The sequence below is a fragment of the Scyliorhinus canicula genome, chromosome 1 (assembly GCF_902713615.1).
Source record: "Scyliorhinus canicula chromosome 1, sScyCan1.1, whole genome shotgun sequence".
NCBI classification, from domain to species: domain Eukaryota; kingdom Metazoa; phylum Chordata; class Chondrichthyes; order Carcharhiniformes; family Scyliorhinidae; genus Scyliorhinus; species Scyliorhinus canicula.
The window spans coordinates 283,548,854-284,685,764 of NC_052146.1; the positions used below are offsets into that span (position 1 = coordinate 283,548,854).

At 47.0% G+C, this 1,136,911-nt stretch overlaps 3 protein-coding genes and 1 long non-coding RNA gene across 11 annotated transcripts; 2 read left to right on the forward strand and 2 right to left on the reverse strand.

Annotated features, from left to right (window-relative positions):
- Window positions 1-17,592: 17,592 nt before the first annotated feature.
- ryr2a (ryanodine receptor 2a (cardiac)) lies at window positions 17,593-954,492 on the reverse strand. 4 transcript variants are annotated; one of them, XM_038814319.1, is made up of 104 exons: window positions 954,333-954,492; window positions 684,476-684,595; window positions 641,287-641,391; window positions 615,081-615,095; window positions 590,662-590,736; window positions 590,135-590,213; window positions 589,037-589,149; window positions 587,350-587,449; window positions 581,024-581,120; window positions 558,412-558,486; window positions 546,753-546,909; window positions 534,827-534,991; window positions 531,245-531,366; window positions 523,751-523,934; window positions 523,329-523,464; window positions 520,972-521,067; window positions 510,168-510,286; window positions 507,675-507,808; window positions 503,561-503,802; window positions 477,168-477,360; window positions 468,675-468,891; window positions 465,259-465,363; window positions 463,723-463,826; window positions 449,106-449,189; window positions 424,242-424,401; window positions 409,388-409,535; window positions 395,856-396,064; window positions 393,990-394,164; window positions 377,900-378,108; window positions 374,721-375,073; window positions 366,471-366,588; window positions 365,129-365,289; window positions 361,116-361,275; window positions 355,672-355,758; window positions 347,919-348,145; window positions 346,411-347,212; window positions 326,694-326,894; window positions 325,146-325,251; window positions 317,506-317,649; window positions 315,665-315,938; window positions 313,875-313,989; window positions 309,528-309,660; window positions 308,317-308,420; window positions 293,384-293,519; window positions 290,748-290,934; window positions 287,022-287,127; window positions 285,760-285,880; window positions 279,319-279,488; window positions 276,536-276,756; window positions 275,635-275,725; window positions 273,544-273,684; window positions 271,561-271,724; window positions 268,685-268,763; window positions 267,755-267,844; window positions 264,494-264,631; window positions 262,574-262,651; window positions 257,197-257,272; window positions 253,065-253,188; window positions 249,529-249,644; window positions 241,624-241,688; window positions 239,838-239,959; window positions 233,227-233,276; window positions 230,179-230,239; window positions 227,140-227,378; window positions 220,127-220,208; window positions 218,333-218,463; window positions 213,630-213,950; window positions 210,857-211,097; window positions 207,338-207,425; window positions 207,135-207,227; window positions 205,738-205,908; window positions 201,123-201,182; window positions 197,504-197,638; window positions 195,863-195,975; window positions 185,276-185,372; window positions 182,176-182,282; window positions 175,615-175,666; window positions 173,286-173,339; window positions 168,712-168,811; window positions 166,146-166,225; window positions 160,535-160,611; window positions 154,844-154,917; window positions 149,517-149,534; window positions 145,707-145,787; window positions 144,736-144,824; window positions 125,740-125,868; window positions 123,711-123,815; window positions 123,275-123,356; window positions 117,035-118,341; window positions 108,612-108,679; window positions 106,068-106,215; window positions 102,945-103,031; window positions 100,507-100,728; window positions 97,870-98,000; window positions 89,094-89,136; window positions 87,950-88,083; window positions 47,271-47,331; window positions 33,636-33,782; window positions 32,651-32,785; window positions 31,425-31,581; window positions 27,472-27,536; window positions 25,525-25,625; window positions 21,004-21,055; window positions 17,593-18,694 (listed from the first exon to the last, which is right to left on the reverse strand). In XM_038814319.1, exons 1-104 carry the CDS (start codon window positions 954,378-954,380, stop codon window positions 18,599-18,601), a joined length of 14,880 nt encoding a protein of 4,959 aa, XP_038670247.1. In that variant the 5' UTR covers window positions 954,381-954,492; the 3' UTR covers window positions 17,593-18,598. The 4 variants fall into 4 exon arrangements, with proteins under 4 accessions (XP_038670247.1, XP_038670222.1, XP_038670232.1 ...); XM_038814294.1 differs by lacking the exons at window positions 615,081-615,095; window positions 641,287-641,391; window positions 684,476-684,595; window positions 954,333-954,492 and having other exon boundaries at window positions 590,662-590,795; XM_038814304.1 differs by lacking the exons at window positions 149,517-149,534; window positions 615,081-615,095; window positions 641,287-641,391; window positions 684,476-684,595; window positions 954,333-954,492 and having other exon boundaries at window positions 590,662-590,795.
- On the forward strand, window positions 25,526-27,467 carry LOC119974948. Its single transcript, XR_005462618.1, has 2 exons — window positions 25,526-25,721; window positions 26,908-27,467. It is a non-coding gene; the product is annotated as an uncharacterized LOC119974948 (long non-coding RNA).
- Window positions 954,493-995,730: 41,238 nt separating the features above from the next.
- Window positions 995,731-1,091,609, forward strand: heatr1 (HEAT repeat containing 1). 2 transcript variants are annotated; one of them, XM_038814348.1, is made up of 45 exons: window positions 995,731-995,865; window positions 1,000,150-1,000,300; window positions 1,002,287-1,002,503; window positions 1,003,168-1,003,309; window positions 1,005,025-1,005,126; window positions 1,005,407-1,005,547; window positions 1,006,103-1,006,314; window positions 1,012,939-1,013,063; window positions 1,017,583-1,017,697; window positions 1,018,765-1,018,872; window positions 1,019,303-1,019,420; window positions 1,022,410-1,022,517; window positions 1,029,896-1,029,991; window positions 1,030,970-1,031,058; window positions 1,033,107-1,033,318; window positions 1,034,515-1,034,636; window positions 1,036,097-1,036,291; window positions 1,040,168-1,040,351; window positions 1,041,375-1,041,529; window positions 1,042,248-1,042,440; window positions 1,042,559-1,042,731; window positions 1,046,012-1,046,179; window positions 1,048,196-1,048,429; window positions 1,053,332-1,053,463; window positions 1,055,435-1,055,541; window positions 1,056,376-1,056,528; window positions 1,058,259-1,058,377; window positions 1,060,288-1,060,409; window positions 1,061,032-1,061,160; window positions 1,064,851-1,065,081; window positions 1,066,787-1,066,916; window positions 1,068,643-1,068,812; window positions 1,070,993-1,071,045; window positions 1,074,744-1,074,867; window positions 1,075,724-1,075,867; window positions 1,079,911-1,080,197; window positions 1,080,808-1,080,958; window positions 1,081,052-1,081,210; window positions 1,082,477-1,082,611; window positions 1,083,729-1,083,833; window positions 1,083,939-1,084,107; window positions 1,085,518-1,085,672; window positions 1,086,664-1,086,822; window positions 1,088,100-1,088,208; window positions 1,091,257-1,091,609. In XM_038814348.1, exons 2-45 carry the CDS (start codon window positions 1,000,159-1,000,161, stop codon window positions 1,091,343-1,091,345), a joined length of 6,483 nt encoding a protein of 2,160 aa, XP_038670276.1. In that variant the 5' UTR covers window positions 995,731-995,865; window positions 1,000,150-1,000,158; the 3' UTR covers window positions 1,091,346-1,091,609. The 2 variants fall into 2 exon arrangements, with proteins under 2 accessions (XP_038670276.1, XP_038670269.1); XM_038814341.1 differs by having other exon boundaries at window positions 995,748-995,864; window positions 1,000,148-1,000,300; window positions 1,068,640-1,068,812.
- Window positions 1,090,915-1,126,805, reverse strand: lgals8a (galectin 8a). 4 transcript variants are annotated; one of them, XM_038814412.1, is made up of 10 exons: window positions 1,126,653-1,126,805; window positions 1,116,993-1,117,081; window positions 1,109,898-1,110,108; window positions 1,106,214-1,106,333; window positions 1,105,548-1,105,604; window positions 1,105,431-1,105,457; window positions 1,103,308-1,103,396; window positions 1,102,286-1,102,451; window positions 1,096,320-1,096,465; window positions 1,090,915-1,091,341 (listed from the first exon to the last, which is right to left on the reverse strand). In XM_038814412.1, coding segments are annotated over exons 1-10 (933 nt in total). In that variant the 5' UTR covers window positions 1,126,680-1,126,805; the 3' UTR covers window positions 1,090,915-1,091,340. The 4 variants fall into 4 exon arrangements, with proteins under 4 accessions (XP_038670340.1, XP_038670332.1, XP_038670323.1 ...); XM_038814404.1 differs by lacking the exon at window positions 1,090,915-1,091,341 and adding an exon at window positions 1,094,549-1,095,367; XM_038814395.1 differs by lacking the exon at window positions 1,090,915-1,091,341 and adding an exon at window positions 1,094,551-1,096,228.
- Window positions 1,126,806-1,136,911: the final 10,106 nt, after the last annotated feature.

Consider the following 1,136,911-nt stretch of genomic DNA (forward strand, 5'->3'; position numbering starts at 1 on the left):
CCGCCCCCCCCCCTCCCTTATATCCCGTATATCCCTCCTTTGTCCCTCTTTCCCCTGCTCCTATGCCCGTTTGTTCCCCGCCTCTGGGGGCCCTGCTTTGCTGCATGTCCCCAGCGCTAGCTTTCTTGCGAATGCGGTGACCCCCCTCTCGGGAATTTCTGTCTCGCTTCTCCTTTGCCCAGCCTCTGCGTTTTTCTGTCTGCTCTTCCCCCATCCTACTCTGCGCTCTCCTCACTTGCTCTCCCTTTTCTGTTGCTCTCATTCCCTCGTGCTGGGGCCATGGTCTCCCACCTGTGGTGATCCCTCAGGTAACGGTTTTCTCTTTGATCAGGGTGCGCTCGCCCTGATAGGGGTGGAGGGGGGGGCTAGCGTTGCCTCACCCCTCCCCCCTCCTCCGTCGGCGTGCTGTTGCCCCTTGCCTGGGGCCCCGTATTTCTACCCTCGCTGCTGTTTTTCCAGCCCATGTTCCTCAATAAACTGGTTTGCTTCGGTGGGGGTTGTGAAGAAGTATTCTCTTTTTTGGTATGTGACCCAGAGTTTCGCTGGGTACAGCATACCGAAGCGCACTCTGCTCTTGTGAAGAGCTGCTTTCGCTCTATTAAATTCGGCCCGTCTCCTGGCGAGGTCTGCCCCGATGTCCTCGGAAATTCTAATGAAACGTCCTTCCCGTTTGCAATTTCTGTTCTCCCTGGCCCAGCGCAAGATTGTTTCCCTGTCTTGGTACCGGTGCAGTTTAGCTATAACTGCCCTCGGGCAGTCCCCCACCTTGGGCTTCGGGCGTAGCGACCGGTGCGCTCTGTCCATTTCTGGTGGGATGTGGAAAGTTTCCCTCCCCACTAAGTTGCCCAGCATCTCGGCCACATAGGCAGTGGGGTTTCTACCCTCGATCCCCTCTGGTTGGCCCACTATCCTGACATTTTTTCGTCTTGAGCGGTTTTCCTGGTCGTCCACCCTGCCCAGTCTCGCCGCCTCTCTCTCCAGGGCCATCATCCAGTCGCTCATGTCAGTTGCGGCCTTTTCCAGTTCCTTAATGGTTGCCCCTTGGGCTTCCAGTTTCTTGTCTTGGGCTTCCAACTTTTTCTCTTGGGCTTCCAGTTTCTTCTCTGCTATGCCCAGGGCGAGCTGCATCTCTGCCAGGGCCTTGGCCATTGCTGCCTGAACTGTGGCCTCCGTGTCTGCTCTGGCCTCTGCCTTGTTTCTCTGCTGATGTTCCCTCAGCGCCTCGGCAAAGGCTGCCTTCCAGTACCCCTCTGACCAGGGGGGAAATACTCCTGTCTGACCAGGTCTTTTTGTTGCAGCATGGCTTTGGTTCCCCCGCTTCGTGTGACGGTTGGCTCGTCTGAACGGGCTCGCATAGTATTGTCCCGTTTGCTTTTGGTGCCTCTTCTCCCTCTGCTCTGGCTCCCTTCTGGCATTTTCTTTTGGTAAATTTAAAAAAAAAATAATTTTTTTTTAAATGGGTTGGAGAAAAAAGTCAGGAAAAGTCAGGAAAAAAAGTGGAATTCTTGGGTTTTTTTTTGTTTTTTACCCCCCCTTCCTCCAGAGGTTTTCTTTCCAAAGTCTTTGTTGGTTTTTTTTGTTTTTTTGTTTTTTGCTTGGGGGGGGGGGGGGGGGAGATCTTCTTTTCCCTTTTCCTCCCCTCACTCACCAGGGTCGGGAGAGAGAGAGGCTTCTGGTCGGGCTGGGGCTCCTTTGTTCGGAATTTTATTTTTGAGAAATGTTCAAGTATGTGGGATATAGAGAACAGAAACAGGCCATTCAGCCTAACTAGCCTGTGCTGGTACTTATAAACCACACGCATCTCCTCCTATCCCTCATCTGAGCCTTCCGGAGTCTGTCTTCCATTCTGTCACATGACCTGATGAATCCCTTGGAAAGCACGCTTAGGTTATTGCTTCGACCATTTCCTGTGGTGGTGAATTCCACATTCTAGCCACCCTCCGAATAATGACATTTCTCCTCATTTCTCAATTGAATTATGCACAATGACCTTTTATTGGTGACCCCTGCTTTTGGATTCCCAAAACATTCTCTGCATGTCTTCCCTGTCCAACCCATTCAAGATTTGAAAGACCTCCAACAGCTCTTCCCAAAATCCTTTTTCCACAGGATGAAACCCCAACCTGCTCAATCCTTCATGACTCGGATATGACTAATGTGAACACCTAAGTGGCTCTTAATGTAAGAGCTTCACGAGACGCTACACGGGAATTTCAAGAGGCAAAATTTGTTAGGTGGGTCAGTCACATTCTAAAGGAGGGGCCACAGAGATTCAAACAGATCTTGTTGCAGTGTCTGAAAGATATCCCACATGGTTGCAATCATTTTCAAACAGTATTAGCAGGAGACCGGCTAAATTGTTTACAGTCAAGTTATGTTTTGAGAGGCAGAGCCCTTGTCATGACCTTTCAGGCTCCCCTGGGTAGTTTACTGCCTCATTGTGCAGTGAAAAGGTCATAATTTCATCAAATTGCAAACCCACTATGGTCAATGTGCCGTGAAATCTTTTAAAGATCATTCACTTTGTTTTCCCAATGAAGTAGCAAGGCTTTTTGCTGTCACTTCTAGTCTCAGGCCTATCATATTGTGAAGGTCACTAACCTCCACTGAGCATTGATCCTCATCATGCCTGGTTACTTTGCCCCTTCCAAATCCAGTTTTTCACTGTTTATGAATAAAACACCTCCAACACTAGCTGCTGTTCTTTTCCCTTTGCTAAATACTGGCTGGTTTATTTGTTATCTCTTAAAAGCTTCAGGCGATTTTGCTGCATTTCACTGTTTAATTGCTTCATTGTTTCAATGATGCGGTTGCTATTCACGATGAATTCGTTTTGTATAAATAACAAATACCAAAGTCTCAACTCAAACGAAACAAAGATTTTTACTCGGAAGGAGGGAGCCAGCCGGTGGAGCAGGGTTGGGGGCAGGGAGCGAGGCAGAGAAACCCAAAGGCATGCTTTTCCAGAAGGTTCTGCCACCAAATAGACATACAGCTGCATTTTACAGTGGGGAGGGTGATGGGGGAGGGCAATCTGCTCGCCGCACCGCAGCGTACACCCGACCACAGAGGCCAGCCCCCGAATGCGGTAACCCCCCCACTTCCTTCCTATCTTTTCTCATCCAGGCCTTAAAAAATGGCCTCCCCACTATTGCCTGCACCAACTGTCTGATGACATGGACAGCGTGTTATCACAGTCTATAGGCTTGATAATGAGCCTAGCTGATCTTCAATATTTTAAATAAATATGTCGATTTCAGCGCCTGCCCACCTGGTGTATTATCGGGGTCAGATTGGGGCAGGAAGTTGGTGGGTTTGCCTGCCTCGTATTTTACGTGTCCCTCCACGCCCCAGAAAAAATACGCGTGGTGGTGAGAGGGGTGGAGGTAACGTTCAGGCAATTTTCTGCCACAGTTTTGCAGTGGAAGTCAGCCAGATTGAGAGGGTTGGTGTCAGGTGGGTAGACCACAGCTGATGTGTGGGGGGAGGGAGGGCTCAGGGTCGTTGGTCCCCCGATCAGAGATCGGAGGAGACCTGAGGATTGGAGGTGGGGGCAAGGGTTACAGAAATTGGGGACGAGGTAGGAAGTTTGAAGAACTGGGAGGTGACGGTGATGACAGAGATTGGAGAGTGGGCGGTGGGGGAGGGTGGGAGATCAGAGGCTGATGGGTAGTTAGGGGTTGGTGGGAGATTAAAGGATGGGAGTTTGAGGCTGGTGAAGGAGAGGCTGATGGGAACCTGGAAGCATTCAGTTTGAGGTGGGAGGTCACTGGAGATGGAGAACAGAAAGAATGTCATGTTCAACACGAGGGTTTTCCCAATGTCTGAGAAACCTAACCAGTCAGGATAGAATTTGGAATTAAGGTCCAATAAGAGGCTACCTGACTGATTGTGATATGCAAATCAACAAACTGTCTCCTGGAACCAGGTTGGTTACATAGAAACATAGAAAATAGGAACAGAAGGAGGCCATTCAGCCCTTCGAGCCTGCTCCGCCATTCATTATGATTATGGCTGACCACTCAACTCAGTAACCTGTTCCTACTTTTCCCCATATCCTTTAATCCCTTTGGCCCAAGAGCTATATTCAACTCCTTCATGAAAACACATGTTTTGGACTCAACTGCTTTCTGTGGTAGAGAATTCCACAGGCTCACCGCTCTCTTGGTGAAGAATTTTCTCCACATCTCAGTCCAAAATGGTTTGCCCCCTATCCTAATACTGTGATCCCTGGTTCTAGATACACCGGCTTCAGGAGCATTCTTTCTGCATCTACCCTGCCTAGTCCTGTTAGAGTTTTACAAGTTTCTATGATATATCCCCTCATTCTTCTAAACTCAAATGAATATAATCCTAACCGCCTCATTCTCCTCTTTCCTCAGTCCCGTCAATCCAAGAATTGGTCTGATAAATCTTCGCTGCACTCCCTCCATAGCAAGAACATGCTGCCTCAGATAACAAGACAAAGACTGTGCACCATATTCCAGCATGGTCTCACCAAGGCCTTTTATTTATTTATTTTTAATTTAGAGTACCCAATTATTTTTTTCCAATTAAGGGGCAATTTAGCATGGCCAATCCACCTACCCTGCACATTTTTGGGATGTGGGGGCGAAACTCACGCAAACACAGGGAGAATGTGTAAACTCCACACAGACAGTGACCCAGAGCCGGGATCGAACCTGGGGCCTCGGTGCCGTGAGGCAGCAATGCGCCACCATGCTACCCACCAAGGCCCTTTATAACCGTAGCAAGACATTCCTGCTCCTGTACTCAAATTCTATCGCTATGAAGGCCAATATACCATTTGCCTTCTTTACTGCCTGCTGTACATGCGTGCTTACCTTCAACAACTTGTGTACAAGCACACCCAGGTCTCATTGCACATTCTCCTCTCTGAATCAACAGCCATTTAGATAATAATCTGCCTCCCTGTTTTTGCTGCCAAATTGGGTGACCTCACATCTATCCACATTATACTGCATCTGCCATGCATTTGACCGCTCACTCAAATTGTCCAAATCACACTGAAGCACCTCTGCATCCTCTTGACAGCTCATCCTCCCACCTATCTTTGTGTCATCTGCAAATTTGGAGATATTGGGCAGGCGAGGGAGAGCCAGAGTGCCACCCTGCCCTGTCTCGGCCCTGTCTCTGACCACCCAGGGGTCTCCAATGGCCTGGGAGGGACCCTCCCCAAGCACTGTTATGCCTGGTCCACATTTGTGTGGACCAGTACTAAACAGGGCCCTGACAAGGTCTCCCAGATGTGGCCGTTGAGTCCCGGGCAGCCATACAGCCACACTTGCGAGATTCAACGGCCTCGATCCAACACCAATTCAGGCGCGACGAGTCCGCTGAATTGCACCCTACCTTCTCCTGCCAGAGCTGAACCTCACCAGATCTGCGCTCACTTTGAGAATGCAAATCAGGAAGCGAGTTCCAATCCTCTGCCATGCAAATTCATGCATGGCGAGGATTGTGAGGGATTCCCGGGGGAATCCCACTATATGGCCACCATTTTGAGCAGTGACCCGAGACCGAGGTCTGGCAGCTGGGCCCCTCCCCTCTGCCCCCAACCCACCACCATGATTTTCTGGGTTAGCCCTGCTCTATAGTAAGGTGCTGACCCGACCTTCCCCCCCCACCCCACGATCCCCTACCAGAACCTCGCTAATTAGAGAGACCCCCACAAGAGCCCCCCTAATTGGAGAACCCCACCAGAGACCCCTTAATTAGAGAGATCCTGACCAGAAACTCCCTAATTAGAAAGAATCCCACGCGAGAACCCCCCTCTCCCCCATCACGAGGCTCCTGCCTGGAAGCCCCACATAAGAGAACCTCTGCATGGAAGCTAGACAGCAGCCCAGACAGAGGCAGTGAAAAACAATCACAGCATTAAAACTCACCTGTGCAATACACCTGCTGTCTCAGGTAGAGGAAACAGCATCTGTCAATTCCTGTATTCAAAGCCCCACAGTTCTTTTATCTACAAGCCTTTCATTCATAATTCTGTGAAATTGCTTTCACTAGCCTGTGATAGATAGCTGCCACACACACCCAGATGTCGATGCTGTTTTATTCTTCTCCCTTCACGCTTGAGTTGCTTTGAAGTACCCAGCTGTAAAACTAACAGAAAGCACGTAACTGTCTTTGATGTGCTCCAGGAACTGTGAATCATTGTTTGATGTTCATAAACATTGTGGTTAGTTTCACAGCCGGGCACTTCAACCCCAAGAACAGTTGGGTCTGTGCCAGGTGCAAAGTGGAAATGTCAAAAATCTGAAACATACATAGAAACAGACACAGAAAATAGAAGCAGGAGGAGGCCATTCAGCCCTCTGAGCCTGCTCTGCCATTTAGTGTGATCATGGCTGATCATCGAGTTCAATACTCTGATCCCGCCTTCCCCTCATATCCCTTGATCCCTTTAGCCCTAGAAGTTATATCTAATTCCTGTCATAATATACACCAGTATATCATGGTGCAGACACACACTGATGGACACACACAGGGACCAATCAACATGTACAAACACCGCAGCCAATCACCAGTTAGAATACGCACACTATAAAGGCAGAGGGCACCACGGTTCCCGCTCATTCTGGGTGCTGCCTCTCAGTGTAACAAGAACTCATCCAGCCCAGCACAGACTCACACCACGTGCTGAGAGAATCAACTGGTTCGGACAAGGCTTAGGTCTCTAGTTTAAGTTAGCATCATTTAGACCCACTGTCATCATGTGTTAGTTAGTTAGAAGTAGTTAATAAAATTGAGTTGAACCTTCATCAGTGTTGGAAGTGTCTGTTCATCTCTCAAGTCTACACTAGCCAACACTTCAATTCCTTCTTGAAATTACACAACAGTTTGGCCTCAACTGCTTTCTATGGTCGGGAATTCCACAGATTCACCATTCTCTGGGTGAAGAAATTTCTCCTCACCTCAGTCCTAAAAGGTTTACCCCTTAACCTCAAACTATGACCGCTAGTTCTAGACTCTCCCACCATTAGGAATATTCTTTCTGAATCGGCCCAGTCTAATCCTTCAGAATTTTATAAGTTTCTATGAGATCCCCCCTCACTCTTCTGAACTCCAATGAATATAACCCTAACCGATTTAGTCTCTCCTTATATGACGGCCCCGTCAACCCAGGAATCAGCCTGGTAAACCTTCGCTGCACTCCCTCCATAGCAAGAAACAACAACCTAACTCACCTCCAGCGTCAGTGAATAACAGGACTATTGTATCTGTTGATTTTCTATAAGTGAGGGATGCCAGTGCCAAACACTCAGTTACTTCTCTGAATTGTGTACATTGTAGCAGGTCAGGTTCAGGACATCCAAGTAATATTTTATTGGACTTGCACTGTGCTCACCCTGATTCAAACACAGGATCCTGTTTAGTGTCGGACTGTGTGAATTATTTTACCTTCCAGTCATTATGAGTGAAGTTTTCACAGTAGTGCTCATCTATTCTGTCAATTTTTAATTGATATTTTTGCTGTTAAACGCCTCAGGATGTTTTGTCACAATTAAAACACAAAATAAATACATGTTGTTGTTGTGGTGATGATGTGCTGAAGCTGTCATTCCTACTCGATTTAGACAACGCTAATTCTATGATTGTAGAAACCACCGATCCTGCACCTTAAAATCCACAGTTGTAAGACTGGGCAATGGGCTATACTCTCCTCTTCTTCAGAATACATCGAGACCGAGGATGACCTGCTTCCACTTCACTTTGATGAATTCCAAGATGGCTGATCCATCCGATGCATGATATGCAGGTTCTGCCATATGCGGGACAGGTGGTGCTTGAAGTGTTGGATAGATTTGTTTGGAGTTTTGTGCCCTCACTTTGACACCTCAACTTCATCTCAGTAAGTTCCAGACGAAGCTTCAGTGCTTTCCTGAATTAATCTTCTCCATTTTGGTTGTTCACAAATGAATCTGCAGCAATGTTTGACTTATTCACAGTAAGAAGTCTTACAACACCAATTAAAGTCCAATAGGTTTGTTTCAAACACTAGCTTTTGGAGCATTGCTCCTTAGGTGAACGGAGTGGTATATATATACCTCTCTATTCATCTGAGGAAGGAACAGTGCTCCGAAAGCTAGTGTTTGAAACAAACACGTTGAACTTTAACCTGGTGTTGTAAGACTTCTTACTGTGCTCACCCCAGTCCAATGCCGGCATCTCCACATCATGACTTATTCAGTGAAAGGCATCCCGAAAGCGTTTCATGCATTCACCTTCAGATGCATAAATTTCTTCTATGACAAGTTCTGTTTAGGTTTTTGCGGCAGAACTAAATCCAAACTGCCTTTAAACATGGGTCCGTACAATAAAGTACAGTGAATGCCAAACTGTAGCAAAGTTACTGTGTGGTAGGGGGCGGCATGGTGGCACAGTGGTTCGCACTGTTGCCTCACAGTGCCAATTGCAGCCTTGGATGACTGTGTGGAGTTTGCACATTCTCCCTGTGTCTGCGTGGGTTTCCTCCGGGTGCTCCGGTTTCCTCCTACAATTCAAAGATGTGCAGGTTAGGTGGATTTACCATGATAAATCACCCATCAGTATCCAGGGATGTGTAGGTTAGGTTAAAGTGTTATTGGGTTAGGGTGGAGAAATGGGCTTAGGTGGAGTGGTCTTTCATAGGGTCAGTGCAGACTCAATGGGCCGAATGGCCTCCTTCTGCACTGTCGGGATTCTATGAAGTCCACCTCTCATAAATTTGATCTTCCTTTAGCTCCAATAACCATGTCCATTTTCTCTTCAGCAAGTGCACGTTGACAATGGCTGTTTCTATGGTGATCTTCACCTTCCTTAAGGTAGATCTCAGAAGACCGCAGGCCTGATCTTAAGATATTCGAGAACAATCCACTTGCACAGAGTTAGATTCAGGCCCCAAAGGTATTGTCACTGATTCTACAACATGTCCATGTTGTTATGATGATCTTAACTTTGGACTCTGCCTTACTTAAGAAAAGGTAACCAATTACCAAGGACAAGCATTTGCTCATCAAGTTCAGAGTGTTCGGCAGCAGGACATTATCTTGTTAATTGAAACTGAAGACCATTTCTCAAATGTTATACAGTTCACAAAGAGACAAACTCACTATCAAATTACTATCTTTTGTCCACCTAATCATGTGTACAATTAGCTTCTAAATGAGTTCAATCAAAAAGACTATAGATTTTGGCAAATCAGAAGAGTTAGGAATGTGAAAGCAGACAGACAGTTCTTAAGCAAAGAATAATTAGTGTTTATTATTATGGCAATAAACCTCTTAAAGGTTTTCTTCATGAGGTCACCTCTGCCACAGTCATTAATCACTTTCTAGGCATATTTAATCAAGGCAATTCACGTGGGCCAATAAATACCATATTTTAATTAAACCTATACTGATTACAATTAGATCCTGATTACCTTTATGTCTGCAGTTGAACTGAACTCAGAGAAATTTGGGATGTTAATAATCTCGTGAGCAGCTTTTCAGACTTAAAAATATTTTTGAAAGCAAATCTGAATTCTGTCAGTAGATCAGGTTTTTATTTAATTCACAGACCAACAACGGACATGAGTGTATTAAAAATGTCGCGGGGTAAAGGTGCTGGACACAGGAGTATCAACACCAGGAGCAGGCTCACAAATGCTCGACTTCCAACAAGGCCCAGGTACCGAGGTAACCACTCTCAATTTGTGATTGGCGCAACACATGATTGGTAATCAAATGGAGGATGTGGCCTCCGAGTACTGCTTGTTGGGATTTCCACACTGTTCCACCAATGCCCTCTTATAAACTCCACAGAAAAAAAGCTCTGAACGTCCACAAAAGGTGTATTGAGAGAAGGTTTCACCCACAGCAGCGTAAACATGCTTCAATAGCACCCTGTTAATTAAGGGGGAAGGTTTAGCTCAGTGGGCTAGATAGCTGGTTTGTGATGCGGAGCGAGGCTAGCAGCATGGGTTAAATCTCTGAACTGGCTGAAGTTATTCTTGAAGGGCCCTGTCCTCTCAACCTGAGATATGGTGATCCTCAGATTAAACCGCCACCAGTCAGCTCTCCCCGTCAAAGAGGAAAGTGGCCTATTGTCATCTGGGAACATTACCTACTGTACTCCCCATACACACATGACTGTGTGGTAAAATGTGGCACAACTCCATCTACATGTTTGCTGATGGCACGACTGTAGTGCATTGGATCTCAAACACGATGAGTCATGGTACAGGAGAGAGATAAAGAAATAAAGAACCTAGTGGTGTGGTTTAACGACAACGATCTCTCCCTCAATGTCAGCAAAACTAAGGAGCTGGTCATTGTCTTCAGGAAGCAAAGTATTGTACATACCCCTGTCTGGTGCCAAGGTAAAGATGGTTAACAGCTTCAAATTCCTAGGTGTGCACATCACCAACAATCTGTCCTGGTCCACCCATGTTGACGCTATGACCAAGAAAGAACAATAACACCTATACGTCCTCAGGAAAGTAAGGAAATTCCACATGTCCACATTGACTCTTACCAACTTTTACAGGTGCACCGTAGAAAGCATCATATCTGGCTGCATCACAGCCTGGTATGACAACTGCTCGGCCCAAGACTGTAAGAAACTTCTGAGACTCATCAACACAGCCCAGTCCATCACACGAACGCTCCTCCTCCACTGACTCTGTCTACACCTCCCGCTGCCTTGGGAAAGCGGACAGCATAATCAAAGATCCCTCCCACCAGGGTTATTATCTCTTCCAACCTCTGTATTGGGCAGGAGATACAAACGTCTGAGAACACCACTAACAGCTTCAAGAACAGCTTCTTCCCAGCTGTAACCAGGCTCCTGAATGACCCTCTTATGGAATGAGCTAATCTCTCCACACATCTTCTGTACTGAGCAGAACTACACTACATATGTTCACCCAATGTCCATGTCTATCTATTTAATTGTGTATTTATCGTACGTCCTATGTTTTTCATGTATGGAACGATCTGCCTGGACTGTACGCAGATCAATAATTTTCACTGTACTTAGGTACACATGACAATAAATCTAATAATAATAATAATCACTTATTGTCACAAGTTGGCTTCAATGAAGTTGCTGGGAAAAGCCCCTAGTCGCCACATTCCAGTGCCTGTTCAGGGAGGTCGGTACGGGAATTCATCCTGCGCTACTGGCATTGTTCTGCATTACAAGCCAGCTGTTTAGCCCACTGTGCTAAGTAAAGACTCCTTGAGAATTACCACATCTGCAAATAAGGTATATTTACTGGTACTGGTAAAAGTCACAAATTAAATAGCAAAAGATGATTGTTTTTTGCAGGGATGACACATTTCAAAAGGTGGGGCAGTGTTAGAAAGATCCACTCTGTTTCGGAACAGATACGATCTTCAAGGCAATTCTGAGCACTTCCTATGTTGAGGGATGTGAAAAGCTGGAAACTGTCGAGGTCCAAAAAACTTGGGGACCCATTGAAAGCTAGGTCCACTCCCTCACCTCATCCCTGGAACCCCAGGTAACCTTTGGACATGAAGGGACAATTTAGCATGGCCAATCCACCTAACCTGCACAACTTTGGACTGTGGGAGGAAACCGGAGCACTCAGAGCAAACTTCACACAGACACGGGGCGGCGGGGTGGCGATTGTGCGAACTCCACACAGACACTCCCCCAAGGTCGGAATTGAACAGGGTTTCTGGCAGCAGTGCTAACCACTGTGCCACAAGTGGTAGTAGAAATTTGGAACTTTCTTCCCCCAATAGTAATTGATGACAGATCAATTATTAATTTTAAAATTGAGATTGATGGATTTTTATTAACCAAAGGCATTGAGGGATATGGACCAAAGGCAACTAGGTCACAGATCAGTTATGATCTGGCTGAATGGTGGAGAGCCTCGAGGGTTTAAATGGCCTGATCCTCCTCCATGTTCAAACAGCAAAAAACAGATACAGCTCCAAAGAAATTATCCCTTCAGAAAAATGAATAAATGACCTAATATTTGCTATTTAATGAACGTAAATTCATTATTCATTAATTTGAAAATATCCTTTGATCTTTCAGCTGAACTCGACTATAATTGGTTTTGAAGGAATTCTGATAACTGTGTATTTTCTCTTTAACTAATCCAATTAATTTACTCACCCACATGCCTATTCTTTTCTCACTTGGCCCGAATCCAATTCCTGTGTATTTGTTTACGGTCTGACAAGGCCACAACTGAGCTTGTACTGTTTGTGGAACGGTGCCCGATGCATCTGACACAGTGTCGAGACAGATGTGTGTGAGCAGCCAGTTGGAATTGCTATATTGGTATTTGGGGAATTAACTCACATAGTCAGATGTATTATTCATTTACTCATTTTCCACTAAGTTCCATCAGTGGGATGAGAAGAGCTGCCAGTAATGATCACAACCCTGTGAACTGCCACCAGTGCTCACAGCCCTGTGAACTGCCACCAGTGCTCACAACCCTCTGAACTGCCACCAGTGCTCACAACCCTGTGCACTGTCACCAGTGCTCACAACCCTGTGAACTGCCTTGTGCTCATGTCATCCAACTGAAGGCTCCTGGGACCAAGATCAGCAAAGGATGGGCAAAGAAGCTGCTGATCTTCCTTCATATGTGCTCATTGGCCATGATATGGTCTAGAACGAGAGATCGCAGTTGTAGGTTGAGAGGTGGCCGATTTAAAACTGAGATGAGGAGGAACTACTTCTCGCAGAGGCTGGTGAACTTGTGGAACTTCGCTGCCCCAAAGTACAGTGGAGTCTGAATCATTAAATGGTTTCAAGAAGGAAATAGCTATACTTCTGATTTTTTTAATGGGTTATAGGGATATGAGGAACAGGTAGGGAAATGGATTTGAGACCAGCCATGATCTGATTGAATGGCAGAGCAGACTCAAAGGGCTGAATTGCCGACTTTGCTGCTAATGGGGCTGGTTTAGCTCACTGAGCTAAATCGCTGGCTTTTAAAGCAGACCAAGCAGGCCAGCAGCACGGTTCAATTCCTGTACCAGCCTCCCCGGACAGGTGCTGGAATGTGGCGACTAGGGGCTTTTCACAGTAACTTCATTGAAGCCTACTTGTGACGATAAGCGATTTTCATTTTTCAGGGGCTGGTTTAGCTCACTAGGGGCTGGTTTAGCTCACTGGGCTAAATCACTGGCTTTTAAAGCAGACCAAGCAGGCCAGCAGCACGGTTCGATTCCTGTACCAGCCTCCCCGGACAGGCGCCGGAATGTGGCGACTCGGGGCTTTTCACAGTAACTTCATTGAAGCCTACTCGTGACAATAAGCGATTTTCATTTTCATTTTTCAATTCCTATGTTCCTAAGACAGTGAGAGAATATGGAAATGGGGCAGCACGGTGGCCTAGTGGTTAGCACAACCGCCTCACGGCGCTGAGGTCCCAGGTTCGATCCTGGCTCTGGGTCACTGTCCGTGTGGAGTTTGCACATTCTCCCTGTGTCTGCGTGGGTTTCGCCCCCACAACCCAAAAATGTGCAGAGTAGGTGGATTGGCCATGCTAAATTGCCCCTTAATTGGAAAAAATAATTGGGTAATCTAAATTTATAAAAAAAAAGAGTATGGAAATGAGTTGTTCTTCAGCTTGTCTACTATCCACAGCCAATGCTGCAATGCCCCAAGATGAAGAAGGGGGGGAAGTGTTCCAATTCGACCGATTTCTCCTTTCAGGAATCAATACCTCACACCCTCAGGGCACGGCAAGATGGCACAGTGGTTTGGACTGTTGTTTCACAGCACCAGGGACCCGGGTTCAATTCGAGCCTTGGGTGACTGTGTGTGGAGTTTAAAATTTCACCCCATCTCTGTTTGGGTTTCCTCCGGGTGCCACAGTTTCCTCCCATGGTCCAAAGATGTGCAGGTTAGGTGGATTGGCCGTGCTAAAACATTGTCCCTTTTTGTCCAAAGATGTGCAGGTTAGGTGGGGTTACGGGAATAGGGTAGGAGAGTAGGCCTAGGTGGGGTGCACCCAGAGGGTGTGAGAGGGCCGCTGCAGACTTGATGGGCCAAACGGCCTCCTTCTGCTCTGCAGGCATTCTATTCTATGATTCTAAGAATACCTGACAAAATAACCCGAAGAAGTGAATCATACAGACTCGAAACGTTAACTCTATTTCTTTCTCCACAGATGCTGCCAGATCTGCTGAGTTAGTCCACCATTTTCTGTTTTTATTTCAGATTTTCAACTCAAGAGTTTTTCCCCATCTCTAATTGCCATTGAACGGAGATGATTTTCTAGGCCACTTCAGGGGCATTTTTAAGAGTCAACCACGTTGCTGATGGTCTGGAGCCACGTGTAGGCCAGACCGGGTAAGGACATTAGTGATTGGGTTTCAACGACCGTGGTTTCATGGTCATCACTGGATTTTAAAATTCCAGATTGTTATTGAATTCAATTGTGCTTTTTCCCTGACACCTGTCGTCAGCACATTCTTTTCTTCTTTATCCTAATGTATTTTCTTCTTTTTCATCCAAGGATGTGTAAATAGTTCTAGTAGCTAATAAAGTAAAGTCTCACAGTTAACCTACAGAAGACGGCGGAAACTTCCTTAAGACATATCAACTTGTAACTGGGTCACTGTCTGCGCGGAGTCTGCACATCCTCCCCGTGTGTGCGTGGGTTTCCTCCGGGTACTCCGGTTTCCTCCCACAGTCCAAAGATGTGCAGGTTAGGTGGATTGGCCATGCTAAATTGCCCTTAGTGTCCAAAATTGCCCTTAGTGTTGGGTGGGGTTACTGGGTTATGGGGATAGGGTAGAGGTGTTGACCTTGGGTAGGATGCTCTTTCCAAGAGCCGGTGCAGACTCGATGGGCCGAATGGCCTCCTTCTGCACTGTAAATTCTATGTATCTATGTATGTAACCAACGCCCTCCAAACAGAAATCTGAGGCCATGAGCACAGTGGTAAACACTGATGTGCGTTTGCTAAATACAGTCTTTATATATGGCAGGATTTACCATGCAGATGTTGAGTAGAGTTTTGATGTTTTCCAAAATGGAAAGTTAAAGAAGATCTACTACTACAAATAATAATGAGGCTGTATTACAATTAAGTTCAAGTGATGAGGAGGTTTAAAGTAATGAAAAAGCTTATATTTGAAGCCTTGTAATCCATCCTTATTTATATAGTATATAGTCTGTTCTTAAGTTAAAGGAGATAATAAAAATGCATACTGGAAATCTGAAATAAAAGCCGGAAACATTAGAAAATACACAACAGGTCAGTCAGCATCCCCAAGAGGAAAGATAGGCTAACCTTCATTGGAATTGTCCCACTCTGTCTGACGATGATCCATTGCCGGGGGAGTGGTTTGTTTCCACCTACAACTAATTAAAAAGACCAATATGGGGAGAGAGTGAGGTGGTGGTAACATCACTGGACTAATAATCTCGAGGCTCATGCCTGGGGAGGGACAAGTTTCAAATCCCTTAAATTCAATTAATACTCTGGAAAGGCCATTCAGTGCATGATGAGCCAAATCCCGTACAGTACCGACTGGGCCTGAACAGCAGAGCTATTGTGGCTCGGGTACGATCAAACTCTTAATTTTCTCCAAAATCATCCATCCTATTGACATGGTGGCATGTGGACTCCTCCACCCAGTTGATATCGGTCAAGGAGCTAAGGAAAATGGCACAGTCCAAAAGAATGCCACTCAATGATTACAGCTTTACGATCTCTACAATTATTGTCCGTCATTAGGGCTTCATGAAGTCAACACAAAGCATAATGCAATAATTCACCGTTGTTGTAGTCTATTGCTGGTTCTAAGTTCATTCTCTTAATCAGATGCCCCAGAGGAACCCAGCACTAATATAAACTCTGCTGGAATTAATTGGGACAGACAGTCTGTCCCCAGGCAAAAATGCTGCGATAATCATGCTCTCTTTAAATGATATTGGGCAATTACATCGCTAATCATTATTTCTATTGAGAATTATATTTCTGAGCAGGAACTCTCTGTAATGAACAGGAAAGACCTTTGAGGTGAATGTGGTTATCCAATTCAGGCTGAGTAAGAGGACTCTTGCTTTGGCTGAAATAATGCTGTAAGGGTGGAAAAATGCTTGAGGGCAATTGCATTTTGAGATCTCAGAAGGTGTTGACTGGATGGTCTTGCACACAGCTACATTGCGACATGTCACAGCTAAATGCAGATCAAAATCCTTATTAACCATAAACAAGCCTACGTTTCCCAGGAACAGGGGAAATACAAATCATAAAATGCCGGGTGTGCACCCTGAAGTTATTGGTGCAATAACTTGACAAAACTTGTAAAGAATCAACTGTTGAAGTCAAGTGTCGGAGTTGTGTTCTGGTGTTTAGATGCTGTAGATGATGACAATAAGTTAATTATCCTATGCTATCAAAAAGCTGTTTATTTTAATCTTCATTTCACTATTGTCTAGACAATACCATAAAGTAGAAAAACAGATTAATAAGACCAACATTTCTAAAAGGACAAAATTAAGCAGAAAGTTATGTTGTAACTTATAAAATGCTTTAGTTGGTCACACTTAGCATGTGTGCATAGTTCTGCTGCCACGTTTTCATCTGGGTAAAGAGGTGTGTCTCGCTGTGTGAATGGCCACACTTACTTTGCTTTGGAGGTAATCCTGGGCTAGATTCTCTGGTGCCCCGGCCGTGTGGTTGTCGTCGGCAGGCCGTTCCCTGGCGGCGAGACTATGTCTTCTCGCCGCTTGTCAATGAGATTTCCCATTGAAGTCACCCCACGCAGCCGGAAAACCAGCGGGCGGAGGTGCGCTGCCAGTGGGAAAGTGAATCCAACAGCCGGAGTATGCCGGCCCCAATTTTTCATCTCTATTCCTGACCCGGCATTGTTTCCCTCCGTCTTTTTTGTGAGTCAGGGATTCCTAGTTTGTAAATACAATTTTAAATGGGGGATGTGTTATACCGTCAATTCACTATGAGACCGTGAGAACGAGTGAATATAAGGCTTTATTATCCAGAAACTTGCCTGCCAGTGTCTGCTGTACAAATGAGTGCCACCCACAAGTGGCCGGTCTATATATCGCCGCGGGTAGGGTGGAGCCAGAGGCGGAGCCCACTGGGTTCCAGTGCAAGGTCATAGGTCACAGCACTATACCGACAGTTTATACTTAGGTGAATACATTTACCACAGGATGAAAATCATATTTCCTCCCACACACCACTCTTGGCTGGCGGCGCAGGGGCTCTGGAAACCCGCTCACAGCGCACCAGAATTGAGAAATTAAGAACAAAGTAGAAAGCCTGCTGATCGGGGAGACCGGAACATCTGTAAAGGTAGGTGTTTTCTCACCTTCAAACGTCACTGTTGGGTGCTGTACTGTAATGTGGATGTGTTTTTAATGCAGTGATTCATCAAAGGGATCTGTCCCAGAACGGTAAACTTCTCCTGCCGGTACTGAAGCAACCAGTACCTGGGGGGACCCAGCCCAGTCCCAGCCGGAATTAATGCCGTCAAGGGAGAGAGAGGATCAGGAAAAAAATTTGGAGGAGGGAGGGAAATTGTATTGAAAACCACACCTTCAGCTTTGCGAAACGAAAAAGGAAAAAGTTTGTGTGATTTTATTCCGAATGTTTTATTTTGAAAGATTGGCATTACAATTTAAAACAACTCAAATGAAGTATTCTACACTCAATTACTTTACAATGGTGTTTGGTGAAATCCCTGAATGGATATTGCTTCAGCTTCAGTCAGAAATGAGTGGGCAGTTATTCCTCAATCACTATATTCAATACAAGTGGCAGAAAATATGGAAGGCAACAACCAAGTTGAAACACTGCATTCTTGGCTGATGAAACTGGTTCTGAATCTACAATAAAGTACACATCACTTGGTAACTACAGAGTTATCAATAACCTTAAACCTAAAAATTGCTGTTACATTGATCAGCTTGCCATTTTATTTTCTCTTTTGCTTGCATAATAAACATGCAATGAAGTATCTGTTTTTTTTTCTTCTGAAAGAATCTTTTATGCAAAGATTCAGACTGTTGCTGTATTGCATAAGAGCATTACCAAAATAAGGAAGAGCTAAATAACCAGAAACTAACATCTTAGGTTCATGTGAATGTCCTACACTTCTCCTGAGACGCACGGCAGTCAGACAGAAGCATGTACATCAAAAGATTGATTTACAGTGTGACACGGTCATGCACACAACTTCTTGCATAGCTCAACCCACATATAGTAAGGCACTATTTCCTCATCACAGCCCAGTGTCCATAAGCAGATTGCTCTGCACATCAAGAAGTATATAATACCATTCCAGATGAAGAAATACATAAATGTATAGGATGAGAGCAATTTATCATCTTTCACGTATGTGTTTACAAGATGAAAGAAATGTCTTAAAACGTCTCTGCACACAGTCTTAAAATCAACATTTTTTTTTCTCTACATCAATTTGAAAGCAGATGCACTGACAGAGCGGACTCAAGTGAGCTATAGCTTCGGTGTTCCAAGTGCACACTGATCAGGTTATATACAAATAATGTTTGAAAAAGCATTCAAAGAGGAAATTTGTAAGGTATTTCAATGTTTGTGGGTCAGCTTAGTCCTCAGTTAGTTGAGCTGGTCTTCGTACTGCTTGCGGAAGCAATCTCCAGCAGGAAAGAATTCCCAACAGCGTTCTTGATACATCTTCCACACATAGGACTCCTGGCAGGTAAACAGAAATGTGTCAATTTGTACAATAGCAAAGCCCATTGTTGTCTTCACCTGATGAAAGGTGCAGTGGCACATCAGCTTTCAGTAAAATGCCCAGAGTCCAACTCACACAGAGTCAACTGTGGCCAGCAGAGATGCTCAAGGTATCGAGTCAATACCGTTAATGCATATTGGCACTGCACATCAGACTTTTAATGTAGAAAATGTCGAATCCATCTGCAAATCCCTCTGATAAATTTTACTCCAAACCAGCCAGGCGACAAACAGGCTTAAACTTTACCTCAGGTAAAGGGATCCCAATAAAGAACAAAGAACAATACAGCACAGGAAAATGCCCTTCGGCCCTCCAAGCCTGTACCGGTCATGATACCAACCTTTGGCAAAATCCTCAGCACTTTCTTGTGCCGTATCCCTCTATACCCATCCTATCCATGTATTTGTTAAGATGCCTTTTCTACGCCATTAATATATCTGCTTCCACAACCTCCCTGGCAACGCGTTCCAGGCACTCATCATCCTCTGCGTAAAAAAATCTGCCTCGCACATCTCCTCTAAACTTCACCCATGGACCCTTAAACCTATGTCCCCTGGTGAATGACCCCTCAACCCTGGGAAAGAGTGACTGCCCATCCACTCTATCCATGCCCCTCATAATCTTGTAGACAATGCCGCATTAAAATACAGATTCTGAGCCCAGACTTGCTGGCAACAGGTCTCCCTCGTCTCTTTTGCTGTGGGCAGCCTCGCCATCTAATTAGTAGTGGCTGGCAGGCTCCTGGTTTTCCCAGCTCAATCAGAGAACTAGCAGCTCTGAAGCCTCAGCAGCACCGCCAGGAGAGGTGGTGTTTGCTGGGGTGTGCAGAAAGCCTCGGGAGCAGGGCCAGGTAAGTTTCAAAAACAAATCACAGTTCTGGAGGTAAATGGGGGGGGGGCCATGACTTGGACACAGTAGTTAGCACTTTTGCTTCACAGTGCCAGGGACCCGGGTTCGATTCTTGGCTTCGGTCACTGTCTGTATGGAGTCTGCATGTTCTCCCCGTGTCTGCGTGGGTTTCCTCCGGGTCCTCTGGTTTCCGCCCACGTCCCACAAGATGTGCTTGTTAGGTGAATTAGACATTCTAAATTTTCCCTCTGAGTATCCTAACAGGCGCCAGAATGTGGTGACTAGGGGATTTTCACAGTAACTTAATTGCCGTGTTAATGTAAGCCTACTTGTGACACTAATAAAGATTATAATTAGATACCTACCCTGCCTGAAACCCCACGTTGGAGCCACCGAGCCCGGGCCCCAAATCTGCCTTCATTTAACTGGCAGCCTGACCTTTAATGGGTGAGTGACCCCGCCAAAGGCAATCCCGACAGCACTGTAAAATAGCACCTAATTCGGCCTTTAACCATAGTAATCAGCTGCCTACCTCTTTGGAGCAGGCAGCCTCTCCCTTCCAGTTCCACTGCTGGGACCCACATTGGGGAGCCAATGTACCGCTTCCTGGGTTGGTTTGGCCCCCTCTAACCTCGATCGAGTATTATGAAGTTTAAAAACAGGGCCACTTGCTGTCATGTAATGTAAACCCCAGCAACGAATTGGCAATGCTTGGCAACTCTCAAAGAAGGGGTAAATTCAAACAGCTCAACAGCTTGACTATGTAGATTGTGTTTAAAATAATGATGGCCAGGTGTGTATCCTGAGGATGGAACATTTTCTGTGCATTTGAACTCTCTCTTTGAATTAATGCCAACTGTACTCCCCAGACATCTTGAAGCATTGTATCACAAGTCCAGTATAAATATCTCCCACTTTCTATGACTTTTAGCTTTGACAAAGGGTCATCTGGACTCAAAATGTTCGCTCTTTTCTCTCCCTACAGACGCTGCCAGACCTGCTGAGATTTTCCAGCATTTTCTCTTTTGGTTTCAGATTCCAGCATCCGCAGCAATTTTCTTTTATCCAGTGTTTAACTCACTGCCACTTCTCTTCTTGGAATGCCTACCCTGAAGAAGTACTGCTCTTCTCTCCAACAGGATTTCAGTATGTCCCTCCCCCGCTAACCACCTTCACTGCTTTCCATTTCTCTCTTAGTGTTGGATGACTCATCTTTCATTCCCTCACCCCACAGTATAAAAAACTCCCACTTTCTAAGTCTTTTAGTTTTGACAAAGGGTCATCTGGACTCGAAACGTTAGCTCTTTTCTCTCCCTACAGTTACGGCCAGACCTGCTGAGATTGTCCAGCATTTTCTCTTTTGATAGCATAAGTGCAATTGTTTTCATTCTTCTACTAGAATGTGGTGGGACCTTACCTGCCCGGTGTGCTCTGTTTCATCTTTGTTAATAAGATACATCAAGAAAAACCTGTAGGAATAAAGACACATGTAGGTAGCATCAAAATAAACATCGCACATGTGGGTCCGAAACCAGATGTAAATTCAATGTCGATCAATGGAACGCAGCTTTATGATTTGGGCTTTTAAAAACATTGCATTGGTTGTGTCAACTTGCTATGTCACCGGTGAAGTTCTCCTCGTATTAGCTCCGATTTCCATGTCATACTTTTGGCTACTGATTCTCTGTTACTCTGCTTTGTGTCATGAAGGTCTGTTAGAATCAAGATGGCTGTCTGCAACATTCTATTGTCCCCTCAAATTTCCCAGCAAAAGACTAAAGCTTTCATATTTTGTTTAAAAACTGGTTAAAATAATCCTTCGTCTAAACGCAAAACCTTGGTGTTTTCGCTTCTGCCGCAATTATTATTTTTTAAAGTCCTAACGAGAAACTACCTCAAGTGTTGCATTTGTTTTTGAGCGGAGCTGTTGGGCACCAAATGGGAGGATTGCCCAGTGCGTTGTGGTAAGATTCTGTGACACAATATGGTGCAGGATGCCTGTCAGCCACCAAATGGCTGCCAACACCACGATGAGGCCCTGAACACGAACCCTTTGGTTACCAAACGAAAACCAGTCATTTCTTCCACAGGAAGAGGAGGTTCACACTGAATTATCTTTATATGCATTTTAGCAATAGAAAGCCAGGAACAGGGTCATGTGTCTCCTCATCTGGGATGTGTGTGTGTGGGGGGGAGCAAAAAGAGAAAGGCACAAAAAGAGAAAGGCACAAAATGAGTACCTCTCTAGATGTGCCGCAGAGAAATAGTGTTTAGAGGGGAAAAAAAGCATTTTGTGGGCATACAAAATACACATACATTTGTGATACGCTTCATGTTACATGCTCAAAGACATGGTAGTGCAGTGGCATGGTGTTAGACTAGCAACCCAAGCAGTTTGAATCCTGCCATGACAAATTCAGCAAATCGAGTTCATGGCCGACTTTACTCCATTTGCTGTACGCAGGTGCAGTAATGGGGAAGCTCCCCATGGTGCATGGAGCATTCAAGCTGACCTGTAATGTAACACCTGCCATGTGAACAATGCCATGAACAGTCAGGATAGCCGAAGTTAAAAAAAAAATCAGTTCTCCCAAATGAATGCACCGTCTGGAAAATAACGCACTTGTGATGGTGAGAAACCAATTCAAATGACAGCTTGCCTGTTTTCACCAGGCACAGCTAAAATAAAACTGATATAAAACGGCGATCAGATTAAACTGCTTGCAATATTCTTGATGTTTTTGTAAATGGATGTTAATTCCAAGCTTCTACTCCCTTCTCATTACGAAAATACTTGGGACCCTTTAAATCTGCTAAAGTGCTGCTCATACTATTTTTGTTGTCCACATGGGCTCTTCGCAGAACTCATTAAAAATGTTGTTTTAATAGTTACCGTTGCTGGCCATAACTGTTCCGATGTGAACTGTTACAGTAACACTGACAAATTGGCACTACAATGATCCAGGCTTCACTCAGAATTTGAAACATGTGTCACCACAGGCACTGTATTTTGTGTAGTACATCTTTGTTTTTAAGTATGTGGTTCTTAGTTCCCCTTGTACAAATTAATAGAGCAAAGTTGTCTTCCAACATACATTGCTGGAGGGCGGTGCTGGTGTTTGGGCTGAAATGGCAAAGGGTCTGCCAAGAACGATGTGGGCATCGTGGGGTGCGAGAACAATAGGTGGGGTTCCACACTGTGGCTGTAGAAGTCAGTGATGCCCCCTTGTGATGACGTGGAAAGGAGTAAGGCAATATCAACCATGGGGAAGGTGTAGGTACTCGACATGGGGAGGCACGAGCAATGAGACATGGCAGGAAGCCATTAGGAGGAAAGGTAGCAGGGCTGAAGTGTCAAGCGTAGCAAGAGTAGTTACCATTTCAGGTCAGTGATGGCCCTTCATCAGAACTATGGAAAAGTAAAAAAGTAATATGTTTTGTGAAAGTGAGATGGGGAGCGGGAAGAAGAACAAAAGAGAAAGTGTGCGATTGGGTGGAGGGTAGGAGAGGTTAAATGACAAAAGGTTTCATGGTATAAAAGCCAAAGAGAGTGGTAATAGAACAGGTAAAGAAAGTAATAAAAGATGGGTGCGATTCAACAGAAAACAAATCTATGTCCTGTTTTGGGCACGTTGAGCAGGGTGTTTCTCAGCGGCTGCAGCACTGAGAGTCACCCCGCTATTCAACAACACTTTGCCATTTTCTTCTGGCCTGGGGGAGTTTCTCTCTGCCAAGGCTGCACTTGAGTCATTTCCTGCTGAGCTCGGCTCCTGTCAGATTGGAGCACCATTTTGTCTGGCAGCCTTGAACATCCCCCCCCCCTGTTTCCGATGTCCCCTCCACCCCCAATCTCGGGGAGGCCCTCGGGAACATCCCCTCACCCCTCCTCCACCTGGGAAGGTCCCGAGTCCGATCACTTGCAGTGCCAATCTGGCACCTGGGAACCCTAGCCAGATATTTATTTATGAGTGAGATGTCCCTTTATTAAAATGACTAGGGTAGTATTTATGGCACTATAAGGCTGCCTGGATGGCACTGCCAGGGAGCCAGGGTGGCTGTGCCAAGGTGCACGGGTGCCAGAGGGTGTGCCAGGTTGCCACCCCGCCCTTTTCCCGGCCATTCAGGCGTCTCTAATGTCCTGGGAGACCCCATCAACCCCAGGTGCCATTACGATTGTTGAATTGCTCTGGGACCGGCAACAATTTTTCTGTTGTAGAGGCTAAGAGCTGACGCCGGGACAGAATTGGTGGGCTTCTACGACAGCAAAATTGGCGCTGGTCCCGAAGCAATTCATCATCCGTTAATGGGCTAGCACTGACGCCACGTAGAACATGAGTGATTCCAATGAAAAACGGAATTGGATTCGCCGGGGTCAGGATTGGCACCCGAGAGGCTGACAAGCTGCAGCCACATTTTAGCACTCCACTCCTCACACACACTCATCCCAGCCAACAAGATGGCACTGGTTGCGCTGGAGTTGCTGAGGGTGAAAATCCCAAAGGCCAGCTCCTTTGGAGGGATGCAGCGAAGCTGTGAAAGTTTTGAATTGGAGGCAGCCACTTACTGTTCATCCAGGAGAGTCATTATTTTAGGAAACAGTTTGTTTCTGAACCTTCTTTTGGAATTCCACATCAGAATGGAGATATCTGTTAACCAGTGAGATGTCCCTTTATTAAAATGACATCAATTCCTTGACTTGGGTCGTATTTATTGGATTTTTATGCTTAAAACCTATAAAGGGCTGTGCCAAAAAAGGTAGTTTAGTCGTGTACTTTTGACAATGCATGTTTTTTGGGGTAAAAACAGAAAATTCTAGAAAAATGCGGCATCTTTGAAGAGAGGGATAGCGCTAATGTTCCAAGTCCATATGACTCTTCTTCAGTTTTTTTGGGTTGTTCTGTAAGACTGTTTTCATGTGTAACTTGTATCTTGTGCGCTTCAGTTTATTTTTTCTTTTAAATAAATCTTTTAATTTTAAAAATTCTATACTTGCTACTCTATGCTTTTGAGGTCAGTAGCTCTTCCTCCTTGTTTTCACAATTAAAAAACGGTTTCTGATCAAAGAGACAGACTTCACTCTGGGGTTCAGCTTGCAGCAGCAATAACATCAGCTGTGGTGGTAAACTATCAATGAAATATTTTTGAAGTTTGGCTATTGCGGTGTTGCCAGTATTGCTGAAAGCACGGTAATCAGCAATGAGTTAACCTGTTTTAAGTGACGTTGGTCTCTTTTGAGTGGTGCCATGAGGACTTTCATGTCCACTTGAGAGGGCAGACAAGGCCTCAATTTAACGTCTTGTTTGAAAGAAAGCTGCCTGGATAGATAGACGGACGGGCTTTTTAGGCAGGGTGGGGGGGCTACAAGTCGGAAACCTGTAAATTCCGAGTCCCTATTGCCCCACATGCTCTGGAGCTTTAACTCAGTGGCATACATCTTGTGGCCCTTTATTCTAATATTAGCATTATAAGTTAATTAGAAGCTTTGTGCAACAACAAGCCTCGTCCCCCTGGCCAAAGGCTGCAATTCCACTGAACCCAAAATAGCTGACATAAATCACCTGTCTTATATATCTGCGTGTTTATATTTCTTGTAATAATTCCTCAGCTCAGACTTTCAATTGCAAGTTTTGGAACTTCTTTCTGAAGTTAACTGCCTCCACCTGCAGGTTGAGCAGCAGTTACTGTAGCTCAGTAATGCAGCTGACTCCTGCCCATAAAAGGACGTCTGATGGAGCTCAACGTTACCCGGGACTGTTTTCCTTGGCAGGTTTCATTTTTTTTCCTTTTCAAAGAAGAAAAGAAAATGCACCACTGACTAGGACTGTTTATTTTCTTCCCCCCCACCCCCCACCTTTTGGTGGCCATGGAGCTGATTAAAAATCCAGGCATGCTGCTCTGTCTCTGGTGTGATTGAGTAGCAGGAAATGCAAGTACTTACAGGTAATTTGCCAAATTGTGCTCCTGAAGCGTGTGAGTCTCAAAGCCGTGGGGGACCGTGTCGAAGTAGTCATTGCCAATTCCGCAGATGAAACATTTGGTCTGAAACGAACAATCAAGAAAAATAAGCAAGATTGGCACCTGGAACATACAAATCAGCTTTATCTGATCACTATAATCAGCCAGTGCTGAGCTATGGTACGTGGGTCAGTGTTATTTATCCATTTATCTTTCGGTTCAATCTTCGTAAATATTCCAGAATTACCTCTTGAATGGTCACATATCCCTTCTAAACTGTGGGAAAGTATGAATAGAAATGTGAGATATTTGCATATCCGAAATGAAATTGATTTTGAATCATTTGCCCAGCAAAGTAAACCCGGTGAACATAATTCCCACAGAAGCCTTTTTTGTTTGGACATTTGCAAGAAGTTTTTGTTGGACATTTTCACATGTCCAAAGCAAGACTGTTTTCAAAATGTTTTTCAGCAGCCTTTTGATTATAATACAAATAGCATAATTTCCAATACAAGACAACATCGGCAGATAGATTTTCATCTTGCTGCCTGGCGTTGTGGATTATCCACTAGATATTGGAACCAACGGAGACGAGTGGAATCTGCAAAACCAGTTTTATGTCCAGTTGGAAAGTTGCAAATTCACACCCTATTCCTCATATGCGGCGCCACTGAAATAAAATGATACATAACTCTCTGGAGGGGAGGAAAGTGTGTGTGTGGGGGAGGGGGAGAGAGAAAATAGCAGCATTTCTCCTCAATTGCAGCAGGTTTCCCGTAGAATTTCAGGGTTGCACAGTTGTCGACTTTTCCAGCACAGGAGAGGCAAATGGCACCTGGCCCATTGCAACTGCGGACTGCTTTCTGAAAAAGATTCTGACTTTCTCTCATCTCCTGGGCTTTCAACATGTCCTCTGCCAGAGCAATTCATGCTCTGATCATACCTGTCATGAAAAATTCTCATCACTCCCCACTTCTTGTGCTTCTGGTACACATCCTGAATTCCATCCAAACATTGGAACAGCTTCTTCCCCACAGCTAATAGACTCCTCAAAGACTCCCCCTCGGACTGATCTGTTCTCTGTAAGACACTATTCACAACGTCCTATGCTGCTCTTGCTCATGTCGTATTTGCTTTGTTTGGCCCTTGTTCTGCACTGTAACCAATTACTTATTTGTCGGTGTACTTTGTTGATTATTCTTTTTCGTCTACTGTACACGTTCCGTTGGCCGCAGAAAAATACTTTTCACTGTACTTCAGTACATGTGACAATAAACAATTAAATCAAATCAAATTCATGTTTTGTATTACCAATTCAGCACCAGTGAAAATAATCTTTCTCCATTTCTTCCCTATTGTCTTTTAGGCAACTACTGATACTTGTGAAAGACAAAGGGTGGAAATGTACCTTTTCTCTGGCAGTATGGCAGAAAAAGACTACTTTGAAGCTGCCAACACCAATGGTGGTTTTCTCCGCCGTATGATAGTAAAATTTATGATAATAGTGTACCCGATACTGAACATCAGAGTTTCTGTTATGTTTCTGGCGGGGACAATCAAGGTGAGACTTCCTGCCCACGTGAAATGTTATTTTTGCCTCTTGCAAGATGTTCCCCTCCCGTCACCAAACCCACCAAAGAAGAACGGGAGCGGAAAGTCCCGGCCACATAGCTTGAATTGTACACGTTAATGGCCACTGATTCGAAAATTGAGAGCACACTCCCGTGCAGTGGGAGATGAGGCTCCACCAGTTATATCGAAGATAGGTCTTGATGTTATGAAATTCTGACCGTGAAATCTCACTGAAATATTGGTGAAGAATACACAGACCGAAGGAATTCAGTCCCAATTGTCTCTTTCTGTAACCAGATGTTTTCATTTTCTAATTAAATGTTCAGTATCTCATTTACGGTACTGTTAAAGCTCTCACCTCCATGTCTTCTTTAACTTGCTCCTGCTGATCTCTCAGTTCACCAAAAGCGTCAATAATTAGACCTGAGTGAAAAAGGGGAATGAGATCACTTCATAAAGCAAAGGCTCTGGGGCAGCTCCTACAGAAGCACGGTAGCACAGTGGTTAGCACTGTGGCTTCACAGCGCCAGGGTCCCAGGTTCGATTCCCCGCTGGGTCACTGTCTGCGCAGAGTCTGCATGTTCTCCCCGTGTCTGCGTGGGTTTCCTCCGGGTGCTCCGGTTTCCTCCCACATGCCAAAGACGTGCAGGTTAGGTGAATTGGCCATGCTAAATTGCCCTTAGTGACCAAAACGGTTAGGAGGGGTTATTGGGTTATGGGGATAGGGTGGAAGCGAGGGCTTAAGTGGGTCGGTGCAGACTCAATGGGCCGAATGGCCTCCTTCTGCACTGTATGTTCTATGTACTAGAAGTAACTTTTCAGCTGTTGTGCAACTGCCAATTGCAACAAGTTGCATATTGAGAGGATAGAAACATCCTTTACTGTGGTCAGCAGCAATTGCATTGCGCAGGGGAACACAAAGGGCTGTCCAGCTGGAATCAAGACCAGCGCCGGCCCTAGGGTTGCTGGCGCCCCGGGCAAGCTGAACTTCGGCGCCCTTGGGGGGGGGGGGGGGGGGCCGAGGGGGGGCGGGGCGGACCCGAGGGGGGGCAGACCGAGCGGGGGGGGCGGACCGAGCCGGGGGGGGGGCGGACCGAGCGGGGGGGGGGGGGCGGACCGAGCGAGGGGGGGGCGGACCCGAGGAGGGGGCGGGGGGCGGGCGGAGCGGACCGAGCCGGGGGAGCGGACCGAGCAGGGGGGGGGGGGCGGGCGGCCACCGCGCATGCGCTGGTTGGCACCGGCCCAACTGCGCATGCGCGGGACCCGAGTCTGGCGCCCCCTAGCACATGGCGCCCCGGGCGACTGCCCGAGTTGCCGGTGCCTTGAGCCGGCCCTGATCAAGACTCCTTGTGGTAATCCTACCACTCTATAAAATGAGAGGGATATTGCCACAGATTGCAGTAATGGAGATAAAGTAACTTGCTTTAGTGAACAGTACATCTGTGCCAGCTTGCTTAATGCATCCATGCACAGCTGAGTAACTATTTTTTAACCAATATTTATGGAATAACTCCATTGCATAACAGTTACATGCATGCAGGCTGTAAAGACATAAAGACTATTTCAAACACTGGTTGAAGAGACATCAGTCTCACAGTACAAAGCAGTACAAAGACAGATATCAGCTACTTAGCAACAGCAAAACAACCTGGGTTAAAAGTCAGAAATAAGCTGACACTATTAATATTAATCCTAGGATCACCATCATTCTTGCCACCTCCATAGCCACAATGTTTCATATGGCTAAAAAAGTGGAAACAAAGCAGGTCATAAACAATTAATCAAAAAAGGGGCACTTGCTTTAATTCACAATTCCTTTGAGTGGTCCCACCCAAGGACAGATGGGTGGCCTTAGCTGAACTGATGGTTGAGAATGGGACAGGCACCTGAGTAGGCGAAGCTCATTAAAACAGGCTTTGGAGTAAAATGCAACTTGAACGTTTGTAGGGGTAGAAAGTCCGAGAACTGGACACAGAGTGAAGGGGATGCTTACCAGTTGCAAGGGAGGTGTCCATTGCCTCGTCCTCTCAACTGGGTGCAGTCCCAGGTCCGGCCACATCCCCCACTGGTGCTGCTGAGACTGGAGAGCTGCCAGCCCTCCAATTGGGAGGCGCCTGTCTTTTAAAGAGACTAAGTCCCAACAGCAACAAACACTCCGGAGCCCTCACTGCTCTGATAGAATTCAAGCTTTAGCTCCCCAGCTGCTTTTGTCCGTTATCATTGTGCAAGTCATCGAACAAGTATTATTGTCACAAAGCAATTATTCAAGAGCTTCAGATCCTGGTACATCCCCTAAAAGCTTAATTAGCTATCAGACTTTTGCACAGGAATTATCTTTACAAATAAACCTTGTCATCTTTGTTAACTTTAGCTTTTAAAACTATTAAAATAATTCAATGTTATAACAGAATGAAATTCATCCCCGTAGCTCTCATCAATTTCTTTGTTGGTCATATGTTGGCCGTTACAGTGTCAGACATGTCAGGTTAGATTCTCCTGAACCCGCGGAAATAGGGTCAGGGTGGAAGTTCCTAGCTGCTCCACCAACTGGTGAGGTCTTTGCCCATCAGTTCACTGCTCATAAGGAAAATATTCTAAAGCATAACACCCAGCGTACCACCAGGTGAGGCACCCCAAAAACCTCAGAAATTGGCATTAACATGTGTTGGAGCATTTTCTGTGGTGAGATTTGCCATAATATTTATTTGGTGGTCGCAATGGGGGAAAGGTGGCAAGTCCAATTCCATTGCCACCCATCGACTACGCAGCCAATTCTCGAGTTGCACATGGGTAGCATGGTAGCACAAGTGGTTAGCACTGTGGCTTCACAGCATCAGGGTCCCAGGTTCGATTCCCCGCTGGGTCACTGTCTGTGAGGAGTTAGCACGTTCTCCCCATGTCTGCGTGGGTTTCCTCCGGGTGCTCCAGTTTCCTCCCACAGTCCAAAGACATGCAGGTTGGGTGATTGGCCATGGTAAATTGCCCTTAGTGACCAAAAAGGTTTGGAGGGGTTATTGGGTTACGGGGATAGGGTGGAAGTGAGGGCTTAAGTGGGTCGGTGCAGACTCAATGGGCTGAATGGCCTCCTTCTGCACTGTATGTTCTATGAAGCCACATACAATAGCAAATCTATGGTTGATTTTTTTTCTCCTTTGAGATGCTTGAGATTAATTGTAATTTAGCTATCTATACATCTATATCTATCGATGCTGAGGGGGTGTGTCCTCTTATGGGAAAGTCAAGGACCAGAGGGCATAATCTCATAGTAACGGGTTGCCCATTTATGACAGATGAGGAGGAATTTCTTCTCTCAGAGTGTAGTGAATCTGTGGAATTCTTTACTGCAGAAAGTGATAGAGGCTGGGTCATTAATTATGTTCAAGGCCGAGATAGATTTTTAATCAGTAAGGCAATCAAGGATTATGGAGATAAGGCGGGAAGGTGGAGTGGAGGATTAGATCAGATCAGCCGTGATCTCATTGAATGGTGGACAGACTCGATGGGCCAAGTGGTCTCCTTCTGCTCTACGGCTGCTGGTCCTATACATAAACCACGGATTAGACCTGGGTCCTTCTGGTCTGCATTGTTTAATACAGCATGAAAAAAGTGCTTTTACTCAAGAGTTATCAGGCAAGCTTTCATAGCATAAAATTAATTTTACACTGCATCTCACAATGTCACCGTAACCAGTAAACATGGGAGTAAGGCTGGAATTCCAAACATTTATAGCATAATAGAATGTTTAAAAGTCTAACATAACTAGTCTAACACAATGCAATGCAATCTTTCTTTCTCTCGACATAGCTTTGTATATAATTAGGGTAGTATCCAGTATTAGGTATTGGCTGGACAGGGCAGCATGGTGGTGCAGTGGTTAGCACTGCGCTGAGGACCCAGGATTGATTCCGCCACGGTCACTATTTGTGTGAAGTTGGCACATTCTCCCCGTGTCTGTGAGGGCCTCATCCCCACAACCCAAAAAAGATGTGCAAGATAGGTGAACTGGCCACGCTAAATTGCCCCTTAATTGTAAAAAAAAGATTTGGATACTCTTAAGTTTATTTTTAAAAAAAGATTTGGGCTGGACAACACTTTCCTATTTCTACTATTTCATGTAGTCAGGATAACAGTCAAGGTCCAAAGAAGTTGCGCCAGCCAATGTCACTGAGCTTTTGTCTGGAAAACTCAAACCGTGCTGCTTACAGATATCCACCTGCACTGTTGCGACTATTCACCGAGAGGAATGCTGAAATAAAAAGTCATAATGATATGATTGTCAGCAAGCAGCTGCACTTACACAGATCCCCTTACCTTGAATGATGGCTAACAGGATAACAATTACAAAGAAAAAGAAGGTGATGTCAAAGATGATTCGATAGATTTCGTATTCATCCCCAGCTGGATCCTCAATCTCATCGCCAATGCCTCCTCCAGCACGGACACCCACGTACATGTGGAACATGTAACACTTTAAAAAAGACAATCGCAACTTAGACAAGTGGATATTAAGTGACAACATCAGATGATCACGCTTTTCTTTTTTTTTCTGGGTGAGTCCTCTAAATAATATGTCAGCGGTTTGTATTTCGAATCATCTGGTAATCAATCAACAAACCGCTTCAAACAAAAGCCACATAAAAATTTGTTGCATCCAAAATGCAATACACCAGGAAGTTTCACTTTCAAAACATTACAGGATTTTCACGCTCATATAACTGAATTGTGACGCACTCTCTGAGCGCAAATACTGATGTCAACTCCTCGTTATTCGCAAAGGCGTCTCTAAAATGTTCCTGTGGTTGGGAGAAACTTTCAAGTGTAATCCGGAGGGTGAATTTCTATGGAAGGTAGACCTATCCACACACAGTAGCTTCAGCAGTAAAACCGTGCAATTAAACCCCAAAGAAACAGCCCAAACCAAAAAAAAACACACATCAGGAACGCTACGTAAAATTTGTTGGGCGACAGGATATGTCGGGGCAAAACACAGCTGAAGATCAAGTGGCTGTTCGCAAACAAATTAATTTAAAATTAAAACAAAATCAAAAGCAACACTTTATGAAGGAGGAAGGCATATTGAACTTGCATTGATAATAAATGAGTAGTTATATTAACGCATTCAGCTCTTCTAAAAATGATACAATAGCAGCAAATAATTGTATTTGCATGTTTTGTTCATCCTCAAGGTATAATTTTGCACCATTAGGCAAACATTACTATCGACAATGATCAAATTGTCTCAGGCAGATTGCAAGTTCATTAAACAGGAATAGTTTGATTTGATGGATTTCCCCTCAAGGCTTAATGCCTTCCCAATTGAGGGTGCATATCAGGTAACTTTAAGCCTGCAGTCCTGAGTTTTCATCCAATGGAAACTCGTGGACTGGGACCACATTGCAAGGGTGCGTCCGTGTATTTAGTCCTTTGGGGCTGTGTTTCTTTGCCAGATTAACATGTCTTAGTATTAAAAGCAAAATCTAACGTAAATGGATCACACTTGACAGGTCCGTTTAATCGCAGGCAGGTACAGCGCTTACTGTCAGCATATCATCACACTTCATGTCTGGCGTGTCTCCATCTTCACTTTTGTTGTAGAATTTGCGGAAGAAATTAAAAGCTACCACTGTGTACAGATACACCACGACGGCCAATAAGCCCACGGTTAACACCAGCTGCGCAGACATAAGGAGACATCAAAAGTGTCAAATCAACCTGAAATAATTAATGGCCACCTATTAAATGAAACTGGAGCTTGCATTTTTAATGGACAGTCATCCATTCATTATAAGCCTGAAGAGGCAACCTTATTGAAACATATGATTCTCAGGGGGCTTGAAAGATCTCCCAGTGTTTGAAAGATTTTTTTCCCCTTTTGGGAGAGTCTCGGACCAGAGAGCATAATCTCAAGGTAAGGGGGGGTCACCTAGTTAAGAGAGATGAGGAGGGATTTCTTCTTTGAGAGGGTAGTGAATCTGTGGAATTCTTTAACGCAACCAACTAAAGAGGCTGGGTCATTAAGTATGTTCAAGGCTGAGATAGACAGATTTTTAATCAGTAAGAAGATCAAGGGTTATGGGGATAAGGCGGGAAAGTGGAGTTGAGGATTATCGTATCAAACAAGTCTCATTGAATTGCAAGGGGCAATGTAGCGTAGCCAATCCACCTACCCTGCACATCTTTGGGTTGTGGGGGCGAAACCCATGCAAACACTGGGAGATCAAAAAGACATTTTGAGGGCATTGTTTTCTGAAGTGTTTCACCTCCAATTCATTCCACTTTTGTTTCGCCAATTTTCTTTGGCCTTGGTTAATATTAAGTCACCTCTTGGTTCACAAAAAGTATGTTTTTAAAGGAGACCAAATAAATCTCTGTGCTTCGTATCTTAAGTTTCAAAAGGTTGCAACAAGCAGAATGGTAGAAAACAGGTGCAACAACCCTCGCAATCGTGCTCCGAAGGGTTTTGGCACCTAGCTATTAATTTGTGGATCTAACTTTATAATTAAAAAGTCCGCACTCTGGTACCTGTTTGCCATTGTGTGTCACTGATGACAGGATGGTCCTTAACGTTTTAAATCCCATTGCAATATCCAGCAGATGGGCAGCGAAGAAAAAGTTGTTATAATGACCCAGCACTGACATAGTCATGTACCAGGCAAGGTACAAGAAGGACTGCAAGCAAAGAGAAACAGGCATAACTAACAGACAACAGAACAGCAGAAATACATTGGCTGCCTGAGCTACAGTTCTAATTGAATGTACACTTATAGCGCTGAGTTCTAAAATAAAAACAGAAAATGCCTGAAATTTTACAAGAATCTGAAAACTGAACAAACGTTAATGCTTCACGTAGAAACCTTTAATCAGAATCTATTTTGTCTTATTTGATGATTTGCTGTTCAAATATAGTTTCAAATTTGCAGTCTTTTTTTTTACATTTCAGGTGTGCAGCTATATTTTGCTTGTGCATATTGCAAGGTTCTACTTGCCAGCTTGTTAGGGGTCATTTCCTTCCAAAATAATCGATTTAAAGCAAAGGCAGAAGGCATATGGTATGCAAGTGAGCTCTTTAAATCACCACGGTGACCACTTTCCAGCGCCAGCTTGTATCACTCTGCACAATTATCAAATAGATGTGATCCCTTAAATTCCCCAAGGGCTTCTGCCACGTCTTCCATCTTCAGCGATTTGCTCTATCATTTCCCAGTGGAGTTATGGTGGGACAGGGTTAAAAAAAAAGATGGAAGATCATGGACGGGATTCTCCGTTGCCCAACGCCGATATTGTAATTGGTGATCGGGCGGAGAATCGACTCCGATGCCCAAATCGGGGCCGATGCCAGTTTGATGCTGGTCAGCCATGCTCCGCCCCCTCGGAAATGGTGTCTACGCATCGCGCACCGCGTGTCGTAGCAACGGCGTTGGCGCGTCATCATCTGGCCCACATGCGAAGTTCCGCCCCCGATGGGCTGAGATCCCGACGGTGCAGGACACGTGTGGTGTCAGCAGTCGGGAACCCGGAGTGGCAGCTGCGGACTGTGTCCAGAGCCGCAACACTCGGCCGGGCTCAGTGCCGCTGGCCGGTGGAGCTTCCGCGAGGGCTGGGGGGAATGGTGGGGGGTGACCTGTCGCGCCTCGGATGGCAGGTCAGGTCCGCGCACAGCCGGTGCCATGTTGCCAGCCTTGCACATGCGCAGCCAGGGACCCAGCCGTTTTTGCCGCGGGAGCTGGGAGTTTCACCGGCTGGTGTTAGCCCCTCACCAGTCCTCGAATCAGTGAGGGTCTGCGCTGATTTTTTTCATGCCATTGTCCCGGGTCCCTGGCAGGTTCCTGCAGCGGTCGCGCCGTACAACATGGAGCCGGCCATGCGCGGACCCGACCTACCATCCGCAATCCCACAGACCACCCTCAGGAACCCCCCACCAGTACCCCAGCCCTCGCATAACCCCCCCCCCCTGGCCAGCAGCACGGATCCAGGCTGCGTGTAGTGGTGTTGGACACAGTCCGCAGCCACCACGCCGGGTTCCCGACCGCTGAGACCACACGTGTTCCACACCATCGGGAACTTGGCCCATTGGGGTTGGAGCATCGCGGGAGGGCCGGCCGATGACACGGCAACGCCGTTTCAACGGCGCAACATGCTGACACCATTTCCAAGGGTGCGGAGCATGGCAATTTGGGCATTGGAGTTGATTCTCCGCCCGATCACCGAATACGATATGGGCATTGGTTAACGGAAAATCCCGCCCGTGATGTACGATGGTCGGTCGTCTTTCATACGTGTTGACAATCTTTGCAAAATCAACACTCAGTGAAGATAAATAATGTAAGTTGTTGGTCAAGCTCCTAAATAGGTTGAATGTATTTGTAAATTAGGGAAAAATAAAGGGAAACAAAAAAAAGTTCCAGGTTTTCTTTGGGATTTTTTGCAAAAAGCTTTCTGCTATAAATTCACTGGAAACGTTCCCCCGTTTGCCCATTGATGTCAATGGAACCTTTGAAAAGTACTGGTGGTTTTTGTTTTCATGAAATGTTTCTATCTATTTAGATGAGATTTATTCTGCTCAGTCTCTGTCCAAATGTCCTGCTTATCTTTTTTCACAGCATGTTGCTCAATACTTCATAGCCTTAATTGATTACTCATCTACCATTCAGTGACAGAAAGCTGTTAAGTGGCATAAATGCAGTGCCTGCTGTACAAATCCCAATGTTTGATTATCTGAGCCCACGTCCTGTCAATTAACAGCAATCCCCTAATCTGCATCGATTTGTTGCTGGGTAATCCTGATGCAATTCACATGCTCAGCTGAACTAAATGGCTCAGGAGCTGAGCCCATTGGGTTCCATAAATGCACCAATAAATCAACTGTGCATAATGTGAAACACATGTGGTTAAATATTAGGAGCCTCACGCGGGCAGAGAAACCCGAGGGTGGACTTGTAAATTGGGACACCATGCCATTGGTGGCATGCACGCTACTGGTCCCGCCATGATTTTACAGGCAGCAAGGGAGGTGTCCTGGGCCCCCGGTGCCAATCAGACATCCCCACCCCAGTTTTGCCTCCCTCTTCCACTCTCCCCTCCCTGTCGCCCTCGATGGCCTGAGAGAGATCTGGATGGATTTAGCTGGAACCAGAGGCATCCATGGTTCCTCTTCATTCCGGCTTTCTGCAATACTGCAGTGGTCACCAACCTGGTCTGGCACAGAGCTGCTGGCCTGTATAAGGTGGGAGTTCCTCCTGGCGATGGCTGGAAGTCCTGCCTCATGTTAACTAAAGAGCCCGCCAGCCATAAAATTAAAGAGGGGAGAGCCCACCAATTAGAAGGTGGGCTTGCCCCAGAATTTACACTTGGGTGTGGGAAGCCTGCCCTCAGCTTACAATCCAGCCCGAGGGTGAAATGAGAAAATGATTGCCCATTGGCACCACGATATCACTTGGCACTATGGTTAGTGCTGACATAACAAGCATTGGTTCCAACAGAATTAAATGGGAGGTGGAGAGCAATGGAAAAACATGGGGCGGAATTCTCCGCCAGGCCCGACACTGACGTGAAACCCGGAGAGGTTCACGACGGCGTCAGAGGCCGCTCATGGCCCGCTATTCTCCCCCCGCCGGGGGGCTAGGAGGGCCGTGGCGTGAATCTCGGTCGCCGGGAATGACGCGGCCGACGCGCCTAATGACGTCAGCCGCGCATGCGCAGGTTGGCCAGCTCCAAACCGCGCATGCGCGGCTGACGTCACGACGGATGACGGCTCAAACCCGCACATAGAACATAGAACATAGAACAGTACAGCACAGAACAGGCCCTTCGGCCCTCAATGTTGTGCCGAGCCATGATCACCCTACTCAAACCCACGTATCCACCCTATACCCGTAACCCAACAACCCCCCCCCTTAACCTTACTTTTTAGGACACTACGGGCAATTTAGCATGGCCAATCCACCTAACCCGCACATCTTTGGACTGTGGGAGGAAACCGGAGCACCCGGAGGAAACCCACGCACAGGGGGAGGACGTGCAGACTCCACACAGACAGTGACCCAGCCGGGAATCGAACCTGGGACCCTGGAGCTGTGAAGCATTTATGCTAACCACCATGCTACCCGAACCCCGCACGACATGTGCGGTTGCCGTCTTCCCCTCCGCTGCCCCGCAAGACGTGGCGGCTTGATCTTGCGGGGCGGCGGAGGGGAAAAAGTGCGTCCTCTTGAGACGCCGGCCCGACGATCGCGGGCCAGTCCCCTCCCGAGCACGGTCATGGTGCTCATTCCCCTCTCCGCCCCGCACAAGCCACAAAACAGCTGTTGGCGCCATGTTCACGCCGGCAGCGACCAGGTGTGGTTGCCGTCGACGTGAACTGGTCGGTAACGGCAGGCCACTCGGCCCATCCGGGTCGGAGAATCGCGGGCGCTGCTCGCGACACGCCATTTTGGGGGGGGTGGGAGAATCGCGGGGGGTGCCAGAGCGGCCCTCCCGCGATTCTCCCACCCGGCATGGGAGCGGAGAATTGCGTCCATGGTCACCAAAATGTGGGGTACATGCAACTCTGATCATAACCATGACACTATGTTGATATTGTTATGTTATTGGACTCCTGTGGGCAAAATGTTCAGAGAATATAGGGCGTGATTCTCCGCACTCACGACGGGTCGGAGAATAGCGGGCGGTGCAAATGTTTACGGCGACGCTGGTCCGACGCCCTCCCGCTATTCTCCGAACCCCGCACAAACTCCAAGTCGCCATTCCCGCAAAACGCCTCAAACGCGCCCCCGACACGACCAGAATCGCTAGTTTTTGGCCCACCGCTATTCTCCGGCCCGGACGGAGGGGGGGAGTGGGGGAGACGGAGGGGGGGAGTGGGGGAGATGGAGGGGGGGGGAGTGTGGGAGACGGAGGGGGGAGTGGGGGAGACGGAGGGGGGGAGTGGGGGAGACGGAGGGGGGCAGTGGGGGAGACGGAGGGGGAAGTTGGGGAGATGGAGGGGGGCAGTGGGGGAGACGGAGGGGGGGAGTGGGGGAGACTGAGGGGGGGAGTGGGGGAGACGGAGGGGGGGAGTGGGGAAGACGGAGGGGGGAGATGGAGGGGGGAGTGGGAGTGGGGGGGGTGTTAGTGAGAGAGTGAGCGAGTGAGCCGTCCAACCCCGTAACAAAATGTCTGCCACCATGCTATGGCGTGCCGGTCACAAGGACAAGGCCGCTGGTTCCCCTGTGGCTTATGGCCACAGGCCACTGACGCACCGGTGAGGAGGACATAGTTAACTGCCCGTTGGATGCAGAAAGTGACCTGGGGTTAGGCTGCCCGCGTGTCAGCAGCACGTCCAGGCCACCGGGACACACAGGTATCCCGTGGCAGGCGGCTGCCGAGGTGGCGACTAACCTCCGTCTAACATGTCCCGTTTCTCTGCCCCCCACCACCCTTCTGTAGGTTAGCACAATGTCTGAGAACAGAACGGCTATGTTCTGCGCAGTGGGTGGGGCCGCTGCACTGCATTTGGCGGTGCAGCAGCATCCACACCCACATCCCGCAGTGGATGCAGGGCCAGCTGCAGCAGCAGAGGGAAGGGCCGAGGAGTTGCCAGTCGTCGAGCAGCATGGGGAGGAGGAGGAGGAGGAAGAGGAAGAGGAGAGAGTGAGGGTGCAGCCACGGCGCCAGAGGCGACGACCAAGGCCGAGGGTGTACCGTGTCCGGGTCTCTTTCCTAACAATGACGGACATCACCTGCAGGAGGAGACTCCGGCTGAGTAGGCGGACGGTGATACATATCTGTCACCTCGTGGCGCACCTGGCACAACGTGGAACGGGGGGAGGACACGCGATCCCTGTTGCCATCAAGGTGACGGTCGCTCTTAACTTCTATGCTACCGGTTCCTTCCAGTCTCCGAGCGGGGACGTCTCCGGGATCTCCCAGTCATCGGTGCACAGGTGCATCCGGGATGTGACCGATGCCCTCTATGCCATCGCGGACCGCTACATCACCTTTCCCGAGGACCAAGCAAGTCAAGACTCACGAGCCCGTGGATTTGCCAGAGTGGCCGGGATACCGATGGTGCAGGGGGCAATCGATTGTGTTCATGTCCCCATGCGCCCGCCTGGAGGGGACAGGGACGTGTTCACAAACAGGAGGGGGACATACTCCATGAATATCCAGGTGGTATGCGACCCCCACATGCGGATCATGAACGTCTGTGCAAGGTTCCCAGGGAGTGTGCATGACTCCTACATACTGGCGCAGTCGTTCATCCCTGCGATGTTTGAGGGACGTCCCCCACGGCTGAGGGGCTGGTTGCTAGGCGACAGAGGTTATCCGCTGAGGTCTTGGCTGATGACGCCTATACGGAGGCCTCAGACCAATGCGGCAACCCGATACAACGAGGCCCATGCAGCAACCAGGGGTGTGGTGGAGCGCTGCCTTGGCCTCCTGAAGATGAGATTCAGGTGCCTGGACCGCTCCGGAGGGGCCCTGCAGTACCAGCCCGACAGGGTCGCTCGCATTGTTGTGGTCTGCTGTGCGCTGCACAACATCGCGATGCAGAGGGGAGATGACCTGCTGCAGGAGGCGGAGGGAGAAGCCAGTGGCAGTGGTGCCAGCACAGAGGAGGAGGAGGAGGAGCGGGAGGAGGAGCAGGAGGAGGAGAAGGAGGAGGAGGAAGCTGGTGGAGTGGCGGGCGCAGCACGCAGACACGACCCAGGTGCTGGTGATGTCCAGGAGGCGGCACGACGGACCCGGCGAGGACGGCGGGCACGCGACGCCTTGGTGGCAGCACGGTTCACGCGTCACATGTGACGTCCCCGCTGAACACCAAACCACCACCTGCATCGCTAGTCGTGCAGAGGGTCAACACACAACTGCCACCACCACAACCCCCCCCCGGGACTGCACACCCGGCACCGAAGTTTCACCGCTCGTCAACCCCAGCGACACTCGGTCACCATCACGATACCTGTGGCTGTGGAACAATCACACGGTATTACAAGTAAGGTGGAACAGTGCGTTTAATATGAACAAACATTTACAGGTGCCCTAGCCCCTACAACTAAACTGTGCCCTTCACCCGTGCCAACTTACTATGTGTCTCACTTTGTTGCCTTACGGGCCCTACCTCTACGTCTACGTGAGTCCCCAGATGATACAGCAGGAGTGGAGGAGGACTGCTGCGAATCGCCCCCTTCGACTCGTTTCTCCTTGGCCAAGCATTTCCTGGGGCGACCCGGCCTTGATGGGCCAGGCTGCTCTGCGGGCGTCTCGGGTGACGTTGTGCCACCCTGCTCTTCCTGCTGCCCACCCGATGCACCAGGGATGGGACGGGGGGAGGCCGAGAATTCCGGGACGTCCCGTGATGGACTTAATGGGACGGGCCCCGAAACCTCCTCCTCCCTCGGGGAGCCAGGTGGCCCCCGGGGCTCACTTTGGGACAGAGGTGCGAGCGGGGAGGTGCCCCGTCGCGCCACCGACACCTGGCGCTGCCAGTCCTGGAGGCCTGCGACGGTATCCACCAGGATCCGAACGTTTGCTGACACGGAGTCCAGGGAGTTAGACATTCCTGCCAGGGACTGGGCGATCTCAACCTGTGTGTGCACGACGCCATCCAGCACATGTGTCAGGCGTTTGATGCTCTCGGCGACTGACTGCTGTGACTGGGCCATGACCTGGTGAGACTGGGCCAAGGCCCGCAGGGCGCCGGCAATGTCGTTTTGGCTCTGGCACATTGCTGCCTGTGAGAGGGCAACCCTGTCCAGGGCCGAGGATGACGCGTGCACATTAACCCCAACGCCTTGGATAACCTGACCCATTGCCTCCACCGCGGATGCTATCCGTGCGGTGTCGGACTGGGTCGCTGCCATGAGCGGCACCACTCCCTGCTCTTGGACGCGGTTCGACTCCTCTAATAGCGTCTGCAGAGCCAGGAAGGCAGCCCTCATCCCGTCATAGTTTCCCTGGGTTTCTTGAGGCATCGGCTGTGCGGGTGGGTTGAGAAACTCCAGGAACTCAGAAAACGTCTGGGACCCAGCTGCATGCTGGGCCTGGCCTGGCCTCCGCCAGTCCGGGCCCTCGTCTGCTCCGACCTCCACCTGCTGTACCTGCTCAGCTGTGATGTGCGAACCAGACTGTGACCCAGGAGCCTCATCACTAAATAATCCAGCCGGGGTGAGTGTCTCTGGGATGTTGGATGGTGTGGGAGATAGCAGTGACGCAAGCTCGAGGTCGCCTAGGTTTGAGGCCTCCTCTGTGTCATCGGCCCGCTGAGAGGCCGCAGGGCATTCGCGGGCCATTTCTCTCTCTTGTGGTGGTGTCACCGCCCTCTGGGCGTCCTGCTCCACAGATTGTGTAGGGGAGGATGGGCTTCCCCGCTGATCAGGCACCCTCTGTCATGAGGCCCCGGGTGAGGTGGGGTCAGACGCCTGTGCCCTTCTGCAGCCAGACGGCCCTGGTCGTTCGGCATCACGTCCTAGGTAAGAGAATGAAACTGCTTATTTAGATTCGCTCGGCTGGGCGCTGGGCCCAGTGGCCAGGGTGTGAAGGGACAGAGGATGGGGGAGGTGTCCAAGTGGGAAGGGTGTGTGAAGGGACAGAGGATGGGGGAGGTGTCCAAGTGGGCAGGGTGTGTGAAGGGACAGAGGATGGGGGAGGTGTCCAAGTGGGCAGGGTGTGTGAAGGGACAGAGGATGTGGGAGGGGGGGGTGTTTGTCATGGAGGGGTGTCTCACTTGTTGCAGCTCCGCCAACCTCGCATAGCACGACATCCCGGGTGCCAGACCCCCCCAACAAGGTCCAGTGCCCTCTGCTCAAAGGTGGTGAGGGGGTGCAGGTTGGGCGAACCCCCTCCAGTCTGGGTGTTGAGAGCGGACTTGGCCTGTTGGGGGAGGGTACATAGGTAGATCATTGCAATACGGCAGGTATCAGCAGTCCGTTCAGATACTGGCACAGTTTGGGGGTCAAGTTGTCATAAGACAATTGCATCTCTCCACGGGGCCAGAGCGCTGGGTCTGTGACAACTTTGTGAACCACCCTCAACTAACTCTGCCCCAATCCCCCTCCACCCCCCGTGCCAGGGGGGGAGGTGGGTGATTAAGTTAAGGGGGGAGGGATGGTTGTGACCAGGGGGCACCCTCTTGGCACTTACCCTGGCAGCCCTGGTGAGGTCATGCAGCTTTTTCCTGCATTGCTCTGCTGAGCGAGGTGTCTGCCCCACAGCACTGACGGCAGCACCCACCTCACGCCAGGCCTGGCACACAGCGCTGGCAGGTTGGCGATGCCCTCTCCGCGGGCAGATGATGCCCCTCCTCTGCTCGACGGCATCGAGCAGCGTCTCCACATCTGCATCAACAAAATGAGGTGCAGCTCTCCTGGGCTCCGACATCATGGCCTACAGATTCTGTGCTCGCCCGCGCCTTTTTACGGCGTCGGGCGGCGTCACGTGGGCGTGGTCGCATCGTCGCCGCGTTTCGTCGTCATCGCGCACGTGATTGACGCGGCCGCGTTCCTAGCCCATTTCCAGGACGTGAATACGTCGGGAAATGGACCCTTCCCGACCGTCGTCAGACGCGCCCGTTTTTGACGCCAACTTCGCGATTTTCCGCGGGTGCGGAGAATCGCGCCCATAGTATTTAAATTTATCATGGAAGTTTGAGAATTGAATTCAGTTTAAATTAAAATGTGGAAATGAAAATATGGTGCCAGTAAAGTGACCACAGGTCTGAAAAAAAAAACACACTGGTCCACTAACATCAATAGCGATGGAAAACTGTCATTCTAACCCTGTCTGGCCTACACAATCACACCAGTCCCACATTAGTATGGTTGGCTCTTAGCTGCCCTATGAAGTGACCGATCGAGTCTCTTAGTTATATAAATCTTCTAAAAGATTAATAAAAATTTTAACAATGAGACAGGCCATTTTATAGAAACATAGAAAATAGAAGCAAGAGGAGGCCATTCGGCCCTTCGAACCTACTCTGCCATGCATTATGATCATGGCTGATCATCAAGTTCGATACCCTGATCCCACCTTCCTCCCATTACTCTTGATCCCTTTAGCCCCAAGAGCTGTATCCAATTCCTCTTGAAATTACACAATGTTTTGGCTTCAACTATTTTCTATGGTAGCAAATTCCAAAAATTCACCACTTTCTGGGTGAAGGAATTTCTCTTCACCTCAGTTCTCTATTCCTATACTCAAATCTTCTCACTATCAAGGCCATTATATAATTTGCCTTCTTTACTGCCTGCTGTACCTGCGCGCTTACTTTCAAAGAAAGATACACAAGGACAACAAGGTCTCGCTAAGTATCCACCTCTCTTAATTTACATCCATTCAAAGAATAATCTGCCTTCCTATTTTTGCTACAGAAGCAGATAACGTTACAATAATCCACATTATACTGCAGCCGCTGTGCATGTGCTCACTCAGCCTGTCCAAATCTCGCTGAAGTATCTCTGCATCCTCCTCACAGGTCACCCTCCCACCCAACTTTGTACCATCTGCAAATCTGGAGATTAAACATTCAGTTCCCTCGTCTAAATCATTAATATATAATATGAACAGTTGGGGTCCGAACGTCGATCACTGCAGTGCCCCACTAGTCACTGCCTCCCAATCGGAAAAAGACCCTTTTATTCCAACGTTTTGCTTCCTGTCTGCTAATAAACTTTTTATCCATCTCAAAACACTATCCATAATTCCATGCGCTTTAACTTTACACATTAATTTTCTGTGTGAGATCTTGTCGAACGCCTACTAAATAAACCACATCCACCGGTTCTCCCTGATCAACTCTACTAGTTACATCTTCAAAGAATTCTAGTAGATTTGTCAAGCATGATTTTCCTTTCGTAAATCCATGCTGACTTTGTCTGATTGCACTACTGCTTTCCAAATACTGTGCTATAAAATCCTTAATAATGAAGTCCAGCAACTTCCTTACTACCGATGTTAGGCTCAGTGATCTATAGTTCCCTGTTTTCTCTCTACCTCTCTTTTTGAATAGCGAGGTTACATTCACAACCCTCCAATCTGTAGGAACCGTTCCAGAGTTCAAAGAATTTTGGAAAATGACCACCAATGGATCTACTATTTTTAGGACCACTTCCTTACATACTCTGGGATGCAGATTATCAGGCCCTGGAGATTTGTCCGCCTTCAATCCCAAAAAATTCCTCAAATCTATTTCTTTACGAATACTCATTTCCTTCAGCTTCTCATTAAAACTTGTGCTTCTCAAAACTTCCGGTACACTATTAATGTCTTCCTTTGTGAAAACAGAAGAAAAGTACGAATTTAGTTCCTCAACCATTTCTTTGCTCCCTGCTATGAATTCCCCCGTTTCTGGCTGTAAGGGGCCTACATTAGTTTTTATTCATCTTTTTCTCTTTACATAACTGTAAAAACATTCACAGTCAGTTTTTATGTTCTCCACTAGTTAACTTTCATATTGTATTTTCCCCTTGGTCTGCCTTTTCTGAATTTTGAACTGTTCCCAATCCTCAGGCCTATTGCGTTTTCTTGCTAATTTGTATGCCTCTTCTTTGAATCTAATACGATCTCTCATTTCCCTTATAAGCCATGGCTTGGCTTACAAGGGAAATTCTGGAGCGAAAATTCTCCAATGTTCCCTTTCTACTCGTGCGCCAAATCGGAATAAAAAACTTTTGGAATTCACCTATTCGTTCCTTGAAGGCCTGCCATTGCCTGCCTGCTATCTTTTGTTTCTGTAATGTTTCCCAGTCCGTCATAGCCAGCTCATGCCTCATACCATCATAGTTACCTTTATGGAAGTTCTGGACCCTGGTCTCAGAATCAACTACCTCACTATTCACTTTGATAAAGAATTCTACCATATTATGGTCACTCATCCCAAAGGGTTCTCTCACAACTAGATTGCCAACTAATCCTTTCTCATTGTACAATACCCAGTCCAATATAGCCTGTTCCCTTGTTGGTTGCTCAACATACTGGTCAAGAAAACCATTCCATATATGCTCCAGAAATTCCTCCTCTATTGTACTGTGATTATTTTGAGTCACCAAATTTACATGCAGATTAAAGTCACCCATAATCACAGATGTTCTTTTATTAAATGCATCTCTGATTTCCTGTCTAATGCTATTCCCAACACTACCACTGCAGTTTGGTGGTCTGTATTCCACCCCGACGAATGTTTTTGCCCCTTGATGGTTCTTAACTCTACCTAGACAGATTCCACATCATCTGTACTAATACCTTTCCTCAATATTGTATCAATATCTTCTTTAATCAACAGTGCAACTCCACCACCTTTTCCTTTCTGTCTGTCCTTCCTAAAAACTGACTAGCCCCACCTTGGAGCCATGTCTCCGTAATCCCAACTATATCATATCCCTTTACACTCATCTGCGGAACTAATACATCTATTTTATTTTGAATGTTCCGTGCATTCAGGTACTTAAGGCTATGTTCAATTGAGCATTGATTGGCAGCAGGTAGGACATCTTGTCTGCACTTGGTCCCTGCCTCGGAGAGGGTTTACTTGTTGTGTTCCCTGCATGGTGAGCGGCAGCAGCAGGATGAACATAAAGTGAACATCAAGATGGAGGCAGAAAGCTAGTGGGGTCCCCACACACCACCTTCCCACCCGATTAACCCCCCCCCCCCCCACCCGCCCACTCAGCACCAGGCTTGCCATAGGATGAACACAAGATTACATAATAACATATGAAGTAGGAGTGGGCCATTCGGCCCCTTGAGCCTACTCTGCCATCGCAGTTGATCAGATTGTAACCTCAAACCCACATTCCTGCTTACCACCAGTAACCTTTCACCTCTTTGTTAATCAATAATCTATCTAGCTCTGCCTTAGAAATATTCAAAGATTCTGCTTCCACTGCCTTTTAAGGAAGAGAGTTCCAGAGACTCGCGGCCCTCTGAGAGAAAAATGTTCTCCTCATCTCCATCTTGAATGAGTGATCCTTTATTGTTAATGTAGTGAATGTATTCACCATAATGTATGCATGATACCATAACCTGTGATCTATGACCTGGAAGTGGTGATATGAACTGCTTCCAGGTACTGTACTTAACCCCGATATGGTTCCACCTCTGGCTCCGCCCACACCGAGGCCATATATAGGCCGGCCTCTTGTGGGCGGCGTTCATCTGTACTACTGACTCTGGCTAGGCAAGTTCATAACTAATAAAGCCTACTGTTCACTCGCTCTCTCTGCCTTTTGAGTGACACCTGGTTCTAGATTCCCTGATGAGGAAACATCCGCTCCACATCCATCCTGTCAAGACCCTCAGGATCTTAAAGGTTTCGAGCAAGTCACCTCTTACTCTTCTAAACCCCAGTGGATACAAACCTAACCTCTCCAACCTTTCCTCATGAGACAACCCGCCCATCCCTCGAATTAATCGAGTAAACCTTCTCTGAACTGCCTCTAATGCATTTACATCTTCCCTTACATCTTCTCAGATAAGGAGATCAGTACTCTACACAAGTGCAACAGTAGTAAAATGTGAACTGGGGTGGATGAACACACCTAACAGCTCAAAACTGGACATCACTGAAATACTGTGGTCCATCAGCAAAAGCGGAATTATATAAACCACAATCTGTAAATTCTTGCACTGATATATCCCTCACTCCTCCTCCATCAAGCCAGGTGGAGGGTTAAGATTGATGCCGTGCACGATCTTGGTCTTTCCACCCTCTTAACTTGAGAGGGTAACGTAAAAACTCCCGGTGTTGCAGAATAAAGTAAATGTGAAAACCCTGTGCTGGCACACCCATCACACACATACACATATGTATGTGCACACATATCAATGAATGATAAAAAGCAGTCATTAGTTATTTGAGAAAGGTTCTTGGATTTGGATTTTGTTTATTGTCACGTGTACAGAGGTACAGTGAAAACTATTTTTCTGCGAGCAGCTCGACAGATCATTAAGTACATGAAAAGAAAAGGCAATAAACGAAAATACATAATAGGGCAACACAAGGTACACAATGTAACTACATAACATCGGCATCGGGTGAAGGATACAGGGGTGCGGTTATAATGAGGTCAGTCCATAAAAGGGTCGTTTAGGCGTCTGGTAACAGCGGGGAAGAAGCTGTTTCAAAAACGAATATGTTTATCCCTGAATATCATGTTCAGTTTCTGACCCCTATTTGATACTTACATTATCTGTGAACACCACTCCCAACTTCCAGATCTGGTACTTGACATCGATAGAGTTAAGCCTGTATAAAACAAACACAATCAGCTGATTTGCACCAATAGTGTCAAATAAAGGATGCAGATCACAAACACTTCATAGAAATTATTTTCCTGGCACAGAGAGTAGAATATTACAGAAGAATATTTATTCATCCATAGAATTAAGATTAAGTGTGCTGTTATGATCTAAAAATAAGTGAATATGCTTAATTCCTAATTACTCGTTAATAAATCTGGAGTGGTTAGGTTATTTTTTCAGTCCGTACCACATCTCCTGACACGGTTCAGTACAGCAACAATAAATTATATTTATTTAATACTTTAACACAGTAAGCATTTTCTAATTCTTCATGTAAGAGTAATCAGATATTAGACAGGTGGTAGTGATTAATCGCTTGGTCAAAGAGGTAGCTTTTAATGAATGACTTAATGGAGAGGGATAAGGTAACAAGTCAGAGGGAACAACAGAACTTAGGGGCTAAGCATTTGAAGGCACATGCACTGGTTGTAGAGGAATGCAAGTGGGGAATGTGCAAGAGGCTATCCAAGAGGATAGAACAGGATCTGTGCAGAGATCTCGGACGATTGGTCTATACCGGCCAATTCTCTTGGTTCTTCTTCCAGATCACGGGGTCTCTGCCATTTTAATGCGGCCCTGGATTCCTGAGGATATCCTTTGGGGACAAAGCTGCCCTGCTATTGTAGAAAGTACAAGCCAACCAGGACCATGTGAGTTAAAAACAGGTCACAGGGTTCCCAGTCTCTCACCTCTGATTCGGTCAGTATCGCTTGGAGTCCTCCCAAGCGCATACAGAAAAGCTAATGATGAATATCTAGATCCGATTATGAGTGCTAAACCTTCTCACAGAGCGGGCCTATACTGGAGCTCACCGGCCATTTAATTTGCTCGGATCAGGAAGGTAGGGAAATATCAGGACTGAGCGGGCGTTAGCACACTTCAGGTGCAATATTCCTGTTTAATACTCAGGCAAAGGGGGCTCAGAAATATTGGCCCAACTATGTTCCACAGTTAAATACAAAACACTTTCCAACATGAGTACTAATCTGAAATATCATTGAATCAAGCCTCTCAAGAGCCACAGATCCAAATGCATCACTGATCCACAAACAAAGTGATGATTACAACATACATAGGGCCATGAATACAACAGGGCTGATTTCCCTGAGCACTCAGCTGGCACTTGTGTCTCCATCACACCGTTTGCTCTTTATGGAATTCTGTAACACGAACAGGAACACATTTCCTGACAGGTTGTTCAAAGCACATGGTACAAAATCAACACAAGTCTGGACACTGAATAAATTACAGCTGATCATAATATTTTATTCAACTCAATTTAGACAGGAACACACTCTGGTTAACAGGCTCTTCTGTCTGATTGATATGTACCTTTTACATTGTTGTCACCTGTTATGCATGGTTAATTCTCAGAAAATATTGTTCAGTTAAATCAATCAGCCAGAGCTTTCAACCGAAAGAAAATGTTCGTGAGGTTATGGAAAAAGGTCAGGAAAATTGCATATTTAAGCCAGAAATGATTGCCTGCTCCGTAAGCATGTGAGTGCTTAAAATCATTTGATACGAGGCACTATAATTGCATTGTCAAAACAGACAAAATGTGTTACAAACATATGAAGCTAATATTGCAACATTAGATTCTAAGCTATAATGCCAATTTTCTGTTTCAGACTGAAACTTATCAAATTAGGCTACGTTTTTTGAAGAAGTGAATCTCACCGCTGATGAGGTTTCATAGGTCAGGTTCTCTGCTTAATGACAAAACTCTTAATTTAGAGGCGAGCCCACGATTGCTATGTAACAGAATAATTAGTTGCTGGAAGATGAAGTTATTCTCTAATGAGGTCTTGCTGCCAATGTGTGATCAGCTATGGTAATCACTTGTAATTCAGGGCATTCCCACGCTGCAATCAGTTGTTGGTCAAAGCCACAATCAGACTTGAATGGTGGAGTAGGCTCCGAGGGCCAAATGGCCTAACCCTGCTCTTATTGTTTAAACTGGATTATATGCTGGAAACAGACCAGGGGCATAATTATAAAGAGATGTACAACTCTTTGTGCGGCCACCGGAAGGAATGTCGGTGCCACACTATCCTATGCTTACCAAAACCACCTCGCAGCAATAACAAGCCTTTATATGAAGGTCAGATGACTGCCACTCAGTGGGGGAAGCCCTGTCCTCTGGATCTGTCAGCCAATCCAGTTGGTCAGCAGCTCTAGCAGTCTAAGGACTCGGAATTTGGCACGGGGGGGAGGAGGACTGCTAACAGGAGGAACAGTGATGCCATCCAGAGCGAGATAAATCCTGGGCTATTTGGGTGGGAAGGTGACTTTTGCAAGCCAGGTGGGGAAGGATCAAAGTGGGGGTAAAACTCTTAGGGATAGCTATGATCCCAATGCACACAGTGCACCACCCTCTCAGCCGCCGGGATTCTCCGTTATACGGGCTCCCAGGGGTTTCCCGATGGCGTGGGGCTGCCCCCCCACAATGGGAAACCCCACTGACCGGTCGACGTAACGGAGAATCCCGCCGGCCGATCGGGGCGGAAATGTGGTGCGGCGGGGTCAAGAATCCCGCCCAATGTATCTCCCTTCCTTCCTGCCTTTTAACCATTTGGATTGAAAAAGAAATGGCCTAACCACCACCATCAGCCTTGCCATGCCAGCAGTGATACAGGGTGGACAGCGTAATATGCAAGTCATCTCAATTGATAGTGAATTATCTTTTTAAAAATGATGGTTTGCTACTGATTTTTACGGCCCCCTCCCCCACCCATCGAATTATAGGAGAAAATCAGAGGTGGGATGGAAGGTGGTGAGCAACGAGCAGATATATCTTATCCGCCCTGCCACCAAAAACACTGTAAAATCCAGCCCCTCTTCTCAAGTGTCTGACTGGAACGTGCCCTCTCTCTTGATTCAATTATAAGAGTTTAAACACTATGGGTGGGATTTTCCAGTCCATCCCTCCAGAAAGATCTTTCGGTCCCGCCGAAGGCAGGAGGGACGAGCCACGCAAAATACCGTAAACATCGGTGGGACCACAAGGTTCTACCGGCACCCAGTGTTGAGCTGTCCCTGCTGCCGTTAAACACGACAAGGGGGGGCGGTGGAAACCTGCCCTATGTGTGATCTTCATGTTATGCTTTGGAATTGTGTGATTAACCATTCGGTCATCTAAGTTGAGCAGTAAGGATAGTGTGCATTTCAGTCCTAACCATCCCAAATTCCAACTGTAACCCAATTGTGGCTTTTGTTACTATTGTTAAAACAGAGAACTGTTTAGTCCATGCATGTTTGGATTGTAAAATAGACAGAAGTCATGAAAGCAAGTCAAAGTAGTGGAATTGAACGCAACACATTGGGAAATGTATACGTTAAAATCAGAATGCAACAAGTGAAGAGGGCACTCAATAGAACATACATCAATGTTATTATAACTATGCAGCTCTTCCGTGAGACTTTTCCCTGCCTGGTTATGCTCTGTAGCTACAAAGCTGAAAATACAAAGATTTTGTTAAGAGCGCCTTTTTTGCTGCAGAGGCTACAGGCCAATTCACATCCAACGACCTGCCCTGAAAACTCTGCTCACATTTTGAGAGGTGTGACAAATTCCACGGCAGAGGCTGAAACAGTCCACAGCATTCTAAATAATGAACAACATTCTAAATAAAACAACATTCTTTTTAAAATGGTCAATTCACCCCCATCTCCCAATGTTAGCTGATCCTTTAAAGAACCCCAGGATCCAGATGGGCATCTTCACCAACAACTAATCAGTTCTTCAGCATGCCATACCCTGTTTGTGTACCAAGTTTTGTTGAAATCCATCCATTAGTTTTTGACATATAGGCCCAGGTTCCCACCACGATGGAGGGCCTCTCCATCGTGCCACAAAACTATAAGTCACGGCCCAAACGCAGCACTTTCCATTTTCGTGGGGTGGGAATGGGGGCAGTTCACATTTCACATGTGTTCTAGGAGGCAGCTGGCCATTTAATTTATCAGCTGCCTTCATTCAAGTTGGATTTTAGTAGCCCAGGAGTGTGAAACATGAAGTGTGCAGAGAGGAGCTGACAAAAGCTGGCCTGAACTTTGTGTATTTCTCTAGAGAACCAGGGTGCCTGTTTGGCGAAGTAAGGTACTCCTTTGATATGGTCCCAGGACATCTTTGGCTGGTGTCAAGTGCTCCCGAGAATTGTTACAAGTACGCATAAATGTGTGGAAAATGTGTATGAACTCACTGGCCACGATCCACCGGCCGCATTGTGATTTCGCTCGAGTGCAGTGCGGCCAGTGGATGCCAGGTGAGGCCTCCTGCAGGTTTCCTGGCAGCCTTCATGCCTCGTGGCATTTACCCAAGTCCCATGAGGTGTCAGAGTCAGAATCACGGCCAAAAGGGGCGTGCCCAAACAGTACTCACCAAGGTGGGTTTTAAATCGACTTCAGCGAACTTACGCGGGATCTACCGGCCTCCCCAGCGAGGCCACAGCCGGGCGCCGATCAGTGCTGGTCCACATAAACCTGCAACAAGTGGAACGGCACCCGGGGGATCTCCCAGGGTATCGGAGACCCCTGGGTGGTCAGGGTCAGTGCACGGTGGCCACTTGGCCCTCCGCCTGGAATGTAGGCACCTTTGTACTGACCAGCTGGCATTCTGGCACTGCCAAGGTGCCTGGGTGGCACTGCAAAGCTGACACAGCACTACCTTGATGCCAGTGCAAGGGTGCCAGGGTGGCACTGCCAAAGGTCAGGGGCTGAGGGGGGCCATGAACATGAAAGGATGGTGATGTGTTCGGCAGATTGGTTCGACGTTGACTGCAACTGGATGCAGGGAAGCTAGAAACAAATGCCTGACACAGGAGATGATCCAACACTGTTTTATTTAACTATGGGCTGCTTTACATGTTCAGCTGTGGGTTGACACTCTACTAATCCAACTGATTACCTCTTACTGGCTTGACCAGACTTACTAACTACTGCATGGTAACAGTGCTCACTAACTTGTGAACTCTGACTGTCTCAGTAGCTGGGTCCTGAGAGAGGGAGAGTCTTCATGCCCTGTGGGCTTTATTGTGGTAGTGTCCTGTCTGGTGATTGGTTGTTCTGTGTTGTGTGTTCATTGGTCATCCTGTGTGTCAATCACTGCCTGTCTGCATCTCATTATATACATGAGTGGATATTATGACATCTCCCCTTTTTTTTAAAAATAAGTTTAGGAACGTGAAGGTATATACATGCCTGACTATTTACAAGTGGTGAGGTAACGAACATATCTACATGGGAAGGTGTCTATCGTGCAGATACAAAGCAACTGAACAAAATTTACAAGAGTAAAGTCTATAGATTCAGTCTTTGAGGCGGGCGACAAATCTTGTCGATCGCCGCAGAGGTGGAGCAGGAGACGCCGGCACTTGGACAGGCGGGATTGCTGGCATTGCAGCGGTGTCATGGACAGGCGGGATCGCTGGCAGATCGGTGACCTGCAGAAGGCCGCGAGTGGCCAGGCTTCCCACACTGCAGGCATCGCCGTCTTTTGGCTGGACATTGCCACTTTAAATGGGCGGAGCCACAATTCGGACACGTCATAACGCTGACGCCAGCGCGTTCCATGTGCGAACGTGCATGCGCAGTGCGGTCGGCCGACGTACGTATCTGCGCATTAGGGTTGTCGGCCTCGTCGTCCACCCGGTCGTGGCGCGCATGCGTAGGAACCTGGGAAAAGCACGTAAAACCGCCACTCTCCTCGATACTCAGGCCTTGCATTTTTGCAATGGCCTGCACCCGTTCTGCCTCGTGGGAGGCCAGTTTTGCAGTTTCTGCCACCCTAATGTGGGAATAATGATTCTTGGCATGCTCATGGACTACGCACGTCTCGATAGCGACGGATAGGGTCAGCTGGTTGATTTTGAGGAGCTGCTGCTGCAGGGAATCGGAATGGACCCCGAAAACAATCTGATCCCGGACCATGGAATCAGCCGTCGAGCCATAATTACATGACTGCGCCAGGATGCGGAGATGGGTCAGGAAGGACTGAAAAGGTTCATCCTTACCCTGAAGCCTCTTTTGGAAGATGTACCGTGGCTGTCGAATTTTAGCAGAACCGTTTTGAACTTTGCCTTGTCTTCGCCATTGGCAAACTTAAGCGAGTTGTAGATATGGATGGCGTGGTCCCCCGGGGGAGTGGGGGGGAGGGGGGGGGGCACCCACATGCTTGATTAGAGATTGGGGTACCCTTTCAAAATGGCAGCCCGATCTCTGAGCTCAGCTCCCCAGTGCTGAAAACAATTCTGAATGTGGGCTAAACCGGTGAGAAACTCCCCAGGGCCCAAAATAGAGATTAAAATGGATAGCAGTGGGGAACTCGCCGGCAGGAAACTCCCTAAAAATCCTGCCACAAATTAACTTAGAAGTTTTAATTCCATTTAATTCCGTCTATTAACTTTGAAGCTCATTGGAACTGTCAACAGGCCTGTCAAAATGAACTGTCAAGGAGATCAGTCTAAGTGTAAATAGGAACTGTCAAAAGTGCTGCCCATTAATTTGGGAGTGTTTAAAAAATATTGTTTCCTGTTCCACTCTGCCTGTTAACCTAATCTTGAAGGCTTCCATTACCAGATTAGTGCTGCATGACTGATTTCACAAGCATCCATTACTGGCGGGGTGCCTGAAATTTCACAATTTGATTGATAGCGACAAGTAGTTATAGAGTTTTTGAAGTGGGACTATGAATTCCAATGCTTGTTCTTTTGAGGGATTGGACATTTGAATTAATATTTAATGTTATAAGCTTCATGAAGAAATACAGATGTGTAAATTTCATGAATTAGTATTTTGTTCAATATAGTGAATTCTGCAAGAGGCACTCAGAGCTTTACACAGAAGCATACATAGAAAATAGAAACAGGAGGTGGCCATTTGGCCCTTTGAGCCTGCTCCACCACTCATTATGATCATGGCTAGTCATCAAGTACAATACCCTGATCCCGCCTTCCCCCAATATCCTTTGACCCCCAAGATCTATACCTAATTCCTTCTTGAAATTACACAATGTTTTGGCCTAAACTACTTTCTGTGGTAGTTAATTCTACAGATTAACCACTCTCTGCGTGAAGAAATTTCTACTCACCTCCATCCCAAAAGGTCTACCCCTTAGACCCTTTAGTTTATAGAACTTTATTTTATCCCATCTCTACATGAGGCTTGAAGTCTGCCTATGATGGATGTTTGGTGAGTTGGCACAGTAGTTGTAAGGGCAAAGGGTAGTGGGTGAGGCCATGGGTTGCTATTGACTTCAGGAAGCAAAGTATTCTACACACCCCTGTCTGCATCAACGGGGCCAAGATGGAGATGGTTGACAGCTTCAAATTCCTAGGTGTGCACATCACCAAAAACCTGTCCAGGCCCACCCAAGTTGACTCCATGACCAAGAAAGCACAACAGCGCCTATACATCCTGTGAGAACTAAGGAAATTTGTCATGTCCACATTGACTCTTACCAACATTTACAGGTGCACCATAGAAAGCATTCTATCTGGCTGCATCACAGCCTGGTATGGCAACTGCTCGGCCCAGGACCGCAAGAAACTACAGAGAGTCATGAACACCGCCCAGTCCATCACAGGAGCCCGTCTCCCATTTATTGACTCTATCTACACCTCCCGCTGCCTTGGGAAAGCGGGCAGTATAATCAAAGACCCCTCCCATCCGGCTTACTCGCTCTTCCAACTTCTTCCATTAGGCAGGAGTTGCAAAAGAGAACACGCACTTACAGATTCAAAAACAGCTTCTTCCCCGCTGTTACCAGACTCCTAAACTACCCTCTTATGGACTGATCTGATTAATGCTACACTCCTGTATGCTTCACCCAATACCTGCGTCTATGTATTTACGTTGTGTATCTTGTGTTGCCCTATTACGTATTTTCTTTGCATGTACTAAATGATCTGTTTGAGCTGCACGCAGAAAAATATTTTTCACTGTACCTCGGTACATGTGACAATAAACAAATCCAGATGGTACAGAAGCATAGGACAAAAGGGAGGTGGATACCGGGCAAAGTTGGAACTGGGCTGGAAAGGGGCGGGATTGGTGGCAGCGGCATATATTAGTATAGAGGGTTTAAAGGGCCATGGGGTTGATTACATTGGCATAGGTTGGCATGGATAGGGGTTGGGTACATGGCATGAGGTGGTACAGATTGACGTGGATGTGTGTGGGGTGGCGGGATGAGGGTTGGAGAGGTGTTTCATGTTTTTAAAAACATTTTGGACACAGTGTTAGAGTCCCTATTCAAGACTCCCACCAAGTCTACCTCTGCACCCACCATCCTCCTCCCTCCTCACGGGTGCCCACCCGAAATTAAGGGCGGCACGGTAGCACAGTAGTTAGCACTGCTGCTTCACAGCACCAGGGTCCCAGGTTCGATTCTTGGCTAGGGTCATTGTCTGCGTGGAGTCAGCATGTTCTCTTTTTTTAAATTTAGAGTACCCAATTATTTTTTTCCAATTGAGGAGAAATTTAGCAGGGCCAATCCACCTACTCTGCACATCTTTGGGTTGTGGGGGCGAAACCCATGCAGACATGGGGAAAATGTGCAAACCCCACAAGGACAGTAACTTCGAGCCGGGATTCGAACCCGGGTCCTCAGCGCCATGGGCAGCAGTGCTAACCTCTACGCCATGTGCCACCCGTCTGCACGTTCTCCCCGTGTCTGTGTGGGTTTCCTCTGGGTGCTCCAGTTTCCTCCCACAAGTCCCAAAAGACGTACTGTTAGGTAATTTCGACGTTCTGAATTCTCCCTCAGGGAACCCGAACAGGCGCCGGAGCGTAGCGACTAGGGGATTTTCACAGTAACTTCATTGCAATGTTAATGACGTAAGCGTACTTGTGAAAATAATGATGATTATTATTATTATTATTAAATTCTAACATAGCCTTCCCCCTCGACTCCCCACTCCCGGACTGAAAATCCGATGTTCAGGCAGCCATTTTTTAAAATCAGTTTTACTGACGAGGGTATTTTCCTGACCTTGCGACCCGACTCATGGACCAAAATCCAGGCCCTATTGTTTGCGGACAATGAGACTAAAAGGGTGAAGACATTACCTCCACCTGCGTTCAGTGGCTGGTTCACTAATGTCCTCCGAGGCAAGAGAAACTGTGGCTGCAATCTCGCACGGTATGGTTGACTTTTAATTACCTCATAAGTGGTTCAGCTGGTCACTCAGTTGCAAAATAGTAGTTAATGAAGGAGACAGCCTTACCAGCACCTTCTCAGGACAACGAGTGAGGGCCTGTAAGTGAGGCCTGGCCAGAACTACCCATGCCCTGAGGCCAAAGTGTGAGAAAAAAACCAAACCAAGGCCTGCTAGTGTCTAAATATTTGTAAAATAACAACAATCACAACGTCTGGCAAAACCTACATTTCTCAAAGCCAAAATTTCTGATGATTCCGATGTATCTGCACATCTGTACTTTTTGGAATTAATTTTACGGTCATTAAGCAACAATGTTTTAGTTGTTTTGCTCTGAAACGAAATCTCTGCAATGAACATTTACGATTTGTTTCCAATAAAAGCCGCATGAATTAATGAATTTGCGGTAATTTTGCAAATAAAATGAATCCATTTTCCATCCAGCTGTCAGCCACATTAGAAAATGTGTGTTTTAATTGTGCTCAGAATGGTGTCATTCGCAGGAGCACAGCAATTAATTGTTGCAAAAATTCCTAATCGATTGGTCACTTAATTTAATACAGATTATAATTCAAAAAGATATAATGAGGAGAATGGAAAGTCACTTTAACTATTGGTAGATTTTCAAATGGTATAATTTGTACCACACAGTCATCCAACTTTATTGGAAAGATAAGAGTGGCTGATCACCCTGTTTTTGGTGTAAATGAGATGATGGCCAGAGGTCCACCATGGCGTAAGGGACGCCTCCACCCAAAACCAATGGAGGGTCGACCCTTTGACACCTGCAGGGTTCAAAAATCATTTTTGACTGATTCAGCGCTACCACCTCGACTTGTGAAGATCGACTTCCTAAAATTAACTCCACAGGATCATTTGAACGTAGAAACAAGGTAAACAACAACTATTTGCAGTAATAGAGCACCTTTAACACTGTGAAACATACCATACCTCTTCACAGGAGTGTTATCAACAAAATTGGACAGAGGGCCACGTGAGGAAATAAAGGTCCTCATAATTCACAAGAGACAGGAAGGGAGCATTTTGACCAGATGGAACCCTACTGACTTTACCAGCGGAGACACACTTCTTCATATCCCTTTCCTTCCTGTCGGACAGAGTGTTTTTGTCCAGTCCAGGTCAGACAGCGGTCAACGGTCAAAGCTGCAGTTTAATGCAGAAAAGTGTGCGGTGATTCAATTTGAAAGGAATAACGGGAAGACAGAGCACTGGACGAATGGTAAAATTCTTGGTAGTGTGGATGAGCAGAGAGATCTCGGTGTCCATGTACATAGATCCCTGAAAGTTGCCACCCAGGTTGATAGGGTTGTTAAGAAGGCGTACGGTGTGTTAGAGTTTATTGGTAGAGGGATTGAGTTTCGGAGCCATAAGGTCATGTTGCAGCTGTACAAAACTCTGGTGCGGCCGCATTTGGAGTATTGCGTGCAGTTCTGGTCGCCGCATTGTAGGAAGGATGTGGAAGCATTGGAACGGGTGCAGAGGAGATTTACCAGGATGTTGCCTGGTATGGAGGGAAAATCTTATGAGGAAAGGCTGAGGGACTTCAGGCTGTTTTTGTTAGAGAGAAGAAGGTTAAGAGGTGACTTAATAGAGGCATACAAGATGATCAGAGGATTCGATAGGGTGGACAGTGAGAGCCTTTTTCCTCAGATGGTGATGGTTAGCACGAGGGGACATAGCTTTAGATTGAGGAGAGATAGATATAGGACAGATGTCAGAAGTAGGTTCTTTACTCAGAGTAGTAAGGGCGTGGAATGCCAACATTAAGGGCATTTAAATGGTCATTGGATAAACATATGGATGATAAGGGAATTGTGTAGATGGGCTTTCGAGTGGTTTCACAGGTCGGCGCAACATCGAGGGCCGAAAGGCCTGTACTGCGCTGTAATGTTCTATGTCCTATGTATGTCGGGGACAGCCCTGGAAATTCAGGACAGGGTTTTGCTGGGTTGGTGAGATTGGGAGAAATTGGAATACTAGGAGAACTGAAAGATTTGGCCTCGGGAAGATGGGGTGCGTTGCTGGTCAATTGGGCATAAGATTTGCTTACAGAGTCAGCAGAATGTGCCTGGCTTTCAAGGAAGGTTGCAGAAAAGCACTTATCTGCTTAACCTGTGAGCTTCCACCTCCATCCTCCTGACTGGTTTCCCGAGCCATGGAAAATCTGGCCCATTAAATTAAAATCAAGTTCCCAATTCACTTTGGGAACCTGGGGCGAAATTCTCCACTCCCGCGAAATATCGGGAAGGCCGTCGTGAACTTGGCCAAGTTTCACGACAGCCTCGGAGGCCGCTCCTCTCACCTTATTCACCCCCACCCGGGGGGCTAGGAGCAGCGCTCCGTAAATCTCGGCCACTCGGCACGAGAATGACGCGACGGCGGCGCCTATGTGACGTCAGCCGCGCATGCACAAGTTGGCCGGCTCCAACCCGCGCATGCGCAGCTGACGTCACAACGGCTGACGGCTCCAACCCGCTCATGCGCAGTTGCCATCTTCCCCTCTGCTGCCCCGCAAGGCGTGGCGGCTTGATGTTGCGGGGCGGCGGAGGGGAAAGAGTGCGTCGCTTTGAGACGCCGGCCCGACGATCGGTGGGCACCGATCGCGGGCCAGTCCCCTCCCAAGCACGGCCGTGGTGCTCACTCCCCTCTCCGCTCCCCACGAGCTTCAAACAGCACTTTGGCGCCCATGTTCACGATGGCAGCGACCAGGTGTGGTTGCCGCCGTCGTGAACTGGTCGGGAACGGCAGGCCGCTCGGCCCATCCGGGCCGGAGAATCGTCGGTCACCGTGAAAAGCAGCGAGCAGCGATTCTTCCAGGCGGGGGGTGGGAGAATCGCGGGGGGTGCCGGGGGGCGAATCGTGAGTCGCCCGGCCCTCCCACGATTCTCCCAACCAGCGTGGGGAGCGGAGAATTGCGCCCCTGGTTTAAATATTATAATCAGATGCCTCGCCTATCCAGACAAGCACACAGAACTGTCAGGTTTACATCATCAGCAGCATCATGGTCCCATTAACATAACCATTAACTCTATAGGCTAAATCAGGGTTGCTGAAACTTTGGGTCATGACCCCCCCTCCCCGACACCACCCCTCCTCCTCTCCTCCATAGTGGGGTTGAAAGATGAGAGGCTGGATTCTCCGTTTGAGAGACTATGATGCCAGCGCGGGAACAGTGACGATTTATGCCCAGAAAAGTGGCGCAAAACCCCCACTGATCCTCTGTCCGGTAGGGGACTAGCAGGCACGCAGTGTAGAGCCCCCGGCCAGAGAAATGCCGGGTCCGCAGCCGAGCCGTGCAACATGGCACCGGAAGCGCACAGACCTGGCCTGCCAAATAGTGCCCCCTTTGGCCAGGCTCACCACCACCAGACCACCCTCCACCTGCGCTCCAGCCCCCACCAAAGCCCACCTGTCGAGGATTGGCTCCCCCCTCCCCCCAACTGTGGCGGTGCTGGACTCAATCTGCAGCCGCCACGCTGAGTTCCCGAAGAAAAATAGCACGAGGAACACAGCATCAGGAACTGGGCCCATCGGGGGCGGAGCATCGGGGAGGGCCTTAGGTAATGTCCCGAGGCCATCCATACGGCGTGGAGGGGGCGGAGCATCACAAAAGTGGCGCCGTCCCGGATTTCTGCGCCAATGGGATTGGCGAATGCGACTTCGTCGTCAGAGACCGGAGAATCCCACCCGGGATTTTGAGGTCACCAGCTCTGAGGCAGCAATGGCTACCACGGAGCTTGCACTGAGTTTTGACAGCTGTAAGGCCGCTTTAAATCCTTGCATTTTTTTTTTATTGGTGGGTGTTGTGTTGTTCCTCGTGTCTTAATAAAGCTCGTAGTCTCAAATGTGGAGAAGATGCTTTATTGTGAATTCGTTCTCTCTTCAGAGCTTAGCTTACGGCTACCTCAAATGCTGCCTGCTTGTGTGTGTCCTGCCTTCAGTTCTGCCTTTCGTGAAGTGTGTCGTCACTTCCTGTCCCTGTGTATATGTAGCTCTCCCGTGCTCCCTCTAGTGCTTGCTCAGTTGTATTGCATCTACTCAGATCTACGATCACCACATCCCCCCTTTTTTCTTTACATATTTTCTGTACATCGTTAAAGAAAATTGTACAAAACAGTTACTTATGATATGTGTATCTATACAAGTAATGGTGCTATTGCATATTTTACAAAACCAATTTATATTTATTTTTTTTATTTTATTTTTTTTATTTTTTAAAATTTTTTTTGTTGGAATTTTTTGCAGAAAATATAACAAAAAGTATAGCAAAAAGCAGTAATATGCAACTAACAGCCCCATAACACCCACAATTCCCCCCATACCGTAACATCACATGTATCACATTCCCCCACCCCCCCCCCCCCCCAAACAAGAGAACTTAACCAGAAATTAAAATGAGATAAATCAAATTTAAATAAAATAAGCTAACATAATCAACGCCCCCCCCCCCCCCCCCCCGGGTTGCTGCTGCTACTGTCCCAGTACCCTATCGTTGAGCCAGAAAGTCGAGGAAAGGTTGCCACCGTTTAAAGAACCCTTGCACCGATCCTCTCAGGGCGAATTTAACCTTCTCAAGCTTAATAAAGCCCGCCATGTCATTGATCCAGGTCTCCACGCTTGGGGGCCTCGCGTCCTTCCACTGTAGCAAAATCCTTCGCCGGGCTACTAGGGACGCAAAGGCCAGCACACCGGCCTCTTTCGCCTCCTGCACTCCCGGCTCTACCCCAACCCCAAAGATCGCGAGTCCCCATCCTGGCTTGACCCTGGATCCCACCACCCTTGACACCGTCCTCGCCACCCCCTTCCAGAACTCCTCCAATGCCGGGCATGCCCAGAACATATGGGCATGGTTCGCTGGACTCCCCGAGCACCTGGCACACCTATCTTCACCCCCAAAGAACCTACTCATCCTCGTCCCAGTCATGTGGGCCCTATGCAGCACCTTGAATTGGATGAGGCTAAGCCGCGCACACGAGGAGGAAGAATTTACCCTCTCCAGGGCATCAGCCCATGTCCCGTCTTCGATCTGTTCCCCCAGTTCCCCCTCCCACTTCGTTTTCAGCTCCTCTACTGACGCCTCTTCCTTCTCCTGCATAAGCTTGTAGATATCGGATATCTTCCCCTCCCCGACCCAGACCCCCGAGAGCACCCTGTCACTCACCCCCTTCGCGGGGAGCGCAGGGAATCCCTCCACCTGCCGTCTAACAAATGCCTTTACCTGCAGATATCTAAACATGTTTCCCGGCGGGAGCCCAAATTTCTCTTCCAACTCCCCCAGGCTCGCAAACCTTCCGTCGATAAACAGGTCCTTCAGCTGTCTAATGCCCGCTCTATACCATCCCCGAAATCCCCCATCCATGTTCCCCGGGACGAACCTATGGTTCCCCCTTAACGAAGCCTCCATCGAGCCCCCCACTTCTCCCCTATGTCGCCTCCACTGCCCCCAAATCTTGAGGGTAGCCGCCACCACCGGACTCGTGGTATACCTCGTGGGAGGGAGCGGCCACGGCGCCGTTACCAGGGCCCCCAGGCTTGTATCCCCACAGGACGCTCTCTCCATCCGTTTCCATGCTGCCCCCTCCCCCTCCATCACCCACTTACGCACCATCGACACGTTGGCCGCCCAGTAATACCCCGAGAGGTTGGGCAACGCCAGCCCCCCCCCATCCCTACTCCGCTCCAAGAAGACCCTCTTCACCCTCGGGGTGCCATGCGCCCAAACAAATCCCATGATGCTGCTGGTCACCCTTTTAAAAAAGGCCCTAGGGATAAAGATGGGCAAGCACTGGAAGAGGAACAAGAACCTCGGGAGAACCGTCATTTTGACGGATTGCACTCTGCCCGCCAACGATAGCGGCACCATGTCCCACCTTTTAAATTCCTCCTCCATCTGTTCCACTAGTCTGGTGAAGTTAAACTTATGAAGAGCCCCCCAACTCCTGGCCACCTGCACCCCCAGGTACCTGAAACTCTTCACTGCCCTCCTGAAGGGGAGCCTCCCAATTCCCTCCTCCTGATCTCCCGGGTGCACTACAAATACCTCGCTCTTTCCTAAGTTCAGCTTATAGCCCGAGAAGCCCCCAAATTCCGCTAACAGTTCCATCACCCCCGGCATTCCCCCTCTGGGTCCGCCACATATAACAGCAGGTCGTCTGCATACAGCGATACCCGGTGCTCCTCCCCCCCCGCACCAGACCCCTCCACTTCCCTGACTCCCTCAACGCCATGGCCAGCGGTTCAATCGCCAGTGCAAAGAGCAGGGGGGACAGGGGACACCCCTGCCTGGTCCCACGATAAAGCCTAAAATACTCCGATCTCCTTCCATTTGTGACTACACTCGCCATCGGCGCCGCGTAAAGCAGCCTCACCCATTTGATGAATCCCTCCCCAAATCCAAACCTCTCCAGCACCTCCCATAGGTACCCCCACTCAACTCTATCAAACGCCTTCTCTGCATCCAGCGCCACCACTATCTCCGCCACCCCCTCCACTGCCGGCATCATGATAACATTGAGCAGTCTCCGCACATTCGTGTTGAGCTGCCGCCCCTTGACAAACCCTGTCTGATCTTCATGAATTACCTCTGGCACACAATCCTCTATCCTGGTAGCCAGGATCTTCGCCAGCAACTTAGCGTCTATGTTAAGGAGTGAAATAGGCCTATATGATCCGCACTGCAAGGGGTCCTTATCCCGTTTTAGGATCAAAGAGATCAGTGCCCGCGACATCGTCGGGGGCAAAGCCCCCCCCCAATTTATATTTATGAGTTCACTTAATAAAAACATTTATGAGTCCATACTTGATGAATTTGTTCAGAGTTTTTTCTTTTGTTGTTGTTGACATGGTGATATTGATATTGCAACTCCGTTGTGAATGTTGTTGGTGTTCCTTGTTATTTTAAGTAACCAATACGTCATCCCATGGTTTTTTTTTTTGCATGGTCGAACCACTGATGTTGACTGCCATGGACTTTTTTCTATGCTTGTGGTATCGATTTATTATGTCATCGGCCTTGAATGCTGGTGTGCTTGCTTGTTCTGGAGCAGATGTGAGTTTGTGTGATTCGTTGTCATCCCATGGCATGTTTATAGTCTTGTCATTGTTTTGCAGTGTGCTGTGGCATTGTCCTTCATGTGCAGAGTTGTACCATTTTGTACAAGTCGTTGTTTCATTGCTGTTGTTTCTGTCGTTCCTGTCTTTGTTGTTTTCGTTGCCGTTCTTGTTGCTGTTTTTGTCGTTTCTGTCTTTGTTGTTGTCGCTATCTTTGTTATGCTTCTTGTTGGTTTTGTTGTTCTTCTTGTAGTTTTTTTCGTTGTGCTTGTAGTTTTTGTTGGTGCTGTTGTTGTTCTTGTTTCTGCAGTGCTTCTTGCGATTTTTGTTGTTCTTGTCGCGCTTCATGTTGCTTTTGTTTTTGCTGCTGTTGTTCTCATTTCTGCTGTGCTTCTTTTGGCTTTTGTTTTTCTTGTTATGCTCAATGAGTGTCCCGTGTGGATTATTTGAGTCATTGAACGTTTCGTCTCGAGAATGGTGAGAATGATCTGATGTTGCATTGATGCTGGTGACATCAGTCATTTGTGGTGGATTTGATTCCTCGTCTTTGCTTTCTTGGTGCTCCTCTTCTGGAGTCAAATTCTTCGTGATTTCATTTGACGCGGTCTCTCTGGACTCTTGGTGCTCCTCTTCCGGAGTCAAAATCTTCATGACTACAATTGACGTGGTCTCTCTGGACTCTTGGCGCTCCTCTTCTGGAGTCAAAATCTTCATGGTTTCTGTTGATGTTGTCTCACTGGACTCCTGGGTGGCCCTACTCTGTGCTTCTGTACAGACAAGCTGAGAACTGTCAGTCTCGCTGTGATCCTGTACCTCCTGTATGTCGAGTGTGATCACCTTGTCACTGTTTTCACATGGAGTGGGTAGATGTACATTGTCTTCTTTTTGATTATGTGAGCTTGGTAGACTTTCATAGTCTGCTTGCGGTTGCTCAGAAACGGCGGGTTGACCTTCATGGTCTTGTTCATGCATGGTGTTCGCCAGGGAGTGTTTGCTTGCTTCCCTTTTGGAGTCTTTCATCACTCTCACTGTGGAGCCTGTCTTCGCTCTCTCTGTGGAGTCTTTCTGTGCTCTCCATGTGGCGTCGTCTTCGTCTTGGTTATTGCTGTCATCCAATGTATCGACGATCTGCCATGGCACCATGGTGTTGGATTCATCTACCACGAGTAGATTCGGGTTGAGCTTTGCGACCGTGTCGCTGATGCTGTGATCAGCATATCCGAATAACTCAGCCATGTCTGAGTAGTATTCTTCGAAAAACAAATCATCTTTTGTTGTTTCGGAATTCTTTTTGTTCTCTTCACTTTGGGTGGTGCAGACTGCTTTTTCCAGGGTGTTGTGAGAGTTATTTTCAACTGCTGGTTTCAGTTCAGGCGTTTTTCTGTGTTCTGAGGCAAGAAAATTTGGTTTTACAGCTTTAAGTATTTTGTTTTCAATTTTCGGGCATTTCCCTTTTAAGTAGGCGTGGTCCGGATCCTCAGACGTCATGACGCTCGTGACATCATGCGTAGGAAGCAATTGCGCATGCTCAAATCGGCCTTCCTTTACCGTGCGGTTTTGTGTCCATTGCGCATGCGCCGCCTGCGCATGCGCATTACGATCCGCGACCAAAACGTTTTGAGACTGCGCATGCGCAGCTTGCGCATAACGATCAGCAACACAAGCTTCTTTTAATCTGTACTTTTCTTGACTGAAACCTTTCTGTTCTGATTTTGATTGTTTGAGTTTTGCATCACTCAGTCTCTGTGCAGTTTGGCCTCTGAGCATACCGTGCTGTTCAAATTTCTTACAGTACTCTTCAAATTTGTTTAGTATTGTTTGTAAGCTGTTGCTGTCTTCATCTTTTGAGTATTTAAATCCATTATATACTTTCCTAGCTTCATGAACTGCGATGAGCATTGCTATTTTAATTTCGTCTGAGGCTGCTGCTGCATCATTAGCTATGATATATAAATCGAACAATTGTTTAAACATTTTCCAGACATTTCTTACATTGCCAGCCATGTCCAGCTGAGGTGGGTATCCATGCCACATCCTCGAATTAGCGATGTCTTCCCAAGTCGAATGTCCAGTAGGAGATTTCCATGCCATTTTGTTCTTTCTGTGTCTGCAACTGAGTTGTCCTGTAGTAAGCGTCTGAAGCCAAGCCTGGTACCATGTGTTGTTCCTCGTGTCTTAATAAAGCTCGTAGTCTCAAATGTGGAGAAGATGCTTTATTGTGAATTTGTTCTCTCTTCAGAGCTTAGCTTACGGCTACCTCAAATGCTGCCTGCTTGTGTCTGTGTCCTGCTTTCAGTTCTGCCTTCCACGAAGTGTGTCGTCACTTCCTGTCCTGTGTATATATAGCTCTCCCGTGCTCCCTCTAGTGCTTGCTCAGTTGTATTGCATCTACTCAGATCTACGATCACCACAGGTGTCACCTAAAGAAATGCTCTCTGAAGTGTGATTGATGCTGTGAAAAAATAAATTGTTTGGTAAGGTAGGTCTTTGGCTGTTTCTTAGAAGCACTGCATTTTCATCATCTCCCTCAATGCTCTGCTCCTACTCTCCAAGCTGAAGCTTCTCCCCCACCCCGTGAAGCAACTCTAGCCTCACACAAATGAAACCTCCCCTCCCCCTGCTCAGTAACTCCAGTACCCACCCCCCCTCAAATATTGTCTGATTTACCAGCCTCACTGTGCCTCACGAGATCTCGTCTCGCGATCTGGATCCAGAGAGGGCGGGATCCAGATTTGTGTATTAAAGTGCCCAATTAAGCTCACTTGTTTGTGGTGGATTTACCCAAGGCGCGGGATCTAACGCCCGTGCCTCAGAGACCCCCCCCCCCCGCAAGCGCTGTTTAGCACTGGTTGACACCAACGTGGCCAGGTGTACCGGCACTTGGATGGGCCTCCAATGTGATCAGGGGCCTCTGTGTGGTCGGGCTCTGAGAAGAGTGGTACCTTGGTACCCCCAGTGCCACCCAGGAACTATGGCGCTGCCAGCCTGGCACCCTTGCAGTGCCACCCGGGTTCCACTGTGGCATTTATAGGGTGCCTCGTATCATGATGTCTGGGAAGAATCATCCCTGCGACGGGATCAGGCCCGGGGATAAGGTGGGGCGTGGGGGACTCGAGGACAACCTCTTTGGTAAGTTGGGGCATTGGGGGGTATCCAGAGGTCATGTTTGTGGGTTCAGAAGGGCGCCCAATCCCTTCCTACACTTGATGTGGAGATGCCGGCGTTGGACTGGGGTGAGCACAGTAAGAAGTCTTACAACACCAGGTTAAAGTCCAACAGGTTTGTTTCAAACACGAGCTTTCGGAGCACGGCTCCTTCTTCAGGTGAATGGAAAGGCTTGTTCCAGAAATGTTTATATAGACACAGTCAGAGATGCCCCGGAATGCGAGCACCTGCAGGCAATCAAATCATCAAAGATGCAGAGAGAGAGGTAACTCCAGGTTAAAGAGGTGTGAATTGTCCCAAGCCAGTTCAGTCGGTAGGCCTCTGCAAGTCCAGGCTTGTTGGTGGGGGCCGAATGTAATGCGACATGAATCCCAGATCCCGGTTGAGTCCGCATTCATGCGTGCGGAACTTAGCTATAAGTTTTTGCTCAGCAATTTTGCGTTGTCGCGTCTCCTGAAGGCCTCCTTGTAGAATGCTGACCCGGAGATCAGATGCAGAGAGAGAGGTAACTCCAGGTTAAAGAGGTGTGAATTGTCCCAAGCCAGTTCAGTCGGTAGGCCTCTGCAAGTCCAGGCTTGTTGGTGGGGGCCGAATGTAATGCGACATGAATCCCAGATCCCGGTTGAGTCCGCATTCATGCGTGCGGAACTTAGCTATAAGTTTTTGCTCAGCAATTTTGCGTTGTCGCGTCTCCTGAAGGCCTCCTTGTAGAATGCTGACCCGGAGATCAGAACGAATAAACGGGCATCGTGCGACTATCAACAGGCAGGACTGTTCCCTTCCAGTTGGGGAACACTTCAGCAGTCAAGGACATTCAGCCTCTGATCTCCGGGTCAGCATTCTACAAGGAGGCCTTCAGGAGACGCGACAACGCAAAATTGCTGAGCAAAAACTTATAGCTAAGTTCCGCACGCATGAATGCGGACTCAACCGGGATCTGGTGCACGAGGCACTCCACCTGAAATGGCAGAGCCGCTTTGAGGAGCTGGACACTCGAATGAGGCGGAAGAACTTGAGGATCCTGGGCCTAGCAGAAGGCCTGGAGGGGCCTGATCTCCCGAAATATGTAGCGGAGATGCTGAGCTCCCTGATGGGAGAGGGGGCCGGTCCATCGCCCCTGGAGCTGGAAGAAGCATATCGGGTCATGGCTAGGCGGCCTAGGGCGAACGAGCCCCCGAGGGCAGTGCTGGTGCGATTCCAGCGTTTCTGTGATCGGGAGAAAGTGCTGAGGTGGGCCAAGAGGGAGAAAAGCAGCAAATGGGAGAATTCGACGGTGCGGATATATCAGGACTGGAGTGCGGAGGTGGCAAAGCGGCGGGCCCGGTTTAACCGGACGAAGGCGGTGCTGCACGCAAAGAGGATCAAGTTCGGAATGCTGCAGCCAGCGCGTTTGTGGGTCACCTACAAGGACCAGCACCATTACTTTGAGACCCCAGAGGAGGCATGGACTTTTGTTCGGGAGGAAAAGCTGGACCTGAACTAGAACTTGGGAACGCCGGCGGTCAAGGCCGCCCGAGTACCCTTGACTGATCAAGTGGCCCATGTGTTTCTTAGGCCAGGTCGGAACTTGGTTAAAGGTGATGGATCATTTGGTTTCTTTGAAACTTGTGTTATGGGGGGTTTCTTTGTTCCTTTTTGTGTGTCTCTTCCCGTTGCCAACTTCCCTTAATTATTGTTGTTGTAGGGGGGGGGGTTTTTTTTTTTTACTGCTTTTTGATCTGTTCTTTAAGGGTTATGGTTACTGTTCTGTTCGATGGAGGGTGATGGTTAAATACGTTGTTATTGGGTAGTTATTTAGTTATGCAGGCATAGTTATGTATTTATGTATTTATTTGAGATTTGTTATTTATATTGTTATATTGTTAAGTTGGGGAGGCGGGACGGGGGGGGGTGCAAGTTGGTTATGCGTGTTTTCTTTTTCTCTTTTTTCTTCCTCTCGTTTTAAGGGGGCTTTTTTTTATGGGCTTGGATGGGGACGGGGGTGGAATTGAAGATGGCGGGGTAGGGTGTGGCCGGGCGAAAGCGCGGGCTTTCCCCTGTTTCCCGCGCGCGGGACGGAGGAAGGGGGAGGAGAGAAGAGTGGGGTGTGGCCAGCAATGGCGGCTTTTCCCGCGCTGAAGCGGGGTCAGAGAGGGATGGCAAGGGGGGGGGGGGGAGGCCCCTCCCCCCCCCACATCGGGAGGAGTCGGAGTGTGGCAGGGGCAGCCGGGTCAGCGAAAACCAGCTGACTCTCGGGAGTACGATGGTGGATACACCGCGGCTAGGAGGGGTCCTAGCCAGGGGGGGGGGGGGGGGGGGGGGGGGGAAAGGGGGGTTAGGGGGGGATACCGGGTTTGCTGCTGGAAAGGCCGAGGACGGGAAGGGAAGAACGGGAGGAGAGAGGGGGAGGGGCCATCGCCATGGGGAACGGGTCAGAAGGGGAGGGTCGACCCGGGGCGAACAGGGGACAGGACATGGCTAACAGACAGGGGAAAGGGACGGGTCGCTCCGCGACCCGGTTGATTACTTGGAACGTGAGGGGGCTGAATGGGCCGGTCAAGAGATCAAGGGTTTTTTCACACCTAAAGGGACTGCAGGCGGATGTGGCAATGTTGCAGGAGACTCACTTGAGAGTAGTAGACCAGGTACGCCTGAGAAGGGGGTGGGTGGGACAGGTGTTCCACTCAGGCTTGGACGCAAAGAACCGGGGGGTGGCGATTTTGGTGGGAAAGAGGGTGTCGTTCGTGGCGGCGCAGGTGGTAGCAGATAAGGAGGGTAGGTACGTGATGGTGAAGGGTAGGCTGCAGGGAGAGAATGTGGTGCTGGTGAATGTGTATGCCCCGAATTGGGATGACGCGGGTTTTATGAGGCGCCTGTTGGGCCTCATTCCGGGTCTGGAGGCAGGGGGCCTGATCATGGGGGGGGACTTCAATACAGTGCTCGACCCTGGGCTGGACAGATCGAGTTCCAGGACGAATAGGAGGCCGGCAGCGGCAGAGGTGCTAAGGGGGTTCATGGAGCAGATGGGGGGGGTAGACCCCTGGAGATTTGGCAGGCCAAGGGCGAGGGAGTATTCTTTTTTCTCCCACGTCCACAGGGTGTACTCCAGAATAGACTTTTTTGTACTGAGCAGGGGGCTGATTTCGAGAGTGCAGGACACGGAGTACTCGGCCATTGCGATTTCGGACCATGCACCACACTGGGTAGAGGTAGAACTGGGGGAAGCACGGGACCAGCGCCCGTTGTGGCGCCTGGATGTGGGGCTGCTGGCGGACGATGAGGTGTGCGGAAGGGTCCGGAAGGGCATTGAGAGATATCTGGGCACGAACGACACGGGCGAGGTGAAGGTGGGGATAGTCTGGGAGGCCCTGAAAGCAGTGATCAGAGGAGAGCTGATCTCCATAAGGGCACACAGAGAAAGGAAGGAGAGGCAGGAGAGGGAGAGACTGGTGGGGGAACTTATAGAAGTGGACAGGAGATATGCGGAGACACCAGAGGAGGGGCTGTTGAGGGAGCGGCGCAGTTTACAGGCCCAGTTTGACCTACTGACCACTAGGAAGGCGGAGACGCAATGGAGAAGGGCACAGGGCGCGGTCTATGAGTACGGGGAAAAGGCGAGCAGGATGCTGGCACACCAGCTGCGCAAGCGAGATGCAGCCAGAGAGATTGGGGGAGTGAGAGAGAAGGGAGGGAACGTAGTGCAGAAGGGGCAAGAGGTGAACGGGGTCTTCAGGGATTTCTACAGGGAATTGTACCGGTCTGAACCGCCCAGGAGGAGGGGGGGAATGGAGAACTTCCTCGATAGATTGAGGTTCCCAAAGGTCCAGGAGGAACGGGTGGAGGGGCTGGGGGCGCCGATAGAGCTGCGGGAGCTAGTTAAAGGGATAGGCCAGATGCAGGCGGGGAAGGCGCCGGGGCCGGATGGGTTCCCGGTGGAATTTTATAAGAAGTACGTGGACTTGGTGGGTCCAGTGCTGGTGCGAGCCTTCAATGAGGCGCGAGAGGGGGGGGTTCTGCCCCCGACAATGTCACAGGCCCTGATCTCCTTGATCCTGAAGCGGGACAAAGACCCTGTACAGTGCGGGTCCTACAGGCCTATCTCCCTCTTGAATGTAGATGCCAAACTGTTGGCAAAGGTCCTGGCAACCAGAATAGAGGATTGTGTGCCAGGGGTAATCCATGAGGACCAGACGGGGTTCGTAAAGGGACGACAACTTAACACAAATGTCCGGAGACTGTTGAATGTGGTTATGATGCCAGCAGTGGAGGGGGAGGCTGAGATAGTGGTAGCACTGGATGCGGAGAAGGCATTCGATAGGGTGGAGTGGGAATACCTGTGGGAGACGCTGGAACGGTTTGGGTTTGGGGAGGGATTTATCAAGTGGGTGAAGCTGCTGTATTCGGCCCCGATGGCGAGTGTGGTTACAAACGGGCGGAGGTCAGAGTATTTTGGGCTCCATCGAGGTACCAGGCAGGGATGCCCCCTATCCCCCTTACTATTTGCATTAGCGATCGAACCGTTGGCGATGGCACTGAGGGGTTCAGGGGGGTGGAGAGGACTGACAAGGGGAGGGGAGAAACATCGGGTATCACTCTATGCGGATGATTTGTTGTTGTATGTGGCAGACCCGGAAGGGGGAATGCCGGAGGTAATGGAAATACTAGCGGAGTTTGGGGACTTTTCGGGATATAAATTAAATGTGGGTAAAAGTGAGGTCTTTGTGATACACCCGGGAGATCAGGGGGAGGGAATTGGGCGGCTCCCCTTTAAGAGAGCAGTAAAGAGCTTCAGGTACTTGGGGGTGCAGGTGGCAAGGAACTGGGGGACCCTCCACAAGCTGAACTTTTCAAGGCTGGTGGAGCAGATGGAGGAGGAGTTCAAGAGGTGGGACATGGTACCGCTGTCGCTAGCAGGGAGGGTGCAGTCAGTCAAAATGACGGTCCTCCCGAGGTTCTTGTTTCTGTTTCAGTGCTTGCCCATCTTTCTCCCCAGGGCCTTCTTCAAGAAGGTAACTAGCAGCATTATGGGCTATGTGTGGGCACATGGCACCCCTAGAGTGAGAAGGATTTTCTTGGAACGGAGTAGGGACAGTGGAGGATTAGCGCTACCCAATCTTTCCGGATACTACTGGGCGGCGAACGCATCGATGGTGCGCAAGTGGGTGATGGAGGGGGAGGGGGCAGCTTGGAAACGTATGGAAAGGGCGTCCTGCGGCAATACAAGCCTGGGGGCGCTAGTAACGGCACCATGGCCGCTCCCCCCCACAAGGTATACCACGAGTCCGGTAGTGGCGGCCACCCTTAAAATCTGGGGGCAGTGGAGGCGACACAGGGGGGAAGTGGGGGGTCTGATGGCGGCGCCACTGAGAGGGAACCACAGATTTGTCCCGGGGAACACTGGCGGGGGATTCCAGAGCTGGCACAGGGCGGGCATCAGGCAACTGAGGGACATGTTCATAGAGGGGAGGTTTGCGAGCCTGGGAGAGCTGGAGGAGAAATTTGAGCTCCCCCCGGGGAACACGTTTAGATACCTGCAGGTGAAGGCATTTGCCAGACGACAGGTGGAAGGATTTCCCTTGCTTCCCGATAGAGGGGTGAGTGATAGGGTGCTGTCAGGGGTCTGGGTCGGAGAAGGGAAGGTCTCGGACATCTACAAAATAATGCAAGAGGTGGAGGAGGTATCGATAGAGGAGCTGAAAGACAAGTGGGAAGCGGAGCTGGGAGAGCAGATAGAAGATGGGACATGGGCGGATGCCTTAGAGAGGGTCAATTCGTCGTCGTCGTGCGCAAGGTTGGGCCTCATCCAATTTAAGGTGCTGCACAGAGCCCATATGACGGGGACTAGGATGAGTCGGTTCTTCGGGGGTGAGGACAGGTGTGTTAGATGTTCGGGAAGCCCTGCGAACCATGTACATATGTTCTGGATGTGCCCAGCACTGGAAGAGTTCTGGGAGGGGGTGGCGGGGACGGTATCGAGAGTGGTGGGAACCAGGGTCAAACCAGGGTGGGGGCTAGCGATTTTTGGGGTTGGGGTGGAGCCAGGAGTACAGGAGGCAGGGGAGGCCGGAATATTGGCCTTTGCGTCCTTGGTAGCTCGGAGAAGGATCTTGATTCAGTGGAGGGACACAAGGCCACCAAGTGTTAACACCTGGTTAAACGACATGGCAAGCTTCATCCAATTGGAAAGAATCAAATTCGCCCTGAGAGGGTCGGTACAGGGGTTCTTCCGGCGGTGGCAGCCCTTCCTTGACTTTCTGGATCAGAGATAGGAACTGGAGGCCGAAATAGCAGCAACCCGGGGAGAAAGGTGGGGGGGGGGGGGGGGAAGGATGGGGGGGGGGGATAGCAACGAAGGGAGCACGTCAGCGGGGGGGGGGTCGCGGGCAATGACTGCCCGAGGCCATCAGTAGAAAGGGAAAAAAAACGGTTTGGTTGCTAGACTGGTAGCGCGGGGGGGGGGGGTGGGGGGGGGGGGGGAGGGGGGGGGGGGGGGGGAGGGTGGGGGGTGTGCGCGCGGGGGAGGGCGTGGGGAGGATTTTCCAGGGGGGATTTGTTGTGTTATAATTTAAAATGTAGTAGGGGTAAATGTTTGTATCGAAAAATTTCAATAAAAATTATTTAAAAAAAAAAATAAATAAATAAATAGCTCATTTATTGGTGAAGAGATCCTTGAAAACGGGCTTTAAAGTCTTTGCATTTATTTTGCTGTAATCTTAGAATGAAGGACTTGCGTTGAAATTGTGATGACAAGGATGAAAGCAAAGATAGCTTCCACATGCCTAACATACTCTTGCTATCCTCAATCCCTTGGCAATGGATTGAGAAAGAAGGTACGAGAAGCCGGATGAAGGTCGGTCTAGCTGTGTCCGATCATTTGCAGCAGGATTTGCCCAGTGGAGTTGGAACATGCGTTTCTCACCTTGGTTTCTGATGAAATCAGGAAACATCCAGAGGTTTGCTCCCACAGGCTTTTGGAAGTCCGTGACATTAAGCCTTTGGCTTCCGGGCAAAAGGGTGGCTAAAATACTGGACTCTGCGCTTTAAGGGCTAATTAAACCAAATGGTCATGGCGATAGCAGTGTTACTGCTACCTTCAATGTTTTTGGATCATCAGTTGTATCGATAATATCCGAAAGCCACTTATGGATGTAACCTAAAGTTTACTTTTATTCTGCCGAGATTGATGGGAGAAACATTGGGAAGAGAGAAGGAGTGGGCTTGCAATGCCTGTTCATACATTCATTGGTGTTGAAAGGTCAATATTATATATTTTATCTGAAAACAAGCAGGATAAAAAAAGATTTGAATGCAGAATCCATTGCCACAGCAGAGCTCAGTCAACTGAAGATTTCTATGAACATTCATATCAAAGCATATGTCAAATGTTTGATGTGATGCTAACAAGTGTAACAATTTGTCCCTCATTACGTTCGCTCTGGCAGCTAGTTTATGCACAAAGTTCTCGAGTCATTTGGTTAAATAGAAATTATTTCATCATTTTGGTCCTGCCCGGAAAATAAAACTCTCCTCTTTGTTTTCATTCTTTTCTGCCAAGCAAAGGACGGACCGGTGCTGACTCCTGTTCCCTGGTCCCTGGCAGCACATCATCACAATCATTGTGCCCAGTCCTCATTTATCCCCCCCCCCCCCCCCCCAATCCCCTGCACCCCCCTGCTGTGGTTACAGAGCTTTGCTCTGCTGCTGTTCTGCACATATCACAGTCTCCAGCTGGTGAACAATCTTGAAGCAGCCAAGGGCATGTCACAGTCATTCCATAGAGTCTGCCTGAATGCTAATGATGACAGCAGAGATGGTAGCACAGAGTAAACTATTATATATTTAGAATGACATTCACAGCAGGAAGCAGTGTAGCTCTTGAAACACATCCAACAAACCAGGAAATGCTACTCCTTTGGGGAATTGTCCTCTACTTACCGCTGACCTTTCTAATACCCTGGGTACTTTGCACTCTGGTACAGGAACATAGGAATTGCTGGGGGAAAAAAAGACCAATGTCCACGTGGGTTCAGCTTTTACCATTGTGGTAGTCGCGTGTATTATGGGCCAGGGTTTAGAGAACACCAAAGTATATCATGGAGTTCACCTGCCCCACAACTTTGAATAGATTTTGGTTATGAGGAGCACGAGGGCCCACTTTCCAGGTGTTATGCAACAGAGATCTAAAGTATTTTTAAACAAAACAATGTTTATTCTATGAATGCAGTTAACATTTTATAAACACACAGTAAACATCTTATCAACCACCAACACTGATACCCCCCTAAAGATACAGTACTCTATAGGTAACCCTTAGTAACCTTCCTAACAACATCCATAAGTCAAAGTCCCTTTTTAACAAAGACAGTAGGTTTGCATTCCTTACAGAAAAAGGTATTACTTTGAAATCATCAAGTGATCTTGAGACGTTCTTTAGCATGCAGAGAGAGAGACCAAAATACACCTCCTTGGTTTGAATGCAGCATAAACTCCAGCTGAAAACAAAACTAAAACCCAGAGCCAAAAACAGCTTCCAGCTCAAAACGAAAGTAAAAAGCAGAGCCAGAGCCCAGCTCCATCCACACATTGACATCACTGCAGACACTTGAGAAGACAAACATTTCTTAAAGTGACATTCCCATGACACATGATACAATGATAATGGAATCACAGCCTCTGAGGCCATTCTGTGGCAAGCGATACACCTCCTGACTGCCCAAATCCGATTCACTATCTACAATGTACAAGACCCCGCTCGCTGGGAGGAATGCAGATCTAAACACACTCCAGAAGTCTGACACAATCCTGGGCAAAGCAGCAACTTGAAAGGCAACCCATCCACCGCCTTAAGCATTTACTCCTTCCATCAGTGCCATGCCGTGGTTTTAAGAGCGCTGCAACAGGTTGTCAAGGCTCCTTTGGCAGGTCCTTCTGGGCATGTTTAGCAAAGAGCTGGCTTTCAAAGCAGACCAAGGCAGGCCAGCAGCACGGTTCAATTCCCGTACCAGCCTCCCCGAACAGGAGCCGGAATATGGCAACTAGGGGCTTTTCACAGTAACTTCATTTGAAGCCTACTTGTGACAATAAGCAATTTTCATTTCATTTTCATTTTTTTCATCAGTGACCTATACCGCCTTGAAGGACCAGGGTAGCAGCTGCATCGGAACGCAGCCAACTGAAAATTCCCCTCCAAGTCACACACCATCCTGATTTGGACTACATCTCCGCTCCATCACTATCGTTGGGTAAAAAGCCTGGAACATCCTCCCTAAGTGCATGGTGGGTGTACCTACAACTCATGGAGATCAGTTGCGGAAGAAGATGACTCACCATCAATTTCTCAAGGTGCTGGGCCGAAAAATGGCAGATGGCGTTTAAGCCTGATAAGTGCGAGGTGATTCATTTTGGTAGGAAAAATTTGAATGCGGATTACAGGGTCACCGGCAGGGTTCTGAGGAATCTGGAAGAACAGAGAGATCTCGGGGTTCATGTCCACAGATCTCTGAAGGTTGCCACTCAAGTGGATAGAGCCATGAAGAAGGCCTATAGTGTGTTAGCGTTTCTTAACAGGGGGGTTGAGTTTAAGAGCCGCGGGGTTATGCTGCAACTGTACAAGACCCTGGTGAGACCACATTTGAAAATGAAAATCGCTTGTTGTCACGAGTAGGCTTCAATGAAGTTACTGCGAAAAGCCCCTAGTCGCCACATTCCGGCGCCTGTCTGGGGAGGCTGGTACGGGAATCGAACCGTGCTGCTGGCCTGCTTGGTCTGCTTTAAAAGCCAGCGATTTAGCCGAGTGAGCTAAACCAGCCCCTGGTGTATTGTGAGTATTGGAGTATTTGAGTATTGTGTGCAGTTCTGGTCACCTCACTATAGGAAGGATGTGGAAGCACTGGAAAAGGTACAAAGGAGATTTATCAGGATGCTGCCTGGTTTGCAGGATAGGTCTTATGAGGAAAGGTTGAGGGAGCTAGGGCTTTTCTCTTTGGAGCGGAGGAGGATGAGAGGCGACTTAATAGAGGTTTATAAGATGATGAGGGGGATAGATTCCCTCGGGTGGATGTAGCTGTTACAAGGGAGCAGAACTATAAGGTTCAGGGTGGGAGATATAGGAAGGATGTCCGAGGTAGGTTCTTTACTCAGAGAGTGGTTAGGGTGTGGAATTGACTGCCTGCTGTGATAGTGGAGTCGGGCACTTTAGGAACTTTCAAGCGGTTATTGGATAGGCACATTGGGCACACCAGAATGACAGGGAGTGGGATAGCTTGATCTTGGTTTCGGACAATGCTCGGCACAACATTGAGGGCCGAAGGGCCAGTTCTGTACTGTACTGTTCTATGTAATTATGGATGAACAATAAATGCTGGCTATGTAAGTGATATCCACATCCAAAGAATGATTTTTTAAGAATCATAGCAGTCAACCTCTCCATAATGTGAGGAAAACACCAGCAGGGGAGTGTTTTGGGAACCATAATTCTAATGTCACCTGCTCTTCCCACAAGCCTGGTCCACTTGCATAACTCGTGTCTGAACGTCCTCACATACTGCATCCCAAAATGGTATTTTCTGAACAAATCTAATTGCATTTGATTTGAATGGATTGATACCAACCGCTTCCACATGTCCCTTTTCCGTTTGGTTAATCACCCATTGAAATATTGCAGGGAACATGATGTGCACAGATTGTACTCTGGGAAATCAGGACTGTACGGTTGGTGATTTACCCTCTAATACACTGAGAAAAATGATGCTCTGATGAAAGGTTAAAAAATTGCTACGGTAGAACTGATACTAATCTAGTTTAAAAGAATATCTAGTTACAGCTCTGGTCACAACTGCATTGTTTATTCCAAATAATGTTTTTGTCCCAATGCAGCATTTGTAGATTGAAGTAACTTTTTACTTCTGATCTTCTTTTCCTTTCATCCTGCACAATTCAAGTAGGATACATCCAATAGAGCCCCGGCTACTAATGAAGCATGCCGATTGCGCCACACCAATTGTTTGGCAAGCTGAAGCAACAGAGAACAGGAGTTGTTGAACAGTGAACAGGTCCTGTCATTTTAAGCCACGGACCAATAAATTTTGTTTTAAACTAATGGGGTTGAACTTTACTAGGGACGTATTCCCCCCCCATCCCCCCCTCCCCCCCCTCCTCCCCCCCTCCCCCCTCCTCCCCCCCTCCCCCCTCCTCCCCCCCCCCCTCCCTCCCCCCCCCCTCTCCCCCCCCCTCTCCCCCCCCTCTCTCCCCCCTCTCTCCCCCCTCTCCCCCCCCCTCTCCCCCCCTCTCCCCCCCCTCCCCTCCCCCCTCTCTCCCCCCCCTCCCCCCTCTCCCCCCCTCCCCCCTCTCCCCCCCTCCCCCCCCTCCCCCCCTCCCCCCTCTCCCCCCCCTCCCCCCTCTCCCCCCCCTCCCCCTCTCCCCCCCCCTCCCCCCCTCTCTCCCCCCCTCCCCCCTCTCCCCCCCTCTCTCCCCCCCCTCCCCCCTCTCCCCCCCTATCTCCCCCCCCCCTCCCCCCCTCTCCCCCCCTCCCCCCCCTCCCCCCTCTCCCCCCTCTCCCCCCCCTATCTCCCCCCCCTCCCCCCTCTCCCCCCCCTCCCCCCCTCCCCCCCCTCCCCCCCTCCCCCCCCTCCCCCCCCCCCTCCCCCCTCCCCCCCCCCTCCCCCCTCCCCCCCCCCCCCTCCTCCAGCAGGAGGCTGTAAAATTCACCCAGATGTAATAGATAATAAATAACAGGCTGTGCTTCATGACTCCCAAGAATGGCTTCTATGCATACTGTTCCCTGCTGGAAGCGTGGAATGGGCCCTATATTATAGAATATGCAACATTTAATCCCATGTGGAATCGGCACATCTTACGATGAATTTCCCATGGCTATCTAGGCTTGAAGCACGGTTTGCAATGTTGGACATAAACAGCAGGATTCTCCGTCCCCAGGATGCCGAGAATGCACCTCCCATATCAGATAGAGAATTGGGCGTCGGGGAAAAATCGGAATCGACGCCTGGGGAAATCGGAAACTCTGACCCCACACTGCAGCATGAATGGGTTCCACGCTGCAGGGCAGTGGGAACATGGAAATAAATACAAATGGGTCGTAATGATTTATTTAACGGGCTCTGCGCCCGAAGCTCCACCCTCTTGTGATTCTCCGGTTCCGGAGGCCAGGAATCATGTGGGCGAGTTTCACTTGTGGCCTCTACGATTGTGAACCTGACATGGTGTGTCCCAACCCCACCCACACCGCACATCAGCCTCCAACCCCCAGATTGCCTGGGTGCCCACATCAAAGAGATGAAAGTGCAGTGAAATAACCAGCTTGAGTGATTGGAATGCCCTCAGTGCACTTCCATCTCTTTGATGTGGTCCATGTTTACAAACATTGGGGTTTCCCCACTTAGGCTACTGACGCATGAAGGGATAAGAATGGATCAAAGCGGCAGATGTTTTTACGAGCTGTCAATCACAAACCATCAGTCAAAAGCCATGAATGGACTACAGATAGTGGATCCCTGGGAACCAGGCGCAGGCACAGTTGCACTACTTTGAGGAATGGACACGTGGAGCTGCAAGCTAAGTATTCCAGTTATAATGCATCCCACAGATCCTGTGTGGCATGCTCTCTAGCTTCCAGACAGGAGTCTCTTTTCTGGGAGGGGGTTCTATTGGGTGGGGGTTCCCTTAGTCAGAGGGTCCCTGTGGTGGGGTCTCCCTATGACAGGGGTTCCTGTGAGGGGCTCTCCCTATTATTGGGGTTCTGGGAGGGGAGGGTGGGTCAGGTGACTCTGGTACTTTGGGGTGGGGGGGGGCACTCAGGCAATTGAGGGTTGGGTGTTGCTGTGCGTTTTGGGGGGGGGTGGTCGAGGTTGATATGTGGTGCGGCGGGGGATGGGGGATCGCGGCCGGTTTTCAGTGCAAGGGAGGGATCGGGGTCGGTTTTCAGTGCGAGGGAGGGATCGGGGGTTTTCAGTGCGAGGGAGGGATCGGGGGTTTTCAGTGCAAGGGAGGGATCGGGGGTTTTCAGTGCGAGGGAGGGATCGGGGGTTTTCAGTGCGAGGGAGGGATCGGGGGTTTTCAGTGCGAGGGAGGGATCGGGGGTTTTCAGTGCAAGGGAGGGATCGGGGGTTTTCAGTGCGAGGGAGGGATCGGGGGTTTTCAGTGCGAGGGAGGGATCGGGGCCATTTTGCAGTGCGAGGGAGGGATCGGGGTCGGTTTTCAGTGCAAGGGAGGGATCGGGGTCGGTTTTCAGTGCGAGGGAGGGATCGGGGGTTTTCAGTGCGAGGGAGGGATCGGGGGTTTTCAGTGCAAGGGAGGGATCGGGGGTTTTCAGTGCGAGGGAGGGATCGGGGGTTTTCAGTGCGAGGGAGGGATCGGGGCCGGTTTTCAGTGCGAGGGAGGGATCGGGGGTTTTCAGTGCGAGGGAGGGATCGGGGCTGGTTTTCAGTGCGAGGGAGGGATCGGGGCTGGTTTTCAGTGCGAGGGAGGGATCGGGGGTTTTCAGTGCGAGGGAGGGATCGGGGCTGGTTTTCAGTGCGAGGGAGGGATCGGGGGTTTTCAGTGCGAGGGAGGGATCGGGGGTTTTCAGTGCGAGGGAGGGATCGGGGGTTTTCAGTGCGAGGGAGGGATCGGGGGTTTTCAGTGCAAGGGAGGGATCGGGGGTTTTCAGTGCGAGGGAGGGATCGGGGGTTTTCAGTGCAAGGGAGGGATCGGGGGTTTTCAGTGCGAGGGAGGGATCGGGGGTTTTCAGTGCGAGGGAGGGATCGGGGGTTTTCAGTGCGAGGGAGGGATCGGGGGTTTTCAGTGCGAGGGAGGGATCGGGGCCGGTTTTCAGTGCGAGGGAGGGATCGGGGGTTTTCAGTGCAAGGGAGGGATCGGGGGTTTTCAGTGCGAGGGAGGGATCGGGGGTTTTCAGTGCGAGGGAGGGATCGGGGCCATTTTGCAGTGCGGGTGGGGTGTGCCAGTCGCGGGAATCTCACGATGGGGGCCCGATATCGGGATTTTACCCAGGAATGCCTTGTATTCCACGCCATGCATAACTTTGCTTGAACTGGAGTGGGCAAACTGGCACCGGCCCCGATTTTGCGTCGGAGCCCATTCTCCGCCTGATCGCCGAACACGATTTCGGCGTCGGGCAATTGAGAATCCCGCCCATAGTCTCCCAAACGGAGAATCCAGCCCAAAGTCTTCAGAATAAATTCCCATTATTCTGAATTTAACCAAGGGAAAATATTCATTGTTTTTGGACCTAACATGAAAATGCAATAATTAGTTCCAGGCAGAATCTCATCGGTTAGGAGAAGTTTCTTCTGCCATAATGCTGCTTGGCTGCAAAGCATTATAGCATTAGGTGAATGACCATCGCCATGGCCAGACAGTTTATCAGGCCAAGTAAAAGCATATCAATCTTGTCCGTCATAAGGGAGGCTACCACAATGACATGCAATCTCCTTCAGGCTGACTCACAGGTAAAGTCTACTGCATTCACAGTTTGCCACATTGCCGTGGAAGTCACCATTCAATAACATTTTACACTACTGGACCTCTTCACAAAGACACTGGTTGAATATTTAAGTGTGAGACCATCAATCTTGGATCGAAAAAGAATAGTTCAAATGATCAAAAGCTAAAAGCAGTGTGGTCCATGGAGATTTAATGATTCATACCCACAGACAATTAAAATACTGTGCAAAGGTACAAATAAAATCAAAAAGGTTAGTAGAATACTGTTTTTTCCTATCTAGATGACTACAATATAAGGGTTTAGAAGTCACATTTCAGTTGTAGGCGGCATGGTTAGCACTCCTCCCTCACAGCGCCAGAGACCCGGGTTCAATTCCAGCCTTATTAATAATCTTTATCAGTGTCACAAATAGGCTTACATTAACACTGCAATGAAGTTACTGTGAAAAGCCCTTAGTCGCCAGTTGTAGTCCCTGGATATTTGAATATTAAAGGGTGATTTCGTCAAAATGTTCAGGACATGAAGGGGAAGGGATTGGTTGCAGAATCTAAGACTATGGGTCACAGCCTAAAAATTAGAACCAAACCTTTCAGGAGTATAATCAGGAAACTTCTCCAAGTACAATGGATGGTAGAAGTTTGGAATTCTCTTCTGCAACTCTGTTCCACTCAGATCTCCACACACTTTGCCATTTTAAAGCAGGGAGTTTTGTGCCATCAACGAGGGGCGAGGCCTAAAGATGCCGGCAAGCCCGGCTGCACAGAAATCGGGTGCCATCTTTAAAGGGCACCCCAATCTCAAATCTCAGTTAAATACCACCCCCCTTGCTATTCTCCAGCATTGCCCCCCCCCCCCCCCCCCAACACCTAACCCCCCCATTCACCAGCATCGGGCCACCCCTAATCACCCCCCCAAGTGAAGAGAACAATCCCTTGTCGGCCCCTCTCCTGACAGTAGCAACCTGGCACTGCCAACCAGTTCAGTGCCAGGTTGGCACGGCCAGGGTGCAGTATCAGTGCACTGCCCTGTCATGTCCCTAACCATCCAGGAGCGACATTGGCATCCGAGCCGCTGGCTTGCCCATCAAGCATAGTCTCCGTTTTTGGCCGGGGTTAAATCATTCCGGCGGGTGGAAATGTATGGGATTGTCCGTCCCGCCGGACCCGTTTCCTAGTGCAGCGCCCCCCCCCCGCCGGCAGTGGGATCCTTCGTCCCAGCAGCCAGCCAATGGGGTTTCCCACTGTGGCCACCCCACGCCGACGGGAAATCCGGGGTCGTGAATGCGCTGCCGGCGAAGCGGATGATCTTCCCAGCGGAGAATTCCGCCCAGGACATTTGCGGAAGATAGGACGTTATGCTGGTGTTGAGTTTTTAAATGTGCTGAAATAAATGGTAATCAGGTTCACACCCTTGCTGGGCATGAGCCTAATCATGTCACTGGCGGGGGTGCAGGGAATGCCTTATTCTGAGATCTCCCCAGTACAAATCCCATTATGGCCCTCTCACAAACGTTGATACCAACCGCTTCCACATGTCCCTTTTCCAGTTTGGCTACTCACCCACTGAAATATTGCAGGGAACATGATGTGCACAGGTTGTACTCCGGGAAATCAGGACTGTACGGTTGGTGATTTACCATCTAATACACTGAGAAAAATGATGCTCTGATAAAAGGTAAAAAAAATGTTACGGTTGAACAGATACTAATCTAGTTTAAAAGAATATCTAGTTACAGCTCTGGTCACAACTGAGGCTGGAAATTCGCCCCTTCTTTAGTTGATACATTTCTGCTAACCAAAGGTGTTAATAGATGTGGGCAAAGGCAAGTATCTAAATGGTGATAGAGAGGGAAATGTTGACGTACACCAGTCATTGAAAGCAAACATGCAGGTGCAGCAAGCAGCCAAAAAGGCAAATGGTATGTTGGCCTTCATTGCAAGAGGACTCAAATACATGAGCAAGAAAGTCTTACTGCAGCTGTACAGGGCCTTGGTAAGACCACACTTGGAGTATTGTGGGTAGTGTTGGTCTCCTTACCTAACAAAGGAAATGCTTGCCATTGAGGAAGTGCAGCGAAGGTTCACCAGACTGATTCCTGGTACGACAGGACCGTCATATGAGGAGAGATTGGGTTGATTGGACCTGTTTTCACTGGATTTCAGAAGAATGAGGGGGGATCTCATTGAAACGTATAAAATTCTGAGAGGACTGGGCAGACTGGATGCAGGGATGATGTTTCCTCTGGTTGGGTGGGGGGTGCTCTAGAACAAGGAGACTCCTGCCTCTGTCGACACTCCTGCTACCGCCTTCTCCGGCGTCTGGCCGCTTGGACTGCCACCAGCACTGCAAGGGCAGCTTCCGCGGCGGCCAAGATATCATCCATCTCATGTAATATCTGTCAGGCATGGACGAGGGTGAGGGACACACAATCAGCAATGGCTTCCAGCCTGGTACCCTCCAAACCCCCATGGCTCCCCCACCTCACATCCCCTGCCATCCCTCAGAGTGGCATCCAACAGGCCCTGCACATGAGCCCCCGGCCACAGCGGAAGCTGCCAGGCAATGAATCCCAGGCCCTGTACTCCGGACATCCACTGGTAACGTTACCTGGACTGGGTGCTGGTTCCCTGCCCAGTCCACACACCCAACCGTTGGTTGCAAGGATGTCCCCAGTGCTGAGCCCCAGCTCTTGGATGATTGAATGTTGGCTTCTGCCTCTGTGGAGTTGAAGCTTCTGGTGTCCAGGCCGAGTGTCCTGGCCTCATAGGCTGGTTGGGATGCTAGGTCGTAACTCTCATCTGCGACATGGCATGTGTACCCTTGGGAATCCACTCAGGGGCCTGTGAAGTGCTCACATTATTACAATTACCAATTCCCTATTGGCTATGTAGTGATCTGTATATCTGCTGATACGTAAGGGGTTAACATCTGTAAGATAGTACTAGAGAACCACTAGATGGCAGCAACAGATCCATGGGCGCGATTCTCCGCTGCCCACGCCGGTTGGGAGAATAGCGTGAGGGCCTCCCACAGGGCACCTTTCTCCGCAAATGCGGCGAGTCGTAAAGGCTGCCGTGAAACTGGGCGTGTTTCACGGCAGCCTCCGCACCCCCTCCCAGGACCCGATTCTCCCCCCGGGCAGGGCTACCAGCGTGGCCCCGTGAAGCACAGCATCGCGTGCTTAGCGACCGTCGCTAAGTCCGCGCGCCAAGCGTCACGGCGGCTGACGTGCACGATGACGTCAGCCGCGCATGCGCGGGTTGGACGGCTCCAACCCGCGCATGCGTGGATGACATCATCACGCAGATGTGTCAAACCCGTGCATGCGCGGGCCGTCATGCCCCTCAGCCGCCCCGCGGACTGATCCTGCGGGGCGGCGGAATAACAAATAGTGCGCGGGTATCGGACCCGCTGCCCGCGATCGGTGCCCACCGATCGCAGGCCCATGCCACCCTTGGCACGGCCGTGGTGCGGCCGTGCCAATCGGTGCCATGGTTGTCCGGGATGGCACTTTGCGGCCGTTTTCACGAACGGTGAGAGCTGGGGCGGCATTCTCCCCTACCCGGCGTGACGGAGGGTGCCGGCGTAGGGGAGTAGCGCCAACCACTCAGGGGTCGGGCCTCCCCAAAGCTGGGGAATTCTCCCCACCTTTGGGGGCCAGCCCCGCATCGGAGCGGTTTGCACCAGAAGACTGGCGGAAAAAACCGGCGCCCCCGGCAGCGGGGCTGGCCGAAAGGCTATCGTCGGTCGGCGCATGCGCCGGCAGTGACGTCAGTGGCAGCTGGCCGCTGACATCACTGCCGGTGCATGCGCGATGTCGGGTTCTCTTCCGCTTCCGCCATGGCGGACGTCTAAACTAAAATCTTCTTCACTTCCTCTATTCCCATCCTATTCATGTATTTGTCAAGATGCCCCTTAAATGTCACTATCGTCCCTGCTTCCACCACCTCCTCCGGCAGCGAGTTCCAGGCACCCACTACCCTCTGTGTAAAAATACTTGCCTCGTACATCTACTCAAAACTTTGCCCCTCGCTCCTTAAACCTATGCCCCCTAGTAATTGACCCCTCTACCCTGGGGAAAAATACTCTGACTATCCACCCTGTCTATGCCCCTTATAATTTTGTAGACCTCTATCAGGTCGCCCCTCAACATCCGTCGTTCCAGTGAGAACAAACCAAGTTTATTCAACCGCTCCTCATAGCTTATACCCTCCATATCAGGCAACATCCTGGTAAATCTCTTCTTCACCCTCTCTAAAGCCTCCACATCCTTCTGGTAGTGTGACGACCAGAATTGAACACTATACTCCAAGTGTGGCCTAACTAAGGTTCTATACAGCTGCAACATGCCAATTCTTATACTCAATGCCCCGGCTAATGAAGGCAAGCATGCAATATGCCTTCTTGACTATCTTCTCCACCTGTGTTGCCCCTTTCAGTGACCTGTGGACCAGTACACCTAGATCTCTCTGACTTTCAATACTCTTGAGGGTTCTACCATTCACTGTGTATTCCCTGATCTTCTGTTATAGATGTAGCAGAGTGAACAAACTCACAGTTATTTATAATTGTTACTCAATAAAAATATTTGCTTAATTTGAAGACTGATAGTTTTATTGAATGACAACCATCAGACAATTCTGGAGTAAGCAAAAGAGTAACGACATATTACGATCACGTAATGTAGCAGGGTATAGACTGCAGTTGTGCACCCGGAGGCTGCCACGGTCAGAGGGGGCTATGGGTGGTCATTGGGACAGATAGGCAATAGCTGGTGCTTCTTCTACTATGGGTATGGACGATCCAGGAGGTGGCATGGCAGACTGCGGGTGCTGGGACCCCCCCACACCGATGGCAACCCCCCTACCGATGGTGGTCCACCCCTCGACCAGGGCTAACCCCGCTGGGATCTCTTCTCCCCCCCCTGGTCTCCCCACGGAGCACTGAGCCATTAACCCCTATGTCCCTGGACTCACTGCCCAGGATCGGCAATGGCTACTCAACATCTCGCATCCCTACAGCAGCCATTCTGCCAGCTTCATATATTTAAAAAGGTATACAAATCAGTGCCCGTTAGATCACGGGAGACCGTTAGGCAGGGGATCATTCCCATTAATGGGATGGAGATTGGCTTTATTGGTGAATATTGATTTCTCAACATTCCACGGCAGGATCCTCATCTCGACAATGTGGGCGGGCCGGTTAGGTTGCAAAACGATTGCTGCCCGGTGCGCCTCCCGATTTTGGCTTCTCCCACGATCTAACAGCCTCGTCATGCGCAAGCGAGAGTATGAAGTGGGCGTTAAATCGTGCCCTTAGAATTATTTTCATCGCGGGGGAGCTGAACTCTCTGGCCAGACCTGCTCCTAAGAGATCGAGACACCATTTTGAAAGGGTGCCCCGATCTCTAAGTGAGCTTGAGGGTCCCCACACACCCACCCATGAGCAATGTCACCCCGGACACACATGGCAATTATCGCACACACCCCAAAGTGAGGACACCCCGCTAAGTGGTCCCTGAAGACCCCATCTTCAGGCTCCCCCACAGGTATTTACAAGCTCTTCCCCCTTCCAGGACCCCTACAAGTCACCCCCCCCCGACCTCCCAGAGTCCATATTTACATGCCCTGCACCCTCCCCCACCCTTCGTACCGTCACTCAACCCTACTATCATGGATATGACCATCCTCAGGCCCTGACCCTTGGCAGTGGCACCCTGACATCCAGGTTCCCTGGCACTGTATCCTGCCACGCTGGGAGTGCTAATGCTGGCTTTGCGGTGGCAATGCCAGGGTGGCAGTGTCAGTGTGCTAACCGAGCAGTGCCAAAGTGCCCACATTCCAGGGAGAGGGTTAGGGGGCCACCCTGCACTATCCCTGACCACCCAGAGGCCTCCGCTGTCCCAGGAGACCCCCTAGGTGCCATTCCGCCTGGTCCAAGTTTGTGTGGACCAGTACTGAACGGCGCCCAGCTGGCGTCTCCCTGCGGAGGACGAAGATCCTGGGTCAGCACGCCTAAGTGGGTTTTAAAGCTACTTAGGCGTGCAAGGCTTGGTCCCGTCCATTATGGGCGGGATCCTGACCGTGATGGCTCGCATGATCTGGGTGGATCTCACGAGACGTACCCACTGTCGGGAAACCCAATGAAGGCCTCTCCCGAAATCTACTGGCTGAGTTTAGGTTCAATTCCGACACAGCACAGCCGTTGGAACAGTGTCATTGGTGTGAGAGGACAGAAGACAAACCATACACTGAATCATTTTGCTAACTTGCAAATTCCTTTCTCTCTAATTCTGCTGAATCACTACCCTGCTGTCTCATGGATCTTTGCTTAAAAACAGTTACTTACCGATCCCAACCATGTCTCGCTTATGCCAATGCCCTGCCCTCACCTCCAAACATGGCATAGATTCCACATGGCTAACTTCCATCTACTGCAGCCACCAACATCACCCAAGTGGCTACTGAGACATTTGTTTTTTAACAGAGCAGAAACGTGTTTCATTTTATTCTGGTACTGGTGGAAAACATGACTGGCACCTTTTGAATAAGATGTTGATTCAAATTATGTCCCTTGTGACTTTGGCAAAACTTCCTTTCAACTGAATCTCAGCGTGCACATTCCAATGAGAATCCATCCCTCCCTTCAAGGAAGTGGATCATGTGAAATGAAACAAAGTGTGTCCTCACACTTAGGTCACAATACACAGATTGGGTGTAAACACTACTCACACGGCAGAGAAGGAATTCTCTTTCTTGGGTTTCTTCTTCTCCTGTGCATCACTGAAATCTAAAGCGGCTTTGTCCATTCCCAACAGTTCACTGATCCTGTCCCTCCCGTAGAATTCTCCATACTTATCCATAACCTGCGAAGGAGGATAAAGCAATGAGACGCAAAGTTTGACAAAGTTGGACTTTTCAATGATAGGATATTTACAAAGGCCCATATTAATGATGTATTATGTAGTATTCGGAAGTCATTAGCTTCATGTGGATGGATATTAAGATAGGTGTTTCTATTGGTGAGATCACTGTACTAATGCTGAATTTACTCGTATCAAATTCTCTCCCTGGAATGTTGGCAGATCCTTAACTTGTTTAAAATAATTCAGTTTAACACCTTGGTTAAGAAGCACAGCAAAGAAACAAATAAATGCTCATTAACCATCCTACAATAACACTAACAGTCATTTTTTCTTTAAACTTACCATCAGCTCAACTTATTTTTGATTTCCACAACTAATACCTGGCTAGTTACAAAGTTGAAATATATGTTTTACTGAAATTAATGTTCTTTTAATGAACCGATTTGTTGAATGCTCATCAATTTCAAATTAGCAATGACTAAACCACTGTACAAAAATCATATTTTGACTTGTCTTCATTTGGCATTAACGGATTGAAAAGAGCTTCATAGTTGAGTCAGCAGCCCAAACATTCCATTTGCGTCAACTCCATTTTAAAAAGGCCCTACTACCAGGTGTCCAAGGCACCTGCCTGATTCAGGAGATGAACCACTTTTAGCAGAAATATTTGGGTCCAATTATGTAAGCAGGGCTCCAATTGCCATTTTACGTGCAAACTGATTGAAGTGGAAAAGAAGGGCCCCACAGGATGCAACTATTCTCTGGGTTTCCAAAGATCAGAAACAATCTGTGCTCTCTGCCCCAGGAACCACCTCCAGAAATTACGCTGCTGACAGCATTTCTGGCCCAATTTTCAGTCCTGACCTGGCGGGTCGCACCGGTGAGCCTGTTTAACATGTCACAGCTCACCCCGTGAAATTAAATGAGACTAAACCCTCAGGAGGCCACTTCACAACCCAGCCCAGCTGACCAGAAATCACAGAAAATATAAGTTTGAAAATACCCTTTACCTTTCTCTTCACAAACTTGTCCCAGTAGTTATAAGGGAAAGATCTGTAAGAGGAGCAGAGAGTTATTATCAATTACATTTCCTGGCTCTCTCAAACTGTAGCACGGTAGCACAAATGATTAGCACTGTGGCTTCACAGCTCCAGGTTCCCAGGTTCGATTCCCTGCTGGGTCACGGTCTGTGCGGATTCTGCATGTTCTCCCCGTGTGTGCGTGGGTTTCCTCCGGGTGCTCTGGGTTCCTCCCACAGTCCAAAGGCGTGCAGGTTAGATGGATTGGTCATGAAAAAATGCCCTTAGTGCCCAAAAAAGGTTTTGAGTGGTTATTGGGTTACGGGGATAGGGTGGAAGTGAGGGCTTAAGTGGATCGGTGCAGACTCGATGGGCCGAATGGCCTCCTTCTGCATTGTATGTTCTATGTTTGGGCAGCACGGTAGCATAGTGGTTAGCACAATTGCTTCACAGCTCCAAGGTCCCAGGTTTGATTCCCGGCTTGGGTCACTGTCTATGTGGAGTCTGCACGTTCTCCCCGTGTGTACGTGGTTTCCTCCGGGTCCTCCCACAGTCCAAAGATGTGCGGGTTAGGTGGATTGGCCATGTTAAATTTGCCCTTCGTGTCCAAAATTGACCTTAGTGTTGGGTGGGATTACTGGGTTATGAGGATAGGGTGGAGGTGTGGGCTTCGGTAGGGTGCTCTTTCCAAAAGCCGGTGCAGACACGATGGGCCGAATGGCCTTCTTCTGCACTGTAAATTCTATAATTCATAGTAATGTTTTTTTAAAATACAGATTTGCTGGGCAGGTGATGCCCCAGGTGAGCGCAGTGCTAGGGGGAGAGTGAAACAGAATGCAATCGTGCTCACTTGGATTTCAGAGGGAAAACTTCAGTAGCAGCTGGAGGTGTGGAAATATCCCAAAGCACTGGAGAGTGGCCAGTGTATAGTAGCCACTATTTAAAAGGGAGACAGAGCTAATCTGGCTAATTACAGTTTACCATCTGCGGAATGGAACGTTTTAGAGTGCTTAATGAAGAACAAAACAGGGAACAAATCCAGATAAACGGAACACCATTAAAGTGATTGTCGGCTTGACAAACCATGTGGGATTCTTTGAGGTGGCTGCCGAAATGATACATGGTACATGGGCAAGTGCCGTCATTATAATGGTGCGCTGAATTAAGATGTGCAACAACAAAGATTTAAGAGAAGTCCAACGCCAAATCTCATAGCCGCACAATGAGTACATTCAAACCATTGTTAAGCTTTGAATCCTATTAACGGAAATACACACATCTAATTACCAATACATTATTTTACTCTGGTGCAGCATTTTCTTTTGTACTCCATTTGTAAAATGGGCACAGTAGAAGTTGATGTGAAATAAATAAACCTGTGGTAATAATACTTGAATTAAAGGAAAGGTACCATCAATAAAAGATCAATAAAAACAGCAATGGTTATGGAATTGGGGGAGGATGAAAAACTAGATTGTGAGCTGGTGAGGAAGGAGGATATAAAGAACTGGGATGTGGTTGGCTACGGGTCGATGTGTTCCAAATGGTTTAGTTCTGGAGGCAGTGGTGTCCACTGCGTATATCAATAATTTCAGATATGGTCATAGAAGGAGTGAGGTCAGAATTTGCAGGTAATACCAAATAGGAGGCATGTTACCCCCTCAGAATTTTAAATGAAGCTGAACTGGAATACTGGTAAGGTATGCCCACTGGCAGCACCATGCTGTTGACGGAGATGGGCACTGCAGCACATGTTGAAACATCCTGTGGTGAACTGTCTCTGAAAGCCCTGCTCTTAGGGCATTGCCCACTTACTTCATTAGGCACTTGTCCACTCAACAGGCCATCACCTGAACTCACAAGAGTACTCTAACCTGTCCAACCATGAATCCTTTCACGCAGAAATCTGCTCCCCTTACAGCTTTCCTAGTTTATATTGGCTTCTTGGTCCTCAGTTCAGTCTGTCACTCTTTCTCCCCATCAACCCTGTTATCCTTCCTCATGTCACATTCCAGATTAGAGGGGGAGTGAAGACAGAGCTGTTACTGGAATCATTATATACTTAAGCTATAAAGTTAACTAAACTATAACAATGCAGATTTGTAATACTTTTAGCAGTGCTATAAATGAAATTGGTTTATTTGGTCTTAATAGTCTTTTCTGGTCCAAACATTTGAGGCAGCACAATGGCATAGTGTTTAGCACTGCTGTCTCACAGCAACAGGGACCCAGACTCAATTCTGGCCTTGGGTGACTGTATGGAGTTTGCACGTTCTCCCAGTGTCTGCATGGGTTCCTTCGGGTGCTCCAGTTTCCTCCCACAGTCCAAAGATGTGCAGATTAGTAGAATTGGACAAGCTAAATTGTCCCTTAATATCTAAAGATGGGCAGGTTAGGTGGGGTTATGGGGCTAGGGCGGGGGTGTGGGCCTACGTAGGGTGCTCTTGGCATAGCCAGTGCAGATTTGATGGGCCAAATAGCCTCTTTCTGCTATCTAGGGATTCTATGGATACAGTGCTTCTGTAAAATTCTGCTGCCTACGTTCTAACCAGAACCAAATTCAATTCACCCACAACCTCTCTTTTGTTGATTGCTTCAGCAATGCATCGATTTAAAAATTCTCATCCTTATTTTCAAACCTCACTCCATGGCTTTGCTCCTCCCTAATCTCCTCCGGTCCCACAACACTCCGAGATATCTGCGCCCCCTTAATTCTGGGATCTCAATCATCCCCGATTTTACGACCGGAATTCTCATTTCCGGGGATTAACTCCCCACGTCGGCATGAAAACCGGCAGCACCCACTCAACAGCCCCTGAAAGTGCAGAATTCTTCACACTTCCGGGGCTAGGTAGACGGCGGAGGGCTTGGCACCGCTCCAGCCGGCACCGAAGGGACTGCGCTAAAGGGCCGGCGCGATCTCGCGCATGCACGGAGCCGCCGGCATATTTTGGCGCATACGGGGGGTGGGTTCTCTTCTCCGCGCCAGCCATGGTGGAGCCCTACAGGGGCTGGCGCAGAAGGACGGAGTGTCGCCACAGCACAGGCCCGACCACAGATTGGTCGGCCGCAATCGCGGGCCAGGCCACCGTGGGGGCCCCCTCAGTGTCGGATACCCCCCCCCCCCCCCCCCCCCCCCCCCCCCCCCGCCCGAGGACCGCACCAGCCGACTTATCTGCCAGGTCCCGCGCCGCGGGAGCATGCGTAACCCACGCCAGCGGGACTGGCCAAAAACGGACGGCCACTCGGCCCATTGGGGCCCGAGGAGTTGCCGGGGGGGGGGGGGGGGGGGGGGCCGCTGCCAACAGCTCCCGACCGGCGTGGCGTGAATCCCTCCCCCGCCCAAAAACGGCACCGGAGAAGACGGCATTCGGAGTGGCGGGGCGGGATTCGCGCCGTCCCCCAGGGATTCTCCAACCCAGCGGGGGTTTGGAGAATCCCGCCCAAATGCTTCACCATTGGCTTCATCTGCCTCTAAACTCCGGAATTCCCTCCCGAAGGGTAAGATCTTCCAGTCCTACTGTGGCAGATGTGGTGAGCCAGCCAAATGTCCGTTGATTTTGGTGGGACCAGATCACACTGGTAGGCTGGGCTGGAAAATCCCTTGAACTATCTCACTCTCATTCTTCCATTTAAGACACTCCTTAAAACCTACCTCTATGAACAAGCTTTTGCTCATCTGCACTAATATCTTCTTAGGTAGGTGGCTCGATATCAAACTTTGTTTGATTACTCCCCTGTGACATACTTTAAAGTCACTTTATAAATGTAGGTTGTTGTTGTTATCAGAATATTAATCTATATGTTTGTGCTAAATTCCTGTTTGTGCTAAATTTCTGTCTGTGTTAGTGGAACAGAATCATCACACAGTACATAGCCTCATGGGCCGGAATTTAATGCCCACAACCAAGGTGAGTTTGGACACGGAGGGGCATTTAATCGAGTGGGTGGGTGGGTGCTGGGTGAAGACCTGACTGCCTTCCCACCTCTAACCTGATTAAGCCCAGGGCCTGTGTGAACGACCATCTATCCTCAACCGCAATCGAGACCCTGAAGTTGACAATTAGTGCCCATTTCAGGCCCCCATTCTGCTGTCACCCACCACTGGGGTGAGGCAGGCACCATGCAATAAGCCCGAAACTTGAGGGGGGCTCGTTCAAAGATGCTCAAGTGTCTGATTGATGAACCTGACATCGGCTAGACCCACTGTGAGCTGCCCCCTTCCCTTTCCTCTGACTCCGCCACTACTACCGGCCCCTTCCCTCCACCAACCCGCCCTCATTCATCTCTGCTGATTCTGGGCCTCTGCTAGGTGCATTGGCAACAGCTGCCACTCTTCTCCCAGTGGCACTAATGGCAATTTGGAGCTGCCGGCTAATTCAGCCTGGGTCCTTGGTCCCAGAGAAGGAACGCTACTGACCACCTATGCCCCTGAATGCATATGACAAGCCTTTCTGAAATGAGGCAGCACAAGGCTCACACCAGCTCTCCAGATGGCAGGAAAGATTCCCGTTGCCCAAATTAACTTTGGCCCATAGTCTTTACAACACAAATACAAAGTTACAAAATAGGAGCAGAAGTAGGCCACTCAGGCCCTTGAGCTTGCTGCATTATTTGATAATATCATGGCTGATCTGTTTGTGCTGAGTTCCATCTACCTCGATAACCTTTGACTCCCTTGTTCACCAAGGATCTATTAAGTTTACTCAAGAGACCCCGTCTCCGCCATCTTCTAAGGCAGAGTGTTTCCAAGTTGTACAACTCTCTGAGAGAAAAGATTTCTCCTCATCTCCGTCCCAAAAAGGGAAGCCCCTAGTTTTAAAACAGTGTCATTTGGTTCTGGACTCATCCACAAGAGGAAACATACTTTCAGTGTCCACCTTGTCAGACCCATTCAGAATCTTATATATTTCATTCAAGTCACCCCTCACTTTTTAAATATCCAGTGGAAACAAGCCCAGTCTGTCCAACCTTTCCTCATTCCAGGTATCAATGCAGTAAATCTCCTAAAAACTGCCTCCAACACATTTACACCTTTCCTTTAAATAAAGACAGTAGGAAGTCTTACAGCACCAGGTTAATGTCCTAGATCCCTCCGCACCGTGTAATTCTGCAGCTGTTTTACATTCAGAGTAACACTCTGCTTTTTTATTCTTCCTGCCAAAGTGAACTTCACATTTTCCCACCTTATACTCCATCTGCCAGATTTTTTGCCCACTCACGCAACCTATCTATATCTGTCTGCAACCTCCTTCTGTCCTCTTCACAACATACTTTCCTACTTATCTTTGTGTCATCTTCAAACTTAGCTACCAGGTCATTCCCCTCATCTACGTCACTAAATCACAGAATACTACAGCACAGAAGAGGCCCTTCGGCCCATCGAATCTGCACCGACGCATGAAAAACATTTGACCTGTCTCCCTAATCCCATTTGCCAGCACTTGGCCCATAGCCTTCAATGTTATGATGTGCCAAATGCTCATCCAGGTATTTTTTAAAGAATGTGAGGCAACCGGCCTCTACCACCCTCCCAGGCAATGCATTCCAGACCGTCAACAGCCTTTGGGTGAAGATTTTTCCTCAAATCCCTCCTGCCCCTGATGTTGAACTTGTGTATCGTAACTGACCCTTCAACTAAGGGGAACAGCTGCTCCCTATCCACCCTGTCCATGGCCCTCATAATATTGAACACCTCAATCAGGTCACCCCTCAATCTTCTCTGCTCCAGCGAAAACAACCCAAGCCTATCCAACCTCTCTTCATAACTTAAATGTTCCATCCCAGACAACAGCCTGGTGAATTGCTTCTGCACCCCCTCCAGTGCAATTACATCCTTTCAATAATGTGGTGACCAAAATTGCACACAGTACTCCAGCTGTGGCCTCACCCAAGTTCCATACAGCTCCAACATGACTTCCTTGCTTTTGTAATCTATGCCTCGATTAATAAAGACAAGTGTCCCATTTTTCACCACGCTATTAACCTGCCTTCAGAGATCTATGGACAAACACCCTAAGGTTCCTTTGTTCCTCGGAATTTCCCAGTGTCATGCCATTTACTGAATATTTCCTTGTCAAATTACTCCTTCCAAAGTGTATCACCTCACACTTTCCAGGGTTAAATTCCATTTGTCACTTTTTTTCCCATTTGACTGTCCTGTCTATATTTTCTTGTAACCCAAGACATTAAACCTCACTGTTAACTACCTGGTTCGAACCACCTCTGGTAGCAGCGGGCCCCCGGGGTCCTGTGGGGGGCGCGGGGCGATTGGACCCCGGGGGGTGCCCCACGGTGGCCAGGCCCGCGATCGGGGCCCATCGATCGGCGGGCGGGCCAGTGCTGTGGGGGTACTCGTTTTCTTCCGCCGCCGCCACGGCCTCCACCATGGTGGAGTTGGAAGATAATCCCCCAGCGCGCATGCGCCGGTGGTGACGTCAGTGGCAGCTGACGCACCGGCGCATGCATGAACCGGCGAAGGCCTTACGGCCAGCCCCAGTGCCAGGCGTCAAAGGCCGCTGGAGCCGGTTTGGGCACCAGTCGGTGTGGTGCCAACTGCTCCGGCACGGGCCTAGCCCCGGAGAATTCCGCACCTTTGGGGAGGCCCGACGTCGGAGTGGTTGGCGCCACTCCGTTACGCCGGGACCCCCCGCCCCGCCGGGTAGGGGAGAATCCCGCCCCATGTATCCCATGTGCATTTGCCTTCTTTGTCTCCCATGTGGGACCTTGTCAAAGACTTTGCTGAAATCCATGTAAACGACATCAACTGCACTACCCTCATCTACACACCTGATCACATACTCAAACAATTCCAACATGTTTATTAGTTATGACCTCCCTCTGACAAAGCGATGCTGACTATTGCTGATCAAACTTCGCCTCCCCAAGTAAAGACAGATTCTCTCCTTCAGGATTTTCTCCAATAATTTCCATACTAATATGAGACTCACTGGTTTGTAGTTCCCTGACTAATTTCTGCAACCTTTCTTAAATATTGGTAACACATTAGCTGTTCTCCAGTCTTCTGGCACCTCTCCTGAGGTCAGAGAGGAATTAAAAATTTATGTCAGAGCCCATGCAATCTCCTCCTCGCTTCCCACAGCATCCTGGGACATAATTCATCTGGACCTGGAGATCTGTCCACTTTTAAGCCTGCCAACATCACTAATATCTTGTTACTCCCCATGACAATTTGCTCAAGAACCTCACAGTCTCTCTCCCAGAGTTCTATATCTACCTCTCTTATTCGCTCATTGATATAAATTATAAAATGTTGATGTCCCAACACAGATCTCTGCGGGACTCCACTCATCACAATCTTCCAATCAGAAAAAGACCCATTTATGCATACTCTCAGTTTCCTGCCAGTCAGCCCATCTTCTATCCACACTAATATGTTACTCCCTACACCATGAGCTTTTATTTTCTGCATTAACCTTTGATGTGACATTCAGGTCATTCAGCCCAAAAGACCTATGCTGGTGATAATCCCGCACACAAACCTCATCTACCCCTTTTAATTTAACTCCATCAGCTTGTTCTTCTATTGCTTTCTTCCTTAGATAGTTATTCAGCTTCCCCTTAAATGCACCTATGCTATTTACCTCAACTTCTCCTTAGGTAGTGAGTTCGACTTTCTAACTACTGTCTAGGCAATGGGGTTTCTGCTAAATTCTCTATTTAATGTGTTGATGTCTATCTTATATTTATTGCTCCAAGTTCTGGTCTGTCCCATAAGTGGAAAGATCTTTTCTGTTTCTATCCATCAAATCCTTTCATAATCTTCAAGACATTTATCAGGGCACTCGAGGCAAGTGCCCCAGCCAATGTGCTCTTCCCTGAAGGATATGACCTCTCTCTTCTGGTATCATCTGAGTAAAGCTTTTTATTTTTGCACCTTTTCCAGTACTGCTATACCCAGAACTGTGCACAGTGCTCCAAGTGTGCTCTAAGCAAGTTTCCAAACAAGTTTGCTACTACCTCTTGGCTTCTCAATCCCTCTAACAGTCAACCAGGGTGCTTTGTTTGATGTTTTCTAATGGCTTTATTGACTCACCTTTAGTGTTCTCTGTAACTTGCTTAAAATTAAATATTTAATGACGACATTCGCAGAAACAACCATTTATATGTCTCACAATAAAGCCAACAGCACAGGGAGCTTTAAGCCCTCCTATATTTATTGTCAGTAGTCCGCACTGCTGTTCTTTCACAATTCAGGTGGCCTTTGCCATTAACTGTTGAATTGTTGATTCAGCTCTAGCATTAACATTAGGGTTTTTAAAATCAATGGTTAGGTCAGCTCAATGTAGCAGGGTTACACAGAATTACATAGAAATGGCAAAACCGGGCAGCACGGTGGCCTAGTGGTTAGCACAACCGCCTCACGGCGCTGAGGTCCCAGGTTCGATCCCGGCTCTGGGTCACTGTCCGTGTGGAGTTTGCATGTTCTCCCCGTGTCTGCGTGGGTTTCACCCCCACAACTCAAAAATGTGTGCAAAAAGTAGGTGGATTGGCCACGCTAAATTGCCCCTTAATTGGAAAAAAATAATTGGCTAATCTAAATTTATTAAAAAATTTTTTTTTTACAAGAAATGGCAAAACCAAAACAGACCATTCAGTCCAACCAATCCAACATTAATGATAATCCTCCGTTATTGGCATTGGTACTCCACACGAACCTCATATTTCTTTAGCCTCTCTCCTTCAACCATATATCCATCAATAAAATGACAATGCAATAGAAAATGCAATGTTTAATGCTACTCACTGTGTGTTTATAACTAGCCTATCCCATTGTCCTTTGATGTCATCCTCTGAAGGTTGCTCTGTGATGTATAACCCATCAAACTCCAACTTCCTCGCAACCTCTTTCTCTCGCTTGAAAATAACCAGCGGGACCTACAAATAAAATAAGTAGATAAGCTTGGCAGAATGACACCACCGCTGAAATTGAATGATCATCAACCTCCCATTTTGTAGATTATATTGTAATAACTTAACTATAGCCTGGTTTATGCCCTTATGTAAGAAGATCATAGCTGTTCACTAATGAGACACAAGAGATTGGCCAGAATTCTCTGGCTGTTAGGATTCTCTGTTCCAGCCGGCAGCGCATCCCCAGCCATGGGTTTCCCGACAACATGGGGTGGCTTCAATGGGAACTCCCATTGACAAGCGGTGGAAGTAGAGAATCCCGCTGCCAGAGAATAATAATAATATTCTTTATTAATTTCACAAGTAGGCTTACATTACCACTGCAGTGAAGTTACTGTGAAAATCCCACAGTCGCCACAGTCCGATGCCCATTCGCGTACACGGAGGGAGAATTCAGAATGTCCAAATCACCTAACTAGCACATCTTTCAGGACTTGTGGGAGGAAACCGGCGTACCTGGAGGAAACCCACACAGACACGGGGACAGCGTGCAGTCTCCGCACAGACAGTGACCCAAGCCGGGAATCGAACCCGAGTCCCTGGCACTGTGAAGCAACAGTGCTAACCGCACGTCACCGAGAAACACGGGGCTGTGGGACTGGAGAATCCTGCCCATTGCCAGCTCCCTAAATGTTTGATAGTTCATTTCGAAGATGATAGAGATTTGCACAAATTAATAGGGTGACCAGTTACCCAGCCACTGCTGCAAACTTCAAATAATAAAGCAATAATAATTAAAAATACAATGGGATAGTTAGCATGGAAGCTGACCGTATATAACCCAATTGCACGGTATGAAATGAAAATGAAATGTCGCCACAGGCTGCTCTCCCCTTTGAGAGAGAGCTGGCTGCTGGTGATTTAACCCGAGGGTCAGCAGCCACTGCAGGCAAGGGACAAGGTTGAGAATGCGGGGCCTTTATGGATAACCTCAGCCACTGCGGGAATTGAATACATGCTGTTGGCGTCGCTCCGTATCATTAACCAGCCATCCAACCAACTGAGCTAATCAACCCCCACAGCATAAAATGATAATACCAACCTGAAAATAATTACTAGGAATGGGCCTCATGCAGAGAATTTGTGTACTCTTCATTATAGTTGAAGATTTTCTGAAATGTGTCATATATACCGACCATAACAACTTCTTGGAAACGACCAAACAAACCGTATCTTGTTAGGGGAGGTGGTGGCAAGGTAGGAATGTCACTGGTCTAGTAATCCAAAGGCCCAGGTTGATGCTCTGGGACATGGATTTAATTCAATTCATAAATTTGGAATATTAAGCTGGTGATGACTGTGACAATTATTTTCGATTATTGTTAAAATTATTGTTAAAATAAAAACACCTGGCTCACTAATACCCATCAAGTGGAGAAAGCTGCAATCCTTCTCTGGTCTGGCGTACGTGTGACTCCAGACCCCCAGCCATATGGTTGACTATTAAATGAACTAGCATGCCACTCAGTTCAAAGGCAATTAGGATTCGAGAGATGGACAGCAAATGCCGGTCTTGCTAGCGATGCCCACATCCACGAACATTGAAAATGAAATGTACAGTGAATCTGGTTAATTCTGCAGAGTCAACATCTTCTCTTATCAATCGCATGCGAGCATCGAGACCTGCCAATGGCACAAAGAAATGCCTGCAATGGAATGAAATCATCTTGATGGTTCATTGCATAAACAGATAAATGTGATCTCAAGCCTGTAATCTCATACTGGGTTTCAGATGACGAGTTTCAAACTGATCATCGCTTCATAACACTTTGCTGATGTTGGCTGATTGACTAGATTGTACATTCGACAGCACCTTCCAAGCCCGGAACCTCTATCTCCCCCAAGGACAAGGACAGCGGATGCATGGGAACACCACCACCTGCAAATTCCCCTCCTGGCTTGGAAATATATCTCCATTCCTTCACTGTCGCTGGGCCAAAATCCTGGAACTCCCTCCCGAACAGCACTGTGGATGTACCTACACCCCATAGACTGCAGCTATCAAGAAGGCTGCTCACCACCACCTTCTCAAGGGCAATTAGGGGTGGGCAATAAATGCTGGCCTAGCCAACACAACCTACAGTCTATGAAGTAATAAGTTAAAAAAAATACTCTTCTATAATAATTCCTCGGTAATATCCCGTAAACTGCTGCTAGCTACAAAAGCCATGAGACTGATTCTCATGAAAACTCAGGTGACCACTGCATAACCTGGGCTGCAAAACTGGTACATTCTGTAATTTAAGCAAAATAAATCACCGAACAACGAATGCAATAAAATTTTACAGTTAATGTTTATCATATACAATAGATTCAGATAAAATTATCTTCCAAATCTTGAATTATGATTTCAGTTTGATTCTTAGGACACAATGTGCAACTTTGAAAAGTAGTGTGCATAGTCTGCAGAACAAAGCAACAGATTTTTCTGTGAAGCATTTTCAAAGACCAAACCTTCCTTCTGCCTTACCTTTAAACAGTAGTAACCAATGATGCAGAAAAATGAGATGACAGTGTGCAGGATGGCCAGAATTCTCAGTGTGGGCTCCATATAGCCACTGCTTTCTTGTAGAACATAATGCACTGTGACCCTGTGCCTACTTCCCATAGCGCTCCATCGAGAGGCTCCACCTTCTTTATTGTAAACACCAAGGCTACTCTCTTTCTCTTCTATGGACGGAGCTGTTGATACCTGTTGGAACATCACGCATTCGTAATAGCAGCTTGCCACTGAGAATCAAAATGTCCCACATGACTTACAGACTTGGGGTCCGTCCCCCACGGCGTGAGCAGCAAGCAATGCAAATGGCCATTGACTTCGGTGGGACCAGAAGATCTCACTGCCGGCCAATGGCGAGCTGCCTCTGCCGCTGGAAAACCTGCCACGAGAGGGCTGGAAAATCCCAGCCATTGTCTTTATAAATATGTGCTCACCTCACAGTTTATTTTTTTGGATGGGCATGAAAAAGCAAGCTTCATTTTACTGATGTTATGATTCATAAATGGTGTAATGCTTTATAAATTTTACTTTCCTCACTATGTGTGTTTACCAATATGCAGAGGAGATATTTCCAAACAGTTTTTTCATGAATAGTATCTTGAGCCAATTTCAACCACCTGGGACAAAGAGTTACAATCATTTTCTATATTGATGCTCAAAACGTTTTATATGGAATCCTAAAAAGTGAATGCTATCATGCGCACCCTTATTTGATTTAGGCGTGGATGTCGGGGTGGCCACTGTCTATACACAATTTCCCTTTCGCCTGTGCTGGGTGATGTCTCTTACTACACTGATTTGCCATCACTCTCATAGTTGAGTAGGCAACTAATGCCAGCGCCTGTCATCTTGCGTCAGACCAATAGATAACATTAGTGAGTTTCTATGAATTAATTATATGCCTGCTAAACATGTTGCATTAGTATAACAATGATCAAAAGAAAAACTCTGCCTTCAAACTGCAAGCAATTTTACACTTTAGCAAATGAACAGGCTTGAGAAATGTCAGCTCGAACACTGGGGATCACTGATGTAATTTCTAAGCACTGATACTCGATGAGGCATTTCATTTGGTGGTTTGAAGTTTGTCTCTTGGCTCAGCCAACAGTGATTGACCGGGTAGTCCAAATCCTACCTAATCCCATATCACAGCTGCAAACAATACTCGAGACATATAACTGCATGAATTTGATAGCTTCATTGACTTCTCTATTGACTTGTTTGAATTTGTTAATAATGTTAAAAAGGTATCCGACCAGTTCAGTGATTACTAAAGAAAGAATCTGCATTTACATAGTGTCTTTCTCATCCTCAGGATTTCCCAAAGCATGTTCCAGTCAATGAGGCAATGGTGTAATGTAAGTAAACATAGAAGTTAATGCACAAACAGCAAGGTCCCATCAACAACATAGAGATAAATAGCCCCCTCAAAAATTTTGGCTGTGTTGCTTGAGGTATATATGTTGGCCGGGAACTGAAGGAATTCCTCTGGTTTTCTTTGAATTGTACCTGGAGATTTTTAAAACCAACTGAGAGGTGGAACAGCCTTTTGTTGAACATTTCATCCATCTGATAGTATGGTACACCATAGGCTCTGATATTCCATTCTTGATTATGCACTAAAGTCCCAAGTAACTCTGTTAATATGATAATATAGCAGGATTTTAGCACTTGAAGTCATGCGGCCACTGGTCCAAGAGAGCAGTGAATTGTCTGGATCCCCACTGCACGAAAGGCTGAAGATTTTAAACTCCCAGATCTCATCCACATAGGCCCCACCAGGTTTACACCAAATTCAGCAATCGTAGCTGGCACACAGGTGGGAGTGAGCTTTTGAGCAACAGGAGGCTGCCACTGGAACAGGAGGAAGTTGTTGGAAAGAATGTTGGAAAGGCATCATGGTCAGGAGAGGGGGAGGGAAGTCCTGACTTGAAGCGGCCCAAAACATTGTTGTGATATCCTGAGGAGCTCTCCCGCTCCTCCTGGCCCATAATGGGAGAAAAAAAACATTTAACTTTCAGGTCCTATTCCGGACCCAGACCCTTGTCACCAGGTTGGTCTGGCAGGGGATCCAGTTCGGAAACCCAAATTGCAGGTGGGCCTTAATGATCGGAGCCCAATTTGCCTACTTAAGGCAGGTCCGCTGGGGCTCTCACACGGTTCTGCTGGAAGGGGGAATTGGAAATTGACCCGTTTCATTGCTGACAAATATCAACGGTCTGTTTGACTCTGATAAGAATGGAGGATGAACCATCTGTGCCGTTGCATCATTTATGTCAGTGAAAAAAATGCTTCATAGTAAGAAAAATAGTCAAGGTGACTATTCTGCTGTCCGGCGCAGTGCTTATGGCTGGATTTCATCACCCGCACATCCCTGAAAGAATTATGCAAGAATACAAACCTCTTACCTTATAGAAGAGGAGAATGAAGTTAATTGCAAAGGCTACAAACAGTGCCAGCATCCTCATGTTGTAGAAGTTGCGTGCAAAGTAATTCTGGAAAGACAAGAACAAATGTGTTGTGGAATATTTTAATACAAACAAAATTCTAATCAATAAATTTCTAAAGACAGTGAATGTACCTTAAAACTTGATGTAACCAATGTACGCCTTCAAATGTTCTGAATTAAGTTGAATCTTAAAGAAAAGCTTAAAGAAAGACGAAAGATGGTTGGCTGCCCAACAATCCAGTGAGAAAGTCCAACATTTAGTCCATGGTCTGTACTTGAATCTGTGATCTCAGCAGGACTTGTAATCAGGGCCCAGCAACCCTGGCTAGATTTGGACATCTCCTTTGAATGTTGTGCAAGGGCTGAATCAGACTGTCATGTTCCCTGCAAAGAGGAATGGCAATAGCCATTCAGTCCCTCAAACCTGTTGTTATTCAATTAGACATGATGACTGATCTGTACCCCAATAAGATTTACCTGCCTTTGCTCGATTTTCCTTGATATCCCTTCACTTAACAATGGCCTATCAATCTCAATGTTATTGAAAGTTTCAATTGACCTTGGAACAACCCCGCTGTACTCCAAAGGACATTGACATGTTCAAGAAAAGGCACAAAAGCCTCAAGTTGAAGATGGCTAATAGAGAGGTTCTCGGAATAAAAATGGAAAGGCAGGGTGATAACATTCATTATATTGATGATATTCAGTTCAGGCACAGGATGGGCTGATAGTTCCAGCTCCTTATACATTCTGCCCGATTTCATTTTCTATTGGCTTCATTGGAAAAAGAAAATGGCTGGAGGGTAGCAAGCATATATAACTATGAGGATTTTCCCTTTCTCTCAAACTAAAAATTGCTGCCCACTTCTCATTGCCCAACCTCATACAATAGCCAGAATTCTATGGAGCCTCTGGGAGCACGCTGGGTGGTATCAGGGATGGGAAAACAGGTGGTAGGATGATTGGGTAATTTGCCATCACCTTTCCACTGTTGCTGGTATTTTACCAGCAGCAAGGTAGGTGGTGGAAGGTCACTATGCCCTGAAGCCAATCAGGCCCTTAAGTGGTCTACTAAGGGCCGCTTGAGGGCCTCGTTCTGCTGCCAATGGCATTTTATCAGTGCTGGGTGGGCAAGGACTGTCCCCAGTTGGAAAGCCTTCGCCAAACAATCCCTCCTCACCTGCCAGACAAAGCCTGGTGTGTCCGACCCCACTTGCCCAAGTTTTGGGACCTCCTCCATCATTGATGTTCCTGCCTTATTGCAGTCCAAAGAGTCATCACTGTTCCCAGAGGTGCTGATGGGGCTGAAGAACTGTCAGCTCTCTGATTGGCTCTTGAAGGACAAGACATTGTTCCTGAATGGAAATGACCTGCGGCTTGAAAAATTATGTTGGGACGCCCATTACCGGCCGACATGGGGTTGCCCTCGACTTACCAACCGGTGGGGGGGTGACTCACGTCTTACGTCGGCGTAAACCCGTAACGTGATTGTCACCCCCCACTCCCCCGTCAGTTACGTTGAACGTCGGAAACATCGTTTACAATCATTAACATATCATTATCATGCTCCTACTCCTGAATAATCCCCTTCCCCCCTCCCCACCGCCCCTGTCAGGAGATCCATTCTGCGTGACAGCAAAATGGTGTGAAAGCTGATTGGTCTCACAAAGGGTGAACCTGGTGAGCAGAGCTCCCAGTGGAGCTCAGGAGAGTGCATCTACAGAGGGTAGAGAGTCATGCCCGGGCACGGCCTAGCATGACCCTGGCACGACAATACCAGGGTCAGTGCCGAGGTGGGGAATGCAGGGGGACATCCCAGGGTGAACTCCTTTGCGCTGGGGGCGGCCTTTAAAATAGTGGCCCGATCCTCAAGAGACTAAGGGGGCAACTCTCCGAGCCTCGCGCCGGACTGGTACAGTGAATCCGGTGAATTGCTGCAACCGCGCCACGACAACCCAACGCAGGCGCACGATTCCCCGAGGTGCGGAGAATTGGCGCCATTTGTGCCGGCATGTGTGGTGCAGCGCTGGCCGCTGGAATCGACGGAGCCGCTGATTCTCCGGCCCCGATGGGCTGAGCGGCCGTGCCAATACGTCAGTCCCGCCGGCGCCCTTCACCCCTGGTCACTGCCGGCGGGAACTCTGCGGGAACGGTTGGGGGATGGCCTGTGGGGGGGGGGGGGGGACAGGGGGGCTCCTTCACAGGGGGGGGTCCTCCGATGGGGTCTGGCTCCAATCGGGGCCCACCAATCGGCTGGCCGGCCTCTCCCCCCCAATCGGCGCGCCGGCCCCTGAACACCGACTCCATGCTGAGATGGGCGCGGCCCAACTGCGCATGCGCGGGCTGTACCAGGGCCTGTGGGGGCCAGAATCGGTTGTACCAGGGCCCGGTTCGCGCCATCGTGAAACGCAACGGCGTTCAGGACGGCGCAAACACTTGGGCTCCATATCGGAGAATTGCCCCCTAAGTTTCTCACGGGCTGGATGAATCAGAGGCCGTCCGCCAGTGATGCATCATGCGCCCCACCCCTTGATATTTTTTCCTATGTGCCGAACTATACAGCATAGAAAGCTGTTGTTGCTGTCAATGGCTTCAATGCCGCTTTTCCCACCTGCTATCGGCCTTTGCCGATTTTGAGGAAAATCTGTCCCCGGCCTTTCTTTCAGAAACTCGGAAACAAATGGACATTCATAGTTATTTTCTTACCAAAATGACACGTTTGACCCTTTTTAAAAAGAGTAGAAAGCAATACCCCCTCATGTGAGTAACCATGCTTTGCAAAACATTTCATTCACTGGTTTCAAGCACACAGTGAAATAATATAAACACTTTTCAGGTGTGCAGAGAATTTCTGGATTTCCATCAGCATTGAAGATTCATTTCTGTCCTTTCTATTACTTTGACGGAAATTGTCAGATCGTTGAAATAGCAGAATTCATGTTGCATTCCATATCTACAGTGTGAAATTTGAAGTGTGGGCAGTGTATAAAATATACAGGTAGAAAATGATTTTGAAATGATTAAATTCAGATATTGAACTGGTGGAGGAATGCAATGATCTACACTGACATACTGCACTCACAAGTAGCTTTTGGTGATATGCTGTGATTTTCTTCCAGAAGGCAGATTCCTGGATTTCCGGTTCTTCAGCTTTCTGTGTATGTCGCTGTCTCCTTCTTCGTCGAGACTTCTTTTCTGTATTTTTTTCCTCTTTTTCTCCATCTTCTCCGCTGTAATCCAGTAGGGAAATTGTTACTGAACAGGTGAAGTCACAAGATTCAATGAGCCAAAATAAAAACTTTCCAGTGTTACATGTGGGATGCAAATTGTTTCGAATTGCTCACTGGCCGATTTTCCTGTGACTTTATACAGGGGGGAGCAAAGACCAAGGGCAAACTGCTCCTTTCTGAGGATTGACTCCCATTCCGGTGATAGAGACGCTGCAGATATGCCATATCTTCCAGCCCTGACCTCATATCTTCCAGCCCTGACTGGGCTGGTTTAGTACAGTGGGCTAAACAGCTGGCTTGTAATGCAGAACATTGCCAGCAGCGCGGATTCAATTCCCGTACCGGCCTCCCCGAACAGGCGCCGGAATGTAGCGACTAGGGGCTTTTCACAGTAACTTCATTGAAGCCTACTTGTGACAATAAGCGATTATTATTATTATTAATTATGCAACCGGGGGTTTTGTGCCATATTCCGTGGTGGGACAGGTCCGATGGCGCATAGTCTGCCGTCCTATCCGGGCGCCATATTAGAAAGGCAGCAAATATTGCTGACCCACGTTTGGACTCTGTCTATATAGATGTTTCTGGAATTCACCTCTTCATTCACCTGAGGAAGGAGCAGTGCTCCGATAGCTAGTGATTCGAAACAAACCTATTGGACCTGGTGTTGTGTAAGACTTCTTACTGGACCCACTTTTGAATAAGGACCTCCTGAAAAAGATGGATTTCTGGGAATCCTCTGAGGCCAGAAGATGGACATCATCTATGACAGTGAATCTGGAAGAACCACCTGTACAGGCCTATCCTAACCCTGGTGGGGTCATGGGAGAATTCCACCCCATGAGTTGTCTTCAAGTGAAGGAAGATTAGAAACTAGGGATACTTGGACCCCGTGGGTGAACATATAATTTAGTCACTGGGTTGAATATTCTATTTTACATCATACTTTTAACGTAATATCATATAGTAAAACCCAGAGCAGTTTGGGAAGTAGAGAGAGGCAGAGGTAGGTGGATCAAAGGTGTTTATTTGCACTGCAAGTTGATATCAGGCTGGATTCTCAGGTGCCCTGGCCGCGTGATTCTCAACGGCGTGCTGAGAGAAAGGATTCTCTCTTTTCGCCGCTTGCCAATAGGATTTCCCACTGAAGCTACCCCATGCCACCAGGAAATGGTGAGGCCCAAGGGGGAAAATAGAATCCCGACAACCAGAGAATTCCGGCTGATAATGCAGGAGAGGAAAAACTACAATATTAACCTTCTTCCACGGGCATGCAGGTGCAATTGCAATTTGGCAAGTTAACATTGGCAGTGTCCATTGGAAACATAGACAGACGAATTAATATGAAGCCAACAGAAATCTAGATTCAATCATTCATTTATACGGAGCTTCTATCCTTACCTGGCAGCAATACAATTTATCTCACTATCCATGGACAGGGGGTGGGGGGGGAGGAGAAAAAATCAGCCCAACAGAAAGTGTGGATGTGTACATGTTGAATGAACACCGTTGTGATGCCGAGCACCTCCCCACTCCCCCATCCATATGAACAGCCCATTGACATTCACATCAAGAAAACATGCAAACACAAACTCTCCAGCACCTCTGGAGCTACCCCATGTTCTGTTGATTCGAGACTGTAACGAGGACGGGAAAAAGTGTCAAATTTTGCCAACTGCATGTGTGCCAATTATAACAAGGAAACCATTGGACTAGAAAGGAAATGCCTTCCACAGACACAGGACCTCCAAAAGCACTTAATAGCCAGTTAACTTACACTTTTTCAAGTGTAGTCTCTGTTGTAATGTAGCAAATCTGGCAGACTATTCGTACACAGCAAGCTCCCACAATCGGGCATGTGATAATGACCAGTTAATCTGATTTTGTGATGTTGATTGAAATATTGGCCAGGACAAGAGGAAGAAATAACCCTTCTCTTCTTGGAAATAGGGCCTTTGGATCGTTTATATCCACCTGACGGGGCCTCAGTTTAACGTCCCATCTGAAAGACAGCACCTCGGGCAGCGCACTGCGGCACCCTCTCTCTCTCTCTCTTTCTGCTGCAATGGAGTTAAGCCATTGTTACATTCATTAACTGCTACATAAAAGAGCAAAGTTCTCCCATTTCAGTTTCTTCAGTTCATCATCAACCATTCAAACAAAATGGGGTAAGTCTTCACCCTCACTACCTGGGCAGTAATAAGGCAGTGCAGAATGAAAATTGGACAGTTTCCAATAATGGGAGACCTTTTCTCCGGATTACTGCCCAAGCAATGACGATGAAAATTTACCCCAACGTCCCTTCGGGGTGTAATTTCAGTTGATGAAAATTTCGTCCTCACTTCCTCAAAAGAAATCAACACTCTGAGGGCATTCGGATTAATCAAAGCACTCACTCAGCTTTTTCTGATTCAGCTTTATGATCTTCTTTCTCATCCGTCTCATCATCTTCCGTTTTCTCCTCCTAGGAATACATTTGTGAGTAAAACGGTTCAAGTATTACGGGTTAGTTGTTTTTTCTTGTTAATTCACGTTTGCGCCAATTTTTAATCCCAGGAATATTTTAATATCAAGATGAACAACCATAGGAGAAAAGTTTAAATTGATGTAAACAATGGAATTGAGGGCAGCACGGTGGCGCAGTGGGTAGCACTGCAGCCTCACGGCGCCGAGGTCCCAGGTTCGAATCCGCCTCTGGGTCACTGTTCGTGTGGAGTTTGCCCATTCTCCCCGTGTTTGCGTGGGTTTCGCCCCCACAACCCAAAAGATGTGCAGGCTAGGTGGATTGGCCACACTAAATTGCCCCTTAATTGGGAAAAACGAACTGGGCACTCTAAATTTATAAATAAAATAAAAAAAAACAATGGAATTGAATCAGATGGTGAGTTAGAGCATGACTGAGGTAGAGGGGTACAAAAATATAGGGCGGGATTCTCCGATTGCCGACGCCAAAATGACATTCGGCGATTCGCCGGAGAATCCCTTTTCATGCCAAAATTGGGGGCGGTGCCTGTTTTCGGATGCTCCACCCCCTCCAAAACGGTGTCATGGTAAGTAAGCCACACGACGTTGGGATGGCCCCAGGACGTCGCCTGAAGGCCATGTCGCTGATGGGCCGACGGCTTGGATCACTTGTGGACTGAAGTTTTGTCAACCTCGCTGTGGACTGTGTCCAGTGCCTCCACAGTCGGGGGGGAAGGGGGGGAAGAGTCACTCCGCTAGCCAGGGGGGCTTCGGCGGGGGCTGGGGGGGACTGGTGGAGGGTGGTTTGGTGGGTGGCAAGGGGGGTTACCTAGGGCAATATTTGGCAGGCCAGGTTTGCGCGCGGCCGGCACCATGTTGTATGGCGCAACCGCTGCAGGTCGCTGCCGTGTGCACGCGTGGCCACGGACCCAGCAATTCTCCATCCGTATCTGCAAGGAAAACCTGGGGTTTTACATGGCCCGGCTGCTAGCCCCCCACTGGGCGGAGCATCGGTGCCGCTGACTTGTTGGTCGTAATACTAGACACATGCTCCGGACATAGCCTCAAAATGGGAGAATCTAGACTAAATCTAACAGGGAGAGACCCAGTTGGAAGTGGGTAGTTGATGAATTGGAACATTGAGCAGGAAAAAGGCAGTAGAGGTCTGTGGAATTCTGAATATATATTCTCCGCTGAGTCCGCCGGCCACCGCTGCTAGCGAGCATGGAGAATTTGGAACTCAGCCAAATCTCCAATTCACTGCAGCGACACTGGAGAATCCCACTGCTGTGAACGGCTGGAGAATTCCGCCCAGAGAATCTGGAAACCAAAACACTTAGGGCGCGATTCTCCGCAAATGCGGAGAGTCGTAAAGGATGCCGTGAAACTGGCCGTGTTTCACGGCAGCCTCCGCTCCCCCTCCCGGGACCCGATTCTCCCCCCCGGTCAGGGCTAGCAGCGCGGCCCCGCGAAGCACGGCATCGCAGGCTTAGCGACCGTCGCTAAGCCCGCGCGCCAAGGGTCACGGCGGCTGACGCGCACGATGACGTTAGCCGCGCATGCATGGATTGGACGGCTCCAACCCGCGCATGCGCAGATGACATCATCACGCATATGCGTCAAACCCGCGCATGCGCGGGCCGTCATGCCCCTCTGCTGCCCCGTGGACTGATCCTGCGGGCGGCGGAGGAACAAAGAGTGCGCGGGTTTCGGACCCGCTGACCGCGATTGGTGCCCACCAATCACAGGCCCATGCCACCCTTGGCACGGCCGTGGTGCGGCCGTGCCAATCGGTGCCATGGTTGTCGGGAACGGCACTTTGCAGCCGTTTTCACGAACGGTGAGAGCAGGCCTTAAAGGCCTGGGAACTCGGCCCATCGGCTAGGGGAGAATCGCTGTTCGCCGTAAAAAAAACGGCGAGCAGTGATTCGTGTCGTGGGGGGGGGGATAGCGGAAGGTCGGTAAAAATGTCGGGAAGGCTCTCCCACTATTCTCCGACCCGTCGAGGACAGCGGAGAATCGCACCCATAAAGCATGGCCAGTGACAGAATGGCACATATAATTCCATGGATTATTTTGAAAAATATCCCAATGTGCTTGATGCTTTTGATCTGACTAAGTAATGCCAGTGGGACATAAGTATAATTTCCACATAAACTCAACCAAGTGGAATGAAATAGGACATTATGATGATTTATTACAAAAGGTATTGGGCATGATTCAACAGTAAAATTTCTAAGTGTCATTTTGGGCGCGTTTGGCAGGATGTTTCTCAATGGCCCCATTGGCGAGATCGTGGCCTGTTCTCAACGGCACTTAGGGCCGAAATTGAGCCCCGACATGCGTCTCGCCATTACTGGCTGTCACCCCGTCTAATTTGACTGACTTGAGCCTCAGCATCTCGCCGCTAACAAGGGGGAGCTGCTTTTGAACAGTCCCTCACCACTCACTCCCACTCAACACACAAGCATGACAGCGCGCGGATCCGCTCCTTGCTTTGGGGATGCCGACCTGGTCAGACTTCTCGATGCTGCAGATGAGAGGCAGGATATCCTGTTTCCCCGAAGGACCAGCAGCAGCGTCAACAATGCCTCCTGGGAGGCAGTGGCAGCGGCTGTCAGTTCGGTTAGCAGGACCTGGAATACCGCTGTCCACTGTGGGAAGAAGACCAATGAACTCCACCGAACTACAAGGGTAAGTTATCACCTTCCTCCTGGCATCAGTTCCACCTCCCACCCCTCAAACTCCCAAAGTGCCCCCCCTACCGCCCTCCCGCAGTGATCACTGGCTGACATCTCGCACCCTCCCCACATCCGATCTTCATGCTTGTGCCTCAGAACCCACTGGCACCCACCAGCACGACCCCCTCATGTCCAGGTGCAGTGTCCATACATGCCACTTCCTGTAGACACCCCCTTGCCCATTAAGCATGTGGCTCACAATGCCCTCTTTTGTCCCCACAGGGGAAGATGCCCAGGGAAAGGGCCAAGCCTGGGAGCCGCAGAGTCCCAGAGATCTGAGTCCTTACCCACTATGAGGAACAGGCCTTGGAGATCACGGAGTTGACCAAGGAGAGAGCATCACCACAGCGAGGTTGGCCTGCAGACCAACAGAGGTGAGGAACCACTGCCCCTTTACTCTTTCTCAAGTGAGGAGTTCATGTCAGGCAAAAATGATCCGTCCCTCTCACTGACCACATGTCCATTGTCTCGCAGGATCTCCATCTGATGATGCTGGGCCATCTGGAGTAATTTACCCCACTGCCACCCAAGAAACCAACTCGGAGGAGAGCTCCGACGGGAATGCCATTGATGCATCACAGTTATCACCCCCAACTTCTACCAGCAGAGAGACACACACCTGGGTGCGCAATGTTAATGGACAGGCTTCTGGGGCACAATCTGTTCAGCACGATACAGTTACACCTGAGATGGAGGAAGGATCATCCAAGGGGGACAGCTGTCAGAGGTTTGCTCAGCTGGGTCCCAATCAGATACCGAGCCTCTGGACAAGGTTCTCCCAGAGCTGATGCAGTTGATAGGCCAGAGCTGTGACATTCAGCAGAGGATGTCAGGTACATTCTAGTGTCTGCATAGTCGATTGGAGGAGTCCCAAAGGCTTTGGTTGTAGGAGATGTTGCCGACCATGTGTGGCACTGAGGCCAACACTGCTCGGATGGCAATCATGGCGGAAAATCTGAAGCACGACATTCGCATCTTGAATCGTGGTGTCCAAGACATGGCCCAGTCTGCGACAACCATGGTTGAGGGCCTTGACATCATGTCCTAGTCACTGAGGGACATGTCCCAGATGCAGATGGACATTCCCAAGGCACTGCAGAACATGTCCCAGATGCAGGTGGGCACTGCAGAGCGTAGCCCAGTCACTGAGGAGTGTCGCTGAGGGCGTCAACACCGTGGTGCAGATAATGGGGAACCATCAGGACTGGCAGAGCCAGAAGACGCAGAGGCCTCTGTACCTCACTGCAGCTGCCCCTTCCGTCCCATGGAGACCCAGCGCCCTGTGGGCACCACCAGGAAGGAGGAAGTATTGGAGGTCAACCTTGGGCCTGCCACAAGGAGAGGCGGCAGACTCCAGTTCTTGCAAATCCCCCCCTCCTGACACTAGCTCACCTCAAGGCTAGCGGGCAGAACGGGGTGACTCAACGATGCCAGTGCACTGGTAAGTCAGCTGCGGCCCTCCGGCTCCAGGCCATCCAGAGAACGTCTGCCAAGTGCATCAAAAGCCACAGGCCACGGTAAGCAGCAGGCTGCCTCCATCTCTGACATGCATCCTGGGGACACACCTAGATGTAGCAGTATATCACGAAAGAAAAAGAAGATTAAGGGGCACTGATTGGACACTGACGGGAGGAGGTCACTATCTGCAGCTAGGGTGAATGGAATTGTCAAATGTTTACTGTTAAAACATGTTACACATGATACATGTGTAGCCTCTGTCATATTAATCTTCACAACGGGCCTGCCTGTACCCCATTCCTGTTGCCCTCTGCTCCCCCGCCTCCTGTGCCCCAAAACAGTGGTCCAAGATCAAACGCCCCCCATCCAGACCCCGTTCACAGGATGGGTGAGCGCGCTGTAAGCAGAAATACAGGAGTCAGACTTTTGCAGAAAGTCAGAAGCACCAGAACTTTCCTCACAGCGAGTTATCATCACTCTCCTGCCTTATATTTTGCCTCCGGACCCTTGCCACCACCTGTCCTCCATTCTCCAGGCCCTCCACGGAGTCTTCCCTGGACTTGTCCTCCGACCCCTCCTGGTCCGCCTCTTCCTCCTCCTCAGACGAAGTCGCATGTTCGTCCTCCAACATTTGGCTCGCTGCCGTGTCAGGTTATGGAGGGCACTGAAGACTACCTCAAAGTGGGACACCCTCGGGGGGTGTACTGCATGCACCACCAGAGCAGTCGAGGCATCGGAAATGCATTTTGAGCAGTCCGATGCACCGCTCAATGACAGCACGGGTGGCAGTATGGGCTTCATTATATTGGGTGTCCGCCTCGGTCTCAGGCCTCCACACCAGCATCAACAGCCAGGACCTCAGTGGGTACCCCTTGTCCCCCAAGAGCCAACCCATCATCTGGGATGGTCCGCACAAATGCTGGAGTCTCCTAGTTCCCCAGTAGGTAGCTGTCCTGCATGCTCCCTGGGTAGCGGCAACATACGTGCATGATACGGAGGTGGTGGTTGCACAGAATCTCAACATTCAAGGAGTGGAACCCTTTCCTGCTAATAAAGGGGGGTCCATGATGCCCCAGCGTGCGCAAGGTGACATGCGTGCCATCTATTGCCTCCTTGTCCTGGGACATCCAGGCAATGTTGGAGAATCCTGCAGCCCGGGCATCTTGGTGGGCCTGGTCCAGCTCAAAGGTGGTGTGGTTGGATGCCCAAGAATACAGGGCATCCATGACCTCCTGGGGGCTGCAGTTTGAGAAATGCCACAGAGGTTCCCGCTCAAACCCTGGAATGAGATGGTAGCACATAGGTTCGGGCTGTGGTGACTTCATGGCCACTGGGAACAGGTGTCCCCCTCCTCCATGGGGTGCCAAGTCTGCAAGGGTGCGTCACAGGTGCCGCAATGTCTCTTTGTTGAGATGGATGCCTCCTGCGGCACATGCTGTCCGTAATCTCATCGAAAGACCAATGATGCCTGTACATCTTGTGCTGTAGCTGGCCTCCTTCTCTGGGTTCCTCCTCGGCCTGATGAGCGGCTGGGTCTTCAGGGTGCATGGCGACTCCCTGCACATGGGGTTTTGCCTCCAACCTGCGTCATCGCTGCTGCCACCTTCTCAGGCGCCTGTACGCCTGGGCTTCCATCAGCATTGCGAGGACAGGCACTGCGAGACCAACACTATCATCCATTTTGATATCTGTCAGGAAGTGGACAAGGTGAGAGACCAACAATCGGTTAGGCCTTCCATCCCGGGACCCTCAAATCGCACAAGTGCCCCACACCCACCATGACTGTCCTGCCTTCTCTCAGAGTGCCATTCAGCGAGCCAGTTGTGCTGGCAAACCTTGCTCTGCACACTCACGCCGGCCACATCAGGAGCCCTGGGACCCCAGACATCTGCTGGGAACATTAGGGAGATCATGCTCCGGTGCCCTCCCCTGATCCACACACTTGCACTTTGACCGCAAGAGGATCCCAAGTGCTGACGGTCTGCTCCTTAGTGTTTGATTGTTGGTAATTACCTCTATGGTGCTGACACTATTAGAGTTCAGACAATGTTCAGGCTTCAAAGTTTCCTTGAGATCTATGCACTAATCATCTTCTGAGGCATGTCACGTGTACCCTGGAATAGGCACTTGAGAGTTGAGAATATTTTGTTTGTTACACAATCAACAGTAACAAAAAATCGAAAATCAACAACGCAACATTCCACATATCGCACTAATCATTAAACAACGAGGAAACGTCACTTTTCCATATTGTTACCAATATAAAGCTACATAAGCTCATATTCACACAAAAAAACACTAAATATCACCCCTTGCAGGTTCCTCGACAGAAACAGAGTCATCACGTTTTCATGTCCAGAGCTTTGCTGTAGAAATGATCTGTCCGTCAATGCATTACTTGTTACCAGTTCCACGTATCAGTGCCATTCGCCATCCAGGAGCCATAGCTGTGTGGGCCCTCCCACATGGTCCAATCTCACCGGTACCAAATCCTGGCATCCACATATTCCACCTGCATTCAAGGTGCAGCTGAAAATCCTTGACATCCAGCGTGTTTAATTGATATGCCAATTAAATACAGCACTCACCACAACAGCAACAAAAGCATCAGCAATCTGTGAAAGCATTTCGTCAACGACATTAGCAGGTGACTCAATTGGATCAATGCTGCACACCAGGTCCCGCAGCGTCTTCTTGCTTCAAACTTCTTGTCTTCTGGACTCATACATTCCCCCTGAACCCGGTGTTCCATGACCCAAATATCTTCGAAAAATTTGTCCTTCTTTCCAGCTACAGAAAAGGAAACAGCAGCAGCCGCCTTCAGGCATCTGCAGCCACCAGCAGGTGCAAGCAGCAAACATAACCTGCAGCTGTGCATTGCTCTCACAACTAGCAAGGCCAATTCATCATTTGCAATAATTTGCTGCTCCCAGTCAAAGGGAGTGAAATTGACTTTTAGCTTTGAAGACACAGCAAGGCTCTGTCCTCGAAGTGTTTGGTGAGATACACAGGTTGCAGCTTGGCCCTGTTATGGACCTCCACAATAATTAAAGATGGTTTGAAGGCCTCACAGACGCAAAGCTCCTCACCCCACCCCTGGCTCAGGGGCGACCTCCTACCTGGAACGCTTCAGTCCCCCTACCAAGGCCAATCCCCCCACCCTGAGGGGACCCCCTCCCCACCCCCACCCGAGCACTGGGTCATCTGAGCTGCATGCCGGAAAATGGAAATGGCAACTTACCTCCTCACTTCCCCTCAGAAGCCATCACGTTTTTATAAAGGAGTACTAAATGACGCCCGCGTAATTTCTCGCCGGCGAGTCGGGTAATTCCCGGGAGGCCGCTGCATTCGATTTTAATCTCGCGAATGAGATTGAAATGAATGCAAATGAGGGTTAATGATAGTCTCGCCACCTTTGGGCGTAATCCGGAACTTGCCATCGGCAGCCGGGTGAATTGCAAACTCGTTCGCGCCCAGCGCGAATCTCAATTTTTGCCCTTTTGTGCTATTTTCCTGGCTTGCCCAGATCCGTGTTGGGCACAACGCGATGGTTGAATTGCACCCATTATCTTTAATTTGATGATGATTACAGACAGTTAGTAGAAAGAAATCTTTTAATTAATGACACTGATAAACTATGAAAATTCAAGTTAAAAAAGATACATTTTTTCACAAGAATATATATTGGTCAATTCAGAAATCCCACCCTTCCAGCAGACAGCCACATTCAAAATGAGTGCACAAGGTTGGAGAAACACGATTATAGGGAAGAATACTTCAGATGGCCAGGTATCTGCCATGCCAACGACAAAAGTCAGTGGGGAATGCAATGCCGTTCCTAACGACAGCCCCACAGACATTTCATGTTCTGGGAGCCCAACACCCAAGCAAGCCAACATGTCAGGTTTCCCCCAGTCCATCCCTGACCTGCTCCCACTGGTCTAAAAATTGCAGATGGATGGGAAGTGGTCCTTAAGTGGCCATAAATTGGATCGAACACCCACAGGACTTTGATTCACTTCACTTTGAACGTGGCTACCCTATAAGGAGAATATGAAGCCAAATTTATCTGATTGACTGCAGGCAAGGAAGCAACAAAAACTATGCAAAACCTCTTTGACAACTACCGTGAGAGGAAGGCTAGCGTTATGCTTCACCTGATGGCTGCTTTCAAGTTCTGGAAGTGGAACAGCGAGACAAGGCGGACTTATTAGGTCACTCATGCCAGCATTTGGATTATGTGGTATTAGCTTGTACTGGCCTCCCTCACGTCGTAGGTCTAATCCAAAGATATCAGAAAGGAAGTCACTCTCCTCAGTGATAGCTGTTAGGTCAGTCAAGTCTTCAGCAGGCAGGGTTGTTTGTGCAACTTTCCCCTCTCCCTCTCCAACTTCACCTCGTACCTCGTCATGTGTTGGATCTGGCATGTTAGCTAAAAGTTCTGTCACTTTAATCTTCTTGGCTCCCTCGACAAGGCTTCCACCCAAGACAGTGCTATACATGATGCGGAAGAATCCACGGAAAACACTAAGTACGAAATGGGAGAACCCAATCAATAAACTCCAGTAGAAAGCAAACAATGTCATAACCATGTCCTTCACTGTCATTTTTTTCATTTTTCTCATCTGCTTTTTGAGGCTTTTAGTTGTGAGCAACTTCATGAGAATCATCACATTATACCTGAGAGACATTAAGGCAGATCTAATTGTTGTCATAGAGAAAAAGTTCATTTTTGGATCTTCTTCCTCCATTTTACCTTTTTGAGTTTCCTCTTTACTCACAGATCTCTCAGTGGAATCTGATTCTGAGATTTGCGCGGCTAACTGCATTTCGAAGATAGTGTCTTCACAGAAATTCACAAATAGTTCCATCTTTTCTTTCTCTCCTCCTTCATTTACAACATCAAAGATGAATTGCCTCTTGGACTCCTTTACTTGTGGCTTCTCCCACTGTGTCCTGCTGGACTCACTGATCTCAAAGTATACCCTTTCAATCCGCTTGGCACTTCCCATAATCTCAATGCGGCCGAGAAATGGCTGGAAATAGTTGAGAACACTCTCTGCCAATTCGAGGAAGGTCTGCAGCCGGGTATCATGGGGCATGTGCTCTGACAGGTTGGTGAGGAGAACCGCAACGTTGAAACCAATGTCCTTTGCGGGCTCATGAAACCTTTCAACGAACTCTTCATAATCCAGCATTTCGTTCTCATCTGTCTCTGCGCAAGAGAGCAGGAATTCAGTTTCTGACTGCGTGTAATGCTTATGGCTCTCCATGGCCTTCTGGAAGTCTCTCTTGGAGATCAGACCTTTGCTATCGGGATCGTATTCTTTGAATGCATCAGATGAGGTTAGGTTCTTCAGCTTAAGGAACATGTCAAAGAATTTGAGAATCATTTCGACGTTGTTTGAAGACTCCACCAACATGTCCACCATCTGCTTACCAATAGTTCCATTGACGACATTGCCTGAGGTAAGTAATTCATATAATGTTAAATTATGTTCATTATCCATCCTGTTTTTTAATCAAACTTCTTTCACATATAAATTAAGCAAGCGTTTGCTTTGCTTTGTATTGCTTGATTTAATTGATTTGATTTAATGAGACTTTGTCGTACTGTCACAGTGCATTGTATTTTACAAACCAAAGGCTTGATTTCAACCTTCCAGTAGTGTGAAATGAAATGTTGTGAGGTTAAAACAGAGGCACCTTACTTCCCTCCAGAAGGATGCTGCACTCATGCCTACGTCATTTGGATCCGCATTTAAGGGCCTTGCCATTCAGCAGAGATTATACAAAGGTACAGATCCCAGGATGCCCTTCAGACCTTGGCACCAATACATGCCTCACCAGTGCAACTAGCTGCCAGAGATGAATGTACCCAGAAGGAAGTCTGGAAGTTAATTTTGTTTTAATTTCATTATGGTCCCTTGGGGAATGAAAGGAGAAAGACTACACCTCTACGCCCACAAGGAAATCTTTTGGCTTCTCCTTTCTAGAAAATTACACTTTTGGCAGCCTTGTCAACTGCCAACCCAGCCCCAATCTCCCTTTCCTCCTCAAGGCTGTTCAAAATGTCATCATCAATCAACTCTACGCCCAACTCTCAGATAATGTACTACTTCAAATCTTACAATCCAGGTTCCACTTTTCTGACAGCACCAAAACAGTTGTAACCAAAGTCATGAATGATATCCTCTGTCATTGTGACCATCTTTTCTTTCTTCTCCTGTCTGTGGCATGCAACATAGCTGGAGAAGTTTCCTCCCAACTGCTTTCTATCATGGTTCTTGCCCTGCATGGTTCCAGTCTATCAATCTAAACCTTGCCACAGCTGTTCCAATAATAATAATGCACTGTGATATTTAAGGTCCCCTAGCACTACATCCTTCACCTCTTCATTATGTTCATCTCCATGCACCTTACTTTTAAACACTGGGAAATACTAAATAGAGGAAATGGATATCTTGCTCTATGACTGGAGAGCCAGCGAGAGCACTGCATTGCCTCTTTTCAAGAAGGTCTGTCATAGTAAGTACCAATTAGGCCTGTAACTGGATGGTGGAGGACTTTTCCCAGGGTCAAGAGCCAAGAGCCTGGGGCAGGGGTGTGTGGTGGTGGTGGGGGGGGGGGGGGGGGGGGGGAGGGGGGGGCAGAGTTGGGGTTACAGGAGAGGAGTGTTTACAGCAAGAGCAGTGACTCTCAGTATATCATCTCTTCTCAAGACTGGGTCCCTCGACCAGGCACTGAGCACGTTTGACCAAAGGAACTCCCAGGGAGACGTGAAACAACCCCGACAGGGTTTGTTTGTCGTGCCCCTCGCATGTCGAGTCCCCCACCTGTTGCTGGGTGAACATCTGTGGAACGGGATGAGACCCTTAAATGGCATTAATTAGCTATGACATGCCCAAACCAATGGTGGGGCAGGAGGGCCATTCCCCATCCTTCCCGCCATGGACTTAATCAGGGCTGTGGTGGGAAGGTGGCAAGGTTTCAACCTGCCAACGTACCACCTGATTAAGTGCCCCCTTTGCCACTAAACCCACCATGGGAAAATGCATTAAATTCTGCCCACTGTGTCAGTTACCATATGAATGCCAATCATACACTGCACCTTTACAGCTGATTTCATCACCCTCTCTTTATTGAAGGCATTATTGGAGGCTAAAACAGATTGTTCACAGACTTAGCATCCTGTTTGACCCTGAGCCAAGTTTCAGCCTCCATAACGTCTATACCGCTTGAGATGCTCATTTCTGCCTTCTTTGTACTTGCCCCTTATCCTGCAGACTCATTTGGGCAAAAGTTCTGCTATTCGGCTCAAACTCACCCATTACCCCAGCCGTCACTGATCTAAACTGATTTCCTGCCCCTCAACAACTTAAATGTCAAATTCCCTTCTTCATTTTTAAACAGCACCAGGGTCTCGCTACCCCCCCCCCCCCCCCCCCCCTCTCTCCACAAACTCCTCCAGACCTCCAGTGCACAAGATCCTTTCGACTCTCACCTTTTGGTCAACCACCCACCCGTCACTCCCAATGTCAGTAACAAAGCATTCCAGCTCCACTCTCCTAGTTCCTTGTCCACTCCACCTTACCCCCTTTTAATAATCTCCACAAAAACATCTCTCCAACCAAGCTTCCACCTTCTACCCAATTCTATCCTCCTCTCAGAATCTATTCTTTCCTGGTTCCATTTTCATACAGTTAACTATCATGCACTTTGAAGTGGTTTTAATGTTAAAAATGCTATACATGTTTAAGTTGTCATTCATCAGCAGCTCTGAGCTGTTTTGACATATTACACTGCATCAAAGATTGTCCTAATTGTTGGACTTGGTCAGACACCTTTTCTAGCCTCTATTTAGCCAGGAGGTGGCCTTCAAAGCTGTGCAATGCAGCCAATTAAATTCCCGTTTCTAATCAAAACTTCTCCCACTTTCAAATTTAAAAAGTCATGTTTTGAAAACACAAATGTTCCGAGAGCTATGGGGAATGTTGTAGTTGTGGTATGCACCGGAGGTGTTTGATAACGGCTTAGAAAAATTCAGGCATGTGGTACAATGTAGCAGAATGGGTAGAGACTTGGCTGATGGGAAGATTCGGGTTAGGGGCAGGGTCAAGGGAAATACCAATTTGGGGGTACCATAGATTTGAGCCAGTGGAATAAAAATTTTCGGAGATGGAAGGAGAAAGGAATTAAGACACTAAAAGATTTGTTTCTTGGGGGTCGTTTTGCGGGATTGAAGGAACTGGGAGCGAAGTGTGGGCTGGAGCAGGGGGAAATATTTAGATATATGCAGGTTCGAGACTTTGCCAGAAAGGAGAAACAGAGCTTCCCAGTAGAGCCGGCTTCCACATTGCTGGAGGAGCAGCTGACGACAGGGGGACTGGAGAAGGGGGTAGTATTGGCGGTTTACGGAGCTATTTTGGAGGAGGAAAAGGCGCCGCTAGAAGGGATCAAGGCAAAGTGGGAGGAAGAGTTGGGAGAGGGTATGGAGGAGGGGTCCTGGTGTGAGATGCTCTGGAGGGTGAACGCCTTCACTTTGTGTGCGAGATTGGGGCTGATACAGCTGAAGGTGGTGTATATAGCGCACCTTCAAGGGCGAGGATGAGCCGGCTCTTTGAGGGGGTAGAAGATGTATGTGAACGTGGCGGGGAAGACCCGCAAAGCCATTCATATGTTTTGGAACTGTCCAAAGTTGGAGGATTACTGGAAGGATGTGTTTAGGGTAATCTCTAAAGTGGTGCACGTGAAACTGGACCCGGGTCCTCGGGAGGCCATATTCGGGGTGTCGGACCAGCCGGGGGTTGGAAACGGGCGCGAAGGCAGATGTTGTAGCCTTCGCCTCATTGATCGCCCGAAGGCGGATCCTGTTAGGGTGGAGATCAACCTCTCCACCCTGTGCCCTGGCGTGGCTGGGGGACCTGCTGGAATTCTTGACGCTTGAAAAGGTCAAATTTGAACTGTGGGGAAGGATGGAGGGATTCTACAATTCATGGGCGTTATTTATTGTGCACTTTCGAGAATTGGATCACATCAAACATTAGGGGGATGGGGGCTGGGAGGGATGGGGAGAAGGAGGACAGTATGTGCTAATGGTGACTATGAGGGATTCCTGATTCCTCTTTGTCATTCGTTTATATTAACATGCGGGCTAATGTTTGGGGGTTTGGTGAGAAGATGGCATCGTTGTTATTGATATGGGGATTGACATTACATTCGTTAATGATTATTGTTTATTGTTAGGTGTAAACTTGGGAGAAAATATGAAAAAGGAGAATAAAATAAATATTTTTAAAAAAGAGTAAATGGATTTGCTTGAGGAGGGGAGGTTTTGGAAGTTGTGTACCCCAGAGGCCAGAACAAAATCTGCTGGTGATATGGAGGAAGGAGTTTTATACAGTAAAGACGGCAACACATTTTGGAAAGACATACACAGGTTGGCAGAATGGACATTAAAGTGGTCATTGCAATTTAATATGGATAATACAAGTTGGGAGGAAAAGCAAGAATGGAAGTATATAGTTCATGTAAAGGCAGAGAAGTAGAAGCACATGAGACCCAGAGGTTCAAGCACATAATTCCTTGAAAGTGCGGCCTCTTAAAAACGTCAATAGAATTTTGGGTTTTATCAATAGGTGACAAGAGTACATGAGTGACAAAGTAATGATAACTTTGGTCAAAACACTGGTTATCCAGAGTTAGACTATTGTGTGCAGATTGGAGTGCCCCCAATCAGATTTAAAGAGATTGTACAGCATAGGGTCACCAGAATAATACCAGTGACAGCAAACTATAGTTATGAGATATTGGTATTATCTCTACTGGTGTGGACGAGGTGATTAAATAGAGGTTATTCAAATCCCAGACGATTTTCTTTCCCAGACTAAATAGAAAAGGATTGTTTTGGATGGGAACTCAGTGATGTGTGATCATTAATTTTAAACTATTACTGAGAGTGAGAAGAGCAATGAAGACACATTTTCTTATGTACAGGGTTGTTGGGACATGGAATGCTTTATCACAACGAGCATTAGAGGCAGAGGCCATGACATATTTTAAGGGACAACTGTAGAGATATGTACAGCTGTGAAAATACAGGGCAGTTGGGTTAGAATTGGACTGCCTAGCATTGAGCTGGCATCACTCGGATGGGCCAAATTGTCTCTTTCTGAGTTGTAAAAGGTCCAAACTTCTATTTTAGAGAAATATGACAGTGGGGAAATGATATTGGATTATTTCAGAAAGGAAAACATTTCAATGCTAAAAATGCGAGAGGACAGGCATAAGAACAGGCAGAAGAGTAATTCTGAATTCAAAAACAATTGAGATTTTATTCACTAAATTATGAATTAAGACTATTTGCCTCTCACTTCATTTCACTGACCCGTACCTACCTTCCAGCATTGAAAGCAGCATAACCACCATATCCTTTTGGAGGTCCATTAACTCCTTCAGCAGCTCAATTTGACTAGAGTCCTGGAAATTATAATATGTAGACACTGCAATGAATCATTTCAAGGCTTTTATTTTGTCACATTTCTAGTATTGCAGTTGAATGTCAAGGATCAAGTAATGGTACAACGCTGTGAAGAAATTGCAGAAAACACTTTTTTACATTTATTGTCTATTCCAAATCAGCAAAATACTATTCAGTCAATTTACAGTCAAATTTTAAAAACTTAATTTTACTGTGCTTTGCCTGGTTAAATTTTCCCTTAGTTCCTCAGATCTTTTTGTCCTTTAGAGATATTCTGCCTGGAGGTGTCACATGACCCGAGTCTGAAATAAATACCAAATATCCCTTCTTTCGTTAGGCACCGACTTACTAACCTGGGAGAGTTTCATTTGCATGTGGGCAAAGACATGAAGAAAGCCAACCACTGCATCCCATAGCCTGCTGTGTGCCAGACTCTGCTGATTTCCAGTGCAGGGGCCCTACAGGGGTGGATAAAGAGAGCTGAGTACAATTCTAGTATAATTTGCATTGTACTAGTTGACTATCAAATATGGGACCTTTGAAGCTAAAATAACGGTTCCACATTTTGTGGCAGAATCTTGAATCATAACTGTCAGCTTTTTTTCAGCTGATTTACATGCTCACCTCTAAGTAAGGTGGCTGTGGTGTCAAGTTTCTCTTTGGGACTTTATGTTCATAATGTGCTGACTCTCTGAAGTTAACAAAGATAGCTCATCCTGCGCTCAAGTATCTGGCACTTCAAACCACGTCAGTAAATCATGTCAGTCATGTACCTGATCTTATTTATGTCAAGGCTGTGTCAATCTTTACAATCTTAGGCTAAGGAATGAATCTGGAGACAAAAAGGCCGATTTTAACTTGAGGCACAGTACAAGAGTGGGGAGGTGGGCCAGAGCGTGTCCTGGTGTTTGCCTGTTGCTTCTGCAGTGAGGCACAAGCCATTTTGATGCCCAGGTCTGATTTCCTTGGGACAAGTGAGCTGCTCTTTCCAAGAGCCCGAACAGGCACGATGCGCCAAATGGCCTCCTTCTGTGCTGTTTGATTCTAATAATGACTTTAAATGTGCAGTTTGGATGACATTTTACATGCGTGTGATCTGTACGTTCCTGAATCTAGATGACCGAGGGGGTCACCTAATTAGGTCTTTAGGGTGATGTAAGGAATTCAGTAGTGTAGGGAGAAAACATTTTCTCTGATGGGGAAGCCAGAACAAGGGGGGCATAATCATAAAGTTAGAGCTAGGCTATTTAAAAGGGAAATCAGGAAGCATTTTTTCAGACAAAGAATAGTAGAAATTTGGAACTCGCTCCCTCAATTGCTGGGTCAATTGAAAAATTTAAAAGGATTGAGCTTGGTAAGATTATCATATGGTGAGGGTTTCAAGGGAACTGGAGCTAAACCAGGCAATCAATGTTGAGGTACAGATTAGCCATGATCTAATGAAATGGCGGTACAGACTTTTGGAGCTGAATAGTCTTCTCCTGTTCCTTCCAGATGTTTCTTTTCAATTAAATGCAAAACATTATATAACTGTTCTGTCAACAGTAAAATTAATTAATTATTGGGGTTATTATGTTCCTGGAAGATTGTTTTGCAAATTATTATACAAGTCAATGAAGTGAGTCACACTGAAATTCACTACAATGTCAAGTATGATAATCACTCAGATTTTGCAGTCAGCAGCGAATTAACACATCACCATTCATTATGGCTTTGAGTTGCAATTTACAGGTAATGAGAAATCTGATACAATTTGGTTCTCTACAGGGTTTTCTGCAATCTGTGTGAATAGGGTAAGCAGCATTGCGTCTTCTCAACCAATCAGATTGAAAGATTCGCACTGAGGGATGCAGAACCTGAACAGTAGTGTAAAATAGAATATTTAATTCAATGTAAGATCCTGCACTGAAAGCAAAATAGAGAGAGGGAAAGTAAGTCAGAGATAAAAGAGGCAAAGAAAAAGTTGAGTACAATTTTTCAGTTTTTGATAGTCTCCCAAGACTAATGGAAATCTGAAGGAATGAGAAAAACCACACTTGTAAAATACAATTTTTTAGTTCCGGAGAGGTTGTTTCTTTAAATTAAGATTACATTTGAATGGAAAATCCCAACCTTTTCTGATATTATTAGTGCATACCTAATGCGTCAGTACCAAGATATCATGTGCATCACGCATTTGAATTCTGAATCTTTTGCTGACATTGTTAGAATGAACCTTTTGGTAGAGCTGGTAATTTAATATGGTGAGCACCGATAGCCTCAGTATTATTTTCTTCCACAAAATCAAGGCCATTATGATGAAAACAATATACAGCTTAGAAATATGATCTGATCGTCACACAAGTCTAATTCTAGAGTAGTACCAACTCTCTTTGATTCTACCTGAATGTACTCTGTAAGTGTGTTGAACACTTGCTTTGCCACATTGATTGCCTTTGAGAAATTGCGCTGTCCCTGTTCATCAATGATGTCCTTCCCAGAATAAAACCAATAGAAATCACTGATTGATTCCTGGAAACAAGACAGAAAAAAGCATTGGTCATAATGATGGACATCCAGTGTAAAGTATCTTCAAATGTACACATGTTGCTCCGATATCTGAAGTTTATTGTGCTTTTCAAGCCTTGGATTGTGTACTAAATCAGAGGTCATGTTTTTTCCTAGTTTTTCAGCTTACGCATAGGAATAGTTAGCTTTATTCAACGTACCTCCGTGTAGGCAAGCTGTTTTATAGATACTGCACAACTGAGAAGGCAATCAAAAGTAAACTGAAAATAAGACGGCTCAATTATTTCATAAATTGCTGACAATCCGCTTAATAAGTTTGATCCTAAAAAGCCTGGGTAATGCTCGAGTTGCAAATTGGAACCTAAAGTGCTGCCGGAACAGCCTCCAAATCTTCAGCGTGGCCACCACCACCAACTCCCAACAAGGTTCAAAGGCCACCCAAACCAATGCTTTGCCACGCATTCTCTCAGATTGTCCATGCCACCTTCTTGAAACCCCTCCTCACCCAGTATAGACTATGCGCATTCCAGAGGTTCCATGCAACGCCAATGGACAATATTTCATAGATCATAGAATTTACAGGGCAGAGAGAGACTGTTTCATCCATCGAGTCTACACCGACCCCTGAAAGTGCACCCTATCTCAGTCCACACCTCCACCTTAACCCTGTAACCCAGCAACCCCACCCAGCTTTTGGACACTACGGGGCAATTCAGTGTGAAAAGTCCACCTAATCTGTACATCTTTGGACTGTGGGAGGAAACCATAGCACCCTGAGAAAAAGCAGGCTGACAGGGGGAGAACGTGCAGACTCTGCACAGACAGTGACCCAATCCAGGAATTGAACCTGGGTTCCTGGCGCTGTCAAACAACAGTGCTAACCACATTAATTTTACATTAATTGAGGGGCAAACCATCTCAGCATCTAATAAAAACCTGCATATCATTGATTTTGAGAAAAAATGCATTATGCCGTGTGAAAAAAAAAAACCTTTTAGTCCTATTAGCTGTGTCAACAATCCCGACATTACATCAAAGATGTCAATTTGTTATTACAACTTCTTCAAGTTGGCATTCCTTCTTAGATAAATGGAACCCACCTATAGTTTTGAAACCTCTTAGCATTTGAAAGGCAGCCAAGCATTGATAATGACCACAGCTATCCAATCAATAGACTTCTCTCTGGGAAGGAAAGAACAGTAGGTGCTCTTTTCAGTTTCAAACCACAGTGTCTATCAATCAATATAAGGGAGCAGGGCATTACATTGTTTTCAAGTGTAGCATTTTTCCAAGTATCAAAACTATCATTTAAGAAGGAGGAAGTGATGAACCAGGACACTACAGGCCAGTCAGTCTAACTTCAATGATGGAGAAACTATTGGATGTAATTCTGAGAGACAGAATTAATCTGCATTTGGAGAGGCAGGGATTAATCAAGAATAATCAGCATGGTTTTGTTAAGGGAGATCATGTCTGAGCACCTTAATTCAATTGTGCGGAGTGACCAGGTGCGTAGATGAGGGCAATGCATTTGACGTAGTCAACTTGAACTTAAGCAAGGCTTTTCAAAAGGTCCCACATGGGAGAGTGATAGCCTGTGAGATCCAAGGGATTTTGGCAAATTGCTCCAGAATTGGCTGAGTGGCAGGGAGCAGAGGGTGATGGTCGAGGGGTGCTTTTGTGACTGGAGGGGTGTGTCCAATGGGGTCCACCAGGGATCAGTATTGGTGCCTTTGCTGATTATGGTTTATATAAGTGATTTAGACATGAATGTTGGAGGGCTGGTCAATAAGTTTGCGGATGATATGAAAATTGGTGGGGTGGTAAATAGTAACGAGGATAGACTTAGATTACAGGAGAATATAGACAGGCTGGTCAGATAGGCTGATTAGTGGCAAATGGAATTCAATCCGGATAAGCGTGAGGTAATGCACTTGGGAAGGACAAACAAGGCAAGCGAATACATGATGAACGACAGGACCCTGGAAACCACCAAGGATCACAGGGACCTTGATGTGCTAAATCACTGGCTTTTAAAGCAGACCAAGGCAGGCCAGCAGTGCGGTTCAATTCCTGTACCAGCCTCCCCGAACAGGCGCCGGAATGTGGCAACTAGGGGCTTTTCACAGTAACTTCATTTGAAGCCTACTTGTGACAATAAGCGATTTTCATTTCATTTAATTTCATGTACACCAGTCCCTTAAGGTAGCACGGCATCCCAAAGATGTGCAGTCCAGGCGGATTGGCCATGCTAAATTGCCCCTTAATTGAGAAAAAAGTAATTGGGTACTCCAAATTTATTTTTAAAAAGGTAGCACGGCAGGTGGATAAAGTGGTTAAGAAGGCATATGGTATACTTGTCTTTACTAGCAAGGCATAGAGTTGAAGAACAGGGAGGTTTTGCTGGAACTGTTTAAAACATTGGTTAAGCCAGAGCTAGAGTATTGTGTGAAATTCTGGAATCCACATTATAGGAGGGTGTGATAGCACTGGAAAGGGTGCAGAGGAGATGTACCACAATGTTCTCTGGGCTGGAGAGTTTTAGTTATGAAGAGAGTTTGGATAGACTGGGGTTACTTTCCTTGGAGCAGAGGAGACTGAGGGGAGACAAGATTGAGACGTATAAAATTATGAGGGGCATACATCGATCGAGTGGACAGGAAGAAACCTTTTCCCTTGGTGGAGAGGTTACTAACCAGGGCATAGATTTAAGGTAAGGGACAGGAAGTTTAAAGGAAATGTGAGGAAAACATTTTCATCCAGAGGGTGGTGGGAGTCTAGAACTCACTGCCTGAAAGGACGGTAGAGGCAGAGACCCTCATAATATTTAAGAAGTAATTAGATGTGCACATGTGATACCAAAGCATACAAGGATATGGGCCAAATGCTAAGTGGAATTAGAATAGATGGTTGGTTTTGACGCGAGCAGGCAGGATGGGTCAAAGTGCCTTTTCTGTGCTGTAGACCTCTATGACTCTATGAGCAGCTTTTTAAAATCAGCCAATGCCATTTAAATGACAATAGAAAATATGACAGAAAGGCTAACAGGATATTTTTAAACATTTTTTCACTGCATTGGGGTGCTTTCTCCATTGGAAAAGCACTGTATTGCATGTAAACAAATGTACAAGCCTGGTTAATGTACGTGTCAACTTGCCTGTAAAGGTCAGATCTCTACGATGAATCACTGCATTAAAAATACATCTACATTACAGTACAGCACCAAATAATGACTTCTGAAGTGTGAAAACGCTTTCCACTTTCTTTTCAGCATGTTCCAGTCTCCCCATCAGGTTTTCCATTTTCTTCATGAATTCTTAAAACTGATGTACCTTTCATGAGCTTTAAAACCCCACATTACCATATGAAAATGGTGTGCGGGAGGAAATCAGATTTCCATCCCCCATTTAAAATGTTGAACCCAAACTCAGGGGGCCCCGTTTTGCACGCCAGGCATTCCTGTACCAGAAGTAAATGGTGCGGTATCAGGAATGCAGAGGAAATTCGGATTTTGGATTTCCACCCAAAATATCTTGCCGAGTCAGTGTGACTCAGGAGCCTTTAAAAGTGGCAGGTGGGTCCCGATTCCGGGTTTGCTGACCGTATTTCCAGAGTTTCTGATTTTCAGTGGTGCCTTTTAATGGTTTGGGTCATGAGCCCGCACCCTGTATTCTTGACATGGCTGGCTCCATTGTGGGGATAGGCATTTCCTAGTCCTCCGCAATTATCAGGGAGTCAGGCCAGTAGTGATGAAGGGTAAGGGAGGCTGAAGGGTCTTTTCTACTTTTATGAAAACTGGGACCAACTCCCACATGACTGAGGCAGGCCTTTTAAACAAGCCCTGTGACTGCCTCTAAACTTTCCCCTGAGTCAGTTGGCCAAACGAGAGCCCGCACCTGTCTCCCCACAATGAAACTCTCATCCTTGGGGACACTTCCTCCCAAGGCGGAATAGATGAGCTGAGAATTTTCCCGACTCCTGCTACTCGCCTCAAGGAGGAGAATCCAGCCCCATGTATGGCAATTCCGACAATGAACTGTGCCTCTGCATCCAAAAATAATCTGGCCCCTTATCTTTATATTTATAAGATTATTTAACAATGTAAGTAATAAAAAAGCGACAAAGTATGCAAGCATTCCTGAACTGGCAGGATCAGTAATCAAGTGCAGTGCTCCATCCAGAATGTGTCCTTTTAAATACAGCTTTGCTCTGTAGAGTAAATGTTGACCACGTGTCGTTCATCATTCATACTGTAAGGTTTATCTTTTAACATATTTTGTGCTATATTTCTCTGGTCTAACTTTTCTAAATTCGATATAGTATCACAGCAAGAATTAGTTGCCTGGACATCAACAGTAGCGCATGCCCTAGGAGCCCATATGGAGTACTTTTTCATCAGTCTGTGGTTTTCTGCAGTCTCCTTGTCATCTCTGCATTTGTCTCACCTTCCCCACTGATGAATATGCTCAATAACGTCTTTTCCGTTACAAGCCAAGCCTTAGGAATTTGGGAGAAACTCTTCAATTACTCCTTAAGAAGGAAAAACGCTGTTAATGTAGCAGATGTGCAGCAACCGATGTCATACCTGTTCACTCCCTGGGCCAGTTTTAGGAGCTCAAGGTAAAGGTAGCACCCACTCCAGTCATGGTCATCCACTTGGTGCTCAATTATCACATGTGCTGACTCCCAAGCACAAAGAAAATTTTACAAATTACTGCCTACTACACAGCTAACATTCACTGCAGGAATAGAAAGTGAGGAGACAAGTTGTTCTCATCATAATTTGCAGCAACATTGTAAAAATGTTCTTTTGAACGTATATCAATCATTACATGCAGCGAGCACAGCCATTCTCTGGCCACAGTTTCCATCATTCAACTTCTTATTCACTATCTATCATTAATTGTTTTGTGTTCGATTAGAGGGCCAATTGGCGTTGTGAGGACAACAGAGGTAGTTTTAAGGGATTTATATTTGTACTGGCAAACATTATAAATAAGATATAGTTTTAAGTGGGTTTAATTTAATACTAATGTGCTTGGAAGGGTAAACCCTATAGTTAAATTCAAGCTGGACAAAAGTGATTGTATGTGTGGGGTTTGCTTAAGTTTCAACTGTGTTTCTACTGTGCTTAGAGAGGGATATGGTGTGAAGAATAAATAAAAGGCATATGGATGTTTCTTAGCAACTAGGGCCTTGTAATGTAGAGAAGCTTTTAAGTTTCAGTTAGCTAATTTCATTGCAGTTGGAGATATGTGGTGAGAGAGAGGCAGCTCTCACAGCACTGCTGGAAGCAGTTGGTTCAGAAGACTAGGGAGCAAACATGTCTTTGCTAGAAGAAAAGCCATACCATGAAGAACATAGAACATAGAACAGTACAGCACAGAACAGGCCCTTCGGCCCTCAATGTTGTGCCGAGCCATGATCACCCTACTCAAACCCACGTATCCACCCTATACCCTTAACCCAACAACCCCCCCTTAACCTTACTTTTTAGGACACTACAGGCAATTTAGCATGGCCAATCCACCTAACCCGCACATCTTTGGACTGTGGGAGGAAACCGGAGCACCCGGAGGAAACCCACGCACACAGGGGGAGGACGTGCAGACTCCACACAGACAGTGACCAAGCCGGGAATCGAACCTGGGACCCTGGAGCTGTGAAGCATTGATGCTAACCACCATGCTACCCTGCTGCCCCTTAAGAAACGAGCATGGATCTAAAGAGCAGCTAGTTAATGAAACTCGAGAAAGTGAAGAGAAGCTTCCAAGAAGTCTGAGGTTAAAGGTACTCGAAAAGAGAACTCCTCAGTAAAAAAAAAAGACAGAGCTGAGAAGAAAGCTGAGACGTCAGAAAGAAATCTGAAGTGATTTTCCGGTTTTAAAATGAAATGAAACGTGAGATTTTATGGCAGCCTGTGGTATATGAGTTGAAATAACCATGGAAACTGGTGGCTGGATCTTGGAATTTGTGTAAAGGCAGTTAAAGCAAAGTAAACCAAAAAGGGGTGGTGGAAAATCCTGGACTAGATTTGCTGTTAAAGGTGGAGTGGAAACTTTGTTGAAAAGTGTCATTTGTAAAATCTGGTCTGGATTTCGGAATACAAACTGCCAAGGGAAAGCGTTAAAATGAGAGATTATTGAGAAGTACTTTGTAATCCGTGTTAATCCTCTGTGTAATTGCTAGGGGAAGTAAAGACATAATGTATTAAAATAAAAAGTTTTCATGTTTAATGTTTTTTTTCCTTGTTGTTAAAACTAATTAGTGGTCCTGTGATGTTCTTCGCCCACTTTTTATAAACAAGGAAAAGTCACTGTCTTTTGAGCCAGAGCTCCATTCTGGGATCGTCCTGTCCAGTTACAAAATATGGGAGTGAAACGATGTTCATAGACTCACAATACATCTTGTTTCATTGTGGAATCTTGGGCCAGCTAACTTTATAATCCAATGACCATTGCAAGTTAACTTAATACCAAACTGTGTATTGCTAAACAAAATCCAATCCAATCCAAAGCTCAATGTGAATAATTCAGACAGGCTTCCAAGTCTTCCTCAAAACTGAGGCTAGTGCTACAGGGGAAAACCAGGCAGAGTTAAGAAACTAAAAGGTGTTTCAGTGTGATTATAAAATCCTTTGTTATAACCCTTGTTCTGCAACCAACATAAGGCATGATGGAAAAGGCTTTTATAAATATATCAAAAGTAAAAATTAGACAAAGAAAGGGTGGGAATCATTCAGGGACTTAAATGATCAAGGAAATAAAAGAATGGCAGAGTTTCTTAAGTATAAATACAAAATACTGCAGATGCTGGAAATCTGAATTAAAAACAGAACACGCAGCATATCTGGCTGCAAATGTTGATCTGTTACCGCTCATCTCTCTGATGGTGATCATGGGCTGGAAATCTCCCCCTTGATCTTTATTATCGAGGCAACATAGGATTCAGGTAGTGGGAAGATAAATTGACTAATTAGATTCTAATTTACCCAGGGATTCAATTAGAGGTGTTTATACTTGACCTGCCCATCAGAAAGCAGATGGGAGGACAATTTAAATCAGCTGATTGAGTTGCCCATCAATTATTGGCAATGCATTTGACAACAGAAGGGGTCATTTAAGGAAAGTTGTTTTTGCTTGTTGGACCACGAGGAGCAGATGCACGTTTCGTGGTTCTAGGAGCGCACATTAGGCCTTCCCTGTCCCAGGTTACGCACTTCCTGCAAAATCCCTTCTAGAATCCTGACCACAGCTTACCTCTGTGCCAGTCAGCTGTTACATTTCACCCTATTGGTGCAGGCAGCTGGCAGGAAGCGCAGACAAGCCCAGGAGGTTTCAATGGCACGTGCCTCGCATTACTGAGCTCCAGCACATTTTGCCACTTGTCGTGTGAGAGTACCTTTAAGAAATGGGTGTTTATAAATGGGTATGTATATAAATATCTGTAGTGAGAGTACCTTTAAGAAATGAGTGTTTACTACTGCAGTGATGTCAAAGAGTGGGTGGAGCTGGGCTGTCTGTCAGCTTTTTACTTTTGTTTTAGGCTGTTTGCTGCAGGGTGTGTTTTAGTTTCATTTCCAGAACTGGATAGCTGCAGTCTCTCTCTCTGTAATCTAAAAACTGTAAATCAATCCTTTGGTGATTTAAAATTAAAACCTGCTCTCAGCAGTGACTTTAACCTGATGTGCTTCTGTTTAAAGGTTGTTTAAGTCTTATGGATGTTAAAAGGACAGCTTAAGGATTACTTAGTGTTGTATTCTTTGGGGGTTGTATTTGAATTAATGGTTGCTAAGATGTTCACTGTATGTTTTAAAAGGGTTAACTTGAGTTCATAGAATAAACATTGTTTTGCTTTAAAAAAAATACTTTTCCATTTCTGCTGTACCAGACCTGTAGAGTGGGCCATGTGCTCCCCATACCACAATCTATTAAAAGTTGTGGGTCAGGTGAACTCAATGATATGCTTTGGGGTTCTCTAAACCCTGGGCCATACCAAATTGGGGGCTCGTCCAGGATAAAAGTCTATCTATTGGATTGGCTTAGTGAACTTAAAGACAGTGAGGGGTGAGCATATTGTGGTTGCTTTTCAGGTGTGGTATTCTAGTGAAAGTAGGGAGTGTGTTGTGGACAATGGCTCTTTCAGAGATTCAGAAGTTTTTGAGGGTGGAGATGGTCACACGCAGTACCTTATGGACAGAGACTAAAAGCAGACTGTTAGATTTGGCAAAAACATTGCAGTTAACATTACCTGACAAAATGCGAAAAGATGAGATAATTCTGGTGGTGGCTAAGCATTTATAGTTGCCTGAGATACAGTTTGACTCATTGGAAATGGCAAAAATTCAGTTACAAATTAAACAAATGAGAAAGAATTAAAGCAGGTTGAATACGAAAGAGATAGAGAGGAAAAAGAAAGAGAAAGGGAGTTACAGATCAGGGAAAAAGATAAAGAGAGAGCATTTGAACTTCAGAAAATGGCCATGAAACATGACAGTCAGTTAAAATTGGCAGGTGCAATGGGAAATGTACAGTTGGATGATAGTGATGAGGATAGTAAGAGCGGCATAGTCAAAGGCTTGGTGAGGGATCTATTTAAATATGTCCAAGCATTGCCACGGTTTGATGAGAAGGAGGTAGAAGCCTTTTTCATTTCATTTGAAAAGGTAGCTAAACAAATGAAATGGCCACAGGACATATGGGTATTACTGATTCAAACAAAGCTGGTATGTAGGGCGAGTGAAGTGTTTGCATCACTATCAGAGGAGATATCTGAGTAGTATGAGGAGGTGAAAAAATCCATTTTAGGTGCATATGAACTACAGACAAAGGTTTAGAAATTTAAGGAAATACATGGAGTTTGAAAGGATCAAACAGAGTAATTTTGATAGGTCGATAAGGGCGTTGAAAATAGACCAAATGTATGACGCTCTCAGAGAAATTATACTTTTGGAGGAGTTTAAAAGTTCAATTCCTGATGTAGTGTGAACTCATGTGGAAGAACAGAGGGTTGAAACTGCGAGATTAGCAGCAGAAATGGCAGATGCTTATGAATTAGGTCATAAATAAAAGTTTGGTTTCCAACATCAATTTCAGCCTGTGAGGGATAGAAACTGGGGACATGAGAAATACTCAAGTGGTAAAGATAAAGGTGATCTGATGGTAGATAATAAGGAGAGTGTACCTCAAACTAAAAAAGAAATCCAGGAGGGTGTAAGAGACATGAAAAGTTTCAAATGTTTTCACTGTAATAAACTAGGCCATGTAAAGTTACAGTGTTGGTGGTGGAAGAAAAGCACTGGGAAGACTGATGTGGTAAAACAGGATAAGACAGTGGGGTTTGCTAAAGTGGTAATTTGTTAAAATAAAATGAAGCGAAGGAGGTGCAAAAGATTGCACAGCCTGATCAAGAGGTAATTGATAAGAAGGTGCCAGATCTCTTTAAAGAATTTATTTGTGTGGGTAGAGCTTACTCATGTGTATAAGGATGAGCAGATAAAGAAAGAGATATGGGAACTAGTCAATCTTTAATGATGAGCGATGAGGAGTTCTGTAGTTTGGTAAGAATGTTCCCAAAAAAGGTGGTAATATGTGGAATTCAGGGTGAGAGGAGTAGTGCTCAATTATATAAGGTAAGGTTGGAAAGTCTAGTGAAAAGTGGTGAAGTGGTAGTCGGAGTAATAGAGAAACTATCTTGTTCAGGAATACACTTTATCTTGGGTAATGATATAGCTGGATCGCAGATGGGAGTGATGCCTACTGTGGTTGATAAGCCAGTGGAAAATCAGACAACTGAAGTGTTGAAGGACGAATATCCTGGGATTTTTCTGGATTGTGTAGTAAAAAGGTCACAATGTCACATGTTGAGACAAGAGGAGAAATCAAAGAGTGAAGATGAAGTTGAAGTGCAATTATCAGAAAGGATTTTTGATCAGATGGTTGAAAAAGAACAACAGGTGGAGGATGAGGCAGATATTTATAGTTCAGGAAAATTGGCAGAGTTGCAACAGAAAGATGTAGAAATAAAACGGATGTATCAGAAAGCTGAGTGTCTACCAGAGTGTTATTACCGTAAAAGTGATATCTTGATAAGAAAATGGAGACCTTTACATATGCAGACAGATGAAAAGTAGGCAGAAGTTCATCAAGTAGTATTGCCGGTACGATATAGGAATGAGGTGTTGCGAGTTGCACATGAGGTACCAGTGGGAGGTCATTTGGGAATAAGGAAAACTCAAGTTAAAATGCAAAAACATTTTTATTGGCCTGGACTACATAAAAATGTAGTTAAATTTTGTCAATCATGTCACACATGTCAAGTGATAGGGAAACCTCAAGCAGTGAGAAAACCAGCGCACTTAATACCCATTCCAGCATTTGAGGAACCTTTTACATGGGTCCTAATTGATTGCATAGGACCGCTTCCTAAAACAAAAAGTGGGAATCAATGGTCGCGATTCTCCGCTCTCACGCCGGTTCGGAGAATAGTGGGCCGCGCAGATTTTCACGACGCCGGTCCGACGCCCTCCCGCTATTCTCCAAACCCCACACAAACTACACGTCAGCATTCCCGGCAAAGGCCTCGACAGACCCCCCGACACGACCAGAAGCCCGACTTTTTGGCCCCCCCGCTATTCTCCGGCATGGATGGGCCGAAGTCCCAACGTCATCACGCAATGTTTTCACGCCGGCCAACACACCTGCTTTTCAAGTTCGTCAACCAGTTGTGCTGGCTGACGAGCGCTTCGAGGAGGTGAGCGCACCGCTCAGCGCACTGCTGGAGTCTGGCCACAACGGGGAAGACATCCCCGAGAACGGGAGTGGGGTCCAGAGCGGGGGGGGGGGATGTGGGAGACGGAGGGGGGAGAGTGGGAGACTGAGGGGGGGAGTGTGGGGGACAGATGGGGGGAATGTGGGAGACGGAGGGGGGAGTGTGGGAGACGGAGGTGGGGGAGTGTGGGAGACGGAGGGGGGGGAGTGGGAGACTGAGGGGGGAGTGTGGGAGACGGAGAGGGAGAGTGGGAGACGGAGGGGGGAGTGGGGGAGACTGAGGGGGGAATGTGGGAGACGGAGGGGGGAGTGGGGGAGACGAGGGGGGGAGTGTGGGAGACGGAGGGGGTAGTGGGGGTGACTGAGGGGGGAGTGTGGAAGACAGAGGGGTGGAGTGTGGGAGACAGAGGGGGGAGTGTGGGAGACGGAGGGGGGGAGTGTGGGAGAATGAGGGGAGAGTGTGGGAGACGGAGGGGGGGAGTGTGGGAAACGGAGGTGGGGGAGTGTGGGAGACGGAGGGGGGGAGTGGGAGACTGAGGGGGGAGTGTGGGAGACGGAGGGGGGAGAGTGGGAGACTGAGGGGGGAGTGTGGGAGACGGAGGGGGGAGAGTGGGAGACAGAGGGGGGAGACTGAGGGGGGAGTGTGGGAGACGGAGGTGGGGGAGTGTGGGAGACGGAGGGGGGAGTGGGAGACTGAGGGGGGAGTGTGGGAGACGGAGGGGGGAGTGTGGGAGACTGAGGGGGGAGTGTGGGAGACGGAGGGGGGAGTGTGGGAGACGGAGGGGGGGGGGAGTGTGGGAGACGGGGGGGGGAGTGTGGGAGATGGAGGTGGGGGAGTGTGGGAGACGGAGGGGGGAGTGTGGGAGACGGAGGGGGGAGTGTGGGAGACGGAGGGGGGAGTGTGGGAGATGGAGGTGGGGGAGTGTGGGAGACGGAGGGGGGAGAGTGGGAGACTGAGGGGGGAGTGTGGGAGACGGAGGGGGGGAGTGGGGGGGGGGTACGGAGAGAGTGAGCGAGTGACTCGTCCAACCCCGGTTACAAAGTGTCTGCCAGCATGCCATGGCGTGCCGGTCACGAGGACACGGCCGCTGGTTGCCCTGTGGCTTACGGCCACAGGCCACTGACGCACCGGTGAAGAGGACGTAGTTAACTGCCCGTTGGATGCAGAAAGTGACCAGGGGTTAGGCTGCCCGCGTGTCAGCAGCGCGACCAGGCCACCGGGACACACAGGTATCCCGTGGCAGGCGGCTGCCGAGGTGTCGACTAACCTCCGTCTAACATGTCCCGTTTCTCTGCCCCCCACCACCCTTCTGTAGGTTAGCACAATGTCTGCGAACAGAACGGCTATGTTCTGCGCAGTGGTTGGGGCCGCTGCACTGCATTTGGCGATGCAGCAGCATCCACAGCCACAACCCGCAGTGGATGCAGGGCCAGCTGCAGCAGCAGAGGGAAGGGCCGAGGAGTTGCCAGTCGGCGAGCAGCATGGGGAGGAGGAGGAGGAGGGGGAGGAGGAGAGAGTGAGGGTGCAGCCACGGCGCCAGAGGCGACGACCAAGGCCGAGGGTGTACCGTGTCCGGATCCCTTTCCTAAAAATGACGGACATCACCTGCAGGAGGAGACTCCGGCTGAGTAGGCGGACGGTGATACATATCTGTCACCTCGTGGCGCACCTCGCCCTACGTGGAACGGGGGGAGATCACGCGATCCCGATTGCCATCAAGGTGACGGTCGCTCTTAACTTCTATGCGACCAGCTCCTTCCAGTCTCCGAGCGGAGACCTCTCCGGGATCTCCCAGTCATCGGTGCACAGGTGCATCCGGGATGTGACCGACGCCCTCTATTCCATCGCGGACCGCTACATCACCTTTCCTGAGGACCAAGCAAGTCAAGATTCACGAGCTCGTGGATTTGCCAGCATGGCCGGGATACCGATGGTGCAGGGGGCAATCAATTGTGTTCACGTCCCCATGCGCCCGCCTGCAGAGGACAGGGAGGTCTTCACAAACAGGAGGGGGTCATACTCCATGAATATCCAGGTGGTATGCGACCCCCACATGACGTTCATGAACGTCTGTGCAAGGTTCCCAGGGAGTGTGCATGACTCCTACATACTGGCACAGTCGTACATCCCTGCGATGTTTGAGGGACGTCCCCCCCGGCTGAGGGGCTGGTTGCTAGGCGACAGGGGTTATCCGCTGAGGTCTTGGCTGATGACGCCTATATGGAGGCCTCAGACCAATGCGGAAACACGATACAACGAGGCCCATGCAGCAACCAGGGGTGTGGTGGAGCGCTGCCTTGGGCTCCTGAAGATGAGATTCAGGTGCCTGGACTGCTCCGGAGGGGCCCTGCAGTACCAACCCGACAGGGCCGCTCGCATTGTAGTGGTCTGCTGTGCGCTGCACAACATCACGATGCAGAGGGGAGATGACCTGCTGCAGGAGGCGCAGGGAGAAGCCAGTGGCAGTGGCGCCAGCACAGAGGAGGAGGAGGAGAGGGAGGAGGAGGCTGGCGGAGTGGCGGGCGCAGCACGCAGACACGACCCAGGTGCTGGTGATGCCCAGGAGGCGGCACGACGGACCCGGCGAGGACGGCGGGCACGCGACGCCTTGGTGGCAATGTTAATTCATGGTTAATTTGCAGTCAGTCTAGATTCAATAAAATCTGACATGGATTTGCAGGTATCATATCATTTAATTATAATTAACTTGCAAGGCTGACTCAATCCATAGAGCCACAGGACACACATACTGTCTTCTGCAGCCTCCAGGATTAAGAGACTCTCAAACAAAAGAACTCTGGAGATATACTTCAAATTACATCAAGATTTGCATACAAACTTACCATTGGTCATTTTACACACCTCCTGACCTGGCCCTATATCCTAATTGGCTCTCTTTATCCTGGGCACATTTTTAACCCAGCATCCTTTTCACTATTCTCCACGAGGCTACCATCCCCCGAGCCATGCTTTGCTCTCCTCTTTGTTCTCTGTCTGTGAACACATTACCCTCAGGGTCCTACTGTCCCTCATATTCGTTTGCTCACTTCCTCATTAGCACGGTTCACGCGTCGCTGAACACCAAACCACCACCTGCATCGCTAGTCGTGCAGAGGGTCAACACACAACTGCCCCCACCACAACCCCCCCCACACCCCCTCTCCGTGTACCCTGCTCCACTTCGGCATCACCCTTACCACTGGGTCCAGACGGTATGGCACAACATTGATGGCTGTGTCAGCAGGTGTGATTAGTGCCATGTGGAATGATGACAGCCCGCTCTACGATGAGCTGTGAGCTCAGAATAGTTAGAGAGAGTCTGACCCATGGTAATAGCTGAACCATCCACCCTGGTGGCCGCTGAGTTCATCACGGACACTCCATCACCTGCCCGCGTCGGGTAGCTGTGGAGGGGGTGGGGGGAGGGGAAGGGACTGCACACCCGGCACCGAAGTTTCACCGATCGTCACCCCAGCGACACTCGGTCACCATCACGATTCCTGTGGCTGTGGAACAATCACACGGTATTACAAGTAAGGTGGAACAGTGCGTTTATTGTGAACAAACATTTACTTGTGCCCTAGCCCCTACAACTAAACTGTGCCCTTCACCCGTGCCAACTTACTCAGTGTCCCTCTTTGTTGCCTTACGGGCCCTACCACTACGTCTAAGTGATTCCCCAGATGATACAGCAGGAGTGGAGGAAGACTGCTGCGAATCGCCCCCTTCGACTTGTTTCTCCTTCGGCAAGCGTTTCCTGGGGCGACCCGGCCTTGATGGGCCAGGCTGCTCTGCGGGCGTCCCGGGTGACGTTGTGCCACCCTGCTCTGCCTGCTGCCCACCCGATGCACCAGGGATGGGACGGGGGAGGCCGAGAATTCCGGGACGTCACGTGATGGAGTTAATGGGACGGGCCCCAAAACCTCCTCCTCCCTCGGGGAGCCCGGTGGCCCCCGGGCCTCACTTTGGGACAGAGGTGCGAGCGGGGAGGTGCCCCGTCGCGCCACCGACACCTGGCGCTGCCAGTCCTGGAGGCCTGCAACCAGGGTTTCTTGATGCATCGGCTGTGTGGGTGGGTTGAGAAACTCCAGGAACTCGGAAAACGTCTGGGAGCCAGCTGGATGCTGGGCCTGGCCTGCCCTCTGCCAGTCCGGGCCCTCGGCTGCTCCACCAGGATCCGAAGGTTTGCAGAGACGGAGTCCAGGGAGTTAGACATTCCCACCAGGGACTGTGCGATCTCAACCTGTGAGTGCACGACGCCATCCAGCACATGTGTCAGGTGGTTGATGCTCTCCGCGACTGACTGCTGGGACTGTGCCATTGACTGCTGTGACTGTGCCATGGCGTGCTGCGACTGGGCCATGACCTGCTGAGACTCGGCCAAGGCCCGCAGCGCGTCGGCAATGTCGTGTTGGCTCTGGCGCATTGCTGCCTGTGAGAGGGCAACCCTGTCCAGAGCCGAGGATGACGCGTGCACATTAAGCCCAACGCCTTGCATGACCTGACCCATTGCCTCCACCGCGGATGCCACCCGTGCGGTGTCGGCCTGGGTTGCTGCCATGAGCGGCACCACTCCCTGCTCCTGGACGCGGTTCGATTCCTCTAACAGCGTCTGCAGAGTCTGGAAGACAGCCCTCATCCCGTCACTGTATCCCTGGGTTTCTTGATGCATCGGCTGTGTGGGTGGGTTGAGAAACTCCAGGAACTCGGAAAACGTCTGGGAGCCAGCTGGATGCTGGGCCTGGCCTGCCCTCTGCCAGTCCGGGCCCTCGGCTGCTCCGACCTCCACCTGCTGTACCTGCTCAGCTGTGATGTGCGACCCAGACTGTAACCCAGGAGCCTCATCACTAAATAGCCCAACCGGGGTGAGTGTCTCTGGGATGGTGGATGGTGTGGGAGATAGCAGTGCCGCAAGCTCAAGGTCGTCTTGGGTTGACGCCTCCTTTATGTCGCTGAGAGGCCGCAGGGCATTGGCGGGCCATTTCTCTCTCTTCCTCTCTCGCCGCCCTCTGGGTGTCCTGCTCCACAGATTCGGTTGGGGAGGATGGGACTCCCCGCTGATCGGGCGCCCTCTGTCGTGCGGCCCTGGGTGCGGTGGGGGCAGATGCCTGTCTCCGCCTGGAGGCACACAGCCCTGGTCGTTCGGCATCACGTCCTAGGGAAGAGAATGAAACGGGTTATTTAGAGACGCTCGGCCGGGCGCTGGACGGTCCCAGTGGGCAGGGTGTGAAGGGACAGAGGATGGGGGAGGTGTTCCAGTGGGCAGGGTGTGAAGGGACAGAGGATAGGGGAGGTGTTCCAGTGGGCAGGGTGTGAAGGGACAGAGGATGGGGGAGGTATCCCAGTGGGCAGAGTGTGAAGGGACAGAGGATGGGGGAGGTGGCCCAGTGGGCAGAGTGTGAAGGGACAGAGGACGGGGGAGGGGGGGGGGTGTTTGTCATGCAGGGTTGTCTCACTTGTTGCAGCTCCACCAACCTCGCATTGCGCGATCTCCCAGGTGGCAGATCCCCCAACAAGGTCCAGTGCCCTCTGCTCAAACGTGGTGTGGGGGAGCAGGATGGGCGAACCCCTCCAGTCTTGTTCCGCTCACGAGTGTTGTTAGCGGTCTTGTCCTGTTGGGGGAGGGTGCATAGGTAGATCATTACAATACGGCAGGTATCAGCAGGCCGTTCAGATACTGGCACAGGTTGGGGGTCAAGTTGTAATAAGACCATTGCATCTCTCCACGGGGGCCAGAGCGCTGGGTCTGCGACTACTTTGTGAACCACCCTCAACTCACTCTGCCCCAATCCCCCTCCACCCCGCAGTGCCGGGGGGGGGGGGGGGGGGGGGGGGGGGAGGTGGGTGATTAAGTAAGGGGGGTAGGGATGGTTGTGACCTGGGGGCACCCTCTTGGTACTTACCCTGGCAGCCCTGGTGAGGTTGTGCATCTTCTTCCTACATTGCTCTGCACAGCGAGGGGTCTGCCCCACAGCACTGACGGCAGCAGCCACGTCACGCCAGGCCTGGCGCACTGCGCTGGCAGGGTGGCGATGCCCTCTACGCAGGCAGATGATGCCCCTCCTCTGCTCGATTGAATCCAGCAGCGTCTCGACGTCAGCCTCCAAGAATCGCAGGGCTGCTCTCCTTGGCTCCGACATCTTGGCCTACAGTTTCTGTGCTCGCCCGCGCCTTTTTACGGCGTCGGGCAGCCTCACGTGGGCGTGTTCGTGTCGCCGTCGTGTTCCGGCGTCATCGCGCACGTGATTTACGCGGCCCCGTTCCTAGCCCATTTCCCGGACGTGAATACGTCGGGAACGTGGCTGTGTCGGGCCGTCGCAAAAATCGGCCAGGGAGAATCGCGCCCAATATCTTTTGACTATAATGGATGTGTCTACTAGGTTTCCAGAGGCCATTCCAGTACGTAATATTACAGCTAAAAAGATTGTGGAGGAGTTACTTAAATTCTTTACTCAAAACGGAACACTCACAGAAATACAATCGGATCAAGGATCAAATTTTACCTCGAGATTATTCAAAGAAGTTATGGATGGCTTAGGAATAAAACAATTTAAATCAACTGCGTGCAATCCAGAATAGCAGGGAGCATTAGAAAGGTGGCATCAGACATTAAAGACAATGCTGCGGGCTTATTGTCATGATTATCCAGAGGATTGGGATAAAGGAATTCCATTTGTCCTGTTTGAAATTAGGGATGCACCTAATGAGTCAATCAAATTCAGTCCTTTTGAACTAAGTTTTGGTCATGAGGTAAGAGGACCACTTAAATTGATTAAGGAAAAATTGGTGAGTGAGAAATCGGAAATTACATTATTGGATTACGTGCCAAATTTTAGGGAACGATTAAATAGAGCAGGTGAATTGGCTAGACAACATTTAAAAGTTGCATAAAATGTGATGAAACGGGTAGCGGACAAGAAATCCAAAGTTTGTAGTTTTGCCATTGGAGATAAAGTTTTAGTGTTGTTACCAGTGGTAGGTGAACCTTTAAAAGCAAGGTTTTGTGGACCTTATCAGATTGAAAGGAAATTAAGTGAGGTGAATTATGTGGTAAAAACGCCAAATAGAAGGAAAACTCACCGAGTGTGTCATGTGAATATGCTTAAAAGGTACTTTGAAAGGAAAGAAGAAAAGGAGGAGGTTTTAATGATTCTAACTCAAAGTGATGAACCAACTCCAGATGACTGTGAATTTGACATACCTCAAATTAAATTGGAAAATGAGGATGTTCTTTAAAAATTGGGATAAATTGTTGAATTACCTTCCAGAGGAAAAACAAACTGACCTGAAAGAGTTATTTATATCACATGGGCAAGTTTGTGGAGATAAATTGGTAAGTACTAAAATGGCTATACATGATGTAGATGTGGGAAATGCTGTTCCAATGAAACAACATCCATATAGACTTAACCCTTTAAAATTGGCACAGGTTAACAAAGAGTTTGAGAGTATGCTTAAAAATGGCATAATTGAAGTAGGTTGCAGCCAATGGAGCTCAACCACAGTGATGGTGCCTAAACCAGATGGTACCCAATGGTTGTGCGTGGACTACTGAAAGGTTAAAGCAGTTACAAGAACGGACTCTTATCCTATCCCACATCTGGAGGATTGCATTGAGAAAGTGGGGCAATCAGCTTTTATTTCCAAACTGGATTTACTTAAAGGTTACTGGCAGGTACCTTTATCCGAAAGGGTGAAGAAGATTACAGCTTTTGTGACTCCAGATGCTATATAGCAACTCCAAGTTATGCCATGTTTTAAAAAGGTTAACTTGAGTTCATAGAATAAACATTGTTTTGCTTTAAAAAAAATACTTTTCCATTTCTGCTGTACCAGACCTGTAGAGTGGGCTGTGTGCTCCCCATACCACAATCTATTAAAAGTTGTGGGTCAGGTGAACTCCATGATACACTTTGGGGTTCTCTAAACCCTGGCCCATAACACACTTATCCAGTTCTTTTGCCACTGGAAGCCGACTCCTGGTTCAAATAGGGACCACGGCGAATGATACCCAAGTTTCACTTGTTTTGTACATTCCCTCTGCACAAGATCTACTCCAATCAAAATTGAAGATGCGCACATATCTTTGACAGACCATACCTGAACTCTCAAGAGGTAGTCCACAGTTGAAATGATGATGTTGACTGTTGTGTTGTTGCCCGTCTGGGTTCGTAGGTAATTCTGGAAATCTTTAGACAAAGAAATTAGAATTTAAAGAATGAACAGCGATCCAAATGAATGTACTTTCTATTGTCACAGTTCACGGCAGGTTATGCATAACTATCTGATAGTAATCCAATAGAGAAACAAAGATGATAAGCGTAATCAACGATTGTTCAATCTGAAGTGTCCAAGATGTAGCCTGTTGTCTTCACTTTTTTTGGCATGAGAATCTTGCGAATTTTCTACACTAGAGGATGGGGTCATCGTGTTGGGGAAGATCTCATCAGTATTGGACCTGGGAATTTTGCTTTTTTTATTGTTTCTTGAGATCATTTTTGTGTAGGGGAAAGTTTAGTTATTTTCCTGTAAACAAAAGCTTTCTGTATCATTTGGTTGTCTGTTTTAGTATGCGGATGGTGCTGCTATTTGCATATTAGGACCTCATATTCTGCGCACATGCAGAGTATTGGTACTTTGTATAGGGGAGTTTGCATCTTTCTGTGTGTTTGTTTTCACAATTTTGTGTATGCTGCTCTTGTTTTTTAATGTTAGGAATCTTGCAAGTTCATGCTTTGTGTGACACGAGTTTGTGCAATGGGCTGTTGTGAACTTCCTGCATGTGGAATGTTTCCATTTTTACACCTCGTGCAATGATTTATGGCCAAGGCACTCTCTTTGAAACATGCATTTGGCTTCCAAGCCCACAAAGGTTGGATCTTCCTGGACTCTATAATTAAAAATCCTTTCAGTTTTAAGGTAGATTTTCATCATAGTTTCTATGTCAATAGTTTACCAGTCAAAAGATAAAACAGAATCAAGTGTGATAATGGTCGCTGTTAAGTGTTTCAATTATAGTGTAAGCGCGCTGTTCCACGTCCAGGGAACACATGCAGCCTTTTGTTACACACCTGCGTTGTGACCTTCACAGAGCAGCTGGAGAAATCGAAAGAGATCACACGTAAACTCATCATCCTGCATCACCTTCTCACCTACAAGATGTCAGTGAGAGCGAGAGTGCAGTGCATCAGTATCAGGAGCCTGGCGTGTGCATCCTAAATCTAAAAAATTTGCACACCTTTCATTAAATTACAAATATATATCCCACCTCTTTTCCCAATAGTTGCTAATCATAGCTACTGTTCTATCAGAAGCCCACTCAGTGCACTTCACAGATAGAGAACAAAATGAAAACAGCCACGCACAAAATATGTCTACCAAAATGAAACCTGAAAACACACAAAACACATGAAAGCGATTTTAGAAGTTGACATGGCTGTGGCCAATATTTATTGATTTTTTTAAAAATTATGTATTTAAAAATACAGTCAAGGTGGTCTTGTATATGTGTGTGTGTGGATTTAAAATGCAGGTGCAAATGGCCTGATGATAGAAGATAATTTTAAAATTTCCTTGAACAACAATATAAAGCAAATGGCTATGTTTCCGTAATGCTTAATTGGTGGCATATCAGGACCGTATGGTGTCGGTTAGCTCAGTTGGTTGGACGGCTGGTTCGTGGTGTGGAGCGAAGTCAGCAGTGTGGGTTCAATTACCATAGCTGCTGAGGACCCGCCTTCTCAACCTTGCCCCTTGCCTGAGGTGTGGTGGCCCTCAGGTTAAATCACCACCGTTCAGCGCTAAAGGGGAGTGCAACCTATGATCCTCTGGCAACATTTACATCAAGACAGTGGGGCTAAGGAGAGTTGTTTCGTTAGTTGAGCTGCAATTACACAAGCTTCAGCAGTAGTGATGCTGCAAATGCCAAATTCAGAAACGTAGCCGCCCCTCAGCTAACTTAGCTAAAGAAAGCTGAGTATCAGAAAGCAGACAAGGATAGTTATGTGGGACAAGAGGTGTGATTGTCGAGCTCCAGCAAAGTAAACTATGCCTTATGTTCTTTATTCCACAGCTCAAATTGGATCCAATGTGTCGTGAAGCTGTTTAAGTTTGAGCACGGTTTAGAATACCTGGCTAACACTGGTTTAGATAAACTTGCAAGTGTTGGAGATGTGTCAAACCGTATTCCAGATTCTACCGCCCAAAGTACATTTATAGACTGTGTATCATTCATCTTAAAAATCATTTCTGATTTGGCTGAATTTAGACGCTATCTAAAAAGAGAGTAGTTAATAGAGACAGTTGACAATGTGAACGTTTTCATAAGACACTTGACAGGGATGAAACACAGAACTATGAAGCAAAACTTTCTGATTAAGGAAGCAAAACCGGAAACAATGTCCAAGGCCAAGGTAAAATTCACTTTAAGTCCACCGGCATAAGGTTTACTTGCAGAAAATATTTTAATTCTCAAATATGGTTGGGCAATTGAACACTGTTTAACGTTAACTTACTAAAGTCTCACTGAGTTCTGGGGCTTGCTGCGCTGTCAGAGGGAGTTATTGAGCAAAGATCAAGCAGCTTTCCATGGGCTAAAGGGCAAATTAAACAAAGACTCACTGCCAGATAACTGTTGTACCCCTCTGCAACCAACTGAATAGTGGCAAAGTCCCAACAGCAAGTCAACCTCGTGCCTCTCAGAATGCACATGGCCCAGCCACATTTTAACAGATTGAAAAGAAGAGGGGCGGATAAATATTTTACGGCAAAAAAATTTGGCAGAGTGTTCAGAGATGTAAATTTCGCAAGGCGTCAATTCGACGTGTGGAATTATTCAAACCGAACAACCACACAATGTCCACCATGATAGTGGAAGAAAGAACGCCTGAGTTCAGTTTCAATTTTCAATCAATGGAACTAGTAATTAGAACCAAATTCATTAGGCTATGGCCGTGAACCATGTCAACACTTCTAAAATATGGAGGAGACCACTGACACGTCATGGCTGACAGAAGAAGCTAATGCTGTATGGATTTATGATTTTACATGGGACTTTTCAGATGTGTACTGTGGACGGAGTACTATGAATGAAACATCAATGTAGGGAAAAGAAAAGCAAAAGGTACTGGTGGTTATTTGAATGTGAATTCAATTACTGACTAGACCTAGATGACTGGGCTGAAAATGCATACTGGGTCCAGAAACATTGGATATCATTTTTGCTCTGTGGCTTGTAATTTGCGTGCAACATGGAGGAAGGTGGGATCGTTATAATAGGATAAAAATGGCACAGGAATTTTAGCTGAGCTTTTTCCGCCCTCTCACTTAACTTCAGTGAAAGATAACTGGAAGCTCTTTGGAAATGGCATTAACAGCGATGTTTCTTACATGGAGCGTAAAAAGCGCCCAAAAGGGAAAACCAATACATAAACTGCTTCTGAGGTCAAGGAGCCAGTTTTACTTTTTATTTATTCCTTTATGGAGAGGCGTCGCTGACTAGGCCAGCATGTATTCCCCATTCTTAATTTCCCTTCAGAGAGCGATGGTGAGCCGCCTTCTTTAACTGCTGCAATCCATGCGGGGTAGGTGCACCCACAGTGCTGTGAGGGAAGGAATGCTGGGATTTCGCATTTCATCCAGAGGCCAAGTTCAGAAACTCATTCATGTGGCATTGAAGCAGTTCGTAACTCAACACAACTTGGGTGGCACGGTGGTGCAGTGGGTTAGCACTGCTGCCTCACCGCGCTGAGGTTCCAGGTTCGATCCCGGCACTGGGTCACAGTCCATGTGGAGTTTGCACATTCTTCCCATGTCTGCGTGGGTCTCACCCCCACAACCCAAAAGATGTTTAGGGTAGGTGGATTGGCCACGTTAAATTGCTCCTTAATTGGAAATTAAAGGATACTCTAAATTTATTTTTTAAAAACTCATCACAACTCTTGGTTGTCTGGCATCACAACTGTGAAAATTTTCCAAAGATTTCCAATGAGGAAAAGAAAGATTTTGATCTTGATTAAACCTATTTTCCAATTTTCTGGCATTGGAGAACTAGCTATCAACATTCTATCCCTCTTTGAATAGTTCTATTCAATTTTGGGAAAATGTGAACTCTGCTGACTGCACCTCTTTCTACACCCATTCAAAACAATGTCCACAGTGTGGAGACTTTAAACTGAGAACTAACTGACCAATCCTTTCTTTGGGCAAACATGTCCGATACCTGTTATTAGTCAATTTCTGCAACCAGTATGCAATTCTGATTTCTGGAGTTTTATATTGAACGGGCTCACCCTAAAGAGCCAAAACTGTACAAAGGCCCTTTGCAACAAGCCTGAACCTTACATTGCAGTATGTGCAAAGGAACCCGGTTGCAAAAGAAGGTATATAGTATAACACACAGTAAATTCACACAAAGAATGTCATCTGCATCACAACAAATAACAGCGCCACTGCACATCAGTTTTTAAAGCAACAGAAAAATTAAATCAGGTATAAAATGTAACACTAAAAGTCCTTTAGTCGTTACTTGCACATTGATAGGTGCAGCCATAAAGCCACATTGAATACACAACAAGAACTACAGTAACTGTACACCACCACAGTTCGGCACATCCAACCACTGCAAACTATGCCACTTTAACGGCTCACAGTTCTTACATCTAGTGTGACAGTTACTGTGCAAATCCTGAGAGAGAGGCAAAACAGACGTGAGGTTGGCTAAAAAGCTTAAACTTTTTCTAAAGCAAAAAAAACCCAGAAATATATGTTTTCTTTTTCATTAACAACTATGCATAATGTCTAAAGAGTGCAAATTGGCAGAGTTCAGGACCTGTACAGTGCTGACACAAAGGTAACAAAGGAAATGGCAGAGTTATAATTACCGCGCTCATGAGTGATGACTGAGGAGGGGTAGACAGAACAATTGAAATCAAAAGAAAAAAAAGATGAGATTAGGTAGTTAGAAATTATGCTCAGCTTCACTCTAAATTTTATAGGATCTGGGTAGGTTGAAAGAGAGGCAAACAGAATTGTAAAAATCACACAAAAATAAAACCATATATCAAAAGAACAATCAAACACATTTCCTTGGTTTCTTTCTAACTAAGTAACAAAGGGTTTATGTTATATCAAACAAAAAAGGTATTTTTCAATAACTAACAAACCCTATGTTTATTTTAACATTTATTTATGCAATGAATTAAAAATGAACAATTCAACACAATTTTTTTTTACAAACACACACACACACACACACACATCCTACTATATGGTTCACAGGTTTAATACACACTGCTGTTGTAAAAGTACTTGAAAAGTCGGTGCAGTTGGATATCTGTTTAATATCTAATGCTAGCATCTACTCAAAATCTAATTTAGTTGATTGCCATTTGGAATTTGGCATTTTTCAAAGAGCGGTGTTTGGTGAGTGGTTTTGCTTTCATGAAGACGACGCTTTCTTTGGTAGGATTTTAACACGATCACATGACAAAACAAGGGAACAAGCGATAGATACATCATGACCATGTGGCTGTGACTATTCAATGATATTGAAGAAAATTACAATGAAGAATGTTACAGTGTCAAGAGGAAGAAGGACCAAATAAAAATGAATGGTGACAACATTCGAAAATGGAAAATGCAGCAGTATGATTTGCTTGTGTGCAAGCAAAAGAGAGGCTTCCAGATTGAGTAATATTTACATCTGTATTGTTAAACATTTTGATCTTTTGATCATAAAGGATGCCTCTTTATAAAGCACTTGCTGGACATGTCAAGAGTTGGATGAAGCAGGATATATTTATTGCTGAAAAAGTACTTTGATAATTGAAGCTGCTTTTGCATTATCAATATATTACACAACCTTTTTTTGGATAGTTTGGAGAATAACGAGAATTCAGAAAGATTTTCGACACCTATAGCCCACAAATTACTATTTGTGATCATGTATCGTAAGACATTCTTCCAACTGCTATTTTAACAGAATGATTTACCTCTTGTATTTTTAAATAGAATGGATACTTCTAAAATAGCAGGTACAGGACTGCCGTATAAATGGGTTCAAATGCTAATCTCACAGATAGCGCAGAGAAAAAGGAGTAGGTCATTCAGCCCTTGAACCTGTTCTGCTAACTAACTCCTTCAAGGCGCCTCCTTGAAAAGTCAAAGAGGCAAAATGCTCTTTGCTTCGTACTAAATATTATTCATGGAGCTAGCATTTTAATAATGCTTTAGACTTCTCTCATCCTGTGTGCAGGAGTGTTTCTTAACTTCTGTGCTAAGTAGTCTGGCTCTGGACTTCAAAATTATATCCTCTTGACATTGACTCTCCCACCAGCAGAAAATGATTCACTCCATCTAATATATCAATTCCTTCAAAAATTCTAAAAGAAAACACCCCGGTTCAATCACCCCGAATCCTGCCTCATAATTTAATCCGTGGAGTCCTGATAACTTTTTGGTGAATACATGCTGTACCCCTTTGAAGGCCAATATTTCCATCTGAGGTGCACTGCCCAGAATTATACACAGTACTCCAGATGTGATCTAACCAGAGCTTTGTGAAGCTGGAGAGAAACCTCCTGACCAATATGTTCCAGCCCTCTAGTTAACAGGCTAATTTAAAAAAACATTTTTTTATACTTCACTACTGTATTTTGGTGATCTGTGTACGAAGACCCCGCAATCTCTCCTGACGTCCATTGTTCCTAATTTTACATGGTTTAAAAAGTACTTAGATCTATTCTATTTTTGGTCCAAAATGGATGACTTTACACTTACCTGCAATGAAACCATCTACCCCAGTTTTGAACGCTGTACTTCATTTTACAATTTCTCTTTGTAATTTTATGCAACGGTCTACAAACCTTCTATGTCACTAATCGGAGTGTCATCAGCACACTTTGATATGTGGCTTTCTAACCTGTTACCTTAGTCACTAATAAATATAGTGAATATTTAAGGCATCAAATTAATCCTTGTGTGCACATACCCAATATCCTTACTCTCGGTCGTCTATCACCTAACTCATTTTCTAACAAGTTGAGTAATTTGCCTTCAGTTCCATGTGCTTTATAATAATAATCTACTAGTCTTTATTAGTGTCACAAGTAGGCTTACATTAGCACTGCAATGACTTTACTGTGAAAATCCCTTAGTCACCATACTCTGGCACCTGTTTGGGTATACTGAGGGAGAATTTAGAACGTCCAATTCACCTAACAGCACGTCTTTCAGGACTTATGGGAGGAAACCGGAGCACCCGGAGGAAACCCAAGCAGATACGGGGAGAACGTGCAGACTGCACACAGTCAGTGACCCAAGCCGGGATTGAACCCGGGTCCCTGGCACTGTGAAGCAACAGTGCTAACCACTGTGCTACCATGCCACCCTTTCAGCAAACTGTCTTTTAGGTGGAATTTTACTGAATATTTTCTGGCAGTCTGTATAAACTATATCCATAGACTAACCCATTTGGCTCTCTCGCTAATCAACTCAAATTTCCCAAAAGTACTCAGTCACTCTGTCCTTAAATGTAGATTCCAATAACTTCTTCAAAGCAGTTGTTAGACTAAGATGACTATACTTTCCTGGTATTTCTCTCTCATCTTTGTCAAATAATGGGAGTTACGTAGGCAATTTTGCATTCTAAAGGGGCAACTCTTGAATATAGAAAGCTAAGGAATACAATGGTTAAATCATCTGTAATTTCCTCCGCTAATTTCTTCATAGCGCTGGGTAGCAACCATCAGGTCTTGAGGATTTATCAGTCTTTAGTATCATTAATTTCTATAATAATCTTCTCTCAAGTTAACTTTAGCCAGTGCCTGTCTTTAACTTGTTATTGGTTTTCCTGGAATAGCAAGTATATTATCCTCTTCCTACACTGTAAAGACTGACACAAAGTAATTGTTCAACAAGTCATTTACAACATTACCCACTTTTGTGTTAAAGGGTTCAAATTACCCTTGACTATCGTTTTCCATCTCAGGTAACTGTTAATTTTTTTTGTGTTTGTCTTAATATCCCTTGTAACTTTCTTTCCATAATCTCTTTTTGCAGCTCTCCACCTTGAACATAGAACAGTACAGCACAGAACAGGCCCTACCGCCCTCAATGTTGTGCCAAGCCATGATCACCCTACTCAAACCCACGTATCCACCCTATACCCGTAACCCAACAACCCCCCCTTAACCTTACTTTTATTAGGACACTACGGGCAATTTAGCATGGCCAATCCACCTAACCCGCACATCTTTGGACTGTGGGAGGAAACCGGAGCACCCGGAGGAAACCCACGCACACAGGGGGAGGACGTGCAGACTCCTCACAGACAGTGACCCAGCCGGGAATCGAACCTGGGACCCTGGAGCTGTGAAGCATTTATGCTAACCACCATGCTACCCTGCTGCCCCTTGATTAACTTAGTTTTGCTGTTTTTCTTATGTCTCTCACAATTCACTTGTCTACGCGCTCTTTCCGTGACATTTACATTTCTTTATCTGCTGTTGGCTGTTTGAGTTGGTAAGTGGACCTCTTGCCCCTGAGGGCACATATCGGCCTTGTGTTATGAGACTCATTTTTTGAACACCTCCCACTTCCCAACTGCAGTTTTACCTGACCGATTTGGTGTTGTCAGTCTCTGTCTCATCCTGTTAAAGTTGGCCTTAAAGTAACCTCTAATTTTAGTAATTGTGTTATCGTTTTCTAGTAATTTGTAGGCTTATATTTTTTAATTTTATTTGCAACAGGAGAAGAAACGTGTTTGTAATTATCCGCACTGTATTTCTCAGACAATTTGCCTTTAATCCAGACTTCATTTCCATTCAAAGGCTGGCATTTGGGCTTCAGGGGGATCAGAAATAGTCGCTGCTAAAGGCGCCTGTCCCTTGAAGCCGGCCATAACTGGAGATCTCATGATGTAAAGAAATAAGTTATGAATTTTAGTATGATCGATTAGATTGTTTCTTTGCAAGCATGGGCTGTTTATCCAAATAAAGCCTTTAAAACACAAATGCCTACATGAATCCCACAGAGAAGCTTTGATTAAAACTTTAGGCTTAGTCTGATCCCGGAAATGGATGAAAATGAGAAACCGTTCTTGCTGATACAAAACCGTTTACTTAAAGGTTGTCTTTTGGACAGCTAGGCAGGCAGATTTAGTGGGGTTGAACTTTCAGTGACAGAGCCACTGTGATGTTTCTGCTGCAATAGACATTACAACGGCAGCATTGCAAATCCATCACGGTATTTTTCAAAATAATATGCTTTTGTCGCACAGGCAACTTAATAAAATGCCAATAAATCAGTAGTAGACCTTGTCATTACTACTCTTTCTGAATATTGAAATGATAAAAATGTCTTACAGGAACCTGCACTGCAGCAACTGTACCCTTCTTTAAGGATTTTATTTTATTACGTTCAAGAATTATTTATTTCTGAGCATTTCAACAGAATAAGGAGGGGGATTCTCCAGTCCGCCAGCTGCGTTTTCGACCTAAATGCGTTTTTGCAAGCTGGCAGCACGTTCTCCGTTCCCGCAGACTGCCAATGGGATTTCCCATTGTGGCCACCTCACGCCTTCGGGAAACCCGTGGGGGCTGGCGGACTAGAGGATCCTATCGATGGAGAATTCCATTGAAGAAATTTAGAACAATGATCAATCTGCCTTGTTTGAAGTAGCGCTGCAATTATTGTTGGGTTTATGAAATATAATTGCAAAAAAGAGACCCAAACGGCCAGGATTCTCTGATCCAAGTTCGCCCTGCCCACCGCTGCCAGGAGAATTTGCCACTCAGCCATAACCCCGTTCACTGCTGTGGGATAGGAGAATCCCGCCGAATGTGAATGGATGGAGAATTCCAGCCAACATGTTATCCCCTGTTCCGTTTCCCTGAAAAGTTATACATTTAATTTTCAGTAAATATTACACCCCAGCTTCAAAATTGTGCCACAGCATACACGTACATCAATGTTTAATGCATTCATATGAAATTCTTTCATCTCTAATAGAGGCAATAATCCATTTAAAGCAAAACATTTACACTTGTTAAGATAGTGCAGGAAGACATTTCGTACAAATGCATTAAGGGTTTGCACGTCAGTTAGCATTCGATAGCATAATTACAAATCAATAGTGACTTTCTGCCTTAATTTTATTATGGAGCTAATAGAAGTCGACTCAGGTACCATATGGTGCTTCAGCATATACCTGATCCCTCTTCTGTCACCATGCCAAGTCCTTCTGCTTTGTTTTGCCGTTCAAATGCATTTAGGTCCAGTACGCTGTAATCAGCAGAAATAAATATATATCATGTTTGCTTTTTTAAGACTTAGAACATAGAACATAGAACAGTACAGCACAGAACAGGCCCTTCGGCCCTCAATGTTGTGCCGAGCCATGATCACCCTACTTAAACCCACGTATCCACCCTATACCCGTAACCCAACAACCCCCCCTTAACCTTACTTTTATTAGCACACTACGGGCAATTTAGCATGTCCAATCCACCTAACCCGCACATCTTTGGACTGTGGGAGGAAACCGGAGCACCCAGAGGAAACCCACGCACACAGGGGGAGGACGTGCAGACTCCACACAGACAGTGACCCAGCCGGGAATCGAACCTGGGACCCTGGAGCTGTGAAGCGTTTATGCTAACCACCATGCTACCCTGCTGCCCTTCCTGAGAAAAAAGCATTAAAATGTAGGATTTTAAAGGTAACGCTTCATTGACCCACAGATAGTAAATTCTCAGTAACACTGCCAAATAGTACTTTATCTTTTCATGTAGCATCACGAATGACAGATTCAAATGCATATTTTGAATTGTGTTATGTCATAATTAAAAAGGGACCTCAGACTCCAGATGGTGGCTATTGAAAACACAGATTGGCCCCTGTATAGCTAACTTTTTTAGGTACCTTAAAAAAAAATATTTAAAGGAAATGGTAAAATCAAGCCTGCAATTAAATCATTTCCACTTTTGCTGTTGGAGCTATTAACTATCAAAGTGCAATAAGGATGAGTGGAGAGGAAAACTCCTGCTGGTTTTCATGAGCTGGAGACCACTCACAAATATTTTAGATGGAATATATGGAAAAATATAGAGATATCAAGTTAATAGGCATTCACAAAAAACGGTCTGTGAACAGAGGAAGAGGTAACAAGCATTCTGCATATTGCTGACATACATTGCATGTCATCATGCCAATAACAGAGGCAAAAACGCAAGGCTGGATGCTTTATGATGGTCCATTCACCACCTAATCCTTCAATGGTTCTGCCCCATCTACAAGGTTCAAGTGAGGAATGTGATGGAATAGTCACAACTCGCCTGGATGGGTGCAGACACAACGGCATTCAAGAAACTCAATACTATCCCAAGGCATAGAAGTCTGCTTGGTCAGCAAAAGTGCCACTGAACTACAATATTCACCAATTCCACATTGAAGCACTGCAGCTGCAGCACAAACTACCTACAGGATGGGCCACAAGCCTATTTCAATAAAAGCAAAGTACTGCTGATGCTGGAGGTCTGAACTAAAAACAGAACTTTGCTGGAAAAACTCAGATCTGGCAGCGTCAGGAACTGAGAGGGAAACAGAGTTAACATTGAGTCCAAAATGACTCTTCCTTTTAACAGCATCTCCCAACCCGTGACATCCTACATCAATGGGGCAAGGTCAGCAGTTCGCTGCAAGTCAGGGCAGATGGTGGAATAGTGGTACTGTCATTGGTCTAGTAAGCTAGAGATCCCAAGGGTGGGGAACTGGATTCAAATCCCACCACAGCAGATGGTGAAATTTGAATTCAATAAAAAATCTGGAATTAAAAGTCTAATGATGACCATGAAATTATTGTCAATGTCCTTTAGGGACAGAACTCTGCCATCCTTACCTGGCCTACATGCGAGTCCAGACCCACTGTGGTAGACTCTTAGATACCCTCTGAGCAAGGGCTATTAGTGATGGGCAATAAGTGGCAGCAATGCCCACATCCCATAAATGAATAAAAGTCATAATTGAATATATAGTGCCGTTTTTAAATTGACGCTGAGTGAAAATCCTAAAAATTCCTCTTCACCCTATAGAAAGAAGCGATATAGGGTCGGAAGGCATAGAATCTGTGTGGGTAAAGTTGAGGAATCGCAAAGGAAAAAAGATCCTGTTGGGAGTTATAGAAGTAGTCAGGATGTGGGCAGAAAATAAATCAGGAGATAGAAAAGGCATGTAAAAAAGGCAATATTACAATAATCACATGGGTCTTCAATATACAGGTGGACTCGGAAAATAAGGTTGGTAGTGGATCCCAAGAAAGGGAATTTGTGGAATATCTACAAGATGTTTTTTTTTGGAGCAGCTTGTGGTAGAGCCCACTAGTGAACAGGCAGTTCCAGATTTGGTGAAGCTGCTGGGGAAGACTTGATTAAGGTGCAGGAACCCTTTGGGGGCAATGACCACAATATGAAATAGCAGAGGAACTGAATAGATACTTTGCGTCAGTCTTCACATAGGGATTAGGAGCGGAAGTAGGCAATTCAGCCCTTCGAGCCTGCTCAGCCATTCAATCAGATCATGGCTGATCTCTTCCTGCCTCAAATCCACCTCCCTATCTGTTTTCTATCTCCCTTTAACCAGTTTTTAAAATCAGAAATATATCTATCTCCTTCTTGAAACTTTTGAATGACTCAGACTCCATCGCACTATGGGGCAGCGAGTTTCACAAATCCACCACCCTGTGCGAGAAGTAGTTCCTCCTCATCTCAGTTCTAAATCTACCACCTCTCAACTTGAACTGTGATCTTTCTTTGTAGAGGTGGAATTTACCCTGCAATTTGAGAGGGAGAAGCTGGAACCATATGTATTACAATTGAGTAAAGGTAATTACAAAGACATGAGGGAGGAGCTGGCCAGAATTGATTAGAAGGGGAGCCCGAGCAGGGAAGACAGTGGAACAGCAATGGCAGGTGTTTTTGGGGGTTATTCGGGAGGTACAACAGAAATTCATCCCAAGGAGGAGGAAACATGCGAAGGGGAGGACAAGGCAACCATGGCTGCTACGGGAAGTCAGGCACAGCATGAAAGCAAAAGAAAAAACATACAATGGGGCGAGGGTAAGTGGGAAGCCAGAGGATTGGGAAGCTTTTACAAGCAAGGAGAGGACAACTAAAAAAGCAATAAGGGGGGAGAAGATGAAATACCTTCTTATTGGGTTACGGGGATAGCGTGGAAGTGAGGGTTTAAGTGGGTCGGTGCAGACTCGATGGGCCAAATGGCCTCCTTCTGCACTGTATGTTCCATGTTCTATAAGTGTAAGCTAGCAATATAAAAGAAGATTGCAAGAGGTTTTGTTTGCGATATATAAAAGGTAAGAGAGAGGCAAGGACATTGGACCACTGGAAAATGAAGCTGGAGAAGTAGTAATGGGGAGCAAATAAATGGCAGAGGAACTGAATAGGTACTTTGCATCAGTGCTCACGGTGGTCACCACCAGTGGCATACCAGAATTTGAAGTGAGTTAGGGGTCAGAGGTGAGTGTAATGGCCATCACTAAAGAGAAGCTGCTGGGGAAGCTGAAAGGTCTGAAGGTGGATAAATCACTGGACCAGATGGACGACAACCCAGGGTTCAGAAGGAGAAAGCTGAGGAGATTGTGGAGGCATTGGTGGTGATCTTTCAGGAATCACTGGAGGCAGGGAGGATCCAGAGGACTAGAAAATGGCGAATGTAACATCCCTGTTTAAGAAGGGAGGGAGGGAGAATATGGGACATTGTAGGCACTTTAGCCTGAATCCAGTTGTTGGTAAGATCTTAGAGTCCATTATCAAAGATGAGAATGCGGAGTATTTAGAAGTGCATGATAAAATAGGACTGAGTCAGCACGGCTTCGTCAAGGGGAGGTCATGTCAAATCTGTTAGAATTCTTTGAGGAGGTAATGAGGAAGTTGGACAAAGGAGAGCCAGCAGATGCCAGCTATTTGGATTTCCAGAAGGCCTTTGACAAGGTGCCATACTAAATAAGATGAGAGCCCATGGTGTTAGGAGCAAGGTACTGGCATGGAAAGAGAATTGGCTGACTGGCAGAAGGCTGAGAGTGGGGATAAAGGGATCTTTTTTCAGGATTGCAGCTGGTGACTAGTGGCGTTCTGAAGGGACCACAACTATTCACGCTATATATATTAATGATCTGGAAGAAGGAACTGAGGGCATTGTTGTTAAGGTTGCAGATGATACAAAGATCTGTAGAGAGACAGGTAGTGTTGAGGAAGCGGGATGCTCAAAGGACCTGGACTGGCTAGGAGAGTGGGCAAAGAAGTGGCCAATGGAATACAATGTGGAAAAGTGTGAGGTTATGCACTCTCGCAGGAAGAATAGAGGCATAGACTATTTTCTAAATGGGGTAAACCTTTGGCAATCTGAAGCATAAAGGATCTTAGGAGTCAAAGTATAGGATTCTCTTAAGGTTAACGTGTAGATTCAGTCGGCATTTTGTAAGGCAAATGCAATGTTCGCATTCATGTCAGAGGGCTAGAATGCAAGAGCAGGGAGGCTATATAAGGCTCTTGTCTGACCCCATTTGGAATACCGTGAGCAGTTTGGGTGCTGCGACTAAGGAAGGATGTGCTGGCCTTGAGCGGGGTCCAGAGGAGGTTCACAAGAATGGTCCCAGGAATTAAGGGCTTGTCATATGCAGAGTGGTTGAGGGCTCTGGATCTGTACTCGATGGAGTTCAGCAGGATGAGGGGGGATCTGATTGAAACTTATGAAATACAGAGAGATCTAGATAGAGTGGATGTGGAGAAGATGTTTCCACTTGTAGGAGAGACTAGAACTAGGGGATCAGGGATTACGGGGAAAAGGCAGGAGAATGTGGATGAGAAACATATTAGCCATGATTGAATGGCAGAGCAGACTCGATGGGGTGAATTATCCATTCCCTCAGCCAAGTGTTTCTTGGCTGCGCACCGTCACTGGCAGTGAAATTCTCCATCCTGCCGCCGGCCAATGGGATTTCCAATTGTGCCCACCCCATGCCACAGGGAAACCCGTGGGTAGGAGTCCACTGCCAGCAGAACGGAGAACCTCACCTGCAGAGAATTCACCCCAAATGAGTGCAACTTGCAATTACTAAAGTCGCTGAACACTATAGTTCCCTCGCTCAAGTAGGACATGCCTGAACAATGGCTTACAAGAACTGTCTAAGAACGTACTTGAGAGAATAACACTGTCACCCACAAGGAGAGATTTATTTTTTACAGTTAGAGAACCCAATTCATTTTTTTCCAGTTAAGGGGCAATTTAGCCTGGCAAACCCACCTACCCTGCACATCTTTGGGCTGTGGGCGTGAGACCCACTCAAACATGGGGAGAATGTGGTGGGCCTCTGGGGAGCTCCATTGGTGAGGTTCCCCTTATCCATGGTGGGGGTTATCCATGTCTGTTTGGGGGGGGGCATGTGAGACAGGGGGCAATTGCCCGTGACCATGTTGGGGGGCTCCCTGTAAGTGAAGGGGGAGATCAGCTCTCCGTGTAAGTGGAGATCAGCTCGGCAGCAGGAAATCCTTCGAAGTGCGGCCTCGACAGGGAGATACTCCCCAAGGCCAAAGGAAAAGGCAAAGTGCTGTTGAATAGCGGGGTGTATCTCTGCACTGCAGCCACTGAGGTACACCCATTAAATGCCCCCGGCAGTGGACTTTAACAATCTGTTCGCTGAATCGGCCCAACATATATATCTATAATTATATATATTCAATACATATCAATATATTCATAATTCTGAAACATATTCTGAACACAATAATCAAAACCTTAATTTTTTTTTAAAAACGAGGTAATGCTGAAATTCCCCTTTGTGGAATAAAGTATTAACTGGAGGAGGTTATTAACACGGTACCCTTACCTGCATGACTGCATCAGACCTGCAAGGCTCTGAAAGAAACCCACATCCTTCTTCTCTTTGAGACAGTCAAGCATTTTCTGCAGAAGATCAAAACCAGACCTTATGTGATGGATTAATGACTACAAGTCACAGTGTTGACCTGCACCGAATAACATTTCCTATTAAGGTCCGCCATATTCAAAGGGGTACAAAATGCTGTGGTGACGTTATGGATGGAAGGGCCATCCGTGTACAAGGGAGTGCAATGATGATTCACAAGGACGTTATCATGGTTCCATCTATGTAGTAGGAGAGATTACATGAGCGAGACTGGTACTGCTTTCAGTACAGTAAGGGTGATTTGATTGAGGTTTTTAGCAGTTTCAAAGGAGTAGATAGAGGGAAACATTTTTTGCTGGTCGGGGAGGTCATGGACTATGGGGTGTAAAACGAAAAACAGACAGGCTATTCAAGAGAGACTATAGGAAACACTTATTTACATAAAAAGGTGGCTGAAGTGGGGAACTCTCACAAAAAACATTGATGTTAGTTCAACAAATAATCAAAAATCTGAGCTATGTACTTTTACTGGCCAAAGATATTGGAAAATCTGGAGCCAAGGCTGGTGGGTGGAGTGGAACTACAGATTAGCAATTATCTTATTGAATAGCTGAATGCTTTCGAAGGGCTGAATGGCCTACCCCTGTACCTATGTACTGTTTGTGACACAAGCCCATGTTGACTTAAGTGGCTGGATTTTCAAAGCGGGGTAGGGAACCCGAGATCCTGATGAATTCTGGGTCCTGACCCCGCTCCCAATCTGCGTCACTCTTCTGATGCTATTTTTATTTGCAAATTGCCTAGATGGTGAGGAAGTAAGTTTGGCGCCGAGTGAGAGGCGCCAAGCGCTTCCAGAAGTCAAGTGCTGCCTGTCAGGCCAGGGTTTGCTTCTGCCTTGCTGATTGCAGCAGGCAGCTCCTTGAGGTGTAACGCGGCATAAAGCAGCCATGGATGGACGGTTAGGAGCAGCACTCATGCTGACACCCATTGGGCTCAGAGATTCGAATTTAAAAACTGGTTAAAGGCAATTTATTGGGGTCCCTCGGCCAACACAACAGCTGTGGCCAAAGATGCACAAGGCTGTTGGGTGCTCCGATATAACATTTAAAAATTCCAATGAGGTTGATAATGAGTTTAAGAGTTATTGACTGGTGGTGACAGATTTTCACAACCCCCAACAGCCCTTTGAAAATTCAAAACTGTCTCGGAGACATCAGGATCCCAAGGTTAACTCTGGGGTCCATGGTGTTTAATTCCTGCCCACAGTGGGTCCCGAACCTGCAGTCCTTTGGAAATCCAGCCCAATCTGTTTATATGGCATTGCTCTATTACCATACTTTAGTACAGAACCTCTTGGTGATCCTACGGTGTAGATTCAATGTGGTGATTAAAGAGAACAGCAACACCAATAATAATATTGAGCTAATTGCTACAAAAATCTTGTGGCAGCAGTATTAATAATACAGCTGGATTAAAGACATTTCCTTGAAAGAATGGTAAAAGTTAACTTTCAAAGATAAATTGACAAGACGAGAGACAAGGCCATCGGTTACACATTAAATCTGGTTTAAGTTGTGTCCAATCCAACTGGGCTGGATTTTCACTATCAAGGCAGGTAACTCGAGTCGGGCACTCAGCAGACCTGTCGTGGTTTAAAGGGCTCCAGTAGACGCATTTTTCCCTCTGCGGGTGGGGTTAGGAGAGTCGGGTCCACTGACCCCAGAGGAAAATTGTAGGGAACTATAGAGACAGGTGAATGCCAATTAGAAACCTCAGATCTTGACACGTTAACAGAGCTGAATGGCGTTAACGTCTTTTCCTCAGTTCACGACTCCCACACTATGGTTTTGGGCCCTTGGAACAGCCAAAATGGTGTCTGTTTGAACTCAGCAACAGGCTCTGATTGGTTTGCGTTTCCTCCCCCCTCCCCCCACCAGCCTTCACAGCAGAAGGTGAGGACAATGTACCTGGATTTCCATGAAAACTAATAATTAATCCAAGACTCAAACTCAGTAAAGTTAATATATGCAAGAAAGCAGTATTTGAAAAATTTATGATGCCAAAGGCAATTAAATCCCCAGGACCTGATGGTTTTCAGCTCATTTGGGCTGACTTTTCCGGCCCTTCCCACTGTCACGAAGGCGGTCCCACCACACCCCCGCAATGGCGGATTCCCTAGCAGCACACCCGGCAAGCAAAGCACTGAATCTGGCGGGACAGGAAAATCCCGCTGGCAGCCCATGACAAGCCAACCAGATAACCCACCGTTGGTGGGAGGCTGCGGAAGATCCCAGTCAAATGCCAAGGTTTTAAAGGCAATGGTTGAGGAAGTTGCAGATGTTTCAGTCATCATTTTCCAAAGTTCTATATATTCAGTAACTATCCCTTGAGGTTGAAAAACGTAGTTAAAGAGGGTGAGAGAAGGGTTCCAGGACCTGTCAGTCTGCCGAATGTTGTGAGGAAGTTATCGCAATCTATGATTGAGGACAGAGTGACTTTTGATGCAGAGATATTTAAGCTGATTAGAGAGAGAGCCAAGTACAGGGCTCTGCTTGCTAAATAGGCAACGTGTTCCTGCCTCAGACTCTGATATCCCCAGATTTAAGTCTTGATGCCCCGGAAGGGGCGTTAATGGCATGGTTCAACAAGCTGTTATTCACCTTTTCAGCGCTCCACACTATTCTCCGAGGGCAGTAAGGAGTGTGAAGATATGCAAAATAAATAAGGGAGATTGATAAAGGGTAAATTAAGTGCAAGGAAACATGTTAAACTGTTCGTGGAAATAACTGAAGTAATAGACAGGGATGTCTATCGATGCAGCTTATCTGGACTTTGATGAGCCATCATGTGTCACGGCACAATGTTAGTCATCTCTTCTACTCAGTAAACTACAGTTCACTATGCGTTGCCTATTTAGCAAGCAGAGGTTTACTGAGTAGAAGAAACGACTAACATTGTGCCGTGACACATGATGGTAAAAGAGGCTAACAGTGAAGCATGATGGTAAAAGAGGCTAACAGACTTGTATGTGTGTGTATGAGTAAAGACTGCAGCTCAGCAAAAATTTGTTTAGTGGGAAACGGAGAACAACATTTTGCAACTGGACCTTTTACTGATAACACTTTGTCAAAACAGTGAAAACAAGGCTCTCGCAAGGACAAATGATGCCTAAGTGCTCGAGGATTGTTTATGAGAATGAATTGTAAACTAAGAACTAAAACCTTATAAGAAGCACGAACATCTGAGATTTCAGCAGCGATAACCCTGGGATCGACATTCACAAGATGAGACCCTGAGTTTGGAAACTGAGAGCAGCACCACCACAGTCGGGGAGGGGACCCGTTCTGCTGGCCTGGGGGGCTTCGGCGGGGGCTGGGGGGACTTGTCAGGGGGTGGCCAGGGGAGCACTATCTGGCAGGACAGGTCCATGCGCGGCCGGCGCCATGTTGTACAGTGAGCCTGCCGCAGGCAGCCAAGGACCCGACAATTCTCCATCTGCATCTGTATCTGTATCCGAGCTTTACGCTGCATGGCAGCTAGCCCCTCACCGGCCGGAGCATCGGTGCGTGGGCGCCGCTGACTTTTTGGTCGGAAGACTGGACAGATGCTCCGGACATGGCATCAAAATCGGAGAATCCAGCCCTGTGTTCTCCCGCTGGAGCTAAATTGCACCCGATTGGCGCACCCAGAATTTCCAATCCTTCACCAAGTAAATGTATGAATGGCGAGGATTGCGAGGGATTCCCATTATTTGGCCGCCATTTTGGTGCTGTCAATTTCGAGCTGACCACTTCAAAATCACTCAATCATGAAGGGAGGTGATTGGAAAGCACTTAATTCTATTTGATGTGGTCCATGACCTGTCAATCAAAGCTTGCTCTTTATAAACATTGTGGTTAGAGCAGCTCAGAGTTACTCAACCATGAAGGAACATCAATGGAATAATCATAGAATCATAGAATTTATGGTGCAGGAGGAGGCCATTCGGCCCATCGAGCCTGCACCAGGCCTTGGAAACAGCTCCTACTTATGCCCACGCCTCCACCCTAGCCCCGTAACCCCACCTAACCTTTTTTTGGACACTAAGGGCAATTTATCATGGCCAATCCTCCTAACCTGCGCATCTTTGGACTGTGGGAGGAAACTGGAGCACCCAGAGGAAACACACGCACACACGGGGAGAACATGCAGACTCCGCACAGACAGTGACCCAAGCTGGGAATCGAACATGGGACCCTGGAGCTGTGAAGCAACTGTGCTAACCACTGTGCTATCGTGCTGCCCTGCATTGCTGACAGCTGTGTGTGTGGAAGCTGTCAATCACAGCCTAGTAAAATAATATCAAGGAAAAATGAATGAATGGCTTGCAGCTCAAAGATCTGAGGGGGTTAAAACATAGCTGACTGGTTTTCTTTTTCCAGGAATTGACAGGTGCTGCTTTTTTTCACTGTGTCTGTCTGCCTGGACTGCTCTCTAGCTTCCCTGATAGGCCCTCTCTTTTGGGGACCTTCCTGATAGGCCTCTCTCTTCCGGGGGAGCTTCCTGATAGGCCCTCTCTTCTGGGGAGCTTCCTGATAGGCCTCTCTCTTCTGGGAGAGCTTCCTGATAGGCCCTCTATTCTGGGGACCTTCCTGATAGGGCTCTATCTTCTGGGGAGCTTCCTGATAGGCCTCTCTCTTCTGGGGAGCTTCCTGATCGGCCTCTCTCTTCTGGGGAGCTTCCCGATAGGCCTGGGGAGCTTCCTGACAGGACTCTCCTGGGGGCTTACTGATAGGGGGTCATTTTTCTGGGGGGGTCTCCTTATTTTGCGGGTCTCTGTGTGTGGTCTCTTTATTTCAGGGGTCTCTGTGGGGAGTCTCTTTATTTGAGGAGTCGCTGTGGGGAGTTTCTATTTAGGTGGTCTCTGGAGGGGTCTCTTTATTTCGGGAATTTCTGGTTAGAGGGACTATTGGGGTGGGATGAGCGGGTCTTGCACTGTGGGGTGGGTGGCCCTCGGATGCACTTTGGGGCAACTCCCTGAAATAGTTATCCCCTTGGCCCACTACGAGGTTCACCGCGTCAGGGCCACGCTTGTCAGGACCAGCAGTGATTCTCGTCCACGTGATTCCCGGCCCAGAGGACCGGCGAATCACGTGGTCCCGGAGAATATGGTGCCCGGCCCATGATGCGCGAACCTCGAACCCAATACTGGAATCTCCCGACATTGGGAACTCCGCTGCTGGAGGCGCGAGGCAGAGGTGTTCGCCTAGAGAGTTTCACAATAGGTACATACCAGGAGGGAGTAATGAATGGTGTCTCACAAGGATCTGTGTTTTACCCTCACTATATTTATTAATGATTTACAATGCACAATAGAAAGCCATGCATCTTGCTGATGGCACCAAAATTGATGGCATGGTAAGGAGTGTAAACAGGAGCATAAATGTCCAATAATGAATTGATAGAGTGAGTAGGAAGGCTGTGGCAGATGAATTTCATTGCAGGTAAGTCTAAGATTATCCATCCAGACTATATTCCATAGTCAGCATTTGGTACAGATTCATCCCTTGTTTTTGTATTCAGCCTAACATACCTGCTGAACTGTTGAGTTTCCACCATTCAGAATAGCGATCCCAAGCTTTAGAGTGGACGCAACCATCAATCCCATTTCACCTAAAGAAAATGAAAGTATTTACTAAATGCATTTAATTGCAAATCCAAAAGCAATGGTGTGTCAGTTTATCAGTAATATTATTAATTAGCTAGACATATTCTGAAATTTCATTTTCATAATTTTAAGTGACAACTTTATCAATGACAAACATTTCAACTCTGGGCTATTGTAAACCATGATGCCAGTGGATTCTAACAATCCAGGTCATGACTATGGCCGAGATACTCCATTCTGGAGCCCAAGTGCTCCCGCTTGCAGGGAATGACTACTGGTCTCTGCTGGCGCTAGAAGCGGGGCCAAATATGCGAGTGTGGTGAATGTACTTCACCTAATGCATGAGCTGTCTGTACTGTCTGTATAATGATGTGACCCATGATCTGGAAGTGATGATTATAGGCTACTTCCAGGTACTGTACTGGAACCCCGGTGGGCTCCGCCCCGGCTCCGCCCTCACCGGGGCCATATATAGTCCGGCCACCTCTGGGTGGCACTCATTTGTACAGCCGACTCTGGCATGCGAGTTCATGGATATTAAAGCCTAATGTTCACTCGTTCTCACGGTCTCACAGTGAATTGACGGTATCACAGCGGGTCTCTCCCTTTTCCATGCTAATTTATGCATGAGGGCAGCGCGGTAGCATAGTGATTATCACAATTGCTTCACAGCTCCAAGGTCCTAGGTTCGATTCCCTGCTAGGTCACTGTCTGTGCGGAGCCTGCACGTTCGCCCCGTGTCTGCGTGGGTTTCCTCCGGGTGCTCCGGTTTCCTCCCACAGTCCAAAGATGTGCAGGTTAGGTGGATTGGCCATGCTAAATTGCCCTTAGTGTCCGAAACTGCCCTTGGTGTTGGGTGGGGTTACTGGGTTATGGGGATAGGGTGGACGTGTGGGCTTGGGTAGGGTGCTCTTTCCAAGGGCCAGTGCAGACTCCATGGGCCGAATAGCCTCCTTCTGCACTGTACATTCTATGATTCTATGATGAGGGAGAGCTCATCGGATTCTGTTGGAATCCCGGTGTCAGGCCACCATCTTGATTGGGCAGTCCCATACTGAAGCCCGACGCAGGCCCCCCTTCCCCTACAATGAAAATCCGGAAACCCACCTCCCCCACTACAAGTAAGGGTATCTCCCCCCACCCCCAACCACGAAAATAACGACGTCAGTCCTCCCACAGCTTGCATAAGGGTGACATGATTCCCCCCTCCAACGCTTCTGTCCCCCACCATCAACAGAACCCACCATTAGACCCCCAATTAACGACCCCCATCAGAGACCCTTAATAGTCAACCCTGCCTGAAAGCCAAAAGGCAGTCCAGGTAGAGTGGGGATCTCGGATGGGAGTCCCTGATGGGGGATAACGGCAGACTCTGACAGGGGTCTCTGATGGGGGATGATGGCAGTCTCTGATGGCCGTCTCTGATGGTTCTTTCATATCTTTTGCTGACTGTTCCTGCATAATCAGGATTCCTTCTGAAAGGAACCATGGGCCGGCACGGTGGTACAGTGGTTAGCACTGCTGCCTCACAGCACCAGTGACCCAGGTTGAATTCTGGCCTCGGGTGACTGTATGGAGTATGCACATTCTTCCCGTGTCTGCATGGTTTCCTCCAGTTTCCTTTCACAGTCCAAAGATATGCAGGTTAGATGAATAGGCCACGCTAAATTGCCCCTTCGTGTACAACCCCTTCGTGTACAAAGGTTAGATGGGGTTACAGGGATAGCGTGGGGATTGGACCTAGGTAGGGTGCTCTTTCAGAGGGACGGTGCTGACTTGATGGGCCGAATGCCCTCCTTTTGCACTGTAGGGATTCTATGTTTCTGTAGAGTTTCTACACAGTTGAAACCACAATCTTCAAGATAAAATTATATATTTAAAACTAAATATAATTAAGGTGCAATTTAGCGTAACCAATCCACCTAGCCTGCACATCTTTGGGTTGTGGGGATGAGACCCATAGAGACATGGGGAGAATGTGCAAACTCCGCACGGACAGCGACCCGGGTCGAGATCAAACCCGGGTTCTCAGCAGCGTGGGGCAGCAGTGCTAACCACTGCACCACCGTGCCGCCCCAAGATAAAATTATCATCTCGGACACTGTGCATTTAAAGATGAATAGAATAATCTGGGACACTGAGTATTTATGACAAATATTGCAAGTTTTTTGATGAAGTGACAATGGGAAAGATTCCATTCGGGGAAAGCTGAGCAACCTGAATCTCTTCCTCGTGCTTGGGAATCCAGCCCACAGTCTCCTAAACGGAGAACCCTGCCCCACATCTGCAATGCTGTGGACAACTAGATTATCCATTTCTCCCAGTGTGGGCATGATGCATGTTTTCATTTTAAATATTCAATCTTTTTCAATGAGAGCAAGTTGTATTTGCTGTATTTCTACTCATAACGCAAGAACCATTATCTCATAAGCACAGCTCTGGTTGGAGGTAAGCTTTTTTCTTTTACAGTGCAGCTCTATGTGACTCTTACCTTTGCTGGCACTGATCATCTGCAGAACCATCTCTGCAGCACCTCGGTCATGAAGTCTCGCTTGCTGATACAGAAGCTTTTGTTTTTCCATTTCCTTCTCCTAAAGAGAAAACATACGCAATTGAACAGAGGCAAACTAAGCGTTTCACCTTTTCTCCAAAGGGAGGGTTTTCTTTTAAACCTAGGGCTCTATGCTAACTTCTCAGGCCGTGCATTTTGGAGGCCTAACACCAGAATTTCAACTTTGCCGTTACCTGTATTCGGTTCCATCTTTGCAGGATGCTGACAAAAAGATGCCAAGACATCTGCGTTTACCATTTTTGAACAGTGTTGCTAGTTTCTTCAACCATCCTAAAGCTGAAGTATCCTTTTTTGAGGAGATTGCACAATCAATAAATGGATCCAAAACAAAGCCCTTTCTAGCAGGAATCTGGCATTCTCTTTAGCTCCTGAAAAGGTTGTCGAAGCTTTCACAGAGTAGAACAGAAAACACCGTTTACTTCTCGTTGCGGAATGTTACAAAAAACTGTCTGTTGCACTCTTAAAGCCTCTTTCCATTCTGCCACACAGCTTCTAGAATCGTGATGTTCAGTGCATGTTGGGATAGATCTTATGTTGTTTGCTGATCGTGATTGGGACTGCTTACGATTTGGAAAATCAACGAAAGATGCCGCAAATGCTCTTGAACTTTCCTGGTGTCCAAAAGAATGTAATCATTTGGTCAGAGTGGTGCCTGAGAAGAGTGGTGGACCTTGTTTCAGCTGAACCACAACGGGACATTGAGGCACGTGCACGATCACACACATAGCCCCCACGAACGGGTGCTCATGAGGAGCGCCACAGTGGGCCCATTGTCTTTCAGCAGCGCGTAATGGAAAAAGGCTTGGCAAAACAGGGATTGACAAGTCCGAATTCCTGGTAGATTTAAAGCCTGCAAGTCGACTGCAAAGAGGATACCACAGCTTGGATGGGACAAAGAGTACCGACAGAAGACAGTTTAGAGCCCTGTAGAATTGAGCAGCATTGGGCGTTCATAGGCACAGCTGAAAGCTGAGATCATTGGGCGTAAGACGAGTAAATCGGCGTAATGTCCGGAGAAAAGAAATTTTGGGAGACGTGTGGTTTATGAGGAGCAGCAGCAGCAGCAATAGCAGCAGCAAAAAAAAGCGAGTTCTCATGAAATTGGTTTTGCTGCCTTTATGTTCTATTTGAACTACTCAGAAACACACTGAAAGAAGCAGACAATTCAGATGGAAAAGGTTTTGAAAATAAATTAAGGCTTTTAAGGGAATGTTTATATTTACATATAAAACATAGAGGGAAAAATCAAGAAATAACACCAATGAAGATGGTACTGGATTATAAACAAAAATGATTGTAAATGAGACTAACACAGAACAATTAGTGGGGTTTATTGTTTGTTTTCTTTTCTTTTTATTTGTTTTACCAGAGTCGTTTCCCAGAGGCTGCCAAATTTGTTTCGTAAATCTTTGATTATATCACGCTGCAAAAACAAAATTGATCAATTTTTTGTCATTTCCATTTAGCGAAAAAAAAACTCTGGAAGAAAATGGTGATAAATCTAAAATGGGCGAGTAAAGTAAAGTGCAGCCTTGCTCCACTTAGCCATGCCAAATTCTGACAGTTCTGCCTTCATTTTGAACCTCTTCCTTAGTAGCTACATGGCGAAGGAAAACAAAATTTGGTCAGTTCAGAAGTTTTTGCTTTTATTAAAGCTGCAGCATTCCTTTCGTAGCCTCCATAGGATGGATTTTGCATGTCTCACAAGCTCCCTCCCTTAAGTTATTTTCCACCCCCTTTCATTTAGGGGCTGTCTATGTTACGTTCATGGGGGCCCAATTAGCTCAGTTGGCCAGATGGCCAGCATGTGTTAGAATACCGCCAACAGCGCAGGATCAATTCCCCTTCTTCCTGAGGTAGACTTGGGCCTGCCTCCTTGCTCTTGCCCCTCAGAGTGGCAAGGCAATGGCAAAACAGCACTAAAAAGAAAACTGCCTAGGAAAAAGCTCAGAACGAAACATCAGAAGACAATATACTGGGAACCGTCCTTTGGGCAGAGTACACAATGAATCAAAGAATGAATGAGTGAGTGAGTGAATGAATGGCCGGATGGATGGATGGACATCTGAATGAATGAACGGACAAACGGACAAAGGAATGAATGGATGGATGGACAGATGAATGATTGAAGGAATGAATGAATGAAGGAATGAATCGACGGATGGATGGCTGAATGAATGAACGAACAAACGCATGAATGAATGAATATTAGGTACAACTTCCCAACTGTAAAGTATCTGACAAATAACAGTAAGGAAACACGTGAAAGTGAATTGCCCTCCCAACTGAAAGTTAAAAAAGTCATTATATATTTTTTAAGAAGTCTCCAACGTCAAGACCTTGGCAGTTCAAGGTACTGATGCAATGCTGGAGCAATTAAAATTGTGGATGCTGAAGGAGCCGGAATTGGAGCAGCGCAGATACCTTGGAGGGCGACAGACATACGGATGAATTTAAAGACACAAATTTTAAAATTGAGACTGGCTTAAGCAGGAGCGAGTATCGATCAGTGAGCACAGTGGTGATGAGTGAATGGGGCATGGTTCGAGTTGGGACATGTACAATAGAGTTTTGGATGGCCTCAAGTTCAACAACAATTAAATACTGGAAGAATGAGTTCCACTCTTGCAATAGTTCATTTTCAGTGTCAGCGAGGTTGATCAGCAGTAAGTAACACTATTCCCACTTTTAAAAAGGGTACTTCAGACTGAATTGAACAAACCCATAACTTCTTTGTGGTGAATTTAGTTCCTACCTAATGCGCAAGTAAAGGAATGTCACCCCCTCCAATTCATTGAATGGTGAGTCAGAATGCAATATGTTGTTTTTGCAAAGCTATTCGCAGAGCGGTACAATTTGGCGGCAATCTCCAGATTAAAAAAAATAAATTTAGAGTATCCAATTTTTTTTTTCCAATTGAGGGGCAATTTAGCGTGGCCAATCCACCTAACCTGCACATCTTTGGGTTGTGGGGGTGAAACCCACACAGACACGGGAAGAATATGCAACTCCACACGGACAATGACCCAGGATCGGGATTCGAACCCGGGTCCTCAGCGCCGTAGTCCCAGTGCTAACCACTGCACCACTGTGCTGCCCCTAATTTCCAGATTTTAACCACTCATCTGCCCTCGTCTGAAATTGTTGTGCGATTTTCCCATAAATAATTTGAGTAGCATTAGACTCATTTAATTGACAGGAAAACCTGGAGAGATGTGCACTGAAATTGACATTGCTTCCTCCAGTATTTTATATTACAGGTGAAATGTCTTGCATGGATGACCGCTTGTCAGCTTACTTGTTCATCTTTTGTATGCAGAATGGATGTATTCCGTGGCAACCAATATTTTAAGAGCATGTCAAATTCCTTGCTCAGTTTTAAAAAGTGCCACCAGGATGTATATAAATAACTGCATCAAACAATCAGAACCGATCCCCATCGTAGATTTTGCAAATGTGACAGGATTTAGAAACTATTCTTCCAATCTCAAATTTTTTTTTGAAAGGTTAAACCATATTAAAAGGAATCAATACTTGGTATTTTTTCCAGTTTTGAAATCCATCCTCTGCGGTTCAAAACGGGCCACTGCAACCATAAGAAAAATAAACCTAGGGACCGTTGATGTTTGGGTTATAATTACCTTTGGATATTGAAGTAAATTATGCCAATTTCTCCTAGCCATGGGCATTAGATTACACCTTGTCATGGATTCAGCTTTGCAGCACTTTGAGTATCAATACTACTTCCCTTCCACATGATAGCTTCTGGTTCTCAGCTGTATCCAGTGATGATTCAATTATGCATGTGAATTCCCCCCGCCAATTCTCCGGGCCCTGATAGGCCGAGTGACCGTCGGTTTCTGGCAGTCCTGCCGGCGTGGATTGAACATGGTCCCACAAGGCGGGACCTGGCTGGTAGGTCGGCTGGTGAGGTCCTCGAGGGGGCACGGGGGGGACCCACTGTGGCCTGGCCTGAAAATCGGGGCCCACCAATCTGCAGGCGAGCCTGTGCCGTGGGGGCACTACTTCCTTCTGCGCCGGCCCTGTAGGGCTCCACCATGGCCGGTGTGGAGAAGACACCCCACTGCGCATGCGCTAGTATATGCCGGCTGGTCTGCACATGCGTGGAACCACGCCGGCGGTTCTGCACATGCGCTAACTCGCGCCAGCCCTTCGGCGCCGGCCTAGCCCCCGGACGTGCAGAGGATTCTGCCACTTCCTGTCGGCCCTGCGCCGGAGTGGTTCGCACCGCTTTTTACGATGGCATCGGGCCATCGCGGGGATTCGGGAGAATCCCGCCCATTGTGTATGTTCACATTGCGAGAATTAAACATCACATTCAACTTAAAATAAGCAGCAAATTCACAGCGGTAAAGCTCAAAGCAGTTGGTATTACGCAATGACGTCTACAAAAGGCAATTAGTTTACACATGGAAGCTGTGAAAGATACTCTAATGTGTCCTATCTGAGAGATTAATCGAGGTAAGTCTTACTTCAAAACTTTTGACTTCTTCTTCGCCATCCTCGTCCTCTTCTACATGACAGCTCTGCAGTAACAACACATTGAAATGCGTTTCAATTTAAAAGATATGACATTTTCAGAGGGCATTATCAAGACACCAAACGGATGCCATGCTCCGGTGCTTCGATGGTGGCGTGAATGCATTATACGCCCCCTGGCAGCGTGGACATGCAAAACATACAGTAGCCCTCCTTAACATATCATTAACAGGCTTGACCCGATAGTCTCTGGGCTTCCGTGATGCTCTACCTCCACCAGGCAGAGGTGACGCTGGTGTGATATTTGGAAATGGAGATCAGGCACTGTGGCTGCTGAGGGAGAGAGAGGAGGTAAGAAAAGTTTCCAAAGGCACAAGGGTGGACTGACAGTCCACTGGCTGGGGGACGTCTGCCAGAGCCGGGGGGAGTAGCGGGGGTGACCACGGGATGGGCCATGGGTTCGTGGCATTGACCCGGGATCAGCTTGGCCAGGCACGGACTGTCATTGCTGTGGCCTCCGCTGACTGTCCACTGTGTCCTGTAAATGTGCAGAGTGCCACCAGCCTGCCAACTTGCCCACTCCTCAAAATCCTCTACAAAATCCCACCTACTATGATCAGAAATGGATAGATGTTCACACACCTTTAGATTATTAACTATATCTGGCCCATTGCTGACTCTAAAGTCAACTGCTCTAAGTATTTGCGCCCAGGTCACATTCCAGGTCCCTGCCCTCTTTCACCCATCGAAGCCTCTACGACCAGTTCCATTCTAATCAGCCCTCTTAGGACAAGATTACACATTGTGAACTATTTGCAACATTTCCTGCTATATGGGAAAGGTGAAGCAACCACAGGGACGATTTAACATGCAAACAACAGAAGGGCTGGATTTTCCCTTTCAGCGGCTAAATGCTGACAGATATGGAAATTCATGGGTGTGTTATGATGCCAAAACACATCAAACCCTGACCGATTCTGGGACCATTGAGGAACTATCAGCAGAACTAAGTGAAACTCCCGGCTCCCATGCCAAAAACAGCCAGAGTATGGCCAGGTCCGTGGCCGTGCGACAACCTGCAGTGGTCGTGCCGTACAACATGGCGTCGGCCATGCGCGGACCTTACCCGCCATCCACGACCCAAAGGTCACCCCCTGGTACCCCCCCACCAGTTCCCCCAGCGCTTGCGGAAGCCCATCCCCCGGCCAATGGCACGGTTCCTGGCAGCGTTGGCGGCGCTGGACACAGTCCGCGACTGCCAGGCCGGGTTCCCGACTGTTCAGGCCACACGTCAATCGCGCGGTCGGGAACTCGGCCCGTCGTTGCAACGGCGTGCGGCGCAGTTACGCCACTTCTGAGGGGGCCGAGCATGGGTGACCAGTGTCAAACCGGTGTCGGCCTCGATTTGGGCGGCGGAATGGATTCTGCACCTGATTGCTGATTATGATATGGGCATCGGACAACGGAGAATCCCGCCCAGAGTGCTGTTTTGGGCGAGTATAGCAAAGTCTTTCTTGGCGCTGCTGTCTAACAGGACTCTGTGTGATTTTTGGCCTCGGTCGCGAGCGCCCCGCCAAGGCTGCACTTACCTTACTTCCAGTAGGAAGAGATGGGGGCGCCACTTTAAATTCCGCCGCAAAATTTTGACACCCCTTGGGAAACCCCGCCATGGCCTTACTATCCCCCCACTGCCCCAACATACATCTTAGAGGTGTTTCTCCACCCCCCCCCCCCCCCCCCCCCCCCTACCACCACCCACTAACCTCAGCTCACCTCTTAAGGGCAAGACACCCCTGGAAGTTCTCCTCCCAACCTGGCAGTGTCATCCGTAACACTGCCAGGGTAACACTGCAAAGGTGCCCGGGTGCCAGCGGGAGTGCCAGGGTACCACACTGCCCTGAGCCTGACCATCCGGGAGCCTCCAATGGCCCAGGTGCCGTTACGCCTGGTCCACCTTTGTGTGGAGCAGTGATAAACGATGCCATGGCGAGGTCTCCCAGGTGCGGACTTTAGTTCCCAGGCCTCGGGAGAGAATCGGGGCGCAGGCATATTTTAATGAGCCTAATGGCTCACTTAAATATGTTAATCTGGATCTCGTTAGATCTCGCAAGGTGTTCCGAGCGTCCAAAATCTCGCAAGAGGTCTCTCACGAGATTTAATGACCTCGTCGCATCACTGACTACGTGCCCCATATGTTCAGCCATTATAGCTTTGTAAAAACCATTCAATGTCAATTATTTTACCTATAGAGAAGAATTGAGTCTTAATATTTATACAAATAATTTGCACTGAATTCAGTTATCAATGAAATTCAATCATTACCTTCGCCATAATGTCAGCATAAGCCATGTAGAGGAAGTCTTCTTCCAGGTTACTGAGGAGAACAGAAGAGAATGTTCTCAGTATATTTTAAAATCATACCTGAATTAGCTCAGGATATTTTGAAGTGTTTGTATAACATGGGTTAGAATTCCCGGCAGAAACCTTAAAAAAGCCGTATAAATGGCTGTTAATGTCACTCCTCCAGATTTCCCAATGAAGTTACCAAGTTATCAAGAGAATCACATAGAAATTCAAAGGCCATAATCACACCACTATTATATTTGTACAGCATGGTTATAGAATAACAAGCCAGAGATAGTGAATTAAAATCCCTTTGTCAAGCTGTGAGGTAGAATTAAATGATCAAATCATTTGCGAGGGTTTGGGGTGCAAAAATGACCATAACAACTGATTTATTTTCATTCGGTGAATAACTACGTATTGTGGTCAACTCTTAAGTGTCCTCAGGGCAAACTGGTATGAGCAATAGATGGTAACTTTCTGGCATTGTCTCTCTCTAAAGGACAAGAAAGGAGTAATGAATATAGAACAAAGAACATACAGTGCAGAAGGAGGCCATTCGGCCCATCGAGTCTACACCGACCCATTTAAGCCCTCACTTCCACCCTATCCCCGTAACCCAATAACCCCTCCTAACCTTTTTGGTCACTAAGGGCAATTTAGCATGGCCAATCCACCTAACCTGAACGTCTTTGAACTGTGGGAGGAAACCGGTGCACCCGGAGCAAACCCACGCACACACGGGGAGAACGTGTAGACTCCGCACATATAGTGACCCAGCGGGGAATCAAACCTAGGACCCTGGCGCTGTGAAGCCACAGTGCTATCCACTTGTGCTACCGTGCTGCCCGTAGAGCCAAAGTGTCTTCCGAGGAGCTCTTACTCCAAAGTTGTAACTTGTCAAAAATGTGGAGGAACCGGCGTTTGTACACAAAGTTAATTTGATAGTATGGAAGTGGCTTCAAGGAAATGTCAAGCTTCAGCAGCTGAAATGTTAGCTAACATGATCTACTAGTCAAAGATGAAGTTTTGGCACATCCTTTCAAAGACTGCAATCCATCACAATTTCTGATTTATCTTTTAATGAGGTTAGATACCGTGCCTTTCAAAGACCATTGCAGGGGTTAATTAACACTATCAGTCCTGAACTTTACCTTTTTGCACTTTGTACCTTCGTACGTCAGTTCAATAACTGCAGTTGAACAGGAAATAGTTCCTAATACTTTGGTACCTTCCCTTTCTCATTAATATTACACATGTGACTCCTTAAGGACCCCTGTCGCTCGCCTCCTTTCAAGATTGAAGAGTCCAAACTTTTCAAACAGTTCCACATCACTCTGCTCTTAGTCTCAAGGCATGCACCTTAGACTTACCCAAAAATGTCCCCAGCTGTTCAATCTCAACATGACAGGATAGATTCAATAAGTCATCTCAGCAAGTTCAGTTCAGAAATTTCAGCACCATAAATGGTTGCGCTCCATTTGCTGAACAAAAAGAAGCTTCTTTGATCGGAAGACAAGCACAAATCAGGATGTAAAGCCATACATGTCACCTCACCAACCTTAGCTCATCCATCTAGAGAGATCTTACAGTCTTCCCATCAAAACAGCCGATAGTATCTGAAATCAGTCTGACTTATTACTTTACTACTCTAGCCAGGCGGCAATTCCATAAACTACTGACTAGATGTGAAGAGGTGCAGTCGCCACAACCCCGCCCCCCCGGCACTGATAGAATGGGAGTGGTAGAGAGTCAATAACTGGAGCCTTTTTCTTGAAGTGAATGTATTGACTCAACACAAGTTCACAAATTTAAATAAATAAATAAATAAATAAATAAAACTTGCCGGAATTACTCAGTAGTTCAGGCAGCGAGTTACTTCCCCATAACTTCTGAGCTCCATTGTGTTGTTCCCGGGGGTTACCCCCAAAGATGTGCTGGGGGTCCCACCTCCCAAAAGATGTGCCCCCTCCTCCCCTCACCACCTCTGGAGGTCCACACGTTAAGGATTACACAGCAATTGACCGGGAACTTCAAACTTCCATTGAGTAATTTCACTGCACTGCCAACCATCTGAAACTCCAACTGAAATCAGTCTTTGGATAGTTCTGACTTTCCGACAGGAACAGCTAGTCAGGAAAAATTAGTAGAATTAAAACCACTGGGAAACTATAGTACAGACCCTCACCAACCCCCCCCCCCCCCCCCCCCCCCCCGACAACACCCCCTCCTGACAACACTCCCCCAACCAATGACCGCTGCCCCACCCCCCCCACCCCCCCAACAAGGCCATAACCCATCACGCCCTCCTCGACTACCCAGCAGGACGCCCTGATTACACTTCCAACCCCCTCCTTGGGACCACCCAAACACCCGCTTCATCCTCTGTCTCCCTCATCTGTACCCCACCCTTTCAAAAGATTCCTCCCTCAGCCCCCCACATGGCAATCTGATTACCCTCCTGACCACCATGGGACCTGTCGACTACCCTCCCAAATCACTATAAGATCTCCGGACTACTCGACCAACATCCCAACTACTCTCACCGACCACCACCCAACTGATCACTCAACCCCCTCCGCCACCACATGTTATCCACAACTGACCACTTAACCCAATGCCACTGGCAACCCCCTGCCACACTGATCACCATCTGACAACTCCACTGACCACCCAACCCCCCATGACTGACCACCCAGACCCATCAACTGATCTCCCTACTAATCACATGTCTCCAGCCCACTGACCAACCCCCCCCAATGACCAACCCCCCAATTACCTACCTTCCCACTGACCAAATACCCAGTGATAGCCCCAATCCCCCCTCCCAATTACATTCCCTGATTGACCACGGCCTCTAAACATTGCCCCAACAACCCCTCCACTGTCCACACAACCTCCAAAATCTGACACAAACCCACCATCCGACAATCCTTGACACCCCACACTCCTGACATTCCCTACTTCCCCGACAGTTGGTGCTGTAAAAAGATGGGGCACATCCTCCTGACCCTTGACTCTCCTGCAGTTGACTGAGGACCTGGGAAACTCATTGAACTGCACCTTCCTAACCCAACCTGAGGCGGAAGGTCGGGCGGGAGGTGTAAGTGACTAGGACGGGAGCAGAAACACAATCACTATTGCTACTCCACAAGAATAATGGCCCAATGTCTCAGATCAATGCCCTCTCAAAATAACTGGAGATAGAAATGTAAGTTTTTAAGCCAGTGACAGGGAAGATGGGGCAGGAAGAGTGAAGGAGAAGGGTAGAGGTCAAGGGTGATTAAATAACAAATTCATGATCCAAGAGCCAAAGAGAGTGGTAATGGGCATAGTAAAGAAACAAAGGTTGTGTTTGGATGCAAAGAAAGCAACTTGCCACATCACAAGCAAAGAAAATGTTTAAGAAGAGGACAATGTTAAGGGGCATGGCAATCACCAATGATGGTAAAAAGTCTTGGCTTTGCCAGCCAGGCAAGTGTGTAGCTCAGTAACTCCACATGGGTAATGGCTTAGCAGGAATGGAAATATTGACCTTAAAATTAATTCTTGTCCCATTTCTCATTTGTCAACCGAGCAGCAACAAGCACTGTATCTCCACTGTTGGTCCTCTTGGGTCGACAAGAGGAGACCAACATAATGAATGCCCTATCCAACACCTTCCCCTTTACCTCCTCCCTGCTTACCATCCCAGGGCCTAAACACTCTTTTCAGGTGAGGTGGCGCTTCACGTGGATCTTCTTCGATCTGGTCTATTGGATTTGCTGTTCCAAATGCAGCCTGCTCTACGTTGGAAAGACTAAACGGAGACTGGGTAACCGCTTTGCAGAACGCCTCTGGTCTGTTCGTAAGAAAAACCAGGGCCCGCCTGTCACTTGCCATTTCAACTCACCATCCTGCTCGCATGTTCATATGTCTGTCCTTGGCCTCCTGCAATGTTCCAGTGAAGCCCAACGAAACTGGAGGAACAGCACTTCATCTTCTAATTTGGCACGTTACATCTTTCTGCACTTAACATTCTCCTCCACCCTCACCCCATTTTTATTTCTATTAATTTATTTTAATTTCTTCCATCGATCCGTTTTTACCTCACCATTATCTCCCCCTCCCTACAATGGCCATATGTTCCCTGTTCCAAGTTGTCCTTGGCCACACTGCTTACCCCTGTTGTGCCATTGACGCATTCTGATCTCTTAACATGCACTATCAGCATGTTTCTTAGCCATGATCAGCACATTTACATTCCCTTTGACTTTCTGTCCTCTACATTGTTGTCAATCACTGACCCCCTAGCCAGCTCCACACCCCCACCCCCCAACAACAGTATACATCTCATCTTGGTTCCAGTTCTGGAGTTTAATTTGGATAAATGTAAGGTGATGCATTTTGGAAGATCAAATCAGGGCAGGACCTACTTAGTTAATGGTAGAGAGTTGGGGAGAGTTACAGAACAAAGAGTCCAGGAATACAGGCTCACAGCTCCTTGAAAGTGGAGCTGCAGGTGGTGAAGAAGGCATTCAGGATGCTTGGTTTTATTGGTCAGAATATTGAATACTGGAGTTGGGACGCCTTGTTGAAGATGTACAAGGCATTGGTAAGACCACAAATGGAATACTGTGCACAGTTCTGGTCATCTTATTATAAGAAGGGTAGTGTTAAACTAGAAAGAGATTTACGAGAATGCTACCAGGACTTGATGGTCTAAGTTATAAGGAGAGGCTGGGTAGGCTGGGACTTTTTTCCCTGGATCGTAGGAGGATAAGGGGTAATCTTTTAGGGGTCTATAAAATAATGAGGAGCATCGATAATTAGATAGCCGACACTTTTCCCAAAGGTAGAGGAGTCTAGAACTAGAGGGCATAGGTTTAAGTTGAGAGGAGAGAGATACAAAAGATACCAGAGGGGAAATTTCTTCACTCAAGAGGGTGGTGAGCATCTGGAACGGTCTGCCAGAGGTAGTGGTAGAGGTGGGTACGATTTTGTCCTTTAAAAAGCAGTTAGACGGTTACATGGGCAATAGAGGGATATGGGCCAAATGAAGGCAAGTGGGACCAGCTTAGTGATGGAAACTGGGCGGCATGGACAAGCTGGGCCAAAGGGCCTGTTTCCAGGCTGTAAACATCCATAACTCTATAGGCGGGATTCTCCGACCCCCCGCCGGGTCGGAGAATCCCGGGGGGCAGTGCAAATCCCGGCCCAACACCAGCTGCTGTATTCACCGGCGCCGGTTTTCAGGCGGGGGCAGGGTTCATGCCACGCCGGTCGGGTGCCGTTGGGAGCACCCCCCCCCTCACCTCCCCAGCGATTCTCCAGGCCCCGATAGGCCGAGCGGCCGTCTGTTTTTGGCCAGTCCTGCCGGCGTGGGTTACGTATGGTCCCACACCGTGGGACCTAGCAGGTAAGTCGGTGGGGGCGGTCCTCGGGGGGGTCGCGGGGGATCCGACCCCTGGGGAGGGGCCCCCCAAGGTGGCCTGGCGCACGATCGGGGCCCACCGATCTGTGGGCAGGCCTGTTCCGTGGGGGCACTCCTTCCTTCCGCGCCGGCCCCTGTAGGGTTACGCCATAGCCGGCGCGAAGAAGAGAACCCCCCGCGCATGCACCTAAATACGGCGGCCGGTCTGCGCATGCATGAACTCGCGCAGTCCCTTTGCCACTGGCTGGAGCGGAGCTAAGCCCTCCGGCGTCCACCTATCCCCTGGAAGTGCGCACTTTTGGGGGCTTTCGACACAGGAGTGGTTGGCGCCGGTTCTCCCACTGTCATGGGGACTTAGTCCCTAGAAGGGAGAATACTGCTGTATGGCTATGACACTGTTTTCTCTCCACAGATGCTGTCAGACCTGCTGAGATTGTCCAGTATTTTCTGTTTTGTTTCCGATTCCCACATCCGCAGTAATTTACTGTTCATGCCCCATGGGATGATATGCCAATTATGAAGAGGAAACGGGATCTATGGTAGACACTGAGTTACCATGCGGATCATTGATCATAGAATTTACAGTGCAGAAGGAGGCCATTCAGACTATCGAGTCTGCACCGGCTCTTGGAAAGAGCACCGTACCCAAGCCCACACCTCCACCCTATCCCCATAACCCAGTAACCCCACCCAACACTGAGGGCAATTTTGGACACTAAGGACAATTTAGCATGGCCAATCCACCTAACCTGCACATCTTTGGACTGTGGGAGGAAACCGGAGCACCCGGAGGAAACCCACGCACACACGGGGAGAACGTGCAGATTCCGCACAGACAGTGACCCAAGCCGGGAATCGAACATGGGACCCTGGAGCTGTGAAGCAATTGTGTTAACCACAATGCTACCGTGCTGCCCTCGATTGGCTGAGTGGCCTCCTTCTGCGCTGTAAATTCTATGATTCTATGACAGCAGTCCCCAAATTACACACGGATCCATAAGAATTACGCCTGCTTCTCCTATCTTCTTGGCTTTGGGTACAAATAGCCTCTTTGTGGCTCTTCCCTTGTCAAAGGTAAAGGAAATGAAAAGCAAGTCATGCTAATTGTACTACTCTCCTGAGCCTACCATTTTTCAGTTAAAGCTGTCCTGCTGAAAAGAAGAATGAGTTGATGAAGAGGGTCAAATCGTTTGGCTCCCTCCTCCTCTTCCACTGGTTTCTCCTTCCCCGGTTTCTAAAGAAATAAACAGAAAAAATTATAAATAAGCTGAAATCCTTTTGAAAAATGTTGACGCTAATTACTAACGTATCAGACACAGGGGACGGGATTCTCCCAGCCCTGCGCCGGGCCGGAGAATCCCCGCGAATGGGCCATGCCGCCCCGACACCAGCACGCGATTCTCTGCAGTGCGGAGAATCGGCGCCACTGGCGCTGGCGCGGCGCCAATCGCAGGCCGCTGTGCGCGGCCGGCCCGCCGATTCTCCGGCCCGAATGGGCCGAGCAGCCGTAGGAAAAGAGCCGATTCCCGCCGGCGCCGTTCTAACCTGCCCTGGGTCGGCGGGACCTCGGCGTGTAAGGGTCGAGTGGCGGCCTGTGGGTGGGGGTGGGCGGGGGGGATTCTGACCCCGGGGGGGCCCTCCGATGTGGTCTGGCCCGCGATCGGGACCCACTGATCAGTGGGCCGGCCTCTGTGGCTGGGGACCTCCTTTCCTATGCGCCAGCCCCTGAAGCCCTGCGTCATGTTGCATCGGGCCGGCGCGTTGATGGAGGCCACTGCGCATGTGTGCGATGATGCCGGCGCCACTGTGCATGTCCTCGTTAGCGCCGGCACAACTGCGCATGCACAGATCCCGTGGTGCACAGTTTGCGCCGGGATCTGCAGCTGGAGCAGTGCGAGCTGCTCCAGCACCGTGCTGGCCCCCTGTAGGTACCAGAATTAGACTTGGGAGCGACCAGTTCACACCGTCTTAAAACGCGACGGTATGTACAACGGCGTGGACACTCTGCCGCGGGATTGGAGAATCCTGCCCAGCTTCTCACTAACAAAAAACTTTCAATTTACAGTACAGTTTTTGATGAAAACATTTCACAATATATAGCCAGCTAATGTAACTTGAAACAACACCATGGATCCAGATTATTCTTGCTCGATCAGACCGTATCAACTTTTGACCTATGCAGCACTCTTTCAGGTCTCAAACAAGAAGAACAAAATCAAGAACAAGAACAAGCAGTGGGTCAATCAACATCTACGAAGAGAACAGACAGCTGTCACCTGAGTTGGAGGACAACGCCAAAATCTTGACAACTTGTTCCCTTCACATGTGCTCATTGCCTTGCTGTGGGTTTTGAAACGTTTTTGCTTTTCATTCAAATTTCCAGCATGTCTTCCACTTAACTTGCTTTTCTTACGTCTTCAATCAATCTTTCAATTACTCCTTCTTAATCTTTCCTTTCTGAGGTTAATGCCCATTATGTTTTACTCCTTCTTGGAGCATGGAAATCACTGGTGAGGCAATTAGTGGCCCTTGAGGAATTGATGGTGTGGCATCATGTTGAACTGATGCTGTTGGGTAGTCACCAACATTGTAGCTGTACAAGAACAGCTTGGCTACAGGGAAGACTAGTTTTGGAGCACAAATCTTCAGTACTACAACTGGGATGTTGTCAGAACCCATAACCTTCGCTGTATCCTGTGCACTCAGAAATTGAAATATGCCTGTAAAAGACAGCAGCATGACATCACCAGAAGGGAAGTGTGTCAAGCGATCCAGTCTTAGTGTCCCTTTTGCCTTTGAGTAGAGCACACGCACCCAGCTCGTCTTATGTTTTCAAGCTTTCTACCTACGTAAAATGTTCCCATGTGACTGGTCTAAACTAATGAACCCTCCACATATTTGCACAGTCTTCAGAACAACACAACGGGCGAAATTCTCCGCCCCCCACGACGGGTGGGAGAATAGCGGGAGGGCCTTCCCGACATTTTTGCCGCCCTCCCGCTATTCTCCCCCCCCCCCCCCCGCCGAAGTCCCGACCCGAATCGCTGCCGCCGTTTTTTTACGGCCGGCAGCGATTCTCAGCTGTTAGATGGGCCGAAGTCCCAGCCCTTTCCGCCGTTTTTATGAATGGCAAACACACCTGGTCTTGCGTTCGTAAAAACGGCGTCACAAACTCGCTATTAATAACCATGGCACCGATTGGCACGGCCGTGGTGCCATGGGCCCGCGATCGGTGGGCACCAATCGCGGGCAGCGGGCCCGATGCCCGCGCACTACTTGTCCTTCCGCCGCCCCGCAGTATCCATTCGCGGGGCGGCTGAGGGGCAACCCGGCCCGCGCATGCGCGGGTTTTGCGCAAAAACGCGATGACGTCACCCGCGCATGCGCGGGTTGGAGTCTTCCAAACTGCGCATGCGCGGCCGACGTCATATGACGCGTCAGCCGGCGCTAACTCCGGCAAGCGGGCTTAACGATTTTCGTTAAGCCCGTCTTGCCGGAGCCTACGGCGTCGGGCTGCTAGCCCCGACCGGGGACCAGAATCGGTCCCCGGTCGGGAAGGGGCGCGCTGCCGTAAAACCCGCCCGGGTTTTACGGCAGCTTTACGATTTCTCCCGTTTTGGGAGAATCACGCCCAACATTTCTTGAAATTTCTAAGACTTTGTTCTCATTTTCCTTAGTGGTGAGGTGCCCTGAGAAGCTTCTGCATACCTCAGACACCACACTAATGCAACTTATTCTTGCCGTGCCTGACCTGCAAGGACCATGAAATCTGTTTTACAGATTCGAGGTCGGCAAGTGTGAAAAATGTATAGCTTTTCCAGGAACGCTGTTACGCCCAAACTATTGAGCCTGAAAATGTGACAATTGTCTTTATCTTTCTTGCAAATCATTTAAAATTTAACTAAAGTGTTTTCAGTTTTGCATTGAAACATTGTAACTAATGTGAACAAGTTTGTGTGAAATTCCTCAGTGCACTATTTTAACAGAGGCATTTATTAAAAATGGAATTCCACCTTTGCTAAAATAATGTACAAAGGAATGAATTAACGCGTTCATACCCCGTAAAGGACTCTTGTTGTAGACTGTCAAGTGCTAATGGAATAGCCGTCCTGGTGGAAAGGTAAAAGCAAAGACAGGACAATGATGACACTACTTTACATTTGTATTACCTCATTAGATTCCACCCAAATCTGGCTGCACAAAAGCCAACAGCAAAGTGTTACTCACAGCTATGTCTTCTATTAGCTTGTCTTCGAAATAATGTTCCTCTGTTTCAATCCAGGATTTCTCATAGCCTTGAAGGAAGAGATTGACAGCTCGGTGCCTGAAGGGAAATATAAAAATGACAGTTATGACAAGATTATTTGCTTTGCTTGTTACATTAAGGGCCGTATTACTTTCCATATAATGTTAAAGCGATTAGGGAAATAAATGTTGCGGTCTGATGCCCAAGTCAGTAGCATTGTCTTGTCAGACATTGCCATCTGCTGCCAGAAGGTTGGGTCATTTCTCAACTCAAGCGAGGTTTCTTCACCTGCTTCAATCTGATTAAGTTTTTTTTTATAATATAAAGAAGATGAATATCTATACCAACATAAATCGGTTGTTAATCTCTTACTAAAATTTCTGTTCCTAAATGTAGGTGCCTATCTTTACACAAATAACACAGGGCGAAATTCTCCCCCCCCCACGACGGGTGGGAGAATAGCGGGAGGGCCTTCCCGACTTTTTTGACGCCCTCCCGCTATTCTCCCCACCCCCCGCCGAAATCCCGACACGAATCGCTGCCGCCGTTTTTTTACGGCCGGCAGCGATTCACAGCTGTTAGAAGGGCCGAAGTCCCAGCCCTTTACGACCTTTTTACGAACGGCAAACACACCTGGTCCTGCCATTCGTAAAAACGTCGTGACCACCTGGAAAAAAATAACCATGGCACCGATTGGCACGGCAGTACCACGGCCGTGCCAAGGGTGCCATGGGCCCGCGATCGGTGCCCACCGATCGCGGGCAGCGGGCCCGATGCCCGCGCACTATTTGTCCTTCCGCCGCCCCGCAGTATCAATACGCGGGGCGGCTGAGGGGCAACCCGGACCGCGCATGCGCGGGTTTCGCGCAAAAACGCGATGACGTCACCCGCGCATGCGCGGGTGGAGTCTTCCCACCTGCGCATGCGCGGCTGACGTCATATGACGCGTCAGCCGGCGCTAAGTCCGACAAGCGGGCTTAACGATTTTCGTTAAGCCCGACTTGTCGGGGCCTCCGACGTCGGGCTGCTAGCCCCGACGGGGGACCAGAATCGGTCCCCCGTCGGGAAGGGGCGCGATGCCGTAAAACCCGCCCGGGTTTTACGGCAGTTTGACGATTTCTCCCGTTTTGGGAGAATTTCGCCCACAATGTTTCCATTTCTCCTTGTAAAACATCAAGCATGAGTGATGTCCCAGCTGCATCCGGCGGCACAGAAAATTACCATCAGAAACCGTATTCATTTCTGAGAGCTATATCTCAGAGGATTATTGAAGAAGTTGATAAAGCGCGGTACAGAAAAATTATTTTCTCCCTTGGGAGAATCAAGAACATTGGGGCGTAACCTTAAAATTGGAGCTGGACACTCATGGGTCATATTAGGAAACAGGGTATTAAGGGCTACAGAAACCAAGTTAAGTGGATGGAGTTAAGATACAGGACAGCATGTGTGGCACGGTAGCACAGTGGTTAGCACTGCTGACTCACGGCGCCGAGGACCCAAGGTCGACCCCGGCCCCGGGTCACTGTCCATGTGGAGTTTGCACATTCGCGTCATGTCCGCGTGGGTTTCACCCCCACAACCCAAAGACGAGCAGGGTAAATGGATTGGCCATGCTAAATTGCCCCTTAATTGGAAAAATGAAAAATGAAAAATGATACAGGACAGCCATAATCTCATCGAATATCAGAACATGGTCAAGGGGCGAAATGAACTACTCCTGTTCCTACATTCCTCTGAAGCAGGAAGCTGACAGGAAGCTGAATATCACAGCTGCACTGCGGGTGGACACCTCAGAGGGCAGCGAGGCTATATGGGTAGAGATCAGGATTAAGAAGGGTGCAGTCACAATGTTGGGGGTTTCCAACAGGTCACCCAACAGCCAGCGGGAGATAGAGCAACAAATAGGTAGACAGATTTTGGAAAGGAGTAAAAGCAACAGGGTTGTTGTGATGGGAGACTTTAACCCCCAATATTGACTGGGACTCACTTCGTGCTGGGGGCTTGGACAGGGCAGAGTTTGTAAGGAGCATCCAGGAGGGCTTCTCAAAACAATATGTAGACAGTTTGAGGGTAAATCAACATCTGACATGTGGGAGGCTTTCAAATGTCAGTTGAAAGGAATTCAGGACCGACATGTTCCTGTGAGGAAGAAGGATAAATATAGCAAATTTCGGGAACCTTGGATAACGAGAGATATTGTAGGCCTCGTCAAAAAGAAAAAGAAGGCATTTGCCAGGATTAGAAGGCTGGAAACAGATGAAGCTTGTGTGGAATATAAGGAAAGTAGGAAGGAACTTAAGCAAGGAGTCAGGAGGGCTAAAAGGGGTCACAAAAAGTCATTGGCAAATAGGGTTAAGGAAAATCCCAAGGCTTTTTACACGTACATAAAAAGCAAGAGGGTAGCCAGGTAAAAGGTTGGCCCACTGAAGGACAGGCGAGGGAATCTATGTGTGGAGCCAGAGGAAATGGGCCAGGTACTAAATGAATACTTTGCATCAGTATTCACCAAAGAGAAGGAATTGGTGGATGTTGAATCTGGAGAAGGGTGTGTAGATAGCCTGGGTCACATTGAGATCCAAAAAGACAAGGTGTTGGGCGTTTTGAAAAATATTAAGGTAGATAAGTCCCTAAGGCCGGATGGGATCTACCCCAGAATACTGAAGGAGGCTAGTGAGGAAATTGCTGACGTCTTGACAGAAATCTTTGGATCCTCTGTCTTCAGGTGATGTACCAGAGGATTGGAGAATAGCCAATGCTGTTCCTTTGTTTAAGAAGGGTAGCAAGGATAATCCAGGGAACTACAGGCCGGTGAGCCTTACGTCAGTGGTTTGAAATTACTGGAGAGAATTCTTCGAGACAGGATCTACTCCCATTTGGAAGCAAGTGGACGTATTAGCGAGATGAAGCACGGTTTTCTGAAGGGGAGGTCGTGTCTTACTAACTTGATAAGAGTTTTTCAAGGAGGTCACAAAGATGATTGATGCAGGTAGGGCAGCGGATGTTTTCTATATGGACTTCAGTAAGGCCTTTGACAAGGTCCCTCATGGCAGACTGGTACAAAAGTTGGAGTTACACAGGATCAGAGGTGAGCTGGCAAGATGGATACAGAACTGGCTAGGTCATAGAAGGCAGAGAGTAGCAATGGAAGGGTGCTTTTCTGATTGGAGGGCTGTGACTAGTGGTGTTCCGTAGGGATCAGTGCTGGGACCTTGCTGTTCGTAGTACATATAAATTATTTGGAGGAAAATGTAACTGGCCAGATTAGTCAGTTTGCGGACGGCACAAAGGCGGGTGGAATTGCAGTTAGCGATGAGGACTGTCAGAGGATACAGCAGATTTAGATCGCTTGGAGACTTGGGCGGAGAGATGGCAGATGGAGTTTAATCTGGACAAATGTGAAGTAATGCATTTTGGAAGGTCTAATGCAGGTAGGGAATATACAGCGAATGGTAGAACCATCAAGAGTATTGACAGTCAGAGAGATCTAGGTGTATAGGTCCACAGGTCACTGAAAGGGGCAACACAGATGGAGAAGGTAGTCAAGAAGGCATTCGGCATGTTTGCCTTCATTGGCCGAGGAATTGAGTATAAAAATTGGCAAGTCATGTTGCAGCTGTATAGAACCTTAGTTAGGCCACACTTGGAGTACAGTGTTCAATTTTGGTCGCCACGTTACCAAAAGGATGTGGAGACTTTAGAGAGGGTGCAGAAGAGATTGATGCACGATCAATTACACAAAGACGAGAGTTGAACGCAATCGAAGCTTTAATACACGAAGATGTGTGGCCTCCTACAGCAGCTGGCGAAATGGCTGCTGTACGGGAGCACACATATTTATACTCCGCCTACTGGGCAGAGCCAGCAGGCAGCGAACTACGGCCGTACCTGTAGTACAGCGCCTTACCACAAATAACCTAATATATACATCAGTGGTGACTACCACATTCACCCCCTGTTAAAATTGAGTCTGACGGGGAGTGGTGGAGAACTATATACAAGTACTTGTTTTAAAATCCAGAGGAAAAAAAAATTGAGTCCAGTAGGGTGGAGGAGAATTATACAGAAGGTTGATGTTTCAAGAGTCCTGATCAAGTTACAGATTCAGTTGGTCCGGAGCCTTGATCAGCCGCTGGGAGCGGCGCAGTGGTGGCGGCGATTCCGGTATCGGTCTGGTCATCGGTGACTCCGGGAGCGTGCCGAAATGCTCATCATCCTCGGGCGTGGGCAGAGGGGTGACGGATTGTCCTGGGGCAGGAGTTGCGGCTGGGTGCGCCAGGGAAGGGGAGGGTGGCGCCGGGCCGGAGGGGTGTGAGTGTGTGGAACCTGTTGGTGCCAGGTCCCTGAGGGAGACAGTATCTTGGCGGCCGTCGGGGTATGCTACGAGGCGTACTGTAGGTTAGCGTGGAGTAGCTATACCCTTTCAACCAACGGGTCCGCCTTGTGGAATCGTACGTGCTAACGGAGGAGTACGGGTGCTGGAGCTGCAAGCCAAGTCGGGAGCGACAGCCCGGAGGTGGACTTCCTGGGGAAGGCAAAGAGACGTTCATGGGGTGTGTCATTAGTTGCGCTGCATAGGAGCAACCGAATGGAATGCAGTGCATCGGGGAGGACTTCCTGCCAGCGGGAGACCGGGAGCTTTCTGGACCGTAGAGCCAGCTGGATGGCCCTCCACACCGTCCCATTCTCCCTCTCCAACTGCCCGTTTCCCCAGGGGTTATAGCTGGTTGTCCTGCTTGAGGCGATACCCTTGTTGAGCAGGAACTGACGCAGCTCATCGCTCATGAATGAGGATCCCCTGTCGCTGTGGACGTAGGCGGGGAAGCCAAACAGAGCAAATATGGTGCTGAGGGCTTTGATGACGGTGGCAGACGTCATATCAGGGCATGGGATGGCGAAGGGGAATCTGGAGTACTCATCGACCACACTGAGGAAATACGTGTTACAGTCGGTGGAGGGGAGGTGCCCTTTGAAGTCCATGCTGAGGCGTTCAAAGGGGCGCGCACGGTCTGACTAGTAGAAGTGCGGTTTGCACTCCGCACAGACCTGGCAGTCTCTGGTGACTGCCCTGACTTCCTCGACAGAGTAGGGCAGATTGCGGGCCAGGTCCCAGAGGGAGACAGTATCTTGGCGGCCGTCAAAGAACTGGTACAAACGTGTGACTCCCGGGTGACAAAGAATGTCGTGCAGAGTCCGGAGTCGGTCCACCTGTGCGCTGGCACATGTATCTCGGGATAGGGCATCGGGGGGCTCGTTGAGCTTACCGGGGCGATACAAAATTTTGTAGTTGTAGGTGGAGAGCTCGATCCTCCACTTCAAGATTTTATCATTTTTGATCTTGCCCCGCTATATGTTATTAAACATGAAAGCTACTGACCATTGGTCAGTGAGGAGAGTGAATCTCCTGACGGCCAGGTAATGCCTCCAATGCCACACAGCTTCAACGATGGCTTGGGCCTCTTTTTCGACGGAGGAGTGCCGAATTTCAGAGGCATGAAGGGTTCGTGAAAAGAATGCCACGGGCCTGCCTGCCTGGTTGAGGGTGGCGTCTGATGCGTCACTCTTGACTTGAAATGGTAACCTCTCGTCAACTGCGTGCACCGTGGCCTTGGCGATGTCTGCCTTAATACGGTTGAAGGCCTGGTGAGCCTCAGCCGTTAGGGGAAAAAGAGTGGATTGGATGAGTGAGTGGGCCTTTTCCGCATAATTTGGGACCCACTGGGCGTAGTAAGAAAAGAACCCCAGACAACGTTTGAGGGGCTTGGGGCAGTGGGGGAGGGGGAGCTCCATGAGGGGGCGCATGCGGTCGGGATCGGGTCCCAGAACTCCGTTCTCTACCACATAGCCGAGGATGGCTAAGCGGTTTCGTGCTGAACACACACTTCTCCTTGTTGTAAGTTAGGTTGAGGAGAGTGGCAGTGCGGAGAAACCTGGCAAGGTTGGCGTCATGGTCCTGCTGATCGTGGCCGCAGGTGATGACATTGTCAAGGTAAGGGGAAGGTGGCCTGCTGCCCATACCGGTCGACCATTCGGTCCATTTCCCGTTGGAAAACCGAGATCCCGTTGGTGACGCCGAAGGAAACCCTGAGAAAGTGGTAGAGGCAGCCATCTGCCTCGAAGGCAGTGTATGGGCAGTCCGCCTAACGGATGGGGAGCTGGTGGATTTTAGGTCCACAGTTGAGAAGACCCAGTACTGTGCAATCTGATTGACCATATCAGATATGCGAGGGAGGGGGTACGCGTCGAGCTGCATGTACCTATTGATGGTCTGGCTGTAGTCCACGACCATTCTGTGTTTCTCCCCAGTTTTCACCACTACCACTTGGGCTCTCCAGGGGCTGTTGCTGGCCTCGATGATGCCTTCCCGAAGCAGTCGCTGGACTTCGGACCTGATGGAAGGTCCCGTCCTGGGCACTGTACCATCTGCTCCTGGTGGCGACGGGTTTGCAATCTCGAGTTAAGTTTGCAAATAGGGAAGGTGGGTCGACCTTTAGGGTCGCGAGGCCGCACACAGTAGGGGATGGTAGGGGCCCACCGAATTTCAATGTTAGGCTCTGGAGGTTGCACTGGAAGTCCAGGCCGAGTAGCAGGGCAGTGCAGAGGTTGGGGAGGACATAGAGGCGGAAGCCGGTAAACTCCATGCCCTGGACATTGAGAGTGGCTATGCAGTACCCCCGGATCGCTATGGAGTGGGACCTGGAGCCAGGGAGATTCTCTGATTGGCAGGGTGTACAGCGAGGGAGCAGCGCCTTACCGTATCGGGATGAATGAAGCTCTCGGTGCTCCCGGAGTCCAGCAGACAGGAGATCTCGTGCCCATCGATTTTCACGTTTGTAGAGGCGGTTGCTAGGTTGTGTGGGCGAGACTGGTCAATCGTGACTGAGGCCAGACGCAGCTAGTTGTCGATGGTGGCAGACGATGGGGTGCCTGTGGGGCATGGGTCCTAGTACGGTGGCAGCGCCCACGGGCCGCACGTGTCGTGGGGAAGACAAGGTGGCGGTGGTTCAGGCTCCTGGGGAGGACGAGATGGTGGCGCCCACGGGCCACACGTGGTGGTGGTTGAACCATGTGGTGGTGGTGGTCCAAGGAGGGGAAGATGGTGGCGCCCACTGGCCGTGCGTGGTCCGAGGAGGGGAAGATGGCGGCGCCCACTGGCCGTACGATGGGGGGGTCGGAGCAATAGTGGCGACTGTGCGGGCCTGGTGCACCGCAGCGAAGTGCCCCTTATTGCTGCAGTCCTTACAAAGGGCGCTCCAGGCCGGGCAGCATTGTCGGGGTTGTTTTGGCTGCCCACAGATGTAACATCTGGGGCTCCCGGGGTTGGTTGGTGGGCGTGCGGCACAGACGTGGGGTTGGCTGAGTGGGGTCCCCGATGGGGCGGCCATCTGCGGAGTCCACGATGTGTAGGAGGGGGCCGCGCGGCCGGGGTGTAGGCCTGGATGTTGCGCGAGGCGATCGTCAGTAAGAGCGCAAGCTTTTTGGTTGCCGCAAGGTCGAGTGTGGCCCCTACTAAAAGGCGCTGGCCGATGTAATCTGACCCTATCCCCGTAGCAAAAGCGTCCCTCATAAGCAAGTTTGAGTGTTCCGTGGCCGTGACGGCCTGACAGTCACAGTCCCTGACTAGGGGGATTAGAGCACGCCAGAAATATTCTACTGACTCACCAGGGAATTGACTAAGAGTGGAGAGGATGTGTCTGGCATAGAGCGTGTTAGTCCGCTGAGCGTAGTTTTCTTTCCGTCGCGCCATGGCGCGTCGTAAGTCGGCGCGTCCTGGATAAGTGGAAAGACGTCGGAGCTCAGTCGCGTGTAGAGGATCTGAATCTTCTGAGCTTCCGGAATAGGGTCTGGTGCTGACCTGATGTAAGCTTCGAAACAGGCTAGCCAATGTTCAAAGTCCTTTTTGGCGTTGCGGATCCAGCTGCAGGCGATCCGGCTTGATGCGGAGGTCCACCTTCTGAAAACTTTAGTGTATTAAATTGATGCATGATCAATTACACAAAGACGAGAGTTGAATGCAATTGAGGCTTTAATACACTAAGATGTGTGGCCTCTTACAGCAGCTGGTGAAATGGCTGCTGTATGGGGAGCACACATATTTATACTCCGCCTACTGGGTGGAGCCAGCAGGCAGGGAACTACCCCCGTACCTGTCGTACAGGGCCTTACCATAAATCACCTAATATATACATCAGTGGTGACTACCACAGAGATTTACCAGGATGTTGCCTGGTATGGAGGGCATTAGCTATGAGGAGAGGTTGAATAAACTTGGTTTGTTCTCACTGGAACAACGGAGGTTGAGGGGCGACCTGATAGAGGTCTACAAAATTATGAGGGGCAGAGACAGGGTGGATAGTCAGAGACTTTTTCCCAGAGTCAAGGGGTCAATTATTAGGGGGCATAGTTTAAGGTGCGAGGGACAAGGTTTAGAAGAGATGTACGAGTCAAGTTTTTTTACACAGAGGGTAGTGGGTGCCTGGAACTCGCTGCCGGAGGAGGTGGTGGAAGCAGGGACGATAGTGACGTTTAAGGGGCATCTTGACAAATACATGAATAGGATGGGAATAGAGGGATACGGACCCCGGAAGTGTAGAAGATTTTAGTTTAGACAGGCAGCATGGTTGGCGCAGGCTCAGAGGGCCGAAGGGCCTGTTCCTATGCTGTACTTTACTTTGTTCTTTGACACTATTGTCCCATAACCGAATGGTGATACTGTTGCCAGCAGTACCAGATTTGGCAGCAGTGCGTTATGGTGAAACGGGAGGCCGCATTGTTGCCTTTGACGGATCTGCCAGGAATTGGCTTAACAATGTAAAAACACTTTGAGTGGTGCATTCTGACAGTATATAGCTGCACTCCAGATGCAATATAAATGTTACCATCTGCTGTGGAGATGCACTGACTGTTGACTGCCTCAGCTGGTCCACAGATGCAAAAGATGGATTTTGCCAGTCATTAGTATTCCTGTTCAAGAACTGAGCCAATGTCTGCAATTTTAAAACAACATTCTCCTCTTATTCATGCCTTAGTTCTCTCCAGACTGGACCTCTCCTGTACCACACTCAGTAATCTGTACCCTATAAAAAATCCTGTTTATCCAAAAAACCATTGCCCAAATCCTATCTCATGTTCAGGGCACGATTCACATTTCATTGTGTCATTTTGGGTGAGTTTGGTGGGGTGTTTCTTTTTGGTGAGATTACGGCCTGTTTCACCCTCACATAGTCCCAAAATTGAGCCCCAACGTGAATGTCGCCACGTCCGGCTGCCTCGCCATCTGATTCGCCCGACTTGCGCCTCAGCTGCTCGCCGCTGACAAGGTGGAGCTGCTTTTAAACGATCCCTCAGCACTCTCTCCCACTCATGACAGGAGGATGGCAGAGCGGAGACTTGCTTCTTGCTTTGGGGATGCCGACCTGGCCAGACTTCTTAATGTCATCGGTAAGTGGCAGGGTGTCCTGTCCCCTCCGAGGGGGTGGGTGAACCAGCAGCAGGGTCAGCAGTGCCGCCTGGAAGGGAGTGGCAGCTGCAGTGGATGTGGGCACCATGACCAGGAGGAACGCCCTCCAATGTCAGAAGAAGACAAACAACCTCCAACAAGCTGCAAGGGTAAGTTGCCAGCGCTCTCCTGGCATCAATTCCTCCTGGCACTCCTCGATTTTCTAACCAACCCCATCCCCCCCTCACCCCCCATCCACTGGCTGACACCTTGCACTCCCAAATTCCGATCTTCAAGCTTGTTCCTCAGAACCCCCTGGCACCCATCAGCACAACCCGTTCATGTCTAAGTACGATGCACACACGTGCCACCTGCTATAGACCCCCCCCCCCCCCCCCCCCCCCAAGCCATCAAACGTGCAGTTCACAAAGTCCTCTCTTTATCCCCGCAGGAGAAGTTAGCCCATAATATCCGGGACAGGACGAAGATGGGGGAGGGAGGAGGGATGCCAGAGATCCGAGTCCTCGTGCCTTATGAGAAACGGGCCCTGGAGATCATGAGGTTACCTGAGGAGAGAGCTGTGACTGACAGCGAGGTTGGCCTGTGCCAGAGAAGTCAGGTTCTACTGTCCCTTCATCCAGATGACCTGTCTCAAGTGAGTTGTTGATGTCCCACAAAATTATCCTTTTTCACTGACCGTTTGTCCATTGTCTTGTAGGATCACCATCAAATGAGGCTGGTCCATTTGGAATGACCCCCCCCCCCCCCCCACCCCGGGTCACCCAAGAGGACACCTTGGAGGAGAGCTCTGAGGAGAACACCATCGAGGCATCACAGCCATCACCCGTACCCTCCACCTTTGCAGGGCCACACCCTGGTGGGCGACATGAGTGGGCAGGCTTCGGGGGCACAATCTGGTGGAGGCAGGAACATCCATGGGAGATAGCAGTCGGAGATCTGCTAGATCCCAGGACTCAGCTGGGTTCCAACCAGATGACGAGCCTCTGGGCAAGGTTCTCCCAGAGCTGATACAGACGATAGGTCCCAGCTGTGACATTCAGGAGGGGGGGTGTCAGCGTCTCAGGCTCAGGAGATGGTGCCGCCAATGCAGGGCAAAACAATCAGTTCCTACCGTGGTAAGTTATAAAGTGGTGCCATCCGGAAGCAGGCCACAACAGCCCGTTTACGTTGCTTCGACAGCAGCTTGTGCCATACTGCTTTTTTCGACCTCTGAGGATGCTCGACCTAAAGCATTAAGTAGAAATGCAAAACTCAGTCTTAGCATTACAACTGTGCAAACAATTTTACCAAAAATGGTTCAGTCATCTTCAGTTTCGACCAATCCTCGAACGTATCCTCATCATGCCCATGACAATGAGATTGTACATGAGGTGACTAGGATGTGAAGGCTTCAAAATCACACTGCGAGACTTTGACATACAGTGCATGACATTTTGTGTATTTGTAGGAAATTCTAATTCTTTGCTTTTGCAATAAACAGAGGTTTTAGACCAGCTGAACGGCAGCTTTAAAATGGGCCAACAATATGGAATTTAGACCCTGCAGTCTTTTCAGCCACTGAAGCTGGGTATCGAGAGGTTATCTTATTAGAAATATGAAAAATAGTAAATTTGAGAAAGTAGAACTCAACTGCAAGTTGAACTCTGGATATTCTATTGGGAATCGAAGGGATGTGCTTTGAGGAGAGGGAGGCGCGATGTGGGGCGGTGAGGAGAAGCTCAGGAGAAGCACAGTCGCGGACGGAAAGAGCCGACGCACAAGATTTATTTAAAGCACAAAGGAGCTCTCCTACTCCTCCTGGACACAACAAGACAGTAATATATTAAATGTAACTACCCTCTAGACTCTCCCCTCGGCCTGGGCCTGCTCCTGCATGGTTTCAGGTTTTCCTGGCCAAGCCAACGCCAATCCCCAAACTGGCAAGTGCACATTGAAATGGCATTGAGGTCCAAATGACTTAATCGTCACTAACACTTGCATTTCAATTGGACCCAATGGCGTGGGATGGGAAGTGGAGCTGAATATTGTTGAGTCGGCCTAATTTAATCCTGCCCCCCCCCCCCCCCCCCCCCCCCCCCCCCCCCGGGCAGAACCTATTCACATTGGAAACTGGACATTAAAGTTAAATATTAGTAATGGTTGTTTGAATAGACTGGTGCATGCGGAAATATTGCAATAATTTAGGAAACAAAAAGATGCTGCAATGGGTGGAGTGTAGGATCGTTTTAGGTTGATGGACAAAGACAGACTGAATTGTCGTCCTCATCCATCAGCAATAGAGCATACAGAATATAACAATGGATGCAGCTCCTAGGTTATATGAGGTAATTACGCTCCGAAGACTGCTGCATTTTCTATTCCTGTTAAATCTGTTGTCATTTTTAAGCAATCCTGAAAATACAAAACCAAAGTTATTGCTTCTTTCAGGCGGGCAGCTCGCTGAGGAATGCAAATTGCGGTTTTGTAACGTATACAGGATCCAGATGCATTACAACCATACCAACAGGCAGAGCTGTGTGCTGTGCACGATTGGTTCACTGGAATAGGCATGTGAAAGTTTAACCAGTCGTCTTTAAAGGAACCACTGCAGGTCCCACAAAGCCATTTCCATCTGCTGTCCGCTCCTTTCTATCCCCTGCCTGTGGCTGCCATTCCCTAACCCCCACTTAACCTCTGTCTTTGAGCTCAGCTCCACAGAGTCATTCTGGGCATTTGAATGATAATCATTTATCTCAAAGTGAAAAACACAGACCTGCTCCAAGTGGAAGACCACATTGGCAATATCCAGCACACGTATAATTGTTTTGTCTGGATCGGATGGGTCTTCATTCCTGTTGGGTAGATCTTTGTAAAGTGCCATCTGCCACCTAATGGCAGGATCTTCCAACTGTAGGAAGGGACAAGTGTCAGTGACATACACAAGAGCATCCGCACAGCAAAACAACTTATTTTGATGTATCTGTGCTCATACTAATATCTATTTAGTTCAGTACCGAGTATCTCTCACCAAACAGATGAATAAATGTTTTCAATTACTACTCTATTGCTGTTAAAATTCAGCCACTTCTGGAGTTTGAACAAATCAAATTTAAAGATTAGGTCGGAAAAGTGAGGTGAAAGAATACAGAAAACAACCATAAAATATATCATAGAATCTACAGTGCAGAAGGAGGTCATTCGGCCCATCGAGCCTGCACCAGCTCTTGGAAAGAGCACCCCATTTAAGCCCCACACCTCCACCCTATCCCCGTACCCCAGTAACCCCACCTAACCTTTTTTGGACACAAAGGGCAATTTAGCATGGCCAATCCACCTAACCTGCACATCTTTGGACTGTGGGAGGAAACCGGAGCACCTGGAGGAAACCCACACAGATACGGGGAGGACGTGCAGACTCTGCAGTTCAGATGGTAGCAGAAGCTGTAACGGTGAAACTTGACCAATTTCTGAATATTATCTGAACATTTGAGATGAAATTAAAGCCTGACATTTGCTCTGTAACATTCATAATTTTTCAGAGAGTGTAGAATTCCACAAAAGTGAAAACGGTATCAAGCGGAAAAATGTCAAATGATTGAAGATTACGAGAAACCACCATACCACCACTGCAGAACGCTACAATCACATGATCAGACAAAGCAGCGTATGAAAACTTCATCAAATCCTGGGAACGATTACAAAGCAGCCACATTCAGGTCACAAAAAAAGGCATAAAATGGATTTAGAATCTTGGGATGAGGTTAAGCTTGCAATGAGATCATTGCCACTTTCTTCTTTTTTATTAGTTTGTATTGTTCAATTAAGCCAGTGATTTTATTCCACACCGGAAGTTTTTTGACACAATCACTTGGACAGTTTTTGTGATAGTAATGGCCATGAAATGGTTTGCGATTGCCATCATTACTCGCTTCAAACTATTAAACTGCTAGCAACTTCTGGAATCTGCATTTGTGCAGGATCATATGGAGTTGCAGAAACTGCTGTCAATGATTCTAAGCTCCAACAGAGTGTGTGCTTTTGAGGTCCCTGACAGTGAAATCCCTAAGTAACATGGGAATTAATGAAAACTTCCAATTTTGACAGCTATTAATCCCACTGTCAAAAGCCTTGAAAACGTTTTATCTAGTTGCATGAGGGGTAACTGCATTTTTAATGGTGTACTTACTTAATAATTGCTGCTGAAAAGCTAAATTTATATTTGGGGAATGTCAAATTCCTCCATTGCGATTTTTAAAACATCCACAAAGTTTAATTTTTTTTAAAGTTTCTTCATAATGCTTTAGCTTCTATCTTAATCCAATCACAATCATCTAATTTGCGACCTGATAATTTCAATTAAAATGAGGACATTCAATCCCTTTAACCTCCTGGGTTGCTGCCTGTGAGAATATTTCAATGTCATTGGCTGCTTGCCTAGTCAAATGCCATTGATTGTCTGGAGATCTCCATGATTTGGCACTAGGTTTAAAGTGTCACCAGGAAAGGGGAAGTCTACACCACAGAGATTGTTTAATCTTGGTGTGCAGTCCTCCTACTGGTTAATGGTGAGCTCTGATGCTTCTCCACCAACTGCAAATTCCAGCATATTATGTTGGACACTGACACTCCTTATGTATTTGCTATTGATAGCCAGTTATGCGTACACTGAAATGTTAACAGCTGTGATGTATTTGCTGCAGGTTAATGGAAGGTCAGTAGGTGATTAGTGCCCAGGGAATTCAACAATGGTATTTCTATTAAAAAGATGGCTTTTTGGCAGTTTTCTTCGAAACTTGCTTGAGTACTTAGTGGGTGCGATTCAACTAAATGGGAACAAAGTCCCATAGCGAGTATAGTTAGCCACATTTCCCAGTGCTCCTAGTGCCAATAAACATATGGCTATACAATGCCACTCGCATTAAATAAGGGGACACAGCGGGAACGTGTGGCTGAGTAGCCCGTTTTCTACACCGAAGAGGTCCACTTGTTGGAACTCCGCTATGTAGCAAAAGATTGGGATGACATTTTGAAATGGCATACCCATCTCTGATGCCCCCGACCCAACCCCCAATACCCTCAAGCCTCAACACACTATGGGAGTGTCCCCGCCACCTCCTGTAACACCAGCCCAGGGCATCCCTGGCCCAATTGCCAGCACATACAAAATGCCAGCTTGGCACAAAAAGCTGGCATTTTGTGCGTTTGTGCGATCAGGCCGAACGGTGGGGGGTTGTCCAGTGTGGGGAGGGGCCCGGGACCCTTACCACAGTATTTGGCATGGTTGGAGAGGGGGGGGGGGATCATGGATTGATTGGAGATTGTGATGCCATTTTTAAATGGCTTCCCGATCTCTCGCTATATTGCAAGAGCTCCTCAGTATACAAAACGGGGCTGCTGAGACCCCTTCTACAACGCGAGTAGTGTTGAATTGCGGTTGCTCCTTGACACTGCAAGCGCTAGGAAACACGCAGCTAAACCCACTCACTATGGGACTTTGTTCCCATTTAGTTGAATTGAGCCCACTATCTTGCAAGAAAAATTCTGATTGAATAATATAAATTTACACACATTCTGAATGTTAGAGATTCAAGAAGGTATTCCGCGGTATAAATCAAACATTATCCAAATTCGAGGTGTTGTTCTCACAGTGCTGCAGGCCAACTATACACAAAGCAATATCAATGTTATTTATTCATTCGCATCCGAACTTCAAATAATATATTTTGTAACGTTAAAATATAAATTGTGATGGCACTTTCTACAAGGGCAAGTCTTTTTATAAGTAAACACAAAAAGCATAGTTCTATTGAAAGACAAATTTTATTCGAGATCAATGAAAATTATTCAGACTTACATGACTACCCTGTATATCTAGAAACAGCTTGTAGCACCCAAGCAAACCACGCATAGCAAGAATCCAAAACGCTCTGTTTGGGTCTTTGAGTGTATCTTTGTGGCCAAAGGGTCAAACACCCCCAGAGCTGAGAAAGAAGCTGGCCGACTTCTGAGCATTATGCCCAGTGAGAAGAGTGTTTTTGCATGGTCAAGCTTTGTTAAGTATAATTGACTGGGAAATCTGGACCTGAGTTTACTGAACCTTGAGATGGATTTGGAAATTTTGTTCTGCATCCATTTCAGGAAAAAGTCTCTTCAGCAGCCCCTTGAAATAAAAGATTCGACACTGAAGGGCAGCATGCAGGCATACGGGAAGAAAGAGATAGATGTGTGAAATGAGCAGATAAAAGATCTCATAACCAAACAGTTCCTGTAATGAAATGAAACTTGTGCATAATTCATGCTCAAGCATAGCAGTCCAATCAATAGAGCAATTTCACGAATACACATAAAGACAGGGGTTTCTTAGCAACTGGACAGTAACACCAAAAACCTACTTTCCCCTGAAGGTGAAGATTATTGCGAATTATTTCTCGAACTTCATCCTCCGTGTCTTTCTGTTTTAAGAAGGAAAAATAATTAAATTTCAAAACTCCCACAACATCCTGCAACTCTCTCATAATACATCAAGTGCATAGTAACAGGGATTCTTTTTAGAGCAGCAAAAGTTGTACTTTCTAGCACTGTCTTGAAATTAATTTTCCAAAATATTTGTAGGAGATGTTTCGGATCATTGAGTGTTACTCAGGTCTAATTATTTCTGGGGCACACGGTAATAATACACCAATTATCAGTGTGGCAGTCTCTCTCAGGTGTTTGTACAGCTCTGTTAACAACAAGAGTGAGTAGTACAATCTTTCCTCTGCATTGTTATTCATCATGTTTCACCCAATAAAACCACTAATTAATTAGAACTGCAAGCTCAGAAATTACCCATAATGCATTGTTTCTTAAGGATTTTATGGGCTGAAATAATCATTCTGTATTACTGAGGTACCAAGGAATGAGGTGGACAAGGGGAACCAGTGGATGTGGTGTATCTGGATTTCCAGAAGGCATTCGACAAGGTACCGCACAAAAGGCTGTTGCATAAGGTAAAGGTGCACACGTTACGGGTAATGTATTACCATGGATAGAGAATTGATTAACTAACAGAAAGCAGAGAGTGGGGATAAATGGGTGTTTCTCTGGTTGGTGATCAGTGGCTAGTGGTGTGCCTCAGGGATCAATTTTGAGACTGCAATTGTTTACAATTTACATAGATGATTTGGAGTTGGGAACCAAGTGTAATGTGTCAAAGTTCACAGATGTCACTAAGATGAGTGGTAGAGTAAAGTGTGCAGAGGACACTGAAAGTCCAATTCCAATTTTGGAATTCAAGATGGCGCTGGAGCGTGGCGACTCTCTGTGAGCTCTCTCAACCAGACCGCTTTCTTTTATCTCTTATCACCGTTTGTTGATGTACCATTGTCAATGTACTCTGTCGATTCTTCTTTTGTCTTCTATGTACATACTATGTATGATCACTTGGCCGCAGAAAAACACTTTTCACTGTACTTCGGTACATGTGACAATAAATATCAATCAATAAATCAATCATGTCTTCAGAGGAATATGGATAGTTTAAGTGAGTGGCCGAGGGTCTGGCAGATCGAGAATAACATTGATAAATATGGGGTCATCCATTTTGGTGGGAATTGGACTATTATTTTGTCCTTTATTGCTAGAGGGATGGAGTTTAAAAGCAGGGAGGTTATGTTGCAGCTGTGGAGGGTGCTGGTGAGGCCACACCTGGAGTACTAGGTACAGTTTTGGTCTCCTTACTTGAGAAAGGATGTACTGGCACTGCAGGGGTCTCAGAGGAGATTCACTAGGTTAATTCCGGAGTTGAGAGGATTGGCTTATGAGGAGAGACGGAGTAAACTGGGACTATGCTCATTGGAAATTAGAAGAATGTTGGGGGGTCTTGGAGAAACATATAAAATTATGAAGGGAATATAGAAGCAGGGAGGTTATTTCCACTGGAAAGTGAAACTAGAACTAGGGGGCATAGCCTCAAAATAAGGGTGAGCAAATCTAGGACTGAGTTGAGGAGGAACTTCTTCACCCGAAAGGTTGTAAATTTAAGGAATTCCCTGCCAAGTGAAGCAGTTGAGGATTCTTCGTTGAAGGTTTTTAAGGCAAAGATAGATAGATTTTTGAACAGTAAAGGAATTATTTATTTATTGATTTTTAAAATTTAGATTACCCAATTATTTTTTCCAATTAAGGGGCAATTTAGCATGGCCAATCCACCTACTCTGCACATTTTTGGGTTGTGGGGGCGAAACCCACGCAGACACGGGGAGAATGTGCAAACTCCACACGGACAGTGACCCAGAGCCGGGATCGAACCTGGGACTTCAGCGCCGTGAGGCAGCAGTGCTAACCACTAGGCCACCGTGCTGCCCTGTAAAGGAATTATTTTTTTTTTTTTTATAAATTTAGATTAGCCAATTATTTTTTCCAATTAAGGGACAATTTAGCGTGGCCAATCCACCTACTCTGCACATTTTTGGGTTGTGGGGGCGAAACCCACGCAGACACGGGGTGAACGTGCAAACTCCACACGGACAGTGACCCAGAGCCGGGATCGAACCTGGGACCTCAGCGCAGTGAGGCGGTTGTGCTAACCACTAGGCCACCGTGCTGCCCTGTAAAGGAATTATTAAGGGTTATGGTGAGCGTGCGGGTAAATGGAGCTGAGTCCACAAAAAGGTCAGCCATGATCTTATTGAATGGTGAAGCAGGCTCAAGGGGCCAGATGGCCAACTCTTGCTCCTAGTTCTTATGTTCTTGATAACAGTAAAACTGGAATCCTACATAGACTTGTTGGTAACAAAGCTGCTAAATGCTTGTTCAAAGAGAGAACCAGGTACTAAAGTCTCTTGAACAACTAGCACACCTAATTTCAGCAACTTGCACAGTAATTTACATTGAAACAAAGGTATACAAGGCTTTCCATAAATAGAGGGTTTTGTCAACATAAAGCGAGATCATTGAGCAAGTCACATTGTGCTGGGTGTCCACAGGAACAAGGGGGGACATCTTGGCAAAAATGCACGACTTGTAGGATATGATGAAGCCAAGTATTCAAAGTTTGGTGCAACAACAGGAGATTGTGTAAATTTAGGGAACCACAGAACATCTAAAAATTAGGGAACATGTTACATTTGATGGTAAAAGGAGGCTTGGTTAACTAGAGATGACATACAATGCAAGCTCAGAATTATATGGTCAGTGTCTAAGGAAGGATTTGCTGGCCTTGGAGGGGGTCCAGAGAATGTTCACAAGAATGATCCCCGGAATGAAAGACTTGTCATATGAGGAACGGTTGAGGACTCTGGGTCTGTACTTGATGGAGTTTAGAAGGATGAGGGGAGGATCTCATTGAAACTTACAGTATATGGAGTGGCCTAAATAGAGTGAACATGGAGAGGCTGTTCCACCAGATGAGAAACTAGAACCCTAGGACACAGCCTCAGACTGAAGGGACGATCCTTTAAAACAGAGATGAAGAGGAGTTTTTTCAGCCAGAGGGTGGTAAATCTGTGGAACTCGTTGCCACAGAAGGCTATGGAGGTCAGGTCACTCAGTGTCTTTAAGAAGAAATAGTTAGGTTCTTGATTAATAAGATCGGGGTTATGGGAAGGATCAGGAGTTATGGGAAGGAGGCAGGGAGGGTCTGGTTTAGCACAGTGGGCTAAGCAGCTGGTTTGTAATGCAGAACAAAGTCTGCAGCGCGGGTTCAATTCCCGTACTGGCCTCCCCGAACAGGCGCCGGAATGTGGCGACTAGGGGCTTTTCACAGTAACTTCATTGAAGCCTACTTGTGACAATAAGCGATTATTATTATTATTATTAATGGAGATTAGAAGCATATTAGCCATAATTGAATGGTTGAGCAGCATCGGTGGGCTAAATGGCCTAAATCTGCTCCTTTGTCTTATGGTCTTATCGTCTAAATCACTGTTCGTCTCCATGGGAATTGTAACAAACATTAAGTTAAATTTTTTACATAGTTTCAAAACTACTTTATTTCTCATTTGATCCATTTGTCTATGAAAACAGCAAAATAATATCCTCACAATGGTTGAGGAGAACCTCTGCAAGCCAGGCCCCAACCTCCCCCCATTCTGATCAATGCAAATATCTGAAGTTCTGCTTGAAGAATATCACTCTGCTGTCCAATATCCCATTGGCACTGTTTGCAAAAGAGCAAGCAATTCTCCTGATACCCTGGTCTGCATCCCCCCCACAGCCAAATACACAAAAGCAAATGGACTGATCATTTGTATCATTGCTCATGGGATCTTACTATGCGCAACATGATTGCTGCATTTATCGACCTAATAATACTCGCTGACTTTAAGGTCATTCATTGTATGTGAAACAACTGGGGATATGATAAGGTACATTAGAAATGCAAGTCTTTATAAGCCTCCTAAGATAATGTTCCGCAGGACCACTCACAAAGTTTTACTTCCCTGTGTACATGAGGTATCTGTGGGACTTATATGCGTGTGTTCAGTGGTTCCCTTATCTCCCTGACCACTCTATGCTACTCTTTCTGCTCCTCCTTCATCATTTGGTGCACTAACTAATCTTGTAACTGTACCAATTCTTATCCTGTTTCAAGCAAATGTAAGTCATTGGGCAGTCCCTCAATCGGAGCAAATGCTTTAACTGGCACAAAGACACATCCTTGTGATGCTACAGTGCTTTTCTGAAATGTTGCAGCACAATGTCTGCAAACTGAAAGGTACAAAAATTTGAGCAAATATTCCCTTAAATGGAAGCAATCAGCCTTGCAGTATATCATAATGCAGAGTGGGCAATGTTATTGTATGCAATGCGCTGAGAAAAATTTTGAGCAGGAGCAATAAATAAAAACTCAAGCGACTGCTCAGAAACAAAATTACTGGACTACTCAATTAGTGTACATGATATGTCTAAGGTGCAGAGGCATTAGACTCTGCTAATGATATTCCTGCCAATCTATTGTTACCTATCGATGTTAAGAAGGCATAGCATAACTTGCAAAAAATAAAATCTTAATCGTAGTCTGCATACCATGCTAAACCTATTTTTAGCTAATGAAATTAGTTCCTGGTCACCAGGTGCACAAATATTTAACCCAATAGGCAGTAGTCTCTTCAATGCTGCAACAATGAGTGAAGTTTGAAGAGAATAGCGGTCTCCTTTCCTCTTTGACTTCTTCCTCTCCTGGTCAGACACACCTCCCTGTGGATAACATAAGAAGATTAATAGTTGTCATCGATAACGTTGCTTATTTAACAGCCTCCCCGAACTGTCAGTGAAAAATGTGTGTAATATACAAATACCAGAGAAAGGCAGAGACAGTATACAGTATTGCTGATTTCTAATTCCTCTTTTATCAAACCTTTTGGTGATTACCGCAGCATTCTGAAACTTTTAAATGCAAATTTCCCTTCTCAACATTAATTTCAGGCTGTTCAGAAGTGAAATGCCTGACCAACATTATTTTCTCATTTGCTATTGGAGAAGAGAATTCTTCCTGAGTTTACCCAGATCATCATTGCTTTTCAATTAAAATAAGCTTTTCAATGAACGGAAGAAGATTCGTGTGGAGTGCATTGAGACATTTGAAGACATTAGGGGCTGTTTAGCACACTGGGCTAAATCGCTGGCTTTAAAGCAGACCAAGCAGACCAGCAGCACGGTTCGATTCCCGTAACAGCCTCCCCGAACAGGTGCCGGAATGTGGCGACGAGGGGCTTTTCACAGTAACTTCAATTGAAGCCTACTTGTGACAATAAGCGATTTTCATTTCATTTCATTTCAAATGGTTGCTGGTGTCATATTTTTCAGAAGATCAGGGTCTTCTGCCATCATTTGTGGATCAAATGTAAGGAGGTGCACAAAAGGAGCAGAGCAGGAGGGCCAGGGATTATGGGGATGGAAGATCTGAAGGAGATTTCAGTCGTGGAATGGAGCCATGGAGAAGTGTGAAGAAAATCTATTCCCAATTTATTGTCAGCTGATGCCTTCATGCAGTATGGCTACTTCATCTAAGGAATGAATTGAATACCCTGGTTTGCTTCATATTGAACTCCTAGAGGTAGGAGATTTCTAATCCCTTTGACTGCAGTGGATTTGAGCCCATTTCTGTGCACTCCTTAGGTGACAATAACCAAATAATTCACCCAGTTGAATATTAAACATGGCATTGCAGGATACAAAGAAAAATGAGCATCTGTCAGGTTTAATTGAATATTTACTAATCCCCTCAAAGCCTTTCTGCCATCCATGGTGAAGTCATTGAAACTGCCCAGTCGGACGAGCGTCTAATCAATACATGAGCAAATTAATGACACAAAACTACTGTGACTTTAAATCCAATGCAACTCCAACTGCAAATAACAGCAGAAATTCTGTGCATGACAAATGGCACTATAGCTCAAAATAAATCACAACAAATATGGGACCTTTGACATCTTGGACTTTGTATCAGTGATGAGGAAGGACATGTTGTTGATTTCATTCTGTATCACAAAGTTCTGCTCTTCTCTTTTAAAATTCTGAAAGACACATACCGGCAGTGAGTGAGGCCGAAAATATATAACACGCAGATGGTTGTTTTATTGACAATTTTGAAAGGTTGGGCACAATAATGGCAGATTGCGCTTACGTGAGATTTTGCCCAGTAAATAAATACTTCAGCCACCATGCGGAAAAGTTCTTCTGCTTCAGAATTTGGCTCCTTGAGCCATTTTGCACTGAAATGAAACAAAAAGACATTTTGTGGGCATGCTGTGAAGCTGCAATCCATTTCAATCTCTCTGTGTCTGCATGGAAATCAAGGCTGTATCCGCAATTGGAAAGCAGCAATGATCAAAGGGATGGTTGCTTGGAAAGCCCTATGATATTCATTCATTAAAGTTAATGGATGGAAAATCTGGCTTGCTATAGCGTGCGGCTAGCCGCAGGAATGGCCAGTCGGAAAATTAGCCAGTGTGAATTAATTACTGCAGTAACAGGGAAGTAATTAAAATGAGTAGAACCCTAATCAACGCTCCGTGTGAGCACAGCTACTCTCCAGAAGTGGCCAGTCGGGAAAATAGAACTGTTACATGTTCAAAGTTAAGATTACTCTTTTGCTTAATTGATAATTGGTTAACGACCTGTCTGTACACGCTGTATACAATATATAGCAGCATTTCCTCAAGGCTACCCCTACTTCATCGCTACACTTCACCAAAAGTGTAACAAGACAGATACAAAGCATTTCCATCGCACTTCTGGCAACGCTACAGTGATGGCACAGGAGCAGAACAGCGAAAATTGTGGGTTAATGTAGACAGTACCAAGACAGCAGGCATGACTTTTGCAAGTAGCATGCGTTAAGAAGTGTATAATAGTACACACCTTATATCTACATTAAAATATACTTTCCTTCATAGTTCAATTCAAAGAACAAAGAACAATACTGCACAGGAACAGGCCCTTCGGCCCTCCAAGCCTGCGCCGATCACGTGTCCTATCTAGACCAACCGCATGTATCCTTCTATACCCATCTGTTTATGTGCCTATCCAGATAAGTCTTAAAGGTCGCTAACGTATCTGCCTCAACCACAGTGCATTCCAGGCCACCACCACCCTCTGTGTACAAAACGTCCCCCGCACATCTCCACTGAAACGTTCCCCCCTTAACTTGAGCTTGTGCCCCATGTAATTGTCATTTCCGCCCTGGAAAATAGCCTCCAACTGTTCAGCCTATCTCTGCCCCTAATAATTTTATAAAGTTCTATCAGGTTGCCCCTCAGCCTCCATCTCTCTAGGAAGAACAATCACAGTTTATTCAATCTCTCCACATAGCTAATACCCTCCATACCAGGCAACATCCTGGTTAATCTTTTCTGTACTCTCTCCAAAAAGCCTCCACATCCTTCTGGTAGTGCGGTGACCAGAATTGGACACAGTATTCCAAATGTGGCCTATCCAACGTTCTATGTAATTGTAACATAATTTTGGAGCTTTTATACTCGAAACCCCGTCCTATGAAGGCAAGCATGCCATATGCTTTCTTTGCCCACCATTTCCACCTGTGCTGCCACTTTTAAGGATCTGTGGACCTGCACGGCCAGATCTCTGTATGTCTATGCTTCTGATGGATCTGCCGTTTATTTTATAGCTTCCACCTGAATTGGATCGACCAAAATGTATCACCTCGCATTTGTCCAGGTTAAACTCCATCTGCCATTTCTCTGCCCAATTTTGCAGCCTACCTATATCCTGTTGTATTCTCTGACAATCTTCATCACTATCCACAACTCCTGCAATCTTAGTATCATCCACAAACTTACTAATCAGACCCGCTACGTTTTCTTCCAAGTCATTTGTATATATTACAAAGAGCAGAGGCCCCAGAACTGATCCCTGCGGAACACCACTAGTTACAGGCCTCCATTCAGAAAAACACCCTTCCACTGCTACCCTCTGTCTTCTATGGCCAAGCCAGTTCTGGATCCATCCAACTAGTTCACCCCTGACCCCATGTTTCTTTCCAACATTTGGCCTAAGATACTTAAAATAGTGAACAGTGCAGTGATCATGGGCTGCATTGTATCCTTCACTGTGTGCCATTGCTGATTCGAGGTGGGAGATTTCCCTGTGGTGGGTTGTTGTGGCATAAATAAAATTGCATGGGCTAGTGGATGAGGAGAGATACTAACAAATGGGTTTCCTAGACCACTTTGTGTGGATACCCATTGGAGTAGTCAGTGGTGCAAATCACCTGTAAGTTGCTACAAAACAAAGAAACTGGGGCTGCGGCATCTGAACAAAGGCAGATTAACCTGCACACTTCAGCAAAAGACTGGGAAGCAACCAGGGAAGGAAGAAGTGCTTCCTTTCAATTGCAGGTAACATTGTTGAAACCTTTTTTTAATCATAATTTTCAAGAGTAACTCCAAAGGAGCCCCATGGATCAACAGCCAAACAAGGTCAGAGCTAGTCATGGCAACAATGAGACAGCATTTTGCCGATTCCGACCCTCAAACCTCCTTGAAAGGTCATCATATGAGTTCTCTATGTGTATAATCTGTAATATATGTGGTGCGGAATGGTGATGGGTAAAGTGGGTGGGGGGAGGGTGTGGCTTACACTTGGCAAGTTGCATTCTTTGTAGTAAATGCTGCCTGACTAGCCTTTCCTCTATCCTGTGCTGTTCTACCTAATCCATGATAATAGAGGCCACAGATAATCTCATGTCGACCCCAAGAAGCTCCAACTCCAGATGGGAACTAAACTCTACCGGTGATCTGACACAGCTGGACATAGAGCAAGGTGTCTATGGACATAAGGACTGCACAAGAAAAAAATTCCCAGCTGCAGAAATTGCTACTGCCCTTTCTTCGGCATGGGAGCACAGTTGGTTAGCACTGTTGCCTCACAGCACCAGAGTCCTAGGTTCGATTCCCAGCTTGGGTCACTGTCTGTGCGGAGTCTGCATTCCTCCCTGTGTCTGCGTGGGTTTCCTCTGGGTGCTCCGGTTTCCTCCCACAAGTCCCGAAAGACATGCTTGTTAGGTGAATTGGACATTCTGAATTCTCCCTCAGTGTAGCCAAGCAGGCGTCAGAGTGTGGCGACTGGGGGATTTTCACAGTAACTTCATTGCAGTCTTAATGTAAGCCTACTTGTGACACTAATAAAGCTTAAATACTCCTCCCTTCTGCGCCTCATGGATCTCAGCCCCGGTTACCTTGACTACACTGAGGGTGTTCAAATGGAAAGCTCAGAACTGCTGCTCCACTGCTCCTCATTTTGACATAGATCAGTAAAGAGTCAGAAGGTGGGCCCCGTGAAGGTTGTAAAAACCATGAGGGAACTTGCCAGGGCATTTTAATGGCAAGAATCGGGAGCCCGATGCTCCTAGGTGCAGAACAGTTATGGCACCATTTATACATCACTTATGTGCCAAAACGTTGAGAGGTAATTCACTCCATCAGACTCGTAACAGCTTAGCCACTCTGCTAACATCATCACAATGATAACACGCTCAACAATGCTTGCCGTGGTTTGTGTTTTTATGCTATTCCCTTGTAAATGAATGAAAATGTTTTTCCAGACATTTGCTCATGAAGGCAGCACTCCTTTAGAAACAGCGCCTTTACATCAGTGCATTTTTAAAGGTTTAAAAATATATTACCGGTTATAATCCACAAATCTGATCAGCAGTGGGTAGAAAGCATAAAGATCTCGAGCCAGCACAGTAAATTCATCCAGAATTAGCAGTTCAGCCTCGGACATGTCTCCTCTGCCCTCCGATTTAAGGTGTTCCTCCTCCATCACCACTGTGGCCACTTTCTTTTTCAGCTTCTCCATCAGGGGCAAGAAGTGTGTTTTAAGCAGCTGTGGTTTCACTTTGCTGATAATTGGCTGTGAGAATACTGTCCGAAGCAAAACAGCAGATTACAGCTTTTGACAGGATTGGCGGGAGCAGACTCAACATTGACTTTCAAAAGTGAAGAGAAAATATTTGCACAGACTACAGGAAAAGTTCAAGGGAGGGGGACAAATTAGCTAGTTCTACCAAGGAGCTGGGACAGGCAGGATGGGCTGAATGACCTCCTTCTGTGTCGTATCGGACAGTACTAAAACCAGCCTGACAAAAAAACATGGCAAACTCCATCTGCAATTAGACTGTCCATTTTAATAACTCGCACACCGGTAATATAACTGTAGTTTGTCATTCAGTATGCAGTGATTCACTTTACAGTCCTTCAGAAACATAGAAACATAGAAAATAGGTGCAGGAGTAGGCCATTTGGCCCTTCGAGCCTGCACCACCATATAGTATGATCATGGCTGATCTTATAAATTCAGTATCCCACTCCTGCTTTCTCTCCATACCCCTTAATCGCTTTAACTGCAAGGGCCACGTCCAGCTCCCTCTTGAATCGATACAATGAACTGGCTCCACCCAGCAGCCTTCTGTGGTAGAGAATTCCACAAGTTCACAACTCTCTGAGAGAAGAAGAGCGGGATTCCCTGATCCTGGGGCTAAGTGTTGACGCCGTCGGAAACACTGTTGCATTTCCCGATGGCGCCAACATGGCCTCAGGATCAGCAATTCTGGCCCCCGGCACTGGAGCGATCCTCGCTGTTCCAGCTGCTGATCCCGGCGTCAATTGGGCGCCTCGGGGTCCGCGCATGCACAGTGGCATCGGCGCCAACACGCTGGCCCCAACGCAACATGGCAAAGGGCTACAGGGGCCGGCGCGGAAGAAAGGAGGCCCCCAGCCAGAGAGGCCGGCCCACCGATCGATGGGCCCCGATCGCGGGCCAGGCCACAATGGAGGCCCCCCCCCCCCAACCCGGGATCGGACCCCCCATTCCCCCCCCGGACCCTTCCAAGCCGAGATCCCGCCGGCTAGGGTCAGGTTAGAATGGCGCCGGCGGGACTTGGGATTATTGTTGTATATATAGAACAGTTCAGCACAGAACAGGCCCTTCGGTCCTCGATGTTGTGCCGAGCAATGATCACCCTACTTAAACCCACGTAACCCGTATACCCGTAACCCAACAATCCCCCCATTAACCTTACACTACGGGCAATTTATCATGGCCAATCCACCTAACCCGCACATCTTTGGACTGTGAGTGGAAACCGGAGCACCCGGAGGAAACCCACGCACACACGGGGAGGACGTGCAGACTCCACACAGACAGTGACCCAGCTGGGAATCGAACCTGGGACCCTGGAGCTGTGAAGCATTGATGCTAACCACCATGCTACCGTGAGGCCCATTCCGGGCCGAGAATCGGTGGGCATAGAGCTTCCCGCGGCCAGCGGCGCGCCGACCACGCCGGCGCTAATGCTGCCGATTCTCCGCTCTGCGGGGAATCGCATCCCGGCGCTGGGGCGGCGTGGCGTGATTCACGCCGATTCTCCAGCCCGGGCTGAGAGAATCCTGCCCGAAGGTCTTCCTCATCTCAGTCCTGAATCCTTTGCCCCTTATTCTTAGGCAGCGACCCCTAGTTCTGGACGCTCCCAACATCGGGAACATTCTTCCCGCATCTAGTCTGTCCTGTCCCATCAGGATTTTATATGTTTCTAAGAGATCTCCTCTCAATCTTCTAAACTCCAGTCGATCCAGTGTTTCTTCATATGTCAGTCCTGCCATCCTGGGAAGCATTATGTAGTAATCTGTAAGGACTGGTCACAAGCAAAAAGCCTCAAATGAAATGAGAGATTGGAGGAAGCCTCCTCTTCTCTATCGGATAGTGGCGTATGGAACAGATTCCAGTAAAAACAGTAAAGTTAACTCATCCACAGGGGAATAATTGAAGATCCATTGAAGTAATTATTTGTGCATTCTTGGCTTGCTGCACAAACTCTAATTGTTTCATCAATCAAAAGGAATATTTCCATTTTAGAAAGTCTGGCAGTAACTAATTTCTCCCAGTAAACAAAATGAATGATGCATTCTGAACAGCTGATAAGAGATATTAATTATACACTGCAGTTCAAATATCAATCTTATATCTGAGTAGTGGAGAAGAAAAATACCACATTACGATAAACTACGGTTGCTTGAACAAATACAAATTTTTGTCCTGTGGGATGCAGAAAAAAATCCGCAGTTGATGAAACTAATCCTGTCACTGCAGAATAAATTGCTCTTTAATTGTGACATCTTTTTATTTATTTGGTCAAATCTCTAAACACATGGGGAGGGATTTTCTGCCTCTCCCCCCCCCCCCCCCCCCCCTCCCCCCAACCAGGAGAAGGCAGCAGTGAAGGTGGATGATCCCATCAGTGGGAAGGACTGGAGCTGCTCCCCACAATTTTTTATCCATTCAGCAAGCGTGCCAAAGGGCTTGAGGTGTTTGGCGGCAATGTCCTGATTTGCACGAGCCCAGCAGATCCCACTCAGTCCGACAATGTTAAACCTTCATTAAAACAGAAGCTGCAATACCTGCTAATCTTTTCATCCAGGCTCCTTCATCAATGCCCAAATTGTTCGATATAATCTTCAGAATGTTGCCTAGGAGGGTGTTCATGTGTTCCGAAGTTAGAGCAGTGCAACAGTGCTCTCCCTTTTCGGGGTTACTCTCCGGTCCGTGTTCCCACCAGTGGGACATGTAGCTGCACAGCATGGGCAAAATGACTTCCATCACGTGGGGCATCTGAGTGTAGCGAATCCCAGATTCCGCCAGCTCCATAATCTCTTCCAGCAAACTTTCCAAGGAAGGAATATTGGGACACATATCTTCCACTTTGGCCGGCAGCTTCAGAGCTAAGGCGTAAGAAACAATTTTAAAACAACGGAAAAACATCAGAAGTGCCACAGACAACAATACTTTGTATTTTTCAACTAATCATTCTGAGGCCTAACATTTTGACAAGTAAATCGAAATATAACTTGAAGAAGATATGGCTCTTTTAGGGAAATGTTCCCTTAATTTCCTTAACACAATATATTCCAACAATATCCTTGATGATGGTCATCACTATCTTTTCGACAATCTCTACAAAACTTCATTTTAGTCGAGGCCACTCAACGCACTAGAAGGCACAATAATAGCATGTCTCTGTAGTGACATGTGTAGTCAGCATGCTGAGCAGAATGTTCTCGGGATGGCAGAGGTCCTGCTGCTCTGGTCATAAGTGGGAGGCTCCAATGGGTGGCAAGACCTGCCAGCGGCGGCCAATCAGGGGCTTCAATCTAATGAAGGATGATGGCCAGCCCTAATCAGCTGGCGGCCCAGTCGGATGGCTGGCAGCTCAGCAGCGCCTCTACTAGCGATGGCCATTTCTGTAGTTGCAGCTGCATGTAGGAGGTGTCTCAATGGCTGGATGCCCTGGGAGAGTTCAGGACGGTTTGGGGTATCAGGGCAGTGCTCCACGGGGGCAGGCATTGCCCCTTTCATGACCCCATTTGCCCCCATAAAGGTAAGCATATGACCCTCCCCTCAACAGCACCTACCCCATTAAAGTCACTGTTTATACATTGAGAAAAGGATAAATCTCAAGCCAGTCTTTTCTTTTATTCAGGTTTATACACAAGACCAAAGAGTACAGACACAGATCCCCTTGTTTCTCTCCTACACCCGGATTAAACTGGATTTTATATACTTGGAATCATTCCCTGATCTTTCGTTAAGTGGCTATCCTTCCTCCCGTTGTCCATGAAACATGAAAGTAACACTGAGAATGCCTGAGACTTTTAATGAAAGGGAAAAATCCCACAAGGGGTTAACAGCAGCAGCTTGTTTGAAATGCAGTCAGCTTCACAGATGGGAAGGAAAACAGCTAGGAACAATTCATTCTGATTTACAAGTTAAAAAGTCATTTGATCGACTCAAATTCTTTAGTTATATGAAAGGGATCAGTATTTCACAATTCTTTAAGCAATGAATTATTTTATTGAACAATTAAGAAGAGCAGTCAGAATCTAAGGTTTAAAATAAGGAACTGTTAGGTGTGAAAACTTGCTGGCACCAGTAATAAGATGAGACAACTGATTTACAAATTTAAAAAAAACAGAAGGTGACAAGGTTACACTATAACACACCATTTTGATGTTAAAACCTTTTAGAAAATGGCCAAGCCAGATAAGGATAGAGTCAAAGGGGGTAACCTGAACATGACATTAGCTTGACCCAAAGATGACCCGGGTTGAGACTGAAAAAATCATTTAAAAAGACATATATATGAAAGGGTACTGCCGAAGACAGAGACAAATTTATTAAATGTCAAGCAAAGTGAAAAAGTTCAAAGTATGTAATGGCGAGCTGGTGGAATGAAGCCGCGCTGTTGCAAGGTGCCACGCTTCTGACCGATAGAAACTAGCTTTCAACCGTCAGGGTCAAGCAGCAGAAGGGAGCCATTTGTGAAGGTCAGGCTGCACAAATTGCGATAAAAACTCTGAAAAGTGAGCAGAAAATCAGAGAATCTTCCTCGGTGATGGGACAAGCAGCATCTGAAGACCGAGCAAGAGAAGCGAACAGAAGACCAAAAGTTAAAGAAAAACGATTGTCAAGATAGACTTGAAAATCTTACAACTGCTCCGAATAAGAAAAGATCTTTTAACTTTCTGTAAAAGTAGTTTATATCTTTTTAACTTGAAAATAAAGTTCAGGTTAAATTGATAACCTGAAAGAGTGGTTATTATTATTATTAGAAAGTTTACTTTACTCTACTTAGCAAGCTGGACCCGTGTGTAAGGTACTGAGTGGTAAGTAGATGGAATCTCCTAGTAAGATATGGATTATACCGGGGGATAACTTGAAATAATAGTTTGACCTGATTGGCATCCACCTAAGTCTGCCTAGGAGTCAGGGAAAGCAAGGGAATCCCTGGATCACCATTGAAAATTACAGCGCTCAATTGACTATAGGGGAATTCTAATAGTGGAGAGGTTTTTACTTCTCGGTACAAGGCAATGGTGAGACTGCATCTGGAGTGCAGGGTTCAGCTTTGGTCCCCTCATTTGAGGAGAAATGTAATTGCATTCGAGGCAGTTCAGAGGATGTTCACTAGATTGATTCCAGAGATGAGGGGTCTTTCTTATTAAGAGAGATTGAGCAATTTAGGTCTATACTTTCTCGGGTTTAGAAGAAAAAGAGGAGATCTAATTGCGGTACGTAAGATGAAAAAAGGTATTGACCAAGTAGACATAGGGCGGGATTCTCCGGCGATCGGAGAATCCTGCCCGAGGTCATCAGACTTCTCCATTGTCCGTACTTGCTGCAGGCGGGGCGGAAGAATCCAGCCCATAGAATGGAATTTGCCTCTTGTGTGATAATCTAGAACAAGAGGTCATAGTTTTAGGCTAATGAGTGGGATATTTAAAACAAAGATGAGGAAAAATTACTTCACGCAAAGGGTCGTGAATCTGTGGAATTCACTTCCACCGAGTGCGGTGGATGCTGGGACATTGAGTAAATTTAAGGAGTTGGACAGGTTTTTAATTAGCAATGGGTTGAAGGGTTATGGAGAACCGGCAGAAAAGTGGAGTTGAGGCTGAGTGATTAGCCATGATCGTATTGAATGGCGGAGCGGGCTTGAGGAGCTGAATTGCCCACTCCTGCTCTTAGTTCTTATGCTCTTATGGTAAGATACTGCTAATCGTTACTTGTAGAAAACAGATTAGTTTTCAACATACACTGAGAATACACCTGCATACTTTCTGCAGCACCAGCAACATTAGATAATAGGACATCCTGGTTCACAACAGAAGCTTAATAATAACAACTTATACCCTAAAGCTCCGGTTTTAACTCAAGGTGAGAACTAGATGGATGAAGGCCAAGATGCGCATTAAACCATCCTGGCAGTGTGTGGCCAAAAGACTTGAACTCAAACTCATCTGTATCCTTTTCTGGATCAAGTGGGATGTCAAAAGCAACGTACAATCTTGATCTGCTTCTGGCATTAATTTGAGCTGCCTACCAATCTATGCCAGACAGCTCGGGTTAAAATTGACCCTCGCGAGGCAATAGGGGCAAGGGGAGGAGGTGGCGTGGTAATATTGTCACTGAACTAGTAATCCAAAGACCTAGGGTAATGTTTTAAGGACCTGTGTTCGAATCCCGCCATGGCAGATGATGTGATTTGAATTCAATGAAAATCTGGGACCACAAGTCTAATGATGACTATTGTTGATTGTCACAAAAACCCATATGGTTAACTAATGTCCTTTTGGGAAAGCAATCTGCCACCTTACCTGGTCTGGCCTACATGTGACTCCAGACCCGCATCAATGTGGTGAACTCTTACAAGAAAATGTCTTCTGGAATGGCAGAGCAAGCCACTCAGTTAAGGGCAATTCGGGTTGGACTATTATTAAATGGTGCCCAGGCAGCGATGCCCATATTCCCAGAATGAATGAAAAGCAATTAGTACCCCAAACTAGGCGCAGTTTTAACGGTGCACTCAACAGTGTGCCGGAACAGAGAGAGACACAAAGGCCAAGTTGAACATTTCCCAGCCTCATTGTCATATTTCAAATGAACTGCAGGCGACAATTATTCTCTTTATAGAGGAAGCACCAAAGCATGAGTTTAGTGGCTTCATTTAATTACACCGCCAGGGTCATTTAATTTTTACATTCTTCTATTTATCACAAATGTATCAATCATACAAGGATTGGTAAACAATAATGTGGGTGCTTTTTTGAAAGATAAGACAATGGTAACTAGAAGGCTATGTAGCAGACAACCCAATAAAAAACGGCTAAAGAACATATGGGCAACTGGTGGGAGGTGGATTTAAGATCAGGAAGAGATCAGCCATGATCCTATTGAATGCGGAGCATGCTCGAAGGCTGAATTCCCTACTTCTGCTCCTAATTTCTCAGTTCCTATGTAGACACATCTGACCTGTCAGATTGTTGCTCTGTTCCACCTGCAAGGTACATTGGAATACACATCACATCCTGTTTTGTGGTATATGGTGATAGGCAGCAATTTAAGGGACGCTCCTTAAAGGTATGTCACAACATTAATGGCATTAGTTCCATAAACGTTGCTGTCTGCACCCAGGCCCTACCATTATGCAGCACAAAATTGTGGAACTTAGGAGCATTGCATCAGTGCATCTGTTGGCCTTTAAAGGTTGCACAGGATCAAATGAAGGAATAGCCAAGAACGAAAATTGCACAGAGAGTTATTGTACCGGCTCGATCCTTTGGTGCCTTGGTGTTGTAACTTGAGAATGGATTGTGCTTATTCAAGTCAGTTTCTAGGAATGCGACTGGAAAGGCCCCAGCAAAGGCTGCCAGACATTCACCCAGTGCTGGCCGCTGCCTGCAGATGAAAAATTGCACAAACGACAATAAAATTAACAGGAATCAGGAAACAGCTTTGTTGGTCTGCAAATTTGCTAGAAAAAAGGTGTTGATTATGCCCTTAACTCTGGAATTCCTTCCTTATCCATCTCTTTCTCTGCTCCTTTGCTCCTTGAAACCTGCCACTCTGACCAAGCTTTGGGTCATCTGGCCTAATATATCATCCTTTGACTCAGTGTCAAAGTTCAGCTAACGGTGCCCCTGTGAAGCTTTTGAGGCATAAAAATATGTTTAATATAAGTAGTTTTGAAATCAATATCTTCTCACACTAAACCAAACTAAGATGGAAATTAAGAGAAAGGAAACAGTTACACTCAGAATGCACTTAACGGCATTTTGAGAAACAATTAATTTTCTTTAAAGAATGTAGCGACTGCCATGTCAACCAACTCAATCTTTACAAGGGCTGATATTTCAGGCAAAATAGTAAGGTTGAAGGCCAGAGGAACAGAGATATATCTTAAGAAAGTAAAAATAAATAAATTAGTGATTAATTTTTTACCTCAGGATATCTGAGGTGGCTCTTGTTCTCATAGAGAGCCATGTTAACTTTTTTTTAAAATTACATTTGAAAAGCAATGCTCGACCGGGAACCTCAAGAGGAGCGTTTTGTGCAAAAATAAATTGGCGTGTTTCCAGCATTACAACGACGACCACATTCCAACAGAAATTCATTGGCTATAAATTGCTTTGGGACTTCCCAAAGTCGTCAAAGTTGCTAAATGTCGTTAGCCATTGCTGAGGTGACAGCACTCTCGCCTTCAGGTTACAAGGTTCCGGGTTCAATTCCCACTCCAGGGTTTGAGCATAAAAATGAAGGTCGACCCTCCATTACAGTACTGAGGGAGTGCTGCACTGCGGGGTGGGAGCTGGTCTGTCAGTTGAGGGTGTTAAAGCGAGGCCCACCTGTCTGCTCAGGTTACTCTCAGCGATCCCACTACGCTACTTTGAAGATGAGCAGGAGAATTATCCCTGGTCTTATAGAACACACAGTGCAGAAGGAGGCCATTCAGCCCATCGACTCTGCACCGACCCACTTTAAGCCTTCACTTCCACCCTACCCCGTAACCCAACAACCCCTTCTAACCTTTTTGGACACTAAAGGTAATTTAGCATGTCTAATCCACCTAACCTGGCCAGTATTTACAGTCAACATCATGAAAGAACAGATTATCGGGTCATTATCAGGTTGTGACAGTTTGGCGAGCGCAAATACGCTGCTGAATTCCTTACATTACAACAGTGACAAAACATCAAAATCCACTTCATTTGCTGCAAAGAAATGCTTTGAGACATCCGGTGGTTGAGGACGGAAGTCTTTCTTTACTTCCTTTTACACAAATGTTTATTCCTTTTATTGTTCACAATTTAGAGACTTAAGATAGTAAATTATTCTTAAATTCTTTATAACTATTTTGGTGTTACTTTTTAATGGTTGAGATGCCACTGATGAACCACATAAACTCAAGACAATCCTGTTACATAATGTAGGAATCCGCTGTATTGCAGGTAATGTCTTTGAGGATGACTCCTGAGAAACAACGGCATATGTTACCACAATACAAGTAACTCTTAGATACAAGCTGTCTACGGTTTAATATTTCCACTGGCTATTTGCTTACCTTTCTACGTATATGCTTTTCCCCGTACCCAGTGCATATAAGCTGCTTAATATTCTGTAACCAGAAACCTGCACGTCATCCACTGCAAAAGAAGAGTGCCACCAGCATGTTAATTCTCCGACTCATTGTGATTGAAGTGATAAAATATTTACCCTCCATCCACTCTTAAGTGGTCACAGGTTTATCCGCGGTGCAGATGTTCCTGGAGCTGAGAGGGCTTGTGCTATTAACCGGAGATGTTTTTAAAAAAAATGATATCTAAAAAATTGGTCATCGTTTTCCCTGAAAGGAGCTTCAGTGTGTTATGGATCTTCCTTGTTGATGACTTTAAACTGTACTGGTCCGCGCTAGAAGGTATAATCTGAACAGGTCTATCTGAACAAAATCTGCTTTCCTGGCATTGTCCATGTTTGCGCAGTGGGAATCAATTTCAAGATTGCACAGGCGGCACGGTGGTGCAGTGGTTAGCACTGCTGCCTCACGGCGCCGAGGACCTGGCTCCGATCCCGGCCCCGGGTCACTGTCTGTGCGGATTTTGCACATTCTCCCCGTCTCTGCGTGCGTCTCACCCCCCACAACACAAAAGATGTGCAGGGTAGATGGATTGGCCACGCTAATTTACCCCTTAAATGGAAAAAAAATGATCAGTGCACGCTCTTGCATTAGCAGCACGTTTCTTTGAGCTTCGCTTCACAAGCAGTATGTTCCAGAAAATGACTCCTCGTGTTCCTTATTTTGAGCACTTCCACTGAAGTTGTTTTACTTACTTGCTGTGTGATAAATGCAAGCACTGAAAATGTAAAATATTCAAGAGCAACTACCTAATATCCTGTTTCTGTTCTCATACTGCTGGTAATTCCTCATACTCTAATAGCAATAATCAGAAACTCTGCAGAACACACTCCCTTCACAGCTGTGCCTGAGCTGATGTAAGATTTATAGTCCTCAGGTTCCATTCTTTCTCGGGGTGGGGGGTGGGGTGTCATCCAAATATAATTGTGCTTTTGCCACGTGAGTATTTTGTTGGATTGGTCACTTGCCGTAATTCTAAGAAAAATGGATGACTGTATTTATTGAACCAGACAACGGAGCACGGATAGATTGATCTGGGCGGCGGAAGAGTTCACTCAAAGGACAGGACTGTTTTGTCCACTGCCGTATTGTAGAATGGAAGGTGGCCAGTTCAATCTGAATGATGAGATGTGAACCTGAGCATCGAATTGAGCTGTTGAAGTCAGTTTGATCAATCTATTTGGCGGCATTGCATTTTGGGTCCAGGGTAACAACTGATCTGCCTCTAACACTAAATCGCTGTCTTGTGTTTCTTGCACACTGCAGATTTTAAGCATCCCTGTTAACCCTTATAAAGTAGAATACATTTATTGTTGATATGCTGATATTCTTTTACCTGTCAATGCCTTTGTTAAACACATTAAATTAAACTGGTGTGACCTCAATGCAGACTGAGCAAAGCCCTCAGGTAACTAGAATACTGCATTTCAAAATACAATTAAAGTTTGAATTAGAAGAGGTATTCTCTGTATGATTTTAGCCAGACTGAAATCACAGATTTCAGAAGGAGGCCATTTGGCCCCTTGTGTCTGTACAGGCCTTCTGAATGAGCAATTCACCTATTGCCACTCCCCTGCCTTTCCCCCACAGCCCAGCACCTCTTTTCTTTTTGGATAATGAGCCAATTCCCTTTGAAATCCGCAATTGTCCCTAACAATTGTCCCACGCTCTGAGGCAGAGCATTCCCGATGATAACCAATTGCTGCATTGCTGAAAATGTTTACCCTCATCTGGCCAAGTACCTGAAACCTGTGCCCTCTGGTCCACAATCCTACCGGCAGGAAGGAAGGTGGTCTAAAGTGCGTCTACTTCAATGCCGGGAGCATCCGGAATAAGGTGGGTGAGCTTGCGGCATGGGTTAGTACCTGACTGTTGTGGCCATTTCGGAGACATGGATAGAGCAGGGCGAGGAATGGTTGTTGCAGGTGCCGGGGTTTAGATATTTCAGTAAGTTCAGGGAAGGTGGTAAGAGAGGGGGAGGGGTGGCATTGTTAGTCAAGGACAGTATTACGGTGGCTGAGAGGACATTTGATGAGGACTCGAATACTGAGGTAGTATGGGCTGAGTTAAGAAACAGGAAAGGAGAGGTCACCCTGTTAGGGCTTTTCTATAGGCCTCCGAAACGTTCCAGAGATGTAGAGGAAAGGATTGCAAAGATGATTCTGGATAGGAGCGAAAATAACAGGGTAGTTGTTATGGGGGACTTTAACTTTCCAAATATTGACTGGAAACACTATAGTTTGAGTACTTTAGATGGATCCGTTTTTGTCCAATGTGTGCAGGAGGGTTTCCTGATGCAGTATGTAGATAGGCCAACAAGAGGCGAGGCCGTATTGGATTTGGTACTGGGTAATGAACCAGGACAGGTGTTAGATTTGGAGGTAGGTGAGCATTTTGGTGATAGTGACCACAATTCAATTACGTTTACTTTAGCGATGGAAAGGGATAGGTATAAACCGCAGGGCAAGAGTTATTGCTGGGGGAAAGGCAATTATGATGCGATGAGGCAAGACGTAGGATGCATCGCCTGGAGAGGAAAACTGCAGGGGATGGACACAATGGAAATGTGGAGCATGTTCCAGGAACAGCTGCTGCGTGTCCTTGATAAGTATGTACCTGTTAGGCAGGGAGGAAGTGGTCGAGTGAGAGAACCATGGGTTACTAAAGCAGTTGAAACACTTGTCAAGAGGAAGAAGGAGGCTTATGTGAAGATGAGACGTGATGTTTCAGTTGGGTCGCTTGAGAGTTACAAGTTAGCTAGGAAGGCTCTAAAGAGAGAGCTAAGAAGAGCCAAGTGAGGACATGAGAAGTCTTTGGCAGGTAGGATCAAGGATAACCCTAAAGCTTTCTATAGGTATGTCAGGAATAAAAGAATGACTAAGGTAAGAGTAGGGCCAGTCAAGGACAGTAGTGGGAAGTTGTGCGTAGAGTCCGAGGAGATAGGAGAGGTGCTAAATGAGTATTTTTCGTCAGTATTCACACAGGAAAAAGACAAAGTTGTCGAGGAGAATACTGAGATACAGGCTAATAGACTAGAAGGGCTTGAGGTTCATAAGGAGTAGGTGTTAGTGATTCTGGAAAGTGTGAAAATAGATAAATCCCCTGGACCAGATGGGATTTATCCTAGGATTCTCTGGGAAGCTAGGGAGGAGATTGCTGAGCCTTTGGCTTTGATCTTTAAGTCATCTTTGTCTACAGGAATAGTGCCAGAGGACTGGAGGATAGCAAATGTTGTCCCCTTGTACAAGAAGGGGAGTAGAGATAACCCCGGTCACTATAGACCAGTGAGCCTTACGTCTGTTGTGGGAAAAGTCTTGGAAAGGTTTATAAGAGATAGGATGTATAATCATCTGGAAATGAATAATTTGATTAGAGATAGTCAACATGGTTTTGTGAAGGGTAGGTCGTGCCTCACAAAACTCATTGAGTTCTTCGAGAAGGTGACCAAACAGGTGGATGAGGGTAAAGCAGTTGATGTGGTGTATATGGATTTCAGTAAAGCGTTTGATAAGGTTCCCCACGGTAGGCTATTGCAGAAAATACAGAGGCATGGGGTTCAGGGTGATTTAGCAGTTTGGATCAGAAATTGGCTAGTTGATAGAAGACAAAGAGTGGTGGTTGATGGGAAATGCTCTGACTGGTGTCCAGTTACCAGTGGTGTGCCACAAGGATCTGTTTTGGGGCCGTTGCTGTTTGTCATTTTTATAAATGACCTGGAGGAGGGCGTAGAAGGATTGATGAGTAAATTTGCAGATGACACTAAAGTCGGTGGATTTGTGGACAGTGCAGAAGGATGTTATAAGTTACAGAGGAACATAGATAAGCTGCAGAGCTGGGCTGACAGGTGGCAAATGGAGTTTAATGCAGAAAAGTGTGAGGTGATTCATTTTGGAAGGAATAACAGGAAGGCAGAGTACTGGGCTAATGGTAAGATTCTTGGTAGTGTGGACGAGCAGAGAGATCTCGGTGTCCATGTCCATAGATCCCTGAAAGTTGCCACCCAGGTTGAGAGGGTTGTTAAGAAGGCGTACGGTGTGTTAGCTTTTATTGGTAGAGGAATTGAGTTTCGGAGCCATGAGGTCATGTTGCAGTTGTACAAAACTCTGGTGCGGCCGTATTTGGAGTATTGTGTGCAGTTCTGGTCGCCACATTATAGGAAGGATGTGGAAGCATTGGAAAGGGTACAGAGGAGATTTACAAGAATGTTGCCTGGTATGGAGGGAAGATCATATGAGGAAAGGCTGAAGGACTTGAGGCTGTTTTCGTTAGATAGAAGAAGGTTAAGAGGGGACTTAATTGAGGCATACAAGATGATCAGAGGATTAGATAGGGTGGACATTGAGAGCCTTTTTCCTCGGATGGTGATGTCCAGCACGAGGGGACATAGCTTTAAATTGAGGGGAGATAGATATAGGACAGATGTCAGAGGTCGGTTCTTTACTCAGAGAGTAGTAAGGGTGTGGAATGCCCTGCCTGCAACAGTAGTGGACTCGCCTACACTAAACGCATTCAAATGGTCATTGGATAGGCATATGGACGATAAGGGTATAGTGTAGAGAGGGACTTTAGAAGGGTTTCACAGGATGGTGCAACATCGTGGGCCGAAGGGCCTGTACTGCGCTGTAATGTTCTATGTTCCAAAGAGATCAGTTTCTCCTTTCACCTCATCTACCCTTGCCCATACACCTCATGATTTTGAATAACTCTATCAAATCATTTCACAAACTTCTCTTCTCCAAGGAAAATAGTCTCAACTGTTCCCGTGCTTCTACATAGTTGAAGTTCTTCATCCCTGGAACCGTCCGCATGAACCTTTTCTGCACCCTCAGGAAGGCCTTCCCATCCTTCCGAAAGCGAGGTGCGCAGAACTGAATGCAATACTCCAGTTGTCTCATGCAGGTTTAACCTAATTTTCCTGTTTGTGTATTCTATACCCAGGATGCCATTTGCTTTCTTATCCATGCTCTCCACCTGCCCTGCCGCCTTCAATGATTTATACACATACACCCTATTCCCTCTGCTCCTGAAATCCTTTAGAATTGTACCCTTTATTTTATGTTGGCTCCCCGTGTCTTTCCTGTCAAAATGAATCACTTCACACTTCTCTGCATTAAATTTCATCTGTCACTTGTCCACCATTCCACCAACTTGTGTACGTCTTTCTGAAATTCTACACTTTCCTCCTCATGGTTCACAACATAGTTTCACATCAGCTGTGCCCTGTACACCCAGGTCCCATCATTAATACTTATCAGGAAGAGCAGGAGTGATAACACCGGTCCCTAGGGGGCTCCATGATAAATCTTCCTCCAGTTTGAAAAACAATTGTCCTTGCTTCTTGCCACTCGGGTCAATTTTGTAACCATGAAGCAGTTGTCCCTTTTATTCCATGACCTCTAACATTACTCGCAAGACTGTTGTGTGGCACTTTATCAAATGCCTTTTGGGAGTTCCATGTACATCACATCAACAATATTACCCTCATCAACCTTCTCTATTACCTCATCAAAAAACACAAGAAAGTTAGTTAAGCATAATTTGTCCATAACAAATCCATGTTGGTGTTTCTTAATTAACGCATATTTCCCCAAGTGACTTAACTTTATTCCCAAAATTATCAGTTGTAAAAGTTCCCCAACTACTGAGGTTAAACTGACTGGCCTTCAGTTAACGGGCTTATCTTTACACCATTTTTTGAACAAGATTATAACATTTGCAATTCTCCTATCCTCTGGCACCATCCAGAAGAATACAAGGAAGATTGTAAAATGTGACCGGTTCCTCCGCAATTTCCACTCTCACATCCTTCAGTATCCTTGGATGCATCCCATCTGGTCCTGCTGTTGTATCAACTTTAAGTACAGACAGCTTATTGAATGATTAGTTTTAAACCCTTCAAGTGTCTGAACTACCTTCTCTTTCACGATGGCATGGGCAGCATCTTCTTTCTTATTATAGACAGATGCAAAGCATTCATTTAATATGTTAGATATGCTCCCTGACTCCATGCGTAAATCCACCTTTTGGTTACGAATCGCACCCCACGCCTCCTCTTACCACATGTTTACTATTTACATGTCTATACAGAAGACTTTTGGATTAACTTTAGTTAGCTGCCAGTCTCTTTGCCTCTAATATTTGCTTTTTCAACTCCCCTCTCAATCTTCTATATTAGACCTGGTTCTCAATTGTATTATCCACCTGACGCCTGTCATAAACACACTTTATCTGTAATTTCTATCTCCTTGGTCATCCAGAGAGATCTCTGAATCTGTTTGCTTTACCTTTCCCTTCATGGGAATATACCTTTACTGCAATTAAACTATCAAGAGTCTGGGGAGCTCCAAAGATGGGAAGGAGGGTAGGTGGGGGACTGTGACCTTCAGGGAAGGATGCCCCTCATTGGCTCAGGGGACCCGCAATGGTGGTTCCCCCCCCCACCCCCGCCTGACACCAGCCCGTTCAGCTAAAACTGTCAGCCTTGCCCAACAAGCGTGGGCCTTCCCTGTCATTTGTAAAATAACGGTGGTGGGGTGCAGTGTTGAGGGGGGGGGGGGGGGGGGGGGTGGTTAGGCCTTTAGGTGACCATTAATTAGTTTCTTAAGAGCCTCAATAAGCCCAGGAGCAGGCGGACTGCCCAATGCCTCCCAGCCATCTTAAAAGTTTAGACAGGTTGAGGGCAGTAGGGAAGTTGGTGACCTGCTGTATTTTATGTGCCCTCCCAAAGCCTTCAAACATGTTGGTGAGGAAGCATAAACTCTAGTCCCATGAGTCATTGTGGCCTTTTGGAGGACACCACACTGAAGGATAGATGAACCATTGCAAATTCATCATGTTATGGCACAAATAAATTTCCAAAAAAAATGTCACAGGCAATCATTGCTAGATTAGATTAATCAAGAGACTATAGGCAAACAGCTCTAAAAAGAGTGAAAACATACAAATCAGATCTTCTCCAAACTGGTGCTGTCCAATATGTTCAAACAACGACGACAAGACTGGCAGCAGTGCCACGGTGGTATAATTGATGATCTGGGTCACTCCCTTTGGCTGCATCCTCGTGTGAGTGAACTGACCCAATTTAAGGTTTTCAATGGTTTTTTCCAAATCCTCTGCTGCATTTTCAAAGAAGGCCCGTAAAGCCAGTTTAACAGACTCCAGGCCAGTCTTCATCACCGTTCTACGTAAAACAAGACAATCATTTAGAGGTGGTCAACAAGCAGTCCAAGCTCTCGGAGTGGCAAAATATTCCCCCCTATTTGGTCGGAGGGGCGGACGCAGGATGGATTCCCAGCCGTCAGCGGGTTGACGATTAGTTTCATTAATCAGCCAATTGCCACCTATAATCACTACAATTTAGTTATGCCTCAGGCATTAAGCGGAGACCACATGGCATTCCCACACCCTTGGAAGGCCGTCTAGTTAACCCTGTCAGGTTTACCAGCGGCCTACCTTGACAATCTCTCATTTTCAGACACTTTGTCCAGTCAAGAGACCCGACATCAGGAAAGGGAAGCCTGCTCGCCGACAACACCCCCCCCCCCCCCCCCCACACCCCCAGTAATCCTCACTCAGTACGCGCCCATTGCAACATCACTCACATTTGGTCTGGGATCCCACAATGATCGTGGGCCTCATTTATTTATTAATTTATTGGATGTGGGCTTCGCTGGTTTGGCCAGCATTCCTTTCCTACTATTAATTGCCTTTCAGAAGGTAGTGCTGAGTTATTGAACCACGACAGTCCATGTGGTATAAGTACACCCACAGTGCTGTTAGGACTATCCCTATCCCATAACCCAGTAACCCCACCCAACACTAAGGGCAATTTTGGACACTAAGGGCAATTTCTCATGGCCAATCCACCTAACCTGCACATCTTTGGACTGTGGGAGGAAACCGGAGCACCCGGAGGAAACCCACCCACACACGGGGAGGATGTGCAGACTCCGCACAGACAGTGACCCAACCCAGAATCGAACCTGGGACCCTGGAGCTGTAAGCAATTGTGCTATCCACAATGCTACCGTGCTTCCCAAATCTTATGCCACTGCCACTGTTCGTTGATGGTGGAAGTAGTAAATGCTTGTGGAAGGGATGCCAATCAAGTGTCCTGGATGGCGTTGAGTTTCTTTTGTGTTAATTTGAGCTGTACTCAGCCAGTCAAGTGGAGAGTATTTCATCACATTCCTGACTTGTGCCTTGTAGGTGGTGGACAGGCTGTGGGGAGTCAGGAGGCGAGTTACTCACCTCAAGATACCTAGCCTCTGAACCTGCTCTTACAGCCACAGTATTTATATGGCTAGTCCAGTTCAGTTTTTACTCAGTGGTAACCCCCAGGATGTTGATGATGGGGGGGGATTCAGTGATGGCAATGCCATTGAATGTTAAGTGGTAGTGGTTAGATCCTCTCTTGTAGGATATGGTCATTTCCTGGCACTTGTGTGGCACAAATGTTACTTGCCACTTGTCATCCCAAGTGTGGATATTGTCCAGGTCTTGCTGCAATGGACATGGACTGCCTCAGTATCTGAGGAGTTGCAAATGGTTCTGAGCATTGTGCAATCATCAACGAACATCCCCATATCTAACCTTATGAAGGAAAGTTATTGATGAAGCAGCTGAAGATGTTTGGGCCAAGACATTGCCCTGAAGATATCCGGCAGTGATGTCCTGAAGTTGAGATGATTGATCTCCAACAACCACAACCATCTTCCTTTGTGCCAGGTGTAACTCCAATCAATGGAGAGATATTCCCCTAATTCCCATTGACTGCAGCTTTGCTAGGTCCCCTCAATACCATGCTCAGTCTAATGAGACCTTGATATCCAAGGCAGTCACTCTGGTCTCACCTCACATTAAATGTAGAATGGCGGACTCATTGCTACAGCTGTCACTGCTGGCCCTGACGGCATGCGGAACTAGTTGGCTGGCAGCTCCCAGCAGGCGGAACTTCCACCATCGGGTACCCAGGTCGTTGGGAAGGCCCAATGGTAACCACCTAAGTGCCCAACGGGCACTTGAATCTTTTGGGATTTCCCGACAGAACCGATGGGGGTTCCTGACTGGTCCTCCAACTGGAGGCAAGACCCTTGTTGACCTGACAAAATCCCGGCCTGTGTATCTTCCCATCTCTGATTGTGATTTTGCTGCATCGCCATATTAGCAGCTAACATCACAATAAAAGTATATTGGAGGCGATCAAATTTCTGGGAAGGGGAAAGGAAGAGTTGCAAAATCACAATTTGTCTCACCCTGTCCAATAATCCCACTGAAATTCAATTTCTGCAGTTTGAAAGTTGCACAAATTCAGTAAGTTCCTGACAATGTTATTCTTTGATAGTCTGGCAGCTAACTTCACAAGGCAGCAAGTCCATTAGCATTTGTGCATCACTGGATTCAAAATAATATTTATCATGCAAATAAAAAGTTCACTATCGGGGCAAGATTTTACTTTTTAAACAGGTGCCAGACAATCCACCTGACGGTGACCACTGAGAAGCACTCGACCATTTTGATTGCTTTGCTGAAGGGCTTTCATTCAATGTTACTGCTCATGATGCCTGAAATTATCACAGCCTTTCATTTGTGGATTGCTGGAAAGAAAGCAATAAAACGGAAAACACAGGTACAGGATTGCTTATAGCAAAGCCATCCCTCCCACCACCACATACTATCTTTCTTATCCACCCATACACACACTTTTAACTGGGCCAGGCTCAGGTTCAAGTCTGGACACCTTGTAATAAGGTCAGGTGGGGTTTACAATCCAGCTGCACGTCGAAGGTTGCAACACAATCTGCAACAATGTGGTGTGGTCTGAAGTCGGCTGTGAGGATCCAGCTGAAGCTACTCCCATTGCTGTAAGGGACCCAGGAAACAATTTTAACTTGAGGCGCCCACGACGCGTTCGGCGGACGGGCTGCAATTGAAAATTCTTGCTGCATGTTTATCTAAACAACACGGATTGAGTGGTTTACCTGGCATCCAAAGTCTGGCCCAATATGTGAAGACAGTTTACAATGGATGTGGCATCATTCCCTGCAGTAAAAAAATAACATTGATTTACAATGAGGGGCAAAATGTCTGCTTTGGCAGACAGTGCGAAACCATTGTCAACTTTAGCAGTACCATGTGTTGCGCGGAAAATAAATAATATTTGCTGTGCAGCAAAATGGAGGTTAATAAGTCCCTGGAAAATGCCACAAATGATAAATCTGTACCTTCGGATTGTTACCTCCTAGTGACGGCATAAAGAAGCTTCAACCATACTGGGAGGGGAACATGCAAGGTATAGGGCAGTTTGCCTTTTTTTTAAACCGGAATTCTCTTTGTCAATATTATCTTTAGAAAGAATGCTCGCAGACCAAATTCTTCAGATTTTCCCACATTTGGCTAGAGATTGCCCAGGCTACGAAAGGTCTAATTACCAGATCTTGGCCTGACATCAGTGACTGGACCTTCAAAAGCCTCATTGCATCCCGGTGCTGGATTTTAAATAGACTTTTTACATTCAGTCTCGAGTCTTCACCTAAATCTGTGCATGTGCTTTAAAAGGGCAAGCCTGGCTCCTGGAGCGGAAGTACACGGGTTGGATTATTGTGGATGTTCCCCAAATCCTCGTGTTGCAAAATGGTTCATGTTAATGGATCATAGTTCATGTTAATATTTTAGAGGTTAAGTTTTAGTACTGGGAATATTAAAGTTGTAAATATGAGGTAATTAAAATTTTAGACACTGGAGATTTAAAAGCAATCGTTGTTCAATAGGTGACCTATGTTTGTTTAATAAAGTCAGATAGGATGAGACAAATCTATAGATCAACTTATTTATGTAATGAACTCAAGACATGTTTTTTTAAATAATTGCATGTGGGCGTCGCTGTCTGAGCCAGCATTTGCCCATCCATAATTGCCCTTCAACTGAGTGCATGGCTAGGCTATTTCAGAGGGCATTTAAGAATCCACAACGTTGCTGTGGGTCTGGAGTCACGTGTAGGCCAGAGAGGTAAAGATGACCGATTTCCTTCCTGAAAATCGCTTATTGTCACGAGTAGGCTTCAATGAAGTTACTGTGAAAAGCCCCTAGTCGCCACATTCCGGCGCCTGTCCGGGGAGGCTGGTACGGGAATCGAACCGTGCTGCTGGCCTGCTTGGTCTGCTTTATAAGCCAGCGATTTAGCCTTGTGAGCTAAACCAGCCCCTGAGCAACATGGTATTCCTTACATGGTATTAGTGAACCAGATGGTTTTTTATGACAAGCAATGATAATTTTGTGGTCATCATTAGACATTTAATTCCAGTTATTTATTTAATTCAAATTTCACCATCTGCTGTGGTGGAATTGAAACCCTGGGCCCCAGAGAATTATGCTCAGTCTCTGGATTACTAGTTCAGTGACAATACCACTACTCCACCATATTTCCTCTGCAATCCTTGCTGTAATGGCAGTCGAGAGATGTTTTTGTTTTGGGAGTTGGTTCAATTTGGTTTAAAAACATTCAGCGAACCCTGAAAAGCTGTAAAATCCATTTACTTCATTAGATCAGAGAAGAGATCGTAAATGAGAGACAATTAACTTAAAGGTCAATTTGAGGGTAGCTGTGCAGGCTACGTTGTCGTGGAGATAAGTGAAGCTTACGGGAGTTCTCTGGTTTCAGCTGGTTGGGGTATTTGTCGAGAGAGTTAGTTGCAGTTTGGGCCTTGTGTGGTTTGCAACCCACTGAGCGATGATAACCAAATAAGTGACCGTTCGATAGGCCTGCACGGTAAACAGAGTTTAAAAAAAACCTTAATCATTGATTCTGTGGAATGCAGACAAGACTTTATCTAAGTTTGAATTTTGTGAAGGAAAGAAAACGGGAAGATAGTCTGGTTTGAAACTAGTGGAAGAATCTACAGTGGTCTTCCACACAGACATAGGCTAAATAAAGTAACAAGTAGATTTGTTTGGAAGTATTAGAAAAGTAACCAGAACAAGGGACTGATGTATTCACAATCAAGAGATGATAAATGGAAGTTTTATCTCTGAGAATAGCTGGAACTGAGGAGAATTCTCCTGAGGACTTTGACATACTTATGTGTGGACCCTCCAGAAGTAAACAACTTTAAAATTAATGCGCCTTCTAACAGGAGTCTTGGGGAAAGATTGCCTAACACATGCATTTAAAAGCTATTAACTCACTCACATTCGCTTTGTTTAATTTGTTCTATATACAATTTGGTTAGTGTTCTGTTACCAAGAGTGAAATCTTGCTGCATAGTTCCATTGGGTAAAACAGGTGTTCTATTTCAGTGTTGACAGCTCCTGACTTGATCGTAACCCTCACCATAACCTTGACAGAAGAGTGGGGAAAACCCCCACGATATGGCGTTAATAGCAGTTTACAATGTCTCCCCAAGTTGCTAAATAGGTCTTCCTACAGCTATAATATCACCATTTTCACCTTGTAACATGATTAACAGGACCACCGGCCATCACTTCAATACGCCTGAACCACAATTAATCATTTTGGATGGCCTCTGTTTAGAAGGCAAAGGAACTGCAGTGTGATGCATGGCTGGTTGTATTTGGTGTTTGCTGAACATGTATAGCAAATGAAACAGACGACTGACATCTATATTAGCACAAATATTTGAAAGACTGTAACATACAGCAGTTGTCACTGATGCACAAACACAAACTTTTAACCAATGAGACCGATAAAATATCATGCTTTCTGTATGATAGTTAAATGATGAACCTTAGATTTTAAGGAACCACAGCAGGCAAGGGGACTAAAGATCAATAACCAAAAGTGACAGTGATGAAAACAGGTGGGGGGGGAGAAGAGGCACCATAAATATCTATAGGAAGTATCAGATTAACTGGAAGGGCAGGAAATAGGGAAAAAGTGACCAGCATCCCTAGCAGCCGAACACAACAACATGCTAAACCAGCCGTGCAAAAGGTCAAACCACAAATCAGAACATGTACACGGTGAGAAAACAATAGGCTGCCATGCTTCAGTCGTTTATGCTTCAGCTTACCAAACAGTGATATCCTATGTCTGACAAGCACTCCAAGTTTGCAGAAGAGGCTGAAGTGGAGAGAAGGAAGAATAGAGGGGAAACAAAACAGAAAAAGGAAACGGCTGAAATAAAAGCCTATTGATTAATCTGACACCATGAAGAAAGAAGTCTTTCAAGAAAAAAAATCAGAACTACACAGTGTGGGACCATTTGGAGCTCTGGGGACACGTTATGGTCTGGATTATGAGTCTCTAACACAAGATTGTACAGTGTATGCAAAGCCAAGAGCAAAGCTTTTATTAAAATGAAAAAGCAGCTTCTATGTGTTAATAAAAATAAAAGTTCATTAAAGCAAAGGAGCTGTTTTGCTATAAAGTCAGTCAAATTTCACATCAGTTGAACAGTAAAATTTGATCAGAGACATAAGAGACTTTGGAACAGGTGTACATTCTTTCTTCAAAATCTCTCCCCATACCACACGTTAACCTTAATTCCTAACATCCTTCAGATTCTCTGCACTCTGATCAGACATCATCCTCCGGCTGAGGGCCTGGGAATGTGACCTGCTCCAAGCCCTCAGCCATCATCTTACACGATCAGCTGCAAGAGGGAATGCCAACTGAGGCAGAGCAACTTGATCTCTCGTTGTCCCATGAGAAGTGCTCGGCATTTTCTCTGCACCCCTCTCTGATGGCCGGCCCAAGGTTAAAATTTCATTTGCAACAGGAACCACCAGTAGAGAACAGTACGCTAACACATTCACATATACTATGTGAAACAAAGCTCTTTTTCATGGCTGGGAGATCTTTACTCTTATCGATTAAAGGTATTTGACGTTGAATCGGTTTTCCAAAGATATATTTAAAACACCAATGTTTTCTTTTCTCCTTCCATATTACAAAGAGGATTGTAGTAATCAAATGTCAATGTTCTCATAGCCAGATCATTTAATTTTCAAAATTATGCATTTATTTTCCAAAGTAAAATAAACATATTTTCCACATTAGTCACTCCATTTACCTATTTTTCTTATCCCATTTCTACTGGTGAAATTATTCAACGTTTTACCAACATTTGTCAAAAGGTGGCACTCTAATCACAGAGTAAGTTAACTATATGACTGCATCATCATTTCCTTCTTGGAAATGGCAAATTGTGACGTTAGTGAAGAAAATATTTGTATGTTCACTTCAGATTCCTTCATTCATAATTTAACAAATTTCCGCCTATTTAACATAAACAGGTTCATTTATTTTTTCAAATAATGGGCAAAAGAACCTGATGCAATATATGAATGCTTCTGTTCTTAATGATGTGCAGTGCAAAATTTCACTTATATGCCGACCATAATAGTTTGCCAGGATAAATAAGACAATAAGTTATATATTAATAAGTTTCCTTTTTTTTAAATGGAATAAAAACATAAATACAGATGCTCTCTTTAAATACCCCGCATAATTGTTAGTATGTAAACAAAAGGGCGGCACGATAGCACAGTGGGTTAGCACTGTTGCTTCACAGCGCCAGGGTCCCAGGTTCAATTCCCGACTTGGCTCACTGTCTGTGCAGAGTCTGCACGTTCTCCCTGTGTTTGCATGGGTTTCCTCCGGGTGCTCCAGTTTCCTCCCACAAATCCGGAAAGATGTGGGGCGTGATTCCCCGAGCCTCCGTGCCGAAATCGGGCTCAGTGCGGGGAATTGGCGTCAGACCCACGATTGGGTCCGACGCCACTCCCGCAATTCTCCAGGGACCAGAGAATCACAGCTAATCGGGCATGCGCGTTTGACGCGGCACCGGTCAGGAGCCATTGAAAGAGGTCCCAACAGCGATTCTCCGCCGACAACTGGCCGAGTTCCCGCCGGTGTGGTTCACTCATGGTTCCACCTGGCGGGAGCTCGGTAGTGGCGGCTGTGGACCCAGTCCACGGCCGTCACCGGTGGGGGCCTCCAGGACGGCCAGGCTTGCAATCGGAGGCCACCGATCGGTGGGCATGCGCGATCTGGGGGGGCCTATATTCTTGGGGCCGGTCCGCTGTGTGGTTCCACCATGTTGCACGGGGCCACTGCCTCGTGCAAGCGCGGATCCCTGGACAGAAGTGCAGGGCCCCGGAGCTGCGAGGATGACTCCAGTGCCCTGCTAGCCCCTTTCAGGTAGGACAATCACTCTGGACTTTCTCCAGGAAAGTCCAGACTGATTCCCTCCCGTTTTCTCACAGTTGTAGGGACATAGCCCCATTATTTCATAGAATTTACAGTGCAGAAGGAGGCCATTCGGCACATCGTGTCTGCACCGGCTCTTGGAAAGAGCACCGTACTTAACCCCACCCTCCACCCTAACCTTGTAATCCTGTAACCCCATCTAAACTAAGGGCAATTTAGCATGGCCAATACACCTAACCTGCACATCTTTGGACTGAGTCCATTATCAGAGAATTCCGCCTGTGCTGTTAGGTAATTTGGGCAATCTGAATTCTCCCTCAGTGTACCCGAGCAGGCGCCGGAATGTGGCGACTGGGGGATTTTCACAGTAACTTCATTGTAGTCGTAATGTAAGCCTACTTGTGACATGAATAAGGATTATTATTATAAAAGGAATAGATTTACCGCAGCAAAACCTCATGAAGCCAGCTCAGGAATTTCTGGCCATTTAACTGAGCCCCTGAAAGCGGGTCATTGAATTGATTCAAGGCTGAGTTGGATAGATTCTTGCCAGATATCAGAATCACGGTTTATGGAGGGCAGACAGCAAAGTGGGGCTATCGAATGGCATACCCCTATTTCTGAGTCCTGCCCTTATCAAAATCTTAGTTTAAAATTAGGTTTTTCTAAAAATAAAAAATGATTTGTTGTCTGATCTGTCACCAATACCTTTAAACCTTTTAGTTATTATTCACTTTTGTTTTATTTGTTTAAAAGTGCAAAAAAAAGCCATATCTGCCATTTGCACGAATAATCCTCCAGTTACCTTGTATTCTTATCATTCTCAGCTAACCGGGCAACCGGGTACAGGTGACCTGCTTACCTGGCACTGTGAACAACACATCTATGATTGTTCAGTGTTGTGAAGCCCCATGGCACACTTTTACTCTGGTAATTGGATTGTTTAAATGTGTGTCATGGCGTGATTGTTAAGAGTGAGCCTTATCCTTACAGTATTGGTTTAACAATCTAGAGGTTGTACATCATGGAATCATATAATCCCTACAGTGCAGAAGGAGGTCATTTGGCCCATAGAGTCTGCACCAAGCCTTCGAAAGACCACCCTTACCTAGGCCCAATTCCCCTCCCTGTAACCCCAGCCTAAGGGGCAATTTAGCATGGCCAATCCACCTAACCTGCACATCATTGGACTGTGGGAGGAAACAAGAGCACCCAGAGGAAACCCACGCAGACACGGGGAGAAGGCTCAAACTCGGCACAAACAGTTACCCGAGGTCGGAATCAATGTGGGTCCCTGGCGCTGTGAGATAGCAGTGCTAACCACTGTTCCACCGTGTGTATTTCCCCCAGGGCAAGGTTTGAAGTTCAATGCAATAAGTATGGTCACGTGTGAGCTGTCTCAAAAAGATGTTGGATTATTACAAAAATCCATTTGGTTTAGAGAAATCCTTTGGGAAGGGGCACCTCCTAAGTCTGGCCCACACCCATTCAACGCAATGAAGATGCCTCTTAACACTTTCAGGGCATCTATGACAATAAATACTGGGTACCCTTTCTGGGTAGCAACAGCCCATTCTCCACATGTAAGTCTTGACAATGGGTGGCAGGAACTGTTTGATCAAAGCCAAAATGGTGGATGAGCCTAGACCTGTTTACAATTCTCATTCATGTAGGTACCTTCTCAGCAGGAATCACTGGAGAACTTTCAGAGGTAGGAACCCCAACTGATTCCTTTTTCTCGCTAACCTAGAGGTGTTGAGGTCAATGGATAATCTCAGCAATCCCAATTTTGCTTGATAGGAGCATGTATCAGACTATTGTAAGACATTACCTAATTACGACTCATGCTCCCTTCAAGTGAAGCTCCTACTTAGAAACACTTATCTTTGGGTGCAGAGCTCCTAAGCAACCCGAGGTGAGGTTGACAAACTCAGTACAGGTCAAATAGTGACATGGGGATTTTCTAGACTGCTTGCCTAGGAATTGCACTGAGCAACATTTTGGTTACTTTACAAACATGCAGCATGGGAACAGCACAAAAGGAGGCCATTAGGTATATTCCATTCCATGCTCTCTGCAAGAGCAACTTAGCTAGTTCTACTCCCCCACCCTTTCCCCACAGCCTGACAATAGTTTTTTTTCTTCAGGTGCTTATCCAATTATCCTTTTGAAAGCCAACATTGAAACTTTCAGGGACTGAGTCCAAGATCATAAATATTTGCGGCATTAAATATTTGTTTTCTCATGTCCTTTTGCCAACCACCTTTGTGTCCTCTGGTTCTCCACCTACCGCCAATGGTATCACTTTCTCTCTACATTCTTCATTTAGGTTTCTTTTAATTTTGAACATTTCTATGTAAGGGGCCTTCCTGTGATTCCCTTATTTCCCATTTATTTTACTTTGCGTTTATCATTTTTGGTCCATGGATATGTAATGGCATATACCTTTAAGTCGAGCAGAGGAAGTGAGGAACTCCAAAGTTGCAAAAGAGTACACTGTTAAACTGCTGGCTTGTAAAGCAGAACAAGGCCAGCAACACGGATTCAATTCCTGTACTGGCCTCCCCGAACAGGCGCTGGAGTAGAACATAGAACATACAGTGCAGAAGGCGGGCATTCGGCCCATCGAGTCTGCACCGACCCACTTAAGCCCTCACTTCCACCCTATCCCCGTAACCCAATAAGCCCTCCTAACCTTTTTGGACACTAAGGGAAATTTGCATGCCCAATCCACCTAACCTGTCCTTCTTTGGACTGTGGGAGGAAACTGGAGAACCCGGAGGAAACCCACGCAGACACGGGGAGAATGTGCAGACTCCGCACATACAGTGGCCCAGCAGGGAATCGAACCTGGGACCCTGGTGCTGTGAAGCCACAGTGCTAACCACTTGTGCTACCGTGCTGCCCTAGGTGGGTGCCATGATAATGTGGCGACCAGGGGCTTTTCACAGTAACTTCATTGAAACCTACTTGTGACAATAAGCGATTATTATTATTATTACATTGGAGATATAGCTTTTGAACAGCAGAACTCAGACTTATTGGCACCCAAGAGAGATTGGAAGGATTTGGTTTGATTGGTTATCTGGTGACCAACGAATTAGCAAAAGGCTGTATCCTGCACGCCGACAGGTGGTGATTCGGTCCTACCTATGTGGGATAGTTTTTAGAGATCGCAGGAAGGGACAGTCTGATCCTGGCCTCTCAGAGAAGTAGCTTTGAGCGTCTATCTCTCTCTCTCTCTCTTTCTCCAGAAATGCTGCCTACTGCTCATTTCTGAACCTGCAGGGTTGTTCTTGAGGCCTGGATGAATCTATAGTGAAAACCATTACAGGCTGAAAGCAAAAACCTCGAACTGCCACAATCCGGCGCCTGTTCGGATACACCGAGGGAGAATTTAGAATGTTCAAATTACCGAACAGCACGTCTTTCAGTACTTCCGGGAGGAAACTGGATCACCCAGAGGAAACCCACACAGACATGGGGAGAATGTGCAGACTCCGCACAGACAGTGACCCAAGCCAGGAATCGAACCCGAGACCCTGGAGCTGTGAAGCAACAGTGCTACCCCAGAAGCAAAAGGACACAGGAAGGGAGCTGGAAAGATGGACAGGTAATGAGGAGCATTGGCGGTACTTTGCCTCAATACCAGCCTGCCAGCCTGGGAAGCACGGTAGCACAAGTAATTAGCACTGTGGCTTCACAGCACCAGAGTCCCAGGTTCGATTCCCTGCCGGGTCACTGTCTGTGCGGAGTCGACACATCCTCCCCGTGTCTGCGTGGGTTTCCTCCGGGTGCTCTGGTTTCCTCCCACAGTCCAAACATGTGCAGGTTAGGTGGATTGGCCATGATAAATTACCCGTAGTGACCAAAAAAGGTTAGGATGGGTTATTGGGATAGGGTGGAAGTAAGGGCTTAAGTGGGTCGGGTGCAGACTCAAAGGGCCAAATGGCCTCCTACTGCACGGTATGTTCTATGTTCTCAGCTGGCCAGGGGGACTGCTCGGTAAGACAGAGTCTCTGTTCAGCATAAACCAAAATCCAAGTCGAAACTGCACCATATCAGGTTGGGCCCGACGTCAGGTTGTGTTGATATAGTCAGCACAATTGTTATACGTCTGCAATTAAGAAATTGTGTGTTACCTGGCTTTTCCTACACTAAGTTGACATTTTTTTAAAATTTAGAGCACCCAATTATTTTGTTTCCAACTTAGCGTGACCAATCCACCTACTCTGCACACCTTTGGGCTGTGGGGGTGAAACCCACGCAGACACGGGGAGAAAGTGCAAACTCCACACGGACAGTGATCCAGGGCTGGGATTGAACCCGGGTCTTTAGCATCGTAGGCAGCAGTGCTAACCGTGCTGCCCTACTAAGTTACTTGCTGCAATAATAAGCAAACCATACTGCAAGGTGTGACACATGATTTCCTCTCTACCCGCAATGGAAAAAAACACATCCAAGTATTACCTTGTTACCATCTCCTTTTCCTTGTTTGATGCATGACCCCCACTGCTGAGAGGGCTACTTGCAGTAGACAGGAAGTACAGGCGATGGTTCTTAAAGTATTGATCAATTAAAGGGAGAACCACCTATAAAAATGAACAACATTCAGTGTGCAAGTCACTCAAGACGAACATCCAGCAGCTGGTTAACTAGAGGGGAAAAGATCCACCAGATTTGCCTTCTAGTTTCCCGGTAGTCACATGATGCAACAGTAACAGAGCTGTTGAATAACCTTACCACTCAAACCTTTATCAATTACTCTGCAACAGACACAAACATGGGGCGAAATTCTCCGACGCCACGCAGGGTCGGAGAATCGCCCGGGGCCGCCGAGAATCCCGCTCCCGCCATATCCAGAATTCTCCCACCCGCCAGAAGTCGGCGTGCCGCCAATCCCGCCGCCCGCCTCGGAGAATGGCGGGGGCCGGCGGGATGCCACGGTTTTATGTGCTGCTGTTATTCTCCGGCCTGGATGGGCCGAAGTCCCGCCAACGTGGCCATGGGTCACGTCGGCGTTAATCAAAGTAGGTATTTAACGGCGTCAACCAGTGCTGATGGTTGACGCCATTCAGCGTGGAGGTGGGTGACAGGTGGGGAGAGAGATAGAACTGACAGAGAGAGAACTGACATACTGCGAGTGCCGGTGGGTTTGGGGGGGGGGGGGGGGGCTCTTTATGTGATGTCTTGCCGGGCGGCCGACGCGCCACTTCCGCAGCGGGTGAAACCGACGTGAATTCCGTAACGCCGCTGCTGGCCCATTCGGGCCCGGAGAATACGCGATGTTTTGCGGGGCCCAACGCCGGAGTCATCAGCGCCGTTTTTGGCCGGCGGTCCCGGGCATTGCGACGGACATCGGAGAATTCCGCCCACGGTGTGCGGAAAAACTCCAGTGTGCCTGTCTTCAGGAACCATCAGGAACCAAAATCATTTGTTCCTCCTAAGCATACTACACTTACAACATGTTCTGTATCAAACTACTGATATATTCAATGGCAACATGTTATTTTCTGGAAGGGGGGGGTGAATGGATCTAATTAGCATTTGAATTATCAACATTAAATGTCTCCGTGATTTCCAGAGAATCCTGCTGCTAGCGAACGGCCGGAGAATCCCGGGCCCATACGTTTTAGGATCAGCTCCAATAAGTCATGGATGCCATTATGAAGTATATTGTGAATCCGCCACAGCTGGAGGTCTGATACATGAAAGGAGGATATTTTGCATTGGTGACTCGCAGGGACGTATGAACAAGGTGCAGGGGATGGATGGATTTTATGGAGCACTGTAGACCCTGTTCCCACCCAACTCCTTCCTCTAGCTTCCCCACCCCCACCCCTGACCCCGCCTTCACCACCGCCAGCTAAAATGTCCACAGGGCCTACCCTTGATCCAAACGGCTGTGCTGCAGAAATTTAATGCTAGGAACAGCGTTAATTGCTTTAAGGCAAAGCTCCACTCCAGTTGGTGGTTTTGATGAGAGCGGTGAGGCGGGGGGGGGGGGGGGAGAGACGAGATCAGGAGACCAGGAGAGAGTTAAGTGTGGCTTGGGAAATGTCCTTTGGGGGGTTGCTGCCGATGAACCCAGAGATAAATCACTGCCAACAACGGGATGAAGCGCACAGGTGGGGAAGGGTGGGATGGGGCAGGAGTGACAGTGGGGAAGCATAAAACGCAGCCGCGAAAACATTTCTCCAACTCCGCTATATACATTGATTCTTCACAAATATTTCACCAGTTTCCTCCTCTGTACCTTAGCAAAGAACTTGACTTCTTGTTCATGCAGAAACCTTTCTCCTTTACTTGTGGAACAAAGATCTGCAAGGGCAAGACAACATTTACCATAATAGCAGTGAAACATACAACATCCACTAAAATTGTAACAAAGCAACAGAATTTAAAATGTTGATTTTTAACAACTAACACATGCTGTGTTGGGAGGTGGCACAAATAGAAACAAACATTCTGATAATTCAAGAACAGTATGAGCAGCACGCTTCACTGGACTACGAAAAAAAAGAAGATTCACATTTTCTACAAAATAATTAGTTTGGGGGGCAATTCAGCAGCCATGTTGTGCCCGGCGCGGATCAGGACGCAATGAGTGAATCACACGAGAGCCCCAAATTAGACTCCTTGCCAGGCCAATAGCGAGTCATCCGACTCACACCACCCACCGCAACCTGGATCTCGCCCAGTAAGGACGAGATCCACACCTGCATATTTAAACAAGCTATGAACGTCATTTAAATACCTGCCAGCCATTTCACCCGGCGCCAAGAGTCAACCACTACACCTAAAAGACCTTGACAGAGCACCGTTTAGCACTGGTTTCCACAAATGTGGACCAAGCATAATAGCACCTCAGGGGTCCCGCAGGCCCGGGTGCTTGGGGACAGAGCAGAATGGTATCCTGGCACCTGGACACTTTGGCAGTGCCACCCAGGCACCCTGGCAGTGCCATCTGAGCAGCTTGAAAGTGCTACCATGTTAGGATGGCCAGGTGGCACTGCCAGGGTGCTTGGGGCACTGCCAGAAATCAGGCATGGGGTTGAGGGGGGGGGGATTCCAGGGGGCAAGAGAAGGTTGCGGGGTGAAGGGCAGCACGGTAGCACAGTGGTTAGCACAGTTGCTTCACAGCTCCAGGGTCCCAGGTACGATTCCCAGCTTGGGTCACTGATTGTGCGGAGTCTGCATGTTCTCCCCGTTTCTGCATGGGTTTCCTCCGGGTGCTCCGGTTTCCTCTCACAGTCCAAAGATGTGCAGGGTTAGGTGGATTGGCCATGCTAAATTGCCCCTACGTTAGGTGGGGCTACTGGGTTACAGGGAAAGGGTGGAGGTGTGGGCTTAAGTGAGGTGCTCTCTCCAAGAGCCGGTGCAAACTCGACGGGCCGAATGGCCTCCTTTTGCACTGTAAAAAATTCTATGATTCTATGAAGGGGGGTGGGGCTTGAAAGGGGGGGGGGTGTGTTGAGATTGGGGCAGACGGTCCAAATGGCACCCCAAACTGCAAGGAATCGTTCTGTTGGCGAGCTCAGCATGGCAGCAAGAAATCTCTCCGAGTACCTCATCAAAGAGAAACTCCCCGACCAAAAAAACCGGCAAGGCACCAGGGAATAATGCTGCAGCGCCAAGAAACAGCCTGCAAAACGTGCCAAAAAGCAGACTTTAACCTTTGACTGCTGAATCGCGCCTTGGTGTAAGTGCCATCAATGGCTAACTCGGTATCACTCTTCATTCCTCAGTCAGAAGGTTGTGGGTCCCAGAACCGAGAGCTCATAAATGCATACTGCCACTCCAGTGCAGTACTGAGGGTGTACTGTATTGTTGGAGATGCCTTCTTTGGATGAGACGCTAAAACGAGTCCCTGGCTGTCCATACTGCTGGACATAGAGGCGCGATTCTCCCATTCTGGCGCGATGGTCCAACGCCGGCGTATAAACCGGTGCGAACCACTCCAGTGTCGGGCCGATCAGAAGTTAAGAATTCTGTGCACTTCCGGGGACTAGGCCGGTGCCACCGGAGGGGTTGCCCGCGCCAGCGACGCCGAAGGAATTGCGCAAGTTAGCGCATGCACAGAACCGCCAGCATGGTTTAGCGCATGTGCAGACCGGCCGCATATTCTGGAGCATGCGCAGGGGGGGGTGTCTTCTCTGCGCCGGCCATGGCTGAGCCCTACATGGGCCAGCACGGGAGGAAGGAATGCCCCCACAGCATGGGCCCACCCGCAGATCGGTGGGCCCGATCGCAGGCCAGACCACCGTGGGCCCCTCCCCCCCGGGGGCGGATCCCCCTGCGCCCCTTGAGGACCGCACCAGCCAACTTAACTGCCAGGTTCCGCTGTGTGGGACCATGTCCAATCCACGCTGGCAGGACTGGCCAGAAACCGATGGCCGCTCGGCCCATCGGGGCCCAGAGAATTGCCTGGTGGGCCGCTGCCAATGGCCCCCGACCAGCGTGGCGTGATCCCCGCCCCTGCCCGAAAACTGGTGCCGAAGAATGAAGAATACGTCAGCCAGCGTCGGAGCAACGGAGCGGGATTCACCCCCCCCGGGGATTCTCCGACCCGGCAGGGTTTCAGAGAATCCCACCTTGGAGGTTTTATTCCTAGTCAAAAGGAGAATGGAAGCAGAGAGGGAATCCCATTTCTGCCTTGTGGTGTACCACCTCCTCTGGTGAGTTTGGAACAGGATTTACCATATGGTGGGACACCATGAGATGTTGTGTCAAATATTACGGTAATTTTTGGAAAGAACTAATACCACGGTAGATGAGGAAGAAATTACTAGTTTCTGTGAGGATCCAGGGAATCAAACAATTTAGATTTGGCGACTTCATACCAGTGAATGGAAACTGTGAGAAATTAATTAAGGAAATATTATACAAAGCAAAATATATAGAACAGAGAGAAGTAGAGGAAGATGGACTATGACAGTTTATTCATAAGATGTGCTTGCCTAATGAATGAGATAGTGAAATAAGCAAAAACGCCTCTGTGGAAGCTGCTGAAAATGATGTATATGTGGTGTGGAGTTTGCACATTTCCCCCGTGTTTGCGTGGGTTTCGTCCCCACAACCCAAAGATGTGCAGTCTAGTTGGATTGGCCACGCTAAATTGCCACTTAATTGGGAAAAAAACTGAATTGGGTGCACTAAATAAAATAAAAAAGAAAATGATGTATATGTGTATTGTTCTTGGTGTAACAGGTCCGAGAACACTTTGGAAGATTACAAAAGGAAAATTACACTCTTGAGCAACTGGCAAATATCGCCGGGGTATGTTTAGCCACCAATATTTGCAAAAGTAAGGGACCCAGCTGTCAATGTAAAAACAATAGCCTCCTTTGGCACTTACATTGTTAAGCCAATTGCTTTGTTAAAAACAGGCAATGAGCATTAGCTCCCAATGAACGGACACTTCGCCGCTTTGCTCAAGAGATTATATATGGATGCAGTATCCCTTTGAGTTTGTCCCTTAATTTGTTTAATTTGTTTGTTTGCTCAAGAGAATAAATGGACACAGCTGTAAAAGTTGGGAGTGAGGAAACAGACAGAGGCTGTCAGTCTGCTGTGCTGATCTAACTAGCTTAGAGAATAAACTAGCTTAAGACAAGCTTCAGCCTTATTCCTTCACCAGAGACAGAGACAATTAATGGATTTTACACCAGTGCAGGTAAACCCGGTGAGACAGGAGTGTCATTTGTTCAATAGTGATACAAATGAAATAAGATTGATTCTGTGATGTCGAAGGAGAATCGTCTTTTTAGAATTGAGAATATTGGTACAGGAGGGTAAAGGTTACATGTCACGATATGTGTGCCACAAGTAGCTGGGGAGCCCTGACCTAGCAGGATGTGTTCGGGGAGAGAAGGCCCATTGTCTCCTCATTTGACATAATGTGGTCCCAATTTAGAGGATCACCTGGGATAGGGTGGGTCCCAATTGCACCATGATGGTAACCGGGGGGGGAGGGGGGAAGGGGGGAGGGGGGAGGGGGGAGGGGGGGGGGGGGGGGATCGCTTATTGTCACGAGTAGGCTTCAATGAAGTGACTGTGAAAAGCCCCTAGTCACCACATTCCGGCGCCTGCCCGGGGAGGCTGGTACGGGAATCGAACCGTGCTGCTGGCCTGCTTTAAAAGCCAGAGATTTAGCCCAGTGAGCTAAACCAGCCGTAAGTATGACATTTCCACCATTATCTAAAAAGTTGCAGAAACCCTGATGAATCTAACCATCACTTTTACAATCTTCAAATGCAGAGTGAAAAGACTTGAGAGGAAATACAGTTCATTAGCGATGAGTCAATGGCGGGGCTTTGGACTGAATATCGAAATGCATTCATGGGTCAGGATCATCTCCCACACACTGGTAATAATGCAACTGGTTATCAAGCGGTATTTACACTTATCTTCTGTGCCAACAGGGACGATACCAGAGAAGCTGTTGACTGCAACAGTTTTTACTACCACACTTGAAGGACTTGGAGGAGATGGAACTCCAGCATGAGTGATAGGAGGATTCTGACAAACTGCCTGTCACTAAGGGTGAATCCATAAATGTGGAGTGGAATGGCTATGTAATTTTCAGCTCGATGCCATGACTATGGTTATGCCTGCTATGCATTGAGAATGTACTTAAGGCATGATATATTAATTCGAATTGGCCACTTCTGAATTTGCAAGCTTCGCGTTTGTGGGAACACAGGGTTAAAGGAGTAAAAAATAGCAAGGAAAACTTGGGTAAGTAAAAACTTATTAGAAATCAGTATGTGCTGCATTCATTAGTCAGGATATAGGCAAGAAAATGACCAAAAGTATGTTTTTTTTATATTCATTCTTGGGATGTGAGCGTCGCTGGCTGGGCCAACATTTGTTGCTCATCCCTAATTGCCCTTGAACTGAGTGGCTTGCTAGTCCATTTCAGAGGGGGCAGTAAAGAATCAACCGCGTGCTGTGTGGGTCTGGAGTCACATGTAGGCCAGACCAGGTCAGAACATTAATGAACCACTTGGATTTTTTTTTACAACTATCAGTAATGGTTTCATGGTCATCATTATACTTTAATTCCAGATTTTTATCGAATGCAAATGTTTCACCATCCTATATGGTGGGATTCGAACCCAGGACCCCAGAGCATTACCCTTGATCTCTGGATTGCTAGTCCAGTGACAATACTGCTATGCTACCGCCTCCCTTTTAAGAAATCAGATGTGGGATCTGTTCTTCTTGCAAACATTCTAATGGTACAAATATGTATGATAATTGAAACACTGGCAGGGTGAATCTTGTTAAGAGGATCTTGTAACTTTGTCTGGTCCCATAATCATCATTACGGTTGGGGAGTAAGGAACCTTGAAACAGTGTGAAGGAAGATACCTGGATGATACTTGTCAAAAATGTAGAATGCTACGTCTGACAGTTTTGTAACAGTCAAAAGGACATTTTGAAACAGTTAATCGAGACTCTGTCCATGAGGCGCGACATCACTTTTGGCCATTCACAGAGCAGCTCATACAAGGAGTAATCAATCCCTGATCGTCAAAGGTTCTGAAGGCATGGTCATATGATTATAAGAAAGGCGTACCTCACTGTACAGCCAGGCAGTGGCCAGCTTGTTGGGCGTTTTTCCCTTGGAGAGGAATTTTCAGGCGGATGTGGTCCCATGTATCTGCTAGGTGGTGGAGGTCATGGATTTTGAAGTCCTATTGAAGGAGCCTAGGTGGGTTGTTACAGTGTGCATCTTGCAGATTGTAAACACTCATTGGAGGTGTGTGTTTAACGTGATTGACAGGGTGCCATCCCACATGAATTGCTTTATCCTGAATAGCATGGAGCTTCTTGAGTGTTGTTGGAGCTGCACTCATCCAGGCGAGTGGAGAGAAGTCCATTACACTCCTGAAATCTGCGAGTCAGGACGTGAGTTAACCTTTGCAGAATTCAAAGCCTCTGGCCTACTCTTGTAGCCACCGTATTTACATGGCTAGTTGAGTTTCTGGTCAATGATGACCTCTCAGGATTTTGATTGTGGGGGATTCAGCAATGGTAAAGCCATTGAATGTCAAGGAGCGGTGGTTAGATTCTCTCTTGTTGGAGATTGTCATTGTCTTGCAATTGTGTGGCGCGAGTATTACTTTCCACTTATAAGCCCCAAGCCTTAATATTGTCAGTATCTGAGGAGTCACCAATGGTGCTGAACATTGTGAAATCATTAGCAAACATCCCCACTTCTAACCTTATGATAGACGGAAGGTCATTGATGAAGCAGCTGAAGAGGCTGGGCTTTAGATACTACCGTAAGGAACTCCTGCAATTACATTGTGGAGCTGAGATGACTGACCTCCAACAACCACAACCATCTTCCTTTGTGCTAGATATGACACCAACCAGTGAAGAGTTTTCCCCCTGATTGGTATTGACTCCAGTTTAGCCAGGGTTCCTAAATGCCACACTCAGTCAAATGCTGCCTTGATGTCAAGGGCAGTCACACACCTCACTTCAGATTCAGCTCTTTTGCCTATATTTGAATAAAGGCTATAATGAGGTTAGGGATTGAGAGGCCCTGGTGTCAGTGAACAGGTTAGTGCTGAGTAAGTGTCACTTGATAGTATTGTCAATAACACCTTCCATCACTGTGCCGATGATTGGGAGTGGAGTAATAGGCAGTAATTGGCCGGGTTGGAATTGTTCTACTTTATGTGGACAGAACATACCTGGGTAATTTTCCACATTGCTGGATAGATGAGTGTTGTAGCTGTACTGGAACAGCTTGGTTAGGGGTGTGGCATGTCCTGGAGAGCAAGTCTTCAGTACCATTGCCGGAATATTGTCAGGATCCATAGGCTTTGCAGTATCCAGTGCCTTCAGCCGTTTCTTGATATCATGTGGGGTGAATCAAATTGGCTAAAGACGGGCTATGGTGATGCTGAGGACCTGAGGAAATGGCCTAGATGGACCATCCACTTGGCATTTCTGGCTGAAGATGGTCGCAAAGAATTTTTTAAAAATTATATAAATGATAACATTTAAAAGGGTACTTCATTATCATGAAAACACTCGAGACATCCAATGGTCATGAAAGGGACAATATAAATCCAAGTCTTTCTTTTCTTTCTATTTGAAGAAGCGCTAGGGAGTTATCCTCAATGTCCTATTTTTATCCTGCAATAAACATCACAAAAATAGATTGGCTGGCCAGTGTCAGACTGTTACTTTGTGGGATCTTGCTGTGCACAAATTGGTCGCTGCATTTCCCACATTACAACAGCCACTGCACATCAAAAGTACTTAATTGTCTCATAAAAGTAATTAAAGCACAATCTAAATATAAATTATTCTTTGTTATTTTTATAATGCCACTTTTAATTTCATTCTGCCACTATCACCCATCTCTCTCGATTTATGAAGCATCATCTATGAAGGTGGAGGTAAGAATGCGACTTGCACCAAAAGCATTGGCCTGCACCTTTTTAGACCAATTGACAGGCTATTCATGGAGGCTCTTCCTTCCTGCATGACTGCTACGGATGAACAGCTGAGGCATAGTTTCACTATGTAAAGATTGTCCAGCTCTTTGTTTCAGTGCCTGGGGTCCCCAATATACTGTGCCAGCAAATATCCGAGAGTGAGGTATTGTTTTAAATTGTTTTCTGTTGGGTTTGCCATCCTGTTTGACTTCCTGCACCATATTCTAGCTAGCATGAGGAAAATTGCACAAGGTAGCCTGCAGCATTTAATGACACAGAATCTACAGTACAGGAACAGGACATTCTGCCCAACTGGTCATCACCAGTGTTTATGCTCCACGCCAATCCTCCTACTATTCTTCATTCAATGTAATGATGCACTTTCACAGACTTCATTAGAAAAACAAAATGCATTTATTAACAAGAAGAACTGTACAGCAGCCGCACAGCTGCTGCCTAAGAGCGGTCCCGACCCCCTGTGGTGATTACCCGCAGTGAATCCCAATTGGCTCCCCAAGTCAGGTGACCCTTACTCTGCTGTGTTGCCCTCAAAGGGACAATCACCGCAAATGCCCCTATTCAAACTATACATCAGTAATTTGAGAATTTGCAAAATGTAAACGTGGGAATGACAAGCAAAAGCGCCATCCAAAATATTTGAATCTGACATGTCAATGGTATGTAAATATGCACTTTACCAAACCGCAGTATGTACTCGTGAGCCTGGTCGACATATTTGATGAGCTGCTGGAGGAAGCTGTAGGCAAATCGTTTTTCAATGGAAGGTGTATCCAATTCCATCTCTTTTAAACCCCTGGATAAAAATAAACACAATCCAGTTAGAATGTTTTCCTGTGGTAAAACCTGTCATTTAGGCTCAAATTCCAAAACCTCTCCGTTAAAATATGGGAGCCTCATTCATTTCGAAAAGAGGACTAGAACCAGGTAAATTCATAAAGTTTCTCAATGGGGATCATTGACCAAGAAGGAGTCTTGAAACAACCACTGGTTACAGAATTAATTGAAGAAGAAGAAATAGAAAAAAGCAACAAAGATAAAGGGGCTGCTGATGCCCTGTGGTTGCCAGCTCAACGAGAGTAATAAGAATCATTAACTGGACAAAATTTCTGTTTGTCCAATGTTGCCAGATAAGCAATATGGCGAACGTGAGAGAGTGGAGGGGTTAAGACAGGTAGTGGTGAGCTGGTTGCAGGAAACTCCCATGTAAAATGCATAGGAAATTGAAAATGTAAAGCCTCAGAGGTGTTAGAATTACACTATCATGTTTTAGCCATCGCATAAAATCAGTTCCAAGTGCAAATGACATCCATATATAATAGTGTTGCTTGGCACTGAGCTGTACATGGCAGTAAAAAGATTCACTTAACAATGTTAAGATAGCTTCTGCCTTGTTCTTTTACATTTGTTCTGTGCTTTTTGTTTTTCTGGCATTTAGTTTCTCACTAGCTTTTGTGGAAAAGGTGCAGTTTCTGTCAACCCAAATATCATGACATTCTAATGGGAATTGCACCATCTGACCTATCCACCTGGTGAGTCAGACTTCACAAGATGCACTATATGTCCAACCTCTATGTCAGCTGATAGTGGTGGCTATTTTTTGGTCAGGAATCGGTACAGGTGGAGATTCCTAGTCACAAAAGATGTTGCGAAAGTTGACAGGCCGATCTTCACAAACCGAAAGGGGTTCCACTCGATGAACATGCAGCTGGTGGGTGACCATCAGCTTCACATCATGCACGTCTGCGCCTGATACACGGGCAGTGTGCACGACACCTTCATCCTCGCACACTCAACGGTTCCTGATCTCTTCGAGGCGCACCCCTGGCTGGGGGGTTGGTTTCTGTAACAGGGGTTATCCGCTGCGGTCGTGGTGATTGTGTTGTTCCTCGTGTCTTAATAAAGCTCGTAGTCTCAAAGGTGGAGAAGATGCTTTATTGTGAATTTGTTCTGTCTTCAGAGCTTAACTTACGGCTACCTCAAATGCTGCCTGCCTGTGTCTGTGTCCTGCTTTCAGTTCTGCCTTCCGTGAAGTGTGTCATCACTTCCTGTCCCTGTGTATATATAGTTCTCCCATGCTCCCTCTAGTGCTTGCTCAGTTGTATTGCATCTACTCAGATCTACAATCACCACAGTGATGATGCCTATCCAGAGGCTACAGACCTCCAAAGACCCGCTACAACGGCACCCATGCAGCGAACAGTGGTGTGATCGAGCAGTGATTCGGCATCCTGAAGATGCGGTTCAGATGCCTGGACCGCTCTGGAGAGGCCCTCCAGTGTAGGGCTGGGAGGATCGTCCACATGGTGGTGGGCTGCTGCGACCTCCCCAGTATCGCGCAGCAGAGGTGTGACGTGCTGGAGGAGGAGGATGAACGCCAGGCCTCGTCCAATGAGGAGGAGGCAGAGGAGGGCGAGGATGGACAGGAAATTCAGGAGGTTGCATAACGTGTGCGCCAAGGTCAACGCGCACGTGACGCTCTGATCGCCACCAGTTTAACAGACTGATGGGGCGGCACTGGACAGAGGCATGAACATCACATCCCACCCCCACATCCTACCACCCCACCTGCAATCCCCCCCGTGTTACCTGTCTGCCGCACTACAGCTTGCAGGCCCCGGGTTGACAGTAGCAGCAGGTATGATCCATGTAATGGAGGACGATGAAACCACACCCTGCGATGAACTCTGGTGCTCCGCATCGTTTGACAACATCTGACTCCTGCCCACGGTAGCACTTCCCACCGTCCACCTGAGTGATCCCTGCATGTGAACGGGCCTTTCCGGTGCGGGAGTCACCGGCACAGGCCCCAACACCTCCTCCTGCCTCACGGTGCCTGGCAGCCCATGGGCTACTCCATGGGATAGGGTGTGAGTGGAGCTAACCCCTGAGGCTCTCCCGCCACCTGCTACTGCCAGTCCTGGAGGATCGCTGACCTCTCGACCAGGATCTGCATGTTCACAGCCACGGAGCACAGGGAGTGGACCTGTGCCACATCACGCTGAGACTGTGCCACCACCTTCTGGGTGTGTGGCACCTCAGCCAGTGACTGCGCAACCTTCCACCGGGACTGGGCCACCTCCCTCTGTGTCTATGGTACGTCGGCCAGCACCTCAGCATTGCTGCCAATCCTCTCAGCCATGGCCCGCTATGACTGCGCCAAGCTCAGAAATGCCGCTGCAATGTCCAGGTAGCCCTGGCACATGGCTGCCTCTGATAGGCACACTGTGATACGGGTGCCCAGGCCTCGGACATGTTGATTCATGGCCTAAGCATTTACCCTGAGGAGGTTGTGCAGTTTTTTCCGACACTCCTGGCTGGTCCGAACAGTGTTGCCCATGGCGCAAACCACCTCTGCCACATGCTCCCAGGCCCAGCGAATGGTGCCAGCTGGCAGCCTCTTTCAGGAAATTGTCAGCCAAGATATTACAGGAAATATTCTTCATCTTATCTACCTTGTGGTACGTCACAGCCTTGGCAAGGTTACTTCAAAAGGAAACTTTCCATTCGACATTGTTGAAATGTGCACCTGGTTATTCAGCATTTCCTACCATTGCTGACCGTTATTTACACTTCTCAAGAGCTAAGTTCTGACGATTTCTTTCCAAACAAGAAAAGCTATTCATCAGTAACCCCATTAGGTGCTTCGCCATTCAGTACGGACCTTCAAAATCTGAGATTCATTGAAAACCTGCCTCAATTTTTTGAAGAATAGGCAGCTTGGTGCTTCCCTCCTCGGTTGAAATTTTGTATTTCTCATCTCTCCCATTAGCTATCCCCATTTTTCTCAAACTACCCCGAATTGTTCTGTCCCTGCTAATCGAAAACAGGCTGGAAAAGTCTTCTGTAATCCTCATCTATATCATCTGATGACCATACATGAAAAAGTACACTAGAGGGGACCAAGATAGTTCTCCCTACAGGACATTTGCTCCATGCCACCTGGCTGGAGTGGTAGGTTAGAAAACTTTGTTTGGTGCAGCGGGGTGAGAATGCTATATCATCTTATAACATTTACACAATTCTGTATGTAATACACAAACATGTGCTGCTAGTGTTTCCCACTGATATAACTTTAACTATTGCCACATGGTGAGGACCTGATTCTTCTTCCCTTTTTATTCAACTTGCTAATATTTTAGTAGCAGCATCTTGCATTAGTGGATTAGTGGACTGTGTTTAAATCCATTGTCGTCCTCACACTGTATACTAATACCTTGAGACTGCATAGCCATTGAGCTGAAGAAACTTAAGAATTTCTTGTGCTTTCTCTCGGTCTCTGGCTTTCTCCTTCGCTGTCAGGGTATCGTAGGGCACCAACAAAGGGTGGTTTCCACCTCCTGTGGGGACAATAGCAACCACTGGCATCAAAAATAATATGCGGCATTTCATAATAATGTTCTTTGCTCACAGTCTGGAATTGAAATTCCACAGAATAAGTGGTTGAGGCTAAAACAATGTCAACATTCAAGATAAATCAGAGAACTGGACGAAGGATAATGAGGAAAAGAGATATGGGAACAGAATGGGTAAATGTGACTGGAATTATTTGTTCATGTGGGCAGAAGGTTGAGAGTTATGCATAACTCCAAGGACTATTGCTTTGAGACAGCAGAGGAGGCATTCGTGAGGATTGAAGGTTTGGGACTGAACTGAGTTTGGACTTTGTTTTCATATGTTGTGGCAGGGAGGGGATGGTTTGGGGAGGTTGGGGTAATGTGTTGGGATTCTTTTCCCCTTTGTTCAGGGTTTATCATGTTTGGTTGGTTTAGGAGGTCTGGGTGTGGGGGTATCTTTTTGTTGGTTTGATGTACTAGGTATGTGGGGGGGAGAGGATACTGGCGGGGACCACCTCAGTATTAAACTTGAGTTGGTTGGTGAACGGAAGCAAGGTGTGAGGAGGGGCAACAGCGGGCCAAGCCTGTGTGGACAGGTTTTGATGGGTGTGGGAGGTGTGGATGATGGGGGGATGGGGAGTACGCAGAGAGAAGTGGTTTTGAGAGGAAGTGGTTGGGGGGTTTCTGGGAAGGGGGTTGGGGGGGGGGAGGGGTAGCTGGCTGATGGCGACTATGGGTATGGCCTGGTCATGACTGATAGGAGTGGTGGGGGGGCGTATGAGTGATCTCCAGTCCAAATGGTAATGTGGGTCATATCGGCCAATATCCCTGTTAAATATGGATGCCAAAATGCTTGCCAAGGTGTTGCCGCTTAGGTTTGAAGACTGCCTTCCGCAGGTGACTGGGGACCAGATGGAGTTTGTAAAGGTGTCCTCGAGTGTGCGGCACTTGTTAAACATGGTGCTCTCCCCATTAGAAGGGGGAACTGAAGATGGCTGTGGCGCTGGATGCAGAGAAGGCGTTTGATCGAGTAGAATGGAGTTATCAGTTTGTGGTGTTGGAGCGGTGTGGGATTGGGCCTAAGTTTGTGGCGTGGGTCAAATTGTTATGTAAGGAACCGAAGGTGAGTGTTTGTACAAATGAGGTGAACTTGAGCATAGGGGAACGAGGCAGGGGTGTCCCATGTCCCCCTTTGTCTGCGCTGCCGATAGAGCACTTTGTCATTGCGCTAAGTGGAGGGGGATAGCGAGGAGGGTGTGGAGCATAAGGCGTCCCTGTATGCCGACGACCTTTTATTGTATATTTCTAACCCGGGTCCACGGTGGGGAATATAATGGTGCTGCTCAAGAAGTTTGGGGCTTTTTCGGGATATAAACTGAATTTGGGAAAGAGCAACTGCTTTTTGGTTTCTTCCAAGGGGGCAGGAGGTGGCTTGGGGGGGGGGGGGATTGCTGTTTCATGTGGCGACTGCTCACTTCAGGTACTCGAGGTGGCTCGAGAATGGCCCCGGATCCGTAAATTGAATTTTACAAATCTGGTGGGTAGGGTCAAGGCAGATTTGTCGAAATGGGAAAGCCTTCCCTTATCACTGGCAGGCCGGGAGCAGGCGGTAAAGATGAATATCTTGCGGCGTTTTTTATTCTTATTCCAGTATTTGCCGGTCTTTATGTCAAAGGTGATTTTTATGGGGATGGAATAGTTGATTTTGTCATTTGTCTGGGCAGGTAGAGTAGCGAGGATTCGGACGATTGTGATTCAGGGAGGGTAGCAGTCGGTGGGTTTGACTCTTCCAAATCTGTTGTATTACTGTCAGGCGGCAAACGCCGAGAAGGTGTGGGGCTGGGGTAAGGAGCTGGAGGCAATGTGGCTGAGGATGGAGGCAGTCTTTTGTAAGGGTCAGGGTTGTGGGCGCTGGCAACAGCGCCGCTCCCGTTTGCCTATGGGAAATACTTGGTTAGTCCAGGTGGTGGTGGCCATGCTAAAGACATGGAGGCAATTTCAACAGCACTTTAAATTGGGGGGCGGGGTTGAAGTTGATGCCGGTCCAAGAGAATCATGTGTTTGAGCTGGTCAGGCCGGACACTAGGTTTCGGGGGTGAGAGGGGCAGAGGGGTGATGGAAATGAAGGACTTATTTTTGGAAGGTGGGTTTGCGAGTTTGGAGAAGTTGATGGTGAAGGTTGGGATTCCATGGGGGAGACCTTTTGGAGATATGCAGGTGCAGGACTTTGCAAAAAATATTTCCCCAATATTTCCAGTGCCACCCCCCTCCTCGTTATTGGAGGGGGTGTTGTCGGTGATGGGGTTGGAGGGTTGGATCATCTCAGCGATTCATGGGAAGATTTTGGAGGAGGGTATGGGGCCACTGGAAGGGGTTACGGTTAAGTGGGAGGAGGAGCTGGGGGTGGCGCTGGAGGACGGGTTGTAGTATGAAGTGTTGGGAATGGTGAATGCCTCAAACTCTTTGCGAGATTGGGGTTAATACAGTTAAAGAGAGGACAGCACGGTGGCCTAGTGGTTAGCACAGCTGCCTCACGGCGCTGAGGTCCCAGGTTCAATCCAGGCTCTGGGTCACTGTCCGTGTGGAGTTTGCACATTCTCCCTGTGTCTGCGTGGGTTTCACCCCCACAACCCAAAGATGTGCAGGATAGGTAGATTGGCCACACTAAATTGCCCCTTAATTGGAAAAAATAATTGGGTAATCTAAATTTATTTAAAAAAATACAGTTAAAGATGGGGTCGAGGATGAGGGGGTTTGCTTGAGGGGGTTTACTTGAGGGGGGGGTGGAGAACACTTGCAAGTGGTGTGGGAGAGGTCCAGCTATTCCATGTACATATGTTCTAATCCTGCCTGATATTGGGGAAATTTTGGTGATCGTTTTTCAGCACCATGTCAGAGATCCTGCACATAGATTTGGAGCCCAGACCCCTGGGTGCCATATTTGATGTGTTGGACTGGCCGGGGCTGCAGACGGGAGCGGGGCTGGCGTTTACCCTTCGCCTCGCCGATGGCTCGCAGGCAGGTCCTGTTGGGGTGGTGGTCCGCTTCTCCGCTGTGTGCCTCAGTGTGGCTTGGGGACTTGATGAAGTTCCTGTATTTGGAGAAGGTTAAGTTTGCCTTGAGAAGGGCGATGGATGGGTTCAACAAGAGATGGGTCAGAGATGGATACTGCGGGGCAGCATGGTGGCACAGTGGATAGCATTGCTGCCTATGACGCTGAAGACCCGGGTTCGAATCCCGGCCCTGGGTCACTGTCCGTGAGGAGTTTGCACATTCTCCCCGTGTCTGCGTGGGTTTCACGCCCACAACCCAAAGATGTGCAGGATAGGTGGATTGGCCAAGCTAAATTGCCCCTTAATTGGAAAAATAATTGGGTACTCTAAATTTTTTTTAAAAAGAGATGGATACTGCCAGCTGTTAAGGGTAGGGGGGTGGTTGGGGGAGGGAGAGGTCTGTTGTGTTATTGGGGTATTGGTTGGTGGAGTTGGGGGGGGGGGGGGTGGGTTGCCGTTCTTGATGTTTTACATTGTTTTGGTTTATGTATAAAATAATAAAATGTTAAGAATCGAAGAAAAATATATTTTTTAAAAATAGAAGGTTGTTGAGAAAAATGATATAAAATAACGGTTTATACTTGTGGAAAGAAAAATATTTAAATACACAATGTACCGTGACGAGAAGAATGGTGGTTAATTGATCGAGTAATTTATGATTTACCCGTATTTCTCTGATAAGGAAAAGTTGGGGAGTTTTTTGACCATTTTATTGTTTTTGATCATGAAACACAGATTAAGATGATGTTACGGGATGGTACATTCAGCACCAAATTAGATCCACTTCATTGGACCAAAGTAGGACTACCCATCAAATCTTGACCAAATCGCGGAACAGTATTTCAACGCTCTGTCACACGATTTACTAACCTAAGCGCACACATAAAACAATCAGAATGAACCAACAGGTTCCAGCAATATCACGATAACCAAATGACAATGCAACATGTCACATTACCTTTAACTTCTAGTTCGTTTTTCTTCTTCTTAGCCCAGATATTATGATAGTTCTCTGCCAGCAGCTCTGCCATTGCCTGTGATAAATTGCAAAGAAGTACAGTCATAACCGCTTTAAAAATATTTCAAACTGTGTAGAAAAATTTCTTCAGAAGTGGAAGCTGCACAACTGATCATTTACTTATCAAACTCTGCGTAGGTTATGGTTCTCTGAATAAGGAAGAACATGCCTGTATACTACAATGTGAGGGCTTCAACCCTGTGGAGGGACTGAGTAAAATGGGCCTATATTAGCTCCAATTGAGAAGAATGAAAGAAGATCTCATTTAAATATTTAAATAGACCTGCTGTTAGGTAATTTGGACATTCTGAATTCTCCCTCCGTGTACCCGAACAGGCGCCGGAGTGTGGCGACTAGGGGCTTTTCACAGCAACTTCATTGCAGTGTTAATATAAGCCTACTTGTGACAATAAAGATTAATATTATCATATATTTCAAATTCTTAGAGCGTTTGACAGGGTGGATGCCGAGAAACTGTTTTACCCTGCTGGAGAGCCGGGAACTAGAGGGTCACAATATCAGGATAGAGGATTGTCCACTTAGAATTAAGATGAAGAAATATTTAATGTGGAAACCTATGGAATTATGGATGCTCAGCTGATGAGTTGTATTCTCTATTCTGCTTTATCTGGATGGCTCGGATGTGTAGTGTTGAATAAAGAACACAAAGCTTTGTTCACGAACAAAACCATAAATTTGTTACTATTAAGATCTGTTCGCATTCCTAAAGTAGAAGGTTATTATATAAAACTATGCTATCTCTAACTTACAGACCTCTCATGTATACAACTGCTCTCTATGCCTGACACTCTTCCAGCTCTCTCCTAACTCTTAACTTAAAATGGTGCTGGTTTAGCACAGTGGGCTAAACAGCTGGCTTGTAATGCATAACAAGACCAGCAACGTGGGTTCAATTCCCATACCGGCCTTCCCGAACCGGCGCCTTTTCACAGTAACTTCATTGAAACCTACTTGTGACAATAAGTGATTGTTATTATCATCCTAATCATTTTCTAATCTAATCCCAGAATCCCCTAGTCACATGATATTTATAGGTCTGATCTGTGGTTCCCTCTAGTGGTATGAATCATTATCATGAACTTGTTAACTCTTTACATCCCAGTCAAGATACATATCACTACATCCCCCTTTTTTCAAAGATGTTTGGAGATTTCTACAAATATGTTGGGTAAGAAGCATTGTACGTTCTTTACATGTAATTCAGTACTGAAATTGTACAGTAGTTAACAACTTTAAAAAAAACTTTTTACATTCCACAAATTGAATCTGTATTCAGTCTTCACTTATAGTGTGTTGAAGTACCAACAAGTCATCAGTTAAAATTGATCAAGTGTTCAACTAGTTGAACCACTTTTGTTGTCTGACCTGGTCTTTTCTCTGTGTTTGTGGTGTCGATTTTGTGTGTCCTTTTCCTGAAAAACTGGTTTGCTTTTTGGCCTTTGAGAAAATACGAATTTTGTATTGTCTGCACACACATTTGTTTGTTCTACCTCCACCTGCAACTGTTTCACACACTGTCCTGCAGTCCTTTGCTCAGTTGCCATCTGTATTGTTTTCCAGACTGTATGGTCTGTCAAGTGTGACTGCAAGTTTCAACAATTTCTTGCCATTGCATTGGACTGTGCTGTTTAGCTGTCTTGCGGTTTCAGAGTCGTACCATTGTGTAGTCTGTTGTTCCATATTTTCTCATTTTTGTGCTCAGGATCTGTTCCTTCTAGATTGTTTAATTCATTTTCAATCTTTATGCTATCAGTGTCCTTTGTATTATCTGACGTTTTGCTGCACTTTATCATCTCAGGTTCCTGTGGAAAATCTGATGCATTGTTGAGCTTTGTGACACCAATCACTTCTGGATGATCCAATGTATCGTTGAAGCCAGGTGCTTCTCATCTGGCATCAACTTCTCCAAGATGTCATTTTCTTGTAGGTTGTTCACAATTGATGAGTTCTCAATTAAATTATTCATTGTTGTACTCTGATTGTCATGATTTTGTGTACAGTCCAGCTGAGTCCTGCACAGCTTGTATGCTATTTATGATCACTTTATCACTATTCGCAAAGACATTGGATAGATCTTCATAGTCTTCTTTTTGTTGATCAAATAAACTAGATAAATCTTCGTAGTCTCTTCTTTCATTGCTCTCTATGTGGTCGTTCATTTGTCATTTGTCAGGTTACTGCTATCCGATGTAGCAACAGTATGAAATTCCATCAATGTATTGGATTCATCTACCATTAGTAGAGTGCTATTTAGATTTTCAATCTTGTTACTAACAGAATAATCATCAAACCCGAATATCTCTGCCATTTCTGAGTAATATTCTTCAATGTAGGATTTATCTTCTTTAGTTTTAGATTTGTTGACATTTCCTTCTTGTTGCACGCTGCAAACATTTTCTTCCATAGTACTGCAGAGGCCTTCTTCAGCTGTTTGTTCAAATTCAGGAAATGTTCTGCCTTGCGAGATAAAAAAAATTCTGTTTTGTCCCTTTAAAACTTGTTTTATTCAATTTCTGGGCCGTTTTCCTTAAAGTTTTCCTTTAAGTGGGCGTGTCCACAACATTCTGATGTCATCATGTCCATGACATCATGCGCAAACAAACATTGCGCATGCGCAAATCGATCCTCGTCCAGAGTGCGCGCTTTTTTGAAGTGCACATACGCAGAATGGTATTCTTCCGGATCACGTCGTTTTTCAATCTGCGAACTGGTCCCGCACATGTGCAGAACATTCAAATTCTGAATTGCACGTTTTTTCCTTTAACTGTGCATGTCTGAAATGTCTGACTTCCGAAGCGTTTTTTTTTGGGTGGACAGGCTGGTCTTTTTAAATGCGATGAATTTTTAACTGCGTCATAGCTTTCATGGAGGCAAATATTTTTCACTTTGATTCAACGTTTCAGCACGTTTACTATTTTCAGATTCTTTAGTTGCACAGGGCATTTTAATTGAATCTTCCAGTCTTATTTTTTGTTGCTTTTGCAATCTTTTACCAAGCTTGTCATTTTTGTAAGCTCACAATACTGATCAATTTTTTTAACAGCCACTTCAAAGTTATTTTTTTCAACTTCATTCTCAAAGTGGAATGAGTTATACACTTCTATAGCCTGTTCTCCAGTTAGGGTGTTGAAATTCAGTTCGCTTTAAGACTGTAGCACAAGTTTAACGTCATCAGCACTGCCATCAATACTTATCAACCTGCCGACAAATGATTGCTAGTAAATCAGGAGGTGGTCATGTGCTGGGCAAGTTTACAACAGTGACTGCATTTCAAAGCGCTATTTCACTGGCTGAAAAGTGCTAAGGTGTCTGGTGATTGGGAAAAGCACAATATAAATGCAAGTTGTTCTTAAGAGGTTGGCTGTTGAGCTCAGTTGGCTGGAGAGCTGGTTCGTGATGCAGGGCAAGGCAAACAGCACGGGTTCAATTCCCGTACCAGCTGAGGTTATTCATGAAGGTCCGTCATCTCAACCTTGCCCCTCACCTGTGTTGTGGTGATCCTCAGGTTAAATCACATAGAGTCGGCTTTCCCCATCAGTCTGTGGTCATCTGGGACTCTGGAGTCTTTACCTTATATAAATGTAAGTTCTTAAGAGGTCCTGACAATGCACCTTTTTAAAATCCCATTCAGCAATTCCTTCAGGCTTGAGAAAGAGGGACAGGAGGGAAGATGAGCAGCAGGACAGGTGAAAAGAATACACGAAGCTGCAGCTGCAGAGAGACCAGCTGGAAGAAGCAAACATGCAAAAATCTCAAACCTCCCAATAGATTTTACAGGGGGTTTACCTTTATACAGGTACAGGGAGTGCACCATCAGGTACAGGGAGTTCACTTTGCTACAGCCGCAGAGAGTTTACTTCTTTACAGGTAGAGGAAGTGCATCTTAATAGATAGATATATAAGATGTATTTTGTCACTTATGTTATCTTTCCAATTCTGCATATAGCTGCAAAGGTATAGCTGGGGCGAAGGAATAGTTAACCTTTTGTTGTATAATAAATATTTTGTTCCTTCTTTAAACGTTAATCAGCAGTATTGTGACTAAGTTCATCTATGTCTCTAATCAAATAAATAGGTTCCATCCTGGCATCTTACTTGTCCAGTAGTAACATCAACTGGGGTTGTAACACTTGGTCAAACCCCATCAGGAGGACTGCATTCAGTTTTAGGAAACTTCAGGATATATTGACCTTGGAGGGGGTCTAATGTAGGTCATCAGAGCTTAAAATGTTAACCTATGAAGAACGTGTGAAGTTGGCTTGAATGATCTTGAGTTTGCAGTTTGAGGAGTGATTGAGATTTTTTTAAACTGCAAAACAATCCAAAGTGATTCCCTCTGGTGCGGGAGTCCAGAACAGGGGGAGTAATCTTATAATTATAACTGGGGATGTTTTGTGTGAAATTAGAATCACAGAAAGTTCATGGCACAGAAAGAGGCCACTTGGCCCATCGTGGCTGCAACGGCCCAAAAACATGCCGCCCAGTCTAATCCCACTTTCTAGCACTTGTGGTGAATATCCAAACACCTTTTAAATGAAATGACGGTTTCTGCCTCTCTCGCCCTTTCAGGCAGTGAGTACCAGACCCACAACACCCTCTCGGTCAAAAAACCTTTCCTCATCTCCCCTCTAATCTTTCTACCAATCACTTTAAATATATGTCTCTTAGTCACTAACCTCTGCCATAGTAAATAGGCCTTTCCCATCCACTCTATCCAGACCCATCACAATCAAATCTCCCCTCGGCCTCCTCTATTCCAAGGAAGACAACCCCAGCCTATCCAATCTTTCCTCGTAGCTGCAATTTTCCAGATTTGGCAACATCCTCATAGATGTCCTCTGTACCCTGTTGAATGCAATTACATCATTTCTGTGATGAGAACTGCACACAGTACTCAAGTTGGGGCCTAACTAACGTTTTATATAGTTCCAGCATAACTTTCCTGCTCTTATAGTCTATGCCTCGGCTCAAAGGAAAGGATTCCATGTATACTTTTTCACAGAGAGTATATTAGAGCTCTCAAACCCTCTCCCTTCAAAGCGGTAAAGCAGGGGAGTGGGATTGATTGAATGGCTGGTTCGAAGAGCTGGCAGAGACACGATGGACTGAATGGCTGCCTCCTGTGGATTCCATGGAGGTGTGAATGTTGGGTCGATCGAACTTTTCAGGAAGAAAAGCCATAAATAATATCAATAATATAATCGTATTTCTTCAATTGCACTCTTGACAACAGATCACACGGAATCTGACACAGAGCATATGTTGTAACAGATTAACTGGAGCAGGAGCGACTTACGTGCAGGTCCCTTGAAAGTGTAACATTGCTCATGTCGATCGGCCGAGGACTGTAGCCATGTGCAGAATCTACAGAAATCTGAGCAAAAGGTCGAGACACCATTGTAAAGACAGGTGCAAAGAACAGACAGAAATAGTTACCTTCTGCATCTATTTAAATACAATGAGTTATAACAGTAGGAAGGAGAGGAAAACAAAAAACAGTTAGGTGACAGCCTTTTGACTTATTTTATTTAACATGTTAAGAGTGATTATTATTTTCACCATTTTTCATTGTTGTCCCCATGCCAGACACCATCTTCTCTCAATGTAGTCCAGGAAGGTAGATTGCTACCAGCTCTTTTGCAGTATCACTTCATGTCAGCATCACCTCAAGGGTTAGATTTCACCAGCCCTCCAATGACAGGCTGGGAGGGAGGTGGGCTGGCAAAATAGCGGTGGCGAGCGTCAGGAGGAGAGTCCGGCTTTCTGCTGCTGAACCTCAGTGGCACAGGTGTCGACCGGGCACCCAATTGAGCCAATTAAGGATCATTTTCCTCCACCGCCATTTTACCAACTTCAGTTGTGTGGGGAGATGTCCCTGGTAGCAATAGTTGACCCTGTGGCAAAGTGCTGTTACTGGAGTGTATGCCCTCCAATCATCAGCGTCGGCCTGCATTACCCTGGCACCAGAGAGAAAAAAATTACCGTGTGTGGGATTTACCGTGCGACGCACCGCTTGTTTCCCGGCAGGGAGCGGAGACCCACTCTTGCCCGGCGGTGGGGTCTTCTGGCCCCTACCGTTGTCAAAGGGGTTTCCTATTGAATCCACCCCTCGCCACCGGGAAACCTGACAGTGGGACAGGAAGGTCCTGCCAACATCAATGGCCATAAAGGTCCAGCCTGTATTTTCAAGGAGACATATCCTGCAGCCAGCAGCCTCAGAAGTAGCCACCTCTAATAGCCGTGCTGTCATGGCTGTCGAGCTACCGGCCTCCTGTTTGGACTGGCATCTCTGAGAGGTGGTTGCCACTATCAATTGGATAGTGTCCCCGGCAGCAGCCTTTTAATTAGCCATTGCTGGTAAAATACTGCTCCAGAGACCTGACACTCATTAGCACAGCATCAGCTCCAACTTTCTGTCCCACGGATGGAATCTCTTCAATGTTGACAAAATTCAGACCTCTACGTTTTATCCAACATTATTCAAAAACAGTATTCCAGAGTTTGACTTTTGTTTCGATTATATTAATTATATATTATTTTTGCTGTATTATTTTGCCTGTTTTACCCCTTAGTACTGTGTGGCATTTATGCCTGGCCATACTTCAACTGAACCAATGCTGTGTGCAATGGGTTAAAGTTAATATTTAGTACGGACACTGCATTAGAAGTAAGGTTAGAAGCAACCATTTCTGTATGAACAACAGAGGTTGGCTGTGTGTTTCTGCAAAATGTATGTTCACCATAGCAGAGCTGCTATTCAAGAATTGATTGGTTAAGCTAGTTATTTGATAGCAGGTGATGACGACTGGAGTGATGATTGAGAGAAAGACAGGTTGTCCTGGTGACGGACAAGACTATTTTATTTTGCTTTTATTCTGCATCTTCTTCCTGAGCATAACCAAAAACCGGGAGCTACAAACAACATCCTTTTCCCATGACAAAGAGTCATCGGACTCGAAACGTTAGCTCTTTTCTCTCCCTACAGATGCTGCCAGACTTGCTGAGATTTTCCAGCATTTTCCCTTTCGTTTCAGATTCCAGCATCCGCAGTAATTTGCTTTTATCCTTTTCCCATTAGTACATACAATCAGCAAGGGTGTCAAATGCCAAATGGTTTTAGTTAGGAAAGACAACTGAATCCATTCCAAAACACACCTGCTGCATAACTGGTCAATGGAAAATTCAGCTAGTAGTTTTTTTTTAATGTTGGTCTTACCTGACTGGACTGAGAGATTCGACGTGTCCTGTTGTATAGGACCATGGACTCGCCTTCTCGGGTCCTCGCAATTGTCCAACTCCAGGCAACCATTGTTTTTAGAGACTCTTTTATTGGCCAACGATACACTTCCTTGTCCTGCAATTTTATTTGAACACGTTATGTTTCTCCAAATTATATTAACAATTTTTTTTTAAAAATGGAATGTCTTTCAGGAAATCAAGAAGCATTAGTTTGGTTTTCCTCAGGTCATAGAAAGTGAGTTAGGATATGTGTATGATGTTGTGATCTGATTTGCATCTAGCCTTTAGAAACATATTTTAAACTTCTGGTAATCATTACGTGCCTCCACAGGGTGTGATGTCCCATGAGCTGCAGTCAAGTCTGCAAGCAGCAGGATAAAAATGAGATGTAGTATACTGAGCTGCTCAGTGAATGCTGTCTGTATAAAGTCTGACCTGCAAATAAATCTTACCTACAAATAAAGATCCCACATTAATATTTTGCCAATCCTTGTGTACGACTGGCACGATTAAATCAAAAATAAGCAGAGCGTATCATGGTGGCGGCAAGCTTTTTGAAGATCTGACCAAGCCAAATGCAAGCCACATCCCCTTTGCACCCAGTAGAGAAAAATCAACTCGTATTAAAGTGAAATAACCGTCAAACCTCACCATGTTTAAGTGATTTTGTGGGAATTCTACACATCACACACACCTATGGCGCGATTTGCCAGCGTGTTGCGGCCAAAAAGCAGCGCTACTTGACCGGTAGGTGCCGTAGATTCTGCTTCCAGGATCTACTTGACTCGTCACGCTTTGCGAGATCCAACACAATCTCATGAGAATTTGCAATGTGAATCCCGCCCATTGTGGACGGGATCACCTTTTGACAAATCTGCACATTAGAATGAGACAGCTAGTCACACTCTGATATGCACTCCCATAATCTACCTGAGGCTTGAGATGTCACCCCCTCGCCTTGGAGACCTCGGGCGAGCACCGTTCAGTGCAGGTCCTGACAAATGGGGACCAGACGGGACAGCACTCGTGGGGGTCTCCCAGGGGATCGGAGGCCCGCAGGTGCTTGCCCTCTGGGCAGGTTGGCACCCTGGCATTGCTGGTGCCACTTGGGCATCCTGGCATTTTTCCTGATCGGGCTGATCGGGCCCAGGGATGCCTTTTGTGGGTTAAAGGGGTGTATGGGGCCTGAGGAGCCCCTCATAGGTGAGTTGGGGCTTTGGGGGTGTTCGAGGGTTGCGTCGGGAGGACGAGAGATTGGGACACCATATAAAAATGCTATGGAACTCTATTCCCATTCGAGTAAATCGCGCCCCACCTTTGACCTGCCATTGGACTACACCTTGGAGAAATCGGAGAGAAGTAAATTATAAAAGTCTAACTGCTCCTGTTTCTAAGCAGCAACAGAAATTAAATAACATATTAAAGATGGTCTCACTTTGAGTTGAACTCCACAGACAGGAGAATTCATTCCTGTTGAAGCTAAGTACTGCAGCCTAGGCTGGGAGGAAGACTCTGTTCAGGAACAGATCCTCACAGCCATAAGAAGCCTGTGAAAAGCTTTTTTTTTCACAGTTTGCTGACAATTTGGAAGTCCTGCAGCCATTTTGCTGCATGAAGTCACTTTTGTCAGCAGACCTTAAGAGTTAAACTGGGGGGAAAAAAAACATCAAAAAGAGCTCACATCACCATCATTGCAGTCAAGCAGTAATCTGTGACCGGCTAAGGCAGTGGCCATTAATGGTACTGCAACTCGGAGCTGAATCAACTCTAAAGTAGACTGGCGAAAACCTAAATATCGCGGTGCGGGCTGAGCAACGCTGCCGAGGGTGTTGGCCCTGACCGCAGAAGTAGTAAGATGGTCCCCCGGGCTGAACGGGCAGCCGCACGGCACAGGCCTGGGACGTAGTCGGGTCTGGTGAAAGCCGCGTCTGTGGTGCCCACGAGGGGTTCGCTGGGTCTGCCAGGAACACGCTGGCCATTATGGGATTTGCACCTGCGGAAAATGGGCCGCCACATCCCAGCCAAAATGTTTGATTCATATCAATGGACATAGGAGGCGCGATTCTCCGAGCCCCGCATCGGGCCGGAGAATCGTTGCAACCGCGCCACGGTGCCCCGACGCCGGAGCGCGATTCTCCGAGGTGCGGAGAATCACCGCCATTTGCGCCGGCGTGTTCGACGCGGCGCCGGCCGTGGGCCGCTGGAATTGGCAGGATGTGCCGAGCGGCCGCGCGGAGAAAGCAGAGTCCCGCCGGCGGCGTTCACCCCTGGTCGCTGTCGGCGGGAACTCTGCGCAAAGGGTCTGTGGGGGGGGACCGCCTGTGGGGTGGGGAAAACAGCTCCTTCGCCAGGTGGGGCCTCCATCCAATGGGGTCTGGCCCGCGATCGGGGCCCACCGAATGCGACAGCATTCACGACGGCGCAAACACTTAGTCTCCATTTTAGAGAAGCGCCCCCAAGATTTGCTCTGGCAAAATTCATAAACTATCCAGGAGGGTCTCAGTTTATAATTCATATGTTAGTCCCCAACTCTTGAAGTTGGAGGAGAGCTTCTTGACTCATTCATTCTCTTTGGTTTGCTCAGTCAAGAGGCTTTTCTGAAGTACTGCCGATCAGTAGGTGACCTGGGATTTCCTTTTACTCATAAGGAATTGGCTAGATCTGTGAGAACGATTTGTGTGTGTCTGTAATATCCACATCTTCGATCTTTGACAAATTCAGATTGTAGCGTTCTTTGAAATCCAGATCTGCCTGATCTGGAAATGCTGGGGAAAAATAAAACAAATCAATCGCAAATGTTGGTGTTTTGAAAGAGTTTGCTGCCATTATTTTCTGGTAGTTAATTGTTTCTGAGCATAAACATCATTCACCTTGATAAGGGCTATATTTCATCATACTAACCATTCAATGTGAATATTCTCACATATCTTCACAGGGCATATTTTCTGTCATTATCCACTTTGGATTAAAGATCGTGTATCAAAACTTCAGACAAAATAGAATAAAAATATATACTGATGAATTTCACAATTTGTATTTTCAAATAAAATTGAATGTTGGGAGTAATTTGAAAGCTGTAACTTCATGTTAGGAATGATCCAAAATAAAATAATAATTATAAACTGTTCAGGCTTCAGTCTGCAAGTTTGCAGCATTACCGTTCAATTATTTCTTAGTATCCATCATTTTCTGTACAATAACACTCAGTTATTGAGGTAAGTATTTCCTTCCTACCCACCTTTTCAGACAGGAGTTTGAATGGTTTTAACAAAGGATGAACCTTGACAGCCTCGTTACATGTTTCACCGTACACCCATCCATTTGCAAACTGGAAAGAAACACCATGTTATTTTGATCTTATGGCAGTTTGGGTGTTATCCAAGATATAGTTGACACTTAATCATTGTAGTAAATTCTATCGAACCAGCAGTCATTGGTGCAGTGTGTACTCAAGTGGGGCTGTGCTCAAATATCTCATGAAGCAGAGAAATACTGGTATGCTGGGCACAAGGCAACATGGCAAGTCGCTGATGTTGTGTATGAATTGGGAGAAGGTGTACAGACCACAAGATTGACCACAAAGAGGATGGTACAACACAGGGCCAATCGCATGTACAGTACTTGTACACTTCCTTACAACTGTCTCAACAGCGCAGGTGTGAAGTGTGTGAGTACCCTCTCCACGGGAAACAGATTGCGATCTGAAGATGTGAATGAGAACAAATTTTACCAAAACCTGTGTGGGGGATATATTGTAAGTGCATCCTACTTTCTCCGAGGGAAAATACTCTTTATGCTTCTGTGACGTGACGAGCATGCAGCTTAATGAGAATGAAGCAAAATCAAATGTCACTGCAAAATTTAAGTAACAAATGTGCTCAGAGGTGGGTCCATTGTTTATGAAAAGTACATGGTGCAGTTTGTTGGTGAAGAACAATGGTGTTTTTCGGATTCATTGTAATAAGCGCCGACTTCCTGATCTCAGTCACGCTGGTAAAGGGAGATGATGAGCAATGACATTGTGAGATAGACCTCTTTTGTTTGTTTCCCATTGGCCAATCTACAGCAGCATCAGTGAAAGCTCAGGAGCGTGGTGCTCTCACAACTGGTTGCGTCTGCACCAAATGGAAACCCCAGGTAAGAATGAAAGTAAAATAAAAAGGCTTACCCTGTCCATTGCCCATTTGTCATGACTGTGTTCTGCATATTTGTTGACAAAATAATCCAACTTTTCCGGAAGAGTTGTACTGACAATGGAAGTGAACAAAGAAGTAAAGTTACCCTCTGAACCGCATCTTTCTATTAATATAACTTGTAAACCGCTTGTGGCAATATTATGATGTGGAGATAGATATAGAACAGAACAGCACAGAACAGGCCCTCCGGCCCTCGATATTGTGCCGAGCAATGATCACCCTACTCAAACCCACGTATCCACCCGATATCCGTAACCAAACAACCCCCCCCCCCCCTTAACCTTACTTTTTAGGACACTACGGGCAATTTAGCATGGCCAATCCACCTAACCTGCACATCTTTGGACTGTGGGAGGAAACCGGAGCACCCGGAGGAAACCCACGCACACACGGGGAGGACGTGCAGACTCCACACAGACAGTGACCCAGCCGGGAATCGAACATGGGACCCTAGAGCTGTGAAGCATTTATGCTAACCACCATGCTACCGTGCTGCCCAGCGCTGGACTGGAGTGAGCACAGTAAGACGTCTTACAACACCAGGTTAAAGTCCAACATGTTTGTTTCAAACACTAATGTTCCTAAAGCTAGTGTTTGAAACAAACATGTTGGACTTTAACCTGGTGTTGTAAGACTTCTTACTATGGTGCTATTAGTCAGCCACTGCTGAAAGGAAATTTAGTTTTCTCCCCTTCCCTCTCTCTTTCTTAACTGTTGACTGAATGATGAATTTTACGTCTGCTCCCTATACCTTGGCAGGACGGTGTTACCAAATACTACATCATGGGTTCAACTGCTAAGTGCTTTCAAATGAGATTCATTTTGCTACTAATTTCAATTTGGAAGACAGAAACAAGAGAAGTATAAATGAGTATGGCGAAGAGACAGGGCAATGAAACTAAACTGGTAGCTCAAGAGAGCTGCCATACGCTGCAAAGGTCTGTAATTCCACCAGGAGAGGTCCTTCCTTACTGGTCTATAAAGAATGCATTAGCTTCACAGAAACTACTTTGCTTTAATGGGGCCGTGCCGACTCCTAACTAACCTGATGCACTGCCTATTGTGTTGGATTAAGTAAGATCTGCTTTGACTCTAGATGTTTGGGGAACACACCTTGGTCCTGCAACTTGTTGATCTTCCTGTCACTCCTCAACACTACTCCTCGCAGAACTTCCTCATGCTGCTTTGTTTTCTCTGTTCCTCTGTATTTTTAAAGTAAACAGCCAGGACCCGTATCGCATCACATCACCAAACAAATTTAGTGAAGCCAGTGAAACCTGTTCCACCAATCTTAATATTGGCGGTATAATGCATCCCCAGTCCTTTGCAATGATTTCTCTAAGGCTTTGACTGTGCCGTGTTGAATCAGTTAACTCAGTGTATTGGCATTTTGGGATTGTCACTTACTTAGTATAGACTGGAAAGAATTTTGTTTTAACATATTATCAAAGGTTAATGCGCATAAAGGGATTCGCTCCCACTTCAAATGTTGATTAGGATGATTCCCAATATGGGATACGGATGACAGGCCAGCTATTACAGGCATCTGGCTGTTACCTTTGCATGTTAGTTAAAGCATGAGACATTTAACGTCATTCAGGGATAGGCTTAGGTATTTCCTGTTACAATAGAATCATTTTTATCCATTGTGGTTGGCAGTGGGGCTTAACTTTACAGGCATACCAATACCACAAGCTTGCACACCGAGGAGTGACTTTTTATATAAGGCAGTAACTTTAAAAAAAAATAAATTTAGAGTAACCAATTCATTTTTTCCAATTAAGGGTCAATTCAACATGGCCACTCCACCTACCCTGCACATCTTTGGGTTGTGGGAGCGAAACCCACGCAAACACGGGGAGAATGTGCAAACTCCACACGGACAGTGACCCTGGGACCTCGGCGCGTGAGGCTGCAGTGCTAACCCACTGCGCCACCGTGCTGCCCTATAAGGCAGTAACTTTAATTCAAAACTCAGTGGGTCAAACTTCAACTCAGTTGGGAGATGGTCAGAGGATAGTCATTGTTTTTCCTTTTTCCTTTCTCTCTGGAGAGAGAAGTCCAAGATAGGCACCTCTCAGTGACACACAAAGGTACACAGAACCCATCTTGTTCATACTGTAAAGACAGTACTGTAGGCTTAGCATAGGGACAGCTATGTTATGTTGTTAATATGGTATAAAATTGATATACAAATAGAAGGTATCCTATTTGTTCATATAGCTCATGTAGAATAAACCAGTTGGTTGTACTACAATTGGTGCCAAGTACCAAGAGATACCTTCAGCGTGCCTCAACAAGAAAAGGAGCACAGTATTCAGCACAAGCAATAAGAAGGTCTGTGCTTTGGGTCCCAGGACACACTATAGTTTAACTAGATATTGAGCAGTAAAAGTGCCTAGGTCACAGAACACAGTAAAGTCAATTTAACAGAGTAACAGGCGATTCTGAACCCAAGGAACTATTTACTTCCAACCTGGAAAATTTGCACAGAGAGGCTGAATATTTAGAATCTTTGTTTATCAAAAATCAAGCATGCGATTCACACTTTACATTCATATTTGTGACGGAAAATATGAAGGAATAACTGGTGACGTATGAAGTGCAGATTTATACCATACTGTCAGAACGCTGTGAGGAGAAGGGGAAGACAAATGAATTTAAAAGACAAAAAAAAGTTTTGAAATGCCCCTTCCCTCACCTCCCCCATCCCCTCCCTTTCCCTGAAAGTCAAAATTGTTAGCTAGCATCAATAAATTAATGTCATCGATTTGCACAGTTAAGGATTGCTCCTGATCACGACGTAAGCTCCAGGAAACAGGAGTGTTCAAAAGCTGCCCAATCAAACCTTAATGTATCTACGGGCTGTGGGTTGAAGTTTCCTTCTGTATCCATTGAAGACTGTTTCTCCATCATTGCCACATAGTTGGACTCCATGTAGTCTGGGGGCAGGGCGCCTGCAACAGCACTCAAACAGGGCAACGCCAGCTTAAATAACTCAGGTTCATATTTCTGCAGAGAGACAGAAAGAAGCTCAAAGCATCATCCATTTGATCACTTCAAAGTAATGCAAATCCACCTGTCGCTCCCTCCACCATTTCCATTTTGCTCTGTCCACATTCCAGTTCCGATTACGCTCAGAATGTGAATCTCTAAATGGAATTATTATTATTATTATTAAGGATCTGCAATTTTATTGTAATCTTTGGGCGAGATCTTACGGCTGTTCGCGCCGGCACCCCCGCCGTGGGTTTCTCTGCGCGTGGGGTGGATTCAATGAGAATTCCCATTGACAGCAGTAGGACCAGAAGATCCCGCCGCCGGCCAATGTCGGGCCGTCTCCCACCACCAAGAAACACGCCACGGGGAGGTCAGAGAACCTCATCCTATAAGAGTACAAGAAATAGGAGCAGGGGTAAACCATTTGGTCCGTCTATCCTGCCCTGTGATTCAGTGCAATCATGGCTGATCTACAACTTCAACTCCACTCTCTGTATCCCTTGGTTTCTGAGAATCCATTTCTTGCAGGTTTTTCTTTAGTGAAATTCAAGGATTTATAAATGCTGCACTATTTGTATTTTAGTCTGCATTGGTATGAACACAATGAGGCAGTGACTGGTCTGCATTTTGAATGTTTCTTGCATGTAAAATGCAAACACTTTCTGGTTGCGAGAGCCTGTGACCCATCTGAGCCAGCAGCAGGGACGTATTGGTACTTGCTTTTAGTCGTCCCAGGCCGCTGCCCGAAAGGAATGCTTGCTTACACACACACCCCTGCCCATCCGCCATCACCAGTGAGGGAGGCAGCCATACTTGGCCCGATTATTACTGTTGGGCAATCCTCAGGCTAACCTGGATGAGGGCACATCGTACTGCCTGTTTCATGACCACAATCGGGTGCGGGCCAATTTGTACCCTAAATTACCTCAATACCGCCTATCTCCTTATGTGAAAGTGGCTTTCATGTTGCCTGTCATTTTGGAAATCTTGTTAGTAGGGGAGGGGGTCAAAGTTACAAATTATGGGCAGGTATTCCCATAACTATTAATTTTAAAAATGCTATCTCCTTCACTTTTTGTGTTTTCTTTAGCTATGAAAAGATGGAATTATTTCCAGGCAGTTCATATATGCCAGTTAGTTACAAAACAAATGCATCCTCAAAGTGAGTCATAAATAAGACAATGTGACAAGCTCAACAGTAAATTATTAAATTATGTTATTTTGAAGCGTCAACAGACAGGTCTTGACAAGGGGTAAGAAATTTTACCCAGTTACTGTGCTTGAATATAAATGTTGTAAATAACAAGCACTTGGATTTTAAGAAGGATTGGAAATATGACTTTTTACTAAATATGAAACAGTACAAAAAGAGGAAATGGAAGTGGCATTTTCTCAGAACACGAAAAGTATATTTTGCTCAAAGGATCCAGACTGCATATCATTTGATACTATAATTATTAAATAAAAGGGAATGGACCTAGCAACTGAAAATTGCTTTCAGAACTATTAGCTGAGACAGAATTAGTCAGGTTAATTTCAATAGAAAAAATGGTTATTTATAAAGAACTGTTGAGGGCAGCATGGTGGCGCAGTGGTTAGTGCTGCTGGCTCACAGCGCCGAGGACCCAGGTTCGATCCCAACTCCGGGTCGCTGTCTGTGTGGAGTTTGCATATTCTCCCGTGTCTGTGTGGATCTCACCCCCACACCCCAAAGATGTGCAGGGTAGGTGGGTTGGCCCTTAATTAATAAAATAAAAAAATAAATTAAAAACTGTTGTTATGGTGGACAGTAAGATAGAAATCCCAGGTTTTGCTTCCCCTGCAGAGGTACCTTCTGAGACAGGGCATCGAAAATACCCCAGAACAACTTCCTGGACAAGTGAAGCTCCTCTTCTGAAGTAGCTCCGAAGCTACCCCAACCTCCGGAGAGACAGTAATACTTCCAACACCTTTCATAGTGATTGGTCAATAACTGGAAGAGAAGGATGACAGGTTGGTTACTGAACAAAAAATTACTTCTTAAAAAAATACATTGATTTTATTTTGTTTTCTCCCTCATTATGTAATGTGCATCATTCCCGGAGAAGGCGGACAGATAACCTGCTCCCGGGGCCTCCATCAAGAATGTGCGACAAGAAGGTCTGGTACAGTCGGAAAAGAAACAGAGGGAAACAGAGAAAAAAAACAGTTGTTATGATTGGAAATGCATTCCCTGAAAGCGTGCTGGAAGTACATAGAAATAATAACTTTCAGAAGAGAATCAAATAATCTTCCTATACCAGCCTCCCCGAACAGGTGCCGGAATGTGGTGACTAGGGGCTTTTCACAGTAACTTCATTTGAAGCTTACTTGTGACAATAAGCAATTTTAATTTCATTTCATTTCACATAAATTCTCAAAATTTACAGGTCAATGAGGTAAGGACAGGAAAACGACGACTAATTGGATAGCTCTTTCAGAAAGCTGGCAGAGGCTCGATGGCTGAACACCCTCTTTCTACGATACTAAAAGTGGCCCAAACTATACCTCCTTCCTCTGAAGGAGCACCAAGGCTCTGCTCAGCACCTATCAATTATGTCAACTGATTGTAGTGATTGTAGTGGGTTGAATTTCGAACAACGATGACACAGAATACAGGAGGGAGATAGATAACCTAGTGTTGCGGTGCAGTGACAACAATCTCTCCTCAATGCCAGCAAAACTAAAGAGCTGGTCACTGACTTCAGGAAGCAAAACATTGTACATACCTCGGTCTGCATCGATGGGACTGAGGTGGAGATGGTTGACAGCTTCAAATTCCTAGTTGTGCATATCACCAACAATCTGACCTGGTCCACCTACGTCGATGCTACGACCAAAAAAGCACAACAGCACCTATACTTCCTCAGGAATCTAAGGAAATTTGGCATGTCCACATTGACTCTTAGCACATTTTAAAGATGCACCATAGGAAGCATCCTATCTGGCTGCATCACAGCCTGGTATGGCAGCGGCTCGGCCCAAGACTGCAAGAAACTACAGAGAGACATGAACACCGCCCAGTTCATCAAACAAACCTGCCTCCCATCCATCTACACCTCCCGCTGCCTTGGGAAAGCGGGCAACATAATCAAAGGCCTCTCCCATCCGGCTTACTCACTCTTCCAGCTTCTTCCATCGGGCAGGAGATACCAAAGTCTGAGAACACGCACAAACAGACTCAAAAACAGCTTCATCCCCGCTGTTACCAGACTCCTAAATGACTGATGGACTTTTGGACTGATTTGATCTCTACTGAGTAGTGCTACATTCCTGTATGCTTCACCCGATGCCTGTGTCTATGTATTTACATTGTGTATTTTATGTTTGCCCTACTATGTATTTTCTTTTTGTGTATGGAAAGATCAGCTTGAGCTGCACGCAGAACAATACTTTTCACTGTACCTCGGTACACGTGACAATAAACCAATTCTATCTTGATCCTTCAACAGCACAGCAAAACAAAACATCATCACTCTACCACCTCAAGGGAAATTATATTTTAACCTTCTTACCAGCACACATTAAGATTAAAATTTTTAACAAATGCAGTCCTTGTACTGTGCCTTCCAGACCCACGACCACTGCCACCTAGAAGGACAAGGGCAGTAGACACATGGGAACACCACCACCTGCAAGTTCCCCTTCAAGCCACTCACCACCCTGACTTGGAAATGTATCGCCATTCCTTCACAGCCGCTGGGTCAAAATCTTGGAAATGCCTCCCTAATAGCGTTTTGGTGTACCTACACCACATGGACTGCCGCAGTTCAGAAAGTGAACTCATCACTACCTTCACAAAGGCAATTAGGCATGGGCATTAATAATTCTGACATGAATATCAGGAGCTATAGCAACAATGGGCTTTAAAGAACTTACCACATTTGGGCAAACACATACTTACTTTCAGAGGCATCTTTGCATGTTCATTCAGCAGGGGGACATCAAACACCAGTCTCCTCAATAGGTGCTGCATCATGGATGGTCGTAATTGACTGAAAGGGAAATCTCTAGGTTGAGATTTGGATGTGATTCCTTCTCATGTTTACCAGTACAGCAGAACAATAATTACACAGTCCCTTAAAATACTGTCGCAAAAATATAATTATTCTGTTTTTTTTAAAATTGAGGTACCAAAGAAAAGGCAAAGATGCATAAATTGAGGACAACCCCAAGAACCAAATTAACAAAGAATATACAAGGTAAACCGGGAAGTAAGCATCAGAAGTAAGCATCAGATAAAGCATTGCAAGAGAGATTGAGCAAGAAAATAAGTTCCTTAATTTTGCAGATCTGGAGTAAAGAGTATTTGGAGAATTACACAATGTTGACTATAACACAGAAGGAAGGGGAGGTAAATTTTAAACTTGCTCTGGGATGGCTGTGGTGGTGTTATTGGGACATGAGAGTTGTCAGCACTTGCCAATTGGTCAGTGCTCTCTGGGGCAGGAACTCCCTCTTGGTGAGGGTTGGTCGTCCTAACTCCAGCCTATTAAAGTGCCATTGTTTGTTTAATGGCTGCAGGATGAACGAGCCAAGCAGGATCCGGCTGGTCGCTGACTTTTACACAAGGGGGGAGTTTCCCCCATCACGCACTTCAGAACCCGGAGCTTGTGTTCCAGCAGTTGGAATGTTACCCACTGTGCCACACGGCATCCTGTGCTCTCTGATTGGTTTTCAGACATCATTGAACTCAAATCAAAATTAGCTGACCTCAGACACATAGAACGTGATGGAATGTTGGACATAGCATGAAGCTCAAATATTCAATTTTACTCCGCAGCAAATCTTATCATTTAACTTACCCACAGATTGCAAGTAAGCATTCCTCAATAGCATCCCTCTGAGCTTTAGTGAGGGAGCACCCTTTAGACAGCCTGTAGACAGTGTGCAACAAGGAATCAATAAGGGACGCATGATGTTCAGTGCCAGCAAAGAGTGGAGCACACTTTGTTAAAAGCGGCAAGACAGCAGTGCACAAGTATCGATTCAATGCCAATGCCATATCTGTAGCACTCAAGGCAGCCTAAAGATGCAAAAAAAACAAAAGAAAACGAATTTATCTCTGCAGTGAAAAGCAATCATGGGCCCTTAGTCTGGGCAGTCTGGTTAGCTTGAGAAATGCTGCTCCAAGATTCCTCCTACACCACTCAATAACTTGCACACCCTGCTCCGATTACCATATTGCACGTTTTAACATGGGTATAGTCCGGCCCCTGCCACTCTCTCTCAGCTTAGCCACTATCCCCTCCACCAGCAATGGGAAACCGAGGCTCTCCTTCATCCCAGTGGGCCACAAGATTGAAATCAGCCATGTTCACAAACCATCACCCCATGAATAAGATTGAACACATTTAATGCACGCTGAATATTTCATAATGAGTTATAGAAAATGCTCAATCTTTTATATATTAATAGATCTGTGATCAACTTCAAGTGGTAAAAACAAAATAAATATTGACGTAGAGGGAGCACATGGCTCTCACAGTCAATGTTGTCTGCAATCAGCACACACCTCACTTCATGTGCCCTTGCTTTATGTGTATTGTTTCGGTCATACCGGTAGGAAAAAAGCTACATGGATGGAAACCAGCGGAATGTGGCAACCCTGCACATGGGCAACAGTCAACAAACTTTCTTGTGGGCCACACGTAGAATCCTGATGGGTCACATATGGCCTCCTGGCCGCATTTGCAACACTGTTGCCTTAGACACTTTACTACTGTGACCCCCATGTACCCTGTTTCCATAATCCCACCCCATTTGAATATGTTGCTGATGAGGACAGAACAAGCTGTGAAACATTCAATTATAATAATAATAATTTTGTTATTGTCACAAGTAGGCTTACATTAACACTGCAATGATGTTACTGTGAAAAGCCCCTAGTCGCCACACTCCGGCGCCTGTTCGGGTACACTGAGGGAGACTTCAGGATGTCCAATTCACCTAACAGCACGTGGGAGGAAACCGGTGCATCCAGAGGAAACCCATGCAAACACAGGGAGAACGTGCAGACACCACACAGATAGTGACCCAAGCCGGATATCGAACTTGGATACCCTGGCGCTGTGAAGCAACAGTGCTAACCACTGCGCTACCATAAGAGGATCATCAACGAATGCAGGTGATAGAGAAGCTGACACCCTTTCATTGATTTCCATTTTGTTAAGATACCAGTCGTTTACAATGCCAGAATAGAAAATGTATATCCACCATATCAATAGTCTAGGGTTCTTGGAGGAGAAATGCAGTGCACATTATATATGGCTGCCAGCAGCTTGTATCATGCAAGCACTCTAACTTTGTGCATGATTCATGCTTGGGGGTTGCAATAATCTGCTGTTATTTTGTTACAGCTCTTTAGTTTAGGATGTTTTAGTATTTTTGTTCTGCACTTTACAAACTGGGCAATGCCAGTCATTTAAAACCTGTTTGGAAATTGCCCCCATAGCTGGCTCAATCCAGAATGATAATCTGATATTATTAGGGATTTCTCATGGCCCAGTCAACTGAAAGTAAATGGATGCAAATTCGCGGTAGCGGAGAAACACAGGCCCAAATTCCCAACATATGCTCACGTTGGGCAAGGCTCTTGTGCTAGAAATGCAAATTTGAAAAATTAACCCTCATTTGCCATTTTGGAAGTGTCATGCCTGGTCCTGGAAAGAGGCGAGTTGTGTGGCGTAGATGTACGGTGGAAGGATTGGCAACTGATACGATATTGTGGGGTGTCACTAACTTTACACAGCATATACAGGCAGCAAAGTGTTATAAACATGTGTGAAGGGCAGCACGATGGCGCATTGGGTTAGCCCTGCTGCCTCACGGCGCCGAGGTCACAGGTTCGATCCCAGCTCTGGGTCAAGTGTCTGTGTGGAGTTTGCACATTCTCCCCCTGTTTGCGTGGGTTTCACCCCCACAACCCAAAGATGTGCAGGCTAGGTGGTTTGGCCACACTAAATTGCTCCTTAATTGGAAAAATGAATTGGGTACACTACATTTTATTTTTAAATAAATAAATAAATGTGTGTGATTTTTCCAATCGGTTTTAATGCTGTGCCAATGCAGGTCTGGACTAATTCTTCACATTTATCATCTAAAATTGTGCTCTGCGCTTCATGCCACAAGTGACAATCCTGTAGCAATTAATACTTAATTTCAATTTAAGCTTCTCAAAGCATTTCCTCTGGATAGAAGAGTACTTTGGGAAGACAAATTTTACAATTATATTGCAGGTACAGTACAAGTAGATAGAATATTAAAGTTTTATATGTTCATTATTCCTACCAAAATACTGACGAGGAAAATTCCTACAGCCTGGCTGTATGAAAAATATTCACCATTACACCTTGCTGACTACTTGCTGACAGCACAGATGACGAATTTAATGTATTTATTTTACTCCACTAACCTGGAAGTGTCCGTTGATATTATAGATTGATGGCTTCATCTAGCAGTCAGTCAGGCCATTTTATTCCCAGTGTGAATGGCTGAACTGTTGAATCAGACTATACTTATATCACATTGACAGAAGCATGCAGAAACATGACACCAATTAAACTTCAGAGGCCTTTTATCTACCCACCGTATCCAATGAGGCAGCAGCTCGAAGGTCTGGCAGAAAGCCAACCTCCAGCAGATGTAAAAGGAAATCTTGTTCTTCGATTCCATACACCCTCTCGAGGAACAATACCATGGCTGCTTTATGATCAGGGCAGAATCCTGCTGACATGTCTGGCTCCACAACCGTCCCATCTAAAAGAAACATATGTATTTACAAATTGCTGAATGCATTAATAACATTTTCCTTAGAAAAGTCCAGGAAAAGTCTAACAGCATCTTTATTTTTATTTTTGCTTTCCTTTCCCAGTGCAGAAGCGTCACATAGCTAGCTGTGCAAACAACCTCCATTGTCGACGATGGTGTTCTCAGGTTAGCCACGAGACGTGGCCCAGCATTCGCTTTGATATTGCCTCTCCGCTGGGGAAGCGGCGAGTCTTCTCACCACATCCCCATGGTAGTGAAACTGAAAATCTGGCAGGGAAGGAGCAGCTAAACCCATGTTCTGCTGTTCACATTCACAATATCACCCCACTCCATAGAGTGAGAGGGACCAGGGATTACTTGCTCCCGTTATCTCAATGGAGATCGGTAAGGATGTTGATTTTACCCAATGTGTACAGGTCGATGGAACAAGTATTTAGAAAAAAACATTGTACGCGCCTCTAGAAGCTAGTGGTCCTCCCAGAATATCCGGAACATTTCAATTTAGCATTTTACAAACAATGGCAAACTTCTAAATGATCAACAGCTGATAGCCTTTGTACTTTACGCTGACCATCTTCTTATAACTGATGTAATTATCTGGCAGTAAATTGAAGTGGATGCTACCCCTCATGTTTCATCCAATTTGGCATCAGCTCATTGAAAAAGACTGCATGCTTCAATTTTTTGTCACTTGTGGAGGTAAAGGGCTAATAAGTAGCAAACTCTTCCTACCAGGATTCAGTGCAAACATAGTAGGAATACAGTAAGAAGTCTTACAACACCAGGTTAAAGTCCAACAGGTTTGTTTCAAACACGAGCTTTCGGAGCGCAGCTGCGCTCCGAAAGCTTGTGTTTGAAACAAACCTGTTGGACTTTAACCTGGTGTTGTAAGACTTCTTACTGTGCTCACCGCAGTCCAACGCCGGCATCTCCACATCATAGTAGGAATAGTCAAAGTAAAAGGAATTTAATGAGTGTAATTTTAACTCTAAAAATGGGTGCCCCCCCAATTCAGGGCATGGATCAATGGATCTACCAAATCGTGCGGCCTGCTCCACTTTCCACTGCCCAATTGGAAGCTAAACCTGTCAATCAGGCCTGTTGGTGACATTACATGCATGTTAAAACTCCACAACGTCCACCCCACTCCTACTCTCTCAGCAGATTAAGAAAGTTAAAAGAAATTTCAAACTCCAAATCAAGTAGCTGAAATATATGCCGTGTTCAGAGCTCATTCGCTCATTTGACTTTTTGTAGCAATATGCTCCATCAAAGGCAGCAGAAGAAAAAGAACACTATTTAAGACCCTTAAAATAATTAATTCTAGACTGGGACAAAAACTCCTCTTCCCCAGATGGGTGGCAATCTGATGGAGCGGACTGTCCGCACATTATAAAATTTTTATTCCTATCACGTGCTTGCTGTTTCAGCGCTCACACCTTAAACACTGCTAGCTGCTCTGTCCAAATAAGAATTGGGACAAATCCTCTGACGCACTATATTCTTTTTCCAGCTTGAGTGCATTGTGTCTGACTCTAGTTTCAGCTTTTTTCATGTCAATACATTCAAAGGGAGGGAATAATCTCATCCCATGGTCAAATTGCCAGGTAACCACACAATGCCTCTGTATTGTCCTATAGCAGGGGTGGGCAAATTTTTCCGTGCAAGGGCCACATTCAGAAATTCGCAATTTTAAAGGGCCGCATAGTATATTAAGTAAAATAATTAATATTTTAAATAGCCAAAATAAAAGGTCTTTAAAGAAAAAAAAGCACATTTATTTGAAAAACAAAGTAACTCAGCAAGTAACAGAACAATGTCAATGAGAATGATGCATCTGACTGCAGTCATTTACCAGTTTGTTGAAATCAGGTGTCAAGTTGCTTGTGCTGATCCTTAACACTGACAGAAGCACAGCCCGGCCGAGTCAACGATAAAAACGCACGTAGTGGGGTGGATGAGTGGGGCTGCCTTATTGGTCGGTTTAGTTGGGTGTGCGACCAATAGGAGTCCAGGTTACAAACAATAATAAGGCTTATTGTTTGTAACCTGGACTCCTATTGGTCGCACACCCAACTAAACCGACCAATGAGACAGCCCCACTCATCCACTCCACTACGCGCGTTTTATACGGCCCGCCAATGAGGTGCCCGGAATCATAACCGGCATTTTTGAAAAGCCGCCGGGGAAAAGCCGCTGAAGTAAATGCGCTTATTGAATAAGCACATTTACTTCAGCGGCTTTTCCCCGGCGACTTTTCAAAAATGCCGGTTATGATTCCGGGCACCTCATTGGCGGGCCGCATAAAAACCTTTGTCGGGCCGCATGCGGCCCGCGGGCCGTAGTTTGCCCACCCCTGTCCTTTAGGTATCGACTGCGATGAAACTAAGTGCTACGAGCAGTGGAAAAACCATTGTGTTTCCCGTTGGCGCTGGCATGCTGCTGGGGTAGGATTCAATGGCACTTTGAAACTTTTTTGGCAGGGGTGGGTTCTGCATTGGCTTTGAGAGGGGCAGGGCCTAAACTCGCTAACAGGTCCTGCTCCTGCTCCTCAGAGATGGGAGTGCCCTTCTTACAGGGAGCCCTGATCTCTCAATAACACAGCAGCCCCCCCCCCCTCCCCCCCCCCAAGGGAGCGACACTGTCAAGGATCCTCCCTTCAGGCATCTCCCTCTTCAGCCCCACCTCCATCACCCACTTCAGAACCCCCCCCCCACTCAGTACCCCCTTCAGACTGGCCCCTTAACAGTCCCAGCCTGGTGCCATGGACTCCGAGGGGGGCAAAGCGGTGAATGCTCTCTTGACACTTATGTCCAGGATGCCGAAAGAGTTCTTTCAATGGGGGTGAGGAACAAAGAAACAGCCTCTTTAAAAGAACTGCAGTTAGAAACAACACCTGCTCAAAAGAGGAAGCACTTCAGAGTTACTAGGCTGTGAATGGCTGCACGGTGACACAGTGGTTAGCACTGCTGTCTCACAGCGCCAGGGACCCGGGTTCGATTCTGGCCTTGGGTCGCTGTCTGTGTGAAGTTTGCACGTTCCCCCCATGTCTATGTGGGTTTCCTCCCACAGTCCAAAGATGTGTAGGTCAGGTGGATTGACCACAATCCAAAGATGTGTAGGTCAGGTGGATTGGCCATGGTAAAATTGCCCCTTAGTGTCCTTAGATGACCTGGTGGATTTTCCATGATCAATGCGTGGGTTTACGGCGATAGGACGAAGGCGTGGGCCTATGTAGAGTGCCCTTTCGGAAAGTCGGTGCAGACTTGTTGGGCTGAATGGCCTCCTTCTGCACTATAGGGATTCTATGGGTGAGCTATAAAAACAAATAAAGCTAATCCCTGCTTTGAAATAGCATGGACCTGTCAATCAAGAAACTTGTTAAAGGTGACGCACTGTGGAATTGAATGGGAACAATACAGTTCAAAGCTTATAGGTTTCTCAGCATGCCCAGAGGCTTGAAAATGTTAAAGGAGAATGAAATTGACTGTGGTAAAAGCATTTCAACAGTTTCCAAAACATATAAGGGAAGGCATTTAACTTCACCAGACAGATGATTAAACTTGACATGGTGGGGGAAGACATCAAAGGGTGTCAAGTCTTCAGAAGGAAGACTTTTACCCACATCTGACCGATCTTTGAACTTGACATGCTGGGAGAGACATCAAAGGGTTTCAAGTCTACAAAGGGAAGACTTTAACCTACATCCGGTATATCTTTGAACCTGACAGGCCAGAAGTGAAATCAAAGGGTTCCAACACATCAGAGGCAAGGCAACGTGACATGACGAAAGACAGTTTAATGATTTTCAAAGCCCCAGAGGGAAGATCTCTGTGCCACACGACCCCCATCCTGGGAAAGACCCCCGACCTGAGCCCCCCAACCTCCACCTCCCCTGAAGGACCACTCTTCCACAGAGGTAAGTGTGGAGAGGATATTCACTTCCTTGCCACCCCCCCCCCCCCCGCAACCCTTCCGCCTTAGAGACCTCGGCCACTGGTCACCGTTATCAGGATCAGAAGAGATTGGCACCCGTGTGACTTGCAGCTGGGGGGGGGGGGGGGGTTATACTGGGAGGCTGCTGATTCAGGCTTCCAACCCACTAGTCACATTTTGATGTATGGAAATCTGTTATAATCAGGTTCTCGCCTGTTCTGGTCCAGAACCTGGTCCAGCAGGCCAGGAAACTCACAATGGGTTTGACACCCGGTGCAAATCCTGTTTTGGCTTACATTCCTGATTTAACAGGCCCCGGGAACCCCGCCTGCATCTAGCAGCCCTGGAGAATCGCAGCCATCGTGTCTGTGCTTCGAGCTCATTGTATAATAGGGCACCGGTTTACTCGGGAGCCTTGATGAAAACTGCATGTACAGAAAATAATAAGCTTATAAATATTGTGTTGCATAAAATTTCACTAAAGTCTCTCACCACAAGTGAACTATATATCATCACATTAACTGAAATAATGATGTTCAACTGAGCTATAAATTTTTTTAATGGTTTGCGCACGTCAGCACATTCTAGAAACTGAAATTATTTATCTCAACGCCATCTACCTCATTTTTCAAGATTACTCTGTCTACAATGATTTTAATGACCTCCAAAATGCTGGAGTTGTGCCTAAAAAAGATACAGTTGTCAATCAAAATATATTGGAAAGCCACCAGTATTAAAAAATCATACTTTGAAAAAGGCCATTATTCTAACAAATGTAGGCTGACTATGGGAATAATGTGCCTGATTTGTTCCCACTCCAGTAAGCAAACATAGATAGAAGCTTGAACACAATGGTGCAGCAATTCATTCAGACAATCAATAATCTTTGTTGACAAAGGAAGGCTTATAGCATGCAATATAAGTGCTTTATAAATGATCGGAGATTATTTCTACCAACTATATCTCAAACCCTTAGCCAACTGAGCGCCGCTTTTCTCAGAAAGACACCAAAAGGACACATTTGGGGTGAGATTTTCCAACTCCGACACTGGCGGTCATCGCAATGAGTGGGAACAATTTGGGGAGCTCTTAAACGTCATCAGTCAAAATCTTCTGCCATTTCCACTAGCGGGATCTTCTGGTCTCACCGACATTGACCGCCTCCCGCCCTGGGTTTCCCAGCAGCGAAGGTTGTGAACACACCTGTTGACAATGGCGGGACAGGGAGATCCCGCCCACTGGCAAATGTGGGACGCCTCCACCGCCCCAAAACACGGCGGGGTGGGGTTTAATACTGTCCACGACAATGCCCATCAGGGCTGGGGCCGGAAAATTCCACCCGTGGGGTTGCTCCTTTTTCCTTTTATGGATAGATTGGTATTGTGGCACAACTAAACTTATCATCGTCTGCAAATAAAATTTCTTAATATACAGGGCACGATCTGAGAAAACCAAAACAGAGTGTCATTCTGGGTGGGATCGTTCCCAGTGCTATTTACCGGCACTCTGCTGTTTTCGTGCCCCGGGGGGGAACGTCCTGCCAAGGCTGAACTTAGCCCCATTTCCTGCACTGAGGAGTTCCGATGTGCGAAGCTCCTCAGTGCAGGAAAGGGTCGGGAAGCCATTTTTAAATGGTGCCCGGATCTCATGACCCCCCCTCCCGACACAACCCCCGACCACCGCAATGCCCCAGCTCACCTGTTGGGGGGGTCCTCTAGCACCCTGCACCCATCACATATGCCCTGAGCTGGATCCTTAGTGTGGGCACAATGCCAGCTAGGCACCTTGGCACTGACAGCCTGGCAGTGCCACCTGGGCACCCTGGCAGTGCCAGGATGGCACCAGGGTGGCATGGCCAGGATGCTCAGGTGGCAGTGCCAGTGTGCCAGCCTGGTACCAACATTATGAGGGTGCCACCCTGTCCAGAGGCTGACCACCAGGGGACCTATCACCTGGGAGACCTTCCCTAGGTACCTTTCCGTCTGGTCCTCTTCTGTGGGGGCTAGTACTGAATGCCACCCAGCTGGAGTCCCCCCCGGCGAGGCCGGTAGATGCCAGGTAGCCATCCAATCTGTTGAAGGCGGAAATCAGCTTCCAAGCTGAGGTCACTCTACAAGACAGGAACCCGTCCATTGTGGGCAGGGTCCAGATCGGGATGTCTCACAAGATCTGGCTAGATCTCGTGAGATGTAACAGATGTAAGGTAGTCAGGGGAGGCCTTTCCTGGCATCTAACGGCCATGTCCTGCCCCCGTTCACGTACATTGCGACCAGTAGATCACGTTCACAGTTTCCAAAGCCCTGTTATAGGGTGGGAAACTCACCCTTAGCAACTGTTGGCATTTGGAAAGGAATGCTGACAACTCCTTCCAGGTCTTCCAGAGGAATCAGTGACCGGAGAATGGATTTAATTCGGATTGCCTCTCCTTTGCCAGCATTAATGAGCTTTGAAATATAAAAAGAAAATAGACGTGTTGAGATATTCAAAACAGGAAAGCTACACATATCTAGTACAAAACACGATTACCACTGCACTTCATGACATTCTCTTGTTCAATGGTATTTTTGCTCTTTCTGTTTTTTTGGCCTCTCCTCTCTGAAGAAGAGAACAAGGGACACAAACGGGTCCCAGACTTTTGCCAAATGTTATCTGAAATCTGTTGTTATAAAACTTGGGGAAGGATTTTATTATTTAATATTCATAACTGTTTGCCCATAAGCAGCCCTCTCTGGGATCGATTCCCCTATCTTGTGGGCATCATAAAATGTTGTAACCACCAAATACCCAGATCTGATTAGCCTCCCTTTTAATTATGAAATCATGAATTGCTGATCTCTTCTATGCAGCTTGACTTGAAGCAATGACAGGATAAAACAAGCAGGCAATACAAAGATGTCTCAATTCTTGATCTATTTAAATCCTGATGGGTGATGAATGCATGGGAAGCAGGTGAATATTGCAGCAGACCAACCCCACCTCACAAACTCTTCAGTCTGGGCTATGAGGGAGTGAAGAACACCTCTTTCAACAATCTGGTCAAAAAAATCCCCAAAACACTCAATGATGGAAATCTCATTTGCTTTATTGCCCACTTGTGAATGGCGGGAACCCTCACAACATTTAAGAAGCATTTAGACAAGCACTTGAAATGCCATAGCATGTAAGGCTACGGGCCAAGTGCTGGAAAATGGGATTAGAGTAGATAGGTACTTGACGGTCGGCACGGACACGATGGGCCAAAGGGCCTTCTTCCATGCTGCAAAAAAAACTCCAAATAAAGGCTCTATGAACTCAGACTCTCTCTATGGATATTATTTTTTTAAAGAAAGCAATATACATTATTTTATTTATTTAATTACACTCTCAAGTTTGAGAAGGCTGATGTTATTCTTTATTTGAGTCTGACTATTAGCATCAGAAATTAGCAATATTCAATTTCAGTTGAAAGAAAAGTACTTCTGTGCAATTATCCCCAAAATACCTTTTGTGAAGGACTATCAAAATTAAAACAGTTGGGCTCAGTACCTTTAAGATATCAATGTTTGAGACCCATGAAATTCGTTTTTGAGTTAATTTGCTACTTACATGGATCTCTGGAGCACAGCGGCCCAACAGATCGATTAAAGCAGAATAGAAGGTCATAATGGCATTCCCCATGTGAATAGTGTCATCTTCCTCTTCTTCAAGATCTCTGTTAACCAAATATTTTCACAATATTTCTGATTTTTTGTGTAATTTATCATATGTTCGTGCAGATTTGTGTGTCCATTCATGAGGAAAAGTAATACAAATGCTTACAACTGGTCAGAAAATTCAGTATGTGTACACACACACAACCATACACACTCACATACAAATATGCACTCACACACGCTCACATATACACAGTCATACACACACACACTCATATACACACACACCCCCACTCACACACCACACACATTCACATACACACTCACTCACACACACTCACATCGGCCCACATACACTCAGATACACACCACACACTCACAGACACATATCACACACCACATACACTGATGTAGGCACACACCACACATACTTACATAGACACACACCACACACACTCACATACACACACCACACATACGTACATAGACACACACCACACACACTCACATAGACACACCCATATACTCACATACTCAGACACACACACATGCTCAAACACACACTCACATAGACACACACACCACAAACATTCATATTGACAAACACACTCACATACACACCCACACTCACATACACGCACACTCAGATACCACACACACCCTCACATAGACACACATAGTACACACTCACATACACACACACTTACATACACACACTCACATACATATACACATATACTCACATGCACACACTCACATATTATTATATACACACAACACACACAAAACGCTAATACAATATCCTAGAATATTAGCAGCAAACACAACTGAAAAATAATGGTTTATGTTACAGAAAGGTATTTTATACAACTGTGTTTCAATGTTTCCTTCACATCTTTCTCGCTGTCCCTCTGACACCACCATTCATGTGGCCCACCAAGCAACAGCACAGGTGGAGCCAGGTTGCTGCCAATAATGACTGCCTCTTTAGGTGTCACTAAGGCAGGGGCTGGTTGTGCATATCATGGAATTTCCAACTACACAAATCACTATGTGGTGTGAATGAAATTCCTCTTGTAGTGGAAATTGGGAGATTACTTATTTTCCATAATTAATTAACATCCTTGGAATAAAATGGCAGGTATGCAGTATTTAAAACGTGCCAATTCTGTAAACCCAATTTTATCAGCATGGTGATTTGTATTAAAGGAGGATTTAATCTCCACGGTTTTTAAATCAAGAAATTAACAGCAGCACATTATTTCCAGCTGCATTTAAATAAAAATCAGTTGCAAAGAATATATTCTTATTTTCCTATTGCTGATGTTAGAATATTTTTATATAGACTGCAAATATGGATAACAAATCGGGGAACTTGGCTCAGAGAATTTGCTGAGTTTAACAATGTGAATGAGCTTAATTAGCAAAATATTGTTGAGTCATCACGAATGTTTAAACATAGGACTGTGCCTATTGATGTTAACTCAGTTCTCACATTTTTACGGTTCAGCGATTCAACCAAAGCACCTTCCTAGTCAAAAACCATTTGTCTAGAAAGACAGGTAGCTACTGTATTTTCCCTAAAACTTAGGGCGGGATTCTCTGATCCTGAGGCTAAGTTTTGACGCCGTCGTAAACGCCATTGCGTTCCACAACGGCGCCAACATGGCCTCAGAATCAGCAATTCTGGACCCAACAGGGGGCCAGCACGGCGCTGGCGCGACCCACACCGCTCCAGCTACCGATCCCGGTGCTAACTGAGCGCCGTGGGGTCGGACATGCACAGTGGCACTGGCTCCAACGTGCGCATGCACAGTGGTTCCCTTCTCCGTGCCGGCCACGACGCAACATGGCGCAGGGCTCCGGGGCGGCGCAGAAGAAAGGAGGCCACCAGCCCGAGAGGCCGGCCCACCGATTGGTGGGCCCGATCGCGGGCCAGGCCACAGCGAAGGCACTCCCCCCCCCCACCCCCCCGGGGTCTGGATCGGTTCCCCCTCCGCCCCTTCCACACCCAGGTTCCACCAGGTAAGACCACACATGGACGGCGCCGGCGGGACTCAGATTTTTTGTTATGGCCGCTTGGCCCATCCTGGGCTGAGAATCGGCGGAGGGGGAGCCGCTCAACCAGCGCCACGCCAACCACACCGGCGCCAATGGCACCGATTCTCCGCTCTGTGGAGAATCGCGTCCCAGTGGTGTGGCGCGATTCGCGCCGGTCGCGATGATTCTCCGGCCCGACCCCAGGCTGAGAGAATCCCGCCCTTAAGTTATAACCTTTAGATTACAATGAGGCCATTGAGGGGCTATGTCAGTAAATATATTCACAATAAGTGCAGTGTAAATCTGGAACACCCTTTTCTGTTGTGGCCAGGGGTCAACTGAAAATTGCAAAAATGAAATTGATAAAGTTTTGTTATGTGGGACTGGGACCAGAATAAATAGGTGCTTGATGGCCAGCTCAGGTAAAAGGGTCTCTTCCTGTACTGTAAAACTGTACCATCTACAAGGCACAAGTCAGGAGTGTAATGGAATACTCTGCACTTGCCTGGGTGAGTGCAGTTTCAACAACATTCAAGAAGCTCAACACCATCCAGGACATAGCAGCCCGCTTGATTGCTACCCCTTCCATAAACACTCAAATGCTCCACCTCCGCCGTGTGCACCATCTACAAGATGCACTGCAGTAACTCGCCAAGGGTCCTTAAACAGCACCTTCCAAGCCCACGACCACTGCCATCTAGAAGGATAAGTGCAGCAGATACCTGGGAACCCCACCACCTGGACGTTCCCCTCCAAGTCACTCACCACCCGACTTGAAAATATATCGCCGTTCCTTTAGTGTCGCTGGGGAAAAATCCTGGAACTCCCTCCCTAACTGCACGGCGGGTATATCTACACCTCAGGGACTGGAGCAGTTCAAAAAGGCAGCTCACCATCTCCTTCTGAAGAGAAACTTGGGATGGGCAAAAAATGCTAGCCTAGCAAGCGACGCCAACATCCCGTAAATAAATTTAAAATAAAAGTTATGAAATCAAGGTGAGTAGCTGGAATTCAGATGCAGGTCAACCATGATCAAATTGAATAGTGGTACTATTTTTTCCCATTCATTCATGGGATGTGGATGTCTTTGGCTAGGACAGCGTTTATTGACCATCCCTAATTGCCCTTGCTCAGAGGGCATTTAAGAGTCAACCACATTGCTGTGGGTCTGGAATCGCCTGTACGCCAAACCAGGTAAGGACATTAGTGAACCGGATGGGTTTTTATGACAGTGGTTTCATGGTTGTCACTAGATTTTTTTAATTTCAGATTTTTATTGAATTCAAATTGCACCATCAGCCATGGTGGGTTTTGAATCGGTCTCCAGAGCATTACCCTGGGTCTCTGGATCACTACCGCTATGTCATCGCCTTTCCAGGACTTGAAGGACTCAGTGACCTTCCCCTGCTACTATATTGTGTTCTAGATAAAGCTATGGGTGGCTGCAATGGTTTTTGATCTTTTCATCCCTTGCGGAAAAAATGAGCTCCTTAAAGGTGAGGCTAGAAACAATGGTACTTTTGCCTTTTTCTTAGTTCAGATGGAGATATCGCTACGGAAAATATTTAAAGAGCGGCCACGGCCACTCCGTGGCCAGAAAAATCTGGGCATTGGCAGTGAGGTCACAAGTCAGACTCACAGACTTCTACTAGATTCGTCAGTTGATGACAGGCCATCTCTCGCTGGGTCTTCAGAGATCTTTATAGCTTCCTCCATGGCAGACAGGAGCCCGTCTCCTCCTTCTCCTCGTAGGGCTGGGCCAAAGCACTCGGGGCGACGAATCAGCAATCTCACAACCTCATTGGCATTCTCTTCCACACTCTCACCTACAAATCGACGGAACAAATTGCAGGTGAGGTACCAGCTCGGCACACAAGAGAAATAAAATCACCCTTAAATCAACGATGTATTTGAAAATCAATGGTCAGCAAAGATTTAGAAACCTTTGACACAATACGGAGACCCTGTTTCCATCCTGCAAATGAATTAAAGACAAGTTTCTTTCTTGTCTTGCAGCTAGCTCTTGAAATGAAAATCGCTTATTGTCACGAGTAGGCTTCAATAAAGTTACTGTGAAAAGCCCCTAGTCGCCACATTCCGGCACCTGTCCGGGGAGGCTGGTACGGGAATCGAACCGTGCTGCTGGCCTGCTTGGTCTGCTTTAAAAGCCAGCAATTTAGCTCAGTGAGCTAAACCAGCCCCTTCCACTGAGTAGCAATGTTCTCAAGGAAGTGTAGGTTACTGATTTGCTGCATCCATTCACAACAGTTGGTACTAAGAGATGTACATGATACTTAGTGCATGATCTAAGTGAAATGCCAGAATCTGTCTGGTTAGTATCAAAGATAAATCACACTTTGGAGTCCATTTATTCTTGTGTCCATTTTCCTGGCCGACACAATTACAATACTGATAACGAGTTCACTGCAGATATACACCATCACCACAAGGTTGCGGAGAAGTAACTGCATTTTACACAGGGCAAATTAATAAATGTTTTTTAAAAATCAGAAACAAACACCACCTTGCAGTGATTTTCCACTTTCTACTAACAAGAGTGAAAAATAACCAGCATAGAAAACCTGTAAATCCTCATTTCATGTTTCAGCATTTCAAATGTTTATCGTGAAATGTTGTTCAATTTTGTGATTTAAGCTCCTCCAAGAATTTGGTAGGTACACCCACGGAATTAGATTATTATTGGAAGGTTCAAGGCTGAATTTCCGGCCTTTGTTGAGATGCTGAATTCAGCTGGACTGGCACCGCAATCAGCTTCAGCACTTGGTTTAAGAGCAAGAATCATCTAGAATTACCATTGCTGACTGTTAACCAGGGAACCCTGCTGAGAAAGGTGGGTTTATCGATCTCAATTACGAAGAGGATTTGACTCAGATGTGAGGGCCCCTGTTTGCTAAGTCGCCAAATAACAGCTCAAATATGAAAGAATTGTCCGCTTGATCTAGTGATGCTGACGGGACCACCCACAAATTCAAGTCAGTGTCTTCAAGGGAAATTAATGAGTGTAAAATGCTGTGCAGTACACTGACTTAGCTGCTCAAATTCATATTTGAGACATATGTTCCTCACATGCAAAGCCCTCTGCAGAAAGGGCATATTTATAACAATTACCCTGTAAGGTTAGCCTTATCTTATTGTTGAATTGGAACGAGCATTTGACTAAGTGGCAACATTCATGGTCTTTAAGCCAACAGGTGCAGTGTTGTTCCAGAGAGTCTTGGTGAGTAGAGACCAGAGCTTAGGCCATGGATTCTATGTTAGTATCTAGGAGATACTTGTATGTAGGAGGGTTATGTCCCTCCCTTTGGGTAAAGATTGTTAGAGCCTTTAAAACCCCGTGCTAAAGCGGGCTTAACACTCTTTTAGATCATTTAAAGATGATTGTCCATGTTATACCTTGTTAGTCAATCTAAAGGGAGTCTAAAGGTGATGATTTCATAGGATCCCTACAGTGCAAAGGAAGCCATTCGACCCATCAAGTCTGTACCGACCCTCCAAAAGAGCACTGTACCTTGGTCCACTCTCCCGCACACCCCGCCCACCCTCAGAACCCTAAACCTTACAAACAGCAGCACCACTTGGAAACACCATCACCTGGAAGTTCTCCTCCAAGCCACTCACCATCCTGACTTAAAACTATATCACCGTTCCTTCACTGTCGCTGGGTCAAAATCCTGGAACTCCCTCCCTAACTGCACTGTCGGTGTACCTACACCACAGGGGCTTAAGCTCGCCACCACCTTGTCAAGGACAAGTAGGGATGGGCAGTATATGTTAGCCCGCCAGCGATGTCCACGTCCCATAAATTAATTAAAAAATAATTTGACCAAGTATTCAGTGATCTATTTGTAGGAAAGCAACATATCTTGGGGAGGGGAGGGGGGGGGGGGGGGGGGGGGGGGGGCACAAGCAAAATGTGCACCATGATGTCCACCATCTTCAAGGCACAATCAGGTATGTGATGGAATACTCTGTACTTGCCAGGGTGAGTGCAGCTCCAGCAATGTCTGTCCACACTACAGACTTGCTGCCTTTAGCCCTGTATGTAGCTGATTTCCATCAAGGATATCAATCTCCAATAAACATGTATCAGATTATTCCTCCAATCAGCTGGCTTACTTCTGTGTGCATCGCTCGTGTATTGTACCATCACTGACAATTTATTCCTCCTATTCCATAACGCGATTGTAGGCCGTTGTGGTCTATTGTTGGCACAGTCTTCACTTTTAAAGTGCAGGCTTTTACAGGGTGCCTTACCATTGCAGAATACAGCAAAACGGAGAAAATCCAAATACCGCTCCCCTTCCACAGGATTCCATCCAATGTCTGGGTAACCCTTGGCAACCAGCATAGCACAGCTCTGCAGGCCACAGCCAGCCAAATACTGAACAACCTGGAGAATAAAACATTATTAAAAGTCAGTAAGTGCCTTGATGCTACATTTTCAATGAGAGTTGGGGAAACTATCCAGCTTGATTGAAACATTCACCAAACTACTGGAACAATGGCGGAAGTTAAGGTGAAATCAACTGTTGACCCCTTGCATCTGAATTTTAATCCAGCCACAGATTGAGGAATTTCGAATTTCTCGAAGGGACAAAAGGTGGATAAAAAATAGTTTGTTTCATATCTTCACATATCCCTTTTGGAGAACAGTGTGCAAGCGCTGGAGGATTAGCAGGTTAATTATCAACATGCCCATGGCCATCAAGTCCTGGACTTCACTGGAACTTGAACCAGGAGCTTTGGACTCAGAGGTAAGGGAGCTAATGACCGAGTCCTGCACAAGGCCGCCACGATAAATCTTTGGTAAATCTTTTCATTTATTAGCAAGTACACTCCATATTTTCTATTCAAAGTTAACATCATTTCACTTTCAGGTAACTATGGCTTCAGGTGTTTTCCCCTTTGTAGAGCAAAAGCTATATGTTTCCCTATGCTGTGCGGCATCAAGGATCCCTAACAAAATAGAAGTCAATGTGAATCGGGGTAAAACCGCCACTGGTTGGGGTCATATCTGCCACAAAGGAAGATGTTTGTGGTGGTTGGAGGTCAATTTTCTCAGTTCCAGAACATCAATACAAGAGTTCCTCAAAGTAGTGACCTAGACCCAACCACCTTCGGCTGTTTAATTAATAACCTTTCTTCCTACAAGTATAGGGAGAAGGCGAGCCGCATGCTGGCGCACCAGCTGCGGAGACAGGCTGCGTCCATGGAAATATTGAAGATCTGGACTGGGGCTGGGGATGTGGGGGACGATTCTCCGAGCCCCGGGCCGGGCCAGAGAATCGCCGCAACCGCGCCACGACCCCCTGATGCTGGCGCGCGATTCTCCGAGGCGCGGAGAATTTTACCCAGCAGAATTTTATAAGGAATTTGCGGCGGACCTGGCACCACATCTGTTGGGGGTGTTTAATGAAGTACTGGAGAAGAGGGAGTTGCCGGAGACGATGAAGCAGGCAGTAATCACATTAATCCCCAAAAAAGGAAAGATCCAGTGGAATGTGGGTCGTATAGACTCAAATCACCATTGAACACGGATGTGAAAGTATTGGTTAAGTTGTTGGCGGGGAGGATGGAGGATTGTGTCACAGGGGTGGTTGCAGATGATCAAACAGGCTTCGTGAAGGGCAGGCAGCTCACGAGTAATATAAGACGCCTGTTGAATGTGGTAATTAATCCGTCAAGAGCTCTGGTACCAGAGGTGGTGGTGTCCATGGACACGGAGAAAGCATTTGATTGGGTGGAGTGGCGGTACACGTTGGGAAGGTTTGTGTTTGGGCCGAGATTTTGGCATGGGTGCAGTTGCTGTTTGTGGAGCCAAGAGCGAGAGTGAGGACGAATGATATGAGCTCACAAAGCTTTGATTTACACAGGGGTACGAGGCAGGGGTGCCCGCTGTCGCCGCTGCTGTTTGCGCTGGCCATAGAGCCATTGGCGATCAGGGGGTCGGCAGAGTGGCAGGGGACAATGAGGGGACAGAGTGAGCATCGGGTGTCGCTCTATGCCGATGACCTCTTGCTATGTGTTTCAGACCCGTTGGAGAGTATGGGAAGGATTATGGGCCTCTTGGGGAGGTTTGGAGGGTTCTCGGGATACAAGCTGAATGTAGGGAAAAGCGAGGTATTCCCGGTGGATGTGCTGGCACAGCGGGCTAATTTAGGGGGGGATGCCATTTACTGTAACGAGGGATAAGTTTAGGTACTTGGGGATTCAGGTAGCGAGGGAATGGACGGGCTCAATAAGTGGAACTTAACGAAGCTGGGGGAGGAGGCCAGGGAGGATCTTAAGAGGTGGGATTCACTGCACTTAACTTTGGCGGGGAGGGTCCAAGTGGTGAAAATGAATATTCTGCCGAGGTTCTTGTTTATCTTTCAGACTCTCCCGATCTTTATACCAAAAGCTTTTTTTCGGAAAGTGGACACAATCATCTCTGACTTTGTATGGGCGGGGAAGGTGCCGAGGGTGGGGAGGACCCTGCTACAGAGGCTGAGGCAGCAGGGGGGGTTCGTGTTTCCAAACTTGCTTCATTATTATTGGGCGGCGAATGTGGACAAGGTGCGGTGGTGGTGGGAAGGAGAAGGGGTAGACTGGGTTAGGATGGAGGAGGAATCTTGTATGGGGTCTAGTTTGAGGCCTATGGTGACAGCAGCATTGTCAATGGCTCCGAGTAGGTATTCAGGGAGCCCAGTGGTGCAGTCCACGGTGAAGATATGGAATCAGCTGAGGAGACATTTTAGGGTGGAAGGGATGTCGGTGCTAACGCCGCTGTGCAAAAATCATGGGTTTGAGCCGGGGGGGATGGATAGTGTATACAGGAGGTGGAAGGAAGTGGGGCTGGTCAAGGTGAGGGATTTGTATTTGGAGGAAAGGTTTGGAGTCTGGAGGAGCTAAGGGGGAGGGTAGAGCTGCCGAGGGGCAGTGAGTTCAGGTATCTACAGGTTAGGGACTTTGCATGAAATGTCTGGAAGGGGTTCCCTAGATTTCCAGGATACACCCTGCTGGAGCGACTGCTGCTTCCGGATGGGGAAGGGGAGGGAAGAATTGGGGATATATATAAGTGGCTGGGGGAGGAGGGAGGTGAGCGGGTGGTGAAGATCAAGGAGAAATGCGAAACGGAGTTGGGAATGGAGATCAATTGGGGAGTATAGAGTGAGGCACTGCGAAGGGTAAACGGGACCTCCTCTTGTGCAAGGATGAGCCTGATACAGTTTAAGGTGGTGCACAAGGTGCATGTGACTCGGGCGAGAATGAGTGGGTTATTTCAGGGATAGCAGATGAGTGTGAGAGTTGTGGGCGGGGGCCAGCGAATCACGCACACATGTTTTGGGGTTGTGAAAAATTGGGAAGATACTGGGCGGGAGTGTTCGCGGTCTTAGCCAGGATAGTGAAGGAGGGAGTGGACCCGGACCCTTTGGTGGCAATATTTGGGGTTTCAGAGAAGCCGGAGCTCATGGAGAGGAGGAAGGCCGATGTCTTGGCCTTCGCCTCTCTGATTGCACGGCGACAAATTTTGCTGGAGTGGCGGTCGGCATCGCCACCGGGGGTAGCAGCATGGTTGGGTGACCTGTATAACTTCCTGCGGTTAGAGAAGATAAAGTATGAGTTAAGGGGCTCAGCAGAGGAGTTTGAGAAAAGGTGGGGGATGTTTGTGACTGTGTTTGAGGAGCTGTTTGTCGCAGGGGGGTGGGGGGTGAAAAAGGAGGAAAATCTGTACAAACTATATAGTTGATTGTTGGGAAGAATGTTTCCCGGGGTGTTTATTTGCTGTAACCTACTTTGATACAAATTTGAATAAAATGCGTTTTTTTTTAAAAAACCTTTCTGCCATCAGAAAGTCATAAGTGAGGATAGTTGTTGATGACTGCACAATGTTCAGCACCATTCGCGACTCCTCAGATAATGAAGCAATTCATGTCCAAATGCAGCAATTCCTGGACAATATCCTGGACAAAGTTACATACACGGCATAGAAGTGCCAGGTGAGATCTAGCGGCCCCATTCGTCATTCGTGCAAATCCCTTTATAGCTGCTAAATCTCGCAAGAAGGCCAAAATGGGATTTGCGCCACAAGATCTTGGTTTGAGGTTTTCCTTCCCACCCAGTGACACAATCAGGTTCATGCTCAAAAGAACGTGAACCTGCTTTTCATTAATTTAAATAAATGTTAATGTAATTAAATGTTAATATAATTAATTGATCCGTAGTGCCTGCCCATGATGTATCCTCTACCCCAGGTGGAGTGAATCACTAGTTTTCAAAAGTGAAAACCAGTTATGGTGACCACACCAGGGATACGGAGATGCCTTGAAGTTTGCCTTGGGGTTTGAGGGCCAAGGCTGGGCATTGACCCCGGGAATCCTGGCAGGGGAAGTGCCAAATGGAGACAAAAAGGGGACAGTGCCAAGGGGGCACTGGCGGGGGGGGGGGGGGTTAACCCACTTCCATTTGTGGGTGTTCCCCATATGTGTAGTGGAGGGAGAGGGGAGAGCCCCAATGACAGCCTGAGGGAGAGGAGAACATGGCTGTGAAGGGGGAGGGTGCCCCTATACCTCCGTGCTAGGGGAAGGGGTCGCCCCAATGCTTGCGTGGGTAGTGCTCCATGTCCGTGGGAGGGGAACTGTATTTTAAATACAAGTCGGCACGCACTTTAAAGGTGGTGCCCCAATCTCTGTGGTGCCAGTCCTGCCAGCTGTATCAGGTCCCACCCTGCCGGAGTGACAGTGTAACCTATGCCCCAGATGTTCTGTGCATTAAGTGCCAGGAAATCTGGTCTGAAGACTCAGCTGTGTTTCTGGAGAGAAACACACCAGGGACGGGACTTCCGACCCCCCTCCGGGTCGGAGAATCCCCGGCGGGCGGCATGAATTCTGTCCCGCAGCTCTGATGCCAGCTGCCGTATTCTCCAGCGCCGGTTTTCAGACGGGGGCGGAGATCACGTCGGCCGGTCGGGGGCCGTTGGCAGTCCCCCCCCCCCCCCCCCCCCCCCCCCGGCAAGCCTCCGGGTCCCAATGGGCTGAGTAGCTGCCTGTTTCTGGCCAGTCTCGCTGGCATGAGTTAGACATGGTTCCACACGGCGGGACCTGGCTGATAGGCCAGCTGGTGCGGTCCTTGGGGAAAAAGAACAAAGAAAATTACAGCACAGGAACAGGCCCTTCGGCCCTCCCAGCCTGCGCCGATCCAGATCCTTTATCTAAACCTGTTGCCTATTTTCCAAGGATCTACTTCCCTCTGTTCCCCGCCCATTCATATATCTGTCTAGATGCATCTTAAATGATGCTGTATTGCCCACCTCTACCACCTCTCCTAGTAAAGCGTTCCAGGCACCCACCACCCTCTGCGTAAAAACCTTTCCACGCACATCTCCCTTAAACTTTCCCCCTCTCACCTTGAAATCGTGAACCCTTGTAACTGACACCCCCCACTCTTGGAAAAAGCTTGTTGCTATCCACCCTGTGCATACCTCTCATAATTTTGTAGACCTCAATCAGGTCCCCCCTCAACCTCCGTCTTTCCAACGAAAACAATCCTAATCTACTCAACCTTTCTTCATAGCTAGCACCCTCCATACCAGGCAACATCCTGGTGAACCTCCTCTGCACCCTCTCTAAAGCATCCACATCCTTCTGGTAATGTGGCGACCAGAACTGCACGCAGTATTCCAAATGTGGCCTAACCAAAGTCCTATACAACTGTAACATGACCTGCCGACTCTTGTACTCAATACCCCGTCCGGTGAAGGCAAGCATGCTGTATGCCTTCTTGACCACTCTATCGACCTGCGTTGCCACCTTCAGGGTACAATGGACCTGAAATCCCAGATCGCTCTGTACATCAATTTTCCCCAGGACTCTTCCATTGACCATCTAGTCCGCTCTTGAATTAGATCTTCCAAAATGCATCACCTCGCAGAGTGGAGGCGCGGGGGGATCCGACCCCGGGGTGGGTTCCCACGGTGGCCTGGCCCGCGATTGGGGCTCACCGATCTGCGGGCGGGCCTGTGCCATGGGGGCACTTCTTTCTTCCGCGTCAGCCACTGTAGGGCTCCGCCATGGCTGGCGCGTTGAAGACACCCCCCTGCGCAAGCGCTAGAATACGCCGGCCCGTCTGCCCATGCACGGAACCATGCCGGCGGTTCTGCGCATGCGCTAACTTGCTGGGCCCTTCGCACTGATTGGCGCGCGCCAACCCCTCCGCCACCGCCTCGCCTCCGGAAGTCCGGAGGATTCCGCAACTTCCGGTCGGCCCAACGCTGGAGTGGTTAGCGCCGCTTTTTACGCCGGAGTCGGGCCATTGCGGGGATTCGGGAGAATCCAGTATTAGATTTTTAGTCAGACCCTGACACTGACACTTTTTGTGAAAATTCTGTCCAACAATATAGAACCTAGCCATTGCCTCAACATTCCATAGTTTAATAACTTGAGGAAGCCAGTAGTACGAGAACAGAGGTTTATTTCCCTATATACAATATTCTGCTCAAGGCAGCAACTCGTTCCAAAGCATGGTCATTGTTGGGAGAACTAACCCCACCAGGCCCTGCTTTGGGCCGGCTTTACTGTTTGTTTGTAATGAGCTCCAGCTGGATGGCCTCTGCCTCCTGTCTGGGAAGCTCGTACTACACGAGTCCTGTGGAGAGGTCCACATGGTCCTCACAGGGGTTATAACAAATGGCATTACCATTGCTGAATCCCCCCCACAATCAACATCCCGCGGGTTACCATTTACCAGAAACTGAACTGGATTAACAATAGAAATACTGTGGCTACAAGAGCATGTCAGAGGCCTGGAACCCACGGCGAGTAACCCACCTCATGACTCCCCAAAGTCTGTCCACCATCCACACTCCACAAATGAATAAAAACTAATATTAAACCACTCTCTTATGGGACAGTTTTCAGAGGAAGCCACCAGTCCTGTCCCAGTATCAAAAACAGTGCTTGAGGACTGTTCAAGCCCTCTCAATGGGGTCACTAAAGAAGCCACTGTTCTGACTGCAGCACAGTTTGATCATTGTGCATGAGGCACCTGCAAAATTAGTGTGCCATGGCAATCTAGAGACTATTCTGATGCTCCCAAATGTCCAAAGACAAAATCATAAAATAGCTTTTTTTAAAACCAAATCAATTACCTGCTGCACATACTGCAGACTGACTGACATTACTGAGGCAGTGTGGATAGATCTGGAGGAAAAAGCAATTCAGGGTTGAATATGACCTTGACAATAACAGTTAATGCTGGGTAGCAGATGTGGCAGTCAGTCCTGGGTTTTGCTGTTGGAGGGGACACAACCACGCAACATCCTTGCTGGAGAAGCAGAGATTCCTTATGCTTCTCAGTGATGTGCAGGTTCATTCTGCTGAGCCAGCAGTGTGTACATACCGAGAACCTCGAGGAATAATCAACAAGAGGATATTACATTAAAATTAGAACTAGGCATTTCAGAGTGAAATCAGGAAATGCGACTTCACACAAATGGTGGTGGCAAATGGAAAGTCGCGACCACCCCAAACACAACACCCTCCCGCCCCCCCACACAAAAAAAAGCTTCTGGGTGCTGAGTTAGGACTGATAGCTCAGGAGATTTCTGTTAGCTGAGGGGTATCAAGGAATATGTCTCAAAGGCAGATAAATGGAAGTGAAGTACCATTACCTTTCACGTTTAGTCATCAATAACTATTATAAAAGACTTAAGTGAGAAACAATGGCATACAGATCATAATAAAAGGAGATTTGTGAAGAAATAACAACCTGCACTAAAGTCTGCAATTGCTGCAAATTATTTGGTGTAGAATTTCTGTAATTTAGCCAGAGGACCTATTCTGTTGCAAACAGACACACAAGTAGAACAGGCTCAAGGTACAGGACAACGTACTCTGGTGTTCCCATCTGTGGTGATATGATTTGCATAGCTGTCTGCCATTGGTGCAGAACACCGGCTTACCATTGGCACTGGTCGGTCATGTACCTCTCGACCGATTGGTTGAGACTAGTCATGTGACAGCTCTCCGATTGGTCGAGAGGCTGAGTTAACCACGCCTCCATACCAAGGTATAAATAGTCGGAACGCCAGGCGGTCGTCCATTTTATTGTAGTCAACCGCAGGGCTACGTTCTAGCTTATTAAAGCCTAACTTTTGTATAGCAACTCATCTCTCGTGCAATTGATGGCTCATCACCATCCAACCTGTGTGAGAAGTGATTCCTGCAAGCTGCAGCTCTATGTATCCCAACTTCTCCTCCTCCTCTTGGCAGATAGGAAGCTCCAGAAGAACACTCACGGTATGTCACCAAAGGCCCCTGCACCGATCGTAACCTTCTACAGGCATCAATACATTTGAAGTTTTCTGAAGTACCCAAAAGCCACAGGGCAATAGAAGCAAAATGTGAAGTTTTTCAGCACTTTTAACTGAGAGAAGCTGTGGATCACCTTAAATATCACTAAATATGGCTACAATGCTTCAAAGTTGAGTTGAGGGACCGACAGCAGCAATGCTAGCAGAGACTGAATATATAACTGGCAGGATCGTGACATACCTGAAGTTTTGAATGGGGAGAGGGTTGGGGGGGCGGAGGTGAGGGGGTTCCTCCAATGTTGTCCTGCTGCCAATGCAAAAATAGGGTGATGAAAATCAGTCTTAGTCTGTTTACAAGGAGGTTATGCTGAACTTTTACAAATTGCTCGTTCGGCCTCCGTGGGGGAATTGTGGCAAATTCTGGGCAAGTCTTTAGGAATGCTGCAGTCATATGAGTGAGTGAAGAGGGGAATTAATAGAATGCTATGATGATGAGGGACTTCAGTTAAGCGGCAAGAGTTGAATAGCTGGGACTGTTCTGCTTACAGCAGGGATGGTTTCTTTCAGAAAATATTTTATTGAAGTATTTGTAATTTTCACAATTCAACATGTTGACATTTCTAAAACAACTGCGCGAGTCGACACACATAATACCACCTAAAAGAACAACAAATAATAAACCACATCCCCCACTTCTCCCACCCTGTCCCCAATTACCTGTATACTAAGTTTCCTGTCTTTATTTAACATTACCATGCATCCTATTTTCCCCTTTCCCCTTCCCCCCTTCCTGCTGCAGTTCAATTTTTTTTGTTAAGAAATTGATGAACGGCTGCCAACACCGGGCGAATCCCTGTATTGATCCTCTCAGAGTGAACTTGAATTCTGCAGACTGAGAAACCCAACCATATCGCTAACCCACACTCCTGACTTCGGGGGCTCTGAGTCCCTCCATCTCAGCAAGATCCGTCTCCAGCCAATAGAGAGGAGAAGGCCAGCATATCGGCCCACAGTTCAGTTTCTAGCTCTCCTCCTAGCTCCTCTTCTCACTTCCTCTTCACCTCTCTGATAGGGGCCCCTTCCTACTCTAACAATTCCCTGTATATCTCCAAAATCTTCCCACCTCCAGCCCCAGTTTTTGACAGCACTTTATCCTGTAGTCCCCTCAGGGGGAGGCGAGGAAAGCTTGCCTCAGTACAAAGTCCCGCGTTTGAAGTTACCAAAACCCGTTTCCACCCAGCAAATCAAACTCCTTCTCTAACTTCATAGAATTTACAGTGCAGAAGGAGGCCATTCGGCCCATCGAGCCTGCACCGGCTCCTGGAAAGAGCACCCCACCCAAGGCCAACACCTCCACCCTATCCCCACAACCCAGCAACCCCACTCAACACCAAGGGCAATTTTGGAGACTCCAAGGTCGGAAAGCCCTTCTGGATGAATAGATCCCCAAACCTCTCAATCCCTGTCCACTGCCATACCTTAAAGCTCCCATCCAGCCCCCCCTGGGACAAACCGGTGGCCACACTGACGCCCCCTCCAGTCTCATATGCTGCCTCCATTGTCCCCCACACCCTTAGGGCTGCCACCACCACAGGACCTATAGAGTACCGAGCCGGCGGGAACGGCAGGGGCGCCGTCAGTAAAGCCTCCAGACTCGTACCTTTTCAGGATGCTGCCTCCATCCGCTGCCAGACCGACCCCTCCCCCACTACCCACTTCCTGACCATCGATATGTTGGCAGCCCAGTAATAGTTAATAAAGCTCGGGAGAGCCAAGCCCCCTTCTCTGCGGGTCCGTTCCAGGAGTGCCCTCCTTACTCTCGGGGTTTTACCCGCCCATATAAACTTCGATATCGCCGTATTCATACTTCTGAAAAAACCCTTTGGGACAAAAATCGGGAGACATTGAAAAAAGAAAAGCAGTCTCGGAAGGACCGTCATCTTCACCGTCTGAATGCTTCCCCCCACATCAATGGGAGCATGTCCCATCTACGGAAATCTCTTCTCATTTGATCCATTGCTTTGCCCAAATTTAACTGGTTTAGCTGGTTTATGAGTTTAGCTCATTGAGCTGGTTTAGCTCACTGAGCTAAATCGCTGGCTTTTAAAGCAGACCAAGCAGGCTAGCAGCACGGTTCGATTCCCGTACCAGCCTCCCCGGACAGGTGCCGGAATGTGGCGACTAGGGGCTTTTCACAGTAACTTCATTGAAGCCTACTTGTGACAATAAGCGATTTTCATTTCATTTTTCATTTCATTTCATTTCAACTTGTGAAGCTGCCCCCAATCCTTGGCCACTTGAATCCTAAGATACCTAAAACTCCTCCCAACCACTTTAAAAAATACCTCCTTCAGGCTCCTTTCCTGCCCCCGCACCTTGTTCACGAACATCTCGCTCTTTCCCATATTTAACTTATAGCCTGAAAATCACTCTAATTCTCCTAACACCTTCATGATTTTGGTCATCCCCCCCCACCGAGTCCGTGACATAAAGCAACAAATCGTCTGCATAGAGAGAGAGAGACCCTGTGCTCCACACACCCCCCCCCCCCCCCCCCCCTCCCCCTCACTATATCCCACCAGGCATTCGCTGCTCTCATGGCCATTGCTAAGGGCTCCAGGTCAAACAGTAATGGGGAGAGCAGACATCCTTGCCTTGTCCCCCAACATAGGCTAAAGTATTTCGAGACTCCGAATATTTCCTCTCCACTTGTAAGTTTTCTCCTGCCAACCTGTCCAGCTCCAACCGCTCAGTTTTATCCCTCTGGGCTTGAATCGAAATACATTCCCCTCTAATAACCTCTTTCAGTGCCTCCCAGACCACCCCAGCCGCAGTCTCTCCCGTGTCCTTGATCTTTATGTACTCCAGAATGGCCTCTCTCACTCGCTCACAGATCTCTTCATCCGCTAACAGCCCCTGTATCTAGTCTCCACTGTGGGCGCTGGGGCATTCGCGTGCCTGCCCGTAGGTTTATCCAGTGTGGTGCGTGATCTGAAACCATAATTGCTGAGTACTCAGTGTCCTCAACCCCTGCTAGCAGTGTTTTATCTAGCATGAAGAAATCTATCCTGGAAAACGCCTTATGTACGGGAGTAGAATGGATATTCCCTGCTCCTTGGTCTCTCAAATCTCCACGGATCTACCCCTCCCATGCGCTCCATGAACCCCCGTAGTTCCTTTGCCATTGCTGATTGTTTCCCCCACCCAGCACTCGACCAGTTCAATCTCGGGTCCAGAACCGTATGAAAGTCACCTCCCATAATTAGCCGGTGCAAGTCGAGGTCTGGGATCTTTCCCAGCATTTCCTGATAAGCGCGACATCATCCCAGTTTGGGGCATATATATTCATCAGCACCACTGCCATTCCCTCTAGCTTCCCGCTAACCATAACAAATTTGCCTCCCGGGTCTACCTCTATCCTCCCCACCTCGAATGTCACCCTTTTGTGAATCAGGATAGCCACTCCCCTTGTTTTAAAGTCCAGTCCTGAATGAAACACTTGCCCGACCCATCCCTTTGTTAATCTAATTTGGTCTCCCAGCTTCAGGTGTGTCTCTTGTAACATGCCACGTCCGCTTTTAACTGTCCCAGGTGTGCGAACACACGGGCTCTCTTAACCGGCCCGTTCAGTCCACGAACATTCCACGTAACCAGTCTGGTCGGGGATGGCTCTTGCCCCTCAATCAGCCATGACCTTTCCTAGGCCAGCTCCTAGCCCACGTTCTGCACCTCGTTTGATCCGCCCCTCGGTGGCGACCGCCATCTGATCTCTTATCTCCAGAATCCTAGCTGTTCCTTACCCCCGGCAGCAGTCCCCCCCTTCCGCACCCTCCCCCACCCCACTTCATCTTTCCTCAGCTCTACCCCAACTTTACTTCCGTGGACCAGCTGTCCAGCTAGCCCAGCAGATCCCACCCTCTGGCATCAAAAAACCTGCCATTTTACAGATTCTATCTCCCCTAAACATAACACAAGCACTCAACACAGTAACAAGCCCCAAAAGCAAATAAACCATCCCCCAACGAACAGGCAACAAAGCCAACCCCTCCCACTTCCGATTCTTATCAGTCCCATCACCTTCAAACAGAATCAAACACAATAGAAGAAGCTTCAAGCAGCTTAAGCAAAATTATGCGTGCAATAATCAACATCTTTCTTACAGAAAAGAAAACATCCCCTCGCAATTTAAAAGACTTTCTCTGTAATCCAGTACATAAAGCAATATTTAAATCAAATTACACAAGAAAAAATCCTTTTTCTTCCCGAACATCGCGATATAACTCACAGAAACAGAAAGACTGAAATTTTCAACATGACAAAACTAAGCACAGAACAACCCCCCCCCCCCCCCCCCCCCCCCCCCCCAACCCGGCATTTTATCCCTTCCCCCAAACTCAGTCCACCACAGTTTGAATTTAAAAGTCCTTAAGGCAGATTGTTGATTTCATTAAAGTAGCTACCTCTTCCGGAGAGTTAAAGTATAGTTCCCGGTTCTCGTAGGTCACCCAAAGACGAGTCGGGTATAGCAGTCCAAATTTAATGTCTTTCGCAAACAGTGCCGCCTTAACTTTGTTGAAACTTGCTCTCCTCTTTGCGAGTTCTGGTCCCCAGTCTCGGTACACCCGGATCTCTGATTCTTCCCACATGTACTGTTTAGTCTGCCTGGCCCACTTCATGATATGCTCCTTGTTGCGGAATTGATGTAGCCTCACCACCATGCTCTCGGGGAGTCACGACCCTGGGGCTTACGTACGAGCACCCTATGTGCCTGGTCCATGTCCAGCGGCTTGTCAAACACATCGGCCCTGACCATCGGGGATATGTGGGCAACATCTTCCCCACATACATACCTGCATTTGATCCCTCCTTTCCCTCTAGCAGCCCAACGATTCGGATATTTTGCCTGCGAGGCCGGTTCTCCAAGTCTTCTACCTTACCCAGCAGTCATTTCCGGCTGTCCTGTAGTATGCTTATTTCCAAAGCCTTCGCAGTGGACTCCTCCTCTCGTTCAATCGCCTGCTCCTGCAACTTTTGAATCTCCTGTCCCTGGGTCATCATTTTCTCCTCCACCCGGTCAACCACCTCCTTAATTAAGGCTATCGCCTGGGTCATGTCTTCTGCACACTCCTGACAATGCCAGGTGAACTTCTCATCCAGGTACTCAACCCATTGCTCCATTGACCAGTGAGTTGGCGTGGATACGCTTTGTCTCGTTACCATTGTGCTCGATGACCTCTGAGTCTTGCTTTCACTCATATTCTGGTTTCTTCTTTTTCGATTCCATAAATTGGGGGTCACCTTCTTTTCCTCTCCCTTCGATCAACGTATGTTGAGAAATTTCCGGAAAAATGCGGCTTAAAAGCTATTAAAAGACGACCGAGAGCGAGAGCTGCTGAATGTGCGACCGTTCACTCCATGGCCGCCACCGGAAGTCACAGCAGTAATGGTTAAAGGATGATTGGACAGAGGCGTTCAAATTCATGAAACCTTCTGATGGAGTGAAGGGAGAAATTTTTTCCAACCATAGAATGGTCAGTAAGCTGAGAACACCACTGTAAGGCGACTGGTCAAAGAAGCAGGGCCAACATGATGGAAAGAAAGTTTATACAGCAAGCTGCTATGATCTGAAATGTACTGCCTGAAAGGAAGGTGCGGAAGGAGATTCAGTAACTACTTCCAAAAGGGAATTGAACAAGTACTTGGAAAGAGAAACATCTGCAGGGCTATCAGGAAAAGGGTTAGGGAGTAGGACTGTTGGATAGCTCTTTCCAAGAGACTACGCAGGCAGGACGGGCCGAACAATCTCCTCCTGTGGTCCTAACTCTCAAGTAAAGAGAACTGAAGTCTGATCAAACTATTTGAAGTCTGAAGTGATGGTCTATGCAGTGATACACTCCTGAGCAGTGTGATTACAATTTCTCTCCGGTCCCTGTTATATGCTATGTGATCGCATGCCACATTTCGGCGTCACTTTCCATTCAATAATTGTGCCAACTGTGGTAAAAATCGAGCCAAAAAATCAATCACAGCAACAATACAATGCTCAAATTAACTCAAACACTGTAAAATACATTGATTCTAATCTCTGAAAGTTAACAAAAAGACTCAAGAAAGGTTGCTCAGCCACTGTATTCAAAACTACCACACACAATTGAATTATGCATAAACTGCATGATTAACGCAAAGAATTGTCATTTCTCCCCTTCGGCAAAATACACTGATATTAGGTAGGTCCAGTCATCATTTACTTAAAAATATTTACCATTGAAACACTGGAATACTTTCTAGTATATACACATAGATCTCCGTGCCAGCGTGCAATCTCATTAAAATAATTTTACAAGAAAGCTGAAAGCATATGTTTTGAAGTGAAAACGGAAAAGACTGGAAATACACAGCTGTCCAGCAGCACGTGGTTTAATATTTACAGTTCATCAGAAGTAGAAGGTCAGTGGGACGCTGGACTGAATAAGACAGAAAGCACAAAATAGGGTGCGTGGTAAAGGTCACGAGATTAGACATGTAACCACAAGGGGCAGGATTTCTGGCACTGGCCCTCAGCAGGATTTACCAATGCCGCTGAAGAGAGTGAACCTTTGGCCAGCTCGCCGCGTGGAGCCTTGGTGAACCCGCTGCAGTGGGGCTGGAAGATCCTGACCAATATAGTCGTGTCTGTACGCAATAGCAAAGGCAACTGTATGCACGAACATAACCTAAACTGTACTGTTAATGGGATTCATTTCAATATACAGTACAGGAAAGTAGGGTACTTTTGACACATTGCAGCATTATTGCCCAACCAACTAATATATTATTTTCATTCTTTCCAAAGCTGAATATCCATTGTGATGTTTTTTTCGTTGAGCTTTTATGAGGATAAGCACAGACCGATACTCACTTTTTCTAAGTCAGGCTCTCGCAATGCTAAGGCGAGTTCATTGTTGTCCATCACAGATGCTGCAGCAACGTCCAATGGAGTGGAACCTCGCATTGAAGGAGATGCTATTAAGAAAATATAAAGCACTTGAAGTAGTCTGATAAGTGGTTTGTTCAATAATGTATCAGACATGATAATCTTTTTGGTTTAATTGCCCTCTCCTTATTCATGGAAAGACACTACAGGGATGATATTTTTATTAGTCTGAGCATTGGCACAGAAAAGCTGGACCGATTAAGAAATGCTTAAGTTTCAGAATCAATTGAGTCCTCTTGGCAGGAAACTGAGTTCCAAGTATCAAAGTCATTTGAGTATTCCAAATCCTCATCGGTGAATACACAGGATGAATAAATCGTTCTGTGTGCATTTGCACCTTCAGGAAATTAGACTATTGGGCAATTTCCAGCCTCACTTTTCCAATCAATATCAATCACCAAAAGCAACATATTTTTTACAAAGATGTGCTACTCTTTAAAGGCACAAGTACAATATGAAAGACTTGTTTGAATTTTGTTCACCTTTACTGAGCAATACTAAGCGCACAAGGTGCAGCAATACTGGCCCTGATACTCAAATATAATGCCGCTACTTAATAAAAAAATCCAACTGAAGAATCTTTTTAAGGGAGATCAATTATGACATTTTTAAAAATTTGCTCCTGGGGTTTGGGTGTCGCCAGCCAGGCTAATATTTATTGCTCATCACCAAGAAGGTGAGTCACCTTCTTGAGCCACTGCAGCCCACGTGGTGTACGTACCCCTATACACAGTGCTTTGTTTCTGTAGCAGCTCGAGTGACTTTTAAGACTCAACGACATTGATGCAGATCTGCAGTTCGTTAAGCCAAATCAGGACAGCAGATTTCCTCCCCTGAAAGTCATTAGTGAACCATTTGGGTTTATTTTTCCCAACAATCAAGTACTTTCATGACCTGTATTAATGAGGCTGGCATTTTATTAAAAATTTCTTAACTGAATTTAAACTACCCAAGTTGCCGTGCTAGGTTTTGAACTCATATTTCCAGAGCGTTAATCTGAGCCTCGAGATTACTAGTCCAGTAACACTCATATTCTGAGCAATACTGTTCCAATATACGAATACCAATATGATTAAAAGTGAATGCTTCATCAATTCAGAATACAATAGGTTCTCTAACGAATTATATATCCTCACCTAATCCAACACTGCTGTTTTCCAACAAATAGCTTAAGTGGTCAAACATGGCTTTTTGATTTTGCCTACTGATTCGGCAGAAATAGCACAGGAAGCGACAACAGTTGGCCACCATCTTTGGGAAGATAATCTCCTAAACAAAATGCATTGATAGGATAAAACAGACTCGGTTCATTGAGAAAATCTTTTTAAAGAACAATAATTAGGAGAAACAGAAAAGTCACAAAGTATTTTAGTTTTTCGTTATTTAGTAATAAGCGTAAAGGTAAACCCACCCTAACTGTTTGAAAAATGGATAATACCTACACCTCAACAAAGCTTATCCAGAAACTTTATTTACATGTTTTTCAAATTTGGAAACAGTTGTCACTAAACTATGTCAAGGAGCAGAGGTAATTTTAAGTGATCTACGTTTGCATTATTGTATGTTAGGAATAAGGGGCGAAATTCTCCGACCCCCCCACAGGGTCGGAGAATCGCCCGGGGCCGGAGTAAATCCCGCCCCCGCCGTGGCCGGAATTCTCCGCCACCTGGGAATTGGCTGGGGCGGGAATCACGCCCCGCCGATCAGCGAGGCCCCTGCGGCGATTCTCCGGCCCACGATGGGCCAAAGTCCAGCCGCTGGGAGGCCTCTCCCGCAGCCGTGGTTTGAACCACCTCTGGTGGTGGCTGGATCGGCGGCGCGAGCGGGCCCCCCGGGGTCCTGGGGCGGGGCGCAGGGCAATCGGACCCCGGGGGGGTACCCCCACGGTGGCCAGGCCCGCGATCGGGGCCCACCGATCGGCGGGTGGGCCAGTGCCATGGGGGCACTCTCTTGCTTCCGCCGCTGCCACGGCCTCCACCATGGCGGAGGCGGATGAGAATCCCCCAGTGCGCATGCGCCGGTGGTGACGTCAGCAGCAGCTGACGCACCGGCGCATGCGCAAACCGGCGAAGGCCTTTCGGCCAGCCCCGGCGCCGGGCGTCAAAGGCTGTTGTTGCTGGTTATAGCGACAGTCGGCGTGGTGCCAACCGCTCCGTCGCGGGCCTAGTCCCTCAATGTGAGGGCTTGGCCCCTAAAGGTGCGGAACCCGATGCCGGAGTGGTTGCCGCCACTCCGCTACGCCGGAACCCCCCCCACCTCCGGGTAGGGGAGAATTTCGCCCAAGGTGTAGATTTAAATGAGTTTAGTTCAGTGTTTTTGTGTAAGGAAGGCTAAAACTCCAGTTTGATTCATGTTGAACACAAGTGTTTGCATGTACGGGGGTTTTTGGATTCATTTTAAACAGTGCCAGCATTGCTCTGAGAGAGTTTACAACTTGCAAAGCAAGAGTTTGGAGAAAGAATGAGCTGTTGCTGAGCAACCGGGGGCCACTTTTAAGGAAGGGACCTTTTTGAGGTTAGTTATAATTGGAAGCCAGAGTAAAAGGAGCTTAGCAGTGAGAGCCAGTATTTCTGGAAGAAAAGCCAGACGATGCAGTAAAGGCCGAGATAGCAAGTGCCAGAAATGTAAAGAACAGCTAGTTAAGGAAACTAGAGGAATGAAGAGGAGTTTCCAGAAGGTCTGAAGTTAAAGGAAAAGAGGAACCTGGAATTGGAACAGGGCACTGTTCATTGAAGTGACAGACTGAGCGGAGAAGAAGGTGGCGAGTAAGAAGGCAAGGATATAGGTTTAGATTTATTGTCACGTGTACCCAGGTACAGTGAAAATTATTGTTCTACTTACAGTCCAGGCAGATCATTCCATACATGAAAAACGTAGGACATACAATAGATACACAATTTAAACACATAGGCATAGACATCGGGTGAGAAGATGGAGTGTAGTGCTACACAGTAAAGAGGATACGTGGGGAGAACAGTTCAGTCCATAAAAGGGCCATTCAGGAGTCTGGTAACAGTGGGGAAGAAGCTGTTTTTGAATCTGTTAGTACGTGTTCTCCGATTTTTGTATCTTCTGCCCTGGAGGAGGTTAGCCCAGCTGGTAGGGGTCTTTGATTATGCTGCCTGCTTTCCCGAGGCAGCAGGAGGTGTAGACAGAGTCAATGGATGGGAGGCGGGTTTGTGTGATGGACTGGGATGTGTTTACGACTTTCTGTAGTTTCTTACAGTCTTGGGCCGAGCAGTTGCCATACCAGGCTATGATGCAGCCTGATAGGATGCTTTCTATGGCTCACTGTAGAAACTGGTAAGAATCAATGTGGACATATCGAGTTTCCTTAGTTTCCTGAGGAAGTATAGGTGATGCTGTGCTTCCTTGGTCGCAGCGTCGATGTGGGTGGACCAGGACAGATTGTTGGTGATGTGCACACCTAGGAATTTGAAGCTGTCAACCATCTCCAACTCGGCACCATTGATGCAGGCAGGGGTGTGTACGACACTTCGCTTCCTGAAGTCAATGACCAGCTCCTTAGTTTTGCTCACATTGAGGGAGAGACGGTTGTCATTCAACTATGCCACTAGGTTCTTTATCTCCCTCCTGTACTCTGATTCATCAGTGTTTTAGATCTGAGTCACTACGGTCATGTCATCAGCAAACTTGTAGATGGAGTTGGAGTCGAATTTTGTCACACAGTCATATGTGTAAAGGCAGTATAGTAATAATAATTTTTAAAAATAAATTTAGAGTACCCAATTCATTTCTTCCAATTAAGGGGCCATTTAGCGTGGCCAATCCACCTAGCCTGCACATCTTTGGGTTGTGGGGGTGAATGTGTAAATGTGTAAACTCCACACTGACAGTGACCCAGAGCCGGGATCGAACTTGGGACCTCTGTGTGAAGTCTGCACGTTCTTCCCCTGTCTGCATGGGTTTCCTCTGGGTGCTCCGTTTTCCTCCCACAAGTCTCGAAAGACGTGCTGCTAGGTAATTTGGACATTCTGAATTCTCCCTCTGTGTACCCGAACAGGTGCCAGAATGGGACCCTGGAGCTGTGGAGCCACAGCGCTAACTACTGTGCTACCGGGTCACAGTTGGGTATATAATAGAATACATGAAGTGATACTAAGGTTTATGATATTTTACAGAAGCCTGTGAAGCGATAGTTGAAGTAATTGTGAAGCAATTAGTGGTCTGGATCTCTGCGAGTTTGTGTAAAGGCTTAGAAACATTAAAGCAAAGGTATACTGAAAGGAGAGTTGGAAAACCTGGACGCAGATCATTGCAAAAAAAGTGGCGAAGAAGCACTGTCTGAAAGGATAGTTGGGAAACCTGGAGGTAGATCCTTGATGAAAACAGCTGATGAAAACATTGTGTACAAGAAGATTTTAAAGTGTATCTTTTTGAGAGGGGATTTGGAAACATTCTTGTGACAATCATTTGGGGACAATTTGAGGAGAAATCCATCGAAGACTGATTGAGTGTCATCTGCCATTTTGTTTCAGAGTGGGATGCTGTCTGACCACAGTTAGCCTGTTGGATTAGAGGGACTGTGCGTTTACTGAAAATGCTATAGCATAAGATATATTTTGTAACCTGTGTTATCCATAAGATCTGTGTACATTTGCGAAGATAAGTGGGAGCGAAGAAGCTTTGTATTATAGTCAAACCAAAACCTTCTTCTTCTAAAAAAGTAAACGTTACAGTCTTTTGAGCCACGGTTCCATTCTGCGATCTTCCTGTCCAGTAGTAAAACCAACTCAGATCGAAAAAACTGTGGAAAATAATTGGTACCTCCATGCCCCTTTAATTTACACCAAAATGCACATTTAATTTTAAAAACTATTATATTTGTCACCTTGTTATGAGAATATGTACTTATCAAAGGAATTTCCTGGCTTTAGCTCTGAAGTGGTTAGCACTGCTGCCTCACAGCACCAGGGACTCTGGTTCGATTCCGACCTTGGGTGGCTGTCTGTGTGGTGTTTGCACATTCTCCCCATGTCTGCCTGGGTTTAGTCCGGATGCTCTGGTTTCCTCCAAAGAAAGTCGAAAGATGTGCAGGTCAGGTAGCTTGGTCATGCTAAATTGCCCCATTTGGATGGGGTTGCAGGAATGGGGTGGGGAGTGGGGCGTGGGGCCTAGGTAGGGTGGTCTTTTGAAGTGTCGGTGCAGACTCGATACTTCTGCACTGTAGGGATTCTATGAAGAGTGTAAAATGGTGCTGGCACTAGCTTAAAAGATGACAAGATATTGAGAGTTCACAACCCACTCTTCGACCTGGGTAAATTTAAACTAAAACTCATTAATATGATCTCTACAAGAAATACGGATAGCTGTAAGGAGGAATTAATATTAAATTGTACTTAAAATAATCAATTCTCTCTTAAATTACTTATTGGGATGATACATTCAGGAAATAAAACATGCACAAGTTTGAGATACTATGACAATTTATATTAATGCTGTACAAATCCAGGCCCATTTACCTTCGACTCTCCACCTCCGAGCACATTCACCATCACTTCCATCACTGTCTCGTGCATCCCCAGAGCCCTCATTAGGTTTGGGTGTTGGTAAAACACTTTGTTATTCATTATATCCCTATGTGAAAGGGGGAAGTTAAAATAAAACATTTATTGGGCAAAAATGTTTATTAATGGCTTTCATTAATTGCTCTGATTATTCGATTAACAAATCTATATTACTTAACTGTTCATTTTTTGGAATATTTAAGCCTGACCTTTAAATTTTATCTATATTCCATTTATTAGATTAAGGCACTTTGATCCTTTGAACTTAAATCAATTTTGCCTGATATTGGTTAACATGCTGAAATCAAAACTGCAATAAAATTATAGCTTAAAATAAATTCCAAAGTAAAAGAGAAATGGAAGGTAACCCCAAGTCAGGCATGACGGTTGGGATTTCATGCCGCATTCTCATTTTCTGCCATTTGAACGAGGGGCATTTCAGGCACGAGGGTGGGTTTTCCAAATCCTTCTACAATGATCTGGAATTCCACGGAATCAAGATTAGCCAACCCCTTTCCTGACCACCCCAAGGCCCTGCCCCAAGCCCAGCCTCCAGCAGCCCGGGACATTGCCGATTTCCCCTGGCTAAGTCCACCCCCTGGAGAAGTCACCACTGCCGTTCGAGAAACCTCAGGCTAGCGATTTTTTTTTTCAGATCCCTTGGTGAAATCCAGCTCCCACCCTGATTTCCCGTGCATTTCCTTTGAGGAACAGATCAGAGCAATTGAAATAATGCTCAGGCCTCATGTTGAGGAGGCTCGTAGGTGTTTCCATCACAAACCAAAGATTTTCAGAGCCAGTTTTTGGAGGAGAGTCGTACTCATTTCCAAGAGCCGTTTACTGAAGCAATTTTCTCAATTCCTTCATACCCTCCAGAGCTGTGAAGCCTAATGGGGGTAACTTAATTCGCTGGGTGAGAGACCCATAGGATCGGGTAGGTCACTGGTCTTACGCCTGCCTAATATTGCAACGGTTAAATTCAATGGAGAGTAAATTCAGGCAGGTTGTAAAAGCAGCATTCCCATCAGTTCCCCAATGGTCGTATTTAGAAACATTGGGTGGAATTTTACGGCCGTTCAGGCCAGCCGGATATTCCGGTCCTGCCAACGGAGCACCTCCGCCACAAGATTCCTGGTGGCGGGGGATGCATTCAATGGGAAACCCCGTTGGCAATGGCAGGATCAGAAGATCCCGCCGCCGGACAATGGCTGACCACCGCCGCAGAACACGCAGCGGGTTGCGCAGAAAATCCCACTCACAGAAACTGGGAGCCTAAGTAGTCCATTCGGCCCTTCAAGCCAAATCTGGTTATAATTGACGGAAACATTCTGTGGTAAACGGTGTCAAGTTTAAGTCTATTAAAAATAATAATTTGTTCAAAATCCTCCAAAAGATAGGTCTTGCAATTATACCGTGGGATGATGGGTAGACAAGAGCAACCCATTTGTCTCAAATTGTTCTCTCTATTAGATTTTGGAGGCATGAACTCACGAACGTAAATGATTTAACAACTCCACCTCAAATGTACTTGAGGGACGAATTTCAAACAAAATTGTCAGTCATTCATATATTATCCCAAGTGTATAACAGATTATGTTAAAACCTGTTGTCAAGTTTGAAAGAAGGTCACTAACATTTGAAAAGCGATTCAGCTGAGTATGAACGTAAATATCCAACAATGCTCACATAACATTGTGAAATCCCTTGAGCTACACAAAGGTTAAGGTTACATTTTGCTTACTCACCCCAGCCCACGGATCATCAACTTTTCCTCTTCTTTACCCATTCTGACACTCAGAAGAGATCTGATCTGGCCCAGGGAAGCAAGTAAGTTTATCGTGTCCTCCACGGACACTCCGTTTATTGTATATGTCTTGGGTAAAGCACGAACAAGCTCACCAATGCCATCATACTGCCGGTGTAAAAGCACAAACATGGCCCTAACCAGCTCTGGGTCTTCGATCACTGACTCCTGGGCCCACCGTACCATGGTCTCAGAAATCAACTGTTGCAGAGTGGCTAAGATAAAAATCAAAATCTGACAGTCACTTCAATGTACGGGTTTGAAATATTCTGACAGCGTATTCAAATTTCTATGGTGTACTCACATTTATTGCCACGGGTACAAGTAATGGTGAATTAATGCTGTTAGATGCAAAATGTAAATATTTTGCCTATTTTGACTTTCCGCTTACAGAGTTTGCTTGCATCATGTAAGCCTGGGGGGGGGGGGGAACACTGTTTTCCCAATACTGCAAATGATTGATCAGATCTTAATGCACTCAGTATCCTACAATTCAATTTTCTAATCTCACAACTTTTTAATGCAAGTTTTATGACCATAAACACTGGACTAAATTTCCCGGTTTTGGGGGGGGGGGGGGGGGGGGTCAGCTCTCGCCATCTGAAGAGTCTCGGGGAAACCGATCCCTATCAAGCCAACAGGCCTGCTGGATTTTTATACTCTTAACGAGCATTGATTGGCAGCAGGCAATCCTGACGCCCAATCAGTTGTCAGGCATCTCTCCAGGCCTTCCAGGCACAGTGCTGCAGTGATGTGCCGAGGGCTAAGTTTTGGGACGTGGGGGGTCAGGTAAGCATTTGGGGTCTGGCGAGGTAAGGATAGAGAAAACCTGTGGGGGATGGTCGCAATGGGGACGACTGGGGTCCTGGTGATGATCCAATGGTCTCCTGGCCTTCACTGAATGGTGACCACCATCAGAAAGGGGCTTCTAATTAGTGGCGGCACCTCTACCCCCTGCTTTCCTGCCCAATGCATTGGTTTCAAATGTTTTCTATTCCCCCCACGATCAACCATCCACCTAAAAATTGATGCTGGGCAGGAAAAGGCCCTTAAGTCGTTCCTTGCCCTGCACCCCCCTGCCCCAAAGCCCTGCCTCTCCCATCATAAAATTGCTTCCGGATCGGGGAAGGCAGGGTCCAGGAAATCACATCCCACATCCCCCTACCGCAAAACTTTCTGGGGGGGGGGGGGGGGGGGGGGGGGATTGGGGGGAGGAAGAGTGTAAAATTCAGGTCAATCAGTCTATTTCTCGCTTTGCATGTGCTACCTGACCTGCTGAACATTTCCAGCATTTTCTGCTCTTATTTCAGATTTCCAACATTTGCAGTATTTTGTTTTTGTATCAGATTTAACAACACATTGTTCTTCATCGTTTGGTCACACAGAACCTGAGTAATGCTGAACAAAGAGAAAGGCTGTTGAAGCTTTTCATCTTGCACTCATCAGGATAATTCACAAGAATACAAAATTGTAAAGGGAGCAATATAAATGTGGTATAAATTGTTGTTCCCTCTATAAGTTGGTATTCCGGTACATTGTCCTGTTGAGTGCAAGACAAAAAGCTTTGACAGCATGTCTCTATTTGTAGCATTGTTACCGAAACCCAATTGTTCCAAACCTTGCTGAAGAAAATCCATTTCTGAAAGCACAGTGAGAAGGATTCAGAATTTCTAGGGTATTTAAAAAGAGGAGTCATACAGTGTGCATTAAAAGGGGGAGTCACGATCTGGGATCACTGAATCTAAAGGAAATCACTTCTAATATACAGAAATAAATACTAACTAGGTTTCTTTGCCTCCTGCTCCACTGGATTCTCTTTCTGTTTTTTCTTTAAGTACGCCACTTTTTCCACCAGGTTCATAAGTCGACCCCTGATGGTGGAGTCACTGTCATCATTATTTGCTTCTTCTTCCTCCAGTTCAATGCCTGAAACAAGAAATGTAACTGCTTTTTAGCATCTGAAGTCTTATTCAAATTAACAGCACTGGGAAACAGGTCAGAGTGGGGAGCTCCCTTTGTGAAGTTGCTTTCAAGTGACTCATTTTAAAATTGCTATTTAACTTCCTGGAGGAAGAAATCGTGAAGATTAAAACTCGTCAATAAAATGTCTTTATCCTATCAATAACCAGCTTGTAAAATCTTCCAGCATAACATGGTCACTTTAATTAATGAGATGTCACCTCATTTCAGATTTTTATTTTCATTTCTTAAGTTCACCTGATGTAAGGAAAGTTGAGATGTATCAATAAATTGATAATTTTTAAAAATGTATTCGTTCAGGAATATCGTTGGGTAGGCCAGCATCTATTGCCCATTCACAATTGCCCTTGGGGAGGTGGTGTTGAGCTACCTTCTTGATCCACTGCAGTCCCTGAGGTGTAGGTACACCCACTGCGCTGTTAGGGAGGGAATTCTGGGATTTTGGCACAGCGACAGTGAAGGAACGCCATATATTTCCAAGTCAGGATAGCGAGTGACTTGAAGCAGAACATGCAGTTGGTGTTGCCATTAACATTGACAGATTAGCAAAGTATTAACTGCATGTAGGCAGATCAGTTTCACGGAGGATGTTTTTCACACCCTTTGTTTGCGGAGTAATGGTCTGTAAGTGTGGTCAATATTACACTCTATTAACAACAGCAGTGTCGCTGGCACCATTTTAAAAGAGAGGCCCACAATAGAGAGCTGTCAGCCATTCGGATGCGGTGCAGCGGACTCCACTGCGATTACAGGCAGTCCACCACACAGGGCAGCTCAAGTAAGTCCATTGTCCGAGGTCTTGCTGGGGCCAAGTTTTCAGCTACTGGCAAAGGGGTGAAGGGAGTTGGAGCCAGGCTCGAGATTCTAGGGGGAGGGGGTTATAGGCAGTGGATGATCTTGTAGGTGTGATGCATCCAATGGAGTCAGAGGACCCACAAAGGTCCCCTCCTTGCCCGATACCAATCTGTGCAGGAAAAGTTTCAGATTGGTGTGGGCCTTCCCTCTCTATGGATATTGATTGGTCATTTAAGGACCTCAATAGCCCCAAGGGAGCGACCTCCATCCCCCTTTTAATTGCGGTACAGGCAGCAGCTGGTGGGTAGGTGGTAGACACAGTGTCCATTAGATTTTACATTCCCCCCACCCCCAACAACCTTCAAATGCCCAGCAGAGGAACGTATAATCCATACCTAAGTATTGTTCTGTGAGAAATCGAATACATTGGATGATAAATATTTGCGATTTTCACACTTGAATTTTAAAATTCAACCATGACGTTTTCTTTTTCAAAGACTTGCAATGACAAATTGACTCTCATCACAGCACCACGCCCTTCAAAAAAATCATTGATGATTCACAGTACTCCTTGCGGTTTTAATGCATATTTTACAATAGAACAGTACAGCACAGAACAGGCCCTTCGGCCCTCGATGTTGTGCCGAGCAATGATCACCCTACTTAAACCCACGTAACCCGTATACCCGTAACCCGTATACCCGTAACCCAACAATCCCCCTTACACTAACCTTACACTACGGGCAATTTAGCATGGCCAATCCACCTAACCCGCACATCTTTGGACTGTGGGAGGAAACCGGAGCACCCGGAGGAAACCCACGCACACACAGGGAGGACGTGCAGACTCCACACAGACAGTGACCCAGCCGGGAATCGAACCTGGGACCCTGGAGCTGTGAAGCATTGATGCTAACCACCATGCTACCGTGAGGCCCCATCAATTTTCTATGACATTTAGTGCCAATGTGTAAAAGATTTCTATATAATAGCATGGTTTAATGCGGAGACAATTAATTTAGGTGCCATCAGATGAGAGAACTGCTGATGGAGGCAGCAGGATCGAAGATCATCGTACTATCTTTGGAAGGCTTGTTCTAAAATCGAGAACTATCCCACATACTACTCAAGCAACAGGCTGACATCGCCATACTCACAGAAACATGCCTTGAAGACAATGGGTGTGATTCAACCACCCCGTTGTGCCAGGCGCAACAGGTGAATTGCTTGCCAGCCCCAAACCAAGTTCCACGCCGGACGCAGTCCCGATCGCAAGTCACCCGACTTGCGCCGCCTGGGGCGATCTGAATCTCGCCCAGTAGGGGCAAGATCCAGATCTGAATGTCTAAATCATCCGGATTGCTCATTTAAATACTCGGACGCCGGATTCACCCGATGCCTGAAACTCACCGGCTGCACCTGGGGGGCGTCACCAGGGTGCCGTTTAGAGCTGGTCCATATAAACATGGAACAGTCATAAGAGCACCTGAGGAGAGAGCGTCACCCAGGCCATTGGAGACTCCCGGGTGGTCAAGATGGCACCTGGGCAAAGCCAGCCTGACACCCTGGAAGTGCCACCTTGGCACTGACAGGGTGCCGAGGTGGCACTGCCAGGCTGCTGGGGCAGTGTCATGGTGGATGGATGCCAGGTGTCAGGCCTGGGGGCCTTGCCAAGTAAAGGGGATGTGAGGGAAGGTTCCCAGCGGCCTCCCCAAGGTTGGTGGGTGAAGGGGGGGGGGGATTCAAAACAGGTGGAGCCTGAAAGTGGCAGGTGTGTGTGTGTGTGTGTTGGGGGGGGGGGGGGGGGAGAAGAGAGAGAGCGAGAGAAAGATTGGGGCTGCCAGACAAAATGGCAAGGAGCCTTTCCTGTTGCTAAGATCAGCTCGCCAGCAGGAAATCCTTCTCTGCAGCCTCGGTAGGAGAAACCCCCTGAGACCATATAAAACAGCAAAGCGCCACTAGATAATGGGATGTTTCTCAGCACTGCAGCCGCCAAGCAGCACCCCACTAAAGGTGCCATTCGGTGGACTTTAACTTCAGTCTGCTGAATCATGCTTAATCTCACAGACACTGCCTTCGCCATCCATGAGTTCTACCAACAGGGCATATACAGCTGACATGGCGGCACAGAGTTTTACAGTCAGGAAGGAATTTCCCTCGGAGGCCTAAACATTGACTCCAGATCCCATGACGTTTTATAGCATCAAGTCAAACATGGAAACCTCCTGCTATTACCACCTGAAAAAATGAAAAAATGAAAATCGCTTATTGTCACGAGTAGGCTTCAATGAAGTTACTGTGAAAAGCCCCTAGTCGCCACATTCCGGCGCCTGTCTGGGGAGGCTGGTACGGGAATTGAACCGTGCTGCTGGCCTGCTTGGTCCGCTTTAAAAGCCAGCAATTTAGCCCAGTGAGCTAAACCCTGGGCTGATGAATCAGTACTCCTCCATATTGGAACAGCACTGAGGATGACAATGGTAGAGAATGTACTCTGCAAGGGTAAATTCAACATCCATCACCAAGAGTGACTCCGTAACACCACCACTGACCCAGCTGGCTGAGTCCCAAAGGATGTAGCTGCTGTATGGAATCTTTGGCAGACGTTGAGGGAATCAACAGAGGGAAAATCATATTTGACCTTGTTCCCAGCAATCTACCTTTTGCAGATGCATCTGTGGCAAATGGACGGCAGCCTGAATTATAGGCTCAATATAAAATCTGACATTTTAAATTAAGAATTGGACATTTTTAATTAAACCGCAGTCAGCTCCAGACCAACCTGAACAGACAAATTGCCAGGACATGCCTGGGCCCGCCCTGTCAATAACCAATCAAGAGATAATCGGCCCTATTCATATGAATCGATTGTTTTGGATTACCAAGATAGAGCTAGACATTCGGGCACCCAGTTTCCCCACCATTACCATACACGGAAAGAGGTTATGTGTGAACAATACACCTAGAGATGGACCCTTGGGTGGGTTCCTGCTGCCCTGCAGAGTTGCAAGCAGCAACACCATTGGGTATTAAGACTCCCGCCCCGAGACCTCACTGGCTGAGGGCCAGAGAACTTTCTGGCAAGGTGAGAGGATGGGAATAAAGATTGAGACCATCGGAACCCTCCCCAGTGAAGACTTGACGCAGAGTTAATCGAGAAGATTGGACGACTGACCAGAGATGAAAGGAAGCAGTGTGCGAGACCCACTTTCGGAAGAAGGTCCTGAGGAAATCGAACTAGAGAGAATCGACTGAGTCCATCGGCACAGGTGGTATTGAGAATCTTAGGATTATTTAGTAGTGTTTGGGATCATTTAAGAGGGAATGATGGTTTTACTGTATTTAATAATAACTTTAGTTGAAGCTGCACATACATAAGATGCTGTGGTCCATCAGCAGCGGAAGAACTGAATACAACCACAAGCTGTAACCTCATGGCTCAGCATATCCCCAAATCTATCATACCATCAAATCAGGGTATCAACCCTGGTTTAATAAAGAGTGCAGGACAGCATGCCAGGAGCAACACAGAGTTGATGGTGTATTGGTAATGTCACTGGACTAGTAATCCAGAGGCCCAGGCTAATGGTCTAGCGATAATGGTTCAAATCCCACCATGGCATTTACCGCACATTTAATAAGCATTTAGGTGAGCACTTGAAACGTCAAAGCACCTAAGGCTGTGGACCAAGTAGTTAGACCAACACAGGTCTACTTGCATGCCAAGCAGTATAAGGAGCAAGTAATAGACAGAGTGAAGCAATCCCACAACCAACAGATAAGACCTAAGCTCTGCAGACCTGCCACATTCAATCATGAACGATAGTGGAAAATTAAACAACTCACTGAAGGAGGCAGCTCCACAAACTTCCCCATCCTCAATGATGGGGAAGTCCAGCACATCAGAAAAAGAGAAGGATGAGGCATCGGCAACAATCATCAGCAAGAATTGCCGATGATCCATCTCGGTCTCCTCCGGAGGTCTCCAGCATCACAGATTTCAGCCAATTCAATTCACTCCACATGGTATCAATAAACGGCAGAAAGCACTCGATTCTGCAGAGGTTATAGACCCTGACAACATTCTTGCAATGGTACTGAGGACTTGTGCTCCAGAACTTTCCGCACCACTATACAAGGTGTTCCAGTACAGCTACAACACTGGCATCTATTTGGCAATATGGAAAGTTGCCCAGGTTTGTCCTGTCTACAGAAAGCAGGACGAGTCCAACCTGGCCAATGATCGCCCCATCGGTCTACTCTCATCATCAGTAAAGTAATGGACAGTGTCGTCAACGGTGCTCTCAACCAATGTGGTGGTATGATTTGCATAGCTGTCAGCCATTGGTGCAGAACACCGGCTTACCATTGGCCCTGGTCGGTCATGTGCCTCTCGACCGATTGGTTGAGACCAGTCATGTGACGGCTCTCCGATTGGTCGAGAGGCTGAGTTAACCACGCCTCCATACCGAGGTATAAATAGTCGGAACGCCCAGTGGTCGTCCATTTTATTGTAGTCAACCGCAGGGTTAAGTTCTAGCTTATTAAAGCCTAACTTTTGTATAGCAACTCGTCTCTCGTGCAATTGATGGCTCATCAACCAGCACATCCTCAACAATAACCTGCTCATAGATGCTCAGTTTGGGTTCTGTCAGGGTCTCTCAGCTCCTGACCTCATTACAGCCTTGGTTCAAACATGGACAGAAGAGCTGAACTCCAGAATGAGGTATGAGTGACTGCCCTTTACATCAAAGCAGGATTTGACAGAGTATGGCATCAAGGAGCCCCAGCAAAACTGGAACCAATGGGAATCAGGAGGAACACTCTTTGCTGGTTAATGTCATACCTGGCACATAGGAACATGGTTGTAATGGTTGGAGGACAATCATCTCAGTCTCAGGATGTCACTTCAGGAGTTTCTCAGGGTAGTGTCCTAGCCCAACCATCTTCAGCTGCTTCATCATTGATCTTCCCCCCATCATAAGGTCAGAAGTGTTCACAGATGACTGCACCATGTTCAGCACTATTCATGACTCCTCAGGTATTGAAGCTGTCCAAGTTCATATTCAGCAAGAACCAGACAATATTCAGACTTGAGTTGATAAGTGGCAAGTCACAGTCACACCTCACAAGTATCAGGCAATACATATCTCCAACAAGAGAGAATCTAAACATCTCTCCTTGACATTCATCACTAAATATGCCACTTTCAAGGTCCTGGGAGTATTGACCAGAAACTGAACTGGACGAGCCATGTAAATATTGTGACTACAAGAACAGGTCAGACTAGGAATTATGTGGCAAGTAACTCACCTCCTGACCCCCCACCCCCCCCCAAAACCTGTCCACCATCTACAAGGCACACGTCAGGAATACTCTCCACTTGTCTGGATGAGTGCAGCACCAACAACAGCAAGATGCTCAAACCCATCGAGGACAAAGTGCCAGCTTATCTGGCGCCCCATCCACCATAGTAAACATTCACTCCCTGCACCACTGATGAACAGCGGCAGCCGTGTGTTCCATCAACAAGAGGCACTGCAACAACTCACCAAGGCTCCTTGACAACACCTTCCAAACCTGAAACCTTGACCGCCTGGAAAGACAAGGGCAGCAGATGAATGGGACTCCACTGTTCTGTGTGGAGTTTGCACGTTCTTCCCATGTCTGTGTGGATTTCCTCCAGGTGCTCCGGTTTCCTCCCACAGTCCAAAGATGTGCGGGTTAGGTGGATTGGCCATGCTAAATTGCCCGTAGTGTAAGGTTAATGGGGGGATTGTTGGGTTACGGGTATGTGGGTTTAAGTGGGGTGATCATTGCTCGGCACAACATCGAGGGCCGAAGGGCCTGTTCTGTGCTGTACTGTTCTATGTTCTATGTTCTAACATGGCCTGGCCATGATAAGTTGCCCCTCAGTGTCCAAAGATGTGCAGGTTAGGTGGGGGTACGAGGATATGGTGGGGGAGTGGGCCTAGATAGGGTGCACTTTCGGAGGGGCCGTGCAGACATGATGGGCCAAATAGCCTCCTTCTGCACTGTAGGGATTCTATGAAATCTTTGAAACCACCACCTGCAAGTTCCCCTCCAAGCCACACATCATCCTGACTTGGAACTGTATCATTGTTTTTCGGTTAAAATTCTGGAACTCCACCCCCAACAGCACTGTGGATGTACCTACACCAGGTGGACTGCAGAGGTTCAAGAAGGAGGCTCACCAACTCCTTCGTAGGGAAATGAATGCTGGCCAAGCTAGTGATGCCCATATCCCAGGAACAAATATGTTTTTTTTTAAATTGAAAGAGAGGGAGCATTAGGTTAGTGATGCATTCTGAAGATTTTTTTAAAAATTGAAAAAGAAAAATATCTGTCAGCTACAGGGAGGTGGAGGTTTAAAACGAAGCTGGAGTATTGTCCCGCTCCCTCCAGCCCGGTCTGTTGCCATTCCATCTCGGAATCTTAGCCTCAATTTGTCTCTTAATTGCCTTAATAGGCCACCCATTCTCCAACCTCCCTCTACCAAAATGGGTCGGATGTGGGAACATGCCGAAAAAGCGGCACGCCACTCTCCGACACCATTTTTCCAGTCCTCCTGTCTCCCACCCTGCCTCCAGCGGGATACAAATTTTTTTTTCCCAGTATGTCAAACTGACCACAATGTGCCATGAGGTCTTCGTGGAAATCCAACAGTTCTTCACGGACATCTAAAGGACATGGACACTCACGCCTGTCATTTTTGAAGCTCAGCAACATGTTAATCTGAAAATAGAACAAATTCATTAATCTTATAACTAAGCTGTTGGACTGTCAGGATATAACCAATATCACAAGTTCACTCTTTCAGTGAAGAGGCACAGTTTTTAAAAATGCCATAAATGCATTCACACCTCTAAATCTTTCCCTATTTGAAACAATCTTGGGACTCGTTTGCGTTGGGAACGTGCAGAAATCCTCAAGATTTTCCGCTGGTTATGAAGGGTGTAAATACTGGGTTTCACACTCGAGGCGTCATGCTATTCTTAAAATAGTCTGTTAGTTTGGAAAGGATGTGAAAATGTTTTTTGAATCTGCAGATACGTGTTTCATACACCATAGGCAATATGGTGTAGGCTGTTTGGCATATGTAAAAACCTTTAAATTGTTCTTTACAGGCTTTCACAAACGAACACCCAATAAAAAACAATCTTCGCCTGTTTATCACCTTCAAAGACAAGAATTCTTCCTGCCCCGAGCAGATCATGAGATGAGTGTGCATTGTTTTTTTTAATCCTCATGCATGTCACTAGCATAATGCAGCCAGATCCCATGATCTGACTTTCAGTGACAAACTCCAGAAGGGAAGCAACTTTAGGTAAGTTATTGTTCATAGGCTGTTCAAAAACAGGAAGGAAAATTTAAGTCTACATCTTCCCAACCCCTAGCAAACGTTGAATTAGAAATTTCAGAAATGTCAAGCAGAAAATAATTTTGCACTTTGATCCCCCAATGATCACCTGGGGCACAATTTAATGCGTCCCCGGCGGAGAGTTTGGAGGCAGGGGTGGGTTGTTGGGAGGGGGTGGACACTGCTGCATTCCCACCTCTTGCCCTTGTGGACGGCCTTAACGTCCTGATTCAAATTGAGCCCTAAGTGTCCCTTATTCATGTTTGAAGAATTAATATTAGTCAGGTCACTGGGGAGAACTCCCCTGTCTTGAGATTGCGATAAGATTCAACAGATTTTTATTAATGGGAACCAAATAACGTCTAAGACACCAAGATAACTTTGTTGCTCTTTTTCAAATAGTGCTGCGAGATTTTTCCATGAATCCACCAGCAGGGTTCAAGAGTATGACCACTAAACAAGTTTTGAATTAGTCGCTTATCATTTACTCAACATTGATACAACAGCCCAGCAATACTGTAAGCTGTCTTATCTAGTAAAGTATTAAAATGTGTAAGAAGAAAATAGAAAGGATGGAGTCTTTATTCAGTTCCTATTCAATTGAGGAATAATCCACATATTTTGAAAATTCAAAATTAAAAGCATAAAAAACATCACATATTTATTCAAACACAGAGGTTAAAACATTGTCAAACTTTTAAAAATCATCAAGCAATTCAATAAGATTCCTTAAAGACATCATCAATGAAGGGGCTCGTAAAAAAATTGGGATGTATAATGTTAGTAAGTAACTATCCTGTCCATCTGTTTCTCTAACCTGCTCCTGTGGAGGTGATCGGAATTCTTTCGTTTTCCTGGCAGTCAATGCGGCGGACATGTTTAACGCCTGCATCACTTCGTTATATCGGAACCTTTGGTTGTCCTGAAGTTTCAACACAAAATCGTCTGAAAAGGCGACAATGGCTTCAATCCGATGGCGGAGCTGACAGTCACACAAATACTGCAAAAGGTGGCACATCTGAGGAAAAATAGAGACAGAACATGTCACGTGTTTGTGTTGTTCCTCGTGTCTTAATAAAGCTCGTAGTCTCAAATGTGGAGAAGATGCTTTATTGTGAATTCGTTCTCTCTTCAGAGCTTAACTTACGGCTACCTCAAATGCTGCCTGCTTGTGTCTGTGTCCTGCTACCAGTTCTGCCTTCCGTGAAGTGTGTCCTCACTTCCTGTCCCGGTGTATTTATAGCTCCCCCATGCTCCCTCTAGTGCTTGCTCAGTTGTATTGCACCTACTCAGATCTACGATCACCACGTCACCCCTTTTTTCATTACATATTTTCTGTACATCGTTAAGAAAATTGTACAAAACAGTTACTTATGATATGAGTATCTATACAAGTAATGGTGCTATTGCATATTTTACAAAGCCAATTTATATTTATGAGTCCAATCTTAATAAAAACATGAGTCCAAACTTGATGAATTTGTTCAGAGTTTTTTCTTTTGTTGTTGTTGACGTGGTGATATTGATATTGCAACTCTGTTGTAAATGTTGTTGGTGTTCCTTGTTATTTTAAGTAACCAAAGCGTCATCCCGAGGTGTTTGCATGGTCGAACCACTGATGTTGACTGACATGGACTTTTTTTCGGTGCTTGTGGTATTGATTTATTATGTCATCTGCCTTGAAAGCTGGTGTGCTTGCTTGTTCTGGAGCAGATGTGAGTTTGTGCGATTCATTGTCATCCCATGGAATGTTTGTAGTCTTGTCGTTGTTTTGCAGTGTGCTGTGGCATTGTCCTTTATGTGCAGAGTTGTACCATTTTGTACAAGTCGTTGTTTCATTGCTGTTGTTTCTGTCGTTCCTGTCTTTGTTGTTTTCGTTGCCGTTCTTGTTGCTGTTTTTGTCGTTTCTGTCTTTGTTGTTGTCGCTATCTTTGTTCCTGTCTTTGTTGTTTTTGTTGCCGTTCTTGTTACTGTTTTTGTCGTTTCTGTCTTTGTTGTTGTCGCTATCTTTGTTATGCTTCTTGTTGGTTTTGTTGTTCTTCTTGTAGTTTTTGTCGTTGTGCTTGTAGTTTTTGTTGGTGCTGTTGTTGTTCTTGTTTCTGCAGTGCTTCTTGCGATTGGTGTTGTTCTTGTCGCGCTTCATGTTGCTTTTGTTCTTGCTGTTGTTGTTCTCGTTTCTGCTGTGCTTCTTTTGGCTTTTGTTTTTCTTGTTATGCTCAATGAGTGTCCCATGTGGATAATTTGAGTCATTGTCACAGTTATTGGTGCGAGTGTCCTTTGTGGAATCTGTTGAATTGAACGTTTCATCTCGAGAATTGTGAGACTGATCTGACGTTGCATTGATGCTGGTGACATCAGTCATTTGTTGTGGATTTGATTCGTCGTCTTTGCTTTCTTGGTGCTCCTCTTCTGTAGTCAAATTCTTCGCGATTTCATTTGACGCGGTCTCTCTGGATTCTTGGTGCTCCTCTTCCAGAGTCAAAATCTTCATTATTACAATTGACGTGGTGTCTCTGGACTCTTGGCGCTCCTCTTCTGGAGTCAAAATCTTCATGATTACAATTGACGTGGTGTCTCTGGACTCTTGGCGCTCCTCTTCTGGAGTCAAAATCTGCATGATTTCACTTGACGTGGTCTCTCTGGACTCTTGGCGCTCCTCTTCTGGAGTCAAAATCTTCATGGTTTCTGTTGATGTTGTCTCTCTGGACTCTTGGTGCTCCTCCTCTGGAGTCAAAATCTGCATGGTTTCTATTGGCATTGTCTCTCTGGACTCTTGGGTGGCCCGACTCTGTGCTTCTGTACAGACAAGCTGAGAACTGTCAGTCTCGCTGTGATCCTGTACGTCGAGTGTGATCACCTTGTCACTGTTTTCGCATGCAGTGGGTAGATGTACATTGTCTTTTTCTTGTTTATGTGAGCTTGGTAGACTTTCATAGTCTGCTTGCGGTTGCTCAGATACAGCGGGTTGACCTTCATGGTCTTGTTCATGCATGGTGTTCGCCAGGGAGTGTTTGCTTGCTCCCCTTTTGGAGTCTTTCATCCCTCGCACTGTGGAGCCTGTCATCGCTCACTCTGTGGAGTCTTTCTGTGCTCTCTGTGTGGCGTCATCTTCGTCTAGGGTATTGCCGTCATCCAATGTATCGACGATCTGCCATGGCACCATGGTGTTGGATTCATCTACCAGGAGTAGATTCGGGTTGAGCTTTGCGACCGTGTCGCTGATGCTGTGATCAGCATATCCGAATAACTCAGCCATGTCTGAGTAGTATTCTTCGAAAACCAAATCATCTTGGTTGGATTCATCTACCACGAGTAGATTCGTGTTGAGCTTTGCGACCGTGTCGCTGATGCTGTGATCAGCATATCCGAATAACTCAGCCATGTCTGAGTAGTATTCTTCGAAAACCAAATCACCTTGGTTGGATTCATCTACCACGAGTAGATTCGTGTTGAGCTTTGCGACCGTGTCGCTGATGCTGTGATCAGCATTTCCGAATAACTCAGCCATGTCTGAGTAGTATTCTTCGAAAAACAAATCATATTTTGTTGTTTTTGATTTATTTTTGTTCTCTTCATTTTGGGTGGTGCAGACTGCTTTTTCCAGGGTGTTGTGCGAGTTGTTTTTAACTGCTGGTTTAAGTTCAGGCGTTTTTTTGTGTTCTGAGGCAAGAAAATTTGGTTTTACCGCTTTAAGTATCTTGTTTTCAATTTTCGGGCATTTCCCTTTTAAGTAGGCGTGGTCTGGATGTTTAGACGTCATGACGCTCGTGACGTCATGCGTAGGAATCAATTGCGCATGCGCAAATCGGCCTTCCTTCACTGTGCGGTTTTGTGTCCAATGCGCATGCGCAACGATCAGCAATGCAAACTTTTTCAAACTGCGCATGCGCGGCTGGCGCATGCGCAGAACGATAAACGGGTGGTTGGAACTGCACATGCGCGACTTCCGTTTCCTGCGCATGCGCAGACGCAGCTTGTAGTTCTTTGTCTGCCCGAGACTGCAAAATGTGGTCCGACGCCATTTTATCGCGGATTTCAGCGTTTTTTCTTTCTGAAAGTTGTAAGTTACCTTTTTCTTTCGATCTGGACTGGATTTCAGCATTTTGGCTTTGTGAAAAATTCAAGTTATTTCTTCTTTTTGATCTGTACTTTTCTTGACTGAAACTTTTCTGTTCTGATTTTGATTGTTTAAGTTTTGCATCACTCAGTCTCTGTGCAGTTTGGCCTCTGAGCATGCCGTGCTGTTCAAATTTGTTTAGTATTGTTTGTAAGCTGTTGCTGTCTTCACCTTTTGAGTATTTAAATCCATTATATACTTTCCTAGCTTCATGTCCTGCGATGAGCATTGCTATTTTAATTTCGGCTGAGGCTGCTGCTGCATCATTAGCTATGATATATAAATCGAACAATTGTTTAAACATTTTCCAGACATTTCTTACATTGCCAGTCGTGTCCAGCTGAGGTGGGTATCCATACCACATCCTCGAATCAGCGATGTCTTTCCAATGTCCAGTAGGAGATTTCCATGCCATTTTGTTCTTTCTGTATCTGCAGCTGAGTTGTCCTGTAGTAAGCGTCTGAAGCCACTCATGGTACCATGTGTTGTTCCTCGTGTCTTAATAAAGCTCGTAGTCTCAAATGTGGAGAAGATGCTTTATTGTGAATTCGTTCTCTCTTCAGAGCTTAACTTACGGCTACCTCAAATGCTGCCTGCTTGTGTCTGTGTCCTGCTACCAGTTCTGCCTTCCTTGAAGTGTGTCCTCACTTCCTGTCCCGGTGTATTTATAGCTCCCCATGCTCCCTCTAGTGCTTGCTCAGTTGTATTGCATCTACTCAGATCTACGATCACCACAGTGTTAACGCCTGCATCCCTCTCCATTAGATTGCGAAAGCTATGTAAAGATTTGTGAAACACTTTGCACTTCACATTACTCTTTCCATACAGTCGTCGTACAATGATTTCATAGTGGCTTGGAATAAAAATTGTTCCGAAAGAGGTTTTCTTTTTAATTGTGGATTATTGGGAAAAAAATGCCCCTCGGGGAAGTATATTTAATTATTTGAATTTTAAATCATTATTTAGTATTAAAAAGAAATTGAGGCTCGACGTAAGATTTCTCAAGTAAACTGATGCTCTTTCTGTGTTGGTAGTTCCTTCTGGCCACCCAGAAAACAACAAAAACTGTCCACATCTCAAAATTTCCATCCCCCGTTTATCGATTTCTTGGTAAGTTACCTTTTCTTCGAAGTCTCCACACGTACCAGGTAGTCAATAGAGCCGAAGGTCCTGTGACCTTTTGCTCCGACTCTCGGAATGTCACTGTGACCTGGGCTCTGCCATTACCCACTCCACCACAGTCATACTGCAGCTAAGGTAAGGTACTCACCGCTGGGAATGTATGCTCGCTTTGCTCTCTGTAGAAAGATTGTTTGCATATGTACAAACAGCACATTTTTAGTTCTTCCATCAGTTCTGTATAAATCAGTAACTACCTTTGTGGGGGAAATTGTACCAGCCTCCCCAAACAGGCGCCGGAATATGGCGACTAGGAGCTTTTCACAGTAACTTCATTTGAAACCTACTTGTGGCAATAAGCGATTTTCATTTCATTTTCATTTTAATTGAACGAGGAACCTCTGCTTCCTCAATCTCATATTTTTGGTGTATATAAATCTGGAAAAATTCACTTCGAGAAAGACTCATTTTTTCATTATTGTCTTCAAACATGGTCAGACAGCGCAAGAAAGCCAACAGTGTCTGCTTTCTGTGCATAAATCCATAATCACAATGATGAGCCGGACTGCAGAAGGGAGATAGATCACTCAGTCGCATGGTGTACCAAAAACAACCTCTCTCTAAATGTTGACAAGACCAAGGAAGTGATCATCGACTTCAGGAAGCATAGTACGACACACGCCCCATCTACATAAATGACTCCGAAGTGGAGATGGTAGATGGATTTAAGTTCAGATGGTCAATAGCTTTTTTTTTTATAAATGTTTTTATTCAGTTTTCATATTTTATGTTGAACAAATTACAAATTGTTAGGAGAGAAAAAGAACAAAAAAAAAACAACAAACAAACACGCAAAAATTAACATACATATTTACAGGTAAGCATCTTCGTAGTAGTAACTGCGCCCCCCCCCCCCCCCCCCCCCCCCCTCAACATGTTTATTTAGTTTGGTTTGGGGCCTTAGCTAGCCATCGAACCCCCGTCCCGAACCTGTAGCCCCCCCCCCCCCTCCCGCTACCTTCCCCCGACTATTCTTCCTCTTGTACATTGGCCACAAATAGGTCCCGGAACAGTTGCATGAATGGCTCCCACGTTCTGTGGAAGCCGTCGTCCGACCCTCGGATGGCAAATTTGATTTTCTCCATTTGGAGAGATTCCGAGAGGTCGGACAGCCAGTCCGCAGCTCTGGGCGGTGCTGCTGACCGCCAGCCAAACAGGATTCTACGGCGGGCGATCAGGGAGGCAAAGGCAAGGGCGTCCGCCCTCCTCCCCAGGAATAGATCTGGCTGTTCTGAAACCCCGAAGACCGCCACTATCGGGCATGGCTCCACCCTCACTCCCACCACTTTGGACATAACCTCGAAGAAGGCTGTCCAGTACTCCACGAGTCTGGGGCAAGACCAGAACATGTGGGCGTGGTTGGCCGGGCCTCTTTGGCACCGTTCACATCTGTCTTCCACCTCCGGGAAGAACCTACTCATACGGGTTCTTGTTAAGTGGGCTCTATGTACCACTTTTAGTTGCGTCAGGCTGAGCCTTGCGCACGTGGAGGTGGAGTTGACCCTATGCAGTGCTTCGCTCCAGAGTCCCCACCCTATCTCCATCCCCAGGTCGTCCTCCCATTTCCTTCTTGTTGCGTCCAGTACGGTGTCGTCCCTATCTACCAGTCGGTCATACATGTCACTACAGTTCCCTTTCTCTAGGATACTTGCGTCCAGTAGGTCTTCCAGTAGTGTCTGTCGTGGCGGTTGTGGGTACGTCCTTGTCTCCTTTCGTAGGAAGTTTTTGAGCTGCAGGTACCGTAGCTCGTTCCCCCCAGCTAGCTGAAACTTCTCTGTCAGTTCGTCCAGTGTTGCGATCCTGTCGTCCGTGTATAGGTCCCTGACTGTCAGTGTCCCCCCGTCCTGCCTCCACCTTTTGAAGGTGGCGTCAGTCAGTGCTGGTGTGAACCTATGGTTGTTGCAGATGGGAGCCCTGTTCGACATTTTGGTCAGGCCAAGTTGCTGCCGCAGTTGGTTCCAGGATTGGAGGGTGGCTGTCACCACTGGGCTGCTGGAGTGTTTTTTGGGTGGGGATGGGAGTGCTGCCGTGGCGAGGGCCCGGAGGGAGGTTCCCATGCAGGAGGCCTCCTCCGCACGCACCCACTCAGCCTCTGGCTCCTGGATCCATCCCCTTACTCGCTCGGCTGTTGCTGCCCAGTGGTAGAATTGTAGATTCGGGAGGGCTAGCCCTCCCCTGGTTTTTGTTTTTTGTAAGACCTTCTTTGGGATCCTAGCATTTTTACCCCCCCATACGAACGCCATGATGAGTTTGTCCAGCGCTTTGAAAAAGGCCTTGGGGATGTAGATCGGAATGGATCTAAACAGGAAGAGGAACCTGGGCAGTACGTTCATTTTGATCGTCTGAACTCTCCCCGCGAGGGAGAGCGGGAGTGTGTTCCATCTTTGCAGGTCCTTTTTAACTTCCTCCGTCAGGCTGGTGAGGTTCCATTTGTGGATCCCTTTCCAGTCATGGGCTATTTGGATCCCCAGGTAGCGGAATTTATGTCGGGCTTGATTGAACAGCAGCCCCTTTAGTGCTGCCCCCCCCCCCCCCCTTGCGGGTGTACTGGGAAGATCTCACTTTTGCTCATGTTGAGTTTGTAGCCCGAGAAGGCTCCAAACTCTTTCAGGAGCGCGATGATTCCGTCCATGCTGCTTTGTGGGTCCGAGATATAGAGGAGCAGATCATCCGCATAGAGTGAGACTCTGTGCTCTCTACCTCCCCTTCGGATCCCCCTCCAATTTTTTGCTGCCCTGAGCGCGATTGCTAGCGGTTCAATTGCTAGTGCGAACAGCAGCGGGGACAGTGGGCATCCTTGTCTGGTGCCCCTGTGCAGCTGGAAGTATTGGGAGTTGGTATTGTTGGTCTGTACACTCGCCATGGGAGCGTTGTACAGGAGCTTTACCCAAGCGGTGAACCCTGTTCCAAGCCCGAACCGCTCCAGTACCTCTATGAGGTATTTCCACTCGACTCTGTCGAAGGCCTTTTCTGCGTCCAGGGAGACGATCACCTCTTGTGTTCTCTCCCCGGAGGGGGTCATTATCACGTTCAGCAGGCGCCTGATGTTCGCGGTAAGCTGTCTACCTTTGACAAAGCCCGTCTGGTCCTCTGTGACCACCTCAGGTACACAGTCTTCTAGCCTCTTGGCTAGGATTTTGGCCAGTATTTTGGCGTCTGCATTCAGCAGAGATATGGGTCTGTATGACCCACATTCCGTTGGGTCTTTGTCTTTCTTAGGTATCAGCGAGATTGAGGCCTGTGCTAACGTGGGTGGCAATGTGCCCCTAGCTAGCGAGTCTGTGAACATCTCCCGCAGGTGCGGGGCCAGCGCTGTCGCAAATTTTTTGTAGAAGTCCGCCGGGAATCCGTCCGGTCCCGGCGCCTTCCCCGCCTGCATGGAGCTAATGCTGTCCATGATCTCTCCCAGTGCTAGTGGTGCTTCCAGATCCCGTTTTCTGCCCTCTCCCACAACTGGTATGTCCAGTCCGTCAAGAAACCGGTTCATCCCAGCCTTCCCCGTTGGGGGCTCTGAGGTGTACAGCTCTTGGTAGAAGGCCTTGAAGGTTTTGTTAATCCTCTCTGGTTCTGTTTCCAACGTGCCTCTGGTATCTCTGATTTGCGCAATTTCTCTGCTGGCTGCCTGCTTTCTCAGCTGGTGGGCCAACAGGCGGCTGGCTTTGTCTCCGTGTTCGTATAGGGCCCCGCGTGCCTGGCGGAGTTGGTGTACTGCTTTCCTGGTGGAGAGCAGGTCAAAGTTCCTTTGTAATTCTTTCCTCTCCGCCAGGAGTTCTACGGTCGGGGCCTCGGAGTATTTATGGTCTACCTCCAGTATGGAGTCGACCAGCTTCTGCCTAGCCACCCTTTCCTCCCTATCTCTTTGCGCTTTGTAGGCTATGATTTCCCCTCTTAGTACGGCCTTAAGCGCTTCCCAGAACGTGGAGGGTGAGACCTCCCCGTTTTGGTTGATCGCAGTGTACTCCGCTATGGCCTGCGCTATCCTTTCGCTGAAGGCCTTGTCAGCTAGTAAGGCACCGTCCAACCTCCATTTGGGGCGCTGGGCCCTTCCCGTCTCTAGCCGCACATCCATGTAGTGTGGAGCGTGGTCTGATATCACAATTGCGGAGTATTCCACCTTGTCTATCTCTGGAAGCACCGTTTTCCCCACCACAAAGAAGTCAATTCTGGTGTACACGTTGTGTACTGGGGAGAAGAAAGAGAATTCTTTCTCCCCCGGGTGGGCGAATCTCCAGGGGTCTACTGCTCCCATCTGCTCCATATAGTGACTGAGTTCCCTTGCCATGTTTGAGGTTTTCCCCGTTCTGGGGTTTGATCTGTCCGTCGTTGGGTCCTGTACACAGTTGAAGTCCCCCCCCATGATTAGTCGGTGCGTCGCTATGTCCGGGATTTCTGCCATGGTCTTTTGGATGAAGCTCGTGTCGTCCCAGTTGGGCGCATACACGTTAACTAGGACTACCGGCGCCCCATCCAGGGCCCCGCTGACCATGACATACCGTCCCCCTGGGTCCGTAACCGTCTTTGTCGCCCTAAACATTGTCCTCTTGCCAATCAGGATCGCCACCCCCCTGGCCCTTGCCCCATAACAGGAATGATAGGTTTGTCCCACCCAGCCCTTTCTTACCCGCAGTTGGTCCTGCTCCCTCAAGTGCGTCTCTTGGAGGAAGACTATGTCGGCCCTCATGTTTCTAAGGTGGGTGAGGACTCTAGATCTCTTCACTGGGCCATTAAGTCCCCTTACGTTCCAGGTGACTATTCTGGTGGGGGGCTTCTGCCCCCTTGCTCCTGTGGGGTTAACCATATTTGTCCGGTGGACGCGCCCCTGCCCTCTGGGGTTTCCCTTTGTTAGGGGGCCGTCCAGGATGTCCACTATCACTGCTCTCCCCATGCGGTCGGGTCCCTGCGCTCCGGGGTTCCCCCTTGTCCCGGGGACACCCGCCATGGCCGTCCACTGTGTGTCCGCCACGCGGGTAGCCCCCTGCACTCCGGGGGGCCCCTTCACCCACAGACCGTACTGGGTGGGTGTTTGCAGCAGTTCCCTGTTTCGAGCCCTTGTCTGTGGCACTTTGTGGCCCTATTCCCTTTCTGGCCTCTTTTGTCCCTTCGTCCCTGCATTTCCCCTCCCTGGTCTCTCGCCCCCCGAGTGCCCCCCCCCCCCCGCTCTATCCCTTTCGGGGATACCCCTGTGTACCCCTCCATTGCCCCTCTCTCCCCCATTCCTGTCCCCATTTGCTCTCCCACCTTTGATGGGTGATCCCCCCCCTCCCCTGCCTGGCGCCTTCCCCCCTGTTGGGGGTGCGCTGCGGCCCTGCTCTGTTGCGCGCCCCCTTCGCTAGCTTTCCTGCTAGCACGGTGGCTCCCCGCTCGGAGGTTGCTGTCCCCCTTCCCCTCTCCCCTCTCCAGTACTCCCGTTCCCTCGTGCCGGGGCCTGGCCTCCCACCTGGAGCGGGCCCTTGGGCATTGGGTTGTTTTTCCTGGGTGCTCCTGCCAGGGGGGAGGGGGCTGGCTTTGCCTCGCCCCTCCCCACCCCCCCGTCGGCATGACGTATCTCCTTGCCATGGGCCCCTCGTCCCTACTTCCCATGGCGTTTTTCCAGCCCGTGCTCCTCAACGAATCTATTCGCCTCGGCAGGGGCTGTAAAGAAATATTCCTTGTGTTGGTATGTGACCCAGAGTTTTGCTGGGTACAGCATACCAAAACGTACTTTGTTCTTATAGAGAGCTGCTTTCGCTCTGTTGAACTCCGCCCGTCTCTTAGCTATGTCCGCTCCAAAATCCTCGTAGATTCTGATGGCGTGCCCGTCCCAATTGCAGGCTCTATTCTCCTTGGCCCAGCGCAGGATTGTCTCCCTATCCCGGTACCGGTGCAGTCTGGCTATAACTGCTCTCGGTTTTTCCCCTTCCTTGGGCTTCGGGCGCAGTGACCGATGAGCTCTGTCCATTTCCGGTGGGGTGGGAAAAGTTTCCCGCCCCACTAAGGAGCCCAGCATCGCAGCCACGAATGTTGTGGGATTTCTACCCTCTATCCCCTCTGGCAGGCCCACTATCTTAATGTTTTGCCTTCTCGAGTTGATCTCCTGGTCGTCTACCCTGCCCTTCAGGCTCCCCTGTGTTGCACTCAGTTTCGCCATTTCCCTCTCCAGGGACATGACCCGGTCGCTCACGTCAGTCGCTGCCTTCTCCAGCTCTTTAATGGTTGCCCCTTGGGCTTCCAGTATCTTCCCTTGGGCTTCCAGTATCTTCCCTTGGGCACCCACTTTCTCCTCCATTCTGGTCAGAGCCTGCTGCACCCCTGACATGGCCCTGGTCACTGCTGCCTGTGCTGCGGCCTCTGTGTCTGCTTTTAACTCTGCCTTGATTGCCTGCAGCTGCTCCCTCACCACCTCGGCAATGGCTTCCTTCCAATTCACGCCCCCCTCTAACCCCAGGGGAGAGGTTGCCCGCCCGTCCAGCTCTTTTGGATGCGGCGATACATTCTTCCCGCTGCTTCGCGTGTTGACTCGTTCGCCCAAGCTGGTTTGCCCTTTGCCCCGTCCACCTCCGGTGCCCCCTTTCTCTTGGGTCCCTTCTGGCATTTTTTTCTCCCCCTTCCCCTTCATCGTTTCTTCTCTCCTTGTTCTTCTTTTCCCCCTTTTCCGCACCCTATTTTAATTTTATTAATATATATATATATATATATATAAAAATATATGTATATATTTTTTTTTTAAATGAAAAATTTATTTCCCCCCTTCTTTCCTTTACCCCTTTATTTCACCCCTTTTCTCTTTACCAGTTTTCTTTTGGGTTTTTATTTTAAAAAAAGAACAGAAATATAAGTCTCTTTTTTCTTTTGTTTTCTCTCTCCACTCGCCCAGGAGAGAGAGAGAGAGTCCCCCTTTGTCCTTGCCACGTGGTGGTCACTGCAGTTGGGGGGAGGGGGAGGGGCGAGTGGGGCTGCTGGTTGGGGGGGGGGGGGTGGTGGTGTCCCCGCTGCTGGTTGGGGGGGGGGGGTTGGTGTCCCCACTGCTGGTTGGGGGGGGGGGGTTGGTGTCCCCGCTGCTGGTTGGGGGGGGGGGGGGGGGGGTTGGTGTCCCCGCTGCTGGTTGGGGGGGGGGGTTGGTGTCCCCGCTGCTGGTTGGGGGGGGGGGGTTGGTGTCCCCGCTGCTGGTTGGGGGGGGGGGTGGTGTCCCGCTGCTGGTTTGGGGGGGGGGGGGGGGGGGGGAAGAGGGCCCGCCGCTGCCGCACCGTTCCCGGCCCGCGTGGGGGGGGGGGGAGAGAGAGGGGTTGGACCTGCCGCTGCTGGGCCTCCCTGTCGCCGTTGCTCCTCGCCTCCGCCTTCCGCCGCCGCCCGCTCCTCCTCAGCTGCCGCCCGCTCCTCCTCCGCTTCTCCTCCGCTGCCGCCCGCCGCTGCCGCCCGCTGCTCCTCCGTTGTCGCCCGCTCCTCCGCCGTTGCCGCCCGCTCCTCCTCCGCCGTTGCCGCCCGCTCCTCCTCCGCCGTTGCCGCCCGCTCCTCCTCCGCCGTCCGGCCTGTCGGGGGGGTTCCTTCCTGGCGCTTGCGGGAGCCCCTCTCCCTGCGACCTCCTCGCTCGCCGCCCGGAAGTCGAGTCGTCTGGTCAATAGCTTTAAGTTCCTGGGGGTCACCATCCCCAACAGTCTGCCCTGGTCCACTCGCATTGATGCACCAGTCAAGAAAGCCCAACAACGTCTCTACTTCCTACGGAAGTTAAAGAAATTCGGCATCTCTGCATCGACTCTCACAAACTTCCACAGATGTGCCAGAGAGAACATCCTATCCAGCTGTATCAGAGCTTGGCATGGCAACTGCTCAGCCCAAGATCGCAAGAAACTACAGAGTGTGGGAAACTGAGCCCAACGCATCACACAAACTTGCCACCCTCACATTGATTCTGTATACACCTCCCTCTGCCTCAGGAAGGCAGACAGCATTATCAGAAACCTCTCACACACTGGCTTTTCCCTCTTCCAGACCCTTCCATCAGGCAGAAGATACAGAAGTCTGAGGGACCCGCACATCAGACACAGCTTCTTCCGCACAACTACTAGACTCCTCAACAACTCTCCTCGGACTGATCTGCTCCCTGTAAGAACACTGGATGGAATTCTCCGCTCCCGTGATAAATCAGGAAGGCCGTTGTGAACTCGGCCGAGTTTCACGACGGCCTCAGAGGACGCTCCTCTCACCTTATTCACCCCCACCCGGGGGGCTAGGAGCGGCGCTCCGTAACTCTCGGCCGCCGAGCCTTGACGCAACGTCGGCGCCTAAGTGACGTCAGCCGCGCATGCGCAGGTTGGCCGGCTCCAACCCGCGCATGTGCGGCTGACGTCACGACGGCTGATGGCTCAAACCCGCGCATGCGCGGTTGCCGTCTTCCCCTCCGCTGCCCCGCAAGACGTGGCGGCTTGATCTTGCGGGGCGGCGGAGGGGAAAGAGTGCGTCCCTTTGAGATGCCGGCCCGGCGATCGGTGGGCACCGATCGCGGGCCAGTCCCCTCCCGAGCACGGCCGTGGTGCTCACTCCCCTCTCCGCCCCCCACAAGCTTCAAACCAGCTTTTGGCGTGAACCAGTCGTGAACGGCAGGCCGCTCGGTGAATCGCCAGTCGCCGTGAAAAACGGCGGGTGTCGATTCTTCCGAGCCGGGGGGGTGGGGGGGGTGGGAGAATCGCGGGGGGCGCCAAGGGGGTGTGTCGTGAGTCACCTGGCCCTCCCGCGATTCTCCCACCCGGTGTGGGGAGCGGAGAATCGCGCCCACTATTCGTGGCTCTCTATGTTGATCTTGCTCATGTATTTTCTTGATTTGGTCCTTGTTTTGCACTGTGACCAATTACTTATTTGTCGATGTACTCTGTTGATTATTCTTTTTGTGTACTGTGTATGTGCTGTGTATGTCCCCTTCAGTACATGTGACAATAAATCAATCAATCAGTTAATAATCAGTCATATCACCAATGAATGATAAGACAGGATAGATCATGCATTCTAAAACCTCCATTCAAACATCTTTGATCGCTTCGCAAACACTGCAATGTAAAAAAGGAACATGCTTGACCAACTGCACGGAGCTTCATAAACATTAAATGAAATAGCTGCTGGTGATCGAGCTTACACCACAATGGTTATGAAGTCCATTAACCTTTTATGCGGGACGTTTAGTTGAGCAGAAAAGGCCAGCTGAATCAATAGAAACTGCTTGTTTGTTTGATGACGAGGGCAAGAAGGCCAGAATGAAAGCAAAATACTGTGGATACTGGAAATCTGAAATAAAGATTGAAAAATGCTGGTAAAACTCCAGCCGATCCGGCAGTGTCTGGAGAGAGAGAAAGCAGAGTTAATGTTTTAAGTCCGTATGACTCAGTTTGTCTCTCTCCACTGATGCTGCCAGAGATTTCTAGCATTTTTCCGTCTTTATTAAAGAGAACAGTATGTTGTGCTTCATTTTAATTTTATATAATACATTTTTATATATTATTTACATCCATTCAGTTGAAATGAAACATAAAGTGTTGATTTGTTTTGAGAAATTCAAAATTTCGGCTGTAATGTTTAGAAAACCAAAGGAAGGAAAATCATTTCAGATTCTCACGTGAGAGGAATTTTAAGAGTCAACAAAAAAGTCTTCATTCTCAATACTAGTTTGCACGTTCTCCCTGTGTCTTTGTGGGTTTCCTCCGGGTGCTCCAGTTTCCTCCCACAGTCCAAAGATGTGCAGCGTAGGTCGATTCACCATGCTATTCAACCCATGGTGTCCAACGGTAAGCTGGGGTTATGGGGTTACAGGGATAGGGCGAGGGAGTGGGCCTAGGTGGGGTGCTCATTCAGGGGGTCAACTTGATGTAGACTTGATGGGACGAATGGCCTCCTTCTGCACTGCAGGAATTTTACGACTAACAAATGCTACAAGAAAGAATGGGAAAAGTATGCTGATTTTATTTTTTAAACAAGATTTATCAGATGATTAAAAGTTTTCATGCTGTAAAGTCAATCCATTGTAATTTTTAAAAGATCGTTTCTGATCTGGGCCTCCTGGTTACGTATTTGCGAATTGGCAGGAGACCCCTTACACCTGAAATGAAAAAATGAAATGAAAATCACTTATTGTCACGAGTAGGCTTCAAATGAAGTTACTGTGAAAAGCCCCTAGTCGCCACATTCCGGCGCCTGTTCGGGGAGGCTGGTGCAGGAATTGAACCGTGCTGCTGGCCTGCCTTGGTCTGCTTTAAAAGCCAGCTATTTAGCCCTGTGCTAAACCAGCCCCTTGTGCTAAACCAGGACCTGGAAACTCAGTCTAAAGTTTAAAAATGTAACTAAGTTAGAATTAGTGAGCCATTAACCCCAATTCACACTGGTTCTGTTCTTGCCATCTGCAGTAGTGAACCCTCGGGAATGGTCCATTGCTTCACTTTGGCTGGGTGCACATCAGCCTGGTGCTACTTGAATTTATTCACATTTCCTTTATTTTTTCCAACTTTCGTCCCCCTTCAATTCTGAAAACATTGATCAATTTGAGCCTCGACTCACAGTGAGTGTCGTGCGTGGGTGTGGGGTGCGGTGGGTGTTTGGGGGCATGGAAACTAAGCACATTCCCATCACATGCCCATATGCAGTCTTCCAATAGTGGTTGAAAGGTAACTGTCGGGGGCAAGAACCCAGGACTCTTCCTCTTCCTAACCTGGTGGCAATGAGACCAATGGAATCATAGAAGGCATCATCTTCACATCACCTCCATGCCCCCCCCCCCCCAGTCCATCCCCAGCCACAAACAAATGTCAGTCAGATAAAACCTGGGGCTAATTTAAATATCTACCTTTAAAGCGTGGAAAATCAGGAAACCATAAGCAGTGCTCATCACTGTTTCAAATCTTCCGAATTTTGTAGAAAATCTCCAACTTTCCACTGTTTTGTTTTTTATTCACCAGCATGAATATTGGGGTGGGTCTCGTCACCCATTTTTATATCCCCCCCCCGATTTCTAATCCCAATCCAAAATAACAATTGAGACAGACATACAGCGGGTTGTCAAATCATATGACACTGTCACACCAAATTAAATCTAACATCTATGTCACATCACAATCAAATTTAACTCCAACTCAACCTCTAAGTTTGCGGATGATACGACTGTGGTGGGCCACATCTTAAACAACGACGAATCAGACTACTGGAGGGAGATAGATCACTTGGTTGCATGGTGTACCGAAAACAACCTCTGTCTAAATGTTGGAAAGACCAAGGAACTGACTTTAGGAAGCGTAGCACGACACAGACTCGCATCTGAATCAATGGCTCCAAAGTGGAGATGATCGGTAGCTTTAAGTTCCTGGGGCACACCATCACTAACAGTCTGTCCTAGTCCACTCACGTTGATGCAACAGTCAAGAAAGCCCAACAACGTCTCTACTTCCCATGGAAGCTAAAGAAATTTGGCATGTCTGCATCGACTTTCACAAACTTCTACAGATGTGCGACAGAGAGCATCCTATCCGGCTGCATCACAGCCTGGTATGGCAACTGCTCGGTTCGAGATCGCAAGAAACTGCAGCGTGTGGTGAACTCAGCCCAGCGCATCGCACAAGCTTGCCACCCCCATATTGATTCTGTATACACCTCCCGCTGCCTCAGGAAGGCAGACAGCACTATCAGAGACCCCTCCTACCCAGGCTTTGCCTTCTTCCAGACCCTTCCATCAGGCAGAAGGTACAGAAGTCTGAAGACCTGCACATCCAGACATAGGAACAGCTTCTTCCCTACAGCTAGAAGATTTCTCAATGACTCCCCCTCGGACTCATCTGTTCCCTGTAAGAACACTATTCACAACACCCTATGCTGCTCTTGTCCATGTATTTGCTTTGTTGGCCCTTTGTTCCACACTGTAACCAATCACTGTTTGTCGATGTACCATTTGTCAATGTTCTCTGTTGATTATTCTCTTTGTCTACTATGTACGTACTGTGGACGTTCCCTCAGCTGCAGAAAAATACTTTTCACTGTACTTCAGTACATGTGACAATAAATCAAATCAATCAATCAATCAATCAAGATCTAGCTCACTCTGTGTTATAGCAAAGAGACTCAACTTGGAACTCCAAAGTTCTTTACTACAACAGAAAAATCCATTTGTCCTCTATTTCAATGATCCTGACTTTGGTAGCTTTCTTAATGTCTCACATATCACTGTCCTCATTATCCCAAAGTGACAGCAGTGGATTCAGTCTTGCTGGAGAGTTTCCACTGGAATGCACCCCCAGGGAGGTAGATAGGGATCATGGCAGTTGGGGAGGATCCCTGACTAGACCCCACTCCGCTGGGAATTGGGAGATGCATGCTGGTGGACTCAATATCATTGCTGCTTCGCCAAATTACAAAAGTTGATAGTTATTTTGTACAATGTATCTTTGTACTGAGTGCTCCAAAACAGAACTTTACCCACTCAGGAGAGGGAAAAAACCACACATATTAAATTGTGAATGAAAATGTGTAGCATTATTCCTAGAATGTCTTCCTTTTGGCTACTTTTAAGTACAGATGAGAGAATGAGGGAGCTAGCGCGGGGAGTTGCAAACACACGGGAGAGAACAGACATGAACTAGAACATAGAACATAGAAAAATACAGCACAGAACAGGCCCTTCGGCCCACAATGTTGTGCCGAACTTTTGTCCTAGACTAAGAACAAATTAATCTACACCCCATCATTCTACCATAATTCATATACCCATGATGCCATGAACCTGGCTCTGATTACACTCCCCAGATGAACCATCAGTCTCATCAGTATGCATACTGAATACTAGTTGGAGTGTGGGATGCATACATGGGATCCCCTGTGCTACCTGTCTGTTCCTCTTTGACTATCTGGTGGCCACCCATTCCCTCCCTCCCTACATAATATTAAACTGCGGGTTGACCACTTCTATAACTGTGTTATCCACAAACCCTTCAACCTCTCAAATGCACCACAGCGATGCCAACTGCTACCCAAGTTCCGAAACTCAGAGCTCAAGTTGCTGCAATTACGGACACTTCCTGCACAAGATGAAGACAAGCTCTCTGCTCAGGACATCAATTAGGTGCTCCTTGTTGTAATCCAATGGATTTCTTCTGCTGAAATTCACGAGCACGACTTTCGCAAGTAATGGCCACCTGGGAACAGTACTAAAAGATGACTAGTGATTTTGCAGCCTTAACCAACAAGTAATCATTTTAAGAAGAATACAGAGTTCTAAATCTAGTGACCATAAAGATACAATTCGCAACCTAGGGTCTTTCTGTATCAATTGTGCATAACAAGTTAATTCACTCGTACATTGAGACTCAGATACAAGAGCGCATTCTGCGGTTATGTTACTCGTAATCCAGAGATCTGGTCAAGTGATCTGGAGGCATGCATTCAAAGGCACAATAGCAACTGTGGAAGTTGAACTCAAGTTAATTAAATAAATCTGGAGTATAAAGATAGTACTATCAGTAATGATGATCAGGAAACTACCGGATTGACATAAAAACCAATAAAATTGAATAATGTCCTTTAGGGGAGGAAATTTGTCCTTAGCTGGTCTGGTGGAGTTACTGGTTATGGGGATAGGGTGGAAGCATGGGTTTAAGCAGGGTGCTCTTTCCAAGGGCTGGTGCAGTCTCGATGGGCCGAATAGCCTCCTTCTGCACTGTAAATTCTATGACCTCCAGACCCAGCAATGCGGTTGACTCTTAAATGCCCTCTGAAATGTGGCACTCATCTGTCTCGAAATAAATTATTTTTTAAATAAAATTTAGAGTACCCAGTTATTCTTTTCCAATTAAGGGGAAATTTAGCATGGCCAATCCACCTAGCCTACACATCTTTGGGTTGTGGGGAACACAGGCACGGGAAGGATGTGTAAACTCCACACGGACAGTGACCCAGGGCCGGATTGAACCCGGGTCTTGGCGCCATGTGCTAACCCTGCACACTGTGCTGCCCTCTCGAGGGCAATTAAAGATGGCTAATAAAGATTGGCCGTACCAGCAATGCTCACATCCTCCAAATATTCTAGCAGCCAGTGCTCAGTTGGCATTAAAGAAATTACAACATGAAACAGGCCATTCAGCCCAACCAGGCCTCGCTAGTTTTCAATCCTCTGCAGGAACTGCCCTCTTATGTGCCCACATCCACGTTTCTGTAACCACCTAGCTCATTCTTAGATGTGACATGGACTTTGCTTCAGTCATTACCACAGTGCATTCCACAACTTAACAATCTTCTGTGCAAGAATATTTATCTGTCTGGCATTTTAACAAAGGCGTCACCATGTTTAAAATAAATAAAGTCAGGGGGCATCGTGAAAATAGCAGGCAGACGCTCGTAGAGTCTTCATTGTCAATGAGGTGCAGAACGATTTCAAACCCAGAGCTCTCTAAAAATCAACAGAACCTAAAGGAGGAGAAAATGATTCTCAAGTCCATGGAATACTTTGAAATTATTTACATTTTCAAAGATTCTTCAATACAAAATGGCCAGGAAAGTAACGTTTATCAAAAAACTCTAAAGTAACCAAGATATCAACAAGTTGAAATTATTTAGCAATGGGCAGCACGGTAGCACAGTGGTTAACACAGTTGCTTCACAGCTTCAGAAATCCCAGGTTCGATTCCCGGCTTGGGTCATTGTCTGTGCAGAGTCTGCACGTTCTCCCTGTGTGTGCGTGGGTTTCCTCCGGGTGCTCCGGTTTTCTCCCACAGTCCAAAGATGTGCAGGTTAGGTGGATTGGCCATGCTAAATTGCCCTTAGTGCCCAGAAAGGTGGGGTGGGGTTACTGGGATAGGGTGGAGGTGTGGGCTTGGGTAGGGTGCTCTTTCCAAGAGCCGGTGCAGACGTGATGGGCCCAATGGTCTCCTTCTGCACTGTAAATTATTTTTAAAAAATAAATTTAGAGTACCCAATTTTTTTTTCCAATTAAGGGGCATTTTAGCGTGACCAATCCACCTAACCTGCACATCTTTGGGTTGTGGGGTGAAACCCACGCAGACATGGGGAGAATGTGCAAACTCCACACGGACAGTGACCAAGGGCCAAGATTTGAACCCCGGGTCCTCAGTGCCGCAGTCCCAGTGCTATTGACTGAGCCACATGCTGCCGTTGCACTGTAAATTCTATAATTTATGAAGTTTCCTACAGTTGTTTCCCCCCAGAATAGTGGCACCTACTTATTCAGATATAATAGGCAGGAACACATCAACGTTTGGTTAAGATTTTCTTTAAACACTACCTGAAGTTTAACTGGCTCAGGAAGTTTCATCTGTAGTAGACCTTCTTTGGGGACTTGGTCACTTTTGAATTCCTCATCGCCTCCTTCTGCTTTTTGATCACTTTTGCTTACATCCTTCTCATTCATTATATTTTCCTCGGTTGCCTGAGTGTCTTCAGCGAACACACTGGCTTCGATCAGCTGCAAAATATGCTTCAAATCGTCACTGCAGAAGATACCCATGATAAGGAGCCTATAAAAGAGTTTGATGAGGGGGACGAAAAGAAACTCGGTGCTGCCACCAACTGGGTCTCGCACGTGGAGGCTGCCCTCCTGCACGGCCTCTGTCAGCATTTCGATAGTTTTGGCCTTCAGGATGTCCAGTGGAAATTCTGGGCTGTACTGGAAGGATTCCCCCGTCATGGTGACAAAGCTGGTCGAGGAGAACTGCATTCTGGGCCTGAGGGAGGTGCTGAGGCCCACTCCGGGGACCGCATGATTTTGGTTGTCGTCTGGGAACAAAGTAATGCTCTTGGTCTCGTCTGTCATGGGAACGATGAATTCGTTGTTCATCATCAGCCTGGCAGTGGCATAGGTACTAAGGTAAGTGTCAATGAGTAGATCATAGTAACCTGTTCGCAGCAAACCAGGTACGTATTTGCTTTCTATAGCGTACAGCAATTGAGACTCATCCACGTGGCTGCACAGGGCATGGGCCACTCGATTATTGCCCAGAGCACAAACTGCGGAATACAAACGCAAGGTATGGTAGTGAAATTTCAGCAGGTCCTCATGCTCTGCGAGTTCCAAGATATCCAAAGCCCTACATATCATAAAGAATTAAAGGAAAGGTTAATTATAATAAATATAAGACACATGCCAACCTCTTGTCTATTAAAAAAAATGACAGTACTGCAGCCAGTTAAGGAAGGCCAGAAGTTAGGTAAAATAACACGTCTTAGATTTGGCCTTTCCAGGACCCCAGGTGGAGCAAAGCCACCCTCCAAATGTGTGGATCGACAGAAAGAAATTGCTGCTGAGGACATTGCTAATCACTCATTGCCAGAATTGCATTAAAAAATGACAACATGGTTTCAGGTCATTCAGTCCAATCAGCTCATGTTGGTGCTAATCCTCTCCACAAACTCATCCTCTCCACACACTTTTATCCTAATCCCTTGTGTGCTCCTTGTTCCCATCCTTCTTTGCTTCCTTTTCCTTTGGCTTCCAGTCTAACCCACCTTTAACTGTTGAACTAGTGCTCACAGTCAGCACGTAGGATCAGTGCTGATTTATTGCGCTTGGTCCTTGTGTTACTTTCTCATTTAGATGCTCAGAACAGTTTCCCAAAACACAAACGCGCACCCAAAACACAAATGGATCATTAAGTGGAGTGTGTAATTAAAATCCGGTAAGTGGGAATAAAAATATTTCTCCAGGCCTCTGCTGCTGTGTTTGACCATAATTAGCGTTCACAGTTATTAATTGTTCACAGGATTCTGCCTGAACCCGGCTTTTTGAACACTTACCTGTTCTCTTCAGGAATATGTAAAGACATGAATCTTAAAGGCTCTGTACATTGCACCTGCCATCCATGGCGGTCGCTAACACGACTGACATCCACCTTTAAGAACTCATTCGGCACTCTGCTCCACAACACAGGGGTAAGGTGCTGAACATGAAGTCGAGGAGGACACTGTGGGGTTGGATTCCTGCGCTCACTTTTAAACAATCCGGCTGACAGGGGCATTACGTTCTGCAAATGAATGGAAGAAATGCAATGGGACCTTGAAACCGGTTACAATATCAATCTTTTCCTTACGACAGGGGACCAAAGTCCCAATACAGTTACATTGCCTTTCAGGTGTCGACTGACAGAATTAAACTCCTATTGGAGGCTGAATTATCTGCCAAAGTGCAGTTAGATGAAATGATCTTAAGCAATATCGAAGTATGTGGGTAAAAGTGTTTTTGAGCCGTAACAAAAAAGATTTTAAAATAATTTATGCTGGACATCCAGGTCCCTTCCTCCATATTCCACCCAACACACACAGACTTGATCTATCTTCCTGTCTCTTTGTACTCGGGCATAAAAGCTAGCAGTTGATCATACACAATCAAGTGGAAATCAAAGTGGAAATCAAGGGGCTGGTTTAGCACACTGGGCTAAATCGCTGGCTTTTAAAGCAGACCAAGGCAGGCCAGCAGCACGCTTCAATTCCCGTACCAGCCTCCCCGAACAGGCGCTGGAATGTGGCGACTAGGGGCTTTTTCACAGTAACTTCAATGAAACCTACTTGTGACAATAAGCGCTTTTCATTTCATTTCAAAGCAGTGGTGAGCAGCACAGGAACAGCCATGCAGGGTGTCAAGTACTGAGGGTTATAAACAGGAAGGCAACAAATACAACCCTTACTCCTGATTGTTAGCTGCAACTTTTATGGAGTTAACCAACTGGCAGGACTGAGGAAAGTTAACATCTGAATATCTAAGATCACCCACTAGATGGTGGTAAAATCAGCAAAATTATGACTGCTTCCAGATACTTTTATCATTCGGAATTGGAATCTGAAGCCATGATGTGGAGATGCCGGCTTGGACTGGGGTGGGCACAGTAAGAAGTCTTAGAACACGAGGTTAAAGTCCAACAGGTTTGTTTCAAACACTAGCTTTCGGAGCACTGCTCCTTCGAGGAGCTTCAAACCTGTTGGACTTTAACTGGTGTTCTAAGACTTCTTAATCTGAAGCGATGAGCAATAAATCAGTACATTGGGTGGGATGTACCCCCCCCCCCCCCCCCCCACCCAGTTATTTTGTGGTGACAGAGACTGCCTAACATTGCCTGCCGGTCCCACCGCTGTGAATGGGTTTTCCTGATGTTTGCACCCTCTACTGCCAGGAACGGGGGCAGGGAGGTCGGATCCGCCCCGGATGCCAGGCCGATCACGAGTCACCCGACTCAGACCCTTGCAACCTCCCCCAGGCTTCCCCTTTTCTTCTCTCCCCCGGGACACACACCACTTTCGCTTATTGTCACAATAGACTTCAATGAAGTTACTGTGAAAAGCCCCCAGTCACCACATTAACTTCACTCTGGCTCATTGCACTTAGTTCCAGGCACACTGCTGCATTTCCTCTTGCAGCTACTGCAGCGCTGTGCCTGAAGGGGCTGGAAAGCCGACGGCCGATCTGATTTGGCTGACAGCTCTCCAAGGCAGGACTTCCACCCAAGTGAGTGTCATAATATACACCCATGCACATCATGAGGTAAAGACAGTCAGTGACAGACACCCAGGTTAGCCAATCAACACACAGGACAGAACACAACTAATCACCAGACAGAACACTCAAGGCGGGTTTCCTCCTATAAAACACACAAGGCATCAGCACTCCGCCTCTTTCTACTGGTGACAACTGTAGTGACAGTCAGGGTGTATATATCAGTCAGCACCTTCTACTGATCAGAGCTAGTCTGGTCTAGTTAGTTAGAGTTAGTACACTTAGAGTAGTAGAGTGTCAACCCACAGCCAGCTGTGTGCATTGTTACAGAAGTTCAATAAATCGTATTGAACCAACGTCTAAGTTTGGTGTATGCTTTACAGTTCAACTGCATCCAGTTGCAGTCCGTGTTACCCCAGGGTAGATAACACGACAGTGAGGACAGAGGTCTTACCTTTTGCCAATCAGGATTCTAAGGGTTAAATTTTGAGGCGATATTAAACAAACTTGGTTGGATTCCTTGAAGGGAAAAGGCTGAGGGTGATTTGCTTAATGTTTTCAAGATTTTGAGGGGAACTGATAGGGGTAGCGGGACAGAAACTGTTTCCAATGGTTAGGGAGTTTAAGAGTTAGAGCAAGAACTTTCCGGAGTGAAGTTAAGAAACAGTTCTCTGCATAAAGAGTAATAAAGGTTGGAATCATCTTCTGCAAATGACAGATGATGATGGATCAATTGTTAGTTATCTCAAGATTTGAAAGTTACCAATCAGTAATGATCTCATTGATGGCAGTACAGGCTTGAGGAGGTAAATGGCCTGCTACTGTGTTCCTTTGTACCTTGAATTTTATTTACAAAGAAAATGTTTTCCCTTTCTTCCCAATTAATTAGTGCAGTAATCATATCAGAAGCCGGATTTCAGCATGTCCCTTTTTATCTGCTCAATCAGTATTATGAACTAGCAAAACAGAAATTATATCAAAAGAGGGGATTAAACAAAGTAAAGCTAATGCATTTTAAGCTCTGGTTTTAATCAGGGGCCTCCCAGCTACCAGAGGCTTCAGAAGTCTTGTTAGGCCAGAGATTTGCTTATTAGGGTTAGTGAATACTAGTGAATTTCCAATAGCTTTGTTTGTGAAAATCAAGTAATGTGCTGCTTTCTAACGATGGGAAGGCCTTGGTATATATAGTGCACGCTGTTATATTTCTGCTAAAGCATATTTCTAATTCATATGGCCTGTTCCTCTGAGACTAAAAGTATATTAGAGATTATGGAATAAAGAAGCAATCATTTGCACATTATTGGATGCATATAAATTTCCAGCTACAGCGAAAGATGTCTGTGTTTCTTTCCATAGTTATTCACAAATAAATTATCTGAACTATGAGAAACTTGTGACTTTTAGATACAGTATATGGATATTTTGTTATGGCAGTACCTAATGCATTCATACATTCTCAAGCTGGTTATACACAGTTGGGGCATCTGTCTTTTTAAGGAATGAAAACCTGCCTCCAAGAGCTGCTGTTGAATCAGAGGGTCAGTTGGTCTTCAGTGCTAGAGGTGCCACCAGGAACGATGGACACTGATGGGACTGCAACTGGCCTGGAGCAGCATCATGGACGTCGCCCTGGGACCAAGGTAAGCGGGGTCTGGGTTCCTGACCCTAGTAGGGGGGAGAGGGGTGGTGCCGGCTGCTGAAGGCAGGAAGGGGTGTCTCCACAGGAACGGCCTTGCCAATGGAGAGGCTTTGCATTGGCCATAAGGTACCCCACCAGGAGGACACCCCTGCCACTGGTACAATGCCAGTGAAGATCAGAAGGAGCCTTTAATTGGCCACTTAAGATCCTCACTTGGGATATGGGCAAAGAAGGCCATCCTCCACCTTCCCCAGCACTCATTAATTCATCTTACTTCACAGTTCAATGGCCTAAGTGATGAAACCCCAAATGTTTGTGAACATTGTCCACATCAAAGAGAGGCAAGCACAGTGAAATCACACTCGCTTGAGTGATTGGAATGCACCTAGTGTTTGGAATGCACTTACCTCTCTTTGATGTGGTCAATGTTTACAGACATTTGGGGTTTCACCTCTTAGGCCACTGAATTGTAAAGGGAGATGAATGAACCAAGTCTGTAGGTAGTTTGTAGAAGTTGTTAATCACAGACCACTACCTGAAAACTATGAATGGCTTGCAGCTAATGGATCTGTGGGAACCAGACAGGTCATAGCTGCTCCTTCCGGAAATAAACATGTGGTGCTGCAAGGTAATGGTTACAACTGTAATCCTTCTCAATGCCCCAGTCTGGACTGATCTCTCGCTTCCAGACATAGGTCTCATTTCTGGGGGAAGGGGGTCTGGTAAAGGAGGCATGGACAGGCGATGCATTGATGATGGGGGGGGGGGGGGGGGGGGGGGGTTACTTTCGGATGGTCTCTACCTGGATTTGCAATTCAGCTCAGGGAGAAGAATCTTCCAAACAGAGATTCCAGCCCCCAGTATTTTACTGGAATATCAAATAATTCAGAACAAAACTAGCACGACTGCAAGAACACTGAATAAAAATAACCTTTGAACAATGAGAAATTCTCAGCACACATGTCATATTGAATAATCTGAGATCATTTACAATATAACCAAAAAGCTTAGATAACAGCATAAAGATAAATTACTGTATTAAAATCACTCCAGAGAATTTTAATTGTAGCATCAATTACCATGCTGAGAAAAAAACTCATGACCTCATTAAGAAGTGGAAGTGATTGTAAAATGGGAAGAGAGGAGACTGGCGACAGATTATCTACAGGCATATGTTTTCAAGGCTCTAAGGTGCTTCTGTGTTAACTGAACCCGGATGAATTGTCTAGCACAATCACATTCTCTGTAACCAGGGAGCGTGGGTTCAAACTCAGAACAGGAATATATCCTGGAGATTTAACTGATTTACAGAGAGGATGGTGAATACGTGCAACGCACTGCCCGAGCTGCTGGAGTGGCATCATGCAGTGTCAACAGGTTCAGAGAGCAGCTACGTTGGCGTCACTACTCCTAACAGAGCGAGGAAAATTGGGTAATACCCCATTAATCCTGAGCATGAAAGGGCCATGAGTTGGCATGGGGATATAATGGGCCACTGGGGGTGGGTGGGGGTCATGAATTGGCATGGGAATGCAGGAAGTGTGTGTGGGGGGGGGGGGGGGGGGGGGGGGGGGGTGATAGAGGGCCTAAAATGTATGGGGCAAGGTTTAATGTTATGCACATTATGTATCCATTACAATTTGCTGGTGTGCTTATAGGTAAAAGCTGCTTCGGTAAAGGTCCCTGCTTGCTGCAGACTGTTTGAATTGACCCTGTAAATATATTTTGCTTGAATAGTTGTTTGTTAAATTAATACATTTGGTTTGCTGTAAAGTACACTGTCTGTTGCAAGTTCTGACCACCCCATCCCTCTAACATAACTCCACCTCCAATTCATTGACTGACACTTTGCGGCGGTGAAGGCTAACCGGTCTCGCTGCAGTCAAAAAGAGTTCTTGGTGCTTGCCCCCTCCACTGCCAGGCAACCCGAGGGGGGCACCCTCAGCAGGTCTGTAAGATCCCATCAGTAGGAATGGCGGAAAAGTTTGGTCAGTGTTCTAATCACAATGGGAATTATGTGACCTTAGTGAATCAGCAGCTGTACAGTATTCTCGCAAGGGTCCTTCTGAATTGGGTTATTTTTAAACTGTGGCCCAGTTTTTCATCCAGTCGGAAGGCTCATAGCCATCTATATTGGCAGGCTGGACCTCATTCTGCAATCCAGTTCCTGGCACCCCAAATTTTCACCAGCATAGCCTGAGGGTGCAGGGAGCTAGCCTGTCTCCATTATGCAGGTAGGCATCTCCTAGCCTGCTGTCAATTTTCATTGTCAGCTTCTCCATGGCTCATGGTTCATGCAACTCAGAGGGATCTTGAAGCATAGCCAGGACATGGCAATTCTTTGAAAGGTAAGTTCAAAAGTTCTTACTTATGCTCCTATGCCAACTCATGCCCATCCACCCCCATGCAAATAGCCCACATGCCAACTCAATGCCAACTCATACCCTTGATTGATTCATTGGGCACCATTGGGCGTACATAATGGGCGCCATCTTCCCAAAATGGAACAAAGTCCCCAAGCGAGCGCATTTAGCCGTGTGTTTCCCAGCACTCGCAGTGTCTAGAAACACCAGGCTATTCAACGCGACTCCCTGGCTAGCTCCCTGCACCCTCAGGCTCTGCTGGTGAAAATCTGGGGTGCCAGGAACTGGATTGCAGAATGAGGTCCAGCCTGCCATTATAGATGGCTATGAGTCCTTCCGACTGGATGAAAAACTGGGCCACAGTTTAATAATAACCCAATTCAGAAGGACCCTTGCTAGAATACTGTACAGCTGCTGATTCACTAAGGTCACATAATTACCATTGTGAATAGAACGACGTGTTGAATGAGGAGCCTGAACGGGGAAATAGCCCCGTTTCTTTTACAACGGAGGGCTCCACTCGCCAGAACTTCCCGTTGTCACGAGAGAGTGGGACACCATCTGAGGCCCCAAAAAGAATCCCCGACTTCCCCCCCAGCCCAAACGCAATATGAGAGGGTCCCCCGCCGCCCAAACACTGCCAGGGTGTGAGGTTGGCAGCGCCAGGGTACCCAAGTGGCACCAGCAGTGACAGGGCACCACGCTGCCCAAAGGGAATGCAACTGGTGGCCTCTGATCCCCTTGGAGACCCCCGCTAGTGCCGTTCCGCCTGGTCCCCGTTTGTGGGGACCAGTACCAAATGGCGTTCCCTCGAGGTCCCGAGGTGAATAGATTGAATCCCAAAGCCTCAGGTACCTCGGGAATCTGCATATTAGAGTAAGGCTTACTGCCTCACTCTAATATGCAGATTTGCTAAAAAGGTGATTCACCCTGCAATATCTCACGAGATTGGCCTTGCAAGCCAGGTAGATCCCGGGAGCAGGGTCTCCCGGCTTTCAACAGCCACGCTGCACCACGGCGAGCTGCTTTTCTGGCGCAGCATGGCCGGAGGATCGCACCCAATGTATACAGAATGAATGGAAGGGCACTGATTTGACATGAGACTCTCAGTGTCCATTGGGAGTGGGTGGGACTCATGAATTGGTTTGGGAGTATGCGAGTGGGCAGGGAATCTTCATGTGACATAGCAACAACCAGCACCTGCTGTTAACTATAGCCGATTAAATATTGATGAGATTTGGACCGCATGGTTCAGGAATTGGGGGATGGAAGCAGGACAGTGCCTTTTACAGGGTACCTGGGGTCTAAGTGAACAGGGCAAGAAACTGGGTATCTCCTTCACCAATCAGATCTAAGCATTGTGAAAGTAATCATGTAAAGTTGAGCAAGGATGTATAATTAATAGTGGTGAACTCAATGTCAGTACATAAAGGGAAATAAAGAGAGAAAGAAAAATTGGATGAAAAGATGGATTAAAAAGAGGAAGAGGAAGAAAATAAAAGTAATGAAATTTCTAAATTTACAACAAAAATTAAAACCTGGAGGGAATCTATGAATGAGACTCCATATATTGTAATGGATCATTTTCAGTGTCAGAGGAAGTGACTACAGTACCAATAATTAATACTCATCATATCATTGGAAGGATATTTAGACTGAAACGGACAAATACTTGACTTTAGTTAGCAAGTTTCCTTTGTATCTTCCATATAAGTGCAGGAACTTAATGTCACCCAATGTATCTGTAATTGATCCCATGTGGTGAAATATTATTTTCGCGAATTTCATAGCAGAGCGTCGAATATCCAACAGAAACTTTTCCATCGGTACTTTCAGATCTGCGTCTGCCTTTGCCTGGAGTTGCTTTGGCCATTTGCACATAAATAACAGCAAGTGTGATCACATCAATCAGTTGAAATATTGAAGGGGTGGAACCTTTTGGTGTATGCATCAGGATAAATTCACACAGATCGGATTTGTAGCCCTAACCCAATGCTGCACTTAGAGGCAGCTTCTCCATTGGAAGCATGAAATTTAGGATTTAACACAATCATGACTTACCTTAATCCTTCCTAGTTCAAACTGGAACACATTGGGACTGGTGGCTTGTGCAAATACTGCTGCAAACAGCTTTGTGCTTGGTTCCACCTAGGCACAGAATGAAGATCACATGACGGCTGAGGAACCTTTCTGAAAGTTAACAGTCAATCACGAAGAAATAGAACCCAGTTTTCCAGAGTCATTCTGAGTTCCTTACGATAATTGGATCCTTTAAGTGCTTTAGAACGTACACATCTCAGTACTGTAGTTCACTGGGCGCAACCACAGGTGCTCAAAAAATGAATGCTGCACTTCACAGCAATTATTTCTGTGACTTTTTGTTAAAATGTACCTACTTAAAATTATAAAATTAGCAACCAGCCCGCGATAATTGATCCAGATGATTAATAACTCAGAATGCAACCACACTGCCAACTCATCTGTCACTGAAATGTATACTTCACTTTCAAGTTATGAAAATCGCCATCCATGAAGCAATTTTAATGCAGCACACACTGCAAAGAACATAGCAAAGGTGCGCTCATTGCAGCAAGTGCAAAGAATGCAGCACACCCACGGCTGGACTTGCCAATGATGAAGGGTTGCTGTGGCCCGCTAAGAAAGTCAAGCGTTCTCATACAACAAAAATGCTTGCTGCGCTGTGGGATAATCCCTTTTTCATAATGCCCTCTCCAGCTACACGAGGATAACAAAATTGCAGCCGGCTGTAAACCATGAAGATGTCCGATACACTGCCCACGCACAATCCCCAGCTCTTCAAAATAAGAAAAAAATATTTTTTGTAATTAAAAACCTTATTTTCTAGGACCATTGTGAATGAGCCGACCTGTTACGTACCCACTTACCCACCAGACCTCTGCCATAATGTGACTCGATGAATGTCATTGCCAAAGGTGGATATGGAGATTCCTGTGTTTTGGGGTTTTGTCATTAAAAAGGCGTGGGGCGGACTTTTCCCATATTTTTTCAGAGGATCGGGCTCTGACAGAAAACTCTCCAGCATGTAGCCCTCCAGCTGCACAGCCGGATTTTTAGACGAGGGATGGATTCACTTTTCCCGCCGGCACCGCACCCCAGCCTGTGGGCTTCCTGACAGCATTGGATGGCTTCAATGGGAAAACCCTATTGGCCAGCTCCAATAAATCGGGGCTCCATCTTTCAAGGGCACCCCAATCAACACAGAACGTAAACCCACCCACCCCAGCCTCCCCCCAAGGACTTGGAGGTCTACCCTCACAAGCAACAGTGCTTACCCTTGCCCCACCATACGCCAATGCCCCCCCCCCACCCCCACCTCATAGGCATCGGGAATCGGGTGTTCCATCTCCACCAACCCCCCACACCCTGACCCTTTGCAGGCATTGAGTGACCCCCTCCAGCTCTCCCTGCAAGGTATCAGGACTCTCCCCGCTCACTCCCCGCCTTTGCAGGTATCGGGTCGACCTCCCCTTCCCCCTCTCCTCCCTTGCAGGTATTGGGGCAAACACACCACCACCACTAAAGTCTCGGGGGAACTCTTCACCTCCTAACCACCACTACAGTCTCAGGGACATTCTTTGCCCTCACAATCATCAACCCTTTCCAAAAGAATAGGGTAACTCTCCCCTAGGACTCCCCAGAGGGACTATCCCTTGCACTGCCCCGTGACACAGGATGGCACTGCCTGGCATCTTGCTCGTCCCATGGGGGGCTATACTTACCTTGGCACTGACTCCCCCACCCACCGGCTCCCAGAGGGATTCCCACAACTTTTTCCCATCTTCACAAACCTGCTGTAAACCTCGCTGACATGACATCACATCGGCAAGATTTCAATATTCCGTGAGCGAGGATCATGTGGAGGGGAAGCCCTTTAAACAAGTGTAAATGCACAACAATGTATGTAAATGAGATTCCAGTATTTTCATTACGTCAGGGAAAATCGGGAAATGAGATCAACCGGCAAGAATCTTATTTCCCGATTCTCACGAGATCCTGTGCTAGCATCGCCTTTCTTGCCGACGGTGAACGCGGGCGGGAAAACGCCCCTGTGGGTGTCGCTGGCAAGGTCTGCATTTATTGCCCAACCACAATTGCCCTTAAAAAAAAGGGTGGTGAGCTGCCTTTTTGAACCGCCGCAGCAGCTGTGATACAAGTGAGTGACTTGCTCGGCCATTCAGAGAGCAGGGTAAGGGTCAACCACAGTGCTGTGGGTTTGGATTTACTATTAGCCAAACCAGTTATGGACAGCAGACTCCCCTCTCCAATGGACATTCGAGAATCAGGTGGGTTTTTTGTGACATTGTCGTATTTTGATGGTCACCATTAATGATGCTAGCTTTTCATTCCAGATTTAATTCATTAATTTAAGTTATATTCCCCAATTTCAATGCCAGGATGTAACTCTTGCCTCAGGATTACTAGCTCAGTAACATATCTATGATGCAACTATATCCATTCAAATGGTACTCACTGTCATGCTAAAAGTGCCACATCAATCACTGGGATAGTAACACAGTGTAAGGCTATCTTATGCTATATCATTCGATGCATAGTACGTAGGAAAGAAATAAAGGCCCAAATCTTGAGAAGTGACAATCGCTGTCAGATTGTCACTCTGCTCCTATTTTTCTGTGCCAAATCACAGCTCCACATTTCTGGCCGGACTTCCATACCATCCTCCTCCAATGTCTCTCCACTGCTGTCCAGCTGGGTGGGACTACACTCACCTGGTTTCATCCATAGCTATCTAGTTGTTAGTCACAGTCAACGGATGAATTACAATGGCTTCTCTTCCTGCTCTCACATTGTCATCTCTTGTGTCTCCGAAGGATCCCCCCATGGCTCACTCCTATTTCTCATGCTGTTCTTTGGCGAGAACATCCACAGGGACGGGGTTAATTTTCACACGGCGCTGAAAAACCCCAGCTCACACCTCACCACCACCTCTCTCAGCTTCTCTGCTGTCGCTAAATTATCCGAGATCCAGTACTGGATGTGAAGAAATTTCCTAAAATAAATATTAGGAAATCATTGCTTGCATTACAACTCCAAACTCTGTTCTCTACCTACTGAATCCATCCCTAACTGTCTTAGACAATAAACAAATCTGTTCAGAGCTTTGGTGTCAAATTTGACAACAACATGAGCTTCCGACCACATAGCCGCATCATAACGAAACCGCCCATTTCCATCTCCCTAGCATTGCCTGACTTCAGCCCCTGGATCAGCTGATGAAACCCTTATTCTTGCCTTGGTACCCTCAAAACATGATTATCCCAAAGCATCTCGGTCTCGTCTCCCACATTCTACCCTCCATCAACTTAACATCATCCAAAACTGCTGCCCACGTCCGAACTTGCACCAGTTCCACTTGCCTACCATCCCTGTGCTCACTGACCCACATTGACACCCAGTCAAGCAGCACCTTGATTTTAAAATTCTCACCCTTGTTTTCAAATCCCTTCATGGCCTCTCTCCCCGCTATCTCTGTGATCCCCTCCACACCCTCTGAAACATCGTGTTCGTCTAATTCCGGTCTCTCGAACATTCCTGAATTTAAGGTCTCCACCATTAGTGGCCGTGCCTTCAGCTGCCCAGATCCACGAATCTGCAGCGTGCTCCCTCTACCTCTCCACCTTTCTCCCTCGTTCTAAGATACTCCTCAAAGCCTGTATCTTTGATCAGGATTTTCGTCATCTGACCTAATATCTCCCAATGTGACTATGCGATATTTTATTTTCCAATGCTCCGTTGAAGCACCTTGGGATGGTTTATTGCCATGTAAATGTAAGCTGTTGCTAATGATGCACAAAGCCAGCATAATCTGAGAGTGATCATGTAGTGCAATGAGATTGTGTGCCACACTGTGAGGTTTCACTGCTACTCACACAGTAAATTGCTAATCTCCACCAGATATTCTGGGACAGTTGGGGAGTGAAGGGAAAGTGTTTCAACTCACCTCACAGTGGCAGTAGTGTGATGGTAATGTCACCTCACCAGTAACCTAGAGGTCCAGGCTAATGCCCTGCGGACATTGGAATTTAAATTCAATTCAATTAATGAATCTGGAATCTAAAGGTAGTCTCAGTAAACGGTGACAAAGGGGTGGATTTTATGGGATGCCATGTGGTCCCTGTGCCCCATCCCAGGACAAAGTTAATGACAGGCGCATCCCCGAGCCATACGGCTGCCCCTACCTCGGGAAGGGGAGATAAGGGGTATGTGTGACCTGGGAATGAGTGGTCCCCCCGATGGATGGGGTCAGATGCACAAAGGAGGCTGCCAACCCTCCTATACCACTGCCCAACGCCACTGCTTCCTACATGTCACGGGGCCAGATGAGGCACTTCAGAAGCTAATTAACAGGCCTAAGGGTGAGCAGGTTGTCCAACACCTCACCCAACGCCAATAAAATGTCAGACAGCTTTGGGGGGCAGGAGGGAAGGCCACCCAGTAGATTTTCCGAGCCCCTCCACCTTCAAACCCATGTTGTGGTGCATAAAATCCAGCCCCATGGCAAGTATCGTGGGGATGGGGAGCGATGTTGTTAAAACCCCATCTGGTTCACTAATGTCCACTGGGGAAGAACATCTGCCGTCATGATCCAGGCAGACTCACAGCAATGTGGCTGGTTCTTAACTGTCCACTAACATGGCCTTGCAAGTCACTTAGCAATTAAATACCGGCCTTGCCAGTGACGCCTACATCCCATGGAAAAAAAATAAAGAAAAACCTTTGCATATTTTCCAGTGCCCAATACAGCATTCGCAGAGGTGCCAGCTGACGGAAATCCACTTTACAATCGAATATCATGTGTAAAATAACAAGATCGAGTAAATACTTACACACAACACTAGTTGAGCTCCAGAACTCGTTCCACAAAAAACTGTGGATGCTGAGAAGCTTTTAAGACTGAGGTTCGTAGACTTTTGGTAGGTAAGCACAGTGGGCAGCAGGGTAGCACAAGTGGATAGCGCTGTGGCTTCACAGTGCTAGGGTCCCAGGTTTGAATCCCGGCTGTGTCACTGTCTGTGCGGAGTCTGCTCGTTCTCGCCGTGACTGTGTGGGTTTCCTCCAGGTGCTCTGGTTTCCTCCCACAGTCCAAAGACGTGTAGGTTAGGGGGATTGGCCATGATAAATTGCCCTTAGTGACCAGAAACGTTAGGTGGGGTTATTGGGTTACGGGGATAGGGTGGAAGTGAGGGCTTAAGTGGGTCGGTGCAGACTCGATGGGCCGAACGGCCTCCTTCTGCACTATATGTTCTATGTAAGTGCATCATATCCATGGTAAGTAGACGCCGGAATATCAAGGGATATGGAGCTAAAGTGGGTAAATGAAGGCGGGATGCAGATTAGCCTTCATCTGACTGAGTGCTGCAAACGGTTTGAGAGGGTGAATGACCTACCCCTGTTCCTACGTAGGAAAAAAAAATCAAGTAATTCTTCTGATTAATGTTACATACCTGATAATATGTATTTAGTTCCTTGCCATTGGCTGTGAATGTCAGTAAGCCACTGGCAGTATCCACCAGGCAGCCTATTTCAAGCCCATTGTTATTACGTCCTTGCCCGGGGCTCGTGCTTTCTCCCGCCCACACCATGTAGCAGTTGCTTCGCTTGATGCTACATTGGAAAAACATTTACAGAAACACTCATCATTGCTGCAGTGTGCATGTGGGCAGACATAGCGACGCAGAGACTCAAAGAGCTTTACCTCTAGAGCTAATCACATTTTTCTGTCTGTGATGTGAAAGCATTTCCTATTTCGGCTAATGTAGCTCCGAGTTTCGCTGGCGCAATTCGTTCCCCCGTCTGTTGCCAGTGAGTGATGCCAGGATCACCCACTGCCCTCCAGTAAGTCACACAAGCGATCATTGTATATTTGTGAGCCGAGAGAATGGGTGCTGGCAAACAATTTAACCATGTGAGCAATGCACCCAGACTACCCCTCCCCCCGCCAATCCCCACCCTGAGAGTCCATCGGGAGTCCCAAGTCAGCATTTACGCCGGCAGGATTTCCCACTGAAATAGCCCCCCTTCCCCCACCAAAGATGTAATGGGATTCCCGCCATGAAAGGTCAGGAACCTCTTTAGCACACATTTGAATGTCATTAGCGGGATTCCCCAATATATTATCCCCCATGGAAGAACTTTTCCGCCCAACCAAACTCTGCCAGCACAATGACACATCAGCGGGGTTGGTAACAGGTCCTGACAAACAGGGGCCTGGCGAATGGTCCCAGCCGGAGGAGGAAGAGGTTCATGCCCGGGCAGTACCCTGGCACTGCCCAGGGTCGAGCCCAGGCACCGCCGGGGGAGGCAGTGCATTTCCAATGGGGGGAGCTGTGGCAGGGTGGGTGGGTCCCGTAATTGTGGCGAATTCTTTTTCTTTTTGCTTATTTGAAAGGCACCCCAGTCACAGTAACTTCATTGAAGCCTACTTGTGACAGTAAGCGATTATTATTATCTCTCAGCAGGCGAGGTTGCCGGTGAGGCGGACTGTTTTTTCAGACCACCTCTTAACGTTTTTTTCCTAAGTGTTGGCAAACACGATAGGGAAAAGCCAGCAACGCATCTGGGGGAGTGCTGCCCTCTGCTTTTCCTGCCGGCGACAATATTTCGGAGAAAAATTGAAAAATTCCACCCATGATATCTACCTGTGCACTTTCTAGTGGGCGATTGGTATTAAACAGGAGTGGGAATGTATGATTGTTTTTCTCCTGTTGTCACTAGGGTAGGGAGAGAAATGAGAGCACCCCACTGCAGTTCGGTTTGCAATTCCAAGCATATCACACTTAAAATAGAACCACTTTCAACAGTGTAACCCATGACTAATTGGCAGGCGTGTATCATTGGCCGGGATTTTCCTGTCCTGTCCATGGGAAATTGGGCGAACCAGCAATTCCCACTGGCTTTCAATGGGAATTAAGGCTCCTGAAAATCCCAGCCATTATCTCACTGGGAAGCATGTCTAATATCTTTATGCTACGTATGGCAAGGTAATTCCAGCATTAATCAAAATATTTTCACAACAACCTATTTGAAGCTCAGGAGCATTAAGGAAATCTGTTCACATCTACTGACTGACTTAATGGAGGTTACTTCCAGTTGATTCAACAACCAATGGCCAACACTTGAAAATCAGGAAAGGTGCACCTTGACTACCCCACTGAAGCCAAGGCCCCCTTGAGTGGTCCAGAACCCACCCACCTTGTTTCTAGCAGAAGGTTGACTGTTTCATTAAGCTGCAGACTCCCAATAACAATTCTTCTCCGTTTGGAACAGATACTGAGTGACCGGGCAATAGTCTTTAAAAGGATTGCTGATTGCCACATACAAAACAGCTGAAGCCATTTTTACATTTTTTATTGTGGGACTATTAAAAGTTTCAGTCCACTGCCCGCTCACATAATCACCACTCAAGCCTAAACCTCTGGCATTCCCTTTTTTAACATTTATTTCCTCTTCGTGATGTTCCTTAAAATCGGCCTCTTTGACCAAGCTTTCGATCGGTCCAAATATCCCCTCATGGGATGGCATGGTGGCACAGTGGTTAGCACTGCTGCCTCACAGCACCAGGGACTCGTGTTCAGTTCCGGCCATAGGCGACTGACTGTGTGGAGTTTGCACTCCCTCCCCGTGACTGTGTGGGTTTGCTCCGGGTGCTCCAGTTTACTCCCACAGTCCGAAGATGTGCAGCTTGGGTGATTTGGCCGTGCTAAATTGCCCCTTAGTGTCCAAGGATGTGTAGGTTAGGTGGGGTTATGGAGTTACAGGGCTAGGGCTGGGGAGTGGGCCTAGGTAGGGTGCTCTTTCAGAGGGTTGATGCCAACTCGATGGGCTGAATGGCCTCCTTGTGCACTGTAGGAATTCTATGATTTCATGTCAAATTATGTTTGATAATACCTTGGAATGTTTTGCAATGTTCAGGACAGTGTATCAATGCACATGCAGCATCCTTTCTCTGTGAACGAATTAATATCGTCAAAGCCCCTGGCAGTGATCCCTGCAATGTTTCTCGATTGGGTGTGGCCTGTATGTTACCCTGACAGCATTCATGAGGACAGGACTGCCATCCAAGCATGCGTATTATGAAATGTCGGTTGTGTAGTCTGTTTGTCGCACTTTGCAGTACGATCTGGATTGAGGGAACATTGCTCGAGTTGTAACAAAATCTTGTTTGTTTCCTTTCTTCAAATGATACATTTTCGCTCATGGGTCCAACTAAGGATTACCTCCCATCGTCCTTCTTGTTCGTTCTTCCACATCTATGGAAAATCTTGACCTCATTACCATCACAAAAGCATTTCTAAAACTGTCTCCCACAAACTTGGGGCAAGATTTTACTCTCCCCCATCAATGGGTTTGAAGGTGGAGGGGTACCGTAAAATCTAATGGGTGGCTGTCCTGCCGCCTACCCACCCACCCACTCACCCCAGACTTATCTGGGATTCTACACGGCGCAGGGGAGGTATTGTGCATTCTTTGGTCTATTGAGGCTCTCAAATGGCGGTACGGTGGACAGTGATTAGCACTGCTGCCTCACAGCTCCAGGGACCCGGGTTCAATTCCGGCCTTGGGTCACCGTCTGTGTGGAGTTGGCATTTTCTCCCTGTGTCTGCGTGGGTTTCCTCCCGGTGCTTCAGTTTCCTCCCACAGTCCAAAGATGTGATGGTTAGGTGGATTGGCCATGCTAAATTGCCCCTTAAGTGTCCAAAAGGTTAGGTGGGGTTACTGGGTTACGGGGATAGGGTGGAGGCGTGGGATTAAGTAGGGTGCTCTTTCCAAGGAATGGTGTAGATTTGATGGGCTGAATGGCCTCGTTCTGCACTGTAAATTCTATAATAAGTGACTGAAAAATGCCACTGAAGGGTCTCATCCCATCCCCACCAATATGTTATGCATTGCAAGGAGAGAGCCACACCTTGCAGGAGACCTGGCAGCTTTAGCTGTGCACACTGGTGACACACCCAAACCTCCTTTATGAGCCCCCTGGGCCCTTCAGAGGCCCCTCTTCCCCAAATTCATCCACGCCTTTAACCCTCCCTGGCCTCTTAAACCAGACCTTCATCCTCCTCGCTGAAACCCCTGGCCCCAGACTTGCCTGGGCTCCTTGGCATGGTGGGACTTCCAGTGGTAATGCCCACTGCCTGCCTAATCGTGGGCCTCATAAAATCCAGCCCCTGATTTCTCTTTCATGCTGAATGCTTCTTTTACCGTCAATCGTTCAACTCAATTTAAAACTTCATTCAGCTAAGACTCAAATGTTACTCCCATGTGTAGGGAGACATCTCTTTTTGATCTGTAGACTGCATAGAAGATGCTTCCTTCCCCCTACATAAATGAACAAAACCCTAGCCAGGAAACATTCCTCAATCTCTCCAAGATTCAACTGTTTGGTCAAAATATTATTGGCTGGTGAGCTTTGAATGCACAACCACACTACAATTCTTTTGAAACAATGCACAAACCGTACCTTTCATGGACCTTTCCTTTCTCGTCTCCTAGTGTTACTGTCACAGTGCGAACCTTCTCCAGGTCATAAGCAGTGTCGTACTGATGAAAATCTGAGGTAATCCAACCAACCCATACGTTTGTTGGCTCCTGACCAGGAAATATTCTCACAGAATAGTAGTACTGTAAATGAGGAAACTTTATCAGCATAGAGGCTCTGTAAGCCAAACCTCAGAACATTTATTCCATTTTTCAGACCCTCAAATGTTGAAGGCAATTCACCGGCACGCTATTAGCATGACACAGAGACACAGAATGTTACCCCCCAATGTAGTTCCTTGGCTTACTCCAGGGGCAAAACAGCCTCATCTCGCTGGAAAAAGTTTATCCACAAATAAAGTCCCAATAATAATTTTGTTTTAAATACCCCTGCACAGTTGCTCGATGTTCGCTATGTTGTCATCCGTTCTGTTTATCACCCCGCAATGCAAATGAGGAAAAACCAGATCGCTGGAAGCCAACCACTTTGCCGAACTGCTCCAGTTTAAATTATTCTGCTGCACACAGAAACTGGAGAGAAAGACTGATGTTGGCAGGGACTTAAGCTGGAATTCTCTAGTCATCGGGATTCTCTTTTCCCGCTGGTGGGGGATGGCACACCGCCCTGTAACATGCGGCTGAAGTCTGGAGAATCACACCCCGAGTCATGCAGTCAAATACAAAAGTGACCTGTATCTGACAATGCTTCATATGAAACTGTTCATCTTAGTTATAACTTAGAAAGGGTGGCACGGTGACACAGTGGTTAGCATTGCCACCTCACGCCGCCGACGGCCCAGGTTCGATCCCAACCCCGGGTCCCTCTCCGTGTGGAGTTTGCACATTCTCCCCGTGTCTGAGTGGGTCTCACCCCACAACCAAAAGACGTGCAGGGTAGGTGAATTGGCCACACTAAATTGCCCCTAAATGGAAAAAAAGAATTGGGTACTCTAAATTTATAAAATAAAATAAAATAAAAACTCAAAATACATTTTCATTTTGTTTCCACAATTGTTTAAATTAACATATCAGCATATCTGCCACCGTCGTGTTTTGTACCCCAAAACCAGAAAACAGCAGACAGAAGAATAGAAAACAAAATAAATGATGCATGCTCCAACTATTTATTATTCAAATTATTTTATTGCTTCACATCTATTCATGCTTTATAAAAATACTGGACGAAAGCAGGTAAATCAATGGGATTCACAGCCACATTCTATTTGATCATGCATTTGAAAACTGATTTGCAAACAAATAAAAATGCTTTATGTATCTGGTCAAAATATAATTTCAATTGATGGCGAGCATCATAAACCACTTACTGTTGTTGTCTGCATCAGAAAGTCATAATCATCCCTATCCTCTGCCAGTACCTCCTCGGTCAGTCGTGTTGAAGAGTGAGCCAAGTTATAATCAGGTTTTGTCCTTTTTAACATAAACCTGAAAAAGGGGTGTTTTGTTTGTAAGCAAGAGTACATTTGTAGCACTGTTTTACTACACCAGTAGTATGTCATCTTAACAAAAACGTTCCATCCATTACTGGCTCCAAATGTTGTCCTCATTACAATGCGAATTAATGTGACTTGCAGTAAATCACAGTAATAAGGTTTATTCTCGCTGGGCTGAATTCTCCCATTCGGAACTAATTCCTGTGGCAGGGACAGGGGCAAGGATCTGCAGTATTTCCCACCCCGGAGGCTGGCAGGAATTCCCGTTGTTTAGTGCAACCCCAGCTTCATTAGCGATGCAGTCAGGGGTTTCCCGACCTATTGCGTAGCGGGGCAGTCAGATGGCTTCCATCCTAGACCCATTTTTGGAGCTCCCCACTGCATTGTTCCCCCCTACCTGCATGTCATTGAACCTTCCGCCGGGGGTAGTCTGAACATTGATTTGACTCATGCGGGCTGTGGACTTTAATCCTCTTACCCATGGCGGGTTTGGTGTCGGACAATCAATTTGATAGGCATTAATGGCCACTTAAAAGCCTCATCCCACCATTGTTGACATTAACCCAGCGGCGGACTGGGGTCTCGCCATGCAGGGAGCATGACAGGCAAACTCTCAAGTGTCTGTTTGCGGGCCCTAAAGGGATGGAGGTCCCTCGTTCAAAGGCACTCAGCACCTGAGACCTGAGATCGAGAGACCTGGCATCAGGAAGCGGAAGTCACTGAAAACCATGCTCTCTCCACGTGCCCCCATAACCCCTTCCTGCCATCACTCACCTGTACCTGGGTTCCCCCCTTGATCTGAGGTCTTGGGTGGATGAAGTACCAGCTGCAGCCACTGCCTCCCCAGTGGCGCTGCTGACTATGGAAGCGCCACCAGCCTATGATTGGCTGTCACTGGCCTGACTGGTATTTAATGCGATTGGCCTTCCCGAATAGAGGTGACGTAGGGCTCTCGAAGACTCTCCAGCTAGTGGGCAAGACCCCTTTGCCTCTATTAAAACAAAACAGGTTTGAAACAAACCTGTTAGACTTTAACCTGGTGTTGTAAGACTTCTTACTAATAAATTCAGCCCAACATGTGGACATGACTGTCACACAGCTCAGCAGCTGTGTCTAGGGCGTACCCTTGTCCGCAAGCAGCTAGCTTCTTATTCACCAGCAGGACTAAAGATGAAAGGATGAGGATTGGTGCAATACGAAAGCATTGAGGCAACTTCATTTATTCTCTCATAGAGAATGGCCATCACTGGCGAGGCCAGCATTTGTTGCCCATCTCTCATTGCCTTTGAACCGAGTGACTTGCCGCACCATTTCAGAGGGCAGTTAAGAGCCAACCACATTGCTGTGAGTCAGTAGCCACATTTAGACCAGGCCAGGTAAGGATGTCAGTTGGTCACCATTGCTGAAACCTTTGTTTTGATTCCAGATTTTATGAATTGAATTTAAATTCCGCCAGCTACCGTGTGCCCAGAACATTAGCCTGGGCCTCTGGATTACTAGCCATGTGACTTGGTCACTCTGCCACCATCACTGCCAGAAAAGGAGGCACAGATTGGCATGATGCACTGCTAGTGATCACACACCAGTTGCACATTAAAGCAACAGAAGGTGTAACAAATGACGAAGGCAGTGACTGATATTCAGGAGCCGTCATGGTAATTTTGAGTTCAGGCACTCATGCTGTGGACTTGGATACAGCCTGTGAAATGTGCAAATCTTCATGTCGTGGCCAGCAGTTTCCTGTAGTCCACGGGGAACAAACCCATCTCCTTTAGAAACATGGTATCGGTGACCTGTTTCGAGAACCGTGAGCTGTAGACTGACAGAAATTACTGATAAAACCCATTACTGGAGTTGCAGGCTGTGGCAAATTTGACTACAACAAGCCTTGAGTTGCCACTCCGGTTGCCGGAGGCAACACTGGTCTGTTTGTGGCAGCCTCCTGGGAAACGCACAGCCCCCTATGCCCTGCACCTTTGAGAACTGCAGGTATAGTCGCCCATGAACTTTGCACCCTGTTGGGAGGATAAGGACATCCGCGGAGTCTCCTCCTCATAACAAAATTAAGGCCAACACTACCGTGCAGTGCTGACTGAGTGCTGCACTGTCGGACGTGCTGTCGTTTGGGTGAAATGTTAAACAAATTTGTCTGCTCAGCTGGATGTTAAAGATCCCATGGGACATTTCTGTGGAAGAACAGAAGAGTTAGCCCAGTGTTCTGGTCCATATTTATCCCTTAATTAACATCACAAAAGCAGAAGATATGGTCATTATGACTTTGCAGTTCGGCAGAGATTGCTGGGCACAAATTGCACCGTCTACATCACAACAGTGACAAAGTGCCTAAAATACTTCATTGGCTGTGCAGCACCTTAAGTCATCCAATTGTTGCGAAAAGTGCCACGTCGATGCAAGTCCTTCTTGCTTCCTTTCCGTGCTCTCCTTTCAACTGCAGTTCGATGTGGCCTTGCCTTTCTGTGTGTTACTGCCCCTCTCCTTCCTCTGGGCTTGAATTGGTCTCTAATTTGAGAGAGAGTTGGGACCGCCTCAAGCTTACCGAAGATTACCCATACCCCAGTGAAAAAGAGTCGAAAGCAATTCTGCACCCAGGTAAGACTGTGAGCTAACAGGAAGATATTTATCCAACGTCTGCAGCAAGTTAAAATGAAGGTGAGTTCCCTGTCTCCTACCCGGTGGGAAGGTGCCAGCCACCTGTATTACCCATGCTTTGTGGGCGGGTTCAAGGAGGCAGCGCTGAGTCAGACTAAAGTGGTGCTTGGGTCCTAAATGGGACGCGGATTCTCACTCTAACATATATTAATTAGACCCCCCGGGAGGAGCACTGCCTGCCAAAATCACAGTCTGTCCGCAAGCTGCAGCCGGTGGGCTTCAGGGAAAAACACGTCTGCCTACACAAACCATATGAATCACTGACAACAATGAAAGGATGCTGACTGCAGCTAAGTCAACACCACTGAATTAGTAAACTCTCAGTGCAATTGACATTGCTGGATGAATAATTTTCTGGAGCTGGGGCGGGAGGGGGAGAACCAGATAAGTGCAGCAGTGGGCGAGCGGCTACAAATTGAACATAGTAGTGGGCACCAGTGTATTCATCAATTCACAGCGCACGAGGCACAGCAGCAGATTGTTAAATTAATGGAGTGCCAGGGAGCAAAGAATTAATACATTTGTCAAGAGCAAAAAAAAAGGACCAAAAGCTGAACATCAGACAAAACGGCAAATGGATAAAATGTCGGAGTATCAAATGCAAGCCAATTAATTAAGTCGTAGAGTAGCAGACGCAAGAAAGGGTTAACACGTTAATGGAAAACAGGCAGAGGTGAATGAATGCATGCAGAGTGGAAAGATGCATTAACAATGGATTAATAGAGCAACCCACACCACTGATTAATAAATGTAGTGGGAGCAAACCAACTAATCAATAAAGTAATGGAGCAGCAGCAGAAACAATAAATGGATGAGTGGAGTTGCCAGCAAATTGATTTAGCTTTGTGTGGTGTGACCACTGTCTTACAAACAGTCAGTTTGTCCAGTGAATTAATGCAGTAGGGTGCGCACCCGATGGAATATTAAATTCATCGAGCAATGGCTGCATAACCGGTAAAGTGATTACTGGTGAAGTGATGAAGTGACGGAGCAGTGGGGCAGACCAGCAAGTCAATAAATGAATGCAGCAGCAAACACCAGTGACTACAGCGGGCACAGCCACCAGATCAATAAATGAATAGGGCAGTGGAAATATGTTGGGCTGGCAGTCCTGTTTGCCTAGTCATAGGAAGAATTTCATTGCTCATCAGAACACTGAATGAAGCAAGAAAGATGATTCCATACATTACAAATTTTAATTACAATGCAACACTGAATCAATCGGCCTTCCTTTGTTTTTGGAAGAGTGACTTTGAAATAGCCTAAACTTTTAAGGACATCACTGAGTGTTTCCCAGGAGCTCTCTGAACCAACTACCCTAACTTTGACGAGCTCAGCAGCGGAGACCCTGGATGAGTCAGTAAGCAAGGGAGTAAATTTTCCAGTCCCACCTGGTGTAGGAATCGTCCCAGGTGGGATGGGCAATATGATGGACCATTGAAAGGTCCATTGACCCCGGGCGGGAATTAGAATCTCTACGGTGCAGAAGGAGGCCATTCAGCCCATCGAGTCTTCACCGACCCTTCGAACGAGCACTCTACCCATATCCACTCACCCAACCATCTGTCCCTTAACTCCATAACCTAACTTACACATCCCTGCACACTAAGGGGCAATTTAGCATGGCCAATCCACTTGGACTTTGGGAGGAAACCGGAGCACCCGTTGGAAACCCACGCAGACACAGAGAGAATGTACAAACTCCACATAGACAGTGACCCAAGCCGGAATTGAACCCAGGGTCCAGGCGCTGTGAGTCAGCAGTGTTAACCACTGTACCACCGTGTCGCCCATTGTTCAATGAATTTATTATTCAATTTCTGGTCTCAGGGCTGGGGGGTTAGGAAAGTCCCACCCAAGGTTGCAACTGAAGTTACAGAGGCCAATCAGAAGTTTCTTCTCTCAAACCCCCCCCCCCCCCCCCCCCCCCCCCCCCACCACCACCACGGAAATTCCTCGTGTTGGAATCTATACAGTCGTATGATGGGAATCGGCAAATCTGATCTAGAACAGCTGATCACCATGTTGAAAGGTGCAAATACCATTAGACACAAGGTAAAAATGAGAAAGGTAAATCAGAGTGTGGGAAGGTACTAGGCAGTTGATTGAAACTGCAGAAGAAATGTCTCCAGCGCCAAATGTACACAGTCCAGCTTAATTTTCTCTATAGGGGCCCTGGCAATCCCGACTAGGAACTACGAGCAATCTTTGGAGGTCACACCACATTTGGGTAATCCTGAACTGTGAGAATTGAATAAGTCTGTTTAATCCAACAGAAGTTTAAGAAGGGAAATAAGCAAAGAAAACTTCACTCTACAAACTTCATACGGATACATTTTCTGAGTGCCTCCCACTGTGATACTGCAGCTTTGGGGGAATGGGGAAATACTGGTTGGTGCAGTTAAAGAGTGGTCATCTAACTTGCCAGCCAAGTTATGGCTGTGACGGGAAGAAACCCCAGAGAAATTTCACCTCTGAGGATCCGGCATTCTAATGCAGATGGCAATATAATGGAGTACAATGGCAGTTAGACAGATTCCCAATGAAAACTGTAGGAAGAAGACAAGTAGAGGGAGATTTTGCATTCATGTTCGCCATGAGTATAAATGGTGACATGGGTACAATATTGTGAGATGCGGGAAACGAGATTCTCGCCCACAAGACCATGCTTCCCAATTTTCCCCACCCCTCACTGGTGATGTAAGGAGAGGGCGGGGAAATTGGCCACAAAGGGCGGGAACCTTATATTTTAATAAATTAACATATTATTAAAGGAATTCCCAAAAACATGATCCCCCTCAGTAAATATTCAGACCGCGCCGACGTGACAGATTACAGCAGCTTTATAAGAACGGGAATTGGTCGAAAGAAGCATGCCAGGGGCGACAAGGGAAGTATAACCTTCCGGGGGGAAGAGAGATATACCCTGGCAATGCTCTGGAACTATCCATGGTACAGATTGACACTGGCCCGGCATAGACTGGCATTGCCAACCTGTGCCGGGGCAGTGCAAGAGCAGGCTTTCTGGAGAGCCTCATGGAGGGGTATTCCCTTATGTGTGGTGGGTGGGGAGGGGGGGTGGGGAGGCCAATGCCTGTGAAGGGGGCGGCAATGACTGGTGAAGAGAGAGAATGCTTGCAATATTGCCATGGTGGTAGGTGGCGGCGGCGGCAGGGGGCGGGGGGGGGGGGGGGGGGGGGGAGAAAATACTTGTGTGGTGGTGGGGGCGAGAGAGAGAGCCCCCAATATTTGTGTGGTTGTTGCGGGGAAGAGGGAAATAGGGCCCCAATCTGGGGGGTGGGTGGCAAGATGGATCGCCCTGATGCTTGTGGAGAGTTGCATTCCAGCACTGATTGAGACGCCCTTTAAATGATGGCGGGCCGATCTCTGTGGAGTCAACCGTGCCGGCTCCATCACGTCCCATACCACCAGGGTGCCGGTGTAAACCACAACCCCAGATTTTCTGTGCACTGATTGCCAGAAAATCTGGCCTAAAATCTCAGCTGTGCATCTAGAGAAATGCACGGCGGTTTTCATTCAGTGCCTGTCACTGAAACATTATGGTAAAATTCCGCCTGTAAACGGGGTTTGTTAATATAACAGGGACACTCTTGTTTAGACCTAATCAACTATTCTCTTAAATGCAAAATAATTTTTAAGAAAACTCCTGTTTCTTCAAAAGATTTTGGGAAGAGTAACTTGAACCGTATTGCATCCAGCAGGAGTGTTAAAAATATTCGTTCAGGGAATGTGGGCACCGCTGACTGGGTCAGATTTTGTTGCCCATCTCTAATTGCCCTGGAACTGAGTGGTTTGCACAGCCCTTTCAGAGAAGGGCAGTTAAGAGTCAACCTCATCACTGTGTGGGTATGGAGACACATGTAGGCCAGGCCAGGTAAGGATGACAGATTTCCTTCCCTAAAGGACATTAGTGAACCAGATGGGCTTTTACAACAATCGACAATGGTTATCATTAGACTTTCAATACCAGATTGTATTGAATTCATATTTTGCCATCTGCCCTGGTGGGATTCGAAACCGGGACCCCAGAGCATTACGCTGGGTTTCTGGATGAATAGCCCAGCGACAATACCACTATGCCAAGGCTTCCCCTAAGGCAATCAAGCGCATGACTCTAGTCAGAAGCATTAAACTCAATTTTAACCCTGCCTGCCCATTGGAAAAATGTTTTCAACAGGTCGGTGCATTCCAAGGAGCTGGAAGCAGGACTTCCAGTCAGGAGGAAGTCCCACCTCAGAGAGCTGCTGGCCAATCTGACATCCCGGCAGCTCCTCTAGTCCCAGAAACCCTGTAAGCCACAGTGGACAGGACTGGGGCTGCAGCCTACACCCTGAGTGTCCAAGACCAGGTCAATGATGGAGTCTCAGGGCAGTAAGGAGAGGTGAGGCCTGGGGGTGGGGTGGGGTGGGGGGGGGGGGGGGGGCTTGTTAGTGTAGAGGCCAGTAGTAAAGGGACCACCCGCAGGGAGAAAACCTTGTGGGAGGGGTGTGCCCGAAGTTCAAAAAAGGTGTTGTTGAGGCATCAACCCCCCCTCCCCTTCCCACCTGAAAAGTGAACAGGTTCCCTTTCTGGCCAGAAAGGTGAGGCTGGGTGGAAAATGGTCCTTAAGTGGCCATTAATTTACCACTTAAAGGCCTCAATGGGGGAAAAGGAAGGCACGTCAGATACCCCAGTCCTAGCCTATCCCACCATAAATTTGTGGAGAAATCCTTGCATGTGTGAGCCAGGCGGGGAAGCTATCCGGGGAATTTGATGCCCCCCCCCAACCCCATCCCACCGACAGGCGCAGTAAAATCTTGCCATGGTTCTCCATGGGCCACTTAGGTCCATAAGATAGAGCTTTGTAGGCCACAGATAGGGTATTAATATGATAAAGAGCTTGGTGTTCTCATCCCATTTGCCAGACACTGACACTTTTACCAGTACATTCAACAGGCTCTGCATCAAAAAAGTAATTATCAAAAAAAGCTATTATCAATCTGTATTAAATCATATAAGAAAGAAGGATATGTTAATCTAAAGAGCTTCAACATCCCAGCTGCAAGCAAAGGATAACTTTTACAGCATACACCTGATGCTCGCACATATTCACTTTTAAAACTATTTTGTCCATTCACATTGCAAAATAATTGTTTTGCATGAAGATGCAAGTTGGTCTGTTAATGTTTTGGCAATAGCAGTAACTGAGGTGAAGATTGAACTAGCGGTGCTAGCTGATATCCAAGGTCCATCTCAAGCTGTACTCTAAACAACGTCAGTTAATTCCTCTCGCACCAAGTATCCATTTCGCTTGTGAAGTGTTTGTTTAATCACATCAGAAAGAATAAAGCTTTCACCTTAGCATTTGAGAATGATTCAAACTCAGCTTCCGAAGGCAGAAGGACAGTGTTCCAATAAAGTATGAAACTCGAGAACAGCAAAGGGGTCACTCACCTCTGTTTCAGGCGAGAAGGCTTTTCTTGATTATAATCCTTATGGTTGTTGAATTCTGCTTTAGTACTTTCTTTCTCTTTTTCTGACGTGGCTGAGGCCAGGTGTCCATGTGCTGTCTTCATTAGAACTTCGAAATCAGAGTCCGCGTCAAAGTCTTCAATTTCATTTTTCTGAGGTAGGATATTGGTATTTGCCAGACTACCGATGGGCATCTTGCAGAACACCTCCGCACATTCAAGGGGCATGCTCAGGCGATAGAAAACAATGTCGGTGTTGCTGTTCTGAGATCCAAATGACCTCTGTATGACCTTCAAGCAGGGCGAGCTATCGACAGTGCCATCTATTCTTGTCACCTTGACATAAATGCAACAGAAGGACCAACAATTTTATGTCTAATTTCAGCATATTAATTAAAATGTGCAAAATAATGAATGGCATGTAATAGCGACATTCCTAGCGAAGGTATTTGTGAAAATCTAACCATCCACTCTGAAGAAAAACAAAATGTAATTTGCTTACGATAAAAGCCCACGAGACATATTACTTGGAGCTTTTTGTAGCATGGCCTGGTCACAAAGATCTGGGCTGAAAAGTTGTTTAAATAACCTTTAACCTGTGAGTGCAGGAACGGCCTTACCATTTTTACGATAACATGACCTGCAGCTGGCATGTTTGATGTGTAGCACTGACGTATGTGAGTCAGTGGATCTCTTTTTAATTCATTCATTTATGGGATGTGGCTGTCGCTGGCAAAAACCAGCATTTATTGCCCATCCCTAATTGCCCTTGAGAAGGTGGTGGTGAGCCACTTTCTCCAAATGCATGCTGTTAGGTTGGAAGGGCATTCCTGGACAAGTGACCCAGTAGATGATTAAGGAATGGGAAATATATTTTATATTCAGAATGAGGGATGCCTTGGAAGGGAACTTGAAAGCAATGGTATTCCCGTACGTCTGATTTCCTTGGCCTTCGAGATGTTTGCGGCCAGTCATTCTATTAAAGAAGCCTTGTTACTGCAGTGCATCTTGTAGATGGTACACACTATTGCCACATTGTGCTGGAGGTGAAAGCAGTTCATATTTAAGGTAATGAATGGGGTGCCAATAAAGCAGATTTTTCCTGGATGACGTTGGGTATTTTGAGAGTTGTTCTTGAGAGCTTGCACTCATCCAGGCCAGTGGGGAGTATTCCATCACAGTCCTGATTTGTATCTTATCGATGGTGAACAGGCTTTGGGGAGTCAGGAGGTGAGTTACCCACCTCAGAATTTCCAGTTTCTGACTTGCTGTTGTTGTCACAGTATTTATGTGGTTTGTCCCATATATTTTCTTGACAATGGTGACTCCCAGGATATTGATTGTGGGGCATTCAATAATGATAATGCCACTGAATTTCAGGACGGGGTGGTTAAATGCTCTCTTGTTGGAGAATGTCACTGCCTTGTGTGGCTCAAAAGTTACTTGCCACTCATCAGTCTAAACTTGGATGTTGTCCAGGTCTTGCTGCATATGGGTAAAAACCACTCGGTTATCTAAGGAATTGCAAATGGAATGGAATGGAACATTGGGCAATCATCAGTGAACACCACCACTCTCTCCTTATGATGAAGCATTGGGTTTCAATCAATATCCTCCAGAACTGCAGCCATGTCCCAGGGCCGAGATAATTGGCCTTCAATGACCACAACCACATTCCTTTGAACTAAGCATGACTCCAGCCAGTGAAGAGGTTCCTCCCCATCTCTCCAACAATTCCCAATTGACGTCAATTTTACTCTGCCTTCTTAATGCTGCACACAATCAAATGCTGCCTTAATGTCAAGGACAGTCACTCTCCCCTCCCAATTGGAATTCAGTTTTTCTGTCCATTTTTGGACCAAGGCTGTAATGCAATCTAGAGTCCGATGGTCCTGGCGAAACCAAGAGCATTGGTGACCAGTGCCGGGATTCTCCCCTACCCGCGGGGCGGGGGGTCCTGGCATAGCGGAGTGGCGCCAACCACTCCAGCGTTGGGCCTCCCCAAAGGTGCAGCCTTTGACGCCCGCCGCCTGGCGTCGGGGCTGGCCGAAAGGCCTTCGCCGGTTCTCGCATGCGCCGGTGCGTCAGCGACCGCTGATGTCACCACTGGCGCATGCGCGGTAGGGGGGTTCTCTTCCGCCTCCGCCATGGTGGAGGCCGTGGCGGTGGCGGAAGGAAAAGAGTGCCCCACGGCACTGGCCCGCCCGGCGATCGGTGGGCCCCGATCGCGGGCCTGGCGACCATGGGGGCACTCCCCAGGGTCCGATCGCCCCGCGCCCCCCCCCCCCCCCAGGACCCCGGGGGCCCGCTCGCGCCGCCAATCCCGCCGCCACCAGAGGTGATTGAAACTACAGCGGTGGGATTGGCCTCTCAGCGGCGGGACTTCGGCCCATTGCGGGCCGGAGAATCGCCGCGGGGGGCCCGCCGATCGGCGCGGCGCAATTCCCGCCCCTGCCAATTCCTGGGTTGCGGAGAATTACGGCCACTGCGGGGGCGGGATTTATGCCGGCCCCGGGCGATTCTCCGACCATGCGGGGGGGTCGGAGAATTTCGCCCCAGATTCGCGAGTAAGTAGTAGCAGCACAGTCGATGATACCTTCCATCACTTTGGTGATGACTGGGTTTAGGCTAATGGGGCGGGAATTGATCGGATTAAATTTGTTTTGCTTTTTGCAGTGGGATTTGCTTTATTTTAAAGAAGCTATTTATAAACCTCGGACCATTGAAACTGGTTCACTGATATCAGGTTGTGAATTTGATGATGTTACGTGTAACGCATGCAGCTTGAGGATTCAGCAATCCCATCGGAAAAGGCGGACGAGAAGAAAGTGTAAAATCAGAAACAGCTACAACTTGTATTTTTGATTCTCCTTTCAAGTGAAGCCCCCACTGGAAGTACAGGATCACTGAACTGTACCCAGGTATTACAAGAATCAACAACAGAATGCAGACATCGGGGCATGACTCAAAAGCTGAACCAGGCGCTTTCTTCAAAAGAGGCACCATTAGCATTCAAACCCAATTAAACCTGTCAATAACATGAGTTATTGGCGCTTGGCTTTAAGTCAGCAAGCATGGCCAGGAATCTTTCGGACTCATCTTCCCATTTTTTAAACGTTCCCCCTTGAACCCGAGACTAACCCTGAATGTTTTCTGCCGTACCTCGAAATGTTCATGGTTTGCTGGTACGGGTACAAACTGAGGCAGCCGTTTGCTAAACCACATTGTGATGTCTCTGTTCATGTTCACAGCAAAGGGCTCGTAGCCTTCTTGCAGTCCACATATGGTAAAGTACTTCAGTGTGCCGACGTCATTGCCAAAGTTCATCCTGCCAACTTGAGAGAGCCCCAAGCTGCACACTGGAATAAAACCTGGGGTGGCGGGGAAGGAGGAGAAAAAAGGAAAGAAAATGATTATTGTGGCACTCGCAGCACTAATGTGAGGCACACATTTAATAACCACGGTGAAAAAAGGGACGATGTGGAGATAATTTTGGCTTTGGGCAATGTTGAGACATCAGATCAGCCCCGTATTACACATCTCGGAATTATTTTCTTTGACACCAATGGGAAAGGGATCTGATGTGTGGGCTGTTCCAACATTTTCTGTTTCATACTAATTGCCCAGGTCAGAATTTTCTCCCTTGTCTTTAAAACAGCTCAAAAGTTTCATTACCATTTAATATATTCATCTATTCCAAGTTCGCATGCTGAGTACTTTCTTTGCCAACTGCCCAACTAATTACAGCGTCACAGAACAGCGGAGAAATTATACAGAGGATAAATGTAACTGCTGACATGACTTGCTGGACCGAACTTAGCATTTTTGTACAAATTGTGAACATCATCTAAGTTTTAATTTCTTTGGATGCAAAACAATATTATTCTGTAGGTCCAACAAAGCAGTTCCAGTGCAGCAGCTCCAGACTGTTAACATACTGGCACTGGCTATGTCTACAGAGGCTACAAGTTGACCTTACTCCATAATTCGAGGACAGCTAATTTATGTTTGGGAAAAATTCCCAGCGCACATTCTGCACGATGCACTGGCACCACACCAAGATTAGTTAAAGAGCTGATAGCTGCCCGTGACGGTGTCTGATCATGTTTGTTTAAATAGTTTGCAATAAAAAGGCCCAATTTGCAGTGTGATCATTGGAAGCCAAGATGCAGGAGGTCATAGGCTGAAAGGTTTTTCATGGTCTTTTTAACATCGGGTGAAATTCTCCGCCTTGTGCAGCTCGTAGCAGAATTCCCGGTGAGGCAGAGAATCCAAAGGTTGTGAAGAAAATGGGATCGAGCCTTCCCGATGGTCCAGCCCCTGCTGGCGTCGGGATCAAGGTTCGCACCCTGCGCCAGTGGGACGATGCAAATGGGTCATTAATACCCATTTGCAGCCACTTAATGGGCCCGTGGCTATATTCCCCAGGCCTGCGTGACTCTCTGGTCCTCTGAGCTGGGAACCACATGGACGAGAATCACATCACAAGAGTGGCCCTGAAGTGGTGGACCTCACTGTTGGCCAAGGGGGTAACTCTTTAAGGGAATTACCCCGAAAACCCATCTGAGAGCTACCCTTACTCCCACATAGCAAGATCTGCCCACTCCCACCTGAGCCCCCTACCCCCCCCCCCCCCATCAGAGCCCCCACAAATAAAGAAACCCCCACATAGACCCCCTAAATAAGGAGACACCATCCCCAGAAAAGAGAACCCTGTCAGGAAGCCCCTGCCCCGAGCAGAGACCCCTGTCTGGAAGCTAGAAAGCAGTCCCAACAGAGGCAGGGAAGAAAGTAACACTCATCTGGGCAATACACCCTCAGATCTTTGTGCTGCAAGCCATTCATTCACTTCTCTTTGATACTGATTTTACTAGACTGTGATTGACAGTTTCCACACACGCACACACACAGCTGTTAGCATTGCTCCTTTCATCTCCCTTCATGGTTGAGCAACTCTGAAGTGATCTAACCACAAAGTTTATAAACATCAAGCTTTGATTAACATCTTCTGGACCACTTCAAACAGAATGAAATGCTTTCCAATCACTTCCTTTCATGCCTGAGTGTTTTTGAAGTGTCGCAGGAAATGGACAGTACTTAACTCTGTTTGATGTGGTTCAGGACCAGGCAATAAAAGCTTGATGTTTATAAACATTGCCGTGAGTGCACTTCAGAGTTACTCAACCGTGAAGGGAGATGAACTGAGCAGTACTGACCGTTGTGTGTGGAAGCTGTCAATCACAGCCTAGTAAAATCAATATTGAAGTGAAATCAATGAATGGCTTGCAGCTCCAAGATCTGAGAGGTGTTAAACACAGCTGTCTGGTTTTCTCTTTCCAGGAATTGACAGGTGGTGTTCCTGTGTCTGAGTCTGCAGGTATATTGCCTAGGCGAGTGTCAATTTTTTTCCACTGCCTCTGTCTGGACTACTCGCTAGCGTCCGGACAGGCATTGCTTTTCTGGGGTGCTTCCTGATAGGGGTCTCTCTATAATAATAATAATCTTTATTGACACAAGTGGGCTTAAATTAACACTGCAATGAAGTCACTGTGAAAAGCCCCTCGTCGCCACATTCCGGCGCCTGTTCGGGTATGCAGAGGGAGAACTCAGAATGTCCAAATTACCGAAATTACCTAACAGCACGTCTTTCAGAACTTGTGGGAGGAAACCAGAGCACCCAGAGGAAACCCACGCAAACACGGTATGAGCGTGCAGACTCCGCACAGACAGTGACCCAAGCCGAATTCGAACATGGGACCCTGGAGTTGTGAAGCAACAGTGCTAACCCACTGTGCTACCATGCTGCCCTATGGGGGCTTCATTACATAGGTCACTTTTTATGGTGGGTCTGTGGGGTGTATCCTTAATTAGCGCGCCTCTATTGGTGGTGTCATTATTTATTTAGGGGGTCTCTGTGGGGGGTCTCTTTATTTGGGGGCTCTGTGGGGTGTCTCTTCATTTCGGGGATCTCTGTGGAGAGGAGGGGTCGGGTCACCCCTGCACTGGGGATGAGCCAGATAATCCGGGTGTGGGGGCTGAATTACACTGTGGGATGGCAGGGTGGCCGGGGGGGGGGGGGGGGGGGGGGGGGGGGGGGGTGGCACCTCACTATCGGGCAGTCCACTCAAAATGCTGACCCAACAGCTGGATTCCCTCAGGAATCCCTTTGAAATCCTCACCATGCATAAATTTGCATGGGCTAAGGATTGGGAATCGTTTCCTTATTTGCACTCCCATCGGAAGTATTTCTCTCAAAATCTCATTGCTGATGGGTATAGAACATCTTGAACAGAGCTGTGCGTTCTGGTCTTACCTTTATTAACAAAGAAATGGAAGCACAATGAGCCTTACCCAGTTCTATGCACTAAAAGCACTTGCCATCTGCACTGAAGGGCATTAGCACGGTGCACACTGAGCCAGCCTCATCATGCATTTGTCTATCATAGAACTTCACAGTTCCAATAATTCATATCATTCATCCTGCAATGCTTTTTGAACAAATTGTATTGTTAGTCCCTATGACTCATTGAACCAATGCATATGAGGATATGTGGAATAGATAATTAAAGAGTGGAAGAAAATAAATTAAGTGCTTAAGTGGATGAATTGAAAAAAAATCGTAACAACCTAACCATGAACAACTTGAGATCTAAATTGACACTAGAACTACACACTTCAAACAAATCGTCTTTACACAAGATTTTGTTTTGTTCGATCAGCGAGACAAGTATTTCAGTTTTGCAGGCAGGAGGTTGTAGCATTATCCGTTTTGTAAAGAAAAGGTAGTTTACGTTAACAGATCAATGTTAAGAACAATTACCCACAACTACCCCTCATAAACCCACCAAGACCACTGCACAGCTATCTGCCGGACAACTACCAGAAATGACAAATACGTTGCTCCTGCAGGACAGGAATGTTCAAGACGAGGAGTTATTTTTTACAGAATCTACCGTTGATGTTTGTGACTCCAGCTCCAATTATGAGCCAGTTCCTTAACAACATCCCAAGCTAGCTAATTATACAACACAACATTCAGGGACATTTAGGTTTCCCAGGAATAAGGTGCATGCCTCAACATCCAAGGTGACAGGCGAGATGCGTGTGCATATTTTACACCAGCTGTGTGCCACCCATCATTTGCTAAACTCCAGGAGGCTGGGATCCACGTCTGAAATAGGCGTTCGGCCTTATGTTTATTCAAATAATGCGCCTCTTTCTCTCTTCCCAAAATTGCCCGAGGCCAGCTGTGTTAATGTAAAAGTGGGGCACAATTTAATGGGGGGGGAGAAAAAAAGAGTCCCGTTTTGGCCGCGTTTAACGGGGTGTTTCTTGTCGTGTGCAGCGCCGAGAACAAGGCCGCTATCAAACAGGATTCTTTTTTTCTTGGCCTGTGTGTTCAAGAGATCAAAAGGCCTCCCCAATCTCTGGACCCCCCACCGCGGCCTCCAGATGCCCCAAATGCTCCAGCTTACCAGCTAGATGGGGAGGGGGGGGGGGGTCATCGAGACACCGTCACAAGGACAAGGCAGCTCCAAAGCCCAATCCTTGGCAATGTCAACCTGGAACCCAGGCACCTTGACACTGCCATCCTGGCACTCTGGGAGTGCCCTTGCCAGCCTAGCAGTGTCACCCAGTTATCCTGGCGATGCCAGGGTGGCACTGTTAGGCTGCCCGGATGGAGCTTCCAGGTTGGCTGTGCCAAGGCGCCCAGGTGTCAGCAGATGTGCCAGGGTACCACCATTTCCAGAACCTGGTGACCCGTGGGCCTCCGATGACCTGGGAGATTTCCCCAGGTACCATTATGCCAGGTCCACATTTGTGTGAACCAGTGTTAAGTGCCATGGAGAGGACTCCCAGGCATTGGCTTTCGATCCCTAGTTCAAGCCTAACCGCTCACCTCAATATGTAAAACTGGATCCCGCCCAGCGAGGGTGACATCCAGGTTGTGACGTCTCACGAGATCTCGTTGGGTCTCGTGAGGCATCCCGAGTGTCGCAAATTTCACGAGAAGCCGAGGTGGGCGCAACGAGGCCGTTCGACTGGGTCCATGGTCTAGATGCAGCCATACTAATAGTCCCTAGAGATCGTCATTAAAAAAATACTTAGATGAACCGGAGCCGAGAGAGGGCCTGCTCCAGCTTCCTTCAGCAGCTCTAAGTGCTGCATGTTCCTATTAATTTTTTTTAGACTGATCGAGCAATTTGTTTCATTGCAGGGCCCATTTACATTTCTTTTGTGCAGCCCTGCATGTGTTAGGCTGAAGGAGCCGAGCAGCACGTGGGAGCTGTTGGATTAGAGAAAACGTTGCTGGAGGCCATTGCTTGTTCCTGCTCATAACCCCTTCTTGATTGGTTCCCATCCCTCCCACAACACTCCCAAGGCCGGAATTTTCCAGTCCTGCCAGCGGCGGGCACCATGATGGGGAAAGTCTGGCCAGTTGACTTTTGGCCGCTCTCCAAATGTTCCCACCCTGCCCTCGGCAATCTCCGCCGCTGGCAGGACTGGTAAACCCCACTCTGAGAGTCATCACAATTGACAAGCTACCTGGGGGGCAGCCAACATGCACCTGGAGTTTTCTTCGTCGCGTTTAAATGTGGCCCGAGATCCAATATTGTGTGTTCTTCTGGAGCAACGACCAGTCTCTGCAGTCAGTCATGCTGACTGACCACACAAAACAATTGCCTACGTCAACGTATTTCTGTTCAAATACACTGCCAATTAGTGCTAATTCCATTCAAACTACTGTGAAGTGAATCATTTGGGGGTGAAGTGTTGGAGATGCATGGCAACTCAACATCTATAAAGGGAAACGCAAGGTTATGACACATCCTGTGCGTATCCCTTATCAGAAATAAAGACTGAAAGAAAATAATTTTCATTATGCTTGAGGAAAAGTGAAAAGAAAACGGCAGGGAGAACCATTAGATGTACTAATCATAGTGATGATTTTCATGGTTAAATGATCTGCAAACTAATAAAAAAAACTGCTGATAGTAAAGTTCGTCATAGAGATGAGACAGAGGGACTAATGTACTATTATATCGAGTAAGAGTTATCGATGAACAATAAAGGTCATATTTCATATTTGCTCCCGCTCTGTGGTCAGCAGATGTGTTGATTCTCTCACCCCTCCCCCCAGCCCACTTCACTTCTGCCCATCTTGCCAAAATGTATGTCTGACTGTTCCATAACCATTCCAGGCAAAGAGTGCATACCTACAATTTTATAACCTGCTGTTATCTGGGGCGGCATTCTCCCCTACCCGGCGTGACGGAGGGTGCCGGCGTAGGGGAGTAGCGCCAACCACTCAAGGGTCGGGCCTCCCCAAAGGTGGGGAATTCTCCCCACCTTTGGGGGCCAGCCCCGCGCCGGAGCGGTTTGCACCAGAAGACTGGCGCAAAAAACCGGCGCCCCCGGCAGCGGGGCTGGCCGAAAGGCTTTCGCCGGTCGGCGCATGCGCCGGCAGTGACGTCAGCGGAATCTCTGCCACGGCGGGGGCGGGATTTTAGGCGGCCCCAGGCGATTCTCCAACCCTGCTGGGGGGTCGGAGAATTTCGCCCCATCTCTCCATTTTTTTTTAAAAGAGAAAGTTTATTCTTTTCCTGACTGACTTTACTTTGTACCTATAATTTTGTGTCTTGTTTTCTGTGTTTGCTCAGGCTCCTGGCATCGTTTTTGACAGTACAAGTCATTTCTGGAAGGTCGAGCTTTCATTTTTTTTTTACAAATTGGTTTTGGACACCGACTTTCAGCTCACCGAAAATACAGAAAACGGAGATTGATGCACCTGAACAGAGACAGGGTCAGATAGATGTATTGTCGCACATCCCCTTCTTCTAATAAACATCAAAAATGATCGTGGTGAATGGTGGGGCAGGCTCGAAGAGACGAATGGCCTCCTCCTGCTCCTATTTTCTATGCTTCTATGAGACAGCATAGGGGCTGGTTTTGCACAGTGGGCTAAACAACAGTGGGCTAAACAGCTGGCTTGTAATGCAGAACAAGGCCAGCAGTGCGGGTTCAATTCCCGTACCGGCCTCCCCGAACAGGTGCCGGAATGTGACGACTAGGGGATTTTCACAGTAACTTCATTGAAGCCTACTTGTGACAGGAAGCGATTATTATTATTATTAGACAGGATTCTTGAATCAGCGCATCAAGGATTAAAACAAGCGCAATAAAGATAAAGAGAAACAGCAGCAGGAAAGGCCAATAGTAGTAATATTCAAATTCTTATCTCACATTGCATTTTAAGTGTGTGTCCTAGTTTTATTGGATCATCACTGCAGAAGTCAGCTCTGTCTGAAACTCAAGTAGATACAATGCAACAATATTAACGTCAACTCTCAGTGGCATGCAAACTTTTTAAAAAAGGATTGGCCCAGAAACAGGAAGCAAAGTGTGACCAGTTTGAAGCCTCTTCCCAGTCTACGTCATCTCACCTATTCAATTTCTTCCAGAGCTATTAAAGTATCACAAACAGGTCTGAACCCACTGGGGATTGGAAGCAGTGAATTTTCTCATTCTGCCCTGCTCACCCCAGCCATTATTGATATGCTTCACAACTCCCAAGTGCTGAGAATCAATCAGAGTTTCTTTTGCCTTAATTGATATTTTGTAGGTGTAGGTCGACAATTCAGCCATGTTCACATCCTGTTCATTCAAGGATTTGGCAGGGCATATAATTATACTTCGCACTTGAATTATTCAAAGCTTTCTGCACTCCCAATGCCAAGTTGTCGGTCAATGCTAAAATTTAACTCTAGGCTCTTTCTAAATGGAAACACAATACACTGTTGGCGACAGCCTGAAATACATTCATCAGCTATTTTCTAATCTCCCTTGATGTTGTTCACTCAGCGCTCACCACTGATAACCAAATAAAGAAGAGTGATTTGAATGAAGTATACAAGATCCTGAGCGGTATTGAAAGCAGGATGTGGAAAGGATGTTTCCCCTTGTGGGTGAGTCAGAAACTAGGGGGCACTGATTTAAAATTAGGGGTCACCCTTATAGGACAGAGAGGAGGAGAGTTTGTTTCTCTCAGGGGGCTCTGCGACTTTGGAACTCTCTACCTCAGAAGGTGGTGGAGCAGGGGGTCACTGAATATTTTAAGGCAGAGGTAGATAGATTCATGTTAGGCAAGGGATTCAAAGGTTATCGGGTGTAGATGGGAACGTGGAACTTGAAACACAAACAGATCAGTCACGCTCTGATCAAATGGTGGACCAGGCTTGAGGGGACTGAATGGCCTACTCCTGTCCCTACTTTGAATGTCCACACGAACCTAACGCGATCTGCATAATAATGATTCTAGCCACCTTGAGGGGGGATACCCTCCTGGCATGGCTTGCAGCCCCAGAAGGAAATAATAGTTCAAACTGGTGCTCAAATTTCCCCCCTTTACTGTCTTGCCCTCCTGGGACAGTCCAGGACAGTGCAGGCGTAAAATAGGAAGGAATCGTGCGCATGACTTACTGTCACAGTACCACAAACAATGTATAGCGCAGGCTGCGGCAGTAAAAAAAATGGATGATCATAGTTTTATGACTAAATGTAAACTTCCTTACAAGTACAATTATACAATTAAGCTATATTCCCTTAGAAAGGGAGGGGTAGGACAAAAAAAGCCAGAGCTCCCTGGATGAACAATAAGATAGAAATTAACATAAAGAAGAAAAAGCATGTTTATGACATATGTCAGGTAGGAACTACAATGGAGAACCAGGCTGAATATTATGGTTCATAGGGGCGATGAAAAACAAATAAGAGAAGCAAACAGGGTGTTATAACCGTCGCGAGACCCTCAGGGATGCCCGACTGATTTCCCCATGGGCCCGTGGAATAGGAGCTCCCCCCGCTGAGGTGCAGAGGCCTAGCAGCTGAGGCTCATGAATCTAGTACTTAAAAGCCGGCCCGGATTGGGACCGGCATGATCGGTAGTCCCAGCTGGGACCTATAGAACATAGAACACTACAGCGCAGTACGGGCCCTTCGGCCCTCGATGTTGCGCCGACCTGTGAAACCATCTGAAGCCTATCTGACCTACACTATTCCATTTTCATCCATATGTCTATCCAGTGACCACTTAAATGCCCTTAAAGTTGTCTACTACTGTTGCAGGCAGGGCGTTCCACACCCCGACTACTCTCTGAGTAAAGAAACTGCCTCTGATATCTGCCCTATATCTATCACCCCTCAATTTAAAGCTATGTCCCCTCGTGTTGGTCATCACCATCCGAGGAAAAAGACTCTCACTGTCCACCCTATCTAACCCTCTGACTATCTTATATGTCTCTATTAAGTCACCTCTCAGCCTTCTCCTCTCTAATGAAAACAACCTCAATTCCCTGAGCCTTTCCTCGTAAGACCTTCCCTCCATACCAGGCAACATCCTAGTAAATCTCCTCTGAACCCTTTCCAAAGCTTCCACATCCTTCCTATAATGTGGTGACCAGAACTGCACGCAGTACTCCAGGTGTGGCCGCACCAGAGTTATGTACAGCTGCAGCATGACCTTGTGGTTCCGAAACTCAATCCCCCTGCTTATAAAGGCTAGCACACCATATGCCTTCTTAACAGCCCTATTAACCTGGGTGGCAACTTTCAGGGATTTATGTACCTGGATGCCGAGATCTCTCTGTTCATCTACACTACCAAGAATCTTGCCATTAGCCCAGTACTCTGCATTCCTGTTACTCCTTCCAAAGTGAACCACCTCACACTTTTCCGCATTAAACTCCATCTGCCACCTCTCAGCCCAGCTCTGCAGCTTATCTATGTCCCTCTGTATCCTATAACATCCTTCAGCACTATCCACAACTCCACCGACCTTCGTGTCATCTGCAAATTTACTAACCCATCCTTCTACACCCTCTTCCAGGTCATTTATAAAAATGACAAACAGCAGTGGCCCCAAAACAGATCCTTGCGGTACACCACTAGTAACTGAACTCCAGGATGAACATTTGCCATCAACCACCACCCTCTGTCTTCTTTCAGCTAGCCAATTACTGATCCAAACCGCTAAATCACCTTCAATTCCATACTTCCTTATTTTCTGCAATAGCCTACCGTGAGGAACCTTATCAAACGCCTTACTGAAATCCATATACACCACATCATATTGTTCCTTAAGCACTGTGCAAAGTGCTCCAGATGTGACCACACCAATGTCAGGCGAAAACCAAATCCCAGAGAGAAACATGGCTTACTGGCTTTATCGTTTTTTTGTATTCTGTAAACAAGAGAACACACTGATCTCAGCATCAAATAGTCCAGTAACATCTTTGGGATATTAAAAATAAAAGAATTATTAATAAGAAAAGATGAAAACGTAAAAACACAAGATAACAGTTACACAGTTAAAAATATTCTCACAGAACATTCCCCACGTCCCAAAAAGACTCCGTACTGAGTCAAGCCCCCAAGTAAACACCTTCCAGGCAACACTCCCTTTTAGATGTTTAACTTTAAAAATCCAGTAATATTACTCAAGGCAAAACTGCTGCCACTTTAGTAAAGGCATAACACGCAACCTCTCAAACGTTCTTCCACTCTGCTGTGGAAATCCAAAAAACATCAGAATAAGACTGGTTTTTGCAGCCCAAGTCTTTTCTGGCTTGACTGGATGGCTGATTGAAACTTCACAGTTAACTGGCAAAGACCAGAGGAATGCCAGGAAACAGAAAACATAGGCAGGAGAGAAACCAGAAAACAAATGTGGGCCAAGGCACACGTGGAGAGCATGGTCCGGAGGAGAAGTGTAAAGGTGGGGAGAAGAAAATTAGCGACAGTAGGGACAGGAAGGTAAAGGAGGCCAGGAAGCAGAGAGCACCAAGAGGGTAGTAAACTGGTCAGGGAAATGTAAAGAGGTCATGGCAATGGGGTAAAGGAAATGGTAGAGAGCAAAAGAATACCATGATAAAGTGTAAATAAAGGGATCAGGAAGCACAGAGTATGAGGTGACTTGGGGGTAAGAAAACAGTTAGATTGAGGAAACACACTAACTGGGGACCAAAGCCCAGGCGGAGCAGAGGAGAGAGTAGTTGAGTCTCAAAGATAATCAAATGACTGAGCCCCAATATTATTAACTGAAGGTGCAGGTATTTGTAAAACAATGACTCCTTAATTATCAAAGGTAAAGCATGCAGAAAATTAATTGAATATTCACTGGCATTAGTTCAGATGAAATAGTTAACTATATCCTGATTAGTTAGTTGAGGAGGAGAGATTGATTGCTGTCCCACAGTTTTTCGAATCTGTTTATGTTTCATGGCCTGTCAGGCTGGGCTGGTTGCCAGGCAAAAGGTGAAAGGTGAAGCAGCCCTGTTTTGTGTGGCGAATGGTCAGCGGCATGATGGGACTGACTTGGACCACAAATGAGTCTGCGCAAACAGCAGTAGCTGCCTTGGCTTTTCTCGATGTTGGTGCGGTCAGTAAGCAGACATTTCCAAGTGAACAACACCATGCATTTTTACAGTACCCTTGTAGGAAAAGATCCCAAGGTGCTCCACATCAGGACCATATTGACAGACATTTTGAGATTGAGTCAGAAGCAGCTCTGGACCCTCTTTGCAAGATTGGGTTTGTTGAGGATATGAGGGGTCAACACTCCTTTGCAGACAGATCAAGGGAGGCAGTAGCAGAATGGTATTGCCAATGGGTTAATAATCCAGAGACCCAGGGTAATGCTCTGGGAACCCGGGTTCGAATCCCACCGGGTAAATGGTGGAATTTGAATTCAATAAAAATCTGAAATTAAAGCCTAATCATGAAGGAAGGAAATCTGGCACCCTTACATGGTCTGGCCTACTTGTGACTCCAGATCCACAGCAATGTGGTTGGTTGACTCTTAAATACCCTCAGGGATGGGCAATAAATGCTGGCTTGGCCAGCGACGCCCACATCCCATGAACGAATAAAGGAAAAAAAATCATTTACAGCAAACAGGCTTCTATATGTTGTTGATGGGGCTCCGCAGAAGTTCCTTTGTGAGAAGTCCCAGTAATTATAGTGATTTTTTTTTTTTAATGATAAAGGAACTCATGGTAGAGTAGATAAGCAACAGCAACTGCAACAACTAGAAATCATTAATCTGATATATGAATTGAGGGGAAATTGAAACATTTTGACTTCTAAATTCACTGACTTTGGATTTCATAGACGTAAAACACGCACAAATGCATCCAATATGGTCAGAAACTACCTCTTGGTTGCTGCTGGCCCAAGGCCCAATATCAACTCAGGGATCAATTGGCACAACTCAATCACTAGGCCTTTGCGTAAACAGCTTTGGTGAGTAACAGCAACTGTGGTGAACGTATTATGATAACCATTCACCACTGTACTACATTATACTATGCTGTTGCCCACGTGGAATTGTGCTATACTACACCAATTGTATCATGCTGGTGCCCTTGTGGGCTCCACCCCGGCTCCGCCCCCTTGAGGGGAGGTATATAGAGCAGCTGCCCTGTAGGCGGCTCTCAGTGCAGAGCAGTCGCAGGCAGGCACTGTTCTAGTTGATTAACGCCACTGTTCACTTCAACTCTCTGTCTCGTGTGAATTGATGGTCGTATCAGCAACAAAATATAAACAATTTAAAAGGAGAAAAACCGCAATTGGAATTAGAAAAAGGACACTTAGCTGACAAGAAAAATGAAGCAGAGAGACAAAAGAAACAGCCATGATATAAATGTGTGTATAACAGGCATGACAAACAGAAGAAAATTTACCCCTTCTCACCAACTCCACACACACAGACGCACAGTCACTCATAAATACACATGCACTATTCCTGTCACAAGGAAACAGTTTAGTAAGTTTGAAGAAAAAAAGGTAAGAGGTAAAACTCAGTGAATAACATATCAATTATTATATGAGTCAGCTCAATGAGATAGTGAGTAGGCCTTGAAAGAACAAAAGGATATGAATAGCTATGGAACCATGGGAACGATACAAATTACAATGCAATGGGATGAAATTGAAAGTGAATAAGAGACATAACCAAGATCACGAACAATGACCAGACCAAGAATTAAATCTGAGTTCTTTCTACTTTTTGTAACTTAATAATAATCTTTACTGTTACAAGTAGGCTTACAACACTGCAATGAAGTTACTGTGAAAAGCACCTAGTCGCCACATTCCGGTGCCTGTTCGGGTACACAGTGGGAGAATTCAGAATCTCCAAATTACCTAATAGCACGTCTTTCGGGAATTGTGGGAGAAAACCGGAGCGCCTGGAAGAAACCCACACAGACACGGGGAGAACGTGCAGACTCCGCACAGATAGTGACCCAAGCCAGGAATCGAACCTGGGACCCTGGAGTTGTGAAGCTATAGTGCAACCATTATGCTACCGTGCTGCCCATTCTAGGGGAATAAGTTGAACAGCTCAGCTGTCAGTGGAGATACATTTGTAAATATTTTAGAAAATCGCATTGGCTGGAGTTTTAGGCTCCCACGGAAAGTTTGGGGATTTCGGAGTGGTGGTGGAGGAGGCAGGATCCAGTGGGATGGTGGGGATTGGCATTTTATCAGCAGTGGGGCTGTGAGGTGAAATTCCCCCCGCAGCTGATATATTGCCAGCAGCAGGTGGGCACTTCACCACGAGGAGAGACCGCCAGCTCTACCCTGTCAACCCCGCTGCAGACTTGGGGAGTGAGTGGGCCTCCCGATTAGCCACCCTGTAGCCCATGGAAGGCTCCTCCAGTGGCAAGTGCTACCCCCGCTGGCCACACAACTGCTCCCCCCAACTACCCAACCCCTCTGTTGGACCCCAACGAGTCAGACCTGACTTGCCTTAAATGTGGGGCCTCCTCCATCATGGTTGGTCCTGGCCTGCTGCCATCCCAGCAGTGGACACTAATCCCAGTTGGCACTGTTGAACCAGAAGGGCTGCCAGCCTCTGATTGGCTGGCATTTCTTGGGGGCCGGACTTCATCCCTTAAAAGGGGGGCAACCCTGGCTGCAGACAGTTAATTGCTGAGGAAGGGAATAGGAAGGCAGAGTTTCCATGACTGATCAAGAAGTCTTACGACACCAGGTTAAATTCCAACAGGTTTATTTGGAATCACGGTCTTTCGGAGCTTAGCTCCTTCATCAGGTGAGTGAAGGAGGATGAAGGACCTGATGAAGGAGTTACGCTCCCAAAACTTGTGATTCCAAACAAACCTTCTGGACTTTAACCTGGTGTTGCAAGACTCCTTACTGTGCCCACCCTAGTCCAATGCCGGCATCTCCAAATAATGACTGGTCAAGGAAGAGGTAACCTGTGCAAAAACTGCCTGGATGTCCTTTATGTGAAAATTGCTTTCTTTCCGCAAACTGGAAATTTTATTGAGTCGAAATGGGTGCAATGTTTTGAAAGTTGTTATTTCCGTCCAAACAAACAAATAAGGGACGGAATTCTGGGGCCGTTTGCTGGCTTTGGGATTCTCCAGTCCCGCCGGCAGCACAACACCTCCCACGGGTTTTCCAGAGGCGTGGGGTGGCTTCAATAGGGATTCCAATTGACAGCGACTGGACCGAGAATCCCGCTGGCAGCGAACGGCGCGCCACATCCCAACGCCGGGAAACACATGGCTGGGAGACCAGAGAATCCCGCCCAAAATCCTGAATGACACTGAGGTGCAGATTTGTTTCCATCCCTTTTGCAACACTGCAACAAGTAAAGCATTCATATCTATGGCCTGAGAATTGTGACCGTTTTAGAGGGGCTGTTCGTCGTGGGGGTTGGGGGTGAAAAAGAGGAAACGTCTGTACAGACTGTATAGTTGATTGTTGGGAAGCACGTTTCCCAGGGTGTTTGTTCGCTGTAACCTGTTTTGATACATGTTTGTAATAAAATACATTAAAAAAAATATTTGGCCTGAGAAGCAAGCAGGAGGACCACAACCGTTGCAAGCTTATTCCACCACATATACCAGAAGAATAGCATCGATAGCTGAGAAGACGGAACTAAAATTAAATATAAAAAAAGACATTCATCAGCTAGGCGAACAGGATAATTAAGGAGGCACAGACTTGTTAATACTCTGCTCTCAGACGTTAATAATCTAACTGGATATGAATAGAATTAAATTGCACCCCCTGTTGAATCGACCAAAGCGGAAATTTATTAGGAAGTTTCCTTTGAAAACAGCAGCTGTCTGCTTGATCAGAAGAGAAAATTCCTCCATCAAAACATTCAGCAACCTGCGACTTTACTGAATGTGATAAGATATGTGAATCAGTTCCATACTGTGCTAATATAGCACTGGCTCATGGTATTAAAAGATTAATCTATTTTGACTTTGAGAACTCCTGGTGCAGTTGAAAACCAAAGCTCGTACTAGTTAATTTCTCAGAGTCTGCTATCTAATCTAATTTCGGCAAACACAGCAGGTTCTCTGCCTCCGCTGCCTCTCATCCTTTTCAGGCCATCCGCTGTGTTAGCAGATGAAGGACACGTCGTGAATATAAAACAGCATATATCAGCTGCTACACGTGGCCCTCTCAACACAACACTCAGGCTGCAAAATGTTCTCAAATTCAATTATTCTTCACTGGATACATTTAATGATTGATGATGAAATAATTGTGTGCCAGAAAAAAAACTGCTGATAGATGCCCTGGTGCGGTAACACAATGGTTGATTTTAACCTTGCTTGCCAGGAGGAAAGGAGTGGGTTTCAAAATGAGGCCCTTGGAAGATCCACGTTCCATGTCCCCAACTCCCTGACATGTTATTGCCTTGGTTTTTGATAGAAGGCATGGGGGAGCGACTATAAATGTGGAAAAGCCAGTGTCTAGTGATGCCACAGTCTTGTGACCATGCAACTGGATGAGGCAGTCAATTAACATTTATTTATAACTAGTTTGCATTTATTTTTCAAATTAGGACATAACGGTGGTAAAGCCTGTGGTGAATGTGGTGAATGTAACTTAGTAATTCACACTGTATTTACCAATACCATTGTAAGCGCAGTAGCATTATCCGACCACTAGGGGGAGCAGCTCTGGGAATGCTCAGGAGTTTGTACAGGGCTCCACCCTTGGCTCCGCCCACGACTCCTCCCCCTGGACTTGGTGTATAAATACCCTTGTCCAGAGCCAGCCTGCAGTTCATCGAGAGTTCAACGGGTAACAGGCTGGCTCTGTAGTAAGTAGATTAAAACCACTGTTCATATCTTAAAGTATGTGTCTAGTGAATTGATGGTTCCATCAAAACCCTTTTCCAAATTGCACATTAGTCCCTGCTTACCGTCAGCAACTTCAAAATCCTTGAATGCAAGTTCAGAGCCCGAGTCATCCAGCAGAACCTCTCCGTTGAGAGTGAATGTCATGGTGTACTCGTTCATGTCCACCAGGCAGCCAACAACATCCCCTGCCTGCCAGGAGCGGCCAAAGTGCTCGTTACCCTGGTGCCAGCGTTGTGCCTGCAGCAAACATCACAGGCAAATGATTACGAGGTGAACAGACAGGTGCAGTTTCCACATGTTGAATGTTAAGCAGAGTTCAATCCGTGCACATCCACTTCCTGCGAATTGTCCAATCATCCAGTGAATAAACATGGTGGCAATTCCATGGAGAAATTCAACACAAGGAGTGAAGGGGCTGTCTTTAACTCCATTAACTTTGGTGATGATTTTTATGTTGTAGGAAGGAATGATGGATGATTTGTCCTTTTAAATTGAAATGGAGGAGAATATCTGCTTTTTTTGGTGTGTGCTCTTTGCTCTCTGGAAAATCTATTGCACTTGGTATGGTCACACCACGGTAAGATATTTCCTCTGCGGTTAGGAATTACAGGTTGGGACAATGTACTGGACCTCAAACTTCCCTCGCGATGGGGAAGCAGTCAACAAGCCCAATTTTCACAGCGGTGAAATTAATAGGCCTGGACGAGAGCTCATTGTCCAATTAAGGTACAGGGCCAATCAGCGGCCTTGAAGCTTGAAAGAAGCTGCAGGCTATGAAGGGGGGTAAGAAAAACACTTCAAAGTGGAGGTGCCTTTTCTCCAACCTTGTTTTTAAAGTTTGAATTTTTAAAAATGGACGTTGCAGCCAGGATATCACTGTGAAGAGGGAATCCCTCTCCACGGTGACCTGGGGTTGCTGCACCATCCAGAGGGGCAGGGTGGACCTCTAGCGCAGCCTGGAGCCCTGGACCCCAAGACGACTACCAGGAGGCCACCCCCAGGCACCTTAACTGGTCCCCTGCATCTGCGGAAACCTTTAATCAGCCTTAAATGTCGAGTCAAGCGTGTTGGCTAACTGCTATCTGCAGATAGTTAGTCCTTCCACCTCCATGAGATTGGCCCAGAGGCATGATAGGGCCAGTGGACTGGCACACCACCTCGCAGGCCGATTATGAGCTCCCACCCACCCACCTCTATTTCTGCCCCAAACATGAGCTCAAGATCCTGCGCATGGCCTCAGCAGTTACTGCTTCAAAATGGGTTATTTTACATGTACTGTTTCACTGAATTGAAAAATGTGGGATCATGACTTCCACACAAAGTTTCTATTCTAAGCTATGCTCATATTCTACAGTGCAATACAGGGGTCGAAAGGACCGAAATGTAGGGGGCGGGTTGGGGGCATGATCTTGCGCACCTCTCATCATCTATTTCAAAACACCCATTGGTAGAGACAGGGAGTACTAATAGGAGGGAGAATGCTGAAGTAAAGAGAAAGAAAATAAATGTGTCAAAAATGGATAATGTACAAAGGAATATTCGGGTGGGGCAGTGGAAAAATTAAAGCACAAGCATTTGGTGATCTTCCGGGCAGGAATAAGGCAGCTTGATCGGGTGGAGTAGGGTGTTCTGCATCTGATCCGTCAACTCTTCCTGATAAATTGTGTGATACTTTTCAATCCCCAAAAATAATGCCATACATCATTTTGAAAAGTTCCCCTCCCCCAAAGAAATCAAGCGTTATCTATTCCTCAAGGCAGCGTTTGTGAACCACAACATGTATTTGATAATATTTCCGCTGTAAAAGACAACTGAAATGTAGAGAGCAAAATGGTTAATGCACTTTATTTTACCATTTTTACTTCTGCCTGACCGCATCGTCTCATGGGCACAGTCCTTGACTAATCTGCTTTGAAGCTTAGACAAACCTTTAAACCGTCAAAAACAAAGGACTGATCATCGGTCCCGAGCTCCTGATCCGGGCGGCAGCCTGGTCTGGTCCAGCCAACGCGCATGTCCTCAGCAGTCACGGCCTCAAACTCAAAGTACCACTTCCCGCTTTTCACGGCGTAGGTTTTCTCAGCACGGAAAATGCGGAATCTCTCTGCCACATTGTTCAACAGATCAGATCTTGCAGCTACAATAAAAACACAACATAAAGAAACAGGTAATTTCTTGTGTGGTGAATGTGATTCACACTATATATAGTTGCCAATATCACTCCATGTATATATGTTCGTTATCTACCCGTTGTAAGATCAATGCTGTATATAGTTGCCAATATAACTCTGTGTATATATGTTCACTGTCCACCATTGTAAGTGCAGTTGCACTATCCGACCACCGGGGGAGTCGCTCTGGGAGTACGCGAGAGTTTGTACTGGGCTCCTCCCTTGGCTCCGCCCAGGACTCCTCCTCCTGGAACTGATGTATAAAGATCAGTGCCTTAGAGCCAGCCTGCAGTTCATCTGGAATTCAACAACGAATAGGCTGGCTCTGTTGTAAGTGTATTTAAGCCTCTGTTCAGATCCAACTACACAAATTGATGGTTCCATCATCTTGCTCCAGTAATAAATGCATGGGTTGGATACAAACAGGGGCCTCAGACAAACTGAAAGGATGAATGTTTCCTCGGCCCAGCGGTTACAAGGTGACAACCAAGTTGGGCATATTCCTGGAGTCTTGGCATTTGATCATGAGATATTTGATCATATGACCACCTCCTGGATCACTCTGTTCATGTATTATAGAAACATCTTCTGAAAGCTGCAGGCTTTGATACCGGTGGTGTTCTTTGTGGTTCAGATCCTAGGATGTTTAGCGTAGTGTTCACAAAGACCAAAACTAGCTTTTATATTAAACAAAGCTAGATATTTATTTACATTACTTAATTGGATTCGACCTCTTACTTCTATGTAATAAACAATTGACAATAAAGATACAATCTGCACTCATCTACCACTAATCTCTACACTAATACAATAACTATGATCTGCTCTCACTCACACTAGCTTCCCTACAATCTTTCTCCTAGCCTTCTCCTCAGCATTCTCCCAGAAGGCTTAGCATTAATGCTTGAAGTTCTGCATCTAACTTCCTCTAGTGGTTGATTCGGACATAACATAACATAACATAACATAACAGTTCTGTACATTTCTCATAATGTCACAATACCCTGAAGCCAATTGAGGCCCTCAACACCCATTTAAGGGCATGATCCCGCTGCTGCCCAAATTCAACTAGCGGGGGTGGTGGTTGGGGGGTGGTAGTGAGGCAGTCGCCATGTAGGATGCCAAGCCTCACTTGTCAGCCACTCAGGGCCTGATCAAAGGATGAGGCATCAGGAAACGGGTGGGCTGTAGGGACGGACAGCCCTTTCCCATTCTTCCAAACCCCCTGTCCCACCTAGGCAGTGGAGCCACCGGCTCCACACAACACTCATCCCGCCCTCACTCACCCGTGGCCTGGATCCTGTGCCGATCCTGGGCCTCTGGTGGGTGCATTGATAACAACAGAGGAGCTTCTGGCCTCCTATTGACAAGCAGCTGTCAGGAGGTGGTGTTTCCACTCCTTGGGTCCTTGATCCCAGGGCAGGCCCCCGCCACTTATTGCCTGACAGGCACTTAATACAGCAAGCCCTCCCCAAAGGAGATGATTCGGGGCTCTTGCCAGCTCTCCTGCTAACTGGCGAGACCCCATAACCTGGATTCAATTCTGCTCAACATTTGCAAAGAAGTAACATAAGACAAAAAAAAAGGAATGTTTAATACTCTTGGAAAGGATCAATATGTTGTTTTAAAAACTGGATCACAAACAAGTTGGTAATAAAGGGACTGCACTGTACTAAATGCCACACTGATCACAGGGAGTATTGAAAGTTGTCCCTTGTACGTATAAATGTGCTTGAACTGCCCTGCAGAAGTACCAGGAACCCTCAATCCAAATTGACAGCCTTACATAACAGCAAGTTAGACCCTTTTGACAAAGAGTCATCGGACTCAAAACATTAGCTCTTTTCTCTCCCTGCAGATGCTGCCAGACCTGCTGAGATTTTCCAGCATTTTCTCTTTGGTTTCAGATTCCTGCATCCGCAGTAATTTGCAGTATTATTTTAGACCCTTTTGCTGTAGGTTTATTTACAGTCAATGCAAAGCAGAAGCAGAAAAACATAATTTCTTAAAAAAACCCAGTTTGATAACACTTTTCATGCGCATTGAACACTTCAAAACACTTCAGCCAATTAAGTACTTTTTTAAGTGTAGTTATGATTATAATGTTAGTTACACGACAGTCAACTGCATCTAAGTTCCCACAACCAGCAACGTGATTATGACCAAGTAATCTATTTTTGAGATGGTGATTTGAGGTGGAAATATTAGCCAGGATATTGGTGATAAATTTCCTGTTCTTCATCGAAATAATAATAATTTCTATCTATCTAAGACGGCAGACAAGGCTTCAGTCTAGCATTGAATCCAAACTATCACACCTCTGACCGTGCCACAATCCCTCAGTGCCTCATTGGAATTCCAGCCTTGATTTTAGTACTCCAGTCCTGGAATAGGATTTGAACCCACGACCTTCTGAAACTGAGGTAAGATGATTCTGACACTCCACAGAACTAAATCTGCACCATGGGCGGAATTCTCCGACCCCCCGGGAATCGGCTGGGGTGGGAATAGCGCCACGCCGGTCGGCGGGCCCCCCGCGGCGATTCTCCGGCCTGCAATGGGCCGAAGTCCCGCCGCTGTCAGGCCTCTCCCGCCGACGTGGTTTAAACCACCTCTGGTGCCGGCAGGAGCAGGCAGCGCGAGCGAGCCCCGGGGTCCTGGGGGGGTGTGGGGCGATCTGACCCTGGGGGGGTGCCCCCACGGTGGCCTGGCCCACGATCGGGGCCCACCGATCGGCGGGCGAGCCTGTGCCGTGGGGGCACTCTTTTTCTTCCACCGCCTCCACGGCATCCACCATGGCTGAGGCGGAAGAGACCCCCTCCACCACGCATGCGCCGGGGTGACGTTAGCAGCTGCCGATGCTCCGGACTCACGCCGATCTGCGAAGGCCTTTCGGCCAGCCGTGGCGCCGGTCGGCAGGGCGCCAACTACTCCGGCGCGGGCCTAGCACCTTTGGGGAGGCCCGACGCCGGAGTGGTTCTTGCCACTCCGGTACGCCAGGACCACCCCGCCCCGCCGGGTAGGGGAGAATCCCGGTCCATATCCTGAAATCATAGAATGGTCACAGCACAGGAGGAGGACAATCAGCTCATCATGTCTGCGCTGGCTCCAAACAGTAGCACCTCAGCCAATCCTACACTCCATATTTCCCCAAATCCCATCTTACCCAGTCCGAAACTCGACCTTCCCTCAAACCCCATTTTAGTCAGCTCTGCACTCCACCTTTCCCCAAATCCCAACTCATGCATTTATACTCTGCCTTTCCGCAAATCCCACCTCAGCCAGTCCCACACTCCTCATTTCCCTTAAAGCCCTGCAACCTTTCTCTCTTTTCAGGTGCTTATCCAATAAGCTTTTTAAAACCGTGAAAGACTGTGCTTCCATCACTCTCTTAGGTAACGCATTCCAACTGCTAACCTCTCGCTGTGTAAAAAGGCTTTTCCCTTTTATTGCAGGGTGGCACGGTAGCACAAGGGTTAGCACTGCTGCTTCACAGCACCAGGGTCACAGGTCCGATTCCCCACTGGGTCACTGCCTGTGTGGAGTCTGCACGTTCTTCCCGTGTCTGCGTGGGTTTCCTCCGGGTGTTCCGGTATCCTCCCACAAGTCCCGAAAGACGTGTTGTTAGGTAAATTGGGTATTCAGAATTTTCCCTTGGTGTACCCGAACAGGTGCCGGAATGTGGCGACTAGGGGATTTTCACAGTAACCTCATTGCAGTGTTAATGTAAGCCTAATTGTGACATCAATAAAGATTATTATGATTCTGCCATTCAACATAATTTGGTGTTGTCCGATTTTCAACCCATCTGTCACAGTAACAACTTCTATTCATTTTCTCTGATTAGAACCCGCCTCAGTTTGAACACCTCTATAAAACCTCCACTTAACCTTACTTCTCGGAGGAGAACAAGCCCAGCTTCTCCAATCTAACCACATAACTGAAGTCCTTTGTCCCTAGAACCTTTCATGTATATCTTTTCTATACCCTCTCTAAAATCATACACATCCTTCCTGAAGTGTGGTCCCCAGAATCTGATACAGTGCTCCAGTTCAAACCAAGCTAATGTTTTAATAAAGGTTCATCGTAACTGCTTCGCTTTCGTAGTCTATTCTTCCATTTAAAAGGACCAGGGTTCCATATGCCCCATCACCTTCAATGATTTGATACATATACCCCAAATCACTCTGGCCTTTTACCCTTTAATTTATGTTGAGTGAAGAATTATTTTTCTCTCACTTTTCCAAATAGCTGATATTTGACTCTGCCAATTCATTCTTACCACATGGCCTGCAAGAGGGGGCGGGCAGCTGATTGTGCAAGATCTTATACATAATTACATATGCATCCATGCGGAGCACAACAAATCTCAACGTTCGTGGAGGGGGCGGGGGGGCAGGAAGCCGCAGGGTTTGCAGGGCTGGGTGCCATATATGAAGAGCACAGAGACAGGCCCCCTCCCTTATCCCCTCAGCCTGCCTTCTGGGTCCAGCCTCTGTTCCATCCTTTCACTCTGGTCTCCCTCCAGCCTTTGCACAACTTGTGCTACTGGCGCTCATGATGAGTAAAGTTATGTGAGGTCCCCAAGAAGGCAAAAGCAGCATCTACTGACCTCAAAGCCAGGGAAGAAGTGAAGCTCACCAATGCACACTACGTATATAAAAACATAAAAGTTGAACTTCTAATTTCCTGCTGGCGGTAACTTAATTAAGAGCGGGAACTTAATTCCGGAGAGGTGGCCTATTAATGTTCACTCATGACATGCTATGCATGCTAAAGGCTTTCCTGACATTGTTCATCAGGAATCTCAATCCGCCTTTAGAGTTCTGAGAAAAGAATTGTGACAGTTCCGCCCTCGGGAAATTGACTGGAAGATCCGCCCCTGGTGTGGCACAGGTGCCCAAAAATGTCGCCCTTCAATTTAAGAAGCTCAAATTTTCATTCCCTCCCAAAGAAAAAAAATCAGCTCACTGTATTGCGACTTACTACATATATTCACAATTTTAAAAAAGCTAATCGTGAGGAGGCGTTGAGCTAAAGTCAAAACATTTCCATTACCGCAGCTAATTTTGGAGCATTGCTGGGGTCGGCCTGACGTTAATCGGCCACCTCCTCTCACAGCTTCCCTCCCCAATGGTGTTGCATGAGGAAAGCCAAGATAAAATATCTCACAAAATAAGTGGAAATGTTAGAACACAGAAATCGCATGTCAGGTTATACACTGGATCTCACTCAGCTTTAATATAAATTTAAGTATGTATGAAAATGGAAAAATAAGGTGGAAACGAGTGATGCTATTTGGCCCATCGCACTCACAGAAATGTTTGACTAATCAGAACATTTAATTGTCTTTTAAACTAACTAATATTGTGTTGAATTGTAGGCTTTTTCGTTCAATGCAACTCTCTGACAGGCTGCATAAATTTACCAGTGCTTTAATAAGGCACACCGAGAGATAGACTGCTCACATAAACTAGCGCAAATCACCTGTTAAATTCCTTGGCAGATATCCATCTTGACCATCATGTAGCTTTTATTGAATTAACAGAATGCATGCAGGCACTGTTGCTATGTTAACAATGCACTTCTCCCCCATTACTAGCCAGGTAGAAATTTTATTCGTTCTGAGAAGTCAGAGAAAGTGATCTTGTGAAAGGAATCGTTTTTCGTCGATTCATTCAGATCTCACATTTAACCACACCTTAATCCACTCCATATTAATAATTGCGTTGTCAACATTTCTAAATCTGTCAGTATAAACTTTTGAAAGATTCCGTTAGAACGAGTGTTGAAAAGTAACATTTTAAATGTTCCAAATGTACACTTATTCTGCAGGCTAAAGAAATGCCTGAAGAATAATCAACGCCTGTGGATTTGAGATCGTTGTGTGTTGAAGGCTAACTCGAGTAAAGATTTATGAAATCAGTTCCATCAATATTCACGCTATCCATTAGACTAGTGAATGCTATGCACCACCTTCTTCAATCATTATCTCCTGACAGAGAGAAAGAGAAAGTCTTTAAATTTCAGCAAAAAAATATTGTCAGAAATTAACCCTCCTCAACTCAATAAGGCAATCAATCAATCTTCAGATGCCGAAGGCTAACGATGATACATCACTTTAAGCAGAGCAAAACCAAGTCCCCCCTCTCTGTCCCAATTTCCTATACATGAGTCAAAATGACAATTTTGTTTAGGAAAGTAATTTGGTGCGATTACTTAGAAAAAGCAATCTAAGGCATAAAACAGTTCAACCCACTACGCATGTGGACAACCGGTCCACAGCAGATACCATCTCCCTGGCCCTACACTCATCCCTAGAGCATCTCGACAAAAGGACTCCTACGTAAAACTTCTATTCATTGACTACAGCTCTGCCTTTAACATCACAATCCCAGCCAAGCTCTTATCAAAGCTCCAAAATTTAGGACTTGGATCCTCCCTGTGCAAATAGGATCCTCAGCTTCCTGACCCATAGACCACAATCAGTACAGATAAACAACGACACCTCCTCCACAATATTCCTCAAAATTGGAGCCCCGCAAGGCTGCGTATGTAACCCCCTACCATACTCCCTATACACACACAACTGTGTGGCAAAATTTGGCTCCAACTCCATCTACAAGTTTGCTGATGGCACGACAGTAATGGGTCGGATCTCAAACAACGATGAGTCAGAGTACAGGAGGGAAACAGAGAACCTAGTGGAGTGGTGCAAAGATAACAATCTCTCCCTCAATGTCAGTAAAACTAAAGAGCTGATCATTGACCTCAGGAAGCAAAGTACTGTACACATCCCTGTCTGCATCAATGGTGCCAAGGTGGAGATAGCTGACAGCTTCAAATTCCTAGGTGTATACATCATCAGCAATCTGTCCTGGTTCACCTACGTCAACCCTACAAGCAAGAAAGCAGGACAGTGCCTGTACTTTCTCAGGAAACTAAGGAAATTCGGCATGTCCATATTGACTCATCAATTTTTACCGACCCTGGTTCGATTCCCGGCTTGGGTCACTGTCTATGCGGAGTCTGCACATTCTCCCTGTGTCTACGTGGGCTTCCTCCGGGTGGTCCTGTTTCCTCCCACAAGTCCTAAAAGACGCGCTATTAGGTAATTTGGACATTCTGAATTCTCCCTCTGTGTACCCGAAAAGGCGCCGTAATGTGGCGACTAGGGGCTTTTCAAAGTAACTTCATTGCAGTGTTAATGTAAGACTACTTGTCTATAAAGATTATTATTATTATAGATGCACAATAAAAAGCATCCTATCTGGCTGCATCACAGCCTGGTATGGCAACTGCTCAGCTCAATACCATAAGAAACTACAGAGAGACGTGAGCACAGCCCAGTCCATCATGCAAACCCGCCTCCCATCCATTGACTCTGTCTACGCCTCCCGCTGCCTTGGAAAAGTGGGCAGCATAAAGAAAGACCCATCCCACCTGGGTTATTCACTCTTCCAACTTCTTCAATCGGGCAGGAGATACAAAAGTTTGAGAACACACATGAACAGACTCAAAAAGAGTTTCTTCCCCGCTGTTACCAGACTCCTGAATGATTCTCTCATGGACTGAACTGATTTCTTCACACATCTTCTCTACTGAGCAGTACTGCACTCTGTATGCTTCACCTGTTGCCTGTGCCTATGTATTTACAGTGTGTATATAGGTATATTCTGTAGTTTTTTTTGTCATGTATGGAATGGGCTGTCTACTGTACGCAGAACAATACTTTTCACTGTACTTCGGTACACGTGACAATAAAATAAATCCAATCCAATCCAAATAATCCCTGGGTGAGTGAGGGTGGGATGGGGATCACCAGCTTGGGGAAGGGATGGATGTCATAAGGGCAGGACACGAGTGTAGTTTCTGCAGTACTCCACCCCACTTTCTCGATGCTGGGGCCCTCAATCAAGCACTGGCTGCCATTGAATGAGGGACTTTCCCTAACAGACCGCAACAGGTTATGCTTGTCGGTCTTCCCGCATGGCGGGCCCCACCCACTCCTGGGTGAATGACATTGGTGGACAATGAGGCCCTGAAGCTGGCATTAATTGTTGTCCACGAGCTTTCCCTTCCCAGACTCAATCAGGTAAAGGTGGGGAAAGTGGTGGTGTATCCATCTCACAGCCTCCCTCCCGATCAAATGGTGCGCCCACCTCTGAACACAATGTGTGCAGCCCATATGGCCCTGGGAAAACCTCAATGGCCCCTGTTAATGAGCTCTTAATCTGCTCCTCAAATGCCTTAATTATTCTTAAATGGGATTGGTTGGATCTCATCCATCCCCTTCCCACCCCTGGAGGGATCCAGAAATTTCAAATCAATGGAAAGATCATCGACCTGAGAAGATCGGCCTGATTTTAACTCTACATACGAACATGCAAATTAGGAGCAGGAGTCAGCCACTTGACCCTTCGAACCTGTTCCATCATTCAACAAGATCATAGCTGATCTGCTTGTAACTTCGACCCCACATTCCGGGACTATCTTTCACCCCTTTGTTAACCAAGAATCTATCTCGCTCTGCCTTAAAAACATTCAAAGACTGCTTCTGCTGCCTTTTCTGGAAGAGAGTTCCAGAGGCTCACGCCTCTGAGAGAGAGAAAGAAAATCTCCTCATCTCTGTCTTAAACTGTGCAAATGAATGGGTTTTAACTTGGTTTCTTCTCTCCTCAGATGCTGCCAGACCTGTTGAGAATTTCCAACGTTCTCTGGTTTTATATGCTGGCATCAGATTTGACAAATTGTGTAATTATTGTGTTACAGCAATTACCACTTGGCAAATCGATCAGCACAGCAGTTCCAATTACAAACATACTTCTGTACCACGCACATTAACATCTCAAATAAACAGCAGAGTGACTGATTGTTCTGGAAACTGCAGATGCTCCTACTATTTTTAAACAACTTATTTCCTGCTATTTCTTCATTGGTAATCTGTTTTCAGGGATCATGCACAGTGGTTTTCCCTCTGAAATTCCCTTCATTTCAGATAATTTTGAACTTTTCTGCCCCACTATGCAATAAACTCTACTTACTACAATTTCAAAATTTGCATTTTTTTTTCCTGACCCATTACCAAAACAAAAAGGGGGAACTAAATCTGCACAAATAAGTATTTATCTAATTTTTGATTGGCACATCTCTCCTTACTGTGAAAGAAGATGGGACCTTGCCAGCGATTAAGGAGAGGGAGACCTTACCGATGATCCCGGGAGAGCTGCAGCAGCAGCATTCTGATACTAGGACACCCTTTCATCCCTGAGGAGTGGAAACTGTCAGAAAGATTAGGTCCTGCCCCTCTCAGGTCTAGCGAAAATCCCAATCCTCTTTAAAAAATTCACCAAGTGCTATCAAATGGCACAAAAACCCCGATCTTGGTAAAAGAAAAATTCTAAGTGCCATTATATGTAATATCAGGTTCACTCCTCGCGCCCACGGGAACCACTCCAGTTTACCTGCCGGTCTCAGGAATCATGTCCCATATTTTTTTTTTAATATGTTTTTGCTAATTTAGTTCTTCTGGTCTGTCCATGAAAAAAAAATCAATAAGAGCTAGCACTCAGATACAAAAAGGAATCAGAATGGTGACTATAATGTTGGACTTTACTTCAGAGGACTGGATTCTAAAGGGGCAGAAGTCATTGTTCGTTTGAGAACCCTTCTGGGGTAAGTATTGTTTTGGGTATCGCACGTCAGGTAGGTTCTATGAAGCTTGGAGGGGGTGCGGTGCAGATTTACTGGAGTGATATCAGGACTTATGGGTTAAATGATGAGGACAAGTTGGAGAATTTTGGCTTTTACTTCCTTGAATTTGGAAGGTCAAAAGAGTCAAATAGTCAAATTGAATGTTGAGAATGGTCAAATAATTCCACTAGGTAGAGACCATTCACTCCAGTGGAAGAATTCAGAACATGGTGACCCCAATTAAATCACACAGAATTTATTTACACTAAAGGCAGTGGAAATCTAGAATTATCCCATCAAGAATAATTTGGATGTAGGGTCAATTAAAATGTTCATCATTAAGACTAATGGACTTCTGTTGATTTCTGTGTTCAAGTGATATGAATTAAAGGAGTGTAAATAGGGTTGAGGGACAGATCAGCCAAGATCTAATTCAATGGTGGAATAGGCCTGGGTTAAGGAAAGGTCGAGTGGGTTGGGCCACGGTAGCACAGTGGTTAGCATAGTTGCTTCACAGCTCCAGGGTCCCAATTTCGATTCCCAGCTTGGGTCACTGTCTGTGCGGTGTCTGTACGTTCTCCCGTGACTGGTGAGTTTCCTCCAGGTGCTCCAATTTCCTCCCACAGTCCAAAGATGTGCAGGTTGAGTGGATTGGCCATGCTAAATTGTCCTTGGTGTCCAAAAGGTTAGGTTGGCTTATGGGGATGAGGTTGACTTAAGTGGAGTGCTCTTTCCAAGGACTGGTGCAGACTCGATGGGCCAAATGGCCTCCTTCTGCACTGTGAATTCTATGATCCACTGAAGTTAGAAGAATGGCAGGTGATCTTATTGAAGCATATAGGGTTCTGACAGGAAGTTTGTTTCCCTTCGTGGGACGATCCAGAACCGGAGGCACAGTTTCGAAATTCGGATTTGTTTTGTTCATTTGTGGGATGTGGGTGTCACTGGCTGGGCCAGCATTTATTCCCCATCCCTAAACTGTCTCCATTTAAGGTAGAGATGAGGAGGAATTTCTTCTCTTAAAGGGTTGTCGGTCGATGCAATTCTCCTTCGCAAAGAGCAGTGGATGAAGAGTCATTGAATGTAATCAAGGCTCGGGTAGGCAGGCTTTCGATTGACAGGGGAGTGAAGGGTAATTGGGTGGGGGGGGGGGGGTGCTGGCAGGAGAGTGGAGTTTAAATCACATTCAGCTTAGTCATGATCTTATTGAATAGTGGAGCAGATTCGAGAGGCTGAATTTCTACTCTTGCTCTTATTTCTTACGATATTACACAAAAGACTGTTCCTATCCTTATATCCCTTTGGATAAGAACACTAATTCATTAATCACATTAATATTTGAACAGCATTAGCAGAAAAACAAGCAAGGGCATTTTTCCTTGAAATTCGTTTTTTCTATTGGAGGGCAGTCCACATGGGGTAAAATGCTCTGTCAGCCACCATGTAATTAAACTTAACGCTCTAACTTGGCTAATTAGGAAGTTCTATTTTACCTCATGATTAGCAAGTGCACCAGCCTATTTGAATAGGCTTGATTTAAAGTCCACTGAACAGCACATTTAGCAGGGTATTTCGTTGTGCCTACTGTGCCGAGAAACATCATGCTATTCAACGGCACTGTCTTTTTTTTTGGTTTCAGAGAGATTCTCGCTGCCAAGGCCACACCTGGAGGGGTTTCCTGCTGGCGACTTCGCAGATCGGGATCTTTTCCCCGCAATCCCTCCCCTTTCAGCCCCCCTCAACGTGGTAGCTTGCGGATGCCCCTAGGAACTCCCATACCCCCCTCTACCTGGAAAGGCCCTTGGCAGTGCCATCCTGGCACATAGATATATAGATACATAGAATATAGGAGCAGGAGGAGGCCTTTTGGCCCTTCGAGCCTGCTCCGCCATTCATCACAATCGTGGCTGATCATCCAACTCAATAGCCTAATCCTGTTTTCTCCCCATAGCCTTTGATCCCATTCTCCCCTAGTGCTATATCCAGCCGCTTCTTGAATATATTCAAAGTTTTAGCATCAACTACTTCCTGTGGGAATGAATTCCACAGGCTCACCACTCTTTGTGTGAAGAAGTGTTTCCTTGGGCGAAATTCACCGAAGACCTTCGTGACGCCCTTGACCGGCGGGCAAAAACGGCGCTGGTGACTCCGGCGTCGGGGCCCGCTTATAAGCCCTAAATCTCCTGTCCCGAAAGGGCCAGCAGCGGAGTGACGCTGTACGCGTCAGTTTCACCCGCTGCGGAAGTGGCGCGTCGGTTGACGTCGGGCGACATCATCAACGCCGCCCAGCGTTGGAGGGGGGTAGGGATGGGGGGGGGGTAGGGGTGGGGGGGAGAGGGGGGTGTGGGGGTAGGGGTGGGGGTAGAGGTAGGGGGGGTGGGGGTAGGGGTGGGGGGGTAGGGGGGTCGGGGTAGGGGTAGAGGTAGGGGGGTAGGGGTAGGGGGCAGCGGCGTGCAGAGAGGGGGGGCGACGGTGCGTTGGCCCCGGGCATCCATTGGATGGGGGCATCAGCAGATCTTCCTCAAGGCTCCCCTTCCTCCCAGCTGCCTTGTCTTTGTTTGAGAGAGAGAGAGAGAGAGAGAGAGGGAGATTGTGGGGACAGACAGAGAGAGAGAGACAGAGAGAGGGTATCCCGTCCGTCCTCTGGCTGAGAGCAGGGCTTTGGTGAGTATATTGTAATCTGCCTAAACCCAGGAATATTGCCTGGTTAGAATGCAGAGGGAAATGCTGGGATCCCGGGGTGGGAAATGTGTCTGGATTTGTCTATTTCAGCTTCATCCTCTGCGATTTCAGGTCAGTTTCACAACAACAGGAAAAACGCGCGGAGAGAGAGGGATCTAGATGGCGATGTCTCAGAAGATTCCGCAGAATCTCACAAAACGTTTCAAGCATCGTCAATCTCACGAGACGCCTCTCGCGAGGTTCAACAGCCTTGCCCTGATGCCAAGTCGGGCGTGACAAGGCCGCTGAGCCGAGACCTTTGTTGCTTCAATAAATATGAAGTAATCAAAAAAAAAAATAAACATTCGGTTGCGGTTTGGACTTGGGACCAGAACTAGTGCCAGTACAGTCAATGCTAAACCCTGTTATGAAAGAAAAATTACACTGTCCATTGAGCAACTGGCAAGTTCCTGAATGATGATCTGTCATTTGGTCAGTTTGGTCAGATTGCAGAAATGTCGATGCAATCAGCCGTCTGCTGGCTTTCACTTTCAGTCTCTCTCATTATAATAGCATGCTGATTTTGTTCCTGTTGACGGAGGGAATATCCTGATGTGGAAGGCACATGTTTGCCCTAGGTGACAAAAAAAATCATATTCACAGGCATCTCCTAACATTCTGCACATGAGGGAGCATGGCAGAGGATGGACTGCTAATATCCATCCATCTTCTCAGCTCAGGGTTGGTATGGGACAGGAAGAAGTGAGGAAAGAGGCAACAGCATATATATTAGAAAAGCACTGACCAAACTTAACAATAATCAGTAACTAGTTTCCACTGTGAATACTTTTATCAATAATCTCTGATCATTGAACGCTTTGGCATATCATGTTAGAAATTATCAAAGAGCAAAAGAAGAAAGTGATAAGATGTACCATGGTCCTGGTCCGGTGCCTCTAAGTTATATCCATATCCTAGAAGGGTACGAACGGCCTCACGCAGGCTGTCCTTGTTGGATTTTTTTGTGCGCTCATCCAATAGGGTATATGGAACCAGACGGGGGTTTCTTCTGTTTTTGACATCCTGTGACAAAAGAGACAAATTTAGAAATCAAAACAAAAAGAAATTGCACAGGTTAAGGTCAAACATACGGCAGTCTGGGTAATTAAGTGTCACATTGGAGAAGGTAGGTCTTCCAGGGTGATTCAGAGATATGGGGAGCAGACGGGAGTGTGGGAATTGAAGATGAAGATCGGCCATGATCAGAGTGGATGGTAGAACAGGCTCGACAAGTCTTCTCCTGCTCCCATTTCACATCTACCTATGGTATAGGGAGATTGTGTTTGCCTTGTATCCAATCTGCTCCAAAGTCTATGGGGTGGCAGTGAGATAAACATGAGACCCTGGAGCATCAAATGTGTTGCATCAAATGTCTTTGTACCATCAGTTTCTCACAAGCAAATCTCCTGACTTCAGTGTGTGTCTGCATGAAGGGGAACTGGGCAGAAAAACAGACAATGGCTACAAGGATGCAGGGAAAATGGCTGATCATTCTGAGCTGTTCCTCAGTTCTACCCAGCAGCCTGTTTCAGAGCAGCAATGGTGTAACACAGTAGGGCGGCACAGTGGCGCAGTGGTTAGCACTGCTGCCTCACGGCGCCAAGGGCCATGGGTTCGATTCTGGCCGGGGCCCGGGTCACTGTCCGTGTGGAGTTTTCACATTCTCCACGTGTCTGCGTGGGTCTCACCCCCACAACCCAAAAGATATGCAGGGTAGGTGGATTGGCCACGCTAAATTGCCCCTTAATTGGAATAATTGAAAAGAAAAAGTTAATGGTATAACAGAGTGAATGATGTGCACAGCTGGAGAAAGCACACGTCACAGGGAGATCATCAAGGAAGTAAAAGCGGATCTGCCGATCACTCATTTGGTTGAAGCAATATTTAAATCAGCCAGGCGGGTGTGAAGCTCCCAGTTTTTTATTATACAATGAAAACAGAAAATGCTGGAAATACACAGCAGGTCTGGCAGCATCTCTGGAGTGAGTGACAAGAGGGCAGAATGTTACCGTCCCATGGGAGTGGGGCAGAGCCGTAAAATGTGCTTTGTCCTTCAAAAGTCCATTGGTGCCAGCGGGACCAGAAAACCCCAGTCGGATTATGTTACATCTCTGCACTTTTCCACTAACATCTCAAAGGTTTAAAAGTACTGTCACAGTCTGGGAAGGGAGAAGTCATAAACGTTTGGGATTTTCCCTAGCAGGAACAAACCAACCGCCACTGCACATTATGGACTCAAATCTCGGTTTGGCTGGGGGTTATCATGCCGGTAGCGTAGAGCACCCGGCTCTAGCTGCCTATATGGCCCAGAGAATTGCCGGGTCTGTGGCCGCGCAGGCGCATGGTGGCGGCCCGCAGCAGCCGCAACATGCTACATGGCAGAGGCCGCTCGCGAATCCGGCCCGCGAAATAGTGCCCCCTCTTTGGCCGGCACGCGCACCTCAGACCACCCCCCCCACAGTGCCCCCAGCCCCTGATAAAGACCCCCCGCCCTGCACGCGGATCAGCCCTCCCTCGACTATGGCGGCGCTAGACTGAGTCCGCAGCCATCACGCCGAGTTCCCGATGGATGAGACCATACATAACCAACGCTTTCAGGAACTCAGCCGGTTAGGGGAGGAGCATCGGGGGGGGGGGCTCAGTCAATGTCCTGAGGCCGTCAATATGCAGCTTTGGAAGGGGCGGAGCATCGCGAAAGCAGCACCGCCCCCAATTCGGTCAGGAACTTTTGATTCTCCGGCCCATCCCCGAACACGATTTCAGCATCGGCGACCAGAGAATCCGGCCCATGAGGTGCACAAAGAAACTTGAGAGAAATGTCAGAATGATACATATGCTCTGCGTGTTAATTTGCAAAATTAAGTCACTTATGATAGTATCATATAAAAGTTACAGCAGAAGGCCATTCAGCCCATCTTATCCATGCCAGCTCAATAACGCTGAGGTGCCCTTTCTAATCCCACCTTCCTGCACCCAGTCTATAACCCTGTAGCTTGGAGCACTTAAGGTGCAGATCCAGGTACTTTTTAGGGTCTCTGCCTCCACCACAAACTTGGGCAGCGAATTCCAGATTCCCACTACCCTCTGCGCAAAAATATTCTCCCTCATGTCCCCTCTACACATTCTGCCACTTATCTTGAATCTATGTCCCCTGGTTCTAGAATTCTGTACCAAAGGAAACAATTTTATCCTGTCCACTCTATCTCTTCCCTTCATAACTTTGTACACCTCAATTAAGTCACCCCTCAGCCTTCTTTGTTCCAACGAAAATAACCCCAACCTATCTAATCTCTTCTCGTAGCTTCACTTTTCTAGCTCTGGCAACATTCTTGTAAACCTCCTCTGCACTCTCTCCAGAGCAATAACATCCTTCCTGTGATGTGGTGACCAGAACTGCATACAATACTCCAGTTGTGGCCTCATCAGTGTCTCATACAATTCCAACATTTTATCCTTACTTTTATATTCTATACCTCTCTTTTAACTTTTCCTCCAGATTATACTTATTCATTCTGGTATGGATTTCACTTGAATTTCCAAAAGGCATTCAATATGGTGCCACGCAAAAGATTAATACACAAGGTTCATGGAGTTGGGATATTATATTGAGATGGAGGATTGTTTTATGGACAGAAAGCAGAGAGTAGTGATAAATGAGGCATTTTCAAGTTGGCAGGCTGTGACTAGTGGAGCCTCATTGGTTTGAAAACTTACAAAGTACTTAAAAGTAGAGGCAGGTAAGATGTTTCCCTTGGTTGGAGAATATAGAACCGGGGGGGGGGGGGGGGGGGGCACAATTTTAAAATAAGGGGGATACCAGTTGGGATCACGATGAGGAGAAATTTCTTTACACAGAAGGTTGGGAATTTTTGGAATTCTCTATCCCAGAATGCTGTGGAAGCTCAGTCATTGAGTATGTTCAAAGGAGCGATAGATATATTTCTGGTTAACAATAACAAAAAGGGTTATGGGAACAGTGGGTTTAAAAGGCACTGGTGTCTGATCAGTCGCGATCATATGAAATGGCGGGAGCAAACTCAATGGGCTGAATGTCCTCCTCCTGTTCCTATCTATATTAATGACTTAAACAAGGAGACAGAGCGTAATGTATCTGAGTTTAGTGACGATTCAAAGCTGGGTGGGAATACAAGTTGTGAGGAAGATACAAAGAGGTTGCAAAAAGATATAGTGGCAGGTGTATTATAATCTGGGTAAGTGTGAGATCCTTCACTTTAATCCTCAGAATAGAAAAGCAGAACACTTTTTAACAGGTGTGAAACCTGTAAATGTTCAGTGCTGGAGTCTCAGCTGTTCAGAGAGTCTTGTGTGTACATGCACATGGAACATAAAAAGTTAGCATGCATGTACAGCAAGCAAATAGAAAGCAAATGGCATGGATTGAGAATTGTTTGTTAGACAGAAAATAGAGGATACGAATAAATGGGTCATTCTCAGGTTGGAAGTCTGTGACTAGTGGGGTATCGCAAGGATCAGTGTTTAGGGCCCAGCTGTTCACAGTCTATGACAATGATCAGGATGTGGGGATCAAATGCAATATTTCCAAGTTTGCTAATGGCACAAACTAGGTGAGAATGTGAGTATGAAGAGGGTACAAAGAGGTTTCAAGGGGATTTAGACAGGCTAAGTGAGCGTGGCAGATGGAATATAGTGTGAAAAAATGTGAAGTTCTCCACTTTGGTAAGAAAAATAGAAATGCAGAATATTTCTGAAATGGGAAGAGTTTGGGAAGTGTCAATGTCCAAAGGGACCTGGGTGTCTTTTTTCAGAAGTCAATGAAAGCTGACATGCAGGTGCAGCAAGTAATTAGGAAGGCAAATTATATGTTGACTTGAGTACAGGAATAAAAAAGTGCTGTTGCAATTGTATGAAGAATGACAGGAATTCACATTGAAACATACAACATTATTACAGGGTTTGGCAGGGTAGATGCAGGAAGGATGTTTCCCCAGACTGGGGGGAAATAGGCATAGAACGGGAAACCCCATTGACAGGAGCAGGGTCTTCACCAGCCAATGGTGGGCCTCCTCTGCAAAGCTTAACGCGGGGGGCACGGAGAATCCTGCTCGCATTCTCGAAATCATCTGTCCAACCTTCCGTAATTGGTGAAATTTTAGGTCGAGTTTTTTAAAATTTGAATCAGTTTTCTAACTAAATTCTAAGAAAACCTGTCAAACCCTCATAACACTCCAAAGTCCTTTATGGCCAATATATTGCTTTTGAAGAGCAGTGGCTGTTATAGATGCAAACATATCACCCAATAATTGTGCAGCAAGGTGCCACAGCCAGCGACTGAAGAGTCAAATAATGGCTTCATATCTTTGGTATAACGTGGGTGTGAGAAGAAAATTGGGCAGAACCCAGGAATGTCAAATCTCTGCCCAAAATAGCTGGTGCTGCCAGTACTCACATGGGTCTGTGTTGGGCAATACTCCAGCCTAATCTTAGCTCCTGGCATCAGAGGAGACAGGGCCAATGTCAAAGTTTTCTCATGCTTGGGTTCCCATGGTTTCTGTTTCCCTTGAAGCCAGCAACCTTGACACTCTCATAATCTGGCATCAAGATCGATTTAAACATGGTGGTGGGCACCAAGATCCCCACATTTGGTAGATCCTTGCACAAATTTCTAACTCAGCACATCCATAAAGAGGGTCATTCAGTTGCAGAGTTTGACCTTTTGTAGGAGTACTGGTAATCGACATGCAGCCCTCAAGCATCTTATTTTTACCTTCACCCCCCCCCCCCCCTCAAGCTCATGCTTTTGCTAATGCCCAATTGATATATTTGGATGAGAAAATGAGGTTGATTGTGAAGGGACTGTGGCTGGAATATAGGGGGACAAATTGTTCTTCTTCGAATCAGGCTATGGGACTGTTCTAGCAATGAATCAGCACAAACAAGGTAAGTCAAACGTCCTCCCACAATGCTGTAAACTCTAAAGTTCTCCGAGTCATTTGCATTATAAATTGACTTCTAACGGAGGCAACCATCCCAGAAGGTAATTTGATTAAACAATAGAATCACTGTGGTCGGCAGCTTGTAACTGAGAGAGGATTCCTGCAATTATAGAACGCAAAGAGATCCCTCTATAGTTCATCCTCCACCCCAAAACCAAAGGCCTAGTTGAAGAGAGAGTTTTTAAGAGGTTTTCACAAGAAAGATCCAAGGGCAGGGGCATAACAGCTGAAAGATTGAATTTGAGAATTTAATAGAGGAAACATGGGACAAATTTATATCCTGCAGTTAATGAAACACAAGCTGCTGTAACCTGACACGTTCTTTCACCTCATATGTCAAGAAAAATTGTTGCTGCATCAACCAACGGACTAAAGAATTTCCTTTTGCTCAGAAATGAAAAAAGGAACTAAAGCTGAACATTGAATGTCAGGAAGGAGTTTGGAGTTTGGGGTGAACCACAGAGGTATCGCTCTGGAGAAGATCATCCAAATCGGGTTGGCAAGGCCATGGAGGAAAGGAAAATGAGGGTGAGAGTCTTGAAATCAATTTTCTGGGAGACAGGTATTCAGAGAGCTGGGCAAGGGTGGAGTTAGAGGATGCGAGAGGTGGGGGTGGTGCTGAATGTATGGTATCTTGTTATCTTGTGCGACAAAGAGTTCAGACCTAAGAGTTCTGGATTTGTGGAAGTTTGTTTCATTCAAGGGGAGCACAAAATAAAGGAATCCTCAAGCCGATGAAAGCTTAGACGAAGGTTCCACCAACAATAGGGAGGCAGAGCCATGAATGGACAGTGTTGCAGAGGATAGACGATGACATACAAGGCAACAAGCACAGGGAGGAAATGGCAGCTCAGGTTCAGACAGACCTCTGCGATTGTCCATTATTATATCAGCTAAATGGATTAAATTGGTGTCAGGCCCGTATTCGGAGTGGTGAGAGTGAAAGGGGATGGTTTCCATTTTGCCGATTAGACTTCAGTCACATAGACAGCTACTGCTAATATCTCATTTTGTTCAACATAATAGGAAATGTCACAACAAGGAAATTCACTCCTTCACAGTACCAGATGCATTTTACAGCCCTTCAACTATTAGCAGACAGAGTGCAGTAGGGGATGACTTATAATACACTTTTTAATCAAATAGAGTGTATTTTTAATGGAGATTATTCATATGAGTTGGAAGATCCATCATTCTAATATTTCAAGTCCTTTAAACTATGATCTTGAAGATACCTTCTGAGCCCTAATGATTTCTTTGTGACAGATAAATGATTTGCTTCATTTAAATAGCACACATTTTTCATGTACATGAGAAGTCTTATTGTAACACAACAGTTTGCATTTATATGTATAATTAATCAAAGCACTTCATGCATATTAATGTCCATGTCTACATTTAAATATGAGCTTCTGTTCTAATCACATTCTCAAGGACAGCATATATCACTGATATTCACTTTTCAAAAAAATGTACCATAAAAAGATGTGATAGAACTCAAAAGATACATTTATGATTCAGGTAAATGTAGTCATCTCTAAAAACAGGTCATTAAGTCCAACTAACAGTTCGTTCTTTATGAATGTCAACCCCACTTGCCCGTCTTCTTAACCGTCTTCGAAGACGAGTGCCACCAAGAGAGAAAGGAAGATGCAGGAAGTACAGCTTTTAGAGGTGTGTGCCGCTCTCAAACCGTTATTCAGCACTGAAGATGGCTGGAAGTGGCAACATCATGAAGGAGTGCAGTCCAGACCATCACACCAATGGACAAGGGACATGGGACTGCACGGGACATTTGCCTTGCTGTTTTCTGTGTGCGCATTTGGTTGTAGTAGTTCAGTCTGACAATCAGTTTGGAAAGAATGTGAGGGTCCTTGAGAGGGTGGAAAGGAGATGTTGAGTTTGAGGAAGCATCCAAACAGGAGTATAAGGGAACGAAGATTTAAAAAAAAAAATTTATAATACCCAATTTTTTCCCAATTAAGGGACAATTTAGCGTGGCCAATCCACCTAACCTGCACATCTTTGGGTTGTGGGGGTGAAACCCAGACAGACACGGGGAGAATGTATAAACTCCACAGTACAAACAGGGACTAGTGACCCAGAGCCAGGATTCGAACCTGGGTCCTCAGCGCCGCAGTCCCAGTGCTAACCACTGTGCCACATGCCGCCCCAAAAGATTTATTGACGTAGAACAAAAGCTCTACATACACTGGTACCAGAAGGGACTACCCACGCTAGCCCACACTCAGACTGGGGATATTCTTTCATGATTATCTCCCTGCTGGTGAGGAAGCTCCGCCCCTCAGCAGGGAAGCTCGGGCTCGACAAGACTCATGGACAGTATAATAGGCCCCGGCCCAGCCCGGCCCAGTCCCGCGGGTCTCGTGTAGGTTACAACAGGGAATTTACCAGAATGCTTCCCGGGATGGGTGTCTTTAGTTATGATACATTGGAACATTTGGGGTTGTTCTCTTTGGAGCAGAGGAGGTTGAAGGGCGATTTGATTGAGCTGTACTAGGTTTAGATAGGATAGACAAAGAAAGGCTGTTCCCATCAGCTGATGGCACAGGAACATGGGGACACAGATTTAAGCTTTTTGATGTAGGGGGATGAGAATGTAGAGGATGGGAATATTACTATATAAATGTAAGTAATTAAGTCTGTCCGTCTTTCTTCCTTTTCAATCATGGAAAACATGAAAGAAAATAATTTTCTGTATTTGTAAACAAAACCAGCACTAGTTACATAACTTTTTGATGTAGGGGGAATGTGAGGAAAACATTTTTTCACAGCAAGTGGTAATAGAACATACAGTGCAGAAGGAGGCCATTCGGCCCATTGAGTCTGCACCGACCCACTTAAGCCCTCACTTCCACCCTATCCCTGTAACCCAACATATCCTGACCTTTTTTGGTCACTAATGGCAATTTATCATGGCCAATCCACCTAACCCGCACACCTTTGGACTGTGGGAGGAAACCGGAGCACCCGGAGGAAACCCATGCAGACAGGGGGAGAACGAGCAGACTCCGCACAGACAGTGACCCAGCAGGGAATCGAACCTGGGACCCTGGCACTGTGAAGCCACAGTGCTAATCACTTGTGCGACCGTAATGGCCTGGAGCTTGCTGCACACAAGGCTGGTGAAAGTGGAGACGATCGATGATTTCGGAAGTAAATTGGATGGGATATAAACTTGTAGGGAAATGGGACTGACTGGACTGCTCTACAGAACGCCGGCATAGAGCCAATGGAAACAACGGCTTCCTCCTGTGCCATAATGACTCTCGGAGCAATCTCCTGATTACAGCTTACTTGGCTTATTGGACATGATGCCTTGGTTGCTGTGTTTCCCTATATTGCGACACATCAACAAGTGTTTCATTAGCTGTGAAGGGTTTTGGGCAGAGGATGGGAATGTTACTATATAAATGCAAGTAATTAAGTTTGTCCGTCTTTCTTGCTTTTCAATCATGGAAAACATGAAAGAAAATAATTTTCTGTATTTGTAAACAAAACCAGCACTAGTTACATAACTACCACCAATTCTATCAGTCAAATCTGATTGCATTGAATCTGCTGCTCACATATACTGGCACATAATGACTCTGGAAATTTATTGCTTTGCCAGTACCAATTATGGAGGACTAACTGCCAAGTAATTCACTGCACAGAGCTCCTCTCAGCAAGACAGAAGTATTTTTAGTACTCCTTTGGCAACCGTGAAATCGTACAGGAAATCAACACCACAGAAACATCTTCCAGAAGGGGAATTAATGGCTGAGAAACAGAGTAACTGCTTTCAAAATGAAACACTCAAAATATTCGGGGCTGCACTTTCAAGGAATATTCAAAGCAGAGGCCTTTTAGCCCATCAAGATTGTTCCGCCTTTCAATTCCATCATGGTAGATCCAGAGGTGGACTTTCAATGAAATACATAGCGCTGGATCACGGCCAACGGGGGGGGGGCTCCCATACCAAGGGGTGACCGCTGCGTGGGAACACCAATAAGAGCCTGAATTTGCAGATAGGCTCAATGAGCCTATTAACCAGCAATACAGGACAACTTTGGGATCTGATTGGTGGACTCCTCTTTAGGAAAACAGTTTGCCAGACTTTGGGTGGTGATGGAGATTTAGAGCAGTTCAGGCACTAATCTCCTGAATTGGTGTGCAATTTCTGAACTTTTATTGAGTAAAGGCACGAAGCCACAGCTAGGTGTGTGGCATTCGGCATGAAGGTCAGCCTGAGGCAAAAGTGAGGGAGCTGACTTAACATCAGAATGTGAGAGCCTGCGACACCTTCAGCGAGGCGAGGAGGAGGTGCTGGCCAACAGCTGTCGATGGGAGCGGGGCAACTCGTGACCTCCAGGCCAGGGCTGAGGAGGGGAGGAAGGGCGGCCCGACAAACAAACAACAGAGGCCAGCCCAGTTAGCCAGCAGCCAGACAGGAGCACACGCAGTCATCGAAGTTCGAGGTCCGGTCACCTGAACAAGAGCCGAGAGGTAAGCGGGCAGCAGTCAACAGGTGCACAGAGGGCCAGGCAAGCACTGGCATCGTAGTTTTCAGGAAACTGGGGTGCAACGGCTGGTAGGGGCAGAGCGACTTGACCAGAGCCAGAGGCCTGCCAGGACTGAGTGTGAGAGGGCTGAGCAGCAACCAACATTTTCTTTCTTCTTGTTTTTGTAAGTTGTGTTTACCAACTTTTTTGGTGTTATTTCTGTCTCTGATCAATGCCGGTGTCTTTAATGATAACCTTCATTGTTGGCAAAACAGCCTTCCTGAACCCTATTGCTAGCAGCCATAAATCTGGTAGGATGTTGGCAGTGAACTTCGGTTCTTCCTCACACCAATTCTTTTCACAAATTCCGAAGACTTCCCCCCTGTCAACTCTTTGTTTAATAATCTTTGTTTAATTCGTCACTGCCTTTGAGAGGCTTATATAATCGGCTGCTTTTGCTTAAGTAAAAGATTCGTCAAAAGAGCTAAAGGTTCATATTCATGAATCATTGAAATCAAGACAGATCACTCAATATGAAGAGACACCATGAATCTGGCGGGCAAAACCGCAGAAAGTTCAAGGCGAGGCTAGAGGATGAAGCTAAGCAAAAAGACAGTTTGGCACTTTAATAGGTTTTACGTATTGAGCAGTGCCCAAACTGCACATTCATCCTCAAGAACAACATCCACAAAAAGGTTTGGAGACTTGTCTGCTGACTTCACCCTCTACTTTACGGAGACGATACATAGCCTGACAAACGTGAACAGGAAGAAGTGGACCTTGAAATGGGAATGGAACTGCAAGGTACTGATCAAACTCATTCTTCTGCTGTGGAAGTGATGGAAGAAACCTACCCCGAGAACATTGCCTCATGGCCCAAAATCTGTTCCACTGGGTACAATTGAATATTTTGTGATAAGTATAACAGAAACATAGTAATTTGAGAAAAGCGTTTGAGGTTGGAGGCTGAAAGCAGTTATGAAATTTCCATGAGTCCCACTTTCTGAGGTGAAGAGAAACGGGATGACGGGAAGGAGAAATTGGTTGATTTTTTTTTTCAGAAACCCCCGAAGGCAGTTAGGTTTGCAAATTGTTCCCTGATCCTAGTAAAGGGAAAAAAAAAATCAATGGTCAACGGGTACTCTAACTGGAGAAATGTTGGAAGTGAAACCAAAAGAGAAAATGCTGGAAAGTCTCAGCAGGTCTGGCAGCATCTGTAGGGAGAGAAAAGAGCTAACGTTTCGAGTCAGAATGGCCCTTTGTTAAAGCTCTTTTTTGGTTTCAGATTCCAGCATCCGCAGTAATTTGCTTTTATCCAATGTTGGAAGTGATATTGCTGAAGCCATGTTAAGGCTATGTGGTGCTTTCGTTCAAAGATGTAAATTATCTGGAAGAATTGATTCTGTGTTACCGGCTCAGTTTGAAAATAAGTATTCTTGTTGGAGGAAAGTGCTGAGCTGTGTTGTTGCCACAATCAAACTGTTGCCTTCCTTGGGACTACCTCTGAGAAGACATGATGAGTCATCAGTGTCAAGTTCAAGAGATCATTGTTTTAGCCTGCCTGGAATATCTCAGTGAATTTGATGAACTTCTCAAAGAGTATTTGAAAAGTTATCAACATTGTGGCTCAGGGGACACCAGCCTTTTTAACACACAGAACCTACAATGACTTCATCACTAAAATAGCAGAACGGTTCAGAAACCAATTCATCAATGAAGTAAAAGATGCTAAATACTATTCCATGATAGTTGATTCAACACCAGATGTGAGACATTCATTTTAAGATATGTGACCAACAATGGTGAAGTTGTAGAACGATTTCTCTGTTTTGTCCAGCTACAACCCTACACTTGAGTGCCCAGAGGCAACGGTTTTGGAAATCCTTTCAAATTGAGATTTGGGATTCAAAAATTGTCATGAGCAGAGCTTTGAAGATGCCATAAGTATGGGAGGAAAATATTCAGGTCGACAAGTAAGACTGAACAATGCAAGCCTCCCTGCATTCGTCAGCCCATGTTCCAGTCACTCCTTGAATTTAACCTGCAATGCTGCAGCTGAATCCTGTGAGGCAGTCGTTCATTTCTTTGACTTTGTTCAAAAAATGTATGCCTTCTTTTTGGTTTCCACACATCAGTGGAATATGCTGCAATCACGCTTGGAGTAGGCACATGGAAAACATTTGATGATCAAAAGAATTTGTGATACCACGTGGTCCGCTCATGCAGATGCCGTTGCCTTTGAGACTGAACTTTGTTGATATAAAGGAATGCTTATCAGACATAGCCCCATCAAAATCCGAGAAACCACATGTGAAAGCTGGAGCAAAATCCTTAGCAGAGAAATTTGAAAAGTACAAATTTGCAGTCTTTGCTGTTTTGCGGAACCATTTACTTCAAAGAATTAATGCTGTCAGAAAATCCCTGCAAAATGTTGATACAACTTTATTGAATGGTTCATAATTGTTAGCCTCAGTTAAACATTTTGGCTTGGAAGTTCTAAATGACAGTAGCTCAGTGGAAGGAGAGGCACGGACATCAAGAAAGAATACAGGTCCCTCTGATGACGAGATGTGTACAAGACAGAGGAAGTTATTTTTGGATGAAACTAGAGACAATGCATCACTCTAAAAGGGAAAAAGAATATCATTATTGAGACTGTCAGTGTTATTTGTGACCCAATAATATTGCAATTGCAGAGTAGAAGTGAATCTCTGAAGAAGACTGTTGAATTATTTTGAATGCTTTTCAATATAGTTTGGATGAGAACACTGCAATAAGAGGTTATCGAATTCTACAGGGAGGACATGGACACAAATCGTTTTGACGATGTAGTGAAGCAATTCATTCAATTCATCGATAGCGGTGAGCTCTGCGCTTCGAGATCAGCAGCTGATTTGCACAGACTTGTACGTGATGGTTTGCGGGCACGCTTTCCAAAATGTGGAAACCATTCTGAAAATATTTTTAACAATACCTGCCACAAATACTTCCGGTGACTGTTCTATCTCTGTACTGGCAAGAGTGAAAAATTATCCGTGAAGCGTGATGAGTCAGGAATATTTGACAAGTTTAGAAATCATGACCATTGAAAATATATCCTTGCAAGATTTTACCAACAGTGATGTGGTTGATGATTTTTTTACGAGAAAGTGCAGAAGAAAAGTCAACCAAGTTGCCATGGAGCGCTAACAACTGATGAAGCCAGAAAATCTAAACAATCCGTCCCTCTACTACTTTCTTCAGTCTAAATTTCTGTTCTTCAAGAGAGAACATATGCTGGTCTGATATAATGGCTGATGGTCACATGCAGACAGTTATAACCGGTGAGTAATCGACATCCCCCATCACTCTTTATTGGCCTTCGGAAAGTCTCTTCTTACTCATGTGGACAATTAAAGAAACAAATCCTGCCAGACAGTTGCCAGCAAAACCACTGATGTTAGACTTGGACTGGAAATTCCACATTATTGGAATATTTGTTCCTGCACTGGACCTTTTCAGGCTCATTCTGACCAGCACTGGCCTGTGCTACGCCGCACTTATATCATCGGCTGATTTCTCCATCCCGTTGCTCATCAGCCAGTTCATGTTTACTCGTCTCAAGACACACAGATCACAATATGACTACTTCTACCATTGTGCTGACAACAGGTAGGCTTGGATTTCAATTTATCAATTATAGCTCAGGCTTGTTGTTGTCATAAGTTAAAGAGCATGATAGCTGTCTGTCAAGCAGCGATTCTGGGTTTCTGTATTCTGTGCCTTGCATATTGTACATCTCAATTTATCAATTACAGTACTGGCTTGTTGTTGTGATATGTTAAAGAGCACTACAGCTGAGGGCGGGCGGGGTCAGGAGAGCATTGACATCATTGGGAGTGGAGCTTGGCGTCATTGGGGGCAGGCAGCCACATCACCAGGGGGTGGGGTGTGTCATCGGGCCCCCAACAAAGACAGAGAATGTGAGGCCCCCAAAAATGTAAGTCCGCTTCTAGGTTGATCTGTACTTCAACTCCATTTCTCCGCCTTTGATTCACCCCTTGAATGACCTATCTGATAAGGAATGGGGGTGAAATTTTCAACAGAATCCAAATGCATCAGGTTTCTGCCCTGTGACAGATCTGGTCCAAAGTCCAGTCAAGTGAATAAGAGTGATTTTTTTTCCCCTCCTGCTCTTGCACCCAGAGGCTGTTCCTTAAATGTGTGCATGAGAGTTCCTGGAAACTGTGTCTGTGAGTCTTGTCCTAGCACTGAGCAAAGTGAGGGCAGGCATTAGTTACATTGATGGCTCAGTAAAGGTCCAACACTGCACCAAAGGACTGTCTTTTAAGCCCATTCTCAAGGCGCAAGCTTGTTGCTTGTGACAAGCCCCGTTATGCTCAGGCCGTGGAGAAGAGCGCGAAATCTGTGGAGCAGAGGAAGAAATTTGGAGTCTGTGTTCAACAATGTGACGTGCATCAGCACGTGTCTGAAGTGCAGCACTGGTTCTGACAGCAGAATGACTCCAAAGGGGCTTTCCATCAACAACAGAAGCATGTGTGTTTTTGAAGCTGGTAGCCCACTCGAGGACTGAATGTACTCAGGGTTGCAGAGGCACCCTACCCCGGCTGTATCTTCGGCCCATCCAATAACTAATTAGTTGCCGTCGACGCTCTTGTTGCAGTAATGGATGAGAAGCCAGCTCCAAAAGCTGCAAGCCAATCAGAGAACTAGCCACTCTGCCATCCCAGCTGCCAAGGGGGTGTGAAGGCACTGGGGGCACTGTCTTCTCTTGCCATTTTATGGCTTCTGCCCAACAGCCCTAGAGGGCTGGCAAAACCCAGTCCGGAGTGTCTGAAGCATTCATACCCCTCAAGTATATAAACCTTTAACATATAAAGATGTTGTTTTGCTGTTGTTAACCTGAACCACCAAGTCTCGAGAGAGCGGTCACTGTTCTGGAAATTGAAGTAAATCTAGCTACTGTAGACTAGGCTCTCCCATGTCCTATCCACCCACCTGCTGAGGTAGTTCTGCAGCATCAAGTGCAGTGTCAAACATAAATCTCTGACACTGCAACTGTCCCACTCTGCTGCCCGAAAGATGGATAAACGTACTGCAGCCTCACATTCAGCTAGCAATGGGCTCATTAAAAATGCAAAACCTATTGAAACTTTCATGGCTTCCATTCTGTCTAATCAGCAGCAAGTCCCTTGAGGCAATAACTTAGGATGTGACATTCATTGCAAGAACGATAGGACACGACTTACCTGCTGAATGCCGTAAGTCCAGCCTTGCCTGATGCGGTCCCTGGCCCAGACATTGTGGGCATTCTCTGCCAGTTTGTCCACCATGGCTTCCTGCGTTGAGGTTAATTTGATGTGGCTCAGGTCCATAGGAGCTGGCTTGTAGCCACTCGGTAGCTGGTAACTGCGTCAAAGAACACAGTACTTCTCATTAGTGATTTTCAGTTGCATTAAGGTATTATGTACTGTGAAATTCAGGGTCAACAGCATAAATCAATTGCCATATTGCCATGTGTGCATGGAATATAGAAAGTTGATGTGGTCTTTACACTACCTTACCAATAGTACCTGTTTATAATGTTAAGCTTACAACTTGAAGAACCCCCCTTATAATATTCCACATGTTAATAGCAACAAAGCAGTCAGCGTGAGCAAAAGTGAGATCCTTTTCATGACACCCCCATCCTCACCCCAGGTGTGACTCTGTTTATGACTCCCTAATTAACCAATTACAGCGGCAGGACTGAGATCAGGAACTCAACAGCTCTGGGGTTGAACTTGCAGCCCTGTTGGCATGAAGTAACCAATCAGTTTTTCAACAAATGATGCTGCGCATATTACATTTACAAAAAATTTTGAACTGGCACAGCCTCTTGAGTTTTAATTCAATTTTTGAATCTATGTAATCTGTGTCACACTTTGCCACTGACAACAGCTTTCTCTCTCCGATGCTGATCTCCATGCTGGACATTTTCAATTCCCTCTTTTTACTTCAGATTTCATAGATCATAGAATATACAGTGCAGAAGGAGGTCATTCAGCCCATTGAGTCTGCACCGGCCCTTGGAAAGAGCATCCCACTTAAGCCCACACCTCCACCCTATCCCCGTAACCCAGTAACCCCACCTAACCTTTTTGGACACTAAGGGCAATTTAGCATGGTCAATCCACCTAATCTGCACATCTTTGGACTGTACGAGGAAACCGGAGCACCTGTGGGAAACCCACACAGACACAAGGAGAATGTTCAGACTCCGCAGAGACAGTGGCCCAAGGCGGGAATCGAACCTGGGACCCTGGAACTGTGAAGCAGCAGTGCTAACCACTGTCCTACTGTTCCGCCCCAAATGTGTAAAATTGAGAGGCAGGAAAAGATGAGTTGTTCCCTCAACATTGTCCCAAGCTCATGATGACGGAAGAATCATGACTAAATTATTTATCTATTATACAATAGCAATACATATAGATTATATGTTATAACCTATATAACATATATAGGTTATAATCCATATGAGCGTGAGCTAACAGCTATATAAAGAATGGGGAGGTGGGGTATATTGGCTACTAGTCTAGTAATCTAGAGGTCTTGCCTAATGTTCTGGAGTCCAAATCCTAAATCAGCAGCTAGGGGAACTCAAATTCAAACAATTAACAAATATTTGGGATAAAGTGTTAGTCTCATCAATAATGATTTTGTAAAAACACATCTGATTCATTAATATCCTTCAGGGTACGAAATCTGCCATTCTTGTCAACATGTGACTCCAGAGTGACCGCAATGGACTTCCCTATGAAATAGCCCAGCAAGCCACTCAGTTGTATCAAACTGCTCCAGCGTCCATCACCCACGTCCCCACATTGAAGGCGGGGGCCACATGAAGTTCAACAGCAACCTGCCTGCCAACTATCCGCTCCCACAAGAATTTTACCAGTGGCAGGGTGGCACGGCAATTAGTGCCCACTTAAGGGCTTAGTTCTGCCACCACTGGAATTAAACCAGCAGCAGAAAGGCCCATGCTAAATGGCCAGCCCACCAGGTTTCTCTGTGCAGGCTGGTGGGTTGGGGGGGGGGGGGGGGGGGGTAGGGAGAGTGCCCCTCCTTAACTGGCCTCCTGGGCCCATTAGAGGGCCCTCCAAACCCAAGATTCCCTCTCCCCTCCCCCCTCACCACCTCTGAAACCGTGGCTTCCCCCCTCTCTTGCCCACCCACCCTCTTCGACCCTCAAACACTTCCAAAGGTCCAATCCATCACGGAATGCAACCACACTTGCAAACCCAAAACAAAACGTCTACTGTGAGAGGTGATTCCATGATTGATGAACCAGCTTGTGTGTGCTAATAGCTAAACTAACAATGAATTTAAGATAATCAATCAAGCCCGTAATATGGCTCATTTACACTTGCTCGAAACAATGCACATTCTTGAGCAGGGACCTTTCCCTGAAAACAAAAGGAATATGTTCAAACCTTGCACCTTTTGTGAATTACTCAGGAGCTTCGGGAGTCTCTGGCACCCCACTGCTTTCTCCATTGCACCACCATGATCAATCAGAATAAACTTGTCAACCTATCTGCACCCTTTTCCCTTATAGAATAGATTACGATCAGTTGTAATTTGGCATCCTTGTGTTTGTTCTGATAAGTGCAAGACAAAAATCTTCAGGAACATGTCTCTCTTTTCAGCAATATTCAAGTTCAGTACCACCAAGTGGCTGTAGCTCGATTCTCCTCTTCCACAGCTGCTTTATAGCTCCAAGCTCTCTTTCTTGCTTTCTTCAAGCTGAGTGCTTGCTTTCACTATAAGACCATAAGACATAGGAGTGGAAGTAAGGCCATTCGGCCCATCGAGTCCACTCCGCCATTCAATCATGGCTGATGGGCATTTCAACTCCACCTACCAGCATTCTCCCCGTAGCCCTTAATTCCTCGCGACATCAAGAATTTATCTATCTCTGCCTTGAAGCCATTTAGCGTCCCGGCCTCCACTGCACTCCGCGGCAATGAATTCCACAGGCCCACCACTCTCTGGCTGAAGAAATGTCTCCGCATTTCTGTTCTGAATTTACCCCCTCTAATTCTAAGGCTGTGCCCACGGGTCCTCGTCTCCTCGCCTAACGGAAACAGTTTCTTTGCGTCCATGTATTATCTTGTAAGTTTCTATTAGATCTCCCCTTAACCTTCTAAACTCCAATGAATACAATCCCAGGATCCTCAGCCGTTCATCATATGTTAGACCCGCCATTCCAGGGATCATCCGTGTGAATCTCCGCTGGACACGCTCCAGTGCCAGTATGTCCTTCCTGAGATGTGGGGCCCAAAACTGGACACAGTACTCCAAATGGGGCCTAACCAGAGCCTTATAAAGGCTCAATAGCACATCGCTGCTTTTATATTCCAACCCTCTTGAGATAAATGACAACATTGCATTCGCTTTCTTAATCACAGATTCAACCTGCGTGTTTACCTTTAGGGAATCCTCGACTAGCACTCCCAGATCCCTTTGTACTTTGGCATTATGAATTTTCTCACCGTTTAGAAAGTAGTCTATGCTTGGATTCTTTTTTCCAAAGTGCAAGACCTCACATTTTCTCACGTTGAATTGCATCAGCCATTTCCTGCACCACTCTCCCAAACTGTCTAGATCCTTCTGCAGCCTCCCCACTTCCTCAGCACTACCTGCCTGACCACCTAACTTCGTATCATTGGCAAACTTCGCTAGAATGCCCCCAGTTCCTTCATCCAGATCATTAATATATATGGTGAACAGCTGTGGCCCCAACACTGAACCCTGTGGGACACCGCTGGTCACCGGCTGCCATTCCGAAAAAGAACCTTTTATCCCAACTCTCTGCCTTCTGTCAGACAGCCAATCCTCAACCCATGCCAGTAGCTCACCTCGAACACCATGGGCCCTCACCTTACTCAGCAGCCTCCTGTGTGGCACCTTATCAAAGGCCTTTTGGAAATCCAGATAGACCACATCCACTGGGTTTCCCTGGTCTAACCTACTTGTCACCTCCTCAAAGAATTCTAACAGGTTCGTCAGGCACGACCTCCCCTTACTAAATCCATGTTGACTTGTTCTAATCCGACCCTGCTCTTCCAAGAATTTAGAAATCTCATCCTTAACGATCAATTCTAGAATTTTACCAACGACCGAGGTTAGGCTAATTGGCCTATAATTTTCCATCTTTTGTCTTGATCCTTTCTTGAACAAGGGGGTTACAACAGCGATCTTCCAATCGTCCGGGACTTTCCCTGACTCCAGTGATTTTTGAAAGATCTCAACCAACGCTTCCGCTATTTCTTCAGCCACCTCTCTCAGGTGTAGCCCATCGGGGCCAGGAGATTTGTCAATTTTAAGACCTTTTAGCTTTTTTAGCACCATCTCTTTTGTAATGGCAACCATACTCAACTCAGCCCCCTGACCCTCTATAATTTTTGGGATATTACTCATGTCTTCCACTGTGAAGACAGACGCAAAGTACTTATTAAGTTCTCCAGCCATTTCCTCGTCTCCCATCACTAGCCTTCCGGAATCAGTTTGAATTGGCCCAATGTCTACTTTGGCCTGTCGTTTGTTTCTTATGTATTGAAAGAAACTTTTACTATCATTTCTTATATTACTGGCTAGCCTGCCTTCATATTTGATCCTCTCCTTCCTTATTTGTCTCTTTGTTAACCTCTGTTTGTTTTTGTAGCCTTCCCAATCTTCTGATTTCCCAGTGCTTTTGGCCACTTTATAGGATCTCTCTTTTTCTTTGATACATTTCCTGACCTCCTTTGTCAGCCATGGCTGTCTAATCCCTCCCCGGATAATCTTTCTTTTCTTGGGGATGAACCTCTGTACAGTGTCCTCAATTATGCATACAAACTCCTACCATTTTTGCTCTGCTGTCTTCCCCACTAGGGTCTGCTTCCAGTCGATTTTCGCCAGTTCCTCCCTCATGCCCTCGTAATTACCTTTATTTAACTGTAACACCATTACATCCGATTACATGCTGCCCTTTTCCCATCCCGTGCAGGAGAGAATCCTGTCCAATAAAGTAGGTGGCAGCACTAGTGGGAATGTCGGGAATGTCTACCGAACAAAATCCCGTACCAGTAAGTACCTGAACGTATCCAAACCCACAAGTCCTGCTTTCTCAGCGGGAACAGAGGGGAGTAGACCTTGGAAAAAGGAGACAGGTTTAGATAAAGGATCTGGATCGGCGCAGGCTGGGAGGGCCGAAGGGCCTGTTCCTGTGCTGTAATTTTCTTTGTTCTTTGTTCTCCTTCAACTCCTCCAAGCTGGCAGACCGCCTCTCCAGAAACAAATCCCTCACCCTCTCCAGCCCCTTACCTTTCCAATTCCCAAATGTGGCATCCAATTTCGCCAGCTGAAACAAAAGATTCCTACAGATATGGGCCCATCTTGACACTGCCTCCAGCCTAAAATGCTGACGGAGTTGCTACCATATTTTCAAAGTGGAGACGACAATCAGGTTTGAAGAATAATTAGCCAGAGCACATGGCAGAGACGCCATCGGCGGCATCTTCAAGCTAGACCATTTGCACAACCCCGATTCCATCTGCACCCAGGTAGCTTCCAGGTCACCGCACCATCCCAACACCTTCTCTGCATTGGCTGTCCAGTAATAAAACATCAAATTTGGCAGCGCCAGCACCCCCTCACCCCCACACCTGCTTTCCTTCTTGTGGTGGTATGATTTGCATAGCTGTCTGCCATTGGTGCAGAACACCGGCTTACTATTGGCCCTGGTCGGTCATGTGCTTCTCGACCGATTGATTGAAACCAGTCATGTGACGGCTCTCCGATTGGTCGAGAGGCTGAGTTAACCACGCCTCCATACCGAGGTATAAATAGTCAGAACGCCCGGCGGTCGTCCATTTATTGTAGTCGACCACAGGGCTAAGTTCTAGCTTATTAAAGTCTAACTTTGGTACAGCAACTCGTCTCACGTGAGCAATTGATGGCTCATCACTTCTGTAGGACCCTCATCCGGATCTGAGGAGTTCTCCCCACCCATATAACACCTGCTATGTGCCGCTGCATCCCCCGAAAGAACAACTTGGGTATAAAAACTAGGAAGCATTGAAATAAAAACAAGAATCGTGGCAAGATGTTCAAGATGTTCATCTTAATGGAATGATCCTGGCCCGCCAGCGGCAACGAAAGGCCATCCCACCTCTGTAGATCCACCCTGACCCTGCTCGCTGGGCTGGTGGAATATAATTTGCGAAGCCGCGCCCAATCCCGCTCCATCTGGACCCCCAGATACCGGAAACTAGTCCCACCCAGACAGAAGGGCAGACGCCCCCCCGGCAACCCAGATCTTCCCCCCCGAAGGGCTAACCACAAAATACTCACTCTTACCCAAATTTAACTTAGACCCTGAGAAGGAGCCAAACGTCTTCAATGTACCTATGGTGCCCCTCATAACTGGCCCCAGATCCCTTAAATACAGGAAAAGGCCGTCCGCATACTGGGACTCTGTGTTCTACCCTGCCCCTCACAACTCCTCTCCACTTGTCCGAGGCCCTCAGAGCAATAGCCAATAGCTCAATTGCCAAGCCGCAGTCTTTCCATCCACTCTACTCCCATTCACTAGCTACCCCTTCTCTTTCCCGCTAATTATGTGGCCCCAACTCAGGGTCCCTCTCCAATACCCCCACACTGAGAACAACTACCCAATCCCTCCTGACCCATTCCCTCACCAAAGTACCCAAACACAACATTGTTAGCAAGGTTCTTTCCCCTCCAAGCAACATGTCAATCCACCCTCTTACAGCCCCAACCTCCAAGGAAACAAAAACATAACAAAAAGAGGCATAAATAAACTGCACAAATACTCCCCTTTGTGTCTAATGTAATGGACGAGACAGCCATCTTCCTTCCTTCAGGGTCTTTCGATGGGCTACCCACCCTAGGCTTTCTTCACATTGGGCTTCTTCGTCGACGTTTTCGACACTCCTCCATCGGAAAAAAGTTCCCTGAATCAACTAACTAGGTGTGGACACCTAAATTGCCTCAGAAAACGGGTAAAAGTGATCAAAAACAAAGTCCCTTCTGGGAACCGCCTTTCATGCAACTTGCTTGCACGTGACGCGACCGAAGTCTCCTTTTATCTTACACAAATTCCTGGGTCCTAGGCCCACCTAAGATGGCTTCCAGCTCCACCTCTAATTCCTAAAGACTTTAATTCCTAAAACTAAAGTTATTTTTTAAAACGCATGAATTATGGAATCAGATCCTCGCACTTCCATTGTTATTCACAGTACATTCTCATAATAACTTTGAATAATGCTGTGAAGATCTACCAATATATTATTTATATAATATAAAAGTTTATAGTTCAACCCCTTTCAGATGTCACAGATGTAAAACAATCCTTGTAAAGAATGAGAAGGACTGGTAGATGTTATTAATTGGAATTCAGGGTGAGAAGTTACGCACGCTAGGAGCACAGGTCAGGAAACTGCGAATATTCATAAAATATACCCCACAAAACCAATTATTTCCTGTTGGGTTAGCCTCTTTTAACCTGCTAATATACAAAGGAACAGTAGTCCTCCAATGGAGCGCAGGACATGCCAAAGAGAAAAGGGTCTATAAGTGACAATGGGATTCTATTTAGTGCAATCAGCTCTGTGGCCTTAAAGAAATTTCCACGACTTCAGCAGATGAAATAGGTCCTGAGCTCTCGGGACGAAAGGATCAAAGGATAAGGGGGGAAAGTGGGAACAGGCTAATGATAATAATAAATGGCAAAGCAGGCTCAAAGGGCCATATAGCCTCCTCCTGCTCCTATTTGTCTATGTTTATCTTATACATTTACTTTCTCCCTGCCTTCTCCAAATGGCTGGGAACCTTTAAACTTACCTGGTATAGGGCAGTGACTGCATGGCTTCACTTCCCGTGACACTGTTGCCCTGCACTGGAAGGAACCCGGAGCTGCTGCATTGCACATTTCTCATCAGGCCCAGGTTGGAATTCTTGATGAGGAATGTGCAGCTCTCTGGCCTGGGTAAGTAAAATGAGCAGAGTGATAATCTGACGGTGATTTCCATGACACAGCACATCTGGGCCTGGTTTACAACAACGTGTCTGAGGCAGTCCCATTGACTGGCAAATTAAAATCGGTTTGCCACTGCACAGGGCATAATAATGAAGAGCCATATAATATTCAGCACTAACAGAGAATCATTGAGATTCTGACCCAGTACTATATATGTGTCAAGTTCATCAATCAAACAAAAGAATTGCTGAAGGATAGGGCTTGCATTAGACATGGCTACGTAATGCTGACTTGTATTTTTACAGAGGTCCTCCCAACTCCACACTCAGACAGAAGTGAAGAAGGCACTGGACGAACTGTACACAGTTATCCCAATGATTCAGGTTGATGACCTGATGTGCAAACTGGAAAACAGGGAATGGTGCGAGGGGAGGAAAGAGCGAAAGGAAAAGCTTTGGGATAGCGTGGAAGACCGGAGAGATTCAACGACAAAAAGGGAGATGGCACAAAGGCAAGAGGGGTAGCCTTGAGACAACTCAGGAGACAATGATCCACAGCAGATGTGAACAACAGCAGTATAATCATGGTCAACAGCTGTCTGAAAAGTGGGAGCAGTGGCTATCATGTGATATTTCTGGAGTAATTGTTGAGTCTCTATTTCTTTACTTGCTGCATTACCACCCAGTTTGCCTTGGACCATCATTCGTTTTGTCCTTTGGGAATGTAGGACTAAGGATCAGGGGTGGACCATTCAGTCCTTCAAGCCTGCACTGCCATTCAATAAGATCATGGCTGATCTGGTTGTGGGCTCAACTGCCATCAGTCCCCCCACCCCCATAAACGTTTCCTCCCTCGTCTATCGAAAGTCTGTCCAACTCTGCCTTGAACAAATCCAGTGACCCAGCCTCCACTGCTTTAAGGGGAAGAGAACTCCACACACAGACGACACCTCTGAGGAAAAAAGATTTTCCTCATCTATAATGGTCGATCTCTTATTCTCAAATTCTGTCCCCCCTGGTTCTTGTCTCTGTCTCTCACCTTCCGCCCTATCACAAACCATTCCGCCAACGGGATGCTCCATTTTGCCGACGGCCCAGGGGTTTCCCGACGACATGGGGCTGCCTCACAACGGGAAACCCCATTGCCCGGCGGCGTAATGAAGCATCCCGCCGGTGGGGTGAAGCAGAAATGTGGCGCGGCAGGGCGGCAAATCCAGCCCCTTCTCTCTCACCTTTTCATCCTCTCGCTCCACCTTGTACTTTCTGTACCAGCCCCGGCTTTTCCCAGTTCTTGAATTCAGGTCATCGGCTGGAAACTGTTTTCTCTCTCCACAAATGCTGAGTATTTCCTGTATTTTCTATATTTATTTCAGAAACCGCAGTATTTTACTTTAGTAAATCAAGCTTGGATTTGGATTTATTTATTGTCACGCGTACCAAGGTACAGTGAAAAGTATTTTTCTGTGAGCAGCTCAACATATCATTAAGTACTTGGAAAGAAAAGGAAATCAAAGAAAATATATCATAGGGCAACGCGAGGTACACAATGTAACTACATAAGCACCGGTATCAGATGAAGCATACACGGCGTCGTGTTAATGAGGTCAGTCCATAAGAAGGTCGTTTAGGAGTCTGGTAACAGTGGGGAAGAAGTTGTTTTTGAGTCTGTTCATGCGTGTTCTCAGACTTTTGTATCTCCTACCCGATGGGAGAAGTTGGAAGAGTGAGTAAGCCGGGTGGGAGGAGTCTTTGATTATCCTGCCCGCTTTTCCCGGGCAGCAGGAGGTGTAGATGGAGTCAATGGATGAGAGGCAGGTTCGTGTGATGGACTGGGCTGTGTTCATAACTCTCTGAAGTTCCTTGCGGTCTTAGGCCAAACAGTTGCCATATCAGGCTGTGATACAGCCAAATAGGATGCTTTCTATAGGGCATCTGTAAAAGTTGGTGAGAGTTAATGTGAACATGCAAATTTCCTTAGTTTCCTGAGAAGTATAGGCGTTGTTGTGCTTTCTTGGTGGTAGCGTCGACGTGGGTGGACCAGGACAGATTTCTGGAGATGGGTACCCCTCGGAATTTGAAACTGCTAACCATCTCCACCTCGGCCCTGTTGATGCTGACAGGGGTGTGTACAGTACTTTACTTTCTGAAGTCAATGACCAGCTCTTTAGTTTTCCTGGCATTGAGGGATAGATGGTTGTCACTGCACCACTCCACTAAATTCTCTATCTCCCTCCTGTATTCTGACTCATCGTTATTCGAGATCCGGCCCACTATGGTTGTATCATCAGCAAACGTGTAGATGGATTTGCCACGCTGTCGTGTGTGTACAAGGAGTATAGTAGCGGGCTAAGTATGCATTTACAAGAAATGCCTCTTACAACATGCCAGATATTCACAAAACTCTTGGACATAAAGTAGGACACACAGTTCATCACCACATGTAAAAATTGAAAGTTGCAGAACAGATGTGAATATCCACAGTCTCAAGCCATGCAGAACAGCAACAGTATTTATTCATCAAAAGAAGACGACAAGATGGGGTCTCTTGAAGTGATTTAGCTGTACAAGGTTGTTACATTGTCATCTGTCTAATCTGTGGGATCATTCATTTATAATCACTCAGTGCTCATCAACATGATGAGAGTCAGCAAATCATTAAAAAAGTAACTCCAAGGGTGTCGTGTATTGGCATTTAACACCACGATATCTGATGACTGTCGGATGTTCCAGATTGGATTGGATATGATTTATTGTCATGTGTACCGAGGTACAGTGAAAAGTATTATTCTGCATACAGTCCAGACAGATCGATCCATACATGAAAAATCATAGGATATATGATAGATACACAATGTAAATACATAGGCACAGGTATCGGATGAGCATATGGAGTGTAGTACTACTTGGTAGAAAAGATGTGTGAAGAAATCAGTTCAGTGCATAAGAGTCATTCAGGAGTCTGGTAACAGCGGGGAAGAAGCTGTTTTTGAACCTGTTCGTGCATATATTCTGAGACTTTTGTATCTCCTGCCTGATGGAAGAAGCTGGAAGAGTGAATAAGCCGGGTGGCACGAGCCTTTGATAATGCTGACCAGGGGCAGCACGGTGGCGCAGTGGGCTAGCCCTGCTGCCTCATGGCGCCGAGGTCCCAGGTTCGATCCTGGCTCTGGGCCATTGTCCGTGTGGTGTTTGCACATTCTCCCCGTGTTTGCGTGGGTTTCGTCTCCTCAATCAAAAGATGTGCAGGTTAGGTAGATGGCCCCTTAATTGGAAAAAATCAATTGGGTACTCTAAACTTATAAAAAAAGAAAAAAAAAAGATAATGCTGACCGCTTTCCCAAGGCAGCGGGAGGTGTAGACAGAGTAAATGAATGGGAGACGGGTTCTTGTCATGGATTGGGCTGTGTTCACGAGTCTGTAGTTTCTTACGGTCTTGGGCCAAGCAGTTGCCATGCCAGGCTATGATGTAGCCAGATGGGATGCTTTTGATGGTGCATCTGTAAAAATCGGTAAGTATCAATGTGGACATGCTAAATTTCCTTAGTTTCCTGAGAAAGTGTAGGAGCTGTTGTGCTTTCTTAGTCGTAGCCTGGACGTGGGTGGCCTGGAAGAATTGTTGGTGATGTGCACATCTAGGAATTTGAAGCTATCAATCATCTCCACTGCGGCACCGTTGATGCAGACAGGGATACTTCACTTTCTGAAGCTATTGACCAGCTCCTTAGTTTTGCTGACGTTAAGGGAGAGATTGTTGTCGTTACACTATGCCACTAGGTTCTCTATCTCCCTCCTGTACTCTGACTCATCGTTGTTCGAGATCCGACCCACTATGGTCGTGTCATCAGCAAACTTGCAGATGGAGTTGGAGCCGACTTATGCCACAGTCGAGTGTGTATAGGGAGTATAATAGGGGGCAAAGTACGCAGCCTTGCGGGGCCCCGGTATTGAAGACTATCGTGGAGAAGGTGTTCTTGTTTATCCTTACTGATTGTGGTCTATAGATCAGGAAGTCGAGGATCCAGTTGCAGAGGGAGGATCCAAGTCCGAGGTTATGGAGCTAGATATGAGCTTGGCTGGGATTATGATGTTGAAGGTGGAGCTGTAGTCAATGAATAGGAGTCTGACGTAGGAGTTCTTATTGATGAGACGTTCCAGGGATGAGTGTAGGGCCAGGGAGATGCCGTCTGCTGTGGACCGGTTGTGGCAGTATGCAAATGGCAGTGGATCAAGGCATTCTGTCTTTATGGATTTGATGGTTGGTCTCATGACCAACCTCTCGAAGCGCTTCATGATAGATGTCAAGGCCACCAGACGGTAGTTGTTGAGGCACATTGCCTGGTTCTTCTTTGGCACCGGTATGATGGTGGTCTTCTTGAAGCAGGTGGGAACCTCGAAACAGAGTAGAGAGGTTGAAGATGTCCACGAACACACCCGCCAGTCGGTCCACGCAGGATCGGAGTGCATGACCAGGGATTCCGTCAGGACCCTTGTTTCCGAGGATTCATTTTCAAGAAGGCCGATCTGACTTCGGAAGCTTTGATGGTGGTTTTGGGTGTGTCCGAGGCTGCTGGGGCAGTTGACAAGGGTTTGATGGTTCCCAGGTCGAACCAAGCATAGAATGCATTTGTAGCCCATTATATTGTTTAAGCCTAGCCACAACCGACGAGAGTCCGTGTCATTAGTCTGTGACTCCAGCTTTGTCTGGTATTGTCTCTCTATTATCCCTGATGGTTTTGCGTACCTGGATTTTTTGTATAGGTCAAGGTCGCCTGTCTTGGATGCTGCAGACCTGGCCTTCAGTAGGGAGTGAATCTCCTGATTAAACCATGATTTCCGGCTGGGGAACAGACGCACTACCTTATTCGGCATACAATCTGCTACACATTTGCTGATGAAGTCTGTGACAGTGGTGGCATACTCGTTTGGGTTGGCCACTGAGTTCTTGTATATGGACCAGACCACTGACTCCAAGTAGTCGCGTAGGAGATCTCCTGTTGCCTCGGACCAGCGCTGCATGTCCTTTTTAACTGGATTCTCCTGATTAAGTTTCTGCTTGTATGTCGGGAGAAGGAGCACCGTCTTATGGTCCGATTTTCCAAAATGCGGTCGGGCGATGGATCAGTTGGCTCCGTTGATGTTTGTGTCGCAGTGGTAGAGGAAATTGGCGCCCCTGGTGGGACAGGAGACATGCTGGCGGAATTTTGGCAGTACACTCTTGAGGTTGGGGTTTGAGATTCAGCATCCGAGTATTCCACGGCATGTTGGATTATCAGCACACAAGGGGCAAGAAATCAGACCTTGTGGTGCCCATTTCCTGAGTGCAAAGTGTAGGGATAAAGAACCAATTTTGTGAGGGTATGCCTTACACCTTAAGGTTGCCAGAATATGTCCAACACCATTTTTTCTTGGGGGATATTCAAGCACTTCTGACAGCCTTGGCAAGCAGCTCCAAGAACTCATGTGTATATCAGTAAGGAGTCGGAGTTCACAAACCTCCCTCTGCTATTGGCCATCACCAAACAGAGTCTGTACGGAGAAAGCTCTGGCCAGTCTCCTGTCTTCAGGGCAGCCTGACCAGCCTTTCTTCTTTGGAAATGGTCAAGTTAGCTGTTTCTTTTTATAATACGTTTATGTGCAGCCAGGAAGAGCGGCAACAGTCTCGCTAGATGCAGCTTCCACTGCCAGCTTGCGGTCATCTCCTTCCAATTCTCCTCCCTCGCAATACTCTTCCTTCCCATCCCAGGACCCATTTAAAGACCACAATGGGGGCACGGCCCAAAGCAGTGCAACCAACTGCTGAAGTGCCTGTGAACACTCAACTCCCAACTGCAATTGACAGGAATTATGCTAATGGCACTGGCTGGTGAGTTTAAAGCAACCATCATCCCCTTGCCCAAAAATCCATTTCAACTCATTGCTTTCCCAAAAATAGATGTAAACATTGAGCTTTTCTCATGAGAGAAAAGGAGATTTGGGAATGATTTAGCTGCCCACGTGGGCAGCACGGTAGCATGGTGGTTAGCTTAAATGCTTCACAGCTCCAGGGTCCCAGGTTCGATTCCCGGCTGGGTCACTGTCTGTGCGGAGTCTGCACGTCCTCCCCGTGTATGCGTGGGTTTCCTCCGGGTGCTCCGGTTTCCTCCCACAGTCCAAAGATGTGCGGGTTAGGTGGATTGGCCGTGCTAAATTGCCCTTAGTGTCCTAATAAAGTAAGGTTAAGGGGGGGTTATTGGGTTACGGGTATAGGGTGGTTACGTGGGTTTGAGTAGGGTGATCATGGCTCGGCACAACATCGAGGGCCGAAGGGCCTGTTCTAGAACATAGAACATAGAACAGTACAGCACAGAACAGGCCCTTCGGCCCTCAATGTTGTGCCGAGCAATGATCACCCCACTCAAACCCACGTATCAATCCTATACCCGTAACCCAACAACCCCCCCCCCCCTTAACCTTACTTTTTAGGACACTACGGGCAATTTAGCATGGCCAATCCACCTAACCCGCACATCTTTGGACTGTGGGAGGAAACCGGAGCACCCGGAGGAAACCCACGCACACACGGGGAGGACGTGCAGACTCCGCACAGACAGTGACCCAGCCGGGAATCGAACCTGGGACCCTGGAGCTGTGAAGCATTTATGCTAACCACCATGCTACCGTGCGGCCGGTGCTGTACTGTTCTATGTTCTATAAAAGAGTGGAACAAATCAGGTGGAAACAAATTGTGCTTTCACTGAAATGTATATCAAAGGGACACGGATTTATATTATTAAATATAACAGATTGAGGTCAGCAAACAGGGAAACCCCTTTATCATAACGAAGATTTAAAAGGGGCTTTGCCTTTTAGGTGGCAGTCATGGTGCAGTAGTAGCACTCTGGCTTGGGACTGAGACTTTCAGGGATATTGATCCCACTCCAGAGATTTAAGTACATAATCTAAGTTGACACCTCAGTATAATTCCAAAGGAGCGCACACTGTGAAGAAGTACCATCTTTCTGATTAGATATTAAATGAAAGCCCATCTGGCCTCTGACCAAGAAGATCCTATAGCATAGTTTTGATAAAGAACAAAGTTGAAGAAGGGGGGTTCAACCCCAGTGCCCTGGTCGTTTTTTATCCATCAACTAACAGTATTAAAACAGATGATCCCGCTCGCTGTCACATTGATTTTTGTGGCTGTCAGTCATTCCCTGAGGTGGGTTTGCTGGCAGGGGGAATACTTAAACAGACAGGAGGATGGCGCGGATGGCGCATAGGCACCCTTATGTCTCCATTACCATCAAGTCCAGGATGGGAAGGCTTCAGGATGGCCTTCCCAGGCCGCTGTCGATTGAGGCCAGTAAGTAGGCACCGGGTGTCCCTCGAGGAGGCTGCATAGGAGAGGTGAGGGCTTGCAGGGAGCCAATCCATTGCCCATTCTGCTGATCCCCCTCGCCCACAACCATCTTCCAGCCACCGCTCACCAGTTGGCAGTGATCCAAGGCCTTTCCAGTGCAATACTGCTCTACAGCTCCTTGGCACTGAGGAGCACGGTGAGCCAGCCAACCACTTGACCAGCAGCTCTCAGTGGGTGTGATTCTGCCTGTTAGGTTCTTGATCCTGGGGAAGGCCCGATGCTGGCCACTTAAATGTCTGTGGGGCACTTAATATTGTGAGCCTTCCAACCAGAGGGTGAGATCCCCACACCCTCCATTAAATGCAGCCCATCCTATTTGACCAAATGTTTGGTCACCTGTCCTGATATCTTCTTAGGGGGTTTGGTATCAAATTGTATTTGATAATGTTCCTTTAAAATGCCTTTGCATGTATTAATTATGTTAAAGGGGTCTACATCATGCAAAATGTTATTGTTGACCTTTCCATGGGCAAAATTGGCTAATGTGTTTTCCAGATCAGGGGCGGGATTCTCCCCTACCCGGCGTGACGGAGGGTCCCGGCGTAGGGGAGTAGCGCCAACCACTCAGGGGTCGGGCCTCCCCAAAGGTGGGGAATTCTTTGGGGGCCAGCCCCGCGCCGGAGCGGTTGGCACCAGAAGACTGCCGCAAAAGACCGGCGCCCCCCGGCAGTGGGGCTGGCCGAAAGGCTTTCGCCGGTCGGCGCATGCGCGATGTGGGGTTCTCTTCCGCTTCCGCCATGGCGAAGGCGGGGGCGGGAGTTTCGGTGGCCCAGGGCGATTCTCCGACCCTGCTGGAGGTCGGAGAATTTCGCCCCAGAACAGCAAATACACTTCAGGAAAATGTATTAAAATAGCTGGTTAGGGGCAGCACGGTGGCCTAGTGGTTAGCACATCCGCCTCACGGCGCTGAGGTCCCAGGTTCGATCCCGGCTCTGGGTCACTGTCCGTGTGGAGTTTGCACGTTCTCCCTGTGTCTGCGTGGGTTTCGCCCCCACAACCCAAAAATGTGCACAGTAGGTGGATTGGCTATGCTAAATTGCCCCTTAATTGGAAAAAATAATTGGGTAATCTAAATTTTTTTTAAAAAAGGCACAATTTATGAGCGGCACTGTAGCACAGTGGTTAGCACTGTTGCTTCACAGCGCCGGGGACCCGGGTTCGATTCCCGGCTTGGATCACTGTCTTTGCGGAGTCTGAATGTTCTCCCCATGTCTGCATGGGTTTCCTCCGGGTGCTCTGGTTTCCTCCCACAAGTCCCGAAAGACATGCGTGTTAGATGAATTGTCATTGTGAATTCTCCCTCAGTGTAACCGAACAGGTGCGTAAGTGTGGTGACTAGGGGATTTTCACAGTAACTTCATTGCAGTGTTACTGTAAACCTACTTGCGACACTAGTAAAGATTATTATTATTTAAGTTTAAATACTCCCACACTCTCCTGTACCACTTGACACCTTTAGAGTCGAGAAATCTATCTAATTCCTTCTTCAATACATTCAGTGACTTGGCCTCCACAGCCTTCTGTGGTCGAAAATTTCACAGGTTCACCATCCTCTGAGTTAAGAGGTTCGTCTTCATCTCAGACCTAAATGGTCTGTCCTGTATCCTGAGACTCCTTGTTCTCGAACCCCCCCCCCCCCCCCCCCCCCCCAACCAGCGGAAACAACATCCAGTCTGTTCAGTCCTGTCAGAATTGTATATGTTTCAATTAGATCCCCTCTGATTCTTCTGAATTCCAGTGAATACAGGCCGAGTCAATCCAATCTCTCCTCATATGACAATCCTGCCATCCCAGGAATCAGTCTGGTGAACCTTCGCTGAACTCCCTCTATGGCAGGCATATCATTTCTTAGAGAAGGAGACAAAAACTGCAGACAATAATCCTGGTATGGTCTCACCAAGGCCCGGTACAGCTGCAGTAAGATATTCAATTTCACAGAAGTAACATTTTTGACTTTGATGAGCAAAAACAAAAAAATAAACACCTAAAGTGCAGAAAACAAAGAAAAAAAAGAAAAGGTAATGGATCGACTGAAGAAATGCTCCATAAATGTATGGGCTGCTGGGACAACCAGCTTGTCTGAGCTTTAAATATTCAACATTTTGTCACTTATATTGGCATCTCTTTCTTTATTGCTGCTGCATAAAATGCATGCCCATTTGTTATTTCAAGATGAACATTGACAGTCCTACACAATATGAAAACCTGCGTTTGCGGAAGTAAAAAGCAGAGCTTTGAACAATTTTCATGTGTACATCAAATTGCTGTCAAATTGCCAGTTAAGCCAAGGACATGGGTGCAGATGCCTCAACGGAAATGATAATAGATACACAGGGATGAGTTCAAATATAATAAAAGGCATGATGTGCGGCGAAAACCATGAACTTGGAAACCGAGTGTGTGTCACTGAAGCAGCAACATGACCGTACAGGCCATTGTATTACCTTTAATGATATGTGGAGGTTTATTTGTTTTTGGTTTGTTACTCAAGTTATTGGCTTATTTTGACATGGTGTTTCCATTTGTGGAAAGGGTCATGAAAAGTAGGGCACTCCAATACACAAAGGTGGTCACTAATAAATCCCTAAGGAATTTGGGAGAAACTTCTTCAACCAGAGGGTGGTTAGAATGTGGAACTCGTACCATAAAGTAAAGTTGAGGTGAACACCCTCAGTGCATTTAAGGGGAAGCCAACTAAGTCCACATGGAAGAAAAGAGTAGAAGGACACGCTGATAAGATTAGATGAAGCCGGGGGTGCTGGGGGAGTAGCAGGAGCAGCCTAAGCACTGGCATAAACCAGGTGCGGGCCGACTGGACTGATTCTGTGATGTAAGTTCAATGCAAATGTATGTGGTGTTAAAAAAAGGGGGAAAGTGGAAAAAAAATGCCACCTCGAAGGAGGAATCTTACCCTCAACAACTTACACTGGCCTGGATATTCCTCAGAATATTGGATTGGATTTTTTTATTGTCACGTGCACCGAGGTACAGTGAAAAGTATTTTTCTGCAAGCAGCTCAACAGATCATTCAGTACATGGGAAGAAAAGGGAATTAAACAAAATTCAAGAAAATACATAATAGGGCAACACAAGATATACATTGGCATCGGATGAAGCATACAGGGTGTAGTGTAAATGAGGTCAATCAATAAGAGGGTCATTTAGGAGTCTGGTGACAGTGGGGAAGAAGCTGTTTTTGAGTCTGTTCATGCGTGTTCTCAAACTTCTGTATCTCCTGCCCGATGGAAGAAGTTGGAAGAGTGAGTAAGCCGGGTGGGAGGGATCCTTGATTATGCTGCGCGCTTTCCCCAGGCAGCGGGAGTTGTAGATGGAGTCCATGGATGGGGGGCAGGTTTGTGTGATGGACTGGGTGGTATTCACGACTCTCTGAAGTTCCTTGCGGTCCTGGGCCGAGCAGTTGCCATACCAGGCTGTGATGCAGCCTGATAGGATGCTTTCTATGGTGCATCTGTAAAAGTTGTTAAGGGTTAATGTGGACATGCCGAATTTCCTTAGTTTCCTGAGGAAGTATAGGCGCTGTTGTGATTTCTTGGTGATAGCGTCGACGTGAGTGGACCAGGACAGATTTTTGGTGATGTGCACCCCTTGGAATTTGAAACTGCTAACCATCTCCACCTCGGCCCCGTTGATGCTGACAGGGGTGTGTATAGTACTTTGCTTCCTGAAGTCAATGACCAGCTCTTTAGTTTTGCTGGCATTGAGGGAGAGATTGTTGTCGTTACACCACTCCACTAGGTTCTCTATCTCCCTCCTGTAATCTGCCTCATCGTTATTCGAGATCCGGCCCACTATGGTCGTTTCATCAGAAAACTTGTAGATGGAGTTGGAACCAAGTTTTGCCACGCAGTCGTGTGTGTACAGGGAGTAGAGTAGGGGGCTAAGTACGCAGCCTTGCGGGGCATCGGTATTGAGGACTATTGTGGAGGAGGTGTTGGTGTTCATTCTTACTGATTGTAGTCTGTTGGTCAGAAAATCGAGGATCCAGTTGCAGAGTGGAGAGCCAAGCCCTAAGTTTTGGAGCTTTGATATGAGCTTGGCTGGGTCCACCAGCGTTATGACCATATCACCTTTCCGTGGGCCACCCACTTCAACTCCAGCAGACTCCAGCTAGGGTTCAGCCCCTCCAGCGTTTTCCAGGAAGGCTCTGGGTGGTGGGCCTGCCTGCCGGCACTTAAGAGCCTGCTGCAGGTCTCAAACATCTGAGCAGCCCAGCCGGAGCTAGCAGTCTACACTGTAGGCCTGCCAACCCTCCAGGGTTCTCTTGCCATCTTCACTGATCACAGATAAGTCTCCTCGATGGAGCTGGCAGCAATCCAAGAGAAAATAATCCCGGGGTGTGGAACTAAAATGTTAAGGAGAGGCAAACTCTCCTTATAAATAAGAATGACTGATAACATGATGCAAAAGAATACTGGCAGTGGAATGTTGAAAAGACATCAGAGAGAAATGTCCTCAGATAGCAGAAAGCCTTTGAAGGAGAATTTTCTTTCCAGTCACAAAATCAAAAGAGCAAAAATGGTGGTAATATTGACAGCTCTGTAAATATTTGTTTTTTGTTTTCATTGTATGTATAATGTTCCACGAAAGTGCTTTGAGATGTTGTCTAAAATGTTGACCATTTCATTGGCACCAATTCAATTGATATCTTCATCCCAATGTTTTCTCAGTAATGGCACTGTGCTACCACTATTAGAGAACAATTAAGTTAAAACAGTTAGCATGCTGTTACTATTCAGCATGATGTGATAAAATTATCCTTTTCATTGATACGGCCACCAAACTGGGGGCAACATCAGTAGCGCAGTTCCAACAGTCATTGTGCTACTCAAAACAAGAGTAACAAATGGATTTGTAATGATTGTATCTGAAGGGATGCTGGATAACTATATGAGGGATGAAGGAATAGAAAGTTACACTGATAGGTTCAGAAAGAAGGCTGCAAGGAGGCTTGTGTGCAGCATAAACACCAACATGTAGCAGCTAGGCCAAAGGCTTGCAGACACTAGAACCAGTTTTACACGACCAGGATTGGAGATCATAGGAACAGAGGAATTAGGAGCAAAAATAGGCAATTCAGCTCTTTGAGCCTGCTCCGCCATTCAATCAGGTCATGGCTGATCTCTTCCCGGTCTCAAATCCACCTCCCTACCTGTTCGCCATATCCCTTGAACCCATTTTTAAAAAATCAGAAATTTATCTATCTCACTCTTGAAACCATTTAATGATTCAAACTCCACCGCACAATGGTGCAGCAAGATCCACAAATTCACCACCCTCTGCAAGAAGTAGTACCTCCTCATCTCAGTTCTAAATTTACCATCAGTCAAAGTATATCTGTGACCTCTTATTCTAGATTGGCCCACAAGGGGGAACATTTGGTCTACATTCACTTTATCAATCTCTTTTAGTATTTTATACACCTTGATCCCATTTTATCCTTCTAAACTCCAGCGAGTATAAACCCAAACTGTTTAATCTCTCCTCATAAATCAACCCTTTCATCCCCGGAATCAATCTGGTGAACCTCCTCTGAACTCTCAAAGCCACCATATCCTTCCTCAAATAAGGAGACCAATACTCCCGATGTGGTCTCACCAACACCCAATAACATTGCAACAATACTTCTCAACTTTTATACTCCTGTCCTTTTGCAATAAATGCTAACATTCCATTTGCCTTTTTTATTACATTTTGTATGCAGACTTTCTGCGATTCATGAATGAAGACACCCAGAACCCTCTGCCCAGACGCATTTTGAATCTGCTTTCCATTTCGATAACAATTTACCTGACTATTTTTTCAGTCAAAATGGATAACCTCACACTTATCTACATTAAACTCCATCTGCCAGATTTTGGCCCAATCTACGAGCCTATCTATATCTGTCAATAAAATCTATATCTCCTCTTCACTGCCTGCTTTCCCACCTATTTAATATCATCCCCAAATTTTGCTATGTTACACTCTGTCCCTGCTTGCAGATCATTTAAGACTAGGGAGGTTATGTTGCAATTGTATAAGGTGTTACTGCGGCCACACCTGGAGTATTGTGTTCAGTTTTGGTCTCCTTACTTGAGAAAGGACGTACTGGCGCTGGAGGGTGTGCAGAGGAGATTCACTAGGTTAATCCCAGAGCTGAAGGGGTTGGATTATGAGGAGAGGTTGAGTAGACTGGGACTGTACTCGTTGGAATTTAGAAGGATGAGGGGGGATCTTATAGAAACATTTAAAATTATGAAGGGAATAGATAGGATAGATGCGGGCAGGTTATTTCCACTGGCGGGTGACAGCAGAACTAGGGGGCATAGCCTCAAAATAAGGGGAAGTAGATTTAGGACTGAGTTTAGGAGGAACTTCTTCACCTAAAGGGTTGTGAATCTATGGAATTCCTTGCCCAGTGAAGCAGTTGAGGCTCCTTCATTACATGTTTTTAAGGTAAAGATAGATAGTTTTTTGAAGAATAAAGGGATTAAAGGTTATGGTGTTCGGGCCGGAAAGTGGAGCTGAGTCCACAAAAGATCAGCCATGATCTAACTGAATGGCGGAGCAGGCTCGAGGGGCCAGATGGCCTACTCCTGCTCCTAGTTCTTATGTTCTTATGTAGATTATAAACAGTTGAGGTCTGAGAACTAAACTCTACGGCACCCCACTAGTTACAGTTCGCCAGCCAGAGGAGGATCCATTTAACTCGATCCTCTGTTTTCTGTCTGTCAGCCAATCCTCGATCTAGTATTACATAGAACAGTACAGCACAGAACAGGCCCTTCGGCCCTCAATGTTGTGCCGAGCCATGATCACCCTACTCAAACCCACGTATCCACCCTATACCCGTAACCCAACAACCCCCCCTTAACCTTACTTTTATTAGGACACTACAGGCAATTTAGCATGGCCAATCCACCTAACCCGCACATCTTTGGACTGTGGGAGGAAACCGGAGCACCCGGAGGAAACCCACGCACACAGGGGGAGGACGTGCAGACTCCACACAGACAGTGACCCAGCCGGGAATCAAACCTGGGACCCTGGAGCTGTGAAGCATTTATGCTAACCACCATGCTACCCTGCTGCCCTGCACCCCTGCGATCTCAACTTCTGGATCAATCTTTTATGCGGCACCTTGTCAAACGCTAGATGTACCACTTTATGGGTGGCACGTAGCACAGAGATTAGCACTGCTGCTTCACAGCATCAGGGTCCCGGGTTTGATTCCCGGTTTGGGTCACTGTCTGTGTGGAGTCTGCACGTTCTCCCTGTGTCTGCGTGGGTTTCCTCCGGGTGCTCCGGTCTCTCCCACAAGTCCCGAAAGACATGCTGTTAGGTGAATTTGACATTCTGAATTCTCCCTCTGTGTACCGAATAGGCGTCGGAATGTGGCGACTGGGGGATTTTCGCAGTAACTTCATTGCAGCGTTAATGTAAGCCTACTTGTGACAATAAAGATTTTTTTTCTTAAAAGTAAATCTGTCTGCTCCATCGGCCTCAGTGTATTTCTGGCCCCGGAAAACTATCAAAGGTCAATTACCCCAAATAGGTTCTGTGGGCATCCACGTCAGCATGTGCACCCGTAACACATTGGAGCGGGTAGGCAAAGGTAGACATCCTTTCAAGAAGCTCCAAACCAAGCATGCAGATGAAGGATTTCCAGAATCTTCTCGGTAAAGGTCCTAACCTCCAGCAATGGATATTTTCCTCTGTCATATTCTGGATGTCTGATGGTCAACGGATGGCCAGCTGCATTCAGATTTAATGAAGTATTAATAAGGCCCTGCAAAATTATGGTTGTGGTACTGCCCTGCTTACCAAGAGGACATGAATTTAGTTCTCACCGTACAAAGTTGTGTATTTGAATCCAATGAATCTGATCATTTGTTGGCCATCAACAAAAACTCAGCTGAACTGCTAGAATGTCGCTGCCCTTGGAAAGGGGGGAACATTTTGAGGATAATGAGTCACGGGTCATACGTGCGATCATTTCAGACTCGCCAAAGTACCAGGTCATTTGTCTTCTCAAACCTGAGACACGCAATGTGGTACGAAAGGACTAATTGCAGCTGTATTTTGCAATATCTGATTCAGGCTTTCATTCAGACTGAGGATGTTAATGATAAAATCCAGTGTGCATTTACAGAATTAAACAAGAAAGTAGGCAGATTGAGTCAGCATGCCTCCTCTGAGCTGCATCTTGCTTCTGATTCAGGCCAACTGTTCTGTTATTTCTGCCCTTACGCCCACGCTGCTTACCACATCCCACCAGAGGACTTTCAGGAAATTATAGAACGAGTAAGTGCATCCATGCCCCATGGAGAATCTCCAGTCACCGACCACCACAAGCTGCCAGAGACGGAGTGCCATCGGTTCACGGTCTTCAACGTTATAAGAGGTCTGTCATGCCACAATCAAATAATATTAATAAGCTTATGACTGAATCATGAACTCCATGACTTCTCCCAAAAGGACAAAAACATCATTGTTTTCTGTTGGCTTTATCCAAGGGTCCACTAAAAGATTGTACTGTATATGTCAGGTGGCGGTGCAGGTGGACTTTATGGAAATTTAATGGAAAGAGATTTTCTAACATGAATATGTCTTATGGCATGCAGTTAAATAAATTGATTATTGGCTGGCAATTATAAAAAGTGTTTTGGATGATTCTACACACAACCACCCTCTTCAAACACCTGGGAGTATTATTATTCAATTGTCTTGAACATTGAATGTCTTTTGTAGCTTTTTAAAAAAGTCTTCAGCCTTGAATTTCTATTTTCAATTTGGAAACTGAGCAAATGATCTGACATGTGCTGTTTTGAGTCAGCGTGCCTCTCCAGCTTACGTCTTGCTCCTGATCCAGGCCAACTGCTGCGTTATTTCTGCCCCTGTGCCCCCCCCGCCATATCACACCAGACGATTTTCAGGAAATTATGGTTGGGTAGGATTATTCACTCTGTGACGAAACGTCATCACAAGCTGCCAGACACTAAGTGTCAGTTCAAGATCTTCAACTCCAACCCAGAATGCAGGTCTGTCATGGCGTCATCACTTACTAATAATAAACTTGCAACTGAGGAAAGGTCATCAGCCTGAAATGTTAACCTTGTTTCTCCTTTCACAGGTGCAGCCTGATCTGCTGAGTGTTTCCAGCATTTTCTCCTGATACCCTCAGCAACCTTTAACTGTTCCCACTTTCCCAGTCGACTTACTTTTCAATATGGATGTCCATTTCCCTACACCTCCATCCCCCACCAAGTTGGTCTGAGGGCTGCTGACTTTTTTAAGATTTTCTTTTTCAGGCCAGGTATTGTTTCACAGATGTTAGAACGTCCTTGTTACAATAAGCAAAGGAGACACTGGGAACCCAAGAACTACCGTTGTCAGCATTACAGAAAGCAGACACACCATCAATTTGATGATGGAACACAGAACAGGAGCAAGAGTGGGTCATTTGACCACTAGAGCCTGCTGTAATATTTAACTAGACCACGGCTGATCATCTACTTTCAACGCCATCTTCCTACTCTATGCCTTGACGTTATTGGTATCAACTTCCCAGGGATTAGTCTGATGAACCTTTGTTGCATACGCTCAATGTCCCGTATATCCTGCCTTACGAGATCACACAGCACACAATACTCCGATATGTTTACATGTTATGGTTGCCCAAGCTACTCACTTCCTGGGAAGCTTTAAGTTTTTCACCTTGTCTTCTGCCTGGTCATCAGCAATGCCAACATGGCAACCCAAAGCCATAAGAGTCCTGAAAAATAAAAACACGGTAAATAAGTAGGACTTCAACCAACGTCAGGAATCAACATTTACATTATGTCAACAGCCTGGGTTGTTCCAGCCAAACTGTTACAGTACTGCTACAATGCTGGCATCTACCCAGCAATGCGCAACATTGCCCAGGTATGTCAGGTGCACAAAAACAGGATAAATCCAACCCGGCCAATTACCTCCCCATCAATCTACTCTCGATCGTCAGAAAAAAGATGGAAAGTGTCACCAACAGCGCTATCAAGCAGCACTTGCTCAGCAGTAACCTGCTCACTGATTCAATGTCACACAGTTCCTGACCTCATTACAACCTTGCTTCAAACATGGATAAAAGTACTGAATCCAGAGGTGAGGTGTAAGTGACAGCCCTTGATATAAAGGCAGTATTTGACTGAGTGTGGCATCAAAGAACCCGAGCAAAACTGGAGTCAATGGGAATAAGGAGGAAAATGCTCCACAGGTTGGCTTCCACAAGGAAGATAGCTGTGGTTGTTGGAGATCAATCATCTCAGTTACTGGACATCACTACACGAGTTCCTCAGGATGGTGTCCTGGAACCAACAATCTTCAGCTGCTTCATCAATGATCTTCCTTCCATCATGAGGTCATTAACTGGGATGTTCACTGATGATTCCATAATGTTCAACACCATTCATGGCCCCTCAGATCCTGAAGCAGTTCATGTCCAAATGCAGCTAGATCTGGACAATATCCAGGCTTGGGCTGATAAGTGTCAAGGAACATTTGCGCCACACAAGTGCCAGACAATGACCATCTTCAACAAGACAGAATCTACCCATCACCCTTGATATACAATGAAACTACCATTGCTGAAACCCCCACTATCAATGCCCTGGGAGTTATCATTAACCAGAAAAGTAACTGGACTAGATCCATAAATACATTGGCTACAACAGCAGGTCAGGGGTTACGAATCCTGCGGTGAGTAACTCACCTGCCCACTCCTCTATGTCTGTCAACCACCTACAAGGCACAGGTCAGGAGGGCGATGTAAAAACCCTCCCTTTGTTTGGATGAGTGACGTTAGAACAACACTCAATAAGCTCAACACCATCCAGGACAAAGCTTGATGTGAACGCCAAATATGAAAATCACACCCTTCACCACCAACGCACAGTAACAACAGTGCGTACGATCTACAAGATGTACTGTGGGAACTCACAAAGGTTCCTTAGACAGCACTTTCCAAACACATAACCGTCACCATCTAGAAGGACAAGAGCATCAGACAATTGGGAACACCACCACCTGGAAGTCCCCCTCCAAGCCACTTACCATCCCGTTTGGAACTATTTCACCGTTCCTTCTCTGTTGCTGGGTCAAAATCCCGAAACTCCCATCCTAACAGCACTGTGGGTGTACCAGCACCACATGGATTTCAGCGCTTAAAGAAGACAGCTCACCACCTAATTTCAAGGGAAATTAGGGGTGGGTAATAAATGCTGGCCTACCCAGTGACGCTCACAACCCATGAATTAATTAAAAACATTCTAATTAGCATTTAAAATTTGTATTATTGGCCATTGGTTTCTGCTATTGTCATATATTGTTGTATTAGCTGTTAATAGCTAGGAACTACTCAGCTAGGAACTAATGTGTTATGTGTAAGTGTTCCGGGGCCACATTGCACAGCTGCACTAGAGGCTGAAGTGATGGGTACGTAACCTGTTGATCTGGCTTTTCTTTTGAACCAAACTTAAACATAAAGGGTGCGATTCTCCCAACTGGAGACTAAGTGCTGCCGCCAGGTGGAAAACCGGAGTGATTTCTGCCGGTGCTGGGAGCAAACCCAACGTGGCACTTTATTTTAAAAATGTACCCAGGATTGGGTTCTCAGTACCATTCGATGCCAATCTAATCTCGCTGACAGGTCACACTCTTCAGAGATGAGGGCGCCTTTCCTAAATAGCTGTGCAGCCAGAGATCAAAGAGATAGCCTCTTTTTACAATCCTGGACCAAATCCCAACAGTGGCTAGGATACTGAACAGAAAATCCAATATTTTATTTTAGTTTTGTAAGACTGTGACGAAAAGATATCTCGTTCCAGGAGTGATTTCATGAAAAATAGGGATATGGTATATTGAAACAAACTTTATTACTAACACAGTGTTAAAATATCATGCATGTCCCACAAGAAAAACATCTTACAATGACCTCTTAAACAATGCTAATCAATACAGATCATGCTGCTCCCTTTCCCAAGGCAGTGGGAGGTGTAGACTGAGGGAGGCGGGTTTGCATGATGGACTGGGCTATGTTCATTAAGTCGTTTAGAATTATATTCATTGGAGTTTAGAAGAACGAGAGGGGATCTCACAGAAACCTACAAAATTCTAACAGGATTAAACAGGGTAGATTCAAAAAGCATGTTCCCGATGGTGGGGGAGTCCAGAACTGGGGCTGGTTTAGCACACTGGGCTAAATCACTGGCTTTTAAAGCAGCCCAAGGAAGGCCAACAGCACGGTTCAATTCCCGTACCAGCCTCCCCGGACAGGTGCCGGAATGTGGCAACTAGGGGCTTTTCACAGTAACTTCATTTGAAGCCAACTCGTGACAATAAGCGATTTTCATTTTCATTTCAACTAGGGGTCATAGTTGGAGGACTGAGGTGAGGAGAAATTTCTTTGCCCAGAGAGTGGTGAATCTGTGCAATTCATTACCATAGAAAGTAGTTGAGGCCAAAATGTTGTGTAATATCAAGGAGTTCAATATAGCTCTTGGGGTCAAAAGGATCAAGGGATATGGGGAGAAGACTGGATCAGGGTATTGAACTTGATGATCAGCCATGATCATAATGAATGCGGAGCAGGCTCGAAGGGTCAAATGGCCTCCTCCTGCTTCTGTTTTCCATGTATATCTCTATGTATGCATACAGTGACACAATAATCCTTAACTGCTACCTTTATTCCCACTCAACAAAACTATCTCAGCTCTCAATACATTTTCAAATACAATTAGCAGACCCAGATATACTTGCTTTATAGAGATGTTCTTTGAGACTCTGAATCCTGTCAGAACCAGGCAGAAAATCTGGCTGTATTTCTCAGCTGGTTTCGGCTCACCTTTCCAGTCACACTGCTAATCTGTCTACAGACATATCTTTAACTGCACTGCAGTGAGGGCAGATGCTTGACTTATGACTGCATCGCAAACTAAAACTCCTTTTCTGCAAAATGCCTGATACCTCCTCCCATTAATTACATCATCGTACCAAGCTGAAATCTAATTACCTCCACAGGGAGTCCCCTTAATCCAAACAAAACTCCATTAGCCCAAGCGTTTTACAATGGCTTAATTGCACCTCTGGCTCCCAAAACCTTTCAAACGAGAATTCTTTAAAAACACAAGTGCAGCAGTCATACACACGATAACCCAGGCTTTTAACCATTACTGAAATTCCTACACTCACCACACTTAAAAAAAACTGTTGTTTGAAAAAAGCTGCTCCTCTGAGTTAATGGAATGCCTGTACAACTATATTGAAACAAAACCTTAATCCCCTCCTTGAAACCACCCAGACCTGAAAATCAAATCGCTTTTAAAAAGGCAATTGTCCATGAAATTGAATGCAAACAATGTGGCTCAAAGCTTTTAGGCTTCTAGACATAGAAAAAGGCTAGAAAAAGTTAAATAGCAATGAGTTTTTTAAAAAATTTGTTCATGGGATGTGGGCATCGTTGGCAGGGCCAGCATTCATTGCCACCCATCCACTGAGACCATTTAAGTACCAACCACATTGCTGTGGGTCTGGAGTCACATGCAGGCCAGACCAGGTAAGGACGACAGATTCCCTTCCCTAAAGGACATTAGTGAGCCGACAACCATCATCATCATTACACTTTTAATTCCAGATTTTTAATGAATTCAAATTTCACCATCTGCCATGGCAGGATTCGAACCGGGTCCCCATGACTCTGGGTCTCTAGATTATTGGTCCAGCGAAAATACCACTATGCCACTGCCTCCCCCAGAGGACAGAAGGGTCTGTCCATGAACCCCCCATCGGTGAGTGTAACTAGAATACAAATACCATTTAATATGAGAAAGCTACTTCAAAGGTTTCCAAATCATTAAAGGGAATACTTATATTTTCATCTCATAGATTTCTGAACTTGGCACACTGACAGACTGTTTATAGGGATACGGATGGGACCAGTTTGACTTTATTATCAGAGAACTGTGCTTCTGAGATAGTGGCAGACTGTTTAAAGGGATTAAACGCTGCAGATGAGAAGAGCAGCCAAATGACTCCCATTCCAGGAAAGACACCCAATCTGTGCCCCTCCAGCCCAGCACCAGCCCCACTGACCCCCACCTCCCATGAAGAACCCACCTCAGCACCCTGGAGCAGATTGTAGGGGGAGGGGGTGGAAGACCCACCTAGTAAGTGCTGCCAACTAATTAGAGGCTTGCATCTCTTGAGCTCAGCAGCACCACCGGGGAGACCATGGGTGCTGCCGGTAGGTCACCCCTTGAGTCCCAGGATCACCAGGGAACAGGTGAGTAATGGAGGGATCACAGAGAGAGGTCAGGGGCAGCTCAGAAGCAAGGGAGAAGTGTGACTCTCAGCAGCCTCCCTGATGTCCAGTCTTTCACTCGGGTACTAAGAGTCTTTAATCGAGGGAAACCCCTCCTCCCCCTTCCCAAATCCTACTGAGGTGACAAGTGGCCCTCCCAGTTTCACTTGTCATACACACTGCATGGCAACAGGCCCGTTTGCAGCAGGATTAATCCCAGTAGTAGCAGGACGAGGCCCTTCAGTGTTCAATAATTGGCTTAAAATTAATTAATTAAAACTGAGATAAGGAGGAGCTACTTCCCGCAGAGGGAACTCGCTGCCCCGTAGTGCGATGGAGTCTGAATCATTAAATGGTTTCAAGAAGGTGATAGATATGTTTCTGATAAAAATGGGTTAAAGGCGTGTGGCAAACAAGCAGGGAGGTGGATTTGAGACCAGGAAGAGATCAGCCATGATCTGATTGATTGGCGGAGCAGGCTCAAAGGGCTGAATTGCCTACTTCTTCTCCTAATTTCTATGTTACAGATGGGAAGGTTGACCATGGATCTTCCACCCATTACGTAATTCTGGCGGAGGCAGAAAGACAGCAGGGTTCAGCCAACACCACCCTGCCTAATTACATGCCTTTCCCGCCTCCAAGCCCACCAGGTACAAGAGCAGAAGGTTCTGTCCATGACCCCCCTGCAGCACCACTGAAACCCCCCACAGGTGAGTGTGACTAGAATACAATTCCCATTTTGTCATGCCTTAAAGCAAAAGTAGCACCAATTGCAATACAGAGGTTTAGGTTCAAAGGTTATATTTGCATTTAGATGGAAGAATCAGTTCACATTCTGATTGCACGAATAACAAAGGTGTAAGAGGCAGCGACACTTTTGGAGCGCCAGAGAATGGATTGATAAATTCTGCCACGTCAGCCATAAGAATCAGAGGCAGACGTTTTTCATTAGACTTTCTGGAGATCAGTCAGACCCCGTTATACACGCCCTGGACTCAACATCCTGAATCAGGCTCAATCAGTCTGCATAACTGTGCAGTAAGTGCTCCCATCCTCCCAGTACTCGTACATGAATCAGTGGCGAAAATCCTTCCAGTTCTCAAACCAGTCAAAACATCTTCATGTCAAAAATTACTTCTGGACCGCTGTGTTTTGTTGTGAGGGAAGATTGAGATGCCAAAGTCAAATTTATAAATATCATCACGTAGGTCTCTCAAGTTACATCCAATTGAAACCACACTCCAGGGTTATCACTGCAAAGGGCTTCTCCAGAATCTTGGATCAACTAAGTTGCTGAGGAATATTAGAAAGCATGCTGATTTCATTGCTAACCATTCCTTAATGCCTCCAATGGCACTGAAGCGATAGATTCATGAGGGATTTCACAGCATTCTTTTTTTTCACTCATGATTATTATTAGGAACATTTTCCTACTTGTGGTCATGCTTTTTAAAATGGTATGGTAGGCAGTGGCCCTGAAATTCCAATTGCAATGACCCAGGCAGTTACACCACGATAGCACCCACTTATGCCCTCCAGAAACAACCCTATTAGAATATTCACTGTCAGTTGCAGGATACCCCATTCGCCAGGGAGGCCTGTGACACTCGGGGTGCGGCTTCACACTTCCAGTTCTCCAGTATCTACTGTTATCTGGGCCCCACACAAACACCACCCTGGAAGAGGTGATAACTGTACTACTCCTATGGCAAACGTTTGAATAACAATTACCTCTTTTTTTTGAGGGGGTCCAGGCAACTTCACTGACTTTGTTTGGGCTGGCCTCTCTCCTCTCCCTGATTGCAAGCTTTCCCTCTATGGCATAGTCGCACAGTCTTGCGCCCTTCACGAGAGCAGGAAGCCTCATCTCACCAGGCACACAGGCAACAACTCGTAATTATCTATAGAGCCTTTAACTTAATAAAACGCTCCAAGGCACTTCAAGGGAGTTATAAAGCGCGATTTGACGCTGAACCACAGAAGGTGATATTAGGACAGATGGTCCAAAGTGCGGTCAAAAAGGTAGTTTTTAGGGAACATGTTAAAGAGAGAACGAGGTGTCGAGAGCCAGAGAGATTTAAGGAGGGTATTCCAGAGCTTAGAGAACAGGCAGCTGAACGCACAGCCAGCAACGGAGGAGCGACTAAAATCGAAGATTTTCAAAAGGCCAGAATTAGACCAGCGTATAAATCACGGAGGGTTATGGGGCAGAAGGAGATTACAATGAAGGGGAGGGACAAGGCAATGGAAAAATGTGAACACAAGGATGGGAATTTTAAAATTGAGGTGTTGTTTGGCCGTGTGCCAATGTAGGTCAGGGTGGTGGGTTATAAAGATTTTTGGATGGAGTTGGAGTGGCAAGGGATGGGGGGAGGGGGGGTCAAGTTGAAAAATGATGGCGATAGAGTATGGAAGATCATCCAAGAGTGCGTCGGACTAGTCAAGTCTGGAGAATACAAAGTGTACCTGATGAACTGAGGCAGGAGCAGATTCAAGCAATGTTGCGGAGATGGATGTGGGCAATCTTAATGACGGCGCAAATATGTGGTCAGAGGCTTATCTCTGGATCAAACGTGGCACCAATTTTGTGGACAGTCTGATTCAGCCTCAAATTGTTGCCGGGAGGGTGTTTAGGGAGCAGGGTTTGAAACAGGGGCTGAATATAATGGCTTTGGTCTTCCCAAGCTTTAGTGCCGGTGTCCAACCATGGGCAGTAGCACGTGAAGCAGGAACACTTGGTGAAAGATGTTCCCACCGCCAGCCTCAAACTCTTTGGGTCAATGACTCTGACAAGGCCAAAGAGGAAATTGGAAATTTTAATCCTGTACCATATCAGCAATCTTCCCCCGCACTCCCATCAGAATAGAACATAGAACATAGAACGATACAGCGCAGTACAGGCCCTTCGGCCCTCGATGTTGCACCGACATGGAAAAAAACTAAAGGCCATCTAACCTACACTATGCCCTTATCATCCATATGCTTATCCAATAAACTTTTAAATGCCCTCAATGTTGGCGAGTTCACTACTGTTGCAGGTAGGGCATTCCACGGCCTCACCACTCTTTGCGTAAAAAACCCACCTCTGACCTCTGTCCTATATCTATTACCCCTCAATTTAAGGCTATGTCCCCTCGTGCTAGCCACCTCCAACCGCGGGAGAAGGCTCTCGCTGTCCACCCTATCTAACCCTCTGATCATTTTGTATGCCTCTATTAAGTCACCTCTTAACCTTCTTCTCTCTAACGAAAACAACCTCAAGTCCATCAGCCTTTCTTCATAAGATTGTCCCTCCATACCAGGCAACATCCTGGTAAATCTCCTTTGCACCCGTTCCAAAGCTTCCACGTCCTTCCTATAATGAGGCGACCAGAACTGTACGCAATACTCCAAATGCGGCCGTACTAGAGTTTTGTACAACTGCAACATGACCTCATGGCTCCGGAACTCAATCCCTCTACCAATAAAGACCAACACACCATAGGCCTTCTTCACAACCCTATCAACCTGGGTGGCAACTTTCAGGGATCTATGTACATGGAATCTCCCATAAACTGCAGCAGAATCGCCAAGCAACTTTAGTCTCACTACTTACTGTGCTTAGTGAGAATTCTGACACTTCTTTTTTGTTTAAAAAATGAATAAATATACAGGAAGGATTTCTAAAATCTAGTTCAATCTAATGGGATTCCTCAAATTGTACACCAAAAGAACCCCATGTGTTCATTAAATTCATAATTAAGATAAAGCTTTACAATCAATTAACTTATGATTCTTATTACAAAAGTCTTTAGATTTAGACAGAATACTGTGTCATACCTGATCTGCCTGGTTGCAATAGAGACTTGATGTTGCAGAACACTGTCAATGTGCATTACATCTCAGAAACAGAAGAATTAATTAAAATTGGAGAGAATGCCCCAAGTGGGTTAAATATACTGCTGTAATTTTGCACGTGCGATCTTGTGCAAACATTCTGCCTTTTCCTCGCCATAGTCCCAGATGACCATAGGCTGCTGTCCCCTTTGAGGGGGGAGAGCTGACAGGTGGTGATTTAACCTGAGGATCAGCAAACCTCAGGCAAGCGGCAAGGCCTTCATTAATAACCTCAGCCGGTACGGGAACTGAACCTACACTGCTGGCCTTGCTCTGCATCGCCAACCAGCTGTCTAGCCTACTGAGCTAAACTGTTCCCCTGACATAAAACCATGGTCTCCATCTTAAAGGAGAGCATTCATTATTCATCTCATATAATTGCAGTGAATAGTTCTTGGATAGCTTTGAGTCAGAACACTCAACGCTGAATTGGGACACCTGAAATATTTTAAGCATTATGTGCAAGTGGCAAACCCCGGGCGAGATTCTCCCAAAGGGAGACAAAGTGCCGACGCCAGAGTGAAAACCGGAGTGTTTCACTCCAACGTTGGAGGCCGCTCCTTGCCCCCTATTCTCCCACCCCCAGGGGGCTAGGAGCGGCGCCGCGTCAATCTCGTGCGCCGGGCCTTGACGCCCGCGTCAAAGCGGCACCGCCTGAACGAAGCGGCCGGCGGCGCCTAAATGACGTCCTCCCCTCCGCTGCCCTGCAAGACATGGAGGATTGATCTTGCGGGGCGGCGGAGGGAAAAGAGTGTGTCTTTCGGAGACGCCGGCCCGACGATCGGTGGGCACCGATCGCGGGCCAGACCCCTCCTGAGCACCCCCCCTGGTGCTCGATCCTCCCTCCGCCCCCCACAGGCCCCACACGCAGCGGTCGCGCACTGTTCATGCCGACAGCGACCAGGTGTGGTTGGCACCGGCGTGAACCGGTCGTATTAGGCAGGCCGCTCGGCCCATCCGGGGCGGAGAATCGCAGCTCGACCGGAGCGGCGATTCTCCGAGCGGCCTGTCGCAAAACGCGACACGCCGTTTTGGGGTGGGTGGGAGAATCGCATGCGGGTGCCAGGGCGGCGTGGCATGAATCGTCCGGCACTACCGCGATTCTCCCACCCGCCCCATTAAGTCTGCACCACCCCACTTAAGCCCTCACTTCCTCCCTATCCCCGTAACCCAATAAACCCTCCTAACCTTTTTGGACACGAAGGGCAATTTATCATGGCCAATCCTCCTAACCTGCACATCTTTGGACTGTGGGAGGAAACCGGAGCACCGGAGGGATACGCAGACACGGGGAGAATGTGCAGATGCCACACAGGGGCTGGTTTAGCTCCCCCAGGCTAAATCGCTGGCTTTTAAAGCAGACCAAGCTGGCCAGCAGCATGGTTCGATTCCCATGCCAGCCTCCCCGGACAGGCGCCGGAATGTGGCGACTAGGGGTTTTTCACAGTAACTTCATTGAAGCCTACTCGTGACAATAAGTAATTTTCATTTTTTCATTTCATATCTTACGTTATTTGTTCGGGGCAAGAACACTGAGAAATCTAGAAATATTAGTAGAGAATTCGGAAAAGGCAATAACTATTTTTTAAATGATTTCAAATACATATAAGAACATAAGAACTAGGAGCAGGAGGGAGCAATTCAGCCCCTCGAGCCTATTCTGCCATTCAATAGGATCATGGCTGATCACATCTTGGCCTCAACTCCACTTTCCTGCCTGTTCTCCATAACCCTTCAACTCGGTACGAATTAAAAATCTGTCTCCTTAAATTTACTCAATCTCCCAGCATCCACCACACTCTGGAGTAGTGAATTCCACAGATTCACGATCCTTTGAGAAAAGTAATTTCTCCTCATCTCTGTTTCAATCTGCGACCCCTTATCCTAAAACTATGACCTCTCATTCTAGATTGCCCCACAAGAGGAAGCACCCACTCTATGTCTACTTTGTAAATACCTTTTATCACCTTATATACCTCATTTTGGGCAGCACGGTGGCGCAGTGAGTTAGCCCTGTTGCCTCACGGCGGCGAGGACCCAGGTTCGATCTCGGCTCTGGGTCACTGTCTTTGTGGAGTTTGCACATTCTCCCCGTGTTTGCGTGGGTTTCACCCCCACAACCCAAAGATGTGCAGCGTAGGTGGATTGGACATACTAAATTGCCCCTTAATTGGAAAAATGAATTGGGTATTTTAAATTTATGAAAAAAAAATCTTATATACCTCATTTAAATCACCTCTCATTCTTCTAAACTTGAGAGAGTATAGGCCTAAACTGTTCAATCTCTCTTCATAAGCAAACCCCTCATCTCTGGGGTCAATCTAATGAACCTCCTCTGAACTTTCTCTAATGTAACTATGGGTTGGATTATCCGTCACGGTATGCCTGGATCGCGTTCCCCGATTGGAAGGAGAATCGGGCGCAGTGCAAAATCGGAATCGACGGCAGGCGCTGTCCCGAAGGCGTGTTCCGACTCCCGGACTCAACGTGCACAGCGCTCGCCAGCGGGAGCATGTAAATGAAATTTGCAGCCAATTAGCGGGCCTGGCACCGTATGCTATGGCCCTCCATGATTCTCCGGTCCCCGCGGCCGGGAATCATGTGAGTGTGGATCACTTGTGGTCTCTGCCAGCATGGCCCTGGCAGGCTGGACCTCACAAGGAGTTATCCTCTTGGTCCACCGCGAGGTCCATCCTCCAGGGCCACGCTGGTGAAGACCATCCGAGCCCAAGCTAGGTCCCCCCTCAATGAACTGCCTCTGCCCCCCACAACAATCCTTCTCCCCCCAGGGACCCCTGTAATAGGGGGACCCCCACAGGTGTCTGTAATAGGTGGACCCCTCCAGAGCGACCCCTATAATGGAGGATGCCCGCAAAAGGATCCCTGTAATAGGGGGCCCCCCTGTCACCCGCTGTAATAGGGAGGCCCCCCCATAAGGACTCCTGTAATGGGGGATGCCCCCACAGAGACCCTTGTAATATGGGACCCAACAGGGTACCCTGACTCCCCCACAGAGACTCCTGTAATAGGGGGATCCCCTCTCTAGGGATCTCTGTAATAGGGGACCCCAACGGGACCGCAGAAACAGGAGATCCCTGAAATAAGGGGACCCCCCAGGACCCCTGTAATAGGGAGACCCCCCCCTCCCACTCCAGACACATCCCTAAGTGGTGAAAACACAGATCTAAGAGAGGTAAATGCATCCCAAGCACTAAGTAGATTCCAATCACACAAGCGTGTACTTACCTTACTTTGATGTGGTCAATGTTTGTACACATTGGGGTTTCACCACTTAGACCACTGTTCCATGAAGGGAGATGAATTAATCAAAGCTGCAGATAGTTTGTAGAGGCCATCAAACACAGACCACTATAAATCTGCAGGATAAATTATCTAAGGCTCCACTCCAAGGTAACTTTCAACCCAAGAAAATCAGGAGCACCATAATTCAGGCACATTAACCTCCCCACTGAAATCACAGCCGGTCCTTTGTATTTTCCTCTGCTGTTAATCCTAGCAAGATGGTAGATGCAAGTTTCAAGGCATGTATTTAACTGAATGAGATTACAGAGAAAACGGAATACATTTGTGATTGTTCCGTCTGTCTTCACCACAATAATCCGCATCGATAGAGTCAGAGTCATTTCTGGCAGGAGGGAGCCATTGGCCATTCTACTAAAACCTTGGGGCAGAATTCTCCCATTTTGAAACTTTGGGCGGGAGTCACTGGCCACTCACGCCCGGCAACCAAAATTGTCGCCCAAGGTCAATGGCCCTTTAAATGCTCCGCGTCCCGCCCGTGATGATTTTGTGGTGGATGGGGCGGCAGAATCTGGCCCCAAGTCCCAGGCGGAGGCAGGAACATGGAGTCTTTCCCACTGCAGCGACTGGAGGGAAAACATGCCACATCATCCAACCCCCATCACCAGTGCTTTACACTATATTCCCTGGCGGGGCAGACCTGGTTAGCGTGCTGTCTGCCATCGTGTCCTGGTGCCATGTTGAAAAGGCATCCAACATCACTGACCCACCATTGAAGAAAGAAGATGGGCCCCTTGGAAATGAAGATGGATCTCGGGGAACTCTCTGAGACCGGAATATTGACCACTTGAGAACAAAGATGAATCTACAAGAACATTGAGGCTGGAAGATGAATCCCTTCCAGGACACCAAATCTGGAAGGTCCACCTGCAGATGCTTCCCTGACCCACTGCTGCGATGTTCCAGGGTCCAGGATGGCCTCCATCCTGAAATCCAGAGGCAGCCCCAGGCATTGTTCAAATGAGTCCTGACGTCCGCATGCCACTTTGTTACAAACGTGCTTCGCACCATGTGTTTTGCCACTGGGATCGTGGAGAATCTGGCGTAGGAGGGGTCGGGGGATGCAAATGTGGTTCACACCAACCTCTGGCCAATTTTCCGACCTGCCATAGCAGACACTAGCCTAAGTTCCCACTGGAAATTCAAGCGGGCATGAAACAAATTTATGGACCTCCCATCATATTCTATCTCCCCCCCCCGCCCCACCCACCCGTCATCAAACATGCCGGCGGAAGCTTGGGAGAATTCCGTCATCTATCTTTCTTTCAATGTTACTCTCACGCTACAAATTATTCACTGACATTCGCTACTCATTCCAACATTATTTGAAATTAGGCACTTGCAGTTACTTGTTTGTGAATTCAAATTCAAGTTTTATTTATATTATTCAAAGGAGTAATTTATGCGCATCGCATTGTTCAAAAATTAAATATGCTCATCGCACAGCTCTGTGGCAATAGATTTCACTCTCAGGAATACTGCAATAATTCTTCTTATAAATAGTCTGGCTATTTTTGTTCAACTGGGATTTTAATGCAACAAAGAGAAATAACAGGGAGTCATTGTGGGTGAAGAATAAATAAATCATTGTGCCTGAAGACTCCCAACTGGCAGTAAGAGCACTCTGCTGCTGCATTACTGTCATGGGAGAGGGCTGAGAGCACTATCCTTGGAGAGCGTCTGCAAATAAGAGCTATTAAATGAACAAGTCAATGGGCGGTATTTAATGAGATAATGGGGGTCTCACCCACCAGCTGGAGAGCCAGCCAGTGTGCCACATTCCCTCCTTTAGGGAGGTTTTGCCACATTATGTACCACTCAGGCACTTACATGGATTGTAACGGGCCTTCCCGGGGATCAAGGACCCTGGGCCGTAGGTCTTGCCTACCAAGGGCTGTCGATCAATCAGAGGCCGGCAGCTCTATTGAACTGCAACACAATCAAGGAGGTGAGGGTTGCTGCCAGGACAACACAACACTCAGCCGAGGGCTACAGAGCGACCCAGGCCACAGGTGAATATTGATGGGAGACATGTCGTGGGGGAAGGGGTGGGAGGTTTTGGTGGTTGGGAGCGAGGATGAGGGAGGTGCGGGGTGGCTCTCAACTTCACTTCTCTTCCTGCCGATGGGACTGTGTGCCCTTGAGCAAGCGACCTTCCTCCCTCGGGTTCCTGAAAGTAACCAGCAAGGTTAGTTAAGGCACTTACGTGAGCATTAATTCCCACTTAAGAACCACAAATGGTGGCAGGGCGGGATGGCCATGCACTGGCCTTCCCACCACGGACTAAATTGGGGGGGGGGGGGGGGGAGACCCCCACTCTCCCTTCTGCCTGATTAAATTTCTCCGCACCACAGGGGAGGGCATTAAATTCCACCCAACAGGTCTCCTGTTTCATCTTTGACATTAACTTGCGAAATGAATTTTCCTGGACCCGAAACAAGCATAAATCCCAGCACTAAATCGAGGGCAGACACTTTAAATAATTCAGGAGCTGACCTGATGTTCTCACAGGGTGGAAAGCTCCCTGGCGGGGCTACGCATGGAGTGGGTGGCTTGTCAGAAGTTGGATTTTCACTACTCTGCTCTTTTGTGATTCTCAGAAACTACCGGTCCCAAATAATGTAAGAATAAACTTTCGAAGGTCTATAGGGTGCCAAAAATTGTCAGCTTGATGAAAATGTATTTCCTCCAAACTCCAGGGGAAAGGATGCCTGCTCCTACCCCTACCCCCACCGCCCAACAAGAAGTGAGAGATTAAATGAAATAACAAACTCACTTGAGGGTTTCAAGTGACATCTGCAAATTGTAATTTCGTTCCTGTTCCGGTAACTTGGAGAATTCCACCAGACATGGGTGCTGCCGCTTGTTGTCATCCCGGATCTGAAAAGGAAAAAGCCATGCCTGTTGAGAGAAACCCCGGCTTCTTTGTCGCGCGGTCGTAACACAATCAAAAGCCTAGCTCACCTATCTGAGGCAACACTCGTCTTTCTTGCCGCAGAAATAGCGTAAATGAACTGAGCTGAAACGCACTGGGGGATATTGGCTATTGTATTATTTCTTCAACGTTTACGTTCAACTTTAGTAAGAGCAACAATGAAAATCCTCACTTTTCTGCTCTATTCTAATATCTTAAATCAGGGGCAATATCTTTTGTTCAAAGGAACCCTCATAATCCCATCATCAACTCAAAACAAAGGTTGATAAAATTAAATCTTGATGTTTCCTCAAATGGTTTAATGATTTTGCATTGCGGAGCCCCAGGATATTGGGCATCTTGGCCTCAGAGTTTCTCGCCTGATAGTGTGTCAATTTCTTTGAATATTTATCTTCACCAGATATAAAAATATTGAAATGAGGGGGGGGGGGGGGGAAGAGAGTAGTTTGGCTGACAGTCGTGCATCATCCAATTGGGCAATGAGTCTTTTTGCTTTCCGATTGGTGTAGGAAGGCAATGGATCAGAAGGATCTATGTGTTGGTCAACTAATGGCTTGAGCGTGGGTTAGGTCATGTGATTAAACCTCCAGGATTACATTTAATCACATTCGGCAAACCCTAACCAGGTACCAAGAAGTCGAAACAAGTTATTAAACTAAAGAGAAAAAATTATTTTGTTCCCCCCAGAAATAAATTTCTTTATGTTTATTGTTTTTCCTGGTTCAGAGAACTCCTCCTGGATCACAACTGAACTCTAGCCCACTGACCGCCCGTTTGTGGCACAGATCCACCCCCCCCCCCCCCCCCCCCCCCCCCCCCCCAGCTCCCAAGAATTGCCTCCAAAGCACCAGCCCCGCCTCCCAGCCTCCCTGGTTTGATCTACTGGTCGACTCCATGTGGGAGCCAGTCATTTCGCCGCCCTTCACAATTGCAGCGGGCTGCCTCTTGGTGCTCTTAGTTCACCGGGGCCATTTTAAGAAGGCCGAAACTCACTGATGGTGTGAGTCTTCTAGGGCCAATTTTGTGTGGAGGGAGCCGCAATCAGCTAATTTGGGGTCTGCGTCAGGCAGAAACTGAATTTCCGGGTAACAAATTCATTGAGACTTCCAACAATTTTGGATGATGAGGCAGAGATGGCCAGCTCTAGGAAAGCACACTCACTGCATAGTGTAATGTTCACTATGTTACTTTATAAAGTTGTCATCCTTTTAATATAAAAGGTATATCTTACTCCATCCGTTTATGGTAAATGTCTTAATCTAGTCAAACCAGTTTTTATTTTGCCAAGCTAATGAGCAATAGAGAAAATGCTTCCTGGTCAGAGTTCAAAGCCTACCAACCAAATCAATATAAATTTATGGTACACTACCAACATACCGGCCCATAGGTCCAGCCAAGCTCAATCTTGTTCATCACCCAGAGCTCATGAATGTTTTCTGCTAGCTTTTCCCGCACTCGATCAAGGTGAGGTGGCAGCACAATCTGAAATAGGTTCAAGGGAGAAACTTTATTCTCCAAAGTAATCTTACAAAATATATTTTTCCCCTAAAAGTTCAATATACAGCAACACAACGTCCAGAACATCATGTCCATAAGCAGTGGAAGGGTCAGTGGAATGTGTGTGCAGATTTCTTCCTGTTGGTGAAATCTCACCCACCTGGATCTCACCGGGGTTCCTCCTCTTCTTTCTCCAAATAACATAGAGCAAGGGATTCAAATAAAAGCAATGATTATCTCACTTTATAGTGGAAAACATAAAATGGTTATACCCAAACACAAGACTGTCCCTTTCAATCACTCCACCTTCAGTTACCAGTAGGGCATTGGTGAGTATGACTTCCATTGAATTGGTGCTTCCATAATTACGCTTTGCAAAATACCGCAGTGGTTCACCATTGCCTTCAGCAGTATAGCTGACCAGGAAATTCTCACGCTCTTATCGCCTGCCCGGGTCGGAGAATCGCCGGGGGGCAGCGTGAATCCCACCCCCTCCAGCTGCCGAATTCTCTTGCACCGGAGACCGGATATTTGGCAGGGGCAGGAATCGCCACCCCCCCCCCCCCCCCCCCCCCCGGCGATTCTACAGCCCGCACGCAGTGGGCCAAACTCTCGCCCGTTCTATGCAGGTCCCGCCAGCGTAAATTAAAGTTGGTCCCTTACCGGCGGAACCTGGCGGCGCTGGCGGGCTCCGAGGTCCTCGGGGCGATCTGGCCCCGGGGGATGCCCCCATGGTGCCCACGATCGGGGCCCACTGATCCACGGGCGGGCCTGTGCCGTGGGGGCCCTCTATTCCTATGCGCCAGCTGTGTAAGCCTCCGCGATGGCCGGCGCGAAGGTGAACCACCCCTGCGCATGCGCGGGGATGACGTCAGCAGCCACTGACGCTCCCGCTCATGCACGGACCCGCGCCGGCTGGCGGAGTCTCTTCCACGCCGGCTGGCGGGGCGCAAACCACTCCGCCGCCAGCCTAGCCCCTGAAGGTGCGGAGGATTCCGCATTTTTGGGGCTGCCCAACGCCGGAGTGGTTCCCGCCACTCCGTCCCGCCGGGACCCCCCGCCCCGCCTGGTACGGGAGAATCCCGCCCCTGAAGTCTAGAACCGTAAGGGTCCGGGCACCTCAAAAACGCTCACTCAAGTGTGTTCACTGGCCAGCCATAAATAGTGACCCACTCTCCTGCGAAGTCGCCCCAGTGTGACGATTCCACAGTTTACCACCACCTGCAGGAGAGAGACACACAGGTCCAGGAGTAGGAGCCAAGACCACCGCATGTGGAGTAAATGAACCCGTACACCTGCAAACATGGCATTTGGTCAGGCAGAGGGCAGCTAATGACCACCAGTCAGGTCAACAAACCAGGAATACTGCTGACAAATCGGCAGTTAAAGGCAATGCTTTACATATAGATGAACCATCCCACCTGGTACTAATTTAGAATAAATTCTGTGAAAACAGGATTAAAAGTCACATTCATAAAGTACTTTGTACATAGTGCTTGGCATCTCTGAGTTGGCAGCAATTGATCAAAAAAATTATTCCATAGTGGAAGTGTAAAGCATTGCTTAAAACTCAGCATTTACCAATCAAATTGGAGTAAGCTGCTGGCAGTGACACAGAATCCTGGGTGTGAGACTGAGGGGCATATTTTCCCCTCGTCATTTATTCTGATACAGAAGTGAGAGGAATGAGGGGGGTGGATTTGCAATGTTAGGATCTTGCAAAATGGGCATTGCTGCATTCTTAAAGATGCTGATGGGCGATCGTTCCAGTTTGGAGTCATGACTCACGGTCGCCTGTGTGACGCTCAACATTCAAGAGAACAATGTTGCGATAAGGCAGCGAATTGATTCTGTCAGTCGCTCCTCGTTCTCGGACAACAAGCAGCATCCAAAGGATTATTATACCTCGAGGCCTTATAAGTCAAACATTTTCACCTCCCCCCCCCCCCGGTCAGAGAATCCCGGTAAGCGTGAATCTCGCCCCACGCCAACTGCCGAATTCTCCGGTGCCGGTTTTCAGGCGGGGGGGGGGGGGGGGGGGGGGGGGTGGATCATGCCGCGCCTGTTAGGGGCCGTAGACAGCAATTCTCTAGGCCCGATGTTTCCTGACCAGTCCCGCCGGCGTGAAATGGACATGGTCCATCATGGCGGGACCTGGCTAGTAGACCGCCCAGGTGAGTCCTCGGGGGGTTGCGGGTGGATCCGGCCCCGGGTGGGGGGCCTTGGCCTGGCCCGCGATCGGGGCCCACCGATTTGCGGACGGGCCTGTGCCGTTGGGGTACTCTTTCCTTCCGTGCCAGCCTCTGTGGGGCTCCGCCATGGCCGGCACGGAGAAGAACCCCCTGCGCATGGGCAGGAACACGCCGGCCGGTCTGCGCATGCGCGGACTCGCGCCAGCCCTTCGCCGCCGGTTGGCGCGGCGCCAGCCTAGCCCCCGGAAGTGCGGAGGATTCCGCACCTTCCGGTCGGCCTGACGCTGGAGTGATTCGTCCCATTCTTGGCGCCGGGCCATCCAGCCAGTTGCGGGAGAATCCAGCCCAGAATATCTATCTGCTTATTATCACATTGTTAACCAGATTCATAAAATGCTGCTGGAAAACAGATGTTAGCCTGTGATGCTGACAAATTCAAAGCAGAATAAATAATGGCACACACTGTGAGGCTCCCCTGAAATATACCAGCAGCCACTGCTGTGTTTGCTCCATATAGTACAGTAATAATAATAATCATCTTTACTAGTGTCACAAGTAAGCTTTCATTAACACTGCAATGAAGTTACTGTGAAAAGCCCCTAGTCACCACATTCTGGTGCCTGTTCACATTCACATTCACATTCAAGCAACGTGGTTAAGTTAAAAAAAAGTCATCAATGTGTCATACCCTGAACTGAAACGGCCCACCAGCAGCGAACACAAACAGAATGCAGTGCACACTGCTGCTTATTAGAAATAATGGCACATCCTGAGGTGTGCTGTAAGATAGCAACAGATCAGATTTGATGTGACACATTAATAAACTACAAGGGCTATGTGGTTGGTGTCAGGCCATCAGTGATTTACTGCCCTGACCTGAAAGACGCCACCTCATTGTCTTTCGAATCAAAATGCAGACTTCAGCACAAGATCATGTTAATACAGAGCACAGCGATATCGCATTATTATTCACATGGACAACCTCGCAGAGTTGTGTTTTTTGCGTCTGAATCATCTCATTTAATATGCTGCTTCTACACCTACTATGATGTTGTAACTGCGAGATGAAAAATATACAATTGTCCGGCAAAACAAGTGCCTTACCTGAATCGTGCCCACAGGCATTGGCGTAAAGGCTGCTTGCGTGAGTGAGATGTTGGGACCCAGGAGGTCCCTGACACCATTATGATCTTGTTTGTACTCGTTGGTGTGTTCCACTCTCATCTTCTCTTTAGGCAGTAAAGCTTCAAAACAAGGGGCATATCCTGGAGGAGGGAGGAACTTAAACTCCCCGTGGCGACCGCCAAGCAAAAAACGGACTCTAGGGAGACATAAACGCAGTTTGCTCAGAAGGAACAGCTGAACTAAAAACTAGAAAGCATAAAAATCATGAAGATGAGCAAAGTAACTAAACTCTCTCGTCCGACAGTTAAGTGGAGAACTGCTGACTCAGGAACCACCACACAGACATGGTAAATATCCATCTGTGCCATGAGGACTATTTCTGGAAACAACATTTGAGACCAAAACAGCTCGAGTGGCTTCCTGTGCTAGCACACATTGAACCTCCTGACAACGGCCCCACAATTCCTGGATGACTGCAGGTATCGCCAACCCCAACCTGGTAACTGACCCGAGTGGTGAGGTCCCAGGGTTTAACCTTCCACAGAAAGTGTGGACAGCCCTCAGCCACTTCAGGACGGACCAGGGGAAGCTGCGGCCCCTTACTTCACACATGCAGCATGTGTAACAACTCAGACTGCAACTCTGGCCACCCAAGACAGACCACTTTCCACAGGCTGAACTTCTGTCCTGAGAGATCCATTCCCGGTGGGATCACGACCGTATATTGGGCCAGCTGAAACCTTTGATTGGGTTGTTAAACTTGACATCTAACTATAAATGCTGCCCCAGGCATACAAATAAATCAAGTGGGGGGCTGCTTAAAAGGACATTGAGCCAGGGATTGGGCGAGAAGACTAGCAATAATTTTCTGACCCACAGACCCCTCAAATGAAGTTTCCCACTAAGAGTGCAAAATTGCTAAATTTTACTTTGGGTTCCTAAGCGGCATTAAATTGAATTACAATGAAAGTAGCTGTCATACTAAGTCAACCCGTTTTTCCATGTTTCTTAAGTGTCCACTAGCCATTCTCCCTTGTGTTAACAGTGTGGGGTGTGAGAACATTCACACCAGAGGTTATGTATTGAATATATTCACTTTACTGTTCCACCATACTAATCAGAAAGTCACATTATCAACTGCAGCAAATATGTGTGGAAACGTATTTAAAGGACTTCCGGTTGCGGCTATGGGGAGCTAAGCCGCACGTTCAGCAGCTCCCGCCAGGAACGGACTTTTGGGCTCTTTTTAGGGCCCCAAGCGGTACTTGATCGACGGTTCCCAATGTGGGAAGATGTCAGCAGCAGATCCCCAGTGTTCTATGGTCTGGACCAGGAGTGGGGCAAGCAAAATAGCGGTGGCAGCGCCTAGGAAAAAGCGGGGGAAGAAAAACAAGATGGCGGCCGGCGGAGGCCTCGAGGAATGGAGGCAGTGGGCGCAGGAGCAGCAGGAGACTCTCCAGCGCTGCTTTCGGGAGCTCAAAGTGGAGCTGCTAGAATCGTTGAAGGCTACTACTGACAAACTGCTGGAGACGCAGACAGCCTAGGGGGTGGCAATCCGGGAGCTCCGACAGCAAGCCTCCGAAAGAGAGGATGAGGCCTCGGCCCTTGCAGTAAAGGTGGAGATGCATGAGGCACTCCACAAAAAGTGGCAGGAGCGGTTAAAGGAGCTGGAGAACCGGTCGAGGCGGAAAAATCTGCGGATCCTGGACCTCACGGAGGGGCTGGAGGGGTCAGACCTGGGGTCCTATGTGGTCGTCTTGCTGAACTCGCTGATGGGAGCTGGGTCTTTCCAGGGGCCCCTGGAGCTGGAGGGGCCCCACAGAATACTGGCCAGGAGGCCCAAGTCGAATGAGCCGCCACGGGCGGTGTTGGTGCGGTTCCACCGGTTCGTTGACCGAGAGTGCATGCTTAGGTGGGCCAAGAAGGAGCAGAGCAGCAAGTGGGAGAACACGGTAGATCGGATCTACCAGGACTGGAGTGCGGAGGTGGCTAAGCGGAGGGCCGGGTACAACCGGACGAAGGCGGTGCTCCACAGAAAGAGTGAAGTTTGGCATGTTGCCGCCGGCGCGTTTGTGGGTCACCTACAAGGACCGTCACTTTTACTTTGAGTCCCCGGAGGAGGCATGGGCCTTTGTGCAGGCCGAGAAGTTGGACTCTAACTGAGGGTCGGGGCGGGGGTTTGTATCTAACTGTATTAATTTTTGGTGGGGGGGGGGGGGTTCTCTGAGTTTTATGCTGGTTGTGTGTTGTTTCTAGGGCGGGTGGGGCGCTGTCTTTTTGCGTGGGTTCGGTGGATGGGCTCGAGTTGGGGGATAGACTTGGAGTGTGGGGAGCTGGTGGTGGGGGCCGACAATGGGAGCGACCCTAGAGGAGTCGGAGTCGGGCAGGGCGAAATCGTGGGTTTTTCTTTTGTTTCCCGCACTGAGGGTTGATGGGGGCGGGGTCGGAGCTGAGAAGCGCAGGCTTTTTTCCCCGTGCGAGAGCGGGAGGGGGAAAAAGGAGGGTCTGCTGATGGGCATGGGGGAGGAGAAGTAGCCCCACGTTGGGAGGGGTCGGAGGTGCGGCGGGAGTTGCCGGGGTCAGCAGAAGTTAAGTGGCTCACGGGAGTGCTATGGAGGGAGTAACGCGGCTGGGAGGGGTCCTAGCCTTGGGGGGGGGGGGGGGGGGGGGGGGGTTGCTGCTGAAATGGCCAGGAAGGAGCTGGAGGATGCAGGGGGTGGGGGTTTGCCGCCATGGGGCACGGGCCGAGTCGGGGGCGCTGGCCTGAGGCGGGCAATGGGAAGGGTTATGGCTTGTCGGCAGGGGAGGGGGGCAGGGAGCCCCCTGATCCGGCTGATAACTTGGAATGTGAGGGGGCTGAATGGGCTGGTCAAACGGGCCCGGGTGTTTACGCACCTGAAGGGGCTGAAGGTATTGAAGGGGGTTATGGACCAGATGGGAGGGGTGGATCCTTGGAGGTTCGCGAGGCCGAGGGCCAGGGAGTATTTATTTTTCTCCCACGTGCATAAAGCCTATTCCCGGATCGATTTTTTTGTTCTGAGCAGGGGGCTGATTTCGAGGGTGGAGGATGCCGAATATTCGGCCATAGACATTTCGGATCATGCCCCGCACTGGGTGGACCTCGAGCTGGGGGAGGAGAGGGACCAGCGTCCGCTCTGGCGCTTGGAGGTGGGGCTGCTGCGGATGAGGAGGTGGGCGGGCGGGTTCGGGGATGTATCAAGAGGTACCTAGAGGCCAATGATAATGGGAAGGTCCGAGTGGGGATGGTTTGGGAGGCATTGAAGGCAGTGATTACAGGGGAGTTGATTTCCATCCGTGCCCATAGGGAGAGGGGAGAGCAAAGAGAGAGGGAGAGGTTGGTTGGGGAGATGGTGAGGGTGGACAGAAGATATACGGAGGCTCCGGAGGAGGGATTGCTGGGGGATCGGCATAATCTTCAGGCCAAGTTCGACTTACTGACCACCAGAAAGGCGGAAGCTCAGTGGAGGAAGGCACAGGGAGCGGTGTACGAATATGGGGAGAAGGCGAGTAGGATGCTGGCGCATCAGCTTCGTAAGCGGGACGCGGCCAGGGAGATTGGTGGAGTGAAGGATAGGGGAGGGAATGTGGTGCAGAGGGGTAGACGTTAATGGTGTCTTTAGGGACTTTTATGGGGAATTGTACCGGTCTGAACCCCCGGTGGAGGGTGGGGGAATGGGGCGCCTTTTGGACAGGCTGAGATTTCCGAAGGTGGAGGAGGGGCAGGTGGAGGGGCTGGGGGGCGCCGATTGAGCTGGAGGAGCTGGTCACTGGGATATGCAGCATGCAGTCGGGGAAGGCGCCGGGACCGGATGGGTTTCCGGTCGAATTTTATAAAATGTACGCAGACCTGTTGGGCCCCCTGTTGATTAGGACCTTTAACGAGGCAAGGGGGGCTTTGCCCCCGACTATGACTAGGGTGCTGATTTCCTTGATCCTTAAATGGGACAAGGACCCCCTGCAGTGTGGATCATATAGGCCAATCTCGTTGTTAAATGTGGATGCCAAGCTGTTGGCGAAGAGGACTGTGTGCCGGGAGTCATTCATGAGGACCAGACGGGGTTTGCGAAGGGAAGACAGCTGAACACCAACATACGTAGGCTTCTGAATGTTATAATGATGCCGGCGGTAGAAGGGGAGGCGGAGATAGTGATGGCATCAGACGCGGAGAAGGCCTTTGATAGGGTTGAGTGGGGGTACTTGTGGGAAGTGCTGGAAAGGTTTGGGTTCGGGGAGGGGTTTGTCAGTTGTATGAGGCTGTTATATGAGGCCCCGATGGCGATGTTAGCCACGAATAGGAAGAGATCGGAGTACTTTTGGTTGCACTGAGGGACGAGACGGGGTGTCCCCTGTCCCCCTTGCTCTTTGCGTTGGCAATTGAGCCCCTGGCCATGAGGGAATCGGGGAATTGGAGGGGTCTGGTGTGGGGTGGGGAGGAACACCGAGTGTCATTATATGCAGATTGCTTGTTGTATGTGGCGGACCCAGTGGGGGGAATGCCGGAGGTGATGAAGATTCTCAGGGAATTTGGGGGCTTTTCAGGGTACAAGCTCAACCTGGGTAAGAGAGAGTTGTTCGTCGTGCACCCGGGGGATCAGGAGGGGGTGATTGGTAGGCTCCCACTGAAAAGGGCAGGGAGGAGCTTTAGGTACCTGGGGGTCCAGATGGCTAGGAGCTGGTGGCGCTGCACAAACTTAACCTCACAAGGCTGGTGGAGCAAATGGAGGAGGAGTTTAAAAGATGGGACATGCTGCCGCTGTCGCTGGCGGGCAGGGTGCAGTCAGTCAAGATGACGGTGCTCCCGAGGTTTTTGTTCCTGTTCCAGTGCCTTCCCATCCTTATCCCGAAGGCCTTTTTTAGGAGGGTCAATAGGAGTATTACGGGGTTTGTGTGGGCGCGCGGGACTCCGAGGGTGAGAAGGGTTTTTCTGGAACAGGGCAGGGATAGGGGGGGCTGGCGCTGTCAACCTCTGTGGGTACTATTAGGCTGCCAACGCAGCGATGGTGCGTAAGTGGGTAATGGAAGGGGAGGGGGCAGCATGGAAGAGGATGGAGATGGCATCCTGTCTGGACACGAGCCTGGAGGCACTGGTAACGGCGCCGTTGCCGCTCCCTCCAACGAGGTATACCACGAGCCCGGTGGTGGCGGCTACCCTCAAAATTTGGGGGCAATGGAGACGGCATAGGGGGGAGGTGGGGTCTCGATGGAGTCCCCGATACGGGGGAACCACCGGTTTGTTCCAGGGAGCATTGATGGCGGGTTTCTTAGCTGGCACAGGGTAGGTATTAGGAGGTTGAGGGACCTGTTTGTGGATGGGAGGTTTGGTGAGTTAGAGGGGAAGTTCGGGCTCCCCCCAGGGAACATGTTTAGGTACATGCAGGTTAGGGCGTTTGCCAGGCGGCAAGTGGAGGGGTTCCCTCTGTTGCCCCCATGTGGGGTACGGAACAGGGTGCTCTCGGGGGTGTGGGTTGGAGGAGGGAGGATTTTGGACGTGTACCACGTAATGCAGGAGGTAGATGAGGCCTCGGTGGAGTAGCTGAAGGGTAAATGGGAAGAGGAGCTGGGTGAGGAGATTGAGGAGGGGACGTGGGCGGATGCCCTGGAGAGAGTGAATTCCTCCTCTTCTTGTGCGAGGCTTAGCCTCATACAGTTCAAGGTGCTACATAGGGCTCATATGACTAGGACGAGGATGAGCAGGTTCTTCGGGGGCAAAGACAGGTGTGCTAGGAGATCGGGGAGCCCAGCGAACCATGCCCATATGTTCTGGGCATGTCCAGCGCTGGGGGTATTCTGGAAGGGGGTAGCGAACACGGTGTCGAGGGTGGTAGGATCCAGGGTTGAGCCAGGCTGGGGACACGCGATATTTGGGGTAGCAGTGGAGCCGGGAGTGCAGGAGGTGAAAGAGGCCGGTGTTCTGGCCTTTGCGTCCCTAGTAGCCCGGCGGAGGATTTTGCTTCAGTGGAAGGATGCGAGGCCCCCAAGCGTGGAAGCCTGGGTCAATGATATGGCGGGGTTCATCAAATTGGAGAGGGTGCAATTCGCCCTGAGGGGATCAGTACAAGGGTTTTTTAGGCGGTGGCAGCCTTTCGTGGACTTCCTGGCAGAACGGTAGGAAAATAGGCTGGCAGCAGCAGCAACCCGGGGGGGGGGGTTCTTTTTTCGTTGTTAATACTGTTTTCTTGTTGATATTTTCTGTTGTTGATATTTTGTGAAAATCTCAATAAAAATTATTTTAAAAAAAGGAAATGTATTTAAAATATTGTACGTTACAATTTCAAACACTTACTTTGGAAATAAAGCTGGCAGTAACGTCACAAAGCAGCTTCAACTGGGTTTCTGGTGCTCTGTAACTGAATTCATTTTTTTCAAACTAAAGTTCGTCAAATTCTAAAAATTGTCACTTCTGGGGAAACCATCAGCCCGATTCTCCGTCAGTGGGATTCTCCGGTCCATCGGCAGCACACCCATGCCCGCGGGTTTCCTGACGGTGTGGGGTGGTCACAATTTGAAACTCCATTGGCCGGTTGCGGGAACGGGGAAGCCGGCAGGGGAGGGGGGGGGGGGGGGGGGTCGGCCGGAAAACACGGCTGGCGGACCAGAGAATACCGCCCCATACCTTTCATTTTTGTGCATTTATCAGGCCAAAAATCTGTTCAGGTCCGCTTTTGGAAGTGGGGTTCTGAGCTTCGCAATCTTCCCCCAAACAGTTCCCGTTGAGGTGGAAGCACACCAACTTGGTATTATAACGAGCGAGGCCCTTGCTGCTGGCTGCCTGGGAACTCAGCAGAAGGCCAGACAGTGTGTCCTGACATCATTTGTGCAGCCAGCCTGCTCTTCTTAAAGGCAGGCTGACCTTCTTAAAGGGGATCTGCACTCACTGGAATTAAGCTGCTGCTGGTTGCTTGTGCTGCCACTAGCTGCAAGTAGGTCATATGAACAGATGAATCAGGAGCTGAAGTAGGCCACCCAGCTCCTTGAGCCTGCTGCACCATTCAATAAAATCTGATTATGGCCTCAAATCCACATTCCTGTCTACATCCGTTGTTAGTCAAGAATCTATTTACCTCTGCCTGAAAGATATTCAATGACCTTCCCCCACCATACTCTGGGGAGGAGAGTTGCAAAGATTCACAACCCTGAGAGAAAATAATTATTTTAACCTCACTTATAAACAGAAGACCTCTGATTTTTAGCTCTGTCCTAGTCCTAGTGTCTCCCAAAACATCCTTACAGCATTCATCCTGCCAAGTCCCCTCTGGATCTTATGTATCAAAAGAACCATCTCCCAATCGTCAAAGTCCAATAGATACGGGCCCAGCCTGTTCAACTTTTCCTGATAAGGTATCCCCCATCACGGGTATTAGTCAAGTGCACCTTCTCTGAACTGTTTCTGCCGCATTAACATATCCTTTCTTAAGTAAGGAGACCAACACTCTACACAGTCTTTGAGATGTGATTTCACCAACACCCTGTACCAGTGTGAAAAATAATCCCTATTTCTATATTCTATTTCCTTTGCAATAAAGGACAACATTCCGTTTACCTTGCAGCACCAGCATGCTAACTTACGTTTCTTGTACAAGTACACTACAGTCTTTTTGAACATCGAAACTTACAAGTTTCTCACCTATAAAAAAATATTCTACTTTTCTATTCTTACGACCAAAGTGAATAACATCACTACACTCCATCTACCATCTTGATGCCCACTCAGTTAACCTGTCTATATCTCTTTGCAGCTTTTCAGAGTATCCCCACAGCTTACCTTCCCATCTAGCGTATTATCAGCAAGCTTTGATACATTCCTCCCTGACTCTTCATCTGAGGCCCCAGTACTGATCAGTGTGGTCTCCACTATTCACTGGTTGTCAGCTTGGAAAAGCGCCACATTCTGCTTTCTATCTGTTAACCAATCTTCTAACCAACCTAAAATACGACCACCAACTCCATGAGCCCTTATCTTGCCTATTAACCTTTTGTGTGGCACCTTATCAAATGCCTTTTGGAAACCCAGGCATACTACATCTACTGGTTCCCCTTCATCCACCCTACTAGTTATATCCTCAAAAATACCAATAAATTTGTCAAACAGGATTTTGCTTTAGTAAAACCATGTTGACTTGCTTTAATCATGCTCTGCTTTTCTAAGTGCATTGTCAGAAGAGTTCTTTAGTAATAGATTCCAGAATTTTACCAACAACTGAGGTTAGGATAACTGACCTGTAGTTCACTGTTTTCTCTCTCCCTTTCTTGAAATGTAGTGTTACATTTGCCAACTTCCAATCTAATGGGACTGTTCCAGAATCGGAGGAATTTCGGAAAATCAAAGCTCGTACATCTACCATGCAGTGATTCCTGACTTGCTCCTGTCTACCCTACAGTATTGACGCTTTGTTATACAAATACTGAATTAAAACAAGCTAAGGAATGGAGAAAGTGCTAAGAATTACTCACTTTACTCCTGTAGAGAAGCTCACCACAGGAAAGAAGAGCCCATCCGTATTGAAGTTTTCAAACATTCCCTGTACAGGTTGCCCATTAATCCGAAAGGAAATGCTCGGAGCGCTTAAATCCAGACAACAGCTGATAACATCATCAGCTTTTAAGAGGTGCTGATTTGGTGAACTTACTGTCCGTGCAATGCAGCCTAAAGGAGAAAAAAGGACAAATTTAGAAAGTATTATGTCACTTTCCTTTCGTCGCAAGAGCTCGACAACGTTGACTTTCTGCTCTTGGAAAGGAAAATGTTACATGTTTATTTTGATAGTTTTAACAACCTTGGGTCACATTGTGGAACACATGGTGGGCAGAAACACAGATAATCATGGCTCACGCAAAATAATACTGCATCATTTTCCTCTAGTACCTAAACTGGCACTTTAAAAGGTAGCACAATATTTCTTTTCACTAAAGTAGAAAACAAAATGCTGTCATAGAATGTTATACAGGAAGAAAAGAGCAGATTGATCCATTTGCATCCTATTAATGGGCTGGACACTAGGTTCTCCAAGCCCGCGAGATTCTACAGTCCTCTGGGCCAGGATTCACATGGGAGAGAATAGGTGCAGCCGCACTGGTGCAGTGGGCCAAGGGAGTAACTATTTAAGGGCATCGCCCCAACGTCCATTGGAGTGCTGCGCCCCCCCCCCCCCCCCACCCATAATGCAAATTCTGCCCACCCCACCCCCACCAGACACCCTCATGGGGGAGTTTCCAGTGGGGGTTATCTCTTATGGGGGGGGGGGTTCTCTGGTAGAGGTATCTCTCATGGGTGGGGTCACTGGTGAGGGTCTCTGTAATTCTGGTCTCAGGTGGGGTGGTTGGGTCACCTTTTTACTGTGGGGGGGGCGGGGGGGGGGGGGTCAGAATTTTGTTTTAACTCTTTGGAATAACATCAGCATCAGAGATTGGATTTGTTTTAATTTCACGTGTTCTGAGATACGATGAAAAGTATTGTTCTACGTCAGGTCCAGACAGATCATTCCATACATGAAAAAAAAACATAGAACATACATAAATACACAATGTAAATACATAGGCATCAGGTGAGCATACGGAGTGCAGTACTACTCAGTAGAGAAGATGTGTGAAGAAATCAGTTTAGCCAATAATAGTCATTCAGCAGTCTGGTAATAGCGGGGAAGAAGCTACTTTAAACCTGTTATTGCGTGTTCTCAGGCTTTTGTATCTCCTGCCCGATGGAAGAAATTGTAAGAGTGAGTAAGTCGGGTGGGAGGGGTCTTTGATTATGCTGCCCTCTTTCCCAAGGCAGCGGGAGGTGTAGACAGAGTCAGTGTTTGGGAAGCAGGTTTGTGTCATGGACTGGGCTGTGTACACGAGTCTCTGTAGTTTCTTACAGTCTTGGGCCGAGCAGTTGCCATACCAGGCTGTGATGCAGCCAGATAGGATGCTTTCTATGGTGCATCTGTAAAAATTGGTAAGAGTCAAAGTGGACATGTGGAATTTCCTTAGTTTCCTGAGGAAGTTCAAAGAACATTCAATTAGATCATTCAAAGAACAATATCAAATCATTTGGAGGGCTTATACAGAGTTGTTTTCCACATGGATGACGTGTTGATACATTGGTCCAGTCAAGCTGAGCATGATTGAGTGTGGGAGCAGTGAGCAAGACTACAAGAGGCAGGTTGGACACTCATCTGCAAGCGTGAGATTTCATAGCCAACAATCAGTTTCTTTGTCACATAATGAGTGAATGCATCTGGAATAAAGGTTGACCCACTGAAGACCAGAGTCAGAAAATAATTTCCAGCTCCAGGGAAAATCACACGGTTACAAAATATCATGGGAATGGTGAGACAAGTTGCAACATTTCTCAAATAAAAAACTGAGCTCAATGAGGCAACACATCAGCTGATACGTAAAGACAACAAATGGTGTTGGGAAGCAGGACAACAAAATAATTCAAAAAAATCAAGGAGAGGTTGAAGTCATCAGAGATATTAGCATATCACAATCTGGAAATAGCTACAATAATTCTAATGGACACATCGTCTACAGGATTGGGTGCAGTACGTTTTCAGCTACGAGGTGATAGAAAATTCAGACTCGTTTATGACGCATCAAGTTTGTTGACAGATACAGAGAAGGGATATGCAGTAATCAAAAAGGAAGCATGAGCAGCCATGTGGGCATGTGAGAAATTTGATGATGACATCATAGGGTCTTCACATTACGACAGAAGCAGATCGAAACCTTCAATCACACAATTGAATTTGAAAGAGCTTGCAAAGATACCATCAAGAGTTCAAAGGTTTAAATTAAGATTAATGAGGTTTGATACTCATACAGTCTATGTTCAAGGGAAAAAGCAGAACACAGTAGTCGCACTGTCACGCACTGAAACAGAGAATCCAGAAAAATGCGGCATTGCATTTCTGAAGAGGTCAAGGAATCTGCTATAGTGATAGTCCACGCATTCCGGCAACTACACAAAGGTTGAGTGAAATTTAAGGGGCACAAAAATCAGACAAGGAAAGTAAGCAAATCAGAGAATTTTGCATTGGAGAATGGCCAACATCTACATCACATAGTCCTATCTTGAGACCGGATTTCAAGCAGACAACGCACCTGACAGTGATCAATGATTTACTGGTGTGCGATGATAGAATAGTAATCCCAAGAGAAAGGAGACTTGAGATCTTACAACACATACATCAAGGTCCTTTATGTATTACCATGTGCGGAGCCAGAACAGGGTATTCAGTTTGGTGGTCGGTCTCGCAAGGTTATTGGAAGAAATAATATTGCGATGTAACATATTTGCAAGTCACTATCAGGAAGAATCACAAATGTCATCTTCTTTTTCTACAAGGTCATGGGGACATCGAGGAATGGATTTGAGCATAAAAGGAAAACGTTCATACCAGTTGTAGATTATTAGTCGAGGTAGATTGAAGTGAAAGAGTTCCATTGTCACATATCAGAAGTAGAGATAATGTTATTGAAATAAATTTTCTCAGTCCATGGGATTCCTGATATTGTGATATCAGATAACAGCCCATAATTCACAAACATAGAGTTGCAAAGGTTTACAGAATTATTTGGATTTGTTCACATAAATTTACCGAAGTATGATCAAGCTCATGGAGACGTTGAGAGAGGTGTCAGAAGTGTAACAAAATCAGAGAAAGAATGAGGATTTTCAACTAGTTTTCTCGAGTTACAGATCCTCACCCCGGCAGAATGGATTGGCTCCGTGTGAGTTACTCATGGGGAGGTTGGGGACACAGGTGCCTACCCTTTCACGAACACCAATGCCACAGGTCAAAGACACAGCCATAGAAAGACCACTAGAAAGAGACAAAACTTACCAAAGTAAAGAGATGAGATACAATGCTAGTTGTCACAGCGCAAGAACATTCTCAGATCTGTTTGGATCAGGTCAATTTATGGAGAAATAGTGGAAAAAAATCACCATACCCGAGATCTCACATTGTCCAGTAAGAAAAAACAGAAGAGGTACGACTGTCATTCAACGACAGTATGAAAAAGACCAGAGAGGTAGCAATTATCAAAAAGGAAAGAAGATGGACTTCCTGTGGCGACTAAGTCGCATGTTTGGTGGCTCCCACTCGGATCGGATTCTTGGACCTTTTCCCCCAATTTTCTACCGGACTTGAACTGTAAAATTGATGACAGAGGCAATTGTGTACTGAATTCCCACATCGGTGCATGGAGAGAAGGATTAGAAGTGCTCGTAAAGGCAGAAACAGAAAGACAGAGAAGGCTTGGGCTGAAGCTGCAGTGGGAGACAGCATGGCGGAGGATCGGACCTCTGGTTTGTTAGCTGATGCAAGTTATTCAGGAAAGTTTTGCGAACGAGAAACGGGACTGCTGGGACCCGATCAAAGAGTCGATTGAGCGGCTGGAGCTTAGATTGGACGCCCAAGAACGGGCGATCCAGAAGGTGGAGAAGACGCTGGCTGAGCAGGGGCAATATCAAGCTGCAGTGGAGTTGGAGGTGGGGATGCTGAGAGACCAGCAGAAGAAGCTCCTGGAGAAGGTGGAGGACCTAGAGAATAGGTCCCGCCGGCAGAACTTGAGAATCGTTGGGCTCCCGGAGGTGTCCGAAGGAGCGGACGCTGGGGCATACATCGCAGACATGCTTGAGAAGCTGCTGGTGGATGAGGCATTCTCCCAACCCTTGGAGGTGGGCAGGGCTCACAGAGCACTCGCGAGGAATCCACGAACGGGAGACCCCCCGAGGGCAATGGTGGTGAAATTCCACAGGTACTTGGATAAGAAGCACATTCTACAGTGGGCCAAGCAGACACGGAGCTATAAGTGGGACAATAGTATCCTGCGGGTTTACCAAGACCCGGGTGTGGAGGTGGCCAGAAGAGCAGGCTTCAACCAGATTAAGTCGATCCTTCTTAAGAAAAAGATGAAGTTCGGACTGTTGTATCCGGCCCGTCTCTGAGTCATGTACGAGGAACAGCACTTTTATTTTGAGTCGCCTGTGGAAGCGCTGGACTTCGTGAAAAGGAAAAGAATAGTGTAAAAGGTGGCGGGTGTTTGCGCACCTCAGGAGCTTGAAAGCGGGGGGTGTCTTTTTGTAGGAGACATTCCTTCGTATGAATGACCAGGTTAGGTTAAAGAAGGGATGGTCGAGATTTTAACTGTGTCCTGGAGCTGAGGGTGGATAGGTCGAGCCCCAGGTCGCTGGGTAGGGTACGAATGGCAAGGGAGCTGGGGGGGTTTATGGAGAGGGTGGGTATGGTGGATCCATGGCGCTTTCAGAACCCAGGGGGAAGGGAGTATTCCTTCTTTTCACATGCCTATAAGGCGTATTCGAGGATTTATTACTTTGTAGTGAGTCGGGAGACTTTGGTTGGGGTGGAGGGGGCAGAGTATGCGGGGATAGTTATCTCGGACCATGCGCCCCACTGGCTGGATCTTCGGTTCAGTACGGGACGCGACTAGAGGCCGGGTGGACATTTGACTCGGGGTTGTTGGCGGATGGAGGTTTTTGTGATCTGGGGCGGGAGTCTCACCTACCCGGCGGGGCGGGAGGTCCCGGCGTAGCGGAATGTTCGTGGTCTTAGCCAGGATAGTGGAGGAGGGAGTGGACCCGGACCCTTTGGTGTCGATATTTGGGGTTTCAAAGAAGCCGGAGCTCATGGAGAGGAGGAAGGCAGATGTCTTGGCCTTCGCCTCTCTGATTGCACGCCGCCGAATTTTGCTGGAGTGGCGGTCGGCATCGCCACCGGGGGTAGCAGCATGGTTGGGTGACCTGTATGACTTCCTGCGGTTAGAGAAGATAAAGTATGAGTTAAGGGGCTCAGCAGGGGAGTTTGAGAAAAGGTGAGGGATGTTTGTGACCGTGTTTGAGGAGCTGTCCATCGCAGGGGGGTGGGAGGTGGGTGAAAAAGGAGAAAACTCTGTACAAACTGGATAGTTGATTGTTGGGAAGCATGTTTCCCGGGGTGTTTATTTGCTGTAACCTACTTTGACACAAGTTTGAACAAAATGCGTTTTAAAAAAAAAGGAAAGGATTGATGGTGGACTGAGAACTTTTGAACTTTGCTACAACGTTCATGTTTTTTTTTTCTTTTTGTTTCTCTGTTCTTTAAAAAAAAGTTCCTAATTTTTCGTTTTGTGGAAGCTGTTTGTAATACCTTCTGTATTGATTTGGGACCACTGGCAGAGCTGAGTGAGTTATGGTTTTCATTTGCATTGTTGGGGTCTGCTTGTTCAGATTTTGGTGTTTTTCTGTCAGGCAATTGTGTGAGGATTGTTTGATGTTGGAGTATGTTTGTATGAGCAGGGGGGGAGGGTGGGGAGGGAACAATAGGTGGGAGACTATCTGGCGCCAAGGATGGAGCCACCAAGCTAGCTGGGCGGGCTAGCTCACGGAAGCACAGTGGGGGGTATGCATATGTTTGGTTTATCAAAGGGGTTGGGTTACAGAGTGTTGTTACTAGGGGGAAAATGATCTGCTGATGAGGGAGGGATTTGGGCCAAGGGATAGGGAGGTGATTGGGGCGGAGGCTGCCTGGGGGCAGGCCGGTGGAGGTGGGGAGCATGGGCTGGAGGCGGGCCCAAAACAGTGGATGGCTGATCGGCGAAGGGGGAGGGGCAATGAGACCCCCAATCACCTGGAAAGTTCGAGGGTTAAATGGCCAGTCAAGAGGGCACGTGTGTTCGCACATCTTAGGGGACTGAAGGCAGATGTGGTAATGTTGCAGGAGACGCACCTTACAGTAACTGACCAGATTAGATTGAGGAAAGGCTAGGTCAGTCAGGTCTTTCGCTCGGGACTGGATTCAAAGACTAGAGGGGTTGCGATCCTGATCAATAAGCGGGTGGTGTTTGAAGCGGGTAGAATAGTTTTCGATGTAGGAGGTCGGTACTTTATGGTCAGTGGGAAGCTAGAGGTGGTGCAGGTGGTATTAGTAAATGAGTATGCGCCAAATTGGGATGATGTGGAGTTTATAAAGAGGATGCTGGTGAAGATACCGGACGTGGACTCGCACAGTTTGATCATGAGACGGGACTTTAACACAGTTATTGACCCTGCCTTGGACTGGTCAAGTTCGAAAACGGGCAGGGTGCCAGCAATGGCAAAGGAACTAAAAGGGTTCATGGAGCAGAGGGGGGGATGGATCCATGGAGATTTGGGCAGCCGAGGGTGAAGGAGGTCTCCTTCTACTCACATGTGCATAAAGTGTACTCCCGGATCGATTTCTTCATTTTGAGCAAGGTGTGGTAGTCAGGACTGCTGTATATATTGTATATAGAGGATGTCGTTGTAGGTACTTTATGGTAAGGCCCCTGTACTACAGGTACGGGGGTAGATCCCTGCCTATTGGCTCCACCCAGTAGGCGGAGTATAAATATGTGTGCTCCCCGTACAGCAGCCATTTCGCCAGCTGCTGTAGGAGGCCACACATCTTAGTATAATAAAGCCTCGATTGCACCCAACTCTCGTCTTTGTGTAATTGATCATGCATCAATTTATTACACTAAGCTTTCAGAAGATGGACCTCCGCATCAAGCCGGATCGCCTGCAGCTGCATCCGCAAGCAGACAACGCCAAAAAGGACTTTGAACATTGACTAGCCTGTTTCGGGTCTGCGCCAGGCCCAATCCCAGAAGCACAGAAGATCCAGATTCTTCACACACAGCTGAGCTCCAACGTCTTTCCACTTATCCAGGACGCGCCGACCTACGCAGAAGCCATGGCGCTACTGAAGGAAAACTACGCTCAGCGGCCTAACACACTCTACGCCAGGCACATCCTCTCCACACGTCGTCAGCTTCCTGGTGAGTCAGTGGAAGATTTCTGGCGTGCCCTGGTTCCCCTAGTTAGAGACCGACTGCCAGGCCGTTTCAGCCACGGAACACTCGAGTCTGCTCATGAGAGACGCATTTGTTACGGGCATAGGGTCCAATTACATCCGCCAGCGCCTTTCAAAGGGGCCACGCACGACCTCGCGGAAACCAAAAAGTTAGCGCTCACACTTACAGTCGCTTCGCGCAAGATCTAGGCCTACGCCCCCGACCGCACGGCCCACCCCCCCTGTACATCGTGGACTCCGCAGACCATAACCCCATCATGGACCCCATCAGCAACCGCCCTCAGCCAACCCCACGCCTATGCCGCGCGGCAGCCAACCAACCCCGGGGGTCCCAATTGTTAATTCTGTGGGCAGTCCAAACACCCCCGACAGCACTGCCCGGCCCGGAGCGCCCTCTGCAAGGCCTGTGGCAAGAAGGGACATTTTGCTGCGGTGTGCCAGGCCCTCTCAGTCGCCGCTATTGTTCCGGCACCTCCCACGTGCGGACAGTGGGCGGCGCCATCTTCCCCTCCTCAGACCATGTGCACCCCGTGGGCGCCGCCACCTTGCACGACTCGCAACGGATGCGGCCCGTGGGTGCGGCCATCTTGTTCCCCCACCAGGACCAACGGGCGCCGCCATCTTGTTTTCCCCACGACATATGCGGCCAGGGGGCGCCGCCATCTTACCCAACCCAGGACCTATGCCCCCCGGGCACCTCACCCAGCCACTCGTCGCCTGCAACCGCCGATGACCAGCTGCGTCTCGCCTCGGTCACGATTGACCAGTCTCGTCCACACAACCTTGCAACTGCACAATGGGCACAAGATCTCATGCCTGCTGGACTCCAGGAGCACCGAGAGCTTCATTCACCCCGATACGGTAAGGCACTGCTCGCTCGAGGTACACCCCGCTAACCAGAGAATTTTCCTGGCCTCCGGGTCCCACTCTGTGGCGATCTGGAGGTATTGCATCGCCACTCTCACTGTCCAAGGCGTGGAATTTAGCGGCTTCTGCCTCTCCGCCTTCCCAACCTCTGCGCTGCCCTGTTACTCGGCCTGGACTTCCAGTGCAACCTCCAGAGCCGAACACTGAAATACGGCGGGCCCCTACCACCCCTTACTGTGCGGCCTCGCGACCCTAAAGGTCGACCCACCTTCCCTATTTGCAAACCTAACCCTGGATTGCAAACCCGTTGCCACCAGGAGCGGACGGTACAGCGCCCAGGACAGGACCTTCATCGGGTCCGAAGTCCAGAGACTGCTTCGGGAAGGCATCATCGAGGCCAGCAACAGCCCCTGGGGAGCCCAAGTGGCAGTTGTGAAAACTGGGGAGAAACACAGGATGGTCGCTGACTATTGACATTGAGGGCAGCACGGTAGCATTGTGGATAGCACAACCGCTTCACAGCTCCAGGGTCCCAGGTTCGACTCTGGCTTGGGTCACTGTCTGTGCGGAGTCTGCACATCCTCCCCGTGCGTGCGTGGGTTTCCTCCGGGTGCTCCGGTTTCCTCCCACAGTCCAAAGATGTGCAGGTTAGGTGGATTGGCCCTGGATAAATTGCCCTTAGGGTCCAAATTGCCCTTAGTGTTAGGTGGGGTTACTGGGTTATGGGGTTATGGGGATTGGGTGGCGGTGTTGACTTTGGGTAGGGTGCTCTTTCCAAGAGCCGGTGCAGACTCGATGGGCCAAATGGCCTCCTTCTGCACTGTAAATTCTATGAGAATTCTATGAGACTACAGTCAGACGATCAATCGGTACACGCAGCTTGACGCATACCCCCTCCTACGCATATCTGGTATGGTCAATCAGATTGCACAGTACCGGGTCTTCTCAACTGTGGACCTGAAATCTGCCTACCACCAACTCCCCATTCGCAAGGCGGACCGCCCATACACTGCCTTCGAGGCAGATGGCCGCCTTTACCACTTTCTTAGGTTCCCTTTGGCGTCACCAACGGGGTCTCGGTCTTCCAACGGGAGATGGACCGAATGGTGGACCGGTACGGACTGCGGGCCACCTTCCCGTACCTGGGCAATGTCACCATCTGTGGCCACGATCAGCAGGACCACAACGCCAACCGTGCCAAATTTCTCCACACCGCCACTCTCCTCAACCTGACCTACAACAAGGAGAAGTGCGTGTTCAGCACGGACCGCTTAGCCATCCTCGACTATGTGGTCCCGAACGGAGTTCTGGGGCCCGATCCCGACCGCATGCGTCCCCTCATGGAACTCCCCCTTCCCCACTGCCCCAAGGCCCTCAAACGATGCCTGGGGAACCTTTCCTTATTACGCCCAGTGGGTCACAAACTACGCGGACAAGGCCTGCCCATGGATTCAATCCACTGTTTTTCCCCTGATGGCCGGGGCTCACCAGGCCTTCAACCATATCAAGGCCGACATCGCCAAGGCCGCAATGCACACAGTCGACAAGACGTTACCATTCCAAGTCGAGAGCGATGCATCAGACGTCACTCTGGCCGCCACCCTCAACCAGGCAGGCAGGCCCATGGCATTCTTTTCCCACACCCTACATGCCTCTGAAATTCAGCATTCCTCCGTCGAGAAAGAGGCCCAAGCCATCGTTGAAGCTGTGCGTCATTGGAGGCGTTACCTGGCCAGCAGGAGATTCATTCTCCTCACTGACCAACGGTCAGTTGCCTTCATGTTCAATAATACATAGCGGGGCAAGATCAAAAACGATAAAATTTTGAGGTGAAGGATCGAGCTCTCCACCTACAACTACGAGATTTTCTACCGCCCTGGTAAACTCAACGACCCGCCTGATGCCCTATCCTGAGGTACATGTGCCAGCGCACCAGTGGACCAACTCCGGACCCTGCACAACAATCTCTGTCACCCAGGAGTCACCCATTTTTACCATTTCATCAAGGCCGGCAACCAGCCCTACTCCATCGAGGAAGTCAGGGCTATCACCAGAGACCGCCAGGTCTGCGCGGAGTGTAAACCGCACTTCTACCGGCCAGACAGTGCGCGCCTGGTGAAGGCCTCCCGCCCCTTTGAACGCCTCAGCCTGTACTTCAAAGGGCCCCTCCCCTCCACCGACCGCAACACGTACTTTCTCAGTATGGTCGATGATTATTCCCGATTCCCCTTTGCCGTCCCATGCCACCCTTCCCGACCCGGTGCCAACCTCCCCTCCCCGGCGCACACCACTGCAGACCCCGCACCAGGACAATCCGTCCTGCCCCCTGCTCACACCCGGGGATGAAGAGGATTTCGACACCCTCCTGGGATCACCGAAGACCAAACTGACGCCGGAGTCGCCGCCAGCGCTGCGGTGCTCTCAACTACAGATCAAGGCTCCGGAACTCCTGAATTTATAATGTTATCTCTACATTTAAAACACATCTTTCTGTGTATAGTTCTCCACCACCCCCGCCGGACTCAATTTTTTAACAGGGAGTGAATGTGGTGGTCACCGCTGCTGTATATATTGTATATAGAGGATGTCGATGTAGGTGCTTTATGGTAAGGCCCCTGTACTACAGGTACGCGAGTAGATCCCTGCCTGCTGGCTCCGCCCAGTAGGCGGAGTATAAATATGTGTGCTCTCCGTACAGCAGTCATTTCGCCAGCTGCTGTAGGAGGCCACCTTAGTGTAATAAAGCCTTGATTGCATCCAACTCTCGTCTTTGTGTAATTGATTGTGTATCACAGGGCCTTACTGGCAAGGGTGGTGGATACTGGGTACTCGGCGATCACAATCTCAGACCATTGCTCTGCACTGGGTTGACCTGCAGTTTAGTAAAGACAGTAACCAGCACCGGCACTGGAGGTTAGATGTGAGACTTTTGGCTGACGAAGGGGTGTGTGAGCGGCTTAGGAAGTGTATTCAGAACTACCTGCAGATCAACGACATGGGGGAAATTCAGCAGTGATTGGCTGGGAAGCACTGAAGGCGGTGGTCAGAGGGGAGCTGATCTCAATACGGCCCCATAGGGAGAAGGCGGACAGGGCAGAGACAGACCGACTGATTAAGGAGTTACTACAGATCGATAGGAGGTATGTGGAGACCCCAGAGGCAGGGCTTTTAAGGGAATGGCGGAGACCACAGGCGGAGTTTGGCTTGTTAACCACAGAGAGGGCGGTGGAGCAGCCGAGAAAGGTGAGGGGACGATCCATGAGTATGGAGAGAAGGCCAGCAGAATGCTTGCACAGCCCCAGCTTAGAAAGAGGGAGGCAGCCAGGGAGATAGGGAAAGTAAATGATGGAGATTGGAACCTGGTTGGACATTCAGCAGGGGTGAATAAGGTGTTTAGGGATTTCTACAGTAGGCTGTTTAGGTTGGAGGGGCCGGAGGGGATGAGGCACTGCTTGGGGGGTGTCATGAGAATGTTGCTTTAAGAAATGTTTGGCTGCTCCTGTTACTGCAGTGATGTCAGAGTGTGGGTGGAGCTGAGCTCTGGTTCTGCTTTTTAGTTTCAGTTTGAGAAAAAGCTTGGGTGTATCTGTGTTTTTCAGTGAGCTGCATCTGAATTCTGCCAACCAAAGACTATCTATGTATCATTTGGTGAACCCAGAATTGTAAAAGGCTTCAGTATTGAATGTAAACCCAGATGTGCTCCTGTTTACAGGTTTGTTAAGTCTTTTGGATGTTAAAAGAACAGCATACAGATTACTTAGTGTTGTATTCTTTGGGGGGTGTATTTGAATTAATGGTTGCCAAGACATTCACCGTTAAAAAGGTTAACTTGAGTATATAGAATAAACATTGTTTTGCTTGAAAAAATAACTTTTCCATTTCTGAAGTACCACTCTTGTAGAGTGGGGTGTGTGCTCCCCATACCACAATCTATTAAAAGTTGTTGGTCAAGTGAACTCCAAGATACACTTTGGGGTTCTCTAAATCCTGGCCCATAACAGGGGGCTGAATTTCCCAAAGGTGGACAGGGGGTTGGTAGAAGGGCTGGGGCCCCGATTGGGTTGGAAGAGATAGTGGAGGGTCTGAAGGCCATGCAGGCGGGTAAGGCCCTGGGGCCGGACGGGTTCCCAGTGGAGTTTTATAAAATGTTCTCTGGGATTGGGGCCGGTGTTGATGAGGATGTTCAATGAGGCAAGGGAAAGAGGGGTGCTGCCCCCGACAATGTCACAGGCCACGATTTCGCTGAATCTGAAGCGGGACAAGAACCCGGAGCTGTGTGTGTCCTACAGGCCGATATCCCTGTTGAACGTGGACGCCAAACTGCTGGCCAAAATTTTGTCCTCCAGGATTGAGGATTGTGTTCCGGACGTTATTGGGGAGGACCAGACGGGGTTTATTAAGGGTAGGCAGTTGGTGGCCAATGTAAGAAGGTTGTTAAATGTGATCATGATGCCCCTGGAAGGTAGGGGGGAGGAGGTAATGATCGCAATGGATTCAGCAAAGGCTTTTGATCAGGTAGAATGGGATTATCTGTGGGAGGCACTGGGACGGTTCGGATTTGGGTGGGGCTTTATTGATTGGGTCAGCTTGCTGTATCAGGCCACAGGAGGCAAGTGTACGGACGAATAGGATAGCATCGGGCTATTTTAGACTGCACCGGGGGACGTGACAGGGATGCCCCCTCTCCCCACTGTTGTTCGCGCTAGCTATAGAGCCGTTGGCAATTGCTCTGAGAGCCTCAAAGGGCTGGAAGGGGCTGGAAGGGGGGGGGGGGGGGGGAGGTTTGAGCACAGAGTCTCGCTCTATGCAGACAACCTGCTTCTGTATGTATCGGACCTATTAGAGGGGATTGAAGAAATCATGGGGATTCTAGGGGAATTTGGCCGGTTTTCAGGGTATAAGCTAAATATGGGGAAAAGCGAGATGTTTGCAGTCCAGGCGAGGGGACAGGAGAGGCAATTGGGGGAGCTGCCGTTTTGATTAGTAGAGGGAAGCTTTAGGTACCTAGGCATTCAAGTGATCTCTGGCTTTGTTTGGGCGGGCAAGACCCCGCTGGTAAGGAAGGTGATGCTTGAGCGGAGTCAGGGAGAGGGCGGGCTGGCGCTGCCAAATTTTAGTAACTATTACTGGGCGGTGAATATAGCCATGATCAGGAAATGGGTGGTGGGGGAGGGGTCGCCATGGGAGCGTATGGAGGCGGCTTCATGCAAGGTCACCAGTTTGGGGGTGTTGGTAACTGCGCCTCTGCCGTTCCCACCACCTCGTGGTGGTGGTGGCCCTGAGAGTCTGGGGGCAATGGAGGAGACATGTGGGAGCAGAGGGAGCATCGGTCTGGTCCCCAATCTGTAACAATCACCGGTTTGCCCCGGGACGTATGGATGGCGGAGAGCAGGGATTGAGAGGATGGGGATATATTTATAGAGGAGGGCTATCCGGGTATGAGGACGCTGGGGGAGAAGTTTGGGTTGGCGAGGGGAAACAAATTCAGGTATCTGCAGGTGCGGGACTTCCAGCATAAACAGGTGAAAACCTTCCTGCTCCTACCGCTAAGGGGGATTCAGGACAGGGTAGTTTCCAGAGGGTGGATAGGAGAAGGGAGCATCTCGGACATTTACAAGGGACTTATGGGGTCAGAGGAGGCGCAGACCGAGGAGCTGAAGCGCAAGTTGGAGGAGAGATAGAGGATGGTGTATGGGCAGATGTGCTGAGTAGAGTCAACGCGTCCGCAACATGTGCCAGGCTCAGCCGATACAATTTAAGGTCATTCACGGGGCTCACATTTTTTTTTTTGTTTTTTTTTTTATAAATTTAGAGTACCCAATTATTTTTTTTCCAATTAAGGGGCAATTTAGCGTGGCCAATCCGTCTACTCTGCACATTTTTGGGTTGTGGGGGCGAAACCCACGCAGACACGGAGAGAATGTGCAAACTCCACACGGACAGTGACCCAGAGCCGGGATCGAACCTGGGACCTCAGCGCCGTGAGACAGCTGTGCTAACCACTAGGCCACCGTGCTGCCCTTTCACGGGGCTCACATGACAGTGGCCCAGATGAGCAGATTCTTTGCAGTGGAAGACAGGTGTGCAAAATGTGTGGAAGCACCAACGAACCATGTCCACATGTTCTGGGCATGCCCGAAGCTTAGGGGATTTAGGGGGTTTGCAGATGTCATGTCCACGGTGTTAAAAACAAGGGTGGCGCTGAGTCCAAAGGTGGCAATTTTCCGGGTGTCGGAAGACCCGGGAATCCAGGAGGAGAAAGACGCAGTCGTTCTGGCCTTTGCTTCCCTGGTAGCCTGGAGACGGATACTATTAGCTTGGAGGGACTCGAAGCCCCCGAAGTCGGAGACCTGACTATCGGACATGGCTAGATCTCTCTGTTTGGAGAAAATCAAATTCACCTTGAGAGGGTCACTTGTTCTGGAAAATACAGAATGTGTCATTTGAAGCATAGAGGTCTGCCAATATCTGGTCTGGGAGAGTGCAGGGAAAGATCCCACAAGAGGTTGGTGGCAGCTGAAAAGAGCAGAAACTGTGGTCAGCTCTTCTGTCAAAAATGCAGTCAATTTCAGTCTGTCAGAATTGTTATTACAACCTGCAGCAGGAGAAAGGGAAAAAGAAAAAAGAGAGTTTGCATAGATTTCTTTGTGCTGTTGAAATATTGTAATGGACTGCCCCTTTAAGCCCCGTAGTCCTTTCCCTATCGGAGGTCCCGATCTCTCCCGCCAAAAATCACTAAGCGCGGGCTTCTCTCGCTCCTCCCACTCCCCCCACGCGCGAGGCAGCAGCCATCACAAGAGAGCAGCAGAAGAAGAGAGGAGCAGAACGCGAAGCAAGAACAGCTGACGGCCCGGGGGAGCTCCGCTCCCCTCAAGGAGGTGGAAGGCTCAAAGAAACGGCAGCAAGAATGAGGAGGATGAGAAGGAAGATGTTTGTTGGTGGACTCAGCTGGGAAACAAGTAAGAAAGATTTAAGGGACTGCTTTTCTGGAGGTGGAGAGATTGTAGACTGCTTAATTAAAATGGATCCTGAAAGAGTAGACAGGGTATTGAATGGGGAGCACAAACTTGATGGGAGAGTTATTGATCCCAAGAAAGCTCAGGCTATGAAGGGCAAGGTTGAAATAAAATTGGCCCAATCTAAGGAAGTGTACCAGCAGCAGCAACCAGCAGCAATGGGGAGGACAGAACACAGAGAACAGAGAAACAGCAACAGGAGAGAAGGGGAGGAGAATTAAAAGAGAGAGAGAGAGAGAAACAGCAACAGGAAAGAAGGGGAGGAGAACTACGAGAGAGAGAGAGAGTCTGAAGGTCCCTACAACAAACCAGCAGCATCCAGAATCACTAATCGTTTTCCTTTCTGTAAAGAAAGTGTTTACAACTTATTTTAAAAAAAGTATACTAATAATAAAATAATTTAACCTGAAAAAGTGGTTATTAGCTTACTTTACTTCCTTAGCAATGCAGGACCCAGGACATCGATGCTACTAAGGGGTAAGTAGGTAAAATTCTTCGGTGAAGGTATGGGTTATACCGGGGAATAACTTGGAAATATAGTTTGACCTGAATGGCACCCACAGAAGCCTGCATCGGAGTCAGGGAGTGAGAATCCCTGTTCACCATTTGGAATATCGGCCCTTTTTGGTATAGGGGGAATTCTAAGACAGAGTGGTGAATTTGCAAAAACATGGCGCCCAATGTGGGGCTCGAGCCCATAATTACGCCCAGCCTGTTTTTTTGCTTTCTCCATGGCATCCAGCGTGGAGGCCTAGAATATTAGAAGTTTCTAGGTAAACAGAATGGGGGCTAGAGTAGGGGCTAGAATATTAGAAGTTTCTAGTTCCCAAGAAACGGTTGGAATATTAGAAGTTTCTAACCGGCACAAAGGCTAGAATATTAGAAGTTTCTGGTCTATATGTAAGTCAGACTTTACCTGCCGAGTTTAGTCTGGAAAGGATATTCTGTGGATCGAGGGGACTGAAACTCAGGTTGGGTGTGAATCAGCAGACTAGAAGATGCTGACCCTGAGTGAAAGTCTGCAAGACATCTTGGTGACAGCACTAAAAATCTTGCATCCATAACTGGTAAAAGGAGGCCAAAAAATAAATCATCCTTAGAGTAAGGCAGATTGTGCGGAAAATGTTCTGGAGAATGGGGACGCCTAGAATTCAGAGACCAATAACCAATCGACCCTTAACTAAAACAGGAAGATAGTGCCTTAGTCAGCCTTGGATAGGACCCAGAAAGGGTACTTATCCTTAATTTCAGATTGCAACTGAAAGGGACAACCAGGAACAGAACTTGAATTCCGAAAAATGGCAATGAGAATAATCCTCTTGCTCTGAAACATGGTCAAGAGAGTTGAAACAATGAAACAAGAGTAGAAAAGCTTGACAGAGGCAAAAAAAACTCCTGCAGAAGTGAAACTTAACCGCATGGAGGGGTCTCAAAATTTTGTTAAGAATAACTAAAACCCTACAGAATAGAGGTCCAAGATCTCAGTGGATAAATGTGTATGCGTGTGTTTAATAAGGATTTGTGAAATCCTACAGAGTAGAGATCCAAGATCTGAGTGGATGAATGTGTGTGTGTATGTCTAATAAGGAATTGTGAATTTCCTTTAATGTTTGTATTTAAAAAAAAATGTTGTATTTTGTAAAGCCGATTTTCACATAAATTGGAAGTTAGAAATAGCAGGCAGCAGTCAGCTGCTTTGCAGACTTTGAAATTGCTGCGTTGAAATTGAAACTGCATGGCTCCGCAGGGTCCTAGTGCCTGGCGATCACACAAAGTCATATGCAGAAATAATGGTATTTAGAATGCTAAATACCTTGAAGAAGGAGCTTTAGAAAATAAAGATATTAAAACCAATTGATAATACAGAGCAAATTTGGGTGAAGCTACCCACTGAGACTGCAGGGAAAATAATCTGTGAAGCTGTAAAATGTAAAGACAAGATTGTTCAGATTCTGGGTACACATACAGTTGAATTAGAGAAGCATGGTATCTGGAGCAAAAGAAATTGTATCTCACTCAGGGGTGCAATGACAGAAGGAGTAGGCTTAACAGGCCTTAATTGTATGATGTACATCAATGATAAGGAAAATAAACCAGTTCAAAAAGAAATGGTGGCAAAAGAAATCCGGAAGTCCTGGAGAGGGCATTTCTGGGTTAATCAAATGAAAACAGAAGGTACAAATTAAAGAATAGGGCCCTCTCCACCCTTGATCTGTTCATTTGATTTTCAGATGGAAAAAATAAATAACGAACCAGTTCACAAGAAGGAAGAGAACTACACTCCAGAGAGGAATCTTTTAGACAGGATTGGGGGGGGAAACTAATGATATAATTGGCTACATATTTGAGGGAATTAAATGACAGAACCCGGAGGAAAACTTTACGGGTTAGAAACAAATTAAAATATCAAATTATAACTGGACAGTGAAACCTCCGGTCAGACATCTCTAACTGGATATTAGCTGATGGGTGATCTGCGGTCTCCATGGAGTATGTACTACGCGGTGGAATTATTAAGGGTCTCGGCAGATAGCAGCGACTGACGAGGAACCCCAATGTGATAAATGACAATAGTTTAAGAATGTTTGTAGCTTGATACCACGGCGGGAAAATTGTTACCAATGCAGCAAAACAATATTGCATTGAAGAGCTGTAATCGTTATTAAAAAAAAATTCATGTAAATTGATAGGGACTGTTATATATATATGATAAGGGGGGTATGTGTGTCGTTAAAGAACTTGATCCGCATTTCTAAACAGTGTTAATGTTTTAATAGAGGGGTAGTTTAGTGTGTTTTCTTGATTTAACGATATAGTACATTACAAATAATATTGATGTTGTTTGTATGCCATATTTAGTATGTAATAATTATTGTTCCCAAAGCCAAGAAGGAATGTTTCGATATTGATATTAAATTGTGATAACAGTTGAAAATATGTAAAGTGGTAACACACAGTCTATTTGTGTGGTTAGGTAATGAATAAGGTGTTAAGATAAGATTTTTTTTACTATGTATTTAACAATAGGGAGAATTTGTTTGAAAAAGAGACGGTTCAATGTGGTTTTGCAAATGCTGTAATGAAAAATATACACTTTGTCAGAAAGATATTCTCTCATGTAAACCAGAGGCTGGCAGACTTACATGATTCACGACAATGTTAGACATTAATGGGGAAGTTAGGAATACAAGCAGGATCAATTGAACATTTTAAATTAATAAGACAAGGGGATCAGTGGGTGGTACAGGATATCACAATTACCCCATTCCAATCAGAAATGGAAAACAATTTGGACGACGGAAAAATGGGGCACGTAACAGCCAGTGAGGGACAAAAGATCTGTTTGGTTACTGATGAACTGAGTTGTGTGCTGGTTCTAAGGGACATGAGGAAGCTTATACGGTGCTGCTATCCCAAGGAAGTAAAATGCTTTGGAGGTAGTGGAACACACGGAAAGCTATTGTGTTACCTTCCTGAGCAGCTATGGCTATGGTTCACGGTGATTGGACTGGAACGGAAAACAAGACTCGTATTGACACTGGTCTGTGATTATGCATACAAATGACAAAGATCGGGGATGTATGTTAGTACAATTGGATGGGGGGACAATAAACCAAATTATAGTAATGTTTCAAATGTCAAGACGGGGTGTTCTGGAAAATACAGAATGTGTCATTTGAAGCATAGAGGTCTGCCAATATCTGGTCTGGGAGAGTGCAGGGAAAGATCCCACAAGAGGTTGGTGGCAGCTGAAAAGAGCAGAAACTGTGGTCAGCTCTTCTGTCAAAAATGCAGTCAATTTCAGTCTGTCAGAATTGTTATTACAACCTGCAGCAGGAGAAAGGGAAAAAGAAAAAAGAGAGTTTGCATAGATTTCTTTGTGCTGTTGAAATATTGTAATGGACTGCCCCTTTAAGCCCCGTAGTCCTTTCCCTATCGGAGGTCCCGATCTCTCCCGCCAAAAATCACTAAGCGCGGGCTTCTCTCGCTCCTCCCACTCCCCCCACGCGCGAGGCAGCAGCCATCACAAGAGAGCAGCAGAAGAAGAGAGGAGCAGAACGCGAAGCAAGAACAGCTGACGGCCCGGGGGAGCTCCGCTCCCCTCAAGGAGGTGGAAGGCTCAAAGAAACGGCAGCAAGAATGAGGAGGATGAGAAGGAAGATGTTTGTTGGTGGACTCAGCTGGGAAACAAGTAAGAAAGATTTAAGGGACTGCTTTTCTGGAGGTGGAGAGATTGTAGACTGCTTAATTAAAATGGATCCTGAAAGAGTAGACAGGGTATTGAATGGGGAGCACAAACTTGATGGGAGAGTTATTGATCCCAAGAAAGCTCAGGCTATGAAGGGCAAGATTGAAATAAAATTGGCCCAATCTAAGGAAGTGTACCAGCAGCAGCAACCAGCAGCAATGGGGAGGACAGAACACAGAGAACAGAGAAACAGCAACAGGAGAGAAGGGGAGGAGAATTAAAAGAGAGAGAGAGAGAGAGAGAAACAGCAACAGGAAAGAAGGGGAGGAGAACTACAAGAGAGAGAGAGAGAGTCTGAAGGTCCCTACAACAAACCAGCAGCATCCAGAATCACTAATCGTTTTCCTTTCTGTAAATAAAGTGTTTACAACTTATTAAAAAAAAGTATAATAATAATAAAATAATTTAACCTGAAAAAGTGGTTATTAGCTTACTTTACTTCCTTAGCAATGCAGGACCCAGGACATCGATGCTACTAAGGGGTAAGTAGGTAAAATTCTTCGGTGAAGGTATGGGTTATACCGGGGAATAACTTGGAAATATAGTTTGACCTGAATGGCACCCACAGAAGCCTGCATCGGAGTCAGGGAGTGAGAATCCCTGTTCACCATTTGGAATATCGGCCCTTTTTGGTATAGGGGGAATTCTAAGACAGAGTGGTGAATTTACAAAAACAACTGTTAGGGTTCGCCCGGAGGTGGCAACCGTTCGTTGACCTCTTCGCAGAAAATTAATCGTCAGCAGAAGGTGGGGGGTGGTTAGTTTAGCTTCGAGTAGGGGGTTAATAAAGGTGGGACCTGTAAGGGAGGGAGACGGCTTTTGCACTATGTTTATAGTTTCATGTACAATGTTTATTTTGTTGTTATAATACCAAAACATATCTCAATAAAGTGATTATTTAAAAAAAATGAAAGATGATACTGAAACAGGTGATCACGAACCATCTCCTACTTTGATTTCTACTCAACATCATCCAGAGAACCAAAAGCAGTATGAAAATGCTTTGCCCATGGTATTGAGAAGAGAACACATTATGGTCGACAACTGAAGGCACCACAGCATTTAAAAGTGCAACAGGAAGTGAGAATCTGCAAAAAGCATGGTAAGGAGCAAGAAGAGAGAGGAAGGAAAATGACATTTACCTAAGAGAGCAGAAAAGTATTACATAAGAACAGGAGCAGGAATAGGCCATCTGGCCCTTCGAGCCTGCTCCGCAATTCAATAAGATCATGGCTGATCCTCTTGTGGACTCAGCTTCGCTTACCCACCCGTTCACTGTAACCTTTTATTCCTTTACTGTTCAAAAATCTATCTATCTTTGCCATAAAAACATGTAACGAGGTAGCTTCAACTGCTTCACTGGGCAGGGAATTCCACAGAGCCACAACTCTTTAGGTGAAGAAGTTCCTCCTCAACTCAGTCCTAAATCTGCTCCCCCTTATTTTGAGGTTATGCCCCTAGTTCTAGTTTCACCCACCAGTGTGTGGTAGTATGACTAGGGGTATTACGGTACTTGGGAGTGTGAGCTGCCATTGGTGCAGAGGGCTCGCTGCCCATTGGCCCAAGTATCATGTTCTGTGTATTCTTATTGGCCAAGAGGAAGGTAGCTCCACCTACGAGGCAGGGTATAAGAACCCGTGATCCCCAGCAGCCACGCCATTTCTGTACGTCTGCTGCCGGGCTCACTTCTTGCTGATTAAAGCCTTTCGTTTCGGACTTCACCTTCGTTTCGTGTCCATTGATTGTGCATCAATTCAATCAGCAAGATTTTTAAAGGATGGAGCTGCACATCAAATGCAACAGCCGCATTTGAGCACTGGCTGGCTTGGTTCAACAGTTACCTTAGCACAGCGGAAAACGTCCCGACGAAGCAGCAGAAACTGCACATCTTCCACTCGTGCGTAGGCACCGCCATATACACGCTCATAGAGGACACGACAGACTACAACGCGGATATGGACTTGCTCAAAGGACATTTCATACGGCCGGTAAACCAAGTTTATGCTCGGCACTTACTATCCACAAGGCAGCAGATACCTGGTGAGTCACTGGACGATTTTTACCGTCCCCTCCTCGTGCTGGGGAGGAACTGCGGCTGCCCACAGGTGTCTGCTGCTGAGCATACGGAACTCCTAATTCGAGACGCCTTCATTGCAGGCATGCAGTCCTCACAGATCCGCCAAAGACTGTTGGCGAGAGAAACATTAAGCCTCATGGGAGGCACGGGCCCTCGCCTCCCCCCTAAATGTCGCAAACCGAAACACATGCTCGTACGCCCCCGACCGCACGGCGGCCCCCTGGGCAGCGTGGAACTCGGCCTCTCTCTCCCCGAAGGACCCGGACCCACACCCCCCCAGGCCTGCACCGCAGGGTGCCCCGAAAAACCCGCGGGGCCCCGTTGCTATTTCTGCGGCCAGGCGAAGCACCCCAGTCAGCGTTGCCCGGCCAGTTCCGCAACCTGCAAGAAGAGGGGTCACTCTGTGGCCGTTTGCCAGGCAAAGGCGGTCGCTGCGGTCCCAAGCAGCGACCGCGGGACTCCCCCCTCGCTCTCTACATGGGCCCTGTGTGGCCCGCGGACCTTGCTGCCCCCTCCCACACTGCCACGTGCCATCTCCGGGCGCCACCATTTTACGCCCCCAATGCCATGTGTGACCCCGGGACGCCGCCATTTTGGACCTCCGACTCCACGTGTGGGGAACGAGCGCCGCCATTTTGTCCACCCCCTACCATGCGCGGCCGACGGGCGCCGCCATCTTGGATCGGCTCCGAGGACCCCACGGGTGACTACTCTCTGCCTGATGAAGTCTCCGACTATCTGCCACAAGTCGCTTTAGTCACACTGGATCAGTCTCGGCATCGTACCCTCTCCACAGCGACCACGAAGATTTTACTCAATGGCCACAAGAAGAACTGCCTGCTGGACTCCGGGAGCACAGAAAGTTTCATCCACCCCACCACAGTAAGACACTGCGCTCTCCCTGTCTACCCGGTTAAGCAGAAAATCACCCTGGCCTCCGGCTCTCACTCAGTACAGATCACAGGGTGCTGCATAGCAGACCACACGGTCCAGGGGATAGAGTTTAAAAACTACAGGCTATACGTCCTCTCTCACCTCTGCGCGGCAGCACTCCTGGGGTTAGACTTCCAGTGTAACCTCCAGAGCCTAACATTCAAATTCGGCGGCCCTATGCCCCCCCTCACTGTCTGCAGCCTCGCGACCCTCAAGGTCGATTCCCCGTCCTTGTTTGAAAATCTCACCCTGGATTGCAAACCTGTCGCCACCAGGAGTCGACGGTACAGTGCCCAGGACCGGACCTTCATCAGTTCCGAGGTCCACCGGCTTCTGAAGGAAGGGGTCATCAAGGCTAGCAACAGCCCCTGGCGAGCACAAGTTCTGGTGGTAAAGGCCGGGGAGAAGAATAGGATGGTCATAGACTACAGTCAGACCATCAACAGGTTTACGCAGCTGGACGCGTACCCTCTCCCCCGTAGATCCGACCTGGTCAATAGGAATGCGCAGCACAAGGTCTTCTCCACGGTTGACCTCAAGTCCGCCTACCACCAGCTCCCCATCCGCGCGAGTGATCGCAAGTACACTGCGTTCGAAGCGGACGGGCGGCTCTACCACTTTTTAAGCGTTCCCTTCGGTGTCACAAACGGGGTCTCGGTCTTTCAAAGGGAGATGGACCGAATGGTCGACCAATACGGTTTACGGGCAACCTTCCCGTATCTCGATAATGTCACCATCTGCGGTCACGATCAGCAGGACCACGACACCAATCTCCATAAATTCCTCCAAACCGCAAAACTCCTGAACCTGACCTACAACAAGGATAAATGCGTGTTTAGCACCGACCGTCTAGCCATCCTTGGCTACGTAGTGCGTAACTGAGTGATAGGCCCCGCATGCGCCCCCTGATGGAGCTCCCCCTCCCCCACTCCCCCAAAGTCCTCAAGCGCTATCTTAGTTTTGTTTCATCTTACGCCCAGTGGGTCCCCAATTACGCCGACAAGGCCCGTCCCCTCATCCAATCAGCCACGTCCCCCCTGCCAATGGAAGCCTGCCAGGCCTTCAGCCGTATCAAAGCAGATATTGCAAAGGCCGCGATGCGAGCTATCGACGAGTACCTCCCCTTCCAGGTCGAGAGCGACGCGTCCGATGTAGCTCTGGCAGCCACCCTCAACCAAGCAGGCAGACCCGTGGCCTTCTTCTCCCATACCCTCCACGCTTCCGAAATCTGCCATTCCTCGGTCGAGAAGGAAGCACAGGCCATAGTAGAAGCTGTGCGACACTGGAGGCACTATCTGGCCGGCAGGAGGTTCACCCTCCTCACAGACCAACGGTCAGTGGCCTTCATGTTCGACAACGCACAGAGGGGCAAGATAAAGAACGACAAGATCTTGCGGTGGAGGATAGAATTGTCCACCTACAACTACGACATCTTGTATCGTCCTAGGAAGCTAAACGAGCCTCTCGATGCCCTGTCCCGCGGCACCTGTGCCAACGCACAAGTGGACCGCCTACGAACCCTCCACACGGACCTCTGCCACCCAGGGGTCACCCGCTTCTTTCACTTTATCAAGACCCGCAACCTGCCCTACTCCATCGAGGAGGTCAGGACAGTCACTAGGGAATGCCACATCTGCGCGGAGTGCAAGCCGCACTTCTACCGCCCCGGAAAAGCGCATCTGATAAAGGCTTCCTGCCCCTTTGAACGCCTCAGCATGGACTTAAAAGGTCCCCTCCCCTCTTCCAACCGCAACACGTACTTCCTCAACGTGACTGACGCGTACTCCCGCTTCCCGTTCGCCATCCCCTGCCCTGACATGACCACACCTATCATCATTAAAGCCCTACACACCATTTTCTCCCTGTTCGGATTCCCCGCTTACATTCACAGCGATAGAGGATCCTCCTTTATGAGTGACGAGCTGTGTCAATTCCTGCTCAGCAGGGGCATCGCCTCCAGCAGGAGGACCAGTTATAATCCCCGGGGTAACAGACAGGTCGAGAGGGAGAACGGTACGGTCTAGAAGACCGTCCTGCTGGCCCTACGGTCCAGAAATCTCCCAGTCTCCCGCTGGTAAGAGGTCCTCCCAGATGCCCTCCACTCAATCCGGTCACTTCTTTGAACATCCACTAATCAAACACCTCCTTGTTTTCCCCAGGAAGTCTTCCTCAGGGACCCCGCTCCCGACCTGGCTGGCTACCCCCGGGCCAATCCTGTGCGGGTGTACAAGTCGGTCCCATTGGGCGAGAGGGTCCAGCTGCTCCACGCGAACCCGCAGTACGGATATGTGGAGTATCCCGAAAGCCGGCAGAACACGGTCTCCCTACGGGACCTGACACCCGCCGGATCCCGGCCATCGCCCCCGGCGCCAGCCCCCCCAACTGCAACTGCTCCCGTCAGACTCCCCTCCCTGGCCCGCCGACACCCTTACCCGCGCTGCCTAGAGGGCCGGACGACCCTCCCCCGGCCTGGCCCTCGCCAGCTCCGACTTGGGTTATGGACGCAGCCACAAGGACCGGATCATCGCTCCCGGAGTCATGGACGCCCACAACTCCAACTTCTCCAGCGAAGCTCCGCAGGTCGCACAGGACGTCCAAGGCCCCCGATCGGCTGATCGAGTCTATGTGAACTGTTGATGGACCCTTTTTCTTGCATGTTCTCTCTTTCTTTTTCTCTCTCAAACCTGTATATAGTTACTGTGTTCTGACTCGACTCTGTACATAGTTTTCGGGCCAGTGGGCAGCCACCGTTGGAGAGGTACGATCCAACATCACTAGTCATACTACCAGTCTCTTACCCACTCGCACGGGACACCCCCCCTCTCTCCATGTCCGCATCCCCCGTACACGCCTCCCCCCGGTTCCTTTCTGAACAAGGGGTGAATGTGGTAGTATGAATCGGGGTATTATGGTACCTGGGAGTGTGAACTGCCATTGGTGCAGAGGGCTCGCTGCCCATTGGCCCAAGTATCGTGTTCTCTGTATTCTTGTTGGCCAAGAGGAAGGTAGCACCACCTACGAGGCGGGGTATAAAAACCCATGATCCCCAGCAGCCACGCCATTTCTGTACGTCTGCTGCCGGGCTCACTTCTTGCTGATTAAAGCCTTTCGTTTGGACTTCACCTAAGTTTCGTGTCCATTGATTGTGCATCACAGTGAAAACAACCTCCCTGTTTCTATTCTATCTATTCCCTTCACAATTTTAATTGTTTCTATAAGATCCCCTCTCATTCTTCTAAATTACAATGTAGTCCCAGTTACATTTCCTATGGGGCCACAAAACACTGAAATGTTCATGACTAGGGGACTGAAGCATTCAGTTCCCAGGAATGACAGAGAATGCTGAACTCGGAACAGAAACTTGGGGGACGATGTGGTATAATGGAGTACTTTGGCTAAGTCCCACAGTGGGTTAACAGTAACAGTCTGTGATGTCATTTCAGGAAGTGACATATACTCATGTGACCTGAGAGTCGAGGAGAAAGCAGGATGGGAAGAAATAGTGTAAGGTAGTGTTCTCATAACTGTAAACATACGGGGCAGCACGGTGGCACAGTGGTTAGCATTGCTGCCTACGGCGCTGAAGACCCGGGTTCGAATCCCGGCCCTGGATCACTGTCCATGTCTGCGTGGGTTTCTCCCCCACAACCCAAAGATGTGCAGGTTAGGTGAATTGGCCACGCTAAATTGCCCCTTAATTGGAAAAAATAATTGGGTACTCTAAAATAACTGTAAACATACAATAAAGTTAGAATGTTTTCAGATGGCAAGATATTGAACACCGCCCCCCCCCCCCCCCCCCCCCCCCAAATAAAAACACCCAGCAGGGGGTTGGAACGTCCAGTCCAAAATGTTATTATTCCTAATTATGTAGAACCACATACCTGACCACAAGTGCAGTCCATCAAATCCATAGGAGTAAAGGTCATCCCCTACACCATTCCCTCCCCATCCTTCACCTCCTCCAGGGCACGGGGAGTAGCCATCTGTTGAAGCCCAGCCAACGCGAAGATGTGTAGCTTCTGTTGTTACAAAAGGGTCGACATGGTCCACTATTAGCTCATAGTACCACTTCTTGTATTGGGCAGCACCATCACTTATCCCCAGAAGGATATTGGGCCGCATACTGAAAACAAAGAAAACAAAATTGTGCTTCTTTATTAGAGAAAAATGGATATCATTCTTGTTTTTCAATTCCAACCTACATTCTAGCACACAATTCCTCAGTTAGAGTAGTATCTACACAGATCTGTGGGTGTGGTATTTGAAACATTACCTAATTACACCCAGTTCCAAAATCATTTATCCACCAATCAGATATTTTGGTTGAAGTAAGGCTAGGAGATGATACGCAGCGAAATGCTTTCCATCCCTCCGGACTGGGTGCTCCAGCAATACAGAAGATGCCACTGGCACCAAGGCATTATGTCCTTACTGCAGGATACCAGAAATGGTCATGGGCCCAGGGAGAGAGGTTCCACGCTATCCAGATCCATCCCCAATAAGGAGCGGGATTCCCTGCCTCAGGATGCTCCATTTTACCGGTAGCCCGGGGGGGTTCCCAACGGCGTAGAGCTGCCCCACAATGGGAAACCCCATTGGCCGGCCGGCTTAACGGAGAATCCCTCCGGCGGGTTAAGGCAGAAATGTGGCCCGGCGGGGTGGAACATCCCACCTAAGACTTTTCAAGGAAATCTGGGCCTCGATCTTTTAAATGATGGATATGGGCACGATCAAATGGTTTCGGGACCACGCTCACGGGATGTACCCAGCTCGCAACGCCTCGCGAGATCCAACAAGATTTGCCAAGACGTTGCAATGTAAATCCCGCCCTTTGTAGGCAGGATCATTTTATAGCAAATCTGCATATTAAAGGGAGTCTGACTTTAATGTGCGGTTTCGCAAGTTACCCAAGGTGTGGGATCAATCTCCCTCACCTCGGAGACCTCGGGCAACGCCGTTCAGTACTGGTCACCACAAGCGGGGATCATGTGGAACGGCATTCATGGTGTTCTACCAGGGGCTCTGAGCCCTCCCCGGTGTGTGCCTTTTAGGCAGTGTGGTACCCTAGCACTGTTGGTGCCACCTGGGCACCCTGGCAGTGCTTTCTGGGTGTAAACCTAGCACTGCCAAATTGCCAGGGTGGCACTGACAGCTGGCAGGGGCCACTGCCAGGTTGGCACTGCCAAGGTGCCAAGCTGGCATTTTATGCATTGTGGCGATCAGGGTCCCAGGGAACATCCCATAATGCACTGGGGCTTGGGGGGTCGCTTCAGGGGCTCCAGGCATCAGCACATGATATATTTAAAACGTTTTAAAAATGTTTCCTTTTGACGCGGTTAGAAGTTGGGTGTACATTTGATTAAATTAAATGTTTACTTTTACTAATTGAGGAAATGAGAAAAGGAATGAAATATTGGGTGTGTTTCGTGGCTCGCCATTGACTGATGGTGGGATCTTCCGCTCACGCCACTAATAATAATAATAATCTTTTTATTGTCACAAGTAGGCTTACATTAACACTGCAATGAAGTTACGGTGTAAAGCCCCTAGTCGCCACACTCCTGCTCGGGTACACGGAGGTAGAATTCAGAATTCTCAGCTGTTATGAGAATCGAAGCTGCGCTGCTGGCCTTGTTCTGCATCACAAACCAGTTGTCTAGTCCACTGAGCTAAACCAGCCCCCTATCAATGGGATTTCCCATTGTTTGCACCCTCCATGGTGGCGGGACACCATCGGCGAAGCTGGGAGATCCCGCAAGCAGGAACGGCCGGGAAATTTCAGCCATTGACAAAGTTGATAGAAAATCTCATTTAAGAGGGCAGCACGGTGGCACAGTGGTTAGCACTGCTGCCTCATCGCATGAGGTCCCATGTTCGATCCTGGCTCTTGGCACTGTCCTTGTGGAGTTTGCACATTCTCCCCGTGTTTGCGTGTGTTTCGCCCCCACAACCCAAAGATGTGCAGGGTATGTGGATTGGCCACGCTAAATTACCCCTTAATTGGAAAAAAATAATTGGGTACTCTAAATTTGTATTTAAAAAATAAAATCTCATTTATCCCAAATCAAGGAGCACTCGAACACTGTGGACCAAAAATTGTGTCAACTATTAGATGACTAAAATTATTCAAGCGTTTAGTTTACACCAATTTTCATATCATAATATTTTTACAATATAATTGCTACACAGTACCTTTTCTTAAAATGCAAATTATGGTTAGTGTGAGTGGTTTTAAAGCATTGAATTATGAAGTCAGGTTGAAGAATCTTATCAGATTGAGGTGCTTAAAATTACAAACAAATTCAACAAGGTTGATTAAAAAAAAAACTATTTTCACTAACAGGCAATCCAGAACAATGATTATGATTTTAATCATGAAATTAGGCTCAAGCCATTCAGGAGTGAAGTCATAGAATTTTTCATAGAATTTACAGTGCAGAAGGAGGCCATTCGGCCCATCGAGTCTGCACCAGCCCTTGAAAAGAGCAATCTACCTATGTCCACACCTCCATTCTATCCCTGTAACCCCATCCAAACATTTTGGACACTAAGGGAAATTTAGCATGTCCAATCCACCTAACCTGCACATCTTTGGACAATGGGAGGAAAACGGAGCACCCGGAGGAAGCCCACACAGACACGGGGAGAATGTGCAGACTACGCACAGTGACCCAAGCCCAGAATTGAACCTGGGACCCTGGAGCTGTGTAGCAACTGTGCTAACCACTGTGCTACCATGCTACCAAGTCAGGAAGCTTTTTTCCACATATCCTTCTGCAGGTCAGAGAATTTGGAACGGGCTTTGCACCATCTCACCTGCACATACAACCCGCTCTGTTGCATGGGCAGAGCAGACTCAAATCAACGTTTGGCCATCCAGTCTTCTGTCCATACAGAAAAGGGGTTATAAAGACAAGGAAGTGACACCAGCGCTGTTGGCATCACTCTTCCCAAGCCTTACATCCTTACATTGAGGGCAGGATTTTCAAAGTGGTCTTCAGAGCCAAATGGGGGTCACAAGCCCGCACCTACACGTCACACACCAAGTCATTGACCAATTAGTTGCCAGGGGTTAGGCTCACCCTCTAATATAGGCCCTTGATGCAGGAAGCCCAATGGAACACCCACCAATGTCCAAGCAGCAGGATGCCATAATGAGCCGCCACTCTGTGTTGCTGCAGGTGAGACAGGGGTGTGCGCCCGGGTAGGCGGTGGTGTAGTCATAATATCAGTGGTCGGGTAATGCAGAGGACTAATCAAATGCTCTGAGTTCAAATCCCACAATGGCAACTGGGGGATTTGAAGTCAATTAATAAATCTGGAATTAAAAGCTAGCCATCGGTAATGGTAGCCATGAAACTATCATCGATTGTCATAAAAACCCACCTGGTTCACTAATGTCCTTTAGGGAAGGAAATTTGCCATACTGATCTGGTCAGTCCTATATGTGATTCCAGATTCACAGCACGGCAATAAGGTGGAATCTGAAATGGCCGAGCAAGACCCACTCAATTCAAGGGGCAATTAGGGATAGGGCAACAAATGCTGGTCTTGCCAGCAAAACCCATATCGAATGAAAGAATAAGTAAAGGCTGTCACAACCCCACCCACCTGATCTGCTGCATGTGGCCAGCTCCAGGAAATCCCTGTTGATTTCCAACAACGGATCTTAATAGGTCTTTAGGTTCCTCAGTTGGTTGCCCATCGCTTATGGGTAGATACCCCTGCCTCACCCCGCCTCAGAGGTTGAGGCGGGTTCGAGGTGGCATCAGAATGCTAATTGGCGCCGTGCATTTTCAATCATGCCCATCTCCACACTCGCACTGAGAGCTACAAATTCAACCCCTATTAAGAAACTGCTGATAGACCTCGTGCGAATCAGTACGACATTTGTTGATTCATAAAAATGGGGAAAACATATGTCAATTTATTGCTTTGCCACATTCAGCACAATATTTCTGAACCTGCCAATAACTGGGATGGGTTTAATATTACCTGCTGACATGGTTGATGAGCCGTGTTTGCAACAGTAGGTCTCTGCCTGGTAGCAGGTTGTCACAAATTAGGTGCTGGTTAGATCGCACAGCAACTCCATGACACACACACAGGGAGCACAACACATCTAAAACCTTAGAAGACAAGAATATGAATTATGGTGGTTCTACTTTTCTCCATTTTTAATTTGCCGCAAGGGCCAGATTCTCATAGAAGTGATTGTTCTGACAGACCATCTCAAGGGGTGTGTTTCTTCCACATATTGATATTATGGAAACTTATTCAAATAAATTGCTTTTGCGCGAAAGCTTCAGCTTTTGCCTGAAAGCACTGGCTGAGGCCTGGAGCGGTCAAGTATTCTTGCACGTCTGTACTTATTCAGGCCATTGGTTAATTTAAATCCCAATTCAGGGCATTACATACATCAAAACATACATAGAAAATAGAAGCCATTCGGCCCTTTGAGGTTGCTCCCCCATGCAATATGATCATGGCTGGGCATCAAGTTTAAAACCCTGATCTCGCCTTCCCCCCATATCCCTTGATCCCTTTCGCCCCAAGAGCTATATCTAATTCTTTCTTGAAATGACACAACATTTAGGCCTCAACCACTTTCTGTGGTAGCGAATTCTACAGATTCACCACTCTCTGGGTGAAGAAATCTCTCCTCACCTGAGTCTTAAAAGGTTTACCCCTTATCCTCAAACTATGACCCATCGTTCTGGACTCCCCCACAATAGGGCACATTCTTTCTGAATCTACCCTGTCTAATCCTGTTAGAATTTGGTAAGTTTCTATGAGATCCCCTCTCATTCTTCGATACTCCAATGAATATAATCTTAACCAACTTCGTCTCTCCTCATATGACAGTCCCGCCATCCGTGGAATTAGCTTGGTAAACCTTTGCAGCACTCCCTCCATAGCAAGAACATCATTTCTCAGATAAGTGATCATTTTTTAAAGTATTTTTTTATTCTCCTCCTTTTCACATTTTCTCCCAAATTTACACCCAACAATAAACAATAATCAGTAATGAATGTAATGTCAATCCTCATATCAATAACAGCCATCCCATCCTCCCACCAAACTACAAACACTAGCCCACATGCTAACATAAACAAATGACAAAAAGAATCAGGAATCATCCATAGTCACCATTAAAACATACAGTCCCCTCTCCTCAACCCTCCCAGCCCACAACCCCCCTAATGTTCGATGTGATCCAATTCTCGAAAGTGCGTAATGAACAACGCCCATAAATTGTAGAACCGCTCCATCCTTCCCCTCAGTTCAAATTTGACCTAGTCATGCGTTAAGAATTCCAGCAGGTCCCCCCGCCATGCCAGGGCGAAGAGGTTGATCTCCACCCTAACAGGATCTGCCTACGGGCGATCAACGAGGCGTAAACTACAGCTGCCTCCGCACCCGTTTCCAACCCCGGCTGGTCCAAGACCTGGAGTATGGCCTTCCGAGGGCCCGGGTCCAGATCAGTGATTATTTAGAAAACTTCAATCAGTAGTATTAGCTGGATGCATCTTAAGTGCCACAAAATTACAGGATTTGTAAGAAGATTTGCAGTAAAATTGCAATTAATAAAAGAAGCAGAGGTGACACGAGGGGAATTGGTTTGTTTTAGCAAGTGGTCAGGATTTGGAATGCACTGCCTGAGTATGTGGAATTGGCAAGTTCAACCAAAGCATTCAAAAGGAAATTATAGACTGTTGTCTGGAAACGGAAAAATATGCAGCGTTATAGGGAGAAGGCGCGGAACGATACTCGGTTCATTCAGAGGGCCCGTGATGACAGGATGGGCCAAACGGGTCTCCTTCTGCATTGTAAACATTTCTGTGATTATAGCACAATAGCAATATGGTGACTCAAAGATCAAAATACCAACATGCAGTGAATAATGGATGTGTGTTAGAATCTTGTCACTTTTGGAAGGCACCATGTGGAAGCCAAGTATTTTCTTTGGAAATTAGAGGCGAAGGGTTGGAGGATGGGAAAAACAATTTTAATAAAGTAAAATGCGCTGCCATGGAGAACTCTTGCAAACCTGGAGTGTGGCTAGTACAGGACGGCATATCAGAGGGACAGAGGTGCAGGTCATGCATTGTTTCAATGGGCTTACGGAGGAATTATTATTTGAATCTTCAATACTAACTTTAAGACAAAATAAGTATAAAATTTTTATAGCAATAAAGACGTTAACTCCATGGCGATTACCACAAATCACTCCATCTCTTTATTTTTCAAAAATAACTTTCCACTCATAGACGTTAGCCAGAATTAAAACATTTCAAAAAAGGTTAAATACGTGAGGGAGGATTTCCTCTGCTACATATTATAGCAAAATTCAAAATGTATAAATAAATATAAATACGTTTTTATGAACATGCTTAAAATATGGCAACTCTTCATCACATAGAAATTTAGCAAGATGCCTTTTCACAAAGTAAAATGATTTTCGCTCCAAAAATCAACAGATCATACCTTATGATTTCTTCCATGTTTATCGAGCAAGGAAATTATAGACTTGATGTGCCCCTCTTTGATAATGTTCAGTGCCTCAGGACTCTCCACAAGAACACAATGCAAAACCTCAAGAATTCCTATTTGGTAAAAACGAAAATTAATCAGTTCAATCGCTGCACATGCTTCTTTTTAGTTTATTTTTGAAAGATTTTCAATATTTGTACTTCTTCCCCTCTTCACATCATACACCATGATTGCCCAAAAGAACTGACAGAACCAGCTGACCTGCTTCCGCCAATGCCACCCCTCAACCAGTGAAGGTCACCGAGAATGACACACTGTGATTTTCTCTTTCCATGGGCAGCACAGTAGCACAGTGGTTAGCACAGCTGCTCCACAGCTCCAGGGTCCCAGGTTCGATTCCCGGCTTGGGTCACTGTCTATGCGGAGTCGGCACATTCTCTCCGTGTCTGCATGAGTTTTCTTCGGGTGCTCCGGTTTCCTCCCACAGTCCCAAAGATGTGCAGGTTCGGTGGATTGGCCATGCTAAATTGCCTCTAGTGTCCAAAACAGGCTAGGTGGGTTTACTGGATTACAGGGATAGGGTGGAAGTGTGGGCTTCAGTTGATTACTCTATCCAAGAGCTGGTGCAGACTCGATGGGCCGAATGGCCTACTGCACTGTAAATTCTATGATTCTATGAATGCTCTGGCCTCCCCGCAGCATGAGGCAGCCTGCCATTGGCCGGCACAGGGACCCTCTGGCTCCCCCGCTGCTGCCAATGGAATTTCCCATTGAATCCACCTCAAGTCGCCGGGAAACCCAGGTGGGGGTGCGCCGGTGGTGGGTCTATTAGATCCCGTGGACGCAACCAGACGGAAAGCATCATCCCATGTCTCTCCTGAGTTGGGAAGCACCCAGCCTCAACTTGGGAACTTACCTCAATGGGATATCCAAAGTGAATATTTCACTAGCATGGAACTGAGCCCGGCCTGTAAACATACAATGATACAATACAGAAAGAGACTATTCGGCCCACTCTCAGTCCACCCGTTCTTCACCCATTGCCCTTAATGTTTTCCCTTCTAGTAGTTATCCGATTCTCTTCCGAACATCTCAATTGAATCTGCTTTCACCAGTCTCCCAGGCACTGCTTACTGGATCACAACAAATTCCCTCAAATTTAATCATTTTAAATCTGTGTCCTCTGGTGACCAACTCTTTTGCTACTGGAAATGGTTTCTGTGAGGAATTATAAACCTAGTAATTCACACTGTGTTGTATCATATGTATTGTGTCCTTGTGGGCTCTGTATGTGAGCCGTTGCGCGGCTCTGCCCATAGGGGGAGATGAGGAGTTTGTACTGGTCTCCACCCTTGGCTCCACCCATGGCTCCTCCCACTAACCGGAAGTATAAATATCTGCAGCCGTGAGCCTGCTGCCAGTTCATCTCGTCGCAGGCAGGCTCAGTTGTAAGACTATTAAAACCACTGTTCACTTCCAATTACGTGTCTTGTGAATTGATGGTCTCATCAATTTAATAGTCTTAGGAAACTTGAAGAAAACGACTATGGAATCAGCCCTCAAACCTGACTGACTAGAACATGATCCGCAGGCTGCAGAGGCAAAATAAATCTTTCTACACTGGCTCAGATGTTTCAAGGCCTACCTGGCTGAATCAAGCACCTCAGAAACTACGGAGGAGCAGAAACTCATCCTACTGCACGCAAGGGTGAGCCACCATATCTCTACTCAACTTAACAGTACTACCTCGTATACGGCGGCCCTGGTCATGCTCGATCGAATGTACGTGAGACCCATCAACGAGGACTATACGCGCCACATTTTTACGACCCGCCGCCAGCGCCCCACGGAGTCGCTGGACGAATTCCTGTGCAATTTAAAAGCCTTAGCTCGGGACTCTCGCTGTCCGAGATGTGTACGTGGCAGGGCTCAGGTCAAATTATGTGCGCCAGCGGTTGCTTGAAAAAGGGGCCCAGAACTTGGAGGACACTGTAGAGTTAGCTACAACCATGGATGTCTCGTACCGCAGCCTCACCTCGTTCCCCGCAGACCAAGCAACCCCATCCTGGGCCCCCGACCAGCGACTGCCCCAGGCCTGTGCCGCGCGGCCACCCACTCACTACGCAGCCCCAGTGTGCCATTTGTGTGGGCAGCCCCAACACCCACGGCAGCACTGCCCGGCCCGCAACGCGACCTGCAGCAGCTGCGGTCGCAAAGGACACTATGCCCGGGCCTGCCTGGCAAAGAAATCCCCCTCTCCAAACTCTCCCGCAGCCCAGAGCAAATGCTTCCAAAACTCGCAGGCCCGCAGGCCCCGACATGCTGCGGCCTGTATGCCGACTCCGCCACCACCCGACACGTGCGACTCATGGGGGCTGCCATCTTGGCAACCCTCCTCCATGCGGCCGGCCACGTGCGACTCATGGGGGCCGCCATCTTGGGCGCCATCTTCCTCGCCGCTCGCCACACGTGATCCACGGGGGCGGCCATCTTGGGACCCATCCTCTTCAAACTCTGAAACTCACCTCGAAGACTACGACCTCAGCGGACAGTCATCACGGGGCCACTCCAGCACATCTGATCGAGCCACCGACTACCCGCAACTCAGCGCGGTCACGTTGGACCAGTCACGTCTGAAACACCTCCGCAACTCGATGATGACCATTAAAATCAACGGGTACAGTACACCATGCCTCTTCGACTCCGGGAGCACCGAAAGCTTCGTACACCCAGATCTGGTAAGACGCAGTTCACTCGCTATTTTCCCTGCACGGCAAACGATCTCCCTCGCTTTGGGCTCACACTCTGTTCACCTCCAAGGATGCACCGTCGCGACCCTAACGATTCAGGGCGCCAGCTACTCGAACTTCCAGCTATACGTACTCCCGAACTCTGCGCCCCACTCTTACTGGGGCTCAACTTCCAGTGCAACCTCAAAAGCCTCACACTCAGCTTCGGCGGGCCTCTACCTCCACTCACTATCTGCAGTCTAGCGACGTTAAAAATCGACCCCCCTTCACTCTTTGCCAATCTCACTCCGGACTGCAAACCCGTAGACACTCGCAGCAGGCGGTACAGCCTGCAGGACAGGGTGTTTATCAGAACCGAGGTCCATAGGCTTCTAGGTGAGGGGATCATAGAGGCCAGTGAGAGCCCCAGGTGGTGGTCGTCAAGACCGGGGGAAAATTCCAAATAGTAGTGGACTATTACCAGACAATTAATCGGTTCACGCTCCTTGATGCGTACCCTTTCCCCAGGATTACAGACATGGTGAATCAGATCGCCCAGTATCGCATTTTCTCCATGGTGGATCTGAAGTCTGCATACCACCAACTTCCAATCCGCCCTGAGGACCGCCACCACACGGCATTCGAGGCAGATGGCCGCCTCTTCTATTTCCTCCTGGTCCCCTTTGGCGTCACGAATGGGGTCTCGGTGTTCCAACGAGCAATGGACCGAATGGTGGAACAGTATGGGCTGCGGGCCACGTTTCCGTACTTGGACAACGTCATCATCTGCGGCCATGATCAGCAGGACCACGACGCTAACCTCCATCGATTTCTCCAGACTGCCCAGAAACTCAACCTCACGTATAATACGGAGAAATGCGTTTTCCGCACGACCAGGCTAGCCATCCTCGGCTATGTCACGGAAAACGGAGTCCTGGGCCCCAACCCGGACCCGTATGCACCCCCTCTTACAACTCCCTCTCCCTCATTATCCCAAGGCCCTCAAAAGGTTCCTGGGATTTTTCTCGTATTATGCCCAGTGGGTCCCTCAATATGCGGACAAAGCCCCCCCACTATTTAAGGCCAAACTCTTTCCTCTGTCAGATGAGGCTCGCCAGGCCTTCACCTGCATCAAGGAGGACATCGCCAAAGTGGCCATGCGGGCGGAATCCATCCCCTTTCAGGTAGAGAGCGATGCCTCAGAGGTCGCTCTCGCAGCCACACTAAATCAGGCAGGGAGACCAGTCGCCTTTTTCTCCCGAACCCTCTCCGTTTCGGAACTTCAACACTCCTCAGTCGAAAAGGAAGCACAAGCCATCGTGGAAGCTATACGACACTGGAGGTCCATAGGCTTCTACGTGAGGGGATCATAGAGGCCAGTAAGTGCCCCTAGAGAGCTCAGGTGGTGGTCGTCAAGACCGGGGGGAAATTCCGAATGGTAGTGGACTACAGCCAGACCATTAATCAGTTCACGCTCCTTGATGCGTACCCCCTCAGGACACTGTTTCCCTCCGGGGCCTGGCGCCTGCAGGATCCAATCCCACCCGACTACCGCAGGGGTACCCCTCACACTACGCCCCGCACAAGCCTCTGCGCCCTGCGCCCCCCCACCTACAGGTTCACTGCCCGTGCTCCGCACCCCCGTGCCAATGGGTTTCCAGCACTCCCCGTCGCCAGTCGAACCAGTCGGGTACGAAGCTCGGACCGAATCACCCCCCGAGTCCACCATCGTACCCTCACTGACCGCCACCACCCAGCGACCAGAAGAGGCTGCAACCCCGGTGCTTCGTCGATCCCAAAGGACGATTCGGCCGCCGGACCGGCTCAATTTGTAGACCCACCACCCCCGCCGGACTTGATTTTTTTACAGGGGGTGAATGTGGCGAATTATAAACCTAGTAATTCACACTGTGTTGTATCATATGTATTGTGTCCTTCTGGGCTCTGTCTGTGAGCCGTTGCGCGGCTCTGCCCATAGGGGGAGATGAGGAGTTTGTACTGGGCTCCACCCTTGGCTCCGCCATGGCTCCACCCATGGCTCCTCCCACTAACCGGAAGTATAAAAATCTGCAGCCGTGAGCCTGCTGTCAGCTCATCTCGTCGCAGGCAGGCTCAGTTGTAAGGCTATTAAAACCACTGTTCACTTCCAATCACGTGTCTTGTGAATTGATGGTCTCATCAGTTTCACTCTATTTACTCCTTCAAAACCTCACGATTTTGAACACATCTGTCCGAGGATGGGAAACCCCAGCTTCTCCAGTCCCTTTATATAACTGAATTTCATCATTTCTCTTCCCGTTCTCAGTAAACCCACCAGCTTGTGGGTTCAGGCTCATAAATGAAATGACACAGATACAAACATACGGGAAAACTTTTGCCTGTCCAATGCATTTTGCTTGGCGACATTTTGTGCTCGGATTCGCACAATGTCTTCCTGTTGCAGGGCACAGATGAACAGGACGGATTTGCCGCGAGAATTATTGAATCGAATTATTGACATGCACTTTCAACATTAAGTTGAGAATATAAGCCAAATACTAACACAGTGAACGGATGAATTTGTTTATGAAACCAAGATTAGGATGTCAAAAATGTTTATATCGCATTTCTCTTCACACAGAAACAGACAGCTTTTTCGATAAGATCTGTTTTAATCACAAGGTAAATAGGCATGCTCACGAAAAAAATGTGTTACACCACAGGGAGTCAAATTGCTTTAGTCTGACGTGCCTGGAAAGCATTAAACATTAGTCGACCACAGAGAATGATAATGTGTAAGGGGAAAGGGAGAAAAAAAATGCTTGACGCGCAGATAGAATCCTAATTAAGTATCCCCAATCCCTGATGAAACCTTCACTATCGTGTGCACAAACCCCATTAGTAACAAAAAGCTAACTCAGTTTATACTTAAATGCTTGACTGTATTTCAAGGTTAATAGCGCTAAAGAGTTGAGCTTTTTTTTTTGCTCGATTTCTCTTGCGTCCTCCCTAAATTGCAATTTTAAAAATGACAATCTCACTCTCATCTATGGCGTTCTTTAGTTGCCATGTCGTTCACCAAAACCAGACACCACCAACAAACCCCCCCCCCCCCCCCCCCCCCCGCCCCGACAGATAACTGCATAACATTAGCAACATTCATTTGTCCTGCTCATTCCTGTAGCTTGGGAAATAAACAAACAAACAAAATAAATAAACAAATATTAAACAGCAGAGAACAAGAGGAGGGACCAATAGTATATCACTGGATTAAACTGCAGAACAGCTAATTTAAAAAAAATGTATTTTATTACAAATATGTCTCAAAGTAGGTTACAGCCAATAAACCCCCGGGAAACATACTTCCCAACAATCAACTATAGCTTGTATAGATCTTTCCCCCTTTTCACCCTCCCCCCTCCCCTGCGACGAACAGCTCCTCAAACGCGGTCACAAACATCCCCCACCTTTTCTCAAACTCCCCTGCTGAGCCTCTTAACTCATACTTTATCTTCTCCAACCGCAGGAAGTCGAACAGATCACCCAACCATGCTGCTACCCCAGTGGCGATACCAACCGCCACTCCAGCAAAATTTGCCGCCGTGCAATCAGAGGGGCGAAGGCCATGACATCGGCCTTCCTCCTCTCCATGAGCTCCGGCTTCTCTGAAATCCCAAATATCGCCACCAAAGGGTCCGGGTCCACTCCCTCCTCCACTATCCTGGCTAAGACTGAGAACACTCCCGGCCAGAATCCTCCCAAATTTTCATATCGTTCATTCTCACCCTCGCCCTTAGTGCCACATACAGCGACCCCACCCATGCCACAAATCTCGGCCCAAACCCAAACCTTCCCAAAACCTCAAACAAGTACTGCCACTCCCGATCAAATGCCTTCTCCACATCCATGGACACCACTACCTCCGGTACCAGAGCCCCCGATGGATTCATCACCACATTCAACAGCCGTCCTATTTTACTTGCGAGCTGCCTGCCATTCACGAAGCCTGTTTGATCTTCTGCAACCACCCCCGGGACACAATCCTCCATCCTCCCCGCCAACAACTTAGCCAATACTTTTACATCCATGTTCAATAGTGATATGGGTCTATTTGACCCACATTCCACTGGATCCTTCCTTTTTTTGGAATTAGTGTGATTACTGCCTGCTTTATCGTCTCCGGCAACGGCCCTCTTCCAGTGCTTCATTAAACGCCCCAAAAACAGATGTGGTGCCAGGTCCATCGCTAATTTCTGGTAAATTTCCGCCGGCTACCCATCCGGCCCAGGGGCTTTCCCCATCTTCATACCCCTAATACTATCCAACACCTCCCTCAGCCCCAGGGGCTTCTCCAACGCCTGCCTCTGCTTCCTCTATCTGGGGAAACTCCAGCTCGTCCAGAAACCACCCCCATGTCCCCCTCCTCTCCCCCCAGGGCCCGCCTCTTAAAGTCCCTGGGAGTACTCCATAAATGCTTCATTTATCTTCCCTGGCTCCGACACCACATACCCAACCCCAGTTCGAACCTTCAATATTTCCCTGGACGCAGTCTGCTTCCACAGCCTTCTCCCCATACTCATATTGCACCCCTCTTGTCGCAGAACAGCTAAAATAGCAACTTCATCACAGTAAAAGGTCCCAAAGTGTTTCACGGGAGCATTATCAAACAAAATTTGCCACAAAGCCACACAAGGAGGTTTTAAAGCAGGTGACCAAAAGATTGGACCGAGGACTAAGTTTAAAGGGCTATCTTATAGGAGGGAGATCAGGTGGAGAGGTTTAGGGAAGGAATTCCTGAGATTCTGACCTCAGGCCACCAATGATGAAGTGATTAGAACAGGGATGTTAAGAGGCCAGATTAGAGGAGCGCAAAGCATTGTGGATAGCACAATCGCTTCACAGCTCCAGGGTCCCAGGTTCGATTCCGGCTTGGGTCACTGTCTGTGCGGAGTCTGCACATCCTCCCCGTGTGTGCGTGGGTTTCCTCCGGGTACTCCGGTTTCCTCCCACAGTCCAAAGATGTGCAGGTTAGGTGGATTGGCCATGCTAAATTGCCCTTAGTGTCCAAAATTGCCCTTAGTATTGGGTGGGGTTACTGGGTTATAGGGATAGGGTGGAGGTGTTGACCTTGGGTCGGGTGCTCTTTCCAAGAGCCGGTGCAGACTCGATGGGCCGAATGGCCTCCTTCTGCACTGTAAATTCTATATCTATATCTAAATATCTTAGGATGGTGTGTGTTGCAGAATTTTGGAGGGACGAGGCCATGCTGTGATATGAAACAAGGATGAGAATTTTCAAATCCAAGGGGTGGGATCTGACCATATTTCTTTCAAAGTTCAGTTGTGGTGAGAAAATTGAAATGAAAAATGAAAATGAAAATCGCTTATTGTCACAAGTAGGCTTCAAATGAAGTTACTGTGGAAAGCCCCTAGACGCCACATTCCGGTGCCTGTTCAGGGAGGCTGGTACGGGAATTGAACCGTGCTGCTGGTCTGCCTTGGTCTGCTTTAAAAGCCAGCGATTTAGCCCAGTGTGCTATGAATCCCACTGACATCCACGGGGGTGGGGGGTTCGGGGGGTCGGGGGGTGGGGGTGAGGGACTCACCGAATATTGAGCCTCTTTAACAACATAGAACAGTACAGCACAGAACAGGCCCTTCGGCCCTCAATGTTGTGCCGAGCCATGATCACCCTACTCAAACCCACGTATCCACCCTATACCCGTAACCCAACAACCCCCCCTTAACCTTACTTTTATTAGGACACTACGGGCAATTTAGCATGGCCAATCCACCTAACCCGCACATCTTTGGACTGTGGGAGGAAACCGGAGCACCCGGAGGAAACCCACGCACACAGGGGGAGGACGTGCAGACTCCACACAGACAGTGACCCAGCCGGGAATCGAACCTGGGACCCTGGAGCTGTGAAGCATTTATGCTAACCACCATGCTACCCTGCTGCCCACACGATTCTCTCCACTCTCATGGCGGCTTGTCTCAGATTCACTCGCTCTGGGAAAACGTAATCCCTGATCTGTAGGGCACTCCTTTTAAATGCCTCCCTGCACTACCCAAATCCAGTCGAGGGGAAGGCGGCAACAAATTATTCAGAGGGAGCCCTTACCAAATTCCTGTATGGTGTGGATCAGAGTTGTGAAATCCTCTACCGCGTTCTCGCAGATGTCCATCAGCCAAGGTCACCATCTTGGCCTGGGAGGCAGGGGCCACAACAGTATGTGCCAGCTCGCTACATAAGAGGAGGGGCCAACAGTGCTGAAAGAAGATGAATCACCTTCTTCGCCCAGCCAGAGTAAGCCTGCCCCTGATGCCTCCCGCTGCACCCCTTCATACACCCTTCACACCGCCATCGTGATCTCTCACTCAGCCATCTCATCGATTCCCAACACTTCTCATGCCTCCCCATCCCCCCCGCACCCCTGCCCCACTCCTCATGGACCCCCCAGTAGATAATCTGCTCCTCACATCCCCACTCCTACTCATATCTAGACGTCATCACCATCTGATCTGGCAGGACTCCCGCCTACACTCTCCCTATTTGTCTCATTGCAGGACAAACTAAAGCACCACCGACGTTAGCGATCACCTCTCTATTATTGGAGATGGGGTTCAATGCTTGGGGGCAATGCTTACTCACACTTAAACGATTGGGTTCATAATAATAATAATAATAATTGTGGGAGGGTGCCATTCCGCGTTCCAGGTAGCGTCAACACATTTAGGTATTTGGGGGGGAGCAGGTGGCGTGGTACTGGACACAACTTCGTAAGCTTAATTTCACACGTGTGGGGAGGGTGAAGGAGGATTTGGCGAGAAGGGACAGATTCCCCTTGTCTCTGGAAGGTCGAGTGCAGGCAGTAAAAATTAATATTTTGTCACGGTTTTTGTTTCTGTTCCAGTGTCTGCCGGTTTTTTTGCAAAAGTAATGCTTGAGGAGTGAACAGGCTGGTCTCATCGTTTGTGTGGACAGGGAAGGTAGCGAAGATAAGGAAGGCGGTGCTCCAAAGGGGGTGGTAGTCAGGGATTTGACCCTTCCAAACTTGTTACAGTATTACTGGGCAGCTAATGTGGGGAAGGTGCCGGGCTGGTGCAGGGAGACAGAGGCTTTATGGGTGCAGCTGGAGGCGGGTTCCTGTAAGGGGAAAGGCAGAAAAGTAAAATCGTCCGCATTGGTTAATTGGGCTCATTGATGTAACTAAGGAGCTCATTGAGAGCTTGCTTGCCAACATCTGTGATTTTTGGTGGGGCAGAAGAATCCAGGCAGCCATTGGGAGCCGTGTAAAACTGAAAAGTTCCAGCCAGTTGGGAACTGGGTGAGGAATGTTAGAAAAGGTTTGCGTGATAATAAAAAGCGGAAATTAAAACAAAGATTTATTGCACAGCAATTAAATATAACAGCATTCACATTTGCCAACCCAGTCTCGGATTCCAGCTCTCCATATGCCCTGATCTATTTGATTCCTTCTGGCCATTGAGTCCGGGTGCCGGATGAATCCGGCGGATATATATTTAAATGACCATGTGACTCATTTAAATATGCCGATCGGGATCTCAATGTCAGGTGAGGTTCCCTTAAACCTCGGGAGACGTTTCGAGTGCTGCAATCTCTCAAGAGGCTTTTCGTGAGATTCAACGGCCTCGTCCCGACACCAAGTCGGGCGGGACGAACTGAATCGCGCCCAACATTTCATGTCAACATTACCATTTTGGGGTATTATTCAGATTGGTTTACGTTTTAAGGATCATGGCATTTCTTTTGCATATTACACCAACTCTGCCTGCTAATTGCAAGCTCTTTCTCCACAGCAAGTTAGTTGACTACATTTTTCCTAATGCACATAACCTGAATGAAATATGCAACTTTGCTTGTTGTTTTCTTACCTGCAAATGCCCATTCAAGAAAGCACTGACAAAATACAGGAGGAGGAGGAATCTGACTCAGAGCTGAAATCAAAATCAACTCAAATTCCAGTACTTTGTTTTCAATGTATATTTCACTTTTGAACTGTAAAACAAGTTGCTGATCCCCCTTCAAATGATAATTGGGAGCTGTAAAGGATTCATACGTACCAGAAGAAGCTTCTAATCGCTCCAGTCTGCTAATCAGCCAGTCTAAGGAACCTGAAAATTGGGCACAGTTTTTGCGATTTCCTCTGATCAGGGCGGCTGAAGACAGACAAGATTAAATTTTACTTTGGTTCCTTTTCATCTTTCAAAGCAAGCACGTTCTCTCCGAAGAATGATTTTAACCATTTTTAATTTCTGTACAGTGGCATTTCAGCTTTTATTATCCTTTCACTGCCGAATATTGGAGAATACTCTCCAAAATCAAATTTGGTCATGTGTATCTGGTAGACTTCTGAAATGGCCATCATTCAGATTATCTATGAACAATGCCGACTATGTTTTACACCAATAATAATCATGTTAGATGGCACATGCTGTACTAATATACAATTCCAATAAAACAAGCTCTAAAGTATAAGGATATGTGATAAATCTGAAATGGTGTGCCGTCCTGGTGGACATGCTTGGGCAGGGTTAAAATGCAATTCAGTTTCAGTTAAGCACAATCAAAATGTGAAGTGGGAAAGCTTTATAATTCAGTGAGAAAATTACTCAATGCCACATTAATTTGTTTGCAATTCTATTTCAAAGATGGTTTCTAACTGTGACGAAGAATTTGTGTTGCCGACATTCTTTATTTTTACTTTATGTAATCCTGTTTGGAATACATTAAGAATCCACAGACTACATGCCTCTGAACTACTGACTGTTCACTGACTATTGTTGAATATCCTATTGATGCAGTTTGCCATAAGATCCTTGAGCACCCCAGAAATCAGTGTGATAATATTCATTTTAATGTAACGTTTTTTTGTTGCACATTGTTATTAAATGAGTTGCTCATGTTAAGGAATGGGTTAAGTGACATTCCAATTAGATGTCTCGTTGATGTTAAGTATCCAATAATTGACACTGATATGTAAAGAGGTTGCAGGTGGCTCTTGTTGCACGTGATGTGGTGATAGAGTTTTATACAGAGTGTGTTCAAGGACAAAAAAGGTGTTTGTGAAAAGGAGCATAACTCTTGACTCTTTACACAACAGCAGCCAGGGGCTAACAGCTCATACACCTTTGATATGGCAGATGATCATCACAAGGAAAACATTATGGGGAGGATTTCTCTGGCTGCTCTCGCCAGCGGGATCTTCCTGTCCCGACGTCGACGAACCCCGGCCAGAGGCAGGGGGTGGATTCAATGGTAAATCGCATTGACAGTGGCGGGGCCAGAGGATTTGGCTGCCGACCAACGGTGGGCCACATCTCGCCGAGAAGCACACCACGGGGAGGTGCAGAAAATCCCTCACTTTGTTTCTGTCACTAACATTGCATCAAACAGCGATTCACACTGATCAAACAGTCAATGACTAAAAGCAGACAGATGAAAATGAATGAAATGAAAATTGCTTATTGTCACATGTATATAGAAATATTATATATACTTATTATATACAGGTTGAAACTCCCTTACCCGAAATGCTTGGGGCAGCGTGTGTATCGGATTTTGGAATTTTTTGGGTTTTGAAATATATTGCGCATATGTGGCGTGCGTTGGGAGCTGCACATGTGCGGTACGCATTGGGAACTGTGTATGTGAGGAACGTCGGGAACTGCGCATATGCGGGGAGTGTTGGGAACTACGTATGTGCAGCACATTTTGGGCACGGCGCATGTGCGTAATGTTGGGAACTGCGTATGTGCAACATGCGTTGGAAGCTGTGCATGACCCAGGAGCCTTGTGGTATTTCCCACTCGTGACATCACGCCGGCGCTCAAAAAAGTGCGGATTTCAGAATTTTTCGTTTTTTGGAATTTCGGATAAGAGATGCTCAGCCTGCTGTGTGTAATACTCAAAATTAAACAGGAAACAAGGGCAAGTTCCATCTTAGTCCAAACAGAGTCATAGGCTGGGACTTTCCTACTGCAGGGGATGCAGCAGGTTAGCCACGGGTCCGCTGATGTTTGGCAGGGACAGAAGGATCCTAGCGGTCGATGGGGCCAGCAAATCCCACAGATACTAACACATGGCAGCCTGTTACACTAAACCCACCATCTATGGCTATAGCCATCTTCATACCAGCCAGCTATTAATCCTATGCGGCGGGAGGGTTTGACAGAATCCCATGACCCATAAAATAACAGACGCAGCCACATCCGCCAGGGGAAAGTATTTCAATGACTTCAAGTCCAACCCTTCGGCCAGCTCAGCCTCTTTAACTTTGAAAGCATTCAGGGTTCACCGTTCATTGGATTGTTATTTGAAATATCAGTGTAAATTATCAGGCTAAAATAGCTGCATGTGAATCTACTGCAATATAAATAAATGAATTATATATAAGGAAAAATCAAAATATACACCTTACCGAGTAGTTCATACAGTGAGTTTAGAATTGCTCGCCAAGATTCTCCTGCTTCCTTTCCCGCTACATCTGTAAAATGGGCTGCACTACTATACACATTGAGATGATCAATGCACTCAAGAACCAGGTTAATCATTCCCTGCAATTGAATGTATGAAGATAAATTTTCAGATCACTTCATATCTAATTTTCAGCATTTCTTTCTGCATGGGTTTAACTTGTTCTGCACCATTAATAAACCTGCTTATTTCTGCTTTGGCATTATTACCATGAAAGGCATCTGAAAGGTTCTTAAAACAAATGGGAATAGGCCAAATATTGTACACTCAATTTATTGCCCTTAAATTATTAACATAGCTGCAGACTTGATCCATCAGTGAAGAATGGTAATGAGAGTTTAGTATCTCTAAGGGTCAGCTGCTTACCTCTTCCTGGAAGAGATTTTGTCTGTTCTTCAGTGCCCTCAATTTGTTCTGTTTCTCTTCATGTTCCAGATGTTCATCAGGCGGCTGAAAATACCCTATCAGATCCCGCAAGCTGAGGCTAACCGATTCAATGGGCAAATCAACGGCTGTGGATTTCCCTTTCTTATTGAGAGTATCGAGGCCCCTGAAAATACAATCAAATATTATCCACAAATAGCCGACTGTAAATGGTCAAGCATCTCTCTGACTATCTTACCATCCTTCCAATAAATCCGCTGACAAAACAATTTGTCAAATAGAAAAATCACAAGGTAGAAATTCTGTTCCTTAGTGATGTAGAATTGTGGCCAAACAGAAGCTTACCAGACAGAAGTTTCCAACTTGTGCACAAATTTGAAAGACATTTTAATGAGGAGAGGAAGCCAGGTTTAGCACACTGGGCTAAATAGCTGGCTTTTAAAGCAGACCAAGGCAGGCCAGCAGCATGGTTCAATTCCCGTACCAGCCTCCCCGAATAGGCGGCGGAATGTTGCGACTAGGGTCTTTTCACAGTAATTTCATTTGAAACATACTTGTGACAAAAAGCGATTTTCATTTTTTCACTCAGGTGATTTTTCTGCCCATCCCCCGTTTTTGCGACAGCAGTTTGGGAGTATGTTAGCAGTGTCAACAGGGCCAGATGTCATTGGCATAAGATGATGGGAATAGTTACGATAGTGCGGAAGACTAAGGCAGATGTTAATAGCGGCATAAAATTCAGACAGCAGAACGTGTCAATAGCAGAACAAGGGTTAGCACTTTCTGAAAGCATAAAATGCAAACAAGTTACAGACTGGCTCTTGGGTGGGAGGCGGGGGCAGGAAGAAAAATCAAAATGGAGGATCAGATTTCATGGGCTAAAGTTGTTAAACTCAAAAGTGTTGATCCTTATTCTATTAATATTAGTCCTTCACACTATCATTACCACTTCCCGTGCCTTGTGTCCACGGCATCTTTGTGATTTAATCTTTCCTGAGCTCCAACCTATCACTGACCTTTTATTTTGCTCCACCTGCTCCACTCCCTCTCTTCTACAGCATAAAGCCCAACACATTTCTACCCCTCTTCAGCTCTGAAGAAGGGTCGTCCAGGCTCAAAACTTTAACTCTCCACAGATGCTGCCAGGCCTGCTGAGTTTTTCCGTGTTAAATTCCTTTCTTTACTTCAGAATTCCAGCATCAGCAGTATTTTGGTTGTATTTTGAAATTATGATGAACATTTATAAAACACTGTTTTGACCTCAACTGGCGAATTGTGTCCAGTTTTGGGCACTACACTTTCAGGAAGAGGGTTAGAGGCATTGGACAGAGTGCCGAAAAGATTCAAGAGAATGGGGTTGGGGACGAGAGACTTTAGTTACGTAGATTGATGATGGAAGCTGAGACTGTCCTCTTTAGAGAAGAGTAGGTCATGAGGGAATTTGTAAATCATGAGGGTCCGGACAGAGTAAAATAAGTAAGTCACCACAGTCCCAGATGATCATAACCTGCTTTCCCTTTTGAGGGAGAGAGCTGACTGGTGTGATTTAACCTGAGGATGACCACACCTCAGGCAAAGTGCGAGGTTGCATCAGTGTTCACCAAAGAAAGGGACTTTGTGGAAGATGATTCTTGGGCAGGGTGTGTGGACAGTCTGGATCATGTTAGCATCGAAAAGGAGGAGGCATTGCGCCTTTTAAAAGATATTAAGGTAGATATGTCTCTTCGGCCAGATGGGATTTATCCCAGAATACTGAGGGAAGCAAGGGAGGAAATTGCAGTGGCTTTGACTGACATCTTTGTATCCTCATTGGCTACAGGTGAGATCCCAGAGGACTGGAGAATAGCTAATGTATGTACCGCTGTTTAAGAAAGTTAGCAGGGATAATCCTGGAAACTATAGGCCAGTGAGCCTCACGTCGGTTGTAGGTAAATTATTGGAGAGAATTCTCAGGAGCAGGATTTATACCCATTTGGAAAAAAATGGACTCATAAGTGATAGACAGCATGATTTTGGGAAGGGGAGGCCATGCCTCACTAACTTGATTGACTTTTTTGAGGAGGTGACAAAGGTGATTGATGAAGGGAGGGCGGTGGATGTTGTTTACAAGGACTTCAGTAAAGCCTTTGACAAGGGCCTCATGACAGACTGATGCAAAAGGTGAAGTCATATGGGATCAGAGGTGAGGTGGTAAGATGAATACAGAACTGGCAAGGTCACAGAAGGGAAAGGGTAGCAGTAGAAGGATGTTTTTATGAATGGAGGGTTGTGACTAGTGGTGTTCCACAGGGATCTGTGCAGGGGCCTCTGTTGTTTGTGGTGTACATAAACGATTTAGAGGAAAATATAGCTGGTCTGATTAGTAAGTTCATGGATGGTTGGTGAATTTGCAGATAGTGTTGAGGATTATCAGGAGGACATAGATAGGTTGGAGACTTGGGCAAAGAAATGGTAAATGGAGTTTAATCCGGACAAATGTGAGGTAATGCATTTTGGCAGGTCTAACATAGAACATAGAACATAGAACGATACAGCGCAGTACAGGCCCTTCGGCCCACGATGTTGCACCGACATGGGAAGTCAAAAACTAAAGGCCATCTAACCTACACTATGCCATTATCATCCATATGCTTATCCAATAAACTTTTAAATGCCCTCAATGTTGGTGAGTTCACTACTGTTGCACGTAGGGCATTCCACGGCCTCACCACTCTTTGCGTAAAAAACCTACCTCTGACCTATATCTATTACCCCTCAATTTATGGCTATGTCCCCTCGTGCTAGCCACCTCCATCCGCGGGAGAAGGCTCTCGCTGTCCACCCTATCTAACCCTCTGATCATTTTGTATGCCTCTATTAAGTCACCTCTTAACCTTCTTCTCTCTAACGAAAACAACCTCAACATAGAGGGGAAATTTACCGTAAATAGCAAAACTCTTAGAAATATAGAAAGTCTGAGAGATCTGGGTGTGCATGTCCACAGATCTTTGAAGGTCTGAGAAAGCATACGGAATGCTTGCCTTCATTGGACGGGGCATCGAGTATAAAAACTGGAAAATCATGCTACAGTTGTATAGTACCTTGGTAAAGCCGCACTTGGAATATTGCGCACAATTTTGGTCGCCACACTACTAGAAGGATGTGGAGGCTTTGGAGAGGGTGTAGAGGAGGTTTACCAGGATATTGCCTTGTCTGGAAGGTGTTAACTATGTGGAGAGACTGAATAGACTCGGTCTGTTTTCATTACAAGGACGGAGGTTGAGGGGTGACCTGATAGAAGTCTACAAGATTATGAGGGGCATGGATAGAGTGGATGGGCAGGCACTCTTTTCCAACGTGGAGGGGTAAGTCACTAGGGTACATAGGTTTAAGGTCCATTCGGCGAAGTTTAGAGGAGACGTGCAAGGCAGTTTTTTTACGCAGTGGGTGGTGAATGCCAAGAACGCGTTCCCAGGGGAGGTTGTGGAAGCAGATACATTAACGGCGTTCAAAAGGCATCTTGACAAACACATGGATAGAATGGGTATAGAAGGATACGGCACAAGGAAGTGCTGAGGGTTTCCCGTACCAGCCTCCCCGGACAGGCGCCGGAATGTGGCAACTAGGGGCTTTTCACAGTAACTTCATTTGAAGCCTACTCGTGACAATAAGCGATTTTCATTTCAAAGGTTGGTATCATGACCGGTACAGGCTTGAAGGGCCGAAGGGCATGTTCCTGTGCTGTATTGTTCTTTGTTCTTATTACTGAGACAAACTTTGTATTCCAGATTTATGAATTGAATTTAAATTTCACCGGTTGTTGCGGTGGGATTTGAACCCATGTCTCCAGAGCATTACCCTGGGCCTCTAGATTACTAGTCCAGTGACATAACACTACACCACCATCTCCCCCATCTCTCCTGAAGACATACGGGAGGAGGTTTGACCAGAAGCTGAAGTGAATCCTGCCGGTGAGAGCATTATGAGGGCTTTTGAATTGGGGACACCAACAACTTGCAGAGAGAAGGGAGACCAGCAAGGATAACACCCATTGAGAAACTGTCCTGCAGATGATGAGGTTGGTGCAATGGAAGAACTGAGATAGAGGGCGGAATATACCGGCTGTTCACGTCAGAGGGAAATTCTGGTCCCACGCCGGCACACGGGTTTCCTGGCAACAAGGGGTGCTGGCAACGGGAAATCCCATTGACAACGGCGGGACTGGTAGATCCACCGAAAAACACGAGGCGGGCTGGTGGGAAATTCCCACTCAGAGAGTTTACAGGTCTAACCCCAGCACATCGATAAAACAATGCCTTCTTTTCCTTTCCTCCCTCTATCCAGTCACTCGTTCAATTAATGAAGCACAAGGCCCCAGCAACGTAAGCGTCCTGAACAGACATTGTGACTGAGTCTCTTTAGATCTGCATTCCCATTCGGCAAGTAATTAGAAGTACAGGGTTATATCTTCACTCAGGGACGTGTGAAAGCAAAATCACATTGAATGTTTTTGAATCACACACTGTATAAAGGTTAATAAAGGTCAGGATGACTGACACTACAATGCATCCTGGCAGTTTGTTAGTATAACGCAGATTATGGTAACTGAAGAGGAAAATGTTTATGGATTGATGGTGGTAATGATTTATTTGGCAACCAAATTTGTTGTGCTTTGGGAATTTCAAACCCGTAACTAAGTGTGGCATCTACTACAATCTGCCCCAATGACAACATGCTTATGACCCTTTAAGTGGCCGATTGTGAGCAGACATGTCCTTTATCTCTGACTACAACTGGTTGTCACTGCATGCCATCCCTGTCTGTGTGTAAGACACAGCAGGAAAATAATAATTTTGGACGCCAGGGTCCTCTTCCAATTCTGCTCGAAGGTTTCCTCTTCCAAATTCATTGAGAGGGGTGACGATATCAGAATTTCCATTGGTCCTATTGAGGGAGAACTCAACTATCCTCCAGTCACCCCAATAACTCTGAAAAACAGCATCTGGGGTAGACCTTTAAAAGAATATCAATAGCTTGAAACCATGAAATAAATAATGAAAGCACAACTACTTCATGCATTATCAACATTTGAGACTGGTAAGCCATCAATCTTTAGTTTAGCTGTGTACTGAGCCGCAGTAGGGATGTTGTGATCCTGAGACTGTGTTATTCAGAAATGATCTCATGAACATTTTATTTACGGCCTTAATAAGTGTAATGCATGCCTAGTCAACAGGCCTTCAGCATCATGATGGACACTTTCTCCTCGAAACACAACAGATATGCAGAAAATTAAAGACCACAGTGCCTTTTAATACAAGTGTCAGGGCACATCAATGCTACAGAATGGCAGCCTTTTAACTACAATGATGGGAGAGACCTTGATAAACAGGTTGAGGGCAGGCCAAGGTCCCAGTGCCGCCAGCCATTCCTGCTGGTGCCCCAGTGCAAACCTCCTATGCACTTGAAGAGAAATAAACAATGCGGATTAATCACTTTACACTCAGCAAATGGGGAAGGAGGCTATTGCTTGGCTTCAGGGATTTACATTGACTAAATTAAAATAAAAAATGCTGCAGATGCTTGGGTTTACAGTTGCTAGCAATAACACACAAATCACAAATGCTTAATGCATTGATATTTCTTAGATTCCTGCAGTCTGGAAAGAGGCCATTCATCCCATCGCGTCTGCATTGACCCTCTGGAAGTGGACCCTACCTAAGCCCGCTCTTCCGCCATACCCCTGTAACCCCATATAACCGTTGCATACTAAGGGGCAATTTAGCATCGCCAATCCACCTAACCCGCACATCTTTGGACTGTGGGAGGAAACCCACGCAGGCACAGGGAGAAAGTGTAAACTTCACACAGTCACCCAAGGTCGAAGTTGAACCTGGGACCCTGGCGCTGTGATGCTGCAGTGCTAACCACTGTGCCACGAGACCTACAGGTCGGACCAATTACCACCCCCCCCCACCCCCACCCCCGTGAGACTTATCGAATACGAATGTCCCCACTGAGGGGCGGGGGTCCATCAGCTGAGTAATGGTCTCCAGCAGGTTGGGAACCAAGTATGAGTAGCCCCGGCTGGAATCTGGAGTCTTTATAAATTACTTTGTAATAAAATAAGTTTCTCTATGCCTCTCGTTTTGCACCCCTCTGTGGCCACTAACAATATGTTACTGCTATTTGCTATTTTAACAGATGGGTTAAGCTGTCTTAAATAAATTGATTAATGTTTGCCGTCAAATAGCATACAGAGATTTGTTATGTAAAAGCAACATTCATATGCAAGTATCAGAAATACCTATTTCTATGCTTAAAAATCAGGCATAATGGGGGCGATTCTCCCAAATAGAGCCCAAATGTTCACGCCGTCGCATTTCACAACGGCGCGAAACAGGCACGGGGACGACCGATTCTGGCCCCCATAGGGGGCCAGCATTGCGCTGGAGCAGTTCACGCTGCTCCAGCCTCCCTTCCCGGCACCAAATTGGTGCCACGCCAACCCGCACATGCGCAGTTGGGCTGCGCCAACCTGAGCATGCGCGGGGGACTTCTTTAGCCCGCCGGCGCCGACTCAACATGGCGTCGGTGTTCAGGGGCTGGCCGCACAGGATAGTAGGCCCGGGGGTTGGGTGAGGGGGGGGGGGAAGGCGGAGAGAGGGGCCGGCACGCCGATCGGCACAGAGTTCCCACCGGCAGCGGCCAGGGGTGAAAGGTGCTGGCGGGACTCTGTCATATCCACGCTGCCGCTCAGCCCACCCGGGCCGGAGAATCGGCGGCCCCAACGATTCCAGCGGCCCGAGGCCATCACCGCACCAGCGCAAATGGCGGCGATTCTCCGCACCTCGGAGAATCGCGTCCCGACGGTTGCAGCGATTCTCCGGCTCGGCGCGGGGCTCGGAGAATCGCCCCCGATGTTTTTACTAAATGTTAATTTTCTTACCAGTGTGGAAAACCTCAAGTCGAATGTTTCCAGCTTCAGGATCTGTAATAATGCCATCAACAAAGGCCCAATATTTTGCATTGATTCCACTCATAACAGGGGCTGAGATTTAAAAAGTGGCCCGAGAGAAGCTCTTGAGTTGTGAGACCACCCGCGTCCATATTTTATAAGAATAATAATCTTTATTATTGTCACCAATAGGCTGACATTAACACTGCAATGAAGTGAAAATCCCCTAGTCGCCACATTCCAGCGCCTGTTCGGGTACAGAGAGCGAGAATTCAGAATGTCCAATTCACCTGGTAGCAGGTCTTTCAGGACTTGTTGGAGGAAACCGGAGCACCAGGAGGAAACCCACCCAGACATTGGGGGGGGGGGGGGGGGGGGGGGGGGGGGGGGAGGGATGTGCAGACTCCGCACAGACACTAACCCAAGCTGAGAATCGAACCCATGTCTGGTGCTGTGAAGCAACAGGGCTAACCACTGTGTGACCGTGCACCACCATAAGTTTTTTTAAAGAACTAACTAGTGCTCAAAAGAAAGCGTACCCAATAAATCTGTTGAAGAGAAAAACGGTGCTGCGTATAACCCGTGCTGTCCTTGATTCTTCATGTTGAGAACGTGAGAGAGTCAAGCCATCATCCATGTGACCTTCATGATGCATTATGGCCTGAAAGAGAAAGAAAAAGGGGCTAGCATAGTTTATTCTGTCAGATCCCAAGACCTTTTTTTGCACTTGGTGCCTTCACTCTTCTCTCTATTAAGTGTGTGAAAGTAAACTTGAAGCCTTTGATGTTTGATGTAGCCAGCTGTATGGGATGGACCTCTCCTCTGAAGGTCCTACCTACCGCTTTGTGGGTGCAGACCTACAACACAAATGAACCACCACTTCAATAAATGAGTCATTCACATTTTCATGAGCCGGAAATTGACTAATGTGGGAAATGGCAAAATGCCACACCGATCTAGTAGGGGTTTCTTCCAAAATTTTAATTTGGAATTGAGGTACAATGTTTGGGAATGTGCTTTGCTCTGTATTTAAGCATGTAAATCTAACTTCAAGACATTTAATATACCCACTGGTTTCCTGGAATTTAATGCCCTCTTCCCAGGCAGGTTTAGTGGTGCAAGGGGCAGTGAAGCAGACAGGAGGCTGTCAATTGGAAACCCTGCCACCGTCCTGATTAAGTTCATGATGGGAAGAATCAAGGACAGCCTTCCCGCTCTGCAATCAACACCCCTTAAAGGCCTACTCCCATTCACCAGCAGTGGGAGAGGGACTCACATCGCATGAAGACTGAAAAGCAAATCCTGTCCGGGTTGTTTGGGGGCTTCCAGGGAGCAGTCCCTTGTTCAAAGGCACTCAATGCCAAACCATGGGACTTGGCATCGGAATTAGTGCACGGGGGGGGGGGGGGGGGGGGGGGGGGGCAGAGGCAGCTGAACACACAGTGCTGGTCCATGTTGCTGAAACAGTATCCCCCCCCCCACCACTCGCCAAATGACCACCGCCCCATGATCTCCTCTCCCACCATCACTCACCTGTGGCCTGAATTCCTTGGTGAGCCTGGGCTTCAGGTGGGTGCGTTACCAGAAGCAGCTACCAGTTTCCCAGTAGCGCACTGTCATGAGATGAAGAACTGCTGGCTTCTGATTTGGCTGGCAGCTCTCAACAGATAGAACTTCCACAGTGAAAGTCTGACGCGGCCCTGTTATGTTTCTAATTGATGATGAATTTGTCAGGCCAACCCAAAAAGAGGTGGTGCAGGGCTCGAACTGGCTCTCCAGCCAGCAGACGAGATCCTTGTCACCTACATTAAGTTTGACCAGGTGTCTAAACTGGACAGAGAACTTCAGACATTAAGTCATGTCATAAAATTCCAGGCCGAATAGAACATAGAACAGTACAGCACAGTACAGGCCCTTCAGCCCACAATGTTATGCCGACCATTTATCCTAATCTAAGATCAACCTGGCCTACATCCCTTCAATTTACTGCTGTCCATGTGCCTGTCTAAGAGTCGCTTAAATGTCCCTAATGACTCTGACTCAACCACCTCTGCTGGCAGTGCATTCCATACACACACCACTCTCTGTGTAAAGAACCTACCTCTGACATCTTCCCTATACCTTCCTCCAATCACCTTAAAGTTATGTCCCCTCATGACAGCCATTTCCACCCTGGGGAAAAGTCTCTGGCTATCCACGCCTCTCATCACCTTGTACACCTCTATCAAGTCACCTCTCTGCCTTCTTTGCTCCAGTGAGAAAAGCCCTAGCTCCCTCAACCTTTCTTCACAAGACATGCCTTCCAGTCCAGGCAGCATCCAGGTAAATCTCCTCTGTCCCCTCTCCAAAGCATCCACATCCTTCCTATAATGAAGTGATCAGAACTGGACACAATATTCCAAGTGTGATCTAACTAGAGTTTTATAAAGCTGCAGCAAAACCTCACGGCTCTTAATCTCAATCCACCTGTTAATGAAAGCCAACACACCATACGCCTTCTTAACAACCCTATCAACCTGGTTGGCAACTTTGAGGTATCTATGTACATGGACCCCAAGTTCCCTCTGTTCCTCCACACTTCCAAGAATTCTGCCTTTAACCCTGTATTCAGCATTCAAATCCGACCTTCCAAAATGAATCACTCACATTTATCAAGGTTGAACTCTATCTGCCGCTTCTCAGCCCAGCTCTGCATCCTGTCAATGTCCTGTTGGTAACCTGCAACAACCCTCAACACTATCTACAACTCCACTAAGCTTTGTGTAATCGGCAAACTTACTAACCCACCCTTCCATTTCCTTATCCAAGTCATTTGTAAAAAAACACAAAGAGCAGAGGTACCAGAACAGATCCTTGCGGGACACCACTGGTCACCGACCTCCAAGCGGAATACTTTCCATCTACTACCACTCGCTGTCTTCTTTCGGTCAGCCAATTTTGTATCGAGACAGCCAGATTTCCCTGTATCCCATGCCTCCTAACTTTCTGAATGAGCCTACCATGGTGAACCTTATCAAATGCCTTACTGAAATCCATATATACCACATCCACTACCCGACCTTCATCAATGTGTCACGTCACATCCTCAAAGAATTCAATGAGGCTTGTGAGGCATGACCTGTCCATCACAAAACCATGCTGACTATCTTTAATCAAACTAAGTTTTTCTAAATAATCATAAATCCTATCTCTCAGAATCCTTTCCAACATTTTTCTCACCACAGACGTAAGACTGATGGGTCTTTAATTCCCAGGGATTTCCCTATTCCCTTTCTTGAACAGGGGAACAACATTCGCCTCCCTCCAATCATCCGGTACTACTCCAGTGAAGAGTGAGGACGCAAAGATCATCGCCAACAGCGCAGCAAACTCCTCCCTCACTTCCCGTAGTTACCTTGGGTATATTCCGTCAGGCCCAGGGGACTCATCTATCCTGATGCTTTTCAAAATTTCCAACACATCCTCTTTCTTAATATCAAACTGTTTGAGTCTATTAACCTGGTTCACACTGTTCTCATGGGCAACAAGGTCCCTCTCTCTAGTGAATACTGAAGGAAAGTATTCATTTAGCGCCTCCCCCATCTCTTCAGACTCTAGACACAAGTTCCCTCCACTATCCCTGATTGACCCTACTCTCACTCTGATCATCCTCTTTTTTCTCACATAAGTGTAGAACACCTTGGGGTTTTCCCTAATCCTTCCCCCCAGGGCTTTTTCATGCCCCCTTCTAGCTCGCCTCAGTCCGTTTTTGAGTTCCTTCCTGGCTACCTTGTAACCGTCTAGAGCCGAGTCATATCCTTGCATCCTCAACCTTACCTAAGCTTCCTTCAGATCATTGCTTCCTCAACCTTAAGCAAGCTTCCTTCTTCCTCTTGACTAGAAGCTCCACTTCTCTTGTCATCCAAGGCTCCTTCACCTTACCATTCCTTCCTCGTCTCAGTGGGACAAAACTATTCAGCACTCGCAACAAGTGCTCCTTAAACAATCCCCACATTACTGTTGTGCATTTCCCCAAAAACAATTGTTCCCACTTTATGTTCCTCAGCTCCTGTCTAATAGCAGTATAATTTCCCTTCCCCAATTAAATACCTTCCCATACTGTGCGTTCCTGAATAACTTACCTTACGTTGAACTGTTCCCATCCGAGCTGATTTGGCATCTATGGACTGATAGGTGAGCCATAGTCCAGTGTCTAAGTGCTGGATAAAGCACACGGAATCTCCATATTTAACCTCGGGAGATCCCATGCCATCCACCTCTTTTCTTATTCCTGTATCGTGTTTTTCCTGAAAATTGAATCAGATCGTTCTTAAACAATTCTGCATTGAACAAATACACTAATTAAATTAGTCATTATTCATCAATATTCCTTACAGTAGCCCCCCCACCCCCAGATGTCCAAAAGGTGGCATACCTTGGCATAATCTCCACCACAACCAGACTCAAACTAATACAAACCAAGTTGACGTGACCTGTTCTCATAAGTTAACCTTTTAAAAAATTTTATAATTCTAAAGATGTTTCCCGCTGGCACACAGCCAATAACTTTTCATGCCCAAAACTGAACTCAGTGCTCCAGATAAAGATATGACCAAGTCTCCAAACAACTCTCCATCATAATCCAGCCATTTTGGGATGAAGGTCAGTATTCCATTAGGCTCTTGTGATTAGGTTGTGTTGCACCCTGATGCGACCATCAATTCACTCAAGACACGAGTGGAAGTAAACTGTGGCTTTATTCGACTTACAACTGAGCCTGCCTGTGACCAGAAGAACTGAGGGCAGGCTCACAAGACCGCAGGACTTTATACTTCCGGTAGTGGGAGGAGCCTTGGGCGGAGCCAAGAGTGGAGCCCTGTACATCCTCCTCATCTCCCCCTGTGGGCAGAGCCACGCAACGGCTCACAGATGGAGCCCACAGGGACACAGTGATGCACGGTGTGAATTATACATATTATACATTCACCACATTCACCCCCTGTTAAAAAATCAAGTCTGGCGGGGGTGTCGCTGGGAAAGTCCGCTGGGATTGGCGGAGCACCGGGGTTGCAGCCGCTTCGGATGGCTGTGTGCTGATGTCCGGTGTGAATCTAAGGGTGGACTCCGGGGGTGTTTCGTTCAGGGTTTTTTTCCTGACCGGTGCGATGGGCGAAAGGGGGCGCAGGAAACCTGTAGGCATGGGGGCGCAGGGGGTCGGGTGGGTGTTGTGTGAGGGGTACCTCGGCGGTGGTGCTGGTGGTGGTTAATCCTGCAGGCGCCAGGTCCCGGAGGGAAACGGTGTCCTGCCGGCCGTCGGGGTGTTCGATAAAGGCGTAGTGGGGGTTTGAATGTAGTAGTAGTACCCTCTCTACCAGAGGGTCCGTTTTATCTGTCCGGACGTGCTTCCGGAGGAGAACCGGGCCCGGTGTCCTCAACCAAGATGGAAGCGAGGCCCCCGTGGTAGTGTCCCTAGGGAAGACAAATAATCGCTCGTGAGGAGTCTGGTTAGTGGCCGTACACAGGAGGGACCTAATTGCATGGAGCGCGTCGGGGAGGACCTCCTGCCAGTGGGAGGTCGGGAGATTCCTGGACAATAGGGTCAGTAGGACGGTCTTCCAGACCGTTGCGTTCTCCCACTCCACCTGCCCGTTCCCCCTGGGGTTATAGCTGGTAGTCCTGCTCGAGGCGATGCCCTTGTCGAGCAGGTACTGACGCAGCTCGTCACTCATGAATGAAGAACCCCTGTCGCTGTGGACATAGTTAGGGAAACGGAACAGAGTGAAGACACTGTGCAGGGCTCTGATGACTGTACGGGAGGTCATATCGGGGCACGGGATAGCAAACGGGAAGCGAGAGAATTCGTATATGATGTTGAGGAAGTACACATTAGGGTTGGTCGAGGGGAGGGGCCCTTTGAAATCGATGCTCTGTCATTCAAAGGGCCGGGAAGCCTTTACCAGGTGTGCCTTGTCTGGTCTATAGAAGTGCGGTTTGCACTCCGCGCAGATCGGGCAATTCCTGGTGATAGCTTTTACCTCCTCGGTGGAGAAAGGCAGATTGCGGGCCTTGATGTAGTGGGCAAGCCGGGTTACCCCCGGGTGGCAGAGGTCATTGTGGAGAGCCTGTAATCGGTCGTCTTGCTCGCTGGCGCATGAGCCGCAAGACAGGGCATCTGGGGGCTCGTTGAGCTTCCCCGGATGGTATATGGTATCATAATTATAGGTGGAGAGTTCGATCCTCCACCTCAAGATTTTATCGTTTTTAATTTTGCCCCGTTGCGAGTTGTCGAACATGAAGGCAACCGATCTCTGGTCGGTGATGAGGGTAAACCTCCTACCTGCGAGGTAGTTCGTCCAGTGCCGTACGGCTTCCACAATGGCTTGAGCTTCTTTTTCGACTGAGTGTCGGAGTTCCGAAGCGGAGAGGGTTCGGGAGAAGAAAGCTACTGGCCTACCTGCCTGGTTCAGAGTGGCGGCGAGAGCGACCTCTGAGGTGTCGCTCTCCACCTGAAAGGGGACGGATTCATCCACCACCCGCATGGCGGCTTTGGCGATGTCCTCCTTAATGCAGGTGAAGGCCTGGCGGGCCTCGGCTGACAGTGGGAAGAGTGTGGTCTTAAATAGTGGGCGGGCTTTGTCCGCATACTGGGGGACCCACTGGGCGTAATAGGAGAAAAATCTAAGGCACCTTGTGAGGGCCCTGGAACAATGAGGGAGAGGGAGTTGTAAGACGGCCCGGGTCAGGCCCCAGGACTCTGTTTTCCACGACATTGGGGCCTCACGGTAGCATGGTGGTTAGCATCAATGCTTCACAGCTCCAGGGTCCCAGGTTCGATTCCCGGCTGGGTCACTGTCTGTGTGGAGTCTGCACGTCCTCCCTGTGTGTGCGTGGGTTTCCTCCGGGTGCTCCGGTTTCCTCCCACAGTCCAAAGATGTGCGGGTTAGGTGGATTGGCCATGCTAAATTGCCCGTAGTGTAAGGCTAATGGGGGGATTGTTGGGTTACGGGTATACGGGTTACGTGGGTTTAAGTAGGGTGATCATTGCTCGGCACAACATCGAGGGCCGAAGGGCCTGTTCTGTGCTGTACTGTTCTATGTCTATGTCTGAGGATGGCTAGTCTGGGTGTGCGGAAAACGCATTTTTCCTTATTGTGTGTGAGGTTGAGTTTTTGGGCGGTTGAAATCGGTGGAGGTTGGGGTCATGTTCCTGCTGGTCATGGCCGCAGATGGTGACGTTATCCAAGTACGGAAACGTGGCCCGCAGTCCGTACTGCTCCACCATTCGGTCCATTGCTTGTTGGAACACCGAGACCCCATTCGTGACGCCAAAGGGGACCCGGAGGAAATGGAAGAGGCGGCCGTCTGCCTCGAACGCCGTGTAGTGACGGTCCTCCGGGCGGATTGGGAGCTGGTGGTATACAGACTTCAGATCCACCGTGGAGAAGATGCGGTACTGGGCGATCTGGTTGACCATGTCTGCAATTCTGGGGAGGGGGTATGCATCGAGGTGCGTGAACCGGTTAATGGTTTGGCTGTAATCAACCACCATCCGGAACTATTCCCAATCTTGACGACCACCACCTGAGCTCTCCAGAGGCTATTACTGGCCTCTATGACTCCCTCACATAAGAGCCGCTGGACTTCGGCTCTAATAAATACCCTGTCCTGTAGGCTGTACCGCCTGCTGCAAGTGGCTATGGGTTTGTAGTTAGTGGTGAGGTTAGCGAAGAGTGGAGGGAAGTCGATTTTTAGAGTCGCTAAGCTGCATATAGTGAGGGGGGGCAGGGGTCCACCGAAGCGGATTGTTAGACTTCTAAGATTACATTGAAAATCGAGCCCTAGTAGGAGAGGGGCACAGAGGTCTGGGAGTACATACAATTGGAGGGAGATAGTTTGCCGTGCTGGGAAGATAGGGAGCGAACAGCGTCTTACCAGGTCTGGATGAACTAAGCTCTCGGTGCTCCTGGGGTCGAAGAGGCACGGTGTCTTGTATCCGTTGACCTGAACGGACATCATTGAGCTTCTGAGGTGCTTTGGCCGCGACTGGGCCAGAGTGATTGCGTTGAGTTGCGGGTAGTCGGTGGCTTGGTCAGTGGTGCTGGAGTGGCCCCGTGATGACTGTCGTAGTCGTCGATATGCATATCGGGTGATGGCCAAGATGGCAGCCCCCGTTGATCGCACGTGGCGGGCAGTGAGGAAGATGGCGTCCAAGATGGCCACCCCCGTGGATCGCACGTGGCAGGCGGCGAGGAAGATGGCGCCCAAGATGGCGGCCCCCATGACTCGCAGATGGCCGGCCGCATGGGGGAGGATTGGCAAGATAGCGGCACCCATGAGTCGCACATGTCGCGCGGAGGCGGATTCGGCAGACACGCTGCCACATTGCGGGGTCTGCGGGCCTGCGAGTTGGAGGGACGATTGTTCTGAATAGCAGTAGAGTTTGAGGATTTAGTTTTAGCCAGGCATACCTTTGCAAAGTGTCCTTTTCGACCGCAGCTGCTGCAGGTCGTGTTGCGGGCCACAGTGCTGCCGTGGGTGTTGGGGCTGACCGCAAAAATGGCACGATGGCGCTTTGTGGTGGGCGAGCGGGCGCGTGGCGCAGGCCTGGGGCAGTCTCTGGTCGGGGGTCCACGATGGGGTCGCGTGGTCGGCTGGGAACGAGTTCAAACTTGGGGAAGCGACCTCCAGCGAGGTTGCTAGTGTTACTGTGTCCTCCAGGTTCTGGGCCCCTTTTTCGAGGAGACACTGGCGCACGTAGTTGGACCGGACCCCTGCAACATACACATCACGGACAGGGAGTTCCATATGCTGGGAGGCAGTTACAGCCTGGAAGTTACATTCCCGTGCAAGAGCTTTTAGGTCGCTCAGGTAGTCCTCTAGCGGCTCTGCGGGGCGCTGGCGGCGGGTAGTGAAAATATGCCGCGCGTAAACTTCAATTACAGGCCGCACGTACAGGCGGTCGAGTATTGCAATGGCTTCGGTGTACGAGTCGGTGCTATCGAGTTGAGTAGAAAAGCGATGGCTCACCCGTGCATGTAGAAGACTGAGTTTCTGCTCTTCAGTAATAGCGGAGGTAGTCGACGCAGCCAGGTAGGCCTTGAAGCACCGAAGCCAATGTCCTGAACCTGGAGGACACAGCCAATGTAGAAAGGTTTCCTTCGCTTCTGCGGACTGCGGGTCGAGTTCCAGTCGATCAGGTTTGAGGGCTGATTCCATGGTGTTTTTTAAGTCGATTAAATTGATGTGACCATCAATTCACTCAAGACACGAGTAGAAGTAAACTGTGGCTTTAATCGACTTACAACTGAGCCTGCCTACGACCAGAAGAACTGAGGGCAGGCTCACAAGACCGCAGCACTTTATACTTCCGGTAGTGGGAGGAGCCATGGGCGGAGCCAAGGGTGGAGCCCTGTCCATGCTCCCCATCTCCCCCTCCGCAGAGCCGCGCAACGGCTCACAGATGGAGCCCACATGGACACAGTGACGCACAGTGTGAATTATACATATTATACATTCACCACACACCTGTCCAATGGTTTTAAATGATTTGTGTGCTTAAACTCACAAATCTCTTCGCCCCTCTACAGATCCTAGCCAGTAAACACGGCAAAACATTAGAATCCCTCCACCCTTCTACCTCAATAGATAAATGCACCAATTAACATGTCTTTGGGTTATAAAAATCCTAAACTAAAATTCTGGTCTGCATCGAGGCTAGGGACGATAGCGAGTCACTGCGGCCTGCGTCAACACCCCAGCCTTGTGAGAGGGTGAAATAGTCCAGTTTGCTAACCACTGGCCCCCGCCTGCATGTATGCAGTATAGGCAAAGGACGGACTGTCAGGGCATCCATGAAAAAGTAACACCCGGACCCAGGCATGAAAGGTGACTCACGAATGGCATCAGAGTGTCCCTCCAAACCAGGGAGCAAGACCCCAGTGCCCTCGAGAAACTGGGTGAGGAGGATTTTTTCCCCCCAGTCTGGTTGTTATATCCATCATTTGACAGATCATAAAACCTGCAACAGCGGACTTGTCAAACTCAAGAGAATTAATTTATTTTGTGGTGGTGCCAGTCTTGCCATTCATGAAACGGTGCAGCTCCACCCCAAGGATGGTAGCACAGAGGGAAATGTCACACAGGAGTCTGTCCTCTTAATATAACAGAGCCATTGGCACAGGAATGGTTTGCTCAACCGGTTAACTGGGCATGCAGCCTATTTGGCTAAAGAGTGCAAAATCCAGTCAAGTGGAACCTTGTAATGGTATTGTGGCCTGTCAGAAGGGGAAAACCATAATGGGGCAGAAATGTAGACTAATTGTTCACAATGGCAAAGAGACATGAGTGGAGACTTGGCAAAACTAATAAAATCTGACATGGGGCAATTAATAAGGGGATTTACATATTAAAACAAGGTTACAAATACATGGTCTTGGTTTTTGTTTCAAGATCACCTGTCTGAAGACAGGCCCTTCAATCGTTAGCACAGTGTCAGAAATTAAACTGCAGCCCAGTCAGTGAGACCCACACCACCTGTGGGTCTTTGAAAAATCACAAATGTTTACTTAAATTGTATTAATGCTCGGAAGAGCGGAAACCTCAGGATGATTACAATGCAATACTCATATCTCCCAAAGCCCATCCTTATGACCATGCTGTGGGAGATGGTAACAGGTAATGCTGGCAAACAGGGCCCTGGGGAAGCTGGTGATGAGAAACAACAGCCCAAAGAAAGAGATTATGGCAGGGATTCTCCGATCCGAGTTTGCCCTGCCACTGCAGCCAGCGAGAACGGAGAATGTGGCTCTCAGCCGAAATCCATTCACTTCAGCGAGACCGGAGACTCCCAGCCGTAATTAAAAAGGAAAAGGATAAAAGCTGGGAATTTCTTCAGGTGTGATCTCAGTCCGGCAGCTGGAACCTGGGTGAAAACACTGGATGGACAAGTAACCAGGCTTCCTGCCAATCTGCCTTTGAAGTTGCAACAAGCCCCGGAGTATGTTCCCGGTGGTGAAGCTCAGGGTCACGTTCGGTTATAGAACAGTACAGCACAGAACAGGCCCTTCGGCCCTCGATGTTGTGCCGAGCCATGATCACCCTACTCAAACCCACGTATCCACCCTATACCCGTAACCCAAACAACCCCCCCCTTAACCTTACTTTTTAGGACACTACGGGCAATTTAACATGGCCAATCCACCTAACCCGCACATCTTTGGACTGTGGGAGGAAACCGGAGCACCCGGAGGAAACCCACGCACACACGGGGAGGACGTGCAGACTCCGCACAGACAGTGACCCAAGCCGGAATCGAACCTGGGACCCTGGAGCTGTGAAGCATTTATGCTAACCACCATGCTACCGTACTGCCCGGATTGTTATCCGTTACAATGGCTCAGGCAATCAATTGCATGTGGAATGTTTTTTGGCATGTATTTTTGTAGGAAAAGCCTGGATAAAAATGTAATTAATGGTGGGTCATCGACTACAAATGAAGCATTCATAAACAATGCCACCCTGACATGTGTGGGAGAGGAACTGTAATCAACGTGTTACTGTGACATATGGCACATTACTATAAATGTGGTACAATCACAGCAGGTTGGAAAACAAGCAGTAAGTCATGCTCAATTCACTGCACTCACGTCGCATTGCTGATAACAAAATGGGCAGAAGAAAGACATCAGTCAGAAAATAATTTGTATGTTCTAACCCCCGATATTATTTGTGTAATTTAAACCTCATTACGGTCTTTCTGTGAGGTTTGAATAAACTTGCTACCAGAACACAAAAGGATGCATAAAACTGAAAGTTATACCTTATTGTTTTGATACTGAACTGCATGTTATCCCAATAACCATTATGCACTAAAGAACAAATTATTTTGTTCAGTATTTTGTTTGTGGTGAATGTGCTAGAAGTCAAGCACATTATTCACAAGCTTTGTTGAGAGCATCAAGGCTACAGCAAAAACTCGTATTTTAATCTTTGATTTGTCAGTAGATAAACCATGCAATAGTTCTATTAAAACAAGAAACAGAAGCATACTGTTAGTGTTAGACATCATAGTATGTTGTGGGTGAAATTTTGTCGTCTTCAGCTTTTAAACGCAGGCCAAGACCATTTACAGGGTCCCAACCCCAATGGTTTCTGGGTCCGCCCCTTGTACAATCTTCCCTGAAGTGGCCAGTTGACATTAGTCCCTCCAGTGGCGGACGTTAAACTGTCTGAAACACACCTCCCAGAGTCCCATCCCTTTAGGGCTCGCCGGCAGGCTGCACAGGTTGAAGGGCCAAGACTGTGGGCAGCTGACAGCCCTACAGGGAGAGATCTGCTGGTGTAGAAAGGAGACTGCAACCCAGGCACCTCAAGCTGTAAATGCCCTCTCCAGGCACCTCCTGAGTTTTGGCCTCAGATTGAGATAATGTACCGGTGGTATCACCAATTTTCCGCTAAGTGGGTACTTAATTGCTGCTAATTAACTACCGACCACCACAGGCAAACTACATTGGCCTAGATAACATCCAGACCAACATGGGACACAATGGATAAAGTCCAGATTAGGACAGTAGATTTCCTTATCTCAAGAGCATTAGTGTTATGTGCCAGGGTTTAAAAACTCCAAAGTGTATTATGGAGGTCACCTTACCTATAACGTTTTGTTGAATTTGGTTAGAATGAACACTTAGAAACATAGAACACACAGTGCAGAAGGAGGCCATTCGGCCTATCGAGTCTACACCGACCCACTTAAGCCCTCACTTCCACCCTATCCCCATAACCCTATAACCCCACCCAACCTTTTTGGTCACTAAGGGCAATTTATCATGGCCAATCCACCTAACCTTCACGTCTTTGGACTGTGGCAGAGCACCCGGAGGAAACCCACGCAGACATGGGGAGAACGTGCAGGCTCCGCACAGACATTGACCCAGCGGGGAATCGAACCTGGGACCATGGTGCTGTGAAGCCACAGTGCTATCCACTTGTGCTACCATGCTGCCCACTTGAGGTATGATTCAACAGTCTTCCCAGGCACTTTAAACAAATAAGCTTTATTCTAGGAACTATAAACACACAGCAAGAATTTCTATCAATTACAAACATAAAGACACCCCACAGCTACAGTAATCTATGTATAACACTGAATGAATTCCCCCTTAACTGTTCCAATTCAAAACAAAATCCCTGAAACAAAAACCCCTTTTTAACGGCGTGGCCCAGCACTCTGTATCCTCACTTGAATAAGACAGGCTTTCCCTGAGATTCTGACCCCGTCTCACCAGCAGGTTTAAACCCCTCCGGAAAGCAAAGTATTTTTTTTTTTAATTACCAAAGCAGCAGATAGCTATAATCAATTTTTTTTTTTACTGGAACAGATATTTAAAATAAAAATAGAGAGACAGGAACAAAACACTTCTTTCTCCCTGAGTCCAAACTGAAAACAAAAGTAAAACTGACAGCCACAGCTCAGCTCCACCCACAAAAATGAAACCATTGAAGCCATGGAATAAGGCAGACACCTTTCTTAAAGGAACATTCACATGACACTTGGTTAACCAGATGGGTTTGCCCACCAATCGATGTTGGCTGTCATGATCGCCATTACAGAGACTAGCTTTATATTCCAGATTTATTATTTGAATTTAAATTCCACTAGCTTCCGTGGTGGGATTTGAACCCATGTCCCTAGGCCATTGGATTATTAGTTCGGTGAGATTACCACTATGCCATCATCTCCCCTGGTCTTTAACTGGCTGAAGCCTCAATATCTCCAGTGCACATGTCTAAAACATAGTGTGCAAAGTCGGGACCCAGAACTAGTCCCCTTGCCTGGTTATTGACCCCTGATTAAGCATTCGGCCCTTAGAATCAGGAAAAAGGTATCATGAAGTGCAAAAATAGCAGAGGGGAGTCAAGAGAAATCTTTGCCCAAGTTTTCAGCCTCCCAGAACCTTAGTGACTGTGGCCATGTGGAATGGGAAATCTGCCTTTGGCACTGTTCCCAATTCAGGAACATTTTGTCACCTCAACTAAGAAAAAGCTTAATTTGATGGGTGCTTCTAATCTTCAATTTCATTCCCACCATAATAAACTTTACTATCTTCCTCCATTATATCAAAGCTAACAATGCCATTGTTTCTCCGGGTGCTATCTAATGCTGTCTCCTTTAATCTGGAAATCAATACCAATTGGGTTGATTTTGGACTTGGGCCCAAAATAGGCATGGAATCTGTGACACTTTATCTGAGCCAGTCTGATACATTCAGCTAGAGCCGCAAACTTTTTTCAGGTTCAGGCCTGGCAGGAACACGCTCAATGACCTGCCAGAAGTTAATGAGCAAGTGTGCAGTCCAGCAAAACAAGGGATATAGAACATAGAACATAGAACAGTACAGCACAGAACAGGCCCTTCAGCCCTCGATGTTGTGCCGAGCAATGATCACCCTACTTAAACCCACATACCCGTAACCCAACAATCCCCCTATTAACCTTACACTACGGGCAATTTAGCATAGCCAATCCACCTAACCCGCACATCTATGGACTGTGGGAAGAAACCGGAGCACCCGGAGGAAACCCACGCACACACGGGGAGGACGTGCAGACTCCACACACACAGGATATGTAGTTCCGCAGCTCCATGAGCAAGATAAACTTGAGGCCAGCAGTAAACCGAAAGGGAGAGTCATCAGGGGTGGGGTGGAGGGGAGCGAGCAGGGCGGGAAACACAATGTCATCTCTCCAAGCGTTTTTCAGGAATCCTGTGATATAATACCTTTTAATCTTTAATTTATGCCAAGGTAAGCAATGTGTTTAAAATATACTGCTGTTGATGAAACTACCCCACTGAAATAACATCAAAAACCTGGCCCCCAGTTTCAACATGTTAGTACATGCATGTGGGTGTGTTCGTGGGTGGGGGAACGGGACATCTAACTTGTAAGGAAATGTGTTTTGTCCAACTTTTCAGCTGCAGCATGTTGCAACACCATATTTCGATATTAAATATCTACTTGAAATGCATCCAGGATAAAAAGCGATAAAGGCAATGGGACTGCAGATAGACAGTTAATTCAATTGTACAGCTGGCCAGCAATTACACGCATCGCTTAACCCCTAATTTGATGCATCAGTAATGATATCCATCAGAAAACTGTTTTGTTTATGACAACTTGCCTAAATCATTGAAATTAGTAGTAGCCAGCCATTAGGTCCATCGTCCACTATATCTGGCATAATGGCAAGGCGCAGTAAAGGTAATTTTGACTTTGGATGATAGTGTACACTGCACAATCACTTTTGAAACAGCAATCCCTTACTTTGATTTCCAACTAAAATCAGGGAGTGTTTAACAAGCAATATGTCTTACACTTACTACTGCCCAAATTCCAAATTGAACCCAGTGCTTCACTCTTACTGGCCACTCTCTCAGATATCTATCCAATTCTCCCGTTTTGCATTTTACCTCCAGTCCTGGGGATTCCAATCCATGCAATTTCCACCTTTGTTGCAAAGTAGCTTAACCTCAATTGTTGCTTAGATTTCCTCTTTTAAGTTTAAGAATCGCATTCTCAGTTTGGGAGCCAGGAGCAGCGCCTGGGAACAAATCCTTCTCCCTGCCATGCAATTTTATGCATAGCAGGGTGCACGCGGGACTCCGTCTGAATGCTGATTGTCGGGCTGCCATTTTGAGCTGCCCCCCACCAACAATACCAATCCTCCCCTTCCGCCAGCTGACAAGCAGAGGCATCCTCCCCCCCACCACCACAGTAATTACGGGTCCCACCCCGCAGCCCCCACCACCCCGCAGTAACCCAGCATGGGGCATGTAGCCCACTGTTGCCACCGCCAGCAGGGGACCAGAGTATTGGTGCGGATTTGCACCTTGCCCGACAGTCAATTCTTTGCCACCTCCAGAACGCCGCTACCGGAGTCGGAGAATCCACCCCCAAGTCTCAGTTTCCTGGATCTGGAATTTGCATGAGTACACAAAATAATTTCGGGTTTACAGGCTAAATGACGGGATTAATCCGATCAGTCGTCCCAATAATTATCTTGGCATACCTTGGATAATCTAAAGCAGAAAGCTGTGCTTTTTACATCAGCTTTTTCCTTGCACATTAGAAGAAGGCCTTTCTCATCACTGAGGCTCAGGTACTTCCCAGTCGTAACGTGCCTCAGTCTGAATGGCTGACCCCATCTGATGTGGCTTCCACTCCACCTGCAAGGAGAAACCAATTCAAACTAAATAATATCTAATCAATATAAAGTCAGTGAAAGGATGAACAAAACCCTGTAATTAAAAATGAAACATTAAACTAGTCACTGGACAGCGACATTAAGTAACTTGAAAAACTTGTCATCGCTATTGCCGAGGGTGCAAAGCAGACCCGCTGCACGGACAAAGTGGTTTTTATATAGTTTTCTTTCACGTCAGTTATTGTTCAGGTTTTAATAAAGTAATGGTGTCCCTACCATGTGAAACACACAAGTTTCAATCGATCCAAAAGTGCCAGCCACTTGTAATTTCCTTTGTCGTCAATATACACTTTCCAAAATTATACCTCATTCATAGAATTTGCAGAAGTACATGACATAACAGTTCAAACCTGACAGTGTATAAAATGCAATACAGATCAGTTTCCATCGATATAAGACCACAGAACCATTGAAAGCATACTGAGCAGAAAGAGGCCACTCAGCCCATTATGTCTATGCTGGCCAATTTAATCCCACTCTCCAGCACCTGGTGCGTAGCCTGGCAGGTGACTGCACTTTAGATTTAGATCCAGGTACCTTGCACAGTAAACGAGGTGTCCAACTACGCTTGCGTGGAAATTTATGACCGGGATTTACCGGCTATTCCCGCTGGCAGGATATTCCGGTCCCACCGATGCTGCACCGGTTTCCTTTGATAACGGTGGGACCAAAAAATCCCACTGGTGGCCCACCCCCGCCGCCAAAAACGATGCGGCGGGTTGGTCGGTAAATCCCGCCCATTGTTTACGTGTATATTTACAATGTGCATTTACATTTCAAGTGAAACATTTTGTGGTGCATACAGCTCAAGACGTTTAGGTGGGTTCTGGCCGGTTGTGGCGGGAGGCCCTCAGACTGTGACCTTTCCTCGTAGAGCCATAGCGGTGACTGCCCCAAGCTTCAGTGCGCCCTTGAGCCTTGGAATTTGGCAGTCCGCAACACTGCTGTCAACAGCTCTTTGCGCTGGATGACTGGCTTGCTTCGGGCCGACCAAAGGGCGAATTTCGCCAATTTGATTGTCCTCCGACAACGGCAGACCCCCATAAATCCTATCCCAAACTAGAAGAACGGTCCCCAAAAGAAAGCTGCAGGGACTCTGTGGTAATTATTTTCTTGAATTGGCTCACAGCATTTAAACCTGTTTCGCTTTTACTCAGTGAAGAAGTCAGGATACAGAAATGAGATCCTGGGCGCGATCTACCCGTGGCGCCTGCCAGAATCGGAGCGTGACGCAACCGGTATATCCGAGGTGAGGCTTCCCCCAGGGCTTCCCGACAGCCGGTACGCCTCCCGGGATCTACCCAGGTCTCAGGGGGTGCCACGATCAGGATTCTGCCCGTAATGGGCTGGGCCAAGCCTCGCACGCCTAAGTAGGTTTAAAACCCACTGAGGTGTGCTGGCCCATATCTATCCGGCTCTCGCCATCTAACAGCCTCCCCAGGGAGAACCCAGCCGGGCGCAGTTCAATACTGGCCCACACAAATGTGGACCAGGCGAAAGAGCACCCAGGGGTCTCCCAGGCCATCGGAGGCCCCTGGGTGGTCAGGGACATGGCAGGGAAGCCCCCTGCACCACCCCTGGAATGCAAACAGCTTGGCACTGCCAGGTTGGCACCTTGGCGATGCCACACTGCCATGCCAAGGTGCCCAGGTGGCACTGCCAATCTAGCAGGAGCACTGCCAGAGTGGCAACGCCTGGGTGCCAGGGTGGCACAGCCAAGGGTCAGGTCCTGAGGGGGTGGGGGGGGGGCATGCCCATGAAAGGAGGGTGGACAGGGTGTATGAAGGGTAGGGGGTTCAGGGTGGGTACGAAGGGGTTCTGGAAGTTTGGGGGGTTGAAGAGCGGGGGTTTTGGAAGGGGGTACCCGAAAGGGGGTGTGGGAAAGCCTGATAAGAGGAGGGGGCCTCAGCAACCCCATAGCGGGCTGTCAACACTTGGGATTGGGGGGGGGGGGGGGGGGAGGAGAGTGCCTATATGATTGGGGGGGTGACATTGCCCATGGGTGGGGGTTGTGGGGTACCCTCAAGCGCATTTATTGCTCAGGGCACCCTTTCAAAATGGAGGCCCGATCTCTGAGGAGCCGGTCTGGCTAGTGAGTTCAATTCACCAGTGATTAAAATAATTTGGGTTAGCCAGGTGAGAAACTCTCCAGGGCCCATAAAAGTGACTACGTGTCGTTAGATAGTGGTGGGGAAGGCACTGACAGAGCCAGGAAGAAACTCCCAGCAAAACCCACCACAAATGACATTTTGAATCTTTTCCGTTAGATCGTGCCCCCTATTTCTTTCAGATGACCAATTATTACATCAACATTTTCACAACTCTTTCTGAGACCGCACAGTAACCCACTGCTCTCACAGGTCAACCTAACATATGGGAGAGGGGAAACTGCAAGAAATAAGGGATTCAGCCAGCTTTCATACTTTCATTCCAGTGGGGGACACCACCATCAATATCATTGTGTTCAATGATATAGTGCTCAATTCTGGTTGCCACACTACCAGAAGGATGTGGAGGCTTTAGAGAGGGTGCAGAAGAGATTTACCAGGATGTTGCCTGGTATGGAGGGCATTAGCTATGAAGAGAGTTTGAATAAACTCTGTTTGTTCTCACTGGAACGACGGAGGTTGAGGGGCGACCTGATAGAGATCTACAAAATTATGAGGGGCATAGACAGAGTGGACAGTTGGAGGCTTTTTCCCAGGATAGAGTGGTCAATTACTAGGGGACATAGTTTTTAGGTGCGAGGGGCAAGGTTTAGAGTAGATGTACGAGGCAGGTTTTTTTACACAGAAGGTAGTGGGTACCTGGAACTCGGTGCCGGAGGAGGTGGTGGAAGCAGGGACGATAGTGATGTTTAACGGCCGTCTTGACAAATACATGAATAGGATGGAATAGAGGGATACGGACCCCGGAAGTGTAGAAGATTTTAGTTTAGACCGGCAGCATGGTCGGCACAGGCTTGGAGGGCCGAAGGGCCTGTTCCTATGCTGTACCTTTCTTTGTTCTTTGTTGTTCATTAACAGGGCAGAGATATGCAGTGCAGCTGATGTGCAACTGGATTACACACACGCACACATGCATGCATGCATACACACACTCTCATGCATGCACGCATGTGTGTATGCATCGACACAAGCACACTCGCGCACATCCTGAAGCAGCATTTTACTGCCACACGTTCAATACTTCTTACCCTCGACGTTACATCCTTACCCTGGTTAGAGCCCTTTCTTTTAAACTTGAAGATAACAATGGGTGTACTTTGGCTGCAAACCTCACTACTTCATTTCTGCAAATGTCATCTTGCTCCAAGTCCAGCCCTGCCAAAATATAGGGTGGTCAAGAGACAAATATCTTCCCCAATATGTCAGTAACATCAGAAACCTAGTAGAAAGATGGCCCAAAATGTGTTATTTAAGGTAACTATATCGCCGTTCCTTCATTGTCACTGGGTCAAAATCTTGGAACTCCTCCCATGACAGCACTGTGGGTGTACGTACACCACATGGACTGTGGCCGTTCAAGAGGCAGCTTGCCACCACCTTCTCAAGGGCAATGAATGATGGCCTAGCCAGCGAAGCCCACATTCCTTCAATTAATTTTTTAAAAAACATTAGTAATAATATAGAAAGAAAATCTTTCCACCACATTTACCAAGCTAGTTAGAGATAGCAACTGGAGGACATCTTTTCCCCTCAGCATAAGCCATTTGATCTGGGTATGAGAGCTAAAGTACAGAAGTGCGGGTAAACAATCTCTTCAGCAACAATCAGCACGGATAATTTGCAATTTCACATATTGAAAAGAGTTTCTTCAGCGGGATAAGGACCCCTTGCAGTGTGGATCATACAGGCCTATCTCGCTCCTCAATGTTGACGCCAAGTTGCTGGCGAAGATCCTGGCCACCAGGATAGAGGATTGTGTGCCAGGGGTGATACACGAAGACCAGACAGGATTTGTCAAGGGACGGCAGCTCAACACGAATGTGCGGAGACTGCTAAATGTTATCATGATGCCGGCAGTGGAGGGGGAGGCGGAGATAGTGGTGGCGCTGGATGCAGTGAAAGCGTTTGATAGAGTTGAATGGGGGTACCTGTGCGAGGTGCTGCAGCGGTTCGGATTTGGGAAGGGATTCATCAAATGGGTGAGGCTGCTCTACGCGGCTCCGATGGTGAGTGTAGTTACAAATGGAAGGAGATCGGAGTACTTTAGGCTCTACCGTGGGACCAGGCAGGGGTGCCTCCTGTCCCCCTTGCTCTTTGCACTGGCGATTGAACCTCTGGCTATGGCGTTGAGGGAGTCAGGGAGATGGAGGGGTCTGGTGCGGGGTGGGGAGGAACATCGGGTATCGCTGTATGCGGACGACCTGCTGTTGTATGTGGCGAACCCAGAAGGGGGAATGCCGGGGGTGATGGAGCTGTTGGCGGAATTTGGGGGCTTCTCGGGCTATAAGTTAAATTTAGGCAAGTGCGAGGTATTTGTAGTACACCGGGAGATCAGGAGGAGGGAATTGGGAGGCTCCCGTTTAAGAGGGCAGTGAAGAGTTTCAGATATCTGGGGGTGCAGGTGGCCAGGAGTTGGGGGACTCTCCATCAGCTTAATTTTACCAGGCTGGTGGAGCAGATGGAGGAGGAATTTAAAAGGTGGGACATGATGCCGCTATCGCTGGCGGGTAGAGTGCAGTCCGTCAAAATGACGGTTCTCCCGAGGTTCTTGTTCCTCTTCCAGTGTTTGCCCATCTTTATCCCTAGGGCCTTTTTTAGAAGGGTGACCAACAGCATCATGAGCTTTGTTTGGGTGCATGGGAGCCCGAGGGTGAAGAGGGTCTTCTTGGAGCGAGGTAGAGATGGGGGGGGGGGGGGGGGGGCTGGCGTTACCCAATCTCTCGATGGTGCGCAAGTGGGTGATGGAGGGGGAGGGGGCAGCATGGAAACGGATGGAGAGGGCGTCCTGTGGAGATACAAGCCTGGGGGCCCTGGTAACGGCGCCATGGCCGCTCCCTCCTACGAGGTATACCACGAGTCCGGTGGTGGCGGCTACCCTCAAGATTTGGTGGCAGTGGAGGCGACATAGGGGAGAAGTGGGGGGCTCGATGGAGGCTCCGTTAAGGGGGAACCATAGGTTCGTCCCAGGAAACATTGATGGGGGATTTCAGGGTTGGCACAGAGCGGGCATCAGACAGCTGAGGGACCTGTTTATTGATGGGAGGTTTGCGAGCCTGGGGGAGTTGGAGGAGAAATTTGGGCTCCCCCGGGAAACATGTTCAGGTATCTGCAGGTAAAGGCATTTGCTAGACGGCAGGTGGAGGGATTCCCTTCGCTTCCCGCGAGGGGGGTGAGTGACAGGGTGCTTTCAGGGGTCTGGGTCGGAGAGGGGAAGATATCTGATATCTACAAGGTTATGCAGGAGGTGGAGGAGGCATCAGTAGAGGAGCTGAAAACTAAGTGGGAGGGGGAACTGGGGGAACAGATCAAAGACGGGACATGGGCTGATGCCCTGGAGAGGGTTAATTCTTCCTCCTCCTCTGCGCGGCTTAGCCTCATCCAATTCAAGGTGCTGCACCGGGCCCACATGACTGGGACAAGGATGAGTAGGTTCTTTGGGGGTGGAGACAGGTGTGTCAGGTGCTCGGGGAGTCCAGCGAACCATGCCCATATGTTCTGGGCATGCCCGGCACTGGAGGAGTTCTGGAAGTGGATGGCGAGGACGGTGTCGAGGGTGGTGGGATCCAGGGTCAAGCCAGGATGGGGACTCGCGATTTTTGGGGTTGGGGTGGAGCCGGGAGTGCAGGAGGCGAAAGAGGCCGGTGTTCTGGCCTTTGCGTCCCTAGTAGCCCGGCGAAGGATTTTGCTACAATGGAAGGATGCGAGGCCCCCAAGCGTGGAGACCTGGATCAATGACATGGTGGGTTTTATTAAGCTAGAGAAGATCAAATTCACCCTGAGAGGATCGGTACAAGGGTTCTTTAGGGGGTGGCAACCTTTCCTCGACTTTCTGGCTCAACGATAGGGTACTGGGACAGTAGCAGCAGCAACCCGGGGGGGGAGGGGAGGGAAGGGGGAGGGAAAAGGGGGGGACGATGACTATGTTTGTTTAGTTAATTTTAATTTATTTTTAAGTTCTCTTGTTGGGGTTGGGGGGGGGGTGGGGGGGGGGGATATGATACATGCGTTGATATGGTCTGGGGGTGTTACAGTTGTTATGGGTTATTTTGTTGCATTTCATTGTTTGTTGTTATATTTTATATTTTCTGTAAAAAATTCCAATAAAAATTATTTTTAAAAAAAAGAAAAGAGTTTCTTCATTGTGTCTATGTGAGATAGTGTGTCATCCATCTTTTATAATATTTCAGCCGTATTATTTCCATTACTGAAACCATCCATCAATAACAAAGAGCTTTGAGATTTCAATCTATAACTTGCTACAACTGCTGTCATGGCACATTTATTAATTGCTTATTTAAACTTTTTTTATAGTACAAAATTCCCACTGAACTGAATTACTTCAAATGATCTCAAATCAGGTTTCAGATTTAAAGGAAAACATTTAAAATTAACACAATAAGTTCTTAGTTTTGGTGCCTGCCATATACCCTGTTTTCATCCTACTGTTTATTAAGACTGACATAATTCCTGTGGTTGCTTGGTCTCTGGTGGAACCTTCACAATCCCCTTTGTCTTGTGGCTTATAGCCCACTGATTTATTGGTGTATTGTACACTGCAAAATGGTCAGAGTTAAAGTTGTCAGTTGATTTAACTCTCAATGGTGATGTATTAATGAATGGCATTGAAGGCAACTACTGCAAGTTAATATAAAACTCCTGTTGTGCCCCAGTTCCTGAAAAGAATTCCCGATCACACAGTGAACAGTTTCCTCACTGGGAAGGAAATAAAACTGAAAGGCACCTATGCAATTTGCATTGAAGTGCAAGCTTCACTTTCCCAGTCAGGGAGACCCCATTAATGGGAGCAGGATTAAAACAAACAAGTACGCTCCTGACCTGTGTCCTCCTACAGCTTTCAACGCTCTGTAGGAAATGGTCAGAGAAACATTAGTAGCAGATCTTGTGGGAAATCATGCAGCATTAGTAGCTGTGAAAATAAAGGTTTCCTGGCAGTCTTCGATGGGTTACAATCTGGATTGCCCAAGCAACATTGACGTGGAATGGGGGAACAATGTGAATAGGAAAGCAGGGACGTCCAGGCTGAATTTAACCTTGTATACACAATTAATCCAGATCTTTGCTTTCATGCCCACATGTTCGTCCTTGGCCTGCCACAATTATCCAGTGAAGCCTGGTGCAAGCTGGAGGAGCAGCATCCTTGGACACATTGCAGCCATCGGTACTCAACACTGAGATTTTGACAACTTTAGATTTTGACCTTTCTCTTCTATCTTAAACCCCCTTTTAAAAAAATATCCCATACATGTATTGCCTCGATGCAAACCTCCCCCTCTCACACCAGGCCATCTGTCTTTTGTTCTTAAATTTTTGTTGCAATCTCTTACAGCTCGAACACATTCTCCCTCCTTCCAGTTCTGATGAAGAGCCAAAGGACTCGAAACGTTAACTCTGCTTTGTCTCCTTACAGATGCTGCCAAAGCTGCAGAGTTTTCCCAGCATCCTCTGTTCTTGTTTCAGATTCCAGCATCCGCAGTGTTTTGCTTAATCCAGGTCCCCGGTCACCAATAAAACTAAAGCAGCAGCTTCTTGAGCTGCTGAGGAGCTGATTCCAGCCATTTGTACGGAATAGCTTTTGTACAACAATTGATGGTAAGGTTTATCACTGCACTAGAAAATTAGGGGCAAATGTGATTCATCTAAAACCAAAAGGGCAATGAACATTACATTTATATTTGTGCATTGAAATTGGTATTGAAATCAAAGAATCATTGTTGTTCAAAAAAACCACACCAGGCAAAAACATGCTGTAGCGATGAAATATTATAAATAAGAGCTATTCAATCGTTCAATTGATACCAACTAAGAGGTGTATAACACTAACCACATTAGGTGCAAGGCTGGTGCTTCATGGTGAATTGTTTGTTTGTGTACTTGCTATACTGAGTACAGTTTTGGTCTCCATATTAAAAGGGGGAATAAAATTGTCATTGCTGGCAGTTCGGAGAAGGCTCACTAGATTGGCTCCTGGCATGAAAGGGCTGTCCACTGATGAAGGATTGAGCATGTTGGGCCTATACTCATTGGAGTTTAAAAGAATGGGAGGTGATATCATTGAAACATATAAGATTCTGAGGGAGCATGACTGGGTAGGTGCCGAGAGATGTTTCCTCTTGTGGGGAAATCTAAAACCGGGAACACAGTTTCAAATTAACACGTCTCCTATTCAAGACAGAGATGAAGAGGGATTTCCTCTCTCAGAGGGACGTTATTCTCTGCAATTCACTACCCCAAAGATCACTGGAGGCTGGGTCGTTGACTATATTTAGGGCTGATTTAGACAGATCTCCAGGGGAGTGAAAGGAGTTAAGGCCACAATCCAATCAGCTAAGATCTTATTGAATGGCGGAGCAGGCTCAAGGAACTTTTATATCTTATATTCATACATTAACAAACTCTATGGCATTGATTTTAATTTTTTCCAGGTGGGGCTAATGGCAGGTTGTGGGGATACACTTACCACCTCAATCTTACACCATTCATGTCCTCTACTATTTTCCAAGGAGCCTCTACACGGGAAGCTCACATCGCTTTAGACAGGAGCCTATTTTAGACACGCAAATCAGGGCACACGATGCAGATAAGACTCCAGTCGGCTCTCGAGTGTTTTCTTGAACAACAGAAAAATAACAGAAACCTCTGGAGAAAATGAAAAGCCTGATGAAATTCTAAAACACTCACTAGCGGCTAGGGGCTTTTCACAGTAACTTCATTGAAGCCTACTTGTGACAATAGGTGATTATTATTATTCCTCCATCATATACGAGCACTGACATTAACAGTGCATGTTGGGGAACCTCAGGGTCTCTCTGATCATCACTACATTAACAAAGGGAGACAAGTCCAATTGGGTAACTACAGAAGAGTTTCCTTCTGCCTGTGAAAGAGACGATCATTGCAAGGATCCTTCTCCAAAGTCTCCCAGTAGCCAAAGAGCTCCTTCCAGAGTCACTGCAATTTTCACCCATCAATTAGCACCACAGACATGATGGGCGGGATTCTCTGACCCACCCGCCGGGCCAGAGAATTGCTGGGGAGTGGCGTTAATCCCGCCCCGCCATCCCGGCACCGGCTGCTGGATTGTCCGGCGCCGGTTTTTGGGCTGGGGCGGGAATCGCGCCGTGCCGGTCGGGGACTGTTGGCAGTGGCCCCCCTGCGATTCTCCGCTCCGCAATGAGCCGAGTGGCCGCCTGTTTTTGGCTGGTCCCGCCAACGTAAATTAGACTAGGTCCTTATCTGCGGGACCTGGCTCGGCAGGCGGCCTGCGGAGTCCTCGGGGGGGGGGGGGGGGGGTCTGGCCCCGGGGGAGATGGGGGCCACAGTGGCCTGGCCAGCGAGTGCCGTGGGAGCACTCTTTCCCTCCGCGCCAGCTGGTGTAACAGTCTGCCATGGCCGGCGCGGAGAAGAACCGCCCTGCGCATGCGCTGGGATGACGCCAGTACACGCTGGTGCTCCCGCGTATGCGCTAACTAGCGTCGGCCGGCACCAACCCGCCAGCGCTGGCCTCCTCACATCCCATGCGGCCCGAGAGCGGAGTGGCTCACGCCACTGCTCGCCGCCGGTACGGCCTGCCCCTCTGGATAGCGGAGAATCCCGCCCATGATCTTTACTGCACGATATTCCAAGTAAAAGAATAGATACAACTGCTGGCAATGCTTTTCTGAACCTCACACAGGTTTTTGACTTGTCAATCATGAAGTCTTATGAATTATCCTCTTTTGTGAGAGACATAAATGATCTGGACGAAGGTATAAGTGGTCTGATTAGCAGATGATACTAAGATTGGTGGAGTTGCAGATAGCGAGGAGGACTGTCAGAGAATACAGCAAAATATAGATAGATTGGAGAGTTGGGCAGATAAATGAAAATGAAATGAAAATGAAAATCGCTTATTGTCACGAGTAGGCTTCAATGACGTTACTGTGAAAAGCCCCTAGTCGCCACATTCCGGCGCCTGTCCGGGGAGGCTGGTACGGGAATTGAACCGTGCTGCTGGCCTGCTTGGTCTGCTTTAATAGCCAGCGATTTAGCCGAGTGAGCTAAACCAGCCCCTGGCAGATGGAGTTCAATCCAGGCAAATGCGAGGTGATGCATTTTGGAAGATCCAATTCAAGAGCGGACTATATGGTCAATGGAAGAGTCCTGGGGAAAATTGATGCACAGAGAGATCTGGGAGTTCAGGTCCATTGTACCCTGAAGGTGGCAACGCAGGTCGATAGAGTGGTCAAGAAGGCATACAGCATGCTTGCTTTCATTGGACGGCAGGTCATGTTACAGTTGTTTAGGACTTTAGTTAGGCCACATTTGGAATACTGCGTGCAGTTCTAGTCGCCACATTACCGGAAGGATGTGGATGCTTTAGAGAGGGTGCAGAGAAGGTCACCAGGATGTTGCCTGGTATGGAGGGTGCTAGCTATGAAGAAAGGTTGTGTAGATTAGGATTGTTTTCGTTGGAAAGACAGAGGTTGAGGGGGGAACCTGATTGAGGTCTACAAAATTATGAGAGGTATGGACAGGGTGGATAGCAACAAGCTTTTTCCAAGAGTGGGGGTGTCAATTACAAGGGGTCACGATTTCAAGGTGAGAGGGGGAAGGTTTAAGGGAGATGTGCGTGGAAAGTTTTTTACGCAGAGGGTGGTGGGTGCCTGGAACGCTTTGCCAGCGGAGGTGGTAGAGGCGGGCACAATAGCATCATTTAAGATGCATCTAGACAGATATATGAATGGGCGGGGAACAGAGGGAAGTAGATCCTTGGAAAATAGGCGACAGGTTTAGATAAAGGATCTGGATTGGCGCAGGCTGGGAGGGCCGAAGGGCCTGTTCCTGTGCTGTAATTTTCTTTTTTCTTTGTTCTTTGTTAAATTTGGCTGTTGTCACCATTCTCTGCCTACTCCACAAAGACAAGTTTTGATCATCACAAATAGAACAATAGTTTACAGAACAGACGAGAAGCTGGTCTACCTCTCCCATCTTCAATCCAAAACCAAAATCAATCCAACTTCAGTTATTGAGCTCCAATGACGCTGTTTGTTTTCTCACCCAGAAATTGAGCTCAAGGTCATTGTCGACACCTTCTCTCAAGCATGGGAAAATGGGCCTTTCATTAAACACCCAGAAAACTAAGATCCTCTTCCAACCAGCTCCCAGAGCAAAGCATCACACTCCATAAATTAAAATCCATGACGAGATCCTGAGCAATCGTACTTCAATTGAAAAGGACATTTACTTACATCATTTTCATTTAACTAAAGGAAACGATCATGAAGTTTGTCACTTACGCAACCCTCAGTGTCTCCAGTCTCCAGAGGGATCGAGCATGAATGGACACTGCTCCACCTTCATAATGAACTGTCCTGGAAGGAAATTAGAAAGAGACTCAGTTAAACTATACCTTTGTTTTAATGTTGAGAAGTCCCACAGCATCAACGCATCTACATTATTATTTACAAATAAATCACTGGAAAGATTTTTAAAATCTCCATCTCAAAACTAAGTTACTGATTGAAGAAAGTTAAAGAACCAACTGAAGTAGGAGTAGGTTTTCCTTTACCCGGAATAAAACTTTTAGTTCCTTTCAAGATTAAAAATGAATGTTATTTAACACGTGAGTAAAGGTTTTGCTGCTAATCTAATTTGGAGCAATGGTCCGTACAATGGCAGGAAAGTTAGCAAAGGAGCAATAACAAAAGATCTTCTCCGGCCTCTCAGCCACATGTTTCTCGGTGGTGTGCCGTTCGCTCGCGGCGAGATTCTCTGCTCCCACCACTGTCAATGAGAATTCCCATTGAAGCCTTGCCACGCCGCCGGGAAATCCATGGACAGAGTGTGTTGCTGGCAGGAGCAAAGAATTCCGCTGCCAGTGAACGGCCGGAGAATCTCTTGCCAGTGTGTGAATTTTCCCATGATTTGTTAATTTTATTGCTCTTTTTGACTTCTTTGATTACCTAATGCAGCCATTGGGTTCAAACATTCACCTGGTCCCTGCAGCCTACTGACCCTTGCCACTGATATCAGCAAATGTAACTTATGAAATGACCATGTAAATGGTCACACAACATCCTCCTGACCACTACTTTAACAAAATGTCCACGAATTTAAAGTTAACAGACTGATGTTTGTGTTAAAATGGCAGTACATGTTCATTATGTACCCACTAAAACTGCCAGAAGAAACAAGTGAGCTGAGGTGTATTGACCCCTTTGTGACGATTAACATTGTTCGGTATTTCAAAAAGCTTGTAACAGCGCCAATGCATTAATAAATTGCTGCACCTTGGCAACAGAGGAAGTCTGGCCACCTATTGTTGTATACAAAGAACAATGAACAATACAGCACAGGAACAGGCGCTTCGTCCCTCCAAGCCTGTACCAGTCATGATACCAACCTTTGCCAAAACCCTCAGTACTTCCTTGTGCCGTATCCCTCTAGACCCATCCAATCCATGTGTTTGTCAAGGTGCCTTTTGAACGCCGTTAATGTATCTGCTTCCACAACTTCCCCTGGCAACATGTTCCAGGCACTCACCACCCTCTGCGTAAAACACCTGCCTCCCACATCTCCCCTAAACTTTCCCCCATGGACCTTAACTTTGTCTGGATTAAACTCCATTTGCCATTTCTCTGCCCAAGTCTCCAACCTATCTATGTCCTGCTGTAACCTCTGAAAATCCTCAACACTATCTGCCATTCCACCAACCTTGGTGTCATCGGTGAACTTACTAATCAGACCAGCTATATTTTCCTCCTAATCGTTTATGCATACTACCAACAACAGAGGCCCCAGAATGCTCTTATCTCTATAATTACATCCCCAGCATAGATCCCTGTGGATCACCACTAGTCACAACCTTCCATTCAGAAAAACACCCTTCGAGGGCAGACGGTGGAGTGGTAGTTAGCACTGCTGCATCTGACGCTGAGGACCCAGATTAGAATCCCGGCCCCGGGTCACTGTCTGTGTGGAGTTTGTACATTCTCCCTGTGTCTGTATGGGTTTCGCCCCCACAATCCATAAATGTGCAGGTTAGGTGGATTGGCCACACCAAATTGATCCTTAATTTGAAAAAAAATAATTTGGTACAGTAGTTCCCCGTTATACCGCGCTCCGCAATACCGCGGTTCGCGATATACTGCGGGGGGGATTATGGACCCCAACTGTCAGTTGTGTCAATTTCAGCGGCCGGCTCACTTTGATCCGGAAAAGGAAGCTGCTCTCACTGAAATCAGCCGGCCGCTGAAATTGACACTGCCCGCTGCTCTCTCCCTCCAATCCAACTTTTAAGTTTTAATGTTTCTGATTGGAGGGAGAGAGCAGCCGGCAGTGTCAATTTCAGCGGCCAGCTGATTATTTCAGTGAGAGCAGCTTCCCTCTCCAGATCAAAGTGAGCCGGCCGCTGAAATTGACACTGCCGGCTGCTCTCTCCCTCCAATCAGAAACATTAAAACTTAAAAGTTGGATTGGAGGGAGAGAGCAGCGGGCAGTGTCAATTTCAGCGGCCGGCTCACTTTGATCCGGAGAGGGAAGCTGCTCTCACTGAAACAATCAGCTGGCCGCTGAAATTGACACTGCCGAGGAGGGGCGGGTGTTGGGGGGGCGGGTGTTTTGGGGGGGGCGGGTGTTTTGGGGGGGGCGGGTGTTGGGGGGGGCGGGTGTTGGGGGGGGGGCGGGTGTTGGGGGGGGCGGGTGTTGGGAGGGCGGGTGTTGGGGGGGGCGGGTGTTGGGGGGAGAAGAGGGGGGCGGGTGTTGGGGGGGAGAAGAGGGGGGCGGGTGTTGGGGGGAGAAGAGGGGGGAGAAGAGGGGGGCGGGTGTTGGGGGGAGAAGAGGGGGGGCGGGTGTTGGGGGGGAGAAGAGGGGGGGGCGGGTGTTGGGGGGGAGAAGAGGGGGCGGGTGTTGGGGGGAGAAGAGGGGGGCGGGTGTTGGGGGGAGAAGAGGGGGGTGTTGAGGGGGGGTGTTGGGGGGGGAGAAGTGGGGGGGCGGGTGTTGGGGGGGAGAAGAGGGGGGGGCGGGTGTTGGTGGGGAGAAGAGGGGGGCGGGTGTTGGGGGGGGAGAAGAGGGGGGGCGGGTGTTGGGGGGGAGAAGAGGGGAGGGGTGTTGGGGGGGAGAAGAGGGGGGCGGGTGTTGGGGAGAAGAGGGGGGGGGGTGTTGGGGGGAGAAGAGGGGGGGGGGCGGGTGTTGGGGGGAGAAGAGGGGGGGCGGGTGTTGGGGGGGGAGAAGAGGGGGGGGGGGTGTTGGGGGGAGAGGAGGGGGGGCGGGGTGTGGGGGGGAGAGGAGGGGGTGGGTGTGGGGGGGAGAGGAGGGGGGGCGGGTGTGGGGGGAGAGGAGGGCGGGCGGGTGTGGGGGGGAGAGGAGGGGGGGGGCGGGTGTGGGGGGGAGAGGAGGGGGGGGCGGGGTGTGGGGGGGAGAGGAGGGGGGGCGGGTGTGGGGGGGAGAGAAGGGGGGGCGGGTGTGTGGGGGGAGAGGAGGGGGGGCGGGTGTGGGGGGAGAGGAGGGGGGGGAGAGGAAGGGGGCGGGTGTGGGGGGGAGAGGGGGGGCGAGGAGGGGGGGGCGAGGAGGGGGGGGCGGGTGGGGGGGGGGACCCCCCTGCGGGTGTGGGGGAGACCCCCCTGCGGCTGTGGGGGAGACCCCCCTGCGGGTGTGGGGGAGACCCCCCTGCGGGTGTGGGGGAGACCCCCCTGCGGGTGTTGGGGGAGAGAGGAGGGCCCTGCGGGTGTTGGGGGAGAGAGGAGGGCCCTGCGGGTGTTGGGGGAGAGAGGAGGGCCCTGCGGGTGTTGGGGGACGGTGGAGGAGAGGGGGGGAGCGGGCGAGCCGGAGGGTGTGGGGAGGGGGCGAGCCGGAGGGTGTGGGGGGAGAGGGGGCGAGCTGGACGCTGTGGGGGAGAGCAGGAGGGTGTGGGGGAGAGGGGGCGAGCCGGAGGGTGTGGGGGGGGGGGGGAGAGGGGGCGAGCAGGAGGGTGTGGGCTGAGAGGGGGCTAGTTGGAGATTGTGGGGGAGAGGGGGCGAACCAGAGGGTGTGAGGTGGGTGGGGTGGGGGGGGGGGGGAGGGGAGAGGAGGAGACAGAGCCCAGTGGGTGTTGTGGGAGAGGAGGAGACAGAGCCCAGTGGGTGTTGGGGGAGAGGGGGCGAGCCGGAGGGTGTGGGGGGGAGGGGGCGAGCAGGAGGGTGTGGGCTGAGAGGGGGCTAGTTGGAGATTGTGGGGGGAGAGGGGGCGAACCGGAGGGTGTGAGGTGGGTGGGGTGGGGGGGGAGGGGAGAGGAGGAGCAGAGCCCAGTGGGTGTTGGGGGGAGAGGAGGAGACAGAGCCCAGTGGGTGTTGGGGGAGAGGGGGCGAGCCGGAGGGTGTGGGGGGGAGAGGGGTCTAGTTGGAGGATGTGGGGGGAGAGGGGGCAAACGGAGGTGTGGGGGGAGAGGGGGCGAGCCGGAGGGTGTTGGGGGGGGAGAGGGGGCGAGCCGGAGGGTGTGGGGGGATGGGGGCGAGTCGGAGGGTGTTGGGGGAGAGGGGTCTAGTTGGAGGATGTGGGGGGAGAGGGGACGAGCGGAGGAAAAAAAAAGAAATTGACACTGCCGGCTGCTCTCTCCCTCCAATCAGAAACATTAAAACTTAAAAGTTGGATTGGAGGGAGAGAGCAGCCGGCAGTGTCAATTTCAGCGGCCGGCTGATTTCAGTGAGAGCAGCTTCCTTCTCCGGATCAAAGTGAGCCGGCCGCTGAAATTTTAATTGGATCCACGATGGGGTTTTAAATTTATTTAAAAATCTATGCATGCGCTTCCCATTGTGAGTCTACGGGGGTCTGACCTCTCCCCCCGCCCCCCCCCCCCCCCCCCCGTAGATTCACAATGGGAAGCGCTAGCATAGATTTTTAAATAAATTTAAAACCCCCATCATGGATATCCGCGGCTCGGATACAACGCGGGTTGGGGTCTTGGACCCCAACACCTGAGTTATAAAGGGGGACTACTGTACTCTGAAAATTAAAAAAAAGACAAACAAAAACACCCTTCTACTGTTACACTTTGCTTTCTGTGACCGACCCAGTTCAGCATCCATCTTACCACCTCACCTCTGATCCGGTGTAACTTCACCTTTTGTACCAGTCTGTCGTGAGGCACCTTGTCAAAGATTTTACTGAAGTCCATGTAAACAACATCCACCACCCTCCCCTCAGCAATCATCTTTGTCACCTCCTCAAATAACTCGATCAAGTTAGTGAGGCACGATCTTCCCTTCACAAAACCATGATGTAAGAGTTCAATATGGGAGGAAGAATTGCCCTGGTTGATGCTTATCTTGATTTCATGAAAGGATTAGAAAGTAACCATATCAATCCCTCAGTGGTAAAGTCGCTGTGTGTCATACTTTAGCAAATTGGCAAACATGAGTACATTGTTCACTATTTTAACAGAATCCTTGGCTCGTTTATTTTCAATGGATTTTTTTTTGTTACCACCGGCAACAAGAAGCTGAGCCAATTTGGTAAAATAATGAACATAAGGATGTTTTTATTTCACTGCTTAAAATAACGTATCACTCAGAACATTTTTATTTCAATTTCCCAACTATATATGTCAGCATCCAGAGTAAAAATGTTATTGCATTGTCTGAAACACTTATAAACACCATTGCACAATGCAGGGTGTATCTTTATTGCGCAGAGGTGTCCCTTCAGCATTCTAGCTGACCTATTTCTATCAACCAGCTTCACATATTGATTCAAAGTAGGTCTATGCAAAACACTTTTACCCTGAATAAAGTATAGGGTTGACTACAAAACAAAGTCATCCTCACCTTGGATGTCAGCAAGCTAGACTGGCCTTCCCTCCAGGGCTTGTGTATTTTAGGTATTTCTGTATTTTTCCATCAATACTCCACAAATTTGACCTCATCCAAAACGCTGTTTTGTCACCCCTCTGCTCACTGCCCGACATTCTTTCACTCCTGGCCCAACTGCAGCATTATTTTAAAGTTCTCTTATCCAAATCCTTCCACATCCATCCTTCCAAGAACACTGCGTTTCTCCAACTCTGTAGCCTTGCACATCCTCCACTTCCTCCGTCCACCAGTGGCGGCCATGATTCGAGTCAACTAGAACCTAAGATCTGGCATTCCCTCTCCCAAACCTCTTGGTCTTTCCATCTCTTCTCTTTTAAGATTTTCTGCATAATCCACCTCTTTCCAAATGCTCAGTCACCTGTCCTGTCATCCATACCAACAACTTGTATTTATATAGCGTCTTTAACATAATACAACAAGAGTGTTGTAACACAAAATTTAGCACAGAGCCACATAAGGGGACATTAGGGTAGATTGCTATATATTTGGTTAAAGAGGTGGGTTTGAGGAGAATCTCACTGCTGTCTTGTAGCTGGAATTTGGTGAAACAGGGAATCTCAAGGGGTAAGTTTTAAAGAATAATTAAATTTAAGGGCTAATTTCAATCTAATGTCTCGATTGTTCTTTAATTTAGCAATTAAATAAAAGTTGCTTTTTTGACTGGTGAAGCGTAGTTGTGACTTTAAAACAGGGGTTTACAGGCTCTTAATTGGACGACTGGTTTAATCCAGTTTCAGAAGCCTTGAATTAGGGGCCATAAAAGGAGGGCTCCTTCAGTGCTGGCTTGTCTGCACGGAATGCTGTCTTGTTCCATTAGAGTGTAGCTGGAGTTTGGTGAAAACAGAGAATCTCAAGGGGTATGTTCTGAGGAATAATTTAATTTAAGTGCTCATTTCAATCTAAAGTCCAGGAATCAGCAAATAATAAGACCAGTGTGAAGGGATACTGATCACGTCACTTTGCAACAGCTGGTATTTGAGTCCAAGTCTTGTAGTTAAGCGCAACAAAAAATTAGTACTTTAACAAGCAGAATAAAGAGAAGTTCTGTGTCTATCTAGTGTTTTAGACATTAATAAAGATTCAGTTGTACAAAAAGATCTTGTCTGGTGTTTCTGTAGCCATCTGAGATGGCCATCTGCAAAGGACCATGGGAATTATGGCCAACCCAGGACTCAGACAGATACAGAGCTTCTGTGTATTTGAAACGCAGATAGCTAGACCTGATCGAAACCCCACTCGTTTGCATTTTAATGGCCCGTTCCCCAGAACAATAGAACTCCAATTAAGAAACCGGTACAGCCACAGGCTGATCGGCACCACTCCCTTTACTCAGAGAGCCCAACTGCTAAGGTCAATGACTACTAAGGACCCGCCCATTCACCAAGGCACCCACCCCTTTATTGGCCGAAAGCGAAGGCAGTGATCAGAACCCTGTCGAACTATTGGGTCCAAAGTTAAGGACCGCCCCAAAGAGAGCGAAATCCCAGAGGGATAAAAGGGGACACAGCCATGTGTTCTGCCTCTTTTGGGATCGGCCTGTGCCCACACCAATCGCAGCATAACGACCAGCCAGCCAAGTTCAAGACCAACGATTGCTACCTGACGGATGAGCCCAGCAGAGACAGAGTCACTTCTTCGAACCAGCCACGTGAAATCAAGATAAAGGCCTTGTCCATTTGCACAGTGCTGGTCACCCGGAAGTTAAGTGTAGGTTATTGTAGCTGATAGGTGTAGTTTAACTCGTAGTAGATATTGTGTTTGCATGTCGAAGTAACCCTTGTTTATGTCAATAAACCATCTTTTGAACTAACTAGCTGGTTGTGTAGTCATTTGACCGATATAAGGGAAGGCTTGTGGTTCACTAAGATTGTGAAGTTCACTAAGGGCAGCAGGGTAGCATGGTGGTTAGCATAAATGCTTCACAGCTCCAGGTCCCAGGTTCGATTCCCGGCTGGGTCACTGTCTGTGTGGAGTCTGCACGTCCTCCCCCTGTGTGCGTGGGTTTCCTCCGGGTGCTCCGGTTTCCTCCCACAGTCCAAAGATGTGCGGGTTAGGTGGATTGGCCATGCTAAATTGCCCGTAGTGTCCTAAAAAAAGTAAGGTTAATGGGGGGGGTTGTTGGGTTACGGGTATAGGGTGGATACGTGGGTTTGAGTAGGGTGATCATGGCTCGGCACAACATTGAGGGCCGAAGGGCCTGTTCTGTGCTGTACTGTTCTATGTTCTATGTTCATAAATAGGAATACCCACAGTATTGGCGACGCTGTTGGGGCATAACATCATATTGACGACTTTAAAGAGCAGCAGATTGATGTAATATCCCTCCATAATATGTTGTGTCTAAAAGAAACATCAAGAGTAGAAATCTGATTTCATGTTGCAAATTCTGAACGCTATCGTTTGAGTTATGTGCTCAGATAGAAACCTAACTTTACACTAGCTGTTGGGTGCACATGTAATGTGAGGAGCTTAGCACTCTGAAAATAACCACGCTATCCCATGGACATAATAGCACCTGCAACATGAGGACAAGTATACCGAGCTGGTAAAATTTACTCTGTGGCTGCAGGATTAAAAAATGTAAATTAGCTCTGAGATATGTAGGAGTTGCGTCAGGCCGACTGAGTAAAAATCAGGCCAGGGCTTTGAATGTAAATTGCTGTTCAATGGAGATACTGTCCTTAATTATGGAGCAAAAAGCCCTTGATATCACTAAACCGAATAAAGGATTTTATTTATACTCTCAAAAGATGTTTTTTATGCAATGCTGATTAGTCATCTCAAAGAAGAAGCAATACAGTTCAGACCTAACTGACAGTGATGAATGCCTGCTGCAGATCTGATTAGACTATTAGACCCATCAATAAGCAAAAAGGAAGCAGAAGAAAAAGGATAACCTCTTGGCTGTAGCCTCACGCTGTAATAAAACTGCCCGACATAAAGCTTTCAATACCTTTACGGATTTCTCAATTGAAGAGCTCACTTTACAATGTTCCTCCTCTCTCTTCAACACGATATGATGCTGCCTGACCTAAAATCTTTTAAATTCTGAAAGCTTTTCGTAACCAGAGACAAAGGGCTGAATTTTCCTGCCCTTCCCACTGGCAGTGTCTTCTGGTCACACCAAAGACACCACCCCCCCCCCCCCCCCAACAACCACCCTATGGTGGGAAGGGCAAGGCACGCAATATGCCCAAGACATTGGTGGGTTGTGCCTATTTTCATTTATTCATTCAAGGGATGTGGGCTTTTCTGGCTAGACCAGCATTTGTTGCTCATTCGTGATTGCCTTGAGGAAGTGATGGCGAGTTGCCTTCTTGACCCGCTGTACTCCATGTGATGTAGGTACACCCACAGTGCTGTTCGGGAGAGAGTTCCAGGATTTTGACCCAGCGACAGTGAAGGAACAGTGATACAGTTCCAAGTCAGGATGCTGAGTGGCCTGGAGGGGAACCCGCATGTGATGGTGTTCCCATTGATCTGCTACCCGTGTGCTTCTAGATGGTACAGGTCATAGGTTTGGAAGGTGCTGGCAAAAGAACCTTGGTGAGTTGCTGCATCTTCTAGATACTACACACTGTTACCACTGTGTGTCAATGGTGAGAAAGTGAATGGCTAAGGTGGGGTGCCAATTAGGAAGGTTGAGTAGACGTCAGTGTTGGAGACAGCTTGGCTAGGGGCACAGCAAGTTCTGGAGAAAAAGGATTTAGTACTACTGTTGGAATATTGATAGGGTTTTATAGCCTTTTAATGCCTTCCCTGTTGTTTGGTATCACATGCAGTGAATTGAATTGACTGAATACTTGCAACTATGATGCTGGAGACCTCAGGAGAAGGCCGAGATGGATTATCCACTCGGCACTTCTGGCTGAAGGTGATTATAAATGTTGCAGCCATGTTTCTTGTACTGTTGTGCTGTGCTCCCACAACCTGTACGTAATCCTGCATGACTCCCAAAACAGCACTGTATAAGCGTTTAATTTGGTAAATTAGGAATAAAAAAACACTCATAACAAAACAATGCATGCAGAAATGATTAATATTGTCTATTGAAGAGTACAGATATACGTCATGAAATGGTGGCTAAATTAATTAAGATGACTTTGACAGACTAAGACAAGTACGTTTCTGTGTACTTTGGAGTCAGGTCCAATGTCACTCCAGATTTACACTACAAATTAAGCACTGGTTCAGAGTGTAACCACTTTGTACTTGTGCATTTAAATACAAAGCAAAATTAGTAGGCGCGCCAATAAAGTTGGCGGAAGGGAAGACCAGGGCAGGTGCATAATGGACGATTCACTTTCTACGGTCCATTTGGCCCCCAGGTCAAAGATGATTATTATCTACACTGCTCACAATTAAAATAAATTCCCCAATCAACGACCAAAGGTCAAAACATGTAAGTATACCGCAAAAGGAAAGGAATTGATGTTACAGGAGGAAGATTCAATGGGCCAAATCATGATCATCATTAGCTTGGCTTAGTTGGCAGAACTCTCGCTACTAAATCGGGAGGGCATGGGTTCCAATCGCTCTTCAGTCATGTAGATAGGTTGAGAAGTTGGACATGCACACAAAACACCTAACCATATACCTATATATTTAAAACGCAAAATATACCGATACATTTAAAACACAAAATACTGTGTGCCAATTATTTTTTGAGTTGGAGCCATTATTTATCAAGCATATGGATGCGATTCTCGCTCGAGCGAAACGAGGCCGGTGAATAGTGGGAGAAGCCAAAAACGGGAACCGCGCCAGGCACCAAAAAAGGTTTCGATGCAACCGGCCCGTTCCTGTAGGCGAAATCGGGATCTCGCCATAGCGTGGCAAGAAAGCAATTATCACCACTTAAGCCTTATTTCCACACAATTAACAAGAGCCACCCCATATCCAACAGCCTCCCGGCATTCAGCGACCTCCCCAGCAAGTGGTCAAGCTGGCACCGATTAGCTGATGAACCTGGCAGAAGTGCTTCTGTGGGGAGCCGAGGAGGTGAGTAGCCATCTTTGCTCACAGGCAAAGAGCCTGGGGGCGCTAGGCATGCCACCCCAATGCTCAGCGAAGGGGTGGGGGACCCCCGTCTGGGGATGGGGGACGCTCCACTGGGATGGGCTGCCTTGGGAGGGTGGTGGGAGGCAACCGCCCACGGCACCACCATGTCAACCACTGGATGTGGCGACTAGGGGATTTTCACAGTAACTTCATTGCAGTGTTGATGTAAGCCTACTTGTGACAATAAAGATTATTATACTTGAGTGTCGCTGACATCTCCATCTGAATGTCCCGCCCACACCCTATAATCTCCATCAGTTCCGGGATGACTTCTTCCACAGGCTCAGCATCAGGCTGGGACCCAGCTGGTCCTGGGATACAGCAGCCCTCCGGCTGCAGTCTCGCCTGAGGGTTCCTGCCCCCACCTGATGAATATCAGCAGCAGTGTGGTGCTAACCAGATTTTGCCCCAGAAGCCTGACTACTAACATGACCCACCGGGGTGCGTATATCTGTGCTGGTGGAGGCTGGGGATGACAGCTGTGACACGGCTGGTACAGTGGCATCCCCGGAGCTCTACTCTGAGTTGATCTCCTGGGAGGTTGGAGAGGGAGCCTCCCGGGATGGGCCGGCGCCATCACCTGGAGGACATGGCGGGAGAATGGACATGTGGTCAATGAGAGGGATGGGTCAGTCAGTAAGGCAATAGCAACTCACATTTGACAGGTCCTCCGGGTGGGGCCAGGTGATTCCTCACCTCTATAGCATCCGACAGCCTCCACGTTGGTGACCGCCCTGTCCTCGGCCATACCGCCCACCTCCAGGGCTCACTCCTCAAAGGTGGTGTCTGGCAGACCACCGTTTGTCAGTGCCCTCTCCCGCCGATTGTGGGAGAGGTATTCCCGAGGAGACACAGAGAGGCCATCGTTAGCCACACGCATGGTTGACAGTGGTGGGAGGGGATGGGCGTGAAGAAAGGGTTGGGGGGCTTGAAGGGAGGAGGGGTGGAGGAAGGGTTGAAGGGGGAGAGTGGACGCTCCCGTGGGGGGAGATCTCCCAGGGGGAGGGGGTGCGTTGGTGTCTACTCACACGTGCTGCCCGGTGTAGGTCATTGACCTTCTTCCTGTACTGGAAGCCAGTCCTCCTGGTCACACTCCCCAAGCTCACTGCCGCCGCTACCTCATCCCATGCGGCACTGGCTACCCTATGGCTGACCATCCAGGACCTCCGGGGAAACAGAACATTCCTCCTGGCTTCCACAGTGTCTATCAGCCTCCCGAGCTCAGCATCCTCGAATCTTGGGGCTGGTCTCCTCGCCGCCATTATTGCGAGCTGGCTGGGGTTGGCTTAAATGCAGCTTCAATGCTGCTCGACCTTGTTAGCGGGGGGGTGGCGAGCGCATCCTGGCAATTCAGCTGGCGAGCAGGCATTTGCGTTAAGTGTAACAATTAACATTGCCAGCCTCGCTGGGCTGGGTGCCAAGAAACCTGCGGCAATTCCTGCTCGCTACTTAGAAATCTTTCTGGAGAATCGCGCCCATATGCTTGATAACCAACCACAGGCGCATATAATGGGATTAACACATGCACTCTGGGAAATAGCACTTATCCATAGCTAGTATAGTAGTGACACACTGATAAAGAATGTGTACGACAGTAAGATTCGCAATGACGAAGCACAATTTATTTAATCAGGTCCTATTTCTGTCTGAAATTTCACAGCTCCCAGACAAGGGGGCAGACAGATAAGGCCAGTTCCTGTTCGATAAAAGAGAAGCTTAGGCTGATAGTGAACAGTCCTCCTACCATCAGTACAATCCAGCTGGAGAACTCCACAGACCTGACTGACCCACATGTTTATGAATCCTGAGAGGTCCCATCAATATTCCGCTATTGATTTGAAGGTGTGTCAGGAGTAAATATAAGAACAAAAGTAAATGAAGGAGAGCATCACATAAAATCCACAGATTTCCAATTGAATGTACCACTACATTAAGCATAGAAATGTCTGAAGAAAAGACTAAACACACACAGGTGACTTCTGTTCACGAGTCACATTCAGACTTCTGTTTCATGAAGCACATGTTTTCAGCATAGAAATGATCCAAGTGCGGAGCAGAAAACCTGCCCCTTAGAAAAGAGAAACGATGGGTGTGATTCAACCAGAGAAACTCTGGACACAATTCAACTAAATAGAAACAAAATCCCATACCGTGTGCGTTTAGCCGCGTGTTTCCTGGCACTCGCAGCGAAATACATGGCTAGAAAACGCCACTCACGTTAAATGGGGGGCCTCAATGGGAAACGTGCCCACAACTAGCCCCAATTTCTTCATCGAGGAGCTCCGCTCGCCGGAACACCTCAGTATTATAATATTATTATTATTAATAATAATAATAATAATAAAGATAATGATGACAATAATAATAATCGTTTATTGTCACAAGTAGGCTTCAATGAAGTTACTGTGAAAAGCCCCTAGTCGCCACATTTTGGCGTCTGTTCGGGGAGGCCGGAACGGGAATTGAACCCGCGCTGCTGGCATTGTTCTGCATTACAAGCCAGTTGTTTAGCCCACTGTGCTAAACCAGCCCCTAGCGAGAGATCAGGGCGCCCTTTAAAAAGGGCTTCCCAATCTCCGAGGCCTCCAACGTGACCCCGGACCCCATCCCACCCAGCCCTATCGCACTATGGAAGGATCCCTGAGCACCCCACCCCTCAATACCTACATAAGGCACCCCAGCCTGACTGACGGCACACAGAAAATGGTAGCTTGGCAGTACCAGCCTGGCACTCTGACGGTGCCACTGCTAGCTGGCAGTGCCATCTGGGCACCATGGAAGTGCCAGGCTGACACCCAGGTGGCGCTGGCATTGCCAGGGTGCCAGGCTGGCAGTGCCAGGGTGCCTAGGTGGCACCAGTAGTGCCAGGGTACCACCCTGCCCAAAGATACTGCTTTGGACCGGTTTTCAGTGCACCTGGGGGCCTCCGATCCCCTGGGAGACCCCCATGAGTGCCAATCCGTCTGGTCACCGTTTGTGGAGATCAGTACTGAACAGCGCTTGCCTGAGGTCTGCAAGACGAAGGGGATAGATCCCAACGCCTCAGGTACCTCGGGAAATTGCATATTCACTCTAATATGCAGACTTGCTAAAAAGTAACATCGCAACATTTCGCGAGATCACGTTAGAACTCACGAGGCATTGCAAGCCGTGGAGATCCTAGGAGCAGGGTCGCTCAGCTTCCATAGCCCACGCTAACCTGCGGTGAGCTGCTTTTCGGGCGCAGCGTGGCCGTTGAATCGTGCCCTCTATGTCCAGTTATGGGTGCGTTTATCAGGGTGTTTCTCAGCGTTATTCAACGGCACTTTGCCATTTTCTTTGACCTTGGGGAGTTTCTCTCCACCGAGGCCGTACTTGAGTCATTTCCTGCTGTCAAGAGAACACGTGCATTTGGAAATCAGCATTGTGGAGCGCCATTTACAGTTTGCAAGTACAGATGGGACACCTTCCACCCACCTGGGCCAGGCATGAAGCAGCTTTCTAGGACAATTGAAAGCCAGTCCAAAGCAGCTTGGAAGATATGCAGGGCCAAGAGATTCTAACAGCCCCCCCCCCCCCCCCCCCAATGTCTCTATCTTTTACTGTCAACTTACAGATTGGCTTAGTCTTGGAGCTACCGTATTTCCTCTGTCCTCCCAGCCCAATTCCTGTTTGGTGAGTTTCTCGTTAATACTCATTAAGAGACAGACAGGTTTGAGTCTATCAATGGATGCACCATCACTTTATGGGCAAGATTTTATGGGAAAAAAACAGAATTCTGTTTTACTTGCATTTAAGAGGGTGTTTGGCGCCGAGAACGAACCCACTATAAAATCGGACTCTGTTCTTTTTGGTCTTGGCATGGATCGGCCCGCCAAGGCCACATTTATCTTCAATGGCTTGTCAGCACTGGAAGGGATCGTTGATCTCTGGACACCCCTCCGCGGCGTCCGGACCCTCTCCAATGCCCCAACCTACCTGTTACCTCATAAGGGAAGGGCAGGATCGGCCCGATCCCTGGGTGGGGCAACCTGGCACTGTGGCACTGACAGCCAGGGTGATTGGTTGGCAGTGCAAAGGTGCCTGGGTGGCAGCGGGGCTGCAAGGTACCACCCTGCCTGCAGCCCAAACACCTGGGGTCCTCCAATGCCCCCCCCCCCCCCCCCCATCCCCCATGTACTGTTATGCTTGGTCCACGTTTGTGTGGACCAGCACTAAACAGTGCCGTGCCGAGATCTCCCAGGCGCGGTTGTTTGATTCCGGGCCTTGAGAGAATCTGGCACAAAGATATTTCAGTGTGCCTAACTGGTCACTTAAATATGCATATCTGGTTCAAGCTCAGTGAGGGTGAGATCCAGATTGCGATGTCTCGCGAGATCTCGTTAGATCTTGAGAGGCATCCCGAGCATCACAAGTCTTGCAAGAGGCCTCTGGCGAGATTTAACGATCTCGTCACATCCCGATCGGGCCCTATTTCTGTTTTGCGCATAGGTTTGAGATCTCTGAACGCTATCCTCCCATAACATGTGTAGGTTCTTGCTGTGATGTGTCTGTCTCTAGCTGATAAAAAGTTAGACGTGAATTCTTTCAACTCTTTCCATTCAACTAGTCGTTTGATAAAACATAACTGGATGTGTACATGTTCTCCCTGTCTTCAAAGAACAGGACCCTGCGTATTAATATATGTAGCTTCCAGTACATGCAAATGCACCACATTGTGAACCAGATTGACAATCATAAATTGGCTGTAAATATCATTTTTAGAACACTGAGGAGTATTTAGCAAACTGTTGCCCAATCGCAGAATCACAACTGATGTTGGACACTGTGTACACACACTGTTAATTGCATGGAAATTGGGCTTAAGTGGTGATAATTGGTTTCTCGCCACGCTACGCCGAGATCCTGATTTTGAATACGGGAGGGAGGGAGGTTGCACCACAAAGTGTTTGGCGCCTGGCGCAGTTCTCGTTTTTGGCCTCTCCCGCTAATCACCGGCTTTGTTTCGCTTGAGCGAGGTCGCAACGAGGTCGGAAGATCGGGCCCAATGTACTTTGAGACACCTCCACTATATAAATCTAAATTTTTCCTTCTTTCAAGGAAGTAAATACATACATAGATACAGAGAAGATAGGAGCAGGAGGAGGCCTTTTGGCTCATCATCCAACTCAATAGCCTAATCCTGCTTTCTCCCCATAACCTTTGATCCCATTCACTCCCAGTGCTATATCTAGCTGCCTGTTTGATATACTCAATGTTTTAGCATCAACTACTTGCTGTCGTAATGAATTCCACAGGCTCACCACTCTGTGTGAAGAAAGGTCTCCTTATACCTGTCCGAAATGGTCTACCCTGAATCCTCAGACTGTGACCCCTGGTTCTGGACACACCCATCATTGGCAACATCTTCCCTGCATCTGCCCTGTCTAGTCCCGTTAAAATTTTATAAGGCTCTATGAGATCTGTAGCCACCTGAGGTGGCCACGTCCTGATTCCAAAATGGACACTCGCAAAGAGTGCAGGGAAAAACGGACAACACTAGAGAAAACAAGCAGGTGCAAGGTTTCCTGTGTATTAAGATTTGCAGAACCCAGACAGAACTGAAACCAATAGCCATTAGCATATTAATTAGCTATCTCCAGGGACAAAAAGGAAACATTGAAACAATCGAGACCAGGACAGACTCCCCGACGCCAGTGGGAGCTAAAACAAAGGCAGGTCAACGGCCACATAGGGCCCGCCCAACGATCAGGGAACAACTCCGGTATTGGAGAAAATCAATACGAACGATTGGGACATGGTCCAATTAATTGGGACCAAGTCCAGGGCCGCCCAGAAGGGCACGAACCCCCGGGGACTATAAAATAGAGTCCCCAAGTTCAGTTCGCTCTCTTGGAAGCTCTTGGAGACTCTTGGAAGCTCTTGGAAGATCGCTTCACCTTCACCTTGGCTTTTGGTTCTCAGTGACGAGAGGCCCGCCAAGCACCAACCAAGTAAGTCTAAAGTCAACGTACACTACAAGATAGACGCTCCTAGTTACTATCCTATCCCAGTTCGAAGCCAGCAGTATCAGAACCGGACAACGGTCATTGTTCCTCTGACTGAGTGGGCCACTCGAAGCTAAGTATAGGCTTTAGTAGTAGTTGTAGTTTAGCGAATAGAGTTTATGCATGAGTAATAATTGACTGCGTGTGTAAATAAATGTGTATTGATTTCAAACTTACTAACTGGTGTATTGAGTTATTGATCAGTACTTGGCTTTGAACCCTGTGGTGGCATCAAAAAGATACCTGGCGACTCTTGAGCAAAGGTTGTTAAAACAGAGCAAATTAAGGGAAAGCATAACGAGCAACAGATCCCCCCTCATTCTTCTGAACTCCGAGAACAATCCCAACCTAGTCAATCTCTCCTCATATGACAGCCCCGCCATCCCTGGAATCAGTCTGGTAAACCTTCGCTGCACTCCCTCGAGAGCAAGAACATCCTTCCTCACCCATGGCCAACACTACCCCAGCAAACATGGGCATTGCCCTGACCTCAAGTGAGGAAACCCTGTTACAGGGCCCCCTTTTCAGATATCCTGACCATTCACCCTCCCCCAACCTTTATGAGGCCCCCCCTCAGGCTCCGACCCTTGGCAGTGCCACCCGGGAAATGCCTCCGACAGCCTGGCAGTGTCACCTTGGCATCCATTATCATCCCCTAAGTAAACATGGCAGCTTGTTTGTAGACAGCAAGATCTCGCAAACAGCAGGTGAGATAAATGTCCGCTGATTACTTTAACACACACATACTTATTGCCACAACAACACTTACAAAATAGCATTTCTCACTACCAAAGGCAACATAAAGTCACTGGAAAGGTTTTCCGTTCCAATTAGTGGTGCAGATTGGCCCACATCACAGATCTTTCCTGGAAACCAGCGATCCAGCGTTCATAAAAAAGACAGATTAAAAAAGAAACTTTTAAAGATAGCATTTCTCGGAAATCTGTCTGCAGTGATAGGACAATTTGATAATCTGCAGATGTAACACCGTACTGCGGTATGTGGAAATACATTGCAGTCACAACAGGGAAATAGGCAATTGGCCCAACCACCCTCAATGTAAACAAATAGTTTGCCCTACACTACAAGACAGCTATCAATATAAGAGAGTCACGAATAAATCCATTAACAAATTCTGAAGAAACATTTTATTACCCATTTTAACTATATTAGAATGCCACGTGGAGAACAACACAGATGTATTTAATGACAAGTTGGTGAACACATACAGAGGAATAGAGAATACGTCCATATGGTTAGATGAAATAAGGTGGAAGGAGCTGTGAAGGAGCATGAACACTGACACAGACCAGTTGGGTTGAATGGTCAGTTTCTGGGCCATAAATTCTGCAATCTGTGTAAAAACCCACAGGAAGCAGGACAGTTGGCTGTGGAGGAGTAGTTAATTCATTTCACCACCAAAGGTGGCAGGATCAAAGCAAAAACATAGGACTGAATGTTTTGAAAATTACCTTTGAAGATTTTCTGAGGTCGGGACCAAAAGCAGGTGCCGGCTCTGCTGGTGATGCCTGGCCACCGCCTGTGTGATCTAACTGGGAGCAGCCAGATAAGAGCCGCCTCAGGGAGCACTGTCAATGAAGGACGCCAGGCAGACTGAACAGCCAACTGGGCCCAATGAAAGGACCTAATAATAACAATAATCTTTATTGTCACAAGTAGGCTTACATTAACACGGCAATGAAGTTACTGTGAAAAGCCCCTAGTCGTCACATTCCGGCGCCTGTTCGGGTAATGAGCCAGTACGGGAATGGAACCCATGCTGCTTGCCTTATTCTGCATTACAAACCAGCTGTCTAGCCCACTGAGCTAAGCTAGACCTACAGCAATGACCTGCGGCAGCCCCACCAGTAAAGGCGGGTGCTGCTGCAGCAGGCACCTCAGAAGATAAGTGAAATTTAATGGATGCTATTTGCAGCCACAGCTGCCGTGCTAGGACTGTGTGTGTGCGCGTGGTGGTGGGGGGGGGGGGGGGGGGGGGGGGGGTGAACCTGATGCAGAAAATGCTGGAGGGGAAGGGGATAAATAATAGAGGTTTTGTTCTATCGGCTGGCTCCAAAGACCTACCAGCCAAAGAGTGGGGCCTCTCCGCTGCTGGTACTGACAGCCTTACCACTCTGGCCGAAGTGGTCAGTTAATCGCAAGTCATAGGTCACAGGTCCCTGCTGGACGGGTAGCCATTTCCTGCTGCTTACCCATCTCCAGCAAGAGGCACGAGCTCTCTGCCATCAACCCAAAGACAATCTTTCTGATTTCCTTCCAGCACTGCCGCATAAGAATCCACCCAGTAATCATCATTAATCCTCCAACCAATCATCATTTATTTGGGCATGAACAGGACAACCATTGAGAATCCACTGTTAGGCTATGAGGTAATCCTCTGACAGCATAAATGGGGGAAATGAGTAACAGCTGATGAAATCCCAGGGCACCAAGTCCAAGATTCCTCACAGTGTACTCTCAACTCATGGAACGTTTGATCAGTAAACTAAATAAATGACAACAATCATTATGTAACACTTCGGCAAAGCACAAATTCTGAATGTGAATCCTATTCAATTCCATTTAAACCAAACTTACTAAAATTGATTCAATTTTTTCCTGATCTTCCAAATTCGCTTCTGATCACCAGTCAGGTCTGCTTCAATTGGATAGATATAACGTTCCTACTAGTTTGTGTTATCACGCACAAAGATGAACATGTTGAACAAGAATACATTAACCTTCGGCTTGTTACATGGTTCCCTTTGAAAATTCCTCACTGCATATCTTACTTGATTCAAATGGGATCTAAAAAAGCAAAACACACAGTAATCATATTCCTCTTCATATTCTTGTTGCTTCATCAAGATTTCAAGATGCCCTTTGATAATAGAAGGCGGTATGCATTGCATAATTATATCTCAACTAGGAGGAATAGCAAGCCAGGAAATCAGATCGAATTGAATCATAACACTGATTTAAAAGTCTGAATTAGCAATGCAATGTATGCTGCAGGGAGCTCTTGAGAATCCCCATCCTCTGGATCATCCTGGAACATGCCAGATGATTAATTAAATGAGTAATAATAAGAAGAATAATAACCCATCCAGGTGACATTTACAGAGTCCACTTGATTCTGGTCTACTTCAAAGCTCTTCACTCCAATATGATTCTCATGACTCCAATCCCCCCCTGCCCTTTACGCAGCCTCTTGTCTCTTTCTCACATTATAGGCAAACTTTGAAAGTAAACAGGATCTATTGTACACATTGTCAGCGCTTGTCCACGTTAAACGATTGCCTTGGCTCAGTGGATAAAGGCAGGGATAAAGAGTAACAGTCCAGCATTACATCTCTACCTGTCTCAATGTCTTAAGTTTGAACTGCCAGTTAACCACCTCGAATTCTGTCCGGTTGCTTAAGTTCAACATCAAAAGGGGGCAAGCACAGAATTAAAATCTAATGTCAGGCTGTCAAACTACTAATGGAGACTTCAATCTGGAATAGGTTATTTGAAACATTTGCATGGCGTATCGCACATAGACTCTGATATAACATGTAAAGTTTAAGGCCAGACATTGAGATTACTTTTGCTCCTGCCTTCATTCCCCTGACTTAACAAGTCAAATTTCCGCAAGAGCGATTCCTGCCATCTAACCCTTCCAATTTTCCTGAGACCTTCTCCAATCTCGAATCTATCTCCCTTCATTCCCTCGCCAAGTTCCACTTCGTCACTGAAACCCACCTGCTGTTCCCTTGATTTTATATCTCTGTATCCTTCATGCGGCACCTCAGTGGCCTCATCTGAAGGTATTGAGTCAGGCACCAGGTTGCATATGCACACTAACAAAACCCACCTTTCTCGATCCATCCCTATATTGTCAGAATGCCTTCTCAAATCCAGTCTTGGAAGAACCGTAATTACCTCCAGGATCTAAGATGTGTCTCTGATTATACAATAGGATGCCCATAACCAGCATTGTTATCCCATGCCACACAATCTATTGATTTGCTACTGATTCAATTTCCCTCCTCAGACACTGAAACGATTCACCGGCCACACTGAGCCAGGCACACATCCCTCTATTCCAACAGAATAGCGGGAGAGCCCCTAAACAGGGTCTGTGGCAGGCACCAAACAGAGTGGGACGTTCCCGGCCCGCGGCACCTGAAGCAATCTGGTTCATGCCCTCACTGGGCATGAATGAGATTAGCATATTTAAATAAGTATTTACTAAATAAGTATTTAAATATGCTTTGTCAGGTTAAAGCTGGATTCTGCCCGCTCCCGGGATTCTCTCCCGCCGGAAATTACACCGAGGGCGCGATCTTGCCAAAAGGGAACTAGGTTCCCGAACGAGCGCAGTGCCAAGAAATGCGTGGCTATTGATCATGACTCGCTTTGAATAAAGGGCCTGAACAGGGAACACTTGGCCACACTAGCCCCCCTTTTTTCAATGGGGAGCTCCACTCGCCGGAACTCCCCATTGTAGTGATGGATCGGGACGCCATCTCCGAGGCCCCGAAAAGAATCCCCGACCTCCCCCACAGCCCGAACACAACATGATAGGTTCTCCCAGCCTCCCACGCTCTCCGCACCCCCCAACACCCACGGTGGGCAACCCCAGCCCAATCACGCTCCCACAAGAAATGTCTGCTTGTCACCTTGGCACGTTGGCAGTACCTGTCCAGCTGGCAGTGCCACCTGGGCACCTTGTCATTGCTCGTCTGGCATCAGGGGGCACTCCCAGGGTGGCAGGCTGGAAGTGCCTGGGTGGCAGGCTGGCACTGCTAGGGTACCCAGGTGGCACCAGCAATGCCAGGGCACCACCCTGCCCAAAGGACACACAGCTGGGGGTCTCAGATCCCCTTGGAGACCCCCACGAGTGCCGTTTCATCTGGTCCCCGTTTGTGGCGACCAGTGCCAAACGGCGCTGGCCCAAGGTCCCTGAGACGAAGGGTTTGAATCCCAAAGCCAGAGGTACCTTGGGAATCTGCACATTATTTTAAAAATATAAACTTAGAGTATCCAATTCTTTTTATTTCCAATTGAGGGGCAATTTAGCGTGGCCAATTCACCTACCCTGCAAATCTTTTTGGCTTGTGGGGTGAGACTCATGCAAAAACGGGGAGACTGTGCAAACTCCACATGGACAGTGACCCGGGGCCAGGATCGAACCTAAGCGCCGTGAGGCAGCAGTGCTAACCACTGCATCACCGTTGCGCTCAAGGGAATCTGCACAGTAGAGTGATTCTCCCTTCCTCACCAGCCTCCTATCTTTCATAAACTTAAGCTCATCCAAAGTTTTGCTGTATATATCCTATCCGGCACTACCTCCCATTCACACACCACCCCTGTTTCTGTATTCGTCCCAAATTCTTCGATGTTCCCACGTTAAATCTCTCATTCTCACGTCCAAAACGCTTTATTTCCTCACCCTCTCGATTTTTTTTAACGTCTTCCAGTTGGACAGATGTTGTTTCAAACGTGCCAATCAGCTCACAAATTCAGGGTATGGAGAGACGCAGAATTATGTTCCAGCATTGTGGGTACACCCTATGTTGGCAAACCAGTGGTAATTGCAGGTCCTGTTCGGGGAGGCTGGTACGGGAATTGAACCGTGCTGCTGGCCTGCCTTGGTCTGCTTTAAAAGCCAGCTCTTTAGCCCTGTGCTACTAAATGTCCTTTTCATGGCTATGTACCTGGGCCACCTTATTCTACTGCCTAGAATATCTGGAACAACAGAAGTATCCAGGTCTTGCAATTTCAAGCTGCTGTAGCTTCAGCAACACAACAACAACAACCGCAGCTCATGTAGCACCTTTAGTGTAGTCAAAATCATGCCACGGCTATCGTTTGCACAATAATTGAATCCATTTGATATGTGTTGATAGTTCCTGCAAACAGCCCGTGGCATTGCACCATTCTAACAACTTCTTTCAGTTTCCCCCACAGCTTCGCCAGGCCAGTGTAGTTACCTGCGCTGCTCTTCTCCATGTTCTCCTGAAGGTACAGTCAGACATTCATCCATGTGTCCATGCAGTAACCTCAGCACATCCCCTCCCTTTAGATATCCTAACGGAAGAGAAATTTTTATTAACCCTCAATAAGCAATGGCATGAATAGCATACTGTTTTTTTGAAGAAAAAACAAACAGGCAGTTACAATAAATATCAATTTGGGCTTATGATATTCCAGTTTTTTGAGGTCTGCAGCACCTCAGTGGATATGGCTGGGCAGCAAGATAATATTAATAGTAATCTTTTTATTGTCATAAGTAGGCTTACATTAACACTGCAATGAAGTTACTGTGAAACGCCCCGTCGCCACCCTCCGGCGCCTGTTCGGATACACTAAGGGAGAATTCAGAATGTCCAATTCACCGAACAAACACCTCTTTCAGGACTAGTGGGAGGAAACTGGAGCACCCAGAAGAAACCCATGCAGACATTGGGAGAACATGCAGACCTCCGCACAGACAGTGACCAAGCCGGGAATCGAACCCGGGGTCCTGCCACTGTGAAGCAACAATGCTAACCACTGTGCTACCATGCCGCCATGATATCCTTGCAATGTGAAAAGACATTTGTTTTACTTTCACAGTCCTTGACGGTTACCACAATACCTGCAAGCTGTAAGTCTAAGATTATCCCATTGTTTTAAAAGGAGATAAAGACTACCTCTAATTATTTCAGTAAAGGGAAAATGAAGGTTTATGTGGCTCCCATTACCGATTTGCTCCTCCCCCTGAGGTGGTACCTGGAAGAACCTGGGAGATGTTGACCGTACACTCTCACCAGAGAAAATCACTGCGGATCTAAACATCAAAGCATATGAATACACACGCACGCCCATACATAGCGCCCGTGCGCACACGCATATACACACACTAAGTAGGGAAATAAAATTATTGTAACTTCTTTGAAAATTAAATTGATAATTTATCATCTGAAGGGGTATAAGAACATTCCAGGTGGTAGGATCCACGCTGTGATGGTAATAATGATAATGGTGAATATATACAGCATGTTGTTGGGGATTTTATATTAGAAAGAATTCGATAGGCCTCGATGCAGCATCACAAATACAGCTTTTAAATGAAAGTCGTGTTGATCAGTGATTAACATGGCTGTCATTCTGGCTTCAATTTCTTCTCCATCCTCCTTTACTCCCTCTGCTGAAGCTGAGTTCTCTTGTTCTACAAAATGATGCAGGATGTAGCTGATATTATTGATCATTTTTAAACCTCTGTAGGATTTCACTCATCTGTCTGCTACAGAAAACAGCATCACTATTTCATCACGTCAACTTTATGGGTAGTTGTTCTAATGAAAATCCTTTCTATTCAGTGATTCCTCGATTGCTCAAAATCCGAGATCCTTGAAATGGCGTTTGCACAGCGAGTGGGAACAAAATAAAGGCATTGAGATTGCTGGCAGGGTGTGCCCTGATATGACTTGCACATCGATGAGACATTGATGGCCTATAAGGCACTGAGGTTATCATTTCAGACCTTTTCTGACCATATTATTTAGACCCTACACGTGAAGGAAGCCTGTCACCCAATAGTGGGGGAGGCGGTGGCATAGTGGCATTGTCACTGGACTAGTTGCCCTGGGAGTCCTCAACATCGACTCTGGACCCCATGAAGTCTCATGGCTTCAGGTTAAACATGGGCAAGGAAACCTCCTGCTGATTACCACGTACCGGCCACCATCAGCTGATCAATCAGTACTCCTCCATGTTGAACACCATTTGGAGGAAGTACTGAGGGGTGGCAAGGGCACAGAGTATGCTCTAGTTGGGGGACTTCAATATCCATTACCAAGAGTGGCTGGGTAGTACCGCCACAGACTGAGCTGGCCGGGTCCTAAAGAACATAGCTGTTAGACTAGGACTGCAGCACTTGGTGAGAGAACCAACAAGAGGGAAACACAAACTTTACCTCATCTTCACCAATCTGCCTGCATCTGTCAATGATAATATCGGTAGAAGTGACCACCACATAGTCCTTGTTAGGACAAAGTCCCGCCTTCACATTGAGGATACCCTCCATTATGTTGTGTGGCACTACCACCGTGCAAAATGGGATAGATGACAACAGACCTCGCAACTGAAGACTGGGCATCTATGAGGCGCTGTGAGCCATCAGCAGCAGCAGAATTGTATTCAACCACAATCCGCAATGTCATGGCCCGGCATATCCCCACTCTATCATTACCACCAAGCCAGGGGATCAACCCTGGTTCAATGAAGAGTGCAGGAGAGCATGCCAGGAACAACATCAGGCATACTGAAAAATGAGGTGTCAACCTGGTGAAGCTACAACACAGGACTACTTGTGTGCCAAACAGCAAAAGCAGCAAGTAATAGACAGAGCTAAGTGATTCCACAACAAATAACTCAGATCTAAGGTCTGTAGTCCTGCCACACCCAAACGTGAATGGTGGTGGACAATTAAACAACTCGCTGGAGGAGGAGGCTCCACAAATATCCCCATCCACAATGGTGGAGGAACCCAGCACGAATGTGCAAATGACAAGACTGAGGCATTCACAACAATCTTCAGCCAGAAGTGCTGAGTGGATGATCCATCTTGGTCTCCTCCGGAGGTCTCCAGCATCACAGATGTCAGTCTTCAGTCAATACGATTCACTCCAGCAGCAGCAGAATTGTATTCAACCACAATCCGCAATGTCATGGAACCACAAGGTCATGCTGCAGCTGTACATAACTCTGGTGCGGCCACACCTGGAGTACTGCGTGCAGTTCTGGTCACCACATTATAGGAAGGATGTGGAAGCTTTGGAAAGGGTTCAGAGGAGATTTACTAGGATGTTGCCTGGTATGGAGGGAAGGTCTTATGAGGAAAGGCTCAGGGAATTGAGGTTGTTTTCGTTAGAGAGGAGAAGGCTGAGAGGTGACTTAATAGAGACATATAAGATAGTCAGAGGGTTAGATAGGGTGGACAGTGAGAGTCTTTTTCCTCGGATGGTGATGACCAACACGAGGGGACATAGCTTTAAATTGAGGGGTGAGAGATATAGGACAGATGTCAGAGGCAGTTTCTTTACTCAGAGAGTAGTGGGGGTGTGGAATGCCCTGCCTGCAACAGTAGTAGACTCGCCAACTTTAAGGGTATTTAAGTGGTCACTGGATAGACATATGGATGAAAATGGAATAGTGTAGGTCAGATAGGCTTCAGATGGTTTCACAGGTCGGCGCAACATCGAGGGCAGAAGGGCCCGTACTGCGCTGTAGTGTTCTATGTTCTATGTTCCACAAGATATCAAGAAATGGCTGAAGGCACTGGATACTGCAAAGGCTATGGGCCCTGATAATATTCCGGAAATAGTACTGAAGACTTGTGCTCCAGAACTTGCCACACCCCTAGCCAAGCTGCTCCAGTACAGCTAAAACACTGGCATCTACCCAACAATGTGGGAAATTGCCCAGGTGTATCCTGCACACAAGAAACAGGAAAAATCCAACCCAGCCAATTACCACCCTACCAGTCTACTCTCCATCATTAGCAAAGTGATGGAAGGAGTCATCAACAGTGATATCAAGCGGCACTTACTCAGCAATACCCTGCTCATGGACGTTCAGTTTGGGTTATGCCAGGGTCACTCAGCTCCTGATCTCATTGCAGCCTTGGTTCAAACCTGAACAAAATAGCTGAATGTGAGAGGTGAGGTGAGAGCAACTGTCCATGACTGAGTATGGCATCAAGGAGCCCTAGCTAAATTGGAATCAATGGGAATCAGGGGGAAAACTCTCTGCTGGTTGGAGTCATATCTGGCACAAAGTAAGATGGTTATGGTGGTTGGGGGTCAATCATCTCAGCTCCAGGACATCACTGCAGGAGTTCCTCAGGGTAATGTCCCAGGCCCAACCATCTTCAACTGCTTCATCAATGACCTCCCTTCCATCATAACATTAGAAGAGGGAATATTTGTGGATGACTGCACAATGTTCAGCACCATTCGCGACTCCTCACATAATGAAGCAGTCCATGTCCAAATGCAGCAAGATCAGGATAATATACAGTCTTGAGCTGAGAAGTGGCAAGTTACATTTGCACCACACAAGTGCCAGGCAATGAACATCTCCTACAAGAGAGGATCTAATCACTACCCCTTGACATTCAGTGGCGTTACCATCGCTAAATCCCCAACAATCAACATCCTGTGGGGTTACCATTGATCAGAAACTGAATTAGACTAGCCATATTAATACTGTGGCTACCAGGGCAGGTAAAAGGCTAGGGATCCTACAGTGAGTAACCCGCCTCCTGACCCCACAAAGCCTGTCCACCATATTCAAGGTACAAGTCAGGAGTGTAATGGAATACTCTCCACTTGCCTGGATGAGTGCAGCTCCAACAACACTCAAGAAGCTCAACATCATCCAGGACAAAGCAGCCCGCTTGATTGCTCCCCTTTCCACAAACATTCAAACCTTCCACCACCGACGAACAGTGGCAGGGGTGTGTACCATCTACAAGATGCACCACAGTAACACACCAAGGTTCCTAAGATTACACATTCCAAATCCACAACCACTACCATCTAGAAGGACAAGAGCAGCAGATACTTGGGAACCCCACCACCTAGAGTCGCTCACCACCCTGACTTGGAAATATATCGGCGTTCCTTCATTGTCGCTGCGGCAACATCCTGGAACTCCCTCCCTAACAGCACAGTTGGTGTACCAACACCTCAAGGACTGTACTGTTCAAGAAGGCAACTCACCACCACCTTCTGAAGGGCAACTAGGGATGGGCAATAAATGCTGGCCTAAACAGCAATGCCCACATCCCGTAAGTTAATTTTTAAAAAAGAGCTGCTACTCTCCCTCGTGCTGTTCTCTCCCTTCCATCAGGAGATAGACAAAGGTTTTACATTCGGCAAACAGGACTCTGTGTCCTGCTTGGAGCATTTGAAAACCAAAGGCTCGCTAATTGTGACCGAAATGGCTTGAAAGGATTTGGGATCAAGCTTGCTTAATGACATGGCGTCTTTCACAGCGCTGAGCAGCCTATCGCCCTCTGCTGGATCTTATCTGCAGGTCAAGGTTCCGAGATGGCATGAACTCTACCACACCCTCAACTCACGAGGCGGAGCTACAAAGGCAGGGCTCCCCAGCTGTGTCCTTGAGGCGTGTGTGGAACTGGAAAGGTATTCCCGGAGGATTCCCTGCGGGAGTTTGGTGCCTGAGGTGATAGCACATCTGCTTGTCTACCCTCTGTCTGATCCTCTCTCGCACCTCCGAATCCATGAGACCCATTGGCAGACAGCACAGAATGCCAAAGCTGGAACTCAGATTTGCCATGAGGAAGTCGCTGCCAAAGGACTCCTACATTGAGAAACTTCAAGTGGAATAACTTGATACACAGGCAGAATAAGGCAGAAAGCACTGTTTGTGAAATCAAACGAAGCAGCAAACGCTGCTGGCGAAAACACAGCTGGTCCCAGCTTTAAGAATCAAGGTTTAGATGCAACCAGCAGGATGGGCAAGAAGCACCTGTTTAATGTGCGCAAACAGTGCACGGAGAGAATAGACCGGAAAATATTGGGAATTCCTCATGGGATCAATTAGACATAGTTTGCATTAAATATGGGATGTTCGAAAGAGTCCACACATTCTTGATATTTCCAGTCTTTTTGAAATTATAGCTGCATTCAATAACACCAGAACTTGAGACCTCACAGGAAGTTAGGACATTGCAAACTCTGAACTACACAAAAGCTCACCATCATATTGCACAACATTGCGTCTTTATTGAAACTATGGCCAGTAATTTAACAAAATAATTATCCTATAGGATATGGAACCGTCTCTCCTCCTCTTTAAGTCCCTCCCTCAGGATTTTGGGAATGTCTGCAAGGCGAAGCGCAAAGTTGGGGTGAAGCAGGGGTTGTTTGGGGGGGGGGGGGAGGCATGAAGGGAGCGTGGTCAAGGCTTTACCTCAGTGGAAAAGGAAAAATACTGATAGCAAGTAAGCCTGGAGCTGATGCTAAACACCGTTAGCTTGGTCAGTTCAGTCATAAAGATATGCACAGTGGCTGGAATGAGTCACTATCTGCCATGGTGTAGGGAGGGTAGCTTGAAAGGGAAAGGGAAAATAGCAAAACATTAGTCATTTTTATCTGTGACTCGTGTAGGCGTGAGCTCCTCTTAAATACCTATGGTGAGAGGTGTTATTTGATGGTGTAATGTGTATGCGGAGTGCACTGACAGAGTATTGAGCTTATGGCATAGTTGCGGCAGTGTTACTGCAGGGGTTTTCAAACAATCTTACCTTGCGCTACTTCACTTCCAGAGCAAATTGGAGCAACACTCCAGAGAGTCTGCTGGAATGCAGCATCAACCTGTAAACTGCTACAGCCATATGACAAATGCTGCAAGGGAACAAAATCAGTTCAGCACAAGCTGCAGACTGCCCGCTCACACGTAAATATATTTTAAGAGAACACTGATCTTTTAACACACCCCATCCTTTTAAAGTAAAGGTGCAAATAACACACGTTTCAAACCGGCTTCCAGAATTTATCCTGCAGCCATTCAACCGAAGTACTTCAGTAAGATAAATACAATATCTTTTGCAGCAAGATACCTTAACAACCCATCTTTGTTTGATCTAAAAATAAAGAGAATTTAGATTTCATATAGCAATGCAGGTCATCCAGTTCCATAAGATAAGTAGGCATGACTGCACTGTTACATGTACCACAAAGCAAATCATAAACAAATATGCACCTTTCAGATAATGCATGAAAAATAAAGTCAATGATGATCAAGAATGACAGACCATTCATTATTAGAATCATAAAATTTACAGTGCAGAAGGAGGCCATTCGGCCCATCGAGTCTGCACCGTCCTTTGGAGAGAGCACCCTCCCTAAGCCCACACCTCCACCCTATCCCCGTAACCCCACCTAACCTTTTTTTTTAACATTAAGGGCAATTTAGTATAGCCAATCCACCTAACCTGCACATCTTTCAGGACTTGTGGGAGGAAACTGGAGCACCCAGAGGAAACCCGCGCAGACACGGGGAGAACGTGCAGACTCCGCACAGACAGTGACCCAAGCTGGGAATCGAACCTGGGATCCTGGAGCTGTGAAGCAACAGTGCTAACCACTGTGCTGCCTCTGTATATTTATATTAAAAACCATATTGCAATGTTTCTGCATTTCATTGATGAACTGAAATTTAGCTTCTATAAAAAGTTAAAATGGAAGATTTTATAATAATAATAGCTTATTGTCACAAGTAGGCTTCAATGAAGTTACTGTGAAAAGCCCCTAGTCGCCACATGCTGGCGCCTGTTCGGGGAGGCCAGTACAGGAATTGAACCTGCGCTGCTGGCCTTCTGCATTCAATCTTAATCGTGTGTCATGTCCTGGCCATGATTACAAATTGACTGCTCCCAACATATTTTAGCATTTTTTTATTGCCAATTACAACCCCCCCCCCCCCCTTCACAAACCCATGCAGTGATTTATTTCATTGGGGAGATGTTCCATCATCAGTCTCTTTAAAAGGCAAGCATCAAAGTCCTTACCTAACATTGCATATATTGACATTGGGATAATAAAACAGGAGTGCAAATCCGACATAAATGATATTTTTCCAACTCTAACCTAGGGTCTCTGAGGTCGAATGTACCACTGCCTGACAATGATCAGCCAACAGTGCAGGCTGATGTTCAAATATGTACGTAAGGCTTAGCTACTTAATGAGCTTAACTAGCAGTGACACTGGGAGCTGTTTTTCTCATCGTTTGAAAGCACATCAGGCGTCCATCAGGGGAAAGATTCAAGATGAAGAGAATAAAGTAAGTAGCTTACTGTCAGAAATGGAAGAAAAATGTGAACATGCCTTCTGTGATTCTGATGAACATATAAGGCTAAATTGATGGAATATTAATCAGGGAATAATTGCTTTCGAGAATTGGAATAGGAAACTTGCGATCTTTGACTCACCAGGTATCGCTCTGAGGAAATGCTGACAAGGATAAGGTCATCTCCTACCCGCACTTTTTCTCCTTCTGAACGTTGTTTGGAGGCTGGGTGTATGGTCCACCAGCAAGCCTCCCCTATGCAAACAGGAAAATTGCAACAGTTTTCTGTAAATCGATACTCTATGGTGTCTATAATTTAGCTGAACATTGCCAGTTTAACAGTAGGTTTATAAACATATGTTTTAACAGAGCTTTAGACCCAAAATGACGGTAATCTGTCAAATGTACACAGAGTGAGACAGCTAGTCAGAATCCAGACAGAACCGTACTTGTAGGAGGTCTCCCAAGGGATAGGAGGCCGCCAAGTGCTTGCCCTCTGGCAGGGTGACACCCTGGCACTGTTGGTGCCCCGTGGGCACCTTGACACCACCAGCCTGGCATTGCTAGCCTGGCACCAAGTCCATCGATACCAGCCCGGCACTGTCAAGGTACCCAGGTGACACTGCCAGCTGGCAGGGCCACTGCCAGGGTGCCAGGCTGACATTTGCCCTGCATCGGGCTCAGGGGTACCCTGTGAGGGTGTGGGGGGCCTGAGGATCCCTTTGTTTGTGAGTTGGGGCTTGAGGGGGTCAGAGGTCGCATGGGGGGTCAAGGGATCGGGACGCCATTTAAAAATGGTGTCCTGATCACTCCCTGCATTAAGCAGTTCCAGCGAGCAGAGCGCCTCAGTGCAGAAAACGGGACTAAATGCGGCCCCGGCCGCGCATTCCCTGAGGCCCCCAATCTACCTGAATGGCCGTTCGAAAGCATGGTGTTTCCCGGCACTCCGGTTAATCACACGTGCTACAGGACTGCTTCCATTCAGGTAGATCGCGCCCATGGTCTCTTTGGTACCCAATCTTTGGTGAGCCCCACCGCATTTTATCTCGAGACCTTTCTAATCTAGACAATAGTTCCCAATCACCGTGCAATTCTATCATGGAACACACATGTTTGCATTGTTACTTTTCGCTAAAATAATATGCAAATTCTTCAGCCTGCCACGTGAAAGAGATAAAAGTCAATATTTCCTTCCTTAACACATGACCGTTTGAAAGTACAATACATCCCTCAAACGTACCTGTTGTATCTTCCTGTAATCCAACGTCAAAGGCTAGTTTGTCTGTTGACGATCGAGATGTGGACAAACAACAGAGATACTTGGAAAGAAAGTACAGGACAGCAGCAGGTTAAAAATTCAGACTGGTGGTAGTCCAAATGAGAAGACAGTAGTGAATACCAGATCACTTTTCAGGAATTTCGGGTCAGTTCAAGTTAGTTGTCGTAAATTAGCTGCAGTTTCATAGCGTCCAATACCAAAAAGTTTAACAATCTTTGAAATGAACTCTTTATTAAATTGCTGGTCAATATATGAGTACCAAGAGCTCCTACGAATGCATTGTGGATATCAGACAGTCCGGCATCATCGGTTCAGTATGAATGCCCTGCAGTTGGGTTCAGCAAAGTAATTTAGATACTTTCTGTTATGAATGTGAAACTCAGATCATTTGCGGCTTCTTCTATTCAGTTAGCACAACAATGAAAGGGAGCCCGAATTCCACTTAATGTGAATTAGTTAACAGGAAGCAGTAAATGAGTAATTCTTACCATTCCACTGTAGGAGTGTCTGAGCAACACTGCGTGTCCATACAGAAGGGTCCGATGGCTTCCACTTTGAGCTGTCTGTTTAGTAAATGATGATAATGTTCAGGGTATTACATCAAATGAAGCACAGACCCAACCGCTGCAACCATTGACAATTCAATTTGCTGTTCTGCTTAGCATTCTGCAGTTAACAGAATAATCAGAATTCTGCAATATAATGCCACATCTGGCGCATGTATGAATCAATGGATATCACGCTGTGGTGCAGTCAGAATTCTGCATGAATACCGCGTTCGGTTTTGGACCTGTCAACACAGGAGGGAACTGAGGGCTGGAGGCAAAGCAGAGGAGCAATGAAGCTGACCTTCAATGTCAAGAGCCAAAGAAACTTTGCCTGTTGAGCCTCAATATACTTTAAGGAAGTGCAATGGCTGAGATTTTATTCAATCTTTGGAATGGGCATCACTGACAGAGCTGGTATTTATTGCCCAACCCTAGTTGCCACAACTGAACGGCTTGCTAGGCCATATCAGAGTGCAGCTAAAGATCAACCACACTAGGGTGGTACTGGGGCCACACCTAGGCCGAAGTAAGGGAATTGGTTTCATTCCCTAAAGGAGAGTAGAAAACCAGTTGGATTTTTATGCTAATTATGATTTTGTGGCCAATTTTACTGGTACCAACTTTTATTTGAAGGTTTTATTTTAAACTGATTTAAAACTCTCATAGTCAAATTGGGATTTGAACTCATGCTCTTTACATTATTAGATCAGTAACTTATCCACTATAATACCATACCTCCTTCTCATCCTACTCCTCCTGCTCCACCCCCTCACGTTAGGGTAAATCTGAATGCTACTTTAAGGTTTGAGAGGAGTCACATTAATAATCTGGTAAAGCACAAATTTCAAGCTTGTGTCAGGGAGTTCTTCACGTGGAACACAGTTAAAGACTTAGGTCAGGCTGGATGGACAGAAGGTCTTTTCATCATGGTTTGTGCGTTCGGACTTACGAAACCATGGTAGGCACAAACGGTGCAGCCCAGAAGAATGAGGGGAGATCGAATTGAGGTATACAAGGTGGAGTTGTAGACAGTGCGGAAGGATGTTGCAGGTTACAGAGGGACATAGATAATCTGCAGAGCTGGGCTGAGAGGTGGCAAATGGAGTTTAATGTGGAGAAGTGTGAGGTGATTCACTTTGGAAAGAATAACAGGAATGAGGAATATTTGGCTAATGGTAAAATTCTTGGTAGTGTGGATGAGCAGAGGGATCTAGGTGTCCATGTACATAGATCCCTGAAAGTTGCCACCCAGGTTGATAGGGTTGTGAAGAAGGCCTATGGTGTGATGGCCTTTATTGGTAGAGGGATTGAGTTCCGGAGCCATGAGGTCATGTTGCAGTTGTACAAAACTCTAGTACGGCCGCATTTGGAGTATTGCGTACAGTTCTGGTCGCCTCATTATAGGAAGGACGTGGAAGCTTTGGAATGGGTGCAGAGGAGATTTACCAGGATGTTGCCTGGTATGGAGGGAAAATCTTATGAGGAAAGGCTGATGGACTTGAGGTTGTTTTCGTTAGAGAGAAGAAGGTTAAGAGGTGACTTAATAGAGGCATACAAAATGATCAGAGGGTTAGATAGGGTGGACAGCGAGAGCCTTCTCCCGCGGATGGAGGTGGCTAGCACGAGGGGACATAGCCTTAAATTGAGGGGTAATAGATATAGGACAGAGGTCAGAGGTGGGTTTTTTACGCAAAGAGTGGTGAGGCCGTGGAATGCCCTACCTGCAACAGTAGTGAACTCGCCAACATTGAGGGCATTTAAAATTTTTTTGGATAAGCATATGGATGATAAGGGCATAGTGTGGGTTAGATGGCCTTTAGTTTTTTCCATGTCGGTGCAACATCGAGGGCCGAAGAGCCTGCACTGCGCTGTATCGTTCTATGTTCTATGTTCTAAGGTGCTAAAAGGTATGGATAAAGTAGACGTGGAGCTGATGCTTCCTCTTGTGGGGCATTCTAAAACGAGAGGTCACAATCTTAGAATAAGAAGTAGCAAATTTAGAACAGGTTTGAGGAAAAACTACTTCTCCCAAAGGGTTGTGAATCTGTGGAATTCGCTACCCCAGAGTGCGGTGGATGCTGGGACAGTGAGTAAATTTAATGTGGAGTTAGACTGATTTTCAATTGGTAGTGGGTTGAAGGGTTATGGAGGACAGGCAGGACAGTGGAGTTGAGGCCAGGATGGGATCATCCATGATCATATTGAGGGTGTTAGGCTCAGGAGGCTAAATTGCCGACTCCTGCTCCTAGGTCATGTTCCAGGGAGGAGATGCTCTGGCTGATTTTGCAATCCAGCTCTTAGCCTGTAATATTGTAGGTATCAGATGAGGAACATATCAGCCACGATAGAATGGTGGAGCAGACTCGAAGGGCCAAATGGTCTAATTCTGTTCCTGTATCTTCTGAACTTTCAACTTCAGTCCAAACGTAAAAAGGGCAGAAGCCCCCACCAGCCACTCTCAATACATGACAGCCGACTTCTCTTTCCACTACGTTAGCTCTTTTCTCTCCCTCTAGATGCTGCCAGACCTGCTGAGATTTTCCAGCATTTTCTCTTTTGTTTCTCTTTCCACTACAGTAGGAAGGGGTGTCAGGTAGGGTGGAGGGCAGGCAGCCCGTCTGGTCCAATCCATTTTACACTCCAGCCCAAGTTTAAAATTCTGTTCTTAGTTAAATTGTATGATCGTGCTGGAGGAATTGTTGAGCATGTTTATTTGGATGAATTAAGATGAAAAATATGTCCTATTCCACGCTGACAGCACTACCGGATACTAGGAAGAAAGGAAAGTAAACCCATTCGCCACAAAAAAGCCTTACCAAATCCCTACACCTTCTCGTGGTCAGTCCAGAACAGTAAGCTAGTGTTCATGGTCTCAATTTCAATTTTCTTCCTACGCCTGATGACGCTTGTTAGTCAACGCATAGGCCATTCGGCCATTCAAGCTTTCTCCATCGTTCAACATGATTATGGCTGATCCTCAAAGCCAAACTCCCGTACTCTCCGCAATACCCCTTGATGCCTTTAGAGTCTAGAAATCTATCTATTCCCTTCATAAATATATTCAGTGACTTGCCCTCCACAGCCTTCTGTGCTGGAGAATTGCACAGGGTCACCGCCCTCTGAGGGAAGGCGAGTCTCCTCATCTCCATCCGAAACGGCTCCAACTCTGCCTTAAAAATATTCAATGAGCCTGCTTCCACCGTTCTCAGGTTCCAAAGAGTTCTAAAGATTCTGGACCTTCTGAGAGAAAAAGATTTCTTCTCATATCCGTCTGAAATGGGGGGCCCGGATTTTTAAAGTGTTTCCCCTTTTCCACAAAAGAAAACATCCTTTCAGCATCCATTCTGTCAAGAACCCTCAGGATCTTATATGTTTCAATCACCTCTCAGGTGGATTGGCCATGCTAAATTGCCCTCAGTGTCCAAAATGGTTCGGAGGGGTTACGGGGACAGGGTGGAAGTGAGGGCTTAAGTGGATCGGTGCAGACTCGATGGGCCGAATGGCCTCCTTCTGCACTGTATGTTCTGTGTTCTAATATCCAATAATAAAACAAGTGGAGATTTAGCAGCTTCTAACTCCATGGTTATCAATCCGCCTATCAATAAAGTTCACTATTTCAAACTAGTGGCTGGAATTTTCCACCGCTGCCCCCTCCCATGGTGGGTTTTCAGGTGGTGGAGGTGACCCACCATTGATCAGTGGGTTCCCCGGCGGCCCAGCCGGAGAGCCATGGAATATCTCATTGCCTTCGCCAGGACCGTAAAACCCCGCCACCGGCCAATAGCAGGCCACCCCCACTACCGGCGCGGAGGTGGGGTGGTGCTGGAAAATCCTTTCCAGTGCAATGTGTCAAAAGGTTTTTCAAAAGTGGGAGTTGGGTTCTTGGGCACACATCTTGTTACAAGTGTTACAACAGGGACCTAGATGAAGGTCAACCGTGATTCAGTATTTTACAACGACCATGTAATAGTGAGAGTACAAAAGAGGTTACAGTGACATATAAACCACCACCGGTAACATAATTGGATTTACCAAGATGGGAGAAAGTCAAGAGATTAAAAAAATTAATCATCTGGATTTCCAAATAATCGTATTCTATTCAGCTTTGAATATGCTCCAAATCGGTAATTTTCAGCTGTCCTCTTCACCTGCTCCCCTATTTTCTGTGGATCAAGCCCATAGCTTCAAGTGTGCCACCATCAAAGCTTTCTGGCCATATTTTACATTCTGCCAACAATCCTTTTCCTGAGATTCCAAAGTTGCAAAGCACACAACAATGTGAGAGGCAGCGGTGGGGTATACTGTCAGCCACCCTGGCTATTACACAGACACCAAGAATGGTGACCTGGCAATTGGCTGATCTGGCAAAAGGTGGTTGTCTGGAATGAGCATGATACATTAAAGGTGAGTGCTACGGATGCTGACTGTGCTTGGTGAGAGCTGTCAGTGTGGTGAGCCTTGGCTGCAGATCTGGCTGTTGCACCAAATAGAGTTCCACTAAAAGATGCATCAAGGGCGAGCCACACAAGCACGAGAAAGTAATCGAATGATGTGTCGATAGAGTTAGATAAAGGAGGCTCATGTGCAGCATAAATGCCAGCAGGGACTAGTTGGAACCTTCACTCTGTTTCTGTGCAGTGTATTGTCTGTAATTCATGATTGAAGCGCAGCCGCTTCCGAAAGAGCACCTGGGAAAGTGAATCATGCATCTACAGATCCTGCTGGATGAGAGGTTCCACAGTGATTGGACTTTCCCCTGGTTATTCTGGCTTCAGATGGCCTCAAGCTGCTCCTCTCCCTCCAGCACATAAATCAGGTGAACTGGGGTCCCACAGTGGGAAGCCCTTTGCGCCGTTTTCAGATCATAGCTCAGTAATTCTCTTGGAAGAAGAATGCTTTCCAAGGGTCATGCCATTATGTAAGGGGAGGCTTCCCGAGTACAAAAGGAAATAAAAATTGCAATACCTGCAGTTGCTCTCAATATTTGGATAAAATTCTCCACTGCCTATCTGAGTGAGCTGTGCCCTTTTGACAAAGCATTTTTTCCCTAATGAATGGAACTTGGGAAATTGCATCCTTTAAACAAATGCTTATGTTTTCAAGGAGAGAAGAGAACGGAGAATTGAAGTGCTGCAATTTAGGACAGGTGACTTATCACATAAATCAGCTCTGTCATGATACCTGGCCCTGCAGCGACATAGATCCATAGAATCCATAGAACACCTACAGTGGGGCAGCACGGTGGCCTAGTGGTTAGCGCAACCGCCTCACGGCGCTGAGGTCCCAGGTTCGATCCCGGCTCTGGGTCACTGTCCGTGTGGAGTTTGCACATTCTCCCCGTGTCTGCGTGGGTTTCGCCCCCACAACCCAAAAATGTGCAGAGTAGGTGGATTGGCCACGCTAAATTGCCCCTTAATTAGAAAAAATAATTGGCTAATCTAAATTTAAAAAAAAAAAAGAACACATACAGTGCAGAAGGAGGCCATTCGACCCATCAGGTCTGCACCGATGTTGCCCGACATGCTTCCACAACTCTGAAATTCAAGGTCAGCAAGTCTAAACATATAGACATAAAGCAACTTATATGTAAAAGTACGCTGACCTCAAAAAATGGGATAATGCCATAATCCGAGAGCTAACTGGTGTCAGTGGCCCTGAGACTCCTCTCTGCTACAGTGACTGGGGCAGGAGCCCAACAAAACCCGCCAAGAAGCAGCGTAAATGCTCACTTCCAGCTGTTAATGCTATTTTCTAGGTGCTGCAATAGTCTCCCGCCAAAGTTAGAATGGGAAACTGAGAAAGCCGATTACGGAAAGGGTGACCTGGCCTTCAGCAAAGTATAATGCTCGTGTTTCAGCCGAAGAATAACATTTAAAAAAATCTATCTTTATAAATAAAACTGTAAACTGTACAGATTGTTGGTGACTTCAACAGGCAGACTCACTGAATTTCTTGAGCAAATTCTGACTGTATAGAGGAGCATCTAATCTTATAACATATGTAATGATGTACAACAAATCTCATTGGAAGAAATATCATAAATCAATTGAAGGTAATATAACATCACGGGCACGATTCAGCAGCTGTTCACCGATCGGGGGCCATTTTGATCGGCAGCCCCGATCTTCCGACCCCTTTTCAGACCCTGCCCACTTGATAAAATCTCCCCTCCACTCTTCCCCCAATCTTGGCGAGGTTCCTGGGAATCCACCCCCGCTCACTCCCCTTTAAAACTACGTCCGCTGTGGGGAGCGTGTAGCGCTATTCAACTTTGCTTTGTTTTTGGCCTTGGTGAGTTTCTCTCCACCTAGGCCGCACTTAGATTTCCTGCTGGTGATCTGATCTCGCCAGCAGGAACATCTGTTCGCTGATGGGGGGGGGGGGGCATTGTGATTGGCAATTCCGGTCTTTTAACCCCCCACCCACTTTCAGTCCCTCCCCGCTTTAAAAATATTTTTATTCTCCTCCTTTTTCACATTTTCTCCCAGATTTACACCCACCAACAATAAACAATAATCTTAACCAATGCAATGTCAACCCCCATATCAGCAACAACAATCTCATCCTCCAGGTCACCATTTTTGGTGTCTTTATAATACTAAGGGTGCCTTACAGTATACTCCCACCCTCCCACCAAACCCCCAAACAACTGCCCGCATGTCAACATAAACAAATAACAAAAAAGGACTCAAGAATAACCCATAGTCACCATTAACACATACAGTCCCTACACCCGGGGGACCAGGGAGAGGGTATTGGGAGACTCCCCTTCAAGCGAGCAGGAAAGAGCTTTAGGTACTTAGGGGTGCAGGTGGCAAGGAACTGGGGGACCCTCCACAAGTTGAACTTTTCCAGGCTGGTGGAACAGATGGAGGAGGAATTTAAGAGGTGGGACATGGTACCGTTGTCGCTGGCGGGGAGGGTGCAGTCAATCAAAATGACGGTCCTCCCAAGGTTCTTGTTTTTATTTCAGTGCTTGCCCATCTTCCTCCCTAGGGCCTTCTTCAAAAAGGTGACGAGTAGCATCATGAGCTACGTGTGGGCGCATGGCACCCCAAGGGTGAGGAGGGTCTTTTTGGAGCGGAGCAGGGACAGTGGAGGGCTGGCACTGCCCAATCTCTCGGGGTACTACTGGGCGGCAAATGTGTCAATGGTGCGCAAGTGGGTGATGGAAGGGGAGGGGGCAGCTTGGAAACGAATGGAGAGGGCGTCCTGTGGCAACACAAGCCTGGGGGCCCTAGTAACGGCACCATGGCCGCTCCCCCCCACGAGGTACACCACGAGCCCGGTGGTGGCGGCCACCCTCAAGATATGGGGGCAGTGGAGGCGACATAGGGGGGAAATGGGAGGTCTGTTGGCGGCGCCAATAAGAGGGAACCATAGATTCATCCCGGGGAACATCGACGGGGAATTTCAGAGCTGGTACAGGGTGGGCATACGGCAGCTGAAGGACCTGTTTATAGAGGGGAGGTTTGCGAGCCTGGGAGGGCTGGAGGAGAAGTTTGAGCTCCCCCCGGGAAACATGTTCAGATATTTACAAGTGAAGGCATTTGCTAGGCGGCAGGTGGAGGGGTTTCCCCTGCTCCCCAGTAAGGGGGCGAGTGATAGGGTGCTCTCGGGGGTCTGGGTCGGAGGGGGGAAGATATCAGACATCTACAAGATAATGCAGGAGGCGGAAGCAGCATCGGGGGAGGAGCTGAAAGCCAAGTGGGAAGGGGAGCTGGGAGAGCAGATAGAAGACGGGACGTGGGCGGATGCACTGGAGAAGGTCAACTCTTCCTCCTCGTGTGCGAGACTGAGCCTCATTCAATTTAAGGTGCTGCATAGAGCTCACATGACGGGGACAAGGATGAGCCGGTTCTTTGGGGGTGAGGACAGGTGTGTCAGATGTCTGGGAAGCCCAGCGAACCATGTGCATATGTTCTGGGCATGTCCGGTGCTGGAAGGGTTCTGGAAGGGGGTGGCAAGGACGGTGTCGAAGGTGGTGGGGTCCAGGGTCAAACCAGGATGGGGGCTTGCGATCTTTGGGGTCGGGGTAGAACCGGGGGTACAGGAGGCTAGGGAGGCCGGAATACTGGCCTTTGCGTCCCTAGTGGCTCGACGAAGGATATTAATTCAATGGAAGGACGCGAGGCCTCCAAGCGTTGAAACTTGGATTAACGATATGGCTAGCTATATTCAGCTAGAAAGGATCAAATTTGCCCTGAGAGGGTCGGTACAGGGATTCGCCAGGCGGTGGCAACCTTTCCTTGACTTTTTAGATCAGAGATAGACGTTCGGGGTCGTGGCAGCAGCAACCCGGGGGGGGGGGGGGGGGGGGAGGGGGGGGGGGGGAGGGAGGGGGGGGGAGGGAGGGGGGGGGGCAGCAAGGGTCGTGGGGGGACACGCACGACTGTAACGCGGGCAAGCCTGCTCGCTGCTCATGTCTGAAACTGTAGGCTGCCTTGGTTGTTAAGGTTGCCTGGGGGGGGGGGGGGGGGGGGGAGGACTGGTGCGCGCGAGAGGGCGGGCGAGGGAGGGACATTTGCCTAGAGGGATTGTGTTGTAAATAATTTAAAAATTAGTAGGGGTAAATGTCTGTATGGAAAAACTCTTTCAATAAAAAATTATTTAAAAAAAACACATACAGTCCCGCTCCCCCCAACCCCGCCCTAATGTTTGAGGTAATCCAATTTTCGAATGTGCATAATGAATAACGCCCACGAATTGTAAAACCCCTCCATCCTTCCCCTCAGTTCAAATTCCAGCAGACACCCCCGCTACGCCAGGGCACAGGGTGGAGAGGTTGATCTCCATTCCAACAGAATCTGCCTTCGGGCGATCAATGAGGCGAAGGCTACAACATCTGCCTCCGTGCCCGTTTCCAACCCCCAGCAGATCCGACATCCCGAATAGCCTCCCAAGGGCCCGGGTCCTGTTTCACGTGCACCACTTTAGAAATTACCTTAAAAATCTCCTTTCAGTAATCCTCCAACTTTGGACAGGACCAAAACATATGATCGTGGTTTGCCCGCAACGTTCACACACATCTTCAACCTCCTCAAAGAGCCGGCTCATCCCCCACTGGTGAAGTGTGCTCTATATAACCACCTTCAGCTGTATCAGCCCCAACCTCGTGCATGAGGTGGAGGCGTTCAGCCTCCGGAGCACCTCACACCAGAACCCCTCCTCCATTTCCTCTCCCAACTCTTCCTCCCACTTTGCCTTGATCCCATCCAACGGTGCCATCTCCTCTTTCAAAGTAGACCCTTGAACTGCCGACACTACCCCCTTCCCTTCCCCGCTTGATTGACCCCCATCTGGCCTCCCACGGCCAACGTTGGCGGGACCCCGGAAAACTCCTCTCATTACCCCCCCTCTAATTGGCAGGGCTCCCAGAAGGACCGGCCCGTGACAATGCCAATGTCAGGCATGGCCAGCCTGGCACCACCACCCAGGCACCCTGGCTGTGGTTGGGTGGCACTACGAGGGTGCCAGGCGTGCAGGGTACCACCCTTCCCTGTCCCGGACCACCCTGGGGCCTCCAATTGCCTACAAGACCCCCCCCAGGTGCCGTTATGCCTAGTCCAGATTTGTGCGGAACAGTACTAAACGGCATCTCTGGCAAGGTCTCTCAGGCATGGCCGGTGGGTCCCGCGCACCGTGTGAATCTGGCGCCTGGGTATTTAAGTGAGCCGTTAGGCTCTTTTAATTATGCAGATCTGGAACCTGACCACCGCCAGGCAGAGCGAGGCGGGTGACTCGTGATCGGCCTGGTGCCTGGCTCGAAGTCCGTTTTGGGGCTCTCGTGCGATTTGCCCATTTCAGGGTGACTGAATAGCACCCCACATCTAAAATAAATAGCTAAAATCCGAACCAAGTAGATGCCATGTTTGACTTGTGAAAGTGTGCATCTTGATATTGATGGTTCAGCCAAACAAAAATACATAATTAGTCCATCTCTCCTCAAATCCAATGGTGATGGTGTGTTGTAATCTGGAACTATGGATGGTAATGGTCGAGGCTCCAACATTCTTTCCATTACATGGTCGACAGGGAATCTCTCCTGCTCTTGTCAACTGCCATTGGCATGTGCAGGTTGATACTGTTATCACCAGTCCCCAGGGGGGATTCCCCAAATTTGTTAATTTTGGGGCCTCACGGTAGCATGGTGGTTAGCATCAATGCTTCACAGCTCCAGGGTCCCAGGTTCGATTCCCGGCTGGGTCACTGTCTGTGTAGAGTCTGCACGTCCTCCCCGTGTGTGCGTGGGTTTCCTCCGGGTGCTCCGGTTTCCTCCCACAGTCCAAAGATGTGCGGGTTAGGTGGATTGGCCATGCTAAATTGCCCATAGTGTAAGGTTAATGGGGGGATTGTTGAGTTACGGGTTACGTGGGTTTAAGTAGGGTGATCATTGTTCGGCACAACATCGAGGGCCGAAGGGCCTGTTCTGTGCTGTACTGTTCTATGTTCTAGACATGATCCTTCATTTTGTTACCGTCTGGCTGAGATACCCCAAAATTGTTATGCCCCGGGTGAGAAGGGATGAACTGGCTCCCTTTCTTTATTCATCTCCTTCTGCTGGTCATAGTAAGATTAATCGAAAGATTAATGTAAAAGGATCCATCCTTTGCGGATCCCTTTCCCAGTCCCCATATTTACGTTTTAAATCGAGCCAGTTTAACCAGACTATCTTGATTAAACACAGAGTAAATTTAGTAAATACTAAAGGCAATAAAATTATACAACACAGGCAGATATATTCATACAGATTAAAAATGAGAATTGAGTCACAAGTAAGTGAGCGGAATTCTATTTCTAAAAATGGCAAAGTGGCAGGTTATGACTGAAAATCACTGTGTTTCTCTCCAGAAACACAGCCAGGTTTTCTGACCAGATCTTCTGATACTCTGTCAAAAGAAAATTGGTGGGCATGGAGCAGGGCCTGGTAGATGAAGCCCGGCTACATGAAGATCGTGCGCCAATCTGCAAGAAATATAGGGCACGATCTTCCAGCCAAGCTGCACCGCAAAAGCAGCTCACCGCAGCGCAGCGTGGCCGGTGAAATCCGGGAGGCCCCGCTCCTGGGATCCACCTGGCTCGCAACGCCGCACAATGGGCAGTATCATTTTTTGGCAAATATACATATTAGAGTGACGCAGTAAGCCTTACTGTAATGTGCGATTCCCGAAGTACCTGAGACTTTGGGATTCAATCCCTTTGCTTCGGGGACCTCAGGTGAGTGCCATTTGGTACTGGTCCCCACAAATGGGCACCGGATGGAACTTGTGGGGGTCTCCGAGGGGATCGGAGACCCCCAGCTGTGTGTCCTTTGGGGGAGGGTGATGGGATAGCACTGCTGGTGCCACCTGGGTACGCTGGCACTGCTAGCCTACCACCTGGGTGCTGGTTAAGGTGCCACTGCCAGCTGGCACATGCCCCCAATGGAGAAGGGTTACCTCCTGGCAGGAGGAACTGCCTGGATGCCAGGGACAATGCCCTGCCTCAACCCCAGAGCCTCCACGTGTCTCTGGCATAGTCAGGATGACTGGTTTTGTTTTTTCGAAAATGAGTAGTGAATCGCGCTAGCATGGCATCATTCCATTGGGTGTGGGGGGACATTCCACGGGGCTGGACACTATCGTGTAAAGCCGTGCAACTATTTTAGAATCCATTCAAATTCATGGTTATCAGGCTCACGCGCAACCTGATCACGTCTCGGGCGGGGGGGGGGGAGCAGGGAAAATCTCAAACTCTATGGGGCAGCAGGGTAGCATGGTGGTTAGCATAAATGCTTCACAGCTCCAGGGTCCCAGGTTCGATTCCCGGCTGGGTCACTGTCTGTGCGGAGTCTGCACGTCCTCCCCCTGTGTGCGTGGGTTTCCTCCGGGTGCTCCGGTTTCCTCCCACAGTCCAAAGATGTGCGGGTTAGGTGGATTGGCCATGCTAAATTGCCCATAGTGTCCTAATAAAAGTAAGGTTAAGGGGGGGTTGTTGGGTTACGGGTATAGGGTGGATATGTGGGTTTGAGTAGGGTGATCATGGCTCGGCACAACATTGAGGGCCGAAGGGCCTGTTCTGTGCTGTACTGTTCTATGTTCTATGTTCTTATGGCCCTCTTGCAAGATTTAGCGGCTGGAACAGGATTTGCACCTGCAGCAAATAGTCCTGAAAATCACGCCCACTAAGTTAAAATCGAACGGTAAAAATGGTGAGTACCCAGGTTCACTCCAGGCCCTGGGTCACTGTCCATGTAGAGTTTGCACATTCTCCCCGTGTCTGCATGGGTCTCACCCCCACAACCCAAAAGATGTGCAAGGATTGGCCGCGCTAAACTAAATAAAAAATAAAAATGAAAGATATATGAACCAGTCCTTCCTTCGCAAGGAGTAGATGATTGAGCGTTGTGGCCATTGTGATTTGAGATTACAGTAGGCACCGACTTCAGCAGGGAGGGGCAGGAGAGGCAGGAGGATGGGTGGAGTGGACCAGAACAGGGGAGGGAGGACCATCGGGAAAGGGGCTAAGGTGGAGCAGAGGCTGGCCAGGGAAAGAGGGGAAGGGTGGAGCAGAGGCAGGACTGGGGAGGGAGGACCAATGGAGAAGGCAGGAGCAGAGGCAGGACCAGCGGTGAAGGATGAGAGTCTGTCCAGGGAAGATAGACAGACTATCAGAGGAAGGATGGGTGGGAGTAAGGGAATGCGAAGGGCCAGGGATGTGGGATGTACACAATGGCCTTGTTTGCTGGGGCTGGGACTCCTGTGGTTGGGTAGAGTAGGCACTTTCCAGGCGGGGATGATGGTAGAGATGGTTCTAGAGGACAGGATCAGTGCTGTGTACAATGGAGTCCTGAAGGTTGAGTGAGAGTACTGGGCAGCAGAGGAAGCAGTCACAGTGAAGGCAAGTATAGGATATGTTAGGGTGGCAGGTCCAGGGAAATAGTTGGGTAGCTGAAGGTTTTATGGGGTGGATGGGGTCACTGAAACTGATGTAACAGGCATTCTTTGATGGTCCAAGGCCTAGAAGGTGCCGGCCTAATAAGGGTCTCCTGGTCAGATGAAAACAAACCATCCTTGGCCTGATTTGCTGGAGGTCATGTGTTCACTGGCAGAAGGGAGGGTGGAGTTGCAGGGACCACCCTTGGAGAATCCTGTGAGGAAGCCACCGGGATGCCTGGCTGGTGTTCCTGTTCCCTGTGCGTATCTGGTGGCACCTTTCTGACTCCTTGAGGAGAAGGGGCATATGGAGGTGGAGGTGAACCATGCACACCTTGCCTAGCCACTGCTGCACTGCACACATAGCCAGAGAGTGATGGACTGCAGGTTTGAGCACATATCCGGCAGCCACTGTGTGTTCTGTTAAGTCAGTTGCCACTCTTTCCAAGGATGCAGCCAAGTATTTGAATGCCGGAGCCACAACATCAGACAGAACATGGACGGCACGGTAGCACAGTGGTTAGCACCGTGTCTTTACAGCTCCACGCCGCAGGTTTGATTCCCAGCTTGGGTCACTGTCTGTGCGGCCTCTGCACGTTCTCCCTGTGTCTGTGTGGGTTTCCTCTGGGTGCTTCAATTTCCTCCCACAATTCAAAGATGTACAGGTTGGGTGGATTGGCCATGCTAAATTACCCTTAGTGTCAAATAAGGCTTAGGTTAGGTTACTGGGTTGCGGGGAGGAGTGGAGGTGTGGGCTTTGGAAGGGTGCTCCAAGGACCGGTGCAGACTCGATGGGCTGAATGGCCTCCTTCTGCACTGTAAAGTCTATGATTCTATGACTCTTCCAGCCTTCAGTGTGGTCCGCATATGGCCTCTGGAATTTTTGCCGAATGTTCCCCTGCCTCTCTCTGCATCTCCCTCAGGTCACTTATGGCCCGGCCCAGAGGCTTGTCTTCTGCACGGGGCTTAGCAGAGGGCTCTCCAGCAGTCAGAGACCTCTGCTATCATTGCCAGCTTTGGACAGATGTTTGGGAGGTGCCCGCCAGATTGTGACCCCGAGCCTATTCTCGAGCGTGCACCCACCAGGCTGAATGTCTCTGCGTTGGTGGAGGGGGCAGGTGATTGATGTGATGGTGCATCCTCTTGAGGCCTCTGAGGCAACATCCCCAGAGGCGCGATTGGGGTTGGTGCTGTGGCTGGTCTCCCGTATCGGCCTTCCCCTTTCCTGCTGGTAACTGGAGTAGAGAAAAGAAAGATGTAGTGAATGCCTCAGCAGGCTCCGTTATTAAAGCGCTGACAACTGCAGACTGGCTCCCTGGGGGGAGGCCTATCTCACCTTCAGCACAGCCTAGATCGGTGGCCTCCTCCTTGAAAGGGGTGAGCCCTGGCCCACTCCCTCCTGGCCCACTCCCTCCTGCAGAGGATAAATAATTGATTGTCATCCCAATGTACAGTTTAGGAGCATGCTCCCCATGGCAGCTTCTGAGCTCTCCCTTAGGAAGTGATTAACAAACAGGATGTCCTGCAACTGATAGAAGATCGAGAGCATGAAGTGGCTGCCACAAATCCAATGCCCATGCCCCATCCGCTGCTGAGTCCTGGAACTCAAGCCCTGTCTGACATCCCTGTGCACTCTCACACTTACACTGCCTGATGCCCTCATGAAAGTTAGTTCGCGGTGAGCACACAGTGCCACTTACCCTGGCGGAGCACAACAGATCATTCATCCTTTTTCTGTGCTGCTGGGCTCCAGTGGGTCCCGTGGGCACTAACCTCCGTTACCATCCCCACCCGAGCCGCCATGATCAGACGGGAGGTCCTCCTGCTGCCATCCCTGGGCAACAGTGGCACCTGCCGTACCTGGATAACCTGGAGGAGAACTTGCAGTGAGGCTTCGCTGAACTGTAGAATACACAACTGCTCTGTGAGATACTGTCTGTGAGGCAGAGAATCCGGATTTCCTGGCCTGCAGTGAATGAATTGCTGTCCGGGTGCCCTTTAAATATGGGGCCCAGACCTATACTCCCCAGGAGGTAACGGCGAGGACTTCTTCCCCAACCCGCTGCGGGAATTGGCAAGGTGTTCGCAGATGCCTATGTAATGAGCTGAAAAGTGCAAGATCGCAGGTGGTCAGCTGTCAGCAGAAAGCGCTCTCTCTTCCACAACCGCAACTAAACTTAGAATCCAGAACAGAAGATTCTGGTCCTGGGGTGGCACTCAAACCAAAGCTTCTGGTCCAGAGGCAGGACCGCTACCCACTGCGCCACAAGACACTCGCCAAATCCAAACAGCTTACTGCAATACCAACATATCCTCATTTGTTGAGATGGACACCTTTCAGGGTTTTGCTGATGGAAGACTAGTTTGGAAAGCTAACCGCAGTTCCTGCAAGCTAATTGCTGCACAATTTCTCAGTCACACACATAGCACTGAACTCTTTTGATGGCTTCACCTTGGCGTGCGTGCAGCGAGGAAATAACCTAGCACAGCACTCATGCTCGATTAGAGTTTGCATTAATGCTGGGATAGTAATCAAACTCATAATTAGATGCAACACTTTGAATTGGTTTTGTGCTCACTTCCATCTGAATTACATACTGCTTGATTTCTAAATTAAGTAGTTCTGAGCAATGCTGTAAGTGTTGATTTGAATGCAATGAAGAAACAGTTGGCTAAATAACATTGCGTTGATCACAACACTACTCCATCGGTTGGTTCGGTAGAATACTAACTAGGGAGAAGTATTAGTCGCACCTGGACAAATTCTATACAGCAAATTGTGACTTGGACATCAATTAAATTCTGAATGGCAAACATTCCTGGTTGGTTGGTTTAAATCACAAACAAAACAAAAACCAGATCTATGTCGGGCCCTGGTGTTGTTCAGACTTCTTGATTTCAGCAAAATGAACATACATAGGACATGCACAAAATTGACATGTGCTTAAATCAGTCAATGCTGCATGCCAGCTAACCCTCCGTCATGTAACACATGTGCCAACACAGATTCAAGTCCCTGGCTGAGGGCTCCTCAGTCTCCTGTTTGTAAATTACCTCTCGCATTGGAATTTCATGCCAATCGAGTGGTTGAGGGATTGGAGCTTAGTGGGGGTGGGGGAGGAGGATGGTGGGGGCAGGGGTGTGGCGGGGTGGGGGAGGGATATTGTGGGGGTTGGGAGGGGCATGGTGGGGATGGAGGGCATGGTGGGGCCATTGGGGGAGGGCCATGGTGGGGATATGGGAGGGGCATGTTGGGGATGTGGGAGGTGTGGTGATCGTAGATCTGAGTAGATGCAATACAACTGAGCAAGCACTAGAGGGAGCACGGGAGAGCTATATATACACAGGGACAGGAAGTGAGGACACACTTCACGGAAGGCAGAACTGATAGCAGGACACAGAGACAAGCAGGCAGCATTTGAGGTAGCCGTAAGTTAAGATCTGAAGAGAGAACAAATTCAAAATAAAGCATCTTCTCCAACTTTGAGACTACGAGCTTTACTAAGACACGAGGAACAACACAGGAGGGGCATGGTGGGGATGTGGGAGGGGCATGGTGGGGATGTGGAAGGGGCATGGTGGGGATGTGGGAGGGGCATGGTGGGGATGTGGGAGGGGCATGGTGGGGATGTGGGAGGGGCATGGTGGGGGCATTGGGGGAGGGGCATGGTGGGGATGTGGGAGGGGAATGGTGGGAATGTGGGAGGGGCATGGTGGGGGCATTGGGGGAGGGGCATGGTGGGGATGTGGGAGGGGCATGGTGGGGTTGTGGGAGGGGTATGGTGGGCTCGGGGGTGGGGCGGGGAGAGAATTTGACCGACATTGCACATCGTAGAAATGAAGAAACAATTGGCAAGTAAAGCAGAGATTTCAAAGGTTTTTTTTAGCCACGGGCTTATTGCTGAATTAAAAGGAGTAAGTGACCACATCTCCTGAGGCTCGAGACATCAAGATAAACGTTATCAATTAATCACAAGGTATTCAGCCGAAAAAAGTCTCCGTTCAAAACGAGCAGCTCAAAAGGTACTTGTGAGCCATGCCTTGGCTCCGTTTTTTCCTGGAATTATCATCCAAGGATATAGGGATAGTGGAGAAAATGGCATAAGAGGCAAATGATCAACATGATCTGTATGGGACTTCCGGTTGCGGCTATGCGGAGCTAAGCCGCACGTTCGGCCGCTCCCGCTATTTAGGGACTTTTGGGCCGTTTCGAGAGCCCCAAACGGAGCTGTTTCTACGCATCCCGGTGGGGGAAGGTGCCTGGAAGAGCTTGTCCCACACTATATGATGCTCACCCGGAGTGGGAAGAAGAAAAAGGCTGCAGTAACTCCCCCAAAAAAACGGGGGAAGAAAAACAAAATGGCGGCCGGCACTCCTGCTATTTAGGGACTTTTGGGCCGTTTTGAGGGCCCCAAACGGCGCTGTTTCTACGCATCCTGGTGGGGGAAGGTGCCTGGAAGAACTTGCCCCACATTATCTGGTGAAAAAGGCTGCAGTAACGCCCCCAAAAAAACGGGAGAAGAAAAACAAAATGGCCGCCGGCACTCCTGCTATTTAGGGACTTTTGGACCGTTTTGAGGGCCCCAAACGGCGCTGTTGCTACGTATCCTGGTGTGGGAAGGTGCCTGGAAGAACTTGCCCCACATTATATGGTGAAAAAGGCTGCAGTAACGCCCCCAAAAAAACGGGGGAAGAAAAACAAAATGGCGGCCGGCGCAACACCCGAGGACTGGTGGAAGTGGGCGCAGGAGCAACAGGCCTCGCTCCTACGTTGTTTTGCTGAGCTGAAGGCTGAGCTGCTGGACTCCATGAATGCAACTAAGACCAAGCTGCTTGGGACCCAGGCGGCCCAAGAGGAGTCTATTCGGGAGTTGCAGCAGCAGGCCGTTGAAAGAGAGGAGGAGGCCGTGGTCCTCGTTGGGAAAGTGGAGTTGCACGAGGCACTTCATAAAAAGTGGCAGGACCGCTTGGAGGAGCTGGACGTTCGCACGAGGCGAAAGAATCTGAGGGTCCTGGGCCTGGTGGAGGGGCTGGAGGGGTCGGATCTCCCGGCGTATGTGACCACCATGTTGAGCTCGTTGATGGGAGCGGGGTCCTTCCATTTGCCCCTGGAGCTCGAGGGAGTGCACAGAGTGATGGCCAGGAGGCCCAAGGCAGGTGAGCCCCCGAGGGCGGTGCTGGTGCGGTTCCACCGATTCAATGACCGGGAGTCTGTGCTGCGCTGGGCCAAGAAAGAGAGGAGCAGTAAATGGGAGAATTCGGTAGTGAGGATCTACCAGGACTGGAGTGCGGAGGTGGCAAAGCGGCGGGCCGGGTTCAACCGGACGAAGGCGGTGCTTCATGCTAAGCAGGTCAGGTTTGGAATGTTGCAGCCTGCGCGCCTGTGGGTGACATACAAGGACCGGCACCATTACTTCGAGTCCCCAGAGGAGGCGTGGGCCTTTGTACAGGCGGAGAAGCTGGACTCGAACTAGGGCCTGGGGACATACTTTGGCCGGCGTTGTTTCCGCTGTGGCTGTTTTGTTCCAACTGTGTCAACTTTTCCAACTTCGACATGGGTGTTATGTATGCTGGTTTTCTGTTTGCTCTGGTTATGGGTGGGTTTGTTTGTTGGGCATGGTTGTGGGTTAGGTAGGGAGTGTTGGGGGTTTGTGCTCTATATGTTCTCTTCTGTACGGGGCTGGGGATTGAGGGGAAACTGGATTTTGGAGAACTGCGTCAGAAGGGTGGGGTGTGGCAATGTGAAAGCGCGGGCTTTCCTCTGGTTTCCCCCGCTGTGGGGCAGGGGGGGCGGAGCTGGAGTTGGGGGTGTGGCCTCTACTGGTTTTCTTTCCCGCGCTGAAGCAGTGCCAAGGAGGTGTGGCAAGAGGGGGATGACTCCAAGCCGGGAGGGGATAGGTTTTGGCGGGAGCTGCCGGGGTCAGCAGAAGTCAGCTGACTCACAGAAGTACCATGGAGGGTGCGTCGCGGCTAGGAGGGGTCCTAGCCTGGGGGGGAGGGGGGGGTGGGGGGGGGATACCGGGTTGCTGCTGGAACGACTAGGAAGGAGCCGATGGGGGCCGGGGGGGAAGAGGAGAGGCGCTATCGCCATGGGGAACGGGTCGAGCGGGGTGTGCTGGCCTGGGGCGAACATCTGCCAAGCTATGGCTAGTCGGCGGGGGAGGGGGGCGGGTTGCCCTCTGATCCGGCTGATTACCTGGAACGTGAGGGGGCTGAACGGGCCGGTTAAGAGAACCAGGGTGTTCTCCCATCTAAGGGGGTTGAAGGAGAACGTGGCTATGCTCCAGGAGACCCACCTGAAGGTGGCAGACCAGGTCCGTCTGAGGAAGCGGTGGGTGGGGCAGGTTTATCATTCAGGATTGGACGCGAACAACCGGGGGGTGGCGATTCTAGTGGGGAAGAGGGTGACGTTTGAGGCGGCTGAGGTGGTGTCGGACAAGGAGGGCAGATATATCATGGTGAGGGGTAGGCTGCAGGGAGAGAAGGTGGTGCTGGTGAACGTATATGCCCCGAATTGGGATGATGCTGGCTTCATGAGGCGCTTGTTGGGCCGCATTCCGGACCTGGAGGCAGGGGGCCTGATCATGGGGGGAGACTTTAACACAGTGCTGGATCCCCCACTGGACCGGTCCAGTTCAAGGACGGGTAGGAGACCGGCGGCGGCCAACGTGCTGAGGGGATACATGGACCAGATGGGAGGGGTGGATCCCTGGAGGTTTGGGAGACCGAGAGCGCGGGAGTATTCCTTTTTCTCTCACGTCCATAGGGTTTATTCCCGGATTGACTTTTTTGTCCTGAGCAGGGGGTTGATCCCGAGGGTGCAGGATGCCGAGTATTCGGCCATAGCGATTTCGGACCATGCCCCGCACTGGATTGATCTGGAGATGGGGGAGGCACGGGACCAGCGCCCGCTCTGGCGCCTGGATGTGGGGATGCTGGCGGAGGAGGAGGTGTGTAAGAGGGTTCGGAGAAGCATTGAGGGGTATCTGGATACCAATGATACGGGGGAGGTCCAGGTGGGGATGGTCTGGGAGGCTCTGAAAGCAGTGATCCGGGGGGAGCTGATCTCCATCCGGGCCCACAGGGAAAGGAGGGAGAGGAAAGAGAGGGAGAGACTGGTGGGAGAGCTTCTGGAGGTGGACAGGAGATATGCGGAGGCACCGGAGGAAGGGTTGCTGGGAGAACGGCGCAGGTTGCAGGCCAATTTTGACTTGTTGACCACCAGAAAGGCGGAGACACAGTGGAGGAGGGCGCAGGGCGCGGTATATGAGTATGGAGAGAAGGCGAGCAGGATGTTGGCGCATCAGCTCCGTAGGCGAGATGCGGCTAGGGAAATTGGGGGAGTGAAGGATGGGGGTGAAAATGTAGTGCAGAAGGGGACAGAAGTAAACGGGGTCTTTAGGGACTTTTACGAGGGATTGTACCGGTCGGAACCTCCGAGGGGGAGAGAGGGGATGGAGAGCTTCATGAACAGGCTATGTTTCCCAAGGGTTCAAGAGAGGCTGGTAGAGGGGCTGGGGGCGCCGATAGAGTTGGAGGAGCTAGTCAGGGGGATCGGGCAAATGCAGTCAGGTAAGGCCCCGGGGCCGGACGGGTTCCCGGCAGAATTTTACAAAAAATATGCGGACCTGGTGGGTCCCCTGCTGGTGCGAACTTTCAATGAGGCATGGGAGGGGGGGGCTTTGCCCCCGACGATGTCGCGGGCACTGATCTCTTTGATCCTAAAACGGGATAAGGACCCCTTGCAGTGCGGATCATATAGGCCTATCTCGCTCCTTAACGTAGACGCTAAGTTGCTGGCGAAGATCCTGGCTACCAGGATAGAGGATTGTGTGCCAGAGGTAATTCATGAAGATCAGACAGGATTTGTCAAGGGGCGGCAGCTCAACACGAATGTGCGGAGACTGCTCAATGTTATCATGATGCCGGCAGTGGAGGGGGAGGCGGAGATAGTGGTGGCGCTGGACGCAGAGAAAGCGTTTGATAGAGTTGAGTGGGGGTACCTGTGGGAGGTGCTGGAGAGGTTTGGATTTGGGGAGGGATTCATCAAATGGGTGAGGCTGCTTTACACGGCGCCGATGGCGAGTGTAGTCAGAAATGGAAGGAGATCGGAGTATTTTAGGCTTTATCGTGGGACCAGGCAGGGGTGTCCCCTGTCCCCCCTGCTCTTTGCACTGGCGATTGAACCACTGGCCATGGCGTTGAGAGTCAGGGAAGTGGAGGGGTCTGGTGCGGGGTGGGGAGGAGCACCGGGTATCGCTGTATGCGGACGACCTGCTGTTATATGTGGCGGACCCAGAGGGGGGAATGCCGGGGGTGATGGAGCTGTTAGCGGAATTTGGGGGCTTCTCGGGCTATAAACTGAACTTAGGAAAGAGCGAGGTATTTGTGCTGCACCTGGGAGATCAGGAGGAGGGAATTGGGAGGCTCCCCTTCAGGAGGGCAGTGAAGAGTTTCAGGTACCTGGGGGTGCAGGTGGCCAGGAGTTGGGGGGCTCTTCATAAGCTTAACTTCACCAGCCTAGTGGAACAGATGGAGGAGGAATTTAAAAGGTGGGACATGGTGCCGCTATCGCTGGCAGGCAGAGTGCAATCCGTTAAAATGACGGTTCTCCCGAGGTTCTTGTTCGTCTTCCAGTGCTTGCCCATCTTTATCCCTAGGGCCTTTTTTAAAAGGGTGACCAGCAGCATCATGGGATTTGTTTGGGCGCATGGCACCCCGAGGGTGAAGAGGGTCTTCTTGGAGCAGAGTAGAGATGGGGGGGGGGGGGGTGGCGTTGCCCAACCTCTCGGGGTACTACTGGGCGGCCAACGTGTCGATGGTGCGTAAGTGGGTGATGGAGGGGGAGGGGGCAGCATGGAAACGGATGGAGAGAGCGTCCTGTGGGGATACAAGCCTGGGGGCCCTGGTAACGGCGCCGTGGCCGCTCCCTCCCACGAGGTATACCACGTGTCCGGTGGTGGCGGCTACCCTCAAGATTTGGGGGCAGTGGAGGCGACATAGGGGAGAAGTGGGGGGCTCGATGGAGGCTCCGTTAAGGGGGAACCATAGGTTCGTCCCGGGGAACATGGATGGGGGATTTCGGGGATGGTATAGAGCGGGCATTAGACAGCTGAGGGACCTGTTTATCGACGGAAGGTTTGCGAGCCTGGGGGAGTTGGTGGAGAAATTTGGGCTCCCGCCGGGGAACATGTTTAGATATCTGCAGGTAAAGGCATTTGCTAGACGGCAGGTGGAGGGATTCCCTGCGCTCCCCGCGAAGGGGGTGAGTGACAGGGTGCTCTCGGGGGTCTGGGTCGGGGAGGGGAAGATATCCGATATCTACAAGCTTATGCAGGAGGTGGAGAGGCGTCAGTAGAGGAGCTGAAAATGAAGTGGGAGGGGGAACTGGGGGAACAGATCGAAGACGGGACATGAGCTGATACCCTGGAGAGGGTAAATTCTTCCTCCTTGTGTGCACGGCTTAGCCTCATCCAATTCAAGGTGCTGCATAGGGCCCACATGACTGGGACGAGGATGAGTAGGTTCTTTGGGGGTGAAGATAGGTGTGTCAGGGTGCTCGGGGAATCCAGCGAACCATGCCCATATGTTCTGGGCATGCCCGGCATTGGAGGAGTTCTGGAAGGGGGTGGCGAGGACGGTGTCAAGGGTGGTGGGATCCAGGGTCAAGCCAGGATGGGGACTCGCGATCTTTGGGGTTGGGGTAGAGCCTGGAGTGCAGGAAGCGAAAGAGGCCGGTGTTCTGGCCTTTGCGTCCCTAGTAGCCCGGCGAAGGATTTTGCTACAGTGGAAGGACGCGAGGCCCCCAAGCATGGAAACCTGGATCAATGACATGGCGGGCTTCATTAAGCTTGAGAAGGTCAAATTCGCCCTGAGAGGATCGGTGCAAGGGTTCTTTAAACGGTGGCAACCTTTCCTCGACTTTCTGGCTCAACGATAGTGTACTGGGACAGTAGCAGCAGCAACCGGGGGGGGGGGGGGGGGGGGGGGGGGGGGGAGACGTTGATTATGTTTGCTTATTTTATTTAAATTTGATTTATTTCATTTTAATTTATGGTTAAGTTCTCTTGTTGGGGGGGGGGTGGGGGAGTGTGATACATGTGATGTTACGGTATGGAGGGAATTGTGGGTGTTATGGGGCTGTTAGTTGCATATTACTGCTTGTTGCTATACTTGTTGTTATATTTTTATATCTTCTGTAAAAAATTCCAATAAAAATTATTTTAAAAAAAAACATGATCTGTATGAATGGCAAAGCAGGCTCGATGGACCAAATGGCCTACTCCTGCTCCTATTTCCTATGTTTGTATCTTTGGTACATATTTTAGCCACTTCCCCTCCTACAGGTTGACGTGACTCAGCTGGTGAAGTCAAAAGGTGTTGCTCTAAGTGCTACACCAAGGTTTGAGCTCATAAAGTAGTCAGATGATAAACTGAAGATTGTTGAAAATTCAGTCCTTGTTCTGTGGCATCAAACCACTCAGCTCCCCACTCAGTGATTCAATAGCAGTCAAAATCCAAATAACATTAATCAAAAAGGATCAGGGAGCTTCCTCGGTGTCGAGATGTTTCCTTTAATCAATATTACCTTAGAAAAGCTTATGAAGGTAAGGCATTTCAAGCAACAGCCAATGCCCACATCAAGAGGGCAGATGTCACAGGGTTTTAGTAAATGTGCGAGTTCCACTCTGTAGCAGGCCTCTCCGAGTCATGCGAGGGCAGGGTGAGGTGGGTTCTTATAGTGATCCTTTCTCCCTCCACATAGATGGACTAGTTTCTTCTTGAATTCTTCTCCAATGGCAGGGCTGACATCTGGAAGTGAACATGCAACGATTCTGCGACACAACGGGCCCAATTCAAACTCTGTGCAAGCGTTTGGGTTTTAGGCGACCTAAGATCTTTCCCAGTGTTAGAACTCCAATCTGCTGTAGTACTACACCATTCCTTTCTCCATGAACTTGTTTGATATATTATTGATATTATTTGAAATAAAAGTATAGTCGCCCTTGTCCCAGTTGACCATAGGCTGCTTTCCCCTTTGTGGGTGGGTGGGGGTGGGGGGATGACCGCACCCCAGGTGAGGTTGAGAAGGCGGGGTCTTCATGAAGAATCTCATCCGTTGCGAGAACTGAACCCGCACGGTTAGCCTTGCTCTGTATCACAAACTAGCTGACCAGTCCCCGGTTTAATAATGCTGATATTATTTATAGGTTAGGGGAATATTCTGGCAATGAAAAAAAAGCCAATTAGAAATGTGATTGTTAATTGAGTGCCATAAATGGGAGTGTGGGAGAGGAGGGAGGAGGGGGACTGGGTGTTGTCATTTTAACTGTACATGTATGCATGCTAAAGGAAAAGCTGCAAATGCTACATAATGCATTTTACAAGCATGCTACAGTTTGCTGCAAGCAGTGCGGGGATCAGTGAAACATTTGTTTGGCTTACCTTCATCATGAATTTCTGTGTAAGCATACAAAATATTTTGGAAAGTTAGTTTACGTAAGTATTTTGTTTTAAAAAGTCATCAAATCTTAGCACCGGCGTTATCTGCTTTATGTTCGAAAAGTTATGAATATAACTGGCATCAACCACCTCAGTATGTAGCTGTCAGAGGAGAACAGAAATGCATCAGCTAAGCATCTTTTCTGCTTTATGCTCTTCGTACATTAAAAACAAAATCACGAGTAAAAAAGGTTAGCTTGCCAACTGAAATGCCCGTTTAATAAGCAACAGGCTGGTGGCTTGCGCAGAAAATTGGCAGCAAAATTCAACTGTGTTAACAGGTCGGTATGAAATGCCTTTGAAGGGCATTTTAATTAAAGCACTGAATGCATTCCCAAATTCTTTATAGTCAATGAGGAAAATATTGCTCCTTAACACATCCCAACTTGCATATTTAGGATAGGGTAAAATAATAAATAATTACGCTGAGACAAAAATAATTTTTGTCCATGTTTAATTTTTAACTGAGGTCATTTATGATTTGTATATCTGATCATTGGAAACACCAGTTGGGGAGGTTAAAAATAGGCCACAGAGCCTTAAGATCTGTCATATCCTGTTATTTTATGCAAGGTTAAAACAACTTACGTTACAGCTTGGTAATGGGAAAGGGTCAATTCAAATTAATTCCTCCAAGAAGTGGGATGCGACACTTTGCAGTGCAGGTGTCACTTTATTCAGTTCAACATTTTGATTACAGACAATCAAACTTCACTGGCTGCAAAAAATTGCATTCGGATGGACAAACACTCCAAGTAACTAACAGCAGCTATAATCGCCTACTGAACCTATGTAATCATAAGAGATGCAGTTGTCTATTGTCATTGTGTTTCAGTAGATCTTTAAGGCTGTTGATGTATTTAGGCAGCAATGATCATGGTTACGTTACTGGGTTGGGAATCAAGGGATTCATGATCTATTGGAAGGTGTGTTCAAATCCTATTGTGGCATCTTGAGAATTTGAGTTCAGTTTCAAAAAGAAAATCTGGAACTAAAAGTCTGGCACCATGTTTGATCGAAGTGGAAAGAAACAACTGTTCACTTATATCCTTTTGGAAGGAACCTTGTCACCATCGTATAGCCTGGCCCATGTGTGGCTATAAAAGCCACCATAGTTCCAGATGACCATACTCTGCTTTCCCCTTTGAGGGGGAAAGCTGACTGGTGGTGATTTAGCCTGAGGATCACCATGCCTAAGGCGAGGGGCAAGGTTGTGAAGGTAGGGCCTTCATGAATGACCTCAGCCAGTACAGGAATTGAACCTGCACTGGTGATCTAGTCAGGGGTGCCATTCATTAAAGGCAATGAAGGATGTATAACAATTGCCGGCCTTTCCAGTGATGCCCACAACCTGAGAATGAAAAGTGTTAAAACAATAGAAAATTCTCAGCATTCAAGAAACCCAACATTTTGAACTTGATTGAATTACAGTGTGTTGATAATTATCCCCCAATATAATCAACAGGATCCACATTTTAGTTAGTTTTCTAAACATCATGGGAAGGTGAAAAGCTCACAAGAACTAATTATGTTCTTTAAATCAAATTAAATGCAAACAAAACCTTAATAATTGGATTCATCCACTTTCAGATGATGTGTTGCTATTTTTCTTCTTATCAGGCAGCTTTGAATGAGAAACAAATCAAATTTGCAATGGGCAGCGTATTACATGTTAACGTCCAGTAAAGTTCCATCAGACTGTCCGTTTTAATGATACTCAAACGAATACTAGATATTGGATCAGGCTAATTTGGATTTGGTAATGTGTATTGAGGCAAGTTTAATTTAAAAAATCTCAGAGTAGAAGATCCCTTAGGAAGAAGTGACTATAACAGGGTAGAATTTAGCATTCAATCTGAGAGTGAGAAACTTGGGTCAGAAACAAAGGCAATTACAAAGGAATGAGGGCAGAGTTGGCTGGAATGGACTGGGAAAGGAGTTTAGCAGCAAAGACAGTTGATCACAATGGCAGACGTTTCGGAAAATAGTTCATTACTCAGCAAAAATATATCCAAGTGAGGAAGAAGGATTCTAAGAAGGGGTTAAGTCAACCATGGTTAACCAAGAAAGTTAAGTATTAAACTGAAAGAAAAAGCATATAATGTGGCAAAGAGTAGTGGTAAGCCAGAGGATTGGGAAAAATTTAAAAACCAACAAAAGGTGACCAAAAAAAGAGGGAGAAGATAAACTATAAGATAAACTAACACGTCATATAAAAGCAGATAGCAATAATTTCTTTAAATATATAAAAAAGTAAGAGAGAGACCAACGTGAACAGAGGCCACTTGGAGAATGAGACTGGGGAAATAATGATGGGAAACCAAGAAATGGTAGAAGAGTTAAACAAATACTTTGTGTCAGTCTTCATGGTGGAAGATACTAATAACATTCCAAAAAATAAATAACATAGGGGAGAGGAAATAAATACAATAACAGTCATTAAGTAAAATGTACAAGAGAAACTAATGGGGCTAAAAGTTGATAAGTCCCCTGGAACTGATGAACTGCATCCAAGGATATTAAAGGAAGTGGCAACAGAGATAGCGAATGCACTGGTAGTAATTTTCCAAGGGTGTTTAAGTTCTGGAAAAGTCTCAGAGGGTTGGAAAACTGCTACTGTAACACCTTTATTCAAAAAAACAGGCAATGAAAAACTAGCAACTATAGGCCAGTTGGGAAAATGTTAGAGTCCATTATAAATATTATAAAGGATGTAATAGCAAATTTAGGAATGCAAAATCTAAGCAAGCAGAGCTTCAGGAAAAGAAAATCATGCTTGGCATATTTATTAGAATTCTTTGTGATGGTAATGAGCAGCGTAGATGAAGGGGAACCAGTAGATGTAACATGCTTGGATTTCCAAAAGGTATTCACTGAAATACCACAAGAAACGGTTAATTAATAAGAGCCCATGGTATTGGGGGTAGGATATCAGCATGAATAAGAGGATTAGGTAACTGTTGGAAGACAGAGAGTTGGAAAAAGAGGAGTATTTTCAGGATGGCAACATTTAACTAGTGGGAGTACCACAAGGTTCTGTACTGGGCCACAATTATTCACAATATAATTAATGACTTGGACGAGGGAAATGAAGGCCCCATTGCCAAGTCTGTATATGACACAAATATAGGTGAGATGGCAAATGGTGAGGATGATACACGTCTACAGAGGGATATAGACAGGTTAGGTGAAACTGGGTAAAAGCTTGTCAGATGGAATAAAATGGAAGAAAATGTGAAGTTATGCACATTGCTAGGGAGAATAAAGGAGCTGAATATTATTTAAATAGAAAAAGACTGCAGAAAACTGCAGCACATTGGCTAGCACTGCTGCCTCACAGCGCCGGTGACCCGGGTTCGATGCTAGCCTTGTGTTACTGTTTTCACATTCTCCCTGTGTCTGTGTGGATTTCCTCGGGTGCTCCTGTTTCCTCCCATAGTCCAAAGATGTGCATGTTAGGCTGGTTGGCCATGCCAAATTGCCCCTTAGTACCCAGTGAGGTACATGTTAGGTGGGGTTACTGGGTAATGGGCGGGGGGGGGGGGGGGGGGGGGGGAGCGGTCTAGGTCGGGTGCTTTTTCAGATGGTCGTGCAGGCACGATGGGCCGAATGGCCTCCTGCACTGTAAGGATTCTATGATAACTTTCCAAAAATAAAAGAGGGATTTGGGGATCCTCGTGCATAAATCACAAAAAGCTAGCATGCAAGTTCAGCAGGTAATTGGGAAAGCAAATTGGAACTTTTGGCCTTTATTTCAAAAGGAATGGAGTCTAAAAATAATGAAGTCCTGCTTAAACTATACAAAGCACTACTAGTTAGACCACACCTGGAATACTGTCCAACAGTTTTGACCCCTTTATCTAAGGAAAGATATATTGGAATTTGGAGACAGTCCAAAGAAGGTTCACCAGGTTGATCCCAGGTATGGAGGAATTTTCTTATGAGGGGGGGTTGAGTAGATTGGACCTGTACTGATTGGAGTTTAGAAGAATGAGAGGTGACCTTATTGAGACATATGGGATTCTCAGACGGATTGACAGGATAGATGCTGAGAGGATGGATGTGATTCTCTGGCCGCATTGTGCTCTCGCTTGAGCACAACACAATGCCAGGAGAGGCTTGCAGCAAGCATCCCGACAGGCAGCGCGCCTCCCAGGATTCTCCGAAGTCCCACGAGATGTCGGAGTCGGAGCCTCGCCCCAAATGGGCGGGACTGAATGACGCTCACAGAAGTAGAGAAACTCCCCAGGGCCCAAATAAGTGACTTGAATGTCATTGAAAAGCGATGAGGAACTCGCCGGCAGAACCAGCGGGAAACTCCCTGAAAAACCCGCCACAAATTAACCTCAACATTTTTGGAGAGAAACGCACCCAATAACAAATGAAAGCTATAACAGATTCTGGGCTGAACTGATCACTATGGGGAACTGCATCTGGAGGTAACAAGCTCTGCAGAATTAGGAAGAGAAAATTAAATGGAAAATTACCCTTGCGCAGTCTTTCGAATACCTTTGTAGCAGCTGGTGACAAAAGAATATTTACAGAGGGTTCCGTCTGCCATCCCAGCCAAGCATACATATATACGTAAAGTCAGTAAAGACGCCATAGTCCCAGATGACCATAGGCTGCATTCCCTCTTTTAAGGGGGAGCGCTGACTGGTGGTGATTTAACCTGAGGATCACCACATCTCAGATGAGGGGCAAGGTTGAGAAGGTGGGGCTTTCATGAATAACCTCAGCTGGTAAGGGAATTGGGTGCTATGTCTTTTCGTCCGACGACATTTCGTCCAACGACACTTCGTCCACGTCTTTTCGTCCAACGTCTTTTTGTCCGCCCGTCTTTTGGTCCAACGTCATTTTGTCCGGTGATTTTTTTCGTCAAAGATTTTTTGTGACTTTTTTCGTGTTTTTGCTGGATGATTTTTTTTGTCAAAGACTTTTTGTAACTTGACTTTTAGTAACTTGCTTAGTAGCACCACTCCACTTTAACTTTTGTACATGGAAATCTTCTCTAATGCACATAATATACAATAAAGGATCTTTATTACCGGCCTCTTTCCTTTAACGAGCCTCGTTAAAGGATAGTTATTATCGTTCTCTCCCCTTTAACGAGCCTCGTTAAAGGATAGATATTATCTGTCTCTTTCCTAATCCCGAATTCGCCCATCCCGAAATGGCAAAGTTCATTGTGTCAACGAAGAGTAAGCGGAAGGTGGCTGATGGAAATAACTATATCTATGATTTTCATTCGAGCAGTGCAAACCTAGGAAAAGAATACTGGAGATGTGAGAAAAGAAGGCTATGTTCTGTGCGGATTCACACGGTCACGGAAAACAATGAGCCTAAAATTATTTATTTCTCTAATGAGCACCTTCATCCAGCTGATGTCGATTTGTTAAATGCTAGAAAAGCAGTTGCAGAAATAAAGCATGAAGCAGTGGAAAACATAGCAGCAAGTTCGCGTAGCATTCTAGCGGCCAAGTTTACGCAGCTATCAGAAAATACCTGCTCTCAACTCCCAAGGCTGCCCGTCGTCTCAAGGACTATTCAAAGGTGCCGACAAAAAAATTCTGGATTTCCCGCTAATCCAGCGGCTAGACACGGTTTTGAAATACCTGACAAATATTGCAAGCTTGACAATGGCGAGCAGTTTCTGAGGTTCGATTCGGGCGTCGAGGATCAACAGCGCTTACTAGTATTCGCATCAGAAAGTGCTCTTCATGATTTAGCATCATATCGTCATTGGGCATGTGATGGAACATTCAAGATTGTGCCACAACAGTGGTTTCAACTGTTCTGCATTCATGTACAAGTTAAAGGTAGCAGTCTACCACGGGTCTTTGCATTACTGCCGAATAAAAGGAAGCAGACATACGAATTATTCTTTGACCAATTGAAAATTATGCAACCTGATGCAGATCCGATTGATATCATGGCAGATTTCGAAGCTGCAGTTCACAAGGCAATTAATTCATCATTCCTTAATGCATCTGTCGTGGCATGTTTGTTTCATTTGAGCCAATCTGTGTTTCGAAAAATTACCGATTTAGGTCTCAAAGAAAAATACAACACAGACTCTGAATTCTGTCTTAAAATTCGATGTTTTTCAGCATTAGCTTTCCTCCCCGTTGAAGATGTCGAAGAGGCTTATGAAGATTTGATAGACGATGAAGAAATACCTGCTGAATTCATCGTTTACTTCGACTTGACTTACATAGGCATTGTGAGAGGACGTGGTGCCAGACGAAGGAGAGAAACACCTACGTTCCCGACAGCTGTATGGAATGTTAATCAGCGTGTTCTACAAGATCTACCGAGAACAAATAATGCTGCTGAGGGGTTTCATTCTGCGATAAAGCGTTCGGCGGGTGGAGCTCATTTGAATATCTGGAGGTTAATCAAAATTCTGAAGGAAGAGGAAGGGTTAATAATAGGCAAAAAGGCTCAAATTCTTCGGGGGGATCAGGCGACTTCATGTACGCGATATAAGAAAATAACTGAACGCCTCAAAAGATTGGTCGTTGAATATGATCCCACAGCGAAAATTGATTTCTTGAGGAATGTTGCTCACAATTTACATCAATTTTAAGTAATTTCGGGAATTCATCAGTAGTAAACTTTTAGATCTTTTTAACTGCATTTTTAGATTTTTTAACTTTTTAACTGCATTTTTAAGCTTGCATTTTACTTGAATTTCATCAATTACTTGCATTTTAGCAATTAAATTCACTCGCTGTATTGTGCCTGCTTTCTATCAATTAAATGCTTTTATACGGAGTTGATTTGCAATTGGTTAATTGGACGAAGTGACGTTGGACCAAAAGACGGGCGGACAAAAAGACGTTGGACGAAAAGACGTGGACGAAGTGTCGTTGGACGAAATGACGTCGGACGAAAAGACGCGACACGAGGGAATTGAACCCATGCTCTTGGCCTTACTCTGCATCATGAACCGGCTGTCCAGCCAACTGAGCTAAACTGGCCACATTATGTATGAATTAGGAGCAGCAGTAGGCCACTTCCCGGTAGGCCACCATCCATAGGGCTTTTCCCAAAATATCATGGGGGAAAACATTTGTTTGGGCCCGGAAACAGGCGCGGAGTGGGCGACAGGAATGGTCCCCAAGTATACAGAGCACTGAATATTGGGACTTTAGCCTCATTATTATTCAGTCAACAAGCTGCAGACACCTATGGGTTTCCCCCAGCAGCTCACTGGGAAGAGGCTTTGAAGATCAGCAGCGGCTCTCTCTATCAGGCCTTAAAGAGGACCAGTGAGGCGGGGCTAACCAGCAGGAGAGGGAGGTCATTCGTGGTGAGGTGAGCTGCAGGAAGCAAGGGCCCGATTCTCCACTCCCCACGCCGGGTGGGAGAATATCGGGAGGGCCGGATGACTCACGACACGCCCCCTTGCCCCCCCCCCCCCCCACCACCCCCCGTGATTCTCCCACCCCCCAGCTCGCCGCTCGCCGTTTTTCACGGCGACCGGCGATTCTCTGGCCCGAATGGGCCGAGCGGCCTGACGTTCCCAACCAGTTCACGATGGCGGCAACCACACTTGGTCGCTGCCGTCGTGAACATGGGCGCCAAATGCTCGTTTGAAGCTTGTGGGGGGCGGAGAGGGGAGTGAGCACCACGGCCGTGCTTGGAAGGGGACTGGCCCACGATCGGTGCCCACCGATCGTCGGGCCAGCGTCTCAAAGCGATGCACTCTTTCCCCTCCACCGCCCCACAAGATCAAGCCGCCACGTCTTGCGGGACAGCGGAGCGGAAGACGGCAACCGCGCATGCGCGGGTTGGAGCCAGCCAACGCGGCTGATGTCACTTAGGCGCCGCCGTCGCGTCATTCTTGGCGCGCCGCCTTGACGCAAACGTCAAGGCCCAGCGGCCGAGAGTTACAGAGCGCCGCTCCTAGCCCCCCAGGTGGGGGTGAATAAGGTGCGAGGAGCGGCATCCGAGTTCACGACGGCCTTCCCGCTTTATCACAGGAGCGGAGAATTCCGCCCCAAGGGTTTGTTTACATGCAGCCAGAGTACATCGGTGATAGAGAGATGGATAATGGATCAGAATGTACTACCATTGGCATTTGCTGTTATTTAAAATGCTGCAGCAACTTCAGGTGAAGTGCAGGTAGATGCACGGATAAATGTGGAAATCCAAATGTTGTCCGAGAAGTACCACTCCCACATTAGCTTTGAAAAATCGGGATTGCATCCATAACTTCCTTATTTTTTTCTGTGGAATTTGCTATAATTTCCCATTAAATGTACCACAGATAGTTATCAATCGAAAATCACATAATTGTAATGGTGCAGATGGTGGCCATTGGCCCGTTCCGCCTGCACTGGCTCTCCAAACGAGAATTATAACTTTGTGCCATTCCCCTGCCTTTTCCACGTACCCCTGCACATTGTTTGTATTCAAATAATCATCTAATGCCCTCTTGAATGCCTCGATTGAATCTGCCTCCACAACATTTTCTGGCAGTGCGTTCTAGACCCAAGCTATTCGCTGAGTGAAAATGTTTTTTCTCACATCACATTTGCTTTGAGGAGATCTAAAAACCTCTATTTTTGAAATAAAAATTATTTTTGTCTCTTTTCTCTCTCTTTCCCTTAATCAGCTTTTTCCCTCTCTTTATTTATCTTCATGTACCTAATTTAACAATGAAGTACCCTCTTTATAGAATCATAGAATTTACAGTGCAGAAGGAGGCCATTCGGTCCATCGAGTTTGCACCGGCTCTTACAAAGAGCATCTTACTCAAACCCACGGCTGTACCCTATCCTCGTAACCTAGTAACCCCTACTTAATCTTTTTTGGACACAAAGGGCAATTTAGCATGACCAATCCACCTAACCCGCACATCTTTGGACTGTGGGAGGAAACTGGAGCACCCTGCACAGTCCTTCCTGTGGTGATTCCCCAATGTCAATGCATGGTGTCAGCTCACACTTTCAGCAGTTTTGAGGGAAAACATTTTATGAGCTGAAGCGTGAACGTTGTCCTGCTCCAACCAAATCTGTCTCACTGCATCCAGGGATTGAGGCACCAATTCACCAAACTGCTCTCGGGTGGTGTTCAGCATCTTGCGTGCTTTATGCACCCATCCAGGTGAGATATCAATCATATACCTGACTTGAGCCTTGTAGATGACAAAGAGAACAAAGAAAAAAAACAATACAGCACAGGAACAGGCCCTTCGGCCCTCCAAGCCTGTACCAGTCATCACACTAACCTTGGTCAAAACCCTCAGCACTCAGAGGCTTTAAGGAGGCGGGTGATGAGCCACTGACAGAATACTAATAAAAATAAAACTGGAGGCATAAAAATGCTTGATATGCAAACCCATGACATATCATAAATCGTTTGACAATTTGTCTACAGTATTCCTCAGCTCTGCGTGACATCTACAAATGTACTATCAATGTAAATATATAAGGGGCAGCACGGCGGCACAGTGGTTAGCATTGCTGCCTACGGCGCTGAGGACCTGTGTTCGAATCTCGGCCCTGGGTCACTGTCCGTGTGGAGTTTGCACATTCTCCCCGTGTCTGCGTGGGTTTCACCCCCACAACCCAAAGATGTGCAGGGTAGGCGGATTGGCCATGCTAAATTGCCCCTTAATTGGAAAAAATAATTGGGTACTCTAAATTTTTTAAAAAAGAAAGGAGAGAAAAAAATGTAAATATATAAGGCAGCATGTAGATAATGTATGGGGGAGGGGTGTGATTTACCGAGCAGCCCACTGTTGAGGGGGGCGGCCCGGCATTCACCAGCAGCAGGATCCTCTGGTCCCACCGTTGTTAACAGGGTTTCCGTTGAATGGACCCCTCACCGCCAGGAAACCCGCGGAAGGGGGTGTGTCGTCGGCTGCACGGGAAGATCCCGCCAGCGTGTACGGCCAGAAAGTTCCAGCCTGTGTGACTATTACCTACGTTATTACAGAATATAGGGGCCTCACGGTAGCATGGTGGTTAACATCAATGCTTCACAGCTCCAGGGTCCCAGGTTCAATTCCCGGCTGGGTCACTGTCTGTGTGGAGTCTGCACGTCCTCCCCGTGTGTACGTGGGTTTCCTCCGGGTGCTCCGGTTTCCTCCCACAGTCCAAAGATGTGCGGGTTAGGTGGATTGGCCATGCTAAATTGCCCGTAGTGTAAGGTTAATGGGGGGATTGTTGGGTTACGGGTATACGGGTTACGTGGGTTTAAGTAGGGTGAACATTGCTCGGCACAACATCGAGGGTCGAAGGGCCTGTTCTGTGCTGTACTGTTCTATGTTCTATGTTCTATAGACCATCCCTTATGAGCTACATTCTGTCTTAAAAGTAAACTGGAACACACATTTTTACTCTGGGTAGAAAGGATTAATATGTGTCAATTGCAAGAAAAATGCAATTTTGGATTTGAGTGGATAAAGTAACAAATGCGTACTTCCTCAGATCAAATACCTACTGAAAATCAAGACAGACAGAAAGGAAAAGTAACATGATACTGATCATAGTAACTTTCAGAATATTATAACAGTTAATACCACTATGAAACTGTGACAGCAACATGGTAAAATGTAAAGGCCGGGATTCAGAGAATCCCTGGTGGGAGGTACAAATCCCGGCGCTGGCATCCCTATTCTCTGTGCCATTTTTCGGGCGCCCGAGGGATTCCCGTCGTGCCCCCACCCCCCGACGATTCTCCGGGCCCCAGTGGGCCGAGTGGCCGACGAGTTTGGCCGAGTCCTGCCAGGGTGGATTACTCACCTCCCACATGGCGGGCCTCCATACCAGGCAACATCCTAGTAAATCTCCTCTGAACCCTTTCCAAAGCTTCCACATCCTTCCTATAATGTGGTGACCAGAACTCCACGCAGTACTCCAGGTGTGGCCGCACCAGAGTTTTGTACAGCTGCAGCATGACCTTGTGGCTCCGAAACTCAATCCCCCTACTGATAAAGGCTAGCACACCATATGCCTTCTTAACAGCCCTATTAACCTGGGTGGCAACTTTCAGGGATATATGTACCTGGATGCCGAGATCTCTCTGTTCATCTACACTACCAAGAATCTTGCCATTAGCCCAGTACTCTGCATTCCTGTTACTCCTTCCAAAGTGAACCACCTCACACTTTTCCGCATTAAACTTTCTGCTTTGCTGTCTGTGTGAAGTTTTCAATGTAACTGGCCACTGGGCTGGTTTAGCACAATGGGCTAAATAGCTGGCTTGCAATGCAGAACAATGACAGCATTGCGGGTTCAATTCCTGTTACGGCCTCCCCGAACAGGCGGCGGATTATGGTGACTAGGGGCTTTTCACAGTATCTTTATTGAAGCCTACCTGTGACAATAAACGATTATTATTATTACTGAATCCACTTAATGTTGTTGCATTCCAAAGATTCCTATAGCCGAGGCCAGAATGAAACTATCATTATTATTTTTATTTTTTTCCACTTAAGGGGCAATTTAGTGTGGCCAATCCAACTACCCTGCACATCTTTGGGTTGTGGGGGTGAGACCCACACAGGCAAGAGGAGAATGTGTAAACCCCACACAGACAGGGACCCAGGGCCCAATCGAACCTGGGTCCTCGGCGCCATGAGGCAGCAGTGAGCCGACACTGTGCTGCCCAAGCTAGAATGAAATTAACACCAATAAAGGTGAAATCCACACCAAAGAGGTTGCTCGACTTTCATGGGCTATTAAATTATTTATCATCTATCACGCACTTGTCCACTCGCTCAGCTTGTCTAAATCACCCTGAAGCATTTCTGTATGTTCCTTACAGCTCATTATCGCCCAGCTTTGTGTCATCTGCAAATTTGGAGATATACATTTAATGGCCTCATCTAAATCATTGATATATATTGTGAATATCATCAGCAAAAGCAAAATTGTACTCAACGAAAATCTGTAACCTCATGGCCGAGCATATTCTCCACTCTACCATCAGCATCAAACCAGAAGATCAACACGAGTTCAATGAAGAGTGCAGGACAGCATGCCAGGAGCAGAAGCAGGCGTACCTTAAAATTAGATGTCAACCTGATGAACTACAGCACAGGACTACTAATGTGCCATACAGTAAAAGCAGCAAATAATACAGAGCTAAGCGATCACACAACCAGCGGATCAGATCTAGGTTCTACAGTCCGGCCGTGAATAGTGGTGGACAATTAAACAATAAACTGGAGACGGAGGCTCCAGAAATATCTCCCCATCGTCAATGATGGGGTAACCCAGTGCACCTGTGCAAAAACACAGCTGAAACATTTACAACCATCTCTCCGCTAGTTGAAATCATACGAACGCAAAGGAAGATGGTTGCAGTTCCTGGACCTCAATCATCTCAACCCCAAGACATCACTGCAGGATTTCATTAGGTAGTGTCCTAGGACCAACCATCATCAGCTGCTTCATTGATGAACGCTCCTTCAAGTAGAAGTGGGGATGTTCACTGATGATTGCACAATGTTCAGCATCATTCGCAACTCTTCAGATACTGAAGTAGTCTGTGTCCATATGAAATAAGACCTAAACAATATCCAGGCTTGGGCTGAAAAGCGCCAAATAGCATTCATGCCACACAAGTGCCAGGCAATCACCACCTAAAAACTAACCCCTTGACACTCAATAGCATTACCATTGTTGAGTCACTGTCAACATCCCGTGGGGTTACCACTGACCCAAATCTGAACTGGACTAGCCATATAAATACTATGGTTACAAGAGCAGGTCAGAGGCTAGGAATCCTGCGATGAGCAACTCGCCTCCTGACTCCCCAAAGGCTGTCCACATTCTACAAGGCACAAATCAGGAGTGTTTTAGAATACTTATGACTTGCCTGGATGAGTGCAGCTCCAATAACACTTAAGATGCTGAAAACTATCCAGAACAAAGCAGCCCGCTTGATTGGCATCCCATTCACCACCTTAATCAATCACTCCTTCTACCACTGATTCACAGAAGCAGCTGTGTGTAGGAGCTACAATATGCACTTCAGGAACTTACCTCAGGTCCTTCAACATCACCTTCCAAACCTATGATCTCTCCCACCCAGAAAGACAAATGCATGGGCAACAAATGCATGGCAACACCACCACTTGCAAGTTCCCCTCCAAGGTACACACTATCTTGACTTGGAACAATATCGTCGTTCTTTCAGTGTCACTGGGTTAAAATCCTGGAATTAGCGAGCCTGCAACGTGCACTCCCGACCAGGTCAGCTTCATGGCAGACGTAGGCATCTCCTAGCTCCCAACAATTTCTGTGGAGTTGGGTCAGATTCTCCATGACTTGTGGTTCATGGCCCCTCAGAGGAATCGTGAACCATGGACCAGATTCAGGAACCATTTGAAAGGCAAGTTCAAAATAACTTACCCGTGCCCCCTTCCAGACACTCCCACGACCCTCATAGACTCCTGTCAGCTTATACCGCCCCAACTACTTCTCATGGCCCCTCGTACTTTTCACATTATCTCAAAGGCAGCTCATGCCTCCCAGTCACTCCTCGTGGACCATCACATTCTCCATGCCAATCCAATGCAAACTCATGCCCCTTCAATGCCCATGCACAATGTACATAACAAATTGGACCTCCTTCCAATACTCCTCCAGTTTTGGGCAGGACCAAAACATATGAACGTGATTTGTGCCCCCTCCCCCCCCCCCCCCCCATACCCACCCCACAGCGTTCACAGACATCCTCCACCCCCTCAAAAAGTCAGCTCTTCTAATTTTTACATATACAGTATGCCTTTAATAAAATATTTAAAAATAAATAAACAGCAATTGTGTTCACATTTACAAACCTGGTGACTGTAATTATTGGACAGCCAAGGGCATATCATAACGTAGCGAAAATGCAGCCCTTCACGTGAACAACATATCAACTATTGCTCTAACATTAACTAGGTCATAGATCATAGAATTCATAGATCATAGAATTTACAGCGCAGAAGGAGGCCATTCGGCCCATCGAGTCTGCACCGGCTCTTGGAAAGAGCACCCTACCCGAGGTCAACACCTCCACCCTATCCCCATAACCCAGTAACCCCACCCAACACTAAGGGCAATTTATCATGGCCAATCCACCTAACCTGCACATCTTTGGACTGTGGGAGGAAACCGGAGCACCCGGAGGAAACCCACGTGCACATGGGGAGGATGTGCAGACTCCGCACAGACAGTGACCCAAGCCGGGAATCGAACCTGGGACCCTGGAGCTGTGAAGCAATTGTGCCATCCACAATGCTACCGTGCTGCCCTGTCAATGGTTCAATGCAGTAAGGCAAAAGCCCTTAAATTCTTTTAAATTTTGTCTGAATATATCAGGCTTGATTTGGTTTAGAAATCTATTCAATCAGTGCTCCTTATGATCATAGATTTAAAAAGAACGATGAGTGGGAAGGAAGGTGAAGGAAGAGCTTACAGGCAGCTGCTCTGCAAATTGATTCTTGGGTTTGATGCAAGGCTTTTTCAGAGTACCAATTACACCAGATTTTACTTGGTTCAAAGCTGCTTTATGTAAGTAAGTAAAGTTGCCATAGTCACAGATAACCATAGGCTGCTTTCTCCTTTGACAGGGAGCGCTGACTGGTGATAACTTAACTTGAGGATCACTAAATCTCAGGCAAGGGACAAGGTTGAGGAGGCGGGCCTTTATGGATATGGGAATTGAACCCGCACTATTGGCCTTGCTTTGCATCATGAACCAACTGTCCAGCCAACTGAGCTGTTTTTATGGAACCCACATAGGGCATACAATACCCAGCTCCTTTCTGCCGTTGTAACTGCTACTTTCTGAAGACATGCAAAATGGCACCAATTCCCTTCAGCAGAAATACCAAAGCCCCCAGAGAAACAAGCTCCACTGCACATTAGATTATTTCTGAATATAATCAGCCTACACCTGACTCTGCTAACTGAGGGCATATGGTAACCATAACAGTACTATGTCAATGACCAATTTTGATTAATTTTCCCAGTTCATGGCTTCAAGCCAATCTATTTTAATCTGATGCATTTTCCTAATTGTTATCTCCAAAACTGGGGAGAGCAACACTGACTTCAAGACACGACTAGCAGTTTCCCACTCTAAAACGTGTCAGCTGAATGAAGTGTGGAGGGCATCCAGCATCGGCCTGCAAAAATGCTGTTGTCGATGTCCCGAATTTGGCCTTTGTTATACCTCTGTCTCAGAGACCACGAGACAGGGGTTCAACAAATAGCAACTCACAAAATCCCTACCACGATGCATTACGCTGTATAGGTGAGAGAGTTGGACCCTCAATAAGGCCAATGAGAAGAGGTTTACAGCTTGTGAAGTGTCGCTCTGGCGAAGGGTCTTTACAATCAGCTGGACAGAGCGAAGGCCATTGAATTTGTCCGCAGGAGTCTCCAGCATCTTATGGGCTTTGAGCCGAAGGGCACAGGCGGAAATTGAGAAAGTACAACCACTGAAAAAGGCAGTGAGTACTTATTTGGAAGTGCAGTGGGCTCTGTGGGTGACTGAGTGGGGGAAGTGGTTGCTGCTTCAAGACACCCTAACCTTTTCCCAGCAATATCAGTCAAGCTCAGCAGCAGCACTCCCACCTCTGTTCCAGGGGGCTATGGGTTCTGTTATTTTCCATTATCAAATAGCCAGTTAAAAGTGAACACATTTCCTATGTTGATGAATTATTTCAGACAGGACCATCCAAATCAGGAAAAGTTGGAAGTTGTTTACCCTTCTTCTTCCTCCAATTCTCCACACCACTGAAAAGATGAGGACAGGAATACACCGGCCGTTGGGATTATCTTTTCTCAGCAGCGTGGGGTGGCTTCAATGGGAAGTCCTGTGGACAAGCGGCGGGAATAGAAAATTCTGCCACCAGCGAATGGCGCACCGCTGAGAAACACATGGCTTGAGGGGGGGGGGGGGGGGGGGGGGGCAGCGAGTCCAGCCCCAGATTCTTCCTCTCGGACAGCCAGCAGTTGAAAAAATGGCAAAGATGCAGCGCCGGCAGGATTTACCTGGGGAGTGCTTGTTTGAAAACATTTCTGGCACACTTCGAAACAAGAAAATGGTTTACAAATGACTGCATAAGCCCCAGAGTCCCAATTCCTGAATGAGCTGACAGAAGCAGAATGTGATGCTTTTACCTCTGGGATAACAATCAGAATTTATGGTGGAGTGTGGAAAATAAAATATGTTCAGAACCCTGAGAATTCAGGCAATCTGGTTTCCTGTCCTGCACCTGATTATGCCTTAATTTCTCGCCTGTGAGTCCCAGATTCCATCACTAAGTGACAAGTGAGGAATATTCCACCATTAAGCACCTTCATGGGCACACAGATACACAAAGAAAATCTACTGAGGCTGGTTCGATGACACAAAAATGCTTCAGAGTTGATACAAATATCATTATCATAAGGAAAAAGTCAACTGTTAATCACATTGAAGAGCTGAAACCTGCATTAGGGCATACAACATAATTTTAGTTGAACAAGTTTGGAAAGTGAATTTAATTTATTCCGATGCATTTCTGATATGGTGGTAGCGCGGTTAGAAAGAGCTGGATACTGTAATACTAATGCTGCCATTGACCAGGTCTGCATAGCAAAACAAAACTCTGTGCTGCAAAATTTGCAAACACATCGTAGAAACTGCACCTAGCATTAGATTGTGAGCGGGCAGCAACTATGCACGCGTGGCTATATTTCAGAAATGCAATATAATTCATGCTTACGGTGCATTTCCCAAAATAAACAAATTATCCATGAAATTCGGGAAATGCAAATTTAAATGCAAAGTTACAATGTGTGCATTTAATGCATCTGCTAAAATAAATGGACAGATTATGAACTCGATGAGAGAAAAGTCATTTTTTGCTGTGGAACACATTGCTGCTGTAATGCACTGACCTCACCTAAAAGGTACACATGTTACTGGAGAGACATCATTCTGAATATTAAAGTCTCTACTTGGAGGTCAGTTGCTATTGACACTCTTTCCAACTTATAGACTTTTTTGGGGAAATTTAAAGTACCCGATTATTTTTTTTCCAATTAAGGGGCAATTTAGTATGGCTGATCCAGCTACCCTGCACATCTTTTTGGATTGTGGGGGTGGGACCCACACAAACACGGGGAGAATGTGTAAACTCCACACGGACAGTGACCCGGTGCTGGGATTGAACCAGGGTCCTCTTGCTTCTGGCTTCCAAGATAAAAATCCAGCTGGTGGTGTAGAATTATGTCTTGCTGCCATCCACTACACAGCAAAGGCACATACGTGCCATACAACTGTGTCATTTCCTTCGCAAAGACCACCACAAAACATGTAATATCTACTTGGAAACAAAGTCAGCATGGTAATTGATCATTGTGCAACAAACCCTTTTCAGGTTAGCATAGGGAACATCTAACAGTTTACCAGCTCTAAATACTGCATGTTAATGTACACTATTGTCATTTAAGCCATGTGGCAAGTTGGCTCACTGAGTGATCAACAGTTTTGCCTTTGAGTCTGAAGGTAGTGGGTTGAATTTAGGGCAGTAGTCCAGTACTAAGAGAGTGCTGCATATGCAACGGGACAAAACAGGAGTGAGTTCTCCCAATTTGACTGGCCTTCCCTCAAACAACAGTCCAATGGAATTCTATCTCCCTCATATTTTCTTGCCTTTTTTGCTCTCATATCACCTCCCTACCCCCCACCCGCCCCCCATGTGTCACTCCCTCAGATTCCATTTTAATTGACTTACCTGAGGCAGCATCCATGGTTTTCTGCAGCAGTTCTTGTCTAAAACAGCAGCACCAAGGTGTGATGGTTCCATGCCCTTGGGCACTTGAACACAAAATAATGTTTCTAAATTTAAATCTTTATCTTTTGTGGTCAGCAGCACACTCTTTTCTGTGTACTTTTATGCTTCTGTGACACGTCATTGGCCTTGGGCCTGGTTTTCCCGTGTTTCCCATGATTTAGGCAATTTCCTCCATTGCAGGTGAAGCAAGCGACAATAGGCACTGAAGCCAGTGTATATATAAAGTGTAAAGGAAGACAGGTAATGGTTTCCTACAATCAAATGATGTGAGAGAAGCATTTCCTACTGTAAAGAATGACAAAGATAAACAACGTGTGCAAATCTTTTAGGCTTCTTCGCAGTTTCTGTGGGAAGAAATGTACTACCTCATGAACCTCTGCTGATCCCAGTTTCACAACGTATGCTTTATATTACCATTTAAAGTCTACACAGTGGTTGACAACATTTGCAATTTTTTTTAAACACTCTGGCAGGGTGTTGATGGGGGTTGGTACAGAATTCTGATAGGATGGTGCTGCATAGCATCACAGAATTTACAGTGCAAGAGGAGGCCTTTCGGGCCATCGAGTCTGCACCGGCCCTTGGAAAGAGCTCGCTACGTAAGCCCATGCCTCCACCCTATCACCGTAACCCAGTAACCCCACCTAGTCTCTTTGGACACTAAGGACAATTTAGCATGGCCAATCCACCTAACCTGCACATCTTTGGACTGCGGGAGGAAACCGGAGCACCCGGAGGAAACCCATGCAGACACGGGGAGAACATGCAGACTTCGCACAGACAGTGACCCAAGCCGGGAATCGAACCTGGGACCCTGGAGCTGTGAAGCAGCTGTGCTAACCACTGTGCTACCATGCTGCCCATCAATGACTTCCAGTATATGTGTCTGACCTAAGAATGGAGAGCCTGTGGGAGATCTACCTCCCACTTGCATGAGGCAGATGGGCACTTGTACAGCGGAAATATATCCTCGGGGCCTGGACCGCCTAAGTCACCACATAATGCAGGACTAGTGACTGGCTGACTGTGGGGGCAAGGTCTCAGATCCTGCTCTAACAAAAGCCTGTATGCATATTAATTCCTGTGCCAAGGAGCTTCCCTGGGAAAATGGTGCTCTATCTCACCTCCAATATTCCAAACCTGCACACCCACCACTCCCCACCACTCCCCTTACCATCACTGACATTCCCACCAACCTCCACTTTGACCTGTCAGAAAACCAGTATGCCTCTTCTCACTTCATACTTCTTTACTCACACCAGGATTCCTTTAAGACCAAGCATGCACGAACCCCACCCTAGGTAATACACAGCATTGATCATGTCCTTTTCATGTCAGTGGCCTTCTTTGGTTTCAAGCAACTCGACAACAAACTTCAACAAATGCCAGAACCCAATACACGTAGAGCCCTGTGGAGCGCTCAGCAATTCCGCCAGATACAGTGGGGGTTTGCTGGAACTGTCAAGCACAACTTGTGCCCATCTATCCTTAAAATTCAGTAAAACTAATTCAGCATGGTTCAAGCTAAAGTCTGTAAGAAATCAGTGTGTTTGAAGTCTACTTTCCTGGAGTAATATCTTACCAGCTGTCAGTATTCAATATTCCATCTGATGGGCGTAATTGCACGATAATTGGAGCATAAGTCTTCTCCAGATTGAGTCTAACTTTTAACTTAATCTTTAAATGAAAAATCTTTACGAAATTAGCTATTACTACTTAGCGACATCCCACTGCATGGATGCATTGCAACAGCTATAAATAATATTTCCGAAATGAAATTACAAATAAAAAGATATATTGGCTGCCTTTCCATTCCCGTTCTTTCCAATTTTCCTTCTCTGAAGATTACAAACGTGCTTGGGGTTTTCAAAGACCTGGAGTTGTAGTCTCCCTCTCTCGACAAGAAAGCTGAGTTGTTATTCATGCCACAGAGACCTCCGGGGCATTGCACAGGTCCGAGCTGCCTACAAATTATTCTTTTAAAGAAGGGGAAAAAAAGCACTTGTATCCATGTAGCATTTTCCAGGAAGTCTCAAAATGCTGTATAATTAAATACTTTTGAAGTAAATTGAGTTGGGGTGGGCACGAGGGAGAAAATTGTAACTGCCAAAAATGGGTGGGGGATTAAAAATTCAAAAATACGAAAGAGAACCCAGGCTGCCTCAAACAGCTTCCAGTTTTAGCTGAGGGGTGAGCAACCAAATTGTCCGCATGAGGCAGCTTGGTTATTGAAATCATTTAATGAGATTGTGTACCTGGATTTTAGCAGTGATTCTATATTTAACAGCAGACAATCACAACGTAACCTGTCAACCAGCCTTGCCCTCAGCAGGAGACCCAACAGGAAATATTTTTTGGAACATCCTAAAGTTAAAATCGTATTCAGAAAATCCATATTTCCAGGTATTTCAACCTCAATGCAGCCACCAGCACCCGCTCCACCACTCCCTTCTGTCTAAAAGCCAATAGCCAGCTGATAATCACTGTTGATTCAAAATTATGCAGTAAATGCTGCTTTAGAGAACAGTTTTACACAATGAAATCTGCAGCACATGTTGCTTGAATCATGATTTGGGGATGTCTGTGTGTGTGCATCTATCTGCGATTGTATGTGGTGTGAGCGTGAATCATATTTATTAAATATTGGTTAATAAAATGGCTTCATAAGGATGATAGTTTGGATGAAATTAGTCGATGACTCACTTTCGGACCCATTGCATTTTGAATTGCTCAAATTTAAAATTTCACCCTTTCATCCATTGAACGCAAAGAAAATTCACAGTATGTACCAAAATAATGTGCCAAGGAAGTCCACAGTACATTTGGCATTTCTTTTAATGCACTTATCAGCTTTTCTTGCTGTTACTCCAAAAGGCCTTTGAATTATTTACCAACAATAGTTTTTAAATGTATTCAAGCTGAGGATTTGGGTGTTGTCGGCAAGGCTGCTATATATCGCCAATCCTGGGGTGTTCGTCAGAAGATGGGGTGCTCATTTTGAAGTGGGAAAAAGATCCGGAACAATGTGGGTCATACAGACCGATTTCCCTGCTAAACGTAGATGCCAAACTATTGGCCAAGATCCTGGCCTCGAGAATAATAGAGGATTGTGTGCCCGGGTGATAGGGGAGGATCAGATGGGGTTTGTGAAGGGGAGGCACCTGGCGACCAACATCAGGAGGTTACGCAACGTAATTATGATGCCCGCAGAAGGACAAGAGGTAGGGCAGCACGGAAGCACAAGTGGATAGCACTGTGGTTTCACAACACCAGGGTCCCAGGTTCAATTCCCCACTGGGTCACTGTCTGTGCTGAGTCTGCACTTCTCCCCGTGTCTGCGTGGGTTTCCTCTGGGTGCTCCAGTTACCTCCCACAGTCCAAAGACGTGCAGGTTAGGTGGATTGGCCATGATAAATTGCCCTTAGTGTCCAAAAAGGTTAGGAGGGGTTATTGGGATAGGGTGGAAGTGAGGGCTTAATGTGGGTCGGTGCAGACTCGATGGGCCGAATGGCCTCCTTCTGCACTGTATGTTCTATGTTCTAAATAACACTCTCTGCTGGGTATTCACAGCACCTTCTGTTTTTATTGTCCACCATTAATAGACTTAAGGCCCTTCTGGAGTAAGAAATCCACTCTCAGAAAGGCTGTTGGCCAATCAGAGGCAGCAGACCTCCAGCATTTTAGAGCAGAGGTGTGCACCATTCGGTCAGGGTTTGGGTCAGTGTTTGAGGGATTGTGGCGAGCTGCTAGGCCCCAGTGGGAGGCAGGGGAGAGATGGCACCAGGTGCTGGGTTTGACAGGTCATGGGTGGAGAAGGACCTGGAGGGCGATAACACCATGGGGGAGGGGGGATACAGAGAGCTCTGGGGGCCCTCCAATAGGCCCTGCTGGTCCATTAACTATGGACCTTCTACCCAGCAGCACCTGTGCAGGGAAACCTTCCGGATTGGGTGCTTGGCAAACTGATGGTGAGGTGAGGTTCTGAAGCAGGCATTAATTGCCCATTAAAGGACTTCCATTTACCCCCTGCTAGGTGTGCCAGCCGATGTCACCCCTGCCACTGGCACATTTGAGGTGGGGGAATGCACTAGACACGGGCTGGCCCCCACCTGGAATTTATGAGCTGACACCCCAACATCTAGCTGATCAGCAGACAATCGTAAGATCTAGCCCATTGTGTGATTCCTGATCAATGCAGTTTGGCGAAGAATGCTATGCTTTCACCAGAATTTCTAAAATCTCCAGATAGTATTGTGTAATCTTTGTGTATTTATTCAGGTGTGGTTGAGCAGTCGACCTACTCCAATTTGTAATCAGGGCATTCAAACCTGAACAATTGAATATTTTATGCTTTGATCAGTGGCATTTATTTAAACACAATGCATCAATTGGGTGTTCCACTCAATTGGAGTAAATGAAGGCTGGCTTTGCAATCTGGAATTCTATGTTTGAATGGGACTTATGCTGACCAGATTTGACTGCAGAAAATTGCCAATGAGAACTAAACTGAATTTAAACTGGGTCATTTCACATTAATTCATAAATAGGCTCAAATGAAATGAGTTGTGCTTCCCCACCTGTTGTGCATACCTTCACATTCTTATCTCCTTTGGGGAATGTAGTAGAGTGTTGCAAAGTTTTACAAGCTGATTTACAACATGCTTTGTGCCGCATGAATGCTCCAAAGAGCCACAAATTGTACAAGTGTACCACTGTCTTGAAAGAACAGAAGGAAGAGCTCGGATTATACCGGGCCTTTCCCGATGCCAAGACATTATAAAGTGCTTTAGAGCCAATCAAGCACATTTAAAGTGTAGTCACTTTTATAACGTAGAAAACACAGCAGCCAGTCTACGCACAGCAAGATTCCACAAACAGCAATGTGAAACATGACCAGGAAATCTGTTTCAGTTATTTTGGTTTAGACATAAATATTAGCCTGGGTACAGGGAAAACACTCCTGTCCTTTTATTAGTGCCATAAGATCCTTTGTACACATGCAAAGAAGTCTTGGTTTAGCATCTCATCCAAACGTTGGCACTTCCAACAATACGGCTCTCCATTAATACCGCACGCTAGGTGCAGCCTAGATTTTTGTGCTCAGATCCCTGGGGTGGGTCTTGAACCCACAACCTTCCAGGTCACAAGCTACCCAGTAAGCCACAGTGGGCAGCATGGCAGCACAGTGGTTAGAACTGTGGCTTCACAGCGCCAGGGTCCCAAGTTCGATTCCCTGCTGAGTCACTATCTGTGAGGAGTCTGCACGTTCTCCCCGTGTCTGCGTGGGTTTCCTCCGGGTGCTCCGGTTTCCTCCCACAGTCCAAAGACGGGCAGGTTAGGTGCATTGGACATGCTAAATTGTCCTTAGTGTCCAAAAAAGGTTACGAGGGTTAATTGTGTTACGGGGATAGGGTGGAAGTGGGGGCTTAAAGTGGGTCAGTGTAGACTCGATGGGCCGAATGGCCTCCTTCTGCATTGTATGGTCTATATAAAGTAAATTCTTCAACATGAATGGTCCCATGTTGAAAATTTGAGCAATACACAATGTTAGCAACAGCTCGAAGTTCAAGACGTAATGAACTTGTCAAAACATTTCTCTGCTTGTTATTTTAGCAGGTGTTTGTTTTAGATGTTCAAACAAGTGCCAATTTTGCACAGAAGGACATCACATGATTGTATTAAATATTTATGCCCTAACACTGAATGCTAATTTCTGAACTAATAGTTTTGAAAGATATAACTTGGAAATTACATGTTATGACATAATCATGCCATTTTTCTTTATTGCTTTAAAATCAATAAGTTTATGTCTCGAAAAAGAAGACTGGAAACTCACGCCCAAAGTCAACACGTCTTTGGCAGCTATCCAAATTTTCCAGCTCCACCCATGACCGCCATTGGCAGGACTGGGAAATCCTGGCCTAAGTGTCTGTACAACAATATTAAATCTACTCAGGTTAAAATATCATTAGCCACTGTTAACAAACTTGGCCAAAAATCTGAGCTGACTCAAGTAGACTTACTTCTGGTAATCTAGTAAACCTGACCACACGTAACCATGAGCACATATATAATGTTGCCAACCCTCCAGGGTTGGCCTGGAGTTTCCAGGAATTGAAGATTCCAGGGTAGTGCCTGGAGAAAAGGCATCGGGACATTGAAAAAGATTTTTAGTACTGTAATTTTCTTTACCGGGAGGAAGGGGTGGGGGGGGGCACCATCCAATTGGACAATGCATCTTTTTGTTTTCTATTTGGTGTAGGAAGGCAGTACATCACAAGAACGGATGACTGGAGCCATTGAGCTTGGGGGCAAGTTCAGCAATGCAACCTCCCAGGAATACATTTAATCACAGTTGCCAACCCTACATGCATACCATACGCCGATCTGTTACTACAGGTTACAAGACGAAGCATGGTTCTGATGTGAACGAATGCAAAGTCTGTCAATTGTACAAAGCAAGATGCAAGAAAAAAAAAATCGAACAGCAGCTATCAAGAGGGGAGGTTTGAGATATTAAGCACAGCATTGCTAATTTCAATAATAATAGTAAGAAGAAGTTGAATTACCATAGAGGAACAACATTACTGAGCATGCAAAGTATGTAATTATGATTCCAGCTGACCTAAAGCTAGGTTGGAGCAATAACATTTATTTATAGTCAGATATGACTTCTTTTGCAAATGCCGATAAAAGATGGCCATTTATACCAGCAGGCAACATGGAATGAAATACTAGTGATTTCAGCACTATTCCATGAGAAAGAAAATTAAGACTAACATTTTGGTATTTCTTCAATGTCCACTGTTTATTACTGATAATGAAAAACACGGACTTGGCTCTGAATGCCAATTAGTCATGTTCTCCATAAAGTACAATAAATTCTTCACTGGATCCTATTGCATTTGGTTGCAAATGAACTTCTTATTTTGGATTTTCAAATTAGGCATCCAATCAGGCACCTACCATATTGGATGGAAAATGTAACCACTGCTAAAGTATGGGTAGGATGACTATCAACACTGTGATGTACTGGTGCCCAACCTTGGTACTTTTCCACAAGTTGTTGCCTTTGGTCTTTCTTTCTCTCTCCACAGATGTTGCCTGCCCTGCTAAGAATTTCCAGCATTCTCTTCCTGTACTATTTCAGATTTATCATCATCTGCGGCATTTGCTTTTGTCTTAGAAATTTACCATGGGTCCTGGAACTTAGCACTCACCCTTTGAGCATTCCCATGCCAGGCCAGCTGAAGGCGTATTTTGGTTGCGTTTGGAGTCTCTATGCAATCCGCAGACAACATCTGCATGCGCACAGGTTTGAGGAGAGACCCAACCATGTAATGAGGTTGAAACATAACAGCCCTTGAATTACATTGTTGCAGTTGGTTCAACATTGAAGGAGTTGGAGTGGCTCATCAGGTGCCTCTGAGTCAGAATGCCCCGGGCCACAGATTCAAGTCCCACTCTAGAATTTGTTTTCATTTATTTTATTTTAATACAAATGTAGAGTCTCCAATTCATTTGTTTCCAATTAAAGGGCAATTTAGCATAGCCAATCCACCTATCCTACACATCTTTGGGTTGTGGGGGCAAAATTTATGCAAACATGGGTGGAATGTGCAAATTCCACACGGACAGTGACCCAGAGCCGTGATCGAACCTGGGACCTCGGCACCGTGAGGCAGCAGTGCTAACCACTGCCCCACCGTGCTGCCCAAGGATTTATTTTCTATGAAAGAACCCAGCCAGCAGACTAAGGCAGGTTGGAGTTTATCATTGCCGGTACTGATCCACTGCCCTAATACGTGGGGTGGGTTGGCAGCAGGAAGGGCATCCGGCTGTAAAACCACCTTCCAAATCCCCAAAAAATGATGGTTGATATGAAGGGTAATCAAGCAGCATTGCGGGAAAAGCTGAAACAGCCGCCAACCAATAACTGTTGCATTAAAGATTAAGTTGCCAGTGAACCGTTTCAGAACTGTAAAGCCAGCGTGATCAGAAGTATGCCAGGATTGCTGAGAACATCCAGCGGTAACATCCACGCCAATGTGGTGAAGAGGGGCTGGAAACAGGAAATTTGGGACTTAATTTGGGGGTTAAAAAAAGCAAGGATAAGAACACTCTGAAAGCTACCAGCAGAAAACATGTCTGAGGCTTCAGAAATGAACTCATGTTGAACGTAACAGAATTATTGTTCTCTTTCTCTGCAGGTTTTCCCACACCTCTCAAAACAGCAGCTCTTATACACTCTTAAGAAAGTCTGGAGCTGAGCGAGAAACACGTTCAGCAGTAGCCTTGTGAGGGAAAATCTGCTGTTAAGTAAATGCTACGATAGGTATTTTGATTACTTGCCCCTTCTGCTTTCTCCTCATTGTTTGCCAACATCTCCTGAAGAGCTCGAACAGAGAGGGATTGTTCCAGCACAAAGGTGCAGATAGAGAGATCCGGAGGGACATTCTGCAATACAAGAAACAAGGTGTAAACATTCAATGAGGTGCTTCCCATCAGAAGAAGAAAATATAACGTTCAATCATTATTCCTTAGATCAATATAACATTTTTTCATTCCATCTTTGTACGTAAATCAATAAGAGGAAGTAAGAGGAAATAATTGCAATACCTAATGGAATGTTATTATTTCAAGGAGCTTATAATACAAAAAAAATGGAAGCAATGCTTCAGTTATACAAAGCCTTGGTTACAACCCGTCTAGAGTACTACATTGCGTTTTGGACAACAAACCACAGGAAGAAAAGTATATATATGAAAAATATATTGGTTTTGGAAGGGGTAGGTTGCAGATTCATCAACATGATTCTAGGGCTTAAAGAGTTAAATTTGAGCACAGGTTGTAGAACCTTGTTTTGTATTGCCTTAAGTTTAGATGGTTAAGGGATGTTCAAAATGATAAAATGAATAAACCGGATAGATGCAAAAAACAATTTTTGCTGATAGGAGAAGTCAGAACAAAGAGCCCAATTCAAACTGGAGCTGGGCCAATTCAGAGTCAACCATCGGGCACTTGTTCCCACAAATGTAATGTAAAAGTTAAATTCTCACTTTCGAAAGATTGTGTCAACTGAAATATTCATGACTCCAATCAATAGATTTTTGTTAACCAAAGGTAATGGAGTTGAGACACAAATTCAACCATGATCTAACTGAATGGCCGAACAGGCCAAAAACCATGAGACCATAAGACATAGGAGCAGAAGTAGGCCATTCAGCCCATCCACACTGCTCCACCATTCAATGAGATCATGACTGATCTGATATGATAATCTTAAACTTTACCATCCCGCCTTATCCCCATAACCCTTGATTCCCTTACTGATTAAAAATCTGTCTATCTCAGCCTTTAACATACTTAAAGAACAAGCCTCTACAGCCCTCTGCAGTAAAGAGTTCCACAGATTCACTACCCTTTGAGAGAACAATTCCTCCTCATCTCTGTCTTAAATGGGCGGCCTCTTACTCTGAGATGATGTCCTCAGGTCCTAGACTCTCCCACAATCCTCTCAGAATCTACCCTATTAAGCCTTCTGAGAATCTTCTATGTCTCAATAAGGTCACCTCTCATTCTTCTAAACTCCAATGAGTAGAGGCCCAACCTACTTAACCTCTCCTCATGAGAAAATCCTTCCAATCCCAGGATCATCCTAGAGAATCTTCTCTGGACTGCCTCCAATGCCAGTATATCTTTCCTTCGGTAAGGGGAACAAAACTGTTCAATTTTCCAGGTGTGGTCTAACTAGTGCCCTGCACAGATTTAACAATACTTCCCTATTTTTATATTCCATTCCCTTTGAAATAAAGGTCAACATTCCTTTGCCTTCCCTGTTAACTGCTGAACCTGTATGCTAGCTTTTTGTGATTTAAGCATGAAGACTCCCAAATCCCTCCGTGCTGCAGCTTTCTGCAGACTTTCTACATTTAAATAATATTCAGCTCCTTTATTCTTCACATTCTGCAACGTTATAGTCCATTTGCCAAGTTTTTTCCCACTCACATAACATGTCTATATCCCTCTGTTGACTCTTTGTGTCAAGCTCACCACTTGCCTTCCAACCTAGTTTTGTGTCACCTGCAAACTTGGCAATAGTAAATTCACTTCCCTTATCTAAGTCATTAATATATACTGTAAATAATTGTGGCCCCACCACTGATCCTTGCAGCACTCCACTAGTTACAGGTTGCTATCCAGAAAATGGAAATCCAAGTACATTACATCAACTGGTTCTCCTTTATGAATCCTGTTCGTTACAACCACAAATAATTCTAATGAATTTGTCACTCTTCGTTAAGCCATGCTGACTCTGCTATTATGTATTTCTAAATGCTCTGCTATTACATCCTTTATAATAGACTCTAATATTTTCCCAATGACAGATGTTCAGCTAACTGGCCTATAGTTCCCTGTCTTCTGTTTCCCTCCCTTTCTGAATAAGGGTATAACATTGGCAGTTTTACAATCCGCTGGGACTTTTCCAGAATTAAACGATTCTTGGAGGACTACTACCAGTAGCCCCACTACCTCTGCAGCTACTTCCTTTAATATACTCAGGTGCAACCCATCAAGTCCATGGGACATATCAGCCTTTCGCCCCTTTAGTTTTCCTCGTACCTTTTCCCTCGTGATTGTTATTGTATTTATTCCCCCCCCCCCCCCCCCCCCCCTTCTGCCCTTGATTATTTATTTCTGGAATGTTATTAGTGTCTTCTGCCATGAAGACTGATGCAAAGTATTTCTTGAATTCTTCCACCATTTCCTGGTTTCCCATTATTATTTCCACAATCTCATTCTCTAAGAAGCCGATGGTGACTTTGCCCTCTCTCTTCCTGTTTATACATTTAAATAAACTTTTACTGTCTGTTTTAATATTAGATGCTAGTTCAACCTCATAATTTATCTTCTCCCACTTTTCATTTTGGTCACCTTTTGTTGGTTTTTATAACTTTCCCAATTCTCGGGCTTACCACTACTCTTTGCCACATTGTATGATTTTTCTTTCAGGTTAATACTACCCTGACCTTCCTTGGTTAACCATAGTTGATTTATCCCCTACCTACAATCCTTCTTCTTCACCGGGCTTCATGTTTGTTGTGAATCCTGAACTATTTTTATCACCGTCTGCCATGGCTGATCAACCTCCTTTTCTGCTAAGCTTCTTTCCCAGTTTGCTCCAGTCAACTCTGTCCTCTATACCTTATAATACCCTCATTTAGGTTTAGCACAGCAAACTGTGTCACGGCAGCATTTTCAAGAGCAAACCTCAGTCCCCAGGTACCCGACGTCTTCTCACGCGATTTTGCACGCTTCCAGGTCAGGCAGGTGCCCGCCCGAAGAGTGTGAAATTCTACCCAATGTCTAAAACACCTTCTTCACTGGCTCATTCCTGATGCATTGTGCTTGGAAACTGTTTAAAATTCTTTGCATAAATTTGTCTTCCAAATTGTTGTTTGATTCATCCAGTCTATATGCAGATTAACAATTACTGCATTGCCTTTGTTAGAAGTTCCTCTCATTTCTTGATTAATGTTCTATCCAACATGATAGACACTGTTAGTGGGCATATAAACGACTCCCACCAAATGTTCTCTTCATCTCTCTATCCATACGGATCCGAGTTCCTCCAGTGACTTGGCCGCCGCAGCCTTATGCGTCAAAGATTCCACAGATTCACCACCCTCTGGCTGAAGAAACTCCTCATCTCAGTTTTAAAGAATCGTCCCTCTAGTCTGAGACTGTGCCATCAGGTTCTAGTCTTGCCGAGTAGTGGAAACATCTTCTCCACGTCCACTCTATCCAGTTTGCATTAGAGTGCTGAGCTTGTGGCATTTGAGTGCTACAGTGAGAGTTTGGTGACTGAGGGAGTTAGGTGAGGAGGGAGTAAGGTACTCCTTTCATTTAATTTCCTATATTTATCAAAGAGCGTGAAGGGAACCAGGAGTTTAGAGTACAGCTGACTGGGAGCAGAGTCGGAGGGCGGAGGTCCAGTTGGTCCACAGGGCAGCTAATTCTGTAAAGTAAGAGGGGATGGAGGCTAGGGCAGTTGCATGCTCCTCCTGTAGGATGTGGGTGGTGAGGGATACCACTGGTGTCCCCGCTGACTATACCTGCGGGAAGTGCACCCAACTCCAGCTCCTCAGAGACCGTGTTAAGGTACTGGAGCTGGAGCTGGATGAACTTCGGATCATCCGGGAGGCAGAGGGGGTCATAGAGAAGAGTTACAGGGAGGTAGCCACACCAAAGGTACTGGACAAGAGTAGCTGGGTTACAGTCAGGGGAAAGAAAACTAACAGGCAGACAGTGCAGGGATCCCTCGTGGCCATTCCCCTTCAAAACAAGTATACCGTTTTGGATGCTGTTGGGGGGGATGACCTACCGGGGGAAGGCCCCAGCGGCCAGGTCTCTGGCACTGAGTCTGGCTCTGGGGCTCAGAAGGGAAGGGGGGAGCATAGAAAAGCAATAGTAATAGGAGATTCAATGGTTAGGGGAATAGATAGGAGATTCTGTGGTCGCGAGCGAGACTCCCGAAAGGTATGTTGCCTCCCGGGTGCCAGGGCCAGGGATGTCTCTGATCGTGTCTTCAGGATCCTGAAGGGGGAGGGTGAGCAGCCAGAAGTCGTGGTGCACATTGGTACCAACGATGTAGGTAGGAAAAAGGGTGTGGTGGTAATAAACAAGTTTAGGGAGTTAGGCTGGAAGTTAAGGGCCAGGACAGACAGAGTTGTCATCTCTGGTTTGTTGCCGGTGCCACGTGATAGCGAGGCTAGGAATAGGGAGAGAGTGCAGTTGAACACGTGGCTGCAGGAATGGTGTAGGAGGGAGGGCTTCAGGTATTTGGATAATTGGAGCGCATTCTGGGGAAGGTGGGACCTGTACAAGCAGGACGGGTTGCATCTGAACCAGAGGGGCACCAATATCCTGGGGGGGAGGTTTTCTAGTACTCTTCGGGAGGGTTTAAACTAATTTGGCAGGGGAATGGGAACCGGATCTGTAGTCCAGCAACTAAGGTAGACGATAGTCAGGACGCCAAAGCACGTAGTGATGCAGTGGGGAAGGTAACAATGACAAAGGAGAGTACTTGCAGGCAAGGAGATGGGTTGAAGTGTGTATACTTTAATGCAAGAAGCATCAGGAATAAGGTGGGTGAACTTAATGCATGGATCGGTACTTGGGACTACGATGTGGTGGCCATCACGGAAACTTGGATAGAAGAGGGGCAGAAATGGTTGTTGGAGGTCCCTGGTTATAGATGTTTCAACAAGATTAGGGAGGATGGTAAAAGAGGTGGGGGGGTGGCATTGTTAATTAGAGATAGTATAACAGCTGCAGAAAGGCAGTTCGAGGGGGATCTGCCTACTGAGGTAATATGGGTTGAAGTTAGAAATAGGAAAGGAGCAGTCACCTTGTTGGGAGTGTTCTATAGGCCCCCCAATAGCAGCAGAGATGTGGAGGAACAGATTGGGAAACAGATTCTGGAAAGGTGCAGAAGTCACAGGGTAGTAGTCATGGGCGACTTCAACTTCCCAAACATTGAGTGGAAACTCTTTAGATCAAATAGTTTGGATGGGGTAGTGTTTGTGCAGTGTGTCCAGGAAGCTTTTCTAACACAGTATGTAGATTGTCCGACCAGAGGGGAGGCCATATTGGATTTAGTACTTGGTAATGAACCAGGGCAGGTGATAGATTTGTTAGTGGGGGAGCATTTTGGAGGTAGTGACCACAATTCTCTGACTTTCACTTTAGTAATGGAGAGGGATAGGTGCGAGCAACAGGGCAAGGTTTATAATTGGGGGAAGGGTAAATACAATGCTGTCAGACAAGAATTAAAGTGCAGAAGTTGGGAACATAGGCTGTCAGGGAAGGACACAAGTGAAATGTGGAACTTGTTCAAGGATCAGGTACTGCGTGTCTTTGATATGTATGTCCCTGTCAGGCAGGGAAGAGATGGTCGAGTGAGGGAACCATGGTTGACAAGAGAGGTTGAATGTCTTGTTAAGAGGAAGAAGGAGACTTATGTAAGGCTGAAGAAACAAGGTTCAGACAGTGCGCTGGAGGGATACAAGATAGCCAGGAGGGAACTGAAGAAAGGGATTAGGAGAGCTAAGAGAGGGCATGAAAAATCTTTGGCGGGTAGGATCAAGGAAAACCCCAAGGCCTTTTACACATACGTGAGAAATATGAGAATGACTAGAGTGAGAGTAGGTCCGATTAAGGACAGTAGCGGGAGATTGTGTATTGAGTCTGAAGAGATAGGAGAGGTCTTGAACAAGTATTTTTCTTCAGTATTTACAAATGAGAGGGGCCATATTGTTGGAGAGGACAGCGTGAAGCAGACTGATAAGCTTGAGGAGATACTTGTCAGGAAGGAAGATGTGTTGCGCGTTTTGAAAAACTTGAGGATAGACAAGTCCCCCGGGCCTGACGGGATATATCCAAGGATTCTCTGGGAAGCAAGAAATGAAATTGCAGAGCCGTTGGCAATGATCTTTTCGTCCTCGCTGTCAACAGGGGTGGTACCAGAGGATTGGAGAGTGGCGAATGTCGTGCCCCTGTTCAAAAAAGGGAATAGGGATAACCCTGGGAATTACAGGCCAGTTAGTCTTACTTCGGTGGTAGGCAAAGTAATGGAAAGGGTACTGAGGGATAGGATTTCTGAGCATCTGGAAAGGCATTGCTTGATTAGGGATAGTCAGCACGGATTTGTGAGGGGTAGGTCTTGCCTTACAAGTCTTATTGAATTCTTTGAGGAGGTGACCAAGCATGTGGATGAAGGTAAAGCAGTGGATGTAGTGTACATGGATTTTAGTAAGGCATTTGATAAGGTTCCCCATGGTAGGCTTATGCAGAAAGTAAGGAGGCATGGGATAGTGGGAAATTTGGCCAGTTGGATAACAAACTGGCTAACCGATAGAAGACAGAGAGTTGTGGTGGATGGCAAATATTCAGCCTGGAGCCCAGTTATCAGTGGCGTACCGCAGGGATCAGTTCTGGGTCCTCTGCTGTTTGTGATTTTCATTAACGACTTGGATGAGGGAGTTGAAGGGTGGGTCAGTAAATTTGCAGATGATACGAAGATTGGTGGAGTTGTGGATAGTGAGGAGGGCTGTTGTCGGCTTCAAAGAGACATAGATAGAATGCAGAGCTGGGCTGAGAAGTGGCAGATGGAGTTTAACCCTGACAAGTGTGAGGTTGTCCATTTTGGAAGGACAAATCTGAATGCGGAATACAGGGTTAATGGTAGGGTTCTTGGCAATGTGGAGGAGCAGAGAGATCTTGGGGTCTATGTTCATTGTTCTTTGAAAGTTGCCACTCAAGTGGATAGAGCTGTGAAGAAGGCCTATGGTGTGCTAGCGTTCATTAGCAGAGGGATTGAATTTAAGAGCCGTGAGGTGATGATGCAGCTGTACAAAACCTTGGTCAGGCCACATTTGGAGTACTGTGTGCAGTTCTGGTCACCTCATTTTAGGAAGGATGTGGAAGCTTTGGAAAAGGTGCAAAGGAGATTTACCAGGATGTTGCCTGGAATGGAGAGTAGGTCATACGAGGAAAGATTGAGGGTGTTAGGCCTTTTCTCATTAGAACGGAGAAGGATGAGGGGCGACTTGATAGAGGTTTATAAGATGATCAGGGGAATAGATAGAGTAGACAGTCAGAGACTTTTTCCCCGGGTGGAACACACCATTACAAGGGGACATAAATTTAAGATAAATGGTGGAAGATATAGAGGGGATGTCAGAGGTAGGTTCTTTACCCAGAGAGTAGTGGGGGCATGGAATGCACTGCCTGTGGTAGTAGTTGAGTCGGAAAATTTATGGACCTTCAAGCGGCTATTGGATAGGTACTTGGATTAGGGTAGAATAAGGGAGTGTAGGTTAACTTCTTAAGGGCAGCACGGTAGCATTGTGGATAGCACAATTGCTTCACAGCTCCAGGGTCCCAAGTTCGATTTCGACTTGGGTCACTGTCTGTGTGGAGTCTGCACATCCTCCCCGTGACTGCGTGGGTTTCCTCCGGGTACTCCGGTTTCCTCCCACAGTCCAAAGATGTGCAGGTTGGGTGGATTGGCCATGACAAATTGTCCAAAATTCTATGATTAACCTAGGACAAAAGTTCGGCGCAACATCGTGGGCCGAAGGGCCTGTTCTGTGCTGTATTTCTCTATCTCTATCTATCTATCTGTAAGTTTCAATTAGATACCCCCTCATTCTTCTAAAGTCCCATCAATTACAGACCCAGAGTCCTCAACCGTTCCTCATATGACTTGCTTTTCATTCCCAAGATCATTCTGACCCCCTCCAAGATCAACATATCCTTCCTCAGATACGGAGTCCAAGACTGCTCAAAATATTCCAAATGGGGTCTGACCAGAGCCTTATAGTGCCTCAGAAGTACATCCCTGCTCTTGTATTCTAGCCCTCTCGAAATGAATGCTAAAATTGCATTTGCCTTCCTAACTGCCAATTAAACCTGTATCCTAACCTTTTTTTTTAAAATGTTTTTTATTCTCCATTTCCCTCTAAACTTCCCACCCCACCCCCAAACAGTAAACGGTAACAAATACAAAGTCAATCCCCTTAACAATAACAACGATCCCATCCTCCCACCACCCCAAACAACGGCCCACCTGTCAATATATGCATCCAATAAAACAAACCCTCCCACGGTGGAAACAAAAAAACAAAGGAGAAAAAAGAAAGGAATCCGGGACCGCCCATGGTCACCCTAGAATCCACTCCCTGCTCCCCCTCCCCACACTCAACGCCGTCCAACCTCCGAAAGAGTACCGTATGTGATACCCAAGAGTTGTAAACCCCCTCTTGTAAAACTCCTTCCCCCAACCTCGGTTCCTTCCCTCCAACCTTCCACCCCGGCTAGACCACTCACTCCCGTTCACTGACCGGTTTAAACCGGCCAGCACAGAGGCCCCCGCCCAGGTCCCTTTCCCTCTTGCCCGGCCCAAGGAAAGCCCAGAAATCCCCTTTTAGCACGCACACCCCGCATATCCACCTACACCCCAAAGAGCCCTCGCTTCGAGTGCAAATCCCATCACCTTGTCCAAATATATACACCATTGGCCCCTTTAGCCCATACACCCGGACACAGTGAAACAAAAAAAGAGACAAAAAAGAAGAAAATACAGTCCTGTAGTTACATCGGCACTTGACCATTTCTCAATTTCTCAGTTCTGCCACAGTCCTTCTGCCTTCGCAAACTCCTCCGCTGTTTTCCGCCGTGTCCCCTTCCAAAAGTCCTTGAGCTTTTAAGTCACTGCCGCACTGCACCTTGCTGATGTACAGTGCCCTCTTCACCCGGTTGAAAGCAGCCCGCCTCCTCGCCAGCTCCACCGTAAAGTCCTGGTATACACGTATACCAGCTCCAGCCACTGCACCACCTGCTTCTGCTTGGCCCAGCACAGGACCTTCTCCTTCACACTGTACCTACGGAAGCACAAAGTCACGACCCTTGATGGCTCACGCGCCTTTGGTACAGGCCTCCCCGACCGATGAGTCCGATCCAGTTAATATCGGGAGGGATCCTCCCCCTGCCCCAATAGTTTCACCAGCATAGCGGCAAAATACTCCGTCGGCCTCGGCCCTTCAACTCCTTCGGGCAGCCCCACAATCCTCACATTCTGTCGCCTGGACCTGTTTTCCAGATCTTCCAATTTCCCTCGCAGATCCTTGTTCACCTCCATCGCCTTCCACATCTCCTTCCCCATCACAGTGAAAGAGCGCGAGGAGAGCGGCGGGGACACAGTGAGAGCGAGGAGAGCGGCGGGGACACAGTGAGAGCGAGGAGAGCAGCGGGGACACAGTGAAAGAGCGCGGGGAGAGCGGCGGGGACACAGTGAGAGCGAGGAGAGCAGCGGGGACACAGTGAGAGCGAGGAGAGCGGCGGGGACACAGTGAGAGCGAGGAGAGTGGCGGGGACACAGTGAGAGCGAGGAGAGCGGCGGGGACACAGTGAGAGCGAGGAGAGCAGCGGGGACACAGTGAGAGCGAGGAGAGCACCGGGGACACAGTGAGAGCAAGGAGAGCAGCGGGGACACAGTGAGAGCGAGGAGAGCAGCGGGACACAGTGAGAGCGAGGAGAGCAGCGGGGACACAGTGAGAGCGAGGAGAGCAGCGGGGACACAGTGAGAGCGAGTAGAGCAGCGGGGACACAGTGAAAGAGCGCAAGGAGAGCGGCGGGGACACAGTGAGAGAGCGCGAGGAGAGCAGCAGGGACACAGTGAGAGCGAGGAGAATGGCGGAGACACAGTGAAAGAGCGCGAGGAGAGCGGCGGGGACACAGTGAGAGCGAGGAGAGCGGCAGGGACACAGTGAGAGTGAGGAGAGCGATAGGGACACAGTGAAAGAGCGTGAGGAGAGCGGCGGGGACACAGTGAAAGAGCGTGAGGAGAGCGGCGGGGACACAGTGAAAGAGCGCGAGGAGAGCGACGGGGACACAGTGAAAGAGCGCGAGGAGAGCGGCAGGGACACAGTGAGAGAGAGGAGAGCGGCAGGGACACAGTGAGAGCGAGGAGAGCGGCAGGGACACAGTGAGAGCGAGGAGAGCGGCGGGGACACAGTGAGAGCGAGGGAGAGCGGCGGGGACACAGTGAGAGCGAGGAGAGCGGCGGGGACACAGTGAGAGCGAGGAGAGCAGCGGGGACACAGTGAGAGCGAGGAGAGCGGCAGGGGACACAGTGAAAGAGCGAGGAGAGCGGCAGGGACACAGTGAGAGCGAGGAGAGCGGCGGGGACACAGTGACAGCGAGGAGAGCGGCGGGGACACAGTGAAAGAGCACAAGGAGAGCAGCGGGGACACAGTGAAAGAGCGCGAGGAGAGCGGCGAGGACACAGTGAGAGCGAGGAGAGCGACGGGGACACAGTGAGAGCGAGGAGAGCGGCGGGGACACAGTGAAAGAGCGCGAGGAGAGCGGCGGGGACACAGTGAGAGCGAGGGGAGCGGCGGGGACACAGTGAAAGAGCGCGAGGAGACCGGCGGGGACACAGTGAGAGAGAGGAGAGTGGCGGGGACACAGTGAGAGCGAGGAGAGCGGCGGGGACACAGTGAGAGCGAGGAGAGCGGCGGGGACACAGTGAGAGCGAGGAGAGCGACGGGGACACAGTGAAAGAGCACGAGGAGAGCGGCGGGGACACAGTGAGAGCGAGGAGAGCGACGGGGACACAGTGAAAGAGCACGAGGAGAGCGGCGGGGACACAGTGAGAGCGAGGAGAGCGGCGGGGACACAGTGAGAGCGAGGAGAGCGGTGGGGACACAGTGAGAGCGAGGAGAGCGACGGGGACACAGTGAAAGAGCGAGAGGAGAGCGGCGGGGACACAGTGAAAGAGCACAAGGAGAGCAGCGGGGACACAGTGAGAGCGAGGAGAGCGGCGGGGACACAGTGAGAGCGAGGAGAGCGGCGGGGACACAGTGAGAGCGAGGAGAGCGGCGGGGACACAGTGAGAGCGAGGAGAGCGGCGGGGACACAGTGAGAGCGAGGAGAGCGGCGGGGACACAGTGAGAGCGAGGAGAGCGGCGGGGACACAGTGAGAGCGAGGAGAGTGGCGGGGACACAGTGAGAGCGAGGAGAGCGGCGGGGACACAGTGAGAGCGAGGAGAGCGGCGGGGACACAGTGAGAGCGAGGAGAGCGGCGGGGACACAGTGAGAGCGAGGAGAGCGGCGGGGACACAGTGAGAGCGAGGAGAGCGGCGGGGACACAGTGAGAGCGAGGAGAGCGGCGGGGACACAGTGAGAGCGAGGAGAGCGGCGGGGACACAGTGAGAGCGAGGAGAGCGGCGGGGACACAGTGAGAGCGAGGAGAGCAGCGGGGACACAGTGAAAGAGCGAGGAGAGCGGCGGGGACACAGTGAGAGCGAGGAGAGCGGCGGGGTCACAGTGAGAGCGAGGAGTGCGACGGGGACACAGTGAAAGAGCACGAGGAGAGCGGCAGGGACACAGTGAGAGCGAGGAGAGCGACGGGGACACAGTGAAAGAGCGGGAGGAGAGCGACGGGGACACAGTGAGAACGAGGAGAGCGACGGGGACACAGTGAAACAGCGCGAGGAGAGCGGCGGGGACACAGTGAAAGAGCGAGGAGAGCAGCGGGGACACAGTGAAAGAGCGAGGAGAGCAGCGGGGACACAGTGAGTGCGAGGAGAGTGGTGGGGACACAGTGAGAGCGAGGAGAGCGACGGGGACACAGAGAAAGAGCGCGAGGAGAGCGGCGGGGACACAGTGAGAGCGAGGAGAGCGACGGGGACATAGTGAAAGAGCGCGAGGAGAGCGGCGGGGACACAATGAAAGAGCGAGGAGAGCAGCGGGGACACAGTGAGAGCGAGGAGAGTGGTGGGGACACAGTGAGAGCGAGGAGAGTGACGGGGACACAGTGAGAGCGAGGAGAGCGGAGGGGACACAGTGAAAGAGCGAGGAGAGCGGCGGGGACACAGTGAGAGCGAGGAGAGCGGCGGGGACACAGTGAGAGCGAGGAGAGCGGAGGGGACACAGTGAAAGAGCGAGGAGAGCGGCGGGGATACAGCGAGAGCGAGGAGAGTGGAGGGGACACAGTGAAAGAGCGCGAGGAGAGCGGCGGGGACACAGTGAGAGCGAGGAGAGCGGCGGGGATACAGTGAGAGCGAGGAGAGTGGCGGGGACACAGTGAGAGCGAGGAGAGCGGCGGGGACACAGTGAGAGCGAGGAGAGCGGCAGGGACACAGTAAAAGAGTACGAGGAGAGCAGAGGGGACACAGTGAGAGCGAGGAGAGCGGCGGGGACACAGTGAAAGAGCGCGAGGAGAGCGACGGGGACACAGTGAAAGAGCGCGAGGAGAGCAGCGGGGACACAGTGAGAGCGAGGAGAGTGGGCGGGGCCACAGTGAGAGCAAGGAGAGCGGCGGGGACACAGTGAGAGCGAGGAGAGCGGCGGGGACACACTGAAAGAGCACAAGGAGAGCAGCGGGGACACAGTGAGTGCGAGGAGAGTGGCGGGGACACAGTGAGAGTGAGGAGAGCGGCAGGGACACAGTGAAAGAGCTCGAGGAGAGCAGCGGGGACACAGTGAAAGAGCACAAGGAGAGCAGCGGGGACACAGTGAGAGCGAGGAGAGCGGCGGGGACACAGTGAAAGAGCACAAGGAGAGCGGCGGGGACACAGTGAGAGCGAGGAGAGCGGCGGGGACACAATGCAAGAGCGCGAGGAGACGGCGGGGTCACAGTGAAAGAGCACAAGGAGAGCAGCGGGGACACAGTGAAAGAGCACAAGGAGAGCAGCGGGGACACAGTGAGAGCGAGGAGAGCGGCGGGGACACAGTGAAAGAGCGCGAGGAGAGTGGTGGGGACACAGTGAAAGCGAGGAGAGCGGCGTGGACACAGTGAGAGCGAGGAGAGCGGCGGGGACACAGTGAGAGCGAGGAGAGCGGCGGGGACACAGTGAGAGCGAGGAGAGCGGCGTGGACACAGTGAGAGCGAGGAGAGCGGCGGGGACACAGTGAGAGCGAGGAGAGCGGCGGGGACACAGTGAGAGCGAGGAGAGCGGCGGGGACACAGTGAGAGCGAGGAGAGCGGCGGGGACACAGTGAGAGCGAGGAGAGCGGCGGGGACACAGTGAGAGGGAGGAGAGCGGCGGGGACACAGTGAGAGCGAGGAGAGCGGCGGGGACACAGTGAGAGCGAGGAGAGTGGCGGGGATACAGTGAGAGCGAGGAGAGCGGCGGGGTCACAGTGAAAGAGCGCGAGGAGAGCGGCGGGGACACGGTGAAAGAGCGCGAGGAGAGCGGCGGGGACACAGTGAGAGCGAGGAGAGCGGCGGGGACACAGTGAAAGAGCGCGAGGAGAGCGGCGGGGACACAGTGAGAGCGAGGAGAGCGGCGGGGACACAGTGAGAGCGAGGAGAGCGGCGGGGACACAGTGAGAGCGAGGAGAGCGGCGGGGACACAGTGAGAGCGAGGAGAGCGGCGGGGACACAGTGAGAGCGAGGAGAGCGGCGGGGACACAGTGAGAGCGAGGAGAGCGGCGGGGACACAGTGAGAGCGAGGAGAGCGGCAGGGATACAGTGAAAGAGCTTGAGGAGAGCGGCGGGGACACAGTGAAAGAGCACGAGGAGAGCGGCGGGGACACAGTGAGAGCGAGGAGAGCGGCGGGGACACAGTGAAAAAGCACAAGGAGAGCAGCTGGGTCACAGTGAAAGAGCACGAGGAGAGCGGCGGGGACACAGTGAGAGCGAGGAGAGCGGCGGGGACACAGTGAGAGCGAGGAGAGCGGCGGGGACACAGTGAGAGCGAGGAGAGCGGCTGGACACAGTGAAAGAGTACGAGGAGAGCGGCGGGGACACAGTGAGAGCGAGGGAAGAGCGGCGGGGACACAGTGAGAGTGAGGAGAGCGGCGGGGACACAGTGAGAGCGAGGAGAGCGGTGGGGACACAGTGAGAGCGAGGAGAGCGGCGGGGACACAGTGAGAGCGAGGAGAGCGGCGGGGACACAGTGAGAGCGAGGAGAGCGGCGGGGACACAGTGAGAGCGAGGAGAGCGGCGGGGACACAGTGAGAGCGAGGAGAGCGGCGGGGACACAATGCAAGAGCGCGAGGAGACGGCGGGGTCACAGTGAAAGAGCACAAGGAGAGCAGCGGGGACACAGTGAAAGAGCACAAGGAGAGCAGCGGGGACACAGTGAGAGCGAGGAGAGCAGCGGGGACACAGTGAAAGAGCGCGAGGAGAGTGGTGGGGACACAGTGAAAGCGAGGAGAGCGGCGTGGACACAGTGAGAGCGAGGAGAGCGGCGGGGACACAGTGAGAGCGAGGAGAGCGGCGGGGACACAGTGAGAGCGAGGAGAGCGGCGGGGACACAGTGAGAGCGAGGTGAGCGGCGGGGGACACCGTGAGAGCGAGGAGAGGGGCGGGGACACAGTGAGAGCGAGGAGAGCGGCGGGGACACAGTGAGAGCGAGGAGAGCGGGGGGGGACACAGTGAGAGCGAGGAGAGCGGCAGGGACACAGTGAAAGAGCTTGAGGAGAGCGGCGGGGACACAGTGAAAGAGCACGAGGAGAGCGGCGGGGACATAGTGAGAGGGAGGAGAGCGGCGGGGACACAGTGAGAGCGAGGAGAGCAGCGGGGTCACAGTGAAAGAGCACGAGGAGAGCGGCGGGGACACAGTGAAAGAGCGTGAGGAGAGCGGCGGGGACACAGTGAGAGCGAGGAGAGCGGCGGGGACACAGTGAGAGCGAGGAGAGCGGCGGGGACACCGTGAGAGCGAGGAGAGTGGCGGGGACACAGTGAGAGCGAGGAGAGCGGCGGGGATACAGTGAGAGCGAGGAGAGCGGCGGGGACACAGTGAGAGCGAGGAGAGCGGCGGGGACACAGTGAGAGGGAGGAGAGCGGCGGGGACACAGTGAGAGCGAGGAGAGCGGCGGGGACACAGTGAGAGGGAGGAGAGCGGCGGGGACACAGTGAGAGCGAGGAGAGCAGCGGGGTCACAGTGAAAGAGCACGAGGAGAGCGGCGGGGACACGGTGAGAGCGAGGAGAGCAGCGGGGACACAGTGAAAGAGCACGAGGAGGGCGACGGGGACACAGTGAAAGAGCACGAGGAGAGCGGCGGGGACACAGGGAAAGCGAGGAGAGCGGCGGGGACACAGTGAGAGCGAGGAGAGCGGCGGGGTCACAGTGAAAGAGCACGAGGAGAGCGGCGGGGACACGGTGAAAGAGCGCGAGGAGAGCGGCGGGGACACAGTGAGAGCGAGGAGAGCGGCGGGGTCACAGTGAAAGAGCACGAGGAGAGCGGCGGGGACACAGTGAAAGAACGCGAGGATAGCGGCGGGTACACGGTGAAAGAGCGCGAGGAGAGCGACGGGGACACAGCTGCCGGAGAAGCGGCCATCAGATTTTCGGCGGGAGCAGTGGCCATGGGTCTGTCGGGAAGGTAAGTTTACCTCTTTAAAAACTTACCTTGAAGAGTGACATCACAGCAATGTAGTGACCTGATTGGCTGGTAAGAAAAGTGCTCCAATTAGCAGTAGCTGGGAGAAATTCAACTCTTCGTGTGTTAAGTATTGTGCTTGGTAAGTAAAATCTTTATTCCTTTCACTTATTCATTATTTGATATTATATTTGTAATCAGTTAAGGTAAAGTGTAAAAATGGCAGGAGATCCCAGACCCGTGTTATGCTCCTCGTGCTCAATGTGGGAGTTCAGGAACCCGGCCGATGCCCCTGATTGCTTCATGTGCGGGAAGTGTGTCCAGCTGCAGCTCCTGTTAGACCGCATGTCGGGTCTGGAGCTGCAGATGGACTCACTTTGGGGCATCCGCGATGCTGAGGAGGTCGTGGATAGCACGTGCAGTGAGTTGGTCACACCGCAGAATAGGATTGGTGAGGGAGACAGGCAATGGGTGACCAAAAAGCAGAGAAAGAGCAGGAAGGCAGTGCAGGTGTCCCCTGCGGTCATCTCCCTCCAAAACAGGTATACATTTTGGATACTGTTGGGGGAGATGATTCACCAGGGGAAGGCAGTAGTAGCCAGGTTCATGGCACTGTGGCTGGCTCTGATGCACAGAAGGGCAGGGAAAAAGACTGGCAGGGCTACAGGCATAGGGGATTCAATCGTAAGGGGAGCAGACAGGCGTTTCTGTGGTCGAAAACGAGATTCCCGAATGGTATGTTGCCTCCCGGGTGCTTGGGTCAGGGATGTCTCAGATCGGCTGCAGGACATACTGAAGGGGGAGGGTAAACAGCCAGTTGTCGTGGTGCATATAGGCACCAACGATATAGGTAAAAAATGGGATGAGTCCCACAATCAGAATTTAGGGAGTTAGGAGATAACTTAAAAAGTAGGACTTCAAAGGTAGTAATCTCAGGATTGCTACCAATGCCACGGAACAGTCAGAGTAGAAATTTAAGAATAGTCCGAATGAATACGTGGCTTGAGAGATGGTGCAGGAGGGAGGGTTCAGATTTTTTGGACATTGGAACTGGTTCTGGGGGCGGTGGGACCATTACAAACCGGATGGTCTACACCTGGGCAGGACTGAAACCAATGTCCTTGGGGGTGCTTTTGCTAACACTGTTGGGGAGGTTTTAAACTAATTTGGCAGGGGGATGGGAACCAGATTAGGAAGTTAGAGGTCAGTAAAGAGGCAGCAACTAAAGCCAGTAAGGTACTTGATAATAAACTCCATGTGACTCAGGGGAAGAGTAGACAGGGAAGAGATGATGAACGCAAAGGGATAGATGGTCTGAGGTGCATTTGTTTTAATGCGAGAAGTGCAGCAGGTAAGGCAGATGAATTTAGGGCTTGGATTAGTACCTGGGAATATGATGTTATTGATGTTACTGAGACTTGGTTGAGGGAAGGGCAAGACTGGCAACTAAATATCCCAGGGTATAGATGCTTCAGGAGGGATAGAGAGGGAGGTAAAAGGGGTGGAGGAGTTCCATTACTGGTTAGAGATTATATCACAGCTGTGGTTAAGGAGGGCACAATGGAGGATTGTTCGGACTTTAATTCAGGCCTCCCAAAAACAAGCGTGAAGTAGAGGTACAAATATGTAGACAGATTATAGAAAAATGTCGGAGCAATGGGGTGGTCGTAATGGGAGATTTTAACTTCCCCAACATTGAATGGGACTCATGTAGTGTTGGAGGCGTAGATGGAGCAGAATTTGTAAGGAGCATCCAGGAGTGTTTTTTAGAACAGTATGCAAATAGTCCAACTCGGGAAGGGGCCATACTGGACCTGGTATTGGGGAATGATCCCGGCCAGGTGGTTGAAGTTTCAGTCGGTGATTACTTTGGGAATAGCGATCACAATTCCGTAAGTTTTAGAATACTCATGGACAAAGACGAGAGTGGTCCTAAAGGAAGAGTGCTAAATTGGGGAAAGGCCAAGTATAACAAAATTCGGCAGGAGCTAGGGAATGTGGATTGGGAGCAGCTGTTTAAGGGTAAATCCACATTTGAAATGTGGGAGTCTTTTAAGGAAAGGTTGATTAGAGTGCAGGACAGACATGTCCCTGTGAAAATGAGGGATAGAAATGACAAGATTAGGGAACCATAGATGATGGGTGGAATTGTGAGACTAGCTAAGATGAGAAAGGAAGCATACATAAGATCTAGGTGATTTAAAACTGATGAAGCTTTGGAGGAATATCGGGAAAGTAGGACAAATCTCAAACGCACAATAAAGAGGGCTAAAAGGGGTCATGAAATATCTTTGGCTAACAGGGTTAAGGAAAATCCCAAAGCCTTTTACTCATATATAAGGAGCAAGAGGGTAACTAGAGAAAGGATTGGCCCACTCAAAGACAAAAGAGGGAATTTATGCGTGGAGTCAGAGGAAATGGGTGAGATTTTTAATGAGTACTTTGCATCGGTATTCACCAAGGAGAGGGACATGACGGATGTTGAGGCTAGGGATGGATATTTAAATACTCTAGGTCAAGCCGGCATAAGGAAGGGGAGATTTTTGGGTATTCTAAAAGGCATTAAGGTGGACAACTCCCCAGGTCCGGATGGGATCTCTCCCAGGTTTCTGAGGGAAGCGAGGGACGAAATAGCTGGGGCCTTAACAGATATCTTTGTAGCATCCTTGAGCACGGGTGAGGTGCCAGAGGACTGGAGAATTGCTAATGTTGTCCCTTTGTTTAAGAAGGGTAGCAGGGATAATCCGGGGAATTATAGACCTGTGAGCATTGACGCAGTGGTAGGCAAAGCTGTTGGAGAAGATACTGAGGGATAAGGATCTATTCACATTTGGAAGAAAATAGACTTATCAGTGATAGGCAGCATGTTTTTGTGCAGGGAAGGTCATGCCTTACAAACCTAATAGAATTCTTTGAGGAAGTGACAAAGTTAATTGATGAGGGAGGGGCTGTAGATGTCATATACATGGACTTCAGTAAGGCGTTTGATAAAGTTTCCCATGGCAGGTTGATGGAAAAAGTGAAGTCGTATGGGGTTCAGGGTGTACTAGCTAGATGGATAAAGAACTGGCTGGGCAACAGGAGACAGAGAGTAGTGGTGGAAGGGAGTGTCTCAAAATGGAGAAGGGTGACTACTGGTGTTCCACAGGGATCCGTGCTTGGACCACTGCTGTTTGTGATATACATAAATGATCTGGACGAAGGTATAGGTGGTCTGATTAGCAAGTTTGCAGATGATACTAAAATTGGTGGAGTTGCAGATAGCAAGGAGGACTGTCAGAGAATACAGCAAAATATAGATAGATTGGAGAGTTGGGCAGAGAAATGGCAGATGGAGTTCAATCCAGGCAAATGCGAGGTGATGCATTTTGGAAGATCCAATTCAAGAGCGGACTACACGGTCAATGGAAGAGTCCTGGGGAAAAAGTGATGTCCAGAGAGATCTGGGAGTTCAGGTCCATTGTACCCTGAAGGTGGAAACGCAGGTCGATAGAGTCAAGAAGGCATACAGCATGCTTGCCTTCATTGGACGGGTATTGAGTACAAGAGTCGGCTGGTCATGTTACAGTTGTATAGGACTTTGGTTAGGCCACATTTGGAATACTGCGTGCAGTTCTGGTCGTCGCATTACCAGAAGGATGTGGATGCTTTAGAGAGGGTGCAGAGGAGGTTCACCAGGATGTTGCCTGGTATGGAGGGGGCTAGCTATGAAGAAAGGTTGAGTAAATTAGGATTGTTTTAGTTGGAAAGACAGAGGTTATGGGGGGACCTGATTATGAAAATTATGAGAGGTATGGACAGGGTGGATAGCAATAAAAGCAACAAGCTTTTTCCAAGAGTGGGGGTGTCAATTACAAGGGGTCACGATTTCAAGGTGAGAGGGGGAAAGTTTAAGGGAGATGTGCATGGAAAGTTTTTTACACAGAGGGTGGTGGGTGCCTGGAACACTTTGCCAGCGGAGGTGGTAGAGGCGGGCACGATAGCATCATTTAAGATGCATCTAGACAGATATATGAACGGGCGGGTAACAGAGGGAAGTAGATCCTTCGAAAATAGGCGACAGGTTTAGATAAAGGATCTGGATCGGTGCCGGCTGGGAGGGCCGAAGGGCCTGTTCCTGTGCTGTAATTTTCTTTGTTCTTTGTTCTGCAGCCTCCCCACTTCCTCGACACCACCTGTCCCTCTACATATCTTGGTATCATCTCAAATGCCCTTAGTTCCTTTTCTAGATTGTTAATGTATATAGTGAATAGTTGTGATACCAACACTGACCTCTGCGGAACACCACTAGTCACCGGCTGCCATCTTGAAAAATGTCCCTTTATCCCCACTCTCTGCCTTCTGCCAATCAGCCCATCTCTGTCTATATCAGTAACTTGCCCCTAACACCATGGGCTCTTAACTTATTGAGCAGCCTCTTGTATGGCATCTTGTCAAAGGCCTTCTGGAAATCCAAATAGATCACGTCCACTGGCATTCACTTTAACTGTAATAACTAAAGACTTACTCCAGTTAAGCAAAATCACCCAGAGTGAATTTATTTAATGGATTCTGATTGTTGAATCTTTTAATTCTGAAGGCAATTCCAGAGGGCTGTTCATGATAGATTTAAAACTTTCATGTCCAATCACTTATGCTGACTATGTATCCAGAACTACAATCTGTCTAAAAACAGATTTCCTGAAAACCTTTTTGGAAAAGAGAATTTATTAGAAAGAAGCATTTTTCAAAGGTTCGAACTTTCCTTCTGTTCTACAAAGAGCGAACTGAGGAAATGTCCCAAATTGTAGCTACTGCAAATACGTTAAAGGTTTTTGGACGATCGGCTGTAAAATGAACACTTACTGAGGCATTCAACAATGGTGTTAAATCATTAGAAACCTGAATTCAACAGGGTCAATTTTCCACTATTATATTTCTGCCCATTCATTTTAATGACCATACAAATGTACAAATTAGGAGCAGGGGCAGTTCAGAAAATTACTGATTAAGGATGTATAATCCTACTGGAAATGCACAAGTAGGAAGTGTGTTGTAATATATGCAGGAGTTGAATAGATCACTGGATCATTTGAAATGAAAAAAGCCCTTCAGTCCATTTGCTCTCATCGTCCTCGAATACCAGAAATTCCATTTTCCCAGAGTCTTGCAAACTCCAGTAAAGACGCTGTCTGCATTCGCATGGTCACAGAAACGTCAGAATGTTCGAAACAGCCCTTCATGCCTGCTCTGAAATTTAATTCAATCATGGACCAGGAACACCAGGGGTGGGATTCTCCAACCCCCCGCCAGGTTGGAGAATCACCCGGGGGCGGCGTGAATCCTGCCCCCGCCGGCTGTCGAATGATCTAGCGCCGGGGTTTTGGCAGGGGCAGGAATCACGGTGGGCCGGTCGGTGGCTACTGGCAACACCCCAGCCCCCACCCCCGGCCCGGTGATTCTCCGGCCCATAATGGGCCGAGTGGCCGCCCGTTAGAGGACACAGGCGGCCTGCGGAGTCCTCGGGGGGGGCGAAGGGAGACCTGGCCCAGCGAGGGCCCCCACGGTGGCCTGGCCTGTGATCAGGGCCCACCAATATGCCGCGGGCCTGTGCTATGGGGCACTCTTTCCCTCCGCACCGGCCTCTGCCATGACCGGTGTGAAGAAGAACCCCCCAGCGCATGCGCTGGGATGATGCCAGTACACGCTGGTGCTCCTGCACATGTGCCAACTCGCGCCGGCCGGCGGAGGTCCTTTGGCACCAGTTGGCATGGCATCAAGACCTTCCGTGCCGGCCGGAAGGGTGCAAGCCACTCCGGCGCTGGCCTAGCCCCTGAAGGTGCGGAGGATTCCGCACCTTTGGGGCAGCCCGACGCTGGAGTGGTTCACGCCAGTCCTCGGCGCCGGAGTGGCCCGCTCCGCCGGTTCGTTAGAATCCCGCTCCAGGCCTTTGGCAAGTAGGGTGCATTCCTGCCAGCAAGATGAAGATAATGAGTAAAACATTCCTGTACGGTACGATGTCAGGGTGCCCCCCAAATCCACACAAAATGTTAGCCCCTGTGCCACAGGGCAGCCATTTTAAAAAATTGTGCCCCTCCCTGATCTATGGGGGTGGGGTCCAAGTCTCAAGCTCTGCCTGCACTTGCAGGCCAACGTTCAACAGTTATCAATGGGTTGTGTCCAGTGAGATACCACACTGGGTCCTGTTCAAAGATACTTCCACACCACCCACCTTATATCGATGGCCTTCTGTGAGTGGGAAGAGGCTTAAGCCTAGCAAATCCAGCCTGAAAACTTCATTCGTGAACACAATCTGGCACATCTGTTCACCATTAAAGCTTGCAACTGCTCCAACGGACGCCCATGGAAATTATTGCCTGAGGTCCACAGGAATAACAGCGAAACTTAGCCATCATTAGTTAAAGAAATATTTCCCAATATCTATCCAAAATTTTGTTTGTAAGCCTTGTAAAAGTGTCCACTCACCTATCTACTTGCCTATCGAAAAGATTATTTTGGATTCCTGTTAAATACTAAGAATTCATTGATGGCAATTTTGCTGCACATTATTTACCAGAATACGATAAAATATCTTCAGGCCCCGGGATGTGTGGTGGTGATGTGTTACAGATCACTCAGGGGGTGCGATCTAACGGAGAAATTTCTAAATGCCATATCGTGTGAGGCTTACTGCAAGCCCCTCATCAGCCGTGTTGGCAAGACCCTGGCCCGTATCCAGCTTTAATTAGGGCCGCAATTGATCCACTTCTCGCCAGCATTGGCTGTTCCGCCAGCAGATTCACTTGGACCCTCGCTCGACAGCCTCCCATTAACAAGGGGGAGCATCACCTAATAGACGCTCTGAACACACCAGCCACCACACAACCATGCCACCACATAGAACAGTTCCACGCTTTGGGGATGCTGATCTGGCCAGGCTGATGGACGCCGTGGACATGAAACGGGATATCCATTTCCCCTCGGGGGCTAGAGGACCAGCAACTGGGCCGCAATGCTGCCTGGACAGCGGTCATCAGTGCAGGCAGCCTGACCAGGAAGATCACCTGCATTGCAGGAAGAAACTCAATGACCTCCAACGGGCCACAAGGGTAAGTTGACACTAGCCCCCTGGTACCCGTCCCGCCTGCTACCACCTTGACAGCAATAGCCTTCAGCTTTACAGTTGTACGCTGCTCAGAGTTAGAGGGGGTACAAGTGACCACCCGCCTACAGCCAGAACAGGGCTCTGTCCTGGATATGTGTGGTGGGACTGATGGGCAGCTGCAGTGTAACTGCCCCTGTTATGGGTACACACATATCCGGCGATCTACCCGCAAGCACAGGACCACTGCTTCCGCACCCAGGGGCAACCCCTGACCGATGTCATCCTGCCCCCTGCCATTCATTTATTGTTCCCACTGGAGAATTGCCTCGAATGAATGATAGGTGGTGTCTTATAAACATCCAGGGAAATGCTAAGTGAATTGCCAACATTCTTGTACTATAAAACAGACAAAATAAATTTGTTGCATTGATTTGAAGCTTGCGCTGGGTATTTAATACTTATTGGGCGCAAAAAGCCAGAGTCATACATGCAATGAAAATGAACAAGATGCCTACTGCAGGATCTTCACAATGTTTCAAGACCATCAAAATGCATGAGATAGCTGTCCTTCTGTATGGTTTATCATTCTTGTTAAAACGGGATAGTCTTCTTTGATTGAAAAGTTTTAGGAAACTGAGATTTAAGTCACACCAGATTATATCTCACCAAGTCAACGGCAAATCAATGCAGCTTTAGTAAATGTGCTAAAAAGGAAGCTTCTCGCTGGATCAGGAATATCAGACGCCTGCACCAATTCTCTTGTCCTCAAAAGGACAGCTGGACTTCCCTACATGACTATGCTGTCAATTTCAAAAATAACTCTTTACTCATTTACTGGCTCATTGAAAAGAAACCTGCAGGCAGCTTTTCCACTTCAGTCACCAGCCTTATCCGCTCACTGTGCATTGCCTTTCGACCAATATCTCTTTTAGATATCCACTTAGCACTGGAATGCTTTTCTCAAAACGCAGAGCATTGTTAATCTATCATCTGGCAAGTCTCTGCCTCTGGCGTATAGTTTCTTCCTTTAAAAGATAATTTCCATTTTGAAAATTGAGGACTCATTTTCAGTCATAATGCATGCTCAAGTGGCTAATGACACGTTCATAAATTGAGGCACATTCTCAGCAGGCCCATAGCACGCTGTATGGCGACAAGCCCTCCTACAGCTGGATTAATTCAAGCGACAGCAGGGTGAGGCCATTAACTACTCATTGTTCGGATGTTGGAAGGTAATGAAAAGTAAAGAATTGACTAAAAAAAAAGAATTAGGGTTTAGCTGCATTGAGGACTTGTGAGATACAGATTAGTCCAGTAGCAGGGTGAAACAGATACTTGGTTCAGCAAAGTGGAGATTAGCAGTCTAGTGACCTAAATCATAGCCTCACCCAATTGCAAAGCAGAGCTCTCTCAGAAAGAATCAAGCTATTGTGTAGAAAAGAAAGCCAAAGAAGTCTGTCTCTGTCAGATCCCAGAGGTTTCACACTAACAAAGAACAAAGAAAAGTACAGCACAGGAACAGGCCCTTCAGCCCTTCAAGCCTGCGCCGACCATGCTGCCCGTCTAAACTAAAATCTTCCACACTTCCGGAGTCCGTATCCCTCTATTCCCATCCTATTCATGTATTTGTCAAGCAAGATGTCCCTTAAACGTCACTATCGTCTCTGCTTCCACCACCTCCTCCGGCAGCGAGTTCCAGGCACCCACTACCCTCTGTGTAAAAAACTTGTCTCGCACATCTCCTCTAAACCTTGCCCCTCGTACTTAAACCTGTGCCCCCTAGTAATTGACCCCTTACCCTGGGAAACAATCTCTGACTATCCACTCTGACTATGCCCCTCATAATTTTGTAAACCTCAATAAGGTGGCCCCTCAACCTCCTTCGTTCCAGTGAGAAAAAAGCAAGTTCATTCATAGCTAATGCCCTCCATACCAGGCAACATCCTGGTAAATCTCTTCTGCACCCTCTCTAAATCCTCCACATCCTTCTGGTAGTGTGGTGACCAGAATTGAACACTATACTCCAAGTGTGGCCTAACTAAGGTTCTATACAGCTGCAACATGACATGCCAATTTTTATACTCAATGCCCCGGCCAATGAAGGCAAGCATGCCGTGTGCCTTCTTGACTAACTTCTCCACCTGTGTTGCCCTTGCAGTGACCTGTTGATCTGTACACCTAGATCGCTCTGACTGTCAATACTCGAGGGTTCTGGCATTCACTGTATATTCCCTACCTGCATTAGATCTTCCAAAATGCATTATCTCACATTTGTCCGGATTAAACTCCACCTGCAATCTCTCCGCCCAAGTCTCCAAACAATCTAAATCCAGCTGTATCCTCTGACAGTCCTCATCGCTATCCGCAATTCCACCAACCTTTGTGTCGTCCGCAAACTTATTAATCAGACCAGTTACATTTTCCTCCAGATCATTTATATATGCTACGAACATCAAAGGTCCCAGCACTTATCCCTGCGGAAACCACTAGTCACAGCCCTCCAAACAGAAAAGCACCCTTCCATTGCCAGCTCACCTGTGATCCCATGTGACTTCACCTTTTGTACCAATCTGGCATGAGGGACCTTATCAAAGGCCTTACTGAAGTCCATATAGACAACATCCACTGCCCTACCTGCATCAATCATCTTTGTGCCCTCCTCGAAAAACTCTATCAAGTTAGTGAGACATGACCTCCCCTTGACAAAACCATGCTGCCTCTCACTAATACGTCCACTTGCTTCCAAATGGGAGTAGATCCTGTCAAGAAGAATTCTCTCCAGTAATTTCTCTACCATGGCATTAAACAACAGCAGGATTCATAACAGTCATTAATTGTCTGCTTAAAGGACCTCAACAGGCAGCAGGACAGGAACATCAACCATGGGCCTTTCCACCCAAAAGGGGGGGGGGGTTCAAGTACATCATCATCCCAACGAATTACAAGCCCTCCCCACCTCCAAGCCCACCATCAGTGACAGCAGAGGGTTCCAGCCTGTAAGCAGCAAGAAGCGCTGCCTTCTTTTTTGGGTCCAGGTGTCAAAATCTATATCTCAACAAACTTCAAGCTGTCCCATGGTAACCAGGTCAAATCATCTCCTGGAGGAATTAGCTTGCGCCCCCCCCCCCCCCCCCCCCCCCCCCCCCCCGCAAACTACTGCAGTTTACCTTGAATTCAAGGAGACAGTTTGAAACATTATAAACCATATTACGATATCCAGTCGTCAAAATGCAAAGCAAATAGAAAACACGCTCCCTGGCCTAATTTTTAGCCCAAGTCTATTTTAATTACTGGGCCTCAGTTAAATTAAACCTTCATTTTCACAACCAGTGGCATGAGAAACAGAAAGTCATAATTTTCCTGTTGGCAACCAGAGACTTATTCAAAGTGGAAATTCATCTCTTAAAGGGAAGCTGCATTATCTCTGGCTGGTATCAGCGGATCACTGCTGCAAGAGGGAATAGTAGAGCATTTCCCATACGGCTATAAAGTCTGTCAGTACCAAACTAACTCTTCTCAGACGTGAAAGCAAGCAGAAGAAGGCATCCCTGAAGAGGAAAATCATTCTGAAGAAGGTACAGTTATGTTCCCGTCCCTCCCAGAGATCAGCTCAGGCACTGGCACGTCACATGGATTCGACAATGAGGTAGAGCGCTTTAGATGGACTAAAACACTGCGCACAATTCAGGAACAGCGGATACTGGTGGCAGTAACACCGCAGAAAAGACTGTCTCCCAGCTCTACAGAACAGGATAGAGATGTGAATGTTGGGGCACTGAAAAGAAAAACTATTGTCCTCTCACAACCAGTCATACCAGTTACTGGAAAACCTGCCAAGCACTTTCATCTCCACGGACTCTGCTTCCAGAAAGTGTTGTGTCATCTTGCAGGGTATCATCTTCCTGCAATCTACCTTGGTAAGTGTGCTCATCTATGGGGGCACTGCAGCATCTAAACCCTTCTGGCTTCCAATTTTCCGATTGCCACCTTGTCTTTTGTGTGCTGACTATTCCAACAGTCAATGACCGCAATGGGGCTAAAATGTAATAGCTGGCACATGGTGTGTTGAAGATGTCAGTTTGCTGTATCATTGGACACAGAACTCAGAGATTCACATCCAACACATCTTGCAGAGCCCAAATTAACCAACCACAGTGAGCAAGGACCACACATTCCAACCTAGCACTAATTTCACCATGGTCACAGAACTCATGTCAATCACCATGTGGCTGAAATACCTGAACAGTGCCCCAGTTGTTTAGTGCCCATTAACAGTGAATTTAGTGAATCTTGGGCGGTCCTGATTTTGCGCGAGAGCTAGCTTTATGGGGAGTTTTACTACGTTAAAGGCACTGTATGAATGCAAGTTTCTCCACTGGTTCTCAAAGGGCTGATTTTCTATCAGTTCCAGTCATCAACCTCCCTCATTAGCAGATTTCTACTCATTATCAGATTTAATTGAATTCAATTTCACAACTCACCATGGTAGGATTTGAACATTTGGGTGGGATTTAATGCCTCCCCTGTGGCAGGTTTGGTGGCGGAGTGGATTAAATCAAGTAAGAGTGGGGGAATCACATGATGTGAGTACAAGAGCTGCTGAGCATTCGCAAGTTCTGGCTCTGCTCACCTTTCAATCTTCACTTTTATCCATGGGGACATGTTTGTTTTGGTCTTTTCTTGGTCTGTATTGTTAGTGGAACGTACCAAGAATTGTTGGTCAATGTTTCAGCTTTAGGGTGAGAGAATTTAATCCTTGTTGATTCATGGCAGCTGGAAGGAGTTGGGGTGGGACCCTGTCTCTGATGGCACAAATAGTTTTAGGAGGAATCCCACCCTGACGGTACTGTGTTCACCGGCGGATGATGGCGTGTTGGCGATGAAGTTACTCGATCTGAATGGCTTGGCTCCACGGTGCGGGGTGTGAAAGCCCAGTTACAGGAGTTGCGAGTCGTCTTTATAGACGCAATGGCTGCACATGAGGATGTTCTCGTGGCTGAGAGGGAATTGTCTCTGCTGGAAGCCCTACCTCTACATGATTGAGGTCCTCGGATGAGGTTGAGGGGGGGCCGGTGAGAAGCCATGTTGAGCCTGGTGCCTCCAGTGAGATGATGGAGGGGGTTCCCAGCCAGGACTGAGAACCAGCTGCCATGTTTCAGGAGTCTCAATCTGGAAGGCGGGCAGTTAAAAGTTGATGGAGTACATTTAATCTTATCTTCCAAGCTTGGGGTTGGGGTTGCCTTCCAACCTCTGGTTCCATGTATTCCTGTTCTTTGTCTCGGGTGTGAGTCTGAGCCGATCGGGCTATACCCCGCTGCGGGAGCCTAGGTTGTTGGCCGTCTGGGCCCGGTCAAGTTGGCAGGCTGGAAGTAAGGAAGCTCGTGTTCTTTGTTTTTTTAAAATACTTTTATAATCATTTTTAACAATTTTTAAACATAGCATACATAACACAGAATAACAATGAAACAGTAAGAAGCCCCCACTTCCCCTTACAACAATATAACCTCACCACTAACACCCCCCCCCCCCCCCCCCCCCCCCCCACCCTCCCTATCCTCCCCAACAGCTAACAGTGACCAACTCTTTAAAGTACATGATAAGCGGTCGCCAGCTACGGTGAAACATTACCACCAACCCTCTCACAGTAAACTTGACCTTCTTGAGGTGCAAATATTCCATCAAGTCACGCAGCCATGCCAAGGCGCTTGGCGGTGTAGTCGACCTCCAACCCAAGAGGATCCGCCTCCTTGCTACCAGCGAGGCAAAGGTCAGAACATCTGTCCCCGCCCCCATCCGGAGCTCCGGCACATACGATACCCCAAATATCACCACCAGTGGACAAGGCTCCAACCCAATGCCTAGGATTGCCGATACAGTTTTGAAAAAGAGACCTCTAGAAGCCCACCAGCTTTGAGCATGACCAGAACATATGCGCGTGATGCACCGGCCCCTCGAATACCGATCACACCTATACTCCACCCCATCGAGAAACCAACTCATTCTAGCTTTCGTGAGGTCGACCCAAAACACTACCTTTAGCTGAATGTGACTCAGCCTCGTACAGAGCGAGGTCGCGTTCACCCTCCTCAGTGTCTCGCTTCAAATCTCCTCCTCTAAAATCTGCCCCAGTTTCTCTGGCCACTTTGCCTTCACAGCTCAATCGAGCATGTCTCCTCCGCCACTATCCGTTGGTAGATGCCTGACAGGGCCGGCTCAAGGCACCGGCAACTCGGGCAGTCGCCCGGGGCGCCATGTGCTAGGGGACGCCAGAGACTCGGGTCTCACGCATGCGCAGTTGGGCCGGTGCCAAACAGCGCATGCGCGGTGGCCGCCCTCCCCTAGGGCGGCCCCCCCCGGTCCGCCCCCTCGGTCCCCCCCGCCCCCCCTCGGGTCCGACCCCCCCTCGGGTCCGCCCCCCCGCCCCGCCCTCGGGTCCGCCCCCCCTTCGGGTCCGCCCCCCTTCGGGTCCGCCCCCCCGCCCCCTCCTTGGCCCCCCCCCCCTCGCCCCCCCCCCCCCCCCCCCCCCCCCCCGGCCCCCCCCCCCCACCCAAGGGCGCCGAAGTTCAGCCTGCCCGGGGCGCCAGCAACCCTAGGGCCGGCGCTGATGCCTGACGTACTGGCCACCTCAGAACTTGAGCAGGATAAAACCTACTCAAGCAAGGTAGAAGGCTGCTTCACCGGGAAGGCTGGAAAGTGCCTTTGACCCAGTTACACACCTGGAGATACCTGGGCCTATATTTCTCCTTCAGTTCCCCCAAGCTAGCGAACCAACCTACTAAAAATAAATCTCCCACCCTCTCCAACCCCTTTTCCTTCCACTCCCTAAACTTCACATCCAACCTAGCAAGCTTGAATAATTGGTTTGCACAGATGGGAGCTAGCCTTGAGACAGACCTCAAATTGAAACGTTGACCGAGTCGACTCCAAATTTTCCCGCCCAAATAAATCCAGTTACAAGCCGGTTTAAAGATGAGATCACGGAGTATTTGGAAGTGCATGATAAAATAGCCAAGATGTGGAGATGCATTGAACTGGGGTGGGCACAGTAAGAAGTCTTACAACACCAGGTTAAAGTCCAACAGGTTTGTTTCGAATTACCAGCTTTCGGAGCACTCAGATTTCACATGAGGAAGGAGCAGTGCTCCGAAAGCTAGTGATTCAAAACAAACCTATTGGACTTTAACCTGGTGTTGTAGGACTTCTTACTATGATAAAATAGGACTGAGTCAGCACAGCTTTGTCAAAGGGAGGTCATGTCTGACAAATCTGTTAGAGTTTTCTGAGGAGGGAACAAGGAAGTTAGACAAAGGAGAACCAGTGGACGTGATTTATTTAGATTTCCAGAAGGCCTTTGACAAGGTGCTGCATAGAAGTCTGTTAACTTATTTAAGAGCCCATGGTGTTAAGGGTAAGATCCTGGCATGGATAGAGGATTGGCTGACTGGCAGAAGGCAGAGAGTGGGGATAAAAGGATCTTTTTCAGAATGGCATTCGGTGACTAGTGGTGTGACTCAGAGATCTGTGCTGGGGCCACAACTTTTCACAACATACATTAATGATCTGGAAGAAGGAACTGAAGGCACTGTTGGTAACTTTGCAGATGATACATTGATATGTAGGAGGACAGATAGTATTGAGTAAGCAGGGGGCTACAGAAGGATTTGGACAGGCGAGGACAGTGGGCAATGAAGTGGCAGATAAAATATAATGTGGAAAAGTGTGAGGTTATGCACTTTGGAAGAAGGAATGGAGGCATAAACTATTTTCTAAATGAGGAAATGCTTGGAAATCAGAAGCACAAAGGGACTTGGGAGTCCTTGTTCACGATTCTCTTAAGGTTAACGTGCAGATTCAGTCAGCAATTAGGATGGCAAATGCAATGTTAGCATTCATGTCGAGAGGGTTAGAATACAAGACCAGGGATGTACTTCTGAGGCTGTATAAGGCTCTGGTCAGACTCCATTTGAAGTATTGTGGGCAGTTTTGGGCCCCGTATCTAAGGAAGATGTACTGGCCTTGGAATGGATCCAGAGGCGGTTCACAAGAATGATCCCTGAAATGAAGAGCTTGTCGTATGAGGAACTGTTGAGGACTCTGCGTCTGTACTTGTTGGAGTTTAGAAGGATCAGTGGGGGATCTTATTGAAACTTACAGGATACTGCGAGGCCTGGATAGAGTGGATGTGGAGAGGATGTTTCCACTAGTAGGAAAAACTAGAACCAGAGGACACAATCTCCGACTAAAGGGACGATCCTTTAAATCAAAGATAAGGAGGAATTTCTTCAGCCAGAGGATGGTGAATCTGTGGAACTCTTTGCCATAGAAGGCTGTGGAGGCCAAATCACTGAGTGTCTTTAAGACAGAGATAGATAGGTTCTTGATTAATAAGGGGATCAGGGGTTATGGGGAGAAGGCAGGAGAATGGGGATGAGAAAAATATCAGCCACGATTGAATGGTGGAGCAGACTCGATGGGCCGAGTGGCCTAATTCTGCTTCTATGTCTTATGGTCACTCTCCCTGAAAATATCTTGGGCAGGAACATCAGGAGGCACTGAAATAAAAATCTTGGCAAGGTATTCATCTTAACCGATTGCACTCGCTCCGGCAGGGATAATGGGAAACTGTCCCACTGTTGCAGGCGTATCTTATCCTTCCCTACCAGATTTGTGCACTTCAACCTCCGGAGTTTCCCCCTAGTACCGAAAATGATTCCCGCCAACTGGAACAGCAATCCCCCAAGTCCCGGGCTCCAAGTATTCGCTCTTTCCTGTATTTAGCTTATAGCCACAAAAGGTCCCAAAATGCTGCAAGATCCGCATAACGTTTCCCACTGATGCCTCCGGATCCCAAACATATAACAACAAATTGTCAGCGGACAGCAATACCCTATGCTCCACCCCTCCTCTAACTATTTCTTCCCATGCTTCTTAAATCCTCAGCGTCATGGCTAGTGGCTTTATTGCAAACAACAAAGAGGACATCAGACATCCCTGCCTAGTACTCAGGTATTGACAAAAGGGCTCAGAAGTCACTCTGTCAGGGCAAACACTGGAAAATGGAGCTGCCAACAGCCGGAAGTTCAAGTTCTGATTGTTGAAATTCTTTAAGGTCCTCAAACATGCTCACCATTTTTGGATCCTGCTTTATCCTTGACATCTAGTTCATTCATATGCCAGTGGAGTGGTGTTTATCCTGATGACTACCTTTCTCCTCAGTTGTGATCCTGGACATTGCTAGTAATCATGATGTTGTCTGTTAATGTTGCCATGTTGGCTGCTTGCAGGGAAGTAGATACTTTGGGGGTGATATCCTGCACCATTATTTATCATAAATCAATAAGGTTTTATCATGTTAAGCTGCATGTTGATGGCAGAAATTGTGCACTGTTTCTTTATCCTATTATATGCTGGGGGGGACGATGAGCAGAGACAGAGTGGGGTGAAGAGTGGAGGTAAAGGGTGGTAAGGTTAATTTTGTCCTCACTACGTTTAAGGAAAGTTCTCGTGGTCAGATATGTTTTTCCTTTTGCCTGCACTTATTTTTCTTCAAACCCAGGTGGACTGTGCTTTATGATGTTGAGGACGGGGTTTGTCAACCTCCCCTTTTGGGGTGAGCCAGTCATTTATCCTGATTTGGGTCTCCCTCTTTGACTGTCCTTCTGCTGTCAGAGCTTTTGTGAGCGAGGTCATTTTTAATGCCCTCTATTTTAATAATAATAATCTTTATTAATGTCACAAGTAGGTTTACATTAACACTGCAATGAGGTTACTGTGAAAAGCCCCTCGTCGACACATTCCGGCACCATCTCGGGTACACTGAGGGAGAATTCAGAATGTCCAATTCACCTAACAGCACGTCTTTTGGGATTTTTTGTGGAAGGAAACCGGAACACCCAACACAAACATGAGGAGAACGTGCAAACTCCACACAGGCAGTGACCCAAGCCGGGAGTCGAACCAGGGTCCCTGGCACTGTGAAGCAACAGTGCTAATCACTGTGCTACCATGCCACCCTTTGGTGATAGGAGGTGTGTCTGGTGGGGTTGCCCCTCTCGGGAGGGTTTTTCTTAGGTGCCATATCTTGCACGGGATCAGACGGACCTAGCCGTGGGGGAGGGTGGGAAGTGTAAAAATAGGGGGGCATGGTAGCCCTCAGGGCCAATTCTTTTATGTCTTTATTCTTGTAGTGCCGTTGGGCTAGGCCAGGCCCACGGTAATTATCCTGTTGCTCCTCAGGCGGTTGCACCTCCATTGGGCAGTGCCGTGGGTGGTCCACATCCGGAGACAGGATGAATTGGGGAGGTCTAAAAGTAAGGCCGTCTTTATCCTGGATTAATTCTTTGTTTTGCTGGAATATGGTGGAACCGAGGGGTTAGTTCTGACAGTTCTTGCTCTTCTTGTCAGGGGCATTACTTATATTTCCCTTAATTGCGAGTTAGCGGTGACAATGTTGGAAGTTGGGTCTTGGTGACGTGGACTAAGAAATACTTGATTTTTGTTGGCTTTTGAGAAGACAAATCTTTCTTTTTTTTTGATAGTCTCATTGGTTTGGGGGGGGGGGGTCCTACAAATCCAGGGGGGAGGGTGATGTGGGCCGCTCTAACAGCCCTCCCGTCCTGGTGTGGGTTTCTCCCCTGCTTTTCGACTGGGACCAGGCTTCGCCCCACAGTTGCCCGTTATTGTTTTGGGGGTGGTGTTGGTGGTTCGATGATCTGTTTTGTCCTTGGACCTGAAGCCGAACGATGGGATGGTGGGGCCTCGGTTTCTTGCTCTTGGCGCTTTTTCTCTCTTTACTGTTTCTGTGAGAGACCCTTGGTATAACTTGGGTCTGGTTGTGCCCCGTCTTCTCTTTTAATTTTTCTTCATCATTCACATTTTGAAAGTGTAGAGTGGCTGTTCGATCCTGTTTGGGTCTGGGGAAGAGTTCAAATTGTGCTGTAAGAGTTATTGATTACTGATTTCCCCTTAATGCATTTTGAGAATGCTTGGAGTTCCCTGATGCACTTGAGAAGTCACTAGGGGTTCTGTGGCTCGAAGAGTTTGGAAGGTCCTGCATTGTAGCATTGCAGCTAAGTGCATCGATTGGTTTTCATCCTCTGGTAGCCCGGGGTTCCATTGCGTGTGTGGCCATTTTGTCTCATTATACTGTACTACTATTTGTCATGACTATGTTAAAGTTAAATGTTTGCATCTCAATACACTTGGCATTTTAATCCTGGGTTACATGCCGATCTGAAAGTAAATACAGTCTTCTGGCATGGTGGTAGCTGATGTGTTGGGTAAGCTGGGTCTGCGAGGACTGCGTTTACTGCAGCAGTGAGAGAGACAGGCTTCCAACACTTGAAGAAGTGCAACTCGATTTTATTGAACTCTTAACTATCATACATACTTTAACTGTGGGTTGACACTATGCTGACTTGACTGGAGACCTGAGGCTAACCTGACCAGACTATCTTACTACCACATGGTGTACATGCTAGTTGTTGCTCACGGGCTCTGACTGTCTCAGAGGCTGGATCCCAAGAGAGCGGGAAAACTAGTGCCCTCTGGCTTTATAGTGGTTGTGTCCTGTCTGGTGATTGGCTGCTGTGTTCTGTGTGTTCATTGGTCATCCTGTGTGTCAATCACTTCCTGTCTGTGCACCATCATATACCTGGATGTATATTATGACAGTAGCATTGGAACAATTTCATACCCCTCTTCAAAGTAAACTGATGAAATTGTTTGGCTCTCATTCACCGATAGTGACCTCTATTCAGTCCACAATATTACATTATCGTAATCCTATAAGTTATGGCATCCACACATCTGGCACAGAAGTACTGGTGCTTAGTAAAGATCGAGATAGTCACTGAATTTGAGAGTTGGCGCCGGAATCTAATTTACACTTTGAAAGAGGAGACTGGAGAGATAGTGGATGCATTTGTGGTCATTTTTCCAAATTATCTAGATTCTGGAATGTTCCCTGCAGATTGGAATGTAGCAAATGCAACCTGGCTATTTAAGAAAGGAGGGAGTGAAAAAGTGGTGAACTACAGACCTCTTAGCCTGACATCAGTAGTAGAGAAATTTCTAGAATCAATTATAAAAAGATGCGGTAACGAGACATTTAGAAACACATGGCAGGATTGAGCAGAGTCAACATGGATCTATGAAAGGACAATTATGTTGGACAAACCTGTTACAGTTTTTGAGGATATAATCAGCAGAGTGCATGAGGGGGAACTGGCGGATGTGGTGTATTTGGGTTTCCGGAAGGCTTTCGATAAGGTCCACATGGGAGGTCAACAAGTAAAATTAGAGCACGTGAAACTGGGGTTAATATATTGGCATGGATTGTGAATTGGTTTACGGACACAAAACAGAGTAGGAATAAACGGGTCATTCTCAGGATGGCAGGCTGTGACTAGTGGGGTATAACAAGGATCAGTGCTTGGGCCCCAGCTATTCACAACCTATATCGATGATTTGGAAGTGGGGACAAAATGTAATATAGGTGGGAATGCGAGTTCTGAAGTGGCTGCAAAGAGGCTTTAAGGAGATTTAGACAGGCTGAGCACATGAGTTCATATATAATGTGGAAAAATATGAAGTTATTCACTTTTCTAGAAAAATCTGAAATGCAGAGCGTCATAGTGTAACAGCACAGAAAAGGCCCGGCAGTCCATCGCATCTGTGCCAGTCAAAACCAGCCACCTAACTATTCAAATCCTTTTTTCCAGCACTTGACCTTGTATGCCTTGGATCGTGCGTGCACATCTAAATGCTCCTTAAATGTTATGAGGGTCTCTGCCTCCACCACCATTTAAGGCAGTGAATTCCAAATTCCCACCACCCTCTGGATAAAAGGTTTTTCCTCAAGTCCCCTCTAAACCTCCTGCCCCTTACCTTAAATCTATGCCCCCTGGTCATTGACCCTTCCACCAAGGGGAAAAAGTTCTTCCTGTCTACTCTATCTATGCCCCTGATAATTTTATACATCTCAACCATGGCACCCCTCCTCCTCTGTTCTAAAGAAAACAATCCAAGTCTATCCAATCTCTCTTCAGAACTAAAACTCTCCAGCACAGGCAACATCCTAGTAAATCTCCTCTGAACCCTTTCCAGTGCTATAACATCACTCCTATAATGTGGATTACAGAACTGCGCACAGTACTCTAGCTGTGGCCTAACGAATATTTAATACTGATCCAGTATAAACACCCTGCTCTTAAACTCTATGCCTCAGCTAATAAAGGCAAGTATACCATATACCTTCTTAACCACTGCATCCACCTACTCTGCTACCTTAAGGGGCCAGTGTACATGCACACTAAGGTCCCTCTGATCTTCACTGCTCCCCAGTCTCCTGCCATTTATCATGTATTCCCTTGCTTTGTTTGTCCTGCTCAAATGCATCACCTCACACTTATCTGGATTGAATTCCATTTGCCACTGATCAACCCATCTGATCAGCCCGTCTACATCCTCCTATAATCTAAGGTTCTGCTCATTATTTACCACCTCCACCAATTTTTGTATTATCCGCAAACTTACTGATCAACCGCCCTACATTTATATATAAACCACAAACAGCAACACTGATCCCTGAGGGACCCCACTGGTCACAGGCTTCCAGTCAGAAAAACACCCCTCGGCCATCACCCTCCTGCCACTCAGCCAATTTTGGGTCCAATTTCCTTGGATCCCATGGGCTCCTACCTTCGCTATCAGTCTCCCATGTGGGACCTTAGCAAAAGCCTTGCTGAAGTCCAAGTAGACCACGTCAAATGCATTTCCCTCATCTACACACTTGGCCACCTCTTCAAAATATTCAATCGAGTTGGTCAGACATGACCTCCCCTTAACAAAATAATGCTGACTGTACTTGATTAATGCCGGCCTCTCCAAATGCAGAATAATTCCTTCTCTCAGGATTGCTTCCATTCGTTTGCCCACCATTGAGGTTACACTGACTGACCCGTAGTTCCGTGGTTTATCCCCTCTTCCCTTCTTGAATAATGGGTCAACATTGACTATCCTCCAATCCTCCGGCACCTCTCCCGTGGCCAGAGAGGAACTGATATTTAAAGTTGAATGTTGCTCAAATGGTGAGAGACTGGAAGTGTTAATGTCCAAAGGGACCTGGATGTCACTGAAAGCTGACATGCCTGTGCAGCAAGGAATTAGGAAGGCTAAATGATACGTTGACTTTTATTGCAAGGGGACAGGCAAAAAGTCTTGCTGCAATTGTATAGAATCTTGGAGTGTTGTGGGCAATTTTAACCTCCTTACCTAAGGAAGGATATGCTTGTGAGGGAATACAACAAAGGTTCCCTAGACTGATTCCTGAGATGGCAGGAATGTCCTGTGAGGAGATGGGTCTATATTCTCTCAAGTTTAGAAGAATGAGAGGCAAGCTCACTGAAGCATACACAATTATTGGAGGCTCAACAAGCAGGTGCAGAAAGGATGTTTCCCTATGCTGGGTGTCTAGAATCAGGGGTGCAGTCTCAGAATAAGAAGTAGGCCATTTAGGACTGAAATTAGGAGAAATCTCTTCACTCATCGATTTATGAAACTTAGAGGAGGGCTGTGAGGCTGAATCAATGAGCATGCACAATGCAGAGATTGATAGATTTCTACACGTCAAAGGCATCAAGGGATATGGGGATAGTGCAAGAAAATAACATTGAGGTGAAAGTTCTGCCATGATCTCATTGAATGGTGCAGTGGCTGAAAGCCTTCTATTTCCCAAGTTCTCCTGTTCCTATTAAACAATGCTCTGGCCAGGGGATTTAATCGAGATGGCCATACCTAATGATCTTCTAGGCATCACACATTTGCAGGATCGAACCATCCACTCTTCCTTCAGGACCAAAGCGTACCAAGCCACCCCATACTTGGCTTCCATCATGTATTTTGAACAATTTTCTTGACACTATTTGCATCACAAACCTCTCCCTTAAACAGCAAGTTTTGTCTCACAATGAATATTTTGCTCAGATACGAACTGTCTTCAGCCCCAGCAACCAAGTTTCCTTCAGGAGATCTTTCATTGATGCGCATACAATACAATCAAGAGTCTTTCCCCAGTATGTCTCTTCAACAACCTCCTTGGATGCTGTTACTGCAGGTCATCAGTCCTATGAAAGAATCAAGTGGGCAGATGATCTCTACGCAAGCTTTCAGTGGGCACAATCTGCTCTTTCATCCATGAAAACCATGACCCATCCCCCTCGATGGAATCAACTCTGGACTGTCACAGGTGGTACTGTTAAAACATATTACATCACATCCACCCTGCAGGTGATCCATAGCAAAAGACTCGCTAGTTTGTTCAATGCCAAATTGTGTGATCAATAAATCGTCTTGTTGCCTTGTGAAATTGAAGCTCTATCTGTCGTAGTGTCCTCGCAGTCAGAATATCTTGTGAGCAGAATCTGAGAAACTGTGCAGGGGAGAATTTTCTGTCAGCCCCCATTTCACTACCTTCCTTTCCACCATCAGTCACTACCATACCTCTGTCAGACACCTAGCTGGATCTGAAAAATGAAATGAAATGAAAATCGCTTATTGGCACGAGTAGGCTTCAATGAAGTTACTGTGAAAAGCCCCTAGTCGCCACATTCCGGCGCCTGTCCGGGGAGGCTGGTACGGGAATCGAACCGTGCTGCTGGCCTGCTTGGTCTGCTTTAAAAGCCAGCGATTTAGCCTGGTGAGCTAAACCAGCCCCTGAGCCCCTGTGAACATCCTTTCAGATTTTGTAAGCCGCAATGCACCTCAGCATGCCCATAACATGGCAAGTCTATGCCTTTATACACCAGGCCTCAGATTTCACCGTTCACCAGAGATCTGTTTAAGGCATTGGCCGGCCACCATGGGACCGTAAATTCCTGCCCAAAGTCAACGGGCACCTGGCCGGTCCGTCAAACTTTCTGTCCAGTCCACGATAACTCCCATCAAGAGTGGGACCGGAAAACCCTGGCCACCGGACTCCCTTCCATCAGCAGGCCAGCATGGCTGGCTACCTACTCTGAACATTGCTTTCTTTGCCACAGGCTTTCCAAACAAGCTTACCAACATTTGAAATGTCAAACCACCTCCAGGTTGCTGCTAACAAAGAGGTAGTTTTCTCGTTGTTCGGTGAAATAAGCCTCTTGCCCCCTCCAGGAAATGCATTATCATTCTCAGGGATGTTCTGGCAGGCCTTATTATCGTTCTCCACCTATGTCTTGGTTATCCGTTACGACAGTTCAAATTGATAGCCCACCGATATTTCTATGCATTTGATATGATGCCTCCATTCAAGTGGTTACAGCTAGCTGACAGACTTTCTCTGTCCTCAAAACCATCTTGCACACCATCATCCCCCAGTCCTTGAGTGACCCTGCAAAAGTGGTGAGCAATTTTTGCTGACATTATAAAGCATGGGCTGCAGCTTATTTTGGTCTCACACTTACACTGCCATTTGCATCACTGCCAATGAACAACACTGCAATATATGGTTGAGATTGTCCAGCATTTTCTGTTTTTGTTTCAGATTCCAGCATCTGCAGTAATTTGCTTTTAACTGAAATATATGGGTTCCCCTAAAGTAAATGTTTAAGTCAGAAGCACAAGCTCCAACAAAGTGCAGCATCATCATCAGGCAGTAATAGAGTGACATTCTGCTGCAAAATTCATACTGGTTGACAGCTCAAATCCATTTGCAGAAAACAGCTTTTATAATGTGCAAAAGCTGACACTTATTGCCATTCAGTGTAAAACAAAGCACCAGTCTGAGCAAAATGTGCTCTGGTGAGGCATCAATGTTCATATCATTTGGATCTGGCTTCTTAAACCTAATTTCAAGGCCCGGTAACCAGAAACATTTGTCTAATTTTAGCGCTCCTCTATATTCTCTTAACCCCATAGATCAAAATAGTCATGTCATTGGATGTCACTTCTTAAGCCTCTCCAATGAATGAAAAGCTGGCATATAACCAATTCTCACAAGAATCCCCTGTGAAGCACACTGATGTGGTAGAAATTATTTAATACTGCATTATTTAGCGTGTGCAAAGTCACAGAGCCAGGCAATAGCTTTGTCAGTGACTAGTTGGAGTTCCTTAAGCCGGACTTTGGTCATTGGGGACTCTGCGACACTGTGAATCATTTTAAACAGCATTGCAGCTGCTGCCTGGATGGTCCTGGTGACCACACTGATGTTGAATAACTGCTTGGCCATCCTGGAAACAGTTTAAAAGGGCCCACCGTCACTGTGGGAGATCAAAGCCGGATGGGCGTGCAGTGGGGTCTACAAAGAGAGAATGGTTTCTGATGGATATTTTCTCCTACCGTAGGTCCCCAGCTTTTACCCCTTGGTGTGACGAGTTTAAGCATATGTGGTGGAGTGAGGAAAGGGGTACTGCCGGTTCGTTGAGGTCCTTGAGTAAGGGCAGACTTGGGTTGGAATTTAGACCTTCTCTAGTAGCTTGACTGCTGCAATTGCTCTCCTGATGCAGGAGGGGGGGGGGGGGGGGGAGAGGCACAGGTAGCATAGATCATAGAATCATACAATTTCCAATGCAGAAGGAGGCCATTCGGCCCATTGAGTCTGCACCTCCTCTTGGAAAGAACACCCTACCCAAGGTCCACACCTCCACCCTATCCCCATAACCCAGTAACCCCACCCAACACTAAGGACAATTTTGGACACTAAGGGCAATTTAGCATGGCCAATCCACCTAACCTGCACATCTTTGGACTGTGGGAGGAAACCGGAGCACCCGGAGGAAACCCACGCACACACGGGGAGGACGTGCAGACTCCACACAGACAGTAACCCAAGCCGGGAATCAAACCTGGGATCCTGGTGCTGTGAAGCAATTGTGCTATCTACAATGCTACCGTGCTGCCCCCCACCCCCCCCCCCCCCCCCGGTGGGGCAGGAATGTTACTCAGGACCGGGGGCCAGGGAGGTATGTTAGTCAAAGTGCGATGATGGGCATTGTTGAGGTGATAAGTTTAATTTGGGAAGATTGATGCCATACTGGGGTACAGCATTCTGCTGTTGAGGAAGTGATGGCCAGTTTACTGAGAAGGTTATTGTGGATTTTAATACATTCTGTACTCTTGATGAGGTGCCATCTGTATGTGTGAGTTCTTTCAAAGGTGAAAGCTAGATAACAGGATGGGGATCTTTTTCATCTCTTCTCTGGCCATCCAGGGTGATGTTCAGTTCCCTACTAGCTCTGGCATTATGAAGGCAGAATGCGCTAAAGACTGTTTTACCATGTCTTGCAGCAGTAAGCCAGCATTGCATTGTCGTTGCTCACTGCGTCTTCCAGCTCAAGGGAGGTTTGCGTCTGTATGCCACAGCAGATGTCATCTTGCAGGACTGGGTGCAGGACTGATTGGGGGTAGGTCATTGCTATGCAAGTTGAACAGGTTTGGGGCTAACAGAGCCTTGGGATACCTCGTTCATCGTTTTCCTCTAGGTGCTACTCTCCTCATCCATACACACTGTTATCATCCATACTGAAAGCAGCTCGATAGCATCAGGAGCCCAGGGAGGGAGAATTCTTGATATTTTGATGAATAGGCCAATGGGCCAGACTGTATCGTACGCTGCAGTGAGGTCAAGGGAAATTGCCCCTGTTTTGAGGCTCCTTTGAAAGTGGTTAATGCGAGGACCCGAATACATGAGTTTCTTCCCTGTCCAAAGCCTGCTTAGTCTACGCTCGGGATGTTGTCCACTCCTGGTTGGGTCTGTTATAGGATTAGGCAGAACACTACCTTCAAGCAAACTGATAGCAGAAATATTGTCTGGCAGTTTGATGGTAATTTTGGGCCTTTGCTTGATTTTGGGAAGTTGATGATATTTATTGATATTACGGCACAGCAGAAGAGACAACACAGGACTAAATGCATGATAAACAGCAGAAGAGTCATGCAATAGACAGCACAACATGATCCTGTAAACCATGGATCAGACAAAAGCCCTGAAGTCATGCCAAATCCAGTCATGTAAGTTGGTAGACAATTAAATAACTAATTGGAGGAGCAGGTTCCACATACATTCACAGAATGGGAGAGCCTGGTGTGGCAGAGCAAAAGACGAGGCTGAAACATTTACAACAGTCTTTGCTCAGAAGTGCCAACCAGATGATCCATCTTGGCCTCCTCTTGCGATACCCAGCATCATAAATACCAGTTTTCATCCAATTTAATTCACTCCACGTGGTGTCAAGAAATAGGTGCAGACACTGGATACAACAAAGGCCCTGATAACACCCTGGTGGTAGTAACGAAGATTTGTGCTGCAGAACTAGCCGCATGCCTAGCCAAGCTGCTCTAGTACAGATACAACATTGGCATCTACCCAACAATGTGGAAAATTGTCCAGATCTCTCCTGTCCACAAAAGCAGGACAAATCCAACCTCCCCAATTACCACCCCTTCAGTTTACTTTCAATCATCAGCAAGGTGAAGGCATCGCTGGTGATGCTAGAACTAAGAAATACAATCCTCTGTTGTACAGTGGCATGGTAGCACAGTGGTTAGCACTGCTGCCTGACAGCACGAGGGACCCAGGTTCGATTCCGACCTTGAGTGACTGTGTGAAGTTTGCACTTTCTCCCAATGTCTGAACGTTTCCTGCGGGTGCTCCAGTTTCTTCCCACAGTCCAAAGGTGTGTAGGTTAGGTGGATTGGCCATGCTAAATTGCCCCTTAGTGTCCAAATAATTGGTGGGTTATGGATAGGGTGGGGGCGTGGGCCTAGGTAGGATGCTCTTTCAAAGGGTCAGTGCAAATTTGATGGGACAAATGGCCCCCTCCTGCACTGTAGTGATTCTATGTTGCGGTTCTGCGAGGCAACTTGGTTCTAGACCTCAATACAGCCTTGGTCCAAGTGTGGACAAAAGAGTTGAACTCTAGAGGTGAGGCGAGAGTGACTTCCCTTAACATAAAGGCAGCATTTGATTAAATGTGACATCAAAGAACCCTCGCAAAATTGAATTTGATGGGGACCAGGGGGAAATGTCTACATTGGTTGGAGTCAAACCGAGCACAAAGGAAGATGGCTATGGTTGTTGAAGGCCAATCATCTCAGTGCCAGACTCTTGGTGCAGGAGTTCCTCAGTGGGAGATGTTCGCTGATGATTGCCGTTTCATTACAACTCCTCAGAAAGAAGAAACCCATGTCCGCATGCACCAAGAACTGAACATCATTCAAGCTTAGGCTAATAAGCGGCAAATAATATACACGTCACTCAACAACACCTTCTTAATATGTATATATCACTCTTTTTTAAATCATGAAATCTGAACAAGTACAGTTGTCTCCATCAATCATACTGGAAGGGTGAATTGATTACTTTAAACCTCTCTTCAAAAATATAGCAGCTCTTCATTATTTCCATTCATCTATCATTTCGTTTCTGACTGTCCTTGCTTTAGTATTCCTTCCACAACAATGCGTATTATGCAGCAACATAAAATTCCCAAAGTTATCAAATATTGATGTGATGATAATCACTGATGTCAAGCTCTATGGCGACTGATGAGAGTGTGATACAAATCTGAAAAGGCTTACCTTAGAGTTTGAGGTAGACTCCAAAAAACAGAGCCGGTTGCCAAATCCTTCTGCAGCAAGACAGAGTTTGAGGTGCTCTTTGTGGAAGGTGGCACTGCACTGCAGCACAACTTCATCATTCTGCAAAGAGACACATTAAACATGGACATCATTTGGAGTTCTCTGTCTGACAAACAGCTTCCACTACAGTTGAAAAACGTAGCACAATAAATGAACATCGACATGATGCAAAAGCATCAATCCGTTATTCTCCAAAATAATTTCTAATAGATTACAAATTAGGAAATGCAAATCTATGGAACAAAGTCAAAAGCAATTCAAAACTTCCAATTGCATAGCACCTTGAACATGGAAAACATCCAAAAGCAGTTCACGGAAGAGAACAGAAATTGAAAGAGTTACAAGAGGTGCCCAAAAGTGTGCTAAAATAGGTACTATTTACTCAGTAATTAATACCCAAATATGCAGTGTTTAGGACCTAAGAAGGCAAGGTAGTGAGACAGAGGTGTTTACAGCCAGCACGAGTTCCAGAAAATTAGGTTGAAATGGCTGAACGATTTACTATCAAAACGAACTTGCATTTATATAGCGTCTTTGCACAGTCTCACGACAACAACAGGATAAAATAAAACAAATAAAAGCAGCTGGTGCTAAGTAATTACCAGGAAAGATAATTGAAGGCCGAAAGAGGAAGGGAGAGGTGGGGGGGAAGAGGTTTCAGCCAATTGTTTTCTCCAGCCATTCCCATCCTTAGGGCAGCTGAAGATAGAACAAAAGGCAAAGGAATGTACAAAAACGGGCTGAATGTGTAGTTCACAGTGTGTGGGAAGTGGAGGAGGTTGAAAAGATGGGAAGGGGAATGGGATGAATATACAAAACCAAGGATGGTTTTGCAGATTCGAGTGAGGTGCTGGTGCACGCCACGCTGGTCGGGGGCCGTTGGCAGCGGCATCCCGGCAATTCTCCGGGCCCCGATGGCCCGAGCGGCCGTCAGTTTCTGGCCAGTCCCGCCGGCGTGGATTGGACATGGTCCCAAATGGCGGGACCTGGCTGGAAGGCCGGCTGGTGCGGTCCTCGGGGAGGCACGGGGGGATCCGGCCCCAGATGAGGCCCCCACCTTGGCCTGGCCCGCGATCAGGGCCCACTGATCTGCAGGTGGGCCTGTGCCGTGGGGGCACTCCTTCCTTCCGCGCCGGCCCCTGTAGGGCTCCGCCATGGCCGGGGCGGAGAAGACACCCCCCTGCGCATGCACCACAATACGCCGGCAGTCTATGCGGGAGCTAAACCACGCCGACGGTTCTGCGCATGCACTAACACGTACAAGCCCTTCGGCGCAGGTTGACGTGGCGCCAATCCCTCCGCCGCCGGCCTAGCCCCGGAAATGCGGAGAATTCTGCAACTTCCAGTTGGCCCAACGCCGGAGTGGCTCACCCGGTTCTTGGTACCGGCATCGGGCCAATTCGCCGATTGCGGTGAATCCTGCCCAATGTTTCTATCACCATTCAAACAGTGACAAATAAATAGAAATAAATTCAGCACATGCAAACGCAAACAGACAAATACAAAGAAAAACCAATGACCTTTCAAATTAATTTGGTAGGTTTAGAGTATCGTATACAAATGATCTGGGACGCACCCATCACAGTTCGGTCACCGTACTTGTGCATAAAACATCAATAGCTCAGAGCCAGATAATCTATAAAATAGGCATAAAATAAGAGGAATAAACCCGGCCATCCCCTGTGGAGTTTTCAGATTTTGAGGCTAGCCAGCTTTTCTTCAGGTAGAGGAGTCAAACAATTGAAAATGTAAATAAACCTCCAACAGCAACAGTTTCTATTTGACATTAGTGTATGTTCACTCAGTACACTTGCCCACAGGGAGTACCTGAGCTCTAGCTTTAAGGAACACAACAGTTCAGCATCACAATAATGCGTTAGTCACAAATGACTGCATTAACTGCCTGCAATCAAGGGTTAAACCCTTCAGGTTGACAGCTTTTTAGTCTCAGCAGTGGCTTGGGACATGGTGATCACTGTTGGGACTGCAGCTGTTCCCAGGCCAGCCATGATGGACTGCAGTTGAGTGGGGTTGCGGGTGCTCAAAGCTAATTAGGCAGGCCATGTTCTTGAGGGGGGGGGGGGGGGGGGGGGGCGAATGCAAGGGCAGTCTTCCAGTGGGGGTCGCACTTGCGGCCCTCGCGAGTGTGTGATCAGGAGTCATACATCATCGCCGCCACCTCCCAACCCTCCCAGCCTCTCCCACCTACACGAGTCTGCAAGGAAACTGTGACGTTTTACTGCATGGCCTCCTCGGATGGCAGAGTGTCCATCTACCAGCAGGTAAAAGTACTTGGAGGCCTTAGTTAGCCTACGGGTGGGTAGGCGACTTACCATCTACAACAATGGCAAGGGGCACTGGACCCACTGCCATCCCACCTGATTTATCTCCCTTCCGCCTCCGAGACAGGAGGTGGTGACGTCAAATAAAGTTTTACCTTTCAGATGAATCATTAAATCAAGGCCCCATTTCCCCTCTCAGATGGATGTAAAATGTCTCTTTGCACTGTTTTGAGGAAGACCATAGGAGTTATTCCTGCAATCTGGCCAACATTTATCCTTCCATTAACCTCACAATAACAGCTGATCTGATCGTTATCACATTGCTGTTGGTGGAAGGTTTGTTGTGCTGCCACCTTTCCTACGATACACCTGTTACTATATTCCATAATACTTCATAGGCTGTAAGATTCTTTGAGAACCTTACAGCGGTCATGAAAGTCGCTCTATAAATGCAATTCATTCTTTCAAACTATTAATGAGCAGTGTCACGGGAGATCAGCCAGTAACATGCTAAGATTTCCAAAGGTTCTTCTTGCTGTACATTTGGAAATTCCCCTCCACAGCTCTGGATCCTCCAATCCAGCCCCAATAAATAGGATGCTGACCTCCTCTCTCTGACTGACAGTTTCAATATTATTCTAAAATGCAGACAGCAAATGAACGCAGAAGTGTGCGACCAAATAACACATTAAAAAACATCAGTATAAGTGACTGCAAGGGCTGAGGCTATCGGACTCTGCTCCAGTGGATGGTTCACTTCACTCCCCGACTCATTTTGAAATTATTTTCTCACTTTCTTAGGTCTCCTGTGTCAGACCCGTCTCAAATCAACTGAGTGCCTAGTGGTGTGTAGCCAAACCTCTGTGCCACTCATAAATCATCTGTTGTCTCTTTCCAATATTAAAATATTTTTAACCAGCAATATCATAAATCAACCTGGCATTTCTGTTCTCCCGTCCTTCCAAAATGCAATGAATTAATTATTTCCGTTGCTGTTCTGTACAACAGCATAGTCTTCTGTTAGCGGTGTAAGAATATGATATTCACAAATTATTGCACTGCAAGTATATACAGGACCACAAGTACATGCAGTGCTATACTTACAGATACAGATAGAGTACAATACTTACAGATTGCAATATTGTAGGATGTGATATATGTAGATAGCATGGTAAAAATGAGATATTCATACATACATTATGGTAAGAACCTGGTGCAGAAAGAAGATTGAAGCTGGTGCAACAACAGAAATGCAATTTAGAGGCAGATTGGGGTATGGTTGTGGACCACTTCAATAAATACGGGCAAGTTGTAAAAAGTAACGTCAACTGAGTTACAAACAAAAAGATGTGGCCGATTCTCCGTTAGGTGACACCAAAATTGCAACAGGCGCTGATTTGACGGCAAATCGCGATTCTCCATCACCTCGACACCATGCTTCAATGCGTTTCACTCCGCACTTACAGTAGGTACCATTTTCATAACATTAGCGGGCCCGACCCGGTACTCTCCAGGGCTTCCGCGATGTTCCATCTCTGATGGGCCAAGTTCCTGACAGCACGGTTCACCTCTGCTTTTAAAAATCGTGAAACCGGCGTGGCGGCTGCTGAACGATAGGGGGGGGTACGGAAAGTGTCCAACATGGCCATAGTGTACTGACAGTTGTGGCGCTAGCTGAGGGGGCTTCAGCCAGGGCTGGGGGGGCGGGGGGGGGGGGGGGGGGGGGGGGGGGGGGGAGTAGAGGAGGGTGGCCAGGAGGTGGGCTTTGGGGCCAGCGTGGACGGGCACGGAGCACCATTGCTGCAGCCAGGAAGTCAGCTGTGCAGTTGCACGCGGTTTTAACAGTCCACTTTGAACATGGTGCCAGAGGTTGTATAGGTGTTCTCCCAGTGCACCCCCCTGGGTGCCCTCCAGCCCCAGTTGACCCATCAGCTGTATGGACGCGTTATAGCACAACCAGTGCCATCTTGTTGACTGGAATAAATGTGTGTGGGGAGTTTAATGTTTATGAGCGGCTGCAGCTTGTCAGCCTCTCGAGTGTCAGCAATGGACCCAACGAATCCCACACCATTTTTCAGTGGAATCGAGTATGTTCCACATGGCACCGGTGCTAGCCCCTCAATGGTAGCGGAATCAGTCCACGTGCGGTTTTTAGTCACAAAAGTCCACGGATTCTCATGGACGTCAACTTAGTCTCAAAAACGGTGATTCCAGCCCACAGTCTCAGAAACGGAGAATCCAGCCCCTTGGGGAGTCCAGTGGTATATATTCATAATACATCATTGTACAAGTGACAGGTTAACATACTATAGCACTGTACTAATGACATATTGTGAGAATACTGCACTGTAAAAGTGATATATTCGTAGATTGTAATGCTAAATTGATGAGGTATTCAATAATTCCAGCTCTGGACTCATAACATAAACAGATCACAGTGCTATACTAATGGACCTTGTTAGATTACTGCATAGATTACTATCATTTACAGATGATAGTACTGTAGAAACCTGATATTCATAGTTCACGGTGGGATTCTCACAGCCCGGGCCGGGCTGGAGAATCGCCGTGACCGGCGCAAATCGCGCCACGCTGCCCCGACGACAGGACGCGATTCTCCATGGAGAGGTTATTGGGTTACGGGGATAGGGTGGAAGTGAGGGCTTAAGTGGGTCGATGCAGAATCGATGGGCCGAATGGCCTCCTTCTGCACTGTATGTTCTATGTTCTATGAGCGGAGAATCGGCGCCATTGGCGCCGGCGTGGCGCCGGCCAGGGGCCGCTCTACGGGCCCCCCCCCCGGCGATTGTCCACCTGGGATGGGCCGAGCGGCCATACCGAAAAACCCCAGTCCCGCCAGTGCCATTCTAACCTGGTCTTACCCGGCGGGACCTCAGTGTGGAAGGGTCCGGGGTCAGTCTGTGGGGGGGGAGGGGGGGTCTGTCCCCCAGGGGGGCCTCCTTTGTTCCACGCCGGCCCCTGTAGCCCTACGCCATGTGTCAGGGCCGGCGCGGAGAAGGGAGACACCGCGCATGTGCAAAAATCGCGTCGGTCCCAACGCCCATGCGCAGATCGATGCCGCCCATCTGATGCCGGGATCAGCAGCTGGAGCAGGGTGGGTCGCTCCAGTGCCGTGCTGGCCTCCTGTAGGGGCCAGAATTGCTGATCCTGAGGCCATGTTGTCGTCGTTGGGAAACGCGACGGCGTTTACGACGGCATCAACACTTAGCCTCAGGATCAGAGAATCCCACCCCACAGCTGACATGAAATCTATTGATATTTTATGCCCCCGGGTGCTTAATTGGCAGTCTGTGGTGTTTACAACATTGAAGGTCTAGGATTTTCCCATGCTTATTACATTGGTTCTTGCCCAGTAACAATGGCGGGACCCACCTAGAGGTCTTTGATCGGTCACAGCTAATTTCAAGAGCCAGCGAACAGCTCTGCTCAAGGGAGCCATTATAAGGTAGTCAGTTTTGGGGAGTCCGCCAACTAGGGGTGTAACAGACGCAGAGTCAGGAATATGTCCCATTTAGTAAGTTAAAAGGATGGAACAAAAATAGGCTCCAAATTAAAGAACAAGCTGTTGTTTGCAGGCTAGTTCAGTACTGTGGGCTGCTGGGATAAAGGCACTCCTTTGGAGAAATTGTGTTCTGCTTGGCGTGGCCATACACCTAGAAATGTGCTTGTAATCTAGCATTTGAGTGTACTCAGGAATCCAGGAAGAGGGAAATTCGGAAGGTGTGACTGAAACCCTGTGAGAGTCAGTGACTTTTAGAGAGAATTCCAAGGAGAGATCTTCAAAAGTGTAGCTGGTAATCCTTCATGAGACAGAGTTTCAGAAAGATTGTTTGTCTTGGTGTTTACTGGCATCTGGATGAGTTATTTAGAATCCATGGACTCTCTCTTGGTTGCATCTGCCATTTACTCTGTACTGTGGGTATGTTTGATCGCATTTCATCTGTTATTTCACGTGCACTTCATACTTTCCTGAATGAGTGTAAGATATATATTCTATATTGTTTGATCTTTCTGAACTTGTATATTAAAGCTTGTTTTTTGTTTGTTCAAAACCCGTGGAATCTTGCGGCTTTAGTCCAAAAGCAGGTGCCATGAACCTCAACCTTCATCTACTTTAAAGAAAATTATATTGGTCCCGAACGGGATCTTTCCCCTCATCCCAGAGTCTGGTCAAGGATCATAACACAGCACTGTGTGAATTCAATTTTAACATATTGCTTCACCGAAAAAGTAATATTCACAGAAACTCTACTGCAAAAAATACAGTATTCGCAGATGACTGAACTACGAAATAAAACACAGCAACCTGTGGCAGCCTGTTCTCCTTCACTGATGGATGAGAGTCAATTGAGGATGCAATTGAAGTGTCCTTCCCATCTTCCCATCTTCCAAGAATTTGAGTTTTTTTCTGTGAGCAGTGTTGATTTGTCAACACTGATGATTGGTGATGAACCAGCAGATGGAAGCCCATTTACACATTTCGGAGCATTGTAGAATCTCTTCCAGTCCTTGTGGTCTGCATATTGTTACAATGACGTACCTTTTGAAGATACAGGGCGGGACTCTCAGGTCCCCCATCTGCGTGTTTCTCGGCTGTGCTTGCTGGTGGCAGGATTCTCTCTTCCCACCACTTAATAATAATAATCTTTATTGTCACAAGTAGGCTAACATTAACACTGCAATGAAGTTACTGTGAAAGACCATAGTCGCCATGTTCTGATGCCTGTTCGGATACACAGAGAGAGAATTCAGAATGTCCAATATACCTAACAGCACGTCTTTCGGGACTTGTGGGAGGAAACCGGAGCACCCAGAGGAAACCCATGCAGACAGGGAGAGAACATGCAGACTCTGCAGACAGTGACCCAAGTCAGGAATCGAACCTGGGACCCTGGCGCTGTAAAACAACAGTGCTAACCACTGTGCAATGGGATTTCCCATTGAAGCCACCCCACGCCATCAGGAACCCGAGAGCAGGAGGTACACTGCCAGCGGGTAAAGAGAATCCCAATGGCTGGAGAATTCTGGCCCCAATTTCTCATTTTCCTTTTTCTGGCTGGACTTTAGAACACTGGGACCCTATACTGACAATGGGATAACTGCCCATACTTCTGCTATACATACAATCTCGCATTTCACCAAATGGGATGAAGACACTCAACCTCATAAGGAGCATGAAGGATACCATTCCCCTGTTGATTCACACCACCCTGAGACTTTTCAAATGTTTCTGAGATGAGACTCAGAGTGCATTTACCTGTACTGAAACAATAACTGCAGCAGACATGAACATGTCGAAGTACGTTAGTGAATTTGGAATTTTGCTGAGAGAGATCTCTTCATGGTTGCTTATTTGAGCCTCGAGACGGGCAGCATGGTGGCGCAGTGGGTTAGCACTGCGGCCTCACGGCACCGAGGTCCCAGGTTCGATCCCAGCTCTGGGTCACTGTCCGTGTGGAGTTTGCACATTCTCCCCGTGTTTGCGTGGGTTTCGCCCCCACAATCCAAAAATGTGCTAGGTGGATTGGCCACGCTAAATTACCCCTTAATTGGAAAAATGAATTGGGTACTCTAAATTTATTTTTTTTAATTTAAAAGTTTAAAAAAATTTCAGCATCGAAACATTGAGACATACTCACCCTTCATTCCCTGGGGGAGCAACTAAGGGGACAGATTTTGATGTTCAGCTTTGAAACGGTAAGACAGGATTCAGTCCAGCAGTTAGTGCAACACACAGTTTTCATTACAAGCACATCCTGCCTGTTTCTCTGCCTGGTGATGAAATTGTTGATTAGATGCCAATGCATTGAATGAGGGTGCATCCATGGTGTGTCTTGTTGAAATTAGGGATGTGGTAAACTGTGTTGGTGCTCAGGAGCTCAGGCTCAGCTTACACCTTCAACAAGCGGAGACTATTACTGTTACAACTGCCAACCACGTTTTTACAAATGACCCCTTCCCAGCAATCTGCACCAACACACTTTAGCACGCCATTGTTCCCATTTGCAGCACCAAATGCAATACCTGCTCTGAAAAGGCAGTGTCAACTCTACAACGTGGTGGCTTCCTTAGATTTTAATATTATGAATAGACTGTTTTTTTACAAAAATGGGGATAATTATCTATTATTCCGTCTGGGGGAAATGGATGGAATTAATTGGGCCCTGAGTTTCTCACCTCGTGAATTTAACTTTCCATCATTTGGTTCAATGGAAAGGATGATTGGATGTTGTACAAAGCAGCCTAACCTGTCAGATTCCAGTGGGGCAAGTTCCTGGAACTCCCTTGCTAACAGCATTGTGGATGCACACAGATACATTTTGTGCGGGATCCCGCACCAGATTCTGCGCTTGGAAGCTCATTAATTATGCACAAACGAGTTCCCCACTGACTTTCCTGGCAGCTGATTCGCTCGCCCATCTTCAGCTTTGATGTTCGAAGGACCTGGCACCATATTTAAACACTAGTCCAGCATACTCATATCACTCTCTACAGCAGGGGTGGGCAAACTACGGCCCGCGGGCCGCATGCGGCCCGCCAAAGGTATTTCTGCGGCCCTGCAAGTCATTAAAAAAAAAAAATTGTTTTAAATTTTTTTTTTTTTTAAATTTTTTTTAAGGTTAATGGGGGGGGCTGTTGGGTTACTTACTGGTATAGGGTGGATACGTTGACTTGAGTAGGATGATCATTGCTCGGCACAACATCGAGGGCCGAAGGGCCTGTACTGTGCTGTACTGTTCTATGTTCTGTATGAGGCGCCCAGAATCATAACCGGGTGAAGTAATTATTTTACTTAATATACTATGCGGCCCTTTGTGAATTGTGAATTTCTGAATGTGGCCCTTGCACGGAAAAGTTTGCCCACCCCTGCTCTACAGCCTACCTGGCTTCACTAGACCGTGCAGGATATCAGCAACCCAGAGGAAAAAATTAGCAGTCTCAAGAGGGTGCCTGGTCATCAGAACTTTGTTGCACTGGCAGCATGAATACCACCCCACAATCCTGTCCAGATAAACACTGCTGTGTGGCACCAGGGACAAGGAGATGCTTTTTTCTGAGGGCCACAAAGAATCCAGCGTCCGTTTGTAGAGTCAAACAGAAAGTAACTTTATTTACAACAGTATGTACACAGGGCCAGTCGTTCACTACTGGTTCCCTCTCTAGCCAGTACCACACTGGCCAGCTCAATTTATACAGCTGCACTGCTAACGATTGCCCCGCGCGCCCCCCCCCCCCCCCCTCATTGGGGGGAAGCTCAATGAATTGTCCTCAGCCAATAGGATCTGGGCACCTTTCAACACCCTTATTCTCCACCCTAGGAGCAGAACTGATCCAACTTGGTGACACAGGAGGGTCCATGGGTCCAGCAGCATGGTGCTGTCCATGAAGACAAGCTTGGCATGCAGATTGAGGCAGGAACCAGTCTTCCCTGTCCTTGCGAGGACTCAACTGGGCCCCGTTTAGCGCTGATTTCCACAATCCTACACCAGGCGTGATGGCACCTCAGGGGGTCATGCAGACCATTAGAGCCTCCTGGGTGGTCGGAACAGGGCAAGGTACTGGTACTCCTGGTGGCACCAGGGTACCTTGGCACTGCCAGCCTGGAACCCAGACAGTGCCACCCAGGCACCATGGCAGTGCCAACCTGGCACTGTCATCGTGCCCAGTTCTGATTGTCAGGATGCCAAGCTGGCAGCACCAAAGTGCCAGGCTGCCAGTGCCAAGGTGCCCCAGTGCCAATTGTCACTGCCAAGGTTTGGGGTCTGGGACCATGCCCATAAAAGGGGAGGTGAGGGGTTGTCTGAGGAGGGTAAACAAAGGTTGGAGGGTTGAAGGGATTTCCTGAAAGGGGGGGGCGATAGAGATCAGGGCAGCTGTCCAAAATGGTGCCCTGATCTCAGAGGAGCTAGTCCTACTGGTGAGCTCAGCTCCCCAATCCAGGAAGTCTCCCTACGTGTGGCCTCGAGGGCGGGAAGTTCTCCGAGGCCCCAAGATAATGGCTAAGTGCCGTTGAATAGCAGTGTCATTCTCGACACTGCAATCGCTGAGAAACACCCCATCAAATGCACCCCAAACCCAACTTGGAAATATTTCCGGTGAATCGCACCATATGTGTAAATACCATTTATAAATAAACCTTTATAATTCACTGTACATACTGACTGGTGGCTGCCAATCTTTCCTTTACTACAGGTGGGTAATAAATGCTGTTCTAGTCAGCAAAACCCAAATCTCTGAAGTGAACAAAGAAATGCTCATGACCTTATTACATTATTAAAGTACATTTTTTATATCCAAAAGGACAACAGCTCAAAAAGAGAAATGCTCGCACAATACATCGCACGGGAGGGTAATTTCAGGGAGTCCAAACTCATTGTGGAGAGCTGCACCTTGTAAAATCAAAAAATGACATGAATGAAAAAAAGACTTGCATTAATATAGAAAATGCTACAACTACAGGACATCCCAAAGTGCTTTATTACCACTTTTAATATGCAGTCACTGTCGTCTTTATTTTTTTGTGGGATGTGGGCGTCTACTGGCAAGACCCGCTTTTGTTCCCCATCCCTAACTGCCCTTGAACTGAGCGACTTGCTGGGCCATTTCAGAGGACAGTTAAGTGTTAACCACTTTGTGGGGGCAGCACGGTGGCACAGTGGTGGTGCATGGATTTCGCCCCCACAACCCAAAGATGTGCAGGGTAGGTGGATTGGCCATGCTAAATTGCCCCTTACTTGGAAAGAATTGGGTACTCCAGATTTTAAAAAAGAGTCAACCACATTGCTGTGGGTCTGAAGACACATGCAGGCCAGACTGGGTATAGGTGGCAGATTTCCTTCGCCAAAGGATATTGACACGAGTAGGCTTCAATGAAGTTACTGTGAAAAGCCCCTAGTCGCCACATTCCGGCGCCTGTCCGGGGAGGCTGGTACGGGAATCGAACCGTGCTGCTGGCCTGCTTGGTCTGCTTTAAAAGCCAGCGATTTAGCTCAGTGAGCTAAACCAGGATATTAGTGAACCAGATGGGTTTTCACAACAATTGATGAGTGTCATGGTCACCATCACAGAGGCTAGCTTTCAATTCCAGATTACTCACTCAATTTAAATTCCCCCAGCTGCCATTGTGGAATTTGGGCCCTGGATCCTTGGATTACTAGTCCAGTGTAGTTACCACTGTGCCCCAGTCTCCCCCATTTCCTGATTGTAGGAAACATGGCAGTCAGTTTGCACACACGTTACCGCGAACAGCACGTGATAGAACCTGGGGGAGCGATTCAGCGACCCCGTTGTGTCTGGTGCGGATCCGGTTGCAACGGGTGAATCGCATGAGTCCCAAATCGGCCGATCATGAGTCACCCAACTCACTCCGCCCGGCGCAATCTGGATCTCGCCCTCGCTGGGGGAGCGGGCCCAGGTACAGTGCTCTTTCTGAGGATTGTTGCAGACATGATGTGCTGAATGGCCTCCTTCTGCACTGTAGAGTCGGTAATTCTACGAAATGCTCTACGTGCAGGCCCGTGTGTTCTATTCTCTTTATGGAAGGAAGAGTGAAAAGTCACGGAACCATCAAATCCCTACAGTGCAGAAGGAGGGCACTCAGCCCATCAAGTCTGCACCGACCGTCCGAAAAAGCACCCCAGTAGACACGGGGAGAATATGCAAACTCCACACAGTCACCCAAGGCCGGAATCGAACCCTGGTCCCTGGCCCTGTGAGGCAGCAGTGCTGCCACGACATGAGATCAACAAATTACTTAATTTATATAAATCACAACAAAGAACATGGTTTCAAAGTGGAATCAATTTCCCTACAATCTTTAATAGGCTCTGGAGTGTGGCGACTGGGGAATTTTCACAGTAACTTCATTGTAGTGTTAATGTAAGCCTACTTGTGACAATAATAAAGATTATTATTATTATTTTAGGCAGGCAGGAGCGGATATGGATTGGATGGAAAAGTGACATTTAGACCTTTCCCCATCTCAGATGGGAAGTGCAGGGAACCCACTCTGAAGGCCCCCTCAGAGCTGGATCGCCAACACCTCCCCCCCTCCCCAAAGACAGGGGAGCTCCCAGACCCACCCTTGGCCCACCCCTCCTGACCCGCTTGGGCATCTCCTACCCTTTCATCCATGGGATCACCAAAATTTACGTTTTCGAAGTTCTTAGGGGTTCATTCCAGACAGAGTGCTGTAGTGCTACTTCCAGCCATTGCAATGCTGTGCCTGGTCAGGGTGAAGAGCTGCAGGACTTTCTTCCAAGGACGACTCTCAGGATGGCGAGCGCTGATCGTGCGCCATCCTGAAATTCTAGCCAATGAGTTCCAGTGACAGCTCACTGAATCAGGGGCAGGAGATCGGTCAGAAACAAGCTAGTGTTGCCAGCAAAAGATGAGGGTCGGAGGCACGCTGGAGGGTACATACTCAGCAGGCCACGCATATGAACAAGCATTTCCAGCTGCTCCCGGGCCCACAACACCTCAAACCAAAAAATCTTTCAGGATATTACGGGCACAGTCAAGAACCACATTGATTAGATTACTGGAATGTGAAGACTTTTTATTCCTGAAATTTACAAATGTAAAGCCCAAATCTGCATTTGAAAGTGGCCCTTCATCTGTACCCTCTTGCCTTCTCTATTCCTTTAAGACACCTGAAAACCTATCTCTTTGACCAAGCGTTTTGTTCCAATGTCCCCTTATATGGCTCAGTGTCAAACTTGGTTTGATAATTATTCTTGTGACATGCTTTGGGAACGTTTAATATATCAAAGGTGCAAGTTGTCGCTTTGGACAGGAATGCTGGAGTCCATTTGTCATTACTTCAGGAGGTTCCAAATGGTTTTGCAGGCAGTAAAATACTTTAAAAAACTGTTTCTAATGCATGGAAGTGAAGCAGCACATTTGAGTGTGCAAGATGCCACAAACAGTGATGAGATAAACCACCAGCTATCAGTTTTGATGAAGTTGGTTGAGTGAAAAATGTTGGTCCCGGACACCAATGTTGCACTTCTTAAAGTCTCACAGGATTGTTTGCATTCACTTTCCAAGAGTCTTGGTTAGTCACAAAGAGATTGCACATCTGATAGTGAACTACTCTCTCTCAGTACGGCACAGAAGCGTCACCCTGGTTTATCTGCTCAAGCCTCAGCAGTGGGAGCTTCTAACTTAGAAGCTCTGTTACTGAGAGCCCAGGCTGACAGGACCTGAGAATTAGATTCCGTTGAATAATCAATCCTAAAATGGTGCTTCCTGAATGCCACATCATTTCTGGCAGTGGGAAATCTTGGAAATTGTATTTATATAGGAAGTGTGAACCTATTACAATTTTTGAATCTTTTTATATTTTCTGCGCAATTAATTATTTTAGTGTGTACCTTGCATTAATTCCTGGGAGATGAAAGGTCAATGTTAGATGTGTGAGGAAATGCTTGTACATTCAGGATATGCTGTTGGGTTGTGACTCTGGATTTTGACCATGGGTCATGATCACAATTGTGAGTTAATGCAATAATTGGCAGACAGATAACCAGGGCAAAACACAACAGCACAGGAGGAGCCCCTGGCTACAGAGATAAACAAGTGGACACAGGGAGAGTTGTTGCATAGACTTCAGAAAGACATAGGGAGAGAAGAGGTGTAGAGTCAATGGGAAGCAAGAAGCACCTGAACTGATTATCGATTGCCTTGATTTGTTAAGTTTAGCTTTGGTTGCTTAATAAATCGTCCTGAGACCAATGCATCAAGTGCCTCCTCGCCTGAAATGTATTGGCTGGTCTCTGAATCTCTTCCATAAAGGTGAAAATCAGCCACAATTTCCAAACCAGATCCTTAGGCACCTACACCTGCTGGTGTATTTGTCTGGATGGCAGGTGGGAACAGCATCTGCGTTGACCATGTGGTAAAATAACCTGTAAATGCCCACGATCAAATCCCACGCATGGGTAAAGGACTGGAGAGAGGGTGACAAGATCCCACAATCAATGTGACTGACACACAGCAAGCAGTCAATGAGAGAAAGGATGGAAGAAATTGAGCAAGAAATAAAAGTACGCTATCATTGCATCCTGCCTCTCATTAAAAATCATTTTGCATCGTCTATTGCAGAATATTTGTCAATAAAATAATTTTCTGCACATTGAATAAGCTGATATACCCATATTTTGTAATAAAAGCACAATATATAAAGACAATAATCAATGATTTTATTACAGCTTGCAAAAATTGAGTAATTACTACAATATTCTCGTAAGTGCACCCAGCAGGGATTACAGCCACAATACACTCAGCTGGGTGATTCTCCGATTTCTGAGAAGCATCTGTAATGAGGCCTGGGGTGGTCTTTGGCACAATCTATCACAATCTAGTTGTCTAGAATAGCCTTAGTGGGGATTCCACACAAGCAGGTAGAAGTCTGACATCAGGAAATGCACTAGATTTTAGGGCAGGTTGGATTGGGATACATCAGAACAGCTTTAAAAGAGCAAAGGAAACAGGAAAGAATTCGATAAAAGTTGTTCACTGTTTACAATTCACTTCACCTTATCCCTGACTGCACTAGGGGGTGAGACAATAACAGGTCCTACACATAGGTGTACAAATTATAGCTTTTCATCAATCGAGGCAGGACTTTGGAAAATATCCTGGCACTGGCATTTTACTCCCTATTCTGCCTTTTACTATTAATAATCTTCTTCGTGTCACAGGTAGGCTTACAGTGGCACTGCAATGAAGCTACTGTGAAAATACCCTAGTCGCCATGCACTGCAGCACCTGTTCAAGTACACTGAGGGAGAATTCAGAATGTCCAATTCACCTAACAAGCACGTCTTTCGGGACTTGTGAGAGGAAACCAGAGCGCCCGGAGGAAACTCACACAGACACGGGGAGAACGTGCAGACGCCACAAAGATAGTGATCCAAGCCGGGAATTGAACCCGGGTCCCTGGAGCTGTGGGGCAACAGCACTAACCACTGTGTTATTGTTTTCCAGTCAGTCATGGTTCAAGGTAGCTCACTTTATTACAAAATAATTTAGTGCAGCGGATGTTCCATAGGTTACAGCCTAACTATTTCCGATAAACGCCTATAAACCTTACATGAAATCACAATGTTTGACAATATAGAGTGCCTGTTGGCCAGTATATATATACATATTGGGAGGCTGTTGAAAATAGTAAAGTCACTTCTAAGATAGCCCCAGAAGGTTATTAAATGCTTGACAGGGTGTCAGTCGATCACAGCCTTCACAACGTGTCAAGTAATACGAAGGGTTTCGCTGCAACATTCATTGAAGTCGATATGACAGTAATTTTTGAAAGCTACAAAGGATCAGCGGCACAAGTGACAAACAGTCACAGAAATTGACTGAATGGTAATAATAGTCAGCTACCTGTGATTCACTGAATCTCACAAAGCTTCCATGCTCCCAGCATGGTTTCTCAACCTTTCTGGAGCAGTTAAATAATAGTAGATGCAGGAGTTTAATGTGTAGTGTGACAACACTGGGAACCCATCAGAGAAAGTCTTTAAGAACAGAGGTGCTGGGCAAAGTCAGAGTGCTTATCTGTGAGAGACGGACAGTCAGCCCGAGCTTCTCTTGCTGGATCAGTACAGCACAATCAAAATCCTGGGATCAGTATCTTGAGAAATGGTGCTGTCACTGACATAAAAAAGGACGGAGCTGAGAAGCAAACTAAAAATGGAGCGACTAAGTTGATATCAGAATGCCTTGTCATGGGAGTGATCCATTAAGATAAGTTTTTGTCTTATCACGTGGCTTGTTATTTTGTGAGTGGAGCTGGGCTGTGGATATGAAGTTTTTTCAGTTTCAGTTTGGACTCAGACAGAGAAAAGAAGTGTTTTGCCTGTCTCTTTCTCTCTATTTTCATTTTAAATATCTGCTCCAGCGGCTACCTGCTTTGGTAACTTAAAAGATATAATTTGCTTTCCGGAAGGAGTTTGAATCGGCTGGTTGAGACGGGATCAGGATCTCAGGGGAAGCCAGTCTCATTCAAGTGAGATTACAGTGTGCTGGGCCATGCCCTTGAAAAGGGATTTTTGGTTTATTTGGATTGTGTTATTGAATTGGAACAGTTAAGGGGGAGTTCATTAATAAATAATAATAATCTATATTGTCACAAGTAGGCTTACATTAACACTGTAATGAAGTTACTGTGAAAGCCCCTAAGTGTTATACATAGATTACTGTAGCTGTGTGGTGTCTTTATGTTTGTAATTGATAAAAATTCTTGCTGTATGTCTCTATATATATGTTAACTAAGCCCTTAGAATAAAGCTTGTTTTGATTAAAGTGTCTAGGAACACTGATGAATCATACCTTCAGGGAAGGCTTTTGTGCTCATCCTAGCCAAATTCAACATAAAAGTTATAGGTCAGGTGAACTTCATAATACACTTTGGAGTTTCTAAACCCTGGCCCATAACATTTCTCCCTCAGACATCTGAACCAAAAGCTCAGAAATGAGTCATTCATCTCAATGCTAAGCGTGGGACCTTGCTGCACAAAAGATGGCTGCCATGTCTACCTACATAATGAACCACACTGTAATTCACTATGTCCAACATTTGCAGATATTTCAGAAAAAATGAGATGCTATAGAACAACAACCACTCCTACTCGGATTTCTATATGCCACCTTTCATGTGAACAGATGTCTCGAGGCACTTTTCCGGATCAATCATCGGATATGCGAATCTTGAGCCTTCGCAATTCTGTGTAGCCTTCGGTAAACTGTGTAGCTGTCTGAGTTAAGGTTCGCAATTCCTGACAAATTGCTTCGGCATATTTGTAAATAAATGTTATTTCTTTGCATCCTGAAGACTCGTGCTGGATTCTTCGTGGCCCTCACAAAACTGGCGACGAGGGTTAAAGTGAATAGCTGTCTACACTGCTGAAGCCATCTCCCTGGATTTTTGTTGGATACAGGTTGGAAGTTGTTTTCTATTACACCATGCCTCTGTATGGACGTTTGGATGTTTTTGATGCTGCGCCTGAAAGATGGAACCAGTAAGCACAATGGATGCGTTACTATTTCCGGGCAAACAACATCACTGAAAACAAGCGTCAGGTGGTCATATTATTCACCGCCTGTGGTCTGCATATGCTTGGGGAGATTAGGAGCCTTACGTACCCAGCTGCGCCGGACAACAAAACATTTAATGAACTTGTGAACTTAATGGGGCAACATTTTGACCAAACCCCATCCACGATAGTCCAACGTTACCGGTTTAATACCGCTGAGAGGACCCCAGGAGAACCCCTTGCCGATTTTCTATCCAGGCTACGCAGGATTGCGGAGTACTGTGACTATGGTGAGACCTTGTCAGAAATGTTACGCAACCGTTTGGTTTGCGGTATTAACAATGTGGCCACCCAGAGAAAGTTGTTAGCCGAGCCAACATTGACCTTTCAACAGGCCATTCAAATAGTATTGTCCCGAGAGAGCACAGAACGAGGAGTGCAGGAGCTACAGGGAATGGAGGTGCATGCCTTGGGGCGCAACCCCTTCCGTCAAAAAGCATCCCCCCGCACCCCTGCGGTACCTTGGGCGAGGCGACGTCCAGATCGACGCCAGTGGCCGTCGGACATTCCTCCCCGAAGGGAACCTTCTCCAGAGCCAATGGATGAGGAGCCATGTCCGTGTCAGACTTGCAGCTGCCGACCCCGTCGCGGACGCCGGTCCTGGGGGCGCCGGAGGCGCCGTCGTTCCAACCGAAACTGGGGCCAGCCCAGGGGCCGTACCTTTCATTTGGATGAACCTGCGGCGACTACACCCGAGGACGTGGAGACTGAGGACAACTGCCTGCAGCTGCATTGTGTGGCAGCTCCCCATGTGGCCCCCATTAAAGTGACAGTACGGGTCAATGGCCACCCGCTTGAGATGGAGTTGGACACTGGTGCAGCGGTCTCCGTGATAGCTCAGAGGACATTCGACCGCATCAAGCAGGGTATACAGACCCTTACATTAACCGACACACAGACCTGGTTGGCCACCTATACGGGGGAACCATTGGACATTGCAGGAACTACGATGACCCCTGTTGTTTATGGACGCCAGGAGGGGCGTTTCCCACTTATCGTGGTGCGCGGCCATGGGCCCAGCCGGTTGGGTCGGGATTGGTTGCGCCATTTGCGGTTGCAGTGGCAGCACATCCTCCAAACAGTTTCTGGAGGGTTGACTGAGGGGCTAGGACGATACCCAGATGTATTCCAGCCCGGTTTGGGGAAAATAAAAGGGGCTGTAGCCCATATCCAAGTCGAACCAGGAGCCACGCTGCACTATTTTCGGGCGCGCCCGGTGCCTTACGCCTTGCTCAAGAAGGTAGATGGGGAGCTCACTCGTTTGGAGACTTTGGGTATCATCAGGCCCGTCCGTTTCGCTGACTGGGCAGCACCAATTGTACCTGTAATGAAGCCAGATGCCACAGTTCGCTTGTGCGGCAACTATAAACTTACAGTGAATACGGCTTCCCGACTCAACCGATACCCAATGCCTCGCATAAAGGATCTCTACGCGAAGCTTGCAGGCGGACTCTCGTTCACAAAATTAGATATGAGTCACGCCTACTTACAGTTGGAACTGGACCCTGCCTCCCGGCCATATGTAATGTAATGTAATGAATATACACATTTGCCCTTTGGAGTATCCGCTGCCTGCGCTATTTTTCAACGCGTTATGGAGGGCATTTTGAGAGGTTTACCGCGTGTTGCTATCTACTTAGATGAAGTTTTGATCACAGGGACGTCAGAGCAGGAACATTTGGAAAATTTGGAGGCTGTCCTGAGATGCTTTTCGGAGGCTGGAGTCCGTTTACGTCGCACAAAATGCGTCTTTCAGGCGAAGGAAGTAGTCTACCTGGGTTATAGGGTGGACCGCGAAGGTTTGCACCCCTTCGCAGAGAAGGCACGCGCGATTCAACAGGCACCCGCCCCGACTGACACTTCGCATCTTCGTTCGTTTCTCGGCCTCGTAAACTATTACAGAAAGTTCCTCCCCAATCTGGCAACTACGCTGGCCCCGTTGCACCTTCTGCTAAAGAAGAATCACACCTGGGTTTGGGGTCAGCCGCAAATAAACGCTTTCCGGCGGGTAAAACAACAATTGTCGTCGTCTGGGTTACTAACCCATTATGATCCTGGAAAGCCTTTGCTCGTCACATGTGATGCATCCCCGTATGGTATTGGGGCCGTCCTGTCCCACAAGATGGAGAACGGGGCCGAGCGGCCGATAGCTTTCGCCTCCCGCACATTGACTGCAGCAGAAGAAAAATACACGCACATCGAGAAGGAGGGCCTGGCAGTGGTCTTTGCGGTGAAACGTTTCCGCCAGTACGTGTATGGCCGCCACTTCACTATCGTGACTGATCATAAGCCTCTGCTGGAACTTTTCAGAGAGGATAAGCCAATACCGCCCATTGCTTCCGCACGGATCCAGCGCTGGGCTTTGTTGCTCGCTGCATACGAGTATTCTCTGGAGCACAAACCAGGAACACAGATAGGGAATGCCGACGCACTGAGCTGATTGCCTTTATCGACCGGCCCCATGTCGACCCCCACGACCGGTGAGGTGATTGCAACCCTAAATTTTATGGACACCTTGCCTGTCACGGCATCACAGATCCGTGAGTGGACCCAGACGGAGCTAGTCCTGTCAAAGGTTCGGCACATAGTCCTGTATGGTGGACAGCATAGACAGCTCCCAGGCGAGTTGCAGGCATTTTCCTCCAAGCTGTCCGAATTCAGTGTGGAAGACGGCATCCTTTTGTGGGGGACGCGTGTGATTGTCCCGGAAAAAGGACAGGAGATGATACTGAGAGACTTGCACAATGGGCATCCAGGTGTGACCAAAATGAAAATGTTGGCCCGGAGTTATGTCTGGTGGCCAGGCCTCAACACCGAGAAGGTGGCCCAAAACTGCTCCATTTGCCAGGAGCATCAGATGCCCCTACATCACTGGAAATGGCCAGGGCGGCCTTGGGCGCGCTTGCATGCGGATTTCGCCGGCCCTTTTCAAGGATCCATGTTCCTTCTATTAATCGACGCCCTGTCTAAATGGATAGAGGTGCATAGATGGTAGGCACAACGTCCTGCGCAACAATCGAGAAGATGTGTTTGTCTTTCAGTACGCATGGCCTCCCCAAGGTGCTGGTTACGGAAAACGGCACTCCGTTCACAAGTGAGGAGTTTGCGAAGTTCATGAAGATGAACGGCATACGCCATATCCGCACTGCCCCTTACCACCCGGCTTCAAATGGGTTGGCGAAGCGCGCAGTGCAGACATTCAAACGAGGCCTAAAGAAGCAGTCTTCCGGGTCGATGGACACGAGACTGGCTCATTTTTTGTTTTCATATAGGTCCACCCCCCATGCGGTGACTGGGGTAGATCCCGCAGAACTCCTAATGGGCCGGATACTTCGTTCCCACCTTAGCATGGTTTTCCCGGAAATTGGCACAAAAGTACGCTGCACACAAGAACGGCAGGGACATGGTTTTTCTCGGCATCGGCCGATTCGGCAGTTTGCGCCCGGTGACCCAGTGTTCATTCGGAATTTTGCTGGTGGTGCCCAGTGGGTCCCTCGCATAATCTTTCGTCAAACGGGCTCTATCTCCTACCAGGTGCAAACCCAGGGTCGTCTCAGCGCAAACATGTAGACCACGTTCGGTCCAGAAGACTATCCCTTCCAAAGATTCCCCGCCCCCGGAGCTCATTTCTCCAGCCACAGAGACCAGACACAATGGAAAGTATTCCTCACAATCTTCTTCTGGTGCCTCACTCAAAGCCTGCGCAGGTCGTGACAGAACCGCGTGGAGATAGAGACGCCGAGATGACGGAGGCAGCAGACTCTAACTCCAAGATGGAGACACAAGACATCTCAGAGGGGAAATCCTCGGGCCCACGGGCCATGGATGTACAACCGTTATGACTCACGGAAGCGTCAGTCTCTGTCTCATTACATGTCGCCCAATCCAGCGCCTCGTGCAAATGGTGTTCGGCCTGCGGCAAAACGAGTCCGACGCCCTCCTTCGCCAGGGTCTCCAGTGGATTCCTTGGATTTTGGGGGGGGGGGGGTTGTCATAACCTGCCTGCTTACCACTGACTGGGAACTAATGACAATCCCACAATCCTATGGGAGTATGAGCTTCCCCAATGAGGGGGGCGGAAAAATCATTAGCAGACTCCCTGCATAAATAGAGCTGGCCAGTTTGGACCCAGCAGGGAGAGAAGAGTGAGCAGCAAGGGAAGTTGCTGCTGCTGTCGTGTATATATATATGTTATTGTAAATAAATGTTATTTCTTTGTATCCTGAAGACTCGTGCTGGATTCTTCGTGGCCCTCACAAAAATGACCATAACTTCAAAGATCATATTGACATCATTGAACATTGCAAGCACAGCCTTGGTGATGATTTACTATTATATCCTGAAGGCATTGGAGATCTTCATCCCAGTGTATCATTTTTGAAATTTGCCAACATGTTAACAGCCGATTCAAAAGGCATTTGAAAAGCAGGTGAGCGGTTTTATTAGCATGTGCCCAACTTCATCTTATTCAATCTTCTCAAGGTTAATGCAAGGCTAACTCATGCGAACTATTTAAACAAGTAGAAGGGCCCATGGGTCTGATTTCTGTATCAGTTATGAGGCAAGATGGGAAAAACCTGCACCTCAGTCTTGAAAGGGGGTGACTGAAATATAGGGACCTCAGGGACATGTAAGGCAGTATACAGCAAATGGGCATATTCTGAAATTAATCAGTGGCGATAGAGAATAGGAACACAGGTTAAAACTAATGAAAGACAAATTTAGAATATCATGGAGTTCTTTCTCACACAGTGATCAGCCATGTTGTATGGGCTTTTGCATCGGGAAGTGAAGCCAAAATTCCTAGAATTATTTGAGACATAATTGGATTTTTTTGGACAAAGAAGTATGAGGTTCTTTCTTGGTGAGTCATCCAGGATGGGCCAAATAGCCTTTCAACGCTGTAACCAACGTTGTTATCCCATGATGAAGCTGTTCAGCTCGTTTAGCTCACTACTTTTACAGAACGTGTACAGTTCATCTTGTCAAGGGCGCTACAGTACTGTTATTTTAACTAGCTGAAGGTGTTGATATATTAGTCTGACTTGTTCGCTCAGCAGGGACCCAGGATGTCGTGCTAGAAAAGTGCTGCAAATAGAATTAGGATATTTTTAATTCATCGATGCTGAATTTTCTGCGACCCTTGAATATAAAAATTCCCCTAATTGCAAACTGTTTCTTTTTGGTCCTAACTGCAATGCATTTTGTGATACCTGGTTAAGGAAACATGGGAAAAAAACCTTTGTTTGGCACTTTCATAGAAACAAAGAAACATACAGTACAGGAGAGGCGCTTCAGCCCATCAAGCCTGCACCGAAGTCTCTCTCCCAAGTATGTCCAATGCACAATATCACAACATCATTTCTCAATGGCATCAGAGGAACTTCCTTTTGCTAATTCATGACAGGGAATGAAACAACCTGCAGACCCCAATGCAGATAAAAACAGTGCAAGACCATTACTTTGTGTGCTGCATGTATAATAATAATAACAATCTTTATTAATGTCAGAAGTAGGCTTACATTAACACTGCAATGAAGTTACTGGGGAAATCTCCGCGTCGCCACACTCCGGCGCATGCTCGGGTACACTGAGGGAGAATTCAGACTGTCCAGTTCACCGAACAAGCGCGCCTTTTGGAAAATGTGGGAGGAAACCGGAACACCCGGAGGAAACCCACTCAGACATGGGGGTACCGTGCAGACTCCACACAGACGGTGACCCAAGCCGGGAGTCGAACCCGGGTCCCTAGCTCTGTGAAGCAACAGTGCTAACCACTGTGCAAAGTGTGTGTGGTGAATGTGATTCACACCGGATTATAATCTGTATATACATGTGTCTGTATTGTAAGTGTAGTTGCACTACCTGTCCTCCAGGGGTAGTAGCTCTGGGAATGCTCGAGTTGTATGGGGCTTCTCCCTTGGCTCTGCCCAGGACTCCTCCCCCGGAAGCTCCTGTATAAAAGCTCAGTGCCACATGGTCAGCCGGCCAGTTCACCTAAAGTTCAATGGCTAACCGGCTGGCTCTGTTGTGAGTATATTAAAACCGCTATTCTAAACCTCCAAGCACGTGTCCGTAGAATTGTTGGTTCCAACAGTGTGCATGCAGGGGATGATCATGAATAGAGCTTTGAGGTCACAACAGAAATTCTCTCTCTCTTATTCAGCATGCTTCCAGGAGCCCAGCACATACATGAGACTTTTTTTTAATCAGCAATGTAAACTTTGTTTGTATTTGAGCTGTACAACTGAATCCCAGGATGCCTGAACAATTCACCAGCGCAATCCTAAGAGGCTTTCCCTGCTGAGATAACCTGAATCACAAAGACCCAAAAGATGTACTATCTTTAACTGGGGCATATATCAACCTGACCACTCAAAACATCTGTATATAAAACCTCTCTTGCACCATTATGAACTCAAGTTACGAGTCCTGCAAGGCGATAAGATGTCATCCAGTCAAGATTTCACAATGATTCTGTGTGAGCTTCTGAATTTGTCTGGGTTTACCAACTGTTCTTTTGAAGGACCTAACTTAGCTTTTTCAAAGTTTGTGAGACAAACAACTCCAAGTCTACCTGTTCCCAATGCGCTGCTGTCTAGGGAAGACAAGGGGCAGGATTCCAGCCGCGTGTTTCCAGGCAGCAGGCCGTTCGCTGGCAGTGGGATTCTTCACACATACCACTTGTCAATGGGATTTCCCAATGAAGCCACTCCATGCCGGCGGGATACCAACAGGCGGGGGTGCTCTGTTGGCGGGAACAGAGGATCCTAAAAGCTTTTGGTCTTTCAACGTACATAAAAATTTGGCTTTATAACTGGAATAAACTTTCACCATTGGTAAAGGTTTTAGGGTTAGGCCAGTTTAACCACTAAGTGAACTAGGCACTCGTTTAAAGCGACAAGACTTGAGGGGCGGCAAATAACTGAATGACCTATTCGCGAAACTACATAAAAAGACACAGGTTTCAGCAGTGGGAATGAAAGGTCTAGATCTGCCGATATACATCCACAAGAACTGACATACGTATAGAATTCCATGTCTTTACATTACAGCCTTTCCCAGAATTTTATATTATATTCCTCACCCTGTTTCATCCAATAGTTTTCAAATTTGTACATCTATATGACTATTCCAAAACGGCAAATCACTGAACAAGAGCGTGATTCAATGTAACCCACTCTATCTTAATGCTTATTGATCATGTAAACCATCTGGCAACTGTTGCAGGAACACATAGGTCTGTAACTTCCTCAGAGTGGCAATCACCGGAGGGGGGCCTGGCTCAGGCCAGGGATCACTGGGGTGGGGTCGAACCAGGAGGGACCGGGGGGGGGGGGGGGGGGGGGGGGGGGTCGCATTGAGGTTCTGTGCCGTACGAGGCCCAGGGTATTTCAATAGCTAATCTGAAGTTAGAAATGTTTTTTCCCTTTAACTCGTTCAGAGTAACTGTCAGGGTAAACCTGGCAGAACCATCCGAAGTTAGCGATCTAAATCGCTTCTGTCAAATGGTTCCCAGCTCGTCGCAATTGTCCAGAGGAAGTTTTGTAGCTATCTGGGATAGCCACTTCCAACAAGTTACAGAGAAACGCGCAAAGCCTGGCGGGTAAAATGGACAAGCCAAGATTCAGGCAGGCTCAGAGCCTGAAATGCACATTCGTAAGCAAGATGTCCAGACGGTATTGAAACTTTGTCCAATTAGCATTTTAATGGGGCCGATTAGCATTTGATGGCTCATCTTCACCAAAACAAAGGACTGGTATTCAAGCAACCGGGACAGTCCCAGAAATTTTGGCGGCACTCCCTGTTCAGGGGACGCGTAAACAACGGGGTCAGTGACCGCTTGGGACACGCCCAGCCATTCAGATCCCCGCCCACTTATTGGTTAAGGAATTGAACGGAGTGATCAGGGATCACCCAATTAGTAAGGCCCAAATCGAAGGACGGCCCAAAAGAGCGCGAACCCCCCCCCCCCCCCCCCGAGTATAAGAAGAAGAGTTTGCCATATGTTCGTTCTCTCTTGGCCCTGGTACTCCGGTCACAGCCATCGCCAAGTGCAGCAACACCAGATGCGAGTCCACGTTCAACATCCGCTACCAGACGGATGAGCCCAGCTGAGCAGCAGTTACTCCTTCAAACCCAAGAGATCCAGAATTGAACAGTGGCCACTGTTTTCTGACCTAAGCTGGGTGCCCGAAGTTAAGTACAGGTTGTCTTAGTTGATAGGTGTAGTTAACTATTAGTATTTATGTTGCATGACTAATTGTGTGTAAATAGAGTACCCTTGATCTTGAACTAACTAACTGGTGTTTGGCTCTTTGATTGATATCTGGTTGAAACTTGTGGTGGTATCATTTGATACCTGGAGACTCTAAGCATTTGGACATAGATAACATAGAAAGAAGGGCAAATTCACTGATTGCCATAATTGGAATAGAGCCACAGAAAAGACAAAGTAGAAAAGAAAGGCAACAGTTTGCACTTCTGGGTAACTGCCAGGTGAACCCAGTGCATCATAGGGGTACTCCACTAAATGTGACGCTGGGGAACCCAGAAGTTCTGGGCCACAAGTATTCCATGACCTGAGCCATATTACACATCTTCATGTGCATGCCTCCTCATACATATCATGTGAAAAGTCTGGAACAATTAGAAGGTGCAATCAGCATCAGAATATTCTCCTTTCTCATGAGAAAAAAATCTGTCATTATAAATGCAGAATTTTTATTCCAACCAATGCACAATATTAATTTTCGAAAGGGAAGGGCAGTGGGGGTGGTATGATGCCACAAGGCCGACAGTTTGCTTAGGGAGCCTTGCATCGGGGTTGGGCATCTGTGCACACTACTGGCTGAAGTAAAAATGTATTCAAGAGCACCTTTAACATTGTAATACATCCTCAGGCATTTTATGGGAGAATTATCAGATGTAGTTTAACACTGGGCCATGTAAGGAGGTAATAGGGTAGGGTGCCAAAAGATTGGTCGCAGAGGTAGGTTTAAATGAGAAAGGAGGAAAGAAAGTTCAGGGAGACAATTCCAACTGAAGCCACCCTCTGAGGGGCGAAAGAAATCCGGACACAAAAGGACTGAGCTGATGGAACGCAGAGTTCTCAGTGAGTCATACTATTGCAGGAGGTTGCAAGGATAGGGAGGGGTGAGAACATGGAGGGATTTGATCATAAGGATGAGAAGCAGAGACAAATTCAAACAATGGCGGGGGGGGGGAATTCCAGTAACAAGTTAACCACAGAGCTTCTGCTCGACACTTACAGAATAAACAGGTCTTGGATGTAACTAGTCCTTAACATGAGTACAAAACTCATTTCGAACCAGAAAACCGCTCTTCACCTATTCCACCAATTTCAAAATTGGGCATTGTGTGAAAGAGGCATTTGATTCATTATGAGCATCTAAGATCATGACACCATAAGGGAGAGGAACAGAAGTAGGCTATCCGGCCCATCGAGTCTACTCCGTCATTCAGCAAGATCATGACTGATCTGACATCATAATCCTCAACTTCACTTTCCTGCCTTATCCCCATAACCCTTGATTGCCTTACTGATTTAAAATCTGCCTATCTCAGCCTTGAACATACTTGACGAGCCAGCCTATGAGACCATAAGCATGTTTCACTCGCGATCACTCCGTGCAGGGAAAGATAAACGTAAGAAGCATTTGTCGTCTCGGTGCTGTGCCTTCTTTCGGTGTAATGGGTGGGTGGTGGCAAGCCACAAAACACGGCAATCGACTTCCAGGCAGCACCCAAGGCTCATTCAATGTGATTTTCAAGTGGGCCTCGATATTTGGGGTCAATGTTCACGCACAAAAGAGCTGTTAAACTGGTTTAAAGTGGAGCTGAGTCCACAAAAGATCAGCCATGATCTCATTGAATGGCGGAGCAGGCTCGAGGGGCCAGATGGCCTACTCCTGCTCCTAGTTCTTATGTTCTAAACTCATCTAAATACTTAAACTGGGATATACAGCTGTAATCTTCACCTTCAGCTGGGTGGAGCGCACATTTGCCGACACCTTGCCCAGTGGAACTGAGCATTCAAGGAGAAAGAAATTTGCATTTATATAGCATTTCCCACAACCACCAGACATTTTGAAGCGCTGGACGGCCATGGTGTACTTTTGAAGTATGGTCGCTGTTGTGATGTTGGAAACACGGCAGTCAATTTGCAGACAGCAAGCTGCTACAAACAGCAATGTGATAATGGCCAGATAAACTGTTTTCGTCATGTCGATTGAGGGGATAAACATTGGCCAGGGTATCGTGAATAACCCTCCTGCTCTTCTTCAAAACAGTGCATTGGAAGCTTTTACATCCACCGGGCAGGCAGATGGGACAGTTTAGCGTCTCACCTGAAAGACAGCCGGCGGGATCGTGCCGTCCCGCCCACCGCCGGAGTTTACCAGTGCCGCCGACGTCAATGGAATTATGGCTGGCTTGTCACACCTGCCATGGTGGGGCTGGAAAATCCCGACCAGCATCTCCAAAGGTGCAGCACTGCCTCAATACTGCAGCCGGAGTGTCAATCTGGATTTTTAGGTTCAAACCCCGGGGTGGGACTTGAAGTCAGAATCATTTAGCAGCCTAACCTGTGTCCTTAGAAAGGCTGTTGGAATCTGCTCCAGAAACATTAAAAGCTAACATGGGAACAGGAGTAGGCCATTGAGCCCCATTAGCCTGTCCCACCATTCAATGAGATAATTGTTGATCTGTGACTTAACTTCATATACCTGCCTTTGGCCCATATCCTGTAATATCTTTACTTAACAAAAATATATCTACCTCAGATTTAAAATTAACAACTGACCTGGCTTCAACTGATGTTTGTGGGAGAGAGTTCCAAACCTCCACCACCCTTTGAGTGAAGAAGTTCTTCTTCCGAAAATCTCTCCTGAATGGTCTAGCTCTAATCTTTAGACTGTGCCCCTTAGTTTTAGAATCTCCAACCAGTGAAAATAGTTTATCTTTATCTACCCTGTCTTTCCCTGTTAATATCTTGAATACTTCGATCAGATCACCCCTTAACCTGCTAACTTTGAGCGAAAACAGGTCTAATTTGAGTAATCTCTCCTCGTAACTCAACCTCTGTAATCCAGGTATAATTTTTGTAAACCTACGATGCACTCCCTCCATCACCAAAACACCCTTCCTAAGGTGTGGTGCCCAGAACTGCTCACACTACTCCCGCCCATCCCAAGGCTGGAAATTCCCGCCCAAGGACACCGGACATTTCAATGGACCGTCAAATTTTCCGTCCAGATCGCGCTCAGGGCAGCAAAAAATTGGAGGGGGATCCGAAGGGGAGGTAGAGAGCACAGAGTCTCACTCTATGCGGATGATCTGCTCCTCTATATCTCGGACCCACAAAGCAGCATGGACGGAATCATAGCGCTCCTGAAAGAGTTTGGAGCCTTCTCGGGCTACAAACTCAACATGAGCAAAAGTGAGATCTTCCCAGTACACCCGCAAGGGGGGGGGGGGGGGGGGGGGGGGGGGGGGGCAGCACTAAAGGGGCTGCCGTTCAAACAAGCCCGAAATAAATTCCGCTACCTGGGGATCCAAATAGCCCATGACTGGAAAGGGATCCACAAATGGAACCTCACCAGCCTGACGGAGGAAGTTAAAAAGGACCTGCAAAGATGGAACACACTCCCGCTCTCCCTCGCGGGGAGAGTCCAGACGATCAAAATGAACGTACTGCCCAGGTTCCTTTTCCTGTTTAGATCCATTCCGATCTACATCCCCAAGGCCTTTTTCAAAGCGCTGGACAAACATATCATGGCGTTCGTATGGGGGGGTAAAAATGCTAGGATCCCAAAGAAGGTCATACAAAAAACAAAATCCAGGGGGGGGCTAGCCCTCCCGAATCTACAATTCTACCACTGGGCGGCAACAGCCGAGCGAGTAAGGGGATGGATCCAGGAGCCAGAAGCAGAGTGGGTGCGTGCGGAGGAGGCCTCCTGCATGGGAACCTCCCTCCGGGCCCTCGCCACGGCAGCACTCCCATCCCCACCCAAAAAACACTCCACCAGCCCAGTGGTGACAGCCACCCTCCAATCCTGGAACCAACTGCGGCAGCAATTTGGCCTGTACAAAATGTCGGACAAGGCTCCCATCTGCAACAACCATAGGTTCAAACCAGCACTGACCGACGCCACCTTCAAAAGGTGGAGGCAGGACGGGGGGACACTGACAGTCAGGGACCTATACACGGACGACAGGATCGCAACACTGGACGAACTGACAGAGAAATTTCAGCTATCTGGGGGGAACGAGCTACGGTGCCTGGAGCTCAAAAACTTCCTACGAAAGGAGACAAGGACGTACCCACAACCGCCACGACTGGAAGACCTACTGGACGCAAGTATCCTAGAGAAAGGGAACTGTAGTGACATGTATGACCGACTGGTAGATAGGGACGACACCGTACTGGACGCAACAAGAAGGAAATGGGAGGACGACCTGGGGATGGAGATAGGGTGGGGACTCTGGAGCGAAGCACTGCATAGGGTCAACTCCACCTCCACGTGCGCAAGGCTCAGCCTGACGCAACTAAAAGTGGTACATAGAGCCCACTTAACGAGAAACCGTATGAGTAGGTTCTTCCCGGAGGTGGAGGACAAATGTGAGCGGTGCCAGAGAGGCCCGGCCAACCACGCCCACATGTTCTGGTCTTGCCCCAGACGTGTGGAGTACTGGACAGCCTTCTTCGAGGCTATGTCCAAAGTGGTGGGGGTGAGAGTGGAGCCATGCCCGATAGTGGCGGTCTTCGGGGTTTCAGACCAGCCAGATCTATTCCTGGGGAGGAGGGCGGACGCCCTTGCCTTTGCCTCCCTGATTGCCCGCCGTAGAATCCTGTTTGGCTGGCGGTCAGCAGCACCACCCAGAGCTGCAGACTGGCTGTCCGACCTCTCGGAATCTCTCCAAATGGAGAAAATCAAATTCGCCATCCGAGGGTCGGACGACGGCTTCCACAGAACGTGGGAGCCATTCATGCAACTGTTCCGGGACCTGTTTGTGGCCAACGTACATGAGGAAGAATAGTCGGGTGGCCAAGAACCAGGGGAAAATGGACGGGAATCGGGGGAAGGTAGCCGTGGGGAGGGGGGGGGGGGGAGCCAAGGCCCAAAACCAAACTATAAATAAATGCCTATAAACATGTGCCTCGGCCATATTGGGGAATGTAAAATATGTATGCTGGCTAAAGGGGGCGGCCACAATTATTGTTATGAAGATGCTTACCTGTAAATATTCATGTTAAATTTTTGTGTTTTCCTTTTTTTTTTTTCTCTCTCTCTAATAACTTGTAATTTGTCATATATAAAATATGAAAACTCAATAAAAAAACATTTATTAAAAAAAAAAATTTCCGTCCAGACCGCGACAATTCCCATAGCAGGCAGGACCAGAAGATTTGCTCCAAAATTTTGAAATGATTTTTGGAGGGTCAGCAGGCAGATGTTGGGACCACTGCTAAAAAGTTCCAACCACACCCTGCCAGACCCACAAAGATGCTTTGGGTTCAGCTCCATAGAGCAGCTGCCAGATTTCCTGAACTGTCGGTTTTAGCGATTGGGAAGCTATGCGGAGGTTCTAATTTGACTCCGCCACTTCACAGATTGTTTCCATTCTTTCATGGGATCTGGACGTCTCTGTAAGGGCACCATTTGTTACCCATCCCGAATAGCGATGAGCCGGCTGCTTGAATTCCTTCAGTCCACCTGGTGTAGGTATACCCATGGCAGTTGAGTTCCAGGATTTTGACCAACAACAGTGGAGAAATGATGATACATTTCCAAGTCAGGATGATTTGTGTCTTGTAGAGTGGTGATGTTCCCATGTGTCTATTGCCCCTGTTGTTCCAGCTGGTATAGGTCGGAATTTGGAAGGAATGAGCAAGTCCCAATTTATTCTCACCCTTGCCGTGCTCGCTGATTTGCATTGGTTTCTGGCCAAGCACGACCATGATTTTAAAATTCTCATCATTCTTTTTAAAACCCACCCCTATCTCTGTCATCTCTTTTAGTGCCACAACCCCCCTGAGATATCTACACTCCTCCAGTTCTGGTCTCTTGTACATCCCCAATTATAATTGTTTCATCATTGGTGGCCATGCCTTCTATTGCGCAGGTCCCAGGCTCTGGAATTCCCTTCTTACACCTCTCCGCCTCTCTACCTCCTTTCAGGAAACTCCTTAAAACCTGTATCTTTGACCAAGCTTTTAGTCATCTGACCTAATGAAAAATGAATGAAAATCGCTTATTGTCACGAGTAGGTTTCAATGAAGTTACTGTGAAAAGCCCCGAGTCGCCACATTCCGGCACCTGACGGGGATCGAACCGTGCTGCTGGCCTGCTTGGTCTGCTTTAAAAGCCAGCGATTTAGCCTGGTGAGCTAAACCAGCCCCTTATGTGGCTCAGTGTCATACTCAGTTTTATAAAACCCCTGTGAAGCGCTTTGGGATGTTTCATTGTGTTAAAGACACTGGGCGGAATTCTCCGCCAGGCCCGACGCCGTCGTGAAACCTGGGGCAGCAGAGGGAAAAGAGTGCGCCCCATTGAGACGCCGGCCCGACGATCGGTGGGCACCGATCGCGGGCCTGTCCGCTCCCCGAGCACGGTCGTGGTGCTCAGTCCCCCGTACGCCCCCCACAAGCCCCAAACGGGCATCTCACGCCATGTTCACGACGGCAGCGACCAGGTGTGGTTGCTGCCGTCGTGAACTGGTTGCAAACGGCAGGCCGCTCGGCCCATCCGGGTCGGAGATTCGCGGGCCGCCATGAAAAACGACGGCCCCCGATTCTCCGAGCGACGTGTCACAAAACGCGACACGCCATTTTGGGGGGATGGGAGGTGCGAGAGCGGACCTCCCGCGATTCTCCCACCCTGCGTGGGGAGCGGAGAATTCCGCCCATATATTGCTGTTGTATTAGAATGTCAGTGACATTCCTGGGTACAATGTTCAGAAGCAGACTCTTTCCAAACGCAATACCACATGCACAACAATAGACTCCTATTTATGAGCACATTTCAGTGCTTTTTAAAAAAAATTAAGGTTGAGATATTTTGAAATTTAAGCCAATTTGGTTTATCGCCAAAGGTCGAATGGGAGATTTTACATCAAACTTCAACTTTAAAATATTGTTCTGTGTCACTGCAGTAAAAGAGTTTCAAAAATCCAAAGCACCATCTTGTATTGCCTGCAGAAATCTCCCCAGAAGATATAGGAAATCTTCTAAGAGGTCTGGAGGAACTGCAGTGCAAAACATGTCAGTGCAAATTCTCCTGAATGCTTCTCTAAAAACCCTTGATAAATAATTCAGTTCAAAATCACTTCTGGCCTGTTGGAAATTCCTGAGCTGCATCCAGCTTTGTAAAACGGAATGATTTGTTCCAGCTAATATATTCAAAGCTTGGATGATCAGCAATCTTTTTCTAATAACGGCCTCTGCAGCTTAGAGAATCCTGAAGTTAGACTGTCAGTTTAGGGTTAAAAAAAAAAACACAACTGATGAGAAATTCGCAAAGTGTTTCTCAAGAAAGGTCCTTCTGGTGATCCTCAGGAAACATTACAGATAGTGCCGAGATATTCTCAAAGGAAAGTTACTGTGTTGGTCCAGGGGCAGTTCTCCTGCATTACAATGTCCTTTGTATTGGTTGGCAGAAAGGACACTGCCGTCCATGGGTTGCGCCATGGGTGGAATTTCTGAAACTCTCTTGGATGCAAACACTGGGGGAAAAATGCTTCTGCCACTTCAAGCCTGAGAACTTAGTGGCATAAGTGGTGTCCGGTCCACATCATCTAAACACCCTGATTTACCAGAGGGACAGCAAAGAGCTAAAATAGGTTGCCTGGTATCCAACATGGCTGGAAACATGCAGCTGCTGCAGCAATTAATAAAGCATTTTTTACTTCTTAATTTCTCAAGATGTTTTTAAAATTCTGAAGGGCTGGAAGGACCCATTGTGGGGGATGCGGAGGGTCAGCCAAAGGTCTATTTTCTTTCGACGGGACTGGAAGATCTCAATGGCCGGAGGGCTGGAAAATCCTGGCCAAGGTGCTTGCAACACACAGAAAATGTTTCTACCTGCAGAGCAATCCAAAGCGATGTCAGATAATCAGCATTAAATCTAATAAAGGAGGGAAACGTAGAACCAAAGAAAGTAGGTGAGATCCTTAATGAGTATTTTGCATCAGTATTCACAAATGAGAGGGACACGTTGGTTGGTGGTGTCTCAGAGGGATGTGTAAACACTTTAGAGCAGGTCGTTCTTACAAGGAAGTGTTAGATGTATTAAAAAGCATTAAGGTAGACAAACCCCCAGGGCCAGATGGCATCTATCCCAGATTACTGAGGGAGACAAGAGATGAAATCGCTGGGCCTCTAACAGAAATGTTTGTGTCCTCATTGGCCACAGGTGAAATCGTTGCTGAACAGAAATCTTTGTGTCCTCGTTGGCCACAGATGAGATCCCAGAGGATTGGATAGCCAATGTTGTACCGTTATTTAAGAAGGGTTTCAAGGATAATCCGGGTAATTATAGGCCAGTGAGCTTGACGTCAGTGATAGTGAAATTGTTGGAAAAGATTCTCAGAGATAGAATCTATGCACATTTGGAAGTGAATGGTCCTATTAGCGACAGACAGCATGGTTTGTACGAGGAAGGTCATGTCTCATTAATTTAATTGAGTTTTTTGAGGAGGTGATAAAAATGATTGACGAGGGAAGGGCTGTGGATGTTATCTATATGGACTTTAGTAAAGCATTTAAAAAGGTCCCTCATGACAGGCTGGTGCAAAAGATTAAATCACATGGGGTCAGGGGTGAACTAGCTGGATGGATTCAGAACTGGCTTGGCCATAGAAGACAGAGGGAAGCAGTGGAAGGTAGTTTTCTGAGTGGAGGTCTGTAACTAGTGAGGTTCCGCAAGGATCAGTACTGGGACCTCTGCTCTTTGTAATATATATAGATGACTTGGAAGAAAACATAGCGGGTCTGATTAGCAGGTTTGTGGATGATATGAAGATTGCAGGAGTTGCGGATAGCGTTGAAGATTGTCAGAGAATAGAGCAGGATATAGATAGGCCGCAAAATTGGGCGGAGAATTGGCAGATGGAATTTAACCCAGACAAATGCGAGGTGATGCATTTTGGTAGATCCAATTCAGGTGGGAGCAATAAAATAAATGGAAGAACCACGAGGAGCATAGACACACAGAGAGATCTGGGCATGCAGGTCCACAGGTCCTTAACAGTAGCAACACAGATGGAAATGGTGGTAAAGAAAGCATATGGCATGCTTGCCTTCATAGGACGGGGTATCGAGTATAAAAGCTCAAAAATTATGTTACAGTTATATGGAACATTAGTTAGGCCACATTTGGAAGACTGTGTCCAATTCTGGTCACCACACTACCAGAAGGACGTGGAAGTGTTGGAGAGAGTACAGAAAGGGTTTACCAGGATGTTGCCTGGTATGTAGGGTATTAGCTATGAGGAGAGATTGAATAAACTGGGATTTTTCTCGAGAGGGAGATGGAGGCTGAGGGGCGACCTGATAGAAGTTTATAAAATTATGAAGGGTATAGATAGGGTGAACAGTTGGAGGCTTTTTTCTAGGGCGGAATTGAAAATTACAAGGGGGCACAAACTCAAGGTGAGGGGGTATAGGTTCAGTGGAGATGTGCGGGGGATGTTTTTTACACAGAGGGTGATGGTGGCCTGGAATGCATTGCCAAGTGAGGTGGTTGAGGCAGATACATTAGCGACCTTTAAGACTTATCTGGATAGGCACATGAACAGACGGGGTATAAAAGGATACAAGCGGTTAGTCTACATAGGACACGTGATCGGTACAGGCTTGGAGGGCCGAAGGGCCTGTTCCTGTGCTGCATTGCTCTTTGTTCTAAAGACTTCAGGTGACGGTTCCTGACTCAGTGGTCAGAATGTGGAACTCACTACCACAGGGACTAGTTGAGATTAATTAAAACCCACCTCTGTCACCAGGTTTGACCTCATTAATACTTCCTTCCTTTGTGTGACGTTCAGTTTTGTCTGATTACATTTCTGTGAAGTTTCTCAGGGCTGTATTTCCTTGTTAAATGCACCACATAAATGCAAGGTCTTGTTGTAACACTAAGTACCTTATTATTTCTGACTTGGTTGTCTGTTAGTAACTAATGGACACAAACTACATTGACAGTTGGAAAAGGTTACCTTGTCTACTGTGAGTGCTTCACAAAATATGGTTGGGATAGGGCCGAGTCAGCAATGGCTGCTTGCCCTGCATAAACCCCAAGATGGATGGCAATGTTGCTAAAGGTCAATGTCATTTTTCTGTTGAGGAAGATTAAAGGCCTTTATTGCCAATAGAAAGAACTCAAATTTATGTTTGCAGCATGTTTTATGTCTGCAAACACTTTGCAGCTAATGAACTACTTTTAAAATGCAACCACTGATTGTTATATCGGCAAATACAACAGGCAATTTGTGGACAGTAAGGTAGATAAAGTAGATTGTGATAAGTGACCAGATAATCTGATTTTGTGTGGTTATTTGAGGGATACATTTTGGTTCGGAGAACGGAAGAATTGCCTTTCTCTTCTACTAAGAGGGCCACAGGATATTTTATACAGTCAATGTAAGGAGTTGTCAGGAAGGATAGAAATTAGAGTTCTGATCAATTCTATAATAGAAATACTGGGCGAGATCTACCGGCCGCGTTGCTTGCGAAAAGCGGCACAGCCAGGAGATGCCGAGAGATCCCTTTTCCAGGACCTATCCAGCTCGTCACGCCTCACAAGATCTAACACAAACTCACGAGACGTCGCGATCTGAATCTCGCACATTGTGGGCGAGATCACTATTTCGCAAATCTGCAAGTCAGCTAGCCTCACCCTAATATGCTTTCTCATGATCTACCCAAGGCATGGGATCTAACCTCTTTGCCTCGGAGATCTCGGGCAAGTGTCATTCAGTGCTGGTCTCCACAAACGGGGACCAGACCCCTTATGGTTGAGTTAGGGCTTTGGGGGAAGTTGGGGGGGTCGTGTCGGGAGGTTGAGAGATCAGGAAACCATACCTCGGGATACTGTTGTGGGTTCATGAATTTAGCTGCCACCTTTCATATCACCCTGAGTCACCATGTCGAATTATACTGCTATCTCTGATGTGATATATGGCGACTATTTTGCAAAATGGTGTGTGGTGATGTCTTAATGCTGGGATCTTGGGACTTGCATAGTTAAATATGAACTCTTTCACAGTAATCTTTAACTATTTACAGATCCATGGTATGACCATGTATGGAATGATTGTCTCCATGCAGGCTGGTTTCTTAGAGTTCTGTAACTTGACTTTTCAAAGTGCGGGTCACAGAAGGGTGTTGGAAGGGTCACGCAGCTATTGGTTGAACCGTTCCCATGGTGGTCCAGATTGTGGGAGAAACGCCCAACGGCCGCCCCCGGCTTTTACATTGAGAATGGTGGCCGCTGCCACATTATAAATGAATGAGGCTTTGTAGTGTCCTACAGACAGAAGTGATCGTGGCGAGCACGTCATGTGCCCTGAACACACATTTGATGTCAAGAGCCCTCCGGATACCTGCTTTTGGCACCAAATCACAGAGCAGTGTTGCTTCCATTCTTCAGCTGCAAGGCAAATGAACTGTTAAGGTGAATGCTTTTCTTCAAAGTAAGAGATGGCCAGAGACTCAAATAGGCAGTTTTCCTATTGGACTGGATCTCACAACAGAATCTGCTGGAAAGAGATGATCAGGAGAGTCCAGGGCAGGACAGAGCAGTGCTTGGGTTAGCTCTGTACAAAGCTCCAGAGCCTCTGGTTAACAGCCTATAAAGAACAAACTTATCTCGAAACAAAACAGTATAAAGATGATTTCTTGAGGTATGGTTTTGCCAATTGTGCAAATAAGGATGCATAGCCCATGTATGTTATATGCAGCGAAGTACTGGCAAATGAGAGGGAACCTATCAGATTTTGAAAGAGAAGTGGTGGGTGAAAAATTCCTTTCAAGGTTGAGACCCTAGATTTTGTTATTAACCTATAGCGGACGACAAATTAAAAGACAACGCTGTTGTAGCTGACCTGTAATAGCACATAAAAAATGCACCAAAAGCCAATTAGGCTGTCATTATTCTGGTGTAGACACTCGCAGGAGTATCCAGTGCTGACTAAAACAAGCATTTTGTTGCTATTGCCCTTCATGACGACCTACATTTGCAAGGTTGAATTTTCCTTTTTCATAAAGGTGAAGTTGATTCAAGTGAGATCATGAGGACAAAACAGGCTCCCCTTTTGCATTAAAGGTAAGTGAACTTGGCGTGTCGCGAAGTTCGGTTGACATGGGTTCCGAGCCCTCGCGGAAGTCCCTCCCGGTCAGCAGCACAGCTCCCGGCCGACTGTGGCGCCTCTGGACACAGTTCGCAGACGCCACGCCAGGTTCCCAACTGCTGAGACCACACGTCCCCCGTACGGTCGGGAACCCAGTCCATCGGGGGCGGAGCATCGGGGGAGGGCCTTCAGGCATCACGCCAATGCCATTCCAATGGCATGCGGTGCGTGACGCGATGATGCCATTTCGGAGGGGGCGCAGGGTAAACAACCGGCAGCAAACTGACACCGCTCCCCATTTGGGCGTCGGAAGAGATTCTCCGCCCATTCGCCGATTGTGATATCGGGCAACAGTGAATCACACCCAAGATTTTTAACAAGGTCTGGTTATCACAATTCCCTACATTACAACAGTGATTACAATTCAAAGGTGTTCCAATAGCTGTGAAGAGCTTTGGAATTTTCTGGGCTCCTGAAAGAGGCTATCTCAAAGCAAATTCTTTCTTTAGTGCATGGAATTGATTTCAAGGCAAGAATCTATCTCTGGGTTCAGATAATGCTTCATTACATTGTCTGAATCTTTTAATTACATTGTCAGAATGCTGCCTTGCAATTACCTAAGGATACCCAATATTCTACTCTTAATTACGTGCGACACTGAATCTCGGAGGGTTCAGCAAGTGCTGTAAAAAGAATATTTATGACCTCTCACACACCCGTTCTGGATACAAAGCTTTCTCTCTGTCATCCATCATTCGAAAGTCACTGAAATTAAACATTGCCAATGTAATGGATTGAGTCCATCTGCCAATTTTCTCTCAGTGTCCCTGATTTACAAGAATTTTTTTTAAATCCAGTTAATCCGTACTATGTATGGAGTGCAACTTTACAATAAGTAAACTGGTGTGGAGCTTTACAGTAATCCAGTTAAATTGCTTCATTTTTATTCCCTTGAGAATTTTATAATCCGTTTTATTTAATGTCAGAGTATTTAAATCTAAACAAAATCTCAAGACTAGCACTAAACACACAAATTATTCGGAAACCCAAGCAAAGGCTTCCAGATTAAATGGGAGGATGGTTGGTAATATTATGACTGTTAAACCTTTAAATTTAAAAATTGCATTTCTTTTAAGCACTGAAACTAGACTTCGAAGCAATATTAAAGTTTTACGTTTTGAATTAACAGCGATATTTACCAACAAGGAGAATTTAGAGAGAAGAAAGGGAAAGGCTCGGGGACAGGATTGCTCACCTCGTCAACGAAATACGCAAAAAGAAAAAAAAGGAGATGAATACATTTGACAACCATATTGTCGCACAGTTGATGAGTACCAGCTTCAGTTAGTTACTGTTTGAAGCAGACTGGAGAAAATGCAATTGAATGAGTAACATTCCCTATCGTTTAACAGGCTGGATAATAAAAGCCAAGTTTTCCCATTACTCATGATTTAGAACTGATCGGTTCACTTAATTGTCATTACGTGCATTCATTTATAAAAATGCAGGCGAATGTTTCATGTACTTTGTTCTCAGTTTTATCAAGTTCGCACGATTGGTGTTTTACACATTTACAATTTTTTTAAGCCCCCTCATGCAAATGCATTGCAACTACCCAGTGCATCCTTCAATTAATCGCAATAAATATTTAGATTTAAATTTATTGTCACGTGTCCCGAGCTGCAGTGAAAAGTATTGTTCTGCGTACAGTCCAGACAGATCGCTGCATACATGAAAACATAGGACATATGATAAATACACAATGTAAATACATAATCACAGTCATCAGGGGCTGGATTCTCTGACATTGGGGCTATGTCCGGAGGATCCATGGTGTTTACGTGGGAAAAATCGGTGAGGCCCCAGCACCGATCCTCCGACCGTTGAGGGGCTTGCACCCACGCACCACACAGCCATCCCGATATAAACACCTGGAGAATTGCCGGGTCTGTGGCCACGCATGCGCACGCCGATGACCTTCAGCGGTCGTGCTGTACAACATGGCACCGGCCGCACATGGACCCGACCTGCCAGGTAGCGCCCCCCCCCCCCCCCATCCCCCTGGGCCACCCCCACCAGCCCTCGCCAAAGACACCCCCCCCCCCCCCCATCCGACTGTGGCGGCGCTGGACACAGTCGGCGGCCGCAACGCCAGGTTCCCGATCGGTGCGACCATGAGTCAACCTCGGGACGGGAACTCGGCCTATTGAGGGCACAGCATCGTGGGAGGGCCTTCAGGTAACGTCCTGAGGCCGTCCCAACGGCCTGAGGCGTACTCCTCAATAACGCTGTTTTGAAGGGGGCGGAGCATTCGAAAACAGATGCCGCACCCGATTCGGTCATAAAAAGGGATTCTCGGCCCGATCGCCAATTACGAATCGGCGTCAGCAAGCGGAGGATCCACCCCGGGTGTTTCATACGGAATATAGTGCTACAACTGTAGATAAGATGCCTAGAAAAATCAGTTCAGTCCATATGAGGGCCATTCAGGAATCTGGTAACAGCAGGGAAGAAGCTGTTTTTGAATCTGTTGGTGCGTGTTCTCAGACTTTTTTATCTCCTGCCCGATGGAAGAAGTTGGAAAAGAGAATAATCCGGGTGGGATGGGTCTTTGAGCTGGCTGCTTTCCCAAGGCAGTGGGAGGTGTAGACAGAGTCAATGAATGGGAATATAAAAGGCATCATTCAATAGGTAATCTCAAGTATACAACAATGCATTGCACCCAGTTTCAAGCCAATCACCAACATATTCTCAATTCTTCCAGAAACAGCTAAATCATATTTGTGATGAGACAAAGGACAACAAATGAGGCTTTCTGAGTTGGAAGTTTTGAAACAAATTACTCCTTGGGGGAAAAAAATGGTTATGCACTGTCTTTACATCTGGATGATTTGCTTCAAATTTTCACTCCAGCAGAGGACAATGGCCAATTTTGCAATATTTATGGTATTGTTTTGCACACTAAAATCCCCAAAGCAACCAAGGAAATGGTCACAAAGCACTGCCTTTGTAATAATCATCAGTGTTGGTCTTCTTGCACCAGATTTGAAATGACTGAGTTCCATGCGCCAAATGCATTTGTCCCGTTCTACACCTTTTAGTGTTTTTATCGAATATCTTTATCACTTTAGAATATTGCAACTTGCATTGTATAATTGGGTGCCATTTATTTACAATACACTTTGCTGAATTATTCTAAGATCACAGACATGCAAAATTAACACTGTTTCTCTCTCCACAGATGCTGCCGAATGTGCCAAGTATTACCTGCATTTTCTGTTTTTCATTGCTGAATTATTGATTTTTCATATTACATAACCCTACCAACCATACTAGTGCACAGATCCAAATTCCCCAGAAAGGTTCATGAATGTACTATTTTATGCTGTTCATAGATGACAAATGTAGCCCACAATTCCCTGAAAAATGTTGACGTAACTAGGTTGTAAGAGTATTTTGTTGAAATTAATTATTGGGATATGGGTGTCACTGACAAGGATTGCATGGGTCATCCATCTCCTGCTTCCTTTGAGAAAATGGTGGTGCATCTTCTTCTTGAATGACCATTGTCCATGAGGTGGAGGTGCTCCCACAATGGATTCCAGTTTTTTGAAATAGAATTAATTATTTTTCCCTTAATGGTTATCAAGCATTGCTGAAGTGTCCATCTCCATCGGCCCAGGAAGCCACAACCGGCAGTTATTGCTTGAGATTGTGGCTTCAGCCCCCAAATGGGAGGATGTCTCACCTTCAAGAGCAGCCAGCCAATCAGATAGCTGGCAGCTCTCCAGTTCCCAGCAGCACCACCGGGAGGGGTGGGGGCTGGTGTAGCTGCAGTCAGCCTGCCAAGCGGAGCAGTGAGGGATACCGGAGAATCAGGTAAATGCAGCAGCACGAAGAGGCTACTAAAGGACCCCAACTGGCCCAAGAACAAGCAGGACGCCCAACACCATTCAACACTGATGGTAACATTTCAGCGTTGGAGGGTAAACGATGGCCATGACACCTCTCCTGCCTGTCTGCCAGCCAGATCTCATAGTGGGGAGGGGGAAGAAGGTGGGGGTGGTTGGGAGCATGAAATTTAACCCAAAGAATCCCATAGCAGAGTAGGAGGCCATTTGGTCCAAAGTGCCTTTAAAAGATTTATCCACTTAGTCCCACTCCCCTGCTCTTCCTGGTAGCCTTGAAAATGTTTCCCTCTTCACGTATTTATCCAGTTTGAAAGTTACTCCTGAAGCTGCCTCCACCACCTTTTCAGTGCAGTGTATTGCAGATCCTCAAAGCTCATTGTGTAAAAACAAAATCCCCTCTCGTTCTTTAAACAATGCCTTAAGTATCCTGGTTAATGGTCCTCCTGCCATGGGAAATATCTTCTTCTTACTCACTATCAAAAGCACTCTTCATTTTGAGTATCTATTAAATCTCCCCTTAGCCTTCTCTGCTCCAAGGGAGGCCTATCAACTATAAAGCATTTGATAAAGTTTCCCATGGCAGGTTGATGGAAAAAGTGAAGTCGTATGGGGTTCAGGGTGTACTAGCTAGCTGGATAAAGTACTGGCTGGGCAACAGGAGACAGAGAATAGTGGTGGAAGGGAGTGTCTCAAAATGGAGAAAGGTGACTAGTGATGTTCCACAGGGATCCGTGCTCGGACCACTGTTATTTGTGATATACATAAATGATCTGGACGAAGGTATAAGTGGTCTGATGAGCAAGTTTGCAGATGATACTAAGATTGGTGGAGTTGCAGATAGCGAGGCGGACTGTCAGAGAATACAGCAAAATATAGATAGATTGGAGAGTTGGGCAGAGAAATGGCAGATGGAGTTCAATCCAGGCAAATGCGAGGTGATGCATTTTGGAAGATCTAACTCAAGAGAAGACTATATGGTCAACGGAAGAGTCCTGGGGAAAATTGATGTATAGAGAGATCTGGGAGTTCAGGTCCATTGTACCCTGAAGGTGGAAACGCAGGTCGATAGAGTGGTCAAGAAGGCATACAGCATGTTTGTCTTCATCGGACGTGGTATTGAGTACAAGAATCGGCAGGTCATGATACAGTTGTATCGGACTTTGGTTAGGCCACATTTGGAATACTGCGTGGAGTTCTGGTCGCAACATTACCAGAAGGATGTGGATGCTTTAGAAAGGGTGCAGAGGAGGTTCACCAGGATGTTGCCTGGTATGGAGGGAGCTAGCTATGAAGAAAGGTTGAGTAGATTAGGATTGTTTTCGTTGGAAAGACGGAGGTTGAGGGGGGACCTGATTGAGGTCTACAAAATTATGAGAGGTAGGGACAGGGTGGATAGCAACAAGCTTTTTCCAAGAGTGGGGGTGTCAATTACAAGAGGTCACGATTTCAAGGTGAGAGGGGAAAAGTTTAAGGGAGATGTGCATGGAAAGTTTTTTACGCAGAGGGTCACCTTGAAATCGTGACCTCTTGTAATTTACACCCCCACTCTTGGAAAAAGCTTGTTGCTATCCACCCTGTCCCTACCTCTCATAATTTTGTAGACCTCAATCAGGTCTCCCCTCAACCTCCGTCTGAAAATCAGACTACGTCCCCACGCCGGCATAAAAACGGTGGAGCTTTACTCATTAAATTCCTGGAAAATAGTTCAATTAATTCTTAGCCTTGCAGGGGGCTGGCAGGGACCCGGAGTGAATCTCGCAGCTTTTGATGCAGATACAGGCCCCCGCACTTCCAGGTCAGAGGCCACACACATGAGCACGGTGGCGACCTCCAGCGGCCCCACCGTGCTCCACGGCGGACTCGGACCGCAAAGCCAGTCCCAAGAAAGAGACCCACCCGATCGGCTGCACGCCCAAGCGTCAACCCCCGCATATTTAATCCCCAGCCGCCTGTAAGGCAGCCCCCCCGGTCTCCGATTCGCCCGGTCCCGACCAGGGTGGCCGCAGACCAAGTCCGCAGCCGGCAGGCGAGCATCCCGACCGGCAATAGGTGGTTAGTTCCATGTTGTCGGGAACTCGGCCGATCAGGAGCGGAGGGTTGATGAGCTGGCCTCTGGCCATAGGCCGCCGGCCGCTCCGCGTACTCCACGGTGATGCCGATTTTCAGCGCCCCGAGTATCGGCGGACTGGCGGCGGCCCGATTATACCGTCAAACTGGATTCTCCGCCCCGGCGCCGGCCACGATTCCGGCGTCGGGCTGTGGAGAATCCAGCCCATGAATAGTGACATTCCATCACTCAATAAAAACCTGACTATTTCTTGCAAGGGTAAGTAATCCAAAAGCAAAATATAGGTATTGGGAGGGGAGGGTGCAGGTTGGGAAATTAGCACTGATTAGGAGACAATGGAAAAGTTACAGGCGGGGATATAAAATTGAATAGAGTTCCGATAGCAAAGGGCAAGGCCACAGAGGACTTTGTAAAATAGGGGGCGGGATTCTGCGATCCCGCACCGGGTCAGAGAATCACCTGGTGGGGGGGGTTCGCGAATCCCGCAACGTTGTTTTGATACCTGGCCGTCGATTCTCCAGCGACCGGAGAATCTGTGCCAATGGCTCCGGCGCGGTCGCCACGGCACCGGTCGGGGGCCACTAAACGCGCCCCCCCCCCGGAGATTCTCCCCGCTCAATCGGCCGAATGCCCGCCAGGTTTGGCCATGTCCCGCCGGCGTTGTTCGCATGTGGTCCTACCCGGCGGGACCTCAGCATAATGGCTGCGGGGGCCGTCCTGGTGGGAGGGGAGGGGGGATCCAACTCTGGGGGTTCCTCCACGGTGGCCAGGGCCACGATCGGTGGCTACCGATCGGCGGGCGGGCTAACTCCGCGGGGGGGGGTGCTATTTTCCTCAGCGCCAGGCACCTGTCGGGCTCCGCCATGTTGCGTGAGGGCCAGCGCGGAGTCGCCAACCCACGCGCATGCATGACCCACGCCGGCCATGGCGCGGACAAGCGCCGGCCGTGCTGGGACATGTATCGGCAGCTGGAGCTGCGTGAAGTGCGCCAGTGCCGTGCTGGCCCCTTGGGCGGCGCAGGATCGCTGCTCCTAGTGTCCAGATGACGCAGTCGTAAAACGCTCCGGCGTTTACGATGGCGTCAACGCCCCATTATCGGAGAATCCAGCCCAGGGTCAGTCTACTGAGGCAATTGAGTGTGACGATGATGGATGACTTGTTTGCTGTACTTTGTACAGGGGAGGATGGGAGCACCAATTTATTTTTTGGATTAATTGATGCTTAGGGTGTAGGTGGAAGAAGGTGGAGGCCAGCAAGGAGAAGACGTTGGAAATTAATCCTTAGGGTGATAAAGCACATGTTATCAGAGGAACAGACATAAGAGGGATGGGGAGACAATGGGACCGATGCTCCATTTTGGGTTGACAGTAGATTGAGGTTGCTCCTATCGTATTCAGCCTGAATAGGGAGGTTAATGGAATTGAACCCAGAGGCTGATGAGAGCTAAAAGGGATAGCTTTGTCGAGTTGAAGGAGATTAGGGTTCAACCTAGCTTTCTCAGTTGAACGGCAATTGAATAGTAATTATTTGTTTCTCGCCCGCATGTCTCGAATGTGCATTAAAACCTGCTGCCGTGTATCAAAGCCTCCAAGTCCTATTACAGAAGTATCCTACAATCATAGAACAGTTAAAACACAAAAGGAGGCCATTCTGCCTCTCAAATTTCATGCCAGCTCTCTGGAAGAGCAACTCACCTGGTCCAATTCCCCCGCCTTCCCCGGAGGCTCTGCAAATTCTCACTCTTCTGTTTACTATCCAATTCTCTTTTGGGAAACCACCAATGGATCTGCTCCCGCCCCACTCTCAGGCGCTGCATTCCAGATCCTAACCAGTGGCTGAACAAAGAAAGTATTTTTCCTCCTGTTGCCGTTGTTTCTTTTGCCAATCACCTTAAATCGGTGTCTTTTTGTTCTCGATCTTCCTGCCAATGGACGCGGTAGCTCCCTGTTTATTCTGTCTCGACAACTCGTCACTTTTAATCCTTCTATCAAATCTCCTCGTAAACTCAGTTTTTCCGGGGACAACAGGGCCAGATTCTCCAATGTATTTGTGTAATTGAGGTTCCTCACCCCTGGAACCATTCTTGTGAAACCTTTCTGAGCCTTTTTTATTGCTTTTACACCCCTCCTGAAGCGTGGTGCCCAAAAATGGACACAATACAGCAGTTCAGGCCAATCCTGTGTTTGTATCCGGTTTATCATAACTCATTGCTTTTGTAGCCCAAATCTCAGTATTGGTGGCAGAGCAGAAGCTGGTCCTTGGGTCACTGTTAATGTTGCCAAGGGGCTGCATGTTGATGGTGAATGGGAACGGGGCTGAAATGGAGACGCATAGAAGAAGGCAACACTGGAAGATGTAGAATAAAATCACTGGGGGAGCTAGGAACAGAAAGAATGAGACATTGAGTAACCTAGCGAAAAGGAATATTGCAGATTGGATCCATAAAGAAGACAGAGGCTCGCAGACTTTGTAGTGTCATGTGAGAGTACCTTTAAGAAATGGATGTTTATAAATGGGTGTATATAAATATCTGTAGTGAAAGTACCTTTAAGAAATGGGTGTTTACTACTGCAGTCAGAGAGTGGGTGGAGCTGGGCTGTCTGTCAGCTTTTTACTTTCGTTTTTGAGCAGGCTGTAGGGTGTGTTTTAGTTTCACTTGCAGTGTTGGAGCTGATGCCAGACAGAGCAGGTGTACTGCTGTTCTCTCTGCCATGAAAATACTATCTCTTTATCATTTGGTGAATTCAGAATTACAAATGATTTCAGTAGTGACTTTAACCTGATGTGCTTCTGTTAACGGTTTTGTTTTTAAGTCATATGGATGTTAAAAGTAAAGCTTAAAGGATTATTCAGTGTTGTATTCTTTGGGGGTTGTATTTGAATTGATGGTTGCTAAGATGTTCACTGTATGTTTTGAAAAGGTTAACTTGAGTTCACAGAATAAACATTGTTTTGCTTTAAAAAATACTTTTCCATTTCTGCTCTACCACACCTGTAGAGTGGGCCTTGTGCTCCCCATACCACAATCTATTAAACGTTGTGGGTCAGGTGAACTCCATGATACACTTTGGGGTTCTCTAAACCCTGGCCCATAACAGTAGTGTTGTTTTTAACCCAGCCAGTCGCTGATAGAAACAGTGTAGTGGGGAGGGTCGAGTCAGTGGGGAGTTGGGGTTAGGGAGGCAGAGGCTCCGGCAGCATTCCCACCCCTCATCAGTTTCACTAGCCTGAATTCACATGGGGGAGAGATGCCTTTCCCAGAGGAGCAGAGCTTTAATTTAAACTAACGACATAGCAAGTCTGCCCAACAATAATCACTTGGTTCTGAACTCCTCTATGAGCAGGTGGCAGCCTGCACCTGGTCACAACAGGCCGATGCAAGCGGATTTTAAAATTGTTTTTTAAACTCTCCTTGTGAGCATGACTGCACCTCTTGGCCCCACAAAGACATGCTGAGCTCCTCCTACCCCAGGTTTTCAACCCACCTCTCATCACAGGCTACCTTAGTTTTTTTTTCTTTATTCTTTCATGGATGTCTCTGGCAATGCCAGTATTTGTTTTCCATCCCTAATTGCCCTTCAACTGAGTGGCAGTCAAGAGTCAACCACATTGCTGCGGATCTGGAGTCACATGTAGGCCAGGTCAGGTAAGGATGGCAGGTTTCCTTCCCTAATGGATATTAGTGAACCAGATGAGTTATTTTTTTTTTTTTTAAATAATTTTTATTGAAATTTTTCGATACAAACATTTACCCCTACTACATTTTAAATTATAACACAACAAATCCCCCCTGGAAAATCCTCCCCACGCCCTCCCCCGCGCGCACCCCCCCACCCTCCCCCCCCGCGCTACCAGTCTAGCAACCAAACCGTTTCTCCCTTTCTGCCGATGGCCTCGGGCAGTCATTGCCCGCGACCCCCCGCTGACGTGCTCCCTTCGTTGCTATCCCCCCCCCCCTCCCTTCCCCCCCCCCCCCTTTCTCCCCGGGTTGCTGCTGTTTCGGCCTCCAGTTCCTATCTCTGATCCAGAAAGTCAAGGAAGGGCTGCCACCGCCGGAAGAACCCCTGTACCGACCCTCTCAGGGCGAATTTGATTCTTTCCAATTGGATGAAGCTTGCCATGTCGTTTAACCAGGTGTTAACACTTGGTGGCCTTGTGTCCCTCCACTGAATCAAGATCCTTCTCCGAGCTACCAAGGACGCAAAGGCCAATATTCCGGCCTCCCCTGCCTCCTGTACTCCTGGCTCCACCCCAACCCCAAAAATCGCTAGCCCCCACCCTGGTTTGACCCTGGTTCCCACCACTCTCGATACCGTCCCCGCCACCCCCTCCCAGAACTCTTCCAGTGCCGGGCACATCCAGAACATATGTACATGGTTCGCAGGGCTTCCCGAACACCTAACACACCTGTCCTCACCCCCGAAGAACCGACTCATCCTAGTCCCCGTCATATGGGCTCTGTGCAGCACCTTAAATTGGATGAGGCCCAACCTTGCGCACGACGACGACGAATTGACCCTCTCTAAGGCATCCGCCCATGTCCCATCTTCTATCTGCTCTCCCAGCTCCGCTTCCCACTTGTCTTTCAGCTCCTCTATCGATACCTCCTCCACCTCCTGCATTATTTTGTAGATGTCCGAGACCTTCCCTTCTCCGACCCAGACCCCTGACAGCACCCTATCACTCACCCCTCTATCGGGAAGCAAGGTAAATCCTTCCACCTGTCGTCTGGCAAATGCCTTCACCTGCAGGTATCTAAACGTGTTCCCCGGGGGGAGCTCAAATTTCTCCTCCAGCTCTCCCAGGCTCGCAAACCTCCCCTCTATGAACATGTCCCTCAGTTGCCTGATGCCCGCCCTGTGCCAGCTCTGGAATCCCCCGCCAGTGTTCCCCGGGACAAATCTGTGGTTCCCTCTCAGTGGCGCCGCCATCAGACCCCCCACTTCCCCCCTGTGTCGCCTCCACTGCCCCCAGATTTTAAGGGTGGCCGCCACTACCGGACTTGTGGTATACCTTGTGGGGGGGAGCGGCCAGGGTGCCGTTACTAGCGCCCCCAGGCTTGTATTGCCGCAGGACGCCCTCTCCATACGTTTCCAAGCTGCCCCCTCCCCCTCCATCACCCACTTGCGCACCATCGATGCGTTCGCCGCCCAGTAGTATCCGGAAAGATTGGGTAGCGCTAATCCTCCACTGTCCCTACTCCGTTCCAAGAAAATCCTTCTCACTCTAGGGGTGCCATGTGCCCACACATAGCCCATAATGCTGCTAGTTACCTTCTTGAAGAAGGCCCTGGGGAGAAAGATGGGCAAGCACTGGAACAGAAACAAGAACCTCGGGAGGACCGTCATTTTGACTGACTGCACCCTCCCTGCTAGCGACAGCGGTACCATGTCCCACCTCTTGAACTCCTCCTCCATCTGCTCCACCAGCCTTGAAAAGTTCAGCTTGTGGAGGGTCCCCCAGTTCCTTGCCACCTGCACCCCCAAGTACCTGAAGCTCTTTACTGCTCTCTTAAAGGGGAGCCGCCCAATTCCCTCCCCCTGATCTCCCGGGTGTATCACAAAGACCTCACTTTTACCCACATTTAATTTATATCCCGAAAAGTCCCCAAACTCCGCTAGTATTTCCATTACCTCCGGCATTCCCCCTTCCGGGTCCGCCACATATAACAACAAATCATCCGCATAGAGTGATACCCGATGTTCCTCCCCTCCCCTTGTCAGTCCTCTCCACCCCCCTGAACCCCTCAGTGCCATCGCCAACGGTTCGATCGCTAATGCAAATAGTAAGGGGGATAGGGGGCATCCCTGCCTGGTACCTCGATGGAGCCCAAAATACTCTGACCTCCTCCCGTTTGTAACCACACTCGCCATCGGGGCCGAATACAGCAGCTTCACCCACTTGATAAATCCCTCCCCAAACCCAAACCGTTCCAGCGTCTCCCACAGGTATTCCCACTCCACCCTATCGAATGCCTTCTCCGCATCCAGTGCTACCACTATCTCAGCCTCCCCCTCCACTGCTGGCATCATAATCACATTCAACAGTCTCCGGACATTTGTGTTAAGTTGTCGTCCCTTTACGAACCCCGTCTGGTCCTCATGGATTACCCCTGGCACACAATCCTCTATTCTGGTTGCCAGGACCTTTGCCAACAGTTTGGCATCTACATTCAAGAGGGAGATAGGCCTGTAGGACCCGCACTGTACAGGGTCTTTGTCCCGCTTCAGGATCAAGGAGATCAGGGCCTGTGACATTGTCGGGGGCAGAACCCCCCCCTCTCGCGCCTCATTGAAGGCTCGCACCAGCACTGGACCCACCAAGTCCACATACTTCTTATAAAATTCCACCGGGAACCCATCCGGCCCCGGCGCCTTCCCCGCCTGCCTCTGGCCTATCCCTTTAACTAGCTCCTGCAGCTCTATCGGCGCCCCCAGCCCCTCCACCCGTTCCTCCTGGACCTTTGGGAACCTCAATCTATCGAGGAAATTCTCCATTCCCCCCCTCCTCCTGGGCGGCTCAGACCGGTACAATTCCCTGTAGAAATCCCTGAAGACCCCGTTCACCTCTTGCCCCTTCTGCACTACGTTCCCTCCCTTCTCTCTCACTCCCCCAATCTCTCTGGCTGCATCTCGCTTGCGCAGCTGGTGTGCTAGCATCCTGCTCGCCTTTTCCCCGTACTCATAGACCGCGCCCTGTGCCCTTCTCCATTGCGTCTCCGCCTTCCTAGTGGTCAGTAGGTCAAACTGGGCCTGTAAACTGCGCCGCTCCCTCAACAGCCCCTCCTCTGGTGTCTCCGCATATCTCCTGTCCACTTCTATAAGTTCCCCCACCAGTCTCTCCCTCTCCTGCCTCTCCTTCCTTTCTCTGTGTGCCCTTATGGAGATCAGCTCTCCTCTGATCACTGCTTTCAGGGCCTCCCAGACTACCCCCACCTTCACCTCGCCCGTGTCGTTCGTGCCCAGATATCTCTCAATGCCCTTCCGGACCCTTCCGCACACCTCATCGTCCGCCAGCAGCCCCACATCCAGGCGCCACAACGGGCGCTGGTCCCGTGCTTCCCCCAGTTCTACCTCTACCCAGTGTGGTGCATGGTCCGAAATCGCAATGGCCGAAGATGAGTTATTTTTTAATGACAATCAACAATGGTTTCATGGTCATCAATGAACCTTCTATTTCCAGATTTTTATTGAATTCAAATTTCACCATCTGCTGTAGTGGGATTTGAACTAGTGTCCTCAAACAGTATCCTGGGTCTCTGGATGACTAGCTCAGTGGCCACCATCTCCCCTACTTTAGCATGGATCCTGTATCTTGGTCCCTGACAGTAACCAGACCACCAACAATTTTTTATTCCATCCAGCTGGCAGAGCTGTCATCTGATCAACTCAAACAAAAATGAGACCTTAGATCCAAGCAACTTCCTTGCTTTTGTAGGCCAAATCTCAGAATTGGTGGCAGAGCAGGAGCTAGTCGTTGGTCACCGTTAGTTGGATCCAAGAGGCAGGTGTTTAGGAAGGTGTTGAAGGAAGACAGGAAAGTGGAGTTCTTTGAGCAGGGATGTACAGTTGAGGCTGTGTAAGGCTCTGGCCAGATCCCATTTGGAGTATTGTGAGCAGTTTTGTGCCCCGTATCTAAGGAAGGATGTTCTGGCCTTGGAAAGGGTCCAGAGGAGGTTGACAAGTATGCTCCGTGGGATGAAAAGCTTCTCATAGAACAGTACAGCACAGAACAGGCCCTTCGGCCCTCGATGCTGTGCCGAGCAATGATCACCCTACTCGAACCCACATATCCACCCTATACCCGTAACCCAACAACCCCCCCCTAACCTTACAGGACACTACGGGCAATTTAGCATGGCCAATCCACCTAACCCGCACATCTTTGGACTGTGGGAGGAAACCGGAGCACCCGGAGGAAACCCACGCACACACGGGGAGGACGTGCAGACTCCGCACAGACAGAGACCCAGCCGGGAATCGAACCTGGGACCCTGGAGCTGTGAAGCATTTATGCTAACCACCATGCTACCGTGCTGCCCACCGTATGAGGAACGGTTGAGGATTCTGGATCTGCACTTGATGGAGTTTAGAAGGATGAGGGGTGGTCTCATTGAAACTTACAGAATACTGAGAGGCCTAGATAGAGTGGATGTGAGAAGATGTTTCCACTAGTAGGAGAAACTAGAACCTGAGGCATAGCCTCAGACTGAAGGGACAATCCTTTAGAGCAGAGATGAGGAGGAATTTCTTCAGCCAGAGGGTGGTAAATCTATGGAACTTATTGCCGCAGAAGACTATGAAGACGTGGCGTCACTGAGTGTCTTTAAGACAGAGATAGATAAGGGGATCAGGGGTTATGGGAAGAAAGCAAGAGAATGGGGATGAGAAGTATATCAGCCATGATTGAATGGCGGAGCAGACTCGGTGGGCCGAATGGCCTAATTCTGTCCTATGTCTTATGGCTCACAAAAATCAGGAGCGGTACATAATAGCTGTCCGATTCCATTTCACCCAATTTGCATTATTATCAGAAGTGAAAATAACCCCCAACGTTTCTGGCTGTTTAGAAAATGAACAGGGTAATTCTGGCGCATGGGGCTGGGATGAGCAAATGATCAATCAGCACGTGCCCTGCAGTCCATATACAAACTTTCTAAAGAGAAAACCTGTGCAAATTAGTTTTGCTTCAAAACTCAACACAAAGGTTTTTCACCTTTTACTGTGATAGATTATTTTAAAACCCCAAAAATGACAGTATCCAAAGAGAGAGTGCCAAATGGAGATGGGACAATGCTGGCATCCACGGTGGTAGAGAATATACCCTGTTGAAACTAGAGATCCTGTAGACCTAATAAAAGGGTTTACTGAGTGAAAGCACGGTACGGTAGCACAGTGGTTAGCACTGCTGCCTCACAGCACCAGGGATCCGGGTTCAATTTCAACCGTGGGTGACTGTCAGTGTGGAGTTTGCATATTCTCCCCGTGTCCACGTGGGTTTCCTCTGGGTGCTCCGCTTTCCTCCCACAGTCCAAAGATGTGCAAGGTAGGTGGATTGACCATGCTAAATTGCCCCTTAGTGTCCAAAGCTGTTCAGGTTAGGTGGGGTAACATGGGATTGGGATAGGATGGGAGAGTGGACCTAGATAGGGTGCTCTTTCTGAGGCCTAGAGCAGTCTCAATGGGCCAAATGGCCTCCTTCACACTGTAGGGATTCTGTGAAAAAAGCAGAAAATAATTGCTAATCTGCCAAATCAGTGAGCCGTGAAGAGGGAGCTATACATAAAGACAGAATAGATGAGAAAAGGAAATAATCTAATTAATGTCACTTAACTATCAGCTGTGACTCTGATGGGTGCTGTCTGCTCATGTCTTTGGCATGTCTGTTTTATTCGTTCTTGAGATTCAAATGTCACTGGTTAGGCCAGCATTACTGCCCAAACCTAATTGCCCTTCAGAAGGTGATGGTGGACTGCCTTCTTGAACCACTGCAGTCCAAGTGCTGTAAGTATACCCACAGTGCTGTTAGGGGGGATGGTCCAGGATTTTGATCCAGCGATGGCGAAGTAATGGCAGTGTAATCCCAAACCAGGATGGTGAGTGACTTGAAAGGGAACTTGCAGGTGGTCGTGCTCCCGTGTATCTGCTGCCCTAATCCTTCCAGGTGGTAGAAGGCAAGGATTTGGAAGGTGCTGTCGAAGGAGCCTGGGTGAGTTGCTGCAGTACATCTTGCATATGGTACACACCGCTGCCATTGTGTGTCGGTCGAGGAGGATGTTTAAGGTGGGGGATGGGGTGCCAATCAAAGCGTTCTGTGTCGACAGGTGAGATATAGCGCTCATGAGAGAAAATCTGACACCTGAGGTTTATTCAAAATCGGTACCCCTTGTCCGAATTAACAGAGCTGCATTCATGTTGTCATTGCATAGCCGAGTCACAGGATAAAATTCATGTTCGAGGTTTTGTTGGGAGCTGAGCAGATATAATTACAAGGTTCTCATCCAAAGCTGTTACAGAGGCAAATTTCCATCAAGCTTAACTTTTTTTTCTAAATAAATCTCTGGCTGTTCAGGGTATTGATATATTCTGGTTAATTTGTCTTTATCTGTGTTTCCTGGCTACCATTTCTGACTCACAAGTATGCTTGCATAAAACACCTTTGATCTTCCAGAGAGTAAATGCTGTGGCATGTTTGTTCCAGATTATATTAATGCCCACAGCACTACGTTCCTGTAGTTTTAATGCTACTGACCAAATGCTCGCTGACATTTTTTAATGTAGTGTGAAAAGCACTTTAGAGAAATCATGCTGGAATTGCCGCAAGATGCTCCACTACATGTTCTTGCTTACTCCACCTCAAGGTACAAATCCCTTTAACTGCCAACAGTCATGCAGATATGACTCTGAAAAACAGTTTCAACTAATTGCACTAATTGTCTCTTTTCTTTTTAAATTTCCCTACCCCCAAAGACATTGACTGACCATTGAATATTGTTCATGTTTAATCGGCAAGAAAAATCTCAAATGTTGGGAGATAATAACAGATAACGCTGGAAACACCCAGCAGGTCTGGCGGTATCCCTGGAGAGAGAGTTAACGTTTCAGATCCATAACCCTTCATCAGAACTGGAAAAAGTTAGAAATGTAATCGGTTTTGAGGAGTGGATGAGGACACTGGAAGGTCTGTGGCATGGGGGAAGACGGTAGAGTAAATGAAAGTAGAGTTTGGGCCCCAAGACTACCCTAAGAGAAATTCGGTTCAACTGCCCTATACACTGACAGCATCTTCAAGGTTCTGCAGCAAAAGTGGCAGCTTGATTGAGGTCAGAAGACCACCTTTCTCTAAAAGCTGTGCTACAAGCAATATAGCGAAAGGTGACTAGATATAATGGTGGGTACAGGTTGTCAGAGACCTCAAGCAATCTAATCTCCTTGGGAGTCACGGCCAGGATTTTCAAAGTTGGAAAAACATCTACAGACTTTTCGGAAATGGCGGGCAGGACCCGGTTCCAGGATCTCCTCTTTCCTGGCATCCCCAATTTTCGCTGCCATGGGAGAACTGTATTTCTGGAAACCTGGTTGGCTCCATTACTAGGGTAGGCACCTCCTAAGATCCAGAGATTTTTGTGCAGACAAGCCATCATCTCAAGGACTCCTGCTTCATGGCTCCTCAGATGGATCCTCAAACACAGACTGGATGAAAGAACCTTTCAAAAGATAACTTCAAAAGCTTTTATCCATGCACCCCATGCCAACTCATGCGTTCTACCCACTCCCAATGACCTCTCATATCCTTCACCTCACCATGCATTCTTGACTGAGAGCAGAGACGTATATTACTTTATCGAAAAACCTGCAGAGAAGGAAAAACATTGCTTGATTGACAGCTCAAACTTTTTTCTTCGATCTATTTTGTCAATGGCTCAAAGTATGTTTACACAAGATGAAGAGGTGCCAAGTGCTCATAGCTTCTGCTATTGATGCTTTAGAAGGTCTGGCTGATTGATATTTTTATAGGTTTATAGTTGCAGCATTCACTTAAGAAAATTGTGAATGGCTGTTTTATTTATGCGTTTCTACACATGCCCTTGTTACTTTAGGGTTCATTAGTTTGTATACTGCAGAGGTGGGCAACCTGAAGCCCGGGGCCACATGTGGCCCATCTGCGCTCCGAGTGCAGCCCAGGAGACCGTTTTTTGACCGTTGACCACGTGCAGGGTTGTCACAGTCCTCTAATTTTCATCCATGTAGTTTTTTCCCTCATGAGATGATTGAAGTGATACACAGTTAAAACAAGAGCAAGTCAAGTGAGGTGCATGGTGATTGACTGTAAGAGCCGTGCGCTCCCTCTGCTTCCAAAGTGTAAATATTTATTGTGTGCTTATCATTTGAAGTTGATGACAGTTCTATTAATAGATGAATGATTAAGCATTTTCTGTAACCCATTATGAAATATTGGGTAAGTATTAAATGTAATCAATCTACTACTGGAAGACCTACTGGACGCAAGTATCCTAGAGAAAGGGAACTGTAGTGACATGTATGACCGACTGGTAGATAGGGACGACACCGTACTGGACGCAACAAGGAGGAAATGGGAGGACGACCTGGGGATGGAGATAGGGTGGGGACTCTGGAGCGAAGCACTGCATAGGGTCAACTCCACCTCCACGTGCGCAAGGCTCAGCCTGACGCAACTAAAAGTGGTACATAGAGCCCACCTAACAAGAACCCGTATGAGTAGGTTCTTCCCGGAGGTGGAAGACAGATGTGAGCGGTGCCAAAGAGGCCCGGCCAACCACGCCCACATGTTCTGGTCTTGCCCCAGACTTGTGGAGTACTGGACAGCCTTCTTCGAGGCTATGTCCAAAGTGGTGGGGGTGAGGGTGGAGCCATGCCCGATAGTGGCGGTCTTCGGGGTTTCAGACCAGCCAGATCTATTCCTGGGGAGGAGGGCGGACGCCCTTGCCTTTGCCTCCCTGATCGCCCGCCGTAGAATCCTGTTTGGCTGGCGGTCAGCAGCACCGCCCAGAGCTGCGGACTGGCTGTCCGACCTCTCGGAATCTCTCCAAATGGAGAAAATCAAATTTGCCATCCGAGGGTCGGACGACGGCTTCCACAGAACGTGGGAGCCATTCATGCAACTGTTCCGGGACCTATTTGTGGCCAATGTACAAGAGGAAGAATAGTCGGGGGAAGGTAGCGGGAGGGGGGGGGGGGCTACAGGTTCGTTACGGGGGTTCGATGGCTAGCTAAGGCCCAAAACCAAGCTAAATAAACATGTTGAGGGGGGGGGGGGGGCGCAGTTACTACTACGAAGATGCTTACCTGTAAATATGTATGTTAATTTTTGCGTGTTTGTTTTTGTTTGTTTTTTTTGTTTCTCTCTCCTAACAATTTGTAATTTGTTCAATATAAAATACGAAAACTGAATAAAAACATTTATAAAAAAAAAAAAAAAAAATGTAATCAATCTTATTCACAGGGTCATGGTTATTTGACAGACCTGGGGTGGGATTCTTTGGAAACCGGCGGCGCGGGCAACTCCGGTGTGAAGATGTTGCGTGAACCACTCCAGCGTCGGACTGCCCCGAAGGTGCGGAGGATTGGGGCTAGGCTGGCGCCGGAGTGGTTTGCGCCGGCTGGTGCGGAAGGGGCTTGGGCCACGCCAACCGGCGCCGAAGGGCCTCCGCCAGCTGGTGCGAGTTGGCGCATGCGCGGGAGCAGCAGCGTGTGCTGGCGTCATCCCAGCGCAAGCACGGGGGGGGGTTCATCTCCATGCCGGCCATTGCGGACCGTTACACTGGCCGGCGCGGAGGAATAGAGTGCCCCCACGGCACAGGCCCGCCTGAGGATCGGTGGGCTCCAATCGCAGGCCAGGCCACCATGGCGGCACCCCCTGGGGCCAGACCTCCCCGCGCCCCCCTGACGCCCCCGGAGGCCGCCCACGGAACCAGCTCCCGCCGGTAAGTACCTGTCGTAACATACGTCAGCGGGACCGGCCGAAAACAGGCGGCCACTCGTCCCATCGCTGGCCGGAGAATCGCCGGGGGGGCCGCTGCCAGCGGCCGCCGACCGGCGCAGCGCATATCCCGCCCCCGCCAAAACCTCCCGGGGGGGGGGGGGGGGGGGAGGTCAGAGAATCCCACTCCTGATTCCAATATTGGACCCATTGTGATAAAAGGAGGGCCACTCATGCAGCTCACTCACTAGCCTATGTTGCCTATTACTGGTATCCAGGGTGAATGGCATGGAAGTGCAATGCATTTGCTTGGAGCATGTGGGGTCACTGAGGGTGGGTGGGGGCATGATTTGCATGAATGGAGCATGGGGAGTGGGTGGAGGGGGAGGTAAGGGAGTGTAAGAGGTGAGGTCTAAAGGGCTTAATACTTAACAAAACAACTATGAAGTCCCAGAGAACTGAGATGTGTGGGGGTGTGAGGGCCACCCTTGTACTGGGGGGGGGGGGGGGGGGGGGGGGGGGGGGTGACCCAGAAATTCCCATGGTATGGAGAACCTGGGGCGGGATTCTCCATTGCCCGACACCGATATCGGAATCGGCGATCGGGCAGAGAATCCCATGTGACACCAAAATCGGGGCAGCGCCTGTTTTCGGATGCACCCCCTCCAAAATGGCATCATCGGGCAGTACGCTGCACGCCGTTGGGACCGCCTCAGGACGTCACCAAAAGGCCCTCCCCCGATGCTCTGCCCCGATGGGCAAATTCCCAAAGGAGTTTTCGTCAACCTCGCGTGGCGGCTGCGTGTCTAGCCGCAGATGAGGAGGGAGCCGTTCCGCTAGCCTGGGGGGCTTCGGCGGGGGGTGGGGGAACTGGTGGAGGTGGTCAAGGGGTGACGAGGGGGATACAGGGGGGCACTATCTGGCCGGTGCCATATTCTGCAGCGTGAGTTCAGGAGTTTTACCCGGTGCCGCTGCTAGCCCTTCACCGGTCCCGGAATCGGTGAGGGTTCAGCACTGATTGTGCCGTTGTAAAACGCCACTGTTTCCACGCCGACGTCAGCACTTAGCCGCAAAATCGGACAATCCAGCCCATAGTCTCCCAAATGGAGAATTCCAGCTTTTAACTCATCCCGTCATCCCCTTATTGACTGATATCAATCCCATTTCATTCTCCTATGCTCCAAGGGGAGCAAAGTCTGCTTCTGAAAACCTAGCCGTCAGCTAAAGTCTCCTCTGCACCATCTCAAGGATCCTCACATCCCTCGGTGACCAACACTTGACACAATATTATAGTCGTGGCCTGACCAGAGCTTTATAAAGGTTCAACAATATCTTCCTTGCTTTTGTACTCAATGAAGCCCAATAGATATGAAGCACAAGATCCCAAACGTTTTACGAATTTACTCTCTGAAAATGTCCTGATACCTTCAAAGATCTATGCAAATAATCCCTCGGTTCCTCTGACCCTGCACACTTCTTTGATCTTTAATGTTTTGTGTGATGTCCCTTAAGAGGTGCACTGAATGAAAACCCCATGTCTTGCAATGGAACTGTGGTTAAAGCATACAATATGGGCTGGATTTTCCCATCCCGACAGGAGCTAAAATGCCCAAGTCTAGGGATATGGGGAGGTGGGGAGCAGGTATGGGGGAGTAGGGAGGGTTATCGGGGACCTTCACACTCATCTCAAGAACTGGGTTGATGTCTCAGTGAACGGAGGCTGTCCTTTTAATCTGGTCTCCTCAGCACGGTTCTGCCTCCATCTCTGCTTCAGGTCTGATGCCAGAGGCAACAGCCCCGACTTCAGCCGATTCTCAATTCCATCTGATGAAATAGCTCTCACAATTCTCCTTCAAATGAACATACATTTGAGCATACGAATTAGGAGTAGGCCATTCAGCCCCTTGAGCCTACTCCGCCATTCAATAAGAGCATGGCTGATCTACTTGTAACTTCAACCCCACTTCCTGCCTACCCATAACCATTCACCCTTCTGTCAATCAAGAATCCATCTAGCTCTACCTTAAAAATATTCGAAGACTCTGCTTACCCTGCGTTTTGAGGAAGAGTGTTCCAGAGACTTGCGACACTCAGAGAAAAAAATTCTCATCTCTGCCTTAAGTGAGAAACCTCTTAGTTTGAAACAGTGACCCCTAGTTCTAGGTTCTCTGACAAGAGGAAACATCCTCCCCACGTCTACTTAGAATCTTAAACGGTTTCAATCAAGTCACCTCTTACCCTTCTAAGCTCGAACTTCTCCAACCTTTCCTCGTTAGACAACCCACCTATTCCTGGTATTAGTCCAATAAACTCTCTCTGAACTGCTCCTACTGCACTTACATCTTTCCTGAAATAAGGAGACCAATACTTCACAAGTGAAAATCCAGCCTCCTATGACATTCCTTCCCGAAAGGCATATCTGCTGACCTTGAATGGTTTGTGTTGGGCAAGAACCAGAAACACAAGAGCTGCCTTACTTAACGTTAACCATGTTGGCTTACCAAAGCTATTGCACATTCTATGGACAACCGAATCTTAAAGTATGTACGGCATGAAGCAGATGAAACCGTGACCAGTTCTGTAACTCACTCTTTTGCACCTTTTTTAGTTGCAGTTTTACAAGAGGAAATTTATTCCCTGTATTTTATTAAGTTGCCTCAGTCACTCAGGTGAAATTATTTATGTTGCTCTCTGCACTGGTATAATTGCCAATCTAAATGAACAGAAGGTTTCGTACATGCATGAACATTCCCTGAAGGTTATTCATTGGCTTACTGAATGTAATCTAACCTCATTATCTATGAACTTAAAATCATTGCCAAATTAATTTTTAATTAGACTGGTTAACAGACACTTCTACCTATATTGTATATTAAAGTTGTTGTTTTACTTTTGGAATTTGTTGCCAAATAATAATTTATTTCATTCAATTTGCACATTTTTGGCTTGCTCAATGTAATAGGCCAGATCCTCAAACACAGTGATAAATATATTGGGCCCGATTCTCCGCCCCCCACGACGGGTCGGAGAATAGCGGGAGGGCCTTCCCGACATTTTTCCCGCACTCCCGCTATTCTTCCCCCCCCGCCCAACTCCCAACACGAATCGCTGCCGCCGTTTTTTTACGGCCGGCAGCGATTCTCAGCTGTTCGATGGGCCGAAGTCCCAGCCCTTTACGCTGTTTTTATGAACGGCAAACACACCTGGTCTGGCCGTTCGTAAAAACGGCGGGAACAACTCGCTTTTTATAACCATGGCACCGATTGGCACGGCAGTACCACGGCCGTGCCAAGGGTGCCATGAGCCCGCGATCGGTGGGCACCGATCGCGGGCAGCGGGCCCGATGCCCGCGCACTATTTCTCCTTCCGTCGCCCCGCAGTATCCATTCGCGGGGCGGCTGAGGGGCATCCCGGCCCGCGCATGCGTGGGTTTCGCGCAAATACGCAATGACGTCATCCGCGCATGCGCGGGTTGGAGTCTTCCAATCCGCGCATGCGCGGCTGACGTCATATGACGCGTCAGCCGGCGCTAACTCCGGCAAGCGGGCTTAACGAAATTCGTTAAGCCCGTGATGCCGGAGCTTGCGGCGTCGGGCTGCTAGCCCCGACCGGGGACCAGAATCGGTTCCCGGTCGGGAAGGGGCGCGCTGGCGTCAAACCCGCCCGGGTTTGACGCCAGCCTTACGATTTCTCCCGTTTTGGGAGAATCGCGCCCATTATAACTCAACATGTTTCAATTCTTGTGTTCTAGGATAAGATATTTTCCATCCTCTTTGTTTGAATAAAGGCTAAGAAGTGTACGTTAATACTGAATACTGCAGTTTGCATCTCAAACTCCAGCCTCAGAAATACCATTTAAATGGCAACAAACCACCTGAAGACTGAGCTTTATAAAGTTTTATTTCCATCTAAACACGATTTTTAAGGTAAAAGATCTATTTTTTCCAATGTCTCGCTGAGGATTGTATCGATGTAGGAAAAGAATGTCCAGTGCTCCCAGAAGAACAGTCACCTGTATCTGAAACCAGAAGGCAAACCGCGTGGTGAAAATAACGATGCGTATTATTGAGGGAATCAGCTCATAAAGTCTGCTCCTGGGCGTTATGGATGAAAGTAAATGCAACAGTGGTTAAGTGGGATCTAGTTGCTAACAGTGACTCAACACAGGATGTTGGGGGCCTGGGCCTGAGCACATCACAATGTGTATTATAAATAACAAATATTGTACAAATTACAAGAGGTGATTTGACAGAAGAAAGTATTGTGCAATGGATGGTTAGTATTTGGAATGCACTGCTGCAGAGGGTTGAGGGGAGGGGCTGGTGACAGATTAAGTAGTAGCCTCCATGAGGGTATTGGATAAATACTTGAAGGGGAAAGAATTGAAGGGATATAGGGGGCCATTCTCCGATATTGAGGCCAAGTGTTCAAGCCATCGTGAATGCCGTCATGTTTCACGACAGCGCGAACAGAGCCGGGCACGACCTATTCTGGTCCCCACAGGGGGCCAGCACGGCGCTGGAGCGGTTCGCGCCGCTCCGGCCTCCTTACACGGCGCCCATTTGGCGCCACGCCAACCCGCACATGCGCAGTTGGGCCAGCTCAATCCTGCACATGCGCAGTTGGGCCGTGCCATCCTGCGCAAGCGCAGGGAACTTACTACGCGCACCAGCCCCAACTCAACATGGGGTCGGTGTTCAGGGGCCGGCCACGGCTGAAAGTAGGCCCGGGGGGGGGGGGGGGGGAGATCGGGCCGCCGACTGGTGGGTCTCGATCGCGGGCCAGACCTCTTCGGAGGCCCCACCGCCCCGGTGAAGGAGCCCCCCTCCCCCACCCCACCACAGGCCGCCCCCCCAAGCCTTCGCGACGGGTACATGCCAGCAGCGGCCAGGTGTGGACGGCGCCGGCGGGACTGTCATTTTTTTCACCGGCCGCTCGGACCATCTGGGCCGGAGAATCGCTGCTCGCCGTTTGCGGCGATTCTCCGAGCAGCCCGGCGCGATTCACGCGGTGCTGGTTTCGGGGGTGGGTGGGAGAATCGCGTGCGAGGGTCGGGGCGGTTCTCCCACCCGGCGTGGGGGGGGGGGGGGGAGAATAAGGCCCATAGGGTAAGAGCAGGGGAACAGAACTAACTGGATTGCTCTTTGAAGGAGCAGGTGCAGACTCGGTGGGCCAAATGCCTTCCTTGTGTGCTATATTTTTCTCAGATCTTACAAGTATATGGCATTTTTTTGCCAGATCCTACAATTGTGTCAGCCTACAATTGCACCAATTTGTGATACCACACTCTGTGATTTTGACCTTCACATTGCAGTTACCAATCCTAAAGTGGTGACTCCAAAGTGGAGGTTAGGATTGGTCTGTTTAAAGGAAGCAAATTATTTTTCCTACTTCCAGATATGTAAAAAAAAATACAAAGGCACTTTCAAAATGATAACTCAAGGCAAAGCAGTCGCATTCAGAAAATTACAAAAGTCGGAGAAAAATCACTTCACTTTGTGCCTGTTGAAGTTTTATTCCCTGGCTGAATGCCCCACATAAAATAACTCCACCTTGCCCCAGCAAAAAGCCTTTGAGACTTTTCTTATTCAGAAATTTGATTTGTTTCTCCTTATAATTCGAGAGATTCTTTAGGGATCCAAGTGGTAAAACTGGGGGTAAATATGGCCAGCCTATTGCTGAATATTGCAAAAATATTTTGATACAGGATTAATATCCTGGATTTGGCTCTGGATTGGTTGGCATCAGACAGCAAGTTCATTTCTTATTTTCTAATTTTTCCAATTAAGGAACAATTTACCTACCCTGGTAGGCCAATCCACCTACCCTGCACACCTTTTGGGTTGTGGGGGTGAGACCCACGCAGACAAGGGGAGAATGTGCAAACTCCACACGGACAATGACCCAGGGCCAGGATCGAACCAGGGTCCTCGGCGCCATGAGGCTGCAGTGCTAAGCACTGTGCCACCCAAGCAAGTTTATTTCTGTTAATTTATTTACATCACATTTCCATCAATAGCCAACACAAATGAAAATTTAAATTGTCTGTTTACATGCTTTGGGGTGATTTTAGAAATTCCCTCGAGTACAATGAAAATGCTCACTCCCGTAGTCAACCCAAGCGTCTTACGTTAAGGACCGTGTCTTTTTTGGTCAATGCGTAATTATGTAAGGCAGCACCAAGCATAAACACACCTGTAAGGTCATCTGAAAAAAGCCATAGGTTGCAGTGTATCATGATTCAAAAGGCTGTGACCAGATTCCTAGCCCTTGAATAACCAAATTTAAAATGCTGGCACAAATTCTTTCGGTCAAAAATTCTCACCTCGTGCTCAAAAGATAAGTTGGGATGTAGGCCGCGGAATTGTGACTGGTGCCAAAACAGAACCAAAACAGAACCTACCTGGCGGGGCGGGGGGTCCCGGCGTGATGGCGTGGCGTGTACAACTCCGGCGTCGGGCCGCCCCACAGGTGCGGACGTCTCCGCACAAGTGTGGGCCAAGCCCTCACATTGAGGGGCTAGGCCCACGCCGGAGTGGTTACCGCTCCGCCGGCTGGCGTGAATGGCCTTTGGCGCCACGCTAGCCGGGGCCGAAAGGACTTCGCCGACCGGCGTAAGTCCGCGCATGCACCGGAGCGTCAGCGGCTGCTGACGTCATACCGGCGCATGCGCAGGGGAGGGCGTCTCTTCCGCCTCCGCCATGGTGAATAGCATGGCGAAGGCGGGAGAAAAAGAGTGCCCCCACGGCACAGGCCCGCCCGCCGATCGGTGGGCCCCGAGCGCGGGCCAGGCCACCGTGGGGGCACCCCCCGGGGTCAGATCGCCCTGCGTCCCTCCCCAGGACCCCGGCGCCCACCCGCACCGCCAATCCCACCAGTAAGAGAGGTGGTTTAATCCACGCCGACGGGAGAGGCTAGTCAGTGTCGGGACTTTGGCCCATTGCGGGCCGGAGAATCGCCGCGGGGGGCCTGCCAACTGGCGCGGTGCAATTCCCGCCCCCGCTGAAACTCAGGTGGCGGAGAATTCGAGACACGGCGGGGGCGGGATTGACCCTGGCCCCAGACGATTGTCCAACCTGGCGGGGGGTCGGAGAATCCCACCGCTGGGGCAGAATTCTCCGCTCCCGGGAAAAATTGGGAGGGCCGTCGTGAACTCGGCCGAGTTTCACGACGGCCTCGGAGGCCGCTCCTCGCCCCCTATTCTCCCCTCCTGGCGGGGCTAGGAGTGGCGCTCTGTAACTCGCCTAATGACGTCAGCCGCGCATGTGCAGGTTGGCCGGCTCTAACCCGCGCATGCGTAGCTGACGTCACAACGCTGGCAGCTCCAACCCGCGCATGCGCGGTGGCCGTCTTTCCCCTCAGCCATCCCGCAAGACGTGGCGGCTTGATCTTGCGGGGCGGCGGAGGGGAAATAGTGCGTCCAATTGAGACGCCGGTCCGACGATTGGTGGGCACCGATCGCGGGCCTGTCCCCTCCCGAGCACAGCCGTGGTGCTCATTCCCCACCAGGCCCCCTACAAGCCCCAAACGGGCATCTCCACACCCGTTTCACAACAGCAGCGAACAGGTGTGGTTGCCGCCGCCGTGAAACGGTCGCGAACGGCAGGCCGCTCGGCCCATCCAGGTCGGAGAATCGCCGGCCGCCGTGAAAAACGGCGAGCGGCGATTCTTCCGAGCCGGGGGGAGGGGAGCGTGAAATTTGTCGGGGGGGGGACTTCCCGTGATTCTCTCACGCGGCGTGGGGAGCGGAGAATCGCGCTCCTGGTCTTTGGTTGGTTAAAATGGGAAGGAACCCGGTTCCGCCAGGATTCCAACCCACTCATGCCACAAAGAGACATTCCAGTCATTCAGTGATCCCTCAAAGTAGTACTGCACTCAAATGCCAGCCACGATTATGTGCTCAAGCCTCACCGTGTTTTACTGATCCACATAATTAATAAGAATGTTCAAAATTACAATACGGTATTGCTGTGAGTAATGCTCCTAATGAATTGTAATTATCGTCTGCTCATCACTCCATTCTCTTATAAATGAGGGCTAACCAAAATGACCTCACGTGCATCTTGATTTGTCTTTGATTCTTGATGGCAAATCACATTTATTTTAATTAGTGCAAGTTTTACTGAGTAATAAAGCTACAAGTAATACAAGGACATCTTACTCTGTTTAACGAGGGTTGGCTCAGATTAAAATTAGTTTCCGTCAGACACTTATTTCTTTATTGTTCATTTTATCAATGATAGAACAAATGATGAATTTACACAGAAAGACAGGAAAGTTAGTGCAAATAGCCATTTGCTCCTTACCAATTTTTCGCCCTTTCCTACCCTCTCTCCCCGAAGTACTGAGTCCTTACTGGGGTACAGGCCTACAGACACTGGGGTCTTATGAGTACCATTCCCAAGTTGCTGATAGTATCGCCTCCAAAGGCCAAGTGTCATACTTTATTTATTAATCACTGCTGTAAACTGTCTTGCGTGCTTTAATACGTACAGCTTAAGGGCTGGTTTAGCACAGTGGGCTATACAGCTGGTTTGTAATGCAGAACGAGGCCAGCAGTGCGGGTTCAATTCCTGTACCAGCCTCCCCGAACAGGCGGCGGAATGTGGCGACTAGGGGCTTTTCACAATAACTTCATTGAAACCTACTTGTGACAATAAGCGATTATTATTATTATCATCATTACTACATAAAAGCAAATTCTTATTTTTAGCATGCATAAACAAGTGGGCAGAAATTTCCAGTTGCACCTGCCCCAAGACTGGAAATTCCCGCCCAGGGTCAACGGTTCTTTAAGTGATCCGTTCAATTGCCAATCCGCGGGCAGGACCAGAATATTTACCCTTGGATCCTGCTGCCATGTTTGAACAGAATCCCGACAGTGCAGTAGGAGGCCATCCGGCCCATCGATTCTGTACCGATCCTCTGAAAGAGCACCCTATCTAGGCCCACGCCTCCAACCTATTCCCATAACCCAGTAACTCCACCTAACTTTGGGATATGAAGAGGCAATTTCGCACAGCCAATCCAACTAACCTGCACAACTTTGGACTGTGGAAGGAAACCCACGCAGATACGGGGAGAACGTGCAAACCCCACACAGACAGTCAGCTAATGCAAGAATCAAATCTGGATCCCTGGCGCTATGAGGCAGAAGTGCTATCCACGGAAGGCAAGACAGCGCAATGTTTAGCACTGCTGCCTCACAGCACTGAGAACCCAAGTTCAATCCTGGCCCCGGGTCAGTGTCCGCGCGGAGTTTGCACATTCTCCCCGTGTTTGCGTGGGTTTCGCCCCCACAACAAAGATGTGCAGGGTAGGTGGATTGGCCACACTAAATTGCCCTTTAATTGGAAAAAAAGAATTGAATACTTTAAATTAAAAAAATAAGAAGTGCTAACCACTGTGACACCCATGTTGACGGCCTGATCTTGCTTAATAAAACTTGAAAACACAGCAGATGAAGCCTGCAAAATAAGTATTGAGATTAATTATATATGTGGTCAGGAGGTGTGTGAGTCTTTCTCCCAGTTCCTCTGGAATGTATAACTTGAAAATCAGGAACAGAATTAAATCTGCAATCGATAGATTGTTTCCTGCCCACTAATCTGGAATCCCCTGAATATTACAATTAATATCAACTGCATGTTTGCTGTGCCATGTACCACTGACTAGAAAAATATTAAGCATCTCACTTTTGTAGGCACTTCCTCTCCACCTGTTTCTATTAAACATTCCCATGTCCCCACTTCCAATGCATATTATGTAAACATGTCACAGTAATTGCACCTTCTTCACTAATGGAGACACTTCAGTGTCACCATGGGCAAGGGAATGGAACCACATTCTGGCATATTTACCTCAGCAGTTTTCAATGTAAAGGTGGACATTGAAATTGTAAATAGGAATTGAGCATGGAAGTATAGCACCAAAGATGAATGGATAACTTTAGAATGGGAACTGAATCACATCGACACTCACTAGTCCAATTATCCCTGTCTTCCCTCTTCTCCAACTTAATGTTAGCTCCCAACGTATAATGAAAAGTCGTAGCTAAATGAGGAAAATTTGTTACCTAAAATTCTGTAAGGCAGAGGATAAGTGTAAGAGACGTATTTAAATAAATAATAATAATCTCATTATTATTAAAGGAATAATCTTTACTGTCATAAGTAGGCTCACATTACCACTGCAATGAAGTTACTGTGAAAAGCCCCTAGTCGCCACATTCCAGCACCTGTTCGGGGACACAAGGGAGAATTCAGAATGTCCAATTCACCTAACAGCACGTATTTCGGGACTTGTGGGAGGAAACCGGAGCACCAAGAGGAAACCCACGCAGATACGGGGAGAACGTGCAGACTCCGCACAGACAGTGACCCAAGATGGAAATCGACCATGGCGCTGTGAAGCAACAGTGCTACCCACTGTGCTACCGTGCAGCCCATGATAGAAGGCCTTATAAAAATGTCATACTGCTGTGTTATGCTTGGCCAGTAATCATATTTTTTGACTTCTCTATCATAATCTGGGATAAGAATTGATGCTGAGCAATATGGTTGGCGGCTAACCATTGAGTCCCATCAATGACAGTAGTTAGGTGGCTTCCTGCCGGTTGTGGAGTCTCAGCGCACTCGCTGAACAAGAGTATGTGTTGTGCTAGAATAAAAATGAATAGCAATTTGAGGGTGAGTTTTAATCAAACACCTAGCTTTAGCTGTCAAATAAAACTCTTTGAATCACACTTCTGCAGTTTGCAATATTGAACTGGGTGAATGTATTACATGACCTGGTTTGCAGGCATAAGAATTTTAAGGGTTAGACCCTGTTCAATTGCTGAGTCAATCAATCTCATTTAAATTAGTGTTGAGTGCAATTATTACCTCCACACATGACTATTTTCTAGCAGGGATCACAGGATTATTATTGGGTATGGGACATGCAGCTGATTTATCTCCCTCTCCTTGCCAGAGTTATTGAAGATAACTGTAACACATCTACTGTCATCTTGGCTAAATCCAAGTGATCAATCTTGGCGCTTTCTTGATTTATTTCATGATCGGGTTTGCTCAATACCACACAGTGTGTTCACCTCCCATATTATTTTTTAAGCCAGACCACAAATATGTTACCAAACATTAGTCTAGTGGTACCCAATCCTGCATCCACGTTTCCCTGTGATCTGACCCCTGTCAGCAACATTATTAATTGACTATTAATTGTGTTCATTTATATGCAGGTGATGAACATTTACTGGGGATTCACTTGAGCCCTCAATAAACAGGCACAGACTAAGGTTGTAGCGGTTGGTTTAGGAATTACGTGCTTGTAACACGCAGCTCTACAAATAAACTAAAATGTACGTAAAGATTGGCTCCAGTTCTATCCTTTACCAACTGCTTTCTGGAGTAAAACAAACATTTTACATCTGTGCAACAATCTACAAATGAAACACAGCGCAACTCCCGCCGGGTCGGAGAATCGCTGAATCCCGCCCCCGCCGACTGCCGAATTTTCGTCGCGCCGGTCAGCGGGCTCCCCCCCGACGATTCTCCGACCCATAGACGCGCCAGTTCTATGCAGGTCCTGCCGGCGTAAATTGGAGTTGGTCCCTTACCGGTGGGACCTGGCGGCGCAGGTGGGCTCCGGGTTCCACGGGGGGGGCGCAGGGCAATCTGGCCCCAGGGTTTGCCCCCACGGTGGCCTGGCCCGCGATCAGGGCCCACCGATCCGCGGGCAGGCCTGTGCCGTGGGGGCACTCTATTTCTACGCGCCGGCTGTGTAAACCTCCGCGATAGCCGGCGCGAAGATGAACCCGCCCCTGCACATGTGTGGGGATGACATCAACAGCCAGCTGGCACGGCGCCAAAGGCCTTCCACGCTGGCCAGCGCAGCGCAAACCACTCCGCCGCCGGCCTAGCACTTGCTCAGGTTGCAAGATGGTCCAGTGCTTTTCCTGCCACCCTGTAACCTACTACTATCGCCACGTAAAAACATGATTATTGTCCTTAAAACAATCCTTTAAAGCTAACAATATTTCTTCTGGCATTATTGATATTTTTGATACATTGCCCAAACCTACAATGGTCAGATAGAATCACATTCAAAATCGAGCTATTACCAGCAATGCTCCTGAACTAACCACTGCTCCCAGGAAGCCACAAATATATGCACTGTCGAATGGCCTTTTGGTAGTCTGCCCTCTCAAACCATTCATTGGAGCAAAATATTTAATTACGTCTCAATGTTACATGGATGGTTGGAACAATTCCAACACTGTGTGATGTGTTTGACTTCAAGTTATTGAATGATTTAACTAGAGAGTTTGAGCACATGGTTTTCAAGGCTACTACTTTGAAGCAGATTCCACAAGGTTGCTTGTTTATTTAAATCGAGCTTCAATTAGTACTCTTCTCCTTCTCTTTTCTCTCAACCCAAATTCCAGAAATTAACTGATCATTCATTAAGTTATTTTGAGGATAATGAAGTTGTTTAAACGGTGAAATTGAAATATGAGCGATCTTCTGCAGCTTGGCATTTTACTAATTCCATTTCAGCTCTGACTTAGAGTCAAAGAATCATACAGCACAGAAAAGGCCCTTCGACCCATCGTGTCTGCCCCGGTCAAAGACAACCACCCATTCTAATCCCATTTTCCAGCACTGGGCCTACAGCCTTGTATGTCTTGCGATTGCAAGTGCACATCTAAATACTTCTTAAATGTTACGAGGGTTTCTGTCTCCACTACCTTTCCAGGGAGCGAATTCCAAACTCCCACCACCCTCTTAGTAAAGAAGCTTTCCCTCACATCCCCTCTAAATCTCCTGCCCCTTAACTTAAATCTATGCTCCCTGGTCACTGACCCCTCCACCAAGGGAAGAGGTTTGTTCCTGTCTATCTATGCCCCTCATAAACTCATACATCACAATCATGTCCCCTCTCAGTCTCCTCTGCTCCAACGAAAACAATCCCAGTCTATCTCTCTTCATAACTAACACTCTCCAGCCCAGGCAACATCCTGGTAAATCTCCTCTGACCCTTTCCAGTGCTATCACATCCCTCCTATAATGTGGATTCCAGAATTGCACACAATACTCTAGCTATCGCTTTAACTAAAGTTTTGCATAGTTCCAGCAAACCTCTTAAACTCTATGCCTCGGCTAATAAAGGCAAGTGTACCATATGCCTTCTTAACCACTGTATCCAATTGCTCTGCTACCTTAAGGGACTGGTGTATGTGCACACCAAGATCCCTCTGATCCTCGGTGCTTCCCAGGGTCCTGCTGTTTATCATGGATTCCCTTGCTTTATTTGTCCAGCCTAAGTGCATCGCCTCACACTTATTCAAATTGAATTCTATTTGCAACTTGGTTCCTTCATTTTCGAAATACACATTAAGTTCAATTTTTAATCATGTTAAGTTAAGTGCAATATTTCAAACGATGTATTGGTCTGACTGCTGCCTCGGCTCCTTGTTGTTGAGTCCTGGTGCAAGTAATTGAGATACAACCAAGTACATGAAAATACCTAGCTAGCTTGCTGTCTACAGTCATTAGTAATACCAAACAGCAAGACCCCTGCTGATCCCACAGAAGGATACACTTGGACAGGGCTTTGTCTTCCAAAACCACCAGTATGCAAACTGTGACTCTTAATGTATGGACTGTGTGGACATATTGTGTTGAATATAGAAATTGATAAATTGGGCACAACTCTCCGTTTGAGAAACCATGGGCAGGATTCTCCAATAATGGGGCTATGTCCCCAAGCCGGGGTGAAAAGCGGCGTCAATCACTCCGGCGTCAACGGTCCCCGATAATGGGGTATGCTCCCCTTCCTAGGGTTCTAGGTTGGCGCCGGAGTGGTGTCCGCAGCTCCAGCCGGCGCGGAATGGCCCGCGCGAGTTTACGCATGCGCGGAACGGCCGGCGTATTTCCGTGCATGCGCAGGGGTTCCCTTCTCCGCGCTGGCCCCGGGCAATATGGCGGAGCCCGGCAGGGGAGTAAAATAGCAGCGACCCCGCACGGAGTAAAATAGGCCCCCATGGAACCTTTCCGCCCGCCAATCGGTAGGCCCTAATCGCGGGCCAGGTAACTATGGTGCCCCCCGGGGTCGGATCACCCCGTTTGCCCTCCAGGACGGCTCCTGCAGACTCACCTTTCAGGTCCCGCCGAGTAGGACCTGAGTAACCCACGCCGGCGGGACTCGACCAAACTCGTCGGCCACTCGGCCCATCGGGGCTCGCAGAATCGTCAGGGGGTTCGCTGTCAACGGCCCACGACTGGCGCGGCGGGAATCCCGCGGGCGTCCAAGAATCGGCGCCAGAGAATGAGGAAGTCGGTGTCGGGGCACAATTCTTGCGTCCCGCGGGGATTCTCCGACCCGGCGCCGGTGACTTTAACACTCACCTGCGCAATACATACAGACACAGGAAGCAGCACCGGTCAATTCCTGGAAAAAGAAAACCAGATTTCTTTCCAATCACCTCCCTTCACTGTTGAGTGATTTTAAAGTGGTCAGCTGGATGTTGACAGTACTTAACGCTGTTTGAAGTGGTCCAGGTTCTGTCAATCAAAGCTTGATACAGTATTTATAAACATAGAACATAGAACAGTACAACACAGAACAGGCCCTTCGGCCCTCAATGTTGTGCCGAGCCATGATCACCCCACTCAAACCCACGTATCCACACTATACCCGTAACCCAACAACCCCCCCCCCCCCCAAACCTTACTTTTTATTAGGACACTACGGGCAATTTAGCATGGCCAATCCACCTAACCCGCACATCTTTGGACTGTGGGAGGAAACCGGAGCACCCGGAGGAAACCCACGCACACAGGGGGAGGACGTGCAGACTCCACACAGACAGTGACCCAGCCGGGAATCGAACCTGGGACCCTGGAGCTGTGAAGCATTTATGCTAACCACCATGCTACCCTGCTGCCCCAAAACATTGTGGTTAGACCATTTCAGAGTTACTCAATCCTGAAGGAAGTTGAATGGAACATTGCTGTGTGTGTGTGGAAGCTGTCGATCACAGCAATATCAAAGAGAAATGAATGAATGGCTTGCATATCAAAGATATGAGGGGGTTAAACGTGGCTGACTGTTTTTTTCTAACCAGTAATTGACAGGTGCTGCTTCCGGTGTCTGAGCCAGCAGGTGTATTGCCCAGATCAGCGTTAAAGCAGAATTTTTTGTCACTGACTCTCTGGACTGCTCTCCAGTGTCCAAACAATGGCCTCTCTTCTGAGGGAAGCTTCCTGACAGGGGTACCTTTTCTGGGGGATCTGTGAGGGGGGTCTCCTTATTTAGGGGGTCTCTTTATTTAGGGGATCTCTGTGTGGGGTCGCATTATTTAGGGGGTCACAAAGGGTAGTCCCTTTATTTAGGGGGTCACAGGGGGTACTAGGGGAGGACACAGAAAGTCCAGAGGTCTGGGGCTGAATCACACTGTGCGGGCGGGGGGGGGGGGACACCCTCTGGACCTCACTATAATTGCATGGCGAAGGATTGGGAATCGCTTCCCAATTTGAACTCCCCCATGGGCAACTAAGCTCTGGCGAGCACACATTACCCTTATTCAAAACGGATCTGGGAAGTGTTTAGGGCAGTTGGTCTATAAAATGTAATCCATGATTGGGTAGTTTTCTTACATATCTTATTTAGCATTCTTCTGAGCAACAGATCCGAATCAAAGCAATTACTGATTCATGCTTCAAGATTCAATGGTGCCCCCATCAAAATTATCCTGTAAAATTGGATGAGAAACAATGAGGCACTGCTTTTAGCTTAAAATGATAGCTGATAGGGACAGCACGGTAGCATAGTGATTAGCACTGCTGCCTCACGGCGCTGAGGTCTCAGGTTCGATCCCGGCTCTGGGAGTTTGCACATTCTCCCCATGTTTGCGTGACTTTCGCCCCCACAACCCAAAGATGTGCAGGGTAGATGGATTGGCCACGCTAAACTGCCCCTTAATTGGATAAATGAATTGGGTACTCTAAAGTTTTTTTTAAATGATAGCTGATAACACATCACTTTTCACAGACACTGCTTCAGTTGCTGCATTGATATAACTCTGTTGAATGTAAGTAAACTTAGCAAAGGTTCATTTGCAAGTAATGATTTGTCTATGGTGGTGTTATCTAATCCCAGCAAATTGCTTAATTTTCCATAAACTTTAGCTCATCCAGAACTCTTGCCAATTCCAACTTGCAAAACGTATAGTTCGTCCATCAAACCTAATGCTTCTGACCTACATTAGGATATTGCAACTTCAGCAACTCTACAATCCTCCTCCTTGTTTGAATTCCTCCTGTGGCTTTGCTCTTCCCTATTTCGGTAACCTCCAACAACCACCCTCTCTAAGAATGGGATTTCCCAGTCGTACCAGTGGCAGAAATTGTCACGGGTGGGATGGGAAAATGCGGCGAGTGGTCAAAAAAGGCCACTCTCCAAGTTTTCAGGTCCCACCCATGACAATGCCAGCCCGTGGTTGGACTGAAAAATCCCGGCCTAAATCTCTCCAACCCCCCCCCCCCCCCCCCCCCCCCCCCCCGAACACCTCTCTCAGCTCCTTAAAATCTACATGATAGTAGGAACACTTTATTACACTAAAGGTGCCAAATAAACGCTGCTGTGCTGTGGTCAATATTGCTCAAAAGTGCTGAAATCAACACATTTGCTGGACACGGCAATGTGATAAATATCAATAAAGTGAAACTATAGACGGGGCATGGGGGTGAACTCAGGTTGGAAGGGTGCAGGTAATCCATCCCCCATATAATCCATCCCACTGTTTCATGGTATTGCTGATGGTTCTTACTTCCCTGACAACCTTAGCCTTAAGCAGATTAATTTCTCAGCAACATATTGCAGGCTTACTGGAGACAGATCGCTGGTTTTCCACATTATCTGGAGATCAGAAGCTGCATTTAAATAACCTCAAACCTTTTGGTCCTGCCTAAGAAGTGTACATTATTTTAACAGGATTATCTATATTATTGTTTATTCTTTCTAAGCACCAGCCAATGGATGAGTCTGAACAATGTGCCAAACTGACAAGTCCTTCCCCTTTGAACTGTAATGATAAAGCACATGTCTCAATTCTACCAACACAATGATGTGTTTTTCACACATAGTTATGGGTGCATAAGCAAGATGCCTTCACATTTCTGCTATGGTAATGCTGAAAAGCTGACAGGAATACACCAGAATCAGGGTTTTGAATGGATTGCTCCATGACCTCCAGTTTTACCAATCTCTCAATAAATTCCCGGCTTGGGTCACTGTCTGTGCGGAGTCTGCACATTCTCCCTGTGTCTGCGTGGGTTTCCTCCGGGTGCTCCCATTTCCTCCAACAAGTCCCGAAAGACGGGCTGTTGGGTAATTAGGACATTCTGAATTCTCCCTCCGTGTACCTGAACAGACGCCGGAGTGTGGCGACTGGGGCTTTTCACAGTAACTCCATTGCAGTGTTAACGTAAGCCTACTTGTGACAATAAAGATTATTATTAATTAAATTTTGAATCCGCTGTTAAAAGTGCTTCCACACAATATCAGCTGCAGCAAACCCTCCTTTGCTCAGCAATCAGTGACTTTATCAACCAATTGGTCATCAATGTTATTTTGAATCCAGAACAATTCAGGTGATCAAACTTCCTTTCTGACATGTGAATTAAATCTAGACATATTGAACATATTTTCCTGAAAATCTGGAACGCCAAAGGTTCTTTAAATTTATTCGCTCGTGTGCTCTGGGCATTGTTGGCTAGGCCAGCATTTATTGCCCATCCCTAATTTCCCTTGAAAAAGTGGTGGCAAGTTTCCTTCTTGAATCACTATAGTCCATGTGGTGTAGACCCACAGTGTTACTTACATAGAATTTACAGTGCAGAAGGAGGCCATTCGGCCCATCGAGTCTGCACCGGCTCCCGGAAAGAACACCGCACCCAAGGTTAACACCTCTACCCTATCCCCATAACCCAGTAACCCCACCCAACACTAAGGGCAATTTTAGCATGTCCAATCCACCTAACTTGCACATCTTTGGACTGTGGGAGGAAACCGGAGAAAACCCACCCACACACGGGGAGGATGTGCAGACTCTGCACAGACAGTGACCCAAGCCGGAATTGAACCTGGGACCCTGGAGCTGTGAAACAATTGTGCTATCCATATTGTAGCACAATTCCATTTAATTGTAGCACAGCTTTTAAAAAAATAAATGTGAAGTACCCAATTCAATTGTTTTTCAATTAAGGGCAAGTTAGCGTGGTCAATCCACCTACCCTGCACATCTTTGGGTTGTGGGGGTGAAACCCAAGCAGACACGGGGAAAATGTGCAAACTCCACAAGGACAGTAATCCTGGGCCGGGATCAAACCCGGGTCCTCGGCGCCATGAGGCAGCAGTGCTAACCACTGCGCCGCCATGCAGCCCTGAATATTGTCCAGGTTTTGCTGCATTTGAACATGGGCAGCTTCAGTATCTGAAGTCTTGAATAGTGCTGAATATTGTGAAATCATCACAAAACAAATGCATTTCTGATATTATGATGGAAGGAAGGTTCTTGATGAAGCGGCTGAAGATGGTTGGGCCTAGGACACTAATACCCTGAGGAGCTCCAGCAGCAATGCCCCGGTACTAAGATGATTGACCAGGGACAATTGCAGCTACGTTCCTTTGTGCTATGGATGACTCCAACCTTGAAGAATCCTGTTTCAGACACCATGAAGTGGGCTACATAGACTGGAGTATGTTAAAAGTAAATCTTTATTAACAACTCTAGTGTCAAGTACTGGGAACATAGATTTAAAGTGCGTGGGGAAAAGTTACACAGAGGGTGGAAAATATATGGAACGTGCTGCCTGGGGAGGTGGTGGGAGCAGGTACGATAGCAGCATTTAAGGGGCATCTAGAGGTATCCAGGAATAGGGTGGGAATGGAAGGATACGGACTCCGTAAATGCATACGATTTTAATTTCGGTAGGTCCCATGGTCGGCGCAGGCTTGGAGGACCGAAGGGGCTGTTCCTGTGCTGTATTGATCTTTGTTCTTTGTTCATAACTACGTATGTATTTACAGTAGAAGATACAGGTTAAAATCTGACCCCATTCTAGGACTTAACCCAACTATGTCCCTCTCCAGACTGACACTGGCTCTGGGTTAGGTGACTTCTGACATCACTGTGTGGGCAGTACTGGACTCAGTCCCATATTAACTCTTTATGAACCAGACCCTTCCATGACACTGTGAAGAGTTCCCCCCATGGTTCCCATTCACTTCAGTTTGGGTGCCACACGCGACGTCAAGGGCAGTCAGTCACTTTCACCTCTCCTCTTGAGTTCAGCGCCATGCTCAGAACAAGGCTATAATGAAGTCAGGAGCCAAGTGGCCCTGACGAAACCCAAACTGAATTTGGAGGAAGAGAAGCAGAATGCATCACCTCGATCACAAACGGGAGCACTTCTGTTGAACACATTTATTGCATTCCTAGTTTCTGAGCCAAGAGAGCAACTTCTATTTATAAAACAACAGGATAAATCATATTACTACCATTCAAATTAAATGTTTCACAAATTTTAATTTTGTGCTTCATTCAGCATTGCAGATTTAATTCTTAAAGGCATATTTCAAAAAATGTTTTGAATTGTACTGAGATTTTAATGTTCGGATTGCAGTCAACTATCAACTTAATGAACTGCACTCCGGAGAAACTGACTGCCATTTGCGAAAACTGAGCTGCCAAAGGCTGAACTAAGAACCATGAGAGATAATGGGAAATGCTCTATTTTGAAATCAGCGGATCCGTTAGCTAAAACTTTTATTCAAACCATAGTTCATCATTCCAGTTATTTACTTGTTTATCCAATGGGACTAATTGAAACTTTTTTTATTGCAATTTAATATTGCACATTTTCACTCAAGTTCCTTAAGTATTTCGACAAAAGAACATTCTAATTATTATAGTGCACGCACATTTTTATCTGACTCAGTTGCCAAGATAGGTTCCCATCATTCTGTTTTTGTTACACACTACCATTTAAAACAATTCCAATAATTTATCCACATAAACGTTGGCATTAATTATATTGATGGACGAACTATACATTTTGCAAGTTGGAATTGGTGAGAAATCAAAGTTAATATTCACTGCTCTGCATCCAGGAAATTCCTGGGGAAAATCAGAGAAAAATGGGCAGGAATCTGTAATAATGGGCCATGCCCTATTGCACTGCCCTAAGAATAAAAAAAATCAAATTGCATTTATATGATGTAACAACATCTCTCACGTCATGAGACCGAAAAGTTATAAGAACCAGGAACTACTTCATTCAGCCTGTCAAGCCTGGTCTGCCATGAAACATCATGGCTGATTTGATTCTGGCCTCAATGCCATTTTCCTGCCTGCCCCTCAAAACGCTTGACTCCTTTGAAGATCAAATATCTGTCTACCTGATGCACCATCGATTGCACGCGAGGCGAGTGATTTACCAATGTCAGGCTTTAATTAACTAGAACACAGCCTGGCGATCGTCTACAGTGGAAAGGGACGATCGTCAGGCTTCTGAGCATTTATACCTCGTTGATAGAGGCGTGGTTAACTCAGCCTCTCGGCCAATCGGTCGAGAGGCACATGACCGACCAGGGCCAATGGTAAGCCGACGTTCTGGCCCAATGGCAGACGAGTATGCAGATCATATCATCACACTACCTCAGCCTTAAACACCTCCATCAGTTCTCAGAGAAGAATTTCCTCCTTGTCTCGATTTAAAATGGGAGACACCTTATTTTTAAACTGTGCTCCCCCACAAGAGGAAACATGCACCCAACATTTACATGGCCAAGCCTCCTGATATGTAACAATAAGGTCACCTCTTTTTCTTCTAAATTGCAACGGCCAACTTGCTCAACCTTGGTGAGGCCACACCTGGAGTATTGTGTGCAGTTTTGGTCTCCTTCTCTGAGGAAGGATATTCTTGCTCTCGAGGGAGTGCAGCAAAGGTTTACCAGACTGATTCCAGGGATGGCGGGACTGTCATATTAGGAGAGATAGACCAGGTTGGGATTGTTCTCGCTGGAGTTCAGAAGAATGAGGGGGGATCTCACAGAGACTTATAAAATTTTAACTCGACTAGACAGGGTAGATGCAAGGTAGATGTTATCAATGATGGGTGTGTCCAGAACCAGGGGTCACAGTCTCAGGATTCAGGGTAAACCATTTCGGACAGCTATGAGGAGACATTTCTTCACACAAAGAGTGGTGAGCTGTGGAACTCATTACCACAGGAAGTAGTTGATGCTAAAACTTTGAATATATTCAAGAGGCGGCTCGATATAGCGCTTGGGGAGAATGGGATCAAAGGCAATGGGGAGAAAGCAGGATTAGGCTATTGAGTTGGATGATCAGCCATGATCGTGATGAATGGAGGAGCAGGCTCGAAGGGCCAAAAGGCCTCCACCTGCTCCTATCTTCTATGTATCTATGTATCTGTAACCTCTTCATCCCAGATTTCAGCTGAGTGAACCTTCTCTCCCACTGTTAGACTGCCACTCATTGGAAACACACCTGGAGGAAGCAAGGCCTTGGGCCTTTTCCATAGAGTCCTTACAGTGCAGAAGGTGGCCATTCAGCCTATTGAGTCATCACTGACCCTCCAAAAGAACACCCACATATGCCCGCTCCTCCACCCTATCCCCAAACCCCCAAAACATCACTCAGACTTGCACATCCTTTGGCACCGAGGGGCAATTTTAGCACAGCCAATCCATCTAAACTGCACATCTTGGACTGTGGGAGGAAACAAGAGCACCCGGAGGAATCCCACATAGACACCGGGAGGACGTGCCTGAATCAAACCCAGATCCCTGGCACTATGAGGCAGAAGTGCAAACCACTGTGCCACCGTGTCACCCAGTCACACTGCTCAGTCACACATAAAATAAAAGGGTATTATCTCTGGCAATCTACAGAAGGTTAATACCACTGAAAGGACCTGGGATGGTGCAGGCCAGGCTTTTTTTGAGGAGTTCAGAGGTGAAAACCTGTTTTTTTATTACCTTAGTGGGCCGCCCAGAAACACGCGGCTGGGGGACCGGAGAATCTCGCCCGCTGACAAAATTACGAACTGGAAAATTTCACAATGTTTTTTTATTTGCAGTAGTTAGAAAATGTAAAACAACTTGTTTCAAAGTGCGACATGATACTTATGATTGCCTCTACAATCCAAGTGTTTCTGTGGATCGATTGCAGACTGTTTTTGAAATATCAGCTTTAACAAACATTTTTACTGTGCTTGGCGGGTGTTGTACAGATTTGACTTCGCTGCCCCGTGTTTCACTAATTACCCGAGGTCACTTGTGTTGCAAGGTCGAGTGCAGAACTAAGGCCATGCGAGTGAAACTGGTCTACAGCAACAGTATAAAATGGCAATAATGAGTCCGCAACCATTCCATGTCTGCTTGCAGTTTACAGTGATGCCAACACAGAATAAAATCAGACGGGGTGCAAAAGAGGATGCCAATGGACAATTGCCCATTTTTGGCTATCACCTTAGACCAATTTTATGCCCACTTCAAGTAACTTCCTTTGCAGACGCTTCAATGGGCCGTCTGTACCAAATTGTTCTTGTGCATCATTGGTAACTAAGCAAGAGTAGCATTCAGAATTATCCATCAGAAGGTAGCCTCTGTTATCCTTGTGGAAGTAGGAAGAGCTGTGATCAACTCTGCCACCACCCCTACCTTTCCATGATGATGTTCCATTGGGAGGAAAACTGGAAAATAAGTAAATCCTTCTAGGATGGAGGCCACATGACAATAAAATGGGGTGATATTTTAACTGCAATAATTCTTCAAACTAAGCTCGAGTTCAAGATGAAAGTATTTTGGCGAATTAATTGGCCAATTTGGAATGGTTTTAGAGTTCAACATTTTTTTCGGATGATTCTGTAAATCCGCCCAACTAGCCAACGGCGGTGATGAGAGTGAGGTAGACTTCTGATCAGCCATGCTTGACGTAAAGAAGCATTGCTCAAGCTATAGCCTCTTGCTGCAGGCTAGTGATCTGTTCCAGGAAAGCTCCAGAAAACAGACATAAACATGTTGCGATGGCCCATGTGCTTTGGAAGAGACAGAACAATGGGCAGAATTATTCCGTTTTTTGACACGGTGTACCCGCGGACTTTTCCCGCCACTCATATTGCTTTGACACTTGGTCAAAATAAATCAAGGAGGTGATTCCTACGATGTCACAAAAGAGCGATGCCCAGACACACACTGCCAGGGTACTGCTTGGGCATGAACTTCCCTCCCTGGGGCTGTACGTTCCTCTGCAGCCCAGCGGGTTCTATCCACCCGTTAACATTTCCAAGTCCGTAACACCTGGACATTCGTACATAGAGGGATTTTCCAGGGGGAAGGTCCGCAAATTATAGTGAAATAAATCGAATGCCATTCCCATCATTATACGGCAGGAACTCCGTTACATCACTGACAAGGCGGTGGGCATAATCAAGCATGGAAATCGCACCAGTGTAAAAGCCGTATTGGGACTCCCCCTCAATTCTCCGCCCCAATTGTCATCCCCATCCGTTGAAAGCAGGGTGAGGAAAATACCCCCCCCCCCCCCCCCCTCCCCCGTGTTTTGGGAGTGATTGTCTCTTTCAGAACTAGACTCTTCTGAAAACAAAATTCTGTTTAAAAACCTCTCTTCCAGTAAATGATTATGTGACCAATCTGCCTGGGAGATCAACAATAGGAAAAAAGCTTACCAGTAGGTCCCTGAGTGTTGTTCTGACTTCAAGGAGTTTAGAAAAAAAGCTTGCTGGCAGGAAGCATCGCTTTCAAGCTGAGCTCAATTTGAATTGTGTGTGCTGGCTAAAAGAGTTTCAACTTCTTGTTGACTGAAGTACTCCTAACAGGGAGTTGAACTTCTAGGCATTGCCAAGCCGATTAAAGAGAGAGAGTTCTAGATACAGGACTCCAGAGTTAAAGAATGTTCGAACCAGGAGAGTTCGGACCCAAGTTGGTTAAAGCCTGTGTTGAACTGAGAGTCTGCCAGAAATAAGCAAAATGTCCAGAAAATCCTAATCCTGATACAAATCACTTAAACAGCGCTCAGGCCAAGTGGTTAATCTTCCCATTTCCAATAAGGATCTGACTTGAGCTTTGTAGGTGTAAGTAAAATGAGTGTAGAAGAAACGTTAAGAAGTTTGGTTTAAAGTATAAGTGTTCGTGCTTATTGCACTTTTAATATTGTTAACATGACTGCCTACTTTAGATAGAATGTAGATATTGGCATTCATGTTCTTTGATTTTGTGTAGTAAAATTATTTTGATTTGAACCGTGAACTTTGTGGCTTCATTCTCTCAGTAAAGACCTGGGTTTTCTGATTTCAAAACAAAGTTATTGGTGACGACCAATATCGTAAAAACTAGTATCTCTACCAAAATCATAATAATACACTTTATCTGCCTCATAGTTCTTCGACGTGGGAAGTCTTCCACGTCTATGCATATGAAATATTGATCTGACTTTTAAAAGCACTTCATCTACCATTTTTTTCTAAGTACTAGTTGGGAAAAAGTGAAATTCCTCTTCCTGGACATCAGCAAGGTTCACCACACTTTGCCTAGAAGGCCATTGTGAAAATATTCATGATGGAACAGTTCAATCTGTAATCCTTCACATTCCTCACTGCTCCAAGCACAGCTCAAACTCATTTCAATGCAGTTCAAATGCATGGTAAAGTGAAGTACTCTAACAAAGGCACTCTCCCACTCTCCATGCACTCAATAAATCATATGCAGAAATATTAATATCAAGTTTCATTATGACTGCAGCATTTGCTAAGCCTTAAAAACCGTACAACCTTTCAAGTAACAGATCTATGTAAATGGTTGGTTTGGTTGTTCTTATGGTTCAAGGATGGTCTTTTTAAAGAATGTTCTCTTCCTCTCCTCCTGCAGCAACTGACTCTTTGCTAAAGTGTGGTTCAATGAAGGATAGATATTGCTAAAAGAAATAACTTACATTTGTATAGCACCTTTCATGGCATCCGGGCGTCTCAAAGCGCTCCGAAGTTAATGAAATAATTTAAGTATAGTCATTGTTACAGTGTAGACAACCATAACAGCTGCATATTTGGCGCAATCTCCCACTCTATGGTTTTAAATGGAAGGCTGAGCAGGAAATTTGAAAGGAAAATGCGCGACCAATAAATATTGGGCAGAATTCTCCGACCACCCCGCCGGGTCGGAAAATCGGCGCAGCGCAACGCAAATCACGCCACGCTGCCCCAATACCGGGACGCAATTCTCCGCAGTGCGGATAATCGGCAGCATTGGCGCCGGTGTGGTCGGCGTGGCGCCAGTCGGGGTATGCGCCGACTCTCCGGCCCGGGCCAGCACGGGCCAGCGCTCCGATTCTCCGGCCCAAATGGGCCGAGCGGCCGTCATCAAAAAGACGAGTCCCGCTGGCACCGTTCTAACATCCTCTGTTCCGGCGGGACATCGGTGTTGAAGGGTCCGGGGTGACCTGCGGGGGTGGGGGGGGTCCGACCCCAGTGGGGGGGGCCTCCATAGTGGCCTGGCCCATGTTCGGGGCCCACTAATCGGCCTCTCTACCCCCAGCCTCCTTTCCTCCGCACCGGCTCCTGTAGCCCTGCGCTTTCTGGCGTCGGGGTGGTGCGGGGAAGAAGGCCACTGCACATGCGCTAGTTGGCGCCGGCCCAGCTCTGCATGCACGGACTCCGCGGCGCCAGGTTTAGGCCGGGATCGGCATGGGTCCCAGAATGGGTGCCGACGCCGGAGTAAAGCACTCCCGTTTTTACTCCGGCATCAGCACTTAGCCGCCCGATGGAAGAATCCCGCCCAAGGTGTTTGATGACGCTAAGTTTTTAAAGTCTGTGAATCGTACCAGGGAAGACTGAGAAAATTAAGGAATTGCACACTTGAGTATTCAATGAGAATTACTGTAATCCACAAGAGTTGGAAAAAGGGCATATTGTCCCATTTTGTTGTGCTTGCCATTTAGGGGTCTGTTAGCTCAGTTGACTGGGTGGCTGGTTCATGATATGGAGTGATGCCAACAGCATGGGTTCAATTCCTGTACTGGCTGAGGTTATTCATAAACCTTCTGCTCCTTGTCTGAAGTGTAGTGACCCTCAGATTACATCACCAGCAGTCAGCTCTCAAAGGGGACAGCAGTCTCTGGGACCGTAGCAACATTTACATTTTGTTTATCACTATTAACCCCACATATGCCCTTGTACTTTGCCAAAATATATTGTAAAACCCCTCTTCAAATGCAATATTAACAATTGACATAATCAGGTTTAGAATGCAGTAACTGCACATAGAAATGACCATGAACCAAATTAATCTGGAAAAGTCCTGAACCTATAATTAGCCAATGAATAATTTAAAAAAGCAAAATTAAAGCACCACTGTAAAATAGATGTTTTTTGTTCGGAATGTAGGAAGTTAACAAGGTTAACAGTGATCTTGAGATGAAAACAGAAATAACAGACAAGTAACAAGACTAGCAGGCATATAGTGGAATAATCAGAAGCGATTTGCCCAGACAAGATTAGAAGGAGTCGAGAGACATTGAGGTGCAAATGCCCATATCAGAAACATTGCTCACCAGAGATAAGTGAGTTGCACAAAATATAACTTCTAAATGCAAGGAGTTTGAGAGTGGTAGACAGCGGCATGGTAGCAGTGGTTAGCACTGTTCCTTCACAGCGTCAGGGTCCCACGTTCAATTCCCGACTTGGGTCACTGTCTGTGTGGAGTCTGCAAGTTCTCCCGTGTCTACGTGGATTTCCTCCGGACACTCTGGTTTCCTCCCACAAGTCCTGAAAGACGTGTGCATTAGGTGATTTTGATATTCTGAATTCTCCCTCTGTGTAACCGAACAGGTGCTGGAGTGTGGCGACTAGGGGATTTTCACAGTAACTTCATTGCAGTGTAGTGTATGCCGACTTAAGACACGAATCAAGACTATTATTTTTAAAGCGGAATCTACAGAGGAGAATATCAAAGAGGCTGAACAATATAACTACTGCCATTCTCATTGGGGATAGAGAGTAATTCTCCATCCAACGGTCAGAGAGGCCATCTGTGATCCAAGCCATAGAGGCCTGTTCCATCTAACATTTACAGCCACGGCAGATTGCAGATACTCTCCTCTAAAATACGCAATTTCGTGCCTTAGCTGAACCAGGAAGAGACGTTGTCCCACATTTGATCACCTAAGCGGCATTGTGTGGTAACTATTAACTAGATTTGACCTATATAGTTACTAACATTGGGTATTGCTTGGGAAAAGGGGGTTTCAGTGAGTTCAGCGAATGTAGGTATATTTTGGGAACAAGAGGTAAATTCAGATAAAACGGTGTGTTTAGTTCTTCATATTCCTAAGTGTCGTAGTGTACGTTAGTCTTTTGTTGTGTGTTTTTCTTTTATTTTACTTTAATAAATATTGTTTATTCATTGAGGACACAATGATTGGACTGGTTCCTCACTGGGCTATACACAGTTCCTCACGTTATTCAAAACAAAACACACCACTAAGAGCCAGTGTTTCAAGTTATCCATCAAGGTTTCAAGACACAATTGCAGATAACATCAGTGGGGTTTCTAACATTTTATAACTCAAGGCGACAATACACTGTCATGTTATACTGTGATAATGTTATACTGTGAACCTTTCATTTTGGGGATTACATGGGCAACTGTTGAAGGACAATAATTTACAACTAAGTAACTCAATCAGCTAATCCTAATAGTATTCAAGGGTGCAAGTTTGACGCTCGAGTGGTTTATAAATATCATCAGAAATGCAATGTTGAATCCAATGTCGTAATAAAGGACACTTTTACCTCCAGAACCTGGGTTAGATCCCATAAAAATAAAGGGGGGGATTTTCCAACATCACCCCGCTTCATTTTTCTGCAGGGTGCGATTGTAGGTGCACAGGGAACATCTCTGGATCTGTCAGGTACGTTAAGGCAATTAAAATGTTAACTAAGACCTATTCCAAACCAGATTTCTGAATTTCCTCGCCAGGAGACCTGCTTTCCAACATGTCAGCAACTTGCCATAATCAGCGAGGTGAGCGCTCAGCAGGAAGAGCTTCTTCAGTGAAACATGACAGGCTGAGACAGCTTTGATCACTTATACTGAATAGTTCCAAGCTGCTGTTCAAAGTACATCTTCTGCCTGAGAATATTATCACTGCTTAACAGGTGACTGCCAACTTGTTGCATGGCAACTTCACCCACTGAGTTTTCCACTTACCTTCAGCTGCACTTTCCTGCTGCTAACCTTCACCATGGGATGGTCTTATGCAAGTCCACCTTGCATCTCTGATGTGGGGGCAAGTTCAGAAGCCATGCTACCACCAGCAGGAACAACAGCATCAGCACCTCCAGCTGCCTTCTCCTCAAACACATGCCTTTTCCCAGAGCCCATACAAAGAACACCGGAATCGAGTTTGAAGGAAGGGTGATGCCCTACACAGGGTCGAGAGGCAGACGCTCGGGAAATCACGAGGGAGGATAGTTGGGGTGCAGCCAAGCCACTGTACCCACAATGGGGAAGGTGAAGAATGGCGCTCCCCACCAGAGACTGAATGATCCACTTAAGTGGCTAATAGGGGACCTTTTGTCACCACTGCTCCCTCCACCATGTGGGGAGACCAGTTGGTAAACACTGGTGCTTTCCCTGAAGGCTCAGGGTGAGAGGGTCCTCCCATTCAAGCACTCTGTGACACACGGAAGGGTCCCCAGTGGCAAAGGCCAGCTCCGCAGCGACCTTTCGCCCAGCCCTCACCAACTCACCCCTCTATTCACTCCTTGCCGGGGCCTGCTTGACCGGCCCCAGTGCTCCCGGATCCCATTTTTTTGGTTGGGAGGGCAGTGTGTTTCCATGGAATCGGCACAATTCCAGCAGACTTGATCTTCGGACAGCCCAATTTCCCAGAAAGAATCGCAGGCTTGTTGTTAAGTCCCCCAATACCATATTCAAAAGACCCAACCCCTGAGTTATGTCAACACCCTAAAGCCTAAACGATGACCGGATCCTTTATCGGGTTGGATACCTTTCAGATGTCCTATGGCACAGGATATGTTTTTCTGGAATTTTGGCCACATTACTTCCATTTAGTGGGCATAAATGGATGTTTCTCTGGTTGGCAATCAGTAGCTAGTGGTGTCCCTCAGGGATCCGTGTTGGGCCCACAATTGTTCACAATTTACATAGATGATTTGGAGTTGGGGACAAAGGGCAATGTGTCCAAGTTTGCAGATGACACTAAGGTGAGTGGTAAAGCGAAAAGTGCAGAGGATACTGGAAGTCTGCAGAGGGATTTGGATAGGCTAAGTGAATGGGCTAGGGTCTGGCAGATGGAATGCAATGTTGACAAATGTGAGGTTATCCATTTTGGTAGGAATAACAGCAAACGGGATTATTATTTAAACGATAAAATATTAAAGCATGCCGCTGTTCAGAGAGACTTGGGTGTGCTAGTGCATGAGTCACAGAAGGTTGGTTTACAAGTGCAACAGGTGATTAAGAAGGCAAATGGAATTTTTTCCTTCATTGCTAGAGGGATGGAGTTTAAGACTAGGGAGGTTATGTTGCAATTGTATAAGGTGTTAGTGAGGCCACACCTGGAGTATTGTGTTCAGTTTTGGTCTCCTTACTTGAGAAAGGACGTACTGGCGCTGGAGGGTGTGCAGAGGAGATTCACTAGGTTAATCCCAGAGCTGAAGGGGTTGGATTATGAGGAGAGGTTGAGTAGACTGGGACTGTACTCATTGGAATTTAGAAGGATGAGGGGGGATCTTATAGAAACATTTAAAATTATGAAGGGAATAGATAGGATAGATGCGGGCAGGTTGTTTCCACTGGCGGGTGACAGCAGAACTAGGGGACATAGCCTCAAAATAAGGGGAAGTAGATTTAGGACTGAGTTTAGGAGGAACGTCTTCACCCAAAGGGTTGTGAATCTATGGAATTCCTTGCCCAGTGAAGCAGTTGAGGCTCCTTCATTACATGTTTTTAAGGTAAAGATAGATAGTTTTTTGAAGAATAAAGTGATTAAGGGTTATGGTGTTCGGGCCGGAAAGTGGAGCTGAGTCCACAAAAGATCAGCCATGATCTAATTGAATGGCGGAGCAGGCTCGAGGGGCCAGATGGCCTACTCCTGCTCCTAGTTCTTATGTTCTCTTATGTTCTTATAAAACGGGAAAAGCGAGGACCACTTTATGCTGTCAAACTATGTTTGAAGTCTCAAATCCCTCTAACGCAACTAAGAAACATGAAGCGTACTCATGTTTCTTGTATTAGTGTAAAGTGATTTCAGATGTGCATGGATGCAAAAGAGGCTATATATCTCTGCAGTCAGATCAGCGTTCCGACCTTGTGCTGCACCGATAACAACTTCCCTGGTGACAGTCTCATGCTACTTCTGTTTTAGCCGAGCTCAACTATAACAGCTTGGAAACTTTTTCAGCTTAATTTCAAACATTAACATCAGCCAGTGATTCTGGTTGTGCTTTCGTGGCATCTAGAAGTTGGTCTGAGACCAATACATGTACTAGAACTATGAAGATTAAACTTCATTATCTTCTATTTCCATTGTTCAACCTTCACACCTGAGAGTGAATCATATTCCCGAGCTTGGACAGGTGCCACAGGCCCATAACAGCTTTGGACATGTTTTTGGGAGGTGGAGGTTGAAATTTTTCCTCCCCTGATGACTTTTATGGAGAAAGACACCAGTGCAGACGTGATGAGCCGAATGGTCTGTTTATGTGCTGCAAAATCCTATAATTCTAAACTGTTAAAATCGGGCCCTTGACTGAGTATGGAAAAGAACAACTCACCAGAGTCCAAAATAAAGAATATGTTGCGTAAAATAGAATTAGAGCAATTTTATATTTAACTTCATCCAGTTTATGTTTTGTTCAGCGTTGTGACCCAACAATTATGTAATTTTTAACTGTGAAGGACACAGAAATTGGGCTCGCAGGTTACATGAGTTCAGAGTTCTGGGTTCCTAGGTTGAAGGTGTTACCTTATGAGGAAAGGTTGTGCAGGTTGGGCCTATGACGGTTAGAGTTGAGAAGAATAAGAGTTGATCATATGGGGCGGGCTTCTCCGTCTTCTAGTGCGGCGCGCCCCCGCCGGCAGCGGGATCCTCCGTCCCACCAGCCGGCCAATGGGGTTTCCCATTGTGGGCACCCCCACGGTGTCGGCAAATCCATGGGCGTGAGTGCGCTGCCGGCAAAAACAGGGGAATTATGCCGACGGAGAATCCAGCTGAAGATTCTGAGGGGTCTTGACAGGACAGATGCTGAGTGAATGTTTCCCCTCATGAGGACATCTAGAAAAAGGGGCTACAGTTTCAGAATACGGGGTCTCCCACTGAAGATGTCCCTCAGCGCGTCACTCATAAGAACATAAGAACTAGGAGCAGGAGTAGGCCATCTGGCCCCTCGAGCCTGCTCCGCCATTCAGTGAGATCAAGGCTGATCTTTTGCGGACTCAGCTCCACTTTCCGGCCTGAACACCATAACCCTTAATCCCTTTATTCTTCAAAAAACTACCTTTGGAATTTTCTACTCCAAAGAGCAGTGGAGGCCGGGTCATTGAATATATGCAAGGCTGGGTTCAAGATTTTTTAATCAACAAGGGAGTCAAGGGGTACGAGAGGCTAGCAGCAAAGGTCGCGATCAGATCAGCCGTCGTCTTATTAATTGGAGCAGCAGGCTTGAGGGACCGAATGGCCGACTCCTGCTCCTATTTCTTATGTTCCATGTTCTTATTTTGCTGGTGGCAGAAGTCTTTGAAGCAAAGAACAAATGACAGAAGCTTCCCTGCTTACATATAAATGTGCGTGTGGGCTGAGCAAACTGTAGACTGCAGCTGGAGGTGTGCTCCCGCCCACTCGCAGCCTGACCCTGTTTCACAGACCGCATGATAATAAATGAATAGAGGCAATCGGCTCACCATCTCAGCTGTTACCTTGCAAAGAAGCAGTCCACGCTGCAATTGGGGTGCACTGCAGAAATTACAACAAAATCAAATAAAAATCAATAATGTTCTGAAAATGGCACCACTTGCAGGGGAGAGAATGGACCATTCTCTGAGTTTAAATAAATGTGACATTCAAAATGTTAAAACTGAAACATTTACCATTTAGAGAAAATGCGGTGATGGAATTTCCGCGACTGTTATAAACCTGGAGGCAAGCGACTGCTTGCTGCTTCCAGACACAGGATCGTGCCAATTCCTCTGGCTCGCATCAGTTCATGTTTGACAGTGCAAATAAAGATGCAAGTTGAATGCCTGCCTCAAGAAGACACATTTTCATAGTGTGGTGAATCATGATAGCATAATTCACACTGTTATCACACATGTTGTACCATGCCTCCGTAAGCTCGGCACACGAGCAGTTGCGCGGCTCTGCCCCTAGGGGGAGGTGTACTGGGAATGTACGGAGGTTTGTACTGGGCTCCACCCTTGGCTCCGCCCATGACTCCTACCCCCCCCCACTGGTTGTATAAAGCTTGCCAGTCGGAGCCTGCCTGCCAGCTCATCTAGAGTTCATCTCATCACAGGCAGGCTCTGTTGTAAGACGATTAAAACCACTGTTCACTTCTAACCACGTGTCCCGTGAATTGATGGTCTCATCAATTTACTGTTAAGAAACAGTAAGGAACGACTATGGAATCAGCCCTCAAGCCTGATCGACTGGAACTCGACTCACAGGATGCAGAGGCGAAAAAAATCTTTTCACATTGGCTCCGATGTTTTAAGGCCTACCTGGCTGAAGCAAGCACCACACAGAAACAACGGAGGAGCAGAAACTCAGCCTACTGCACGCAAGGGTGAGCCATCGTGTATCTACTCAGTTAAATTGTACCGGCTCATATACAGAGGCCCTGGCCCTACTCGACACAATGTACGTGAGGCCCGTCAATGAGGTCTACGCGCGCCACATTTTTACTACTCGCCGCCAGCGCCCCACAGAATCGCTAGAAGAATTTCGAAGAGACTTAAAAGCCTTATCCCGGGACTGTAATTACCAGGCAGTAAATGCTGCTGAACATAGAGAACTTGCTGTCCGCGATGTCTTTGTTGCAGGCCTTAGATCGAATTACGTGCGCCAGCGACTGCTGCTGAAAGGGGCTCAAAATTTAGAAGATACTGTTGAACTCGCTACAACTATGGAGGTCTCGTTTCGTAGCCTCACCTCGTTTCCTGCAGACTCGGCGACCACGTCATGGGCCCCGACCAGCGGCTGCCCCAGGACTGTGCCGCACGGCCGCCCAGCCACCATGCTGCCCCAGCCTGCCACTTTTGTGGCCAGCGGTCCATGGGGGCCGCTATCTTGGCGGACCCCCACCACACGGCCTACCACGTGCAACTCATGAGGGCCGCCATCTTGGACGCCATCTTCCTCGCCACCCGCCACGTTCGATCCATCTTGGGCTCCATCCTCTCCAAACTCAGAAAATTAGATTGAAGACTGCAACCTCAGCGGGCACTCATCGTGGGGCCACCCCAGCGCAGCCGACCGAGCCGCCGACTACCCGCAACTCAACGCAGTCACACTGGACCAATCGCGCCCAAAACATCTCCACAACTCTATGACGATGGTACAAATCAACAGGTACAATACACCGTGCCTTTTCGACTCCGGGAGCACCGAGAGCTTCGTACATCCAGATCTGGTAAGACGCTGTTCGCTCCCTGTTTTTCCTGCATGGCAAACTATTTCCCTCGCTTCGGGTTCCCACTCTGTCCACATCCAAGGACGCACCGTCGCGACTCTAACGTTCCAAAGCGCTAGTTACTCTAATTTTCAACTATACGTCCTGCCCGAACTCTGCGCCCCACTCTTACTGGGACTCGATTTTCAGTGCAATCTCAAGAGTCTCACCCTCAGCTTCGGCAGACCTCTACCCCCACTCACTATCTGCAGCCTAGCCACGCTGCGAATCCCCCCCCCCCCCCCCCCTCTCTTTGCCAATCTCACTCCGGACTGTAAACCCGTAGCCACTCGCAGCAGGCGGTACAGCCTACAGGACAGGTCCGGAGGCTCCTACGTGAGGGGATCATAGAGGCCAGTAAGAATCCCTGGAGAGCTCAGGTGGTGGGCGTCAAGACCGGGGAAAAATTCTGCATGGTCGTAGACTATAGTCAGACTATTAATCGGTTTACGCTCCTCGACGCGGACCCCCTCCCCAGGATTGTAGACATGGTAAATCAGATAGCCCAGTATCGGATTTTCTCCACGGTGGTTCTGAAGTCTGCATACCACCAGCTCCCAATCCGCCCGGAGGACCGCCACTTCACGGCGTTCGAGGCTGATGGCCGCCTCTTCCACTTCCTCCGGGTTCCCTTTGGCGTCACAAATGGGGTCTCGGTGTTCCAACGAGCAATGGACCGAATGGTGGACCAGTACAGGCTGCGGGCCACGTTTCCGTACTTGGATAACGTCACCATCTGCAGCTATGACCAGCAGGACCACGATGCCAATCTCAATCGATTTCTCCAGACGGCCCAGAAGCTTAATCTCACGTACAACAAGGAGAAATGCTTTTTCCGCACAACCAGACTAGCCATCCTCGGCTATGTCGTGGAAAACGGAGTCCTGGGCCCCGACCAGGACCATATGCTTAGAACTCCCTCTCCCTCATTGTCCCAGGGCCCTCAAACGGTGCCTGGGGTTCTTTTCATATTATGCCCAGTGGGTCCCTCAATATGCAGGCAAAGCCCGCCCACTATTTAAGGCCACACTTTTTCCCCTGTCAGCTGAGGCCCGTCAGGCCATCAACTGCATCAAGGAGGACATCGCCAAAGCGGCCATGCGGGCGGTGGATAAATCCGTCCCTTTCCAGGTAGAGAGCGATGCCTCAGAGGTAGTTCTTGCAGCCACATTAAATCAGGCAGGGAGACCAGTCGCATTTTTCTCCCAAACCCTCTCCGCTTCGGAACTTCGACACTCCTCGGTCGAAAAGGAAGCACAAGCCATTGTGGAGGCTGTTCGTCACTGGAGGTACTACCTCGCAGATAGAAGGTTCACCCTCATCACCGACCAAAGATCGGTTGCCTTCATGTTTGATAACTCGCAAAGGGGTAAAATTAAAAATGATAAAATTCTGAGGTGGAGGATCGAGCTCTCCACCTACAAGTACGATATTATGTATCGACCGGGGAAGCTCAACGAGCCCCCAGATGCCCTGTCCCGCGGCACGTGCGCCAGCACGCAGAGCGACCGCTTAAAGGCCATCCACAATGACCTCTGCCACCCGGGGGTCACCCGGCTCGCCCACTACATTAAAGCCCGAAATCTGCCTTTCTCCACCAAGGAGGTAAAAGTCGTCACCAGGGATTGCCCGATCTGCGCGGAGAGCAAACCGCAGTTCTCCAGACCAGACAGGGCCCACCTGATCAAGGCTTCTAGGCCCTGTGAAAGCCTCGCTATCGATTTCAAAGGGCCACTCCCCTCGACTAACCGGAATGTGTACTTCCTAAATGTCATCAAGAGTTCTCCCGATCCCCTTTTGCTATCCCGTGCCCCGACATGACCTCCCACACAGTCATCAGGGCCCTGCATAGTATCTTCACCCTGTTTGGTTTCACCAGCTATGTACACAGCGACCACGGTTCGTCCTTCATGAGCGACGAGCTGCGTCAGTACCTGCTCGACAAGGGCATCACCTCGAACAGAACTACCAGCTATAACCCCAGGGGGAACGGGCAGGTGGAGAGGGAGAATGCGACGGTCTGGAAGACCGCCCTACTGACCCTCCGGTCCAGGAATCTCCCGATCTCCCATTGGCAAGAAGTCCTCCCAGATGCGCTCCATGCTATTAGGTCCCTCTTGTGTACCGCCACCAATCAGACCCCTCACGAGCGGCTCTTTAGCTTTTCCAGGGGTACTACCATGGGGGTTTCGCTCCCGGCATGGTTGAAAACACCGGGCCCAGTGCTCCTCAGGAAGCACGTCAGGGCACACAAAACTGACCCGCTTGTGGAAAAAGTGCTCCTACTACACTCGAACCCCCAATACGCCTTCATAGAGTTCCCTGACGGCCGTCAGGACACAGTATCCCTCTGGGACCTAGCGCCTGCAGGATCAAACCCCACACTACCACCGCCGAGGTACCCCTCACACTACATCCAACTCAACCCGCAGCGCCCCACGCCCCCGCGCCTACCAGTTCGCTACACATGTTCCTCGCGCCCGCACCCGCAAGCTCCCAGCGCCCCCACTCCCCAGTCAAACCAGACAGGTACGCAGCTCGGACTGAATCACCCCCGGAGTCCGCCATCGTACCCCAACCGACTGTGATCATCCAGCCACCAGAAGAGACTGCAACCCCGGGGCTCCGCCGATCACAACGGACAACTCGACCACTGGACAGACTCAATCTGTAAACCATCACCCCCTGCCTCTGTAAGCTCGGCACACGAGCAGTTGCGCGGCTCTGCCCCTAGGGGGAGGTGTACTGGGAATGTACGGAAGTTTGTACTGGGCTCCAGCCTTGGTTCCACCCATGACTCCTCCCCCCCCCCCCCCCACTGGTTGTATAAAGCTTGGCAGTCGGAGCCTGCCAGCCAGCTCATCTAGAGTTCATCTCGTCACAGGCAGGCTCTGTTGTAAGACGATTAAAACCACTGTTCACTTCTAACCATGTGTCGCATGAATTGATGGTCTCATCACATAGATAAATAAAGAAGTGTTCCCATGACTTTGTTTGGATGCTGGACCGCATGCTTTGAAACTGTTAAAAGCGAGATTGATATTCAGCTATCTGAATAAATGGGAGTAATATTGAATTTTGCTGATAAAGCAGGCATCATCGAATCAGTTGCTTGTTGCACATCTTTGCCATTAATTCATTGTTACTGACGCCAACGGAAGTGGAACTCAAAAAAGACAAGCCTTTTGGTCCATTTTTTCTAGCACTAACTTTCTCCCACTTTTTTTGTTTAAATTTAGAGTACCCAATTCATTTTTTTCAGTTAAGGGGCAATTTAGCGTGTCCAGTCCACCTACGATGCACATATTTGGGTTGTGGGGCCGAAACCCAAGCAAACACGGGAGAATGTGCAAACTCCACACGGACAGTGACCCAGAGCCGGGATCGAACCTGGGTCCTCGGCGCCGTGAGGCAGCAGTGCTGACCACTATGTCATCATGCTGCCCTTCTTTCTCCCACTTTAACACCGAAAATAAACTTTTCGAAATAGACGTTAAAAACTAACTTCAACACGTCATTATGGATAGGGTGTGATGTTGGAATGTCAGATTGGGCGCCAGTGACCAGGAAGGAGGGTGGAATCAGGGGCAAGGGAGTGAAATTCATGGCAGAGAACAAAAACGATGACTTCGACATTTTCCCTGTGAATCAATCAATCAATTATTGTCAGGTGACTAGTCAGAGGTGGTGGTGGAATCGAAAGCTAAAACTTTTGGATGAGGAAGCTGAAACTTTGGAAATTCTTGAGATGACAATTCAGAGGAAAACAAGTCAGCATTGGGAGGTGTTCAGGCTCCACTTTAAATAATAGTAGAATCAAGAAATGGGCTGAAATTTTATAATTATAACATAACTATAACAGGAAATTGAGTGACTTTCTGTTTAAATTCTTATAGATTTTATGTAATAACTGTTCTAAGCTATCACATTATTCCTACATCAAAAGTTAAAATCAAAAAGCTTCATCAGAATCCCAAATCTTTTGCTTAAGCTTGATATTTTCTTCACAAGTCTGTTACTTTTCCCTCAAAGAGTTTAATGCACATTGCATGATAGGGGGGAAAAAACCTTCAAGCGCCGAAGCATTCATTAATATTGCATGCGGAGAGTGGGAGTGTTTGCCATAAAGTCTGATCCTTCAAAATTGAGAGAAATGTGAAAAGACTTCCAAAATCCAAAAATATGAATATCTCAGAGTGAGGATAGAATGATTTTAATCCCTGCTGTGTTTCTAATTGTATCAAGTGGAGAGATGCCAAGTGACATCTGCCAAGAAAAGGTGGTTGGGATGGAAAACTGGGAAACAGACACATGTCTGAGTGGCACTTTGCACCTTCTCATTGTCAGTCGCAGGTGGCGCTGGCAGCAGCAGCAACCGTGGAAAAGACCCCCTTCACTACAAGCTGACACATCAGATGGACAAAACCAAAATGAGGTACAAAACTACAGGGAATATGCTTAGGTTTGCACCTAAACACCTAAGAATAAAAAACCCACGAAAAGAGATTTAAGCCCTCAAGCAAATATTCTGTGGCTCCCAAACAAATATCGAGTTCTCCTTCAAACGGTCAGCACTACAAGCCACCACAGTTTAGTTCGCCCCTCTAATTCATTTTTTTTCAGTTTATTTTTCTCTTCAAATTCCTCCACTCCCAAAAGTGAAATCTCCTGACCAAAGGTATATGGGTTACGTGGGTTTAAGTAGGGTGATCATTGCTCGGCACAACATCGAGGGCTGAAGGGCCTGTTCTGTGCTGTACTGTTCTAAGTCTAAGTCTAAAAGGAGGCAGCACGGTAGCACAGTGGTTAACACCGTTGCTTCACAACGCCAGGGCCCCAGGTCCCAGGTTCGATTCCCGGCTTGGGTCACTGTCTGTGTGGAGTCTGCACATTCTCCCTGTGTCTGCGTGGGTTTCCTCCGGGTGCTCCGGTTTCCTCCCATAAGTCCCAAAAGACGTGCTGTTAGGATAATTGGCCATTCTGAATTTTCCCTCTGTGCACCCGAACAGGCACCGGAGCGTGGCTACCAGGGGCTGGTCACAGTAACTTCATTGCATTGTTAATGTAAGCCTACTTGTGATTCTAATAAAGAGTATTATTATTATTAAATAAAGTTTTTTGGGTACTGGTAGCCATTCTTTACATTGTCTAAGGGGCCATTAAGTGTGAAATCCGGAAACAGTGATGGATTATTCATCCATGGGACTGCTTCAGACCCAAGCAAAGTTTCTGTCTTGGCCCAAAGACCACCCAAGCCAACTTTCAGCAGGGGTCGCATGATAATAATAGGAGGAGGAACTCAGGGCAATGTTCCCTGCTCCAGTTCTTAGGCTAATCACCATGCCCTTCATCCCAGGTGAGAAATAAATAGGTATAGTCTTCAGATGAAGCAAGGCCACAAGGACAAGGGATACTTGGGTCAAGGAATGAGGGAATAATCCAGTTCCAATTTTCAAGTAATGCATTCTGTCCTTATATTTACATTACATAAAACTATTATATTAAAATTATTTATAAGAACTTGCTGCAATTTCGGTAGCAAATAAGAATTGTTCATTCCCATGTAAGTACATTTTTAATGGTAAAAATTGGTGCCAAAACTCTCTGGTGCTGAAAATAATGAGTATGCACTCTCATTCCTTCAAATTAAAATTATTACATGAAATCTTGTAAAATGCTTTTGTCTTGGACTTTCTTTCTGCTTCTCTTATTCATCTCTCTCTTAATCCAATCTTTCTTTCCCTCTCTTTCTTTAATTTTCTGAGGTCGGTTTAGCATTGAATTCAATATTCTGGGTGGCACTTCCTGTTTCAGACATTCCATTATTCATCCACGTTCGTTCAACCAGATTGATTAATTTGTTGCTGGAAAAAAAATACGGGCCTTCATTCTATCATTTAACCCTAAATTTCTTTGTTCCATTTCTGTCCTAAAAGCATAGACCAGCAGATAAATGCACTAAGATTGCAACATGCTCACATGTGCCTCATGTAGGCTAATGTTATTAATATTAATTCTGATGGTGAGTGCTGGCAGGTGGTCCAACCACACAGAGCATCATTCCTATTCCAATTCTGTCCTTAGCCAGTATCATACATGTAATTTTCCAGTAAGCGTCATTGAATAGCAATCAAAAATGGATACCCTGAAACATTGATCTTCCATAGTTAGGGACGCTGTTGTAGCCTGCCTGCTTACCACTGGCTGGGGACTAATGACAATCCCACAATCTTATGGGAGTATGAGCTTCCCCAATGAGGGGGGCGGAGAAATCATTAGCAGACTCCCTGCATAAATAGAGCTGGCCAGTTTGGAACCAGTCAGAGAGAGGAGTCAGCAGCAAGGGAAGTTGCTGCTGCTGCTGTTGTACATATGTGTTATTGTAAATAAATGTTATTTCTTTGTATCCTTAAAACGCGTGCTGGATTCTTTGTGGCCCTCACAAAACTGGCGACGAGGGTTAAAGTGAATAGCTGTCCACACTGCTGTCTACACTGTCTACATTGTTGGATACAGGTTGGAAGTTGTTTTCTATTACACCATGCCTCTGTATGGACGTTTGGATGTTTGGATGTTTTTGATGCTGCGCTGGAAAGCTGGAACCAGTACGCACAACGGATGCGTTACTATTTCCGGGCAAACAACATCACCGAAAACGAGTGCCAGGTGGTCATATTGCTCACTGCCTGCGGCCCACGTACGTTTGGGGTGATTAGGAGCCTTACATACCCAGCTGCGAAGGACACCAAAACGTTTGATGAACTTGTGAACTTAGTGGGGCAACATTTTAACCCACCCCATCCACGATAGTCCAACGTTACCGGTTTAATACCGCTGAGAGGACCCCAGGAGAATCCCTTGCCGATTTTCTATCCAGGCGACGCAGGATTGCGGAGTACTGTGACTATGGTGAGACCTTGTCAGAAATATTATGCAACCGTTTGTTTTGCGGTATTAACAATGCGGCCACCCAGAGAAAGTTGTTAGCTGATCCAACATTGACTTTTCAACAGGCCATTCAAATAGTATTGTCCCGAGAGAGCGCAGAACGAGGAGTGCAGGAGCTACAGGGAATGGAGGTGCATGCCTTGGGGCGCAACCCCTTCTGTCCGAAAGCGTCCCCCTGCACCCCTGCGGTACCTTGGGCGAGGCGACGTCCGGATCGACGCCAGTGGCCATTGGACATTCCTCCCTGAAGAGAACCTTCTCCAGAACCAATGGATGAGGAGCCATGTCCGTGTCAGACTTGTAGGCGCCGACCCCGTCGCAGACGCCGGTCCTGGGGGCGCCAGAGGCGCCGTCGTTCCGACCGAAACTGGAGCCTGCCCAGGGGCCGTACCTTCCATTTGGGTGAACCTGCGGCGACTACTCCCGAGGACGTGGAGACGGAGGATGACTGCCTGCAGCTGCATTGTGTGGCAGCTCCCCATGTGGCCCCCATTAAAGTGACAGTACGGGTCAATGGCCACCCGCTTGAGATGGAGTTGGACACTGGCGCAGCGGTCTCCGTGATCGCCCAGAGGACATTCGGCCGCATCAAGCAGGGTATACAGGCCCTTACATTAACCGACACACAGGCCAGGTTGGCCACCTATACGGGGGAACCATTGGACATTGCAGGAACTATGATGACCCCTGTTGTTTATGGACGCCAGGTGGGGCGTTTCCCACTTATCGTGGTGCGTGGCCATGGGCCCAGCCTGTTGGGTCGGGACTGGTTGCGCCATTTGCGGCTGCAGTGGCAGCACATCCTCCAAACAGTTTCTGGAGGGTTGACTGAGGTGCTAGGACGATACCCAGATGTATTCCAGCCTGGTTTGAGGAAAATAAAAGGGGCCGTACCCCGTATCCAAGTCGAACCACGAGCCACGTCGCGCTATTTCCAGGCGCGCCCGGTGCCTTACGCCTTGCTCGAGAAGGTAGAAGGGGAGCTGACTTGTTTGGAGACTTTGGGAATTATCAGGCCCGTCCGTTTCGCTGACTGGGCAGCACCAATTGTACCTGTAATGAAGCCAGACTATAAATTTACAGTGAATACAGATTCCCAACTCGACCGATACCCAATGCCTCGCATAGAGGATCTCTTCGCGAAGCTTGCAGGCGGACTCTCGTTCACAAAATTAGATACGAGTCACGCCTACCTATAGTTAGAGCTGGACCCTGCCTCCCGGCCATATATGATGATTAATACACAACAATTGTCGTCGTCTGGGTTACTAACCCATTATGATCCTGGAAAGCCTTTGTTCGTCACATGTGATGCATCCCCGTATGGTATTGGGGCCGTCCTGTCCCACAAGATGGAGAACGGGGCCGAGCGGCCAATAGCTTTTGCCTCCCGCACATTGACTGCAGCGGAAAAAAAGTACGCGCAGATTGAGGAGGGGGGCCTGGCAGTGGTCTTTGCGGTGAAACGTTTCCGCCAGTACGTGTATGGCCGCCACTTCACTATCGTGACTGATCATAAGCCTCTGCTGGGACTTTTCAGAGAGGAAAAGCCAATACCGCCCATTGCTTCCGCATGGATCCATTGCTGGGCTTTTTTGCTTGCTGCTTACGAATATTCTCTGGAGCACTAACCAGGAACCCAGATAGGGAATGCCGACGCACTGAGCCGATTGCCTTTATCGAGCGCACCTTGTCGACCCCCACGACCGGTGAGGTGGTTACAACCCTAAATTATATGGACACCTTGCCTGTCACGGCATCACCGATCCGTGAGTGGACCCAGACGGAGCCAGTCCTGTCAAAGGTTTGGCACATAGTCCTGTATGGTGGGCAGCATAGACCAGGAGAGTTGCGGGCATTTTCCTCCAAGCTGTCAGAATTCAGCGTGGAAGCCGGCATCCTTTTGTGGGGGACACGTGTGATTGTCCCGGAAAAAGGACAGGAACTGATACTGAGAGACTTGCACAATGGGCATCCAGGTGTGACCAAAATGAAACTGTTGGCCCGGAGTTATGTCTGGTGGCCAGGCCTCGACACCGACATTGAGAAGGTGACCTAAAACTGCTCCATTTGCCAGGAGTATCAGAAGCTTCCGCTGGCCGCGCCCCTACAACACTGGGAATGGCCAGGGCGGCCTTGGACGTGCTTGCATGCGGATTTCGCCGGCCCTTTTCAAGGATCCATGCTCCTTCTATTAATCGATGCCCAGTCTAAATGGCTAGAGGTGCATAGATGGTAGGCACAACGTCCTGCGCAACAATCGAGAAGATGCGTTTGTCTTTCAGTACGTATGGCCTCCCCGAGGTGCTGGTCACGGACAACGGCACTCCGTTCACAAGTAAGGAGTTTGCGAGGTTCCTGAAGATGAACGGCATACGCCATATCCGCACTGCCCCTTACCACCTGGCTTCAAATGGGTACCACCTGGCTTCAAATGGGTTGGCGGAGCGCGCAGTGCAGACATTCAAACGAGGCCTAAAGAAGCAGTCTTCCGGGTCGATGGACACGGGACTGGCTCGTTTTTTGTTTTCATATAGGACCACCCCCCATGCGGTGACTGGGGTAGCTCCCGCAGAACTCCTAATGGGCCGGAGACTTCGCACCCGCCGTAGCATGGTTTTCCCGGACATTGGCGCAAAAGTACACCGCACACAAGAATGGCAGGGACATGGTTTTTCTCGGCATCGGCCGATTCAGCAGTTTGCGCCCGGTGACCTAGAGTTCGTTCGGAATTTTGCTGGTGGTGCCCAGTGGGTCCCTGGCATAATCTTTCGCCAAACGGGACCTATCTCTTACCAGGTGCAAGCCCAGGGGCGTCTCCAGCGCAAACATGCAGACCACGTTCGGTCCAGAAGACCATCCCTTCCAAAGATTCCCCGCCCCCGGAGCTCATTTCTCCAGCCACAGAGACCAGACACAATGGAAAGTATCCCTCACAATCTTCCTCTGGTGCCTCACTCAAAGCCTGCGCAGGTCGTGACAGAACCGCGTGGAGATAGAGACGCCGAGATGACGGAGGCAGCAGACTCCGACTCTGAGATGGAGACACAGGACGCCTCAAGAGGGGGAATCCTCGGGCCCACGGGCCGTGGCTGTACAACCGTTACGCCGTTCATCACGGAAGCGCCGGTCTCCGTCTCGTTACACGCCGCCCGATCCAGCGCCTCGTGCAAATGGTGTTCGGCCTGCGGCAAAACGAGTCCGACACCCTCCTTCGCCAGGGTCGTGGGTGGGTTCCTTGGACTTTGTGGGGGGGGGATGTTATAACCTGCCTGCTTACCACTGGCTGGGGACTAATGACAATCCCACAATCCTAGGGGAGTATGAGCTTCCCCAATGAGGGGGGGGGGGGGGGGGGGGGGGGAGAGAAATCATTAGCAGACTCCCTGCATAAATAGAGCCGGCCAGTTTGGAACCAGCCAGAGAGAGGAGTGAGCAGCAAGGGAAGCTGCTGTTGCTGTTGTATATATATGTTATTGTAAATAAATGTTATTTCTTTGTATCCTTAAAACTCGTGCTGGATTCTTCGTGGGCCTCACAAAAGACGCTATAGCCACCTTTAGCATAAATAACAATAGATCATACTTGGGATACTATGGCTCACACTTCTGATAATTTACATAAGTCATGAGCACAGATGATCACTTATTTTCTGCACAATGGCTTAATGAAGCTTTTTATAAATGCACAGGGCTTTTCAATTGTCATGTTGCTTAAGTTAAGGTACGCTGATCTTTACACCAGCCTAATTACACTGAAAAAAGCAATGATTTCTGCAAGGATTTACACTGCACCTAATGAAGAATCCTCTTGATGCTGATACAGCATTCCACCGGCTATGGTTCCCCAGAGCTATAGCATAACCTTCCCCTCAACACAGAAGAAGGCCATTGAACAAATATAGAATTCTACTGCAGACCTAATGCCCTCCACGCACCCTGACAAGGATTCCTGTCGGGAAATCAAAGTCATTCAATTTGCAAGTTTCTAAGTCACTGAAGGAACACTTTTGGTTGAATTTCGAAACGGGACACCGCGATCCTCCCGATCGCCCGCCTGTCTAAAACATTGGTGTGCCGAAATGTCCAAACACTAGGACATCCCTGTGTGCTCAAATATGGAGTTCTGCAATTAGAACTTCAAGATTGGTGGGATAACTGACGCAACCTACAGGACTGCATCAAAATGAATTTCAGAATTTGTAATGTCTATTGGGAATGATAAAAATTACTCAGGCTATTTTGCTTGTGGGAATCAGGCGCTCAATGTCCTTTGAAGTCAGTTTAAATAAAGGAGCTTTTCCATTCACAGCAGTGGAAGTTGTGCTGCATAAGACCATAAGACATAGGAGCAGAATTAGGCCACTCAGCCCATCGAGTCTGCTCCGCCATTCAATCATGGCTGATATTTTTATCACCCCCATTCTCCTTCCTTCTCCCCATAACCCCTGATCCCCTTATTAATCAAGAACCCACTCAAGTCGACCTATTGTCTTACATCATTGACTTTGTCTATATATGTGTTTCTGGAACCCACCTCTTCATTCACCTGAGGAAGGAGCTGCGCTCTGAAAGCTAGTGATTCGAAACAAACCTGTTGGACTTTAACCTGGTGTTATAAGACTTCTTACTGTGCCCACCCCAGTCCAACGCCGGCATTGCCACACCATGGCTACAATCGACACCACAAACTGCCGGCTCGAAGTGGAAAGGATCTCAAGAAGATCGTGCATATAGACACTGACATTAAGTTTCCACATAGATGCAAGAAAGCAGACAAGATCCCAAAAGGACCACAGATTGGACTTTAACCTGGTGTTATAAGACTTCTTACTGTGCCCACCCCAGTCCAATGTCAGCATCTTCTAATCAAGAACCAATCTATCTCTATCTTAAAGACACTCAGTGATTTGTCCTCCACAGCCGTCTGCGGCAAAGTGTTCCACAGATTCACCACCCTCTGGCTGAAGAAATTCCTCCTCTTCTCTCTTTTAAAGGATCGTCCTTTTAGTCTGAGGTTGTGTTCTCTGCTAGTTTTTACTACAAGTGGAAACATCCTCTCCAAGTCCACTCTATCCATGGTTTGCAGTATCCTGTAAGTTTCAATAAGATCCCCCCCCCCTCATCCTTCTAAACTCCAATGGGTACAGACCCAGAGTCCTCAACCATTCCTGATACGACAAGCTCTTCATTCTCGGGATCACTCTTGTGAACCTCCTCTGGATCCTTTCCAAGGCCAGCACATCCATTCTTCGATACGGGGCCCAAAACTGCTTACAATACTCCAAATGGGTTCTGGCCAGAGCCTTATACAGCCTCAGAAATACATCCCTGGTCTTATATTCTAGCCCTTTCGACATAAATACTAACATTGCATTTGACTTCCTAACTGCCGACTGAACCTGCACGTTAACCTAAAACGAATTGTGAACAAGGAGTCCCAAGTCCTTTTGTGCTTCTGATTTCCATAGCATTTCCCCATTTAGAAAATAGTCTATGCCTCCATTCATCCTTCCAAAGTGCATAATCTCACACTTTTCCACATTCTATTCCATCTGCCACTTCTTTGCCCTGGAGTTTAATGCAGAAAAGTGTGGGGTGATTCATTTTAGAAGGAATAACAGGAAGACAGAGTACTGGGCTAATGGTAAGATTCTTGGTAGTGTGGACGAGCAGAGAGATCTCGGTGTCCATGCCCATAGGTCCCTGAAAGTTGCCACCCAGGTTGAGAGGGTTGTTAAGAAGGATTACGGTGTGTTAGCTTTTATTGGTAGAGGAATTGAGTTTCGGAGCCATGAGGTCGTGTTGCAGTTGTACAAAACTCTGGTGCGGCCGCATTTGGAGTATTGCGTGCAGTTCTGGTCGCCACATTATAGGAAGGATGTGGAAGCATTGGAAAGGGTACAGAGGAGATTTACAAGGATGTTGCCTGGTATGGAGAGAAGATCATATGAGGAAAGGCTGAAGGACTTGTGGCTGTTTTCGTTAGAGAGAAGAAAGTTAAGAGGTGACTTAATTGAGGCATACAAGATGATCAGAGGATTAGATAGGGTGGACATTGAGAGCCTTTTTCCTCAGACGGTGATGTCCCCAGCACGAGGGGACATAGCTTTAAATTGAGGGGAGATAGATATAGGACAGATGTCAGAGGTAGGTTCTTTGCTCAGAGAGTAGTAAGGGCATGGAATGCCCTGCCTGCAACAGTAGTGGACTCGCCAACACTAAACGCATTCAAATGGTCATTGGATAGGCATATGGACGATAAGGGAATAGTGTAGAGGGACTTTAGAGGGGTTTCACAGGTCGGCGCAACATCGAGGGCCGAAGGGCCTATACTGCGCTGTAATGTTCTATATTCTATGTTCTATGCTTCCTCAATACTAACTGTCCCTCTACAGATCTTTGTATCAATCTATTTGAATTATTTATCCAGGTTCCTAGACAGCAGATATGACTTTGTTAGTGCAAGTGGGCTATGCCCACTGACTATGTTGCCATTTTCTCCATCTTATCCAAATAATCAAAAGTTCATAAGGTATCGGAGCAAAATTAGGCCATTCGGCCCTACGGGTCTGCTCTGTTATTCGAGCATGGCTGATAGGTTCCTCATCTGGTACCTACAATGTTACAGACTAAAGCTGGATTGCGAAATCAGCCAGAGCATCTCCTACCTAGACCAAAATGCATGACCTCACAGTTATCTGCGTTAACCTCCCAAGCCTAAACACCCTCAATGTGATCATGGCTGATCCCATCATGGCTCAACTCCACTGTCCTGCCCCTTCTCCATAACCCTTCAATCCATTACCAATTAAAAACCTGTCTAACGCCTCCTTAAATTTACTCACTGTTCCAGCACTCACCACACTCTGAGGAAGCAAATTCCACAGATTCACAAACCTTTGGGAGAAATAATTTCTCCTCAACTCTGTTCTAAATTTGCTCCCTCTTATTCTGAGATTATGACCTCTCATTTTAGAATGCCCCACAAGAGAAAGCATCCGCTCCACGTCTACTTTATCCATACCTTTTAGCATCTTGTATACCTCAATTAGATCTCCTCTCATTCTTCTAAACTCCAGAGAGTATAGTCCTAAACTGTTTAGTCTCTCCTCATACGACAAACCCCTAATCTCTGGAATCAATCTAGTGAACTTCCTCTGTACTGCCTGCAATGCCACTCCAGCTTTCCTTAAGTAAGGGGGACAAAACTGTGCACAATACTCCAGGTGCGGTCTTACCAGTGCCTTGTATAGTTGAAACAACACGTCCTTACCTTTATACTCAATTCCTTTTGCTATAAATGCCAACATTCCATTTGCTTTCCTTATTATCTACATGCTCGTTTTCTGTGACTCATGCACAAGGACACCCAGATCCCTTTGCGTCGGAGCACCCTGAACTCTCTCCAAATTTAGATAATAAGTTGCCTTTCCAGTTTTTTTGACCAAAATGCATGACCTCACAGTTATCTGCGTTAAACTCCATCTGCCACATTTTGGCCCTCTCTAACCTATCTATATCCATTTGTAAGGTTCTTATTTCCTCATTGCAACTTACTGTCCCACCTATTTTTGTGTCATCTGCAAATTTGGTTACAGAACCTTCTATCCCTGTATCCAAGTCGTTAATGTAGATTCTAAATAGCTGAGGCCCAAGAACCGAACCCTGTGGCACCTCACGAGTTACCTATTGCCATCCAGTAAAATATCCATTTATCCCGACTCTCTGTGTCCTGTCAGAGGAAACACTGCAGTCTAAGTTGTGAACATGATTAGCAGAAGGACAGAGAGAGAAGGTGGTGAGCCTCGGGCACAGAAAAACAAAGAATAACAAGTGTGGGGTGGTAAGGCCACAGGGGAGAGGGTTTTAGATCCCAAGGGTAAATTCAGCAGTCAGCTGGAAACAGCCATGCCATTTTAGGACCCGAATCTCATTCACATGCGGCAAGCAAGCTGTGTGCAACTGGTTGGAGTTTGCTAGTCGGATCCGGGAGGGCAGGAATTAATCTGGTTTCTGTGCTGATCCAACGGACAGTCGGAGACCGGGCAGAAGGGAGACACTGGGAAACTTACAGGAGTCAGCAGCGGGCTGGAGTTTGCTTTGTGAGCCCAGGGGTAAGATTCCTGAAGCTCCTGACCTGAACTAAACAAATTTAAGAAAATTTGGGTCACAGGGCAATGGAGTAAAATAGTCACAAATACCTGAGGGCACGAATCCGATCTCTAAATAACCTTGAAACGTGGTCATACCCCATATACAACCATGGAAATCACTAGTCCATGGAAATTATTGTTTATTTTGTTCAGCATTTTCCTTTCCGCAGTTACAAAATTAAAAAAAGAAATTTTTGGAATAGACGTCGGTGCACAGAAATCAATTTACTCACTATATAAAATTGAGTCAAAATGATTGTGAAATTGGATTCACTTCACAAAATGGTCAACAGCGCAGCTCATTTATATTCAAAGAAGACATCTGTGTGACCTGCAGTAAAAATCTGATGGCAGCACATCCCTTAAATTCCCTCACAGGCTGAAAATAAGTACCACTCAGAATATGCATATACACAAAAAGCAGCTGACGACACACACTACATATTACCAACCTCATTAATTTCTCCTTCACTAATGTGCAAGGAGCCATATAAATTTAAAGTAATGAACTCTGTGCACAACTAAGCATAGATCACTTGATATTTCCATCCTCAATTTTGCATGAAAGAATCCAATTCTCAACTAAAATCAACCAAGGCAAATGTTCAATGTCCTCATATACAAATAATTGAATCTTAACAACTTCTTCATAACTCATCGGTAGCAGCTAATAAAAAAATTATTCATCAATAGAACAAAGACAAAAGGGCAGCACATAGCACAGTGCTTAGCACTGCTGCTTACGGTGCTGAGGACCCGGGTTCGAATCCCCGCCCCAGGTCACTATCCGTGTGGAGTTTGCACATTCTCCCTGTGTCTGCGTGGGTTTCACCCCCACAACCCAAAGATGTGCAGGTTAGGTGGATTGGCCACGCTAAATTGCCTCTTAATTGGGAAAACATAATAATTGGGTACTCTAAAATTTTTTTTAAATAGAACAAAGACATGAATTGAAATAAAATCCTGGAAAAAAAGTATCACGTGGAATTTCTGTCAATATAAATCATACTGGTAGAAACATACCAAGAAAACTGAAACTGTTTCCATTGGACAGGATAGTATCTGTTCTGCGTAAGTACTCCCTGAATCCTGTGAGTAAATCCCCCAAAATATTCAACCGCGCTTTTACAATTCCCCTGTTCAATGTTCTCTGAACAACATTCTTAACACTGCCTATCCCTGCTCCACAAACAGCTCTGAACAATGTTGGGTAGATTTTTGCTTTCACAACATGGGTGTTAATCTGACAGTGCCACCAAGCCATTGTAGAACTTGCCCTGTTTAATTCAGTTCAAATCAATGTTATGAAAGTTGGGTGAAATCAAGAAAAGATGGCCCACTCTGCCAAGTAACCATTCAGCAGATGAAGGTGAAATTCTATCCCAATGGGTCTCATGAAATGTTTAGATATTTTAGTTTCTATTTCTCCTTGCAACTTTGAGTAATACATAATTTCTACTGAATGTCTCGTCCTATCATTTAGAACTGCTATTTTTATCACTTGTACGCCACAGCAGGGAGCTATTAATTCTCACCATTCAAAATTAAAGAACTAGGGTGCACTGGGTGGAATTCTACCATTTTGAGACTAAGTGCTGTGACCATGAAGTGCTTCCCACTGTGAAGTCCCCCGGCAGAAAAACATGTCAAATCTTCCGGCCCCAGCCTCATTAATTATACACACGGGTGTTTTACGATGTATTCAGTGGCGGGGCAGGCCGGGATGGGGCATAGTCCGCCATCGTGTCCGTGGCCATATTGAAAAGGGTCACTGACCCACTATTGAAGAAAGAAAATACCTGATCGGGCCAACGCCCAGCATGGAGGGCGATTTGGGGCTCCACTGAATCGCGGCCATAATATCAGTGACTTCAAAGAAAGAAAATCCCATTCCTGGAATATTTTTTCTTCAGAATGTAATGTTGTTAAGGGGGTGAAGGACACACTTTATCCCATTCGTGTTATTTTTAGTTGTTGTTTTGGTTCATGGAATTGTAGAATCTTAGAAATTGTGGGCACAGAAAGAAGTATTCAGCCCATTGAGTTCATGTCAGCTAAAAAAAGAGCAGTCCAGCCTAATCGAAACGATAAGATGGGTGAACACAGTTGTCAGCTGCAGTGCACTGCCTCAGGTAAGGAGGAAGAGAAATTGTTATCCATGCGTTGTAGGTATAACTGATTTATACCTGTATAACAGGTATAACACACTTTCCTTCAAACAAGTCTATTATTGAGTGATATACAACATCTGCACTAGCAAAGTACGATTCTCTAATTATAAACATGGGGTGAGATCCTCCAGTCCCCCAGCTGCATGTTTCACGGTGGAGCACTGATCGCTAGCAGAGGAATTCTCTTTTCCCGCCACTTATCAATGGGATTTCCCATTGAAGCCACACCATGCCTCCGGGAAACCCGTGGGCAAGGCTGCGGTGCCAGCGGGAAAAGAGAATCCCAATGGCTGAAGAATTCCGGCCAAGACCTCTGCCTATTGATTGGAATGTTGCCTGTACACGAACTGCACCTGTTTAACGCCATACCATTCTCTACTATGCCTACAGTTTTATTTATACAGCTTCCCCATTATTTGAGGATATCCAAGCTGTGAGTGACTTAATTGTATTCTGTAGATCTTCTCATGATGGAGAATACAATGCGAGATTGACATGGGTTCCCACAGAACAGGCAGTTCATATTGGCATTGTTGATGCTTGAGGGTCTTCCTCAATTCCGCCACCTCTTGGCCATCTTCTGGGCACATTGCATGTTGCGACTTTGGCATAGATGACCCTCAAAGCACACCGAACCAAATGTCAGTGCTTGCCCCCATATAAACTGGTCAGCTGTACTGTTTTTCTAAAGGAAGTGGTCCGAAGTACAGATGTTTGTAGGACTTTGTTTCTAGGCTGCCCTCACATTGATAGTACTGTCCATCTTGATGGTGTTTGCCCTGAAACAGTTCGCCATAGCATATCTGCTGGGGGATTCTGTGGTCATCCATGGAGGAAACATGGCCTGCCCACCTAAGTTAAATCTTCTGGAGGGTGGTCTCCATGCTGCTGAGCCCAGCATGATGAAGGGCATTGTTGTTTGGAATTTTGTCCTGGACAGTGAATTCTCATGCTAGACCTCGGGTGCCTTTGCTTGCCAAACTAGGATGTCCAAACAGGTTTGTCAAAATCATATACCTACTGCATAATGACATGGCTGGATGGGATTATGGTTGTGATGAGATATCCAATGCTTTTGCAAAACCTAGCAGCATAATCCAAGGATGCGCCATAGCTCCCCAACTCTTCAATCTCTTCTTGGCTTAAGGAAACCATAAGTATTAACTTTAGGTTTTGTTCAGGAAAGCTCTTCAATTGCTTCCGACCCTGTGCCTCCATCAAAATCAGTGGGGCAGTAATCAGAGGGCTATTATATGTGGATGACTACACCCTAGCTGCATACAACAAGGAAGACATCCAGGCCACGGCAAAAAAATTCTTAAGAGCTGCCAAAAACTTTAGTCTCCAAATCAATGCCTCCAAAACCGAGGTTAGGATCTGGCCAGCAGCAGACTCATGCTCTGAAATGTTAATGGCACCAGTCTCCACACAAAAGTTCTCAGACCTTAGCAGTGCGCTCTCTAGGAATGCCATTTTATTTACATAATCACAAAGGACAGTGCAGGATATCCTCAGTACCGATACAACATGGTGTGGAGATGCCAGCGTTGGACTAGGATAGGCATAGTAACAATACTACAATCCCTCAGTCCTGGTCCTGTGCTGCAGTGATTTTTGCTCCTGGGTCGGGAGCACAGAGTCGGGGCATTTCCCAAATCTGACCCAGGAGAGAGTGGCCCGGAAGATGGGATTTTCTTCCCAGGCTGGCGGGGTTTCGCTGGGTTTTGGGCTGCGTCACACTGGAAGTAGTGCAAAGGATGGATGCCCGGTGCAGAGGTGGGGTTGCACCAGCACCGGCACTGCACCAACATTTTTCTAATAAAAAAGAAAAACAGAGAACAGCCCTCCGGCTGTCACCCCAGCCTCCCTCCTCACCTCCCACACACACTGCCCATGCCACCTCATGCCCTTAAGCCAAAATGCTCACTACCCAGGCTTCCCAACCTTTGTTACCTAATTGCCGCTTGGGTTTTACAATTGCATAAAAGTGTCCCTCTGAAATGTGTTCTTCGTATTTGATTCTATGATTCGTAGAGGGGAGGCGGTAAGATTATAAAAGAGACAGATTGCTCCTGGTTTAACTATCTTTCAAAATTGACATGCCTTTGTGGACTGTGATTCATGTTTTTGCTTCAAATGCTGCGGTTAATGAATGAATAGGTTGCATCCTGTGTGTTTCTAATAAATGAGATCACTAAACTATTCATTGCCATGTGCTGTTTGCAGTCTTAAGAAATCATAGTTCCTGCTGGTTTCAAGTGGATGGGATTTCTGAACTAATCATCATCATATACTGTTTATGGTCATGTTGAGTAACCCTGCATATGTGAGGACTACCACAAGGTCAGAATAAACAGTGGCACAAGTGGATAGCACTGTGGCTTCACAGTGCCAGGGTCCCAGGTTTGATTCCCCGCTGGGTCACTGTCTGTGCGGAGTCTGCACGTTCTGCCCATATCTGCGTGGGTTTCCTCCGGGTGCTCCAGTTTCCTCCCACAGTCCAAAGACGTGCAGGTTAGGTGGATTGGCCATGATAAATTGCTCTTAGTGACCAAAAAAAAAGGTTAGGAGGGGTTATTGGGTTACGGGGATAGGGTGGAAGTGAGGGTTTATGTGGGTCAGTGCAGACTCGATGGGCCGAATGGCCTCCTTCTGCACTGTATGTTCTATTGTATTGTTGACATTATCATATCAGGGCTGCACAATAAAAAGAGAAAGTACTGGAAATGCTCAGCACGTCTGGCAGCATCGTGGATAGGAACAGACCTGAAATGTTAACATTGTTTCTCTCTCCAAAGATGTTGCAGACCTGCTGAATATGTCCAGCATTTTCTCTTTTCTTTCCAGTACTTTGCTTTTGCAAAGGAATGCAGGTTTTTTTTTCATATGAAGCAGTCTACGTGTGCGCATATCAAGAAAAGCTGCAGGAAACTGTACCTGATGGGATTACGCGATGAATAAATCTTATTAGCATTCAAGCTCACAGAAAACCATTGATCAATGAATCAGACTGTACAATCCTCCTCTCGTAAATGTTGACAGGTAGAAAAAGAGCATAACCAGGTCCTGCCCCAAATTCCACCCCGCTCACAGAAGAATTCAGCTGAAAAGGTTGGTGGGGAACACTGGAGAGTTAATACTCTGAGTCAGGAGGCCTGGGAGGAAGGGGTGGGGGACTGGATGTGAAGGCCAGGAAAGAGAGGGTTGACCTTCTACGTGTGTGTGGGGGGGGGGGGGGGGCTGCAGATTGGTGCCGGTGACCCTGTGAATGAGGCACCTGAAGCCCAGATGGGCTAGCCTGCCATGCTTCCCCCACCCCCCTCTCCCTCCCCCGGCATTGCTAGAAAACTGCAGCTGGGGCAGAAGACGACTGACCATTTAAGAATTTCAACTGAGACCAGGCAGATGGGCCGCCCGAGACCTGACCATTTACCATTACAAACACAGTACTGTCTGGGATGCCTTGGTAGCTGGCGAGAAAGTCACCCCCACCCCCTCCCACCCACTGCACACCCGTCTACGGGGGAAGTGTAAAATTCTGCCCCAGGTTACAATGGTTTCCAGGCGACAACAGCAGGAAATTTAGCCCTAGCCTCTGTGGATTTTTGTTATTCTGACTTTTCTAATAATGCAACAAAGTGGGCATTTTTGTTGAACAATCACTCACTGCAGAACTTAAATGTTGCTGAAGAGAGAGAGACATGTTGCAGAAGCTTTTCATCTTGCGTTCATCAGGACAAATGCAAGAGTGCCAAATTTCCAACCACTTTATACTGAAGTGAAGTTGCCAGAGTGCCAGATGACCACAGGCTGACCTCCTCTTTGAGGGGGGAGAGCTGACTGGTGGTGATTTAACCTGAGGATACCACACCTCAGGCGAGGGGCAAGATTGAGAAGGCAGGGCCTTCATGAATAACTCAGCCGGTACGGGAATTGAACCCTCGCTTTTGGCCTCGCTCTGCATCACAAACTAGCTGTCCAGCCAACTGAGCTAAACCTAGTGCAAAGGGTGCTGATTAGTTGGCAAGTGGACCTTGATCGGCTGGGGCATTGCGGTGAAGACAATGATGGAGAGCTTTAGGCTCCTTAGTACCTGTTAGTGAATGGGTGTGAGCGAGGTAAGTGGTCGGATGGCAGGATGCAAGATAGGTAAGGTTGTGGTGGTGTGAGGGGGCATGGGGGAGAGGTATGAGTGAGGTCAGATAAGGGGGTTGAGTTGGAGTTGGTGTGGGAGGAGAAAGAATGTCTGTTGTAACCCAGGGTTAGATCAATTTTTTTATCAATTCATCCATTCCGGAATACCTATCCAAGTAAGTATATGTCAGAATTCTTCAAAGTCCCTGGGCGGGATTCTCCGAGCCTCCGCACCAAAATAGCGATCCCGCAGGGGCGGAGAATGGGTGTTGACACCGAAATATGGTGCAACGCCACTCCCGCGATTCTCTGGTCCCAGGAGAATCGCAGTCTACGCGCACGGGTAGGGGGGCCATCGGAAGAGGCCCCCGCGGCGATTCCCCGAGGACAACTGGCCGATTTCCCGACGGCCTGGTTCTAACCACGTTTTGCCTGTCGGGAACGGCCAGTGGCGCCTGCAGACTCAGTCCGTGGCCGTCCTGGTGGGGACAGAGGGATCCTTCACCAGAGGGGGCTTCACAGACGACCAGGCAAGCGATCGGGCGGCACCGATCCACGGGCGCACACTATCTGGGGGGTGACCTACATTCCTGGTGCCGCTTCGTGGGCTGAGTCCGCCATGTCGCACGGGGCGGCCACCACAGGCCGCCACCGTGTGCATGTGCGGACCCCCGACCAGAAGTGCAGGGCCCTGTATCGAGAAGCACTCTAGCCCCCTGCAAATTGGAGAATCATGTTTTGATGCTGGCGTGGGGACACAGCCCTATTATTGGAGAATCCCGTCCCCTGACTAACTCAGAGTTGGAAGCTTGTTCGGAGCTTCCTCGGCAGCAGAGGAATTGCCCATCAGGCGATTAAACTTCCCAGGCTACTCCTGTGGAGTCCTTGAAATGGGACTTGCAAGGATCCCCGTCGCCCATCTTCCAGGGTATGTCCAGTCTCTGACCATTCAGAGATGAGAAGATATGGGGAAATAGATTTGAGCTCACCCCCCGCCGCCCCATGACTTTTCTCAATAGCAAAAATGTTTTCTGTTTTGTGGAGGACGTTATAAGCTTGCGATCCGTGACATTTTCATTTGTCTTCCAGTGCCTCCCCATCTTCATGCTTAAGGCCTTTTTTAAGCAGGTGAGTAGGATCATTTCAGGCTTTGTGTGGGCGAATAACACCCCGCGAGTAAGGAGATCGCTGTGAGAGCGCAGTCGGGGGGGGGGGGGTTGGCGCTGCCGAACTTTTGCAACTACTACTGGGCGACCAATATACCGTAGCTATGATTAGGAAGTGGGCGATGGGGGGTGGGGGGCGGTGTGGGAGCATGGGAGCAGCTGGAGGCGGTGTTATGTAAAGGTACTAGTCTGGGAGCTTTGATAACGGCTCCTTTGTCGTTCTCGCCGACCCGTTACTCCACAAGTCCGGTGGTGGCGGCGACACTGCGGATCTGGGGACAGTGGAAGTGGACAAGATGTTGGAGGGAGCATCGGTCTGGACCCCGATTTGTAACAACCACAGGTTTGTCCCGGGTAGGATGGATGGTGGGTTCCAGAGCTGGCAGAGGGCAGGCATCAGAAGGAAAGGAAATCTGTTCATAGACGGAAGCTTTCCCAGTTTGAAGGCGCTAGAGGACAAATTTAATCTGCCGCCAGGAAACGCCTTTAAATATCTGCAAGTACGAGCCTTCCTCAAAAAACAGGCAGTGGCCTTTCCGACGCTGCCACCACTGAGGATACAGGACAGGGTGGTCTCTGGCACCTGGGTGGGGAAGGGGAAGGTGTCGGATATCTACCAGGAACTACAGGAGGCGGAGGAAACCCCGGTGGAGGAGCTCAAGGGCAAGTGGGAGGAGGAGCTAGGGGAGGAGTTGGAAGCGGGTCCTGGGCAGGGTTAATTTCTCCTCATCATGTGCCAGGCTCAGTCTAATTCAATTTAAGGTGGTCCACCGGACACATGACGGCAGCGAGAATGAGCAAATTTTGGGGGGCAGAAGACAGTTGTATGAGGTGCAAGGGCAGATTAATGTGGAGGGACTCGAAGCCCCCGAGTGTAGAGACTTGGGTTAACGACGTGGCTGGGTTTCTCAGCCTCGAGAAAGTAAAGTTTGCCTTAAGAGGGTCTACGCTGGAGTTTTCTCAGAGGTGGCAGCCGTTCGTCGACTTTCTCAGGGAAAATTAAAATGTCAGCAGCAGCACTCCATAGGGGTAGAGGGGGGGGGTGATTACTTCATTGGGATGGTGTGGGAAACTGGAGTCGCATGGGGTAATGTCTATTTAATTGTTATTGTATGTTCTCTTTTTGCACTATGTTAATGTTCACGCTAGTTTGTTTTGTTATTATTGTTACTGTTTTATTATGAAAAATTCTGCAAAACCTTAATAAAAATACTTTTAAAGTAATGATAAGTGATGGGGCAAGACCGCATGTTACCACACACCGCTACCGTGCTTTTATTTTGGGATCAGTGCATGATTTATTTAGCCAGGGAGGAGGTGAGTGTTGCAGTCATAACTCTTCTCCATTCCATTTTGTGGGAATTCCAGATGTTACCGCTGTTCCTTTAATTGCTGTATTTAACAGTTACTTGCATTGGAGTTTGCAAAATAAAGGGTAAAACCCCACAAAACTATTGTCAAGTGTTTTTTCTTTCTTTTGCTGCTGATACTTCATCAGGAAAAAACAAAAGAAGTACCAGGTATCTGGGCTGTAGGTCCCAACGGCCGGCTGATCGAATCGAACAGCATGTTGCTTCAGTTTTTCTTAATGGACATATACATTCCTTTTGTTTTCCAAGAACGGTTCCCCGTGTATGAATGTATGCCACTTCTAGCAAGTGTAAATGAGCCACATTACATGCTCGACTGACTACCTTAAATTGGTTGTTAGTGTAGCTATTAGCACACTCAGGATTGTTCAGAAAGTGCTGCCCAGTCATGAAATCACATTGAACAGTGTTTTCCGAGAGTGGGCTGTTTGAGTACAATCGTTTCGCTGTGTTAATGAATGATGACTTACCAAAATAAGGCAGCTGGTGCCATTAAAAGCACTTGGGTTCCCCGGACGGTCCTGCACTGCCAGGAAGGACTCCAAAAACAATTCTGCTCTGCATTTCTGAAGGGGCCTGGTTCAGTGTTGTGGGCCAGATTTGGCCCATCGTTTCTCATTCATAAACCTTATGTATTCTGGATTGACTGGCAAACAGACAGGGAGGTTTTTCATGCCTTTTCTTGAAACACTTAATATGGAAGTCCCCAATCAGAACAAGGGTTCTATACACTTTTGACCAACTGAAATTTGGAAGTCTAATTGGGGAGGTTTAAATTTCAAGTTTAGAAATTTGTTGGCTGCAGGATTCCAGTTGCATATTAATAACCATTCCATGTGGCAGCACAATGGTGCAGTGGTTAGCACTGCTGCCTCACAGCGCTGAGGTCCCAGGTTCGATCCCGGCACCGGGTCACTGTCTCTGTGGAGTTTGCACATTCTCCACGTGTTTGGGTGGGTTTCAATCCCACAACCCAAAGATGTGCAGAGCAGGTGTTTTGGCCACGCTAAATTACCCCTTAATTGGAAAAAATTAATTGGGCACTCAAAATTTATATTTAAAAAAAAACATTCTGTGTGTTACACGTTTATTCTAGAAATTGTTCTTTAACTTTCTTTTCATGGTACAAACACGCATACTCTTTCACAGCAGGGAAAGCGGTGCTTCAACCCATCTTGCCTTGGAATATAGTGTGGCAATTTTATTCTAATGATAAACAAAATCTTCAAAAACAGGCACGATTGTGGGAACAATTTTGAAAATCTGATTGCCAGAATTAAAGGATCAGCAATGTATCAAAAGTGATCCAAATCAGTCAAATTTAAATTTGTTGGAGACAAATGTATCTTTTACATTTCATTTTTTTTTAATAAATTTAGATTACCCAATTATTTTTTCCAATTAAGGGGCAATTTAGCGTGGCCAATCCACCTACTCTGCACATTTTTGGGTTGTGGGGGCGAAACCCACGCAGACACGGGGAGAATGTGCAAACTTCACACAGACAGTGACCCAGCGCCGGGATCGAACCTGGGACCTCAGCGCCGTGAGGCGGTTGTGCTAACCACTAGGCCACCGTGCTGCCCCATCTTTGACAGCCCAGTTCTTTCTCACATTTGATTCCCAGTCTGTGCTGAGCGTGTTTACCTCAGTCACGGAAAACATTAGGACACTAATCAAATCAAATGTTATGTTCGTTGGGAGGCAGGTCCGATCAGGTCCCCTTTCCAGATGACGGGTCCCTTGATCAGTGTTATAACCTGCCTGCTTACCACTGGCTGGGGACTAATGGCAATCCCACAATCCTTAGGGAGTATGAGCTTCCCCAAAGAGGGGGGGCGGAGAAATCATTAGCAGATTCCCTGCATAAATAAAGTTGCCCAGTATGGAACCAGCTCGAGAGGAGTGAGCAGCAAGGGAGTTACTGCTGCTGTTGCGTACATACACACATCATTGTATATATATGTTATTGTAAATAAACGTTATGTCTTTCTGTTCTACAAACTTGTGGTGGATTCTTTGTGGCCCTCACAAAAATCAGGCACTGAGTGCCTTTGAGCAAAAGGCCCCTCATCCCCAGGAGCCTGCAGGCAACCCCATAGGTTTGCTTATTATGCTCCCTGCATGGCAAGCCCCCTCACGTGCCACTGAATTAATACCCAGAGGTAGCAGACTGAGGCCCTCAATGAGCATTAATTGGCCATTCAAGGATCTCAACTGGCAACAGAGCAGCAAGGCCAAAGCCAATTATAAATATCCCTGCACCATCAAACCTGCCAGGGCGAGAGAAGGGCTTAAGATTCCGCCCTACAATTCTGTGCATTCAAAGTCACCAGCCCCAAGCCAAAGACACTTGGGTTTGGGGGGGGGGGGGGGGGGGGGGGGGAGAGTTGCAATCTTTACCGATCGCACTAGGGTGGAAATCTGATGTAGCTAATCGCCCACATGCCAGTGAGGAACAATTAAAATGAAAACCAGGGAAGTCCTATAACAGGTGGGCAATCTGCTTTGCTGATTTACTGCCCATGCAGTGATTGGGGAAAGTTGACCACGTTGAGTGGAAACCAGGCACTTGTTGCAGAGGGAAAGAAGGAAAAGCAAACAGAAGCCTTCCACTGCAATGTTTTTCCACACTTCCTTGTGGCTTCACAGAGCATAATTGCCGGAAACCTTGAAGTATGTCACAGGTCTGTCCGCCCAACCAAGATTGGTGCAACATGTGTAGCATCCTGGCAATGGGGAAGATTAGAATGTTATACCCTCAACTTCCACAATTAACACATCTACGCAGGGCAGCACGGTGGCCTAGTGGTTAGCATAACCGCCTCACGGCGCTGAGGTCCCAGGTTCGATCCCGGCTCTGGGTCACTGTCCGTGTGGAGTTTGCACATTCTCCCCGTGTCTGCGTGGGTTTCGCCCCCACAACCCAAAAATGTGCAGAGTAGGTGGATTGGCCACGCTAAATTGCCCCTTAATAGAAAAAATAATTGGGTAATCTAAATTTATAAAAAAAAACACATCTACGCAGATTTTGACCTGGTTATCGTGTAATGCAGTTATATTAGTATTTAGTATCTTTAAGACTTTGTATTTATAAACCAAATATCAGCTCAGACAACGTGGCTCGATAAGCCAACTGCAGAATAATATTAATGGCGTTGTACTGATAGTTACTTGAAATAGCTGGAGGGCGTTGGAGGATAACAAAACATTTCAAAGAGAGAGTACTGTGGTTGATGGCCGTAGCTTAAATATTTTAATATTTGTTAAAGATATATCTATTAAAAATTAATTTATTGCAACCACTAGACAGCTGTCTGCAATTCAAAGTGATTGATGAACCGTTGCAAAAATTACAATGTTGAAATAAGCTGGAAATATAAACCAGTTTTTATACTAAAGACAAATTCACAGAGGTGCCTTGTATGGTATTGGCCTGCACAATGAGCACCGAGAACGTAAATGTACGTACAGGCTTAAGATCAAATTTGTCAAGGTGAAGTATAACAAGAGCCATGTAGAATATAAGGACTGTGCAGAATACAAATTGTGCCGGAATCTCACATTTCTTTACTCTGTTAAATTTAAATCTAACAATATAGTGTTGAAAATAATTCCAGAGGGTCCTCGGCTTAAATTCCAACCGCTGCTGAAACAGGATCACTGAAATTTTACTGCACAAAGCTCATCAATTTTCAGCTGAGCCATTAAATGAGCTATGGCAAGTAAACAGTCTACTGCACATCTGAGGGAGTGTGGAGGGGAGGTGCGGCGAGGGGCAAGAGAAACCCATTGTTGTCCGTACTTTATGACAGTAATAACAACCACCACAGTGACGTTCAAATGTTCCATCCTCCCAGCAGAAAGAAACATTGAAGCAGTGGAGGCAACTGAGGAGAATCTGCATAAAACCATGGGGAACAGTCACTCTAAAGAATAATTGTGATCGAAACATCCAAAACCTACGGTGGAAGTATTGAAAGTACGTGGATGTTTTGCACATTTTTGCCTTTTTTTGCTTCCTTTCTGATGATGTCTGTAACTGTTTATAAAGCCAAAAACTACCTCAATAAAATTGTTTATTAAAAAAAAGAAACATCCAAAACCCAGAAATTTAAAAACAACAGGGCTGGGCGTTTCTTTGTGCATCAGCTCTTTTAAAATAGGCAGGTTGCTCCTCAGCTCGAAATAACAGGCAGGGAGAAGTTAGAACAAATCAAACACTGGTCTGCCAGTATCACCCAACAGCAAACTCTAGACAGTTATCTTATCCCCCCTCTCCTTACCTTTTCTCCCCTTTGTTTCCCCCTTCCCCCCTACATCTGTCACAGCTTACCTTCTGATTTTAGTTTCTCTGCTGTTTGGCCTTTCACATCTTTTATTCTCTCTGGGACTGCCATTAGCACTCTTTTCCCTTGGTTTCTGTGGCTATGACTTATCGTTCATTCCCTCACCCCATAGTATAAATATCTCCCACTTTCTATGCCTTTTAGCTTTGACACAGGGTCATCTGGACTCTAAACATTAGCTCTTTTCTCTCCCTACAGATGCTGCTAGACCTGCTGAGATTTTCCAGCATTTTCTCTTTTGGTTTCAGATTAAAGTATCACAGTAATTTGCTTTTATACTGAGGCTTGACAGTGGGTGGGCAATCCGCTCTGCCGATTTACTGCCCATGCATTCTGCACAAGTAGCTAGCTACATTTCTGACTAGCTAACCAGTATTAAATAAACAACCAACGAGCACGTTGTGAATCAACTACGGATTACACATCTCTTTCCAACCCCGATAGTGAATAAGACGGAGTTGAGTGACATTGAGAGGATGATCTTGCACAAAGATACAAAGTTAGAATGTTATTATTTTCCGCGTTGATGTAAAGGTACACATCTAAACAACCAGCAGAACACAAAATGGAATATATATTCACAATTAAACAAAGATCCTCTTCTTGTTTCCAATGGTGTTTTAAAGGTGGCTGGACAATGGGTTGCAATTTTTTCGGAACTATAAATATTCATGTTTCTAATGCAAAAATAAGATTTGCACATCTGTAAATCTATTAGTATTTATTCAATATAATAAAGACAGACAGACACCTCACGAGGTAAACCTATCTGATTGGGAAAGCTATTGGAAACCATTATCGAGGACATAATAAACTTTCATTAGGAAAGACTTGGGTTCATCAAAGAAACCCAGAATGAGAAACTGTCCTATTGGCTTGTTGATGAGGTAACAGAGGAGGTTTTGTCAAGTATTACGACATCCTGGGCTAGTGCGTGATCAATTTCAGCCCCACTTGACCTGGAGTCACACCACCAGTGAAATTAGGAGCGCGATTATTCAGACTTGAGTTAAAGTCAGCTGAATGGCGCGTTTAGTGGGGTGCTGCTATTCAACAGCACAATGCTGTTTTTTTTTGCCTCGGGGAGATTCTCTCCACCAAGGCAGCATTAGGAGGGATTTCCTATGGACAAGCTTGAAAGGCTCCTCACAGATCGGGGCGCCATCTTGTCTGGCTGCCCCAATCTTTCTTCCCCGCCTCTTTCAGCACCACCCCCCCCCCGTTATTTACCCCCTTTCAACCCGAGTTTTGGGGACGCCCCCTGAGAGCCCCCCCTCACCCCGAGTTTTGGGGAGGTCCCCTGAGAGCCCCCCCCCCACCCTCACCCCCCCTGCTACCAGGCAAGGTCCCCCCCCCCCCCCAGGCACGATCTCTGGGAGTGCGAACCTGACACCCAGGTACTCTGGCACTGCCATCCAGGTGGCACTGCCAGGGTGCTAGGCTGGCAGTACCAAGGTGCCCAGGTGCCAGAGGAGAGCAGGGTGCCATCCTGCCCTGTCGCCGACCACCTGTGGGTCTCCAATGGCCTGGGAGACCCCTCACCCCCCCCCCCTCCCCTCCCCAGGTGCCGTTTCAACTAGTCCACATTTGAGTGGTCCAGTCATGAACGCCACCCTGGTGAGGTCTCCTGGACTTGGCCGTTGAGTCCTGGGTGCCGGGTTAATCCGATGAATGAGCTATTAAATATGTTGATCTGGATCGTGCCCAGTGAGGGCGGTTTCCAAATCACGACGTCTCGCAAGATTCCGCTGAATCTCGCAAGACATCTGGAATATCGCGAGTCTCATGTGGAGACCTCGCACAAGATTGAACTGCCTCTTCCTGATGCCAAATCGGTCATTACGAGGTCGCTGAATTGCGCACTAGATTTATTTAACTACCCGAGGTCATTGGTTGAGTGGCATAAACTACAGTCACCAGGTTTGTAACTTTAAAGCACAAATAACCTTTAATTATGAACAGTATCTTGAATTAAACAGCCAGAAAATGTAGCTGGCTATCTCCTACCCATTTTCCAATCCGACCCCCCACACTTTTTCTAACTCGTCACATTCTTTATACACACACGCACACATAGATAAACAACATCGCGGGGAAAGGGTGGTGGAAAGGGAAAGAAAATATTAATAAAATAAAAGGTTAGGGATCTTTGATTCACAGGGATGACTTCAGTCAGGTTCAAGCTTCCGGTTTGGTACTTCCTTTCTTCCAGGCTTGATATGATCTTCTCAGGAAGGTTGCCTATCTTCCCTGCAGACTCAGCATAATTTCAGGTTCACAGCAAAGGACAGATCTGTCCTGTACTTCAGCTCCTGAAGAGCAACAAGCTGTTGGTTTTGATACATTTAAAAGATCATCAGCTCCCACTTACAGATAGCGGGCGGCAGAGAGAGAAAACATCTCCCTTCACTTCTGAGGTCTGCTCACTTCTGGAAGGTTCTCTCACAAACATCACCCAGTAGGAATCAATCACTGACTGTTGTCATGCAGAACACTGACCCTGGCCAACCCATTGGTTGTCAGTTAACCAATCAAGCTGATTCCCTCCAAAACCTGTTCCTCCCATCTACTTGGCCCCGATGAGTCTCTCTTCTCCTTCTCCCAAACACAAAGCCGGAGAATACAGCATCTTGGCAAGCTGGCTGTTTTAAACTCTAAGCCTTTTGCTTTCCTCTCTCTACTTAAAGGCACATCCCAATTATTGATCCACTGATCAAAACAATAAAAGGAAATAAAAGAAAAGGGAACAAAGGAAATAGACAGGAAGGACTGTTACACAAGTTAGTACAACACTGTACATTTTGTAAAGCATTTGATGAAATCTCACACAGGAGGCTTGTTAAGATGATGGAAGCTCTTGCACTAAAGGGGAAATCGCAGAAGAGATATGGGCCAGGATTTTAGGACCCCACCATGGAATATCTCTTCCCCCAGCCAGCCATTGAAATTGCTGTTTACTTCAGTGAGACCATAATATCCCACTGGGCAGGAGTCACCGTAAAATCCTGACCATGGCATTCGGTCAGAGACAGAAAGCAGGGAGAGATGGTGTATGGGTGATTTTCATGCTGAGAATTATTTTGCAGACCCTGTTCCCCTGGGGTCAGTTTTGGTTCCATTACATTTTTTCAATTTTTACAACTGACTTTGGCCTGAAATTACGCAGGAACAGGTGCCACGCCCCAGACAAAATGACACAGGAACCACAAACCAGCACCCATATCTGACACCCACCCCTTTTGGTAGGGGCGGGGGAGAAACAGGGGCAAGACATATTTTATTTGGCCGCCATTCACAGAAACAGTGGCACATTTAAAAGCGCAGCTCCTTTGACTCGTAAATAATCTTCATCATCTAGACCTCTGAAACAAAAACTGTGGGCTTTATGGATTTGAGAAAACTGTCTCAATCGGCCAGAGATATACGGAGAACCCAGAAACCCATCTGCTGGTTTCCCTTTGTGATTGTTTAGCATAGACATGAATGTGCGTAAAAGGTGGATAAACTCCGTGGAACTGTCAATCTGACAAGTCATTTAAACACCCTGCTGTTTGAATTTGGGGGGGGGGGGGTGGAGTGGTGTCCCGGTTGAAAATCAAACAATGTTTTCAATAGATGCTTGTTGGCACAAACTTTTTTTTTTAAATTTAGATTACCCAATTATTTTTTTCCAATTAAGGGGCAATTTAGCGTGGCCAATCCACCTACTCCGCACATTTTTGGGTTGTGGGGGCGAAACCCACGCAAACACGGGGAGAATGTGCAAACTCCACACGGACAGTGACCCAGAGCCGGGATCGAACCTGGGACCTCAGCGCCGTGAGGCGGTTGTGCTAACCACTAGGCCACCGTGCTGCCCTCTGTTGGCACAAACTTGAGCGTTGCCATTATCGCATTAATACAGTGTGAGTGCTTCCACAGCCTACTCATTTCCACAGTGGGTGGCCTGTAAGTTCAGTTTAATTAAAAACTCCAAGTAATTATAAAGGGATTGGCTACCTTTGATAGGTGAATATTAACAAAAATGTTTGTTCTTATAAGGGATTGAGTACTTGAGGGGATTTGTGATTTTAATAAATTAGTTTTGTTTTTTAAATATACTGAAGTCTGTAATTCATGCTTAGAATTTTACCTCACTTCAGTTCAGCATGGCTTCTGGGGTCATACTATAGTGGATGCTGAGAATTGGCATGAAGTGTGTAAGGGAAAAGGGTGGTGGATGGGGACATAGGTTGGCACTAAGTTGACAGACACAACTCCAGTCGAAGTGTGGACATTGATAGAACATAGCAAATATGCCATTCTGCACCCAGGAAACTCCCACATGCAGAAATATGACAATGATCAGATATTCTGTTTTCATGATAATTGTTGAGATAAATATTATCCTCTCTGCTCATCTTCTAAATAGTGGCATGTGATATTTTACGCCCACCAGAGAGCGAAGATGGAGCCTTGGTATAGAAATTCACAGTTTTCTATAATGCCTACTCTGTCTTATTACTAACCGGGTGATGAAGACCAAAATTTACCTATTGCTTCCTATGATGAGGTTTCATGATTGGAACTCCACAGGTGGAGAGTAATTTGTGCAAACTTGCATCTGGACCTATTCTTTTCTTCAATACTTTACATCGCTCCACATTTTAATTAAAGAAAGGTTTGCATTCACATAGCACCATTTACATTCTCAAGACTTCCCAAAGTTCTTTACAATCGTGAAGGAATTTTGTAGTTGCCGTCACACTATTTACTATAGGATGTAAGATTAGTCATTCCTTCTCTCTTTGCTCAAAGCTCAGTATGAACGTAACTTCTCACACCATTGTAATCTATTGGCAATTCTAGAGAATTCATTCTGACTTTGTTTCCCCAGGATACAACCCTCTTGGGAGAGTAACTCACTTTTCTTCACAAAGTTTACACGCACTAATTGAAAACATTTCAAATTCCTTTCAGCAGTCCTAAAATTAATTACTAGCTTTGTGAATTTGCATAATATCCAAATGTGCAATAAACTCGGTAAAATTAATCCACAGTGTTTAAACCTAAAAAAAAAATGTATAAAAGGATAGCAAAAAACCCTGCAGCAAATATAAAAATGTCCAACACCGAGTTGTCTAGATTTAAGGACGTTCTAATATTTAGGTAACAAACACAGATTCTATCAGGGATTCTGCCATGGCACCTATAGCTTTTACTTGAGGTTAAGGGGAAAACTTTCTATGGAGGTAGATGAATGATTATTCATATTTTCTAATTCATTGCAGCCCACTTTTAAACTACCATAAGAATAGAAAAAAGAGCAAGGGTGACCTGATAGAGGGCTTTAAGCTAATAAAGGGTTTTGATAGATAGGATACACAGAGAAGACATTTCGATTTGTGGAATCTTATATTTAACGATCCTATGGTTAGCACAGTTGCTTCACAGCGCCAGGGTCCTAGGTTCGATTCACAGCTTGGGTCACTGTCTGTGCAGAGTCTGCACGTTCTCCCCATCTTTGTGTGGTTTCCTCCGGGTGCTCCGGTTTCCTCCCACAAGTCCTGAAAGACGTGCTTGTTAGGTGAATTGGACATTCTGAATTCTCCCTCAGTGTACCCACCCAAACAGGCGCCGGAGTGTGACGACTAAGGGATTCTCAAAGTAACCTCATTGCAGCGTTCGTGTAAGCCTACTTCTGACACTAATAAAGATTATTATTATTATTATTATTATTATTAATTATCAGGATCCCTATTTAATACCGAGTTGGATCTCCGGTCTCCCAGCCGCGTGTATCTCAGCGGCACGCCCTTCACTTGCGGCGGGATTCTCTCTTCCCGCTGCTTTTCAATGGGATTTCCTATGGAAGCCACCCCATGGTGCCAGGAAATCCACAGGCGGGGGCGCGCTGCCGTCGGAACAGAGAATCCTGACAGTCAGAGAATTCCATCCACTGTAATTCCATAAGATTTTTAATATGGAATGTTAAAGTAAAAGCTGAAAACACAGCAGGTTAGTCAGCATTGTAGAGAGAATGGAGAGGCCACATTTTGGGAGACAACAAATACATTAATTCACGAGTTCAAATACCACCAGAGCAGTGTGAAAACTTGAATGTAGCTTTTAAAATCTAACATTGCAAGGAAAAACAGCAGTGAAGTGCAACAAGAAGTTAAATGCCTTTGGCATAGGAAGGATTGAGAGGCCTGCCAGGATGTCAATGTGGAATTTGTATCACTTTGGTAGGTCAGGGGAAAGATTTCTGCAATACGGGTCAGCACGTTTGTCCTGCAGAGTTGCAATTCAAAAAAGGCCAGGCTACGGAGCTGGTCCTAGCTGCGTTAGAGGCAGTACAAAATTGAGGAAACCTCTGGACAAATCCTCAGTGAATTACTGGAAGGAACATCAGAACTCAACTTATCTACAACGTTTTCTAATCTGTTAACATCTTTTCTCACAACCTCCATAACTCCAAACCCAAGCTCAGATCCATGACAAATCCTCCAATTCAGTAACAAGAAGAGGAAGTTGAGAAAGCAGCAGAGGTAATTGATTGAGCAGCCTCGATCTTAATGACAAAGCTGACGACCGTGTGCTCCTCGAGCTTGGTGGAAGGGACAGTAAGGGAGGAATAAATGTGAAGGACTGAAGGGGAGAAAAGAAAACCTGAGGCTTTACAAGAATGGGTTTTCAAAAAAAAAAAATACAATTTCTAATTCTTCTTTTTCTGGCTGGATTTTTTTTTTATAAAAACAATAAACTGTATTCCTATTAAGAAAATGGAGGACTGTTGGCCAGTAACATTTTTTTGTAATGAACAACCAGACCGTACTTTATTGTAGATATTCAGCTGCAATAACAAAAGGAAACCACTAAAAGGTCTAGTCGTGATCCATAAGGTGCAGAATGTAAATCTCTGCAGCGAGTTACAGCACAAGTGAGGTATAGTCCCTTTTAGACTGCTGCAGCATGTGATGACGCACTTAGTTTAGTTTCAATACATCTTGTATCCACTCCCATTCTGCCACAGGTGCTTTAAAATCACACTTTTTACAACACAGCAAACACCTGCAAACACACACTTTTTTGCTTCTTCCTTTAGTAAGTCACAGTTATCATTCAGCTACAAAATACCAACAAAACAGGGTTTATGTTGCTGCTGACCTGCTGTTGCAATCACATTCAAGTGCATTAAAGTCACGTGTTTTACAGTGAGTGAGGGACTGCAGGCACACAATAGATAGCAAGTTAATCACCTTTTACAGGAATAGACGTTGCAGTTATAACACCAACAAGGCCCAAACCAAAAAGAAAATCTACCTTTTTTTTCCCTATTAAGCAAATAGATTTTCTGTTTGAAATGAGGTGAAGCACGGTACCGAGTGCAATGCTTAAGTCGTGTCACGTGTATACAACGGCGATGGGGTCAACAAAGGAATTGCGTTTTGTGCCTAGACAAAGACAGGGAGGAAACAAATTGCAGCATTGATGAGGACTTTAAAGTAAATGTAGATGCCAGCCAGTAACAATATGCAAACTTGCATTCCACCCAAGTGGGATGAAAAGGAACCCCCTCCCTTGGGAGCACAAAAGACCCCGAGCAGGATTTTTCTCCCACTCCATGGCGTGTTCTGCAGTGGCAGAGAGCAGCTCACCAGCAGTCGGCGGTGGATTCTGTGGTGTTCCTTGTGGTTCTAATCCGAGGATGGTTGGCATAGTCTTCACAAAGACCACAACTAGCTCTTATGTTGAACAAAGCTAAAGATTTATTTACACTACTAAATTGGATTCAACACTTACTCCTATGTAATAAACAGTTGATAATAAACATACAATCTACACTCATCCACTACTAATCTCTACACTCATCCACTACTAATTTTTGCACTAATACATTCACTATGATCTGCTCTCACTCACACTATCTTTCCTACAGTTTGTCTTCTAGCCTTCTTCTCAACTTCTCACCCACAAGACTTAGCATTGATGCCTTACATAGCTCTGCATCTAGCTCCCTCTTGTGGTTGATTTTGACATAACATTAACCCTTACAGTTCTGTACATTTATCATAATATCACTGGGGCCGGGGTGACGCCAGCTTACCTATTCTCTAGCGCCAATGCTTGGGCGCCCGTGGGATCGCCGGGGTGACGCCAGCTTACCTATTCTCTAGCACCAATGCTTGGGCGCCCGTGGGATCGCCGCTGCGCCGGTTGGGGGCCGTTGAAAGCCACCCCCCCCCCCCCCCGGTGATTCTACAGGCCTCGACGGGCCAAGTGGCCGCCGAGTCCCGCCGGCGTGGTGGGTTATTCAGGACCCACTCGGTGGGACCTGGAAGGCGTGTCTGCGGGGGCTGTCCTGGAGGAGGGTAGGGGGGATCCGACCCCGGGGTGGGGCCCTCACGGTTGCCTGGCCCGCGATCTGGGCCTACCGATCAGCAGGCAGGCTGGTTCCACGGGGCCTATGTTCCTCCGCGCCAGGCCCCTGTAGGGCTCCGCCATATTGCCCAGGGCCGGCGCAGTGACTGGAACCCACGTGCATGCGCGGAATCACCCCAGCTGTAGCGCGCATGTGCAAACTCGCACCGGCCGTTCCGCGCTGGCTGGAGCTGCGGGGACCAGACGGGCGCGACCTAGACCGTTAGGACGGTGAGCATTCCTCAATATCGGGGACCGTTGCCTGGAGGTTGTGTTTGAGTGGTGTGTCCCATGCAAGGCTGGATGTTGTTCTTTGAAATGGTTACTCAGGATTTAGAAGTGGGTTTTTACCGCTAACTCTTTCACAGTAACTATCAGGGTAGAATTGGCAGAACCATCCGAAGTTACCGATTTAAATTGCTTCTGTCAAATGGTTCCCAGCCCCAACGCAATTGTCCAGAGGAAGTTAGCACTTCTGGACAATTGCCAGGTAAACCCTTAGGTGGGAACCTCCTAGAGGGATTCCCCAGTGCATCATGGGGGCTGCCCCCTAAATGGACACTGGAGAACCAGGAAGTCATGGGCCAAAGATTATAGGAGACCTGGAATAATCAAATTCGTGTGAAATATACAGACAATAAGACTTTAAGAACTGTTTACCTAGCCAGAGAGATTGGAGATCAGAATACTGAAAGGCTGCAAAGATGCTGTTTTCTCTCTCTCTTTCTCCCAAAAGTACTGCACCCAGATTTGCAAAGTAACTATCTTGAGAAGTGAAATCCATTAGAAACAGAGGTATTTTGGGAAAACCCATGGAAGTCTGCTCCACACACCTACACCCAGGAAGACATTTGGGCAAAATGGTCCCAAGGTGGAATCACTGCAGAGACCAGCCAAAGGACAGCTAACCGTATACCCCTTTGTTTATCTTCTTCATAGACTATTCTTTTTTTAATGTTTAAGCCTATCCTCCTATTCTATCATTTGTACGAGTGCATGTGTGGGCCCAGGAAACACGTGTAACGTACAAATGGTGGCTACGATTTATCTTTTTTCTAAACTCAGGAAATAATTTTGACGAACTTATCTTGCTCTTTGTTTCAAACAGAAGACGAGCCTGACTAATAACGTTCTGATCTGAAAGCGTGAAGAGTGGGACTCCTGCAATATTGGCAAAGCAAATCCGCTCGAAGTACACAAAAAACCTTGTTACAGAAGATTGGCGCGGTGGCGCAGTGCTGCCTCGCGGAGCCGAGGACCCGGGTACGATCCCACCCCCGGGTCACTGTCTGTGTGGAGTTTGCATATTATCTCCCTGTCTGCGTTGTTCTCACCCCCACAACCCAAGGATGTGTAGGTTAGGTGGATTAGCCACTCTAAATTGTCCCTTAATTGGAAAAAATAATTGGGTGCTCTAAATGTTTTTTTCAAACCCTGTTATAGTCCGAACCAGAGGAAGATTCAGGTAGTAACGTTTTACCCATTCTCATGTGGTTGTAACAGTCACCTTTGCTTTCCAGGATTAACTTGGAACGGCCGGCAGTTGCGGCTGTGGAGAGTGGGGATCATGTGGATAGGCTAGATCGAGGGAAGAATGACTAAACCATCTGTGCACCAGATATGCCCATGCCTCTGCCTCTTCGGCTACTGGAAAGTGAAGGTAGGGAGGGACCTTAACAGGGCCGATGATTAGGGAAGGAAAACATTTTGTTTTTACTGCGGACAAGGACATTAACGGTGGAGATAAGCGAGTGGTTGAGGAGATCCACTGTTGCTGAACTATTGTGGCAAATGGAGTGTCATAGAACATTATTGATAAGTTCATGTGAGTGGATAAAAACTGGACATGGATGTGAAAGAAGATTGGCAAGACAACAGGAGAGAAAATTAATTCAATTCCCCACTGGGTCACTGTCTGTGCGGAGTCTGCGCGTTCTCCCCGTGTCCGCGTGGGTTTCCTCCGGGTGCTCCGGTTTCCTCTCACAGTCCAAAGACGTGCAGGTTAGATGGATTGGCCATGATAAATTGCCCTTAGTGACCAAAGAAAGGTTAGGAAGGATTATTGGGTTACGGGATGGGGTGGAAGTGAGGGCTTAAGTGGGTCGGTGCAGACTCGATGGGCCGAATGGCCTGCTTCTGCACTGTATGTTCTATGTTCTAAAATACTTAATTATATTTGTTCAGATTCAAAGCAGAACCACACACAAAGCTGATAATGAGGGGTTTTGATGATATTGCGAAACAATGTGGCTGAAATGTTCTTGGTTGAGAATACCCACAGTGATCTTAGTGCTATCTATCTAGTCCAGGAGAACGCTGCACAGTTTGACACTGAACTTGTGTGTTATGAGTCATAGTTGCAGGTTTGGCTTTTAAGCACTCGTCTGGGAATATGCAATTGTTCCAATTTCTGGATATTCAAGCGTGGAAAGGTTATTTTAAAAGATTCCATATTATAACATAAATGCAGAGATAAAAATCTTCCCAAAGGAATCATTTAAACTCCACATTGTATTTCACAAGACTGGCATCGCAAAAGGGCAACAAAATAATGGCTTGTTACGTCTGGCTGTACCTCGCTTGAAAGCTGGATTAAGAATGCAGGATAAAATCTACAAACATTACATCAATAACCAGCTGACATATTTTCATAGAACAAAACATCATCAACTGGAAGCGATCCAAGGATGTATACTTTGGAATGGAAATTGTTTCTCAGTTTAAAAAGTCATAGATCACAACCACAGTTAAACGCCTCATCCACTTTGCATTTTAGATACGGTTAACAGCACTTACAGTGGATACAAAGCTAAGTTGACAGCATGTACTGAATTTTCCATCATATGCTGGAGATTCATTACACTTGTTTTCTATTATCCTGTAGATGGTCAACAGAAAGTAATTGTAAGATACTATTGTGCCATGCTATTATTTTGAGTATTTCTTGGAAAAATCCAATGTATTAACCATATGAATGGTTAGAGCCACCAGAATATAAACAATGCCTGTGAATTGGAAGTATTCTCTTGAATGGGCATTAATTAAATGGTGCTTTGGTGTTCTTCCATAGAATCCACAGAATCCCTGCAGTGCAGAAAAAGGACATTCGGCCCATCGAGTCTGCACCGGCCCTCCAAAAGAGCACCCCACCCAGGCCCATCCCTGTAACCCTACCTAATCTACACATCTTTGGACACTAAGGGGCAATTTAGCGTGGCCAATCCACGTAACCTGCACATCTTTGGACCATGGGAGGAAACCGGAGCATTTGGAGGAAACTCGGGCAGACATGGGGCGAATGCAAACTCTACTCATATGGTCATCCGAGGCCAGAATCAAACCTGGATCGTTGGCGCTGTGATGCAGCAGTGCTAACCACTGTGGCATCCTGCCGCCCTATTGATTAATAAACTTTTCTTTTTTGGATATCCTCACTGCCTTGAAAGGGTTTCCTAATGCCAACTACGATGAAAATGAAATCATAAAATCATTAGAAATAAAAGCAGGGTTAGGCCACTCAGCCCATCAAGCCTATGATCATGGCTGATCTGACAGTGACCTTAAGTCCACTTTCCTGCCTGTAGCCATAACCCTTAACTCCCTTGCCAAACAAAAATCGAACTCAGTTTTGAATATATTCAACGGCTCAGTCCCCATCGTTCACTGTGGAAGAGAATTCTAATGACTAGCTACACTCTAAAAGAAGAAATTCCTCCTTCTCCCCATCTTAAATGGAAGACCTCTTATTTTTAAAACTGTGGCCCCCATCCCACTAAAGTGGGCAACCTCACATTTTCCTGCATTATATACTATCTACCATTACTTTGCACTCACTTAGCCTACCTAGATCCCCTTGTAGACTCTTTGCATTCTCCTCACTGCTTGTTCCCTGACCTATCTTTCCACTGTATCAGATGTGAGAAATTTTCATGTTTTTCAAGTCTGCATTGAGTACTTTTGTTGCGATTACAAAGGGAGATAATCGTTGATTATTGGAGATAATCGTCAGAGAGATCTTGGTGTACAGGTCCACAGGTCACTGAAATGGGCAACACAGGTGGAGAAGGTAGTCAAGAAGGCATACGGCATGCTTGCCTTCACTGACCGGAGCATTGAGTATAAAAATTGGTAAGTCATGTTGCAGCTGTATAGAACCTTAGTTAGGCCACACTTGGAGTATAGTGTTCAATTTTGGTTGCCACACTACCAGAAGGATGTAGAGGCTTTAGAAAAGGTGCAAAAGAGATTTACTTGGATGTTGCCTGGTATGGAGGGCATTAGCTATGAGGACAGGTTGAATAAACGTGGTTTGTTCTCACTGGAATGAAGGAGGTTGAGGGGCGACCTGATGGAGGTCTACAAAATTATGAGGGCATAGACAGAGTGGATAGTCGGAGACTTTTTCCCAGGGTAGAGGGGTCAATTACTAGGGTCATAGGTTTAAGGTGCAAGGGGCAAGGTTTAGAGAAGATGTACGAGGTAAGTGTTTTACACAGATGGCAGTGGGTGTCTGGAACTCGCTGCCGGAGGAGGTGGTGGAAGCAGGGACGATAGTGACGTTTAAGGGCCACCTTGACAAATACATGAATAGAATGGGAATAGAGGGATACGGTCCCGGAAGTGTAGAAGTTTTTAGTTTAGACGGGCATCATGGTTGGCGCAGGCTTGGAGGGCCGAAGGGCCTGTTCCTGTGCTGTACTTTTCTTTGTTCTTTGTTCTTGATTTTTGCAGGGGCAATGTAACCTCTTGTCACAAGACACAACATGGTGGTGTGCTTTTGGATTTCAAGCGGTATAGTTAATGGGGTTGGGGAGGGAGGAGCAGGTTTGTCTGTTGATTATGGATCACCAAGCTGGACAGAGAGGGTTCGGTTTGCTCTTAAAGGACTCTCTATCTAATAATAATCTTTATTGTCACAAGTAGGCTTACATTAACAGTGCAAATAAAGTTACCGTGAAAAGTCCCTGGTCGCCACATTTCCGGCGCCTGTTCCGAGTATACGGAGGGAGAATTCAGAATGTCTAATTTACCTAACAGCACTTCTTTTGGGACTTGTGGGAGGAAACCGGAGCACCCGGAAGAAACCCACGCACACACAGGGAGAACGTGCAGACTCCACACAGACATTGATCCAAGCCGGGAATCGAACATGGGACCCTGGAGCTGTGAAGCAACAGTGCTAACCACTGTGCTGCCATGTCGCCCATCTATCTAAAGGCTTTGTACAAATATAAACAAGGGGAAACCATTGTTGTTGACTTTATCCATGATTGGTATTCAACATATGATTGTTTGCTTAATTGGAATATATATATTTTTTAAATATATATATATATATTATATATACAGGGAGGGTTAGATAACAAGTAAAATGTTACAATTGTTAAATGTTAGCTATTTTCTTGTTGCCAATCTGTTTAATTCTACGTTTAAATTAAAGTTTATTTTACCATAAAAAACTGTCTGCTGGTCAGTGTAATCACTCTTGTTGTGCAGTAACATTTCCTCACAAGTTTCCAAACTGAAAAATTGGGTTCACATCCGGAATCCCGTAATAAATTGCAGCATGGAACAGCAAATTGCCCAGCTTTATTCAAATTCAAACTGGGCAGATCGACTCTGATTGATCAAGGCATTGCCATGTGGAATGAACCAAGGAATAACTGTTCCTTAAGCTTTTATTTAGTTGAAAAAGACACATTGTGGACATGTTCCTTCTGTTCTGTGTGTGAAGATATGTATCTTCCAGCATGAGAAATTCTAGAATGTATATCATTCCCTGGCTCAAACCTCAGGGCAATGCGTGACCAAGAATCGACCAGTCCAGTTTGAATCTGAACAAAGCTGGGCAATTAACTGTTCCATGCTGCATTCTCTATGGCAACATTTCTACCAATCACAGTCGACTTGCAAACTAACCAGCACTCTCTTCTCATGCGGTATAAATTGTTTTTCTCCTGCTACTGTTGGTAATTTCTCACGAGCTATCCTGATGAGTGCAAGATAAAAAACTTTGATAGTGTTTCTTTTTTCAGCAATACTCATGTTCTGCACTTGCATTTATGAGAGGCAAGCTTTGGTTCAATGAAGAATGGTCAACCGGGATGAGTTCCTCAGTTAGATGTGGACAGCCTACTGACAAACCTCCAGTGTGGCTCCATTGTGATGCCAATGCAACTCCCACTTCCATCATTCTTTCAATTACACCTTTTTTTTTGTTGAAACCATTGCAATTTTTTGAACTCTTTTAATCAGATTCAGAAAGGTGGAATATGAACAAGTGAGTATAACATAGAATTTTGCAGCACAGAAAAGGCCCATTCGGCTGGTCATAAACCAAAGCAGATGTTCACACTCCGCACAAGCCTCCTCCCAACTTATTTTATCTCACTCAATGGAAAGATACCAAAATAAAAAACAAGAGCATTCCACTCCCTACACAATACTCCCAGCCTTAACACACACTCTCGCTCTGGGAGACTTTTATTTCCTTTCATAGAACTCGAACCACACCATGACAAAATACTGAGGATCCTCTCTCAGTCCCTCTTCAATGACATTGAACTGCTTCAATGAGCTACCCAAAGGTGGCCAATAATCTGAATTCTCCTTCACCTCTCACCCACTGTATGAAAGCACCAGTTCTTCCCATTAACTATGCTCCCAGAACATTATAGCTGTGGTCATAACTTCCGACATAGAGAATCAGGGATGGGATTCTCTCAGCCCAGGCTGGACCGGAGAATCGCCGGGGCGGGTGCGAATCGTGCGATGCCACCCCGACGCCGGTCCACCGATTCTCCGGGGAGCGGAGAATAGGCGCCATTGGCATCATGTGATTCTCTGCCCGGGATGGGCCAGGCGACCGTAAAAAATATTCGAGTCCTGCTGGCGCCCTCCACATGTGATCTTACCCGGCGGGACCTTGGCGTGCATGCATCCAGGGGGGGCCTGGTGGGTGTGGTTGGGGATGGGGGGGGGGGCCGACCCCGGGGGGGGGGGGGGGGGGGGGGGGGCCTCTGCTGTGGCCTGGCTTGTGATCGGGGCCTATTGATCGGCGGGCCAGCCTCAGGCTGGGGGGGCCTCTTTTGCTCCGCGCCGGCCCCTGTAGCCCGGCACCATGTTGCTTCGGGACCAACGCAGAGAAGGGATACACAGTGCATGTGCGCATTGGCGCCGATCGCAGTGCGCTTGCGCAGACCCGTGGCACCCATTTTGCGCCAGCATCGGTAGCTGGAGCAGCCTGGGTCCCTCCAGTGCCGTACTGGTCCCCTGTAGGGGTCAGATTCGCTGCTCCCGAGGGCACATTGACGCCGTCATGAAACGCAACAGCGTTTACGACGGCGTCAACACTTAGCCTCAGGATCAGAGAATCCTGCCCCAGGTCACTAACTCATAGAATTATAGAATCACTATAGTACGGGAGGACATTCAGCCCATCAGGTCTGGAGTGACCCTTCAAAAGAGCACTCTCCCTAGGCCCAATCCCCCGCCCTATCCCTGTAACCCCACCTAACATTTGAACACTAAGGGGCAATGCAGCATGGCCAATCCTCCGAACCTACACACCTTTGGATTGTGGGAAGAAAGTGGAGTACCCAGAGGAAACCCACAAAGACACGGGGAGAACTTACAAACACCACACAGTCACCCAAGGGCGGAATTGAACCCGCGTCTCTGGCACTGTGAGGCAGCAGTGCTAACCAGTGTGCCACCGTTCCGCCCTATTGCTCAAAAAAAAATCTTCACACATGGTACAATTTGCATTTTTACCCATGCAATTGTATTTTTTTTAAAAGCATAGCTGTAGAATGCAGGTGAATCGCTCAGCATATTTTACGGAATCCTCAAGCAGCACTAAGGCAGATTGAAATCCAGGATAACAACATTTTTATAAGCTCCTTTTTTATCACCTATCTCAAAACAAGAGCAAAAATAAAACAATCAGATCACACAGTGCCTTACATTCTAATTGTATTTTGCCTCTACTCGCTGGGTTACTAGTGAAATAAATTGATGATCCAAACTGTCAGATGGTTGTATGGTACTACAAAACAGCTATTATAGCTCACATCTTAAACAGAGGGCACTCACAGTTGCTGCAACATATCTGTTCGAGGTCATTCTACCATCACACAGACTGAATGTTCTCTCTTAATTAGCACAGAAAGCAGCCAGTTTTCTTGACCAAGTTATTGATTACCAAGACTAAGACCACAATTTACTTCGATTTTAAGAACTGCATCTTGCAAACAGCCATAATAAAATAAAAATAAAAAATAAATATATAATCTTTAATGTCACAAGTAGGCTTACATTAACACTGCAATGAAGTTACTGTGAAAAGCTCCTAGTCGCCACATTCGGGCGCCTGTTCGGGTACACAGAGTGAGAATTCAGAATTCTCAGCTGGTACGAGAATTGAACCCGCGCTGCTGGCCTTGTTTTGCAACACAAACCAGCTGTCTACCACTACTACCACTCTTAATAGATTTCACACAGCAAGATCATTCAATTCTCCAGTAAATCCTGAACAATTTTCTTTGAGCGCCATCAGAAACACAATGGGGAAGAACCCAGACACCGTTTAGTGGGTGAAACGCAGTTTCAACAAGGCTTAATTTCAGATGCCAAAGTCCTGTACTCCAATTACACCTGAAAAGTATCTGACCTGAAATTGAGCCCGGTCATTTTTTTTTTCAGAACACACAAAACAGGCACTGGGCCCTTGCATTTGCTAATAGATGTTGTAAGAGTTGTTTGGTATCTCATTAAGAGGTCTTGAGAGTTATGTAGAAAAACGTGAACCATTTATTGGTAACTCACAACTATATACAAAGCCATGGTGCTGCCATGCCTGGGTGCTGGATTCATGCTGGCTCCTTCCAGACTCCACCGCACACATTCAACCATCATGCGACTCTCTACATCATACCATACGTGGTACTCCTTGCCAGTCCCACATTAATCCTTACTCTGCCCAAATCCCCTACACTACACCCATACCAAGTCTTTACCCAAATATATTTACAATACAATCTTCACTTTACTTGCCCCCCTCCCCCCCCCCCCCCCCCCCCCAACTTGCACATTAGGATTTGTTTATTGTCACAATGAAAAGTATTTAACTGCGTGCAGCTCAAACAGGTCATTTAGTACATGAAAAGAAAAGAAAATACATAATAAGGCAACACAAGGTACACAATGTAAATACATAAGCACCAGCATCGGGTGAAGCATACAGGAGTGGATTATTAATCAGTCAGTCCATAAGAGGGTCGTTTGAGTCTGGTAACAGCAGGGAAGAAGCTGTTTTTGAATCTGTTTGTGCGTGCTCTCAGACTTTTCTATCTCTTGCCCGATGAAGAAGTTAGGAGAGTGAGTAAGCCTCTTCTAGCGAGTAAGGAGAGGTCTTCGATTTTGCTGCCCGCTTTCCCCAGGCAGTGGGAGGTGTAGATGGAGTCAATGGATGGGAGGCGGGTTTATGTGATGGACTGGGTGGTATTCACGACTCTCTGAAGTTTCTTGCGGTCCTGGGCCGAGCAGTTGCCATACCAGGCTATGATGCAGCCCGATAGGATGCTTTCTATGGTGCATCTGTAAAAGTTGGTAAGAGTCAGTGTGGACATGGTGAATTTCCTTAGTTTCTCTGAGCAAGTATAGGCGCCGTTGTGCTTTCTTGGTGGTAGCCTCAACGTGGGTGGACCAGGACAGATTTTTGGTGATGTGCACACCGAGGAATTCGAAGCTGTCAACCATCTCCACCTCAGCCCCATTGATTCTGAATTTTAAATTACTGCTTTCAGTTTCCAAGCCTTTCCTTAGGGCTTTTTAGTTTGGGCAATCTTTCCTCTGTGCCTGTGTTCCTGTAGCTTACCTATGGGTCAGAATGCTTTTAATTTTTTCTCAGTCTTTCAGCATTTTAGCTTTTCTCTGCATTTTCCATGAGGTTTTGGGGTTTTCCACAAACTACCACCATGTTGTAAGGATTGTTTGGTGTCTCACTAAGACGTCTGGGGGCTTGTATGGTTAAACATAAACTGTTCTTTAGTAACCCATAATTAAATACATCTCCAAGGTACTGCCTATATGGGTAATGTTTACATGCTGTCTCCTTCCAGACTCTACTCCGCACATAGTGAACCGTGGGCGGCACTGCTCTCCAGTCCCACATTAACCCTTACTCTGCCGAACACATTTATCCTGCACTACTTGGTCCATCAAGTCTGCACCAACCCTTCGAAAGAGTACCTCACATAACCTTTTGGACACTAAGGGGCAATTTAGCATGGCCAATCCAACTAACCTGCACATCTTTGGATTGAGGGAGGAAACCGGAGCACCCAGAGGAAACCCACGTAGACACTGGGAGAATGTGCAGACTCCACACGGATAGTCACCCAAGGGTGGAATCGAACCAGGGTCTCTAGCGCTGTGGGGCTGCAGTGCTTTCCATTGTGCCATCATGTCACCCTATCTTCGGGACCTTCTTGAGCTGCAGGCATCAGGGGCGGGATTATCCAACCCCCCACCAGGTCGGAGAATTGCCCCGGGGGGAGGGGGAGGGGGGGGGGGGGGGGGTGAATCCCGCCCTGCCGCCGGCTGCCGAATTTTCAGGCGGCGGTGTTTTGGCGGGGATGGGAATCGTGTCGCGCCAGTCAGCGGCCACTGGCAGCGGCCTCCCGGCGATTCACCGGCCCACAATGGGCCAAATGGCCGCCCGTTCTCAGCTGGTCCTGCCGGCGTAAATCAAACAAGGTGCATACCGGCGGTACCTGGCTCTACGGGCGGCCTGCAGTGTCCTCGGGGGGGGGGAACTGGCCCGCGATCGAGGCGCACCGATCCACGGGTGGGCCTGTGCCGTGGGGGCACTCTTTCCCTCCACGCCGGCTGCTGTCAACCTCCGCCACGGCCGGCGCGGTGAAGAACACCCCTGTGCATGCGCTGGGATGACGCCAGCGCACACTGCCGATCCGGCGCATGTGCCAACACGTGCCAGCCGGCGGAGGCCCTTCGGCGCCGGTTGGCGTGGCGCCAAGCCCTTCCGCGCCAGCACCAAACCCGCCGGCGCCGGCCTAGCCCCTGATGAAGCGGAGGATTCCGCACCTTCCGGGCGGCCCGACGCCAGAGTGGTTCACGCCACTCCTCGGCGCCAGTACGGCCCACCCTGCCGGGTAGGGGAGAATGCCACCCCAGGTCTGTTTTATTTATGTTTTTTAGACGGAGTTGTGGCCTTGCCAGTGGACTCCAAGATTATATGGTCCACCATTTCCTATAATTTATGTGGAACAGGGGTGCTCCTCCAGCTCCACCACATGCCTGACCACTATTGTTTACTTTGATCCATGCCCCACTGCGCCCCCATCAATTGTCTTCCCCCTCCCCCAAGGCTTACCCAATGGACGCTGCCAACAAGGCAGGCAGTCAGAAATTCCTCAGCTCAATGTGTTATTCAGCTGTAACCATTGACACATCCACTGGATCTCCACTGCTGTTTCTCTCGTTATTGCCTTATTTTTCCTTCACTTGTCATTTACTCACCTCCAGTCTTCTATCTAATCTTTTGCTCCTTGCCCTTTTAACCAGGTTCATCCTTATAGGCTATTCACCTGTGTCGCCTGAAAAGTTGGCCCTCCTTTCTGCTCTTCGTAGATGTTACTGAGATCTGCTGAGTGTTCCAGCACCATACTGTTCAAATGGATTACATAGATTTTACAGCACAGAAACAGGCTATTCTGACTGGTCTATATCAGTATCTACAGAAGCCTCCTCTGATTCCTCTTTATCCAACACGTTGTGTGCTTTTTCTATCTTCCTCTTACTGGAGCATGCATAGATGTTTAAAACTGGAGGTTTGGCACTTTTGGAATCGGGTAGAACAGAATGGGAGCCCAATTCTAACTGAATGTATCAATTTCCATCTTTTTCATGTTGAACATTGTTATGATCTAAACCCTATATATAGCAAAATATCTTATTCGTAGAAGCAAAGCAAAAACTTTGGTTAAGATAAAAATATTGTGGAAGACCTACTTTCACTATTCTAATGAAGACTTCTATTATAATGGAACAATGCATGGTCACAATGGTCTAATGATTTTTGTACCGTATCTGTGAAGCTTAAACAACGCCTTCGCCATTACATGGCCATCGCCCAACTCATCTCAAGCCTCTTCCATGAAATAAGTGTAGTTCCCAACTTTGTCCACTGGATGGCACTTTGGCAACCTTTCAGCAGATATAATTCTTCTAATCACAGAATTTACAGTGCAGAAGGAGGCTATTTGGCCCATCGAGTCTGCACCGGCTCTTGAAAAGAGCATCCTACCCAAGCCCACACCTCCACCCTATCCCCGTAGCCCAGTAACCCCACCCCACCTTTTTGGACAGTAAGAAGTCTTACAACACCAGGTTAAAGTCCAACAGGTTTGTTTCAAACACGAGCTTTCGGAGCACGGCTCCTTCTTCAGGTGAATTCCTCACCTGAAGAAGGAGCCGTGCTCCGAAAGCTAGTGTTTGAAACAAACCTGTTGGACTTTAACCTGGTGTTGTAAGACTTCTTACTGTGCTCACCCCAGTCCAACGCCGGCATCTCCACATCATGGCTACCTTTTTGGACACAAAGGGGAATTTAGCATGGCCAATCCAGCTGACCTGCACATCTTTGGACTGTGGGAGAAAACCAGAGCACCCGGAGGAAAACCCATGCAGACACGGGGAGAACGTATAGACTCCGCACAGACAGTGACCCGGGAATCGAACCTGGGACCCTGGAGCTGTGAAGCAACTATGCTAACCACTGTGTTACCACGCTGCCCCCTCTGCTACCATGCTGTTAATGTTTCTTGTAAAGAAAGAGGTCATTCGTCCCATTGAGCCCCTGCTGGTTGTGAGTACAGAGGAGTGTAGGTAAGTTTCCTCAAACGTTTTCAGACACAAATAACATCACAACCACAAAATAACAATGCCACAATATAATATTAACTGCAATAGAAACAAGGTTAATCCCACTGCAATCCTCCTCCATTACCACCCCCCCCCCCCCCCTCGCCCTTTGGAGAAATTATGTCAGATTCTTCCCCAAAATCCCCCCCGAGCAGAGATGTCATGTTACCTGTCATAATATACATCTATGTATATAATGATGTGCAGACAGGCAGTGATTGACACACAGGATAACCAGTAAGCACACAGAACAGAGCAGCCAATCACCAGACAGGACACAACCACTATAAAGCCAGTGGGCACTAGGTTTCTCGCTCTCCCTGGACCCAGCTGCTGAGACAGTCAGAGTTTGTGAGCTAGCCAGTGCAAACACCATGCGGTAGCTAGTAAGTCTGGTCAGGCTAGTACATGGTCTCCAGTCAGGTCAGCATAGTGTCAACCCACAGTTGAACATGTATAGTAGTTAAGACGTTAAATAAAACCGTGTTGCATCTTATCAAATGTTGGAGGTCTGTCTCTCGCTACACTGCACCAAGTGCAGTCCACATCGACCCAACACATCATTACCCACTTCACCATATACCCACCCTCCATCACCACACACCACTCCCACCAGCAACAAATGTGTACTTTGCACCTCCTAATTCTGAACAGAGATCGCAACCAACCTTCCTCCTCACTGCCCAAGCAGCACCTAAATAACAGGCGCCGGAATGTGGCGACTCGGAGTTTTTCACAATAACTTCATTGAAGCCTACTCGTGACAATAAGCGATTATTATTATTATTTGTAGTAAATATGACAGACAATTTGAAAACAAGATGGTCCCAAAACAACAGTGGATAATGACCAGCATCCATTTTTGCAACAAGGATTGAGGGATAAATCTTCGTCAGGGCACCTGGGGGACCTCCTCTGCTCTTCTTCAAAATGGCATCTTTTATATCCAATCGAGAGGCCGGCCAACCAGGCCTCTGTTTAATATTACATGCAAAAGGCTGCACTTCCAACAGTGCTGCAATCCCTCAGTGCCGCACTGGAGTGTCAGCTTTATCGTTGTGCCTGGAGTGGGACTTGAATCTGGAACCTTCTGACCCAGAGATAAGGATGCTACCAAATAAGCACAGCTGACACACAAGATGATAACAGCATGCTTGCTTGTGCGTTGTAGCCTAATTAGCCGGAACTGTCATCATGATAACCATCTAAATATATAACCAGAAAAAAAAGAACCAATTTGCATTTAGATAGCACCCTTACGATACTCAGGATATCCCAAAAGCCCTTCACAGGTAATGAGCTGAACTTAAAGTGTGCTCTGTGTAGTATTGCAGCAGACAATTTCCACACCCCAAGACTGACAGACAGCGGTGAGGTATATTAGCAGCTCTTCTGTTATTTATTTGAAGATTTTGGGCGCAATTTAACAACTGCGTTGCACCCGGGACTGGTGAGGGCTTGTCTGTTAGGCCTTCAAGCCATCAGTAATTATTGTGGATCCCATAACAGGGGCAACTACAGCTGCTGCCTGTCCGTCCTACCAAACACTTCAAGGTCAGAGCCCTGCTCTTGGTTCTATGCTGAAGGTCACTTTAACTCCCTTTGACTGTGAGCAGCCTCCAGCTTCACAGCTGAACGCTATTGCTAATGAGGAATTGGCCTTGTTAGTTGTGAGAGCAATTCATAGCTCTCAAGTGGTGCTGCAAATGCCTGGAGTCTGCTGCTGCTGTTTCCTTCTTTTTCTGCAGCCCAGAGTAAGGAAAGGGAGAATGGGAAAGTGACCTGCTGCCCAGGCTGGAGAAGAGGAAGGGGAGCTTTTTTTCTCTTCTGGCCTGCTCTGGGCCGGTGCGATTTCCACTGTTGAGGAGTCTACTACTGGGAACTGCAGGAGAGAGAGGGAGAAGAGGTGGATTGATCCGAATGAGCAACTTGATTAAGATGGCAAAGAAATGCTTTTGCAGATTGCTGGTTTTTTTTTGTACATGTGGTACAGCAAAAAGTATTTTTCTGCATGCAGCTCAAACAGATCATTTAGTACATGAAAAGAAAATATGTAATAGGGCAACAGAAGATACACAATGTAAATACATAGACATCAACATCGGGTGAAGTATGCAGGAGTGTAGTATTAAGGGGTGGCGCGGTGCACAGTGGCTCGCACTGCTGCTTCACGATGCCGAGGACCCGAGTTCGATCCCGGCCATGTCACTGACCACACCCCCAACTTTGGAGGCTTCGAGTCCCTCCATCCCAGCAAAATCCGTCTCTGGGCCACCAGGGAGGCAAAGGCCAAAACGTCAGCCTCTCTCCCCTCCTGGGCCCCCGGATCTTCTGACACTCCAAATATTGCCATCTGGACACGGAATAACTCTCCTTTCCAGGACCTCTGACATGACATCCACAAATCCCGGCCAGAATCCCCCTCAGCTTCCGGCACGCCCAAAACGTGTGCACGTGATTCGCCGGACTTCCCTCCACCTCCCACTCCTGTCCTCCACCTCCTCAAAAACCCTACTCATCTGGGCCATAGTCATATGAGCCCTATGGCCCGCTTTGAACTGGATTAGGCTAAGCCTGGCATACGACGAGGATGAATTGACTTTCCGCAAAGCCTTTTCCCATAGTTCGACTTCCAACTCCCCTGTGAACTCTTCCTCCCACTTCCTCTTCACCTCCCCGATTGGGCCCCTTCCCACTCCATCAATTCCTTATATATTCCCCTCCCCAGCCCCTGTTTTTGTCATCACCTTATCCTGCAGTCCCCTTAGAGGGAGGTGAGGAAAGCTTGGAACCTGCCTCCGGACAAAGTCCCGTACCTGTAGGTACCGAAACCCGTTCCCACCCGGTAACTCAAACTCAACCTCTAATCTCTCTCAGCTCGAGAAACCCTCTTCAATGAAGAAATCACCAAATCTCTCAATCCCTGCCCGCTGCCACCTCCTAAAGCCCCCGTCCAGCCCTCCCGGAACAAACCGATGGTTATCACAGATCGGTGACCACACCGACGCCCCCTCCAGTCTCATGTGCTGCCTCCACTGCCCCCCCCCCCCCCCCCCAGGGCGGCCACCACCATTGGGCTTGTGGAGTACCGAGCCAGCGAGAACGGCAGAGGTGCCGTTAACAAAGCCTCCAAATTTGTACCCTTACAGGACGCCGCCTCCACTCACTCCCACACCAATCCCTCCCCCACTACCCACTTCCTAAGCATCGATATATTCACCACCCAGTAATGATTAATAAAATTCGGAAGGGCCAAGCCCCCCCATCCCGCTCCCCCATTCCAAAAGGACCTTCCTCACCCTCGAGGCCTTACCAGCCCATACGAAACACGAGATCACCGCGTTCATCATCCTCAAAAATGCCTTAGGGATAAAAATTTGAAGACATTGAAACACAAATAGCAATCTCGTGAGGACTGTCATTTTCACAGTCTGTACCCTCCCCGCCAATGACAGCGGGAGCATGTCCCTCCTGCGGAAGTCCCCTTTCATTTGCTCAACCGCCCTGCCCAAATTTAACTTATGGAGCTGACTCCAGTCGCTTGCCACCTGAATCCCCAGGTACCTAAAACTCCTACCCACCACTTTAAAAGGCAACTCCTTCAGTCTCCTCTCCTGCCCCCGTGCCTGGATCGCGAACACCTCACTCTTACCCATGTTTAATTTGTAGCCCGAGAATCGCCCAATATCTCCATAATCCCAGCCATCCCCCCAATGGGTCTGTTATGTAAAGTAGCAAGTCATCCGCGTAGAGTGAAACCCTATCCTCCAACTCCCCTCTCACGATCCCCCGCCAGATGTTCGATGACCTAGCGCCATTGCCAAGGGCTCTCTAGCCAGGGCAAACAGTAGTGGGGAGACTGGACACCCCTGTCTCGTCCCCCTACACAAACTAAAATATTCTGATCAGACCCGGTTGGTCCTTACATTCGCCATCAGTGCCTGATATAACAGACGGACCCAGTCAACGAAACCCTGCCCGAATCTAAAGCTTCCCAGGATATCCTACAGATACTTCCACTCTACCCGATCAAAGGCCTTTTCTGCATCCATGGACCTCCCGCCCCTCCGCTGGCATCATTAACACATTTAAGAGTCATCTAATGTTGGACGTCAGGTGATGTCCCTTCACAAATCCCGTCTGGTCATCTCCTATCACCTCCAGGACACAATCCTCTGTGCACGTGGCCAAGATCTTTGCCAACAATTTTGCATCCACATTTAAAAAGGAGATCGGCCTATACAATCCACAGTTCTCTGGATCCTTATCCCCCTTCAGAATATTCAGAAGGTTGCCGTCTTCCCCTCCGCTGCCCCGCAAGACGTGGCAGCTTGATCTTGTGGGGAGGCGGAGGGGAAAGAGTGCGTCCGTTTGAGACGCTGGCCCGACGATCGGTGGGCACCAATCGCGGGCCAGTCCCCTCCCGAGCACGGTCGTGGTGCTCACTCCCCTCTCCGCCCCGCACAAGCCACAAACCAGGTATTGGCGTCATGTTCACGCCGGCAGCGACCATGTGTGGTTGCCGCCGGCGTGAACCGGTCGGGAACGGCAGGCCGCTCGACCCATCCGGGTCGGAGAATCGCGGGCCGCCATGAAAAACGGCGGCCCGCAATTCTCCGAGCGGCGTGTCCCAAAACACAACACGCCATTTTGGGGGTGGGGGGGGTGTGGGAGAATCGCAGGGGGTGCCAGAGCGGCCCTCCCGCGATTCTCCCACCCGGCGTGGGAGTGGAGAATCGTGCCCAGAGAGTGGGAAATATTTATACTGTGGAGTGAGAATGCAAGATTCTCATTCCACGCCACAGGATAAATATTTCCCACTCTCTCTGTCTGTTAGCTTTGACAAAGAGTTATCGGACTCGAAATGTTAGCTCTTTTCTCTCCCTACAGATGCTGCCAGACTTGCTGAGATTTTCCAGCATTTTCCCTTTCGTTTCAGATTCCAGCATCTGCAATAATTTGCGTTTATAATCTCCCCGAGCCTGATTGGACCTCCTAGGCCTTCCATCAACTCTTCATCTATCCTCGGGAACTCCAGCCCCCTCAAAAATCGCTTCATGCCCTCCTCCCCAGCTGGAAGTTCCGATTTGTATAGTCTACTATAAAATTGCCGAAACACATAATTCACCGCCACCGGATCCACAACCACTTTCCCCACTATATCCTTTATTTTCCCAAGTTCTCTCGCCACCAGCTGCTTCCCCAGCTGATGCGCCAACATCTTGCTGGCCTTTTCCCCATATTTATACACCGCCCACTTCACCCTCCTCAGCTATCCCTCCGCCCTACCTGTGGACATGAGCCCAAATTCCATTTGCAGTCTCTGATGCTCCTTCAGAAGCCCCTCATCCAGAGACTCCTCATACCTCCTGTGCACCTGTAAAAGTTCGTCCAACTCCGCCCGTTCAGTCTTCTCCTTATGGGCCTGGATCGAACTGAGTTCCCCCCTGATAACCACCTTCAGTGCCTCCTACACAACCCCTGCCGACATCCCACCCGTATCATTGATCCTTATGTATCTCCGAATGGCCTCCCTCACCCGCTCACACACCTCGTCCTCCGCTAGCAGTCCTGCACCTAACCTCCACTGCGGCCGCTGGGCCTTTCCTTTGCTCACTTGCAGGTCTACCCAATGTGGGACGTGGTCTGACACCACAATTGCTGAATATTCAGTATCCACCACCTCAGCCAGCAGCGTTTTGTCCAGCACAAAGAAATCTATCCAGGAGCACACCTTATGCACATGGGAGTAGAATGAAAACTCCTAACTCCTTGGCCTCCAAAATCTCCACGGTTCCACCCCTCCCATGCGCTCCAAAATCCACCGTAGCTCTTTTGCCATAGCTGACACCTTTCCGGACCTGGGACTCAACCGTTCCAGTCTCGGATCCAGGACTGTGTTAAAGTCTCTCCCCCCCCCATAATCAGTTGATGTGAATCCAGGTCCGAGATCTTCCCTAGCATCCTCCTAACGAATTCAACATCATCAGCTTTGACAAAGTCATCGGACTCGAAACGTTAGCTCTTTTCTCTCCCTACAGATGCTGCCAGACTTGCTGAGATTTTCCAGCATTATCCCTTTCGTTTCAGATTCCAGCATCCGCATTAATTTGCTTTTGTCAACATCATCCCAGTTTGGGGCACATATATTCACCAATACCACGGCCATTCTCTCCAGCTTCCCACTGACCATGATGAATCTAGCCCCCGGGTCCGCCTCTATCTTCCCCACCTCAAGTGCCACCCTTTTATTGACCAGGATTGCCACCCTCCTCGTTTTAAAGTCTAATCCCGAATGGAACACCTGCCCGACCCATCGCTTCCTCAACCTAACCTGATCTTCCACCTTCAAGTGTGTCTCCTGCAACACGGCCACGTCCGCCTTCAGTTGCCTCAAGGGTGCGAACACACGGGTCCTTTTGACCAGCCCATTTAGCCCGCGAACGTTCCACGTGACCAGCCTAGACTGGGGTGCACCCCCCCCCCCCCCCCCCCCCCCCCCTCCCCTGCCGGTCAGCCATAACCGCTCCTAGGCCCATGCCCCGCACCTCACCTGGCCCGCCCCCAGGCAGCTACCGCCATCAACTCTCCTCCTCCACCAATGTAGAAGTCCCTACCACGTCAGCAGTCTAACCTCCCCCCACCCAAACCCCCTCCGTCTCCCATCCCCCCCCCGACATTGGTCTCCAGCTCACCCCCCACTTTGCTTCCGTGAACTAGTCCTCCCAGCTAGCCTGGCAGCCCCCGCCCCTGGCACCTAGCATCTTAGCTGGTTCCCCTCTCCCCTCAATCTTAGCGCAAACATTCAAAACAATGGCAAGAAGCAAAAACAAACAAACAGTCCCTCTCAAGGTCTGAGCACAAAGGCCCACCACTCCTCCCTTAAAGTACTATCTGTTAACCTAATCCCAAACAGAACCGAAAAAAATGGAAAAAATATAATCAGAACCTCCAAAGTCAGTCTGAACATCACAAGTCAAAAGTTAAACGTTTTACAAAACATAGGGCGCGATTCTCCGCAAATGCGGAGAGTCGTGAAGGCTACCGTGAAACCGGCCGTGTCTCACGGCAGCCTCCGCGCCCCCTCCCGGGACCCGATTCTGCTCCCCGGTCGGGGCTAGCATCGCGGCCCCGTGAACTTCGGCATCACGGGCTTAACGATTTTCGCTAAGCCCGCGCGCCAAAGGTAGCGAGGGCTGACGTATATGATGACGTAAGCCGCGCATGCGCAGATTGGACGGCTCCAACCCGTGCATGCGCGGATGACGTCATCACGCATATGCGTGAAACCCGCGCATGCGCGGGCCGTTATGCCCCTCAGCCGCCCCGCGGACTGATCCAGCGGGGCGGCGGAGTAACAAAGAGTGCGCGGGGTTCGTACCCGCTGCCCACGATCGGTGCCGTGGTGCGGCCGTGCCAATCGGTGCCATGGTTCCCCAGAACGGCACTTTGCGGCCGTTTTCACGAACTGTGAGAGCAGGTGTGTTGCAGTTCGTGAAAAAGGCCGTAAAGGCCTGGGAAATCGGCCCATCGGCCAGGGGAGAATCGCTGCTCGCTGTAAAAAAACGGCGAGCAGCGATTCGTGTCGGGGGGCGGGCGTGGGGGGGGGGGGGCGGGGAGAGAATAGCGGGAGGTCGGGAAAAATGTTGGGAAGGCCCTCCCGCTATTCTCCGACCCGTCGTGGGGGGCGGAGAATCGCGCCCATAGTTCCCCATAGTCAAGGTTCAAAGTCTTCCTTCTCTCATCAGTTCATTATCTTTCATAAAATCCACCATTTCCTCCGACGAGCCAAAGTACAGTTCCCGACCCTCATAGGTCACCCACAGGCGGGCTGGGTACAGCAGTCCAAACCTTATTCCCTTTTCATACAGGGACGACTTGACCTTGTTAAAACTCGCCCTCCTCTTTGCGTGTTCTGCACCCAGATCCTGGTACACCCGATCTCAGCATCTTCCCACATACATCGCCTCGTCTGCCTGGCCTACCTCAATGCATTCATTGTCCAGTAACTGATGCAATCATACCACCATCGCCCTTAGGGGCTCACCCCCCTGGGGCTTACGCGCAAATTCCCTGTGGGCCCGGTCCCCCTCCAACAGCTTGTCGAATGCACCTTCTCCCAGCAGCTTCTCAAACATCTTCCCCACATGTACACCAGCATCCGATCCTTATTTTCCCTCCAGCAGACCCACGATCCGAATGTCCTGCCTCCGAGAACGGTTTTCCAGGTCCTCCACTTTCATCAGCAGTAGCTTCAGCTGGTCTTGCAGCATCCCTATCTCTGCTGCCATCGAGGTGGACTGCTTCTCATGCTCCCCCACCAGCTCCTCCAGCCTCTGGATTGCCTGTCCCTAGGTCATCAGTCTCGCCTCCACGCGGTCAACCACAGCCCTGATTGAGTCCACCGCCCAGGCCAGGTCCGCCGTACACTCCTTACATTGAACTTCTCATTTAGAAAGCTCACCAGCTGGTCCGTCGACCGCTGAGCTGATGGGGTCAGACCCTGCGCATCTGCCATTGCCACATCGAAATCTGGTCCTCACTCGCCACCAACTTCTGACTCCTTCCTTACGATTTTTGCTAGGCTGCAGCTCCATAAACTGGGGCCCCCTCCTTCTGTTCCTGCTTCTACACCTTTACTTTACAAATTCCTGCAACAATCCGGCTTAAAAGCCACAAAAAGACCACCATGAGCGGAGCTGCCAAATGTGCGACCATTCACTCCGTGGCCGCCACCGCAAGTCCCCATCGAGGCTGTTTTACCGAGCCTTGAACGCCAGTGCAACTTGTGGATACTGAGCTTTGGTTCCAATGAAAATAGGCCATATAAGAAGACTTGTACATCGGAGGCTCATGGATATAGACTGATACATAAAATGACCAAACGGCAAGGGTCTCCCACTGCAAGGGGTTATACAATGTGTTTGGTTTTCTTTGTACAAATGAACTGTTGTAGTTTTGTGTTTGTACTGATATTCTATAGTGAAACGGTATTTGTATGTGTAATGCACAGTGCCTTTTCCACTTTGGCTAATGGTAAGTGTGATATTTGGACTGTTATGTAATTGGTTTCGCCTCTTTATATACAGATACTGTTGACCATTTAAGAAACCAAATATTCACAACTGGCTTCTGGTCTGTTCATGTACCATGTCTCCGACAATGATTATTGGATCGCATTTCAATCAAACTTTGAAGCCTACTTGAATTGCTTGAATTCTAGAAGTGTCCGCACCACAGAGGCAGCAGCCAACAATCAAACAATAAAGAGCTGGCTTCAGACCAAAGGCTGAGTGTGTGGATCAGGGGAGGGCATCTAAGCATGTTATCCCGAATGTTCCCAGCAGGAATTTGGGGTCATGGGGCTCCTGTAATAGGGGGACCCCCCACAGGACACCTGTAATAAGGGGACCCTCCCCCAGGGGCCCTGCAATAGGGAGACCCCCACAGGGACACCATGACTAAAGGAACCTCCTCCACAGACCCCCCCCCCCCCACCCACGACACAAAGTCCCCTCCACCCAGAAAAGAGATTCCTGACTGGAAGCTAGAGAGCAGACCAGATAGGGGCTGTGGGATATATGAGCTGTAATATTTACCTTGCAGCTCCACACCTCCATTCCTGGAAGGTTAGCAGCTGTGCCTGCCTCTGGTTTCCACAGATCCACTGTCTGCAATCCATTCATGGCTTTCCAATAATGGTTTGTGATTGGCAGGTTGTAAAAAAACATCTGCAGCTTTGATCTATTCATATCCCTTCAGGCTTCAGTGGCCTAAGTGGTAAAATCCCAATGTTTGTCAGCATTGCCCACATCAATGAGCGAAAGTGCACTCAGTGCATTCCAATCACTCAAGCGTGTGATTTCACCACACTTATAATTCTTGCATGGCATGAATTGCATCCTGTTTTATGAGCACAAGGGGATTGTAAAGCTCGTGCAATTCAGCTCCAGCGGGAGAACATGGGGCTGAATTTTCGGATTTTGCGGTTAAGTGCCGACGGCAGCGTGGGAACGGTGGCGTTTTACGACTCATAAATTGGCGCTGAACCCTCACCGATGTTCCGACCAGTGAGGGTCTAGCAGCCGCGCCACGTAAAACGCCAAGCATCCACGATATAAGTGGACGGATAATTGCCAGGTCCGTGGCCGCGCATGCGCACAGCGACGACCTGCAGCGGGCGCGCCATAAAACATGACGCCGGCAGTGCGCGGACCAGGCCTGCCAGATAGTGCCCCCCTGGACACCCCCCACCAGCAGCCCCCCACCACCAGTCCTACCCCCCACCCCCACCGGCTAGCAGCATGATTCCCGCCTGACTGTGGCGGCACTGGACACAATCTGCAGCTGCCACGCTGGGTTCGCGACCGCTGAGACCAGAAGTGAACTGCGCCATGGTGAACTTGGCCCCTCAGGGGCGGAGCATCGGGGGAGGGCCTTCAGGTGACACACTGAGGCCGTCCCAATGGCGTGCGGCACGCGACGAGGTGATGCCATTTCAGAGGGGGCGGAGCACATGAAACCTGCGTCAAACAGGCGCCGCCCGCGATTTCGGCATCAAATGGGACTCTCCGCCCGATCGCCGATTACGAAATGGGCGACGGGGAACAGACAATCCTGCCCATAGTCACCCAAACAGAGAGTCATGGGCAGCATATATGAAACAAATATTCTGTAATATCAACATAGAACAGTTAGAGATGGTTTACTCCTGCTCTAAGCCTAGACTTACAGCTGGCAATGTAAAATGAAAACCAGCAGCTCCTCACTTATATGCAGATCAGGGCTACACAGGTACAAATTCTTGCCCAACCATTCCACACTGTATCTGTACTCCACAGTTGTCACTTTGCTGCCTGTTCCATGCAGGTTTCTATTTTATTACTTGAACTCGAGATGCTCCATGATTTATGGCATCTGAAAAATACAATCTAACAAAACTGACAGCAAAAACAATAACTACAGCAAAAACAACTTATATTTATATAGCTCATTTAATGTAATAAAACATCACAAGGTGCTTCACAGGAGCTTTATAAAACTAAGTCTGACATGTCAATCAGATTAAGGAGACATGACGACAGACGAATAAAAGCTCGGTTGGAGTTTGGGTTTTAAGAAGTGTCTTGGGTGAAAGATAGATAGAGAGGTTCAGGGAGGGTATTCCCAAAGTTTGAAGCCTCGACAAGCGAAGGCACGTCAACCAACGATGGGGCAGTTAAAATTGGGGCTGCACAAGAATCCAGAATTAGAGGGGGCATAGATAACTCGAAGGGCTGTAGAGCTGGAGAAGATTACAGAGTTAGGGTGGAAGGAGGACATGGAAGGATCAGAAAACCAGGTTGAGAAATTTAATATTAAGACACTGCTTGACCGGGAGTCAATGATGGTCAGCATGGGGTGAGGGGGGGAACGGGGCTTAGTGAGAGCTAAGATACGTTAACGCAATGGAGAAAAATAAAGGCAAACGCTGTTTTTAAAAGGCCATAGGTTACTGAAGGAGTTGGTTATATTGCAAGTGGAGACAAAAACAAAACGAGAAAAGACAGCAAATTAATTCCAAAACCAAAAATTTACAACGTAGCTCATAATTCTTTGCAGCAATTGTGCAAAATTGTTAAAAGTGTAAATACATTGTATATCTTGTGTTGCCCTATTATGTATTCTCATGTATTTTCTTGTCTTTTCTTGATTTTTGTTTAATTCCCTTTTCTTCCATGTACCGAATGATCTGTTGAGCTGCTTGCAGAAAAATACTTTTCACTGTACCTCGGTACACGTGACAATAAACAAATCCAATCCAATCCAATCCAAGTAACAATTTGGGGCGGCACGGTAGCACAGTGGTTAGCACTGCTGCCTCACAGCACCGAGGACCTGGGTTCAATCCAAGTCCCGGGTCACTGTCTATGGGGGGTTTGCACATTCTCCCCACAGCCCAAAGATGTGCAGGCGAGGTGGATTGACCATGCTGAATTGACCCTTAATTGGAAAAAAATAATTGGGTACTCTAAATTTATTTTTTAAATGTGTAAAAAGATGAGGGAACTAAATGTAATATCTCCAAATTTTGCAGATGACACAAGGCTAGGTGGGAGAGTGAGCTGTGAGGAGAATTCGGAGATGTTTCAGTGTGTTTTGGACAAATTGAGTGAGTGGACAATGTATGGAAGATGCAGTATAATGTGGATAAATCAGCGAGTCACAGAGTCACAGGATCATACTACACAGAAAACGCCCTTCAGCCCATCAAATCTGCACCGGACAAAATCATCCACCTAACTATTCTAATCCCATTTCCCAACACTTTGCTCATTGCCTTGCTTGCCTTGCGATTGCAAGTGCGCATCTAAATACTTTTAAAATGTTGTGAGGATCTCTACCTGGGGCTGGTTTAGCACAGTGGGCAAAACAGCTGGCTTGTAGTGCAGAACAATGCCAGCTGCACTGATTCAATTCCCGTACCGGCCTCCCTGAACAGGCGCCGGAATGTGGCGACTAGGGACTTTTCACAGTAACCTCATTGAAGCCAACTTGTGAAAATAAGCGATTATTATTATTATTATCTCTACCAGCCTTTCAGGCAGCAAGTTCCAAATTCTCACCACCACCTGGTTGAAAAGATTCTTCCTCACATCCCCTACAAACCTCCTGCCTCTTACCTTAAATCTATGCCCCCGGTCATTGATTCCTCCACCAAAGGGAAAGGTTTCTTCCTGTCTACTCTATGTATGCCCCTTATAATTCAATACATCACAATCATGTCCCCCCTCTGATCAGCCCGCTTATATCTTCCAGTAATCAAAGGCTATTGCTCCTCACTATTTATCGCCCCACCAATTTTCATATCCTCCACAAACTTACTGATAAACCCTTCTACATTCATATCTAAATCATTCATATAAATCACAAACAGCAAGGATCCCAACATTGATTCCTGCGGTACCCCACTGGACATAGGCTTTCAGTCAACAAAACAAGACAGAGGACTGGATTCTCCGTTTGGGAGACTAAGTCCTCATGCTGGCGTGAAAATAGCACAAAACGGCCACCGATTCCCCGTTTTGCTGAGGGCTAGCAGGGAGGCAGCATAGAGCTCACAGCTCCAGCTGCTGACACGGCCCTGAGCATTTCCAGCTCCATGGCCGCGCATGTGCATGGTGGTGGCCTGCAGCGGACTCAGACCACAAAAGTAGTGCCCCCCTTCGGCCGCTCGTGCGCCCCGGACCGCCTGCCCACAGTGCCCTCGGGCCCGAATGAAGACCCCCTGCCCACGGATCAGCCCTCCCCCGACTGTGGCGGCGCCGGACTGAATCCGCAGCTGCCACGCTGAGTTCACGACAGGTGAGGCCACATGTGTTCCATGGAACACGGCAGGTCGGGGATGGAGCATCGCGGCACAGGCCACAGGCAATGGCCTGAGGCTATGGATATGTGGTAGGAGTATGTTGCTTTTCAGAGGGCGGAGAATCTGAAAACCAGCACCGCCCCTGATATTAGCGTCAAAACGGATTCTCCTCTCCGTCGCGGAATGCGATTTTGGAGAGCAGAGAATCCGGCCCATGAGAAAAAAAAGGCAGATTATTATCTGAATGGCTATAGATTGAGAGAGACCTGGTGTTCTTGTACATGAGTTGCTGAAAGTAAGCATGCAGGTGTAACAGGTTGCAAAGAAGGCAAATGGTATGATGGCCTTCGTTAGAGAGAGATTTAAGTACAGGAATAGGGATGTCTTGCTGTAAATATAGAGGGTCTTGGTGAGACCACACCTGGACTATTGGGTTCAGCCTTTACCTCCTTATCTGAGGAAGGATGGAGGGAGTGCAGCAAAGGTTTGCCAGACTGATTCCTGGGATGGCGAGACTGACATACGAGGAGAGATTGCGTCAGTTAAGATTATATTTGCTGTAGTTTCAAAGAATGAGGGAGAATCTCGTAGAAACCTATAAAGTTCCAACAGAACTAGACAAGGTAGATGCAGGAATGATGTTCCCGATGGTGGAAGAGTCCAGAACCAGGGCTTTCAGTCTGAGGATACAGGGTAGACTGCGATGAGGAGAAATCTGTTTACCAGAGTGGTGAGCCTGTGGAATTCTCTATCACAAAAAGCAGTTGAGGCCAAAACATTGTGGGCTGTATTCTCCATTTCAGCGGCCAAGTGCCTGCTGGAATGGAGAATTCGCAGGAGGTTTATGACCAAAAAAATAGGCGCCGACCCCTCACCGATTCCAGGCTAGCAGAGGCGGCAGGTGAAAGTCCTGGCTCCCACGCCAAAAACGGCCGGAAAATGGTCAGGTCCCGAGCCACACGTGTGCACGGCTGACGATCTTCAGCAGTCATGCCATACAACATGGCGCGGACCCGACATGCCATCCGCGACCCCACAGGCCACCCCCTGGCCATCCCCCACCAGTCCCCCCAGCCCTCGCGGAAGCCCCACCAGCCAGCGGCACGGATCCCACGCTGGGTTCCCGATCGCCGAGACCACATGTGTCCCGCGCCGTCGGGAACTCAGCCCATCGGGGGGCGGAGCATCGCGGGAGGGCCTGCCGATGACGCGCCAACGCCGTTGCAATGGCGCACGGCGTGTGACGCAATTAGCCATGGCTGACCGGCGTCAAACCGGCGCCGGCCCCAATTGGGCATTGGAATCGATTCTCCGCCCGATCGCCGATTACGATATCGGCATCGGGCAATGGAGAATCCTGCCCTGTGTGTTTTCCAAGAAGGAGTTAGGATCGATGGCTATGAGGAGACTGAATTGGATGATCAGCCATGATCATACTGAATGGCCAAATGGCCTACTCCTCCTGGTTCTATTTTCTCTGTAAAATGTGCTCTTAAAAGCTTTGTCACCCAATTCATTGGTTTGAGGAGGAAAATTATTTATTTAGTTGAAACGGATTTTTTTTTTTTAATTTTTTCTTTTTTAATTTAGAGTACCCAATTAATTTTTTCCATTTAAGGGGCAATTTAAAAGCGTGTTCAATCCACCTACCTTGCACATCTTTGGGTTGTGGGGGCGAAACCCACGCAAACACGGGGAGAATGTGCAAACTCCACACGGACAGTGACCCAGAGCCGGGATCGAACCTGGGACCTCAGCGCCGTGAGACTGCAGTGCTAACCCACTGAGCCACCGTGCTGCCCAGTTGAAACAAATTTTGTGGATTGTTTCCTGAAGTCACCGAGACTGTACTTTTAAACAGACTGGAAAAATCACAATGCGCCAGTGGACATTTGTTCCAGTTGAGGAAGCAACCCAGATAATATCACCACAAGGGTGCCCACAATGAGCTGGTGAAGCATTTTGAGATACTTTTTTCTGAATGTCACCATCTGTTGCAAACTCACACAGCATGAGTTCCCCCCAAGAAGCTTCAAAACAGTCATCCTGGTGTTAGATAAACTTTTCAAAAGGTTAGCACTCCTCAACATGTTTCCAATTCGTCCGACTGGCAATCGCTTTTAATTTCTTCTCTATCTTTGTGTGAAAAACATTGGATGGATAACCTTCAAAGCATTTCTCCACAGTTGGAAATAAAGTCATGCTTAAAGGTTATTACCCTCCATATCAGCATTACTGTTTTATCTTATTTCCTCGTTCTTTTCAACGTTTCTATGTTTTTAATTCGAACTATGCCGTTGAATGGCAGGAAGGGAATTTTTCTTCAGTGCCTCCTGTAGTGCGACAGTACTTAATCCTTTCAAAGCTAGCACGCAAATCAGTAAAGACAAGGCATCGACCCGGTCAAATTTAAAGTCAATTAATTAAATCAAATCTGAAATAAGAAAGCTAGTATCAATAATGGTGACCATGAAACTGCCGATGGTCGTAAAAACAGATCTGATTCACTAGTGTTCTTTATGGAAGGAAATCTGCCGTCTTTAGCCGGTCTGGCCCAGGTGTGACTCCAGCCCCACAAGACTGGCCGACTCTTTATGACCCTCTGAAACAGCCCAGTCAGCTACTCGGCTGTATTCAAGAAGCCGGATCACCACCACCTTCTCAGGGGCAATTCGGGATGGGCTAATGCTGGCCTAACCAGCAAAGTCCACATCCTGAGAATGAATGAAAAAGAAATGCATTTTCTTTTCGCAAATAATAAATTAGTCATTATGAAATCCTAAGCAACTTAACACCACTTAGTTGTAAGCCAAGTGAAAGGACTTTTTTCTCTCTTTAGCACTGCTGCACTTTAGATTAAATTCTGAAGTAAATAATTTCCCCAGTATAAAGCATGCCAAAACAAAATCAGTCGGGAGGGAAGCAGTTTTGGACCAAAATACCTTGGAAGTGGACTGAGCCTCTGCTTTTGTGGTAACATTCCTGCCTCTGAAAGGGAAGGGTTCAGCAAGCACCATTTCAGATAGACCTAATGTTGGTTGACAACTCCCGCCCAGACTGACCATTGACTCTGCATTCTTGGGAGGAATTCTCCATCCGTTCACGGCAGCAGGATTCTCTGGTCCCGCTGTAATGAATGGGAGATTTCGCTGAGCGCCGAATTCTCCGTCCTCAATAGCAGCGGTCGCGAGGCGGACTCACAACAGAAAGCCCTTGACTCGGAGGCAGAAGAATTAAGTTTGAATCTCACGTCAGGCAACCTCATGAGTGGGGCCTGAAACGCCTGCTCTGAACACTGTATTGGTGTCCAGCGTCTGATGGGTGGGTGTGTCCACTCTCCAACTGGCACACTCTCAGGGACATTGGGTCTCTTTAGCCTTGGGTTTCAGCCCCCCAGTGAGAAACTACTCCAAAGAGTAGGTGGCCGGTTTAGCTCAGTTGGCTGGACAACTGGTCCGTGATGCAGAGCGAGGCCAACATCGCTGGTTCAATTCCCGTAACGGCTGAGGTTATTCATGAAGCCTTCTCAAGCTTGCCTCTCACCTGAGGTGTGGTCATCCTCAGGTTGCATCACTACCAGTCAATGCTTCCCCTCAAAAGGAGAAAGCAGTCTATGGTCATCTGGGACTATGACAGTGAAATAAAGCTCTGACAAGGAGCAAAGTGCTTTCAAATGACTGACTGAAGTTCTGAATTGTTTAGAACTTAGACAGATCTAAGTTGAGCTCTTCTTTTTCCCTTCACCACAACCTTTTCTCCTGCACTATTTCCCAAAGACGCCCCAAGTGCATGTCAAACTGGACATGTTATGGGCAGATGTGCTTGAAGGGCATCTCAAATGTAATTTCACTCACCCTGGAACTTGGTAATTCAGCATCTGTGGAGAGACCAGAGTGTGTTGAGTGCAAACAAAAGCAGAAGGCAGAGAAATCATGCTCTCAGAAAAGGAATATGTCCGATAACAAACAACTTGCAATTTGTGTGATGCCTCTCATTTTCAAGCCCTTTTGATGTGCAGTCACTTGCAATGTAAGGAATCACGAGAACCAATGAATGTTCTGCAAGGTCCCAAAACAGTACTGAACCCGTTAAAAGAATCCTGGCTGAGGTGGTGTTTTCTTGGCCAGGAATTCCTCTGATCTACAAATAGTGCCATTCTTTGCTTACATCCATGAGGGCAGACAAGACTTTGGGGAACATCTCATCTGCAAAATGGTACCTCTGGCAGTGCAGCACTCCTTCGGCGTTGCATGGTAGCCAGTATTATGCACAATCGTCTTGGAATGAGACCTCAACCTACAGACTCCTGAGGAAAGAGACGTACCACAAAACCGAGGCAAACACGTGTGATGTAATCATAGCTGTGTAGATGGGAGATCTTAAAAAGTAAGAGAAAATGAGAGATGGAAAACGTGGGCTAGAATTTTATGTTGCTCGGGTAGGTGTGCGCCAAACCCAGAAGCACGTAAAATTGCACAAGAAGAAATTGCACAAGATGATCTTGGGAGTGTGTCCAGATGTCATTGCACCATCGGGCGATATTTCAGGCAGCAGGCGTGTGACACAAACCCACCAGTCGGCAATCAAGAAACCAATTTCGATGAATAAAATAGCAATTGACTGGGATTTTATGTTGCCCATTGCCTTTACAATGGGTGGACAGGCCGATTGGTCCTTACATTTTGGCTGCAACCTCAATCTACGGCGGGATGAAAGTCAGAGTTAAAATACAATAAACAAGTGTGTCAGAGGACTGAGGTATGTGTATAATTGTGCCTCCCCGGCACCCGTGGCAATTTTTCCACTCATTTATTTTTACAAGTCAGCATCTCCCTCAGACAGCTCCGCAATGGCTTCACTACCTGAGGGAGCACGGTGGCAGTGCCAGCCTGCACCCCCCTCTCCCGTTGTCTTGGCACATGCCCTCCTCAGCAGCACTCAGCCTCCCACAGCGCTTGATTCACGCTGGATGGCCGTTAATTGGCCAGCATAATATAGTTTTGATAGTGCGATCTGGGGAGGGAGCAGCTTTCACGTCTGCTCTCGCCCGCGTCACCTTCGGGCATGCCCTGAATGTAAAATTCAGGAATTCAGGCCATGGTTTCAACAAGCTAAAAATTGCTAAAAGTGGAAATTGAAAAGTGTGGAAATTAAATGCAATGTGCTGCCATAGTGTAGCAAATTCGCCAGTTTCTCCTCCCTGTGGATCCAAAGAGGAAGAGGAGAGAATGATATGTTTCCTTTTGGTATTTGCTGATGATATTGGGGATGATGATGGTGATTATACTGATGAGATAGAATGGCCAAGCTAAGCATTAGTAAGCACATTATTACAGCCCTGGACCAGCTCCCAACAGTCGCTAGGTTACCAGGCAGAAACCCCAATAGCTTATTTAATTTGTAAGACTGTGAGAAAAGGATACTTTGCTCCAGGAGTGATTCCACGCACAAATAGTGATATGGTATATTAAAGCAAACTTTATTATTATCACAGACAAAAAACTAACTTGTCAGAAATAGCTTAGAATTGCCAATTAAACATTGCTTAACACTGAAACGAGACACAAATTCCTAACTGCTATATTTTATCTCCACTCAAGCAAAACCCATCTCAGGTCAAAATGCACTGTTAAATACAGTTAGCAGACCAAGAATACTTGCAGTAAAGGGATGCCTTGGATGAACTACTTTGAGAGAGAGATCCTTTTGGAAACCAGCTTGCAGATTCTTGCCTGTGTCAAACTACGGTTTAATCAGCCAGCCTTTTTCCAAAACTGAAACTCCCTTAGGAGTTACCCCCTTGGCCCACCTCAAGGTTCACCACGTTAGGCTCACGTCTGGTGAGACCTATATAACCCCCGCACATGACTCCCAGTCTTGAGGACTGGAGAATCACAGTGGGCCGGAGGTTAGGGTGCCGGGCCCTGCGAACCATTTTCTTTTGTTTACATCCTCCTGCTGGAGTGCGGGGGGGGGGGGTTCTGGCATACCATTCGGATTGAGTCCACAGTCCACCAACACCCGACGCCGATCCCGATCTTCCAAACCATCAGAAAACGCACTTCAAGTGTCCTGGGACAGGGAATTCACCTCGAGGTGAAAAAGCAAAGAGAAGCAAAGTGGGAGTTTGAAAAGAGACTGGCAGCCAAAATTGAAGGGAATCTCAAAGACTTTCAGAGGCATATAAATAGTAAAAGGGTGGTTAGAAAGAGGAGGGAGGCTGATTAGGGACCAAAAAGGGGATTTGCACATGAAGACAGGGACACAACTGAGGTATTAAATGAATAATTTGCATTTGAATTCACCAAGGAAGAAGATGCAACCGCAGAGAAGGTGAAAAAGAAGGTAAGTCAGACACAAGATGGGTTTAAAACTGATTTAAAAAAGAGGTATTGGATAAGCTGCTTGTACTTAAAAGTGTGAAGGCACCAGGACTGGATGAGATGCATCCAAGGATGCTGATGGAAGTGAGAGTGAAGATTGCAGAGGCACTGGCCATCATTTTTCAGTCTTCCTTCGACTCAAGGGGGGTGCCAGAGGGCCGGAGAATTGCAAACATTACACCCTTGTTCAAAAAATAGTGAGAAAAGATAAGCTCAGCAACTACTGGAGAGTGAGTTTTCCATTGGGGAAACTTTTAGAAACAATAATTCAGGACAAAATTAATAGTTGCATGAGCAAATGCATGAAAGAAAGCCAGCATGGTTGTATTCAACTACCTTGCTGGGGTTTTCCAAAAAGGTAACTGTTAAGAAGTTGGAATGAAATGAAAAGTAAAAGAATTGGATTTTAAAAAAGAAACTGTGAGGGGTTAAACTGCACTGAGGAATGTGAGAAGTACATTAGCCTAAAAGCAGGGTGAAAACAGATACTTTATTCAGTAAAGTGGAGTCCAGCAGTCTAGTGGCCGCGATCTTAGCCAAGCCTAGTTTTCAAACAGTTTTTCCCTCTCAGATCGTAACGGTGTTATGCAGAAAGCAGAAGTCTGTCTATGTTAGACCCAGGAAATTCTACTCTAAACTAGAAGAAGGGTTCCCAAAGGAATACTACAGGTCCTGTGTGGTAATTATTGGCTGTATTTGGCTCATAGTGTTGTTTTGGGGAAGATGTATGCTCGGAATTCAGGAAAGTAGATAGGTTAGGATTGGGGTGGGAAATTCAAGTAGACTCTCTGCGTAACCATTGTTGTAGTTCACGGTAAATGTTGTTATTTACTATTGCCTTTTGCGTTGTGTTTTAAAGTTTAATAAACGTTTTGTTTTTTTGAATATTTACAACAAAATGGACCTCTTTCCTCACCGGGTTCCAATCGCTCTTCTCACATTTTCTTTCCAAATCGCAAAATAAGCTACTGAGGACTGGCATTCCAAGTTTCCCTTCTGGGATTAACATCAGCGGGGTTTATAACAAAATAACCGTGGACATTGCCTTTACGAAACCCTGCCAAAACCCTCTAAGCTTTGGGCATGTCCGAAACATGTGGACATGATTTTCTGCACATCCCACGCACATCTGTCCTCTACCCAGAAAAACTTGCTCACTGTGCCACCGTCATTTGTGCCCAGTAGACTACCTTGAATTGTATCAGGCTAAGCCTGGCACATAATGAGGATGTGTTAATTAATCCTGCTTAGGGCATCCGCCCACAGATCCACCTCTATCTCTCCTCCTAGCTCGTCTTCCCACTTGCCCTTTAGCTCCTCCACCGGAGTTTCCTCCGATTCCATAAGTTCTTGGTAGATGTCGGATACCTTCCCCTCGCCCACCCATGCCCTGAGACTACACTGTCCTGGAGAATCCCGGCCCCAGCCTTTTTTCCCTGATGAAAGTCAATGCCTCATCCGGTGTTTCAAAGTAGAATTCCCGGTCCTCATATGTGACCCACAGACACGCTGTGTATAGCATCCCGATCTTCACCCCCTTCTTAAAGGCGGGCCAATTTTGCCCGATTAAATCCGGCTCACCTTTTGGCCAACCTCGCGCCCAGGTCCTGATGAATGCACAGCTCGCAATTCTCCCACCTGCTGTTCCGCTCTTTCTTGGCCCACTGCAGATTGTGTTCCTTGTCCATGAACCAGTGCATACATACCACCATCACCCTCTGCGGCACATTCGCTCGGGGATTCTTCGCGAGGGCTCTACGCGCTCTATCCACTTCCAGGGGCCAAGGGAATGCCTCAGCCCCCATCAATGTCTCCAACATGTTCGTCACATAGTCCCTTGCATCCGATTCCTCACTGACCTCCGGGAGGCCTCCTGAACCTGTTCTCCAAGTCCTCCAGCTTCTCCTGCATTCTTTTCTGGCAGTCGTTCATCATCTCCACCTTGGTCTCCAACACGGTTATGTATTCCTCATGCTCGCACACCTTTTTCTTCACCTCCTGGATCGCACGAAGCCTTGATTGGGTCCAGCGTGTCCATCTTAAACTTGGCGAAGCATTCTACAAAAAACTTCAGCAGCTGCTCCATCGACCACTGTGCCATCTCCCCGCGGCCCTGCTTCTCCGCCATGTCTTCCCGCGATACCAGCTCTACTCGCATCTTTCTTGTAAAACTTTGTCTTCTCACATGGCCATTTCTGGTTCAATTCTCCACGCACTGGAGGGGGACTTCTCCTCACCGTCTCACTCTCCACCGATTCATCCAATAAAATACGAATTAAAAAAAGAGCGAAATAGGTCCAAAAGTCCGTCACAGGCGGGCACTATCAAATGTGCGACCTACTCCTCCATGGCCGCCACCGGAAGTCGCAAAAGCCATTTACAGCCTCATCTGCCCGACTAGCCTTGCTAATTTAATTGGTCCAAACTATAAGAAGATTAAAAGTTTGCCACAACTATTACACATTGCCTTTGTTACAAGTTCCAATCATTTATTTTTTGATGCTTTGTCCAAATGTACACTTAGAGAGACTATAAATTTGTTTCCACCCGCATTTTCTGACCCTTGCTATTGTTAATCTCCATACATACCGATTCTGCTTCCTGATTCTCTGAGCCAAGATCATTCCTCACTAATGTCCCTATGTCATCCTTTATTATCAAGTCCACCCCTCTTCCTTTTCCATTCTGTCTGCCTTTTCAAAATGTTGTGGATCCGAGAATATTTATTTCCCAACCTTGGCAACCTTCTGACCATGTCACTGTAATGGCAATTAGATTTATTGCTCTCTATTTTTGACCACAGTTTGACCACAGGATTCACCTGAGGAAGGAGCTGCGCTCCGAAAGCTCGTGTTTGAAACAAACCTGTTGGACTTTAACCTGGTGTTGTAAGACTTCTTACTGTGCTCACCCCAGTCCAACGCCGGCATCTCCACATCATGTCTATTTTTGACAGTAGTTTGTCTATCTTATTGTGCATACTCCACACATTAAGATAAAGTGGCTTCAATTTTGTTTGTTTTACTAATATTTCCCTGCATGGATCATACTCTTTGATGCGTTATTACCCTTATAATCCAGCTGACATGGTGCATGGGTGTTGCAAAACACAGGTAAGACTTAGGAAGAGATTCTGCTGAGGGAGTATGAGCATGAGGGAGTATTACTACAGTGGTAATAACCTCTAGATTACAACCACATCGCAATGGGTCGAGTCGCATATAGGCCAGACACAGTAAGGATAATAGATTTCCTTCCCTAAAGGACATTAGTGAAGCAGATGGATTTTTATAACAAGCAAAGATAGTTGCCATGATCACCATTATTGACACTGCGGACAGAATTTTCTGCCCCCCCCCCCCACATACACACACACACACACACACACCGCCTGCATGGTGAGGTCCCCACAATCTTGTTGGTGTGATGGGCTGAAAAATTCCGGCCTATCTTTATATTCCAGATTTATTAACTACATTTAAATTCCACCAGCTGTCACGGTGGGGTTTGAACCTCTTATCCTGGGCTTCTGGACTACTGGTCCTGTGACACAACCACTACACCATCGTCAATCCCAAATCTGCAAGTCAGCACTCATTCCTCATCACACTCCCTCCTCATTGTCCCCATCCTGGGCTCTCATTCCCACAGCCCATCAAGAAGTCAGAGGAAAGTCAGCACTAATAAAGAACAAAGGCCAAACTTCAATAGCTCTTTTCCAGCTCCAACAATCCAGAGTAAGATTCTGAAGTTACAGACTCAAAATATTGCCATTCCCCCCCCCCCCCCAGATTCAGCAGCTATTGGTTGCAGGCATGCCATATTTATTTCATTCTGAGTCATGTCGTCCCTCGTGCATTGCAAGAATCATTCCCAGAATTTCATCACTCCAGTACTATTGGTAGCCAGTTAATTAATTGCATTTAACTGAGTTCAATGTAACTTGGCGATGAAGGCCCAAATAAACATTGACAACAGGTGTGACTCAATTTTGGAGGAGTAACCGCCTAGAATGCACCAAAAATATCACGTTAAAAAAAACATACAAACTACAATGCAGAAGGATGTCAGTCGGCCCATCATAGCCAAGTCATCCATCAAGAAACCATTCAGCCCAATCCCACTTTCTGGCTCTTGGTCTGTAACTTTTTGGTTACACAACTTCAAGTGCACATCTAAGACTTTTTAAATGTTACCAGGGTTTTTGCTTCTACCACCTGTTCAGACAGTGAGTTTCATATTCCCACCACCCATTGGGTAAAAAATGTTCTCCGTGAATCCCCTCTAAACCTCTCACCCTAAAATCTAACCTCCCTGGTTATGGACACCCCAAACAAAGGGAACGCAGCCTTCTTATCCATTCCGCCTAGACCTCTCAACTTTATACATGCCAATTAGGTCTCCCCCTCAGTCTCCTTTGTGCTGGAGAAAACAATCCTAACTTACCCAAAATTTCCTCATTTGATCCCGTCCAGACAACATCCCGTAAATCTCTTTGCAAACTCTCTGTAATCCAATTGCATCCTTCCTAAAGTGCTTGGACCAGAACTGCATACAGTGCTCCAGCTGTGGCTGAACGGGTGTTTTATACAGTTCTAGCATTAACCTACAAGTTTTTACATTCAATGCCTTGTCTAATAAAGGCAAGTATTCCATATCCCTTGTTGACCAACACATCTATCTGTCCAGCCACCTTCAGGAATCTGTAGGCATGCATTCCAAGGTCTCTCTGCTTTACAACAGTTCATAGTATCTGACATTTATTGCATATTCCCTTGCCTTGTTTGTCTTCCCCAAATGCATTATCCCACATTTGCCACTCTTTCACTCGACTGTCCAGTCCATTGATATCTTCCTGCAGTCTGCAGCTTCCTTCTTCATTATTGATTATACAGACAATGGGCGAAATTCTCCAACCCCACGCAGGGTCGGAGAATCGCCCGGGGGCGCCGATATTCCCTCTCCCGCCGTGTTCAAAATTCTCCCATCCGCCATAAAACGGCGTTCTTAAAATCCCGCCGCCCGCCTCGGAGAACGGCTGGCGCCGGCGGGATGCCATTGTTTTTTTAGGCTTAATTATACTCCGGCCCGGATGAGCCGCAGTCCCCACGTCGGCGAATATCAAAGTTGCTTTATAACGGCGTCAACCATTGATGATGGTTGACGCCGTTCAGTTACCTACATCGAGTGCCCAGGCCCGGGGGGGGGGGGGGGGGGGGGGGGGGGGGGGGGGGGGGGGGGTGAAGAGAGAGTGAAATCACTTACATTGCGTGCCGGGGGGTTAGGGGTAAGGCCCCTACACCCCCCCCCCCCCGCTACCCCTAGGCACGCGATGTAACTGATTTCACTCTCTGTTCACAACCCCCCCCCCCCGGGGCACTCGATGTAGGTAGGGGTGGGTGGGGTAGGGGGGGTGTGTAGGGGTGGGGTGTTGGGAAGAGAGAGAGATAAATCACTTACCTCAAGTGCCGGTGGGTTGGGGAGGAGGGTTTGTGAAGAGAGTTGGTTACATCGCGTGCCGGGGGGTAGGGGTGGGTGGTCGGGTAGGGGTGGGGGGTGGGGGTTTGTTGGGGGTGGGGGGGGGGGTTGGGAACAGAGAGAGATAAATCACTTACCTCAAGTGCCGGTGGGTTGGGGGGGAGGGTTTGTGAAGAGAGTTGGTTACATCGCGTGCCGGGGGGTAGGGGTGGGTGGTCGGGTAGGGGTGGGGGGTGGGGGTTTGTTGGGGGTGGAGCGGGGGGGGGGGGTTGGGAACAGAGAGAGATAAATAACTTACCTCGAGGGTCGGTGGGTTGGGGGGGGGGTTTGTGAAGAGAGAGAATGAAATCACTTACATTGAGTGCCGGGCAGTGGGGGTGGGTGTGGGGGGGGGGGGGGGGGGGGTTTGGGGTGGGGGGGGGGTTGTTGGGGGTGGGGGGGGGGGGTTGGGAAGATAGAGAGTGAAATCACTTACATCGCGTGCCGGGGGGGTCGGGGTAGGGGTGGCTGGTCGAGGTAGGGGTGGGTGGTCGGGGTAGGGGTAGGGGTGGGTGGTCGGGGTCAGGGTAGGGGTAGGGGTGGGTGGTAGGGGTGATCGGGGTGGGGGGTAGGGGGGGTTGGGGTAGGGGTGGTTGGGGTAGGGAGTAGGGGGTAGGGGTGGTTGGGGTGGGGGGTAGGGGTGGTTGGGGTGGGGGGTAGGGGTGGGGGGTAGGGTGGTTGGGGTAGGGGGGTAGGGGTGGTTAGGGTGTTGGGTAGGGGTGGTTGGGGTGGGGTGTAGGGATAGTTGGGGTGGGGGTTAGGGGTGGGGGGTAGGGGGCAGGGGTAGTTTGGGTGGGGGGTAGGGGGGTAGGGGTGGTTGGGGTGGGGGTAGGGGTGGGGTGTAGGGGTGGTTGGGGTGGGGGTAGGGGTGGTTGGGGTAGGGGTGGTTGAGGTGGGGGGTAGGGGTGGTTGAGGTGGGGGTAGGGGTGGTAGGGGGTAGGGGTGGTAGGGGTGGTTGGGGTGGGGGGTAGGGGTGGTAGGGGGTAGTGGGGGTTGGGGTGGGGGTAGGGGGGTGGGGGTAGGGGGGTAGGGGTGGGGGGTAGAGGTGGGGGGTAGGGGTGGGGGTGGGGGGTAGGGGTGGTGGGTAGGGGTGGGGATAGGGGTGGGTGGTAGAGGTGGGGGGTGGGGGTGGGGGGGGTGGGGGGGAACTCTAGGTTCTGCAAGACGGCATAATTAAGTTCAAACATTTGGAGTAATAAATAATGAGGATCACCAAGAGTGCAGCAAATGTTTTTCTCTCTCTCTCTCTGTTAGGCACGCAGCACAATATTATCGCCATTTAAAAAAAAACAAGACATTCACATCTATTCCAGCCGTGTTGGTTGCGGACTCTGGCACCCCTACCCCCCACCTCCTACCCCCCACACCCCCCACCCCCCCCTACCCCACACCCCCCACCTACCCCCCCTATAATCCAAATAAACTACATCAAATGCACTACCCTCAATGGCACTCCTTATTAACTCTTCAAAAGATCCAACCATGTGTGTCAGACACACTCTTTCCTTATCAAATCCATGCCCACTGTCTTTGTGTAATCTGTGTATTTCTAAATGAAGGTTTAGCGTGCCCTTCAAAACCTTTTCCAATAAATTTCCTGAGGAAATTTACCTGAGATTCACATGAGGAAGGAGCAGTGCTCCGAAAGCTAGTGTTTGAAACAAACATGTTCGACTTTAACCTGATGTTGTAAGACTTCTCACAATAAATTTCCCGCCATCGAAGTTAGGTTGACTGCTCTGTAATTACTCAATCTACCCCTTTCCCCTTTTTAAAAAATGGAACATTTATTTTTTTCAAAACATTGAGTCTCCACGTCCCCATTTGAAGAATGCTGGCTCTACTTTCAACTTTTAATTGCTGTACACACATTGTTCTCAAGTGAAGCGTGGTCTAATTTCATGCCAGTAATTTGACTTTGATACCAAGGTCTCAAACAAATTGGGCTTGCATATGTTCCAGAGGTGATATCACACAGAATTAATTATCAGTTGGATATTCAAATGTGTGCAACTTATCATCAATCAGACTTTTTAAATGTATTTTTTTTAAATGTTCCTTTCCTGCAAGGTCACTTGCCAAGCTCCTTTGTCAAGTTGGTGTGCAGGACATTTATAGGGTGCGGACTTCACTGTCTGATATCAGTGTCTTATGGAGGAATAATTCAATCAATATCAGTCAGTCAATGACATCTTCCAGGTTTGCTACAGATGGCTCCCACAGAGCTCCGACTGAGTGCTAACAGCTCCGAGGCCCTGTTAAATCCATACTTTTTTTCTTTCGGTGGGCACAGCCTGACAGGCAGATCTTTTAGGCCCAATTGCTGCTGTTGCAAAAAAAAAGGTATGTATTCATTCCTTTAAAAAAAACAGCAGTTTAAGCAATTTCACCACGTGGAACTTCCCCCCCCAATCATCCAAACTCAGGAACTAAAGCCCAAACACCCCCCAACCACCCTAAAAGCCACCCTGCTCAGCAGCCGAAGCAATCCCCCACCCTAAACCCTCCATCCAGGATCAAAGTCTGAAGCATTAAAATGGAGTCTCAGTGGGAAAAGGTTTGGGAAGCAATGGTCTAGAATTCCAAATAAATATTTGCTGCAATACCTTATACGCAACTCTACGTTAAAACAGTAAAATGTCTTGCAACACCGGGTTAAAGTGGAATCACTAGCTTTCGGAGCGTAGCTCCTTCATCAGGTGACTCGAGTAGCTCCTTCATCAGGTGACTCACCTGATGAAGGAGCTGTGCTCCAAAAGCTAGTGATTCCAAAAAAACCTGTTGGACTTTAGCCTGGCATTGTAAGACTTATTACTGTGCCACCCCAGTCCAACGCCGGCATCTCCACGTCATGGCTATATTAACACATGTAAATTATATTGGATAGAAGACATTGTCACTACTGGTTCACTCTCGTGCTACTGGGCATTAATTTAATTAAGGCGGGGGGGGGGAACTTTAATAACCATTATGTAAATGAATACGGCCATTATCTGAGAAGGTGATACGAATGAGGGATCAACCACCACACAAGAGGTTCGCCTGATGGTATTTAAACTTAGTACAGCTGTTACATTATTCCTGAAGAAACAAAGTAGATTTGAGCCCTCTTTTCTTACAGCGACGGACTTATTTGATTTAATTATTCTACCGAGTGGCAATGACTGGCCAAAGAAATCTGCAAGTTAGATGTGACCTGCTCACCAACTTAGAGGGGAAAGAGAGAAGTATTTGAGACAGGCAACCTCAAAGGAAAAACAGTAAATAGTTTTTTTTAATGGCTAAATGCCTGATTGGAGAGTGGGGAGTGGCAAGCTGAAAGCATTTGAACATTCAGTGATAATTATTTGTGTCATATCACCTCTGGGACACTGACAGCCAAGTCTCAGACACACTGGGATTGAACAATTCAAATTACTGCCATAAATTTTGGTCACACATATACTATGCGCCTGTTTTTTTTAAACTTCCAAAGCAGGCTATAATACAATTTGTGAAAAATAAATAAATAGAATATTAAATTTCTAGTTGTATCATTATTAACAAAGCAATATTTTAAAATAACGTGTGTTTCTACATTTGTATCATTATTAACAAAAACAGTAATATTAAGCAACAATTTTTGAAATACTATTTGTTTCCATAATTATTACATTAATACTAGTCAATTTATAGTTCACAAATGTACCTCTCCTGTTAGGTGATAATTGACACAGCCATTTACCACCACCTTGTTAGATGTCCTGAAAGGAAAAAAGACTGGCATTTATCAAGTCCCTTCCACAATCTTGGGATGTCCCAAAGTGTTTCACAGCCAACATGATCAATTTTGAAATGTAGTCTACTGATGTAATGTAGAAACTATGGCAGCCAATTGGCACATGACAAGGTCTCACAAACAATAATAACGAGATCATATGTTTTAGCAGTTTGTATTAGCCAGGATAGCAGAGAGAACTCCGTTGCTCCTCCTCAAAGAGCGGCCTCGGTGTGATGTCTCACCCAAAAGATGTCACCTCCAGCAGCGCAATACTCTCAGTGCTTCACTGGAGCATCAGCATTTTACATTCAAGGCTTCTGACTAAGAGGCAAGAGTGTTCCCACTGAGCGAAGAGTGATACACTACCTCATCCTGAGAGAAATAAGTAACTAAACTGAGATATTAGGAAACGCCATCAGAAAAATCAGTTAACTTCATCAAGCTTCATTCTATGATTGGAACCGCTGCTCCCCTACCAACTTGCAATTATCTGCAGCACCTGATGGATGTTCTTATCGTTAGGTACTATAACTTCTTTCCAACTTTAATTTACAAAAGCTGTGACACCAGCTTTCTCATGATGTGGAGATGCCGGCGTTGGACTGGGGTGAGCACAGTAAGAAGTCTTACAACACCAGGTTAAAGTCCAACAGGTTTGTTTCAAACACGAGCTTTCGGAGCACGGCTCGGAAGGAGCCGTGCTCCGAAAGCTCGTGTTTGAAACAAACCTGTTGGACTTTAACCTGGTGTTGTAAGACTTCTTACCAGCTTTCTCAGTCACTATAGCTAAAGAAGCAATGTGAAATCTGACCTCAAATACGGACAGTCAGTATGAAACACTGACCATTACCATGCATACATGCGTCTAGAAATAGAGTTGAGAAACAACTCAGAAATCCCGACTATACTGCCCTACGGGTCATCAAGAATAATCTCATGTGCCATTCAAGTAGGAATGCCCAATCGGCATCTTAACTCAAATTTAAGCATTCAGCAAAAATAAAAGGAGGTACTATCACTTGATCTATTGCAGTCTACAATCATAAAAGCCAAAGGAAATTGATTGATATTTAATTTAAAGAAAGTATATATAATGAAAGGAGCAATGTATACTTCTAAAGGCGGTGTGCACTGGACAAAGATTCACTCCCACTATTCCCCTTAAGTAATATCCCAAGCTTGACACCACAGCAAAGTACAAAACAGAAGTACACAAGTAGGGATCAAAGGAAAACTATACACAAGCTTACACTTGCATACCTAGGCAGCTGATTTCACCATAACATAATGCACCCCCTGGCGAAAGCTCAAAAAGGATTTAAGAGTGAGCAAAAGGATCTAAAACTGAAGAACAATATCAAATTTAACGTCAATAAAAACAAAAGTGCATCTTTTCAGTTCCTTTGTCCACGTTTGGACTAAGGCTGTAATGAATTTTGGAGTCAGGTGGTCCCAGCAGAAACCAAACTGAGCACTGGGATGTTAGAAAATTGTGATGAAATAAAAACAAGGAAATCCAGTCATTGGGAAGGTGTTCTGGTTTTCCAATGGAAAATATAGTAGAGACAGTTTGGCTGGGTTGGTGGAACTAGCTAGCGTTTGATATGGTGAAAAGCCTAGCAAAGTGTGAACTGATGTTTACCGAAGGGAGGTTGGTAACAATGGAGGCTAGAATGTCAAACCTGTAAGTAAAGATGTTAGACGTTCAACGGAAATAGTGAGGTGAACTCACGAAATGAAGGTAATTAAGAGTGACTTCTGATAAGGTTTGTTTAGATAAGGAAAGGTCAAAAGAGAAAATAGTATACATGGGGCATGTTCCCCTGTTTTTTGAGTATTCAGCCCACAAGAGGAAGCTGTTCAACTCCCAACAAGCTGTGCTTGGAGAAAAGCCTGGTTGAGAAAACAGTTGTTCTATTCTAAGTTGGAAGCAATCTTGAAAGGTAACTACTGCTGGATTTTGCCAAAGGTTTTAAAACCTATGGGCTGTTGTTTGTGGAAATTTAGCTCTGAAAGTAGAGGTATCTGGAACTGGACAAATTTAAAGATATTGTGTATAGCTATTAAGTTAGTCAAGTGTATTTATATTTGACCTTTTCTGTGTGTTTTATTGTTTAATAAACATTTATTTTGTTTATCATCATAAAAATGTCTGGGACATCCTTTACTGGTCTTCACATCTTTCTTCACATTATACCAAATTGAAAAATACAGTTGAGAGGAGATATTTCAAGCTTCCCTTTGGAGTGTTAGAATATACGCTAGTGTTTAACATCAACTGTGCTCTTAATAGGGAGCAGGGTATTGGTAAGTGCCCTGTTAATAGCACTGTTAATGACAGCTTCCATTACTTTGTTGTGAATGAGCACCTTATTTCATCATCCATGCTGCTATCTATGATGATAACGGCAAATGATAAAAACCAGACCCACAGGGTAAAATTTATGTCTCATATAGATACATATAGAATTTACAGTGCAGAAGGAGGCCATTCAACCCATCGAGTCTGCACCGGCTCCTGGAAAGAGCACCCTACCCAAGGTTAACACCTCCACCCTATCCCGATAACACAGTAACCCCACCCAACAGTAAGGGCAATTTTGGACACTAAGGGCAATTTATCACGGCCAATCCACCTAACCTGCACATCTTTGGACTGTGGGAGGAAACCGGAGCACCCGGAGGAAACCCACGCACACACGGGGAGGATGTGCAGACTCCTGGGACAGAAATGGAAATTTACACCAGCAGTGTTGTGCCAATTTGTTTTAAATGAAGCCACCCTCTGACCCTCAGGGCCTTCACCAAAAAAAAACACAAGAGCATTTTCTGTACAAGGTGCCTTATTTATTTACCTATATCGACTGGTCAGAGGCCAAGGTGTTGAATCATGAGGAATGAACTTTCACCATTTGACTGCCATGTTTTATAAATGTCGTCTTTCCATCACAACCTATTACCTTTCCAGGTTATTTCCATTCCCAATAACCACTATTTTATAATCCCTCAAATCAACTGAATTAAATTATTTGCGGGGAGTATGGTTAGCACTGCTGCCTACAGCCTCGGGTTCGATCCCGGCCCTGGGTCACTGTCCGTATGGAGTTTGCACATTCTCCCTATGTCTGCGTGGGTTTCAGCCCCACAACCCAAAGATGTGCAGGGTAGGTGGATTGGCCACGCTAAATTGCCCCTTAATTGGAAAGAAAGTTGGGTACCCTAAATTTTATATATTTTTTTTAATTCTCTGCAGGGTTCTCCCTCTGCAGGATCCACTGCTTTGCCGGCAGTGCACCCATGCCCATGGGTTTCCCGAAAGCGTGGGATAGCCACGATGGGAAACCTCATGGACCGACTGCCAGAACAGAGGATCACGCAGCCGGCTGCAGGAGGGGGGTGCGCACCGCACCGGAAAACAGGGCTGACGGGATGGAGAATCCCACTCTCTATCTCTGATGGTCTTAAAAGTCTGAAACCTATCAAAGTCTGCCCATGTCCCATAGGCATTTAGTAGATCATCTTCTTTGTTATTTTCATCCAAGAGCTCTATAGAAGATCCAGACCTTCATTAGTATCCAACTTACAAACATGCAGCTTACATAAAACTTAGTTCTGATTTTATTTCTGGTACTAAGTGAAAATTCAAAGTCAGGGATGTAATCCGTGTTCACATACCCGCTTCCTTCTTCTGATGCTCATATCCTGACCGTCAGAGGGTAACCATACCCCAGCAATTTACACTTGCTTTCTGCCATTTTCCACAATGACTACTGGGATAGTAGTTGCTTTTGTTTAAAGTTTTTTTTCTCTTCGCTTCCAACCTTCAACTTTAATCAACAATCGTCTGCTACCTTGTTACAGTCCAAATAACCAGGAGAATAGAGCTGGCGCTAAGCTTTACATGCTTTTCTAAGCATTTATTTACATAGTCACAGGTTACAAGCAAGTATCTCCCAACCCTACAACCATAGTTTAAGTCATTATCTACTTATAATGGCACAAGTGATTCCTGGTTAATGCCTCGGCCTATCTATAATTAAAGACGATTAATGGTCAATTAGCAAAGAATTTTTTTAAAATCGACTTCAGCAAAAATGAAAGGAATAATGGTCTTCAACAATTAGCAATAAGCAGCATAAAGTACAATTATACCAGTGAATGGTTTTTAGAAATCAAGCCCATGTATTGCCATGATGGATGATCTGAACATTGAGAATCTTCAGGTATTTTTATTGCAGAGGCAAGTATAATAGTGACACAAAGAAGTGTCATTATTGTAAATAAAGCAAAGGAACGTTGTGATTTATCTAAAACATCTATTAATTTTTTAAAAATCAATTGACAGCAAACACTGTATATTTATAATTGAAATGAAATATCAAACTCAGGGTTTGTTGAGGATGCAAATTCTATTATTTCTCCCAGTTCTCGTGAACCCTACTTCACTCCATCTGAAAGCATAGTTTGACATCTTGTTTCTTCACCCTCAGCCTTCTCACAACGTCACAAAGTGATATATATATTTTTTCAGAAGTGTAATATTGGCTTCAAAGCCTATGTCAACGTCCAAGAATTCTTTTGGTGCAGTTTCTGTTTTTCAGGCACAAAACAGTCACCTAAATGTTCCAACATGGTGGGTGGCATGCATTTGTAGATTCTGCATCATTCCACTATATTGGTAAGAAAGAAATAGAAGTGCCCCAGGGCAACACGGCGGCGCAGTGGTTAGCATTGCTGCCTCACGGCGCCGAGGTCCCAGGTTCGATCCCAGGTCCGGATATATGAACAGATCACGGGGGAGGAGCAGGTCTCGGTGGAGGAGGTGAAGTCTAGGTGGGAGGAGGAGCTGAGTCCCATTTTGGAGGAGGAGGTGTGGAGTGAGTCTCTTTGTAGGATGAATGCGAGGTTAAGTTTGATACAACTCAAGGTGGTGTTCAGGGTCAATCTCACCATTTCAAGGATCTGGTCACTGTTAGATGTTGCAGGGTGTCCTATTGGACGAGGGGGTGCTATAATTGCTAGGGAGGTTTTGTTTTTGGTTGGTATAGTTTGCTGAAGTTGCTGGCACATGCTTTATTGTTTGACTGTTACTTCATAAAATGTTAAAACTCAATAAAAATATTTTGAAAAAACGACTGCTGGGGTCGATAAGCAAAAAGGAAGGTTTCAACAAAATACATTCTTCCTGGCTTCAACATTGCCAAAGATTTTTGCCAGCTCCTGATTGTTACCCCCTTCCCCCCATGACTTCGGCCCCTCCACCAATTGCCTCCCTGTCGTCCTATTGACCTATTTAACTCTCAATTACTTTCTTACTTCACCCCTTTCCTCTCTGCCTCTTTCTTCCTTCTGCAAATTGTTCCATTCCCTCTTTTTTTACTTTCTCCATCCCAATCACACCCCCCCCCCCCACACCATATTTATGCCCTCCCTCCTAATCACAGTTACATTGCACCCCTATCCCCCACTTTCCCACAATCAGCACCTATCCGAGGACTGCTGCCAATGTCACAGCATCCCAAATCAAGGCAAATCATTGACAAAATGCCTGGGAAGCCCAGATGGCATCTGCACATAGTTCACTTAAATGAGGACCAAGTCCAAATAATGGATTGTGCCTTGGGCCTACCCATTCTGGAGCAAGGAGTGTTCCCTGTGTCAAGTCATGGCCAACCTGGCAATGCAAATTAATTTCCAGGAATTTTTGAAAGCTCGAGTTAAAATATTTCTATTTGTGAGTTTCAAGCTTGAAACAACAGTTAGTCCACCTGCGGTATCTGTAAAAAGTGCTATTGCAAAGTGGAGAATAAAAATGTAAAAATCAACATGTTACTAGAGAAGCAATACTGCAATAATGAGATGATCAGCCCCACTGCCAAGAATGGATTTTTCAGTGACTTAATTACAGATACATCCGTTTGTGTGCTTCTGTGTCAGAGGCGAAAAGGTAAAGAAGACTCATGGGTCGTTTTCATTATGATCTCAGGATGCATTTCAATGCAATGAAAACTATGACTTGAATTTTCACCATGACGGAGAACTTCTATGTCATGGTGAAAATGGCGGAACTGCACAAAATTTATAACACTTCTCCCCCCCCCCCCCCCCCCCCCCGTCCCCGAAAATTACACTTCACATTTTCAAGGGGGCAGGAATGGGGCAGTTCACGTATGTCGTTCATGGAGACAGTTGGCCATTTAAATCATCAGCTGCCTCCACTCAAGTCAGATTTTGGTAGTCCAGGAGTGTAAAACACAAAGGGCGCAGAATACATCACATAAGAGCAGATCTGAACTTTGTGCAATTCTTTGGGTAGCGCTGGAAATTGTCCCAGGACACATCTGGGGGAGGCCAGGTACCATTTATGCGAAGTAAGGTGCCCTTTGGGGAGGTCAGGTGCTCTTTGACATTGTTAAAAGTAGTTATAAATATGCATAAAAAGTACATTAACTCAGTAAATGTCAAGCCCATTGCAACTATCAACAGCCCTGTCAAAAATCAACTGTCAAAAGTGTTAAGAGGATCTGTCAAGAAGACCGGTCAGATGTGTCAAGATGACCTGATGGGATACTTATCAAAGATCGCAAAAGGAACTGTCAAAACCACCTGTTATTGGGCGATATCAAGCTGCCAAGGCATTTAAAAGTCCTGCCATTTAAGTCTTTGAAAAAAATGCATAGAGCCTTTAAAAAATCATTGCTTGCTATTTTACTCTGTTGTCATAGTCTTGAAAGTTTCCATTGCTGTATTAGTCCTGCATGACTGATTTCAACCATTATCACAATAGGGTGTCTGCCATCTCATTTTAATTGACAGCTAAATGTGGTTATAGACTCTTTGATGTGGGACTATGAATTCCAAAATTGTTGCTTTCAGGGATTGAGCACTGAATTAAGTGCTTGTTATGATAAGGCTTTATGTAATTGAAGAAATGTAAATGTAGTAAATGGGGTTTTATGAAAGAGGGTGGGTGGGATTCTCCGTCCAGCGACACCAGAATCGGGAAATGCGATTGGGCAGAGAATCACTCATGAGCCGAAAATCGTGGATGGCGCCGGGCCCCTGACGGAATGCCAGGCACCGGTGCCTCGACAGCGGCATCAATGTGTTCTACTCCGCATGTACAGTAAACATTTTTTTTTTTAAATTTAGAGTACCCAATTCATTTTTTCCAATTAAGGGGCAATTTAGTGTGGTCAATCCACCTACCTGCACATCTTTGGGTTGTGGGGGCGAAACCCACGCAAACACGGCGAGAATGTGCAAACTCCACACGGACAGTGACCCAGAGCCGGGATCGAACCTGGGACCTCGGCGCCGTGAGGCAGCAGGGCTAACCCACTGCGCCACCGTGCTGCCCTATGTACAGTAAACATGGCCCGACCCGGAATTCTCCGCATCTCCCGCGATGTTCCACCTCTGCCAGGTACAATTACTGAAGGTGAGTTTCACTTGTGGGTTTAAAAATCATGGGACAGGTGCCCGGGCTGCTGAGGGAGAGAGAGGAGGTAAGGAATGCTCCCAGAAGCACGACTGTGGGCAGCCGGTCCAGCCGCTGGCATGGCTGGCTGGAGGGGGGCATCTGCCAGGGCCAAGGGGTGTAGCAGGGGGTGACCATGGGTTGGGCCATGCTATGATGGGGGATGGACAGGGGATGAGCCATGGCATCGAGCTGACCCCTGGGACCGGGGCGGTATTCAGGCACGGACCACCATTACCGTAGCCATTTTGCTGCGCACCCCACTGACCACTCACCATGGACCGCGGTCGCGAAGAGTCACATCACCCCCCGCAAAGCAAGTCAGCCCATCCCCCCCTCCCAGAGATTTACTGGGTCATCTCCCAATCCACCACCCCCCAACACCAGAGACCGCTAATTAAAGAGACCACCCACCAGAGAATCCCCAATTAAAGACACCCCCATCAGACAGCCCCACCAGAGAACTAACTAAAGAGACACCCCTCTCCAGAAGAAAGGCCCTTAACTGAAAGTCCCCTAGAAGACAGACCCTGTCTGGAAGCCTCCAATAGAGAAACCCTTGTCTGAAAGACACCCCTCCCCCTGCCCAACCCCCAGAAGAGGCCTGTCTGGAAGCCCCCCTGGAGATGGGCAGGAGAATAATTCTGCAAAAAGTACAATGAAAAAAACTAAATTGTTAAAACAAACCGTACTTTCCTTTGAGTGACAATCTGCCGCATGTTGCCACTCCCGATGGACTTACTCACCCTGTTATTCCAAAGACTTTGTCTCGCCCAACCTTCCTCACTCAGGCTGGGTGGGACAAGAGCATTGAAGCGTGCCCCCAGCTGCATCGGTGTGGAGTAACTGAGGTGCAGAGAGGTACGAAACACCCCTTTTTACGGGTCAGATCAGACCTTTTGTGGGAGTGAGGTCCAGTCAGACCTGAGTGCATGTCGGAAGGGGATAGGGTGGTGGGTCCCCTGGGGGGGGTCATGTGTACGTGTGCGAGGTTGTGTCTGGGTTTGTTAAGTAGTTAACCTGGAGTTCAAAGTTATTTTTTTTCCCCCTCTAAATCTTTCAGGGCAACTATCAGGGTAAACCTGGCCGAACCACCCAAAATTAGCGATGTAAATCGCTTCTGTCAAATGGTTCCCAGCCCAGTGCAATTCTCCAGAGGAAGTTAGCACTTCTGGGTGTTAACCCTTACGTAGGAACCTCCTGGAATCATTCCCCAGCGCATTCAGGGAGTACCCCCTAAATGCGACGCTGAGGAACCAGGAAAAAAGCGTCTTACTGGTTCCTCGTACTTTATATCCAATGTTTTCCTTTTGAACTGCATTCAACATGATATAGACAAACAGAAAATGTGGTACAGTCATGCTGCACTCTCAGAATAAATGAAGTGCAAGAGGTCTCTTCATTTGGCGAAGTGCAGCAGCGGGAAAGATTTCCAATTTTTAGGTTTGTCACAACACATTCCTGAAGCTGCTTACAATGTGTCAAAAATAGACCACCCGCTTTTAACCTGGTTTAACAGCTGTCACAACAAAACCAGAAAAGACAGTTTGTGACAATGTGTGCAGAGCAACATGTCACAACCAACCTGACTTAACGGCTGTCAGCACCAACTTGGTTTAACAGTTGCCGTTACAAACCTGGTTTAGCAGCAGTCCAAACTGCTATGCCTGAACATATATGGATAATAGAGTACTACTCCATCTGCTCTACAACAGTCAGCTGCAATGTTATTCTCTATCAACAGGCCTAAGTGGCCGCCTGTCACTTCAGGTGGCCACGTTAAATTGGCCACCTTTGGCAAACTTCCATCATATGACCTCCTGCCTCCAAACACATCTCTCCAACTTTCTTTCCTGCCTTTAGTTTTTTTTTTAAAAAGAGTACCCAATTCATTTTTTCCAATTAAAGGGCAATTTATCGTGGCCAATCCACCTACCCTGCACATCTTTGGGTTGTGTGGGGCGAAACCCATGCAAACACGGGGAGAATGTGCAAACTCCACACGGACAGTGACCCAGAGCCGGGATGGAACCTGGGACCTCGGCGCCGTGAGGTGGCAATGCTAACCACTGAGCCACGGTGCTTTTTCCTGCCTTTAGTTGTTCAACACATCCATCCTCACGTCAAATCACCCAATGAGAAAGTGAGTAGAGTCTTAATCCTCTACTGGGAATGATTCTTTGACTGTCAACTAAACAGTATTTTTCCTCATGCCTAATATTTTCACAGTGAACAAACAAAAGCAAAGGAAAATTAAGAAAGAAAATGCTTTTTAAATGTCCCGAAGAATTTCGTCCTCAGATGTTTGCAGAAATTTCCTCAAGATTGGTCTTTAATTCCCAGACAATCTGGAAAAATTGGCAAACCTATCGTCACTCACAACATACTCTAAAAATAATTCCTTGAAAATAGAGGTTACCATTTTAAAAATATGTCCGAGAAAAGTTTTGACATTAGTGCTGTGTAGCACAACACCAGTTTGAAGGACTGCAGTGAGTCAGTGAGCTTGCTACATCAAGCCTATGGAAGCATCAAGATGGTAGTCTCTGCGTCTTGAGAGTGAAGCAGAGAAAGAATGCTTTTTAAAATAACCTTACTACAATTAATAATATTTTTTAAAATGGTGTTTGGTGTTCAATAATATTTTAAAATTCTAGCACAGGACACACAATTTTTGCATACATTGTTTCCATCTCACAACTCTGCTTTTCCCACGGCTATTTTCCCCATTTATTCATTTCCCCTTCCCACAACCCGATTGTTCCATTTGCTTCTTCTTTCCCACCTGAAATTTTTAGACCTGAATTCGCCTTCTCTTGATAAAACCAGAATGGAAACTGTGTCATCTAACTAAATTAAACAGCGCTCTTTTCAAAAAGGCACAACTAATAAAGAACTAAACTATAAGACAAAGGAAATGTAAAAAATGAAATAATATCAGCCATGCCACTGCTTGCGATTCTCACTGGTCCAGTTTCATGCCTTAGGCCAAGCCTCTCAATTTCCACTCAATTCTCACGATTCAGGCTGCAGTTAATCTATTCTGAACCTCACTCCATTGCAGCTGCCTGTTGTCCTGTTTGGTTGTCCATTAAATAATCCACTGCCGAGTGAATGAAATGGAGTGGCTATGTAGAACAGTGGGAAAGTTCAGTTAATAATATATGCCTCAGATTATAGAATCCTGCACCTTCTGATCCCTTAACTTCAACAGTATTCTCACCAAATTGCAGTAGCCCCACAGCTCAATTCTCTTCTACATCATCGGTCTCCCACTACCGTTCACTATTCCAAGGTATATTGTCATTCACGTAAGTGATTCCACCTCTCAACTCATCACATATCTCAATGCCCCTCCCAAACAACATACTCTGTAACTGGTGATTATTAGCATCATGCCATTTCAACTTAGAAAATACTATGCGAGTGGCCGATGAAATCAGTCTATGCCAGTAGCACAAATCAGTTGTCAAGATTTTTAATCTTTCCCAATAGACTTTCCACTGAAGTTCACAGATTGATAGTTTAAAGTCTTTTTGGAAGCTCGTTTCATGGTCTCACTGTTGCTTTTCCTTGGCTTCAAACGAAAACTCTTGGTAATATTTTTCATGCCAGTAGCAAAAACTGGCACGGTGAAAAATTGGCTGGCAATTAACTACGAGTTAGTTTCTGGCATAAGCCAATATCACCCTTTATATCCTCTGATGTGCAATTAGCGACACAATGTGAGATCCATTCGTAATATATTTAAAATATTGCATCTGGCACAGATTGTTTCTATCTGTAACACTTCCCGTCGCACTATTTTCTCATACTCTTCTGGCCCAGTATCACTTGTCTATTGACTCCCCTTTTCTCAGATAGAGCCGTGTATACTTGATCTCCAAGCTGGATACTAATGTTGCCTATTTCACTCTTAGACCACCTAACTACATCTTTAACTTTGATGTTACTGTTGCAATAAGCCTCAGATTTATGGCATTTGAAGATTGCTTTCTGAATTATTTTTTTAGGCAGAACGGTAGGATAATAGGCCGGCAGCAGCAGCAACTGGGGGAGGGGGGAGGAGAGGAGGGATGAGGGGGAGAGAAATGGGTTTTGTTTCGGGGGAAGGGAGAAATGTGTATATGTGGTTATTGGATATGCCGGGTGTTTATCTATCTCTCCTTTTTGTAGTTACTGGGGGGGGGAGGGGGGTTTGGTTTTGGGGGTTAGTGTGTTTTTCTTTTTGTTGTTAATATTGTGTTCTTGTTGTTATTTTCTGTTTTGGATATGTTTTGAAAATCTCATTAAAAATTATTTTTTTTTTTTTTTTTTAAATTGTGAAACTTCTGCGCTCCAGCTGTTTCTGGTTCCTACCATAGCAAAGCAATTGTCACCAACCTCCCACCAAACCATCCCTGTCTGATCCCATCACCTCATTCTCCCTGCCAACATCAGTCACCTCTTCCAGCCATTTTTCCTTTCATAGCCCAAGGGTATTGCTGTTCTGCCATATTCCTAACTTCATTTAATCTTTTAATAATCTTTATTATCACAAGTAGGCTTACATTAACCCTGTAATGAAGTTACTGTGAAAAGCCCCTAGTCGCCACATTTTGCTGCCTGTTCGGGTACACGGAGGGAGAATTCTGAATTTCCAAATTACCTAACAGTACATCTTTCGGGACTTGTGGGAGGAAACGGGAGCACCCGGAGGAAACCCACACAGTCACAGGGAGAACGTGCAGACTCTGCGCAGACAGTGATTCCCAAGTCGGGAATTTCACAGTAACCTGATTCCAGTGTTAATGTAAGCCTGCGTGTGACAATAAAGATTATTATTACAAATAGAACCTATAACAAAGCCTAAGGACACATCCTGCTAAAATATAAAACTCTACATGCTCTATAATTCTCCAACTCCTTTCCACTGAACCATGCTAATGCAATTCCACTGGCTTCTTTATTAAAAGCACCAATATAAAAATAAAGAATCTGAACAACGAGGAACAGCAAATAAATCCATACACTATATTTGTATTAACCTTATTTGTTTTGCTTGCTTTATAGGATGTAACTGTTGAATAAGCGTGTATATGACGATAATTAATTGACATCACTTGCAAAATAATAAAGTAAATTTTCAAGATTTATAATCCAGTACCATGGATTTTAAGAGAAGGTTCAGCAAGGAAACAGATTTGACAAAGATGTAATTGGCAAAAGACAAAGGGAGTGTTAATGGTAGCGCTGAAAGAAGGTGCTTATCCTGGCATAAGGTAAGATAGTAGGACCATTCAAACTAGGCTTTTCAGGGCAAGATCAAGAAACACTTTTGCCACACAAGAAGGTGGTAGAAATCTTGAATCTCCTCCAAAACATGCTTGGACATTGGACAATTGGAGCTTTCAGGACCGAGATAGATAGATTTTGTTCAGCAAGAGTATCAAGGGATGTGGAACAGAGGACGATAAATGTAGTTCAGGAGCAGATCAGCCATGATCTAACCGAATGCTGAAGCAGGCCTGAGGGAGCTGGATGGCCTACTTCTGTTCCTCTAACTCCCTCTTTAAATGAGTTGACTCCTTGCACATTAAGGACAGGACAAGACGTGTTAGATCAGGTTTAATTAAAGAGAAACTGCAATGTGAATCGGAGTTTTAAGTAAAGCATAGAATTTGGGAATAGCCACATTCTGTGATGTACAGCAAGTATGCTTATCTGATTATTAAATAATAGAGTTTGACCCAATTTTCCTTCACTTATATCAATATATAAAGTAGGCTAATATAGTTAATACCTTAAAATTCTCCACATTTTAACTTGTTTAATTAACTAAAACTCCAGATGCTGACACCTTACCCACACACAAAATGCTAACAACTAGAAGTCTATCTCTTCTGTTTACGTTCCCCCTCCACACCACCACCACCCCCCCCCCCCCCCCCCTCCCCCCCCCCCCCCCCCATGGAGATATCTGGGCCCGAAATACTGCAGCCAATACATCTGATTTAGTCAGAGGGTTTCTGGGGAGTCCTTTAGTCAGGGGTCCTTGTGAGGGGGGGGGGGTCTCCCTATCACCAGAGGTCTGTGTGGGGAGTCCCCCTATCACATGTGTCCATTCCAGCTGTGTCTGTCTGGTTCCCACAGATCCACTATCTGTAAACCATTCATAGCTTTCCAGTAGTGGTCTGTGATTGACAGCTCGTAATAATGCTTCAGCTCCTTCATGACTCACACAAAGTTTCACTGGACTTGACGATGGGGTGCAGAGGGTGATCCCATTGCTTACAAGCCTTTGCAGATTGAGGTGAGGAGAAAAGTTTCCTAATAAACAAAAGTGGGGCCCTAATCTCATGGAGCATAGGACTTAATCCAGACCTAAATCTTCTGGGGGGTGGCACTAACCTTGGCAGCCAAACCAGACGAAACATGATTAATTGGTTCTAAGGCACAGGAACTTCAATATTTAATGGAGTACTGATCCAAATGCGGGAATATTGCAGGTGACATCCTTGTGATGAGATGTTGGGTGGGATTCTCTGGTCCTGTCGGCAATTACCGGAGAATTCCAGCTGTCATGTTGCATAGGCCAGTATTCTCCATCCCAGGGTGCTTGCAATGCATTCCCTGAAGGGACAGAGACTTGGGTGCTGGAGCAAAATAGAGATGCTCCGACCCCCCACTAGCAGTGTGAATGAGTTCCAGGCCATATGCCAGCGGGAGCAGAATGACCCATTTGCATCTGTTTAGCAGGCCTGACGGCCTTTGCTGCAGACTCCCGTGATTATCCCACCCCCCACCCCGGCAGGGTGTCACGTGGGTGCGGTTCACTTGTGGTCTATACAATCATGGTCCTGATGTGGTGGACCTCACAGTGGGCCAAGGGGGCAACTGTTGCCCCTTTGGTCCACCGCGAGGTGAACCACGCCAGGGCCACAATGGTAGAGACCATCAGAGGCACGCACCCTCACCCGCAACACAAATCAGCCCAGAACACTCCCCCCACCCCCCCCCCCCTCCAAAACACCACATAGAAGCCCCAACCCTGAATTGCCTGGGTGCCCCACCACCATATATGGAGGGTGACCCGACCTGTCCCCCAACCAGGGATCCTTGTAATAGGACGTTCTTCCCCCCCCCCCCCCCCACTAGGACCCCTGTGAGAGAGAGAGAGAGAGAGACCCCCCACCACCACCACAGGGACCCCTGCAGTGGGGAGATTCCCTCCCACCGGGACGGATGTAATAGAGGGAACACCACAGGGATTCCAGTGATATAGGGATCCCCCCCCCACCCACCCACACACACACAACCCCTGTGATAGGGAGACACCCCACAGAGGCCCGTAGAGCAAAGAACAAAGAAAAGTACAGCACAGGAACAGGCCCTTCAGCCCTCCAAGCCTGCACCGACCATGCTGCCCGTCTAAACTAAAATCTTCTATACTTCCGGGATCCGTATCCCTCTATTCCCATTCTATTCATGTATTTGTCAAGATGCTCCTTAAACATGTCCCTGTTTCCACCACCTTCTCCGGCAGTGAGTTCCAGGCACCCACTACCCTCGGTGTAAAAACACTTGCCTCGTATATCTCCTCTAAACCTGGCCCCTCGCACCTTAAACCTATGACCCCTAGTAATTGACCCCTCTACCCTGGGAAAAAGCCTCTGACTATCCACTCTGTCTATACCCCTCATAATTGTGTAGACCTCTATCAGGTCGCCCCTCAACCTCCAATGTTCCAGTGAGAACAAACCAAGTTTATTCAACCTCTCCTCATAGCTAATGCCATCCGTACTAGGCAACATCCTGGTAAATCTCTTCTGAACCCTCTCCAAAGCCTCCACATCTTTCTGGTCGTTTGGTGACCAGAATTGAATACTATACTCCAAGTGTGGCCTAACTAAGGTTCGATACAGCTGCAATCCCTATGATAGAGAGATTCCCCACCGAGACCCCTGTGATAGGAGACACCCCACAGGGACCCATGTGATAAGGGGATTCCCCACACAGACCTCTGGTGATAGGGAGACCCCCCTCACAAGGACCCCTGACTAACGGACTCCCCAGGAACCCCCTGACTAATGGGACCATCCCCCAGGGACACCCTGATGAAGGGAACCCCCCCCCCCCAAAAAAAAGACCCTTGTCTGGAAGCTAGAGAGCAGTTCAGACAGGGGCTGTGGGAAGCATTATGGCTGTAATACTCACCTTGCAGCTCCATGTGTCCATTCCAGCTGTGTCTGTCTGGTTCCCACAGATCCACTATCTGTAAGCCATTCATAGCTTTCCAGTAGTGGTCTGTGATTGACCGCTCGTAACAAACATCTGCAGCTTTGATCCATTCGATGTCCCTTCAGGCTTCAGTGGTGAAACCCAAATGTTTGTAAACATTGACCACATCCAAGAGATGTAAGTGCACTAAGTACATTCCAATCACTCAAGCACGTGATTTCACTGCACTCACCTCTCTTTTAGGACATTCCCTATCCATCATGGAACCTCTTGGGAGAGGCAAAAAATGCAGATATAAACGGCCAATACCCACTTCTGCTCCCATCCTGAGAGATTGAACATCAAGAGTGATAAAAAGAAAGTCAAAGACTTTACGGATAGCTGTCAAAACTGTGGACCCTGAAACAGCTAAATACTCTGCAGCCAAACAGGCAGCACAGATGAAGGAAGCAAAGGAAACTGGAATCGGAAAAGTGGAGGGCATTGCAGGACTGTAGGGCTAAATGGGGTTGCAGAGATAAGGAAGGTTGAGGCGATGGATGAAGAAAAGCTTTTTGCAATTAGTAAGTACGGGGATAGCCAACACAGAGGGTGGCAAGGACAGGAGTGATGAGACGTGAAACTTAGCAGTGGGATGAGATATAGGTGGCAAGATATTGAACGTTTCGTGAAAGGCGGAACTAGGGAAGTCAGCAAGGAGGACATTGGAGTGATTGATTTTGGAGGTAACAACAGTTTGGGTAAGTATTTCAGTAATATTGCAGGTGAGGGAAGGATAGATCTGAGCAAAGTTGCAGAGGTTCAGGTAATGGCTAGGATGTGGGTTTTGAAGCCCAGTTGAGGACTGCACTCTGTGTGAGCGGTCAGGGGCAAGGGCAGAGTGAAGGCAAAGGTGAAAAGCTTCTGGTAGAAGTTACATTCAGAGGGAATAATTTTACATTGTAAGTTCCTGTAATAAGAATGAAAAGGTGTTCTTTATCAAGAATAGTCTGTGTGGAGTTTGCACTTCCTTCCCGTGTCTGTGTGGGTTTCCTCCGGGTACTCCGGTTTCCTTCCACAGTCCAAAGATGTGCAGGTTAGGTGGATTGGCCATGCTAGATTGTCTCTTGGTATCCAAAAGGTTAGGTGGGCTTACTGGGTTACGGGGACAGGGTGGAGGCGTGGGCTTAAGTAGGGTGCTCTTTCCAAGAGCCAGTGTAGACTCAATGGGCCAAATGGCCTCTTTCTGCACTGTAAATTCTATTATTCTTTTTTTTCTTAATAAACATTTTATTGAGGTATTTTTGATATTGTAACAACAACAAAATAAACAATGTACATGAATTTATAAACATAGTGCTAAAGCCGTCTCCCTTCCTTATAGGTCCCACCTTTATTAACCCCCCCCCCCCCCCCCCCCCCCACCTTCTGCTGATGATTAATTTTCCGCGAAGACGTAGACGAGCGGTTACCACCTCCGGGCGAACCCGAACAGTGATCCTCTCATGGTGTTTCTCCAAACAGAGAAAGCTAGCCATGTCTGATAGCCACGTCCCCGACTTCGGGGGCTTTGAGTCCCTCCAAGCTAATAGTATCCGTCTCTGGGCTACCAGGGAAGCAAAGGCCAGAACATCTCCCTTTCTCCTCCTGGATTCTCGGGTCTTCCAACACCCCGAAAAATCACCACCTCTGGACTCAGCGCCACCCTTGTTTTTAACACCGTGGACATGACATCTGCAAACCCCTGCCAAAATCCCCTAAGCTTCGGACATGTTCACATTCGCTGGTCCTCCCACACATTTTGCACACCTGTCTTCCACCCCAAAGAATCTGCTCATCCGGGCCACTATCAAGTGAGCCCGATGAACGACCTTGTATTGTATCAGTCTGAGCCTGGAACATGTTGTGTACCCGTTGACTCTACTCAACTCGTCTGCCCATAGAACATCCTCTATCTCTCCTCCCAGCTCCCCATCCCACTTGCGCTTCAGCTCCTCGGTCTGCATCTCCTCTGACCCCATAAGTTCCTTGTAAATGTCAGAGACGCTCCCTTCTCCTACCCACCCTCTGGAAACTACCCTGTCCTGAATCCCCCTCAGTGGTAGGAGCAGGAAGGTTGACACCTGTTTACGTAGAAAGTCCCGCACCTGCAGATACCTGAATTTGTTTCCCCTCGTCAACCCAAACTTCTCCTCCGGCGCCCTCATACCCAGAAAGCTCCCCTCTATAAACATATCCCCATCCTCTCAATCCTTGCTCTCCGTCATATCCGGAACCCCCCATCCATATTTCCCAGGGCAAACCGGTGATTATTACAGGTTGGGGACCAGACCGATGCTCCCTCTGTTCCCACATGTCTCCTCCATTGCCTCCAGACTCTCAGGGCCGCCACCACGGGGCTGGTGGAGTACCATGCCAGCAGGAACAGCAGAGGTGCCGTTACCAATGTCCTGAGATTAGTGCCCTTGCATGAAGCCGCCTCCATATGCTCCCATGCCGACCCCTTCCCCACCACCCACTTCCTGATCATGGCGATATTCGCTGCCCAGTATTCTACCCGCCTCAAACACCACCCGCTTATTGATCAGAATTCTATGATTCTTAAAGCTACATTGGGCTAAAATAATTAACTGAGTGACACTTGCCAGGTTTGTGCATCTGAAGGATTTGCTCTGCAATGATTAAGCGGTTGGCTAGTTAGCTCAGCAATTGGAGCGTGGTGCATATGAATGCTAAAGGCGCAGGTTCAATCCCCTGACCAACAGGGCTAGCTCCTGCCCCATTGTGGCATCATTATGTCATGATTAACAACCCTCGGACAACTGAGGGTTCTACATGGAGAGGATGGTCAGGCAGGTTTCTGCCAGGAATGGAACAGAGGGAGGGGCTTTACGCGAGCCATCCACGTGTGCCCAAATGGCCTGGATGTCATCTTCCTTGGTGGTCTGATGTGGAGACACGCATATCTGCGAGACGTTGTTGAGTGGAATTCTTTCCGGACCACCACTTAAAGTAGCCTAAATATAATGTAGCTTATCCCCAGCAGAAAAAAAAACAATGCACAATGAATTCATTAACTGAAAATAGGATGATCTTGATATAAAAATTGGTTCGCGTAGTAAATGTTTATTTTCCAATTCCGTCACCAAAATACAATAGAGTATAAACAGTGTCATCTGTTTTTTTTAAATGATGTAATTTTGCTGCACTTCATTGCAATTCCTAAAAAGATGGAATTCCTGAATAATAAAATCCTTTATAGTTTCCTTTAACTGAATATTTTCGCAAGCCAGGAGATAGTAAATGAAATGGCCGACCCACACACACACACACTGCTGAATGAAACCACCCTTGTTTTGCGCCAGGCATTTCGAGCAGCGGCCTCAGCCGCAGTGTAGCATTGCCAGACAAAAGCAGGGAAAGGGGGAGTGCGAGTTTATCCTCTGGGAATCTGACTGAAGGAGCAATGTCCGCACAATCGCCGCAATTTATTCCCAACTTTGCAGCAAATGAAGGTGCCCAGTTTTGTCATTCATCTTCAAAAGCAGATTCCGATGGATTCCGGACATTTGTGATTTTGCTTCCACTGAGTTTATTTCACCAATGCGTACAGAGGGTGCTGTCAAATCTTGCACATCACCATTTAAGAGCAACAGTAACAAAGGGCTTTTAGCCAGCTAAACTGGCCTCCACCTACATGCTCATTTCCTTCTCACTTGCTCGACCAATATGAATCCAAACAATTAACGCTCCCAAAGTAAGAAAGGTAATACTGCATTAAAGATAATTCATTCCCGGAACTCTCCACTGATAGGATATATGTCACAGAAACTACTGCAGTTAGCTCGCTGCACCCGCATGCTATCAGCCTTTTACACCCAGCACACCACTTCTGATCAATCAGATTACATAAGAATACTGCAGATCTCTGCAGAGAAATGATCCGCGTCCTGCCTGCTAACAAAACATCCCTTTTCCTAATCTTTTTTAAACTTCATACCAAAACAATTCAGCTGAAACAGTGCTATAATATTACCAATTTACATGATGTTGCGTTAATACAAAATTCTCTCTCTTCTAACCAAGGTATTAATAGGCATGCATTTGCTAAAAACGTGCAGCTCAACAGCACACCCCATTGTAGCTGGAATTCCAGGAAATTGGGGTAATAGCATCACATGCACCGTGCCATAATTTGTTTGCTCGCTCGCTGAAACTGTTGAAGAGCGAATTATCATAGCTCCGCCCCTCAGCACAATCCATCGGGTTTAATGAGTTAACACTACTGTGATCACCATAGCTACAGAGATTGGCAATAGGAGGCTCTCAATCAGTGAAGTATTCAATGGTTCAGGAGGTTGCATTTATACTGACTTGGTAGGAACTTCACTGAAATTTTAAACCTCAATTAATTGATAAAGTAAGCATTTTAATGGCCAAGCATGATCTAATTGTGCCTGGACTGATATTTTTACACGAACGTTTATTGATCTTGTACACTGAGCAATGATTGCAACTCGTAATGAAACATGGCACGTTGGCAAGCTCTACTGCCTCACAGACACCCGGATTCAATTTCGGCTTTGGGTGGGCTGTGTGTGTGAAGTTTGTACGTTCTCCTCATGTCTGCATGGGTTTCCTCTGGGTGCCCCAGTTTCCTCCCACAGTCCAAAGATGTGCAGGTTAGGTGGGATGGCCATGCTGAAAGATTACCCCTTAGTGTCCAAAGATGTGCAGGTTAGGTGGGGTTACAGGGCTAGGTCAGGAGAGTGGGCCCAGGTGGGATGCTCTTAGAGGGGGCCAGGGCAGACTCAATGGGCCGAATGGCCTCCTTCTGCACTTCAGAGATTCTCTGACAAGGCATCACATGTAATTCAGAATATGGCCTGTGCATTAGGGTTCATTTATATTGTATCAGTGGAAAAACTGTGCCACAAGTGCCTAAAAGAGAAAGCTGCGTTTAAACCTGCAGATTTAGAATATTTCATTCAATGTACAATCATGTACATGGATAAAAAGAGAGGAAATGAAAGATGTGATTGAGAGAGATAGAAATAAAATTTAAATAAAGATTATTTTCTATCTCCAACCATAATGAAAATCTGAAGGAATGAGCCACCATGTCTGCAAAAGTAATTTTTCAGTGTCAGAGAGATGACTTATCATGTTGTTAAAGGCCCTCTTACTCTAGAATAAACGAGCCCTAATTTTTCCTTGTGTCCCTAATGGTGAAGTACTCAGCTTCACAAATTCAATGTATTCCAATGGCAATTCTCGAACTGAAATATAGGTAGTAGTGAAACATGTGGAGAAGTAGGGAAACTCAGACAGCAACTTCCAAACTTCTGCATTTAATTACACATTTACAGTCACTGGTAGCTCACCTTAGACTAATGTGATATCAGTTTCCTATCATTGCTTGCAGTGAAGCTTCTAAGTGAAATGAAGTGGTGAAATCTCAATCCAGTTACCAGTAGATGAGTCCAAGGCAGCACATTACAAAATTGGCAGCAGTTGGACAATTAATGTCATAAAAATGACGAATGCAGATAACAAAACTGCCACATTTGTTCTGTATGGAATGATCTTCTGCTGTTGAGATAGATTGTTGGTTCACCATACGGGAGCTCTACTCTGTATCCAGCCGATACTATACTGATCCAGCAGCCCTTGATCCTTCGAGATGGGTATTAAAAAAGTGGAAAAAGGTTTGGACATCCCGCAGGTTGATCAGTGCAAAATTAATTCCCTCCCTGCCAAAAAGCGAGACATAGACTAATCATATGCAGCATGGAGATAATTAAATCAGTATTTTCTTTCATAGTCAAAACAGTCCCAGATCAGAGAGAATGATTAACTCCGTAAAGGTCAATGGCCTTGGAGATGTTGAGGTCAATTCCTATCGTCCACTTCCCAATTCTGAAATCGTTACACCAACTGTCTTGTTACGTTCTACAGGATGTGTCACTGAAAGAAATTATTTTAAATGGTATATTTAGGAACGAACAAGTGGGAAACCCTGATGATGTAGAAACAGTGACTGAACTTGAAAGCATGTTTCACCCTGAAAGATGCAATGCCATTCTTAGTACAAAGTGCTATTCATATGTCTTACTTCCAGCCTAAGGCACAATTACCTCATTACATTTTTGTTTTTAAAAAAAAGTACACAATGCATTATCAAAACGAAAATCCCTGTTCCACAGACTAGTGCACCAATATTAGGAAAGGTCAGTGTTTTCCCTTGGATGTCTAATTTATAACACATCTGTAAAAAGATCAATTTTAACCTTCAAAAAAGTATCTTAACTTACAGTTATGGAGATACGTTGAAGTCAAATATTAAATTTCAATTTCATCTGCTGGACTCGCCTGTGGAATTTTTCAAAAAGGGCAATTTCAAAAATAAAACAAAGACACTGACTTAAGATGGCTACCATAGGTCACCTGACATGTCTGCAACTGCACGTTAGTCAAGTTTCTGGAAGTTTCCAATGTGGATTACAATTAGGATATATCCAGGCAATCCTCCTGAGGAATTTCACACCTGTTGACATCAAGGATTACTTCAAAGATGGGATGAAACTTAAAATAGCTGTCACCATTTGCATCACTATAATGACTACATTTCATTTCCATCAGCCTGGAGGCAAAGAGTATACATAAACAATGACCATCTTGGAGGCACTGATATATTTTTCCTAGCTGATTACATGAGTCAACCAGAAGTGATGGCTTGGACCTAAAATAAATCACCTGAGCCATAACCCTAACCAAGGTCTGTCCAGACGTAGGCTAATCAATTACCTTTTGTGGAATGCTCAATCATCATGGAGAGAGGTCATGGGATCACCATCTTGAAATGTCTTTTATTACAAAATCCTGCTTGCTTTGGAGCAGTCTGGAGAAGGAACGTTGGAAGGCAGAAAAAAAGACTGCTTGACTCCTCTCTCTTTCCCTCTCAACTAAACTGAACCCTGCATCATATTGTGGACAGTAGACAGAGACATTCTAAATTCTAAAGCAGCATTTCCAGGAAAATGAAACCAAGGACTACAGCTTTACCTAAGAATTACCTCAAAACAGCAAAGGATTTACAATTGGCGAACTCTTTTTACACCTCTACCTTTTCTTGTTGGATCTTAATTTTGGCAAAAGTTCACCTCCTCAACTTCTTAACTTGTATTTCCTCATGCTTGTATGTATGTGTGTGTATGTGTGTACCCAGCAACAGTGAAGGAGCAGCAATATTGTTCCCAGTCAGGATGGTGAGTGGCTTGGAGGTCAACATTCCAGGTGGTGGTGTCCGAATATATCTGCTGCCCTGGTCCTTCTAGTTAGTAGTGGTCATTGGTTTGAAAGATACAGTCTCAGGAGCCTTGGTGAGTTCCTGTGGTGCATCTAATAATAATCTTTATTAATGTCACCAGTAGGCTTACATTAACACTGCAATTAAGTTACTGTGAATATCCCCGAGTCGCCACACTGCGGTGCCTGTTCGAGTCCACTGAGGGAGAATTCAGAATGTCCAATTCACCTAACAAGCATGTCTTTCGGGACTTGTGGGAGGAAACCGGAGCACCCAGAGGAAACCCTTGCAGACACGGGGAAAACATGCAGACCCCGCACAGACAGTGATCGAAGCCGGAAATCGAACCCGGGTTCCTGCCGCTGTGAAATAACAGTGCTAACTACTGCGCTACTGTGCCACCAGACAATGACCAACTTACAGATGATGTACACTGCATTGGTGGTGGTGGTATGGGGTGGGGGGTGGGGGGTGGGGTGGGGGGGGGGGGGGGGGGGGGGGGAGGTAGTGAATGTTTGTGGATGGGGTGCCAATTAAGCTTTTGTCCTGGATGGTCTCAAGCTTCTCGAGTTTTGTTGTATTTTACCAATTTCATTCATGTTGCATATTACCAAAACTTCATAATGTAATAGCAGTGACCAGGAGTGACCACAATATTTGCTCTCTTAATAGAGCTTTGCTTGATCAACTTTAAAAAAGGAAATCACTGCTGTGTGAGGGAAAACCCAGAACATTCCATCTTTTTCACAGTCAGCAGGTAACTGTCTCATTTTCAAGCAACATAACTAGTTTGTGTTGCACATAATACATTATGTAGTTACAACCACAGTATAAACAACTATGTAATAACTTTTCAGTAACAATTATCCTTCTTTAAATCTCGAAAAGTCCACAATCAGAGGCACGGGCTTCTGAAGTTGAAACTATTCTTGAGCATGGGTGAGTCCCTGGGTGATTTCAAGTGGGGCACAACTCAACACTTCACAAACAGGAAAGATTCTTCTTCACAGTCACAATGTGCACAGATATTGCAGTAAAAGAGAGCACGGAATGTTTCAAACACTATTGTAAAACTGCGGTGATAATTCACACCAAAATTATGCAGCTAATGTCAATAGCAAATAAACCCTTCTTCTTCGGCTGCCCTCAGGATCGAGAATGATTTGCTTCCACTCTAGCTTGATGGGTTCCGAGATGGCTGATAAGCCCAATGCACAATCTACACACACTGCCATATGTGGGGCAGGTGATGCTTGAAGGGTTGGGCAAATGGGTTGTTTGGATGTTTGTGCACTCCCTGTGATGCCTCAACCTTGTCTCTGCACATTCCCAATGAATGTTCTCCATGTGTGCGGTGCCTTCCTGAATTCCTTCTCCATTTTGGTCATTCACGTGCCAAAGACTCCCACGAGTTGGCAGGGATTTTTGACCTCCTTCAGGGATGTTTTGTGGATGGGTTGCCACTAACTAGAGGGGCACCAATATCCTGGCTGGGAGGTTTGCTAATGTGGTTCGGGAGGGTTTGAACTAGTATGGCAGGGGTGGTGGGAAACCGGGGCAGCAGGCCAGCAAGTGTAGAGACTGGGGAAGTGCTTGAGACTAAGACAAATACAGCTAAGAGGCAGAGCAGTCGGGGGAGGTCGCTGAACTCAGCGGGTCTGGAGGACTGGAGTGTGTTTGTTTCAACGCAAGAAGTATAACAGGTAAGACGGATGAACTTTTGAAACTGAATCAGACTCTGAAATATAGTGCACCTTGTTGATTGGAGTATTTGCTCCTGCACTGGCCTGTGCTGCAGTGATGAAATCGGTTGATTTTTTTCCATCTCGTTGCTCATCAGCTAGTTCCACGTTTGCTCACCTCAAGACACACATAATATTGACCATCTTCACCGTCAAGAGGTAAACTTGGATTTCAGTTCAGCAATTATTCACACAGGCGTGCTTTTACAAGATAGAAAGCAGTGTTCAATTTGGGTATTTTTGTGGCTTCCACCTTTGCATTCTGTGGGGTGAGGGTGGGGGCAGAAATGAAGGTGAACACGGGGCCTTAGAAACTGGAAATCCACCTCTGGCGATAACTGTTATAACACAGGACGTACAGCAGCCACATGACAAGGTGCCACAGCAGTAATGTGATAACTGACCATCCGTTTATTAGTATTGGTTGAAGGATAAATGTTTGCCAGGACAGCAGGAAGAACTCCCAGCCACTTCTTTAATTGGGATCTTTACAACGACTTGACAGGAATGCCAGATCCCCACTTAACATTTCATTGAAAAATGGCACCTCTGGCAGTATGGAATCATAGAATCCCTACAGTACAGAAGGTCATTCGGCCCATCAAATCTGCGCCGACCTTCTGACAGAGCATCCTACCAGGGCCCACTCTCACACCCGATCCCCATAATCGCACCTAACCTTCGTACTGCACGAACAGCCTAGATTCTTTACTCAAGTCAGGAGCTGGACTTGAACCCACAAACTACCGAATCAGAGCCAAGAGTGCTGCTGAGAGATACAGCTGACACCTAAACTAAATTCAGGATATTTCTTAAGTAGGAGGCTTTTTGTGAATCTTTTTGTTTCTTTTAATTATATGGCTGTGGGATGTACATGTTTCTGAAACTAATCTTTAAAATATTGCAGTGTAAGTCAGCATATTATTTACCTTTTTCATGTGCAATCACTTTTGAACCATGTAATTATTCTTTACTTATTTTACATTAAAAAAAATGAAAATCGCTTATTGTCACAAGTGGGCTTCAAATTAAGTTACTGTTAAAAGCCCCTATGATGCGCGATCAATAACTACTGAAATGAGGAAGTAGTGCGAATTGAAAGCTTTAATCAACAAGATGTTTCCCCAGCAGCTCGAGTACAGAAAGAAGGCCGGCTGCTGGGAAACACGGGTTCTTATACCCTGCCTCACTGGGCGGAGCTACCTTACGTGCCGACCAATGAAATGCAAACACTTGGGCCAATGAGCAGCGAGCCTTCCCCACCAATGGTAGCTCACACTCCCAGGTACCGTAGTACCTCTAGTCATACTACCACACCCGAGTCGCCACATTCCGGCGCCTGTTCAGGGAGGCTGGTATGGGAATAGAACTGTGCTGCTGGCCTGCCTTGGTCTGCTTTAAAAGCCAGCTCTTTAGCCCTGTGCTAAACCATTAACGTATGTAGGCTGGTTGTGGTGTGACTCTGGGTGTACGGAGTTTGTCAGGTGGGGGAAGACAGAACAGTGGGGATGGAAAACGAAACAAGTATCGAAGAACTGTGGGCATGGAGAGGGACGTGATAGTTCATTTGGTCAAGTCAGAATCTTGACAGAATTCACAAGTTCTGCAAAATACATTAAACTACAGAAGTGCTTACATCAGGGGGAAAAAATAGACTGTCCCTAGTTGAGACTCATAAACATGTCTCCTTCTCTCAGCTTCGAAGATTGATAACAGTGATAAAGATAACAAAGCAGAGTCAAGCTGGCTTTGTTACTTCAAGCGTGGCCTTGTGATTTCTTGTGAGGAGCCCAGCCAGGAGACCTCTAGGAAAGTAACAGTGAACTCCTGATTTGCATTGGAAAGGACAGTGAAGTAATTACAGATCAATTACAGTAGTTAATTGACAATAAAATTAGTCAGAAGTTTTAAAAAAAACTTCTATGGCACAAGGCCAAAGCCACAAGCAGTATAAGGAGCACACAAAGATATTGGGCAGGGTTTTCTGGCTGTTCGTGCTGGCGGGATCTTACGGTCCTACGAATGGTGCACCCTCGCCGTGGGTTTCAGGACAGCGAGGGGTGCATTCAAAGGGAAATCCCGTTGACCTCGTCACCCTCCACCGCTGTAGAGCATGCCACCGAAGGGGAGTAAAATCCCTCCCAATGTTGCTGCGGTGGACAGAGTGACTTGGACATTTGCTCAGAAGTTGTGCACAGAGGGCTCGTTAACTGACTCACCACTAAGAGGGGCTCCAGTTCACAGATAAACTAAGTACTTGAGTAGAGAATCTAAGCTAACAGCACAGTACAAGGTTGGGAGGGGGTTACGGGGATAGGGTGTAGGAGTGGGCCTTGGTAGGATGCTCTGTCAGAGGGTCGGTGCAGACTCACTGCAGGGATTCTATGATTCTATGATAAAGGGGTGCTGCACTGCTGGAGATGCCAGTTCTCCCTGCTGCCCTGACAAACGTGTATCCCTTAACCAATACCATTACGTGAGTTGAGGAGAAGTCCGGAAAGGAGAGTCACAAATGGTTTATGTACGATTACTTAGCGGTTTAATAAAGGTGTACCACACTTACATAGAACAGTACAGCACAGAACAGGCCCTTCGGCCCTCGATGTTGTGCCGAGCCATGATCACCCTACCCAAACCCACGCAACCCGCATACCCAACAATCCCCCCATTAACCTTACACTACGGGCAATTTAGCATGGCCAATCCACCTAACCCGCACATCTTTGGACTGTGGGAGGAAACCGGAGCACCCGGAGGAAACCCACGCACACACGGGGAGGACGTGCAGACTCCACACAGACAGTGACCCAGCCGGGAATCGAACCTGGGACCCTGGAGCTGTGAAGCATTGATGCTAACCACCATGCTACCGTGAGGCCCCTAAGTGGAACAATATTCTAGTTAATGTGTGCGATTGATACCAAGTAAAGGCTATAAATTTTAGACCAGGTAGAGCAGGATAAGTACAAAACTGACAAGAGCCTATACATCATAGGGTTGCATAGCAATAGGTATAATTGTTAAAGGGAATGCAAATCAAACTGGATTTGTTTTAATATTTAATATACACCACAGGGGCTGCAGCTGTTCAAGAAGACAGCTCACCAAGACCCTCTCAAGGGCAATTAGGGATGGACAATAAATGCTGACCTAGCCAGTGGCACCCAAACCCCAATAAATGAATAAAAACAATTATCCTTCTTTTGTTACGGATTGTCACGTCAACAAGCATTAGTTGGGAAAAAAATCCTGCTAATTTCACTTGTGGAATTATTGTACCAGGTCGGAACAAGCAGTATGAATGTGTTTCAAGATTGAATTAATTCTTTTCCACAAATCAGATTCAAGGTTATAAGGAACGAATGATGGAAATAATGAACAAAATACTCCAGCTCGCGACGCCGCAAACACGAACTGCGATCGGGCAGAGAATCCGGCGTCCAGCCAAAACCGGGATCCACGCCCGCCGCTGATTCAGGTGCCATGTTCTAGTCCCTCGTTGGTGGCAATAACGAGGTTTGCACCCTGCGCAGGCGATGGCAGGTAAAACCGGCATTTGTATACACTTACATGTGATTAGTGGGTTGGATACAGAATGCTCGTCCCTTCCACAATGCTCCGCTCCTCTCAGGCAGCGGTCTCGTGGCCATGAATTACTACAAGCATTTCCAAACATGGACTGGGTGCCGTGCGCTGCGCACGGGGGGGGATCCGAAGAAACACTGAAAGCCCATTGAAAACTCTTGGGCTTGCTGGGGGGTATGGCTGCCTGGGCTGGGGCAGTAGCGGGTGGTTACTTGGTGCCAAACCTGGGGACTTGGGGTGCCCCCCTCGGGATTGGGTGGCCTGGCTCAGGCTGCCATTGCCTTTCAAACACGCCCTTTGGTGCTATTTATAGGCTCCTGACTGCTCTCACTGCTGAGTGCTACATGTGTCCTTTACATGTTCAGAGGCCTCTGGTCATCTGGGCGCCCCTCTGGACACCCTCATACCCAGCTGTATCACCAAGGACCAAGTTCAATCAGGAGTCCATGAGGTGTTGGCACTCCTCAGAAGCACCGCCCAATTGCCGAGGAAGCAGGGGATCAGCAGAGCTCACTGCAACCAGGGGATACCTGCACCACAGTCTTTGGAACCCTCTGTAGTTCTTTGCCCCTCTCAGGGCAGAGGACTCACCGCTGACCTACACCCCACTGGATCACCAACTGCCTCCTCCTGGTGAGATTGGCAGCACTGACTGCCTCTGACACAACCTCCCAGGTAGTGTTCAGGAGGGCAGGCTTTAGTCTGCAGCCCGCAATGGTGAAGTAGGTGTCTCAACGCTCCTCACTGGCATGGAGCTGGGGTCCACCCCGGACTCTCAACCTCGGGCGGGGGGGGGGGGCAAGGGGTGCAGTGAGTGTGTGGTAAGTGATGCATTTAAGAACAGCTCCGGCTGCCAGGCTCTTTGGCTCTAACTCCGGGCCCAGCAGTTAGGCTGCTCGCTGGGCCAGGAATTGCTTGGAATTCGCGCCAGCAGAGTGCTGGCCCATTAGCATGTCCTGAATTGGTCCACAAATATCGCCCCAAATGGGAACATGAACCCCGCGCAATTCAGTCCCAGTGTCAACATTTAGGGCGCGAGCTTCCAGCCACACATCGCCGGAAAACCATCTCGCTGCGGTGCAGCATGGCCGGTGACCACGCTCACTGGATCCACCCGGCTTGAAACGCCTCGAGAGATTCAATGGGCGGGATCACCTTTTGGCAAATCTGCAACAAAGAGCGAGACAGTAAAGGGATAATCCCTTTGCCTCGGAGACCACGGGCGAGCGCTGTTCAGCACTGGTCCCCACAAACTGGGACCAGACGGAACGGAAGTCGTGGAGGGCCTCCAAGGGGATCGGAGGCCCCTAGCTGCATGCCCTTTGGACAGGGTGGCACCCTGGCACAGCTGGTGCCATCTGGGTACCCTGACTGTGCCAGCCTGGCACCCTGGCAGTGTCACCTGGGTGCCATCCTGGCAGGCAGGGGCACTGCCATGGTGCCAGGTTGGTGCCACCCTGTCCAAAGGGCATGCAGCTAGGGGCCTCCAATCCCCTTGGAGGCCCTCCACGACTTCCGTCTTGAAGGGGATACTGCCTCTTTTGAAGGGGATATTGCCTCTTTTAATATGTCCCTCAGTTTGTTTAATTTAATTTATTCAGTTTAATCAAAACTAGTTGGAACCCTGGAATGTTTGGCCAGCTCCGAGATCTGGTCGAGGCGGAGCTGACGGACGGCAGAGGTCACTGGTCTCAGGTGCTGACTTTAACAGGCACTCGATTTCTGGCTGTGAACGGCAGGAGATAAAAGCTGGAGACACAAACACAGGCACAGTCATCCAGTTTCTGATGCAGGATGCTGGACGGCTGTCAAGCAGCAAATTCTACAAGAAAGTTCGAAAGCAGGGGAGCCTTGCCTGGAATGATTTTGCTCATGAAGCCAGATGACCTGCCGATGTGGGCAAATAGTGTGCCTCCTATTTTGTATTTGAGTGCAAAGACAGTCTGTACTGATGTAACAAAGTGAATTTGATCATCGCTGTGGCTCTGTATATTCACGTACTGCCAAATAAAGCAACTCAACAATTCATAGAAAATTTCAGCTGACTGGATATTTTCTCAGTCTGCCTTCGGAGAGATTGAAGGTGAGAATGGATGAGGAACATAAACCACTGGTTCGGGCCGGAAGGGGCACTGTTATACCTCCTTGGTTACACCATCAGACAAAAAGACTCAAGACAGCGCAGGTCAACACTGCAACGGACGCCACTGCCACCGCAAGAGGGTTATGCTCAGCTCTGATGTGCGATAGTAAAAAGTCTGTTGACTACTCAACATCTGGAGCTGTTGATAACAAAATCACCGCTTGAATGGGAATCAGCATCTATCAATGAACTCAGAAACATAGAAAATAGAAGCAGGAGGAGGCCATTCGGCCCTTTGAGCCTGCTCCGCCATTCATTATGATCAATACCCTGATCGCGCCTTCCCCCCATATCCCTTGAGCCCCAAGAGCTATATCTAATTCCTTCTTGAAGTTACACAATGTTTTGGCCTCAACTACTTTCTGTGGTAGCAAATTTCATAGATTCACCACTCTCTGGGTGAAGAAATTTCTCCTCACCTCAGTCCTAAAAGATTTACCCCTTATCCTCAAACTATTTCCCGAGTTCTGGACTGCCCCACCATCGGGAACATTCTTTCTGAATCAACCCTGTCTAATCCTGTTAGAATTTGGTCCGTTTCTATGAGATCTCCTCTCACTCTTCTAAACTCCGATGAATATAATCCTAACCGACTTAGTCTCTCCTCATATGACAGTCCCGCCACCCTAGGAATCAGCCTGCTAAACCTTCACTGCACTCCTTTCATTGCAAGAACATCTTTTCTAAGATAAGGGCACCAAAATTGTACATAATACTCCAGGTGTGACCTCATTAATGCTCTGTACAATTGCAGTAAAACATCTCCATTCCTATAATCAAGCCCTCTCGCTATGAAGGCCAAAGTACCATTTGCCTTCTTTACTGCCTGCTGTACCTGTATGCTTACTTTCAGTGACTGATGCACAAGGACACCAAGGTCTCGCTGAGTATCCACCTCTTTCAATTTACACCCATTCAAATAATAATCTGCCTTCCTATTTTTGCTACCGAAGCAAATAACCTCACATTTATACTGCTCTGCCATACATGCATGTGCCCACTCACTCAGCCTGTCCAAATCCTGCTGAAACATCTCGGCATCCTCCTCACAGCCCACCCTCCCACCCAACATTGTATCATCTGCAAATTTAGAGATAATACAGTTAGTTCCCTCGTCCAAATCATTAATATATAATGTGAACAGTTGGGATCCGAGCACAGATCCCTGTGGTACCTCACTCGTCACTGCCTGCCAATCAGAGAAAGATCCATTCATTCCAACTTTTGCCTTCCTGTCTGCTAACCAGCTTTCTATCCACTTTAAGACACTACCTGTAAACCCATGCACTTTAACTTTACATATTTATCTGCTATGTGAGACCTTGTCGAAAGCCTTCTGAAAGTCTAAATAAACTGCTTCCACCAGTCTTCCTGGTCAACTCTGCTCTTATATCTTCAAAGAATTAGAGTAGATTTATCAAACATGATTTTCCTTTTGTAAATCCATGCTGACTTTGTCTGATTACACCACTGCTTTCCAAATGCTGTGCTATGAAATCCTTGATTATGGTCTGCAGCAACATCCTTACTACCGACGTTAGGCTTACTGGTCTACAGTTCCCCGTTTCTCTCTACCTCCTTTTTTGAATAACGGGGTTACATTCGTTACCCTCCAATCTGTAGGAACCATTTCAGATTCCATAGAAATTTGGAAAATGATCACCAATGGATCTACTATTTCTAGGGCCACTTCCTTAAGTACTTACTCTGGGGTGAAGTTTTGTTCTGGCCCTGGAGATTTGTTCGCCTTCAATTCCATTAATTTCCCCAAAATCATTTATTTACAAATACTAATTTCCTTCAGCTCATTACTATAACTTGTGTTTCACAAAAATTCCAGTACATTATTCATATCTTCCTTTGTGAAGACAGAAGCAAAGTACAAATTTAGTTCCTCAGCCATTTCTTTGTTCCCTGTTATGAATTCCATGTTTCTGACATGTTTTTACCAATCTTTTTCTCTTTACATACCTTTGGAAACGTTTACAGTCAGATTGCATGTTCCCCACTGGTTAACTTTCAAATTGTATTTTCCCCTTCTTAATCAATCCCTTGGTCTGCCTTTGCTGAATTTTAAACTGATCCCAATCCTCAGCTCTATTGTTTTTTATAGCTAATTTGTATGCCTCTTCTTTGAATCTAATACTATCTCTAATTTCCCTTGTAAGCCATGGTTTGGCCACGGTTCACTTCCTACTCTTGCGCCAAATAGGAATAAACAACTTTTGGACTTCACCTATTTGTTCCTTGAATGCGTGCCATTGCCTGTCCTTTGTTTTCAGTAATTTTCCCAGTCCATCGTAGCCAGCTCATGCCTCATACCATCATAGTTACTTTTATTGAGGTTCAGAAACCTGGTCTCAGAATCAACTACCTCACTATTCACCTTGATAAAGAATTCTACCATATTATGGTCACTCATCCCCAGGGGTTCTCTCACAACTAGATTGCTACCTAATCCTTTCTCATTGCATAGCACCCAGTAAAAAATGGCCTGTTCGCTTGTTGGTTCCTCAACATCAAGAAAACCATCCTGTACACACCACAGAAATTCCTCCTCTATTGTACTATGACTAATTTGAGTCACCCGCCCAATCAATATGCATATTAGAGTCACCCATAATCACAGATGTTCCTTTATCACATGTATCTCTGATTCCTGTCTAATGCGATTCGTAACATTACTTCTGCGGTTCGGGTGCCTGTATACCACCCCTACGAATGTTTTTTGCCACTTGATGTTTCTTAACGCGACCCAGACAGATTCCACATCATCCTCAATATTGTATCAATATCTTCTTTAATCAACAATGTAACTCCACACCTTTTCCTTAATGTCTGTTCTTGCTAAAAACCGAATAGCCCTCAATGTTGAGTTCCCATCCTTGGTTACCTTGGAGCCATGTCTTCATAATCCCAAATCTATCATATCCCTTAACATCTATCTGCGCAACCAATTCCTCCATTTTATTTTGAATGCTCCTCACATTCACGTACAAAACCTTAAGGCTAGTCCTTTTAACGTTCCTTGTCCCATCCCTATTATTATTTTTTTTTAACAGTGTCATTATCTGATACAGGCCTTTGATTTCTCACTTTTCCTATTCTCTTTTCTGCCTTTTTCTTTTGTTCTTCATTCCCCCTGCTCTGAATCCTTACATAGGTACCCATCCCCCTGCCATATTAATTTAAACTCTTCCCAACTTATGCCCTAATAGGAAGCGATAAAATTTGTCAGGGCAGGAGTATTTCTTCAGTTTCTGTACCATGTTAACTGTATCAAGAGCAGCACGGTGGCACAGTGGGTTAGCCCTGTTGCCTCACAGCGCCGAGGTCCCAGGTTCGATCCCGGCTCTGGGTCACTGTCTGTGTGGAGTTTGCACATTCTCCCTGTATTTGCGTGGGTTTCGCCCCCACAACCCAAAGATGTGCAGGATAGGTAGATTGGCCACGCTAAATTGTCCCTTAATTGGAAAAAATGAATTGGGTACTCTAAATTTATTTTTTTTAATGTTAACTGTATCAAATTGCAGCTTCAGAATGGGCAGGCTTTATTCATGGCCTGTACCAACATAGATTTACCCATCAATTTAATTATCTCCTTGGTTTATTTAGTATTTTATTTATTCTTCTTTCTTTGCTTATAAATTATCTTCTCTCCTGAAAGTATGGATACTTTGCTGGGACTGGAATTTGGCTTTGGTACAAGTGTTCAAGAGGCCACCTTCATGTGTAATCCTGGACAAATTATTCAACCCTTGGGGACAATAGAACTGAACCCAATGCAGTCTTTAACTGTTCGCAGGGAAGACTGGATAGCAATTCCCTTACTAACCTAGGGATGCGGAGACTAACAGCAGTGACCTGACCAGCAGCTGAGGTCAGCATGAGTTTGAGTGACAAATAAATATGTTGCGGTGCAACTGGAAAATATCGTGGGAAGAGGCTGGCCGTGTGTCCCGCGTTTCCAACATCGGGAAGGTGATTCTCCATGTCCAATTTAAATCCCACATCGGCATGATCTCGGAGCGACTGGTTTCGAAAGGCGTGTGTGCTTGGCGACCTGAATACCAAGAGGAACTCGAAGGTGAGTGCACATAACCTAGTGTAGCACTCGTGAACCCCAATTCAAAGAAGCGGCCCACGTATTCAGCTGGGTCACAGGTAAGTCTCCACAGGTGGTTTTTCTTGGCTGCCTTGTGGTACCTTGGTACAGTACAGAGGGGGAAGGGAAGCAAGGGAACCCCGGGGCAACGCAACAATGCAGGGGTGGGGGTGGAGGTGGGGTAGGTGTGAAGGGACCACAGACTGGTAGCTGCACCCAAATATGTGGGAGGAAGTTGGGCAGGGAAGGGGATGAAAATAATGGAATAGGCGACTGATCATTACCAGAAAAATGGGGACTGCAAAGTCTCTCTCTTTGATACTGCACTAAGGAGACCGGAAGGAAGATGGAGCCTGGTGAACTTGTTGTCTGCCTCAATGCTCATAGGCAGGGAAGACGACAAAGAAGAATGCGACGGTGGTGCTCAACTTGCCAAAGGCAGGAGAAGAGCCCTCAAAAGCAACAGGTGGCAGAGCCACCTCCACACTCAAGAGGATGAACACCAGAGAGCCAGCACTCATAGGCACCTCGCTAGACCCACAAATGGCACTTCTCATTCTAGCTGAGACCAAGCCAAGGACTGCACGTGTTCAGGGAACTGGTTGGTCACATCTGCCACTTGTGACAGGATTTGGCACCACGGGATCTTGGGGGGCATCCACTGCCAGTGCACGTGAAAGTGATCATGGCGCTCAATTCTTATGGAAGTGGCTCCTTCCAGGTCTCCACAGATGACCTCTGCGGAGTCTTGCAAGCCTCTGCACACTACTGCAGCCAGGCAGATGTGGCTACAATCCTCACGAGGGCACACAACTTTGTGCATTTCAACCGGCATCAAACATGCCAGGAAGCAAAGGCACTAGTATTTGTACAGATCTCGGGTTTTCTACGGATGTAGGGTGCCATCGACTGCACTCATGTGGCAATCAGATCTACCTGGCAACAAGCAGTCAACTACCTCAACTGCAAGGGCGTCCACTTGCTGAATGTGCAGCTGGTCTGCGACCATACCAAACGCATCCTGCAGGTCTGCACATGATTCCCACGGGATGTCCATGATTCCTATATTCTTAAACACCCTCAGACCCCTGACATCTTTCAGTGTCCTCCGAGGCTGCAGGGTTGGAACATGGGCTACCCACTGAGAACGTGGCTGATGACGCTTGTGCAGAGGCCACAGTCTGCAGCTGAGAGAAGGTACAACGAGGTTCATGCTGCAACTCACACTTTGGTGGAGCAAACCATAGGGATGCTGAAAATGAGGTTCTGCTGCCTGGCCAGTCTGGTGGAGCCCTCCAATACAATCCACAGAGGGAGGAAGGTTGCAGGGCAGATAGATACAGTGTTTAAGAAGGCATATGCCTTTATTTGCTGAGGCATAGAGTTTAAGAGCAGGGAGGTTGGGCTGGAACTGTATAAAATATTGGTTAGGCCACAGCTAGAGTATTGTGTGCAATTCTGGAATCCTCATTATGGGAAGGATGTAATAACACTGGAAAGGATGCGGAGGAAATTTGGCAGGATGTTATAAAGATAAATTAGATAGACTTTATTAAAAGATTCATGAACGGGATGTGGGCATCGCTGTCTAGGTCAGCATTTATTGCCCATTCCTAGTTGCCCTTCTGAAGGTGGTAGTGAGCTGTCTTCTTAAACTGCTGCAGTCCCTGTGGTGTAGGTACACCTACTGTGCTATTCGGCAGGGAGTTCCAGGCTTTTGACCCCAGCAACAGTGAAAGAACGGCAGTATATTTCCAAAGTAAGGATGGTGAGTCACTTGGAGGGGAACCTCCCGGTGGTGATTCCCAGATATCTGCTGCTCGTTTCCTTCTGGATAGTAGTGGTCAGGAGTTTGAAAGGTGTTGTCTAAGGAACCTTGGTGAGTTACTGCAGTGCATCTTGTGGATGGTAAACAAGTAGATGCCACTGTTTGTCGGTGGTGGAGGGTTTGAATGTTTGTGGAAGGGGGAGCAATCAAGCGGGCTGCTTTGTCCTGGATGGTGTTGAGCTTCTTGAGTGTTGTTGGAGCTGCACTCCAAGCAATTGGAGATTATTCCATTACACTCCTGACTTATGTCTTTTAGATGGTGGATAGGCTTTGTGTGTGTGTGTGTCCGGCCGGGGGGGGGGGGGGGGGGGGGGGGATCTGATCAATGGTAACCCCCAGGATGTTGATTTTGGGGGATTCAGTGATGGTTATGCCATTGAATGCCAAGGGCGATGGTTAGATCCTCTCTTGTAGGAGATGGTCATTGTGTGGCACGAATATAACTTACCAATTTGCTAATTATCACCCACAGGGTAGAGGTTTTTGGAACTCACTGCTGAAAGGATGATGGAAGCAGAGGCCCACATGACATTTAAGAAGTATTTAGATGTGGGCCAAGTGCTTAGAATACTTTGGTGGTTATTTCCTGTGCTGTAGACCTCTAAGACTCTATGTGCAGTTCCTCCATCTCCTTCATAAATAGTTCTTCCCCCACCAGACCCTCTCCCCACCAGAGATCATCCACTTAGAAAGATCCCTACCAGGACTTCCAGGCAGCGGTCCCTGTTATGGGACCTTCCATTCAGGGGTGTCTCTCATCAGGGATCTCTGGTGGGGGTCTCTCTAATTGAATAGTCTCTGTAATTGGGGAGGGGGGGGGGGTCTCTGGTAGGGGTTTCTATAATTGGGGAGACTCTGGTGGGGGTCTCTATAATTGGGGGGGGGAGGATCTCTGTAATTTGGGGGTCTCTAGTGTGGGTCTCCCTGAAGTGCATTGCACGGAGACGGGAGGGGGGGATAACGCCGGATCTCGCCTTTGGGTCGCCTGCTTAAATTGGCGTACATTTGCATGGCAAAGGATTGTGACTCGTTTCCAGATTTGCGCTCTCCACATGAGCACAAATCAGGTGTGATTCGGCTCTGCCAGGAGAACACAGTGCTGGATTCTCAGATTCTGCGGCTATGTCCGGAGGTTGCGTCTAGTCTTGCGACCAAAAAGTCAGCAGCGCCCCGCACTGATGTTCCACCCGGTGGGGTCTAGCAGCCACGCCACATAAAGCCCCAGCTTTACCTGCCGATACAGACACAGAATGGCTGGGTCCATGGCCACACATGCACACAGCGGTCACGTCGACCTGTCGCGTGAGGACCCGGCCTGCCAGAAGCTGCCCTCATAACCCCCCTCGCCACCCCCGGACCACCCCCCTGCCAGCAGAATGCCCTCCCTACTGTGACAATGTGGACGCAGTCCACAGCCGCCAGGCCAGGTTTGGGAAAGTTGAGCGGACACATGTCCCACGCCATCGGGAAGTCGGCCCATCGGGGGAGGGACCTCTATGACGTCCTGATGCCTTCCCAACGGAGTGCCTTTTGAGGGCACAGAACATCCGAAAAACAGCGCCGCCCCTGATTTTAGCATAAAAAAGGATTCTCCGGCCGATTGCCAAACGCGATTCTGACGTCAGCAATCGTAAATCCCGCCCACAGTCTCCCAAACGAAGAATTCCAGCCTGGATATTTGAAGCATTTCTCCAACATGTTGAAACCCAAATAGGTATTTTAATTGTAAACTGTAAGTCATGATTTACCCTTAATTTTTGTCACTTAAAGCTACAGTTAGATATTAAGATATAGGAGCATGGATGCGTTTCAACAGATGCATGTCATTTGTTCACATTTTAAGTTATAATTAGAGCATCTGGTGAGACCCACAAGCAGCTGTGATTCTGTTCATTATACACTTGCTGCTCATTATGGTGAAAAGTGACTTTCACTTCACATTCAGCAATCGTGTTAATAAATTTGTGATTCGATATACTACAAGGATGTAACCATAGACATCTCTGTTCCTAATTTCTTTTATATGTACCAATCGTACAGGCTATTTGGCACTTGGGTTCCCAACTAGCCACTTGTGGCTAATGTATTGAATATGCTTCAAGTTAACTTTTGCCTGCAGCTGATCCCCCAGCAACCCTGGCAATCTGGCCAGACATGTTGAGGGGAGGACAAGGCATCCATGACTGACAAGGGAAGTCAAGAATTGCATAAAAGCTAAAGAAACAGCATTACTAAGAAGAAGGTTTTGGGGGAACTGAAAAGTCTGGAAAGTGGACAAATCACCTGGACTAGATGGACTACAACCTAGGGTTCTAAAGGAGATAGCTGAGGAGATTGTGGAGGCATTGATGGTGATCTTTCAGGAATCACTGGAGGCAAGAAGGGTCCCAGAAGACTGGAAAGTGGCTAATGTAACACCACTGTTTTATATGGGAGGGAGGTAGATGATGGGAAATTATAGGCTGATTAGCCTAACTTCGGTCATTGGTAAGATTTTAGAGTCCATTATTAAAGATGAGATCGCGGAGTACTTGGAAGTGCATGATAAAATAGGACTGAGTCAGCACAGCTTTGTCAAGGGGCGGTCATGTCTGACAAATCTGTTAGTTCTTTGAGGAAGTAAAGTTAGACAAAGGAGAACCAGTGGACGTGATTTATTTAGATTTCCAGAAGGCCTTTGACAAGGTGCTGCATAGGAGACTGTTAAATAAGTTAAGAACCCATGGTATTCAGGGTAAGATCGTGGCATGGATAGAGGATTGGCTGACTGGCAGAAGGCAGAGAGTGGGTACAAAGGGGTCTTTTTCAGGATGGCAGCCGGTGACTAGTGGTATACCTCAGGGATCGATGCTGGGACCACAACTTTTCACAATATACATTAATGATCTAGAGGAAGGAACTGAAGACACGGTTGCTAAGTTTGCAGATGATACAAAGATCTGTAGAGGGGTAGGTAGTATTGAGGAAGCAGGCGGGCTTCTGAAGGACTTGGGCAGGATGGGCAAAGAAGTGGCAGATGGAATACAATGTGGAAAAGTGAGGTTATGCCCTTTGGAAGGAGAAATGGAGCCATAGACTATTTTCTAAATGGGAAGATGCTTAGGAAATCAGAAGCACAAAGGGACTTGGGAGTCCTTGTTTACGATTCTCTTAAGGTTAACGTGCAGGTTCAGTCGGCAGTGAGGAAGGCAAATGCAATGTTAGCATTCATGTCGAAAGGGCTAGAATAAAAAGACCAGGGATGTACTTCTGAGGCTATATAAGGCTCTGGTCAGACCCCATTTGAAGTATTGTGAGCAGTTTTGGGCCCCGTATCCAAGGAAGGATGTGCTGGCCTTGGAAAGGGTACAGAGGAGGTTCATAAGAATGATCCCTGCAATAAACAGCTTGTCGTATGAGGAACGGTTGAGGACTCTGGGACTGTACTCGTTGGAGTTCAGAGGGATGAGGGGGGGGATCTTATGAAACTTACAGGATACTGCGTGGCCTGGATAGAGTGGACATGGAGAGGATGTTCCACTTGTAGGAAAAAGTAGAAGCAGAGGACACAACTCAGACTAAAGGGTCGATCCTTTAAAACAGAGATGAGGAGGAATTTCTTCAGTCAGAGGATGGTGAATCTGTGGAACTCTTTGCCGCAGAAGGCAATGGAGGCCAAATCACTGAGTGTCTTTAAGACAGAGATAGATAGATTTTTGATCAATAAGGGGATCAGGGGTTATGGGGAGAAGGTAGGAGAATGGGGATGAAGAAAATATCAGCCATGATTAAATGGCGGAGCAGACCCGATGGGACGAGTGGCCTAATTCTGCTCCTATGTCTTATGGTCTTAGTTTCACGACGGGAAAATCGGCGCGAACCCGTCACCAATTCCGGTACTAGTGAGGGGCTAGCACCGGTGCTGTGTGAAATACTCACGGATTGTGTGGAAAACGCCCGAAGAATCGGCAGGTCCCGGGCCATACATGTGCAGGGCGGACGGCCTGCACCGGTCGCGCCAGAAAACATGGCGCAGCCGTGCTGGAACCCTAACCCACCAGCCCCGACTCCACAGCCCACCCCCTGTCCACCACCCCAGCACTCGCCCCCCCCTCCCCGTCCCTCCCCAGCCCTAGCAGAACCCCCCCCCCCCCCCCCCCCCCAGGCCTGTGGCACCGATCCCAGACGAGTGTGGTGGTGCTGGTCATTGTCCGCAGCCGGCACGCTGGGTTCCCGCCCACTGGGACCACATGTGGCCCGCGCCATCGGGAACTCGGCTCATCGAGGGAGGAACATCGCAGGTGGCCCGGCCGATGACATGGCAACGGCATTGCAACTGTGCATGGCGGGCATCCGTTTGGAGGGGGCAGAGCATCGTGGACCGCCGTCAAATCGGCGCCTGCCCCGATTCCGGCGTTAGAAGCCATTTTCCGCCCGATCTCCGATCCAGATTTCGGCGTTGGGTTATGGAGAATCCAGACTATTGTTTTCCTCAGGATTCCAGTACATAGAGTGGAGTGGAATGCAGTGGTGGAGGTTTTGAGTGACTGTGGTTGTTTGCTCAGCATCAAGTGAATATCGAATGGATCAGGGACAAGCACAAGTTACCGATGGAGCAAGGAAGGGGAAGTAGAATCTTATTAGGCATATGGACGATATGGGAATAGTGTAGAGGGACTTTAGAAGGGTATCACAGGACGGTGCAACATCGTGGGCCGAAGGGCCTGTACTGCGCTGTAATGTTCTATGTTCTTAAGGCTGAGATTTGATGCTGAGGTTACCCAGTCACATTGATGCGCAAATAGGTGGGCTAATTTATGATTTAACGTTTTCAGAGGCTGGTTGTGGGGGTTAAAGAGATTTTTGAGTTTATATGACAGGAATATTTCTGAATTTTTGGATTCTGACTGACTCTTACAAATGCTAATATATTGCACAGATATCCCTGCCCAAATATACTCCACTGAGAGAAACAGAGTATGCCCAAAGTGCACTTCACACTACCAAGCTGAAAGCACCTGGATTTTAAAGTTCAGGTCCTTGGCATTGGCTTGATACGCCCCAGATATAGAACCACTCTGGGGAAAAGCTTGCACCCCTAAATGGAGAGCAAACTCAGTCACTCGTACCAGGCTGGACAAGAGCTGCAGTGTCTCCTGGTTAACTTCTGTTTTTGGACGACAAAGGACCAAAGAGCCACTTCCCTTTTCAAGTCTCTCTGACCTCGCTGCCTACCCTCTGTCCTCTGACTTGAGAGGGACCAGGGTTCAGAGGTAGCACCAGCTTCTGGAGAGGCGACTAGAGGATTTACACAGTAACTTCACTGCAGTGTTAACGTTGTAGCCATGCTGGCCACGCAAAATGGACACTGAGCCAAACTAAAATGGAAGACAGCAGGGAAAGCCTGTTTAGTAAGAACAGACAGCCTGCTCTCAACTAATTAGCATTTTGCAAGCAGCAAACCAGTTTTCTGGCCAGGTGCAGATCTCCAAGCCAAAGGTGTTAATGGCAAAGCGCTTAACATTCTGATGAGGCGGCCCAGATCCAGGCACACACAATGGCAACATTTCCATCTCAATGTAGCACTTAATTGGTGGAGCAGACAGGATGGCACCAGAGTAACGAATATCGAAACCACCCCCAACATCGAGGGAAGCCCCGCATTGGAGGATTTCGAAGGTAGCCGTTTGGAAACGTTCCAATCGGTACCGAAAGGTAGAGCCCGCCTAGAAGGGGGCAAGGACATTAGAGAGGGGTATAAAAGCAAATTCCCCACAGAGCCCGGTCTGTTAAACTCGTGCTCCGGCTCTGACTGACATCTTGCATCCTGACTCCAGCCGTTGAGCACCAGCCGCCGAAACCGTAAGTTCAACGCTCGCTACGCGATCCAAGCCCACTAGACTCCCAAGTACCAGAACGCTTGCTGAAGGCTGCAGTACAAAACCAGGACGAAGGCCTCGTTCTCTGACCTTGCCTGTTCCTGTTAGATAAGTATTCTGTTCACTTAAGTTTAGTTATAGCTTAGTCTCTTAGTGTGTGCATGAGTATTTATTATAACTGTATAATAAATATTGATCGTTTGAACTTTACTAATTGGTGTATCGTCTTTATTACTTTGAACTTGACCTTGGAATACTTGTGACGTTGCCTATACGGCAACTGGCGACTCCAGAGCTAAATAATTACATAGAACAGAGCCTAGTAGTGTTAAGCACACGTCGAACTCGGAGGCGTGTTAATACACTCCAATAAACGCGTTTTACGCCCATAGTAAAACGTGCAACATTTAGTGGCGACATCCGCCGGGACCCTGTTGTAAGTGGAAACACCACAGCGTCCAGGACCCTGAAATTTGAATTAGAACTCCAAATTGCAGAGAAAGAAAGAGATCACAAGTATTCAAGGTGTTCAAAATAATAAGCGAAATTCGGAAGTGTGTTTAGTGCATGCGTACTAACAGGGCTGTAAGGTAAAACTGAAAGCTTTTTGTTGCGACAAACTTTCGGTAGTTTTGTGATCGGAAAATAGCGTAAGCCGTACCCGTTTCTCGAAACACCACCCCAACAACCCCCTGTCCCAAATTATACAAAGAGAGTCAGAGGAAATGGCCATGCAGGCAATGGAACGTCTGATGGATCCAGCAAAGTTTGTGGTCGCAGCGACCAGCAGCAGTAGCAGAGTAGGCCAGTGTCCCACGTGGGAGCTGGAACTCCGCAAATATTTACAAGGAAAGGGATGGCCCCTTTGGAAAGAGTTTTGTGCAAATGAGGAGACAGGTCCCGGGAGTATAGGTCATACTTGGTGGGAGAACCTCTCTCAAATACACAAAAAGAACCTAGGTAAAGCACGCAAGCCGATGGCGATTGTGTCCTGCTTGGCACAGTTGCGAGGCGCAGAGGAGGTCATCAGGACGCTCCGGACAGATTTAGAAGAGAGGAATAGGATGAGTAAGGTCGATGTCAGGGACGTCGAGAAAGAAAACCTGGAATTAAAAGGGAAGTTGGCAGAGAAGGATAGAGAGGTGGATGATGCCAAAAGGGCTCACCAGTCTTGTCTAGCTCATCTGAACAGTTCCCAGACCCAGTATGAGAAAGCCTATCAGGACGTGCAACGTGCCGTTCTGATAAGACAGGAATCGGAAAAGCAGGTGGAGGCATTGCAGAGGCAATGTTCTGATCTCAAAGCAGCTTTGAGAGCACTCCATGCTGCAACGACCGAACAAAGACAAAGCACAGTTGACCACGTGAAATGCAGGAAACAGATTGCGGAACTGCAATCTCTGCTTTCGGTGCAGAATGGCTTCCAAAGCACCTTTGGAGCCCAGTTAGATGGAGAAAACGCCCCAGATTGGCAGGAATTAAGCGAGACAGCGCAGCGTTATGTTCAGGGAACATGTGCGCCCGCAGCTCAGCAGAAACGACAGGCACCCCAACCCCCCACAGCTCAGACCATAACCGCACCCATGAATCCCGTAACCACGCAGAGAAAAGCCGAATCAGAAGGCGCCCCAGACATAACTTACACCACCCCTTTTACAGTAACCCAGCTAAGGGACGCTTGTGAAAAGATCACTCCGTTCCTCCCCACCGCAGACCCCCACCAGTTTTTCGCTAAAGTGAAACAGCAGGCTACCATGTACGGCCTGGATGAGAGAGAGCAGGTTAAGCTCACCGTGCTGAGTTTAGACCAGAGTGTAGTAGCAGCCCTCCCCGACCCACAGAACGTGGCAGGAGGCAGCCTAGAGGAGATGCACACCGCCATTTTAGATGCCATCGGGTACAATAGAGGTGACCCCGTAGAAGGATTGAATAAGTGCAGGCAGAAAAGATCCGAACACCCCACAGCATTCGCAGGAAAGCTGTGGATTCATTTCAGCGCAGTTTTCGGACAGTTAGATAGAGCGCATTTAACCCGTGAAAACATGGTTAAGTGGACGCGCACAATTATCTCACATGCAACAGAAGCAGGACAGAGCGCTTGCAATAGCTATGACCCCTCAGAAGAGGCCCATAACGAGAAATGGGTCCTGAAAAGATTGTCCCGCGCTTGGGAGCAATCGCTTCAGGCAAAAGGAAAAGTTAGATCCCCAGAAGAGGCTCAGGCTGCTGCAGATATCCAAGCAGTCAGAGAGCACCAGAAGCCCGCATGGGTAAATGAAGGCAAGAGCAGCCCTCAACAGAAAGGACAGGAATGCTATAACTGTGGACAGTTAGGGCATTGGGCAAAAGAGTGTAATGCACCCCAGCGATCTCAGAGAGGCCAGCAGACAGGCACTCTGAACCGCAACAAGGCAAAACCCATCCACAATGTAGCAGTACAGTCAGGACCCACCAATGTGGACGAGACGAACTGACGGTGTTCGGGCTCCCCCACTTGGGTCTGTGACACACTATGGGACTCATCAGGGAGGCCCGTAGTCACAGCAAAAGTCAAAGGGAAGCCCATAGAGTTACTGTGGGACACAGGAGGATCCCGCACCACCATTAACTCCACAACCACGGCACACTCAGACACGTGGCCGACCACCTCCACCATCACACTTAGCGGGTTCACCGGACACTCGCAGCAGGGACATATCACAGCACCCGTAGCGATCCAGCTAGGGAACATTAGCACAAGGCACCCCGTAGTTCTAGTAAATCTTCCCCGGACAGCAGAGCACATCCTGGGGATAGATTTTATGAACGCTCATAGCTTGTCGTTCGACCCAGTGAACCAGTGTGTCTGGCGAATGGCTAGATCAGACAGAGCCCCAGCCACCCTCACAGTAGGAGACTACGCTAATCGGATTAGCGCAGTGGGAGAGTACTCATTCGACCTGACTACACTCCACACCGACCGACAAATTAAGGCCCTACTAAACAAACACAGGACAGCATTTGCAAGTCACCGTCATGACTGTGGCAGAATGACTGGACAAGTTCATGTTACCGGACAGGACCCCCGACCGCAAAAGCAATATAGATTTCCCCTTGAAGCAGAGGTGGAAATAGAAAAAGTTATAGGTAGCTTGTTGGACCAAGGTGTACTGAGAACGGTAGCCTCCACCAACAATGCCCCTATTTGGCCAGTGAGGAAGCCCGATGGATCATGGCGTCTGACCATCGATTATCGGGAACTCAACAAAGTAACCCCCGCAGTAGCCCCAACGGTAGCTACTAGTCCCGAGACCATGCTCAAGCAGGGTCTCAACGCCAAGTACTTCACGGTATTGGATATCAGTAACGGATTCTGGTCCATACCATTGGCAAAAGCGTGCCAATACAAATTCGCATTCACTTTTAAAACTCAGCAGTACACGTGGACATGCCTCCCACAAGGATTCCACAATTCCCCCTCCATTTTCCACCGACAGCTGGCAAGTGGATTAGAGAAATTTTCCCGACCCGAATGTCTGGTACAGTATGTAGACGACCTACTACTGCAGACAGACACAAAGGCAGAGCACATTTCGCTTCTGGCCGAACTCCTGGAACTCTTGACTGAAATTGGCTGTAAAGTTAACCCGAAAAAGGCCCAAATATTGGAAAGTAAAGTGATGTATTTGGGATCAGTCATCACGCACGGCAAACGCGAGATCGAATTCAAAAGAATTGATTCGATCGTCAAATTGCCCCTTCCCCAGAATGTTTCAGCCCTCCGGTCGTTTTTAGGACTGGTTGGCTATTGTCGGAACCACATAGACGGATTCGCGACAAAAGCCGCCCCACTTTCAGACCTCCTTAAGAAAGGAGCCCCCTGGGAATGGCTTCCGCAGCATTCAGGCGCTGTGGAAGAGTTAAAACGAGCCCTTAGTGCAGCACCCGCGCTGCTAGTCCCCGACCAACTTTCACCGTACGCAATCGAGGTAGCTAGCACAGATCTAACCCTCTCGGCCGTGTTGCTTCAGGAACGGCACGAGCAGCTAAGACCAGTGGCTTATGCCTCCCGACTGTTAGACCCGGTAGAACAAGGATTTTCAGCCTGTGAGAGGCACCTCCTTGCTGTCTTCTGGGCAGTACAGTATTTTTCATACATAACCGGACTAAACCCCATCACCATTCTAACCGAACACACACCCACACAGCTACTACTAGACGGTCGACTGAAGGACGGTTCAGTTAGCCAGATTAGGGCAGCTAGGTGGACCCTACTTTTACAAGGACGGGACATTACAGTAAAACGGACACGCACACACACATACTTAGCAGACAACCTCCAATACCCCGGACAGCCCCATGACTGTGAAATTGTAGCTCCCCTGCATAACACAGGACCCTTTTTAGCAAAAACACCCCCCAGGAAGATAGGGAACCCGAAACAAAGCCCCCAGCCCACAGACACGTGTGGACCCTTGAGGATTTATGTAGACGGTTCCTCCACAGTTTTAAATGGTGAGCGTATCACAGGATGCGGCATCTATGTAGAGGACGCGCAGGGGCGCGCTCTCGAAGAGATAGCTCCTTAGTTACCTGGTCACTTAGGCGCGCAGGCAGCAGAGCTAGCAGCCATAGCGTACATAGTGGACCACCCCGATTCTTTCCCCAGCCCAGCAGACATATATTCAGACAGCTTATATGTCTGCAATAGCCTAACAGATTTTCTGCCCCTGTGGAGGACAAGAGGTTTTGTATCCGCAGACGGAAAACCCCTTCCATCAGCCCCCTTACTCCAGCATATCCTAGAGAAAGCGAAGGACAGGACCTTCGGCATAATAAAAGTTCGCAGCCACCATAGGTCATCACCCCCTGGGAATGTAAAAGCCGACGCATTGGCTAAGGCAGGTTCCAGGAGAGGACACTTATGGACCCCCCCAGCTAGCGCACCAGCTAGCGCCCCTGTGAGCGCAGTACAAGTCTCACAAACAGAGGTTAAAGATCTCGTAGCAGCACAGAAACAGGACGGAGACCTCAGGGAGGTTTTCAAGGGAAACTTTGTGCCTGCGTACGAGCACTTTAAACACACACTGACCACACATGAGGGTGTGATCATTAAGGACCAACTTTATGTGGTCCCGAAGCAGGACAGGAATCAGATGATTGCCTTGTTCCATGACGGACACGGGCATCAGGGAATTGATGCAACAACGAGGCACCTCAGGCAACTCTGTTGGTGGCCTAATCTCAGAACTGATGTCACACACTACATTGAGAATTGCCTGATTTGTGCTCAGAATAACCCGGAGAGGTATTCTAAGAAAGCACAACTTCGGCATACTCGCCCAGTTAACGGCCCTTGGACAAACCTCCAGATCGATTTTATAGGTCCATTGCCCCCTTGTAGGAATGGCTATAAATACGTTCTGGTGGTCATCGACACCTTTACCAAATGGGTAGAGGCATTTCCCTCACGAACAAACACAGCTAAGACAGCTGCAAAGATCCTGACCCACCACATCTTCACGAGATGGGGTTTACCCCGAAGTATCGATTCGGACCAGGGATCTCACTTTACAGGACGGGTCATGAGGAACGTCCTGACAATATTCGGTATCAAACAAAACTTCCATATTGCGTATCATCCACAGTCCAGCGGGATTGTGGAGCGCATGAATCGGACCCTAAAAACGACCCTCAGGAAAATGGTTCAAGAGAATAATTCCACATGGGATTCAGTGCTCCCCTTTGCACTCATGTTCATAAGGAACACTGTCTCCACATCAACAGGATACACACCACACACACTCATGACCGGACGCCCTATGAAAGGTACAGAATTCCTTTTAGGACTGGACATGACAAGCCCCGAAGTGACGGCCCTCACACATGAAAAGGCAGTTAAAGATCTAGTTGAGACTGTGAGGTCTGCACAGCTCGCAGCCGCAGTCCAGCTAGGGAAACGCCGACAGCAACGTACTGCCTGTTTCAATAAGACCGTCCACACCACAGAATTCCAGGTTGGGCAACAGGTAATGTTATCTGTTTATAACCCCAGCAGTTTTTTGGCTCCAAAATATTCCGGTCCCTACTCAATTTCGGACAAAATTAGCCCCTCCGTTTACAGGATAAAATATCCTAATGGGAAGACCGCGTGGTTCCATATTAACCAGCTTAAGGCATATGGGACACAGTCTAACCATGCTCACCATGTCCTGCTGGATGCAGCAGAACACTTCACCCCGCCCACCAGAGACACTTTTCCACCATCCCCCTCACAGACCAGTTCATCCACGGACTCGCCCACGACTCCGCCCACTGACCACAACAGACCACGCCCCGACACGCCCACAAGCTGCCACAGCAGAGACAGCAGGACTGACACTGACTCTGAAGACAGCGACAGCACACAGCCATACAGCCCACACTGCACCAACTACGACCCCGACTCCAGTGACCCCATGGAAGTCACCTACCTCAAATATCCAGAACCACCACCCGACCCCGACTACCCCGACAACACACTCGACACTACACAATGGCACAGGGACAATTCCTACAGACTTGTCCGCAATGACGAGAGTGACCTCCGGTCACACAATTCCAAAATAGCATGCCTGATCCACACAAGGGTGTGGGATCCGGGAGAGCAGGACGACACGGTGTCTGACTCCCGACACGGCAACCCCTTTGTGACCCTGTTCACAGAGGCAGAATCAAAGTGAGGTGTCCAGATGATGTAAGATAGGAATCGTTTGAGGGAAACGATGTCCTTTCTGATGGAACCTGCACGTATGTTTGTCTTCGTTTCATGTTTGTTTGTTTCAGGAATGTAAATGTTTCAGTTGGAGGATGGACATCTTCTTTTCAGCTGAAAAGATTGTGACCACCTCACATACACGTTAGTTTGTCCGCAGATACTTTTGAGAACTTCGGTTTGATTGGAGATCCTTTCCAAAGTTGTAAGGCCACACGCCAAATAGCTTGTCCGCAGATATCTCTGAGAACTTCAGTGATGTCCTCAGTTGGAGCATCTTGGCTCCCTTGGTTTTTTTAGGTGCCCCTCTATTCGGCGAAATAGAGGCTGCAAGTCATGGTAAACACATTCGTACCCGTTTTTTCCAGGTTACTCAGGCAGTGGACAAACGGCACTGAGGACCCGCCCTGTCTGAGAACCAACCCTTGGTCAGCCAAGCTCGGGTATGGCACAGCACGCCCTACCCGGGGATCCCATCCAACTCGTACCCGTCGCGGCCCATACGCAACTCATTCGGATGTTTATTTCAAAGTTTGTTTTCATTTTACGTTAGGTAGCCCTTCGGCCACCATCCCACATGCTATTTACATCCGGGAACATTCGGATGGTAAATCAGCAAAGCCTGCGAGACGGCTCGCAGAAGGAAGGATTGTTAGGTGTATGCTGGTCTTTAAATTCGCTTTTTGAAAAAAAAAATGAGGGGAGTCACAGGGTGTGACTTAGCCAGTCATTTTAAAGGGTCAATTGGGTTTTGAAAGACAGATGCACTAACAAGTAAAGGTCTTAAACTGTGTATTGACAGATACTGTGCTTGATCCCAAAGGTTTCAAAGGACGAGACAGAGGTCGAAGCCAGGATTGTCAATACCGGAGGAAGAAGGAAGAGAAAGAAGAAGAACAGCAAAATGATGGAAGCCCACTTATTACTGTTTAATGTCATATGTATATGTGTGGAAACAAGACACGTTTCCCCCACAACCCCCACCGTAAATGTTTCAATTACAGCAAACCCCCAGTGCTCAGCTCTGATCAGCGAGGTTCAGACCTGGTGTACTAAATTCATGACGTGGTACTCCATGTCCTATATAATCGAATCACTGTTGGTGATCGCGATCCTCATCATACTAGTACAGACCCTCAGGTTGAGGAAATGGAAGAGAAGAGCCTCTCGTTCCAACACCTCACCCATCTATAGAGTTCAATCCCCCATCTTCGGATTCCACCAAACCCCTCAACCCCTCACTGATTACAACACTCTGTAAATAAAAATTCAGCCATGTATTATATTGTTCCATACTCGACTGCCAAGTTGGGAAGTGTGATGTTGTGGTGTGAATGGTTAAGATTTTAGAGTGATGAAATGTTAAGTTAAGGTTAAGGTTAATAGTGATAGGTAGAGGTTCCCAGTTGTAGTAATGCATGTCCCTTTGACATAGGGCCAAGTAGAGATGTTAGTTAAAAAAAATTTTCTTCTTCCCATAGTTTAAGATAGAGTAGAACAGGAACTGGCAAGAGGTCAGAACACAAGGAAGGCAAAGTACATAGGTGATCCTTCACAATAGTATGATTGTGAGGATCACAAGGAGGGAATGTAGCCATGCTGGCCACGCAAAATGGACACTGAGCCAAACTAAAATGGAAGACAGCAGGGAAAGCCTGTTTAGTAAGAACAGACAGCCTGCTCTCAACTAATTAGCATTTTGCAAGCAGCAAACCAGTTTTCTGGCCAGGTGCAGATCTCCAAGCCAAAGGTGTTAATGGCAAAGCGCTTAACATTCTGATGAGGCGGCCCAGATCCAGGCACACACAATGGCAACATTTCCATCTCAATGTAGCACTTAATTGGTGGAGCAGACAGGATGGCACCAGAGTAACGAATATCGAAACCACCCCCAACATCGAGGGAAGCCCCGCATTGGAGGATTTCGAAGGTAGCCGTTTGGAAACGTTCCAATCGGTACCGAAAGGTAGAGCCCGCCTAGAAGGGGGCAAGGACATTAGAGAGGGGTATAAAAGCAAATTCCCCACAGAGCCCGGTCTGTTAAACTCGTGCTCCGGCTCTGACTGACATCTTGCATCCTGACTCCAGCCGTTGAGCACCAGCCGCCGAAACCGTAAGTTCAACGCTCGCTACGCGATCTAAGCCCACTAGACTCCCAAGTACCAGAACGCTTGCTGAAGGCTGCAGTACAAAACCAGGACGAAGGCCTCGTTCTCTGACCTTGCCTGTTCCTGTTAGATAAGTATTCTGTTCACTTAAGTTTAGTTATAGCTTAGTCTCTTAGTGTGTGCATGAGTATTTATTATAACTGTATAATAAATATTGATCGTTTGAACTTTACTAATCGGTGTATCGTCTTTATTACTTTGAACTTGACCTTGGAATACTTGTGACGTTGCCTATACGGCAACTGGCGACTCCAGAGCTAAATAATTACATAGAACAGAGCCTAGTAGTGTTAAGCACACGTCGAACTCGGAGGCGTGTTAATACACTCCAATAAACGCGTTTTACGCCCATAGTAAAACGTGCAACAACGTAAGCCTACTTGTGACACTAATAAAGATTATTATTATTATTCGATGAGCACCTACCAGTCCAGACCATTGGGCCCTATTCGAATTACTCCAAAGAAATAGGCGCAGGTACTTTTTTGAATCAAGAAATGAGGGTAAAGGGCCAAGATCACCATGGCTGTTAAGAATATCGGAGATACGAAAAGCCCCCAAGGGCTGAGGTATGGCTATCGGACATGGCGAGCTTCCTTGGCCTAGAGAAAGTCAAGTTCGCCTTGAGAGGTTCACTACTAGAGTTCGCCCGAAGGTGGCAGCCATTTATTGACTTCTTCGCAGAGGAGTAAGCATCAGCAGGGGGAGGGCGGGGGCTAGGGTAGAGTAGAGTAGGGGGATATTGAGGCTGGTCCGTGTGTGAATAGAGCCGTGGTTTGCATTATGTTTAATGTGGAATTTGTGTCTTGACTTTTTTTGTTTGTACTGTACAATGTCATTTTTTCTATATGCCTAAAATACCTCAATAAAATTGTTTGTTAAAAAAAAAGAATATCGGCAGGAAGCAGGATCGTTAACAGTGAAGCAGAGGAGCAGAAGCGGAGAAAATCTGGGCAAGAGGTCTGACAATCACTGCAAGGTATAGAACATTTTGATGCCACCTCAAGCATAACATGATTATTTTAGACTTACACTTCAGTACAGCAAATGTAACAAGGTTTAAAATGTGTTGACTAAACAACAACAAAAACAACTTGCGTACACATGAGCATACGGACATACAAATTAGGAGCAGGGGTAGGCCATTCGGCCCCTCAAACCTGTTCCACCATTCAATAAGATCATGGTTGAACTGATTGTGACCTCAACTCCACATTCCACCTACCCCCAGGCGGCATTTGACCCCCTTGTTAGTCAACAATGTATCTATGTCTGCCTTAAACATATTGTCGACCCAGAGTCGTCCCCTCTTTGGGCAAGAGATTTCCATAGATTCCCGGAGAGGGAAAAATGCTTCTCATTTCCATCTTAAGTGGGAGATCCCTCTTTTTAAAGTGTACCCTCCAGTTCTAGTCTTTCCCACAACATCCTTTCAGCATTCACCACAGATATTTATACAGTGTCTTTAAGAAAACCAAACATCCGAAGCTGCTTCACAGGAGAACTTTAAAACAAAATACGACACTGAGCCGCAAAGGAGATAGTTGGTCAGGTGGCCAATAGTTGGATCAGAGGGAGGTTTTAAGGAGTTACTTGAAGGAGGATAGTGAGATCGGGCAGCACAGCAGCACAGGGGTTAGCACTGTTGTTTCACAGCGCCAGGGTCCCAGGTTCGATTCCCGGCTTGGGTTACTGTCTGTGTGGAGTCTGCACATTCTCCCTGTGTCTGAGTGGGTTTCCTCCGGGTGCTCCGGTTTTCTCCCAAAAGACGTGCTGTTAGGTAATTTGGATATTCTGAATTCTCCCTCCGTGTACTCGAACAGGCGCAAAAATGTGGCGACTAGGGGCTTTTCACAGTAACATGGCACTGTTAATATAAGCCTACCTGTGCAGTGTTAATGTAAGCCGACTTGTAACAATAAAGATTATTATTATTATAATAGATGGGGGGAATTTCCAGGCACGGCCCTCGACAACTAAATTATTTGAATTTCTCCTTGTTGTTGCTGCCTTGTAGTACATTGCTGGCTATTTTATTATTGTCAAAGTTGTTACTCTGAACTCCTGTAGTCAGGATTGCTGCAAAACTGCATAATGATTGCTGTAAATCACAACTGTCAACAAGTACCAAGAGAACGTATTTAAATAGGAATGGATGCATGAAGGTATATTGGGACTGAAGGTAAAGTGGATGAGTAAACAAATTGAAAGTCAGTTCTGCTTACCTTCAGCTGTTTCGCACTGTAGACAGCACATATGTGCATACATTATTGCTGTATATTTAAATACTTAATCATCTCAATTGGTTTCAGAACGAGTAAAATGATGGCATGGACGTTGATACAATTTCTACTGTAACATAGCCAACAGCTAATATTTAAATGAAGAGGAGTCCATGAGAATGAGTTCTGCTTCCATAAATTTTGGGGCAATTATTTGCTGAAAGCAAAAGAAAAAGATCGTGGGCTGCGTTCCCCAGCCCCCTATCCACATGTTTCTCAGTGACGCACCGTTCACTGGCGGCGGGATTCTTTACCCCCGCCGCTTGTCAATCTGATTTCCCACTGAAGCCGCCCCACGATTCCAGGAAACCCCCGGGTGGGGGTGCCTTGCCGGCGGGAAACAGGGAATTCCAGCGGCCGGAGAATTCCGGCCCACATATGAAGTTCTCAGCAAGCTAATGGCAAATTTCAAAACATGGCTACCTATAAAAAAAAGCATTGTGATCGTAACAATTGTTCCAAATTCAACCACCAGCGCAAAATCAAAATATTCCAGATGCTGGAAATCGGAAATAAAAAACAAAATAAAAACACGCTGGAAATACTCAGCAGGTCAGACAGAGAATGTGGGGAAAATCAGGGTTAATGATTTGGGTCAAGCAGTTCATCACCAATTCTGATGAAAGGTCATTGACCTGAATGATTCATTCTGCCTCTCTCCACTGATGCTGTCTGGGCTATGGAGTATTGTAGTGTTTTGAAATTGCAATATATATATATATATATATATATTGTTCGCTTGAAGATACCGTACAGAATTGTACCAGCAGAGGGACTCTGCGAGAAGATTAAAGAAGCTGTTTAATAAAAAAAGATGACGCTCGTGTGCACATTTAATTTGGCCGTTTCTAGTCACAAGGTGTTGCAGCATTTTTTTTGTTTCCCATTTCAGTCCACCTTCAACAGCCCTGCCTTTACTTTTTCAAACTCCCAAAGATGCCTCCAAAATTGGATCAGTTAGAACAGGATTTTCAACCAAATGATGCAGCAGGTGGGAGCCTGGTTGTTGGTAAATGTGTAATAGATTACATATGGAACAGTCACATAATTCTCAGATGAGATTTACAAGTCATGTGGTTCCCACAGACCAATCGAATGTCTGAAAGCAAATGGCAAACAATCAGCAGGAACAATACCAGAGAATGTAAAATATTCAATGCCATTATATAATCAGTTATGGGCACCAAATTTTATTATCTGACTATGGCTGTTCAGTAACACTGCCATAGGTTTTCAAAAAGTAAAACAACTTTGGTATACATGACAAATCTCGCGTTTCTAAATGGCTTTGTCATACCCTCTACATAAAATTCAGGGACAAGCTGATACAAGAGCAGCAGTGAAGGGCCAGGAAGCTCTAATTAGCAGCAATAGACGGTGCACAGAAAATGCCATTGTTGTCATAATATCCACTCATGTATATCATGATTCGCAGACAGGCAGTGATTGACACACAGGATAACCAATGAACACACAGGACACAGAATAACCAATCACCAGACAGCACACCACCACTATAAAGCCCACAGGGCATTAAGACTCTCCCTCTCTCACAGGACACGGCTACTGAGTTAGTCACAGTGCACATCACCATGTGGTAGAGAGCTAGTCTGATCAAGCCAGTAGGAGGTTATCAGTTAGGTTAAAAGAGCGTCAACCCACAGCAGATTATGTACAGCAATCAGCAAGTTCAATAAAACAGTGTTGGACCATCTCCTGTGTCGGAAGCCTGTTTCTCGTTTAGACCAACACAGATAACACATCATGGTACCAGGGAGATATTAATTCTAACGAACCTACCTCGAGTGAATCTCCAACAACCAGCACACAGCCATCCAGCAGCATAGAAAAGATCCAGCCCACTCCACAACTCCGGTGCTAACTGGAAAGTCTTCAAACAGAAGTTCCTCCTATATACCGAGGCCTCCAACCTCGAGGCAGCATCGGATGCCAGAAAGATCGCACTGTTCCCGTCGACTGCGGGAATCACGTCATCCACATCTATAACTCGCTCATGTTTGCCGATGGCGAAGACAAGATGAAGTTCAAGACGGTTCTGCTGAAATTCGACAACCACTGCGACATTGAGGCGAATGAGAGCTTTGAATGGTACATCTTCCAACAGAGGCTTCAAGGTAAGGATGAACCTTTTCAGTCCTTCTTGACCCACCTCCGCATCCTAGCGCAGTCATGTAATTATGACTCGACGGTTGATTCCATGAACCGGAATCAGATTGTTTTCAGGGTCCAGTCCGACTCCCTGCGGGAGCAGCTCCTCAAAATCAAACAGTTGACCCTCTCCGTTGCCATCGAAACGTGCGTTGTCCATGAGCATGCCAGGAATCGTTACTCCCGCGTCAGGGTGGCAGAAAATGCAAAACTAGCCTCCCACGAGGCAGAAAGGGTGCAGGCCATCGCAAAATGCAAGGCCTGAGCATCGAGGAGTGTGGCCGTTTTGCGCACTTTTCCCGGGTCCCTACGCATGCGCACCATGACCGAGTGGACGACGATGCCGAAGACCCCGATGCACGTGTGCGAATGTCGGCCGACCGCACTGCGCATGCGCGATGGCCACAGAACACGCTGACGTCAGCGTCATGACGTGTCCAAATTGTGGCTCCGCCCATTTAAAGCGGCAATGTCCAGCCAAAGGAAGGCAATGTCTATAGTGTGGAAAGCCTGGGCATTACGCGGCCTTCTGCAGGTCCGCCCCACCGACCAACAGCCAGGACATTGCCAACACGGTCCTCAATTGCACAACATGCCAGAAGTTTCAACCAGCTAAACCCAAGGAAACGATCCAACAGCACGAGATCGTGACTAATCCATGGTCCAAGGTGGGGATAGACATCTTTCACGCAAATGGGCGTGATTAAGTGCTCCTGGTCGACTACTTCTCCAGCTACCCGGAAGTGGTGAAACTGTTGGACCTCACGTCCAAGTCAGTCATCAAAGCCTGCAAAGAGACGTTTGCCAGGCACGGGATACTACTCACAGTAATGAGTGACAATGGTCCATGTTTCTACAGCCAAGAGTGGTCTGACTTTGCACGATCCTACCACTTTAGTCAAATCACATCCAGTCCCCATTACCCGCAATCAAATGGGAAGGCCGAGAAAGGGGTCCATATTGTCAAGCGGTTGCTGTGCAAGGCTGCAGACTCAGCCTCGGATTTCAACCTGGCGCTATTGGCATACAGGGCAACCCCTCTGTCGACTGGCTGGTCTCCGGCGCAGTTGCTCATGAACCGCAACCCGAGGACGACTGTTCCAGCCATCCATGTTCCAGACCTTGACCACCTCACGGTGGTGCAGAAAGTGCAGCGATCCAGGGACCAGCAAAAGATCACATACGATGCTCATGCCACAGATCTGCCTGCGCTGGCTCCAGACAATGTTGTTCGCGTTCGGCTGCCTGAGGGAGGTTGGTCAGCCCCAGCTGTTGTCGTGAGACAGGCTGCTCCCAGGTCTTTTGTTGTCCAAATGGCTGATGGCTCCATTATACGGTGCAACAGGAGGGTGCTGCGTAAAATTCCCTGCCCATTACCTGACCGCACTTCTCCGCATGTCATCATGCCTCCTCCGGATATCTTGCACCACGAGGCCACCGATCTGGCAGCGATCCCACCTGTCCACAAGGCCAGCGAAATGGCAGCCATCCCGCCTGTCAAGGTGCCGGCATCCCCCCCCCCCCCCCCCCCTCCACCTCTGAGGCAATCGACAAGAATTCGTCACCCTCCACAAGACTGAATCTATAGACTTAAATCTTGTAAATTATGTTCCGTTTGCTCTGTATCTGCACGATAGACACCTTCCCATGTGATGCACGATCAATTGCACAAAGACGAGAGTTGGATACAATTGAGGCTTTATTGCTCTAAGGTGTGTGGCCTCCCATAGCATCTGGCGAAATGGCTGCAGCATGGAGGACACACACATTTATACTCCGCCTACTGGGCGGAGCCAACAGGCAGGGACTACCGACGTACCTGTAGTACAGGTCCTACCATCCTACCGTACATCACCTAATATAGGTGCAACAGTGGTTTACCACACCATGTACATATGTTCATTCATTCCCCACTTGTACATAGTCATGCATGTATATACAGCCACGTTCCAAAATTTATTTTAAAAAGGGGAGATGTCATAATATCCACTCATGTTTATCATGAGATGCAGACAGGCAGTGATTAACACAGGATAACCAATGAACACACACGACACAGAATAACCAATCACCAGACAGCACACCACCACTTTCAAGCCCACAGGGCATTAAGACTCTCACTCTCTCACAGGACACGGCTACTGAGATAGTCACAGTGCACAAGCCAGTGAACATCATCACCATGTGGTGGAGAGCTAGTCTGGTCAAGCCAGTAGGAGGTTATCAGTTAGGTTAAAAGAGAGTGTCAACCCACAGCAGATTATGCACAGCAATCAGCAAGTTCAATAAAACAGTGTTGGACCATCTCCTGTGTCAGAAGCCTGTTTCTCATTTCACTGCATCCAGTTGCAGTCCATGTTAGACCAACTCAGATAACACATCAGTTGTGACCTTAGAACTCCAGCCAACCATGCAAATCTCGAACGATGCTTTATCCAGCATGGACCGTCCAGAACGTACTATTTATGGACCGCATAAAACAACACCAGAAAGTCCCACGGAAAAGATTAATCTACGAAGTCTCGTCTTCCAACTTAAAGTAATTAAATCTGGCCATTGATCCAGGTTTACCCCCGAATGCTAAACAGAGCCAAATAGGTCTCCAAGTGCTCCAGCCTGAAAATGCTTATTTTTTATTTTATCTCAACATTATTGAAGTGAAATTCACAATGGCTGAACATCAAGTCATAACTCATTGCATCTGTCCATGCATTGTTGACAATTCTTACACTTGACACTGAGTTAACTGATTCTAACTGAGAGGGACAATAAATGGGCTCCAAGAGAAAAATGTACTTTGGTGGACATCAGGTGCAGAAGGGGGGAATCATTTGCGACACCCCCACCCTAAGGGGCTGCTTTAGCACAGTGGGCTAAATAGCTGGCTTTTAATGCAGAACAAGGCCAGCAGCGCGGGTTCAATTCCCGTACCGGCCTCCCCGAACAGGCGCCGCAATGTGGCGACTAGGGGCTTTTCACAGTAACTTCATTGAAGCCTACTTGTGGCAATAAGCGATTATTATTCTATTATTATTAATCAAATAGTCTATCAGCATTCAATACGTCAGACCACATGCAAGGAATGGTTAATTAAAGTATGACATAGTTCCCACTTCGCAATTGAGCTGGACACAAGAGTGGGAGTCATAACATGGAAGGAGAATTTAAAAAGAGGTCTTGTGGCGCAGTGGGGAGAGTCCCTCCGAGCCAGAAGCTCCAGGTTTGAGCCCAGGACTCGATGGCCAAGGAAGGTGCGTTCATAACACTGTCAAACGTGTTGAGGGTGTCAAACTGTAAATCCTTCTAAACATATCAACGGCTGGCAATAAGAGCGGGAGAGACTCATGTTTAACCATGCCATATGTGGAATGGCCCCTTCAAGCAACAAGCTCCTGGCGACATACTCACGACCTGCTCCAGGAATGACCAGCTACGGAAACAGATGAAGATCTGTCTTAGTGCACCACTAGGTGCGGGAAGAGAATTGGGATGGAGGATTTAAAAAGGTGGAAAACACAGTGGGGGAAGAAAGATTTAGATAACATAATAATGCTGGAATGGACCAGATATCATAGAATTTACAGTGCAGAAGGCACATGATATTCAAATAGAAAAATAACAATATTATGGAAGCTCTTATTTAACTTTATACTGATGATATAAACTTTGTCGTGATCTGCTTCTTTACTGAATATTCGAGCACTCACAGCATCTTTCTGACATTACTCGGAATGCAACAATGGCAGTGAATCAAAAAACAGCGACAATGATAATCTGCCAAACTATTAATAAATGACTAACTAGTATAAATACCAGAAAACACATTTATTAAACTCGCAGTTAGGTATTCCTTTAAATATTTTTTATTCTCCATTTTCACAATTTCTCCCAAATTTACACCCACCAACAATAAACAATAATCAGTAACAAATATGTCAATCCCCATATCAATAACAACGATCCCATCCTCCCACCAAACCCCAAACATTAGCCCGCATGTTCACACTAACAAATGACGTAAAGGAATCAGGAATCACCCATAGTCACCATTAACACACACAGCCCCCTCCCCCCAATCCTCCCACCCACACGCCCCAACGAATGTTCGATGTTATCCAGTTCCTGAAAGTGCACAATGAATAAGGCCCATGAATTGTAGAACCCCTCCATCCTTCCCCTCAGTTCAAACTTAACCTTCTCAAGAGTCAAGAATTCCAACAGGTCCCCCCACCACGCCAGGGCACAGGTTTGGAGAGGTTGCTCTCCAACCTATCAGGATCTGCCTTCGGGCGATCAACGAGGCGAAGGCTACAACATCTGCCTCCACATCCGTTTCCAACCCTGGTTGGTCCGACTCCCCGAATATGGCCTCCCGGGGGCCCGGGTCCAGTTTCACGTGCACCACTTTAGAAATTACCCTAAAAACCTCCTTCCAATAATCCTCTAGCTTTGGACAGGACCAAAACATATGAACGTGATTAGTGCCCCCCCCCCCCCGCCCCGTAACGTTCACACACATCTACTCCTTCAATTAATCGGCTCATCCTTGTCCTCGTGAGGTGTGCTCTGTATACCACCTTCAGCTGTATCAGCCCCAACCTCGCACACGAGGTGAAAGCAGTCACTCTCCGGAATACCTCACACCAGAACCTTTCTTCCATATCCTCTCCCAACTCTTCCTCCCACTTTGCTTTGATCCCCTCCAGTGGTGCCTTCTCCTCTTCCAAAATAGCTCCGTAAACTGCTGACACCAGCCCCTTCTCCAGTCCCCCTGTCGTCAGCACCTCCTCCAGCAATGTGGAGGCCGGTTCCTCCAGGAAGCTCTGTACCTCCTTTCTGGCAAAATCTCGAACCTGCATGTATCTCAACATTTCCCCCTGCTCCAGTCCATACATCGCTTCCAGCTCCTTCAATCCTGCAAACTGACCCCTAAAAAACAAATCTTTTAGTGTCTTAATCCTCTTCTCCTCCCATTATCTCGCAGTTAGGTTTGAGGCTAATTGTTTGATGAAAATCAAGCAAATCCCAATTTACCTAGGAGACATGCATTTGTATTTGTGCCGGATCATATTGATCAAACTATTTTGACAGATCCAAAGCCGATTGGAGGAGTCCTAGAAGCTACGGGTACAGGAATTGTCGCCGGCAATGCAGGGTACCGAGCCCAACACTGCTAGGATGGCGAGCACAGTGGAAAGCCTGGTGCACAATTTCAGCACCATTAGTGAAGGTGCCCACGGTATCACGCAGTCAGTGACAGCCATGGCTGAGGCCATTTCCTTGGCAGAATGTCCGACTCGCTGGGGGCTGTCACCCAGTACCAGGCCAACCTTGATGAGGTTCTACGGGACATGTCCCGTTCTCAGATTGGAATGTGGAGGCACTGCGGAGCTTGTCCCAGTCGCAGGTGGACATTGCCAGGGTTCTGCAGAGCATGTCCCAGTCACTGAGGAGCATCAGAAAGGGTGTAGCCACGAAGGTGTGGACCATGGGGAACCGTCAGGGCTGGCAGAGCCAGCTGATGCAGGGGCAGCCGGGGCTTGAACCAGCTGCACCTCCATCCCAAGGTGAACCCCAGGGCCCTATGGGCACCGACCAGGAGGAGGGAGCACCGGCCCACATGGGACAGGGCTGCACATGGTGTGCGCGCTCAACAAGTGAACCGGGCCCTCCGGCCTCGGAGCCCCCAGATGACGTCCACCAGGGGCATCGAAAGCCACGGGACAAGGTTGGCAGCTGGCTGCCTCCACCACCGATTGCATTCTGGGGACACACCTAGAAATAGTGGTAGAGGAAGGCAAAGCACGTTGAGGACCACTGAAGGCACCAGGGGAGGGGGGTAAGGGGTGGGGGGCAGCACCATCGGGAGAGTGGGGAATTGTAAAACACATTAAACACCCTTGTGCATAACCAGTATGATGCCTCTGTCACTTTCATCCAAAATGCGAGCTGACTCTCCAGGTATCCCACCCCCACCAGCCCCCGTGGCACTCAGCCTCCGGCCACGGGCATGTCCTGGGAGCTGTGTCCCATCCCCTGGGTGTTCGGGTGTTGGCTTCTGCGTGTGTGGCGTTGCGTCCCACAGTGTTCATGTACAGTGTCCAAGCATCAATGTGTGATTGGGATGCTAGGCAATAACTCTCGCATGCTACATGGCCCACCCACCAATGGGAATCCACTTGGGATGTATGAAGTGCTCACTTAACCACAGTTGCCAATTCCCCATCAGCAGTAGCTTTCAGAGGCCAGGTGTTGGTAGGGGTTATGGGTGGTTGGTGGGGTCAGGGACAAGGGTTGCCCCCAGAACGGGTAAACGATCCAGGGGTTAGAATGGTGATTCTGCGGTTGTCCCCAGCACCTCCCCTCCCACCTTCCCATGACAGCCGAGGGTACCCCACCCACCATCGGGCACTGGGTTGGCAGGTCCAGAACCCCCGGGCTCTTTTGCTGTGAGCAAAGATGGCTACTCCCCTCCTCAGCTCCCCACAGAAGCTTTCACCAGGTTCACGTTTTTCAAAAGGAGTATTAATCGGTGCCAGCGTGAGCACTTGCTGGGAAGGCCAATGAATATGGAATGGCTCCTGTTAATTGTATGGAAATTAAGCTTAAGCAAGATCCCGCTTTTGCCTACGGGAGCGGGCCAGTTGCATCGCAAATTGTTTGGGGCCTGGCGCAGTTCTTGTATTTGGCCTCTCCCACTATGCACCGGCCTCGTTTCGCTTGAGCGAGAGCATAATGAGGCTGGAGGATCGCGCCCATACTGTCTATTGTTAAGTTAACAAATGTTGCACCCATTGTTCACACAACTGTATCTCACAAACAGTGATCAAATGAATGGTCAGGTTGTTATTATCCTATTTGTCAAATCTGTGGTTCATCTGCAGTAAACATGTGATACCACTGGTGTGTTTTCATAATGGTATAAAAGGCACCAGTCACTCCTTAGGGATAGGAAAAACATGAGGGTTTGATGCACTATCAATTACGCAAAGACGAGAGTAGGATGTAATCGAGGCTTTATTACACTGAGATGTATGGCCTCCAACAGCAGCTGACGAAATGGCTGCTGTACGGGGAGCACACATATTTGTACTCTGCCTACTGGGCGGAGCCAGCAGGCAGGGATCTACCCCCGTACTTGTAGTACAGGGGCCTTACCTTAAAGCACCCATATCAACATCCTCTTATGTACAATATATACATCAGGGGTGACGACCACATTCACCCCCAGTTAAAAAGTGAGTCCAGCGAGGGTGGTGGAGAACTATCTACAGGAAATTGTGTTTTAAAAGTACAGATAATATGACAAATTCAGGTGGTCCGGTGTCTTGATCAGTCGTCGGGAGCGCCGTAGTGCTGGTGGCGACTCCGGCGGCAGCTTAGTCTTCGGAGACTCCGGGAGCGTGTTGAAATCCTCTTCAGCCCCAGATGTGGGCAAGGGGAGAACGGATTGTCCAGGAGCAGGGGCTGCGGTGGGGTGCGCCGGGAAGGGAGGATGGCCGGTTCGGAGGGGGGGGGGGGGGGTGGGGAACCAGCTGGTGCCAGGTCCCTGAAGGAGACTGTGTCTTGTTGGCCGTCGGGGTACATCATGTAAACGTACTGCGGGTTGGCGTGAAGTAGCTGTACCCTCTCAACCAATGGGTCCGCCTTGTGAAGTCGAACGTGTCTACGGAGGAGAATGTGTCCTGGAGCTGCCAGCTATGGTCGGGAGCGAAATGGACTCCCTAGGGACGGCAAACAGATGTTCATGGGGCGTTCCATTAGTTGCGGTGCACAGGAGCGACCGAATGGAGTGAAGTGCGTCGGGGAGGACCTCCTGCCAGCGGGAGGCCGGGAGATTTCTGGACCGTAGGGCCAGCTGGACGGTCCTCCAGACCGTCCCATTCTCCCTCTCTACCTGCCCGCTTCCCCTGGGGTTGTAGTTAGTCATCCTGCTCAAGGCAATGCCCATGTTGAGCAGGTACTTGCGCAGCTACGGTCACTGTGGACGTAGGCGGGGAAACCAAACAGAGCGAAGATGGTGCTGAGGGCTTTGATGACGGTGGCAGACGTCATGTTGGGGCATGGGACGGCAAAGGGGAATCGAGAATATTCATCGACCACACTGAGAAGGTCTGTGTTTTGGTCGGTGGAGGGTAGGGGCCCTTTGAAGTCCACGCTGAGGCGTTCAAAAGAGTGGGAGGCCTTCACCAGGCGCGCATGGTCTAGCCGGTAGAAGTGCGGTTTACACTCCGCGCACTCCTGGCTGTTCCTGGTGATACCCTGACTTCCTCGATGGAGTAGGGCAGGTTGTGGGCCTTGATGAAATGGTAAAAATGTGTGACCGCTGGGTGACAGAGATTGTCGTGCAGGGTCCGGAGTCCGTCCACTTGTGCGCTGGCATATGTACCTCAGGATAGGGCATCGGGGGGCTTGTTGAGCTTACCGGGGCGATACAAAATCTCATAGTTGTAGGTGGAGAGCTCGATCCTCCACCTCAAGATTTTATCGTTTTTGATCTTGCCCCGCTGTATGTTATTAAACATGAAGGCAACCGACCGTTGGTCAGTGAGGAGAGTGAATCTCCTGCCGGCCAGGTAATGCCTCCAATGGCGCACAGCTTCAACGATGGCTTGGGCCCCTTTTTTTCGACGGAGGAGTGCCGAATTTCAGAGGCATGGAGGGTGCGGGAGAAGAATGCCACGGGCCTGCCTGCCTGCCTGGTTGAGGGTGGTGGCCAGAACGATGTCTGATGGATCGCTCTCCACTTGGAATGGTAACGTCTCGTCGACCGCACGCATCGCGGCCTTGACGATGTCGGCCTTGATATGGTTGAAGGCCTGGTGAGCCTCGGCCGTCAGAAGAAAAACAGTGGATTGAATGAGTGGGCGGGCCTTGTCGGCATAGTTTGGGACCCACTGGGCGTAATACGAAAAGAACCCCAGTCATCGTTTGAGGGCCTTGGGGCAGTGGGGGAGTGGGAGTTCCATGAGGGGGCGCATGCGATCAGGGTCGGGCCCCAGAACTCCGTTCTGGACCACATAGCCGAGGATGGCTAAGCGGTTCGTGCTGAACACGCACTTCTTCTTATACACGAGGTTGAGGAGAGTGGCGGTGTGGAGAAATTTGGCAAGGTTGGCGTCATGGTCCTGCTGATCCTGGACGCAAATGGTGACATTGTCCAGGTACGGGAAGGTGGCCCGCAGTCTGTACCAGTCAACCATTCGGTCCATCTCCCGTTGGAAGACCGAGACCCCATTGGTGATGCCGAAGGGAACCCTAAGAAAGTGGTAAAGGCGCCCGTCTGCTTCAAACGCAGTGTATGGGCGGTCCGCCTTACGGATGGGGAGCTGGTGGTAGGCAGATTTCAGGTCCACTGTCGAGAAGACCCGGTACTGTGCAATCTGATTGACCATATCAGATATGCGTGGGAGGGGGTACGTGTCGAGCTGCATGTACCGATTGATGGTCTGACTGTAGTCAACGACCATCTTGTTTTTCTCCCCAGATTTGACCACTATCACTTGGGCTCTCCTGGGGCTGTTGCTGGTTTTTATGATTCCTTCCTGAAGCAGCCGCTGGACTTCAAACCTGATGAGGGTCCTGTCCTGGGCACTGTACCGTCTGCTCCTGGTGGCGACGGGTTTGCAATCCAGGGTTAGGTTTGCAAAAAGGGAAGGTGGGTCGACCTTAAGGGTTGCGAGGCCGCACACAGTAAGGGGTGGTAGGGGTCCGCCAAATTTCAGGGTTAGGCTCTGGAGGTTGCACTGGAAGTCCAGGCCGAGTAGCAGGGCAGCGCAGAGGTTGTGGAGGACGTAGAGGCGGAAGCCGCTGAACTCCACGCCCTGGACAGTGAGGGTCGCGATGCAGTGCCCCCGGATCGCCACGAGTGGGATCCGGAGGCCAGGGAGATTCTCTGGTTCGCGGGGTGTACCACGAGGGAGCAGCGCCTTACCGTATCGGGGTGAATGAAGCTCTCAGTGCTCCCGAAGTCCAGCAGACAGGAGATCTCATGTCCGTTGACTTTCACTTTAGTTGAAGCAGTCGCGAGGTTGTGTGGTCGAGACTGGTCAATCGTGACCGAGGCGCGGCTGGTCGCCGGCGGTTGCAGGCGATGAGCGGCTGGATGAGGTGCCCAACGGGCAGGGGTCCTGAGTTGGGCAAGATGGTGCCGCCCACAATCCGCACGTGTCGTGGGGAGGCATGATGGCGGCGCCCTGGGGCTGCACGTGTCGTGAAGAAGGCAAGATGGCGGCACCCGTTGGTCCTGGGAGGAACAAGATGGCGCCACCCATGGGCCGCACATGTTGCGAGTCAAGCAAGATGGCTGCGTCCACTTGCCGCACGTGGTCCGAGGAGGGGAAGATGGCGGCGCCCACTGGCCGCACATGGGGGGTGCCAGGACAATAGCGGCGATTGAGCAGGCCTGGTACACTGCAGCAAAATGTCCCTTCTTGCCACAGGCCTTGCAGAGGGCGCTCCGTGCCAGGCAGCGCTGTCGGGGGGGTGTGTTGACTGCCCACAGAAGTAGCATTTGGGCCCCCCAGGGTTGGTTGGCTGCCGCGCGGCACAGGCTGAGGGCGGTCGCTGATGGGGTTCATGATGAGGCGGCCTTCTGCGGAGTCCACGATGCACGGGGGGGGGGGGGGGGGTGGACTGCGCGATCGGGGGCATAGGCCTGAATGTTGCGTGATGCGACCGTAAGTGAGAGCGCTAGTTTTTTTGCTCGCTGCGAGGTCGAGCGTGGCCCCTTATAAGAGTCGCTGGCGGATGTAGTCAGATCCTATGCCTGTAACAAATGCGTCTCTCATCAGCAAATTCAAGTGTTCTGCGGCCGAAACAGCCTGACAGTCACAGTCTCTAACTAGGGCGAGCAGGGCACGCCAGAAATCTTCCACTGACTCACCGGGAAGTTGGCGCCGCGTGGAGAGGAGGTGTCTGGCGTAGATTTCGTCAGCTGCTGTAGGACGCCACACATCTCAGTGTAATAAATTGATGCACTATCATTACGCAAAGACGAGAGTAGGATGTAATCGAGGCTTTATTACACTGAGATGCATGGCCTCCTACAGCAGCTGACGAAATGGCTGCTGTACGGGGATCACACATATTTATACTCTGCCTACTGGGCGGAGGCAGCAGGCAGGGATCTACCCCCGTACCTGTAGTACAGGGTCTAACCGTAAAGCACCTATATCAACATCATCTTTATACAATATATACATCAGTGGTGACTACCACAGGGTTCATTTATTTAAACTAGGCACATGGAAACTTTTATACAGAAGTAGAAACCTTGACAGCATCAGCGAGCTAAACTGCGTATGTGTGTGTGTGTGCACTGCTCAAGAACAGAAGTGAAACTGGATCACCACGGCACACTTCCCATCGAGTGATGCATCGTAGTTATCCCTGAAAAGGCATAATACAACAGTTCATACTTCAAATATTGACTTATTAAATTACTGGAAATTTTCCAACTGGAGGAATTTACAGGAAAGGGAATGTTACTCAGATGGGGCACTAGAAATTTGGGCCTCGATTCGCCATCTCACTGCGCCAGATTTCTGATTTAGCACAACGGCGGGATACCCGGTTTCACCGGCCGGTCAATGGGGCAGCCCCACACTGTCAGGAAACCCCCGGACTCCCTTGGAGCATCCCGACGGTGGAGATTTCCAGCCCTTGTTGTCTGCATATATAAAGGGTAATTTTCTGACATTGATCTCCCAATGGGGAGTTTCAAACTCCAGATGGGCATACTGAAAATTCAGTCACTTATTCATAACGTAAATGTCTAGAAAGTCAAATGTGGCAAAGTATCCCAATTTCCAACATGCAACCCTGGGGCATGGGGGGGGGGGGGGGGGGGGGGGGCTTGATTCTTAGCCATGTCAAAGCTACAGCTATTCTTGAATGGTAAAAGGTATGAAAAGCACAGCAAGCTATCAATGTTCTGGATATCATAGAATTTGCAGTGCAGGAGGCCATTCGGCCCATCGAGTCTGCACCAGCTCTTGGAAAAAGCACCCTACCCAAGGTCAACACCTCCACCCTATCCCCATAACCCAGTAACCCCACCCAACACTAAGGGCAATTTTGGACACTAAGGGCAATTTATCATGGCTAATCCACCTAACCTGCACATCTTTGGACTGTGGGAGGAAACCGGAGCACCCGGAGGAAACCCACGCAGTCACGGGGAGAACGTGCAGACTCAGCACAGACAGTGACCCAAGCCGGAATCGAACCTGGGACCCTGGAGCTGTGAAGCAATTGTGCTATCCACAATGCTACCATGCTGCCAATCTGAAGCATGTTGTAGATCCTCTTCTGATCTGTTCAGACAGCAAAAGCAAGGATTTGAACATCTTGATGGACCCTTCAATCACTAGCTTGGTAGATTACCCTCTACTGCTGCTGCACAGGGTTCTTTGACTGGGGCCTCAGCTATGGTAGAACTGAAATCCTTTGCTACTCACATTCTCTTCTCTTGAGAAGGTTGGGGAGGCCAAATGTCAAAGAATGACAACTTCCTGCACATTAGACATTGATTTGAGAATAGAACAGGAGAATACCCTGCTGTTCAGATTATCTAAACATTGAAGAACTAAAACCCTTTCCTCTTCACAGGCTAAATGGGGGTTATGTGGGCATCTGGACCTTGGTTTACCACATAAACCTATTCTCCTTGGAGCCTTGCTGTAATCACAAGTATTATTGATTGAGCTGCTCATGTGTACATGGCTTTCAAGGTCATATGGAGGGGGAAACAGGACTTTATGCAGGCAACAGGGGTCTCATCCACCAGCTGGAAAGCCTATGAAAAGCCATTGTTGCCTCCTTTGGGTCAGGCCCACTGAAATCTGAAATAAACAGGCCATCAGCAGGGCTTCCATGGGATCAAGGACCCCAGGGGTGGGAAGTCCCAGCCAATCATTGAGCTGGAAGCTCTTTTGCTCAGCAGCATCACTGGGAAGAAGTGGCTGATGCTGGAAGGACATCCTCCAGGGGCTCAGGAGTGTGGAGTGACTCAAGCCAGAAGAAAGTAAGAGCAGGAGGGGATTCGCAGGGTGGGGGTCACAGGGGAGACGGGTGTAGGGGGGCAGCAGCAAGGACTGGGGGTGGCTGTCAGCAGGTCCTTTCCTTCCCGGTGTTGGGTCCCTCGGTCAGACATTGGATGCCTTTGAACAAGAGAATCTCCCTTCCCCCTCCCTTGTGCCCTGCGAGACCCCGAGCAAACCACACAGGTTTCCTTGCTGTGCTCCCCAGATGGTGAGTCCTTGCTCACTACTGGGGTAACACCAGCAGCAATGACATGAGACCCATAAGTGGGCATTATTAGGCCATGTAAGGGCCTCAGCTGGCATCCCAGTGGGAAAATCATTCATGGCCCTTCCCACCACACACTTAACCGGAATGGAGGTGGGAAAGTGATGCAGTCCATACCACCATCCTCCTGCCTGATTAAATGCCCTCTCCGCCTCCAAACCCATTGTAGGGGAAGGCATAAAATATTACCCGGAAACAAATGTGAGGAATTGTATTTATAGAGCACCATGCATGTCAGACTGAAGTACTTTTGAAGTCCAGTCAATCTTTGCATGATGGAAAATAGAAACCAATCTGCACACAGCAAACTCCCCCAAACAGCAGTGAGATGATTACCATTTACTAACATTGGCTATGGAAATATATTGATCGGAACACTTATTATTGAATAGCAGCCTGGGATGTGTTCCATCCACTTGAGAGGATAGGTTTAGCATTTCATATGAAAGATGACACCTCCAATAATGCAACGTGGCCCACAATGTTGCACTAAAGTGTCAACCTATAACTTAGCCGGAGTGCAATGGCAGTGGAGATCACAAAAATGTGCAGCTCCTACACACTGGCTCTCGCTTTAACACATGAAAATAAGGTCAGAGGCATTTCATGGGTGAACTGCAGAAAGATCAAAAAGCATGAAAAAAAACTCAGGGAAAGTAGCAGAAATGCTTTCCATTGCTACAACGATTTCCTGTGCCATTCCTGCAAGCTAGGTACACACCCGAAGGTTGATAATAGTGTCGCATTCATGACTCCCTATAAAAAGCTTGTGTGAGCCTGAATAAGGCTGTGGTTATGCTACTTAGTGGTGGGACAAAACCATACTGCATTACTCCCCACAAAAGATATAATACTGCTGAAATAATAAAAGCAAACTATTGCAAATGCTGAAAATTATAAATAAAACATAATACTTTTGAGCATTAGGTGGTTGTCACTGTGTCAACCTTTTCTTTCATCTTGCTTTCAATTGAATTTTTAAAAATTGGATACAACTCCATATTGCAACAAAATTTTAATGCACTGCCCACTCCTCTGCCCCATTCCCGAAGGCAGATTTCCTTCTCTAAAGGGACATGAGTGAACCAGGTGGGTTTTTACACAATGGTTTTATGGTCATCATTAGAATTTAAATTCCAGATTTTTATTGAATTCAAATTCAACCATCTGCCCTGGTGGGATTCAAACCCAGGTACCCAGAGCATTACCCTGGGTCTCTGGATTACACTATGCCACTGCCTCCCACTAATTTCCTTTACCTTAATCACACTTTCATATGTAGCCTTCAACTCTAATTTCCATTTATTTTTGAAATCATTTTTAGTATTGAAATTTGTTGCTGTATCTTCATGGTTAACCACCTTGTGCGCTTCTCTATGTCTCACTAAACAAGTTAATCGAAAATGAAGAATCAGGGCAGATATTCCAATAAGAAAAGGTTCAAGGAAAACATGAAATCTTTCATGAATGCAGGAATATAAATGGATTGGAATTCACTTTTTGAAACTCAACAGGACGAACAACAAACTGAAGAGATGGATATTGAGGTTACAATTTTAGTCTACAAAGTGGTAGCTGTTGTGCAATTGTGCGAGACCCAACTCTTAATATCCCAATCAGATGTCAAGATTAAAAATCAGAAGACATTATTATAAATGTGGCCAAGTGAGGAGTTTCTTTAGTGTGAATGAAAATATATTTCAACCTGTAAATATGAGAGTTTTGTGCACAGATGTCCCGGGGTGTACTGGAAGGCACGATTACAGAGGGGTTAGCACTGCTGCCTCACAGGGCTAGAGACCCAGGTTCAACTTCAGCCTTGGGTGGCTGCCTATGTGGAGTTTGCACATTCTCCCCGTCTGTGTGGGTGTTTTCCGCTTTCCTCCCACAGTCCAAAGATGTGCGGGTTAGGTGGACTGGCCATGCTAAATTGCCCGAGTGTCCAAAGGTGTGCAGGTTAGGTGGGGTTACAGGGTTGCGGAGATGAGGCAGAGGCGTGGGCCCAGGTTGGGTGCTCTTTCGGAGGGCCTGTGCAGTCTCTAAGGGCCAAATGGCCTCTTTCATGGTTCCATGTAAATAAGATACAAAATGAATTTGGTTTTTGAATTCAAATGCAAAATGGTCCCAGAATCATATGTTGAATGAGCTGCATTCAGTACAGTTTGAAACCTGGATGTGCCAGAAGCCCACCAAAAACAAACTGGAATAGAATGAGTGATGTGGAAGACTCAATAACTCAAAAGAATTAACATTGGTCAATAGATGTGTGTTTTATTGTGAGAAAGGTATGTCCAGAAACATTTTAAAACCTAATATATATTTTATATATATATATATATATATAATATGTAAGCCCATCAAGATGGGAAATGATGTTGCTGAATAGTGGAACTCTTCACATGAAGTGCTGACACTGACAAGGTCAAATTTATTTTATTCATTCACAGGATGCGAGTGTTGCTGATGAGGCCAGCATTTTTAGTGCTTATCCCTAATTACCCTGGAGAAGGTGATAGTGATTCCCTCAATGGCCAACGAGGCTATTTCACACAACAGTTAATGGTCAACCACCCGTCAAAGCAACATATAGGCCAGACCAGTTAAGGATGGCAGGTTTCCTTCCCTAACAACATCAAACATGCAGTGCAGAAGGAGGCCATTCGGCCCATCAAGTCTGCACTGACGCATTTAAGCCCTCACTTCCACCCTATCTCCGTAACCCAATAACCCCTGCTAACCTCTTTGGTCACTAAGGGCAATTTATCATGGCCAATCCACCTAACCTGCACGTCTTTGGACTGTGGGAGGAAACCGGAGCACCCGGAAGAAACCCACGCAGACACGGGGAGAACGTGCAGACTCCGCACAGACAGTGACCCAGCAGGGAATCGAACATGGGACCCTAGCACTGTGAAGCCACAGTGCTATTCACTTGTGCTACCGTGCGTTTGTGAGTAAACCGGTTGGGTTGTTTCAACAATCCGATAGCTTCATGGTCACCATTACCGATACCAGCTTTTAACTACTGATTTACTTAATAAATTCATGCCAATCCCAAACTGCTCAGATCTCCTCCAGACTAGTAGTTCAGGAACGTGCAGAGTAAAGAAATGGACATATACTGAGTAAAGTTCCCACTGCACTGATGAACTTTAGCCTCAAGCAAGCACTCAGTACTCCACCAGTGTGATGTTTTTCCTACACCATTCTCCTGTGACTGTTAATTCAGCAGACCCAGGGCTTCAATCGTCTAGGACCCCCTTGTCATTGGACCAATGCCTTGTCCCGTCGAGCCCATGTGGTAGCTGGTGTGTAACGGTCTCCCCCCATTAAATGAACTCGCACACCGGCATCTTCCACCCCTTAAATTTAAATTTGGGACGTAGAATGTCACGACCCTCACGGAAAACAGAAACAGACGAGAAGGGCATACTGGTATTGTTTTGACATTATCATAGTCCGAAGCAAGCCACAGTAGGCAGGAGAGTGCCAGTTCAAGGAACAAGGTGGTGATTACGCCTTATTCTGGAAAGGGAAACCAGAAGACGTCTGGCTGCTAATAGAGCAGATTGCAAAGGAATACAATTTCCTGTCTACACTATCCATGGTCACAATTACAGCTGTCATAACCTCCATGAGGACCATGGGGAAACCAATATCGATCTCCCCATGGGGCTCATGGAGTTAAGAGCTTCCCAATGTAAGGGGGAGGAAGCCACCCAGCTGGGGCTCATTAAAACTGTACATAAAAGCCAGCCCAAGCAGGGACCAGGGAGTTGGTTGTCCCAATGTGTACTGTGATTGTGGCTAAGTATTGCAGTGGGCAGATTATTGTAAATAGCAAAATAAATCTTTTGCTTCCTACCCCTGGCTTCCTCGGTCATTAAACTGGCGATGGGGATATGATAAAAGGGGCCAAGATCTGTTTTTATGTGGACCCAGAGGCTCAACAGATACTTTAAGACCAGGCCTGTTCCCTACGCCTTGCTCGCCAAAGTTGACACGGAACTACAGCACCTAAAGAATCTGGGAATCAAATGCCCAGTACAGTTTGCGGAGTGGGCCGCACCTGTACTGCCAGTTTTGAAACCGGACAAGTCTTACCAGCTCTGCAGGTATTACAAGCTCACGGTAAACAAGGTTTCACACCTGGAACGTTACCCATTGCCCAGGGTGGAAGATTCATGCGCACAACTGGCTGGAGGGTGTTCCTTTACGAAGCTTCATTAGATTTAGATTTGTCATGTGTACCGAGGTACAGTGAAAAGTATTGTTCTGTGTACAGTCCAGGCAGATCGTTCCATACATGAAAAACATAGGACGAACGATAAATATACACTGTTAATATGTAGACGCGGACATCGGGTGAAGCATACAGAGTGTAGTGCTACACAGCAGAGAAGATGCGCAGAGAGATCAGTTCAGCCATGCCTATTTAGAGGTGGAACTGGACCCCCCATCCAGAAAGTTTGCAACTATAAACACCGATAGAGGGATATTTGAATACGCCCACCTCCCGTCCAGAGTCTCGTCTGCCCTGGCAATCTTCCAACAAGTGATGGGGGTATTCTTCAGGATTGTCAACGGTAGCCATATACTTAAATGAGGTGCTCATCATGGGTGCCACTGATGAGGAGCACATGGACAACCTGCAGAAAGTGCTCAGATGGTTCTCCCAAGTTGGAACCTGGCTGAAGAGGAGCAAGTGCATATTTGGGGCAAAAGTGGTAACTTACTTGGGATACAGGGTGGACAGGGATGGCCCACACCCTGTGGAGGAGAAAATTCAGGCCATAAAATAGGGCCCCAACTCCTTGGAATGCCACTCCAGTCATTTTTAGGCCTGGTGGATTATTATGGGAAATTTATCCCCAAATTGGCCTCCCTCTTGGCGCCCCTCCACATACTGCTAAAGAAGGACCAGAAGTGGGTTGGGAGTGCCTTACAGGACAAAGAATTTGCCGGGGTGAAAAAGCATCTATCATCCTCGCAGCTCCTCACTCATTACCACCCAGCTTGACGGCTTATCCTAATGGGCGATGCCTCCCCCAATGGCATTGGGGGCAGTGCTGGCCACAGATGGGACAACATTATTTTTGAGTCAGGGATCCTTGCAGACGCGGAGCAACGTTATGCCCAAATAGAGAAGTCTTGGTGATGATATTTGGAGTCAAGAAATTCCATCAATATGTCTAAGGACATACTTCACCATTGTGACTGATCACAAGATTTTGCTAGGCCTCTGTAGGAAGGACTTGGGAATTCCACCCATTGTATCAGCCAGGATTCAATGTTGGGTGCTTCTGCTCACAGCATATGAGTATTCGTTCCAACACCGTCCGGGTACACAACCCACGCTGGCACGCTTAGCCATCTCCCGTTGCCTGTGAATTCTCCATCCCTGCCAGTGGCACATAAAGTGGCAGCAACCCTCAATTTTATGGATACTGTGCCAGTGACGGCTGCTCAGATTCAAACATGGACTCAACAGTATCCTAAACTGGCAAAGCTCTGCCACGTGCTTTCAAAAGCCGGCCCAAGCGGGGACCGAGGAGTTGGTTGTCCCTACCATTTGCTTCCACAGTCACTAAAGCAGCTCTAAGTGCTTGCAGCGATACTGAGGGGAGAGGGGTCCAGCCTGATCCTGTCTCTGGGCTCAGGTAAAAGTGGGACTCAATGGAGAAAGGAGAAAGAAATGGACAACATTGTAGGGGAGGCATATATAATCAGGATACCCTCGTTCAGGTTTATGTCAGAACGCCCTTCGGTTTTTTGCGGAAGTGCAGACTTAAATGCTGTGGAATCCACTTTCTAAGGAACAATAGAACCAATGACAAGCTAAAGAGATGCAAATGTGGAATTTGATACTATTATCTCAACTGTCATAGCTATTATGCTTGTGTATGGCACGCTGCATTGTTGATATTTTCTGTAATTTACACAATTATACTCCCAGCACTTCAATTTGGAAATGAATTGCCATTATCATTCAGTAACAGCATTGCCAAGACTCATGATTCTAAAAGGGAGCCCTGATGCAGCATCCAAGTGGGAGTCTTGAAGTGGCACTGAAACAGAGCCGGAGGAATCTCTGGCACTACATCAGGGCTTCTTTTGAGAATCAGGATGTTGGCAACACTGCAGAAATAATGCAATTTTTTTTTTTTTTAAATAGTGACAACTGCTCTGTCAGAATAGTAGAAAACCATGTGGCTCATTCTCTTGACACCAGATTCACCACTGAGTGTCAGGTGGCAGTCCGGATGATCAAAATAAAAGATTAACAATTCACCTCCCATGGCATTTGTCAGAACATCTTGAATTGTTATCCTGGGCCTGGGACCTCAACGTCGGGCACATTTCTGGTTTCCGGCTCAGCGTTATGCCATTGATTTAAAATGGCCAGGCCAACTAGTAACCAGGGAAAGTGTTGGACACCCAGTTGTGGACAGTGGAACCAAGGAGGAGGTACCTCAGAGTCACTGGCCCACACTTGCCGTGTGAGCGGATGGTCCTCACCCCTGCTTGTCCCCAAATCTGAGTGGATCAGATCCATCAGCACAATTGTTCCCCCTTGCCTCCAGCAGCAAGGTCACTGACGCCTGGACCATCTGCTTTGCTCCCTCTGCACACTCACTGCTCTCCGTGTTCCACTACCAAGCAGCCTTTGATTTATTGATGCTCAATGGACTCAACTCCGTTACTGGCTCCCCTGCTGGGCTATCGTCCCTTCCTTGAGAATGTGGTCATGAACGTTCAAGGTTCCTGTGCCCAAGAAAACAAATAGCTTCAAGCTCTTTAAGTGGCTGTTAATTGCCTTATTTTCGTGCTCAAGTGCTGAGCCTCAACATTCAGGCAGCTTGGCTGCATGCAGGTCCCGACATCTGTGCAAAAATCGAGGTGTCGGGGTGAGTGCAGTAATTGGATCAGGCAGGATCAGAGAACGAGGTAAGTGGGCCAAGGTGGACGAGTGGAAAGGGTGAAGGGAGGAACTGGAAGGAGGAACTGGAAGGTGAAGAGAAGGGCGGTAGGCGATGGGGTGAGGGGAGAAGGTGGGGAGGTGAGGCGGAAGGGGACGAAGAGACAGGGAATGGGGGAGGGAGAGTGAGAGAAGTTTGGTGATGGAGGCAGAGCAGCAATGGCAATCACACTGCATCAAGTGGGGAGGGTTGAGGCTGGCAAATGTTCTGGCCATCTCAGTGGAGGTGGCAGAATGGGATAGGAGGTAGCCCTATGCCCCACTAGACAGATATCAATCTCAGGTGAGCACGGAGGACCTGGTGAGTGCCCTGCCCCCCTCTTTCCATGGAGTTGAGAGGTCATTGTCAGTAAGTTAGCTTTTGTTTTAAACTTACAGGTTTTTGTGACTCTCAATTTTCCTCTCAAATGGAGCTTTCCTGGCAAAGCTCTTGGTTTGTGTTTTTCAAGAGGGAGGGAAGCCCATTACTTCTCTCTGCTACGGGGCAGGGAGGTCCAAGGTATCAGATTGATGACTACATGCCCAAAAAGACTTTACAATTGATGGGTAACATATCAGGATCTATTGATCATAATTATCACAGTGTCCACTACAAGTGTAACAGATACTTCACAGTACTTTGTGCCGGTAGATTAGGTGGAAAGAGAAAGGTAATTCAGCTTATCAATCCAGTTCCTCAACCGACCACCGCCAGGTTTTGCTGTTGTAGATTCCACACAATTCTTCTCATCCCCCGAGGGAGGAAAGTAATCACAGGTAAAGCTTCAAAAAGCAAGATTCTGTGAAATTTCTCCACAATGTAAACTGTAATATCCCGCACGGGTCCTATGGGATGGGAATGTTTACCAATCCCCGTGGTCCTAGCGGAGTACATGCTCCCCCACTAGGGGATCTAATTAATCAATGCAGAAAAGGTCGGCCAGTAAGGCACCAACCAGAAAGGAACCCAGTAGGGAGCTACCGGTCAGTGTATATAATGTATTGTAAATAAATCTAGTTATTTACTCGGTGTAAACTACATGTGTCCTTAATGAAATAAACTATTCAATATACAAGCGCCATTATTCAGCACCGGCAAATTATGTTCAACATTATGGCCATCCCATGGTCCCGAAGGCAATGGTTTGCAAACTATTCTCATCAATTGGCTTTCAGAGTTCCATTACATATTATATCAGAACAGATGGGGAAATGTTTAATAAATACAGAATTTAAATTACTGACCTAAAAATAAACGTGCTTGTGCTTTCCTCAGATTACAGGCATGTTACTCTGCGTTCGTGCGCATTTTCTATGCAAGGGCACCAGTGGAAATGTTAATGTACAATTAAAACTTTTTGTTCAGACTTCCAATAAAATGGGCGGGACATCTGATGACATCCAGAAACCCACTGGGACTTCATTATGGACTAGACACAACTGGTTTGATTGCAAACTTTCTGATGAACTAATCAGGTTTGAAGTATCATGTGTGGCTCTACGCGGGAAATAATGTTTCGACTGTAAATCAAAATGACACACATTTGATGAAATACCTTGCAAGACATTGAAATAACTAAAAGAAAACGCTGCGTTACTTACCAGGACGTATTGACCTATCTTGGCTCAACTTTAAAGGACACTGAATTTATTCTGATTCACTTTTGCATGATTTGAACGTGGTTATAAATTAGATGCTGAAAGCCTGGTTGACAATAATTTTGTTTTATAATGCATTTATCCAGTCAGGTACTGTGGAAATGTAGCTCATGAAATATTTATACCACTGGGAAGGCTTTACCTGCTAATCAGTCAAGCCAGAATATCTTATTTTAATATTGCTATTTCTAAATCAGTCACTTTTAGTGTTTTCACTATAAAATTGCAGTGTGTCTCTTTTAAGAACTATTTTTACTTGCATTTGCTATATGTTAAAGATAACTCAGCCCACACCACACAAAAATGTGAAAAACGAATACCCAGCTCTATGGGCGGCAGGGTAGCACAATGATTAGCACTGTTGCTTCACAGCGCCAGGGTCCCGGGTTCGATTCCCGACTTGAGTCACTGTGTGGAGACTGCACATTCCCCCCGTGTCTGCGTGGGTTTCCTCCGGGTGCTCCGGTTTCCTCCCACAAGTCCCAAAAGACGTGCTGTTAGGTGAATTGGACATTCTGAATTCTCCCTCAGTGTACCCGAACAGGCACTGGAATATGGCGACTAGGGGATTTTCACAGTAACTTCATTGCAGCGTTAATGTAAGCCTACTTGTGACACTAATAATAAAGATTATGATTGTTTCACCATCATCTCTCTCAAATCCTCCACTGCTTTGCCAAGTTACTTGCCTGATACTCTAGTCCTGAGTGAGCAGAACTTTCATCCAACTAAAAGTCAGAGCCATTGGGGTAAATTTCCAGACCCACCCACAGCGGGAATCATCACAGGCGGGATGGAAAATTTGACGGCCCACTTAAAGGTCCATTGGCCGCGAGAGGGAATTTCTGGCCCCGGAGCGGTTGGGACCAGAAAACCCTACCCACTGTTTGGTTACCACCACGATTTCCATTCCTTAGCCACTGACCCCAGCCTTCTTGCTGGAAGCTGCTGGAGGCTGAACTATACTATTCACAACATTGGTGCACTAAGTGACACAAAAATGATGGGCGGGATTCTCCCAACGGGCGGCTAAGTGCCAACGCCGGAGTAAAGAGGGGAGTATTTTACTCCGGCGTAGGCGCCCGTTCCGGGACCCCACTCTGCGGCCCACGGGGCTAGGAAGGCACTGGAGCGGCCTCCACCGCCCCAGCTGCCAATCCCGGCCTGAACCCGGCGCCGCGGGGTCCATGCATGCGTAGTTGAGCCGGCGCCAACTAGCACATGCGCAGTGGCCTTCTTCCCCCACGGCGGCCCCGATGCCAAATGGCACAGGGCTGCAGGAGGCAGCACGGAGGAAAGGAGGCCGGCCCGCCGTTCGGTGGGCCCCGATCGCGGGCCAGGACACTACGGAGGTATCTCCCCCCCCCCCCCCCCCGGGGTCAGACCTTCCCCCCCCTCCCGCCCCACACAGGCTGCACCCGGACCCTTCAAAACTCGGCTTTTTGTTGACGGCCGCTAGGCCCATCTGGCCCGGAGAATCGGCACGCGGCCCGTGCCTGCCTGCGCCGGAGAGTCGCCGCATACCCCGACCTGCACCGCGCCGAAGCCGCCGATTCTCCGCATTGCAGAGAAATGCGTCCTGGCATCGGGGTGGCGTGGCGCGATTCGCGTGGCACCGCCCCGATTCTCCAACCCAGTGGGGGGGGCGGGGTCGGAGAATTCCGCCCGATATTCCTGTCACATATCCACTTATTTTCACCTCCATAATATCACATGTCTCCACTCACCTGCTGCTGACTTCTCATCTGTGCCGTTGTAACCTCTGGCCTTGACTATTCCAATGTTCTCCTGACAGCCTCCATCTTCCATGAACTTTAGATAATCCCAAACTCTGCACCTGCATCGTAACTCACATCAAGTCCTGTTCATCAATCGTCCCTGCGCTCACTAACTTAAATTAGCTCCCAGTCCAGCCATATCGCAGTTTTAAAATTCTCATTATTGTTTTCAAATCCTCCACGGCATCACCCATGGCATTCCTATCTCTCCTTTCAAACCTACTCCAGCTCCATAACCCTCTGTGGTCTCTGCGCTCCTCCAATTTTGGCTTCTTGCATATCCCCAATTTTAACTGCTCCACTATGAGCCACATCATCAGCTGCCAGGGCCTAGCCTCAGAATTCCTTCCCTCACCCTCTCTCCCCCTCTTTTAAATTGCTCTTTAAAACCGATCTCTTTAACCAAGCCCTTGCTCATCTCTCCTAATGTCTTGTTAATTGGCTCAGTGTTTACTATTGTTTGGCAACACGTACTTAAGTGCCTTAGTGTTTTACCCTGGTAAAATGCAGGTTATTGTCATTGTTTTTACAATAGCCTTTCCCAATCTGCATCTCCATTTCTCCTTAGAACCACTTCGACACATATTCAAAACCTACTTCAATTGTCTTACTGAAACATTGAACTGAATGCTATATTTAGATACTGAATACTCGCATTCAGTAACTTTTACTGGAGCTGCAATTCATACACAATCTGGGAAATGACTCTCGGCACATGTTAATATTTATAGAACAACGTTAAAAAAAAATACTTTGCCAAAATTAATTGAGAAGCTAATTATTTTCAGAAGTAGAACAAATTCAGACAATTTAATTTGAAATGTGCTTTGCGCGCATCAGGTAAATTCACTTTGATTTTTCCATTAACAGATGCTTGACCAGTAAAGAGACTTCTGCTTTCTTTCTTGGAGCGCATGTTTTCATCACAAACTAACTATTATTAAATGATGCAAGTTCAATGTTCCGATTCAAAGTTCTGTATCTCTGGATGGACGTACATGTTCTAGATACTTTACTCAAAATGGGCACAAAGCAGTTCTCAGAATCTCAGCAGCAAAGGGGGGGCAGGGCTCTGAAAAGGGCTCGTTTGATTTTATAGAATCAGTGCTTTACTTTTCATAAATAGTTATTATAATTCAGTGAACTGTGTGGATATGTGAAAAACAATTATGTGGACGCTCACAGGACTTGAAGAAAATTGAATGACTTAGCTTGTCACTTTGTCATGACTTCTTGGTGCATGCAAGTTAGCTTTGAAGAAATGAGCGATGCGATTAATTGGTATTGGTCCAGATTTTGCTGTACTAATAAAGGCAATGCTGTGTTCACCATTTCTACTGCGTAAAACTGACAGCAAGTTCTGGAGTCTGTACGTTTGCAGTTAAAGGTAGAGAGCTGGAATTTGCTGTTGGAGGTACCCGTCCCTCCACAGGATGCAGTCCTTACGAATGTAATCTGGACAAATCAATATTACGGTGTGAATTTAAATGGATTACCCCTTATTGTTGCTCTAAAGACTGGAGAAAAGCTTAAGTCTTGTTCAATCAATCATAATTGAATCTTAATTGTGTTAAATTAATTAAGTAAATTCATAATTGTGTGATTATTAATGCATAATTGAGATAATTAAAACTAAATTACTGTTGAACAACCTCTTTGCCCCTGAAAAATTAGTTCCACGTTTGCGGAGCTTCCTTCCCTCACAAATGTTACAGATTTCTTTTTTTTTTAAGTTTCACTTTTTTCCTTTTCAATATTTTCCCTTAGTTCCATGTGTATGACTCAATCTTTATTTTGCTTTCTTCACAATGATTTGAACGAAATTTAATTCCTGGTTTTTACTTCCTGCTTTGTGATCTGATTATTCTTCAATCTGACTAACTGATCAGCCTGCCTGCTATTTGCCCTGTTCGTAGACGGCACAGGTCCCCTGCCGAGGGTGCCAAATTCAATTGACATCAGAAAAGAGGAAATCTACACTTGGGAGCCCAGTAACCTCTGTGAGATGATTTTTCCAAGGTAAACGTCGAGCTCTATTCCTTCACCACTGACTGTAAAATTACTTCAATTGTTACATGAGATGTCAAGTTGTTGAAACAAAACTCAGCATCAAAATTATGTTTGACAATGTAACAGTGCCTAATCATATGTTGTAAATTATTCAAAAGAAAGATCCATATTTGCAATATACCAGACCATTTAGTACTCAGTCCAATTATAATTAATAAGAACTCAAGAACAATCAGAACAAGGCAAGGCCACTTAGCCTATCATGCCCATGATGTCACAGGTCTATGTATGTTTAGTCTATGATTAATTTCCCTCCTACATCATCCAGAGGTCCCCAACCTTATGTGAAGTAATCATCTACTTATACATGCTAAGCTAATAAAAATCAAATGGGTGTTTCTCTATGACACTCAATTAATTTTAAAATCCTGCATTATAATCCATTTGTTACAGTGATTTCAGTGCCTTGGTATAACTATTTTTACTTCAATTCAGAAAGGAACGCAGTAAAGGTCTTGCTTCGGAAAAAGCAATCCAAAACCAATTGTCTGGAAGTACCAAACACCCAATTCTTTGTGAGGACCTTTGGGCTACTCGTATAGGACGATGGTCGACTTACAAAAGTTTTGCTGTGGGAAGAACTTTTACCATTAAAGTTCTGTAAATTAGCACTTGTGGAGAAACTCTCTAATCAAGCAAATCGGCACACAGGCCCAGGTTTTCACTCCTGGGTCGGGAGCACAGAAATGGCAGAATTCTCAGGTCTGCGAATCCTGCCTGTAAAAATGGTGGTCTGCAGCTCCAATTTTTATTTCAGGAGAAGCAGGAGCGGAAGTCCCAGGACTAGTGCAGAGGTTACCGAGTGCAGAAGCAGGCCGAGCAGAAGGCCTGCCTCTGTGCTCTGCCACTTCATTGAATTCAATAAAAATTGATTAGAAATAAATAAACAGCCCTCCAGCCCTCACCGACTGCCACACACTCTCCATTCCCCATACATGCCAACTTATACCACCTCATTCCCCCACCCACCACACCCGGCCCTTTATATCCCTTATGCCGGTCCATGCTCCTCTCTCCCCACCTCCCCAGCCACTCATTAACCCTATGCTAACCCATGCCACTCTACCCACCCCCCCAGTGGTCCCTCATACCCCAAATTCCCGCCACATCCCATTGCCTTTTGTCGCCCCTTTTCCAACTTAATGCCAACTTATGCCCCCCCCACACCCAACACCCTTTTCCCTTGCTCCTTCCATGCCAACTCACCTAGCATCCACCATGGGCAAACCTCAGGAGCCATTTTAACATAAACTAAATGTATGTCTGTTGATGATGTCATAATTTTAAATAAAACACTCATTGGTGAAAAAAAGAACTAACTGATGCATATAAATTCCTTCAACTAATCTCCGATGAACACAAACATTTCCATATGATAACCAGTTTGAGCTGTCAATCAAGCTGCTCACTCAACTATTTTGATAATAGTTGTAAAATCAGTCTTGGCAGCACAAATCCCATAATGATAACCCTCAGGCTTATGCCAAGAGAGAGCGTGGTTGAGCGACCCCGTTGCACCCGGCAGGGTGCCGGCACAATGGATGATTTCCACAAGAGCCCCAAATCGGACTCCACACCAGGCGCCGGGCTGATCACATGTCACCCGACTCGCTCCACTTGGCATGATCAGTGAGGGCGAGATCCAGATCTACATATTTAAGAATGAACTTAATTCACCCAGCGGACAGGGCTCAATGGCTGCACCTGCGAGACCTCACCAGGGCGTCGTTTAGTACTGGTCTACACAAACGTGGATCAAAAGTAACAGCCCATCTGGGAGGGCCTCGCAGGCCTCCGGAGACCCCCGGGTGATCGGAGACCCCAACAGTGCCCCTGACAGCCAGGCATCCTGGGTACGAGGCTGGCATGGTAAGAGTATCTGGGTGCCAGGCTGGCCTGGGGGAGACCTTGCCAATTGGAGGGGGGTTCCCAGGGGTCTCGGCAAGATTGGGGGGTTGAGGGGGGTGCTGGCCAGAAAGCTGGGGGTTGCTGAAGGAAGGGGGTGGGGGGAGGGGGGAAGAAGATCATTGATGCTGATCGAAATGTGAACAGCCATTCCTGCTGGCAAGAACAGCTCACCAGCAGGAAATCCCTTTAAGTGTGACCTTGTCGGGGAGAAACTCCCCAAGTCCAAAAGAAATGGCAAGGTGTCTTTGAATAGCAGGGTGATTCTTAAGTGTTGCAGCCACCAAGAATCACCCTGCTAAACGTGCCCAACAGCGGACTTTGTTTAAGTCCGTTGAAACGCACCAAAAAATAAATATCAAGCACTGTTTATTTGAAACACCAAACTGCTTTTCAATTTAAAATTAAAATGGTGCCGCTATCGCTGGCGGGCAGAGTGCAATCCGTTAAAATGACGGTTCTCCCGAGGTTCTTGTTCGTCTTCCAGTGCTTGCCCATCTTTATCCTTAGGGCCTTTTTTAAAAGGGTGACCAGCAGCATCATGGGATTTGTTTGGGCGCATGGCACCCCGAGGGTGAAGAGGGTCTTCTTGGAGCGGAGTAGGGATGGGGGGGGCTGGCGTTGCCCAACCTCTCGGGGTATTACTGGGCGGCCAACATGTCGAATGTGCGTAAGTGGGTGATGGAGGGGGAGGGGGCAGCATGGAAACGGATGGAGAGAGCGTCCTGTGGGGATACAAGCCTGGGGGTCCTGGTAACGGCGCCGTGGCCGCTCCCTCCCACGAGGTATACCACGAGTCCGGTGGTGGCGGCTACCCTCAAGATTTGGGGGCAGTGGAGGCGACATAGGGGAGAAGTGGGGGGCTCGATGGAGGCTCCGTTAAGGGGGAACCATAGGTTTGTCCCGGGGAACATGGATGGGGGATTTCGGGGATGGTATAGAGCGGGCATTAGACAGCTGAAGGACCTGTTTATCGACGGAAGGTTTGCGAGCCTGGGGGAGTTGGAGGAGAAATTTGGGCTCCCGCCGGGAAACATGTTTAGATATCTGCAGGTAAAGGCATTTGCTAGACGGCAGGTGGAGGGATTCCCTGCGCTCCCCGCGAGGGGGGTGAGTGACAGGGTGCTCTCGGGGGTCTGGGTCGGGGAGGGGAAGATATCCGATATCTACAAGCTTATGCAGGAGGTGGAAGAGGCGTCAGTAGAGGAGCTGAAAACGAAGTGGGAGGGGGAACTGGGGGAACAGATCGAAGACGGGACATGGGCTGATGCCCTGGAGAGGGTAAATTCTTCCTCCTCGTGTGCGCGGCTTAGCCTCATCCAATTCAAGGTGCTGCATAGGGCCCACATGACTGGGACGAGGATGAGTAGGTTCTTTGGGGGTGAAGATAGGTGTGCCAGGTGCTCGGGGAGTCCAGCGAACCATGCCCATATGTTCTGGGCATGCCCGGCATTGGAGGAGTTCTGGAAGGGGGTGGCGAGGACGGTGTCAAGGGTGGTGGGATCCAGGGTCAAGCCAGGATGGGGACTCGCGATCTTTGGGGTTGGGGTAGAGCCGGGAGTGCAGGAGGCGAAAGAGGCCGGTGTGCTGGCCTTTGCATCCCTAGTAGCCCGGCGAAGGATTTTGCTACAGTGGAAGGACGCGAGGCCCCCAAGCGTGGAGACCTGGATCAATGACATGGCGGGTTTCATTAAGCTAGAGAAGGTTAAATTCGCCCTGAGAGGGTCGGTGCAAGGGTTCTTTAAACGGTGGCAACCTTTCCTCGACTTTCTGGCTCAACGATAGGGTACTGGGACAGTAGCAGCAGCAACCTGGGGGGGGTGGGGGGGGGGGGGACATTGATTATGTTGGCTTATTTTATTTAAATTTGATTTATCTAATTTTAATTTATGGTTAAGTTCTCTTGTTTGGGGGGGGTGGGGAATGTGATACATGTGATGTTACGATATGGGGGGAATTGTGGGTGTTATGGGGCTGTTAGTTGCATATTACTGCTTTTTGCTATACTTGTTGTTATATTTTCTGTAAAAAATTCCAATAAAAATTATTTAAAAAAATTTTTTTTTAAATTAAAGTCGAACAGAGTTAAATCCATTGACAGCTTTGACATTTCCATTGAATTTTGATCATTCCAATGAAATTTCAGAGTTCTTTGACACCTGTAATGAGTTTAAAATGCACTTTTTATGCACAATCATGTTTATTTTTAACAATCCCAAAGGGTGCCTAACCTATCACAAAGGCTATCCTGCCTATCCCAGGGGTGCTTTATATAAACCAAAGCATGCCTTATCTCTCCCAAAGGGATGCCTTACCTCTCCAAAAGAGATACCTTAGATATCGAAATGAATCCACCAAGTTCAGACCAAGTTTTACCTGGTCCCATCTGCACACGCCAGATTTCACATTTTTGGCCTGCGATAGTCCCATTCCCGTGGAGGCAGCTGATGTGTATAGCCTCCATAAAATGTGCACGCACAGAATCCAGCCTGACTCCTAATGGCGTGCTAAGAGACGGCGCTTTGGATTTTCAGCCATTTCCACCACAACAGAGAGCCTCTCCACCATGGCGAAAATCTGGGCCTTTGTGTCTAATAGTAGCTCATACTAGTAAACGAATAAAATGCTTATCTATATTCCAATCTATTGCAATTTATAAAGCAATAGAAGTGCATTGCATAAGCATTATCGTTGATATTTAACAAACTCATTGGACGTTCTATGCCAGATTAAACTGCATTTTGTAACAACAGGTTATATATCTGGTGACTAAGGAAGTTTCGATGTGGAGATCCTGGACCATCTTCTTAACAGTGTGCATCTCATTATTTGACATGAAAAATTAGTTCCGCGAACAGTATGCCCTGCACCCACAAAAATGCCAATGTTTTAATAACCTCAACAATCAAAACCATTGTGTAGAAAACCAAAAACATGGAAACCGTTATTATCAATTTGGCAATTTGGCAATGGGGAAAGACAATCAGTCGACCATTTTGTTCATGAAGTGTCATTCCACTGCAGCCTTCAATATTTCTAGTTCCTTCGGGTGGTCATTATTTCAGAACAATTATGCAACAAGGCTCTTAGCCACTTGTTGTGATTGGAACAGAAATTGCACATAGGGTGCTGATCTTCAATGTATGCATTCCAAATAAAAAGTCTGTTATATCCGATAAATATTGGGCATGAATTTCCGGCATTGAAACTAAGTGCTCCCACCAGCAGAGAATCGGGACTCTATACCACTGGTGCTAGGAGCGTCCCCGAGGTGACATTCTCATACCTTTACTATGCTAAATTATTCATAGCAGCGAGCAGTTAACTTACCAATGCAGTTAAAAAGAGAAGCTTTCACTTCCTCTTTTCTAACTGCAGAAAGCATTTCACATTTTTGAAAAGGCCAGCAGCTGTCAATCAGAACAATGATATTTATAAACATGACTGGTAGGATCAATGGAGGGTACTTCAGATGCATTCAAGCATGAAGGGAAAGGTAAATAAGCAAACCTCCTACCAACTGTGTTTGAACCAATCAGCTGTCAATCAAAGGCTGGCTAAAGGTACTGCACCATGAAATTGAATGGATGCAAAATATTTCAAAGGATCTCAGGGGATTTCAAAGCTCTTGAAATGAAAAATTAAAATGAAATGCAAATCACTTATTGTCACAAGTAGGCTTCAAATAAAGTTACTGTGAAAAGCCCCTAGTCGCCACATTCCGGCGCCTGTTTGGGGAGGCTGGTATGGGAATTGAACCGTGCTGCTTCCCTGCCTTGGTCTGCTTTCAAAGCCAGCGATTTAGTCCTGTGCTAAACTAGCCCCTTGTCTTCAAGGGTTGTGAGCTTTCTAGGAAGGCTGAGACACTTCAAAAAGCGGCACTAGGCTGAGGGAGCATATGTGAGGAAAGGGAAAGTCCTTGAGACTTCCTGGCTCGATTCTTCAATGAACTGTGTGACCTACTCATCAGCTGCCAGGCAGAGCAGTTCAAAGTGAGAAGGCCACTTCAGAGTTCAAACAGTTCACAGACAAGGATTATGATTTTGAACAGAGGGCTTTGAACCGTCCACCGTGCCAAAAGTGGTCTTCAGGCCCAGGACTAGAAGGGGCAGTGCAGATACAGGGCCCCCATTGTAGGGGAAGATCCTAAGGTCAAGCCCTTAACCTTAACCCAAGCCCTCACAACCACCAGGACCATTGGGGGACCCTCCCTCTGTAGCCTGGCAGCCGCAGAATGGCACATGAGCAATGGACTTATCTCCTTGACCCTCATCGGGCTATATTGCGCCAGGACAGCACTCGTAAATGTTTGCACCAAAGCCTGCCCAGTGGAATTCCCACTGGAAGGTGGAGCATAATAGGGGTGGGGGGGTGGCGGTACTGTGCAATGTTCATCTGGGACTGGGCCACATCACTCAGCGATTGTGCCAGGTCCCTCTGGCGACGGCTCAGGTCAGCCAGCACCAAGCCAATGCTCATGACACCCGCAGTCATGACCTGTTGTGACTGGGTAACACTCTGGAGGGCAGCAGCAATGTCCATGTGGCCCTGGTACATGGGTGCCTGTGACATGGCCGCCCTGTCCTGTGCCTCAGCCACCCCCTGCACAGCATTGCCCAGGCCTTGGACATCTGACCCACCGTCAATACTTCGCACCCAAGGCCTCCACCGCAGACGCCGCATTTGCGGTGTTGTCCTGGGTAGCCGGCACCGTCTCCCGCTCCTGTAGGCGGTTGGACATCTACAGGCACCAGATGATTGCTGACACCGCCTAATGTAGCCTCCGGCTCTGGGCCTGCTTCTCCAACATAGATATGACTGCCCATTCCAGAAGGGTTAGACCTGTGTGGATGGCCCCAAACCCCTGGGTCGGGCTGTCCTCCGACCATCCACCCCTCAGATGTTCCTACCTCCTCCTGTGTACCCACTGCATCTCTGTGGTGCGCACCAGGTAGTGCCCCAAGAGCACCTTCACTAAAGTGCCCAATCAAGGAGAGTGTGTTTGGGATGATGGAAGGTGCCGGTAGCAGCAGTGACAAGAAGTTGGTGTCATCCCAGAATGTGTGTGCCGTGGTGTTGGGAGTTGCGGCTATGGACGAGGGACCCCGGATGGTCCCAACCCGTTGCCAGGTGGGTCGTGGGGTTGCGGCGGGGTGGGCGAGGGTCACCAGCCAGTCCCACATCATCTGGTGGTGACCCTTCAAGACACAAGACAGAACACATGGGGAGACCACAGGTAGGTGTCGTGGGGGGAGAGGGGTGACTGATGTGCCATAGGGACATCGCAACACATTACGGGCTCACTTGGTTGTTCCATTCTGACCTCCACCTCTGCGACTGCCCGCCCTGCCACCCCACCGACCATGTCCAATGTCCTCTGCTCCGCAACGGTAAGGGGCCACAGATCTGTCAAGCCGCCTCCGGTCTCCCATTACTGGCGGTGGGCTACTTTTTCCTGGGGGGACAGATAATGAACAATGAGAGACACTCAGATGCGAGCAGCACAGGAGGTCCACAGCTGGTGGCCCATGTGTGCAGGACACCCCGTCATGGTGGGTGGTACAGGTGTTGGCATGTGGTGCAGGGTGGCGTACGAAGGGGTTGCCGGTGGGTGGGGTGGGCGGGGGTGGTACCAGGAGCATGAAGGTGGTGAAGTTGTGCAACCTTTCCCAGGCCAGGCCAAGTTGACCTCAGGTGGGTGGCGGCGTCATTCCCACCAGGGGAACAGGGTCTCCCCTCCTCCTCCTTTAGGGGCAGCACGGTAGCATGGTGGTTAGCATAAATGCTTCACAGCTCCAGGGTCCCAGGTTCGATTCCCGGCTGGGTCACTGTCTGTGCGGAATCTGCACTTCCTCCCCGTGTGTGCGTGGGTTTCCTCCGGGTGCTCCAGTTTCCTCCCACAGTCCAAAGATGTGCGGGTTAGGTGGATTGGCCATGCTAAATTGCCCTTAGTGTCCTAAAGAATAAGGTTAATTGCGGGGGGGGGGGGTTGTTGGGTTACTGGTATAGGGTGGATACGTTGACTTGAGTAGGGTGATCATTGCTCGGCACAACATCGAGGGCTGAAGGGCCTGTTCTGTGCTGTACTGTTCTATGTTCTATGTTCCTCCATGGCACCCAGCAATATCTCGAGCTTTGCAGTCACGAACCTTGGGGCTACTCTTCATGGTGCCATCTCCTTGGCTGAAACGAGAGTGTGGGAGTGGAATGCTTTTATGCAACTCCAGCATGTCAGGCTCTCCAGTGCCAATCCCAGCTCCAGCGAACCCGACGCCAGTAAGGGTTGGAATTGCACTAGTTCCAGGTGGCATGACGCTGCCCTATTTGCTCCAGGACTGGCGCCGCCATCAAGACTATCGAACACCCCCCATTCAGTCCCAGTGTCAGCAACTAGGCCGCGATTCTCCGGAAAAATTTCTAAGTGTGGAAGCGAGCGGGAACTACTGTTCGGTTCAGTGAGGCCAGAAAAGCTATTCAACGTTATCTGGCCCACAACAAGGCCCCGTTGGCTTCCCACTCCAAATGAAGGCGCCAGGACCGTGCTCGCCAGACCCCCTTGCTAACAAGGTCGAGCAGCACTTAAACAGCAGCTGCACAACCAACCCCACTCAGCTCACAGCCATGCCACTGAGACACCCAGCCCGACAATTTGGGAATTCAGACCTGGGGATACTCCTAGAAGTGGTGGAGGCCAGGAGTGATCTCCTGTTCCCCCAAGGGTCCCAGAGGTTGAGCCACAGGGCAGCCAGTGCCACCTGGGATAGTGGCATTGGCCGAAAGCTCGGGCACCATGACCAGGAGAGCTGGCCTCCAGTGCCACAAGAAGGTCAATGACCTACATTGGGCAGCACAGTGGAGTTGACACCCCCACCCCTGGAACCTTCACACACTGCAATGCAACCACCCCTCCCCACCACCAGCCCTCCATCAGCCCCCCCCAACCCACCCTTCACATCCCCTCCCTTCACACATCCCCACCCCACCACTGTGACCCACACATGTAGCTAATGATGCCTCTCTGTCCTCCTGCCTCGAGGAGAAGCTCTCCTATAATCGCCAGGAGAGGGCCCAGACTGGTGGAGGGGTGCTGGACATAAGAATCCTCATGGAATTCGAGGAATGGGCCCTGGAAATGATGGGGTGGCCGAGGACAGAGCGGCCACCAATGCGGAGGTTAACGCACGCCGCAGAGGTGAGAATCCATTGGGCTTCACTTGGATGGACTGTCACACGTGAGTTGTTATTGCCACAGACTGACCTGTCCCTTCCACTAGCCACATGTTCATTCTCCTGCAGTTCCTCCAGCCGATGGTGCCGGCACATCCGAGTGGCCCCTTCCCCTGCCTCCCATGAGACCACCTCGGAGAGCTCCGAGGATGCCACAGTCGACGCGTCACAACGGTCATTCCCCACCCTCCACCAGTGCAGATACATGCACCGCGGTAGGACATGGTGTCAGAACGAACACGAACACACTCTCGCACACACTAGCGCACACACTCGCGCACACACTCTCGCACTCCTCGGTCGCAGAACGATCGTCTGAGCAGCTGCTCAGTTTGGGCATAGTAATGATCTGGATCCCCCAAGTCAGATTTTGATTGATGATGGTGCTAACAGTGTAATAAATTTCCAGTTCCCACAGCAAATCACCAGGATTGAGCAGCAAGCGTGTTCCAAGCCATTTGGCTATTAATTGACAGTTTTTGGTCATATCAAACAAGGTTCATCAAAGAAGTATTTACTAATCAATAACCAGCACCTAACATGTGACTCAAATTCATAAAAAAAGTCAACTTGGGATATTGGTCTTATTTACAATCTGGTCATTAATTATCCTGCGGAACAGACTCATCAAATGTATGCTTCCTTATAGCGTGCCTGCATTTCTCCATAGAATAGAATCATAGAATAAAATCATAGGATCCCTACAGTGTTGAAGGAGTCCATTCGGCCCATCCAGTGTGAACTGGTCCTTGAAAGAACACCCTACCTAGGCCAATCCCGCACTCTATCCCCGTAACCCCACCTTGAGGCAATTAGGTGGATTGGCCATGTTTGGACTGTGGGAGGAAACCGGAGCACCCGGAGGAAACCCATCCAGGCACAGGAAGAATGTGCAAACTCCGCACAGACAGTCACCTGAGGTCAGGATCGAACCCAGGTCTCTGGCTCCGTGAGGCAGCAGTGCTAACTACTGTGCCACTGTGTTTCCCCAAATGATTCTATGATTTCTCCATGTTTTTGACTACTGCTTGTATGCACATTGCTGTCGAATATTGGCTCTTTGCATTATGTCACTGATTTCACATGTTCTGGATATAATTTAGGTCACACACTAAAAGAGATAATCTCATCTTTCCTTCAGTGAGCTACTTCACCTTTGGCAATGTGTAGAATCATTAATTAAATGTGAAATTTACTAAACATCAGAAATTAATAAAAAATTTAGAAGCAGCACAAAAAGTCAAATAAGTCACTGAAAGCTAACATGCAGGTTCAGCAAGCAATTAGGAAGGCAAATGTTATATTAGCCCTTATTGCAAGAAAGACTTGAGTGCAGGATTAATCAGTCTTGCTGTAGTCGCTTGCTGAGCCTTGGTGAGACCCACACCTCGAACATAGTGTGCAGTATTGGGCACTTCACCTAAGGAAGGATATAATGGCCAGAGAGGGAGTGCAATGAAGGTTTGCCAGACTAATCTCGGGGATAGTGGGAGTGTCCTATGAGGAAAGAGGGCCTGTGTTCATAGAATTTACAGGGCAGAAGGAGGCCATTCGACCCATCGCGCTCTCTAGAATTTAGAAGAATGAGAGGTGACCTCATTCAAGTGCAGAGAGATCTTACAGGGTAGATGTAGGAAATATGTTTCCCCTGCATGGGGGAGGGGGGGGGTCGAGAACCAGGGGCCACAGTCTCAGAATCAGATGTAGGTCATGAAGGACTAAGATGAGGTGGAATTGTTTCAGTGAGAGAGTGGTGAATCTTTGGAATTCTCTACCCCAGAGGGCTGAAGAGGCCGAGTCACTGAGTATGCACAAAGCAAAAGTTGTTAGATTTCTAGATACCAATTACATTAGACAGTGCGGGCAAATCAGCCATGATCTAGTTGAATGGTGGAGCAGGCTTGATGGGCTGAATGGCTTATTCCTGCTCCTATGTTCCTTTAAAGCACCACTTCAAATGGTTAATGCTATTATAAAATGCTCATAAAATAATCCCTATATATATTAATATATATATATATATTTTAAAAACCACAGACAAAGTGCTGTTTTGGGGCTCTATGTTATAGAAAGCATATTGAGGCCACTGACAAAGATAGATTTCAACAGTTTGGAACTCTTACTTCACATACCTACCAAAACATAGGATTTAACATCAGTTGCAAAAAGTTACCTAACATTAACCTTTTTTTTTATAAATTTAGATTACCCAATTATTTTTTCCAATTAAGGGGCAATTTAGCGTGGCCAATACACCTACTCTGCACATTTTTGGGTTGTGGGGGCGAAACCCACGCAGACACGGGGAGAATGTGCAAACTCCACACGGACAGTGACCCAGAGCCGGGATCGAACCTGGGACCTCAGCGCCATGAAGCGGTTGTGCTAACCACTAGGCCACCGTGCTGCCCTCAACATTAACCTTTTAACAACATTTCAGTGAGTCGACTGTGAATCAGTTGGTAGCACGCATGCCTCTAGAGGCAGAAGGCTGTGTGTTTAAGTCCCACTCCACGGACTTGAGTATCCAATCTCGACTGACATTTCAGTGTAGTGCTGAGAGAATTGCACTGTTGAAGGTGTCATCTTTAAATTTAGGCAAGAGTGAGGTATTTGTAGTACACCCGGGTGATCAGGAGGAGGGAATCGGGAGACTCCCATTTAAGAGGGCAGTGAAGAGTTTCAGATACCTGGGGGTGCAGGTGGCCAGGAGTTGGGGGACTCTCCATAAGCTTAATTTTACCAGGCTGGTGGAGCAGATGGAAGAGGAATTTAAAAGGTGGGACATGGTGCCGCTATCGTTGGCGGGTAGAGTGCAGTCCGTCAAAATGACGGTTCTCCCGAGGTTCTTGTTCCTTTTTCAGTGTTTGCCCATCTTTATCCCTAGGGCCTTTTTTAGAAGGGTGACTAGCAGCATCATGAGCTTTGTTTGGGCGCATGGGACCCCGAGGGTGAAGAGGGTCTTCTTGGAGCGGGGTAGAGATGGTGGGGGGCTGGCATTACCCAATCTCTCGGGGTATTATTGGGCGGCCAATGTGTCGATGGTGCGCAAGTGGGTAATGGAGGGGGAGGGGGCAGCATGGAAACGGATGGAGAGGGCGTCCTGTGGCGATACAAGCCTGGGGGCCCTGGTAACGGCGCCGTGGCCGTTCCCTCCTACGAGGTATACCACGAGTCCGGTGGTGGCGGCTACCCTCAAGATTTGGGGGCAGTGGAGGAGACATAGGGGAGAAGTGGGGGGCTCGATGGAGGCTCCGTTAAGGGGGAACCATAGGTTCGTCCCGGGGAATATTGATGGGGGATTTCAGGGTTGGCACAGAGCGGGCATCAGACAGCTGAGGGACCTGTTTATTGATGGGAGGTTTGCGAGCCTGGGGGAGTTGGAGGAGAAATTTGGGCTCCCCCCGGGGAACATGTTCAGGTATCTGCAGGTAAAGGCATTTGCTAGGCGGCAGGTGGAGGGATTCCCTTCGCTTCCCGTGAGGGGGGTGAGCGACAGGGTGCTTTCGGGGGTCTGGGTCGGAGAGGGGAAGATATCTGATATCTACAAGGTTATGCAGGAGGCGGAGGAGGCGTCAGTAGAGGAGCTGAAAACGAAGTGGGAGGGGGAACTGGGGGAACAGATCGAAGACGGGACATGGGCTGATGCCCTGGAGAGGGTTAATTCTTCCTCCTCGTGTGCACGGCTTAGCCTCATCCAATTCAAGGTGCTGCACCGGGCCCACATGACTGGGACGAGGATGAGTAGGTTCTTTGGGGGTGAGGACAGGTGTGTCAGGTGCTCGGGGAGTCCAGCGAACCATGCCCATATGTTCTGGGCATGCCCGGCACTGGAGGAGTTCTGGAAGGGGGTGGCGAGGACGGTGTCGAGGGTGGTGGGATCCAGGGTCAAGCCAGGATGGGGACTCGCGATTTTTGGGGTTGGGGTGGAGCCAGGAGTGCAGGAGGCGAAAGAGGCCAGTGTGCTGGCCTTTGCGTCCCTAGTAGCCCGGCGAAGGATCTTGCTACAATGGAAGGATGCGAGGCCCCCAAGCGTGGAGACCTGGATCAATGACATGGCGGGTTTCATTAAGCTAGAGAAGGTCAAATTCGCCCTGAGAGGGTCGGTACAAGGGTTCTTTAGACGGTGGCAGCCTTTTCTCGACTTTCTGGCTCAACGATAGGGTACGGGGACAGCAGCAGCAGCAACCCGGGGAGGGAAAAGGGGAGGGAAAAGGGGGGGGGGCCGACAATGACTATGTTTGTTTATTTAATTTTAATATTTTTAAAGTTCTTTTGTTGTTCATTAGGGTTGGGGGGGTGGGGGGATGTGATACATGCGCCGATACGGTCTGGGGGTGTCACAGTTATTATGGGTTATTTTGTTGCATTTCATTGTTTGTCGTTATGTTTTATATTTTCTGTAAAAAATTCCAATAAAAATTATATTAAAGAAGGTGTCATCTTTTAGATGAGATATTAAACCAAGGCCTCTCAGGATCCCATTTGAAGACGTGAAGTGGAGTGAATTTGGTGTCCTGGCCATTGCCACTTAAACAGATTACTGGTTCATAATCACTTACGGTGTGTGCAAATTGGCTGCTCCGTTTCCCAAATTACAACAGTGACTGCACTTCAAAAATATTTCATTGCGTGTAAAGTTTTTTGGGATGTCATAAAAGGCACAATATGAATGCAAGTTCTTTCAAGTGTCAAAGGGGGAGATCTTCCAGTTGTTCATATCGACAGGATCTTCTAATCCCAGCAAAGGCACACCCCTACCATGGGTTTCCCAGCAACATAGGGTGGATTCAATGGAAAATCCCATTGTCAGTGGCGGGACCAGAAGATCGTGCTGGGAAACAGAATCTCACCCAAAATCTTTTACACAGGACATAAAAGTCCAATCCCTCTTCCCCCAACATTCTCCTCAAGAGAGACAGAACATGTCTGCAAGCATATCCACAGATCCATCAAAGTCACCGCTTGTTTGACTCCAAGTACAATCTATAAAGACACTTCTGACAGAAAATTCAGCGACAAATCTACATTCAGGATATTTATGTCCATTATCAGCACAAATTGTCCTTTAAGTACATTCTAGGAATGCAATGCCAGATTACAATTAAATCACTCTTATCACTGCATTCGCAGCGTACAGACAGTTCTTATCACAAGAAGATTTTACACAGAAGCGAGGTGTTAAAATAAAAGCAATCATCAGATGCATGCAACAGACATGTTAAAGAAAGAAAATAAACAAAATACAATATTAAAAAGCTTGCAAATTAATTGACTAAGCACTAATATATTTATATGATTTATTGTTAACAAAATTGCTATATGATGTAGGCTGTTTTCTTTGAATATCCATGTTTTCAGCTGTATGCTGGGACATATGGTAGCATGCAACAGAAAGGTTATACGCTACCAGTTTTCTATCAGCTAGTGTTAATTTGAAATGTTGAATGCTAAAAAATGTATGTACATATATTTGCTTGCTGTCTGCTAATAACTGCAATACAGTTTATCACACAAGTATAACACAAAATGTGTACATTTTACCACACAGTACTCTATTCATGATACTTGTATTATACATTTTTATTTAAGTTATTTCATTTCTTTTTAGACTGCAGAACTGGGATTTAATGCAACGCTGCCATTTAAACATTTAACATAATGATCATATATTCTGTAATATTACCAATGGTGAGCCAAACAAACCTCTCTCACTCACTGATGATGCGACATTTACACACTTATTTTCCAGTAAACATGTGCTTCTTTTTCTTATTATTCCTCATTTACATGTCTTTCTTAAAGTCTTTCTCTCACTTACTCACTGCTCTGTACAGCTTTCCGAACATTTTTTCCTCCCACTGATCTACAGTTTGCTTCACCCAGGACACATTGACACCAACTTCTAATGGACTGTAGCACCAATAATGTCTTGTCAATTGTTCCATCTCTTGCAATATGAGGTACCACATTTTATTGAAAGATTAAAAAGTAATTAAAACTATTTTGTTTAAACAAAAACACGAATGTGCTTTTCACTGAATAATACAGCTACACTGCAAGTTCCATATTCTTGGCTAAGTATGGCAAATCACTTACTAGAGAATATATTATATTCTCCGTGTTCTCTGATCAACTTGGAAGGGAAATACGTGACTGCTTTCAGGATAAATCTAGAGTTTTTTAAAAAAGGACAAATGTCACACAAAAGCAAAAAAAAATGGCAAGATAGGAACAGTACAATAATTAAACTCGCAGTAAATATAAAATGGGACAACAAATTAAAACAAAGATGGTGCCTGGAGTTGTTACATCTCCTCTTAGCAGATTCTCAAAAACACATGAGATACATTTGCAAGATTATTTATTTTAAGTTTCTATTGACAGTCTACATGAAGGAGGGAAAGTTGGATAGAAGGATTATAAGTGTGTTGCTTCCTTTAAGTGCGAGCATATTTCTTGAGGATAACATACCAAGCTTATTTGTTTCTTGAGTATAACAATGATGTTTTACCCTACGACAATGACAACAATACTAAATTGCACCTTACAAAGGAGCAGCAAGTGCTTAACAATTATAAAACATGGCATTAATTCAAAACTGCTGAACTACCACCAAGAAATTGCTTCATCTGTCAACATGTGTACTTTAGTGCTTTACATATCTCTGTCAGAGCTTTCAAGTACGGTTACCTTTACTAATTTTTAAACAAAAATAGGTATTTGTCCCTTTCTGCACATTTTGGCTTGGATCATCCTCTGTGATTGGGGTTTCTCTTTATAATGTGTCACAGAATAACATATGCTCATTAGGGTCAGACTGGCTTAGCTAATAATAGGAATGGAATGTTGACATGTTGGAAGCAGACTATCCCAAGGTGTCTTTAAAAACCACACGGGTCACACAATGCCCTATATCACCATCTCCTGTGCCTGCCCACTTACAACCGCCTGAAAGCAAGCATAAATAAAGAGGAAAACATAGTTAGGTCACCTGCTTTCCACTTTGAAACTTAATGAAGAGAACAATCTCCAGCCCAAGGGGGAAATCTATCTTTTCAGTGCAACCATGACATGAACAAAAGAAGCAATACAACAATGATCAGTTGAGAGAATGATCAGTCCAATTCACTTCCATCCGTGCGGATCTTAGTTGCCCTGGGCTTCTCGATAGTTTTATATCTATAATCCACCATGCCTCAGATACTTGATGCCTTCTCCAGTTTACCAAAAAGAAATGCCTCAAATAGTCACGTTTTTTTTCGATTATCCATGTGCAGCATCCTGGACTACAACCTTTGTCATGGTGCCATTTTAAAGTAGAATACATCTGCAGAGAAACATTGCATGGAAGGGCCTCCGAGAAGAAGACAGCAGTGGACCCCGTGCACATTGTTTGGTGAACATTGTGGGAAATGTTAGTTGCTCAACAAAGGGGATCCATACACACCATGGTGTACACAAAAGCAGATGTGATCATTGGTGTGATTACAAGATCACTGGTGGAAATGTAAAATCAAGAGAATGTGTATAATTTGTTTTGCAGGCTGACATTTCCCAGGGCAAAATTAATAATGATTAATTATATCCTTTATGGGTATTAATTAATCCACAGACATCAGGTGTGCGCATTTTTTTTAGTTTAGAATATGTTTTCCATGTTAATTCGCATTGTGCATAATGTTATTGCAACAGGATCATAACTAGACTGGAGATTGCAGCTTCGGTATATTGCGAGACCGAGGTGGCCAAATGCACCTAGATCTAGCTGTGCACAGCCTTCATAGCTACATATTTTGAAAAGCTTATAACACTTGGTTAATAGAGGGAATTAACAAGCAGCAAGCTCACTGGTAAGATTTTGATACCTGACTTTGAGTTGAATTCACGTAAGTTTTAAGGATACAAAGTGCTCATTTATTTGCGTGTTTTATGGGTCAGCAGAATCTGACAGTAATTTTAAATGCTGATACATGGCTGCTGGTGTATACCAAAATCAGACTCCAGCCTGACTGCTGGTGTATACCAAAGTCTTACCTGTTAAAATCGTGCCAACAGCAAATAAACAATGGATATTCCTATTGCCTACGCGAATCTGAGCAGCTCGTTAAATGCTGCATACACGGCAGATTGCAAGGGAAAAAAAGGTTTCATTCACAATATGTTTTATTCAAGGTCATTTCACCCAAGAACAGCAATCCGATGTGAAGAAACCCCAGGGATTAATCCCAGCCAAAATCTTCATTAGCTGACAGAACACCGGGACAGGTTTGTCTGATGTTGGGTTTGTGTAGCCCCACTGCTGTCAGGCATTGCGGGGTTAGCATTGCTTTATAGGTGCAGCAGATCACTAAACTTCTAGCCCACTGTAGCACCAGTTGGCATTCGGAGTATGGTACGGTTACATATTGCTATAGGTTCCCTATTCGAACCCACCTTCAGAAACTTGGTAAATGTCTATCCTAAAACACTTGAGGTGCCACGGAGACCCTTAAAGGTGTGTTATGCATGACAGGTCACATCCCAGATCGGAAATGCAAAACACTTTACAACTCGGCGTTTGATCCTTGATCTTTTGTTGCATTTTACACTTGAATAAATCGCACTCACCCTGACAGTGTTAATTAGATCAATGGGGGGGGGGGGATTGTACGAGCTCTGAAATGTTTCAATTGTGTGTGTGTGGACGCATGTATCAAAAAATACAATTGCCCTTCTGCTTTTTTTTGGTCGCCGTTGAATGTTCTGCACCGGCCCGTGAGGGGGGGGGGGGGGGGGCAAGACAATCAAAGAACAACAAAAAGCACCGGTTGGATGGACGGATCTGCTCGTTTGCAACCGGTTTGCAAGGCGAAATGTTTACAGCAAAACGGGGCACCCAGGATTGCTTGTGGTGGCAGCTGAGCAATGTGACAGTATGTGTGTGTGCGTGCCCGCAGCATGAAACATGCTCGCTCACCAGAGCAACAACTCCTGGGCACCAAACCTGACAACCTCCCCCTCTGTCCATCTGACAGGAGCCCAGTTATGCAGCTCGCGCTCCCTGACAGGTACCAGACATCAGGGATACTAGCAGCACTACCCCCCCCCCCCCCCCCGCCCCCTCACTCTCCCACTAACCTCGCAATGTTTGGCAGTCGGGGGGGGGGGAGGGGGAGAGAGGTCTGAAAATTAATACATCGATACTAACTCCTGCCAATGACTTCGATCAAATTATCGACACAATCGCCTAATCCGTCCTGTCCCTGAACTTCATTCTCGCCTCCTTTTTCGTCCCAAATGAGATTTTTTTTTCTCCCTTCATACGATAAATTGCAGCAGTTTCAGAGCTTCTCCCACCCCCACACCGGTTTCCCGAGAGAATCGGTTGCAGCCCGGGAGCGCCGCACACACACAGCCAGCAGCATGCAGTTGGGTGACAAGCGCATCAGTAAGTGCAGTGCCAGGACTAATACCCATTGATTAAAATGCGGCTGAAATAAATCCACGCGTCCCTTTAACGTGGTGGAGGTGCTGGTGGATGGGGTTGCAGAGGGGGGGGGAGAGAACAATTATTTCACACGTCAAGGTGAGGAGGAGGAGGAGGAGGGGGGGGGGTGAGGAAAGGAAAATAAACAATGGGGGTACTTACAGTTCGTAAGAACTGAATTTCGTCTTCTCCTTCTCCCGCCTCAGCCATGACTAGCAGGGAGGGTGAAGTGTGCTGGGGGTGGGGGGGGGTGGTGAGGTGACAGCGCTGCAGGCTGGCCGGGGCTGGGCTAGGCTGCCTGTCTCCGGGATGATGGGCTCTGATTACAGGAGCGCTGCAAAATCCTCCGCTCGCTCGTTCGCGCGCCTGTCTCTCTCTCTCTCTCCCCCTCCCCCCCCCCCCCAGCTCGCGAGGACGGGGATCCCGCGTGCACGAGCCTCCCCATGCACGCGCCCGCGGTCCCGCGAGCGCCCACTGAGTTCTTCTCTCAACGCTTTGCGCCATTCATTTGAAACAATTTCTCCCCACCCCCCGAAGGTGAGGTGAATGAATGGTGGTGAGGAACACGAAGAGGCCGGGTGGCTCCTCGTGCACGTTTGTAGATCCGCGCGACCGCTATTTCTCTCTGATTATCCCAGGCTGGAGGACGAGGAAGGGACGAGTTGCATTTCTCTAGCGCCTTTCAGGATCACCAGTCCGCCACCTCCCCAGCGCTTTACACTGTTGGAGGAAAGGTGGCGGCAGATCCGCGCTGCAATGTGACTATGAGCAGGTGGGCTGTCTCTTGGTGATGGAGGGCTAACTATTGGCCTCGTCTTCCTCAAGATCGTGCCCTCTGCGTCCATCTGAAAGGGAAGACAGGGCCCAAGTTTGACGTCCCACCTGGAAGCTGTGCCCTCTGGCAGTGTAACTCCCTCCCTCAGTACAGAAGTACAGACCTGGACAACGTCATATTCCGCACCAAAGGTTAACTCTATTTCTCTCTCCACAGATGCTGCCAGACCTGCTGACTATTTCCAGTACTTAACTGCATTTACTCCTTGGGTACTGCACTAGAGCGTCAGCCTTGGGTTTTGTGCTTGACCACGAGAGTGGGTCTTGAACCGGCAACCTTCTGACTCAGAGGAGAGTGCTATCAATTAGGTGATGATTATCACAAGTTACTTCAATAATGAAAGAAGCAGATGTAGATAAAGGTCATTTAAAACAAATATAATGGGTAACATACATGAACTTTCTGGAACTTGGGAGTGTACAAATTTTGAGTGAGGATCAAATTGGATACATCTCAAATTTGATCATTCTATAGTTTTTAAAGCAAAGGTTAATTTCAGGATTGAACGACTGGAGGAGATTGATTTTCAGATACACAGTCATGGCATGAGCAAAACTAGAGTTTTCAACTTATGTCATTTAAATTCTGGCTGAGTGGTTAAGGCGATGGACTAGTAATCCGTTGGGGTCTCCCCATGCAGTTTTGAATCCTGCCGAAGGCGTTTTCCTATTTGTTATGGTGGCACATGGTTAGCACTGCTGCTTCTCAGCGCCAGGGATCCGGGTTCGATTCTGGCCTTGGGTGACTGTGTGGAGTTTGCACATTCTCCCGTGTGTTTCCTCCGGGTGCTCCAGTTTCCTCCGACAGTCCAAAAAAGTGCAGGTTAAATGGATTAACCATGATCAATGCGCAGGGCATAGGGCGGGGAAGTGGGCCTAGGTAGGGTGCTCTTTCGGAGGGTCAATGCAGGCGTGATGGGCCAAATGGCCTCCTTCTGCACTACAGGGATTCTATGGATTCTATGAAAATCAAGAACAAAGAAAATTACAGCACAGGAACAGGCCCTTCGGCCCTCCCAGCCTGCGCTGATCCAGATCCTTTATCCAAACCTGTCGCCTATTTTCCAAGGATTTACTTCCCTCTGTTCCCCGCCCGTTCATATATCTGTCTAGATGCATCTTAAGTGATGCTATCAGGCCCGCCTCTACCACCTCGGCTTGAAAAACGTTCCAGGCACCCACCACCCTCTGCGTAAAAAACTTTCCATGCACATCTCCCTTAAACTTTCCCTCTCTCACCTTGAAATCGTGACGCCTTGTAATTGATACCCCAACTCTTGGAAAAAGCTTGTTGCTATCCCCCTAATCAGATGGTCAAATCGCCCAAATAATCTGAGCCACAACAACTATATTTAGAAAGCACGTTTAATGGAGTTTAAAAATCCCAATCATTTCACAGGAGTGGCTATCAAATAAAATGTAACATTGAGCCACAAAAGGAGATACAGTAGTAGGTTTTAAGGAGGGAGGGAGATTTAGGCGAGGAATTTCAGAGTTTAGGGTTAGACAGCTGAAGTCTCGGCTGCTGATGGTGAAAGTGCCAATAGCAATTCCGAAAATGAGTCCAATTGGACTCAAAACAATGGCCTAAATTTTCCGGCCGTTCTCGGTGGTGGGATCTTCCAGTCCATCTGACGGCAAATCCCCACCGCGGATTTCTGGGGGCAGTGGTGCTTGCAGAGAACGGGAAACCTCATTGACAGTGGTGGGATGAGAAACACACCGCAGGGGGGCCTAGAAAATCCCGCCCATTAACTGTTTCACTCTCCACAGATGCTGCAAAACCTACTGAGTTGCCCCAGCTTTTATTTCAGAATTCCTGTATCTGCAGTATTTTGCTTTTACTTTAGCAACAAGTTTAAAAATGTGAATGTACAGTATTGGAGGAGAACAGAGATCACAGAGGGTTATAGGACTGGAGGAGGTTAAAAGGAACTCCACCTCATATTCTTGAGGGTTAAAAGAAAAATCAGCCAAAAGTCTTCTGATCCAGCCAATATCTCCTACTGATCATTCATAGCCATACAGATGATCATCATAAAACAATGGAGATTGTACACACAACATTTCATCCCAGACAGATAATGGGCTGGGATTAGCTGTCAATGTAACTGTAAGGCTAATGATATTCAGCATTATTTATACATAAATAGTTCAGCAACTTCAGGCAAGGAGCAGATGTGTAATTAAATGTTAGTATACAAAAGTTGTTGTCTAAGCTGTTTGCCGAGTGTGCCATTAACTTCTTGAACATGGCATCTCGTTTCCCTTGGCAGAAAGTTCCAAAACCAGGGGTCATAGATTCAAGCTGGGTGACAGAAAGATTAAAATGGGACATGAGGATAAACCTTTTTACGCAGAGGGTGTCTGGAATTCGCTGCCTGAGTTGGTGGTGGAGACAAAGACACTAAACTCTTTTAAAAAGCACTTGGAACTGTGCCTTAAGTGGTGTAAGATGCAAGGCTATGAGCCATGTGCAGAAAAACGGGATTACACACCTGGGTGTCATTGGGTCAGCATGGACACAATGGGCCAAATGGCCCCCTTATGTGCTGTATCTTTTCTGTGGTTGCCTGCCTCACCATTGACACATATTGAATGTCATGAAGCTGCTGTATTTACGCAGTAAACACAGACTAAAGTCACAAAAGATTTATAGAACTAGTAATTACAAGCATAATTACCATTTAAGCAACATATTGGCCAGGGTTTTCCAGTCCCACCTGCCACAGGAATGGAAATTCCCACTTGAAATCAATGGACCTCTGGCTGGTTTGTTACATTTTCTGACCCGCCCATGACAATTCCTGCTGTGGGCAGGTCTAGAAAATCCCAACCATTGATTGCTAATGACAACCAATGAGCAGCCCTGACGCTGAAAATTAACTATGTTTAGATCTTTGTGCCGAAGTTGTACTTTAAAAAGGTTAACGCACTGACCTCTGGGATTGTATGGGCGGGGAAGACCCCGCGGTCAAAAGTGCTTTATTGGAGCGGGGGGGGTCTGGCAATTCCAAATATAATGAACTACAACTGGAAGGCGAACATTGCCATGGTTAGGAAATGGGGAGTGGGGGAGGGGCCGGATGGAGGTGGCTTCTTGTTGGGGGATGGGCTTGAGGGCTTTGTTAACAGCGCCTCTGCCGTTCTTGCCAGCCAGGTTTTGCACGAGCCCAGTGGTAGTGTTAGCCGTGAGGGTGTGGGGGCAGTGGAGACAGCATTTGGGACTGGAGGGCACCTCGGTGTGGGCACAATCTGTGATAATCCTAGGTTTCCACCGGGAGGGTGGGGGGTGGTGCTGGATGCGAGCTTTCGGGGGTGGCGGCAGGCAGGGATTGAGCAAATTGGTGACCTGTTCGAAAGGGGCAGTTGGAGGACCTGGAGAAGGAGCATGAGCTTCCCAGGGAAACGGCTTTAGGTGCCTGCAGGTTTACAAGGAGCTGATGGATTGGGAGGGGGCCTTGGAGGGGTTATAAAGTGGAAGTAGAAGGAGAAGCTGGGTGTGGCGGTGGAGACTGGGACTTGGGCTGAGGTCCTGCGGAGGGTGACTGCGTCCTCGTCGTGTGCGAGGCTAAGCCTTATTCAGTTTAAAGTACTTCACTTGGCACATATGACGGTAACGCGAATGAATAGGTTTTTTGAAGGGTTATAGGATAGGTGTGGGCAGTGCGTGGGGAGGCCCGCAAATCACATCCACATGTTCTGGGCATGTTCGGTGCAGACTCGATGGGCCGAGTGGCCTCCTTCTGCACTGTAAATTCTATGATTAAAGGGGTTCTGGCAGGGGTTTGCGGACATAATGTCCGAGGTGTTGGGGGTAAAGGTGTTCCCGAGTCCAGAGGTAGTGTTATTCAGGATGTCAGGAGATTCGGGAGTCCAGGGGGCGAGAGAGGCCGACATTTTGATTGCCCGGAGACGGATCTTACTTGGATGGGGGGGAACTCGGAACCACCGAAAGCGGGGATGTGGGTGAGCGACCTGGCAGAATTCCTGAGGCTGGAGAAGGTCACGTTTGTGCTGAAGTGGTCAGTTGATGGGTTCGCTCGGAGGTGGAAGCCGTTCATTGACTTCTTTAAGGAGAATTGAGGAGTCAGCAAAAGAGGTGGGGAAGGAGGGGGGGGGGGGGGGGGGGGGTGAGACGGTGAAAATGGAGAAGGCAGGACCGGATATGGGGTGAGAGTGGGGGGGGTATGGGGGGACTAGTGGGTGTTATTATTTATAATGTTGTATAATTTTGCTTCTGCTTCGGTTTGTTTTTTCTGAAAATGGCTGAATAAAATATTTTTAATAAACTACTTTAGATGTGTAGTTACTGGTCAGCACAGACCCGATGGGCTGTATAACCTCTTTCTCTGCCGTAACCTTTCTATGTTTTTATGGTGTCTCACTCTTCAAACCTGAGAATTGTTTTTTTTTAAACTTTAAAAATGCATATTTTCTGTTTAACATTTTTTCTTACTTTTCCTCCCTGTCTCTTTTTCCCCCTTCCTTGCCGAATACAATCTTCCTTTACCACTCTTTATTCAACTTTCTGTACCTGATCTGATATTGAATTTACCCCCCCCCCCATATCAGTTCTTCTGCAGTTTATTTCCTAATCCTTATGTGTAATTATTAAAGGAGATACCCTGCTGATGTCCCTGTTCAGTCAGGTACCAGATGTCCCGCTTCTCCCACTGCACATTTGTCAACTTACACTTTCAGAAACTTAGCAAAGTTATTTGAACTGAAGGGCACAGGGGGGAGTCTAATTAATAGCAGATATCATGAGATGCCCTGCTACAGCAACCTATGACTAGCTGATGAGGGTGGCTGCAAATAACTTCCTGACAGTGAGGGGGTGGGGGGAGGAAAACAAGGGCTTTTTAAAATTGAAAGCTGAAATAAAATGTAACGTAGTTGTTCAGAAATGCTGATCAGTTTGTAGCTCCAATTTATTTCAGGTCCATTTCCCTTCAAATGTTTGTTAAAATCAGGTGTTAAAAGGCTGAACATTGATGATGCACATCACACCAAGGAGAACATATTAAAATCAGAATGCTCAGCAAAACACCTTTATGAAATGATGCTGAAAATAAACCAAAATGTACTGACAGTGGATATTGTAAATAAATAAACCTGACTAAGAAGATCATGGATTTACTTAAGGGATTTCATGTTTCCTAAACATATAAGGAAGTTACTCCCATTCTCCACCTACTGTCTCAACATGTTGTGCTGAGCATAAAATGTTTCTCCAAGAATTATTGCCTGGGCTTTGGTGCTGAGTGTTCCTGTGGAATATAATCTTTCTGCTTATATGTCGGCTACCTCAATAGCTTTACAATGGACTTATCTGCCCTCTTGGAAACCTGAAACACGTTAAATAAAATATTAAATGCTTCTTTCCTTATTCTTATTCACAAGAACAATGAAAGTTCTAAGGAGTTGTATCAGTAATCTGACTCAATGTCTAGCCAATCTACCACATTCATGAGTGTTTTTGTTGAAGCATTGCTGAAACAATTCCTTGCAAGCAGAATCGAAAGCCACAATGAAGCAAGTGCAGCTTGCTGGAGCAGCAGGCCAGTCTTGTATACCTCCTAGTGGCTGGCTGAAAACTGGCAGCAGCATGTGGGAACAACTCAGCTGTTAGCTCTCTTAGTGTGGGAATAGTTCATGAGGCTAGACAGAGGACCTCAAAAACTATGGGGATACGCACAGTGAGGCAAAAGAGGCACAATTATAGTGGGTGCACGGGCTCAAAGTTCAAGCCCCTCTCCTACTGAGTTCCTGATCTCAGTCATGGTTCACGCAATGTTGCTTTGGAGGCAATGAGAATCACCAAGGGCAGGCTGCTATTAAATACCCAGATTAGGAGCAGTGTGTTGTCCCAAAGTAATCACCTCTCAGCTACAAAGCTTCTGGGGAAACTCAAATAGCAGAAACATCTTCCATAAAAAGGTGGCAGAAATGCACTGGACCCCCTGGCCTGAGCCGGAAAGTTGGGCATGAAAGCTGCTGTGGGATTTCGAGGTAGGAAACTAGGAGCAGAGTGGCGATCCAACTCCGATTGTCACTCCGTGGAAGTTCTGGCCCATTGTTTATTCCTGCCTTTCTCTCTTGTCGTTGAGTCTGTAATTAATGCTTTGACTTCTTCTACCATCATGTTTGTTAACTTAATCCTTTCTAAGTTCGCTTTCCAACTGATATTTCTAACTAGAAACTCTTCTGTTCTTCATTTTCTCCTTCGTTGCTTACCAAAAATGTTTCCCACGTTTTGTTCTGCCGCTCTGATACTCACCACGCAGACTAAATTTGAGATGCAGAGGTTTTGTACCGCTTTTTCAAAGCCTTCAGAATTTTATAAAATACTGATTCAACCAGTTCAATGGAAAACAAGTGAGCCAACTCAGCGGGCCATTTCTTACAAAAGCAATCTCATTGTTTCCTGTCAATTTAAGTCAAACTCCAGTGTGAGCAAGTGCTTTTCCAATAGGAGTACAATCTTCTGAGTAACTTAGTTATGTTTTTTCAAAGAAAAGTACAGTAGAGGTTTACCCTCAGAGCTTAGCCAGGGCAAACCTACAATATTCAAGAACTGACATTAACAGAAAATAAAATGTCACGTCCAGATCAAAAGAAGGGAACCTCAGAAGCAGGTGTGATGGCTGTATTGTTTCAGTTCATAACGGACTCCATTAAAAAATATATTATTTTCATGGAAGCTCTCTGATTCACTGCTCTGGCAGATCAATTGAATCATACACATTCCCAAGCTCAGAGCTAGGTAAATAGGGTGTGTTCTGATGTTGTTTAATTCCTTCAGAGGAAATGTTGCTTGCCTGCAGGTCACATTTCGGAGACAGAGACTTTCTTGTCTCATTGTTCACCAATTGCTCCCTGTCGTGGCTGACGATGGCTTGGTTAGGGGGACAAAGGACTAGCCAGTAACAAGATACCTTCCACCTGTCCACAGGTTTATAATCTTTATTATTGTCCCCCTCGTCACCACATTCTGGCGCCTGTTTGGGTACACGGAGGGAGAATTCAGAATGTCCAATTCACCTAACACGCACGTCTTTCAAGACTTGCAGGAAGAAACCGGAGCACCCTGAGGTAACCCACGCAGACACGGGGAGAACGTGCAGACTCCGCACAGACAGTGACCCAGCAGGGAATCGAACCTGGGACCCTGGCACTGTGAAGCTACAGTGCTAATGACTATGCTACCGTGCCGCCAATTTGATGACCTGATGGGGTTGGGACGATTTGGGGGGGCAGGGATACGTCTGAATTTGTTGAATCAAATATTTCAGACTTTCTGGCTGGGATTTTCCCTTCTGGGGACTAAGTCCCCATGCCGACGGGAAAACCGACGGCAACCACTCCGGCGCCAACAGCCCCCGAAAGTAAGGAATTCTCTGAACTTTCGGGGGCTAGGTGGATGGCGGAGGGGTTGGCGCTGCTCCAGCCGATGCCAAAGTGACGGCGCGAGTTCACACATGAGCAGAATGGCCGGCGTGATCTCGCGCATGTGCGGACCGGCCACCGTATTTCCACGCATGCGCAGACCGGCCAGCATATTTCCGCGCATGCGTGGGGGTTCTCTTCTCCGTGCCGGCCCCTGGGCAATATGGCAGATCCCTACAGGGGCCCGGCACAGAGGAAAGAAGTCCCCCCCACGGAACAAACTGGCCCGCAGATCGGTGGGCCCCGATCGTGGGCCAGGCCACTGTGGGGGGCCCCGCGGGTCAGATCCCCTCGCGCCCCCCCCGAGGACCGCCCCTGCATACTCACCTGCCACATCCCGCCATGCGTGAGGGGAGTAATTCACTGGACGGACGCTCGGCCCATTAGGCCCGGAGAATCGCCGGGTGCACCGCTGTCAATGGCCCCCGACCGGCGTGGCGGGAATCCCGCCGCCACCCAAAAAACGGCGCCGGAGAATAGGGCAGCCGGCGTTGGGGCGGCAGGGTGGGATTCGCGCCTCCCCCGGGGTTTCTCCGACCCGCTGGGTGGTCGGAGAATCCCGCCCTCTGTGTCAGATTCATTTTTTTTAAAAAATAATTTTTATTCAAATTTTCACATTTACACAAAAAAGAATACAATAACAGAAAATTCTAAGAACAAAAAGAACAGAACCCCCCCCCCCCCCCCCCCCCCCCACCGTAAATACGAAAGAGAAACAATAAATTAACGCCCAGCTTTGGCAAAAAACAGATATTCAACCCAAATCAAAAACAAAGAGACAACCCCCCCCCCCCCCCCCCCCCCCCCCGTTGCTGCTGCTGCTCGCCTTTTGTTATTACCGTTCTGCCAGGAGATCTAGGAATGGTTGCTATCTCCTGAAAAACCCCTGCACTGACCCCCCTTAGGGCAAATTGCACCCTCTCCAATTTAATAAACCCCGCCATATCGTTGACCCAGGCCTCCACGCATCCTTCCACTGAAGAAGAATCCTCCGCCGGGCTACTAGGGAGGCAAAGGCCAGAACACCTGCCTCTTTCGCCTCCTGCACTCCCGGCTCCACTGCTACCCCAAATATTGCGAGTCCCCAGCCTGGCTTGACCCTGGATCCTACCACCCTCGATACCGTCCTTGCTACACCCTTCCAAAATTCCCCCAGCGCTGGGCATGCCCAGAACATGTGGACATGGTTTGCTGGGCTCCCTGAGCACCTAATACACCTGTCCTCGGTCCCAAAAAACTGGCTCATCCTCGTCCCGGTCATATGAGCCCTATGCAGCACCTTAAACTGTATGAGGCTAAGCCTCGCACACAAAGAGGAGGAGTTCACCCTTTCTAGGGCATCCGCCCACGTCCCCTCATCAATCTCCTCACCCAGCTCCTCCTCCCATTTATCTTTCAGCTCCACCACCGAGGCCTCGTCTACCTCCTGCATCACCTGGTACACTTCCGAGATCCTCCCCTCTCCAACCCATACCCCCGAGAGCACCCTGTCCTGAACCCCACGCGGCGACAGCAGAGGGAACCCCGCCACCTGCCGCTTGACAAACGCCCTTACTTGCATGTACCTAAAGGTGCTCCCCAGGGGAGCCCAAACTTCCCCTCCAGCTCACCCAAGCTCCCGTCTATGAACAGGTCCCCCAGCCTCCTGACACCTGCCCTGTGCTAACTCAGGAACCCGCCATCATTTCTCCCCGGAACAAACCGGTGGTTCCCCCGTATCGGGGACCCCATCGAGGCCCCCACCTCCCCCCTGTGTCGCCTCCTTGCCCCCAAATCTTGAGGGTAGCTGCCACCACCGGGCTCGTGGTATACCTTGTTGGAGGGAACGGCAGCGGCGCCGTTACCAGCGCTTCCAGGCTCGTGCCCACACAGGATGCCATCTCCATCCTCTACCATGCTGCCCCCTCCCCGTCCATTACCCACTTACGCACCATCGCTGCATTGTGTCAGATTCATGCTTGGCAGATGCACAGTCAGAGCCTGCCCAGCAAAAAGATGTAGCCTGGTGCCTCTTTCCCAGTTATTCACTCTAGTACCACTTAGACAGAAAGGAACTAAGAACTAAGAACAAAGAAACAAAGAACAAAGAAAAGTACAGCACAGGAACAGGCCCTTCGGCCCTCCAAGCCTGCCCCAGCCATGCTGCCCATCTAAACTAAAATATTCTGCTCTTCCGGGGTCTGTATCCCTCTATTCCCATCCTATTCATGTATTTGTCAAGATGCCCTTTAAATGTCACTATCGTCCCTGCTTCCATCACCGCCTCCGGCAGCGGGTTCCAGGCACCCACTACCCGCTGTGTAAAACACTTACCATGTACATCTCCTCTAAACCTTGCCCCTCGCACCTTAAACCTATGCCCCCTAGTAATTGACCCCTTACCCTGGGAAAAAGTCTCTGACTATCCACTCTGTGTATGCCCCTCATAATTTTGTAGACCTCTATCAGGTCGCCCCTCAACCTCCTTCGTTCCAGTGAGAACAAACCACGTTTATTCAACCTCTCCTCGTAGCTAATCCCTCCATACCAGGCAACATCCTGGTAAATCTCTTCTGCATTCTCTCTAAAGCCTCCACATCCTTCTGGTAGTGTGGCGACCAGAATTGAACACTATACTCCAAGTGTGGCCTAACCAAGGTTCTATACAGCTGCAACATGACTTACCAATTTTTATACTCAATGCCCCGGCCAATAAAGGCAAGCATGTTGTGTGCCTTCTTGACTACCTTCTCCACCTGTGTTGCCCCTTTGAGTGACCTATGGACCTGTATACTTAGATCTCTTTGACTGTCAATACTCTTGAGGGTTCTATCATTCACTGTATATTCCCTATCTGTATTAGACTTTCCAAAGTGCATTACCTCACATTTGTCAGGATTAAACTCCATCTGCCATCTCTCTGCCCAAGTCTCCAAACGATCTAAATCCTGCTGTATCCTCTGACAGTCCTCTTCGCTATCCGCAATTCAAAACCATGCGATTGTCTCACATAGAAGCGTTCCAACAGGAATTCAAGTTAAATCATGTACTGCCGAGAACTGCTAAATAATTCAATGTTTTCCTGTTCTGAATGAGATACTGGGAAGTTGAATGAGGTAATTTAACGAGTGAAATCCGGCGTATATTCCCTTCTCTATAATTTCACTTCTTAATCCAATCCATCATTTTCAACAAAATATATCGTCAGTCAGGAAATTATTTGTCGACCTAGTGAAGAAATTAGAGCTGGCGATTCACTATCTGTTGAGGAGACGGGCTGTCTATAGGCATCTGGGGAGAAGGTTTGAAGCTGAGGTGAAAACCAGGTGTCATAGAGGTCTACAGCACAGAAAAGGCCCTTTGGCCCATCGCATCTGCAGCAGTCAATAACAACCACCTAACTATTCTAATCGCATTTTCCAGCATTTGGCCCATAGCCTTGTATGCATTGGGATCGCACATCTAAATATTTCTTAAACGTTATGACGGTCTCTGCCTCTACCACCATTTCAGGCAACGAGTTCTACACTCCCACCACCTTCTGGGTGAAAGTGTTTTTCCTCATATCCCCTCTAAACCTCCTGCCCCTTACCGTAAATCTACGCTGGCTGTCCCGTCTGATCCGTCCATCAAGTGGAAACGTTTCTTCCTGTCTACTCTATCTACAATCGCGTGGTATTTAAATTATTCATGTAATTTCCCCAGATCAAATAAAGGTTCAAAGGTAGCTGGTAAACAAAGGACAATTTTAAAGTATCCATATACCTTTGAGATCAAAAGATAGGTTTAAAGTTAAAGATAATCAATTTGCATTTATGGGAGCAGGCCATATGTAGCACAAAGCCATCTAGATGATCTGTGGGATTCAGGAAGTTCTTCTTCTTTTGAAATATCTCAGCATATCAGTCAGCCTGGGGTCTGCCTGTGTCAAAGATTGGGGTAGGTAGAGAGAGTCTGCCAGGAGCTGCGGACAATGAGGAACTAGGGGTGTTGGTGATTTGGAGTCACTTAGCAAGTATGTGAGTGGGGCCCATGCTCAGGCTAGGGAAATCCAAATTCATGAGATCTTGAAGAAGGGCTGAAGGATTTGCCTAGCCGGATACTGTTATGTTCTGTGTTATGGCCGTAGTACAGATGCACACAGAACATCTAATTCTTTGACTAGTAAGATAATTTATTAATAAGATTAACACATGGGAAGAGACTGAACAAATTGTGATACAGACACTAACGAATAAATTAACACAGTGAATTCTCCTGGAGCTATGTCTCGTGTGACTATCTTCTTATACGACTTACTACCACTGCCAGATATCTCGAGTCACATGGTAGATCTCTATCGCCACCAGCTGGTTGGGGGTTGCATCAATAACTATATACATTGATGGACAACTATATACAAAACTGTGCACAGGCGTATCACCTCAGATACTAGTGGGAAAATCTCCAAGAAACCCCTCACATTAGAAGAAAATTGGGAAACTAGGGAGAAATTGGAGTGAATCTCTGGAGCTGTGAACAGGTCTAGGAGAATTGAATGCACTCTCAAGATTCTTAAAACAAAAAGAAATTCATGATTGGAATTGAAAGTAGAATGGGGAGAGTTCTTTTAGAGATTTTGCTTCAAAGTAAACATGCTTATGCGATAGAGTTTTAAATTAATAGTGTTTGTTCTCTTCTGTCAGTAAAAGTCTTTTCCCTTTAAAACTTGAAAACTTTTATACAACGAATGGTTAGGATTCAGAACACACTGACTGGTGAGAGTGTGGACACAGATTAGAAGTAGCTTTTAAAAGGGAATTGAATAAATCCTTGAAGGAGAAAGGTTGCAGGGATATGGGGACAGAGTGGAGGAATAGAACTAACTGGATTGCTTTTTGAAAGAATCAGTGCAGACTTGATGGGCCAAATGGCTTCCTTTGCATGCTGCAGTGAGTTTATTAACAATATAATGGGCATCCGGGGGGAGCTGATCTCCATCCGGACCCACAGGGAAAGGAGGGAGAGGAAGGAGAGGGAGAGACTGGTGGGAGAGCTTCTGGAGGTGGACAGGAGATATGCGGAGGCACCGGAGGAAGGGTTGCTGGGAGAACGGCGCAGGTTGCAGGCCAATTTTGACTTGTTGACCACCAGAAAGGCGGAGACACATTGGAGGAGGGCGCAGGGCGCGGTATATGAGTATGGTGAGAAGGCGAGCAGGATGTTGGCGCATCAGCTCCGCAGGCGAGATGCGGCTAGGGAAATTGGGGGAGTGAAGGATGGGGGTGGAAATGTAGTGCAGAAGGGGACAGAAGTAAACGGGGTCTTTAGGGACTTTTACGCGGGATTGTACCGGTCGGAACCTCTGAGGGGGAGAGAGGGGATGGAGAGCTTCATGAACAGGCTATGTTTCCCAAGGGTTCAAGAGAGGCTGGTAGAGGGGCTGGGGGCGCCGATAGAGTTGGAGGAGCTAGTCAGGGGGATCGTGCAAATGTAGTCAGGTAAGGCCCCGGGGCCGGACGGGTTCCCGGCAGAATTTTACAAAAAATATGCGGACCTGGTGGGTCCCCTGCTGGTGCGAAATTTCAATGAGGCGTGGGAGGGGGGGGGGGGGGGGGGGGGGGGGGCTTTGCCCCCGACGATGTCGCTGGCACTGATCTCTTTGATCCTAAAATGGGATAAGGACCCCTTGCAGTGCAGATCATATAGGCCTATCTCGCTCCTTAACGTAGACGCTAAGTTGCTGGCGAAGATCCTGGCTACCAGGATAGAGGATTGTGTGCCAGAGGTAATTCATGAAGATCAGACAGGATTTGTCAAGGGGCGGCAGCTCACACGAATGTGCGGAGACTGCTCAATGTTATCATGATGCCGGCAGTGGAGGGGGAGGCGGAGATAGTGGTGGCGCTGGATGCAGAGAAGGCGTTTGATAGAGTTGAGTGGGGGTACCTGTGGGAGGTGCTGGAGAGGTTTGAATTTGGGGAGGGATTCATCAAATGGGTGAGGCTGCTTTACGCGGCACCGATGGCGAGTGTAGTCAGAAATGGAAGGAGATCGGAGTATTTTAGGCTTTATCGTGGGACCAGGCAGGGGTGTCCCCTGTCCCCCCTGCTCTTTGCACTGGCGATTGAACCACTGGCCATGGCGTTGAGGGAGTCAGGGAAGTGGAGGGGTCTGGTGCGAGGTGGGGAGGAGCACCGGGTATCGCTGTATGCGGACGACCTGCTGTTATATGTGGCGGACCCAGACGGGGGAATGCCGGGGGTGATGGAGCTGTTAGCGGAATTTGGGGGCTTCTCGGGCTATAAGCTGAACTTAGGAAAGAGCGAGGTATTTGTAGTGCACCCGGGAGATCAGGAGGAGGGAATTGGGAGGCTCCCCTTCAGGAGGGCAGTGAAGAGTTTCAGGTACCTGGGGGTGCAGGTGGCCAGGAGTTGGGGGGGCTCTTCATAAGCTTAACTTCACCAGACTAGTGGAACAGATGGAGGAGGAATTTAAAAGGTGGGACATGATGCCGCTATTGTGGAAGTGGATTTCATTTAGTGTCTTGTTTTAACCTTGCTGTCTGTACTTAATACTAAGGGTCTGAAATATATCTGTGATCCTCAAGTAAAAAGATGTTAAAGGGTTAAGGGAATGGAATGAGAACAGAACTCTATCTGTTAGTGCAGAGACAGCAAAGATGAGTGTGTAAAACCTTGTCAACTGAGACAATGGACATTGGAATGTGAAAGAGCTGACTCAGGAGCACGAGAGAGAAGGAGATAAGGAGATTGGACCAGATGGCCGAATAGGGATAGGGTAACCCTCAGCAGCAGGAGTAGCAGCAAACTGTGTTAAAGATTACGTAAGAATAACTGCCATACCTCGAGGAAAAACAACTCCATATAAGTACATGTTCTGTATCTTTGCCAAATCATTGGTGTATCTAGGAATTTAAGGGGACCACCTCTAAGCTGTGATTGTATAAAGAGACAGTCCATACTTTGGGACTTCTCGAAGGTGGTTCCCCGACTACTTAGAGATTTGTCCCGGCCGTGAATAAACGAATATTCGTTACTGACGTGTTCGAGTGTTTTACTTCTGGACTGACGGACGGCTATGTGAAAGCGCAATTCACACTATCGCTGGCGGGCACAGTGCAATCCGTCAAAATGATGGTTCTCCCGAGGTTCTTGTTCCTCTTCCAGTGCTTGCCCATCTTTATCCCTAGGGCCTTTTTTAAAAGGGTGACCAGCAGCATCATGGGATTTGTTTCGCGCATGGCACCCCGAGGGTGAAGAGGATCTTCTTGGAGCGGAGTAGAGATGGGGGGGGCTGGCGTTGCCCAACCTCTCGGGGTACTACTGGGCAGCCAACGTGTTGATGGTGCGTAAGTGGGTGATGGAGGGGGAGGGGGCAGCATGGAAATGGATGGAGAGAGCGTCGTGTGGGGATACAAGCCTGGGGGCCCTGGTAATGGTGCCGTGGCCGCTCCCTCCCACGAGGTATACCACGAGTCCGGTGGTGGCGGCTACCCTCAAGATTTGGGGGCAGTGGAGGCGACATAGGGGAGAAGTGGGGGGCTCAATGGAGGCTCCATTAAGGGGGAACCATGGGTTCGTCCCGGGGAACATGGATGAGGGATTTCGGGGATGGTATAGAGCGGGCATTAGACAGCTGAGGGACCTGTTTATCGACGGAAGGTTTGCGAGCCTGGGGGAGTTGGAGGAGAAATTTGGGCTCCCGCCGGGAAACATGTTTAGATATCTGCAGGTAAAGGCATTTGCTAGACGGCAGGTGGAGGGATTCCCTGCGCTCCCCGCGAGGGGGGTGAGTGACAGGGTGCTCTCGGGGGTCTGGGTCGGGGAGGGGAAGATATCCGATATCTACAAGCTTATGCAGGAGGTGGAAGAGGCGTCAGTAGAGGAGCTGAAAACGAAGTGGGAGGGGGAACTGGGGGAACAGATCGAAGACGGGACATGGGCTGATGCCCTGGAGAGGGTAAATTCTTCCTCCTCGTGTGCGCGGCTTAGCCTCGTCCAATTCAATCCTGGGACGAGGATGAGTAGGTTCTTTGGGGGTGAAGATAGGTGTGTCAGGTGCTCGGGGAGTCCAGCGAACCATGCCCATATGTTCTGGGCATGCCCGGCATTGGAGGAGTTCTGGAAGGGGGTGGCGAGGACGGTGTCAAGGGTGGTGGGATCCAGGGTCAAGCCAGGATGGGGACTCGCGATCTTTGGGGTTGGGGTAGAGCCGGGAGTGCAGGAGGCGAAAGAGGCCGGTGTGCTGGCCTTTGCGTCCCTAGTAGCCCGGCGAAGGATTTTGCTACAGTGGAAGGACGCGAGGCCCCCAAGCGTGGAGACCTGGATCAATGACATGGCGGGCTTCATTAAGCTTGAGAAGGTTAAATTCGCCCTGAGAGGATCGGTGCAAGAGTTCTTTAAACGGTGGCAACCTTTCCTCGACTTTCTGGCTCAACGATAGGGTACTGGGACAGTAGCAGCAGCAACCCGGGGGTGGGGGGGAGGGGGGGGGGGGGAGACGTTGATTATGTTTGCTTATTTTATTTAAATTTGATTTATTTAATTATAATTTATGGTTAAGTTCTCTTGTTGGGGGGGGGGTGGGGGGAGTGTGATACATGTGATGTTACGGTATGGGGGGAATTGTGGGTGTTATAAAAGATATAGAACAGTACAGCACAGAACAGGCCCTTCGGCCCTCGATGTTGTGCCGAGCAATGATCACCCTACTCAAACCCACGAATCCACCCTATACCCGTAACCCAACAACTCCCCCAGCACCACCACCTTACTTTTTAGGACACTGCGGGCAATTTAGCATGGCCAATACACCTAACCCGCACATCTTTGGACTGTGGGAGGAAACCGGAGCACCCGGAGGAAACCCACGCACACACGGGGAGGACGTGCAGACTCCACACAGACAGTGACCCAGCCGGGAATCGAACCTGGGACCCTGGAGCTGTGAAGCATTTATGCTAACCACCATGCTACCGTGCTGCCCCCATGCTACCGTGCTGCCCCCTTATGGGGCTGTTAGTTGCATACTACTGCTTGTTGCTATACTTGTTGTTATATTCTTATATTTTCTGTAAAAAATTCCAATAAAAATTATTTTAAAAAAACAAACAATATAATGGGCAGGATGTTCCATTTGCCAACGCCAAAATCATGTAATGCGATTGGGCAGAGAATAGCTTCTGAAGCGGAAATCTCGACAGGTCGAGCAGCTGAGGTGCCCCCGCCTCACAGATCTGGGATGGTACCCACGTACCAACCGCCATTACAGTGGCCATCTTGCTGACCACCCACCCCGGCCCCTGCTTCTAAATAGTGACAACAGCCTTATGGGTGCGCCCATCCCTGCATTCCACCCCCCATGACAGCGTGTGCCCCCCCCCCCCCCCCATCCGGCCACCACCCACTGGGAGACCACCCAGGCAACACCCACGGCAGACCCCAACGAGGGCAGTGCCAGCCAACAGTACTCCCTGTCAGCAGGGAGGGGCGCCAGGACCGGGGGAGGGGGGGCAGACGCGTGCGGCAGTGGGGAGAGCGACATGCGTGGGCGGGGCCCGCAGTGCCAACAGGGCCACCATGTAGCCCACGGTTCTGGATGGACACAGAAGTATGTGCCATGCTAGCATGTTGGCCTTTCAACCCCTGCAGAGAATGTTCCGGATGAGCAGGTTATTTGAAGGGGTGGAGGATAAGCATGGGTGGCATGCAGGTGGGCCCGTGAATCATGTCCACATGTTGAAATGAAAAAAAAAGAAATGTTTTGGGCATATCCGAAGCTTGAGGGATTTTTGCAAGGATTTGCTGATATCATGTCGGAGGTACTGAAGGTATAGTTGGTCCCAAGTCAAGAGGTGGCGAATTTTGGTGTGTCAGAAGATCCAGGGAGTCACGAGGCGAGAGAGGCCGATGTCTTGGACTTTGTCTCCCTGGTAGTCCGGAGACGGATCTTGTTGGGATGGAGGGACACGGAACCCCCAAAATTGGGGGTATGGGTAAGTGATATGGCTGGGTTTCTCAAGTGTAGGAAGATTAAATTCGAGGGTCTCGATGCCTAGGGTTTGCCCGGAGGTGGCAGCCGTTTATCAACTTCTTTGGAAAGGACTAAGCTGTTGGCTTAGGGGGTGGGGAGGGGTTAAAAAGGAGAGGCATGGGGAGTTGGGTAAGGTGGGCTAAATTGGTGGGGAATTGTTGTTGTGGTGTAGTTTATGTAAACCATATTGGCTGGGTTTTGTCTTTTCTTGTTGTGTGGGTGTTTATTCTGTTAAAATTTAAATTATAAATACCTCAATAAAATATTTTTCAAAAAAAGATAAGTTAGACATTCTGGAGGATGTCGATTACTGTGAGTTTGTCGGCAAACCTCAGGCACTCGCTTTTTCACAGCTTTCACTTCCATGGCTAGTTCTTTAGTTCTTACCCCATGTGGTCGATCTGTTTTTTAGTTGCCAACTGCTCCTTCTCCAGGCTGCATACCAGGGCCTCCTTTACCTGAATCCCGTGGCACAGCCTCTGCGGTGCCTTCTCCAGATTGTAGCGTGTCTCCGCCAGACCCTGCACCTCTCCCCTTGAGGTCTCATTCTCTCCTCATTCATCCTCACGTTTTAGATATAATAATAATAGAATAATATTCGCTTATTGTCACAAGTAGGCTTCAATGAAGTTAACTGCGAAAAGCCCCTAGTCGCCACATTCCGGCGCCTGTTCGGGGAGGCCGGTACAGGAATTGAACCCGTGCTACTGGCCTTGTTCTGCATTACAAGCCAGCTGTTTAGCCCACTGTGCTAAACCAGGTCCTGTATTGTTTCTGGAATGCAACTTCTACCGTTTCCAGTTGAAGCTGTTGCTCATGAGGATTTCCAAAAAGATTCTCGCCCTTTAACAACGTATAAAGTCTAGCTTTTAGGGTTGGTTTGTTAAGAAAGGTCAGGTTCCGGTAATTCTTGTTGCTGTTGCTATGTCCATTGAACCTCAGATGCTGCTGTACAGAGTGAAATAGGGAAGGGATGGTGGTGTTGCAGACTTGCTTTGAACAGCTCCAACACTTTTCATTTGGTCCTGTGGAGCAACTTCCACCCAAATATCGTTCATGAATTTCTGCGCTGCCTCCTTTTGCTCCTGTTGTTGCCGATGTTTATGATCAGCAATCTTGTTATTCTTGTTAACCATCGATGCATGAATGAAGTCAGCCATTCTTTTTCCAAACTGAATGTTCTTTCCAATGAACTCGAGAGTTTCCTTATGGTCAGGCGTTTCGAGATGCGCCTCAATTTCTTGTTCCTCTGTGGTTCTGAATTTACAAAGGGAGCACATAAATGCATTCCGGTCATCCTCACTGAATTTTTAGTGTAATTTTGACCTTAATTTTTGTCAAAGAATTCATGTGCATCTTCCATAAGCTCTTCATCCTTTCTTGATCCTGAACCACATCTGTTACAGTATTCTGAGCCTTTGCCATCTTGGTCCCAGCACTGCTAGCTTGTCCACACCTGTCCACACCTGTTTTAGAGCTTTTTCAGCGACTGCCTGTTGCGTTGTCAGACAACATGCTGGTCCTACTCTATGAATCAGGTGGCGATGAGGACGTCCTGAGCTCTCCTGCCCATGTACACACTTGCCCCTGCCTGGCCTCCATCCTCTGGATCCTCAGAGGCCTCTTCCTCAATTCCCTCCTGAATGTCCTCCTCATCCGAGGATATGTACCGCTCCTCAGGTCTTCATCATGAAGGTCGCTGCCCCGCTGCAGAGCCAGGCAATGTAGGGCACAGCAGTATAAATTTGTTGAATTCTCTTACATTTTATTCTTTCAATTGTCCTGATGAGTGCAAGGCAGAACGTTTTGACAAGTGTCTCTTTTTTTCAGCAATATTCAAGTTCTCTACACTCAAAAACTGTTCATTATAAACATTTCCTTTAAAGTATTGCCTATGTCACAGTGCCCCTTTAAGGGGCTGTCAATTTGGTTAGTTAATTTTTAATTAGTCTATTTTTATTTTATTGGCATACTTAAAAGAGTGTACAGGGAGACCTGGTGCAGAGAGGGTTGGGCAGGGCAATGGATCTCTTTGTAAGCCTGCTCCTGGGCCTGGTCAAAATGGCCATCAACAGATCCAGACAACGGGCTGTCCGACCTGAACTATCTGCCCCTCTCCTACAGCTATATTCATTCCTGTGTGTGCCTGGAGAGGGAGCAGTGTCCACTGGCGCACTTGAGGCCTTCTACGACTGGTAGGCACCACAGGGACATCATCAGTTCCCGCAATTATTGATTTTTTTAAGGTTTCCTTTAAAATTTAGTCTTTTGTCAGATTGCCCCTTTAATGGGCCTGTCGCATCTTTAATTATTTTATTTCCTTTTTAATTGAGGCTCCAAAAAGCTATACAGGGAGACTGTTGGAACGCTATTGGTAGTTGGTAAGAAGGTAGACAGAGGTAATACTACATTTTGTAATTAAACATATTATCAAGAAAAGGATTTGTATCTTATTTCATCCTTTATCATCTGACATGGAATCCAATTATCAACATGTACCTCATTGCAATTTATGGGACCTTGCTGTGTTTATATTGGCTATTATACTTCCTACATTAAAAGATGGCTACACTTCAAAATTACTATTTGGAAAGCATGTCAGGGTGTCTTGAGTTTGTGAAATGTTCTGTATGAAGTCAAGTTCTTTACTTACCGATATTGAGAGATGGGCAAAATGGGAGCTTGTGTGTTTCACTACAGGGAAGAAGGGAAGATTGAAGGGTCAAATTAACTAACATGAAACTAACATTTGCCTCACTAAAAAGTGAGGACATTTACTAGGATGTTGCCTGGTATGGAGGGAAGATCTTATGAGGAAAGGCTGAGGGACTTGAGGCCCCTCACAAGGACCTAATTCTGTTCTTTGGGCCTATAATCAGGCTCAACAGCCTCAAACCATTCCACTCCTTCATAATCCACTATGTGAATTTGTTTGTCTGAAAATAGTTTCTATTACTTTCAAATGGTGAGGTTCTCCAGTTATTTTCTCCATTCCTTACAGAAGCAAACAAAGTTCTTCCTGTTGCAAAGAATGACGCTGTTAATGCTTCAGAGTCACCAGCCAACTCTGGTCAGACTTATGACATTTCATGTGAATTAATTTATTTGGTGTCCTATCTTGCTCTCTTCAATATTCAACCCGGATTGAAATGAAAATCATTTCTCTTACAATACGTCATGAAAACATGCCGAGGAGCATAGGGCAGAATCTTCCATTCTGGTGACCAAGTCCGGTGGCGGATGGGAAAGTCAACGAGATTCCTGTTGGGCAACAGGACAGCAGAAGGAAGACATGTGATCCTCCACTGTTCAACTTAATCATTACGCATCCATAAGGAATTTGGTGAATCTCATCGTCGGGCGGGCAGGAAATAGCCCAACTTCCCATTACCTCATGGGATCCGAGGTCCTGCTGCCATATTTAAAGAACACCCGGACAGCTATTCACTCAATACAGTCCAGGAGATGTGTTCAGCCACATCTTGGGACATATGAGGGTGGCTCCTGCTATGCCTTTTGCTCAGTTCTAGATGCAAGCACCTCCTGCAATACACCCATTGTTGGGCCAATGCTCGCCATTCCATCGGTCCATGTACACCAGCATCCTGACCTTCTTGCTCCTTGCTCCTCAGGTCCTTGTTCCTATTGGCCCTGTGCTAACCTGTGTTGGACCCTCCTTATCTGGATGAAAGCCATAAACAAAGCAGGGTGGAGCCCACATGATCAATGTCTCGTGGATCTGCGAATAAATTGAAATGATACATTAATTGAGCATGTGAAAATGAAATGAATGAAATGAAATGAAATGAAAATGAAATGAAATGTCCTTGACTTCTGGTGGGGGCATGTAGGAGGAAGTCGCTCGTTGGAGGACTTCCGCTTGAGACTTGATGTTTTGGAGTTTGATGCTCGGTCCTAGGGGCAATTTTTGATTAAATAAGTGCAGGAAGACATAAAGAAGAGATATCCAAATCCCAAAGAAAAACGTCGGTGAAAAAGGGGGCGTATAAAAGTTTGCTGTCGAGTGGAAAGGTCGGCTCAGGAACTGGAAGGAAGGCGGAGACTGAAGCACTGGGTGAGACCGCATTGCTCATGGCAGAATGGATGACCGAGGCGATGGCCGTGGAACTTGAAAAACAGTTCACAAAGCACATGGAAGCGATGAAGAAGGAGATGGCGGCAGTATTGAAAGTGCTGGTGGAGGAGGCGATTGCCCCAGTGAGGGCGGCGGTATCGAGTGCAGCGGCAGAGGTGCGGGAGCAGGGTGAGACACTGAATGAAGTGGAAGAGGCATTGTCGCAACACAGTGATCAACTCATCTCGATGGGTAAGGAGCTGCGCAGGGTGGTGGAGACCAACAGGGGTCTGCGAGCCAATATGGAAGACCTGGAAAACAAATCCAGGCAGCAGAATCTGAGGATCGTGGGTCTGCCCAAAGGGGTGGAAGGACCGAGGCTGACGGAATATTTTGCCACAATGTTGGCAGAGCTATTGGGGGAGGGGGGAAGATCCCTCTCGGTATGAACTGGATCGGACTCATAGGTCGTGCCAAAGGTGAGTGAGCCGCCAACAGTAGTGACTATTTGTTTCCGTAGGTACCTCGTGAAGGAGAAGATCCTGTGCTGGGCAAAGCAGAAGCGGGAGATGCAGTGGACTGGAGCTGGTATACGCATATACCAGGACTTTACTGTGGAGTTGGCAAGGAGGCGGGCATTATGTTAATGGTGACTATTGGCGATTTCTGATTCCTTTTTGTTTTTTTTAAATTTATGTTTATATTGTCATGCAGGCTGTTGTTTGGGGGTTCGTGGGAGGATGGGAAAAGGCGCCGGAATGTGGCAACTAGGGGCTTTTCACAGTAACTTCATTGAAGCCTACTTGTGACAATAAGTGATTATTATTATTATTATTAATAAGAAGGGGATTGACATTGTATTCGTTACCGTTTACTGTTTGTTGGTGGATGTAAATTTTGAAGAAAATGTGAAAATGGAGAATAAAACATTTTTTTAAATTGAGCATGTCCTTCACAGGTTTTCCTCCATCTCAAAGTCAATAGGCATGTTCCAGGCTCTTCACTTAGCCTTCATCGAGACATGGCATTCCCACCTCACCTCTCCCAAGTGAAGGACATCCTAGGACCAGATATGGATGTTCCTCCCATTCATACATTTAAAAAAAAGTAAATTTCAGAGTACCCAATTCATTTTTTCCAATTAAGGGACAATTTAGCATGGCCAATCCACTTACCCTGCACATCTTTGGGTTGTGGGGGCGAAACCCATGCAAACACAGGGAGAATGTGCAAACTCCTCACGGACAGTGACCAAGAGCCAAGATCGAACTTGGGACCTCAGCACCCTGAGGCAGCAATGCTAACCACCGTGCCACCATGCTGCCCCTCCCATTCATACATGACTGCATGGAGACTTTGAGCTTTTACCAGGGTGGTGAGAGCCATGTGCAAGAACCCTCCCTCAGACACTATTCAGTTTGCCTCCATTACCCTTGAGAATCTATGTAGAGACTATTGTCTTGGCAGTGTGGATGGACTAACCAGGTGAGCCCTTGTCTGCCGTGGCCATTCAGCCGTGTAGATGGAGATTTGGAGTCGCCTATTGGCTGCTGTCCATCAGCTGTGCCTTGGGGTCAACCCGTGCATGCGCGGTTGCCGTCTTTCCCCTCAGCCGCCCCGCAAGACGTGGCGGCTTGATCTTGCGGGGCGGCAGAGGGGAAAGAGTGCGTCCCCTTGAGACGCCGGCCCGATGATCGGTGGTCACCAATCGCAGTCCAGTCCCCTCCCGAGCACGGTCGTGGTGCTCGATCCCCGATCCGCCCCCCTCTAGGCCCACACTTACCTGGCACGCCATGTTCACAATGGCAGCGACCAGGTGTGGTTGCCGCCGTCGTGAACAGGTTGGGAACGGCAGGCCACTCGGCCCATCCGGGTCAGCTAATTTATCATCACTCGTTTTGCACCTCTGTCAAGCATGGCGTTTACTCCTCCAGGGTCAACGATCTGAACCACACCGACTTGGAATGAATAAACAGCAGTATTAGCCAGTTTTCCATCCAGATATATGCCATCAAGACAACAGATGATTTATCCAGCAGAGCCAACTGGTTATTCAATACTGATTAGCAACAGCGGGATGAAAGAGCAACACCAATCCATCTTATGGCTTTCCTGGAATGAACGATATTCAGCATTCACATTGCCTTTCAAGCCTCCGGACACAATGGGTGCCCTTGATGTGAGATTTTTATCCTTTCAGTCTGCAGCTGGTGTGCCCAATTGTAGAAAAACTTAAAATGCTGGAAATACTCTGCAGGTCAAGCAGCATCTGTGGAGAAAAACAGAGTTAACATTTCGGGTCTATGACCTTTCAATAGAACGGACAGATCACTGCCTGCTTTGTGGGATGCTTAATTTTAAGGCAGTCACCTGGGCAAATCTTTGAAAGAAAAATAAATAAATAATAATAATAATCTTTATTATTGTCACCAGTAGGCTGACATTAACACTGCAATGAAGTTACTGTGAAAATCCCCTAGTCGCCACACTCCGGCACTTGTTTGGATACACAGAGGGAGAATCCAGAATGTCCAATTCAGAATGTCCAATTTGCATTGTGGATGGTTTGAGGTATGTGTCACTTAATCTCTTACTTCGACTAAAAGAATCTGCTTTGAAAGCAGTATGTGTGCGACGTCTTTGGAAGGTTTTATTGTCCACCTGTTGAGTTTCTGGTCAGTCTAATAGTGATCCTTTATCTGATTCACTCACACCCAACGTTGTTGTGACTTTCTGCTCCCTGTCTGCTTTCAAGCACTTTGACAGGAGTGATGTGTGGTCACGAAAATCAATGGGGTGTAGCGGGGTGAGGACAAATGATACGAGCTCACAAAGCTTTGACTTACACAGGAGTACGAGGCAGGGGTGCCCGCTGTCGCCGCTGCTGTTTACGCTGCCATAGAGCCGTTGGCGATGGCTCTCAGGGGGTCAGCAGAGTGGCAGGGAATAATGAGGGGACAGAGGGAGCATCGGGTGTCGCTCTATGCCGATGACCCCCTGCTGTATGTTTCGGATCCGTTTTGGAGGGTTCTCGGGATACAAGCTGAATGTAGAGAAAAGCGAGGTATTCCCGGTGAATAAGCTGGCACAGCGGGCTAATTTAGGGGGATGTCATTTACGGTAGCGAGGGATAGGTTTAGGTACTTGGGGATTCAGGTAGCAAGGGAATGGACGGGGCTCCATAAGTGGAACTTAACGAAGCTGGTGGAGGAGGCTAGGGAGGATCTTAAGAGGTGGGATACACCGCACTTAACTTTGGCGGGGAGGGTCCAAGTCATGAAAATGAATATTCTGCCGAGGTCCTTGTTTATCTTTCAGGCTCTCCCGATCTTTATACCAAAGGCCTTTTTTCCAAAAGTGGACACAATCATCTCTGATTTTGTTTGGGCGGGGAAGGTGCCAAGGGTGGGTAGGACCCTGCTACAGAGGCAGAGGCAGCAGGGGGGGTTGGCGCTGCCAAACTTGCTTCATTATTATTGGGCGGCGAATGTGGACAAGGTGCGGCGGTGGTGGGAAGGAGAAGGGGTAGACTGGGTTAGGATGGAGGAGGAATCTTGTAAGGGGTCTAGTTTGAGGGCTATGGTGACGGCAGCATTGCCAATGGTTCCGAGTAGGTATTCAGGGAATCCAGTGGTGCAGTCCACGGTGAAGATATGGAATCAGCTGAGGAGGCATTTTAGGGTGGAAGGGATGTCGGTGCTAACGCCACTGTGCGAGAATCATGGGTTTGAGCCGGGGGGGGGGGGGGGGGGGGGGGGTGTGTGGGGGTGTGGATAGTGTGTACAGGAGGTGGAGGGAAGTGGGGCTGGTCAAGGTGAGGGATTTGTATTTGGAGGAAGGGTTCGCCAGTCTGGAGGAACTAAGGGAGAGGGTAGAGCTGCTGACAGGTAGTGAGTTCAGGTATCTACAGGTTAGGGACTTTGCACAAAAGGTCTGGAAGGGGTTCCCTAGATTGCCGGGATATACTCTGCTGGAGCAACTGCTGCTTCCGGATGTGGAAGGTGAGGGAAGAATTGGGGATACAAGTGGCTGGGGGAGCAGGGAGGCGAGCGGGTGGTGAAGATCAAGGAGAAATGGGAAGCGGAGTTGGGAATGGAGATCAATTGGGGAGTATGGAGTGAGGCACTGCGAAGGGTAAACGGGACTTGCTCTTGTGCAAGGATGAGCCTGATACAGTTCAAGGTGGTGCACAGGGTGCATATAACTCAGGCGAGAATGAGTGGGTTCTTTCAGGGGGTAGCAGAGATGTAGGCGGGGTCCAGCGAATCATGCGCACATGTTTTGGGGTTGTGAAAAATTGGGAAGGTTCTGGGCGGGAGTGTTTGTGGTCTTAGCCAAGATAGTGGAGGAGGGAATGGACCCGGACCCTTGGGTGGCGATATTTGGGGTTTCAGAGAAGCCGGAGCTCATGGAGAGCAGGAAGGCCAATGTCATGGCTGTGGCGCTAACAATTGCACACAAAAGACTCAATAAGGTACAAGAGAGGCTTTCTAACAGTGAGATGATATTCCTCTGGCAGCAGCTGTAGAATGACATTTCAGTGAAGCTCATGCATATTTATACTGCTCCCTGGGGGCGGAGCTAGCCGGCAGGGGCTCACCAGCAAACCTGTAATACAGGTACTGTCATACATCCCCTAATGCACGCACACTCATATATACAGTGGAAGAGATCACCACAATGGCCTTCGCCTCTCTGATTGCACGGAGATGAATTTTGCTGGAGTGGCGGTCGGCATCGCCACCGGGGGTAGCAGCATGGTTGGGTGACCTGTACAACTTCCTGCCATTAGAGAAGATAAAGTATGACTTAAGGGGCTCATCAGGAGAGTCGAGAAAAGGTGGGGGATGTTTGTGACCGTGTTTGAGCAGCTGTTCGTCGCGCGCGGGGGGGGTGAAAAAGGAGGAAAATCGGCACTAACTGTATAGTTGATTGTTGGGAAGAATGTTTCCCGGGGTATTTATTTGCTGTAACCTACTTTGATACAAGTTTGAATGAAATGCGTTCAATAAAAAAAAGAAAATCAATGGGGTGTGTTTTCTGCCCACTGAAACTGAAATATCTGTCGAATTAAAATACGCAAAATTGATCAACAACAATAACTTATACTTATATAGTGCTTTTTAAAATTCATTTACAGGATGTGGGTGTCGGTGGTTAGGCCGGCATTTATTGCCCATCCCTAGTTGCCCTTCTGAAGGTGGTGGTGAGTTGACTTCTTGAACCGCTGCAGTCCTTGAGATGCAAGTACACCCACTGTGCTGTTAGGCAGAGTGTTCCAGGATGTAGGCCTAGCGACAGTGAAGGATTGGCGGTATATTTCCAAGTCAGGGTGGTGAGTGACTTGGAGCGGAACCTCCAGGTGGTGGGGTTCCCAGTATCTGCTGCTCTTGTCCTTCTAGATGGCAGTGTCATGCGGTTGGACAGTGGTGTCTAAGGAACCTTGGTGAGTTACTGCAGTGCAAGTTGTAGATGGTACACACAGCTGCCACTGTTCATCGGTGGTGGAGGGTTTGAATGTTTGTGGAAGGGGGAACAATCAAGTGGACTGCTTTGTCCTGGATGGTGTCGAGTCTCTTGAGTGTTATTGTAGCTGCACTCATCCAGGCAAGTGGAGATTATTCCATTACACTCCTGACTTGTGCCTTGTAGATGGTGGACAGGCATTGGAGGGGGGGGGTTCAGGAGATGAGTTACTCGCTGTAGGATTCCTAGCCTTTGACCTGTCCTGGTAACCCGGTATTAATGTGGCTAGTCTAGTTCAGTTTCTGATCAATGGCAACCCCAGGATGTTGATTGTGGGGGATTCAGCGATGGTTATGCCATTGAATGTCACGGGGCAATGGTTAGATTCTCTCTTGTAGGAGATGGTCTTTGCCTGACACTTGTGTGGCACAAATGTAACTTTAATATTTACATATGAAATGTCTCAAGGCACTTCATGGGAGCATTAAAAAACTATAATAATAATCGCTTATTGGCACAAGTGGGTTTCAAAGAAGTTACTGTGAAAAGCCCCCAGTTGCCACATTCCTGCTCCTGTTCAGGGAGGTGGGTACGGGAATTGAACCCGCATTGCTGGCATTGTTCTGCATTACAAATATGATGCACTGCTACATAAGGAGATATTGGCCGGAATTCTCCTGTCATTGGGATTCTCCTTTCTCACTGGCAGGGGCTGGTTTAGCTCACTCGGCTAAATCGCTGGCTTTTAAAGCAGACCAAGCAGGCCAGCAGCACAGTTCGATTCCCGTACCAGCCTCCCCGGACAGGCGCCGGAATGTAACGACTAGGGGCTTTTCACAGTAACTTCATTGAAGCCTACTCGTGACAATAAGCGATTTTCATTTCATTTTTTCAGTGCACCCCCGCCAGCAGGTTTCCCAGTGAGGGGTGGTTTCAATAGGAAATCCCATTGACCAGCGGCAGGAATATAGAACCCCACTACCAGTTAATGGCCCACCACCGAGGTGATTTTTTTGAGGTATGGCTTTATTAATTATGACAATGCAAATCAGGATGCAAAGTCCATGTGTGTTATATGCAGGGAAGTACTGGCAAATGAAAGTTTAAAACCCTCAAAATTTCAAAGGCATTTGGAGACTAAGCATGACGAGTTTGAGGACAAACCTCTTAACGGATGCAGTGAGAATTTAAATCACCAGCCAAAGTCCTGAGCAGAAGTGTAACATTGAATGACAAAGCAAGTGAGATCGTGAGGACCAAGCTTGCTTGTCACACTAAGGGTAAAAATGGTGGAATGTGAAGTTGGGTCGTGGGTGGCGTGGGTCGCAAAGGTTGGCTGGCGTGAGTCCCGAAGGTCGGCCGGCATGGGTCATGAAGGTCGGCCAGCGTGGGTCCCAAAGGATGGTCGGTTAGTAAAAATGGGTCCCAGGCTAAAACGTTTTAAAAACACTGATTTAGAGGATAAATTTGAGCTGAGAGTAACTGAAGGCACGACCACAAATGGTGGAGCAATTATAATTGGGGATGAACATGAAGGCTTGTGGGGCTGGAAGGGATTACAGAGAGAGGAGTAAGGCTATGGAGGGATTTGAAAACAAAGATGAGAATTTCAAAATCTAGATATTGCTTGACCAGGAACCATCAGTGAGCACCAGGGCAAAAGGACTTGGAACAAATCATTAGGAGCAGAAGAAGGACATAAGGCCTCTTGAGCCTGCTCTGCCATTCAATAAGATCCACAAACAGTTCCAGCCAGAATGCATCTCTCCTTTAAGAGTTGCAGGCTGGTTTTAAGTAGTGTGGGCTGGGTTTAAGTGGTGCCAGCCTCACATTAACCTGGGCCCTCTGCTGAGGCACTCAGCCACTCAAAAGTGCATTTAGTGCTGGCTGCATTAAGGTTAAACGGCAACATGAAGTTGGCATGCTGCCTGAACTGGAAGTAATAGCGGCGTCTTAATTGTGCAATCCCCACACCCATTCTGGGGACTGCCCAATTTAGCCCTCATTACCTTAGTGCTGTCAACAGAGGCTGGTTAGGCCTGAACAGAATACTGCATTCTTTCATATGCTTCAGAAAATCCGATTCTCTAGTACTGTGACTGTGTTGCACCTCAGCTGAAACCATTTGAAATCCATTATATATTTGGCAAATAGACTGTCAACGTGCCAAGCCAATTAAGAGAATGACACTATAACCTGGCACGTGTAACAGCCTTTACATCAAATTCCTCAGCCCATTGTAACTTCAAATCCTCAGGCTCTATTTGTTGCAAGCTCTCCTTTCCTTTCTTTATCAGCCATTCTGTTCACTTACTTCTGTTTTCCCTTTGAAATATTTTGCTCACCTAGATATATAAATATACAAAATGCAGATATATGTCTTCAAAAGGATGCATGTGGTGTGGCTACTATGTGAACAGTACAACGAGGGGTGGCCTTAATTAAATCATCCTTGCAGTTGAGAAAAAGACAAAACCCAGAATACTTTCTCAGTCTCAGTATAATATGACACTGATAACAGGATCTGCTCCATGCTGTTTTTGCAACATGTGCGTAAAAGGTATCTGCACAATTTTGTAGCAATCATGATGATTGATTCTCTGTCCTTTGCTCACTCCTTGCTCACTGAGGGCGTAATTGGTTACCATAAGGAACATGTCACAACAGTCCTGCTTTCAAGGGCCGATGGGCCGAATGGCCTCCTTCTGCACTGTAAATTCTGTGAAAGGCAGGTTTGTTTTGGAATTCTCTGAAATTATGACTTAATGCAACTTTCTGATGGAGAAAAATTAACATGATTACCTTTGGGTAAAGTCATAGAATTTACAGTGCAGAAGGAGGCCATTCAGCCCATCGAGTCTGCACCGGCTCTTGGAAAGAGCACCCTACTTAAGCCACACCTCCATCCTATCCCCGTAACCCTGCAACCCCATCTAACCTCAGGGCAATTTAGAATGGCCAATCCACCTAACCTGCACATCTTTGGACAGTGGGAGGAAACCGGAGCCCCTGCAGGAAATCCACACAGACACGGGGAGAACGTGCAGACTCCGCACAGACAGTGACTGCACAGAAAGTTGCTACTCATTAGGTGAAATGAGAAGCTTCACTGCTGGGAGAACTCTTGTTTTTCTAAGACACTAGCAATGCAAATCCTTTGGCGATCCCAGTAAAGGTATTGTGTAGTCTCCAGACAGCTTCAGTGGATGGGATATGAGCTGATAATTGTTAGAACGCATCCAAAAAGATAATTGTGTGGCCTGATCGTACAGCAAGTTAACGTATCAAGACATAACACTTTGATTCGATAAAGTATGAGACGGTATTTGAGATTACTCAAGTGAATTTTCAATTTTAGCTGACTTCTTAAAGGGTACAGGATTCTAATGAACTGGGGAAGAGGAAAAATAGATTTGTCCCAGTGGCCAGGAACAGTTGCAAAAGATTGGGTTTGGTCACTCATCTATCTTTTTGACTGAGCATCATAGATATTTGAAGTGGGAAAGGGGGATTGACCAAGGGTAAATAAATGTTACAAAAAATAGAGAGCATGAAGATTATGGGCAGCAATTTCCTGCCGGCCACTGGAATCATGGTGGGCGGGGCACATAATTTGGTGGAAGACAGAAAGTCTGTTTTCCGACGGCAGGATGAACTGTGAGATTCGTTCTCCCGACTTTCAAGCCATATCGAGATTCCCAATGAACAATGTCGGAAATCCCATTTGCAAACATTAGAATATCATGCATGACCATTAAAAGGCCACCTTGCTGGAATTAAGGTCGTCCTCCAAATTAAGTTTTCCACCAGTGAGAATTTAGAGCGTTCAGCTTTACGACTTTATAGAAGTGGCATGCACCTGGCGCGTTTCATCTCTTCCACAACTTTGAGGTCAATAGATGCTGCTTTCGCCTTTTTGGGGAACTCGCATAACTTCACTCATATCGGGTGCCAGTAGCGTAAGCTGCACCAATGCTGGACACTGGAGGCAGGCTAAACTGGGAAGGTGGAGGGCAGGGGGGAGAGTGTTTGGGGAAGCGGGTGGGAGAGAAAAAGCGTCTGGTGAAGGGGGCAGAAAAGAGTATCTGGGGAAGAGGGGAGTAAAAGAGTGTCTGGGGAAGGTGGGGGGGGGGGGGGGGAATGTGTCTGGAAAAGAGGTGGGCAGGGAAGACTGTCTTTGAGGATTGAATTGGTTATGCCAACAGTGGAGTCCTGAAGGGTGATGTGAGGGTACCACTGTTAGGTGGTCACAGTCAGAAGCTGGTGGCAGGTCTAAGGTGAGTGGGTGATAGGTGAAGGTCTCATTCTCTAGGGGGTGCCGAGAGGGGGACTAGACAGGTGGCAGGGTCAAAGTATCTTTTGGGTTGGTAATGGGTATCAGCTCTGAGGGGAGGGAAGGTGTGTAGAGGGGTCTCAGATAATGGGGGAAGTTCAACAGTTACTGGGGAAAGAAGAATGGTGTTACTGGGGTGTCAGGGGTGATGGGGGGGAAGTTAGTAGGTGATAGAGGGAGGGTATTGGGTGGTGGGCTGAGTCAGGAAGGCGAGGCATACCATTTTTCAAATCTGACCTTGCCCGTGCAGTTAATCAGTCAGTCAGTGATATCCCTCAAAGTGGTAGAAGGGCTTTATCAGGTGGGTGGAGTTCAAGATCAGCACAAGTGTCCGACTAAAGTGACATCCTAATTCTGAGCCAAGATGTCAACCATGCAGTTGTGTTCTCCCTATGGTGAAGCCCACATGGCAGCAGGTTTGTTCCCAACTCATAGCTCTCATGAAATTGAAATCCCAGCAAGGTGTGGGGCTGCTGTTCATTCTGTGCCATTTGCCAGCTGCTGCAGTCAAAGGCAGGGAGGGAGGGCTGTCCAACCTGCACATGCGCGGCTGACGTCATTAGGCCGCGGCGTCATTCTTGGCGCGCCGGGCCTTAAAGCCAGGGACAAGGCCCGACCGCCGGGTTTCTCGGTATGGACCGCCTATCCCCCCCCGGGTAGGGGAAAATAGGGGGCCAGGAGAGGCTTCCGACGCCGTCGTGAACCTCTCCAGGTTTCACGACTGCGTCGGGCCTTGCGGAGAATTCCGCCTCTCGGACTTAAGATTTCATTGGTGTAATGCAATCCGTTGTTTCTAGTCACTGCTTGATTTCATAGAATCATAGAATTTACAGTGCAGAAGGAGGCCATTTAGCCCATCGAGTCTGCAGCGGCCCTTGGAAAGAGCACCCCACTTAAGCCCACACCTCACCCTATTCCTGTAACCCAGTAACCCCACCTAACCTTTTTCCTTTTGGACACTAAGGGCAATTTTTCATAGCCAATGCACCTAACCTGCACATCTTTGGACTATGGGAGGAAACCGGAGCACCCGGAGAAAACCCACGCACACACGGGAAGAACATGCAGACTTCGCACAGACAGTGACCCAAGCCGGGAATCGAACCTGGGACCCTGGAGCTGTGAAGCAACTGTGCTAACCACTGTGCTACTGTGCTGCCCAACAGCACGGTAGCACAGATATTTGCTAACAGTTTAAAGAGTGATGCTTAAAATTAAAGAGGTTCTGCTCCAACTTTTAAATATTTTGCATAATTTGTGTGTTTTGGTTGAGAAGGCAGTTAATAAAACAGACGGTATCCAATGCTTTATTAGTCAGAGCATTGAGCACACGCGTCAGGAGTGAGGACACTTATATATACTTTGGTTCTGTCTTCACAAAGGAGGACACAAATAATATACCAGAAATGCTGGGGAACACAAGCTTCAGTGAGAGGGAGGAACTGAAGGGAATCAGAGGGAAATGGTGTTGGGGAAATTGATGGGATTGAAGGCCAATAGATGCTCAGGAATAGTGGATGCATTTTTGGTCAACTTCCAAGATTCTGTAGACTTTCGAACAGCTCCTACAGATTGGAGGGTAGCTAATGTCAGTGATCATGAAATTGTTGGAAAAGATTCTCAGAGATAGGGCAGAGATAGTGACAGATAGTGGGCGCAATTCTCCGCACTCACGACGGTGCGGAGAATAGCGGGGTTCATAAATTTTTACGGCCACGCTAGTCTGACGCCCTCCTGCTATTCTCCCCCCCCCCCCCCCCACGCCCGACTCCCGACACGAATCGCTGCCGCCGTTTTTTTACGGCCTGCAGCGATTCTCAGCCGGCCGATGGGCCGAAGTCCAAGCCCTTTACGGCTGTTTTTACGAACGGCAAACACACCTGGTCTGGCCATTCGTAAAAACGGCCGTAAAGTCCCGATTTTGAAAACCATGGCACCGATTGGCACGGCAGTACCACGGCCGTGCCAAGGGTACCATGGGCCCGCGGTCGGTGGGCACCGATCGCGGGCAGTGGGTCCGATTCCCGCGCACTCTTTGTCCTTCCGCCGCCCCGCTGTATCACTTCGCGGGGCGGCTGAGGGGCATCCCGGCCCGCGCATGCGTGGGTTTCGCGCAAATGCGCGATGACGTCATCCGCGCATGCGCGGGTTGGAGTCTTCCAATCCGCGCATGCGCGGCTGACGTCATGTGACGTGTCAGCCGGCGCAAACTCTGGCAAGCGGGCTTAACGAAATTCGTTAAGACCGCGATGCCGGAGTTCACGGCCGCGGCATACTAGCCCCGACCGGGGACCAGAATCGGTTCCCGGTCGGGGAGGGGGAGGCTGGCGTCAAACCCGCCCGGTTTTGACGCCAGCCTTACGATTTCTCCCTGTCTGGGAGAATCGCGCCCAGTATCTATGCACATTTGGAAGTGAATGGTCCCATTAGCGACAGGCAGCATGGTTTTTTTTTTTTTTTTTTTTTTTAAATTTTTTTATTGGAATTTTTTGCAGAAAATATAACAAAAAGTATAGCAAAAAGCAGTAATATGCAACTAACAGCCCCATAACACCCACAATTCCCCCCATACCGTAACATCACATGTATCACATTCCCCCCCCCCCCCCCCCCAAACAAGAGAACTTAACCATAAATTAAAATTAGATAAATCAAATTTAAATAAAATAAGCTAACATAATCAACGCCCCCCCCCCCCCCCCCCCCCCCGGGTTGCTGCTGCTACTGTCCCAGTACCCTATCGTTGAGCCAGAAAGTCGAGGAAAGGTTGCCACCGTTTAAAGAACCCTTGCACCGATCCTCTCAGGGCGAATTTAACCTTCTCAAGCTTAATAAAGCCCGCCATGTCATTGATCCAGGTCTCCACGCTTGGGGGCCTCGCGTCCTTCCACTGTAGCAAAATCCTTCGCCGGGCTACTAGGGACGCAAAGGCCAGCACACCGGCCTCTTTCGCCTCCTGCACTCCCGGCTCTACCCCAACCCCAAAGATCGCGAGTCCCCATCCTGGCTTGACCCTGGATCCCACCACCCTTGACACCGTCCTCGCCACCCCCTTCCAGAACTCCTCCAATGCCGGGCATGCCCAGAACATATGGGCATGGTTCGCTGGACTCCCCGAGCACCTGGCACACCTATCTTCACCCCCAAAGAACCTATTCATCCTCGTCCCAGTCATGTGGGCCCTATGCAGCACCTTGAATTGGATGAGGCTAAGCCGCGCACACGAGGAGGAAGAATTTACCCTCTCCAGGGCATCAGCCCATGTCCCGTCTTCGATCTGTTCCCCCAGTTCCCCCTCCCACTTCGTTTTCAGCTCCTCAGGCAGCATGGTTTTGTATGAGGGAGGTCATGTCACACTAATTTGATTGAATTTCATGAGGAGGTGACAAAAATGATTGACGAGGGAAGGGCTGTGGAAGTTGTCTACATGAACTTTAGTAATGAAATGAAATGAAAATTGCTATTGTCACAAGTAGGCTTCAAATGAAGTTACTGTGAAAAGCCCCGAGTCGCCACTTTCCGGCGCCTGTTCGAGGAGAATTGAACCGTGCTGCTGGCCTGCCTTGGTCTGCTTTCAAAGCCAGCTTTTTAGCCCTGTGCAAAACCAGCCCAAACCATTTGATAAGGTTCCTCATGGCAGGCTGGTGCAAAAGATTAGATCACATGGGGTCAGGGGTGAACTAGCTGGATGGATACAGAACTGGCTTGGCAATAGAAGACAGAGGGTAGCAGTGGAAGGGTTTTTTTCGGAATGGAGGTCAGTAACTAGTGGTGTTCCACAGGGATCAGTTCTTTTTTTAAATTTAAATTTAGAGTACCCAATTATTTTTTCTCCAATTAAGGGGCATTTAGTGTGGCCAATTCACCTAACCTGCACATCTTTGGGTTGTGGGGGCGATGCACTATCAATTACGGCGAGACGAGAGTAGAATGTAATCAAGGCTTTATTACACAGAGATGTGTGGCCTTCTACAGCAGCTGGCGAAATGACTGCTGTTCAGAGAGCACACACATTTATACTCCGCCTATTGGGAGGAGCCAGCAGGCAGTGATCTACCCCTAAACCTGTAGTACAGGGGCCTTACCGTAATACCAATATATACAATATAATACAACAGTGGTGACTACCAGAGGGGCTGAAACCCACACAGACGTGGGGAGAATGTGCAAACTCCACATGGACAGTGACCCAGGGCCGGGATTCGAACCCAGGCCCTCAGCGCCGCAGTCCCAGTGCTGATCACTGCGCCACATGCCGTCCTGCAGGGATCAGTTCTGGGACCTCTGCTCTTTGTAATATATATAAATGAATTGGAAGAAAATGTAGCAGATCTGATTAGCAAGTTTGCGGATGATACTAAGATTGCAGGAGTTGCGGATAGTGATGAAGATTGTCAGAGAATACAACGGGATATAGATAGGCTGCAAATTTGGGCAGGGAAATGGCAGATGGAGTTCAACCCAGACAAATGCGAGGTGATGCATTTTGGTCGATCCAATTCAGGTGGGAGCTATAAAATAATTGGCAGAACCATCAGGAGCATAGAGACACAGAGAGATTTAGGCGTGCAGATCCACAGATAGTTAAAAATGGTACAACAGGTGGAAATGGTGGTAAATGAGGCATATGGCATGCTTGTCTTCATAGGACGGGGGTATCAAGTATAAAAGCTCAAAAATTATGTTACAATTAGATAGAACGTTGGTTAGGCCACATTTGGAATACTGTGTCCAATTCTGGTCACCGCACCACCAGAAGGATGTGGAGACTTTGGAGAGAGTACAGAAAAGGTTTACCAGGATGTTGCCTGGTATGGAGGGTGTTAGCTATGTGGAGTGATTGAGTGAACTGGGATTGTGCTCTCTAGAGCGACGGAGGCTGAGGGGCGACCTGAAAGAAGTTTACAAAATTATTAGCGGTATAGATAAGGTGAACAGTTGGAGGCTGTTTTCCAGGGCAGAAATGACAATTACAAGGGGGCACAGGTTCAAGGTGAGGGGGGGAAAGGTTCAGTGGAGATGTGCGGGGGACATTTTTTATACAGAGGGTAGTGGTGGCCTGGAATGCACCGTGGTTGAGGCAGATACGTTAGCGACCTTTAAGACTAATCTGGATAGGCGCATGAACAGACGGGGTACAGAAGGATACAGGTAGATGGTCTAGATAGGACACGTGATCGGCGCAGGCTGGGAGGGCCGAAGGGTCAGTTCCTGTGCTGTATTTTTCTTTGTTCTTTGTGATGTAACCCCACTGTTTAAAAAGGAGAGATAAAGAGAAAACAGAAAATTAAAGACTAGGCAGCGTGACATTGGTAGTGGGGAAATTTCTGGAGTCCATTTTCAAAGATTTTATAGCAGAGCACATGGAAAATAGTGGTAGTGTCAGAGTCAGCATGGATTTATGAAAGGAAAATCATGATTGACAAATCTACTGGAATTCTTCAAGGAGTTAACTAATAGAGTTGATGAGGGGGAGTCAGTCGAATTGGTTTATTTGGACTTTCAGAAGGCTTTCATCAAAATCTCACATAAGAGATTAGAGTGATCAAGGTAATGTGGGGGGAAGAGTTGGGAGAGGATATGGAGGAGGGGTTCTGGTGTGAGGTGTTCCGGAGGGTAAACGCCTCCACCTTGTATGCGAGGTTGGGGCTGATATAGCTGAAGGTGGTGTATAGAGCGCAGCTTACAAGGGCGAGGATGAGCCGGCTCTTTGAGGGGGTAGAAGATGTGTGTGAACGTTGCGGGGGAGCCCCCGCTAACCACGGTCATATGTTATAGTCCTGTCCAAAACTGGAGGATTACTGGAAGGAGGTGTTTAGGGTAATCTCTAAAGTGGAGCACGTGAAACTGGACCCGGGGCCTGTGAGAGTGGAGATCAACCTCTCCACCCTGTGCCCTGGCGTGGCAGGGGGACCTGCTGGAATTCTTAACGCTTGAAAAGGTCAAATTTGAACTGAGAGGAAGGATGGAGGGGTTCTACAATTCATGGGCGTCATTCATTATGCACTTTCGAGAATTGGATCACATCGAACATTAGGGGGGTTGGGAGCTTGGAGGGTGGGGGGAGGGGGACTGTATGTGTTAATGGTGACTAAGGGTGATTCCTGATTCTTTTTTGTCATTTGTTTATGTTAACATGAGGGCCAATGGGGTTTGGTGGGAGGATGGGATCGTTGTTATTGATATGGGGATTGATATTACATTCGCTACTGATTATTGTTTATTGTTGGATGTAAATTTGGGAGAAAATGCGAAAAAAAAGAATTAAAAAAAATACTTTAAAAAAAAAGAGATTAGAGTGTAAAATTAAAGCATGTGGTGTAGTGTGCTGAGATAGATATAAACTGGTTGCCAGACAGGAAGCAGAGTAGGAATAAACGGGTCTTTATCCAAATGGCACACAGTGGGGTACCACAGGGATTGGTGCTGAGAGTGAAGCTATTCACAATATGTATTAATGATTTAGATGAGGGGACTAAATGTAATATCTCCAAATTTGCAGTTGGCAGAAGCTGGGCAGAAGCTGGATGCTTGTGTGATTTGGACAAGCTAAGTGAGTGAGCAGATGCAGTATAATGTGGATAAATGTGAAGTTACCCACTTTGGTCTCAAAACCAGGAAGGCAGACTCTTATCTGAATGGCAATAGATTGAAAGGAAAATGTACAATGAGACCTAGGAGTCCTCATACACCAGGTACTAATAAGTATTTTGTATGGTGGTCTTCATAACGAGTGGGTTTGAGTACAGGAGCACGGATGTCTTGCTGAAATTATACAGGACCTTGGTGAGGTCACATCTGGAATATTGGGAGGGATTCTGTGATCCTGAGGCTAAGTGTTGATGCCGCGGTAAACATGACCTCAGGAGCAGAAATTCGGACTCCTCCAGGGGGCCAGCACAGCACTGGAGCGACCCACGTCACTCCAGCTGCCGATCCTGGCATCACATGGGGACCGCGGGGTCTGCGCATGCACAGTGGGACCAGCACCAATGCGCGCATGTGCAGTGGCTCCGTTCTCCGCAACCGCCCCGACGCAACATGACGTAGGGCTACATAGAGTGGCCCCGACTGGCGATGCACCGACCGCGCCGGTGCCAATGGCGCTGATTCTTCGCTCTCCGGAGAATCAACGGACCGGCGTTGAGGCGGCGTGGCGCGATTGGCGCTGGTCCCTGCAATTCTCCGGCCCGGCCCCGGGGTGAGAGAATCCCGCCCATGGTGTGCAGTTTTGGTCTCCTTATCTGAGGAAGAATATTCTTGCAGAGAAAGTTTACCAGACTGATTCCTGGGATGGCAGGATTGATGTATGAGGAGAGATTGAGTCAGTTAGGGTTATATTCGCTGGAGTTCAAAAGAATGAGCGGGGATCTCAGAGAAACTTATAAAATTCTAGATGGACTAGACAGAGTAGATGCAGGACAGATGCTCCTGATGTTGGGGGTGTCCAGAACCAGGGGTCACAGTCTAAGATTACGGGGTAAACCTTCTAGGATTGAGATGAGGAGAAACAGGCTTCACCCAGAGAGTGATAAAGATGTGGAATTAGCTACCACAGGGAGCAGTTGAGGATAACGTATTGTTTGTTTTCAAGAAGGTGTTTGATATAACTCTTGGGGATAGAGGGATCATAGGAGATGAGGGGAAACAGCAACAGTTCACTGAGTTTGATGATCAGTCATGGTAATATTGAATGGTGGAGTAGACTTGAAGGGCCAAATGGCCTACTCCTGCTTCTATTTTCTATGTTTCTATGTTTCTGGCCTCTTTTTATTGTTCCTCCCCATTGCCACTCTAGTTAGATGTATCAATAATTCAGTTTAGAGCCTGTTAGCAGACTTAAAGATCACTAAATAAATCTACACACAAACTAACCGTGGTAGCTCCTGTACAAAACTAATATCATCCAGAATTTATTCAAGAAGTAACAAATCTAAAAACATTATTAAAAGGACGCAATAGTAGTTTTAAAAGAAATTCTGAAATTTTGAGCATTTTAACAAAGGAATAGTCCCACAAGCGCAGTAACAGATGTGGTAACTATATTAACACAAATCTTCTGTTTGGAGACTGTGCATGCCCTGGAGAATGCAATACAAGACGAGACCCTTTGGAAGTCTTTGCGGGACCTCCCTGGGAAGTTTGAATTTCTGATGGGCAATTCGCCTGCATCTGGAACTCTCCGAAAAAGTTTCCAGCTTTGAGCTAATGCCAGAGATTTGGAGGGTTCTGACCTACTTACTTGGATAGGTACATAGGAAATATTAGACAGAAACAAATCATGGCTATCTCCAGGGTAACTATACAGCCGCAACCCCCCCCCCCCCCCCCCGACTCCCCACTGACACCCCTGAGTCCCTCCAACTTTGCAATTGGCTTTCCGACTCCCCTAACCCTCTCCTCCCCCAAACCTGTCTCCCCATCCAACACTCCAGCTCCCCCAATCCTGACCCTCTGACACCCCCACCTTTCCCACTTTGCCACCTAACCTACCAGACCCACTCCCACTAATTGGCTAACCCACTGAAAAACTATTTAAATAACCCAAAGCTTTTCACAAAGTTAGTGGATGAAGACTAATTAAAATTGAAGTAGGCATTGTTTGGCTTCCCCTGACGATCCTGCATGAGGAAGGAGACCCTCCCAGGACAGGTACGCTCTTCATTTCTAAAAAGGATGGGTTCGGAAGTCTGGGCCAGAAATGCGGAGTCTCAGTACGAATTGTGTAAAAATTCCTTGGAAGATTTGGCCCAATGAATCAGTGAGGTTGGGGGAACAAAGTAGATACGAACCCCAAAACACATAAAAAATATCAGCCCATTGAAAAAACTTTACCATCCAGCTATTTCATTCCTTTCTCAGAGCTACAAGCCAATGCGCAGGGTGGATGGGGCAAGCCATCTTCTTGCTTGCTCCAAAACCCAATTCAAAATCAAATTGAATCTAATTTATGGTCCCCAGAAAAGAGACATCCTAGATCCAAGTTGCCACTGCACCGGATCTTGGGCTTGATCCTACTCTTGATTTAAACCAATTCGCAAATGCTCCTCATGCACAGGAGATAAATCATTTAAAGTCAAAAGAAAAGCTTTCAGTGCAGTCAAAGGGCTGAGCAATGGCAACAAGTGGGACCACAGCTGGCAACATTGTCACTGTCAGCTCGGCACCTCCCACACACACCTCCCAACCAGAGGGGACGCTGTGGGCGACAGGAGCTTCCCCCCAGTGCTCCTCCCAGCCAGCGGGGCCGCTGTGGGCGACAGGAGCTTTCCCCAGGGCTCCTCCAAGCCAGCGGGGCAGCTGTGGGCGACAGGAGCTTCCCCCAGCGCTCCTCCAAGCCAGCGGGGCAGCTGTGGGCGACAGGAGCTTCCCCCAGCGCTCCTCCAAGCCAGAGCGCTGTGGGCGGCAGAGACAGGCTGTGAGGTTCCGGTTCCGGTTCCGGTTCGAGGGTGAAGTGCTCAGTTGCCATGTGGGGAAGAGTGTGAGATTGGAAAGTAAGGCATTGTATCTTTAAAAAAAAGGTGAGTTTCCTAAACTTCCAGAGGAAGCAGCTCAGGAATATCAAGTCACATTTTAAAGTGCATGTGTTGCCACGACAAAATGTGTTTTAAGTTTTCAAATTTTATTGAACTGAGCAGTTCATGTGGGCTGCTGTTTTAATACAGATGTGGGGATGCCGGCGTTTTATTAGTGTTAGGATGGAGCAAGTTCCCTGCAGACAGACAGTTACCATGTTAATATTCAAGCAATAGTGTCAATTTCTCAACTGGAGTTTTGTTGGTTGAAAAAACACTTAGTTCTTATAACAATGGCTTTATATAAAAAAGAGGCAGTGGTCTTATCACATTCTGGCTGTCAGCATTTGGGAAATGTTAACTGTGAAGACTAAATGATCTGCACTGTTGTGCACATATTTAGACTTGGTGTTTTCTCCAAGTGCAACAGATCAAGATAAGTGATATTTTTGAGTTACTTGTTATTTAAAGTGAAGGGGTGATGTTTTAGCCAAATTAATAATAATAATAATAATTGCTTATTGTCACAAGTAGGCTTCAATGACGTTACTGTGAAATGCCCCTAGTTGCCACATTCCGGCGCCTGTTCGGGGAGGCCGGTACGTGCTGCTGGCCTTGTTCTGCATTACAAGCCAACTGTTTAGCCCACTGTACGATGGAATTACTTAACTCAACCAGAATTTCATAGAATCATAGAATTTACAGTGCAGAAGGAGGCCATTTGGCCCATTGAGTCTGCACCGGCCCTTTAAAAGAGCATCCCATTTAGGCCCACACTTCTACCCACCCCAGTGGGTGGGTTTCCTCCTGGTGCTCCGGTTTCCTCCCACAGTTGAAAGACCTGCATGTTAGGTGGATTGGCCGTGATAAATTACCCTTACTGTTCAAAAAGGTTAGGTGATGTTTCTGGGTTACATGATTACGAGGATAGGGTGGAGGTGTGGTCTTAAGTAGGGTGATCCTTCCAAGGCCGGCGCAGACGCGATGGGCCAAATGACCTCCTTCTGCACTGTAAATTCTATGATCAGCAGAGATTTCTTCCAAATAAATATTGGGAAGACCAAAGCTATTTATTCTCTCTCTCTCTCTCTCTCTCTCTCTCTCTCTCTCTCTCCTCTCTCTCTCTCTCTCTCTCTCTTCTCTCTCTCTCTCCTTCTTCTCTCTCTCTCTCTCTCCTCTCCTCTCTCTCTCTCTCTCTCTCCTCTCTCTCTCTCTCTCTCTCTCTCTCTCTCCTCTCTCTCTCTCTCTCTCCCGCTCTCTCTCTCTCCCCCCCCCCCCCCCTCTCTCCCCCCCCCCCCCCCCCCCCCCCCCCCCCCCCCCCCCCACCACCACCACCACCACCACCACAAACTCTACTCTCTCATCCCTGACTCTTTCCCTCTCTCTGTCTACAGTCTTTGAGGCTGAACCGTAGGGGCCTATTTCACCTGAAAATGAATTTCCAATGACACATCCACTGCATCAACAAAGCCATCTATGTCCATCTCTGTAATATTGCCTCTGTCTGTTCCTGCCTCAACTCATCTGCTGCTGAAATGCTCATTCATGCCTTTGTTACCCTGAGACTCAACTATTCCAAAGCTGTCCTTGTTGGCTCCTGAACCCATTCAAAGCCTCATTTTAAACTTCTTCTCATCCTTACTTTGAAATCCCCCTTTGTCTTGCCTATTCCTATCTTTATAACTTACTCCATCCCTGCAACACACTGTGATCTCTGTGCTCCTTCCCTCCTGGGCTCCTTTGCAACATTATTTTAATAATTCCACCATTAGCTGCCATGTTTTCAGCTCACATGAGCCTAGGCTCTGGAATCCCCTCCATCAGCCCCTCTCCTTTAAGATATTCCTTAAAACCTACTTTAACCAAGCTGTTGACCAGGTGGCTTAATATCTCCTTATTCTACTCCGTCATATTTTGGTTGTAACTCTTCTGTGAAGAACCTCAGGATGTTTTTTGCCCCTTAACAGCGCCATATAATTGCAGCTTGTTGCATGGGCCTATAAGGAGATTGAGGAGAAATATCTTAGATCAGAAGGTAATAAAGTAAATGTTCCAATAGAAATGTTGCAGAGTGTCAAGAAGGGAGATAACATACAGGTATTGAACTTCATTAGGATATTGGAGGAGACCAGAGACAGAAAGGGCAATCTGACAAGATAAAGTGAAGTTAAAATGCCAGTTCGCTGAGACATCAGATTGTATTTGTAGACAGCATGGAATTATTTTCCAAAACAGTTGCTGATCTACATTTAGTTTCCATGTCGAGGAGACTGCATGGAAAGAGCACCTACACTGATTGCACAGGAAGGTGTCAGGAAAGACTGGCAGGATCCGCGGAGGGTAAAAGAATGAACAAGGCTGTCCGTGAGGGAATAGTCCCTCCAGAAAGTGGAGAAGGAAAGATAGGATGGAAATAGTAATAGATGACCAAGTGAAGATGGAGGTCAGTATGTTTGAGGGTAAGGAGCTGTTTGTCATAAGGGCTAAAAACAAGACCTGAGAAACAGTACAAAAGTCAAGGAAGCTGTCAAATATTTAGTTTGCGAAGAAGGGCATCGGGACTGGGATTTTATTGGCACAATGTGTGTGATTTCAGAAATCAAAACCAAATATGGGTCCCAAGCCCACGTGGACAAATAGTGAGACCGTGTTAGTAAATTATCAGCAGTCAACAGGGTTAAACGGATGCCCCCAGGATCACCATCCCATTAAGGACAGCAGATTTGCAGACACTGGAGTATTACCAATAGAGATAGCTGCTGTTGAGGCTGCCAGGTCGAAGTGGCCACATTTGAAATTGAGGAGTCCTGAAAGGGCCATGGGAAAATATTGCCAGGGCTATGCAGGCTGACCCTGGCGATTGGAAAGGTAAACCTTCAAATAGGGGTTGTCTATTGCTGTGTTCACATGGACCCAAGGTAAAGGAGACCCCACTCTTGGAAGTCACCTTGATTTAGTTGGCAGTCTTCCCGCGTGACTGTGGGTGCCCGCCGCCGCCCCTCCCAAAGGACTGGTAAAATTCTAGCTGGTTGCCAAATGCAGCAAAGAAATTTGGCAAACTGAGATAGAACCTTTGCTCAAGGTGAGAAGGAAAAGATACTCATTCCAGGGTTTGTGATGGAGACAGAGATCCAGGAAGTGAAGAGAATAATCAAAAATGGACCAAGCGATGATGAGCATTGGATGGAGGTTGAAAGCATAATTGCTTTCTAAGATCAGAATGAAAAAAGCAGGAAGCTTTACTAACATGTTAATCAGTGGCAAAGAAGTGGTCAGAGAGGAGTGGACGGGGTGGGACAAGATCCACATATCTTCCAACAAATCTAGGATCTATAATAATGACTTTTGCTAGGAGTGAGTGAGTGGAGTTGGCGCAGAAATCCAATAGTAAACATGTTCAGCCAGGTGGAGGTGGTGGAATGAGGACTGTTGAAACCACAGTTCAAAGACAAAATTGAGGGTCAAGAAATCATGCAGGTGAAGGATAGAGATGCCGAGAGAAGCAAGTAAAGCCAGTTCTCTGACTAGTGTTTTCTTAACAGCGGACCACCGATATTTTGTTAGGTTTATGTGTGTGGTGGTGGTGGGGAGTGTTCCTTTCTGAACTGATCAGTGAGAGGGGGCCTAATCCGCATTTATCCAGTAGCCTTGTAGCTGCAGTTGGATCAATGTGTCTGGCGAAGCGCTGAGACCAGGTCGCATTCTCTACTGAAGCGGTTACACGTCAGTACCAAAGAACACCCCCTAAAAGTAGCTTTCATCAACAGGAACAGAAGCATTTATATGTGCAATAAATATCTTGAATATTTAGTGAAGTAGTGACCAGTGTTTGTTTCCAGATGCTGACCGATGTGAATGAGAGTTTTCAGCAATTTGCCTTAAATAAAATGTAGGCATTAAAATGTTTCTGAATAGGTTACTTTTGTATTCACCAATAATTGTAAATATTTGTAAAAAAAGACATAAGTGATATAGAATAATATAATTTTAGACTTCTGGATGGTTTATTTGTTATCTGTGCTGATTCTTCGATGAACTTTTTAATGAAAAACTCCTGGAAAAGTGTGGTGCTGGGAAGGTTCAAGAATGCCAGTTAAATCTGACAAAAATACTTCAAAATAGAGACCTTATGTGGTACAATTTATAATAAAAATGGTTCTTTGAAAGCAAGTTTCTTGCCAGCATTTTAGTGTGTTTTATTAAAAGTTAAGTTGCCATCATGAGGACTTGACTGTGGAGATGTTTATCATTACTCATCATTACTTTTATTCCCCCCTCCCCTCTTTGCAGGAAAGCAAAATGACCTCTTTAGCCTTCCAGCTGAAACGCTTGGCTCTACCACAGAATGATCTAAGTCTGTTGTCTCGCAAAGAAGCACCATCATTGTTGTTTGATTGTAAGGAAGCTGCTGCTATAGACAGAGACACTTTCTTTGCCATAGGTAAGTGATGATGCCATCCTGCATTTCCATACCTCAGCAAGTTGTACTTGGGAGTTGTTGCTTCTGAAGTGTCAAGATTGCTATACCTGCCACAGATTGGTGCCAGCATCTACAATGTTACTACATTGTATATCTTCGCGTATGTTATTTATCTTATTCATTGCCATTTTTGTTGCCCCACTCAGCTGAATTTCAGCTTTCCTTGCTGATACTAATTGCTGTTACCATTACTCACTGGAAGTTACAGTGTGTTCGTGCGTACATGTGCTTCCAAATTCTCCTGAACATAAGTAAAATTACTCCGACTATGATATCTTTATAGTCTTTTTGGAACAGCCTATATGGCTACATATTGAATTCACTTCCACCCTGTGCAGCCCTTTGTGTTTGCTTAGCCTGTCTGGAATTCCTTTTATTCAGAGTCTACCATCCAAGTTCTAGTTCAAAGCCTTAGTTTCTACCCCCTCATATATAGTTTAAATGAATCCCAGTTTGCATTTCTACTACAGCTAGCCTTTCTGATCCCTTCAGTTTGAAGTATCAATCCATTTTCCCTGAAGCAATCTGTTATCTAAAAGTGGGGACCCTCAACCAGCACCAACTAGGTAGCCATTCGTTGGCTTCAATATTTCTATTTGTAGCCCCAGCAAGAGTTTTCTCCCAGTGTCGGTGACTCGTACAATTCCCAACTTATCAAGGGCACGCAGCTGTAAATATTCAATAAGTTCACCCATTATGGTTAAGGCCCAACCAATAGCATTGGGACCTCGGAGGTTTTGCCTGCTGTCATTTTCCAGAAGAGCAGTAATTACCCAGAGAGTGCAGCTCCTCTCTCACTTTCCCGGCACTGTTCTTACATTTGCGCTTCGGATATCTGAGTGCTTCTTTCCAGTGTTGCTAATTTACATGTGGGAAACCACTCTTCTGCTCTGCAATGCTCTTTATTCAATATCCACCACCGTACTCTGCAGTAAACCACCTGCCTTTTTGCAAACAGCTTTTGTCACAACAATTGCCATGCCACTTTCTCAATTTGTCCTTCCTCTTCGTAAATGTACTCCACACATAACCCAGTCACTGGTGGTACCAAAATGATTTCTTCTAGTGTTCTAATGTTCTTGCTGCTCATTGTGCAGCCTCTGGCTTCACAATTACTTCCCTAACCGGCTCTTTATACACTTTTTCCAGCTGATCCCCATGCACAGCTATTTCTTCTACTGATTCATATATCATCTTGATCCTTTCACACTCACTGGTCTCCATGTGCCATTACCACCATTCTCCAATTCCATTCACCCTTCCTTGAGAGCATTACTCATATTGATAGCCCCATCTGAAATCCACAGTTCCAGCAACCATAAAAATATCACATCACACAGCAGCTATTGCTTATATTTCACCTTTCACCTGCTTGTGCAATTGAGGCCCCAATTTATTATAATCCATGGAACGTCCATTATCTATTTCTGTCATTAAATAAAACATATAATTTAGAATTTCTTCCAGAGAATCCCTTGTTTGCTACTATTTGAAATAAATCTTTAATTTTTTTCTTGGTGTAAAAATATTTTTTTTGTTCGAATTCAAAAATGGGACCGGGGTCTAATGCATTTTTGGGCTCCTTTTCCTACCTGCATCTGTACACCTCCCTGTAGATGTAAAAATCTCCTAATAATTAAACACTTGCCACCTGTTAGATTGGTTTTGGAGTATTATTAAGGGAATCACACATAAATGTGAACTGCACAAGTGCTATTTTCTTTAATTATGTTTACAATATAAAGGTGACATATACTGGACCTTCAAAATAACCTTTTGGAATTTATGATGGATTAGCTCAAACCGTTCCTTAAAGTTGTATGGGTTGTAGTCTAAGCTTTATCTAAATTTAGTAATACCCTTTTGCAAAATAGGATGTTGTAATGACATAATATGCTCCTTCCAAGTGCATTCATTTGTTCTAACATGGTTTCTGCTATCACACAGGATGTACGGGTCTAGAGGAACTTATTGGAATTGATCCATCTTTTGAGGAATTTCAGTCAACACTCTTCAGCCAAGCTTCCAAAGGTCTGGAGCGTAGTGTTCAGACTAAACAAGTGAATGCCCAGCTCAACGCGAATATATTGGTTTTTCTAACACGTTTATCTCCATACTTCATGCTAAAACCGGCCCAGAAATGCATTGAATGGCTTATTCACAGGTAACTTGACAACCAAGGTGCGCTAGTGATTTAGAATTTAGAAAATAATAGACAAACAGATTTGAAGCTTAAAACTTTTAATGTCTATGTTCTAAATCAGAGTGACCTCTCTTGCTGATCAAACCTAGCTAATTACAATGTTTTAATTTCTTTTCACAGTAACCAATGTAAGCAAGATATTTTTTAAAAAGCAGAAAAAACATTTTGCTGAATGAGGGGCAGCAAGGTAGCATAGTGGTTTGCACAGTTGCTTCACAGCTCCAGGGTCCCCGGTTCGATTCCCGGCTTGGGTCACTGTGTGTGCGGAGTCTGCATGTTCTCCCCGTGTCTGCGTGGGTTTCCTCCGGGTGCTCCGGTTTCCTCCCACAGTCTATAGATGTGCAGATTAGGTGGATTGGCCATGATAAATTACCCTTATCTAAGGTGGGGTTACTGATTTATGGGGATAGGGTGGAGGTATGGGCTTAAGTGGGGTGCTCTTTCCAAGAGCCGGTGCAGACTCGATGGGCCGAATGGCCTCCTTCTGCACTGTAAATTCTGTGATACAACTTGGTGCTCGTAACACGTGTTGTACTGAAGGGGTGGACTGGTTACTTAACGTTGAAATAAATAATAGTGCAATGTGATCTTCAGGGCTTTAACTTCTACGTATTTGTTTCACTAGGTTCCACATTCACCTCTATAATCAGGACAGTTTGATTGGCTGCGTTCTTCCATATCATGAGACCAAAGTGTTTGTGAGAACCATTCAACTTCTTCAAATCAGTGATCCAACTCATCGCTGGCACTGGCTGGAGCCCATACAGGTAGATATTGTTCAAACAATGTAACGAAAACCTGGGTAAATAAGGTTTTTATTCTGCTGTTATCATACGGTAGCACAGTGGTTAGCAGCGTTGCTTCACAGCGCCAGGGACCTGGTTTCGGTTCCCTGCTTGGGTCACTGTCTATGTGGAGTTTGCACGTTCTCCCCATGTCTGTGGATTTCCTCCAGCTGCTCCGGTTTTCTCCCACAAGTTCCGAAAGACATACTTGTTAGGTGAATTGGACATTCTGCATTCTCCTTCAGTGTACCCGAACAGACGACGGAGTGCGGCAACTAGGGGATTTTCATAGTAACTTCATTGCAGTGTTAATGTAACCCTACTTATGACACCAATAAAGATTATTATTATTATTACTTGTGACATCCAGTGGGCAGGAATACCTTTTTAAAATAAATTTAGAATACCCAATTTTTTTTTTTCCCAATTAAGGGGCAATTTAGCGTGGCCAATCCGCCTAACCTGCACATCTTTGGGTTGTGGGGGTGAGACCCACGCAGACACGGAGAGAGTGACCCAGAGCCGGGATTTGAACCCAGGTCCTCAGCGCCGCAGCCCCAGTGCTATCCACTGCGCCATATTCTGCCCGAGTGGGTAGGAATATTTGATATTTCTTGTGGATTTTGTAGCAATTTTACTTTAGAATGCATTTCAAATTTGTTTTTAAAGAATCCAGCCATATCCGAATTTGACTTTGACGACTTTGTGGTGAAAATAGCTGAGTGCAGTTGGGACTGGATTGTAATTTTTTTACCTGTCAAAATTGCTTTTTAATTGACTGACTATTCCCATAATCCAGTTTGTAAATTCTACAAGAGCTTAGCTAATGGCAATTGACCATTTTTTGACTTTCTGGGCAGACTTCCAGAGCAAAATATTTTATCAGTGCTGCTGACATGGGTTAATGGGGTTATTTTTTGTGACAGGGAATAATTCTCTGTGTGTCTCCGTTATTAGCGATGATCCAATAAATGGTTAGCATTGAAATTGTTGTGGAAAAGTCTCTTTATTACATATCCCCTTTGGCAACTGTTAATAATAATCTTTATTATTGTCGCAAGTAGTCTTACATTTACACTGCAACAACGGTACTGTGAAAGTCCCCGACTCGCCACACTCCGGCGCCTGTTCGGCTACACTGAGGGAGAATTCAGAATGTTCAAATTACCTAACCAGCACATCTTTCAGGACTTTTGGGGGAGACCGGAGCACCGGAGGAAATCCATGCAGGCACGGAGACAACGTGCAGACTCCGCACAGACAGTGACCCAAGCCAGGAATCGAACCTGGGACCCCATCACTGTGAAGCAACAGAGCTAACCACGGTGTTACCGTGCTGCTCACAGTTGTCATTACCACACTGAGATCAATGTAAACCTCTAGACTCCATCTCAGCCACTCTGATCCAGGTTCCAGAAGATGTGCAAGTGACATCTATGAGTCAGTTGATGGAATAATTCAAGGAGGTAAAAGAAGGAATTAATTATTTTTGGACACACAGCACTTTATAGGATAAGATGTCATTTGAAAGGTTAGGACAAGCTACAAGGTGGTATCTGAATGAGAAAAGGAGGAGTTCACCAGGAGATACAGTGTGCTATGACCTGATTCAGTTATTCTTTACTTGGTTAACGTAGCTGCAGTCATTGCAAGCTTCTACTCCAATAAATTATCACATTTTTCCATTGTCTATATAGAAACCGGGCATACCTCTGGCAAGAAGTACGTTAATCACACATTGTTACAAAGATCTGAACTTTATGGATTTTATCTGCAACTTGGTAACCAAATCTATCAAGGTTTGTACTTTCCCAACAACTTCAGGTTTAAAACTTAAAGCTTCACCTGTGAGTTGATTAAATTTTTTGCCACAACCATTTTAACACCTGGCGTATTGTCTGCAGTTTTGTGTCCTTATTTGCTGATTTACTGCCTGAGCTCACACGTGAAGGTTAGCCACACGGAAAATCAGGAATCTACCCAACACTCGGGGACACGGCTATCGGGAGGAAATGCTGAAAATTTGGTCATTAAAATTCGAATATGAAGTAATTCTAACTATCAATTTCCCTTTTTTAGGCATTTTCAGATTATCCTGGCAACACCGCACAGTTGAGGGTTCTTTTTTCTTTTTATGCGTCCACCATTGTGCCAGCGTTAAATGCTGTGGAAAAGATAACAGACTCCATGATAGCCAAACTGCTTCCATATATCCAGAAGGTAATACATTGTTTGTGTGTGTGTGTGTGTGGGGTTACGTCCTGTGGAGCACATCGAAATGACCCGGGGGTGGTGGGGGGTGTGGGGGGGCGCAACAAAGTGCCATAATGTTCTGAAGAGGAGTCATATTTGACCCAAACATTAACATTGTTTCTCTCTCCACAGATATTAACAGACCTGCTGAGTACTCCCAGCACTTGCTGTTTTATCTAAAAATCAGTTCACTCGCTTACGTCTGTCCATTGTGTACAGAAGCTCATAAACAAAGTTAACCATTAATTTGCTAAAAGGATAGATGATGCTGCTGGGTGGGGAGATGGGTTCACTGTTTCTTCTAAGTATTCCAGTATAATTCTTGATGTCTTCTTAGCTCCAGCTATCAGGGTCAAGCATAGAAAACAACATCCTTTGCTGCAGTGATCTCATTGTATGCTCACTGTTGTCGCTCAATAATATTCTTTAAATGACAGTTGATGCTCCCATTTGAATTATACTGTGCTTGTCATCTGTATTGTGGGTCATTATCGTAATACATGCTTTTCTTGTCATTTGTAGGGACTGAAGTCTTCGTTGGCAGATTATAGAGCTGCTACCTATATGATAATCTGCCAGCTTGCTGTTAAAGTTGTCATGGAAACCTCTCTGATAAACACTCTGGCCCAGCAGATCAGCAAAGCTCTTGTGAAGATTCCAACTCTGATACGCGAGGGACTGAGTTGCCTGATTATTTTACTGCAGCATCAGAAGACAGAAAACATTAGTAAAAAGTAAGTACAATATTCTCTTTTGTGCTCCGTGGCTTTATTGTTAACAGGAGGTGCCGTAGGGGCGTTTTGCTATGTTATAGTCAGCATATCAATACAAGTTCCTCACTAAACAATGGCATCTCCATTATCCAATATAACGCATGCCACCAGCAGGTAATGGAATTTGGAGGGTAGCCGAGCCAATGATCGATACGACATCAATACCTGAGGTACGGGATTGAAGAATAGTTCAATAAGAGTTTGTCACTCGGAAAAGATGAAAAACGAAAGCTGTCATTTGAGGCAACATCTAGGTCTAACCTTTAGAACATGAACATACAGTGCAGAAGGAGGCCATTCAGCCCATCGAGTCTGCACCGACCCACTTAAGCCCTCCCTTCCAACCTATCCCCGTAACCCAATAAACCCTATCTAACCTTTTTGGTCACTGAGGGCAATTTATCATGGCCAATCCACCCAACCTGCACGTCTTTGGACTGTGGAAGGAAACTGGAGCACCCGGAGGAAACCCATGCAGACACGGGGAGAACGTGCAGACTCCGCACAGACAGTGACCCAATGGAAATTGAACCTGGGACCCTGGTACTGTGAAGCCACAGTGCTAGCCACTTGTGCTGCCATTTGTTCTCATGAAGTTTCTGACTGATATGGCTCTATTCTATTAATGTTAAGAATGAGAAATATCGTGAAGACATGGAGCCTAGCTGCAATCTATTGGTTTGAATTTGCTTTAGATTCTTTGGTTGGGGAGGTCAGCACATATATATAATATATATATACATATATACTGCACATGTAATGATAATTTTAGAAGTAGAAGATATATTTGGCCATGCAATAAAAAGCATATTCTTTTGCTAGTTCCCCATCTAATGATAATGTAAGTGTGGAAATATTCTGGTTGTCCATGATAACGGAAATTTCTAAAGTGATTCAGTCTTTGAGATGCTATATTGATTCTGTGGAATTATTTTCATTTCTCAGGTGGACATTTAGAGCCTGTTCTCACTTTCTAACCTGTCATCTTCTCTTCCTACTTATGCTGAACAAACGTACTCATAGAAACCAGGCTGCATTGCAGAGCTGAAGTAACCTATCACACCCACAGTCAAAAGTAGGGGTAAAGTTTGCATAGTGCTGACACTACTGGACTAGGCAAAGAATGTGACTTTATCACTTAAGAAATGAAAGGAGCCAAAATCCAAATTGTCCACTCCATCTTTGCTAACATTAACACCCACAGGTGAAATATATGTCATGGATCTGCATGCTGTGACCAGTTGTAAAAGTGCAAGGCACAGTGTTTTGGGATCATACCATACTGCAGTGTTACATTGGTATAAAAACAGAAAATGCTGGATAATCTCAGCAGGTTTTCTCATCTTTGGAATTCCAAAAGACGATTCATATTGGACTTGAAACATTAGCTCTGTTTCTACCTCCACAGATGCTGCCAGATCTGCTGCGTTTTTCCAGCACTTCCTGTTTTCCTTTCTGATCTCCAGCTTCCGTGGTATTTTGTTTTTATTGTAGAGTTACGATCGTATGTTTGTTTAATCACCTTTGGCTGTTGAAAATACGTAAGACAGCAGGGTTTTCTTTATTCATTTCTGGGACGTGGGCATCACTGGCAAAGCCAGCTTTTGTTGCCCATCCCTAGTTGCCCTTGAGAAGGTGAAGGTGAGCTGCTTTCTTGAACCACTGCAGTCCATGTAGTGTAGGTTTACGCACTGTGCTGTTGGGAAGGGAGCACCAGGATTTTGACCCAGCGACTGTGAAGGAACGGTGATATAGTTCCAAATCAGGATCCGGTGTGGCTTGAAGTGGAACTTGCAGGTAGTGGTGATCCCATATGTCTGCTGTCCTTGTCTTTATAGGTGGTAATGGTTAGGAATGAAAAGAAAAAGCACAACACACCTTTTGTTTTACTGTATACCCGTGTTCCCATTTTTTTTTTCATTTTCTTCGCTCAGTAGTGTCTCACTTCTGTAACAAGTGGATGGGTATTCATTTGAAAAAATGTAAATCGTCCAGCAATTTTACTTAAAAAGTCTATTCTGGAATAAATTGAAAGAGAAAGACACTCATTTGCACCAGGATCTGCTGGAGTGAATGGGGCTTTCTAGCTGAGGCCACAAGCAACTTTGTTATTAGATACAGGAATTTAAGAAGCAGACACTTTTGAAAACATTTATTAAATGTTTCACACTTAATCTATGATCCAGGTGACTTTGCCTGCAATGAAGTAAGAACAATGTCAGCAGGTTTGATGTGATGTTGGAATATTTCTGTGATTCGATCTTTCCATCGTGGATGATCTTTTCTATGCTGCTGACCACCATCCTGTGACTTTGTAATCTCTCTTTAGTCAACTGGATAGGATGCAGTTGAGATAGTTTAGGGGCAGTTATTTATGAGAATACCTTTAGTTCAAAACTTTTGTCCTGAAGGATAATTTAAGTGAAAATAACCCATGTGTTAGGACAATGGAAATTTCAAAAATCCATGAGAAAGGCAACTCTCTTCAGGCTGTTTCACAGTGAAGTTACAAAAGCAAAATCCTGCGGAGACTGGAAATCCGATATGTCTTCCTTTTTCTTCAGCTCTGGTTAACCTAGCCCTCCGTCATGTCCAATGTATTTCATGTGATTCTGCTCTCAACCCCTCATCTCCTTCCCAGAACTTTCATGGACGATGCGGTAGTGCAGTAGTTAACACTGCTGCCTCACAGCTCCAGGGACCCGGGTTCATTCCGGCCTCGGATGACTGTCTGTGTGGAGTTTGTATGGTATCCCCGTGTCTGTGTGGGTTTCTTCCGGGTGCTCCAGTTTCCTCCCATAGTCCAAAGATGCACAGGTTAGGTGGGTTGGCCATGCTAAATTGTCCTTTGTGTGTCAGAACGGTTAGGTGGAGTAACGGGGATAGGATGGAGGTGTGGGCTGCAGGGTGCTCTTTCCTAGGGCAGGTGCAGACTCGATGGCCCGAATAGCCTCCTTCTGCACTGTAAATTCTATGATTCTAACCACAATAGGGTGTCCCTTGTCCTCCCCTTGCACCCCACCAACCTCTGTATTCAGTGGATAATCCACTGCCATTTTCACCAGCTCCAATGTGGTGCCACTATCAACCAGGTTCTCCGTCTGACTTTCCCTTTTAGCACTCCGAAGACTGTTCTTTCTACCCTGGTTTACTCCTCAGTCACCTCCAACACCCCTTCTCTGTCCTACAACACCTTTGCATGCAAGTGTGTGGCATCAATCCAAACTGGAGTCGGGGGGGGGGGGGGGGGGGGCACGACTCTCCGCTGGTCGGAGTCACACCTGGCATAAAGGAAAATGGTTGTGGTTGTTGGAGGCCAATCATTTCAGTTCCAGGACATCACCGCTGGAGTTCCTCAGAGTCGTGTCCTATACCCGACTATCTTCAGATGCTTCATCGATAACCGTCCCTCTATGCCAAGCAACGATCATACCAAATAAGCGAGAATCCAACCATCTCCCCATGACATACAATTGGCATTAGTTTCAAGATCCTGGGGGTTACCATTGACCAGAAACTGAACTGGACCAGCCATATAAATACTGTGGCTACAAGAGCAAGTCAAAAACTGGGAACTCTGCGAAGAGTAACTTGTGTCCTCACTCTCCAAAGCCAATCCACCATCTCCAAGGCACAAGTCAGGAGTGCAATAGAATATTCTCCATTTGCTTGGATGAGTGTAGCTCCAATGATACTCAAGAGCTCGAGAAGACCATAACTTTAACTTTTTTTTTAAAACGTGGAGGAACAGAGTGCCAGGTCTGCTAATTAAGTTTTAAAAAGAAAAAACATTTATTAAACATGAAAAACTGGATTATTATATAATACTCCTTTACCCCCCCCCTTAGCTTAACAAATACACACCGATTTAACAATTAATATGGATTTCAAAGTATGTCTTCAGTTATAATGGTGCAATTAACAGAAAATGTCCTTTTAGGCAGACAAGGTGACTGTGGTCAAACACACACTCCTCTCTGACCCCTGGTTAGTTTTGTGGATGTGTCCTCAGAAACCCCCCCAGATGATTGTCACGAGAGAGTTTCCAAACGCCACTTCAAAAACACGCTTTAAATTCTTCTCTCATAACAATGTTTTCCCATGGCAGTTTACATTCCAAAATTCAGCCCAGGTGGGCACTTTCAAACAAAGCTTCTGGTCCACTTTTAATGGTGAATCCAGTCCAGCAACATAGGAATTAGGAGCAGTCGAAGTAGGCAATTCAGCCCTTTTGAGTCTGCTCTGTCATTCAATTAGGTCATAGCTGATCTCTTCCTGGTTTCAAATCCACCTCCCTGCCTGTTCCTTGTATCCCTTTAACCCGTTTTTAAAATTAGAAATATATTTGTCTCCTTGAAACCATTTAATGATTCAGACTCCACTGCACTATGGGGCAGCGAGTTCCACAAATTCACCACCCTCTGCGAGAAGTAATTCCTCCTCAGTTCTAAATCTACCGCCTCTCAAACTATATCTGTGACCTCTTGTTCTAGATTGCCTCAGAGGGAACAAACATTTGGTCTGTGTTTACTTTATCAATTCCTTTTAGTATTTCATATACCTTGACAAGACTATAAAAATAGCATCAAACATTTTATCTATATCTGAGGTCTGGTGTCCCACTTTCAATGTAGTTATTGTAATGTCTCTTTAACTCAGAACACTTTGTTTATTCTTCCTTGAATTCGTCTGAATAATACCTTGGTCTCTGTTCCCTTAACTTCAACTGTCTTAAACTTTCTTTATGGTTATCTGGACTGTAACTTGGACCTTAGAAAGCCTGCCTCTTTGCAGCTCCCGCCCTGGCCAATCTTCCTTCTGGCAGAGTTGAGAAATGTTCACTCCCAGAGATCCTGTCTCCAACTACCGTGGATTCCAGTTAAAAACTAAGAACAAAGGAAGGTGGCCTCTACTATTTACTATTCACGCTGCAGCCCTCTCTAAGCACAATAGAAACACAGCTGGAATTTAGCCATTCCCCCACACATACACCTTTGTCCATTACAAATCTAACCACAAGTTTTACCCTCTCAGGCACATTAAAGTAAACCCACTTATAACTAACTATACCCTATTCCTAATGTTTACCAATACAAATCCTTTAAGACTACCTTTGTTTTTGTAACAATCCTGGCCTTGAACTATATTGCTATTCCTTTACTTTTGCTTGGTCAAAATCCAAGCACTCCCTTCCTAACAGCACTGTGTGGAATATACCCATTAGTTCTCTCTGGCTTTTGAACAATTAAGTATTTTGTAATTTAATTTCACCTGGCTTCCATCCTGCAGGAGATCACCCCTTTAGTTCTTCCTGCCCTTTGCACTGGCTCAAATCTATTTCTTTTCTAATCTTTCTTGGTTCTGATGAAAGATCAGCTCGATCTGAAATGCCAGCTCTGTTTCTCTCACAGATGCTGCCTGACCTGCTGAATTTTTCTAGCCTTTTTTTGGTTTTTATTATCACAGTAAAAGACAGTACAATCACTAAGTCCACATACTTTTTAAATGGACAATCTGGATAGCGATGTGTTTGGACTATGTAGAGACTTGCCTTTATCTGAGTGTTTCCATGTTCATTAAAAACAGTTTGTCATCTTTAATCTTTATTGTCACAAGCAGGCTTACATTAACACTGCAAGGAAGTTACTGTGAAAAGCCACTAGTCACCACATTCTGGCAGCTGTTTGGGCAAATAGAGGGAGAATTCAGAATATCCAATTCACCCAACAGCACGTCTTTTGGGACTTGTGGGAGGAAACTGGAGCACCCGGAGGAAACCCACACAGACACGGGGAGAACGTGCAGACTCTGCACAGACAGTGACCCAAGCTGGGAATCGAACTTGGGACCCTGGAGCTGTGAAGCAACGGTGCTACCCACTGTGCTACCGTGACACCAAATTTACATTCTTCACCACTGCAGATTGTAAGCTGAAGAAATGAGCAGTTGATTGAAAAAGAGTCCTAATACACACCAGTGTTTCCATAGAAAAATTCAGTTAATTTCATAGATTTCATAGAATTTACAATGCAGGAGGCCATTCGGCCCATCGAGTCTGCACCGGCTCTTGGAAAGAGCACCCGATCCAAGCCCACACCTCCGTCCTATCCCCATAACCCAGTAACCCCACCCAACACTACGGACAATTTTGGACACTTAAGGGCAATTTAGCATGGCCAATCCACCTAACCTGCACATCTTTGAACTGTGGGGGGAAACCGGAGCACCCGGAGGAAACCCACGCCACGGGGACAATGTGCAGACTCCGCACAGACAGTGACCCAAGTCGGGAATCGAACCTGGGACCCTGGAGTTGTGAAGCAATTATGCTATCGTGCTGCCCTGATTACTGATGGTTATTTGGGCAGCTATCGCAGTGAAGACGAGTCCCATCCATTCCTTTCAGGTGATCACTCGACTGCTTTCTAATTTTTATTTTTATTCCATATTTCCAATAATGTTTATCTTAAGGCTGAAGTGACGTTTGTCTCCTATCTCTAATTGATTAGAAAGGGAAGACACAGCAACAGGAATGATTTTAGCTTCCTGCTTCATTGTCTCATCATTGTTTTTTTTATTTTCCAGAACCTTCAATCATCTCTGTAATATCCCTGGCCTTGTTACAATTCTCCAAGAAATTGATACTCGTTATCAAGTTTCTCCTTTGCTTCACTACTTTCTACCCACTCTGATCCGTTCCGTTATCACAGGTATTGTTGTGATCGTTTTCTTTTTAATGCATTTGCTTTTGCATGCCTGTATGCTATCTTTCTAGGCACGACAATGTTTAATAAGCATTTAGATGAACATTTGCAACACCATTGCATACATGGCTACGGACCAAGTGCTGGAAAGCGTGATTAGAATAGATAGGTGTTTGATGGCTGGCACAGACACGATGGGCCCAAGGGCCTCTTTCTGTGCTGTTAATCTCTATGCCCATGAGTGGACAACTATATCCTTTTCTGCCTGCCCGTGAGATATTAATACATTTAACTAATTGTTTTCGCTAAATCTATTGAATTACTTTGTGGCTCTGGCTGCAAATTTGTTTATCCTTTAATTAAATCAAAGGCTTCATACAACATCTTAGCATGACAATCAGATATCTCAAAGCGTTTCATGTTTTGAGTTACTTCAAAGTGCAATGGCCGTTATGCAAGCCGACGTGACAGTCGTTTGTGCATAGTGAGATACTGCAGGCAGGAATGTAACAAATTCGCTTGTGAATCTGTTTTTGGAGTGGTGGCTGAGGGAAGAATGCAGAAAGAATTCACTGAACTCCTTTAAGTAGTGTCTGAGGAATAATATGAACTGACACAGGCAAACAGCCTTGATATAACACTTCATCTGGATGACAATACTTCGACCATGCAGCAAACGTCAATGTACTGCAGTAGATGTCAGCTTACACCCTTGTGTGGCATTTGAAACCATAGCCTGTCTTAATTCTGAAAATGCTGCTCATTTGCGCTCCTCTAATTCTGTCTGGCCTCTTGAGCATCCACGATTTTAACCCTTCTAAAATTGGTGGCCATGTCTTTAGCTGCTACAGCCCGAAATCTCTGCTTCTCTATCAAGACGTTCCTTAAAACTTACCTTATTGATCAAAGATCCTAATTTCACCTCCGGTTGCTCAGTGTCATATTTTGTTTTAGAAATAGTGGCTTGGTCATACAGAACTTGGAATACTGCTGAAGCTTTTCGTCTCGCACTCATCAGCACAAATGCATGCATGCCAAGCTTCAAACAATCACAACAATTTATGCTCCGGGGTAAGAATGCTGATTGGTTGACAAGTCGATTCTGGTTCAGGTGTTGCCATGGAGAAAGTGGGGAACTATATTTTCCCCATGCATACGGTTGCCAGGCAACTGGGCCCTTTGTCCTAACGATTAGCTGATGGAGTTAAACAAGATGTACCTCCAGCTGTTCATAATATGCAGAGTGGAGACCAACTTGTACTTGCAAAACCCAAAACAAAACGTCTTTTATTAAACGTGATTGGGCGCACTTGATGAACAATCCTGAATGTGCTAATAGCAATAACAACAAGCAATAATCAGTTGAGTTTGTAACATGGCTCATTTATGCTTGCGAGAAGTGACATATTCAAACGTAGCGATCCATTCTCTGCAAATAAAAGACATACGTTCAAGCCTTGCATCTTTTTTCAATGACCCCGGAACCTAAAATTTTTCATTGCTTTTCCACGGCAAATTAGAAATGAGGGTTTTGCAAGCGCAGGATGTTTGAGTACGGTCACTGCACAGCCTATCACGACCAGCTGGAGGAACGTGTTATTTGATTTGATCGGCCAATCATTGAGACGTAAGGTCTAGATACCTGGGGCGGGATTCTCTGATCTTGCGCCGGGTCGGAGAATCGCTGGGGGGGAGGGGTTGGAGGGCGCGAATACTGCGGCGTCGGGCCGCCGATTCTCCGGCGACCAGAGAATTGGCGGCAATGGCGATCAATGCGGCCCACCCGGCAACTCTCCGCACTCGACGGGCCGAATGCCCGCCGCGTTTGCCCAAGTCCCGCCGGCGTCGTTTGTGTCTGGTCCTACCCGGCGGGGCCTCGGCGTTCTGGCTGTGGGGTCCATCCTGGTTGGTGGGGGGGGGGGGGGGGGGGGGGGGATATGACTCCGGGTGGGGCCTCCACGGTGGCCAGGCCCGTGATCGGGGCCAAACGATCGACGGGCTAATTGCGGGGACGCCGATGTTCCTCCGCACCGGGCCAGAGTAGAGCTCCACCATATTGCCTGGGGGCCGGCGCAGAAACGGCAACCCACGCGAATGCGCGGACCCGCACCAGCCGTGGCGAGCATTCGTGGACCCACGCCGCCTGTGCTGGTCCCCTTATCGGCAGCTGGAGCTGCATGAGGCGCTCCAGTGCCATGCTGGCCCCCTGTGTGGCGCAGGAGCGGTGCTCCTAGGGGCCAGGTGACGCCGTCGTAAAACATGTTGGCGTTTACTGTGGTGTCAACACTTAGTCCCATTATCGGAGAATCCCGCCCCTGGAAACTGGAAGCTGAGTTTCCCCCATTGCTTTCTCCATTGCAATGCCTCAATCAGAATTGACTTGCCAACCAATCAGCATCCTTTTCTCCTGTAGCATAAATTGTTGATTGTTTCAAGTGAGACATTCTTGCATTTGTCCTGATTAGTGCAAGGTGGAAAGCTTTGGCAACATGTCTCTATTTTAAGCAATATTTTATTCTCTACCTCTCCTTTGAAGCACCTTGGATGTTTTATTACATTAAAGGTATTATGATAAATAAATGTTGATGCTATCATTATTATGCCTGAGAGTAATTCTTCTAGAATCTGTTTCTTACGAGGCCAAAAGAAACAGTCAAATCACTTTGGTATCAAAAAAATCTTCCTTTGATATGGAAGGAATTGTACTACTGAGGATACAAAATTTATGATTTACATTTCTGATATAATTAATAAAACGTAGTTTTTTTTGCATCATGCATTAGTCGATGTGAGTTGGCCAGCTGCATAGCTAGTTAACTATGTTATGTAGTGAACTATTTGATGCAGTTCAAGAAGACAACTCACCATCACCTTCTGAAGGGCAACTAGAGATGGGCAGTAAATGCTGACCTAACCAGCGACACCCACATCCCTTAAATGAATAAAACAAAAGAGTAGGTTCTTTATGCGTTGCTTATGGCTATGTAATAGATTTAGGATGCACACACCCATGTGCATCCACGTCTGTCCGAAATGTATCCACGTCTTCCCAGAGTTTGGCTCCATAGTTGCTGCTCCTTTCTGGCATCACTTCCAAGTGGCTACTATTTACGTTTTTGACAATGCAGCAAGCCAGCTCAATCTGGCACTGATTCAATTCTTGGTGGATCCACATCCTGCAGAGGTTGCTGGGCACTGTTTGAGAGATCAGAACCCTTGATCTTCTTCCTGACCCAGGAGAACAATTGCTGCTCTTCTTGAGAACAGCTACTTTCGTAATGGCTAGATTTGAACCTGCAATCTTGCCTTTCATGTGGCCCAGCTTCGTAATAACGTAATAAAATGACCAAATTAACTACAGATCCGACAATAATTACAAAACCCAGAAAGGGACAGTTATAATAGTTATTTTAATAATTGAAAGATTGCTTTGTTTTCCCTTCTTGAAGACGCTGAACCAAACCTAGTTAGCTGCACTTCAGAAATATGGGCCATAAACTCTAAAATAATTGTTTTACACTTTTAAAGCCAAAGATCTGATTTTTATTTAGCTTCTGAATAAAATAATTTTTAAAGCTCCTCTGGTTTCCCTGAAGTCTGTTGCTCATGCTGACACACGCATACAATTCTACAGATAGTTTTAATCCTCCAGCATCCCCATTAATAGATCTTTTCATATATAAGCCCCAACGATAAATGCCAGCAGGCTGTTCCTCCAAGGGCGACATCTCAGCTGAATTAGTCGGGTCTCGTTTGACATCCATGCACAAACACTTCCCAAATCCCTGGCTAGGGGTCGCTGTGTTCCACCTTCTCAATTTGCACCGCACCAACAAAGATCATTCAGTTCAGCAGATGTCAAACTTAACCCTGCATGGATTGGCACCACACTGGGAGGCACATGAGGGCCATGAGTAGGGCAGCCTCCAACCTTTGGGGAAGGGTCTTTAGCGTGCATAAAACCACCCATTTTCTTTGCCCCAGGGTAGGTCTCCATAGAATCCCTACAGTGCAGAGGGAGACCATTCGGCCCATCGAGTCTGCACCGGCCCTCCGATATGCTCGGGTAAAATCTAATAAAACCTTCTGCTCTGCTGCAACTAATGTGTCTTGACTTCAAGTAGTGAAGAACACCCCTTGTGCTGCCATTTCTAACATCTGCATTCGCTATCCTGTGACTTTTCTGAGTCAAAGGCCACGATTTTCTCGCTTGCTACAGCAAACCAATCAAAAGTCCACTACAGTGGCACAAATAAATCCCACTGACAGGCAAGATTGGAAGATCCCGCCGATACTTCTTATACTGAATTGTGAAGCTTTTTATTGTGCATTAGTTTTAAAAATTAAATAAAGAATGCCAAACTGATTTAATTTAATGCCTTTATAATCTGGCCTGAATTTTTTTTCCCTGCTAATGGAGGTGAAAGGATAGTGTGGTTAACTAATTTTACCATTTTGCTTTATCAGCTGTTTTCTTGCGTAACTGTTTGTTGTGTGACTCATTTATATTTCTTGATCTTCCCAGATGAAATGGCTGAAGAGCAGGGAGAAACTTCCGTTTGCCAAACCCACATCCAACTGCTGGAAGCCATACTTCAGAACATTACACTGGAGAGCAACTTGGACCACACTGTAGCCAAGTAAAGATCATTTGCAGTGTACTTCTGTATCTACAATAACATTTCTTGTGACTGCCAATTACATCATCAGTCCTGTTAGCCAAGACTTTTCTGCAAAATGTTGTTCCTTCTGGAAATTGTCTGAGACGCTGCCACTTTTTACCACTCCGGCCGTGTCTCACGGTATACAGAAAAATAAAATTTATGCATGCGACAATTCCAAAAAAGATATCTCCCAAACTCCACGTTCCATCTTCTAGTCGCTCACTGGCTCTTTCCACTGGTTGCTCAGTGCTGACTTTAGAAATTGTCTTCTTCCCTTTACACCAAGCTTTCCTTGCATCCCTATTCACTTTACACAAGGGCTTCTTCGCTCCATTCCTCAGTATCACTTTCCACTCCAACATTGTACCTTGTGCCTCAACTGCTCATTTTCCTCTATTCTACCCTGATGCACACACTGACCCATGCTACTCATTCCCGACACTATTACAGCAACCACTGAACACGTTGATGATTTTAATTTAAAAGAAAATCTAGATGTCATTACTTCTGCTTTGAGAGTTGCCTGTAATTCAAAAATGTTAAATCCAAAGACAAAACTAATTTTGCCCATTTGGAGCTATTCTAAAGCCAGAACATAAATCTACAAAAGCAAAATAATTACACTGAGTATAAATGTAAACTGAAGACTGCAGGCTGAATCTTGGAGAGAAATGTTTGAAACTGATATGGTAAACTAATTAGGCAGTTCATGAATTATTCTGTTTCGTACTTTATTTAATAAAATTTGTGCAACATCGTGAAATAAAACTAATGTTCTTGTCCTGAGTTAGTAAGTGATAGATTACATCTGGCAAAATGTTACGGGCAGATTGCCATTTGATAAATTTGCTGAATAATGTGTTACTGCAGTTGTTAATCACACATCGTCTTCTACAAGGGCCTGCCGCCTGGAATCTTTTGGTGGGATTTATATTGATAAATATCTGCCTGTAGTTTAGTAGGGATTTACTACTGTGCTTCATTTATCTTTATTATTGTATTCAGTCATGCTACATCTCATTTTTTCTCTCCCTCTATTCTAGTGTACTTCTTGAGGAGTACATTTCCCATTCGACAAAGAGTGCCAACTCTGACAGTCTCTCTGCTTTAAATCAGAAAATTATGCCCGTGGTCAGACGTTTGGAAACAAAGTAAGCAAAAAGATACCTGTTCTGAATGTGGCATGGTGACCGAGTGAGTTGGACCGGTTCTTGGTCATTTTGCTTCAGGAGGACACTGAATTGAATCTAGCTGCATTGGAAGGGAAATAAATAGAGGGCAGTGACAGAAGCTAAATGGAGTATCACCTGATAGCCATCTTTTTGTTGCATTGATGTCTGGCAGCAGATTGCCTGCTTGCGCTCCTGCTAACGGATGAAAAAATGTGTGGAGAAAAGGAAGGGTTTATTTCCTGCAAAACAAAAGTGTTTTTTGCGTTATGCTATTTTAAGACATTTGTGAGAGCGATTAAGTATGTTGAGCTGAAAATAAATTCAATCTTTTCATGCACTTTTCCTGGTATATAGTTGTCTTTTTTTTTTAACCCGTATTTTAAAAACTTGCCGTTCTTTTTTTCCGCAGGTATCCTAATGCTTTTGATTCAGTTTTAGAAGAACGATTGAAGAAGATCAAAAGCAAGAGAGAGCAAGATGTCTTTCACCAATTTATTTATCTGTCTTTGAACAGTGCCAAGCATCAGGTAATGTAGACTTCAAAGCTCAGGCAAGTATTTTTTAAAAGAAAAAATGCCTAACCATTCAGATGCCTGCTGTACAATTAAATATACAACAGTAGGGTTCATATTTTTTTGAAAATTTTTCTTTCCTGGGAAGCTTTTTAAAAAATAAAATGGTATTTGGTCTATCAGATAAATTTAAAGTACTGCTGTTCTTTAAAACTATAACTATTACATTCAAGTTACATGACGAGAATTTAAGTTCAATCTCTTGCATCATAGAAGCAATAGCACTATCCTTTTTTATAAAAATATGTTTGAAGTTAATGCAGCGATGTATTGTGCAACACTTCCTCATTAGAATATGGTGTATTCTTTAAAGAACCATAAGCAATATGATGGGCAAACGACTGATATAATTTACTAAGAAAATTGCAGTTGAAAGGCACTGTGGGTTTTAGCAGTTAGATAGATAGAGATAGAGAAATACAGCACAGAACAGGCCATTCGGCCCACGATGTTGCGCCGAACTTTTGTCCTAGGTTAATCATAGAATTTTGGACAATTTTTCACGGCCAATCCACCCAACCTGCACATCTTTGGACTGTGGGAGGAAACCGGAGTACCCGGAGGAAACCCACGCACACACGTGGAGGATGTGCAGACTCCACACAGACAGTGACCCAAGTCGAAATCGAACTTGTGACCCTGGAGCTGTGAAGCAATTGTGCTATCCACAATGCTACCGTGCTGCCCTTAAGAAGTTAACCTACAGTCCATTATTCTACCCTAATCCATGTACCTATCCAATAGCCGCTTGAAGGTCCCTAACGTTTCCGACTCAACTACTTCCACAGGCAGTGCATTCCATGCCCCCACTATTCTCTGGGTAAAGAACATACCTCTGACATCCCCTCTATATCTTCCACCATTTATCTTAAATTTATGTCCCCTTGTAATGGTGTGTTACATCCGGGGGAAAAGTCCCTGACTGTCTACTCTATCTATTCCCCTGATCATCTTATAAACCTCAATCAAGTCGCCCCTCATCCTTCTCCGTTCTAATGAGAAAAGGCCTAGCACCCTCAACCTTTCCTCGTATGACCTACTCTCCATTCCAGGCAACATCCTGGTAAATCTCCTTTGCAGTTATTTTACTTTTAGTCATGGGTCCCAGTCCATCTGACGGAGGGAAATATTTATTATCCATCTATTTCTCTCACTCTGCTGTCATCCACGCAGAGTGCATTTTGCGCACTCTCTCAATACCCCAGTGCAAATTGGCATAAAACTGATCATTTTTCCTCAAAATACCGTGGTAGGCAATTAGATGTGGGAAATTTGAGTTTAAACTAATGCAGTTGGGAGCATGTGGTTAGGTTGGAGTAGATTTACATTGTTGGAACAGAGAAGGGGAGAGCTTCATTCTTCAGGTAGCCCACCTTGCCCCTGATTTGGGATTGATTGGTGTTGCAACCAGATGACACTTCAACTCCAGCTTGCATATCCTGCCTCCCGCTCATATGCTCACTGTTTTATCATGACTCATTATGGCTCATTCTTTCCTAGGACTTCAAATTTATGGAACTCATTATTCTCTTTTATAAATCACCTTTGTCTTACTGTTTGAATTTTGGAATCACCTAACCACTGCTACTTGCTTTTAATAGCTTTCTTCTCAATCTAATTGTCGCCCTGCATTCCAGTTCTTCATCTTTGCGTATCAACCTAATTTCTGAGTTAGAAGGCTGTGTGTTGAATCCACACTTCCAGACAGAGAGTTGAGCGGTAATGTTAGGTTGACACAGCGTACTGCACTGTCACAGCTACTGGCTAGTTTCTGCCTTTTCAGGGGGATAGGTAGCACAAGTGGATAGCACTGTGGCTTCACAGCGCCAGGGTCCCAGGTTTGATTCCTGCCTTGGGTCACTGTCTGTGCGCAGTCTGCACATTCTCCCTGTGTCTGCATGGGTTTCCTCCGGATGCTCCGGTTTCCTCCCACAGTCCAAAGACGTGCAGGTTAGGTGGATTGGCCATGATAAATTGCCCTTGGTGTCCAAAAAGGATAGATGGGGTTATTGGGTTACGGGGATAGGGTGGAAGTGAGGGCTTAAATGGGTCGGTGCAGACTTGATGGGCCGAATGGCTTCCTTCTGCACTGTAAGTTCTATGTTCTATGTTCAATATTCCAGGAAGGGAAAGGGATTCTCCGTGAGACCTATTCTGCATTTAACTCTTAGCCGTTTATCTAATTGTTGCTTGTCATACTGTGCTTAGCACAAGTTAGCTAACGCCTTTCCCTACACTTTAACTGCTGCTACAATGCAGACCTGCTTAAATGGCTGTTTCTTCTTTCATTCAAAAATATAAATAGAACTTGTACAGTTTTCCTGGCCTAGTTATTTCTCATCTTTAGCAAGAGAGAACAGGAGGGACTGAGGCTTAATTATGGCATTTGTATGTTTCGTTGAGCTTGGCCACAAGTTCAATAGCCGAGCAACTCATAATTGGCATTTACAGCAGTGGGCTGGGAGGGGGAAAATCATAGAATCCCTACAGTGCAGAAGGAGGCCATTCGACCCATCAAGTCTGCACCGGCCCTCTGAAAGAGCACCCTACTTAAGCCCACACCTCCACCCTATCCCCATAACCCAGTAACCCTACCGAACCGTTTTTGGACACTAAGGGACAATTTAGCATGGCCAGTCCAACTAACCTACACTTCGTTAGGAAAATTCCCAAAGGTTCTTCCAGATTGATATGAATGACTGTTGCTCAAAGAACTCCAAACTGCTATCATTGGGCAAGGGCAGAATCCGTTATAGTATGGTGCACTCCTATGTCTGAGTAACCTATTGACACTCAGTGTTTGCACTCACATGAATAATGTAATTTGACCTTGGGATTGGTGGAAGCATGTCCCAGAAAACAGCCAATGTCTTGAGGAGAAAGGGTGTGGGGAAAATTATAAAGGACTTTGTTAATTCTGAACTAAATTTAATTTTTATTTTAGGTATTGGCAGATTCTAACACATCTTTGTTGCTGAGTCTAAATCACCCACAGTCTACGATCCGAATATCTGCTGTTGAATGCTTGAAGGAAATCATTAACACCTCACAGGTATTGCAAGGTTTAGTAATCAATTGATTTTTAAAATTCCATAATTCAACCCGCAGAATTTTCTGTATTTCCGTTGACATAAAAGCTATGCAAAGTAACTCGAGTAGTTCCAATAAATGCCATGAGACCTTGAAGTTATTTTAATGTTGGGGGTTTACAATGTAATTAAATAAACAGGATATTATTCAGAAATTATAACTATCTGAAGGAACTGCTAGATACAGGTTAGCAAAGCTGGTAATTGTTGGTGATTGTGCCTGGGCTGAGTCCAGACCTATTGGAGAGGCTCGTGAAATCCCTCAGTTCTCTTCAGTTTCAATCATCTTGATGTGTGAGTTTACCCACAAAAGACGTTGGTTAAAGTGCTTGGGATTGCAGGTGGTGTCTGAAGATGGATAGAAAGCTGGTTAGCAGACAGGGAGCAAAAAGTTGGAATAAGTGGGTCTTTTTCTGATTGGCAGGCAGTGACTAGTTGGGTACTGCAGGGATCTGTGCTAAGACCCCAACTCTTCACATTATATATTAATGATTTGGGTAAGGGAGGAACTAAATGTAATATTTCTAAATTTGCAGGTGATACAAAGTTGGGTGGGAGAGTGCAGAGATGCTTCAGCGGGATTTGGACAGGCTGAGTGAGTGGGCACATGCACGGCAGATGCAGTATAACGTGGATAAATATGAGGTTACCACTTGGGTAGCAAAAATCAGAAGGCAGATTATTATTTAAATGGATGTCATTTGAGAGAGGTGGATACACAACAAGACCTTGGAATCCTTGTGCATCAATCGCTGAAAGTAATCGTGTAGGTACAGCAGGAAGTAAAAAAAACAAACAAATGGAATGTTGACCTTCATAGCGAGAGGATTAGAGTATAGGAATATGAATGTTTTGCTACAAATGTAGAGGGCATTGGTGAGGCCACTCTTGGAGTATTGTGTGCAGGGTTGGTGTCCTTATCTGAGGAAGGATGTTCTAGCTATGGAGGGAGTGCAGTAAGGTTTACCAGGCTGATTCCTGGGATGGTGGGACTGTCAAATGAGGACAGACTAAATCGGTTAGGATTATATTTATTGGAGTTTAGAAGATTGGCGGGGGGGGGGGGATCTCATAGAAACTTTATAAACTTCTAACAGGATTAGACAGGGTAGATTAGGAAAGAATGTTTCTGGTGGTGGGGGAGTCTAGAACTAGCGGTCATAGTTTGAGGATAAGAACATAAGAAACATAAGAATTAGGAGTAGGAGTAGGCCACATGGCCCCTCGAGCCTGCTCTGCCATTCAATGAGATCATGGCTGATCTTTTGTGGACTCGACTCCACTTTCCGCCCTGAACACCATAACCCTTAATCCCTTTATTCAAAAAACTATCTATCTTTATCTTAAAAACATTTAATGAAGGAGCCTCAACTGCTTCACTGGGCAAGGAATTCCATAGATTTACAACCCTTTGGGTGAAGAAGTTCCTCCTAAACTCAGTCCTAAATCTACTTCCCCTTATTTTGAAGCTATGCCCCTAGTTCTGCTTTCAGCTGCCAGTGGAAACAACCTGCCCGCATCTATCCTATCTATTCCCTTCATAATTTTATATGTTTCTATAAGATCCCTCCATATCCTTCTAAATTCCAACGAGTACAGTCACAGTCTACTCAACCTCTTCTCGTAATCCAACCCCTTCAGCTCTGGAATTAACCTTATGAATCTCCTCTGCACACCCTCCAGCGCCAGTACGTCCTTTCTCAGGTAGGGAGACCAAAACTGAACATAATACTCCAGGTGTAGCCTCACTAACACCGTATACAATTGCAGCATAATCTCCCTAATCATAAACTCCACCCTCTAGCAATGAAGGATAAAATGCCATTCGGTTTCTTAATCACCTGTTGCACCTGTAAACCAACTTTTTGCGACTCATGCACGAGCACACCCAGGTCTCTCTGCACAGCAGCATGCTTTAGTATTTTATCATTTAAATAATAATCCCGTTTGCTGTTATTCCTACCAAAATGGATAACCTCACATTTGTCAACATTGTATTCCATCTGCCAGATCCTAGCCCATTCACTTAACCTATCCAAATCCCTCTGCAGACTCCCAGTATCCTCTGCACTTTTTGCTTTACCACTCATCTTAAGTGTCGGCTGCAACCTTGGACACATTGCCCTTGGTCCCCAACTCCAAATCATCTATGTAAATTGTGAACAATTGTGGGCCCAACACTGATCCCTGAGGGACACCACTAGCTACTGATTGCTAACCAGAGAAACACCCATTAATCCCCACTCTTTGCTTTCTATTAATTAACAAATCCTCTATCCATGCTACTACTTTACCCTTAATGCCATGCATTTTTATCTTATGCAGCAACCTTTTGTGTGGCACCTTGTCAAAGGCTTTCTGGAAATCCAGATATACCACATCCATTGGTTACCTACCGCTCTGGTAATGTCCTCAAAAAATTCCACTAAATTTGTTGGACACGACCTGCCCTTTATGAACCCATGCTGCGTCTGCCCAATGGGACAATTTCCATCCAGATGCCTCGCTATTTCGTCTTTGATGATAGATTCCAGCATCTTCCCTACTACCGAAGTTAAGCTCATTGGCCTATAATTACCCGCTTTCTGCCTACCTCCTTTTTTAAACAGTAGTGTTACGTTTGCTAATTTCCAATCCGCTGGGACCACCCCAGAGTCTCGTGAATTTTGGTAAATCATCACTAGTGCATCTGCAATTTCCCTAGCCATCTCTTTTAGCACTCTGGGATGCGTTCCATCAGGGCCAGGAGACTTGTCTACCTTTCGCCCCATTAGCTTGCCCATCACTCCCTCCTTAGTGATAACAATCCTCTCAAGGTCCTCACCTGTCATAGCCTCATTTCTATCAGTCACTGGCATGTTATTTGTGTCTTCTACTGTGAAGACCGACCCAAAAAACCTGTTGAGTTCCTCAGCCATTTCCTCATCTCCCATTATTAAATCTCCCTTCTCATCCTCTAAAGGCCCAATATTTACCTTAGCCACTCTTTTTTGTTTTATATATTTGTAGAAACTTTTACTATCTGTTTTTATATTCTGAGCAAGTTTACTCTCATAATCTATCTTACTCTTCTTTATAGCTTTTTTAGTAGCTTTCTGTTGCCCCCTAAAGATTTCCCAGTCCTCTAATCTCCCAGCAATCTTTGCCACTTTATATGCTTTTTCCTTCAATTTGATACTCTCCCTTATTTCCTTTGATATCCACGGTCGATTTTCCCTCTTTCTACCGTCCTTCCTTTTTGTTGGTATAAACCTTCGCTGAGCACTGTGAAAAATCGCTTGGAAGGTTCTCCACTGTTCCTCAACTGTTTCACCATAAAGTCTTTGCTCCCAGTCTACCTTAGCTAGCTCTTCTCTCATCCCATTGTAATCTCCTTTGTTGAAGCACAAAACACTAGTGTTTGATTTTACCTTATCATCCTCCATCTGTATTTTAAATTCCACCATATTTTGATCGCTCCTTCCGAGAGGATCCCTAACTATGAGATCATTAATCAATCCTGTCTCATTACACAGGACCAGATGTAGGACCGTTTGTTCCCTTATAGGTTCCAGCACATACTGTTCCAGGAAACTATCGCGGATACATTCTATAAACTCCTCCTTAAGGCTGCCTTGACTGACCTGGTTAAACCAATCGACATGTAGATTAAAATCTCCCAGGATAACTGCTGTACCATTTCTACATGCATCAGTTATTTCTTTGTTTATTGCCTGCCCCACCATAATGTTACTATTTAGTGGCCTATAGACTACTCCTACCAATGAATTTTTCACCTTACTATTCCTGATTTCCACCCAAATGGATTCAACCTTATCCTCCATAGCACCGATGTCATCCCTTACTATTGCCCGGATGTCATCCTTAAATAACAGAGCTATACCACCTTCCTTACCATCCACTCTGTCCTTCCGAATAGTTTAATACCCGTGGCTATTTAACTCCCAGTCGTGACCATCCTTTACCATGTTTCCGTGATGGCCACTAAATCATAGTCATTCACGATGATTTGCGCCATCAACTCATTTACCTTATTCTGAATACTACGAGCATTCAGGTAAAGTACACTTATGTTGGCTTTTATACCTCTGTTTTGAATCTTAACACTTTGATCAGTAACCTCTCCTAAGTTATATTTCCTCTTAACTTTTCTCTTAATTTTCCTTGTCGTTGAACCCATATCTTCATGTAACAACCTGCCGCATCGCTTACCATTAATGTTTTTACTTCCCATTTTATTCCTTTTAGTATTACTGGGCCTATTCACTGAGCTTCCTTCAGTCACTGTACCTTGTACTGTCGCCCTTTTTGATTTTTGACTATGTCTCCTGTGCCTTACACTTTCCCCCTTACTGGCTTTTGTTTCTGTCCCTGTTTTACTACCTTCCGACTTCCTCCATTGGTTCCCATCCCCCTGCAACATTAGTTTAAACCCTCCCCAACAGCTCTAGCAAACAACCCCCCTAGGACATCGGTTCCAGCCTTGCCCAGGTGCAGACCTTCCGGTTTGTACTGGTCCCACCTCCCCCAGAACCGGTTCCAATGCCCCCTCCCTCTTGCACCATCCCTCGAGCCACGCGTTCCTCCTATCTATCCTGACATTCCTACTCTGACTAGCTTGTGGCACAGGTAGCAATTCTGAGATTACTACCTTGGAGGTCCCACTTTTTAGTACAACTCCTAACTCCCTGAATTCAGCTTCTAGAACCTCGTCCCGTTTTTTACCTATATCGTTGGTGCCTATGTGCACCACGACAGAGCGCGCCCCCCCCCCCCCCCCCCGAAGGAGCCAGGGACAGTGGACGTGTCCCTGAGCTCCCACATCGTACACGAGGAGCATGACACGGATCTGGGATCTCCTGCCATGTCTTAAACCGTTGGTTAACTTGTACAAGTACAATTCCAAAAAAAAAACAAAGAAAAAAATAAATATACCAATGAAAAGAAAAAGGAAAAACTACTTACCAGTCACTTACCAAGGATAAAAAGCACCTCCTGCTCACTCAGCTTTGAATTCCCACCTAGCTTCAAATTCCCAAACTCACTCTTAGCTGTGGCTCACTCTGGCTGTGTCTTCTCTGGCTCACTGGGATATATCATTTAGGACTGAAGTGAGGAGAAATTTCTTCAACCAGAGAGTGATGAACCTGTGGCATCACTACCACAAAAAAATAGTTGAGGCGAAAACATTGTGCAATTTCAAGAAGGAATTAGATATTGTTCCTGGGGCTCAAGGGATATAGGGAGGAGGCGGGATCAGGGTATTGAACTTGATGATCCGCCATGATCATAATGAACGGCGGAGCAGGCTCGAAGGGCCGAATGGCCTCCTGCTTCTATTTTCTACGTATTTTTTTATGAATATAACTGCTACTTGCAGCTGCAGATCATTACCATAGACATGTCCATGTAAAAGAACATATATGTAAACTTAGTGAAAATTCTACTGCATATTGCGATTTCTTTTTTTTTTTAAATGGAACCTAATGTTAGATTTTATGATTGGCTGTGACCTTTTAGGACAGCAGCCTCAATTGTAGTACAGAGTTGTTGCAGTCACTGCAAATATCTGATTTTATAATTCATGCGTTTTAAAGGTATAACTTTTAGTTTGGAGATTAAAGTGTTACATTAAGTTAAATGGAAGCTTATTCTGTTAATTATAATATAAATGCCTCAATAAAATATTTTTACAAAAAAAATTAAATTAAATGGAAAACCTGATTGGGAACCTAGTAAACAACCCTAAAGTGAGTGTGAATCAATTAAAACCTGGGTTAATTTGAGTGTAAAGATAGCCTTCCAAAGTCACAACTGGAAGTGAAACAATGGATAACCCATTCTGGGCTGCTTAGTGGGACTAGGGAGTCTGGGAAGAGGAAATTTACATTGGAGATATGAATTATTCATATGGGTCACAGCATCAAGGTTTTAGTTCAAAAGGTTGTCATATTTTATACTCTTCCTGTGCCTAGTAGTGTACTAAGGCACTTTTGTCTGTTTCCATAATTGGTAATTCCTGGGAACAGGTAGCTAATTTGTCACCAGGGGCTTATAGTTTGAGGGGCACCACTCCACATCAAGCGTGGCTGACGGGGAGTCTCTCCCACTACCATCAGCTATTGGCATATGTGGCAGGATTTGCAGCTTGACGCACTCAACCTATTTGACTGCGCTATGAACTCACCTTCCTTGGCCATCAAGTCCTGGGATGGTACTTGAACCCAGAGCTTCTGGCTCAGAGACAGTGTTGCTACCCACTGCACCACAATGGTTCTGATGGTAAAGGTGGTTAATTACATTTCTGTTTGGGAACATCCAAATGTATGCCATGTTGCCATGGAGATGGGCATCTGTGGGTTAGAAAGCTTGTTTGCTTTATTTATCTGACTGTTCTCATAGAAGACAGTTGGAGTTTTGTTCCGATGCAGTTTGCAGCTCACTTAGAGAGAACAAGCTGCCAGCAGGGTCAGCTTGGAATGGTGTGAGAAGCCAGTTGTAAATCTGTTGGTGGTCAGAACAAGGAGCATAGAGGCCAATAGGAATCGGGGGTGTTCCTCCTCTGGAATCACAAAGTGGAAATTTTGAGTTGAGGCCCTTGCTCAGAAAGAGAAGCCCAAATTTATGAGGAATTAAAAATTGTCAGAGCTGCCAAGTAAAAATCATCAGTGGAAACCAGAGGGAAAGAACTCTGAAAGACTGAGGAATTGAGGAAAAATCAAAGTGGACTCCAAAGAGCTGTAGTATTCCGTTGGGTTGGTTTAACATATGTAAATTAGTAGCACTACTCTTGTTTAATTTTTGTCATATATATATGTATACATGCATTATGGGGCTGGTTTAGCACAGGGCTAAATTGCTGGCTTTTAAAGCAGACCAAGGCAGGCCAGCAGCACGGGTTCAATTCCCGTACCAGTCTCTCAGAACAGGCGCCGGAATGTGGCGACTAGGGGCTTTTCACAGTAACTTTATTTTGAAGCCTACTTGTGACAATAAGCAATTTTTGTTTCATTTCATTTTCATATACAATAATGTTTGCTTTTTTAAAAAAAACATTTTTTAGTAAGCCATTTATATAAACAACAAATAAGAGCAGAAGCAAAATTGTACACATAATAAATATCCAGCAAACGTTTGCTTTTTTTAAAAACAAAAATATTGTTGTGTTGCTGTGTCAGTTAATGGGGTGTTTGGATTTCTCTTTCGACATTAACAGTCCCTACTAGGATCGTACGTAACACAATGAAACATGTAATATCATGGTCAGTGAAAAATTATAATTTATATGATCACACAATTAGGCATGGGCTGTAGTTTATTTGTACAACTTTTGTTTCAAAGGAGGGATGTGATCATCTTTTTCTGAAGGAAGCTATTTTGGAACGGTTAAAAGATGACAGTCTAGAGGTAGTCCTGGTTGCTATGCAAGCTCTGGAGGTGAGTTGAGTATATTTTTATTAAAAATATTATGCTCATTCCCCTGCATAAAATGAAGAAGAGAGCCTTGTCTTGTTTTTGGATTATCTCATTTAATCTGTAGAAGTTATTTCATTTTACTTTAATGATGAAATAAAAATAAATATTTGTATTTCATTATTACCTGGAATGGAAAAACACTTCACAACCAAATAATTCAGTTTTATGTAACTCTTTTTGGTCTGCCTTTCAATTTAAAGAACTCGTGTGTCACAACGTCAGCATGCTTCAAAGCATTTGACAAGCAGTCTTATCGAACAAAAGTCTTGCAGCTAGTATAAACATTTCATATTGGAGGTGTCAGAGTTCATCGATCTTTTGATCCAGAATCTTAAAATTTGAAAACAGCGACAATTGGTCTCCAACCCAACAATTTATAAACCCCTCCAGTTTGCCTTTATAGACTACTTCCTTCAGGAAGGAGTCTTGGGGCAGTGGTCTTAAAGGGAAACACAGTTATTCTTAGCAGCTGGACATCACAGTGTCATGCTCCAAACCAGAGGCTTTCCACAATCAATGCTATGGGAGACCCACTAGTTCTCATGTGATGATACATTGATGAGCATTGCACATCCAAATATACATATGAACAAGGAGCAGGAGGAGGCCATTCAGCCCCTTGAGCCTGCTGCACCATTTAATAAGATCATGGCTGATCTAATAGTAACCTTAAATCTGCATCCCATTACCCCGAAAACCTATCACTCCCTTGCTTACTAAGAATCTATCCACCTCTGCCGTAAAAATATTCAAAGACTCTGGTTCCAACACCTTTTCAGGAAGAGAGTTCCAAGACTCATAACCCTCTGAATCAAAACATTTTGCACAGTGGCAGCTATAGGAAGATTCTGTCCTGTCTATCTAATGGTGCTAACCTCTTGCTCAAAGAGGGCTAAATATTAATGCTTAATTTTCAATTTCGTCCTGTTCCTTTTATAGGCCTTCTCTGGATGCATTGGTCAAGAAGAGACTGTATCTTGTCTTTTGCCGCTGTTTCAAAGAGCGGACCTTTCTGAGGATGAGCATTGGTGGGTATAATTTTAACAGCAGGATAGCGCTGTATAAATATAATATAGATAATTAAAATAATAAAAGCAGAGTCACAAAGGATTTTGCCAGACATTTTCTCTGCTTTCACCACATGTTACCCTTCAACTTCCCGCTGTCCCGTTTCTAAATTATTACATTTTAACAGGCGCTGGCTACCATCAAATCACAATTCTCTTACATTAGCTTTGGCCAAGAAGATTCAAGCCCTACCTGATCCTGTCCTCTCAATTGCTCCATAAGATCCAACAACACAAGTCATAGAATCCCTACAGTGCAGAAGGAGGTCATTCGGCCAATCGAGCCCGCACCGGCCCCTGGAAAATGCACCCCACCCAAGCCACGCCTCCACCCAATCCCAGTAACCCCACTTAACCTTTTGGACACTAAGGGACAATTGATCATGGCCAATCCACCTAGCCTGCACATCTTTGGACTGTGGGAGGAAACCGGAGTACAGGGAGGAAACCCACGGAGGCACAGGGAGAAGTGCAAACTCCACACACAGTTACCCGAGGCCGGAATTGAACCAGGGTCCCTGGTGCTGTGAGGCAGCAGTGCTAACCACTGCGCCACCGTGCCACCAACAAGTCACAGTATATTGGCTATGAACTGAAACATTAGCCGTGTCTCATCCTTCCACACCACTGACTTTGGCCAACAATAGATACAAGGAGATATAAAGGTCTGGGACCACGCACTAACCAATTCAAAAACAGCTTCTTCCCCGCTGTTACCAGACCCCTTACTGACCCTCTTACGGTATGAACTGATCTCTCTATGCATCTTCTCCACTGAGTAGCACTACATACCGTATGCTTCCCCTGATGTCTATGTATTTACATTGTGTATTTATTGTATGCCCTATGTTGTTCATGTATGGAATGATCTGCCTGGACTGTACACAGAACAATACTTTTCACTATCCCGGTACATGTGACAATAGGTCTGAATAACAAGTCTACTGTTGTACTAATTGACACAGCCAGCAAGCAAACCAGGCATTTTTAAAGCAAAAGCAGCTGCTGGATACGTGGATAAAAACAGAAAATACTGGAAATACTCAGTAGGTCAGTCAACATCTGGTGGCAAGAGAAAGAGAGTTAATATTCCAGGTCAAACGGTGGCATGGTGGTTAACACTGCTGTCTCACGGCGCCGAGAACCGGGAGTCCATGTGGAGTTTGCACACACTCCCATGTCTGCATGGGTCTCACCCCCACAACCCAAAGATGTGCAGGGTAGGTAGATTGGCCACGCTACATTGCTTCTCAATTGGGGGAAAAAAAGAATTGGGTGTTCTAAATTTATTTTAAAAAAACATTCCAGCTCAGTGACCTTTCTGAAGTCCTCAATCTTGAATGTTAACTCTTTCTCTATCCCCACAGATGCTGCCTGACCGGGTAAATATTTCTAGCATTTTTAAAGCTTTTCTAATCAATATTCGTTGATGCTGTGTGTTATGCTTGTACAAAATGAACTTTGCAAGCTTATGTCAGAGATACAAACAAATGTTCAGTTATTCAATTTGGGGCAAAAACAGTGACGAAGGATTTGCCTGCATTGGATGAACAGGATTATTTCACAAAGCATGATACATGTTGTACAATATCACCACTCACTAGAAGAATAAAACATTGCATCAATAACTATTGAAATGAAATGAAAATCGCTTATTGTCACGAGTAGGCTTCAATGAAGTTACTGTGAAAAGCCCCTAGTCGCCACATTCCGGCGCCTGTCCGGGGAGGCTGGTACGGGAATCGAACCGTGCTGCTGGCCTGCTTGGTGTGCTTTAAAAGCCAGCGATTTAGCCTGGTGAGCTAAACCAGCCCCTATTGTTTGCTATAAAAAGGTTGGGGGTGGGGGGGGGGGGGGGGGGGGGGAAGGAGTGACAAAACTGTTTTATTGTAATTCTCTTAACGCTCGTGCATTTAAAAAAATCTGTGTCTCCTCCACACTTTTGTGTATGTTTGCTTTTATTAAATATTTGCAGCATGTTATGCTTTCCAATATGTCATTTCTCCTAGGCATATTGTTCTTGAAGAGGCAGTAACGTTTTTAAGCTCAGGAAAATTGCACAATGGGAATGAAACACTGGCTAATCAAATATGGATGGCACTCCTGCCTTACATGGTCTTGACCAGTCCAGCCAAAGCATCGGCTGAGCAGAAAATAACAATCTTTATTGCTGATTCGGGTCTTTGCTCCAAGGCACCTCTATTCCATGGCTGGTCAACAGGTAAAAGGTGTTTGCTTATGACGATACTGCTTATCTCGAGCAGTTTAGCTCGGTGTACAATTTGAAAATATGACATTTTCATCTCTAAAATTTAATATATTTTGATTTGTGATGGGGGTAAGATTGAGAACCTGAGCGTTTCCAGTCAATTGTGTCATTCAGCAAACCGAATTCCAGCGCTCTTGAGAGGCTGTGATTTTTTGGGGGGTTTTTTTGTGGAAATGTTTAGGAACAGAATTGCTCGAACTGAACATCGATCTTTGTTGGGTATGCCCATTATCTGGTTGTTGACGCCCTGGCTTTGCTCATGGGCATACCAACTCTGCAGTTGTCAGGAATCATGTGCAAAAAAATATAGTGACCTTTTCAGAACAATGTCAATAAATCCAGGCTGCATTTAGTTCTCTTGACTCCCCTCACTTTTTAATTACAAAGACTTTCTATCAGTCTAAGCAACTCAGTGGTCCAGTGCAATTAATCCACCATACTGGAACACTATACAGTTGAAGAGTCGATGGACCGAATGGCCCACTCCTGTACTGTCGGGATCCTATGGATATCGTGTATTCATTTCGGGGGTGGTGCAAGACGGAGGGATTGGGCTAAGGGAGAAAAGTAGCCAAAATGTGAGTGGAAAGATCATTTTCTTAAATATATGCGTGGTAGAACTGCATTTTTCCTTGTGCACATTTACAAATTTAAAATAACCGTAGTAATCGGCTTGGGTACATGTTGCTTCCTTAAGTTGCTTGACTGTCTGCTTTTTATGGACGTTGACTTGGACTGCCTTGTAAGCCCTTGCATCTACATTTTAAAATTTTGCTCAGAGTATACATTGAAAACCACACTGTTCAAACCATTTTTTTTGGGAACAATGACCAAAGAATCCTGAGCCACGATGTGTACTTTAGTGAGATGCCTAATTATAAATTATTTTGCTCAACCGGTCCTGGAATAAGAGGGGCATAGATGAGGAAATATACATATTCTGAGGAATAGATTATTTTCTAAGATCGCCATATGGTGTATTTGTATTTCTGCAGCACTCCTAGAGCACAGTACACATGCTGATTATACACAAGAGGAATCACTGGGCTGCAAAGCGCTCGTTCAACGAGGAGCAAAATGCTCTGATTCCTTGTTTTATTACAAATGCTGTGTTCTCTGCTGCTTCACCTATCTTGTTTCCTGTACAGAACTCAAAAAAGTTATTGACAGCTCTACTTCAAAAGAAGTTGTGGGTGAAGCAAATCAGAAATTGATCCAGCTTCTGACGAATAACTTGTGTTTGATGGAACCTACTTCTCGGGCTCAAACAGTAAGTGTAAATTAAATGGAAATTAAACTTGCCATGCACCATGTGGAATGTTATTGTTGAAACCGTAACTCTAATCAATCTCTCTCTCCTCCCCACCCCAAATCTTCTTGGGAAACTTAAAAGGAAGTTGGCATAAATATTTGAGGAAGGGACAGTTTTTAAATTTCGCCAGACGAACTACGGAATCTTTCCTGGTCATGTTTATGTTTCCTTGCTGCCAGGTGCTCTGAACTAAGTGAGCTTTGATCGGGCGCATTGGAAGGCAATTTGGTCATTGCAAGTTCAAAGGGGTCAGGAAGCAAACCTGGAATCATGCTATCTGGTTCACCTACTGTTATGGAACTTTTGACTAAAACAATGGTTATTCGACTAGTTAGGTCTATAGCACTACTTATTAGCCTTATCTTTCACTTTCATCTCTCCTTGTTTTTCATTTTTCTCGCTCTTATTGCAATTTGCATAGTTTCTCACTTACTCTCACGGACTTTCTCAGTGTATATCTCTTGTTCTCACATTTTCTCTGAACATCATCTCATCTCGCTATATCTTTTACTCAACATTTATCATTCTGTACTCCTCCATCACTTCCTCTTTCTACTTCTCCCTCAGCCTCCTCTAATCTTTCATCTTCAGTTGAAACCTGTAGCTGATGCGGGGCAATAACAGTACTTATACAAATGAGTTAATGTTGAGTTAATGTAAGTGCCCAAAGTACAACCCTAGCCTTCTGAACCCATCCTGATTTCATGTAGGCCTCCAGGGAACAAACTGATGGGCTTGGATGGGGAGGTGGGCCCGAGTTGGGAGGTCAGGTGTGAGCAAGTGTGACGGCTGAATTTAATGGAAAATAAAGTCAGTAAATATTAATGAGCGACCCTCCTTATTTCAGTGGCTGAGCCTACGAAGAGAAATAAATAACATTAAGGATTGAATTATAGAGAAATCACAACAAACTAAATACATTAAGTGGCTGAACTTGGAAACAATTTTATATCCAATGGAAACCGAAGGATGAAATGTACTGAATTGAAGTGGAAACATGTCTAGCAGAGATGCTTGTGAGATAGACCCCAGGAACGAGAGACCATCAAAACTACTGCAAGGGGGAAATGACAACTCCAGTAATAAGATTACATTAAAATACAAGTTCATCGTAAAATGTAATCCTGGGATGCTGGATGATTGAGAACAGGTGGAGTTTCACTTTTAGAAAATGTTTAAATATAACAATCCATAAAGAGCTGCTTAGAAGAAGGGGGAAAGGTGATTTAAAAAAAAAAAAATAGTTTGAGATGTGAGCAGCACTGACAGGGCCAGCATTTGCTGCCCATCCCGTGATGGCTTTGGTACAATATCATGACATTGTGCATGGGAACAGGAAAGGGGGCACTCCCAGTGTGGAGCATGAAATGCATTGATGTTGCTAAGAATTGTGACTATATTTATTGCTTTGTTTGCAGATGGGAAATCTCATCCAAATCATTGGAATAGAGTCCTCCAGTGTGAAGCAGAAGCTGATCTCCAGTGTGCTGAGTTTTGCTTTAGTTCAGACCATGGAGAAACAATCAGACCTCGATAGTTTGCCCATTGCTTTGCAACTGTATGATGTTATGGAGAAAAAGCTAAAGAAAGTAATTTCAAAAACTTCAGATATGGTAAGAAGCCTTAACTTCTTTGGGGAATGTACCAGCTTTTCAGAATTGAAAGCAAATAATTGCAGTGTTTGTTGATTGTTCTGAGAATTTTACAAACAACGAAGCATTATTTTTTCACTCTTTATCTTCCCTCCTGAAGAGTTTTGTCAGGGATTTCTTTGGGAATTTTCCCATTACCCGCCATAACTTGGGCAGGACGTCAGTGAAACCCCATTCTTGCCATTTATGTGGAATTGCTGACACAACTATAACCCCCTGATTGGGGGTATTCCTGACAAAATTCCCACTACACATTGGATTGGATTTTATTTATGGTCACGTGTACTGAGGTACAGTGAAAGGTATTTTTCTGGGAGCAGATCATTAAGTACATGAAAATAAAATACATAATAGGGCAACACAAGGTGCACAATGTAACTACATAACACCGGCATCGGGTGAAGCATACAGGGGTGTAGTGCTAATCAGGTCAGTTCATAAGAGGGTCATTTAGGAGTCTGGCAAACAGTGGAAAAGAAGCTGTTTTTGAATCTGTTGGTGCGTGATCTCATACTTTTGTATCTCCTGCCTGATATAAGAAGTTGGAAGAATGAGTAAGCCGGGTGGGAGGGGCCTTTGATCATGCTACCCGCTTTCCCAAGGCAGTGGGAGGTGTCGATGGATGGGAGGCAGGTTCGTGATGCAGCCAGATAGGATGCTTTCTTTGGTACATCAATAAAAGTTGGTAAAACAGGGATAGGGTGGAAGTGAGGGCTTAAAGGGTCGATGCAGACACGATGGGCTGAATGGCCTCCTTCTGCACTCTATGTTCTATGTATGTGCTATGAATTAATGTGGACGTGCCGAATTTCCTTAGTTTTCTGAGGAGGTATAGGCGCTGTTGTGATTTCTTGGTGGTAGCGTCGACGTGGGTGGACCAGGACAGATTTTTGGAGATGTGTACCCCGAGAAATTTGAAGCGACTAACCATCTCCACCTCGGCCTCGTTGATGCTGACAGGGGTGTGTACAGTACTTTGCTTCCTGAAGTCAATGACCAGCTCTTTAGTTTTGCTGGCATTGAGGGAGAGATTGTTGTCGCTGCACCACTCCACTAGGTTCTCCATCTCCCTCTTGTATTCTGACTCGTCATTATTCGAGATCCGGCCCACTATGGTCATATCGTCAGCAAACTTGTAGATAGGAGTTGGAACCAAATTTTGCCATGCAGTCGTGTGCGTACAGGGAGTATATTAGGGGGCTAATTATGCAACTTTGAGAGGCCCGGTATGGAGGACTATTGTGGAGGAGGTGTTGTTGTTTATTCCTACTGATTGTGGTCTGTGGGTCAGAAAGTCGAGGATCCAGTTGCAGAGTGAGGAGCCAAGTCTTGGGTTTTGGAGCGTTGATATGAGCTTGGTTGGGATTATGGTATTGAAGGCGGAGCTGTAGTCAATAAATGGGAGTCTGATGTAGGATATATAGCCTCAAGTAGTCACATGAGTTTGCATTCTCCATGTGTGAGCCTGACATTGCTACGTGGGACATCAACATACAAAAGTCCCTTTGATGCACACAAGATGCCTGTGGTCAAATGCACACTCAAACTCCAGTTAATATCTGCGGATGCCTCCTCAGAATACCCCCAGTGGATTGTCAAGAGTAAGAGTTTCCAATTCTAATCCTTAAAATACCCGTTAAAATCTTCTCTTGTAGTCATGTTTTCTATTAGCAGTTTGCATTCCAAAACCTAGTCCACATTTTCCAAAAGGTTGTGAACAGAGCTTCCTCTCCCTTTTTATCAGTTAATCCACTCCAGGATTTTGCACCAATCCATTTCAAGATTTTGTATCGACTGACTTCCACAGTTACATACACTCTGATATCAAGCCAATACTGTCTTCCCAATTACTTTAAAATTTGTTTCACAGACTGTGGTAAGACATTCCAAAGTTTAGGATTACTTTAGAAACTTTTAGGATTCCTTTAGCTTCTTGGGTGACACGTGGTGCAGTGGTTAGCACTGGGACTGTGGTGCTGAGGGCCCGGGTTCGAATCCTGGCCCTGGGTCACTGTCCATGTGGAGTTTGCACATTCGCTCCGTGTCTGCGTGGGTTTCACCCCCACATCCCAAAGATGTGCAGGTTAGGTGGATTGGCCACGCTAAATTGCCCCTTAATTTGAAAAAATAATTGGGGACTCCAAATTTATATTAAAGAAAAAAGAACCTAGCTTCTCATCAGCTGATTTAGTCTCAATTTTGTCTCTGGTGACCATGAACAGTATATATCCTGTTCTCTTTCCAGGTTTCTTGAACCAACACCCCAGTAACGTCTCTGGAGCTTGCTTTCTTGCACACTACTCCAGCTGTCTATCTGCAACTGCCCTAGCTTTCAGTTAATAAAAACTAAGAACAGAGGAAAGCCTTTTGTTTTACCTTACAGGGACCTTAGTCGGGAAACAGCTTGCATACTTTGGCTGGCCTATTGAATTTTCACACTATAGCACTCTGGTATCCCATAGAATATCAGCTGGAATTGAAACCAACACCCACACATGCAAACACCTTTGTCCAGCATGAATATAGCTATTTGTCATTTCCAGACACACAAACCTTAAATTGAACCCACCTACCTTTTTTCTAATGTTTACCAATAATATTTACAAATATAAATCCCGTAATACTACCTTTGTTTTCATAACACCTCCAGCACCTATACGTTTTTAAGTCCACATGTACAGGGCTCTTCTGTAATCTTCTGTGTTCACTGTGTTCAGCTGTCAAATGTTGTGAGCACACATGTTACACCATTATTGAGTTAATATGTCTGCACTTAGTTCATCCAGTGGGTTTTGCCACTATAAATTTCAACGAAATTATTCAGACTAAAAGCTAATTGCCTTCAATCTCATTAGCAAACTTATACTGACCTATTTAGTATCCCCTTAATGCAACATCATTCTCTATTTACTCTACAACATGTACACTGGCTTGTCATCTGTTCCAAGTCATCGAAGTGTAAGCGTTGAACAGTTGTGAATGTAAACCACACCTTGCAATTATTTCTGTTGTAATAGTATAATATAAACTTCCAGGATAAATGAAATGGAAGAGGAAAGGAATCTGTTGTGCCAGAAATCCTACTTTGTGCAATTGGAGCACAAGAATGTCAGATGGGGACAAGGTTAAACAGGATATCGAACAAGACTTGTGCACCTCTTTCATGCAATCATAGAATCCCTACAGTGCAGACAGAGGCCATTTGACCAATCGAGTCTGCACTGACCCTCTGAAAGAACACCCTACCCAGACCCACCCGCTCCACCTCTGCAAACCCACTCAAACCACACGTCTTTTGGACACTAAGGGGCAATTATCGCATGACCAATCCACCTAACCTGCACATCTTTGGACTGTGGCAGGAAACCCACGCAAACACAGGGAGAATGTGCAAACTCCACACAGACAATCGCCCAAGGCAGGAATTGAATCTGGGTCTGGTGCTGTGAGGCAGCAGTGCTAGCCACCGTGCCACCCTGGAAAATAGTCTGAACTTGAGTGTATTGTTTTAAAATTGAGATAATTTTTCCCTCCAGGATAAAACACTGGGATCCCAGAGGCTAAATTGAAGATTTGAAAATTTCAACCTCCCTCTTAGTCACAAATGCACTTGAAAAATGAAATGAAATGAAAATCACTTATTGTCACAAGGAGGCTTCAAATGAAGTTGCTGTGAAAAGCCCTTAGTCGCCACATCCCGGTGCCTGTTCAGGGAGGCTGGTACGGGAACATCAGCCTACCAGTATACGGGCTGGTACACTTCACAATAAAAACATTCCCTTAGCATGCTGAATGTTTCAAAATTAATCTAATCACTCTCCCCATTCAATATTGCAGACCATTTGTCAAAAGTGGCATCTTGATTCTGTTCAAGGGAACGTGGTACCAGCAGGCCTGCTTACTGAATATGTGGAGAGTATGAAGCATGGCAATGCTATAAATTCAGAAACTGGATTAATGCACACTTTGTTGCTGAAGAAATTTATTGTTGCTTTCAAACCTCCTGAATCACTGTTGAAAGGTGAGTTATTTAAAATGGGGTATTGGCTATTAGCAACTTGAGCATAAATAGCATGATGTATGTATATCCGCAGTTTGTATCGGTGATGATTCACTTCTACTGATTTATTTTTTGAGCTGAAGAATAGAAGGTCTCATATGGAAGTAATGTAACCAAAATTGAATAATGAGTGTTAGTTTGCTTGGAAATAATGTTGGGTTTGGGGGGGGGAGATTTTAAGCCAGTTGTTCTTGAGCATGGCTGACATTTAAAAACTAACTCCATTAGCAGAATATGCTGCCAACTCTTAATTTCTTTTAAGGGCTGTTTATGGATTTATGTTTTAAATGCAAGAAAGACAAGTATGCCTTCTGTTTCAGAGCACACTTTCACTGGTTGGTGATCTAAGTTGATTTTAGTTCATATATGTATGCCACAAAACTCTTAACTTGTGGGATAATTCACTGAGTGAAGTTATGGTTCAGGACTGCATTTGCAGATAGAATAAGTTGCAAGTCTATACAGCGGTTGCATGTTGCACCTTATCCGAACATTGTATTCTAAAGTAAGGTTTCAGAAGCAACATTTGAGTGTTGTCAGCAAAGGTCTTAACATTGTGCAGACCTTGCTGCAGGCAGACATGAGCTGCTTTGCTAGCGGAAGAGTCACAAATGGAATTAACATGGAATGGACAGTAAACACCCACTGCTTACTTTATGACAGAAGATGGTCTTTGATGAAGCACCTGAAGCTGGTTGGGTCAAGGACTACCTGACAGACTGGGATTTGGGGCTTTTGAGAACCTGAGCTGTCTTCCTTGCGATTCCAGGCATTAGTTTTGTTCAGGCTCCTTGGTGGCAAATTTCAGTACAGTATTGCATTGATGTCAGGGGAAGTGACTCTCACCTCATCTCATTGTCATTTTCCGTTGCTGAATGACAAATTGGCAGATTTAATTGATTAAAATTTCACAACTCGTTCTAACCAGTTCATTGTCATGACCACTCGGCTACCACACCAAACTTGTATTTTCTTATTGCAAAGTTTTAGGTCAGACTTGGTGGAACCCTGAAACTTTGGATGGGCGAAGCTGTGATTATCTTCATCTTCTCATCGATGTGTTCGACCTGACTGTTTGCGGTGCTAATGAAGGAAGCCTTGCAAAGAGCTTCAGGACACTAGTGCATTTTCTGTTTCAGGTGAGTTAAAATTTAATCCATGATTTAGGGCAAGGAGAAACAAATATTAGAAAAGAAAAAGAACCAATCCAGATTGTTTGTGCAATGTTTAACAATGGGATTGAACTGATGCCATTACTTTTGTGGTTCCAATTCAAGCGTTCCAATTCAAATTCAGCTGCTTATTTCTGGTTTCCTTTTTCTACAATTTACCTCATTCTCACTCCACTAACTACGCGCACTCATTTTCTTTTCCACGGGTTTCAGAGCCAATTCAGGTAGAACTTTGGATTCAGTATTTGTCTTAACGGAACATATATTTTAAGTAAGGTGCGCAAACTGCCATGCACTAAATGGAGTTGGGGACTAAGTGCATTTGCTTGTTTGTGGGGCTGAAGCATTTTCAATTATCCCACTGCAACTCATTACAATAGAGCAATAATCAAAGATCTTGAATAATTTGCAATTTGCCTCGGGAGACTAGAATTTTCAGATCTCCATCTGATCATTTTGTGCCAACAAGTTCAGGATTGTTTTCCCCATCCAAAGGGGGAATAATTATATTTGAATGTATGTAACCACTTCCTGAATTAGGCCACTCTCGGTGCTTGAGGTTTTTCTGGTGGGTCATAAAACTGATTATCATCAGGAGGAGCAAAATTAATTTAAGGTAAATTGATGTATTGTTTTTTTTAAAAAACTCTATCCTTTTGCTTTTCAATGCTTATTGGTATTGCAGACCCACCTGAACAACCCCAGTCATCTCTTCAAGTTCTTGTCGCTTCTATGGAGCTACAACTGTAACCTTAGCAACCAGTTAAACCGTACAGTAAGTGCTGTATTACAGACTCGAGCCCTTTACTTGGGACACACTCTACTTGCATCGCTGTCTGCAGAGAATAGAAATCTGGTTGCATCTCCATCGTCCCCAGGTATGGTTCATCTAAAATTGCTTCCTTGATATATTCAATGGCTAAATTGATATGTTAAATATTTTCCATAATTTTAAAACTGATGTCACTTTATTTCCAAATTATGATTGGCTTTCAGTGGTGATATCCTTAGTCATCAGTTTAGGAAATCCCGTGAGAGAGGTGCGCCGGGGAGCTATTGCATGCCTGCAAACGTTAACCAAGGTGAAAGGGTCCATCTATCAAGTGGTGATCGAAAAGCTTGTCCATGTGGCAGAAGAGGTTATTGCAGATCCCACTCATTTAAACCAGGTAAGAAAGGAGACAGGGACTATTCTATTTTCCCCTCAGTATATTTATGCAATGTTTTAAAGCGCTTATTGGCAAAAGTAGGCTTCAATGAAGTTACAGTGAAAAGCCCCTAGTCGTCACATCAGCGCCTGTTCGGGGAGGCCGGTACGGGAATTGAACCCGCGCTGCTGGCATTGTTCTGCATTACAAGCCAGCTGTTTAGCCCACTGTGCTAAATTTTAATTCACTTGTTTTGAAATTTCACTTGGTTATTGTAGTTTTCATAAATGTCACCAAGTTTCTTCATTTCGTTTTAATTTGCTGTATTCTACTGGCCTTTAAGAGGGATCCATCGAGAACAAATGAATAAGAATAGACCATTTTGCCTCATGGGCCTATTCTGCTCTTTCATTGAGATTTAGGTTGATCTGTGACCTAATTCCATATACCCACCGTAGCCCCATATCCTATAATACTTTGGTTAGTAAAACACAAACAGTCCCAAATTAAAAATAAAATAGCATCGACTGCCATTTCCTTGTAGAAGTGTTTCTTGACTTCAATCAAAGAGGGAAAGAGACAGAGAACAGGAAACTGCAAGTCAGTTATCTTAACATCTGACAGATGGAAAATTTTAGAAGGTATTAATGAAGATGATATAGCACTTGGAAAAATTCAAGGTAATCAGACAGCGTCAACAAAGCTTTGTGAAAGGGAAATCATCTTTAACCAATTTTTTAAAGTTCTTTGAAGAATTGACATGATCATAGAATTTACGGTGCAGAAGGAGGCCATTCGGCCCACCGAGTCTGCACCGGCCCTTGGAAAGAGCATCCTACCGAAGCCCACCCTATCCCCGTATCCCAGTAATCCCACCCCACCTTTCTGGACATTAATAGCAATTTATCATGGCCAATCCACCTAACCGGCACATCTTTGGACTGTGGGAGGAAATTGGAGCACCCGGAGGAAACCCACGCAGGCACTGGGAGAATGTGCAGTCTCCGCACAGACAGTGACCCAAGTCGGGAATCGAACCTGGGATCCTGGAGCTGTGAAGCAACTGTGCTACCGTGCTGCCCTGATAGATGGAGTCAGTGGATATACTGTACTTGGATTTCCAGAAGGCATTTGAGAATGTGCTACACCAAAGGTTATTGCGAAGAATAGAATCTCATCGTGTAAGGGGTAATGTATTGGCATGGATTGAAGATTGGGAAATGGAGGGTAGGCATAAATAGGTAATTTTCTGGTTGAAAAGATGTAATGAGCGGCGTGTTACAAGGATCATTGCTGGGGCCTCAACCTTTTACAATTTGTATCAATGACTTGGATGAAAGGACCAAAATATGTTTATTAAATTTGTTGGTGACACAAAGATAGGTAGGCAAGTAAGATGTGAAGAGGAACTAAGGAGGCTACAAAGGGGTATAGATGGGTTAAGTAAGTGGGCAAAATCTGGCAAATGTAGTATAATGTGGAAAAAAGACAAACTGTCCATTTTGGCAGGAATAATACAAAAGAAGAACATGATTAAAATGGTGAGGGATTGCAGAACTCTGAGATGCAGAGGGGTCTACTTGCCCTAGTGCATGAATCTGAAAAGGTTAGTATGCGGGCACCGCAAGTAATTAGGAAAGCTAATAGAATGTTATTGTTCATTGTGAGAATTGAGTTTTATGAGGAAAGGTTAAACAGATTGTATCCGCTAGAGTTTAGAAGAGTAAGGGTTGATTTGATTGAAGCATAAAATATCTTGAGGGGTCTTGACAAGGTGGATGTGAAGAGGATGTTTCCTCTTGTTGGAGAAACTAGAACTAAGGTGACTGTTTTAAAAAAAAAAGCTCGCCCATTTAAGGCCGAGATTCGGAGAATCTTTTCTCTCAGAGGGTCATGCGTCTTTCGAACTCTTCCTCAAAAGGTGGCGGAAAGGAAGCAGAGTCTTTGAATATGTTTACGGCAAAAATAGACAGATTCTTGATAAGCGAGGGGTTGAAAGGTTATGGGGGTAGCTGGAAATGTGGAGTTGATGTTACAATCAGATCAACCATGATCTCATTAAAAGGCAGAACAAGCTTGAGTGACCAACTATCCAAATTCATATGTTCTGAAAGATGTGACTTGCATTTGTAGGCTATGTCTCTTAGTCCTGGACTACCTAATCAACAAAAATAGTTCCTATCTATCCTGTTATCTCCCCTTGATGTCTTTAAAATGTCAATCAAATCACCCTATAACCGTTTAAATTACAGGGAATACGACCTTAGTTTGTGTAATCTTTTCTCTCACAGGGCAACTCTTGGAATTCGGGCATCATCAATATAGTGAATAATTGAGGCTCCTAATGCAGATCCCTGAGGGGCACCACTGGCCACCTCCTGCCAGTTAGATTACCTACCCTTCATCCATTCCTACACTGTGCTTATTGGTTGCAAAATTTAACCTAACAGTATGAGATGTTGCTAAGAGTTTTTAAAACTTGCAGACTCTGCCACGTGGTTGCTGAACTCAATATGCCTTTTCCATCTTATTTTTCAATCATTCTGTGCACCCTAAGAGCCATTTTTCTGATTTTATGTTGTGACGAGAAGTGCAAATTAGACATTGTTATGTACTTTCCATGATTTTCCTTCATTAATAGTTATAGAATTAAGTGTAACGTACCCAAGCATCCAGATGTGCACCTTGTTGGATGAGGCTCACTCCGAGGAGTTTGAAGTTGAAAATTGATTCAAAAGTATCCCTAATAAGATTATCCTCAGCAGGCTCTGGATTTCAGGAAAAGCGGTCTTGTCTCTTGCCCTTTTTCGGCACACTCCCTTCCCCATGCCCCAACCACCCTCTTCTCTGGTTTTAGGCAGGAAACTAAGGATTTTGTTTGTTCTTTTAACAGTTTTGCCAATGTTTTTTGCTGCCTTCCAATTTTCTGTGCAAGTGCACCCCAAAAGATCATTTTATTATAAAAACAGAAAATGCTGGAAATGCTCAGCAAGCCTGGCAGCATCTGCGAAGAGAGCAAAATAGAGTTAACATTTTGGGTTTTGATGACCACTCATCAGATTAGGTTGTTCCTTCCCATTTGAAATCTTAATATATAAATTGTATTTGAGTACCATATTCTTTCTTCAAAATTATTTATCTTTCTGTTCCTCTTTGAAGGAGCCAAGGAAATCACGCCTAGATGTGAGGAAAAGTAGCTAAATTTTGGGTACCCTAAGTTTCAAGATGTACTTTTTCATCATAGCTACATTTAAGGCAGCTACCAGTGTTGATTGATTGCTCAATTGTTTTATTTGTCCAGGCTCTCAGTAGCTTATTTGAGGAGCTTTTAACACCCAGTAAACCAAGATTACGGCATGAAAAGCTAAGAGAAACTCTGGAGAATTTTCTGCAATGCATAGGAAGTGCTGGAAGACCATCTTATGTAGCACATAACTTGCTGAAAGCATTTGAGGAGGTGAATGGCGAGGTGAGTGAGTTTTTTTAAAGCACAGTATGTTGCAATAGAGACAATTATTAAAGGTCCATGCAATTTAGAACATTATTTTACCCAGTCAGATTATAATTTCAAGCAGATTGATGACAATTGGAGCTAAAGGGTAATTAAATAATAAATGAAAAAGAAACATAAAAGTATAATGAAAACTGTCTAATAAGTCATTCATCTTAAAATTGCTAATAACACTCATTGACTGTGAAGAGCTCCTCTGAAGCTGGCACCCGGTTGAATGATTGTCCACTTAAACCATGTTAATTGAACTCTGAGCACTTTTTAGTTACAGCGTTTAAGGTAATGGCATTGAGGCAGTTGTCCATATGACTAGATATCAAAGAATTTACAGTGCAGAAGGAGGCCATTTGGCCCACCGAGTCTGCACCAGCCCTTGGAAAGAGCACCCCACTTAAGCCAACATCTCCATAAGCCCACACCTCCATCCTATCCCCGTAACCCAGCAACCCTACCAAACCTTTTTGGACACTAAGGGCAATTTATCATGGTCAATCCACCTAATCTGCACATCTTGGGCTGTGGGAGGAAAGCGGAGCACCTGGAGGAAACTCGCAGGCACAGGGAGAACGTGCAGACTCTACACAATGACCCAAGCCGGGAATCGAACCCTGGAGTTGAGAAGCAACTGTGCTAACCAGATGATGAGTGAATGTTGGGAAGACCAAAGCCATTTTCTCTGGTCCCCACCACAAATTTTGTTTGACATGCACCAACTCCAGACACCTCCCTCGTCTTTGAGGCTTGTCCTCTTTGACACCAAGGTGACTGCCAGACCCATATCCAATCCCTCACCAAGACTCTCATTACCATAACATCGGAGACCTATGTCTCAATGAGTCTGCTGAAACTCTCGCCCATGCCTTTGTTACCTCCAAATCAAATCTTCCAATACTCTACTGGGTGGCCCCTCAAGTCCAATTCACCCATCACCACTATGCTTATTGACCTACATTGGCTTCCAGTCCATCAGAACCTCAATTTTAAAATTCTCACTCTCTTTTGTAAACCCTTCCATGGCTTCAACTGTACCCATTTCTGTAACCTCCTACAAATCTTTGAGATTTCTGTCCACCTCAATCTCTGGCCTCTTGCAGAACGCAGATTTTAATCGTTCCATCGTAGGAGGCTCTATGTAAATTCACGTGTTGTTGAATAAACTTTGTAGCTTTCCTTTAGGCGATTGTATCTGCGCATGCACATGATGTGTGCCATCTAGTATGGCATTGGCATTAGCCTTTTTTTTTAAGTATTAGGACCCAGTGCTGTTAAAGAAGTGGTCTACCCTAATTGGAAGTTTGGGTACACAAATTGTTGATATTGCTTGCCATAAAATGATGCCGTTCCTTCCCACTCAAAAATCATTGGGCAAATGCGTTGTATAGTGAGACTTTGACCCATAAAAGCTATGGAAGTCTCTTGAGTTAATCTTGGTCTCTGCCAAATTACCCAGGATAATGATCAGTGCTGCAGGTGACTTCGAGAGGTTGGTGCAGAAATTAGTGCCAGTCACATTTTCTAATCACTGTCCGGTGGTGGACCTTTCCCTTGCTGGAATGTTCCATTTGTATGACTATGCCCTCACAGATAAGTGACCTTAATTGATGAATAATTGCACAATTCTGTAGAACTGCCCAGTGATTGTGGAATCATTTGCTCCAGCTTGATAAATGGGGTGGAGTATGATGAACAAAATATAATTAACGACAAACCACTCAAGTAGCATTTTGTAGCCAAGAGTGGGGTTCTCCAACTTGGCTGGCACTGAATGTTAAAATGACTATTTTGCATCCTGTCATTCCACTACACCAAGATGTGGTAGGACCGATCAGCTTAAATGAGTTTTGGAATAATTATTAAATTGCTCCCAGAGCTATGAAGGTATCTTTTCATTTGACATTGTGTAATACTGGATACTGGGCTCACTTCATTGGATAAAGGTTTAACATGTTTGTCATTCGATATTTTACATTTCAGATTGTACTGTCCAAGTTGTTGCCCCTAATGGAGAGACTGCTAAATAAAGAATCTGATGCTCTTCTCAAAGATGAAGCCCTTATGCTACACCTGATCCTCTCAAAGTACAACGAATGTTCTGCAGCATTACTGGCAAAGGATCCACATAGTCTGAATGTTTTCATCAATGCCTTAAATAATTCCACTGAGGTGTACAAAGGGTTACCACCACTCCAGATCACAGCACTTGGACAGGTACTTTGTGCTGCAAATGTACAGATCAGCGAATACGTACAGAAATCTAGTTTGATATTTCCATTAGTGCTGTGTTTTCTGGAAAACGATCATCCTTTCCAATAATTTTCTTACTGTTAATCCTGGCTTATTGTTATTTTGCCAATATTTATGTATATGTACATTTAGAATGAGAAAGAACAGGTGCATTCAGTGAGGAGTATATAAATGTGTGCATATACACGAAGGAGGAAGTAATATTAGTCTTATGCATGCATTCAGTGAGAGCTTGCCATGCTTGTCTGCATTTGTTAGGAATAGTGCTATGCTTTTGAGTGTGCGAGTGTGTTTTGTGAAAGATATGTGATACTTCTGTGTATTCAGTGGGGGATAATGGCACAAGTTATGTATTTTCAGTGGTGTGCATTATACAGTCAGTGAGATGTGGTGCAGTGATTGTGTATGTGTGGCTCCCTGAGGGGTGTTTTCATGCTTAAATGCATTCAATGAAGAGTGTTGCCCGTGTGAATTATACCTAATGAGGGATGGTGCTGCATATTCTGGAAGAGGTTTCCAGCATTGAGGCAGGTTTTAGAATCTAAAATGCAAAATATATTTTAAAAATTGAATTAAAAAATGCAACAAACAGTTGCAGAACAGATCTTGCTCGCAACTGCATCTTGTGGCTGTAAGATCAACCAAGCCACTACCATTTTGCAGAACTGTGGATACAAATTAAATTTCTGAATATGATCAACATAGGGGGAGGGAGCGGTGGATTTCGAGCATATATGGCCATATCCTCTCAGCAGAGACGGCTCAGTTGAGTGATGTGAGGGTGAAGTTGGAGGAGTTGGGTCCCATTCTGGATGATGAGGTATGGAGTGAGGCCCTTCACAGGGTCAACTTCACGTCTTCTTGTGCTCATCTTAGTCTGATCTAATTCAAGGTGGTGCACAGGGTGATCTGAGGATGAGTGGATTTTCTCTGGGGTGGAGGACAAGCATTACTCTCGGAGGCCAGCTAATCACACTCCTGGTCTTGTCCCACGTAAAGCAATTTTGATCAATAAGCGAGTGCCCCATCGGCCATTAGAATTGTAGCGGGCCACCAATGGTAGGCATGTGATAGTGGGATGATGAACTTTCATGGAGCACGGGGGGGGGGGGGGAGGGGGGGGGGGGGGGGGGGGGGGGGGGGAAGGGGGAATGAACCTGTGGAGATTCCTGCACCCACACGATCGGGAATTCTCATTTTTTTTCACATGTGCACAAAGTTTACTCAAGGATGGACTATTTTTTTTGTTGGATAATCCCTGGTCCTGTGTGGACCTTGAGCTGGGGACAAATCCCATCCAGCAGGCACCATGGAGATTAAATGTGGCACTACTGGCTGAGAGGGGGTTCTGTGCACGCACAGCCCATCTGTGAGCGCACAGCCATGGCCATTGAAGAGTACATTGGGTTTAACGGGATTGGATCGATCTCTCCCTCCACATTATGGGAGACACTTAAGTCAGTGATAAGAGGAGAGGTAATCTTGTACAAAGCGCCCAGGGCAGTGAGGGTGGAACAGCGTCATTTGACGGGAGTGATCCTGGAAACAGATCGTCGCTATCGGAGAATCCTACCCCGGAGCTGCTTACAACTGGGAAGCAGTTACAAATGCAGTTTGACTTGGTATCCACCGGGAAGGTTGTGAGACAGCTGCGACACGCGAGGGGTGTGGTGTATGAGCATGGGGCGAAGGCAGGCCGCCTGTTGGCACACCAGCTGAGGCGACTGTCAGCCTCTTTGGAGATTGTACAGGTCAAGGACCCGAGGGGCAGATTAGTGACTGCGCCGAGGCAAGTCAGTGCAGCATTTGAGGTTTTCTATAGGGATCTTTATAGGTCAGAGCCTCCAGAGGGGTGTCAGGCATGGCAGAATTTCGAGGCAGGTTGCCCTTCCCCAAAATAGAATGGGGGAATAGGCTTGGAGAAGGTGCTGAGGGCGATTGGGTTGATGCAGACGGGTAAGGCTCTGGGCTCTGATAGGTATCCCGTTGCGTTTTACAAATAACTTATCAGCCAGCTGGTGCCATTAATGGTAGATATGTTTAACAACGAGGTTCCCTACCTGGTACACTTTCAAAGAACTCCACCTCCCTCATCTTAAAGAAAGGTAAGGATCGCATGGAGTGTGGTTCTTACAGGCCTATTTTGCTGCTGAATGTGGATGACAGGGTATTGGCTACGGTGTTGGCTTTGCATTTAGAGCCATGTGTCCCGGGTGTAGTTGCCCAAGACCCGACAGGATTTGTGAAGGGGCAGCAACTGTCGGCTAATACGTGGCAGGTTTTGAACATTGTCCTTTCAGCCTCTGGCCCGAAGGTGATTACATCTCTGGATGCAGAGAAAACATTCAACAGGTTGGTGTAGGTGTACCTCATTGAGGTGCTGGAGAGGTTTGGACTTGGGCAGAAGTTTATTTCATGGATGTGACTTCTGCATAGGGCTCCCATGGATAGTGCTTGCACTAATACGAAAAGCTCAGGATACTTCCCACTGAACAGGGGTACAAGACAGGGGTGCCCGTTATCACCACCTCTTTTTGCCCGGCGATAGCATTGAGGTCTTCTGGGAGATTGAGGGGGAGAGATCAGTGGGGAAGGGAGCATAGGGTGTTTCTATTTGCTGATGAGCTGTCACAAATCCGGTCTCCTCTCGACCAAATTATGAAACTGTCCAGGAGCTTTGGCTCCTTCCCTGATTAAACCTGTGAAAGAGTGAATATTTTCCAGTTAATCCCCCAGGGAGAGGAGCCAACCTGGGGGTATTACCCGTACACCGGGCTAGAGGTAACTTTTGGTATCTGGGTATCTAGGTGGCACATAATTGGCCTAGGCTTCATAAATTAAACTTTACAAGTCTGTTGGGTAGGGGGAGATCGATTTGAAGAGGTTCTTTGCGAAGGTGGACAAACTAGTGAATTCCTTCATATGGGCGGGTAAGGCACCAAGAATTCGCAGGGTGTACCTCCAGAGGGGCCGGCAGTTGGGGGACGGCACTACCCATTTTCCTCATGTATTACAGGGCGACCAATGTGGAGAATGTGTTGAGGTGGTATAGGGAATATTTCCCCATATGGGGCAGGACGGAGGGAAGTTTGTGTAAGGGATCGATCCTCTGGGCTCCAGTGACGGCGCCAGTCCCTTTCTCTCCAACCACGTGTACCTCAAACCCTGTGGTGATTTCTACTTTGAAGGTGTGGAGGCAGCTCAGACAAAGGTACAAGCTGAGTGCCATGTCATTATTGGCCCCTATATGCTGTAACCATTTGTTTGCGCCATTGGGTTTGGATTTGACTTTTAGGACATGGGAAGGGGCTAAAGTGCTTTAGAGACCTGTTTAAGGAGGGATGGTTCGTCAAATGGGAGGTTTTCAGCAAAAATCCGGCACATCTGTCCTGATATTTCAATTGACTTGGTTCATGGGTCTTGTCCTGCTTTCCCTTCAGCACCGCAACCCTCCCCGTTGGAGGAAATCTTGCGGTTGGTGAGAGATGGGGGGAGGAGATCTTGAATATTTAAGAGCGGACCGTCTCATCGAAATCTGCGCAGCTTGATCGGATGAAGGCAAAACGGGAGGCGGAGTTGGGACCCATTCTAGATGAGGATGTGTGGAATGAGGCCACATGTAGGGTAAATTCCAGCTCCTCTTGCGCACAGCTCAGCCTGATGTAACTCAAAGTGGCTCACCTCAAAGAGCTCACCTGACCAAAAATAGGATGAGCGGGTTTTTTGCGGTAGAGGACAGGGCTGAGCCTTGTTCTCATGGGCTGCCAATCATACCCATGTGTTCTGGTCATGTCCAAAGATGGCAAGCTTTTGGGTCTCCTTTAGCACCATGTCAGCAGTTCTTAACACCGATCCGAATTTTGCTGAAAACTCCTCCCATTTGACGAACCATCCTTCCATGAGCAGATCTCTAAAGCACTTTAGCCCAGGGCGAGTTCTGCTGGGGTGGAAAGCTTTGGCTCCACCTAGTGCCTCGGCCTGGTTGGGTGACCTTATTATAGAATCATAGAATTTACAGTGCGGAAGGAGGCCATTCGGCCCATCGAGTCTGCACCGGCCCTTACAAAGAGCACCCTACTCAAGCCCACGTATCTACCCTATCTCAGTAACCTAGCACTTAACCTTTTATGGACACTAAGGGCAATTTAGCACGGCCAATCCACCGAACCCACACACCGTTGGACTGTGGGAGGAAACCGGAGCACCCGGAGGAAACCCACGCAGACACTGGGCGAACGTGCAAACTCCGCACAGACAGTGACCCAGCCGGGAATCAAACCTGGGACCCTGGAGATGTGAAGCAACTGTGCTAACCACTATGCTGCCCAAGCTTCTGGACTTTTATATACCTGGAAACGGTCAAGTACACCCTTTGGGGATTGGAGGAGGGATTCTACCTGAGGTGGCAGCCTTTTATCTCATACTTCATAAAGTTAATTACTCCTATCTGTTGGGGGGGATGGGGGGAGGTAGGGGTAGGGTTATGGGACCGAGGGATTTGAATGCAGCTGTAGTTGCTGTTTCCTTTTTCTCAAATCTTTTGGGTTACTAGCATGACAAGTGTACCATGTTTGAATCATTTTCAGAGTTATGTTGTAGTTTAGATCATATGTGTTCTCTATGAAATCTTTAATAAAATATTATTTAATTTAAAAACAGAGTATGTTCAAGACTGAGATCGATAGATTTTGGCACATTAAAACATCGTGGGGAATAGTGCAAGAAAATGTTGTTGAAATAGAAGATCAGTCATAATCTCATTGGATGACAGAACGAGCTCGAAGGGCCAAATGACCCACTCCTCCTATTTCTTATGTTCTTATATACTTTCCTTTGTTTGAAGAAACTCTTGTTTTTATCCCCCAGATCACAAAACAATTCTTTGCAGCGCTGCCTGATGGGAAGATTCAGCAGAAGTTGCTGGGAGTACTATTTGACTTGCTTATGCATTGCAAAAACCCCGCCTGTGCTCAGACGATAAGCAGTATTTTCAAGGGAGTGAGTAATAGCTTTGACATATAGGGTGTTTTGTAGCTTGGGTTTTAACAAATTAAGGCTCCTGTGACTAATTTCTCTTCAGGTTTGATTGGGAACGCAATGACGGGAAAGGGCAGAGGTGCCTATTTCAAAATGTTGCCACATGAATGAATGGCTGCATGTATTATGATACCGTAAATCTTAAGTTTTCATCTTGTAATGTTGATGCTGAGCTTCTGATGGATGGCATTTCTCAGTGGTTCGAGACTTATTCGTCTGCCTACGCTGGTATATTTTTGTCATAATTTTATTCTGTGAATGTTACTTCTTTAGAAAAGCAGTAATTCATATATTTCTCGAGATGCTCTTCACATCAGGAAACTAAAATATGTTTAAGAAGGTCATTAATCAAGCATATTTCTGATTTGAACGCTGCAACTTAAATCCTTTGCTCAGAGGATTAAACATGGCACTGACGATGAGTGCGAAGCTTCATTTATTTTTTATGGACTCAAGTTGATAGTCCAAGCTTTGTCGAATTTCATATTCTGGAGATGTAGTTGCAATGAAACCATACCTCTTGTGCTCAAAGCTGTGAAATCCCAATTCATGACCCTCGTATTAGTGCAGATAAGACCTGTTATCTTTTACGCTAAGGCAGGATTACTGTGCTGCTTCTCCTGTGGCGGCACAGTAATATAAATTCTGCGTGGGTGTGAAATCTCTGCCAAAGAAACAATGAGCCTGTTCGACCACGGAAATAAATGGGGTGGGAAAGACAGCTCCTATTCAAATTGCTGTGTTGCTTTTTTTCAGAACGCAGACTGACCCGTGGCTCACTAAATTCTCTCTTAACCCTCTGATCAGGATGATGTTTGAGACATTTACTAGACACCTGAACTGCCACTATTATGTTGCTTCAATAATTGAGAATAGATATGTTGATGACCGAAATTTTCTTGTAGTAGTTACTCATTCAATAACCATCAAATAGTGAAAAGATGTTAATTGTTTGATTTGTTCTTGCTTTATCTCATGGCCTAATGACCATCTCAAAATACTGGAATAGAGTAGAGTGTGTAGCAAATCTGTGCATGATGTTACTGGTTTGTAGCAGTGTCCAAAGTATCTATTTTTAGATTAGCCAAAGTGCCTGCAATGATTTTGTTTGCACAGGCTGGATGTGCTATTTTAATCCAAAGTTATATCTTCTAATCTTGATCTTGATTGGACATTGCAGTTTGAAACAAGTGCATACTTCATTTTCTCAGCACTAATTTTCATATGCTGACTGTTGCTTTGGCTGACATGTTTGTAAACCTCCCTCTTGTTTGACCACAAGCAACAATTCCATCAGCGTACAAGTGTCATCAGCCTACTGCTGATGTTTCCCCTACTTGGATACTCTGCTGTTGGCTTCCACGTGGGTCCTTGACACAAGTAATAATGGTTTAACGTTCAATCACATTACACTTGGATGTTCTTAACTGAACTATCGTTGATGACGCGTTTGGGTGTCTATGCTCAGGATGTCCCAATCCACTTCACAGCTAATTAAGTGCTTTGGAAGTGTGGTCACTGTTGTCATGTAGACTGTTAAAGCTGTCAATCTGCAATGAAGCAACGCCTTAAACAAATTGGTTTACTGGTGCTGGTTGAGGTATGATTGTTGGTCAGGACAGTGGGAAAACTGCCCTACACTGTGAGCAGTGTCTTTGGATTTTCTATGACCACCTTAGAGGGTAAATGGAGCCCTTGGTTTAATGGCTGCAGGCATTGGATAGTGTTGGCTGGTTAAAGAACGTATCTTCTATATAGGGTAAAGTACTTTGATCTGCGCTGATCTAGATTTTGACTCTTAGCAATCCTGTCATGGATCACCTGAATGAGTTTTGACACCTTTTAAATCGCAAATTTAAAAACAAACACATTTTGACTTGGTTAAAGATATCCTTCAGGGATTTGTAATTTTTATTTATTTGTCTGGTTCAGATTGTGGTTGATGCTGAACAAATTGCCCAGGAACTAGGACTTTTGGAAAAATCTCAAAGCCGTGCAACCATTCACGAGACCAGGAGGCAGAAAATGCAGCAGCAGAGGTATGTTGTTTCCATACCCAGGGAGATTGTTGGCATCACTTAACTGGGTCAGCATTTCCCACTGTATACTCTATTGAAATTATTCTTTGGGGAAACATTTTGCTAGTAATATTGTTTAACTGAAATTGATATGTTTTAATTTCTACTCTAGTTCTTTATGATATTTAACATTGAGAACAGAATGCCTGAAATGGGAGCGGAAGGAGGCTTTATGGACCATTGAGCCTACTGTGGCGTTCAATAAGATGATGGCTGAACGTCTGTTTTCTCAACCCACCCCTTAAGGCCCAAAAATCTATCAGTCTCAGCCTTGAATATTCTTAATGATTTATCTCTTGGGGTAAAGAGCTCCAAAAATTTGAAACCCTCCCCTGTCAAAACTCAGTTCTAGACTCTCCAACCAAGGGGGAAAAGCTCCCAGCATCTACACTGCAATCTCTCTGAGCTAGTGAGATCACTTCTCGTTCTTCTAAACTCCAGAGGAGAAAGGCCCATTCCACTCATTCTCTCTCTGTATGTAGTACAGCCCTCTGCTACCACATTAGTGTTAACTATTTCTGCAGGAGTAGCTCGATTTTGTGTTGATCAGGAACCTTTTGTTTTAAAGGTGCAAGCAAAAGCAATGATCATGAGCTGACCTCTCAACGGAAGAACAAATTACTTTTTGAGGTCTGTTTGGTAAATATGGCCCTAGCTGTTAACATAATGGGGTTTGTCAGATTTGGCCGTCATACATTTGGTTTTTGAGGTTTTTTTCCAGAGTTACTCTTTAAATATAATCTTTAAATATAATTGTCATTGTTTTACGTTTATCATGGTGTTTTTTTTTTAAAGGAAAACCCAATATTTGCAGAATACAGAACCCGATTCTTTAACCGACAGTATTAACTGGCAGAGAGTTACACTCATCTTGGAGTTATTGCAGCATAAGAAGAAACTCCGAAGTCCCCAGATTCTGGTCTCTACCCTCTTCAGCCTTCTGTCCAGGTACTAGGACTGAGCGTATCGGTGATTTCTGCCTTGTTAATGGAACTGGAAGATAACTGATGGACCCCTAGTGCTCAGTTGGCCACCTTCAGCTGTGGTATCAGTTTGAGGTGCTTCGGTTCTCCTGGACAGACTAGGGGAGGGGATTCACACCAGGGTCCCTGCACCAGATTGCAGCTCGATGAGTACACACGAGCAGCTCATTGCTAGATAGGCTAATCACAGAGTGCCATTTCAGGTTTTGCACAATAGTTATTAAAGAGTGGAAATCGACACAAGTTAGTAAAAGGCAAGTTAAAGTCATGGTCCTCTGGGTGTGGTGGTCGAGGCAGAGTCTTCGGAAATCAAGAGCTTTCCGAGATGAAATTGATTTGAATAGCCTCACTTATTTGTACTTATTTTTGTGATCTTCAGGAAATGGTAGGTGGGCAATTTTGAAAAGGGAAAGTTTAAATCATCTACAAGGGATAAGCTCACTTTCTAACTATGCTCAGAGTGTACAAAAATTAAGAAGAGGAGAAAATGAAATTAATTACATACTGCGATGGAGTGATGGGTTCCTGGTGATTATAGAATCTAAAGAGGTATGAGATGAGGCAAGAGGATGAGGCTCTATCTCCAATTCTCTTCCTGCATGAGTAGTTTTAATTGGTGAAAGGAGTGATTCAGGAGCTGGCTCCCTGCCCACTGCCCAGCAGATGGATTAGGGACATTGCCTGGTTTTCTCGAGCCACCGAATGATTTTCTTATGTGCAGGATTTGAGATTTTAATGTTCGAAGCATGAGTTTCGTTTCTTGTGATCTCCTGTCTCCTTTCTTTTTTTTGGCCTCGCTTTAATTTAAATTATTTTAATGCCAATGTGGGCGAGACAATGTCATTCCTGATTACAACTGCTTGGGTGCTCCACCGAGCAGAATGCAGATGGCAAAGTCTAGCTTCACACTGCCGCCCAGAGGTAAGAATTAGGTGCTGCAATAGTTTAATCAATTTTAATTTGCACGTTATCCATTCTCGAGAATAGGGCACCACCGCAGCATAGAAAAACACGGGTCCAACATTTTAAAAGATTGACTAGACATACCCATAGGTTAAAGGAATAAAAAGAGAAAATTCAAAGGGCAGCACGGTGGTGCCGTGGTTAGCACTGCAGCCTCACAGCGCCGAGGTCCCAGGTTCGATCCCGGCTCTGGGTCACTGTCCGTGTGGAGTTTGCACATTCTCCCTGTGTTTGCGTGGGTTTCGCCCCCACAACCCAAAGTCGTGCAGGGTAGGTGGATTGGCCATGCTAAATTGCCCCTTAATTGGAAAAAGTTAATTGGGTACTCTAAATTTATATTTTTTAAAAAAAGAGAAAATTCTGCGAATGATCGTCAGGTCAGGCAGCGTCTATAGAGAGGGAACAGAGTTAATGTTTCATTCGGTGACCTTTCATCAGAACCTAATTATGTTTCTCTGTCCACACATGCTGCCTGACCTGATCAGCATTTTCTATATTTTCTGCATCAATTTTAGATCTCAAGCTCCGGCAATACTTTGCTTTTGTTATAATATTACAGCGACTGCATAAGTCAAATTTAACGTTGGATTCCGGGGCTGTTAGCATGGCTTGGGATTGTATTCTATGTTTCTATTATTTTTTGCATGAATCTGGAATGTCAGTTTTTTTTTTGTGGCTACAATTAAGAGAATTCTACAGGAGAAATAACAGTTAATCATTGTCATGACTCAGGTGCCTGGATCCATCACTATCTGAAGAGGGCAGTCTGGAGTACACAAAGCAGCTGGTGCTCAACTGTTTACTGAACCTCTGTCAAAAGCTATCACCGGACGGCACCAAGATCAGCAAAGGTGTGAAGGATGAAACAGTTTCTCTGCACTGCATTTTTATTCTAGTATTTGTTGCAGGTTAAAACAATCCTGGTATTTTTAAGTAGATACGATATAGAATCAAAATAATCTTTGCCTTTACCTAAAACCATGCAAGTTTCTGCATGTGAATTTATGATGCGATGTGGTAGATGAACGCAGAGTATGTGGGGGAATTTTAACTAACCTGAATATAAACAAGTATTGGTCACTGGGTATATTTGGTCAGCTGAAAACCCATCACCATGAATATGGTCCTAAACTGGCATGTTGAAGAATCTACATGAGTATAGTTTCTGCTTGCCCGCAAACTGGAAAGCTTACTCTTTCAGTGGGGGAAGAGACCCAGAGGTGTGCAAATGCTGTAAGGTGCTGCTGGGGCGTAACCAGCTAAAACAGCATGGCTTATCAGTGCAGGATGCTTGTTAACCTTCCCGTTCTTTATTCAGCTAGGACCACCCAACATGTTGGGCTATTGTCTTCCAAGGTTATCTGGAGCCCTTGGGAGAATCGCAGCACCTCGAACCAGATCAGCTCAATCTGGTTGGTAAATTTTCAACAGCACTATAGATTATTGAGAGGACCAGTCTTGTTCAGGTATCACTTACGTGGCCTGCCGCAAAGGATTGGCTGTATTCCAGTCCCCCTTTGCCAGAGCTTGCTCTGCTCTGGTGAGACCCTACTTATCAGCTCCTGTGAGGATACTTAGGCACAACCTGAGCGTAAATTCGAATGATTTATGTGGGCACCAAACATCAAGAATCTATTCTGCACAGGATGGCAAGCAGTATAAACTGGTGTTGTCTAAAGATTAAGAATCAAACTTTAAAGAGGAATGATGTGCGGAGGTGCAACTTGTGCCATGTACTGTCTATTTTTCACATGAGAATATTGTAATTGGCATCCTTTCATCCAGGCAAGATGATGGACATGCAACCAATTGAGATTTGATGGGGATGGGCGGGGAGCTACTCCCACAGATGTCACACAGGGCGTAGTTATCAGGTGTTGTGAATTATTATTTTTGGTGTTGGTGCCTGTTGCCAAACTGCTGATCATCATAGTGACACAGGCCAGCCCAAAGGTAATGTCACTACAAGGTCTTAGAGCACAGGCCTCATAAACCAACATCCCAGTCCTACGAATCAACTTGATGCTATTCACACACGTTTTGGGAGTCGGCATAAAGTGGTAGCTCCTTTCCCTATACTTGTGCCCAATTCTGCGTGCGTCAAGAGAGAGATTGTCACCGTGGACCCCTTAGCGGTATTAGCTAACCACTTCCAGTGGAGTGTTATTTAGTATGACCGACGGCGAGATGTGTCATCCTGTCCCATAGCACAGTTTTCTTGATATTATAAGGGAGAACAAGTCACAGGAATGGGAGAGTTAATTGTATAAGAAATGGGGGTCAGTCTGGGATGCATAGAACAATTTCTCTTTCATTCATGAAAACTGAAGTGGCCGAGCAGAGATCCTTGGAGAGGCAGTGGTATCTCCAGGTTGGTGCTACAATTTGCAGTATCCATGGGCCTGGGGTGAGTGGCATTAAGCCAGGCTCCTGATCACTAACCAGCTGCATTGTATGCGTGCATATCAGAAGATTGCTTGCGATATCCTTTCTGTTAGAATAGTCTTTGGATGTTCAGAGTTTGCTTCCACTTTTGTCGAGTGGCCTCGGGCATGATGGTATTGGAGCAGAATGAGGGAGAAAATTGATAATGAAAATTAATTTTATGATTTTTCAGACTTGGGGAAATAACCATCATACGTCTTTGTTTTGCAGACATTTCACATCGTTTTGTAAATGTGAAGTGCTATTGATAATTTGACATTATTGCCTTGCACAAAAAGCTGAGCAGGTGGCTTCATTTTCAACATTGATTTCACAGATGTCCTTGATGAAGAGAAGTTTAACGTGGAGTTAATTGTTCAATGTGTCAGAAGTTCTGATATGCCTCAGACCCATCATCATGCTTTACTGCTCTTGGGTGCTGCTGCTGGAATGTTCCCTGTAAGTGCAATCTGTTCTAACTGTGGTGGGGGGCACATATATTTTCAAAGTCTTTTTGAAGCATTGTGAATAATTGTGCCTCGAATATCTCCTGTAATCGGGCTTGTGGTGAGTTAAAGATTTAATTAGATCAAGGTCCTTGTGTTTTGTTAAACAACTGTAGTGCTCTTGTTATAGATACTGAGTTGGCAACCTTCAAGACAGACCTAGGCTCTGGAGTACTGGGATGATGCTTTACCAGCTTTGTGATATAGGCTGGCAGCACAGGGGGGAGGAGTCACAGGGTTTGGTGAATGCCAGAGAGGAAGGCTATATGGCTGTACTTTCTCTTGTGTACCTGCTTCTAAATCCAACCTGTATGGATTTTAAAGTGCAAATGTCTATCATTAGACTCTCCTGTTATTTTAGTTGCACTTTGTAAACTGTCTTTTCCTCTCTACTTAGGTACTCCATTTTCGAATTATAACTCTTAGCACCACTGTTGTATACAAGCACATTAATTACTCCATGTTTGTGATCTTCCTTGACATATACTGTCTTATTTCTAAGTATATCGATCTCCATTATTAGTGTTAACCACATTATATTTTTTGATTTATTTTTGTTTGTGTTTCTGTTGTAGGACAAGGTTCTTCATAATATCATGCCCATTTTTACCTTCATGGGTGCCAATGTGATGCGACTAGACGACAGCTACAGTTTCCAGGTCATAAACAAGACAGTTCAGACCGTAATCCCAGCACTTGTTCAGGTAGGTCATGGTAAAACTTTTTGTTTTCTTTTTTATATTGATGGTAAAAAATCTCCTGATGCGTTTGGGAGTGAGAATGGGACTGGCCATGGCAGACATTGCCACAGTGAAGTTAATGTTCATTGTCCCATCTCACTTGTGCAAGATACAAGTGTTGTTGATGAGTGAACCCCAGCTCCAAGTATAATCATTAGAGGAGCAATGAGAAATTTATAATAAAGATTTAATTTAATTTGATTTGGCTGGGGTCATAGCTTGCACAGTTGAAGCTGGTTTTTGGAGGTCAGTCACCTCAGTCCGGGGGCATCGATGCAGGAGTTCCTCAGGGTAGTGTCCTAGACCCACCCATCTTCAGCTGCTTCATCAATTACCCTTCCCTCCATCATACAGTCAGAAGTGGAAATGTCCACTGATGATTGTGCAGTGTTGAGCACATTTTGCAACTCCTCAGGTACTGAAAGAGTGTGTGTCCGTATGCAGCAAGACCTGGACAATATCCAGGCTTGGGCTGATAAGTAACATTTGTGCCAGGCAATAACCATTTCCAACAAGAGTTAATCTAGCCAACTCCCCATGACATTCAATGGCATTGCCATTATTGAATCTTCCTCTATCAATATCCTGGGGGTTACTATTGAACAGAAACTGAACTGGACTGACCCTATAAATACTCTGACTAAAAGAGCAGGTCAGAGGCTGGGAATTCTGTGGCGAGTAACTCACCTCCTGACTTACCAAGATCTGTTCACAATCTGCAAGTTACAAGTCAGGAGAGTGATGAAATACTCTCCACTTAACTGGATGAATGCAGCTCCAACAACACACAGGAAACTTAACGCCATCCAGGACTAAGAAGCCTGCTTGATTGGCACATATCGACCGCCTTAATCAATCATGTGGCAGCAATGTGTGACAAGTGCAAGATGCACTGCAGAAACTCACCCAGGCTCCTTCAACAGCATCTTCCAAATGCAGGTCCTCTAACTCTAGAAGAACAAGAGCAGCAGATGCATGGGAATGCCACCACTTGTAAGTTCCTCCATGCCACGCACCATCATGACTTTTGGAATTTCATCCCCATTCCTTCACTATCACTAAGTTAAAATCTTGGAACTCTCTTCCTGACAACATAATGGGTGTACCTACACCATATGGACTGCAGCAGTTTAAGAAGGCAGCTCACCACCACCTTCATGAGGGCAATTGGGGATGGACAGTGAATGTTGGCCTAGCCAGTGACACCCACATCCCATTTTTAAAAAAAAAGAATAGATGATAGGAGCACCACTGAATTATCAAGTCTTGTTAAATAAGATGTTGTAAAGCAGCTTGGCATAGCATAAGCAGAACTCACAGGAAAGCAGGTATCCGCTTCTGACAAAACTCGGTTGGGGAGTGGGGGCAGACTATTCTCTAGCTGCTAAGGAGTTAGGAGGAGGCTACAGAGGGGTCGGCTGCACCATGAAATTATCATCACTCCTACAGTGGGCTGGTTTAGCTCACTGGGCTAAATCGCTGGCTTTTAAAGCAGGTCAGCAGCACGGTTCGATTCCCGTACCAGTCTCCCCGGACAGGTGCCGGAATGTGGTGACTAGGGGCTTCATTGAAGTAACTTCATTGAAGCCTACTCGTGACAATAAGTGATTTTCATTTTCATTTCATTTCATTTCATTTCATAAATCAAAGCAACTTTTCTGATATATTAGCTTCCAAGTTGTGCAAGCATATTAATTTATAAAGTGGTGTGTGTATTAAAAGATAGACGCATGTCATCTTTCATGACCAAGGCATTTTACAGACAGTGAAGTATGTTTAGAAGTATTGTCACATTTTTAATGTAGGAAACACAGCAACTAATGTGAGTCCAACAAACTCCCACAAACATCCATCAGATAGTAGCCAGATACATCTTTTGTAATGATATTGATTAGGGGATAATTATTGGTCAGGGCACTGAAAGTTACTTATCTGGTCGTCTTCAAGTTGTGACATTGGACCTTTTCAACTCATCTGAGAGGCCAGAAGGGCCCTGAATTTAACAAATCATTCTAAAAAACGGCACCTCCGACTGCAGAATTGCTCAGAACTGCACTGGAGTTTCAGCCTTGATTTTTTTTTTCCTGATCAAGTCCTGGGATGGGATTCACATCCACAACCTTCTGACTCTTGAGGCGAGAGTGCTTCCAACTGAGCCATGGCTGACATGTGCTAAATATGTATTCGCTTTTACCTACAATCATATAGCACAGAAGGAGGCCATTCAGCCGATCACGCCTGTGCTAGCTCTTTGAAAGAGCTGTCCAATTAATGCTGTCACCCTGCTCGCTCCCGACAGTCCTGCACATTTTCCCCTTTTGAGTATATTTCAATTGCCTTTTGAGAATTTATATTGAATCTGCTTCCACCATCCTATAAAATAGTGCTCGCTAAATTCAATTTAAAAGAATTCTCATCTCCCCTCTAGTTTGACTATTATCTTTTGAGTTTCATGTTTCCAATAGGATTCTTCCCTTTCAGTAAGCGGCTTTTGGAAGTTGGAATTGTGTATGTCTCCAGCATTGAGCGGTTGTTGCTCAGTTGCGGTGCCTTCCGCAGTTGGTGTCACGTGTTTATAGGCTTGCGCATAAATAATGTTCATATGGAAGGAGAGGTAGAAAGTAAGCATTAACCTGTAGGGCTGTTTTCCCATGAGAAAGTCGGTGTCTTCTGGGAAGAAATTGAAATAATAAGCTTTCTGTCAACCAGTGCCGTACATAAACACATCGCAGGGGTGACAGAGCCCTATTTCTATGCAGATACTTGCTCAAAGCCACCCAAGGTGCATTATAACTACTTTCCAGCATATAGTGACCTCTGGTGGCAATGATTATTATTCTTTACACTCTTGGGTTTCACTGGCACAAATTATTTTCGTTGAGTAGTAAAAGTTGTTAAATAATTTTGGAGTAACATGCATTGTGTTACATTTGCTTCCACTGTTGCATAGTTGTTACTTCTTGAGTTTATGTACTTCTGAAATTTGCAGCTCTGGAGTCACCTTGTCCAGGAGCTATTTCAAACTGGAAGTGGTTGGAAGCAGCTCCTTGAAACTATTTTACGTCTCACAAAAACTATCTTTATAGCTCAAGGTGAATCATTTTGCTGCCTCACTGTACCAGGGACCCAGGTTCAATTCCGGCGTTGGGTGACTGAATTGAGTTTGCATGTTCTCCATGTGTCTGCGTGGGTTCCCTTTGGGTGCTCTGGTTTCCTCCCATAGTCCAAGTGCAGGTTAGATGAATTGGCCATGCTAATATTGCCCAAAAGGTTAGCTGGGGTTGCGAGGGTAGGAGCGGGGGATTGGGCCCAGGTAGGGTGTTCCTTGGGAGGGTCAGAGCAAGGGCCAGTGCAGACTCGATGGGCTGAATGGCCCTCTTCTGCACTGTAGGGATTCTATGAAAAGTCCCAATCAAATCCATTTAATATAAGAAATTTTACAGCTGAGACTCCACTTTACTGTGATTTGCAGAGAAGGATATTAAAATTTTGTGCAAAGTTTTACTTAAGGCTTGGATCCATGGGGGAATGGGTGGGAAGGCACTATTTTGAAAACTAAAGGATAAGTTGCAAATGAAGAATTGCTCGTAAATATGTTTGTTCCTCTTGTTAATTTTGTCCACTTTACCTCTTACCCATGTTGTTCTTTTGCAGGCTGATGATGAAGGTTCTGCAGAAACTAAACAGAATGTGGAAAATGTTGTTACAAAAATTATCCACGTGTTTGTGGATGCCATGCCACATGTGCCTGAACACAGGCGAGTACCCATCCTTGCACAGCTCATTAACACAGTCAGTGCAGAGCGCTTCCTCTGGACCCTCCTGTTGCTGCTTTTTGAGCAACACGTGACCAAGACCACTTCTACAGCAGCAAATGGTGAAAAGGTAAAGACCTGTGTGTTTTAGAATGGACAGCTAAAGGCAGGAATCATTCTGCACTTGAGTACTAAGGAACAAATAGCTTATTCAGTCGTCCTGAAACAAGAATGATTGGATGAAAAAAGTCTACAAAGGATTGAGACAAAATATAAAGGAGGGATTTCTCCGTCTCGCCGCACCAGATTTCTGGTTCAGCACGCCGTCGGGATTCTCTGTTTCGCCGGCTGGTCAATGGGGTTTCCCATTGTGGAGCAGCCCTACGCCGTCAGAAAACCCCCCGGGCTGCCGGCAATATGGAACATCTCGACGGCGGAGAATTCAGCCCAGGGTTTTAAGACCAATTGTCTTTTTGATGTACCTAAAAATCCTTGCATATTAAAATACGATTCTCTTATTACTTACTGAACTATTGAAGTATTGTGGAGCTTACATCTGACATGATGGACCGATTTATTCCAAATTTACTTACTGCTTCAGGTTTTTCTTCAATTAAAGATGAATACTTGACAGAAAAGTCACTTAGTAATGGTGGGCTGATCGGGGCTATTATTTTGCACCATTTTGTAGTTGATGGTAGATAGCATCATAAAGGCTGCAGAACAGTTCTGTGCTGGGGGACTGTATGAAATCCAGGGAGATGCCAAATGAAAATACTTCAATAGGTTGAGAGGAAAATAAAGTGGGGGGAATTGCATAAGACAGTTGTGTTTTAGTGGTGGCTGAGAGGAGTTCATTTTCTCTTTCAGTTAAGGAAGTTTTTATTAGGTGGTAACATTTTATCAGATTCTTTGAGAAGTCCAAAGGATTGCCTACTACGATCGCCGTTTTTTTGTCGTGATTCTGTTCTGCGCTCCTTCCCATTTGCCACTGAAAATTTGCAATGTTCAACTAGAGACCAAGCTACAACTATAGAGCCAGCTAAATTAAATGTGGGGCTGAAACCTTTAGTCTTCTGGTGATTCAAACTATCCTCGTAAAGCCCGGAATTTGGAGGCTCTCTCCCACGAGTGGTGTACTATTTACCATTTCGTTTGGAAACCTACAGAATTTAGTCACCAAGAAATATTTGTTTACTTGTACTTCATACTTACAAAATAGAGAAACAGCTGCAACTTGGCAGAAGAATGTAGTGGTACTCAAGTCGTATCCGACGGCAGCGCAGTGGTTAGCACTGTTGCTTCACAGGGCCAAGGACCCGGATTCGATTCCCGGCTTGGGTCACTGTCTGTGTGGAGTCTGCATGTTCTCCCCTTGTCTGCGTGGGTTTCCTCCGGGTTCTCCGGTTTCCTCCCACAAATCCTCAAAGACGTGCTGTTAGGCAATTTGAATTCTCCCTGAGTGTACCCGAACAGCTGCCGGAGTGTAGCGACTAGGGGCTTTTCACTGTAACTTTATTGCAGTGTTAATGTAAGCCTACTTGTGACAATAAAGATTATTATTAATATAATATAGATTTTAACAGTCATAATGTCAGATGTTAGAGAATGATGCATGAGAATTCGGCCTTGTTGAAGGAAAAGAAAGCCATTGCTTGCTCCCAAGTGGAAACAGTGATTTCAAAACAAGTCATCCACCTCTCTTTCTCCCACTCCCCACCTCTTGACAGTTTGCCTTGCCTTACTGAACTTCTGTTATCGAAAGCAATAATTTACAAGTTGGATTTTATTTCCCCCTCCAATAAAGCTCAGTATATTTTTTTTATATGTAACAGGAGGCTGTTTTGGAAAGAGACATTGAATTCTGGATTGCTGTTTGCTGTGAGTTCGGTATTCAGGAGCAGCTCCAGAGCTTCATCAATATCTTTCGTTACTTACCCAAGCTCCCAGAAGATAAGGAAGAAAGTAAGTGCAAAGTGACATGCTGTTAACTTCAGTGAAACATTTCGGCAAAGCCTAATTCAGTCTGTTTAAATAATGGTGGTGTCATTTAAACAGGGAAAAAGGTGTGCCCCAGGGCATGCATTCAAAAAACAAATCTTTGGTTAGCCTGATGACATTATTCTATCACCCCAGCACTTTATAAAAGCCCTTTGTAAAGTAGTCCTCATTTTGATTTTCAAACTAATAAATGACTGTGAAGCCTGATTTACTTAGCTTCTTGTCTGTTCTGATTGCACAAACTTTAAAGCTGTTCTGGTATTATTAGCAGCGAATAGTCACTTTATTCACTGTCAGGTTGATTTTGTCTGCGTTTTTTTAACATTGCAACTTGAAAATTCTGCAAATCTCTTAAAAAAAATATGGACAATTAGAAACATTTCAATATTAGTACTAAATTACTAATCGGCAAAATATCCACCAAGAGGACTCTGCTTTATGAGTTAAGCAAATTCAATAACTAAGAATCTAGGGGTTAGCCATTATAACTTCAGTTAGAAGCACTACAGAAATCCTGGGAAAAGACTGCACCATTTTTCCCACCATTTCCATGGCTCTTCCATTGATGTTATAACTGTCAAATAGAAAGACATCAGCAGAAATTCATCCCAGTCTTTTTCCTAAGCATGATATGTTGGATTGCTTCACTGGTTAAGAATGCAATGTGGGGTCACTCTCTGTGAGGAGTTTGCACATTCTCCCCGTGTCTGCGTGCGTTTCATCCCCACAACCCAAAAGATGTGCAAGTTAGGTGGATTGGCCACACTAAATTGCCCCTCAATTGGAAAAATAATCGGGTACTCTAAATTTATAAGAAAAAAAAAGAATGCAATGTGAATCATTTTACTTAGGGTAGAGTTAATTCAGTTCTTTTGTGGTTTATGTACTTTTGAACTGTGTTGCTTCCACACACACATTCTCTATCCTTGGGTGAAGGCGACTGATGCATTGGGTTTATTGCACAAATGTGTTTTTGTTTCTTTCATAGTTATTTTACCCATCAACATTTACGTTTTCTGTTTTTAACCATTTAAGCGTGTTCTGAAACGCTTCCCAAAAACTTATCTGTCTGCCTAACACTCACGGAGCCATTCTCCTGTTGCATGCTTGCTTTGTTATTTTTAAAACAAATTCCAATTAAGGGGGAATTTAACGTGGCCAATCCATCTACCCTGCACATTTTTGGGTTGTGGGGTGAAACCCAGGCAGACGGGAGAAAGTGCAAACTCAACATGGACCGTGACCAAGGGTAGGATTGAACCCAGGTCCTCGGCGCCCTGAGGCAGCAGTGCTAACCACTGTGCCCCCGTGCCGCCCTGCATTCTTGCTTTGTTGCTAAATTGTCCTAACATCTAGACTCCCTCAAAATTCCTTAACACATACGGAATTCCTTTTGGAGAAAATATTTTTGCAAACTTGATTTCTTTTTTAAAATAAATTTAGAGTACCCAATTCATTTTTCCTATTAAGGGGCAATTTAGCGTAGCCAACCCGCCTAGCTTGCACATTTTTGGATTGTGGGGGCGAAACCCACGCAAACACGGGGAGAATGTGCAAACTCCACATGAACAGTGACCCAGAGCCGGGATCGAACCTGGGATCTCGGTGCCGTGAGGCAGCAGGGCTAACCCACTGCGCCACCGTGCTGCCCTCAAACTTGATTTCTTGAACGTGTTTTATTGAATAGCAGCTGATGCACAGATGAAAATGAGGACAACCATGAGCAAAGCAAGGAAGCCAAGCGAAGTGGAACAACTGTTCAACCTAGAAACTCACACAGCTAAACAGCTACGGCATTTCAAATTTCTTTCTGTCTCGTTTATGGCTCAGATTCTTGCCTCCAATAGCTTTGTTGGGAAGGTAATTTTGTTTTGCTTCTAATATAAATAATTAGTTGTAAACAATGTTTTTTATATCTTGAGTATTTAGTTGCTTGATATTGAAGATGTTGTTCTCTGAGTGCTAGACCACTGCTCATTTCTTATTTTTTCAGTGGAATGAGCAGAATTAATCCAGTTTATTGTGCAGATCCAGTTAACTCCATAGATGCCAGACCAACTACAGATCCAAACCAAAGTCTGTTTGTACAGAACCCTCCATTATATATTGCCACACCCCCATTGCCAAAAATAGTTCTCAGTTTAAAAAAAGGATATTGAAACGCTGGAGAGGGGGCAGATAAGATTTTAATGAACAGTTTATTTAGGTGTCTCAAGTGCCTAGTTGGCAACAAGGCTTATTTGTACAGAGTGAAAGCTACAAGGACGTCACATTTATAAGGATGATACCAGAAATGCGTAGGGATACATATCAAGAAAACTTTGTCAATCTGGGCCCCTTTTCCCTTGAAAAAGAAGACAAGGGGTGACCTAATACAAGTCTTTAAAATTATGAAAGGTTTTGATAGAGGGGATACAGATAGGGTCCTACGAGGAAGAGCTTAACTAGAGGACAGCAGTGCAAGATGGTCACCAAGAATCCAGTGGGAAATTCAGAGTAAAGCTTTTTACCCAAAGAGTGGTGGGATGTGGAACTTGCTACCACAGGGAGTGGTTAAGTTGAATGGTACAGATGCATTTAAGGTGAAGCTGGACAAGCATGGTGAACGAGAAGGGAATAAAGGGTTACAATGATAAATTTAGATGAGAAAAAATGGGAGGAGGTTTGAGTGGAGCATAAATACTAGCATGGAATGGTTGAGCTGAGTGTCCTGCCTTTCTGCCTGTCTATCCTATTTTTTTTATACACGGGTATCAATTATTTATTCCTCAATGCAGCTTCACAGCATCTGACCCATTCCCAGTTCTATTGTGATGTTTCAGTTCACCATTTATTTTATTTGAAAATTGCAAAATAATGCTTTGATTTTATTGCTTACTGAAGTATATTTTCAAGCCAATTGCTTTAATGAACAATTCATTTAGGGGTCTCAAGTGCCTAGTTTGCAACATGTTTTATTTGTACAGAGTCAAAGCTAAAATTACTTCACATTTGTGATAGTTGAAAATTTTGAAAAGCGTCACTCATGAGGCTGCCCATAACTGATTTGGGGTTGTGTCGAGTAATTTGAAAATAAAAACAATTTTGGACAGGCATGTTAATTGTCATGGGTAAAAGGCTGGATGGAAGAAGTCAGAATTTTTATTTTAAAGTACACGTCGGTTCAAACTAAAGCAACACTCTAATGGGCAGCACGGTAGCATGGTGGTTAGCATAAATGCTTCACAGCTCCAGGGTCCCAGGTTCGATTCCCGGCTGGGTTACTGTCTGTGTGGAGTCTGCACGTTCTCCCCGTGTGTGCGTGGGTTTCCTCCGGGTGCTCCGGTTTCCTCCCACAGTCCAAAGATGTGCGGGTTAGGTGGATTGGCCATGCTAAATTGCCTGTAGTGTCCTAAAAAGTAAGGTTAGGTGGGGGGGGTTGTTGGGTTACGGGTATAGGGTGGATACGTGGGTTTGAGTAGGGTGATCATTGCTCGGCACAACATCGAGGGCCGAAGAGCCTGTTCTGTGCTGTACTGTTCTATGTTCTATGAATGGTCATTGGCATGCAAGGTTAGCTCTGTTTGGCTCTCCATGTTTGCTACCTGACTTGCTGAGCACTTCTAGCCGCCTTTGTTCTTATTTCAAAATAAGGGGGCCCGATGGACCAGACTATGGATTAATTTGCTGATCTCCTTCTGCAGACATTGCTATCGGTGTGGTGTATCACAGAAAATGGTCTCCTTGGGGAAATCAGTTGTGCTGTCAAATTAAATCAAGTCACATTCTTCTCATGAGAATTTGCTACTCGCAGTAATATTTATGGGTACTAAAAGAAGGCCCGTTGCACCCTGAAGGGAATAGAGGGCTATGTGGGTGGCATGTGAACTGGTAATTAGGCTAGGAGGAAGCTTGCGTGGAATATAAGCACTAACGTAGAACAGTTGACTTCTTTCCTTGCTGAGGATTCTTTATACTGTGCTGGAAGGCACTTGGTTTTATAAAATAGCTCCTGTTAAACGTCAAGTGCGATCACTGAATTTCTTTGTGTTTTACATTAGGTTGCGGAGTGTGATCGTTCTGAAGAAGGACTTTTGCAGAAGTTTGAACAAAGGTGACCAATTTTCTGTTGCAGTTTATTGTGATTGTTCCAAATCTTTGGCTTGCTTAGGTATTCATTTGTACATCAGTGCTGTTCCTCCTATAAACAGTCCCTATCTTAAATTCAGAATCCTACCAGGATGGTGCGGCGGCGCAGTGGTTAGCACTGCTGCCTCCCGGCGGCAGGGACTCTAGTTCGATTGTGACCTCGGGTGATCGTGTCGAGTTTGCACATTCTCTCCGTGTCTGCCTGGGCTTCCTCCGGGTGCTCCGGTTTCCTCCTACAATCCAAAGATGTGCACGTTAGCTGCATTGACCATGCTAAATTGGCCCAAGGTGGGGTTTGGGCCAAGGTGGGCTGCTCTTTCAGAGGGTCGGTGCAGACTCGATGGGCCGAATGGCCTCCTGCACTGTAGGGATTTTACGATTCTTGTTTTTGAAATATTTTTTATTCTGCTCCTTTTTCACATTTTCTTCCAAATTTACACCCACCAACAATAAACAATAATCAGTAACAAATATGTCAATACCCATATTAATAACAACAATCCCATCCACCCATCAACCCCCAAACATCAGCCCGCATGTTTACATAAACAAATGACAAAAAGGAATCAGGAATCACCCACAGTCACCATTAACACACAGCGCCCCCCTCCCCCAAACCCTCCCACCCACACCGTCCCACCCACATCCCCCCAACTAATGTTCGGTTATCCAGTTCTTGAAAGTGCTTAATGAATAATGCCCATGAATTGTAGAACCCCTCCACCCTTCCCCTCAGTTCAAACTTAACCTTCTCAAGAGTCAAGAATTACAACAGGTCCCCCCGCCACGCCAGGGCACAGGGTGGAGAGGCTGCTCTCTATCCCAACAGGATCCGCCTTCGGGCGATCAACGACACATCTTCTACACCTTCAAAGAATCGGCTCACCCTCGCCCTCGTGAGGTGTTCTCTGTACCACCTTCAGCTATATCAGCCCCAACCTCACTCACAAGGTTCAGGCATTCAGTCTCCGGAGCGCCTCACACCAGAACCCGTCCTCCAAATCCAATTCTCCAAATTCTTCCTCCTACTTTGCTTTGATCCCTTCCAGTGGTGCCTTCTCCTCTTCCAAAATAGCCCCGTAGACCGCTGACACTACCCCCTTCTCCAGTCCCCCTGTCGCCAGCACCTCCTCCAACAATGTGGAGGTCGGCCCCTCAAGGACGTTCTGTATCTCCTTTCTGGCAAAATCTCGTAACTGCATGTATCTAAACATTTCCCCCTGCTCCAGCCCATACTTCGTTTCCAGCTCCTTCAGTCCTGCAAACCGACCCCTAAGAAACAAATCTTTCAGTGTCTTAATCCCCTTCTCCTCCCATTTCCGAAAACTTCCATCCCACCTCCTGGCTCAAATCTGTGGTTCCCCCGAATCGGCAATTCCCTTGACCCTGCCCCCAACCCGAAGTGTTGGCGAAACTGCCTCCAAATTCTCAAGCTATTATTACCGGACTCCGAGTTTTCCCCCGGAGCTATCGGGAGCAGCGCTGTTGCTAGTGCTTTCAATCCTGACCCCCTGCACAAACTCTCCTCCATTCTGACCCACTGGGAATCAACCCTTCTGATCCAGCTCCGCACCGTCTCCACATTCACCACCAAGTAGTAGTACATCAGGTTCGGAAGACCCAAACCCCCTGCCTGCCTTCCCCTCTGTAGCAGCACCTTTCTAACTCTGGCCACCGTAGGATATTATGATTCTATGGTACTGTCCAATATCTAATCATGCAATAGCATAAACCAGGTGTGGTTACAGAAGGGCTCACTTGTAATCTGAACTGGATGTTGTGTAAATTCAATTTCGATATCGCTGTTATCCAGGTGGAAATTTGTTTCCTGTAAAATTGTTCATTTATTAAAAGAAATTAGATATGAATGAACAACAATAAAAGAAAGAAAATTACCCTATCACAGAAATCTAGCTTTAATTAAATATGTATTCAAGAAATCTATTCCATTGCATTCAAATAATCAGTCCGTGTGTCCCACCCTGAGTGCATATCTTCGTCCATGCACCAAACACCTTTTAAAAGTTCTTGTAGAAAAGGGTTCAAACGCATTCAGGAACCGATTTGTCCTCCATCTGAGGGATTGTAGCCTTTTCAGTCCTTTCATATGTGCCCTCTTGTATTTCTCAAACCTTTTATAGGCAGACTGGAAGCATTTTCAACGAGACCAGGTCTAATGTGAATTGTTCGCCTCCATTATCTTACAGATAACAAGTGAATATACAGGCTATGTTATGGTCAAAGCCTCCCACTTGGTTTCAGTTCCATTTCTTCCTCATAATGAAAATTATATGCCATGCAATCTTACCCTGGATAAGCAGTCTGATTACTGTTTGCTTTGGGATGGTCTAATATTAAAACAGATAATGCCTTACATGGACATGGTCAACATTGATTTTTCAATAAGCTACCTCGGTATTTCCCTCAGCAGGTCATGCTGACTGGCTGACCAGAGTAATAGATTTTGTTACATCCCTTCACTGGAAGTGAGTGGGCTGCCTCTCCAACTTCCCCATTCAATAATTTGCCAGTAGGTCTATCGTTGGCTACACACAGACACACACTGTTGGATTGAAATTATTAAATCATCCCAACAGTAATAGGCATAGATGTTTGTAGAAAACCTGAAACAAGATAGAAGATTAATATATAAACACCTCTTTGTCTTAATGATTATGATAAGCAGAACACTAAACTTGCATAAACCCATTTTAATTGAAAACATGTTTCTCGAATGTAAATCATTTCCAATTTTATGTGGGGGGTGGAGGGGGAATAAATAGTCCAAAAAACAAATACAAAAGCTGATAGCTTGTGGTGTTCACTGATGCTCAACTACAAGTAATTTCTCAACACGCTCAATTACATTGTGTTAGATGGATTGGCCATGCTAAATTGCCCCTTAGTGTTCAGGAATCTGTGGGTTAGGTGGGATTACGGGGTTGCAGGGGATAAGGTGGGGGTCTGGGTAGGGTGCACCTTCAGAGGGTCGGTGCAGACTTGATGGGCCAAATGGCCTCCTGCACTGTACGGATTCTGTATCAATACCTAATGTTTAGAGTCAACTGTTACCAGCGCAGAAATGAACACAAAAGTGAATAAAGTGGCCACATAATATTATAATGGGGTTACTCCAATGATATGCTGGGGGAAAGTTAGAAGAATTAAAACCACTTCTAAGGAACTAAAGTACTGGCCCCCATGTACTCACACTCACACATTGTATAAGTGGATATGTAAACCACAAATTTAGGACAGCACGGAAGCACAAGTGGATAGCACTGTGGCTTCACAGCGCCAGGGTCCCAGGTTTGATTCCCCGCTGGGTCACTCTGTGCGGAGTCTGGTTTCCTCCGGTTGCTCCGGTTTCCTCCAAAGATTTAGGTGGATTGGCCATGATAAATTGCCCTTAGTGACCAAAAAGGTTAGATGGGGTTATTAGGTTACGGGGATAGGGTGGAAGTGAGGGCTTAAGTGGGTCGATGTAGACTCGATGGGCCGAATGGTCTCCTTCTGCACTGTATGTTCGATGTTCACTCGAGGTTCAGAGACAATTAAGGTTTTAAATTTTTTTGGTAATCTGTTGGTCATCAGATTGCATTTAAACCTAGATCATTTTTCTGAGCGATTCTTCTGTGCATTGATCCTCTTCTGTTTCTCTAGTTTATTGGAGGAAATTCTGTGCTACATCAACGTGGTTGCTCACAGTGTGGAGGAGAATGCAGAGAAACCAACAGCCAAATTCTGGAGAGCTCTACTCAACCGGTCATATGATGTCTTGGATAAAGTAGGTTTGCAACCTCGCTGGTCTTAGTTGTTGATTTGCTTTTCAAAAATGTAAATTTGCTGCCCATGCAAACTGACAAGCAGACGTGTTCTCCAACATAGTTATAGAGATTCTTACGAGAAAGGAATATTCATTTTGGCTTCATCTTTGTTTCCATTTGGCCTCCACTCCTTGGCTTAGGACATGATCCAAACTGACACTTGAATGTAGCAATGCTGAAGTGCTGCATTTAAGATGAAACACTAAACTGAGAAATCCCTTCTGCCTCTCAGGTGGACGTCAAAAATCTCTGGGCAGTATTTGAAGAAGACCTGGGGCTGGATTCTCCAATAATGGGGCTATGTTACGCTGGCGTTTCACTCTGGATCTTCCTCTGGCTGCGGATACTTCCGGTCGGGAGCCCACGCATGCGCACGGCGCGGTCTGCAGCGGACTCGGACTGCGGGCTTCAAAAATGTAGCCCCCGCCACCCCCGGGATCACGCGCGCCTGTGGGTCCATGATGCCTGGTCGCTCCCCTGGCTATTCATGAGGCCCCCCCCCCCAAACCGTGATCGATCCCCCCCACCAGGGCAGCCGCGGACCGAGGGTCCGGTCCCAATTTCCAGGTAAACGGCCATTCCCCACCCCTGCGCCGAACGCGATATCGGCGCCGAGGCTGAGAATCCAGCCCCTGATGTATACCCCTCAAGCAACATCACTAAAACACATTGTCGAGTCCTGTATGATCTGCATTATAATGCCACTGTATTTACTAATGGATACATGAATTGGTTGGCATTAGCTAATGAACCTGACTTGCCGAGGATGTAATTACAAAGCAATCCGTCTAAGCACACTTTATATCCCTGGTACAGGTGAATGCCTTGCTACCGACAGAGTCCTTTATTCCAGTGATACAGGGGCTACTCAGTAATCAGTTACCTTCCGTTCGACGTAAAGCTATGGATCTCCTCAACAATAAGCTCCAGCAGCACAAAACCGTGTGCCAGGAACATCAGGTGTGTTCTTTATTCTCTTATAAAATGAAATGCAAATGTTTCTATCTTGTGAACAGTATTGATTTAAAAGTACTGGAATGTACATGTTGCCTTAATTTGAGGTTCACAACCTTGAAGCTTCAGGTGTTGAAGGATCAAGACAGAGCTGCCAACATTATAGGGTTGGATCCTTTGATTTGAAGACTAAAGTGCTGACACTGGCATGGTAACAAAAGTGGCGTTTTACGCCCGTAAAAATGGCGCAAAAGTTGCACCGATCCTCCGTCTGGTGGGGGGCTAGCAGCCGCGCAGTGTAAAGCCCCAAGCTTTACCTGTGGATACAGCCGGAGAATTGACGGGTCCATGGCCGCACGTGCATGGTGGTGGCCTGCAGCGGCCCCGCGCAGACCCGGCCTGCCAAATAATGTCCCCCTTTAGCCAGGCTCGCCACCCCCGGAACACACACACACACACACACACACACACACACACACCCCTGACTGTGACAGAGGTCGACTCAGTCCGCAGCCGCCACGCCGGGTTCACGAAAATGAAAAGGACAAGTGTTCTATGTCGTTGGGAACTCGGCCCAGAGCATCGGGGGAGGGCTTCAGGTGATGCCCTGAGGCCGTCCCGACGCTGTGCGTCGTACTCTTGAGGGGACGGAGCATTGCAAAAGCAGCGCCGCCCCTGATTTGGCGCAAACAAGTATTCTCCAGCCGATCGCTGAACTTGCGTTCGGCGACCGAAGAATGCCGCCCTATATTTTTTGATTCAAAACACAGCCCTGTCTTCAGCTGATTAATCAGTTGATCTGAACCCTGATACAGACACACACCCGGTTTCAGCCGGAAGACCAATAACAAACCTGAGAAGGCTGACCCAAAAATCCTCCCCAGAGCCAACCACAGATCCTTACACAGAATCATACAGCACAAGAATGAGTCCATTTAGCTTGTCATGGCTGTCCCAACTTTTTGAAAGAACAATCCACTTGGCCCCACTCCCCTCTTTCTCTATAGCCCTGCAATTTTTCCGTTCAAAATAAATTTCTAATTCCCTTTCAGAGTTGAAGGCTAAAGCAATCATGCTCATCCTGATTCAGTTAGCAGCTCTGGTCTGATATGTCAGATGTGTCCTTTTAAATAGACATAGAATTTACAGTGCAGAAGGAGGCCATTCGGCCCATCGAGTCTGCACCGGCTCTTGGAAAGAGCACCCCACCCAAGGTCCACACCTCCACCCTATCCGCGTAACCCAGTAACCCCACCCAACACTAAGGGCAATTTTGGACACTATGGGCAATTTAGCATGGCCAATCCACCTAACCTGCACATCTTAGGACTGTGGGAGGAAACCGGAGCACCCGGAGGAAACCCACACGCGCACGGGGAGGATGTGCAGAGTCCGCACAGACAGTGACCCAAGCCAGAATCGAACCTGGGACCCTGGAGCTGTGAAGCAATTGTGTTATCCACAATGCTACCATGCTGCCCCAAGCTACAAATGTGCTCTTGTGGCTTTGCTTAAGCAGCCTGCATTAACTTTGAAGTTGGCACTGCCACCACGGTAGTCATTGTGAAGGCTCCTGAAAGGACACCGGCATTAAGTGTGTACAGTATACAACACTCACATACAGAGTACAGTCCTCACCTTTATAGCATTTGGAGAGCAGTTATGCATGTTCCTCTTCGTCCTGTGACCATGGCTGGTGTGGGGAAAAACTATTAACATCTCAGCTGATCTTGCTACTTGGTGTAATGGGGGTTGAGTGATGCTGGAGAAGACCAAAAGGTAGGGAACTCGAGAAGATATTCCAGTAGCTTGAGAATTATTCAATTAATCACAGATTTATCTTATCCACTAAAGGGTCTCCTCTTGGTTATAACACATAACTGAGTTTCTGCAGAACCATGTATGTTTTCTTTTAAGCGGTTTGATTTGATTTCTGCAATACGTGCGCCAGCAACTTAAAAAAGACGAGAGTCCTCTGGACTTTCTCGTCAGTTATTTTTAGGCTGATGACTCTGTATCATTGGGCAAAATTAACTAGATGGATTTCAAGCTTTTGCATTGTGACTGCAAGGTGACCATTCAGCACATCGTTCCCATACCAGCTATTCACGATCAGATTTCCTCTCATCCTCAATACAAAAGCAAAATACTGGATGCTGGAAATCTGTAACTTCTGAAATGCAGGGCAGTTTATCGGGGGAGGGGGGAGGCCATTAAAGGGGGGCATGATTTACCTACTTTCGACTGAGCTGACCTCGACTGTAGGCCCCAGGAACCTGCTGCATTACATAGATCTCATCCAGCCTGAATTGGAAGGTTACAATTACAAAGGGGCACAAGTTCAAGGTGAGGGGGGAAAGGTTCAGTGGAGATGTGTGGGGCAAGTTTTTTTACACAGAGGGTGGAGGTGGCCTGGAATGCACTGCCAAGTGAGGTGGCTGAGGCAGATACATTAGCTATCTTTAAGACTTATCTGGATAGGCACATGAACAGACGGAGTATAGAAGGTGGTTGGTCTAGATAGGACGCGTGATCGGCACAGACTTGGAGGGCCGAAGGGCCTGTTCCTGTGCTGTTTTGTTCTTTGTTGGGTGGTATAGGATCACCTGGATTATCAGGTAAGTAATTTCAAGTGGAATGGCAATCTGGATCAATTTCCACTCCATTGAAAGTTAGAGTTCCATACCCAGCAAGTCAGGCAGCACCTATGGAGAGATACAGAGATTAAAATTTCAGGTCAATGACCCTCCATCTAAACTCCAACAACTCTCTTTCTGGCTGCAGAGATTCTGAAAAACATGCGTAATATTTCCAGCATTTGCTGTTTTTACTCCGATTAACCTTTTTTGTTTGAATGAAAAGAAATCTCCATTTTCTCTAGTCTGTCCTCAGATCAAAAACTGCTCATCCCTCATATTTACTCTTTTAATTTTTTTAAAATAAATTTAGAGTACCCAATTATTTTTTTCCAATTAAGGGGCAATTTAGCATGGCCAGTCTGCCTACCCTGCACATCTTTGGGTTGTGGGGGTGAGACCCACACACACACGGAGAGAAGTGCAAACTCCATAAGGACAGTGACCCGCGGCTGGGATTGACCCTGGGTCTTTAGCACCATGAGGCAGCAGTTCTAAACACTGCACCACTATGGCGCCCTATTTCCTTTTCAATACATTGTTATTTCTTTAAAGGACTCAAAGATTGGCATTAACCTTCTCGGTCATAGGGGCAACACGGTGGTGCAGTGGTTAGCACTGTTTCCTCACAGCGCCAAGGACCCGGGTTTGATCCCAGCCCCGGGTCACTGTCTGTGTGGAGTTTGCACATTCTCCCCGTGTCTGCGTGGGTTTTGCCCCTACCACCCAAAATGATCTGCAGTTAAGGCGAATTGGCCACGCTTAATTGCCCTTTAATTTGGAAAATAAAATTGGGTTCAATTTATTTTAAAAAATCTTCTTGGACATAATTTGAACTGTCTGGTATTCAAGAGACTGAGCAATGTGAAAACCTCGAGGAAATGCAGGGAATCCACATTATGGCAATCTGAAAGAGAGTCTATGTTTCTCCTTCAGATATTGATTCACCTGATCTGCATTCTTCCACAGCTCCTGGTTTCACCTTAAGTAAATAGTCCAATTTGTATTTCTTAGAACCAAAGTGGATAACCTCGCATTTTCTCATGTTAAACCTCATCTGCCATTGTGTTGTCCACACACATTTGTTTCTACAGGTGGTGGTGGGTGTTGCTAGCTAGCTAGACCAGCATTGATTACCCGTCCGTAATTGCCCTTGAGAAGGTGGTCTTCTTCAACTGCTGCAGTCCATGTGAAGTGCAATAAATCTTTTTTCGTTGTCCTTGTTTATAGACCATCTTGTTGGGTCTTTCTAAGTCTCTTTACAACTTCCTGTTCTTACCTACACAACTTAATGTGCCACTGAACGCGAGTTTGAAAAATTTCATATTTCTAGTCTCGTTGGTTTTCTTTTGTTCCCATTCTTTGTATGTTTGTGAGAAATGGTTGTTTCAGCCTGTCTTTTTTCCTCACCAGGTGAAGTTGCTTTTGAACCTGATTGAGGAACTTCTGAAGGTTGCCTGCTGTAAAGAAAAAGAAGTGGAGCAAGCCATTAACCGACAGACAGCCCTCTTCAGCCTGAAGCTCCTGTGCAGGTGCTTTGGTACGAAGCACCAGGATTCATTTGTGCCTGTGCTGGCATCTGCTGTTGACCTCATCACAGGCAGTGAAGAGGAGGAGCATAATGTGCTGGGAAGTGCATTGCTTTGTATAGCTGAAGTTACCACTGCAATCAAAGCAATGGCAATACCACAGCTTCCAAGGTATAGAACCTGAGAAATACCTTCACACTGTACAAAGAGAACTCATCAAAAAACTGTAATCTGTAACAGTAGATAAAAGAGTAGCACCCTGAGAAATTTTGTTGCTATATAACATTTCTTGGGGTTATATAAGAACAAGGTGGGTAATTTACAGACCCGATTGCAAACCAGAACCTTTTTTTAGCTAGTGGACTACTTGTATAAATTGGAAATACCCCTTTGTAAGAATATTTCAGACTATTAAATTGTTAATGTATTGAGTAGGAATAGCCTGTGATTTCTTAAGGTTTACAATTAGTAAAGGAGAACTATATTTGTTCTGATTCTGTAGATAAAGATGAAAACTTTGTACTTTAAAAGCTGATTTCATCTGCTCTCAATTTTCCATGTCCCTCAGTGGAACAGAGCATCCTGAAATTTACTGTGCTTAGTTGCAGTACATGGTGCTCAACTGGCTGAGTGCATTTCTGCACAGTTGGAACTAAAGGCGGAAGTAAAAAGGAAACCTATTATTATGTAATGAGTCTTTTGTTTTCTTGTTTATGGGCCATTTTGTTTTCAAAACCTACCAATGCTCGCACCATAATGAGAATGGATTTATTTTGTGCAGGCTGATGCCAGGGCTTCTAAAGACTTTGAAAAAACAGAAGGTGCTGCTGTCCAATGAGATTTATTTACTAAGTGCTGTTACAGCTTTGCAGAGAGTTGTGGAAACGTTGTCACATTTCATCAGCCCCTACCTGCTGGACATCCTAGCACAAGTAAGGTTTACGGAATTCTGTTACTGTGTAGCAGAAGCCACGTGTGTTATTTTCATCAAGCTAAAGTACTCATGGAGTGATATTTTCCTATAGGTCACCCACTTGACCAAGATTGCTTCAAGGAAAGGCCATTCTTCACAGCTTGATCTGCGTCTAACATCGCTCCGAACAACGCTGGCCACAAAGCTAGCTTCTCGAGTTCTGCTGCCAGCGATCAGCAAATGCTATGATAAACTTGTCACAGCCAATCAGGTCAGTGCTGTTTCCCAATGGGATTTCTCTTTTCTTTCTCTCTGCTATTTGAGTTGATGGTGATGGAATGTACCAAAGGCCCAAAATGTTATGCATCTGTTGCTGTGGGCATTAAGTCTCGGGTTATAGCGCAGTGCTAACCTGAAAGGTTTGTTATTGTACAATAATTTCACACGAGTTTATTTTAAATCAAAGCTGTGAAATATGCAGTCACATTTACATCATAAAAATGTCATCAACATCTAACTAGATTAATGAATTATCTGGATTCAGATATATTTTAGTCGCATCACTGTGTAGCTTAGTTGGCTATTTGAACAGCCTTTTAAGGCCTTTTTAAGGTTTTGTAGAAACCTGTGAATGGTAAATGCGTGTTGTATTAGGTTTGGATTTTTGCATAATACCTAAACATGCATTTATTATAATTGAATTTTAATGATCTTACTATCTCGTGCAAGGCTTTACATTTTATTGCTTTCCTGAAGCCCTTTTATCTTAATTTTTATTACTGTCACAAGTATGCTTACATTAAAACTGCAATGAAGTTGTTGTGAAAATCGCCTCGTCGCCACACTCCGGCACCTGTTCGGGTACACAGAGGGAGAATTCAGAATGTCCAATTCCCCTAACAAGCACATCTTTCGGGATTTGTGAGAGGAACCAGATAAGGGCCGGCATGGTGGCGCGGTGGTTAGCACTGCTCCCTCACGGTGCCGAGGACCCGGCCCTGGGTCACTGTCCGTGTGGAGTTCTCCCCGTGTTTGCATGGGTCTCACCCCCACAACCCAAAGAGATGTGCAGGGTAGGTGGATTGACTATGCTAAATTGCTCCTTAATTGGGGGAAAAATTGAATTGGGTACTTATAAATTTATTTATTTTTTAAAAAGCTTGAGCCGCAGATTGGCCTGTTATCCTGTTGGGAGAATGGCATATGGCTTGCACTCTAAGGGACAAACACTACAACTCTACCTGTTCACACTTTTGCATGCGCCACAGGTTTTTTTTCAGCCATTCAGTTTCAGTTGCGATCAGCTGAACCAGCAGATTGTTGAACTCGGACAGAGAGTATGGAGTTATGGAGAGCCAGGAGTCGGGCAGTGATGGCTGTTGTTTATTCCTACTTGACAGCTCATGAATCCTCTATTGTAAATAAGGTTATTTGGACAGTAACAGTAGCACCAGCAGAATTTGTCTTATCACCTCATGCAAGATGTTAGTCATGAGAAAATAGAATTTGTTTCTAATTTGTTTGTATCTTCTCTTAGAGTTCTTTAGGTCCACTTTTCGATATCCTGAAGGAACATATTAATAACGTAGAAAAGGAACAACTGATCTCCCATCAATCTGAGCTCACATTGTTCTTCCTCAAAGCCCTGGATTTCAGAGCAGACCATTTGGAGGTATTGCGCACAGGCTGAATAATATATTTATTAATTTTCCAAGAGTACATTGAGAGAGAAAATCACAAATTAATTTTCTGCAGGTAATTGACGGGTGAGGGAGAATTCCTCTGAATTTAAACACAAAACATAAAGCGTAACCAAATTTTGAATACCTTCTGGTTCAATTTGGTAACACAGCGTGTGGGTCAGAATGTAGCGGAGTTGAAGACTCCCAACTAATGCTTATGTTCATTAACTGGGCTGACGCTGCAGTGCAGAACTGAGTCAGTGCTGGTCCACTAATTGGGAAATTGCAAACCTGTTCGCAGAATTTTAAAATGATCACCAGAAGAGTGAAGGAGAGATTTTGGAGATTTCTTTTACCAGGAAGGCTGTTAGGTCATGGAAAGCAAGGGAAAATTTGAAAAGTGATGAGACTGTGGGAATTATGGGCTAACTGGCCTCCTTCTGTGTTGCGAAATGCTACACATCAGTGCTGCACGATGGAAAAAGCAGATCCCATGAGATTTAAGGCGGAACCCGGTATCCCCCTGCCACCTTGGCCAATGTTCCTTGTTCAACTAACCACCAAATAGCATTTACATCTCATTGCAGTTTGTGGGATGTTGTTGGTGCAGAATTATGTGCTTCATTTGCTTTTTGTGCATAAGAATCTATTTGTTGTGTAATGTGCTTTGAGATGTTTTGATAGACAAAAGATGTAATCTCGATGCAAGCATTTATTTACTTGTACAGACTATATAATGTACCAAATTGTTTGACATAAAGTCTTCCTTCGCTTGACCACCAGTATGCACACACAGCTGTGGTTTATGATCTGCTCTTGCTGATATTTTACTATATATTCTACACTGGTCAGCCCTCTGCAAACCAGTCATGTTCAATATTGAGTTTAAATGGGCAGAAGGACATGAAGGTTCATACCCCATTGGCGGCCTCAAAACCTGGTAACCCCCATCGTTTATTGTGCTTGATTAATGAAGGGTATATGTATGTTTATGTTTATAATATAGTTAAGTATTACTCCAATTAGTTTTTCATATTCTGCTTAAAATGACCATGAAACCAATTTTCCTTTTGTTTCTCTTCTCCCCCCTCCCCCCCACACACACAGGATAGTTTGGACCAAGTGGGTGAAACTGAGGGACATGTAATTAACTGTCTGGTTGCTATGGTAATGAAACTTTCAGAGGTTACCTTCAGATCTCTGTTCTTTAAGGTATGTTGCTGATATCAAATGAGCAGCTCTCTGATATTCTTCATTAGAATTCTGTAAAATATATTTTTATTTGTAACCTCTGACCTACGGTTTGTTTCTGATCAGCTGTTTGACTGGAGTAACTCTGCGGGATTCCCTAAAGATCGGACAATTACATTCTATCGTTTGGCGGACTGCATTGCAGATAAGCTGAAAGGGTTATTCACCCTCTTTGCTGGGCAGTTAGTGAAACCTTTTGCTGATATTCTGAACCAGACAAACACTGTCAAAACTGGTAAGACTAAATCAATTAACTGTTAAAATATGAATATACCTCAGTGGTGGGGGCAACTTTTTACAGACATTAATCTGGGACAAAATTAATTGACACTTGGAAAAATGTGGTAACCAGCACAGAAACCAATTTGGTTGAGCTTTTCGATGGAAGTAACGAAAAAGGCAGATGAGGGTAATGTGGTTGATGTTATGTACATGAACTTCAAAAAGTACTCGTCAGTAAAATGGAAGCCCGTGGGATTAATAGGAGAGCAACTGCAAGGAATCAAATTTAGCTAATGGACAGGCAGCAGTGAGTAGTGGTTAGTGGTTGCTTTTCAGACTGATAGAATGTGAAGTTCCTCCAAGATCGGTGTTAGTACCGGTGCACTTGGTGCACTTTTTGATATAGATTAATGGTCTTCAGTATGCAGGGCACAATGTCAAAGCTTGCAGCTAACGCAAAACTCAGAAATGTAGTATTTTTAGTAAGGAGCACAGCAGCAGATATCAGATGGACATAGAATGGTTGACTAAATTAACTAATGCAGAAACGTGTGAAGTGATTATTTTCATAGTATCCCTGCAGTGCAAAAGGAGACCATTTGGCCCACTGTGTCTGCACCGACCCTTCGAAAGAGCCACCCTACCTAGGCCCAATCCCCCGTCCTATTCCTGCAACCCCACCCTAAGGAGCAATTTTGCATGGCCAATCCACCTAACCTGCACATCTTTGGACTTTGGGAGAAAACCGGAACACCTGGGGGAAACCCACGCAGACACTGGGAGAAGGTGCAAACTCCACACAGTCACCTGACATCTGAATCGAACCTGGCTCCTTGGCCCTGTGAAACAGCAGTGCCAACCACTGTGCCAGCATTCCACCCCAATTTTTGTAGGAAGAATGACAATACAATATCAAAGTGGATCCAGAACATAGAGACCTGGGGATGAACATACAGACATGTTTAAAGATAGCAGAACAAGTTGGGAAGGCTGTTAAAAGGCAGGCAAAGTAGGGAAGTTTCCTTTGTGAAACACTTGTTAGGACTCAGCTGGGGTATTGTGTCCAGTTCTGAGCACCACACTGGGAAGGATGTCAAGGCCTTAAGACAGGATGCAGAGGAGATTTATGAGAACGGTAACAGAAGTGAAAGATTTTGGTTGGGCGAAGAGAGTAGAGACATTGGGTTTGTTCCCCTTGGTGTAGAGAAGATTTATGGAAAGATTTGATCAAAATGTCCAGAATCATGAAGAGTTTTAAGAGACATAATATAGGAGGCCCAATCAGCAGTGATTTATGTCAAATTTCTTATGTATATCAAACGCACTATGACTAAATTAACAAATGCAGTTTGTTTTAGTGAACAGCAGAATTATTCAAGTATTAAATTCAGTGGGTTATCATTTTGTTTTCTCCCGAAAATAGACGAAGCTTTCTTTGACTCAGACAAGAACATGGAGAAATCTTGCTTACTGCTTCAATTTGTCTGCGACTGCATGCACAAAATCTTTCTCTACGACACTCAACGGTTTGTCAGTAAGGAAAGAGCTGATACTCTCATGATGCCCTTAGTAGATCAGGTTTGTAAGTCTGCTTGAACGTTTAATTCTAACTGTCAAAACTGCTCCTATCTCATAACACACAATTCATATATTCACATGAGTACACTGCTCATAATCTATCAATTTGTCTTTATTTGGTGCTATACCTAGATTACTGTTGAAGCATAATGTACACAAGCCAAGCAGCATTCCCGATGCAACCGGTAAAATAGAATGGCACTGCACAAATGGAGGCCATTTGGCCCATTGTGTCTGTGCTGACCTTTTGGTGGAGCTATCCAATTAGCCCCGCACCCCAGCTCTTTCCCAATAGCTGCGCAAATGTTTTTGCTTCAAATATTTACATCATACCATCACTGTGTTCACATTACATGGCGTGTGTGTGTGTGGGAACCGCCGATCTTTCTATCTACAAAGAACCTCTGACAAATTTTTAGTTTGGAAAATCAAAATTGAAGACCATAAACAACACAATCTAATATTTCATTTACATCACGAATAATAACCCATTCCAAATTTCGTCATACAAATTTGGATGATGTGACTCTTATAGTTCATGTTGCCATCTTAACTGCTCTGTTGCATTGTTGTCATCAGGATCTACTCCAGCCAGAGCTAATATTTTCACTGCGCAGGTGTGCTTCTCATCATAGATTGGCAGAATTTGGCCAACAGATCACACCTGTTTAATCACATTATGTAAATATCATCCTGCGTGCATTTATTTTGCATGAAAAAAGGAATTTAAGCCGTATCCAAAATTTAAACTATACCTGTTGACTATTATTGGAGGTGGAGTAGGAATCCTTCTGAACACATTTGAGCTTTTCGGTTTATGCTTTACAATATCTATCCATCATTGATCATGGCTGTGATCATTTTTAGTTGGCATATGGACATGCATTTATTGTATTACAACATATATATTAATGACTGCACTAAACTCTGTCTTTCCATTGTTCTTGGAGTAAAGTGTAAATATGTTCTGAAATGGTCATTTTTTTTGTAGCTGGAAAACATGGTGGGAAGTGAGGAGGAGTACAAGGATAGGATGACTAATCATCTTATTCCATGTATAGCTCAGTTTTCTGTTGCTATTGGTGATGACTCTGTCTGGAAACCACTAAATTACCAGATCCTGCTTAAGACGCGACACCGCTCATCGAAGGTAGGTAACCGTGATGGTGAGGTGAAGTTCAGCCTCTCACAAAACCATTTTTTTTAAAGGCATTTCCACTTGTATTTTATTAGTTATTGTTTTATGTTGGTTATGAGATCAAGCTTGTTGGCTGCACATTCAGCAGTGTTAATGTTTTCAGGCACTTATGGTCTTTGATAATCATGGTTTGCTGCAAATGCCAAAGCTTTGATTTAGCTTCCTTAATGGTTTTCACGGTGCCACAGTGGCTGCCTCACAGCACCAGGTGCCCAAGTTCAATTTCGGCCTTGTGTGATTGTATGGAGTTTGCACGTTCTCCTACAATGTGCGAGGTTAGGGCGGGGACCTAGATAGGGTGCCCATTCAGAGGTTTGGTGCAGACTCGGCATAATCATGAGCCGAATGGCATCCTTCTGCACTGTAGGGATTATATGGATAATACCCACTTAGATGCTGAAACATAAAAGCGAAGGCCGATGGTTCAATCCCCAGTTTGTGGATTTAGCTGAATTTCTTTTCCACTTGTTTTTGGAATATGGGCAATATTTATTTTCCCATTCCTAGTAGCAGTTAGGTGTTTTGAGGTCAAGCATGCAATGTGGGTCTGTCATCACTTGTAGCCTAAGACCAGTTAGAGGCGGCAGTCACATTCCCCGAAGGATATTAGTGAAGCATCTGAGGTTTTTTGGACAATCCATCAGCTTTTACATTCATTGTTTCTAGTGCTCAAGCACAAATTACCAGGTTTATTCAATTCAATTTCACAACTTGACATGGTGCAATTTAAACTGTCTGTGACAGGGCGAGGCATTTAGCCTCACCAGTACCTGTGCTGGATGCAAAGAGAAAAATCAAGCGGAGTTACTTTTCTTTCTTGATCATTGTCCATAATGTCCTACTGGAAAATTTGCATGGAAGGACATCAATGTTTCAAACAGTTGTCCTTTAATGCTCAATGCAAATAAATAGCCTGACTCTACCTTTTCTGATGAATAATGTCTATTGTTCATTATCCGTGCATGAAGAACTGGTCCATGTATGAACTGCCAAGACTCTCACAAGAGAAATAGTTTAGTGCCTTTGGAAAAGGGGAGGAAACCTTTGTTTGATTCTGGATAGAGAGTGATTGACGAAAGATGTTTAGCAGAAGAAGTATTTTTTTAAAATCCCTCATTTAAGAAAGGGCTTGGCCATTAACATCAGATTTCACTAACTTGAATTAAGGTGGATGTATTTTTGCAAACACTGTTATGGAACAAGCTCAGATATATGAATTTAATCTGCAGGTGAGATTTTCTGCTCTGATTATGCTGCTGGAATTGGCTGGTAAGCTTAAGGAGAACTACATGGTGTTGCTGCCGGAGACTATTCCCTTCTTGGCAGAGCTACTGGAAGGTAAGAAACTGAATTGGACTAAAAGATTTCTTTCAATACCAGAAGTGTTATATTTTTAAAAATAAGCTTGAATATAGTGATTATTTGTGCTTTTAACAGTTATACTGCCCTGAAAAGGAGAATCAGATTGTTCGGAATACCTTTACTATATTAAAAATGATTGCTGACATCTGCACATTTTGCCAGAGTCGGTAGGACAGTTAATGAAATTTGTGCTTCATTCAGGAAAAAAAAGGAAATTAAACTTGGGTTATAGCGTACAATGAGGAATAGTGAATCAACAGCCTGTCCTGCACTCTTCCTGCAGACACATCTGTCCATGACAGTATTGGTAGTAGTGATCACCGCACAGCCCTTGTGGCGAGAAAGTGTCCTCTTCACATTGAGGAGACCCTCCATCGTGTTGTATGGCACGACCACCGTGCTAAATGGGATGGACTTGAAACAAATCTAGCAACTCAAGACTGGACATCCATGAGGCACTGTGGGCCATCAGCAGCAGCAGAATTGTATTCAACCACAATCTACAATCTCATGGCCTGGCATATTCCCCCACTCTACCATTACCACCAAGCCAGGGGATCATCCCTCGTTCAATGAAGAGTACAGGAGACTATGCCAGAAGCAACATCAGGCATACCTAAAAATGAAATGTCAACCTGGAGAAGCTACAACACAGGACTACTTTTGGGCTAAACAGCAAATAATAGACAGAGCTAAGCGATTCCACAATGAACACATCAGATCTAAACTCTGTAGTCTTGCAACTGTGAATGGTGTTGGACAATCAAACAACTCACTGGAGGAAGAGGCTCCACAAATATTCCCATCCTCAATGATGGAGGGGCCCAGCACGTACATGCAAAAGACAAGGCTGAGGCATTCACAACAATCTTCAGCCAGAAGTGCCAAGTGGGTGATCCATCTCGGTCTACTCCAGAGGTCCCCAGCATCACTGATGTCAGTCTTCAGCCGATACGATTCACTCTACATGATATCAAGAAACGGCTGAAGGCACTGGATACTGCAAAGGCTAGGTGCCCTAATAATATCCCAGCAATAGTACTGAAGACCAGAACTGAAGCTCCAGTACTTGCCGCACCGCTAGCCAAGCTGTTCATCTACAACATGCGGCATCTACCTGGCAATGTGGAAAATTGCCCGTGTGTGTCCTGTACACAAGAAACAGGACAAAACCAACCCAGCCAACTAACGCCCTATCAGTCTACTGTTTATCGTGAGCAAAGTGATGGAAGGAGTCATCAACAGTGCTATCAAGCGGCATTTATTCAGCAATAACCTGCTCACGGACTCTCAGTTTGGGTTCCACCAGGGTCACTCAGTTCCTGACCTCATTACAGCCTTGGTTCAAGAATGGACAAAAAAGCTGAATGCCAGAGGTGAGATGAGAGTGGCTGCCCTTGACATCAAGGCAGCATTTGACCGAGTATGGCATCAAGGAGTCCTAGCTAAACTGGAGTCAATGGGAATCAGGGGGTAAAATCTCTCCACTGGTTGGAATCTTACCTGGCACAAGGGAAGATGGTTTTCATGGTTGGAGGTCTATCATCTCAACTCCAGGACATCACTGCAGAAGTTCCTCAGGGTAGTGTCCTAGGCCCAACCATCTTCAGCTGCTTCTTCAATGACCTCCCTTCCATCATAAGGTCAGAAGTGGGGATGTTTGCGGATGACTGCACAAGGTTCAGCACCATTCGTGACTCGTCAGATGATGAAACAGTTCATGTCTGAATGCAGCAAGACCTGGACATTATCCAGGCTTGGACTGAGAAGTGGGCAAGTTACATTCGTGCCACACAAGTGCCAGGCAATGACCATCTCCGACAAGAGAGGATCTAACCACCGCCCCTTGACATCTAATGGCATTACCATCGCTGAATCCCCCACAATCAACATCCTGAAGGTTACCATTGATCAGAAATTGAACCGGACTAGCCAGATTAATACTGTGGCTACCAGAGCAGATCAAAGGCCAGGAATCCTACAGCAAGTAACTCCCCATCTGATCCCCCAAAACTTGTTTGCCATCTATAAGGCACAAGTCAGGAGTGTAAAAGAATACTCTCCACTTACCTGGGTAAGAGCAGCTCCAATAGCACTCAAGAAACATGACACCATCCAGGATAAAGCCATCCGCTTGATTGTTCCCCCTTCCGCAAAAATTCAAGCCTTCCACCACCGACGAACAGTTGCAACCGTGTGCATCATCTACAAGATGCACTGCAGTAGCTCACCAAGGTTCCTTAGACAACACCTTCCAAACCCACAACCACTACCATCTAGAAGGACAAGAGCAGCAAATATCTGGGAACCGCACCACCTGGAGGTTCCCCTCCAAGTCACTCACCACCCTGACCTGGAAATATATCGCCGTTCCTTCACTGTCACTGGAGCAACATCTTGGAACTCCCTCCCTAATAGCACAGTGGGTGTACCTGCAGCGATTAAAGAAGGCAACTCACCACCACCTTCTGAAGGGCAATAAATGCTGGCCCAACCAGCAAAGCCCACATCCCATAAATGAATTTTTAAAAATTGTATCTATTGAAATCAATAGAAAAGGAAATTGGGCTGAAAGTAAAGCGGGGTGTCGATTTGCCTGTTTTGTCCAAAAGCCCAGGAATAATTTCATTTCTTCAGTCTCATTCACTCACCTAAATGGGTAAAATAAAACTTCAGTTCACATTTTCAGCTTTGTATAATTCTTTATAAAAATGACGAACCTCACAAAGTTCCAGGCAATATCAGCTGCTGCACATTATAATAGATAAATGTTACGTATTTTTGAAAGGAGATACATCATTGGGTTTTAATGTGTGCTACAGCTTACTTGTGACTGACACACCTGCTTAAGAAAGGTTGAGCAGTGTGCCTTGAGGTAGTTAACTTGTAAGTAGACGTAAATGCTTGGACATCGGAGATTCTAGAACATCAAGTACACTCAGCAGCATGTCAGTGACCCACATTCACCGTCCGCAATTTTGCGGAAGGACTTTTTAATTAAATGTTGTGTACTTTGTTTTGCAGATGAATGCGAAGAGGTGGAGCACAATTGTCAGAAAGTTATCCAGCAACTTGAAGTCATACTTGGAGAACCACTGCAAAGTTATTTCTGAAAACAAAGTTGTACAGAGTTTTTATAAAAGTTTATAAATGTAATTTTATATGTACAGTAGAGGTTACAGTATTAATTTTGCAATCTGCACAGCTATTTAAATGTGCTGCCGGTACTGAATTTTATCTTCATATGTATGAAAATCAATAATTCTGATATACTGCCTGATGTGGTTCAGGTTGGATAATGTGTGTTATTTAGTCCCCATGTTGCTAATGATCACTAATATCGCCCGACAACTTTTAATAAACAGATTGATAAACCATTTTGCTTTCTTTATGCAGCACAATGGAATGTGTTGGACTAAGTACCTTAAAGGGTTGACCATAATGGTCTGTAATGTTGTGGAAGGAATTGACACATACTTAAGTGACCTGAGAGTCCAGGAGAAAGAATCATAAAAATTACGCTGCTGAAGGAGGCCATTTGGCCCTTGGAAAGAGCACCCTACTTAAGTCCACACCTCCACCGTATCCTAGTAAGCCCCGTTTAGTGTTTGTAATTGGGATTTATTGAAACGATTCCAATCCGACAAAATAATATACTTTACAGTCAGGTGGGTATAATAGCCCAGTTAGCTGTGGTAAACCAGCAATGGCTTCACCAGGGCAAGTTGTGAAAGTGAATTCAATAAATCTGGCAATTTGTGATTTAGCACCAGATTATTGTAAGAATTCAGTTGGTTCACGGATGTCTTTCGAATTAGAGCTAGGCCATTTGGAAGTGAAATCATAAAGCACTTCATACTGTAGCCACCGAAGTTGGCCATTCCCTCAATACAAAATGGAGGAATGCAAAGCTTGCAGGGTAAAACAGACAAAGTTTGCAGCACAAGCAGGCTGCAACAAGCCACTGTATTCTGTCTGCTAAGAGAGCAGACAGCACCGAAACGAATATTCTGCATACTAATGAGGCAATCTCCAGGACAGTTAGCATAGTAATGGAACGATCCCAGAGACAAAGGACACAAATGGGGAAGTGATTGCAACATTGTATGGGAAGCCAGACACCCCGGCACCAGCGGGGTTCGAAGACAAAGCACCTGAAGGCCCGCCCAGTAGCCGAGGGACAGCCTCAGTATTGGGGGATTCAAACAAATTGATTGGGAAGAGACCCAATCGATCCCCAGCAGATAGAGGGTCCGCCCAAAAGGGCGCGAAGCCCTGGGACCTATAAAAGACAGGTCCCAAACTTAGTTCGTTCTTCTTGACCAGCACTCTCGACCAGCCTTTACCGAAGACCTTGACCGAGAGGAGGTTCGGACAGCAGCCGTCAGCAAGTAAGTGTCTCACAACGATCGCTACCAGAGATAGACACTCCTGACCCCTTTTAACCCGTACCAACCTGAAGTCTGCGGACCCAGTGCAGAGCAAGAGGCCCTTGTCCCCTGATCCGGCAGTTCCTTATTCAGATAAGTATTGGTCTATTTAGTGGTACGAATAGTTTAGTCATCTTAGCGTGTGCATGAGTAGTTTATAATTGTATTATAATAAACTCATTTGTTTGAACTTACTAATTGGTGTATGGTTTTATTGCTTTGAACTTGACCTTGAAACTTGTGGGGGTATCTTAACGATACCTGACGACTCCAAAGCTAAGTAACGAAACAGAGCCAAATTGAGTGTTAAGCACACTCACCCAGAACGAGCAACAATATAAAGGGTAGGGAGAATCAGACAATCTCCTCTCGTGCTGTTACTATTGAATTTTTAAAATACCTGTTTAACACTTCTCCTTAAGGTGGCACAGTGGCTAGCACTGCTGCTTCACAGCGCAGAGGTTCCGGGGTCACTGTGGCGTTTGCACATTCTCGTGTCTGCGTGGGTTTCACCCCCACAACCCAAAGACATGCAGGAGAGGTGGATTGGCCACGCTAAATTATCCCTTCATTGAAAAAATTAATTGGGTACTCTAAATTTATTAAAAAATAAAATACTTCTAACTTCGGTCACTAGTCTTAATGACTCCTATCTTTGGCTGGGTGTTGATTTGTGTTTTGATTGCTTTGCTGTGACACCGTGGAACATTTTAATTAGTTAAAGGTGCTTTGTAAATGCCAGTTGTGAATTAAAAGGCCAAGGATCATTGTGCTTTGGATAACTGATCTCTACAATTTAAACATCAAGATACAAAACATTTCATTTAGGTGTTGGGAGGAAAACGAGAGAGAACTGGAGCAGAAAATAAAGGAGAGGTTTAATAGGTATTCAAAATCACTAAAGGTTAACAGTTTCCGGCGGCGGGGGGGAGGGAGGAAAGAGTAACCAGTGGACACATTAAGAGGCAGGGCAGACAGTTAGTTATGATCTGGAATACGTTGCCTCAAATGTTAAGTTATTATAGAACCATAGAATTCCTAAAGTGCAGAAGAGGAGGCTATTTGATCCATCGAGTCTGCACTAACCCTCTGAAAGAACACTCCACCCAAGCCCACTCCCTGCAACCCCACCTAACCTGCACATCCCTGAACTGTGGAAACTGGAGCAGATGTGCAAAGATAGTGCAAACTCCACACACACAGATAATGGTGAAGTTTATATTAGATTTTGAGACTGTTAGTTTGGAACTGTATCTTTAAATTTGGATCATGTGATTGTGCTGTAGTTGACCTATCGAAGCTTAGGAAGGATCAAAGAGAAGACTCATTACTGTAATAGAGCTGACATTTATATTGGAGAGGAGTGCAATCACAGCTGCTACTATATCCACAATCAAAAGATTCAGCAGACATGAAACAAAGTCCACTTTCAGGCTCGTTTGGTGGGATGTTTCTAGTGCTGTTTTCTTTTGGGCCTCGGGGAGTTTCTCCCTGCCGAGCCAGTGCCCCCTGGAACTCCCCGTAACCGTCTAATGGCCTGAGACGAGACGCCGAAGGGAACTATCGGGTGGAATAAGAAAGTAGAAAAGGAACTAGATTTATACTGTAAATCCGAACAAACTGTAATGTTAGTAATACTTTTTTAAAAAAAGGTGAAATCTTGGTGGTTTTGTTGATCAGTGTTTATTCAAGCAGTCTCTATGGAGATCGTATCAATGCAAATTTGATGACTTTGAGAATTGGATAAATACTGGAAGTGGAAGTATTTGGCTAGCTCTTAGGAGCAATTGACTCCTATTGTACTGTATTCTTAGGAAAGTAACCCGATCGTTCACATCAGAACCTCCTGTTGTATATTACTTGCAGCAACACAAATTTCAACAAAGAATGTCTAAAGTAAGAACTTTATTTCTTTTGAATGCATTATAGAATCTGTAAATATCAAATAATTCCACAGCTTTGTCTTCATATAAATTATGTACAAAAACAGAGTTTCATGTGTTAATTTACAGTATGTAGGAACACATGCCGACATGGGCTTAAGGGCCCAAAAATAAAGTTTCAAGTTAGATTAATAGCCAACCCGCAAAATTAAAATAGACATGTTTTTAGTATGTAAACACAAAACAACATTATATTGCAATGTACTTGGTACCTGATTAGAACATCAATGCTGTTAGTATTGAAGTTCTTCCTACTCGATTACCAAATACACTGATCATTTAGCCCGTGAGAAACAGAATAAACTTCATAGAAATCCATGTTCAACAACAATAGCAGCCAGTTACAGGTTTTGGTCAGTACACCTGCTGTCGGGTACAAGTTTTCCTTCACTAAAGCTTTAATTGACTATTCATGAATCACAATCCAGATTCAGAATGCAAACTACAATTTTGTACGTCATTACAAGCATGTTGAGCAGTCCAAGTCAACTTCCAGAGTCAACATCACTTTTAGTTCGAGGTCCCAATGGGCAATATTTTTATGGAACAAAGTTGGAGGGCGTTTTAATTAGGAGTAATTCCCCGTTCATCGTTTAGCAAATGAACAATCAGTCAGTATCGACTCTTGGACCGTACATTTGTGATGCAGTTTGTCACCCAGCAAAGTTGCTCAAACTCGTGGTGAGATCTATTTTGCATCATTTGCAGAGCCAGGCGCAAATGCCACAAAGTACCAGCTGCATTTCTAAATTGTGTCCGGCTCTAGACAGAAACGCAAGGAAAGCAGGTTAATACTCATAAGCTGGTAAATTTAAGGTTCATAACAGGACATTCTTAATCCCTCCAAAATAAAAAGCGAACACTCCTAGATAAACCGGAAGAGTTAGAAATTCTGGAATTGTTGAAGACACAAGTAAGAATCACTTAAAATACTTTCAGAACAATGAATAAGATGTGACTGAATGGCTTTTGTGATCAGTAATTATCTTGTGATCCGAATGCCAGAGTAATGCGAAATAGATTGATAAATCAGGCCAAGAAAGCCAAAATATATATTTTCTTTCACTGGAGATTTTGCAAATAATAGTACTACCGTCTGGAAAACGAAAGCTTTAATTGACTATCCATGTAAACATATGTCAGTCATTCAAACTTACAGGCTTTGCCAAGTTCTGTTCAGGATTTTTGACAAGTGAATAACAAACATTATTTAATCAACATTATTCAAGTTGCACCAATTCACAACACAAGTGAAAAGTTTAATTAACCGTCCGAGTTACTTTTGTAGGTCAGGACAGTAGCAAAATATCTCAATGCATTTCAGCCATTAAAAATACATATTTAAAGACACTGGGTCAAATTTGTGGGCAATTTGAATCTCGAAGCAAAATTTCCGACAATTACTTGAAACTCCTTCAACACTTAAATAATTTTGAACGTTATTCGGGGGGGGGGGGGGGGGTTCTATGAAAATGGTGCAATCCACAAAATCCCATTTTCTCGAGTACTGTGTGGTTTAACTGAACTCAATAAGGCAATTGCAAAACAAAAGCTAGAACTTCAAGCATGATGCAACAGTCCCCAAGAAATTATTTTTCTTCTTGATTTGATCACGTACTCTTTCTATAATCAGAAACAGAATTCGATAGGTTACACACCCAGTTATTGGTGTAACAGAAATGCTAATTTTGGTCGGCAACTTCTCTCCACCTACCAAGTCTGTACATGGAGCAACTGGATATTTCCATCCATTTCCAACATATCAATTTTGCTCAAGTCAGTAAACCGGTGTTTATATTCCAATAAATGCTCTCCATTAACAGCAATCTTGAAGCAGTCAGAATCACAGTAAATTACAACCTGGAACACAAACACAAGAGTATAAAACTAGGCAGCATTCAGATCCTTCTGTGTGCCACTATAAAAGGCAAAGCAACATAGTCTTGTAGGCCGAAATGCTCCGGCTGTTCACTGGCGTCGTGATTCTCTGGTCCCGCGCACCCTTGCCTGTGGGTTTCCCAGCAGCATGAGGAGGCTTCAATGCGATTTCCCATACACAGTGGCAGGAGCAGAGAATCCCGCCATCAGCAAATGGCACGCTGCCTTCCGTTGCTGAGAAGCACGCGGCTGGGAGCCCAGAGATTCAAGCACAAGGTTAAATTATCTCTCCATTGAACACTCTTTACATTCTTCAATTAGATCAGTGTCACCCCTTCTACAGACACAAGAAGAGCCCTCCAACACTGCTATAGGATGTTCTAGTCAAATAGGAAGATGATTACTATATGTATGGACGTCTTAGCAAGTGTGAGCATGTGCGAGTGATGTCATCAGTCACACGGGCTTGTGCAGGTTTTCAGTATCGCCATGAAGAGCTTGTGTACAGTTGTGTGTAACTGCTGCTAGTTTCTGAATCCATGCTGTGCTGTTATTTCAATATTTTTAGAAGTAAAGATTGAATTTTCACAATTCTTTCGGCTAACTCTTAGTGATCAAGTTACCACATTTCTTTGGTGATGAGAATTAAACAGGACAAGAATAATTCGAGGTGCGGCATGGCATCACAAAGTCTTGTACAGTGAGTAGCTAGTTTGCAAGGTGAATGGCGGTCAAGACCTCTAACCAGCAGGGCTTTCATGAGTTTACCGACAAAAAAACCCTGAGTCAGTGGCCATGACTAGGTTTGGGACTATCAGTGAGTTTGTGGAGGGGCACGAGGGCTGGATGGAAAAGAAGGAAAGACACTTTCCTGGTGAATGGAATTGCAGATGAGGCTAAAGAGCGCTCAATTCTCTTGTGTGTGGGAGAGGCAAAGACATATAAGCTGATGAGGAATTTAGCAGCATCACAGGTGCCGGAGGAACATTTCATTTGCAGATTTAGTTGCACTCGTTCAGAATCACCACCATCCTAAGTGATTGTCCAACATTTTAAGTTCCATAGTCACTTTTGTACGGCAGGACGGTCTGTAGCTATCTTTGTGGCTGAATTGCGTCAACTTGCATTGAGAATTTGGTGCAGTTTTAGAGGACATGCTCTGGGACAGATTAGTCTGTGGCATTAATGAAGACAACATACAGCATTGTTTCTTAACAGATGCCACACTGACCTCCAAGTCTTTTTCTCAGGGCATGGAAATGGCTGCCAAGAATGCAAAAGATACTCAAAAGACCAATGGTGGGGCACAGCCAGGTGCGGTGCATCAAAATAGCCAGCTGTGAAGGCACACACTATGCAAATCATGGCAAGTTCATGTACACTGTCCGTCACAATTGCAACAAAAAGGGACACTTGACTAAAAGATGCACGAGTGCGGAGTCCAAGGCTGGGCAGGGAAATTCAAATTCAAAGAAACCTCAGTTTGCTATGCATCAGCTGGAAAGCTCAGAGCAGGAAGAGGAGCCCTCCTACAACATTTATAATGTGAGTGAGGCATGCCCAAAGCCTACCTATGCTACAGTGCACTGTGATGGACAGAGAATTAAGTTGTAGGTGGACATAGGAGCCTCTGCATCTTTATCAGAGTCTTACTGTCTTTATCAGTGAGGAAAGCTTTAGGAGGATTTGGGGCTTTAAGCAGGTGCCAGCCCTTACTAAGGCAGGGATCAACCTTCCGACTTACAATGGCGAGACTATACCATTACTTGGGAGCATTAGAGGTGGACATTGCGTATAACAGCCAAGAAAGAACACGGCTCCTGGTAGTAAAATGGCCTGGGCCTAGTCTACTTGGGCGTAACTGGCTCAAGAAAATTCAGTTGAACTGGAGTGAGATAAAGCACACAAAAGTGACAGAAGATGTCATTCAGAAATATCCTGAGGTTTTCACAGATGAACTGGGTACATTCCAGGGCACTACAGTTAAGTTGTTTGTGGATCCTTGGGTCACTCCTTGCTTTTTCAAGCCCAGGACAGTGCCCTATACTATGAAATGCAAGTGGGGGAGGAGCGAGAGCAGCTTCGAAGGCTAGTTTTCAGTTTTCACACCCATTCAGTTTTCACACTCTGTAGCTCTAAATGTTCCAGTTCTTAAAAGTGATGGTACTCTGCACACATGTAGGGATTACAGAACTTACCTGTTGCCAAGGATGGAAGATCTATTTTCAACTTTTCCAGGAGGCAAGACATTTGACATGAGTCAGGCCCACCAGCAGCTCTGGTTAGAAGAGAGCTCAAAGCAGTAGGTCACAATCTACACCCACAAGGTTTTGTTCAAATACGATCGTCTGTTTTTTGGGCTGGCTTCTAGTCCGGTGATTTTTCAAAGGACAATGGACAAGCTGTTGCAGGGGATTCCCCGTGTGAGAGTTTATTTGGACGATATCCTGATCACAGGGAAAACGGAGGAAGAGCACCTCAACAACCTGGATCAAGTGTTAAAGAGATTTTCAGGGCAGCACGGTGGCGCAGTGGTTAGCATTGCTGCCTCACCGCGCTGAGGTCCCAGGTTCGATCCCGGCTCTGGGTCACTGTGTAGAGTTTGCACATTCTCCCCGTGTTTGCGTGGGTTTCGCCCCCAGAACCCAAAAAGATGTGCAGAGTAGGAGGATTGGCCAAGCTAAATTGCCCCATTATTGGAAAAAATTAATTGGGTACTCTAAATTTATTTTAGAATATTAAAAATAAATAAATAAATAAATAAATAAATAAAGAGATTTTCAGAGGCAGATCTGTGTCTGAAGCGTAGAAAATGCATCTTCCAGATAGTATGTGGAACATTTGGGTCATATATTCACAGTTCAGGGTCTGTCCCCTGTGGAGGAAAGGTTTTGAGCTATCAAAAAAGTATCAAATCTTAGGGATGTGTCTGAGTTCACATCATTTCTGTGTTTACTGAACTACGATGGGAAATTTCTACCAGATCTTTCAACAGTGTTGGTGTCACCATATCTGCTTCACAAAAGACCAAATGGAAGTGGAGGCCAGCACAAGAGAAAACTCTCAAGGATGTGTATGTACTGCTACAATCAGCTGATCTGCTGATTCACTCTGATCAGTACAGAGAGCTCACTCCGTCATGTGAAGACTCACCTTTATGGCGTCAGGGCAGTGCTCTCTCATCTGGTGGAGGACGGGTCAGAAAAATCCATTGGATTTGCATCATGCATGCATACTGACCACAGCAAAGAAAGGATATTCATAGCTAGACAAGGAAGGTCTAGCCAGCGTTTTCGCAGTAAAACGGATTAATCAGTATCTTTATGGGCACTCATTCGCCAGATGTATGCACCACAAGTCGTTGATGAGTCTTTTTAGTGAATGCAGATGCATTCCTCCCAAGGCCTCGGCGAGGTTGCAGTGCTGGACTCTCACATCTTCAGCTGACCAGTACAACATTGTGCACAGGGCAGGGAAGGACAACGCGAACGCAGACGCACTCAGTCATATTCCCTTTCCATCCAAGACAGACTCCCGTTGGGAGAATCCCGCTCACTAAATACTGATGCTGGAGTAAAAACCGGAGTGTTTTACTCCGGCGTCGGCACCCGTTCCCAGACCCCTAAAAGACGCGCCGCCTTGGGTCCTGCGCATGTGCAGTTGGGCAGGTGTCAACTAGCGCACGCGCAGTGGCCGTCGTCCCCACAGGAGGCCCCGCACAAAAATGGCACAGGGATATAACATTGCCGGCGGAGGAAATGAGGCCCGCCGACAGAGAGGCCGGTGGGCCCCGATCGCGGGGCAGACACCATCGGAGGGCCCCCCCCGGTGAGGGAGCCCTCCTTTCTCCCCCCCCACCACCACAGGCCGCACCCCAAGCGTTCCCGCTGGCAGCGACCAGGGGCGAACAGCACCGGCAGGACTCTGTCGTGTCGGAGCGGCCGCTTGGCCCATCCAGGCCGGAGAATTGGCGGCCCCGCCGATTCCAGCGGCCAGCGCTGCGCCAAACACATCGGCACAAATGGCGCCGATTCTCCTCACCTCGGAGAATTGCGCGCCAGTGCCAGGGCGTCGTGGCGCGGTTGCTCCAATTCTCCGGCCCAGCGTGGGGCTGGGAGAATCGCCCCCAGTATTTCCTCCAAAGACAATTTTCTTGCTTGTAAGACTTTCAAAGTCTCCCGGAAGTGCAAAAGAGATTAAACCATGGGCGGACAGGGATCCTATCCTGTCCTGGCTGAGAAGATTCCTTATGCAGGGATGGCCCCTTGCTATAGAGGATGATGAACTGAGACCATTTGTAAAATGCAGTAATGAGCTGAATGTGCAGGCTGGTTGCATTCTTTGGGGGTCTAGAGTGGTTTTTCCACCTCCTGGTCATTCGTAAGCCATGGATGAAGCTAATGAGGCTCATCCGGGTGCCTCCCGAATGAAGAGTTTAGCAAGGTCGTATGTTTGGTGGCCTAATATTGATCAGGACTTGGAGAAATAGGTAAAATCCTGTTCTGCGTGTCAGATAAACCAAAATATGGCACCACCAGCACCACTCCAACCGTGGGAGTGTCTCAATTGAAAAAAAAAGTGAGGCATTTCAATCCAGTTGACTATGTCTATGCAAAGAATTTTAGCAGTAACCAGCGATGGCTGCCTGGAGTTATTCTGAACCAACGTGGTCCAGTATCTGTAGTCATGAAACAAACTAATAGCAGAGTAACTTGCAGACACAAAGATCACGTTCACCTACGCTAACAACTAAGTTTTCAGAACACATGGTAGTGGGAAATGTTGCTGTGTAAATTTGACAGGAAGTGGTTCCTGTCATTCTGGGGCATCCAGTGGACTCTACGCCAGGACAGTCATTCACAAACCGCCAATCTACTCCCACAAATCCAGCTCAACTGAGCCAAACGTCACCAGAGTCTATTAAGTCACCAATGGTTCTACATGGATCATAGCAGAGTCGCAAAGTTCCTGAAAGACTGACGTATAGTTGAGACACGAGTGTTGTTGTGTTGCTTCCCTGGGAGGGAGTGGGGGGGGTTGTGTTGCTTCCTGGGGGGGGGGGGGGGGGGGGGGGGGAAGGAGAGGGGGTAGGGTGTTCCAGGATTGCCACACGGAGCTTGTGTATAGTTGTGTATAACTATTGCTAGTTTCGGAATCCATGCTGTACTGTTATTTAAATATTCTTATAAGTATAAGATTCTCACAAGGCTAAATCGCTGGCTTTTCAAGCAGGCCAGCAGCACGGTTCGATTCCCGTACCAGCCTCCCCGGACAGGCGCCGGAATGTGGCGACTAGGGGCTTTTCACAGTAACTTCATTGAAGCCTACTCGTGACAATAAGCAATTTTCATTTCATTTCATTTCATTGTATTTTCACAAAGTGTTCAACTACCTTTTCGTGGACAAGTTACCACTAACACACTGTAATAAAGGTGCTATTTTTAAAAAAAATTTCTCCCACACATTTTCCCCTCTTAGAATTATTTAAATCATCAGAGAGCCCAAAGACCATTTAGTTATGTAAAATGTTATGGTCAACGCCATTCAACTGTGGATCTAGTTTGGCTTTAAATTTAAGCACCGTATGTAAAATACTTTTTGTCCAGGTCAGGACACTGAGCTCAAACAAAAGTGTTAGATAGATTGACATTAACTTTTCCAAGGCTTCTGCATAAACAGTTGTTCTTTACCCTTCGCGATGCTGTGATCAAAGGATTAAAAATTCAACCTTTGATTTAAATATTAAATTTGAGTAATGTTGACGTGGAGAGCTACGATTCATATTCCGACTACACGATGTACCTCAAAGTATGCCTCTGCGTTAAAAGGAAAATATTCTATTTTCTTCTCCTCTTCACCCCAGCTTTGATAGAGGAATGAGTTTCGAATAAAAACTCTCTCTTTGAAACGAGATGACAAATGCAACGGAACGTCAGTAGAATCACTCACACGGAGATTAATAAAAAACCTGAAAAAGAGATTTACATTTACAATACAGATTTTTTTCTCTTCAGTATTTACCTCTATTGCTAGTACCTTGGGTTCAGATATCACTAAATTAAACAATGGGCGCAAATTCTTTTTATATTTATCGCAGGAAAAGAGTTGCAGCAAGATTACTATCTTAAAGAACCCAAGATCAAGACCGTATGACAAAGGATCTATCCGAAATATTGAATGGAAGGAAAGACAAGGGACGCAATTCTCCATCTGTTCTCCGGTCCGGCTACAGTGAATGGAGTTTTGGCTGAGCACCAAATTCTCCATTCTCACTGGCAGTGGTGGTGGGACGAACCTGGATCACGGAAACCCAGCCAACATTAAATCAAGGGTCAAATGGATCTTCCTTAATATTGGAAATATAGTTTCAGAACCTTAAAGATTTGAAGCAACTGAAGTTTCGTACAAATATCATTACTTAAAATATAAATGTCAAGTTGGCTAATGATGCCAGAAGGTACGTAAATTACTGTAACAAAGGTACTTTGCCGGCGACGGTCTGCTTTCAATACAGCTGCACAATGTCCCACCAAATATCACAACTGCATTTTCTTTTGCAATTTTATTTGACGTTTTACAGACTTTCGAACATAACTAAAGTCGAACATCAATTTCTGACTCAGCTCTTTTTCATATTATTTATTACATGCACACACATGTGCTATCGAATGGAGATGCACTGCTTTGACAGAGGATTGTTCATCGCATTTCTTGCGTGCCATGGAAGACAATTGTTGGACCGCGACTCAAAATTTAATGAGTTTCACAGTGCACTCCAAGAGATAAAATGCATAGATCGTTTCAGACATCTAATATTAAATTACCTGTCTGGATTCTTATTGACTTTGCCTTGAACAGTGATTATCCGACCAGGGCTCAATCCATCCTTAATTTTACCCATATAAGGGGTGGCCTAAAAAGCAAAAGATCTTCCAATTGTTAAAAACCTGGAGCAATTAATATATAGATTCCAGACTAGGATTTCCAGTCCCATTCTATAAGTTTCCTGCCCATTCTGGCCTGTAATATGTTCTAACAGTGCGCTCCACCAGAGGTTTGCCTATTTTTCGTCAAAACCTAGCCAAGTCACTTGAAGCCGATTTTCACACATTCACCAGTAGCAATGCCTACCCACTTGACTTTTATTGTGTTCTCTCACATTTTCTTAACTGAATACTGGGCACAGGCTCCATTCCAAGCCTTGCAATCCACTGTTGGCAGGCAGGAGGAAGGATGTTAGTAACGTAATGGAAAAGGTACCCAAGGTCATGCCCCAAACGTGCAGCCAAGTGCAGCCCTTCCTCCTCACAACCTCCATCCAAGGCTCCCTAGCTGCTACATGCAAACAATCACTGGTGCAAGAAACACAGCAAGTGCTAGGAGGCATTCCAGAGATGTTGGAAACACTGACCGGGCTGAGGAAAGTTGACTGCAACTGATAAGCTAATCGGTTCTTGTTTCAACACAAAACACCACAGCATTTGACTATATTACTGAAACAAAGCCACTTAAAAGTCAGAGCGGAGAGATCAGAATGTAGGACTCTCCAATCATAGGAAAAGATGGAGTAAAGGGGCAGCATGGTAGCATGGTGGTTAGCATCAATGCTTCACAGCTCCAGGGTCCCCGGTTCGATTCCCGGCTGGGTCACTGTCTGTGTGGAGTCTGCACGTCCTCCCCGTGTGTGCGTGGGTTTCCTCCGGGTGCTCCGGTTTCCTCCCACAGTCCAAAGATGTGCAGGTTAGGTGGATTGGCCATGCTAAATTGCCCTTAGTGTCCTAAAAAAAATAATGTTAATGGGGGTTGTTGGGTTACTGGTATAGGGTGGATACGTGGGCTTGAGTAGGGTGATCATTGCTCGGCACAACATTGAGGGCTGAAGGGCCTGTTCTGTGCTGTACTGTTCTAATTCTAATTCTAATTCTAATTGATATGGGACCATCCGTATTAAAAGCACTTTGCCTGCAGTTTGAGAGCTGTGTAACACTTGAGAATGTTTATTTTGAGTGGAACTGGTGTTACAACTTGCTTCAAGTCTCTCCCGTTCAATCACTGATTGTTCCTGACTGGCAACCTGCTCCTTCTTAACTTGTATTTCCATCGCTGCCCACCCCCTCAGTAGTCTCCCCGTACAGCAACTTTCATGCTATGAGAAACATAGAACATAGAAAAATACAGCACAGAACAGGCCCTTCGGCCCACGATGTTGTGCCGAACCTTTGTCCCAGATTAATCATAGATTATCAGAGAATTTACAGTGCAGAAAGTCAATACACACCATATAAGGCTCTGGTCAGATCTCATAGAAGAGAAATGAAGGAGGCTTGAGGGGAAAAAAAAAGAGGGGAAATAAAAAGGAGAAACAAGGAACAGTCAGACAAAAGCAAATTGAATGGACCGAGGGGGGAATACCTTGATACGCCTTGACCAGCAACCACCCACCCCCACAACGACGCCAACATGCACCGTCCTCCAAAATCATAATTTTTGCTTGATAGTTTGACAAAACGACTGTTTTTAAAGTGAAAGTGAAAATACTCTTTTGGAGTTTGCATTGGCTCGAGAGATTTCAATCATATTCTTCGCAAATATCCCATGCAGTTTTAAATCTGCTACCCAAAAGAAGTTAAATATTGTACAGGTGGGAAAAAGTAAACAGCAAGAAATGAAAGGAAAAAGTGGGGACAGGCAAGGCGGAGGGGGGGTGCAAACGAGATCTGCTACTGAGAAATGTAACCTTTGGAGATGCTTTATTGTGTTTGGACATTGCGGTATTATAAATATTTTTATTCTACTGCTTTACCAGTTTATAACTAGAGGCATACCATTTGTTTTCTTAGCAGCTGAGAAAGGAGTGGGTTGGGAACGTGCTCTTACAAAGTTTCAGAGCTGATGAATTGAAGTATAATTTTCTAAAAATGGTCTTAACAAATGATTATGCACTTACCAGTTGAGTCTTGCTCGGCTTTGTGTGCTGAAATTCCAACAAACATCAATAAGTCAAGTTGTAATAACTTTTAAGACAGAAGAAAGAGACTTTGAAAGGATAATTGCTCAGACTTACAGTCCCAATTGCATCAATCTTCTTTATTGGTAGGTTCGAATATGGATTCTCCTGCTCCTAAAGACACAGGACAGAAAATGTTACTACATTTCATGGTTTTTGGAACAGTTAGAGCATTGAGCATCTTCAATAGTGAAATCCACTATCCTAGATGAATGAAAATGAAAATGGCTTATTGTCACAAGTAGGCTTCAAATGAAGTTACTGTGAAAAGTCCCTAGTCGCCACATTCCGGCGCCTGTTCGGGGAGGCTGGTACGGGAATTGAACCGTGCTGCTGGCCTGCCTTGGTCTGCTTTAAAAGCCAGTGATTTAGCCCAGTGTGCTAAACCAGCCCTTACTGGATCCTCAGATTAAAAGTCTGATGCTCTTCCGACTGATGATTCCAAAGATTAGGAATAAACAGTAATATAATGGGTATGACCTCAGCACTAGTATGTACATTATTTGTTGTTGGGTTGGTGTGGTTTCAAAGACCCAGCTACAAACAGGCAACATTTATTTTAACCTACTTACAAATTATAAAGAACCTTCTCCTACTAGCATCAGACCATGCTTGCTTTCCTTCTACCGTCACTTAGCGTTACATTTGTTTCAAAACAATTCTAAACTCCTTAAAATCACTCAGAATATGCCAATACAAATTGCATATTTACTCCTTACTTACAGAGCTGCTCAAGAAGCAAATTGTTTGAATTTGGACTCCACCAAAAATTCCAAGTGTGTCAACTTTATCCACACTTATTCTATGCTGGTAGTCCAGGAAATGTTTTCCATTAACTGCAACCTAGTGGATAGATAAATAAATAAATAAATATCGACAGAGCAGATTAGTGCAGGTCAAGGACAGTGACATGCAACAGCCATAAACACAGAAACACACCAATCAGCCCATTTAGTGTCAGCATTAACTCTCTACATGAGCAAATAGGTCTGATCACATTCACTTGTCCCATTCCCTTCGATCCTTCATCCAAATTAATCTCAAACTTTAAACAAAGTGAACAAGGAACAGTAAGTGCTGGAAGAGAAATCTACCTCTTATCACCTAATTTTATAAATCCTCTCTGCAATTAACCTCCACCTAAAGACCTACGTTCTAGATTCCTCTGCCACTAGAAACAATCTGTTCTAATTTTGCTTTCCCATCGTTTCATTAACATCCATAATTTTTATCCATTACCAGCATTGTTAAAGACCCAAGTTTTTCATCTTTCTGTTTGTTATTACACACCAGGCAACTACCAACTAAATTTGCGTTGCATCCCCCTCTCTGAAGTCCCAATATCTGCACAAACTGAGGTCGTAAGAGTTCATGGAGGCTCATCATTACTTTGTGTCTTTTATCCAGTATATCTTATGACAGAACAAATGTGGGCTTTTTATACCGCATTATCAATGTGAAGTGCTGCCTTTAATGTCCCAAATCTTAAAGATCTTCCACAACATAGAACCTGCTTCCAGAATAGAATGAAGTTAATTTATTTTTAACCAAAATTACAACTGAGGTAACCCAATAATAGGGTGGCACAGTGGTTAGCACTGCTGCCAAAACAATACCACGAACCCAGGTTTGATTCTGACCTTGTGTGGAGTCTGCACGTTCTCCCCATGTCTGCGTGGGTTTCCTCCAGGTGCTCCGGTTTCCTCCCACAGTCCAAAGATGTGCAGGTTAAGTTAGGTGAAGTTTTGGGAATAGGCCGGGGGACCTGGGTGGGGTGCTCTATTGGAGGCTTGATGGAGACTCAATGGGCCGAGTGGCCTGCTTCTGCACTGTAGGGAGTCCATGGATTCGAACACCTCATGCTTGATCTGCTACTTCAACAATCTATCAATATGATTTTGCAACTTGCTTCTTAAAAAATGAATCACACCTCCTATTTTAATATCTGCAAATTTTGGCACCATTTCCTCCAGATCAAAATCCAAATCATTGGTATATTAGTGAACAGAACTGGCTCCAGAACCAAAACCCAGTGGGATACCGCTATCCACATCCTAGAGCTCTGAAAAATTGTTATTCAACGGAGTACATTCCTGCCAGACTAATCGATACATCATCACGTCCTATTCCCCCAAATCATCAACGCTCAGATCACAAATGCAGTAAAGAAAAGTTTTCCTCCTCTTGCCTTCCCACTATCCCAGCGAACACCATAAGTGGCCAAATATACATGTTATTGCTCAGAAAATACGTGGTGTAGAAATGGTGCTGTGCCATGAAGTGGCATTGCACCATCCATGAAATCAAATTAATTTTTCTTAAATAGTCCGACACTAAGATCCACTTAAATAAGAGGTCTGTTGGCTGAATAGCACTACACCACCTCAAGTATAACAACCATCTCACATTGCATATTGCCAAGCTACTTAACAATCCGTAAACTCAATTTGTTTCACCCATGCCCCCAATACCAACTCATTAGCATGATGCAATGAATTAGTTTGCTCCAAACTGAATAATACCTCAAGCAAATGTAATTGTGCTGACACAACTGAGATAAGGGCATTTGATACAGCTCGCTTTTACTGACTCATTCCCATTTCCTCGGTAATAAAAGAATAGTTAATTGTATTTTTGCCCAATTTTTTTGCACCAAACCAAGAACACAATAAAGATAGAAAATGAGATTCCACACTTTTCCCCTTTGCGTTCGCACATGCAGGGCTCTACGTTGTTGCTATAATTACAACAATATGACATCTTGCGCTCTGATGATACACTCTGACTGTCCTATCTGCAAGCATCAATAATAGGAAAAAAGGCTGAAGGTACGGATGTGACTGGAATAACTGAAGGAATTTCGTAGTTCCATATTTACAAGGGAACCCCAGGAAAATCACAGAAGGCGAAGTTAGCTGGCTAACTTTTTTATTTTAAAGAAGCCTTTGGGTGGACCGAAACACTAGATAGTGGACCAAAACACTTAGATAATTTTGTTTCAGTTCAACGATCAAGCATTGCACAGAGAAAGTTACGTTAAGAACCACAGAATTCCTACAGTGCAGAAGGGGGCCTTTCAACCCATCGAGTCTGCACCAACCCTAGGCCCACTCCCCCACCCTATCCCTGTAAACCCACCGAAGCTGCGCATCTTTAGACTGTGGGAGGAAAGCAGAGCACCCGGAGGAAACCCACACAGAGAAGTGCAAACTCCACACAGTCACCCAAGGCTGGAATTGAACCCGGGTCCCTGACGCTGTGAGGCTGTAATGCTAACCACTGTGCCGCCCCAGAGTTGGAGCTCATCATGCGTAATACCCAGTTCAACAGCCAAGGTTAGATTCAATTAATATACAGATTTTTTTTTTTACTGCAAAGTCTATTAAACAACTTGTTGAGAAATTCTGCTGCAGTGTTGTAGCAACAGCTGACTGCAGTCCTGTTTCACATCCCAACCGGCCATGGTGTCTCTTTACAGCTTTTGCAAATCAGAAATAAAATAGAAGTCCCAACACCCCCCGCCCCAAAGTCTATCCACCACCCAGACAAGAACATCCCACCTTCCCTGAAGGGATCCCACCTGTTCACGGCAACTATCCCTCCTTCCACACTTGATGCTTTACTTGTCATCCATATTTCTGCAATATTCATTGCTGGTTCCTCAATGCCGCTTTTAAAAACTGAACTAAAGGTCGGGTACCCTTTATCCGTAAATCTGAAAACCGAACACATCCAAAAAGCGCTCTTTATTCCTTCATCTTTAGCGTGGAAAGTCTATCGTTTGCACGATTTACCCATTGCGGTTTTAATGGTAAACATGTCAAAAGAAAACTCATTACTGATTCCCTCTGTTTATTATTCAGTGAAAATGTTACTTTTCTAGTCATTTTATTTACTTTGGAATGTAGCTAGCCTAGGGTTAGGCTACTATTGTGCAAGTTTATATGCGGCATCTAAACATCAAAATTACATGAAATCCGAAATACAAAAGGACACCCCCCCCCCAAACCTCCCTCCCCGAGGATTTTGAATACATACTCGGCCTGCAGTGCTGCACAGGAGTGCCGTGGGCAACATCCAAACAGTTAGAGATAGTCAATGTATTTACCACAAAAAGTAAAAACAGGGTAGAAACAGTTTAAGGTCAACTGCAGGAGTGGGCTATTGCATCCAATCTGCTGCCGTTTGTTTAGAAATTGAGCAAAGCATGTCACATCTACAATGGCGTAGCAGGTTATTGAAAAATGCAGCATGGCATAAAAAGTTTGCAAAGAAAATCAGTACTTTGTCACATCCCAATATCTTAAAACAGATCACACAGGAATAGAATATAGGAAAAATATCAAGTCATTTAAATGAGTCACACAAAGTCAAAAGAGTAAAATAATTACGAAAAGCTTTCATTACCTTGAATTTGTCAACCATTATGCAGAAAATTACTTCAAATGGCTCTCCTTTCTTGAACGGCATCTCATATTTTATTTCCTCACGTCCCCACTTTTCCTGCACCAGAGTGTTGCACACCACACACCCAGACCTTCGAAAACGTGGATTGAAATGGAAGGCTATGTCTGCACGAGGTTTGTCACTACTTCCACACTGTAAATCCACTTGGAATCTGTACAAAGGTTCAACAATGTCTTTATTACTGTTACATCACCCTGGGACAGTGCGCAGTCAATTCTCAGCCCCACTTGACACGGTTAAAATGAACTTTTATTCTTACAATACCCACGGTTTTCGGTTGATGATAACTACAGTCACCAGGTTTGTAAATTTAAACACAATTAATTTTTTATCATTAACAGTAACTATAACTAAATAGGCTGCCAAAGCAAATCTTCTTTCCCCAGCTCAAGGAAGACTTCCGAACAATAAGGCAGAGGAAGCGCTTCAAAGACATCTTGAAGGTTTACCTCAAGAAACGCAACCAAGACGTCAATGCCTGGGAGATCCTTGCTCAGAAGAGACCTACTTGGAGGAACCTCCTGATTGAAGGCACAGTTCTTCCAGGACGCCCAACAGCAAGAGGAGGCCCGGAAAAGGAGGGTCAGAAAGGAATACCAGCAATCTAGAGTCAAAGGACTGATCCCATTTCCCGGAAACACCTGCCAAGTGTGCGGTCGAAGATGTGGATCTCGGATTGGGCTCATCAGTCATGCAAGAACCCACAGAACCCATGACCAGTATCACATAGGTGGAGAATCATACTCGTTAGCAAATTATTGTCAAAGAAGAAGAATTTAATTGGCAAAATATACAATTTGTTAACTACGATCTAATCTCTAATTCCCCCTTTTAACTGGCCTCACCCTCTACATACATACATGCACAAAGAAACACAGAGGAGAAAGAGGGGTGTAAAATAATGCTGAAAGTAAAAGGATGAGTCTTATAGCAGATATTCGAGAGAGACATAGCTTCTTCTTTCAGGATCTAGGAGCCTTTGCCTTCAGAGAGTAGGCAGCAGAGGAGAGAGAAAGAGAAAGAGAGCGCGCTGCTTCCACCTTGAGGGTCGAGTGGCTTCCCCTGGGTGTTCTGCAAAAAATCCTGCCTGACAGGAACTAATTGCTGTTGCCGGACAGAATGCCGTCCCTGGCCAATCCAATGGCCACCAGCCAAACAATAGAAAAGAACCCCTCTAATCACTTGGGTGCCATAAAGCCTGGGTTCCTCAGCCCAAAATACAAAACTTTCTAACACAGTGTACTATTTTGAAACTAAGTTCCTTATTTCCTCTGTTCAACTTTAAGGTATGCCTCCATGAACGATCCATGAACCAAAAACAATAAAGACAAAATAAAAGAAATAGGAGCTAAGGGAATCAACAGGAAGGGCCCTTACTTCCTGTTTAATGCTGTCCAATCGGAGAACTATTGTTAAGTGACCTATAAGATAAAGATAGACAGTTTTTTGAAGAATAAAGGGTTATAGTGTTTGGGCCGGAAAATGGAGCTGAGTCCAAAAAAGATCAGCCATAATCTCATTGAATGGCGGAGCAGGCTCGAGGGGCCAGATGGCCTACTCCTGCTCCTAGTTCTTATAAATTACCCACACCAATATTTTTTAACTCTTGTTATTCCTAATCTCCATCCATACTGATTCTACTTCCTGATTTTCTGAGCCAAGATCCTTTCTCACTAATGCCCATATGTGATCTTTTATTATCAGGCCCACTCCTCCTCCTTTTCCATTCTGTCTTTATTCTCTCTACATTGGCAATTAGGTCAAAACCATTTATCTCTATTTGTGCCACTAATTCATTTATCTTATTTGGATGTTCTGCATATTCAGATATAGTCACCTCAATGACATTCTTTACTATTATCCCGTGCATGGACCTTACTCTCTGAAGCAACATTACCATTGAACTCTCCATCCCTTCCTGATCATTTAATTTGTCTTCACTTGCATCGATATGTTTTTCTATTGCCTCAATGTTGTGTGTCCAACAGATAGGTGTAATGGTTCTCGTCTGGTGAACCCTCTCGGGTGAAGAGAGTTATCGTGCTGCTCACTTTTGTTTGCTAGTTTGCTTCGCAGTTTCAGCCCACACTGTTGGCTCGCAGCAATGTAAAAAAGAAAGTCTAAGCCCCAGCCAGTAATCCCACCCCTCCCAACTATGGCCGAATAGCTCCAATGCCTTGTGAATACCTTGAGAGAGTGGAATGTTCAGGGAATAAGTCCTGACAAAGAATCTGGAATGGAGCCCAAAGATGAACTGAGTCTAAATACGTCACTTTTCCAGCAACTCCTGCAACCAAGCCAGTGGCAAACATAGTGCTTTATATTCATTTAGCCCCACAAAGAGCGGTGGAGAGGGGAACTTTGATGTTTGGGCTACCTACGGTCTCCACAAATTCTGCCCAGGCTTGCACCCTGCTGGGAAGACTCCAGTTTTGATGCACGGCATTAACACAGTACAGTAGACAGCAGTTACAAGTGATAAGCCCAACTTGCTTGGAGTAGAGAGAGTGCTACAGGCAGTCGCTAATGGTAGGGCACACCATTGTAATCCATCAGTTAGCCACTGCCCACCACAAGTTGGGTAGGCCCCCCGACTAGTAAGGCACTGACTCACCAAAGTCCGTCTGCTTCAATGGGTGTTTAGAGCTCAGGGTTTCTGCGTAACAAATGAACAAAAACATCACAAAAACAAACAAAACAAACAAAAATAAAGAAGGTGTCAACTTTTCAATCGGCAAGCTGGAACATCAGGACCACGTGCATGGGACTGACAGACATCTTGCAGCTGATCGCAAGACAGTTGTTATCAACATGGAACTTGATAGGCTGAACATCTACATAGCATCTCTCCAAGAGACCAGGCTGGCCAAAAGCGGATCAGTGAAAGAAAAACATTACACGTTCATCTGGCAGGGGAAAGAGTTCAGAGGAAACACATGAGCAAGGAACACGCCATATTTAAATGATAGAACTTTCTCACAAATGGTCCAGAACATGCCCACTCCACCCACCTCTCAGCTCAAACTGGGCCAGTTTACCTCATGAACATCTATGCTTGAATGTGGTGTTCCAACACAGAGGCGAAAGACCTGTTCTAGGAGGAGCTTGACACTGCTAGCAGCAGAATCTCCAAGTCAGGACATTTTTGCCCACTGGGGGGGTTTCAGCAGAAGGGTGGGTACAGACGAGGCATGGCCCTCCCTGCCTCAGACGTCATGGCTTGGGAAATGAGGATGGACAAAGACTACGTGACTCTTCTCTCACTTGCTTTGTATGACTAATACCTTTATTCAGAATAAACCAAGCCATAAGGTGCCCTGGATACATCCAAGATAAGTGAATTGGCACCAGCTGGATCTGATCATTACCAGATGAGACTCTATGAACAGCATTCCCAACACCCGCAGCTAGCGGATGTATCCTTGACATCACTTGGCAGGACAAGGTCACCAATTCAGAGATCGTGGAGCCTATAAATTGCATCAGCATGCACTCACTGTTAAATGAACGACGTCTGCGCTCGCTCAGCCTCGTTCAATGGGTAGATGGTGGCTCGAAACCTAAAGACATTCTGTACAGTTATTTGGCCACTGGGCCATAAACTCCTGAGTGTTCATACCTCTGCTACACAGGCACCTGCAAGCGAGATACAAAGGTGTCAACCACTAACACTGACAACTGGGGAGGCGATGGCGTAGTCACTGGACTAGTAATCCAGAGACCCAGGGTAATGCTCTGGAGTCCTTGCTTCGAATCCCACCACGGCAGATGGTGAAATTTGATTTTTACAAAGAGAACATCTGGAATTAAAAGTATAATGATGCCCATGAAACCATTGCCGATTGTCGTAAAAACCCATCTGGTTCATTAATGTCCTTCAGGGAAGGCAATCTGCCGTCCTTACCCAGTCTGGCCTATATGTGACTCAAGACCCACACAGCGACGTGGTTGAATCTTAATTGCCCCACCACTGAAATGATCAGGTAAGCCACTCAATTCAAGGGGAATTAGGGATGGGCAATAAACTTTGCCGCCCACATCCCATGAACGAATAACAAAAAATGTAAAAAGAAAAGAAAACTGGGAGTCAGTCATGACGGCTGTGAGGCTAACGCTTTGGAAGGACATTGGAAGAAGTAAGCCAAACAAGAAGCTCAGCTGGAGTATGGATGGGGGGTTCCGGATATGGTGGAGAGCAGGGATTGAGAGGATGGGGGATATGTTTATTGAGGGGAGCTTTCCGAGTATGAGGGCGCTGGAGGAGAGGTTTGGGTTGGCGAGGGGAAACAAATTCAGGTATCTGCAGGTGCGGGACTTCCTACGTAAACAGGTGTCAACCTTCCCGCTCCTACCACTGAGGGGATTCAGGACAGGGTAGTTTCCAGAGGGTGGGTAGAAGAAGTGAGCATCTCGGACATTTACAAGGAACTTATGGGGTCAGAGGAGACGCAGACCGAGAAGCTGAAGCGCAAGTGCGAGGAGGAGCTGGGAGGAGAGATAGAGGATGGTCTATGGGAACGCGTTGAGTAGAGTCAACTCGTCCGCAACATGTGCCAGGCTCAGCCTGATACAATTTAAGGTCATTCACCGGGCTCACATGACAGCGGCCTGGATGAGCAGATTCTTTGGGGTGGAAGACAGGTGTGCAAAATGTGCGGGAGGACCATCATAGAACATAGAACAGTACAGCACAGAACAGGCCCTTCGGCCCTCGATGTTGTGCCGAGCAATGATCACCCTACTCAAACCCACGTATCCACCCTATACCCGTAACCCAACAACCCCCCCTTAACCTTACTTTTTAGGACACTACGGGCAATTTAGCATGGCCAATCCACCTAACCCGCACATCTTTGGACTGTGGGAGGAAACCGGAGCACCCGGAGGAAACCCACGCACACACGGGGAGGACGTGCAGACTCCGCACAGACAGTGACCCAGCCGGGAACCGAACCTGGGACCCTGGAGCTGTGAAGCATTTATGCTAACCACCATGCTACCGTGCTGCCCCTAAACCATGTCCACATGTTCTGGACATGTCTGAAGCTTAGGGAATTTTGGCAGGGGTTTGCAGATGTCATGTTCACCGTGTTAAAAACAAGGGTGGCACTGAGTCCAGAGGTGGCGATTTTTGGGGTGTCGGAAGACCCGGGAATCCAGGAGGAGAAAGAGGCAGACGTTCTGGACTTTACCTCCCTGGTAGCCTGGAGACGGATACTATTAGCTTGGAGGGACTCAAAGCCGCCGAAGCCGGAGACCTGGCTATCGGACAGAGCTAGCTTTCTCTGTTTGGAGAAAATCAAGTTTGCCTTGAGAGGGTCACTGTTAGGGTTCGCCCGGAGGTGGCAGCCGTTCGTCGACTTCTTCGCGGAAAATTAATCGTCAGCAGAAGGGAGGAGGGGCTTAGTATAGCTTAGAGTAGGGGGTTAATAAAGGTGGGACCTGTAAGGGAGGGAGAAGGCTTTTGCACTATGTTTATAATTTCATGCACAATGTTTATTCTGGTTTAGCACAGGGCTAAATAGCTGGCTTTGAAAGCAGACTGAGGCAGGCCAGCATCACGGTTCGATTCCTGTACCAGCCTCCCCGAACAGGCGCCGGAATGTGGCGACTAGGGGCTTTTCACAGTAACTTCATTTGAAGCCTACTTGTGACAATAAGTGATTTTCATTTCATTTCATTTCATTTATAATACCAAAAATGCCTCAATAAAATGTTTATTAAAAAAAAGCTCAGCTGGCTGAGAAGAGGACCAGAGAAAACCGAGTCACGCAAATTATGCTGCTTCTCAGCCCACTTGTCTTCTGGCAAAGAATGCAGCAGAGACGGCCATGCCAGAGTTGGTCTCGCCAACTACACGGCAATGCTTAACACAGAGTTTTAAAAAAAAATTAGAGTGTCCAATTCATTTTTTCCAATTAAGGAGCAATTTAGTGTGGCCAATCCACCTAAACTGCACATTTTTGGGTTGTGGGGTCGAAACCCATGCACACACGGGGAGAAGATGCAAACTCCTCACGGACAGTGACCCAGAGCTGGGAGCGAACCTGGGAACTCAGCGCAGTGAGGCAGCAGTGCTAACCACTACCCCACCGTGCTGACCTTGCTTAACACAGAGTTGACCACCATGGTGCAAACCATCATCTTACGAGACAGAAGGCTGCCACAGCCTGAACTTTAATCACAGCCTGAATTTCGAAATCTCCCTTCAACAGAACCATCGTCTCCTCGGTTAGTTTAAAGCCATTTTTCCTACTCTAACCACGTTTTCTGGTGCACTCTTATATTTGTACGCTCTATACCTTCCTATCACTCTGGTTACCATTACCCGCATCGCAATCCTGCACTATTATCTCATCCTTTAGCTTGGCACATTCAACAAATCTGACTGGTGTGCCCCAGAACGCAAATCTACTATTTCAGTCAAAAGATGAAGGAGAGGCGATTGACTTTAACGACATTTGTCAGTAAAATCAGAGGAAGGGCATCACCCCAGAATATGAGGATGCTTTAACTCAAAGTGTGCATGGTTCTTTTAAAAAATAATTTTTTCTGGCTACTTCTAAAAATTGTAAATTCCTGCCAAGGGAAAATTCTCAGCAAAGGGGCAGCACGGTAGCATTGTGGATAGCACAATCGCTTCACAGCTCCAGGGTCCCTGGTTCGATTCCGGCTTGGGTCACTGTCTGTGCGGAGTCTGCACATCCTCCCAGTGTGTGCGTGGGTTTCCTCTGGGTGCTCCGGTTTCCTCCCACAGTCCAAAGATGTGCAGGTTAGGTGGATTGGCCATGATAAATTGCCCTTAGTGTCCAAAATTGCCCTTAGTGTTGGGTGGGGTGACTGGGTTATGGGGATAGGGTGGAGGTGTTAACCTTGGGTAGGGTGCTCTTTCCAGGAGCCGGTGCAGACTCGATGGGCCGAATGGCCTCCTTCTGCACTGTAAATTCTATGTAAAAAGTGTAGAAGTGGATTGTACTGTGCTGCGCGTTGCATAAAATGCTCTTCCTAGTGTAGATTTTCAACATGATGGTTTACCTTTCACTTTCTTTGGGCAATATTCCCTGGACTGCTATCATCTGCCCACGCTGTAAGCCACCAAAGATTGCACCTGTGTATGGTATCACCTACAAGAGAAGATGAAAATCAAACTTAAAACATTAAAGTAATAAAACACTGGAGAACAATAATATTTGGATTAGTTCAGTGCAATTTGCAGTACCACCACAATGTGGTTAAAGTAACCAAATAACTACTTGGTTATCGGTAGTAGGTAACATCTAGGCAATAATGACCATAATATGTCACTTTAAAGTGAAGATGGATATGGAAGCAAGTATGACAAAAATCAGGTTTAAGGATTGGTGAAAAGCTGTTTCTGAGGAAGCCGAGGTTGGAGCTTGGAAAAATAAAATGGGTAACGGTACTGACAAACAATGGTGTTTAAGAACGACGTTTAAAACATTGTTCAATAACAAAAAAAAACGAAAACAGTGTTCAACAAAATGCAGGAAAAATATACTCCACTAAAGGGAAAGAATACAAGTGGGTTGCCATGGATGATTAAAGGCATAAAAAAAATTGAGGGCTAGGAAAGAGGAACACCTTAAGTACACAGGGCAGGATAAAGAGACAATACAAAGAGATTAGGAGAGAAGCAAGCACAAAATACATTAAAGAGAACCTTTACATTCAAATTAACAAGGAAACGTAAAACAAAACAGTAGAATATTTTACAGGCACATCAATTTTAAAAAGTCTGCGATGGGAATAGGAACAATAGTGGGTAGACTGGAGGATAACTTGATAGGGAGATGGCAGAAATATTTAATATTTTTTCACCTTGATATTTATTATGGAGAAAGAACAGGTTGCCATGACATCAATTGATGAGATCAATAATGAGAAAAGTGCATTTAAAATTTTAAGAAGGGGTGTATTGAACAAACTAACCAAACTCGAAGAGAATAAAGGCCCCCCGCATATTTAATAAAGATCCAGGGAAGAGATAGCGGAGTCATTACTGCTCATATTTAGTTAAATTAAAGTTGCCATAGTCCCAGAGGACCATAGGCTGCTCTCCCCTTTTGAGAGAGAGCTGACTGGTGGTGATTTAACCTGAGGGTCACCACACTCTTAATTAAACTTCTCTTCTCCCCAGACAGGTGCTGGAAGGTGGCTACTAGGTGCTTTTCACAGTAACTTCATTGAAGCCTACTCGTGACAATAAGCGATTTTCATTTTCAACTATGCCCTTCACCTGGAAAACAAACAAAAATCTCGGGAGAACCATCATCTTTACGGTCTGCACCCTCCCCGCCAGTGACAACGGGAGCCTGTCCCACCTCAGGAAGTCCTCCTTCATTTGCTCAATTAACTGGGCCAAATGTAATTTATGTAGTTGCTCCCATCACCATACCACCTGGATACCCATTTATTGAAAACTCCCTCCCACCATTTTAAATGGCAACTCCCCCAGTTTCCTCTCCTGTCCCCTCATCTGGATCACAAAAAGCTCGCACTTACCCATGTTGAATTTGTACCCCGCAGGTGAGGGATTTTGTGAGAAGGCAGGTTTCAACCTTTCCGGTTCTACCGCCACAGGGGATACAGGATAAGGTAGTTTCTACAACAGGAGTGGGGGAAGGGAAGGTATCAGAAATCTATAAAGAACTAATGGAGTGGGAGGAAACCCAGATAGGGGAGGTAAAGCGCAAGTGGGAAGACCATGACAAGGGGACATAAATTTAAGGTGAATGGTGGAAAATATAGGGGGGATGTCAGAGGTAGGTTCTTTACCCAGAGAGTAGTGGGGGCATGGAATGCACTGCCTGTGGAAGTAGTTGAGTCGGAAACATTGGGGACCTTCAAGTGGCTATTGGATAAGTACATGGACCTTCAAGTGGCTATTGGATAAGTACAGAATGATGGGGTGTAGATTAATTTGTTCTTAATCTAGGACAAAAGTTCGGCACAACATCGTGGGCTGAAGGCTGTATTTTTCTATGTTCTATGAGCTGGGTAAGGAGATTGAGGCAGGTGTGTGGGAGGATGCTCTGAGCAGAGTCAACACATCCTCATCGTGTGCCAGACTCAGCCTGATACAATTCAAGGTGGTTCATCGGGCACACATGACGGTGGCCCGGATGAGCAGGTTTTTTGGGATGGAAGACAGGTGTGTGAGGTGTGCAGGAGGGCCCACAAATCATATCCACATGTTTTGGGCATGTCCGAAGCTTAGGGGATTCTGGCAGGGATTTGCAGATGCCATGTCCACGGTACTAAATATGAGGGCGGCACCGAGACCAGAGGTAGCGATTTTTGGAGTATCGGAAGACCAGGGCAGGGGGCGAGAGAGGCAGACGTTTTGGCCTTTGCCTCATTGGTAGCCCAGAGACGGATCTTATTAGCGTGGAGGGACTCGGAGCCCCCAAAATCGGGGGTCTGGGTTAGTGACATGGTCGGGTTTCTCAGGCTTGAGAAAATTAAGATCGTCCTGAGAGGATCAACGTTGGGGTTCATTCAGAGGTGGCAGCCGTCTATCGACTTCTTCAGGGAAAACTAAACTGTTAGCAGATTCAATAGGGGGGGGGGCTTAGGGATTAAAGGGGGCAGGGGGAGTTAGGTTAGTTTAGTTTAGACAGGAACAGTGGGAGATGGAGGGGTGTGTTGCGCACTGAATTATGTTTACATTTGTATTTGTATCTTTTGTTGTTATAAAACCATAACTGCCTTAATAAAATGTTTGTTTAAAAAAAAACTATCCCCCTCATCTAAGGTGTGGCGACCTGCACTGTTGGCATCGCTCCCCATCATGAACCAGCTGTCCAACCAACTGACCCCCTCATATTTAATAATTGCTTAGAAAAAAGGTAAGTGCCAGAGGAATAACAGATAGCTAATGCAATTCCTATATTTAATAAGAGGGACAGGATATATCCAGAGAATTATAGGCCAGTCTGTTTAACATCAGATGGCAGGGGAAAGTGTTGGAATCCTTACTAAAGAAGAAAACAGAATTACATCTAGAAATGAAAATATAATAATGAACAGTCAGCATGGATTTCAAAGGTGAAAATCTTGCTCGTAAAGCTTGATTGAATTCTTGAGGAGGTAACATTGAGTCGATATTGGTAATATAGTAAATGTAATTTATCTGGACTTTGAAAAGGCCATTGGTAGGGTGTCCCATAATAGACGAATCATTCATGTCAAATAATGTGTAGTAAATTGAAATCGACATGGGTAGCATGTGGATTGCTATCTGGCTTCCTGACAGAAAGCCGAAGAGTGGGAATAAGTAGTTATTCAGAGTGGTGGAGGATGGGAAGCGGTGTTCCACAAGGAAGAGTGCTGGGGCCACAGCTGTTCATAATATTTATTAATCATTTGGACTTTTGGAACCAAAAACACCATTTCAAAATTTGCAGATTACTCCAAATTGGGGGGGGGATAGTCAATACACAGGAGAACCTCAACAAATTCCAGGACATTAAGAAACTTGCAAAATGGGCAATTAATTGGCAAACAAGTATCAACACACAAATGTAAAGTAGTACATTTTGGAAAGAAGAATAGGGACATTGCTTTGTTCATGGAAGGTGCACGTCTAGGTGGGGAAGAGGAATGAAGGAATCTTGGAATACATAAATAAGTTGTGCCACTGTTTAGCAAGGCCATGGAAAAACAAGCCAAGAACTAGGTGTTACCTCTCGAGGCACAAATGGAAAAGTAGGGAAGTTATGCTAAACCAGTATAAACCCTTTGTTAGACTGGATTGGATTTGTTTATTGTCATGTGTACTGAGGTACAGTGAAAAGTATTTTTCTGCAAGCAGCTCAAACAGATCATTTAATACATGAAAATAATGTGCCTTATAGCTCTTGGGGCTAAAGGGATCAAGGGGGGTGGGGGTGGGGAAAGAGATCAGGGTATTGAACTTGATGATCAGTCATGATCATAATGAATGGCAGAAAAGGCTCGAAGGGCCAGATGGTGTTCTCTGCTCCTATTTTCTATGTTTCTATGTATGTATCTCCTATGTAAACTTTTGTAAGTTCTTCAGTCTTGACAAAGAGGCAAGACAGAAGAGGCCTTATGGAGGTATATGGCAGATTCTTAGACAGATAGAGAAACAAAATAGAAGAAGAACAAAGAGGGAACGATTCAGTATCCAGCAGTACAATTTCAAAAAAGTACTCCTTGTTCCAAAGGGTCATCAGTAACTGATAGAATAACATCAACAGAGGATGCATTTGAGGAACATCTATTTATATGTTACAAATTTGACAAATATTGAAATTCTGGTTTTTGTTATCCGCCTCAGCCCCTGTCTGCAAGAATTAAAATCAAGGTTTAAACTTCTGAAGCAAAAAAAATAAGTGCATAAGTGCAGTGGGCAGCACGGTAGCATTGTGGAGAGCACAATCGCTTCACAGCTCCAGGGTCCCAGGTTCGATTCCTACTTGGGTCACTGTCTGTGCGGAGTCTGCACATCCTCCCCATGTGTGCGTGGGTTTCCTCCGGGTGCTCCGGTTTCCTCCCACAGTCCAAAGATGTGCAGGTTAGCTGGATTGGCCATGATAAATTGCCCTCAGTGTACAAAATTGCCCTTGGTGTTGGGTGGGGTTACTGGGTTATGGGATGGGGTAGAGGTGTTGACCTTGGGTGGGGTGCTCTTTCCAAGAGCCGGTGCACTTGATGGGCCGAATGGCCTCCTACTGCACTGTAAATTCTATGATTCTATAAAAGCAATATGCCTCCTGCACTTCGGAACAGTAACTCAACAGGAGAATCATGTAGAAAAAAAAAATTAGGTGAAAGAGTCTGTACAAAGTGACAGGATCCGTCTCCGGGCTACCAAGGAGGCAAAGGCCAAAACGTCAGCCTCTCTCGCCCCCTGGACTCCCGGGTCTTCCGACACGCCAAAAATCGCCACCTCTGGACTTGTCGCCACCCTCGTTTTTAGCACTGTGGACATGACATCCGTAAATCCCTGCCAAAATCCCCCAAGCGCCCAAAACATGTGGATTCACACACAAGCTAGTCACAATGTTATGGCTTTAGGGAAAATTGGTTCCAAAATATAATTCCAAACATTCCCATTGACAAAAGAAGCAAAGAATTTAAATTTATATCAAGCCTTTCAAGACATCAGATGCCTCAAAGTAATTTTCAGCCAGAGAACTCGTGATGTGTGTTTTTTAAACACAGAAAAATGGTTTTTAGAAAAACGCAATAAGACAGCACATCAACCTTTTTGGACACTGGGAAAACTTACCGTTGCTTCTGAAAGGCGGTACCTTTGACAGTGCAGCACTCCCTACATGTAGCACTGCAGTGTCAGACTGAATTTTGTGCTCAGGGGTCAGAATCGCCTGGGGCTAGTGTCAATCCCGCGCCTGCTGTGTCCCGAACTCTCTGCCCCCCGAGATTTGGCGGGGCCGGGAATCACGCCCCGCTGGTCGGCAGGCCCACCGCGGCGATTCTCCGGCCCGGGATGGGCCAAAGTCCTGCCGCTGACAGGCCTGTCCCGCCAGCGTGGATTAAACCACCTACTTCACCGGCGGGATTGGCGACGCAGGCGGGCTCCGGGGCCCTGGGGAGGGGGCGCGGAGCGATCTGACCCTGGGGGGGTGCCCCCACGGTGGCCTGGCCCGCGATCGGGGCACACTGATCGGCGGCCTGGCCTGTGCCGTGGGTGCACTCTTTTTCTTCCGCCTTCGACACGATCTTCACCATGGCGGAGGCGGAAGAGACCCCCTCCCCTGTGCGTGCGCCCGTATGATGTCAGCAGCCGCTGATGCTCCGGCGCACGCGCAGACTTACGCCAGCCGGCTAAGTCCTTTCGGCCCCGGCTGGCGTGGCGCCAATGGCTGTTCACGCCAGCTGGCGGAGTGGGAACCACTCTCGGGCCCTCTGAGGGCTTGGCCCCTAAAGGTGCGGAGAATTCCGCACCTTTGGGGCGGCCCGACACCGGAGTGGTTCACGCCACTCCGACACCCCCCGCCCTGCCGGGTAGGGGAGAATCCCGGCCCAAGTCTTTGCTATACTCGTTTTATTAAACTAAATATTTTATTACGGCATTTATGGTTTTATAACAAATGATGCGAATACAAATATAAACATAATTCAGTACGTGACCCCCCTCCAAGCAATAACACATACAATTCCCTCCATCTCCTCTCGCTGATCTTGCCTAAACTAAACTAACCTCCACTAACCCCCTCATTCTAACACCTTCCCCCACCCCGCTCGCTTTATTGTATCAGTTGTATCTGCTAACAGTATAGTTTACCCTGAAGAAGTCAATTAATGGCTTCCATCTTCAGACGAACCCTAACATTGTTCCTCTCAGGACAAACTTAATTTTCGCAAGCCTGAGAATCCCGCCATGTCGCTAACCCATACCCCCGGGTTTGGGGCCTCCGAGTCCCTCCAGGATAATAGGATCCGTCTCCGGGCTACCAAGGAGGCAAAGGCCAAAATGTCAGCCTCTCTCGCCCCCTGGACTCCCCGGTCTTCTGACACTCCAAAGATCATCACCTCTGGACTTGGCGCCACTCTCGTTTTTAGCACCGTGGACATGACTTCGGCAAATCCCTGCCAAAATCCCCCTAGCACCCAAAACATGTGACATGATTTGCGGGCCCTCCTGCACGCCTCACACACCTGTCCTTCACCCCAGAAAACCTGCTCATCTGGGCCACCGTCATGTGTGCCCGATGAACCACCTTGAATTGTATCAGGCTGAGCCTGGCACATGATGAGGACGCGTTGACTCTGCTCAGGGCATCCTCCCACAGACCTGCCTCTAGCTCCTTACCCAGCTCATCTTCCCACTTGTGCTTTACCTCCCCTATCTGGGTTTCCACCCACTCCATAAGCTCTTTATAAATTTCCGAGAGTCTTTGCTGTACTCTTGACGATAAAAACATTTCATGGATAGGGAAGTAATATCTTCCAGCTTAGGTATTGGTTCAAACCTCATGAACACTGAAGGGTTTACCGTGCTGTCGAGTTCAAACTCACATGAGACAAAGTTTTAAAAAGTAAAACACAAAACAGGATATCAAGGAGAAATCAAAAATGTAAGCATTGAATCTTTGGCAAATCCCTGGGTAACTCGATACAAGATAGTACATTAAAGATGAGCTTTCTCTGATTTCTCACCCCTGGAGCACTGCTTCACACAAAGTTAACCGAATTGGCACAAAAGTAGGCTTGCGCCCACAATGAAGTACAAAAGGTCACTCGGGTGGAGAGGACACAAATTGAAAGGTATCAATAAATTTGAATGTTACCCAAGACAGGAGTCATTAAGCCTGGATTGTGCAATGGTAAAGACGGCAGGTCTGTCAGCATTCACTGTCATAACACTTCCAAACTGACAAGAACATTGGGAGTGCGCACAGTAACACAGAAATCCTGAAGTTCCGGCTCCTGTGCCTCGCCATGGGCTATGTTTAATTCCCTGACATTGACATTAATTCAGGAAATATGGTATGCTGTGAATTTGGATTAACTGACTATTTCTTGTGAAATTTCTTTGTCAGAGGTTTTTAGGGCTTGTGTGAGGAGGCACAAGGAGGATCCCCTGATATTCTCAAATATTTAATGCAACCACCATTATAAAAGGAAGAAAGATTTCTCTCCATGGAGGTTGGGGGGGGGGGGGGGGGTGACATAGTGGTGATATTACTGTAGTAGTAGTACAGGTAATCCAGAAACCTGCAGGTATAAATTCAAATTGCGTCAGCACGGTGGCGCAGTGGGTTAGCCCTGCTGCCCCACGCCACCGAGGTCCCAGGTTCAATACCGGGTGCCCTGGGTCACTGTCAGTGTGGAGTTTGCACATTCTCCCTGTGTTTACGTTGGTTTCACCCCCACAACCTAAAAATGTGCAGGGTAGGTGGATTGGCCATGCTAAATTGCCCCTTGATTGGAAAAAAAATAATTGGGTACTCTAAATTAAAAAAAATAAATAAATTCAAATTGCACCATGGGGGAATTTAGATTCAATTAATAAATCTGGAATAAAATGCCCTATTATGATTGATCATGATTCACTAGTACCCTCTGGGAGAGGTAATCTGCCATCCTTATACAGTCAGCCTATATGTGTCCAGACCCACATGAACTGAACCGCATGAACTGCAGTGGTTCAATAAGACAACTCACTAGTACCTTCTTCACAGATATCATAGAATTTACAGTGCAGAAGGAGGCCATTCAGCCCATCGAGTCTGCACCGGCTCTTGGAAAGAGCACCCTACTTAAATCCATACTTCCTCCGTATCCCAGTAATCCAGTAACCCCAGCTAACCTTTTTGGGACACTAGGGGCAATTTAGCATGGCCAATCCACCTAACCTGCACATCTTTGGACTGTGGGAGGAAACCGGAGTACCCGGAGGAAACCCACACAGACACAGGGAAAACATGTAGACTCCGCACAGTCAGTGACCATTAAATTGTCCCACCTCAGCCAAAGATCAGAGACATGGGGCGGGATTCTCTCAGCCCGGGGCCGGGCCGAGATTCCCTGCGATCAGCGCGAATCGCGCCACTCTGTCCCGAGAATCACAGAGCGGAAAGTCGGTACCGGCATGGTTGGCACGGCGCCAGTGGGGGACTGCTCTACCCGCCCCACCCAACTCTCCACTGATTCTCAGCCGTAAAACCCGAGTCCCACCGGCGCCGTTCATACCTGCTCTCAGCCGGCAGGACCTTGGCGTGGAAAGGTCCAGGGGCAGCCTGTGAGGGGGGGGGGGGGGTCCAATCCCTGGGGGGCCTACGATTTGGCCTGGCCCGCAATCGGGGCCCACCAATCGGCAGGCCGGCCTCTCTGGCTGGGGGCCTCCTTTCTTCCGTGCCGGCACCTGTAGCCCTACACCATGTTGGTCGTGGCCAGCGTGGAGAAGGGAGCCACTGCGCATGTGTGGACCCCACGGCACCCAGTTCATACCAGTATCAGCAGCTTGGGCAGCGTGGGTCGCTCCAGTGCCGTGCTGGCCCCGAGTCCATGTTGACGCGGTCGAGAAACGCGACGGTGTTTCTGACGGCGTCAACACTTAGCCTCAGGATCACTGAATCCCGCCCTGCTGTGTGCAAACACCCAATCCATGTCACGTAAGCAAAATTTAATTCAAAGGACGAGCCAGAAGTGATAGAGACTGATTTATATGGAAGAGTGAACTGCAGAGTCACATCACTTCCGCTTTCAGTAATTATTTCTCGGTAAGTCGTTTCATAGACAATGAATCCTCCAGAATGGAAATGTTAGCTCCATTCTCACTCCACAGATGCTCAGACCTGCTGAGATTGTCCAGCCTGTTCTGTTTTTGTGGTGGTAGTTAACAGGGTAGTTTATTGCACCTTACTATTGACGTACAGTGGTGGCTAAATTCCAAGAGTCAAAGTTCCTCTCGCTGGTCTCACACAAGGCCTCGCAGTGACAGCTGTTATATTCGATAGGATTCTGGTGTAACAGGGGAGACTGGGGATATCAAGGGGCTTAAAAGCCTTCCTCAAAATGGTTTGGGCGCAGGACGTGGTTACGGAGTGAATCATTCCCCCTCAAGGGGTGGACAAGTGGATCATTCCCCCTCAAGGGGAGATTCACACGGTACAAAATTGCCTGTCTCAACCCGCCCGCTAAACACACGCCCGCCCACCTACCCAACGCTGAGCCCCTTACCGGGTTAAATATCGTGGGATTAGACATCTGGAGACTTGTCCACCGGGAATAATCAACCGCCAGTGAGAAAATGCAGCCACTCGGCAGCCGCGGGAAACAGTAACAGAACGTCGCGGATGTAACAATTATCCAGGGCTCCAATGGGAGGCCGGGGCAGGGGTTGATTGACGGACGCTCACTTCCGTGAATGGCAGCGACTCTCACTGCTGGACAGATGCTTCCAAGAGGAGACAGTTTGCATTATCAGGGGTTACCGTTCTTAGTTTGTTCACTTTCCATTTGAAGAGCTGGCGTTGCACTTCCTTGCAATGCGCGGGCCCGGGAGGCACCTTAATATTTTTTTTTACCGTACAGCACTTGCCTGCAGCTGTGCGTTCAGTGATGTGTTGCCAGCTCCATTCAATTGATAACACTCTCGCTTTTATCTCTGGTTGCTCCCTCCCGCCAAGCACCGATTTTCCTGCAGAGCCAGAGGAATGGAGGGATGGGAGGACAGAACAGAAGGAATTAAATTTGTGATACGCTGGGCGGCATAGTGGTTAGCACCGCTGTTTTACAGCAACAGGGACCCCGGGTTCAATTGCAGCCTTGGGTGACTGTGTGGAGTTTGCATTTTCTCCCTGTGTCTGCGTGGATTTCCTCTGGGTGCTCTGGTTTCCTCCCACGGTTCAAAGATGTTCAGGTTTGGCCATATTTTGAGGTTAACCAAATAAAAGAAAGGAAACAAATTGTGGGGCAAAGCAAAAAGGGGCCTCCTGTTAGGGGCACTGACCGAACGTAACAAAGATCAACGGAAACTTAAAAACATCAAATGAGAGTGCAAATAAAGGGTTGATAAAACCCCTGCGGTGTACATTGAGCACGGAAGACCTCAAGTGTGCCCATAGACACCACATGCTCCTTTTCGAGGGACACCTGCCCGCGACTGTAGCTGCGGAAGAGGAGCAAACAGTCTGGTCAGACAACCACATCGGTCACCCGCTGCCTAGACCTTTAAAAGGCACACTTTGCCAGGCCCAGAAGCAGGTTCACAAGGAGGTCCTCTGCCTTCCTCGCCCTTCCCTGCACCGGGTGCCCATAGATCAGGAGCGTGGGATGAAGTGCAACAGGGACTGGTTTAGCTCACTGAGCTATATCACTGGCTTTTAAAGCAGGCCAGTAGCACGGTTCGATTCCCGTACCAGCCTCCCTGGACAGGCGCCGGAATGTGGCGACTAGGGGCGTTTCACAGTAACTTCATTGAAGCCTACTCGTGACAATAAGCGATTTTCATTTCACTTCATTTTCAAACAAAAGTTCAACAAAAGGACTTCCGGTGGCGACCATGGAGGAGTAGGTCGCACATTTGATAGCTCCCGCCTGTAACAGACTTTTGGACCTTTCCCCCCATTTTGTTCTGATTTTATGGGATAAATCAGTGAAGAGTGAGACAATAAGGAGAAATCCTCCTCCGGTGTATGGAGAATTAGACCAGAAGTGATCGGGTGAGACAGCAAAGTCCTATAAGGGAGACGCAAGCAGAGCTGGTAACACGGGACAGCAAGGTGGAGAGCAAGGGCCGCGGGGAGACAGCATAGTGGTCGATGGAGCAGCTGGTGAAGTTTTTCAAGGATTGCTTCGCCAAGCTGAAGAAGGATACGGTGCACCCGATTAAGGCTTCGATTGATCAAGTGGCTCAGAGTCAAGAAACCCACGGGAGAGCGATCCAGGAGGTTGAACAAAAGTTGTCTGAGCACGAGGAGTATATAACCGTGCTGGAAAGCAAGGTGGGGATGATGAACGACCGCCAGAAAAGAATGCAGGAGAACGTGGAGGACCTGGAGAATAGGTCCAGGAGGCAGAATCTCAGAATTGTTGGCCTCCTTGAAGGCAGTTAGGGATCGGATGCGAGGGCCTATGTGACGGACATGTTGGAGAAGTTGATGGGGGCTGGGGCGTTCCCTCGGCCTCTGGAATTGGACAGAGCGCACAGAGCCCTCGCGAGGAAGCCCAGAGCGAACGAGCCGCCGAGGGCCATGGTGGTACATTTTCATCGTTTCATGGACAAGGAAGTTGTTTTGTGGTGGGTCAAGAAAGAACGGAGCAGCAAGTGGAAGAACTGTGAGTTGCGCATCCATCAGGACCTGGGAGCAGATTTGGCCAAGAGTCGAGCTGGGTTCAATCGGGCAAAAACGACCCTCTTTAAGAAGGGTGAAGTTCAGGATGCTGTACCCAGCCTGTCTGTGGATCACACATGAGGAACAGGACTTCTACTTTGAAACGCCAGACGAAGTATGGACCTTTATTAAAGAAATGAAGCTGGAGGTGTGGGTTTGGTGAGGGCTTTATTGACTAGGTGCGGTTGCTCTATCAGGCACCAGTAGCGAGTGTGAGTACGAACCGGCTGAGGTTGGGGTATTTTGAACTGCACCGAGGGACGTGACAAGGGTGCTCCTTCTCCCCATTACTGTTTGCTCTGCCATAGAGCCATTGGCCATGGCGTTAAGGGCCTCTAGGAACTGGAAAGGGCTGGTTCGGGGGGATCGGGGGGGGGGGGGGCGGGTGGAGCACTGGGTCTTGCTCTACGCAGATGACCTGCTCTTGTACATTTCAGACCCGTTGGAGGGGATGGGGGAAGTGATATGAATCTTGGGGGAATTTGTCAATTTTTCGGGGTATAAATTGAACATGGGGGAAAACGAGATGTTCGCGATCCAGGCAAGAGGACAGAAGAGACTGGGAGAGCTGCCACTTAGAATAATAGGGAAGAGCTTTCAATATCTCGGAATCCAGGTGGCCTGGACATGGGAGGTACTACACAAGTTAAACTTATCCCGGTTGGTAGAACAAATGGAAGGGGACTTTAAGAGATGGGACATGCTCCCGCTATCACTGGCAGGGAGGGTACAGACCCTGAAAATGACGGTCCTCCCCAGATTTCTGTTTGTCTTTCAGTGCCTCCCATCTTCATCCCTAAGGCCTTTTTCAAGCGGGTGAATAAGATTATTTTGGGCTTTGTGTAGGCGAGTAAAACCCCGTGAGTGAAGAAAGTGTTGCTGGAGCGCAGTTGGGGGGAGGGTGGGTTGGCGCTGCCAAACTTCTGCAATTACCTCTGGGCGGCTAATATAGCCACGATTAGGAAGTGGGTAGTGGGGGAGGGGTTGGCATGGGAGCGGATGAAAGCGGCGTCATGTAAAGACACCAGTCTGGGAGCATTGGTAACGGCACCTCTGGCGTTCTCGCCGGCCCGATACTCCACAAGTCCAGTGGTCGTGGCAGCTCTGAGGATCTGGGGGCAATGGAGGAGATATAAGAGAGTGGAGGGAGCATCGATTTGGACCCCGATTTATAATAACCACAGGTTTGTAGCGGGTCAGCTAGATGGCGGGTTCCGGAGTTGGCAGAGAGAAGGAATTAGACGGATGGGGGATCTATTTATAGACGGGAGCTTTCCCAGCTTGAAAGCTTTGGAGGATAAATTTAAATTACCAGCAGGAAATGGTTTTAGGTATTTGCAGGTGCGGGACTTCCTGAGAAAACAGGTGCCGGCCTTTCCACTGCTGCCGCCACGGGGGATACAGGTAGAGTAGTTTCCAGTACCTGGGTGGGAGAGGGGAAGGTATCGGATATTTACCAGGAGCTTTTGGAGGCAGAGGAAACTCCTGTGGAGGAGCTTAAGGGCAAGTGGGAGGACGAGCTAGGAGAGATAGAGGCGGGGCTATGGGGGGATGCACTAAGCAGGGTTAATACCTCCTCATCATGCGCCAGGCTTAGCCTGATACAATTTAAGATAGTCCACCGGGCTCACATGACAACGGCTAGGATGAGTAAGTTCTTCGGGGTTGAGGATAGGTGCACGGGAAGCCCAGCAAATCACGTCCACATGTTTTGGGCATGCCCAAAGCTTAGAGGGTTTTGGCAGGATTTTGCTAAGGCAATGTCCACGGTACTAAAAACACGGGTGGTGCCGAGTCCGGAGGTAGCAATCTTTGGTGTGTCGGAAGATCCGGGAGTTCAGGGGTCGAAAGAGGCCGATGTCTTAGCCTTTGCCTCCCTGGTAGCCCGGAGAGGGATCCTGTTAATGTGGAGGGACTCGAAGCCCCCGAGTGTAGAGACCTGGGTGAGTGACATGGCTGGGTTTCTCAGTCTCGAGAAAATAAAGTTTCCCTTAAGAGGGTCAATTTTAGGGTTCTATCGGAGATGGCAGCCGTTTGTCGACTTTCTCGGGGAAATTTAAAATGTCAGCAGATGCAGTATTCCAAAGGGGGCAGGGGCGGGCCGATTGTTGTTGTATGGTTGAGGTGCGTGAAGATTGCGCTGGGGGGGGGGAAATGTTTATTTTACCATGTTGATGTCATTGTTTAAAAATTTGTTATAAAAATCTGTTATAAAAAACATTGTTATAAAAATTTTCAAATGCCTCAATAAAATATTATTTAAAAAAAATGTTCAACAAAAGATTTGTCAGATAACTAAAAAGGGAGTGAAGCCTCTAACACATAAATAGACATGGTCCGCGGACACCACAAGGCTGCAAAAATAGCCGGCTTCTTGGGAGTCTGTGAATTGATGCAATCGGTGATTGTACCGCACTGCTGCAATTTACATCCACCAACCCAGGACCCCATGACTGAGGGAGAGGACTCCTCCATAGAGAGAGCACCAGTGGGGACCTCCGCTGCCGGGCAGCAACAAGGCACTCCATGGCGTATCTGGATGACGGGCGAGGGTAAGAAGATGAAGGGTGTGCAGCAGCCCGTACATGAAACCCCTCCGCGCAGTGTGAAAAAGCACAGAGGGCATTTCCGTGGGGCGGCTAGGATGTGGGGCACCAGCCCCTGAGGTAGGTGTCGGGTACTGGGGCCAATATGGAATTCCGTCCGAGCACAGGTTCGCTCAGACAGGATACCACCGCACACCTGCGCATCCTCCAGATCACGAGTGCCATCGGGTCCGAGGACGGCTGTTTTTAGGTCTCGAATCGCATTGGCCATGAGCCATTGCATGTTGTGCAAACTCGTGGGGTGTCATCCAGCCCACTTCTCCGCCACCCAGCACGTACCGATCCCCAAGCCACAGCTCGCTCTTCCGCCAGCCACTTGAAATTGTATTGGTGGAGGTGCGGATTCCGGAGCAGCGGCTCCCTGACGACAGCCATCCTCCTGTCAGGGGGAGCTGTGGTGAGGTGTCCATGCTCCAGACTTTGAGAAGGTCCTGGTAAAAGACACGCAGTGCCTGCAGAGGGTGACAAAGACCCTGCAGATCTATGAACAGGAATAGTACGCCATAATTCAGGCCATGAAGGGTGGCATGGTGGTGCACTTGTTAGCTCTGCTGCCTCACAGGGCTGAGGACCCATGTTTGATCCTGGCCCCGGGTCACTGTTTGTGTGGAGTTTGCATATTCTCCCTGTGTTTGCGTGGGTCTCACCCCCACAACCCAAAGATCTCCAGGTTTGGTGAATTGGCCACTCTTTTGAGGTCAACCAAATAAAAGAAGGGAAACAAACTGAAGGGCAAAGCAAAGCTCCTGTTAGGGGCACTGATCGAACGTAACAAAGATCAACGGAAACTTAAAAACATCAAATGAGAGTGCAATTAAAGGGGTTAATAAAGCACCCCAACCAATGCGGTGCCCACCGGGCACAGAAAACCTTGATGCTTCCGGTGGACACTGCATGCTCCCTTTCCAGGGACCCCCTGCTGTGAATGTAGCCGCGGAAGAGGGGCAGACAGTATGAGCACCGCGCGACCCTGGATTTGCACCCCTTTATCGACCCCCTCGCATACTCCTGAAATGAGTCTTGCCCACGTCCCACCATTGCCTCAAGGAGGGGAAGCCTCATCACTTCCTCTCCAGCTGGCCCAGAAGCGATCCAGGAACTGCATATCCTCCAGCATGAGGTTGTTAAAGTGCCAATATGCGGACCGCAACTGAGCTTGAGATAGGGTGAGCCCCGCCCACACCAGACGGTGGTCTGAGCACGGTACCTGCTGCACAAAGTCCGTCGGGAATGTCATAATATACACCAGTATGTGATGGTGCAGACACCACACTGATTGACACACAGCAAGACCAATCAATACACACAACACTGCAGCCAATCACCAGTTAGAGCACACTCACTATAAAGACAGAGGGTATCAGTTTTCCTGCTCATTCGGGATGCAGCCTCTCAGAAGGACAGAGCTCACAGCTTACAGCACAGATCTTAACCATGTGCTGAGTGCATAGACTGGTTAGGATAGGCATAGGTCTTTAGTTTAATCTAACATAGTGTCGACCCACAGTGTTCAACAGTTTCTAGCTTAATAAAATAGTGTTGTACTATTTCAAGTGTTGGTAGCCTGTATGTGTTACTGCTGAGGTAAACGCAGTCTCCACGGATCCAGCGTACCCAACACATCAGGGAAATGGGGCAGGTACGCCCTTGAAATGTAGTGGCAGTCGATTTCTGGACGCTCCGACCCCAGGCCTCACAAAGGTGAAGACGCTGGAGTCAGGATGGAGAGTCCGCCAGACGTCCACCAAGTCAAAGAACCCGACCAGGTTCCTTAACTTCATCACTGCACAAGTGCTGCACTGGGTACCGAGGCAGTCCTTTGTCCCGAGGGTGCAATTAAAATCACCCCCCAGGATGATGCACTCGCCCGCAGCGATGGTGCCAAGATGAGTGGACACTTGCATGAAGGACGTAGTCTGCTGCTGGCCAGCCTGGGGAATGTAGACATTCACAAACTGGAGTACCTCGACCCTGTCACGGACCGTCAGGTGCACCAACTGGCCTGGCTGGCTGAAAATATGGGGACAACAAGATAGCCACCATTCCTAAACATGAAGTCAGGTGACTCATGTAGACCCCCCCCCCCCCCCCCCCCCCCCGGCAGCCACATGGCTTCATCTCCTGGAGTGGTGTGGAGTGCATCCATGCTGCCATTGATGTTGAGGCTGGCTATGGTTACCTCCACGTCAGCAGTAAGGTGCCATCTTCACCATCATGTTTTTAGTGCTCGGAGGGAGCACGTGCCCCTCCGTAATCCAACGAGGAATGATTTAAGCCAGTGCTGCTCAGTCGCGTCAATGTCTCCCGCCTCTTTAACGTAGGCGCGGGAAGACTTAATGAACAGGGTGATGTCCAACCACCATTGTTGGCTAGCTGCACTCGGTCTCAGCGACCACAGTTTGCATGCAGAAGAACCCTACTTCTCTTGCGACACCGGCCCACCGGATAGATTTGAGAACAATTCCGGGAAAAGCGGAGAGGGGGGCCATCCATGCCACCATCGCCCAATGACCCTGAGGACCCAGAAAATGAATGCCTCCGGGGTGCATAATTGCACTGGATGGAACGTGCCCTCGGGGTTCTTGCTCGTGCCCGGCCACGGGGTGTCCTTCCTGGGAGGCTGCGACAGCTCGGGATTGAGACATGCTTCACTTTTTTCATTTTCTTGCGGGGTGTGAAGTTGAGGGGCAGGGGTCGGGGCAACATCCTCTCTGTACCGGGGGGGGGGGGGGGGGGGGGTTGGTATCGGTCATGGGGCTTTTCTCCCACCGCCCCCAAGGTGTGAATAGTCTACAGGGCACATGTGACAGTGGCCAGAATGAGCAGGTTTTTGAGGGGGTGGAGGAAAGGTGTGGGTGGTGCATGGGGGGAGCCTGCGAACCATGGCCACATGGTTTGGACCTGTCCAAAGCTGGAGGGAAGTTGGCGAGGGTTCGCTGACATGATGTCTGAGGTGCTGAGGGTGAAGGCGGTCCTGAGTCCAGAAGTGGCTGATGCGCTATCAATTGTAGTAAAGACTCGAATGGGTACAAAAGAGGCTTTATTACAGTTAGATGTTTGTCCTCCGACTGCAGCTGGTAGAATGGCTGATCAGGAGAACTCATGCATATTTATACGGCTCCTAGTGGGCGGAGCTAGCCTGCAGGGGCTACCGGCGAACCTGTAGTACAGGTACTACTGTACATCCCCTAATACAGGCACACACACAATTACACAGTGGATCACCACATTCACCCCCTGTTAAAAATGAGTCCGGCGGGGGTGGCGTGGAACTATATACAGAATTGTGAATTATTTACAGAGGGGAGGGAAAAAAAATATTTGTGTCCATCTTGTAATCTGGTGCCCGTCAGAGGTTAAGTCTGTCCGGTGGTCTGACGGTTCGCTGGGAGCGACGTAACAGTGGTGGCGATGTCTGTACAGGTGGTGGCGGCGTCGACGCCGTCAGTGCTGGCGGTGTTGGTGCTGGCGGAGTTGGTGCTGGCCAGTACCTGGATGACTCCAGGAGCGTGCCGAAATCTTCCTCGTCCTCTAGCGTGGGCAAGGGATGGAGGGATGGACCTGGTGGGGCGGGTGCTGGGAGCGCGGGTGGCGCGTGGGTGGGGAGGTGTGTGGGAGTGGGAGTTGGAGGGGCACCCGAGGGAGCCAGGTCCCTGAGCGAGACCATATCCTGGCGGCCATCGGGGAACTCCACATAGGCATACTGGGGGTTGGTGTGGAGCAGGCGTACCCTGTCCACCAAGGGGTCCGCCTTATGGAGTCGGACATGCCGATGCAGTAGAACCGGTCCTGGAGCTGCGAGCCAAGTCGGGAGCGACACCCCGGATGTGGACTTCCTAGGGAAGGTAAAGACACGTTCATGGGGTGTGTTATTTGTGGCAGTGCACAGTAGCGACCGGATGGAGTGCAGTGCATCCGGGAGGACCTGCTGCCAACGAGCGGTTGGGAGGTTCCTGGACCGTAGAGCCAGCTGGACGGCAGACAATCCCGTTATCCTTCTCTACCTGCCCGTTTACCCGGGGGTTGTAGCTGGTCGTCCTGCTGGAGGCGATACCCACAGAGAGAAATTTGGCACGGTTGGTGTCGTGGTCCTGCTGGTCATAGCCACAGATGGTGACATTATCTAAGTACGGAAACGTGGCCCGCAGTCCGTACCGGTCAACCATTCGGTCCATTTCCCTTTGGAATGCCGAGACCCCGCTAGTGACGCCGAAGGGAACCCTAAGAAATTGATAGAGGTGACTGTCCGCCTCGAAGGCAGTGTATGGACGGTCCGATTTGCAGATGGGGAGCTGGTGGTATGCGGATTTAAGGTAAATCGTTGAGAAGACCCGGTACTGTGCAATCTGATTGACCATATCAGATATGCGAGGGAGGGGGTACGCGTCAAGCTGCGTGTACCGGTTGATGGTCTGGCTGTAGTCCACGACCATCCTGTGTTTCTCCCCAGTTTTAATCACCACCACCTGGGCTCTCCAGGGGCTATTGCTGGCCTCGATAATACCCTCCCGAAGCAGCCGCTGGACCTCGGACCTGATGAAGGCCTTGTCCTGGGTGCTGTACCGTCTGCTCCTGCTGGCGACGGGCTTGCAATCCACAGTCAGATTGGCAAAGAGGGAGGGAGGGTCAACCTGGTCGTGAGGCCGCAAACGGTGAGTGGAGGTAGGGGCCCGCCGAATTTGAGGGTGAGACTGGAGGTTACATTGAAAATCCAGGCCCAGTAATAGTGTAGCACAGAGATTGGGGAGAACGTACAGGCGCAAACCGCTGAATTCAACGCCTTGCACGGTGAGGTTGACCACGCAGAAACCTCGGATCGGGACAGAGTGGGATCCGGAGGCCAGGGAGATCCGCTGGTTGGCGGGATGGACCGAGAGGGAGCAGCACCTTCCCGTGTCCGGATGGATGAAGCTATCGATGCTCCCGGAGTCTAGTAGGCAGGAGGTAACGTGGCCGTTGATTAGCACCGTCGTCAAAGCGATGGCAGGTTGTGAGGATGGGACTGGTCCAGCGTCATGGAGGCAAGCAGCGGGCGGTCATCCGAGGAGTCCGATGAGGAGCAGCAGCGACCCGGGTCCAGCGTTCCAGTCCCGTGGGGAAGACAAAATGGCGGTGATGGCGACGTCCGAAGGACCTGTGGGGGAGAAGATGGCGGCGCCCATGCAGTGCACGTTGCTGGCGTGGGGCAAGATGGTGGCGCCCATGCAGCGCACATTGCGGGCATGGGGCAAGATGGCGGCGCCCACTGGCCGCACGTGGACCTGGGGGGAGAAGATGGCGGCGCCCATGGTGCGCACGTTGTGGGGGTGTCGCAAGATGGCGGCGCCCACGGCCGCACGTGGACCTGGGGGGAGAAGATGGTGGCGCCCACTGGTCGCACGTGGACCTGGGGAGAGAAGATGGTGGCGCCCACTGGTCGCACGTGGCCCCGGGAGCAGAGGGTGGCGGTGCCCATTGTGCGATCGGCTGGGGGAAGGGAGCGATATCGGGCGCGATA

What these genes read in the sequence shown, in the direction of transcription:
- lgals8a (XM_038814387.1), bottom strand. Translation starts at nt 1,126,679, where the DNA reads ATGTCTAATCCCACGATATTTAACCCG. An exon ending in TTTGCTTCTTGAGCAGCTCT is followed by an intron (nt 1,105,605 to 1,106,213) that starts GTAAGTAAGGAG and finishes CTGTGTCTTTAG; the next exon opens with GAGCAGGAGAATCCATATTC. An exon ending in AGATTGATGCAATTGGGACT is followed by an intron (nt 1,105,458 to 1,105,547) that starts GTAAGTCTGAGC and finishes TTGGAATTTCAG; the next exon opens with CACACAAAGCCGAGCAAGAC.
- ryr2a (XM_038814319.1), bottom strand. Translation starts at nt 954,380, where the DNA reads ATGGCTGAGGCGGGAGAAGGAGAAGACGAAATTCAGTTCTTACGAACT. An exon ending in CTCTTCAACAGATTTATTGG is followed by an intron (nt 523,935 to 531,244) that starts GTACGCTTTCTT and finishes TTGTATTTTCAG; the next exon opens with GGGCCTCGATACTCTCAATA. An exon ending in GAAACTCAACAGTTCAGCAG is followed by an intron (nt 160,612 to 166,145) that starts GTATGTTAGGCT and finishes GATCTTCTGCAG; the next exon opens with AAAATGCTTGACTGTCTCAA.
- heatr1 (XM_038814341.1), top strand. Translation starts at nt 1,000,159, where the DNA reads ATGACCTCTTTAGCCTTCCAGCTGAAACGCTTGGCTCTACCACAGAAT. An exon ending in AAATCATTAACACCTCACAG is followed by an intron (nt 1,022,518 to 1,029,895) that starts GTATTGCAAGGT and finishes TTTGTTTCAAAG; the next exon opens with GAGGGATGTGATCATCTTTT. An exon ending in CGGCACCAAGATCAGCAAAG is followed by an intron (nt 1,058,378 to 1,060,287) that starts GTGTGAAGGATG and finishes TTGATTTCACAG; the next exon opens with ATGTCCTTGATGAAGAGAAG.